Here is a 1078230-nt window from a genome sequence, read left to right on the forward strand (position 1 = left end):
CGGAGCCTGCTGAATGAGTGGCCACTTGTTCACTCACAGAGTGAATGGGTGAGGCCAGATGGGCAGCCTTCACATTGAGTGTTGCAATGGAACTGGTCAGAGCAACTTCTTTCTGTCACATATAATGACACTGGATACAGTCTGAATTTGTACTATGCGGCACGTGAAAGTGCCACTAATAATATTACAGTTTAATCGAAGTAATGTGTGTGCCTACAGTTACTATAAAAACAGATGTATTATAAGTATTAAAGCTGCACTGATTTCCTACAACTTTCTTGACGTATTTAAATAAGTCGTCGTAATTTGATTATAGTAATTAATATTAATGATAATGACTGAATTTTTTTCGTAACATCACTTGCAAATTTTCTGGCAGTATAAGGCTCAACTTGTAACAGGTTTTAATAATCGGTAGTTGCATCCTATATATTGTTGGTAGAATGCATGCATCTTTGTTTGCTACTCCCCCTGGTTGCCGCAAGGCGCAAACTACACGTAGAATGAGGCTGTGAAATGTGGAAGTAGCGAAAGCATCGTTATTCATCATGTATTAACTGAAAAATGTATTTTAAACGTTTTAAAAGTAATGATAAAGAAGAGAAACCGTCCGCATTCATGTATTTATTTCATGGCACATATTAACACCTGCAACCTTAGGACCTCAAGCTAAGCAGAATATGGCTGCTAGACAAAGGAACAACAAGAAGAAGAAGTCAAAAGTTAAGTAATTCTACCTGCACTCACACATGAGTATTTATCTATCGCAAACTAAACACTGAATATAACTTCGCTAAAGTTTGTAGGTTAATGAAGTGCATACATGTAGTTTACATACTAGAAAGAGAGGGAGGGAGAGGGGCTGGGGCAGTGGTTACACTCTCCACAGCCTGCCGAAGTGGCCGAGCGATTCTAGGCGCTTCAGTCCGGAAACGCGCTGCTGCTACGGTCGCAGGTTCGAATCCTGCTTCGGGCAGGGATGTGTGTGGTGTCCTTAGGTTAGTTAGGCTTAATTAGTTCTAAGTTCTAGGGGACTGATGACCTCAGAAGTTAGGTCCCGTAGTGCTCAGAGCCATCTGAGCCATTTTTTTACACTCTCCACCTCGAGCTATGTGAGCAGGTATCAACCTGCTACCCACTGTACTGCCTGCAGACAGCTTAACGTGGCCAGCTCCTCCTGCGTCTGCACACACCCTATCCAAGCTACCACTACTAAGTGAAGATTTAAACTATGAAAACAAATAGAAAAAGCTAAATTTGTGATCTGATAGTCTCCGGTGCTTCATCAGTGGAGACTAAGGCTGACTGATCTGTAACAAACTGTCACTGGACGTCCAAAACACACAAATACATTACAAATAGTGTACACATTAGTTACTAAAACGCGATAGTTCACCTCCCAAATACAAAAAAGTGCACGGAGTTTGAGAATTAAATTCTGCAAGCATACAAAAACACACAAACTATTGCAACTTCCTGGCAGATTAAGATTGTGTGTCAGACCGAGACTCGAACTGGGGATCTTTGCCTTTCGGGAGCAACTGCTCTACCAACGTTTTTTTAAATCGCTTTTCGTTCTATATTGTTCGTTGAATTTGTGCGGGGCGGACGCCCGATGATACCTATTCAGATTGTTCGTTGACCCTTTCACTCAATCTGTATATACACTCCTGGAAATTGAAATAAGAACACCGTGAATTCATTGTCCCAGGAAGGGGAAACTTTATTGACAAAATCCTGGGGTCAGATACATCACATGATCACACTGACAGAACCACAGGCACATAGACACAGGAAACAGAGCATGCTCAATGTCGGCACTAGTACAATGTATATCCACCTTTCGCAGCAATGCAGGCTGCTATTCTCCCATGGAGACGATCGTAGATATGCTGGATGTAGTGCTGTGGAACGGCTTGCCATGCCATTTCCACCTGGCGCCTCAGCTGGACCAGCGTTCGTGCTGGACGTGCAGACCGCGTGAGACGACGCTTCATCCAGTCCCGAACATGCTCAATGGGGGACAGATCCGGAGATCTTGCTGGCCAGGGTAGTTGACTTACACCTTCTAGAGCACGTTGGGTGGCACGGGATACATGCGGACGTGCATTGTCCTGTTGGAACAGCAAGTTCCCTTGCCGGTCTAGGAATGGTGGAACGATGGGTTCGATGACGGTTTGGATGTACCGTGCACTATTCAGTGTCCCCTCGACGATCACCAGAGGTGTACGACCAGTGTACGAGATCGCTCCCCACACCATGATGCCGGGTGTTGGCCGTGTGTGCCTCGGTCGTATGCAGTCCTGATTGTGGCGCTCACCTGCACGGCGCCAAACACGCATACGAGCATCATTGGCACCAAGGCAGAAGCGACTCTCATCGCTGAAGACGACACGTCTCCATTCGTCCCTCCATTCACGCCTGTCGCGACACCACTGGAGGCGGGTGCACGATGTTGGGGCGTGAGCGGAAGACGGCCTAACGGTGTGCGGGACCGTAGCCCAGCTTCATGGAGACGGTTGCGAATGGTCCTCGCCGATACCCCAGGAGCAACAGTGTCCCTAATTTGCTGGGAAGTGGCGGTGCGGTCCCCTACGGCACTGCGTAGGATCCTACGGTCTTGGCGTGCATCCGTGCGTCGCTGCGGTCCGGTCCCAGGTCGACTGGCACGTGCACCTTCCGCCGACCACTGGCGACAACATCGATGTACTGTGGAGACCTCACGCCCCACGTGTTGAGCAATTCGGCGGTACGTCCACCCGGCCTCCCGCATGCCCACTATACGCCCTCGCTCAAAGTCCGTCAACTGCACATACGGTTCACGTCCACGCTGTCGCGGCATGCTACCAGTGTTAAAGACTGCGATGGAGCTCCGTATGCCACGTCAAACTGGCTGACACTGACGGCGGCGGTGCACAAATGCTGCGCAGCTAGCGCCATTCGACGGCCAACACCGCGGTTCCTGGTGTGTCCGCTGTGCCGTGCGTGTGATCATTGCCTGTACAGCCCTCTCGCAGTGTCCGGAGCAAGTATGGTGGGTCTGACACACCGGTGTCAATGTGTTCTTTTTTCCATTTCGAGGAGTGTATAAAAGAAAGTCGTGTTAGTTACACTATTTATAACTCAAGAACGGCTGGACCGATTTGGCTGAAAATTGGTGGAGAGGTAGCTTAGAACCAGGAGGCGGACATAGGATACTTTTTATCCCGTTCGACCGCTATAAAACGTAGTATAACAAAAAAGCATCTGGCATGGAATAACAAAACGCAAATGTCAGCTAAACGTCTATGTTTAGGTATCGATATATATATAATTAATTAAAAATTTAAAGGAATAATTTACATGTTCTTCGAATCGTCATTAACAATGCCGCGACCAAGACGATCGAATATTTCTCGACAAAGCCGTAATGCAAGAAGGATACAAAACATTGCGAATGAAAGGACTGAAGAAGAACAACAAATTGCCCGTGAAGAGCGCCGCCTTAGTATGGCTCGACCTCGTGCTTCTCAGTCACATGAGCAAAGTGAGGCAACCCGTGAAACGACTCGGTCGTCGAGCGAACAGCAGAGATCAACATGTAGATAATTTTCGACGCACAAGAAGAGATTTATCACGCGATGATTTGAATCTAGCGCCGGCCGCGGTGGTCTCGCGGTTCGAGGCGCTCAGTCCGGAACCGCGCGACTGCTACGGTCGCACGTTCGAATCCTGCCTCGGGCATGGATGTGTGTGATGTCCTTAGGTTAGTTAAAGTAGTTTTAAGTTCTAGGGGACTGATGGCCACAGATGTTAAGTCCCATAGTGCTCAGAGCCATTTGAACCATTTGAATCGAGCAGCGTTTAGATACGATTGCAGCACTGATTACTGTTTGCATCCTTGCGTTTGCATTGGGCCGATGGACGTTGTTTGCGAATATTGTGGCGCATTGAAGTTTTCCGGAGAAACGCACGGATTGTGCTGCCTTAGTGGGAAAGTAAAATTGACTCCGCCACCTGAACCATTGCATTCATTGCTTCGTGGCGAAACACCCGAATCACATTTTCTTGCAAACACCCAAAAATATAATAGTTGTTTCCAAATGACCTCATTTGGGGCAGGCAGTGTCGACGACCGAGGATTTAGTCCGACATTCAGCTTCAGCTGACAACAAACATGAGAGATGCATTGCTTAATGATACATCTGCGGAATATTTCTCTGAGCAGTTGCTGACTGTTGGTAGTGGTCGGGTACCTGTCGAAGAATCTAGCGGATTGATTTCATTTCCTCATAATTTCTGTAACTCTGTCTCATCGAAAGACGAACTTACCGACAAAGTATTCCCAAACATTATTATTAACTACAAAAGTAATGAATGGCTGAGTGAGTGAGCAATTTTAGCGGCTAAGAATAAAGATGTAGATGACCTTAACTACATAATTCAGAATAAGATCAATGGTAAAATTCATTCATTCAAATCTATTGACTGTGTAACAAATGAAGATGAAGCCACCAACTATCCAATTGAATTTTTAAACTCCTTGGATGTGCCTGGCTTACCACCGCACAGTTTACACCTAAAAGTTGGCTCCTTTGTAATCATGCTTCAAAACATAAACCAACCAAAACTGTGCAACGGTACGCGTTTGGTTGTAAGTAAATTGATGAACAATGTTATTTACGCGACGATGCTCAAAGAAAAATTCGAAGGTGAGGAAGTTCTCATTCTGAGGATCCCAATGACCCCACCGATATGCCGGTTGAATTTAAAAGACTTCAATTTCCGATCCGGCTTCCATTCGCCATGACCATTAACAAATCACAAGGCCAATCCTTGAAAGCTTGTGGTTTAAATCTGGAATATCCATGTTTTTCACATGGTCAGTTATACGTTGCATGTTCACAGGACGGAAGACCGTGTGCGTTGTTTGTTCTTGCACCTGATAATAAAACAAAAAATGTTGGGTATGACAAGGTACTTAATTGAAGAGTGGAAGCTATGCACCAGAAAACATAAAGAATACAGAGTCATTAAAATAGCTAATTTTTTATTTGTATTTCCTAATAAAAAATTTAATTTCTACATCCAAAGTCTGATTATTTATTGGCTTTAAGGCGGAACAGAGTTCGACGGGTCAGCTAGTTTCATATATTTCTGACCGAACACGCTGAGCTACCATGCCGGCTGTCAACTGCACTATCCAAGCACAACTCAGGACGCTTCCTCACAGTTTTAATTCCGCCAGTACCCCGTCTCCTACCTTCCAAACTGCACAGAAGCTCTTCTGCGAGCCTGCAGAACGAGCACTCCTGGAAAAAAGGCTATTGCGGAGACATGGCTTAGCCACAGCCTGGGGAATGTTTCCAGAATGAGGTATTCACTCAGCAGCGGAGTGCGCGCTTTTATTAAACTTAGGACGGAAACTCGAACTCGAGACCTTTGCCTTTCGCGGGTAAGTGCTCTACCAACTGAGCTACCCAAGCACGACACACGTCCCGTCCTCACAGCTTTAATTCTGCCAGTAGCTCGTCTCCTACCTTCCAGACTTCACAGAAGCTCTTTTGTTAACCTTGGGTTGCTCAATCGGACAGAGGTTAGCCACCCACTGTAATAAAAAAAAACTGAGTGAACGTATCAACAAACAACATGAACAGATGTCATGGGACGACCTCCCCGAACAAATACAACGAACAATGTAGAACCAAATGAGATCAACAAAGAATTAAAAAACGTCGGTGGATCCACCTGCCCGCGAAAGGCAAAGGTCCCGAGTTCGAGTTTCCGTCCGACACACAGTTCTAATGTGCAGGAAGTTTCATAACAGCGCCCACTCCGCTGCAGAGCGAAAATCACATTCTGGAGACAACGAATTTGTGAATTAACCTATGAAAACAAACAGAAAAGCAAAATCTATGAGCTACTAGTCTCCTGGTACTTCACCAACAGAGACGTCATATCATAGCATCATACTGCAAACAATATCTATGAAGTGGTGGAGCTGTGCAAATTCGCCAACGTGCATACGACATTGATGATTTAAACGTATATTTAAAACAGGTGTACCGAATGTCGAGTTATACATGAATTTCAATATGTTGAAAATAGACATAGGAACAACCAAACTTTACACAAGAAAATTCGAAACGATCTCCACTAGGTTTCTCAAAAGAGCAACTCTTGGAGAAGGATCAGAATAAATTTTACGAGTCTGGTCAGTCAGGATGGATATACTAGCGGTTAGCGTAATTCATGGCGAGTGCAATATTACGACATATTCGTTTATCGATGACAAATTGATTCACAAAATCTACGGATATTTCCTGACAGTTGGACCAGGATATGAGACTGTAGAGACGCCAAACAAAGCCCTTTACCTCCTAGTGACCGATCAGACATTAGATCATCTTGAGTTTAATGTTGTGAACCAGAACAGGCGTCTTGTCGACTTTCACGTTGAAGAAATCGTGGTACAGCTACATTTGAAGCAGGGTTGATGTAGGGTATAAAGCAGCCAACAACATATCACTTTATGATGGAAACACGACATATTAACACCGAAGAACCATCAATTTCTTAAATAACTGGGCTTAAAACTGCACAAGAACAATTATGCCATTCAGCATAACCGCCCCAGTTAAACAAATTGTTTGTCAGGAATACTTCTCCCACAAACCTTTTACTTCACCGAAATTTGACAATGAAGACGAGGTCCACATATTTATCCAGCACCAAGATTCTATAACCATTCCAAGCAACTATTTCCAACTTCTGGTAGGAAAATTTGTTAAAAGGGAGTACTACAGCAACATCTTTCAAAAAATAAGATCTGAGCTAAATGGGGTTGAAATTGGTGGCTCTCAGAATATAGCTACCACATCAACCTAAAAAACACGTGATAGTAGTAATAGTAGTAGTAGCTTTATTCATCTGTAGATCTCTTTTTACAAGGATATAGGACACATCAAAGTATTTATAAGTTTAGACCAATTTAAAATAAGCTAATTCGTATACACATACATTTACAGACTTTAGTTAGAGACAATCATTAGATTTACTACTGGTTTAGAATACTTCTTTTTTACAAATGACTTATTAAATAATGTAATGCCACACTGTTCACTCATATCTCACTATCAGTCACTGCACACACTCTACACACATTCTTTCATAACACTTCTTTCGCTACACACACACACACACACACACACACACTGGTGATCTCTGGGCCATTTTCTGTACTGCAACGTGCTATTTGCTCTCCTGAAAAACTGAGTCAGCGACCCTCTACAATGAGAGAGACGTTGACCTCAAAAAGAGGAAGAGATGTTAGTGTTGTGCTATGCATAGCTTGAGGTTAAGTTTTTCTAGAAAAGGAAAAAAGAAGGGAAAAAACATAGTGTGAAGTTATTATGTGGAATGTTGGATGTTTTATAATTATAATTATTATTTATTTATATAACTTTTTTTTACCAAACTCTTACTCTTATCTAAGTAATCCCTCAGTGTATAAAATGTATTGCATGACAGATACTTTTTAGGTGCCTTTTTAAATAAGTGTATTTTTGCAGTTTCTTTAATCTCTTTTGGCAAATTATTGTACAGTTTTATGCCTTCGTAGAAAATGGTGTTTTGAGTTTTATGTTTATTTTTTCTTGGTAAATGTAAGTTGAGTCTAGCTCTTGTTCCATGGTCATGGACAGAGGTGTTTGTGCAGTAACTACCAATGTTATTTTTTTATGTGTAACTGCATTCACACGGAGCAGTTAAAATCCCCAGTGTTTTGAACAGATCTTTATAATGAGCTCGACTGTTTTTGGTTACTATTCTTATGACTCTTTCTGGAATTTGAAAATTATGTTCATATTTTGTGCATTTGTTTGCCAAAAAAGAATGCCATAGCTAAGAATTGAGAGTACATATGAACTAAAAGACACTGCCTGTTACACACTGATAATAGGATTCTAAGAGCATAACATGCTAATGACAATCTGTTTGCAAGTACCTTTGTGTATTCACAGCACTTCAACTGAGAATTAATATTCATTCCCAGAAATTCTACATTTGTTACACAGTCTACGAAGGTGCCATCTACAATTACCTAACATTGTCATTTTCCCCCTTCAAACTGCAATTCATGGCATTAGTTTTCTTTATGTTCAGTGTCATTTTATTGCTTATACACCAATCGTAAACGTCATTGAGAGTTACATTGGCTTCCTATGCAAGGAATTCTCTTGTTTTCTCAATGACTATAATATTGCTGCCATCAGCAAAGAGAATTTTTTCACCATGTCACCATGAATAACAACACTGGGACAGTCATTGATGTATATCAGGAATAGTATTGGTCCTAATATTCTACCTTGCGGAGCCCTCATATTAATGTATTTTGGTTCTGATAAGTGTTTTACTAAATGTTTAATCTATTTGAAGTATGTGCAATCTCTAATCTTTTTGCCCTTCTGCTAGGTATGATCGAAACCAGTCATGTTGAATAATCGGATTTCTGCCGGTTATTCGTGTCTTTCCTGTATGATGTTTCAACTGTGTGACTTGCAGTCTTCTTCAGGTGCTGTCTGATACTATTGCCAGTGTGGAACGAGTCCGGCATTTATGCTTATGTTGTGCTACGCTCTCTGTCCTCAGTCTGCACTGCGTCAGGTGCTCTGTCTGTGGTATGCATCAACCAATAGCAGCGACTGTGGCAGTTTCTTCTGCCGTAGCCATTCCAAACGTTGTGGGTGTACTTTGTGGTTATTATCTGGTATCAATCTTGCTGTATTAAGTTCTGAATGATGTCTAAGCTGCGTTAGAGGTTTTATCTTCCGATAGTCGTCAATAAGCCTCCTGTGATCTAGGACGTTCTGTTACCGTGGTGTGCCATATTAGGCGTTCCATCCCAAGTTCTTTCCCTCCAGCAGCGTCTACAGTATTATTTTCATGCTGATGACGTTCAGATTGCTGCTCGAGACTTGGAAGAACATCCTCAGGAATTGTGGCTGTTGTCTGAGGTACCATTTCACTTGCGTCCTTTGTTACACATACTGGGCTGTTATCTCTAACTCATTCTTCATATTTGTGTCCCTTGGGGTCTTGATGTTGACTCCGTTGCTTCTTCAGAAGACCGAGTGATGGGTACCAAGCCGAGCTCAGCTGGAAACCGGCTAATGAGATTTACGGTTAATGAGATTCTCTGCGACTCAGTCTCAATAGATTCTTTGATGACGCTGTCCCAGTATTTCAAAGTTTGCGTTAAAACCTTGGCATCATTATGCCATTATGCTTCATAGAATGATTGAGTCCTAAACAATGCTCAACAATCGCTGACTTGGTTGCCCGTGTCAGTCTGGTGTGCCTTTGGTGCTCTTTGCACTGGATGTCAACAGTCCTCATAGTCTGGCCAATGTATGCCATACCACATTTACATGGTTCTGCCGATTTCAGCAGATATCGGTCTGACATATGGCAAACATGCAGTCTTCTGCTTTTCTTTTTGTACCTCTCTAGGAACCTCTAGGGGGGAGGGGGTTGGGGGACACAGCGCAGTGCCTTTTGAACATCTCGAGAAGAGTATCCATTTTTCTAAGACACAGATTGTACATGTTCTATCTCCATCGCTAAATTATCAGGATCTGAAAGAGTTTGTGCCCTCTCAACCGGAGTTCTGAGTGCACCATTTCTCTGTGCCAGGTGGTGGCAACTTCTGGCTTGCAGGTATAAGGCAGTGTGAATGGGTATGCAATACACACTCTGACTGAAGGCACCATCTGCCTTCCTCTTAACTAGTACATCTGGGAAAGGGCATAGTCCATTCTTCTCCAGTTCCATGGTGAATTTAATGTTAGGGTGGCGTGCGTTTAGGTGGTCCAAGAAAACATCGAGATTAACGGTGCGGAGAATCTCTTGAATCATGACATCGGTTTCCTGCTGAGCTCTGAAGACGCAATGGAGCCAACATCAAGACCCCGAGGGACACAAGTGTGAAGGTAAAGTTGTAGGTAACAGCCCAGTACATGTAACAAAGGACTCAAGTGTAATGGTACCTCAGAAAACAGACAAAATTCCTGACGACGTTCTTCCGAGTCTAGAGGCCATTTGAACACTGTCGGCATGAAAATAATTCTGCAGCCGCTCCTGGCGGGCAAGAACTTGTGACGGAACACCTGACACTCATGTTCACCTCCCCCCCCCCTCTCTCCTGCCCTCTTCCTAGAGCTGCAGCTGCATGCGTCCACCACTGGATCACTACTGGTCGATTTTTCCCTCATCGCCATTCCCTCACTGACCCTAAGCACATACTTCAGGCTGACAGTCCTAATTTACTTTAGTGTCTTTGCAGCATCTGTATTAATCGGCACCATGGAACATCCAAGCAGCAGTGATGGTAGTGGCAGCAAATAGCTGCATTTTGATGGCAAGGACAGTTGCATTTCTCCCCTCTATGTGACTATGATAGACTTGCAATTTTAATGCAACGTATTTCAGAGAAAGACCTTATATGATGTGCATACCAGTTTATTTTTCAGACCTTGCTTATCAAATTGAGTGTTGTTGATTTAGTATTGTTCAATAATGATGTTGGTATACAAACCAGTTCTCAGCTTTAGCAGCATCAGAGGAATGACGGACAGACATTAATCAGTGTATAAACATATTGGCTAAGCCATACCAGGATAAATATGTGTGTGTGTGTGTGTGTGTGTGTGTGTGCACGGCTCAGTTCACTGTATTGACAATGTCACAGTATGTCGATAACTGTATAAACACTTTTACCCTATCATCTCAGGTTAAGCATCATATATGTACATGTATACTTATCGAATGCTGTTGCTTTTGTGTGTGCATGTACATTTATAGACTGTTAATCTTTTTCCAGAGAGACAATTCTCTGCATCATCAGTGTCTAAAGTGTTGGCAAATGCATTCAAATGTTAGACAATGGTTTGTTCCATGGTTTACAATCAGATATTGTAGATTGTGACATCACCCATGATGAGCAAATGCACATACTCTAGAACGAGCTGCAGAGTTGCACATCACAGGCAAATTGGAATGAGGCAGCTAAATTTGAGTTTTTATGTATCAGACTCTCTCTATCTCTCTCTCCTTCTCGCCCCCCCCCCCCCCCCCTCTCTCTCCCCTCTTGAGTATGTGTGTAAATGTTCATACTTTTAGACTGTTGTGCTTTTTTTTTTGGAAATGCTGAACAGTTTGGATCTGCCACTACACTAAAGGCATTGCCCACCCCCCTGCCTGTGCCTCTGTGAGTGGTAGCACCACCAATGGCAATAAACTCAGCAAAGTTAATTGTAAAATGCCATTAAACTGTATGTAGTTAGATTAAAAGAAAATTCATTGCCAACTGTGTAAGAAATTAATTTTAAACCATCAATTTTTCAATGTTTTAAATGATGATATCCATACAATGTAAATTATTTTACAGATTAATAAAGAAATAAAATCAAATTACCAATGGCTGGGCCATTGTGAATGGCAGTGCCCAGATCATTGCGAGCAATGCCATCCACACTGATGACACTACCAGCACCTGGACCCTCATGAGGGGCAGCACCATCACTATCACCCATATTGAGACCATTCTGAGCGCCAACTGCTGGGCCATCGACATCTAAACGGGTTCACCATAAATGATGTTCATCTATTAGCCAGCAATATCCTCCCTACTCATTCTGTCAGTGATGAGGAGGATTAGCACACAGCACACAGCATTTCCTTATTCAATGTTTTGAGGTGAACTGGCATGGAATATCGTTTGCCCACATTGATAATATGGCTGGGTATCATGATCCAATACCTTTTTCAGCATATTCTTACCTGTTTTGGAAAGCATACTTCCCAAGATCATAAATGAACTGCAGTATCCCATTATTTACTTCTGTGCTATGCTATACTGTATGTTCACTCTTCTGCTGAAATTTGGTGCTTTCTATAAAATCACTGCCTCACATACACAGGGTGATAATGACATGATATTGCAGAGCTCCTCAATTGGTGAATGTTTTGAGAAATCTATTCTGAACTCACGACAGCCCTGATTGCCTTACTTCCAAGAAAGAGAGTCCAAGAAAATTCCCAGTACAGTCTTATATTTGAAAGTTCACATGCATTTGTCTGATCCAATAGAGTTAGGTTCCTAGCTCTCTCTTTAAAAGGAAATATCTGGTACAAAGAGGGTTATTCATGTCCAAAATAATGAAAACTATTATTCTGCATGGTCACTTATGGCTTGTGAGGGAAATTGGAAGAATATGCACAGCATATATGCAAATATCACATGGATAATATTTGTAAGTATTATAATCATAATGCTTTTGAATTCCTAGTGAGACTCTAGAATATTGGTAAATTTGAGAGATGGAATTCTCCTACATCTGTTCATGTGTATGGACTGGACAACTGCAAGTCAGATGAAACACTCAGCATAAATTTGTTGGTTTCTCCAGATTTACTGGCTGGCATTAGCAACATGTAGTTTTGTTGATAACCTCTCAGGGTGAGAAACAATGCTAATGCCCACTAAGAGCAAGTGATTAACAGAGCATCTGCCAGATTGCTCTACACAGGATCTGGTACCTGTAGAGATGCATACTAAGATGAAGTTCTGAAGTTCTTAAAATTTGAGAATTTTCTTCAAAAGGAGCAAGTACCATTTGTTGTATATGCTGACTTTGAGTGCCTTCTTGCTCTTGTGGGGTATTGTGAGGGCAACCCCAGTGCCTCACATACTAACCCACAAAATGACAAGCCATTTGTGGCAACATATCAGGTTGTATGCACATATGACTCTGGTCATAATTATTTTGGATTGTACATGGGAAAACATTCTGTAAGGAAGTTGCTCTCTGAGCTTGAAGAATGTACAAAGAAAATGGATCTGATTTATGGAACCAACATTTTTACTATCAACATGCTGGAAGATAGCTCATTATATGAAAAAGCAGTTGATTGCTATATTTATGGGCAGCGTATTCTAATAAAGATGAGATACCATGTAGTGATCATAGCTATCTAACTGGCTAATTCTGCAGTGTTGCATACAGTTCATGCAACCTAAAATATAAACTACCACAACACATACCCATTTCCTTTCACAATTTGAGTAAGCATTATGCTCATTTTCTTCTTGAGCATTTGGCTGTTTCAGTCTCTGCAATGGTTAGGTTAGTGTAATAGCTGAAAGCTCAGAGAAATGTATTTGATTTTCAAAGAGAATATCCAGAAATATTCCACAATGTGTTCATTTGAATAAAATTTTTATAAATTAGTGAATAACACAATTTTTGGCAGAACTACTGAAAAGGTTAGCAATCAACCCAATCTTCATTTAGTCATTCACTAGAATGGGCATTATGGAGCAGTAGAATATATCACCTAGTCAAATGTTAAATAGGCCACAATCTTCTATAAAGAACTCATGGATCAGGAGTTGGCAAAAGCTTAGAGTCCACAGAAACAATGTATGTAGGTATGTGCACATTAGACCTATCTAAACTCCAAATATATGAGTTTGGAAAAACACATTTTACTGACCCAAAGTTACTTTATATGGACACAGACAGCTTCCACTATCGGGTGAAGGATTGTGAACCACACATAGCCACCCCAATGCATTCAACACATCTGAATATGGAGGTAACAATCGTTATGGTACAAAGCCAACTAACAATAAGATTTTCACTTGATGAAACAGAGACAAATGGGTCTCAGATTGTGGAGTTCATAGGTCAACAATCGAAAATGTACACACATTGTATAGAGATAGGTGCTACCCAGAGATGGGCTATGGGTGTGCAGCACACAGCCTCAATGGCTCTCACAGTCGACAATTACTTGAAGTGCGTGCATAGTGAAGTTGATAGCACTTGTACTCTCCTGCTCCTCCTCCTCCTCTGCATGCGGTTCACTAAGTAAATATTCAATCAAGAACCCATAAGAACATGCTGTATTGCACCTGAAAATTGACCTGTCCTGTCATTATGGTAAGCAGGTAGTTTATGAGGACGGGATGGGAATCCTACCATACTCACACTATCCACTTCAGTAAGAGTGAGTGTGGCTTACGTATAATTAAAATGTGTGTATTTATGTGAATTTGTATCATCCTCTTATCGCAGTGTCTGTATGGATGTGTATGTGAGTGCATCTTGTGCACTCTATGTATGTGTGTTATGTTGTTTGTATACTTAAAATTTCATCTCATGCATTACAACATCAACTGCTGAAAGCTTTAAAACATATTACACTGTTCCAACCTGTGAGACCTGTTTTGTATACATTGTTCCTGTGCACTGCTAAATTTAAAAAAAAAAAAAAAAAAAAAAAAAAAAAAAAAAAAAAAACTATTTTATAAATACTGTGTATACTGTTTTGTACCTTGTTTTCTTTTAACACGTATTATTAAATGATATAAAAATTGTGTGAACTGTGAACTGGTCCAACTCATGGCATATATATTTTGAAAAACGTGTACTGCTGAACCATTAAATGCTAGGTGTATTTGAAAAAGCAACTGAAAACATAGACAAAAAAATCTAATTTGTTAAACTCTAGTCACTGTGTTCATCAAAGCTGCCACATAGCTGTTTTGAAACAAGAGATTATTACATGAGGCACTTCCAGAAAATAAGTTTCCCTATTTTTTAAAACAAAGACAACATAGTTACATGAAATACTTTATTGGCAACAGGTACAGCAATGTTTGAGTTATTTTTTGACATAGTCACCAAACAAATTGAAACACTTGTCACATTGTGGAATCAGCTTTCCCATTCCTGTGACATAGAATTCTGCTGCCTGTGAATTAAACCAGAATTAGACAGGCATCCTCAGCTCTTCATCATTATCAGAACACTAGCTGAAGGACAGGAATTTATTGAGGTGCAAGACAAGATGGAAAACACTGGGAACCAGATCAGGACTGTATGCTGGACTGTCAAACAGCTCCCAGCCAAACTTCTACAAAACAGCTATGTGTGTTGAGCCATATGGGAGTGGGCATTGTCATGGAGCAACACAATTCCTGCAGTAAACATTCCACACCTCTTGTTCTCCACGGTACATCGCAGTTTCCGCATTGTTTCACAGTAACTGTAAGCATTCGCTGTTTCACCTGTGGGTAGGAAGTCAATGAGCAGACTGTCCTTCCTGTAACAGAACACCTTACACATCACTTTCTGCACCAACACAGACTATTTGAATTTCATCTTGACTGGAGATAAACTGTGATGCTAATGCATTGACTGCTGCATTGTTTCTGGGGTCAAGTGAAAAATCCATGACTCACCAACCCATGATGATCCTGTCAAGGAACTCATCACAGTCATGATACCACTGCAGAAATGCCAGTGCTGCTCCAAAGCATTTTGTTTTGTGCTCCAGTGTCAGGTTTTTCGGCACTCAACTGGCACACAATTTCCTGAACAGTAGGTGCTTAGTGACAATTTCATGCAACAAGCATCACTATATTTGAGGAAAATGCCTGCTGAGCTCTGTAATCATGAGGTGACAATTCTCCAGGATGAGCTGCCGCACCAGCTCAACCAGGTGATTTCATCATAAGCACTTTGATGACCTTTGGAAAAAACGTCTTCACCAGAAATGCACCATCCGTTTGCTCTTGATGTTCTGCCTGTTGACTGGTGATGAATTCTGATGGGCACTATGTTTTGTGCATTAAGAAACCTTAATACTGACTGAACCTCAGAGGCAGCAGGAGAAAGAATAAGAGATGCCATTTCTGGACACTGCTGCTGTGGTACTGGCACTAAGTGGGACCTGTCCAGCCAGCATTTGGCACATCTTAGATCTGTTGCACCTGTACAATTTTCCCAGCTAAATATGTGTACTTTAATGGAAACAACATTGATACGTGATGAGCACGTACATCTGTATTGTGCATGTATTTTTCTGTAAGAAGAGAAATTTTAATACTCCACTACAAGTGTTGGGGTTGAAATATGATCACCAAGCACTTCCCATATGTCTTGCCACACAGTCAATTAGCTTGGTGTGATGAGGCAGATTTGTTCCACTTGTAGCCCCATCAGTGGTGACAATGCTGAAGATTCCATCAGTGGTGGCAGTGCTGAAGAGGCCTGGAGGGAATGGTGGTGAGGGTGATGGTGGTGGCATGAGGACAAGTCAACATTTGTTTTATTAAAGATAGAATCCAGTAAGGTTTCTGAATTTCCCAACAGTTTAAACTTAGGTTAAGTGACCTGGGAACCATGTAGTCTGTGTCACTGGGCTGGAAAACCTGTTAATCATGCAGGTTGTGCCAGTGTCCACAGATGCACTGTTATGGATTCTAAAGCTAGCACAAGTGCCCTGAAAGCATGCAGTCTGTGCCAGTATCCGCAGGCCCTCCATCTTCAATTCTGATGTTAGGGCTGGGAAAAAAACCATTAATCTGGCAACCATGCTGGTTGTACCAGTATCCTTTGGTATTCCATCTTGGATTCTGACATCACAGGGCTGGGGGAAACCCAAGAACTCTGACAGTCATGCAGCCTTCACCATTATCCCCAGGTCCTGCCACCTTGGATTTTCCAACAATATGGTAATTATCCATCTTGGATTGGAGAAAACCCAGTAACACATCTGACCTGTTTCGAATTTCCCACCATTTTTTAATTTCCTACCATTTTATATGTGCCTCGATTGGCCTATATCTGCTTGGCATCAGAAGGGTTGATAGAAAATCTGGTGATACTGCATAGTGACTTCATTCATAATGTCACTGGAAATCTGGCGACAATGTAGACTTGCAGACTATGCCATAATCCATTTAGCCTCCTACATGACGTGCATCTGAAATGGACTAATTTCCCTCTGTGTGATTATTTTTCTTGCATCCAGAAAAGTATTCTTTCTTCTTACACTCCTTGCATTCTGTTACAAAGCATCGATTTCCACCACAGTTGTTATAGATTAGAGCCTTTATTTTATTTTTACTAGAATGAATATCAAAGGCAGTACTTTCTTATTGGTTATTAACTTTCAGCAGTTCCTCCTTTCTCACCACTGGGTGTTGAATCTCATACTGGAGAAAAGTGTCTGAATTCTTCTGGCAAAATGAGCAGTACCTTGTACCTATCTTCATTACATAATGAAAGTTTTTGTCTTAGCTGAAAAAGCTAATTGCACTTGAAATCCAGGAAGGCCCATCCTGACTTAGCAAGTCTACAGTTCAGATCTTGAAGACTCAGCATTTGTACCTGAAGTTTGCACTTCAAATGCTACACCTCAGATGTAAAGAATGAAAATGTGTCATACTCTCTTACAGACTCATGCAAGATGCTGAAGATAGCAACTTAGAAAATGTTTACCCAAATTCAAACATAACTCTTCAAATGTACTTGAGTACTCATGCTTCCAGTTGCTCAATAAAAAGACTATTTTCTGCTGTACAGCACAAAAATAATTAATTAATTTAAGGATGTCACAAAAACAAGGTAGTCTTAGTTATCTTGGTGTCTTTGGTACTGAATCAGACTTGACAGTGAAACTAGACAATGAACAAACCATAAACACATTTGTGAATGACAGTGCAAGGACAAACTCCTAGTTAAAAAATAATCAATTTTTTGCCCTCTGGTACCTTTCTAAATGCAATGTAAGCTGTTTTTGTTTCTGTTTGGTTGTAATAAATCACAATTTAGTGTTTGCATTAATATTTATTGTACAAGATTTTGTTTGTTTTTGTGTTCATAATTTTTATAAAAGCATGGTTTTAGGTTTCCAACTCATAGTTAAGTGTTGCACAGAAAAAATCATGCCCACATGTTAGAAAACTGTAATAAATATCTGTGTTTCAAGTAGTGGGAGAGGGCATCAGGAGTCCTAATAAATAGTGCCTGCATTCACCTATAAAAGTTTATTATTATATATATTATTTTAATAAATGTTTATCGCCCCAAATTTCATATTGTGTTGCCAATATTAAATATTTTATAAATCACACACTGTGATCACACATGTTGCAAAGTGTGCAAGCAAGCTGTCTTACACAGCAATACATATTCGGTGTTACAAGTTTCATTTCTATGCTACCTTAGACGAGACTTACTTTAGTGAATACAACAGTTAGCAGCACTGCAACAGTGGCTGAAAATGGCAGCTCTTATTCTTTCTTAATTCATAACGTCATAAGCAAACTGACTGTGCGTCTTTGGTGTAGTCACTTTTCCAAAAGTCACAAAACATCCATATTGAAGAGCAAATGGGTGGCCATCCATCATCAGTGATGACCTTGTGGAGCCGGTGCATCAGTGCATTATGGAGAAACATCACTTAATGATTATGGATCACAGATCCATCTTTACAAATATCATGATCCTTGTTGCATGAAATTGCCACTACGCTCCTGCTGTCCAAGAAAGTGTGTGAGAGAGATGCCAAAAAGGCTGACATTCACCCCCAAAATGAATTTCTTAGGGACAGCACTGACTTTTCTGCAGCAGTACCATGATTACAGCAATCAGTTCCTCTACAGGATCATCGTGGGTGAAGAGACTTGGGTTGCTCAATTTAGCCCAGACTCTGAGCAATAGTAAATATACTACTATCACAGTCTATCTTCAGTGAAGATGAAGTTCAAGCAGACTATGTAGGAGCAGAAAGATGCACATCGTATTTTGGGACAAGAAAGACATTCTGCTTTTGGACTTCTCATTCAGATCTGAAACAATGAATGCTCACCATTACTGCAAAACACCATGGAAATTGTAATGGGCCATTAAAAACAAGAGATGTGGAATGCTCAGAGCAGGTGTTGTACTGATCCACAACAATGCTCAACCTTATATGGTGCAACACATAACTGCTCTGAAGAAATTTGGGCAGGAGCTGTATAATAATTTACCATACAATCCTGATCTTGCTCCTAGTGATTTCCATCTCTTCTTGCTCATAAAGAAATCCTTGTCCCTTGGTCAGCATCTTCAAAATAATGAAGATCTGAAGATAACTTTCATGTGGTGGTCCCATTCCCAGATGGCAGACTTCTACAACACAAAAATAAAAAGGTTACTCACACAACATGAAAAATGTCTAAATTCTGGTGGGTGAAAATGTCAGAAAACAGCACAAACATTGCTGTATCTGTTGCTTATGACATTTTTCATATTAATATGTTTTATTTCTTTAAAAGTAAATAGGGAAAATTAATTTCTTGATGACCCTCGTATGCAAAAAAGGTAAATTTTCAGCAGTAATTGCAGGTAGACAGTGCTTATGACACTGTTTTGAGATTTCTGTCACCCAAGTTGACTTGGGATTGCTTACATCTGTAGTTCTTATTATCAGAAGTCAAATGAGAGATAAGATGAGGCAGTACTGATGAAAAGAAGTACTCAGCTTATTTAATAAAAGTAACCATTCAGTAATAATGAGAAAGGACCTCTTTTGATATTAAAAGTAATATATGATGACAATTTCACAGTAAAAAACAGATACTAATGGTATTTCTGATGCCAATATGTAGCATCAAAATATTTAGTTTCAAAGTTCAATTACATACACATATGTTCTCTATTGTAACTAGCTCCAAACATAATCTGTGAGTTGATTTTCTTTTTCTTACAGCATATCTTAAACAATCTGTATCACTTGGCTTGCTTGTGTGGTGTGTGTGTGGAGAGGGGGAGGAGGGGGGTGATAAGAATGATAAGAACAACCAATATTGGCACCAAGTTTTCCAAAACCTTGTAGCAACTGACAGTTTGGAAAAAGAGTTTTAGATTTTATAAACATAAAACACTTTCACTTATTGCAGGTATTTTGTTATTAATTTCCCCTAAGAGGTCATAAGATTACAGTGAACATCAAAATTTGTGGCATGAGTTAATTACTAGCAGTAATTGCTGTTGGTATATAGGGATAATTGTTATAGTTCATAAACTTGGTTACAGTCTGTTTTCACTTACAGAATGTTTGAATATAAGGAAAAGATAGAGAGCTACCCATCACAAAGATGACACATTAAGTTGTAGACAGGCATAATGAAAAGACACTTACACATTAGTTTTCAGCCAAAACCTTCCTAAAAAAAAAAAAAAAAAAAAAAAAAAAAAAAAAAAAAAAAAAAAAAAAAAAAAAAAAAAAAAAAAAAAAGAGGAAACACACACGCACACACAACTGTCTTCTTCAGTATCTTGTACTGGATTGCCAGTTCGGGGTTGCGGTCGTGTGTGTGTGTGTGTGTGTGTGTGTGTGTGTGTGTGTGTGTGGGTGGGTGGGTGGGTGTGTGTGAGCTGTGTTTGCTGAATGAGTGTCGGTTTCCTTTTCTGAAGTAGGCTTTGGCTGACCGCTAATGTGCAAGTGTTTTTTCTTTATGCCTGTCTACAACTCAATGTGTCACCTTTGTGATGGGTAGCTTTCCCTTATATAATTGATATTCCAGTCTGAAGTTTCCATTGTTTGCTTGTTTGTATGTTTTAAGTGGTTTTTGGTTAGCCAATAAGTGTTAGGTTTCATTTTACAACTGCAAATAAAATGAAAAGAAAGGTCTACAGTATGTACATTTATAATTTCCTCCCAGTCATAGTCCTTACTAGATTACTTATATTTAAACTACAGCACAAACATTATATCATTAGTGCAGTATTTGGAGAAAGAGAATATGAGGACATTTATTGATTACATGTCACACCCATATAATTTTCTTTGTTACTGCCATGTGGTATTTCAATTACATTTTGGTAACATTTTCAGGAAGCAGCAATCTTGTAATGTATATAAAATCACTGAAGAAACAATTTAGATCAAGATGGTACTTTATTAAAATGACCAATTTCGGCCTATGCTTAGGCCACCTTCAGACAGCACCATCAGCTATAGTTGACAATGCGTACAACAGCCAGTTGACCTCAGTCACTGAAACTGAGGTCAACTGGCTGTTGCATGCATCGTCAGCTTCAGCTGATGATGCTGTCTGAAGATGGTCTAAGGATAGGCCAAAACCTGTCATTTTAATACAGTACCATCATTACCTAGGCAGTTTCTCACTGATTTTATATTTCAATTATGTGCTACGAGATGTTAATGGATTGAATAAAAAAAATAATTTTCTATTCTACACAATGTAAGATAAGCTTTTAGCAGGTGAATGACACATTAGAATGAATATTTTATATATTTTCATAACTGCAAGTATTATTCATGTCCAGTGTCTCTCAAACTGCACAGAAAAAGAAGTAAGTCACTTCTGAGGGACTTAACTTGCTGACAATGCTCATGCCACTTACAGTCCACAGCTGGAATAGGAGATTCCAAAACCACTTTCAGTAAGTACACTCCATACCTTAATATTGTTCACTTATGGGCAAACTGTAATGAGAATCAATAAACACATAAACTAGCAACATATTTACAAGAAAATTTCATCTATGTAGGACCAATAAACTGTCATATTCTTTTTTATGCATTATTTACAGTTTTGTCAAATCATATGGTTGAGTCGTTAGATTGCCCAAGCTGTTGTAATATATGTACAACATGATCACAGCTCAGTTTTGCTCCCTTTTTCTGTACTTTCATATTGTTCACCAGTGATCAGCTAATACAGGGTGGTGGACAAGAAATGGACAAATTTTAAAACCTTGTCAAATTTTCAATTTTGATTGTACTGCATTGAAAATAAGCACAATGTACAGAGTAACTTGATAAATTTTAGTAACAGAAGGAAACAAATCAAATGTGGAAAATAATGTCATGCATATGATGACCTTCACTCACAGTGCATTTGTTAATGTGGTCCTTGAAGTTAATCATCACTCATATCATTTGGTACTGCCACAATTTCATTTCTGATGGAGCTCTTCAAATCTGTGATGGTTTGTGATTAGACATTGACGAGCAATGCCAAGTGTTTGAGAGCAGCATATTGTTATTTGGCACCAACTTTGAATAACAGACAATCTTATGCGATTAACATTTTGTGGTATGATGATGGCCACTTTTTTGTTCATTTTCATGTTACTATAAGTGTGAAAATGATTCACCCACCTCAAAACTGTGTTGTGAGAAGGAAGCACATCATGCACACAGAGATTAAGGTGACAATGGGAGGCCCTTTGAGTGATCATGGTAGACTACCCATTTCATATAAATTCTTCAATGACATACATATAATGCTCGATACTGCAGTTATCCACTGCAACTAAACTTATGTGTGTGGGCTAAGGGTAGAGGGAGTTGGTGAACTTTAGTCACTGATACTACCAATTAAAAAAAATTCCATTTCCTATCCCTCATCCTCTATATAGTCTTAAAAATTAATATAAAACCTCAGACGCTTCCTTGAATTTTGCAGCATCTTCATAGTTACTATATGGTAGCTTGTGAAATACTGATTTAGATTTTTGTCATTAAATATGTCTGGTTAAACTAAAGGGTCATATTTCTTGCATATTAAATACACTATGGGTATTCTGTAGTACACAGTCAGGCATTTTTTTATTGTCTATCTTGTAAGTCTGTAAATCCATAAAATGCACACAACAGGTAATAAATACCATTCTAATCAACATATTTGCCAGATACTGTGCCTCCCACAATAAAAATTTTCTTTCACAAACTTCAATAAACAGTGTAAAAACTTTTCTTTTCCTTTCTGTGCTGACACATTTAGATACTGATAAGAGGATGCTGACATTAATATTGATGAAATTCCTGTTGACATTTATATGACTGCTGACTTTCACTGAATTAAGGTACACAGTATTTTTTTCTTGTAGAGGGGTGATTCCTTATAATACCTATAGTTAAGGAACATATTTGGTATTTTTATCTTTATTCAAAATCACATTTTAACAAGACTTCTATCTTATTCTGAGCTATACTTATTTTACATATTGTCACAATTTTTCCTGCAGAGGAGGTCCAAGAAACTGCTATTACACAAGATATAGTTTATTCGTCTTTTTCTCTTGTAAGAACCACATATCTTACTAATGTGTTGCACACAAAAATAAGAATTAGTCGAGCAGAGGACTACTTTGCAGATAATATGTAATACAATCCACCTCCAAAAACAGGATAGTATTTCAAAAAAACCATTCTATACATAAATAAAAGGTTTAAATTAAGGAACCACTGAAAATATGGAATTATAATTGATAAAAATACTTGTAATATGATTAATTTTTTCATTAATAAGTAGTGTGTGATATGCAGCCATATGATCATGTAGGTGGTTTGCAGTTCACTCTGATATTCACTGTAGAATGTTACATTCATTAGAAAACAAATCAAAATAAATTGATGTAGAGAAATATTTTTATTAATTTTTATTGCTGGTTTTCTGTGTTTTACACAAAATGTTTTCAGGTTTTCATATAGCCAACCACAAGGGGATGCACATTTGTGTCCATATCCCCACAAACAGCAGGAATATTGTAGGGTATTCCAAGCACTAAAATCTATACAAATTTTAACATTACATTGAAGCTAACAGTTGCTAATATTTTACACAAAACATTGCAATAAAATCCATAATGATATTTTCCACATGAGACAAAACTAATTTGAACAAAAAGGTTTCAAATTTCCCACACATTATTACAACACCGCAGTTACGTACAAGGATTGTATAATCAAAGCTTTTTATTTAAATATTTTAGTACAATAATACCAAAAAATAAATTATTTAAATGTAACTGTGCCATTCATCCACCTACTTTTATTCATCTCTTTCCTCACTATATTCAATAACTATTTTTATTCTGATCTCTTATTCATATAATTTAAATGGAAGACATAATGTTTGCAAGAGTAATTAGCAAACAATCAACAGACTTGGAGTAAAAATTCACACATTCTCCACATTAAGGCATCCAAACAATATGCAATTCATAAGTCAATTTCCTTCCCTTCAAAAGTCAAGCCTCCTTTTGTAACAGACCACCACAATCTAATACTCCCTGTAAGTATATCACACCATATAGTATAGCATAACCACACGGCAGAGCACAGGCAAAATGCATGAAAAATGCATATGACTTTTAAAAATTACTGTGAGATGGAAAAATGTACTTGGTAAACAATTAAAAAGGAAAATTCACTCCCTGTCACTTTTTAGCTTTAACAATAGAATACTCAAGGAAAAACTTTCAGTCATCACACCTTTCTTACTATTTGTGCACTGATGAACACACGGTCATTCTTCCTTTTATGTAAGTTTCTTGATAAATAGAGATTAAAAAATAAATCTCAATTCACTATAATTTATCACCACCTCATTATTGTAACCTTTATTCACAGCAACATGAATTGTTTATGTTATAAGTTTTTCTTTCATTGAAGGTGGATTGTCCAATTATTGTTCCATTGAGATTTGCACCAGCTTATTCTGACACAAATACATTATTGCAGTTTCTTTTTGCACAGTAGGCCGCAGGTCATTTGAGGATGGTAACTGATGTTCCTCTTACCCCTTCAGAAGAGGTATGGTTTGCTGTAATGGCCATGGAGCACTGCTAGGATACATACAGTACATATAGCACACCACAGAAATGCAATCTGATTACAAAGTACATCTTTTTTTTTCTTATTGTGTATCAGTATGAGGTACTTTTCACATATAAGAAATTATGCAAAACATGCTCACACACAGAAACATGCACACATTTCTACTGTATTTCTAATTTATAAGATTTCTTAATACTGGTATAAAAAGTTACAGTATGAACAACCACATTCAACACAAATGTATGTCTCTATTAAGTTTCATATCATTTGTAGTAGTAATTTTTCCTTTTACTCTTTGAGGTATTTCTAACAGTAAAGTTTGCGTAGTTGTGCTCATTTTGTAGTGTCAAAGTTCCAGTGTTTTTGCTAATATAAAACCATTTTCTTCTGAACAATAATGAACATTTTCTGCAATGACTTATCATCACATAGTCTTTGTGTATCTTCCTAAAACTATCCATTAAAGATTTGCTGGGTTCAAAGTCAGAGAGAAACTGTAAAAAAAATAAAAAAATAAATAAATAAATAAAAATAAAAAAAGATGTCTTAGTTGAAATGGAAATGTTTTTGAAGATCAATAAACACAAATACTTTTATTTAAAGATATTTGGTGTATTTCTTGGTGCAGCAGAAACAGCGAGTCTGCATGTAACTGGCTGAGTCAGTCTATTTGTTAAACTTATTGTCTCATTGTTTCAATACTTTCATTATTTGCTTCTAAGTGATTAATTTCTGTATCTTTCATACATGGCAAAGTAAATCCTGCATCTTTGTGTAATGAGATGAGGTTTAGCCTAGGTAACTGTTTTAGAATTTGTGGCATTCAAGGAGCTTTCCAAATACAGTGTGCATTTCATTCTCCATTAACAGATGCAGGGGAAGATCAAGAAGGCATCACTCCAGAAAAAGCATTTCTTTTCCTAGTCCATCTGAAGCATATGGGCATAATTATATATATATATTTAATAAGTTAACACTTAATGATCTACAGACAATATCAAACTGCACAAGAAAATCAGAAGTGGGATAAGGGTTGTAGTGGTTAATATCACTGATATGTATTAGGAAGGTTACTACTTGAAATTGATGGATAATTAATAGTTTTTCCATATAACACATTTGGTCTAGTTGTTTCATTTAATGTTATGTTTAATGATTGGTTCTTATTTGCAGAGATATGTTCATGTGGATATGTTTGTATTGCAGTACTTATGCCTGAAATATTAAAACAATGTCAGTTTAAGTGTTTGGCACAGCTGAAGAGCAGAAGAAATTTTTCTTTAAAAAGTATTAAGTTTACTTCTTGCTGGCTTCTGTAGGTTTGAACCAATGTAGCTATGAAAAATTTAGGATGTAAAAATCTGTAGCATCTACTAATCTACAGTATTGATCATTGCAAAAGGGGCAGTCCGTTTTAAATGATTTGTGAAAATTGTGCTATACATTATGTTTACGGTTGTAAGAAAATGGATAATGATATATGATGAGCTGAACATTAAGTCCTTTATAGTGGACCCAAGAGCAGGTTATTTCAATCCAATGACCCCTGATTTGCGTAAAACATATTTTGCATTAGGTCTTACAAAGAAAATTAGTTTTCTGTGAAGTATTGATATAACAAATAGGCTCTCTTGAGAGTAAAATTAATTGAACATTTGGAAATTGTTTTCACAAATTTGAAAAGAATAATTAAAAACGAAAAATTACAAATATAACATTGTTATGACAGCATACATACTTCAACAGAAAGACTTCAATAAATCCACCATAGCACATAAAAATTCAACTACTAATTTTTTTGATACCAAAATGAAGTGTCACATTTTTGATAGGCTTTTCACAATATGCTCAAAAACAACCCACTACAATCTTATATAAAAAATAAAGTATTGTTCAGTCCAAGGGACAAACATTCTTTGACAATTAAAAGAAAATGATACATAGTACATATACATATATATATCTGGACTAAAATTTCCGAAAATAAATAATTCAGGAACTAATAGATATCTTATCTACACTAATATAAAACTTTTAATGATTTCTTAACAGAGTTAATGATATTATTTTGTATACAAATTACATTTTTATTTACACCATTTCTCTGTAAAGAAACAGAATCTGGTGAGTGAAGGAAGTAGTAACACAGTACTTGTGGTACCAGTCCAAATTGTGATCCACAGTAATAATTTATCTCAGTTTTTTAGATGATCAAATAACTTAATACCATTGAACACCAACAGTAAAACATTTCACTCTAACATAAGAAATAAAGTATGACTGATAACGAAGAAATAAAGTATGACTGATAACGAATAAATTGATTTACACAGCCCACTGTGTCAAATATATAGTGATATTTTGTCCATCCCACAAATGTTATTCAAAATAATTGTCACTGAAGATACCACTTCCTCCATGAACATTTAAAACTTGATGTTTCTTAACAAAATCCTGTAGCACCTGTCTGAAATTACACACAATAAAAATAAAATATTCATGTTATTGTAGGCTGAACGTAATCTGTTAATAATTGATGTTCACTTTTTATTAAGTCTGCTGTAATGTCACTGTCATACCATTGCAGCAATAGCTTGTAATTACATTCATTTTATTTCTCTTCTTGAGACAAACTCACAGAAAAATAAACACAGAAAAATGGTATTTTATTATAAAACAGTCAGTCATAAGGAGACTGATATTGCCCTAATAGTCCACATAAATAAACAGTAGAGTAGCACCCAAGGAGACAAGGACGAAACACTTCCATGGCCACAGGCCCTAATTTCACTTTCCTGAAACAAAATGCAAAGATTTAGCATTTTCCTAAGATGTAAGATTAAAATATTACATTTTAAAATTTCAGAAGTGTGTTGTAGGTGAAAACAATGTGTAAGTGTCCACACAATTGCTCAATGATGCAGAACTCATTGTATAAATGTCATCTGCGGGAAATTTTAGTTTTGCCTGCAGTGAGGTACAAGAACTGCAAAATATCTCTGGCAAATTCTGATTCTCAGTAATTACTGTTGATGAAAGTAGCTCTATGAAATTCCATATCATGTCACAGACCCTATGCAGGTGAACTACAAGTGTACAGCCATTGATAAAAACAGTGGAACTAAATAATCATATCATGTTTGTTGAAAGACAGCTTGTTAACTCCATGATTAGCTCAAGGTGTTAACAAGATGTCTTTTGACAAATACTTACAAACTGCAGAGCATCAACAACACAAGATTTTCAAATAATATTGTGTTCAATCACATATTATGTTCAATCAGAAATGAAACATAAGAGTTGGATGTTTAACAGTGTTTGCAAACTGAGAAATTGGCATTCAATGTAGTATGGCATTATCTGAAATCAAATTGGCAAAGAGAACTATAGGCTTTGTATTTTACTTCTGGAACATGAGTCATGCTAGGATGGCTCAGTCAGTAGAGCACTTGCCCACAAAAGGCACAGGTTCTAGGTTTGTATCCTGGTGTGAGATACAGTTTTAATCTATCTTGAAGTTTCTTAATCTTTCTATTTTCCTTGTCTTGTTACTCTTTTGCATCAATACTCGTAATATTACTACATACCAAAACACTGCTACAGGAATTGAGCTGACTTTACTATTCTGAGATGAGGACATATTTGATCTTGGACATTTTGCTTCTTGCTCGTATGTAGCAGTCTCAATCACAAAGGAGATAATACACACTTGTTTTCCAGCTTTAAAGGTCATTAGTATTCCTTCTAAACACCTGTAAATACAAGTTTGTCATGTGTATCCTTGTAGAATGCAATTTATATGGTTGATGAAATTTTCTTGAGTTACCACCCAAGTCATTTCAATGTGTTGTCATACAATTTCGACAAATTCCTGCTCATCATTGTCAGGTGAAACAATGAGTTGGTTTCTTCACAGCCGCTGGACTGCAAATGACTCTAGTGAAGGCCCAACACATCAACAGGTGGGCCAATCACATACCTCCAGAAGAGATGTTGTGATTTGTTGGAGAGGGTGGGGGGGGGGGGGGGGGGAGGCTTCAATGGGGTGAAAAGGAGCAGTTACAGATGTCAATTCTTGGCTACACCTGTCTATTCTGTCCATTGCCTCTGTTGCATTCACTTCATTGATAACTAAATCCCAGAACTCATTGGCATGGCACAGCCAGGTACCCATAGCCCTAGGTGGCACCGAGCGAGGTGGCGCAGTGGGTAGACACTGGACTCGCATTCAGGAGGACGATGGTTCAATCCTGCGTTCGGCCATCCTGATTTAGGTTTTCCGTGATTTCCCTAAATCGCTCCAGGCAAATGCCGGGATGGTTCCTTTCAAAGGGCACAGCCGACTCCCTTCCCCGTCCTTCCCTAATCCGAAGAGACCAATGACCTCGCTGTCTGGTCTCCTTCCCCAAAAACAACCCAACAACAACAACAACAACAACAACAACAACCCTAGGTGGCCTATCACTGACCTAAAGATATTCTGCATTTTAACCACTGAGCAAAAATGGTTTATATGTTGTGTTTCTCCATTATACTAGCAATCTTGGCTCTGGCTGACCCTGTTTGTGGAAGGAATGTCAGGTAGTTAGTTTCTTCTTCTAGAGTGTTTATTTTCTTCTCCCTCCTCGTCTGGAGAGTGCATCTTGTTTGTGTCTTAGAGCAACCAATCTTGTGAAAGATTTCACTTAAATGCTATAACTTGGTACGTAGGCCTTCCTTGTTACACATAGCTCATGTTCTGTGTACCAATATGCTGAGCACAGACTGCACTGTGCTAGATGATGGCAGATATTGTTTAGCTATGTGTCTGTGTGTGTCTTCTTCCTATAGACAGAATACTCCAATGCACCATCAGGGGTCTTCATTATCAGAATGTCCAGGAACAGTAGGCACCTGTTTTCTTCCAACCTACATAGTGAACTTGTCATTGTATTCTCGGGAATTCTTGTAGGTTTGACCAGACAAAGGTGCTGTGCTATGCCAATTGCCAATGGGTTCTCAGATTCAGTCACCAAAGAAGTAGAGGAAATAAGAGTACATGATGATTTTCTCAACAGGACAGCAATTTCCCACTGAGCGACAAGGGGTGGTGCAGCTTCTTGATAATGCATGTCCCCATATTGCTAATGTCGTAATGCAGAGGTAGCACCAACTAAAGTGGGAGACACTCGAGCATCCATCCTAAAGTCATGGTCTCTCCCCATGTGATTATTACACCTTCAGTCCCTTAAAAAAGGCCTCGGAGGGAAGAGAATTCCTGTTGGATAAGAATGTGTGGCCGCAGACAGTTATGGACCCCTTCATGCAGCAGGACATGGTGTTTTACTAAGCGGATGTTTCGACCTGGAGCATCAGTGGGATGATTGTCTCAATGCTCACAATAATTCTGCATGATTGGCTAACTGATTCTGGACTTCAAGGCCTTCAAACAGAAACATTCTGATCATCCCTTACATTTATATCATATATCTGCACAAAGAGGTGTGGTTCAACTATTTAGCTTGGTTACGTTAAACATAATTTAATGAAAACAGAAGATAATATCAATTTTCAAGGACATAAGTTATCACCGAGTTTCCATGAACTGAAAATGAATTAATTTCTTGGCTTTTATTAAAATACATAGAACACAGCTTGCTGAGAATAACAGATTAATGTGTATCAGCTAATGTGTGAGGGGAAACCAAGGAAGCACAATGTAATTATGTCAAATTGTCAGTTCAGTAGCTACAGAGTAACTGTAAACAAAAAGAGCAAGCACATAAATTATTCAAGTTTTGAGATTATAACAAGAGTATTTATAATACTGTGAGGATATTTTAGTATGAATGACATATAAATGATAAATGACTTATTACCTCTGGGTGATAATTCATACACTTTGGAGGCCTTCTTCTGTACATTGCCTCCTGTGGCTTATTACGACAGTGTGATCCTTCTGCTTCAGATACAGAATCATAAGTTACTTCCTGTGGTACTATGCTAAGTTGTTTGCTGCCACATGGGCATAGAGTGTCAACAACCAACAGAATTAAATTGCTTTTAGGTATTTTTTGAACACTGAAAGGTCTAAGAAAGGGAACAAGACATTTTCAGTTAGTGAGATTGTCATGTTACACAAGGCAAATACAGCTCTAAGGAGGAAAAGAGGAGTTACTTATAACTACAAAACTATCAATGCCAACATATAAGAAAAGAAGGTTAAACTTACCTTTCACATCCTGTTGAATGGCAGTTTGTTAGCTTTCCTTTCAGTGGATTGATATTAAGTCGATCTGGCTGTAAGATATAGAGATCTACTCGTTTATCACATGGTCTTGGTTGTGTCTTATTTGCTGGATTTATGTGATGAACCACAGGTGTCATGTAAGTATGATAGCCTTGTCTCTCAGGAAGAGATCCTTCACTAGTTGGAAGGGAAGCACCCTCATCTCTTGTTACAAATGTATCTGCTTCAACTTCAGTGTATGCAGTTCCTGCAACAAACTTAGTTATCAGGAGCAGTCCAACTGTTTTCCATTAAGAAGCAAAGGTGCATCAAACATAAATGAGCCTTTTCTTAAATATGGCATACTTTTGACGAATTTTAATTATTCCAAGCACTGAGTTCATAAGAGGTGTATGTCTATAATAGTAATTACAGTAAATGTTGTAACAGACATATTAGTCTATTCATTTATAATATTTGATCACGTTGTATATATCATCTTAATGGAATGAGAAAGCTATGGTTTAAGTTACCACATTCCTACAGAGACAATTTATTCTGTTGGGCAAGAGAAAGACTACACACTAGTTTTTCTGCACATTATAGTGCACTTCTGCATGAACAAAAATTTACTTTTGTAGGAATTTATCATCCGTGTGCGGATATGCACAGGAGCACCACAGGTGCCCCTGTGTAGGCTGCAAAAGTCTTGGCAACAGTGACCTCACACTGCAGTTGCATTCTGTTGGTTGATTTCCTCTGGGACCATTGATAAGAACTACTACTGTGAACTTACTCAATAGGTTCAAGGCATTTGCTCCTCAAATCTGCACTGTAACTGATCACATAAACATTGCATCTCTAGAACAATGAAGGATCTCACACTCTTGCTACAACATAAGAAATGTTGGCTGCAATGTGTTCCGTTGTTCTATAACAGTTACCATTACAGCTCGACTTGTCTTCCCCACATTTCAGCCACTCAGGTAAGCACTTAGTGCAGATGATTTATGAAACAAGAATAGGCAAAAATTGTCTGTGCATAAAATCCTCAACCAATTTCCTTACTTTTTCTTGAGATATTACGCAACTGTTGGCCCAATTGTGAAAGAATGTAGACAGGACAGAAGGCAACAAAGAAAAATGAAACAACTGTACTTTTTAATTCAATGATCAACACAATGATACACTGTTAGCCATTAAAATCAGAAGTTAGCAAATAGCCAAATTTTACTTACTGTATGTATGTAGAGTAAGAGGGAAAACATAATTAAATTTTTTAAGGTGATTTGGAAATATGTAGGATGTGACTTTAGTACACAGGCTGCCACCTCTGGCTCTGAGAGCAACAATAGTTCTAACGCTACTGAGCATTGAGTTGAATTGAGCTTGGTTGACATATGTGTGTATGTCATTTGATGCTGCTTCAAGTCTATATCACCAGAGTTCAACAATCATAGTGACTGGCTAGTGATAATGTGTGAGTCTCTTGGCAACCCCATGGTAAGATGTTCTCAGTGGATGAGAGATCTGGAGGACATAACGGTCAGGGCTACAGCCAAACACCATCTATATCAAGGAAGGTCAAGACAGCATGGGCAACATAAAGTCTTACAGCACCTTTAAAAAAATAGAGCCATGGAGACCTCTATGACAGGGCACAGCCACCAGCCTTAACAAATAAGGAATACAGTAGATGCTTGCCAGCTACACAAACTACACGTGATTATGCACTGAATGACATCCCATAACATCAAGGCTGGTCCTGTGTCTGTATGAAGAACAGGAATCTGATCTGATCTCCTTGGAGCCTCCACACATAGATACATCCATCATGATACTGTACACAGCACAGACACTCATGTAAAAAGATTATGCAATACCAGTGCTGTCAATGGGCACACCACTGTCAGCACGCCTCTCTCTGCAGCCATGTCAATTGAGATTGCAACAATGGTCAGCATAATGTCAGACTGGTGCTCAAGACAGTATCACATTCTCTGTGTGGAAATACGTATTTCTGAAGAAAGAGAGAGAGAAAAAGAGAGAGAGAGAGAGAGAGAGAAGAAGAAGAAGAAGAAGAAGAAGAAGAAGTTTCTTGACTCAAGGTAAGTGATACAACTATACAACCCCACTTGGCTGAATGCAAAATGTGTCTATTACCTCAAGCACTAGTTGCTTGGTACCTTGCATGGCACTGAGTATGGCCCTCCTGAGCATATTAATTATATATGCACATGACAGTTATGGGATTCTGATCATTGCAATATCATGGGACAATAAATCAGCCTTGAATGCCCACTGCCCATTGTCAATTTACAGCATGTGCCAGTAGACAGTTCTCCTTATAACTTGAGGCATAATATGACCTTCTCACAAACAAACAACATTTAAATGCGATTTCTGAGTGAGAAATCCACTGTACAATGCTTCCTCATACACAGAATATAGATGGCATTTTTCCTATCTACTTTGCATGGTCGCACTAAAATGCTAATCATTTGCATATCTGAGCAAGTAGTTTCTTGTAGGGTACATTCACGATGCTTAAATTTTAATGGTCAGCAGTGTATTACTAGTAAGCATCTGCTTATATTTGATATACTCTCACATTTCACATGTAGTTATAGCAAACATAAATGTTCATCAACATTTATTTTGAAGTAATGGTTTGTCCCACTGAGCACCACAATCCCATGTCTTTTCTGTAATAAATATCTATAACTACACAAGGTTTTACAAAAGGAATAGTAAATATTTTAGAGGTGGTAGTACAGGCTTATTTGAATAAAAACAGTTCACATAACATGTGTCCAATCATGTCATGTTAAAGAGATACAGCTAGTTATAGAAACATATTTTCATTTCACATGTTGGTACTTCAGTTGCTGTGGATTTATCTATGTCATTGTTTGTTCTCAAGTACAAGTTGCAAAGTTGTGTTTGAGTTTAAAAAACAATAATTCAACTGTGATTGCAGTTTGTTGGCCTATTTTACTGTATGTAGCACGCTGCATGTATTTACAAATGCTGAGTACCAAATGTGGTATTTGTATGTGTTCCATAGCAGAATTTCTACTGCTGCTCATAGAGAGTACCAGAGATAACTTACTAACCCCAAAGTACCAAATTTCAGAGAATTTACTTGTGCTTGCGCTAAACTGTATAACATTGGCACAGCATCCAGTGCCATGCTTCAAATGGATGCACAAATGAACACAGTGTAGATGAAGTAGAAGACATTGTTCTATTGGTACAATGTAGTTCTTCACCAAGCACACACAGAATTTCTACACTATAATAGTATCATTGTGCTGTGACCGCTATGGCGTGGTGGGCAGACATTCTTCTGGTTGTAAGGATGGTGTAGCTGCTCTCCCACCTGGGGTCTGTGGGTTCAATAGGCTGATGGGGACTATAGGAAACAGCCAGAGGTGAATGTAGTCACAGCAAGACAGACAGAGCTCCAGAAAACTCTTTATTATTCATGAAGCTAGAGCAGCTACAGGTGTGCAACTTGTCAGGTGGGCACAGCTCAGTGTCAGTCCACCATCTTAATACTGGTATAGCAGAGACAGTCATTCCTGAAGGTCATGAATGCTGCTGGGAGACAGCACACTTTAACAGTATTGAGTAGCACTGGCAGCCAGCTAGTGCTAGCACAGCATTCTTGCAGGCTGGAATGATTGCCCTTATCATAGACTGTGGGGCTAGGTGAAAGCTTTGCTGGATTCCATGGGCAGCACAATGGCATCAAACCTCAGATCCCAACTGGTGGCTGGCTGGAGGAGGCTATCTGACCCAGTATGTAGATCCACAGCACTCTGTCACCCAACTTTTCACTGACCCTTTCACTGCAGACAGGCAGTTATTTGTAGCACCTTCATGCTGAAATGTTCCACTGTCTGGTAGCAGTGGTATGCACAGATGAGTGACAAAATGCTGCAGTGAAAAGTTGCTACCAGATTCTTGCCACACGTTAATGCAAAGTGCAGGGAAGTCTGTAGATTAGATGCATCATCAGATGCTTGCCTTTGGGATGATAAGTGGATCACTGTGTTCCAAAGTGCCTTGGCATTGCACTATTCCATCCACATCGTAACAATGTGTATCAGTGTCTCATTAATACAAATATAGTGGACATATACAGCCTCTTTTCTTATCACTTACAGCACATTTAACACCTCTGAGAAGGAAAGAAAAAAGATGACTGGAATTCTTTTGTTGGCTAATTGCAAATTGCCAAATAGTTCTCTTTTTCACTCATTATGGTATCAATGATACTTATAACTAACATTGTCAGTCTAACACAACCCCATCTGCCTATGCGGAGGCACATTTTCAAGAATACTTCTCTGTAAGTCTGTGGTGTGATATGATAGACAGTCAGTTGATTGGGGTTGTTGTGTTACGGCATTGCATTACAGGGCCCAGTTACCTTGGCTTTCTTGAATACAATTATCCAACATTACTGAAGAGGTTCCCTTGTCAACCAGGATGGGTATGTTCTCCAGCACAATGAGGCCCCTGCACTTTCTAGTCAACAGGAGGCAAATCATTTAAACCTAACATTCCCTCGACGATGGATTGGCACAAACAGTCACATTTCTTAGCCACCAAGTTTTCTCGAACTTGCCTTGTAGATTTTTTACCTGTGGGGATGGCTGAAGGTGAAGTCTACAAAGAAACTGATCATCTGAATTTTGAATAGTGTTGTCCCGTAAAAGAATGCAAAGGCAAACAGAGCAGCAGAGCGGAGTTACATGTGTTGTCAAAAGAATACAGAAATGCACTGATGCCTGCATTGGAATTCATGAAAATCAACTTTGAAATTAGTCACATGCCAGTTTAAGACCTTCCATCAGAATTTGTTTGAGTTATGTTCTAACAGCTGTATCTCTCTAGCCTACAAAAACTGGACACATCTTATATGAAATGTTTTATTCAAATTAGTCTATAATAACTTTTCCTAAAATAAGTACACTATCCAAATTAAGGAACATAGTCCTGGAGAGTTTCTGTGCACTGAACTTATCTGCTTCATGTGTATACAATACGATTTTGTAAACATCTCTACAGCAACACCTCTTCATAGCTCTACAGACGTCTACTGTATCACCTACAGTAGTTTGCACTTCACAGTTGGAAGCCATCAAAAGTGCTACCAGGTGTTCGGGATTCCTTAATTTGACCTGACTGAATGAGTGTCATATTGTTAGTAGTAAAGAATAAATGTATTAAAATATGCATGATGCAGCAATTTTTCATGCATCTCAGTGTTTACGGTCTCATATCTCTTGAACTATGTGTCATACAGTGACGTATTTGTGTAATACATTCGGTGGCATATGTGGATACTTTTTGTGAAGTATGTTGCAGACAGAGTTAGCACCAAAGGAATAATAAATTTAAACATCAAGTATGATGTGGCAGTTTTTCATGCATCTCAGTATTTATGACATCATATCTCCAGATGTATGGATCATATAATGATATAATTTTGTAGGTGCATTCAGTGGTGTATGTGGACACTGTCTGCAAAATGTGTTGAGAGAACAATTAACAAAAAAGAAATAATAAATTTAATTGTCATGTACAATACAGTGGTTTTACATGCATCTCAGGGTTTATGACATCATATCTCTCTAATTATGTGTTGTACAATTATTTATTTGTGTAGGTACATTCAGTGGCCAGAGTGGATATGTGTTGTGAGTAGAAGTAGTAGCAAAGGAATAATAAATTTAAATGTGAATACAATGCGGCAGTTTTTAATGCATCTCAGATTTATGACATAGTATCTCCTGATCTATGAGTCAAACATTGATACAGTTTTGTAGGTACATTCAGAATCATATGTGGATACTGTCTGCAAAATATTTTGAGAATATGTTTAGCAGAAAAGAAGTAATAAATTTAAATGGCATGCAGAATTTAGCATTTTTTCACAGATCTCAGTGTTTATGATGGCATGCCTCATGAACTGTGTGTGCTACCGCGATATAATTTTGCTGGTGCATTTAGCGGTGTATGTTGATACTTCTTGTGAAATTTATTGTGAATAGAATTAGTAGCACAGAAGTAATAAATTTAAATGTCATGCATGATGCAGCAGTTTTTCACAGATCTCAGTCTTTAAGATGTCGTATAACCTGAAATATGATAGTTAGGAGTTTGTCACCCCCACAATGATTGTTGCCTGGCCGTTAGAGATGTGTGTCCCACGTTTTGTTCAGATTGTTCCAGTGGTTCACACACACTTGGGAGTGTTACACAGTTGTCAGAAACCATTAGGAACTTACTGCTGTGTGTGTGTGTATTCTTCCTGACACACTATGTATAATTGTTCAACAAGTCTATGTATGGCATGTGGTGAGTGATCCATGGCACATGTGTATCATTAAGTCCAATACCTATTAAGAAGTACTTAGGAATAATGACTGCCTGTAAGCCTGCGTAAAAGCACAAACTTTTCTGTCACCACTGTAGCATCATTTTTTATATCTATGGAAGATAGTAATTTAACCCTTAATATCCTTGGAAGTTGTAGTCATAGAATCTAAGATCGATCTTTTTCATGATATAAAATGTATCTGTCTTTGTCATTTTCACTAAAGTTTGCTGGACAAATTTGTGGAACTAACTGATTTGTAATAACTAATACTCTATACTTCTAACCTTCCCTGTCTCTTTTATGAGTCTTGATTGGCCAGAATTATTTTCATGAAAGGGATGGAGGAGGCTTTGATAATCAACTTCTTTCACAGATGAATTACATTTTTGGAGAATCAGCTTACAACTAAATTTATGTAGACATTCAATCTCTGTTCATTAGAGTTGTCAAAGACCACTCGGAACTTATTGCTATGTTCATCAAAGAATTATAACCTCCCATAAAAAATTCAAATACGTAAGTAATTTTCTGGGATACATACAGAAATTGTAACTGGTGTTCTGATGATTTATGTTCTTCAATAGCCTCTAAATTCCATAGCTAAGGATGTGGCAGAATAGTAGCTATTAAGTTTGTGAAAGTAAGAAGTATGACGTTTTCACAGTGTCAACCAGATCAATAACACAGGCCATTGATGGAAAAATGTTTTGCTGAAAATACCTTATTCTTATGTTTTTTTAGGGTGGGAAATCGAAATATGATACTTAAAAAACTGTATCACCCACCATTTCTTCATATTTTACAGTGACATGTATTAAATTAAGCGATTTTTTTAAAGAATTTAACAGCTTTTATATAGTTAAAATATGTTATGAACATAGATTATGTTGGTAACATAATATTGTTAGCAAAAAAAAAGGTCGATTCTATTTTTGTGTTAACAGATGGTGTTTTGTTTACTGTCAACCTAACCTCACTTTCCTGTTTCCTGTACATGTGCTCAGTACAATGTCTAATCGTCATAAAAACTCTGCTGACAGTTTTTGTTATATTTGTGGTGAATTTGTGATTAAAAACAACAAAGAAACATTATGGACTCTGTGAAAAAGGTTTATCTATTATACTTATGATCTAAACTTGGTGATCAAGGTAAATCTTGGGCGCCACATAAGGTATGTTATGTGTGTGTTGAAGATCTGAGAAAATGGCCCAAAAAGTAGAAAAAAGCTTTTAGATTTGCTGTTCCTATGATATGGAGGGAGCCAAGAAATCATTCTGATGATTGCTACTTTTGCAGTGTTGGCATTACTGGTCATAATTTGAGAAACAAGAAGGTAATAAGTTACCCTAACCTTCCATCCGCCATCCGACCAGTAGGGCGTGGTGTAGATTTGCCAGTTACTGAACCACCAGATGATTTAAATTCTATTCCAACAGAAGTATTTTCTGGTGTACAATCTGATTTACATGAACCAGATGATGATGAATTCAATTGTAATACAGAAAGTCTAGATCACAAATTGTTTACTCAGACTGAGCTTAATGATTTGGTTAGGGTTCTGGGCTTAACGAAAGAAAAAGCTGAATTGCTTGGCTCTAGATTAAAAGAAAAGAACCTATTGGCAGTGGGAACCAGCATATACATGTGTAGAAAGAGAGAGCAGCAATTTTCCAAGTTTTATCAATAAGAAATTGATTTAGTGTACTGCTCAGACATTCCCAGTCTGATGAATGAGTTTGGTACTTAATACAAAAAGAAAGACTGGAGGCTGTTTATTGATTCATCCAAAACTAGTTTAAAGGCTGTTTTATTACACAATGGTAACATGTATGTATCTATACTTGTTGGACATTCTATACATATGAAAGAAAGCTATGAAAACCTAGAAATAGTGCTAAATAAAATAGTCTATTCTGCTCATGGTTGGATGATATGTGGCTATCTAAAATAACATGCCTGTTCCTTTGTCAGCAAGGTGGCTTTACCAAATTTCTGTGTTTCTTGTGTGAATGGGACAGTAGAGCTAGGGATCAACACTGGTGCAGAAAGAACTGGTCTGTGAGGGAGTCTTTAAAACCTGGTGAGAAGAACATTCTATGCAAAAACCTTGTAGATCCAAAAAACATACTCCTACCACCTATGGACCATGCTTTAAGCATCTCTGCCAAAAGTTTCTACACCTTTCAGAAGCTAAACTAAAAGAAGGCATCTTTGTCAGACCTGACATTTGAAAATTGATGTTTGTTGTTAACTTTGAACACACAGTGACCTTAAATGAGAAATGAACATGGGTATCATTCAAATAAGTCATTACAAAGTTCTTAGGACCTGAAAAGGACCCAGACTATGTTTCTATTATAGCTACAATGTTAAAGAAGTTTAAAACTTTAGGATGTTTAATGAACCTGTAAGTTCACTTTTTGAACAGTCACCTTGATTACTTCCCGGACAATATGAGAGATGTTAGTGAGGAGCAAGGAGAGCATTTTCTCCAGGACATTAAAGTGATGGAAAAATGTTACCAAGGCTGCTGGAACACCAACATGATGGGGGACTAATGTTGGTCACTTCACCGAGAAGTTCAGCAAGCAACTCATCATAGAAAAAGCTACAGAAGAAGCTTCAAAGAAAGAAAGAAAGAAAGAAAATACAAACAGTTCCAGCTGACAAGTGAAACCTCTATTAACACATATCATTGGTTTAAGTAGCTTACTTTAAATACAAATCATGCCTATGTTGTAACAAAGTATTTCATTAATTTCCCCATTTACCCTATATTGTAGGATTTTTATATTATGTAATAAAAAGCATATTGCTCAAAAACTATGGGTGGGGAAAAAAAGAGGCTAGATTTGGATTCAGCTTGTAAAAATCTGTAAAGATCAACTAGCAAAGTAAAAAAGTTAAAAAAAAATTTTTTTTCATTGGCCTGTGTTATTTCCAAGTGACAATGAATGATCTGGATGAAACAATTTCAGAGTTTGTGTGTAGAGAGGGAAAAATAATGGAAAATGTATCTTTTTGTTTGAGCCCAATTTCACAATTAGGGGGTAAAATACTCCCTGGAAGGTAATTTGCCATATTAGATTTAGAGGGAATATCTTCAAAACCATGAAATATTTAAAAAAATGTGCTTCATATAAAAGTTGAAGCGTAACTAACATTCTTGAAAAGTGTATAATTAACTTTCGAAAAAAAATTTGAAAATTTGCATATTACCCCACCACCACTAATGAATTTTGCAAAATAGAAACTTCTGTCACATGAAAAATTAAAGGAAGTTTCATGTCACATACATCCATCCATGTACAATAGACCTGGTTTGTGTGGTTAGATTTTTGGAAAATAGGTTGAACACAATGTTCTGTTGGAGTATGTGCAACATACCTAATTAAAATATGTAAATGTTCATCGTTATTTGAATTTTTTTACTTGTTTTGGTTCATATTTTAAGTTGTTATATTACAATGTAAATTTTTTAGTTTACCATTTCACATACAAGTAGTCTGTTAATTGAAAATAGTACAGTAATGAAAATCAGTAAAGAAATGCTTACAACATAATTTTTTTCCCATCAAGTACAAAAATGAATGAATTTTCTCCCACACTCGGAAAGACATCTGTCAAATATCATTTGTCTCATTTAGATGTTAGCTTACTAGATTTCATGGCCATTATGAGAACATTTGGGGGTTCATAAAGAAATTATTGAATTCTTGGTCCAGACACTCTCTTAGTTTCTTTTAAAACTATGAAAAGGGGCACAAACAGTTTGCTAGCTACAGAGACTGATGGCTGAATCGTATAAGTGACATTCTCTTTGTGGTGCATCTCTTTAGACTCTTGAAGAGAAGGTCTCACAAACTGTGTGTGCAGCATCAGCAAAAGCTGATCTGTTGGGCTGTTGGGACAAAGCATTTGAGTCTATACTGCTCGGCATGTTACCTGTCGGAAACAGTCATTGCGACAAGCTGTTCATGACACCACAATGGTGGTTTCAAGATTTGTTTCATACATTCATAGCTGTTTCTGAAGACAACTAGCTGAAGATTATATAATTTTGTAACATGCAGTAATACGCCCTGTTACCAACTCTAGAAGTTGGCCCTGTCTGACACCACTTGTCACTAGCCACAGCCCAGAGATGAGTGCAGTTCATTGCCTGCGGTCTACTGAGTTTCACCAACTAACAGCTCATGGGGTACAAGGCTGTACAGCTAGATGGAAACACCACAGATAACAATGTGAGTCTCTGAGATATTTGCATGTTGGCGTCTTCTCATTGGTGCCACCTATTGTATAAGCTGGTGCTGATGGCTCTGCAGCAGCTTCATCTGCCATTTGAGTGGTGTTCATCCAAGATATTCTTGCAGAAGTCTGTTTCATAAGTTACAAATATTAACACTTACCTCTCAATTCATATTTTCTTTGATGATTTTTGTTTCTAACAACCTATCTCTTTTTAAAACTAATAGTGAATGTCATGATCATAATACTAGGTCTAAAAATGATCTACACAGGGATCTGAAACATTTAAGTCTTGTTCAGAAAGGTGTTCATTATTCAGCCACAAAAATTTTCAACTCCCTTCCATCAGGTATTAAAGATCACATTAATGTCTTACTTACTTTTAAATGTAAATTGAGAGAATACCTAATGGTAAATTCCTTCTATTCTCTTGATGAGTATCTACAGATAAAGCAATGATTTTTTATACTGATAAAAATTTGTTTGCTATAGATCACATTAACTGTTTAATTTGGAAAATGTACTATATTTCCTTTTTAGGTATTGTTTTATATTACTTGAGCTATACCTTTGATTTGATTTTAACCTACAAACTTATTCATAATCTTATGGTACATTTTTGTCATTTTATATATGTGTATTATTTGTTTAATTTGGAAAATGTACTATATTTCCTTTTTAGGTATTGTTTTATATTACTTGAGCTATACCTTTGATTTGATTTTAACCTACAAACTTATTCATAATCTTATGGTACATTTTTGTCATTTTATATATGTGTATTATATCTGTTGTATGTAATCATGACTCATTCCACATCCTTGTGATTTATCACAATACGGATTAATGGAATACGAAATAAATAAATAAATAAAAAAATTTACTACTACTATGGAACTACACATCACTGCACAACTCCTGGACCTCTTCAGGACCCCTCTCTGACAGAATGTTCTTTGGATTACTTTGCATCAAGTGGATCTCTGGACATGTTCATCAACACAGATATTTCTGTGGATTCTTCTACAGACTGCCTGTACTTCTCAGTTTTCACTGAACCTGTGTTGAACAAACTTGTTGCCCAATGATGTATGACTTTTTATTGTGTATGAAGTATGATGGGGTACCCAGTAAAAACGGAAATTATTTTTTAAAAGCTATATATTTTTAAATTGTTTACAAAAAATTTTATCCCCTTCAAAAAATCCTCCATTACAACTAATTCCACAGTTCAAAACATTTTCTGCAGTCATCTTTGGAAATGGCTGATAGCTCCTCCCTTTGTTTTTCTCTTGTCTTCTTCAGTGTTGTGGTGTCCTTTGATGCCCCTTTCCATGCATGGAAATAAGGAAAAGTCACGTGGAGACAGGTCAGAAAAGAAAGGTATATGAGGCAGTGGAACCATGCCATTTTTAGCCAAAAACTGTCTAACAGAGATGGCTGTGTGTGCAGTTGCAGTGTCATGGTAAGAACCAGTCTCCTGTCTGCCATTAATCTCTGACAGTTGATTAATTGTCTGTTGATGGCCTGTCAGTACAAGCTCTCAAATTTTTTCAATATTTTTGTCGATTTTGGCAGTTGATGGACTTAGAGAATGAGGTTTGTCATCAGTCGACATGTTGCCATTTTTAAATTGAACAAACCACTCATACACTTGAGTTTTTCCAATACCATCATCTTCGTAATCTGTTTTCAACATTAAAACACTTTCAGCAGCGTTTTTGCTGAGTAGAAAACAAAATTTCACAGCTGTGCATTGTTCACTTAAACTTGCCACCATAAAAAGTTATACAAAAAGAAAACAGCACAAGCAAAAACAATCACAGCAGATGAACAGAACAAGTCAGGTCTACAACACAGGCAGCATCGAAATGCCAATGAGATGCTCTACACATGCCTATTGGGAAGATACTGATCATTAACCCAGTTAATATTTGTCAAATTCTAAATGATCATTTCAGCATTATGGAATTCCCTGAGAGTCCTCTCAGTTCACAGGATGTGGAACTGAAAGATACTATTGTAGCATTGATTTGTGACAGCATTGATGGACATTCAACTATTGTATCTCTAAGATGAAACAATGATTGATTATGATTGTGTACCTGTCTGCAAAAGATGTGAGGAGTCTTTCATCCCAGGGAATGTCTATCTTCAGAAAGTGAATTAAATTTTGAATACAAGAAACATACAGTTGAATTATGGAAAAACAGAAAGAAGGGAAAAAGTTTGCTTTTATCTGTGCACCATAAAGATCATAAAGTTAAGTCAGTGAGACAGCTCTAGCATTGGGGAAAGTGTGTTCTTTATGATGGCTCAAAATATGATAAGTTTAATATGCCGCTGGACTTTACATAAAGTACTAGAGGCTAGGGGTCATCAACTCGTTATCCATGATACTGACCTTCAAAAGTGGGCCTCGCAAATGAACTGAAAACTAAAGTTACACAACTTCAAGTTAAGCCCCAAATGGCTACTGCATTTTAAAAAGGAACATGAAACTGTATCTTGGAAAATGATAAAGTTTATAACTAGACACTACATAAATGACAAAAATGATCTCAATGAGGTCATTTTATGATTTGTAGTGCAAGTTAAGAAGCACGTCAGCATTTTGGGGGCGGAAAAGTGAATAACTCTTATTGCAATGGATTCAACCTGCAGTTACACTCTCGATGTTCTTCTTTCCAAAGGGGTGCAACAAAAGTTGAATCCATGGTGCAGTCATTGTCATCAGTTACTCACAGTTACACATTCAGCCTACAGTCTCTGCAGCTCACAAAGTGCTTCCCTCCTTTTCATAGTTTTATAAGAAACTAATGGGGAGTTTGATCCAAGAATCTCTTTATGAAGCCTCAAATGTTCTCGTGACAACATAAAAATCTGATAAGCCTCGTGACAACATAAAAATCTGATAAGCCAACATCTGAATAAGTCAAACAATATTTGACAGATATTGTCTTTCCTAATGCAGGAGAAACTTGTCCATTTTGCATGCATGGTGTAAAAAAGTGTTACGTTTTATGCATTTCTTTACTGATTATATTACTGCAATGATTTTGTATCATAATAATGGGTCAATTATTATTTTCAGTTAACAAAATACACCTATGTGAAATGGTAAACAAAAAAATGAAAAAAGGACAATGTAAATAACAGTGTGAAACATAAACCAAAATAAGTAAAACAAATAATTAGAATAATAATGAACATTTAGGCATTTTAATTAGGGATGCTGCACATACTCTGACAGCACATTGTGTACAACTTATTTTCCAAAAATTGTATTACAGAACCAGCTTTATTACTGCATTAATGGTGGTGTGGTAATTTGCAAAATTTCAAATTTCTTCAGAAGTTGATTGCATAGTTTTCAAGAATGTTAGTCACATTTCAACTTTTATACTAAACATTTTTTTTATATATTTCATGGTTTTGAAGCTATTTCCTCTAAGCTTATTGTGTTAAATTACCTTTCTTCATGTGCTTTACCTCTTAAAAGTGAACAGTGAAATTGGGCACAAATAAAAAGATACATATTTCTCTATTTTTCCCCCTCTACACACCTGCCAAGTTTCGTCAAGATCGTTCAATGACACTAGGGAATGTTCCCTTGTAAGTGCAGCAACTCTTGTGGAGTTGATAGCTATCTGCAGCAGCATCCACAGTAAACTCTTTACTTATCTTTTGCATGAGCTCAGGACACTTTCTTACATTCTTCAGTGTGGAAGTGACTGGAATCTAGTTTCCTTATGTTTTCAGCAGTGCTATTAATAATTTTCTTGTTTCTATCGTTACAAGTGCTAAACTAGCCAGTAATTTTCACCGGCAAACATTATAGGAAATTGATGGATGAGTTGGAAGCAATGTTGGCAACTGGTGATCAGTTTCATGTCGCCTCGGTGAAATGCACCAATATCCATAGTGAGGGTCACCTCTCGTTACAACAAATGCAAACTGAAGGATACCAGGTTCTCTTATACCAAGCATCATTGTCAAGAACTCCTGCTTGATAGGAATGAACTGCTCATTGTGGCTGGTGGGCCATGTTGAGATATTGACTTGTTTCATGTGAAAAGTGGATGTGGAGAAATTTCAAAATCAATAAAGTAAACAACTTCCTTTCCTGCAATGAGTCAATAATCTCTATGAACTTAAGGTCTCTATTGCTTAACAGCTTTCATTTATTACATTATTCCATAACATATTTTGTCTACTACCTCCATTGGATTCAAACTGTGAACTTTGAAAATGAAGTTCAGTGTAACTGCAGAGTAAACCTTTGTCAAAGCTGAATGTCAGATGCCTATTTAGCACAAGATTTTCTTCATATTGACACTTAATTTTGTTTCATAGGTCCTGAGCTCAAGCATGATGATGTGAGTAGCCAAAACACTTTAGAAATGACATAATACATTTAATAATAGATTAGAGATTAGATTAGATTAGATTAATACTTGTTCCATAGATCATGAATATGACACTTCGTAATGATGTGGAACGTGTCAGGTTAATGAAAGATGTCTGTACAAGATATTACATTACACAAAATATTGCATGACACTAATGCTTAAGTTAGTTTTTCCCCTCCCTTAATTTATATCTAAAAATTCAGCCAATGAGTAGAAGGAGTTGTCATCTAGAAATTCTTTTAATTTATTTTTAAATGTTGGTTGACTATCTGTCAGGCTTTTGATGCTGTTTGGTAGGTGACCAAAGGCTTTTGTGGCAGCATAATTTACCCCCTTCTGTGCCAAAGTAATAATAATAACAATAAAAATAAGCAATCTAGACAGTCTATTTCAGAAAAACAGATTTAAAGTAGAGGCAGATGGTTTTGCTTCTCCGCTCTAGCAGTGGCCTTTTCTTCATCACCAGGGCCTATGCAGCAACAGATCCTCTCGGCTAGATATTTGCAAGTTGAATGTTAATTGTACGATGACCACTCTTGGGGTAAAAGCACCATGAGAAGGGAATCACTTCAACATGAACTCCATGTGTGCTCCAGAAGGAACTGTCTGTCAGGTGGAAGAGGCCCTCCCACAAGTGATCAAAAGTAAGGGTTATAGCCTTATGTGCAGGATTTGGACAAAAATACGCAAACATCACAAGAAATGCTTGCTTGAACATAAATGCAGATGATAGTCAAGCCTTCAGGTTGTACTGTTGCTGTGCAATGTCCTCAATAGTTTGCAAGCATCAGTCATGGTCAGATGAATGCTCTGTGAATTTGTGAGTGCATTATGTCAGAGCTAAGGGAATGCAAATGCGGCCAAATTGTTGGTGCCTGTGTGGTAGATGCTTCCATAACCAATAAATCTGAAGTGTTTGGTGTTTCAAGAGGTACAAGCTCGAAGATTTATACCATCTGTAGTGTACGGGAAAACATCATGTGTTAAGTCACAATGTTGATGAAAGTGTGTGTTGAGTATTAGTGACTGAAGAGGATTATGATGAATAATAAGAGGACAACAGCTGCTAAAGTCACTGCAGAACTGAATGGCACACTTGAAAAACCCCATCAGCAACAAAACTGCATGAAGAAAACTCCACAAGGAAGGAACTGCAAGGTGAGTTGGAATTCTAAAACCACTCATCAGTGATGCTAATGTCCATAATAAGAAAATGTGGTGTTCAAGCCATAAAACCTGGACTACGGAGCTATGGAGGAATGTCATTTGGATGAATGAGTCTTGTTTCACACTGTTTATATCTTCTGGCCAAGTTTATGTCCCAAGAGCAAAATATGGTAGGGGTTCAGTGAATATTTGGGCATGGTATTCCAGGGGCCCTATGGTTACTCTGCAGGGTCACATTACTGCTAAGGATTATGCGACCATTTCGGATGATCAGCTCCTTCTATAGTATGATGTTTGTTGCCCAATGGGAACAATCATCCAGGGCTGATTTTGTAAGCAAGAGGATGAATTGTTGCATCACCCTTGGCCGCCACAGTCACCAGATCTCAGTATTACTGAAATGAGCCTTTGTGGTCTACTTTGGAGAGAAGGGTGTGTGATTGCTATCCGCTTCCATAATTGTTACCTGAACTTGCCACCATTTTGTAGGATGAATGGTATAATACTGCCTTGAAAACCATATAGGTCATTATCCATCTATTCTGAGATGACAAAGCTGTTTTGAAAGCCAACTGATTTTCCATATCATATCGGGCTTGGTAATGTGTTGTGTTTTTGGGGTTTCCATATTTCTGTCCAACCCTCTGAATTGTCAAAGATTTTCACCACGAATCTGTTTTTTCTTTTTTTCTTCTGGGGGGGGGGGGGGGGGGGGCAGCTAGTGGAAGTGGCCAAGTCAGCTAACCTCAATCATGTGATCTTACTACAGCTATTTTCTGGAGCCTCATAACAGAGCCCATTTTATTTCTGTAGTGATTGCTGCTGTGGGTTGTTCACCTCATAATCCTATTTACAAGCGGACTTTATGGTCTGGCTATCTTCATACTTACGAGATCTGAAGCTCACTGCCTGGAAGATCTGTTTATGCTAATGTTGGAAGAAATCTTTTTAGAAATAACTTTTTAATACATTTATCTAAATTTAATATTTATTAACTAATAGATACGTGAATTAGCAAATGAAAGCTTCATCAAACCAGTCTTCAGACTCACAACCACCAGTACAACAACAACAACTAACAAATACTGTATCATATATTTTAGATAAAACTGCTGCCTTATTGTTTTTAGTTATTTATCACATGAAATCTGAGTACTGGCAGGAAATTAAAATTTAGTACAAATATGTAGAACATCAAATACAAAATATAATACTTTTTTATTTGTAGAGATTGGGCAGTATTATTGAAGTGGTTTTTTTCCCATTTAACAATGAGGCATTTAGGATGTCTGTATCAAATTTTAATTTTTTAAATGTCCAGAAATTAAAAATAAAAAGGATGTTAATTTTGTTAAAAAATTATGATTCAGTATTTGTTGATTAACATTTTCATATGATAATATAAATAAAATTTAAATAAAGATATGTTGCATCTAGTGAGAATCAAACCACTGATGTCACATGATGCATGCTGTTACAAGTAAGGATAATATAATAACAGAAGTATTTATGTACTTACTAATGCTTAGAAATTTTCAAAGGTGATTTTTCAAGTTTTATAGAGAATTTTATCCACTGCCTTATAAAACTGATGTCTTATGTTAGCAAAAAAGATGACATAAAAAGTTCCAAAAAAGACATTGCACACAGCAAAGGTAGACAGAAAATCGGTAAGCTCTGAACAGCAAGCACGTGTAAATTGAACTGTATACAGCCAGCCAAGGGTGAAATATAGCCACTGAACTTTGGCAGACAAGCAGTCAGAATTTTAATTGCATAATAAAGCCAGGAGTGAAATGCAGTGGTGCTCCATCAATGGGTCAGGAAGAAATTTCCTCATTGTGCAAAAAGGACTTTTTTGTCTTTCTGGCAGGATCAAGTGATGATACAAGGAACAAAAAAATGATCTTTTAATCTTGTTACACATTATTGTTTCTTCAGTGCCACATCTTTATGGCTTGAGAGAATGGTCCTCTGTAAACAAAGAAATTGAAAGTGCAAATGCAGAGATGCAAAATATTTGCGGGCTGTTTGAAAATGTAACATTTGTGAACATAAGCAATTTGGGAACAAATGTTATAGTAACAAAAGTTTTGGATGTAGTAAATAAAATTTCAAACATGCAGTGTGATGATACAGGAGTCATATCTCTCATGGACAAGATGTGTGTGTTACCTGGAGACTCAAATGGGAAATCTGGTGTCAGCAAAATTACAGCCCTCCAAGACAAATGTGAGATTTTGTTAATGCAAGTGAACATCCCAAATGCAAGCAGCTCACAGAACAGCACAGTAGTTGTGGAAGAGCAAACACCAGAAATAAGTGAAACAGCAGCAACACCTTCATCAGAGGCAGCAGCAGCAGCAACAACAACAACAACAACAACATCTCATTTCTGACAAATACTAACAAAGAGATAGAGGGGCTGGCCAGTACTTACCTCAGCTCAGTACAGCCGATAGATAAACAAAAAACAACCGAAAATATACGTTCCTAGCTTTCAGAATAAATGTTCCTTCATCAGGGAGGAGAGAGGGGAAAGAAAGGGAAGAACGGTTATGAAGCAACAGGAAAAGGAAAAGAGGGAGGGTAGCAAGGATGGAGGCATGGTTGTCAGAGGGAAGCCAAAGATATTCTATTGTAAGTACTGTGCCAGCTTCAAACCAAAGAGGATGCATACAGAAGTAAAGAGGTATATAGTATAAAGATAAACACAACTATGTAGGATGAAAAGATGCGTGAATGGCTAAAGAGGAAAGGGAAAGAGGAGAAGACTGAAGAGTAAATGGGAGTGAGGTTGTTTAACGTAGGTTCAGTCCAGGGGGATGGCGGGATGAAAGGATGTGTTGGAGTGCAAGTTCCCATCTCCGCAGTTCAGAGGGACTGGTGTTGGGTGGGAGAAGCCAAATGGCACATACGGTGTAGCAGGTTCCTAGGCCTGGAGGGCATGCTCTGATACTGGGTATCGGACATCTCCTAGGCGGACAGTTCGTCTGTGTCCGTTCATGCGCTCAGCCAGTTTAGTTGTTGTCATACCGATGTAAAAGGCTGTGCAATGCAGGCATGTCAGCTGATAAAGGACATGTGTAGTTGCACACGTGGCCCTGCCTTGAATTGTGTACGTTTTACCTGTAGCGGGGCTGGAGTAGGTGGTTGTGGGGGGATGCATGGGGCAGGTTTTGCAGCGGGGTTGGTTACAGGGGTAGGAACTGCTGGGTAGAGAAGGTAGTCTGGGAATATTGTAGGGTTTAACAAGGATGTTACGGAGGTTAGGGGGGCCTTTATTTCAAAGATGCAATTCCAATGCCCAAGCAGTTCATGAAACATCCCACAATTACTTACAAGGTATGCTAAAAACTCATCTTGTTCCAAACAAATACATAAAACAAGAAATGGTAAATTGTGGTACACCAAGTAGTTGGAGACATTAAAAAATAAGCTACTGCTGTTAAAGTGCCTTGGCAAAGTAAACAATTCTAATGAAATTAAGGACCTTGAAACAACCACTAAGAAACTGTATAATAAGGAGCTACTACTGGCGAAACAGAGATACAACACTAATCTCATAAAAAAATAGTAAAAATCAATGCAAAGCAGCCTGGTCAGTAATCATTATCATTAAATGTAAACTCAAAAACTTTGATAAGACAGTCCCAATACCATCAGATATGTTCAACAAATATTTTGTAAGCTGTGTTGATGAAAACAAAAAGATAATTAGTGAACCCAATGTAACATATATGGAGTACCTTAAAAGCACAAACCTAAATCGTAATCAGGCCAAAACTTCCTTGAAACACTCCAAAGAGGTATACCAAGATGAAGTTGTTAAATTGTCAAAGAAATAAGAAATTCATATAGCATAGATACTTTTAATATTTCAGACCATCTATTGAAAGAAATAATACATTACATTGCAGCACCATTAACATATTCTATAACATTGTGTCTCATAGAAGGGGTTTTTCCTGAACCTCTCAAACTATCCAAGGTGACTCCAGTTTTTAAGATGGGTAGCAAATCTGATCCAGCAAACTATAGCCAAATTTATCTTATTCCAGGACTAGCCACAGTCATTGAAGGCATAATGTGTCAGCAGATGTATGAGTACCTAGAACTAAATGATATGTTACATACATCACAGTTTGGTTACAGAAAATAAAAGTCAACCATTCCAGCCACAGAACTATTTGTGAGAAACATTCAAGGACCATCCTCACATACGGGTGGCCTTATGTGATCTGAGCAAGGCCTTTGGATGTATTGGTCACTCTGTTTTGCTTTCTAAACTTTAGTACTATGGAATATGTGACAAAAGTTTAAAACTCCTCAAATCATACCTTAATACGAGGAAGCAAGTGATGAGTTCAGGAAGTCAGCTGTCAAACACAATTGAGGTTCAACACAGAGTGCCCCAGGAATCTAAATTAGAACCACTTCTATTCCTTGTACATGTAAATGACTTACCAAGAAACATAGACATTGAGACATATACATCTACAGATGATACAACTTTTCTGTCTGTGAACCATGTACTTGATAACCTTGTTAGTAGTATGAATTTGGCAAAAGAAAATGCAACATCATGGTTTAATGTGAATGGTCTACAGTAAAATAAGAAAAAGACCCAGAATATGTGATTCAGATTATCAAAGTCTGTAAAAATAGAAAAACAAATTGCAAAATTTTTAGGTATCATACTTGATGCTGTGTGGTATTCGGATATGTGAGGATGGTGTACTTTGCTTTGCTTCAATTTGTTTTAAGGTATGGGTTAATACTCAGAGGAAACAACAAAAAAATTAATGAAATTCTGGTGATCCAGAAGAAAACAATCAGAGCTATGGTAAAAGTAGATAATAGGACACAATGTAAACCAATGTTTATTAAATATAGAAAATTAACAGTTATTAATCTATTTATTCATGATGGTGTTAACTATGTACTTGCTGAACTACCAAATTTAGGTGTAACAAATCAAAGACACGACCACGATACAAGAATCTATACTTCTCTGTCCATGCCACAAAACAGATTAGCAAAAAACTAACAATACTCATTAGTATATGGCAATTTAAATATACAACAAATTGTCTAGACATGCCTCAAGCATGCCAATAAAAGTGTTTAAGAAAAAAGTTACACAACTTCTTGTTAACTAACCCATGCAATTAAAAGAATTTTTAGAAACGTCCAGTATCAACTTAAATATATAAAAAGTATTTTATAAAATTAATAGGTTAAGTGAACTGATGAAGTCTGTTGCATGTAATCATGCTGAATGACTAATAAAGAATTTAATCTGAATCTAGGCATGGAGAGTCAACTAATATAAAAATGAAAAAATCAAAGACTGCCAGTCCATAAGTTCAACTTGCTAAAGTAATGAATTGTAAAATCAAACATAGAGAAAATATGACAGCTGCAGAATGATAAAGTGGCAGTACAAGATGTGAGAAGTCATCACTTTTTAGGCTGACAACAACTTTAGGAATTAACAAATAATATATAGCATAATTTTGTTGACTGAAACTTGAGACTGTTTCAGCTAGTCATCATAATAAATATTGAAATGTGTAAAAAGTCTGTTACAGTATACCATCATCATCAGCAAAAGTCCATCTAGGATCCCAAAGCTGATAGACATTTGTCTTCATCAATAACCAAAGAAATTTGCTGACGACCCACTGCAGAAACCATTTCATTGGCAGGAGAGGCTGCAAAGGAAGATCACATTTCAGGCATTCTGCACCAACTTTTATTACTTATTATCATAAATATAAAACAAAGATGATGTGACTTACCAAACAAAAGCACTGGTAGGTCAATAGACACACAAACAAACACAAACATACACACAAAATTCAAGCTTTTGCAACCAACAGTTGCTTCTTCAGGAAGGAGGGAAGGAGAGGAAAAGACAAAAGGATGCGGGTTTTAAGGAAGAGGGTAAGGAGTCATTCCAAACCCGGGAGCGGAAAGACTTACCTTAGGGGGAGAAAAGGACAGGTATACACTCGCACACACACACACACACACACACATATCCATTCGCACATACACAGACACAAGCAGACATATATATTTTTTAAGTGTTGACAAATTTTCCTAATAAAATGAAAAATTTTAGCTGGGTGTTACTTCATGTATAGTGTGGGAGTGGTATGGATATAAGATAAAAAAAAAACTGGCAACTGATGAATTCTTTGACTGATTAAGTGTTGTGTTTAAAGACACTGTGTGACATTCTACCAGCTACTGTATATGTTATTCTGTGTATGGTTGTACCAGACTGCACCATAATCAGTAATGTTATGGATTAGGTCAGTCATTGGGAATTTATCTCAAAGTTTAAAATAAATAAACAAATAAAATTAAAAAATCCATATTATCAACACTTCTATCCTACAAATAGAACTGAACCACAACATTTTGTTGTTGTGTGGAGCCTATGATGCTGTGTGACATGAGTAGCTATTATATGTTGGGTTATTGCCTTTACTCCTAAATTATTTACATTCTGCCAGAACCTTCCAGACTGTAACTGTAGGAACTGCTGCACATAATAAAGGTGTACATGAATCCTAGTTAAGGGCATCCAAGTTAATTTGTGATTTTAATCATAAACTATTGCACCCAGCAGAGGTTAAATCCATTCTATATAATCATTTTTAAAAGATGGACATTATTTCTTACATATAGTGCAGAAAGAAAATTAGTCAATTTTATAAACTAGCTCACCATTCTATGTATATGAAAGGGTACTGCTGGGAGATTGTTACTGAGTGATTAGTATTAAGAAGTGTAAGTGTAATTTTTGCAAAGTAATTTGGAGCATCAGGAAGATTTGTAAGAAACTGGTCAGAGTGAACCTTAAGGTTGATGGCAAAATGGATGAGCATGAAGCACAGCCCTGAAAGGTAATCAAGTGGCAACAGTTATTCTCCAGGTTCACTTAACTCATATGTGTTGGCTTAGTGAACACAAACACTTGCAAAGTGTGTCATTTTCAATTACTCTACTGCTGACTTTGAAACCATTTCACATGGTGAAAGTTTGACAAGTTTCTCAATGCAAATTAAAAATGAACAAATTATAAAAAAATGTGTATACATATAAAATGTCTGCCTATGACTGATTGAAAAAAAAAATGTTTGGAAAATATAAGAGTAGTATAAATAAACATGCTGTCCTAATATCTTTTATAATAATTTATAGAAAAATAAATATAAAAAGACATTAATATTTTCATCTATTAGAAACTCTGTCTAGATCTTAGCTACTGCATAGAAATATGATGCAATGCTGCACAGGTGCACACCTTAACATCTACTGCGGCTACAAAAAAAGAGTTATTAAGTATTATACAAGGACTAGGTTCCAGAGAACCTTGCTGTGAACCTTCCACATAGCACAAATATTTTACAATCTATTCCTTGTACTTCTATAAATGAATTATGGTTTTTGTTTGCCAGAAAATGAATGTAAGTAAATGTAAGGATATACATGATCACAACAACAGGTCCAAATGTACTCAAACAACAAAATTAAAAATGAAAGACCAGAATGATATTGTATAAAAAGCGATTAATCTATACCTTGTACTTCTACAAATTAATCATGCTTCTTGTCTGCTGGAAAGCTAATGTAAGTAAACATGACCACAACAGCTGGTCCCTATGTAACTACAAAGAACAAAAGTCAAAATGAAAGATCGGAACAATATGATATAATAGCCAGCCAGATTTCCTGAAAACTGTTAACCATAGATCTTTCAAATCAAAGATAATTTTTTTTAAAACTAAAGAATGCCTTTATTTACCCAATGAATTTTAGAACGACAAATAGTAAGAATCCACTGATGGATTGTAACACGAAGTATTTAAAACCTAGACATATGAAAATCCAAGTGTTTTTATAAACAAATCAGACAGTTTCATCAAAATTACAATGTATGGTATGTGTTAAACTAACAATGATGTTTGTAAAGATTGGAGTGAATTTTAATACATATCACCCATTTTTGTAGTTATTATTTGTAACACTTTGAGTCATACGTATGATGTTTGGAAAAGTCACCATACTGAAGACTCCACGCAAAAAATGTGAATAAATAAATAAAAGTACTGTGTCAAGTGTATATTTCAGATATCACATCACTTTTCAATCACATTCCACAAGTTCCTATTGTTAGTGAATGTGCTTGAAAATATGCATGATGTCTGGAAGCTGGTGCATTTCAAAGAATGTAAAGAACATTAAACAATTAAAGTTGAACCACTTGGTTTACACACTGCTTGTGATGGTTCAGAACGCTGCACTTATCTAAGTATCTAATGCAGTGCAGCCTGTAACATTATTCTAATTTGACTTTACATTTGTATTTAATACTGTAAATATAAACAAAAAAATTGCTCCCCCTTTTTTCGAGGATAAGAAGTGCTTAGAATTTTCACTGCTTCATTACTTACATAAATTCAAATGATTATAAAACTACCAATTTTTCATTTGAAGTGTTGATCTGAATATTAACTTACACTTGCATGAATTCCTGCAGCACTGTATGGAGATTTCTGATCAACACAGGCACCTTGATAATCGTAAACTGCAACTTTCTTATAAATTTTATCTTGTACCAAGGAGTCCATTATTGTTCCATCAATCTGACCAAAGAACTTTCCCGTATTATCAAGACTTTCAGAAATAATAATAAATCCATTATTGTCCAGTACATAGCAGTCCAGTTCATCAGATACACACGTTTTCTTGCAGTTTGAACACTAAGAACAAGCAAACAATTTTTTATTTAATTTATGTAGTGATCGACCAAATATATGTTTGAAAGTTCTCCAGTACCATGCAACAAGCATCAAGAAAGCACAAATTTTATAATACAGATGACTAACTTAAGGGTCACAAAATTGCACATTTTTAGTACATATAAGGTCACTAACATAATGCCATTTTTCATAAATTGCAATAATATTTCTTGAATGGTGCTGTACCAATTGCACCCACAATGGATCATTTTTGTTGTTTTGCAGCAGGGCTGGATATATTAATCAGCAGGACCACTGCTCATGTTACACAGAAGTCAATATTCAAGTCCATATCTAGTACATAGGTTTCATTTGTCAGGAAGTTTCAGGCATGTGGTACTTTTGTGGGCAACTGCTTGTTAAGAGCTTTCCTTTCAGTGAAACTGAATGGCTGGTGTATCTTTCCACTGGAAATGACATGTCATTTTGGTGCTGCCATGAAGTTATTAATTTGGTATTAACAAAGTTTCACTTCTTCAGTCATTTCATTCACAAAAAGTGAAAAGTTCATGCGAAGGGCAATCATAAACTCAGGTTTCAATTTGTTTTATGATAAACATGGGAAAAACTAACATGAATTTCTTCATATTTCTATTTCATTTAAAAGGCTAAGGACTAAGTACATTCTTTTTACCTATACGAATCAACACAGATTTGATGTCAATTATGCTTATATAATGTTTTTCAGTGTTAAAAGTTCCAACCAGTATGACTAATTTGTTTATGTATGTACACAAAACTATTAACCCAACAGTAACAACCAAATAAAAAGTAGATTCATAAACATCAATTACTTAAAATAGTGTGACTGTGAGTAACAACTGTGCTTGCTGCTGCACTTTAGCTAATAGTGTGGAATTTATGTGTGGGGATGTGTGAACTGTGGTTTTCAACGAGACAACTACAATGGGAAAGAAGAAAGTACTTACAATGAGGTTATCCATGGACAAAGTAATGTGACAGACTGAGATCCATCTACTGCACAATGTGTTTTTGTGTGAGATATTTTTTTAAAAAAACAACACAATACATGATCTTTTTTCGAGTATGTAATTATATATTTGTGGTTTGCTTGACTTCCAGCCTACAATAATAATTGTTAAATGACATTTGATATAACTTACAATGGAAAATACTTTAATAGTAGTTTTGTTTGGATCTTACAAAGACACAAATCAGTAGTTCAGAATGACAACAGTTAGCACAGTCTAGTATTCAGTACTAACTGAAATGCTTTTATTTGTATAAGATGTCAAAACTTCAGCACTTGAATCACAGATATTGAAGGAAATCACAGTACCTATTTACTTCTAATGAAAATTTACATATCTTAATAGCAATTATTAAAAAGATGTGTTTTACAGAGTTTAGAATGGAAAATCTTTGCATTTTTCAGGACAAATTATTTAAAATAATACTCTATTTTTTGGTGAGAGAGTTACCATTATCAATAATTTTGAGCAGGTTGTTGTCCATTGCGATTTTCATGAAATGGCAATTACAACAATACAATAAGTATTACTTATTGTCATAAACCTATACTAGGACTTGTGCAAAGCAGTTAGTTGTAAGGTGATTACAATTGCAATTGGCTGAAGCTGGTTTAAGGTGTTGCAAATTGTAAGAATTATGTCAAGTTGAGGACCAATGATTTATGAATAACTGAAGAATGTTACAAAATTTGGCCAGCAGAACATTATTTTTAAAGTAAAATTCTTATGATTATATAAAGGTGTGGAATAATAATAATAATAAAGTCACCTCATAATTTCTGCAGCCAACAAGAAAGATGTACAAATATTACTAACAATCGCTGTCACCTCCAATTCCAGACAGTAAGCAGCACTGTTACAATACATAAGATGTGCTTAAAGGTCAGGAAGATTTGTGCTCTTCCAGGAGAGATAACGCCACAAAATTGTACTAGAGCAAGTGGGAAAAAAATTAAATAGATGAGGTTGAGCTGACAAATGGGATATTGGAAAAGGTAACAGAAAAGGTGTAAAAAGGGAGTGCTTTATACAACTTTGTTAACACTGAAGGGAAGGAGTCTCTTCCAGCTACACAAGAAAGTAGGATGCAGCAGACCATAGACAAAAATTCAAGAGACAGTTTTTGAAACTGATCTGAGTGGGAAAATAAAGTGGTTGATGCGTGCTAGGACTGTAGGCCAGCATCTGAAGCAAAAACTAGGATCAGGATACCATACCACATATACTGTAAAACACCATACTAGGCCTCAGCAAAGTAATAGAGAATATTGAAGCACTGACATGTGATGTGTCCCCAGCATCAAAGTTAATTATTAGTAGTATCCTGCATAGAAGCTTGGTAAGTGATAAATACATAGACAGGATAAAAAACTGCATCAGAGAGCAGTGCAAAAGACTTGGTGCAGTTTTCGTGGATTCAAATAAATTTATCAGTGATAAATGTGCAGGGCAAGATGGACTTTATATAAACAGGCTAGGATCAGCAACATTCAGCAATATGTTCAGTGATATTTGTCTTTCATGCTTAGTGACGGAAACTAGTATGCAGAGACAGGGGTGTAAAAATTGATAAAGAAGTTGAAACAAAAACACACAAACAGCATTTCAAAACAGATGTAGTTAGGAATATTCAAAAAAGTAACAATAGATTCATAATGCACTTGAAAATAAATGGGTTACGTTCAAACTCCACAAATGAGAAAGAAACAAAACTTAATGACTTACAGATCATTTTGTCAGAAATACCAAATATCAAGCTTGTATGCTTGAATGAACACTGGCTTACAAAGGATAGTATCAAAATCTTAAATAACCTTGATAATTTTTTTGTTGCCAGCAGATTTTCTAGGAGTAATTTAACATGAGGAGAATCGTGCATACATGTGGAAAGATTAATGGAGTATAGAGCAAGATTCAATTTTGATTCCGTTAATGAAGAATGTATATATGAAAGACACTGCACAGAATTAGGTAAAAATATTGTAATCCTATTTGTCTATAGAATTCAAGGTGCAGAAATAATGAAACTTTTTTTTTTTCAAAATTCCAGTATCTATTGCAAAAACTTCAAAAAGAAACCTTGAAAAGAGTCATAATAACTGGTGATTTCAGCATAGATATAGCCAGAGAATCCAATAACTCAACAAAATTCATTGATATGATTCAAATATCAGGTTTTGGTGCAAATTTCACAAATTTTACTAGAGTGAACAAAACGTCTGCAAAATGTGTAGATAATATTTTAACCAATTATACTCATAATGGGGCAAATAAGTTTTGTTTAGATTTAGAATTTTCTGATCATTGTGCTCCATTTATGGAGTTACCACGAACAATAAAACCTTGCTCAAAGAAGACCTACACCAAACACCAGTTCAGCAAAGAAAATATGAACTTATTACATCACAGATTAAATAAGGTGGAGTGGGCTACTGATCATAGTATTTCATGTTCTGATAATTTTGTTACTTTCTTGGATAACTTTCTACACATTTTTAACAAAATTTTCCCCTTTACTGTACACCATAGAAAAGTAGGAAATAAAGTAAAGTGGATTACTGAAGTAATAAAAATCTCCTGTGCAAGAAAAAGATGGCTACATAGGGAGCTAAAACATAACAAAATACCTGATTTTGTTACCTATGTAAAAAATTACAAACATATTTTGAAAACTGTTGTAAAGGCAGCCAAAGAACTGGCAAATAATAGATTTATATTGGATCATGAAAACAAATCAAAGGCATTATGGTCAGTGATAAAAGCTGAAACAAGTGCCACAGGTAGAGGTCATGGTATTTCTGAAATCAAGACAGAGGATAAAACTATTGTAAATCCTGATCAAATTTTTGAATTATTTAATGAATTCTTTATAAATGCAAACAGATCAAACATCAATGTAGAACATTACCCAGATAAGGAAAATTTCTTCAACAGTGAGCAATTTGAAGGTGAATTTTTCAGTATGTTTACCAAACTACTGTAAAAATTATAGAAAATGTGATATTATCATTAAAAAGTAAAACATCAGCAGGATGGGATGGGATATCAACAAAAGTGATAATAACATTCTCTGAAATAATTGCTCAGCACTAACTACAATAGTTAACCAGTCCCTTCAAGAAGGTTATTTTCCAGACACACTGAAGAACACAGTTCAAATGTGTGTGAAATCTTATGGGACTTAACTACTATGGTCATCAGTCCCTAAGCTTACACACTACTTAACCCAAATTATCCTAAGGACAAACACACACACCCATGCCTAAGGGATGACTCGAACCTCAGCCGGGACCAGCCGATGTACACAGTAGTTAATACACAAAAGAACTTATGGGAAATTAGCGCCCAGTTTCTCTTCTTCCATCACTATAAAAAATATTTGAAAAGGCAGTCACCATACAAATTCAAAATTTCATAGAAAAATCTAAAATAATCTCAAAAAATGAGTAAGGATTTCAAAAAGGCAAAACAACAATATCTGCTATAAATCGTTTTATTGACAAAATTATCTCATCTCTAGACAACTCACTACATGCGACATGAATTTTCTGTGACCTATCAAAGGCCTTTGATAGTGTGAATTACTCCTTGTTACTCTGTAAACTGGAAAAGTGTGGAATTAGGGGCACAGCATTCAAATGGTTTAAGTCCTATCTAACTAACCAAAGACAAAGACTGGCTATATCATCACAGAGAGAAACTTATACTTCAAAATGGAAAACCATTTCACATAGAGTGTCCCAAGATTCTCTCTTAGATCCCATTCTGTTCCTGTTTTACATAATTGATCTGCCACTTAATATTGAGTCTCGCCTCAGTTTTACTTGCAGATGACACATCTGTGATCATTGAAAGTAACAGTATTGATTAAATTCCACAAGCTGTATTAAATACTTAAGAAAAATTAGATACCTGGTTTTATTTAAACAGGTTTAAATTAAATATGGAAAAGACTCAGTTAATGCAGTTAAAAAAAAAAGCAAAATTAAACGACATTCAGGTCAGTCACAGAAACCAGGATTTGCTGTGTGAAATTCCTAGGAATGCAACTAGATAAAAATCTTATCATGGCGATCACACATACAGTACCTTGCAAATAAATTAAATAACCAAGCCTTTACAATGAGGATATTGTACAATGCTGCTAGTATGGGCATAAGAAAAGTAGAATATCACAGCTACTTTGAGTCAGTAACAAAGCATGGAATTGTATTTTGGAGTAACTCAAACCATGTGTGTCAAACACTAAAACTTCAGGAAACCATTATTAGAAATATGCAGAATGTGGAGCGAAGAAAATCATGTCATAAACTTCTAAGAAATCTAAGTATATTAAGTGTTCCCTCACTATACATATATGAGCTGATTATATTTGCACACAGTAACCCTGATTTATTTGTAGAAAATCATTTTCAACAAGATTACAACACCAAAAATCAAAATAATTTTATGCTGCTCACCCACCATTTAAAATTTTATGCTCAAACTCCAAATTATGAGGGTATGAAATTTATAACAAAGTGAAAGAAAGAGAATTGCTCAGCATAAATGAAGAAACGTGGAAAAATCCTTATATGAGAAACTAGTGCAAAATTTACTATTCAGCAGAAGAATTTATAAATGACAACATGAAAACTGGAGAGAGCAAGTATTTAGGACTGTTAATTTTTAAAAGTTTGTCACTTTGAAGAAAAATTATTAATTCCATAATTAAGCAGCTATTCAGTACCATATATTATATTACTGATATTATAAGGAAAATTGTAAACCAGTTTTTGTGTTTTGACAAGTCTCCTGTACATTAATCAATGGCTTGAAATTGTATGCTACGAGACAATAAACTTATATTCCATTCTATTCTATTCTATCGAAAACTGGGAGGAGCAGGGAGCAGGCAACAGTCCGGCCAAAAAAAAACAGATCATGAATGACCTGGATAAGCTAAGGACAACTATCTTGGACACAAATGTAAAACATTTTCAATGTTCTGGCACAGCACGATCAACAATGGATGTACAAATCCAATAGCCAAGTTATACATATTACTGCTGACTTTGGATGGGGCTCACATTGACACTGTACTGGAAGCTATTACTGAGAGGTGGGGACTCACACGACACAATCTACACCACACCAAAAGGGAGAAAGATAGCTTAGCTGAAAATATTAAACACTGCATTGTCATGACTGGTAATATTCTTGTGATTAGAGGTGCAGGAGGTAAGCCTTTTCCAAGTTAAATATCAGGCAGTTATAATTAAAGTATAGCTACTCACAGAGGTCTATATGATAGCAAAACTTGGTATATGTGCTAACGTGTTAGTGCGGAACCGAGTTACACTGGGACAAAGTTAGTTCATTATTTACAGTTTTGGTCACTGGATGCAAATCTAGCACTGTACACTGTTTGTATGACAGTATGACATCCACACTGTTATTTGAAAATCCATAACATGAGTGCCTCCCCCCCCATGAACCATGGACCTTGCCGTCGGTGGGGAGGCTTGCGTGCCTCAGCGATACAGATAGCCGTACCATAGGTACAACCACAACGGAGGGGTATCTGTTGAGAGGCCAGACAATGAAGAGGGGCAGCAGCCTTTTCAGTAGTTGCAAGGGCAACAGTCTGGATGATTGACTGATCTGGCCTTGTAACAATAACCAAAACGGCCTTGCTGTGCTGGTACTGCGAACGGCTGAAAGCAAGGGGAAACTACGGCCGTAATTTTTCCCGAGGGCATGCAGCTTTACTGTATGATTAAATGATGATGGCGTCCTCTTGGGTAAAATATTCCGGAGGTAAAATAGTCCCCCATTTGGATCTCCGGGTGGGAACTACTCAAGAGGATGTCGTTACCAGGAGAAAGAAAACTGGCGTTCTACGGATCGGAGCGTGGAATGTCAGATCCCTTAATCAGGCAGGTAGATTAGAAAATTTAAAAAGGGAAATGGCTAGGTTAAAGTTAGATTTAGTGGGAATTAGTGAAGTCCGGTGGCAGGAGGAACAAGACTTCTGGTCAGGTGACTACAGGGTTATAAACACAAAATCAAATAGGGGTAATGCAGGAGTAGGTTTAACAATGAATAGGAAAATAGGAATGCGGGTAAGCTACTACAAACAGCATAGTGAACGCATTATTGTGGCCAAGATAGATACGAAGCCCACACCTAGTACAGTAGTACAAGTTTATATGCCAACTAGCTCTGCAGATGATGAAGAAATTGATGAAATGTATGATGAAATAAAAGAAATTATTCAGATAGTGAAGGGAGACCAAAATTTAATAGTCATGGGTGACTGGAATTCGAGTGTAGGAAAAGGGAGAGAAGGAAACGTAGTAGGTGGATATGGATTGGGTGGAAGAAATGCAAGAGGAAGCTGCCTGGTAGAATTTTGCACAGAGCACAACTTAATCATAGCTAACAATTGGTTCAAGAATCATAAAAGGAGGTTGTATTCATGGAAGAAGCCTGGAGATACTGACAGGTTTCAGATAGATGAACTGTAGACTAAAACTGAAGAAACTGCAAAAAGGTGGGAATTTGAGGATATGGGACCTGAATAAACTGAAAGAACCAGAGGTTGTAGAGAGTTTCAGGAAGAGCATAAGGGAACAATTGACAAGAATGGGGGAAAGAAATACAGTAGAAGAAGAATGGATAGCTTTGAGGGATGAAGTAGTGAAGGCAGCAGAGGATCAAGTAGGTAAAAAGACGAGGGCTAATAGAAATCCTTGGGTAACAGAAAATATATTGAATTTAATTGATGAAAGGAGAAAATATAAAAATGCAGTAAATGAAGCAGGCAAAAAGGAATACAAACGTCTCAAAAATGAGATCGACAGGAAGTGGAAAATGGCTAAGCAGGGATGGCTAGAGGACAAATGTAAGGATGTAGTGGCTTATCTCACTAGGGGTAAGATAGATACTGCCTACAGGAAAATTAAAGAGACCTTTGGAGATAGGAGAACCACTTGTATGAACATCAAGAGCTCAGATGGAAACCCAGTTCTAAGCAAAGAAGGGAAAGCAGAAAGGTGGAAGGAATATATAAAGGGTCTATACAAGGGTGATGTACTTGAGGACAATATTATGGAAATGGAAGAGGATGTAGATGAAGATGAAGATGAAATGGGAGATACAATACTGCATGAAGAGTTTGACAGAGCACTGAAAGACCTGAGTCGAAACAATGCCCCCGGAGTAGAGAGCATTCCATTGGCTTGGGAGAGCCAGTCCTGACATAACTCTACCATCTGGTGAGCAAGATGTATGAAACAGGTGAAATACCCTCAGACTTCAAGAAGAATATAATAATTCCAATGCCAAAGAAAGCAGGTGTTGACAGATGTGAAAATTACAGAACAAGCAGGTTAAAAAGCCACAGCTGCAAAATACTAACACGAATTTTTTACAGACGAATGGAAAAACTAGTAGAAGCCGACCTCGGGGAAGATCAGTTTGGATTCCGTAGAAATACTGTAACACGTGAGGCAATACTGACCTTACGACTTATCTTAGAAGAAAGATTAAGAAAAGGCAAACCTACGTTTCTAGCACTTGTAGACTTAGAGAAAGCTTTTGACAATGTTGACTGGAATAGTCTCTTTCGAATTCTAAAGGTGGCAGGGGTAAAATACAGGGAGCGAAAGGCCATTTACAATTTGTACAGAAACCAGATGGCAGTAATAAGAGTCGAGGGACATGAAAGGGAAGCAGTGATTGGGAAGGGAGTAAGACAGGGTTGTAGCCTTTTCCCGATGTTATTCAATCTGTATATTGAGCAAGCAGTGAAGGAAACAAAAGAAAAATTCAGAGTAGATATTAAAATCCATGGAGAAGAAATAAAAGCTTTGAGGTTCGCCGATGACATTGTAATTCTGTCAGAAACAGCAAAGGACTTGGAAGAGCAGTTGAATGGAATGGACAGTGTCTTGAAAGGAGGGTATAAGATGAACATCAACAAAAGCAAAACGAGGATAATGGAATGTAGTCGAATTAAATCGGGTGATGCAGAGCGAATTAGATTAGGAAATGAGACACTTAAAGTAGTAAACGAGTTTTGCTATTTGGGGAGCAAAATAACTGATGATGGTCGAAGTAGAGAGGATATAAAATGTAGACTGGCAATGGCAAGGAAAGCATTTCTAAAGAAGAGAAATTTGTTAACATTGAGTATAGATTTAAGTGCCAGGCAGTGTTTTCTGAAAGGATTTGTATGGAGTGTAGCCATGTATGGAAGTGAAACATGGATGATAAATAGCTTGGACAAGAAGAGAATAGAAGCTTTCAAAATGTGGTGCTACAGAAGAATACTGAAGATAAGGTGGATAGATCACGTAACTAATGAGGAGGTATTGAATAGAATAGGGGAGAAGAGGAGTTTGTGGCACAACTTGACTAGAAGAAGGGATCGGTTGGTAGGACATGTTCTGAGGCATCAAAGGATCACCAATTTAGTATTGGAGGTCAGTGTGGAAGGTAAAAATCGTAGAGGGAGACCAAGAGATGAATACACTAAGCAGATTCAGAAGGATGTAGGTTGCAGTAGGTAATGGGAGATGAAGAAGCTTGCACAGGATAGAGGAGCATGGAGAGCTGCATCAAACCAGTCTCAGGACTGAAGACCACAACAACAACAACAACATGAGTGAGCAGTACAGATGTCAAGAAGAGAGACTGTGTGCCATTAGTAAAACTGTTTTATTTGAACTGCAAGGAATACATTGCTGCATGGAGAGAGTATCACCAACTGAAAGGTCTAGAAGAGGCCGAATGTCACTATAGGTTCAAGGAAGATGACAATGAAGTTCAAAAACATGGATGAACGTAGTGTGGCACCCAGAGCAGTAAGGCACCTTATTCCAGGGGAAGTTACTGACGAGGTTGCTGTTGCTGTAACTGACCATGTAGAATGTGCTCAGGGTAGTGCTAGTATCTGTGAAGTGTCATGAGAATTGTCCTCAAAAGGACAGAAAATTCTGTGTCTATATTACACTGGAACCTGCACAAGATCCAGCCCGTGCAGCTACTGAAACATCATGATTCACAGCAACGTGTTGAATTTGTTCTTCGCTTTTCGGCAAGGACTCATGACAATATTCTATGAAGTAAAGAGGCACACTTTTCACAACAGTGTACAGTGAAAGCACAGAGCTGTGGAATTTTGGTACTGTTAAACCAAACATTGTCCATGAAGAGCCATTGCACTCTCCTTATGTGACTATGTAGTGTAGATTCACAAGCACCTTTATTCTCGCTCCATTCTTCTTTGAAGAGAATACACTCAGAGGGCCTGTCAGGTGTACTGTGACTTCTGCATGTTACTGAGGCCTCCTCGTAGAGCACGTTACTTCTGCTTTGGAAGAGCAGAAACAGTGGAAACCACTGTTTTCATGCAAGATGGGATGACATCTCACCCCATTCACCCAGTGAAAGATCTGGTTAATGCAAACTTCTACAAATGTGTTATCTTCAAAATTTTCCAGATGCGTGGCCAGTAAGATCACCTGATCTGAATCCATGTGACTTTTGGCTACGGCGATATCTGAAAGAAAGCATTTACCAGGGAGATGGTCAGTCTCCACCTGGTCTGAGGCCCAGTATGACCAACGGGAGCATGTTGCTCAGATGCCACTGGAACTGCTGCTAACAACTGTTGATCATATTGCTTTATGGATGCATCATGTTGTCACCACCTCCAATGCTCATACTGAACAAATTGTGCAAGCAGCCATTAATAATAATAAAACCAACATTATGCCTTTGTCATTTGTTTGACCTTTTCTGCCCACATTCCATTCCTAATCCATTACATATGGAAACATTTCTTCATGTCTTTCTTGCATTCACAGAGCCAGATTTGCACTTGATGGCCAAAATTGGAACTAATTTTTTTCCAGTGTTAATTGTTTCTGCATTAATGCATTATCGTATGTACAAAATTTTGCTACCATATGATAATCACTGCCCACACTAGAAATGTGAGTATCTACACTTTAATTACAACTCCCAGTACTTCATTCAGGCATATTGCTTCAAAAGAAGTCGTGCGTGCGCACGCTCGCTCGATAGCTAATGAACTTCTTGCCTAGATGTGAAGTCTTTCATAATGGGTTTCTTGTATTCCAGGCAGAAACAGAAGACATAAATATGGTGCTAGTTCAATGGACATACACAAGAACAGAGAGGGCATGCTGAGACTGGTGTACAGTCAGAAGACATAAACATGGAGCTGGTTATGGAAATTGCTGACAATAATATGGAGGGCTCCTCCAACCTGATATTAGTTCCTACACTAGCAGTATGTAGCCAAGATGATGCCACCTTTCATCATGTGATTTCTAGGCCACAATTGCACCACCATGTGACTTGGGTAGTTCTGCTAATCCACAGCTGTATATAAGGCTGGCCAAGATGGCCTAAAGGCACTTTGTGTTTGATTCCTACTGTGTTCCATCCAGATACATTGCTGTAAAGTAGACTCTGCTTAAGGATTAACTTTCAGACTAACAAATGATTGCTGACATTGGACTCTGTCCCACATTGCCTTAAAGACCCTGAAACCAAACAACTGTATAACTTATGAGTTAGCACAGTTACTGGACTTTACTCCAGATCACTGCTGGGCTCTGTATGTGATTGTACTGTGAACTGTTGTGAGTTTGCAATAAATATGTGTTCAAAAAGAAAATTGGTGACATGTATAATGGGCCCAGCTAAGCTATTACAGCAACAGCATCAAATAATCTGGCTTCAACAACAATTAGGAATTCAAGAGGTGGGGCACCACCAGCAGATGGATATACTGGTTTAGCAGCTCAGCCAGCGATCTCATGATGGAAGACAGCAGCTTATGGCCCCATCCCTGTCACCACCACTGACACCATTTCCAGCCTACAAGGAAATAAAAGATGACTGGTGTGCACATCTTCACTATTTAAGGCAACACTCACAAAATTTAATGCCAAAGACAGTATGCTTCATTCTTATTGTGGGCTAAGCCAGAATTGTTCCAGTTACTGCAAAAGCTGTCTCCATAAACAGACTTGGTCCCCCCCCCCCCCCCCCCCCCCCCCGCCTTTTCAGGACTTGTGTAACTAACCGGCAGCTTACAGTAAACAAAGTCATGTAGTGTCAGTCTTTCTGCAGTTTAATCAACATAAAAAAAGGCCAAACCAATCACATGCAGCATGGGTGGACACATCTTCAAGGACTCAGTTGAAAATGTCAAGTTATCTGTGACAAACCGACTCATAAGGAGTTGTATGCCAATTCACTCAATCAGGATATTTTAATTTAATTCTCACTTTAAGAAATTGTTCACAATGAGTATCAAGACTTCTGTGCCCGACACTGGAAGAAGTCCTATGCATAGCTCAATCATTCAAGGTTTCACAGGCAGCTACATTGGCAACCTCCAATATAGCCTATGCCAAGCCAAGGCAACAGAATCATTCCCATCTACTTTCCTCAAGTCTTCCTCATCATCAAATGGCACAACAGATAACTTCAAAGCCAAGTGCTCCCAGCATGTGAAGACAGTTTCCAAATGCACAAACAATTCAACTCCCCTTTTTTCAGGCAATCTGTGTAGTGTGGATGTGAAAGGCACCTTGCTGTGGTGTACCAGAAGAATTACAACTGCTTATGCCTGCCAGGACCCCATCTGAAATGCTTGGATATAAACAGCATAAGGTTGGAGATAGCAGGCAACTTGGTGTTTCAATACAAGTGTTTGTGGTCCAGGGACAATATTTTTCAGGTTGACACAGGCACACCTGAAATGCTAATAAATGTGCAAACATTCAACATTTAGGCATCCCAACACTAACACAACCTACACAGAAACTAGTTGGCCATGGTAACTGTTACAAAGTAAAGTCAACGCCAGCACACCAGTCGGGAATGACAGAGAAGAGTGTGAGAGATGAGAAGAGATCATGCAATCATACACTGACCATCTCCCCTCCAGGATGACAATGTGATAGCAGCGGCCCCTAGGTGAAGAAGACGTAAGCTACATGCCCAACTGGTGGCAGCCCACTTCGATAACAGCTTCAGCATTAGCCACTTTGTTAGCCAATGCATCATAGCCTCTTCATGAGCAATCTGTACGTAGCACAGATAGAGACCAGTAGTCACTGCAGTTCAGTTGACAGCCTGTTGTTAGTAGTGGCCACTAGGACCAGAAGTGTTACTTGTGTTTGTCTATTCTGAAGAATACCGATTATTTTGTATGTTGCCCTTTGCTTGCGACACATCTGTGTAATTGCACTTGTGGATGATCAGGTATAAATGACTACAAGAATTCTCAGATTAAAGTTAAGTATTTGTACTTGTCTTATTGTAATAAAACTCATTAATATGAGTTGTCTGATTGACTGTCTAGTGAACTGAGTATGCAGGATTAATAGACACAACAACATGGCAATGAGATGTATGGATAACATGGTGCCGATGATATAGGAGAAATAACATAGAGACAACCTTTTAATGCTCTGAACCCAGAGCCACCAGCTGCCACAGATCATCGCTGTTTTGTTTTGTCATGAGCTTTTGTGTTTTGCTGGTACCTTAATTCTATCTCATCTTTTCTTTGCAGGTGTGTGTGTTCACATGATTTAACAGTGTCTCTTATAGTATTTCTTTTATTCAGAGTTTTCAGGAATGTGTTGCAGAAATTTTCTTTATTTGTGTGCTTATTTTTTATATTGTCTGTTTATTGCATTTGTCTATTCCAAAATGAGCAACCCACCTCTCCCCCTGCTCAGGCATCTCAGCTGCAAGTGACAGATGCAACGCAGCTAACACAGATGTTTCAGTTTCAGATGCAGCAGACTGAAATTCTCCTAAACATGGTACAGCTCAAATGGTTGCAACATTATGAAGCCCACATCATTCCTCACAAAGTATCACGTACAGTAAAACTACATTACTTTTTGTCAATGGTAGGAAGTGCAGTCTTTTGTCTCATTCAGAAATTGTTCCTTAATGCCACTCCAAATGAACTTTCCTACGATTAAGTTGTAGGTTCTCTAACTAAATATTATGACCAACAAGTGAGTGTGATGGCAGCTTGGTTCCAATTCTTTCATTGCAAGGAAAGTTCAGAACAAACTTATTACAAGTGGGTAACAGATTTGCAGGGTTTAATGAGGAAATGCAAATTCAGAGGTTCTTGTGGTGCTTTATATTCTGATTTTATGTTGTATGATGCAATTGTGCACAATGTAAATGATGTCAAACCAAGAGAACAGATTTTGAGACAGTAAGATCCGTCATTTCATCATGTAGTGCAAATTCTAGATCAGTATGATTCAGGTACTATAGCATTTGATAAATTTGAGCAGCCACCAATTTGCCAGTTTGAGCCATCCCTTGCTCACAACCAGGCCAGTAGGCAGAAACAACAAGCACTATTCACAGCAACAATGCCAAGATTGCTTGTCCAAACAAGCACAGTGTTACACTTGTGGTACGGAAGGTCACGTACAATCTGTATGTTTGCAGCAGAACAAACATAAGAATTCTGTCCACTCACAAAAATCTAGTCACAAGGGGCATTTAATCAACACAGTATATTCAAAGCCTGCTGCAGCCACTAGAAAAACTAGCAAGCAAACAGTTTCTTCAGTGCTACACCAGTCCAATAAACTCTTTATTCATTTGTATCTTAGTGGAAAACGTGTGAAATTTCAATTGGACATGGGTGCCTCTGTTGCATTACTGAATCATATCACATTTGAACTGTTAGGCTCCATGTGCCTGTCTAAAACTAGCATGCACCTGATGGCTTATAATGAACAAGGCATTCCCGTTCTTGTAACGTGTACTTTGTCTGCCTTGTATCGCTCACTTATGGGAACAGTGACTTTTACAGTGCTATAATTACACAAGTGTGAGATCATATTTGGCCTTGATTCATTTGATTAGTTTTGCTTTAACATTCAGGACAATGTGTTGTCAGTGACTGCATACAATGCCAAAGACTTGTTGAAAAAATTCCCTGAACTCTTTTCTGTAGGTTTACACAAGGCTAACAGTTTTGTTGTACATGTTACTATGAAAGGCAATGCTCAGCTGAAATTTTGCCAGGCCAGAAATGTTACCATTGCATTACAGAACAAAGTGGTTGCTAGAGTTAAAGAACTGCAAGACAGCGGAGCTATTGCATCAAAACAAGCTGGTCAATAGGTAAGTCCACTGGTTTTGCTCCCCAAACCTTCAGGTCACATTCACCTCTGCATTGACTCTATCTACAGTCAACCCAAAAACTGTGATTGATACTTACCCATTGCCACACCCAGAGGATGTCATGGACAAATTAGGTTCTGGTCGCTTCTTTTCAAAAATTGGTTTACGTGACGCATATCTTCAGATACCATTACTTGGAGAATCTCAAACCATGTGTGTGGTGAACACTCATTTGGGCTTGTGTAATATTTGCTTTTCCCAGTGCTTCTGCACCTGCCATTTTCCAATGCTATTTGGAACAGCTGACTGCTCAAGTACCAAACTGTTCAAATTATTTGGATGATATTGTCATAGCTGGTCATACACCTGAAGAACACATTGAAAATTTGCGTGCTTTGATTTGTATGTTATCTGATGCAGCACTAAACTTAAGACTGGGCAAGTGTGATTTTTTAAAACCTGAGTTGCAGTATCTTGGTCATGTCATAAACAGTGAAGGTGTACATCCTCTTCAGTCACATTTGTTAGCTGTACATGACCTGCCAGTTCATTGTAACGTCAAAGAAATGCACTCAGTCTTAGAGAAAATGAACTATTGTATTCGATTCATTCTGAATGCTGCACAAATCGCAGCTACATTGCATCGCTTGCATCACTAGAACATTCCCTTTGTTTGGACAGATGAGTGCCAAGAAGCTTTTCAAAAACTTATGAAGATGCATTGCTCAGTGATCAACTTTGATCCTGACAAACCAGCTGTGTTGCAAGTTGGCACTTCCACTTACAGAGTCAGTGCAGTGCTTTTGCACAGATTTGGTGATGAAGACAGGCCTACTGCTTTTGTATCAAAAGTGACATCCAAAGCTCAGTGTAACTGTTCACAAATAGAGAAAGAGGCATTGGCTATAGCATATGGTGTCACCAAATTCCACCACCATTTGTAAGGCAGAAAATTCTACTTAGTAACAGATTATAAGCCATTGCAGTCCTTGTTTCATACGATGAAGCCGGTTCCTCTACAAACTGCCCAAAAATTGCAAAGATGGGCTTTGCTCAAAAAATTGTTCGGATGGCTCTGAGCACTATGGGACTTAACTTCTAAGGTCATCAGTCCTTTAGAACTTAGAATTACTTAAACCTAACTAACCTAAGGACATCACACACATCCATGCCCGAGGCAGGATTCGAACTTACGACCATAGCGGTTGTGCCGTTCCAGACTGTAGTGCCTAGAACCACTCGGCCACACTGGGCTTTGTTGTTGGCTCTAAACTAGTATGAGGTTGTGTACCATCTGACAGCTCACATGGTAATGCGGACACACTTTCATATCTTCCGATTGACCCTGATACAGACTGACACTTTTGCTGCATCTTATTATCACACTAATGCCCACAATTCTGAATTGCTTCAATCATTTCCTCTGAACTATAGGAAAATTAGCAGGCCACAGAAGCAGATTCAGATTTGAACATTTTGCTAAAATACATTCACACATCTATGCCTCGCTCATTGCATAGCATAAAGAACTCTGTAATGCACTGATACTTTGCACATCAGCATAGCCTCACTATACAGCAAGATGTAATTCTTGTTCAAAATGACAGTGGACAGTCATGTGTGTTTATCCCTAAAGCTTTGCAAAAGGAAGTGTAGTTACTTCACCAAGGACACTGGGGGATCATTCATATGAAACAGCGCACGGACACTGTACTTGGCAGGGTATGGGCACCCAAATAGAAAATATGATGTCATAGTGTCACGCATGTGTGGAAAATCAGTCCACTCTGCCACAAAAATTCTCTGCTTGGCCTAAGTCAAAATCACCATGGTAACATGTGCACATACACTTTGCACGTCCTTTTTGGAACATTCATTGTATGATTGTTGTAGACTCTTATAGCACGTTTCCTTTTACTGTGCCAATGAACTCAACAATGTCATGTAGTACAGTTCAAGCACTGTCCTCTATTTTTGCCTCAAAGGTTTGTCTGAAGTCATAGTGTCAGACAACAGCCACAAGTTCACATAAAATGAATTTGAAACATTCTGTGAACGCAATGGCATACAGAATGTAGGTATTACACTGTTCCATCACAGTGAAAGTGAGAAGCGGAGCATTTTGTCAGAACCTTCAAGCAGCAGATGGCCAAACTTTGCAACACACACAACAGGGATCAAGCCTTGCAACTGTTTCTTTCCTTCTATCATTTTCATCCAGGAGATGGACCACTGCCGGCAGAATTGCTTCACGTCTGCTGCCATCGGACACTGCTCCACCTTCCTCAGCATCTGGTGCTGAAGGAAGGCCGCAAGTATCACTCTGTGCCACATGATATTGTGTTTTCAGTGTTACCAGTGGCAGCAGACAATGGCAAGATGAGATCCTTCACCGACTTGACACATGCAAAGAAAGGCCATCTGAAAGAACACCCCTGATCTGCCCCATGCCTAGCATCATTTAAATTGAATCAACCACTGATCTTGGTAATCAGCGCATCACTCTATGGCATAGGGGCTGTACTACCTCAGCCAAACACTGCAGAGGTTGAACAACCAATCACATATGCTTAAAAAATGCCAACACCTGCCCATGTAAATTACTCCCAGATGGTATGAGAGGCCTTAGCCATTAGATACAACATCGCAATTTACTGGTAGATCGTGAGTGCTTATCTGGCAGATACCTGAGTACTGACTGTGCAAAAAATCATACCCCATCATGTTTTTTGCCTTAGTTCAATTAGCCACTACCTACACACAATGTGTTGCTACATTATTTGATTTATCTTTGTGCATTATTGGTTTGGCACATGTTGAGAGAAATTGTTGAGTTTCATGCCACTACAGTGCACTACCAACTTCTGCATGTAATAGCACATGGAACAGACATAGGCAGAATGCTGCAAATAGTTTTTGTGTGCTGTAAACACTGAGCTTACATACATGGTGACACACTTTGTGAGAACACCATCGCTGTTCGCCGTGACAAAGTGAAAGTTATCTCAAAGTTTGTAGTTGGTAATCATGGAGATTTTGTGACTATCTTCAAATGTGACCTTGTATCAAGAAAATAATATGTAGTGTAACTTCATTCACAATGAGTTGAGTATCACAAAAAGGTAAAATTTATCATCTTCACTCCAAATGGGAACGTGAAGTTTTCATAACAGAAAGAAATGGCACATGCACTTATTTGTGCCAAGTTATTATACCATCTGTAAAAATGAGAATTGTTGAAAAACATTTCAAAAATATTTACCCAAGCCTGAATGCCAAGTTTCCTTTATACTACGAATGGCAAAAATTAAAAAAATCAAGAAACTTGAAGACCATTTAAGTTTTCAACAAAACTGTTCACAAAACCAGTAGACAAAAGTGTTGCTGACACTCTTACATCTTATTCCTTTTCAAATGTATTGGCAAAAAGGAGGAAACCCTGTGAAGATGGTGAATTCATAAAAGAAACATTTCAAGAACCTGCCACTGAGTTGTTTCAGAATTTGAAAAACAAGTCTGACCTAGCTGTTACAGATCAACCTCCAAAGAGCCTTTTTATATGCATATAAAATACTGTCAAACATTCAAATATTGCAATTTGATATTAGTTACTATGCAGTTAATAAGGAAGTTCTGGTTAGAAGCTAAATAGCAAGCTCATGACTACATCAGATTGAAGTAGTATACTTAATATCCAGATTCTGTGATTGGTCATCATCATCATCAATTAAGACTGATTATACCTTTCAGCGTTCAGTCTGGAGCATAGCCCCCTTATAAAGTTCCTCCATGATCCCCTATTCAGTGCTAACATTGGTGCCTCTTCTGATGTTAAACCTATTACTTCAAAATCATTCTTAACTGAATCCAGGTACCTTCTCCTTGGTCTGTCCCGACTCCTCCTACCCTCTACTCCTGAACCCATGAGTCTCTTGGGTAACATTGCTTCTCCCATGCGTGTAACATGACCCCACCATCTAAGCCTGCTTGCCCTGACTGCTACATCGATAGATTTCATTCCCAGTTTTTCTTTGATTTCCTCATTGTGGACACTCTCATGCCATTGTTCCCATCTACTAGTACCTGCAATCATCCTAGCTACTTTCATATCCGTAACCTCAACCTTGTTGATAAGGTAACCTGAATCCACCCAGCTTTCGCTCCCATACAACAAAGTTGGTCGAAACATTGAACGGTGCACAGATAACTTAGTCTTGGTACTGACTTCCTTCTTGCAGAAGAGAGTAGATCGTAGCTGAGCGCTCACTGCATTAGCTTTGCTACACCTCGCTTCCAGTTCTTTCACTATGTTGCCATCCTGTGAGAATATGCATCCTAAGTACTTGAAACCATCCACCTGTTCTAATTTTGTTCCTCCTATTTGGCACTTAATCTGTTTATATTTCTTTCCCACTGACATTACTTTCGTTTTGGAGATGCTAATCTTCATACCATAGTCCTTACATTTCTGATCTAGCTCTGAAATATTACTTTGCAAACTTTCAATCGAAACTGCTATCACAACTAAGTCATCCGCATATGCAAGACTGCTTATTTTGTGTTCACATATCTTAATCTCATCTAGCCAGTCTATTGTTTTCAACATATGATCCATAAATAATATGATCAACAGTGGAGACAGGTTGCAGCCTTGTCTTACCCCTGAAAATACTCTGAACCATGAACTCAATTTACCGTCAGCTCTAACTGCTGCTTGACTATCCATGTAAAGACCTTTAATTGCTTGCAAAAGTTTGCCTCCTATTCCATAATCTTGTAGAACAGACAATAACTTCCTCCTAGGAAACCAGTCATATGCCTTTTCTAGATCTATAAAGCATAGATACAATTCCCTGTTCCACTTATAACACTTCTCCATTATTTGCTGTAAGCTAAAGATCTGGTCCTGACAACCTCTAAGAGGCCTAAACCCACATTGATTTTCATCCAATTGGTCCTCAACTAATACTCGCACTTTCCTTTCAACAATACCTGAGAAGATTTTACCCACAACACTGATTAAAGAGATACCTCTGTAGTTGTTACAATCTTTTCTGTTTCCATGTTTAAAGATTGGTGTGATTACTGCTTTTGTCCAGTCTGATGGAACCTGTCCCGACTCCCAGGCCATTTCAGTTATCCTGTGTAGCCATTTAAGACCTGACATTCCACTGTATTTGATGAGTTCCGACTTAATTTCATCCACCCCAGCTGCTTTATTGCATTGAAATCTATTGACCTAATTACTATGCAGTTAATAAGGAAGTTCTGGTTAGAACCTAAATAGCAAGCTCATGACTACAACAGATTGAAGTAGTATACTTAATATCCAGATTCTGTGATTGGTATGAATATTTTTTGTTAACAGTGAAGCCACTAATTAGCTAAATTCTTTAACGATTACAAATGTTCAGCAGAATTTATATTTGCCTCATATCTGTTCACAATGTATGCATTATTTCATCAAAGTTTGCAATACAGTAGATCAGAAATATAAAATACTTCCAATATCATTTGTAATTAAAGAGAAATTATGCAGTTCTTTATTACAAATGTAAAAATATACTGTTTTTCACCCCTGGAAATCATTTTGAACTATGTGGCTACTATTAAATGAAAGTATATTTAATTTGTAAATCCAATTTATGTTAGGAACTCAGCGCAACTTACATTTTGCTTACAAAATAATCAAATGTAATTCACATTGTTAATTTCCATATATTATCTTGATTCACATTTCCAAATTGTTTATTTGACAAACTACCTACACATAATCATCAAAAAATAATGTACCTAAATTACACTGTCCACAGTTTATCTCTTTGTATTAATTTTCTATTGCAATTTTGTAAATTTGCATCTTAAACTACACTAATGATTGTTACTAAAAGTATAAATAGAAGTGCAACAGCACTGTCATTGTGCAGATTGTAGCCAGTTTTCAGAGAGTCAAGATGTAGTCAGTTTATAACGCCAGTTGTTCATTGCTCCACACCGCCTAGACAGTAATAAAGTATCGCAATGCCTGAACTTTCATTGATGATTTCTGTGATGTGGCAAGATTGCTACAATTTTTTACAGCAACTTACTATGGACAACATTACATCACAAACATATCAGAAATAAAGACCGAAAAGTCGAGTATTAAATTCTATTGCTAACTTTACATCATCCAAGAACATAATTGACTTTTTGACTCTTATTAGTTTCAGTCTGAATTTTTGCTACAAGAACATTGTGCTCTGTACCTAGTGGAGGAACCTTTTTTATGATTTATTTTCGGTGAGACTACTCAATGAGAGTTCAAAGTGAACATTACTATTTCGCAGTTTTAAATAATTATATTTACTCTCATTCAAGCAGCAATGTTGCTCTGTGGCTGCCATTGAATCCCTTCAACTTTTATCAAGAACAGTCACAAGAGGAGTTGAAACAATATCTAATAATGCTTTTTCTCAGCTGAAAACAGATTTGTACATGAGTTGTTATTTTTCAAAACAATTAGGTGACTGCAACGATGCAGCTGGCACTGCTCCGCTGCCAGTTTCTGTAAGGATGATTTTTAATAATTTCACTGCCAAAGAGAACTTTTGAAAGTCATTTCTTCGAAAGGCCTTGCAAAAGGAGAAGATACATTTTTTACTGTGAAGCAACCCATCCTATCTGGGAAAATAGATTGTAAGCATTACCATAGAGCTGCAGCCTTAAGTGACTCTAAAAACAGTTCTCTTGCTCAGTGCCAAAGAGATGAAAGTTTTCCAGAGTTTTACATCAGTTTTTACATCAGCTGTCTCTGGGTGTTAAGTTTTTAAATTTTAATCAAAACTGTTGTGAAAACAGTCAATAAAATTAGATTTCGCTCTTTTCAATGATCTGGCTGATGAACTGGAACTGCTGTATGGAGATTTACTTCTCCATAATGAAGTGCATTTGCTCGTTAAGGGAAATGTACTGCAACATTTCCTAAATCTTTTACTGCCTATCAAACTGTTTCTGCAAGAGCTAGAAGGGGATATCTCTCAGCTTATACTGAAGATCCTCAATGTCTTATAAATTTTTCTTTCTTAATTGACATAACAGAAACACTTCATGTGCTAAATTTGAAGTTTCAAGGTAATGACAAAGATATTGCTGACATGGTACCTGAAGTAAATTCTTTTAGTGATAAATTATGTATACGGGACTGCTGTCTTAAAAGAGGTAGGTTAAGACACTTCCCTACTTTGAAGACTCATATAGAAGAACATGGGATCCCTTATGATAGTGAATGTCTTGCAACAACAATTTCCAATTTGAGGGAAGATTTCAATCAACGATTTACAGATTTCAAAATGATCTCACTGGTAATCCAGTCTGTGTCTATGCCTTGGGCTAATCTTGAACAACTGAATATTATCTTCTTCCATTGAAAATGATTTGACATAGGTAGGGCACTTGTTAAATTTTAAATAATAACTTTAAAAAATGATTTTTATCTTTAAAGTAGGTGAATAAGGATTGGGGGGAAGAAATGAAAGAGGAAGCCGCCTGGTAGAATTTTGCACAGAGCACAACTTAATCATAGCTAACAATTGGTTCAAGAATCATAAAAAGAGGTTGTATACATGGAAAAAGCCTGGAGATACTGACAGTTTTCAGATAGATTATATAATGGTAAGACAGAGATTTAGGAACCAGGTTTTAAATTGTAAGACATTTCCAGGGGCAGATGTGGACTCTGACCACAATCTATTGGTTTTGAACTGCAGATTACAACTGAATAAACTGCAAAAAGGTGGGAATTTAAGGAGATGGGACCTGGATAAACTGACTAAACCAGGTTGTACAGAGTTTCAGGGAGAGCAGAAGGGAACAATTGACAAAAATGGGGGAAAGAAATACAGTAGAAGAAGAATGGGTAGCTCTGAGAGATAAAGTAGTGAAGACAGCAGATGATCAAGTAGGTCAAAAGACAAGTGCTGGTAGAAATCCTTGGGTAACAGAAGAAATATTGAATTTAATTGATGAAAGGAGAAAATATAAAAATGCAGTAAATGAAGCAGGCAAAAAGGAATACAAATGTCTCAAAATGGCTTATCAGGGATGGCTAGAAGACAAACGTAAGGATGTGAGGCTTATCTCACTAGGGGTAAGATACATACTGCCTACAGGACAATTAAAGAGACCTATGGAGAAAAGAGAACCACTTGTATGAATATCAAGAGCTCAGATAGAAACACAGTTCCAAGCAAAGAAGGGAAAGCAGAAAAGTAGAAGGAGTATATAGTGGGTCTATACAAGGGTGATGTACTTGAGGACAATATTATGGAAATGGAAGAGGATGTAGATAAAGATGAAATGGGAGATACAATACCTTACACCTTATCTTAGAAGAAAGATTAAGGAAAGGCAAACCTACGTGTCTAGCATTTGTAGACTTAGAGAAAGCTTTTGACAAAGTTGACTGGAATATTCTCTTTCGAATTTTAAAGGTGGCAGGGGTAAAACACAGGGAGCGAAAGGCTATTTACAATTTGTACAGAAACCAGATGGCAGTAATAAGAGTCGAGGGACATGAAAGGGAAGCAGTGGCTGGGAAGGGAGTAAGACAGGGTTGTAGCCTTTCCCCGATATTATTCAATCTGTATATTGAGCAAGCAGTGAAGGAAACAAAAGAAAAATTCGGAGTAGGTATTAAAATCCATGAAGAAGAAATAAAAACTTTGAGGTTCGCCGATGACATTGTAATTCTGTCAGAGACAGCAAAGGACTTGGAAGAGGAGTTGAACAGAATGGACAGTGTCTTGAAAGGAGGAGATAAGATGAACATAAAAAAAAAGCAAAACGAGGATAACGGATTGTAGTCGAATTAATTCGGGTGATGCTGAGGGAATTAGATTAGGAAATGAGACACTCAAATTAGTAAAGAAGTATTGCTATTTGGGGAGCAAAATAACTGATGATGGTTGAAGTAGAGAGGATATAAAATGTAGACTGGCAATGGCAAGGAAAGTGTTTCTGAAGAAGAAAAATTTATTAACACTGAGTATAGATTTAAGTGTCAGGAAGTCGTTACTGAAAGTATTTGTATGGAGTGTAGCCATGTACGGAAGTGAAACATGGATGATTAATAGTTTGGACAGGAAGAGAATAGAAGCTTTCGAAATGTGGTGCTACACAAGGATGCTGAAGATTAGATGGGTAGATCACGTAACTAATGAGGAGGTATTGAATAGAATAGGGGAGAAGAGGAGTTTGTGGCACAACTTGACAAGAAGAAGGGACCAGTTGGTAGGACATGTTCTGAGGCATCAAGGGATCACAAATTTAGCATTGGAGGGCAGCGTGGAGGGTAAAACTCGTAGAGGGAGACCAAGAGATGAATACACTAAGCAGATTCAGAAGCATGTAGGTTGCAGTAAGTACTGGGAGATGAAGAAGCTTGCACAGGATAGAGTAGCATGGAGAGCTGCATCAAACCAGTCTCAGGACTAAAGACCACAACAACAACAACATCTTTAAAGTGTTGCAGACCCCCAAAAACTGTTGGCCAGTAATTCCTTATATCAGTTAGTATTGGATTTCGGGTAAAGTCCTTGTTAGCTACATAGCTTTGTATGTCACTATTCTCAAATGTGAATTTATTTAAAAATAAGCAAAGATAAGTTGTGAATGTGAAATTTATAATCAGGTATAGAAAAATAAGAAGCGAAAGTATTTATATAACATTTGCAGGCTTCAAAAAGCGTAAGGGAAGCAATATTCAACACCTTAAAAGAGCTTAGAGTTGACAACAAAGCAGCGGCAATCATAAAGGCACACTAACAAATTCAAAATACAAAATCACATTTTCAGGTGTAATCTCCAAGGCTTTTGAGATCAAAACTGGGTAATGCAAGTGCTGTTCTATTATGTGCTAGACAAGGCAATCAGGTAATGGCCCAAAAGAACAGAAGAAGAAGGAATTAAAACAATCTCAATTGGGAGAAAATAGGATAGTCTGATTTTTGACTGTTGGCTTTTTCAGATGAAATTTCGATCTTGGCTGAAACTATAGAATGTGCAACAATGCAGGTAAATCTCCTACAAGAGACAGCTTCAATAGCAGGATACATAAATCTTTTGTAGGAAAAAACCCTGAGTATATGACAGATGCAAAGGAGGCAAGAAGTACTTGGAAACGGATTACAGAATAATGAAAAAAAAAATACTCCAAAATTTAAATATCTAGATGAAATTTTACAACAAAATTATCTGTAGAAAGAAGCTAACTTAGCAAGTACAAGGAAAACTGAGATGGGCTTTAAACTAACGAAAAATTTAGCAAGAAATCTATAAGTGCAAAACTCCAAGTCTACGTTGTCATTAAACCAGAAAGCCTTTATGTTTCAGAATGACTTTTGTTAAATACAACTAAACAATTACATGAAATAGAAAAGAAGGAAATTAAAATAATTGAGAAAGTCTTTGGATCAAAATATGAGAATGAGAAATGGAAATTTAGAACTAATAAAGAAGTTTATGAAAAACTAGAATAGACACAACGAGGAAGAGAAGAGTTGTATACCTAAAAAGGCTAGATGAAAAGAGAATGACTGACACAAAAAAACATCAATGACATGGATCAGACAAATTAAAACACACCTGACAGAAATGGAAATAACAGAGGAAGGAATAGGAGAAAGAGAAAAGTTCAGAGCAAAAGTAAAAAGTTTCATGTGATTCAATTAAAAAACAAAGAAAAAGACAGGTGTGATATGGACAGATGAAAGAAGAGGAGAAACTTATGGAAATAATGAAAAATACTGGAAAGAAAGAAAGGACAAAAGAAATAAGTTATTTCATGTGGTCCTTACTAGGGAAAGAAATTACTGATGAATACCTGAACTCATGTATTCATATAATTGCAAAAATCTATACATCAAATGTCAAAGACATTGTTAACAGGACATCTAGTCAACTTTCACTTTACATGTGAGATAATTCTTGAGTTATGAATATATGACTATATTTGTAAAAGATCATGAAAGAAAATTCTTATGTTTTGAACAAGTAATGAATATGTGAAACTTTTATTGTTAAATAGTTCTTTTACAGTAGGCAAATTATTGCATTTTTGAAACAATACATCTCTTTCATATGTTAAAATGGAATAGTAGGTCACAGTACTTTGTGTTTGTCTACCCTGGTGTACAACTTGATGAGATTCTGCACCTATCTCTACGGGGCACACTTTCACTAATCACCAATCATAAGTCATTAGTAGCAATATTCAGGCCATGCACTAGGCTTCCAGAGTGAACAGCACAGCACCCAAAATGATGGGCCTTGCTTCTCAGTAGATACAATTCCAAATTCACTGTAAGTCTACATCTAAATTCGCTAATGCTGACACACTGCCCTGCATATCAACAGGTCTTGAGATAGCATTTGTCAGTAGTGTCTGCTTCCTGATCAACTTGTCAGCCCAAGACAATGCACAAAATTTTCCCATAACAGCCACCAAAATAAACTGTGGCACACAACAGGACACAGTTCAGCATGCCTTTCACTGTTTCAGTAAATGCTGGCCTCCCAAGTTACCAACCTATGTAACTTCCCTGCTGCAGGCCCTCTTTCAGTTATTGATGGGGCTATACTGTTGGCTACAGATTGCAATGACTTTAGTGTCGTCATTCTCCAATCAAGGAGGTCCCAAGTGTTATGTCTTCTACGTTGGGATCAATGATGAATGACACACATGTTGAACATTATGCACCGACATCTGTATTGGTCGCGATCAACAGGGACATTGAAAATCTGATTCACAAATGTACCAAGTGTGCAGAACATCAAGCAGCCCTGCCATACAACTCTGCATCACTGCTAGCATCAGGACAGCCATGGGAAAGAACACACTTAGACTTCTAAAGGCCTTTCTCAAATTCGGCGTGGCTTGTAGTAATGGACATATTGTTAAGTTACACTGTTGTGAAACATGAGGTCCACCTCTTTACAACCTGCCTTCTGGGCACTGAGAAATATATTCCCAAGAGAAGGCCTGCCTCAAACTGTATTAACAGACAATGACGCCAAGGCCAAAAAAGTCTGTCATATTAACTGTTCTCGATGTACTTGAAAGAATTCTCTATGAAAAGCCAGACTTTAGACAACATCTGCCATTGTCTTTATTAGGAAAGCAATTGAGCAATTGACTGTTAACAAGTATTGGAATAGCACACATGTCATGAATGTAGAAGCGGCCACTGGAACCAGAGATTACACTGGTGTCAATGATGAAATGTCGCTCACAGTATCTCTATTTCCATCAACAAAGTATAATGTCCATGTGCAAGGCATCCTGCATCTCTGTTAAAGTTGTTGGCACACATTCTAATTTCCACAGCGCCTTTGGCAATTGAGTCTCAGCAGTTTGAAATAAGAGCTATATTCCTTGTCTGTACAAATGAGATTCTGTGCTTCTTTGTACTGCTGTTTTAGGGCAGTAGCAGTTTTTGAAGATTGCTGTACCTGACGAGCCAGTGATGTTATTTGATAAGTTGAGAACCATGAAGTAGGTCTCATGGAACAAAGGAGTTCATTGCACTTGAGTAACACAAAAAACTCATGAAAATTATGTTGTGATCAGTCCCAATGTTGTATCTTTATTTACAAAAGTGCCTGTTGAAGAAACACTGTGTTTGCTAGCTAACTGTTTCTCATCAGTATTTGTCACCTTTTCCCATATATTGTTTTACATGATATTGTATCATGAAAGTATTTGTTATCCAAAATTAATATTTCACTTGCAGCAGGATATGGGAGAATTAAAAACTTACTGACAGATTAAAACTGTGATATGCACCAGGATGTGCCCCCCTCCCCCCCTCCCTCCAGGCAAAGCTCTTATGAACTGAGCTACCTAGGCACAAATTACAATCCACAAAACACAATCCACTCTCAAAGTTTCTATTCTGCCATTATATCTTTGTGAAGCTGAGAAGGAAGATTGCAGTTCATTTGTAGTCAGCTGCATTGGTAAGAGCATGGCTCACGTAACACAAAAGTCCTGGTATTGCACAGTGGTTTAATCTGCAAGGAAACTTCAAGTATTTGGCATTTTTTGTGGCCTAGTGCTTGTCAATTTAGTATCACTCCATTCAAATTTAAAGGAACAAATAATTATGTTTTGTACATCTCTACAGTGAAACTAGTTGCTGAGAGAACTAAGCACTAATGGTATCACTTCAACCATCTATCCAATGTGAATTCTCAGAATACAGTTTCATCAGTAAGTAATCATATCTTGTACATCTTTCTACTGATGCTAGCTGATGACAGAACTAAGCACTAATGGTATCATATCAACTGCCTCTCCATTTCACAATGAAATTTTGTCAGTAAGTAATCGATGTGTGGCCATTTCTTTTAATCAAAACCAAAGAGTAGGTTATTTGACAAAACACTGATCAAAATTTCACTGTCAGCATTCAAACAGAAACAAGAACAGGTCATATAATCCCACCATGAAGTACTGTCGATACACAGTCTTCTACAAGGAGAGCACTAATGAACCATGGAAACCAAAGATAAAATATAGCAGATCTGCTAATGTTTCAGTAGCATGCAACTATTTGATTAATCAGGGTGGTTTTCTAGTGCCAAGAGTATGAAATGTTTGTACCTTATGACATGATTCTCTCTCTCTCTCTCTCTCTCTCTCTCTCTCTCTCTCTCTCTCTGTGTGTGTGTGTGTGTGTGTGTGTGTGTGTGTGTGTGTGTGTGTGTGTGTGTGTGTGTGTGTGTTCGTGTTTCTGCTCTTCTAGACAGGTCTGAAATAACAGACATCATTCTTGAACCTGCAGCCATACGTAAACATAATGAAATTAAATATTCTAACAATGGCCTTAATGGGGCACTGAAATGAATACAATGGTGAAAAGTGAAAACTTGCGCCATACCTGGTGGTGGCGGTTAGTGTTTAACGTCCCGTCGACAACAAGGTCATTAGAGACGGAGCGCAAGCTCGGATGAGGGAAGGATTTGGAAGGAAATCGGCCGTGCCCTTTCAAAGGAACCATCCTGGCATTGGCCTGAAATGATTTAGGGAAATCACAGAAAACCTAAATCAGGATGGCCGGAGACGGGATTGAACCGTCGTCCTCCTGAATGCGAGTCCAGTGTGCTAACCACTGCGCCACCTCGCTCGGTGCCATACCTGGTTTCCCTGCTTTATGCACATGGTTACCTTAACCACTTCAACTATCCAACAACACTTTCTGTCTGATCTAAATTCCCATCTTTTCACACACTATTTACATAGGGCTCCCTGTCCAACACACTCATTGCTTGCTGCATTATATTGGATTCCTGCAAGTGTTCAGGAGTGAGAATGCATCTGCACTTAAATGATCTTGTGGCCATCAAGCTGTATATATTCATATATGTATGGTGTTTGTACTTTTGGACGTGCCTGAAAGAATAAACGTCACACATCTGTAAACATATATGGCTTGACAGCCATAAGATCATTTCACTGTGGCGGTACTCTCTCTCCTGAATTCAGCAGGGTGCAGCAAGCAATGCATATGAGGGACAGGATGAGCTACATAAGTAGTGTGCAACAAGATGGGAATTTCAGTCAGATAGAATGTGTGCTTGGATAGATATGGTGATTCAGGTGACCACTCACATAAAACAGGAAATCTGGCACAAATTTTTATTTGTCACTATTGAATTCATTTCAGTGTCCAACTGAGACCGCTGTCAGAATATTTCATTTCATCATGTATATGTATGACTGTGGGGTGAAGAATGGTGTCTGTTCTTTCAGATATGTTGAGTCTTTTAGATATGTCAAGTCCTGGATTAGGACAACTTTTCACTTGTTACCATAGAATTCGTTTCAATGCCCAATTACGGCTCATGTCAGGCTGTTTCATATCAATTATGTAACACTTCTTTACTTTTCAACAGGCTCCATATTTTCGTCAAAACTTTTCATATAAAAACTTGTAATTGTACCCCATATTAGAAGCAACACTCGGGTGAGCAAGTACTTCCATGCAGCCAAATAAGTCAGCACCATTCAAATTCTGTAATACATTAGTGTCACAACCTATGACATTTGCAAGACACCATGTGTTCAATCACATAGTTTATAATCTGCTGAAAATAATGCTGGCAGTTTTGTATACATTGTGTTTCATGTAAGATTACAACATTATACATTCAATGTGCACTTTTTAAACACACGAACTTTGTGTGGTATGTAAGCAGTTTTTCATCTGAGATTACAAGACATTATGCATACAATCTGCAATTTTAATCATAGGATCCTTGTACACTACATAAGATTCCTATGTATTTGGTCAAACTATGTTATCTTAGATTTGATGAATAGTGGTTTTTCTGATGCATATCTCTATGTTGTTGTTGTTGTTGTTGTTGTGGTCTTCAGTCCTGAGACTGGTTTGAAGCAGCTCTTCATGCTACTCTATTCTGTGCAAGCTTCTTCATCTCCCAATACGTACTGCAGCCTACATCCTTCTGAATATGTTTTGTGTATTCATCTCTTGGTCTCCCTCTATGATTTATACCCTCAACGCTGCCCTCCAATACTAGATTTCTGATCCCTTGATGCCTCAGATCATGTCCTACCAACCAATCCCTTCTTCTTGTCAAATTGTACCACAAACTCCTCTTCTCCCCAATCCTATTCAATATTTCCTCATTAGTTACGTGATCTACCCATCTAATCTTCAGCATTCTTCTGTAGCACCATATTTCAAAAGCTTCTATTCTCTTCTTTTCTATTATCTATTTATCGTCCATGTTTTACTTCCATACATGGCTACACTCCATAAAAATACTTTCAGAAACTACTTCCTGACATAGAAATCTATATTTGATGTAAACAAATTTTTCTTTTTTTGAAATGCTTTCCTTGCTATTGGCAGTCTACATTTTATATCCTCTCTACTTCAACCATCATCAGTTATTTTGCTCCCCAAATAGCAAAACTCCTTTACTACTTTAAGTGTCTCATTTCCTAATCTAATTCCCTGCGTATCACCCGATTTAATTCGACTACATTCCATTATCCTCGTTTTGCTTTTGTTGATGTTCATCATATATGCTCCCTTCAAGACACTGTCCCTTCCGTTCAACTGCTCTTCCAAGTCCTTTCCTGTCTCTGACAGAATTACAATGTAATTGGCGAACCTCAAAGTTTTTATTTCTTCTCCATGGTTATTAATACCTACCCCAAATTCTTCTTTTGTTTCCTTTACTGCTTGCTCAATATACAGATTGAATAACATCGGGGAGAGGCTACAACCCTGTCTTACTCCCTTCCCAACCACTGCTTCCCTTTCATGTCCCTCGACTCTTATAACTGCCATCTGGTTTCTGTAAAAATTGTAAATAGCCTATCGCTCCCTCTATTTTACCCCTGCCACCTTCATAATTTGAAAGAGATTATTCCAGTCAACATTGTCAAAAGCTTTCTCTAAGTCTAAAAATGCTAGAAACGTAGGTTTGCCTTTTCTTAATCTAGCTTCTAAGATAAGTCGTAGGGTCAGAATTGCCTCACGTGTTCGCATATTTCTACGGAATCCAAAGTGATCTTCCCCGAGGTCGGCTTCTTCCAGTTTTTCCATTCGTCTGTACAGAATTCGCATTAGTATTTTACAGCCATGACTTATTAAACTGGTAGTTTGGTAGTTTTCACATCTGTCAATACCTGCTTTCTTTGGGATTGGAATTATTATATTCTTCTTGAAGTCTGAGGGTATTTCGCCTGTCTCATACATTTTGCTCACCAGATGGGTGAGTTTTGTCAGGACTGGCTCTCCCAAGGCAGTCAGTAGTTCTAATGTAATGTTGTCTACTCCCGGGTCCTTGTTTCAACTTAGGTCTTTCAGTGCTCTATCAAATTCTTCATGCAGTACCATATCTCCCATTTCATCTTCATCTACATCCTACTCCATTTCCATAATATTGTCCTCAAGTACATCGCCCTTGTATTGACTCTCTATATACTACTTCCACCTTTCTGCTTTCCCTTCTTTGCTTAGAACTGGGTTTCCATCTGAGCTCTTGATGTTCATACAAGTGGTTCTCCTATCTCCAAAGGTCTCTTTAATTTTCCTGTAGGCAGTATCTATCTTACCCCTAGTGAGGCAAGCTTCTACATCCTTACATTTGTCCTTTAGCCATCCCTGCTTAGCAGTTTTGCACTTCCTGTTGATCTCATTTATGAGACGTTTGTATTCCTTTTTACCTGCTTCATTTACTGCATTTTTATATTTTCTCCTTTCATTTTTAAAATGCAGTATTTCTTCTGGCACCCAAGGATTTCTACTAGCCCTCATCTTTTTACCTACTTGATCCTCTGCTGCCTTCAACACTTCATCCCTCAAAGCTATCCATTCTTCTTCTACTGTATTTCTTTCCCCCATTCTTGTCAATTGTTCCCTCTTCCTGAAACTCTCTACAACCTCTGGTTCTTTCAGTTTATTCAGGCCCCATATCCTCAAATTCCCACCTTTTTGCAGTTTCTTCAGTTTTAGTCTACAGTTCATCTATCTGAAACCTGTCAGTATCTCCAGGCTTCTTCCATGAATACAACCTCCTTTTATGATTCTTGAACCAATTGTTAGCTATGATTAAGTTGTGCTCTGTGCAAAATTCTGCCAGTCAGCTTCCTCTTTCATTTCTTCCCCCCAATCCATATTCACCTACTATTTTTCCTTCTCTTCCTTTTCCTACTATCAAATTCCAGTCGCCCATGACTATAAACTTTTCGTCTCCCTTCACTATCTGAATAATTTCTTTTATCTCATCATACATTTCTTCAATTTCTTCATCATCTGCACAGCTAGTAGGCATATAGACTTGTACTACTGTTGTAGGCGTGGGCTTTGTGTCTATCTTGGCCACAATAATGCGTTCACTATGTTGTTTGTAGTAGCTTACCCGCATTCCTATTTTTTTATTCATTATTAATCCTACTCCTGCATTACCCCTATTTGATTTTGTATTTATAGCCCTGTATTCACCTGACCAAAAGTCTTGTTCCTCCTGCCACCAAACTTCGCTAATTCCCACTATATCTAACTTTAACCTATCCATTTCCCTTTTTAAATTTTCTTATCTACCTGCCTGATTAAGGGATCTAACATTCCATGCTCCGATCTGTAGAACACCAGTTTTCTTTCTCCAGATAATGACGTCCTTCTGAGCACTTCCCGCCCGGAGATCCGAATGGGGAACTATTTTACCTCCGAAATTTTTTACCCAAGAGGACGCCGTCTTCATTTATCCATACAGTAAAGCTGCATGGCCTCAGGAAAAATTACGGCCATAGTTTTCCCTTGCTTTCAGCCATTCTCAGTACCAGCACAGCAAGGCCATTTTGGTTAATGTTACAAGGCCAGATCAGTCAATCATCCAGACTGTTGCCCCTGCAACTACTGAAAAGGCTGCTGCCCCTCTTCACAAACCATACATTGTCTGGCCTCTCAACAGATACCCCTCCGTTGTGGTTGCACCTACGGTACGGCTATCTGTGTCACTGAGGCACGCAAGCCTCCCCACCAACGGCAAGGTCTATGGTTCATGAGGGGGGGGGATATTACTATATGATTCTAATAAATATTTTACACACCCATGTAATTTTTTATCTTTGTCATTTAGTTATTGACAATGTCTTGGTGAGCTAGCAATAAGTGGCTGTTGAGCAGTCTGTACCATGACAGTAAGTGGAGCAGACACATTATATATGACTGCACACATGATGCTTACACATGGGGCTGCATAAATAGAAGTTAATAATTTTGTGTTCTGAACAGTGATTATAACAAACAGTGCTATAGGCAGTACTTTTGTCATTTCATAATCCAGATTTCACCATATTAATTAATATACAAGGTAAAATTGAAGTAATACCACAACCAATTGATTGTCTGATGATAAATCAAAGTTCAGCTGGAATTTGCTGAAATTGTTACCAGAAACCATGTCTTACAACTGTTTTGCTTTAATTTACATGCATTCTGTCTGGTGAATCTTTCATCACTGCTTTTCAAACCAATAAATGTCAACAATCATATAAAAAATATGAGTATATCAGCAGCAGTTCTATCAAGGACATAATTAGTGAGAAACATGGGAGGACAGCTGTGACCCTCCCCTCACACCCTGCCCCCACAAAAGAGCAAAACATAATAATTCAATGTCAGTTTGAAGAAAGACTGAACATTTAATGGACAGTGACTAGTAACAAATGTACACAGAGCCATTTGTTACAAACTCTCAAAACTATGAGGGTTGTCTGTAAAATAAGGTTCCCAGTTATTTTTCACAATGAAAAACATTTTTACTGGCATTTAATAACACATATTTGGAAAACTTAAACATTTAACTATTTTTGACATAATTCCCATTGAGATTAGTGAATTTTTTCATGCTGTGTACCACCTTCTGTTTGCCTGCACCATAGAACTCTCCCAGCATGCCACAAAGATAGCTTACAACCTCTTTTTAAAACTCCTCACCCCACCCAGGTGTTTCTTCAGTTGATGGAAGTCACTTCAGGCTATGTCTAGGCTGTAGGGCAGTTGTGTAGTAGTATCCCATCCAAATCTGTTGATGGGATTGGCCTTCCGTAAGCATTCTCAGCTCTACTTTGCATACCCTAAATTGTTTGTCAAAATTTTGTCAATGTTGATCTTGCTGACACCAGTGGTTATCTCACAAAGCAGCAGCCAGTCATTCAGCATTGCTTCTTCTACTTTCACAATTGTCTCATCAGAAACCTATGGCCACCCAGAACACAGTTCGTAATGGAAGTCTGTACATCCATCTTTGGATTCTCTGCACCATTTGTGCACATTTTGTACACTCATACATGTTTCTCCACAGGCTTCACACAGTTGGGAATGAATGTCCACCAGTGTAGTCTTTGTTGCACACAAAAAACGAATGACAGACCATAATTGGCTCCTGGTGTGATATGTGAGTGGAATCTTCATCTCTAACAGCTGGCAAGCCAAGATTGTGCATCACAGAGAGTTTGGCATGGTGATAAATGGGAGAAGGAGAACCAAGCTATATGCCAGTGTTGCTGGATTCTGTGTAACAGCATTCCTCATGACTGAAGGACCAGGGGAACCTTATTTTACTGACAACCCTTGTATTTTCTCATTTACTGCAAGTCTGACATGAAGTCTGGTCCTACCTCCTCCTCCCTGTCCCCTCCACCTCTAGTGCAGGTACCAATTGCACTCTTGAATTACTAGAAATATAGCGTGTGTCGATAAGAATGCAGATTTTAAATTTTGCATTACTTTTGTTCTGATCTGTTGGCAACATTTTCAATTGCTAAGTTGTTGTTTAGAGAGACTGTTGTTAGAGAAAATGAATTTATTTACCATTGGACAACGCACTATCATTGGCAAAACTTATTACAAGTACAGGGGAAGTTCTTTAGACTCACTTTGTGAATGGCAGACCTTTTCATTAGGCAAAATGTACCCAATTCATCGACACATAGATGGGTAATTGAAAAGTTTGAGAAAAGTGATTCACCTAGTGATGTTAACACTTCAGAACAATGTTAATATGCAAAATACTGCCACAGTAAATGAGAGTGTAGTCCAAAGTCCCTGAGCCTGACTCACCTTACATCACATTAATTGAATTTTTGAGGAGCACCAAGCACTTAATTCTGACAAACAATTTTCATTTAAGCCCTTATGAGGTTCAACTAATACAACAACTAAATTATCAGCCATTTGCAAGGTGTGGACCTACCAATTGCATGTGAGAGAACCAAAATTTGCTTGACTGTTTTATGAGGAATGTTACCTTTGGTGATAAGGGGCACTTACAGTTTCATGGCTCTATCAAGAAACAAGAATCCTCATGAAACACTTCTGTATGAATGCACAATGAGCCACTGTTTGGAGTGAATTTTGGCCTGGCAGGAGGATTGGGATTTATATTTTTTGGAGAATATTACATGTAATGCAGTGATAGTGAATGACGTACATTACTGCAAAATGCAAAGAGAGATTCTTTGGCCCTAATCGGAGAGTATGGACTGCAAAAACAAGTGGCTCTAGCAAAATACTGTCATATCATGCATGAATCACATGCACTATTGAATGATAAATTTCCCGATCATGTCATCTCTCGCCTATGAGACCATAGTTGGCCAGGAAGTCAACTATATAAGCGAACAACTTGCTAATTTCTGAGTTAAAGAACAAAATTGAATGAATCACTGTGGAAATACATTCATAATTGTGTGAAAATGTCTATAAAAATTTTGTACAATGAGTACCTGGCTGATATTTGTCTAATATTGTTACTCACAACAACCAAAACCAAATTGTTTACTGATGTGTTTTAAAAAAATATTTCAACTTTTCAAATAACTAATTTTTTGCTAAAAGTTCAAATAGTGTGTTCCTGCTGGAACACTCTTCATATTATTACCATTCATTAAAATAAACAACATGAATTAAGTTCATAACAATAAAAATGTTAATGCATACATTAGTCACTGTTGTCCATTTCAGTTTAAGTAACCTCTTGATGAAAATCAATGTCTCTTCAAGCTTATTTACTATTTCTCTATGGATATGGCGCTATTAAGCCAATGAATAAATTGCTCTGGCGTTTATTTATATACTTCTTGCTTAAAATTTGTTTGAAAGAGCCAATAGAAGCTATTTACAACTGCAGACAATGAAAGTTTGATGGCACTAACTGAAAACAAAGTTTTCGACCAGTAACTAATTTGAATTAAATGAAAACATAATGATCGTATGGCATTTATGGCTGGAAGTTCCCACATGGAGAAGTTTGGTAGCCAAGGTGCAAGTCTTTTCAGTTGACATCACATTAGGTGACTGCATGTTGATGATGTTGAAATGATGATGAGGATAACACAACACCCAGTCCCCGAGCAGATAAAATCTCCAATCCAGCTGGGGATTGAACCCAGGCCTGCTGCTGGGCAGTCAGGTGCGCTGACCACTCAGCCAAGGAGATAGGCACTTGAATTAATATTAAGAAGGTAGTGGTGGGCAGTGTCAGCTCTTTCTATGTTCTTTCATATTTCTCTACTGGAGCAATCCATCTCTGTCTAGTCACTGGGTGGCGCCTTGGTTGCCTGTTAGTTGACTCTTTGGTTGTTGTTTCTTGGAGAGGGCAGGCAGTCAGTCACTGTCAGTGAGAGAAAGACAAGAGGCACATGTGATGTATGGTGAGCTGTTCATGGAGCTTATGGGATGATGGTTGTCTAAGTGGCTGGAGGTCAGTACAGCTGTGTTGGGCAGCAATACTTGGCCCTAATGTTGATGCAGACAGTTTATCCTGGATTAAGGAGGGATAGCTACTGAGGTGGGTGTTGGAGTGCTGTTCATTTTCTGGGCCATCTGTTCTGCCCTTTGGGGGTGAGGTACTCGTTACTTGATTCACATATGTGCTCCTTTGTTGAAACTGCTCCCGCTATGCAAGATTGCCTGTGTTTCTCCATGACTTTGTCTCAAGTATTAAATTTACTTTCTTGTGCCTGTGTCTGAAATTATCTGAGTGCCATATTTTATGTGTTTTAAAATTTCCTTTAATTGCAACTTGTTCAGTGCCTGCTTATCTTCTCATTCGGGCCTCTTATTAATTGTGTCATATATTCTAGGCCACTACATGTATTAGTGACCACTGAGGTTGAAACAGTCTTATTGGTATTGGAAGCTGTTGTTTCCCTGACTGATGTAATGACTATAAAATTTCCTACAGCAGCCCAGTGAATTTGCCTCATTTGGATAATTAAGTTCCATAACTAGGGTGACATTTTGCCCCTTTCAAAAAAATGAGTATTTATTGTACTAAATACAATTACTATTCTAAGTGTTTGAGTGTTAGTGCTCAAGATTTGCCTGTTATCTTTTAAGTCACTTATGTTAATGTGTTCGAGTAGCTCTGTGATTTCTTCCTTATTCCACTAACTTCTTGTTATATTTTATTGAAAGATTAATTTTGAGTTTCTTGTCTTTTGCGTTCTATGATTATTTTGCATGAATCAGATGCCTGCTTGTTTGCTCTTGGCTTTCCGAACTGTTCATGGCATTTGGAGGCACTGCCCCAGGGCATTAGCTGTTACTCACCAGTTCATTGGCTGCGTATGTACGCACATGCGGCATGCCGCTTCCCATCTCACTGTAGCCTCTGAGATGCTGTGACCTCCTGGCTTGCTTCGGCATCCCTCATAAGCTGAGTTTCTGTCTTGTAGCAGCTGGGCTTTAATTTAACCTAAAGTGCCCATTATTCTAAACTTTAATATTGATGTAATGCTCAATTTGTTAAATGATATTTTATTATTATTCCACACCAGTATCTTGATTATGCCCAAGGGGCTTCTATCATTGATCACATATTGGATATTTGTGTTGAGAATCATTCCCGTGCTCTTGCATAATACATTATTACATTACAGGCCTCAGCTAATCAGATACCAGACGTGTGAAATTTCATATTGCTACACTTCTTGTAAGTTATATACATTAATAACAAGCATCCCCTTTGAGCAGCCAAATGTTGGAATAGTAATCTTTAGTGTTATTGCTGTCATTGTTTCCCAGTGCTAAGTGATGTTTGAGTTATATTTGATTGTACTAATTGCTTGTTAGTCCTTCCTAAATTGGTGCATCTTATTTGTTTAAATTAACTAATAAATCATCATTTGGCTTAACTGAAGAACTTTTGTAGTAATTGCCTGAATGCTTTTCCTTAGTTGTTTTATCTAATTTTCTGCTGAAATTTTAGCTGCTGTTGACTTTTTGAATCTGTTGCTGGCATTAATTATTGTCACTCATTGTGTTCATCACAAACAGCTATCATCATTTGTATTTTATTAGTGTTTTTGGTATCTGTAAAATACAAGATTGATGGACTCTGGTAAAGTAACAAATGACTTGATAGCCTGCACCTTTCCCATGCCCGTTTTGTTGTTCCATTATCCTGGGTAGTCCACAGACATTTCAAGTGGCTTACTGAAAATTAATGAAGATGGTGGTAAAAATTGGAACAGTACAAGGCTGTAAGGACTGAAAAGTATTGCCCTTAGAAGTATTTCCATTTAAGATACAGAAGTCACTGAATGTATTGTCATTTAACTACAATAACCACCACTGACCACTTTTTAAAGGGACAGGTATTATGAAATGGTTAACAGAATGGCCACACTCACCTTTGTCACCAGATATAATATCTGTTTCCCGGAGAATTTTGAAAAGCATACCTTAAAAATTGCTTCTCTTTGCCCATTTTGTTTTTATTATTGTACTGATGATACCTTTTTGATCTGAAAACATTTCATCTCTTCACTAATCACAGGACAGCCCACATCCCAGCACACTGTTTACTTTATAAATGGAGAAAGAAGAAAAGCTACCCTTCTTAAACATTCTAGATGAGTAGTAGTTAGTTGGTCTACTTGTCCTGTAAATGCATAGTAAATTGACCCAATGGACCTGTAGACCCAATGGACCTGTATCTTAATGTATACAGTTTCCACCAGCCTGCCCATAATGGAACTGTCCTGAACACTGACACATAGAGCTAAAAGCATATAAGATAATCACCATCTTGGTACCATAAAGAAAAAATCTAACCTCTGTGTTCAGATAATATGCCTATTGGGCAGAAGCAATCAAGTCAGATCTCTGCAGAAAATGCATGTCCAACTCCAGTCAAGGAACACAATGGGATGAGTGTACAATATTCCTGCTGTTTCATGGAGCAACATCCATAAAAATAGGGTGAATTTTAAACAAACACAGGTTAAGACAATCTTTCAGCTGCCACAGAAAATCAAAGAAATGTTGTGCCCTGTGAAGGATAGTCATGCCACCAAAGTCCCAGGTGTTTAACATACACCATTTGAAAGTGGCAGCCATCAAACTCCCAGGTATTTAACATACACCATTTGAAAGTGGCAGCAGCTAAGTGGAACAGTCTGTTTGAACCATTTCTCAGCACGATACCAAACATCATTTACAGAATCCTATAAAACTCTACTGTTGTCAAATACAGCCTAAAGAATAAGCAGACTGGATCCTAGCCCACTTTCCAAGCTACTGAGACACTATCATTAAAAAGGCTGTGAAAATTAGAATGTGTGCCAACAGCTTTTGTAGATATGCAGGCACCACACTCAGAAATGTGTGGAAGTATGTGCTTGCCATGAAGAGACTACGTGGGAGTATGTCTAGTATTATATAGGATGACAGAAATAAAGATGCTGCAGATGGCATCATACCAGTGACACAAATTCAACATCTACTCGCAGTGGCCACAACTACGTCATTCACAGCTGTGGGATCTATTACTTCTTTGGTAAGTCAGTTTCTTTCCTGGTGAGTACATTAGTGGATAGTGTCAAAAAGTTGAAGTTTTAAAGAGAATCACTGTGACAAGAGTACCAAAAAAATTTAACGGAGGTTTGTCATTTGTATGCTGGCCACAAATACACGACTAATTGATGTACATATGCTATGTTCCCTTTCAGCTTGTCTTTATTATTTTCTTCAGAAACAGAATCAGAACAAACAGTTAGTATGTCACTTACTGTTGCTGTAATATTCAGGAAGTGAGCAGCCAATGTGGAATGTTGGAACTGGAGGCCAACCACAGCAGCTGGTGCTTGATGACCTTTTGATTCTACAAAAACTGCGTGTGTTGCTGTTACCAGGGTTTTGGGCACCGAACCAATATCAAATGGAACAGAGAAAACAAAACTTTCTGGTTCTATATTATGTTGGTCAACTGCCCTTTTGTACCAAACTTCATCAATTGCCCGACGATTATCTTCACTAAAATGACTGAAATAAAAAAGTAAAAATGAAAGTATATGGGCATTAAGACACAGTTCAAATGCATCATTTATATCTCACAAATCTTAGATTACCATACTGATCTTAGATTACCGTATTGGCTGACTGCTGTCAGTTGTACTAGGGGGAATATGATCTTGCCAACGTAGTAATCCACTTCGTGTTGCTATGAATGATAATGTCACGCCAAACATTTGGTATCCTTGTCTGTAAAGATGGAAAATGTGTTACAAAACTAATGAGACTGCAATACTGAATGGAAAGAACATCAGGACAAAGTAACATATTATTTTAAAAATACTTGGAAAGTCTTTCTTTTCTGTACATACAGTACTATACAAATCTTATAAATTTGGCAGGGTTTTGAAAAGAAAGTACATCACAGCTGGAAGCACTGCTTTTGCTTTGGTTAAGTTCTTCACTGAATCTGAAAGGAAACATATGACATTAAAAATTCCTTTAAAAAGAATGCAGATGAGTGATGCCAGATGGGAAGAACCAACTCAAATGTCATATCATTCTATGATGCTCATGTACATGTTCTATGAGTATACTGTTTGCTTCATAAGCTACACCATTTGTTGCCAGTAGCTGCATTTGTTGTTTACCACACTGTATAAATAAAAAAAAATTACCAGGCCAGATATTGGTGCTGGTATTACAGCCTGAAGTGTAACTAGAATAGGTTAAAATTTCTAAAGATGATATAATATGTAAAATTATGAAAACATAAATTTTCACAACTACAAATATAAAATTCTATGCATTTTCAAAACCAAGAACAAATCACAACTGATATAAGAATCCTCTATTACAAGCTGTTCATTAATAATCAATTAATTTCACAAAAATGGCCTGGGATTTTGCAATGAAAACTTTCTCTTGTAAGCTAAAGGAGCAAAAACAATACAGTTAATAACATATCAGCAGACAGGTACAAATATATATGTTTCTAATCCTCTTATGTATAAAATGCAAATGAATAAAGACATCAACAGTTTTTCACATGCAACCAAAACTTCCTCTAAGGGAAAAAAAAACATTTTATATTGATTTAGAAACTGCAAATGTTAGATAACAGTAACTACATTATTTGATAAAGGTCCACAGTTTTGCAGTGAAAAAAATGTAATTGAAAATACAATGTTTAAACACAATGGACATATTCATGAGAGAGGCATCAGTCAACTTATAAACAGCTGTAGAACGTAATGACATTTCTTCCAAGGCAGAAAACATTTATGTTCCACTAAAAAGTGCAGATCTTAGATAAAGTAACTACATTATTGCTGGGTGATGTCAACATTTTTCCACAGAAGAAAACATAAATTTTATTGAAAATACAGAACTCAAGGCAAAGGCATTAGTAAACTTGTTGACAGCAGCAGCCCATAATGATAATTAATCTTCAGCACTTGAAACCAGTTGCTTCCCTCTGAAAAGCTACAGGTGGAAAAGAGAAGGTATGATAAAGGAAGAAAGGTTAAAAAATTGTAATACCTCTGCCCAAGTGAAGCTCCAGAAACAGTTTGAACAGATGAACTGACTATAAAGAATAATAATAAAAAAACAAACTATGTAAAGTCCAGGTTGGAAAAACAAAAAGAACAGATCATGTAATTTCTTTTCTGAAGAAGGTTTTTCCCAGAAGCTCAGTGTGTAGTAGTCTTTTTGTTGTGCCTGTCTGCAACTCAATGTGTTATCTTTATGGTGAGTAGCAATCCATTCTTGTCAAAATGCTTATAATAATAAAACAGATGCTTAGGCCTACTGAAAACAGGGCAGTTAAGAATACACTACAAATAAAAAAGATGTTCAGTGAAAACCAGCCACTTTAGTCACTACACATGATTAATTATACTAAAAAGGGGACAGTATAATGAGTGAAAAGATAACATAATAACATTTTATGGAATAACATAAAAGAAATTCCCATAAAACAATGGCAAATCCAGAATGGAATAATGACAATGCTATGAAAAGGATAGATTTCTACTCACTGTATGTTGGAAATGTTGAGTCAATAGACAAAATGGCTAAAGGGATTTGATTGTATTGCTATCCAAAACATGTAAATAGACAGATAAAAATATCTACTCACCAAGTGCCACACAAAAGGATTTAACTTTCATAAGCCTCTGAAGCCCGTGGCTCCTTCCTCTGGTGGGAGAGTTGAAGGGAAAGGAAAAGGGGTGAAGGAAAAGGACTGGAGACATTTAGGGAAAGGGGTGCAGTTTAGAAAATACACCCAAAACCCCAGGTCAGGGGAGACTTGCCCGTCCAGCAAGTCTCTCTTGACCTGGGGTTCTGAGTGACTTTTCTGAAGTGTACCCCTTTCCCTAAATGTCTCCAATCCTTTTCCTTCCCCCCTCATTCTTCCCCTTCAACTCTTCAACCAGAAGGAGCCACTGGCTCTGAAAGTTTGTGAAAGTTAAATCCTATTGTGTGTGTGTTCTGCTGCCGCCACTTGGTGAGTATATCTTTTTATCTGTCCATTTACATTATATTATCAATAATTAATTATTGTTATAATTGCAACATGTGGAATACATGATGCTTCTTCCCAGTGGCTACCTTTACTTGTTCTGTACAGCCCATAAGTGATTTGAGAACAACAAGAAAAAGCTCAAAAGGTGGGACAAATTTTCTTGGTGGCAATCAGCAGCTGGCATGCACAGTCAGAGAACAATGGAAGAATAGACCCAGACACCACAGAGAGACAATAGAGTCATACACAAATAGTGTTTGGCGCTGTGTCACACAGTGAAACAAAAAAGCGAATAAGATTTTATATCTCATGAAGGGCATGGCTGACGATGTCTATCAAGAACTTGTTTTGAGGAGTCATCACAACAGAAGACTTCATCAAGAGGTGTCAGCACAACATGCCAAAGAAAAGAAACAGAAAATAGCATACCAATAGGTGTTTGACAGATTTCTGAATGTCATACTGATGGCAGTCTTGGATAACCTTAAGTATCTCACACTGCTAATATGGCAAATAGAAGAGGGAAATGAGGATTTATGCCATATATTATTATCAAACCCAGGTGACTGGATGTAGCAGCATTGAGCATCAATCCCAGCCAAGAGAAGGCAGCACTGCTAATTCAAGAAGCAATTTGTCAATAACTGTCCCCAATCTCTACAAGGAAAACCATCACTGAGGAATAGAGCTGGAAAACCCAGACTTTGGTTGCAGCTCTCAGGCATCATTCAAGGTAGTCAATGATGTAAATATAACTGGCTCCCTCATTAATTAGATTGTGTGAGAATGGAGGACAACCTGCTGGTATGTTCCCATTGCTGATGGCCTGGCATGCTGTACACTTTTTTAAAGGAAGACATAGAGGATTTGATGGCTATTACACTGTAAGATGTTAAACAACAAAACATTTTTATGTACTCCTGACAACTGCAGACACTATTGCTAACCTGTAGGAGATATCTCACAGCTCACACTCTTCGAGGTTACTCTCTAACAGGCTACTACCACCAAAATCAGGAAACAAAATCAGCTAACCATGTGTGGCAGTGAGGCAGCCATAAATGAAAATCTTCCATAGATGACATAATCATCAATGATCAATCTGTCCACGTGTTAGTCGATTCTGGGTTGTTATATTATGTGATACCAGATACTTTTCATCACCACCAGAATATAATCATGTTTGAGATTCCATGACTATTGTGCTAAATGTTGTACAGGGAAAATATGTCCAGGCAACAGAGATCTATGTTGTGAGAATATCTAAGAAGGACAGAACCTAGTCCTTTGACTTTGTTGTTTTACCACAATGGACCCATAATGTCACCTTGGGATGGGATTTCTTGCATACCTCACAAGTAGTCACTGTCTGTGAAAGACTGGATCTCCAGATTTACAAAGCTACTCTCAGTACATGCAACCAACAACTGCTTTAAGCAGTTATCTATGACTGAACATTCACTTATCTCACCAACATAGTTTCGGTGCTTAATTTAACCTCCTTTGCTCCACATATGCACAACAAGACATTCAGCCTCCCTCACAGAAAAAAATATATATGTTCATCACCATAACAACAAGTTGATAAGGAGAGGATCGGGACACCAACTGTGAAGAACAGCTGCAGCTCATCCCTAAGGGTATGGGCATAGGGACACATATACCAGTCCAGGAAGCTCAGTTCAGTGTTATGAACATACAATCATGTTGCCCTACCATTGATGAGTGCCAATCTGTTGTATCTACAATCCAGCTGCCAATAAGTCCCGGCTTTTCTGAGGAAACGGTTTGTGTGTGTTGGCCATTCATGGTCAATTTGGGTGCATTCAAGTCCAGTGTATTGGAGGCAGATAAGATGACTCAATGTCAAACTCCATACCAACACTAGGGATCATCCACCCATCAGTCAGCACTCACATGGTACATCTCCCGATAAATATTAGGTAACTCAGAAAGAAGTACACAAAATGCTGTGGGATGACATTATTCAGCTGTTACACTGTCCTTGGTCCTCCTCCGCAGTCTTCATGGAGAGGAAAGATGACAAATGGTATTTCTGCATCCATTACTGGTGGCTGAACAAAATCACCAAAACATATGTACATCCATTGCCATGAACTGATAACAACTTGGACTGTCTGAGATGGGTGAAGTATTTCTCCTCTATGGATATACAGATTGGTTACAGGAAAAAGGATTTTTAGGAGGCTGACCAGGAATAGACTGTTTTCACAATGCTGGCTGCTTTCCATGAGTTCAAAATTAAGCTGTTTGCTCTGGACAATGCTCCAGCTAACTCTGAATGCAATACAAACAATCTGCTTTACATCTTGAATTAATAAAATATCTTTGGTCCTGCATGACAAACCATTTTCTTGGAGAGCATCTAAGCCACTTGACAACTGTCTACAATGCAGGCCTTTACCTGAATCTGAGAAACTGGATGATTGTTGCTCAAGAAATAAAAGTACTGAGGCAGTTAGTTAATGGAAACAAAGTCCGTCCTTATCCAGAAAAAGTTTACAGCTCCTCGATACATATTTGATGTGAGAGGCTTCCTCCGTATGTGCTCCTTGTACAGTCGCTTCATAAAGGGTTTCATTTGTAATACATGGCTGCTATAAGAACTGCTGTGAGTAGACACTATTCTTGGAGTGAGGAGCATGAAAATTCTTTCTGAATCCTTGAGGAGGTGCTGACATCTTTAACACTCCTAGCACTTCTTGATGAGACTACTGAGAAAGGTAGCAGCAGTTGTTTGGGCATTTAGTAAGTTTTAAACTTATTTACATGTCAGACCATTCACTGTCGTGACTGATCAATATTCTCTATACTGGTTAGTAAGCTTACAGGATCCATCAGGATAACTAGCGAGATGGACACTGAAGTTTGAGAAATATGACATCACAATAAAGTATTAAAATTAATGGAAACACAAAGATGCTGACTGCCTTTTGTAGAATCCTTTAGAGAGTGCTGGTGGTATCCCAGTCGTACCTACACTTATGAACCTTGCAACCAAAAAAGGGACGATCCAATGTTACTGAAGATCATAAAGTTTTTAGAGAAGGAAGAAGCAAAGGTGAATCCAGATTAATAATTGGAAAATTGTATAAAAAGAATTATGGCCCAATGGTATGGAATGGTTGCTCACTGCACCAACTTGTTAATGAAGTATTTTCATGATACTCTGACACTATAATTTAGAAAGGCCACAGTGAACATTGGAAGTAGGTACCGTGGTCCAGGTCTTGACTGATTTGTCAAACATTATGAAATCTACTCTCTGAAATGCCAATGACAGAAGAATGTCCTTCAGTTACTCCCTCCCAAGACATCTGATACCAATTTTTTCTGCAGCTGCTCCATTTCACTGTACTGGAAGTAACCACTTGGGCTGTTTCCCAAGAAAACAAAGAGCTAACTACCTCAAACATAGCTCTGTGAAGTATGGAGCACCTCTTGTAATGATCTCTGATCATGTAAAAATGTTTAAATCAAGACTACTGTAAGAAGTAATTTTATCATTCAATGAATTACAACTGCCCACCACCCACAGATGAATGGCCTCTTGAGATGTTTTAAGATACTGTTGGCAAATATGCTTTCAGTGGGTATGTTTATGTTTGAGACTATTGCAAACTTTATGTACAACACAGCAAAGCAAGGCACTACAAGTTTTTTTCTCATCCATGATAAGGAAGCTTAAACTAAAGGAGACCTTTGTTTCTGTTTCAGCATGATGATGCTCAGAATGCTTACATAAATCATGTGTCACCTGAACTGAAGAAGCAATATAGCTAGTATGTATGTAGACCTTGGAAGTCTAGAATAAGGATGGTGAATCTTATAACTCCTCACACTGAACTGTAAGCTATAAAATACGTGCTCTAGAATGGACTTTTGCATATTTGTGGAAGGCTCAGCTATCAGAAACATTAATAACATACTATGAGAGTCACTCCAAAAGAAATGCACACTATTTTTGTAAAAATACAGTTTTCATTTTGCATGTGTGAAAGTTTTACAGTGTGTAGATACATCCTTCTCACTTGTTTTCAAACTTAGTTCAACCTGTTCCCGTGTGTGGCACCATCACAGCATGTCTTCAAGATGGTTGCCACACTTGAAATTCGTCAGAAGCAACGTTATTTCATAGAAATCCTATGCTGTGAAAACGAGACAGTGGAAAACATCCACAAGAGGTTGAAAAAGGTGTGTGGAGATGCTACAGTCGATTGCAGTACAGTTAGTTGTTGGGCAAGCAGGTTATATGATGAAAGCGGGCACGGCAATATTGAGGATTGTCCTCGCAGTGGAAGGCCTCGTACTGCACACACTCCAGACAATGTGCAGAGAGTTAACGAATTGGTGACTGTTGACAGATGCATCACAGTGAATTGTCACACTACATTGGGATAGGAGAAGGAAGTGTTCGCAGAATACTGAAAATGTTGGCGTTAAAAAATGTTTGTGCCAGGTGCGTTCCCAGGATGTTGATAGTGGCTCACAGAGAAACAAGAAAAACGGTATGCAGCGAACTTTTGGAACAGTATAAGGATAATGGAGATGAATTTCTTGGAAGAATTGTGACAGGTGATGAAACATGGCTCCATCAAACATTTTTCACCAGAGACGAAAAGGCAATCAATGGAGTGGCATCATGCAAATTCACCCAAGAGAACAAAATTCAAAACCACACCTTCTGCTGGAAAAGTTATGGCTACTGTTTTTCGATTCCGAAGGCCTCTTGCTTGTGGACATCATGCCAAGTGGAACCACCATAAATTCTGATGCATATGTGACGTCACTGAAAAAACATCAAGTTCAACTGAGTCGTGAGCAACCACATTGGCAAAAGCAGGATATTTTGCTGTTGCACTACAATGCACAGCTACATGTCAGTCAAAAACCCATGGAAGCGATCATAAAACTCGGTTGGACAACACTGAAACACCTGCCTTATAGTCCTGACCTGGCTCCATGTGACTATATCATCTCATTGGGAAACTGAAAGAGACTCTTCGTGGAACAAGGTTTGCAGATGATGACTCCCTTGTGCACACTGCCAAACAGTGGGTCCAACAGGTTGGTCCAGAATTTTACCGTGCCTGTATACAGGTGCTGGTCCAAGATGGCATAAGGCAGTTGAGAGGGATGGAAATTATGTGGAGAAATGAAACTATTGTTCCTAAAGGATGTATTCTACACACTGTAAAACTTTCAAACATGAAGAATAAAAGACGGACTTAAAAAAAAAATAGTGTGCGTTTCTTTTGGAGTGACCCTCGTACTTTCCTTTTCACAAAATCATATGTCGCTTGACAGATGGTCAAACAATAAGTAGAGGACGACAATCTTACATCAATGGAACAAAATCTGTGACAAATCACCTGTGTTATCTGCATAAAACCAAAAGATTAACAGTGCCATCATACAGTGGGCCACTGACTAGATCTAGGTCCAGGATGATACAGACAACTGTGAAACAATGGGTCATGCTTTCGAGAGGAGGGGGAGCAATGCCACATGCTGTGCATTACCTGCTACAATGTAGTAGTTGTAGCTGCTAGGATGGTGATGTGTGAGTCAGCAGTCCAATTATCATCTCATATAATTATTTATAGTATAATATATCTAAAAACAAAGATTTTGTAACTTACTATACGAAAGCGTTGGTACGTTGATAGAGACAATAACAAACACAAACACACACACAAATCTCAAGCTTTCGCGACCCATGGTTGCTTCATCAGGAAAGAGGGAAGGAAAAGGAAAGATGAAAGGATGTGGGTTTTAAGGGAGAGGGTAAGGAGTCATTCCAAGCCCGGGAGCAGAAAGACTTACCTTGGGGGGGAAAAAGGGACAGGTATACACTCGCACACACACACACACACACACACATATCCATCCGCACATACACAGACACAAGCAGACATATAAAAAGGCAAAGAGTTTGAGCAGAGATGTGTGTGCGAGTGTATACCTGCCCCCCCCCCCCCCTCCCAAGGTAAGTCTTTCCACTCCCGGGATTGGAATGACTCCTTACCCTCTCCCTTAAAACCCACATCCTTTCATCTTTCCCTCTCCTTCCCTCTTTCCTGATGAAGCAACCATGGGTTGCGAAAGCTTGAGATTTGTGTGTGTGTTTGTTATTGTCTCTATCAACGTACCAATGCTTTTGTTTGGTAAGTTACAAAATCTTTGTTTTTAGATATATTTTTCCTACGTGGAATGTTTCCCTCTATTATATTTATAGTTTAATACGTACTAGTAATTCTGGAAGTTTCTGGGATTGATTTATTCATGGTATATGTTACAACATTCTATATATGTATGTATGGATGTACTCTCTGCTGAGGCAGGCAATTCATTCCATCTATACTTTTGTCTGTACTTAGGAATACACTTTACATGCGAAGTGTCAGTTCTTGTTGGTGGCTCTGTTCTCATAACACTGACTTGATTCCAGATTCTACATTAATGTCCTCTAATGAGAGAACTCCATCTAGTAACAAATAATTAACCAATATTGGATACTGAGCTAGATTAATAAATGATAAGAATGAGTGAAAAAGAAAGTGTAGTGTGATAGAACTTGCCAAAAAAATAACACAGACCTATATGAAATGGATCTCAGTCACTCACAAAAGAAAATTATAATGCAAATCAAGAACATTATAGCACCAATATGATTTGTGATGTATTTGTTAATGGACACTGTACCACAACAGATCTGCCATGAAACAGATCATGCAGAGAAAGAATTTGTGACATGCAATGAATAATCATGCAATGAATATTGTAATGAAGTGTTTGAATGAAATTAATCTAATTATATACTGCTGTTTCTTAGTAGTTTATAAATGTCATGAAAAATGAAAGGGGGAGAAAACTGTAATGAATTTCAATAGCATACTAGACTCAATCTTATGGGTAGGAAATAGTGATTGTGATATCAAACAAAGTGAAGATGGCGCTATTATTAATTGTTTGTGCTTTTCTCAAGAGTTCTGCCCAGAACATTTTGTAATAGGACCTCATTATCACTTATGAATTCTATTGTATAATGCAGCAAAATACACCAGTATAGAAATGCCATTTTACTGCAGAAACATGCTAAAATTTTGGCTGATGAGGATCGAGGCAGCTGGTTCCCCAATTTTCTGTCAGTCTTTTGAAGAGGGGCATATTTGCCTTTTTGTGTTCCTACAGGAGCATTTTTGACCTGGTAATAAAATGACTGTATTTTCATCTCAGTTTGATCATTTTTGCTCAACATAACCAGTTACAATAATATTTGTTTTGTAACAGTTTCCACACACAATGAAGTATTACTTCACTCTGCCCAGACATCCCTTAACCCTGTGAGCTTCGTAGAAATTAATGCTCCAAAATATTGGAAGGCATAATGTAAGTTTAATGTAACCCTTTTCCTTCCTGTAGAATGAGATACAGTTCAGAAGAGTCCTTGCCTGGTTATACCAGGGGCAATTCAGAATCAGTTCATTCTGAAGTTTGTTTCTGCTATTCTATCATCATACAATTTCTCACTCCATTGTGAAGAGATTATAATGAGTACCATTTTTATTTTACGGACATTTTTTGTTGCTGTTTGCATATTATGGCAGTCACACGTAACTCTTGAACTCAAACAAAGCTTTAACCTGTCATGGACATGTCACCCCCCCCCCCCCCTCCCCATTAAAACTACCTTTCTGTAATTATTTCTACACAGATATAGAAAATTTTGTAATTTGAAAGGTAGGTTTAATAAATATGAAGCATTATTGAAAAATATTAGTTAAATTAGCTACATGGATGAAGGAAGAAAAGAAAGAAATGAAAAGTGTCATTGTAGTAAATAAAATTACAAGTTGCACAAAATTATCAAAAGAATTTAAAGTAAAACAAAATCTGTGCCCTCTTGTTTGTAATAGCTACAGTATTTTGATTTTATCATGATGTATAATAAGCAATAAATTTTATTTGCTCCTATGAATGTATGCTCAAATGTAACACATCCAAATTTTTATGTGAAAAGTCTAACAGCTTTTTAAAGAAAGCAAATATTATTAACATTCTTCATGTTTACAAATTTTATTTCTCAACATGATTTCCTGGTGACAAACACATTTTCTCCCAACAAGAGATCAGTTTGCTAGTGCCATCACTGTAGAACTCTGTTGATGGAGTCACAACCTCGCTTCTGCTTGCACCATGTAATCGCTATTAAAGTCCTTGAAGGTGTTCTTTAAGTTTTGAAAACAGATGAAAATCAGATGAGACCATATTAGGACTGTGTGCAGGATGATTTATGACAGTCTACCCAAGGTGCTGGATTGTTGCAGATGTCACAGCATTCTTTGTGTGGTTCAACACTGTCACGCTGAAGAAGAGAGTGCTCCACGTGTGGACAAACTTTTCAAATTCTAAACTCAATTACAGTATACTCTTTCTCATGCAATGATATAGCTATGTTGCACACTGTCATGTTACATTCACTCACCAATTTGGAGCTCTCTAACAGCAGAGTGCTGCAAATATGTAGATATGAAGAATAAAGATGTAGAATGTTAATAAAAGGTTTTTATTTAAAAATCTTTAAGAGTTTTCACATAGCATTACTTTCCAGCATGCTCTCATGAATTATTACTTTCAGGTGGCGACCAACTTGTCAAAGCAGGGTCAAGCTAGCAAAAGACAAATGCACACAAGAACAAATCAGGAAGAAGACAAGACAGAAAGGGAAGCAGCTTCTCATATCTCACATGCCCAAACTGCAGTAGGAATGGCCACTCTCAAGTGGGACTTTTCAGCCACAGCAGACATTGCAGACTCTGAAGCAAGCATGCTACATCATCCTTTGAGAATGGATGGATGCCAAGGACAAGGTCATTCCATTTACTTGCTCTGAGCACAGAAAACTCATTGATAATGTTGTTGAAGTAAAATTTTGTGGTTGTGTAGTATTCTGTTGACAAGGCAGCTGAATTTGACAGTCTGCTTATCCTATACTCAATCTGAAGTAGTTTAACATCTTTAATTTGCTGAAACTACATTGAAATTGCCATAAATATCCTCAAAGCTATTTTGAGTTTTGGAAAGCATCTTGAAACTTGTACTTCAGAAAAAAAGAAAAAGATGAAGAAGAATAAGAAGAAAACTTTAAATATCCCAATGGGAATCTGTATTAGTGCTCTCATTTAAGCTTTCCTGACAAGAAATGAAACTGAGATAAATGGTGTGTTTTATGTAAGATCTGTTTCCCATTTCATTCACTATTACATTAAATATTTTGAGATAGTCTTGCTTAAACAGTTTCACTCCAGTCCTCAGTTGGCAAAAAATCGGCAAAAACGATATTATTCACCTCAAAACTCAGTGGCCAACCTTTGAGATTCTCACTTGTTGGACATGAACTAGCTATGTAGGCAGCAGCTGTATGAAATATGTGCACTGTTGACACAACCCATGCTGTGGATGTTTAGTAGCAGTCATTTCTTTCTTTACTACTTGGACAAAATGAGACTATGATAATATCATGCATTTTCAGTCTCATGTGAATAGAAAGGCAGAAGACAAGAACAAGTGGGGCAGGAGAATTCAAATGTAACTCATGTATATCATTTTTCTTTTTCCAGTCAGTTTTTGCACTCCCTCTATACTGGCACCAATAGTGGGTGCCTCTCTCGTCATGGCTTCGGTACAGCCCTGATACTTCCCACTCATTTTGAGCAATGTTTTTAACGACATCAGACTTTGCTGTTGAAACAGTTAAGGTAAGTGTTACAGATGATGTGACATCTGCATTGTATATCACAGAGGCAGTAGCTGCAGAACTTGCTATGAACTTGACAAAGATCCACATTCGCTAAATAATTCTGAAGCATGAGATTCGTATGGTACTCACAATGAGCATTTGACAGAGAATTCTTGGTGACAAAGTCTCCCTTATTCTTTGCAATTTTCTAGGTAAAGAATTTGACTTTTCTACATAAAGCACTTGCATATAAAATGAAACATGAATAAACTAAAACTGAGATATCATGTGGAAGGTATGTGTGACTTTTCTGAAAATGTATATATCTTTAAGCAAAAAAAATTAGTTATAAAAAAAAAACAACCCCCCCTCCCCCTCAACCTTGTAATCACGAATCTTGCTGAGGCAGGGTGGCTTGTGTGCTTCAGTGATACAGATAGACATAGCAAAGATGCAATCACAATGGAAGGATATCCGTGGGCATGCCAGATAAACCTGTGGCTGCTGAACAGTGTCAGTGACCTTTATAGCAGTTACAGCAGCAACTGTATGGATGATTGACTGATCTGGCTTTGTAATATTAGCCAACATGACCTTGTTATGTTGGTACTGCAAATGGCTGAAAGTGAGGAGAAACAAAAGCTGTAATTTTTCTCAAGGGTCATGTAGCTCTACTGTGTGGTTTAATGATGAAGACATACTATCAGGTAAAATACACCAGAGGTTGAATAGTCCACCATTCAGGTCTGGGCAGAAACTACTGAGGAAGATGTCAGCTTCAGGAAAAACAAAACTTGTATTTTATGAGTGGAAGCTTGGATTGCGAGACCCCTTAATCAAGCAAACTGGTCAGAGCATTTAAAAACATAATTACATAGGTTGCAGTTAAACATAATAGGAATTAGTAAACTGTGGTAGCAGGAAGAATAAGACTTCTGATCAAATGAGCACAGTCTCATAAATAAAAATTAAATTGGGGTAGTGCAGTCTTAGGCCTAACAGTGAATAAGCAACAGGAACACTGGTAAGGTACTATGAACCAAGCCAAATTGGGGTAGTGCAGTATTAGGCCTAACAGTGAATAAGCAACAGGAATACTGGTACGGTACTATGAACAGTATAGTGAATGCATTATTGTAGCCAAGATAGACATAAGGCCAAAATCCACCACAGTAGTACAAGTTTATATGTCTACTGCCTCTGCAGATAACTATGAAATTAAGAGAATGTATGATGAGATAAAGGAAATTATTCATTAATTAAGGGAAGACAAAAATTTAATTGCTGTGGGGATGTGAATTTGATAACAAAGAGGAGGAAAACAAAAGGAAAACTTGAACTGAGAGAAAGAAATGAGAGGAACAACTGCCTGGTAGAATTATATGCAGAGCATATCAAAATCACTGCTAACACATGGTTTAAGAATAAAAAGGGTTGTATAAGGGGAAGAGACCTGGAGATGCTGAAAGGTTTCAAATAGCTTACATAATACTATGACAAAGATTTCGAATCTAGATTATGAACTGCAAACATTTCTAAGGGCGACGTGGATTCTGTCCATAATTTATTGATTGTAAACTGCAAATTATAACTGAAGAAAGTGCAGAAAGATAGAAAATTATGGACATGGAACATGAATAAACTGAAATAGCCAGAAGTTCTTGAGAGTTGCAGAGGGAAAAATAGGTAATGTCTGACTGAAGCATGGGAAATGAATACAAAATGTGATGAAGTAGTTTTGGGAATGAAATAGTGAAGGCAGCAGAAGACCAAAAAGGCAAACAGACAATGTACAGTAGAAATTCGTGGGTAACACACAAGATACCGAATTTAATTGACAAAAGGATAAAATACAAAAACACAGAAAATAAAGTAAGCAAAAGGGAATACAAACATCTAAAAAGCTAGATTGAGAGAAAGGCAAAATGGCTAAACAGGTACGGGTAGAGGAGGAATGCAAGACTGTGTGAAGATGCATGACTACGTGTATGATAGATGCTGCCTACAGGAAAATTAGAAACCTTTGAAGAATAGAGTAGCAGCTGTATGAACACAAACAGCTCAGATGGCAACCCAGTACCGAGCAAAGAAGGAAAGGCTGAAAGGTACAAGGAATATATAGAGGGTCTATACAAGAGAAATCGTTCCCTTACATAAATGATAGTTGTTCATATTCACTATTGTGAATGAAAAACAATAAACAAATATCCAAAGCATGTAATTACTCTCTTGAAATACTTATCAGTATATCAGAGATAAGTATCCAATGAATCGGGTTTAGCTAAGAAGGGAAAGGTTCAGCTACACAGAATGACAAATGCTGACTCATATTATTCAGAATTTACTGGGTGAACAATTGGAAAAAATTAGCAATGGCACATGGCAGAAGACAAAATTTAATTCTTTGCTAAAAATATTCTTTCAACATTATTAATCTTTGGATTCAGCTTTCCTTTACAAAGGATCATGGACAAACACAGTAGAAAGTAAGAGAAAGAGTTCCTAACATCCAGGACCAAAGTATTTTGTACCAGGAGGAGAGAGCTGTTTTAGCTCCATAGGACTAACTTTAAGCAAAACATAAGATGCACAGCAAGTTGTATTGCAAAATTAACAATGTAGGAGAAGACAGATTGCTATTTCCCGTTAAGAAGATATGTTCAGTTGCAGACAGGCACAATTAAAAGACATTTACATAAAGCCTTCATCAGTAAAAGAGACACACATACCATTCATATGGCATCTGTCTCTCTTCTACCGATGAAGGCCATGGCTAAAAGATTTATGTAAGTGTCTTTTAATTGTGCCTGTCTGCAACTTGACACATCTTTATTTCTGGTAAGCAGCAATCTGTTTTTTCCTACATTGTTGATACTCCTACCTGGACTTTCAATTGTTTGTATTGCAAAATTGGTTGATGTTACATCTAAAATAGGCAAAATTCTCGCACTACATACAAAACCTTCAAAATCCCAATGTCAAAGCAACCATAATTTAGAGTATTATTAGAAATGGAAAGAATAAATTTGCAAAGTCAAATGAAATTCAACACTGATAACAATAGCAGTGAGACATCTGACGTTAAATTCAAATCAATGGCAACAAAATTCAATGAATTCTTTTTAAGAAAAAGTGAAAACAAAGGAAAAAATAAGGAACTGAAAGTACAGCCACTTGATTTAATTATAAAGGCACTGCCCAAGCTATTAGCAGACATCTCAAAGTTATCACAAAAATAATAAAGTGACTGGATGGAAAAAAACTCTTCTTTATAATAGTATTTCAACCAAAGTACTCAATTCTTGGGCTTATTTGGTAGTTTCCCTTAAGTTAGCTTTGTAATCAGTCAATGGATCAAGATGTACTTCCTGAAAGACTGAAATATGCAGTAACAACAGATGTCCATAAAAGTAGAGGTAAGTAAGTGACCTCTAATTATACAGGGTGAAATATATTAAAAACAAAGATTCCAAGACTTACCAAGCGGGAAAGTGCCGGCAGACAGGCACATGAACAAAACACACAAACACACACACAGAATTACGAGCTTTCGCAACTGGCAGTTGCTTCGTCAGGAAAGAGGGAAGGAGAGGGAAAAATGAAAGGATGTGGGTTTTAAGGGAGAGGGTAAGGAGTCATTCCAATCCCGGGAGCGGAAAGACTTCCCTTAGGGGAAAAAAAGGACACACACACACACACACACACACACACACACACATATCCATCCGCACATACACAGATACAAGCAGACATCAAAGTATTTAAACCGACAAACTTTGGGAGATTGTAGGGGACATCAAAACAAATATTTTTCCCTAATGTAATTTTTTCCTACAAGGATTATTTAAACCATTGGAGGCTGTATTACGCTCATCAGTTGATAGAGGCCTTATTACGATCTTCAGTAGTTAAGAGGGCATATTACACTCTTCAGTTGTAGGCAACTGCTGTCCACCAGTCTAGTAGTGCATTGTCTCTGTTTACTAATGGAACGATACACCTGGAGTGAGTACACTGATATGGTTGGTGCATACTACCTAGCACACCATAACGGACGAGCAGCAGAGCGGGTTTCTCAACAACAATATCCCAATCGCCGTATCCCGCATCATACGACCTTTGATGCTTTGTACCAACGTCTGCGCGAGACCAGGTCATTTAGCAGATTACCTGGACAGGGACGCCGTCGCACGGTAAGAACGCTGCAATTTGAGGAAGCTGTCTTGCAGCATGTGGAGCGGGATCCTTCAATCAGCACTCGTGCAATTGCACATCACATAGGGACCAATCAGATGAATGTAAGAACAGTCCTTCAAGAGCAATTGTTATGTCCATTTCACTTACAGCACGTCCACAACCTAGAACCAGTTGATTATCCACACAGAGCACAATTTTTGCAGTGGTACCTGGAACAGTGTGAATTGCATCCTACATTTCCATCCTCTGTGTTGTTTACCGATGAAGCAACATTCGGGTGTGATGAAGTCTTCAACATGCACAATTCACATGTTTAGAGTGAGGATAATCCACATGCCACAGTTACTAGCACTCATCAAGTGTGGTACTTCGTTAATGTGTGTGTCGGTGTTGTTGGAGACTGTTTAATTGGGTCGTATCTGCTACCTAGTTGTTGTCTCTTGAGCATAAAAAAATGGAAAAGTGTTTGTTGGTTTAATTAATTTGCTGCCACAGAAATCTTCATCAACCGGGTGAAATACTACTCATACTAAAAATTGACATTAGGGAAAAACATTTGTTTTGATGTCCCCTACAACCTCCCAGAGTTTCTCAGTTTAAATACTTTTCACCCTGTAGAACCATTTCCCTTCTCCTAATGATAAATACTTTTTGTGTAAAGGTTGCTTCTATCACAACACTGAATAACATTCTGACAATACTCATTTAATACTAGCTTAGTTTGGCTTCTGTACAAAATGAGCAATATGTGATCTCATGAACTCAGTTCTGTTAGAATTGAAGAAGGGAAAAGTACACAGGGGCATCTCAAATTTAGTGCTGCAGTGGCACTAGTGTCCGAGTCAGTGTGGGGACTATGTTGAAAAATACTGTAAAGTATGTAGAATAGTACATATATTTGTAATTACTTGTATGTACCCTATTTTTGCTAATAAGAAATAGGGAAACAGACTTTCTGATTCATCTTCACACATAATTACAAGCACTATGTTTGGATAAGTAGAGCAGGGCCACATGAAATGGATTGTTGTTCTTGTGGTCTTCAGTCCTGAGATTGGTTTGATGCAGCTCTCCATGCTACTCTATCCTGTGCAAGCTTCTTCATGTCCCAGTGCTTACTGCAACCTACATCCTTCTGAATCTGCTTAGTGTATTCATCATTTGGTCTCCCTCTACTATTTTTACCCTCCACACTGCCCTCCAATGCTACATTTGTGATCCCTTGAAGCCTTAGAACATGTCCTACCAACCAGTCCCTTCTTCTTGTAAAGTTGTGCCACAAACTCCTCTTCTCCCAAATTCTATTCAATACTTCCTCATTTGTTATGTGATCTACCCATATATCTTCTGCATTCTTCTGTAGCATCGAATTTCAAAATTTTCTATTCTCTTCTTGTCCAAACTATTTATCATCCATGTTTTACTTCCATACATGGCTACACCCCATACAAATACTTACAGAAACGATTTCTTGACACTTAAATCTATACTCAGTGTTAACAAATTTCTCTTCTTCAGAAACACTTTCCTTGCCATTGCCAGTCTACATTTTATATCCTCTCTACTTCGACCATCATCAATTATTTTGCTCTCCAAATAGCAAAACTCCTTTACTACTTTAAGTGTCTCATTTCCTAATCTAATTCCCTCAGCGTCACCCGACTTAATTCCACTACATTCCATTATCCTCGTATTGCTTTTTTTTTATGTTCATCTTATATCCTCCTATCAAGACACTGTCCATTCCATTCAACTGCTCTTCCAAGTCCTTTGCTGTCTCTGACAGAATTACAATGTCATCAGTAAACTTCAAAGTTTTTATTTCTTCTCCATGGATTTTAATACTTACTCCGAATTTTTCTTTTGCTTTCTTTACTGCTTGCTCAATATACAGACTGAATAACATCGGGGGTAGGCTACAACCCTGTCTCACTCCCTTCCCAACCACTGCTTCCCTTTCATGCCCCTTGACTCTTATAACTACCATCTGGTTTCTGTACAAATTGTAAATAGCCTTTCGCTCCCCGTATTTTACCCCTGCCACCTTTAGAATTTGAAAGAGATTATTCCAGTAAACGTTGTCAAAAGCTTTCTCTAAGTCTACAAGTGCTAGAAACATAGATTTGCCTTTCCTTAATCTTTCTTCTAAGATAAGTCGTAGGGTCAGTATTGCCTCATGTGTTCCAATATTTCTATGGAATCCAAACAGATCTTCCCTGAGGTTGACTTCTACCAGTTTTTCCATTTGTCTATAAAGAATTTGTGTTAGTATTTTGCAGCTGTGACTTATTAAACTGATGGTTCGGTAATTTTCACATCTGTCAACACCTACTTTCTTTGGGATTGGAATTATTATATTCTTCTTGAAGTCTGAGGATATTTCGCCTGTCTCATACATCTTGCTCACCAGATGGTTGAATAGTTCCAATGGAATGCTGTCTACTCCCGGGGCCTTGTTTCGACTCAGGTCTTTCAGTGCTCTGTCAAACTCTTCACACAGAATCATATCTCCCATTTCATCTTCATCTACATCCTCTTCCATTTCCATAATATTGTCCTCAAGTACATCGCTCTTGCATAGACCCTCTACATACTCCTTCCACCTTTCTGCTTTCCCTTCTTTGCTTAGAACTGGGTTTCCATCTGAGGTCTTGATATTCATACAAGTGGTTCTCTTTTCTCCAAACGTCTTTTTAATTTTCCTGTAGGCAGTATCTATTTTACCCCTAGTGAGATAAGCCTCTACATCCTTACATTTGTCCTCTAGCCATCCCTGATAAGCCATTTTGCACTTCATGTCGATCTCATTTTTGAGACGTTTGTATTCCTTTTTGCCTGCTTCATTTACTGCATTTTTATATTTTCTCCTTTCATCAATTAAATTCAATATTTCTTCTGTTACCCAAGGATTTCTACCAGCACTTGTCTTTTGACCTACTTGATCATCTGCTGTCTTCACTACTTTATCTCTCAGAGCCACCCATTCTTCTTCTAATGTATTTCTTTCCCCCAGTCCTGTCAATTGTTCCCTTATGCTCTCCCTGAATCTCTGTACAACCTCTCGTTTAGTCAGTTTGTCCAGGTCTCATCTCCTTAAATTCCCACCTTTTTGCAGTTTCTTCAGTTTTAATCTACAGTTCATAACCAATAGATTGTGGTCAGAGTCCACATCTGCCTCTGAAAATGTATTACAGTTTAAAACCTGGTTCCCAAATATCTGTCTTACCATTATATAATCTATCTGATACCTTTTAGTATCTCCAGGATTCTTCCATGTATACAACCTTCTTTTATGAGTCTTGAACTAAGTGTTAGCTGTGATTAAGTTATGCTCTGTGCAAAATTCTACCAGACAGCTTCCTCTTTCATTTCTTACCCTCAATCCATATTCGCCTACTATGTTTCCTTCTCTCCCTTTTCCTACTCTCAAATTCCAGTCACCCGTGATTATTAAATTTTCATCTCCCTTCACTACCTGAATAATTTCTTTTACCTCATCATACATTTCATCAATTTCTTCATCATTTGCAGAGCTAGTTGGCATATAAACTTGTACTACTGTATTATGCATGGGCTTCGTGTCTATCTTGGCCACAATAATTCATTCACTATGCTGTTTGTTGTAGCTTACCCTCACTCCTTTTTTTTTATTATTCATAATTAAACCTACTCCTGCATTACCCATGAAATGGGTAATGATACTGATTTATTGAAGATCTAGATCCCAATCAAAAGGATTTCATGCATGTGGCTAAAAAGTACAAGAAGGTTTGTGTCTGTATGGGTAAAGGAAATAATGCTCAAGGCCAGCAACAAACTGGCAATAATTTGTCATGACTTCAGATCTAAAATTGTTCTGGTGAAAGAAGTATTCGATTGGTAGTACATTATCAGTTTCTAAGAAAATACATATAAATTGTAACACAATGGCTAGAGGTACATATTCCGACAGAAATAGAGCAAATGTCATGGGAACTAGGATAGTAAGGAGACAGTGGTAGAAATGGGTGGTGTGATGCACACAGAAACCGTAACAGGAATGATCAATGCAACCACTAAGATTGAATTCCTAAAAATTATGGCAATTACGAACTTTTGTAATATGTTTGAATGTAATAAGATTTATGACAACACAGCAAATTTATAAAATGTCTTTCTACTGAATCATGCAGTTGTAAATGAAAGATATTAACACCAGAAGAAATAAAATATAAATTATTTATGATGATTATCTCTGTAGTTTCTTTTGCCACCCATTGGCTTAATATGTTAACATCAAATCATGAAAAATCATGTCCTCTTTAAGCACTAAATATACCTGACAAGTATAAATTTTGTTAACATTAGTCATTAATATTTCTTTAAAATAGGTTACATTTTATCTGCAGAATCCCTAACTGATGCATAAAATTAATCAATCTAAGAAAAAATAGTTGATAAGCACTATAAATGAAAAAATATTGGCAAACTAAGATTTGTGTGTGAATAACAAATTTGTCAGCACAGCAATTACAAAATATTATTTTTAAGCACAAAACAGCATACTCAGCAGTAAATTCATCCTCTTCTTTCACCTTGTATTGAGTGAAAAACTAGTGCAAGTGATCAAGTATAGAAAAGGGCAATGTTGTTTCATGATCTAATCCAAAGTTTTTCAAGAGAAGACTAAGATTTAGCAGTAGAAAGGGCTTACAAAACAAATCAATGTAAAAATTCTAAAATATAGTTAGGGAGAAAAAGAGAAACATAAGAAAGATAAAGGAAATGAAACTGGTCTGGAAAAGGGAAAGCTGATGAAGGAATTTTGATGAAGTGTGCCAAAACAAAAAGTAATGAGTAAGACTGGCTAAATCGACAGGATCGTGATTTTGATTCTTTTAACAATGACAGGGTTCTAATGCAGTGTTGCACTTTCAAGAATGATACATGATGGCACAATATAATCAAATCTATTATTTCAATGATGTGCAGAATTAGTAGTAGTGAAACTGCTCACAGAAGTCTATTTTCCCCTCCACTCATCTATTCTGTATTCAGGAGCTGCTCATGAAGTTCTTGCACGTTTGTGTCACTCCTATCTTGCATGTTTTGTTTATTGATGCATCCAGACAAATTAAAATGTGCCTCATAGCAGAACAACCCAAGGGCATTATGAGGCAGGTCTTTGATCAAGGCTTCACGTGCAAATTTATTTATTTATTTTTAGTTTTATTTTTTATTTTCTTTAACAAAATGTATGGTTTAACTGTGACCACCAGTTTGTACGGGGAATGCTTTGGGGAGGGGGGGAATTCAAACTCACCACTTTCTCAACAGTTTCTAGTGTCCTGGTGGTTCTTAAAGGTCCTGGTTTCTTTTTTTTTTTGCACACTGTCAGTATCCATAAACATGGCCTTCCACATGCCAATCAATTTCAATCAGGAAGATGACCTGCAGGTATAATATTAAACTACTGCATGAATGCACACTGGGGTCCAAAGAATGACTGAATGGCCTTGAAAAAGTAAGCCACTATGGCGAATGAGTGCTCCTTTCTCATCCACTGCATGACTGCTACTACACTAACCTTAAAAGCCCTATTGAATGTGCTCAACCACAGGCGACAATGAGTAACAGCTACTGTATGACATGGAGTTCAAATAAGGAATTTCTCGCACTGCACCCTGTACATGTAAACATAATATGTAAAAATACTAGGCTGGAACAGGTGGTCAGCCATGGTGTTGATGAAGGAAACATTTACCTGAAACGATATGGGAAAATTATGGAAAACCTGTCAGGATAACCAGAAAGAGCAAACTCCATCCTCCTGGATATGAGGTCAGTGTCTTAACAACTGACTGCCTCTGGTCTTTATTGTACATGTTCCTCAATTTAAACACAATTTGCACCATATATAACTTATAAAATAAAACATAGCTTTTTGCTTCATTGCTGCACACTCTTAAGTACACTTGCTGGTGACTCTTGTACCAAGAACATGTTGCTGTGTCCACTGCACTAACTCCATCTTGAAGATTGTAGTGAACTTTAAGTCCTATGCATTTAAAATATAAAAATATACTTTATTAATAACTGCTTCTATGTGTAATCTGCATAACTTCGATCTGGAACTGAAAAAGACTTTGTTAGTATGCTGTGCTACAATGTTTAACAACACAAAAACTGAAACTGCAGCATACTTTTTCTTTCAGGCACAGCATATCTGTGTAGTGTCATTATGACAAAGATATGAACATACATGAGGACACAAAACATTAGGTACTGTTACAATGAAATTCTCATAAGCCACTTACACAGTATGTTTGATGTGTGTACAATACATAACATACAAAGAGAGGTGCAGCTCACTGTAACTTGGCACAGATGTCTTCCAGAATGTCTTAGGTCAAAGACAGAATGGGAAGACTGCTTTTATGATTTTGTACATAGAGGATCTATTCATTTGAAGTTGTATATCATGGGAAAAAGAGCTTGTTGTTGTATAAACAGTCCCACTCATATTGTCCAAGATAATGCAGAGATTTCTAGAATCTACTCTTGAAAACTGAGCCTTACTTTTTAAAAGTTGTAACATGTTAGTGTTGTAGATATTATACAATAACTAATGTAAGATATATGGCCTATGAGGCAAATGGCTCCTCAGTAAGCAACAACTGCTGCAGCTATTTTGGTCTATGACAGTCTTACTTAATATGTCACAGATCATGTTACACACTCAAGTGTTCTCTGACAACACCATCAATGATTTAAAGTTAGTTGTAATGTAGGTGGGCCCTGAAATGAACCTTGTGTTGTACGGGTTAAGACTTGTGTAAGTTCAAAGCCACTAGTGACAACTACCAGGGGCCACAGAAAAGGATGATATTAAGTGGAAAATAACTGGACTTGGGTGGTCTCGGTTTATTTCTGCCAACCCACAGAAGAATGTAATACTCATTCTCAAACAGAAAACAAAAGCACAAATGGTTGTTGGAAAAGATTTGATTGAAGAGACTCCATATTTAATATTGTGCAGTTCCACATTAAGACACTTTGCCCTGAATAATGAGACACCATTTTGCAACTACTGAAGCAACATTTTTCATTAGAAACCTCTTCGAACAACATGTAACAAAAGATAGATTGTTATGTTTGTACACATGCTCGGAAAAACAGTACCTAGCTCATCACATATCTCTCACAGTTCAGAGCGGTCTTGCTCCTAAATTGTCTGAGGATGATTGTCAGATCATGAAATAGGTTAGGGACCGGTTTTCTGAGATGGCTGGAAGTGAGCTCATTGAGTTGCAAATGACTCAGCTTGTACAGCATAGAGAATGTGTAGGTTGATGATGAAAGTAGATAAGAGATGACTTGCTCATAATTCTCCAGCAGATGCTCTCTTGGAATTTGTTTGCCATGCTTAGGAGACAAGGGTGCTGCATGGAGGCTATTGTGTAAAGCTAGCGACATCAATCCAGTACTAGTTGTGTTACATAGTTTGCGCTGTTGAGAGCTAAAACAAAATGTAGCTTACGTCTAAGCAAATACTGTTAAAGTCATTGATATTAACTAAAGGACTAGGTGCTACAGTAAAACTGTTTTAGTATTTACTTTAGCTGATATGTTAACTTCACATTAGTGACCAAAGAAAAATATATTTTTGCACAAAATGAATGAACACTTTCACTTTCTCTTACGGTTATGATACCCGTGATCCATTCTTAACACCGTGGAGTCTTGGGCTTGTGCATGTGGACAAGTTGGGGTATTACAACATCACATTCAATTTTGTGCAGTTATATATTCTTTCCTCATGCACCAGGACTACAATTATGAAAAAAATCTGTATTTTCAGTTTTCATCAACATAGCAGACAGGAAAGATATAAAAATGTGCACTGTTTAATCGTAGTATGGTTCACATACATTTTGGTTGGGACTATTCTTCTTCATGGCAACATAAAAATTAATCAGCAGGACTTACATAAAGTATACATGACACATTCCACGCTGTTAGTGATACACATTCATATTATAAGGGTTACCAAGAAAGTGGCTGCAATGTAGCAAGGATAAACTTTCCACTAAACTTGTAGTGACAAAAATAGTAATGGTTTTAAATTAAATCTCCACTTTTGATCTTCACTATTTGAAAAATCCATGGTAGGATGTGTATGATGATACTGAAATTAGTTTTGTTGATGGACAGCACAACACTATATATCAAGGAGGGCAAATCTAGATATGTGATGCACTGAAAGGATTCTTTCATTTTTGTAAAGCATTCATAATCATGTTAGCTCATATCTCACTTTGTCTTGTAGGCTGTATCACACAGCCTGGGAATATAACTTGACCTCATGGAACTACTCACAGACAGTCAAGCAGCAATAAGTTTATAGAGGTCATGTACTAACATTTATATCTCTTCCATCTTGGAAAGGCAACCAATGAGGGCTAAATTAACTGGCTCAGCTCACCAAACACAAAACTCCATTTAATGTCACGCTACCATCCAATATGACAGTGCATAATTTCCACATGCCAACTGTAATCCTGTATAGTACTTCAATTTCAATCCCTTGGCTTTTCATCTTTCACAATTTTTTTCAATTTCACAAATATCACATAGAGCACCTCAAAGACACTCTTGCTTCAAAATCGTTCCAGCTTATAAACAATCATTTCAAAATTACTATTCTGTCTGACCCATACATCAACAATGGTTTTTAGTAACAGCATAAATATGCTACCAGTCCAAATATATGCATGTAATTATTCTTCAACAGTGTTGCCATCACTTCTTTTACCATTCTTACAGAGTAACACAATAAAAATATACAAAAAATCCTCAGAATATTTTAAGTATAACAATATAAATGATTATATATATGACCAGCAGCCTGCACTGGTTAATTAAACAATAGTTTTAAAATCACACTGCAATCAAAAGATTGAAGTTTTTTGTTTCTTCTTACATTAACAGCTTTTCTGTGGACAGAGAAGATTCCAGTTACTTAACACACACACACACACACACACACACACACACACACACACACACACACACACACACACACACCAAGAAAAAAACTGTTTTACTAACAGATTAATATCTCTGTGACATAAATAAAATTAATGTTTGATTTTAACAACACCTAACATGGCATATACAAACAACTTATGATACCTGCCAAGGTTAATATTACACACAACTTGGTCAACTGCAGAAGGAGACTGTACAAGACAAGGAAGCAGTCTCTATCCCACACATGTATTGTAATGGGGAGACGAGTGTGCAGAGAGAAGAATGCTTCTAATTTCAATAAATTACATGCCAGTGATGTTACACACACCATTTGTCTGTGATTATCACAATGCAACTGCACACAGTATCCTCTGATAGCTACCTGATGCAAAAAAAATTCCAATCCAAAGTCTCTCAACTTTCATCTGCTGGGAACTAGTGAGTACAGGAGCCACGATAAAATGTGTGCATAGTAAACAGGTCAGCAATATTTTACATGCGTCTGAAACTTCTTCTTATGGTGAAACCTATGGAAGCCAATGCACACACACATGTCATGAAAATTATGAGAGTACAGAGGTTTCTCCTCCCTCCAAGGCAAATATTATATTCAAGTGTTTATAAGAAGAAATCATTATTGTTGAACTTCAAATAGGTTTAATTTGTGGAGAGGACAGAACTGTTTGTACAGCATGGATTAAAGTGGTACTACATGGTACATTTAGTATATATACAAGCTAAGGACTCAAACTCAGAAAATTGTACTATCTGAACATACTTAATGGAGCAACTCAAAGCTTCAGCCTACCACAGGCTTCTACCATTACCTTACAGAGTTGTGGAGAAAACTGAAGCAATTCAGAACTTTCAATCAGTCCATGGCACGTGACTTCATATTATAACCAGTAGTGCCACTTACAAGGGCTGCCTGAAAAGTTCTCCACTCACCCATAAATTGCAGCACTACTTACATGATTTTTCCCCCCTTACACTGGTGCAAGTGTTAGAAGATGACACATAAAACTGCAGGTCATCCCAGGTAGCAGTCAACTGTAGGCAGTTGTTTCATGCAGTTGTAGTGCACATGGTGTTGGAAATGGTAAAAACCGAGTATCGTACAGTGATTAAATTTTTCGTAAAATATGGATTAACATTGACAAAAAGTCATTTGCAGCTTGTGAATGTGTATTGCAGGTCTTCTCCTTCAATTTCCACTGTGAAGAAATGGGCAGCCAAGATGATCCACATGAAGGATGACCAAAAAGTATAAGCACATCGGAAATCATCAACAAAGTGCATGATATGATTTTGGAAAACCGGCATATAAAGGTGTGTGAAAGTGCACATATTCCAGGGATATCAAAGGAATGTGTTGGTCACATCTTGCACTAGGAACTAAATGTGAGAACCCTTCAGGCAACATAGGTGCTGCATGTGCTCACTGTAGCTCACTAAAACATTTACATGGCATGTTCCAAAAAATGCTTGTTGTGTTTTAAGAGAAACAGAAGTGACTTTTTGCATAGATATGTGACAGTGTATGAAACATAGATTGATCACTACACACTTGAATCCAACAAACAGTCTATGCAGTGGATAAAGGCTGGTTCTTAAGTTCCAAAAAAGGCAAGGACAGTGCCTTCAGTGGAAAATATCATGGTTCAGTGTTTTGGGACGTGAAAGAACTTTTTTTTTACTGACTAGCTAGTAAAAGGTAAAACCATAATTGGAGAATACTACTCTGCACAATGAAACTGGATGCAAGGATTCATGTAAACTGACCCAGCTTAAAGAGGAAAAATTATCTAGCATCAGGGCAATTCTCCTGTCCATGAAAGTGTCTTTGCAGTGGGGAAATTGAGGGACTTACGCTATGAAGTGCTGAAACATCCATCCCATTTCCTAAACACTTTTCACCCAATGAAGAAGTCATGATGCAAACAAAATACTTTTGGCCTATTGTGGCTGTAGATGGGTACTTCGCATCACTTCTGGAGGAGTGGATAATGACACTGGAACACCATTGGATGAAATTTACTGATATTAGAGTAGATTAAGTTGAAAAATAAAGCGTCTATGGAAGCATGAATTGTTTTTTTCACTACCAGGTTGGGAACTTTACAGTTTGCCCTTGTAGATACACAAGTTTGAGTCCTATTCTGCTATGCTGTTTTAACTTGTCACACATAAATATTGCTCACAAGAGTAGAAAAATACTGTCTCTAGAATCTATTTTTCTTTGAAATAAAGAAAATTATTGGCAGAAATACTGAAGATATGTACCTTTTTACGTGAATGGCTGTTATCACTGTAGCGCACACTGTGTATGTTCCTTATGATGGCAACCTAATGTACTCATATATTATGTTTGCCACCATGCTCCAGCTGTTCTCCTGAGAATTTTTTGTATATGATGTACGAGATAGGGAGATTACATAGAAAACTGAACAACACCTTTGATTTTTGTCAGAATCTTTTAAGAATAAAAAAACTCTAGAAACCCTGAGGACAAATTGTGTATGTACCATAAAGCCTCTTGCTTTGAGTTGGTATGCTTTACTCTTAATTCAAGCTCCATCAGTGCACCAGTCCCAGCCCTATGCTTCATTTGTGTTGCTGACTGACGAACAGACCTGCTGGCTGTGCCTGTAGGCAACGCATTGTTTTTGTCTCTTATTTCTTTCTTCTCTTCCTTAACTATTCATAAAAGGACAAGTAGTAAAATTGGCAATCACACAACTCATTTCATGGTACTTCATGCAGGATTCCTTGACAATGATCAGACATAGAAGACTTATCAGTCTGAAGTCTCCTTACCATCATAGTTTTTCAACATTTCCTAAATATATTGCAGTTTAGAGATTATAACAGTGGAAATCAGTGTTAAAAAATAAACATCAAACTAACAAAAATACTGCACCACTGTCAACTTATCAATTATACAGCTTATATATCTGCAAAACATTGCTTGCAGTGAATAACACAATGCAGGAACTGCTACTAAAACAGGAAATGTAAATAAAAGAGTAAGTGCTTTAATAGAAAGGGAAATTATGAGAAGAGTATGCTATATACAGGGTGTAAATTTAAAGTTGACAAACCAGAATAACTCGAACAATAAGCTTCACAAGAAAAAATGTGTAGAATCCCAAGTAGATTATTTTCGAGGGGGACATCTGCTGATGCTAAAATTAGCCCGCCACCCCAGCCACCTGGAGGTGGGGTGGGAGGCAACTTTAATGGTTACAGATAAATAAAAAATACGTATTTACTTCATAAATTTTGATTCGCTAAAACTAAAACTCTCCCTCCCTCCCCATAGGGTGGGTCAACATTTGTAAAACTCTTAATTCCTCTCTCTCAAACACTTGTAAAACTCTTAATTCCTCTCTCTCAAACCCCACCCTATGGGGAGAGAGGGAGAGTTTTAGTTTTAGCAAATCAAAATTTATGAAGTAAATAAGTATTTTTTATTTATCCATAACCATTTTCCATGCAAAAATGAGAACATGGTTTTTCTTGAATTACTGCGCCAACTACCAAGACTGAAAACAAATATTTAAGATAAAATGTATGTAGTTTTTTTATGTAGAATCTGATTCTGCAATAAAAAATGGGTGTTCCCATTTTAAATTTTAAAGTTTCCTCCCACCCCACTCCCAGGGGGCTGGAGCAGTGAGCTAATTTTAGCAGCAGCAGATGTCCCCCTAAAAATAATCAACTTTGGATTCTACACATTTTTTTGTGTGAAGCTTATTATTTGAGTTATTCTGGTTTGTCAACTTAAAATTTACACCCTGTAAATGACTGATTTGAGTTTTTAAATTTATTCATTGTCTCTTGAGAAGACAAGCACATACGGATGGTAGCAGGGAAGGCAAATGGTCATCTTCGGTTGATTGGAAGAAATTTAGGGAAGTACAGCTCACCAATAAAAGACTCTGTGTATAGAACATCAGTACGACCAATTCCTGAGCATTGCTCAAGTGTTTTGGAACCCCAACAGATTGGATTGAAGCAGTGCAGAGACAGGCTGTTAGACTTGTCACCAATAGGTCCAGTCATCACTCAGATATTATGGAGATGCTTCATGAACCAACATTTCAGCTGACTGCAAAACAATTCAGTTGCCACCAACATATGTTTCATGTATGGACCATAAAGAGAAAATATAAGAAATTAGGTCTCATATGGAAACATGCAGAAGTCATTTTCCTCTTGCTCTATTTAGGACACGGAGGGAAATGATTAGTAATTGTACAAGATACCCTCTACCATGCACAGTACGGTGGCTTGCAGTCTGTAAATGTAGACGATGACTACATACTCCCAGAGAACAAATCTGAACGGTAATGTTCACCATAAAACATACACACTGTGATAGCCAGCTACAGGAACATAGGAATGGGGAGGTAGAATGCAGAATAAGGATGAATTTTCAAGTTAATTAGCTGCAGTGAGGAACAGAAGACTCATCCTTATCAATTTATATTGAAATAAAGTTTGCTTTCTATTTGTCAGTCACTGCTGCCACCACAGCTATATTTAAAAATTGTTGAAATAAAGCACTATACAAAATACAATGTAGCTGTTCTGTTAAAATGGTAACTCATAAGAATATGTTAAAGGAAGTCTGAAGAATGGTCCTTATCTTCACCTATTGCTTACGTGGGATATATTGATGCAATTCTTCTCCACTGATGCTCTCTGCATATTGCATGCCATTTTAATGATATGTTATATTCTGATACCATTCTTAAGACATTTCAAAGAAACAGTTGCTAGGTTTGAAAGACTACTAATTCATTTACATTAATCTTTGCCATATTTATTTACTTATCTGCAGCTTTAGTACAACCTCAATTTTTTTATATGCTTACTCATTGTGTACACTGATGAGCAGCTGAGAAAATAATTTTTGAAGAGAGGCCTCCTGTCAGCACAGCAAACAGAATAGTTTGACATGTTTCATGACTATGATGTCAGCAGACCTTATATTGGATGTTGGAATGACAGTCAATTGCACAGTGTACGTTACATGCTTTATCAGCAAATTTGATCACAGTCAGATTGTGGATGCCTGATGCATGTGGGTCATGCAGTCACTGGACTTTCCACATGCCACCATGTGAAAGGTGTATTACTAATGCCTCGATTCTGGGAATATTGTCACTGCCGGTGTCACCTGCACTTAGAAACACGCAGATGACAGAACTTTCTGTTGGCTATTTTGATTTGTAGCAGTGATCAGATAAACTACAATGTATCAATTCACTCACTATTTCACTGCTGGAATAACAGCTCAGCAGTCATACCATCTAAAACCATCTCCTTGCTATAAACTACACAAATGACCACTGCATGTGGATCTCTCTCCACCAAGTCCTGAAGTAAACATGAGGAAATGTTATTGGACAAATGAGTTTCAGTACACATTTGTACATTCTGATGGGGCAGGACAAACATACACTGAAGCTACATGAGATAATGTCTTCCACTTGCCAATATGCAACGTTTAAGTAGATAGTGGAGATCTTTTCATGTGTGGGATGTTTGCGTTGGTTGAACTCGAGTTCCTGATATAGCTTCCATCATCTCTAAATGGGGTGAATGATATGGGAATCTACTGTCCAATAACATGCATTCATTTCTTTGCCAACAGTACCCTAACAAGTGGCTTATCTTCTGCAAGACAATGCACAATGCCATCAATCCCAAATTGTGTCCCAATGGTTTAAGGATCTCTTGATAAGCATAAGAGGGCTCATTAGGCTTTCACCTGACTTCAATCCCATTGACAACATCTGGCACACTATTGAGTGAAATGTGTAACTATATGGAAGCACAGTGTCTGTTCTTTCGTACATGTCCGAAAGAACAGGCACCACGTGGAATCTGCAGCTGTGATACATATTATGTAAATTGAAGAATATGTGATGACAAACAAAAATGTGTGCAGGTCCAGTATTCAAACTGGGATCTGCTGCTTACTAGGCAGTTACATTAACAACTGCACCACTTTAACACAGTGTTTATCACAATTGCAGAAACTAGCTTGGCATGCCTCTCAGCCAACCCACATTCCCACTGGGGGCCATCTATCCACAGTCATCATCCGTGTCCTCCAAGCTTGCTATTTTGAGACTTCCACAGGAGGTCCAACATAGTTGCATATCTGGACTAAAGGTAGTGGGTTCATTCCCCACATATGTGAATCAATTATATTAATGCATGGCGTCTGTTTTTTGGACTTGCATAAGTATGTCCAACCTCCTGTGGCAATGTCAAAGTAGCGAGCATGGAGAAAGTGGAAGGGGACTGCAGATAGGTGGTGCTAGGTGGGAATGTGGGTCAGCTGAGAGGCATGCCAAAATAGTCAGAGCAATTGTGATAAACACTGTGCCCAGATCCCACAGTGGTTAACATGATTGTCTAGTAAACAGGGGATCCAAAGTTCGAATCCCAGTCTGACACACATTTTCACCTGGCACCACTGATTCCGCATTAAGTCTTGATGCGGCAGACAGCAAAAGTTCTATCCCTTTCTTTTCTCCCCTTCCCCTCCCAACTTTCAATTAACATAATAAGAAATTTGTACACTGAACAATCTCTGTGACTTACTGAAAGCAGTTGAACATTCATGGATCAGAATGGTACCCAAACACTTCCAGTGTCTTGTGGATTCTATGACTGGCAACTGCTGTTATTATGAAGGGAAAAAGAGGATGGTGAATGCTACAGTGTAGGTCTATTTAATCCACCTGACCATGAGTGTATAAGAAATCAGATAAAAACAATAACTCCAGACACAAATGATGTATAGAATACTTTATTATTTAATGAAAGCTTTGCTCATAGTTAGCAGAATCATGCTAATATGAAAAGAGGAGGTGGATGAGAGGGGGGAAGGGAAAGGGGATGAAGGAGGGGGAGGGGAAAGACGGGGGCCGGGGGGGGGGGGGGGGGGGCGGAGAGAAGAAGAAGAAGAAGGGGACATGGTCCACAGAATTTGAACTATAGAATTTTCTTTCGTAATCTGATGGAGGAAAGAAGGAAAGCAATTTACAGGTTAACTGAAGTGTATCAAACTTGAAATACAACTGCTTATCATCCCTTATATGTACAAATTAACCACGATTTTCACAACCCCCCCCCCCCCCCCCCCCTTCAAGGACATGTACACATATTCAATACTATTTTATGTGCTTTTTCTTGTAGCATGCAATATCTATAATATTTTACATACATTTTTCACACACGGTAGTCACAATGATTTAAAACACAATCATAAATGACTTCTTTCTGCAGTCAGTACTGATAACCAATATTTCTGCCTAAATCAAAATGGACTTCATAAACTAAATTTCATACCTAAAAAAAGGAAAAATATAAACATACAATAAAGGCTTAAGAGATTCTTTTGTAGGCCCCAGCCTGCTGGAAGACCTGTAAAGATGTGAAATGTATTAATGTTAAAACATATTTGATAAATGACAGCTCTCCTTCTAGATACAGGAAATATCAAAAGAAAATACCTGTTAGTAAGTTTCTTTCTGGCCAGAAATATTGTTTTCTGCTCTGCAAACCTGATGGCCAAAACATTTTCAGCCTGGTCACAGTCACAAAGTAGTAAGTGAAGATTTATAGCCTCACAAATGCACTACCGTGGATTTGTTACTGTAATTCATTTTCCAGAATGCAACAGGCTGATAGATCGCAGGTCAGATGGAGCTAGGAATATCATTTGAATAGTGTATCAGTACCTCAAAAAATTTGGTACAGATTTTATCATTTGTATTTTACTTCATTGAGAAATATGTTACATGTATCTACACACTCCTCTACACATTAATTTTTATGTAAAACACATTTGTATACTTTGTGGTATAAGCTTGGCAATGGTAGCTACAAATAATATAAGAAATACATTAATTAAGTCATTGAAAAAAATTAGAAATATTAAAAATTAGCATTTCTTTCTGAGAAAGGAATATGGTTTGTTGGTGAAAAGCAAAATAATGCATAGTGGAAACTACTCATACATTGCATTATATAACAAGAGCATAACCACACTTTCAAATAACAAGAAACTACAAAATGCTTTTCAGTAATGAACATAATACTTACTGCATCCAGAGTGCATAGAATTTTAATTTTTAGTGGATACTACAATATACATGGTGAAATTTTATGAAAAACCATATTAAACACTGAACTTCTTTAAATAATAATTCTTTTGCAGCACTATGGTCAAAAATATGGTTGATCGCTATTTGCTATCCAAGTGTCAGTGAAAAAAAACCAATTAACATGGAAATGGCATATAAAACACATTTTAGTGTCTGCAAGAAACGTGAATGAAATTGAAAAGACAATCTGAAACATTTTGTAAGAATTATGTCACTCATAAGTGATGATAAGAAGGTACAGTACACTCATATTTAAGTTCACAAAGAAACTGAAACTTTCCCAGATCTCTCCACTCTTTAAAATAGATTCAGCCCATGAAGTTGCTTTATACAGAAAACACAATGGGAAATAAGTTATGAGATGATGTAACATCATTGAAACTTCTAATGAGACAAACTATATAAAACAAAAATAACTTGCTTAACATTACATACTGCATGGATTTGTTGTGGTTTAATATTCGCTGTGCTTTCGTGTTTCTCTGGCTCTTAGCTTGCCATGTTATGCCTGCTTCTCACATACCATTACATCACAGAATGCAGATTCAACAGACTGATGACCTTAGCAGTTTTGTCCCTTAGAATTCACACACATACGCAGATTTAACAGTTTATTTTAGCTACAGATGTACACAAATGCATCTGCACAAAAACCTGTTAGGCTCTAACGGGATGAAACATTTCTCCCCCAAAATAGCCTTAACTTTAATCTGTACGTGCAGAAAAAAACATCACGATGATACAGCAAACTATCACGATTACATATTTTTTAACCAGTTTGCATTGCAATTGCAAGGAACTAACAATTGTATATCTAAACAACATTTAAAGAGTGTGAAAAAAATGATAGATTATTTGTGGCTTAAATAAATTAAGCCTATCAAGTGAGAAGAGATGCTACACTTAATTATGCAGCATTAGTGAATTCTTTCATAATACTTGACAGTATATTCTTCATGTACAGTTTACTGTAAATGAAGTTTATCTAAGGCAAGTAAGCTAAGCCACAACCATTTCCATGCACATCAACATGTACAAAATTGCATTGCCAGAACTGAGTGCTGGGGGCAGGTTCTTTTCAAAAGGCTTCCTCACTGCTAGTTAGGTGTTAGGTTGCTACTTTATGGGTGACACTAATAATGAAGTCATTTATGACACATGATGGCTGCCATACAAGTAGTTAAGAGTGACGGAAAAGGTAAGAATATGTGACACAGATATGTTTATTTAAAGCTAATTTATATGAAGGTAGACATGTACAGCGCTATTCTTTTCTTTCTGCAGTGCATCAGTTACATTTTAAAACCAAGACCAATACACAACATTTAACACCTGTAGGAAAAGGAAAATAAATAAATGGGCATGTCACTATGTGATTCCTTAAAGTTCATATACTCTCTGATAATGAAGCACCCATTGCTCTTCACAGTGACATTATAAACTGTCATTATTCTGGTCTTTGTTCCAAACACTGGCATAGTGATTACCTATTTTTTAAATATATTTCTGCATAGCATTATCATCTTTTGCAATTTCTAGCTAGCAATTTTTCAGTAACATAACAAAGGCGGTCTGATTAAATCAATAAAACTACTCCCATCAAAGATTATACATTATTAACTTAGGTAATGGTTAAACCATACTGCAAATAAGAAGGGATAGTTAAAAATCTTGTTAGTAACTTGCAAGATCTCCCTTAATTTTGTACTCATTCATCATCTGCAGGCTGGTCCTACATGTAATGTATTTTCTCCTTACTAAATCTTTTCTTGCAAACAGGTTTCACAAAAATTGGCCATGTGAAATAACCATCAAACAAAATCTATTTATCTAACTTCCTGCGTCACAAAATGTTAACATTCCTAACATAAAGCATTAATACAACTGCCTATACTATTCACATCTCAGAATAACAAATTAGTGTCACTTGTTGAGGGGTGGTATATCTGACCTATACCTGAGACAATACAGCCATCTTGTCACACTAAAAAATGGAAGAGTTTGTTGGTTTGAACAATCTAGATATCTTTCTTCAAGATAAAATGTTTCTCAGTCACTAATGAGATATTTCTTTCTGCTGCAATTGAGTTAATATTATTCTTTTTGAGATACTCAGGTTTCTGTTCTGTAAATTTTCAGTAGGGTGTGTGTAGTCCTTAGTTTTAAAAATCACTGTTCATCTTAGCATTAAACCAGTAAATGACAAAATTATGAAAAAGACAATTGCTACTCGCCATACAGCACAGATGCTGAGTCACAGATGGGCACAACAAAAAGGATGTCAGACAAAGCTTGACAACACACACACACACACACACACACACACACACACACACACACACACACACACATGCACAAATGCAACTCACATATACAGCGTATGTGTGAGTTGAATTTGCATTGAACAAAGTTTTTGACCAAACAGGCCTTCATCAGAATTAGTGTGTACAGGGTGGTGCACGAAATGTGTTACCATTTTGTTTTTGAATATAAACTTTGTTGTCAATACAATCTGAAAGGAATGATGATGTAAATAAAATAGAAAGAAACTTCCACATGGGAAAAATATATTAAAAACAAAGATTCCAAGACTTACCAAGTGGGAAAGCGCCAGTAGATAGGCAAATGAATAAAACACAAACACACACACAGAATTTGAGCTTTCGCAACCGGCGGCTGCTTCGTCAGGAAAGAGGGAAGGAAAAGGAAAGATGAAAGGATGTCGGTTTTAAGGGCGAGGGTAAGGAGTCATTCCAATCCCGGGAGCGGAAAGACTTACCTTAGGGGGAAAAAAGGATAGGTATATGCTCGCACACACACACACACACGCATATCCATCCATACATCAAGGAACATATACTACAATGAAGAGCCATCGAAGGAGATTTGTTCTAACTCAGCACATGCTCAATATGTCCACCATTTCGTTTCCTGACTTCCTTCAAAGAAACACTGAAGTTGTTAATGATTACCCTACGGCACAAGTCTTCCGTAATTTCACTGCAAGCTTGAAGAATAAGTCTTCTGAGCTCCATTATATCATGTGGACATTTAGGGAAAATTTTTTCCTTTAGGTACCCCCAAAGAAAAAAGTCACATGAATTGAGGTCTGGACTATTGGGGGGCCAATTTTGTCCATCACTGAAGCAACATGGAAACCTGAGTGAAATGATCCGCATGTCGAAATGCTAATGTAAAAACTCCAACACAGTGTTTGCAGTATGTAGCCTTGCTCCATCTTGCACTGCATGTTGAAGGGCAAGGCAGTAGCAAGAAGCTATGGAATGAAGTAATTGCAAAGCATGCTCAAATAATGCTCGCTGTTCACAGTTTCTTCAAAGAAAAAGAGTCCAATAAGTCCGTGACTGGAAATTGCTGCCCATAATGTTGTCGTTCATGAAACACATGTGAGATTTCAGTGGCCCGAAAGTGTACATTTTGTTTGTTAACCACACCATCTAAATGAAAATGTGCCTCGTTTGAAAACGAAACGTTGTTGAGAGTTTCTTCCCTATCCTCCGCCTACTGAGCAAACAGTAGTCTCTGCTGCTTGTGTTCTTCAGTGAGCTTCTGTACACAGGTCATCTAGTATGCGTACATATGAAGGTCACTTTTAAGAATGTGTTGAATGGAGTATCTGGATATTCCCAGTTGCACTGCTGCCTTTTTTACATGATTTCCCGGGACTTCTCTGTACAGCAACTCGTACCGCTTCAATATTCGCCAGCGAACAAACAGGCTTAGGCCGAGGTCGCTTCACTTCCAATACTGTTCCTTCCTGTACAAATTGTCAAAAACGCCTCTGAGTCACAACAAGGCTTTTCGTTTCATGAAAAATTAACACAATTGCCGATTGTTGCTGTGTCGTCAGTCTTCCATTGTCAGCCATTGCTGCTTAGTAGTCTCCTAGCGGCAGTAACATGAATTACACGTCATTTTGTAACTCATTTGTTTTTCCAAGCTCTGCTGGTACTGCTGTAGAGATCCCAGTGGGATATCTAATGTGCGTCATAAATTGTGAAAGAAACAATTGGTAACACATTTCGTGCACCACCCTGTATGTTGTCTAATTCTGAGGAAGGCCTGTTTGGCTAGATGCTTTTATCAGCAGCCTTTTTGTTGTGACTATCTGCGAAACAGCATCTCCGCTATATGCGAGTAGCCACTACCTTTTTCATAATATTGTCATTATTCCATCCTCAATTTTCCATTGTCTGATCAAGCACTGTAAATGCAACTTATCATTTTAGTAGGAAGCCAATGAAAAAAGAAACAATATGTCACCATTCCCCATTACATGGGCTGTACCAATTAAAATCATTTTCCAGTTCATTTCTGGCATAAAATATTTTCTTCATAGTCATACTAACACTTAATGGCAACTGAGCTTTAAGCAGTTTGAACTATTCTAAGGAAAACCATTCCCATAAGAAAAAATCATTCTCTTTGAGGGTGCAGCTGTCACACATAAGACAAATTTAATGATAGATTTATACAGGAAACCAATTTAAAGAGCCAAATGGAGAATATTTTTTACTTACACACTGAGGAAGGTTTCCCCATTTTAAAAGTGGTGAGCAATGGTACCGATCAGTGCCTTTGACTTTAGTCATTATTTGAGATGCAGGTACTATAACCATTTAAGTGAAAGTAATAGATGCAGAAAAAATAGCCTCTTTGATCACAAATCAAAGTCAAATAAGATTTACCTGTTTTTTTTTTTCAATTACTTTCACATTTTTCTGTTTCAGATTGCCTTTTCATTGCCTGATAATCAAATTCTTACTCACATGATAATATGTCTTTAAAAGTCATGCTTCACAGTTCAGAAGCAATTATATAAATGTAATATGTTCAGTGTTTGGACCCAACTGCAAACTGCAATAACATTCACTAATGCCCTACAAATTATGAACAGTGGTGATAAATCTTTCACAATTAAAAGAAAGAATACACACAAAATTTCACTTATGGACAGAGCACTTTTGCATAATTTACCAAATCAGCCTGTCACTGAATAATTGTGTTAAATTTCCAATTTGAAACACATGACCAGAAAAGTCTGAAACTGAAATAATGGGAGTAAAATAGCAGAAACAAAATAATAGGGGTAATTTCATTTCAGCCAAATATGAAAGAAAATTAATACCAAACATAAACATACAGCTCTGAAGAACAAATCATTTAAAATCCCCACTAAAAAAGGCACACATGATATGTGGTGTAACTTGGAAGTAAAAATTGTATGAGTTAGCTTAATTCTAAATTGACATGTAGGAAAGTGACCAGACAAATACTGGAAACAGAAGATAAGTTAGGTGTACACAAACACAAAGAGAGAAGAAGGTAGGTGATAGTATGAAGAATTACTTAAAGACTAAATGGATTGTGAAAACAGATAAAGTGACAGATATACAAGATAAAGAAGAAAGTTTGTAACAAGGAGAGTAGGTGTCTACATCTACATGCATGTTCTCCAAACCACTATGAAGTGCATGGCAGATTATTCTTCCCATTGTGCCATATATTATGGTTCCTTTCATTCCTCTTGTGTATGGTGTTTGGAAAGAATAACTGTTTAATTGCTTCTATGCATGCTGTAATTAAACTAATCTTGTCCTCAGCATCCCTATGGGAGCAATATGCAGGGGGTGTAGAGTATGACTAGATTATTCACTTAATACTGGTTCTTAAACATTTGTATTACACACTCCAGCACTTGCCTGGCAATATCCCTTTGTGCAGTGTGGTGTCACCAATTGCATACTCAGCAAGTGCTATCGTACAGCACAACTGATAGTGATGACTGCCTTGAAAGGGAACTGCGGCCAACAGAACTACACTGCTGTGCATTCTGTGGAGACCAGTCACTCACTGGATAACATCACATTGAGCAGAGAGCCAATGAGCAAGCAGCCTCTCCTCTGTGCCAGTGGCAGCCTATCATGCAGACAGAGTGTTCTCATGTTAATATAACCAGCACTGCTGGGACTCTACATTCAGTCTACACTCTACCCACAGTGAGGACTGTGAGTTCACAGAAGTCCACACTTGGAGTCCACACCAAGAAGCCACTGAGCTACCTCCTGTGACAGTCATCAGTCAGTGGTACCACTGCCAGTACAGTGGATGTCTTCAAAGCCATCTCAGAATATAAAGTGGTATATATAATCTTGCAAGAGGAGCAATCAGACTTGCACTATACGTCAGAATGCAGCCTTTGTTATTGGAAGCTACCTCTTCCAGGAAGAGATATTTGTGTTCAGCCTATACCAGGGTTCTATGTTCTGTTTGAGTGTTCTAATAAATAAGTAATGGTACCTGGACAGGAAAGCCCCTGGGCATGATGGCATTCAAAACTGCGTCCTCCAGGAGTTCAAATATAGAGCCGCAGGATACCTTACACACATAATGAATGCCATTCTAAAACACCAACACTTCCCTGACTTTTGGAAGGCGACCAAGGTCCTGATGCTCAGGAAGCCAGGGAAAGACCACTCCCTCCCACAAAATTACCGACCCATCAGTCTACTGTGCTCACTCAGCAAGATTGTTGAGAAGGTAATATTAAAATGCATCACTAGGCACTGCATCGCCAATGACACATTAAGACTGGAGCAGTTCAGCTTTAGGGATCACCACTCAACAACACAACAACCCCTCCACATAGTCAAATATATAACACACAGCTACAAAATGAACAAAGCCACAGGGGCCATGTTCCTGAACATTGAAAAAGCTTTCAACCCTCTCTGGCACAACAACCTTATACGCAAACTAAGCAAAGCTTGTTTCCCGAACGGACTCGTATGTCTCATACACTCATATCTCATGAACAGATGTTTCAACACTGACGTGCAGGACAAACAATCAACACAACATGGTATACAATCTGGAGTACCCCTGGGAAACATTCTAGGGTCCATCTTGTTCAACCTGTACATTAACGACTTCCCAGTAACACAAAACATGATGTTGGCCATCTATTTGGATGACACAGCCATCCTTGCACAAGATTGTAAACCATCGAACATTAATTCAGGAATACAGATGGCACTCAGAACTGCCGAGCCTTGGTTGGAATGATGGCATATTAAAGTAAACATCAACAAGTGAGTAGCAGTTCTGTTTACATGTAGACCGAAACTACTGCACAAACATCAACACAGTAACAGATAACACACACACCCAATACATTTCCAAGAGAAAATCAGATATCTCGGTGTCTGGCTGGACCAGAAACATACTTGGGGGGGACCACATCGAATACATTGCCAAAAGAGCACATGTGAGGCTCAAACAACTCTACCCAATGGTCAACAGGGGAAGCACACTAAATAGGAGGGTGTTGAGGACACATACATGACACTGATTAGACCTCTGATGCCGTATGCAGCTCCCATCTGGGGATATGCAGCTCCTACACAACTGTGCCACCTGCAGATCATATAGAACGAAGTGCTTTGAATCATTAGCAATGCTCCATACTGCACACGCACCATGGATCGTCGCAATGAATGCCGCCCTGAAACTACTAGCTAGGGCATTACCACCTATGGCAAGCCAACATACACCAAGAAGCAACAAACGTCAGCAAGCTCCTGCATATCAGCAACGTTGACTGGAGACTACCAGCTGCTATTAGAGCTGACCAACAGGCCACAGCAGGGAAACTGACGAGCTCGCCCAATGATGCACAAACAAATCGCCAACATCACCCTACACTGTGCATCTGATATATGACCTACCGGACGCAAAACAATGATAAACCTAACTGTTGCAGGTTGCTGATGCTGATCAAGAGTTCAACACCAGCACCCAGTGACAGCCACTGAGCAACAGCACCGCACAATGTCAAAGGTATTGACACGCATAATACCCACTACTAACAAAGCCTACCGTTGCATGACCTATCGCAGGCAGCAAGACATCCGCTACTGCTCTTACCACCCAAACTAATTATTGCAGAGGTTTTTTTCGACTTGGCTCTTGCCTTGGCCCTTTTTTTCCTCTGCCCTTCAAACTGCTACCCTTAGTTCGACTTCGACCCAATCTATCTCCAGATGAGTGCGTATTAATGGTTAACCTTAACCAGACGTACGCAAAAATCACAGTACCCACATCCTGCGACAACTCACTCTAGTGGAAACTAAACCTGATGCAGAGGCAGTAGACCTTTTGAGTTGGTCATCATGCCGGTGTGGGCATGGGAGGGCTCCACATCTAAATAAATAAATAAAAAAGGACTGTTTATTTGTGTAGTTTTCTCCAACACTACACTGGTGCAGTTGTATTGTAGTGATGAGCTACTGGACAGATAAACACATCATAACAGTATTGCAGCCAATTTTGATTTGAAACCTACACATTTTGCAACTCTTCGGTATTGTGGTATGAAACTTGTGCTTCTCCTGCATTGCTCAGATAGTGAACATTTTAGTTGACTCTTTTCCAGTGCATTACATTGATCTGTGGCCATCTACATGACAGTAATTTACTCCTTGTTGGGCACTAGTTTTGTGTTCCATGCCATGGATCCTTATCATCTGTGTATTATTCCGAATGCTGAAATCAATGGACTTCTCTGTTCCCATGTTTACTGTGACCCAGTTCCTGCAGACCAAGCTGGACAAGTTGTAAGCTGCTCAGGGTCAACTGCTGCACCACCTAAAGGACGAGTTGCAGCACAACTGCAGCAATGACGTTCAGTGTCCACCTCAACGCTTCCCCATTCAACCTGGAGTGGGGCATGTGGACTGCTTGGATTGACATCTTCTGCTTATGGACTTCATGGTGATGTAGCAAAGCATGCATTTTTCTTGTCAACTGCAGCTGCTCCTGTGTTTCAACTTGTAAAGTGACTTTTTCCAGATAAGCAACAGAATCAATGCAGTTATACAGACATAATGCAACATCCAAACACATATTTTCAGGAAAACCTTCCTGTGGCTGCAGCAATCCATAAAGTTTTTCATTCATATAAGAGATTACCTCCGTGCAAGGCCTAACCCATGATTGTCAGTTTATATGTGGAAATATGAACTGCGCCAAGTCTTGTGCAGGTTCCGGAGTCAAAGACATTTTACTTGTTTGTACCCCAGACTCATGGTTTTGGAACAACCTCATTCACTTGTGTAACTCCTCATTAACTAACTGTTTATCCAAGGTGCATGCTTTTGAACAAGCTCAAAGCCCTGCACAGACATTTCAATGCAATGATTCTGAGGTGTTTCAGATGACTTTTTAGTGTCCTGCTATTAACAACTGTCATCAGCCAGATCATCAGTGCCAGCCACCTTGGCGTTATGCCACACCTTTCCTGTAGGTCATCCACCAGCTACACGCTAGGCTATGCCTCAGAACCTGGACCCCACTTCATCTGACGGTCACTCACCACCATAGCCTTGGGCTACACCATGGAACAAGGACTTGCCACATGCCGTCGTCACCTGTCACTGCCTGTTATCTTGCACTCAGTGATTCATCCACTACATCAGGCCATCTCATCCTTTCAAAACCTACAATGTCTCTTTTTCTACCTGCAGGTTCATGAAGCTTATGTTTGTTTACACAAATTGTGCTGTAATGATCCTTCTGGTGTTTTAGGCAACCCAATGTGTCAATGTGGCTCATCACCTCAGGCTTGGTGAAGTGATTCTTATATTGAAAACCTCACAAATAGGCTGTTTCATATTCAATTATGAAGTTCTAATGGTAATACTTGTTCTAATGTAAGTTGTGCTACACATACTGTAGATAATGATAAAACTATTTGTTAAAATGTAAATTTTATTCCAAATAATATTCACTTGTTGCACTTAATTTTGCGAATTTGGACGTTGATGGACATTTTTTAAAATTTTCATACAGATACTGGATCTATTACAAATGTGAGTACTGATGCTTTTATTGGTTCTCCACCACTGGTTTCATTAGTTACTCCCAATGTCCATACAATAACCACAATGTGCCCCTTTGTGGTAATTGTCTTGTACAATCAGTGTGCTGGCACAGTTTCTTGTTGTATGCTTATGAACACCAGCTAACATTTTGGAACCTTGATCTTTTCCAGAATCTGAGTTTCTGTGTCTATGATTTAAGTGACCACGTACAAATCTCAGATGTGGCAAATGGTGCCCTCGTCACTTGAATGGACTGGAGTCACTGACACCAGGATATTAGCTCCCCTCTCACTCCAGGGGGGCCCTTTTGGATACAATCTGGATGGCCATTCTGGATGCTTCCACTAGCTATCTGTACGTCATGTGGTGGGATAACCAACAGATGCCCCCCCATCCCCCCTACCCCCTCACCCAGATGCATCAATGAATTTATGTGATGGATGGCCTTCCTTGCCCATTTTGTTGGGCTCTCAATACTCACTTCGTACTGCGGGAATCTCCCTCATCTGATGTAGCTGATTGGATACGCCTCCGCAGTGGCACCTTGAAGACCTCCATCTGCGACCAGCCCTGACAAAGGGTCCTAATGCTACTGTTTTTTTGGGTGGACACCTCTTCTCCCTTCAGCTTGCCTTCTACTTGCTCTTCTCCTGGGGCCACATCATCACTGTGAGCGTCTCATGAGCTCAACGGGCTGCACCTTGCCTCCAGGTTTGCAATCTTCTGCTGTGACAATCCTGGTCCTCTCAGCAACCCCCCCCCCCCCCCCCCCCCTTCTGTGCAGCACTCTGTCTGAGCGTTTACTGTCACACCAGTGTTGTGAGTAGATTGGTCCAAATGCACCCACCACCCATCTGCCCATGCATCATCTCCTTCAGTCCGTCACTGTTTGAGAACCATTCTCACTTCCAGGAGCCATTGTCCCACCTTCCAGCAGAGGAGAAAGGGATGTTCCATTGTTTGGCTGCCCAGAGGCAGCCACCTACTATGACATCAACCAACAACTGGGCACTAGACAGATGTCACCAGCTGCAGTTCCAGACCTCACTAAAGTGCTTCGCTTCTGGTTCCATGAGGGAGAGGGATATTATGTCCTCTTGAGCTCACTGGACAACATCCTTTTGTACGTCACACTGTCGGTGGTTGCTTAATCAGAAGGTGCAGCCATTCAGCAAGAACAATAGTGACAGTGACCTTAAGAGGGCACTGTAGCTAATAGAGCTACCTTTCCACACATTCAATGCATGCTTATCACTTGCCAGATAACATCATGTTCCATGGACAGCCAATGAGCAATCCACTTGTCATTTTGGCTGGTGGCAGCCAATCATGTGTACTGAGTCTAGTACTTTCCGCCGCGGAAGTCGAACACACGGCAGAACAAATAGACGTGGTCAGCCCATATAGGGCTCCGCCTACGCGGCGGCTATTCCGTGCAGCAGCTCTCGCGCAGCGAGGGCACCAATGCTAAGACAGCGGCCAATAGCCGCTCCCTCCAATTTTGTATATAGGGACCCTCTCTGCCCTAGTCCAGTCAGTCTGGTACTCGCTCTGGATTTCATTTCTATCTCGGCGGTACTGCATTCTGGTTGTTGCACATTGTTGACATTTGCCTGGCTCTGGTTCCGAGTCGATTTACGTTTGGTGTTGTAGTTTCCACAAGCCTCCGTTGTTTATCTCTTCCATGTTGCGTCATGGTCGGTTGTTGTCAGTTGTCGTTGATCTGTCGTCCGACTCGTACTGTGTTTACCCGGTGGTGCATGCTCCACCTCAGGCAGCTTCCCCGCCTGGCGGCTCCGATCTGCAGCCCAAGGCGTTCCCGCTGTTGGTTGTGGTTACTACACTGAGCACACTCATCCATGTGATAATATAGCCAGCCCTGCCTGGCCTCTACAGTCATTCTACTCTCAACCCACAGTGAGCTCATAGATGTCCAATATTGGAGTTCATGGCAAGAAGCCAGAGAGCTACCTCATTTGTGCTGACTAAAAGTGGAAGTCAGCAGTAGGGAAAGATTTTGTAACTGTGACAATAACTTCGTTTGTCATAGAGAACTAAAACGTTCTGGCTAGGCGTAAGGCTGGCCTGAAATACATCATAATAGTTTGGATGATATCACAGCTCGACACCTTATGCATTCAGCAAAACTACCAACAAAGAACTCATAAAATTACTGATTGACCAATGATATTTCCCGAGTTCCACATTCATTGTTCCAAGATTGGTCTACAAATTGTTAGAACAAAATTAATAATTTGGATGGCAAAAGAGGTAGATGGGCATTCTAGAGACATGATGTTTAATACTAGACATACCATGAATCTTTGGGTGATACAGATACATAAGGCAGTGGTGCCCATTTGGATCATCACAACTGGAAGTAGAAAAAAGTAAAGGAAATAGCAGATATTTTTTCTGTCAGTTTTCTTTAATGCATTCAGTAGGATAGTTAAATACTTAACACCTGGTTGGTCATTGCAGCTTGACATAGTAGTATTTGTTTTGCAACACATACATCCATTTTTGATTCCTCATTGGAAGGAAACTGGAAGTTCAAATGAGGTAATGTAAGAGTAGAATTCTTATAAGATCCAATCACATAAAAAGGTGGATTCCTAATCTAATATTACAGTGAACAAGAAAAGGAGTATGTCGAAAAAACAAGTGTTCATTGTCATTTACTGAGGCCTATTCAGTAAGTTCAATGAGAAAGCTGTAATACATAGAATTAGGTCTCATGATTCTGTTCTTTCAGAGAAATAAAATAATTTTTCCATATTACTAGTATAAGGAGATAATTTATGTTTATAACAGAATCTCAAACACTAAGTTATGTCAGTCTGACATAATGAAGGCTCATGTTCATAAGGTTACAATATTGGTTAATACCTTCAATCTGACTTGAGATGAACAGTGTGCTTAAAGTTACATGACTCCTTTATTATCATTATATAGATTTTTCCTAATGTTGTATCTGATTTTTTTTTCATGTGATATTTCTGAAGATTCATTACCACTGATCACAGTAATTAACTTTATTCACCTTTAAACTTGTAGTTTAAATGTTTCTAAATTAAAGAATGTTCTATTAAATTGCTAACTAGACTTTTTGGGTCCAATGTCTGACACAACACTATGTATTTTTTTTAGCACTGAATGAAATACCAAATTTTTCTATACCAAGTTTGTATACCTTAAGTAATTTCTAAATTAATAAAAATATACAAATTTATTATTCACTTAACTATACTTTACCTGTGAAGTAGAGCCATCAGCATGGCTAACGGGCTTTAGTGGGTGAGAACAGGAGGTATTAACAGTTAGTGCAGAACAAATACACATACATGAACAATTGCTAAAATTGTGTGCCTTTCATACTAAAATGTGAAGGAAACTGAAACAGAAACACATTCACAAGTAGACTGGTCTCCAGCAGTTAAAATGATATTAATACCATGACATGAGGTGAGGTCATCCATAAAGAAAACCTAGATGCCTAATATGGAAATTCTTTGGCTCTTGAATCTCACATGGCATATATTTTAGACACAATGGCATTATTAGGTTTATGAAACTATTGGTGTTATCATACATTAATGCATGTAATTGTGTATGTTTTTTTTCAAATATGATGAAAGTTGATATATTTGGCATGTAAGTTCCATGTAAGATGTGTGTATACATATTTATTTATGGATGAACTCGCATATGTGAACTAATGCGAAAGTTTAGTTTTCTAAGTATAGTCAGTGTGTCTTTGAGAAAGAGAGAAAACATAAATTCCTTGTAAAACTGTACGTTTTCACTTAAGTAATGCTTGTTGTCTACAAATTCATGAAATCAGACAAGCAAAGTTTTAAATATCTTAAATTATAGCACAGGTTAAAAACATTAAAAATTAGTCTGTTTTTGGTTTCATATTAATCTTTACAGTGTAAATTCATGAGGAATTAGGGATCCTTGAATACAGTAAAATTAAATATAGAAAAATGGGACCAAAGCAGAGCATGAAAGTGGAAGCAGTTATTCTGAGACCACTGAAATCTTTTGAGAATGAAACAATGGGATATCTCAAGTAACTAAAGTTATTTCTGGTAGTGAATCAATTCAGGTGATTGAAAGAGGTGTATGTAAATAATTACTTGTTATATTATGTGGAAATATTGTCAATACATACAATATTTCTAAACACAATAACATTTTACTACCACTACAATTATAATTTAAATTTCTTAAAACTGGAATCACATATAACATTTTATGACAGACAATGGAGTTTAATAAGCACACAAATGTACAGTACACACTGCTGGCAAAAATTTGAGGATTGATCTCCCAAAAATTAAGCCCACCACAGACTTCAAGACTTAACCTCAGCCTTGTGTACAAATTCTTTTTACCTTGTCTTCACAGCAAAAGGAACATTGCTATACATGTACAAATTCCATTACAAAAATTTTAGACTTTAGGTAATGACGAGGTATGTATAAAGGTTGAAAATTGTTTTATTTTTTAATTGTTTTATACTACATGTTTTATTCTATAGTGTTTTTTTATGGTGCTTATTCTAAGAATTTGTTTGAAATTGCAAATCTGGAAGCCTTTAGTCTCTTGATAATACAGGTGTATACATCAATTAAAAATGGATATATCTACAAGCTAATTTGGGATAAATACTTTCTGTAAAGGAATAATGTACAATAACATCTTGTGTCTGATTAACACACACAAAGTATAAGGTTTTTGTGTTCTAGGATTGGTATAAGTGCTTGTATTAATTATGAACAAATTAGAACTTGTTTATACAGCTTATTTCAGTTTCCTTTTGAAGAGACTACAGGAACTATAGTCCTAAGTATTTCTTGTATCTATTTACCAATATGCACACCTTGGATAGCCTTAACCTTGGTTATTGCTGAAGAATGTCTAATGCAGTGAACACAGGACATTGTCTCATGTGCAGGCAGCTGGTACCAGCAATAGAGCAGGTCTCATTGGAGGACAGGATGAGACATGCATCAGAGCTGTTTGTCTTTCATGTCAACATACACTTACTAACAGTGCATTTTTATGAGTTTTACAAACTGTTCAACCAAAGAATTCTTGTCTAAAAATATACAGAAACTTAAATCAGGTCAGTCACAATGTCCAATGGTGTGATATAATAAATGAGCTGTCATATGCAAAACACACTCCTAAACATTCAAAACAAAGTGAAATCCTGCTCCATGGGTTACTATGAAGCCACACCAGATAATGAATAAATGAGATGCTTCACACAGAAGCATAAGATAAAATTCAGTACCTGAACTTTGTATATAGGAGACTACAGAGAAAAGTAACACAAAGCAAATGTGATCACAAAATCAGGCATGCCCATTCTATTATATGCAGCAAGTCAAATCCTGTTGCATAGCTTCAGGACCTGAATGGGGCAGAAATTGATAGATCTGATGTACATGTACAGACACACAAATAATTATAACTTCAGGAAAATTGGTTGATTTATTCAAGAGAAAGAGCTTCACAAACTGAGAAAGTGAATAACACATTGGTCTGCTTCTGCCCCCTACACAAGCAGTTATTTCGCTTGACATTAATCGGCAGAGTTATTGGATGTTCTTCTGAGAGATATCATGTCAAATTCTGTCCAACTGATGGGTTATAATGTCAAAATTGCAAGCTGTTTAGAGGGTTCTCCCTGTAATGCTCCAAACACACTCAACTGAGGAGAGATCCAGGGTTTGGCTAACATGAATACAAGCACTAGAAAGTCTCACTATGTGTGGGTGGGCATTAGCTTGGTGAAACATAAGACCAGGATGACTTTCTATGAAGGGAAAAACAGGGCATAGAATAGTGACAACATACCACTGTGCTGTAAGAGTGCTGCGGATAACAACCAAAGGGATCCTGTTATAAAATGAAATGGCACCCCACACTATCACTCCCAGTTGTCGAGCCATATGGAGAGTGACAGTCAGGTTGGTATCCCATCGCTGGCCACGGCATCTCCAGACATGTAATTGCTGGTCATCAAGGCTCAATTCGAAGTGGAATTCATCACTGAAGACAATTGTACCCCAGTCAATGAGAGTCTAGGCCAAATGTGCCCGAATCCCTGCAAAAGGACTTCTTGATGTACAGAGGGCAATGGCAGTCAGTGCAAGGGTCTTCTGTGAGCTGCCCATTAATGGTCCTTGTGATCACTGAAGTGCCGTTTGCAATTGGGATTAATGATAATGATGAACCTGGGGCTCTGAGTGCTCTCTGACCATTTCTTGGTTCTCACGTTCTGCTGTCTGTCTAGGTCGATGGTTCAAAATGCTTTGTTTGGCCATTGTTTAACCATACCTCCCAAAATCCCTGAATTGTGTCATCACTCCTATTCAAGTGGAGTCTTGCCAATTACTTCACCGGCTTCTTTGAGCTCAACTACACATCTTCTCTCAAATGCTGACATCTACATCTACATATATTGTTCATGTGCCTGTCTGTGAGGCATAGTTACTGTCCAACTGAATACACAAAATGAAATTCACAATGACTTTATGTCCTGGTATTAACATGTCCCATGTTAACTATCCTTGCCAACTGCATGGTGAAAATGTGCTGCAGCGTCACTCATTCATCCATTGGCCACTGAAGTATACAATTTTCCATGTTCTATCGATATCTGTATGAATATTAATTTGTTACCAATTTACATAAATCCTTCATGGTGCATTGTTTTGTGCCCCCCCCCCCCTCACCCTCCCTCCCCCTGTACTTCTTCATAAGTAAATATGTTACTTACACACACAGTATAGAAATCAATTGCAAGAATCTTTTGTAGCAATATGTAATAATGGAATATGGAATGATCATCAGTATGATTAAGATTGGTGCCCAAATTATTATTCCAATGCTTACAGACACCTTCAATCTTTCAAATTAGTGGTACAAATTTCACCGAATAGAAAGCATCAAAATCACTAGGTGACAGTAGGCTGATCAGCATATTACCTGAAATATTGAAGGTCTTGGAATACATTTGGTCTGCTTTAAACTTATAAAACACTGCAACATAGCCACAGCATTAACTAAAGTGACTGACAACATCAAATATGCCATGGAAAGGAGTGAAGAGACCATTTTGACAGAGTTTATTTCACTACATTATTAATGGAAAAGAAATAGCTGAATTCCTCAACAGTGCAATACTTTGATACAACAGATATCTTAAAAACTGATATCAATGAGTGATATCCACTTCTATCAAAGCACCAGTCCAAAGAACATTACTTCTGCCATATCAAGCATGAATGTTGACCTTCATTCAGAATTACAGTGGGCAGAAAACCTGGAGCTTAAACTAAACCCAAAGAAGTCACAGGTTATCCTCCTACTGAAATGGAAGTTAATCCACGACATTTTCATGAAACAGTTCCTCCTATACCCCTTGATGGTGTACAATTGCCTTATTAAAAATAAAAACAAGCTATCTCAGTCTAGTTTTGTATGAGCAACTAACCCGGGATGAACTTATTATCAGAGCATGTAGCAAACCTCTCTCTTGATTACATGCAATCCAAAAATTTAGAGAAATATTTCTGCCTATGTAAGACAATAACTAGTTGAGACAGTAGTACTATTACATATTTACTACTGTGATGTAGTTCAATATGGCACAAATAGTGAAAACTCAAGACCACTTGAGATAGCATTGAATGACTTTATAAGATATATACATGTCAGTCCTTCACAAACTCATTTACATAGGATGTAACTGGACATGACCTTCACATGCTCTATTTTACACGTCAGGTTCTTAGTCATTCGACTCACTAACACCTCTCCTAAAAAATCAAATACCTATCATTATTTCATAGCTGCAAATGAAGATCTGAAAGATCCAGCACCTTGGTCATACCTACGTATAATGGTAAATTTTTGTCCATCTCCCTTCCCATTTCAGTCACACAACTCTACAACAAATTAACCAGTAACCAATGTATCGTTCAATACCATTCTGTATTTAAAAGGCAATTAAAGCTTCATCTATTACAACTGGCGAGGAATCCCTTTCAGTACATCCCACCTGTTTAACAGTGAACCATTTTATTCACATTTCATTGTCAACACTAAACATCTTCTCTCAAGCCTAGCTATTTCTATTTTCTTTTTTCATGTCAACTGCTAACCTTGCTCCATTATTTCCCTCTATTTCCCAGTCCAGTAACCTTCTTCTCCAGATTTGATTCTTTATGTACTGCTATCATGCATTTCTGTTAGTGTGCCACTACTCACTTTAACAAGAATGTAATGAGGAAATTACTTATTACAATTTTAATAAACCACACATTCATTCTGTGCCAATTATTATTATTTGCTGCTCAAGTACTGTGTACACTGTAATGTTAACTAACAAAAGACATTGGCGAGATGTAAAAGAGGGCCTGAAGGCACTATTCTTGGCACATGAAATAAGTTCATACATAAATAAGTACTGTAATGAATCAAACAGAGCTTGTAACCACAGTAATATGTTCTGGGCACATACCACTGCAGTTAATGACCAATGACAAAATAGTACCCCAAGCCAAAAGCTGCTTCACCACTCTGACATGGCAACAATCAGATCCGTGATCGAAGAGTGCAGCTGTGCTACCACATCCACATAATCAGCCTTATAACAGCAAAATTTATAGCTCCCTGGGGCCAGCAAGTCAGCATCAGACAGCTGATCTACATTATGATGCCCACCTGTGTTGGACACTGCTGTAAAGAGAATGATGCACCTATGACAGTTGCCAGCACTGTCACCAAGCCTTGAACCCTTGACTACTGTCTGACTACCAAATCTCTTGACAGCCCTGCACTTTGCACCCATGCAGATCAACTCAGCAGGAACCAAACGCCTCCCCATGTTCCAAGGCTTGAACCAAAGTCCCACCAGCCCTATGCCGCTGAAGTCTAATGCAGACAGTCATAGCTATTGATCATCTGGTGTGGAGTTCGGAGCACTGGATCACCCTACTGTCGCTTGACCACCTTCACTGGGATGACAATTTCCAGCATCAGCTCCGTTATAGACTCAGTAACACAAGACATGCAAAGAGCTTGATGCAGCATCAGTGAACACTTGATATAAATAATATACAATAAAGGGTATTTGTATCCATGGACTGCCTTCTTCTGCTGCACCCATATTCATCTCCAGTGTAGAATCACTTGCCCTCTACAAGCCATCTTGACACCCCATCACAAGACTTTAGGTTTAAAATATTTACATACAATATACAAACCCCATAAAAAGTGTTATAAACAGTTTGGAGAAGATTCACTAACAATTAAACAAATATGGGATTAGTAACTAGAAAAAATAAATAAAACTGTTAGTCTCTGGAAAACATTGGTTATCATAAAGAAAGAGAAGGGCCTCACAAGTAATTAAACCTGATAAGAGTTTTAAGCAAAGAAGACAGCATAAGAAGCTGGAGATCTTACTGTTAGTCAAACTTCTGGAGTTAGCACAAATCCTGTGTAGGATACTGTGAAGCAGCAGATACCACTTAAATAGCTGCACAGTTAAAACTTAATCCTTAATCAATGGATTAGTTTTCTGTTTGTTAGTTTGTTTGAGAAAATTTCAAAGAAAGACATCATCTCCATTAGACAGTTAGTTGAAATGAGTACTTTACCATGCACTGCTGCTGACTTTGAAGTATTTGCTTCTTTTCAAGAGCCCAGATGGATAAGCACACAACATCCTTGTAAATATGTGACAAATATCACATGTCAAGCACATGAATGCATAGAATGGTAGTCAAGGTATACAAACTTGGAGTAAGTACCCAGAAATCAGGCATACACAACTGATTGTATTCCAGTGGCATATATTAACAAGTATATGCAGGAAAGTTTAAAACAATTATGGGAACAGCACCAAGCTGTAACCTACATCACAAGAACAGCACCAAGCTGTAGCCTACAGCCAACAAATAATTACACTGTGAGGTCAAGTAGCCTTCCAGAAGTGTTAACATAATTTCTTTCAGGTGCTTTTTTTTAATTTGAGTTACAAAACAAAGAAAAAATATATCTTGTACCTAGTTCAATTCCTTCAATGATTTGGACAGTAATTACAAGCAGGTGACTGTGCATAAAACTTCACTGTTCACCCAACAGATTAAAAGTATTAGAAATAATCCCACCTATTAAATTCAGTCAGTGGGCAGCCCCAGAGGTCACCATAAACAAATTGAACTATAAGATTATACAATGATTTGAAAGCTGCAGTAAATGCTCAGTCACATATACTCATACATTCACATCCCACGCATTGGCAGAAGGAATTGGATCTAAACTGGTGGACGGTGAGTTTTTTTTTTTTCCAAAAATTGATTTGGCTGACATTTACTTCCAACAAGATTTTGTGACATATGTCATTTGTACAGAATAAATATAACAGGTTACAATTTTGATCTCCCCATCTTATTTTGGAGATACTCAGAGCAGCTAATTCAAGGCATTACATAGTGTACACATTATATTGATGATATCATTATAATAGGATCAGAGTGAGAACAGCATTTAAGAAATCTAGCAATGCTCTTCAAGCAACACTGATGACCTGCAATGTAAATTAGAAAAATGTAGTTTCCTTCGTGCAAACGTGTAACACCTAAACCACATACATGGTAACAATTATTGAACAATATGAAATACAATCATCATAACTTCTGAACAGTTTGCGTTAGGACATTCAAACTGCACAATTCACCGCGGAGCATCATGGAAAGTAGCATGTGCATGTGCACGCATCTTGTTATCGGCCATTTGCACATGAAAAGTCATGGTGCACCTTGCCTTAGCATATAACACTTGTGGAGGCCTACTAAGTGAGCAATAACAGCCCAACTGGGGCTCAAAGGAAGTTTGTGACCAATTTCAAGCTGAAGACAACCAGTCCAGGTGCACTAACAACCAAGAATTTGATATGTAAGTTTGAGAGAATGGGTAGTATTCATGAAGACAGGTTTGGCAATGTTGGTCATACAAAAAGGGTGAAAACGCCTGAAAACATCGAGAAGACAAATGCTGTGTTACAAACCAGCCCCAGGAAAATGATCAGATGTGCTGCACAAAAGGTGGGAATCAACTAGGAGACATTGTGACAAATTGTTGTTGAAAACCTGCAACTCTTCCCATACAAAATTGAAACCCATTAGCCATTAAGCCCAAGTGCAGTTGTTGTGTTTCACCAACACTATTGTCCACAGAATTGATGAACAGGACTTTGACGTGAATATGGTTTGGTTTAGTGATGAAGCCCACTTTCATTTGGATGAGTTTGTCAATAGGCAAAACTGACACATTTGGGGGACTGAAAATCCACATTTCATGATCAAAAAGTCTCTTCATCCTTAAAGGGTGACTGTGTGGTGTGCACTGTCCAGTTGTAGAATAATCAGTGTGATATTCCTTGATGGCATGGTGATTACCAATGCTATGTGAAGATTTTAGAAAATGATGTCATCCCAGTAATCCAAACTGACACTGATTTCGACAAGATGTGGTTCATGCAAGACAGAGCTCGACCCAGCTGAAGCAGGAGAGTGTTTGATGTCCTGGAGGAGCACTCTGGGGACTGCATTCTGGCTCTGGGGTACCCAGAGGCCACTAGCATGGGCTTCAATTGGCTGCCGTATTTTCCAGATCTGAACACATGTGACTCCTTCTGTGGGGTTACATTAAAGATTTTGGTGTACAGAAATAACCCCAAAACCATTGCTGAGCTGCAAACAGCCATTCAAGACGTCATCAGAAGCACTGATGTTCTGACACTTCAGCGGGTCATGCAGAATTTCTCTATTTGTCTGCTCCACATCATCGTCAATCATGACATGTGTATCAAACATGTCATTACCTAAGTCCGAATATCTAGGGTGATGTTTACATGTTGAATAAAGTTTGTTCATGTCCTGGTTTGAACCAATTTACATTTTTTCATATAGTTCAAGAATTGTCAGCCTGAACTAAGGAAAAGGAGATTCCTCCCTATGTCTGCACACAGCCTATATTTCATATACTGCCTCAAAAAAAAAATATCAAAGAACAAAAATAATTTCTGGAAAAGTGAATTACTATGCACATTTCTCCTGCAAAACAGTTCATATTGCAAACATACAAATAAAACAAAGAAAAAAAATCATCAATTTTTTCATTGGTAGCCTGAAAGGCTTTCTTGCATTTAAAGCAGTAACTCATGTCCAACCATTATCAAAACCACTCGTACCCTCTGAGTAAAAAAGTGAAATTCACTAATGATGCCACCCAGCTTAGTACTGGTGGTCTTATTGCAGAAAAAAAACAAGCAGCTGGAACAGGAAATTGTCTTCACATCTAAAATACACTGCTCAACAGAACATTATAACATCCTACCTAATAGCTGGTATGTCCACCTATGTCACGAATAACAGTGACAACCCTTCATGACATGGCAGCAGTGGGGCCTTGGTTGGTTGCTGGAGGGAGTTGGCACTGCATCTACACACACCACGTTGAATCACATCCCAGATTTTTCAACCAGGTTCTGATCTGGCAAGGTGGGGGACCAGCATATCAATTGGAACTCACCACTGTGTTCCTCAAACAACTCCATCACATTCCCGGCCGCGTGACATGGCACATTAACGTGTTGAAAAATGCCAATGCTATTGGTAAATATGATTGTCATGAAGGGGTGTCCACAGTCTGCAACCACTGTAACATAGTCCTTGGCCATGCAAGAGCTCCACTGAACCCATGGATGCCCACTTGAATGTTCCCCAGAGTATAATAGAGTCACCAGCAGCTGGTCTCCATCCCACCGTACAGGTGTCATGGACCCATTTCCCTGAAAGATGATACATTCATGCCCTCCCATTGGCATGATGAAGATGGTATCAGGATTCATCAGACCATGCCACTGCACCAACATCCAGTGCCAATGGCCATATGCCCAATTCAGTCATAGTTGCTGATGTCGTGGTGTTAACACTGGCACACGCGTGGGTCATTTTCTGCAGAGGCCCTTCGTTAGAAGTGTTCGGTGCACTGTGTGTTGAGACACACTTGTACTCTGTCCAGCACAAAAGCCTAATGTTAGTTCCACCACAGTTCACCGCCTTCCTGTTTTACTGGTCTGCCCAGCCTATTACGTCCAACATCTGTAATGAGGGGTGGCCAGCCAATCCCACAATGTTTGGATGTAGTTTCACCTTGGTTTTGCCACGTACTGAAGACATTCACCACAGAACTCAACGTACTGAAGACATTCCCCACAGAACTCCACATACTGAAGACATACCACAGAACTCCACAAACACCCACATGTCATGCAGTTTCTGAAATGCTCATGGTGAGTGTCTGGTCCATCACAATCCACTTTTGGTCAAACTCTCACAGATCATGGATCTTCCCCACTCTACACACAAACAGCATGGTCACTGATACCACGCACACCATGCATGTGACTGACTATCTGTCATTGCTCACCAGGTGATACTGCTATTGCCTGGATTGGTTTATAGTGACAGCAGGGATTGGCCGTCATAATGTTCTGGCTGATCAGTGGTTTATCAGGAACTCAGCCAAACTATCTGCAGTTTGGAAAAGAAACCATAATTTTAATTTACATAGTAAGGAAGTACCATTTATATCTTCATCATACCAAATTACTGATCAAAAGCTGCTGATTTCCTGATTCAGCTGCTTGTCATAGCTACAGGCAAAGACTGTGCAATGGGTCTTACAATTTAGCAAACCATCACTACTCACTGTATGCCCACTGCTCAACATACCAATGGTAACATATTGAACTGATTATCCATGGTCAACAATTATGAATTTGACAAACATTAGGCCACATGTTTCCAAATTGATACTAATATCTTACATGTCCTGGATAAATTCCCAATAATAGACCACAAAGTTGCCTAAGCAACGTAGCAAGAGCCATGACTTTAAAGGGAGCATTTTGCAGTCCTGAATGGGTGGTCAGAGCATTTACTCTGACAGGCTGGCCCACATTTCTTGATATTCTTCTTATTATGTGAATGCATGATGTCTCTTCTTTCAGTCATGTCCAAATATACAGACTCCACGCAGATCTGCAGCTGCTGTATATATTATGTAAGTTGAAGGAGGAGTGGGGAGAAATGAAAGGAAAGAGTAAGAACTACTGATGTTAGGTGCATCAGGACTTTATGTGGAATCAGTGGCAATAAGTGAAAATGTGTGCTGGATCAGGATAGGAACCCAGGATCTTCTGCTTGCTAGGCAGTTGCTTTAACCACTGTGCCATCCAGACAGAGAGTTCATCACAATTGTGTAGACTATATACCAGCATGCCTACCAGTCGACCCACATTCCCACTTAGTGCCAGCTATCCTCAGTCCTCGTCCATGTCCTCCATTTGAGCTACTTTGGCCTCAATATTCCTTCTTTTTTTTTCTTTCCTTCCCTTTGTCCCCTATCCACCTTCAATTTATATAACAAATGACTCCTCATGGTGTACGTCCAACCTTCAGTGTGGATGCAAAATTACATTCGACCTTCTGCAGGAATCTCAAAGTAGCGAGCATGGAGGATGGGGACAGGCATAGCAGGAAGATGGGGACAGAGACAGCAGATAGGTGATGCTAGGTGAGAATGTGGGTTGGCCAGGAGGCATGCCAGGATACTGTGAGCAATGGCAATAAACTCTGTGTTCGGATGGCACAGTGGTTCAACCAACTACCTAGTTAGCAGAAGATTCTGGGTTTTGATCCTGCTCCGTCACGCATTTTTTCCGCATAAAGTCCGGATGGCAGCTGACATCAATAGTTGCTCCCCTTTCCTTCCCCCCTCAACCTCCCTCCCCCTCTCTCCACCTTTAATTTACATAATATTCTTTTCACTGCATCACAGGTTTAACTCATGTGACAGCATCCCAAGCCTCACAACAGAAAGAAATACAAACATAAAAAAAATAAATACAAGAACAAAGAAAACAAACAATGGAAAATCCAGGATGGAATAATGACATTATTATGAAAAGGACAAATTGCTACTCACCATATAGCAGAGATGTTCAGTTGCAGATAAGCACAACAAAGAGACTGTCAAACAAGTAAGTTTTTGGCCAAAAAGGTCTTCATCAGAACACACATAAAACACAGACATATACGCACACACACACACACACACACAAACACACACACACACACACACACACACACACACACACACACAACATGCAACTCAGGCACACATAACCACTCTCTCTGACTGCTGAGGCCCAACTACAAGCAGCAGCGCGTGATAAGGTAGTGACAGTAAGGAGGAGGCTGGATTGAGGAGGAAGTGGGATAGCTGAGTAGGGGTGGAGGATGGTAAAGTACTGCTTGTGGGAGCATACTGGGATGAAGTGGGAGAATAAGGCAGCTAGGTGCAATCGGGCGGTTAGATGGAAGCAGAGGGAGGGGGAGTGGGCAGTAAAAAAGTTGTGAAGTAAAACAAATGTGGGTGTGTTTATGGAACAGAGGCATGTGTAGTGCATAATGGGGACAGGAAGGGGATGGGTGGGTAAAGGACAATGACTAAAGAAGATCGAGGCCAGGAGGGTTACGGTAATGTACGATATATCGCAGGGAGAGTTCCCAACTGTGCAGTTCTGAAAGGATCCAGGCGGCACAGGCTGTGAAGCAGTCATTGAAATGGAGAACTTAATTTTGAGCAGTGTGTTCAACAACTGGTTGGTCCAGCTGTTTCTTGGCCTCAGTTTGTCGGTGGCCATTCATACTGACAGAAAGCTTGTTGGTGGTCATGCCCATGCAAAATGCTGCACAGAGATTACAGTTTAGCTTGTAGCTCACGTCATTGGTTTCACAGGTAGCCCTGCCTTTGATGGCATAGGTGATGCTGGTGCAGACTGGAGTAGGTGGTGATGGGAGGACGTGTGGGACAGGTCTTGCATCTAGATCTATTATAGGGATATGTGTAGGAATGGACTAGGATATTGTATACGTTCGGTGGGCGATGGAGTGCCATTGTGGGAGGGGTGGGACAGATAGTGGTATGACATCCCTCATTTCAGGGGATGACAAGAGGCAGTCGAAACCCTGGCAAAGAATGTGATTCAGCTGCGCCTGTACTGGCTGGTAGTAAGTGGATGGTGGGACTTTGGGAGATGGTGTGTGACTGGAGAAATAAGGCATGGGAGATATGTTTTTGTACAAGGTTGGGTGGGTTATTACAGTCTGTGATGGCCTCAGTGGGATCCCTGGTGCATTTGAGATGGTCTGTTCACCACTACAGATACGACGGCCATGGATGGCTAGGCTAGATGGATAAGACTTCTTGGTATGGAATAGATGGAAGTTGTCAAAGTGGTGCCAATCTATTCATGGGCCATATAGAGAAATCCTTTCCAACCACCCAGAATCCCAAGCCCTTCACCTGTTCAGGTTCATTGATGACATCCTCATGATCTGGATTGAGGGTGAAGACACCCTATCCACATTCCTCCAGAACCTCAACACCTTCTCCTCCAACTGCATCACTTGGTCCTCCTCAACCCAACAAGCAACCTTCCTCAATGTTAACCTCCACATGACAGATGGCTACATTAGTACCTCCATCCATATCACACCTACCAACCACTAGCAGTACCTCCACTTTGACAGCTGCCACCCATGCCATGCCATAAAGTCCCTTCCATCCAGCCTAGTCATCTGCAGTGATGACCAGCCCCTCACTAAATATACTGAAGTTCTCACTGAAGCCTTCACAAACCGTAATTACCTACCTAATCTGGTATAAAAAGTGATCTCCCATGCCTTATCTCTCCAGCCATACACCACTTCCCAAAGTCCCACTAACTGGCCACAGAGGAGCATTACCCTTGTGATTCAGTGTCATGCAGGACTGGAGCAACTAATCACATTCTACAGCAGGGTTTCGACTACCTTTCGCCATGACCTGAAATGACGACTGTCGTACCCACTATCCATCCCACCCCTCCCACAATGGTATTCCACTGCCCACTGAATCTATACAAAATCCTCACCCATCCATACACAATCCCTGCTCCCAACCCCTTGTCTCATGACTCACATCCCTGTACTAGGTCTAACTGCAAGACCTGTCCCGTACATCAGCCCAACACCACCCACTCCAGTCACAAATATCACATGTCCCATCAAAGGCAGGGCCACCTCTTAAACCGGTCATCTGATCTACAAGCTAAGCTTCAACCACTGTACAGCATTCTGCATGGGCATGACAAGTAACAAGCTATCTGTCTGCAGGAATGGCCACTGACAAATTGTGGCCAAGAAAAAGCTGGACTACCCAGTTGCTGAGCACACTGCCCAATACGAAATTCTTCATTTCAATGACTATTTCACAGCCTGTGCCACCTAGCTCCTTCCTACCAACATCAATTTTTCAGAATAGTGCAGTTGGCAACTCTGCGTTCCTATAACCATCCTGGCCTCAATCTTCGTTAGTCATTGTCGTTTCCCACCTATCCCCTTCCTTGTTCCCATTCCAGCACTGAACAACCCTCTGTTTCAGTAACACACTTACAATATTTTTACTTCTCTCCTGTTCCACTGCCCCCCCCCCCCCCCCCCCCCCAAACTGCCAAACGGACCTAGCTGCCCTACTCTCTTTCCATCTTATCCCGGTGTGCTCCCACAAATAGCACTTTACCAACACCCCACCCACACCTACTCCAATATCCCTCCTCTCCCCATCTTCCTCCTTCCCAACACCAAGAGTGTTTCTCCTATTATGTGCTGCTGCTCGCAGTCTGGCCTCGGCAGCCAGAGACTATGGTCAATTGTGTGTGTGTGTGTGTGTGTGTGTGTGTGTGTGTGTGTGTGTGTGTGTGTGTGTGTGAGTGTTGTCTAATTCTGATCAAGACCATTTTGCTAAAAGCTTAGTTGTTTGACAGTCTTTGTGTTGTGTCCATCTGTGACTCAGTGTCTCCATAATGTGGTGAGTAGCAATCCTTTTCATAATATTAAGTAAACAAATAAGCAGATAAATAAATAAACAAATAAATACTTTAGATTTCTGAATATTTACATTTCCTATGTGATCAAAAGTATCCGGACACCTGGCTGAAAATGACTTACAAGTCTGTGGCACCCTCCATTGGTAATGCTGGAATTCAATATGCTGTTTGCTCACCCTTAGCCTTGGTGACAGCTTCCACTCTCGCAGGCATACACTCAGTCAGGTACTGGAAGGTTTCTTGGGGAATGGCAACCCATTCTTCATGGAGTGTGGCACTCAGGAGAGGTATCAATGTTGGTCAGTAGGCCTGGCATGAAGAAGGCTTTCCAAAATATCCCAAACGTGTTCTATAGGATTCAGGTCAGGACTCTGTGCAGGCCAGTCCATGGCAGGGTTTTTATTGTCGTGTAACCACTCCACCACAGGCCATACATTATGAACAGGTGCTTGATCATGTTGAAAGAGGCAATCGCCATCCCCGATTCGCTTTTCAATAGTGGGAAGCAAGAGGGTGCTTGAAACATCCATGTAGGGCTGTGTTGTGATAGTGCCACACAAAAATACAAGGGGCGCAAGGCCCCTCCATGAAAAACATGACCACACCACAACACAACCACAAGGCATTGTTTGGCATTTGCTGGCGTGATGTGTGGCGGATGAGCATCCGCTCGACCATGAAATCCAACTTTTCTCACCTCCCGCCTAACTGCCATAGTACTTGCAGTTGATCCTGATACAGTTTGGAATTCCTGTGTGATGGTCTGGATAGATGTCTGTCTATTACACATTACAACCCTCTTCAACTGTCAGCAGTCTCTGTCAGTCAACAGATGAGGTCAGCCTGTACGCTTTTGTGCTTTACATGTCCCTTCATATTTCCACTTCACTATCATGTCGGAAACAGTGGACCGAGGGATGTTTAGGAGTGTGGAAATCTCGTGTACAGACATATGACACAGGTGACACCCAATCACCTGACGACGTTCGAAGTCCGTGAGTTCCACGGAGTGCCCCATTCTGCTCTCTCATGATGTCTAATGACTATTAAAGTTACTGATATGAAGTACCTACCAGTAGGTGGCAGCACAATACACCTAATATGTTTTTGGGGGTGTCTGGATATTTTTGATCACATAGTGTATATACACAAATTCTGGAATACTGTCTCAAATAACTCCAAAACTATGTAATTACTCATTTAAAAATGAATAAATAAAGCAGTTATTTCCAGATGACATTGATTATCATAAGAACAAAATGGCAATAGAAGTAATTAAAAACTGATAGAAGACTGAGCAAAGGAGATTGCACAGTAAAAAATGACACATTTAGATTTCATGTAAAATTTTAGGTTTCACATTTTTTTGGTGAGTAGACTTATGTAAACCAGTTCTTAACTTAGAGAAACATAACAGCATACAACATCCATTGGTGCTTGTCTAGTACAGTAATGAGGCATTTAAAAAATTGGTTTCTGTAATATTAACTGAGATATAGGAAACTACTTTGTGGATAAATATTATGCACATCTAACCTCATTAAGATTCAGAGATGCAATTTATGGTTGTAAAGATGAAGAAAAATATTTCAAACACTGGTTCTGCTCAAGTAACTGTAATAAATACAGAATGAAATCAACACGACAGACACACCTGCACCAACAGCTATAAACCAGCAGCTATCATTTAAATAACTGCTTAGTTAATACACAGTCAGTAACACACTTTTCTGTTTGTAACTTCCTGTAAAAAAAATTGTCAGTTTTTAAGAAAGAGCAGTAATCTCTCAAATGTAACTGAGACTTCTGTCAGTTAGGGTTTGTCATCACTGTAATAGCTTCAATTGAACTATATCATCACTTGATATATGCTTTAGTGACAGATGAAAAATGTAGTGAATGAAGACTTCATTTAGAGACACATCATTATATCACTGAAAATCATTCATTAAGACTGGTGGAAACACAACCACTGTACATACACCACTGTTCTTACATAGTATTTTACATCAGAAAGTCTTGTGGAGGATCAACTTACAGTAACAAAGACAAATAATTTATTGATAACAACTGCAAACACACAGATATGGAACTTTATTGGGGTTACAGGATCACATTCAGAGGATACTGCTATAAAATACTGTTTCTTTTATGTAACAGTGACATTTAATTTGACCATTATTAACCATATGTGAAGGAACAATAATTTTGAGAGCTGAGTGAAGATCATGTTTCATGAGAAAAGAACGAGTAGGTTTTCTTTTTAATCATCAACAATGACAAGCTTCCCACATGACTACCATTGCAGAATTTCCTTTGCCTTGTATTTATTAAAATATTTCAAGTTTAATTTTATTTACAACCTCTATGTCACTAATATTCTTCATTTAGGTGCATCAGAGGTAAAAATTTTCACACTAAATCTTGTTGACTGACAGCTTAAGAGTTATCTACACAAGTCACACTCATGTTGAGATGCACTGGAAGAATTTACAGTAAGTATTGGTGGACATGTAGGAAAAATTCTATTATACTCAACTTGCAAACCTAGCCTTTTTTTAGATCTCTTGACATTCATTAAAGAAAGAGTACCACAGTTACCTGCAATTCACAAATTTTACATAGATTGCAGGAGAAGACTAGAAATATTGTAAGAGAAACTGATAAGTGATAACATTTGTACATTTAGTTCTGTTCAAATGGGACAGAATTCATGTCCGTGTTACAAATAGCATGAATTTTGGAAGTGTATGAATTTCTCAAGATTTGAACATTTGCAGTACTTTAAATCTTTGTGCCACACATGGAATTGAACCCAAAGTTCTTAATTTTGGAAACAGCTGCACTATCAATGTATACACCATCCAATTTCCCTCCTTTATCTACATTTTTACTGAAATTATTGTTGAATTTTATGTAAAACATATCTCTACTGTCAATATTTTTTTTTAGAATTTTCCTGCATAAATCCCAGAGGTAAACAAACACATAATCAGCTACCTTAACAACAAAATAAACATGACATTAACTGAAGAATAGGTTTCAAAAGAAATGAAAACAAGGCTTCAGCATACTGCAGTTAGCTTTCTGTTACATCAACTCATGAAACAATATATGATAGAAGATTTTGTAATTACTTAATGAACCACACGAATTCCATGGGTGATATACAAGATGGATCAACTGGTAAGATTTACAAATGACCCAACAACAACAATGGAAATTCCTAGTAATAATAATGTGCAAAATAACAGGAAGGCAACTGCTCACCTATAGCTCAAGGATGTGTGACACACAGATACATGCAACAAGGCAACAGGTTTTACATTAGCTTTCAAGCTCTTGCTCTTTCTATGCACTTCAGCATAAAGAGGGAAAAAAATCTCTTCATATTAGGCACAGACGATAAATCTATAGACTGTGTAACAAGCACGAAGTTTTTAGGGATGAATACTGAATATCAGTTAACATGGAATGAGCACACAAAGATACTGGCTACAAGAATCTCATCACCATGTTATGCTTTTACGGCTTTATCAACAGTTTGTAACAGACAATGTCTTGTGGCGATATATGATTCCTACATACACTCAATTTTTACCTATTGGATTCTTTTCTGAAAATAAAAGGCACAAAACATGGACAAATTGCAGAAATGGGCTTTATGAGTAATAACTTGTAGTAGTAAAAGTAGTCAGGCTCGTTATGAAGAAAAAAACTGGGCACCCTTACTATACTAGCTGAGCACATTAATCGATCTGTGGCACATATCAGGGATAACACTGCTAAGTATTCCACAAATAGTTCTATACACAATCATAGAACAAATGCCAATACAGTTACATTTACCAAGGAAAAACAAGCAAAAATCTCAAAACAGTATTTTCTATGGAATAAAATTGTGTAATAAACTGCCCATGGAAATGAAAGACATTACTAAAGCACAATTGTTCAAAAACGTAACTAAAGCATTCTTCATAACTAATGCATGATACACAATTAGAAATTGCTTGGAGTAACAGGTAATACTGAATGGGGTGAACAAGAACACCCAAATCAATATGTGATCACGGTTAGCGTGTCAGGACCTAAAGTGCCAGTTAATGTGTCAGGACTTAAGTGCCAGGCAGTCAGGCAGTACTGTCTTTCTGACTCAGTTTTTTTTCTTCCCCTCCCCCAAAAAGGTACATGGAGCACACTTGAAAGTTGGTGGCCAAGAATTGGTTGTCCAAACAGGCATAGGAGGATCTTATGGCTCAGAATTCATCAGTGGATGAGCAATGATGAAGAGCAAAACTGTGTTCTTATGTTATTAGTTATCAGAAGACATTTGTGTGTTAATCAAGGAAGATTGTATAATAAGGACCAAACAAATGAGGGAAGGATGGAGAGGAACAGAGCAAGCCTGCTAATGAGTTGCAAATAGAGACAGTAACAAAAGAAGCAATAATAGATATGTCATGACATCACACCTGCAACATGAAGAGCAGATATCTGGTAAGCAATGAACTTCTTTCCTTTCGTCATTTTGTGGGAGTCACCACAGAGAAAAAGTTTTCTAATGATTTGAAATTATGTGTAAAGTTTACTGCAAGTCACTAAGTTTTCTCATTCTCAAAGACTGGGTAGTGCACATAGTAGGTATAAATTTTGCAACAAATAGTGTGTAAGCAATGAATAAACATGTTGAAGATTGTATATGAATTTTATTCATTACTTTCAATTCACATAGCATAAATCAACAAAGAAAAGCATTTTCACAAATACGGTTCAAAAGTCAAAGAGTAAATAGATTTTTCAGAGTAAATGTTTGTCCCTAATTCCCATAATACTCTTCAAATCAGTAAAAACCTATGCATGATGTGGCAGTTTTCCACACATCTCAGTGTTTATGACGTCATATATCCTGATCTGCATGTTGTACAATGATATAATTTTGCAAGTACATACAGTGGTATGAGTGAACACTATGTGCAAAATGTGTCATGAATACAGTTAGTAGTAAGGAAGCAATAAATTAAAATTTCATGCCTGATGGAAAAATGAACAGGGAAAATGTTGTTGTTGTCTTCAGTCCAGAGACTGCTTTGATGCAGCTCTCCATGCTACTGTATCCTGTGCAAGCTTCTTCATCTCCCAGTAACTCCTGCACCTACATCCTTCTGAATCTGCTTAGTGTATTCATCTCTTGATCTTCCTCTTCGATTTTTACCCTCCACGCATCCCTCCAACACTAAATTGGTGAACCCTTCATGCCTCAGAATGTGTCCTGCCAACTGATCCCTTCTTCTAGTCAAGTTGTGCCACAACACAGAGAAAATGTAGTAAGTATAAACCTCCTCTCATCATTACATGGGAGGTGTCAGTGAAAAAAACTTTTGTAAGGGTTTGACATTATGTGTAAAGATTGTTGCAAGTCACTAAGTGCTCTCGTTCTCAAACACTGGATTAATAAAATCTGGATATTTGCGTGTCATGGCCTACACTTCTTTTTCATTCCCACCTTTATCCCTTGGATAGACAAGGGTTCACAGCCCCTCCAGTGATTCATTCCAGAGAGTAAGTGATAAAGGTACTAAGTCTGGTTGAAATTCGTCCACTGCTTCCGGATGAGATGTGGAATATACAAATATGCATACGTAATTTTTTATAATATGTATGATTTTTCTTTTCTTCTGTGACCTGATATTGATTAAATATAGCCTATATGGTGCCCTTAACTATGTTGAAATTACCAGAGAAAGCTCACAAAATCTGTCTAGTAGTTTTGGAGATTAGCATTTTCAGATACACAGACAAGAAAGTATCAGTGAAACTGTAAATCATGTCTTTTTTTCAGGACCTGATTTTAATAAACTGAAGCCTATATGGTGCCCCAACTATGATCAAGCTACCTGCAAAGGCCTCATGAAAATTCATCTAGTAGTTTTGGAGATTAGTGTTTTCAAAGATAAGCAGGCAGACATGATGATTTTACAAATTTATCACTAATATTTATAAGAAATAGGCGACATCTCACCTATAAATGACTGATGCATGTCACTCAGAAACATGGAATGGAAAACGGTGTTTACATTAGCTTTCGAGTTTTCGCTCTTCCTCTAGTAGAACAAAACACACACACACACACACACACACACACACACACACACACACACACAGCAAGACTAACCTGATTAGTTATATCAGTTGCCTGGGCAGAGGGAGATGGACAGCGGACCGGGAAGGATGCACAAGGCAAGAATAATGGAATAGTGAGGCAGGTCTTTTTTCAGATAAGACAATGGCTGCATAATAAGATTAAAGGAGTTCAGAGGGAAGACAGAGGTGGAAGGGAGGTTGTAAATGACCACATCTGTGCCCTGTTTCTCTCTGCCTTTTTCCCTTCCCCCTCCCCCTTTTTCCACTCTCTGTTTCTCTCCCCCCTCCCCCCCTCTGCCCCCATTGTCATCTCCACCTTTCTCTCCTCCACCCTCCTCCCCCCCTCCCCCCAGTGGTCTCCCACCCCCTACATCTCTTACATACTCAACCCTCTGAACTCCTTTTTTCTTGTGAAGCTGTTGAGTCATCTGTCAGAAGACCTGCCTCACACTACCTACTCCTCACCTAGTACCTCCTTGCCTACTTCTTTTCCACATCCATTTGCCTAAGCAACTGCTATTGACAATCAACAGTTAGTACTGCGTTTGGTTGTCTGTGGGGTTGTGTGTGTGAATGTGTACTCTTCCAATAGAGAAAGAGCAAGAGCTTGAAAGCTAGTGTAAATAATATTTTTTGTTACCTGTGTCTATGCAACACACTTCAGTCAACTGTAGATGAATAATTACATGTCATTTATTTTTCATATAAATAACACAGTAATATTTTTATGCACAAGATGTCAAATGAAAGGATTGAGCAACAGCAGATTTCATTTCTAGGAATATAGTTAGGATCTAATGTGATAACATGCTAAATATTGCTTATGTTAGGTGTTTATAATATGATGATGTCAGAATGACCACAACTAGTTTTCTGTATATCTTCCAAACTACTTTCATACACACATGTTCTTTGGAGTAAATCATATGTTTTTTTACTGGAAGTAGGTAGTAAAATAGCTATTTGCATTTTCTGGGGTACTTTCTGAAGTTGTGAATGGGTGGTCTGAACATTTATGAAGCTATGTTTGGTTCACATCATACCTGGTATTTTTATTCAATGATGGAAGCACTGCATGAACAGGATTTGACATTACTCATAGCTTAATTATACTCACTATTGTACAAATTAGCAACCATGACATATGTTGCATGACAAGTGGCTGTGTTTCAGTAACACATTACATCAACTAACAATAAAATTCTTTAACATTGCACATTAGATATAAAATTAACAATGTGCTTCTTAGATATTTAAAAGTCATCAGTAGAGCTGGACTTAATGAGAAGCAAATTAAGTCAAAAATAAATTTCTCAGTCACAAGCTGTTGTAACTGTGACAGGAACGGTCATTGGGTTGCCGCTAATGAAAATGCGGCAGGACCGAATGATAGTGGCCTGTGAACAAACAAGTTAGACTTGGGGCTAGGAGCATATGCAGCCACAGCTTACAGCGAGACTGCTCCAGAGACCTCTAGTGATCATCGAATTCCATTCCGTCTAACATGGATTAAAAATCCGTGGCACTCGGTACCAGACAAACTGTGTAATGTTTTGCTCTGTCGGAGCATCTATGACAATATCCATTCAAACTACTTACGCATGTGCTCAAGTACATCAGCCATAATAGCATACAAATTATTATAGATCTGAACAACAAAAATCAATTAAGACATACATATTGAAGGTACCCAAGACCTTGCAATTTTTTAATTGTGGCATATTTACACTTCGCGTGATGTGTCACTAGTAGCAAAGAAGTTCTCACTTTCTGTTCCCATGGAGAATCTATAAACAAAACAACTGCCAACATTGAAACAAGAGCACCTCTGACAGTTTGGCAGTCAGTCAGTGAGCTTGCTAATGGCTATGAAACAAAGTGGGTGACTGTTTTATTCACTACACCAGCCTTGTAGAGAGAAGTGGAGCATCATTCAAATATCTTGCTCTAAAATGAACTCAATGCCTAAAGTTCATACTTCTGCCAGTTTCTGTATCTGTTTTGGATGGTAGTACTTGTATTTGATGCTGAGCTGGTTTTGAGGCACAAGCATATGTGGCATTTCTGGATATACACATGCTAGTTTTACCCTGTCAATTGAGATAATAGTAGTTTTATGACTTAGTACAATATCCAGTGATTTAGTACAATATCCAGTGTTTGTTCTCCACTTTTGATCACCCAATGTGAGCACCTGTACACAGCCTGTAGAGATGATCTGACACCATCTGTATATAACATAACATGCATGCATTTTTGCAGCTCATGATGCATGAAGGTAGGTGCTGTTCCATGTCAGGAGGATTAATGTGGATGAATGTATGCAATGTGGTTCCTTACATGACAAATTAAATCAAATGAGGTCAAGATCTGTTAACTGCACAGATCTCAGATTGATGAATTCACCAGGCACTCAAAATGTTTTGCCACAGACAAGCTCCACTGTTGATGAGAATAAGTCCATTTTGTAAGTAATGCAGTTGTCCTGCTTGTGGTGGGATACATTAATGCAAGCGTTAAAGAATGGTGCCATCATTCAACCACACAACTGCTCACCAGGTGCTAAATGGTTGTCTTGTGATGGAGAGTACCACAGAATTCGCCAGGTGGTAAATGGTTGTCCTGTGATGGAGAGTACCAGAGAATTTGCTGAGTTACTTAATGAGTAACTCAGACTCAAATCGTTGGCCATGTTCCTCAGTAGTGTGCAATGGACAACCGATGTGAGAAACCCAATTTGAAATGAGGGTGAAGGCTGGTAGATTGTCAGCTGGTATATAGCTTTTGGCCAATGGATAAATGATCAAGGGCAAGTCATCAGAAAACACTGACCATTAAAAGAAGGAACTGGACCCACAACATCAATGTGCAATATTGTGTGTAGTAATTCTCCAGTGGGCACACGCACATGACGGGCTACTTTACTGTGCTGACACTGAAGGCATGTATGAGCCCACTCATTACAATTCTTCTGCACACCAGACCAGACAAAACATTTTGGTGCCAGGTGACTCGACACTCTGGCACCAGGGTAGCATATGCTGTCGGGGCTGTCAAAAGCACATCTGCAGAAAGTGGGTGGCAGAAACAGGTGAGACCACCTATTGGAGATGTCACAATACAGTCTGACATCAGAACATGGAATGTCAACATGTTGTAATTGAAGGTTGGACTATACACTGCGCAGTAGCTTCTGGTGTTCCTGGTTAGATTCCTGTGCCTACATGAGCTGAACAAAATCAATGAAATTGGTCACACTCACAATAGACAGTCAGTGACCATGCTTTTACACCATAAATATGGTGAACATTAGTGCTGAAATGAGCAATAAATTCCAGGAAACTGTATTGCTGTGGTGATCATTTGTTATTGTTCTGTCTGAAGGCATAGATAAATGGCTTGTGATTGATAAATACTATAAGTTCTCTGGCCTCCATACTGAGACAAAAGATGATGATCACAAACACTCTATTTCAACTGAGAAGCAGAGAGCTTATGTGAGAAGAAGGTAAGTGGTTGCCAAGCACCACTGACTTGCTGCTGCAACACTGCATCAATAACTGTCCGACTGGCATCAACTTTTAATGTAATTGCTGCATTCAATGCTGGATACACCAAGAGTGCAGCATTTGCTAAGCTTTTCTTCACTGTACTAAAAGCAAGGCTTATCTCATCTGTCCAGTGGATAGGTGAATTCCCCTTAGTCTTGGATCCAGTAAGTGCTGTTGTTAGTAGTTCTTGCAATTTCGCTGATGGTGGTAGATGTTTCTGGCAAAAATTCAGCATCCTTTAGCAATGGCATACTTCCATGATGGTTTATGGCCATGGAATCTTCATGATAGCTTCCTTTCTCTGGTAGCAGCAGGGCCCGCACATGCGAAAGTACATGGCACAAAAATGTAACTGAGGTTTACCATGAAAAATACTTAGCTGTGTTCAACCGTACCAAGCTGTTATAAGTGTTTGAAAATCTTCGTCAAGTGTTGCTGATCTGTCTCGTGGGCCACTACCACCACAGCACAGCACGTCCTCAGGTTGCGGATAGGGAATACGGCCTTTAGATATGAAGGGTAGCTGTGAATATAAAAATAAGCAGTCGCGGACTGCTGGTGGGGAGCAGGCAATGGCATGATAAACCATCCCTGTTTCTTCTTCTCTTACTATCAAATCTATTCATCAAGTATCAGCAACATTAATGGGCATGGGTCCCTTTGAAGTAAAATATTCCAGAGGTAAACAAGGTTCTCATTTGGATCTCTGGGTGGAACCAACTTCAAAGAAATTCAGGCTGAAAGGAACTTTCAGGTTGGGAACATGGAATGTTAAAAGTTTGTACAGGTCAGGAACGTTGCAGACATTATTAGACGAATTAGATAGATACGATATAGACATTACAGCTATTCAAGAAACTCGGTGGCAGGGGGAGGGTAGCATAAAGAGGGGTAACTATACATTTTTCTATGGAGGTGCGGAAACTCACAGTTTCGGAACAGGTTTCGCAGTACAGAGAAAAGTGCTTCATGCAATCAGAGATATAAGGTTCATTAGTGACCGACTATCAGTTATAGTGTTGTCCAGCAGGTGGAATAGACTAGTAGTAATTAATGTACATGCACCAACTGAGGACACTGAAGAGGTTGTTAAAAACGGCTTTTATGAAGAACTAGATCAACTGTGGGATGAGTTCTCCTCGTACGATACAAAATTAATCACAGGTGATTTTAATGTGAAGATAGGGAAGGAGGAAGTATTCCAGCCTAGAATTGGGAAAGAAAGTTTGCATAACATTTTGAACGATAATGGCACAATGGTGGTTAATTTTGCTGTTTCAAAAGACATGATTGTTGAGAGCACATATTTCAAAGGGGAGGACATTCATAAAGCAACTTGGGTCTCTCCAGATGGACAATCCCCAAACCATATTGATCATGTTCTTGTAGATCGGAGATGGCACACTAGTATACAAAATGTTAGGACTTTCAGGGGAGCAGACTGCGATTCTGATCATTTTCTTGTAGTTGCCAAAGTTCACCAACGGCTATCTACAGGAACATCAAGGTGTCACAATGCAGAACTTGTTAGGTTCGTCACTGACAAGCTAAATGATAAAAACTTTAGAAGAAGGTACACAATAGAAATTTCAAATAGGTTTGTGGTCTCAGGACACACGAAGATAAAGACGAGGATGTAAATAAACAGTGGATCACTGTGAGGAATAATATCAAAGAGGCAGCGAAGGTCACATTAGGTACAATTAAGAAGAACAGGAGGAAACCATGATTTGATGAGGAATGCAAGAAATTAGTAGAGGAAAGGAGAAAAGCACGATTAGATTGGGATAGAATGGGGGGCAGAAAATGAGAGGAGCTCTTGAACATGAGAAGGGAAGTTGGTCATAGTCTACGGGCAAAGAAGATGGATTATTTGAACAATCAAATTAAAAAAAATGGAAACAAACAGTAAAATAAAAAACATTACGGAACTTTACCTAGACATAAATGGGTATAGGAAGTGGTTCAAGGCTAGGACAAATGCACTTCAAGGGGATGCCAGGGGAATACTGACAGACCCCAGTGCTATATTAAGTAAATGGAGGGTGTATTTTAAGTATGTATTAAATGTACACCAGGAAGCAGGAAAATAGCAGGCATACAAAATACATACAGCAGAACCCCAGATACCTGAGCCAACGTTAAAGGAAGTAAGAGATGCATTCAACAAATTGAAAAACTGTAAAGCACCAGGATCAGATTGCATAACTGCAGAATTAGTTAAAAATGGGGGACAGAAATTGGTGGAAGTAGTTCACAAAGTGATAACTAAAGTATGGAACTCAGAGATGACACCTGAAGAGTGGCAGGAGTCGATTCTGATCCCAATTTTTAAGAAGGGCGACAAAATGGATTGCAGTAATTATGGAGGGATATCGCTATTACCAGTATGTTCCAAAATTTTCTCGAATATTCTGCTAAGCAGGCTTACACCATATGCAGATGAAATTGTGGGGGATTAACAAGCTGGCTTTTGGAGGAACATATCAACTATAGACCAAATATTCACCCTGCGTCAAAATTGGAAAAGAAATGGGAATACAATAAACCAGTTCATAATCTTTTCATAGATTTTACAAAAGCATATGATTCAGTACTGCAATCAAAATTGTACAGAATTCTTCTGGAACTTGGAAAACCAAAGAAGTATGTTAGACTTATAGAAGTGAGTTTGAAAAACACAAAAGGTAGAGTACACGTGGGGAAATTGGAGTCAGAATTTGTAATAAAGAACGGACTAAAGCAGGGAGATGCCCTGTCTTCGCTACTTCTTAATTTAGTCCTGGAATATATTTTACAAATGGCAGCAGATAATTCAGAGGGTGTGGAGTTAAATGGAAATATTAAGATATTAGGGTATGCAGATGACCTAAACATCAGTAGCGATAGGAAAGAATCTGTAACAGCAAATGTGAATGCATTAATCAAGGCTAGTGAAGATGTAGGTCTAAGGATAAGTGAAGAGAAAATTAAATACCTGGTTACTACTAGAATGCCAACAGCAGTGAATCAGGAAATGTTAAAGAGTTGGACACATCCAGTTTGAAAAAGTGAACACATTTAAGTATCTAGGTGTGGGCATCACTTGAGATTGAATCCGAACCGAAGAAGAGATTACGGGCAGGATATGCATGCTACTTCTCACTGAATAGATTACTTTCATCACGGATATTGTCTAGGAATTTAAATATTAGTAAATAAAACAGAAAGAAACTTCCACATGGGAAAAATATATTAAAAATAAAGATTCCAAGACTTACCAAGCGGGAAAGCGCCGGCAGACAGGCACATGAACAAAACACACAAACACACACACAGAATTACGAGCTTTCGCAACTGGCAGTTGCTTCGTCAGGAAGGAAGGAAGGAGAGGGAAAAATGAAAGGGTGTGGGTTTTAAGGGAGAGGGTAAGGAGTCATTCCAATCCCGGGAGCGGAAAGACTTCCCTTAGGGGAAAAAAAAAGGACAGGTGTACACTCGCACACACACACACACATATCCATCCGCACATACACAGACACAAGCAGACATATTTAAAGGCAAAGAGTTAAGGGCAGAGATGTCAGTCGAGGCGGAAGTACAGAGGCAAAGAAGTTGTTGAAAGACAGGTGAGGTATGAGCGCGGCAACTTGAAATTAGCGGAGGTTGAGGCCTGGCGGATATCGAGAAGAGAGGATATACTGAAGGGCGAGTTCCCATCTCCGGAGTTCGGATAGGTTGGTGTTGGTGGGAAGTATCCAGATAACTCGGACGGTGTAACACTGTGCCAAGATGTGCTGGCCGTGCATCAAGGCATGTTTAGCCACAGGTTTGTTGGTAATGAGGATCACCCTGTGGCTAAACATGCCTTGATGCACGGCCAGCACATCTTGGCACAGTGTTACACCGTCCGAGTTATCTGGATACTTCCCACCAACACCAACCTATCCGAACTCCGGAGATGGGAACTCGCCCTTCAGTATATCCTCTCTTCTCGATATCCGCCAGGCCTCAACCTCCGCTAATTTCAAGTTGCCGCGCTCATACCTCACCTGTCTTTCAACAACTTCTTTGCCTCTGTACTTCCGCCTCGACTGACATCTCTGCCCTTAACTCTTTGCCTTTAAATATGTCTGCTTGTGTCTGTGTATGTGCGGATGGATATGTGTGTGTGTGTGTGTGCGAGTGTACACCTGTCCTTTTTTTCCCCTAAGGGAAGTCTTTCCGCTCCCGGGATTGGAATGACTCCTTACCCTCTCCCTTAAAACCCACACCCTTTCATTTTTCCCTCTCCTTCCTTCCTTCCTGACGAAGCAACTGCCAGTTGCGAAAGCTCGTAATTCTGTGTGTGTGTTTGTGTGTTTTGTTCATGTGCCTGTCTGCCGGCGCTTTCCCGCTTGGTAAGTCTTGGAATCTTTATTTTTAATTTAAATATTAGAATATACAAAACTATTATTCTACCAGTTATGCAGTATGGGTGTGAGACTTAGTCTCTCACTGTGCAAAATAGAAAGCCATTTCAAGTATTTGAAAACAAAATTTTGAGGAAAATTTTTGGAGGAAAAAGGGATGACATTAGTGGAGAGTGGAAAAAACTGAATAATGAAGCCCTGACATAATCAGTATTATTAAATCACGTAGGCTGTGATGGGCGGGTCACATAGCTTGAATGGACGAGGGCAAGGCAGCGCGCAGAGTACTGGTAGGGCACCTAGAGGGAAAACGTCCTGTGGGGAGACCGAGGCATAGATGGAAGAACAATGTGAAGGCTGATTTGAGGAGCCTTGGTATTGAAGGTGAATGGAAGGAAATGGCTCAAGACAGGGACAGATGGTGAAAATACATTGCTGCGATAATAGACTCTCGAGTCCGGTATGACCAGTGAATGTGAGAGTGAGTGAAGTGTTGCTGATGCTGTTCTTGTGTGACTAAAAAGACAAGCTCATCCAAGTATGCAAAGCAGAATGACAGTCCTGCAGCACAGAGACAATGAACCTTTGTCATGACTGAGCATCACTGTGTACATTAAATGTCATATGAGGACTTCTGAATAAGCTGACCGGAGTGATTAAAACAATCTTTGGAATGTCTTAGTCCATCACAGGAATATGCATGAAAGCCTTTGCACAAGGAAGCACACTAAACACAGTTGCATCATTAAGAGCATAATTGTAATTCCTTAACAGAGGAACTGGTTCTCTCTCCAGAATTGTTCTTGGGTATCAGATGGAGGAGTGAAGACCAAGGAGTAAAATAAGGGTAAATAAATCCCTTAGCATTGGATTAAACTCCGTCTCTGTAACTGTTAGATGACTGAGAGCTAAGCTTCTAGAATGGCTTGAAACTGGTGGGCTATCAGTTGTTTTGCTAGAATGTGCAATGTTGTGACATACTTCATTCGGCACATTGGGTGATCAATTTATGGCTGCAAACTGTTCAAGCAACTTGGCATTTATGCTTCCTGATGCCTACACTAGCTTGGGGCTGTGAGTCACTGCACTGTGTCAGAATCCACCCATAGATGCAGTAGATGACCTGTGAATTCGTTACATCAGGTAACAGACTTTTATACTCCAGGAAGACGCCTCCGATTATAGGCTCCATAACAGCCTCGACAATAAAATTCCAGATGGAGGTCTGACACAGCCCTAAATCCAGCTCAATACATTCGGTACCTCACGTGGCTATTGATGAGTTGTTAGTGCTAGAAAGATGAACAAACAAGGTGGCCAGCAGTTATACAGAAAAGTTCTTGGATAAATGCACAAATCTGAGGCTTTATCCAAAAAAAAATTCTGGCTGGTCTTCCAATCACTAATATAGTGATGCTGAGAGACTGTCCTGCAATTTGATGTGCCTGTGTCTAACTGCCCCTACCGTTTAGGTATTGCTATGTGATGTATGTTTGCGCAACTTATCGCCAAATATCTGGTGACACCAATGTGTTGTAGGAGACTGATCTGTACTGCCAGTGAGTTAGTTCTTGAACAACTGCAGGATCTTCTGCAGTAATGATCTCTAACCTTGCTATAACTGCATTGAGCCAGCAGTTTATTCATTTGGCAAGCCAATCATAATCCACTAGTATCATTGCAAATGACGAAGCACTGTTGCACAGCACTGCTGCACTACTGATTGATGGCACCATTATTGCTTCCTGAAGCCTATCAGACAGATCTTTGATAGTATCCAAGGGCATTTCAATACAAGATGCTAACATGGCCTTAACCTGAGCTGGAGGACGCAACTTCAGACTGTAAGACAAAACGTTTTCGATACAGTTCCAATGTAGACTTTACTATGTAGGAGCCTGAGGTATTGTGATGGCTTCCTGTCTCCGATGTCTTCTTTCATTAACACTGCAGATGAATGCTCTCCTGCTGTGATGCAGACACTCAGTGAAACAATATGATGCAGTCACTCAGTGAAACAACTGTCTTTGACCACACAGTGGTGAGTGAGCTGACTGACCATTAGCATAAACTTCATAGAATCTGTGGTTAGTCCTGCATAATGAAAACTAGCTTCCAAGAGCACAAACTGAAGCCCTGGATTTTGAGGCCAGAATGACAGAAAACAAAGGAGAAGCCGTAACAATGTTGGACCTTTACCATCTGTGGTGTCCTGCATTTCAGTAGTTTGAAAATTGTTTGGTCAGTCATGACACTTTGTACTTCTGTTTCTAGTGTCTATAGGCTTATCTCGTCAGGGTCACCAATGTCAGAACAGCTACGGTAATATCCATCCAAACTACTTGCGCATGTGTTTGGGTACATCAGCCACAATAGCACACAAATTATCAGCACTCGTATAATCTGATCAACAAACATTTATTAACATATAACATGTTAACAAACAGCAATAACTTGTAACTTATAAAATGTGACAAATTTATGATAGGCACAGTGTGTCTCTAATAGCAAAGAAGTTCTCACTGTTTACCCCGCCCCTGGAGTGCTCGTAGGTGAAACAAACACCTGTGCTGAAACAAGAGCACCGGCCAGAGGACTCACTGATGGCTACAAAGCATAGTAGTGAGTGCTTTATTAGCTACACTTCTGTATCCCTGGATTCCTGTATGTGAGGTGCTACCCAAAATATCCAAGAATTGTAAAAATCAGAAAAATATACTTACTTCATAATGTCTTCTGTCACCTTGAAAGTAGTCACCTCAGGCTATTTTTGGAAGTCCTTAAAGACAGCATGGTGAACAGTGTTCAGGACCCTTTGTGATTTCACTTGAACGTCTTTAATAAAGTCAAAACATTGCCATTTCAACACAATTTTCATCTTCAGGACTGGGCGGAAGTCACATGGAGCTAGGCCTGGTAGGTAGGGAGGGAGGGGTAATGCTGCCATGTAGTTTTTGGTCACGAATTCCTTCACAATGATTGATGTCTGCACTGGTGCATTGTCATGGTGGATGAACCAGTCTTTCTTTTTCTACAGCTTTGGCCATTTACACTGAATATTTTCCCTCGGTCATCTCAAAACCTAGCAGCAAAACTAACTATTGACAATCTGACCATGTGGAACAAACTCCTTATGCACTGTTTCCCAAAAATAAAAATAAATGATCAGTGTTGACTTCACATTGCTACAAACTTGCCAAACTTTTGACAGCCTTAGAAACAACAGCATTTTCCATTGTGATAATTGCTGATTTGTTTCAGGATCATAACCATAGACCCAAGATCATGATCTGTTATGACTCTGGATAATAATTTTGGTCACTCTCAAACTCTTTGTTGCAGCTCAGTACATGTCTGAATCCTGAGGTTTTGTTGGTCGATGCTGAGCAGGCAAGGGACCAACTTCACTGTAATTAATCTCATGCTCAGCACATTGGTTAGAATTCACTGACATATACAGTATGACAGCTCAAGTCTGTCGCAAAAACATTGTGAATTGTCTGTCTTTGATCTTCATGAATAAAGTCATGCTGTTTCATAATCATTTCCAGTGTTGTACATGTTGATGGTTGACTGGAATGTTTGTCACCTTCCACAGATTCTAGGCCTTCCTTGAAGCTCTTGAAACACTCAAATGTTCTTGCTTGACTCAGTGCGCTACCACCAAATGCCCCTCTAAGCATGTGGTGGGTTTCAGCTACAGCTTCTTCAACTTGAAACAGAATCTGATGAAAACCCATTGCTTCTTCATGTTATCCATTTCACAATTTGCAGAAGCACTGAGGCACATCCTGACATGCACCACTACAACTCAAAATAACATGCACCAAAGATGACACAACTTTGTGCCACAATAGCTAAGATATGTGCCTTGCGACATCTAGTGGCAGATGTTGTACTGCTTCTGGTTTGACCAGTACAATGAAATTCTCAAGATATTTTAGGTAGTACCTCATACACCCCATATTCCTGGCTTCATCTACCTTTCTATTATAACTCACACATCAGTTTTCTTTTTTATTCCCTTCCAATTTCCTAATCTGTTGGGAAACTATAGTTTCCATAGTGCTTTTATGAGATTTTGTCTATGAGAGTATATTTAACAATTTTCTGACTACAACTATAAAATTATAACTAATTGCAGCACTTTTTTAATGTTCTGATTGATAAACAGTAAATGAGTCACATACCGGTAGCCTAATAAGATATGAGCAAAATACTATTGTGAAATGCTATTCATTCTAATGACACAGAAAATATATATAATTTAAAGCCTTCATGTTACAAGGTGGAAAACAATATGTGGCATTTTAACTTATCCTCTACTGAAAAAATTAAAAATCTTCTGGCTAATGTTTAATTAACAAAAACATCAAGAACCTTAGTTTCAGACATCTGAACATTGACCAGTTATTTGATTTACTCTCCACGACTTTAAAATTCTGGGCTGAGGATATCTGATGGTTGTAATATTAAACTATTATTTAATAGATGGCAATATGTTAATTTAGCCATAAGCTTTGTCCAATACTCTTAGTTGTTTTGCACTATGAGGGAAAGGAAGAAAATGAGAAACTGTTCCTTCATTTCTTATACAAAATAAAGAAAATTCTTTCAATAATATTTATTAGGTATTTGGCTTGGAAAAAGAAAGTAATTCATTCTATAACCTCCAGAGTTGCAAGAAAAATTTTCATGTACGACACTTCCTGACAGATTACAGATGGGCTCTGAACTGAGACCTGTAATTATACTCCCACCTCTTATGAGCAATGCTGCTACTAACAGTGACATCAACTCAAATCTCACGGCTCAGCTTAAAGCTTCAGTCTATCAGTATATTTCTGCATCTTTCCAAACCCAAAACAGATTGTGTGGCGTTGGAAAGGAAGAAGTAACAATAGCAGAAGCTTTAATTGGAGTCATTAGACATGCCTAAACAACACTGCTGATAAAAGCATTACCCGTGAAAAGGATGTATGTGGGTTCAACAACCAATGCATCACAGTCTCATTCTGACAGGAAATTTTGAAACAGTGTTGAAACTGTTACAGGTAAAAGATTCAGTCTGAAGTACAGGAATCAGTTATCTATGTGAAACGACTTTCCTTAGTATTAAGACATCCAATAAACATTCATGGCACAACAGTAAATTAAGTTTGAAATTCAAGGGATATAAATATTGCATTATAGTACAAAAGTCATAACGGATTTCTTTGCACATACATAATAATACATCTACAGTTTTCACTTTCTTAGTAAGTAAAGATCATCTCATCACCAAAATAAATTACATTTGTTATACGCTCATAGATGTATCAACAAATGATGTAACTAATGATGAACAGAATTACTGATTTTTCTTAGTTTTACTTTTGACTGTTGTCACCACTCTAAGTCTCTTCCAACTGAAGCATGTTGTCGAGCAAAAATTATTTTTGAAAATAAGACAACAATGCAAGTAAATACACGGCACAGATGTAGGAATGAGGACTGTGCATTTTCCATTCTCTGGAATGAGTAATCAACAAATTGTTTAGTCACCAATCAAATATTGTTGTGCCCTAGAGTGTTTTGTGACAGATGTGAAGCACCTATGCAATACATGGCAAACAGATTAAGACTTAGTGGGCATGTTTAAGTGTGTAATTACATCAAACAGGTTTTTTGTGGTTGATTATTATATGTGTAATGACTGCTATCTATCGATCCAGCAAATTCACAGTGAGCCAAGCTGTAAGTTTAAATCGAGTGTTACACAATGGCTTTGATGCCAACTTTGCTGGAGACCAGTTTTACTGCATTGCTTTAAATTTTAAAATAATCCAAACCTAATATCAAAAAATGTGCTTCACATTATTGTGAATGGTGTTTTAGCCATGCAATATCATATAAATTTTTGCTGTGCAAATTTCAAATTTGTGGTAACTGACTCAAAAAGTGTAGATCTAAAATAACACATATTTAATGTGATGGTGATGGTACTGGTGGTGGTGGTGCATGGTGCATATATAGATTTTTACATTTGCTGTAACTTACTGTACTCACTTTGTATCTTGGCCAACTGATGAAGGAGTCTGCCGTTCTAGGCCATCTGTAATCACTGCATCATACACAAGAGACTGCATCAACGTCTTGTCACCTGAAACAGGAAAATTTAAGCTGAATATTTACTTATGGGCGAAATCTTAGTTTTGATCCCAATTTGATACTTTATGATTACTTCATTCTATTAAATAAATAGCTGCCATGGAAAATACAGGGTGACGGAAGGTTGCTTAAAGCTAATACCAGTATATAATCTATATTATTTAGCTAGAATATTGTGACCTCCTATAAAGAGAAGTCGCTGCCAATAATGAGGTGTTTAAAGTGGAGTAGGAGAGTGTGTACTCGCTATATGTAAGTTATACTCCTACTCAACAGCGTTCCAGGAGAGTTCCTTGTCAGTACATAGTGGGTTTGCTGGAGCCTAGGAAGAAGATACCTTATCAAGGCAGAGGGATGATAACAGTAGGACAGCTTCCCTTCCTACAAACAAAGTAAGCTGATTCATGAAGTTAAAAAACAGATTACAGACAGGGGCAAGAAGCTACAATCACATCAAGAGAAAATGGGCTTCAATACATGTGACATGAATTGTGAGTATGGAAAGAACTATTGTACTCACAAGTCAAAATGTGCAGTGTCCTTCTTGCCCAACATCTTGCACAGAGTGTCTTGTATGTTACAGAGTTCTGTGTACTCATAATATTAGAACACAAGTTACATCTCAAGTGAAGTAGCTTCACCTATTAATATGTATTTTCTTAAAATAGGGGGAAAACATCTATTCACCTACATCAGACTGATGGGTGGAGAATAGAAAGAAGTAAGAGAAAACAGTATTTAAAATAATTTGCGAATTCTTGTTCTTTCTCTAGCAACACTACACACATTCACAAATACAACCACAAATACACCCAAACGTATATTCCCACAGCTGCAGCCAGACTGATAACTGATTATTGTTTAGTGAAAGCAGTCGCCTGGACTGGTGGAGGTAGGGTAGAGTCAGGCAGATCTCTTGACAGATGACTCAGTGCCTGCACAACAAGATAAAAGGAGTTCAGAAGGTAGAGCATATAAGAGATATAAAGCGAGAGGGGGGGAGGGGGGAGAGGAAAAAAGAAGAAGAAGGTCAAGATGAAGTGGGAGACAGAGATGGGACAGAGAAAGGGAGAGGAGTGGAAAGAGGGGGGGAGGGAAGGGCTGAACAAGAAAGTGAGGGACGAGTGGTGGGAGAGGGCAGTACATGATCTGGACAGGGAAGACTAGTGTGGACAGGAGTTAGAAGGAAAAGAGTAAGATAAGGCAGTGGGAAACAGATTAGTGGATATTTACACCAGGAGGCCAAAAGAGTGCAGGATATGCTGAGGAGAGAATTTCTACGTGCATAGTTCAGAGAAATTTTCACTTGAAGGGAGTATCCAGTTCACCAGTGTAGTGATGCAGCCATTCAAGTCATCTGTGCAGCATGTTTGGCAACTGCATCGTCAAGCTTGCAGTTCACCACAGTTTGGCAGTGGCCATTCTTTCAAGTAGACATTTTGTTACTTGTTACAACAACTTATATATGGGCCATCTGGAGGTATACTTCAGTCAATACCTAACACCTCTTGGGTACTTCAGATTCATTGATGACATTTTCTTCTGAACTCATGGCAAGGACAACTTTCACTCTTTCCTCCATAACCTGAACATCTGTTATCAAATCTGTTTCACCTGGTTCTTCTCACCAAAATGAACCATCTTCCTAGATGTGGCTTTTCACCTCCCAGGTGGCTCCAAAAATACTTCTGTTCATATCAAGTGCACTAACCCCCAACAGTAGTAACTCCACCATGACAGCAGTCACTTGTTCCATGTATACAAGTCTTTTCCTTACAGCCTTGCCATCTGTGGCTGCCTCTTCTGCAATAGAAAGAGGGAGTTTTATAAATATAATGATAACCTTACAATAGCCTTTATTGACAGACGATACCATACCCAGATCATCCGTAAACCATCTTGTGTGCCATGTCATCCTCTGAGTCTAGAGCCTTATGGCTGTGAACCAGCCACTGACAAGCACTCCTCTGATCATCCATATCACCCTGGGCTTAAAAAGCTCAACCACATCCTTCCTCACAGCTTCAACTACCTCTTGTTGTGCCATAAGATGAAAGATATCCTAGCCACATCACCCACAATAGTGCTCCACTGCCTGTCCAACATACAGCATATCCTTGTCCAACCCTATTGCTGTCCTACACCCCATGTTTGTTGTTGGCCCAGCTGCAAGACCTTCCACATACCCCACACACCATCTCCTATGGTAGTTCAAACACAGGCATTTCGTACCCAACAAAAGGCAGGGCCACATGTGAAATCAGCCATGTTATACATCAGCTATGCTTCAATTACTGCACAGAATTCTATGTGGACATGAGAAGTAACTAACTGCCTACTTGCATAAATGGTCACTTCCAAACTGTGGTGAACCACAAACTAGATCATCCAGTGGCTGAAAATGGCGCACACTACTACACAAATTTCTTCAACAGCTTTTTCACTACATGGGCCATTTAGATACTCCCTCCCAGCACAAGTTCTTCTGCACTACGCAGGTGGCAATTGTCTCTCCACATTATCCTGTGCTCTTGCAATCCCCCTGGCCTATATCTCCACTAAACTGTTTCCCATTGCCTCTACTTTCCTTTCCCATTCCCTCTTCTGTCCACACCATTCCTTTCCTGACCAGATCATGTACTGCCTTCTCCAATGAATCTTCCTCCCCTGCCCCTCCCCCATTCTTCACTGATCTCCCTCCCCTCTCCCCTCTTTCCACCACTCTCCCTCTCACTCTCCCTCTTCATCTCCACCTTCACCTCTACCTTTCTCCCATTTTTCCCCTACCCTCCTTCTCTACCCCTCCCACCCCTCTTATGACTCTAATGTGCTTTACCCCCAGAATTCTTCTCATCTTGTGAGACTTGAGTTTCTCCTGGCATATACAATTTTTAAAATGACATAGGATTGCAGCTATGCGATGTCGTCTACAACCATTGATATTTTGACAGGAGCATACCCTGTCATTTTCAAGGCAAAGCTGTATCAAGTAAGTACTGTGCAAGGGAATTTAAAAACTCAGTTTTGCAGAGAAATTCCAGAAAGCAGACCACACACACATACACACACACAAACACTGTGAACACTAGTACCATCGCAGTACCAAAGACAACTGACATCAGAAGTTGTCGATAGTGAAAATCAATATCCAATGGGTGAGGTAGTATTAACTTTGTACCAGTGTTTTTTGACAAAGAAGAGAGCAGGATTCTACATGGAATTTAAACAAAAATCTGCAAGTCTTTTTATGGAATTACTCACTAATTGCTTCCATAATAACACTGGAAATAGCTGGAAGTGCAGGCCACAATCTTTGTGTTGTTATATTCCAAAAGGTGACTTGAGCCAAGACAATGTTCCATAATAGAGGATTTGCTCAGCTGTTGTAATTTTGTGCAACACTTATGTTCAGTGGACCAGTCCTCCACAGTTCTGACAGTCTGTCCAATATATGACATGCCACAACTGTAAGGAACACAGTAGACACCCATATTACACAAACCAGGATCATCCTCTGTGGAACCTAAAAGTACCCTAATCTTAGACGGTGGACAAGAAACACATTTCACATCATACTTCCATGAAACACAACCAACCCCATCGGAAATGCTCCCTGTGTAAGACAAAAAGGGTGCCTCAGTATTATCAGCACTCACCCTATACATAGTTGGTCAATAGCACAAATCATGTCTAACCTGTCTCTCACCGTAAGCATTGTGAAGAAAAGTGACCTTAAGATGGGCTCATTCACCAACCAAGTCTCAGGGTCTGAGATGATGGCAGCCCTGTGAACCAAGGTATGATGCTCCCCTTCACACTGGGTCAAATGGTAACAACTATCAACCTGTAGACACAAGTCAATGTGAGTAGGCTTTCTACAAATAGCATTTCCCAATGTGCCAACAACGTTCCTCCTTACCAGCACATCAAGGAAGAGAAGGCAGCCATCCTTTTCCACCTCCACCATGAAACAAATATTTCGGTGGACTGAATTCAGGTGTTCTGAAAGGTCACTCAAATTCTGACTGTCATGAGGCCAAACAACCAAACTGTCATCTACATATTTCAAAAAACACACAGGTTTCAAAGCTGCTGATTCCAAGACACTTTTCTCAGAGTCTTCCATAAAAAAAAAATAAAATAAAAAAAATAAAAAAAATGGCAATAACAGGTTACAACAGGTTTCCAATTGCAGCTCCATTTGCTGATCTTAATACTGATCACTGAACATAAAGTAAATGGAAGTTAACACATGTCAAAATAGGTTCATTAATTCAACACCAAACCCAACTTGAATCAATCATAGCAAATCAGACAGAAGAATGCAAGTGAAGAGAGAGACCACGTCCATACTTACTAGAATATCAGTTTCAGTCATATGTATTTCTGTAATCAGTGTAAGAAATCCGCTGAGTCCTTAATGTGATGGTCACGCCAACACACTAGTGAGCTCAACAGAGTAGCAAAGTGTTTTGCTACAAGATATGGTGGAGCACCGATGTTACTCACAAGCGACTCAAGAAAAAAATCTCTCCCTTGTTGACTTTCAGAAAGCTATATAACCTAGAAGGAATGGCACAATCAAAATGAAGAGTCTTGATAGTCTTCTGCAACAAGGAACTTTTCTTTCACTCAACACTTTTTGTGGTGTCAGCATTGATCCCACGATATGCTGAATCAGATAGTAAGCACTACATCTTTTAAACATAATCCTGCTTGTTGAGAACAACTATAGCATTACCCTTGTCCATGGGTAAAATAACAATATTCAGATCAACTCTTAAGTGAACATACAGGATCCATTACACTCATCAGCGGGTTTCATTTAATGACTGCTTCAAAACTGTCAGCTTTTTCTTATGATTGGCTGGACAGTGTTTCACAGTCACATTCTGATTGGAAATTTCATTCTGTAACTGCCCGTATTTGGTGAAGTGAGAAATTTCCATGGCTCTTAGTATCATGCTAGATATCAACAGAGAAAGCTTTTCATGATGCGGCACTTTATCCATTCTAGTTACATTTTACACCGAAGCCCAAGTGTTTGCCAGTGGTTGATTTTATTAATCCTGTTGAACAGGATTTTTTTAAAGTACCTCCTGAAGTTGCAGAGGAAGCTAGGAGAAAGGCATATTGTGTGCTGACTGGTACACATTCACCTAACACCATGACACCATAACAGCAGCTGAGACGGCTGCTTTACTTTCTCTTAGGGTTGATCCAGATATTGTTATTTTACCTGTGGACAATGGCAATGTTACAGTTATTTTGAACAAGCTGGATTCCATTCAAAAGCTGGAGTTTTTACTTCCTGATTCAGCAAATCACAGGATCAGTGAGAGAAAGACGAACAGGCTCCTGAAGAAAGTTCGATATCACAGGAGAATATCAAGACTATTATTGTGATGGCCCCCCTAGTTTACATGGCCTGCCTAAGGTCCACAAGGAACAGATTCTTCTTAGGCTGATTGTGAGTAATATTGTGTAGCAAAACACCTTGCAACTCTGTGGAGCCCACTAATCAGTCAGTGTAAGCATTATATTACATCAATCATAGAGAATGTGTTTGAATGACTCATGATATTCTAGTAACTTTTGACGTCATCTCTCCCATCATTAGTTCCTCTGTCTGATTGATTACAATTGACTGAGGTTAGGCTTGACAACCCTATTTCAATGTGCATTGACTTCCATTTAGTTTTTATTCAACAACCAGTGCTACGAGCGGCAGATAGAATTGCAATGGGAAGTTCATTGCCACACATTATTGACAACTTGTTTATGGAAGACTTCAAAAAACGTGTCTTTTGAGTTAGTAGCTTTGAAACCTGTGTGTTTTTTTTAGATATGTAGATGATATTTATGTTGTTTGGCCTCATGGCAGTGAGAATTTGACAGACTTTTTAGAACATCTGAATTCAATCCACCCAAATATTTGTTTCATGATGGAGATGGAGAAGAATGGCTACCTTCCCTTCCTTGGCATGTCAGTCAGGAGAAAGGTTGATGACATGTTGGGACATGCCATTTACAGGAAGCCTACTCACATTGACTTTTATCTACAGGCTGATAGTTGGCACCACCTGGCTCAGTGTGAAGAGGTGCTTCATACCTTGGTTCACAGGGTCACCATCATCTCAGACCCTGAGACTTTGTTGGCTGAATAAGCCCATCTTAAGGTAACTTTTCTGCACAATGCTTACAGTGAGAGACAGGTTAGACATGAGTCGTGCTACTGACCAACCATTCACAATATGAGTGATGATAATAACGAGTTGGCACCTTTTTGCTTTATGCAGCAAGCATTTCCAATGGTGTTGGTTGTATTTTGCAGAAATATTATGTGAAATGTGTTTTTTGATCACTATCTAAGATAAGGGTCCTTTTAGGTTCTCTAAAGGATGGTCTTGGTTTGTGTAGGGTGGGTGTCTACCGTATTCCTCGCAGTTGTGGCATGGCATTATTGGGCAGATTATCAGATCTGTGGAGGACTGTGTACTGAGCATGCACATCACACACACAATATCCAAGCAAACCTGTTACTGTAGAACGCTGTCGGCACCGGTCACCATTTGGTATGCAACAAACCAGACATTCAGGCATGACTTGCAGCTATTGGGATAGTGTTATTTAAGAAGCAGTTTAAATGAAATTAGCAAGTAACCTTGTAAATAGAGATTGAGGTTTTTATTTAAATTCTGTGTGGGATTTTGCTCCCACCATTGTCAAAAAACAGAAGGAAAGAGTTAACCTATTCATAATTAGTTTTCATTATCGATAACTTCTGATGTCGATCGTCTATGGTTGTGTGATGGGACTAGTGTATACAGAGTGTGTGTGTGTGTGTGTGTGTGTGTGTGTGAGAGAGAGAGAGAGAGAGAGAGAGAGAGAGAGAGAGAGAGAGAGAGAGAGAGAGAGTATGGTCATCCTTCTTGAATTGTTCTGCAAATGAAAGTTTTAAATTCTCTTGCACAAAGCTGACATGCTACAGTTTTGCCTTGAGAATGACAGTGTGTACTCCTGTGGAAATATCAGCAGTTGTCGATGACATTGTCCAGCTACATTTCTACAATTATTTCAATCCTTTCACCTTGTGGCACAACCAGTAAGTCATCTATCAAAAGACCTGTCTCACTCTATTCCACGAACTCCTCCTACCACACAACACCTGTTGTAACCAGAACAACTGCTCTGTTCACCATATGACCTGCCATCCTGCTATAAATGGTCTGAAGATGGTCACATACTAGCTGAAACCACTAACCATAACAAATAAATATTTTATTGTTGTCAAGGCTGTTTTTAATCCCTTCTTAAACCCCTAAGTAGGTTACAGAATTCATCGCGTCACTAAAAAGTAGTGATTCTGCTGGCTGTGATTATATTTGTAGGTAAACATCAAAATCTTGTGCTTATTTAACAAGATTACACTTAAGCTATTTTGTAATCTATTAATGACTCTGGGCACATTTCCTGACAGACTTAAATAAATACACACACACACACACATACTGAAGCCACAAATGAAAATTTGTACTGAGTCTGGAATTCAAATCCAGGTCTCGTGCTCACTAGGCAGGTGCACCAACCACTACGCCACACTGACACAGTGGCTTTGCACAACTGCATAAACTAACCTGCATGCCTCCCTCCTCAATACAAATTCCCATTCATGCCTCAGCCCACTTGGTATTCCCCCTAAATTTGAATTGCATTGCAGAGTTTCTCCAACTGTACTGGTATAGCACCTCAGCATCGAATGAAACAAGGATCCTGCCTGAAACTCAGGCATAGGTGGTTTAGCCAAATGAAACTGTACGGTTCCAGAGACTTTTTCAAGTCTCGAGCAGCTATGAATTTTATATACATATATTTCCTCCCAGCCTTTTCCAAACTGCTTGAGAAAGGGGAGTATGACAGAATACTGAGTCTTTTAATTAAGCAGAACTTGTTAACTGACCTGTTTTGGTTTTTGTGAAAACAACACAACACATCTCAAATGATGTGCTAGCACAGCTAAACAAGAAAAATTATCACGCTGGAATACTGAGTGTCTATTGTGTGGACCACAAAAAGTTATTCAGCAAACCAAACAGTTACATAATCCTTCTTACATGGATGGATGCTTACCTCCACTACAGAAAGCACCAGTTGTCTTTAACAGACTGTATCTCAGGCATGAAAATAAGTTCTGAAAGGGAGAACATAACCAATGGAGAGCCACAATGACTGGTTTTTAACCTACATCAATGATCTACATCCATCTCTACAACTATATTCTGCAAACCACAGTGGTGTGCATGGCACAGGGTACTTTCTATTGTACCAGTTACTATTCCATTCCATTCAGATATGGAGAATGGGAAGAAGAGTCTATTTAAACGCCTCTGTACTCACTTTATTAGGATAATCTTCCATTCATGATTCCTCTGTGAGGTTCTATTTGGTACAGGTCCCACACAGCTGAGCAATACTCAAGGATGTGTTTCATGAATGTCTAGTTAGCAATCTTCTTTGTAGATTTATTGCATGTCCATAGTATTCTACGAATAAACTGAACTCTATCACCTGCTTTACCTATGACTGAGACTGTGTGTTCATATCCCTACAAAATGTTACATTCATTTGTATGAATTGATCAATTCCAACCTTTAACCGTACATATTATAGTCACAGGATACAACTTTTTTTTTAAGTGCGCAGTTTCACACTTCTGAACATTTAAAACAAGTTGTCCATCTTTGCACCAATTTGAAATCTTATCAAGATCTGACTGAATAACTGTGCAGATTCTTTCACGCAGTACTTTGTTACACATAATTGCATCATATGTGAAAAGTTTGAGGTTACTAAATGAATTTACATTCTTCACAAGGTCATTAATATTCAACACAAATAGCATGGGTCCCAACACATATGCCTGGAACATTCCAAAAATTACTACAACATCCATTGTTGACTCTCCATCTAAAATGACTTGCTGCATCTTCCCTGGCAAAAAATCCTCAATCCGGTCACAAACTTTGCTTGATACCCCATATGATCATATTTTTGGTAATAGGCATAGATGTGGCACAAATTCAAATGGTTTTTGAAAATTAAGAAATACTCCATCTACCTGACCGCCTTTTTTCATGCCTTTCAGCATGGCACATGGGAAAAGTGTGAGTTGGGTTTCATAAGATAGATGTTTTCAGCATCCATGGCAGTGGACATGTACGAGGTCATTCTGTGTGCAATACCTCATTACTTTTGAACTCGGAATATTTTCTATGAATCTACAACAATTGGCTGTCTAAGACTCTTAAAGATCAGTTCAAAAACTGTAATGTTTGCTGATGACACACACTTACTAATGAAGGATCCAGACTGAACCTTAGCAGACACAGTTTATATTACACATAAATGGTTCGGAGCTAATAGTTTAAGATTTAATTTCACAAAGACCCATATTACGTAATTTCAAACAACAGAAGTATATATTAAAGGTCAGATACTTAATGAAGCACAGTGTATAAAGTTCCTAAGTGTCCAACTGAATAACAGGATAAAACAACGTCAGCACGTGGAAAAACTAATCAATGAACTCAGTTCAATCTGTTATACCCAAGGAAGCATTTCTCACTGAGTTGACATAGAGCCAAGAGTGTTGACTCATTATGAATATTGTCAATCCATGTTGTCTTACAGAATTATCTTCTGAAATAGTGCATCTAAAGTAAAGAAAGTGTTTGTTCAGCAGAAGAGAGCAGTAAAAACAGTGTGCAAAATTTACAACAATATATCTTTGTAAAGCCTTTTTACATATCTAGGATTTCTTACATTCAGTTTCCATCACATATTCCTTAATGGGTTCTGTTGTTGGTAATAAAAATAATTTTCAACTAAACTTTGATGTACTATCATAATTTGCATATGCATTTTACCTCGTTGTTCATGAAATTGTGTAATCTGGTGGTACAATATTCAGTAAGCTCCCATATGACATAAAACAAGAAACTGGGAACCACTGCCCCTTCAACAGAAAATTAAAAACATAACTCATTAGCCACTCTTTCGCAAATCATCTGAATATAGAGATTCAGGGATTAAAAAGTTCTGTCAGGCACACAACAAGAATCAGTGTTTATTATAAAGCTGCATGCATCATAAATAGAACTCAGTATTTATTAAAAACAAAGATTCCAAGACTTACCAAGCGGGAAAGCGCCGGCAGACAGGCACATGAACAAAACACACAAACACACACACAGAATTACGAGCTTTCGCAACTGGCAGTTGCTTCGTCAGGAAAGAGGGAAGGAGAGGGAAAAATGAAAGGATGTGGGTTTTAAGGCAGAGGGTAAGGAGTCATTCCAATCCCGGGAGCGGAAAGACTTCCCTTAGGGGAAAAAAAAAAGGACAGGTGTACACTCGCACAAACACACACACATATCCATCCGCACATACACAGACACCTGGAGAGGAGAACAGATCAAAATCACTTTCTGATACTGTCTGATCTTGAAAACATTGCTCAAATTCTTCCTTGGGGAAATTAAAATATGTGAGTAATGTTGAAAGTCTTTGTTAAGAACAGCATCTTGCAAGGACGATAATTTAGGAAACTGAGCTGGATTTTATTTTTCCAGTTGTCACCCTAAGTGTCAATTTCATTTTAAAAGCTCATAAACTATCTACAAAATGAGTAATCGCCACATGCTTACCCTGTAGTGACATGTTCAAAGCATTCAGATGACTATCTGACTCTGCTATGAATGAGGGAATGCTTTTCCCTGAGGGATCTTTCGATTCAGGAAAACATGTTATTTATTTCCATGAACTTATTTATCCCATCTACTAGAGGGAAAATCAATTTATTAATTCACCTTGACTACACCAGCAGCCCTCAGTGTAATAAGGCAGGCTACCATATTGGCTCTTAGTATTCTCAAAAAAGATTTTAAATTGCCTATGCTGTAGTTCATGCTTCATTAGATAACTGGTTGTATGGATACCACCTCACATTTTTTAGATTAACACTCTTTGCACATTAAGTGCTCTTGTGAACTGTACAGTGGGCACTCCCAATTTCATTGGCCAATGACAGCTTTTGCTTTTTCTCCTTCAGCAGTGCAACAAACCTTGATTTCTTCCCTGTAATTACTGGCACACTGTCGTAGGAACAGAAACTAATGAATTCCATGAAAAGCTTATATTTTCAATGCTTTCTACAACTAAACCTAAAATATCACTTCAGGTTGTAGTGTTCTTCAAGGCTACCACATCAAGGAACTCTTTTCTCACCTCATGCTCCTTATTAACATCTCTTCTAAAAATGGCAAGCTGGACTGAGCCCCTGACATCAACACTTTCATCAAAAGCTAGAGAATATGATGTAAAATCTTTACAAATACTGTATTTTCAAGCTGGCTCTGAATGTTGTCTGCCATGTCCTGTACGCAATGCATAATGGTCATGTTCCATATAAACACCATCTGAAACTGTTCTACTTGAGATGAGCACAAATGTTCCACTTCAACTACTACACAATCCTTTTTTAAACTGCCATCTTCAAAGGGGCACAGACATTTTGTTAAAAGCAAAGCTATTTTGTAATTCACTTGAACATCAAACTCCATTTATCTTTCTTCATCTTCCATATCTTCTTCAGATAGCTTCCTAGTAAGTTTAATAATTTCCTGTGTACAATCAGGTCCATCACATTTTTCACTTCCAAATTATTTTGTGTGGTGTGACATAATGTCACTGCCAGTTAAATTTTCTAAAAGAATTTAATGCCTTGTGAAGTACTGCTGAGTAGCATATAGGCACAACAGAAAGAATGTCTCAAAATAAGCTTTCGGCCAATAAGGCCTTTGTCAAAAATAAACAGACACACACACACTCAAACCAGGGTGTATACATGGACAAGGAAAAAAAATTCCCGGATTTCTCCCAGATTTCCCGGTTAAAAATACACATTCTACCGGGTGAAAACATAGTTTTTCCCTGTTAACTGACAGTATATTTTCTCTCATAACTGTAAACATATTACACTTTTGAATGGTTATGGTTTTATACATGGACATAGAATTCCACGGCACTTTCAAAAATGAAACTTAGGGAAAAAGACAAGTTTTGGAAAGATTTTTTATGTACAGCAACATGTACACTGCACACTTTCATATTACGAAAGTATAAATTCGATTTCCACCAAACACTGCATTTTACTTTCCAAAGCATTGAAATCAAGATTGCGATGTCCTTTTGTAAGCCAGTCATAGCTCATGCCACGTGATCTCACCAGCCGATGACAGCGGATATTCAGAGCTTAGGACACGTGACATAGTCAGCCAATAGCAACATCACTGTTAAGTAGTGTGAACACATAAACAGGAAATGTTAATGGTTTAAATTAATTTACATAGAGTTGCTACAAGAAAAGCAAAGCTTTCACATATGATATTGGTTTCTAAGGTTAATACACTGGAAGAGAAGCTAAGCTTTCACTTATAATGTTGGTCTTTTATGAGCGTATTACATTTTAAGATATATCACACAAATGCACCAGTAAAATTTCAATAACGACATAAATTCTCACTCATAGTTCAACTTGTGTAAAAGGAAATTTACTTTGAAAGTAATGATTTTCAAACCATCATCCGCAATATTTTCCACATCTGTTAGAAATAGGTTCGTTTCAGCAGCTGCCAGAGTGGGCCAGGTAACAGGTGCCACCGCGCTTGCGCAGCTACGATGACGTAGGAGGCCCATATGTTCGTATGTGTTAAACATTAAAAGATCTTACGTTACGTCATAAAAGAAACAAGACATCAGAGGATATTCCAAGAGTATCGTAATTTCGTGACACATACTGAAATGTGCACATTTAAAGTACATATGTAAAGTGCATATTTAAAGTGCACATTCCTATGTCAAGACTCCCAGTGCAATATGCCTCGAACTGATATTCAGCTTTTCAGTGAGGTTTTCGGGATGTAAATTTTCAGTACCAGTACTGTATTATGTTTGGTTCTTTATTATAGCATTCCAAGACTTACCAAGCGGGAAAGCGCCGGCAGACAGGCACATGAACAAAACACACAAACACACACACAGAATTACTAGCTTTCGCAACCGATGGTTGCTTCTTCAGGAAGGAGAGGGAAAGACGAAAGGATGTGGGTTTTAAGGGAGAGGGTAAGGAGTCATTCCAATCCCGGGAGCGGAAAGACTTTTCCCTTAGGGGAAAAAAAGGACAGGTGTACACTCGCACACACACACACACACACACACACACACATATCCATCCGCACATACACAGACACAAGCAGACATATTTAAAGGCAAAGAGTAAGGGCAGTGATGTCAGTCGAGGCCGAAGTAAAGAGGCAAACAAGTTGTTGAAAGACAGGTGAGGTATGAGTGGCGGCAACTTGAAATTAGCGGAGGTTGAGGCCTGGCGGATATCGAGAAGAGAGGATATACTGAAGGGCGAGTTCCCATCTCCGGAGTTCGGATAGGTTGGTGTTCGTGGGAAGTATCCAGATAACTCGAACGGTGTAACACTGTGCCAAGATGTGCTGGCCATGCATCAAGGCATGTTTAGCCACAGGGTGATCCTCATTACCAACAAACACTGTCTGCCTGTGTCCATTCATGCGAATGGACAGTTTGTTGCTGGTCATTCCCACATAGAAAGCGTCATTGGAGGCAATTTGTTGTTAGGAAGCATTGCATAGTCTTCCTAAAGCCTTGACACATTTTGCTGTTGGCAGACACTTGTATGAGCACAGTTTTATTGTTGTACATGGTGCATTTCCTTTACAATTTAAATTTTATTTTGGTTTTTCCTCTTGTTCATGTTTTATTGCTGCATTATTATTCTGCAACAGCGGGATACGGTAATACCCTGGAATCCTAAAAAACTCCAGGGTTTTTCCCAGTTTTCTCCTGGACGAAAAAATTCCCGGGTTTTTCCAAGATCCCGGATCTCCCGGTTGTCCCAGGTCATATACACCATGCAAACACAGACACACAGACACACACACACACACACACACACACACACACACACACACACACACACACACATGCAAACCCAACTCACACGCACATGTGCTATAGGGTCAGTAGCAACTATCATGTTCATAATATTGCTACGTTCCATTCTGGATTTTTCACCAAACAGATACGCCTACAATTCTTCCCTTTTGGGGTTGAACTATGAAGGCATGATTGAAGTTACCCAGTGATGACTTGACATGATTGTCAGTCGTGTGACCTCATTGTTACACTGATCCTACTATGATAAAAGTCAAACAGTTAGCGTGAATCCATTTTTGATGCACATTTCCCATCCCTCACCAACCCTCCCTTTATTGATTTATTTACATTTATTGCTAGTGCTATGTCTTTCAGCAGTCATGACTGGAGAGAGAGCACAAAGTTTACTATAATATTACCACAATAAAATGAATAAAAAATTGCAGTTGAAACTGTTCTTGTACTCACTGTGCTATGATACTAAAATGGATAATATAAAACATAATGTTAAGAACTAGATTACAATATACTTTACAATAGTAACACAGTCAATATTATAACAGAGTGTAAAAAATAGCAGAGTTGCACTGGCACTGAGCTGCAGCTCAGGTAGACACTGTTCCATCACCACGGAAGTATTCTTCAGTACTGTACAAACTTTGCTCTTGTAACATACACAAAATTATGACTCAGATAGCTTTCCAATTAGCTAATGAAGTTTTCAAAATTACCATTTGGAGAACAGTACACAGAAACAACAATTAAGTTAGCATCTGGCAGCACCAGAGCGACCAGTTCGAGATCCAAGTCCATTCAGAAGTTCTTTCTTCATGTCACGGCATTACAATGCTCTGTGTATCTTAGCCTCATCAACAAGTTTCCTCCATTCTGCCCTCTCCAGTGCGGTTCTCCCCCTTTCTCGGACTCTGAGTGATTTTATATCTTCTTCCACATCATCTATCCACTGTTTTTGTGGCCTTCCTCTCTATCTTCTTCTGGTTGTCCTCCATTCAAAAATCTTTTTAGTTTTTCTTTCAATATGAGTCCTGAGGACATGCCCAAGCCAGGCTATTCTTCTACTTTTTACAATTCTTACCATGTCAGACCTTTGTATGAGATAGTCCAGCTCAGTATTCATTCTAGAGCTCCAGAAACCATTATGATCCTGAACTGCCCCATAGATCTTATGCAGCACTCTATGTTCAATTATACCGAGCTGTTGCTCATCAATATTCTTTAGCATCCATGTTTTGCATCTGTAGGTTACAACTGGCCCGACCATGAACTTATATAGCTGAAGCTTCAGCTGCCTATTTAATAAACTAGAGGCCAACAAGCATCTATTACCACTTAGGATGCACACTTTTATTTCAGTTGACATGCAATTTGTGCTGTTAATATTAGAGCCCAAATAGTCAAAGTTCTACACATGTTCAAAATTGAAACCATCTGTTGACAGTCTATCCAAGTTATTATTTTCCTTCCTGGTGAAATTCATGTACTTAGTCTTTGTTTCATCTATAAAAAGGCCTCTAGGTCTTGTGGTTTCTTTTATCTCATACACTCCTGGAAATAGAAAAAAGAACACATTGACACCGGTGTGTCAGACCCACCATACTTGCTCCGGACACTGCAAGAGGGCTGTACAAGCAATGATCACACGCACGGCACAGCGGACACACCAGGAACCGCGGTGTTGGCCGTTGAATGGCGCTAGCTGCGCAGCATTTGTGCACCGCCGCCGTCAGTGTCAGCCAGTTTGCCGTGGCATACGGAGCTCCATCGCAGTCTTTAACACTTGCAGCATGCTGCGACAGCGTGGACGTGAACTGTATGTGCAGTTGACGAACTTTGAGCGAGGGTGTATAGTGGGCATGCGGGAGGCCGGGTGGACGTACCGCCGAATTGCTCAACACGTGGGGCGTGAGGTCTCCACAGTACATCGATGTTGTCGCCAGTGGTCGGCGGAAGGTGCACGTGCCCGTCGACCTGGGACCGGACCGCAGCGACGCACGGATGCACGCCAAGAACGTAGGATTCTACGCAGTGCCGTAGGGGACCGCACCGCCGCTTCCCAGCAAATTAGGGACACTGTTGTTCCTGGGGTATCGGCGAGGACCATTCGCAACCGTCTCCATGAAGCTGGGCTACGGTCCCGCACACCGTTAGGCCGTCTTCCGCTCATGCCCCAACATCGTGCAGCTCGCCTCCAGTGGTGTCGCGACAGGTGTGAATGGAGGGACAAATGGAGACGTGTAGTCTTCAGCGATGAGAGTCGCTTCTGCCTTGGTGCCAATGATGGTCGTATGCGTGTTCGGCACCGTGCAGGTGAGCGCCACAATCAGGACTGCATACGACCGAGGCACACAGGGCCAACACCCGGCATCATGGTGTGGGGAGCGATCTCCTACACTGGCCGTACACCTCTGGTGATCGTCGAGGGGACACTGAATAGTGAACGGTACATCCAAACCGTCATCGAACCCATCGTTCTACCATTCCTAGACCGGCAAGGGAACTTGCTGTTCCAACAGGACAATGCACGTCCGCATGTATCCCGTGCCACCCAACGTGCTCTAGAAGGTGTAAGTCAACTACCCTGGCCAGCAAGATCTCCGGATCTGTCCCCCATTGAGCATGTTTGGGACTGGATGAAGCATCGTCTCACGCGGTCTGCACGTCCAGCACGAACGCTGGTCCAACTGAGGCACCAGGTGGAAATGGCATGACAAGCCGTTCCACAGGACTACATCCAGCATCTCTACGATTGTCTCCATGGGAGAATAGCAGCCTACATTGCTGCGAAAGGTGGATATACACTGTACTAGTGCTGACATTGTGCATGCTCTGTTGCCTGTGTCTATATGCCTGTGGTTCTGTCAGTGTGATCATGTGATGTATCTGACCCCAAGAATGTGTCAATATAGTTTCCCCTTCCTGGGACAATGAATTCACGGTGTCCTTATTTCAATTTCCAAGAGTGTATATTGTTCAAAAAAATTTTGGGATTGAAAGCCGGTTGTCGTAAATGTCATTCCATGATATTTCAGCTGGACAGCTGCCACCCATCTTCAAGTGAGCCGAATGAGGACTGATGAAGATGTTCTCTGCTCGGTCTTATATAGTGTCCTGATGGTACTGCCACACATGCGTTGAAGTCGCGAAGACAGATGGACCACACTGCCTAGAGCCTTCAATGCATAAGCGGCAGTACCATCAGTGCACTATATAAGACAGAGCGGAGAACATCTTTGTCAGTCCTCGTTCAGCTCACCTGAAGATGACTGGCAGTTGTCCAGCCAAAACATCATGGAATAAAGTTTACGACAACTGGCTGCAATCCCGAAATGTCTTTGAACAGTTGATCTTCCTGGAAAATTTTAAATTTTAGCTCCATACTGTCCTCTCTAGTGATACCTTTGTTCTACTATTAATTGCTACATCATCAGCACAAGTGCATATCTGAGTCGGCTTTGTGCCTATGTAGGCAGATATCTGAAGCTCCCGAATGGCTGCTTCAACAGTCAGATTGAAAAGCATTGTAGAGAGTGCATCCCCTTGTCTAACCCCTTTACTAATGTCAAACCAATTGCTCAGTTCTCCAGCCACTCGCACTGCAGCCTTGGAACCAGCTAATGTTGCTTGAATAAGTGAGATATACTTTGATGGTATACCAAGCAGCAGCAAATCATTTAGCATTTGTGCTCTATCGAGATTATCAAAGGCCTGCTTGAAGTCTATGTAGAACTTATAAGCTCAATGTTATACTTATATGCCTTTTCATGTATTTGCCTCAACACACATATCTGGTCTGTTGTTGATCTATTAGACCAAAATCCACACTGACACTCCCCCAGAGTATCTTCTGCATATGGTGCTAATGTGTTGTAGATAATACACACATTAAAAAAAGTTTTGCATCACCCTGGTTCCCAGAACTCCTCAAGACAGACGTTGCCTGTGGATATTGTATCACAGAGACAGTCCCTCTGACTGTTCAGAGTTGTCACTAAACCCACCCAAAGATATAAACAACCATGCATGAGCAGTGCCTATTAGAAGGAAGGAGGAAGGAGGTATATGGCTCATGTTGTCTGTAGTTCAACCATGCCTAGACGGTCTATACCGCGGTTCGATCACATCCACACTGTTACTTTGTGCTAGGAAGGGCTCTCGACAAGGGAAGTGTACAGACGTCTCGGAGTGAAACAAAGCAATGTTGTTTGGACACAGAGAAGATAGAGAGAGCCAGGAACTGTCAATGACATGCCTCACTCAGGCTGCCCAAGGGCTACTACTGCAGTGTGTTACCGCTACCTACAGATTATGGTTCACAGGAACCCTGACAGCAACACCACCATGTTGAATAATGCTTTTTGTGCAGCCACAGGACGTCGTGTTACAACTCAAACTGCACGCAATACACTGCATGATGAGCAACTTCACTCCCAACATCCATGGTGACGTCCATCTTTGCAACAACAACACCATGCAGCATGGTACAGATGGGGCAAACAACATGCCGAATGAGCCGCTTATGATTGGCATCACATTCTCTTCACCGATGACTGTCTCATATGCCTTCAACCAGACAATCATCACAAACATGTTTGGAGGCAACCTGATTAGGCTGAATGCCTTAGACACACTGTCCAGTGAGTACAGCAAGGTGGAAGTTCCCTGCTGTTTTGGGGTGGCATTATGTGGAGCTGATGTACACCGCCGGTGGTCATAGAAGGTGCCGTAATGGCTGTACGATACGTGAATGCCATCCTCCGACTGATAGTGCAAGCATATTGGCAGCATATTGGCGAGGCATTTGTCTTCATGAATGACAATTCACACCCCCATTGTGCGCATGTTGTGAATGACTTCATTCAGGATAATGACATCACTCATCTTAAGAGTGGGCAGCATGGTGTCCAGACATGAACCCTATCGAACATGCCTGGGTTGTTTTGGACAACGTGACCCACCAACCACTCTGAGGGATCTATGCTGAATCGCTATTGAGGAGTGAGACAATCTGGACCAACAGTGCCTTGATGAACTTGTGGATAGTATGCCACGACAAATACAGAAATGCATCAATGCAAGAGAACATGCTATTGGGTATCAGAGGCACCGGTGTGTACGGCAATCTGGACCACCACATCTGAAGGTTCGCTATATCATGGTACAACATGCAATGTGTGGTTTTCATGAGTAATAAAAAGGGCAGAAATGATGTTGATCTCTATTCCAATTTTCTGTACAGGTTCTGGAACTCTAAGAACCGAGGTGATGCAAAACTTTCCTTGATGTGTCTGCTAGAGAAGATCTTGTAGGTTACATTCAGCAGGGTAATACCTCAGTAATTTGAGCAGCAGGTCTTGTCTCCTTTCTTGTGTATTGATCCATTCTTCTGGGATTATTTTCTGATTCCATATCAACTTAATAATTTGTGGATCCACTTATGAAGATCAGTGCCCCCAATTTTTAAACAATACACTACCTTCCGTACTTCCTCTAATGTTGGTTCCTCTATTTCTGGGTATATGGTATAATAGAGTGGCTGCTTATTCCTGGTAGGATTGCCTTCCAAAATTCCCTTCAAGTATTCTCTCCACCCGTCCAGAACATCTTCTTTATCTGTCAGCAAATTTCCCTCTTTGTCCTTACAAGCTGCTATTTTTGGTCCATATTCTTGAGGTCCTACCCCCATGAACCATGGACCTTGCCATTGGTGGGGAGGCTTGCGTGCCTCAGCGATACAGATAGCCGTACCGTCATTGCAACCACAATGGAGGGGTATCTGTTGAGAGGCCAGACAAACATGTGTTTCCTGAAGAGGGGCAGCAGCCTTTTCAGTAGTTGCAGGGGCAACAGTCTGGATGATTGACTGATCTGGCCTTGTAACAATTACCAAAACGGCCTTGCTGTGCTGGTACTGCGAACGGCTGAAAGCAAGGGGAAACTACGGCCGTAATCTTTCCCGAGGGCATGCAGCTTTACTGTATGATTGAATGATGATGGCGTCCTCTTGGGTAAAATATTCCGGAGGTAAAATAGTCCCCCATTTGGATCTCCGGGCGGGGACTACTCAAGAGGATGTCGTTATAAGGAGAAAGAAAACTGGCGTTCTACAGATCGGAGTGTGGAATGTCAGGTCCCTTAATTGGGCAGGTAGGTTAGAAAATTTAAAAAGGGAAATGGATAGGTTAAAGTTAGATATAGTGGGAATTAGTGAAGTTCGGTGGCAGGGGGAACAAGACTTCTGGTCAGGTGACTACAGGGTTATAAACACAAAATCAAATAGGGGTAATGCAGGAGTAGGTTTAATAATGAATAGGAAAATAGGAATGCGGGTAAGCTACTACAAACAGCATAGTGAACACATTATTGTGGCAAAGATAGATACGAAGCCCACACCTACTACAGTAGTACAAGTTTATATGCCAACTAGCTCTGCAGATGACGAAGAAATTGAAGAAATGTATGATGAAATAAAAGAAATTTTTCAGATAGTGAAGGGAGATGAAAATTTAATAGTCATTGGTGACTGGAATTCGGAAGTAGGGAAAGGGAGAGAAGGAGACGTAGTAGGTGAATATGGACTGAGGCAAAGAAATGAAACAGGAAGCCACGTGGTAGAATTTTGCACAGAGCACAACTTAATCATAGGTAACACTGTGTTCAAGAATCATAAAAGAAGGCTGTATACATGGAAGAACCCTGGCGATACTAAAAGGTATCAGATAGATTATATAATGGTAAGACAGAGATTTAGGAACCAGGTTTTAAATTGTAAGACATTTCCAGGGGCAGATGTGGACTCTGACCACAATCTATTGGTTATAACCTGTAGATTAAAACTGAAAAAACTGTAAAAAGGTGGAAATTTAAGGAGATGGGACCTGGATAAACTGAAAGAACCAGAGGTTGTACAGAGTTTCAGCGAGAGCATAAGGGAACAATTGACAGGAATGGGGGAAAGAAATACAGTAGAAGAAGAATGGGTAGCTTTGAGGGATGAAGTAGTGAAGGCAGCAGAGAATCAAGTAGGTAAAAAGACGAGGGCTAGTAGAAATCCTTGGGTGACAGAAGAAATATTGAACTTAATTGATGAAAGGAGAAAATATAAAAATGCAGTAAATGAAGCAAGCAAAAAGGAATACAGACGTCTCAAAAATGAGATCGACAGGAAGTGCAAAATGGCTAAGCAGGGATGGCTAGAGGATAAATGTAAGGATGTAGAGGCTTACCTCACTAGGGGTAAGATAGATACTGCCTACAGGAAAATTAAAGAGACCTTTGGAGATAAGAGAACCACTTGTATGAACATCAAGAGCTCAGATGGAAACCCAGTTCTAAGCAAAGAAGAGAAAGCAGAAAGGCGGAAGGAGTATATAGAGGGTCTATACAAGGGCGATGTACTTGAGGACAATATTATGGAATTGGAAGAGAATGTAGATGAAGATGAAATAGGAGATACGATACTGCGTGTAGAGTTTGACAGAGCACTGAAAGACCTGAGTCGAAACAAGGCCCCAGGAGTAGACAACATTCCATTGGAACTACTGACGGCCTCGGGAGAGCCAGTCCTTACAAAACTCTACTATCTGGTGAGCAAGATGTATGAGACAGGCGAAATACCCTCAGACTTCAAGAAGAATATAATAATTCCAATCCCAAAGAAAGCAGGTGTTGACAGATGTGAAAATTACAGATCTATCAGTTTAATAAGTCACAGCGGCAAAATACTAACACGAATTCTTTACAGACGAATGGAAAAACAAGTAGAAGCCGTCCTCAGGGAAGATGAGTTTGGCTTTCGTAGAAATGTTGGAACACGTGAGGCTATACTGACCCTACGACTTATCTTAGAAGAAAGATTAAGGAAAGGCAAACCTACGTTTCTAGCATTTGTAGACTTAGAGAAAGCTTTTGACAATGCTGACTGGAATATTCTCGTTCAAATTCTGAAGGTGGCAGGGGTAAAATACTGGGAGCGAAAGGCTATTTACAATTTGTACAGAAACCAGATGGCAGTTAGAAGAGTCGAGGGGCATGAAAGGGAAGCAGTGGTTGGGAAGGGAGTGAGACAGGGTTGTAGTCTCTCCCCGATGTTATTCAATCTGTATATTGAGCAAGCAGTAAAGGAAACAAAAGAAAAATTTGGAGTAGGTATTAAAATCCATGGAGAAGAAATAAAAACTTTGAGGTTCGCCGATGACATTGTAATTCTGTCAGAGACAGCAAAGGACTTGGAAGAGCAGTTGAACAGAATGGACAGTGTCTTGAAAGGAGGATATAAGATGAACATCAACAAAAGCAAAACGAGGATAATGGAATGTAGTCAAATTAAGTCGGGTGATGCTGAAGGAATTATATTAGGAAATGAGACACTTAAAGTAGTAAAGGAGTTTTGCTATTTGGGGAGCAAATTAACTGATGATGGTCGAAGTAGAGAGGATATAAAATGTAGACTGGCAATGGCAAGGAAAGCGTTTCTGAAGAAGAGAAATTTGTTAACATCGAGTATAGATTTAAGTGTCAGGAAGTCATTTCTGAAAGTATTTGTATGGAGTGTAGCCATGTTTGGAAGTGAAACATGGACGATAAATAGTTTGGACAAGAAGAGAATAGAAGCTTTCGAAATGTGGTGCTACAGAAGAATGCTTAGATTAAATGGGTAGGTCACATAACTAATGAGGAAGTATTGAATAGGATTGGGGAGAAGAGAAGTTTGTGGCACAACTTGACCAGAAGAAGAGTTCGGTTGGTAGGACATGTTCTGAGGCATCAAGGGATCACCAATTTAGTATTGGAGGTCACCGTGGAGGGTAAAAATCGTAGAGGGAGACCAAGAGATGAATACAGTGAACAGATTCAGAAGGACGTAGGTTGCAGTAGGTACTGGGAGATGAAGAAGCTTGCACAGGATAGAGTAGCATGGAGAGCTGCATCAAACCAGTCTCAGGACTGAAAACCACAACAACAACAACATTTTTGAGGTCTTTAATTCTCTTGTAGAATTTTCCATTTTCATTCCTTTGGTAGTGCTATTCCATCTCCTCTACCTTTCTCTTCACGGCTTCCCTCCTGCATACCATTCTGCCTCCATTCTCTTTTCATTATATAATGCCTTTTTGGTCTAGTATTCCACCGCAAGAATTTCAGACATGCTTCCTTCTTCTGTTCCACTGCCTGTCTGCATTCAACATCATACCAGTCTTCATTCCTAAGTCTCCTCAATTCTGTTGTCTTAATGACATCTTTAATAGAGTTACATTCTTCATCCATATCATCTCCACCATCTTTTGTTTATAACTCCTGTCTCAATTTGTTCTGGTACTCCAGAACAGTAGACATATCTTTCAGTTGCTCTATATTCCATTCCTTTACTCTGGTACTACTTCCTCTGCCAACCATGGCAAGTGTCTGTCTCATTTTGGCTCCTACTAGGTAATAGTCAGAATCAGAATTAGCTCCTCAGAAAAGTGTGCACATTTTCCAATCAGATGCTCACCTCTTTGATATCAATATATGGTCTATTTGGTTTGCTTCATTTGTTCCTCATATTTTCCATGTCCCTTTGTACATATTTTTCCTTGTGAAATAGGTATTTACTGCCTTCAACTTGTCTGCAGAAACAAACTGCACAAACCTCAGACCATTATTATTAGTTTCATCATGCACACTTTTCTTAGCAAACACATTTCTGAATGCCTCTTCCTTTCTTAGTTTTGCAATATAGTCGCCAAGAACTATTTTGGAATCATCTCTGGGTATCCTGTCACACATCTTCTGTAGTTGATCATAGGAGATGTCCACAGTATTTTCATCTGATTCTTCTGCTGGTGCATATACATCCACAAAGCTCACATTGTGAAATTTGCCTGTCATACACAGAGTACATATTCTTTCATTACATGGGGTGAAAGCAATAACTGATCTATGCATATCCTTGGAGGTCATAAACCCAACTCCATACTCCCCTTGTCTTTTGTCTTTTTCTGAACAGTACATGGAGAATTTCCGTTTATAAATCTCTCCTCTTCACTTCCACCTGATTTCCCGCAGTTCAACAACTCCCATCCTATATCTTAGTATCTCTTCTGCAATACTATTCATTGATCCTGTTTGCAACAGAGTACACATGTTCCATGTTCCAAATTTAAGCACCAATAAATACATATTCCTGTTTCCTAGCACAGTTTGTCTATATAGGGGCAGTCTGGCATTTCTTGTTGAATTATTTGCAATAACAGATTGTTTACAAGCCAGGGGTATCAATCCTGCACTCAACCCCTAATCTGGAGGACCAAGGGTACCTCCCCTAGAGGGGTTGATGACCTAGGCTGTAGAGTCAGCCCTCAGCCCTACCCTATGGTGTGGGACACACTCATCTGGCTCCACTGTTGCTTCAAGAAACCAAGGGTAATTGCCAGGCATTTTGCAACAAAAAGTGAAGCATCCGGACCTCAAAAAAAGGCTCTTTAGATGAGAAGTGGCAATATGGATGCTCGGCGATGAGTGAATTTTGCCAACTTAAATCCGAAGAACTAAGCATGACCAGCTTCAAAATTAGCCAGGGCTGGCTATCAAGATTATTCAACTGAAATAGATTAGGAATCTGGAGGAAAACTACCATCACTCAACAGCTTCCAGGCAATTACGGAGAAAAAATGGTGCATTTTCATCGTTATGTGATAAATCTGCGATGCTAACAGTCCTGTATATTATCACAAACTGGTAACGCAGATCAAACGCCAGTCTATTTTGAAATGTCGCTTGACAACATTGTGAATACGAGAGGAGAATCCAACATCATGATATGAACTGGTGGCAGTGAGAGGCCAGGGTGTACAGTGATGTTGTGTGTAATTGGAGATGGACTAAAGCTACCACCTTATGCAATATTTAAAAGGAAACTATTCTGAAAACACCACTGAAAGGCATATTAGTGAGAGTGAATCTAAAAGGGTCGATGGACAATGACCTTGTGATTGACTGGGTGATGCACACTTGGCAATCTCGCCCTCATGCGTTACTGAATTCCCGTAACACGTTGGTACTGGACATCTTCCATGGACATACAACTAAGGAAGTGCAAGACAAATTATGATACAAAAAGGGAAAACTGAATTAGTCATTATCCCTGGAGGCCTAACATCCATCCTACAACCACTAGATGTGTGTATATACCAGCCATTCAAAGCTGCACTTAAACAGCGATACACACAATAGATGGCTGATGAAAACCACAAGTTCACACTGAGTGAAAACATCAAACGCCTGGATTTGTCCCAGATTTGTGTGTGGGTGAAACATGCATAGGACTCCATTCAGCAACCACTGGTGGAAAAATCCTTCAAAAAATGTGGTATCACAAATTCACTGTATGAAATAGTGGACAACACTCTATGGGAAGATGATGAAAAAAACAATTATTCTCCCACTAGTGATGATTACGAAAGTAATGATGAACAGAGAGGTAAGGGAGCATATGTACTGACTAAAATATTTTATTGCACATATGGTATTAACATTAAACTCTTAAACATGGTAAATAAAAAAGAAAGAAACTTCCACATGGGAAAAATATACTAAAAACAAAGATTCCAAGACTTACCAAGTGGGAAAGTGCCGGTAGATAGGCACAATAAATAAAACACACAAATTCCAAGACTTACCAAGCGGGAAAGCGCCGGTAGATAGGCACAATAAATAAAACACACAAACACACACACAGAATTTCTAGCTTTCGCAACCGACGGTTGCTTCTTCAGGAATAGGGAAGGAGAGGGAAAGACGAAAGGATGTCGGTTTTAAGAGAGAGGGTAAGGAGTCATTCCAATCCCGGGAGTGGAAAGACTTACCTTAGGGGCAAAAAAGGACAGGTGTACACTCGCACACACACACACACACACACACACACACACACACACACACACACACATATCCATCCGCACATACACAGACACAAGCAGACATTTGTAAAGGCAAAGAGTTTGGGCAGAGACGTCAGTCGAGGCGGAAGTACAGAGGCAAACAAGTTGTTGAAAGACAGGTGAGGTATGAGTGGCGGCAACTTGAAATTAGCGGAGGTTGAGGCCTGGCGGATATCTAGAAGAGAGGATATACTGAAGGGCGAGTTCCCATCTCCGGAGTTCGGATAGGTTGGTGTTGGTGGGAAGTATCCAGATAACCCGGACGGTGTAACACTGTGCCAAGATGTGCTGGTCGTGCACCAAGGCATGTTTAGCCACAGGGTGATCCTCATTACCAACAAACACTGTCTGCCTGTGGCCATTCATGCGAATGGACAGTTTGTTGCTGGTCATTCCCACATAGAAAGCATCACAGTGTAGGCAGGTCAGTTGGTAAATCACGTGGGTGCTTTCACACATGGCTCTTCCTTTGATCGTGTACACCTTCCGGGTTACAGGACTGGAGTAGGTGGTGGTGGGAGGGTGCATAGGACAGATCAACACCTTCAACCCATTACATGCAGTTGCCCATCCTTCATCAAAGACACCAACCACTTTCTCGAACGCCTGGAATCCTTACCCAGTCTGTTACCCCCGGAAACCATCCTTGTAACCATTGATGCCACTTTCCTATACACAAATATCCTGCACAACCAGGGCCTCGCTGCAATGGAGCACTTCCTTTCACGCAGATCACCTGCCACCCTACCTAAAACCTCTTTCCTCGTCACCTTAGCCAGCTTCATCCTGACCTACAACTTCTTCACTTTTGAAGGCCAGACATACCAACAATTAAAGGGAACAGCCATGGGTACCAGGATGGCCCCCTCGTATGCCAACCTATTTATGGGTCGCTTAGAGGAAGCCTTCTTGGTTACCCAAGCCTGCCAACCCAAAGTTTGGTATAGATTTATTGACGACATCTTCATGATCTGGACTCACAGTGAAGAACAACTCCAGAATTTCCTCTCCAACCTCAACTCCTTTGGTTCCATCAGATTCACCTGGTCCTACTCCAAATCCCATGCCACTTTCCTTGACGTTGACCTCCATCTCTCCAATGGCCAGCTTCACACATCCGTCCACATCAAACCCACCAACAAGCAACAGTACCTCCATTATGACAGCTGCCACCGATTCCCATCAAACGGTCCCTTCCCTACAGCCTAGGCCTTCGTGGCAAACGAATCTGCTCCAGTCCTGAATCCCTGAACCATTACACCAACAACCTGAAAACAGCTTTCGCATCCTGCAACTACCCTCCCGACCTGGTACAGAAGCAAATAACCAGAGACACTTCCTCTTCCCCTCAAACCCAGAACCTCTCACAGAAGAACCCTAAAAGTGCCCCACTTGTGACAGGATACTTCCCGGGACTGGATCAGACTCTGAATGTGGCTCTCCAGCAGGGATACGACTTCCTAAAATCCTGCCCCGAAATGAGATCCATCCTTCATGAAATCCTCCCCACTCCACCAAGAGTGTCTTTCCGCCGTCCACCTAACCGTCGTAACCTCTTGGTTCATCCCTATGAAATCCCCAAACCACCTTCCCTACCCTCTGGCTCCTACCCTTGTAACCGCCCCCGGTGTAAAACCTGTCCTATGCACCTTCCCACCACCACCTACTCCAGTCCTGTAACCCGGAAGGTGTATACGATCAAAGGAAGAGCCACGTGTGAAAGCACCCACGTGATTTACCAACTGACCTGCCTACACTGTGACGCTCTCTATGTGGGAATGACCAGCAACAAACTGTCCATTCGCATGAATGGACACAGGCAGACAGTGTTTGTTGGTAATGAGGATGACCCTATGGCTTAACATGCCTTGGTGCACGGCCAGCACATCTTGGCACAGTGTTACACCGTCCGGGTTATTTGGATACTTCCCACCAACACCAACCTATCCGAACTCCGGAGATGGGAACTCGCCCTTCAGTATATCCTCTCTTCTCGATATTCGCTAGGCCTCAACCTCCGCTAATTTCAAGTTGCCACCGCTCATACCTCACCTGTCTTTCAACAACTTGTTTGCCTCTGTACTTCTGCCTCGACTGACATCTCTGCCCAAACTCTTTGCCTTTACAAATGTCTGCTTGTGTCTGTGTATGTGCGGATGGATATGTGTGTGTGTGTGTGCGAGTGTACACCTGTCCTTTTTTCCCCCTAAGGTAAGTCTTTCCGCTCCCGGGATTGGAATGACTCCTTACCCTCTCCCTTAAAAACCACATCCTTTCGTCTTTCCCTCTCCTTCCCTCTTTCTTGAAGAAGCAACTGTCGGTTGCTTAAACATGGTAATTCGCATTTCTTTTTGTTGCTACTGTAGCTAGGCCTACAGTAGGCTGGCAGGGCTAATGTTACCTGGCTGGCCACCCGGATAATAGGCCAGCCGGCAGGCCTGCTGACTGGCCAGCTACACACTGCTGAATCAGTTGCGTTTTAATAATTTATCAACCTGTGCAACAGCAGGTGAAGATTATGAAACATTTCTTCAAACCAGTTGATATTATATGTAATTTTGAACACATAATCATTATTCTAGAACTTTTTTTAGGGTATGTGGATAATTTGAGGGTGTGGATTATTCAAATATATAAAAGGTACACAATACATTGCATCTCACTTCCACAACAAACGATGATAATGAAACCCTTTTTCCCTGTACATTTACACTGTGTGTAATTTAGCTTGCATATTGTCAGTGCTCACATTTCCTTCGCTGCTGGAATATTTTTGGCCTTCGCCGTTTATCTCACTGGATCGCTGGGCATCCTCTGGAATAAAAAATGTCTTATCAACTAGTACCTGTAGAAGATGTGGCAACTCCACTACTTGACAAAGTTGGTGTGTTACTTCAGGCCGCTGTTAACTTGGTACCAACTGGGGAAAAGAAACCTTTGAATGGAATTTACTCACCATGCAAATTGAATTATTGGAAGTGGAGTGCTCATACCCATAGAGATAGGTACATGACAATAAATCAGCACATGGCTGGCATGGACACCTAATGACTGAGCACAAAAAATGGTTCAAATGGCTCTGAGCACTATGGGACTTAACTTCTGAGGTCATCAGTCCTCTAGAACTTAGAACTACTTAAACCTAACTAACCTAAGGACATCACACACATCCATGCCCGAGGCAGGATTCGAACCTGCGACCGCAGCGGTCGCGCAGTTCCTGACTGTAGCACCTAGAACCGCTTGGCCACGACTGAGCACATGACAACTCTCAGCACAAGTGTTAGGCTATGGCCACTGCAGTCTAACTCCAAGGAGCACTGCCCTCTTTGCTTATTGCCACTCACAAGTAAATACTGACTTCAGCAGGTCTGCCGATACGATGCGATGTGTGCACCCTTCAAGGCAGGCTCCTAAACTACTCCTCTGTTCTACCCATGCCATTTCACTTCCTTCCTTCGGGACATCTGCTGCCAGGGATACTAAAATAACATTCTTGGGCCTATGTCTTTGTCCATTACTATATATTTTTACGTCTTTGTCCATTATTATATATTTTTACGTCTTTTTCCATTGTTATATATTTTTAAGCTGAAATGAATACCAATTTTGAATCTATTATTTAATACCTTCATTTTAATTTTTCAACTGTAAAACTGTTCTGACTTTGGAAAGTATTTTGTAAGAAGGTAGTTACAGTATTAGTTATGATGCCACCTCTTAGTTTGCTAGGGTGAAACCAGGCTCTTCTTTGCTATATGGCATTCATCATTTTTCATTGCCAGTACCTATTATGACTTTCCAGAATGAGATTTTCACTCCACAGAGCAGTGTGCACAGATATGAAACTTCCTGGCACATTAAAACTGTATGCCTGCTGGACTGAGACCCAAACTCAGGACTTTTGCCTTTCACAGACAAGTGCTCTATCATCAGAGCTACCCAAGCATGATTCATGCTCCATCCTCACAGTTTTACTTCTGGTGGCCCCTCATCTCCGACCTTCCAGACTTCACAGAAGCTCTCCTGTGAACCTTGCAGAACTAGCACTCCTCGAAGACAGGACATTGTGGAAACATGGCTTAGCCACAGCCTGGGGGTTGTTTCCTGAATGAGATTTTTCACTCTGCAGGGGAGTGTGAGCTGATGTAAAACTTGCTGGCAGATTAAAACTGTGTACTGGGCCAAGACTCGAAATTGGGACCTTTGCCTTTCGCGGACAAGTGGTCTAAGGTAGAGAGCCTTTGTGTCTATGGTAGAGAACTTGTTCACAAAAGCAAAGGTCCCAAGTTCGAGTCTCAGTCTGGCAGACAGTTTTAGTCTGCCAGGAAGTTTCTATTATGACTTTGTTTTTGTTTTCAGTATTGAAATTTTCAAACGTTTACATAGTAGGCTTCAAAGTAAACCTATACTGTTCAACAGCTTTTCCGGTTTGTAGCACAGTTAGCACAGTTTTTTCATTACAGTTTATTCCTTTTGCTGTGTTGGCAGTGGTTTTAGCCAGTTTGTAACCCTGCATCCCTGTACGCCTGCTACTGTTGAATTTCTTCTGGGTCCTTGCTTTTTGTTCATTTCCTGCTGTGTTTGTTTTCTGTGGTGGTTACATCCAGCAACTTATTTACATTTGTATTTGGTTTGTTCTGAATGATGGATTTTGTTTCACTGACACTACTATGACTTTTAATCTGCTCGTGAGGAAGTGCAAGTGCCCAAGCAGGCACAGCTACTTGAGCTCAGGATCTGTAGATTGTTAAGCTCTGTCCTACACTGTAGAAAAACCATTTGTGTCATTGCCTCAGATAAATTTGCTTTGAAAACTTATGTCCTCAAACTTCATGTAGAATTGGACAGGCTTTCCTTGTTAATTTTATTAAAATACAGTGTATATTTTCAAACAGTGAGAGCTGTGAGAAATGTATTTCACACTGAGCGTGGATTGTAGTCTACTTTTGTGCCTCATACAATTTTATACGTAGGGCCCCTCGCAGTTTTTGTTGAATATTAATAACGTTACAGACATTACTAACAGTAACCTCAGACATTTTTCAGATGACATGGCTACCTACCTAGAATATTCAATATTGATTTACACTTTATTTATTCTCATCATTCATAGTGCACCAGTTGACTCTCATTACAGTTGCAGGTATGAAGTATTTTTGTCTAACCATAGGTGGCAGGAAAAATCACTAGAAGTGTAATTCATCCACAGTAAAGCCCATTTCCCAACTACTGTTATTACATGAGTGAACAACATGGGGTATTATCACAAGGACAGTGCTGGACTACATGTTTTCTGTAGAAGTAGGGTGTAAAAACTAAGAATATTCACAGAAAATTGGTGGCAGTTTGTGGAGAGTGTGCACCATCAAGATAAGTGCTCTTGCAACATGACAACACTCGTCCCACATGAGTTGAAAAACTATGGCTGCCATTGCTGAAATGGGGCTCCAAGTACTGCCACACCAATTGTATTTGACTGATCTGGCCCCTTTTGATTACCACCTTTTTGGGGCTTTAAAGAGACATCTGCACAGACATCAATCACAGACTTCCTGGAACTTTGAGCAGCTGTCCTGAACTTGGCGCAACAGACTCCAAAAAAGTGGTTTAGAGGAAGGCCTGCATAAGTTAAAGTGGCCAAGTCAGAAGGATATGGTGGGTGTGGAAGTACCTGGAACCTCATTTTAGCAATGGTACCAGTGGTTCTTCAACTCATACAAAATCGATTTTCATGGTGGTTCACAGCCTCCATACACTACCACCAACTGTCTGAGAATATCCTCAGAGTATACACCCTCCTCCCATAGAAACCACGGCATCCAGTGCTGTCCTTCACAACCACACCTCATGCTATTTTCTCAATAATGATAGCAGCTGGAAAAATGGGCTGCACTGTGCAGGGACTACATCTACTGATGCTGTATATAATGTGTGTGAGCACGGATCAGCCACTGGCATCTTGTTCCAGGACCATGTTTGTAGTTTATGAGTGTGGTCTTAGTCTGTGTTGCTATGATTTATGACCAACATTACACGAGATAAGCTGATGATGCCCTACCTGGCTGAAACATGTCATTTTTGAGACAATAACTACCGTTCTGCAATCTAGGACTGTTTTTTAATATGATTATTAATGCTACTGCTTGGCATGCAGTTAGACCAAAGTACTGCATACTAGCAACTGTAATGATGAGTCAAGTAGTGCACTATGAATGATGGGAAAAATAAAGTGTAAATCAATATGGAACACCTTTTATATAATGAAATACTGTCTGAAATACACTTCAGAAATATTCAATCAAATCTTGATAAGATTTAAAAGTGGTGCAAAGATTGACAACATGCAGAAGCATAAAATGGTGAATTTTACAAAACTAAAAAATGTAGTATCCTATGATTACAATATCAATGAGTCATAAGTGTATCAGTCAACTCATATAAATACCCAAGTTTCTGCCTTCATTCATGTAATAGTTTTCACTTATTGCAGTTCCATTCACTCATTTTTTAATAATTTAATTTTTGCTTTTTACAGTGTTTCCACTGTACATGTAACGTACAGCATAAATTTGTGACATTTCACTCTGTCAGCATTTTAGATACTTTTCACTGCCTCAAGACATTTGAAATCTTACTGATTACAGAATAATTATCACTTCTAGTTTGGTTCTTTGCATGTTAAATGTCAAAATTCATTTTCAGGGACATACACTTACAGAAATATGAGTCCTTCTCCATTTTCTTCATGTTAGGATGCCCATCTCTGAGTGGTGATCTTGGCCTCAGTGACATCCATTTCCATCCAGGCTTACGAGTTCTTGATAAAAAATGGAGTACCTGTTCTTCAGGTGTTTTAAATGTATTTTCAGAGGCATAGTTGTATTCACAGTAAACCCTGAAAATCAAAGTATGGTCTTCATTACGGAAACACCAAACTGGATTGTGAACATAAAAGGTCTAAGAACACACTGTCAATTCATTACATTAATTAGAACCATCATACAAAAGACATCTTATCAGTAATTACCATTCTGGATGCACTCGCCAGTTGTTCCCTTTGAAAAATTCTGTAACTGTAACAGAAGAAAGTTTTGTCAGTTAGAGTGAACACTACTCTATATCAATGTAATTTACTTCTGATGGTGTTTAAAACAGTGCCATTAAAAGTTATTTAGATATATACAATGACAACATCTTTCATAATTTTACAATATGGTAATCTACTAACTGTTACTGGGAGTCTCAGCACTAATGAATAAAATGTATAAAGGTCTGGATGATAGCTAAAGAGATTAACAACGGCAGGTCAGCATTTTATAAAACTTAATGTATTCCTAACTGCTGCATGCACCTTGTATAAAAGGCACATAAAGATTTGTATTTGTTTAAGTCAGTTTTAAGTGGGTTTAACAACACGAGTTAAACATCATTAAAATGTACTAGGGCCCATTATCTTTCAGAACATATTGTATCAAAACAATTAATGAACTCTTTAATGAGAGTGTTATCTTCATTGCACAACACAAAGAATGGGTGAGATACTGAGAGCACTGTAAACATTAACAGCATACTCTGTTGCTGCAAACCTATTACAGCTCAGACAGCAGTTTTTGATTAGTAGGATAATAATTGGCAACTTTTACATGTGTTGTAATGAATGTAAGTAATTATAAAATAATAAATACATAAGCCACTTAAAAATTAACAGCAGTAATGGTGTCTACTAGACACTGTCATATAAACAACATTCTCAAATAAAGCAACATATCCCCATAACAAACCCATAGATGAAGGAAAACAAAGGAAATGAAACAGTAAATGAGTACACATTCTCTACAATGGACCTCTATTCTGTGACCCAAATCTATAAACACAGGTATGTGCACACAACACACATACGCGCAGACACATGCATACGTACAAACGCGTGTGGGTGTGCATGCACATCAACACACAAACACAAAACACAGCAAGCCCCAACAACCTCAGCATGTGTAGACAAGGTCTGTATATAAAATGTTGACTGTTTCCAAATTTGTGAGTACTTTTCTTAAAAACTGCAATTTTGAATTCTATATGTATCGACAATAAAGAGCAATTTTCCTATAATAGAAAGAAAACTAAAAAAAACACAGATGTTGCTGTAACTTCAACAAAGATGTCTGGATAAAAAGAAGACCAAATTATGTTTCCTCATGGCAAAATCTGTCCAAAAACAAAATTATCTGCAAACAAGAGCGGGAGAAGAGTGCATTTCACCCTCAAAATGAAAAAAAATAGTTTTATTTTAAATATTTCAATTCACTAAATAGTTTGAGATCATTCATTGTGGAAACTCAACCTGTGGGGATAATATTTTCAGACTAAAGAAATTTGTTATAACATGTAGATTTCATGTTCAATCAAGAATATCATGGAGAAACCACCTCAAAAACTCCCTCCACTTTGATTGCATCCTTCCTATCACAATGACCTTCAAATATTTGAATTTTTCCAAGCCCTATGTATCAGTAAACTAATACTGGAGAATCAAATCCTGATGGCAAAGGCATCCTAAAACCAGTTCTGCTCCTTCCTCAAGATAATGTCAGTATTCAGACCCAACTATCATCTTCCAAATTGAAACCCTTGCCTTCAAACACCTGTAAGACCACTTTCGATATCATCTCCAAAAGGTTTCCAACTTACTGATAGCCTGCTCCCAATTTGGAGTACCATTGTCCAATTATATTAATCTTATCCTGGTGTGAAGAAACCTTGGGCAACAGAAGAAATACTTCAAGTGAACGATGAAAAAATGAAGAGGAAAAATGTTCAGCAAAAGACAAGAATACAGCAAAATAAGTCATATAGAAATGAAATAAATTGGAAGTACAGCAAACCCAAAGCAAAATGGAAAAAACATGAAGAAATTAAAAAAGAAACAGCTGTCAGGACAACAGATTCAGTATATAGAAATGTCAGAACAATCTTTGCTGAAATTAAAAGTAAAGGCATGAACATTATGAATGCAAAAGGGATTGCACAGTTAAACACAAGGACAGAGCAGGTGGATGGAAAGAGCACACTGAAGGCCTGTATAAGGAGGAAGAAATGGCTGACGACATGATGGAAGAAGAAGTGAGAGTCAGTGTGGAAGGTATAGGGGACCCAGTATTAGAGTTTAACATAGCTCTGGAAGATGTGAGATCAAATAAGGTAGAAAACATAGGTAACATCCCTTTGCAGTTTCTAAAATCATTGGGAAAGGGGGGGAGTGCCAACCAAGTGACTATTCAAGCTGGCTTGTTGAGTCTATGTATCTCTGGTGACATGCCATCAGACATTAAGAAAAATGTCATCCACACAATCTCAAAGATGGCTTAAAGTTGTTGACAAGAATAATCTACAGGAGACTAGAAAAAATGAGGATTTGTTAGTTGACAATCAGGTTGACTTCAGGAAAATTAAAGGCATCAGGAGGCAGTTTTGACATGTGCTTGATAATGCAAGCCAGATTTCAGAAAAACCAAGACATATTCATAGAATCTGTTCATCTATAAAAAGCATTTAACAATGTAAAATGATGGAAAATGTTAACTATTCTCAGAAAAATAGGTGTAAATTAAGGGAAAGATGGAATGTAACAAAATTATGAAAAGGAAATTTGCTACTCACCATATAATCACCACAGTTGACGAAAGCCTTAATGGCCGAAAGCTTTGTGAGAGTCTTTTTGTTGAGCCTATCTGTAACTCAGCATCTCTGCCATATGGTGAGTAGCAACTTTCCTTTCCAAATATTGTTACAGTCCATCCTGGATTTTCCATTGTTTGATAGGGAAATATGGGTAATACACAATATGTATGAAACCAACAGAGAACTATGAGGATTATTTTGTCCATTTTGTTTACAGAACACTGCAGCTGCCTTCATAAGCCACAAGTAGGAAATATGGCAGCCAGCCACAAGTGGTTTTTAATTATTTATTGTACCATTACTAGTTTTGGGCCTGAGCACATCATCAGATGGAAGTGTTGACTTCTTTGCAAGATTTAATTTTATGTAAAGGAGGGCTTTCCATGAAGACACAAATGTAAACCTTGCAAAGAAGGCAACGCAACCACTTGATGATAGGCTTGGGCCCAAAACTAGTAATGGTACAATAAAATAATTTCAGGAAACCTGGCTGTAATATTTCGTACAGTGTAATAATAAGAATGGAAGGCCAAGAATGAAGTGCTCAGATTAAAAAAGGTGTAAGGCAAGGATGCAGCTTTTCTCCACTGCTGATCAGTCTATATGTTGAAGAAGCAATGACAGAAATAAAAGAAAGGTTCAGGAGTAAGATTAAAATTCAGTGTGAAAGAATGTTAATAACAGAGTTCACTGATGATATTGCTATTCTCAGTGAAAGTGAGGGAGAACTACAGGACATATCAAATGGAATAAATAACTCAATGAGTACAGAATACAGGACCTGCTGAATTGAATAAATAACCTAATGCGTACAGAATATAGAATAAGAGTGAACTGAAGAATGAGAAAAGTAATTAGAACTAGCAGAAATGAGATTAGTGATGAACTTAACATCAAAACTGGCAACCAAGAAAGAGACAAAGTGAATGAATTCTGCTACCTTGGAAGCAAAATAATACATAACAGACAAAGTAAGGAGGGCATAAAAAGCAGACTAGCACAGGCAAAGAAGACATACCTGCTAAGAGAAGTCTGCTAGTGTCAAAAATTGGCCTTAATTTGAGGAGGAAATTTTCTGATAATGTACATTTAGAACACAGTATGTAAGCAAATCATGGAATGTTAGGAAATCAGAAAAGAAGATAAGCAAACCATTGCAGAATTGGTGCTATTGCAGGACATTGCAGAATTGGTGCTATTGTAGGATGTTAAAAAAATTTGGTGTGGACTGAAGAAAAGAGGAAGTTATCTGCAGAATCTGCAGGGAAAGGAATGTATGAAGAACACTGAAAAGTAGTAGAGACAGTGTCATAGGACATGTGTTGAGACATCGGGGAATAACTTCCATGGTACTATACAGAGCTCTAGGCAAAATCGGACACTGGAGTAAGTCCAAAAATGGAGGATGTTGGGTGTAAGTGCTACTCTAAAACGAAGAGGTTTGCACAGGAGAGGAAGGTAAGCAGGCAACATCAAACCAGCAAGGAGACAGAGTACCTAAAACAAAACTCCTATGAACCCCTTCATTAGTTCCCTGCCCTGCTCACTATTACTACCTGATCCTATGTAACTGAATCCTTTCATGAAGAAAAGTTCACAATCATCTTTTCATTCACTGCATATTACTTGAAAAATTGGTGACATAGTGTAATCCTTACTTTTCCTGTAAATGAGAACCAACTACTTAGCAACAATACTTACTTTTTTATAACAATATCAACACTCATAGTTTTGTTGATCATTGGAAAAGAATGCTACATATTTCCTATTGCTGCTCATGCTTCAGAATCCTGTCCAACTTGAAGAGAGGACCTCTGTGACTTCCCCAGTGTTTCATCCCAGCAAAACCAATTAGAATCAGCCTTCAGTTTAAAATCTTGATATTCTTCACTGAGCATTACTTGGCTTGACTGCTCTACTTTTTTCATAAATAATGTCAGTGTCAAAGCAGAGAGAAATAATAGTTTTTATTTTTTATGAAATGATGCCTGAATGATAACACAAAAGATATCTGTTGGCACCGTATGAACACAGACTCTGACTCATTTATTTTACAATGAGTCCTTATTCTGAGAACCAACGGCATTGTAAACATATAATATGATGTACCTCCATCTCTGTTATAGACTTCACACATCTGAAATGTCTGATACACAATAATTTCGTGACTGTTAAAAGTCTCCAGCCTTGCTACAGTGTCTACTTTAGGACCACATACTGAAGCCACAGTAACTTAACTGTTACCATGTCCATTAGTGTCTGTGTTTGTAAGCGTGAAATTCAATATGCATCTGCAAAAGACTGAAGGGCCATGAAAAATTACTTGGGCACCTACTCAATTGTTCATACTAATAGCAATATTATCAATAGCTTTATATATTGTAAGGCAGGAACACCTTCTCCTATAATAATACAGCATCACAAGCCTGTATCAATGCTGCTGCAAGTGCGTCTTAAGAGAAACGTCACTTATATAGCTCTTCCTTATCTAACCACAGTGTAGCTTAAGCAACCTACCAGAAGTGGATTTTAGCCCAGCAGAGCTCAAGTTATCCGCACTGTGGTTACATAAGGAAGTGCTATATAAGCGACTCTTCTCTTAAGACGGCATCAGTCACTGAGCCACACTTGCGGCAGCATTGACACAGACTAGTGATGCCACGTTATTATAGGAAGAGAAGGCATTCATGCCTTACAGTACATAAAGCTATTGATAATATTGCTATTATTTCGAAGATTGAGTAGGTGCCCCAGTGATTTTGCATGGCCCTTCAGTCTTCTGCGGATGAGTATTGCTATTAGTATGAAGAATGCAGTAGTGCCCAAGTGATTTTGCGTGGCCTCTGTGTGTAATGCACTGCAGTACTTAAGAAAGGGCATTAAAGAAGGAGCTCCTGCTAAAGTAAGCTCCTCCTAAAGTAGACACTTTAGCAGAGCTTGAGCTTTTAGCAGTCGAGATATTATTCAGGGTGTGTACGTGGATGAGGAAAAAAAATTCCTGGATTTCCCAGTAAAAATTCACTTTTTCCTGGATGAAAATAAACTTTTCCCATGTTAAGTAACAGTATACCTTTCCTTGGAACTGTAAAACTTATTAATCCTTTCAATGGTTGTAGTTTTATACACGGGCGTAGAATTTCCTGGCAATTTCAATAACGAAACTAAGGTAAAAAGAAACAGTTTGGAAAGATGTATACTGCATATTTTCGTATTAAGAAAGTAGAAATACAAATTCCACCATATGCAGCATATTACTTTCCGAAGGACTGAAATCGAGTTTGCAATGCGCTTTTGTAAGCCAGTCGTAGATCACGTCAAGCCATCTCGCTAACCAATGACAGCGGATATTTGGAGCATAGGATATGTGATGCAGTCAGCCAATAGCAACATCACTGTTAAGCAGCATGAACACACAAATAGGAAAAAGTAATGGTTTAAATTAATATACATAGCATTGCTACAAGAAAGAAAAGCTTTCATGTATAATGTTGGATTAATAAGTTGCAAGAGAAGCTAAGCTTTCACACATAATGGTGATCTTTTTTGTGCATGTTACACTTTAAGAAACATCAAACAAATGTGCCAGTAAAATTTTTAATGACAACATAAATGTCTGATCTTCTGGGCTCTTCTGGTCTTGAAAATATTGTAAATGGTCATCCTCAAAGACTTGATTTTTGAATGAGAGTCAAATGCTCTGTGATTTAAGAAATTCATCAGACATTTGCGCACAGAGTTTATCTTGTGTAAAAGGAAATTTACTTTACTTGAAAATAACACTTTTCAAACAACCATTCGGAAAGTTTTCCTGTGATCTGTTAGAAATAGATTCGTTTCAGCACTTGCCCAGATGACACGCCGCGCTTGTGCAGCTGTGATGACACAGAAAGCCCATATGTTTGTACGTGTAAAACATTAAAAGATCTTACATAATGTCGTAAAAGAAACAAGACATTAGCGGATACTCCAAGAGTCTGAGAATTTTGTGAACCATATTAAAAGGTAATTCAGCTTAAAGTGCACATTCATATGTCCAGATTCAGATGTAAATTTTCTTGGAGTACCAGTACTGTATTATCTCTTGTTTGGTTCTTTATTATGGCATAATGCCACACGTGCTAGAAGATGAAAAACGTGAACTTGAAATGCAGTGAACAGTTGAAACTAGCCAATAGTATGGAACTGAACACTTTGTTTCAAATAAATTGACCACCTCAGCAGAAAAGATTAATACAAGTCAAATTTCTTTAACAAACCGACAAAAAAAACTTCATTGTTCTGCAAGGCGATTAACGGTTGACTGTCAAAAAGGTGGAAACAAAAGCTGAAACTAATAACATATTTTAGCCTTCCATAATTATGTGAATGAATTGTAATTCACTTGATAGCTGGTGGCCACAGAAATCCGTTTCATTTTCATTTGACGTGAGGGCAATAAACGAAGAGGAAACAACAAAATCACTTAAACATGGGCCATGTGGAGACTACCACCTCCCCACTACAACTCAGACTGCTCTGTGCATCAGGTCTGGATCTACGATATTTCCGAACTGGGACAATATTAGATAGTAGCACTCCCCCTCCCTTGAGTGTTTGAGGCAGGACGCCAAAAATTTTAAAAAATCAGTTTTTCAAAAAATCTTCATTTTGTAGCACACATCTTTCTGAAGATGTCGGATACATGAAACATATATGTTTGAGAGAACGTAAGACGTGTTATTTAGTCTTAAGTGCGCCAAAGTGCAGTGCCATGCCTCTTCACACAGCATTCTTCCATCGCATGTCTCTGTATTTCGCTCTGTGGAATATTTAGTAATGGGTGCTATCAAACTATATTCAGGCCTGTGGAAATTAAAATGTCCTGTGGTTCCTCTCCTGCCCCAGTCAGATGGTTTGACATCTACATCTACATCTACATCTACATCTACATCTACATCTACATCTACATCTACATCCATATTCCGCAAGCCACCTGATGGTGTGTGGTGCAGGTTACTTTGAGAACCTCTATCAGTTCTCCCTTCTATTCCAGTCTCATATGGTTCATGGAAAGAAAGATTGTCAGTATGCCTCTGTGTGAGCTCTAATCTCTTCGATATTATCCTCATGGTCTCTTCACAAGATATACGTAGGAAGGAGCAATATACTGCTTATCTCCTCAGTGAAGGTATGTTCTCGAAACTTCAACAAAAACCCGTACCAAACTAATGAGCGTCTCTCTTGCAGAGTCTTCCTCTCTTCCACTGGAGTTTATCTATCATCTCCATAATGCTTTCGCAATTACTAAATGATCCTGCAAAGAAGCGCGCTGCTCTCCATTGGATCTTCTCTATCTCTTCTATCAACCTTATCTGGTACAGATCCCACACCAGTGAGCAGTATTCAAGCAGTGGGTGAACAAGTGTACTGTAACCTACTTCCTTTGTTTTCGGACTGCATCTCTGTAGGATTCCTCCAATGAATCTCAGTCTGGCATCTGCTTTACCGATGATTAATTTTATATGGTCATTCCATTTTAAATCACCCCTGATGCCTACTCCCAGATAATTTATGGAATTAACTGCTTCCAGATGCTGACCCACTATATTGTAGCTAAATAATAAAGGATCTTTCTTTCTATGTACTCGCAGCACATTACACTTGTCTTAACTGAGATTCAATTGCCATTCCCTGCACCATGGGTCAATTTATTGCAGATCCTCCTGCCCCTCTTAAAATAATAAACTCACAATTAATACTGGATGGGATTATTTGTAACTGGAAGAACAAGAATTATTTAGAAAATTTGCACTCTTTATTGCCTATTAGCTAATAACTTGCTGTTTTGTGTGACATAAAATTAAATATAGGATACATAAAACTAGTAAAGACAGGAGACAAAGAAGACAGTACACATTTCTTCAATCCTTAAGTCCTAGCATTTTTTTCTCTGTAATCATGCTACAACTTTACAAGGTGTGCTTTCCTTTCTAGGAATGAATCTATTACCTGATCAAGGTTCATCAACGTTTTGCTACATGAGAAAACAAAATGTCGTCGTCTAATACTAGAAAAGCTGTTAATACAAATAGTACCCAAGACTGGTGTGGCTTCTTCATCTGATTACGTGTATTTTGTCACTGTCTGCTAGATAAGCTGAAATAGACCTGCCTAATATTCCAGCAGTTGGTACACACACCAAATAAACAAGACTGTTTTGGCACAAATGGTCATTTTTATAATACAGCAGAATATAAATCACGAAGTACCAATATCAAATGCCTATTAGGCCTACTACAAACAAAACCTTTTATGTTAAGAAACAGTTTCACATTTCATTCATACTCTCTAGCTTCTGAAGCATGAGATCGAAAAGTAGTAGTACGAAATTTTTATATAAATTTGGAATTGTCATATTCTTCTGTAATTCGTGGGAGTCCCTGTTTCTTTTCCTTCCATGTTCTAAAAAACAATCTTGTCATCAGTAATTCTGTAACTATTCCCGCCAGTGTCAAAATTTATTCGCTGGTTAACTTCAGAAACCCTGCCACAATCACCGGTTTAGTTATCCCACATTTTTTCTCCGGTTAGGCATTAATACGTATTCATTCAACACGTTTTCAATGCTACTTCCAGAATAGAACTTTAGCGGCTGCTAGACAGATACTGTATAACTGTGTAGTGGTCTGGCAAAAAAATTTCTGTCAAAATTTTATTTTCTTAGATCACTGTAAAGACTATATGTAATCTTTGTTGCCTGTTATTCCTGTTAGTCATTTATTTACACTCTGGTAGTCTGAATCTATGGAATTCGCTAGTAATTATAACAACACTGATCATTTGCAAACCCACAGTCAACCACTTAAACAGCAACTGTCATTCACCCTTACGTGTGAATGAAATTGCATTGCAATGTCAAAGAAGTCGACAGTGTGTATTGCACGTAGACCTGTCCCTTTTTGTTTGCAGGAAAGTTTATTTCTAGATGCAATGGAGAGTCCCCTGGCAGAGACATCATGTATACTATGCACACATTCAAAAATCAACTTATGATTCATTCAGAAATCAATATAGAATTTGATCAAAAATGTTCAAAACCCAACAGGGATGCAATCAAAATCATATGAGTAATCGATAGACCAAAGTGTGCTGGATGCTAGGCGCTTTGTGAAACAAGGTCGTTTTACTCAATAATATGAATTTGACCCCCACCCCCACACCTCGAAATGCCACCCGGGGCAGATACCCCGGTTTGCCCCCACCCCCTAGTTCCGCGCCTGTTGGGCATACAAGAATCTGGCAGCTTAGGCGCACCAGTAAAATTTTTTCAGATAGCATCTGGCTGCTTGCTGCTATTGCTTATACAGCTAACTGCCACACTTCTGTAGCAAGAGCGGGAGAAGGTACTACTCATACGTGAATCAACTGCATATGCACATAACCTCGCTCGCAACCGCTAAAACGAATCTAATGTAAACAGTTGTGACGTCATGTTCGTTGGAGGCAATCTGTTGTTATGAAACACTGCATAGTCTTCCTAAAGCCTTTGATACATTTTGCTGTTGGCAGACGCTTGTATGAACGCTGTGTTTTGTATGTGGTGCATTTCCTTTGCAACTTACGTTTTACTTCTGTTTCCCTCCCCCCCCCCCCCCCCCCCCCTCTTGTTCCTGTTTTATTGCTACAGTATTATTCTGCAGTAGAGAGATACAGTAATATTCTTTGTTAGAGTATTCGTTCTTACCAGTTAAAGTTACAAAAATTTAACTTAAAACTAAAACAATGAAAAATTCCCAGAATTCTAGAAAATTCCCAGGTTTTTCCCGGTTTTCTCACGGATGAAAAAACTCCTGGGTTTTTCCTGGATCTCCCAGTTGTTCCGGGTCGTATATCGTTATTGTTTATTGGACATTTCAGATGTGTGAAGTCTATAACAGAGATAGAGGTAAATCTAATTATATGTCTACAATGCCATTGGTTCTCAGGATGAAGAATCATCATAAAATAAATGAGACAGAGTCTGTCTGTACAGCTTAAAGTGGATCTTAACTGCAGCTAGATTAAAGTTGCTGATATATATGTGCCATAGAATAGTGTAACACACTTATCTGCTTAGTAAGTATTTTTAAGAACCCATGGGAAAATTTTAAGAACAGTGGTCACTCTAATCAATTTGCCAACTCTCCAGCTGAAAGTAGTAAGGTGCTCAAACATGATGACAGTTAAGCTTAAATATTTTAAAGTTAGACCTAGTGACATAAACCCTTTATGGATGCATTTAGAGAGACCAAACCCTCAACTTTCTCTGTAGGACCAGGTGAATACAATTCTGGAGTAGTTTAACACATTGTGACATTATCTCCACATGTGGATGTGTCCTACCAAGTCACTCACAACAACCAAGATACCTCATATGAGCAGTTATTGAGTTAAATTGTTGTTTAAATCAGTCAACAACACATAAATACTGAACATTCAATGCCCAACTTCCATCCTGTCATTGTTTGTATTAATGGTTTTTGTATAAGCTGATGTACTTACTGTTCACTATGCCTTCACCCTTGCACACACAGACACACATAACAAAACATATTCAATGATTTACAAAATTTAAGATTAACATCACTGTATTATAGATCATCACTAAGGCACATGTAACCAACTTTGTTAATAAATCATAAAGTTCATAAAATTTATCTTTCTCTCTGCTGCCTTGCAAGCCCCCCCTCCCCCAACACACACACACACACACACACACACACACACACACACACACACACACAGAAAGTACTTGAAGTGCTTGATTTGCAAATCCAGGGCAGTTCCAGCCTAATATGTTCTGTGGTGGCATATTCTGCTGCACTGATAGTCTAACACAGCACGTTATGTACCTGAAACAGCTTGCTTTGACTTTAGCCACTTTATTCATGAGCTATGCTTCATCATCATTTCTCTTATGGAGGAAGAGAGTGTGGCAGTATTGGAGGCTGGGGCATGGTATGGCATTCTTGAGGAGACTGTGCAATGGTGTATAACATGATATTGCCATACGGGAGACTTCAGTAAGCATGTGGGAACTGGAGATTGGCATTTAACATCACCAGTTAACAATAATAAACTTATAAAACATCACGGCAAAAGTAAAATTCTTTTTTAAACTTGGTGCAATTAAAATATACTACTGTTTCTCCTGGATCAATTGCCATGGTTTGTTGCCAGCTTTGTGAAGCAGGACTACAAAGCTTATGTGCAGCTATCAAGGGGAAGCTATCTGATGATTAACTCTGCCAGTTAGTGTTTTCAGTCTTATGTCTACTGGATTATGGAAAGCAACAATTACTGCAATATAAAGAGTCATCTCTTTGCAACATAAATGAAATGACTAGGTTTTTTTAATCCTTTTGATGTCATGCTGGGAGACTTTCAGGTGGAGCCTTTTAAACAGCATGCTGGAGGCAAACAGTCTTCCTGGGTTCACAGTGTACCACAAAAGTCTTCTATCAAACACAAAAAACTTTGATCAGACTACAGTTATGACCGGGCAGGCCAATATCCAAGTGCCTGTAGCTGTCTGCTTTTCTGATTTCAACATTTAACTTAGGTTTGGGCATGTGATACTTTTATGACAGTAAATTTTTGGCACACACATCATCAGTCTGCATGATTTGGATAAGGTAGTGTCTACGTTTTAGTATGGCACAAAGTACACCAAACATGGCAAGCATATTCTGCTACATAATTCCATAGTCATTACTCAGAAGTTTTGGGTAGCGACATTTGGATTCCCCATTTCGTACCAACTACATTCCAAAAATGCAATTCCTTGCCAACACTCATAAAGGATGCAAGTGACTTATAAGAATGCTATTTTTATCACTTGAAATATTGTTTACTGCTGCTTGTTCTCCAAGTGGAATGAACAGACATGAATTTTCAGAAAGTTGGGCATCAATTGGTTCGCTTTGTAGTGCGAAGTTCCAATAGTGCTCCTAATTTTTTTTCTTTTCTTTATCATCAAATGTTTTTTTCATGGGTGGAATGACATACATATTGCCTCATCAGGTAAATATGATCATTTGAGTACATATTAAAGATAATGTAATGCTACCCTGAGGCAGCCATTACTTTGGTTATTCAAGCACCTATGCTTCCCTTGAAAATCTTTGAAGAATCTTCAGTTTGTTAAACAGGAAATATTTTTCTAACATTCTGCAAAATATTCAGTTTTGGAGAAACATCTGACTATTTTAGTTACCTTCAACAAAAAGACTCTCACAGTTATAGCTTTTGGCCGTTAAGGCCTTTGTCAACAATAGACAGGCATACGCCCTCACACAGTGTGGTTTCAGTTGCCTGAGACTGCAGTCTCTAGTGTGAGTTGCGTTTGTGTGTGTGTGTGTGTGTGTGTGTGTGTGTGTGTGTGTGTGTGTGTGTGTGTTTGTGAGCGCATGCATGCATGTTTGTATGTCTGTCTATTGTTGACAAAGGCCTTAACGGCCAAAAGCTATAATTGTGAGAGTGTTTTTGTTGTGCCTATCTGCAACTCAACATTTCTGCTACATGGTGGGTAGCAACTTCCTTTTCATAATATTGATACATTCCATCCTGGATTTTCCATTGTTTAATTAAGGGAATATGATGATCAAGAGTTCCTTCAATTAAAACAACTCATATCTCTTTTTGTTTCTATAAAATATTTTTGTATGTTGTGCCTAATGCAAGTTGAGTGGTGTTCAACTTTTTTTTTCCAATGACCAATTTGTTCTGAGTTTAGCAGTAATTCAACTAACTCAAAATTAATCACTCTAGGGTTTTAATACACTCCTGGAAATTGAAATAAGAACACCGTGAATTCATTGTCCCAGGAAGGGGAAACTTTATTGACACATTCCTGGGGTCAGATACATCACATGATCACACTAACAGAACCACAGGCACATAGACACAGGCAACAGAGCATGCACAATGTCGGCACTAGTTCAGTGTATATCCACCTTTCGCAGCAATGCAGGCTGCTATTCCCCCATGGAGACGATCGTAGAGATGCTGGATGTAGTCCTGTGGAACGGCTTGCCATGCCATTTCCACCTGGCGCCTCAGTTGGACCAGCGTTCGTGCTGGACGTGCAGACCACGCGAGACGACGCTTCATCCAGTCCCAAACATGCTCAATGGGGGACAGATCCAGAGATCTAGCTGGCCAGGGTAGTTGACTTACACCTTCTAGAGCACGTTGGGTGGCACGGGATACATGCGGACGTGCATTGTCCTGTTGGAACAGCAAGTTCCCTTGCCGGTCTAGGAATGGTAGAATGATGGGTTCGATGACGGTTTGGATGTACCGTGCACTATTCAGTGTCCCCTCGACGATCACCAGAGGTGTACGGCCAGTGTAGGAGATCGCTCCCCACACCATGATGCCGGGTGTTGGCCCTGTGTGCCTTGGTCGTATGCAGTCCTGATTGTGGCGCTCACCTGCACGGTGCCAAACACGCATACGACCATCATTGGCACCAAGGCAGAAGCGACTCTCATTGCTGAAGACTACACGTCTCCATTTGTCCCTCCATTCACACCTGTCGCGACACCACTGGAGGCGGGCTGCACGATGTTGGGGCGTGAGCGGAACACGGCCTAACGGTGTGCGGGACCGTAGCCCAGCTTCATGGAGACGGTTGCGAATGGTCCTCGCCAATACCCCAGGAGCAACAGTGTCCCTAATTTGCTGGGAAGTGGCAGTGCGGTCCCCTACGGCACTGCGTAGGATCCTACGGTCTTGGCGTGCATCCGTGCGTCGCTGCGGTCCGGTCCCAGGTCGACGGGCACGTGCACCTTCCACCGACCACTGGCGACAACATCGATGTACTGTGGAGACCTCACGCCCCACGTGTTGAGCAATTCGGCGGTACGTCCACCCGGCCTCCCGCATGCCCACTATACGCCCTCGCTCAAAGTCCGTCAACTGCACATACGGTTCACGTCCACGCTGTCGCGGCATGCTACCAGTGTTAAAGACTGCGATGGAGCTCCGTATGCTACGGCAAACTGGCTGACACTGACGGCGGCGGTGCACAAATGCTGCGCAGCTAGCGCCATTCGACGGCCAACACCGCGGTTCCTGGTGTGTCCGCTGTGCCGTGCGTGTGATCATTGCTTGTACAGCCCTCTCGCAGTGTACGGAGCAAGTATGGTGGGTCTGACACACCGGTGTCAATGTGTTCTTTTTTCCATTTCCAGGAGTGTATGTGTAGAGGAGAAAGATGGATCTGTAATTTTGGGGATCAGGTAGATATTTTCTTGATTTATGTATTGTTATAATTTTGCTTTTCCTCTGTACTCCAGGTCTTGGACGGAAAACTGTGATTACTGAATAGTTTTAATAACCATAGTTTCAGCCATGGCTCAAATTATTTTTGTCATTTAATGCACATATATCCAAATCTGCTCCATTTCTGTCCTTGAACTTGTTAATAGTCTATTGAATTCTTCCAATGTAAAAGACTTTGGAAACGTACTAAGTTGTCATTTTCTTTTATGAAATCTATTTTTTTGTGTGGTGTCAATATGCAGATTTTACTCTTTTTAGGAGGTATGAACATTTGACCAGAAGATACCTTAGAGTGTGATGGGTCTTTATTTGGATGGTCTCTATGGTGTCTTAATTAACCCCACGTCTTTTGGTTTTGTTTTCCCATAACAATATAAAGAAATATAGAAATTAAGTACACCAATACTCATAAAAACATCTTTTTCACAGGCAGAATTGCTAGATTACAAATCTTATATTAAGAATTAGAGTTTACAAAGAACAAATTATGAAATAATTAAAAAAGACTTACGATTTACAGGTCGCAGTTTCAACTCCTGTTCACCTTTCACTTCATACATCCCATAACCTTCTGGAATGGCAAGACCCAGAGAGAATGGAGTTCCTTCTATAGGGTTATAAAAATATTTATGTCTTCTAGTAGTGACACGCCTCTGCAAAAGCAAAGTTTCAACTAACTGTGTAAACTAACACAGAGCTTTATATTTATTTTCAAAGAAATATAATGTTCTGCAATAATAATTACATTGACATTAAATGGTTTGCAGCTATTTGTTCTTCATTACATTGCTGTTGCAAAAAACTCAGTCCACATTTTGGTATTCAGCTGCATGGAGTGTTTAGCAACTGTGCTACATTTTATGCAACTATTTATGAGTATACCCAAAACTTCATTTGTTATAGTCTGTTACTGAAAGATGAAGAACTACATAGGGCTTTCAGTGACCATGGGTACAAAAGACAGTATTATTTGTACAGCCACTCTACAGATAAGTGATGCCCACATAAGCTACAGATAACTTTGAGCACATTTTTCAGAAAATTTGAGGAACCTTGTACAAATACATTACCATCAGTAAATTGTTCTCAGTGGATGCATTATCCCACTGAAGTATGGGAAGTCCCATCCTGTGCAACACATGTCCACTGGTGACAAGAATTGATTATATCAATATAATCCAGGTCTGGTGGCTGTGGTTGCTTTTTTCCCGCAATTGAGAAGCCAAATGTGAAAGTGAAGATTCTTAGGAGTGATGGATGGAACATGGTAACCAGATTCTTGTCTACTCTGAGCCTTGTTGTGAATATCACTTTGGAAAGTTGTATGCCTGTTATGGCACATTTTTGCAAATACAAAAGGATGCCTTAGAATGGTTTTAGGGTTTGTTGCTATAACATGGTGATATATCTACCCATACTACCTTAGAGAAGTGAAACTCATTGAGATATCAGGAGCTGAGATGGTCAATCATTGTTGTATAGTCCAATTTGAGCTCAATGTCAAATTCTCCTTTTTTTCCCTTTTGAACTTTCTAGTTGCTGTTCATAACCTCTGATCCAAGAGAGGCAGAAAGTTATATTTGTTCTGCAACACATAATAATTTCTCTCTGTTTTCAAAGTTTGTATCCCAAAAAGTTTCAAGCTCAAGGATTTGACTATTCTCATGGTCATATCTTTCAGCAATATCTCTGCTTCAATTTATCTTTTGTTTCTACTTAATAGTCTGAATTATTTTTATTTCACAATATTCCACAAATGCAACGACTGTCAAGGGTTGTTTTAGTGCATAACTATCTTAAACTGGCAACAACTATTTGCAATTTGTCTTAAAAATGTCTACACTCTGAGCATGAAAATTCAATCCTTACCTAATACCTACTGAATTTCAATGAGAAACATTCATTTAAGTCACTTATCTGTGTTTTGTAAACTGAAATTCTAACAAATACTGGGTGACTCTGCATCAAAGCAGTCTCAGGACTGAAGACCACAACAAGAACATAATATGTTAAAGCACAAAACATAAATATTTGTATTTTGCTTTAATTGAATGAATTGCTTACTCCTCAATTGCAGTTAATCGTAGAATAGCTGTAGAATTCAATATATGGTACATATGTAAGTTGTGTGAGATTGTCATACAAATAGTGACCGGTGGGGATTTACCAACTGCTTTCAGTAGAACTATGAAAGGGAATTTTCATTGAACTGTGTCAACGCTGTTAACAGAAGGGATAGCATGTACTGAAGCAATGTGTGTGCAAGCAAAAAACATCCACACCAATGTCTGTGCCATACAGCCCATATTTCTTGAATAATTTATCTCAGAAGTGTTGATTTGAGGATATCTATGCTTCCCAAGGAAACAATGTGATTTAATATTTGTTTTGTAAATAAAAAATGCATTTTTCTTGTTGCAATATATTTTTTGTTTCAGACACATTTCACCTTTTATTTTATGGCATCTTCAATCTAGAATGGTACAATATTGTTTTGACATGCAATATATGTAGATTATAAAACAGTTCACAACTTATTTTTTATGTATATAAATCATTACTCAGTTATTCAAGTTTTTGGTTGGTATCTGCATTTCCTCTCATATGGTTATATACTGGAGGTTGCACTGTAACTTCACTTAAAAAACATTAAATTTGAGGGTTGACTGAAAAGTAATGCCTCCACCTTCATAACTCTTCAACAGTTGGCAGCATTGGTATGCGGCAGGTACTGGCTTGTTCCGTAGCCTCTTCTCTACAGCTCCATTTGGCAGGAAGCCTTAGCATTGGATAGTTGTGTTGTTACAGTGTAAGGTATGGAACCCTTCACAGACAGTCAGTCAATGCAATTAAAGCAACGTGCAGTTATTGAATGCTTGACAGCAGAAGGTGTCACCCCAAAGGAGATTCATCAGTAAATGAAAGCAGTTTATGATGACTGTGTTGATGTGAGTACTGTGCGTCATTGGGTGAGTGTGTTTAAAGATGTTGAGGTGGGAACATCTGACCTTCATGACTGTTTGACATCCTGTGACAGCAACCATAGTATTTCACAAGCAAAATGTTAACAGAACTTAAACAATGGCAAACAAGGGTCCAAAAGGAAAAGGGAAACGTTTTCCTGTAGCATGACAATGCCAAACCACACACTTCACTTGGCACCACAGTAGAACTTCAGAGACTGAATCTCACCACCGTATGGCATTCTCCATACAGTCCAGATTTAGCACCGTCTGATTTCCATCTGTTCCCGATAATGAAAGACAATCTGCGGGGACTTTATCATTTTTTCAAATGAATATGTTGAGAGGACTGTGAAACTGTGTCGACTTCTTCCGTGACAGCTTCAGAAAACTTGTTCGTCGTTGGCAGAAAGGTATCTAATTGGCTGGTGATTATGTGGAAAAGTGAAAATTGGTAATTAAAGATCACATTCTAAATATTATTTCTGATCTTGATTTATTAAAATATTCCCATCCAAATCCAATTAAGAAAGGTGGAGGTATTACTTTTCATCCAACCCTCATAGTTTCAAGTTACAAACTTTCATTCACAATACTCATGTTCTTTGCATTAGTTACTGTGGAGCACTATTATTCTTCGGTCACTAGCTGTAGGTATTTTATTGAAAACTGTGATTTAAAGTTGCAGCTACTGTGTTTACACTTTATGTTTCTCCCTATTTGGTTTGCCTATGTACATGTTGCCAACCTAACAAAGTATATGCTGCCACTTAATGTCTATTTCTGTTCTATTAATGTAAACAGTCACTTGTTTGTTATGTATAATTGATCATTCAACAAAGTTTTCTTTCCAGCTTGTTTTACATGATAATTTTCTTGCATAATTAGAAAGGTGGTTGTTTATTCTTATCAGTTTCATGTCTTCCTCCCTAGAGGTTGGCTTGTGATGATGTTCTCTTAGGTGTTCGTTGCCTAGCAAGTCCAGGCTCTCATGTGCTCTTTGTATCTGACATCAAACATTCAGTCTGTTTGCCCTACGTGTTACACTGTAACTGCTATATAAATACCTATTTCTGGTAGATGTCTATGTTTTTTTGTCTGTTTCAGTGTGTATTTTTGGATAGAATTTTATCTGTCTGTTGTGTATGCTGTTTCTGCCTTGTCTTTGGAAAATGTTGGTGATTTTATGTGTGAGTTTGTGTTTGTTTGTCATTGTGTACTACCTTGTGTCTTCTCTCATATTTTCCTGATTATTCTATATAGTTGTTATAGTACTGGGTGTGTGTGACTGTGTTTGGTTGGGTTATGTTGTTGATTGTGGTTTTGTGTTTTCTGTTTTTATTTTTCTTTTAATTTTGTTGTTTGGCTTTGTGACTATGTTACTACTGTAATCATTGTTTTTGGCTATCTGATTTTGTCATATCAAGTTCTTTTTGGTAGTTTCCTTTGCTGAGTGGCACTGTGTTGAGTCTATGCAGCATGTGTCAAAGTGCTGCTTCCTTTTGTGAGTGTGGGTGATTTGAGGATTAGTGGACAATAATGTCAGAATCATCAGAGGCCTGGCCACCTGTGAAAGCAGCCATGTCATATATGAGCTCCACTGAAATCATTGCACAGTTTTTTATATTGGCCTGACTACCAACCAGTGGTCCAGCAGGATGAATGGCTACCACCGAACTGGGGCCAAGAGCAAAGTACACTGCCCCGCGGCACAACATGCAGCCAAACATAACATGTTTGATTTCAAAGTTTGCTTCACAACCTAAGCCATCTGGATCTTCCTCTCCACCACAAGCTTTTCTGAACTGTGCACATGGGAGTTTTCCTTACAAATCATTATTCACTACCAAAATTTTCCTGGCATCAACCTAAAGTAACCTACTGTCCCCAAGCCCTCCACCCAACAGTTCCTGGTCCCTATGTTCTATCACTTCCTTCCCATTCTTGTCCCCTCACACCTTTGTGTGTCACCCTCTGCCAACACACCCACCTATATTTCTCCTTTCCTGCTCCTCTCCTTTTTTGCTCCATCTCCCCCCTCCCCCCTGCCACCATCCACATCACACTCCTGATCCACAGACTCTCACTGTTGTGTCCGGTGGTAGTCTTGTCATGCTTCCTTCTAGGTCCTGCTGGCTTTGCCAGACAGTGCTCTTCTCTCACTCCACCCACGCCCTGGTATCCCTTCCCCCTTCCCACCCCCTTCCACTTAAAGTGATAGCTGCATTTCCATCCAAGCTGCTGGGCATGGCGGCCCTGTGTGTGTGTGTGTGTGTGTGTGTGTGTGTGTGTGTGTGTGTGTGTGTGTGAGGTGTGCTTGCTTGTGTGAATGAATGTGAGTGTGTTTCCTTTTCTGAAGAAGGCTTTGGCTAAAAGCTAAATTGTAAGTCTTTTTATTGTTACTGTCCTCAACTCAACATGTCATCTTGATGGTGAGTAGCAATTTACTTTTTTCCTTGTATTTCCAATATTCCAACCTGTAGTTTTCATTGTTTGGAACAAATAAATTACATTGCAGCAGGAAAAAGGCATTTTTAAACCTATGGAACAAATACTTCTTTGCTTGCTGCAGATGATAGTCAATGCAAACAAACTTATTAATATGATTTAAATTCTATGGGATTAACATTTACACATAATTGGAAATGGCTACCTAAAACTGTACCTGTTTCTGTCAGTTTAGCAATGTAAGAAATAAATGTAATGTATGTTAACCTTGCAAAGCAGTACATTCCAAAGATATGCACAACAAGTAGGATGCACAAAAGAAGAAAAGGCCAACTCCTTGAACACCCTGAAAGCCCACAGCTATGAAAATCGAAGTCCTTTTTCTTCAAGTAGGGTTGCCCACCATCAGATTGTTTCTTCATGCAAAGATTCAGTAGTTTTTTCCTCTCTCTGGATTCTACTTACCAACCCTGATGGCCCAATGTACATTAAGATCCTGTTCATTAAGGGCCAACTTATGTACATTGGGCCATCATGGTTGGTAAGTAGAATCCAGAGAGAGGAAAAAACTACTGAATCTTTGCATGAAGAAACAACCTGATGGTGGACAAACCCACTTGAAGAAAAAGGACTTTGATAAGATAAAAAGATGTATCTCAGATAAAAAAAAAAGCCAGTGTAATAATAGATGCAGTATGGAAGGCCACGAATGAAGTCAAAGTCATTCCAAATGATTTCAGCAGAAAATACTTCAAAAAAATTATTAAAAAAAAATACCTCAGAGCCTGTAACAAAAGCACCCCAAAATAAAAACGTGGCAGCTTTCTGAATCAAGGGAAAAGAGAAAAATTTAGGTGGAGGATGTTGCCAGGTGAAGAACTAAAATCATAAAATGGAGAGTGAGACACTCTTGTGAGAGAGGTGGTAGTTACAAAAGATGTGGGATGCAGATGATAGAGTCACATACAAAAACCTAAGAAAATAGGTTGGTGGAATGTGGATATTAAAAAGGCTATCACAAGTAAGAACAATGCATGACAAACTCTGCATCAGCCAACACACACACACACACACACACACACACACACACACACACACACACAATAACTCACGTGCAGCAAAAGATAACTTTTAGTTTACAAGCAGAAAAATGAAATGTGATTTACAGTTAGCTGAAGCTGAGAATCAGGAATTCCAGGAAGTTCTGGATACTAGAATAACATCAGATAGGAATAAAAAATTGTTAAATAGCATTGTAAAAAGTAGAAGTACTGAAAATGAATCTACCCAATCAGTTCAACTTCCCAGTTATGAGGAAACCCATATACATTTTGGTACTTTATTGAAGTGTAATGGAGAAACTTCATTAAATTGTAATGGAGATAAAACTATGCCAACAGTGAATTACATGACTGTCTTAGTGTAAACACAGATAGGTTGATCTGGTTGGAAAAGGAGGATAGTGGTATCTAAAATGAAAAATAATAAGCCTGTTGGATAAGGCAAATTCAATAAAGAAATGATCTTGGACAGATTGGGCGGCAATGGTTTTACACACTTCCAAGTAGAATTTTGAAAGAGAAATTAATTTAACCCAAAGCAGCTTGTCAGGATTCTCTTTGGTGTGACGTCATAAGCACGTGACTGCGTGTGAGATCGCCCTCTAAGTTTTCATCTATTTTTAGGTTTCAGATATATATTTTAACGGTTTTTGTGATAATATTTACTATATAAGTGACTTATTTGTGGTTTCTTCAATCACTTCTGCCTTTCTTGTGTTGTGACCTGATATTTGTGAGTGTTCAGCATCGAGCAACTTAACCTCTTACCCGTGTTTACATTCTACACTGACCAGTTGCAGCTGTAGCGGCGCATCAAAAGCTAAGTACTAATTAATTGTTTGTGTATAGTAGTTTATTTAGGAACTTTAGTAGTCTTTAACCCGTCTTCTTAGTGTTTTCCGGTGAAATAACTTCAGAAAAAATTTTTGCGAACTGCTTTCAGTTTCGTTACTGTGTCATTAGAAGTTTGATTTTCTTTCTGTGTTAGTATTTTGTTATATTCTCATTTGTTGTTGATTAGTACTGTCAATAATAGTAGTTACTTCCCTTGTAGAGCAGGTTTGTGATTATTGTAGTCAGTTTGTAACATCTTCTTATTGTAGTAGCGGAACTTAGATAAAGTTGTTTTCCTGTTTCAATAACTGTAAAATTTTACCATGAGTGAGAAGTGTGGGCTTTGCTGTAGGTTTGTGAGTAGTGGATTGCGGTGTGAGACTTGTTCAAAGTATTTTCACTGGGGGGAATGCAGTGGGGAAGCCAGTGGGCATTCTGGTGAGATCCTCTCCTGGAACTGCAGGTTATGTAGCAAAAGTAAGTTAATAGAGGAGCAGGAGCGTAAGATCTGTGCCCTTCAGGTGCAGTTGAAAAATGCACAGGAAGAGCTAGATAGGATGAGGAGGGAGAAGGGGGTTGGGGAATGGGAGCTGGCTGTTGGAAAGAGATCTGCTAGGAGAAGGAGATTTTCAGATAGTTTTACTATTGGTGTTTAAAATAGATATGACCAACTGTCAGAGTCTAGTGGAGAGGAATCTCTAGTAGCTGTAGATGTAGGAAGTATGCAGCACACCTCAGCAGTTACGGTGGCTAGGACAGTTGCAAAGTCTAAGAGAAAGAAGAAGGTTCTGCTGTTAGGTAGTTCTCATGGTAGAGGTGTAGGCCAGCAGTTGCAGTAAGTTTTGGGTAGTGAATACCAGGTCACCAGCATTGTGAAGCCTAATGCAGGATTAGCTCAGGTGACTGATAACATAGGGGGGTTATGTAGGGATTTTACTAAAGAGGATCAGGTAGTGATTGTGGGTGGGGCTGGTAATAGTATTGATAGGGATGGGGAGTATGACATAGATGGTGACCTGGAAAAGATAGCCACTCAGACTGGCAACACAAATGTGCATTTCGTGGATCTGTTTCAGCGTCACGATCGGCCTCATCTTAATACAACCGTCAGGTGTAATAACATGAGACTTGGGGGTGCACTGATGACAGAAGGCATGAGTCACATTTCAGTGGTGTCGGTGGAGTCTATTAGCAGGACGGGTTTCACTAGACATGGCCTGCACCTCAACAGGTATGGAAAGGGGAGATTGGCAAAGCTTATAGGTGACATCATAGGTGGAGGTGGAGGGATCACTCATGGGAAAATTCCGGTAGTTGTGGGTGTTAGAGCTGTACCTTTTTTAGATTGAAGTTAGCTGATAAGTATTCCTGCTTAAGGGAAGTCTCTCTAACAAAGAAACCACTTTCGACAAAGCTTAGGTATCCGATTAATGAGGGAATTAGTATATTTCATCAAAATATACAGGGTATTAGAGATAAAGTCAGTGAACTGCTTATAGATGTTGACTCTGAAATTCTTTGTGTATCTGAACACTTCTTTAAAAAGGAGATAATTCAAAGGCTTCCTTTACCAGGATACAGGTTGGCTGGCAGCTTTTTTAGGAGCTCTTTGCAGTGTGGGGGAGTAGCCATGTATGTGAAAAACAGTATCCCATTTGAGTCAATTAATGTTTCAAAGTACTGCACTGAAAAGGTGTTTGAATGTTGTGCAGGTGTGGTTCAATTTAGTAGAGCTAAACTTCTTACTGTTGTTATTTATAGATCCCCAGACTCCGATTTTACAACATTTTTACTAAAGCTAGAGGAGGTTTATGGTTCGCTTTTTGGGAAATACAAAAAGTTAGTTATATGTGGTGACTTCAATATTAATTGTATAAGTGATTGTGCAAGGAAGAGGATGCTGGTAGACCTCCTTAATTTATATAATCTTATGCAAACCGTACTCTTTCCAACTAGAGTGCAAGGGAACCAAAGACAATATTTTTGTTCATTCCTCATTACTAGAAGGGCATTCTGTTAGCAAAAAGGTGAATGGCCTTTCAGATCATGATGCACAAATTTTAAGTCTAAAAGATTTTTGTGCTGCAACACATGTTAAATACAGTTACCAACTTTTTAGGAAAGCTGATCCAGTTGCTGTAGAGACTTTTGTAAACCTTATCAAGGAAGAGTAGCAAGATGTTTATAGTGCTGATACAGTAGACGATAAATATAATGCTTTCCTCAAGACTTTTCTCATGCTCTTTGAAAGTTGCTTTCCGTTAGAACGTTAAAAACAGGGTACTAGCACAAACAGGCAGCCTGGGTGGCTGACTAAAGGGATAAGAATATCTTGTAGAACAAAGTGGCAATTATATCAAAACGTTAGAAACAGTCACAATCTAAATGCAGCAGCCCATTACAAACAGTATTGTAAGGTGCTTAAAAAAGGTATTAGGAAGGCAAAAAGTATGTGGTATGCAGATAGAATAGCTAAGTCTCATGATAAAATTAAAACCATATGGTCAGTCGTAAAGGAAGTGGCTGGTCTGCAGAGACAGGTCGAGGATATAGAATCAGTGCGTAGTGGGGATGTCCGTGTTACTGATAAGTCACATATATGTACAGTATTTAATAATCACTTTCTGAATATAGCAGGTGAACTAAATAGAAACCTAGTTCCAACAGGGAATCATATAGCGCTCGTAGAAAAAAGTGTTCCAAGATTGTTACCTGAAATGCTCCTACATGATACTGACAAGAGGGAGATTGAGTTAATAATTAAATCACTAAAGACCAAGAACTCTCATGGATATGACGGGGTATCTAGCAGAATACTGAAGTATTGTTCCATGTATGTTAGCCCAGTACTTAGCCATATTTGTAACTTTTCCTTTAGAAATGGTCGGTTTCCTGACCGATTAAAGCACTCGTTAGTGAAGCCACTTTATAAAAAGGGAGACAGGGATAATGTTGACAATTATAGACCTATTTCTATGCCATCGGTGTTTGCTAAAGTTATCGAGAGGGTTGTATATACAAGGTTACTGGAGCATTTAAATTCACATAATTTGCTGTCAAATGTACAATTTGGTTTTAGAAATGGCTTAACAACTGAAAATGCTATAGTCTCTTTTCTCTGTGAGGTTTTGGACGGATTAAATAAAAGGTTGCGAATGTTAGGTGTTTTCTTTGATTTAACGAAGGCTTTTGACTGTGTTGACCACAAAATATTACTGCAGAAGTTGGACCATTATGGAGTAAGGGGAGTAGCTTACAATTGGTTCGCCTCTTACTTTAAGAACAGAAAGCAAAAGGTAATTTTCCGCAATATTGAGAGTGGTAGTGATGTTCAGTCCCAATGGAGCACTGTTAAATGGGGCGTTCCCCAAGGGTCAGTGCTGGGGCCGCTGCTGTTTCTTATTTATATAAATGATATGCCTTCTAGTATCACAGGTGATTCAAAAATATTTCTGTTTGCTGATGACACCAGCTTGGTAGTAAAGGATCTTGTGTGTAATTTGAAACATTATCAAATAATGTAGTTCATGAAATAAGTTCGTGGCTTGTGGAAAATAATTTGATGTTATATCACAGTAAGACTCGGTTTTTACAGTTTCTAACTCACATTTCAACAAGAACTGATATTTTAATCAGACAGAATGGGCATATTATAAGCGAGACGGAACAGTTCAAGTTCCTAGGTGTTCAGATAGATAGTAAGCTGTTGTGGAAAGCCCATGTTAAGGATCTTGTTCAGAAACTAAATGCCACTTTATTTACGATTAGAACGGTATATGAAATAAGTGACATTTCAACACGAAAAGTAGTCTACTTCGCATATTTTCATACGCTTATGTAATATGGTATTCTTTTTTTGGGTAATTCTTCTGATTCAAAAAGGGTATTTTTGGCTCAAAATCGGGCTGTTCGAGCTATGTGTGGTGTAAGTTCGAAAACCTCTTGTCGACCCCTATTCAATAGTCTGGGAATTTTGACATTGCCCTCACAGTATATATTTTCTTTAATGTCATTTGTTGTTAGCAATATTAGCTTTGTCCCAAGAGTTAGCAGCTTTCACTCAGTTAATAGTAGACAGAAATCAAATCTGCATGTGGAATGTGCTTCCTTGACTCTTGTGCAGAAAGGAGTGCAGTATTCTGCTGCATCCATTTTCAATAAGCTACCACAAGAACTCAAAAATCTTAGCAGTAGCCAAAACACTTTTAAGTCTAAACTGAAGAGTTTCCTCATGGCTCACTCCTTCTATTCTGTTGAGGAGCTCCTGGAAGAGCTAAAAAATTATGCAAATTGCAGTGTTATGTTCTTGGTTTTCTTTATTTAAACTATCGACTTGTCGCCTGAATATGTTTCTTATATTTCATTTTATCTGTTTCTACAATTGTGTTATAATTTCATGTATTGACTCGTTCCATGACCACGGAGACTTCTCCTTAATGTGGTCCCACGGAACAATAAATAAATAAATAAATAAAAAATTACTGAAAAAGAAGTGCACCAGCTACTTAAATGTAACACTGTTATCCTGTGGAGTAAAAATCTATGAATTCATCCTCAGGATTAAATAAGAAAAGTTATTGATACTACATGTAATGAGAGTTAACATGGTTTTGGACTTTAAAGATCAACTTTTGGCACGAGAATGCGGTATGAGAATTACTGGGCTTATATGGGAATGTTTCGGTATAAAAAAAGTTCCTGATACTGGGGCAGCAATGCCACAAAAATGAGTGAATGGATCAGAGGCAATCATGGCTGGCACAAGTTGGCTGCACCAGAAATCTGTTGGTGCACATACCTACCGTAAGCAAAATTCTGGCAATGTGTGCCTTGCATGGGCATGTGTCAGCAAAAGGCAGTGGCAGTGTGAACTAAGATGCCATATAGTACAGATGTGGTTTACGAGACTCTATAATTTCAATCCACAGACCATGTGAGTCAAGCTTAATGTGAGTTCCCCACAGATATATATGAAAGTTTGTTGGATGCTCTCTGTTCATTTCCACTTTCACTTCATCACATCCATGTAACACATGGTGCTCCACAATAATGAGGAAAGCTAGTTTCATTCTGGGCACGAGTCCACTGTTTTCCCATGCTCACACGATCAGATGATGCACTCATCACCGAGGAGTGTACACTCTCCGGGATCGGTGTTCAGGTGGAGCTCTTATGCAAACACAAATTATTGTGATCACCGGTTAATGGACACTGTGATTGATTTCATTTTTGTTACTTGCTCATTTAGTAATTTTTGTAGAATAAACACATTTCTAACGAATGTGTACATATCAATTCCCATCACCTCAGCATCACCATAGTCTAAATCGTGAACAAAGTGCATCGGTGTGACAGTAAAGTTGGCTCACTGCATGACTGGCATGTAAGCAGCAATATCCACATGTTCCTACTTTGCTGGTGACCTCAACATCATAATTAGGCTAAATACATGGTGACAAACTTTCATCGGTGTGAATTTAGCAGAATCACAAGTGATCGAGCACTTACATCCTTGTATACGAAGAGTGATTTGTTTATGGACAAATCATCAAGAATTAGGTGCTAAGCAAGATTATGACTTTGGAAGAACTGCAAAAAACAATAGACAGTAGACAAAAGACAATAGATGAGCTGCTAGCAGGCAAACAGAGGCTGGAGAGCAAGCTACGGGCACACTCTGGACGCACAGTCTCTGCCCACCACGAACCAGCTGAGGAAAAATTCCACACACAAAGCATGGCCACACTGCCGCCAACCACTGTTACAGGAGCAACAACAAGCATAGGACGGGTGTGGTTAGGCTGCTGCCCTTTTAGCTCTGCGACCCAATCTTGGTTGGGACGCTGTTTTTCTGAGCAACAACACCACATGTGACCTCATCACATTCAGATGCTTCTTGGGATAGCTAAATCAACACCACATGGTTGAAGTGTGACACATAATCACTGTCCCACCAATGCAATCTACATATAAGTGTCTAAAAGAGGAGTTAATCCAGTGAACTTCATCATTACAGGAACGAGTACATCAGTTCCTGCACCAAGAGGAATGCAGTGAAAAGAGGCCATCTCACTTTCTGCACCATCTGTCAAGCCTCACACTGTCCAACATGATGCTGGACTCACTGTTGTGTGCTATTTGGATGTGCAGCCTCCGAGCCGAGGTGCAAGCAGTCATTGCCATGCAAACAGAAATGCAGCTGGATGTCATCATGAGCTTTGGCTGATCGGGTGCATGGTGTGCTCACAATGGTGCCAAATAGCACTGTCACAGCATTATACAATGCCATAGATCCACTGGCAAATTTTATTCCAAACTGCCAAGTGTCTCCTGCAGCCACTGGACTGAATGCTGACTTGCACCACCTAGTAAAATACTTGGCCACACAGATGGCAGCACTCAGCATGCAGGTCCACTGGTTGGCCCACTCACAGACAGAGGACAGCATGTGCCGTAGTGGCAGCTGATCCCACTACCACTGAGCCAGCTTGTGCAACCAGCAGCACAGTACCAACCATTCTGGTGTACACTGATGACGTCAGAGCAGCAACAGAGTGGCTTTTACTGGTATCATTCACACTTTGATATCGACGTGGCAAAGCTTTGGTCTCCTTGGTAACACCAAAGTGCCAACTGCAACCAGGCCTAGGTACATCTGGCTGCAGAGTAATATCCAGTCATCTCTTCACAATGGAATGGGCAGGCAGAGTCAAGTACCTTGTTGATGACATGGGTTCCAATCTTTCTATTTTTCCCCAATCCATGCTAAGAGACCATCTGAAGGCTGAGGTGCTGTCTCTTATTGCAACAGACAATTTTAAATAAATTAAAAAAAAAAAAAAAAAAAAAAAAAAAAAAAAAAGAAAACGCATGTCACATATCACCGAGATTTGGACCTTGGATGGCACTGCACATTTATGTGGACATTCACTCACTGTGGCTCACATCAACGACCCAATCCTGGGTGCAGATTTCCTCAAATACTACAACTTATTGGCTGACATTGCGAATGCCCAGCTGATCAATTCGACAACAAATCTGAAAATAGTGGGACACTGACGGCCAGCCATTTTCTTCAGTGTTAGCCACTGAAGTTATCCAAATAGTACGCAAACATACTAGACAAATTTCCAGAGCTCACTCACCCACTTGGTGCACTGAAGGAAGTAAAATACTCGACAGTCCACCACATCATAACTACGCACAGCCCACCAACTTCGAGCTGTCCATGTCAACCCATGCCCGTGTTTGAGGCCATGGTGTGACAGAGCTTATTTTGACCATCAAGCAGTCCATGGTCCTCTGCCTTGCACTTAGTGCACTTGTGGCACCCATGTAGAGACTATTGTGCCTTAACTACATGAACGGTGCACCATCAGGATATTAGTCACACCTTGGTGGACTCAGTTATATTTAGCAAAACTGTGTGAAGGGGTTCACACTGGATCCTATGGCACCAATTGTCAGAATGCTGCCCAGACCTGGCAGTGTTTCCTGGATGGGTTCTTATGAGGCATACTGTCATGTTTCGCATACTTCAACAGCATCTTCATCTATTTGAAGTCGCTCAAACTCCTTCAAGCCATCTAACGACCATCTTTCAGCATTTCAGCAAGACTGGCATCATCATTGACACCTTGAAAAGCATATGTGGGGTGAGGCAAACTGAGTTTGTTGGGCATTTAATCACCCCTAGTGGATATACGCCACTATTAGACAAGGTACAGCTCACCATCTGCCCAATGCTGGCAAAGTGCTAGAACCTCTGACTGCAGTGCTCCACAGGGCGACTTGAAGTGAAGGGCTCCTGTTAACTGGACAGCTGCAATGGGGAAAAGCATCAAGACATCAAGAGGTTGCAATTGTGAAGTAGGTCCTCCTGGAATAACAGCAAGATCTATGTTTTCCTGGCTCAGTTTCACTTTCACACAATTTTTCAAATGACTGCTAAACTGATCTAATACAAGAAGAGAACTCTTCTTTAATAAAACATGTTTCCTTCTCTCCCAGATGATGTTAATCTATAATTTCATATCAGCCTCATTCATCCAACCCTCAGCCCTTGTCATATGTGTGAACAACAACAACACCTGGTGGTAATTAAAAAGGTTTTAGCATCATTTTGCGCTCAAAAATGACCTTTGGGTTAAGTTCAGTACCATCAGCACAACATGAAAGGACAACAGTGTAGTGCATTTTTTCAGGTCCACTTGTATTTATAGTTACAGTTTTAGCACTAACAGTAATGTTATTCGGCACATCCAATTTCGGCGGAGCTTTGTCCATTTTTGCTATTTGGTTTAATTCCACACTGGTTTTCTTTCAATGCTGAATAATAAAGTGATGGAAAAATAATATTTTTTCTTCATACTCTTGTGGCATTATCTGAGATATTTAGCTTTTCATTTACATCCTAAATCCATGATGCTTCATAAACCTGTAGCACTAACCAACTCGACCCTTAAAGTCTTTTAAGTTCCACTCTAGTGCTACCTTACAAGCATGTATTTGATTCATTTTTGTATTAATTCCAGTGCCATTTTGATGGTGTCCTTGACTCAATTTCAATACATCATCTTCTTGTTTTGGCCATTTTGCATTCAGCCCACATCATATGAATACCTTTTGTTTTTTTCCATTATAAAACTAGCTACTAACAAAAATATTGTACTGTTACTAATAACACAAATCACTTTCAATTCAAATTCACTGGCACGGTAGACCGCAATGATGCATCATATGCTAGACAGTGTTCCAGGTTTTGTGATGGAAGGATGGGAGGGAGACTGTCTTAGCAGGCTTGTGAATTCCCACACCTCATGTTTGTCGCATCGGTGCACTGCTGCTGCCAGTTGAATGCAATGTTTCTGGATAGAGATGGGTTTCCTGTGTGATTGAATATATGGTCATTTCTACAACTGGTGAGTATTTTAAATCAAACACTGGGCATTTTTATGTTAACTGTGAGTATAAGATGCACTTGAAGTTTGGAGGTAATTTTTTGAAGAAAAAAGTGCATCTTACAGTTCGTAAAATATGGTACTCCCACCTGTCAATAGAAGCCCTTCCCTCCATGACTTTCACTGACCACAAGCCCCTAACTCAAATGTTTCAGAATAATAATACTAAGTATATACCTTGCCAATTCCGGCAGTTGGAGTATGTGTCACAGTTCTCCATGGACATCTACCATACTTCCAGAATCAACAACATTGTTACCGATTGCTTGTCCCATTATCATTCCTCCTGTGAACTTTGAGGAGATTGCCCAAGAACAGGAGGATGACAAACAACTGGACAGGCTCTGCCAGGGCACCTCCAGCAGCATATAACTTGAGTTAGTGCCCATTCCTGGTTCTGCCCACAAAATTTGGTGTGACATTTCAACAGCAAACACTGCCTGTTTCTCTTGGAGAAATTATGGCCCAGTGCTATCGACAGTGTCCATGGGCTGTCACACACTCGCCACAAATCGACACCACTGTGCTGCTCATGTACCTCAACCCCAACCCGGCATCAACACCACTGTGCTGCTCATGGCCGTACATTTCATCTGGCCAGGCCTTTGGAAAGACTGCTGCAAATGGGGATGCACCTGTACTGTATGCCAGCATGCTGAAGTCGGGAGGCATATCCGCGCACCCGTCAGTGTGTTGCCTGATGCAACACAACATTTTGCACATGTCCAAGTGGACATTGTTGGCCTGCTCCCTTTCAAGCAAATTTTATCTGCTGCTGCTTCAAATACTGGCTGGAGGCAACACGCATAGCTGAAATCACTATGAAAATGGTCGCCCCTGCCTTCATTGACACCTGGGTGGCATGCTTCGACTGCCCCACTCATGTCACAATTGATCATAGTGCTGTTCACTGTGTGCTGTTCACACAAGTCAGTCAACTGTCTGGTGTGCAGTTACACAGAACTACCAGCTACCACCTGGTGTCTAACAGTATGGTTGAGCAGCTCCAGTGAACAGTTAAACCCATTCTAACTTGCCACAATGTCTCCTGGACATCAGCACTCCCACTGGTACTGCTTGGTCTGCAAATAACACTGAATGAAGAGATCAGTGCTTCACCTGCTGGTCTTTTGTATGGACAATCCCTCACCGCCCCTGGTAATTTTAGGGAGGAGATACCACCACCCTATGATGTGTCGGCCCTTCCCTTGGGAGAACATCTGCTTGCCCACATGGCCCACCTCTGAGAGCATGCACCGATGAGGTACCACAATGGCAAAGTGTTTGTTCATGCCAACTTACAGTGCTGCATACATGGCGTGCTGCAGTACAGCCACCACTTTGGCCACCATACTCGGGACCACACCGCACCACCACCTGCAGCAACAGAATGCTCGATATCAAGTGCTGTGGCAAGCCAAAAATAGTGTCAATCAACCGAGTCAAGCTGGATTACATGTTGACTGCCCCTGCTCCCGTTCACGTCTTCGATCCAGTGAAAGACTTGTCAGTGGATGATGCTTCCTCTGCCTCCAGTCAGGAATCACCCACACTCATGATAACCCATGACGCATGGATGCCACCAGCTGTCATCGTGCCACAATGTGCACCTCGTCCCTCAAGCCATATTGCCCAGCCAGCTACCACAGATGCACAGGCCGCACTCACCACACGTGCCTAAGCTACCACCACCACAGCTACCAGTGGACTACGTCATGCACTCTGCCTGTTGCATCCATTTCAAACACCTGTGCTGCATCATAACAATTCCCCAGCCATCGTCTGCTGCAGATATGCTGTCTCCAGTGAGCCACATTGTCAACATATCATCTCCAGTCAAGCTCCGGAAACCATCACCTTCGCAACCAGTGGCTTGTCTGTCTCAGCTCCTGGACTTGCGTTCATGTCCCTGTGCCTTCGCCATGTTGGATGTTGATGCCAGATTACTTTCTGTGCTGAGTTTCCGTGTCTTTTCCCATCAAGTTCCAGACATCTACCCCTGTACCCCTGGGCTTGTGTACCACAGTCCGAGGAACCATATCCACATGACAACACTGTATTCACACGAATAAAGAAATTCATGAACACTTTACTTCATTTCCCTTTCACACTGGCAACACAATGAAGTATGCAAAACCAAACATTTATCACACAAGATTCGCACCTGCACTTTCTCGCAGCTTCCGAGCTTTGGTTTCCAAGGCGGGATATGTCTGTCAGCCATGCTGCAAAAATGCATGAAAGTACCAAAGCCACTCATAGCCAGCCTGAGTTAGATGCATCAGATATCCATCAGTGCACATACCTACTAATAGACAAAATTCTGGAAAGTTGTGGCACGTATGGGCATGGATCGGCAGAAAACAATTGGAGTCTTAACTGAGCCACTGTACAGTACAGATGTGTTTTTTGAGAGTCTATACCTTCAATCCACAGACCACATAGGTCGAGATTACTGCAAGCTCCCTACAGATGTGTACAGAAGTTTGTTTGACACTCTCTATTTGTTTCCACTTTCACTTCGTCAGGACCACGAAATACATTATACCCTGCAATCACAAGGAAAGCACATTTCATTCCAGACATGAGTCCATTGTTCTCCTACGCTCATGAAGTCAGATGATGCACTCATCACCGAGGTGTGTTCATCCTCTGAGATCAGAGTTTGAGAGGAACTCTAATGCAAACACAAATTATAGCAGTCACTGGTTAATGGACTTTGTGATCTGATTTATTTTTGTCACTCATTCTATTATTCATTTGTGCAGAAAAAATTCATTATCAGCAAATGTGCACTTATCAATTCCCATTACCATACTATCACCATAGCCTATATCCTGAAGAAAGTGCATGTGTGCGACAGTAAGTCAGGTCACTGCAAGACTGACATGTAAGCAACGATACCCACATGTTCTCACTTCAGTACTATCATCGAAGCAGTAAGATAATTATATGATGAAACCAAGAGCAGTGAAATAGTACTAAAAGGAAGATCAGTTTAGTTCAAAATAAGGAGTGGGTTCCAGAAATGAAGTAGCACTTTTCCATTCCTCCTCATCATCAAAATGAATAAAGTTTTAAAAGAAGTCACAAGAAAGGGACGAACAGCTAATGATTTTGTTTTTGCCATAACTTGAGGCAAGAGAGAAATAGAAGTACAAATGAAGCTAAATCTTTGGCATAAAGAATTCATAAAAATGGGACTTAAAATCAGCAAAACCAAGAAAGTTTATTTAGTGTTCAGCAGGAACTTTTCAAAAGTGCTTCTATGATTTATGCCTGAGGATACATACATTTTGACCAACTTCCAGTAGCTGGTTTTTAGTTTCCTAAGACAACACAATACAGCAAGAGATTGAGAACAGAATATAGAAAACTTAAAAATTCAGATGCTTTGGGATGGAACATCTCCATAACTGCACCCGCTTCTAAGTTCAGCCTGTGCAAACCACACCTCCTATTTATAATGATATAAAACAAAAAATATAAAATTACTAAAGACATCTGGACAGAGCTAAGATTAGAAACAATGCTGCTGGAGACCTCTGAATTGTAGCAATTGCAGTGCTACAGATATAGACACGAATCCACACCCAGCTTGATGGAGATGAAAAATGGTGGTGACAATGATGTTCTTTGCTCAGAAAGATAGTAAAAACAAAGAAATGGTGTCAAAAGAAATATTATGCTTACCATTTCATCATAGTGGATTTTGACACTAAGCTCTGTCTCTCCCTCCTTTTGGTCAATCATATCATGCCGCAGCTGAAATTAAATAAGAAAAGAAAAGCATAAGACAGAAAAATCATAGAAGTCTTAGAACAGGAACACAACTAAAACTGAAAGTTACAGTTAAAATAGTGATACAAAAAAGAAAAATCATTATGTAACTAATAATTCACTTATTCAGTTACACACTTTGTTTCATAAACCCTATCTTGAAGAAGAACCTTCAGGAATCTGAAAGTCGAGATGTACATTAACAAGAAGAAAGCCATTGCAGGCTACTACTGAAAATTATCTAACAACCCATAAATCATGTAATAACCCACTACCACTGGTGCTATTCAACTCATATTCTTCAATACACTGTAAATCAAGATCTTATAAATATTCTAAAAACACAGAGCTTCTGGGGAAAAAACCACTGCTTTGATGCTTACACTACTCAGCTACTGTTTTCATCTAATATTCCATTGTAAGTATTTGTGTACCTTCATTCATTCCATACAATGTTATATACATAAATGCTTCCTAAGAACAGAAAACATTAAGATCTATTAAATATGCACCTTAGTGTTGACTGGAATTACATCTCTGATTTAGTAACCTGACCAGATGTGCAAATCGAAGATATGGACATATCAGTATACACAGACCTGAATCGAACAAGGCCCCAGGAGTAGACAACATCCATTGGAACTACTGACGGCCTTGGGAGAGCCAGTCCTGACAAAACTCTACCATCTGGTGAGCAAGATGTATGAGACAGGCGAAATACCCTCAGACTTCAAGAAGAATATAATAATTCCAATCCCAAAGAAAGCAGGTGTTGACAGATGTGAAAATTACCGAACTATCAGTTTAATAAGTCACAGATGCAAAATACCTACGCGAATTCTTTACAGATGAATGGAAAAACTGATAGAAGCTGACCTCGGTGAAGATCAGTTTGGATTCCGCAGAAATGTTGGAACACGTGAGGCAATACTGACCCTACAGCTTATCTTAGAAGAAAGATTAAGGAAAGGCAAACCTACGTTTCTAGCATTTGTAGACTAAGAGAAAGCTTTTGACAATGTTGACTGGAATACTCTCTTTCAAATTCTAAAGGTGGCAGGGTAAAATACAGGGAGCGAAGGGCTATTTACAATTTCTACAGAAACCAGACGGCAGTTATAAGAGTTGAGAGGCATGAAAGGGAAGCAGTGGTTGGGAAGGGAGTGAGACAGGGTTGTAGCCTGTCCCCGATGTTTTTCAATCTGTATATTGAGCAAGCAGTAAAGGAAACAAAAGAAACGTTCGAAGTAGGTATTAAAATCCATGGAGTAGAAATAAATACTTTGAGGTTCACCGATGACATTGTAATTCTGTCAGAGACAGCAAAGGACTTGGAAGAGCAGTTGAACGGAATGGACAGTGTCTTGAAAGGAGGGTATAAGACAAACATAACAAAAGAAAAATGAGGATAATGAAACGTAGTTGAATTAAGTCGGGTGACGCTGAGGGAATCAGATTAGGAAATGAGACACTTAAAGTAGTAAATGAGTTTTGCTATTTGGGGAGCAAAATAACTGATGATAGTCGAAGTAGAGAGGATATAAAATGTAGACTGGCAATGGCAAGGAAAGTGTTTCTGAAGAAGAGAAATTTGTTAACATCGAGTATAGATTTAAGTGTCAGGAAGTCGTTTCTGAAAGTATTTGTATGGAGTGTAGCCATGTTTGGAAGTGAAACATGGACGATAAATAGTTTGGACAAGAAGAGAATAGAAGCTTTCAAAATGTGGTGCTACAGAAGAATGCTGAAGACTAGATGGGTAGATCACATAACTAATGAGGAGGTATTGAATAGAATTGGGGAGAATAGGTGTTTGTGGCACAACTTTACAAGAAGAAGGGACCGGTTGGTAGGACATGTTCTGAGACATCGAGGGATCACAAATATACCCTTGGAGTGCAGCGTGGAGGGTAAAAATCGTAGAGGGAGACCAAGAGATGAATACACTAAGCAGATTCAGAAGGATGTAGGTTGCTGTAAGTACTGGGAGATGAAGAAGCTTGCACAGGATAGAGTAGCATGGATAGCTGCATCAAACCAGTCTCAGGACTGAAGACAACAACAACAACAGTATTCCCCACATCCGGTGATGGTACTTCCGGCAAGGCAGCTAGATATATCACAGGCTGATCATGAGAAACTCCATAGAGGGATAGTTTGCAATCAGTTTTTCTTTTGCTGGTTGCCAATACTTGACTCTACCTCTACAAAGTGAGCTACAACTGCTGCTTCCGCTGTTTACTTGGGCTGGACTGAGCTTGTGTTTGGACACAGACTGCTGTTATTTCCAATTAACTGTATGATTAGTGGGGGCCCAATATCTCTATTAGACAAGTTGCTTTAACTTTTCTGCATAGTGCTTCTGTTTCATGAATGTGCAGTTTTCCCCAGCACTGTAAAACTTATTTGAATCTCTAATATTACAATAGCAATATGTGAGCACAACAAAGTAGTCATGCTAGGACTGATATTAATTTCAGTGAGGAACAATTATTTTTAGTTTTTTGCAGACTAATGGACAATTTAACCATTGTTACAGAAAGATAATCTTTTTGTACAGTTTGTTGGTCTTAAAGTGAGGATTGCAATAACTGAATTTCCAAATTAATTAATAAATGACAGAGCCGTTCATATAACACATTAAAGAGTTAGTTGATATTCTGAGTTGGAATTTCATGCATTTTTAAGATGATGCAGTTGTCCATGACAAATTTAATCTTATGTTAACCATAGCAATATCCATTAATATGGTTAAAGGACTGGCAGTCAGCTCTTCATGCATGAAAACATAATGTTGCATTCTTCACCATGTATCTGTGTTTCACTACACAATTAATAAGTCTACTACATGCACAAGGGAACCTTACAAACTGACTTATGGAGTCTATGTGCCCCTGATTACTTGCAGTTCATCCCTGTTGCTGCACAATGACTGGTTTCAGTATTGTTTGAGTTGCTTGTGGTATTGCTTTTTGTTGGATCTGTGATGGAGTCCAACTAAGAGGAGTCCTACTGGAGTCATTATTCTGCTGAGTTGTTAAACTGCTTTTTTAAATTGTGTTTTAGAATTATATTGGTCATCCAATTGGATGTCTGTTAGCCTTAGCCACACAGGGAGATGGCTGTCATGTTGCGGACACTGTAGACTGTTGATGAATGCCCTATATTGGTAGGGCACAATATTTGTATCTAGTGAAACTTTTGAGTGAGTAGTCAATCTTAATGCTGTCTGAGTACTGGATCTTGGAGGCAACTTCTTGTAATTACCTTGGGTTAATCTTGTGTTTAATTATTACCTCTTGTTTCAATGTTTGTCAATATATGTATTATATTTCAGAGTACTGGGGACAAATGATAGTTTTTTGCAATTATCTCTGATAATTTCTTGGGCTTAAATGTTATAATCTTATTTAAATGTTTGCAATTTTTGTAAATAAAAATGGGGTCAAATTTGCGAAAGGTTCAAATGGTGAATTATTCTTGTGTTTTACGTGGTTACTATCTAAGTTGATCTAACACTAACATTAGGTTGTCAGTTTTGAAGGCTGGGCTAGTAGCCATATTGTATGCTGACGCAGCTGATGGTTGTCCGACCAGCCAACAAATTGTTGTAGTGTGCCTCACCAGCTGGCTGACTTGATGATGGGAGAAGAAGCGGTCTCAATTCTGTATGGAGGCTGGTACTAGGACCTCATCAGAACCACTATTCTGTGCTGTGTTGCAGTTGTGGGTTGTTGGTCACTTAAGTGAAGCACTTATGCTTATTGCGATACCCTGTCCTGGGGACCGTCTTAATCTTCCGTTCCTCATTAAATTTGCACTTGCTTGCCAACTTTTCATGGAATCAAGCCTCAAAATTGTGCAAAAAAGGACATTTCAAGCCTTCTGGAGCTTGGTTATAATTGATTTTGATCTTGTAAATTATTTAAAGAGAGATTTTAAAATATGTGCTGAGCCTTCTGGCGCTGTGTGATTATTGATGTTGATCTTGCTGTAATTTAAAAAAAAGAGAGGATAAATTTCAAAGCAAATTTTGACCCCTTCTGGCGCTCTGTAATTATTGGTTGTTGGCAACTAGCTTTTTGCTTCATTCCATTTTAAATGTTTTCATAAAATAAATCTAGATGTTATAACAACAAGTGATGTTAAACCTGGGGCTCGGCTCTTCCATGAATTCCTGCTACTGCCAATGAAAGAACATTTCAGACTGAGTGATTTATCAACTCAAAGACCCACCCACAGACCCCTACTACAGTCTTGCCACAGGTACTTCTTATCCAATTTGAGGTAAGTTTATTTGTGCAAGTATCCATGCCATTTATTGGCAATGCAAGAATTATATGTGGGCATAAAACCAGCCAGCTGCCAAAGTGCATGTTGGACACCACAAAACTGTGGCTAACTAGAAACTTAACCACCCATTTGCTGAACATGCCACACACTACAATGTCAATGACTTCAGCAGCTGCTTAAATACCTTTGCCATATGGGTCCCCAGTGCTAGTTCCACATCCTCTAAACTATAAAGCATTTATGCCTAACTTTTTATCTTTAGCTCTCACCATTTTCTGCCATAATCCTTTTCTGTTCTGGCAGTGAACCCCATTTTTAGGAATATGTCTTTTGGATGTTTACACTGAAAAGACTTTGTGGCTGGTAAATTATAACTGAAGGCAAGGGCAAAATGGTCCAATCCTGTGTCACCTAAAATAGTGCAATCCTGTGTCACCAGTCGCCTGAAATTCCAACATTTTCATCCCCATATATGGTCATTTAAACACTTGATAGAGACTAATGGATGTGGACAAACCTTACTGGTTGAAATGTCCTGGGAGTGTTTCCATGATATCAGTGAGAAAGAGCTCTATGAATGAAAGGACACCAGATGAGGCGCCAGGTGAAGCAAACCTTTGCTGGAGGGAGAAAATGCAGAAAGATTGCATTTCTCAATAGCTATCATTATTAGCAAAATTATAATTTTTATCTGTTTGTGCACTGAGTATAATGCATCATGACTGTAGAATATTTTAATTATAAATCATAATTGTCAAGCGAAAATATTTAGCCACAAACTCTGAGCAAGACATTAGTGTAATCAACTTACACACACAACGTATGGAACATAGCAAAAAAGTGTTATGTCTGGGAATAAAAATTGCACTGAGAATAACACAAGAAGAAGAGGTCCTGGTCACCATCTAGGAAAGTTTCAACCAATAACTCTGTACTTACTAGAAGTAAGCCAACACGGACATACAGAGACGAAATATTTCAGAAACACTGAAAAGAAGTTGTTAATGAGGGGAAAGTGGATGCAAGACACAATATCTGAGTATGAAAGGCCTTTTAAAGGCATAAAAAAGGTTGGCAATAGCAGTAACAGCCAGTCAGTATCAAGTAATCATCAAGTAGTGAAGCTGAGGCAGTGGCCAGTGGCATCAGAGGGCAGCAGCAACTAATGATGGAGCAGGAACCTCACCCATGAAGAAGACAGTAATAATGGTCCAGTTTACGGAACCCCTACAGGTATTGCACAACAGCTCATTCCCATGGTACCGACCGTGCCAGCCGCATCGTGTTTTCATGACATGTCTAGGACAATGCAACCCACCGTTGCTACGGACTTTCTTGCCAGTAACACACCCATGCCTACTATGCTGGCCTGCTGTACGGCCTCTCCTGCCATGGACCAGCCAGTTTTCCTAGGGACACCAAAGCCGCCTACATCCCCTCCCCCAGGTCATCTGCTGAAGCTGCCACCTTTATAAGGAGACAACCCTGTAACATGTTTGCTCTTGTCAAGCATATTTTCGAGTTGCATCACGTGTCCGACGGCCACTCTAAATTCCTGTGTCTCATCACGCACCTCCATGACTTAATTTTCAATCTACTCCTCTCATCACTGCCTCAACCAAAGTACGAGTTCACAAAGAAAAAAGATCATGGAACAACTTGCCTGCTCACCGCAAGAATTAATAATCAAGATGTATGAGGAACACCTGGGGGAACAAACTCCATCACAACTCTGGCGCCACCTTCAGTTACTTGTGAGTGAGCATACCATGCCGGACATCATTCTGTGGGCAGTGTGGTCTGCCAAATTTCCTACCAACCTACAGATCCACCTGCTATCACACTCCTTCGAGTCAATCATCTCTTGTCTCTGCATTGCAGACCATCTGTATTCATTGCTACAACAAGACCAACCAACTCACCACTCACCACTAGGTGGCACAACTGCTCCTGCTTACCAGCCATCTGCTGGCAGAGGAAGGGCTCACTCTGCTTCCGAGCCTTCTACATCACCTGACAATATCTGCTCATTCTGTCCACCGTCCGAGCACTCCAGGATCACCCATGCACAATACGTGATGGTATACATGCCGGAACAAATCAATGAGGACAAGCCCTCTCCACTGCCGCAGTCACCACCACTGCCGCATACGACTCATCCGTACTGCTAGGTACCACAAGATTTTCGACGATAATGCCAAGAAGTGTTGATTACCTTGCCACCACACAAAAGCCAACCACAGGACCTAAAAGATGCCGAGTCCTGCAGGGAACCTCACAGGCATCCTCATACATTGCAATCCATCCACTTGTCCACCTGGCCGAGCGATCATTTGTACATGGCTGACATTTCGTCACAGCTCATTTTCCAATTCAACACTGGTGCTGACGTGTCTACCATAGCTACATCAATGGCTCCCCCCATCTTTTCACTGATGAATTCACTTCTATGAGCTGTCAACGTAACAACATTACAAACCTCAGGCTCTGTCAAAGTTACGGTGCACCTATCTGCTTCTCTGTGTTTTCCGTGGACTTTCTACATTGCCGACATCAATGAACCAATACTCCGTGTGAATTTTTTGTCCCATTACAAAATCTCTCCGAATGTAGCTCAGGGCTCAGTGCTACAATATCCCACTAACACTCAGATACTGTGCTCCCACACATATGCTCCACATTCTGTTTCTCTCACGACATGTGAGTTGGTACGCGAGCGCTCCACCCTCATGGGCAACAATGTGACTGCGTCACTAACCTACTCTCAGAATATGACTCGGCGGCACAACTCTGCCAGGAAAACGACGAGCTGAAACAACTAATAGCACACACTTACAATGAGCTCGTTGCAACTCATACCTCGCTGCTGAAACTGCAGTCCACAGTCCCGCCACCTAATCGTGTTTCTCCAGCAGAGACCAGCTCGGACACTCATCAGGTTAGTCCAAAAACATTAATTGTGTGTGATGATTCTCGTCTGGTAGACTCCGCATCCCTGACGCGCTAGCCACGTTCACTGCCATATGTGTCAGACAGTGCTTCTAATAACAGTAGTGTGTGCGATACGACCACATCCACCATTCATGCAGCCACCCTACGTGTTGATAAACATTCCCCCTCTCTCGCATGCCAGCCACAACTCAGTGGTCATCGCTCTTCCACACGCGATGCCAACGCTGCTCTCATACGCGCCGGGTACGAAGTGCAAGGTTGACACCAGACAGTCCCCGTGCATTCTAAGCCATCCGCACTGGGCACACAACTGCCCTCTCCAAACAAGCACATGCCACGCTCATGCTGCCTTTTCCCACTTGCACTAATGGCTATGCCTCATTGCGCCCTACCCATCCAAAAACTTCAAGTCAGGACATTGATTAGTCTTGTGTGCAGTTCTCAGTTTCTTCCATCATTGACGGAACAACACACAAGATAGTTACCACTGCAGGCCCTCCTATTAGGCACAAGGTTAGACACCTCAACCCTATTAAGTTGCGCGCAGCCCAGCAGCAAATCAATGAACTTTTGGATGCAGGTATCCTGCAACCATCAAGCAGCGACTGGTCTTCACCAATCCACCTCATCAAACATGATGGTTATTTCCGAATGTGTGGCGACAACGGACATTTAAACGCTCATACTGTCATTGATAACTACCCTGTGCCTAACATAAATGATTTCACTCGTATGTTACCAGCCACTACAATCTTCAGTGTTATTGGCTGTACATTTTCCTACAATCAGATTCCCAGAGCGCCAGATGACATTGCTAAAACAGCTATTATCACGCCGCTTGGTTTGTTCAAATACAACTTCATGCCCTTCGGCCTAAAAAACACGGCTCAAATGTGGCAGCATTTCATTGACTCCATCTTACGACAGTTCGAGTTTTGCTTCGCTTATCTGGATGACATACTCATTTTCAGCAAGTCAGCTGAGGAACATGAAAATCATTTATTCGTGGACCTCCAGACCCTGAATTCCAGTAGCATTGAGGTCAACAAAGAAAAATTCCAGCTGCGTCAGCCTTCCGTCACTTTCTTTGGTTACACCTTCTCCACCAACAGAATATAGCCTCCCAAATCTCGCGTGCACACCATCACTTCACTGCTTCCCCCAGCTACTTACAAAAAACTCCGACATTTCCTGGGCACAATAAATTACTACCGTCATCACCTGCCTTCTACCACCACCATGCAGGCCCCACTGCAGACTCACTGCCAGGTAAACAGACTTCAGGACTCATCCTGTTCACTGGATTACACCTACGCTGGAGACTTTCAATGCATTAAAGACTTCTTTAGCTTACGCCGTGATACTTGCCCACCCCAACCCCTTGGCCGAGTTGGTCATTACTACTGACACCAGTGACATCGCAATGGGAGTAGTACTATACCAATGCAAGGCAGAAACGGTTTCCCCTCTTCATTTCTTCTCTAAAAATCTATCAACAACTCAGAAAAAATACTCCACTTTCGATAGAGAACTCATTGTGGTCTACGAGGCCATCAAACACATCCACCCCAACGCGGAGGGTCGGTCGTTCTTCATCCTCATGGATCACAAACCACTCACAGACGCTTTCTGCAACCCCCTCGACGACCCACCCCCTCGGCATTTCTGTCACTTTGATCTAGTCTCCCAATTAACAACCAACGTTCGCTACATAAAAGGCATGGATAACATTGCCGCAGAATTTTTTTCGTGGATCAATACTATTTCATGCATCATTAACTTATCCAACCTGGCCACCCTACAAGCATCTGACAAGGAATCTCAAGCTTTCCTCATGCACCCTCAAACCTCCCTTTTGGTTACTAAAGCTAAATTTCCTGGCGTCGTGGGCAAGGTGTGGTGTGACTCCTCTTCTACTGGTACCTTATGCCCATTAATCCCCACCCCCCACCTGTGCTGGCAGGCCTTCGACGCTCTGCATAACCTCGCTCACCCTGACACCTGCACCACTACACAGCTCGTCTCCGAGCATCTCGTTTGGAAAAATATGCAGCTGCATCCCCTGTCAATGCAACAATATTGGCCTCCACACTTAGCAAGTTCAACATTCCTCCAGGACGCTTTCATCATGTACATATCGATCTTATCGGTCCCCTTCCACCGTCGGAGGGCCACAGATACAGTCTATCCACAATTGACCACCACACTGGGCAAGTTCAACATTCCTCCAGGATGATATCATCATGTACATATCGATCTTATCAGTCCTCTTCCACCATCGGAGGGCCACAAATACAGCCTATCCATAATTGACAGAATGTCCTGCTGGGTAGAGGCAGTTCCCTTACCTAACATCACTGCCAAGACTGTGGCCAAGGGTTTTATTTCCTCATGGATTGCTAGGTTCAGTTGTCTGACCACTATCACCAACGACCAGGGTCAGCAGTTTGAGTCTTCCCTGTTCACCATTTTATGCAACGTCTACGGCATAAAGAATATTCACACCACAGCCTACCACCCGCAAAGCAACAGGTTAGTGGAATGGTGGCACCGCACTCTAAAAATGGCGCTCAGGTGCCATGACTTCCTCTGGTCTGAAGCACTTCCATGGGTACTGCTCACTGTTCAACTTTCAAGCCCAACTTACAGCGAACTATCTCAGAATTCGTTTTTGGGGAGAACCCCATCCTACCAGGGGAACTCATTCAGCCTCAAGTACCTGAAGACTTCCCCCCCTCCCCAGAGTTCATTTCATAAGTCACATGCGCACCCACTTCAAACATGCACGCCTGCACCCACCTATCAGCCACTCCCCGCTAGACACTTACGTACTAACCGCTCTCAAAACTTGCTCCCACGTAATGCTGAGAGACGATTCAGTCCGACAACCTCTGCAACCACCTTATCTCAGACCCTTTAAAGTACTCCTGTGGGGCAATACAACTTTCAACATCATCGTCAAAGACAGTCCACAAACTGTTTCGTTACACTGACTCAAACCAGCATTCGTGAACCCCGACGTCCCTCTGCTGGCTCCGTCTGATTCTCCTAATGACTCTTCCGCCAGTCTCCCTCCCGCCATGGAGTCTGACAATGTTTCTCCTTGGGCCACGCCATTCTGTTCACCCAACACCTCCCTGTTGCCTTTCGCGGGTTTCTCAGGCACGTCACCCTCCGCCCCATGTGCGGGTTTAGCTGCTACCTCATCAACTATGGAGACACCCTCTCCCATAGTCACCCTGCTCTGCAACGTACCCCCACACCATGTGGGCGACATTTCAATCGTTACTCTCGACGACTGAGTTCTCATTGTACTCACAGACACAGTGGCCCTGCCACCCAACGACCAGTTAAACAGCAGTGTTGTACATAGCCTCAACCTCCCTCGTGAGTGCGACCCAAATGCAATTCGCACCTTCATCTCGCCGGACGGCTCGATTAGCATCCAGGCTTGCCACACCTACACCCTGCCATTGGCTGTTCAACCTGCCTGCTCTCGGTCTGGCCGCCGCATCATCCGTCCTCACTGGCTCAACGACATCGAGGTGGACCTGCATCCCGTCGCTCCGTCTCCGCACCCTGCCCCGGTCGAGGTGGAGATCCCGGTCATGCATCTACCAGCTCTTATGATCACCAATAGCGTCGATGCCCATGTAGTCTTCCCTCAAGACTCACATATGGTGCTCCATACTGAGGGGGGCTGGGGTTCGAGGGGGGTGGGAAGGGGGGAGCTGTGTGGCATCAATAGGACATATCAACCATGGACAACATTAATCTTTGGGACTCAGGTCGCTCATCTGAGCCGCCATGTTAATTCAGTCTGTTCTCATACCTTGTATTGTGTGCACATGTATGATAATTGTCAAAATATATGTACGTGCAGATATTAGTGGGGACAGTTTTATTCCATGTACCGTTACTCGTATCCTGTTCCCATAAAAGTGACCTGTCTTGTTCAGTTCTGCATTAAGGTGTTTAATATGCTTATTCCATTTTACATTGCTCTGCAGCCAAAGTCCTTAGAATTTGGTTTCAGTGTAGTCACCAACAAGCCCTAAACAGGACGCTTGTTTCAGGAAATGTAAGACATGTTATTCAGTGGTAAGTGTGCCAAACTGCAGTGCCCCGCCTCTTTGCACAGCATTCTTCTATCACATGCCACTGTATTTCACTCTGTGGATTTCAAATGTGTATATTTTGTAATGGAAACCATCGAACATATATTAAGGACAGTGGAAAGTAAAATGTCCTGCAGTGTCTCTACTGCTCCCAGGGAGCCGATTTGACATCCTATGATTATTTGTAACCGGAAGAAAAGGAACTTTTCAGAAAATTTGCACTCTTTATTGCCCAGCAGCTAGTAGCTTTCTCTTTAGTGTGACATACAATTAAATATAGGAAACGTAGTAAAGACATGAGACAGGCAAGACAGTACACATTTCTTTTTCTCTCTGATCTTGCTACAGCTTTACACAGCATGCTTTCCTTTCTATGAAAGAATCTACTACCTCATTAAGGTCGTCAAACATTTTGTTACATGAAAAATGAAAATGTCATTGCGTAACACTGTAAACCCTGTTAATACGGATAGCACCCAAAACTAGTGTTGTTTCTCGATTTAATTAAGTCTATTTTGTCACTGTCTGCTAGATGAAACGAAATAGCCTTTTCCAATTGTATCACATGCCAAATAAGTGAGATTGTTTTGTCAAAAATAGTCATTTTCTAAATACAAAAGAATATACTTCATGTAGTACATATATCAAATGCGTATCAAACCTACTACAAGCAAAACATTTTATGTTAGGAAATAGTTTCACATTTCATTCGTACGCTCCAGTTTCTCAAGCAAGAGATCAAGAAGTAGCTGTACGAAATTTGTATATAAATTAGGAATATTAATATTCTTCCATATAATTTTATGTGATGTCCCTGTTTCTTCTCCTTCCTCATTCTGACAAACAATCTTGTCATCATCAATTCTGTAACTATTCCTGCCACTGTCAAAACTTATTCTCCATTTAACTTCATTAACCACGCCATAATAACCAGTTTAGTTATCGCACATTTATTCTCTGGTTAGATGTTATTACATGGTCACACAATACGTTTTCCACACTATTCCAAGAATAGAACTTAAGTGGCTGCTAACCAGGTACTGCACAACTGGCCTTTACTAATTTAGCTATCTGGCAAACATTTTCAGTCAAAATTTCACTTGCTTGGATATGCTGAGAAGATATTAAGTAATCTTCCTCACCTGTTATTCCTGTTAGTTGTTTATTTCCACTCTCATAGTCTGGATGTATGGATTTCGCTATTAATTATAACAATGATCATTCACACACAATCAACCGCATAAACAAACAGTGATTGGCATTCACCCTTTCAGGGGTATTCCACTCAACTCGTATAGCCCTGTCCCCTTTGTCCGTGAAAAAGGTTATTTCTAGATGCAACAAGGATTCCCCTGGCACAGATATCACATACTCTATGCACACATCCAAAAATCAACTTATGATTTGTTCATAAATCAACTTGGAATGTGCTAAAAAATGTTCAAAAACCCACAGGGATGTATTTCAAAATCATGTAAATAATCTACAGACCAACGTGTGCTGGATCTAGGCGCTTTGTGAAACTAGGTTTTCTTCTTCAAGAATATGAATTTGGTGTCCCCCCTGAAATAGCCACCCGAGGCAGATACCCCAGATACAGTATGATAATTTTGTCGATCTTATTACACAGGGATTGAACATTATGGTGGTAAGCTTTTAGATTAGGTCTGTTTATGACTTGATAGTTGGGAGTCATATTTACAGGATACCTTTCGTTTAAACTTGGATCACCAGTTGTGTTGTCTTTTCATTCGTCTTTCTTTATCATTTTACTTTCCTCACAGTTGTCAGTTGGATATACAAGAAGCTGACAGATTGTTCTATTACTTAAAAGTCTTTCATTGATTATTTCACTGACATGATCACAAACAAATCTTTTCCCTTCCTAGTTTAAATTCATTTCATGCTTTATGTGCAGATATCAATACAGCTTGCGTATATCCAGTACATCATACTTTGCATATTGTGAACAATGTGTCTTTATTTTAAGGTTTGGTTTTAGAATTTTATTAGAATTTCTTTGTTTACACACACTTTCTTTGTTTACACACAAACTATAAATGCAGTAAGTGAATTATATTTAAAGTTGTTTGCTACAAAATGATACATTTACTGATTTTGTAAGTTATCTCAATAAAATTCCATATCATTCCAAAGTTGTAGAGTCCTTTCTTACTCACCCGGTATTACTCGCAATAAATATGTTGGGAAGTGAGTGTAACAATTCCAGGTCATTTTGAAGCCCACTTTACAAGATGCACATTTGTCTACAGTATAAAATATTCTAACAGCTTGTGTTTGATGAATGAATGCTTTCTTTGCCTTGTATGTCTCTTCCCTGAGGGCAGTGGAGAGCTGCAGTAGGGTAAATGAGCAAGTTAGTTTTATTTATGTGTTGCTCCATATTAGACTGTTATCTAGCAAGACCCCAAGGATTTTACTCTTGTGTTTTATATTGTGTATGACCATTAATGGCGATTTCTGGTACCATCATGTCATGTACCAACAAGTCATTTTTATTTGCCTGAAATTATGTAACATATGTTTTGGTGAGAATTGTTTACTTTGGATCAGACATGCACTTTTTCAGCCATGATTTTAATTATATTAGATTAGATTAATTCTTGTTCCATAGATCATGAATACGACACTTAGTAATGATGTGGAACGCATTCTGTTTGAAATTCAATACAGGAACCTGACTTTTAGAATGACAGGTCTGGTAGTTAGAAAGGAATCCATACACATACAGTGCATCATTCTTGCAGCAGACAATGCTGTTACATGAAGAGCTCATTGTTCAATCTGCTAACAGTGTTTGCGTGACCATTCAACTATGTTGGGAGAATACTGTTACTGGTAGTTTTTCTTCTTCACATTGATGACATAAATTACTTTATTCAAGCAAAAAGAACAAATTTTATTTGCAGATGACACCAGTATTTTAACTGCGACTGGAGATAAAGTATTTGTGATATCAGCAGTACATACTCCTATGTCTATTTCAACAAAATAAGATAATAATAAATATAGACAAAATTGTTTTCATTAATGTCCACTCTTCCTCACTTCAACAAGTATTTGACACAACACATTATAGAAACGAATTCCAGAAACTAAAGCTTTAGGGATATGGCTACAAAAATATTTGAAATAGGATTGTCATGTGAAAGATCTTACGCACTTTGTGTGTGAAGCCAAAGTGCAAGTAGATCAAGAGTGATTCACACATATTGTTGTTGTTGTTGTTGTTGTGGTCTTCAGTCCTGAGACTGGTTTGATGCAGCTCTCCATGATACCCTATCCTGTGCAAGCGTCTTCATCTCCCAGTACTTACTACAACCTACATCCTTCTGAAACTGCTTAGTGTATTCATCTCTTGGTCTCCCTCTACGATTTTTACCCTCCACGCTGCCCTCCAATGCTAAATTTGCGATCCCTTAATGCCTCAGAACATGTCCTACTAACCAGTCCCTTCTTCTTGTAAAGTTGTGCCACAAACTCCTCTTCTCCCCAATTCTATTCAATACCACCTCATTAGTTATGTGATCTACCCATCTAATCTTCAGCATTCTTCTGTAGCACCACATTTCAAAACCTTCTATTCTCTTCTTGTCCAAACTATTTATCGTCCATGTTTCATTTCCACACATGGCTACACTCCATACAAATACTTTCAGAAACGACTTCCTGACACTTAAATCTATACTAGACGCTAACAAATTTCTCTTCTTCAGAAACGCTTTCCTTGCCATTGACAGTCTACATTTTATATCTTCTCTACTTCGACCATCATCAGTTATTTTGATCCCCCAAATAACAAAATACCTTTACTACTTTAAGTGTCTCATTTCCTAATCTAATTCCCTCAACATTACCCAACTTAATTTGACTACATTCCATTATCCTCATTTTGCTTTTGTTGATGTTCATCTTATATCCTCCTTTCAAGACACTATCCATTCCATTCAACTGCTCTTCCAAGTCCTTTGCTGTGTCTGATAGAATTACAATGTCATCAGCAAACCTCAAAGTTTTTATTCTTCTCCATGGATTTTAATACCTATTCCATATTTTTCTTTTGTTTCCTTTACTGCTTGCTCAATATACAGATTTTAAAAAATCGGGGAGATGCTACAAACCTGTCTCACTCCCTTCCCAACCACTGCTTCCCTTTCATGCCCATCGACTCTTATAACAGCCATCTGCTTTCTGTACAAATTGTAAATAGCCTTTCGCTATTTTACCCCTGCAACCCTCAGAATTTGAAAGAGAGTATACCGATCAACATTGTCAAAAGCTTTCTCTGAGTCTACAAATGCTAGAAACGTAGGTTTGACTTTCCTTAATCTTTCTTCTAAGGTAAGTCGTAGAGTCAGTACTGCCTCTCGTGTTCCAACATTTCTATGGATTCCAAACTGATCTTCCCCGAGGTCGGCTTCTATCAGTTTTTCCATTCGTCTGTAAAGAATTCGCGTTAGTATTTTGCAGCTGTGACCTAATAAACTGATAGTTCGGTAATTTTCACATCTGTCAACACCTGCTTGGTTTGGGATTGGAATTATTATATTCTTCTTGAAGTCTCAGGGTATTTCGCCTGTCTCATAAATCTTGCTCACCAAATGGTAGAGTTTTGTCAGGGCTGGCTCTCCCAAGGCTGTCAGTAGTTCTGATGGAATGTTGTCTACTCCAGGGGCCTTGTTTCGACTCAGGTCTTTCAGTGCTCTGTCAAACTCTTCACGCAGTATCCTATCTCCCATTTCATCATCATCTACATCCTCTTCCATTTCCATAATATTGCCCTTGTACAGACCCTCCATATACTCCTTCCACATTTCTGCTTTCCCTTCTTTGCTTACAACTGGGTTTCCATCTGATCTCTTGATACTCATAAAAGTGGTTCTCTTATCTCCAAAGGTCTCTTTAATTTTCATGTAGGCAGTATCTATCTCACCCCTAGTGAGATAAGCTTCTACATCCTTACATTTGTCCTCTAGCCATCCCTGCTTAGCCATTTTGCACTTCCTGTTGATCTCATTTTTGAGACGTTTGTATTCCTTTTTGCCTGCTTCATTTACTGAATTGTTATATTTTCTCCTTTCATCAATTAAATTCAATATTTCTTCTGTTACCCAAGGATTTCTACTAGCCCTTGTCTTTTTACCTACTTGATCCTCTGCTGCCTTCACTACTTCATCCCTCAGAGCTACCCATTCTTTTTCTACTGTATTTCTTTCCCCCATTCCTGTCAATTGTTCCCTTATGCTCTTCCTGAAACTCTGTACAACCTTTGGTTTAGTCAACTTATCCAGGTCCCATCTCCATAAATTGCCACCTTTTTGCAGTTTCTTCAGTTTTAATCTACAGTTCATAACCAATAGATTGTGGTCAGAGTCCACATCTGCCCCTGGAAATGTCTTACAATTTAAAACCTGGTTCCTAAATCTCTGTCTTACCATTATATAATCTATCTGATACCTTCCAGTATCTCCAGGCTTCTTCCATGTGTACAACCTTCTTTCATGATTCTTGAACCAAGTGTTAGCTATGATTAAGTTATGCTCTGTGCAAAACTCTACCAGGCGGCTTCCTCTTTCATTTATTAGACCCAATCCATATTCATCTACTATGTTTCCTTCCCTCCCTTTTCCTACTCTCAAATTACAGTCACCAATGACTATTAAATTTTCATCTCCCTTCACTACCTGAATAATTTCTTTTATCTCATCATGTATTTCATCAATTTCTTCATTACCTGCAGAGCTAGTTGGCATATAAACTGATACTACTGTCGTAGGCATGGGTTTCGTGTCTATCTTGGCCACAATAATGCGTTCACTATGCTGTTTGTAGTAGCTTACCTGCACTCCTATTTTTTTATTCATTATTAAACCTACTCCTGCATCATCCCTATTTGATTTTGTATTTATAACCCTGTATTCACCTGACCAAAAGTCTTGTTCCTCCTGCCAACTTCACCAATTCCCACTATATCTAACTGTAACCTATCCATTTCCCTTTTTAAATTTTCTAACCTACCTGCCTGGTTAAGGGACCTTCCATGCTCCAATCCGTAGAATGCCAGTTTTTTTTTTCCTGGTAATGACGTCCTCTTGAGTAGTGCCTGCCTGGAGATACGAATGGGGGCTATTTTACCTCCGGAATATTTTACACATCGTCATTTAACCTTACAGTAAAGCTGCATGCCCTCAGGAAAAATTACAGATGTAGTTTACCCTTGCTTTCAGCCGTTCACAGTACCAGCTCAGCAAGGCAATTTTGGTTAGTGTTACAAGGCCAGATCAGTCAATCATCCAGACTGTTGCCCCTAAAATTACTGAAAAGGCTGCTGCCCCTCTTCAGGAACCACACATTTGTCTGGCCTCTCAACAGATACCCCTCCATTGTGGTCGCACCTACGGTACAGCCATCTGTATCGCTGAGACACGCAAGCCTCCCCACCAATGGCAAGGTCCATGGTTCATGTGTGCTTATTGCACTGTTCATGGGCAAATATTCTGAGGAAACTCTGCCCCCAGAAAAAAGTCTATAAAAAAAAAAAAACACTCCGTCTTCAGGCCACAAGTGGCCCATCGGGACCATCTGACCGCCGTGTCAACCTCAGTTGAGGATGCGGATAGGAGGGGCGTGTAGTCAGCTCACCGCTCTCCCAGTCGTTATGATGGTTTTCTTTGACCGGAGCTGCTACTATTCAGTCGAGTAGCTCCTCATTTGGCATCACGAGGATGAGTGCACCCCGAAAAATGGCAACAGCGCATAGCGGCTGTATGGTCACCCATCCAAGTGCCAGCCACACCCGACAGTGCTTAACTTTGGTGATCTCACATGAACCGATGTATCCACTGCGGCAAGGCCAATGCCAGAAAAAAGTCTATAAGGTGCATAAAAAACTGTCAGAGCTAACTGCAACTTAAAGAAATTTGAAATATGTAGAATACACTTCATTCAGCTGAAAATAATGACCCTGCTTAGCCTATATATATGAGAATCTATTTTGTATGCAAATGAGCATCTTTCAAACAGAACTGGGTACCTACAACAAAATAAACATGCCAATACCCACAAGCACATCTCTTAATGTAGGACAATATTGTATCAGGAAAACGTTTTGACACATAATAATGAAATTATTCAGTAGCCTATGTAGTGATTATAAATAATAGCCAGATATCTACATCTACAGGGATACTCTGAAAATCACATTTTAAGTGCCTGGCAGAGGGTTCATCGAATCACCATCACAATTCTCTATTATTCCAATCTCGTATAGTGCGCAGAAAGAATGAACACCTATTTATTTCCGTACTAGGTCTGATCTCCCTTATTTTATCATGATGATCATTCCTCCTTATGAAAGTCGGCAACGACAAAATACTTTTAAACATAACTTTAAATCATTTCTGATGGAACAGAACTTTTATTCAGTAAAAGAATTCTAGAATTATGAAACACAGCTTGGGTAGATTAAACGTGTAACTATAGATAATTTCTATCATTTAAATTCAATTGTTTGTCATTTACAAAGTGTGAAAAAAAATGTTGCTACTCACCATATAGCGAAGAAGCTGAGTCACAGATAGGCACAACAAAAAGACTATCAAACAGAGCTTTCAGGCAAACAGGCCTTCATCCTTTTCATAATATTGTCATTACTCCAGCCTGGATTGTTTGTTATTTTTTATTTGTAAACTGAAATCTCTCTCTCTCTCTCTCTCTCTCTCTCTCTCTCTCTCTCTCTCTCTCTCTCTCTCTCTCTCTCTCTCTCTCTCTCTCCCCCCCCCCCCCTCCCCCCCTCTCTCTCTCCGCCCCCTCAGCCCTTCACTTTCAAATTTAATTTGTCCTATATTCAGTATACTATATAAGTACCTAATGGATTAGAATGTACCAATAAACAATTATGAGGGGAATTACGTTGCTGTATATGCAGTCTTCAGACCATACAGGAATTGAATTTACAAAGTCAACTGTAGTTGAGTAGATAAATGTCTGTAGCAATAACTTTTTGCAACAGTCTGTAAATTATGTCAGATTTCCATTTCAATTACAGATTTTAATTGCATCATAAATGTACAGATGTATGGACAAGAATCACATGTGAAAAGAAAAAAGTGTGTGTAACTTGAGGAAGAAAGCAAAACAACAGTTGTGCTACTAATGTTATTTTTCATTTATATGTAGCTGCTGCTGTCCGCAGCTCATGGTCGAGCGGTAGCATTCTCGCTTCCCACGCCCAGGTTCCTGGGTTCGATTCCCAGCGGGGTCAGGGATTTTCTCTGCCTCATGATGACTGGGTGTTGTGTGATGTCCTTAGGTTAGTTAGGTTTCAGTAGTTCTAAAATCTAGGGGACTGATGACCATAGATGTTAAGTCCCATAGTGCTCAGAGCCATTTTGTCTGCTGCTCTGTGCTTCCTCTTCACAAATAGTGGTTATCTTAAATTAAACCAAATAAAAAGTTGACCTATGACATAACATAAATAGTGTGTATCTACTTAAAAAAATAATATATGCTTAAATTTCCTGTAAGTTTTTGAATAAAATTTTATGGATATTTATTTTCACTAACAAGTCCAAGCATAGTACTTTAAAACTCATTCTTGTGTCTTAAATTAAAATGTCATACATGAACAGAGGTAAATGTTTCACTCCATTTGCACAACATCTGCACAGGATAAAGCTTTCTGACAGGTATTTAAGGTAGAATTTTCAGTAATGCTTACATCTAGTAACAGCGTGTTGTTTTCTCGTGGTCCACCATCACTGTCAACCAACTCAACTTCCGTTAAGTCTACACTGTTATAATTAGGCTTCAGTGTTTCCTGAAACTGTAAGAAAAGTTTTCAAAATTCCAAAAATCATATAAACAGAAAATTCATTTTGAGAAATGTGCAAAGCATGAAACTAGTTTTACATTTTATGAAATGAAATAAAGACAAAACAGTATTCACATATCTTCTTACTATATTATTCCACAAATTATACGTAAATGACAGAAAAATGAAATACAGCACTATATTTTAAGAAAGTCAAGAGTTTTGGACAAAAAAAAGATTATCACAGCTTTCTTTTTAAGAAACTTATTATTTTGTGATACATATTTCTCAGTATCCTTGCCTGTAAAGACAAATTCCTGCATACTAAAAGTGGGCAATAAGTATGAGTTTGTTAATGTTCAATAATTTGGCAGAATCAAATAAGGCTTCTTGTCAATCAGAACAAGTGTGGGTATTACACTGAAATGCTTCTTATTAATGATGTAAGATGAAAAGCTGTGGATCATTTCCTGATGTCCATGAATTTGTTTAATGTAAATTTAGGTAATGTTGAGTATTGAACTGCTACATATTGTGAATATGCTTGAAAGCCCCAATAAATTAAGTCCATCCTTTCTCTTTCTACAGGCACCATGCGAGTTAACAACGCCAGTATAAATAAAATCATACTACCATCTTTTCAGCTAATACAGCCCATATACATTTATGGAGTTACAGACAATAATGAGAAGACTGCAGATAAATGTGTATGTGTGTTCACAGGCTCGATGTATTTCATAAAAGAATACACTGTCCATTGTATGTTGTAAATTTATCTTTACCTGTTGTACTATTGATCAACTTCAACTAGGGCATCAATATTGAGCAAACATGTGGTAACATTATACACCATGTTGCATGAGATCCAATGGGCAATTTATTTGATCAAAATGATAGAAAATATGTGGAAAATCCACGTATAGTATAACTTGAATTAAACAGTGTGCATAGTGTTTCTGCATATGTACTTGATAATACAACTCCCCCCCCCATGAACCATGGACCTTGCCGTTGGTGGGGAGGCTTGCGTGCCTCAGCGATACAGATGGCCGTACCGTAGGTGCAACCACAACGGAGGGGTATCTGTTGAGAGGCCAGACAAACATGTGGTTCCTGAAGAGGGGCAGCAGCCTTTTCAGTAGTTGCGCAAGGGCAACAGTCTGGATGATTGACTGATCTGGCCTTGCAACATTAACCAAAACGGCCTTGCTGTGCTGGTACTGCGAACGGCTGAAAGCAAGGGGAAACTACAGCCGTAATTTTTCCCGAGGACATGCAGTTTTACTGTATGATTAAATGATGATGGCATCCTCTTGGGTAAAATATTCCGGAGGTAAAATAGTCCCCCATTCGGATCTCCGGGCGGGGACTACTCAGGAGGATGTCGTTATCAGGAGAAAGAAAACTGGCGTTCTACGGATCGGAGCGTGGAATGTCAGATCCCTTAATCGGGCAGGTAGGTTAGAAAATTTAAAAAGGGAAATGGATAGGTTAAAGTTAGATATAGTGGGAATTAGTGAAGTTCGGTGGCAGGAGGAACAAGACTTCTGGTCAGGTGACTACAGGGTTATAAACACAAAATCAAATAGGGGTAATGCAGGAGTAGGTTTAATAATGAATAGGAAAATAGGAATGCGGGTAAGCTACTACAAACAGCATAGTGAACGCATTATTGTGGCCAAGATAGATACGAAGCCCACACCTACTACAGTAGTACAAGTTTATATGCCAACTAGCTCTGCAGATGATGAAGAAATTGAAGAAATGTACGATGAAATAAAAGAAATTATTCAGATAGTGAAGGGAGACGAAAATTTAATAGTAATGGGTGACTGGAATTCGAGTGTAGGAAAAGGGAGAGAAGGAAACATAGTAGGTGAATATGGATTGGGGCTAAGAAATGAAAGAGGAAGCCGCCTAATAGAATTTTGCACAGAGCACAACTTAATCATAGCTAACACTTGGTTTAAGAATCATGAAAGAAGGTTGTATACGTGGAAGAACCCTGGAGATACTAAAAGGTATCAGATAGATTATATAATGGTAAGACAGAGATTTAGGAACCAGGTTTTAAGTAGTAAGACATTTCCAGGGGCAGATGTGGACTCTGACCACAATCTATTGGTTATGACCTGTAGATTAAAACTGAAGAAACTGCAAAAATGTGGGAAATTAAGGAGATGGGACCTGGATAAACTGAAAGAGCCAGAGGTTGTACAGAGTTTCAAAGAGAGCATAAGGGAACAATTGACAGGAATAGGGGAAAGAAATACAGTAGAAGAAGAATGGATAGCTCTGAGGGATGTAGTAGTGAAGGCAGCAGAGGATAAAGTAGGTACCAAGACGAGGGCTGCTAGAAATCCTTGGGTAACAGAAGAAATATTGAATTTAATTGATGAAAGGAGAAAATATAAAAATGCAGTAAATGAAGCAGGCAAAAAGGAATACAAACGTCTCAAAAATGAGATCAACAGGAAGTGCAAAATGGCTAAACAGGGATGGCTAGAGGACAAATGTAAGGATGTAGAAGCTTATCTCACTAGGGGTAAGATAGATACTGCCTACAGGAAAATTAAAGAGACCTTTGGAGAGAAGAGAACCACGTGTATGAATATCAAGAGCTCAGATGGCAGCCCAGTTCTAAGCAAAGAAGGGAAGGCAGAAAGGTGGAAGGAGTATATAGAAGGTTTATACAAGGGCGATGTACTTGAGGACAATATTATGGAAATAGAAGAGGATGTAGATGAAGACGAAATGGGAGATACGATACTGCGTGAAGAATTTGACAGAGCACTGAAAGACCTGAGTCGAAACAAGGCCCCCGGAGTAGACAACATTCCATTAGAACTACTGACGGCCTTGGGAGAGCCAGTCATGACAAAACTCTACCAGCTGGTGAGCAAGATGTATGAGACAGGCGAAATACCCTCAGACTTCAAGAAGAATATAATAATTCCAATCCCAAAGAAAGCAGGTGCTGACAGATGTGAAAATTACCGAACTATCAGTTTAATAAGCCACGGCTGCAAAATACTAACGCGAATTCTTTACAGACGAATGGAAAAACTGGTAGATGCAGACCTCGGGGAGGATCAGTTTGGATTCCGTCGAAATGTTGGAACACGTGAGGCAATACTGACCTTACGACTTATCTTAGAAGAAAGATTAAGAAAAGGCAAACCTACGTTTCTAGCATTTGTAGACTTAGAGAAAGCTTTTGACAATGTTGACTGGAATACTCTCTTCCAAATTCTAAAGGTGGCAGAGGTAAAATACAGGGAGCGAAAGGCTATTTATAATTTGTACAGAAACCAGATGGCAGTAATAAGAGTCGAGGGGCATGAAAGGGAAGCAGTGGTTCGGAAAGGAGTGAGACAGGGTTGTAGCCTCTCCCCAATGTTATTCAATCTGTATATTGAGCAAGCAGTAAAGGAAACAAAAGAAAAATTTGGAGTAGGTATTAAAATTCATGGAGACGAAGTAAAAACTTTGAGGTTCGCCGATGACATTGTAATTCTGTCAGAGACGGCAAAGGACTTGGAAGTGCAGTTGAACGGAATGGACAGTGTCTTGAAAGGAGGATATAAGATGAACATTAACAAAAGCAAAACGAGGATAATGGAATGTAGTCAAATTAAATCGGGTGATGCTGAGGGAATTAGATTAGGAAATGAGACACTTAAAGTAGTAAAGGAGTTTTGCTATTTAGGAAGTAAAATAACTGATGATGGTCGAAGTAGAGAGGATATAAAATGTAGACTGGCAATGGCAAGGAAAGCGTTTCTGAAGAAGAGAAATTTGTTAACATCGAATATAGATCTATGTATCAGGAAGTCATTTCTGAAAGTATTTGTTTGGAGTGTAGCCATGTATGGAAGTGAAACATGGACGATAACTAGTTTGGACAAGAAGAGAATAGAAGCTTTCGAAATGTGGTGCTACAGAGGAATACTGAAGATAAGGTGGATAGATCACGTAACTAATGAGGAGGTATTGAATAGGATTGGGGAGAAGAGAAGTTTGTGGCACAACTTGACTAGAAGAAGGGATCGGTTGGTAGGACATGTTTTGAGGCATCAAGGGATCACAAATTTAGCATTGGAGGGCAGCGTGGAGGGTAAAAATCGTAGAGGGAGACCGAGAGATGAGTACACTAAGCAGATTCAGAAGGATGTAGGTTGCAGTAGGTACTGGGAGATGAAGCAGCTTGCACAGGATAGAGTAGCATGGAGAGCTGCATCAAACCAGTCTCAGGACTGAAGACAACAACAACAACAATGACAACTCAGTTGAAATTGGCCAACAGCACAACAAATAACGATAAATTTACAGCCTACAAAGGATTTCATTCCTTTTACGCCATGCAGGGTGACACATGGGAGACAGATGGTTTTGAACTACGTAGTACTGAGGGCACGGTGGTGGGAGGTGGTCATGGTGGGGATAGTTCTGATCCACACAAGATGCCATTTCCTTTACTCAGTTACTATGGGAGCAGTGGGACTTGCAACATCGAATGACAGTTTCGTGAAAAATGGTGAGTCTTTTATTGCTACGCAGTAATTGTTTGGTGCGTGGTTTAATATCAGTTGACATGGAGCTGTTCCAAGCCATAACGCAATCCTCACATGGGTGGAAAACTTCAGATCAACTGGAAATACACCGGATAAGAAGCATCCTGGCCTGAGAAGCAGAGTAACGACACCAGAAAATGTTGAAAGGGTAAGGCAAGTGGCAGTCAGAAGCCCAGGACGGTCAGCTAGACATCATGATAGTCAATTGCGAATCAATCGTGAATTGGTTAGACGAATTTTGCATAAGGATTAAAATTCCATCCCTAAAAAATGCTCATTGTCCAAAAACTTAAGGAAACTGATTTTTCTGTATGAGAAGACTTTGTTTACAGAATTCAAGTGATTCTGGTATCGAATGAAAATGAAATTTTATTGATGAGCGATGAGGCTCATTTTCAGTTAACCGGAATGTGAATAAGCAAAACCTATGTTACTGGGCTCCAGAGTCCACCAGCATCCTCTACACTCAGAAAGAGTAACAGTCTGGTGTGCTCTTGGCTCTGTTGGCATTATTGGACCTTATTTTTTGAAGACAACAGGGCCACAGTTACTGTTAATTTGGTTCATTACATTCGTACGCTTGAAACATTCTTGAAACCAGAACTAAGAAGACGACGAATCCCTTTAAAACACATTTGGTTCCAGCAGGACGGGACAACATTGCACACTGCAAACACTTCAATGACAGTTCTTAGCCGCATGTTTCCTGGCCGGATTATCTCAAGTTTTGCCAATGTTCCTTGGCCTCCCAGGTCTCCCGATTTGTCAGTATGTGACTTTTTTCTGTGGGAGTACCTTAAGAACTGTGTCTATAACCACAACCCACAAAATTTGGATGAGTTCAAGAATGCAATCATTCAAGAAATTGCTGCCATCCCTGCAGAGATTTTAGTCTGTGTGATGGAGGATTTTGAGAAGAGACTTGAGTCCTTCATTTGAAATGATGGATATCACCTTGAGGACATTATTTTTCACAAATAACTTTGTTAACTAAAATGGCAAATAATGATCTTCGATTTTGTGTAAATAAACATGCATTAATTTTAAAGTTGGCTTAGTATTACTTCATTAAAAACCATCCGTCTCCCATGTGTCACCCTGTATAATAGGAAACCAAATGTAGGAGAAGACAGAGATTGGCATATAGGTGCAATAAATAATTGAGGATATTGGTTGGAGGTGCTACTCTGAAATTAAGAGGTTAGTGCAGGATAGGAAGACACGGTGGGTTGCATGAAACCAATTAGAAGATTGATGCCCTAAAAAAAATTAAAAGTCATTCATATGAGCAACAGTGTGCATCATCTTCATTTTGTGAGAATTAAAGGTAAATAGCCCATGAACATATTTTTGTATTCCTCAACTCAAAAATTGCATTCAAATACCATTTTCAATTCTACTTCAAGTTCCAAGAGATCACTGAACACCCTTAATGCAGTGTTACTTAGTATGTGTATTTTGTATAATAAAACTTCATCACCAGTCCTGTAAATAAACAAAGCTGCAGTTGAAACACCGCTGTGAGATACATGCAAAATGATACAAGGGAGTCCATGCATGGGAGCTCATACAGCTTAACAACACAGTTACAATTACTACACTTTACAGACTGCCATGAGGAAATTTTAAGAAATTCTTAGAAAAATTTGAAACTCTATGATATCACCTGTCTGACTAAAGGATGCAAATGATAATTTGTGGTGAATTCAGTATTAATGTTTGGAAGAAGTATGAGCTAAAATATGACAATTAAATAATATTACTTAGCACTTACAGTCTAACTTCAGTTGCAAACAATAAGGGTAAGTCAAAAATCTGCAATTTAGTTATATTTTTGTTTATTTTGGTAGTACTGTCAGTTTACATAGATGATGCATGCTTTGTTTATTTGTTGTTATATCTTTGCAATTTTCAAGCTACTAGGTTAGTTTCCCTATCGCAGCCGTCCTGTTAATCTGGGTTGCTCCACTGTCTATTTGCACCAAAGAAGAGCAACATTCAGTGATGCGTTTTTTGTGGTCAGAAGGCATTATCAGGGGCCGAAATTCATCAAAGACTTTAGATACAGTACGGGTACAGTGTTTTGCCACAAAAGTGTGTCTATGAATGTATTGAAAAATTCCGAAATGGTCACACAAGTGTTACACACGATCAAGGAGCTGGATGACTGTTTACCACCACAAATGAAGAAACTATTGAGCCTTCACAAGAAATGATTCTCTTAGACAGACGATTAACTATTGACAAAGTGGCACATTGTATGCAAATTAGTCACAGTTCTGCCTATGAAATCATCCATAACGGACTTGGGTTTCATAAAGTTTGTGCAATATTGGTCCCAAAACAACTCACACAATTACATACACAAACACGCTTGGACATCTGCAAAAAACATTTGGATCGCTATAGTACTGAAGGGGACAACTTCTTAGACAGGATCATTACTGGTGACAAAATATGGATCCATCATTACAAGCCCGAGAATAAATGGCAGAGTATGGAATGGAAAATGTCCAAATTTGCCTTGCAAGAAAAAGTTCAAGACCCAACCATCTGCAAGAAAACTGATGCTTATGGTTTTTTGGGATGCACAAGGTCCAGTACTGGAACATTATGGGGACAGGGGCACAACAATAAACAGTGTATGTTACAGTGAGATGCTTATGTCAGGCTAAAGCCTGCAATTCGAAGCAAACACCGAGGATTGCTGTCAAAAGGCACTGTGTTGCTGCACACCAATGGCCGTCCGCATACTGTTGCCCACACTGCTGAAACGCTCCAGAAATTCAAATCTGAAGTACTGGATCATCCTCCACACAGTCCCAATCTTGTCCCTTCTGACTATCACTTGTTTGGTCCACTCAAACAGGCATTGAGCGGCCATCGATTTGCCTCGGACGAAGCAGTGGAAGATGCAGTGCATTCCTGGCTTGCAGCTCAATCAAGAACATTCTTTTATGAGGGCATCAGAAAGCATGTACAACTATGGACCAAGCGTATTGAAACGCAAGAAGACTATGTCAAAAAATGCTGTTCTTATAAGTTTCCTATTTCATTACGATAATTGTCTTATCCTTGTATGTATGGAGATAGTTAACAAAACTAAAGTTCATTCAGTTTTACTAAGTTACCAAATAACAATGTCCAGTTAGCCATAATAGACAATATGACAAATCTTAAAACATGTGTTAACTGAAAAACCATTAGAATAATTAATGAACTTATAGCATACACCTTTAGAAGGAACCTGCAAAGCGTACAATGGAATTAGGTATTTGTGGCACTGGATGTATATTCTACATTTAATGTGTTTCTAAGTAAACTCCTATCCACTTTTGAAAGCTGTTTCCCAATGAAAACTGTGAAATACAACTTCTGCATCTATATCTGCACTCTCAAAACCACTGTGAAATGTATAGGAGAGGGTCCTACTATACCAGCTAATAGAGCTTTTTCCCATTCAATTCCCATATTGAGCATGGGAAGAATGATTGCATAAACGCCTCTGTCAGCATTGTAATTAATCTAATCTTATCTCCTTAATCCCTTTGTGAGTGATACTTGTACAGTCCTAGATTCCAGAAACTTTCTAAGTAGGCTTTCATGGGATAGTTTGTGTCTATTTTCAAATGTCTGACACCTCAGTTCTGCAGTATATTTGAGACATTCTTCCATAGGTAAAACACACCTGTGAACATTTGTGGTGTCCTTCTTTGCAGCCATTCAATATCCCCTGTTAGTCCTATTTGGTAAGAGGTTCCACGCACTTGAATAGTAATCTAAGATGAGTTTACCAAGTTTTTTGTATGCCATCTCCATTGTATACTAACTGCATTTCCCTTGTCTTCTACCAATGAAGCGCAGTCTGTCACCTGCTTTAGCAATGATGGTGGCTTGAAAAGTTCTCGGAATCACTACGAGGAGTCTGCACTAGCACAATGAGTTGTTCACGTGATATTCATTGGACTGTTGCCTGTAAACAAGTGCCACATCAGAGCTCTTGGGTGATTTGGCTCTGTTGTTGTTCCCACATAGTGATTTGCGATGATGGAAAAAATAGAGATTCGAGCAGTGATTAAGTACTTCGTAAAGAAAGGTATGAAAGCAAAGGACATTCATGCCAATTTCCAGAATACACTGGGGGACTCTGCTCCTTCATTTTCAATTGATGCTAACTGGACAAATGAATTTAAATTTGGTCAGAAGAGCTTAGATCATGATCCATTCAGTGGTTGGTCAAGATATATCACTACGCCAGAAATCATTGCAAAAGTGCACAAAATGGTCATGGAGGATTGCCAATTGAAAGTGTTTGAATTGCTCACACTTGCCAGATATCATCTGAAAGGGTATTTTAGAAATGAAAAAAATTGTCTGCAAGATGTGTGCTGAGACTTTTGACACTGGATCAAAAATGCATGAGAATGTACATGTCTGAACAATGTTTCACCCATTTTAGGAGAAACAAACAAGATTTTTTGCACTGGTTTGTGACCACAGATGAAACTTGGGTGCACTACTATACCCCAGAGACAAAACAGCAGTGAAAGCAGTGGAAACATGCTGATTTGCTGCCACCAAAGAAAGCAAAAACAATTCCTTCGGCGGGAAAGGTCATGGTATCAGTGTTCTGAGATGTGAAGGGGGATTCTGTTTGTAGATTACCTACCCATTGGACAAACAATTACTGGAGAATACTATTCTAACCTCCTGGACAAATTGCAACAAAAGATATGCAAAAAAGGCCAGGTTTAGCAAGGAAGAAAGGTCATCTTCCCCCAAGACAATGCACGCCCACACACATGTGCTGTCGCCAGGCAAAATTACACAAACTAAGATATGAATTGTTGCCACACCAATGTTATTCACCTGATATGGATTCATCAGGCTTCCATCTCTTCCCAAAACTGAAAATTTTTCTTGGTGGATGAAGATTCACTTCAAACAAAGAATTGATAGCCAAAGTTGACAACTATTATGCAGTCCTGGAGGAAACTCATTTTTGAAATGGGATCAAGGCACTAGAACATTGTTGGACGAAGTGCATTTATCGACAAGGAGACTACACTGAAAAATACAAAAAAAAAGTGTCAGTGATGTAAGTACTTTTTTTCTATTCCATTCTGAGAACTTTTCAAAACACTCTCATACAATTGAGACAGTGTGATCATTCTATTTAGTATCTCTACAAATAGTTATGATAGTAAGTTTTTTTTTTCATTTCATGAAATACACAATTTTACATTTCTGAACATGTAGTGTGAGTTGCCAATCTTCACACTGCATTGAAATAGCATCAAGAGCTGAATAAATATTTTTGCAGCTTTTTCAGATGACACTTTTTTAACTGTGTCATTTGCAAAAAGTCTCAGATTGCTATTAATACTGTCTGCAATCTCACTAACATGCAACGCAAACAGTAAAGCTTCCCTGGGGCACACCCAAAGTTACTACTACATCTATCGATGACTCTTTGTCTAAGATAACATGCTGTGTCCTCTCCACCAAGAAACCTTCAATACAGTCAAGAATATCATTTGATACCCAATATGACATACTATTCATAATAAGCATATGTGTGGCACTGACAAAATGCCTTTTGTAAGTCAAAGAACACTGTCAGTCTGGCTGCCTTCAGCCATAGCTTTCAGGATAACATGTGAGGAAAACACAAGCTCGGTTCCACATGATTAATGTTTTTGGAATCCACACTGTTTGGCATAAATGAGATCATTCTGTTTGAGATACTTCATTACACTTCAGTTCAGACTATGTTCTAACCTTCTACAACAAATGGATGTCAAAGATACTGGATTGTAGTTTTGTGGACACTTCTGCTGCCTTTATGGTAAATGGATGTAAACTGTACTTTCTTTCAAACTCTTTTTCTTCATTTTCTTTAATGGCCTCACCTCCACGAGCTTTGGTGAAAAGTAGTATGATCTGTTGTTTATCCACGGCTTTTCTAAATAGCAATTCTGTGCTCAATCCAAATTACTGGTTTAGCCAGGTTAATACTCCGTGTCTAGTACCACATCTGCCATCTATCATTGCTTGAAGTATTGGTTTGCAATAGGCTGCTGTGCATTAGATGGCCAAAGCCTTGGAGTCTTCTTCTCCTGATGGTATTGAGAATTTTTCCAAATTTTTGTTCCTACATCATAGTTCTGCCCCATTTGTGACTACTTGTTGATGGTATCCTCAGTATCATTTGATACTCCAAAATTTGAAATGCCTCCATTTGCTTATATAAAACTGAGGTAAGTGTCCATCAATTAACTCCAAAGGGTAGGACATTGAAAACATGGCGTTTAAGTAGTTGAGTGCAAAGTGTCATGGCTAGACAGAGTTTCTTAACTATCTGGATAGAATTTCTGGCCTGCTCAATCTGCAGTGAATTTCTTGAGAGAAGTCCCAGTTATCATTGATTTGACACCGCAAATATTTATATGCTAAAATCCTTTCTATTTTATCATTACTGAGTGAAATAGTGTCCTCAATTTTATCTCAGTTTCTGACATTTTTCTTCTTGACATTTAAATGTAACTCCATGGTGCTGCTCTTTTCAATAATAATGTTTAATAGTTCTTGCAGTTCTTATAGCCTGGCTGCAAGTGAGACATTATAATAAGCATATATGATGTTATTGGTAACTCCATTAAATCACTTCTCCTTGATACTTTCCACCAAGAACATCTTGGAAATTCTTTTCAGAAAAGATGCTGAAAAGTAACTGGGAGAGAATGCAGCCCTGGCAAACTCCTTTCATAATCAATACTTCCTCTGACAGTTGACTATTGACATGCATGACAGTACTTTGATTCCAGTAAAGATTTCCAATCAACTTATGTCACAACCATTCAGTCTACCCAAGACATCCATCAGTCTGCCACAATGAACAGTGACAAACGTTTCTCAACACACGCATCACAAAATCATTGAATAAATAGTTGAAGGCTGAGTAACACTTCCTGAGACTCAAAACCTATCCTCAATCCAAACTGAGAGCCTCCAGTCTCCAATGCTCACCCCATATTTATGATACATCCTCAAAGGCAGTATTTTAAGGAATAAACTGATGGCAAGACTCATTAAACTGATTATTCTGCACCTGTTGCAGCACTTTCACTGAGCATTTTGGGAAGTGGTACAAATTCCAGACAGTCACTCATGTGGTAAGATTCCACTTTGGCAGATGCTGTTAAACAAACGAACCAACATGGAAAGAGACTGTTTGTTCTTGAGCAGTTTTAGAACTTCAATCTGCATTTTGTGAGGACCTGGAGTCTCCCACTCTTTGATATGGTTATGGCATGATCTACTTCTGCTATTGTGGTATCCATATCATCGCTCTCCCAGATGCCATGATCAACCAACCACTGCAATTGATTTGTTGTATGATTTCATTTGTTATGCAAGAGTTGAGTTTCTTACTCTCTGCAACATTTAGTTTTCCTTGGCTCACTTTATTCACTATAGTTTTAACTTGGACCCATGTTTCTTCCACATTATTTATACCTATGTTTGATTGGATGTGATCAAAGTTAGTGCACAGTGCTATTTGACCTTGCTCCTTGATGCTAGATCTTGAAGTTTATAGATCCCAATTCGGCAGCTTTTAACACTGGGTGACACTTTTTTCATTTTCATAGTTTTTGTGATTAGCAAAAGGTTATGATCAGATGTGCCAGGATATGCTATACCCAAGATCTTCACAAAAGCAACTGACAACCCCTTGGGCACCTCCGTCAAGCCTGCACCCAACATGGCCCATGCATACTTCAGCTTTGCAGACTCTCCCTGTCACAGTACCAGATGGACATCAGGTGGGAGTTCCAGCACTAGCACAGGCCAGCACTTCCAAGGAACCTATTCATGCCCACTGCACATGTGACCAGAAAACAGTGCCACAAGTATTCCACCACCAGCCACTATAAAGTTTGGCATCAGAGCTGCACAAGCTAGTTCTTCTGGCTTTGGGAGCCTCTGGGCAGGTGGTATTCACCCTTTTGTCTTAGGACATTCTCAAAGCACACCATAGGGACCAATGCCACTATATTCTGCCTTCATTGTAGTTTCCTTGGTGCAATCACATTGTCTACAGGGTAGACTTTTATGCTCATATGCTGGTGTTATTCAAGACAGCTTATTCAGACTTGGAATATTTTTCATACAAGTGTATTTGCCTATGAAGACCCAATCATGTTACTTTGCCAGACTCTGGAATCATCACACTGTCGAGTCTCCATACCTGTGAGACACTGTAATTGTGATTTTATTACCATAAAAGCAGATGTTTCTTTCTTTGGTCAATAAACGTTTTAAAACTTTGTTCATTATTTTCCCTGTGTCAGTGTGAATGACACATCAGTTTGGCCACAAGGAAGAATTTTAGCGATGTGTATATGCCAATCGTGCCTTTTTGCATTTCAACAATGTTTCACCTGCAGGCTTATCATCATGGAACAGATAGACTTTTCACAAAATTGCTATTTGTCCATCAACAGTTACAACGAAATGTGGAATTATTGTTTGAGCATATAACTACAGGTACTCCCACCCTCCCGGAACTCTCCAATCACCTGGCAGCTCTTTTGTTCACAGTCTTTTGACTCTGATCAGCACCTTTGGCATTCCAACAATTTAACAAGAATGTGAAACCTTGGCCAGACTACAATGCCCAGCTAGAGCAGCATTTCTTTTCATTCAGAATAATAGAGAACAAATAACATTGTATTTATTTCCTTGCCTGTGTGGAACCAGAGATTTTCCAAATCCTCAGGCAGTTAATCCCTGAATCAAAGCCATATTCACTCCCGTATGAACAACTAAGGTCCAGTCTTCCAGAATACTTTGATGCACACGTCCATGCTGCCACTGCAAGGCCCAAATTTTTCAGTCACAAACAAGACAATCAAACATATATATAGAGTGGATTGCCCAGTTGCAGAGCCTGTTTAGAGACTGCCATATCCAATGCGCTAACGCCAACTGTATGCTGAATCTTTGGTCAGAGACATGATCCTTGTCCACACAGCAGATGACAATTTTCATACAGACCTACTCAAGTTGAATAATCCTTGTTTGGAAATGTGACTCCCTATCATCCAAGCATTCAAACAATCACTCCATTCCACAGAAGCTATTCAAGATCCTCCAACAGTGTTTGTGACAAAGCTACGGTCAGAAAACAAGATCCAGCCCAGAGGCAGCCTCCTAACCCCACCAATCATCCATATCGTCAACATTCATAGCAATTTTCCTCTTGTAGTCAAAGTCTCTGCAGCAATAGTGCTGATTCAGGAGGGAAAAGGACAATAGGTGTGGCACATAAAATGTCAGTGAACTGTAACAGCTGGGACAAAGCTGACCAAGAATCAGTGGTTGACAACACTCCATACCCACCCAACAGCTTTGTTCCCTCATACCATCAGTCCCATGTGCCTCTCACTTCAAGTCAATGGACATCCAGTCAATTTTCTGCTTGGTAAAGGATTTTTGGCTGCCATCATTGATTGGATCATATATTCAACTTTTGGAGCACCAATTCCAGCCATTCCGTCAGCATCTAAGGAGCTCCACTAATGATATCAACCGTATCAAAGGACATTTTCAGGCCATAATCTTGTATCACTAATGCACAATTCAACAACATATTCTGTTAGCAGACAAACAGCATCATTTCAACCTTCAGGGGATGGACTTATTCTCTGCTCTCTGAGTTGAGATCCATGATGCTCAACCTGCCATTCACTCAGTGACTACAAACAGATTCACACCTGTTTTCAAGCATCCCATCTCTGGAGTTACGAATTTTGCAGTGGATATGGACCTTCTTCCTACAGCCAAATTGCACTTCTACAAAGCCTGCTATGTTCCATTTGTCCTTAAAGACAAAGTACAGGACAAAGACGCAGGCATCATCACTCCATTGGCCAACAGCCAAAGGGCAATGCCCATAGTTCTAGTGGAAAAACCAACTGCTGTACTATGAGTTTGTGGAGATTTTAAGTGAACAGTCAACACAAAATCCATTGTGGATGTGTAATCAATTTCTAAGTTTGATGCTCTGATGACTCCACTGGCAGCGGGCAAACTATATGCCAAAATCGATCTTAAAGATGCCTATTTACAGCTCCCTTACAATACAGTACAATCATCTTCCATTCAGAACTGCTAGTTTTCACTATATTTCAAAGGTGCCTGGAGCAACTGGTCCAGCCACTTCCTGGTATAGTCAACTATCTGGACAACTTACTACCTGCAGGCAAGGGTGACAAGGAATTATTGGACAACCTGGAGGTCCTCTTCACAGAGCTACATGAGGCCAATCTCAAATAGCACAAAGACAAGTGTCTCTTCTTTGTCTCTCAAGTCACATACTTAGGATATACTTATTCATGGCCTTAGGTTTTCATCTTACACCAGAATATGTTGATACCATCCAAAATCTACATACACAAACAAACACAGTTCAGCTTCAATCTGCATTAAGACACCTGAACTACTACAGGCATTTTATACCACATGCAGCTGCAATCATGGAACCACTACACCAACTACTGTGGAAATATGTCAAGTGGCAATGGACCCTAGAATGTGCCATGGCACTCTCAAAGCTCAAGCAATCACTCCTGCATCCCACATGCTTAATGGCTTATGATGTGCGATACCCATTGGTATAGGAAGCAGGCGCCTCAGATTATGGTCTAGGGGCGGTTCTCTCTAACATCATCAATGGAGGTGAATAGGCAATTTTATTTGTGTCCAAAACTCTTGTCTACTTCACAGTGCAATTACAGCCAAATATAATAAGAAGCCCTGGCCATCATCTTCGGTGTAAAGAAATTCCATGATTACATCTACGGCCACCACTTGACAGTCATGACTGAACACAAACTGCTTCTGTTGTCATTCAATGCAATAGTCACTATTCACACTTGCACTACACAGCCCTTCATCTTTCTGTCTACACATAAGATATCCCATGTCTAACAACATCACAGCATGCCATCTCAGACCTGCTATCTCATTTACCTGTGGGCAACGACAAGGTGTTCAATGACAAATCTGGGCTGTGTTTTCACTTGGACATCACTCTGGCTTAGGTTGTCAGTCACCTCCTGCTCACTGCAAAACTCACCGCACAACACATCAACATGGATCCCACATTTAGGGCAGTCAGCATCACTGTCCAGAGCAGATGCCCCCCACACCAGAAAGGCATCAGCAATCCAGAAACCGAAGGATTCTGGCCTCACTGACATGAAATCTTATTGCTGCTCAATATCTGTCTCATACAAGATGGTGCTGTTATTCCAACAACCTTACAGTAATGGGTGTTGTAGCACCTACATGAAGGACACTTGGGCACTATCCTGATTAAATGCATCACAGGGCAGAATGTGAATGGGAGAACATGGACACAGCCATTACCACCTTAGTCTCTTCCTGTCATACAGGCCAAAGCAAACAGGCAGATTCCCGTCACCATTATTACCCCTGGCCTGACACCTCTGAACCTTGGTCCAACCTACACATTGACTTTGCTGGACCTTTCCTTAGCTTCTCCTGACTTATTGTGGTCAATGTGGGAAGCACATTTCCCTATGTCTCCAAAATGTCAGACACACCCTCAGACTGCAGCATCCACACTCTTTCAAATATTTTTGCCACTGAAGGACTTCCCAAAACAATTGTTTCAGACAGTTGACATTTACATTGTTTATGCAATTTTGAGAAAAAAAAATAGCTTCCAACTGATACACACAACACCTTTCACCCAGCTTCCAATGGCAAGGCAGAAAGATTCATCAGGACATTCAAAACACAAATGACCAAACTCCGTCAGCACCATCCATTAGACGACAAGCTCTTGTTATTCTCGGCATCCTATCAAGCTACTTCCCAGGAGAGCTCCTCTCCAGCAGAGAAACTACATGGATGTTCTCACCAGTTCCAACTCTTTCTGCTGCAACCTTAGTCTGGCCCTGAAGCCACTCAGCACACTCAGCACCATCACTTTACCATTCAAAACCCTGTGTGGGCCCTTAAATTTTCTTGGGGCAACAACAATGGCTACCTGTCACCATCTCCCATCTCTTTGACTAATCTATGGCGGAAATTACTTTGGCTAACGGTGTCACCTGCTAGAAGCACATCTATCAGCTCAAAAAATGCCTGGGTCCTGGTATAACAGACACAGGTATAACTCTGGTTGCTATTCCAGAGCCACCACCCTCATCAACCGGATGGCAGAGGACAGGGCAGCCAACTGAGATATGGACAATGCAACCCAGAGCCAGAACGCTGCCTCTACCACAGTGACACCAGAAGCCATCCCCATGAACTTGGATGCTGCACTGACTGCAGTCCAGCACCCACATGAGGACATCAAGATGGGCTGCAGCCTCTCGTTCTTTTCTGGTGGGCGAGGTATGAAATACCAGAGATATTCACAGAAGCAGTTGGCAAACCTCTGGGCACCTCAGGCATGCTTGCAGCCTTCAGTGTCGCAGACTCGCCCTGTCACAGTAACGGATGGACATAAGGTGGTGGTACCAGCACTAGCAGAGGCTGCCCCTTCCAAGGGACCTATTTGTGTCCACCATCCATATGGCAAAAACATAGTGCCATGAGTATTCCACTGGTGGCCACTATAAAACTTGGTGCCAGGGCACACATATCAGTTCTTCCGGCTTTGAGAACCTCTCCTAACATACAGGTGGGAGCTATTTACCTCCTTGTCTTAGGATGCGCTCAAACCCCACCATATGGACTGCCACTGCTGTATTCAGCCTCCATCGTTGTTCCCTTGGCACAATCAGACGGTATCCAGGATAAACATTTATGCTCATATGCTGGTGTTATTCAGGACAGCTTATTCGGACTTATAATATTTGCCAAAGACATATATTTGTCTAAGAAGACCCTAATTGTGATACTTTGACAGACTCTGGAATCACCATACTGTCCAGTCTTCATACCTGTGAGATACTGTAATTGTGATTTTATTATCAATGAAGCTGGCTTTTTTTTCTTTGGTCAATAAACGTTTGTAAACTTTGATCACTGTTTTTCACGTGTCGGTGTGACTTATGGAATCTCTGAATTGTTTGTAGACAAGGATGCAGTAATTTGATTGTTCACGCATAGAGACGATGTAGAGGCAACTCAAAATGAGGTGACCAATTTTCTCATCATTGCCAGTCTCTAAAATAAAATTTTCTACCATATCAGCATGTCAATTATAGCCTACCTGGCAATGAAATCATCCATCACTGCAGGATCCTCTGTTGGTTTGGTGAAAGACAGGGCTGTCTTGAGTTGGGTGGAAAAATGATTCGAAACCAACATATCATGCACTGGTGCATACATTTGGATAACTTTCTGCAGAATAGGTTCTGCATTGAACTGGAAGAAAATGACCTTACAGGACACAGGTACAACTTTCTTGACAGTCTGTCTGATAACTGGATGAACCGTGAACACTACTCCATTGAAATTGTAGGGACCATTTTTGCCAGTATAATACACTTGATAACAGTTAACCATTCCCAAATTAGGCCAGAACATCCCACTCATTCTAAGGATCTCAACTTGAAGTCTTTCTGCCCCTCTGATGGCTTTGTAGTCTTTCCACTTTGAAATAAGCTGCTGCTATTCCACGTCACTATCCGTCTCGTGAGTGGTCCAGAGATTCTTAGCACCCCTGATAACTGGGGGCCATGGCTTTTCAGTTTTACAGTCATGTTAAAGACTTTCCTGTGGAGTAAGTATGATGTGATTGCCTGTTGCCTTCCTTGTGCAGTTTTCAGACTGGGCTGCATTCTCAAACATGGGTCACCACAGCAGATAGTATCTAGAGTGTGGCCAAGGTGAACAAATAATGAAGCTGTTACCATCTATCATCATGGATTCCAGTTGAATTTCTTCTGCTGATGGACTATATCCCTCCATAAAGGCTAATTCACCTGAAGCCATGGCCTGTTAGGGCCATCAGGTTATTTTCTGTCAACATTTCTCAGGACTGGAACAGTGGCTGTACACTGTGCTCCACTGCCATAGCAGGATATTCTGGCATGTTTTTTTTTTTTGTTCAGGATCATTGGTATATTATACTCAAAAGAGGGGCTAATTCATCTGTAAGTTCAGTGGAAAATCTGAAAGGGATTCCATCAGACCCTGGAGCTCTGTTTAATTTTGATGACTTCAGCTGTTTCTCAACACAACTGACATTAATACCTATTTCACTCTTTTCTGCGATGATTGGGTAATTAAATTGGGGAATTACTCCTGAGTTTTACTTTGTAAAGGAACATTTGAAAATGGAGTAAAGTATTCTCTGCTTTTGCTTTGCTAACCTCAGTTTCAGTTCTTCTCTTGTCCATGAGTGTCTGGACACTAATTGAGGGTCCACTATAAGTCTTTTACATAAGTCCAAAATTTGTGTTTTGTGAGAGGGCTTTCAATAAGATTCTAGTACAGTAGTCACTGAAGTCTTCCCACATTGCCGTTTTGACAGCTAAATGTGTTTTATTTAGCATCTTTTCATCTATAACCCAATGCTCTGTCATATATTTATTGAGCATTTACATGTTTCTTGACAGAGACTACATACCATGGTAGGTCCATCTCATCTTGTTCCACTACGTAAATATCTAGCCCGTGCTTGGCCAACTATTTTTCTAAACTTCAGCCACAATTCATGACACTGCTCCTTCCCAGAGACAAATGCATTGATTCCTTGTTGAGATATGATTTGTATTTCATTATAATTACCACAAATCAATCCTATAACAACTTATGGACATTGTGTCACATTTATATAGATTTTGTAACAGCAGAAAATATTTAAAGATAACAGAACAAGTTGTAATGTTACAAAATTTTGAATGGATGGTAACTTATAGGCAACAACACAATCATGAAGGTTAGCTGTTTGAGCATCATGAAAAGTGTAGATGTCTTTATTGATACATTACTTTTTAGAGCAAAAGAAGAAAGCCTTACTGACAATTTCTTAAAACAGATATATTAAAACAGAGTCCACAAAAGCAGAAGAAAACAAAATTCACATCTACTCACAAACAGAGCAAAGGAAAAGGACTGTCTAAAAGCTTCCATACGAGCCCTGATTTCTCACATCTTATCTTCATGGTCCTTATGTGAAATAAACATTGGCCTCAAAAGCCAGTTCTCTAAATTTGCGAATAGTGTCTTGTGGAAAGAGCATCATCATCCCTCCAGGAATTCCCATTTTTCACTTCATTAAGCACTTCCACAATACTTGTGTGCTGATCAAACCTGTTGGTAACAAATCTAACTCCCACCACTGAATTGTTTCGATTCTTTCCTTAACCTGCCGTGATGGGGACCCCAAACACTTTAACAGTCTCCTTTATGAATGAACTACACTTTCCCAAAATTCTCCTAATAAAATGAAGGTGAACATTGGCCTTCTCCACTACCAATCTGACATGCTCATTCCATTTCATAACACTTTGCAATATTATGCCTAGCATTAATCGAAGTGACCGTGTCTAGCTGCACCTTGCTTATGCTGTGTTCTTGTCTGATCTAGCAGAAAAATGACTGTATAAAAAAATAAAGGAGTGCAAATGATTTAGAGAAACAAAAGTCATTCAGTAGCACAGGGCCTGAAACAACATGGTAGCAAAATATTGCAACTACCAAATTAAAATACCTAGGTTTTTTTTATGTGAAACTTACCTGACCATTTCCATTCTTGATCTACAGTGACAGACATGGAAAAGGACATGGATTTTTAAGTTACAGCAACTACAATTTTTTTGCAATATGCTGCAACTGCTAGTCAAATAGTATACTACAAGCTACATTTTCCACAACTGATTCTAATCAATTCTGTTTTTGCAGTGTATTTAAATCAAAGACTTTCCATGTAGGAACTTAATTATGCCTGTTCTTAAATCATACAATATAGTAATGTGAAAAATGTCTTTTTAAATAAAAACTGCTGTTGATCAAAAATCATGTTGTGTATTTCCCTTTCAACATATTTCACATATTCTTTATGTCAGACAGATGACCAAATGTACAATAACAATTCTACACAGTCACATTTCTACTCTTACCTTGCATAAATGTGTGTGTGTGTGTGTGTGTGTGTGTGTGTGTGTGTGTGTGTGTGTACAAGTGTATAGGTGTGTGAAGGTTTTAGGTGGTAATGAATTTAAAAGCAGTGCAAAATTTAAAGAATCAAATGCTATGAAAATCTTCATTATTACTAACACTTTTGAATGTTATTGATTATCATCAAGTACCTCATGACCAGCAATCATCAGGTATCTCATGTTTGGTGACAGTGACACAATCGAACTCAATAGTTATAATAAAGATTTCATCGCAGCTAGCAGTGCTACAACACAAGTTTTAATAAATATCCACAAGCTGTGGGACTCAATTACAATACTGAAAACTGTTATGATTTGTGATATGAAATATATGTATGGAGAAACTTTGTTACTAATTAACAATACTTTACCAATGGCCGGAGATCTGGATGGTACAATATATGACCATTGTTGTTAATAATGAAAGAGTAGCCATTGACACCAAGCTGCAAAGAAGAAGAATTTCAGTTATCAATAACTCTTCAGCCGATGTGACTGACAAACAGCGCATTTAAATACTGTTATTGAAGACATGGTTTTTAATATTGTGTAATAACGTAAAATTAATTATTCAAGAAAAAAAGCACAAAAAATTCCATAAGATTAATTCAACATCTCTTTTTTTTAAAAAAAAAGCAAATAAGGGTAATAAGGATCATAAAAATATTGAATCAATAAACAAGAATTCTGGCAGGGTAATCTGCATTTCCTTTTTATCATTATTAATAATAAAACTGCAAAACCACTATGTCTGTCTGAACACATCACTCTAAAACGACCAGATGAATGTTTCATGAAGTTTTCACAGGTAATTTTAGTGTAACTTGGGGCAGCATACAGGCTTTATTTCATCAAAAGCAGATCATGGAAAGAAAAGTTATCATAATTTAAAAGTTTTATGTAATACACTCCTGGAAATGGAAAAAAGAACACATTGACACCGATGTGTCAGACCCACCATACTTGCTCCGGACACTGCGACAGGGCTGTACAAGCAATGATCACACACACGGCACAGCGGACACATCAGGAACCGCGGTGTTGGCCGTCGAATGGCGCTAGCTGCGCAGCATTTGTGCACTGCCGCCGTCAGTGTCAGCCAGTTTGCCGTGGCATACAGAGCTCCATCGCAGTCTTTAACACTGGTAGCATGCCGCGACAGCGTGGACGTGAACCGTATGTGCAGTTGACGGACTTTGAGCGAGGGCGTATAGTGGGCATGCGGGAGGCCGGGTGGACGTACCGCCGAATTGCTCAACACGTGGGGCGTGAGGTCTCCACAGTACATTGATGTTGTCGCCAGTGGTCGGCGGAAGGTGCACGTGCCCGTCGACCTGGGACCGGACCGCAGCGACGCACGGATGCACGCCAAGACCGTAGGATCCTACGCAGTGCCGTAGGGGACCGTACCGCCACTTCCCAGCAAATTAGGGACACTGTTGCTCCTGGGGTATTGGCGAGGACCATTCGCAACCGTCTCCATGAAGCTGGGCTACGGTCCCGCACACCGTTAGGCCGTCTTCCGCTCACGCCCCAACATCGTGCAGCCCGCCTCCAGTGGTGTCGCGACAGGTGTGAATGGAGGGACGAATGGAGATGTGTCGTCTTCAGCGATGAGAGTCGCTTCTGCCTTGGTGCCAATGATGGTCGTATGCGTGTTTGGCGCCGTGCAGGTGAGCGTCACAATCAGGACTGCATACGACCGAGGCACACAGGGCCAACACCCGGCATCATGGTGTGGGGAGCGATCTCCTACACTGGCCGTACACCTCTGGTGATCGTCAAGGGGACACTGAATAGTTCATGATACATCCAAACTGTCATCGAACCCATCGTTCCACCATTCCTAGACCGGCAAGGGAACTTGCTGTTCCAACAGGACAATGCACGTCCGCATGTATCCCGTGCCACCCAACGTGCTCTAGAAGGTGTAAGTCAACTACCATGGCCAGCAAGATCTCCGGATCTGTCCCCCACTGAGCATGTTTGGGACTGGATGAAGCGTCGTCTCACGCGGTCTGCACGTCCAGCACGAACGCTGGTCCAACTGAGGCGCCAGGTGGAAATGGCATGGCAAGCCGTTCCACAGGACTTCATCCAGCATCTCTACGATCGTCTCCATGGGAGAATAGCAGCCTGCATTGCTGCGAAAGGTGGATATACACTGTACTAGTGCCGACATTTGCTTGCTCTGTTGCCTGTGTCTATGTGCCTGTGGTTCTGTCAGTGTGATCATGTGATGTATCTGACCCCAGGAATGTGTCAATAAAGTTTCCCCTTCCTGGGACAATGAATTCACGGTGTTCTTATTTCAATTTCCAGGAGTGTATTTTCTGCTTAGTAGCTTGGAGGTTAACCACCATGCCACAGTACCCCAAAGAACCAACTGAGAGCTGTGTTACTTCCATAGTACATCAAAGAACCAACAGACAGGCTGTTATTTTTAATTCTGGAAATTTACATCAGTGACAGAATTAGGCACTGCAATCTTATCTTTATGAATACAAACGACAGGGAATTTATATGGCTAAGATATATGGATTTACTGATTTCACTTTGTGTTAAAAACTTGCTTTGCTTCTTTTGACAGATTTTATTTATATTCTTTGCTATGAAAAAGGAATTGATTAACTTTGCTTTGTGGTTTGGGTGCCTAATCATTACATTTTGATTTCATTTTATTTATTAATATAAATACCTAGAAAGCAGTCGAGTCTTTCTGAATACACCAGAATGGCTAAGAAACTGATGACTATGTGGTCTCAAGAATCGGTGACACTTTGTGTGGCTCAAGAACATCTGGCTTTAACTTGTTCTTTGGAAACACCTTCTAAAAGTGAAGCACGACATAACTGTGATCAAGACTGTTATGCATTATCTCACTCCTAAGAACCCTTCACTCACAGAAGATTAAAGTTACTTCTGTCCAACGTAACATCATAGAAGCAGACATTTTGATGGTAAGTGATGCATGTGAGTGAGTTTTATACTCCAAATTTTGCTTATTCCTAACAATTTATTATTCTGATTTAAATATGTACAACTCCTATGAACTTACATTATGTCATGACCATAAACAAAGCACAAGATCATACACTGTGTTTTGTGAGCATGAAAATTAGTGTCAGCTGATTTTTGCACAACCAGCTCTACATGGCTCTCTCCCACCTTAGTGAAGCAAACAAGCTCTTCAATCATGTCCCCAATCATACTACTTTAAACATTTTATACAAAAAAGCTTTTTACCCAATCATACTACTTTAAAAGTCATATACAAATAAGCTTTTTAAGTCAAAAATAAACTCCATGTGTACGAAGTATCAGGTACAGACAAATACCCAGGCAACATTGGGTTCCTCAACTAGTTTTGAAGTGTGTGTGTGTGTGTGTGTGTGTTCATACTCTAGCTCAAGAAACGATTCATCCAAAAGTTCACAATTTTTTTTTTTTTTTTATGAATCAATGCTTCTGCTTTTTGCTTAATTGTCTCCTTTATTCCTAAAGTATTTATGTTCTACCAGAACTGATGTGGCCATTCCTGAGGACTGCTTTACTTTGTGTATGTCGAGCTAAAATTAAATACTTTTTGCTGCAACATATTTCACATCCTTGAAAGTCTCTCTGTTTTGAATCTATGACATACACAAAGTATCCAGTCTAATCCAAACTTAGCCACTGATAATAAGCTTCACTCATTGAACATTTTTTTTTTAAACACTGGGTTTTCCTATCTGAAATACAATATGTCCACAGCCAATATGCTCATACAACTCTCATGGAGTACTTCACAGTAATAATGAAAATATGAGGGCTATTCAGAAAGTAGGGGACATTTTGGCATTAAGAAAAAAATTAAGTACAAGAAATACATTTTATTATATACATCTGAAAGAGCGACTGACATACTACTTTTCCACATAGTCACCAAACACATTGAGGCACTTATCATAGCAATGGACAAGCTTCAAAAGACCTTTGTCATAAAATTCTGCCACCTGAGACTTCAGCCAGTGAGTCACACCCGCCTGCGTCGTCATCAAAGCACTGCATTGCAAGCCAGTTCTTCATCTTGGGAAACAAGTGGAAGTCGCTTGGTGCAAGATTGGCACTGTATGGCGGATGAGGGATAATTTCCCATTTGAATGAATAGAGGAGGTCTTTAGTGCAGTTTGCCATGTGAGGTCAGGCACTGTCATGCAAAAACAAGATTTTGGATGTCAGTTTTCCTTGGCATTTGTTTTGAACTGCTCTTCTAAGGCCATGCAAAGTTTGACAGTACCATGCAGAATTTATTGTTGCTCCACATTCAAGGAAATCAATATGAAGTACACCTTGCCTATCCCAAAACACTGTCGCCATCAGCTTCCTTGCTGAGAAGGTTTACAAACATTTTCTTCATTTTTGGAGGGACCTTCAGTGCCCCCACTCCAATTTTGTATCGCAACTGGCAAGTTTCACCCAAGTCTCATCACCGGTTACAATTCAAACCAGTAATGAATCACCATGTTTGTGGTAGGTCTCCAGAAATGTCAATGTTGTCCCCATTCACTGTTCTTTATGGTGGTCTGTAAGAAATTTAGGCACCCATCGTGCACAAAATTTGTGGTAGCCTAGCTTTTGAGTGACAATTTCAAACAACAACATCTGTGAAACTTGTGAAAAAGAAAGCAAAAGCTCCATTATTGTGAAGTGACGGTTTATATCATCAACTTTAGCGACAAGAATGTCAGTCACAATACTGAGGCGTCCACCCTTCTCTTCATCATGATTGTTGGTTTGGCCATTTTTAAACTGAATGCAACATTACCGGATGGAACATTCACTCACTACATTGTTTCCGTACACTTCGCACAGTTCACGATACATTTCTATAGGTTTTAGGTTTTTTGCCAACAAAAACCCTACCACAGACTGCACCTAACAACTGACGGGATCTTTGGTTGCAGTGCACATTTCAAATTCGAATATCGAAAAAACAAGACGTGCAGAGACGTTTCCGCTGTCATGGATGGATGCCGACTGAGCTGCCGAGAACACACATACCAAAATATATGTGATCGGCACACGCCTCGCAGCGTCAGCCACAAAAGGTTCCCTACTTTCTGAATGGTCCTCGTAAAGGTTTTTGCTTGTCAGCTGTTCAAAGACTGATAGGGGTCAGGCAAGGAAATTGACTGTCACAAATCCTCTTCAGTACTGCCCAGAAGCTGTCAGAGCACAGTGTATTTGACACTTACGCTCAATGGCCTAGAACCCACTAGCTGGTGATCCTTAAATAATAGTATTTTTGGTTGTTACATGTCTTTTCTGGCAGCTGGGGCAATGCTGTGTTATGCTGACAATACCTACAGCAGTGAGCCATCTGAGACAGATTATGAGACTTCAAAGTTGAGATAGGGTGATTAACATCTGAGGACAGAGTCATGGGAAATGGACATGTGAAAATACGGTGGCAAATATTACAGCAGGTATACCAAGGCATATATTATTTAATACACAAAGGTTAACCAAAGTATGTGACTTGTAGAATGTTTCGCATTAATCAGAAATAAATTTTATGGTCCAGATGTCAACATATGCCATTTGTGTGAGTACCTATTGTTAGTGTGGATACCAGCACATAGAATAACTTGTAGTTGCCTGGTACTGAACCAACATGAATAAAAATGAACTTTGATTAGTGGATTACATCAGTGTCAATGAGAAGGACTTAGGTAGGCATGTTCTGTTGTGTTTGTTGTTGTTGTCTTCAGTCCTGAGACTGGTTTGATGCAGCTCTCCATGCTACTCTATCCGTGCAAGCTGCTTCATCTCCCAGTACCTACTGCAACCTACATCCTTCTGAATCTGCTTAGTGTACTGATCTCTCGGTCTCCCTCTACGATTTTTACCCTCCACGCTGCCCTCCAACGCTAAATTTGTGATCCCTTGATGCCTCAAAACATGTCCTACCAACCTATCCCTTCTTCTAGTCAAGTTGTGCCACAAACTTCTCTTCTCCCCAATCCTATTCAACACCTCCTCATTAGTTACGTGATCTATCCACCTTATCTTCAGTATTCTTCTGTAGCACCACATTTCGAAAGCTTCTATTCTCTTCTTGTCCAAACTAGTTATCGTCCATGTTTCACTTCCATACATGGCTACACTCCAAACAAACACTTTCAGAAACGACTTCCTGATACATAAATCTATATTCGATGTTAACAAATTTCTCTTCTTCAGAAACGCTTTCCTTGCCATTGCCAGTCTACATTTTATATCCTCTCTACTTCGACCATCATCAGTTATTTTACTTCCTAAATAGCAAAACTCCTTTACTACTTTAAGTGTCTCATTTCCTAATCTAATTCCCTCAGCATCACCCGATTTAATTTGACTACACTCCATTATCCTCGTTTTGCTTTTGTTAATGTTCATCTTATATCCTCCTTTCAAGACACTGTCCATTCCGTTCAACTGCTCTTCCAAGTCCTTTGCCGTCTCTGACAGAATTACAATGTCATCGGCGAACCTCAAAGTTTTTACTTCGTCTCCATGAATTTTAATACCTACTCCTAATTTTTCTTTTGTTTCCTTTACTGCTTGCTCAATATACAGATTGAATAACATCGGGGAGAGGCTACAACCCTGTCTCACTCCTTTCCCAACCACTGCTTCCCTTTCATGCCCCTCGACTCTTATTACTGCCATTTCTGTTGTATGATGATTAATAAGTTAAGTCAATGCGTCTTTTATTGCAGAGGATGCTTGACATCACTAGCTAGTAATTTTGTGTTGTAACAATATTATGAAAATGATATGTGCTACTCACCATAGAACGGAGATGATGAGTTGCAGATAGGCACAACAAAAAGACTGTCAGAAAGTGAGCTCTTGGCCAACAAGGCCTCTGTATGAAATAGAGAACACAAACACACACACACACACACACACACACACACACACACACGTGCGTGCACTATTCACAAACAAATGACCCCTGAGCACTCCCACAAGCAGCACTCAGTGTCCCCCATCCCTACCCTACTATTCGTCCCAGCCTGCTCTTTACTTCCACCACCTGGTTGCCTCTCCTACCACACGCTACTGCTCACACTCTGGCCTCAGCCAGAGCTGTCGTGTGTGTGAGCTGCGTTTAGGTGAATAAATATGTGTGTGTGTGTGTGTGTGTGTGTGTGTGTGTGTGTGTGTGTGTGTGTGTGTGCATGCATGCGTGCGTGTGCGCTCTATTTCTGACTAAGACCTTGTTGGCTGAAAGCTAACTTTCTGACAGTCCTTTTGCTGCACCTATCTGCAAATCAGCATCTCATCTCAACTATATGCTCATTAGCAACTATCCTTTTCATAGTATTTTTACATTCCACACCAGATTTTCCATTATTTAATTTTGTGTTGTATTTAATTGCAGTTACACTGCAAGAAGCTGGCATGCAGTTTCATCCTTACCCAGGAGTGATGTGTTTGTAAGTTGTCTACCTCCAAAAAACCCGGTTGCCCACAAATTAAATGAACTGTAGTATTTTCTGAAAAGTATGAGGAACTTAAAACTTGTTTAGCTTAAGAACATAGCTCGCTGCAGTGCTATCGTTGATATGCCATGATAATCATGACTCATACCAGTGCAGTTCATCTTCTTTCTGAAGTAATGATTGTGTTCCCTGGTTCACTTGTAGGTTACTTCTTTCTACATATGTCAGTAACTATTGTAGTTCACATACATGCTACCCTCCCTGTTGTTGTCTTGCATAGTTCCAAATTATTCAGTTCCTTTCTGGGATTTTTGAATCTGAAGATTGCATCCTGTCAGTCACATTGGGTGCCATTTGTAAGCTCCCTTTCCTTTTCTTGAAATACAATGTTAATTTAATTCTGAAGACAATCAGATCTTTCAAAAGGAGACAACTTACAAAAGGTTCACGCCTGGCTAAGGAAGAAAGCTAAGTGCACAGTGCCCACAAGTGCCTGTAATTAACTACAACACAAAATTAATAAATAGAGCTGGGAAGTTGACAGTGTCCACCAACTTTGTTTATTAATGTTCTAACAATAGGACACATCTAACTATGTCCTTTTCATTGGCAGTGATATAATTTGCAAAACATAGTTCATTTATTCCAGAGAAGCAATAGTTCATTCACTTTGGTTCAGTACCAGCCTGATTATAAGTATACTAAAGATCAACTAAAAATTATTCTATATGCCGTTATCAACACGAATAATGGATGTCAACACAAACTGCATAAGCTGGCACCTGGCCCCTTGATTTATAACTGCTCAATTCCAAAGATTCTCTAATCCATTTGTAACTAACCTTTGTGTATATAATAATATACAATACTCAATATAACAGCTTTAATACTTTCCACCATCAATTTCACATACTGATTTCCTGTAACTCTGTGCCCAAATGTTAACTCAGCCAATCTCAACTTCTGACTCACACAACCACAGACTGTCTCTCAGGGTTTTCTGCTTCAAGTGTTGTCAGCATGACATGACAATGTCACCTGCCAGAAAAGACCTGTAACAACCAGAAATACTACAATTTAAGGCCCACCAGCTAGCCACGAGTACAAGTGTCATAGACACTGCACTCTTACAAAGTAAGTCATGAGACCATGGAACGAGGTCCTTTTTACTTCCTGATGAGACCAGTAATGTCTGTACTGTGCTATATTATAAAAATTAGTGTCTTTGGCACATTACATAGTCAATTCTGACTACACATATCTGTGCTAAAATTTTTAGATCTGATGATTGTTGAAAAGCCAAAACTGGTAATCGGTTTTAATGAAATATTGTCACGAAGAAATCACAATCGAGTTTGAACCCATAAGGCAGGATCATCAATGAAGCACATTTATTACTGACACCAACATACAGCCAGAACAGAATTGAACTCCTTGACAGAGAGAGGAGTTACTTATACACAGACTGAATATTCCATAATGCTGGTATTTACATAGACATGAAATAGTCCAGAACATATAAACATTTCAAATATAAGATAGTTCAAGAAAATTTCAGGAATGATATATATTATATAACAAATAATTGTTGGTGATCAAGTTTGGACTGGTCAGCTCCCATACACCAACCAGTGAGTGCCAAATGCACGTGTCGTATGTTGTGGCAATGCTCCTCCTCCTGGAGGGACAGTGACCTCCTCACATCCTAATCAAGTTGTTAGTTCTTCTTTACTATTATGAGTATTGAAGGTAGCAACTCCCATTGAAGCTTCATGATCATCGAGTGGGTCTGCACCTCTGCACTGTAGCAGAACTTCACATGGAGGACATGGATGATGGCTCCACACTTTTGTTTTCTTGATGAAAAGTTGTAATCCTTGACTTCATCTGTGACATTCAACAAGTGAGGGAGGATATGATATGGCCCAAAGTAGCACTTTAGTAACTTTTCTGATGGTCATACTTTATGGGCAGGTGTGAAACTTCAAACCAAATCTCGAGCACTGCACCTCACTGGTCAATGCTTGGCACTGAAGTGCTCTCAGTTCTTCTCCTATATGACCACAGCCTGTATGCCAGCCAGCTGTCTTGCTTCTTTGGCCTTGGTGATGGGGTGTTTCACATATTCATCCTGAGTATCATGCAGTTGAAACAGGAACAGTGTGTCCATTCTTGTATCAGCCTCTTAAAACTGGAGCAGAAAGAATGGTGTGGAGCCCGTAGTGTCTTGCTTCGCTGTGTTGTATGCAAATGTCACAGTGGGCAGTGCTGTAACCTAATCCCTGTGTTCAACATTAATTACATTGGAACTAAATCTGCCAGCATCTTATTAATGCATTATGTGAAGCTATTTATCTGTGGATGGTAGGCAGCTGTCATTTTGTAGTTTATGTCCCAATGTGTAATTACCTCTTATACTAGTCTCAACTGGAAAACATTCCCACAATCAAAGATCATGCCACTGAGTGCTCTGTGCTTCAAAATTATGTCTTCTATAAGGAACTTTGCAATTTCTAGACTTTCAGCAGTTGGCACATCTTTAGAGAGAGCATATCAGGTGACTTAGTCAGTGCCAACTATTATCCATTGATTCCTACTTTTGACTTTGGGAACCTCTCCACCAAGAGGTTGATTCCAATTTGTGGAATGGCACTGCTGCAGATGGGATGGGTGCCAAATGCCTTGGAGGTAACTGGGGTGCATGCTTCCATCATTGCCACTGGCAGTGGCTGTTCAATGGATTGGTAGAGACACGGCCTGTGACACCTAGAGTTGATTCAGTCTAGTCTTTATGAATCCCATGTGATCAGATGTTGAAGCATCACAGAAAAACTTCAGGATAGCTGGCTAAAGATGAGCTGGGATGAGAAGTGTCTATTTTTCTCCAATGGACTACAGTTTCTCTCATATAACACTGTTAATTAATTAGAATTCTCCCTTGATCAGTTCCTCCTCCTTCAAGGCTTCTAAGGTTTTCAGCAGTGCTGGATCTTCCCTTTGTTCAACAGCAGCGTCATTTAATGCAGCAATGACTGTGGTTTCATCCACACTAGTATTGTTCTACCAAAGGATTCCTTGAAAGACACCCAGAGTCCTTGGGTTTGCATTCACTTTTGTAGAGTATTGTGATATACTCCTGAAGCCTCAGTGCCCACATTACCAGTCAATCTGACAAATCCTTCAGGCTTATCATCCAGCAGAAAGAACGGTAGCCCATCATAACAGTGAATGGGCTGCCAAATAAATACAAACAGGACTCATTTATGGCCAAAACAACTGCAAGGCATTCTTTCTCAGTTGTAGAGTAGTTCATCTTGGAGAGTACTCTGGAAGAATAAGCTACCACCTTTTCAGCAGCTTGCTGATTCTGAAATAGAACTGCTCCTATTTCAAAACTGATAGCATCGATGTGAAGTTGTCTCAGAATTCTCATCAAACAATACTAGAATTGGAAAAGATGTCGGCACTTACTTAAGAACAAGGACAGCTCTTTCTTGCAACTCATTCCAGGAAAACCTAGCATCTCCCTGCAGTAGCTTTTGCAAGAGACATGCCTTGGTACAGAATCATAGCAGTACAAGCACATTCCAAAAAAACTTCTCACATCATGATTGTGCTAAGGAGTTGGAAACTCTGTGATTGCTCATATTTGCTCTGGATCAGGATGGACATTCTCACCATTCACAAGGTGCTCCAAGATTTTTATTTCTTGTGTGGAGAGGAAGAACTTTAGCAGACTGAGGCAGAGACCTGCAATGTGAACATACTTCGCCATGGTTGTTTGGGAGCTTAGATATTCTTGAAATGTCTTAATAAAATGACAGTATCTCCAGATACCACATAAGAATTGTCCATTTAAGGTAGCAAAGCAGGTTGTCCATGATATGTTTGAAGGTGATTGGGGCATTACACAATCCAAATAGCAACCTTCAAACTCACAGAGTCCATTACGAGTTATGAGGACTGTCTTATCCCAAGCAGATTTGCCAACCTCAATTTTCCAAAAGCTTGTCTGCATGTCCATAGATGGAAATTCTTTGCTCCTTTCAAGCAATCTAGCATCTCATCAATGCACAGCAATATATAGAAATCTTTTTTTGAGATTCTGTTCAGCCATCAGTAACCAACACAGAAACGCCATGTGTCATCCATGTTCTTCTGAAGAAGCACAGGAAAGAACCAATGGCCCTCTGAAGGGTCAGTGATGTTATGTTGCAGCATATTCTTCACTTCCTGCCAGATTATCTGTTGTTAAGGTGATGACAGTGTATATGAGCAATGGCTAATTGGTGTATGATCCCCAGGAATTAACATGGTGTTTTACCATGGGCTCCTTGGTCTGTCTTTCCTTCATTCCAGATTTGAAAGCATCCAAAAATTGACAAGGAATGGCTATCACTCAATGACGTTGTTCCTTGGTTAGACCATACCCTACTGGCAGTTCGATAGTGGCTCACTCATTTGCACTGTCAATTGTTGTGTGTGTGTTTGGGGAGGAGGGTTTTATCCTCTGTCGATGGCACTAAGCTGCCCTTCCTTGACTGGTACAATTGTCCCTGGGCATATACCTGTTGGTATGAGCTGTGGCTGGTTGTGGCAGTTTGTGATCCAAAATTATCCTTGACTTTCTACAATGCTTATGATCATTGCTGGCATTCAGATTTCTTTGTGAGCCTATATAGCTTTTTACAATCAAGAAATGCTTCCCAGTTCAACTGAGAATTTCGACTGATGACTGGAACTCATTTCTTTGAGGATGGTAGGATAAAGTCTTCACTGGCAAACAACTGTGCAGACAAGCATTTGTTATGTGTGTTCAGTGGAATAGCTGTGTCAATTTGGAGCTCTGGCCTCCACAGTCTATGACTGCTTGTAATGCCTGTAAAAAGTCCCAACTGAGAATAACAATATGACTACATTCTGTCAAAATGACAAACTCATCAGGCTGCTAACTGATAGTTATTCTTGAAATAATACATGTCACTGTTGCTTGAAGGTATTTCCCATTTGTGATCTTCAGCTCAATCTCTTTTGCATCACAATACCAGGGTACAGTGATGGGCATTGTCCCAAAAGTTGGCTATTATCATCTGCAGTTGCTTGGCACAATAGGACTGTAGTGTGTTTGACATGTTACAGCGTAATAATCATCAAACGTTTATTTCCTCTCTCTACAGTATCCCAACATACCACTGGTATGAAAACTTAAAGTTGGGTTGTTATTTGTCTTCAAATGTCTGTTTTCTGTGAGATTTTGTACTTAGTGGAGGACCTGGTTGTCCCTGCATTGATCAGATGCTGAGTTGTTTGATGGTTGTGCCATAAGATAAAGTTGGCAGAGTCCTTTCTTCAAGGCATGTTTGACTGGTGGCAGAGATTGGTGGCATAGATCAATACATCTCTTCTTTACAGTCTGGATTATCTCCTGACATGTTGGTGCAACATTGATGGCTGCTGTTTCTTGTGTATTCAGTCTGGCATTTCTGACTGTCATACATGGCTGTATCTCTTCCCTTACTATCTGACGTATGAGGGAGACAAGCTCACGGTGACCTTCCACAACTGTGTTCTAAAAATGAACAGCATAGAGACAGAAGTGATAACACTTTCTGCAGGACCTGACCATCATTTTGAAGGACAATGCTCAAGCACGTACAGTGCAAGCTGTTACTGATTTGTTTGACTGATGGAGCTGCTAAGTGCTATAGCACCTACTGCACTCCCCTGACTTAAGCCCTCGTGAGTTCAACTTGATTTCTAAACTGAAGGAAACACTTCACGGCATTCGCTTCAGAACTGCCACAAATTTGTCTGGCAATAGACCACACCGCTCGAACTGTCAACACAACTGGCACTGCTAAGAGTTTCCTACGACTCCCACATCACTGGCAGCAAGTTATACACAATGATGGTGACTACTTTGAAGGTCAATAAAACTTTGAAACATGTATCTATTTTGTACGACCTGTAAGTAAATAGTGAAAGTTCCAACTCTCATATTCTCTATGTAAATCACGCTTCTGCTAAGCAGACTTGCTACTGTCACCTAACGTTTTCTTCAGTTCAACCTGGACTTTTCCCCAGCTATTGAGTTTCTCTTTATTAATATCAAATCACTGCTGAGCTATGGCATCCAATAGAAGTACACATTTGCCAAAAACATGATGTCACACACTTGTTGTATTTGGTGAGTTGGTAAAATCTTCTCAGCCATTTTGCCAGGTCCTGACTAGTGTCTCTGGAAAACACTGATGGATATCTTGGAATCCATCTGTACCCTGTATATATGGAGCTTAGAACAATGTACTGCTTGTATTCCACTTCCTCCCCATGCATAGGTGGCAGTTATTATGTTGTCTAGTTGGAGCCATGGTGGTGTAGATGTTTTGAAGCTAATGGCATCTCCACCAAACAATTTCATGTCAAAAAGACAAAGAAGTCTAAATCCAAAGGCAGGGCCATTATTGCAGTACAACACTTAAAACTGGAACCATGTATATCACTGACACCAGTGCACAGTCACAACAGAATTGAACTCCTGGGCAGTGATTGCAGTCATTTACACAAACACAGAATATTCCAGAATGCTGTTATTTATGCACACATTAAATACTCCAGAATGTATGAAAAAATTTAAAAATCAGATATTTCAAGAACATTGCAGAAAAGGTAAACACTAGTTAACAAATAAATGTAGGTGGTTAGGTTTGAATTGGTGACCCATAGCAAGCCCACCATTGATGGTAACCACTATGCCACACTGTGAGCACCCTTGCTTGTGACAGAATTCAGTGACCATGACATTGCATGTTAGTATTTAAATCTTGCAAACTTGGGAAGCAGCTCTGAGAACTGAAGCAATAAAAAGAATACACTTTGGGAGAATAGGAATAAATCTATCATATAATTTTTAGCCTTTACTGATAAATTTACTCGTTAGCTCATAACTAAGATAATATGCAAAAGATGGTGGATAATCACTGTTGTTAAAACTGTAAAAAAACAAGGGACATAGAATATAAGCATCAGAGAGAAAGATAAAACATAACTGACGACTTACGTCTTGGTAAAAATACGATCACTGCCGGTATAATGAAAGAAAACAGTCACTCGGTAAAATTCATTTTGCAGTACTGCACCTGAATATGATCTCCTCATCAAATGAAAACTAGTAATAAAAAAATAAAGATATCTATATTGTATTTCCTGTCAGAAAGAAGCATAAAAAACAACATGTAGCAGTTAAGTGAGTGGAAAAGTTCAAGTAACTGGGGGAACTGTTCTGCTCAAATGGGATATATACAGAGATGAATAAAGACAGATCCAGAAAATTAGAATTAGCATACCATGTAATCTACACAAGCTAATCAAAAATATGCATCATAAAGGGGTGACCATCATGTCCAAAATTAGACATTATAGTACAGTAAACCCATAGACCACTCATTGTCTTTTATTAGTGATCAGAACGTCTTCATTCAGTCCCAGGTTTGAGCCTCACCACCACTTAAATCTTGAATAAAAATCATTGGCAATGGCAGCTGAAGACTTCCAGCAACAGAAGTTACCCTCATTCTGTCAAAACCCTTTTCCACCCCGTTATGGAGGGAAACTGCCTCTAAAGGTGGAAGAATCGGCAACCATAAATGGTGTAATTATGCAGAAGGCACGGCATGCCACTACATTAAAGACACATAATGTTTATCCACAGGACATGAGGCCTGTAATTGAAAAAGTGTCAAAATGATCTCTCCATTGGCAAAAGATTCCAGTTTTGCCCCCACTTTGATATTGGGGAGGGGACTGCCAAGGGGGAAGTGACCACGAGAAAAAGATTGAATAACCAATGAAAGGATAATGTGCTACAGGTCAGGCATGGAATATTAGAAGTTTGAATATTGTAGGGGACTAGAAAATCTGACAAGGGAAATGCAAAGGCTCAATCTAGGTGTAGTGGGAGTCAGTGAACTGAAATGGAAGGAAGACAAGGATTTCTGGTCAGATGAGTATAAGGTAATATCAACAGAAGCAGAAAATGGTATAACAGTAGTAGAATTTGTTATGAGTAAGAAAATAGGGCAGAGTCAAACAATGCAAAATCCAGGATGGAATAATGACAACATTTTGACAAGGACAGATTGCTACTCACCTTGTAGTGAAGATGTTGTTTAGCAGTCTCTTTGTTGTGCCTGTCTGTGACTCAACACCTCCACTATATGATAAGTAGCAATCTGTTCTGTTAATAATATAGTCAAGGAAGGGCAGAGAGTGATTTACTGTGAAAAGTTCAGTGATAGGGTTATTCTCATCAGAATCGACAGCAAACCAACACAACATAACAAGCTGAAGATGAAGAATTTGACAAAGTATATGAGGATACTGAAATGGTAATTCAGTGAATGAAGGGGGATAAAAATCTAATAGTTATAGGGGACTGAATGTAGTTGTAGGCAAAAAAGTAGAATAAAGGGTTACCAGAGAATACGGGCTTGGTACTATAATGGAGAGAGGATGTTATGAAATAAATTTCAGCTAGTAATAGGGAATACTCTGTTCAAGAATCACAACAGGAGGAGGACACTTGGAAATGGCTAGGAGAAACAGGAAGATTTCAGTTAGATTACATCATGGCCAGGCAGAGATTCTGAAATCAAATACCAAATAAGGCTTACCCCAGAGCAGATATAGACTCAGCTCACAATCTGGTAGTGATGAAGAGAGGCCAAGAGAAGTCTACTAATATCAAACATAGGTCTTAATTTGAAGAAGAAATTTCTATGAATGTATGTTTGGAGTACAGCATTGTGTGGGAGTCAAACATGGACTGTGGAAAAACCAGAACATAAGAGAATCAAAGCATTTGAGATGTGATGCTACAGAAAAATGTTGAAAAACTTAGGTGGACCGATAAGGTATGCAATGAGGAGGTTCTCCACAGAATTGGTGATGAAAGGAACACATGGAAAGCACTGACAAGAAGAACGGACAGGATGGTAGGACCTCTGGTAAAGCTCAAGGAATAACTGTCATGGTACTAGACAGATAAAAACTGTAGAAGAAGACAGTTGCATGTGCCATTCTGAGGTGAAAAGACTGGCACATGAGAGGAATTTGTGGCAAGCCACGTCAAACCATTCAGAAGACTGATGACTAAAGAAAGTCGAACCAACAGGATTAAATGGTTCCAAGTCTTTTATACTGCAAAGAAGAAAACAGAATAACGAGTACTTGTGAAAAAACAATGAAGGATATTGGGAAAAATGTTGGTATTACAGTAAACTGCAAATGAAACATGGAACAAAATAAGATTTACAAAAATGTATCAGAAAGATTACACATACAATATGAAAATGTATGTTGAAAATATCTGGGTATACTCTGAGAATAGACAAATAGAGATTTATCAAAAAGATTTTTCATTTCATTTTCAGATTGAGAATGACCACCAAATTAGTGGGGGAGGACAAGAAGGACACAGAAGAGATTGGTACACACCACAGGTAATATATAATAGTGATGAGCAAAGGATCTGCATGAAGATTTCAATATCAAAACACAAACCACCTATAATTAGAGCCAGAGTTTTATTAACTGAACAGCAGAAGATAAGAAGTGAAAGAATCCAGAATTCTGGGAAGAGAAAAAGAGACAAGCAAAAGTAATGAATTATCTGTGATTCACAAATGGACAAATTCAATGACGAAGTAAAAAACCTAAGCACTCTGCAAAAAACAGTGAACATTTCAAGTATAAATGTAACTAATTCATGTCCATTATATACGACTTGACTAAATGTAGTTCTTTGTAAATTTACATGATCAGCACAATGGAACAAACTTTTAAGTGTTACCACACAAATGTACCATCTAATCACCTGAATCTAACAGTGCTTGTAACTATTGTAATAATTAGTCTACATGTCTTATAAACAATTATAAATGATTCTTATTGCAAACATCTTACTCATTCTACATCCTACTGATATATTTGCAGTATGGTTCCAAGAATCTTAAAATAAACATTTTCTGAATTTAAAATTTTCTAGTTTTCCTGCTTATGAGATTATTATGTAGTACAAAAACATGAACTTAAATTTCAAACAATGGAAAAATCCAGGACAGAATAATGACAGTATTATGGAAAGAATAGATTGCTCTTCATTATTTAGTGAAGATGCTGAGTCACAGACAGGCACAAAAAAAAATATTGCTGAACAAGTAAGCTTTCGGCCACAAGACCTTCACCTGAATTAGAGAAAACACACACACACACACACACACACACACACACACACACACACACACACACACACACACACACACACACACACAAGCGCACACACTTGCATACTCATACAGACACAACTCACACACACATGATCATTGTCTCTGGCTGCTGAGAACAGACTCACTTAACTTAAATTTCACTACACAGTACTTTTGAAAAACAGTTTGCAAATGATCACTAACCTTATATGGCTGCACCAGTTTCTTAATTTGTTCTACAGGAACATCAGTGCCTACCACACCTAGTAAATTGGCCACTCTTTCCTGAAAATACAAAGTATTCTTCTCTTACTTTCATTTCATAGAGGAGAATTAACAAACTTAAAACAATAAATGTGATATTCTAAATCATCTGAAAAATTTGGGAAACTCTTCTCCTAGAATCTGCCTGTACATGAATGTCTGAAATACAGTGTGATTCACAATTCCTATTACAGTCTTCTGAAGAGGAACACATGACTCGAAATGTACTGCTTGGATATAAAATAAGTTTCAAGATCAGATCGCTTTCAAATCTCCAATTTCATGGTGCACCCCAAAACTGAGAAGAGGGTGCCGTCATTAGTTCTTGTGGTAATTATGACATCACATACCACTTTCATCTGACTACAAAACAGCTGCAAGAAACTAGTACATTTGCAAATAGGTGGGTCAACTGTGGTGTTCCATGGATGTACTGCACTGAGAAGAGGGTGCCGTCGTTAGTTCTTGTGGTAATTATGACATCACATACCACTTTCATCTGACTACAAAACAGCTGCAAGAAACTAGTACATTTGCAAATAGGTGGGTCAACTGTGGTGTTACATGGATGTACTGCACTCTCAAGTTTGAAGAGGATGTCATTTGGCACATAGAACAGGACCTGATGAAGAGTACGCAAAATGTTGCCCACATGATGGGATCCTGTACAGCACACAGAGAGCACTGTTCCTGCTGTATGCATACCATGAAGCAGGAGGTCTGAAAGTGATCCAATCTTACATACAAATGTACATTTCCGGACTTTTCCTTTCTGTTAAGTCATTTACAGCTCCTAGAAGCCTGTAGTATTAATTGCTAAACACTCTGTGTAACTTCTCAAACAATGTAGACAGCTATATCTACAATTTTTAAGAAAACGATTCAGTAAACAAATTTACTAAAAAACCACAGGTGTCTTCAATTCTCATACATGGACACTTGCAGCAGTTCTGAAAATATTAATGAAAACATAGCTTTGATGAATTGTTTAATAGGCAAAAGCTTTCATGTGTTCTTCCTTGCCACTATCAAATTGCTGACTGCTGTATAGAGGCATTATTTTGATATGGTAACAGGTGTTGGTCATGACAATATCATTAATATATCTGATCCTTTTCCATACAAGGTCACATTTCCTTCCCTTGTTGGCAGCATGTATTCCATTATGTGGTTTGAGCACAAAATAAACAAGTCAGTTTCTGAAAAGGTGGAACTTCAAGTCCATCTGCCCCTCCCCCAAAGATAACTTACCAGCATTTGCAACTAGTTTCAATGCAATGAGCTTGATGTTGTGAGCATGTGTTGTGTTTTCCCCTTCATTGTCATAGAACATCAGCAGTAACTGAACACACACTAGAATACTTCCATAAAGATAAGTTTGAGGGAACAACCATTTTACAATGAATGATCATTTTTTGGAACACAGAAACAAAAGAAAGCATTCAAAATAAAAATGTGTAATAATACTCACAACTGAGATGTTATCACAAAAAAAAAAAAAAAAAAATGGGACACAGCAATGACAATGTTCGAACAGACATGACAGAGAACTGATGGAAACATGAGCACATATGAAGGTCATGTTTAATGTTATGTCTATGATAATAGCACTATAGATGAAGCTGAGGAAGGACCAGAAAGGAAATTAGCCATATCCTTTTCAATCAGTAGTCCTGGTATTTCATAAAATTTCTTCCACCTCAGTGTGAAGTGTAATCCTACCATTGCATCATTCTGGACTGCTGGTACGAATTTATTAAAGGGTCTGCAAGCTCATCTGATTCAGCGCATGAGTCAGTCTAACACAGAGACATTTTATTGTTTTTAATATGTTGGAAAAGGAAAAGGTCTTTGTGGGTTCATCCAATACAATATGTGCTTGAGGCTATGACAGAACCACTTCATGGTTTTTTGTTTCTTGTAAGAGGAAAATTTTAATATAATCTGAAGCTGCCCCATAAAGGCAAAATGCACTGTTCATAAAAGAATAAGCTGCAACCAAGACAGTTTTCAAATTAAATATTCTACATATGGTTGCTGCAGCAGACAGCGTAATGGAGTGCAGGAAATTTTATGAGGAACAGTCATGCCACGCAAACGAATTTATGGCCAGATCCTAAAAAACAAAATTTAAAGTTATGCAGGCATTGATGAACATCAAATTCAACAAGCAATGTTTGTTTGATAAATCAAATATCAAACATCCTGCTATTTGCCTTAAGAAATTTAGGAAACCATGGAAAACCTGTATATTGATGGATGGACGGGTGAGTATTTGAACTGTCATCCTACCAAATTTGAGTCTAACCACTCCACAGGGATTGAATTGTGACCTCTTAAACATCCTCTTGACTGTTAGCTGGGATTTTTATAAGTTTGGTAGCTATTAACTGAAATAGAAAATAGCAAAGAAATACTACGTAAAAAGTTTACGCATTATAAGTAACTTGCAATGTCTTGAAACCCACAAACCCACAAATAATAATACAACAGCACATCCTTTCATCCCGCCATCCCCCTGGACTGAACCTACGTTAAACAACCTCACTCCCATTTACTTTTCAGTCTTCTCCTCTTTCCCTTTCCTCTTTAGCCATTCATGAATCTTTTCATCCTACATCTTTATACTATATACCTCTTCACTTCTGTATGCATCCTCTTTGGTTTGAAGCTGGCACAGTACCTACAGTAGAATATCTTTGGCCTCCCTCTGACAACCATGCCTCCATCCTTGCTACCCTCCCTGTTTTCCTTTCCCTGTTGCTTCATAACCTGGGTTGTGAGTAACTAAATCCACTTTCCCTTCTTCCCTTTCTTTCCCCTCTCTCCTCCCTGATGAAGGAACATTTATTCCGAAAGCTAGGAACTTAAACTTTCGGTTGTTTTTTGTGTTTCTATCTGCTGTACTGAGCTGAGGTAAGTACTGGCCAGCCCCTCTATCTCTTTGTAAATAATTTTAAGAGATAGTTCAGTCAGCTTTATGAGTAATGTAGTTAATTTATCCTGCCCAGAAACACAGTCACAAGTAAGAAGCACCAATGCTTGGAATGTGTTATCCTCAGCCCTTATCTTAAACTATGAAAAGTGGTTCCTAAAGAAGTTTGTTACAGTACAACCTCATGGAACAACAAACTCAAGCTCCTAAATCGCAAAGTACTTAACACCATACAAATCACTCAAAAATGAATATCTTAAAAGATAATTAAAAATTTCTTGTAACAAGATGTAGTTAACAGTGCGCCTTTCAAGAGTTTGTAAAAAATAAAAACAGAACAGTAATGAGAAGAAAATCATATTTGTCAGTTACAGAGTATTAATATGGTAACTGAACCAGTAAAAAGTTATACAAGTAAATATTTTTGGACAAACAACATTACTGAACTTTACAAGTAGCAAACCACTCAAGTGACTGTTGCACAGGGATAGTTTAACAAAGAATGCTACATGTTAAAGTTAACTGACAGAAACCATGGAAAACCTGTATGGATGAATAATTTTAAGAGATATTTCAGTTAGCTTTATGAGCAATGTAGTTAATTTATCCTGCCCAGAAAAACTGTCACAACTAAGAAGCACCAATGCTTGGAATGTGTTATCCTCAGCCCTTATCTTAAACTATGAAACTATGAAAACATCCACATCCAACAGTTCTACAAAGAAAGGCAACAAAATAAATACTCTGGATACACAAGATCTGCAGTACCCTGTTTTTCTACCAAGTTAAGGGGTGTTGCCCTAGAACCTGAAAATTTCTGGAAACTATACTAAAGCCTTCTTAAAAGGAAGTTGAATTATGTAATAGAGTTCTGCCTGATCCGATCTCCTGGTCAAAACCACACTTTTTGGAGGTGATAGAATCAGAGTAGATACCTTTGTTTACTGTCACTGAATGTACCTCAAGTATGTATTATCCTAGTGTAATGAAACCTAACAAGACAATCAACTAAGAAAAGTTTTCAAAATTTAAGTGAGTATGTTGACTTATTTTGATAACAACTCCTTCACTTTTTACTGAGTTTGACAACACATGAATTTTGAAATCTTGTTGATGAGGTGACTGATTTGTAACAGAATTAATAGAAAGTTTAACAGACTGAAGTTTTTCTATACCAAACCTGCTAGATGTGCAAATGAAGGATATCCACATACTGATATGTGTAACACTGCACATGCCCAGCAAGTACATCTGCAGTGGAAACATGGCTGATATCACAGACCAGTAACATGAGTTCCCATAGTGGGCAAATATAAGGCTGCCTTATGGTGGTCTCTTCTTCAATCTGCTGTTCTCCGACTCATCTATACCTGTGGGCTCTGATCTGCAAGGAACTTTTATTTTGAAACGCATGTTTATCAGCTAGGTAGTGCGATTACTGTTTTATGACACAGAAGAGTTACAGACATTGGCTGCGAGTGCGAAAGTTAAAAATTTGTGCTGGACCAGTAGGCATGCTGGAGTAGTCTGTGTAGTTGCAATGACCACTGTGTTAGATGGTTTAGTGGTTAGAGTATCTGCCTAGTAAACAGGAGACCTGGGTTTGAATCCTGGCCCAGCACAAATTTTCAATTTTCTCTATTGATTTCAATCACTGCCCACTCACAGCCAATGTCTGTAATTCCTCTGCGTTATAATTAATAATGGATGCTGGATCAAAATCTTTCTTACTGTTTTGTTCATGGACTAACATATACTTATAATTTGTTGTTACAGGAGTTCCTTGTGTTCTATAAATGTTGTTGGCCCTAATTGAGCATGTAAATGTCAAGTTGCTGTTAAATGTAGTCCACCATCTGAGATGACATGTAATTGAGGAACAGTTTGCTTTAGTGTGCTCATAGTGTAACGTCAGCTGGATTCTGTGTATATTTACAATTTGCATGTTTGTATCATATCGAATTCAAAAGTGGGCTATACATTTCAAATGTAATCAAAAACATTATGCTAATAATATTAATGTCGCATTATCATCAACCAGAACAGTAACAGTGAAAGCATACTGTCAGATGTACAAATTGAAACTGAAAAAATAAATATTAACAGCTCATTAGTAGTTTATAAAACTCTTTCAACGAAATAAAGGCAAGAAGCAGGGAAAGTAAAAGATATATGCTAAGGTTCTGAAGTCAACGAAAAGTTACTCCCAAGCTTGGTTGTGCCTCTCCTGAGTCAGGGCATAATGGTATTTTAGCGTGCTATGCATTTAGTGGAAGTGCTTCTTTATCTGTATAGATTTATTCTTACACTACCTTGCAAGTATTGATCTATTTGTGGAATTTGATGAAACACCAGGTTTTATGGTTGGTTTTGAGTATTGCTTTGTAAATGTCAGTTTCTTTTTAATTAGCATATGTAGACAAGTCCATAATATACTGCTTATGGTTATTTTGATGGTAACAATATAATTGGTACAGAATGGATCAAATAAATTTATTTGGGTATTTCTTTATCTATCTTTATTCATCCAAGTATCATTTTGTAATGATGTAGGATTTGTGAAGGTAATAAAATGGCCAATGAGTAGGCCAAAATATAATACTCAGCATACATACCATGCTTTAAGAGGGTAGGAAAGGTGTTTGGCCATGGCCTAGATTAAGTAGATTAAGGAACCATCCCAGAATTTGCCTTAGTGATCCAGGAAAACAATGGAGAACTGAAAATCAGGATGGCTGTACTATTGCAGTTTGCCACTTGTAGATGTTAGAAGAACGCATTGTGATAACTTAGTCACTTTGATCAGGACAAATGGGCACCAGTGCAAAAGTGTTTTATCTTTGCAAAAAAAATTTCCTATAAATTATTTTAAAAAAGAATATTCAAAATATACAAGCAAAACTTAGAAACTGAATGAATGTATATTCAGTCTGTATTTTGTAAGTGCACAAAAGATTGATAGAAATAAACTTAAAGCAGGAAAAGTGAGCCACTACTGGAGCAAAATCTGCAGGAAAATTATTTCTCCAGGCAGTATGTGGGGGTGAGAACTCTTCACACCCCTTCCTATCTTCTTTGCATAGATAAAACTGGCGGAATGTATACCAGTACCAAAGTGTGAAATACCAACTCTTGAAGATTTTCTGAAGACTTTCTGGTGTTATATAGTATACTTTCCTACACAAATTAAACGTGTATTTAACACCAGGAAATTCTTTAAATGGATCACCATACATGGGAAATAATGAAGACTTGGAAATAATTCATAATAAAATAAATAGAATGACATCTGCTATGCACAACAAAATCACATTATTTATTCTCCCATTCTTTTAGCAAAACAACACCACTTCCGACGTGACAGAAATGCAGCTCTATAAAATAACATGACAGTGCACTCTTGCACTCACAAAAGCTTTAATAAAGATGGCAGCAGCTATCAAAGCCTATGCCTGCACAATTTATGTAAGGTTTTCAGGAATGTGATGACTGTAAACGATGAAACTACCATCAACATGCGGATATATTTATTTGTTTATTTTCTTGTTGCTGGAAAAAAATGGAGCTGAGATAGAAAAAATAATTCATAATAAAACAAGTAAAAAGTCATCTGCTATGCAAGACAAAAGTCCATTATTTATTCTTTACACTTTCAGAAAGTTTATTAGTAAACCTGTTATAAACCTGTACATAATTCTTATATATGTCCCTTGGCACCATTGTAAACTTTACCAAATGCTTTGAAGATTTAGTAGTGTCAAGCTGCACACAGTGTTTCATTAACTTTTGACAATGTAAAATGGTATTGTAAGCCACGGTAGTGCCAAAAAGACACAGACGACTTGCTTCTCAGATATGGTATCACATTTTTCAGTAGTGAAATTGGTATCATAATCTACAATATTGCAAGTGGTATCATATTTTACAGTTTGATGAAAGTAACAGAAAAGACTGTTTTCAAAATAGTATTAACTTTTCAAAAATTGAGTAACTTTAGGAAGTCAAGTGTATAAAAAAACAAATCATTTACATTATTATTTTCTGCATCCGAGTGAAAATTTACTGATTGTTGAGTGTTAGTTTTATTCTTGTTACGTATAATGCATTAATATTTGCTTTACAGTTTTATCTTAGTACAAGTACCTTTTTTTAATATGGCTAATTAGTATATATATTTTTGCGAGTAGTAAGATTTTCAATTTTTTACTTTTTTCAAGATGAGTTAGTACTTGCTTTGGCCTAAGGGTTTGGCAAGTATTCTTTTTGCTTAACTACAAGTCAGTTAAGAAGTCATTTGACATTTCTTTGTATTTTTTTTATCACATTCAGAGAGCCTTGTTTATCTTACAATTTTCTCATGAAGTATTTCATGTATGTGATTAGGGAACTTTGGATTCTGAACCTGATACACTGTGAAATGTTGTAGGAAATATCCTAGGAGCTGTGTCCACCCCTAAAAAATCATGAAGACTATCAGCAGTATGAAGAACCATCGGACACCACCCTCCAAATTCAGCGCACACCAGATGCCTCCTTTCTCCCGTCTTGAACTATTCAGGCCACAGAAACCTACGATGACGTTCTGTTATGACTTGTTGTACTGTATGTTCTACTTTTCAAATCTGTAAATATTGTGCATGCCTGTGAAACTTTCTCTCATAGTGGAATGCAAGCAAAACTTTTGGGGCATGTGTGATGTGCAATAAGCCATTTGGACCATGTAATTCCCATATTTATGATCTTATCCTTTTTTCGATCTTATTCAAAATGTTTTAAACTCAGACTGTATATGTCATGTTAACACAATTAACCCCTGTGATTAAAAAACAAATTTCATAAAATTACTGTACTACAAAAAGATAAATTTTTGTTTATGTGAATATATATCATAATTGTTCTATTGTGCTGTTGAGTGAATTTCGTTTTCTGAAAATTATTTTCGATTTAATGTTCTATGTTTTGATCTTATTATGAATATATCTTTATTCATGTACTTTGGAATGTTGTTAACTGTGCGCAAGTGTGTTGTGTGTTTGCTGGCAGGAAGGCAGGAAAGAGAGATGCAAAGTTCTTTCAGTTGTGCTCAGTTATGGCAAAAATTATAAATTCAAGTTGCATACAAATGGAATGTATGTTGCTGAGTGAGTATTGTAATTAATCGCTGCAAGGTATCTAGGACTATTAAAATTGAAATTCCATTAAAATCTGTTTGTCATCTATGTTGTTCTAGAAATACGTCAACCTATTAGGTTTCTAGACCCAAAAAAGAATCTAGGTTCCAGACAAGAAATTTAAGCAACGGATTGAAGGAGATCCTCAAGAAACAAGATGAGTACTTTTTCTTTAGAACTACCACTAGAACAGGCCAATACTTATTACTCCATGAAAATTTATTACTATTAATAGTCATCCAATTGTGAAACAAAGGAAACTGCTAAGAAACGAAACAATTATTTGGCAACAGGATCCAAACATCAAAAAGTAAAATGAATCCTTTCACACACAAGAGCCAAGCCAGAATGTTGTTTGATGTGATTGGCGGCAGAAAAATTAGTATGGTCCTCAACCTTGGTAAATGTTGGGACACAATCTTCATCACGAAGCCTTAATAAAAACAACAAAGCACATTGCAGTCTAACTTGACAGCTATGAAGTTTGTCAAACTTTCATAAACACTGATACACTTCCTGCCTGCAGAGGAAAATAATATGAGGCCTGAGTTTCTCCTGGCATACAATTTTCAAACAACTTACGGGAATTCAGCCAGATAATATTTACAGTGACCGCTGACATTTCAGCGGGAGTACACCCCGCCATTTTCAAGGCACAAGCTGCAACAGAGAGGCGATGTACAAGCAAATTTAAAAACCTCAGTTCTTGGATTAATTCAGCAAAGATATCACACACACACACACTGAACACTAGTTCCACCAAAGTCGGAGGTATCAATAGTGAAAGACTATGAACTAGCAGGTGAGGTAACATTGACTCTGTCCCCCTGTTTTTTGACAAGAGAGAGAACAAGATTCCAAGCTCCATCCCTGTTTACAAGGTTGCTCGCTAATTTAATCTCAACAGCTCCCTTAATAACATTGTCCCAATAGCAGGACATGAATGCCAATATCTGGGTATTGTTATATAAGATAGGGTGACCAGTATCAAAACTAGGTTCAGCAGTAGCAGATCTACTTGGCTGCTGTAATTGTGTGCGCTGTTTATGCTCAGTACATTGGTTCTCGATGGTCATGATAGTCTGACCAATGTATGCCATGCCACAGCTACAATGAATGCGATATACACCCACCTCACGCAAACCAAGTTCATCCTTAACAGAACCCAAAAGCACTCTAATTTTAGATGGAGGTTGGAAAAAAAACATTCCACATCATATTTCCATAAAATATAACCAATCTTGTTGGAAGTGCTTAATGCATAAAGCAAAATGGCAGCAGACTTATGTGTCGACACAGTATTATCATCAGTCACCCGATGCACAGATGGTTGAAAGCACCACACATGTTAATTCTGTCTCTCCCTACAACCATTCTGATGCAATGTAGCTTCAAGGTGGGCCAACTCAGCTGGTAAAGTCTCAGTGTCGAAAATGACATGTGCCCTGTGTACCAAGGTACAAAGTACCCCTTCATGCTGAGCGGAATGGTGACAATTATCAGTCTGTAAATACAAGTCAGTATGAGTATGTTTCCGTTAAACTCCATGTCCCAATGATCCACCAACCTTCCTCCTAACCAAAATGTCAAGGAAGGGAAGGCAACCATCCTCTTCCGTCTGCATTGTAAAACAAATGTTTGGGTGGATCGAGTTCACACGTTCTAAATAGATATTCAAATTCTCTCTACCATGAGGCCAAACAACAAAGTATCATCAACATATCTGAAGAAACAGGCAGGTTTTTGTTATTTGTCCTCATGGTAGGGAGAACTTGAATACCTTTCCTTGTAGCTGTGGCATGGCATACATTGGTCAGACTATCAGGACCGTGGTGGACCAATGTACAGAGCATAAATGGCACAAACAATTACAGCAGCCAAGTAGATCTGCTATTGCTGAACATTGTTTGGATACTGGTCACCCTACATTATATAACAATACCGAAGTATTATCATGGACATCCAGCGTATTAAGGAAGCTGTTGAGATTAAATTAGCGAACAACATAGTAAACATGGATGGAGATTTTTGTTTAAACTCTGCTTGGAATCCTGCTCTCTCCCTTGTCAAAAAACAGAGGGACAGAGTTGATGTTACGTCACCTGCTAGTTCGTAGTGTTTAATATTGATACCTCTGTCTTTGGTCATCTTTGGTGGCACTAGTTTTTATTTTGTGTGTGTGTGTGTGTGTGTGTGTGTGTGTGTGTGTGTGTGTGTGTGTGTGTGCGTGTGTTATCTTTCCTGAATTACTCCAAGAATGAAGGTTTTACATTTGCTTGTACATTGCCTGTCCGTTGCAGTTTGTGCCTTGAAAATGGCAGGGTGTACTCCTACCGACATACCAGCACTTGCTGTAAATATTACCTGGCTGAATTTCCATAAGTTGTTTCGAACACATGACTTTTGCGCATAGCACAGCATCTGCTATGCGATCTACTGGAGCCATACTCTTTATAAGCATAGTGCAGCAGGCACTTGCACTCATATTGTGTTCATACTTACTGTCAGCAACTGCATGTATCAACAGCTGGATTATTTCTATATTTGTGTCTATGTTATCAACTGTTGTTCACTTATATGTGGAAGAAGAATGATTTCTGGTTTACTGCAGCAATGCTGTTGTCTGTGTCTTACAGTTCTATACAAAACAAGTGTCTCATATAAAGAAATTCCTCACTCCTGAAATGGCACATTTGCAATTAATTTCAAAACTGCAGTCATACTTATACATAAAAAATGTTGGTAAAGAAGTTACTAGCAACTCCAATCACTAGCTGAATTTAGTAAAATACCAGTGACAAGCAGATCGCACTCATTTCTGAAGAAAGTAAAACTGTTAAAATAATACATAGGTGTGGGGCTGGATTTCAGAATTGGACACTGATTGTTTGACCAGGCCATTTTATCATAAATTATAGTGGGAGAAAATGAAATAATTAAAATGTCACCTACTCAGTTTGACTTCCAAGGTGAACAAAATACAGTTGATGCAATACTTGAAATAGTTGATTTCAATCTAAATGTTTTTTTTAAAAAAATCATCCAGTCATAGCTATTTTTCTTGGTTTCATTAAAGCCTCTAATGGTAAAACACAGTGTCCTGCTTGCAAAATATTTATACCTATGGAATAAGGGGAATTGCTCATAACAGATTTAAAAGTTATCTTGAAAATCAAGAACTGTATGGAGAAATTCAGCACATTCTTACATGCTATTCATAAAAACATTGGTTCTCTGAGGGCTTAGTCTTCAGCCTTGCTTATTTTTGCCTTACATAAATGAGATCCACCTTAGTTTACCCACCACCAGAACACCTTCTGTTGCTTCTGACCATTGTATATGATACAGAAGAACCTCTGCTGTTTTTGCACAAATATAAGTACTGCCCAACTAAATACATTTTTCTGAGTAAGACAGACTGTTTCTTAACACAAAGAAGGCAGTGAACTAATTTAACACGCTACCCCAAATAAAATTCCTGCTATCAATTATATCACTAAGTGATAATGAACTTGAAGTTTTCAATGAAATTAAAAGCTTGAGAATTTCCTTCACTGATTTACATATCCAAAAAAGTCAATTAAAAAACCACAACTGAGTATGATAAAATTCCTCTTATGTCTGACAATTTATAATTGTTTCTCTCTTTCTTAATAATTTATGTATAATTACTAATACATAGCAGTAATTTGCAAGTGATTCGTTTGCTTGACAGAGAGATCACAGACCTTTCTAAAATGGTATCATGGAATGAGAACTGGAAATATTCTTACAAGTGTATTATGTGAGACGACCAAAGAAATGACTATGAAACTGAGGCTGGAGATTCCAGTGCATGAATTAATGGCTGGATCAGTTAGAAATAAAAACAATCTCTCTTACCAAAATTTAAATGGAGAAAATGAAACTGTGGAAATGGAAAGGATGTAAAAAGCAAACCTTGATATTTTTCCTGTTGCTGAAAAATAGTATTTTTGGAGTGCAGCCAGTCACCATTAACTACAAATAATGATACGTTCTACGGATCGGAGCGTGGAATGTCAGATCCCTTAATCGGGCAGGTAGGTTAGAAAATTTAAAAAGGGAAATGGATAGGTTAAAGTTAGATATAATGGGAATTAGTGAAGTTCGGTGGCAGGAGGAACAAGACTTTTGGTCAGGTGACTACAGGGTTATAAATATAAAATCAAATAGGGGTAATGCAGGAGTAGGTTTAATAATGAATAAAAAAAATAGGAGTGCGGGTAAGCTACTACAAACAGCATAGTGAACACATTATTGTGGCCAAGATAGACACAAAGCCCACGCCTACTACAGTAGTACAAGTTTATATGCCAACTAGCTCTGCAGATAATGATGAAATACATGAAATGTATGATGAAATAAAAGAAATTAATCAGATAGTGAAGGGAGACGAAAATTTAATAGTCATTGGTGACTGGAATTCATCAGTAGGAAAAGGGAGAGAAGAAAACATAGTAGGTGAATATGGATTTGGGGCGGGGGGGGGGGGGGGGGGGGGGGGGAAGATATGAAAGAGGAAGCCGTCTGGTAGAATTTTGCACAGAGCATAACTTAATCATGGCTAACACTTGGTTCAAGAATCATAAAAGAAGGTTGTATACATGGAAGAACCCTGGAGATACTGGAAGGTATCAGATAGATTATATAATGGTAAGACAGACATTTCCAGGGGCAGATGTGGACTCTCACCACAATCTATTGGTTATGAACTGTAGATTACAACTGAAGAAACTGCAAAAAGGTGGTAATTTAAGGACATGGGACCTGGATAAACTGAAAGAACCAGTGTTGTACAGAGTTTCAGGGAGAGCATAAGGGAACAATTGAAAGGAATGGGGGAAAGAAATACAATAGAAGAAGAATAGGTAGCTTTGAGGGATGAAAAAGTGAAGGCAGCAGAGTACCAAATAGGAAAAAAGATGAGGGCTAATAGAAATCCTTGGGTAACAGAAGAAATATTTAATTTAATTGATGAAAAGAGAAAATATAAAAATGCAGTAAATGAAGCAGGCAAAAAGGAATACAAATGTCTCAAAAATGAGATCGACAGGAAGTGCAAAATGGCTCAGCAGGGATGGCTAGAAGACAAATGTAAGGATTTAGAGGCTTATCTCACGAGCAGTAAGATAGATACTGCCTACAGGAAAATTAAAGAGACCTTTGGAGAGAAGAGAACCACTTGTATGAATATCAAGTGCTCAGATGGAAAACCCAGTTCTAAGCAAAGAAGGGAAGGCAGAAAGGTGGAAGGAGTATATAGAGGGTTTATACAAGGGCGATGTACTTGAGGAGAATATTATGGAAATGGAAGAGGATGTGGATGAAGACGAAATGGGAGATGAGATACTGCGTGAAGAGTTTGACAGAGCACTGGAAGACTTGAGTCGAAACAAGGCCTTGGGACTAGACAACATTCCTTTAGAACCACTGACAGCCTTGGGAGAGCCAGTAATGAAAAAACTCTACCATCTGGTGAGCAAGATGTATGAGACAGGCGAAATACTCTCAGACTTCAAGAAGAACATAATAATTCCAATCCCAAAGATAGCAGGTGTTGACAGATGTGAAAATTACCAAACTATCAGTTTAATAAGTCACAGCTGCAAAATACTAACGCGAATTCTTTACAGACGAATGGAAAAACTGGTAGAAGCCGACCTCGGGGAAGATCAGTTTGGATTTCGTAGAAATGTTGGAACACGTGAGGCAATACTAACCTTACAACTTATCTTAGAAGAAAGATTAAGAAAAGGCAAACCTACATTTCTAGTATTTGTAGACTTAGAGAAAGCTTTTGACAAATGTGACTTTTCATGCTTTCCCGACGGATCTGCTGCAAATACTCTTCTCGGGTTTGCCGCCGGATTGTATTGTGTAACTCGCACAATATTTCGTCGATGCAACTGCTCGACATCATCAGGTGGTGGTAGCTGCTGTTATCACTGCTGCAAGGTGCTACTGATGATAATCGCACGGCGGCGACGGAATTTATCATCAATGACTGTGCTGCCGGACGCTCCTGTGGTTAAAGTCCGAACTAAACCTCAGGGAAACAAGAACTTCCGATCCGTCAAGTGCCGAAACGCGCAACTGAGGTTTAGTTCGGACTTTAACCACAGGAGCGTCCGGCAGCACAGTCATTGCCCACAGCGCACACGTGGATGGCCTTTCTGCGGCTCCCAGCAGGGGGCACCAGGAGCGCCGCTTCCCTCCAACTACGAGCGTCTTCCCGCGCACGCGTATTGCCTGCTCCCGGCATGATAAATTCCACCGCCGCCGTGCGATTATCATCAGTAGCACCTTGCAGCAGTAATAACATCAGCTACCACCACCTGATGATGTCGAGCAGTTGCATTGACGAAATATTGTGCGAGTTACACAATACAATCCGGCGGCAAACCCGAGAAGAGTATTTGCAGCTTTTGACAATGTTGACTGGAATACTCTCTTTCAAATTCTGAAAGTGGCAGGGGTAAAATACAGGGAGTGAAAGGCTATTTACAATTTGTACAGAAACCAGATGGCAGTTATAAGAGTCGAGGGGCATGAAAGGGAAGCAGTGGTTGGGAAGGGAGTGAGACAGGGTTGTAGCCTCTCCTCGATGTTATTCAATCTGTATATTGAGCAAGCAGTAAAGGAGACAAAAGAAAAATTAGGAGTAGGTATTAAAATTCTTGGAGAAGAAATAAATACTTTGAGGTTCGCCGATGACATTGTAATTCTGTCAGAGACAGCAAAGGACATGGAAGAGCAGTTGAACGGAATGGACAGTGTCTTGAAAGGAGGATATAAGATGAACATCAACAAAGGATAATGGAATGTAGTCAAATTAAATCGGGTGATGCTGAGGGAATTAGATTAGGAAATGAGACAAAGTTGTAAAGGAGTTTTGCTATTTGGGGAGTAAAATAACTGATGATGGTCGAAGTAGAGAGGATATAAAATGTAGACTGGCAATGGCAAGGAAAGCGTTTCTGAAGAAGAGAAATTTGTTAACATCGAGTATAGATTTAAGCGTCAGGAAGTCGTTTCTGAAAGTATTGGTATGGAGTGTAGCCATGTATGGAAGTGAAACATGGACGATAAATAGTTCGGACAAGAAGAGAATAGAAGCTTTCGAAATGTGGTGCTACAGAAGAATGCTGAAGATTAGATAGGTAGATCACATAACTAATGAGGAAGTATTGAATAGGATTGGGGAGAAGAGGAGTTTGTGGCACAACTTGACAAAAAGAAGGGACCGGTTGGTAGGACATGTTCTGAGGCATCAAGGGATCACAAATTCAGCATTGGAGGGCAGCGTGGAGGGTAAATATCTTAGAGGGAGACCAAGAGATGAATACACTAAGCAGATTCAGAAGGATGTAGGTTGTAGTAAGTACTGGGAGACGAAGAAGCTTGCACAGGATAGAGTAGCATGGAGAGCTGCATCAAACCAGTCTCAGGACTGAAGACCACAACAACAACAATGATACGATATTTCATCTGCAAACCTGCAAGACATCTTCAGGTGAGCACTTAAAAATGTCATCAGCTACCAACCTTGCACAATTTATTATTAATCAGTATGTATTTTGCCCATGTGATATGATTGTAATTACAAGACTGACAATGGGCAGTGCCCTCAACAGTGAACTGCCACTCAATGTGTTTCAGACTTTGCTATGGCAAAAAGCAAGTGCAGTGTTTGATGCAACATTGTTCCATAACACAACATATTCTCCACGGAGAAAGGCTGCATTATGAAGTCTCTGAGAGGATCTAAAGATAGTGATACTCAAGACTGACAATGGTAATGTGGCAGTACTGTTACCCACAGTTTTTAAGTCAATAAGATGTGGTTTATAATCAAATGACAATGCCTATCGGAAGATCAAGTGTGACCTTAAAGAAATTTTTCATAAAAATTCAGCATTCCTTACATTTTCCTTTTTACCTCAAGCTACCAGCAGGAGACTAGAATGTCAAAGTTGCATTCCACCCAGCCTATGTGACCTTCCTAAAATTCATGAAGAGGGTCTACCATTACAGCTGATACTACTCCTACAAATGATTTAGCTGAACACGTCTTATTTCCTTATTGAGACCATTTGTATTCACGCAACATATACAAATTTGCAGACTTCATCAGCAGACTTGGAGTACTTCACCTAAACAACTCAGATAGCTTAGCCTATATGTCATCTCACATTTTACATGGGTATCACTGACAAGTGTTTCTTGCACTGATCAGCAACAAATTTCTGGTGGACATTAAAGCCTTAATCTGGAACCCATGCTCTTATCTCAGCCTGTTTCACATTCAGTAAGGAATTATTTGAACAGACTGACAGGGTTTCCATAATCCTCTTGTTCCCTGGAGGGCCAACCCTATTTTATGGATGATTTTAAAGGGGAAGGCCCTGGAATCAGCAGCTCTTAGACTATTGTTTGGAGGTACATTGATGGTATTTCCAAAGTGTGGCCCACAAAGAGACCAAATTAACAGAGTTTTTGCACAATATCAACTTCATTCATATGAACATCCAGGTTACTGTGGAAACAGGAAAACATGGTTGTGTGCCATACTTCAATGTTCAGTTAAACAGAAGAATAATGGCTCCCTGAGTCATTCACTTTAATCTAAGTCCAGTCACATCAATTTCTACTTACAGTGTTCAAGTTGCCATCATCCACTCCAAACTATATTTCCACAAAGGGAAAATACAGTTTCTGATTCTGAGAATTTGCCTGTGGAGATAATCTATCTAAGAGCAGTCTTCAAGGGAAATGGATACCTCACCCAGCAGAATAACAGGACGCTATCAGTTAAACCAAAAAACAAGCAATTAGATAAGGAGGTTAGTACACTGGAAAAATTTTGTTTTTCTCCCATTTTTGGGAATCCCTCATTCAAAATATGCAGGATCCTCCATAAATTTCAAGTGAAAGTAGTTTACCATCTAAGATTGCAGACCTTTTTGGATCACTGAATAGTTATTACTGCAGGATGCTGGAGTATGTGAAATACCCCGTCAATGTCATATGGCTTATATAAATCAGACCACACACTTCATGGAAGAACATTAAGTAGAATATCAATGCTTCACTCACCTTTTGCAGTCAATGAATCCTACCACTAATGAACAATGCACCCACACATATAATGGAATATGATAAAAAGTATTTCTCATTACTGCTAATTTTTTTTGGAATACCATTATCAAAGAAACTGTGGAGAAACAGTTGGCATAAAACCTTAGTAATCAGTGTAGTGATATTAAGTTGCTAACACATGGAATCCAATTACTCCCAAGATTTGCTCGCAGTGGAGATGACTGAATATATGGAGAATCATGATGAGTGGCAGTGCTCTCTCACTGATAATTATAATAATGATGTATGTGTGAAATGCATACACATGCTATTCATATGACATGTGTAGCCAACATCAGTCTCTGGTGGCTCACCTGAAGGTTCCTTGCAGATACACAGATGAAATACTGTACATGGTTGTATGTGATGACCAGCTGCACTCCCAAAAAATCACTGAAGTTGTAAGAATATTGGAAAACCAATACTTTGATACAGCTGATACACAGATATAATGACAAAAAACTGTAGATTAAACCTGGGCCTTCCAGTGAGCCATACAGATAAAAACATTTAAATTGAATCATGTCAGTGCTGTACATTTGATGATGACGTCATTGGTTCCATACGAAAGAACAGTGTGAATATTATGATGTTGGTGATGGTGCAAGGACTTTTGTTTTGTTAGAAACTATTTTTATTCCTTTGCTGTGGACGAATCAGTTACTGACACCTTCAACTAGTTGGAGAAATAACTTCTAAAAGTACATCGTACAGGAATGAAAAAACAAACTTTCATTCCCAAATTTTTTAGCAAAAAATTTAAAAAATGTGATTTATTCTTCTTCCTGGATGCTTCCTATAAACCAAGACACTATTAGATGATTTTACATGTTACTTAAAAATGAAACACTGTAAGGAAAAGATAGATTCCTACTTACTGTAAAGATGACACATTATGTTGCAGACAAGCACAACCAAAAGACACTTACACATTAGCTTTTGACCACAGTCTTCATAAGAAAAAGAAACACATTCATTCACACTAGCAAACACACACAGATGATTTGATATCTCCACAAGCTTGAACTGGAATGCAATCTGGTCCAAGCTGCCAGAGATGACAGTTACATGTGTGTGTGAGGTGTGTTTTCTTATGTGAAGGAATGTGTGTGTCTTTCTTTTTCTGACAAAGGGTGTTATGGAAAGCTAATGCGCGTCTTTTAGTTGTGCATGTCTACAACTTAACATGTCATCTTCACAGTAAGTAGCAATCAATCTTTTCCGTACATTATTGTTACTTAAAAATTGCAACTTCTTGACTTTCATAATAAATATGTGATGCTAGCATGTCTTTCAGGATTTTTCAAATGCTCTATTTGTATACTAGATGTATTCTAGTGTGCAACATGGTGAGCTTCTTATTAAAGAGCACCTGTAAGGTGTAAAAATGTTCGAAACCTAGTTAACAGTCATTCCTCTGGTGAAGTTGAGCTGAAAATCTATTTAATGAAAAGTTCTGTTCAAGGAAAAAGTATTTTGGTCCACTGAAATTCACGAACAAAAAGTTTTCCAGTAAGTAAGCGATTATAATGTGCAGCAATTAAAAACATTCTACTAGGTTAAATCTCTGAATTTTTACTTGATGTTGAACATTCTTAAATATATGGAACCATTGTGGTATTTTTATTTTAAATCAAGATAGAATACACAAATAAGTTCAAAAACATTTATTCTAATGCAAGACAAAGGAGCTTGCAAAACTGAGAATAAGATCGGATTCACTTACTGAATAATTCTTACGGTCAAAGACAGGAGTGGAGACAGAGGTCATCAGCTGGCCATCTTGTGCAGCCCCGTAAAAATTGTCACCCTACAGACAAAAAACATTATTAGTCAGTTCTCATGTTTAATCCAAATACATGGCTTTCTGTAAAGTAACAAACTTGACAAATTTATTAAGGAGATGGTATGGCTTGATGTTCCATGTATACAATATAAAACACATGATCTAAAAAATGAAGTAGTTACAAGTATAAATAAATGTTAGTACATGGGAAAAATATATTAAAAACAAAGATTCCAAGACTTACCAAGCGGGAAAGCGCCGGTAGATAGGCACAATGAATAAAACACACAAACATACACACAGAATTTCGAGTTTTCGCAACCGGCGGCTCCTTCGTCAGGAAAGAGGGAAGGAAAAGGAAAGATGAAAGGATGTGGGTTTTAAGGGAGAGGGTAAGGAGTCATTCCAATCCCGGGAGCGGAAAGACTTACCTTAGGGGGAAAAATATGTCTGCTTGTGTCTGTGTATGTATGGATGGATATGTGTGTGTGTGTGTGTGTGTGTGCGCACGAGTATATACCTATCCTTTTTTCCCCCTAAGGTAAGTCTTTCCGCTCCCGGGATTGGAATGACTCCTTACCCTCTCCCTTAAAACCCACATCCTTTCATCTTTCCTTTTCCTTCCCTCTTTCCTGATGAAGCAGCCGCCGGTTGCGAAAGCTCGAAATTCTGTGTGTGTGTTTGTGTGTTTTATTCATTGTGCCTATCTACCGGCGCTTTCCCACTTGGTAAGTCTTGGAATCTTTGTTTTTAATATAAATGTTACTACAGATATTTAGGTTGGTGTAGATCTGAAACTCATCAACTATAATATATCTGGTTCACAACAAGAACATCTTGAGCATAAAATTTTACATTATAACAAAAAAGTACTGTTACAGTATACATCAGTGCCTATAACTAACTGGTCTGAGGGATGCAAATTTGGGGAAAAACGGTTATAGCAGTTTCTTCCTGGAAAGACAATTTTATGAAACAATAAATATTTCAGTTATTGATATGGTTCTATTTTTATTATCGTAAAAGTTGAAGATAAGACTGACTAAAATTAATTTTATATGTGAGTGATGCAGAAGATTTTTAAAAACATGTGGCAACAGCTGAATGACCAAGGACAGTAATCACTTGTACTGTATATGTATCAAAAAGTGGTTTATTATTACAGGTATCACTGATCCAAATTAAGGAAAGAGATAAGCATGAGAAAGTAATGGTGCCATACTTACAAGAAGCAAAAGGTTCAGATTGTCACAAGGTATAACAATAGGAAATCTGTACTAAATCAATGGCATCAATCTAGCTCTTTACCATGCACACAATCATCATCAGTCATTTAATGTCTGCTGCTGGATGGAAGCCTCCTCTAGACTTTCCATGCATTACAGTTTTCACCTTCATGCATCCATATAGCTCCTGCATGCTTTCTATTTCAATTTATCCACCTACCACTATGTTGTTTTCTTGTCTTGTGGAAACTAGCAAACAACTTTCTAGGCACACCCACCCATTTAACTGGCTGTATGTTGCACCTCCATGCATTTCATATTCATAAACTCATTAATAGATCTTCGATGTCAGTTTATTTGCTGATTCATTTGTTTGTTTTCTTGTCTCTTTCAGCAGTTCTCAACATGTAATTCCCCACTGTTCGCTAAATAACCTGCTTGTGGATGGTTTTCACAATAAAAGTCCATGTCTCACTACCATAAATAAAAAATTCCACCAGAGTTTAAATACACAGGTTGACTGAAAAGTAATGGCTCCACCTTTGTAACTCATCAACAGGTGACAGCATTGGTATGCGGCAGGTACTGGCTTGTCTGTAACTTCTTCTCTACAGCTCCAGTTGGCGGGAAGCCTTCACACTGAACAGTTGTGTAGAGTATGGAACCCTGTGCAGACAGCCAGTCAATTCGATTTAAGCAATGTGCAGTCATTGAATTCTAGTCAGCAGAAGGTGTAACCCCAAAGGAGATTCATCATCAGAGAATGAAAGCAGCTTATGGTGATTCTGTTGATGTGAGTATTGTGCTTCATTGGGTGCGTAAGTTTAAAGATGTTGAGGTGGGAAATTCTGACCTGCACTGCATGACAAACAAAGAGTTGGACATCCTGTGACAGCAGCCACTGAGTTTCACAAGCAAAATGTTGACAGATTGATTCAGGACAGTCGTCGTATCACTCAGAGTGCATTTGCAAGCACAATCAGCATTTCCGAAGAATGTGGGGGTCACATTATTGCTCTGCTTGGCTATCGGAAGATCTGTGCACGATCGGTACCTCAGGTTGTGACTCCTGAAATTAAATTGCACAGACTTGAAATTTGCCAGGAACTCCTCTCGCATTATGAGAATGGAGGTGATGCCTTGCTCCATTCAATTGCGACAGGAGACAAAATATGGGTACCCCATTACAACCCAGGGATGAAATGTCAGTCTATGGAATATTGACACAAAGATTTTCCCCAGAAAAAGCAATTCAAGACACAGTCCTCAACTGGAAAAATCATGGCCGCAGTTTTCTGGGATGCAGAGGGTGTTATCCATGTTGATTTCCTTGATCATGGAACAACAATAAATTCAGAGCATTACATCACAATGCTGCGAACTCTGAAATGACAGCTAACATGTGTCCGAAAGGAAAACAGAACTGTTTTCCTGCAGCATGATAACACCAAACCACGCACTTCACATGCGACCACAGCAGAACTTCAGAGACTGCATCTCACCACCATCAGACATCTGTCATACAGTCCAGATTTAGCACCATCTGACTTCCATCTGTTCCCGATAATGAAAGGCAATCTGTGTGGACATCATTATGCTTCTGATGAAGATGTTGAGAGTACTGTGAGACTGTGGCTGCGGAAACAGAGTGTCAACTTCTTCCGAGACGGCTTCAGAAAACTTGTTCATCGTTGGCAGTAATGTAGCCAATTGGCTGGTGATTACATGGAAAAGTGAATATTGGTAATTAAAGATCACATTCTAAGGATTATTTCTGTGTTTGATTTATTAAAATATTCCCATCCAAACCCACTTAACGAAGGTAGAGGCATTACTTTTCATTCACCTTCATATACAAGAAATTCTGGTGTGTCCAGCCCTTTCAGTTTATGTTAGCAAAGCATGTGATGAATGCACACATTGCATGAATTGGGCCACTGATATGTTACAACAAGAGTTGGTACATATTTATGTTTGTTGACTGGTTTCAGCATCCCTGGCTATGCAGGAAACAGCCAAATCATACTCAGTAACTGAACTTTAAAGGAGCACCTCATGAAAACCTCTCAAGGAAGGAAAGAAGATGAAGGTTTAATACTGTGGCAATGGCAGTCATTAGAGATTGTCGCACAAACTTGGATTGCAGAAGAATGTAGAAAGAAATTGGATGTGTACGTTTTGCAAAGAAACCATACTGGCATTTTGATGTGTCTTGAGTGGCTGACTGCACACAATAAGTGATGAGTAGCATGTAAGTGACACTTCATTAACACAGTGCATAAAGAACAAAGTACTACATAATGTAGCTTCTGATAGATAAAAAAAGATAAGGATCTTGCTGATCTAGTATGTATGTGGTGAAGCCAAAAGTCTGCTGTGACTTGTGCTGTAATAATATTGTGATGTACATTGTGTCATAGTCAGGTTGTGATGTGGGTTGTGACAGTAACTGCAAGGTACAGGTTCATATAGAAGAATACTAGTTCTAGGGACACCGAATCCAGGGAAGGCTGGCATGGCATCAGAGGTGGCAAAGACTTGAAGGGTAATGGCTGGGGGATTGGTGTGGACGTCACTGTGTATCTTCCATGGAGATGCCAAGTCCAAAGAAGGCCAATGTCGGAGCAGGCGAAGGCTACACGGCAATGCCTGGTGGTTCTGCATGGCATAGTCAGGGAGAGCTCCAACTGATGGGCTGCTAGGCACTGCCAGCATAAGCCTGGAGTGTGAGCATAAGCAATAGCTTGTGGGATGCCTGCCTATGATTGAGCAGCGTCTTAAATGGGCCGAATGGGTGACCACAGCGAAGCAGTCCCTCACCTGGGCAACACGAGATATCCAAGCATGTTGTGAGCTCTTGGCAATGGTAATTGCAATCCAGTCCCTGGAATCTGGGACCCGAGGCTAGAAAGTGGTTCCCGCAGAGGGTGCAGATGATCTGGGCATGACTGTCAATGAAGTCGATGAGAGGCTTGAAATGAGAACAGAAGTGCAGTATTACTGCGGCAGCAATGAGGCCATGAAGTGCTTTGCCACTCTCTTGAGAGAGGCTGGACATGGCTACATTTTCTACGCAAAGGTGCATTTCAGTGGGGACAGCATCAGGCATAGCTGGAGAAGGACAGTAGAAGGGGCAATGGTGCTGGGTCGGGAAGAGGTGTGGACCCAGAGAGTGGAGGTTTGTCTGAGCAGTGGGGTACCAATAGCACAGGGTCATATGGGAGATGTACAAGAGTGTGCCTCTTGTGGCAGAAACACAGTGAGCATCTAGGCTGTGTGGGAGGAGCATGATAATGGAAAGGGCTATTAAGAGGCCAGAGGTTGGGCCTGGGCAGCAAGGCACCATGGGCATCGAGGTCATGCTTGAGGAGCACAAGAGTGAGTCTGTGATGGTGGATGCACTGTGACATGTTGAGGTCATGACAGAGGTTGTGATAATAGTCCGTTGTGATGGTAACTGCTAGGTTCAGGTTCAAATAGAAGAACACCTGTTTCAGGAACACTGAATCCAGAGAAGGCCAGCATCAGAGGAAGGGAAAGCTCCAAAGGTGATGGATGATGGATCAGTATGGATGCTGTCATGTATCTTCCATGGATGACTACTGAGATTTCAAGTCCAGGGGAGGGTAGCGTCAGAGTAGACAAAGATTCCAAGGCAACACCTGCTGGATCAGCATGGCACAGTTGGTGAAAGCTCTGACTGATGGGTCAATAAGTGTGGTCACTGTAAGCCTGGAGTACAGGTAAGAGCGTAAGTGAGAGCTTGTGTGCTGCCTGCCTGCAATCGAGCGGCATCTTAAATAGGCAGCAGGCAAAAGAATATCTTTGTGGTGGGCAAATGAATGTGACCTACCGATTTACCTAGTGCCATGATTGCAGTGCCGCTACTGCTGGTGTGTATGCTACTCGTAGTGAGATTGGTGCCTCTGGTGGCAACTGCTGGAGGATGGGTAGTCAACAGGTGTGCTTGCATTTGTTGGTTGTACTGTTGGTTGTACTGTTGACAAACCAGCAGCACACTTCATTTGTTTGGCACATACTGTCTCTAGTGGAGGAATGCCTGGAACCAGACTAGCCATTAGTTGCTGGAGGCAGAAGTGGTCAGCATATGGCCGGGTATATGGCAAACCTGCCTTGAAGCTGGCCAGAGATCTTGTAATTTTCCTAAAGTAACTTAAGGAAACCACAGAAAAACTAAATCTAGGTGGAGAGATGGAGATATGAATGGCCATCCTTCCAAATGAGAGTCCAGTGTCTTGACAAGTGAGCCCTCTAGCTTAGTACTTCTCATGGTTAATGTATCATACACAGGTGTCCAAAATCAAAACAACAAACTGCTATTTCACCAACCCATGTCTAATTCATGATATAATCATACCAACTGTCAACTAGAAGTCTGTATGATCATGTTCTACACAGAAGATGCCATTCTGATCAATGATGACGTCAGGGTACCTATGAAATGAGCTAGTGTTTGGCAGGTAGGTTCACATCCACAATCACTGTGATTACAGTCACTGAAGATGTAGTGTGACACAGAGAAGATACCTACCAGACACATGCAGTGGAGGGCCAAAGAAAGAAAGCAAGCAGGGCAGTGGCAAACTGATTTGACCTGATGGCTTAAAGCGAATTGTTCTGTTGTTTCTCAGATGTGGTGACAGATTATAGAGACCAAAACCATACCAAAGACCCATGTAGGACCAACCATGTGTGACTTCAGGAGAAAGAACTTTTATTTGGCTGTAAGGGCATGACAATACGTCTTACTACTGCATGGTAACTGGCATGTGTGCTCACAGCATCCATTGAACATGCTGTATTGAGACAAATGGTGTGCAGAAGACTTTTATTGTCAGAGATCTGCTGTATCTCTACCTCTGATGTTTCTTCACAGAATGGAATTTCAGAGTGGAATCATGAACATGCCACCTGTACGGTCTAAAAGTGGGCCAATGTTGTTTTCACAATTGAGTCCCGATATAGCTTGGAGAGTGATTCTTGATTAATTCTCATTTGGAGGGAAGATGGAACACGATTTCTGGACATGATTATGGAAAGAAACCAATATCGAGGAAGATCACTAATTGTGTGGGAAGGGATTATGTTTACCACTCAAACCTCTCTTCATGAAATTATAGGGGTGAAGTGGCAATGTTTAGCAGCTGTCAGGTATCAGACGAGATCTTGGAACCTCATTTGTGGTTGCTGCAAGGTGCTGTGAGCCCATATTTCACACTGATGGATGATAATGCTCGACTCATAGAACATGAGTGGCTGATATTTTCTTGGAAACAAGATATTGCATGCATGGCATGGCCTGTTCACTCTCCCAATTTGAATCCCTTAGAGAATGTCTGTGATGCACTAGGGAGACAGCTTGCATCACATCAGCAATCACCAACCCCTCTCCAAGACTGCAAGCAGTTCTGCAGGAAGAATGGGCTTTATTGCCTCAACATGAGACTGATGACATCATTCACAGCATTCCCTGTCATTTTCAGGCCTGTATTTTTGCCAGAAGTGATCACACCCCATACTGAGCAGTTTAATAAGTTGTTGGAATGCATGTGAAAATCCATCAAGTAAGAAAACATGAAAAATATTTTTGTCTAATATTATGCAGGTTGCGGTTGTTTACGTTCTGTATTTCTTACATTGTTTCCACTTTAGTATCACCTGTTTACACTGTTTTGTGGCAAAATAAATGCACCATTGTAAAATTTCCATTTGTTGCTTTAATTTTGGACACCAGTGTAATTGTGTTATTGCTTGCACAGTGTTTTCTGCTTTATAAACAAAATAAATAAATATGACTTCATGGTTGTTCGTGAACAGTTTACTGGATTCTCCTCCGAAGAGAAACTTTCCTGCTACTTATTTTTAAAGATCAATCAGCAATAGTGCTTTTAAGCTATCTTTGTTAGTCTACCCTTCTTCATGCATACTACAGAAATTTTGCTGCCTTTTAATTACTCCACCAAATCAGTTCCTGGATTGTATCATAGTCAAAATAGACACCATGGATAAAAATAAGTAGCTATACAGTGTCAGTTCTATTTGTACATTCACCCATGCGAGTAAATACCAACCAGACTGATTACATTTAATGCATCAACTGTTCAAACAAACTGTGTTCTACCAAATAAGCTGAAACAAACAAAAACCTTCTGCTGTCTAGACAAATGATTTTGACCACTTAAAGCTTACATTCCTTGAATAACTCACTGTTCATTAACACCCTGTTCACTTTTGTAATATTATACACCAAAATAAAACAAACTTTTGTTTTCACCTGAACATTTTTGCTTTGGAACAAATATTTGTTGCTTCTTCAGCGGAAGTATCATTCTGTGTGGTTTTTTCCATCCCTGAATCTTTGGAAAGTTTTCTTAAGTAGACACAATTGTGTTAAAATGTGTGAGAGTGTTCTCTTTGAAAACTGCCACTTTTCATTGCAAGTTAAGCATATAACTTATCTCCCAAGAGCTCCAGAAATATATTGTGTTGTCCACACTTTGCTGAATATGCTACACCGCCGTTCACTTTCCGCAGTTTGCTATTATCGACCACAATGAAATACTATAATAACTGTTCTCTGAAAGAAAACTGTGAGCTTCTACACCAGCAGGTACAATACAACTGAACAGCTGATGCACTATTGTCTCTATAATTTGCAAAAGACAACCACTACCACACTAGATTGATCAGCCACATTATTGGGTTCCTATTTAGCACATCTTTGGTACAGTGTTATGCACTTACAGCACACATTCTTTCACAGAAACATTCATTCATTTACATAATGGTTTTATGGAAATACATTATGAACTATCTTGATACTGAACCAGCACATGGGATGAAGCTTGACCACCCATGCGCTATAAAATGACTGCTAAATTTAAATTGCATTTCTTTCTCATGCATCCAAGGGGTAAAAGTAACTGGTGACAAAGAGAAAGAAGATCATGTCAACATGCACAATGAGAAGTGCTTTACTAAATACAGTTCACTGCAAATGAGAAACAAAAGTACAGAAGTTCACAGGATCTAACAATGAATTGTATTGGAAATCCTGACATAACTTGAAGATGTGGCAGGTTACCTTGTGGGGTGAGTGAGTACTCTGACTATGAAGAGCTACTCAGGTAGCAGAGTATGTGTGTTTTGTGTGTGTGTGTGGGGGGGAGGGGGAGGGGGGGGGGGTAAGTAAGCAAAACTGTTATAAAGTCTTGATGGGCAATTGTGTACTACATTTGGAGAGATGATTAGATTACCAACATCAGTTGGAGAGAAGAACATTTATCCTTGTGGGCCAGAAGATATTCAGAGAGTATCAATAAACTACAGGACTGTCCAGCAGAGGGTGCTACAATTTATTCATCTTATCAACAAAAACAATACTCATGTAGTACTAGCAACAGGAACGTGGTTGAAACGAGAAGTAAAAAGAAGTCAAATTTATATTCCAAGTACAATGTACATTGCAAGGGTAGGCTTAACACCAGTTTTTGTGGTGTATTTATTGTTACAAGGACCTCTCCAGGCCCTAGAATGGTAGCACACAGTATTGTTGAGGAAACTGAATCATTCCATAAAATCATCAGCATTGATATGATGGATTAAAGTGACCATTTAACAAATGTACACGTTCACAGAATAAGACAAAAAGAAAAATATTATAGAGATAGGGATGCTAAGTTGACAGATCATAATGAAATTTGTGTGGTTTTAGGCATTCTTTGTTTGACTGACTTGAAAGGTGGAAGCCACACAAATGTACTGGAACTTCAGTCAAATGACAGAGCAGGAATGATCGCTTTGAGATCCTGCATAAGTTATAAGAGATTTTTATTGCTTTTCAGTTCCATTAGATTTGATGATGAAGAAACTAGGGATATGAGATGTGAAACAGATAGGTTAGCAGTGTGGACAGATGCATTCTGGATGCATTTCTGAATGCATTTGCAGAAAGCTGTATGAACAGTGACAGTCTTGGAGATTTTGTTACTACTGACAAGAAACCAGAAGCATTCAAAGATCATTGTAGCTTCATATAATATGTTCCCAACAAACCAGCTAAACAAGGCATCAAAAGATTAGCTCTGTGCAATACTAAATCATTCTACAATGGTTTATTGGAAGTGTGTTGTGGCAAACAGCCAGAAGGCCCATTTTGTGTTTCTACTAAGCTACTTGATATTGAGTGTACACTAACAAAGCCAATAGAAGGCACAAATAGAAATGTGACAACAGTTAACTGGTATACTAGGTATCCACTGGCTCTCTCCTTGCTGTAAAACAAAATCACTTCTACGGGAACCCTAAAAGGTTAAAAAAGAAATACCACCTGAATTTTTGCCCAAAAGGAATAGAGAAATTGGTTTGGCAGGTTTTTGATACTGGAGAGACATTACTATGGTGTCATATGCGCCCAAATCCTTTGCAATCGTCTCCACAACACACAGTCAAGGACCAGTAAATGAGGTTAGTAAGAAACCTCATATTATACTAGATTATGATAAGACAAAGGGTGGGGCTGATACTGTTGACCAAATGTGCAATAAATATTTAGTAATGCAGATGACAAGAAGATAGACAATGGCTGTATGGTATGCACTGTTGAGTGTGGCTGGTATCAATGTGAAGGTGTTACTTTAGGGGGGGGGGGGGGAGGGAGGACATTCACGTGAGTTTTTCTAAAGAACCTTTCTTTTCAACTCATCAAACATCATTTTATCAAAGTATGTACGATACCAAGCTTCATAGCTGTAGTTAACTTGTAGGTGTGAAATTTGTGGAAGGGCAAAATACAGCTCCACAATAATAAGATGTAGGTGTTGTAATGATTTTGTCTGTAAAAGACATTCTCAGATGACAGCTCTATGAGAAAATGCACTGTTTGTTCACCTAAGGTTGAAGACAATTAATTCACAAGCAAATTTATCCAACTTAACAAATTAACATCTGTAGCACACATGGATCAATTGTTATGCATAAGCTTAAACATTACTTGTAATCACTGTATAATGTAAATTATTGCAATAAATGTTAAAGCACATGTACATAATACACCATGTGCCTGCTCCTGTGACATTAAAGAGAGAGTCTGCTCTATGGTTAAACGAACAATGATGTAATTAACTGAACTTTGCAGGCATCACCCATGATGACCCACACAGATGCAATCTCCTATTTAACAAAACCCTTTAAGAGCTTTAGACACAAAAGTTGAGGGTCTGGTTTTGAGTCCTGGAAATTGCACAGTTTTCATGTGTCAAGAAGTTCCACAATGGCCACTGTTTAGCTTTGAAAAGGCATTCATGGGAAATGTAGCACTTTTTCAGCTGTTTACAACTGTTCAAAAATATAATGTATCTTACAGTGTTTTAAGGCATTTCTGGTTATCATTCACTTTATTATGTTTCTGGAATGTCTCTATAACAGCAAGACATGAAAAAGTAGATTAGATATTATAATGATATGAATAAGTTATCCTTCAAAATCAACATAAGGAACATATTATAATTATTACATTACATTCAAATACCCATTTAAGTATCTGAAATAGGAGTTCTTGTAAGAATGATTACCCCAAAACAGTTTTATGACTAAGTAATGGACATGTAAAATGGGTAAATTTCTTGGAATAGGTCTCAGAAAACTGTGGATGAATATTTTAACATGACAGTTCTGCATGCACTTCGTTACATATGTGTATTCTTTGAGTGTAAGGTAAAAATTACAGAGATACATAATATTTCTGCTGAAAAAAAACTGAATGAGTAAAAAAAAAAAAAAAAAAAAAAAAAAAAAAAAAAAAAAAAAAAAAAAACAGGAAGTATGAATTGCATTCAGACACAAGAACTTTGTCTTACCCTTCCTCCAGCATAAACTGGCGTCCACTGGATTGGGTGATCATTCTGGTACATAACCATTGGTCTTGCCATCACTGATATGTATTTAAGAACTTTCTCCTTAACCTCAGATTTACTCCCTATTCTAACATAATAACCTGAAAAGAGAACAGCATTAAATAATTCCTCAATCTGGAAAAATAAATTCCTTAAGAATCATTGTATTAAGCATCTTACTAAAGGAAAGCATAATATTTCACAGGTACGTTGTTTGGCACTCAAGATACATTTTAGAGAACACTATATAAGTGCCAAGGAAGAGTTTTTACAAATAAATTATGCACAGTTATATGATATTAGTCAGTCACTTTCAGTGAAGAATTTTAAAAATGTTGAAAGAAGACTTTAGTGGAAGAGCTGTCTTCAGTTAAACTCAGAAGAATCTTTGTTTATTTTTGGCAAAAAGCTAAAAATAAAACATAATTTGACAGGAAAACATTGTCATGTGGTCACACGCAGTATATGAAAACAAAGGATACCACACAAAAAGTAATCACAATTTTATGCTCAATCACTACCTGCTCCAAAGAATATGTATTGAATGATAGACATCTTACACTTCATAAGAAGAATGCTACTACACTACCATATTTAATTAGAGACAGAAAAGAAAAAAAGGGTGTAGTGATTACTCATGTGAAACAGGCACTATAAAACATGATACACAGCCAAATCTGTTTTCCATGTCTTATTACATTGTGATTAACTCAACCATAACCATTAACCAGCAAACAAAGATGCCCTCCTCAATCATTATAAAAGACCACCTTAGCTGGGAAAGCCATGGCCACGAGTCTTTTCATCATGACCCAACACAAAGAATATCCTCCTCAAAAATTAATCCAACCATTTTGGTCTACCCATATGAAACTCCTACCTCAAAACCTTGCTACATGAATTGTACCCATGTGAAAGATGTAAGACCTGGCCCAAACAATTGTCTGCCATGTTTTATTCCAACCCTGACCGGTTTATTCTATCCAACTGAAGACAGATCTACTTGCGAATGCCACCATGTCATATATTACTTCCACTGCAAATCTTTACGCATGAGTGCAAAGACTACCCGTCTATACTCCCTGACAAAGAAAGTGAAACATCCTGAAGGGAAGAATGAATCAAAATGAAACTTCATAGGTTGAGATAGTATGTGCTGTTGTTATATTAGTGATTACAAAACCAAGTCAAATTTATAAACACTTTGGCAGTATGAGCCCACTTATCAGCATAACATTGTGTTCCCTCTGGCCTGGGTACATACACTGATTCAGTTGGGATGGGTATCATTAAGCCATTGTATCCTCTCCTGAGGCAAGCTGGCCAAGAACTGTTGTAACTGATTCCTGATATCCTGGATACTGGCACTGAGATTGAGTTGGCATCCTAGCTGGTCACAGGATTATTCTATTGGAGACTAATTTGGAAATCTCATTGACCACAGGAATATTTCCACATCACACATACAGTTCATAGAGACACATGTCATGTGTGGGTAAGCATGGGGCTGTTGAAAAATGGCACAGCGATACTGTCACTTGTGAGGTAACACATGGTGATGCAGGATTTTCATAACATACCGTTGTGTCATCAGTTTCCTCAGTCACTACTAGCCATGACATGAAGTCAAGCTTGAGGGCTCCCTGCATCATGGCACCAGTAGTAGTACTGCAGTGCCTCTCCAAATCATTAGAAGAACTGTACAATGACCCAGGTCACCATCACACTTGTCAACTATGGTCATCCATGTTAAAACAGAAGTGCAGTTAATTGCTGAACACAGTGTGATGCCATTCATCAGCAACCCATTCTTCCCAGTCATGGCACCACTCCAAACACAGTTGTTTGTGTTGTAGTGTTAACTGATGCCTAAGCATAAGATGGTAATTTCACCATCCTGCTAGTCTCTGACCAATTGGGTGGGATGACACAGAATGTAGCATGGAGTCCACTACTTGATCTCAGATGGCAGGTGCAGATGAGATAGCATTATGATGTGCTTGGTGCTCAATATGACAATCCTCCCTTAAGGTGATCAGAGGTTTTTCACCACAACCTTGAAGAGGAGTATGGCTGTCTTCATGTTCTCATGCAGTCAAACATCAGGCCATCCAACAAATCTAGATACTGCATCATTTGACCAGTCAGCCAAATGAAAAGCCACAGTGTGACCCCTTTCAAACTCTGTCAGATGCTGATAATACTGTCTCATACAAGTACATAGTAGTTTCTTGTCCTGCGCAGTGACCACTTAAAATCTAAAATTTTGCATGCTCCATATACAGGGTGTCCCATGAGCAGTGTCAGTAGTCAGGGATATAACAGGAACAGTCATTTGAAACAAAAAAAAGTCTACTAAACATGAGCTCTAAAACGGCTATCTTAAGAGTTAAAAAGTAGTTGTTCAGTACAAGAGATGTTCTTACCAGAAGTGAAGATGAACAAGTGCTCATAGCTCCTAAAGTGTGCACTTTAGAGCTCATGTTCACTGGAGATTTTTTCTTGTTTCGGTCCTTACTACCACCTCTCAAAACATGGAAAGCAAAGAGCTTGCAGTAGAAGAGACATGTTTCACAGTATCAAACATGAAAATGTGCTCATAACTCTTCAGGTACATATTTTAGAGCTGATGTTTACTGCAATTTTTTTGCTCTGAATGTCATTTCTCCTTATGGAGTCCCTCCTTAATGTTGGTGAGGAGGTTAGTGTGTATCAGTGATCCACTGAGCTATGCCAGTGGGAGCTATGCTCCCAGTAGGGTCACCCGTGCCAGACAGGTCAGTTGGTGAGATGCCAGACAAAGAGTAGTCCCACAGGAGGTTCCTGTTTTAGGAGTGTGTGTGTGGCAACCACATGGGCCCTTTGCTAAGTCTGACACTACTTCCACGTACTTGTGTCAGGCTTCTTCTGTTTTCTTTCCAATTGGCTTCCCTTGGCCAACTCTTACTCTTTCAACCCCAATGGTATTAGGTTTCGAGGCCTGGGGTGTCTTTCATCTCTCTTTTCTATTCTCCAACTGTCAAAGGTTGGCAAAGGACCCTGGAGTCTGGTCAGGCTGCTGATACCTGTTTGCAGAAACATAACTCTGGTAAACGTCCACTGAAATTTGAGAAATCAATCAGACCTCAAGGATTTCAATGCAGCTCTGCCAACAAACCCTACTCCCACATCCTAGGAGGCACGAGTCGTGAGACCCCTAGACAATGTATGATGCACAGTGGATACAGGCCACAAAGCCAACAGGAGAGGATAAAGGCAAACTTATTTCCAGCACCTTTAAGTAACATATCAGCTAAGGGAACATATCAGCTAAGGGAGATAACCCCGAAAGAAAATCGTGGTCCTCCTAGAAGAGGGTTGAGCAGATTTCTGGAAACCACTCTCAGAAAACACAGACTATTCCCAGTACCCAAACGAGCCTCAGAAACAGGATGGTCTCAAAGGTAAATGACAAGGCTATGAAAAAGGACAAACAAAAATGGATAAATGGACACACCAAAGTAGCAACCTGGAATGTGAGAGGAATTTCCCAAAAGGAGGTAGAACTAGTAAATATACTAAGTGACATGAATATCGATGCTGTAGCACTCATAGAAACTAAAAAGAAAGTAAGAGGAAATAATTCTGTAGGGGATTACATTACATTCTATGGAGGTGTTGAACAACATAAAAGAGAAAGCAAAAGTGTAGTACTATTCCTGCATAAAAAATGGGAAAATGACATTTAAGATCGTATACACGTAAGTGAAAGAACACTTACAGTCAGGCTGAAACTGATAAGGGCTAACGCCACCTTTATAAGCATATATGTACCTGCAGAAGGTAGAAAAGATGCAACTGAAAGCTTCTATGAAGAACTACAAAAGACTCTGAGTAATTACAGTGCTATTGATCAGGTTATTATGCTGGGTAATTTCAGTGCCAAAATAGGAAATATCCCAGCAGCAAATGTTATAGGTCTGTTTGGAGAACCAAAATGTAATGAAAATGGAAAATTACTAAGGGATTTTGCCACTTAAACAATTTAAAAATCATCCTCACTTTTTAAGAAAAAGGATATACACTAGTATACTTTGACCAGCAGAGGTCTTAGATCAATAATTGACTACATCTTAGTAAATGATAAGATAGTGGGCCAAGTAAAGAATACAAGAGTTTATAATGGGCAAGATATAGGATCAGATAATTTCTTACTAATCTCCAGAACAGATCTTTTTACAAAATGGAAGAAAAAATTAAACAAGTAACAAACCACTGGATCAAAGCATTTATAAGGTATAGTTGCTTGAAGAGGACAGTATCAGACACCTGTACCAAAGGAGATCAAATGAAGAACTAGCAAAATTCCAAACTAAAGACAATAGAGAACAAGAATGGCAAGCTCTGAACAATACTGTATGCAGAGTAGCAGGAGAAGCTCTTGGTAACAAGGAAAGAATACAGAAACGAAAAGGTCTAAAAATTTGGAATGAGGATATAATGAAAGCTGTCAAAGAAAAACAGGATGCATATATAAGATACTTAAGCAACCCCACTATTGAGAACAAACAATACTATAAGGAGAAAAGAAATTATGCTAAATGCATAGTAAGGAAAGCACATCAGGAACAATGGGATAGGTTTATTTCTAATATCGAACATGACATCAACGGAAGACAACAAATGGCATATAAGGTTTTAAAAACCTTAAACACAGAAGAAAGAGAAAAGATACAAACAAATAGTATTGAAGAAGAACAGCTGATACATCATTACAGCGAATCATACAGCACAAGAAACTGAGATTGAACAACTAGATGAGCAAGGATTACATGAAATACAGTCTGACGAATTAAAATCTGCACTAACATCACTTAAGAACAGACTGCAACAGGAAAAGCCGACATTAATGGTGAATTATTTAGATATGGAGGAATGATGCTACACCAACAATGGCTACATCTCTTCAATGAATGTTGGAAGAAGGATATTCCCAAAGACTGGAAAACAGCTAGAGTGATATCAGTTTTTAAAAAAGGAGATAAAAGCCTATGTAGTAATTACAGAGGAATAAGTTTACTGAACTCAGCAAACAAAGTGTATGGTAAGATTTGAAATACAAGACTTAAAAACTTAGCAGAAGCAGTACTGCATGAAGAACAAATGGGTTTTAGGAGAGGACACTCCACAATAGATGCAGTTTTTACTCCACAGTAAATAATATAAAAAGAGAGAGAGTATAATAAAGAAACACACATTGCTTTTATTGGCTTTAAAAAAGCTTTTGACACTGTCAATAGACAGAAACTTTGGGAAATAATGACAAATCATGGATATCCAAAGCATCTAGTAAATGTGATAAAAAGTTTATATCAAGACAGAAGTATCACTCTAGATCTCAACGGTGAAATAACTAATGAGATACCAACTAAGAAAGGAGTATGACAAGGTTGCTCCATCTCTTCAACTTTGTTCAACATCTACATTAATGAAATATTACATATACGGAAATCAGAATTTCAGAAAGGCATCAACCTAAACAGGAACATTCTTTTAAGTAATTTACTATTTGCTGATGCAGTGATCCTAGCAGATAATGACAATGACTTTCAGAAAGGACTCTACTTGATAAAACAAAATTTAACATGGAAGTTTCAAAAGAAAAAACTAAGATAATGGCCTTCATGGGGAAAGAACCAATCAGAGAAAGAACCAATCAGAACCAAATTAGTGATAGATCAGAAGATTTTAGAGCAAGTAAACCACTTCAGTCACCTCAGATGTTAAATGACATAAGGCTACAGCAGAATATCAAAATTAAGATTAGTAAATTCAGCTGGGTATGTGGAACAATTAACAGAAACCTAAAAACCAAAGCAGGAAAGACATTCATATTAAATTTTACAAAACTGTTGCACTACCCACACTGCTTTATGGAAGTAAGACCTGGGTGATTACCAAGAAGCAAGAAAGCCAGATTCGGGCATGAGAAATGAAATTCTTTAGAGGTGTTAAATGTTGCGCAAGAGAAGACAGGCTAGGAAATCGAGATATTAGAGAAGAACTGCAGCAAATGTTTAGCCTCAATGATAAAATTCGAGATTACAGAAGAAAATGGAATGAACAACTACAAAGAATGGAGAGTGAGGGACTTTCCTTAAAGGAAAGAAATTATAAGTGCCATGGGAGAAGAGACAGAGGAAGACCCCGACACAGATGGCTACTGTAACAGGCAATTAATTCCTACCTAATAACTGAAGAGAAGATGTTGAAGATGAGATGATGGCATTCCTGTAATATCTCTGAATACTGACTGCTCCTCTTGGAATACCCAGTATACCATACCAGGCCTTATAAGAACACTAAACGCAAACAATAGTAATGCTTTTCAAAAACTTAGCTTCAGTTTCACACATTAGGATAAATGTGGGTTTTGCACACTGCCACACACCATGAAGTTAGTGCCAACTAATGAGCTTGAAGTATTAACAGTGATTAAAAGCCTCAAATGCAAAATGTCAGCTGGTGTAGATGATGTTCCAGTGTCACTTATAAACTGTGCTGCTTCACAAATTGCAAAGCTCTTGGCTCACCTTCTTAATTTAACATTCACTGAGGGTGAAGATTAAAAATATGAAAAGTGAAATCTCTGTTCAAGTATGGAAGTAGGCATAAAGTTGAAAATTACCGATCCACTTCGCTCCTCTCAGCATTCACTAAAGTATATGTGCCTTGCATGAGCTCTTCTGGACCCATGGATGCCCATGTGAATGTACCCCAGAGCATAATGGTGCCATCGCCAGCTTTTCTCTGTCCGGCACTACAGATGTCAAGGGGCTGCTGCCCTGGAAGAAGATGGATTCGTGTGCTCTCATCAGCATGACAAAGAATGTATCAGGATTCATCAGACCATGCAATGCTCTACCACTGCACCAATGTCCTGTGCTGATGGTCACATTTCCATTTCAGTCATAACTGCTGATGTTGTGGTATTAACATTGGCACCTGCATGGGTTGTTGGCTGCAGAGGCTCATCATCAGTGGTGTTCGGTGCACTGTGTGTTCAGACACACTTGTACTCTGCCCAAGATTAAAGTCTGACATTAGTTCCACCACAGTTTGCTGCCTGTCCTGTTTAACCAATCTGTCCAGCCTATGATGTCTGACATCTGTAACAAGAGGTGGCCGCCCAACCCCATGACATCCAGACGTGGTTTACCATGTGTTGAAGAAACTCACCTCAGCACTTCTCAAGCACCCAACAAGTTGTACAGTTACCAAAATTCTTGTGCTGAGCCTGCAAGTCATCACAATCTGCCCTTGGTCAAACTTAGATAGATCACGTGCCTTCCTCATTCTACACATGGATATCACACTCAATGACACTACATGTATAATGCATGTATCTGATTAGCAGTCATTCCTTGCCAGGTGATACTGCTATTGCCTGGATGGGTTTATATCAATAGTACATCATTGGTCATAATGTTCTGGTTGATCAGTGTAGAATACAGGTGGTGGAGCTCACGTCAGTTCATATTAATCACACAATCAGATTTATATCTGATGCAAGGTAAGTCGAAATAGATGTACCTCATAATACTGTGTTAGCCCTCCCTTCTATTCCTTATGATACATACACCTCAGACACTGCGGTCAAGATCATGTTTGCATATGACACTAGTGTAACAGAGAGTGATACGAAGGAACCTCTGTCCACTACAACTAATAAAGTCCTTAAGTCCTTGCATTCATGGTTCAATGACAGCAAGCTGAGCCTAAATGTAAAGAAAACACACTATATACAATTTGAGGAGATGAGTCAAATCCAAGCTCTCCATCTGCCACTGGGTGGAGATCAGTTAGAAATGGTACAATGTACAGAACTTTTAGGAATGTATGTTGACCAAGACAAACTGGAAAGAGCATGTAACTAATCTCTCCCAAAAATGTTTTGCACGTTTTGCTCTGAGAATTGTTTCTAAAATTTGCTCCTCATATAGAATATGGGTTATTTTGGTTACTTTCAGCCCCTAGTTTTCTGGAGTAAAACTAAAAGTTGATCAAACAAAATTTTTAAATTACAGAAATTACAGCTTGGCTAGGGCTCACTACAAATCCCTATTCAAAAAGTTATGTTTGTGTACTGTACCAGCCTTCCACAGATACAAATGTTTCGAGGACAAAAAAGACATGTGAGCCACTTTAGTGCCATTCTGTATAACATGCTACCAACATACATAAAGAAGTTGGAGACAAAAACAGCTTTTACATCAGAGTTAAAAGTAATATCTTGTTGAACAGTATTTTTACAATGTAAATGAAAATGTTACCTTATAGGATTACTAGGCCTTCATTTACTGTTGGGTTCTTTTGATTCTGTTAACTGATGGCTATCAGTGCTGTGTTTGTCTTTGCAGAGAACATTTCTGCTGTTGGTTTTCTGATTCCTCTGTTTCAGACACAGTGTGATACACCTCTGTTGAGAAGGATCTTGTGCTAGCCTAATAATGATGATTACAGTGTTGGCAGGTTTTCGTGTGCTTGTGCTTCATACTTCTTAGCAGTGCTACACAATGTGCTCACATGTTTTATTTCTTGAGCGGTGTTTTAAATCAAAGATTCACGATCCACCTACATCATTGACTGACTTAGTGCACATTTTGTACTTTTCTGCACTGTTAAGTAAATTTGTTCATGTGTACTCACTTTTTATGTAGTTTTTTATTTTCCTTTTTCATTTATTTACTTACTGTGCATGTTGTACTCACAGTGTAGACAATGTATTTTACAATTCCCTTCTAATCATGACCGAGAGAGAGAGGGCTACTCCATTATTAATGTACAGGACTCGCATTTGAGAGGACAAGGGTTTATACCCTGTCTGGCCATCCTAACTTGAGGTTTTCCAGGGTTTCCCCTGTAACTAAAGTGAATACTGGGAAGGTTCCTTTTATCAAGCCATCACCAATTTCCTGCCCCATCCTCACCTTACTCTGTCCTATTCTGACATGTCTGATACTGTTGTACTAAATGGTCTATGGACGAATAAATAAAAAAATATTTACATACCCGGCGATTGTGTGTATGTATGAAGTTATATGGGCACCCAACCCTGTCTTCTGTGTGCTTCACATTTTTGGTAAGGCAGAGTATATGAACGGCTGCAGTCAGCAGCATGAGTTAACCTCCTGAAAGCAGAGCCACTGTATTTTGCAGATGTGAGTTCACATCCCAATGATGCTTCATTGGAAACTCCTGCCCTCAATCTCCACTTGTCTCTGCCCTATACCTACCTACGTCCATGTCCCCACACCATTAACTGTACTCAGATTATTTCTTTTCTCTTTTAGTTAGATTTGTTATCTATGGATCTTCACCTGCTCGTTTAGTGTAACACACAGTATGCTACCTTGAGAGACACGAAGTGAGCCAGATTTGGTTCAAATCCTTGTGGCGGATTAATGACCATGGCTGATGCATAGACAGCCTTAGTATGGTTTTCTGGCCACTTCCAGCACTCATCCATATCGTTGCTGGGCTTGTCCCCACTTTCAAACCCAGAAAATACAATACACAAACAGTTAAAATATGATAGCACACAGAACAAAGTTTACATGACTTACAATTATGTGGTGCACTTTTCTTCCACCCCTTGGCTCTTCAGTTTGCAGACACATTACATAGTGGGTCATCACCTCAGATAATTGCTTTCATTACACCTAGGATTTTACATTATCAAATTACTGAAAGTGACATAATATGTAAATTGCATTAAAGTCATAGTGGATTTACTGCCCTTTCATCTTACAAAATTTTAAGTATTTTATAAGATGTTGCAGCAATACACCTGGGAGAATTAAAATGAGGTGGCTGCAGAAGCCTATACATTTATAAAGTTTATTTATATAGATTTCTTGTGCCCTACTCTTTTTGTTGTTTGAGTATCATGGCAAGTTTCATTCTTATTATCATTAATTCAAGATAACATCAATTTTCTGTTGTCAGACTCTTAAATGCTTAATGCTAATAACTCCACTACCATTACTGAGAACAGTGTTATAATGTTTAAGGCACTGCTCCTACATTTAGATGAAATGAGCTTCCAGTCCCTATGTAATTGTGTGAATTTAGGTTTCCTGCAGCTTCTCTAGATACTTTAAGGCTGGCTGTTCCAGCTCAAATGCCCAGGTGTTCACGGGAACAGGTGGGCAGGGGTGGGCAAAAAGTTCACACAAGGGCAGTCAGGCAGCTGGGTCGTAGTGTATGCAATCATACTGCCCTGACTGGCCGGGTAGATGCAGGCAGTGATGGCACAGAGGTTCCTGCATGCGCTGAACATATGCAATGGGGTCATCTGGTATGTACCTTATACTACAACTGGCCTGTTGGTGAGCTGAGCTTGGAGTAAGTTTCCTGTGGCATTGTCATGAACAAAGCTTCACATTCTCATCACTCTTCATTTCCTTAATTCCATTATCAGACGGTAAATAGCTAATAAAAGATATGATATACTGAAACAACCTTAGGGCAGGCACAATAAGTAAAAAGTAGATCTACATATATATTCTGCCAGTCATTGTACACTGTATGATGCGATGGAATTTCATACTATTATAATCCTTTCCTGTTGTACTCACAAATGGTCTTAGGAGAAAAAGTTTGCCTGTATACCTCTGTACAATTCTTAAACTACCTTATTTTGTGCACACTCCTGTATATGTAGGGCAACCACAGCTGAAATTTCCCATGATTTAAATAAACAAGACCACCGCAACTGTTAGAATTCTGTATTGGAGAAAACGACCGGTTTTGCATATTCAGGGTCTTCATATCAAAAGATTAAGGTTCTATTTAAGCTGGATTAAGCCATTCCCAACATTTATATCCAGGTATTTAAAACTCCTGGCTCATAAATGACCAATGCTTCCTCCCAAGGCTGTCTACAATAGAGGTTGGAGATGGCTTTAGCACCCAATACATTGTATCATATACACATTCATGAGCCAGAAGTTTTAAGTACCTGGATATAAATGTTGGAAATGGCTTTATCTGGTTTAAATAGAACCTTACTCTTTTGACTTGAAGCACCTGAAGATGCAAATTTAATTTGCGAAACCAGTCATGTTCTTCGATAAGGACTTCTAATAATCTCAGTGGTCTTATTTATTGAAATCCCTTACTTTTTCCTTATACAGTATGAATGATGAATGCAGCTGAATCATTCTGCAGTCTGTTGTAAATTCTGGTCCTTCAAAACTTCCTCAATAGCATTCAGTGAATAAAAATCATCTTTTTCCCTCCAAGGATTCCCATCCAAGCTCCCTCAAAATATTCCCATTTGAGTTCTCAGAGCATTTTCATAAAACTCGCATGTCAGTCAAACATACCGGTAACAAATCAAGCAGCATGCCACTCTCACACTGACTGATCCAAACAGTAAAAAAATGTACATCTACATACATACTCTGTAAGCCACTATTTGATGCATGGCAGAGTGTACCTTGTACCACTGCTAGTCATCCCTGTCCTTTTCCACTCACAAATGGAGTCAGAGGAAAATGACTGTTTACAAGCTTGTGTATAAGCCCTGATCTGTGCAATCCTATCTTCACCATCATTATACGGGATGTATGTTGGTGACAGTAGGGTTATTCTGCAGTCTGTCACAAATACCAGTTCTCTAAGGTTTCTCAATAGTGTTTCACATAAAGAACATATTCTTCCCTCAAAATATTCCCATTTGAGTTCTCAGAGCATTTTAATAAAACTCGCATGTCAGTCAAACATACCGGTAACAAATCAAGCAGCATGCCACTCTATTGATTTTATGGCTCTTTTTTTATCTGGCCCGCTGGGAATCTCAAACACTTGAGAAGCACTCAAGAATGGGTTGTGCAAGTTTTCTGCACACAGTATCATTTATAAATGAGTTACATTTTCCTACAATTCTCCCAAAAAACTGAAGTCGACCATTCCCCTTCCCGACAATCAACCTTACATGCTCATTCCATTTTGTACCAGTTTTCTAATGTTATGGCTGGAAATTTAATTGAAGTAACTGTGTCAAGCAACACACCTATTCACCTGCATTCACTTTTAGTCACACATTTATAGCAATCTGCCATTCATAAAAACAAATAAAAATTCTGTTTAAGTTTTCATACAGACACTCAGAGACAGGACTTTTCCACATACTACAGCACAGCAGCAGGTTGCTCCTCGCCCTATCCTTCAGACTGTTAACATATACAGAGAATAAGAGCAGTTTTAGTATACTTCCATGGGACACTCATGACAATACCTTTGCCTTCAGTGAACACTCACCATCCAGGATAATATACTGGGTTCTAAAGTCTTTGAGCCATTCACATATCTGACAACCTACTCTGTATGCTCAGTCCTTTGAGTACTGTGTGGCACTGTGTCAAATGCTTTTCTGAAATCTACAAATATGGAATATGCCTCTTGCCCATCGTCCACCATTTGCAGGATATTGTACGAGATCAGGACACGCCATGTTTCATGAAAGTAATGATTTTTAAATCCAAGCTGACTTATGAATAGAAGCTTTCCTCTCTCAAGAAAATTTATTACATTCAAACTTATTATGTACTCAAGAATTCTGCAGCAAACTGATGTTAAGGACATTGGTATGTAACTTGGTGGGTTCATTCTTTTTACCCTTCTTATATACAAGAATTACCTGTGCTTTTTCCAGCCACTTGAGATTCTCCAATGGCTAAGAAATTAATGATAAATGCAGGCTAAGTAAGGGCCAATGTTGAAGAGTACTCTCTGTAAAAGCACTTTGGAACAGCATCTAGGCCTCACAACTTCTTTGTTTCTAACTCTTTCAGCTGTTTCTGAACATTAGGAACGCCTCTTTCTATGTCCTCTATACGAGGGTTTGTGTGGTTGTTAAATAATGGTATATCTGTCTGATCCTCCTGCATAAATGATTTTCTAAACATGAAATTTAATGCCTGACAACTGAATCAATGTCTTCCTTTAATCTGAACTAGTTGGGAATCCCTAACACTTAAGCAATACTCAGGAATGACTCATGTTCTGCATGTGATAATTTAGAGCACCAAAAAATATTTACAGACAGTCTACAAGAGGAAAACTGACGAGAGATGTACCAGAAAAACACGGTGGATAAGAAATATGACTCAATTTTAAATCTTTCTTTCTTGGCAGTGTGCACGGATGTTTCGTACTAATGCTGGTTGATATCAGTACAAATTCAAATGAAAGGAATCAATGGATATTTTGGTAATTAAAATATTCTGTGACAAAACAAGAGAATTTTAACCATGGCTGATGGTTTGAATGAATTACATAATAAATTTGTGCAACAATAAGAATGTTTGAAATACAAAAATGAAGGGATAGAAAAGGAAAGAAAATTATCAGAACCGACAATAATGTGAGATCTGTCTGGAACATTACCGTAAAGAAAAAAACTGGGGGGTATAATCCAAACCATCCCTCCGGTATTGGGACAGAGTGAAATTATCTAAAACAAGTGCCCATGAAATTCAACATACTTTCCCTCACTTACTAAAAGTCAAAGGGAAAAACTAACATGCACCATAGTCTAAAATATTCATTTTCCTTCACAAAGGCCAGTGCCAAGAGCCTTGCTGCATTGTTAACACCGATTCCCATCAGATCACTGAAGTTAATTGCTGTCGAGCCAGGCTAGCACTTGGATGGGTGACCATCCGGTCTGCCGAGCACTGTTGGCAAACGGGGTACACTTAGCCCTTGTGACGCAAACTGGGAAGCTACTTGATTGAGAAGTAGCAGCTCCAGTCTCATAAACTGACATACGGCAATAAGAGCGGTGTGCTGACCACATGCCCCTCCATATATGCATCTAGTGATGCCTGTGGGCTGAGGAGGACACAGCACACGGTCAATACCATTGGGCCTTCATGGCCTGCTTGGGCGAATTTTAGTTTAGTTTTTTTCACAGAGGCCCCCAGGTTTATGGGCAACACACAGCATATTAAAATCGTGTGATAACTTTGACTCTGTAAAAAGTCAGAATACTCAGAGACAAATCACTTAGCACTTCCTGAGATTCTGTCACAGATAACTGGAGGACAAGTGTCTTCTAACTGATACAGTTATATTTCAACAAGGTAATATTACTCCCATCAAATTTCATTATAAGACAGAGCCTGCATTTATTGTAGAAGGGCTTAAGTGCCAAATATTAAATTTTACCTACAACTTCAATTAAACCTGCTAGGTTGCTGAGGGTGGGGTACTACTGTTTTTCAGGCTCTTAGAGTGGTGTCACATCAGGTAAAATTATCACAAAATATTTTATTCTTTTTTAAAACGTTAAATTGTTTGAAAGCACTATCTTATGTGATGTACTTCCTAAAACAAACTTAATTTGTCAGGAAACTAAATACAGATGTGTTCTGTTGTGTGAGCTATATGGAAAGAAGAATTTAACACAGATTTCATCATTTCTGACTGACATTCAGTGTGTTATTCATGGCTATTAGTCACTGAATACATGATCTGCCCTGCAGTGGGTTTGGGTCATAGTTTCAGAATAAAAGTATACTATGTTGCTGCACCATGTATTCCTGATTGATGGAATGATCATTAAGTCACTGCAACAGTCTTCCTGCTCTCTCCACACACCATATTGCATTACATATTCACAGCCTCTACCTTGGTTTCCCCCCATGAACCACGGACCTTGCCGTTGGTGGAGAGGCTTGCGTGCCTCAACAATACAGATAGTCGTACTGTAGGTGCAACCACAATGGAGGGGTATCTGTTGCGAGGCAGGACAAACATGTCGTCCCTGAAGAGGGGCAGCAGCCTTTTCAGTAGTTGCAGGGGCAACAGTCTGGATGATTGACTGATCTGGCCCTGTAACACTAACCAAAATGGCCTTGCTGTTCTGGTACTGCGAACGGCTGAAAGCAAGGGGAAACTACAGCCGCAATTTTTTCCAAGGGCATGCAGCTTTACTGTATGATTAAATGATGATGGTGTCCTCTCGGGTAAAATATTCCGGAGGTAAAATAGTCCCCCATTTGGATCTCCGGGCAGGGACTACTCAGGAGGACATTGTTATCAGCAGAAAGAAAACTGGCGTTCTACGCATCGGAGCATGGGATGTCAGATCCCACAATCGGGCAGGTAGGTAAGAAAATCTAAAAAGGGAAATGGATAGTTTAAAGTTAGATATAGTGGGAATTAGTGAAGTTCGGTGGCAGGAGGAACAAGACTTTTAGTCAGAGAACCACTTGTATGAATATCAAGAGCTCAGATGGAAACCCAGTTCTAAGCAAAGAAGGGAAAGAAGAAAGGTGGAATGAGTATATAGAGGGTCTATACAACGGCGATGTACTTGACAACAATATTATGGAAATGGAAGACGATGTAGATGAAGATGAAATGGGAGATGTGATACTGCGTGAAAAGTTTGTCAGAGCACTAAAAGACCTGAGTCGAAACAAGCCCCCCGGAGTAGACAACATTCCATCAGAACTACTGACAGCCTTGGGAGAGCCAGCCCTGACAAAACTCTACAATTTGGTGAGCAAGATGTATGAGACTGGCGAAATACCCTCAGTCTTCAAGAAGAATATAATAATTCCAATCCCAAAGAAAGCAGATGTTGACAGATGTGAAAATTACCGAACTATCAGTTTAATAAGTCACAGCTGCAAAATACTGATGCGAATTCTTTACAGACGAATGGAAAAACTGATAGAAGCCTACCTCGGGGAAGATCAGTTTGGATTCCATAGAAATGTTGGAACACGAGAGGCAGTACTGACTCTACGACTTACCTTAGAAGAAAGATTAAGGAAAGGCAAACCTACATTTCTAGCATTTGTAGACTTAGAGAAAGCTTTTGACAATGCTGACTGGAATATTCTCGTTCAAATTCTGAAGGTGGCAGGGGTAAAATACTGGGAGCGAAAGGCTATTTACAATTTGTACAGAAACCAGATGGCTGTTATAAGAGTCGATGGGCATGAAAGGGAAGCAGTGGTTGGGAAGGGAGTGAGACAGGGTTGTAGCCTATCCCTAATGTTATTCAATCTGTATATTGAGCAAGCAATAAAGGAAACAAAAGAAAAGTTCGGAGTAGGTATTAAAATCCATGGAGAAGAAATAAAAAGTTGGAGGTTCGCCGATGACATTGTAATTCTGTCCGAGACTGCAAAGGACTTGGAAGAGCAGTTGAATGAAATAGACAGGGTCTTGAAAGGAGGGTATAAGATGAACATCAACAAAAGCAAAACGAGGATAATGGAATGTAGTCGAATTAAGTCGGGTGATGCTGAGGGAATCAGATTAGGAAGTGAGACACTTAAAGTAGTAAAGGAGTTTTGCTATTTAGTTAGCAAAATAACTGATGATGGGCAAAGTAGAGAGGATATAAAATGTAGACTGGCAATGGCAAGGAAAACGTTTCTGAAGAAGAAAAATTAGTTAACATCGAGCATAGATTTAAATGTCAGGAAGTTGTTTCTGAAAGTATTTATATGGAGTGTAGCCATGTATGGAAGTGAAACTTGGACGATAAATAGTTTAGACAAGAAGAGAATAGAACCTTTCAAAATGTAGTGCTACAGAAGAATGCTGAAGATTAGAGGAGTAGATCACATAACTAATGAGGAGGTATTGAATAGGATTGGGGAGAAGAGGAGTTTGTGGCACAACTTGACAAAAAGAAGGGACCGGTTGGTAGGACATGTTCTGAGGCATCAAGGGATCACAAATTTAGCATTGGAGGGCAGCGTGGAGGGTAAATATCTTAGAGGGAGACCAAGAGATGAATACACTAAGCAGATTCAGAAGGATGTAGGTTGTAGTAAGTACTGGGAGATGAAGAAGCTTGCACAGGATAGAGTAGCATGGAGAGCTGCATCAAACCAGTCTCAGGACTGAAGACCACAACAACAACAACAACAACAACACCTTGGTTTTACTTTTCATATTCTGTGAGTCCTTGATTCTTCCACGTCTCTTTTTTTCCTCTACTCTTCGATGATCTGCTTCACGGGTGGGAGAAAACCAACAATCTTCAAGTTAATGACCACCCTACTTTTTCTGACACCTTCTGACAGGTTGATATAACACATTTACAAATCTCACTGATTATGTCCATTGGATTCCAGCCATCACTCGTAGCTTTATCGACCATTAAAATGTTGCTTATCTTTGAAAAACTATAGTAGCTTATTTTCAGTTTTTCACAGTCATTTACTCCAATTTTATCAATAACTGTGCTGTTAGAATCACTATACAATATCTTATTAATATGTAGTTGTTTTGAAAGGACAGAAAGTACGTAAAACAAGCAACATTTTCAATGGGACAGCTTACTCATTATGAAATACATCTACTTGTGAGTTTCACTACATATTACAAGTTATGAGTTTATATGTGTCTTGTATATTACCTTTTAAAAATGTATTACCTTTATTTTCACATGCCATCCAATGCATTTCTTCAGCATTAGAAGAATCAGCGCCTATTAGATATGTGAATACTCGCACAGGCATATGTGGGAAGTTATAATGCTTGAATATTTCACGATATTTATCTGGTGGTCCATCCGTTATCAACATTATTGCCTGATTACACTGGCAGCCTAATGAACTTTTGTTGTACTGCAAAAGAAAAGCATTTTTTTTTAAATTGATGATCTTCAATACATAATCTGTAATGACAAAAAAGGCTAACAGTTATGTGTGTCAACTGCACTAATGTTTTTCTACTAACAAGCAAGTTATTTAAGTTCACAACAATAAAATGACACACACTGTCGAACCATTAATCTTTCCAATGTCAGAAACAATGAGAAAACAGGTAAGATATAGTTTATGTAGCAGTATGACAAAATGAGTAATGAAGTTTTTAATGACATAATCACACGATCATTTCATAATGCTGTAACCAGTTCCAAGCAGTGGTCATTTCCATACTATCAACGGATTAAAGCAGGAGACAAAGAATGGTTATAGAATTTATAAAATCTGCAAAGTAACTGTTTACCTAATCACAAAAAAATAACGAAATTGTACCTACAACCACATGCCGCAAGTGGGGACATAATGTTCCAAAGGCAACAATAGATAGAGATCAAGGGGTGTTATAAGTGGAGTGAAGGCCTCTCCTTGTCTATTTTTACATGTTGTATCCTCAAAAGGAACAGCTACTCTGGCCCATTTTATGATTACATTCATTAGAGTAATGTAACATAACTTTTCACGCAGGTAACAATAGATAAGGATCGAGGGGTGCTACAGGTGAAGTGAAGGCCTCTCCTTGTCTATTTGTACATGTCGATATCCTTGAAAGGGACAACTACTGTGGTCTATTTTATAGTTAAATAAATTAGAGTAATGTAACATGGCAGAAACAGTAATACGTCCAGACATTATATCTTTGTGTTGGGTTTAGAGTGGGGTTATGTTAACAACCTGCTCCTAGAACAAGGGCAAGAAGTAGATAATGAAACCTAACAAAACAAAATATAGGCCTAAATTAAAAATATGACTTTATCTTTGAAGCTTCCCTAAAGGTCTCCCCTCTTCCATAAATTAGGAAAAATTAGGAACTTTGACAACTTACAACATAAATAGGCCACTGATTGATCCCTTGTAACTGAAAGTATCATTTTACACTGATGAGCCAAACTATTATGACCATATGCTTAATAACTTGTTTGTCTGTCTTTGGAATGAAACATGTCACCAATTCTGTGTATCAGGGGTCAGACAGTTTGCTGGTAGGTTTGTGGTATTAAATGTCTACGTACAGGTCATGTAATTTATGTAAATAATGGAACACTGATTTGCGTACATGGTGATGGCACCTGATAGCGACACAGATGAGTTCCATAGGATTTACATCAGGTGAATCAAGTTATGGCTCTGAGACAAAGACAATCATGCTGCTGAAAGATGACATCACCATTGGGAAAATGTCAAGCATGAAGGTATGTAGGTTGTCCACAACTGTCAGCATGTCTTAGATTATTTCCAGGGGGCCCATGTAAGTGCAACGAATGTTTCCCATTGTATAATAATACTCCCACCAGCCTGCATCCACGGTACACTGCATGTTTTGAGCTTCTGTTCACCCCGATGATAGCATTCACAGAGACAACCATCAGTCTAATGCAGCACAAATGTGATTCGCATGAAGAGGCAACACATTTCCATCGTTCAATGGCTGAATCCCAATGGTCCCGTGCCCATTGCAATTGTAACTGACAATGTTATTGCTCAACCTGTGAAAACATAGGGGTGGCTGCGGCAGAGCTCCATGTTTAACGATGTACAATGAATGGTGTGCATGCACTAGCATTGCGCTCTTTCAGCAGAGATGCTACATATCACCATCTATTCTATTTTACAGAGAAGACAAGCCTCCGAACCCTATGCACTGCAAAGAGCTGTCGTAATCCAACCATTTAGCACCTAGTGGTAGTTTAACTGTCCTTCAATGTCTTTCTGTAAATGCTCATGACAGCAGCATGTGAACATTCGACCATGTTCACTGCTTTTGAGATATTTGTTCACAGGCTCTGTGTAACAACAATCTGCACTTTGTCACAGTTAATTATCTCAATGGATTTCCCCATTACCTGCCCGCATCTTTGCTAGGGTGGTCTCCCGTCCATGTCTGCTCTGCTTACATTTTGCGTCACATGCCCGCAACACCACCAGGTGGCATCCAACTTCACAGTGGGCAGTAGTCATAATGTTTTGGTTTATAATTGAACAATCTGTCAGCACTTCTTATGGAATAGGGCCTAATGCTCATTATACCTAGGTCTCAGTTTTTAAATTATTTATCAAATGGCAGTGTCAGCCGCACAAGATTATGTATCCACATCTATATTCTGCAAACCACAGTAAAGTATATGGCAGTGTCCTCTCTCTCGTTCTATGTACTAGTTTCTTCCCATTTCCTATTGGTATGGAGTGTGTGAAGGACTATTCCTCAAATGCCTCTCTGCATGTAATTAATCTAGTCTTGGGATCATAAAATAGGAAATTGCAGTAGCCTATAGACATAGATTCCTCACTTAATCTTGAAACTGTGTTAAGTCAGCTTTTGTTGGACTGCTTATGTCCATTTTCAAATGTCTCACTGTTCAGGTTTCTCTCATCTAAAACACTTGATCAGCATTTTATGATGGGTTGCATGTGACTTTCAGAAGACAAGAAAACATTTTCATCGGTGGGTTCATATTTTGGTTGTCATGTATGATAGTAACACTCATTTTAACATTCTCTGGAACACTTCTTTCTTTCAGGTTTGCAGTCTCTTAGAATGAAGCTTGCTGAATTCCAAAGGTGTTATTTTTTAACTAATGGGTGTGGCATCCAGCACACATCTCGATTATGATTAAGGAAGTTAAACACATCAAATTAAATTGATAAGTTAGATTCCATTGTATCTTTAACTGGAAGGGGAAATTCTACACCTTCCCGCCACCCCCGCCCCCCCCCCCCCCACTCTCTCCAGCTAAGATCAAGCAAACATAATTCATTCAGACAGAAATTGTTCGATTCTTCCGTGAGGAAGTACTCTAATGTATGTGAAATCAATAAAAATATTGCAAGAGCATACTCGGGACTTAATTAAGGGAGGGGTCAACTGCCGTATTCAATTCAAGTAGCCGAAAATTGTTCTTTTACTTGACATAGCAATTTCTCAAATGAAATAAAAAATGTCCATTTTCTCATTATATTCTTGCAACTTACTAAGAAATAATAATCGGACTCTAATTTAACGGAATCTTAAGTTTCATAGAAGAGGCCGCGTAAGGAAACAAAGTAAAGGGAAAAATGATATTCGATATTCAACATAAAGGATGTGATTATTCTAACATAAACGGAGGATGAGAATATGAGCATGTTTGGTAATTATGGCTTCATACCTGAATTCAGAAACAAAATAAAATTACTGCATCACGACAAAACTATGACGAACCTGGCGCCCTCAGTCGATTGTTTCCTTGTTTCCGACATCATTATACGAGCAACGATCATTGCAATAACAATTTTGAGATGATTAAACGCTACTCTTGTTAAGCCACACATTAATTTTAAATTTTATACACTTCTGCATGCAATCGAACCAATAGTGGACACATTTTTTGTTGGTAGCCTATCTCAAAAACATGGTTTTGGTAGAATTCAAGTGTCTTGAGGTGGTGGAATCGCTGTCCACGCATTCTTTGTTTGATATAAGGAACAAAATGCAATTTAGACTATTAATCAGGCGAATACGTAAATGGGATATTAGTGCGAAGCTTTTCTCCTCAAAGAATCAATTGTTGACGTACTTCTTCATTGTTATTGTCTTGATGAATGATGCGACGTTTTCAGTTGTCTTTACAAATTTCATCGATGGTCGAGGCAAACAGCATTTACAATTAACTGTTCTTCAGTCATTTAAAGCAATGGTTACGACATGTCAAGTGCAGCCAAAGAAACAACACATTTTCTTAAAGCCAAGTTTAAAAGGCGACACTCGGTTGCAAGCAACTGCTCTACCAAGCCACAGCGCGTGAGCGCCGCGCGTTTGCGCAACTCGCCGGGGAAACTAAACACTTTCGGTTGTTTCAACTTTGGCGACACTGGTGGCATGTTTTGAGGAAATGTGTGTGCCTAGAGTGTAGACAAACTGAAATATAAAGTTGGGAACGGAGAATAATGTTCGCTTTTTGGATATCTACTCTTTGCATATGTGTCTTTATGATTTCAGTGATGCTGATTACAAAAATAAGCAATATGTATTGCTGCTCCTGAGACCTTCACGTGCGATCAGAACATGGATAGTTTGACATCTGAGCTTCAGGGCAAAATTTATTGAATTAGGTTCACTTATACAACTGAATTAAGAAAAGTACAAGCAAATGTAATCCTAGCTGTGGAAATGCTCTCGTCTACAGGACTAAAATCCCATCGTTCGAGTTGGCTGTCTCTCTCTCTCTCTCTCTCTCTCTCTCTTCACACGAGGGAAGGTTACAAAAATAAAGAATCTGCGTTCTTTATTCAATATTTATCTATCTGGGACGTCGCAGTAGTGTTCCCCATTGACATATGTTTGAATTTTGAAATATTGCCACTGTACAAATCTATCTTCAAGAGAGTAGTTTGCAAACCATTCTCTTCTTAATGCGGCCTGCTTCTAATAATTACTGCCGTTAATATTAATATTTATTACTGTCAATGTTAATAATTATTAGTGTTAATGAAAAAGCGTCATCACAAACTAAAACCGCATCTTATAGCGTGCCGAGTGTTCTTGAGTGTAATGCACGCAATGTGATATGTAATTTCAGTTCTGGCAGCAGTGCTTCATGCATTACAGTATCTTTATTCCTTACCGGATAATTGACTCTATTTAAAAGAAACGTGAACAGTTCTGGTGACATTATAAGGTATTTAAAAGAAGTTATTGGGTCTTCAATTATAAATTATTTCAGCAAGGATGCTGAGCAACCGAGCTGATGTATTTTCTTCATCCAGTCACGATTCGAAACACCTTTCTTATTTTTTTCTTATGCGGCGATTCCACGGAACAAGCTTTAACCTCTCATCACAACTCGTGCGCCGTGGAGCTGCCAAAACTTTCATTTCAGACACGACGACGAAACTGAAGTGTATACTTCTTTCGCCTAGTCAAATATGAAACCATTTGCGTGCAACTCATTCCACGCAACGAGTGGCGCAACCCAATGTCGTCGTGTAAACTAGAAGTGATGATTTTAGTTCATCTTTAAAGACCGGAGCAGTTGATTGCTACCTAAACTGCACCTAGACAGTCAATAATATTGCGTAATAATAAACGTTCTCCCTAAACTGTTCAATAATATAGTGCAATAATATTTTAGTTCGTAATATTGACGATAAAGATTCTGCTCCTGTGATAATTACTCTATTTTGCTGTAAGCAGAAAAGAAAGGTGGACGAAAACTTGAGTAAACGAGCGTCAAAGATCATTCATGAGAGCGTATTGAGAGAACTGATGGAGAACGAAAAAAGAAAGATTACCGTATCAGTTTCATAACTTTTTATGCGTTGTTGGCCCAAAATTAAAAATGGTGTAGCGCCATGTCCCCACACATAGGTACATGTTTCTCATCTAACCCCCCCTCCCCCCTTCCCCTACACACATACCAAGAAAACCGGGGAGTACGTTATTGGTCAAATGTGTGTGAAATCTTATGGGACTTAACTGCTAAGGTCATCAGTCCCTAAACTTACACACTACTTAAACGATTCTAAGGGCAAACACACACACCCATGCCCGAGGGAGGACTCGAACCTCCGCTGGGAAGTCCATGACTGCTCGGCTAATTCCGCGCGGCACGCTATTGTTATTCGTAACCAAACTTCTAGAAGTGATTTCCCTTGACTCCGCCAGACTTCTCGTTTAGCCAAATGTATTACTATATGGCTGATTGCAACGAGACAGTAGTACGGCTTTAGCAATTGCTGTATAACCGTTTGTTTGTTGTTTTAAGCATGTAAGCAATGCTCGTGTAACAAATATTGAGTGGGTAGCCATCAGTTCTTGAGGCATGATAGATTTGAAAACTGACTAACTCTTTAACCGGTACATCAAAAATGGCAAATTTTAGAGCCTGCCCCCGACCCCCCTCCCTCCTGGCTGGTAAAATTTCTGCCGATGCCTACGTCCGCTCACCAAGAACCAAAATACCGGTACTATAATGAGAGACGTAATTCCACCAAGTCAGTGTTTACCTGTTACGCTACAATACCTTGCTACTGAGAATTCTTTCAAAAATTTGAATTTACAAGTGTAGTTTCAGATTAAAGTATTTGGGACAGAATTAAACAAGTCATGCAATAATAATCTGAGCACTAAACGATTATATTCGGGTAGTTAATGTATACACATACATCAGTATCCATAAATGCTTTTATTCATAATTTTGTTCTACCGCTAATTAATTTTTTAAAAAAAGCGTCGTCCTGTCTCGGTCTTTATCCTATTTTGTGAGTGGCAAATCATAGATTGATTCTTGACATTTCTGTTTTTGTGCGCTAACATTCCAAAACACCGGCAACCAGATAGCCTACCGTACATATGTATTTCGATGCACTCCATCATGACGCTCCTTTGTCTTGTTTTGAACTCATTTTCAACACAACGAATAGTAAACACAATGATAGCCACATATTTAACATTGCAAAGCGGAAGAGACTGACGAGGATATTGTCAATATCGCCCACAAACGGCACAATATTTCCATGCAGCCCAATATATTTCAAAAGTTTTTAAGTTGTCAGTGTTATTATCCAAGCTCTCAATCTCACAATATTATCTTAGGGGCGCTTTAGATTCCGGCCGGTACGAGCAGTCTAAATTTCGTTTATTGTTACAGATTGTGCGCTTCCTCATCTGTGAGCTTCCTCGATCTAATTCATCGGGAACAGATCTTTTTCGCAGCTAAATGTTCCTGCAAAACTCAATGTAGGCTACTGTAATCTTCGATATGTCAAACGACCCTGTATCTCGTGCAAGTCACATGCCGATGCTCCTCAATCTTGCGTACAGCACCGGCTGAGGTAGCCCCTCTTTTAAGTATAATCTATTGTAGATTCTTCGACCAAAAAACGCTGCCCAGTAGTTGCAAGGAAGCACAAGACACGGTCGATCACTCACTATTAACAAGGAGTCATACAGCCTCAGTCATCTGTCCCCTTTTTAACCGTGTCTTTCTCGGTATTTTATCCATGATTTTATCTAGTTCTTCTGTTGTGCCTCGTCGGAATTTTTCGACGAGGTTTTCTGAAGCACATCTTATCGGGGTTACCTTTCAATTCTTGTGGAGGAACGGAACGTGGTTTTCCGTTTTATTGCTAATAATAGATTTTCACTGTTCTCGTCAGCATATTGTTAATGCAAAGGCGTTGATGACCTTGCTGTTTAGCGCCCTAAGCCATAAATTATCATCACACCCGTCTACAAAAAGAGTAGCAAGAATTATACAAAAAAAACTTCCGTCAAATATACTTGACATGCATTTGTTGTAGAAGCTTACAAAATGTTCTGAGCTCAAATGTAACGGTGTTTCTTGGACAGAATGACCTCCTCCATTTCAGCCAACGTGGATTTCGAAAACATCGATCATGTGAAACACAAGTCGCACTTTACTCGCATGGCATCCTGATAGCAACAGATCAAGGCAGCCAGGTAGGTGCGGAATTTCTCGATTTCAGAAAAGCATTTTACTCAGTACATCTACTCATACTCCAATGGTTATCAAGTGTAATATGTGACTTGACAGAGGATTTTTTGATAGAGAGGACGCAGCATGTTATCTTGAATGGAGAGTCATTGTCCCATCTACAAGTAACTTCGGGAAGTGTTTTCGGACACTTGCTGTTCATGCTGCATATTAATTACCTTGTCGACAATATTTATAGTAATCTCAGACTTTTTGCAGATGATGCAACTACCTATAATGAAAGGAGCTGCATAAATAGTCAGCTCTCGATAAGATTTCAAAGTGGTATAACTTTGCTTTAAATGTTCGAAAACGTAAAAATGTGTGCATTACAAAACGCAAAAAGTAATAGGGTATGGCTGCAGTACCAACAAGTCACAGTTTGAATAGGTCAACTTATACGAAACCGCTTGTAACACTTGTAGGAATACACAGTTCGTTCAAAAAGTTCTGATACTTATTTTATTCCTGGCGTATAACCCACGCCAGTACCTTCAAGCAAGAATGTGCATTCGATCAGTCAGTTGTGAGTAGGCATTGTTTAGCAGCAGACGTACCACCGCAGTGTGCAATTGAGCAACATTTCTAAAACAAGTGTTTCGAGACATTCTCTAGAATACTTTGAAGAAGAGAAAAGTATGTGCAAAGTTGAGTGGACGCATGCTGCAACCCGACTGAAATGCAAAACGAGAAGAGTTTTATCCTGGACAAATCGTCACGAGTGGAAAGACTTGGTGTTATCAATTCAAACCTACCAGAAAACGACGAAGCACAGAAATGCAGAGGAACGTCAACGCTATTACGACAAAAATGGTTCAAATGGCTCTGAGCACTATGGGACTCAACATCTTAGGTCATCAGTCCCCTAGAACTTAGAACTACTTAAACCTAACTAACCTAAGGACATCACGCACATCCATGCCCAAGGCAGGATTCGAAACTGCGATCGTAGCGGCCGCGCAGTTCCAGACAAGCGCCTAGAACCGCATGGCCGCTATTACGACATAACTGACACTGAAAACAACGTGACACGCATGTTGAACAACATCGCAAAGAAGGACTTTTCTGAGAGTTTTACGTGGATGTATGAACTCTCTGTGCGTTGTATTCCAGTGTGGAGAACTATGTATGATACCTGAAGCATTTTTTTAAATCTAGTCTCTAAAGTTGGGCTGACAGGGTATGAAACGATCACAAAGAGCAGTCGTAAGTGAAAGAGGGGGCAGACTGCGGTTCATTAGTTCAATACTAGGGAAATGCAATCAGTCTAGAGAGGAGCCTGCATACAAAACACTCCTCCCCACCCATCCTAGGGTATTGCTCAATGTGTGGGAGCATATTGAACATACACGGAGGAGAGCAGAACGAATGCTCACCGTTTGTTTTAACTGTGGGAGAGTGTCACAGACATACTGAGGAAACTGAACTGTCAGAAACTTTGAGACAGAGTCTGTCCATCCCGAGAAATCCTGCTTACAAAGTTCCGAGAACTGGCTTCAAATGAGGAGTATATTACAACCCCTTACATATCGCTCCCGCAGGTATCTTGATGATGAGGTTACATGAATCACAGCACGCACAGAGGCATTTAAAAATCTCACAGAGGCATTTAAATAGTCATTCGTCGTGTGCTGCTTACGTGAATGGAACGGGAAGAAGCCCTAATAATTAGTGCAATGGCAAGTAAACTCTGGTTTGCAGAGTGTGGGTGTGTATGTAGATGCTGTTGTGTACGCTACGTCAGAGGGCAACTTTCCTTGCTGAAAGTCCTTCTCTCCGTGAAGTGACGATTCTCTCAGCTTGAGCTAGAAATGACCCTTTCAGAACACAGATTGACAGGGTGAACAGTGCATACAAACTCCATAGCCCCACTTACGATTGAATAAATTATGCGCTCTATCGAACTGAACTGAGGATGAAGATTTAGTTTTATCTCCATTAGCCATTTTCCTACGCCAGAAGATCATCGAGAACGATGTTTCGATCAAAAACCACAAACAATTCAATCCATAAGGGCATTGCAAAATTGTTTTTGGGTTCCAGAAAGGCGTATTGGTTTTCGTCGTACCATCGATGTTAGTTACGAGTTGATACCTTCATTAGTGAAAGTTAACCCGTCAGTAAAGAGTATTAACGGTATTACTCGGCCATATGCAGTTAACCAACGACAAGATTCCAATCTACTGGGTGATCAAAAAGACAGTATAAATTTGAAAACTTAATGAATCACGGAATAATGTAGATAGAGACACACATGCTTGGAATAACATGGGGTTTTATTAGAACCAAAAAAAACAAAGTTCACAAAATGTCCGACAGATGCACATCGTTTGGTGATGATCGTGTGCTCAGCCGCCCCTTTCGTCATGCTTGGCCTCCCAGGTCCTCAGACCTCAGTCCGTTTTCCAGAAACAGCCCATATAGCGACTTTCTTGATAAGGTATGGAAGGAATTATTTACTGTAAATGGACATAAGCCAACAAGAGCAGAAGTATGCGGTAAGGTGTCCTGTAAAGTCACGAACAGTCATGCCAAGAATCGGCAAGCCGTATGCACATATGCACAGTGTGAACGACAGTACATGACGTGTTTAATACACTCTACAAAAAGCTGTTAAGAAGCTCTGTAGGTAGGTTGTTCCATTCCCTCTTCGATGCGGTTTTCAGCTCCAGTAGTGGCAGATGTTGTGGCATTCAGGTTCACTCAGCACGATTATTAATTTCAAAAATGAGTACACACGTAATCAGTTTTTTACTTGTAACACATCAAAAATATTTACTGAAATCAAAGAGAAAACAAAAAGGAGCAAAGAGGAAGCAGTAAGCGTAAAAAATTAGTGAATGTTGTTGTTGTTGTTGTGGTCGTCAGTACTGAGACTGGTTTGATGCAGCTCTCCATGCTACTCTATCCTGTGCAAGCTTCTTCATCTCCCAGTACCTACTGCAGCCTACATCCTTCTGAATCTGCTTAGTGTATTCATCTCTTGGTCTCCCTCTACGATTTGTACCCTCCATGCTGTCCTCCAGTACAAAATTGGCGATCCCTTGGTGCCTCAGAACATGTCCTACCAACCGATCCCTTCTTCTAGTCAAGTTGTGCCACGAACTCCTCTTCTCCCCAATTCTATTCAACACCTCCTCATTAGTTATATGATCTACCCCTCTAATCTTCAGCATTCTTCTGTAGCACCACATTTCGAAAGCTTCTATTCTCTTCTTCTCTAAACTGTTTATCGTCTATGTTTCACTTCCATACATGGCTTCACTCCATACAAATACTTTCAGAAACGACTTCCTGACACTTAAATCAATACTAGATGTTAACAAATGTCTCTTCTTCAGAATTAGTGAATATTGTCAAAATTATGGTAAAACAGAAGTTAGTCACGAACGCATCAACGGCGCCCTTCACTGAACCGACCAGTGCGTGTGGCTACTATTTTGTCGTTTGTATGGGCTGGTTGTGGCGATAGCAGCTTGGTGAGGGGAGGGGGTGGTGGTGGGGGGGGGGGGGGCGGAGTGGGCAATCATTATCGTCACACCTCAGTCGTGGCCTCCCAGGGGATAATCTGTTTCACTTTCCTGAGTGATACTGTGACTGTTGGTCCATCCATGTAAGTATCATACGTCTTGTCCCTCCGCACTTATTCTGCATCCGCGACGTCATATGATGCCTCTGCGGCTCTAGCTGTAACGGTTTACGAGAGGTGGTCATGAACTTTTAACTGCCATCCCAAAAAAAGAAAATTACCGAGCGAGTTGGTGCAGTGGTTAGAACACTGGACTCGCATTCGGGAAGACGACTGTTCAGACCCGCGTCCGGCCGTCCTAGTTTATGTTTTCCTTGATTTCCCTAAGTCACTTAAGGCAAATGCCGGGGCGGTTCTTTTGAAAGAGCACGCCGCTTTCTTTCTCCATCCTTTCTTGACCCGGGCAAGCGCCTTGTCTCTAATGTCCTCGATGACGTCGGGACGTTAAACACTAAATTCCTCCTCCTCCTCGAAAAAAATTAAGTTCGCTAAGGATGAGGATATTGCGGTAAGGAATACCAAAGTAAGCAGTTCAGTTGAAGAGGAGTGGATATCTCTAAAAACAGCAGTCACAGATGTGCGACATACAAACAATACAAACATATGTATAAGGAAGGTAACTGTGAAGAAACCTAGGCTAACAGGAGAAATAGTTCAGTTCAAAGACGAAAGAAGGAAATTTAAAAAAAATGTTCAGGGAAAGATTGGAATATAGCAATGTAAATCCCTCAGGGACGAAATAAATAGGAAGTGCCAGGCAGTCAAGGCGAAATGCCTTCAGGAAAAAAAAAATGAAATGACCGTATGGTATTGTTGGCCGGGAGACCCCATTGGGGGAGTTCGGCCGCCATATTGCACGTCCTTTTGAGGTGACGCCACGTCGGTGACTTGCGAGTCAATGATGATGAAATACACATAACACCCAGTCCGCTGCCAGAAATCGAACCCGGGCCCCCCACGGAGGCGGACATGCCTGCTGGTAAGATGTGAAGAAACCGAAAAAGAAATTATCTGCGGGAGGATTGACTCAGAGGGGTCCAGAAAAATGTAGACACTTTCATAGTTAATATCTTTAGAACAAAAAGATATATTATTTCAATTTTGCGCAGCAGCATAGTCCATTGTTTTCTCAACAGATTTTGGTGCGCATTCTCTAGCAGATGACAGTGCAACAATGAATGAAGTAATATTGTCGTTTAACAACTCAAGGCCGTGTTGGTCGTGGTACTGTAAATACGAAAACATGATAGAGGTACAATGGCAGTGGCATAATGGATGCGGAACTCAGCCACCAACATGTACAACAATTTATCGTATTTAGGATAAATTTGAAGCCGACAGCACCGCTCAGAATGTGCATATGGAAAGGTATGGCTGACCAAAAACATGAAAAAGTCCAGCTTCCAGTGTTGCGGAGTTGCAACATTTTACTAGGTCACCTCTAAAATCTGTGAAGCAGGAAACGGGGTAAGCCAATCAAGCGTACGACGAATCCTGAAGGCTGCGAAGTGGAAAATGTACATTACAAAATCGCTGTACGCTATGAACGAGGGCGATATGGTTTGAAGGATGGAGTACTGTAAGTGGTTTGAAGGCATGCTTCGCGAGGATGAACGGATTTCACTGATGGTTATCTGGTCTGACGAGGCGCAATTAAAACTGAACGGTATTGTAAACCGCCACAACTGCATGCAAGGGGTCCTGAAAATACTCACGTTCACGTGAGCAAAGGTGTTAATCTACTCGGTGTTAATGTGTGGTGTTGTCTGTCATCGTGCGGTGTGATCGGCTCATTCTGCTTTGAAGGTACCGTAGCAGGTGAGATGTATCTTCATATGCCATCCAAGAGGCGTTTGGAAATGGCAGATTTTACTTACATCAAGATGACTCTTCGCCTCACTACCACAGAGATGTTAGAACCTACTTGGATTAAATCTACCTGGACGACTGATAGGTCGAAGAGGAGCTGCTAAGTATCCACCACCTTACACCTCTTGACTTCTTCCTACGGGAGACCTTGAAAAACGAAGTTTATCAAGAGAAGCCAGCTATACTGACTGAACTACAGAAACCATCGATGCGTCGTGTGTGGTTACCACACCGGCAACACTAATAGTCATAGTTCAGAGGTATCGACGTTGTATGGCTGCTAATGGGGATCACTTGAACACACAAATTAACCCTCATTTTGTCCCGTTAATATTATCTATCAAAGAGTGCTTAAATTCTTATCAATTCCTCTGTATAAAAGATAGAACAACCTTCGGTGAAATTAAAAGTGAGAGTGGAAACAGTAAAATTACAATAGGAATTCCATCGTTAAATGCAGAGAGAGCAGACACATCGAAAAAGTTCAAAGAAGGCCTTTATGAGGGGATTGACATGCCTGATGACGTGATGGAAGAAGAAACTGGAGTCGATACGGAAGATGTAGGTCTAGTATTAGAGTCAGAATTTAAGAGACCCATAGAAGAGTTCAGATCAAATAAGGCAGAAGGGATAGATAACAATCCACCAGAATTTCTAAAATCATTGGGAGAAGTTACAACCAAACCGCAACTTAGGTTAGTGTGTAGAATCTATGAGAATGGCGACGTACCATCAGACTTTCGGGGAAATGTCATACACACAATTCCGAATATAGCAAGGGCAGGTAAGCATGAGAACCGTCGCGCAATCAGTTTAAGAGCTCGTGCATCCCACCTGCTGACAAGGATAATATCCAGAAAAATGAAAAACAAAATTGAGGATCTGTTAGACGATCAGTTTTGCTTTAGGAAAGGAATGCAGCCGAGAGCCAATTCTGACGTTGCACTTGGAAGCAAGACTAAAGAAAAATCAAGACACGTTCATAGGGATTTCATACCTCGAAAAAGGGTTCTAGAGTCTAAAATGGTGCAACATGTTCGAAATTCTGAGGAAAATAAGAGCAAGCCATAGAGAAAGACGAATAATATACAGTATGTGAAAGAAACAAGAGAAAAAAATAAGAATTGAATACCAAGAACGAAGGACTCCGGATAAAAAAGGTATAATAGAGGGATACACTCTTTCGCCCGTACTGTTCAGTCTATACATCTAAGAACGGAAATAAAGAAAGGTTCAAGAGAGGGATTAAAACTCAGGGTGAAAGGATTTCAATGATAAGATTCGCTGCTGACATTGCAGTTCTCAGTGAAAGTGAAGAATAATTACAGGATATGTCGAATGGAATGAACATTCCAATGAATACAGAATACGGAATGAGATTAAACCGGAGAAAGAAAAAAGGAATGAGAAGTAGCAGAAATGAGAATAGCGAGGAACTTAACTTCAAAATTGGCTATCACGATACAAACGAAGTTCAGGGGTAGAACTACCATGAGAGCGAAATTAACCATGACGGACGAAGCAAGGACGACATAAAAAGCTTACTAGCGAAAGCAAAGAGAAAATTCCTCGCCAAGAGAAGTCTATCGGTATCAAATGTAGACTTTACTTCGAGGAAGAAATTTCTGAGAATGTTCGTTTGGAGCATAGCACTGTATGGCAGTGAAACATGAACAGTTGAAAAACTGGAACAGAAGAAAATCGAATCGCTTGACACATGGCGCTGCAGAAGAACGCTGAAAATTAGGCGGTCTAATAAGATAAGGCATGAGGAGGTTCTTTGCAGAATCAGCGAAGAAAGGAGCATTTGAAAACACTATCAAGAAGAAGGGACGGGATTATAAGGACGTGTGTAAAGACATCAGGGAATACCGCCATTGTACGAAAGGGAGCTGTTGACGCTAAAAACTGTAGGAGAAGACAGAGATTGTAAGTAACTGAGATAAAGAGATCAGCACAGGAGAGAAATTCGTGGCGGGCCGCAGCAAACCAGTCAAAAGACTGACGATCCAAAAGATTGCAGCGCTAGAACAGCGAAAACAAAATGGTGCCTCCCATTGATGAAGGGGAGTCTCGTGCGGCAGCTCGTTTTCCAGATTTAAAGGATAACAACGGCCAGCAGCTGTGGCCGAGCGGTTCTAGGCGCTTCAGTCCGGAACCGTGTGACTGCTATGGTCGCAGGTTCGAATCCTGCCTCGTGCATGGGTGTGTGTGATGTCCTTAGGTTAGTTAGGTTTAAGTAGTTCTAAACTCTAGGGGACTGATGATCTCAGATGTTAAGTTCCATACTGCTCAGAGCCATCTGAACCATTTTTGAAGGATGCAACGCTGCAACAATTCATGCTGAGATGGTGGAATTGTACGGCAACCATACACAGTTAGGTGGCGCAGACGTTTCCAGAGCTAGCGGGTAGGCCGGAATGGCAAAATACGAAGTAACACAGCATCCCTCTGGAATCTCAAGAGAAGTCCTGGTGCTCGATGACGGGTGCAACACAATCAAGACGATAGTGGAAAAAGTGAGAATCAATGATGGATCAGTTTTGAACATCTTGCACGACATTTTCAACAGGACATAGGTCCCATGCCCCTCTGGATTCTGCGACTGTTCACAGCTATCCAAAAAGTCCACTGAACCGAAGCAGCAGCTGTGTCTGTCGAATCTCCATGGACGGGTACTACACTTTAAGACAAATAAAAGGACGCACCACGAAGGTATTATCCCAATGAGATGGCAATTGGTTTATGTGATAAATATATTGTAAAAAAATTATTACATTTTCATTAAAAATGAATGATTTATTCAAGAGACAGGGCTTCAGATATTGAGCAAGTCAATGAGGCATTGATCCATCTCTGGCCCTTATGCAAACTGTTTGTGGCTTGGCATTGGTTGACATAATTATTTCATATCCTCCTGAGGTATATAGTGTCAAATTTTGTCCAACTGGCGCACTAGAGCCCAAAACAGTCTCAGTTGGTGAGAGATCCGGCGACCTTGATGACCAAGGTAGGGTTTGGCAAGCACGAAGACAAGCGGTAGACACTTTCGGCGAGTGCGGGCCGACATTATCTTACTGAAATGTAAGCCCAGGATGGCTTGCCGTGAAGGGCAACACAAATGGCCGTAGAATATCGTCGACGGGGACTGTGCTGGAAGGGTGCCGAGGATGTCAACTAAAGGTCTCTACATGAAAAGAATTAGCAGCCCAGACCATTATTCCTGGTTGTTGGTCTACACGGTGGCCGACAGTCAGGTCGGTATCCCACCACTGTCCAGGGCGTCTCCAGACACATCTTCGCTTGTCATCGAAGCGGAACACATCGCTGAAGACAACTTTACTCCAGTGAATGAGATTCCAGGCCGAATGTGCTCGACACCACGGCCAACGGGCTTGTTGGTGTGCAGAGGTCAATGGTAGCAGGCACTAGAGGCGCCGTTAGTTCAGCCACCTTTCTTTGAGCCTCCTACTAATGGTCCTTATTGTCACTGAAGCACCAGTTGCACGTCGGATGATGATAATGATGAATCTGGGACACTGAGTGCCTCTCTGATTGCTCGGTTCTCACGTTCTGCAGCAGTTCTATCTCGACTGCTTCCTTCTTGACGCTTTGTTCGGCCATGGTTCACCCAATCCTGAACATTGTCAAATATTGGCATTGCTCCTATTCAGAAGTCGAGCGATTAGCAGGTTACTCCAACAGGCTTCTTTGAGCCCAACAACACGTCCTCTCCAAAATGCTGATATCTGCGGATATTGTTCACACGACTGTTTGTGAGGCATAGTTACCGTCCAGGTGAGAACACAAAATGAAATTTGCAAAGACTTTATGGCCTAGTATCAACATGTCTCCTGTTTACCATCATTGCCAGCTGCGCGGTGAAATTGCGTTGCGGCATCACACATGCATCCATCGGCGGCCAAAGTTTACAGTTTTGCGTTTTCCTTTGTTATCTGTACGAATATCATTAGAGACCAGTTTGCGTAACTGCTGCGAGGTGCGTCGTTTATTGTCTTTAAGTGTATTTGTGTCACTGTGTCCTGGAGAGAAAGGAACAAACTAAGCAGCGGGGCATCCATTCACTACTGTCGAAGAAAGACAGGACCCAACTGTCATCGGACATGGTGAGACTGACATGGTGTATTGCAAACAGATTGCAGTCGGAAGAGGCAAACCGTAACAGGAACATACCCCAGAAACCTTCCGACGATATTACAGCAGGCAGTCAAGACAAAGTGCCGCGGGAATGTATCCGAGGGGTTTTTATCGCTCTATGATATCGCCCCAGCTCATTCTGCACAGGACACAATCACACATGCTGCTTCTTTGAGCTATCAAACTTTTTCTCACTCTTTCTATTTTCCTGACATGACACACAGTGCCATCTTTTTCTTGCCTTGGATGAAGAAATCAATGACGGCAGGCATTTTCAGAATGACGATGAGGTGAATTTCGAGGTGTAACGTTTCTAGAACAGCGTATATGCACTCTAAAAACAAGGTCTACGCCAAGTCATCCACGTTCGGAACTAATTTCCTCCCGTGTAGGGCGATTATACAGAGAAGGGTAACACCACCAGCAAATTTCACAGATGTAGCTTGATTTTTTCCGAGCAAATAATTAAAAAAAATTATACCCTTCCTATGTAAAGCATCGTATCTCTGGTGCTTTTTTGTGCGCTGTAAGCGATCGTGATTTGTCGTCATTGTCGTACTTGAACGCGCAGCTGCCCTCTAAACTTTGACAATTTGATGATGCCACGTTACATATTCCTTAAACACTCACTTCATAGCGTTAGTGTTTGACCTTATAGCACCTCACCTGCCAAATTGTCTAAGTCTCTTTTAAAAGATGAATGCGATACCAGAAAGTTTAATAGCAGCTGCTCGACCCAGTCTTTCGTGGCGCGGCAGCAGAGCGCTGTTTTTAGAACGTGCTTACAGTGCGATTAATGGCTGGATGATACACATTCGTACGAATGGGTTTCGTTACCAATAGCACTATTAAAGTCTTGAACAAACAGTTTTTTTTAGTCAGCTATTTTGTGTGAGCGTATCTCGGAAACGTCCGTGCGATCTGGGATACGACGCATCCTTCTATGAAAGTTCTAGGGTAAAACTTCCGATCGGGATTAACAGTGGCCTGTTAATGTTACAAAATGAAGGCTTCCGATAGTGGTAACGTGCCCACTACGTGCATGCGCACATTTGCGAAATGCTGGCTGGGTGGTATAAAGGAACCTCGGCGCTTTGTGACTTGACGCTTGCAAGTCTGGTATTTAGGTAGAAACTATTTGCAATACCTCTCTGAGCCAGGCAACACGAACGCACCTTTGACTAAACACATTGTTGCTATGAGCCCCTGTGTGAGAAAATCTAAGTGCGAGGCAATGGCAGATAGATGAAATTCTGCTGTTAGCTACGGCTTTAATCGATCTGTAACTGCAGAGAGCTACCCATGTCTAGTTTTAGGCATACAGATCGAGGCCCGATTCAGTAATTTCTCGTATCCACTGCTTCTCTGGAAATATTCTGCTGCACATCAATATGGCCACCAACAGCGTTGCCACCACGCTCTTATTCAGAAACGAATACAGACAGCGTCAACTGGAGCTGCCAGACCACGACCTGTTGCTTGCTCCAGTTTGCGAGTAACGGCCGAAACTCACTGAAAAACTACTTACCTCCAACAGGCAGCTTGTGATGTCGTCTGGCCTGAATAAATGCACTAATTCGTTTGGAAAGGGTGTCATAAAGCCGTTGTTGTATCCTCTTTCGAGGCAAGCTGTCCAACAACTGTTGTAACTGGTCCTCGAACTGCTGGATACTGGCAATGGGACTGAGCTGACGCCAAAGTTAGGACAGATCCGGAGAGCTTGGTGGCCAGAGAAGTACCGTGGACGAGCATTGTCCGGATGAAAAATTACGCTGTGATACAGTTGAATGAGAGGTAACATATGAGGACGCAGTATGTCCGTGATGTACCGGTGGGCAGTCAGAGTTCCTCAATCACCACCAATCGTGACCCGAAGTCATATCCGAAGACTCCCCACACCATGACGTCAGGAGTAATTCTGCTGTGTCTCTTCAAAATACAGAGGGGGACCTCTCCTCAGGTTGCCGCCATACTCGTCGACGATGGTCATCCGCGGTAGTGCAGGACCATAGATTCATCGTTGAAAATGAGACGCCATTCGTCGGTAGTCCATACTTCCTGGTCACACCACCACTCCGAATGCAGCCGTTTGTGTTGGGGCGTTAATGGCGGCATACACATGAGACGGTAATTCCTTGGTCTGGCTGCTACTAGCCTCAGACCAATGGTGTGGGATGATACAGAATGTTGCGTGGAGTCCATTACGTACCCTCGATAGTCAGGTGCATATACAAAAGCGTTACTGTGAGCTTGGTACAGAGTACGATGATCCTCCATCGTGCTGGTCAGACTTCATCGAGCAGAACCTCTACGATGAATTTCCCTGTCCTCACGTTCCGATGCAGTCAAGCATCTGGTCACTGTCACATCAGACGGCTCCACAAACCTAGAACTAGCACGTTCTACCATCTGGCCATACAAAGATAACAATGAGATCCCTTTCAAACTCCGTCAGTTGTTGAAAACGCTCCCTCACACCAGTGAGTAGTATCTCCGTGTTCTTCACAGTGATCACTCATCGTCTGTCGCTGTTCTCCAGGCCTGTTAACAACCCTTAACTTGAACAACACTAATGTACTCTAGTGGTCATTCTACTTGTAACGCGGAGTGCATCCCCAGAACCACATAAGACGTCGGAATTCTGTTCCACCCAGATGAATTATGAGAATGCCCTCGCTAAATGACTACATGGCATTTTCAAAGCTACGAGGGCTGTTCAATGAATAAATATCTTATTTTTTTTGGCAATATGCCTTTTCTAATCCTCATAATTTTGCTGGTCCTTCTCAAAGCAGTCTCCCATGAATGCGATGCACTTGTCCCAGAGTTTCTGCCAAATACATGCTGGAAACGATTTTTTGAGAGTTCCTTCAAAATCGACTCCGCACCCTTCGCCACTGCTTATGATGATTGATAATGCCTCCCACGAAGGCGTTTCTTCATGTTACGGAATAGAACAAAGTCACAAATGGGGCTAAACCCGGATTATAGGAAGGGTGAGGGATGTGCTTCACGATGATTTTTGCAAGATATTCAGCAACAACATTGGCAATATGTGGCCGCGGATTATCATGGTGCAGCATCCAGCCTGCTTCAAGGAAATGTGCTCTTTGACGCCTGATATGGACCTGCAATGTTTTCAGGACATCCCTGTAGTGTTGTCCAGTTACTGAGGTCTGTGCAGCTACGACATGCTGATAAACCGTTCCATGAACCCAGAATGAGATTTTCACTCTGCAGCAGAGTGTGCGCTGATTTGAAACTTCCTGGCAAATTAAAACTGTGTGCCGGACCGAGACTCGAACTCGTGGACAAGAAAGCAAAGGTCCCGATTACGAGTCTCGTTCCGGCGCACAGTTTTAATCTGCCATGAAGTTTCATATCAGCGCACACTCCGTTTTAGAGTGAAAATCTCATTCTGGAAACATCTCCCAGGCTATGGCTAAGACATGTCCCCGCAATATCCTTTCTTCCAGGAGTGCTAGTTCTCGAGGTTCGCAGAAGAGCTTCTGTGAAGTTTGGAAGGTAGGAGACGAGGTACTAGCAGAAATGAAGCTGTGAAGGCGTGTCGTGAGTTGTGCTTGGATAGCTCAGTTGGTAGAGCACTAGCCCGCGAAATGCAAAGGTCCCGAGTTCGAGTATCGATTCGGCACACAGTTTTAATCTGGCAGGAAGTTTCATTCCACGAATATCAAAGAATGAGATGAGCAATAATTTCCCAGCAGAAGCAACCACTACAGTTTTTTGGGGGGGTTGCTGATGAAGGAGATGTGCACACTGACCTTTGCTGTTTGCTCTCAGGATCAAAATGATGTAGCCAAGTTTCATCAGCACTGATTACATTTGAAAGAAACTCTGGATCTTCCTCTAACATCAACTTTAACTGCATGTAGAACTGCAAGCGAATGTCCTTTTGTTCGGGAATCAACAGTCTTGGAACCCATCGCGTACAAACACGTATCAAGTGTAATTTTTCTGCCACCAACGTGTGGTTGGCAGCCAATGAAATGCTCAGTATTTCAGAAAGTGATCTTAAGATAATTCGTCGATCCTCTCTCACAATGACAGCAGCAATATTGATGTTTTCTTCTGTAAGAACAGTAACTGGAGCACCTTCCTTTGAAATTGATTGTCTCCCCTCTTTAAACATTTTAAACCACCTTCGAGCTGTGCTGTAGGGAAGAACAGACCCACCATAGGCCTCCTGTAACATTGCATATGCCTCTTCAAAGCCGCATACTGTTCCTTGCTTGTTTGTTACCTCCACTGACAGCGGTAGGCTATACTAAACATGTCTGACCTTGCCTGACTCTCACGGGCGGCAACCAGGATTCCCAACAATGAAATTACTACGGCGTGTTTGTTGCACATTAAGCTAACAGAATATCATAAGATTAAATTTTAGTGCTAGAAATTATGACCATAAAAATTATGATCATTCTTTATTGAAAAGCCCTCGTATTTTAATCACAGAGCTATGATTATCATCTTCGCTTTGGAACTACGGTAATTTGCGGTGCTAGTATGGTAGCTCTAAAAGAAAGGAATTCAACAGCGTTTCGGAGTAAGTGCAAATGGCTCTGAGCACTATGCGACTTAACATCTGAGGTCATCAGTCCCCTAGAACTTAGAACTACTTAAACCTAACTAACCTAAGGACATCACATACATCCATGCCCGAGGCAGGATTCCAACCTGCGAACATAGGGGTCGCGCGGTTCCAGACTGAAGCGCCTAGAACCGCTCGACCACACGGGCCGGGGAGGAAGTGCAGTATTAGTATCTTATGATATATCTGTTTTGAATATGAAACCGATTTCTGTTTCATGCAGAAGTTTGTATTACATACCTAAATAATGAAATTCATCAGGTCGGATAAGGAGGAAACAGTGCGTTGCACCGGGTAACTCTGGTTCTCGTCAGATCACTGAAGTTACGAGCTGTCGGGCTTGACTAGCACTTGGGTGGAGCGCTGTTGGCAAGCGGGTTGGAATCACTCCTTGTGAGACCAGTTCAGGAGCTATTTGACTGAGAAGTAGCGCTTCCGGTCACGAAAACTGACAACGGCCGGCAGAGCAGTGTGTTGATCGTATGCCCCTCCATATCCGCATAGAGTGACGCCTATCGGCTGATGATAACAGGTCGTTGGTTGGTACCATTGGGCCTTCCGAGTCCTGTTCGGGCAGAGTTTGCACCGCCGCCATACAGTGTTTAAAAGGGGCACAGAAGAAATGTAGCTTTCATTCTGACAGCGTCTTTCACATGTGTCAAGTACTGGTTGGTTTGAAAAAATAAATATCTCTCACAAACCGAGAGATACTGTATACGATATTTCTTTACGGAGAATGCAGAGGGACCGGGAAGATACCACGCAAGTAGGTATCCAGACACAGACAGTGACCGAGCGAGGTGGCGCAGTGGTTAGCACACTGGACTCGCAGTCAGGAGGACGACGGTTCAATCCCGTCTCCAGCCATCCTGATTTAGGTTTTCCGTGATTTCCCTAAATCGTTTCAGGCAAATGCCGGGATGGTTCCTTTGAAAGGGCACGGCCGATTTCCTTCCCAATCCTTCCCTAACCCGAGCTTGCGCTCCGTCTCTAAAGACCTCGTTGTCGACGGGACGTTAAACACTATCCACCACCACACAGACAGTGTCCAACAGAGAATGACATTTTAACGAATATGCAAAAAGTTATTGCCGGAAGAGATTGCAAAAAATTGTTAATGGAAGGGCACTGGAACACTTTGCAGAACTGAAGAAGTAAGCCTTCAAGTTTCGGAACGAACGGAATAAATGTACTTGCAGCTGTTGCTCATAGTCCACACATTAGCTCCAGAGAAATTGCGGATAAATCGGGAATAAGACAGCCCAGCGATGTTCGCATTTTGTGGGCTAACAGCTTCCTTCGGCATCATACCTTTTCAGTTTATGGAAAGCTGAATGTGAAAAATAAGTCGTGTTATTGTGCAGCTGACTCTCCACATTGGTTGAGACCGTTTGAACATCAGAAGCAATGAACGTTTGCTGCGGTATTATGTTGGTCGTACCAAAGCGTTACCGTCTCTCCCAAAGGATGTGCCACTTGAAATATGTAGGTGTATGAGATACCAACACGTTGGGTGCCCGGCTCACTACTCCTCTGTGACTAGAAAAGCGATAACACAGCTCTTTCTTGGTCACTGGCTGAGACATGAAGGTGTTGACTCTCTGGCTTGCACGTTCGCCTGATTTGAGGCCACTGTATTTTTCGTTTAGGGTAAGCTCAAAAATGAAGTCTATGCACAGACGTCCGGTGCCCCTAAAGGATTTAAAACGTAGCATTGTTGCGCCACATGCAAACGTAGAATTTTACAAAAGTGTTTAGGACCACATTCTTTTCTGATCTTCTTTTCGTTGCTTTTGCTGATGTGATTTTGCAACGTGTGTATTGTGACGCTAAACTTATGACGTGAGGATATTATTTAATAGTCTTTACACTTCACTTCCCTTTTTACAGATACACTTAATTTTTGACCTTCACCTTTCTCACCATAGTTAACTGATGAATCACCATTATTAGAACCTACGTCGTTTACCTTCCAGTCGGTTTGTCGGTCCAACAACATTTAATAAAGCGTGATTAGTATCAGTTTTGAATCAAGCTATTCTCCATTACTCCTCTTTTTAAGTAAACTCTCTCAGCTGCGCCAAGCTGGAGCGCCCCGGAGCCTGAGGCGACAGTTACACACAACACAGACTTCCCAATAAGACAGCAAAAGTTTCATATTCATCACAGATAAGGATATGTGGAACAGTCGCGTCACGATGATGGGTCCTATAATACGCCGCCCGATAAATAAGAATAACAGTAGTAGCCGAAAAAATAGCAAATGAAGCACCCAGAAAATATGGTTGGATTCAATGTTACTTCGTACGTCAGAGGGGCATGTACATGATTTGAGTTGCAGTTCTCAGGGACAACAGCCTCCAGAGGGCTCTAGTGTTGTTCGTGTTTAATGTTGTTACCTGGCCTGGCAGGGCATGTAAGGGGCGTTAATAACGTGAGACGAATGACCTCTGTGAAGGACACGGAGTGCTGCGTACCAAAGTGAGGCAGCGTTATCAGCACCCAACAAAATATGAAGGGGGCCCCATTGTGCGTCTCCAATTGTCTGGCTGGTCAAATCGTGAAATATCCAGATCTGTGAGGCGTACGGACGTGACATTAGCCCTACGTTGGAATGCATGGGAACGTGAGCGTAGTCGAGTTCAGGTTGACAACGTCTGACTCCACAGGGAAGGATCGCCACACATTGTAACCCCTTCACATCCGTGTCTGCCGTTGTACTGCAATATTCTTAGCCACCCCGCAATGTTACACAGACAAAAAGAAAAAAAAAAAGAAAGATTGAAATGGCTCTGAACACTATGGGACTTAACTTCTGAGGTCATCAGTCCCCTAGAACGTGGAACTACTTAAACCTAACTAACCTAAGGACATCACACACATCCATGCCCGAGGCAGGATTCGAACCTGCGCGACCAGACTGTAGCGCCTAGAACCGCTCAGACACTCCGGCCGACTCACTCAGATACCAGCAGGAGCTGGACTAGGGAATTACCGTCCTATGAGTAGGCTGCCATTATAACACAACACAAGCGGCTGCAGTTGGAATGGTGCCACGACCGGAATGCATGGACTGTTGACTGAAAGACGTTCGCGTTCTGTTCAGCGACGAACCGTGGTGCTGCGCTGCCGCGGAGGACCATTGTTGGCGAGAAGGGCGGCGACCTGGGGAATTGGACCCATGCTCCTAATGTTCTGGAGAGGCACAATGGTGTTAGTCCTGCCGTCGTGGTGTGTGAAGCCATCGTGTACTACTTCGGGTAACGGCTGGTAGTACTCGAGGGAACTCTTGACAGCACAACATTACGTCCTCATTTGTTACCTTTCATGTAACAGTATCGTTGCCATTTTTCAACAGGACAAGTCCGCATACTGCACGTGTATCTACTAACTGCCTTGGCTCGATACTGTAATCACTGAAATAACATCGCATACGTTTTTGACGAGGCAAATTTCATTTCGTTTTCTCCTCCTGTTGTGTGTGCTTCACTTTTTTTTATTTTAAAATTTTATGTTGCAAACTCGTCTTCTGGTGTGGGATCTTATGCACCAGCTTAAACAGTCTATGCTTAAATGTCATCCTGAATATACATAAGTATAGACTTTTAGTTTAAAGTGTTTCCGATTACATTACATGCTGTAATAATAAAACATACAATAAAAAGTTGGTAGTGATGGGTACAACAAGATCTTTATATATAAAATATCAGCGTGCGTATATTTGTGCTCGGAAAATTCGTAAAGTAGCCACTCGATTGACGTGAAATTTTAACACAATTTTGCTTTCGAACATGCACGTTTTTTTATCTACCTGTTTTTAAATATTAGTAATACATAAATAAATATTAATGTATAAAGGGAAAACGTTGTTACCAAAAATTTCGAGAAGTTCTTGACAGATTTACTTAAAATTTTACATGGTACTGTTATGATCATTCAGACGGACAATAGGCTATATATCTTTTAACATGTGAATATATATGTAATATATAAATACATAAAGAGATAACATTGTTACCAAAAATCTCAAAAATACTCGACCGATTTACTTCAAATATTTTACGTATTATTCTAGTAAATGTTTGGACAAACATAAGCTACATACACACACACACACACACACACACACACACACACACACACACATGTATGTGTGTGTGTGTGTGTGTGTGTGTGTGTGTGTGTGTGTGTGTGTGTGTGTGCGTGTGTGAATGTGTGTTTGTAGCTTATGCTTGACCAAACATTTACTAGAAAATACGTAAAACTTTGAAGTAGAAAAATTCGAGCACTCTGACATTGTCGCGCAATTTCTGAAGTACTAGCAATACAAAAACGTCTCTCACAAAATTTCGTCCTGCGCATATTTTCCGGCAGTAAACGGAGGTTAAAGATCCGCAGTCTCGCAACACTGTAATTATATGTAATCTAACTACCTCTGGCAGCATCTAGCAGCAGTGCTGTGTATTGGATAGCATTCTAGGTGAACACAAAGGAGGTCCAGGGTTCGATTCTGGGTCGAGGAATATTTCTTTTTATTTGTACGGTACGGCATCTGGTGTCTTAATCGTCTTAAGCCTATTTCAGAGCGCCTTCTATAAAACATTTGCACTTACATTGCATGGGGCTTAATTAAATAGAATGCAAATATTTTTTTAGTTTTAGTCGCTGTTTGTCCGGTTACGCAGTCTCGTAACCGTTTGGCCCTGAATAATATTAGTACGCAATCTGACTGCATAGAATAACAACAAAGAAAGAAAGGAACTCAGAACTACCATTGCCCACAGCAACTTCTCAGCTGCAACTGCCAGTGGAGGCGGCTGAATAATACTCTTTGGTGCAACCTCTGGCGCTGTGACTCAGTGTAGCCACCTTTCAACATACCACGAACACAGAAGTGGAAATACAATCGTTGTCACTGGTCAGCTTTTAAAGAAGCCTTCTGCACGTCGTGGACGCGAATTGTTCACCACTCCATCTACTAGATTTCATGCCTGTTTTCTGTGTACTCTCCCCCAATGGTCCCATCCATTACGTTTCGTTATGACCTTACGTCGAAGGTAGGGCTAGCAATGTGCAATTTCCAAACATGAACCATGTAAATGTCGGATACATATGGCTTAAGAAACGCTATATACTGCAGCATTATTTGACAGAATGAAGTTGGCAAACACAAACAAATACATCTCGATCAAGAATCGAACCCTCGATCTCCTGCATGCTAACATTAAAGGCTGTCCACTGCACCAACTAGATAGCACTGTATCTTGACGAAAGTAATTAACGTACATGTGATTACAGTGTTGCCAGATTGCCAATCTTTAGCGTCTATTTACTGCCGGAAACATGGACACGACTAAATTTTGTGACACTTTTTTGTATTACTGGCATGTGAGAGGAACCGCGCCGCGAAGTCCGAGTGCCCGATTTTTCTTCACCCTGTATGTACAGGGTGTTTCAAAAATGACCGGTAAATTTGAAACGGCAATACAAACTAAACGAGCAGCGATAGAAATACACCGTTTGTTGCAATATGCTTGGGACAACAGTACATTTTCAGACAGACAAACTTTCGAAATTACAGTAGTTACAATTGTCAACAACAGATGGCGCTGCGGTCTGGGAAACTCTATAGTACGATATTTTCCACATATCCACCATGCGTAGCAATAATATGGCGTAGTCTCTGAATGAAATTACCCGAAACCTTTGACAACGTGTCTGGCGGAATGGCTTCACATACAGATGAGATGTACTGCTTCACAGGGGTTCATGTCTGGCGAATAGGGAGGACAAGCCACGCCGCCTCCTGTATGTTTCGGATAGCCCAAAGCAATCACACGATCATCGAAATATTCATTCAGGAAATTAAAGACGTCGGCCGTGCGATGTGGCCGGGCACCATCTTGCATAAACCACGAGGTGTTCGCAGTGTCATCTAAGGCAGTTTGTACCGCCACAAATTCACCAAGAATGTCCAGATAGCGTGATGCAGTAATCGTTTCGGATCTGAAAAATGGGAAAATGATTCCTTTGGAAGAAATGGTGGCCCAGACCAGTACTTTTTGAGGATGCAGGGACGATGGGACTGCAACATGGGGCTTTTCGGTTCCCCATATGCGCCAGTTCTGTTTATTGACGAAGTCGTCCAGGTAAAAATAAGCTTCATCAGTAAACCAAATGCTACCCCCATGCATATCGCCGTCATCCTGTGCACTATATCGTTAGCGAATGTCTCTCGTGCAGCAATGGTTGCCGCGTTTGAATTTTGTATGGATAGAGGTGTAAACTCTGGCGCATGAGACGATATGTGGACGTTGGCGTCATTTGGACCGCAGCTGCAACACGGCGAACGGAAACCCGAGGCCGCTGTTGGATCACCTGCTGCACTAGCTGCGCTTTGCCCTCTGTGGTTGCCGTACGCGGTCGCCCTACCTTTCCACCACGTTCATCCGTCACGTTCCCAGTCCGTTGAAATTTTTCAAACAGACCCTTTATTGTATCGCTTTTCGGTCCTTTGGTTACATTAAACCTCCGTTGAAAACTTCGTCTTGTTGCAACAACACTGTGTTCTAGGTGGTGGAATTCCAACACCAGAAAAATCCTCTGTTCTAAGGAATAAACCACGTTGTTCACAGCACACTTGCACGTTGTGAACAGCACACGCTTACAGCAGAAAGACGATGTACAGAATGGGGCACCCACAGACTACGTTGTCTTCTATATATTTCACATCACTTGCAGCGCCATCTGCAGTTGAAAATTGTAACTACTGCAATTTCGAAAGTTTGTCCGCCTGAAAATGTACTGTTGTCCCAAACATATTGCAACAAACGGTGTATTTCTATCGCTGCACGTTTAGTTTCTATTGCCGTTTCAAATATACCGGTCATTTTTGAAACACCCTGTATATACGTTAGCGGAGCATTTAAACAATTACTCAAATGGTTTCTCCCGAGTATGTTCTGAATACTTGAGAGAGATAAACTAAATAACCAAGACAATAACCACTGGTTGCATCCAGAGCCCTATTCCCATGCCGCCTGGGCGTGGACTGGCCGACTTTTCATCTTAATTGGAATCCGCCCCGCGCACGATTAGGGGGGGTAGGGGGTCAAGACCACCGATAATGACCCGCACCTGAAATGACGTAGGATAAGTTAGTTTGTAGGTCTTAGTTTTTAGGAAACTATGCTACAGAACTGCAGCGAATTAACATCGAGGCCTGCCCAGTGCCAGGGACACGCTCTTCGGGATTAGCACGAAAAGTAGGCAATTTAAAAGTAGGTTTATATCTTTCACTGACACACATGTGACGCCGCAGACGTTAGGAATTAGTTATAGGAATTAGATATAAACTGTAGATATTAGAAATTCCCCCCCCCCCCCCCCCCATGAACCATGGACCTTGCCGTTGGTGGGGAGGCTTGCTTGCCTCAGCGATACAGATAGCCGTACGGTAGGTGCAACCACAACGGAGGGGTATCTGTTGAGAGGCCAGACAAACGTGTGGTTCCTGAAGAGGGGCAGCAGCCTCTTCAGCAGTTGCAAGGGCAACAGTCTGGATGATTGACTGATCTGGCCTTGTAATAATAACCAAAACGGCATTTCTGTTCTGGTACTGCGAACGGCTGAAAGAAAGGGGAAACTACGACCGTAATTTTTCCCGAGGGCATGCAGCTCTACTGTATGATTAAATGATGATGGCGTCCTCTTGGGTAAAATATTCTGGAGGCAAAATAGTCCCCCATTCGGATCTCCGGGCGGGGACTACTCAAAAGGATGTCGTTATCAGGAGAAAGAAAACTGGCATTCTACGGATCGGAGCGTGGAATGTCAGATCCCTTAATCGGGCAGGTAGGTTAGAAAATTTAAAAAGGGAAATGGATAGGTTAAAGTTAAATATAGTGGGAATTAGTGAAGTTCGGTGGCAGGAGGAACAAGACTTCTGGTCAGGTGACTAAAGGGTTATAAACACAAAATCAAATAGGAGAAATGCAGGAGTAGGTTTAATAATGAATAGGAAAATAGGAATGTGGGTAAGCTACTACAAACAGCATAGTGAACGCATTATTGTGGCCAAGATAGATACGAAACCCACACCTACTACAGTAGTACAAGTTTATATGCCAACTAGCTCTGCAGATGACGAAGAAATTGAAGAAATGTACGATGAAATAAAAGAAATTATTCAGATGGTGAAGGGAGATGAAAATTTAATAGTCATGAGTGACTGGAATTCGAGTGTAGGAAAAGCGAGAGAAGGAAACGTAGTAGGTGAATATGGTTTGGGGCTAAGAAATGAATTTTGCACAGAGCACAACTTAATCATAGCTAACACTTGGTTTAAGAATCATGAAAGAAGGTTGTACACATGGAAGAACCCTGGAGATACTAAAAGGTATCACATAGATTATATAACGGTAAGACAGAGATTTAGGAACCAGGTTTTAAATTCTAAGACATTTCCAGGGGCAGATGTGGACTCTGACCACAATCTATTGGTTATGACCTGTAGATTAAAACTGAAGAAACTGCAAAAAGGTGGGAATTTAAGTAGATGGGACCTGAATAAACTGAAACAACCAGAGGTTGTACAGAGTTTCAGGGAGATCATAATCGAAAATTGTCAGGAATGGGGGAAAGAAATACAGTAGAAGAAGAATGGGTAGCTTTGAGGGATGAAAAAGTGAAGGCAGCAGAGGATCAAGTAGGTAAAAAGACGAGGACTAGTAGAAATCCTTGGGTAACAGAAGAAATATTGAATTTAATTGATGAAAGGAGAAAATATAAAAATGCAATAAAAGAAGCAGGCAAAAAGGAATACTAAAAAATGAGATCATCAGGAAGTGCAAAATGGCTAAGCAGGGATGGCTAGAGGACAAATGTATGGATGTAGAGGCACATCTCACTAGGGGTAAGATAGATACTGCCTACAGGAAAATTAAAGAGACCTTTAGAGATAAGAGAACCACTTGTATGAACATCAAGAGCTCAGATGGAAACCCAGTTCTAAGCAAAGAAGGGAAAGCAGAAAGGTGGAAGGAGTATATAGAGGGTCTATACAAGGGCGATGTACTTGAGGACAATATTATGGAAATGGAAGAGGATGTAGATGAAGATGAAATGGGAGATACGATACTGCGTGAAGAGTTTGACAGAGCACTGAAAGACCTGAGTCGAAACAAGGCCCCCGGTGTAGACAACATTCCATTGGAACTACTGACGGCCTTGGGGGAGCCAGTCCTGACAAAACTCTACCATCTGCTGAGCAAGATGTATGAGACAGGCAAAATACCCTCAGACTTCAAGAAGAATATAATAATTCCAATCCCAAAGAAAGCAGGTGTTGACAGATGTGAAATTACCGAACTATCAGTTTAATAAACCATAGCTGCAAAATACTAACACGAATTCTCTACAGACGAATGAAAAAACTAGTAGCAGCCGACCTCGGGGAAGATCAGTTTGGATTCCGTAGAAATACTGGAACACGTGAGGCAATACTGACCTTACGACTTATCTTAGAAGAAAGATTAAGGAAAGGCAAACCTACGTTTCTAGCATTTGTAGACTTAGAGAAAGCTTTTGACAATGTTGACTGGAATACTCTCTTTCAAATTCTAAAGGTGGCAGGGGTAAAATACAGTGAGGGAAAGGCTATTTACAATTTGTACAGAAACCAAATGGCAGTTATAAAGAGTCGAGGGGCATGAAAGGGAAGCAGTGGTTGGGAAGGGAGTGAGACAGGGTTGTAGCCTCTCCCCTATGTTATTCAATCTGTATATTGAGCAAGCAGTAAAGGAAACAAAAGAATAATTCGGAGTAGGTATTAAAATCCATGGAGAAAAAATAAAAACTTTGAGGTTCGCCGATGACATTGTAATTCTGTCAGAGACAGCAAGGGACTTGGAAGAGCAATTGAATGGAATGGACAGTGTCTTGAGAGGAGTATATAAGATGAACATCAACGAAAGCAAAATGGAATGTAGTCGAATTAAGTCGGGTGATGCTGAGGGAATTAGATTAGGAAATGAGACACTTAAAGTAGTAAGGGAGTTTTGCTATTTGGGGAGCAAAACAACTGATGATGGTCGAAGTGGAGAGGATATAAAACGTAGACTGGCAATGGCAAGGAAAGCGTTTCTGTATTGTTAACTTCGAGTGTAGATTTAAGTGTCAGGAAGATTAATGTGGTGCTACAGAAGAATGCTGAAGATTAGATGGGTAGATCACATAACTAATGAGGAAGTATTGAATAGGATTGGGGAGAAGAGACGTTTGTGGCACAACTTGACCAGAATAAGGGATCGGTTGGTAGAACATGTTCTGAGGCATCAAGGGATCACCAATTTAGTATTGGAGGGCAGCGTGGAGGGTAAAAATCGTAGAGGGAGACCAAGAGATGAATACACTAAGCAGATTCAGAAGGATGTAGGCTGCAGTAGGTACTTGGAGATGAAGAAGCTTGCACAGGATAGAGTAGCATGGAGAGCTGCATCAAACCAGTCTCGGGACTGAAGACCACAACAACAACAACAACATTAGAAATTAGATGCCCATTGTATGTTAAAATTAACTGTAGCTCACTCTAAAACTGTAACTAGCTGCAAACTAAGTATAAAATGTATAAGTATTATGACCCACTAATGAAGTATGGAAGTGGGTTAACTTTGTATAATTATAATGGTTTTCTTAATAAAGAATTGTTTTTAAAAATAAAAAAAGTATCTTCTCTCTCACGATACAAATTTTGTAAACATTAATTGTATATGCAACAATGTGCTGTTTTGTTTTCTTCCCCGCAGAATATTTTCGCAGAAAATAGGAAGTTGTATTTATGAGTTATCGGCTTGTGATTAGAATACTACTACAGAACCTGTATTAGCAATAATTTTAAACAAGGCACAAGGTCACAGAAAAGGGGAGGGGGAGATGGTATGAATAGAGCGGTGGGTGAAAATGGACATAGAGAACGGGAAGGAGCAGTTGGGCAGAGAGCGGTGGAAGGAGGAGGACATGTAGAGGGAGAGAGAGAGAGAGGGGGGGGGGGGGGGTAAAGATGGACAGAGACAGGTCGTGGGACACGGGCCACGATGGCGGATTTCTCCGGAACTACTACCACCGCACGCAGGCTGCCGTCGTTTCAAATGCTCTCGTTCTATGTGGCTGACACGATGCAGTAGCGTGTGCTTTTAACCCACGGCGCAGATGCAGGTCGTGGTAGCTGGCCCAGCCCACGCTGTTGTCTTGTTGCGTGACTGTGGTACCTTAGCTAAAGGCTGCCACCTGTTTTGGGAGCTCAGTCTGCTTCTTGGGCTCGTAACATGTGAATTAAGTTTTTTCACTTCAGGCGACACATTACGATGCCCACAACGGCGTATACTTTCAGCGCTCTTTCTGCTGTTAGTGGTAACGCATCCCAATCACCAGTAGACACTGTTGACACCATCTTTGCTTCCACTGGATGACACGGATGCCATAAACTGATGAGCCATAACAATATGACTGCCTGATTAAAAAGGAGGTTGGTCCACTTTTGGAACGCAAGACAACGGCGATTCCGCTTGCGGAGGTATGTGGCTCCAGAAATCTATTCACAGGTCACGTAGTAGTTTGAGGTGGTGGAGAAGTGCCGATAGCGTTCCAGGTGTGTTCCAGCTGGTTCAGACAAGTTAATTTGGTCCAAAGACATAAAAATTATTTCACTACCTCGCCCCCAAAATCACTGTAGCACGACTTTGTTGTGACACCGACAGTTACTTTAATGGAAGGGATCATCGCTGTCGGGGGAGATATCAAGAACGAAGAAATGCAAGTGGTCTCCAAAAACGTTCACGTAGTCCACGGGCGTCGTAGTGCATTCAGTTAGTGCCACAGGTCTAATGGAAACCCATGTGAACGTCCACCATACGATAATATTGCCCCAGTACCCTGTGTCCTTGGTGCTGTACACGTTCCTCGACCAGCCTCCATGACGCGGTGCATGGTTCAAATGGCTCTGAGCTCTATGGGACTTAAATTCTGAGGCTATCAGTCCCCTAGAACTTTGAACTAATTAAACCTAACTAACCTAAGGACATCACACACATCCATGCCCGAGGCAGGATTCGAACCTGCGACCGTAGCAGTCGCGCGGTTCCGGACTGAGCACCTAGAACCGCTAGACCACCGCGGCCGGCACGCTACGGTACATGTTTCGAGCAGCAATTAGCCTGGATGACAGTGTATCTGGACACGACCGTCGACCTGGTCTAATGAGAAACGTGATTCATCCAATCAGGTGAGACGTCGGCATTGATCCACGGTCCAGTCTTGACGATCCCGTGCCCGCTACAATCGTGATTAACGGCGTAGCTGGGTCAAGATAGGAGCATATTGGGGTTATCTGCTGCGTAGTATCATGTTCAGACATGTGCGCTAACGATGTGCTCCGAAACACTTGTAAATGCACTAGAACTGTACGCTGTCGTCAGATCGGTCAGAGGCTGCTATAGAGAGCGGTCAAGCCTCCAAATATCCCGTTCTGTGAAGAGACGTCGACGTCCAGAAACCTCAGCCGCACTCGTGGTCTCACCGTCTTTCAACCACAGATGCTCATCACAGTGGCACGCGAACAGCAGACGAGCTCCGCCATTTCCAAGATGCTCGCTCCTAGAAGCCGGGGCATAATAATCGGCCCCTTTTCAGGGGTTTCCTCATTTTCAGCCCATGCCGTCGCTAGAATGATCCCCAGTTCGTCTGCTCCTGTTATGTACTTTCCTTTCCACGTCAAGTACTTGCAAAACCACTAGTTGGCATTCAGTCTCGTGGTGAGCAGTGGTGACCATGTTTTGGCGCATCAGTGTATATTGCGCAACATATCTATGGTAGCCCCATTACCAGGTAATATAGGAGCGCAGTCTGTGTATTTGAGCTTCTCGAGCCTTTGATCTATATTCCACTTATTATGGTTCTAAAAATTTTCTCCTAGAATGGAAGCTAGTCTATAAAGTTCAGAGATCAATTTTCACTGTGGTCACGTAACTGTTTTCGGTTTTCCTGTATACGAGGCTAATCCCAAAAGTAAGGTCTCCTATTTTTTATAAGTATATACACCTGTTTATTTCTACAATGGTTTCACCAATTTACAGCTCGAACATTACCTATTTTTCGACATAATCACCATTTCTGTCGATGCATTTTTGTAGACGCTGTGGCACTTTTCCGGCCAAATGTTTCGTCACCCGTGACAATGGAGTCCAGAAAGTTGTCCTGTTTGGCTGCAAGGCGGTGAAGAAATGCGCGAGAAGCATCAACTCGTTGCCGCATGTGGTCCTCGTCAGCATGCGTGGCACCCACCTTGCGCACACTTTCCGGTAGTTCAATGTTTCCGTTAAAATTCTGTGAGCGATACTTGGGGAAACCTCAGGAAACAATGTGCAGATTTCATCCAGGGTGATCCGCTGATCTTCACACAAGCTTTGCTCAACCTTCAACACTGTCTCCTCAGAAACTGACGGTCTCCCGCTCCTTTCTTCGTCGTGAATTTCGGTCCGACCAGTTGCAAACTCTCTACACCAGTTACGAACATTTTTGACATCCATACACGTCTCACCATACACTTCCGTCAATTGGCGATGGGCTTTAATCGGCGCAGTGCCCTTTGCATTCAAAAATCGAATAAATGCGCGCAATTCGCACTTGGCAGCAACATCCTATGGAAGCTCCATTCTCAACGGCTGCCAAGCCAAGACAGCGCCTCAGTGCGGCGTGCCCACGTTTACGCACAGCGCGTGAAGCACTCTTCATAACAGTGTGGCCAACTGCCACACAAACAGAGTTCTGTACTTATAAAATAATAGGAGACCTCGTAGTTAGCAACAGTCTCATAAAATCTCAATAGACGTTTCTTGTAAATTTACTTTTTTCAACTATTCCAAATAATATTATCCACAACTACTGTAGCAGTAATTAGTCTAGTGCCACATACAGGTAATCTAATGAAAGTAAGCTGAGATAATTGTTAATATCAAAGCAAGTAGTTAGGTGGAATGTTTACAACACTTACCCTCTGTAATATGTCAAATGCTGTTACCAGTGCAGACGAAAAATTGGCGATATTTTCCGATTTTCGTGACTCCAAGTTGTTTTTCAGTTCTCTGATGTTTTCCATGTTCGCCTGGAAAAAAATTGAACTGATACTAGTTTTACTTTGCAGGGTACTCGTAGAAGATGTGTGAACGAAATGCAAATTACGATGAACATGAAAAAAGCGAAGCATCAAGTAAAAAGATCGAGAACGCTAACAGCTCACTGGCAGACAGCAAATGTTGTAAAATAAGTGTGAACAGCACATATTTAATGTGTAAACAGACAAATGTAATTTGCAATTTTTGTTTCGGTAATTACTGTAATGGACACATTTATATGCTTAATTTTTTCTTAGATGAATTTATAGACATTACGATTACATTCTACTTAATAGCAGATGGAATAACAAGTAAGATGTTTGAATATTCTCACAGTCATATTTATTCCCGCCTTATTCTTGTTGACCTTCATAGAAATATCGAAGACTTAATTTATATACACTCTTGGAAATTGAAATAAGAACACCGGGAATTCATTGTCCCAGGAAGGGGAAACTTTATTGACACATTCCTGGGGTCAGATACATCACATGATCACACTGACAGAACCACAGGCACATAGACACAGGCAACAGAGCATGCACAATGTCGGCACTAGTACAGTGTATATCCACCTTTCGCAGCAATGCAGGCTGCTATTCTCCCATGGAGATGATCGTAGAGATGCTGGATGTAGTCCTGTGGAACGGCTTGCCATGCCATTTCCACCTGGCGCCTCAGTTGGACCAGCGTTCGTGCTGGACGTGCAGACCGCGTGAGACGACGCTTCATCCAGTCCCAAACATGCTCAATGGGGGACAGATCCGGAGATCTTGCTGGCCACGGTAGTTGACTTACACCTTCTAGAGCACGTTGGGTGGCACGGGATACATGCGGACGTGCATTGTCCTGTTGGAACAGCAAGTTCCCTTGACGGGCTAGGAATGGTAGAACGATGGGTTCGATGACGGTTTGGATGTACCGTGCACTATTCAGTGTCCCCTCGACGATCACCAGAGGTGTGGCCAGTGTAGGAGATCGCTCCCCACACCATGATGCCGGGTGTTGGCCCTGTGTGCCTCGGTCGTATGCAGTCCTGATTGTGGCGCTCACCTGCACTTCGCCAAACACGCATACGACCATCATTGGCACCAAGGCAGAAGCGACTCTCATCGCTGAAGACGACACGTCTCCATTCGTCCCTCCATTCACGCCTGTCGCGACACCACTGGTGGCGGGCTGCACGATGTTGGGGCGTGAGCGGAAGACGGCCTAACGGTGTGCGGGACCGTAGCCCAGCTTCATGGAGACGGTTGCGAATGGTCCTCGCCGATACCCCAGGAACAACAGTGTCCTAATTTGCTGGGAAGTGGCGGTGCGGTCCCCTACGGCACTGCGTAGGATCCTGCGGTCTTGGCGTGCATCCGTGCGTTGCTGCGGTCCGGTCCCAGGTCGACGTGCACGTGCACCTTCCGCCGACCACTGGCGACAACATCGATGTACAGTGGAGACCTCACGGGCCACGTGTTGAGCAATTCGGCGGTACGTCCACCCGGCCTCCCGCATGCCCACTATACGCCCTCGCTCAAAGTCCGTCAGCTGCACATACGGTTCACGTGCACGCTGTCGCGGCATGCTACCAGTGTTAAAGACTGCGATGGAGCTCCGTATGCCAAGGCAAACTGGCTGACACTGACGGCGGCGGTGCACAAATGCTGCGCAGCTAGCGCCATTCGACGGCCAACACCGCGGTTCCTGGTGTGTCCGCTGTGCCGTGCGTGTGAACATTGCTTGTACAGCCCTCTCGCAGTGTCCGGAGCAAGTATGGTGGGTCTGACACACCGGTGTCAATGTGTTCTTTTTTCCATTTCCAGGAGTGTATTTACTCTAGATACGAATCACAAAATGTCTTAATTTCGGTCAACATTTTACTAAATGCGCCGAGTCTACATATGCGGAAGTGACACGTGTAACAGCTACTACACAATAAAATCAGTTTCAAATAAAAACTGAACTCGCATCTCGTGGAGGACTCCTTTTACTACATAGTAGAATTTCTGAATGTGAAATCATATAAAAATGTGTGTGTGTGTGTGTGTGTGTGTGTGTGGCGTGACTGCTTAAACACATAGTTAAAACAGATCCTTTATGTTCATCATAAAGTTAGCTTAAAATTAATGTAAATGATATACACGTGAATGGTCGACATGTTGTCCTGTTTTTCATTGAAAAAAACTATCACTGTGAAATGATTAGTTCTACGTCACAGCGAGAGATCGCAAATATGATCCTTGGAACGCGCAAATACTATCTATACCAGATTGTATATTCTGTGGCATTCCCATTTAAAATATAATTTGTCGTAGCTGACACTGATCAACAAATTTTTTCGAACTCACAACTGCATGAGAATTTCTTACAGATTCTTAATGTTTTTGATCTGCTGATTTCAAATCCGAGATTAGTTTTGCTCTCCTTGCTCTGGTTTTCAAGAAATGGAAATTTCACCCATTTGCGGTTTGATTAATTATCTACATGTTTGTATTATTGACAGTTTTGTATAACCTTGTCTTTTTCCCTTCTAGATCTGACGTTATTTCATCAAAGCTACGACCAAACGTCAATGTAATAAACAGCCAGACAGTTTCTTTTACATTCGTGGATGATACACTTATATTCGTCAAGAACGCATTATAATATCGTTTGTGAGTCAAGGTTACAAAACAGACTATGACTTACTTTTGGCGAGCAAGACAAAACATGAGCTCCATATACTGCACGTGACAACTATGAGTAAATGCTGCGTGATTGGGCGAAAGTGAAGAGTAAGGTTTCACCATCAGAACCCCATGTCTTTATGAGAACCACCGGATCACACAAGTCACTGCTGTCTTTGTATCGCTAAGACTAAGGCAACTGGTACGAAAAACTACCATAACATCCTCTCAGCAATCAGACCTAATATGCACTCTGATGAGCTACTACATCCAGTTTGTATAGGATTTACTCCATCTGCAGATGCGCATAGCGACAAAAATCCAGGGGCAGGTGAGGTAAGTGACTAATCCCTCACAATCCTCAATTCCTCGTCAGCTTAACTAGTCGGAACCGAACGACGCTGTGTGTGGTTTGGGTCTCTCCAAATTTGCAGCTGAAGTGTTAAACTCTAGACTGCTAGAAAAATGTGGAGTGAATGGTATTGTAAAAGTGTCATGGTAATGGAAGAGGAATGAAACCTTTCTTTCATATTCCATAGAAGAAAATAAATATTTGTGTTGCTATAATGTCTCAGGTTTTCTCTTATAATTATGGATTACGTTGTACAATCCAGATGATTGGTGTTTATTTGTAGACAGTTCAAAACGCAGTCTGAAGTGTGTTACACTACACAATGGAAATGCTTAAAAACCCTGTTACAGTAGGTCATTTTCCTGTATATTTACTAGAAGAGCGTAATGATTAGAAGACTGTGATTAACCTACTAAAATACCAGGAGCATAACTGAATAGTATGGGTGGACCACAAAATGGTTGTTTCGCTTCTAGGCCAACATAGAGCATTTACAAAGTGGCCCTGCTTTCGTAGTATGTGGGACACCGGCTACAAGATAGACACTGGAACGAGAGGGAGAGGACCATACATATCTGCAAACCGGATTGCCAAAAGTTGTGAATGATTCAATTGTCAGTCGAGAAAAACAATTTTCGCTCCAGTCCATATCAAACTGGGTTTGATTGATTGTTAAAGCATTAGATACAGACAGTGAATGTTTCCAACATATAGTCATGGCTCTTCCTGCGTTGTCCTTTGAGAAGATGAAGGTAGGAATGTTTAAACGTTCCCAGATTCGATCACTTGAACTTGGGGAATAATTTATCGCAAAGATGAACATCAAGGAAAGGGCTGCGTGGCTATTATTCATGGCGGTAATGGAAAACTTTTTTGGTAATAAAAAGCTGTTAACTGTGAAAGTCTCGTAGCTGGTATGTTGTCATCAGTTCATGTCTGGGGTGTAATAAGAGCGTCAAACTCATTTTCGTATACAGTCATCTTGATAAATTCCCTGACTATTTAGGAGACGTCGTTGACCAGCAAGGAGAACCGTTCCTTGAGGACCTCAAGACGATGGAAGAGCGCTATGAAGGGAGATGTGAGAAAGATATGATGGTAGATTACTGCTCGAGTATTAACCGATATCTCCCTGAAGTACTTTCAAAACGGAAGAGCATGAGACGAAAATTTGTGCCTCAATAGGATGTGTTAGGTATAACATACAGGGTGTTTCAAAAATGACCGGTATATTTGAAACGGCAACACAAACTAAACGAGCAGCGATAGAAATACACCGTTTGTTGCAATATGCTTGGGACAACAGTACATTTTCAGGCAGACAAACTTTCGAAATTACAGTAGTTACAATTGTCAACAACAGATGGCGCTGCGGTCTGGGAAACTCTCTAGTACGATATTTTCCACATATCCACCATGCGTAGCAATAATATGGCGTAGTCTCTGAATGAAATTACCCGAAACCTTTGACAACGTGTCTGGCGGAATAGCTTCACATGCGGATGAGATGTATTGCTTCAGCTGTTCAATTGTTTCTGGATTTTGGCGGTACACCTGGTCTTTCAAGTGTCCCCACAGAAAGAAGTCACAGGGGTTCATGTCTGGCGAATAGGGAGGCCAATCCACGCCGCCTCCTGTATGTTTCGGATAGCCCAAAGCAATCACACGATCATCGAAATATTCATTCAGGAAATTAAAGACGTCGGCCGTGCGATGTGGCCGGGCACCATCTTGCATAAACCACGAGGTGTTCGCAGTGTCGTCTGAGGCAGTTTGTACCGCCACAAATTCTCCAAGAATGTCCAGATAGCGTGATGCAGTAATCGTTTCGGATCTGAAAAATGGGCCAATTATTCCTTTGGAAGAAATGGTGGCCCAGACCAGTACTTTTTGAGGATGCAGGGACGATGGGACTGCAACATGGGGCTTTTCGGTTCCCCATATGCGCCAGTTCTGTTTATTGACGAAGTCGTCCAGGTAAAAATAAGCTTCATCAGTAAACCAAATGCTACCCCCATGCATATCGCCGTCATCCTGTGCACTATATCGTTAGCGAATGTCTCTCGTGCAGCAATGGTTGCCGCGTTTGAATTTTGTATGGATAGAGGTGTAAACTCTGGCGCATGAGACGATATGTGGACGTTGGCGTCATTTGGACCGCAGCTGCAACACGGCGAACGGAAACCCGAGGCCGCTGTTGGATCACCTGCTGCACTAGCTGCACGTTGGCCTCTGTGGGTGCCGTACGCGGTCGCCCTACCTTTCCACCACGTTCATCCGTCACGTTCCCAGTCCGTTGAAATTTTTCAAACAGATCCTTTATTGTATCGCTTTTCGGTCCTTTGGTTACACTAAACCTCCGTTGAAAACTTCGTCTTGTTGCAACAACACTGTGTTCTAGGCGGTAGAATTCCAACACCAGAAAAATCCTCTGTTCTAAGGAATAAACCATGTTGTCCACAGCACACTTGCACGTTGTGAACAGCACACGCTTACAGCAGAAAGACGATGTACAGAATGGGGCACCCACAGACCGCGTTGTCTTCTATATCTTTCACATGACTTGCAGCGCCATCTGTTGTTGAAAATTGTAACTACTGTAATTTCGAAAGTTCGTCCGCCTAAAAAATGTACTCTTGTCCCGAGCATATTGCAACAAACGGTGTATTTCTATCGCTGCTCGTTTAGTTTTTATTGCCGTTTCAAATATACCGGTCATTTTTGAAACACGCTGTACATTTGTCTAACTGTATCCTGCTTCAAGAGGGTACGTGTTTCAATTTGCACTACCGAATAGACGTAGACTGTGTTTCTACTTAATTTCTATTTAGTTTAAGTTAATTTGTATTATCCATCTAATTTTAAGAGATTTAAATCAAATATTTATCCCCCTACTTTATGAGTTCAAGATTAGAACATGACATATTGACATTTTGCGACTGTAAAAAAATAAATAAAAAATTTAAAAAAAGTTTTGGAGCTTTCAGAAAAACGACCTCGGTCATGAAATCAGTACCGTTAAATCAGGTAAGAGTAACTGCTGATAGCAATGCAACAAAAATATTGTTGACCAGTGCGGTTTACCTAACCCGTGGACAACCGACGTTGGCAGACTGAACGGCAATTTGATTGGGGTGATGCGAGAGTATGGCTATAACGTTCAGTCTTTGGACGAGTTTGCTGAGTGCAGCTCTTCACAAACAATAGTCTAAGTTAATAAGAACTTCTCACTTTCTAAATATTAGTCACAATTGCGAATAATGTTTACATCAACTGTATTAGATATTGAAAGAGTATCCGTTGGTAACACATGAAAATCTGCGCTGGGTTCGGACTCTAACCGGGGTTTCCCGCTTGTAGCGAGCGGTCACTTTAATCATTTTCGCTGTCCGTGCACACTTTAAGGGCGTTCCGAACCTCCATATGACACATTGTCTACTGCCGCTAATGTTCGCAGATTTACCTGCTCAACGTTAGTATCGTCATTTTTGCCCGTCTGTACTGTAACACGTATCAAATCTCACTTATTAAATCTACGTTTGTGTAAAGGTAAATAAAAGTGAACATTTAACTTTGACTGTTGTCTGAGACATGACTTAAAAAACGGTTTGTACATATTACGAGGGTTGTCCAGAAAGTAAGTTCCGATCGGTCGCGAAATTGAAACCACTGGGAAAATCCGGTAAAGCTTTGCACAGATGTGTTTGGCAGTGTCTCTAATATGCCCGTCCACCGTGTCGCGTCGCTCTTTTCAATTTTGAGTGAACCTTGAGCACGTAAAGACCCGTAGAGAATAGCGTCTCCTGACAAGTATGAGGGCCTGGTTAGAGATTTCGCCTGTGTCATTCAGCCCACATAACACAACTGTCTTCAGGCCAATTCTCGGCCGCACACTGCAGGGGCAATGAAGACGCTCCTGCAGCGTTTCCGGTGAGAAGTGTTTGATCGCCCACAATTCAGCCCGCAATTGGCTCCCCCTGAGTCTCATCTCTGCTCACAAGAACCGCTGGCTATGAAGATAACCTTTTTCCACAGACAACGAGCTGCAGACCAGTGCAGATAACTGGCAGAAAGCATCGGCGGCTGCTTTCTGTGACGAGGATATTAGAAATTTGATGCAACACTACGACAACACTCGACTTTGGAGCGGCGACTATGTAGAGAAGTAGGTGCAAGGTGTACCTAACTGTTGTAAATAAAACGTTTCTGGTTACCACTGTGGTTTCCATTTCACGACCGATCGGAACTTACTTTCTGGACAACCCCTCGTACATCGTTGGCCATTAAAACTGCAACATCGTACAGGCGGCATGCAAACAAATTTGAAATTGGCACGAAGTGTACTACATGCTTAGATATGTAAATGATTAGTATTTCAGTGCAACGGCAGAATGTAGGTAGGAGCAAGGACCGCTACATTCTGTACGTAAGGAAAGATTACGCAACGGGTTTCTCATTCTGAAATTTCACATGAATGTTGGTTGTTTGTGAACAGATCTTGTTATACTTCGTGTAAGGAGAAATTTCTACCAGCACTCGTTGGAAATTGTTGGTGACACGATCGTGAACTATCGATATTGCGGTTTACCGATTCCACAGTATCTCTGCTTGCGCGGGTGGGCATACCAGGAGTGTCAAGCGATTACGGAATCTGGGAATCTATGGGGGGGGGGGGGGGGGGCGGTTTGGCATACTCAATGCTGTTCGGCACTATGCAACGGTCTCATGTGACTAGCGCACGAGAGGACAGACGTACTGTTCGCTCCACCGTGCAGGATCGTGTAGCCTCGTCAAGTACCTTGAGTGAGGTAATGGTATTGTTTGCAACAAGACAAGTATCCAGACGGTCAGTCAGCGCTGCGAACACAGTTGCAGCTCCCCCTGACGCGACAGCAGGAGCATCGATAGTGCACCTCCACAGGCAACACTAAAGACACAGCAGTGGTACCATGTCGTCTTTTCAGACGAATCTCAGTTTTGCGTACAGCATCAAGGTGGTCGTATACATGTGTAGAGGCTCCAGGCAGAATGCCTACGGTCAGAATGCAATCGTTATCCTCTGACAGGATGTCCCAGGAGGAATGGGCAGTATTCAGGGATATGACAGGCACGATCGTTTGAAGCAAAACGCTCCTTGTCGAGATTCGCCCTAGCCCAAATAGTTTCGAAGGCTTCTGTATTATTCATTCCAATATCAGGTTTATACACGTTCACACATACAACAGTTAGTAAACATTACAACATGCATCTTGGGTATTAATAACCATTTCAGCTGAATTTAGACCTTTATTACTGGATCACAACTGGTTTCGTGCCACTAAAAGCCACTTCTTCAGGTGAACATATGATTAAAACATCAGAGAGGAAAACTTCGGAATCTTTTTACTCAACATTCGTTGTCCATCAAAACAAAACACGCTAAGAGCCGATATGTCGTAGATTAAAAACTGACAGATTCCGCTAGTGGATGGGTCCAAAACAAATCGTACCATAGTGATCTATTGGTAAGGAGATCAATAAATAGATCTATTGGTAAGGAGGTCAATAAATAGATCTATTGGTAAGGAGATCAATAAATAGATCACTATGGTACGATTTGTTTTTGACCCATCTAAAATTGGAATCTGGCTGTTTTTAATCTATAGCATACCATCTCTTAGTGGTGTTTTGTTCTGACGGACAACGAATGTTGGGTGAGAAGATTTCGAGGTTTTCCCATCTGATGTTTTAATCACATGTTCACCTAACGATGTGGCTTTTAGTGGCACGAAAGCGGTTGTGATCCAATAATAAAAGAATAAATACAGCTGAAGCGGTTATAAATACCCAAGATGAATACTCATAACCGGGGTTGCCCCACCTGCAAGGTTGTCTGCAATTACAACATGCGTTTTACAAAGAATCAATTGAAAATATCAGTTGAAAAATACGTATTTTTAACGAGTTCGTCGGACACTGATACGTGCAGAAAGTCACCACACGGTGCTGTTAGCACTAAGGTGCAGCACTAGAACAATATGTTGCTGTTCCTGAACAGGTTGTTGAACTACGCGTTCAGATGAAAAATTGCATCTTTGAAGAATACCTGCTCCACGTAGTGTAACGAAAACTCTGGTAAACACTGTACGACAGTATTCATCGACAGCAGCAGGAGCATTAGCATCGCAAAAGCCTTAGATGTACACCATATGTGCATGTTCTTCATAGGTGTAGCTGCGTGGCGTTCTCGACAGCGCTTGTACAAACGCAGTTACCCGATGCGACCATCTTAAAAATTCTCAATTCCTCGCACTATCTCACCCACAATACACCTCGGACAACTGCGCCCAAAAGGGTTAGTTTAATGGTAGAAACACATCCCGAGAAAAGAGATTGAAAGCAGCAAGATATGCTGGTGTAGAATAAAACGTCAAAGAGAATGGCTGGTAAGACAGACACGTGAGTGCCACTCAAAAAGAAATTTATATTAAATATGCTCTATCTCGAAAATCATTCAGAACAGGACACATGTTCATATGAAGTTTGTCGTTTCGCGTGGGCGTTCCTGGCACATTCATGAATATTGGCCATTAATATGTGTGTGTGTGTGTGTGTGTGTGTGTGTGTGTGTGGCTCAAATGGCTCTGAGCACTATGGGACTCAACTGCTGTGGTCATTAGTCCCCTAGAACTTAGAACTACTTAAACCTAACTAACCTAAGGACATCACACACAACCATGCCCGAGGCAGGATTCGAACCTGCGACCGTAGCAGTCGCACGGTTCCGGACTGCGCGCCTAGAACCGGAAGACCACCGCGGCCGGCTGTGTGTGTGTGTGTGTGTGTGTGTGTGTGTGTGTGTGTGTGTGTGTGTATGTGGGTGCCTAAGGGACCAAACTGCTGATGCCATCGGTCCCTAGACTTACACACTAGTCAAACTAAATTAAATTAGCTTCCGGCGGGAAGGCCCGAGCAATCCGTGACATGGCGCCTCAAATCACGCAGCCACTCCTGGCGGCTGTTGGCCATTACTCCTGGGACAGACTGTGTAGCACCTGTCGTGATGGTACGGAATGCCAGCGGCTACACAACACGATCAGCGTTTCTTCGCAAATCCAGTAATTTCAACAGCAGCCACCACTTTCCTGACGTGCAAAAGGTGGGTAGCTACGCTCTATCACACAGGTCTCCATGAGACTTTTCAACAAGATAGCGGAAGACCGTATGTTGCTGTCCTAACTTACTTTGGCATAGAGGTTCCATTGCTGCTCCGGGTAGCCTGTTGTTAAGATCTCTCACCAATCTGGTCATGGGTTACCGAGAGTTACACGACCACTCGCCAGCCGCCATGGCTGATGAACTCCAGCATAGAGTTGAGCTTGGGGTAATGAGCTATATCTGTCATCCAAGTTCAGTTCGACCTGATTCCCAGCTGGGTTAGAGCTGTTGTCGCAGTCACATGTGGCGGCTCTCCATATTACATTACTCACCTTGTATGCTCTCCTATCGTCTACAGATTTAATTATATAATCTCCCCGCTGCACTATAATGCCCAATAAGTATTTTTTTTTTTTTTAATTTGATATGCTTCCTTGTATGGCAGTTTTAATGGCCAACAGCATAATAGTTAACATTTCATTTCAGCTATTAGAAAAAGTCTTAAAAATTAGTTCGTACACTCTGCGAAGCTGAATACTCCATCTTCAAGCGCCAGGAGACACCAATAATATCTTTTAACCTTACAAGGGGAACACATCGGAGGTCGCTGTCAGGATGATGAGGGATGAAAACAAAGGGATACGTAGTTGGGCTTAGGTGGCAACACGGAACTGCCTTCGAGAAAATGTCGGTCAAAGTTTCGACGCGTCTTCATCAGGCTACTCGTGGAGCGTAAAACCGAGTGCGTGGTTAGCGCTGTGGCTGAGAGTACAATTTCAAAATTACGCGCCCCATGTTCAAATCCAGGATTATGTTTTTTTTCTTTTGTTGTCGCGAAACTATGTGACAGTAGTATGTGACAATCTTTTTATCACATCGGGAAAACAATGTAATTAATGGCAAAAGAAATGTTGTTGTTGTGGTCTCAATCCTGAGACTGGTTTGATGCAGCTCTCCATGCTACTCCGTCCTGTGCAAGCTTCTTCATCTCCCAGTACTACATCCTTCTGAATCTGCTTAGTGTAGTCATCTCTTGGTCTCCCTCCACGATTTTTACCCTCCACGCTGCCCTCCAATACTGAATTGGTGATCCCTTGATGCCTCAGAACATGTCCTACCAACAGATCCCTTATTCTGGTCAAGTTGTGCCACAAACGTCTCTTCTCCCCAATCCTATTCAATACTTCCTCATTAGTTATGTGATCTACCCATCTAATCTTCAGCATTCTTCTGTAGCACCACATTTCGAAAGCTTCTATTCTCTTCTTGTCCAAACTATTTATCGTCCATGTTTCGCTTCCATACATGGCTACACTCCATACAAATACTTTCAGAAATGACTTCGTGACACTTATATCTATACTCGATGTTAACAAATTTCTCTTCTTCAGAAACGCTTTCCTTGCCATTGCCAGCCTACATTTTATATCCTCTCTACTTCGACCATCATCAGTTATTTTGCTCCCCAAATAGCAAAACTCCTTTACAACTTTAAGTGTCTCATTTCCTAATCTAATTCTCTCAGCATCACCCGACTTAATTCGACTACAACCCATTATCCTCGTTTTGCTTTTGTTGATGTTCATCTTATATCCTCCTTTCAAGGCACTATCCATTCCGTTCAACTGCTCTTCCAAGTCCTTTGCTGTCTCTGATGGATTTTAATACTTACTCCGAATTTTTCATTTGTTTCCTTCACTGCTTGCTCAATATACAGATTGAATAACATCGGGGAGAGACTACAACCCTGTCTCACTCCTTTCCCAACCACTGCCTCCCTTTCATGTCCCTCGACTCTGATAACTGACATCTGGTTTCTGTACAAATTGTGAATAGCCTTTCGCTCCCTGTATTTTACCCCTGCCACCTTCAGAATTTGAAAGAGCTTATTCCAGTCAACATTATCAAAAGCTTTCTCTATACAAATCCTAGAAACGTAGGTTTGCCCTTCCTTAATCTAGCTTCTAGGATAAGTCGTAGGGTCAGTATTGCCTCACGTGTTCCAACATTTCTACGGAATCCAAACTGATCTTCCCCGAGGTCGCCTTCTACTAGTTTTTCCATTCGTCTGTAAAGAATTCGCATTGGTATTTTGCAGTTGTGACTTATTAAACTGATGGTTCGGTAATTATCATACCTGCTTTCTTTGGGATTGGAATTATTATATTCTTTTTGAAGTCTGAGGGTATTTCGCCTGTCTCATACATCTTGCTCACCAGATGGTAAAGTTTTGTCAGGACTGGCTCTCCCAAGGCCGTCAGTAGTTCCACTGGAATGTTGTCTACTCCGGGGGCCTTGTTTCGACTCAGGTCTTCCAGTGCTCTGTCAAACTCTTCACGCAGTATCGTATCTCATATTTCATCTTCATCTACATCGTCTTCCATTTCCAGAATATTGTCCTCAAGTACATCGCCCTTGTATAGACCCTCTATATACTCCTTCCACGTTTCTGCTTTCCCTACTTTGCTTTGAACTGGGTTTCCATCTGAGGTCTTGATGTTCATACAAGTGGTTCTCTTATCTCCAAAGGTCTCTTTAATTTTCCTGTAGGCAGTATCTATCTTACCCCTAGTGAGATAAGCCTCTACATCCTTACATTTGCCCTCTAGCCATCCCTGCTTAGCCATTCTGCACTTCCTGTCGATCTCATTTTTGAGACGTTTGTATTCCTTTTTGCCTGCTTCATTTACTGCATTTTTATATTTTCTCCTTTCATCAAAAGAAATAAAGATTTCAAATCTTATTAAAAAAAATATTATCGTCGTAACTGACACGGATCAACAATTTCCGGAAAAGTGCTGCCAACAGCTTTCGTTTGTCTTCAAGAACTTAGTGACAAATTTGGCCCTCAAGTCCATCAAGATGTATTTCGTTTTACCGGACGACATCAGAATGTGTACGCAACAGCCGCAAAACCTGGAAAACTCATTTAAGAAACTTATAGTCAGTTTCTGGACAACGTTTCGCGACCTTCCGTAAAACTGTCGGTCTTTCTGTACTTATGGACTTGTGGGATGGGCAAAACGATCCATTCTTGTACAATGGGCTGTTTGTTGATGAAACTGGAATACAGACATGTTCATTAAAAGTAATTCCCCCAAGTGTATGCAATTACGTAAACCTTGCGACGTATTCTTTTACTAATAAGTGAAAAGCTGCATTCGCCGATTACAGAAGTGAAGTCCCTAGTATCATTGCACAGCAAAGGGAAATCACAAATAGAATTAAAATACGCACCTTGGCCTATGCAGGCTCCAGCTTTCGAGGAAATGCTTCGACATTCGTGATTTACCGCGAAATGAGAACCAGATCGCTATGTTGTTTTCCAAAAGACATTTCCAGAAAAAAAAATGTGGCTGTCGGTTACGTGCCTTCGAACATTGATCTTGGTGCTCCCATTTTTTATATTTTCAATGTTTTTATGAATGCATTGGTTCTCTTGAAGTATAAAAATAAACATCAAATCGAAAATTGAAGTACAAGACTTTTCAAGTTTTTAATTTTCTGTTAGTTATATAAGATTTGTGATGATACAGTCTATTTTTAATAAAATTTGAAATGCGTATTTCTTTTGGCAATAATTCCATTGTATTTTATGACGTTACAAAAAATATTGATGTGACCTATTTCCAGGACAATAAAAGAAAAGCAGAACATATTTGTTTTGAAGACAGGGAGCGAAAATTCGGATCTGCGCTTTTAGTCGCTGCATTACCAGCTCACTTGGTTTTATGATGCGCGAGTGTACTGATGAAGTCGTGTCGAAAGTTTGACCGTCATTTTCTCGAAAGTTTTTACTTGTTGGCACCTAACCCGAAATAGATGTCCCTTCATTTTCACCCTTTTTCATCATGGCAAGTTTCGTCAGTGTCAGAGAGCTACCTTTTGCCAGTACCCCTTGTTAGACCAGTAAATGGCAAGCCACGTTGTAATTCAGTGTTTCGGTATAGCATCTTACATTTGGTAGAGTGTTTACACATGAGGCTTTATGAGACAGACTGCACAGAGAACAGTAGCAAAGAGAAGCCACAACGCCTACCTGCACCAGCATGTCTTTGAAGCAAGCGACCAGCTCCTCCGTGGTATCCGAGAATTTGTAAACATTCACGAAGTCGTTGTTGCCGAGGGTATCGAGTATGGCGGAGGCGACTGCCGTCGCCAGGTCCCTCCTGAGTCCCGTCATGGAGCCAGAGCTGTCCAGAAGGATGACGACGTCCTTGGGGCTGGTGGCAGCGTCGATGTACCACGAGCTCATCCGGAAGTCGTGCAGCTCCTGGTCACTTCTGGCAGACGCTTCATCCGGAGGCCACTTAATCGCTGAAGAAGATGATTACACTATCAAAAGATGATCGTGAATGCGTTGTCAACAAGAAGCGTTTTAAGTAGGAGGTCAGTTTTCAGCGGGGTTCATAAATGGTAATGCAGTTGGAATGATCCAGTCCGTTATGAGGTGACATCCAAAAGTTGCCGAATTATATTAAGTAATATTTTGACGTCTTACATAGATTTTATGCTGCACTCGCACCTCCAGAGTAGTGCCCTTGGGAACAAATATACGGATTCCAATGTTTACGCCAATTTTTAATTGCATCCTGGACGTCTTTGTTGGGGCGGTTAGTAGTCTCCGCGTAGGCTTACCATACATCCGCAAATAGCCCGGACGGTCCTGGGTTTTTAGTGCTGTTCTTGCTAATATTTGGGTTGCAAAACTGTCCAAGGTCTGAGAATTTTATGGCGCGAGGATTTTTTGGGAAGTTTTAGGCCTATGTGTTCGACATCGCGTTTCTAAACATTCTCTTCAGTCGTGCGTCTCTTAGTCGCTAACGTCGATTGTTGAAAGTTATTTCGGTCTGAAGAAGGGAAGTCAAGTTAAACTTTTGAAGTTCAATTCTCGAGGAAGAGGCTCACTCAGGCTTAGACCACATACTCCTCTAATACCGAAAAAAACCCTATAACGCCAGTTGAAACTTTTTAACTGTATTAACAGATTTTCATTTTCTGTTCTGGAATGTTATGTTACAACTTTTTTTGCCTTTGTTCATCCTCATTTCGCTTACTACTTTTGCATTTTTTTCTTCCTTGTTCATAGCTTTCATTCTGTGGAAAGTGCAAGCTCTTTCGAAACACATTACAGCAAAGTCCTCCATTCCTTCTTCTCATTATTTTCAAATTCTGATAACAACTTTGGGTTTTTAAAACACTAAGGCTTAAATCAATAAATATCTTGAGGTGAACGGTTAGTACACCGTCTTTTCACAATCACTTTTTGTTGACCGTCAGAAAAAGAACCCCGAATCACTTTTTCAAAATGTCTTTATTTCAGTAACTCATCGCTACATGGAGACAGAGAGACGACCCTGAAACTCTGCATTCGTTTGCCTAGGGTCTTTTATTTGTTTCCACAATTTCCAATTGTTAGCGTAAGCGCACATTGTCGTATTCACAGCAGCATTTTCACGGTTAATGTTTCGTCTGGTAGTAATCATTGAATGAGATTTTCACTCTGTAGCGGAGTGTGCGCTGATATGAAACTTCGTGGCAGATTAAAACTGTGTGCCGGACCGAGACTCGAACTCGGGACCTTTGCCTTTCGCAGGCAAGTGCTCTACGAACAGAGCTACCCAAGCACGACTCACTTCCCGTCCTCACAGCTTTACTTCTGCCAGTACCTCGTCTCCTACCTTGGTAGAACACTAGCCCGCGAAAGGCAAAGGTCCCGAGTTCGAGTCTCGGTCCGGCACACAATTTTAATCTGCCAGGAAGTTTCAATCTTTTCATTAGTTGGTAAAATATTTAACTGTAAAATATCTTGTACTTCTTTATGTTAGCTTCCTTTTTGTGAAATATTTCTGTCGTTATTACAACGGCCTAAATCAGCACTGGCATATTTAGCGTTGTAACAGCATCTGTCTCGAACTTGCTTTTCGAAGGAATACTCAACAGTTCATTTTTCCAATGCCTTCCATAATCGTAATCAGTAAAATGTATTGAGCACGGACGAGGAATTTCAACTGAAAGCGAATCTGCACGTTTACAAGCATTTATCCATTTTCGTTTCACCTCATCGTTTTCTAGAAAATATTTGAAAATTACTTCCTAACTTCCTTATTGACTTGTCTGCTGTGGTTAGCACAACTGGTGATCATTACTTTTCGCTCAGAAACTTACTCTAAGAAATCCCTCAATACACTGATAATTACGACGTAACTCTATACTGAATCGACAGCCACTAACAAAAATTTACACTGCCGTAAACAAACCCGCTCGTAAACGCAAGTATAACACAATGCGTTAGGCAATTGCAGGCCACTGAGCGATGGTTGCATTCACTGTGTCAGCGGCACGGCTTGCTGCTGCGCATACTCCGACCTTGCATGATCTGTCTACGATCTTGCCGAATCCTATCACTTGCTTTCTGATCGTTTTGTCGTGTGATGCTGTCCGCAGCTTGTAGTCCAGTGGCTAGCGTTGCTGCCCCTGGAGCAAGGCGTCCCGGGTTCGATTACCGGTCTGGTAGGGTATTTTCCCCGCCCAGGGACAAGCTGTTTGTGTTGTCTTCATCAACTCATCATCGTTCATGAAAATGGCGAGACTGGAAAGTGAAAAGATTGGGAATTTATCCGTGCGCTGATAACCACGCCTTTGATGGCCTACAAATCAAACTTATCATCATCATTGTGTGATGGTAATTTACGGCCGACCGGAACAGTAGTCAACATTGGCCGATGTCCGTTCGTTTTTGCAAAGTTTATAAAAGCCGTATGTCTTGTCTGAAATAAATATGAACTCCAAAAGCTATATTTCATATCTGGTGCGCCTCTGCAGCCGTTCTCCCAAGTTTAAGCAAAACTTTAACATGCTGCTTTTTCAGGACAGCCATTGGAAAACCGCAAATACGCTCAACAACTACCAACCCACTCAGTTCGCAGCCACCTGCCACACCAATTCAGGAAGGGTGTATGAGGAGACACCTGGCGCTATTTCAGTGTACTCGTAAACAATTGCGCGCAAAATTGTAATTTCGGGAACTTTTGGATGCCACCCCGTGGTTGAAAACAAAAAGTAAACAACTGCTTTGCCCCGATTTAATTAAGATATGCAGAAACAATATTGATAAGTTCAATTATTATTTCTAAATTAATTTTTCAATCCTATATGGTCACACCTGGATATCGTCGCAGAAAGCCAGAAGCGCTGCCGAAGTATTGCCACGACAGGGAGGGATCGATCTCGTAGTTGTTTACGAACAGCGGATCGAGGTGTTCCGACCACCTGATCGCGTTCATAACCTCAGCGTCTGGAACAGAAAACATTGTGAAATAAAATAACGTGCTATGAAGACTAGTCGTTGGAGGAAAGGGTTTTGTTGGATTGGAGAAGAGATATATACTTAATTTTTATGTTCTTATTTCTTAAATCTACCTAGAAATAATAATTTGGAACAAGGTGAGTGAAAGCAAGAAGTCACCTGACAGCAATATTGCAACTAGACTGGCGAACTGATCGCAGAATGCTTGCCAGTCACAGCCAAGGGACTAATGACGAGGCAGCCGAGTGGTGGGAAACATGAGAAAGACGTGTCTTCATTAAGAAGTGCCAAGGAAGGAAAACGATTTACTTTTGCAAGCAGTGTTCCACATTTCTTACATCAAATGTACATATATATTTATTTACACACATTTAGTTCGTGGAATAAAGGAATTTGAAATATCTGTGTCTTACCTGTCTCCAACGTAGCACCATGCATCGATATCTAAGAATAAAATACATTTTACCATCTACGATAATGAAGGCCAAAGATTCGCATTGCTTTTTATGCATTCTTTTTCACAGTAATGTGGCGTACTAAATATTATTATGAAAGAAGAAATAGTACACTGCATAATATTGTAAGTGCCTTCTCGAAATGATTTTCTGCACCAAGGAGAATAAGAACAATAAGGAAATTTGAAGAGTCACCCCTGTGTCTTGTGCATATTATTAGGGCAAAAGCATTTTATTTTCCCAGAACTATATCGACAGAGGGCTGACAGACTAATACATTATTCAGGTATTCCCTGTCCCAAGTTAGAGATTAACACGGTTTATAGTTATTTAATTGATATGGGACAACTACGGTAAAGAAAGAATCTAAAGGAGCCATATCAATAAAAAGGTAAAAAGAAGAAAAATACGAAAAGGTATACTGTGTATTTCCTGGTAAGCAGTGAATGTATTCATAACATCATGCAAACCAGATAGAGAGCGACACTAACTGTCAATACACGAATGTTATATTATAGGAGCTTGTCTGTGATTCGAGACGCCATTTTCAACCAAATAAAGATGACTTACTCTAGCAACCACCAACAAAAGCAGAGATACGGGCTTATTTCCTTTTTAATATACTTTGTGAGCCGGCCGCTGTGGACGAGAGGTTCTAGGCGCTTCAGTCCGGAACCACGCTGCTGCTACGGTCGCAGGTTGGAATCCTGCCTCGCGCATGGATGTGTGTGATGTCCTTAGGTTAGTTAGGTTTAAGTAGTTCTAAGACAAGGGGACTGTTGACCTCATATGTTAAGTCCCATAGTGGTTGGAGCCATTTGAATATTTTGTGCTGATACGGATCGAAATTTTCTTGCTCCTCCGTTACAACTGCTTTTGGGTTTAATGCTGTTTATGAGACGAATTTCTCATTTTTAGGGTTCTGTTCCTCTATCGATAATATCGGAACCATTATAGGACAACTTTGTTATCCATCTGTCTGCTTGTCCGGCTGTAAAAACAATTTTTCTCAGGAACGGGTAGACGTGTAAAGTTGAAATTTATGACACATACTAAGGCATTGTAATAAATGTTAGCTTCTACGTCAACGCAGTCATAAGATGCTGCTGATGCTCTTCGCGGGTATGCAACCGGATTTTATCGTCCTTATGAGACGATATTTCGACGCTCCAACTGGCGGCCACTTTCAGGTGAGATTGGAGATGCTCTTTTTTTTCCCTTTTGTCATTTTCACACCTGATACAGGTAGGCCAGCAGCGGCATACTATGCCGCTCTTCGGATATGGCCACCGATATGACTAAGGATACAAAAGGAGACAATCGAAAAACATACATGGTGGATATACAAATGTAGACATACAAAATGAAAACACATGGAGCCGTTCAAGGGCGCAGTGTCCAAAATAAAAACGTTCAGAAACGTGGACACGCACAGAGATGACAGAGATGACAGAGACGACACACGCGAACGATGGAGCGCAAACGATGAAACAGTGGAAGACGAAACGACGGCACACACAAACACCAGGCGATGATCTCCGGCGCGCAAAAATTCACTATACATGTACGAGTCTCGGGACGTGAAAAAAAGGGGAAAAGGTGGGGGAAACGGCTGAGGGGAGGGTGTAGATGCCAGTGGCAGAGGAGATGGGAGGGGGAGGAGGGAGGGAGGAAGGGAGGAGGAAGAGAAGGGAAGAGGGTGCCCTTGGGAAAAAACACAGGGTGTGGTGGAGGAGGGGAGGAGGGGATGAGGCAATTATTAAGGAGGGGGAGTTGGTGGAAGCCACCTTGGGTGTTGGTATGGAGAGTGGAGAGATGGAGAGCAGGTGGGATGTAGGAATGCAGGTGCGGCAGGACAGATCCTCAACGCGGCGGCTCATTTATACAGCCGAGAGTGAGAAGCGAAATGGCTGCCCTCTCGAAGGCGAAGAATTGCAGCGTCGCAGGAGGTAGAAGCTAAGAAAAGCGATGATTCGTAAATTAAGGTGCTGCCGGTCGAAAACGGGACTGTTGTGGTTTTATATATGATAAAAAAGGACTCCATATTTTCCTGAACTAAAATCTTTATCGCTATTAATAATGTCATAGGATAATCGTATTTCGACGGATTCCTTGAGTACAATCCTAGAAACGGGAAACCGGAGCAATAATTTTTCATCTCCTTAAACACATATTATGCTCTTCATTGAGACAATGTTCAGTGGCGGCAGATTTATCAGGCTGGAGCAAACGTGTTTGACGTTGATGTTCCATAAATCGGTCATGAATCGTAGGAACATCGTAGTATAAGCCTTTCCGGAAATACAGGGAATTTTATATACTCCAGGCTTCCTCATTCACTAGCCATCTTTCACAAATTCAAGAAGAGCATTAGTTTTGGCCAAAGGCAAAATAACACCTTTAATATGTATTTTCTGAGAATTCTTGAAATTTTCGAAGAAATGCTCCCTGCAGAGAGTAAAAAAGGAAACTGGTTTACAAATGTCCATTGTTGCTCCATATGGTGGCCCAAATTAAAAATCAATTTGATGACCCATTTTGCCTGAAAGCAATGTGAAGATAATACTGCTTCAAATTATCAGAATCCGAAGTAGCATTACCTGTCTTGAGCAGTGTGCATAAAAAACTCTCAAGCGTTAATGCATTGAACGACAATTAGTAGCATGTAGGTAATGGTACATATGCGTAGGTTTATGGTATACGCTGTGTCCCACAGTCCCATTTCCTTTTTTGCGTACGAAAATATCCAGAAAAGTAACTTTCCATCTTTTTCAATTTCCATCGAAAATTTGATGCTGTTAAAATGAGCTAAAAACCGATGAAGAGCTTCCATTTCATCTGACCAAACGACACAGTCCCACTTCCTTTTTTGCGTACGAAAATATCCAGAAAAGTAATTTTCCATCTTTTTCAATTTCCATCGAAAATTTGATGCAGTTAAAATGAGCTAAAAACCGATGAAGAGCTTACATTTCATCTGACCAAACGATAAAAACATCATCCACAAACCTGTGGGCTTCGGAGAAAAGTCCTGAGTGCGGTGCCTTCAAGATCTTCGATGAAAAGATTGGTGACAATAGGGGAAAGAGGACTACCGTTGACACACCGTCCGTTTGTTCAAAAAATATATCATAAAAAAATGTTGATATCAACGCATGGCGACAAAACTAAGTAGTTTTATCATCCAAAAGCTGACCAATTAGCAACCAGGACTCCTTCAAAGGTACATGAGAAAAAGAGTGGAACGACATCGTAGCTAACTAGGTCTGATGTTCCAAGGCATAGAGACTTCAAGCGTTGAATAAAATCAGTCGAGATGGATATATGACGTTCACATTTCCCCACATGAGGGCTAAGAACAGCAGCAAGATATTTGTCGAAACTGCAGACGAGTGGAGTTAGGGAAATTCCAGGTTTTTGAGCCATGGGTAAACTATACAACTGGGTCCCCCGGCTAGGCGATGAAATGCGGCTGCGTAGCCGTGAAGGACATCAATGTGTATAACACCGGAAAAATCTATATAATAAAAAGATACGGTTGTTTATGTCACATAGTTTGATACTTGTAGACTCACTCATCAGAGCCTATAGAGTACTTCCCGTTGGCCTAAAATCATGAAATTTGGCAAGAAGCAAGGATTCACAGTACAAGCAAAGAAAAAAAATCGTGAAAAGTGTTAATTTGTAGTTATATCACACGAAATAATTTTTCTTTTGTCATTTGTTATCCGATTTAAAACAATTAAAAATTAAAACGTTCTCGAATGTTTTAGAATTCATGGGACCTATACCTCCTCAGTATCAATGTCGCTAACGGGAAAAAATCGTTGAGATTGTAGATTCCCAGGACAAAAAAGTGTCTATATACATAACTGAATTTTTGTGGAACCCTCAGAGCGAGGGTCCTCCTCGCACCTGGCCTCTTTTTCTTTTTTCAAACGAATGCATACTAATCTTCGACATCTCGTCAACGTCAACACCATTACAGAGAAAATATAGCAACCTGAGGGAGGGGAAGAGACTATGTTCTTCTTGAAGAAACTATTCTTCTCTCAGCTGGTTACTTGTTGTCGTAGTCTATAGTGCAAAGATTGGTTTGATGCAGCTCTCCATGCTGGTCTAGCCTCTGCAAACCTCGTCATTTTCGAGTAACTACTAAAACCTACGTCCATTTGAAGCTGCTTACTGTATTCAAGCCTTGGTCGTCTCCCTTTGCAAAATATCAGTTTCGGAATTTGACTTGTGACCAAGTGGTCAGAGGATCGCGGTTACAGACTATTACTAGTATAACCATTATTCCCCGTCCTCGATTCTTTAAGGCATTCAACTCCCATGTATAAAGCAGCATGTTTTAAAGTTTATTGGAAGTCGATATGTGCTCTCATTATCGAACACTGGATGATCACAGTCTGGGTAATTTACGCTACTCCATTTTAAGAAAAGCTAGTTTTTCATCTATCTCAATTTTATTACGTACCTCCTGAAATATGTATCCTACAATGATGTAATTTTGCAGATATATTCAGCGGTATACGTGGATACTGCCTGCAAAATGTGTTGCGAATAGAATTGTTGCAAAGAAGTGATAAATTAATATTTGACTTATTGTTCTAAACTTTTAACGCCACATTGTTGCTCTTAATGAGTATATTATTATACTATTTTAAATTTTTAAATTCTGTCAGTAATTACACGAAATGCTGGAAATCAAATTTATATTGTCCCTGAAACAAGTTGGATAGTCAGTGCACCGTTTTAGCCGCTTAGTAGTAACAGCCTCTGAGGCAGTGGGTTACAGACAAAAATATGAAGACCTGTTGCGTTTTTGTGTATCTGTTTATGTAGGTAACAGAGTAAAGTCGAGAACTTGTTAAGCATGTGGAATGTTGTTACCGAGTGTATAGTTCCTTATAAACCTTCGTTAATTTCAGTTGTGCTAAACAGTGTTAAGGACGGTGCTTACAATAGCATGGAATTCCAGCTAATGTATTTCAATGGAACAAAACTAAAAGAGTAATTTAAAAATCCTTATCAACGATAATTACCAACATAAATTCAACGACTTTATATCGCTGGCATAGTCATCTTTGTGCCAGGGTGAGAATTCAACACATTACTCAGCCGACATAGTGGCCTCCAGGTAGTATGATGCAAAATTCCGTTCTAGAGTATTTATTGACAGCAGCAGCAAAGTACTTGGAATAACCTTTTTTTTTTTATCAGTGACTTGCTGTTTTCAGAGACCCACCACACAGTCGCCTTACTCATTCGCTATTAGAAACACTATTATTGTTCGTGTTTTGGAGTTACCTGTTATGAACGTCCAGGAACTTAATATTGAAAGAGACTAATATGAATCCACGTCATTTACTGTACACTCACAATTACACCTTAGACAACGTTTTGTCTGTAATGAGACAATGACTTTCTGTAGTCACTGAAGGTTACATGGAATACTCATTGAGCAGTCTTTGTTTAGACTGACAAGCTGATGAATGTTACGAGACACAGCCATGTAATAAGGAAAGACTGGAATCAACAATGAACTCTGTGGCTCGTCCGGAAGAGAAATAAATACAGTCTTCAATCTTGATCGCTTTTGCTTACAACCGCTCTTTTACTTTAAGCGTTTCGGCCCATGCTTTTATGACCATTAAACGCTCTTGCTATATATAGGGTGGTCCATTGATAGTGATCGGGCCAAATATCTCACGAAATAAGAATCAAATGAAAAAAACTACAAAGAACGAAACTCGTCTAGCTTGAAGGGGGAAACCAGATGGCGCTATGGTTGGCCAGCTAGATGGCGCTGCCACAGATCAAACAGATATCAACTGCGTTTAAAATATAGGAAACCGCATTTTTTATTACATATTCGTGTAGTACGTAAAGAAATATGAATGTTTTATTTGGACCACTTTTTTCGCTTTGTGATAAATGGCGCTGTAATAGTCACAAACGTATAAGTACGTGGTATCACGTGACATTCCGCAAATGTGGACGGTATTTGCTTCGTGATACATTACCCGTGTTAAAATGGACCGTTTACCAATTGCGGAAAACGTCGATATCGTGTTGATGTATGGCTATTGTGATCAAAATGCCCAACGGGCGTGTACTATGTATCCTGCTCTGTATCCTGGACGACATCATCCAATTGTCCGGACCGTTCGCCGGATAGTTACGTCATTTAAGGAAACAGGAAGTGTTCAGCCACATGTGAAACGTCAGCCACGACCTGCAACAAATAATGATGCCCATGTAGGTGTTTTAGCTGCTGTCGCGGCTAATCCGCACATCAGTAGCAGACAAATTGCGCGAGAATCAGGAATCTCAAAAACGTCAGTGTTGAGAATGCTACATCAACATCGATTGCACCCGTACCATATTTCTATGCACCAGGAATTGCATGGCGACGACTTTGAACGTCGTGTACAGTTCTGTCACTGGGCACAAAAGAAATTACGAGACGATGACACATTTTTTGCACGCGTTCTATTTAGCGACGAAGCTTCATTCACCAACAGTGGTAAAGGAAACCGGCATAATATGCACTATTGGGCAATGGAAAATCCACGATGGCTGCGACAATTGGAACATCAGCGACCTTGGCGGACTAATGTATGGTGCGGCATTATGGGAGGAAGGAAATTGGCGCCCATTTTGTCGATGGCAATCGAAATGGTGCAATGTATGCTGATTTCATATGTAATGTTCTACCGACGTTACTACAAGATGTTTCACTGCATGACAGAATGGCGATGTACATCCAACATGATGGATGTCCGACACACAGCTCGTGTGCGATGGAAGCGGTATTGAATAGCACATTTCATGACAGGCGCATTGGTCGTCGAAGCGCCATACCATGGCCCGCACGTTCACCGGATTTCTCGTCCCCGGATTTCTTTCTGTGGGGAAAGTTGAAGGACACTTGGTATCGTGATCCACAGACAACGCCTGACAACATGCGTCAGCGCATTGTCAATAAATGTGCGAACATTACGGAAGGCGAACTACTCGCTGTTGAGAGGAATGTCGTTGCACGTATTGGCAAATGCATTGAGGTTGACGGACATCATTTTGAGCATTTATTCCATCAATGTGGTATTTACAGGTAATCACGCTGTAACAGCATGCATTCTCAGAAATGATAAGTTCACAAAGGTACATGTATCACAGTGGAACAACCGAAATAAAATGTTCAAACGTACCTACGTTCTGTATTTTAATTTTAAAAAACGTACCTGTTACCAATTGTTCGTCTAAAATTGTGAGTAACGAGCGAGGTGGCGCAGTGGTTAGCACACTGGACTCGCATTCGGGAGGACGACGGTTCAATCCCGTCTCCAGCCATACTGATTTAGGTTTTCCATGATTTCCCTAAATAGTTTCAGGCAAATGCCGGGATGATTCCTTTGGAAGGGCAAGGCCGAATTCCTTCCCCATCCTTCCCTCATCCGAGCTTGCGCTCCGTCTCTAATGACCTCGTTGTCGACGGGACGTTAAACACGAACCTCCTCCTCCAAAATTGTGTCATATGTTTGAGACTATTACAGCGTCATCTGTCACAAAGCGAAAAAAGTGGTCCAACTAAAACATTCATATTTCTTTACGTACTACACGAATATGTAATAAAAATGAGGGTTCCTATTTTAAAAAACGCAATTGACTTCCGTTTGACCTATGGCAGCGCCATCTAGCGGGCCAACCATAGCGCCATCTGGTTTCCCCTTTCAATCTAGACAAGTTTCGTTCTTTGTAGTTTTTTCGTTTGATGCTTATTTCGTGAGATGTTTGGGCCGGTCACGATCAATGGACCACCTTGTATACACTGTAACAATAAAATCACTTCTATAGTTTATAACCACTGCCTAAAAAAAGATTCAATTATGTTTCAAGTATTTATGCACTTATAAAACACAAAGTTTAGAACCGACTGACGTGCGGAAGTATTTTTTTAACGTTTACAATTGCCGAGTAATGACACCTACTTTCTTCAAGGGAACACTATAATTTTTCTGCAGAAAGAACCCTATAAGAGTACTCTAGCGACATAATATTGTGAATTAGATCAAGCAGTAAGAAGATAACAGTGGCGCAAACTATTGTCCCACCATCAGAAGAATAGGTCCTACAAAGCTCTCCCCTGCTACACCAAATGTAAGCACTTAATTCAGGCACGGTTATTATGTTTATTATTGCAGCTCTCAAATCAAGAGCCCAAAAATAATCCTTGAGCACTGAAAGAGGCTGCAAAACTATTCCGGCCAGACAATATTGCGCGATGAACTTCGTCTGGACTTAGGGCACAATACATGTTTTATACCATTTCATCTCTTCGTGAGTGGACGGCTTTTCCTTACCGATATATTTTGTTAGTTTTTTTTCCACAGATGAAAGCCCAGATGCTTAAAGTCTATTGAGCATGAAAGTCATTTTGGGTTTAGTGAACGACCGACTCATCGATTTCAAAACGTTTTGTGAAAAAGTCTGTAATTGTCTGGGGAATGAGCGAGATATCCATCAAGTTGCACTCTCTCGGTGTCCCGGCAGATGTGTTCCAATAACGACGGCAGCATAGACGTTAGGAACTGTAGATACTTCTGGCTCTTTGGGGTTTCATCGATACAACTGGGAGGAATGATGCGATTCTTGAAAAGCTCGCACCACTAATTGAAAGACCAAGGTCAAGGTTTTAACTCTTCTCTCAGTCTTTGTAGATTCTCATCTGACCAGTGCTGCACTTTGCGAAGGTTGATATACCCTTGGATTGTAAACCACTAAAAAAAATCTTGCATACTATCGCAAGGTTTCATGGACACCATTCGGAGAACTGTAATTTGTTTCGAAAGTCAGCATCGATGAAACTATTGGCGGGGTGAAATGTGGAAAGGAATGTATTATTAGTAGGATACTACTTTGATTCCGCTAGTACATTCAAGGTGGTTCATAATGACATACGGATTGTGCGTTACCACTGCTAAAATGTTAGTTTCGTCTTGCTAATCAGTTGTTGTTCTTTTCGTCAGTGTATTTTATTCTTCACACTTTCGGCCCATTAAATTTTTTAAAGATGTTTTAAACGACAGTCGCGCTGCTACTTTAACAGTTTTGCGACATTCGTAACTTTTTTTTTATTCTCGTACACATTGTGAAAATCTGAACCGCTGCACAGTCGGCACCATTCGTAACACTCCGGGTCGACTGTTCTCTGCACCAGACTGCTGCGAGAATCAGGGACACTAAACTTGTCACAGTACAGCTACCTAACCAAGCGTTGTGTCGTGTTGTGTGTGTGAGCGGACGATTAAAAAATAAATTTTTGGCAACGTCTTATGGGACCAAACTGCTGAGGTTATCAGTCCGTAAGTCTATACACCACTTAATCTAATTTAAACTAACTTACGCTACGGACAACACACACACGCATGCCCGAGGGAGGACTCGAACCTCCGACGGGGGACCGCACGGACCGTGGCAGGGCGCCTCAGCCCGCATGGCTACCCCACGCGGCGAACGGACGAGTAAGTGATAAATAAAAGTAACTGCACTTACATTTTAATTCATTATTTAAAATGAGACACGATTACAAACGTTTACTAAATGTTTTGAATGTCATTTTTCTTCTGGTCATTGCCTTGTATTACAGCAGCCCTAATTTTATTTCATCTTCCTTGCTTCACATCTGTACCACATTTGAAGATGACACTCTCTGTAATCCGCATTCATGAATCCATGTTACGTTCGCGTGAAAATTTATACCATAATAGTTGATGGGTACGAGTCACGCACGCACGTGAGTTGTCAGTAATGGAAGACAAACAATAAAACATCCCCCTCTCCCTCACAAATTATAATCCCGCAGTGGCCGCACAGCTTACCCATTTGCCCTCGAGGCAAGCGGCAACTTTACTTAGCTCACGGTAGAATTCACCAACTGTTGTCTCTGTAAGTATTTTTGTTTGTTGCTGAGCAGGAAAACTACACTCTCAAAAAGATCTTAAAGTTAATTGACGTTTTCAGATTCGGAAGTAAGTTGCGAGATAAAATACAGCAAGGAACCCCGGGCCGCACTAACACTTCATTCGGGCAGCATTTGACGACCACTGTGTTAAGTCGTAGAATTTCTCTTCGAAGCTTTTTCCCTACGCCACGGAATAAAGTATTCAATATGATACAAAAATCGTTGTCGTAATTCGACAGCTATAAGTGTTAAAACCTACATGCACAATTCTGAAATTCGTTTCGTTGACCGCCACAACTTAACGAAAAATCGCAAACCAAGAACGAATGACGTTACAATGAAATGTAGACCTTTCGCGTCTTACAGGCGACGATAAATATCAACGGGGACAGTTGAAAAATGTGTGCCCCAACTGGGACTCACATAGATAAGGCTTACCGGCCAATGATCGTTTTCAGTGCAGATGCACAAACATCGCTGAAACTCTTATGGGAATCGGTAGATTGACTGCCGCGAGTAATGAGTATAGTGGGCGGGGGCACTACAAATGTAGTGTGTGTACTGTAAGTTGGAAAGGTGGGTCTCACGGAGAGCGTGCCAGAGATAAGTCCGTGCAGTAGCCCTATCTTATGTGTCCTCGATGGTTCAGTCGGATAGAGAGTCTCCCCTGTAAGCAGATCCCGGGGTCAGGTCCCGGTCGGGGCACACATTTTCCAACTCTCTCCGTTGATATTTATCGACGCCTGTAAGCAGATGCCGGCACGGTAGTTCGGCGTGTTCGGTCATAAGGCTGCTCGCCCTCTGTAATAAAAAACTGAGTAAAGGGATCAACGATCAACTTGATCGGATGTCTTGTGACGTCCGCCCACACCATACGCAACGAACAATACCGAAAAAAGAGCGTCTAACATGTAAGCAGGAGATCCCGGGCTCGAGTCCCGGTAGGGGCACACATTTTTCAACTGTCCCCGTTGATGTTTATCACCGCCTGTAAGCAGCTAATGGTCTAGATTTTATTATAATTTCATACTTCTAGAGCTGCAAGATCACCAGTGACATCTGTACAGATACCATCTTCACCAAGAACGAATTGTGAACATGAGGGACGGCTGGTAGGTGGGTTTCTACATCTGAAAGATGATGTCTGTTCAAAATCGGCGCTACTCGCATGTGAGTGGCGCAGGTAGCGCCACTTCGAGCATGTAGATCAGGTTTGCTTTAAATACACGCTGTAACGGTCGTGAGCGTTACGTTAGCTCTGAGATTGGACATGACGAGTTGATGTTAGTCAAGAATGCCTTAAAAGACGACAAAGAAACCGTTATAAACACCTCACGGAGTTTGGAGGAGGTCTTGTATTAGGGCAACGAGAAGCTGGATGTTCTTTGTGCGGTATTGCACAAACACTTGACAGACATGTAGCCACTGTACATGACTGCCGGCAGTGATGGTCACGAGAATGTACAGTGGCAAGAAGACCGGGCTCCGGACGACCACTACCGAGAGGCAAGACCACCGCGTTCGGCAACTGGCTCTGATGCATCTTACTGCATCTGCAGCACAATTTGAGCTACAGTTGAGATCGCAGTGACATAACGAGCTGTTGCAGATCGGTTACTTCAAGGACAGCTCCGATCCGGCCGCGCTGTAGCGTGCATTCCACTGACCCCAAACCACCACCATCTGCGACTTGTGTCAAATGGGAACTCATTGGAGGGCAGAGTGGAGGTCTTTAGCTTTCCCTGATAAAAGCTGATTCTGCCTCAGTGACAGAGATGGCCGTGTGTTGATTAGAATCGGGGCAGTTGAGGATGTGCACTCATCCTGTCTAGACACGGTGAACCTAGACCTGGAATTATGGTGTGGGCTGCGATTCCGTATGACAGCAGGACCACTCTCGTGGCTATCCCACGCACCCTGACTGCAAATTCTTGTGATTCGACCTGTTGTGCTGCCATTCGTTAACAGCGTTCCAAGGGGTATTCCAACAGGATAACGCACTCCCACGTGTCTCTGTTTCAGCCCAACATGCTCTACAGAGTGTCGACGTGTTGCCTTGTCCTGCTCGATCACCAGATCTGTCTCCAAGTGAGAACGTATCGAACATCATTGGAGGACAATTCCAGCCTCATCCACAACCAAAATTAAGAGTCCCTGTACTGACCGGCCATGTGCAACAGGCGTGGAACCATTCCACAAACTGACATCCGGCACATATACAACACAATGCAGGCACGTTTGCATGTCTGCATTCAACGTGCTGGTGGTTACACTGGTTGTTAATGAACCAGCATTTCACATTTGCAACGGCTTATCTCGCGCTTGCAGAGAACAACAAGGAGCAGTCAAATGGTAACGAAACTGATGGAAAAAAGTAAGTATACTGTTTATTATTTCAAAAGTGATCGTCATAACTGTTAGTAGATTTATACCCTCGTGAAAAAAGTCGATCTATGGCTTCATGGAAAAATCCTGGAGGTTGCCTACGAAACCATGATTATACCCTGTTCACCTTTTCGTCTGAAAAAAAAAAAATCGACGGACAGGAATGTCCTTCTTCAGGGTTCCAAAAATATGGTAATCGCATGGGGAGAGATCGGGACTCTGGAGGGTGGGTAAGAGACTCCCAGCAAATACTTCTGTAGCGTAGCCAAAACAACCCTGGAGCCCTGAATACACACATTCGTGGCTGTCGATTTGCTTTGGACGAATTGGTGCACACCTGGGTACAAGCATGGTTCCGTAAGCAATCGCAAACATTTTTCTGTGAAGCCACAGACCTTCTTGTCTCACAGTGGGATAAACTTAACAGTTATGGATACTACTTTTTCTTACGGTTTTACACCTGTCTCATTTTCATTGGCTGCCGTTTATACTACCGTGGAAACAAAAAATTGCACAGCTTTGTCCGAAAAACAAATAGTCAATTGCGAATAGGACTCGCGCACTGAGGACTCCGTACAAACTTCATTATGTATGTATGTAGTTCATCCATCCTGAGAATCGAGAATCTCAAAGATTTTTGCCCATTATCGATACCGATACTGGCAAAATATTGAGCCCGGGAATTCCAACAACGTATCAGACATTCTACAGTAGTTCCTCAGACTAGCCTGGACATCCAAAGGACTTCAGTTTACATGTAGAAAGAGAAGATGTAATAAAATATTTTTATTTACTTACTAAAACATGACCAGAACATACATTTTATATTTGTATGCAATAATGTTTGTCCATTATGCTTCTGATGGATGATGAATGTTTAGAGGGCGAAAAATATTTTTTAATTGATATAATTAAGTTTAACAAGTTTCATATATTTTACTTTACCTGTACTTCGCAGTTTACTTCTTGCCAAATTTCATGATTCCAGGTCAGTGGGAAGCCTATAGGTTTTGATGAGTTAGTTTTTGAGTATCAAAATATGTGACATACAAAGTGCGACAATAAAGTAATGAGACTGATTTTATTTGCAAGATGTGGCAACCCTGCTGGCTTGCGTAGGCACAGTATCTTTGACCTTTGTCTATAAGCTGCTTCTAGTCCAAGCTGCACATCGGTGCAACTGCTCAGTCGTGAGTTGTCCTGTAATAAGTTAACTTGTGTTTGTGTCTCTCGTCACGGAAATGGAACCGCATAATATTTCGCAACGGAATGCCATTTATTTTTGCGTTAAATTGGATGAAAACGCGTCGACAACTTATAGTAAGCTTCAGAAGGCTTTTGGAGGGGGTTATGACAAGAGCTCAAGTTTTTCATTGTCGTAAAATGTTTAGTGAAGTCAGAACGAATGTTGAAGATGAAGACCGCAGTGGACGACCATCAACCTCACAGACGGATGTCAACTTGTCCAGGGTGCGTGAACTCGTACGATCTGATCGAAGATTATCCGTGAAAATGATTGCAGAAGAACTGAACATCAATCGAGAAACGGTTCGTCTAATAATAACTGAAGATCTTGGTATGAGAAAGATATGTGCAAAAATGGTCCCCAAAAATCTCACACTACAACAGCGAGAAACACGGGAAAATGAGGAAGCTGATCTGTTAGAGCAAACGGAAATCAATCAAGATTTATTGAGCCGGGTTATCACTGGTGATGAAAGTTTTTTTTTTTTTCAGTACGATCCAGAGACAAAAGCCAGAGTTCGCAATGGTGCTCAAAGGTATCACCCAGACCAAAAAACGCTCGCATGCCAAAGTCAAAAGTGAAATGCATGCTTGTGTGCTTCTTTGATTCCAAGGGAATTGTTCATAAAGAGTGGGTGCCTCCTGGACAAACAGTTAACCAATATTACTACAAAGAAATTTTAGAAATACTTCGTAAAAGTGTTCTTCGTGTCCGTGCCAACATTGCTGATAATTGGATTGTGCATCACGATAATGCGCCATCCCATACTGCTCTGTCAGTACAGCAATTTATAACCTCAAAACAAATTTAAATACTACCACAGCCACTTTTTTTCACCAGATATCGCTCCGTGCGACTTTTTTCTATTTCCAAGAGTCAAAACGGCGGTCAAGGGACACCATTTTCAAACAACACAAGATGTCCAAAAAGCTGTGACGAGGGTCTTGCAGGATATTACAGAAGATGAGTTCCAGGAACGTTAACATCAATGGCAGAATCGCTGGAAAAAGTGTGTGCAATCAGAAGGGAACTACTTTGAAGGAGACAACACTAAAATTGACTAAAACGAAGAGCAACTTTTTTTTCACTGCAGTCTCATTACTTTATTGTCGCACCTCGTAAATGTCCATATCTTTCCCCTGCATTGACTTAGAGGCTTATAATTTTTACATTGCCAAGGGACCAAGGACCTCAGTATGTGACATAAATGTGAACTTAATAGGGCAAACTGTTCCAGAAAAAAAGGTTTTTATCAAACGGACACACAAACAGACAGGCGGATAAAAAATGACAGAAATAAGTTTTTCTTGTTATATAATGAATAATTAACAGTTTTCGGATTTCTTCCTTTACCTTTAGTGCTTCTTGCCAAATTTCGTGATTACAGGTCAATGGCTTGAACCCTGTAGGTTTTGATGAGTGAGTTTTCGAGTATCAAAACATATGACATAAATGGACGCATGTTTTAACTGAAGTGATTTAGACGCTTAAAATTCTTACAAGTCGAAGGGGATATAGATCTTCATACGTGACATAAATTTGAACTTGATACGTCCATCCGTTCCTGAGAAAAATATTTAAGAGACACACAGACAGACAACTAATCGATCCTATAAGGGCTCTATTTTTACAAATTGAGGCACTGAACCCTAAAAAAGAATTTGATAGTTGCATCCTGGTGGTTGATAAGGTTACAATAACAGGCTGATTTTTTAATGAGGTTATAGTGACCAATTGTTAAAGTGAGTGTAGTTTACCAACACATTTAGTACGTCAAAAAGTACGAGGAGACTTCAAAAAATAAATTACATATCATAACTTCCTGTCAGATTAAAGCTGTGTGCTAGACATGGAGTAGAAACTGGGATCTTCGACTTTCGCAGGCTAGTGCTCTGCGAACTGAGCTATCCACGTACAACGCGCGACCCGTAAGTAAGGTGGGAGATGCTGCAATAAAGCTGCGAGTGGAGGTCGTGAATTGTGTGTAGATAGCTGAGTCGGTGCACCAAGTCGCTAGCGGCACGGTAGTTCAGCGTGTTCGGCGTCTGTAATGAAATAGCTGAGTGAAGTTCTCACCGATAGAGTTTGAAGGATATCATGCGTCATTAACACAAAAGCAGAGACGAAAAATGGCGAAGATACACATCAAAAGAAAGATGACAAGGAAAGGCGGTGGAGCACTTAACCGTGAAAAGCAAAGGTCCCAGATTCGTGTCTTGATCTGGCACATCCGCTCCAGAGTGGAAATTCATTCTGGAAAGTTATACATTATTATGGCAGGCCAAGTAACTTTTATTGAATGTTGCATTGCACTTCAATGTAATACAGATGCATGACACTATTTTGCAACATAGACACCAAGTCTCTGCAAACATCGGTCGTTATGTTCTACCAATCGTTCAGTTCCTCGCCGGAAGACATATTCGCTCATTCGTCACAGAGCTATAGAGAATCCCTGTGTTAATTTAACTTACTCATCGTTGGAAATGTCCTCGCCCCTTCCCTCCCCCCCTCCCCCTGGAAACATGGAAATCACGTGGTGCAAGATCTATCTGAAATAATTGGATACAATTGATTAGCATCATCCACAGTGTAACATTACAGGACATGTTGGGACATGTTGAAGTGTTCGATACTGTGGACTTTTGGGGGATGTCGATACAGATATGCAAAATGTAAGGGGAAACTTTGGTGATGTTTAAATATTGTACTGTGTCAATATTAGGACATTTTACACAGAAAGAACAAAAATAGAATTAATGTAAATGTATATTAGTGTTAGTAACCTGTTTTCATTCAATTTTGTAATTATATTTCATTTTGTGGAGGAGAGACTCACTGTTTGCTGTAGCTCTGATTAATTGTATAAATTATCAGTTTTGAGCTAAATTATTTCGTATAATATGGACGGGATGCTTTTAAAAACTCACCAGCTAAAGAGAAAGTCTGAAAATGAACGTTTAATGCACACTTCTGGAACTTTCTATGGAGAAATTCTGTATTGTGATCGCAAAAATACGAAAACTTGTGAAAGCTGTTTCATAACCTAGTTTCGAAAGACGATTTGTATCAAGAAATATTGCTGGAAAGATTTATTTACGTTTTGAAACACGATTTGGATCATTTTACATATAAATAGTTGTTCTAAGTCACTCAAGAAATATCCAGAATCAAATGTCAAGATATTTCTGGAAACATCGGTACAAATCTGGTGAAGGTTATCCAGAAGCTAGTAGAAAAATGTTATAAAATCTATTTGGAAATTATGCTTGTAAGAATTTATATGTACTGATCCTTTTACTTACTTTAATCTGTACTAAAATTCTGTAATGTCTAATTTAGTTTTAAGTCGTGAATTGCTATCGTATTGTAAACAAAACATTGTCAAAGACTCTCATTGTTTGGAAAGATATTAATACACCTAGGAGTTGTCAGTTGCCAGTTCGGATATGCAGTGCGGTTAGCTCTGAGAGTCAGTTGTTGAGTCTGTGAAGTCTGTCAGTTCTGTTTGTAAATAAACGTCTGTAATGAAGAATTACTTGTTGTCGTCAATATGAACTCAAGACCTTTGGCACGAAGCAGACACCTCCTAATGCAACGTTTTAATTTGGTGTTGAGGAGCTGAAATGTTATAATTTGGTGCAGAAAGTCCTGGGACGTTATAATTTGGTTGAGGAAGCTGGGATGTTATAATTTGGTGGAGGAGCTGGGATGTTATAACAGCTATACAGCCTCGGTTAAATTGCTCGTACCATTTCATTACGGTTGATCACGACGCTGCATTTAATCCATATCCCGTCAGAACTTCACTATGAATCAGTGTGCAATTCAGATGTGTTGTGGCCGAGCGGTTCTAGGCGCTTCAGTCCGGAACCGCGCTGCTGCTACGGTCGCAGGTTTGAATCCTGCCTCGAGCGTGGATGTGATTTTAAGTAGTTCTAAGTCTAGGGGACTGATGACCTTTGATGTTAAGTCCCATAGTGCTCAGAGCCATTTGAACCATCAGATGTTTTGCCCACATGAATCGTAGAATCCTGTGTACTTCTACTTCATGGAACTCCTCCAGTCAGTATTAAGTTACAAGTAGTTTACGTTTAATGGCAACGGTTCTAAGTAGACTGATGGCGTCTTTGAAACGAAACAGTATCAGGTTGATAGGTTTGTACAGGTATGTGGCATCAGATGTCTGCGCACGGGTCATGTATTTCGCGTAAATAACGGGGTGCTGATATGCGTACGCTGCAATGCCACTCGATAACGACACAAATGGGTTCCATATGGTTTACATCAGGCGAAATTGGTCTCCGAGACGTCATCATTAGTTTACTGTAATGCTCCTCAAACCACTGTGGCACTGTTCTGGCTCCGAGCCACGGACATTTATACTGCTCAAAGGTGACATCGCCATGGGGGAAGACATCAAGCACGAAGGGATGTAGGTGGTTCGCAGCTATCAGCGTGTCCTCGATTACGACTACAGATGCCATGCAAGCGCAGGAAATTATCTCCTGTAGTATGATACTGCTGCTATCGAGCATACGTTTCGAGCTACCGTTCATCTCGATGACTGTGTTTGTGGAGACGACCATCGCCTTAGTGTAGCAAAAACGTGATTCATCCGAAGAGCCGACACGTTTCCGTTGATCAACGGTCGAATCCCGATGGCCTCGTGCCCATTGAAATCATAGTTGACGATGTCATTAGGTCAACACGTGAGCGTGAAGGGTGGTCTGCTGCGAAGCTCTATGTTCAACAATGTACGAGGACGGTACGCTCCGAGATACTTGTGCGTGCACCACCATTGTGCTATTTCGGTAGAGATGCCCCAAAACACCAGCTATCCTACTTCACAGACCAGACAAGCCTTCGAACCCACGTTCTGTGAAGAGTCGTGGGTTTCCAACCATTTAACGCGTAGTAATAGTTTCAGTGTCCTACGTCTTTCCGTAGATGCTCACGACAATAGCACGTGAACATTCGAACTGCTTCGCAGTTTTCGAGATACTCATTCATGGAATCTGCGTAATAATAATCTGACCTTATCTCAGTCGATTTCTCTATTTGCAGCCCTCGAAAGGGTGAGCCCCCGTCCGTGTCTGCTCCGCTTACATAATTTTGCTACCATGACCAGTGCCCGCAATGTCACCAGGGAACATCCAATCTCACAGAGGGCAGTGGTCATAATGTTTTGGCTTTTAGCGTATCTAATACCGTAGCTGACGCGCACACAAGTCATTTGGAACAAAAATTGTTTAATAGCTACAACCTTGCCTAAAGGAAAAGAAAAATTTTGGCAGGAAATGACAATATTGTCAGCAAAAGGTGGTGTCTAAGACATGGCAGACATCGAAAAACTCTTTAGTAGTTTGCACCAGAAAATTAGATTTAGAGTGCATCATGCATAAGGCAGAAGCAGCTGGCACCTGCATCTAAATATCACGAGACACAACAATACATGCACAGTCATAATTTATAGGAAAAATACAATAGTCAGCACCACAAGCCCTGCAACTTCATGGCATCCAAAACTTCATAAACAGTCAGCGTATAGTTCACTGCTGCTTAGGGCAATTAAGACACCTTTGAATCAAGAAAACATGCAACAGGAAATAAACATAGTGAAACAGAATGCAGTTGTCGACAGCTGTAATGCTTCCATGGTTGATGCATGTCTACACAAAGTGAAGGCAGACTCTGATTCAAACCACACCACAAAAGATGAAGATAAAACCAAATGTATATCTAGCACTCCATACATTGGCGAAGGTTGCAGACATCTTTAAAAGCAACAGAGTAAAAACTGGGTTCTCTACATCTACTAAGCTACAACAAAAACTAATATTTAAAACAAAAGTCAATCATGACCAATATGCAGACTCTGGAATATACAAAATAACAACCCTAGGAATGCTTTATGTTTTGCCAAAGACAATAGCCACACACACGCGCAATAGAGGACACCCATTTGAAAAAGTACAGCAAAATGTCAAAATACTCCACCAAATAAGTAAAGGTCATGAAATATATCTGTTGTAAGACATGGAGATACTGGAGACATATCCATACTTCAAAAAGTATGAAGATACATTATTTAAGGCTGAAAGAAAGGCTAACTACAGCCGTTACTTTTATCGACGACATGCGTCTCAACTTTATGGTTAAACGACAATGGCAGCCTCTTGGGTAAAATATTCCAGAGGTATATCTCCATCTACATGATTACTCTGCGTTCACAACTAAGTGGCTGGCAAATAGTTTATCAAACCTCTTTCCAGCTACACTCCTGGAAATGGAAAAAAGAACACATTGACACCGGTGTGTCAGACCCACCATACTTGCTCCGGACACTGCGAGAGGGCTGTACAAGCAATGATCACACGCACGGCACAGCGGACACACCAGGAACCGCGGTGTTGGCCGTCGAATGGCGCTAGCTGCGCAGCATTTGTGCACCGCCGCCGTCAGTGTCAGCCAGTTTGCCGTGGCATACGGAGCACAATCGCAGTCTTTAACACTGATAGCATGCCGCGACAGCGTGGACGTGAACCGTATGTGCAATTGACGGACTTTGAGCGAGGGCGTATAGTGGGCAAGCGGGAGGCCGGGTGGACGTACCGCCGAATTGCTCAACACGTGGGGCGTGAGGTCTCCACAGTACATCGATGTTGTCGCCAGTGGTCGGCGGAAGGTGCACGTGCCCGTCGACCTGGGATCGGACCGCAGCGACGCACGGATGTACGCCAAGACCGTAGGATCCTACGCAGTGCCGTAGGGGACCGCACCGCCACTTCCCAGCAAATTAGGGACACTGTTGCTCCTGGGGTATTGGCGAGGACCATTCGCAACCGTCTCCATGAAGCTGGGCTACGGTCCCGCACACCGTTAGGCCGTCTTCCGCTCACGCCCCAACATCGTGCAGCCCGCCTCCAGTGGTGTCGCGACAGGCGTGAATGGAGGGACGAATGGAGACGTGTCGTCTTCAGCGATGAGAGTCGCTTCTGCCTTGGTGCCAATGATGGTCGTATGCGTGTTTGGCGCCGTGCAGTTGAGCGCCACAATCAGGACTGCATACGACCGAGGCACACAGGGCCAACACCCGGCATCGTGGTGTGGGGAGCGATCTCCTACACTGGCCGTACACCTCTGGTGATCGTCGAGGGGACACTGAATAGTGCACGGTACATTCAAACCGTCATCGAACCCATCGTTCTACCATTCCTAGACCGGCAAGGGAACTTGCTGTTCCAACAGGACAATGCACGTCCGCATGTATCCCGTGCCACCCAACGTGCTCTAGAAGGTGTAAGTCAACTACCCTGGCCAGCAAGATCTCCGGATCTGTCCCCCATTGAGCATGTTTGGGACTGGATGAAGCGTCGTCTCACGCGGTCAGCACGTCCAGCACGAACGCTGGTCCAACTGAGGCGCCAGGTGGAAATGGCATGGCAAGCCGTTCCACAGGACTACATCCAGCATCTCTACGATCGTCTCCATGGGAGAATAGCAGCCTGCATTGCTGCGAAAGGTGGATATACACTGTACTAGTGCCGACATTGTGCATGCTCTGTTGCCTGTGTCTATGTGCCTGTGGTTCTGTCAGTGTGATCATGTGATGTATCTGACCCCAGGAATGTGTCAATAAAGTTTCCCCTTCCTGGGACAATGAATTCACGGTGTTCTTATTTCAATTTCCAGGAGTGTATTTTCCACCGTTCCACTCTAGAACAGCGTGCGGCCAAAATGCACACAATCTTTCCTTGCGAGCTCTGATTGTTATTACTTTTTTATGGTGATCATTTCTCTATATATAAGTGGGCGCCAACAAAATATTTTCACACTATGAGGATAACGTTCGTCGCAGAAATTTCATGAGAAGATCCTGCTGCAACGCAAAACGCCTTTGTTTTAGTGATTGCCACCCCAATTCGCATATCATATCCGTGGCACACAATCGCTCATTATGAATATTTTCGATGTCCTCCATTAATCCTATCTCTTGCGAATCCCACACCTCCTGACAATACTTCAGATTTCCGACAACGTGATGTAACCAATCTCTTTAGTAGACCTATTGAATTATGTAAGTGTTCTGCCAAGAAATCGCAATTACACTTCGCATCTCCGGGTGAGGACTACTCCGGAGGGAGTCGTCATCAGGAAAAAAAAAGACAATCTGGCGTTCTACGGATCGGACCGTGGAATGTTGGATCTTAAATCGGGTAGGTAGATTAGAAAACCTGAGAAAAGAAATGTGTTGACTGAAGTTAGATACAGCAGAGATGAGTGACGTTCGGTGGCAGAATGAACAGGAGTCAGGTGAGTACAGGGTTATAAATACAAAATCAAACAGAAGTCATGCAGGAATTGGTCTAATAATGAACAACGACGAATGCAGGTAAGCTACTACTGGCAGCATAGTGAACGCAAGATAGGCGCATCTTTCAGATGTAGAAACATGCCTACTAACTTTCGTCTATTTGCACAACACCTTGTTGGTACTCTTTAGTTTATGTCCTACAACTACTTGTTGCTACTGTGATATTTTACGTCAGTGTGTTAACAATCTGAAAGTCAGGATTGGCACAAAATCAACATCCAAAACAGTAGTATAAGTTTATATGCTACCTAGTTCTGCAACTAATGAAGAGTTTGAAAGAATAAATGATGAAATAAAAGAAATTTTTCAGATAATGAAGGAGAGGAAAACTTAATCATGATGGGCTACTGGAATCCAATAGTAGGAGAAGAAGTGAAAGAAAAGTATAAGAAGAATATAGACTTGAAGAAAGGAGTGAAAGAAGATGCCATCTGGTAGAATTTTGCAAAGAGTATAATTCAATCATCACTTCTTAAGAATCATGCAAGAAGAGGGTAAATGTGGAAGAGACCTGGAAGCACCGGAAGGTTACAGATTGATTACACACTGACGCAAAAAAATCAAAATACCAAGAATAAGTTGTGCGACATAAACGAAAGTTGCTAGGCGTGTTTCTACATCTGAAAGAAGATGTCTATTCAAATTTCGCGCCAGTCGTATAGGAGGGGAACTTGTAGCACTATTATAACAATTCAAATCAGGTTTGCTGTAAATACACGCTGTAACGGTCGAGAGCGTAAATTAGCTTAGTCAAGAATGCCCTTAAGACGACATTAATGCCATTGTCAACACCACACTGAACGAAGTCATGTAATAGGGCTATGAGAACTGCATGTTCCTTTCACGATACTGCCGAAAGCCTTGGCAAGAATGTAGATACTATACATGACTGCTGGCAGGGATGGTCACGAGAATGTACAGGCGCTAGAAGACCGGGCTCTGGACGGCCACGTAGCACTACCGAGAAGGAAGACCATCGTTTTCGATATATGGCTCTGGCGCATCTTACTGCATCTGCAGCAGCAATTTGAGCAGCATTTGGCACCACAGTGACATAACGAGCTGTTACATATCAGTTAGTTCAAGGACAGCTCCGAACCAGATACCCTGTAGCATGCATTCCAGTGACACCAAACCACCAAACCTTGTGACTTTTGTGGTATCAAGCGAGAGCTCACAGGTGGGCAGGCTGGAGGTCTGTTGTGTTTTCTGATGAAAGCTGGCTCTGCCTCGGTACGAGTGACGACCTTGTGGCGGTTACGACGAGTCCAGTTGAGGGCATGCAATCAACTTGTCTGCGTGCTAGACACACTGGGCCACAACTGGAGCTATGGTGTGGGGTGCGATTTCGTATGACAGCAGGAACACTCTCGTGCTTATCTCACCCACCCTGCCTGCAAATTTGTACGTCAAGTACGTCAATCTGGAGATCCGACCCGTTATGCTGCCACTCATTAACAACATTACAGAGAGTTTTTCCAACATGATAACGCTCCTTCACATACTGCTGTTGTTAACACAGCATGGTTCAAAGAGTGTCGACATGTTGCCTTGGCCTGCTCGATCACCAGTCGAGCACATATTGTATGTCATCGGACGACAACTCCAGCGTCATCCGCAAGAAGCATTAACCCTCCGTTGACTGACTGTCCAAGTGTAGCAGGCATGGAACTCCTTTCAACAGACAGACATCCGGCACTGTACAACACAATGCATCACGTTTGCATGCTTGCATTGAACTTTCTGGTGTTTACACCAGTTATTAGTGTACCAGCATTCCACATTTTCAATGGCTTATCTCGCGCTTCCAATAACCAGCGATCTTTCAGTATAAAATACGTTAAGGTATTTTACTTAGACAAAAGTATTCCTGAAATTTCATAATTCCACATTAATAATTTTTTGGTGCTGAAAATTTTTCCGTCAGTGCATAATGGTAAGTCAGAGATTCCGAAAACGGGTATTAAACTGCAAGAGACTTCCATAGGCAGATGTGGACTATAATTTATTGGTATTAACTATGGATTAAAACTGAAGAATTTGAAAAAAAGGTAGGAAATAAAAGAGATGTGACCTGGATTAGTTGAAAGAACCAGTGGTTGTTGAAAATTTCAAAGGGGGCATGAGGCAATGATTGACTGATAGAGGGGAAAGGAATGCAGTGGGAGACGAATGAGTAGCTCCGAGAGATGCAAAAGTAAGGCAGCAGAGGATTAGGTAGCTAAAAAGACAAGGGCAAGTAGAAATACTTGAATAACACAGATATCGAATTTAACTGATGAAAGGAGAAAATCTAAGAAAGCAGCAAACGAAAGAGGCGAAAGGGAATACAAGAGTCTAAACTTGAGATTGAGAATAAGTGCAAATGATTAAGCAGTAGGGGCTAGAGGACAAATCTAAGCCTATAGAAGATGGTTGGCTAGGGGAAAGATAGGTTCCGTCAATAGAAAAATTAGAGGCCTATGGAGAAACGGGAGGCAACTGTATAAATAACAAGAGCTCATTTGGAAAACCAATATAACCAAAATGGGGAACTGACAGGTGTGAATATTACCGAATTATTAGCTTAATGAGTCATGTTGCACAACACCAATTTATTATTTGTAAAGTAATGGAAAATCTGATAAAAGCTGACCCCGAAGAAGATCAATTTAGGCTCCGAAGAAATGTGAGATCACGCAACACTATGACTTATCTGAGAAGATAGGTCCAGGAAAGGCAAGCATACGGTTGTAACATTTTTAGATTTGGAGAAAACTTTTAACAATGTTGACTGGAATGGGAGCGAAGGTTATTTACAACTTGTACAGAAACTTGACGCCAATATTAAGGACGGAGTGCGTGAAAAACGAGCAGTGGTTGAAAAAGGAGTTATACAGGATTGTACTTCTCCCCAAAGTTATTAGTCTGTGCATTGAGAAAACTGTGAAGGAAGGCAAGGAGAAATTTGGAGTAGGAATTAAAGACAGGGAGAAGAAATACAAATTTTGATGTTTGCCGATGACATTGTAATTCTGTCTGAGACAGCAAAGGACTTGGTACTACAGCTGAATGCAATGGACAGTGTCTTGAAAGGAGGATATAAGGTGAACATTATCAAAAGCGAAAGAAAGGTAATGGAACGTAGTCGGATTAAATCAGGAAATGAGACGCTGAAAGTAGTAGATGAATTTTACTATTTGGGCAGTAAAACATAATATTACGGGCGAAGTAGAGAAGATATACGATGTAGAGTGGCAATAGCAAGAAAAGCGTTTCTGAAGAACAGAAATTTGTTAACCAGGAATATAAATATAAATGTTATGAACTCTGTTCTGGACGTATGGAGCATAGCCACTTACGGAAGTGGAACTTGGAACGATAAACAGTTTAGACAAGAAGAGAATAGAAGCTTTTGAAATGTGCTGCTACAGAAGAATGCTGAAGATTAGATGTGTAGATCCCGTAACTAATAATGAAATACCGAAGAGGATTACGAAGAAAAGAAATTCGTGGTGTATCTTGGCTAAAGGAAGAAATCGCTTGATAAGGACACGCTCTGAGACGTCGAGGAATAGTCAGTTATTAGTATTGGAAGAAAGCGGGGGAGGGGGTCAAAAATATACAGAGAGCGATCGTGGGACACGTACAGGTACACATGTATGTAGATAACAGTGGTTATTCGGATATGAAGGGGCTTGCATAGTATAGAGTAGCGTGGAGGGCTGCACTGAAGACCACAACAAGAAACAAAATATTAAATGAAAAACTGGAAAGTGATTCACTTATTTTCTTCAGAAGGTTCAATAGTATACTTAAACAAATATAGTGACACATAGAAATAAGTACCGTTGCAAACATATACAAGCAAACAATCATTTCCCGAAAAGAGTTGTGCAAAATATAAATATAAATAAAATCGTGGGTGGTAGTCGAAAATTTATATCGTTAACAGACCTAAATATTTAACTAATTGAAGGACAAATATTAAATTAAAATTTTTAGTAATATCTATATTGCCGAAATTTATGATTTATTCTTTTAGGCGCAGATTTAAAATACTACAAACACTTCCCTTAGCAACATTGTGAGTATACTACTACTTTTAATTTTCAGACTTTTTCTGTTATGATTTCCTCGATGACCTTGATATTTACTGTCCGTCTTCAACATCCAATAATTCTCAGCCTTAATATTTTCATTCGATCTACTCTGGCAGTGCCTCTCTGTCTCCTTAAGTCTAGTAGAAGAGTTCTGTTTGCTCTTCACTGTCATGTCCCATATTTTTGAGGAAGTAAGTATGAGGATGTAGGAAGCCGATGTTTACTTTCATGTTACGATCCAGCTTCTTGAAATTTTCTCACGTGGTTTTGATAATGCCCATGTAAGTTGGATTCTTTTTATTCCCTTAAAGGTTCTCAGTAACAGGCGTGAAAGCAGCCCATGCATCTGTTGCTCTAACGTTCAAATTCGTAATCCTTCATCAATTAGTGAACTTGAGGACCAACAAAAATTCCAATATTTCTTATCTCATGAAGGAAAATTTCATAGAAAGGCATTTAAAGCAGCATGCATTTTGTGGGAGAGACCTTACAAACTGCTTCAACTCTGGTTCATTATAGCGTGGTGGAAACTATAATTTTTGTGGTCGACGAACGGTTCGTGCAAGAATTTTTAGTACACAGATGTCTTCGATTGGACACCAACGCTTTAACTTTGCCTGGAGACCACAGTCACATAAAAAGCAGCGCATTTTCTGTACCCAGTTTGTTTTTCTAATCAAATTCCTATCAACAAAAATAAAATAAACTTTCTTCCCTGACGGAAGAAAGATATGAGCATTTTTGAAATCAACATAGGAGGTATTGAAGAACACATGTTCATTTGGAATCTTCTGATATCATCCAGCCTAGTGTTGTATGTTTCATGGTTTCAGTAACAATGTGTATAACTCGTAGGAAAGCCGTATTCTTACTTAATGGTTCTTTGCGACGTGGGACCAAGTACAGACTACGTAGAAACTGTAACGTATGTCAGTAAGACTAGCAAAGAATTTTTGTCCAAATTTTCATTGCCAAATATATAGTAGGACATGGAGTGTCTAACTGGTCAGCGTGAGGTCTCGTTTTACAGTAAAATATGTAACTCCTTGAAAGTGATAAGGATAAATAAATAACGGGGGAAATTTGAGGGAAAATTAAAGTATTTTACGAAAATTTACTGTTAACTATCTAAATGAAGTGTCAGAAAGTTCATCTGTTTGACGTCTTGTTTTTTTGCGCATAAAAAGTTACACTCATATAGAAATTGTAGTATTCTTTCTTTCATGTTGGAAAAGTAAAATAAATATCAAATTGCAGCATAAATTGAAACTTCTGTTTTCTCTTGCACTAGATATTCTCATGAATAATAGAACACACGACATGTGTTCGCACCTTCAGCTGTGTAAGGGAATGACTACAACGAACATTTATGCCGAACCGGGTCTCTTACCCAGATTTCCCGCTTTACGCGAGCGGTTACCTTACTACTTCTTACGATTATTCAGGTCTCCTGACTTTTAAATGCTTGGAGCGCGAAAATGTAACTGCTTCATAAATTAAGTAAAAAAAAGTTAAGAACAGACATTAATCTCACGGCACATCTGACGTTAGGTGACGAATAGCTTTCTTGTTGCTAGGGCGCTTCTGTGTCTTCAACTAGCAGGCGGTAACAACTGTCACGCACAAACCGAGTTAACGCTCGGCGCAATGGCTGATGGGAGACACCGTGCACGAATGTTATAAAATAGCGTGTCGACACCAGCACCATCTACCCGCCGAAGTTGTAAACGCGGCAACCCGTAAATAATAGTGAGACAGCTCACTGCCATCTTTACCTATTTTACCAAACGGCGCATTCAGTTCGTGGTTCAAGGCTCATGGTGTGAGTTGTAGCTTGACTGCCTAACAGCTTCCAGAGACCACAAAAATTTGTTATTCAGTATTTCATATTATCACTGACCGAATTTAAATATTTAAAACGCTGTCATAATCTATTCCTTAAGAGGTACGATCATTTCTAAAAGCTTAAACACACTATAGACACGTTTTACACTTAGAAACTGTGTAAATGTCTTGAGGTAGAGTAACTGACCGCACGCAAAAAGACAGACCATAAAACCCGTCCAGTATTTGAGAATGAGAGCACTTAGACTTCAAACAAACTTTATACATAATTTCAAACCTTCTCAAAACATTTTCGGACTGAGACCCCCGTCCTCCACAAAATGTGAAATTAAAAAGAATACCACTCGTAATATTTTCGCTGTTCATGCATAAAATATTTTCTTTAGCAGCGTGGTTTGAGGCACCATGTCACGGACTGCGCGCCACTTTTAATTCACACACATTTGAACATTTTTTAAATGACGTTTTGATCTATTACTTTTGTACTACTTACTCTTTTTGGAACACATTTTGCGGGCTGTATCCACGAATATTATTGAATGTACCCGCAAAATTACATTATTGTCTAATACATAGTTCAGGAAATCTGACGTAGTAAACACTGAGAGGCGTGAAAAAACTAGCTCTTTCGCTTAAAGCAGACAGCGAGCTACCCATACTGTTGTTTGATAACGAGAATGCTTAGCGATTTCTAACTAACTTTGAACATAATGTCACAATATTTAAATCTATTTCTCGCTTACGTGGTTAAAGTCAAATATCCAGTACACTAACTCATTTGTAAAGTAATCAGACGTTTGAAGTTGTTTTATTCATGGGAGTCTGATTCTTCAAGGAATCGATAGTTTACTGGTAGCTAGTAATAACAGATACAGCGAAACTGGAGGGAAGGAAATTACAAACTAAACCCTTTGTTTGAGACACACACATTGTATTCTCGGTGGATTAATATCTTACAAAACGAATATATTATTCAGGTCGATGTAAGTACTTTTCTGAATTTGGGTGTTTTACAATTTATTTTTAACTTGCATCAAATTTTTATTGTTTCTACTCAGATTTGATTTTTACCTGTTGACAATGACTTGTTTGCTGGAAACAGTAGTGTTAATAGTAATTAAAATGACTACAACTTCTAGAAAAATATCAGTGGTGGTGTGGCGCGCACAATGCTCGGAGGGATGGAAACAAATCTCACTCTGTTGCATTAAGTGAACTGTTGGCTGGGAGTAATGGCGTACTCCTGTAATCCAAGCTACTGGGAGGCCGTTGTGTGGGCGAGAAATGCAGATCCACTGCATAGTCGGCCGTTATGCGAACTCTGGTACAACCGCAGTGATCCCACTGTTCTCTACATCACTTTGGCAGAGCGAGGAATTTCGTCCTAACAGTGAGTGAACGACGCTCCTCGCAAAACCAAGGTGGGTAGAGACTAGTACGGGTGCCACTCCACCACACAACAATTTTTTTTTATAATTTTTCTTTCATTTGTTACATATTAGTTGAATTATCTACTATTATTCACTTGATTCAGCATCAGATTCCCGCTAAACTATATCATCACCACGCTACACCGGAGGGCTCGAGCAGGTTCATAAACACAGAGACAAATGGAAGAAACACGGAGCACTGCATGCCACAGTTCGGTTACAGAAAAAAAATGTAATTAAAACTAGGTAATGGAGAGATTTGCTCGTATCTGTATCTGCCCTTTCGTTATTGTTTAGATGTGAAGAACAGCCAACCAGCGAACTTTAAACTTAATTTCAAATGTTTTTCAACTTTTTCTCACTTTGGTGCTTAACGTAAAATATCTAATACAATAGCTCATTAGTAAAGTAATCAGACTTTTGAAACTCTTTTATAGATGGGCGTTTGACTAAGCAATCATTGGTTTTATTGATAGACACTGCCCGCGCCAATGTCTGTGAAAGTACTTCGGAAATGCCCTGTAAAAGGTGTCAAAGTTACGTTTGTTGCCTGATTATCTACTTTTCAGGAGAATCACGGAATGGCGCTATATACCTGATAATAATTATGGATGTTCATCAGGATTATTGGAGTTGCTCTGATTTCTTTCTGTTTCCGATCTATAATTTTCGATGTCAACCTAACATTGTTGATATAATTACTAATAGATTACCACTGATGAATGTTTTATACATATAATTCGTTGTTAATTTTGTTGCACATTAGTTAGATATAATAATGTAAAAAAAGTTTTGAAAAAAAGCCGATCAAATGTTTTGTGGAATGATTTGCTTAAAAGTAAGATATAAAACAGATTAGAGAAACATATGACGCCCATTCAACGATGCTCGAAATCATGTACAGTAAATGGCCCTCTAATCTATTTATTCCTCACTTTTAGACAAATCGGTTCACGAATCATTTGATCGTCTTTTTTTCTTTTTCAGAACTGTTCATCTGTTTATGATTTTTCTTGACGTACCGCATTACAAGCGTTTCAAGCAGTAAGCGAATGATCGGGATTGTTTCTGCCTTAGTGTAACAATCAAATCCTCGGGTGACAGTTGTACTCTAAGATGAGTCGCTTTATTATATCAGTTCGTTCGTGAGAGCATTACTTCTGGCAACAGTAGGAAAGATAGGCGAGCCAGATTTTAGAGTGGTTTCTCTTACGGTACTGTTCTAGATTAAGAGGAATGGAGGCTGGGTTGCTGCAGACTGCAAATGATCAGGGGCGTAAGTATAGTCATGAGGGCTCTGGGGAAGTACAGTACATGCACCTCTCCCACTTCATCCCATTTGCATCTGAAACGCAACAAAACGTTGTCCATGCATCTTCTCTCACAGCCTGCCACCCTTCCTCTCCTCCCCAACCTTGGATACACTCCCCCTCCCCCCCCACTCACACACACACACACACACACACACACACACACACACACACACACACACATACTACATTACACCATTCCAAGCCCCTCTCCTCCTACTGAAGTCTAAAAGTGAAATAAACTTTAAAAAAAACAACAACAAAAAGAACAGTTGATTTTGTGTTACATACTTTGGTGAACCGAATAAAATCGCAACAATTTTTTTTGTTCATCCATACATGAAGAAGCCATTCGTGTGTTCATTATAGCACATAATAAATGTTGCACACTTCTTACATTCAGGATAAAAACATGAAACTAATTAATTAAAAAAATTAAATAATGTCAAAAGTGTGAAATACTGTCTAAGTGGGACTGCAAGACCAAACAAGAATGAACAAATTATGAAAGAGAAGTACCTAAGTTTGAATATCCATGAAAACTGCTAATGAAACTATTTGCCTAGAGACTTAAATACTTTTCTTACTTAAATGAGCTTTTCGTCGTTCTTTTATGTACAAGACGATGCATCGTTTAAGACGAATCAGTATTTCTCGCTCTTTCATTTTCTACTGAAAGTGTACGTCTACATCTCCCTCACCAATCTGCGAATCACCGTTAAGGTAATGGTAGAAGATACTGTACCTTTTACTGAACCATATTTTAAAGTCTGTTCCTCTCCGGTTCTCGGTTGGAGCGAGGGAAAATGAATTCGTCTGCCTATCTGAGCGAGCCGTTTTCCCCATAATTTTGCCTGCACGATCTCTACAGAACAGACAAGTTGTCGGATGGCGAACATTCTTGAAAGACGAGTCTGTGAGTTTTACTTGTACGTTATTGTGAAATGTAGGACTTATTGCTCCGAATTCTACCGTTTAATCTACGCAATTTATAATAAATTCCATGTGCTATATTTTGAAAATTCTGAATGTTATTTTAGAATTACATAAAATATCTTTTGTTACTGTTTCGATTCTTATATTTCTGCAACTGTTTAAAAAAATGGCTCTGAGCCCTATGGGGCTCAACATCTGTGGTCATCAGTCCCCTAGAACTTAGAACTACTTAAACCTAACTAACCTAAGGACATCACACACACCCATGCCCGAGGCAGGATTCGAACCTGCGACCGTAGCAGTCGCGCGGTGCCGGACTGAGCGCCTGGAACTGCGAGACCACCACGGCCGGCAATATATACAGCTTAACTTAAATTTTTCTCTATTTTAGAAACCGAATGTCATTATAAATTTTGATTTTGATGCAGTAATTTCTAGGACAATCTGGAAAACAATACAATAGAACATAGAACAGAATGCGCGGGCGTGAAAACAGTCTTCGTCAGTCTGGACATATCGTGCGTAGTACGTCTTTTGTTATTAGCAAATGCACGAAAATGTGTTAGTTTGCCATAAATTCAATTTATTTGTGATGAGACTATGTTTTCGTCAATCCGTTGATTGGAGTAAACGTAAAAGCAGTTTTATTACAAAGTGTGTTTCATTATGTCTTGACAATTTAAAATGTGAATAACGCGCGCTAAAAACAAGATACAGCGACGGTGGCACCATCTGTTAATAATGCGGAGTGTCAATTTTCATCCCATATACATTTGAGTAGCGATCTGATAAGACGATTCTTTCTAAACGTAATACGAACAACGAGTGCATGTTAGTAGCATGTGAAGTGTGTACTGCGGGTATATAGGGCCTGAAGTGTATAGTGACGTGTACTTCGAAGACTAAAGTGTTATTGTAGACTGTTTACCTTCTAATAAGCTTATCATAGCTTACGAAAATGCCTAAGGATGGAAAGAGAAACAGTCACTTTTCGGATGATTTTACAAAAGAGCGGTCTTATGTCAAGAAAGGGCGTATGGATCAAGAACCGTTGTGAGAGATTTGTAGCTGTTTCATCTCAGTGACTCACGGAATTATGCAGATGTGAGGCATCAAATTTCTACGAAGAGTCATACAAATATATTCGCGCTAGCGTCGACATGAAAGCCTATTAAATTCATGATGAAAGAAGATACCCAGGAAAAAATGCTCTTTGCTGCTGCACAACCAACAACAGCTTATAAAGTGGTCAGGCATCATTAGTTCGTCATTCCTCTTGAGTGAACCGTAAAACTGAATGCTGAACCTATCCTGACTCTGAAGTCGCCACAAAGCAGTCTTCATATAGCCAGGAGCCAAGTTACAGCGATCGTTAAAAGTATTCTCGCACTACATTCCGTGCCCGCATGTTTAAAACAACCGCAAGGACTTAACATTTTACGGCTTAGGCACCGACGCATCGAACAACAAGGCTGAAAAGATGTTTCCTTTAGCTGCTCAATACTTTTACTGAAATTGACGGAATCCAACAGAAGCTGTTGAAGTATGATTCGTTGAATAATGAAACATCGAGGACAACTGCAGATAAATTAATCGCTTTTTGTGGAGACAATACCAACACCAGTTTCGGAGAGCTTCATCGATGCGGTCAGTGGAATATGTTTCGCTAAGTCAGAGAAGAAGAACTAGGAAAAAACGAAGAAGGCATTTGATGCCCTGCCCATATTCTCCACAATAGTACAGGGTTATTCTAAATGATGAACCCATTTACAAAAATTCGTATATATTCAAGTGAAAATCCAAAATAAGAAGCTTTATACCAATGAAAAGAGAAATTTTCAAAGCTTTTGGCGGACGGACGGTGTTGGTTTCAGAAGCGGCCAGTAGAGTTCGCGCGTCAATAGGACCGTCATTCCGTTTCACTGTCAGTTGTGAGTGAGATGCTGATCTGATTGTGGAGCACAAGGTTTTCTGCGCTCTGAGTTCGCGAAAAGTGAGTCTCAAATTGCAGTGCAGCGGGAATTTTGTACCAAATTCGGTAGTCAACCACCAACTCGCAAAGGCATTAGCTGTTGGTTTAAGCAATTTAAACAGACTGGGAGTGCGTGCAAGGGAAAAAGCACAGGCCGACCACGTGTGTCAGAGGATGATGTCCGACTGATTTAAGAAAGTTTTGTGCGCATTCCCAGTAAGTCTACCAACAAGAGCCAGTCGAGAACTTGGAATACCCCAACCAACTGTATGGAAAGTTCTGATGCAGCTTTTGCTGTACAACCGTACCGATTACAACTTGAGCAGGCTCTCAATCACAGAGACAAAAAGAAACTTCTCGCATTTTGTGGTTATGTGCTGGCAAAGATGGAGGATGACGCATTTCTACGGTGTGAAATTTTTAGTGGTGAAGCGACGCTCCACCTTAATGGTAATGGGATTTGGAAAATCCACATTCACCATTGCAACACGAAAGAGACTCACCGAAGATCGACGTGTCCTATCCCGTACAAGGGTTTATGGACTATTTTTCTCTGCGGAAAGAATGTAACGGGAATCACATGTAGGAACAATGGCTGTTCCCTCAAGTTACGTAAGATTCCCAGTACTTCATTTTGCAAAAGGATGGAGCTCTGCCACATTAGCACCGTGATGTAGGAGGCTTTTTGAATGACTCCCTTCCTCAGTGCTGAATCGGTTGCAGGGGACTTGAGGACCTGGCTCTGCACTTCTGGCCGCCGAGATCTGGTCTCACACCCTGCGACTATTTATTATGGGGTTATGTGAAGCCAGCTGTTTACGTCCCGCCTCTACCAACCACTCTGAGCGATCTCTGGAACTGGATCACTGCTGCCCTGCACTCAGTAACAGCAGATACGCTATGGCGTGTGTAGGACGAGTTTAGCCATTGCGTTGATGTTTTCCGTGCAGTCAACAATGCCCACATTGAACACTTATAATTTACCACATTTCTAATTATTAAATAATTATTAAAAACTAATTAATTACAAATTATTACAAGTCACTAAGTTGATATCAAACATTCTGAAAAAAAAAACTTTGAAACTTCCTATTTTCATTGGTATAATGCTTGTTCATTTTAAATTTGTACTTGAATAAATACGAAGGTTTATAAATGGTTCCATCATATAGAAAAACCCTGTATATCAAACGCTGTTGGAGTCTTCACTGTCGACATTGAAATAATGGCAATGAAAATATTTAATTATTTTTCAATATACACGGTAAGGACAGAGAAGCTGCTTACGCCTTATTGTCAATCATCAGACTCCTCTATCTTCTGAAACTGAAATAAGAAATATATTAATGGACACTCAGAGATGTCTGAATGAAAGAAAGGCTGCCAGTTTTATTGACATGCAAACCAAGATTAATCTGAACAAATTAAAGAATGAATCCCTAACCAAGAAATAATTAATTCGATTTCGTAATTTAAGGTAGATACAATGGCTTTTTATACCATAAAATTTGCTTACTTAGAGAAATGGGCTATTTCTTTTAATAAATATCAAATATCTGGAACTCCAGATTGGGTGTTGATTGAAAACACTATTATATAGCTGACTAAAATGGTGTATATATTTCAGGTGATATTTGTATTCAGGAATTTGTGTATCTTGAAGAGTTGTTAAAAAACCAAGCGGGACTCGGAGGAATGAAAGTTTATAGACTCCGTGGAAGAAAGGTGGATTTGCTATCTTCAGGAAAACGAAAAACCTGAACGCAAATATCAACTGCTAAAATTATCCCCACACACAACGCCACTGTGGACAGAGAATCTTCGGTGATATTTGCCCAGTGGACTGGTAAAAGAAGTGAGTGCTGCGAAGGACTGTGGAATCAAACTTAAAATGCCAGTTTAACTACAATATGACTTGCATGGAGTTCTATAAATAGTTGAAAGGGAAAAAGAATTGCTGGAAAAGGTGAAATCTTCCGAAAAAAAATTGATGTAGCAACTATTTCTAGGCAACAAGTTCCATGTAACTGTACACCTCCATCTCAGAGTGTCCCAACGAGATCCAAGCTAGATAAGACCACCTTAGGAACTTCACAATGTTCTGACGATTTCAAATCTGAATAACACAGAAACTAATCTCGCAATAAAGTTAAGTATTTTACGCAAGGTACGACGCTTATTCAAGTTTACTTATCAAATACTACAACGGACAAATGACGACAATTCGCGGTTACACAATACTAGAGGCATTTCACCCAGTTTTTGAACACATCTTTCGTAACTGTTGGAGGAACTCTGGAAATTTCATTGTGAATTCAAATTTTTGCTGTTGCAAGTGTCTCGGCCAGACGGAGTACACTCTTGCTTTCAAATAACCACATAGGTAAAAGTCTGGCAATGTTAAATCAGGCGAACGAGGCGGCCATTCCCTACAAGCGCGTTTGGAAATTGTGCTTTTACCATGCGCTTCACGGAGAACTTGCAAGATCTTCGATGTGTGGCATGTCTCACTGTCTTGTTGGAACCACATTTTCGTAACGTACAACGAGAGCATGCCTGCAGACTAGTACACCCTTGGCCAAAAGTATTGAGGACCCTAGAAATTTTGCACTTTTGCGATATATGTAACAGTAAAAAGTAGTTTGTTGGCATCGAAAACGGCAAAAAAAATGATCCACCTCAAAGCCACGAATAAAACATCTAGTGTAATAAAATTTTTCATTTGAATGTTTTTCTGTGTACTACTGAGTTTGCTACTTTCACTCGTTGTGGACACATGCCACTAATCTAGTACTCCTTTCCTGTTTAGATCTGTGACATCTGCAATACTGCTGCGTTATGCATAATATAACCGAACTTGGTTTAGAAAAACGAGTGCAGATAAAGCTTTGCATAAGCAAGGGAATGTGCAGGAGGAGACTTCGAAAACTGTGAAATATTCAAGCCGATCTGTACAATATGCTACTGAGCGATTCGCCATGACCGGGTCGCATGTTAATAGGCCCAGAACCTGGTGCAAGCGGATCACAGCAGAACGTGAGGACCAAATGATAGTAAGAGAGTTGTTAAACGAACAGGAAGAAATACCTTTAGGTGTCGCTGGTGAGTTGACTCAAAGTTTTATTGAAACTATATCTGCTCGCATCAGTTGTAGACTATTTCAAGGAGTTGGTCTGAATGGCTGTAAGACCAGGAAGAAGTCATGGCTCTCTGACAACAATGGCACGGTATGACTGGGCTCTAAAACATGGAACATTCATCGAACAAGATTGGTCAAATGTCGTGTGGTCTGACGAAGCAAATATTCAGTTAGGTTTGTCAACTTGATGCTCTAACAACACAGACCAATTTGGATAGAAAAGAAAATGCATTAATTTAAAAATTCATGAAAGAATTTTCCATAATATTTATTTACGTTTCAGATTTTTGATGCACCGGGTGCGAGGAACATAACCCAGAGCGTATGGTACCTAACGTAAAATACGGCGGAGGGAGCGTAATGATCTATGGTTGTATGAGCGTTGCAGGAGTGGGACAATTGGTCGTATGTGAAAGCTGCATGGATTCCACGAAGTATATAGACGTCCTAGAATCTGCTTTACTGCCCTCCTTTACAACCATTTTTGGCGATACAAACATGGACAGAGTTAAATACCAACACTGTAACGCAGCCTGCCATAAATCTGTCCTTACAGTGGCTTGGCTTCGGGAAAATAACAGCGAGCTTCTGGACTGGCTTGCCTAATCACCGGAACTTAACCCCATAGAGCATTTATAGGATTTGTTGCAGCGCATGTCTGGCGGCACACAGTTGAGTCAAAATAAGAATTAAAACACCGCCTACGCCTTGAGTGGAACGTCATAACCGCTGAAGATTCTAAAAAGCTACTGTACTGTCTACCAAAACGAGTTTCTGCTGTAATAAGGGCAAAAGGTGGGCCCAAGAAATATTGATTTTGTGTTACCAATAAACATTATAAACTCGAACAAATTGTTTCTATTTATTTAATTTTCTTATTTTTTCACAACACTCGAGGTTACCTAGCGTGCTCAATACTTTTGGTCAAGGATGTAAGAGAGTTCTCCGAGACCCGGAGACTGCAGTTGCATGGAAGTTTCATACCAATTTCCATATTGGTCCCTGAACAGAAATCGGATATTGCGGCTGAATCTTGAAGTGCTTACGAAAAGCATGTTGCATGCGCTCGACAGATTCACTATAGCAAAATAACGCTCCACCGTGAGGGCGCGATGATGCTTCGGCCAGTACGATATGATTACTGACCTGTACATGGGATGAAAATTGACTCTCCGCACTACTAACAGATGACGCCACCGTCGCTGCATCTTGTTTTTAGCGCTCTTTATTAAAATTTCAAATCGTAAAAACATTGTGAAACATCCTGTGGACTAAAACTCAACAAATTGTTTATACGTTTACTCCAATCAACGGGATGACAAAAACATAGTTTCATCACAAACAAACGGTTTTTATAGCAAATAAATATATTCTCGAGCGATTGCTAATAACAAAAGATGTATTACGCACGATGTGTCGAGACTGACAACAGACTGATTTGATTTTAGCGCGTTCTGTTCTACACACTAATGTATTGTTTTTAAGAATGTCCTAGAAGTTACTGAATCAAAATAAAATTTCATTTGGTTCCTACAGTAGTGAAAAATTTAAATACAATTGTATTTTTCACAGATTCAAAAATATAAGAATCTAAACTGTACAAAAAGGTATTTTACGTAGTTCTAAAAACAAAATTCAGAATTTTCAAAATACGTCACAAGGTATGTTTACGTATTGTAATATTAATCTTTTACATCGAGAGAAATGGTTTCTGGCAAAATTAATTACTACTTTCAGTACACTGATTACTGTTTGTCTGATGAATAATAAATTACGCTTTTCCACAGCTGATTTGACATTTGGAATTTTAATGAATACATATGGGATTTATTATAAGTTGCGTAGATTAAATGAAAGCTAACTACAATTCTGAAAGATACCAGTTCTTCTTGAATGTAAACTGTTGTGACGCGAAATTCATAGGATGGCCGGTTTTCGTAATGTTACACTTTCACATTGTTATTTGAAAAAAATATCTTGTTAAACATAGGCAAATATAGAAAAGAATATAATTCCGCAAACACTACAGAGTATGACATACTTATGTAAAAATCATAAATCCCGTCCTATACGACTGAAATCGTAATGAATGTTATGCAAGTGGCAGTGGAATCGCAACTTTCGGTAGGTCAAGGATAGTATTGAAAGGTCTTGATTACTGACCTGTATATGGGATGAAAATTGACACTCTGCGGTAATAATAGAAGGTGCCACCGTGACTGTATATTGTTGATCCAGCTGATACAGAAACCCTTAAATCTTGGTTTGTTATAAGCCCAAACTCTGTCAGGGGAAGGATGGGTAACGAAATCGGTCACCATCTTTTCAAAATAAACCCTTCCACTTTTGTCTCAAGCGATTCGTGGGAAATCACGAAAAACCTCTATACGGATGGGCGGACAGGGATTTGAAATACCGTCCTTCGAAAAGCGAATCCGGTGCCTTGCTGCTGCGAAATGTCGCCTATGTGCTGCCAGGCATAGCTAGGATAAAAGAGTCATGTGGAAAGCTACTTAATGAAACTTTCAACACGTGTGTAAGACGTTCGTTTAAGTGTATATTGGCTGAGAAAGGAATTAAAGCAGTAGAGAAGCACTTCGACGAGCTTTGCGAGGACAAGGAGCTGACAGAAACCGTAACTGAGTTTAAAGTAACATTTTTTCGTTCGGTGATTGACAACATTTAATCGAACTAAATACCTGAGTTTAAGGAATAAAGTATACATACCAAAACAACATTTTTTCATATCTATAATCTGCTGCCTATGACGAAGATCTTAAAGATGAAGCACTTAAGTTATTCACCAATAAACGAACTTTACTGGCTGAATTAGGATCACTAAGCCCTACATTTCACAAGAACGTGCTTGGAAAACTCCAAGACTCATCTTCCAGCGCAGAACCCACGAATGCAGACAAAAGTTTGAGAAAAATTTCTCTCTCAGATGTGTAGACGAACTCATTTTTCACATACTCTAACCGCGAACCGATGAGGAACAGACTTTAAAGTTTGGTTCCGTAAAAAGTATTTTCTACCATTCTGTTTACAGTGATTCGTAGATTGTAGACGAACATAAAGATGTGCATTTTAAGTAGAAAATGAAAGAGCGAGAAATACCGGTTTTTCTAAAACAATGCAACATTTTGCACGTACAAGAACGAGGGAAAACTCAATTAAGTAGGAAAAGGATGTAAGTCTCCACGCAAACACTTTTCAATAACAGTTTTCATGGATACTCAAACTTAGATGTTTTTTTGAAATTATGTACTCACTCTTGTTTGGTCTTCCAGTCTAGTATTAGATGTTATTTCACTTTATTGGCATTATTTAGTTTTTTAATGAATTAGTTTTTATGTTTTTATTCTGAATGTAAAGAGACTGTCTTATTAGTGGAATAATTGTATTTAAGTAATATGGAACTTCGAACGGATGCAATATTTGTTACTTGCAGGGACGAATAAAGTTTTCATGTGTGGATAAATCGAGAAAAAATTGTTACGATATTATTTCGCCTCACGAAAGTATACTCGTATAAAATAAAATCGACTGTTTATTTAATTCATCCGTGTGTGTGTGTGGGGGGGGGGGGGGGGAGGAGGTGCCCAACAGTATGTATTGTACTTCCCCGAAGCCCCCAAGACTGTACTTACATCCCTGATCATCAGCAGTGTACTGCAACCCAGTCTTCAATCCTCTTAATCTTGATTCATACCTTGAGAAAAACCTTTCTAAAATCTGGGTCGCCCATCTTTCCTCCTGGTGCCAGAAGTAAGATTCTCAGAACCTAACTCTGATAATAAAGCGACTCGTCTTAACCGACGATATGAAAGCTGTCTTGTTACCCTAAAGCAGAAACAATCCCGATCATTCGCTCTCTGCCTGAGACAGTGACAGTACAGTATATCAAGAAAAATCGAGACCAAACAAACAGTCTTGAAAAAAGAAAGACGCTCAAATGTTTCGTTCACCAATTTGCCTAAAAGTAAAAAATAAAACATTTTAGAGAAACATTCGCTGTACATGAATTCGAGCATCATTCAATGGTGCGTCAAATGTTTCTCTAATCTGTTTTATTCCGTACTTTTAAGCAAATCATTTCACAATACATTTGACCAGCTTTTTATTTCAAAAATGTTTTTACATTATTACATACAGCAAGTGTGCTTCAAAATGATCAACATGGCACGAAATATACGTTTAAAACATTCATTAGTGGTAATCCATTTATAACTGTATCAATAATTTTATGTTGACACCAAAAATTATAAAGCATAAACGGAATGAAATAATAGCAACTGCAATAATCCTGATGGACATCCATAATTATTATCAGTTATATAATGCCATTCACTGATACTCCTCAAAATGGATAGTGAACTTTTTTGCAGGGTATCCCCGAAGTACTTTTACAGACATTGGCGCGGGCAGTGTCTATCAATAAAACCAATGATTGCTTAGTCAAACGCCCATCTATAAAAGAGTTTCAAAAGTCTGATTACTTTACTAATGAGCTATTGTATTAGATATTTTACGTTAAGCACCAAAGTGAGAAAAAGTTGAAAAACATTTGAAATTAAGTTTAAAGTTCGCTGGTTGGCTGTTCTTCACATCTAAACAATAACGAAAGGGCAGATACAGATACGAGCAAATCTCTCCAGTATCTAGTTTTAATTACATTTTTTTTCTGTAACCGAACTGTGGCATGCAGTGCTCCGTGTTTCTTCCATTTGTCTCTGTGTTTATGCAACCTGCTCGAGCCCTCCGGTGTAGTGTGGTGATGATATAGTTTAGCGGGAATCTGATGCTGAATCAAGTGAATAATAGTAGATAATTCAACTAATATGTAACAAATGAAAGAAAAATTATAAAAAAAAATTGTTGTGTGGTGGAGTGGCACCCGTACTAGTCTCTACCCACCTTGGTTTTGCGAGGAGCGTCGTTCACTCACTGTTAGGACGAAATTCCTCGCTCTGCCAAAGTGATGTAGAGAACAGTGGGATCACTGCGGTTGTACCAGAGTTCGCATAACGGCCGACTATGCAGTGGATCTGCATTTCTCGCCCACACAACGGCCTCCCAGTAGCTTGGATTACAGGAGTACGCCATTACTCCCAGCCAACAGTTCACTTAATGCAACAGAGTGAGATTTGTTTCCATCCCTCCGAGCTTTGTGCGCGCCACACCACCACTGATATTTTTCTAGAAGTTGTAGTCATTTTAATTACTATTAACACTACTGTTTCCAGCAAACAAGTCATTGTCAACAGGTAAAAATCAAATCTGAGTAGAAACAATAAAAATTTGATGCAAGTTAAAAATAAATTGTAAAACACCCAAATTCAGAAATGTATATATTCGTTTTGTAAGATATTATTCCACCGAGAATACAACGTGTGTGTCTCAAACAAAGGGTTTAGTTTGTAATTTCCTTCCCTCCAGTGTCGCTGTATCTGTTATTACCAGCTGCCAGTAAAGTATAGATTCCTTAAAGAGTCAGTCTCCCGTGTGTAACACAACTTCAGACGTCTGATTACTTTACATATGAATTAATGTATTGGATATTTGACGTAAACCACTAAAGCAAGAACAAGTTTTAAAAAGTGTGAAATTATGTTCAAAGTTAGTTGTAAATCGCTAAGTATTCTCGTTATCAAACATTCGATGAGTACAGTCTGGGTAGCTCGCTATCTGTTTTAAGCGAAAGAGCTAGTTTTTTCATGGATCTCAATGTTTACTATGTCCTATTTCCTGAATCGTGTGTTATACAACTACATAATTTTGCAGGTACGTTCAGAAATATTTGTGGGACTGTCTGCAACATGTGTTGCGAATTGAGTTAGTAGTAAAGAAATAATAAATTAAAACATCGTTCTTGATGAGAAAGTTTTATTTTATGAACAGCGAAAATATAATGAGTGGTAATCTTATTTTCCTTTCATTAATTTGGTGGGTGGTTTCAGTGAGAGAAAGTTTCGAGAAGGTTTGAAATTACGTATAAAGTTTGTTGGAAGTCATTAAGTTCTCGATTCTCGAATACTGGATGAATTTTATAGTCTGTCTTTTTGCGTGCGGTCAATTACGTTTGTCTCAAGCCATTTACACTCTTTGTAAGTGCAAAACGTGACTTAAGTGTGTTAAACCTTTTAGAAATGATCGTACCTCTTAATGAATAGATTATGACAGCATATTAAATTTTTGTATTCGGTCAATAATCATATGAAATACTAAGTATAAAATTTTTGTTGCCTTGTGTACCGTGAAGCGGTTAGCCGTTTGATAGTTGCAGCGAGACGTCTAAGTTGAGGGTTGCCGAGTTTAGAATTTCGTCTGGTAGATGGTGCGTATGTTACGCCCTACTATACAACACTGATTTACGGTTGCTCACAGTTGTTACTCTCTGACAGTTGGAAGATACACTAGTGCCCCTAGCGGAAAGAAGGCCATTCGTCACGTAATGTTAGATATGCTGTAAGATTAACGTATATCTTTAACCTTTTCCTTCTTGATACACGAAATAGTTATAGTTCTGCTTTCCAAGTATTGAAAATACTAAGAGACATAAATAACAGTTAAAATAGTAAGTAGAGCCAAAACTCATGAATAGAATGACAAAAAAGTGTTGTAAAAGACGGTCAAATGTTTTGTGAAAAGCTTTGTCCAAAATTAAGAAATAAAATAGATTAGAGAAATATTTGAGGCAATTTTGAATGCTGCTCGAAATTATTTACAGCGAATGAGGTGTATCAAACATTTCTCTAATCTATTTTATTTCTGACTTTTTTCGCAAAACATTTGACTTTTTTTCAAAACTTCTTTTTATTTTCACGTTTACAGTATGGAGTATAATATATTCAAATATTGATCAGTAGATCATTTCATTATTCTTAAGAATATCTAGATCAAATGAAAGCACAGAAGTTTCAATTTATGCTCCAATTTGATATTTATTTTACTTTTACAATATGAAAGGCGGAATTCTACGATTTCTACACCAGTGTAACTTTTTATGTGCAAAATAGCTAAGCTTCAAAGGCGTTAACTTGTTGACACTTCGTTGATATATATTACAACTGTTGGTGAAATATTTTAATTTCTTTACGTATCTTTATCATTTTCAAGAAATTAAACCTTTTACTGCAAAAAGGAGACCTCATGCCGATCAGATTAATACCCCATTATTCCATTTCCCGCTATTCCTTTGGCAATGAAAATTCGGACAAAAATCACTTGTGTAATTTTCCCTCACGTCACTAAGTGTTCGTTATTAATTTGATTACTTTCGAGCTATTAAACATTTTCTGCAAGACTACACCTCACGCTGGTCCGATTGATGCTCCTTTTATCCATTTTCTGCTCTTAGTTTGGCGATGAAAATTCGGACCAAAATTTTACCTCACACCAAAATTAATTTTTTCTTAATTATCTTGATTATGTTCAAAAAAGTAAACACTTTTTGCCAAGCCAGGTCTCACGCTGGTCAGTTTGATACCCTATTTGTCCATTCCCGACTTCATCTGGCAATGAAAATTTCGGACAGAAATTCACTGAGAAATTCCCATGGGAACCTGTTTTTGCTCCACTTCAGTTTTCCCAAGGGAAAGAAAAAGAAGTATCCCTATACTATTTGACATGTATTCACATCTGTTGTTACGTGAGCAGTTGTTGAAATACTCCTCTGGTGACCAGAAATAAGCCTGGGTAAGAGGTTTAGTCTAGAAGCAAGTACAAAGCCAACTAGGGTAAAACACAATTTATTATCGAAACACTATGGCCTCTGCTACTCTTATTTGACATAGTTTACAATTTCTACGTAGTCTGTACTAGGTCACATATTGGAAATTACCGTCAAGAAGGACCGTACGTCAGAACACGTCTTCCTTACGAGATCTACGAATTGTTACTGATACCGGAACAGATGTTTGAAAATCAATATGTTTTCTTAACTAATGTTTGGTGTTGCTCAAAACTGCTCTTAGTTTTCTTCCGTCACATACATTTCTTACGTAACGGTATAAAGATTATTTTATTCTTTTGTTATAGAAATTTTAATAAGAAAACAAGCTGGGTACACAAAAAAGCGCCGGGCATAGCAAAACCGTTGGTGTGTAAAAGTTTGACAAAATCGAGACATTTGTATATAGTATTAAAAACTGTTGCATGAACCGCTTGTAGTCCACAAAAAAATTTTGCTCCCACCACTGAGTAACAAACTAGTTTTGACAAAGTGGTTTGTAAGGGCTCTTTCACAAGATGGATACAGCTTTAAGCGACTTTCTATGAAATTTCCCCTCATCAGACAAGATATATTCAAGGCTGGAATTTTTGCTGGTCCGCAAATTCACAAATTTATGGATTACGAATCTGAATACAATGAATGTGAGAGAGACAGTTGCAAGGACTACCTTCACGTCAGGCCTGTCTTTTAGCCGTTCACCTTGTACGCTGTCCGTCTTCGTCCCTTCACCGCATGTGTTCCTGTTTCTATGCGTTTGGACGCTGATGACCACCCTGTTTAGCGCCAGAAAACCTCAAACCACACACACACACACACACACACACACACACACACACACACACACACACGCGTCTGCTACTGAAAACCTATTAGGGATTAAAAAGGATCCAGATTAAATGTGCATCATCAAAGCCACTTGGAAAAATTTCAAGAAGCTAGGTCATAACATCCAACACTTTCATGTTAACTCCTTCACTGAAAATCTGGGACATTATAGTGAAGAGCAAATAGAACTCTTCCACCAGGACATTAAGGAGACACATGAGCACTGCCAGAGTGGACCGAATGAAAATACACTCTTGGAAATGGAAAAAAGAACACATTGACACCGGAGTGTCAGACCCACCATACTTGCTCTGGACACTGCGAGAGGGCTGTACAAGCAATGATCACACGCACGGCACAGCGGACACACCAGGAACCGCGGTGTTGGCCGTCGAATGGCGCTAGCTGCGCAGCATTTGTGCACCGCCGCCGTCAGTGTCAGCCAGTTTGCCGTGGCATACGGAGCTCCATCGCAGTCTTTAACACTGGTAGCATGCCGCGACAGCGTGGACGTGAACCGTATGTGCAGTTGACGGACTTTGAGCGAGGGCGTATAGTGGGCATGCGGGAGGCCGGGTGGACGTACCGCCGAATTGCTCAACACGTGGGGCGTGAGGTCTCCACAGTACATCGATGTTGTCGCCAGTGGTCGGCGGAAGGTGCACGTGCCCGTCGACCTGGGACCGGACCGCAGCGACGCACGGATGCACGCCAAGACCGTAGGATCCTACGCAGTGCCGTAGGGGACAGCACCGCCACTTCCCAGCAAATTAGGGACACTGTTGCTCCTGGGGTATCGGCGAGGACCATTCGCAACCGTCTCCATGAAGCTGGGCTACGGTCCCGCACACCATTAGGCCGTCTTCCGCTCGCGCCCCAACATCGTGCAGCCCGCCTCCAGTGGTGTCGCGACAGGCGTGAATGGAGGGACGAATGGAGACGTGTCGTCTAAAGCGATGAGAGTCGCTTCTGCCTTGGTGCCAATGATGGTTGTATGCGTGTTTGGCGCCGTGCAGGTGAGCGCCACAATCAGGACTGCATACGACCGAGGCACACAGGGCCAACACCCGGCATCATGGTGTGGGGAGCGATCTCCTACACTGGCCGTACACCTCTGGTGATCGTCGAGGGGACACTGAATAGTGCACGGTACATCCAAACCGTCATCGAACCCATCGTTCTACCATTCCTAGACCGGCAAGGGAACTTGCTGTTCCAACAGGACAATGCACGTCCGCATGTATCCCGTGCCACCCAACGTGCTCTAGAAGGTGTAAGTCAACTACCCTGGCCAGCAAGATCTCCGGATCTGTCCTCCATTGAGCATGTTTGGGACTGGATGAAGCGTCGTCTCACGCGGTCTGCACGTCCAGCTCGAACGGTGGTCCAACTGAGGTGCCAGGTGGAAATGGCATGGCAAGCCGTTCCACAGGACTACATCCAGCATCTCTACGATCGTCTCCATGGGAGAATAGCAGCCTGCATTGCTGCGAAAGGTGGATATACACTGTACTAGTGGCGACATTGTGCATGCTCTGTTGCCTGTGTCTATGTGCCTGTGGTTCTGTCAGTGTGATCATGTGATGTATCTGACCCCAGGAATGTGTCAATAAAGTTTCCCCTTCCTGGGACAATGAATTCACGGTGTTCTTATTTCAATTTCCAGGAGTGTATTATGGCCAAGAATTATTGGATGTTGAAGAGGGACAGTAAATATCGACTCTGGGAGGAAATAATAACAGGAAAAGTTTGAAAATTAGACGTAGAAGTGTACTTACAATGTTGCTAAGAGATGTGGTTTTAGTATTTTTAGTCCGTGCCTGAAAAAATAAAACTAGAATTTCGACAGTATAGTCATTGATTAAAATTTAAATTTAATAATTATGCTTCAATTAGTTTGGGTTTGTTTACGAAATAACTTTTGTCTAATCAGCCACGATTTTCTTTTTATTTATATTTTGCAGTACGCTTTTCGGAAAATGTATGTATACTTGTATATATTTGCAACGGTACTTATTTCTGTGTGTCACTAGTTTTTTTTAAATATACTGTTGAAGCTTGTTGTCGTTGTGGTCTTCAGTCCTGAGACTGGTTTGATGCAGCTCTCCATGCTACTCTACCCTGTGCAAGTTTCTTCATCTCCAAGTACCAACTGCAAGCTACATCCTTCTTAATCTGCTTAGTGTATTCATCTATTGGTCTCCCTCTACGTGTTTACCCTTCACGCTGTCCTTCAATACTAAATTGGTGATCCCTTGACGCCTTGGAACATGTCCTACCAACAGATCCCTTCTTCTAGTCGAGTTGTGCCACAAATTTCTCTTCTCCGCACTTCTATTCAGTACCTCCTCATGAGTTACGTTATCTACCCATCTAATCTCCAGCATTCCTCTGTAGCACCACACTTCGAAAGCTTGCCTATTTATCGTTCATGTTTCACTTCCATACATGGCTACACTCCATACAAATACTTTCAGAAAAGACTTTCTTAACACTTAAATCTATACTCGATGCTAACAAACGTCTCATTCCGTAAACTAATTCCCTCAGCATCACCCGATTTAATTCGACTACATTCCATTATGCTCGTCTTGCTTTTGTTGATGTTCATATTATATTCTCCTTTCAAGACACTATCCATTCCGTTCAACTGCTCTTCTAAGTCCCTCGCTGTCTCTGGCAGAACAATGTCATCGGCAAAACTCGAAGTTTCTATTTCTCCTCCATGGATTTTAATTCCTTCTCCGATTTTTTCTTTTGTTTCCTTTACTGCTTGCTTAATATACAGATTGAATAACATCGGGGATAGAATACAACCCTGTCTCACTCCCTTCCCAACCACTGCTTCCCTTTTAATACCCCTCGACTCTTATAACTACCATCTGGTTTCTGTACAAATTGCAAATAGCCTTTCGCTCTCTGTATTTTACCCCTTCCACCTTCAGAATTTGAAAGAGAGTATTCCAGTTAACATTGTCAAAAGCTTTCTCTAAGTCTACAAATGCCAGAAACGTAGGTTTGCCTTTCCTTTATCTTATAAGATAAGTCGTAGGGTCAATATTGCCTCACGTGTTGCATCATTTCTACGGAATTCAAATTGATCTTCCCCGAGGTCGTCTTCTACCAGTTTTTCCATTCGTCTGTAAGGAATTCGTGTTAGTATTTTGCTGCCGTGACTTATTAAACTGATAGTTCGGTAATTTTCACACCTGTCAATACCTGCTTTCTGTGGGATTGGAATTATTATATTCTTCTTGAAGTCTGAGGGTATTTCATCTGTCTCATACATCTTGCTCACTGAATGGTAGAGTTTTGCCAGGGTTAGCTCTTCCATGGCTGAACTGTACGCTGCTTGTTTATGACGGTTTGGCTGACATGAAGTTGCAGTGTTGTATTGTTGACTATTGTATTTTTCCTACAAATTATGAATATTAATGTGTTGTTGTGTATCGTGATATTTAGGTCTAGGTAACAGATAGTTTTGTCTTGTTCATGTTCCATTTTAAATGTAATTTTATGTTGTAGACTACTGAAGAAATTTTGGCATCGCCTTTTGATACCAGGAGTGTGACATTATCTCCTAGGCAATTCAGTTTCCTTTAGGCAGTGTTCTTGGCTATTAAACAGTTTGTGTTCCAAGTGGGTTGTGTACATGTCGGTTGTGGTACCAGATATTCGTGCCCCTATTGCTGTGCCATCTGTCTACCTACATATGTTATCAAAAAGTGTAAAGCACTTGTAACTTAGGAATAGCTGGAGAAGTTTCATGAAGTTCAAGTAGCGGAATAGTGCGGTTGTTGTGAACAAAACATTGAAATTGAAAATAGACTCACGGTGAAATTCTGGCGGTGTATGGGTTAAATACAGGGCCGCGTCCAGTCATAGCGGAATGGTGCCAACAATTTGATCAAGGCTGTATAGACGTGGGTGATGCTGATCAGGAAGTTCAGGCCTTGCAGCATTTGATTTCCACTTTTCAGCAAACAGAAAATGACATATGTGGGAAAATTTTTTGGCAACGATGATGACATTCACGGGTCTGTGACGAAGGAGACAGTGCCTAGCGGCGAGGAATTGAACGGTTGCTAGAACGTTCCGACCCTAGTTTACACATACTTGGTAACTATGATGAAAAAAACGTGTTCTTTGTTACTTTGAAGTGTATTGTGGCTTTCATTAAAAGTTACTTGGCCTGCCATGATAACGCGTAATCTTTCAGAATGAATTTTCGCTCTGTACCGGATAGTGCGCTGATCTGATGCTCTCTGACAGATTAAAACTGTTTACCAGATCGAGACTCCAGTGTGGGACCTTTGCTTTTCGCAGATAAGTGCTCCACCGCCTTTCTTGTCGTCATTCTTCCGATCTGCATCTTCGCCGTTTTTCGTCATTGTTTCTATGCGGATGTCGTTTGGCATATTTCAAATTCTATCGATGACATGATAACTCAGTTTTTTCTTTATTTTATTCATTTTTTATCATAGAGGTTTGCCAGTTATCTGACGAAACATGCTGAGCTACCGTGCCAGCAGAGCCTTGGTATACGGCCTGAGTTAGTCAAACCCTACTCACGACCCACACTCACAACTATACTTCAAACAGTATGTCGCCACGTATCTCCCTTACGGGTCGTGAGTTGAGCGTGGATAGATCAGTCGATGAAGCACTAGTCATCGAAATTAAATGAACCCAGTTTCGGGTACCGGATTGGGACACAGCTTTAATCTGACAGAAAGTTTCAAAGTATAGCTTATTTTTTGAATTTCCCTCATATTTTTTGACAGACTAAATATATTGATAATCTATACTCACTTTAACAATTGGTCACTATAAACTCATAAAACAATTAGCATGTTATCGTGGCCTTATTAACCACCAGGATCCACGTATAATTTTTTTTCCATGTAAAGCCATGCACTGTTTTGGTTCTGCAATCGTATAAGGGGCAGTCAAATGAAAAAAAAAGACAGATGGAAAAGAAGTAAGTAAACTGTTTATTATTTCAAAAGTAACCGCCGTATTAATAAATTCAACCCACTGTGAGACAAGACGGTTTGTGTCTTCATGGAAAAATGTTTGCGGTTGCGTACGCAACCATGAATGTTCCTAGGATTGCACCAATATGTCCAAGGAAATTGACGGCCACGAATGCGTTTCTAAAGAGCTCCAAGGTACGCTAGTATGTTTCGCTGGGAAGCCCTTACACATTCTCCATAGAGTTCCGATCCCTCCCCATGTCGTGTCTACATTTTTGGAGGCCTGACGAAAGGCATTCATGACCGTCTATTTGCTTCCGACGAAGAGATGCACGCCTGGGTACAATCATTGTTTCGCAGGAAACTGCAAACGTTTTTCCCCTCTTGTCTCGCAGTGGGATAAATTTATTGACAGTTATGAGAATTACTTTTGAAATAATAAACAGCTTAATTATTTTTCCCCTCTGTTTCATTTGACTGTCCTTTATAGTTCTAGGTGAGTTATGTCCCTCTTTAGGCATTCCCTGTTAGTTGGTTATCTTGTCAGCAAATACATAATTGTTAGAAATCATTGTAGATTTTAAAAGTATTTACTGGCAGTATATATGTAAACAGCAACATAGTTCCTGGAGGTGTACATACATAAATTATCACTTCATATGTACAGGGTGATTCAGCTGTCGCTGTAGTTAATTTTTGAGTGGGATACTTTTTCGCTGGAGGCCACGGTTTCCTAGTTATTTAAGAAAAACGTACAAAAGTAATTTTAAAACTCACCTCCACCCCACACTCATCCCTGACCAGTCAGAATTTCTATATGTCCCTCGTGGCACTTACGTTTTAGGGCGTTTCTGCAGCGCATAAGCAATATAAGAGGATTTCTATACGGTTGTATAAGCACCGAAATGTAGGCAAAGGATTAGTTTGACATTTGTGTCTTCCGATGTACATGTGGTAAATACCGAAACGTCAACTATGCGTTCGTCATTACCAAATGCTTCCGAACAGGACCAACGTTCTGTTCTGCTTTTCTTGGCTGCCGAAGGACTATCATCGATTGACATCCATTGGAAAATGAATAATGGGTATGGGGAGAAATTACAGAGAACAATTAAGGTGAAACGTCCGGGAAAACTGCGACATGAATTGCTGCTTCTTCATCATAACCACGCCCCCACGTTGAAGATGTCTTAACATGCAAGTCATGCCAAATCAAGTTGGAGACACTCGGGCGCCTGTCATGTAGTCTTGATCTCTTCCCATGCTGATAACACGCAATCGATCCTTAAAAAAGGTGTTATAGGATCGACGATGTCTCTGGGACGTGGATGTGCGGCAGGCAGTGATGTACTTCCTCACGTAGCCTGGTGCGTCGTGAGACGATTGCCTCGACGCTGACGGCGATTTTGCCTAACTGGCTCTCCGATTCTGGTCTGTAGGGTCGTGAAAGGTAAACTTTTTCATCATCCTTTATATGTAGTAACAGAAGGAACAAATCAAGTTTTGGACGCGATAAGAAAGGATGGAAACGATTACACATGCAGAACATGCAGAAGACTACAAATATACAGCAGTAAAAACGACACAGGATAGTAAACATGGTATGGAGATTAATTCAACAATAAATTCTGGAAAGCTCAGTATTGGAACATTAAATGGTATTTTATGGAATCAACAGATTGTACAGTAAAGGAAAAACTCTTCAAAACAATTATTAGAAGCGTTATGACACATGAGGCAACGCCCTTGCCGCACTGGATACACCGGATCCCGTGATGTCACCGAAGTTAAGCGCTGTCGGGGGTGGTCGGCGCTTGGATGGGCGACCATCCACGCCACCATTCGCTGTTGCCATTTTCCGGGGTGCACTCAGCCTCGTGATGCCAATTGAGGAGCTACTCGACAGAATAGTACCGGTTTCGGACGAGAATACCATCATAACGACCGGGAGAGCGGTGTGCTGACCCCACGCCCCTCTTATCCGCAACCAACACTGAGGATGACACGGCGGTCGAATGGTCCCGTTAGACCACTCGTGGCCTGAAGACGGAGTGAGTTATGACACATGGCTCAGAAGTAAAGGAAACAGAATTCCAATTAATGGAAATATTGATGGCAAATAAGCTGGTCTTTTGGAGACGTTTGTAGATACATTAGTGCGGAAAAGGTTTAGAAATGAAGTCACAAGGAAGGAAAATTGATGTCACGAAAGATTATGTGAACGAAAGACAACACGTATGGTGTGAACATACGAAAAGGATGTCAGACGGGAAATTACTGTGGCGGATCATCGCATGGGAACCAGTAGGAAAGACGAAAAGAGGGAGACAACTGGCCACATTAACACAAGGTTCAAATGGCTCTGAGCACTATGGGACTTAACATCTGGGGTCATCAGTCCCCTATACTTAGAACTACTTAAACGTAACTAACCTAAGGCCATCACACACATCCATGCCCGAGGCAGGATTCGAACCTGCGACCGTAGCAGCAGCGTGTTTCTGGACTGAAGCGCATAGAACCGCTCGGCCGGGCGGCTCAACACAAGGAATTCACGCATTACTTAGAGGAAAAAGAAGTGAAAAACATTTGTGGACAGATAGGCACAAATGAAGAATGAAAATTAAGATTGATGTATTATCTTTCGTTACGAGAAAACGTAAACATATCGTAAAAATCGGGAACATGTAAATATAAGATATTAAGACGGAACATTATGTTAATTGATGTCATTACACTGAGGTGACAGAAGTCATGGGACACCTCGTAATATCGTGCCGGACCTTCTGTTGCCTGTTGTAGTGCAGCGGCTCAACGTGGCGAGGGCTCAACAAGTCGTTGCAGAAATACTGAGCTTATGCTACCTCTATAACCGTCCATAACTGCGAAAGTATTGCCGGTGAAGGATTTTGTGCTCAAACAGACCTCCCTATCATGTCTCACAAATGTTCGATGGAATTCATGTCGGGCGAAGTGGGTAGCCAAATCATTCGCTCGAATTGTCCAGCAAGCTTTTCAAATGAATCGCGAACAGTGTGGCCCAGTGAATGGCGCATAGTTATCCATTAAAATTCTTTCGTTATTTGGGGACATGAAGTCCATGAATGGCTGTACATTGTCTCCAAGTAGCCTAGGACCAAGTCCATTCTACGAGGGTCACTGCAAGAGAAATGCACACTACTTTTGTAAACTACAGTTTTCATTCTGCACGTATGAAAGTTTTACAGTTTGTAGATACATCCTCCCCGCTTGTTTTCAAACTTAGTTCAACCTGTTCCCGTGAGTGGCGCTGTCAAAGCATGTCTTCAAGATGGCTGCTACAGTTGATGTTCGTCGGAAGCAACATGCTGTCACAGAATTCCTGTGCTGTGAAAACGAGACAGTGGGAAACATCCACAAGAGGTGGAAAAATGTTTATGTAGGTGCTGCTGTCGGTCGCAGTATAGTTATGCGGTGGGCAAGCAGGTTACGTGATGAAAGCGGGCACGGCAATATTGAGGATTGTCCTCGGAGCGGCAGGCATCGTACTGCACACACTCCAGACAATGTGCAGAGAGTTAACGAATTAGTGACTGTTGACAGACGCATCACAGTGAACCAAATGTCACGCTACGTTGGGATAGGGGAAGGAAGTGTTTGCAGAATACTTAAAGTGTTGGCGTTAAAAAATATTTGTGCCAGGTGGGTTCCCACAATGTTGACACAAAGGCTCACAAAGAAACAAGAAAAACGGTATGCAGCAAACTTTTGGAACAGTACGAGAATGGTGGAGATGAATTTCTTGGAATAATTGTGACAGATGACGAAAGATGGCTCCATCATTTCCACCAGAGACGAAGAGGCAATCAATGGGGTGGCATAATGCAAGTTCACCCAAGGAAAAAATACAAAACTACACTTTCTGCTGGAAAAGTTATGGGTACAGTGTTTTTCGATTCCGAAGGATTCTTGCTTGTGGACATCATGCCAAGTGGAACCACCATAAATTCTTATGCATATGTGACGACACTCAAGAAACTTCAAGCTCGACTGAGTCGTGTTGGACCACATTGGCAAAAGCAGGCTGTTTTGCTGTTGCACGACAATGCACGGCCACAGGTCAGCCAAAAAGCCATGGAAGCGATCACAATACTCGGATGGACAACACTGAAACACCCGCCTTACAGTTTTCTCCTGGCTCCGTGAGACAATCATCTCTTTGGGAAACTGAAAGACTCTCTTCGTGGAACAAGGTTTGAAGATTATGACTCCTTTGTGCACGCTGCCAAACAGTGGCTCCAACAGGTTAGTCCAGAATTTTACCGTGCTGGTATACAGGCCCTGGTTCCAAGATGGCGTAAGGCAGTTGAGAGGGATGGAAATTATGTGGAGAAATGAAAATCTTGTTCCTAAAGGATGTATCTACACCCTGTAAAACTTTCAAACATGTAGAATAAAAGATGGATTAAAAAAAATAGTGTGCATTTCTTTTGGAGTGACCCTCGTATATAAACACATCCTAAACGACTAAGGAGCCACCACCAGCTTGCACAATGCGTTGTTGACAATCTGGGTCCATGGCTTTGAGAGGCCTGCGCCACTCTCGAACCATATCATCCGCTATTACCGCTAACTGAAATCGGGACTCACGTGACCAGACGCGGCTTTCCAGTCGTCTAGGGTCCAACCGATTCGGTCACGAGCCTAGGAGAGGCGCTACAGGCGATGTGTTGATGTTAGCAAAGACATTCGCATTGGTTGTGCCTTCCCATAGCCCATTTACGCAAAATTATGCCGCGTTGTCATACGAATACGTTTGTCGCACGACCCACGTTGATTCCTGCAGTTATTTCGCTAAGTGTTGCTTGTCGTTAGCTCTGACAACCTTTCGCAAACGACGCTGCTCTCGGTCGTTAAGTGAAGGTCGTCGTCCACTCCGTTGTCCGTGGTGAGAGGTAATGCCGGAAATCTGGTATTCTCTGCACAATTTTGATGCTGTGGGGCTCAGAAAAGTGAATTCCGTAAAGATTTCCGGAAAGGGATTTCCCATGCGTCTAGCCCCAATTACCATTACGAGTTCAGAGTTTCTGAATTCCCTTGGTGCGGCCATAATCACGTCGAAAACATTTTCACGCGAAACACGTTTGTACAAGTGACAGCTCCGCCAATGAAATGCTCCTTTATACGGGGTGTTCAAAAAGACTCTCCGCAGTGCCGTACGATTGTTAGCCGCGCGTGTCATATGATTGTTCGCCTGCATCGGTTACTTCCGTTCAAGTGGACTCTGCCGACAATTCCACTGTTTCGTTTATCTCAGCCAGTGTCAGTAGTATCGTTGGTGTGTGTCGTTACGTGTTGACGTGAACGTTTAATTTTAGTTCCTTTGTTCGTTTGTTTCGTTTTTGTCACTGTTGAAATGCTAACCATTGAAGGACGTGTGTTTTTAGTCGAACAAGTGTTCAAAGCTGGCGGTAAATACACAGTTTCAGTTCGTCAAACATTTAATTCAGTTTTCCCGGAGACAACAATACCACATCGCGATACTGTGATTAACAAATTTCGAAGTAAAGGGTTCAGTGACACATGCACCGAGAAGTGGTCGTCCTAGCGTTTTGTCTGAGGATAAACTATTTGGTATTTCAGATGAAATGACCATGAGTCCGAACAAATCAGTAAGAAAACTCGCCCAAGAAATTGATGCTAGTGTCGGAACGGCCCATAGAGCTGTAACGAAAAAATTAGAAAAAAATAGAACTTTTCCCATATAAAGCGACCGTCGTGCAAGAACTGAAACATACAAGAACTGAAACATACTGATCATGGAAAGAGACTGCATTATTGTAAATGGTTCAAAAATTTCGTTGAAAAAGTGGTAGGGACATTCTTAATGAAAAGTTTTTCACTGATGAGGCGTGGTTTTATTTATCTGGGTACATGAACTCGCCAAATTCTCTTATGTGGAGTACTGTAAATCCATTGTGTATTCATGAGGAACCACTTCATTCTTTGAAAAAGGAATTTGACTTGCAATTTTTAGACGTCGGATTGTGGGTCCCATATTTTTCAACGAAACAATAAACGCACAACGATACTGCAGTGACATTCTGTACCCATTCGTAGGAAAACTTGTGTTAAGTGAAATACTGAACGGCTATTTTCAAAAGCTCGCGTTTCGATGTCACAGCTTGTTTTTGATTATCACATAATTTCACAGGGACTTCGGCCTCCACGATCGCCTGACCTAACACCATCTGACTTTTTATTCTGGGGTGCAGCGAAAGGAACTGTCTATAAAAACCGTCCAAAATACATCGATGAATTAAAAACTGCAATATCCACTTTCACAGCTTCTGTTACAGAAAACATGTTACACCTTGGATTTGGAATCATGATTGGACGAATTGAATTGTGTAGTCAACAACAGGAGGGACACTTTTTCAACATTTAATGTGAAAATTTGTAAGTAGAAATGAACATTTAATAAATTAATAACTTGTATTTCACTGATTTTCATTTCGGTATATTCAGTGCTGCATACGGCACGCGCGGCTAACAATCATACGACACTGCGGAGAGACTTTTTGAATACCCAGTACCTTGTGTACGCGATACTACCGCAATCTTGTTTTTGCACACCTCTCTCTCACGACTTCTGTCACCTCGGTGTACGATAGCGCAGTTGTGAACTCATTTAACATCCTACAGACACATTTACATTTTCATTTACATTTATACTCCGCAAGCCACCCAACGGTGTGTGGCGGAGGGCACTGTCATTACCTTTCTTTTCCGTTCCAGTCGCGTAATGGTTCGCGGGAAGAACGACTGTCTGAAAGCCTCCGTGCGCGCTCTAATCTCTCTAATTTTACATTCGTGATCTCCTCGGGAGGTATAAGTAGGGGTAAGCAATAAATTTGATGCCTCATCCAGAAACGCACCCTCTCGAAACCTGGCGAGCAAGCTACACCGCAATGCAGAGCGCCTCTCTTGCAGAGTCTGCCACTCGAGTTTGCTAAACATCTCCGTAACGCTATCACGGTTACCAAATAACCCTGTGACGAAACACGCCGCTCTTCTTTGGATCTTCTCTATGTTCTCCGTCAACCCGATCTGGTACGGATCCCACACTGACAAGCAATACTCAAGTATAGGTCGAAAGAGTGTTTTGTAAGCCACCTCTTTTGTTGATGGACTACATTTTCTAAGGACTCTCCCAATGAATCTCAACCTGGTACCCACCTTACCAACAATTAATTTTATATGATCATTCCACTTCAAATCGTTCCGTAAGCATACTCCCAGATATTTTACAGAAGTAACTGCTACCAGTGTTTGTTCCGCTATCATATAATCATACAACAAAGGGTCCTTCTTTCTATGTATTCGCAATACATTACATTTGTCTATGTTAAGGGTCAGTTGCCACTCCCTGGACCAAGTGCCTATCCGCTGCAGATCTTCCTGCATTTCGCTGCAGTTTTCTGGTGGAGGTTAGCTCCAAGCCTGTGCACGATCATGACCCGATGTGACGGAGAAGGCAGCGGGGACCCACCTGAGTCGTGCACCTCGGGCGGCATGAGCACGGCGCTGAGGCTGGTGTTGACGGCGAGCTGGTCGAAGTGGCGGTTGGGCGTGAGCGCCATCTCCTGGTAGCCGGGCCGCAGCCGGCCGTCCGGCCCGTACTCGTTGAGGCGGCGCGAGTTGTAGTAGCGCGCACCCGACGACCGCTCCGGCCGGTGTGACAGCGCCGCCTGCTCCGCCGAGTCCATGATCCTCTGCGCACAGACAACACGAGCAGGACCGCCGTGAGTCACAGGCAGCAGCAACGGCTACGCAGCAAGCATAGTGTCCTCTAAACTGCAACGAATCGCCAAAGAAACTGGTATAGGCATGCGTACTCAAATACAGAGATACGTAAACAGGCACAATAAGTCGCTGCGGTCGACACAGCAAGCATCTGGCGCAGTTATTAGATCGGTTACTGGTGCTACAATGGCAGGTTATCAAGATTTAACTGAGTTTGAACGTGATACACTACGGGCCAGTAAAATTGCTACGCCACGAAGATGACGTGCTACAGGTGCGAAATTTTACCGACAGGAAGAAGCTTTTAAGAGCAATCACACAAGGTTGGCGCCGGTGGCGACACCTACAAAGTGCTGAGATGAGGAAAATTTCCAACTGATTTCTCATATACAAACACCAGTTGACCGGCGGTGCCTAGTGAAACGTTGTTCTGATGCCTCGTGTAAGGAGGAGAAATACGTACCATCACGTTTCCGATTTTGATAAAAGTCGGATTGTAGCCTTTCGCGATTGCGGTTTATCGTATCGCGATATTGCTGCTCGCGTTGGTCGAGATCCATTGACTGTTAGCAGAATATGGAATCGGTGGGTTCAGGAGGGTAATACGGAACGCCGTGCTGGATCTCAACGGCCTCGTATCACTAGCAGTCGAGATGACAGGCATCTTATCCCCATGGCTGTAACGGATCGTGCAGCCACGTCTCCCTCCCTGAGTCAACAGATGGGGACGTTCACAAAACAATAACCATCTGCACGAACAGCATCATGGACTATCAGCTCGGAGACGATGGCTGCGGTTACCCTTGACGCTGCATCACAGACAGGAGCGCCTGCGATGGTGTACTCAACGACGAACCTGGGCGCACGAATGGCAAAACGTCATTTTTTCTGATGAATCCAAGTTCTGTTTACAGCATCATGATGATCGCATCCGTGTTTGGCGACATCGCGGTGAACGCACATTGGAAGCGTGTATTCCTCATCACCATACTGGCGTATCACCCTGCGTGATGGTATGAGGTGCCATTGGTTACATGTCTCGGTCTCCTCTTGTTCGCATTGACGGCACTTTGAACAGTGAACGTTACATTTCGGCAGGATAATACACGACCGCATGTTGCAGGTCCTGTACGGGCCTTTCTGGATACAGAAAATGTTCGACTGCGTGCCCTGGCCAGCACATTCTCCAGATCTCTCACCAAGTGAAAATGTCTGCTCAATGGGGGCCGAGCAACTGGCTCACACAATACGCCAGTCACTACTCTTGATGAAGTGTAGTATCGTGTTGAAACTTCATGGGCAGCTGTACCTGTGCACGCCATCCAAGCTGTGTTTCACTCAATGCCCAGGCGTATCAAGGCCGTCATTACGGACAGAGGTGGTTGTTCTGGGTACTCGTTTCTCAGGATCTACGCACCCAAATTGTGTGAAAATGTAATCACATGTCAGTTCTAGTATAATATATTTGTCCAATGAATACCCGTTTATCATCTGCATTTCTTCTTGGTGTACCAATTTTAATGGCCATTTGTGTATTATGGTCGGCGCACTACCGATGGGACACAGCATCTCCGAGCAGCGATGAAGTGGGGATTTTCCCGTACAACGATTTCACGAATGTACCGCGAATATCAGGAATAAGGTAAAACATCAGATCTCCGACTTCACTGCGGCTGGAAAAAGATGCTGCAAGAACGGGACCAACGACGACTGAAGAGAACCGTTCAACGTGACAGAAGTGCAACCCTTCCGCAAATTGCTCCAGGGTTCAGTACTGCGCCATCAACAAGTGCCAGCCTGCGAACCATTCAACGAAACATCATCGATATGGACTTTCGAATCCGAAGTCCCACTCGTGTAGCCTTGATGACTGCACGACACAAATGTTGACGCCTCACCTGGGCCCTTTCAACACCGACATTGAACTCTTGATGACTGGAAACATGTTGCCTGGTCGGACGATTCTCATTTCAAATTGTATCGAGCGGATGGACGTGTGTGGGTATGGAGACAATCTCATAAATCCATGGATCCTGCACGCCAGCAGGGGCTGTTCAAGCTGGCGGAGTCTCTGTAACGTTGTGGGGAGTGTGCAGTTGGTGTGATATGGTACTCCTTATACGTACAGATACGACTCTGTCAAGTGAGACGTATGTAAGCATCCTGTCTGATCACCTGTACCCGTCCATGTCCATTGTGCTTTCTGGCGTTCTTGGGCAATTCCAGCAGGACAATGCAACACCCTACATGTTCAGGATTGCTATAGAGTGGTTCCAGGAACACTCTTCTGAGTTTAAACACTTCTGCTGACCACCAAATTCACGAGACATGAACATTATTGAGCATATCTGGGATGCCTTGCAACTTGTTGTTTAGAAGAGATCTCCACCCCATCGCACTCTTACGGATTTATGGACAGCTGTGCGGGATTCATGGAGTGAGTTCCCTCCGGCACTACTTCAGACATTAGTCGAGTCCATTCCACGTCGTGTTGCTGCACTTGTGTGTGCTCGCGGTGGCCCTACACGATATCAGGCAGGTTTACCAGTTTCTTTGGCTGTTCAGTGTACCTAGATACAGAACTATGGTCTCTGAGCAGAGAACAACCACGTGCCGACAGTATCCTGTCGTATGTAGTATCTAGACAGAAAGCTTCTTTTAACAAATGCATGTTAACTTGGCTGCAGTGAAATTTACACATTTATACCGACCGATTTCGGTTTTCAACCATCATCCAGGGACTATACCAAATAGACAGACAGGAACAACACATGCTACTGACGAAAAATTTACAATCCATAGTCGTTAAGTACTGAACATCATACATAATCGAAAAGAAGTGCTTACAAAGCGAAAAACAGTATGACTTTTACATTTCATATATCATGCTACAGACGACTGCCGTACAGCAGGGCGTATTATGACACACATGAGCAGCTACCAGTGAAGTATTTTGACTCATTCAGCTGAGATACAGAGACTGAGCGTAACGGGTAATTGTAGAACCACCGTAAAAATATGTTGCGACAGCAAAGAGTTTACCCATCGAGATATTACAATTTAAGAAATACACGTGATTTATTAAAAAACTAGAAACCCGCCTCGACTGCGAAAAAAGCACCTAGTGTTTACCTAGGTTTCGGCGTAGATAACTACGCATTCTTCAGAACAATTATTAAAAGAACACCATGGCTATACAGTTATGAACGAAAAAAGGGAAACACAAACAGTACATATGTACAAAGTCTAAGCCGTTACTTAACTTAGTGGTGTAACCTCCACCTCACACCGGTCTATGTTCGATGGGCCATGACCCGCCATAAACTGCCAGGTAAACACTAGATGCTTTTTCCGCAGTCGAGGCGGGTTTCTATTTTTTTAATATATTAACCAACTATTGCTGACGCGCTGCAATGTTGAAGGTTCTTATACACGTGATTTTCAATCGATGATTTTCAAATATCCGACGTATAACACAACACACTTTTTTTGCAATGCATTATACAGGGTGAGTCAAAAAGGACTTTACGACATTGGAATAACTTACTGATTACAAAATTACGAAGTTAGCATACAAAGACTAGACATCTGGCAGCAGTGATAACAATGACACTGGAGCAGAATTACAAACAGCACTATACAACAACATTAAGACAAACACTCATATGCTCTTAAAATAAAATACAAAACATGAAAGGGCTGACGCCGTACATAATACAAAAGGTACAACAATAGCTGAAGTTTAAAATTATGAATAACATGATACAACAATATGAGAAATGTAGCATACAGGCAGGCGTACTTAAAAGTAAAAGAAAAACCCAAAATGACAAACACAATACAACCAACAGTATGCACAATAGTGCCAGTAGACACAGGGAGTTAAAACGCACAAGAAAGCATTCTTGCGCGCAAATTAAAACAAAATTACGCACCCGTTACGAACCGGGCTGATGTATTGTGAAAATAAAGACCTCAGCAACTAATAAATTTAATTTGGATGCAGGTGGCTTTCAGATAGTCTGTGAACAAGTTATATTTCTTAAAACGGTGGAGTAAAACAAGATCGTTTGTGGGGAGGGGATAAACTCTCACAACCAATTTCAAATAGAAAACTGATTGTGCAGCGGTGTACTTGCAACTTTGCAATGCGACGTGATCTACATCCGCTACTGTCGTTGAGTCCGTATCGAAATGTCCAGAACTGATAACCATCAACAGATATGGGTGTGTGGGGTAACACCCGTGTTGTAGCCTCATACGAATGATATAACTCACATGACGTCTTAGAAGCTGCACCGAGGCGAACCACGGTCGACAAGATGCGTCCGGTTGTATGGCCGCCAGGTGGCCGTCCTTAGAGTGCTGAGACATGCCATTCACAGTTCCAAGCGTCATAAGTGTGACTGCCATTTGTGATGCGGTAAACATCCCCCCTGTAATCAATTTCTTCCCACACTTGTTGCAGAAAATCGGGTGTAACATGTGCAACGTGTGAGTTGACAGGATTTAGGGGGCGGATGTGAAGACTGCAGTTTCTGTTGTAAAAATCGCAGCAAAGTGGCAGTCGAGAAACTGGCGTGTTTACACCTAAGATGGGTGTGTGTCAGCCGTCTTGACAGCAGCAGAATCGTCCTAGTTTCGGCACTGACTGCCCGATGGCGGTACTTTAAAATGAGTAAGGTCAGTTTGGCGTCCAGCAACGTGACGGGGAAACTCAACGGCCGGTACGCTGGTTCACGGCGGGCTTTTTCCTGGCCCCTTGTAGCATAGAGCTAAAATGAATGTAGAAATAAATAAAAACTCATCCCAATGTGGTACAAAGGAGCTTGAAGGCTCATTTTAAAGCACAAAATTAGCCGGTTGTACTCTTATAAACGCGCCTCCAGTCGCCCTGGTAGTTTTTGAATTAAAATAAACTTAATTTTTTTAATAACTAAGTAAGATTGTAAATTGGACATCTTGGAGACACGCTGGCAAAATTTTACGAACGAGGTGTCAAATGTCTGAATGAGTAGTATTATGGCATCTATGTATTTTTTTACATGTTTTAAAAATTCGAATGAGGAGCCGGAATGCTGTTTTCGTGATTAAAAATGCAGAATTTTGATAAATAAAAAATAGGAACTATAAAGATAGCGGCAGTACGGAAAAATAGACATAAGGAATAGGTAATACAATAATAATATCAGTTATTTATGCATTGAAAGTATTTTAAATAATGAAAAGTTCTCTGTGAAGAATACATAAATTTTAATAATATGAGAATAAGAACCCGTACAGAAATCCTGATGATGAATCTGAATTCAGCGGAAAATTTCCGTCTGAATAGAAGCGTCGCATGCATTTTATTGTTTCTATATTAAGTGTAAAAGCAAATTTTATGTGCAAACAAACTTGATTTCACTTCAGAGTGTTCAAACCGAGGGCTTTTAAGGGCGGTCATTTTCTGTGGTAGGGGGCAGTCATTCAGTTGAGTTGAAAGGGATAGCACGTGTGACTGGCGAAAGTCCGTGCACGAAGTGGACTTAGAATATATTCGGACCGCGAAGTCGCGTGGAATTTGTGATTTTCAGCAGTTGGGTGCTGCTGTACTTTGAAGAATTCTCTGTGCTGCGTTTGTGAGACTTGTGAAAATTTCACGCACGGGTTGAATTTAGAATATTTTCGTACCGCGAAGTCGTGTCGAACTTTCAACTCTGAACAACCGCTGTGGGACATAGTGATTTTAGCTTGCGGTTGGACTTCGGACTGTGTTTGGTTTATTATTATTTTTCGAGAAGTATTCTCAGCTCGGAACTTCGTTCATCTTGGGGTTTCAGCTATTTTAAAAGAAACGTTAATGATTGTGATTAATATTTGAGTGGCGCTGTTGAACTAACTCGGTAAATATTTGAGGTTAAATCAAGAACACTTACCAGTATTTCAGTCACGTCTGTCCTGAACGAGTTAAAATAAACTCCTGTTCGTTAAAACTGTGTTGTGTTCACTAAACGTTATTCCTGCTTGCTAACATTTGTTTTTCTAAATTTAACATTAATTTAAAATTACTGGGGATAGTGCAGCAGAAATGATTGGCACCCCTGATACCTAAAGTAGCCAATTTAGTTAATAAGTCCAAACACATTTTACGGAACCCCAAGGGGATACATGCTATGTAGATGCTTCGGTGATAATTGTTTTTTTCGTGCAGAAGCACGTGGAGGCTCGATCCATCTAGTTTTACTAGATAACTGACTTCGAACTAAAATTACAAGTGATCACCCAGTGCAACCAGTGTGTTTCTCGTATCCTCGTGCATAAAGAGAGACCGTAGCACGTCGCAAGTGGTTTTCTCGACCCAGCGAAGCTCGCAAATGGGTAATTCTCGTTCGTAATAGCTAGCAAACGGCAGCGTAGATTTTATTTTTCAGGTCTAAATTGTTTGGTACGGGGGGAACATACACACGGTCTTTAATGAAACGCAAGAGGAAGACGTGCAGTGGCGTCACGTCGGGGGAACGAGGTGACCGAGCGATAGGCACTCCACGGCCAGTCCACCGACCTGGGAAGAAATTATCGAGGAAACATCGAACTTCTACATCTACATCTACATGATTACTCTGAAATTCACGTTTAAGTGTTTGGCAGAGGGTTCATCGAACCACAATCATACTATTTCCCTACCATGTCACTCCCGGACAGGGCGCGGGAAAAATGAACACATAAACCTTTCTGTTCGAGCTCTGATTTCTCTTATATCAGTTGCAAAGCGATTTAGAAAAGATTGCTGTATGGTGTGTCAGGTGGCAGCTGACGCTAAATAACGAAAAGTGTGAGATGATCCACATGAGTTCCAAAAGAAATCCGTTGGAATTCGATTACTCGATAAATAGTACAATTTAGTGAATTAGCAGTCTAGTTAAAAGCTGATTAACACTCTATAGTAAATTGATTTCTTAGGATGGCTAGGATGTGTGGCTGCTGTGTACGGACGCAGGAGGAGCTGGCCACTCTTCGCGAACAGCTGAGCGTGTTGATGGCCGCGGTCAGCCGTCTTCAGGCTGCTGCCTCGGAGTGTAGCGGCAGTGGGGAGTCTGGTGCGTCGCATGGTGCACACCAGGTGTTAGATGCTTCACCCACTGTCCCTGCTGTCGAGACATCTTCGCGGGTACCGGGCGCGGTTGGGCCACCCTCTCCCCAAGGGGAGTGGCGGGTTCAGCGGCGTTCGCGGCGCACGAGGCGGAGGGTCAATGTGGAGGCTGGCCGTGTGGCATCGCCCGCTCTGCCTGTGAGTGGACATGTGGCTGCTCCTTCAGCAAGGTCCGAGCAGGCACACGGGGGGAGGGGTTTATTAGTTATTGGGAGCTCCAACGTTAGGCGGGTGATGGAGCCCCTTAGGGAAATAGCGGAAAGGTCGGGGAAGAAGGCCAGTGTTCACTCTGTTTGCTTGCCGGGGGGTCTCATCCGAGATGTGGAGGAGGCCCTACCGGCGGCGATAGAGAGCACTGGGTGCACCCGACTGCAAATTGTTGCTCATGTCGGCACCAATGACTCTTGCCGTCTGGGTTCAGAGGTCATCCTCAGTTCGTACAGGCGGTTGGCGGAGTTGGTGAAGGTGGAAAGCCTCGCTCGCGGGGTGGAATCAGAGCTAACTATTTGTAGTATCGTTCCGAGAACCGATCGCGGTCCTCTGGTTTGGAGCCGAGTGGAAGGCTTAAACCAGAGGCTCAGACGATTCTGCGGAGAGCTGGGGTGCAAATTTCTCGACCTCCGCTATCGGGTGGAGAAATGTAGGGTCCCCCTGAATAGGTCAGGCGTGCACTACACGCCGGAAGCGGCTACGAGGGTAGCGGAGTACGTGTGGAGTGCACATGGGGTTTTTTTAGGTTAGAGAATTCCCTCCCTAGGCCCGACAAGACGCCTCCTGAGACGCGGCAAGGCAGGAGTAGGCAAAATGCAACAAGGAATAACAATATTAATGTGCTAATAGTAAACTGAAGAAGCGTCTATAGAAAGGTCCCAGAACTGCTCTCATTAATAAACGGTCACAACGCCCATATAGTACTAGGAACAGAAAGTTGGCTGAAACCAGACGTAAACAGTAATGAAATCCTAAACTCTGATTGGAATGTATACCGCAGAGATAGGCTGGACAGTGAAGGGGGAGGCGTGTTTATAGCGATAAGAAGTGCGATAGTATCGAAGGAAATTGACGGAGATTCGAATTGTGAAATGATTTGGGTGAAGGTCACGGTTAAAGCAGGCTCAGACATGGTAATTGGATGTCTCTATAGGCCCCCGGGCTCAGCAGCTGTTGTGGCTCAGCACCTGAAGAATAATTTGGAAAATATTTCGAGTAGATTTCCCCACCATGTTATAGTTCTGGGTGGAGATTTTAATTTGCCGGATATAGACTGGGAGACTCAAACGTTCATAACGGGTGGCAGGGACAAAGAATCCAGTGAAATATTTTTAAGTGCTTTATCTGAAAACTACCTTGAGCAGTTAAACAGAAAACCGACTCGTGGCGATAATATATTAGACCTTCTGGTGACAAACAGACCCGAACTATTTGAACCAGTTAATGCAGAACAGGGAATCAGCGATCATAAAGCGGTTACTGCGTCGATGATTTCAGCCGTAAATAGAAATATTAAAAAAGGTAGGAAGATTTTTCTGTTTAGCAAAAGTGACAAAAAGCAGATTACAGAGTACCTGACGGCTCAACACAAAAGTTTTGTCTCAAGTGCAGATAGTGTTGAGGATCAGTGGATAAAGTTCAAAACCATGGTACAATATGCGTTAGATGAGTATGTGCCAAGCAAGATCGTAAGAGATGGAAAAGAGCCACCGTGGTACAACAACCGAGTTAGAAAACTGCTGCGGAAGCAAAGGGAACTTCACAGCAAACATAAACATAGCCAAAGCCTTGCAGACAAACAAAAATTACGCGAAGCGAAATGTAGTGTGAGGAGGGCTATGCGAGAGGCTTTCAATGAATTCGAAAGTAACGTTCTATGTACTGACTTGGCAGAAAATCCTAAGAAATTTTGGTCCTATGTCAAAGCGGTAGGTGGATCAAAACAAAATGTCCAGACACTCTGTGACCAAAATGGTACTGAAACAGGGGATGACAGACTAAAGGCCGAATTACTAAATGTCTTCTTCCAAAGCTGTTTCACAGAGGAAGACTGCACTGTGCTTCCTTCTCTAGATTGTCGCACAGTTGACAAAATGGTAGATATCGAAGTAGACGACAGAGGGATAGAGAAACAATTAAAATCGCTCAAAAGAGGAAAGGCCGCTGGTCCTGATGGGATACCAGTTCGATTTTACACAGAGTACGCGAAGGAACTTGCCCCCCTTCTTGCAGCGGTGTACCGTAGGTCTCTAGAAGAGCGAAGCGTTCCAAAGGATTGGAAAAGGGCACAGGTCATCCCCGTTCTCAAGAAGGGACGTCGAACAGATGTGCAGAACTATAGACCTATATCTCTAACGTCGATCAGTTGTAGAATTTTGGAACACGTATTATGTTCGAGTATAATGTCTTTTCTGGAGACTAGAAATCTACTCTGTAGGAATCAGCATGGGTTTCGAAAAAGACGATCGTGTGAAACCCAGCTCGCGCTATTCGTCCACGAGACTCAGAGGGCCTTAGACACGGGTTCACAGGTAGATGCCGTGTTTCTTGACTTCCGCAAGGCGTTTGACACAGTTCCCCATAGTCGTTTAATGAACAAAGTAAGAGCATACGGACTATCAGATCAATTGTGTGATTGGATTGAGGAGTTCCTAGATAACAGAACGCAGCACGTCATTCTCAATGGAGAGAAGTCTTCCGAAGTAAGAGTGATTTCAGGTGTGCCGCAGGGGAGTGTCATGGGACCGTTGCTGTTCACAATATACATAAATGACCTGGTGGATGACATCGGAAGTTCACTGAGGCTTTTTGCAGATGATGCTGTGGTGTATCGAGAGGTTGCAACAATGGAAAATTGTACTGAAATGCAGGAGGATCTGCAGCGAATTGACGCATGGTGCACGGAATGGCAATTGAATCTCAATGTAGCGAAGTGTAATGTGATGCGAATACATAGAAAGATAGGTCCCTTATCATTTAGCTACAAAATAGCAGGTCAGCAACTGGAAGCAGTTAATTCCATAAATTATCTGGGAGTACGCATTAGGAGTGATTTAAAATGGAATGATCATATAAAGTTGATCGTCGGTAAAGCAGATGCCAGACTGAGATTCATTGGAAGAATCCTAAGGAAATGCAATCCGACAACAAAGGAAGTAGGTTACAGTACGCTTGTTCGCCCAATGCTTGAGTACTGCTCAGCAGTGTGGGATCCGCACCAGGTAGGGTTGATAGAGGAGATAGAGAAGATCCAACGGAGAGCAGCGCGCTTCGTTACAGGATCATTTAGTAATTGCGAAAGCGTTACGGAGATGATAGATAAACTCCAGTGGAAGACTCTGCAGGAGAGACGCTCAGTAGCTCGGTACGGGCTTTTGTTGAAGTTTCGAGAACATACCTTCACCGAAGAGTCAAGCAGTATATTGCTCCCTCCTACGTATATCTCGCGAAGAGACCATGAGGATAAAATCAGAGAGATTAGAGCCCACACAGAAGCATAGCGACAATCCTTCTTTCCACATACAATACGAGACTGGAATAGAAGGGAGAACCGATAGAGGTACTCAGGGTACCCTCCGCCACACACCGTCAGGTGGCTTGCGGAGTACGGATGTAGATGTAGATGTAGATGTAGATTCTCAAGGCTGTCAATTCAACTAAGTACCTGGGTGTTAAAATTACGAACAACTTCAGTTGGAAGGACCACATAGATAATATTGTCGGGAAGGCGAGCCAAAGGTTGCGTTTCATTGGCAGGACACTTAGAAGATGCAACAAGTCCACTAAAGAGACAGCTTACACTACACTCGTTCGTCCTCTGTTAGAATATTGCTGCGCGGTGTGGGATCCTTAACAGGTGGGATTGACGGAGGACATCGAAAGGGTGCAAAAAAGGGCAGCTCGTTTTGTATTATCACGTTATAGGGGAGAGAGTGTGGCAGATATGATACTCGAGTTGGGATGAAAGTCATTACAGCATAGACGTTTTTCGTTGCGGCGAGACCTTTTTACGAAATTTCAGTCACCAACTTTCTCTTCCGAATGCGAAAATATTTTGTTGAGCCCTACTCCTGCATTACCCCTATTTGATTTTGTGTTTATAACCTTGTAGTCACCTGACCAGAAGTCTTGTTCCTCCTGCCACCGAACTTCACTAATTCCCACTATATCTAACTTTAACCTATCCATTTCCCTTTTTAAATTTTCTAACCTACCTGCCCGATTAAGGGATCTGACATTCCACGCTCCGATCCGTAGAATGCCAGTTTTCTTTCTCCTGATAACGGCATCCTCTTGAGTAGTCCCCGCCCGGAGATCCGAATGGGGGACTATTTTACCTCCGGAATATTTTACCCAAGAGGATGCTATCATCATTTAATCATACAGTAAAGCTTCATGCCATCGGGAAAAATTACGGCTGTAGTTTCCCCCTTGCTTTCAGCCGTTCGCAGTACCAGCACAGCAAGGCCGTTTTGGTTATTGTTACAAGGCCAGATCAGTCAATCATCCAGACTGTTGCCCTTGCAACTACTGAAAAGGCTGCTGCTCCTGTTCAGGAACCACACGTTTGTCTGGCCTCTCAACAGATACCCCTCCATTGTGGTTGTACCTACGGTACGGCTATCTGTATAGCTGAGGCACGCAAGCCTCCCCACCAACGACAAGGTCCATGGTTCATGGGGGGGCCTTACGCAGGTGAAATGCGTATCAGAAGACGCCCAGGTAACCGTAACAGATTCTTTCTTCATCTACGCTATTTCTGACAGCTTTCTTGCTGCAAACGGTAACAGAAACTTCAGTGCTCGAGAAATATTTTGTACAAGTGTTGCTTTTACTGTGTTTATCCAACAGGAAATTGATAAAGACTACAACATTATTTCGGAAATACGTTAAAAATTGACGTAAATATTCAGTTACGTTTTACAACATAGTTACAGGCGTGGGCTCCAACTCGTTCTTATTAAATGGAAGGAAAGACTAACTGAAACAAACTCTATAGTCCAAAATATAATGTCAAGTCATACATTCTTTTAGACAATTGCTTATTTTAAGTGTATGTTATTCAGTATATCAGACATTATGAAATGCGCCACCTATTTTTCTACATTTGGTTATACAAAGATGCCAACACAATCCATCTGCAGCACTTTTGAACTAATATGTCTACATTACGTATAGAAAAACTTACCACATAGTGCATTTTGTACTGATCTATGGGAAAAATTGGTATGTTTGCTCACCATACTTTCTACACTCGTAGAGTCTGTGAGGTGGCAGCTGAGCTGTTTACAGTATTGTAAGATGCTACGGATCCTATCCCCGGTGACCTACAGGAATGGGAAGTTCTCCATAAGATCACGCAAATTTAAAAGAAGAAGATCGCACTATGGATAATGGATTATTAATTGAAATTTACTAGGGCTGACCCAATTAAGCACGAAAATATGGACATATTGATGACGGGGTCCATGAAACTACTAAAGGAAACAAATAGTTACTATATCAATCTGGTTTATTTCCAAGAGACATTAAAAATGACTTACTCACTGAATCAATAATACAAACATTTAACAAGTGAACAAGGGATTGCAGATACGAACTATGCACAGATGGATGGATACATAAAAGAACAATATAAAACTACGTCACGAGTACGGCCAATGGGTGCGAAAAAGGTTAGTGACTTGAAGAACGGTCCCGGAAAGGCGTGAATGAACACCAGTACTCTCGCCTAAGTGCATGATGAGTGCTACTAGCTGGGTATGCAAATTAGATCTGCAAAAGGAAACCCTGGTATAAATTAACTGACTTTACGTTCGCCTCGCATCAGTGGCTGCAACGACGGTCCATGCTTACTACTATTAATATGTGCGAGGGTAGAAGACGGCTGCAGGGCTGTCTCAAAATTGAAAAGTTCAGATCGGCCTTTGTGTTCAGCTCTAAGTCGGAGTCATTTCTCGGTGCAGCTGTAAGAGTGGGTGCTGCCTCAAGCCCTGGAACATGTGTCCTCTGCGGTGGCCCGAAGCGAATGTGTTCTAACTCTTCTGTACGAAATTTAGCTAGTTCTGCCAGCGTCGGAATCTCTCCAGACGGTTTTTATTGTAGGTTCTGTTGGTTTCTGGGATGTTCGACTCCATCGTTCTGCCGATATTATTTCCTGACTACAATTTCTTCGACGGACGATTTACTTCGATTTGACTGAGAATGTTTGGTTGTCGATTTAACCCTGGTCTGGGGCATATACGAACTGATTCTAAGTACTCTTATCCGTTATCTGATACATCTTTTTTTAACTGAGGTAGTAGAAAATACACTACTATCTACTAAAATTGCTACACCATGAAGATGACGTGCTACAGACGCGAAATTTAACCGACAGGAAGAAGATGCTGTGATATGCAAATGATTAGCAATTCAGAGCATTCACACAAGGTTGGCGCCGGTGGCGACACCTACAACGCGCTGACATGAGGTAAGTTTCCAACCGATTTCTCATACACAAACAGCAGTTCACCGGCGTTGCCAGGTGAAACGTTGTTGTGATGCCTCGTCTAAGGAGGAGAAATGTGTACCATCACGTTTCCGACTTGGATAAAGGTCGGATTGTAGCCTATCGCGATTGCGGTTTATCGTATCGCGACATTGCTGCTCGCGTTGCCCTAGATCTAACTACTGTTAGCAGAATATGGAATCTGTGGGTTCAGGTGTATAATACGGAACGCCGTGCTGGATCCCAACAGCCTCGTATCACTAACAGTGCACCAACGTCTCGATCCCTGAGTCAACAGATGGGGACGTTTGCAAGACAACAACCATCTGCACGAACAGTTCGACGACGTTTGCAGCAGCATAGTCTATCAGCTAGGAGACGATGGCTGCGGTTACCCTTGATGCTGCATCACAGACAGGAGCGCCTGCGATGGTGTACTCAACGACGAACCTGGGTGCACGAATAGCAAAACGTAATTTTTTTCGGATGTATCAGGTTCTGTTTAAGCATCATGATGGTCGCATCCGTATTTTGCGACATCGCGGTGAACGCACATTGGAAGCGTGTATTCGTCATCACTCATCGCCATACTGGCATATCACCCGGCGTGATGGTATGGGTGCCATTGGCTACACGCCTCGGTCACCTCTAGTTCGCATTGACGGCACTCTGAACAGTGGATGAACAGTGGACGTTACATTTCAGTTGTGTTACGACCCGTGGCTCTAACCTTCATTCGATCCCTACGAAACCCTACACTTCAGCAGGATAATGCACGACCGGATGTTGCTGGTCCTGTACGGGCCTTTCTGGATACAGAAATTGTTCGACTGCTTCCCTGGTCAGTACATTCTCCAGATCTCTCACCAAGTGAAAATGTCTGTTCAATGGTGGCCGAGCAACTGGCTCGTCACAATACGCCAGTCACTACTCTTGATGAACTGTGGTATCGTGTTGAAACCGCATGGGCAGCTGTACCTGTACACGCCATCCAGGCTCTGTTTGACCCCTGGCCCAGTCGTGTCAAGGCCTTTATTACGGCCAGAGGTGGTTGTTCTGGGTACTGATTTCTCAGGATCCATGCACCCAAATTGCGTGAAAATGTAATCACATGTCGGTTCTAGTATAATATATTTGTCCAAGGAATACCCGTTTATCATCTGCATTTCTTCTTGGTGTACCAATTTTAATGGCCAGTAGTGGTTAACTGTTTTATTTTTCCCCTATTTTTCTGCTAATATGTATACCTGTGGATGCAGCTATAAAACTGTGAAACTGGTCGTTTCACTAAAGGATCATTTCACAGTTGTTGCGGTTCTTCATTTATCAAGATGTATGTCCACAGACGTGACTGCCCAGAGCATAAAGTGTTGTGTAAGCATTTAAGCTATGAAACTAGTACGCTGTACGTGTATTGCGATCAGCGGAAGGGGTGTTTTTCCCGAAAAGGGAGGTCAGAGAGGTAGTCGATGTTTCAGCAGAAGAAGGAGAGGAAAGATGAATCTGTACAGGGAGAGAGAGAGAGAGAGACGAGAGTGTAGTTTGCGAACACGTGATGCATCGGCGAGAGGGTGCGACGGCGCGTTCTTGAGTCGCCTTTCGGGGCGAGTGGTCGCCCTCTTTCCCGACGGTGGCCAGGGCGAAGGCGACGCCCAAATCAATAACATGAGCCGGCTGGAGGAGGGGGCGGGAGGGGGAGGCTGGTCGCGCCTAAGAAGTGCCAGATCCGGCGGGCTACGTCCAGGCGCGCGCCCCGAGTGCTGCAGTCCAGCATCTCTTAAGCACGAGCAGCCAACTTCCGTCCGGGAAGCTATCTCACGCACCTTCCGTTTATGCAGTGTCTTCTCTGACTGAGCGTTCATCTACAAGAGACCAGAACACCGTATAACTCACACAGCTGTTTAACTCACTCGTACAGGAGAGCTTAATAACTGAAAGTCACATCATCTCCAAGAGAAGGCAAACGACTTGGAAGAGCAGTCATCATCATCACATCATCACCATCATCTTCTTCATCTTCCTCTTTCTCCTTCTTCTAAGTCAGGGTAGGCCACAGAGTGCCAAAATGCACGTGAGTACGATGTGCGGGCCGATGCCGGCCGAGGCTCGGCCTGTCTCGGCTTTGCTCGGTACTTTTCGGACGTATTCGGTACAGCGTGACGTTTCATTTAGCGTTGCGGGGCGCGGTACATTTCGGTCGGCGCGAGTTTCTTCATTTTGGCAGAATCGTAGTTTCAACGCCGATTACCCTTAGCTTTTTGTGTGTAGTATAAAAGTTCACAGGGCCAGTGGCTGTTTGCACAAGAAAGAAGCGGTCAAGTGATCTATCGCAAGAAGCCTTTAGAAACGAATGGGAATGACAGAAGATTTTGTGGTTAAGTTCCTATGGGACCAAACCGCTGAGATCATCGGTCCCTAGGCTTACACACTGCTCAATCTAACTTTAATTTACACTAAGGACAACAGACACACCAGTGCCCTAGGGAAGACTCTTACCTTCGACGGGGGGGGGGGGGGGGGGGGGGGGGGAGCCACGCGAACTGTGGCAAAGCGCCCAAGACCTCGCGTATACCCTGCGCGGCCATGACAGAAGAAAGGATGAGAATTCTCTATATCTATTATGCAATATTCAGACGAATAATCTACAGGTACCACAAATTTGCTATGGGATGACGTTACAGTACCATGCAAAAAGCACTTGAAGTTTTAGTTGACAATGAAAGAGCAAAAAATTACAACGATCGACAGACGGGATTTATTGTGTAAGTGGGCTACTTCTGTGTTGGCAGCGCTGTGTAGCGCTTTATATTAGATCTCTGACTGCGCTTTCTTTGTAAGAGACTCTGTGGCTGGTTGGACTCGTTGTTAGTCGCCAGCAGTGATGGAAGTACTGTTGGGCAGTTGGAGGTGAACAGCCAGCAGTGATGGATGTTAGATGTGAGAAGTTAGCATTGATGGAGGACAGAGGTCTGAAGTGTTACCGTAGGCTAACGATCTGCACATGTTCGACTTGGAGACTGAATATTATTAATTTGTACTAGATGTCAATGACGATTTATTCGTGCCTGAAGTGGATGTCACATTATTAACGTAAAAAAATGCATTATTTGGTTTAACAAAAATCTTTCCTTTTCTAACCAGGTGCCTATTAGTAGTTAATGGCTTTAGTAGTTAGAATCTTTTACTTAGCTGGCAGTACTGACGCTCGCTGTATTTCAGTAGTACGCGTAATGAAGATTTTTGTGAGGCAAGTGCTTAATAAAATGTATAGGGTATTGTTAGGATTTCTTTTTAGTCAGGGCGCTCTTTTGAATTAATTGTTTGAAGCCAGGTTATTCTTTTTTTGGGCAGTCAAACTGCGTCGCGCTAGAATATTGTGGGTCGGTGTTGACATGATAAGAATAAGGAAAGAGAAAGTACGTTCAGTTTTACTCAGCTGCTTCAGAATTAAATAACGTAGAAGCTTCAACTTCCCATTTCATTCAGCAACAGAAACAGAAAAAGAATTTTTATAAAGAAGTTTTAGTTGCTGTGTACATCAAGAGGAACCTTGTGCAAAATTTCCACGCATGGAGTACGTCATGCAATTGGCAGCACGTACAGTGAATTTTCTGAAGTTGAACACATTATTCCACTTTCAGCTGGAACAGTTTTCGTTGGAACTGAACGAATACTTTACATATTACTCCAATTTACGTGTCAAGGGACATGCCTGGAACGATGTAGCCATTTTAAAACCCGCTATTGTTGAATTTATGAAAGGGGAAGAAAAACACGAACGAAAATTAGAACGTCCAGAATGGATTACAGACGTCTCCCTTTAAGTGGACTTGACTACATACTGCCCACAGTAAGACACTGCGAGATGAGAAACAAGTTATTTCTGGTTTGATGTAGATACATTTGAAAAGAAAATCGCATTGTGGAAGGGACAAATTCTGAGAAAGAAAGCGCTGTCCACTTCCCTAAGGTCACTGGCATTACGGAAAACTCGAGAACTGAAGATGTTGTTGTGGCCTTGAAAGAAATACAAGGATTATTTTATAAACGTTTTGGCCACACTGTTGATTTCACATCCGTTTTTGAACTTTTTTCAAGTCGTTTGCCAAGTCAGCATCCGTGTGTGCATGGAACTGATTGCTCTGCAATTACATTTTCGTTTAAGATTCAGATTCTTTTATCTCAAAACCATCCACGACGTCTTCGTTGCTGTTTCTCTGGAAGAGTTTCCACGTCTGCCAAATGAGGCTACAAACATGATACAATGTTTCAGTCAACATACATGTTTGCGGAAGGCTTTATTCAATTATGAAATTAAATAATTCACAATTACGTAGCAACCTGGGTGTGAAAACCTTTGAAATTGTCTGCGCTGTCCATATGCCGACAGTGTGTACCAGGCAAAAGTTATGTCTTCAACACACCAAAGTACACTACTGGCCATTAAAACTGCTACACCAAGAACAAATGCAGATGATAAACGGTTATTCCTTGGACAAATATTTTATACTAGAACTGATATGTGATTAAATTTTTACGCAATTTGGGTGCATAGATCCTGAGAAATCAGTACCCAGAACAACCACCTCTGACCGTAATAACGGCCTTGATACGAATGGGCATTGAGCCAAACAGAGCTTGGGTGGCGTGTACAGGTACAGCTGCCAATGCAGCTTCAACAAGATACCACAGTTCATCAAGAGTAGTGATTGGCGTATTGTGACGAGCCAGTTGCTCGGCCACCATTGACCAGACGTTTACAGTTGGTGAGAGATCTGGGGGATGTGCTGGCGAGGGAAGCAGTCGCACATTTTCTGTATCCAGAGAGGCCCGTACAGGATCTGCAACATTCGGTCGTGCAGATGGTTGTTGTCTTGCGAACGTCCCCATGTGTTGACTCAGGGATCGAGACGTGGCTGCACGATCTGTTACAGCCATGGGGAGAAGATGCCTGTCATCTCGACTGCTAGTGATACGAGGCCGTTGGGATCCAGCACGGCGTTCTGCATTACGCTCCTGAACCCACCGATTCCATATTCTGCTAACAGTCATTGGATCTCGACCAACGCGAGCAGCAATGTCGCGATACGATAAACCGCAGTCGCAATAGGCTACAACCCGACCTTTATCAATGTGGGAAACGTGATGGTTAAGCATTTATCTTCCTTACACGAGGCATCACAACAATGTTTCACCAGGCAACGCCGGTGAACTGCTGTTTGTGTATGAGAAATCGGTTGGAAACTTACCTTATGACAGCACGTTGTAGGTGTCGCCACCGGCGCCAACCTTGTGTGAATGCTCTGAAAAGCTACTCATTTGCATATCACAGCATCTTCTTCCTGTCGGTTAAATTTCGCGTCTATAGCACGTCATATTCGTGGTGTAGCAATTTTAATGCCCAGCAGTGTAATTAAATAATACTGAAAATATGTTTTGTTTGTTTTCTGCGTTGTTAAGAAATATGAAATACGAAACAAAGTTCTATGCAGTACAACTGCATTCATTTAAGTACGACTCTCACACGGCTGCTCGCTTCCATCCCCTCACGCTGAGACAGAGTGGCGCGGTGCAGTGGGAAGTGTGCATCCAGTCACGCGGGCTCTGGCGGGAGAGCGACAGCCCTCCTTGCATGCCGGATTCTTGGCTGTCCTTGTTCTAAAGGCTATGCCTTGTCACTGCTACCACATTTGTCTCACATCTGCAGAGGGTTTCGAGTCAGCGTTTTCTTTCAATTAGATCCATCCATCACGGACTCTAGATGTTATTTCTGCGTCCTTCCTCTTCCCATTCTTCCTAATTTGTTTTTTCCAATGTGGCAGTCAATAATTCGTTGTGATGTGTCGCGTGGCAGGTGAACTCTGTTTTGGTTTTTTGTACGGCACTGATCAAGTCTCTGGTTCGTCTACATCCTTGAAGCCCCTCTCGTTAGATTTTTTCTCCCTGTAGCTTATTTTCAGCATCCTTCTCCACATCCATATTTCTATTGCTTACTGGCGTTGTACATCCTGTTTCACCAGGACCTTTGTTTCACTGCTATATAACGAAACACTCCAGGCAATATTTTTGATGACTTCTTTTCTAGTTCTGAAATTTATGCGCCTATTTATCACTGCTCATCTTTATTACTGCACGCCAGTTTATCTACGGCAGCTCCACTTCTGATTCCCGTGGTGCACCTGCCGTCTTGAGTGACAACGCTTCCTAAGCAGTAGAACTGACTGTATAGTTACATGGAGTCCATCATCTACACTCCTGGAAATTGAAATAAGAACACCGTGAATTCATTGTCCCAGGAAGGGGAAACTTTGTTGACACATTCCTGGAGTCAGATACATCACATGATCACACTGACAGAACCACAGGCACATAGACACAGGCAACAGAGCAAGCAAATGTCGGCACTAGTACAGTGTATATCCACCTTTCGCAGCAATGCAGGCTGCTATTCTCCCATGGAGACGATCGTAGAGATGCTGGATGTAGTCCTGTGGAACGGCTTGCCATGCCATTTCCACCTGGCGCCTCAGTTGGACCAGCGTTCGTGCTGGACGTGCAGACCGCGTGAGACGACGCTTCATCCAGTCCCAAACATGCTCAATGGCGGACAGATCCGGAGATCTTGCTGGCCAGGGTAGTTCACTTACAACTTCTAGAGCACGTTGCGTGGCACGGGATACATGCGGACGTGCATTGTCCTGTTGGAACAGCAAGTTCCCTTGCCGGTCTAGGAATGGTAGAATGATGGGTTCGATGACGGTTTGGATGTACCGTGCACTATTCAGTGTCCCCTCGACGATCACCAGAGGTGTACGGCCAGTGTAGGAGATCGCTCCCCACACCATGATGCCGGGTGTTGGCCCTGTGTGCCTCGGTCGTATGCAGTCCTGATTGTGGCGCTCACCTGCACGGCGCCAAACACGCATACGACCATCATTGGCACCAATTCAGAAGCGACTCTCATCGCTGAAGACGACACGTCTCCATTCGTCCCTCCATTCACGCCTGTCGCGACACCACTGGAGGCGGGCTGCACGATGTTGGGGCGTGAGCGGAAGACGGCCTAACGGTGTGCAGGACCGTAGCCCAGCTTCATGGAGACGGTTGCGAATGGTCTTCGCCGATACCCCAGGAGCAACAGTGTCCCTAATTTGCTGGGAAGTGGCGGTGCGGTCCCCTACGGCACTGCGTAGGATCCTACGGTCTTGGCGTGCATCCGTGCGTCGCTGCGGTCCGGTCCCAGGTCGACGGGCACGTGCACCTTCCGCCGACCACTGGCGACAACATCGATGTACTGTGGAGACCTCACGCCCCACGTGTTGAGCAATTCGGCGGTACGTCCACCCGGCCTCCCGCATGCCCACTATACGCCCTCGCTCAAAGTCCGTCAACTGCACATACGGTTCACGTCCACGCTGTCGCGGCATGCTACCAGTGTTAAAGACTGCGATGGAGCTCCGTATGCCACGGCAAACTGGCTGACACTGACGGCGGCGGTGCACAAATGCTGCGCAGCTAGCGCCATTCGACGGCCAACACCGCGGTTCCTGGTGTGTCCGCTGTGCCGTGCATGTGATCATTGCTTGTACAGCCCTCTCGCAGTGTCCGGAGCAAGTATGGTGGGTCTGACACACCGGTGTCAATGTGTTCTTTTTTCCATTTCCAGGAGTGTATCTTGATGTTTGTTTGTATCTCTTCATTGGTATTTTGGACAGTCGTTATTTTGGTTTTTGAAGTGTTCTGTTTCAAGTTTCCTTCCTTTAGTGATTATGATAAAACTCGCAGCATTTTAGTTAATTCCTTCTCCGTATCCGCACTTAATGCAACATGATCTGAAAACCTGATACAATGGATTTACTGTCCGTTGAATTTGATTCCTTTCGCTCTTTTGCTTAAATCTGGATATGATCTCGCCAATGAACGTATTCAACAACTATCGGGGCAGCGCGCAGCATTGTCTCAATCGCTTGTTAATGGATAGAGTGTACATTTCCATTCGCGTCTATCTCTGGGCTTCGGTAAAACAACGGAAATGGAATTTACTTGAATGAAGATAGCGGTAGTAGAGAGCGTATAAAATGCAGACTTGCAATATCAAGAAAAGCATAACTGATAAAGAGAAATCTGTTAACATCTGATGCAAATGTAAGAGTTACGAACAACACTATGTGATCAAAAGTATCCGGACATCTGGCTGAAAATGACGTACAAGTTCGTGGCGCCCTCCATCGGTAAAGCTAGAATTCAATATGATGTTGGCTACCCTTAGCCTTGAAACAGCTTTCCCTGTCGCAGGCATACGTTCAGTCAGGTGCTGGAAAGTTTCTTGGGGAATAGCAGCCCATTCTTCACGGAGTGCTGCACTGACGAGAGGTATCGATATCGGTCAGTGAGACCTGGCACGAAGTCGGCGTTCCAAAATATCCCAAAGGTGTTCTACGCACATACAGGCCAATCTATTACAGGGATGTTATTGCCGTGTAAGCATTCCGCCACAGGCCGTGCATTATGAACAGGTGCTCGATCGTGATGAAAGATGCAATCGCCATTCCTGAATTGCTCTTCAAAAGTGGGATGGAACAAGGTGCTTAAAAAATCAATGCAGCCCTGTACTGTGATAGTGCCACGCAAAACAACAAGGGGTGCAGACCCCCTCTATGAAAAACATCGTAACATCTCTGCCTCCGATTTTTACCGTTGTTACCTCACACCTTGGCAGATGACGTTCACCGTGCATTCGCCGTACCCAAACCATGCCATCAGATCGCCACATTGTGTACCGTGATTCGTCACTCCACACAGCGTTTTTCCACTGTTCAATCGTCAAATGTTTACGCTCCTTACAGCAGGCGACGCGTCGTTTGTCATTTACCAGCGTGATGTGTGGCTCATGAGCAGCCGCTCGACCATGAAATCCAAGTTTGCTCACCACCGGCCTGTCATAGTGTTCGCAGCGGATCGTCATGCAGTTTGGAATTCTTTTGTGATGCTCTGGATAGATGTTTGCCTATTACACTTTACGAGCCTCTTTAAATGTCGGTGGTCTCTGTCAGTCAACAGACGAGGTCGGCCTGTACGCTTTTGTGCTGTGCATGTCCCTTCACGTTACCACTTCACTATCACATCGGGAACAGTGGACTTAGGGATGTTTAAAGGGTAGAAATCTCGCGTAGAGACGTATGACCAAGTGACACCCAATTACCTGACCACGTTAGAATTTCGTGAGTTCTACGGAGCGCCCTCATTCTGATCTTCAAAAATGGCTCTGAGCACTATGGGACTTAACATCTGAGGTCATCAGTCCCCTAGACTTAGAACTACCTAAACCTAACTAACCTAAGGACATCACACACATCCGTGCCCGAGGCAGGATTCGAACCTGCGACCGTAGCAGCAGCGCGGTTCCGGACTGAAGCACCTAAAGCCGCTCGGTTACAACGGCCGGCCATTCTGCTATCTCACGATGTCTAATGGCTACTGATGTCGCTTATATGGAGTACCTAGCAGCAGGTGGCAGCACAATGCACGTAATATGAAAACGTATATTTTGGGGGGTGTCCGAATGCTTTTGATCACATAGTGTATTTTATGAAGGTATTCATCTGGAGCGTATCCATTACGGAAATGATACATGGACGATAAGCAGTTCAGATATGAAGAGAATAGAAGCTCTTGAAATGAATACTACAGAAAAATGCTGAAGATAGCATGGGTAAATCAAATAACTAATGAGTGAGTGGTAATTAGAATTGAGGAGTAAACATTTCTCAACGTGAGTAAAAGGAAGGACACGTCCTGAGGCATTAGTTTGGTAATAGAAGTAAGGTGGGGGGGGGGGGGGGGGTTAAAATTTGTAGAGAGATACTAAACCTAGAATTCAGTATACAGGATCAAATGGATGTAGATTGCGGCTGTTACTCAGAGATGAGAGGTTAGTTTAACGTGGAGACATCAGGCCAGTCTTCGGACTGAACATCACAACCACACCACAATCATGCGTGATGCCAAACTAAATTTGTGACTGGATTGATGCTTTCTTGGCATTACGAACGCAACATGTTATGTTGGACAGAGTGTCTAATTTCAGGATCGCTCCATGAAAATGTGTAGGCACTCTTGCTATTCACATCGCAAATTAATGACTTGTTAGACAAAAGTAATTGATATTGCACACTTTTTGCAGAGAATGCAGTTATCTGCACTGAAGTACTATCTGCAAAACACTGCATAGTTATTCAGTTAACTCTCGATAAGATTTCAAAGTATCGCAAAGTTAGGTGTCTTACTTTAAATTTTCAAAAATGTAAAACTGTGCACTTCAAAAAGCGCACAAAAGGAGTATGCTTTGGCTACGACATCGGTCAATCACACCTGAATTTAATGAACCCATACGTATACGTGGGTGTAACAATTTGTTTCGAGGTAAAATAGAACGATCAGACAGGCTGAGTAGTAGTAGGTAAAGCAAGTGGCAGACTTCAGTTTATCGATAAAATACTTGCAAAATGCAATCAGTCCACTAAGGAGACTGCTTATAAAAAAACTCGTGAGAGCTATCCTAGAATATTGCTCAAGTGTGTGAGGCCTCTACCGGATAGAGCTTACGGGTGATATTGAAAGAAGGGTAGCACGAATTGTCATAGAATGGTCTATAAAGAGAACTTGGAGTCGTCAACTGTGTCACAAAAGCATAGTTACAGCGTTTTCTGAACTAGTATTAAATGATAAATCTAGGAACATAACATTTTGATGAGTGCTGGTTTTTCGTACCGTTGTGTACTTATTGAATGTAATCAGCCCTGTTATGGTTTTGGAAATACTATGGCGTGCAGAACTTAAGGAAATAAGGAATAACATGCGTCATTGCTAAGCAAAACAGCTCGATTAAGCTTGGACCACACATAGGAAGAACCGTAACAGTATAGAAGGGAAGGTAACTCAAAGAAATACGTAGTGAGGCGAACAGAAATGACACTTTTATGCAAAGACAGTAATTAACTGAAGTCACCGCGGTATATGAACGATAGTCCCCTGACGTTACATAAGGCGGGACACGGTTATTAGTAGGGTGTCAGATCACCACGACGCCAGTGTTAGGTCTACAGTGTTTTCCCACAAGGTTGGTGAGGAGTTGGGCGTTCCATCTCTCCACCAGCGCGGTTGACAAGTGCTGGATGGTCGTTGGTGCATGTGGTCGTGTTGAAACACGTCTCCAAACGCATCCCACGCCTGCTCGATGGGATTTAAGTGGGGAGAACGGGTTGGCAAGTCAGTTCGTCGAATCCCCAAATATCCTCTCGTTCCAAGAGCTCCTCAACCTGCGCTATTAATTGTAGTCACGGCCGAAACCACCCCTGAAAAGACGCACTTAGGGAAGAAGTACGATGCCACTATAACGCTGATTGGCGAGTGTACCGTGTTCAGAGATCTGGGGGTCAGTACGTCCATGCAACGCCATGCCTCCCCCACAGCATAACACCTGGACAACTAAAACGACCATGGTCATTGCTAGAACTGACTGAGAGAAATTTGATGGCACATTGATGCATCACATACATCCTCCCTCTTCATGTGTCACCTCTCGTGTTATCGTATAAGGTATCGTTTTTCAACAGGACAATGTTCGTCTACATACCGCATGTGGCTCTGAACAGTATGCTTGATGCAGTACTCCTGTGGCCAGCAAGATCCCAAGATCTGTCCCCGATAGAAAATGTGTGGGACCAGCTCGGAAGTCAACTCCGTTAATAAATCTATAGGCGATTGTACAATGTTTGTGGCGACGCTAATGCATACTTAAACACAAATTTTCAATACAGTCACTACTTCCAAAACAGAAAGAGCCAAATGAATCAAAGTGAATTAATATGGTTGACCGACAGCAACGCACAGAACACGTGCAGGTAAAAATAAATATTGAATTTGTTTCTTAAGAATTTGACTATCAGAGTCGTCATAAAAGTTATTTATAAGATACCTAAGGTTCAAAAGGCTCTAAGCACTATGGGAATTAACCTCTGAGGTCATCAGTGCCCTAGAACTTAGAAGTACTTAAACCTAACTAACCTTTGGACATCACAAACATCGATTCCCGAGGCAGGATTCGAACCGGCGACCGTAGCAGCAGCGCGGCTCCAGACTGAAGCGCCTACAACCGCTCGGCCACATCGGCCGACCAAGATACCTAAGGCACTGCAAATGAAACCGACAGTGGGTATAAGAGATGCAGAAGAAGGCACGGAAAGTTTTAAATCCGTGGCTTTTCTGCCATACGTGGGAAGCCTATCATCAAAAGTAGGAGCGATCCTCAGTAAGTGAAAGTGATCTTTCGCCCTCCACCAAAGATGGCAGATCTCCTGGGTTCCGTTAAAAAAGGAAATGAGCGTTTGGCGTCATTGGCTGGGAGGCCCCTTACGCGGCAGGTTCGGCCGCCTTGGTGCATGTATTATTACATTCGACGCAACATTGGCCAAGATGGGGATGAAGACAACACCATGTTCCTGAGCAGACAAAATCCCCGACCCAGCCGGGAATCGAACCCGGGCCCGTAGGACGGTAATCCGTCACACTGACCACTCAGCTATCGGGGCGGACTCCGTTAAAGATGATTTAGTGCTTCCCAAGCCTGGGGTTTACAAGATCCCCCGTGAGTGTGGCCCTTCATACATCGGACAGACGACGCGTGCAGTCCAGGAGATATGCACAGAGCGCCGCAGGTACACCAGGCTCTTACAACCTAATAAATCTGCTGTGGCAGAGGACTGTATTGACACTGGGTACTCTATGGTGCACGATAGCGTCGAAATTTTAGCCTCGACTTCATCTTTCTGGGACTCAGTAGTGAAAAAAGCAAATGAAGTTCGGTTGGTGACGATTTTAATTAATAGAGATAGCGGATTCAGCTTGGCCATATCATGGAATCCAGCAATTTCTGTAATAAACTGTCAAAGACGTCGCGACGGTGAAGCTCGCAGTGATACTTTGATATTACCGTTTGGATCGACAGTGGAGCCATAGATCTAATTCCATGCATATTTCATACCTCTTTGTCGCCGATCAGCGCCTCTGGCGCATTGTGTAACTGTGGCCACAGTGGTCGGGTCCGCGGGTTCAGAAGAACGGAGCAACTGCTGGAGCCTCAGTCACCACGGCTCACTCTGAAGATGGTTGGACAGTATTCAGCCGAAATATTGGAAGAAGAAGTCGAATTTATGCGGCTGCACGCCAGAAATTTTATGGGACAATCTTAGCGGCTCGAAAATATGAAGATTCTAGTATATTTCTAGTATATTCATTTACGCGAACCGTTACACGATTAAAAAAAAAAAACTCTGTTGGCAAAGTCAGCTCCAAATATATTCACAACTGAAATGAATTTCAAAATCTTATAAAAGAACTACGATACGGAATTTTAAATGCTTTACTTTGTCCATTGTGTCCTTATCTACACTCAGAGACTTCACTATCTTACCTCGTACTTCGGCAATTTGTGGTAAGATCTTATGGGACCAAACTGCTGAGGTCACCGGTTCCTAAGCTTACACACTACTTAATGTAACTTAAACCTACTTACGGTAAGGACAACACACACTCTCATGCTCGAGGGAGGACTTGAACTCAGACGGGGAGAGCCGCGCGAACAGTGCAGGACGCATCAGACCGTGCGGATATCCCACGTGGCTTATCTCGAATTTTAATTTTGAGGCAGAGAGTAAACTCTTGTAATAAACAGTATTTTGTAATTTATGGAAAGCTCTCGGGTTTCCGGCCTGCTGGGAGTATTATAACCGCGACGTTTCGGCGAGTGACACACCCATCATGTTCTGGCGAAGACGATGAGATATCGCTCGTCGAAACGTCGCGGTTTTATAATACTGCCACCCGGCTAGAAACCCGAGAGCTTGAATCAGATGTATACGCCGGGAAAGTCTACATTCACCGTACTTTGTAGTGTATAGGACAATATTATCTCATTCCAATCAAAACACAGCTATAGCGACATCAGACCCTTATTTCAGATTTCCGCCTAGCGATGTTGCGCTAATAAGATCAGATTTAACTCTGTCCCACTTCAGCGTTACTGTTAAAATTTAGTTAATAGTTTCTCAAAATTGATGAACGTGATTATTGTCGTTACTCACCAGCATACTACCAGTTTAGATCGTCAGTCTATTAACGACACCTTTCATCACATTCAGATGTGATGTTCGCTAAAATTTGGATGATGTTTGTTGAAAGGTATCTTCACTCTGTTATCACTAACTGATACATATCTTTGCACCCACAGAGCAGTATACTCTTTGGTAACTAGGTCCAAAAATAAATTTTGCTCATAAGTGAACATTACGGAGCCCAAAACGAAGAAAAGAAGTACGTCACAGCTCACACTAGCTTACTATCTGACTATGACACGACTCCCTTAGCATAGAACTTATTTACAGAACTAGTTTTTATTTGTTCTTTCGTTAGGAATGGTAAGGTAATTATACGTTCTCAACTGCGTCACCTGCGTGCGTCCGGTACTGTTGCCAAGACCGAATTTTTGGATGTTTGCCTGTTCATACGAAATAGGGAGGAAATAGGGAGGAAATTAGGGTCGGTTACGAGCGTATCCTGCCAACGGCCTTGCCGCAGTGATAACATTGGTTCCCGTCAGATAACCGAAGCTAAGCGTTGTCGGGCTGGGCTAGCACTTGGATGAGTGACCATCCGGTCTGTCGAGCGCTGTTGGCAAGTGGGGTGCACTCAGCCCTTGTGAGGCAAACTGAGGAGCTGCTTGATTGAGAAGTAGCGGTTCCGGTCTCGTAAACCGACATACGGCCGGGAGAGCGGTGTGCTGACCACATGCCCCCGTCTAGCGACTCCTGTGTGTGAGGGTGACACGGCGGCCGGTCGGTACCGTCGGGCATCCCAAGACCTGTTCGGGTGGAGTTTAGTTTAGTTTTTACTAGCGTATCCTGGTCGGATGTGGTAGTCGATGCGCCGCAGCACTAATTTTACGGGTTTAAGTCACAGCAGATCACAGTTGTACATAACAATCATCTCAGTAAATAGAATATAGAGTGTCGGTCTGATCGTGAAAGAAGTTTTAGTGGTTTCGTGAATAAAACGTATTTATGACAGCGTCACAAATTCAGAATGTCTACTAGAATGATAAATAGACTTATTCGCCATACTGAACGGCAAACGTTCAGCTGAAACGAAAGTTGTCAGTCCCTACAACTGTGGACAAATGAATGAGAATGCCCATAACAAAAAGAACGAACCGGATCGTATCCGACTACAACACTAATAGTACTGGAGCTCGTCACATCCTCGAAATATTTAGGGATAATATTACTAAGGGATATCAAGTGGAACAAACGTACAAAGCTAGTAGGGAAAACAAATGGAAGATTTAGGTATGTGAGGAGGGTTCTGAGAAAATTGCAGCGCATCTGGAAAGGAAACAGCGCACATCACGCTAGTGTGACCAATTCCAGAACACTGGTCCCGCATTCAGAGCGCTTCTGAAGTAGGCGTGAGAACACATGTCGAAAGAGTTCCCAGATGCGCTGCAAGGAGCTTAACAGGTCGATATTGCCAATACGAGTATGTAACAAAAATGCTCAGTGAATTTAAATGGCACTCTTTGGCAGCAAGACGACGTTGATCTCGCGTGGCATTGCTAAGGAAATTTAGAGAATTGATTTTCGAGGACGCTTGTGGGTCAAACCTGCTGCTATCATCGTGTACCGCGAATAGCGACTGTAAAGTGATAAGATAAAATATTTTATTGCGGATTTTATTCAAGTTGATATCTAAGTCCTTTCAGATTCGCATGTGATAAATTGTTGAGCGTAACAAAATAAAAGCTTGCTTGACTTTAAAAACTTAACAAATTTTCTCCCGAATTTGTTTCATGATTCAAAGAAAACGGAAAACCAGAGTTAGAAACGTTTTGTTGAGATATAACTTCTTAGAAAATACATGAATGAAATGATCCTGAGTCGTGTAAAATTCATTTTATTTATTGTAAATCATACTCGAGTTATATTATGAGCTAATTACATTTACAATACCTTCGAAGGTTGAATGCAGCTTATCAGTTAAAGCATTTCTTTAATCACCGAACGTTTAAAGAGGACGGCCATCCATGAGAATGATGGCAACAGTCAACTTTTTTACGTACAAAATTTAAGTTTTCAGTGTTTACAGTAGCTTTTTGGACACATGTTAGCCACGCATGAGAGAAACTATGATTACAAAATATATGGACGCATAGCTGATTATCTGTTTATATTAGTCTTATACAAGAAGAGATTAAAAATCTTTACAGAATAAATACAAACATACTTTATTTACATTGTTAAAAGTATAAACAGAGTACACAAATGTTAGTCAGCCAACTACCGTCTTCGAAACTGTAGTTCGTTTTCGATTATTTTTACATATCATTCGCTTCACACCTGCATTATAAGCGCCCCTAAGTTTTGTTGAAATTGCTCCAGGTGTTGTAAGGTGCCGAAGCTCATTACGAGTCATCTGTAACATATGGTACATTTTCACTGACGCCAAACGGGGTTGTGTGCATCTGTCTAGTCCGCCGATACAACTAGGTTTACTCTTATTAATCTTCAGCTTCTTTTTATTCATTAATCTTATAACATAACTGCAAGAATTTGCACAATTTACTCTATGTGTCTATAAAGATGTTATCAAAGCAGGACTATTTATTACCGTAACTCTTGTTATAAATTGTATGTCTCTCCTCCTTTTCAGTGTTTTCCATATATTTCTTTTCTCGCTGGTTCTTTGGAGAACCACTTCATTCCTTACGCTATCGTTAAGTTACTAAATTTTCAACATTCTTCTGTAGTACCACATCTCAAATGCTTCGATTCTCTTCTGATCAGGTTTTCCCATAGTCCATGTTTCACAACAATACAATTCAGAGCCGCAAACGCACGTTCTCAGAATTTCTTTCTCAATTTAAGGCCTATCTTTGATACTAGTATACTTATGTTGAGTAGAAATGGCCTTTGTGTCGTCCGTGCTCCGGGAGTCGTGGGTTATTTTGCTACCTAAGTATCAGAACTCCCTAACTCCACCTACTTCGTGACCATTAACCCTCATGTTAAGTTTCTCTGCTTCTTTTCGTTACTTTCGCCTTTCCTTGATGTACTCTTAATCTATATTCTGTACTCATTAGACTGTTCATTCCATTCAGATAATCTTGTAATCCTTCACTTACACTGAGGATAGCAATGTCATCAGCGAATATTTTCATTGATATCCTTTCACCCATAATTCCATTCTTAAACCATTCTTTTATTTCCATCATTGCTCCTTCGCCGTGTAGATTAAATGGTAGGGACGAAGGATTACATACCTGTCTTACAACCTTTTTAATCCAAGCACTTCGATCTTGGGCTTCCCCTCTTTTTATTCCTTCTTGACCTCTATACACGTTGTATATTACCGGCCTCTTTCTATAGCTTACCCCTGTTTTTCTCAGAGTTCCAAAGATCTTGCACCACTTACCATTATCGAATGCTTTTTGCAGGTCAACAAATCATATGAACGTGTCTTGATTCTTCTTTAGTCTTGCTTTCATTATTAATCGCAACATCTGAAGTGCCTCTCTCTGGAGCCTTTACCTTTCCCAACGCCAAACTGATGGTCATCTAACATATTTTCCGCTCTCCTGTATATTTTTCGTGTCAGGAATTTGGATACAGGAACTCTTAAGCTAATTATGCAATAATTCCCGCACTTGTTAACTCTTGCAATCTTCAGAATTGTGTGAATGATGTTTTTCCATAAGTCCTATCGAACATCGCCAGACTCATGAGTTATATACAGCAACATGAACAGCCATTTTGTTGCCACTTCTGATGGAATGGTATCCAGCCCTTCTGCCTTATTCGATATGAAGTCTTTAAAAGCTCCTTTACATTCTGATTGTGATACTGGCTCTCATATCTCTTCTATATCGACTACCGTTTCTTCTTCTACACTCCTGGAAATTGAAATAAGAACACCGAGAATTCATTGTCCCAGGAAGGGGAAACTTTATTGACACATTCCTGGGGTCAGATACATCACATGATCACACTGACAGAACCACAGGCACATAGACACAGGCAACAGAGCATGCACAATGTCGGCACTAGTACAGTGTATATCCACCTTTCGCAGCAATGCAGGCTGCTATTCTCCCATGGAGACGATCGTAGAGATTCTGGATGTAGTCCTGTGGAACGGCTTGCCATGCCATTTCCACCTGGCGCCTCAGTTGGACCAGCGTTCGTGCTGGACGTGCAGACCGCGTGAGACGACGCTTCATCCAGTCCCAAACATGCTCAATGGGGGACAGATCCGGAGATCTTGCTGGCCAGGGTAGTTGACTTACACCTTCTAGAGCACGTTGGGTGGCACGGGATACATGCGGACGTGCATTGTCCTGTTGGATCAGCAAGTTCCCTTGCCGGTCTAGGAATGGTAGAACGATGGGTTCGATGACGGTTTGGATGTACCGTGAACTATTCAGTGTCCCCTCGACGATCACAAGAGGTGTACGGCCAGTGCAGGAAATCGCTCCCCACACCATGTTGGCCCTGTGTGCCTCGATCGTATGCAGTCCTGATTGTGGCGCTCACCTGCACGGCGCCAAACACGCATACGACCATCATCGGCACCAAGGCAGAAGCGACTCTCATCGCTGAAGACGACACGTCTCCATTCGTCCCTCCATTCACACCTGTCGCGACACCACTGGAGGCGGGCTGCACGATGTTGGGACGTGAGCGGAAGACGGCCTAACGGTGTGCGGGACCGTAGCCCAGCTTTATGGAGACGGTTGCGAATGGTCCTCGCCAATACCCCAGGAGCAACAGTGTCCCTAATTTGCTGGGAAGTGGCGGTGCGGTCCCCTGCGGCACTGCGTAGGATCCTACGGTCTTGGCGTGCATCCGTGCGTCGCTGCGGTCCGGTCCCAGGTCGACGGGCACGTGCACCTTCCGCCGACCACTGGCGACAACATCGATGTACTGTGGAGACCTCACGCCCCACGTGTTGAGCAATTCGGCGGTACGTCCACCCGGCCTCCCGCATGCCCACTATACGCCCTCGCTCAAAGTTTGTCAACTGCACATACGGTTCACGTCCACGCTGTCGCCGCATGCTACCAGCGTTAAAGATTGCGATGGAGCTCCGTATGCCACGGCAAAGTGGCTGACACTGACGGCGGCGGTGCACAAATGCTGCGCAGCTAGCGCCATTCGACGGCCATCACCGCGGTTCCTGGTGTGTCCGCTGTGCCGTGCGTGTTATCATTGCTTGTACAGCCCTCTCGCAGTGTCCGGAGCAAGTATGGTGGGTCTGACACACCGGTGTCAATGTGTTCTTTTTTCCATTTCCAGGAGTGTATCACGTTATCAGACAAGTCTTCCCCCTCATAGAAGTCTTAAGTGTACTCTTTCAACCTATCCGCTCTCTCCTCTGCATTTAACCGTGGAATTCTCGCTCTTAATGTTACCGACCTTGCTTTTAATTTTACCAAAGTATTTTTTGACTTTTCTATATGGCGAGTCTTTTCAACAATCACTTCTTTTTCGATTTCTTCACACTTTTCATGCAGTCATTTCGCATTAGCTTCTCTCCACGTCCTACTTATTTCATTTTTGTGTTTCTGAATTTCTCTGAACATTTTTGTCCTTCCTTCTGTCATCGATCAACAGAAGTTTCGCTTCTGTTGCCTATGGTTTCTTCGCAGTTACCTTCTTTGTACCTATGTTTTTCTTTCCAGCTTCTGTGCCATTTTTAAAAATGTCCATTTCTCTTCAACTTTATTGCCTGCTGAGCTATTCTTATTGCTGTATCTAAAGCGTTAGAGAACTCCAAGCGTATATCGTCGTTCCGTAGTACTTCTGTGTCCCACTTCTTTCCTCATTGATTTTTCCTGACTAGTCTCTTAAACTTTAGCCTGCTCTTCATCGCTACAAAATTGTGCTCTGAGTCTATATCTGCTCCAAGGTACCTGATCGTGACAAACAAGAGCTTCAATACAACCCTATCGTTATTTTTGTCATTGTGAAAACCTAACCGCGAAAGTTTTCTTTTCCATTCGTGAACGATGTCGTCAGTGTATAAATCAAGTTAAATAGACGACAAAGAGCACCCTGATTGTACGCTCATGTTCAGGTATTCTGAAATCAATTCTCCTTACCTCTTTGTAACACACATCTATGTCTTGTAGAAGTCTTTCAGCACCTCTCTGAGATGCTTAGAAATTCTTTTTTTGTCTGTGACGTACCGTAGCTCGTTCCTTAGTAACGTGTCAGCGGCTTTGTCATAGTGTATAAATCCGTTGTAGATACGTGGTTCGACTCCCCTGTTTTCTCAGATTTCTTTTCCAGGACGAAAACATTATTAACACAGGATCTACATGTGCATAATCCGCTCTGCTTTCCCAACGAGACAGTCTAAATTACTGGACGGAGGCGGTACAGCAGTATTCTGGTATAAAGCCTAGAGTTCAAAAATCTGATTCCCCTTTACTTTTCAGTTGGTCATGTCTCCCTCCATGACTATGAAATCAACAATAGATCCTTTCTCTCTCTCGCACTTGATCCTGGGGCGCCCGACTCACAACACAAAGGCTGTGGTGTAAGGAATACATTTGTTGTTTTCAGTAAATAAAACTGAAGCAAAGAAACAGCTCCTAAAAACGAAAATTTTTAAAACGAGCTTTAAGGAATTACGAATGAAAATCTTACCAGCTGCGTTTTCGAATGATATGCATCTGCTTTGCTGCCAATGAAATGGCATGTAGTATGGATCGTGGATGTGGGAGTGATAAGGTACTGAACTCAACAGTTCCGGAAAGAAGAAAATTTTACAAGGCAATTTTTTTTATTCATAGTCCCATGCTCACACACACAGTATCCGTGTGATACCGTGGAGGCGCGTGTATTTTCCTTAGCAAATGCCCTTGTTGATAAACATTTTGTATTTCGTAACATTTCGTTGTTTCACCAGTTGTAAACATTAAACATCAAGATAAAAGATGTTTTGAACCAATCACCATAAATACGCTATTTATTGCAGTAAAGAAGTCAGTAAACATTAAACAATATACAGCGTACTTAGTGTACGAACAGCCACCCTACAGGACTAGTTACATGAGCGTCTCTAAAACGTCAACGGAACCGATACTATAAAATGTCACTTATAAACTGTTAGGCAGAACGAACGCAAACCATGTCTCTTGCTTTCCCTGCAGCCGCCCTAGTTCCACGAGATGAGAAGAATATCGTGCTGAGAGACGGTAATTACAGAAAAGGTAGGGGATAGGTGGAGAGTTTGTTGGTAGAGGTTTTTAGCGCTGAGGGAACAACTGAGCGTAGACTCAGTTCCGTTTTGAGCTACGTCCGGAGTGATTGGTTGCCGTAGCTTTCCTCTGATCTGTGGGCTGCGACTACTTGCAATATCATATGATCTCTGGCATTCATTCCTGCCATCTCAGCAGCACGCCGCTATGTAGCGAATATCTCGTAAATAGATCCCTGGTTAGACATGGTTTACCTCCGGGGAATAATGTTCCCACAAAACAGCACACAGCTGCTTCATAGTGGTAATGTCTCCAAACCTTCAGTAGTCTTTACATTCTAATTTCACAGTACATATTATACGTTAATCGTTGAAATTTCACGGACTAATTTACACGAGGTGTGCAAATGTAAACTCGAAGTGAATTCTTGAACTTCTTCCTCAACAGGTAGCTGCGATACCTTTGGCATTACTGTTGTCAAAATGTCCTCGTAGTAACAAAGAGTATTTCAGACTAATAGTAAATCCGTCTGAGTACCGAACTTCTGTTGTAATGTCTCTGGAATCTGCCAGGAAAGAGACGGTTTTCATCCTTGTTACGTAGTAGCACAATATTTGATGAGTATCGCTCTTTTGCAAACATTTGTGGGTGGAGTACCGAGAAATGTTATGTGCGTCCACAAAATGTTTTGGTTAATATAGCTGAATAATTTGAGTTCATTTTCTAAGTTCAGCGCAGAAAGTTCATTACATCTACATCGTTAAAATGTATAGATTTTGTGTATTAGTTTATTTTCTATCGAGAAAAGCTTTAATCACTTTTTAAATTATTACTTAGAGTAAAAATAATGCAATAAATATGATACTTTAAAACCATCACAAAATTACACGACGAATTTACCCTCCTTTATGTATTCTTCGAACAGATGAAATATATTTGGTGCGCATCAAATGCTGTAACGGAGGACCATTGGTCTAATTTACTAGACTTACAGATTATGATAGCTTCCGTTGACGTCGAAGTCTGTTAATAAAACCGAAGATTACTCTGAAGCTTTATTTCAGATTACTTCTGTTATTCTTTTGAGATTTAACACGTCTTTAAGTTAAGATAAAATGTCTTAGAAGACACAGCGCTTATTTTGGTGAAACGTAAATGCTCCCAAATTGTAAGGAAATTTTGAAGCAGGCCAACTTTTTTTTCTGTTCAAATTCACAAACAATCCTCTGAACCTTGTCTTCACGTACGAAACATTATCGAACACGTGTTTCACTGAAATGTCATAGAGGGAAACTAATGTGAAGAAATTTCTGTCTGTAATACGTTGCACTTCTTGAGAAGGGACTGTAAAGAGAAATTGCTTTTTCTTCGTATGCATAAGCACAAGTCACGATAAATCACACAACTAAACTGTATTGACGTGAAATTCTTCGCTCTGTAAATTTGAAGTGCCCCTTGAGTTAGCCACACGTAGTAATAATCCTGAGTTACCGATGAAAAATTTCGTTTACTTATGAATTTGCTAATTAAAAAGAACAAATTTGTAAATCTCTTAGCATTTCAATTTTTAAATTCGTTATTATAGCCCATAATAAGGAGCTAAGAGTTGTTCGCTCCTGCCAGATTTAAACTTGTGTTTCTTTTTTTTTAATCGAGAAAATAGCACACCGATGGGGGAACACTGATCCTGATTTATACGATCTATAGTGACGCAGGCTGTCCTTGTCTGGTCTTGCGCAAGATTTTGTGACCAAAGACGTTAGTAAATTATAATATTGTTTTAGGTGTGCATTGCTGGGATTGCGATAGACAAAAACCACAACATGAAAATCCATCATCAGAACCACCTACAGTAGAAGAAATAGAAAAGATTAACAAAGCACCAGGAGAGGATGGGATAGTAGCAGAAATGTGGAAACTAAGGGCTTATCAGCATGACAAAAATTCACGAATTAATTAAAGACATTTGGACAAAAGAAACCATGCCCAGTGATTGGAAACAATCATTGATCCATTCTCTCCATAACAAAGGAGATAAAACAGACACCAGCAACTACAGGGGTATATTCTTGTTACCAGTAACATACAAAATACTGTCTAAAGCACTTTTAAGTAGAACAGAAGTACAAGCAGGATCTAATATAGGAGATTATCAAGCAGGATTTAGAAGAGGTAAATCATGTGCAGAACAGATTCTTAATTTAAACAATTTTGAGATATATATATATATATATATATATATATATATATATATATATATATATATATATACAGTAGTTACTTATAAAAATACAGTAGTTACTTTCGTAGACTTCAAGAAGGCCTACGACTCTGTTGACAGACAAACACTATTCCGGATACTTTATGAATCTGGGATAGACGAAAACACCAGAAGACTTGTTGAACAAACGCTCACAGATATAACATCAAGGATTAAGTATCAAGGTGAAATTTCTAAACCATTCAAAATCAAAACAGGAGTTCGACAAGGAGATGGATTGTCCCCAATTTTCTTTATCTTGATTTTAAATAAAATAGTAAAAACGTGGGAAAGCACATTAAAAACAGACGCACAAAGGACATAAGCATGGGCCAAGGAGAGAACAAATCTGAAGTGAAATGTTTAACCTTTGTGGATTATATGGCATGGATAACTGAAAACCGAACAGACAACAGTTATGCTTTATCTGTTATACGAGATTGCTGAAAAGACTGGGCTAAAATATTCAGTGAAAAAGCCGAGTGTATAGAACACAAACATATTACAGAAAAGTTTATGAAAACAAAGTATGAAAAATTAAAAGAGTTGATAAATTCAAATATTTTGGGGAGTGGGTCCAAGCCAATGGATTGGAAACACAACAAATAAAGAAAGAATAAACAAGTAAGAATTTGCATATAAATTAACACAAAACTACTGCAATAAGAAATCAATATCCATACAAGCGAAGATTACTCATTACAATTCAGTTATTAGGACACAAGCAACATATGGATCAGAGTGCCTAACATTGAATAAGAAGACGAATTAAGAGAACTCAAAAAAAAGGGAGAGAAAAATACTAAGAAAAATTCTAGGTCCCGAGAAAAACAATTAAAATAGGTGTGTTAAAAGGTGAAATGAAGATTTATACAAAAATACAGAAAAGATCACAGATACAATGAGGAAGAGACGGCAAAAATTTTATGGAGATTTAAAAAGAATGGAAGAAACATGGATTACAAAGAAAATTTTAAAATACAAAAATACAGAAAAGACTGAGGAAGAGACGGCAAAAATTTTATGGAGATTTAAAAAGAATGGAAGAAACAAGGATTACAAAGAAAATGTTAAATTACGTTAGTAAGCTGAAAAAAATTGTAGGATGGATAGAAGCAGTAAAGACAGATGTCAACAAAATACGTGTTACAGAAGAAATAATACGTGACAAGAAGTACTTCAAGCTATTGATAGAAAACGCAAACTACAGAGAAGATGACCCAAAACCTCGACCCAAGAGAATGTGAACAGATGAGGAGTCGACAAAATGAAGAAATACTGAGGAGAAAGGAAGACATAGAAATACAATAAGTCTAAGGTTGAATGCAGTCCATTGCTGGCCAAAAGAAAAATAAAAAAAAGACTGCGAGAGACACTTAACTATGTTACTTGCCAGAATCTCTACCAACAACACTTGAAAGAACTTTATTCAAGATAAAAAGACAGCTTGAAAATTATGGAATTAGTCATCGAAAATTTTATAAATATATGTACTAACGTCTGTTTTAGTGAAGAGTGCAGAGCTATACAACTTGAGACAGCAATGGCGTGTGTTAATGCCCTCTCAGCGAAATGCCAGAAGCGCATGTAAGAAATCCTTCCACGCGACGCCAACAGTTCCCGGCGAGCACAAACTTCTCCCGTGTAACTTTGTAAGGATAATCGATGGAAGCTGTTCCGTCTAAAAATCAAAGTACGTAATATTTTAAAGGTCTTTTTCGAAAGTTCCAGATGCCAGAAAGCCGAGGGCAGAAGATATACGAGAAGCTCTCAACTTTATAAGAAGTATGTATTACGAGCGGGGTCGGCATTGAACTACGTTTCTGGAAAATTACATCTGTAGTCAATTACATGTTGTCTTCAGAATACGACATGAAGATTTTATTCTATTTAAGAAATGAGCTAAGTGCACTGTAAGTGGAGAAAAGGGCCAGAAGATGAAATGAACAACGTTTTGTGAATCCACCCACTCATCTCGCCTTTCTAAAATTTATATCTTTCAACCGTCAGGTGAGGTATACTGCATGGCTGCTTAAAACTCCATCGACATATTTTACAAGCTTATTTAAATCTCAGTAATCCGCTTATGTTGACTTTGTTGTTCATTTAGGAAAGTACAGATAATTTGTATAAGTGGCTGGACATTCCTGTCGTATTAAGACAACTCTAAATTTTTCTGTGCTGGTGATATCAACGAACCTGCAACTTCCGACTGTAAGTTTACGACAGTCAATAGATATACAAGGAGTTCATGCCAGTCAGAGAATTTTTATCTGACATTTGTTGTAAACGAAAGTGACTGTGCAGTTGATTAAGAAGATGAAAACATTAACGGACGAATCTGGAATTAATACTGGACAAACAGGTTGTAATGACGAAAATGTGATGGCAGGAATGAAAATTAGTATCTGAATCGCCAGAATTATACAGAACACAGATAATAAAAGCCGTTCAAGCACTGAAGTAGAAGATTTGGGACGAAATCAACGCAGAGCAAACAAATTGCACGACTATTCAGAGTTTTTCGAGGATAAACCATCCAAAGGACTAACTTGGCATACTTTTCCAAAACTTGAACACTTTCGAGGGCTGAGATCTTCAGTTTGAGAGTGATGAAGCGTTACTAGCAGAGGTGAGGTTGTGGCTCCGTCAACAAAGAAAATTCTACAATCACGCTATCAACAAACTGGTCTCTCGTAGGGGGAAATGCGTTTGTCACCAGGGTGACTGTCTAGAGAAATTAATATGCAAACATGAAGATCAAATATGCAGAATGTTAATAACGATAGTTTTATTTTAAAAAGTTTTAAGAGTTTTCACTTAAACAATTCGTAGGCATTACTTTTCAGCCTTCCCTCGTGATTTCTACCGTCAACGATTGTATATGCTATATTAGCGGTTGGTATACAAAAAGAAAAAGAACAATACTGCACTTATTTTTATTTTGTGATCAGACATTTTACGTAATATTTTTTTCATGTATTCCTCTTGTCATAACAGTTTAAAAATGTGCCGGATGTAGTTAATGCAGCGCTTCATCTGAAAGGAAGTCTATAGCAAAATTTGTTTCCGGGAGTGAATATGGAGAAAAAGGGGATATAACCAAAAGCTCTATAAATAAAATGGCTTAAATTTATTGCGGTGGATTAATTCAGTCTGTAAAGTCTACGACCATTTAAATTACATAATTTAGAATTAGCGGAAAAGAGAACAACAATGCAAATGTGAAAAGAATGCTACTTGCAAGGAAAAAAGTTGAATGTATGCCGGTGGTAAAATTAAACAAAATAACGTCTGCACACACTTTTTTTCACACACGTGATCTCTGTTTGAAACACTTGATTAACAATATTGCAAAACTATTACATGAGTGAAGTGAGCTTTGTTGGAATGGGGCAGGAATAGAAAAAAAAGTGCTACAGAAAAACCAAAATATGCAGTGCATAAGTATCCTTCTTTTCTAGCTTTCTTATTTTAGCATGTGTTAAATAAGAAACAAGTAATCAAAAACGTACAATTAAGATGTCTAATGGAGGGTAGATGTACGTCATCAATAAACAAGCAGGGTATACAGAGATGGGCAAAGGTAATGGTTATTGTTTGTGTAGAATTCTGGTTAAGTCTTTTTATCTGCTCGTGGGTGAGAAGAAGCTGATGATGATGAAGCAATAGCTGACCCTATCCCACTTTTAAGGAGATTCAGAGATCTGTGGTATTTAGCTACAAGTGACACAGTGTCACCTATGATTCACTAATAGGTAAGTGAACTCCTCTCTTCTCACATGCAATCTGACATGTCATGTTATTGGTCTCATCATCTAGAACAATGTGATCAGTTTTTGAAATAAAGGTAATTATTTAACATGGAAATAATTATGAGACTCAAAATATCCTGTGCGGTGAAGTAAGTTGTGGACTCTGTTAGAATGCGAAGAGTGATAGTAAAATGTGGAAATCGCTGAAAAAATTCCGGGTAGCGTTACTGATACACATTCCCAGTGAAAATTTGGGAACGAAAGCTCTTTTACTTGAATTTATTTATTTTTCTTTTGGAGCAGTCGCTGCCCCCGTGATTCTCTTTTTTTCGTTTTGAGCGCCACATCAAAAGGAGAGTTTTTCACTTTTTGCCTTTGTTTGACAACCGTGGCCCGGAAAAAAACCGTATATTATATTAGTAAGCACTGCCACGCTTTGGGTAGAGTGGACAGGTTGATGAGATCGTGTTTCATTTTCCACCATAGCCTTTGTCGTTTGCGTTGTGCTGGATCTGCCGTGACCTACAAATCCTATGAGATACGAGATTTCTGTCGATTAGAGAGGGCCGTGATTGCTGTGTTCGTTGGTGTAATAGTTATTACCAGACACGATCTCAGTATATTTTTAGATTACCGGTTCAGACAGTCTATAACGGTAATCTTCAAATCCACATATATTATGTACGTAAGTATGTTTATATGCATGTATGTTTCACATCTCCTCCTAAACCACTGAATCGATTTCATCCAAACTTGGTACACATACTGCTTACGATCTGGAAAGGACCACTTTGGGGGTAAGAATCACGTGCCTATCAAAGGAGTGGGGGTGGGAGCACGAAAGGAGCGTAGCTCACGATTCTCCCGTACGCTGACTGAAATCGTCTAGTATTTGACTTTCAACAAGCTTTACACATAATTTCAAAACATAATGAAACTTTTTCTGTATAACACCTTCCACAAAATGATGAAAGGGAAAAATTTGTCGCTCCTCGTCCTCGTCAATCCAGGGATCGACTTCAGCTACACTTAGTACATGAGTCACTTACTACCTGGAAAAAATACTATGGGGAAACAAACCATCAATCTCATATTGGAATGGGGGTAATAACGTGGTGATGGAGAGAGAAGGGCCTGGTGGAGAAGATGGGCAGATAGAGGGGGAGGAGTAGATGGACAGAAAGAGGGGGAGGAGCTGGACGATGAGAGGGGGGAGGAGGAGGTGAACTAATAGAAGACTGCAATAAATACGTACACTAGCCTAAGCATCAAAATTAAAAAAGACATAAAATTCTTTCAGTGTTATACATAATTTAAACAGTGAATTTCTCACACTACAAAAGCGCTCTACAGGATGTCTATGCGTTGAAAATAACTTAAAAGGTGTTCTGCGAGACTATACATAGAGACAGCGAAATAAAAATTAAAATCATGTGATAATCGACATTTGGTAATGGTTAAAAGTGCGACAAAAATGTATTGCGTAGCATATGATAAACTGTTTCGTTAAAGTGGCAATCTTAGAACGAAACATCTACAATTTATTTACTCGTACCCTAGGTAAATAAATAAGTAGAATTGAGCGGTTTCCAAGGAAACTCATTCGTAACAGAGGAGCTGAACTTCAAATAACGCAGCCAACAATCCTTGACGATATTAAGAGCAGATATTACGATACAAGGGTTTCATCGATATTTGGCATACATTTTCTGACAACGACACAGAACATCGAATTGCAGCGTGCCGTTCTTTGTTGGCAAAATACCCAAATTCTGTGCCTCGCTCAGGAGTGTTATTATGTGATGACTGAGGGATCTTGTTTTGCGGTATAAGGAAAGTCCCTGTCATGTTAATGTGTGGTCTCGAATGTCATCGCCTGGATCTTACCACGCCCTACAACTCTTTATGGGAAATAATCGCCGGCCGGAATCTGGAGCAGCGCGACCGCTACGGTCGCAGGTTCGAATCCTGCCTCGGGTATGGGTGTGTGTGATGTTCTTAGGTTAGTTAGGTTTAAGTAGTTCTAAGTTCTAGGGGACTTATGACCTCAGCAGTTGAGACGTTCTGCAGAATATGAAGGGTGACATGAGATGCATAGATCTATGAGTAAGTACGATGGTACACATACTGATCTACTGTCTACATAGTTTTTGTGTGCAAGTACTCCAATATACAATATACTCTTTTGACCTAGGCGTATCGAGGCTGTTCGGTTACGATGCGGAGTAGGAGGTGACAGTGTACACTGAGATACGCGTCCGGAATAAACAAATACTGTTCTTTCAGCCAGTTATCCAGCTCCTTCCTGTTTGGTGTGTAGTTTTCCAGCTGTCTACGTACAAAATTTTTGTATTTTCAAAATGAAACTGCAGTTGATAAAACGGAGCGTAAAACGACTGACGATTGCGTTCAGAACTATAAAAAATATGAAATTTAGCTTCCGACATGTCCTCAAGATCAGAAAGGATGTATTTTCTTTTTCCGGCGTTTTCAGTATTACCTGAGGTAACTTCGAGAAACATAACAGAGGCCAGATTCGAAGGCATCCTTTGAGGTTTTTCAAAGAGGGCACGTATGCTAGTAACAAGACACATTTGGGTTTGGAGAATCATAACATTACAACATTTATGAAAATATGAGACTCTTACAAACAGCCGATAAAGGACCTTATCTGGACTTCCTGGAAGACCTGGAATTCCACACATCAAACACGGAACCTGATAGATTGCAGAATAGACGAAATGAGTCTATTACGGACGAGTACTTCTATGTATACGTGATGTCCTGTTCTCCAAAAATGAGTTTCGGCTGTTCAGTGGGTGCAATTCGTAAAGTACAAGCGGATGCATAATTTTTGTCTAGTGCAAAATTTACCTGTGCCAATATTAAAAAATGGATGATGATATAAAAGGAGACATACGTAGCAAAAGCTATTAGATGAAGCAGCATATTTGTATTGTACTAAACCTTAATTTTAATTCAGTTTATTTTTGTTTCAGTCTCGCAATAATTTTAATTACGAAAATTATTTAAAATATTAAAAGAAACAGGAATAAGATGTGCTCTTAAAGTACGGTAGGGAATCTGATTCGTTCATTTATTGGAGAGAAAACGCTAAAGGCAGACCTAGACATGGAAGACGAGACTGAAAATCACTGTCTGAGACTTTTTATGTAGTCGGCATTTACTGACAACATCACAGGAAAAGCATGGAGAACACTTTATTTAGGGCTCAGATGCTTAGGAAAAGGATCATCAGGACGCGGAAGAGGGGGAAAAGGAGATACGAAAATGCCACTGCTTAAAAGTGACAGTACAGATGACTCCCAGTTACGAGAATATGAATTACATTTCCTTTCATACGTAATTATTTTCGATTTAATACATGTCCTTACTGCACGAATGCTGCAGTTACCACTATATTGTTATTGTGTGGTGTAAAAAAAGCTTATTAGAAATCTTAATGTAATATTGAACTTCCTGGCAAATGAAAACTGTGTGACGGACCGTCACTCCAACTAGTGAGTGACCTTTGCCTTTCAAGAGAAAGTTTCTGAACTAACCGAGCACGACTCAGGACCCGTCCTCATAGCTTTAATTCCGCCAGTACCACATCTCCTACCCCCTACATTCTGTTAATATAATATTGTATAAACAGTAACACATAAAAAAGTCAGTGGTATAAAGACGAAATTACGCTGTACAAAGGGTAGTGCTAATAAAAATAAAGAAATGGGAAAACGCCAGATGACAAATGCAGAAGTGCAGGGCTCAATACTCCATGCGTCCTGGGAGTTTATTGCCTCTCGTCGGATCCGTCACCTGTGTTAACGTGACAAACGCAAGGTGCGCCGTTGTTCGGAGCCCTCGTTAAACTGTTCCCTGTCCCCCTTCCCCGTAACTAGCTGGATAAGTTCGAAGGTCAGAGTAAGGCAGGGGTAATAAGGCCGCACACAGCAAAATACTGTGGTGTTCAAACAGTAATGAAAGTTTTTCTCATTTTAACGAAGCAGTTTGCACGTTTGTCATAAAGTACACTACCTGACTAATAAAAGCGAACCACCCAAGAGGGGAGGAGGAAACGGAATGAAACTTCACGCTTTCAGAGGGTATGTGATTACAAAATAGAGTCAAATTTACAAAGAAATTGGCAGGATGACGACACTTATGACTGTGTGCCCTCCTGACCGGGATGGATGCACTGATTCGGTTGCGGAAGATGACATATAGCTTTTGTTTTCCTTCGTGAGGCAAGCTGACCAACAACTGTTGTAACTGGTCTTTGACATCCTGGACACTGACACTGGGACGGTGTTGACATCCGAGCTGGTCCCAAAATTTTCTGTCGAGGCAGGTCTGGAGATCTTGTAGACCACAGTAGTACCTCAGCATCATGCACAGCATCCACAGAGACAAGTGCCTTGCGCGGACTAGCATTTTCATGTTGAATAATGGTAGCACTATACTGTCGCACGAGAGGTAATACATGAGTGTGCAGGGCGTCTGTCATGTATCTTTGTGCCTTCAGAGTTCCTCCAATCACTTCCTGCCATGACGCGGCGACAACCTTCACGATTACCTCACCAGTAACCCCATTGAGCACCTCCAAAACATTGGAAGAGTAGGACATCTTCCCAGGTCGCGGCCATACTCGCCGATGAACACAATATGACACCATTAATCCAAACTTTCTGTACCACTCCAAACGCAGCCGTTTCTGTTGAGGAGTTAACTGCAGTCTGCACATGGGGAGATAATTCTCAAGCCCGGCAACTGCTAGTGTCCGATCACTGTTGCAAGATGACACAGAATGTTGCAGGAAGACCATAACTTGCTCTCGTAAGGCAGACGCAGACGTGAAAGGGTTACGATGCGCTTGGTGGACAATAGTCAATATGGGGATCATCCCTTTCTTGTGGTGGTCAGACGTGGTCGAAAGGAACCTTGAAGACGGGTATACCTGCTCTCAAGTACCTTTGCACATCCGAATGACCCACAAATCTAGATATCCGATTCGACCCGCTGGCCGAAAACAGACCCACAATGAGGCCCCTTCAAACTCTGACCGTTGCTGATAACGTTGTCTCACACATTAGGGCGATATATGCGCATCCTTCACAGTGAGTAGTCAACATGTGAAGCCGTCCACGGCTCTTACACACCCATCCTGGCATAGTTAAAATACTAAATACGAACAACACTAATGCACTCTGGTGGCCTCTCCATAATTCTAATCATTTACATACCAGTTGATGGTATGTTCATGTAGCAAGTTGCATTAACGTTCGACCATATCTTCTAGTTGTGTTCCTTTTTTGTGAGGCAGTGTATCTTAATCTTAGTTTCGTCACTTATAACCATTACCACATGGCAGTGGTGTTTGTCTTTCGTTTTTTAATATCGGTTCTGATATACAGGGTGGGGCAAATGAAAGTGGCCCGGAGCACAGGATTCCAGGGTACAAAAAAACATAGCAGAGAAAAGGAAATACAGTAATAACGTGACTATAGCACATGTTGAAAGAGACTACTCTCTCTCTTCGCACTTTTGGGCCCTGGTCAGCAGTTTGCTGAAGACGGATCGAAGCTGGACTGCTGGAATTGCTGTAGTCACATCCAAAATGTTGTGCTGCAGTTGTTGTAGGTTATGAGGGTTGTTGCGATACACCTTAGGCTTGAGGGCTCCACGCACAAAGTAATCACTCATTGACAGATGAGATGACCTCGGTGGTCAGCTAGTGCCCCGACCAGGCTGACCTTTACTAACAACTCGATAAGGCATGAAAGACTGCGTAAATGTTCTCCAAAGTTCGGCCGGCTATGTTGCCAGTTGCTCCATCCTGTTGGAAGTAACTGTAAGTCTTCACCTCCTCCGTCAGTGCTGTCCCTCATGGTCGTCCAATCGTATCCAGTCGTCCGACCCATTTTTATTTGCCCCTCCCTGTACAAGGTGTTCCTAGAGGAATAATAAATATTTTAGGAGATAGTAGTATAGATTGACTCAAACAAAACACTCCATATTACATGCGTCCATCTGTTACTGGTTACACAGATACAGCTTTCAGAATGTACCCAGACAAAGAGAGAAGGCAAATGATTAAGTGCACAGTTGATTTTCATTAATTACACCTTCGACATCAATGCACTGTCCAGTTCTCTTGACAACACTACTTGTAGCATCTCTGGCCGACCGTTGTGGCCGAGCGGTTTTAGGCGCTTCAGTCTGGAACCACGCGACCGCTACGGTCGCAGGTTCGAATCCTGCTTTAGTTTATGATCGGTGTATAGATCGCGTGATCGATACCATGTAAGGATACAGCGATGTAAGGGTACTGTACCCTTACATATCCCCACCAAAATAACACTTTAATAAGATAAAATATAATGGCGACATTAGATTTGAATATCAACGTTTAAAAATATACGGAAAGACAAAAAAGGAAAAAAAATGTACAATTTAAAATTATAAAATTGCGGTAATTAGTCAAAACTATTTGTTTATTAACGCAGAAGCTCAATTCATTAAGAATAATTCTCATTGAGTCCCTGTTTACAATATTTGTTTTTATTTGTATATGGCAAATGGCATTTAAGAAATGAAAGTTAGTATTACTTAATTACTCTGCATTAAAGTCAAAGTATATCATTAGATCATTCAATCAATCAATAAATTAGCAACAATATAAGTCAGGCTAATCACTTGTGCGTCCTGCATAATCCCATTGAAATAACATGGCAACATGAAACCAAATGCTGTAACGTCCCATTGAAATAGCATGGCTAAATGTGACACATTAATAAAAATTGTCTATTAGCGTTTACTGTTCATGTAATTTGTCATTATGTAGGGCTACAGTACCCTTACAACGTGAATATGTTATGTCTGCCATATTATTGTACGTCAAAAACAGATTCATGTAGAAATTCTGCATGTGATTTTTGAAGAATTCCTTTCTACTAACTGAATACTGTCTATTACTTCATACTCAGTGTGTTAATTTTCAAGTTAAGATGAAATATGGCTGTTGGGTATTGCACCAGTCTTATGCAGTGTAGTGAAAAAAATGCGTATGGATCTGGTACTCCGCGATTAGGAAATCGCCAGCTGTATTTTATACAAGCAGCAGCGTATCCATTACTAAGCCCATACACAAACACCACATTAGCCACCTCAGCAATTGTAAATATGCGCGGCTTACTTAAAAGTGTAGTAGAATTGGGCAAAAAGTCGCAATCACAGATGAAAAACTTAGATTTGTAAACTGAAGAACAACTTCACAACGTGAACTTAAAAAGAAGATACTCGAGAAAGAAACTCATAGTCTGCGGTAGTACCAACAAACGAACTGAAAATTTACGCCTATGATCATCTGTATTTCTGTAACCAACAAAACTTGAACTAACGGAGTAGATTACTGTTCCAAGAGAATTAGTGTTAAGTCAGGAATCTACGAGTATAGTACACAGCCATATGTATCATTCTCGTAGGGACCATGAAGACAAGTTTAGACTGATTACAGTGTGTAAAGGGACATCTAAACAGTCGTCTACCCTGCGCTTCGCCGGCCGGTGTGGCTGTGCGGTTCTAGGCGCTTCAGTCTGGAGCCGCGTGGCCTCTACGGCCTGCCTCGGCCATGGATGTGTGTGATGTCCTTAGGTTAGTTAGGTTTAAGTAGTTCTAAGTCCTAGGGGACTGATGACCTCAGAAGTTAAGTCCCATAGTGCTCAGAGCCATTTAGTCGTGCGCTTCAAGCACAAACAGAACGGGAGGGAATCCCGCAGTTAGAGGCGCCCCTTCTACCAGAGGGCATGTGTGTGTGTGTGTGTGTGTGTGTGTGTTACGAATAGCCGGAGGTCATGGGTGTGTGTGTCATGAATAGCGCAGCCCCTCCCGCAGGAGGGCATGGGTGTGTGTGTGTCAAGAATAGCGGGACCGATGACCCTTAGGAATTTACACACATTTGGACATTTTCGTTACAGTATGAGTTAAGGAGGTTGTGCAAGTCGCTGAAGGTTTGATCGCACAGTTCCCCAAAATTGGGGGAGGGGGCTGATTTTCTATGGGGTTCGAGTCATAGGATGGCTCTGAGCACTATGGGACTCAACTGCTGTGGTCATTAGTCCCCTAGAACTTAGAACTACTTAAACCTAACTAACCTAAGGGCATCACACACATCCATGCCCGAGGCAGAATTCGAACCTGCGACCGTAGCAGTCGCACGGTTCCGGACTGCGCGCCTAGAACCGCGAGACCACTGCGGCCGACCGAGTCAGAGGATTTTGCAGGCCAATCGAGATGTAATAGGGCGAGGGAATGTTCAGAAAATCAGTCACATATTCTTTTAACTCGGCGCTCTGTGCTGTCTTGAAAAATAAGGGTATCAATAGTGTACCCATCGTATAGACGTTGATTGAAAGGCAATACCTAATCATTCAGAATGTTTAAATGAACATTCCAATTAATGTTAGTGGTCACATCTGGGAGCGAGCCCAATTAATGAATAGAAATACAGCCCCAGTACATCACAAGTCCATCTCTGGCTTGAATCTCACCTTGCACACAATGAGTATGAAATGCTTCATTTGGCACAAACGTGATTCTCAGACCACATAACATTCCGTCAGTCAGTTACTGTTCAAGTTCTATGATTTATTGCCCACTGAAGGCGCACAGCTTTATGTACGTGCCTGTGCGAGCAATGGTCTCTTGCAAGGGGACCAACTCCAAATGTTCATTTCATGCAGTTCCAGTCGCAATGATCTGTCGCTAACAGTTGGAGATGGACCATCATTCACAGTCTGCAGCAGTTTGTCGCGTTTGGAACCGATTTTGATTCACAAGCCATGAAGCACGTCTCCAGTCTGTCTCAGTCAGGACTTTTCTTCCGACCACAATTCCGACGTCGTGTTTCGTGGCCACGTGTGTCGCACCACTTCTTGTAGACACTCTGAACAGTCCGCCGCGAAAATCCAGCATATACAGCAGCTTCACACACTGTACAGCTATAGGGATTGCCAAACACTGTTGTCCTCTTTGCCACTCTGTCACGTCCTCACTTTTTCCTTCGTTTGCGTACAATCTCATCTTGAGGTCTCACTGACCGCTACTTCCTTATGTTTCGTAGAGGCAGAGCGCGAGCAGTTGAGCACGTGGCTCGATCACTGCATCATCTGTAAACACTTGATGATTCATCCGTGCGTGCGCACTGAGTGACTAATTTTTTGCCCGGTGAAAATACTTCACATGGCTAGCAGATTACTGTTGTAGCAGACAGCGGCCTCGATCTGTCACGTCACTGAGTGTCACACGTTTCCGTGCCGACCCACCTTGTTTGGTTCATACAGTATCGACATTTCGCAAGTCTCTTTTACGAACCTCAAAGATCACTCAGCCTGTAGATATGGGAGTACAGCCCCATGAGTTCGTAAATTAGACACAAGGAATATGAAAAATATTTGGAAAGACGAATCAAGAACAGATTACGACGCTAAGACTAAATTCTAAGGTAATGAGTCCCTTTTCTAGAACGTAGTTTCGGTTTGTATATTGTAGTTATAGTTTTAAGAATATACAAATATCATCTTAACTTTTTTTACTTTATGCTATTAATTTAGAAACTCTAAGGCTTCATCGATAGCATATAAACAAAAACTGTGCTGCGCGGAGACAAAACAGGAAGAGAACAGTCTTTATTCTCCTTAATAAAATATTAAGCAGCTGACGTCCCGGATTTCTAGCATTATGGAACGAAGATGATTATTATTCCGTACTCAAGCACACGAATGCCTTTTTACTGCCTCCGTTTATTTTTTGTTGTGTATAGAGATCACTGCATTTTTTGTAAGAAAGCTCATCGTCATTGCACAGCTTACTGGCCACGTTCGACAGTCTTGTATGTGGAAAGAAGCTTCTTTATCAAGTCCAGAATAAAAAAGTCTACATGAAATAACTGGTGAAGCAATTCTACTTTACTAGTTATATGTTACATGCGTAATTACAACAGATTCTCACCATCACCGCGTGCATTTTGATGTCCATCATGTTCTTCACCTCGAGCGCCATTTCCCGTATGAGGATCAGGCCATCCTTTCGTGTTACGTCAACATCGTGGTCTTGGTATTTCTGGAACAAAAGAAAAACACTATTGTTCAGTTTCACAGTTCACTTGAATGACTGTTGTGTAATCTGATTATTTCTGTCCGTAAGGAATTATACATTAGTTAGGTTATATCTGTCTGCCGACTGTGAGTAATTTACGTCATTAGTTGGTTACGTCCGAAGTTGCTTGTGCTAGCGTAGCACAAAAGGTGCTGCAATTGCCCTATCCGAACTCATTAATTCATAAATTACACTCATCGAACAGTATATTACGCTCCATGGATTAAATTCTGTACGAAATACTTGAGAGATGCAGAAAGAGTCGACATGTACACATCTAGAGAAACGACTTTTCGAAACTCTTTTAGGAGGTACCAACAATCATCGTGGCAATAATAAAGCTATTATTTCACCTTAGCTGTTCTGCAGCGTAATGTATTATTTTCCTCCAACTAATTTTGGCCTTAGATCACTCCAAAGCATCACATGCAACATTAGCATACACCACTTGGACGTCAACAATATGAAATCCGTGAAATATCAATAAGATATCATCGAAGAGCCTCTGTACCTACACTTGAATGTAATCATTTATTAATTACAAATTGATTTCGCTATTAAACTTTAACTACTGTCGCTAGGATAACTCTGATCAACGCGTTATCGTTTTTTTTCACATGACTGTTACTTTAACCTGAATTTTAGGAACTGAAAGAAAACCATGTGTTGTGATGCGATTTATCTAAGAGCGAGAATTAAATTAGATTATATAAACATTAAGCTTGTCTTTGAATGATGCACATCATGTAAAGCAACTGATGCGCATCAAATGTTCCTCTGTTTTTTTCTTACTTTCAGTTAAATCATATCAGAAAACATTTGACTGTTTCTTGAAAACTTTTTTTATTTTCAAGTTTTATTCAGAAAGCAGGAAATATAACAATTTAAAAATCATTCGGTATTTTATTATTATTAAGAACATGAAGGTAAAGAGACAGCAGAGAAGTTTCAGTTTATCCTGTAAATTGACATTTACTTTATTTTTTATTAGCTTGATAGAAAAAACTCAGTATTTCTACACCAATATCAATTTTATGCGCAAAATAGCTCGGTCTTGAAGACATGAATTTTTTTGACACTTCATTTACGCAGCTAACACCAGGCCAAGTATTTCAGTATTTCCTGAAATCAAGTATTTATTAATGGTCCTGATTACTTTCAATCAGTGAAACCTCTTTCTGCAAGACTGGATCTCAGGTTGGTCGGTTTGACATCCCAATTGTCTGTTTCCCGTTCTTCATTCGGCTACGATAATAAGGACAAGAATTTTTTCCTAAATTACTAATAATATTTTGTTAATTACTCTGATTATTCTCAAGTAATTAAAACTTTTTTTTTTTTTTTTTTTTTTTTTTTTTTTTTTTTTTTTTTTTTTTTTTTTTTTTTTTTTTTGCAAAACTAAAACTCACGCTGGTAATTCTGTTACCCTGTATATCCATCTCCCACTCTTCGTTTGGCTGTGAAAAGTCGAACAAAAATGCATTGTGTATTTTCTATGGAATCTTTGTTTTCGCTCCGCACATCTGACAAGATAGTCACTGCTGTTAGCGCATTTATCGGGAACATGTAGACACGCTGAACATTCGACGTCCGTGTAGAAAATCATCGTCAGCTGTATCAAGAACCTCTGCATGACGTACGGTGTGAAATTAGTGCAATGCAAATTAGTGGGCCTATCTTTTTTCACCAGAACATACCTGCTACTACACTATATGATCAAAAGTATCCGGACACCCCAAAAACATACTTTTCCATATTAGGTGCATTGTGCTGTCACCTACTACCAGGTACTCCATATAAGCGACCTCAGTAGTCATTAGACGTTGAGAGAGAGCAGAATGGGGCGCTTCGCGGAACTCACGGACTTCGAACGTGGTCAGATGATTGGGTGTCACTTGTGTCCTAAGTATCCCTAGTTCCTATGATTTCGATGTGATACCGAAGTGAAAACGTGAAGGGACACTTAAAGCACAAAAGCGTACAGTTTGACGTCCTCTGTTGATTGACAGCGACCGCCGACAGTTGAAGAGGGTCGTAATGTGTAACAGGCAGACATCTATCCAAACCATCACACAGGAATTTCAAACTGCACCAGCATCAACTGCAAGTAATATGACAGTTAGGCCGGAGGTGAGCAAACTTGGATTTCATGGTCGAGCGTTTGCTCATAAGCCACACATGACGCTGGTAAATGCCAAACGACGCCTCGACTGGTGTAAGGAGCGTAAACGTTGTACGATTGAGCAGTGGTTAAAACGTTGTGTGGAGTGACGAATCACGGTACACAATGTAGCGATCCGATGGTAGAGTATGGGTATGGCGAAGGCCAGGTGGACGTCATCTGCCAGCGTGCATAGTACCAACAGTAAAATTCAAAGGCGATGGTGTTATAGTGTGGTTGTGTTTTTCATGGAGGGGGACTGCAACCCTTGTTGTTATGCCTGGCACTATCACAGTACAAGCCTACCTTGATTTTTTAAGCACCTTCTTGCTTCCCATTGTTGAAGAGCAATTCGGGGATGGCGATTGCATCTTTCGACACTACAGAGCACAGCCCGTGCCGGAGTGGTTACACGACAGTAACATCTCTGTAATTGACTGGCCTGCACAGAGTCCTGACCTGAATACTATAGAACACCTTTGGGATGTTTTGGAACGCCGACTTCGTGCCATGTCTCACCGGCCAACATCGATATCTCTCCTCAGTGCAGCACTCGGTGAAGAATGGGCTGCCATTTCCCAAGAAACCTTCCAGCACCCGACTGAACGTATGCCTGCGACAGTGGAAACTGTCATCAAGGCTAAGGATGGGCCAAGAAAATATTGAATTGCAGCATTACCGATGGAGGGTGCCACGAACTTGTAGGTCATTTTCAGCCAGGTGTCCGGATACTTTTGATCACATAGCGCATGTGCATTGAACAATATACCGATTCAGAGAGCTAACTATAAATCTATAGTTATTTCATGCAATATAATGCAAGGGCAAACGCCCCAATGTGCCTGTGACCACATTACAAGGTATGTTTGTTAAAATTAGATAATTCCTACATATCCATGCTGTGTCGGTATGAGCCGTCTGTGGTGTAGCGGCGTCACGGGTAAGGCAGTTTTAGCGTGAATTTGCGGCTGACCCGTAAGTCAGGCGTGCAGTTGTTAATAAAAACTTTGTGTAACGTGAAGTAGCAAAGCGTCTAGGACCGGCATGGGAGCAAGACTTGCAGAAACGGCGTGGTCAGCGGGTCTGCGAATAACTCTTGTCGCAAACCGCCCTCGAAACCAACGCACTGGCGCTAACCTATTGTATGCCAACAGGTGAGCTGAACAGGCACATTCTCAAAATATATCCGTACTGCTGAGTGTAAAGTAATACCAGTGTCTTTAGTGCCACAGATATCTTGAATGACGATGCTCTTCTAAAGGGGCCCGCATCTCGTGGTCGTGCGGTAGCGTTCTCGCTTCCCACGTCCGGGTTCCCGGGTTCGATTCCCGGCGGGGTCAGGGATTTTCTCTGCCTCGTGATGTTCTTAGGTTAGTTAGGTTTAAGTAGTTCTAAGTTCTAGGGGACTGATGACCATAGATGTTAAGTCCCATAGTGCTCAGAGCCAATAAGCAATGTTCTAAAGGGGGCTCACTACGTCAGGATAAGTAAATCGTAAAACCTTTCAGTAGGTCCAGAATAAAATTTTCAGTCTGCAGTGGAGTGTGAGTTGATATGAAACGTTCTGGAAGATAAAAAGTGCATGCCGGACGGAGACTAGAACTCGGGACCTTTGCTTCTCGGGGGAAAGTACTCTACCGACTAAGCTACCCGAGCACAACTCAAAGCCCTTCCTCACAGCTGTAGTTCCGCCAGTACCTTGTGTAATACCTTCACAGCAGCTCTCCTGCGAAGGTTCGCAGTCGTGCTTCGGTAGCTCTGTCGATAAAACCCTTGAGCGCGAAAGGCAATGCCCCGATTTCGAGTCTCAGTCCGTCACACAGTTTTAATCTGCCAGGAAGTTTCATTACTGTATTTACTTACACAAAAACATCTAGGCCACGAATTGTTTCTGGGTAAGGGAAACTAACAAACCCGTCCTCAGGTTCAAATGGCTCTGAGCACTATGGGACTTAACATCCGTGGTCATCAGTCCCCTAGAACTTAGAACTACTTAAACCTAACTAACCTAAGGACATCACACACATCCATGCCTGAGGCAGGATTCGAACCTGCGACCGTAGCAGTCGCGCAGTTCCGGACTGATCGCCTAGAACCGCGAGACCACCGCGGCCGGCCCCGCCCTCAGGGTTAAGACCATCGATGAAGAAGTGATATGCGCCCTCCGCTTATGGGGGCCAAGGAGTAAGTGCGTTTTTCGAGTGGTATCGTCTCCAGGCTGGCTTGCACCAAGTGGCGGTCGTTCAGGGACCGCTACCTGCCTCTACACTACTTTAGCTTTTAATGTCATTTCATAGTAACTGCGGCTTTGAAAATAATTAATCGATCTTCCAAGATGAGTTGGTGGCAGACCAACCCCCATTGCCTATTTGTATTACTTGTTGTAGTAAGTAAGGCTGTCATTCGTTGACTCCGCTTTTAGATGAACTCCAGTATTTCCTATGCGCACAAGGCTGAATGGACCGTTCCTTCGTGCACCCCAGGCAGTCAACGGTCTTAGCCTGGTGCCACCCCATTGGCAGAACTCGCCCTATCGCATTCCACTCACCCTTTCTAAAAGAGCTGTTGTGTCTCCCCGAACACCTTAGCATGCCTGGCTGACAGCTTTTCACTCCAGCGTCCGCCCTCACTCCAGTTATCATTGCAACCACCTGACACCAAACTGTCTCCGTATTGTTTGCCCCGTTCCATTACAATGGGACAAAAAGAGCGTTTCAGTTATCAGTGTCGCCATCTTGTGCAGACTGCATGACGTCGTAATATTGACATCGACCAACGGTTTCTCAACTGAACAGTCGATGCACGACCATTACGTTAAATTTGTGCACAGATCTGTGACGAGATGGAACGTACTCCATCTCATCACGGAGCTGACCAAGCAACGGATTGGAACATCATGCAGTGATCGCAGCCTGCCCACGGAAGTACTGGTTCTCGTGCATCGACACAGACAGAGCTTGCGTTGTACGTTAAACGCACTGTGTGTAAAGCATTACAGATGTAAACAATGTTTAAGTAACGAAGTCGCTCAGAGCAGTAGTATGAAAGCGCACAGTGTCCATTTCCACCAGCTGAGACTTGCCTCCGTTATCTTGGCGATTCAGTAATGCAGACACAGCGTTGGTAGTCCGCGTACTTTCACCCAGCCTCAAGTTCAAAGCGATGATGAGTCTGTGTCACTTGAACGATTTGACAGCAAATTAAATCGTATTTATTCCGTACAGTGCGCAAACCTGGCATCTATCGACACAATACTGTGAAATTGAATCAGAGGTAGCTGGACTCGTATCATTCATTTTGTACTGCTTGATAATATCAACTGTTTTGGTCGTTATTTTTGTTGTTGCTCACGAATTTCACAGCTCTTATTTCCAATCGCGTTGTCCACTGCCAAGTGGAAATTTCATAACTGTACTTTATTAAAATGGCATGTAATGAAGCCTGATCATCACAACCGTAATCAGTAAATTGGCTCGCTTACTTTTAATTAACTGCTGATCTGCAGCTTCGCCCAATGACTGCCTCATTAATTCTCTGAAAATGGTTAATTATCAGCAAGTACAGTAACAGCTACAACTCATTGCTCTGCCGGGTCAAATTTAATATATTCATTCATTCATTCAATATTGCATTTTCTTGCCGATTTGCCTTGTATCTCTAGTGTATACCTCGTGTTCGAATGAAAGTATGTGCGTGCGTGTGTGTGTGTGTGTGTGTGTGTGTGTGTGTGTGTGTGTGTGTGTGTGTGTGTGTGTAGAAGCTTATGCTACTCAAGTGAAATTTAGTTTCTGAAAATTGCATGTGTTGAATAACTTTAAGGAAAACATCCACTGAATTTTTGTGGAGTAATGCGTAAGCTGAAGCCAGACTCAGTGAGATATTTTGGATGCAGAGAGTTTTATTTTTGTTTGTAAATTCGAATTTGGTGATTGTGTCGTAACGAAAGTAGACAGATGAGCGCAGGAGTGAAGGATTCTACGTCGTTTAAAAGACTATTTAGGGAAACCAAATGAAACCTGAAAGTGGACTGTTGGGCAGGAGTTTGAACCCTAAGTCCTAGTCTCTGTTAGTTACACGGCCAATGTGTCAGCAACGAAAAGCATGTCTGTCCAGAGAGTACAGAATGAGGTGACAAGGCATGGGATAGCGATATGCACATGCCCAGATGGCAGTAGTATCGTGTACACAAGGTATAAAAGGCTCGTCCATTGGCGGAGTTGTCACTTGTACTCGGTGATTCAAAAGATTTCCGAAGAGATTGTGGCTGCACGACGGAAATTAACGGACTTTGAACAGCGTGGAATGGTAGTTGGAGCTAGAGGCATCCCATCTCGGAAATCTTTAGGAAATTCAATATTCCGAGATCCACAGTATCAAGAGTGTGCCTAGAATACCAAGTTTCAGGCATTACCTCTCCCCATGGACAACGCAGTGGTTAAACGGCCTTCACTTAACGACCAAGAGCAGAGGCGTTTGCGTGGTTGTGAATGCTAACAGACAAGCAACACTGCGTGAAATAAGGGCAGAAATCAATATGGGACGTAAGAAGAACGTATGTGCTGGAACAGTGCTGCGAAATTTGGCGTTAATCGGCTACGGTAGCAGGCGACCGACGCGTTTGCCTTTGCTAACAGCACATTACCTCTCCTGGGCTTGTGAACATATCGGTTGGATCCTAGGCTTGATTATATGAGTCCCTATTTCAGTTGGCAAGAGCTGATGGTGGGGTTCCAGTGTGGCGCAGACCCCACGAAGCCATGGAACCAAGTTGTCAAAAATGGTTCAAATGGCTCTAACCACTATGGGACTTAATATATGAGGTCATCAGTCCCCAAGACTTAGAACTACTTAAACCTAACTAACCTAAGGACATCACACACATCCAAGCCCAATGCAGGATTCGAACCTGCGACCTTAGCAGCAGCGCGGTTCCGGACTGAAGCGCTTAGAACGTCTCGGCCACAGCGGCCGGTCCCAAGTTGTCCTCAAGGCACAGTACAAACTGTTGGTGGCTTCATAATGGGTGGGCTGTATTTACATGGATTGGACTCGGTCTTCTGGTCCAACTGAACCTATCATTGAGTTGTAATGGTTATGTTCGGCTACTTGGAGACCATGTGCAGCCATTCATGTTCCGAAATAGCTATGGAAGTTTTATAGATGACAGTGTGCCGTGTCACTGGACCACAATATTGCTCTCGACTGGCTTGCAGACTATTCTGGAGAATTCGATCGAACGTCTTGGCCATCCAGATCGCCCGACATGAATCCCAGCGAACATTTATGGGACATAATCGAGAGGTCAGTTCATACACAAAATCGTGCTCAAGTAACTCTTTCGCATCCATGGACGGCTATAGAGGCAGCACGGCTCAATGTTTGTGCAAGGGACTTCCAAAAATTTGTTGAGTCCATGGCACGTCGAGATGCTGCACATTGCTATACATTGAGTTCCGTATGGGACTTAGACTCTGAAATCTTCAAAGTGGAATAATGTAGTCATTCATGGACGTATCAAAAAGATAAATAGATATTCGTAATCAGCATGACAAGTAGTACAAGATAGCGTTTTCAGAAATTAGAATATCATAATTTTCATCCGGACCGTTATGCCGTACGCGTGCTAAAGTAAATCTAAGCGCACGCGTACACGTACGGCATAAGGGGCAGCACAGCAACCCGCAATACACGATATTAAGAGGTATCTCATGACTTTTGTCACATCAGTGTATATTTTAGTTACTGCGACAGGTAACAATTTTGTTGTACTTCGAGTGTCGCAGCATTTGCAGGACGACGCCACTTTTCCACGTAGAGTTCATTACTCTCTGAATAATGTAATGTATTGTTATAGGTAAAGTTCCTATACACCAGTATCGTTTAAAATTCCTAAGCTCACCACAGTGCCTCCATGAAGTCAGGCCAAGTGAGACTAGATGGCAATTCCTTCATAAGTGGGATTGTGACGATCCTGATCGTTAGATTTTGCACCAGTGTCCTCGGCTGTATCGCGAAACATCGCACACTGTCTCATGGGATTAGAGCACGATAAAGTAGTGCTCCTTTCATGGGATGGAGAGATTAAGCTCAACAAGCATTTATTGTCGGGTCATCAGTCTTCTGACTGTTTGATGTGGCCCAACACGAATTCCTCTCTTTTACCGACATTCTCACTTATTTTATAGGTATGTTGTAGCTTCTGTTTTCGCCTACAATTTTTATCTCTACAGCTCCCTTTAGTACCATGGAAGTTAATCTCTGACATCTTAACACATGTGCTAACATCCTGTCCCTTCTTTTTGTCAGTGTTTTCTGTATGTTTCTTTGTTTCGGAGGACCTACTCGATACTTATCACTCGACCTAATATTCAACATTCCTCTGTAGCACCAGATCTCAAATGCTTCGATTCTCTTCCTGGCCAGCTTTCCCACAGCCCTTGTTTCACTAGCATACAATGCTGTACTCCAAATGTACATTCTCAGAATTTTTTTCCTCAAATTAAGGCCAATATTTGATACTAGTAGACTTCTTTTGACCAAGACTGTACTCTTTGTCAGTGTTTGTGTGCTTTTTGTGTTCTCGTTGCTGCATCTGTCACGTGTTGTTTTGATTCCAAGGAAGCAGAATTCTTTCACTTCATCTACTTATTGAAGTTTATCGCTGATACCATTTCTTTTACTTCTCATTACTTTCGTCTTTTGTATGTTTATTTTCTATCCACATTCCTTGGTCAGTAGCCTATTCACTTCTTTCAGTATGTCCTGTAACGCTTCCTCGCTTTGGCAAAGAATAATAATGTCAACAGTTAATCTCAAGTTTTATCTCACTCTTGAAATTATCTTTTATTTATGTCATTGCATCTTCGACGCAACCGGGAAGAAAAATAGGACGCCCCAGAGCATAAGGTCATTTTATTGACAAATGAGGTCACAGATAGTACATCATTCTAGGAACATATGATAACAAATTCAGACCAAGTCACAGTAAAGGGTATCCAAACCGTCGCATCAATGAATAGTGTATCCCGTGTGCTGGCAATGCGGACTCGTATTATCTCTTGCAAACGACAGTAAAGGTTCCGAATGGCATCCTGCGTAGATTATGGCTCTCATCACGCCCTTTTGTGGCAATTTGGCAATGTTTCTTGCAGGCTCTGGAGAACGTGTAAGATTCCGTTTCACCATGTCACGTACATCTTTAATTTACCGGAGATTTGGTGAGCTTGCTGGCCAGGGCAATTGTTTTACACCACAAATTGCACTTTGTGTCATAGCAGCTGTATGTGAACGTGCCTTATCCTGCTGAAAAAGCACTTTCTGCCGAAGAAATGGCAATAGCACGGAAGTAACAATGTAGCGGCCGCTGATTACTTTGCCGTGCAGAAACACAAAATCTAACCGTGACACCCTGAATTCCGAGGTGAGACCTGTGCGTAATGGGCTAATGCACTCTGGAGTAGTGACTGGGTGTTGTGTGACGTCCTTAGGTTAGTTATGTTTAAGTAGTTCTAAGTTCTAGGGGGACTGATAACCATAGGTGTTAAGTCCCATAGTGCTCAGAGCCATTTGAACCATTTGAACCACTCTGGAGTAGGACGCTCACCAGCTGTATGCCGTACACGTGTACGTTTACAAATCGCATAGAGACAGAACCTACTCTCATCACTGAAGGCAACAGGGCGCCCGCCATTCCAATCTCCAGTTGACTGTTTTCACGACTCAGAATAGCCTGCTAGGTGGTGTCTTTGTGGCAGGGTAGCTTGGCCAGAGGCACATATGGTCTTAGCCCTCCTGCAAATAGACGGTTCCCAGTGGTCCTCGGTCACATAGCGGGTGCCAAATGAGCCCAGATTTCTTCCTTGGGTGACGTTCAATGAGCCACCGCTGCTCGCTCAGTGCGTCGATCTTGCCGTGTGTCTATACTACAGTATGTCCAGAACCTAGTTAACCGTGTGGAACATTTGTTCCACGGACTACTACCGAAGACAGCAACACACCACTGGTAGACTGTGTCCAACGTGTGTAGCAGCCCTTCCAGCATGCCAACAATGCGCTCCCCTTTAAACGGTGGCAGTTGTTCAACTTCCTTACTTACTCCTCGGTGGCGCATGGTTGTACCCTACAATGAATGATGCAACAAGTGTTAACGTCTAAGCACAGTTACCGCCTGCAGAGTCAAAGCAGAGGATGCATAGGCAGGCCTCCAGATCGCTATCTGATCGCTGATGACCATGATAAATGAATCACTAGCAGCACAACCCCTCAGTATGCACATGTCACACGGTGGTGCCACTGAATACAGACCATGAGTGTGTTGCATTTTTTTTTTTTTTTTTTTTGCAGTGTATGTAAATATTGAACTGTATGTGAGAAACTCCGCATCTCTCTCTCTTAGACACTTTTTAATAGAGCACATCGTTCTTGGCCTTCCATTCTTATTGACATTCTTATTCATATGACTCAGGCTGCAGGTCCTTAGTTTATGTGGCCGTTCCGCACTGGCCGAGAGCAGGAAGGCAGGCAGTGTCAGTCAAGTAGCTCGCAGATACACAGAATGCGTGCAACAGGGCAGCCTGGCAGGTAATGTTTACTAACTGTGCCCGCCCGAGGGCAAGCAGAGGTGTGTCCAGAAGAGTCCGGCTCCTATTGGACAATGTTGCCACAGCCTGATATAAAGAGTACACTGGCGTCCTAAATTAAAACAACAAACCTCTATTTCCCCTCCCTGTGTCTAGTTCATGGTATAATATACAAACTGTCAACATATGTCGTAAGATCGCATTCTGCACCAAAGATGGCATTCCGGTCAACGGACAAGCACTCCAACGATGACGTCAGGGCTCCTATCAAACGGGGTTGTGTTTGGCGTGTAGTCCCACGTCCACAACTGCTGCGTACACAGTCACAGACGGTGCAGTATGGCACAGACAACACGCCTACCAAACCCTCTACACTGGAGGGCCATAGGAAGAATGGAAGCAGGACAGTCGCAATCTGAAGTGACCCGATGGCTTAATGTGAATCGTTCTGTTGTTTATCGGATGTGGCGACTATTAATAGAGACCGAAACTGTAGCCGCGCGGGGTAGCCGTACGGTCGAGGCGTCTTGCCACGGTTCACGCGGCTCCCCCCGTCGGAGGTTCGAGTCCTCCCTCAGGCATGGGCGTGTGTGATGTCCTTAGGGTAAGTTAGTTTAAGTTAGATTAAGTAGTGTGTAAGCCTACGGACCGATGACCTCTGCAGTTTGGTCCCATAGGAACTTGCCACAAATTTCAAAAAAAAAAAAAAAAAATTCCGAAACTGTATCCCGAAGACCAGGACGTATGACACCAGAAAGAGAGGACCATTAGTTGGCGGCAAGGGCAAGACGGTAACGCCTTAGAACTGCACGGCAACTAGCATCTGACCTGCGAGCATCCACTGGATTTGTTGTATCGAGGCAAACGGCGTATAGAAGGCTTCCACAAAGTGCCCTATGCTGCGGGAGACCTGCTGTATGTGCACCTCTGACGCTTCTTCATAGAAGGAAATGTCTAGACTGGAGTCGTCAACATGCCACCTGGACGATCGAACAGTGGGCCAAAGTTCTTTTCACAGATGAGTCCCGATTTGGTCGCGAATGCAATTCTCGATAGACATATCTGGAGGGAACGTGTAACACAATTTCGAGACGCAAACTTTGTGGAAAGAGACCGATATCGGGGAGGATCCCTAATGGTGTGATAAGGGATTATGTCGACCACTTCTTCACGAAATTGTACCTTTGAATCGACAAGGTTCAACTGGTGTCATGTACCCTGATGAGATCTTGTGCATCTGTGGCTGTTGCGAGGTGCTGTGGTTCCAGACTTAATATTGATGGACGATAATGATCGACCTCAAACAGCACGGGTGGTTAATGTTTTCTTGGAGACCAAGATATTGCACGCATGGTATGGCCTGCTCGCTCTCCCGCTTTGAATCCCATAGAGCACGTCTGGGATGCACGAGGAACGCGGGTTGCGTAACGTCAGCATCCACCAACCATTCTCAAAGTCTTGCGAGCAGCTCTGCAGATTGATGATATCATTCGCAGCGTGCACAATCGTTGTCAGGCCTGTATTGCTCCTAGAGGTGGTCACCCCATTAACACATTAACACGATATGTGTGTGCAAATCCGTGAAGTTGGAAAAAACGAAGAACATTTTTGTAAAACAATAAACTGGTAGCCAAGATCGTAGAAATTCTTTTTATTCCATGATTACCGGTTTCGGCGAAACTAAAGCCGCCATCAACGGATTCCTATGATCCGATGATGGCGGCTTTAGTTTCGCCGAAACCGGTAAACATGGAATGAAAAGAATTTCTACGATCTTGGCTACCAGTTTATTGTTTTACAAGCATCTAGACCGCTCCCACATAAGCACAATGTGCTCCATACAAAGAGGAACATTTTTGTCTACCGTATACATCTTGCAGTTGTTTACATTCTGTATTTTTTACATTGTTTCTACTTTACTATCACCTGTTTATATTGTTTTATGGCAATATAAACGCTATCTTGCAAAATTTGCGATTTTTACCTTAATTTTGGACACTACTGAATATATATCACCGACATTAATTTGTCATATTAGAGCATTCGTAATTATTTTGGTGAGTATTCGCGGAAAATCAAGAAAGTGGTTAGGCCGTATTAACAAAGTAAGGTAGACAGAGATTCCAAAATCTGACACCATCTACATACATTGTCAGGTAGCAGGAACGTCTTCGTATGTGTATCTTTGGATACTGAAAAACACTGCCAGCAAAAGTAAAAGTATATAAAGACCTCTACCCCTTATACAGTGGAATCTGAAATACTTATTCAGAAACAAACTCGCAGGCGAAATTACATAGACAGCTTATATATTTATTTTATAGTGAAACAGGATTGGAGGATTATGTAGTCAATGATACATATACTTGTAAGTGTCGTAAGTGTTCTAATGAAACCGTGCCTCGAAGTACAATTAAGCAGCGGTAGAAATGGGCAAAGAAATGAAATAAAAGGAAGCAAAAGACCAAACAGTTAGTTATACGCCCTTAGTAAACGAATATATGAAAAACTTTAGAAATCGATTTGAACCGCAGGAGGTACTTTGCTGCAGTCGGCAGTGATGTGTGACGAATAATACATCAACTTATATGGGTCGCAAGTGTTCTGTATTTGTATTTCAATAAGTGGCTTGCGAATGGAACCTTGCCTCGAAGTAAAATTAAGCAGCGGTAGAAATGGGCAAAGAAATGAAATAAAAGGAAGCAAAAGACCAAAAAGTTAGTTATACGCCCGTACTATACGAATACACTCCTGGAAATTTAAATAAGAACACCGTGAATTCATTGTCCGAGGAAGGGGAAACTTTATTGACACATTCCTGGGGTCAGATACATCACATGATCACACTGACACAACCACAGGCACATAGACACAGGCAACAGAGCATGCACAATGTCGGCACTAGTACAGCGTATATCCACCTTTCGCAGCAATGCAGGCTGCTATTCTCCCATGGAGAAGATCGTAGAGATGCTGGATGTAGTCCTGTGAACGGCTTGCCATGCCATTTCCACCTGGCGCCTCAGTTGGACCAGCGTTCGTGCTGGACGTGCAGACCGCGTGAGACGACGCTTCATCCAGTCCCAAACATGCTCAATGGGGGACAGATCCGGAGATCTTGCTGGCCAGGGTAGTTGACTTACACCTTCTAGAGCACGTTGGGTGGCACGGGATACATGCGGACGTGCATTGTCCTGTTGGAACAGCAAGTTCCCTTGCCGGTCTAGGAATGGTAGAACGATGGGTTCGATGACGGTTTGGATGTACCGTGCACTATTCAGTGTCCCCTCGACGATCACCAGAGGTGTACGGCCAGTGTAGGAGATCGCTCCCCACACCATGATGCCGGGTGTTGGCCCTGTGTGCCTCGGTCGTATGCAGTCCTGATTGTGGCGCTCACCTGCACGGCGCCAAACACACATACGACCATAATTGGCACCAAGGCAGAAGCGACTCTCATCGCTGAAGACGACACGTCTCCATTCGTCCCTCCATTCACGCCTGTCGCGACACCACTGGAGGCGGGCTGCACGATGTTGGGGCGTGAGCGGATGACGGCCTAACGGTGTGCGGGACCGTAGCCCAGCTTCATGGAGACGGTTGCGAATGGTCCTCACCGATACCCCAGGAGCAACAGTGTCCCTAATTTGCTGGGAAGTGGCGGTGCGGTCCCCTACGGCACTGCGTAGGATCCTACGGTCTTGGCGTGCATCCGTGCGTCGCTGCGGTCCGGTCCCAGGTCGACAGGCACGTGCACCTTCCGCCGACCACTGGCGACAACATCGATGTACTGTGGAGACCTCACGCGCCACGTGTTGAGCAATTCGGCGGTACGTCCACCCGGCCTCCCGCATGCCCACTATACGCCCTCGCTCAAAGTCCGTCAACTGCACATACGGTTCACGTCCACGCTGTCGCGGCATGCTACCAGTGTTAAAGACTGCGATGGAGCTCCGTATGCCACGGCAAACTGGCTGACACTGACGGCGGCAGTGCACAAATGCTGCGCAGCTAGCGCCATTCGACGGCCAACACCGCGGCTCCTGGTGTGTCCTCTGTGCCATGCGTGTGATCATTGCTTGTACAGCCCTCTCGCAGTGTCCGGAGCAAGTATGGTGGGTCTGACACACCGGTGTCAATGTGTTCTTTTTTCCATTTCCAGGAGTGTATATGAAAAACTTTAGAAATCGATTTGAACCGCAAGAGGTACTTTGCTGCAGTCGGCAGTGATGTGTGACGAAGCAACTCAAGTATGCTTTATTTACCCTTGCGTCTAAACAAAGAATATCTTCAAGTTCTTCACCATCCAAAAGACGGAAATTGTAGTCGTCTGTTAACAAGTGTTCGGCTATACTTCTCCTTTGACTTGAGCATTATCATGAGTATTATTTTGAGCAAGGTGTAATACTTTTCGCCTGGTATAGTTCTTTTCGCTTTATAATCAGATCGGTAGTCGAGCTGCAAAACTCTTCAGACTAGGTAAGAGTAAGTTCAGTTGATACTTTATCGCAATGAGTTGAAGATTAACACTCCTAAATGGATGGATATACTTGCTACAAGTGAACATCCGTTACGTATTCTGGTTTCCTTTCGACTGATACTCAATTTATTTATACGTCTGTCTGTTCGTGAGGGGGGGGGGGGGGGGAGGCGCTTGGATGCGAAATAGGTTTGTGAAGATTTCTTTCCAGGGGTGGGAGGCTCTGTCAACTTTTCCCCTCGTTGGGTACTCCCTTGGAGGATGACGTTTCTAAGAATCATTCTACATTAAATAAGGACAATGCAAGAAAAGTTCTTTCGAATTCCAAAAATCTGTATCTTAATGCCATTACTCTCCAAGATAATGTCTGTTGTTAGGCGCCGCAGGGGTTGTGATAACACGGTCAGCCTTGTGAGCTGGACGCTTGCTTGTTCTGGCTGCAATTCAGACCTTGCACACAGTAGGATACGATATTCTATGTCTGTGTTATTCCGAATTACGATGCAATATTCCTTCGGACATGCTTCCATGAGTCACTGCGGAGACTTCAGATGTTATGAAACACATGAAATGTATTCGCAGTTGCTAATAAGGACAACCATCTGCTGTATAAAGGAATGACGACAATGAAAAACTATGCAGGGCCGGGACATCGCGTGGGATCGTGTGAAAAATCGAAACAAGAAAAATAGAATCATTTGAGACGTACTGTTTATAGAAGTATACTCAATGAAAAGCGCCCTATTAGGATAGTGGATGACGAGATTCTCAGCAGTGAAAATGTTATTTAAGTCTTGTGAAAATATATGGAAATAATTCTGCGAAATTGTTAAATAGTAATTGTATTATACACTATTGGCCATTAAAATTGCTACACCATGAAGGTGACGTGCTACAGACTCGAAACTTAACAGACAAGAAGAAGATCCTGTGATATGCAAATGGTTAGCTTTTCAGAGCATTCACATAAAGTTGGTGCGGTGGAGACACCAAGAACCTGCTGACATGAGGAAAGTTTCCAACTGATTTCTCATACACAAACAGCAGTTGACCGGCGTTGCCTGGTGAAACGTTGTTGTGATGCCTCGTCTAAGGAGGAGAAAAGCGTACCATCACGTTTCCGACTTTGATAAATGTCGGATTGTAGCCTATCACGATTGCGGTTTATCGTATCGCGACATTGTTGCTCGCGTTGGTCGAGATCCAATGACTGTTAGGAGAATATGGAATCGGCGGGTCCAGGAGTGTAATACGGAACGCCGTGCTGGATCTCAAGGGCCTCGCACCACTAGCAGTCGAGATGACAGGCATCTTATCCGCATGGCTGTAACGGATCGTGCAGCCACGTCTCGATTCCTGAGTCAACAGATGGGGACGTTTGCAAGACAACAACCATCTGCACGAATAGTTCGACGACGTTTGCAGCAGCATGGACTATCAGCTCGGAGACCATGGCTGCGGTTACCCTTGACGTTGCATCACAGACGGGAGCGCCTGCGATGGTGTATTCAACGACGAACCTCGGTGCACCAATGGCAAAACGTCATTTTTTCGGATGAATCCAGGTTCTTGTTACAGCATCATGATGGTCGAATCCGTGTTAAGCGACATCGCGGTAGACGCACATTGGAAGCGTGTATTCGTCATCGGCAAATTGGCGTGTCACCCGGCGTGATGGTATGGGGTGCCATTGGTTACACGTCTCAGTCACCTCTTGTTCGCACTGCCGACACTTTGAACAGTGGACGTTACATTTCAGATGTGTTACGACCCGTGGCTCTACCCTTCATTCGATCCCTGCGAAACCCTACATTTCAGCAGGATAATGCACGACCGCATGTTGCAGGTCCTGTACGGGCCTTTCTGGATACAGATTGTTCGACTGCTGCCGTGGCCAGCACACTCTCCAGATCTCTCACCAATTGAAAACGTCTGGCCAGTGGTGGCCGAGCAACTGGCCCGTCACAACGCGCCAGTCACTACTCTTGATGAACTGTGGTATCGTGTTGAAACTGCATGGGCAGCTGTATCTGTACACACCATCCAAGCTCTGTTTGACTCAATGCCCAGGCGGCCAGAGGTGGTTGTTCTGGGTACTGATTTCTCAGAATCTATGCACCCAAATTGCGTGAAAATGTAATCACATGTCAGTTCTAGTATAATATATTTGTCCAATGAATACCCGTTCATCAGCTGCATTTCTTCTTGGTGCAGCAATTTTAATGGCCAGTAGTGTATGTTACTTACTATTTGCCTAAACACCAATGCTTTTACCATCTGGCCGAAGCGTGGTTTATGAGTTTTATCTTCTTTTGCACAATTTTTTCTTTCTGTATAATTGCAATTTGCGTTCCGTTATAATGAAGCTAGTTTTCATGCATATCAATGTTCATGGCGATGTGTCTCGTGTACACTGTGTCGTACAATGACGCTATTTTGCAGGCACATTCAGTGCTTTATGTGGATATTGTCATTCTGTCTGTAATATTTGTTGGGAATAGATTTAGTAGTATATCTGGTGCTGAAGAGTTACAGCATGAGAAGCGAAAATGGGGGATGCTCGCAAGAAAGTGTTTCGTAAAGGTTTGAAATAATATGTATTGTTAGTTGGAATTCGCTAAATACTCTCATTCTGAAATAGTGGATGAATATATTCTGCTAATTTGCGCGCCATGAGTTGCACTGCCTCAAGACATGGACACAGCTTTTAGCTGTAATACTACTTACTGAATGGAAGTAAAATGAGCCGCAAGACAGCTGTAATAGGTGATTTCTTTATCGTCACAACAGGTTTCTCTGCCTTACAACAGCATCCTCAGGTGAACTGCATACGAAGGAAAGGATTCCATGTAATACGTATGAACAAAATAGTATACGAGTCTTTTAAAAGAGTTTTAAAAATTTTAAATATTTCTAGAATTTCATGAAAATTTTTAAAATATTTTTATAGAACCTATGTCAGGTATTTAAACAGAACGAAACAACCAAAGTTAAAAGTACTTAATAACAGTCTCACATTAGGGTACCAAAACGCTCCCAGAGTTCGTAATCAGAAACTGGAATTCGTTAAAATAAATAAAATAGGACATCGAGGCGAAATGTGCGGTGACACACTACGGGAAAAATACCATAAGTTCAGTGAGTGAAAATGAAAGACATAAATAAAGAAAGATCGAAATTGGAGCATCCTGCGAGCTAAATGAACAATCCCTCTCTCCCCGATGCTTTCACACACCCTCCCCCGTTCATTCGCTTTCACACTATTAAGACCAAATGTCTTGACAGTAAGGCCGACTGAGCAACAAGCCGGTAATCGTATCCATGTGGAATCCACGAAACAGAGAACACTAAATTAAAACCGCAACATACTCTCATAGTTAATGACACGTTAAAACTTTTTTGTCATGCAGGCTACTTCAATTGAAAGGGCACCTCTGACAGAAATTTAAGATAATAAGATAGCAAAGGATGAAGACAGTTTGACGTAACATCAAACGAGAATCTATACATACCCTGAGGTGGTTGTAAAGGTACAGCACGGAAGCCCTTCAGGTGTGCACTAAGACGGAAAGTCGATGTACGAATGCGGAAGGTTGGAGACCATCTTAACAGTGATAGAATGCATTCAAAGATAAAATAATAAAAAAGTTAAAAATAACAATTGCTCATTCAAGGAAAGTGAATATAATGATGAAAAAAGTAATATATTTATTTATTTTTTATTTATTTATTTATTTATTTAACCTGGCAAGATTAGGGCCATCAGGCCCTCTCTTACATCTAACCAGGCATTCTACTTATTTTACAGTCATATGTTTCAGTAGGCATGTTGAACTACATCTAATACAAAAAGTGAGATAAACAATTAGAAAGGTACACCTCGAAAAATGCATTATTGAAGAGAAAGATTTAAGATAGGAGTGCTGGCGGCAGGGAGTATGAGGGAGACTCATGGTGAAGGGAGGAGAAGAATAGAGAGACATGATGAAACATAATTAAGGAAAATATAAAGGAAAAGGAGACTGCGTGGCTAATAGAGATAGATGAAGAGGAAGGCATCTCAGCAGCAAGATACGAGACGCTAGCTTTGCTATTTGACAGATGAGAGGATTGGCCTTGCACATTAATTTTGTGGAGAATTTTATGCGGATGATAGTAGGAAATGCTTCAACTTCTTCTTAAAAGCCACAGGAGATTGAATTTTCCTCAAGGTAAGGGGCAGTTTGTTCCAGAGGCGGACAGCGGCAACTGAGAAGGAGTTTGCAAAAGTTTTTGTTTTGTGAGTGGGCACAGTTAGGATACCAGATAAGAGTGACCTCGTGTTTCGATTATGATGGCATGACAGGTTTTTAATCTCTGAAGCTAGGTACTGGGGTGCTTGCGCGATGAGGAGTCGGTGAAGTAGACATAGAGTGTGGTAGTCACGCAGTTTGTCTGGCCGCAGCCACCCTAGCTCGGAGTATGAAGCACTAACATGATCATATCGGCGAATGTTGCAGGTGTAACGCACACAGGCATTCATGGTTAGCTCTAGCCGTCTTTTGTTTTCACTACTCATGCCTTGTTGAATCACATCACAATAGTGGAGGTTCGGTAGAACGAGTGCTTGCACGAGCTGGCGTTTCAAGTCCTGTGGGAATATGTTCCGAAACTTTTTGAGAGCATAGAGACAAGCAGACGTCTTTCGGCACACTGCGACTGTATTCTCCGCCCAGTTGAGATGCTCGTCCAAAGTTACACCCAAGTTCTTCACTGTTTTCTGATATGGTATTGGAGTACCTTCGAGCAGAATAGGAGGTAGCCGTTGGCGGAAATCTGAACTTATTAATTTCTGATGGGCTATTAAGATTACTTGCGTCTTTTTTGCATTTAATTTAAGCCCCAGATTTTTCGCCCATGTCACTACTGAAGACAGATCATCATTCATCAGAGCGATTGCAGTGTTTACGTCTTCAGGTCTGACGCTTAGGTAGAGCTGGAGGTCGTCGGCATAGAAATGATGTTTAGAGGAGGACAAAACCGACGAAATATCGTTGACATATAAAGAAAACAAAAGTGGTCCTAAGACTGATCCTTGTGGCACTCCCGAAGAAACATGTTTCCAGGAAGATTTTTCATTTGCGCAGACAACACATTGCTGTCTGTCTTTTAAGTAGCTTTCAAACCATCTCATTGCACTATCAGAGAAATTAAGCTGTTGCATTTTTCTGAGTAATATGTCAAAGTTAACAGTGTCAAAAGCTTTGCTGAAGTCCAGTAGCGTCAATATTGTTGCCTTTCGATTGTCGATGGCATATTTCAGGTCATCAGTTACTTTAATTAGAGCAGTGTTTGTGCTGTGATGTTTACGGAAACCGGATTGAAATTTGTCATATAGACTGAATTCATGCAAGTGTTCAGTGATTTGGTCATGAACAATATATTCCAGTGCTTTGGAAACAGCAGGCAGTATGCTAATTGGTCGGTAATCACTAGGCAGTTGCGGGTTTTCGACCTTAGGGATGGGTCGAATTATGCTTCTTTTCCATGCAGTGGGGTATATTCCGTTCACGAGGGAAAAATTAAATATGTCAGTTAAGACAGGTACTAAGATATCGGCAACATTCTTAATCATGGCTATACCGATACTGTCGTTGCCTATTGCATCAGAAGAGATTCTCATTATTGCTTTTCTTGCCGTATTTGTTGTTACATGTTTTAGATGGAAGGTATCGTTGTCAGTTATCCTGTTTGGAGATTCTTGTGGACGGTAATTATCAGCCGTGCTGGTATTCAGAGGTGCAGAGAAGAATTCATTTAATTCGTTAGCTGACACATGAAAAGTAGTTTCCGATTTTGCCTTTCCGACCCCCAAGCTACGGAGATTCTTCCATAGAGTCGTGGGTGTCAGATCGCTGCATACAAGGGAGCGAGCGTGCCTGATTTTGGCATTGCGAATGCATTGTTTCACTCTGTTCCGTAGCTTTCTATATTCTTCAAAACGTTCGGGTTTCGGATCTGCCTTGAAACGCCTGTGGGCAGCATCCCTATTAGTCATCATTTGACGTAATTCAGCTGTCAGCCATGGAGCAGGAGATTTTCTTACACGGACTGTGCGCACAGGTGCATGTTTGTCATAGAGGGCAGTGAGTTTATCACCAAGTTCATTAATTTTGCCGTCGATTGTAGGTTCTCTGATTATTTGATGCCATGAGATTTCTGAGCAATCGGCTGTTAGAGCGTCAAGGTCAATACGTTTCATGTTCCTACAAGTTATGTAACGCGATTTGATCCTTGGGGGCTGCACAGAGTAGGCCAGGAATATTACATCATGTGCTGAGAGGCCAGGGGCCGATGATTGACCAACATCTCTTACTTTGTCAGTCTGTTTCGTTGCGATCACGTCTATAAGAGTATGACTGTGCGCCGTATGGTGTGTAGGTTGTAATGGAAGAATGTTCATGCTATTGCAACTAAACAATCTTCTTAGGTTTATTGCGGAGGGAGTGTCTCTTAGCAGGTCTATGTTCAAGTCACCCATTACGATGACATGTTCGTATTGACACTGAAGTGAATGTAATTCCGACTGGAAGGAACTCATTGAGCTTATTTTTGGCGGCTTGTACACGACGCCAGTCAAGAATTTCCGACTTTGTATATTTATTTCAATGAACATGAATTAAGCCTCTTTTTCTTCAGCAGGATTTGACGTACATAAGACTTTCGCTTTGAGATCTGTTCGTATATATGCGCCGACCCCGCCACCTCGCTTTTTTGATCTGTCTGCCCTAAGAAGTGTGTACCCTGGGAGATGAATAGATGCAGAGGATATGTGTGGTTTCAACCACGTTTCGGATAAGAGGATTACGTGGTAGTTTAGTTGGTGGAAGAGGAGGCTAAGTTCTTCGTAATGCGCAGGTAAAGACTGAATGTTGCAGTGAGCTGCTAAAACCTCGGACGCGTTCCGCTGAGCAGCCTGGAGTAGGGTGGCAGACTGGTTTGTCCCTTTGTTAGGCACTACCTGCCGCGAGGGGCACTGACCGGTGTTTCCGCCAAGTGACATATTACAGGGGTGTCCGAGATTTTGCGCGCCCTGTTTGTGACTCCGCGAGAGCCGAAAGAAAAGCGACTGCAAGAGATTTCCTGAGGTTGCGGGAGTATAGAAAATGGATTAGTGGTATTCGGTGCAGGGAGAATATGACCAAAATGGTGACAGCTGTGTGTCACTGAGTATCCTATGTCGTAAGAGGAAAAATGTAATTAGAGTATTTGAAACAGCTTAGGGTGGAAATAAGGGAAAGAGGAGTGATTTAAGAGGCCGATGCTGCCAGCAGAGAGAAGTAAGCTTAATATTTAATAGAGTATCGTAGGAAGCTAGAATTAAATTGAAATTTGCTAAAGTGATACTGATAGTGATTTTTGTTATGAACAATTTAAACCGAAGAGATGGTTGACTAATGAACTAAAGGAGAGACCAATAATTGCAATAGAACTATTACAGAATGGAAGAGACTAAACTGAGAAAATGAAAAAAGTATTAGCAGTAACTAAAACTAAGCAATGGCTACAGCTAAAGACACAAAAAAATAGTAAAAAGTTAATACAGTTACAAAAACAATTAGTTGAAGGTACAAATAATTAAAAAGTTAATACAGTTACAAGAACAATTAGTTGAAGGTACAAATAATTAAAAAGTTAATACAATTACAAGACTATATCTGAGTATAGGACTGTTAAGATTTGCAAATGGTGTTAAGTTTGACTTTTGGCTCGAGTAGGTTCACTTAATACTATTTAGTTCTGTCATGTTTGTGACTGTCTTCTTTCCAGCTGCAGTCTTAATGATTACTCTGCCATCCAGAGTCCACACATTCTGAAGACCGAAATGGGATATGGCACTGTTTAAAATCTTTAGCCGCTCGTGTGTCAGATCTTCCCTTATTGTAATCCCTGTCCTTGCTAACTTCTTCTTCTGGGTAAAGATCTCAGCCCTTTTTCGGTACGACACAAATTTAATTATTATTGGACGAGGTTTGGTAGCACCTGGTAGTTTTCGTCCCACCCGGTGGCTCCTGTCAATGTCTGCCTTGGTCACTTCGACGCCTAATTTTTCACGCGCAACCTGTATAAGCAGATTGTCCGTGTCTTCTTCTTTAGTTTCTGCTACTCCAAACAGTCGTAGACTATTTCGCCTTTGGTACTGTTCTAGCTCGTCTGTGGCGGCAGATAGTTTCACTTCCAACTCTCGTGCCTTTTTCTCGTATTCAGACACAGACTTTTTTAGTGCTGTAATTTCGGCAGTATTGGCCTCAACAGTTTCACGCATTTTGGCCAATACTGCTGCCGTTACAGTATCTGATATGGTGCCTGCTATCAGATCGAGATTGTTTTTATCGCGAAGCGCAGCGTTTACCTCAGAGCGGACCAGCTCCGCTATACCGGGAGCCGCGGCCGCACCTTCCGCCAGGAGCAGGCCCGCCGCACCTGCTGCTTCCCCGCTGCTGGACGCGCTGCTGTTGATTCTTCTGTTTACCATTTTCTCGCAGATATTGGAGGAGCACAGAAAAAAAATAGCACTACTACACAGAGCACTGTTGTTTACACGATTTCCACTTGTACTAGACAACACCACCTGCGAGAAACACCTTCGAATTCGACTAAATTTCGCGAGCCGAACTTAACACGTGTTACACTGCAGCCGCCATGCAGTAAAAATAAGTAGAATTACAAAGCAGATGAAATCAAACCCTACTTTTTAGAAGATTGAAGTTATTCAATTTACCACAGCGCCTTAATTCCATCGGGTTATTCAGAGTGTGCAATGGGAGGGTGTTCTTACAGCCCATGATTTCCACCTACTCAGGGATGTTGAGAATTAAAGCTTTTTCCTCACAGTATAAAATTGATAAATTGGAGTGAAGGTTATCAACTATATGTCCCAGGCAGACTTCTAACTGGCCGAATTAAGATGCTCGCGGACACGCGCACTGAATGTCTGCCAGTATGGCCAATATATCTCGTCGGGCAGTCCAAACATTGAACACTGTAAACACCAGATGTATCGAACTTGCAAACAAAAGACCGTTCCTTATGCCTGTAGTTTTGGACAGTGCTCTGGGGAATAAAATATGCTGGAGAGGTACTGTCGTAAGTACGTTTCAAGTCTGATTTTTTATGCCTGTTTGAATACTTTACATAGGATCTATTATAATATTAAAAATAATTTTTTGAAGTACTCGAAAAATTTAAAATTTTTATTTTTTAAAAAAAAGATTCTCATGGTTCAAAAAAAAAAAAAGTTCAATTGTGTGAAATCTTATGGGACTTAACTGCTAAGGTCATCAGTCCCTAAGCTTACACACTACTTAACCTAAATTAAGGACAAACAAACACACCCATGCCCGAGGGAGGTCTCGAACCTCCGCCGGGACCAGACGCACAGTAGATTCTCATGGTATTTTGGTCACATATATTACATGGGATACTTCCCTTCTTATGTAGTTTACCCGAGGATGTTGTTTTAATGCAGCGAAACAGGTTGTGACGATAAAGAAATCACCAATTACAGCTGTCTTGCGGTACACTTTACATCCATTCATTATGAAGGTCAACGGCTGTGGCTGCCCGCTTTGCAAAGTTCTACTTAATACTCCTCTTACTGTGTTAAATCTTTTACAAAAGATAATAACTCGTAATAAGTAAATTATGATAGCATTTTAAAGTTTTAAATTCGGTCAATAATTACACTAAATATTGAAAATCAAATTTTTGTTGCTCCTCTAAGGCGTTAGATAGGCAACCTGCAATGGGGATTGCGCCATGAGCCGGGTTAGCCCTTTAGTACCTAATATAGATGGGGATTCTTTCTAGCGACGATATGAGTTGCAAATGGGGAAAATCACTAACATAAGCGTCTCTGAGGAAGGCTAGATTTTTATAGCCGTGTCCGTGGAATCTAGCATCTAGACAGCGACGAAGATGATTGCTTGTGCGCGAGCTACTGTCGTGAGCATCCACGAAAAGTTCTATAAGAACGTTGAAATCACGAATAGGCAGCAAGGTGTTGGACGTTCACGCTTCTTCATCTTCATGAATGTGGTCATAGGCTTGCCCACTCTCTAAAATTCACCTATGGTAGTAACCAAAGGCACCATGACATCTTGAGCTACATGAACCTTGTTGTGGACCACTTGCATCCCTCCATGCACGATGTCTTACTCGACGGCGAGTTTGTCTTATAACAGGATAACTGTCCGTGTCGTACGGACAGGATCGTACTACAGTGGTTTGAAGAGCATGATAATGAACTCACTTTGAACCTCGGGTACCACACGCACCCGATCTGAACTCGATGGACCACGACTGGGACGCTATCAGGAGCTAGCCGTACGCCCAAAAACCACCGACTTGTAATTTGTAGGAATTATATGACGAGTGCGTAGACATCTGACGTCACGTCCCTCTGGAAATCTGCCAAGGACTTGTCAGATCCATGTGACCCAGAATCGCTGCTGTATCCTGTCCCAAAAATGGGCCAACATGCTTTTAAGTAGAGATCCTTACGCTTTGGCTCATCCGTTAGTTTCCTAAGATCACTACAACAATGAACATCTCTCCACACCAAAGAAATCGTTATATTCCTGCAAAAATGGTAGCAATGAGTTGACACTCATGAAGGATGCTTCGAAGAACTGATATAGTCAAACGAGCTACCACTTTCTGTTTTCGAATTATACTCAAACGTCTTCTTTAACCTTGAACGACCTCTAACAACTGTTGATAAAAAGAAATTGTCCCTGTAATCTGGGAGGTAGTTGCATAAACGAGTACTTCATTTATTAAAAGATAGTGCTGATTGTACCAAAACTGTTCTGGAAGCCAAGTTAAACACGAGAACAGCCATATCTCCTTTGCAAATAGTCTTCAGTACATCGTAACTCAGTGGTGAGGAGAGAGTTCTTCAGGACCATCACTTCGGAATTTCGTGTTGTTTTAGATACTAAAGTCACACAGTCGGACACGAAAAGTGTTCCAGGACCCCATAGATAAATGAAGCAGATAGGTCTTAAGACCCTTCTCGCTGGTGAAAGTGATCTCACTATGTTGAAATACGAGAAAAGTAACGCGTGTTGGCGCTGCAATGGAGAACTACAGCACCCCAGCAGGCGGGCAGGAGGAGGCTGCTTACAGGTCAATGCGCGCATTCGAATTGCGCTGTGCATAGCATTTCAAACCACGGATTGCAGCTGTTTGGAATACCCTTCTCCTTATTTTCAGATACTTTACGCTCAGGTGACAAAAGTCATGGAATATCCTCCAACATCGTGCTGGACTTCCCTTTGCCTGGCACAGTGCAGTAAATCAGGAAGCTGCTGGAAATGTCTGCAGAAACATTGAGCCATGCTGCCTCCATAGCCGTCCATTGTTGCGAAAGTGTTGCCGGTGCAATATTTTGTGCACGAACTGACCTCTAGATTATGTCCCATATGTGCTCGATGGGATTTGCGTCAGTCGATATGAATAGCCAAATCGCTCGCTAGAATTGGCCTGAATGTCCTTCATACAATTGTGGCCCGGTGACACGGAGCATCCATAAAAATTCCACCTTTGTTTGAGAAAAAAATGGCTTTAATCACTATGGGACTTAACTTCTAAGGTTATCAGTCCCCTAGACTTAGAACTACTTAAACCTTGAAACTTCCTGGCAGATTAAAACTGTGTGCCCGACCGAGACTCGAACTCGGGACCTTTGCCTTTCGCGGGCAAGTGCTCTACCAACTGAGCTACCGAAGCACGACTAACGTCCGGTACTCACAGCTTTACTTCTGCCGGTAGCTCAGTTGGTAGAGCACTTGCCCGCGAAAGGCAAAGGTCCCGAGTTCGAGTCTCGGTCGGGCACACAGTTTTAATCTGCCAGGAAGTTTCATATCAGCGCACACTCCGCTGCAGAGTGAAAATCTCTTTCTTCTACTTAAACCTTACTAACCTAAGGACATCACACACATCCATGCACGAGGCAGAATTCAAACCTTCGACCGTAGCGGTCGCGCGTTAGTTTGAGGACATGAAGCCCATGAATGGCTCCAAATGCTCTCCAAGCAGCCGAACGTAAGTTTCCAGTCAATGATCGGTTCAGTTCGATCAGAGGACCCAGTCCACTCCATGTAAACGCAGCCCACACCACTATGGAGCTATCCCTTCTTGCACAGTGCTTTGTTGAAAACTTGAGTCCACAGCTTCATGGGGTCTGCGCCACACCAGAACCCTACCAGTTGAAATCAGGACTCATCAGATCAGCCGTAATGGTTCCAACCGATATTTTCACGAGACCGATGTCGTGTTAGTAGCAAAGGCACACACGCGTCGATCGACTGCTGCCATAGCCCATTAACGCCAAATTTCAAATGGTTCAAATGGCTCTAAGCACTATGGGACTTAACATCTGAGGTCACCAGCCCCCTAGACTCAGAAATACTTAAACCTAACTAACCTAAGGACATCACATACATCCATGCCCGAGGTAGGTTTCGAACCTGCGACCGTAGCAGCAGCGCGGTTCCGGACTGAAACGCCTAGAACCGCTCGGCCACAGCGGCTGGCGCCAAATTTCGCCGTACTATCCTAACGGACATTTTCGTTGTACGTCCCACATTGCTTTCTGCAACTATTTCCCGCAGTGTTGCTAGGCTGTTAGCACTGAGAACTCTACGCACACGTTCCTGCTCTCTGTCGTTATGTGAAGGCCGTCGCCCTCGGCGTTGTCCGCGGTGAAATGTTATAACTGAAATTTGATGTTCTCGGCATACTCTTTGATCTCGGAATATTGAATTCCCTAACCATTTCCGAAAATGAATGTCCTTTGCGTCTAGCTCCAACTAGCATTCCGCATTCAAAGTTTGTGAATTCCCGTCTTGCAGCCATAATCACGTCGGGAACCTTATCACGTGAATCAAATGAGTACAAATGACAGCTCTCCCAATGCACTTCCCATTTTTTTATACGCTGTGTACGCCATACTACCGCCATTTATGTAAGTGCATGTCGCTATCCCGTGACTTTTGTCACCTACGTGTATTATCATCTGTTCCTTAAAGAGCTAAAGTTGTAGCTATTACTTTGGGGTATCATCAGTACATAAATATATCATAATATTTATTCGACGCTAATAAGCTACTATAGCTCTGAAATTCTAATTGTACGTAATACAAACGTCTTCAGTACGTCGCTCCTTGCAGGTCTCAAGTATTAAAGAAAAGACATTTTAACACAATCGCTATTGTTCATTTACTGGATGTCTAGTTTTGGGCTTCGCCCATTTTCACAAGCCTCGTATTACGAGGTGCGACAATAAAGTAATGAGACTGATTTTCTTTGCTAGATATGGCAACCCTGCAGGCCTGCGTAGGCACAGTATCTTTTTACCTTGTTCTATAAGCCACTTCTAGTCCAAGAGGCACATCGATGCCACTGCACAGTCGTGAGTTGTGCTGCAATAAGTTTACACGTTTTTGTGTCTGTTGTTGTTGTTGTTGTTTTCAGTCCTGAGACTGGTTTGATGCAGCTCTCCATGCTACTCTATCCTGTGCAAGCTGCTTCATCTCCCAGTACCTACTATAACCTACATCCTTCTGAATCTGCTTAGTGTACTCATCTCTCGGTCTCCCTCTACGATTTTTACCCTCCACACTGCCCTCCAATGCTAAATTTGTGATCCTTTGATGCCTCAAAACATGTCCTACCAACCGATCCCTTCTTCTAGTCAAGCTGTGCCACAAACTTCTCTTCTCCCCAATCCTATTCAATAACTCTTCATTAGTTACGTGACCTATCCACCTTATCTTCAGTATTCTTCTGTAGCATCACATTTCGAAAGCTTCTATTCTCTTCTTGTCCTAACTAGTTATCGTCCATGTTTCACTTCCATACATGCCTACACTTCAAACAAATATTTTCAGAAATGATTTCCTGACACTTAAATCTATATTCGATGTTAACAAATTTCTCTTCTTCAGAAACGCTTTCCTTGCCATTGCCAGTCTACATTTTATATCCTCTCTACTTCGACCATCATCAGTTATTTTACTTCATAAATAGCAAAACTCCTTTACTACTTTAAGTGTCTCATTTCCTAATCTAATTCCCTCAGCATCACCCGATTTAATTTGACTACATTCCATTATCCTCGTTTTGGTTTTGTTGATGTTCATCTTATATCCTCCTTTCAAGACACTGTCCATTCCGTTCAACTGCTCTTCCAAGTCCTTTGCCGCCTCTGACAGAATTGCAATGTCATCGGCGAACCTCAAAGTTTTTACTTCGCCTCCATGAATTTTAATACCTACTCCAAATTTTTCTTTTGTTTCCTTTACTGCTTCCTCAATATACAGATTGAATAACATCGGGGAGAGGCTACAACCCTGTCTCACTCCTTCCCAACCACTGCTTCCCTTTCATGCCCCTCGACTCTTATGACTGCCATCTGGTTTCTGTACAAATTGTAAATAGCCTTTCGCTCCCTGTATTTTACCCCTGCCACCTTTAGAATTTGAAAAAGAGTATTCCAGTCAACATTGTCAAAAGCTTTCTCTAAGTCTACAAATGCTAGAAACGTAGGTTTGCCTTTTCTTAATCTTTCTTCTAAGATAAGTCGTAAGGTCAGTATTGCCTCACGTGTTCCAACATTTCGACGGAATCCAAACTAATCCTCCCCGAGGTCCGCATCTACCAGTTTTTCCATTCGTCTGTAAGGAATTCGTGTTAGTATTTTGCAGCTGTGACTTATTAAACTGATAGTTCGGTAATTTTCACATCTGTCAGCACCTGCTTTCTTTGGGATTGGAATTCTTCCTTGTATACAACCTTCTTTCATGATTCTTAAACCAAGTGTTACCTATGATTAAGTTGTGCTCTGTGCAAAATTCTACTAGGCGGCTTCTTCTTTCATTTCTTATCCCCAATCCATATTCACCTACTATGTTTCCTTTTCTCCCTCTTCCTACACTCAAGTTCCAGTCACCCATTACTATTAAATTTTCGTCTCCCTTCACTATCTGAATAATTTCTTTTATTTCATCGTACATTTCTTCAATTTCTACGTCATCTGTAGAGCTAGTTGGCATATAAACTTGTACTACTGTAGTAGGTGTGGGCTTCGTATCTATCTTGGCCACAATAATGCGTTCACTATGCTGTTTGTAGTAGCTTACCGGCATTCCTATTTTCCTATTCATTATTAAACATACTCCTGCATTACCCCTATTTGATTTTGTGTTTATAACCCTGTAGTCACTTGACCAGAAGTCTTGTTCCTCCTGCCACCGAACTTCACTAATTCCCACTATATCTATTTTTAACCTATCCATTTCCCTTTTTAAATTTTCTAACTTACCTGCCCGATTAAGGGATCTGACATTCCACGCTCCGATACGTAGAATGCCAGTTTTCTTTCTCCTGATAACGGCATCCTCTTGAGTAGACCCCGCCCGGAGATCCGAATGGGGGACTATTTTACCTCCGGAATATTTTACCCAAGAGGACGCTATCATCATTTAATCATACAGTAAATCTTCATGCCCTCGGGAAAAATTACGGCTGTAGTTTCCCCCTTGCTTTCAGCCGTTCGCAGTACCAGCACAGCAAGGCCGTTTTGGTTATTGTTACAAGGCCAGATCAGTCAATCATCCAGACTGTTGCCCTTGCACTACTGAAAAGGCTGCTGCCCCTGTTCAGGAACCACACGTTTGTCTGGCCTCTCAACAGATACCTACGGTACGGCTATCTGTATAGCTGAGGCACGCAAGCCTCCCCACCAACGACAAGGTCCATGGTTCATGGGGGTTTTTTTGTGTCTATCGTCTCGGAAGTGGAAGAGCATAATATTGCGCAACGGTATGCTATTTCTTTTTGCGTTAAATTGAGTGAAAACGCGACGACAACTTACGGTAAGCTTCGGAAGGCTTTTGCAGAGGAGGTTATGTCAAGAGCTCAGGTTTTTTGTTGGCATAAAAATTTTAGTGAAGGCAGAACGAATGTTGAAGATGAAGACCGCAGTGGACGACCATCAACCTCACGGACAGATGTCAATCTGGCCAGGATGCGTTAACTCGTACAATGTTATCGAAGATTATCCGTGAAAATGATTGCAGAAGAACTGAACATCAATCGAGAAACGGTTCGTCTAATAATAACTGATGATCTTCGTATGAGAAAGCTCCTTGCAAAAATGGTCCACAAAAATCTCACACCACAACAGCGAGCAACACGGAAAAATGTGGCAGCCGATCTGTTAGAGCAAACGGAAATAAATCCAGAATTGTTGAGCCGTGTTATTATTGGTGACGAAGGTTGGCTTTTTTCAGTACGATTCAGAGACAAAACCCTAAAGTTCGCAATGGTGCTCAAAGGTATCACCCAGACCAAAACAAGCTCGCATGTCAAAGTCAAAAGTGAAATGCTTGTGTGTTTCTTTGATTCCAAGGGAATTGTACATAAAGAGTGGGTGCCTCCTGGACAAACAGTTAACCGATATTACAAGAAAGAAATTTTAGAAAGACTTTGTAACAGAGTTCTACGCGTCCGTGCCAACACTGCTGATAACTGGATTCTGCATCCCGATAATGCGTCATCCTATACTGCTCTGTCAGTACAGCAATTTTGAACCTCAAAACAAATTTCAGTACTACCACAGCCACCTTATTGACCAGATATCGGTCGGTGCGACTTTTTTATATTTCCAAGAGTCAAAACAGCGGTCAGGGGACACCATTTTCAAACAACACAAGATGCCCAAAAAGCTATAACGAGGGTCTTGGAGGATATTACAGAAATGTTGCCATCAGTGGCAGAAGCGCTGGAAAAAGTGTGTGCAATCAGAAGGGAACTATTTTGAAGGAGACAACACTAAACTTGACTAAAATGGTAAGCAACTTTTTTCCACATCAGTCTCATTACTTTATTGGCGCAACGCGTACTTACGTTGTATGTATGTATCTCAAATCTTCATTATTCAGCTTGACTTGATCCACGCGAGACGATGTTTTGTACACAATGGAGAATTTGTTCTCGTTGAATTACACCGTGTGTCGCGTTGGCGTATACAAATACGTGACTTGTGAAAATGAGCAAGACCTGAAACTAGTCAGTCGGTGAATAATTATACGTGACATGGGTACTGTTCACACTTCGATGATGAATCAATTCAGTTATTACAGTTGCAATTATTAATTACGTAGGAAAGTACACAAGCCACTCAACAGCTATTTACGTTAGATATAAACGTCATTCTGCCGTATTACAAACGTCACGCAACAAACACAGCACTTGGGGCAGAGCACGACAGTTGTAAAATTCATAACCTTATCGATATTGTCGCATCGAAAACGAATGACGTTGTAACGCCGTGATAGCTTGCTACTGGAGGAAATGGATGGCACTTTGGTGCTTTCTTTAGGGAGCCGGAGACTTTGGAATGGCCAATTAATCATCCTTACTGAATAAAGGTGAACACTTACTTCTTGGATGTAACAATAAATCTTCTCCAAATGGCTTCCGAGGAAAACACATTTTCAGCGATAATGTAGCTCCAGAGGCAGTCTAATGCAAATGCGATGCAAATTTATTTTTGGTTTTGCGTGCTGCTCGAATGTCTCGATACGTTTGGTGCCAGCTCTCCGATACAAAGTATTGGACTAAAGCACTATCTCCAAGACAGCTGTCCTCAAACTTCTTTTCTGATTGGGATTACTTTGTAAAATAAATGGTAAGGGAATACGTACACAGCTGCGATAGTAAACATCGTCTTGGTTTCAAGAACCACGTGTCAGTTGTTTTCATTCATTCTGCACAAATACGTTTTTACTGTTTGGCACAGCCTACAAACTCGCAACTTGTATTTTTCATCCTAACGCAGGTACGTAGAACGGGGTCCAGCTACTTAATTCCTTATACTATTTTAAACAAAATAAGCAAAGACAGTGCCGTCCGAAATCGAGTCTCAGTGCTGGTGTCAAAGGAAGGAGTTACAAACAATGCATACTCCTCAACGAGGATAAGACCACAGTAAGTGTCATCGATCTGAAGATTACGGCTTGATACGGTCGAAACAACTCATGTAAGAGACATAGAAATGAGAGTTTGTCAGAAAGTAAATACTAAATGAAAAACTCTGCAGTGTGATCGGGCCCAGAAGATGTGGCGTCATCTGGAGGCGGTACGGGGTGGGGGGGGGGGGGGGGGGGAGATAGGGTCAACACGTCTGTCTCACCTCAGGGTTAGTGGTCTAGTGGTATATCGCGTGCTTGAAACTGAAAGATCACGGGATCGACCCCCACTCGGATCGCGGGAATTTTCAGTCCTCCACTAATCGAAACTTCTCCTCTTGTCCGACCAACATCTTTCTAGTCAGCAATAGCCCAATGTCTGTGTTGACGAGCCGAGGCGATGCGTAAAGCTTTGTGTCGTGCAGTCATCAAGGGTACACGAGTGGGTCTTAGGCTCTGAAAGCCCCTATCGATGATGTTTCGTTGAATGGTTCGCATGCTGACACTTGTTGACGGCGCAGCATTGAAATCTGCAGCAATTTGTGGAAGGGTTGCACTTCTGTCACGTTGAACGATGCTTAAGTCGTCGTTGTACAGTTCTTGTGGGATCTTTTTGCGGCCACAGCGAAAGGTAGCGTTGCGCAGTTGGAGGTGAGCCGCCAGCAGTGGTGGATGTGGGGAGAGAAATGGCGGAGTTTTGAAATTTGTAAGACTGGATGTCATGAACTGCTATATATATTATGACTTTTGATGATATTAAGGTATATACATTGTTTGTTCTCTATCAAAATCTTTCATGTGCTAACTATGCATATCAGTATTTAGTGCCTTCAGTAGTTCGAATCTTTTATTTAGCTGGCAGTAGAGGCGCTCGTTGTATTGCAGTAGCTTGAGTAACGAAGATTGTTGTGAGGTAAGTGATTTGTGAAATGTATAGGTCAATGTTAGTCAGGGCCATTCTTTTGTAGGGGTTATTGAAAGTCAGATTGCGTTGCGCTAAAAATATTGTGTAACAGTTTAAGCACAGTCGTGTATAATTGTTCCAAGGGAACGTTTCACCTGTTTACGTATCTCCGTATTTGAATACAAATCCCTATACCAGTTTCTTTGGCGCTTCAGTGTAATTACTGTTATTATTTCGGCCAGGTGCAGTACCTTGAAAGACCGTACGAAATTATTGTTATTATTCTATTTTCCCGTCCATATCGGCTTTCAGACATTGGAGCCGACAGTTATCCTTCAAGCAGCTCTTCACTTAACATCTCTAGGATGCGTGGATCCCTTCAAGACCTCATGCAAAGGGTGCTGAACCTGGGTTCTCCACATGGCAGTCAGACGCACAGATCATTTTGCCGTCGGAGAGAATCGAACATGAGACTTTCGACATATTAAACTTGAACCAATCTATCAGATCATACAGCAATTGCATACCACTCAGCTGTAGAGGTGAACACTAGAATGTAATTAATTTTTAAAATAAATATATTAATCGTAGCTGTCTGTTTCTTCATGCCATTATTCTCATACATAGATATATGTTCTTATTTCTAAGATGAAATATATATTTTACATTTTTATCTGTAGGCAGATGCTATATTCAAAACGATATTTTTCTGCAGCTATTTGATGTGACTTATGTTGTAAAAAGGATGTAAGTGTTAAATTATGGCTTGTGGTGAGTAAACTGTGTTTTAGGACTGATTTGATAAGTCTCAGTCTGAATAACACAGTCTAGATCGCAACTTTTATTGTATTTTTGATCATATAATATAATAATATAGTAAAAATTGCAATCTAGTCTCATTCAGGCAATTATAACAAACAGATATCTGTCGTATGCCCATGACAGTATAATGCCATAGGAAAAAAGGATTGTTAGATTTCACATCTCGTCGACAGCGAGGTCCATGTAAACGAAGCAAAAACTCGGATTACGAAAGGATAAAGAAGGATCTCGGCTGAAATGCATAGTCTGCTAACAGCCACTGAGATAGGATAGCTGATTGACAGGTCGTTCCTGTGCATACCACGAACATTTACTTGATGTACAACGACCATCATTTTCACTTCCAACATTGTTACCCTCGTTAAGAGCAACGTAATACAAGGGTTAGATATAAAGTTTTAATTGTTGTTGTGGTCTATCTGTCTAGCTACCATCCTCCCCTGTCTCTGTCCATCTCATCCTCCCCCCTTCTCCCTATAGGTCTCCTTGAGCCCCATCCCCACCCTCTCTGACCAGTCGCCCCTATCCATACGTATACCCCCTGAAACGCCCTCTGATGCTACTTGCATAATTTGGCGGTTATGAAGGGCAGCCTAGATGACAGCGTTACCTACAGTTTTCATCCCCAGCTCCCACAGTGCTTCTTTCCAGACAATAGGTATTATATGTACCAAGTTTGGTTGAAATCGATCCAGTTGTTTAGGAGGAGATTTTTATGTAAAAGATACAGATATTAATTTTAAATAACTTCTGATCTTCAAACATTTTGTATGCAGGATTCATGCTTTTAATAATGTCTCAACTTTTTAATGTAGTAATCACGCCCAACAAGGAAGAATCAGCTGATAAAATTGCAAATAATGTATTTCAGAAAATTATTAAGTGGTTCTCTGCAAATGGACTCTCACTAAATTTTGAGAAAACACAGTTTATACAATTCTGTACAGTAAATGGCATAACACCATTGATAAATATAGACTATGAACGGAAATCTGTTGCTAAGGCAGAATACTCAAAATTTCTAGATGTGTGCGTTGATGAGAAATTGAATTGGAAGAAACACATTGATGATCTGCTGAAACGGTTAGGTTCAGCTATTTATACTATTAGTCTTATTGCAAATTTTGATGGTAAACATATCACTAAATTAGCCTACTATGCCTATTTTCATTTATTGCTTTCATATGGCATCATATTTTGGGGCAGTTCGTCGTTAAGAGAGAAAGTATTCATTGCACAAAAGTGTGTAATCAATATGATAGCTGTAGCCCACCCAAGATCACATTGTAGACATTTATTTAAGGAACTCGGAATATTGACAACACATTCGCAGTACATATATTCACTTATGAAATTTGTCATTAATAACGCATGCCAATTCAAAAGTAACAGCGAAGTGCGTAACTAAAACATTAGAAGAAAGGATGATATTCACTATTCTGGATTAAATCTCACTTTGGCACAAAAAGGGGTGAATTATGCTGCCCCAAAAATCTTTTGTCGTTTGCCAAATAGTATTAAAAGTTTGACAGATAGCCAACCAACATTTAAAAGCAAATTAAAAGAATTTCTGAATGACAACTCCTTCTTCTCAATAGATGAATTCTTAGATATGAATTAGTAATTGTAAAAGAAAAAAGTTAATTAATTTATTATTTTGTGTAAAGATAATTTATGATAAAGTGACACGTTCCACATCGTTACGAAATGTCGTATTCATGATCTATGGAACAAGGATTAATGTATGTATGTATATACTTGACAGAAACGTAAAAACCTAATAACAAAGAAGAAATTGTGTTTTAAGAGAGATGTCAGTTGCGTTCTTCTTGGGATATTTGTATGGATGTAATCATTGTAACTGGATGTAATAGGACTGTAATATTTTACTACAAACTCTTTTTCGGTCGAAAAAGGCACATAATTTAAATTACAAGTTTTAGAAATCGGTTGACATTGTTAGTAATCTCACTTCATGAATGCTTTACCTTCCATTTTCTTCATTTTGATTCTGTATCTTCTCTTCTCTTCAAAACTTTTGTTTTTCAGTTACGTGATTCTTAGTTGATATGCTGTTTCGTTAAGTCTCACGAGAAATGTTCAAACTCTAATTCAGCTCTCAGTTACATATATCCGCAATGACACACCTACACACTGCGAATAGTATCGTAGCGACTGATACGGTAGATTTCCAAAATAAATGTGCAGGCAACTTTGTGGAATAATAATTATACTTTCTTCTGGGAATGATGGTACTCTAATAATGAAAAATAGTTTCCTGTAAATTGCTTCTCACGATGACAGGAAAGAAACACTCACTTATTTTCCTGATGCAAGACACGAACTTTTCCTTGCCAAATATTGTTCCTCAGTACAATCCCGAACGATCATTCTATCGCCACCGTTACGCTAGATGTAAATTAGTGCTTCCGGACGCTGAATGCTGCTATAGCTAAGGATATTCAGTTTACGATAACTATGCATTGAAACTAAGCTACGCCCGAGCAGGCCATGAAAGCATTGGGATGCATAAATATGACAATAAAGAGCTGCCGTGGAACAGTGCCAAGGAAGCAGCACCGTGGAAATTTCCATGTCGATATCTGAGCAGAGATTGCTTTTGAATAAGCGTAAAAGTTGAAGCTCATCTGTGTTAAAGATCCATGGACAGGCTTCTTTCTTGCGCTCTCTTATCGTCAGTGTGCAGCACTTAGCTATTTGAAAAAAAATAGGATCTGAGTCAAGTTCAGTTAGTGTAATGTACAGAAATAGGCTACAAGACATGATCGTGTTACACTACATTAAAACCGCTCAATCACTGGAACCATCCACAGCCTTCAAATATTACGAGGTATCAGTCTGGTTTATTTTAACAATAAATACAGGTAGCTCTAAAATCCTCCTTAAATAGTTCTGGGACTTGTAGACGAGACTGAGTAGATAATAATTTAAGTGAAGCTGATTTTCGGAAACGTACCTACCGCTTCCGTGCTACAACCATTGGAACACACTTTGGTAATGCGACCAAAGGTTGCGTTTCATTGGCAGGACACTTAGAAGATGCAACAAGTCCACTAAAGAGACAGCTTACACTACACTCGTTCGTCCTCTGTTAGAATATTGCTGTGCGGTGTGGGATCCTTACCAGGTGGGATTGACGGAGGACATCGAGAGGGTGCAAAGAAGGGCAGCTCGTTTTGTATTATCGCGTTATAGGGGAGAGAGTGTGGCAGATATGATACACGAGTTGGGATGGAAGTCATTACAGCATAGACGTTTTTCGTCGCGGCGAGAGCTTTTTACGAAATTTCAGTCACCAACTTTCTCTTCCGAATGCGAAAATATTTTGTTGAGCCCAACCTACATAGGTAGGAATGATCATCAAAATAAAATAAGAGAAATCAGAGCTCGAACAGAAAGGTTTAGGTGTTCGTTTTTCCCGCTCGCTGTTCGGGAGTGGAATAGTAGAGAGATAGTATGATTGTGGTTCGATGAACCCTCTGCCAAGCACTTAAATGTGAATTGCAGAGTAGTCATGTAGATGTAGATGTAGATGTAGACCACTTTTACAAGCAATTTATTAGGCGTGATCCAGTACATCACTTGTTTTACAGTTCTACTCATTAATAACCAAAGAAACAAAAAGGATACTTAATCAGTTTTCACAAATACTGTTGTTTACAGTTAAACTTAAACCGTTTTTGCCCTTTTCAAATGAAAGGTAACATTCTGATTCAAAACAAGTAAGATTCATGTGGCGACCACCAAGTTCAGTGCAAACGTTGTACCTACGAACGATATTGTGGTGCACCCGCTCTATCACACCTGGTGTCTCTGCAATCTATCCTACAGCTACCACAACTTGTGCCACTAGATCTTCTGTCTCAGCAGGAGTCTCATAAATCAAACCCTTCAATCGATCCCGGAAGAAAAGGTCCAATGGAGTCAAATCCAGTGGTCATGGAAGCCATGCGACTGGACCACCTCAGCCTATCCACCGGTGTCCGAATCGTTGGTCCAGATGGTCAGTGTATTTTCCTAACGTGTACTTAAACATTTGGCTCTGACACTCACAGAAACGTGAATGAGGCTCAAACCAGGTCAGACATCAGATGACATCAGCTGATCCGACGTCAGAGTGAAAATTGAATCTGGGAACAATGTCCTAGATTGAGGATGAGCATGTCTTCGCAGTATCCTTTCTTCCGAGAGTGCTCATCTGGCAAGATATGCAGTAGAACTTCAGTGAAATTTGGGAGATGGGGGAGATGAGGCAGTGGCAGAAGTATAGTTTCGAGGGCTGGTCGTGAGTAGTACTTGAATAACTCGGTCGTAGAGCGCATTCTCGCGAAATGTAAAACTACCTGGTTCGAGTCTCGATCAGGCACACAGTTTTAATCTGCCATGAAGTTTCAAATCTGCACAATTTCCGCTGCAGAGAGAAAATTTCTTTGTGAAATCGAGACAACCAGCATTACTAAGGGAACGCTAGCCGTAGCGTATTAGTAGGCGAGTGATTTCACCGTTTAAACTCGAACTTAGCTGTGACACATTTAATCGAGATCGATCAAGTCATTGGAAACAGACGAATGGTTTACTACAGGTCTGTTCTTGCGCTATACAGGAGAATGTGGTGTAAGTTGTCTGACACAAGATGAAACGGACCTAACTTGATTCCACACAGGCCTCCATGCTTCCTTCTACTGCCCGAAACATTTCTGCAAGTCGTTTTCAATTCTTCAGCGCAGGAGTTTTGCGGTTTTTGCCTTCCGGCAAAGCGCAAACACTACCTCTTTAGCAGGCGCAATTTGCAGTTAACGGGCTGAAGCGCGCCGTCCCAAATTGTATTTTTCGATAATGAATTACAAAATCTAAATTATTAGGACGCGTTTATAATATTTTCCGCATCGACATAAGTAATGACAGTCAAGATTTTTGAAACTGATGACGTCAAGTGATGGTTAAGACTACACACTGCAATGTCGATTAGCTCCATGAAGTAGAGGTTTATATTTTGCTGAAACGGAAGTACAAATAAGAAAAAAACACCAAACATAACATGATAGCTTGGCAATAGCTCTGATCAACATGGCGGCTGCTCAGTTTGCTTCCTTCAGCCAGTCACAGCACAGGACTGGGGACATCACAAAAACAGCACTGTTTCTTCGCGCGAACTCATAAACGCCGCAGACTGAAAACACACGAAACGCTTTTAATGTATAAGTTCAGAATTGAAAAATCGAAAGACATTAAGCTTGCAGCGAAGCTAATATGCCATATTTGGTGGTTTTCGCGAATAAGTGCAGTTTGAGCGATAAATCGCAATAAAACAGTCCCAAAAACGCCATCTTTATTACAGTTTTTATGCTAAAGTGTCGGGTAATGCGCCGTCAACGGCTGAACACCTAGGTAGGGATCTTATCTTGGAGTTAGCTGTACGTATTATGTGCTTGTTGATTATGGAATGGAGGTGCAGTCTGCAGACGTTTTAGAGACCGTCACAGTAATTGTCGCAACCTTAACCATTATGGCAATCACGATCCCCGTCAGTTCTGCAGTGAACCGCGCTTCCATTACCTGGGATGATCAATATTGATGAAACTAGTTACAGTCAAAGGACACTATAGAGTGTCGAAAAACTATTAAACGCTGTAACGCCGTGCCAGATAGTTCCCTAGTAATGTAAGCAGTCCGGTTTATTTTCTTCGAACGCACAATTAGCTAAACAGAAATGTACAAGAGCTTACGCTGATAAAGTGTAATACCTGGTAATTCATTCTATTAAAATGTTTGTATTATGTCTGACAAAGTGCGATTAGGGTGAGAGAAAACACACTCTATAACCAACCATGTATTTTCATATGTGTGTTTTGGGAGTCCCTGAGCATGTTTCCAAGAGCAAAAGAAAAGGAACAGTGCGATAGTTTTGGCTTAAGTACTATAAAATCATTGAACTGGGGGGGGGGGGGGGTCTACAGATAATAAGAGATGAAAGCGTTGAGATTAGGTCCATTAGAGTTGATAAAATATCTTTTTTGTTCTTTTTTGCAAGAAGTAAGTTGTATTTCTTTGTGTCAAAGTTAATGCTGTCGTGTTATCTGGAGAGCAGTAAGTAATAAAGAATCGTCTTTTGGATACCTTTGTTTGTCATATCTTAATTACTCTGATCCTGCTGTTAGCTAACGACGTGGCGATCATTAATGTTAAAACAACTTGCTTTGTGTTGTGAATATAAGGTATTCAAATTAATTAAAATAGATACAGGACAAACAGTACACTGAACGGACTGAGGTATTTACTTTTTCAAGCGAAAGTAGAAACTGACAACCAGTTTCATGGGCTTAGTCCGCCGCCTTCGATCCACTTAATGTATCATCTTGCCATTTCCTACAATTCCTGTACTTTTTATGGATTTTCGATACTTTTTATTTAGATAACTAGCACACATACAAATGTGATACTAAACTTGTATGGAAGCATCTTTGAATATTTAGCTTTCCCTTTAATTCTTTAAACTACGACAGGTTTTAAAAAATACAAAAAAATTACCAAAGTCAAAAAATTCTCTAATAACCATTCTGGTGCTAACAATCTCCCATTCCACTTTCAGTAAATTTCCTATTCCACTTTCAGTAACTGGAAGCTAACATAGTAAACACCTAAATATAAATTATTGCACGTTATTTCCATATAGTGTGAAACACTCTGAAATATGGTACTTTGTAAATGGCGACATTGCACTCACTGCACTGGCATGCTGTGTCCGTTCTTGCAGCCTTTCCAGTTTTCTTTTATTTCTTTGACTGAGCATACTTTGCACAATCTCCAGATTATTGTTTTACCTTGTGAAAGTGGAATTTTCTCCACGAAAATCCTATCCAGAAGAAAGCCTATTGGGTTGGTCCCCATCAGAAATAGGTCAGAGAGCGTGTTGGCATATTGGTAACATCTTTATGAGTCTCGTCAGAAATATCTCCTTAATATTTACTTTGTTGTGGAGAAACCACACACCAGACGCTTCGAGCGGTTTGATATCACACAATAAGTATGGCTAGTTTAGAAACTATATTTCTGAAATCTATCAGCCGTTATGGAAGCTTCACGTCTATAGCAACACAAGGAAGACAGGTCGAGCCTATGAATATACGTAATTTCCAATTTAAAAAACCTACAGTGGGTTGCAATTCTGAAAAGTTTTAAATGGCTTCTGTCTTCTCAGAATAGAGCTTAATTCATCAGCATTGTAGGACGTATCCTGGAAACTCAATAGTTCTCATCAAGAACTGAATATCTGCTACATTAGTTTTTGGGTCGTGTTCTTCTGTTGTTTCCTACACTAAACCAAACTTCTCAGGAATCTCATGCAAGTTTTTCACTGGTATTATAAACTCCTTGATGTAAATAATAAATATGTTCTCTTAAGTTAAATTCCAGTAAGCAGTGTTTGTGAAGGGCTGGATAACTGCAGGCAAATTTGATGTTCCAAATGGGAATTTCTTGTACTGGAACTGTCCTGAGTATGTCACGGACTAAATTCACTTTCATTGTCATTGTGAAAGAATCTATCGTTGGGCTCCAGTGCCCAAATGACACAAGCATCTTGCTGTTTACCTACACTATCTTCTATATGGGGCAACTGGTTATTACTTAAATACAGCATAATTTTATTTCAGTTACTGTTGACCACACATAAGTCATGCTCCCTGTGTTTATTCTTTCTCACTGTGAGTTCGCCTGCGTTTTCAGATCAGCTTGGTCCGATGACTCTTTCATTGTGTCTCATCCGAACTCCGTCGCTGACAATTTCTTTTTCTCGTCATAACAATTTACAGATTCTGCTAACCGGCAGTTTTTCTTCTTTCACAAGAATCTTCACACATTTAACCACTAAAGCTTGTGCATTTTCCTTTGTTTTCTCGCTAATTTAGCTTTCACAATACAGATATGATAAATCTGATGTACAGAATACACACGTAGATCCTAAATAGTATTTCCACATTTGTTTTTAAATATCTCTAGCTGCTCAAGAAGACTGTTCCAAACTACTATGTTTCAGTTCATAGTGTCTCCTAAAGCAACACTATATACATCACATTGTTATCATTGTTAATCTCAACAGAATTTGTTATATTCCTTTGTAGAAAATAAATGATTTTCTCTTTCGAAAATCATATTTTTGTTCTGCAGTTGGTTGGCTGGTTGGTTGATTTGCGAGAGGGGATCAATCAGCGTTGTCATCGGTCCCATCGGATTATGGAAGAAAGTTGGCCGTGTCCTTTCAAGGAACCACCCTGGCATTTGCCTGAAGCGATTTATGGAAATCACGGAAAACCTAAATCAGATCGGCCCGACGCGGGTTTGAACCGTTGTCCACCCGATTGCGAGTCCAGTGTGCTAACCACTGCGCCACCTTGCTCGGTGTTCCGCAATTCCGGCGTAACCATTGCCTCATAGGCGCCTTGTATTAAGTTGATTTCCACAGCCGATAAGCACTCACTTCTCGTTTACACATTCGAATATTTTTAAAGTTACAGCTGGCTCATGCTCTTTATAGCGGCGCTTTCGCTCATCGTCTTTAGACAATATTTCTTTGCCTACATGGATTTAGCTGAGGTATGGGCCACATCGTTGCAAATGAAAAATCTATTGCCATTTCCCTCGTAGTTGCAATCAAATGACGTATGTCCGCCGGCTCCAGTATGTGGATCACGAGGTTTTTACTTGAGTTTTTAGCGCATTTGACACTGGAGTTTCTGAAATTTACATTCCCATACATTTTCTACTTCTTTTCGGCAACTAATCCACAACGCGTACGTTACTTTTCCGTAAGCTCTTCAAGCTTTCCTGCACTATTAGATAGAAACCGCGTGTCTGAATAGATCATTTACTGATACAGCGAATGGTGATCAGTATCACGTCGCCTGGGGATCTCTTTCAGTGGGAGAACAGAAACTTGAAGAGACTAATTCCACATTTTGTTGACTTCTGTCACTTCGAATTCTTCTTGCAAAGCTTTTTTCAGTAAAGCCCTCGATGAAAGACTCTCGTAGCCCCAAATAACGAGTTGAACAAATCCATTAAGGAAACTGGAAAAACAAGCACTTGCAAGTGCTTCCATACAATTAAATTTGTTGTCATCTCTAAAGCTGAGATCCGCTTTCTCACGATACGTTACTGCCATTAAATGACTAAAGAGCTTCCTCACCCGCAAGGAAACGAGACTAATTTTTTTTTTTTATTTGGACGTTGTGAATTTCTCGCATCACTTTTATCGGCAGTTCCTTAATCGGTATTTTTTCGTCCGTTTATCAAATTACCACAACTTCTTTTTTAAGCCGGTTTGTAATTCCTCTTAATTTCACAACATTTTCATCATTGCTGTTTCTCCTTCATAAATACTCCTCACATTCGATATAAGCTTCAACGAAAGTTTTTCTCGGTCTGTGAAATAATAAGAAATTCAGGCATCATTTCATTTTTCGTCCCACTCTCTATGCATACCTAATACACTGAAGCGCCAAAGAAACTGGCATAGGCACGCGTATCCAAATAGAGAGACAAGCAAACAGGCAAAATACGCAGCTTTGGTCGGCAACACCTATATAAGACAAAAAATGTCTGGCGCAGTTGTTAGATCGGTTGCTGCTGCTGCAATGGCAGGTTATCAAGATTTAAGTGAGTTTAAATGTGGTGCTATAGTCGGCGCACGAGCATTGGGACGTAGCACCTCCGAAGTAGCGGTGGAGTGAATATCAGTAATCCGGGGAAACATCAAATCTCCGACGTCGCTGCGGCCGGAAAAAGATCCTGTAAGAACGGTACCAACGACGACTGAAGATAATCGTTCAACGTGACAGAAGTGCAACCCTTCCGCAAACTGCTGCAGATTTCACTGCTGGGCCATCAACAAGAGTCAGCTTGCGAAGGAGTCAATGAAACATCATCTATATGGACTTTCGGAGCTGAAAGCCCACTCGCGTACCCTTCCTTAATGAAGCTTTACTCCTCGCCTGGGCCCGTCAACACCGACGCCGGACTGTTCGCGACTGGAAACATGTTGCCTTTGTCGGGAGAGTCGCGTTTCAAATTGTATCGAGCGTATGGACGTGCACAAGCATGGAGACAACCCCATAAATGCAAGGTCCCTGCATGTAAGCAGGAGACTTTTCAAACTGGTGGAGGCTCTGTAATGGTGTGGGGGGTGTGCAATTGGAGTGATATGGAACCCTTGACACGTCTACATACTACTCTCACAGGTGTGTCATACGCAAGCATCCTCTCTGATCACCTGCATCCATTCATGTCCACTGTGCATTCCGATGGACTTGGGCAATTCCAGCAGGACAATGCGACACCCCACACATTCGTACTTGCTACAGAGTGGCTCCAGGAAGACTTCCGCTGGCCACCAAACTCCCCAGATATGAACATTATTGAGCATATATGAGGTGTCTTGAAACGTGCTGTTAAGAAGAGATCTCCTTCCTCTGATACGATTACGAATTTATGGACAGCCCTGAAGGACTCATGGTGTCAATTCACTCCAACACTACTTCAGACATTTGTCGAATCCGTGCTACGTCGTATTGCGGCACTTCTGCGTGCTCGCGTGGGCCCTGCGCGATATTAGGCAGGTGTATCAGTTTCTTTGGATATTCAGTGTATATTGCCCATTGTTACCGATTCTGCTTCTGAGTCTTGGATAGATGACCTCTTTTTCTTTAAAATTCGCAAATTTGTATTAGAAATTTCACTTTCGATGATGATCTAGAAATGTTAATTTATAATGTGTCAAAGTGCATCTCATGGTTGTAGGCTAAACGTTGTTTCGTCTGAAATATTTTTTTTATCCGTTACTTTGCCTTTTGTCACGACGTATGTGATTCAGCCTCTCTACGTAGTTCTGCTACTGCTGACCGTCATAAAAAGTGAAGTCACAAATCTAAAATTTGGGAGGGTTCTGGGAATGTACAGTATTTGATCAAAAGTATATGGACACGTATTAATGGACATTAATATATTGTGTGTCCACCCTTGATCGTTATGACGGCTTGAAGTCTCCAGGGGACACTTTCAATAAGTGTCTGGATGTAGTAATGCTGGATACTGGACTCTAGGTCGAAGTCGATGTTCTAACGCATGCCGGAGGTGTTCCATTGGGTTCTGGTCGCGACTCCGGGCAAACCAGTCCACTTCAGAAATGTTACTGTCGACAAACCATTGCCTCACAGACTCTGCTTAGTGACGGGGTGCGTTGTCATGCTGAAACAATCATACTCTGCAAACTTTTCCTCTACTGCAAGCAGTACACAATGCTGTAAGTTGTGTTAATATCCCTCCACAATTAGCCTTTCCTTAAGCACAATAAGGGAACCATACGCTAACATGAACAGTGCCCCCATATGCTAATACCATCTGCTTCACTGTTCGCACTACACTGTTGGCACTACACATGATGGTAATCTTTCGCTGGCATTCGCCGTAGCCAGACCCTTCCATCACATTGCTACACGGTATAGTGCGAATCATGCAACATCACGTATCCACTCATCCACTGTCCCAGTGGCGTTACCTTTTATTCACCTGAAGTATGGTTTAGCGTTGACTACATAAGCGTGTGGGTTATGAGAAGCTGCTCGAGCGTCCTACCCCATTCTTTTTAACTGCCTATACTCAGTTTTGGTGTTAGCTGGACTGCTGTTCGCACCTTGGAACTCACGAGTGATTCCTTCCGCTGATTTCATGCGGCAGCTTAATATCCCGAGGGATTTGCTACTCAGATGCAACCAATTATTGGTCCGCATTCAAAGTCACCGAGCTGTCCCCTCCTTATACTGGTGGGTCGTCCCCTCGTGACATCTAACGATCAATTCTGCATCACATAGGGGTGTCCGCATGATAGTGTATAGTACATATTTAAGGGCGATCACGTACACGACTCTGCGCCACCATTTTCCAGTTATGCTCCAGCGTTTAGAGTCATTGTCAGATACACAAGACAGATTAAACAGGGCCAAATTAGGGAGGCGCTTTTAGAATCGTTAACGATTTACGTGAACCATAGGAAAGTGTAACAGAGTTGCTAGAGGAACTTGAATTGGTCTCTTTGCAAGAAAGACGATGTTACTCCTCTCTTGTACCTCGGATAGTACCATGACAGTAGATAAGAAATACTGTATTTGGGCGCGAATAGAGGCATGCAGACAGTCATTTTCTCCTCGGTCCATACGCGATTGGAATGAGAGAAGTATTGCCTGAATTGTTAATTCAACTAGCCACGCTCTATGCTGTGGTTTCGGGTTACAAATGTAAATGCAGATCAATAGAAGCAAGTGTCAAGGAGTCATTGTTATAGAAGCTTAGGCGTCAGCTTCAGGTAAAACTGTTCAACAAAGAACTTTTTCTTCAAAGCAAAGTTTCTTCAACGTCCAGTTCAGGTAGATTCACAGAGGACATCAACGCAATGGAACGGATCGGAAGGCACCGTCACCATCAAATGGACAGGTGTTATCAGTAAACGGAATGTCAAGGGCTATGAACTGCCCTCCTTTGACTTTCCCATCATTTCGTATACCGAATTACTGGTAAATAGCGTCGAAAATAGAATTTCGACACTGTGTACCTGTCATGGCTCTTCAATACCATGGCCTTCCAGGTACTCAGACTTGAAACAGCCGCGCGGGGTGGCAGCGTGGTGTAGGGCGCATTGCCCCGGTTCGCACTGCTCCCCCGTCGGACGTTCGAGTCTTCCCTCGTCCATGGGTGTGTGTGTGTTGTCCTTAGCATACGTCAGTTTAAGTTATATTAAGTAGTCTGTAAGCCTAGGGACCGATGACCTCAGCAGTTTGGTCTCATAAGAACTTACCACCACTTGAAACAGTTGCATTTTTGTAATGTGGGGAAATTAAAAATCTTCGTTGTACTCCAGATCTGATGAGAAAATCGATGAACTCTAAGAACGCATTATGGATGACTGTCAGTGCATTCAGAACATGCGTGGAGTTTATGACCTTGTACAGAAATAAGTGAGGAGAGCCTGCCTTCGTAATGTGTTTGTCCTCAAGTGCATCGCCGCAGTTTGGGTCCTCGGGGATTCGATTATAAGGTGTGTAAATACTCAGTACTTCGTCGTATAGGGGAAACCGTTGGTTTCTGAACCTTTGTTTCAATGTCCACTACTCGCCCCTTTCGTTTGTAGCTGCCTATTACAAACATGCTGTGTATATCCAACCACAGCAGCAATGTTTAGGAGGGACTACATAGAGCCTTTTACCTATCCATTGTGTTTTGGTTTATTTTTAAGTAAAAAATAACGTCGAAAACCAGTGTACATTGCTCCTTCAATAAAGCTGAGTTTTTCACAGTTAAGAAAATATTTTTAATGTAAGTTTTTCACCGATTTATGCTCTTGTTTATGATGGTGCAGGGAATTTTCTCTTTCAGGTAGTGTAAAACCTAGTGTGCCGTTCATGTACGACAACCTTAGCACTCAGTTATCAATGATACCTGCCCTGTGTATGTTTCTGGACCGTTGCCGGGAAACTTGAGGACGCCGGCCCACAAGTGGGCGAATGAGCAACGGCGGGTGGGGATGAAAGGGAATGCGCGGTAAACAGAATGGAAAAGGGCTCGCTGGCAGTAGTGTGTGGAGTTGCAGGTCTGGTTTTACCTAGGCGGTAGGAGCTTTGCGTTGGGCGAAACATAGATGTAAGGCTATGGCTTAGCTTAAAGAGTGTTAATGGCTCCATGACGCCCACTGGACCATACATGTCAACTAATCGACCGTTCGAGGAAGCCAGCCTGCTCAGGGGTTCGTTGTGAGCCTATATTGTGGACTTTATGGTAGGTCCTTTTCTGTAACGGGCAGTAATTTTGTTGAAACTTCCTGGGAGATTAAAACTGTGTGCAGGGCGGAGACTCGAAAAAAATGATTCAAATGGCTCTGAGCACTATGGAACTTAACTGCTGTGGTCACAGTCCCCTAGAACTTAGAACTACTTAAACATAACTAATCTAAGGACATCACACACATCCAAGCCCGAGGCAGGATTCGAAACTGCGACCGTAGCGGTCGCGCGGTTCCAGACTGTAGCACCCAGAACCGCTCGGCCACTCCGACCGGCGGCGGAGACTCGAAGTCGGGTCCCGAATTCGAGTGTCGGTCGGTCACACAGTTTTAATCTGCCAGGAAGTTTCATATCAGCGCACACTCCGTTGCAGAGTGATAATCTCATTCTGGAAACATCCCCCAGGCTCTGGCTAATCCATGTCTCCGCACTACCCTTTCTTCCAGGAGTGATAGTTCTGCTAGGTTCGCAGAAGAGATTTTGTGAAGTTTGGAAGGTAGAAGACTAGGTACTTGGAGAATTGAAGCTATGATGACGGATCGTGAGTCGTGCTTGTGTTGCTCAGATGGTGCCGGCACGGAAGCTCAACGTGTTCGGTCAGAGGGTTAGCTGCTCTCTTTCATAAAAAAAGAGTTAATGCATCAACGATGAATTTCAACAAGCGTTTTAGGACGTCCTCCCCGAACAAATACAACGATCAATTACGGAAAAAAGACGGTAAAGCATTTGCCCACGAACGGCAAAGGTCCCGAATTCGGGTCTCGGTCTGGCATACAGTTTTAATCTGCCAGGAAGTTTCATACCAGCGCACACTCAGCTGCAAAGTGAAAATATCATCCCAGTAATTTTGTTCTTAAATGATGCGTGACTCTCTGCATCCTGGTTCTTTCTGGACGTAGGTGGCATCTGTAGTCGTTCCTTACATATTAGCTTGTGAGGAAAGGTGCTCATTTGTATTTCTCTATCGGACGTTGGTTGGCTGGTTTTCTGGACTTGAATTTGCGAGTTGCGGCGAACGTGGATCGTTACTTGGATCCTGATTCTTACTTGTGAAGTTATTGGGTAGCGTGGTTTGGTTGACCCCACGCTTACGCTTCATTTTTTCTGTAAGTAGCTTGTCTGACGTATTACCTACTCAGAACTTGCCAGTCTTTTTCTATTTCTTGGTATTTTATATTTTATTAGAATAATGTTTAATTCTGATTATGTGTGTGTTAAAGGACAGATTAGCCATTATTTAATATCTTGCTTACTGAATGCAACAGCGCACCAGGAAAGGAGCCCCACTGTGTGCTGTAACTGTTCTTGTTACTTTCAACAAATACACTCCTGGAAATGGAAAAAAGAACACATTGACACCGGTGTGTCAGACCCACCATACTTGCTCCGGACACTGCGAGAGGGCTGTACAAGCAATGATCACACGCACGGCACAGCGGACACACCAGGAACCGCGGTGTTGGCCGTCGAATGGCGCTAGCTGCGCACCATTTGTGCACCGCCGCCGTCAGTGTCAGCCAGTTTGCCGTGGCATACGGAGCTCCATCGCAGTCTTTAACACTGGTAGCATGCCGCGACAGCGTGGATTCGAACCGTATGTGCAGTTGACAAACTTTGAGCGAGGGCGTATAGTGGGCATGTGGGAGGCCGGGTGGACGTACCGCCGAATTGCTCAACACGTGGGGCGTGAGGTCTCCACAGTACATCGATGTTGTCGCCAGTGGTCGGCGGAAGGTGCACGTGCCTGTCGACCTGGGACCGGACCGCAGCGACGCACGGATGCACGCCAAGACCGTAGGATCCTACGCAGTGCCGTAGGGGACCGCACCGCCACTTCCCAGCAAATTAGGGACACTGTTGCTCCTGGGGTATCGGTGAGGACCATTCGCAACCGTCTCCATGAAGCTGGGCTACGGTCCCGCACACCGTTAGGCTGTCTTCCGCTCACGCCCCAACATCGTGCAGCCCGCCTCCAGTGGTGTCGCGACAGGCGTGAATGGAGGGACGAATGGAGACGTGTCGTCTTCAGCGATGAGAGTCGCTTCTGCCTTGTTGCCAATGATGGTCGTATGCGTGTTTGGCGCCGTGCAGGTGAGCGCCACAATCAGGACTGCATACGACCGAGGCACACAGGGCCAACACCCGGCATCATGGTGTGGGGAGCGATCTCCTACACTGGCCGTACACCTCTGGTGATCGTCGAGGGGACACTGAATAGTGCACGGTACATCCAAACCGTCATCGAACCCATCGTTCTACCATTCCTAGACCGGCAAGGGAACTTGCTGTTCCAACAGGACAATGCACGTCCGCATGTATCCCGTGCCACCCAACGTGCTATAGAAGGTGTAAGTCAACTACCCTGGCCAGCAAGATCTCCGGATCTGTCCCCCATTGAGCATGTTTGGGACTGGATGAAGCGTCGTCTCACGCGGTCTGCACGTCCAGCACGAACGCTGGTCCAACTGAGGCGCCAGGTGGAAATGGCATGGCAAGCCGTTCCACAGGACTACATCCAGCATCTCTACGATCGTCTCCATGGGAGAATAGCAGCCTGTATTGCTGCGAAAGGTGTATATACACTGTACTAGTGCCGACATTGTGCATGCTCTGTTGCCTGTGTCTATGTGCCTGTGGTTCTGTCAGTGTGATCATGTGATGGATCTGACCCCAGGAATGTGTCAATAAAGTTTCCCCTTCCTGGGACAATGAATTCACGGTGTTCTTATTTCAATTTCCAGGAGTGTAATTTTTGGTAATATAAATTCCTCATACATGCGTGGAAAAGTTATCAGTTTTAGTAAGACAGCTGGCAACCTGATTTTAGTAAAGTCCGCATTAGTTGTTTGCCCATGTAATAATTATATTGTGATTTCTTTGTTTGCCGTTTCTGCCTGCCATACTTAGCAAATTCTTTCTGTATATTTGATCGGCTGCTGCCGTCATTTGCTTGCCAAGATTAACTGTTGCTCGTACTCTTGGGTTCCATATTTCAGTTGAGTGTGGTACTGGCCACAAGGCCTTTATATTTACGATTAGTTTGTGATTAGTTTCTCTTAGGATTTACTACTGATTTACTACAACTGGTTCCTTCTAAATACCGCTTAAGTATAAGATTGGTTCGATCATTTGCGACAGCCTGTATGTTCTAGGCAATTTGCCGTGAAGGTCTCACGAACTCCACACCTTGTACCGAACGCTTTTGATTGCCCATTGTGACGTAATTCCCACTTTGTTTATAAGCCTAATTTCCTGGCTGCCCGCAGACGCCTATTTTAACGTAAGCTCAAAGTCCCTTACTAATGGGCATTTGTATTCTTAACCAAACGTCGTGTAAATCGTAAAGTACCTTCGTACATTGTAAACCTTGGTAGCATGGTCGCCTGCCATGGAATCTGTTGCCCTGTATTCGTATTAAATATTGTTAAAATTTCTTTGAGCAGTGAAATTTTATTCACTTCGGTCAGTGTTGCCATACGCTAGTCTTTATGGGGGAGACATCTTTTTCCTTAATGAAATTTGTATGTAAAAGTTAGTTATTTGAAAGGGCTTGGGCTTTAAGCCGTTTGTGCAGTGGATAAGTGTAGTTATTTGCTTGATCAACTGAAGTTTTTGACCTGTAATTGTCAGTTAATGCGCAATGCTGTATAGCAATTAATAATTCTACCTAAAATTACTTAGTGCTTTAAATGATTATGCTAAGTATAGGAAGGAGGTTCAATTTTGGGTCCGTCAACGTACGGAGGATATTTTTTTAAGAACTGCCTTATTGATGTAGTGAGCCTTGGGATTAACTGACGTATTTACGAGTTATCAATCCTCCCAATATTGAATTGTGCATTTTACAAATTGTAAAGCTTTAGATTGATTTTTGATAACGAACTGTTGTTTGAGTATACGTATGCAATTTCCTCAATTCCGCAACCACCTCCCTCCCGCCTCACCTACATTCTCATTTCAAATATTTGACCTCTTTCATGTAAGAATATTCACAGTAAATGAATAGAGGTGATCATGGAATGTTCGCAAAGTGACACGGAAACAGTGAAAAGTATAGAATGAAGATGAAGAAGAAATAAATGGACGATGTCCACTACTACAATATCATTAGTGAGCAGAGCGAAAATAGGTTAATTCCTGATGACTCAGACGTTAGACAACGCACTTTCCACACACACCCCCACCCTCCACTACAACCACCACTTCCCATCACCAGTGGTCAGAACTACCCTACTGAGAATTCTTTGTGTTGACGTTCCTTTTCGTTAACGGTGTGAGTGAGTTGCGCCAGTTGTAATGCATTGTGGACCGTTTTGACGTTCCGTTCCGTGATTTCCAGTGTGAGTACTGGAACTGACTTCTCGGTGCACGGGGCGAGTCGCCAGCTGCAGCTGACAAGAGCTATATCGCGGATGCCCGGCTGGCCTCCTCAGCGAGGCTAATTAGCACGCAGTTAGCAGCTGCCTAAATGAGTTTCCTTGCAGCAGACAGCGGCCGCACCTGTGCATACGGAGGGCCTCCTTGCAGAGCAGATGGCTTTCCAGTATCCCGCGTAGCGTGCTGGCCGGAGCCCGCTGCTGCTGGCAAGGGCCGCTGCTGCTCGGGACTACTGCTACGTGACCCTCTGCTGCTTTCGTCCTTAAGTTTCACACACGCCTCTGTGAACTCCTCCTTCGGAGTTTCATCACCACCCAACAAGGGCATCTGTGATTCCAACCAGGATGTTAACGCCGTTACGGGCAATAGTACACTTGTGTCGCCCACCACTCTTCCGTTCCGTCCTGTTGTTGGTAATGGTTTGCATGATGAATGGTGGAAGTGAAGACGACGGGTGTTGGTAGCTCAGACACAATTTCCTATGCCTCGTGCATGAAGTTAGTTGGTATTTTGTGTTTTTATGCGGCAAATCCTGGAGACTCTCAAGTAGGTGACAGCAACGACAAACGTACACATCGGGCTATGCTTACATCAACGTGTTATCGCAATAATTTTTTGGTGTTCACATTCGCTAGCTCTACCAACTCACAACCTATTTATCATATTCCAACCTAACCTAGACATCGATTTTCGTCAAAGCGTCACCACACTTGTGATTCGAGTTCACATTCGTTGGTATCGCCATCTCAAACGAAGTTATCACATTTCAACCTGATCTTGACCTCGGGCCGATAATCATGGCTTTAAGCAGTTACATTAGGCCATATTCCGAAAGAAAAACGTGACTGTGAATATCAACAAATTGCCATAAAAAGGTATTACTGCAATTGAGACAGTAATTAGTTAATATCAGTTAATGTTACACTCTCCATATCGAAAACGAAAGTAATCAATTTGTATCTTCCACCGAAAAAAATCATCAGATTCAGCCTCTCTCATTGAGCATCGTACATTATCACCGTATTGGCTACGACCAAGTTAACGAACTGCCAAGAGCTGAACACAAAGGAAGATGCGCAGGCACTTTGCCTATGGTATGTTTAGATGCAAGCAAGGAACTAAATTATCGTTGAAGTGACTGTTAAGATGCAACGAGTAATGAAAGACAGTTTTTTCGTTGCAGGATAGTGACAAAGAACTTCGAAAGAAAAGTACGCGTGTAACTCCACACGTGTTACTTTCCAGTTTCACTGTGGAGTGAAATCATAGAACTGTAGTCCATTCGATTAGAAAAGATCTGTGACAATTAACGTAGGTTCTGCTATCACGACTAGTCACCTGATGCGGTTCTGTTTAGCTGTGTATGGCATCGACTCAGTGTTGTCGTATTTCACGCCAAGGGTTATCGTATTATCATCGGTTATAAATTGTAGCCCCAACTCCAGGCATTGTCACCTAATTACGCCTATCTGAATAGTTCTGCCTAAACTAAGAAAGAAGGAAAGTAAAAGGGGAGAGAGTAATATATGTATGCAACAGAGAAGTTTTTTATGTTTTTTGTTTCGAGTGCTTATGTTGTGTTTCACTCATTTTTAATTTTTTTCTATAGACTTTTTTATAACCTATGGAGTGAAGTCTGTAAAGCCTCTCTTAGCCACAGAGAAATCCATGCACGTCTTCTCGAAAGTAAAAGGGAATACCGTTGGAGATCATGGTATCAAAATTAAAAAAATAATGCATCAGGTCCAATAAACTGCTAGTAGCAAGAGACATTCCAACTACGTGGCGAGTGGTAGAAATACCTTTCAGTTGCGGAGTCGAAACACGTCTAGTATCCCGTTACGTGTAGATGCTAAGAACTCCCTTCCTTGCCGACGGCTTTTGCAGGATAAAGTGTGTTATTAGCAAGTTTATTTTTCAGAGTGTGTTACGTCCGACTTCTTGTGAGTTTTCGTTGCTTGAAAATAGCTACAGCGTACAGCGGCATGTTTTAGTCACGGCGTCACATTCCCCGATAATTTGTCCCACCAAACACTCTAAAAATGATGCGTTTTTGGGAGAGCGCTAATTGAAGTCTCACTTAAACTACGTATTTTCACAATACGCAAGTATAAATACGAAAACCAACAAATGCGGCATGTAAACTTCGCAAATATTTAAGCCGAAAAGGAGACTAATATATGTGCTTCTTTTAGTCTATCGCAGCACACACACGTGCTAATAAACGCCGCGGATTGAACGCACACGATAAACTTACAAATCTGAAATTCTGAGTCGGAAAACAGAAAAATATTAATCATGTTACGACACCATTACACACCGCATTGAAGATCCCTCCAAAACACGCCAGTCATTGTACGGTTTATTGTGATAAAGAATCGATAAATGTGACCTCTTGAATGAGAGGTATCACGTCCTTAAACACATATCTCAGAGAGCAGTTGTTAGCGACGGAGTAATCGATAAGTGGTGAGCACTCCACTGTTGAGGAGGTGTTTTACATCGTAGATGCTGATACTAGAAGTAACGGTCCAGTGACTGTACGGAAGTGGATGTCAGTCAGACGATCTTACCTGCTGAGATGGAGATAGGAGTTCCATGGAGCGGGCGGTGTGGAAGAAAAGAGCTCCATGAAATCTAAGAACGCAAAATGTCAAAGATAGTAAATGTGTTGTAACTGTTGGTTGTTGTTGTTGTTGTCTTCAGTCCTGAGACTGGTTTGATGCAGCTCTCCATGCTACTCTATCCTGTGCAAGCTGCTTCATCTCCCAGTACCTACTGCAACCTACATCCTTCTGAATCTGCTTAGTGTACTCATCTCTCGGTCTCCCTCTACGATTTTTACCCTCCACGCTGCCCTCCAATGCTAAATTTGTGATCCCTTGATGCCTCAAAACATGTCCTACCAACCGATCCCTTCTTCTAGTCAAGTTGTGCCACAAACTTCTCTTCTCCCCAATCCTATTCAATACCTCCTCATTAGTTACGTGCTCTATCTACCTTATCTTCAGTATTCTTCTGTAGCACCACATTTCGAAAGCTTCTATTCTCTTCTTGTCCAAACTAGTTATCGTCCATGTTTCACTTCCATACATGGCTACACTCCAAACAAATACTTTCATAAACGACTTCCTGATACATCAATCTATATTCGATGTTAACAAATTTATCTTCTTCAGAAACGCTTTCCCTGCCATTGCCAGTCTACATTTTATATCCTCTCTACTTCGACCATCATCAGTTATTTTACTTCCTAAATAGCAAAACTCCTTTACTACTTTAAGTGTCTCATTTCCTAATCTAATTCCCTCAGCATCACCCGACTTAATTTGACTACATTCCATTATCCTCGTTTTGCTTTTGTTAATGTTCATCTTATATCCTCCTTTCAAGACACTGTCCATTCCGTTCAACTGCTCTTCCAAGTCCTTTGCCGTCTCTGACAGAATTACAATGTCATCGGCGAACCTCAAAGTTTTTACTTCGTCTCCATGAATTTTAATACCTACTCCAAATTTTTCTTTTGTTTCCTTTACTGCTTGCTCAATATACAGATTGAATAACATCGGGGAGAGGCTACAACCCCGTCTCACTCCTTTCCCAACCACTGCTTACCTTTCATGTCCCTCGACTCTTATGACTGCCATCTGGTTTCTGTACAAATTATAAATAGCCTTTCGCTCCCTGTATTTTACCCCTGCCACCTTTAGAATTTGAAAAAGAGTATTCCAGTCAACATTGTCAAAAGCTTTCTCTAAGTCTACAAATGCTAGAAACGTAGGTTTGCCTTTTCTTAATCTTTCTTCTAAGATAAGTCGTAAGGTCAGTATTGCCTCACGTGTTCCAACATTTCGACGGAATCCAAACTGATCCTCCCCGAGGTCTGCATCTACCAGTTTTTCCATTCGTCTGTAAAGAATTCGCGTTAGTATTTTGCAGCCGTGGCTTATTAAACTAATAGTTCGATAATTTTCACATCTGTCAGCACCTGCTTTCTTTGTGTTTGGAATTATTATATTCTTCTTGAAGTCTGAGGGTATTTCGCCTGTCTCATACATCTTGCTCACCAGCTGGTAGAGTTTTGTCAGGACTGGTTGTCCCAAGGCCGTCAGTAGTTCTAATGGAATGTTGTCTACTCCGGGGGCCTTGTTTCGACTCAGGTCTTTCAGTGCTCTGTCAAACTCTTCACGCAGTATCGTATCTCCCATTTCGTCTTCATCTACATCCTCTTCCATTTCCATAATATTGTCCTCAAGTACATCGCCCTTGTATAAACCTTCTATATACTCCTTCCACCTTTCTGCCTTCCCTTCTTTGCTTAGAACTGGGCTGCCATCTGAGCTCTTGATATTCATACACGTGGTTCTCTTCTCTCCAAAGGTCTCTTTAATTTTCCTGTAGGCAGTATCTATCTTACCCCTAGTGAGATAAGCTTCTACATCCTTACATTTGTCCTCTAGCCATCCCTGTTTAGCCATTTTGCACTTCCTGTCGATCTCATTTTTGAGACGTTTGTATTCCTTTTTGCCTGCTTCATTTACTGCATTTTTATATTTTCTCCTTTCATCAATTAAATTCAATATTTCTTCTGTTACCCAAGGATTACTAGCAGCCCTCGTCTTTGTACCTACTTTATCCTCTGCTGCCTTCACTACTACATCCCTCAGAGCTACCCATTCTTCTTCTACTGTATGTCTTTCCCCTATTCCTGTCAATTGTTCCCTTATGCTCTCCCTGAAACTCTGTACAACCTCTGGTTCTTTCAGTTTATCCAGGTCCCGTCTCCTTAATTTCCAACATTTTTGCAGTTTCTTCAGTTTTAATATACAGGTCATAACCAATAGATTGTGGTCAGAGTCCACATCTGCCCCTGGAAATGCCTTACAACTTAAAACCTGGTTCCTAAATCTCTGTCTTACCATTATATAATCTATCTGATACCTTTTAGTATCTCCAGGGTTCTTCCACGTATACAACCTTCTTTCATGATTCTTAAACCTAGTTAAATATCAGATCTGTTATGTACGTAGTACAAAGAGGCAGTATACTAGTTGGTAGCTGTCCTTATTTATCATGTACTCAGTAGTAATTCTGAACATAATATGGGAAGGTGAAATGAATCTCACTTGTTTCTTATGTGCTGCAGTGAATGAGAACGAGAAGTTAATTTTCATCAGGTTTATCTACAGCCTGCAAGGAAGCGATGTCTGAGCCAAGTTAGAGCAAGAAGGCACATGGATTCAGGGCACATACTAGCTGGACCCTGATTACTTAACGGTGACCGAATATTTATATAAAAGGAGTGTTCAGATGGTAACTTATTTAAGTCTTTGGTGCATGAGGTGAAGTATAACAAACCACCACGCTGCCCAAGCCAGTCTGAAACACTACCTACAGATCTTAATTTGGAATTGACGATGGTGTGATTTAATATCCAATAACGAAGAAAAGAGGAAGTAACGTCTGTAAACTGTTTAGAGTGTCCTGGCACGGTACTCCCGACCGGTAAATGTTGCAGCGTTCCCCCGTATGGAAACCACGAGCCTTGTCTGATTTTTATGTTGACGAACCGCAGCCGAAACTCCTTGCAGATGGACTTGATAGCATTCAGGGCGTTACAACGTGCAGACGAGATGGTGAGGTAGGCCTCCTCCAGTGGCGCAGGCACAGAGGCGTCCCAATAACTTGCAAAAATAAATAAATAAATAAAATGACAATTTAACAACTAAGCGGGCGAGATACGAGAGTTCTCGTACTCGTCGTGTCCCTACGAGAAGAAGCCTTTCCTTCGACACGTGACTATAAACGCACGCTGTTATCACAGTGTCATTTCGTCCACGTAGCATCATACGCTGGAGCTGTAGCACGTATGCTATTTCACCGAAGGCTTTCTATTTAGGCCGATAACTGGTGACTAAAAACATGAGCGAGACGTGACGGTGAAGGAGCCAAGCGAAAACGGTAGAGGGGATACGTAACTTGAATCCGAATTTCATGTAATTACATATTCTGTTACATTACAAGTAGTTATAAGAAAACCTCAAAAATCGACGAATTACATAGAAAAGACCGTTATTTCAAAGTTTTAATATACGTGTTATGAAGTATAACACCTATTTCACGCTATACTACATAACTTTACTTATTTTTAATATTATTTTGGAATTATTATACGTTTTCGTAAGTCCGATACATTTTAGTTACATAGCAACAAAGGAAAAAATCATGTTTTGTTGTAATTTTTCTCATACTGTCGTTAGTCCCGTTATAGTCAAAGCAAAATTCCACAACTTGTATGTGGACAACAATGACTTGTTTTCAGCGCTTTCCTTTCTTGGTGTCAAACGTTTCACAGTGCGTTAACAGTCAGTTGCATTTAACTTAATCATGGCACCGGTTGCGTCTTTCTTGTCATCAAAGTTGAAATCATGGATGGGAAGGTGGGGTAAGATGACGAAGCGAGTAAGATGGCGAACACGGTATTTCTCCGACGCATTCATAGATAGCAGCACCTCACGAAGCAGTTTCTGAGACTCAGGCATGAGTTACGAAGTTCGGTGACGTGATTTCGGGAATGATTGTTTAGCGAGCAGTGGCAAGAAACCTGTGGTTTGTTTATGTGCATTTGTAATTTTTGGACTTCGGAGCGTAAGGAATTACTCGAGTGTGGTAAGCTATTTACGTTCCTCCATAAACTATTCTCAAAATACAACTCGTAGATAATTTAACGAACGATGTATGGTGTAGGTAGTCGACGATAAACTAGGGTAATAATAATCGAATTCAAAACAGAAATGGCAGCTTGGTGTAAGATGACGACTGACAAGGTGTGTAAGATGACGAGAAGTTCGCTAGTTCGTCATCATACCCGACATGTTTTGGAGAAGAAATTTTATATTAATAGCTTTTGTCATTATTTAATGATTGATTTTAAAACTGCATTTCAGATGCACTATTTTAAAATTTTTAAATCATAATGTATGGCTGTTCATCCGTTAACGTTTTAGATTTTATAAACGTAATTCCTAGAAATTATACCATAAAAAGTGACAGGAGATACTGGGATGAGGCAAAAACTGCAGCTATTGCTGAAGCAAGAGATAAAACCTGTAGTGTAAATGCAGCAGCAAAGAAACATAACGTGTCAGAGCCAACACTATGGAGGTATTTTAAACAGAGATGTGACCTTCAATGGGAAAGTCGTAAGTGGGCTATCGTAGCAAAATTTTTTAAAAGAAATCCCTCAAAAATTATGCATCTTTAAATAAATGGATAAACTTTTATTTTTTTTAGGAGTATCCTTAGCAAGATTTAAACACACATTTACCAACCATCAGATAGAAGAGCTGAGACGATATGCGATTTATTTGGACAAAAGAACATTCGGGATAGCAAATAAATAGTTTGGGAGACTGTGTTTTTCGTATTCAGGGGAACTAGGAGTGAGCCGTCCGTCCAATAAAGATATGAAATCCGAGGGAAAAGACTTCATAAAATATTTTCGAAACATTCGCAAACTATCTCTGAGAAAGCCAGAGGCAAAATCAGTAGTTCTACTCATGACATTGAATAGAGTTAACGTAGTGAAGTTTTATCAAACACTAAAGAACTTAGACTGAAATCTTTGTTCAAACCCGAAAATATCTACAACGTAGATTATACGGGATTTTCCACAGTGCCAACGAAAACCCGTAAAGTGATCTGACCTATCGGTTTCCGCTATACGATTAAAGTTTCTTCTGCTGAACGAGGAGTAACAGTCACGGCTTTATGTGGTATGAGTGCTACTGGTAATTACATTCCACCTTTTCTCGTCTTTCCACGCTAAGGATGAATCCTGAGTTTTTAAATGAGCACCCCCATGCACCAATGGAGTGGCTGATGAATCAGGGTGGATGACAGCTCAAAATTTTCTGTTGTTCTTAGAACAGTTTACCATTTATGCTCACCCAAGCAAACAAAATGTAGTCCTAATTATAATGGACAATCATGCATCACGTGTCACTCTGGAGGCTATTGACTTCTGTAGGGATAATGGGATGTGCCTACTAGGATTTCCAGTTCTTTCACATCACAGCTTGCAGCCGATCGATGTCTTTCTGTGGTCTATTGAAGACTGCCTATTGTCAATACCGTGAAGATTAGTGTCTAACCCAGGAGCCGTGATTACAACCAGAGAGGTAGCCGGAATATTTGGCAAAGCATACCTCAGAGTGAGTGCGAGGGTGGTTTGAAAAGTGCCCGTAACAGAAAAGAAAAAATGTCCTTACATCACTAATTTTTATTTATATTTTTCAGGGTAGTCTCCTTGTAGATTGATGCACTTGGTCCAACGATGATTTAGTGCCTTGATCCAATCTCGAGAATTAGTTTCCTCCAGGCCTCCAAAATAGGTAACAGCTACTGCTATCACTTCTTAGTTTGAAGCGAATCTTCGCCCACCAAGAAAAAATTTGTTTTGGGAAGAGATGAAAGTCTGATGGAGCCATACCAGGTGAATAAGGCGGGTGTGGCAACAAGTCATACCTTAGTTCGTGTAATTTTGCCATTGTAAAGGCACATGTTTTTGATCCAGCATCAAGTGTTCTGGCACCGATCTTGCAGATAATTTTTTCATCTCTAATTCTTTAGATAAAATGTGATATACCCTTTCAGATGACATCTGGAAAGCGTGAGCAATTTCATGAACTTGTAATCGGCGATCCTTCATGACCATTTCGTGATCCTTTACAATGATTTCTGGAGTAGTGACACATCGTGGCCCCAATTCATTTGTCCACTTGGTATGAAGCAGCAGAGTCCCCAATTGTATTCTGGAAATCGGCATGATGTCCTTTTGCTTTCATACCTCTCTTTATGAATTGCTTGATCACTGCTCGAATCTCGATTTTTTTCATCTTCGCAAATCACCACTCGGGAACAACAACAGAGCCACGTCACCGCCACAGCTTTCTTCCAAAACTGACGTGGCACGTATTTACAAGCAACAGTCCAATGAATATCACGTGAACAACTCTTTGCGCTGGCGCTGACCTCTCGTGCTGATTCTGAGAACTTTTAAATCACTCTCATACTATTCAGATTGCTGTGAATGGGTTCAGAGCTACTGGCATTGAGCCTATAGACAGCAACATGTTTACAGATGAAGACTTTCAAGCCTCATACACCACTGGTCTTGTTGAAAACAATCAACAGGTTGCTCGTACCGATGATCAACTTCATTCCGTCAGCTCTTCCTCCAGAACGTACGGTGTCAGCAACCCCTCACCTCCACAGCCTACGATTTCCTCGGCTGTTTCTCCACAGCCATTAAATTACTCGATTCTTCCTCCGCAGCTCCCCACCTGCTCACCTCTTCCTTCACTTCCGATGACAAGAAAAGGATGAAACTACCTTCTTACGACATTTCTGGAAGTCCTGTGAAACGAGTTCTGGGAGACAAGAAGGAAGAAAAAAATTGCTAGAACTGAAAAAAACAGGAAAGATTGAAAAGAAAATTTGAATCATTACCTTCAAAGTAATTCAAGTGTTCCAAAGGATCTAAAACCCCTAAAATAGTAAAGAAAGCTAAAAAGTATCAATTGGACTACTCATCAGCTATTAATCATCACAAGAGATCCCTTGTATGGAGGACGACAACTTTGATGTCGAAACAATATTAGAAGAAGATCAGGAAGACTGCATTATTTGTGGAGAACTTGGAAAGGAAGACTTATGGTATCAGTGCTTCTTGTGCAAACCTTGGGTACATGCTGCATGTTCTGGCTGGGATGATGGTGAAGCGAAAGTCACTCCCTGGAAGTGCGATTTTTCTGTATGAAGTGTATTGCCTACCTAGTTAAAGTTATTCTAAATTTTTGTTGTGACTAATATTTCACAACTGAGCTTGATTGTGAGCAATCTGATATTGTATTTATATTGTTTCATCTTCCAGTTTTTTACATTACGCCACATACATTGTTTCTCTGAATTTTTAAAATAATTTTTTTCCCTTTATGTAAACGTTTATATATTTGTGATCTTACCCACCCCTGGTCTCCATATTACCCCTTAGGTAGCGTAAGATTACGAAAATTACACTTTTTTGGAAAATATTTTTCATAATTTGAGAAGTGATAACAGTATTTAAATATTTTCAGTGAACATAAACGGTTATAGTAACTGTCCCCTTAAATTTCAAGTTTTAAACTACTTGCCAAACCATCGGAAAAATCCTGACTTTTACGTTCGTAATCTTGCCCATTTCCTCGATTTCTATTGACATTGCTTTAACCACTGATGGTAAAATACTCCTCCGCCAAACTTGTGATAAACCTATAGGGTGCACGATAAAATCTCAACTGAACAACGTATTAGGAATAAACAATGTATTTATTCAAAGACAGATGTTCTACGAGGCTTGTCCAGAAAGTAAGTTCCGATCAGTCCCGAAATGGACACCACAGTAAAAACACGATGAAGCTTTGCACAAACGTTTCGGGCAGTGTCTCTAGTATGCCCGTCGATCGCATCAAAATGCTCTTTTCAGTTGAGAGCCCACTGTGAGCGAGTAAAGGTGCCTAGAACAACGATGTCTCCCCCCCAAGTAGGGGCGGCCGCCGAGAGGTTTCGTCTTAATGAATGCAGCCCACCTAACACAACTGCCACACACTTCCTTCTTCATGGCAATTCTCAGCCGCACTCTGCAGGGGCAGTGAAGACGCTCCTGCAGCCTTTTAGATGGGAAGTGTTCGATCAACCACAACACAGCCCTAACTGGCTCGTAAATGTTTCTGATTTTTACTGTGATTTCCATGTAGCGACCGATCGGAACTTACTTTCTGGATAACCCTCATACTCACGCAGTTGTAGGGATGGCCTGCATCATCTAATAGTGAATTTTACAAGGAACTGTGTTTCGCTTTGGTTGCAGGGAACATACCCTGGAAAAAACTTCAGGCACTGAATTTAAACATTTCTTAGAGAAATACTGCAACCGAAACATTCACAAAGGATACATTTTCATAAATATTTAAGTACATATTTGTTCATTTGATGTTGCATAAAATCCGGGCTTTTTCTTTCCCCTCCAGCCAGTACTACTGCTCCTTCCAAGCTTCGTTTCGTACCATCTGCTGTGCAAATAAAAACGAATTCGGGAAGAAGCATTTTTCGGACTATTGATAATATTGCGGAAGTTGTTAGTACTTGTGTATTTACGCAGCTATATTCTATCTGAGGAACCCTCGTGTATGCTCTGTCATTGGTCGTCGGATGCATTGCAGCATCCGATGTTGTAATACCAGTATATATATCTGAAAAATAAAAGGTCAAAAACTGCCTTTTGTTAGGATCAATACTACCATTTAAATACCAAAATTATTTTAAGTTGACCGATTTTCAAAATCTGAGAGGCGGACCACATGTGTCCTACGAAACTGTCTAGTTCCACGTTTTCACGTGAATTTAAGATTTTCAAAGTTAAATTTTTGTTTGTAGAATGATTTTATCCGGACGCAAATATGAAAAACAGTGTAATGAATCAGTACCAAAACATATTTATTCTTGTGACAAAAGAGGGAACATGAAATATTGCACTTTCAACCTAAAATTTCGAGATGGCCTTGATGTACCAGATCTCCATGTTTTCTACATTCTATGAGGTTTATTGGGGTACATACGCCCCAATAAATAAAATTTATGTCTATACTAACTGACTTAATGAGGAGCGTAGCATTATTTCAAAACATTGTCTACAGGGTGTTTACGTAAGAGCTCGCAAAAATGTAACAGAACGTAGAGAATGCTCCACTGAACAATTTGAGGTAAGGAACCTGGGGTGGGAGAAACTATCTTAAGGAGATATGGAAGAAAACTTGTCTACCGCTTTGTCTATCATTACTGTTTTGCAACTTATTTACAACTAATTTATGTACAAGTTTACACGTACTGTCATGGACATTCTTTATTTACTGCAAGGAAACAAGGTGGAGGAACCTGTTTACTAGGAGATGATGATACAGGTTTTGTTTACTTTACTTGTCCATAAGGTGGCTCTGATGTGTCGTTGGCCCGTAGCACGTCCTGTCATGGGACAATGTAAATACAATACACCACGACGGTACACTGCCTCAGTTCAGTGTTGATGTCCTCAGCTGCATTTGCTAGTCGCTGGATTGGAAGTTGAAGTCCTACTCCATGGCCTGCGAGGTCACCTGACCTGAATCCCCTTGTTTATTTCGTAAGCAGATGTCTAAAGTCACTTGTATATCAGTCCCCAGTGGATACGGAGATGGAATTAGTTACCAGGATTGAAGCTGACTTTGATGTGATTCGAAACACACCCGGAAAATTTGTCAGGGTGCATCAGGATCTTGTCTGCCGAAGTCATGCTTGCATTGAGGTTGATGGCCGTCAGTCTCGGCTCATGCAGTACAAATGGTAAGTTCATTGTGTCAACGATGGTAGTTGGAGATATCTGTAATTAATGTAAATAAAAAAGTACACATAAATGTGATTTTATTCCTAGTATCTCCTTAAGCTGGCTTCTCTGACACTAGGTTCCCTGCCTGAAATTGGAGCAATCTCTATCACCTATTAAATTTTTGCACGCTCTTATGGAAACACCGTGTATGATGAATCAGGAAACACAATTATTTACTTCAAACATTCCTAAAGTGGGCAAGATGTTGATTTGATCTGATTATAGTCACAGAGATGCGCTGTGACAGCTATAAACACACGCCACTCCATCTGATCGTCCATAACGTTCTTTATACTCACCCTATTGTACTGTATGTTAACTGGGGACCTAGAAACGACGGAGAGGCTCCGTCCCTACCGCAGCCGCAGTGGTCCACAACCCCACGACGACTACCGCAGTCCACTTCACCCCTCCGCAGCCCCACACCGAACCCAGGGTTATTGTGCGGTTCGGCTCCCGGTGGGCCCCACAGGGAGCCTCTCACACGAGACGAGTGTAACCACTATGTTTGCGTGGTAGAATAATGATGGTATACGCGTACGTGTAGAACTTGTTTGCGCAGCAATCGCCGACATAGTGTAACTGAGGCGGAATAAGGGGAATCAGCACGCACTTGCTGGGGAAGATGGAAAACCGCCTAAAAACCATCCACAGATTGGCCGGTTCACCGGACCTCGACACAAATCTGCCGGGCAGATTCGTGCCGGGGACCGTGCGCTCCTTCCCGACCGGAAAGCCGTGCGTTAGACCACACGGCCAAACGGGCGGGCTACTCACCCCATGGTCAGCAATATATCTTTTTACAAATTTCGAAAGCTTCTCGCTAGATGTTAGCACTAGACAGATATGGAATATACATGTCCAAACACTGAAAACTGCATCTTACTTTCGTGGGACATATGTTTTTCATCTCCATCTATATACATACTACGAAACGTTTAATGAACAGAACTGCCCATCATATAAAACGCTGGAAACTATGGTTTCGATGCACCAATCGTTTGCTGTCACAAGTCTGCGCATGCGCATCTCCTAGCATGTTCTGACCCCAGTACTTCGCTGTGTCATTACATTTGACTGAGTGAGAGGAGTAGGCCTGTTTAGTGCTCTTTTGAATGCATTTCAAATTACTGTTTACGATAAATCAGCGCGTGTCCATTATCAAGTGTTACGAGAAGTACAAATCGAGGAAAATGTGTGCGAAACCGTTTGTGCGAGAGCTTAAGACGAAGTGCTTTGGTAAAACCTCCAGAAAGGTTTGCAATGCAAAATCTAACAGTGGCGAAATGGCACGAAGCGGGCTCTGTAGCGAATAATCTTCTGTGGTGTTCATGAACAAGGGTCAATACAGATTCAGTCTCATTGAAAATATTACTTGGGTAGTTTTACTTTGTCCACCTTATAGTTCTTGCATTACATATCGCTGAACTTTCACTTTCGCTGTTCTTAATTTTTATTATACCTACTTACAAAATTACAAAATTTTTCTGAATCTGAATAGAAACAGTGCAAAAAAGTAGTTTTACCTGGGGAGGAGGCACAGCTTCGGTAGTTTTTCCAAGGGCGCAGGACCCTTCGGTAGGGCTCTGCGTTAGATGACGTCACACTCCTTCGCGCCTGTCACAACACTGTCTCAGAGCACAGACCCAATTTAGCTGGCTGCCGAGCGTTAACCCCTATAAGCTCTGTAGCGTCCATGGATGACGTCTGCGAAAGTGGTTTCCTATCAGTTTGTTCTTCAGCTCTTCGAAGTTCGCCGGTATCGTTTTGTTGGTACTGGCTCACCTGCTGTGGGGTGCGGCTTGCGAATTCGACTTACCACGGCCGCCAGTGTTTCATCTCCATCTCCATCACACATTCTACGAAAGGCACCATAGGGTGGTTAGTGGACGGTACCTTGTACTACTGCAAGTCATTCCCCTTCCTAAGTGGAGCAAGGTAAAAATTACTGTCTGTTTACTTCAGTACGAGCCCTGATTTCTCCTACCTTCTCTTCGCGGTCCGTAAGCCCGAGCTGCATTTTGGTGGCAGAAGTTGCAGTCTGTGGCAAATGCCAGCTCTCCAAATTTTCCCAATACTGTTTCGTGAAATCCCAGCAGAAATTCCCTTTTTTTTCACGGAGCATTTCCGCAAACCCCAAGTAACTCTCGGTGACACTATGTCTCTAATGATTTCGAGGTCCTACTGGGGACCCAAAACAGTCAATCAGTACTTAAGGACGGTCGCACTAGCGTTCTACACACATCAAACAAAGTTTTGCATCACCTCGATTACGAGAGTTCCAGAACCTGTGCAGAAAATTGGAATAGAGATCAACATAAACACCATTTCCGCCCTTTTTATTGCTCGTGACAACCACATATTGCAAGTTGTACCACCATACCTCGAGACCTTCAGAGGTGGCGGTCCAGATTTCTGTACACATCAGTACCTCTAATACCCAATAGCACGTCATCTTGCATTGATGCATGCCTGTATTCGTCGTGACATACGATCAACAAGTTCATCAAGGCACTGTTCGTCCAGATTGTCTCTCTCCTAATGACGATTCGGCGTAGATCACTCAGAGTGGTTGGTGCGTCACGTCGTCCATAAACAGCCCTTTTCAGATTATCCCAGGCATGTTCGATAGGCTTCATGTCTGCAGAACATGCTGGCCACTCTAGTCGAGCGATGTCGTTATCCTGAAGGAAGTCATTAACAAGATGTGCACTATGGGGGCGCGAATTGTCGTCCATGAAGACGATTGCCTCACGAATATGCTGCCGATATGGTTGCACTATCGGTCGGAGGATGGCACTCACGTATCGTACAGCCGTTACGGCGCTTTCCATGACCACCAGCGGCGTACGTCGGCCCCACGTAACGCCACTCCAAAAAAGCAGGGAACATCCACCTTGCTACACTCGCTGGACAGTGTGTCTAAGGAGTTCAGCATGACCGGGTTGCCTCCAAACACGATTGTCTGGTTGAAGGCATATGTGACACTCATCGGTGCCAATCCCGAGTGGTCCATTTGGCATGTTGTTGGGCCCAACTGTACCGCGCAGCATCATGTCGTGGCTTGTAAAGATGGATCTCGTCATGGACGTCGGGAGTGCAGTTGTGCATCATGCAGCCTACTGTACACAGTTTGAGTTGTAACACGACGTCCTATGGCTGCATGAAAATCATTATTCAACATGGTGGCGTTGCTGTCAGGGTTCCTCCGAGCCATAATCCGTAAGTAGTGGTCATCCACTGCAGTAGTAGCCCTTGGGCGGTCTGAGCGAGGCATGTCATCGACAATTTCTGTCTCTCGGTATTTCCTCCATGTCCGAAAAACATCGCTGTGGTTCACTCCGAGACGCCTGGACAGTTCCCTTGTTGAGAACTCTTCCCGGCACAAAGTCACAATGCAGACGCGATCGAATCACGGCATTGATCGTCTAGGCATGATTGAGCTACAGATAACACGAGCCGTGTACTTCCTTCCTGGTGGATTGACAGGAACTGATCGGCTGTCGTACCCCCTCCCTCTAATAGGCGCTGCTCATGCATGGTTGCTTACATATTTGGGTGGGTTTAGTTACATCTCTGAACAGTCAACGGGACTGTGTCTGTGATACAATATCCACAGTCAACGTCTGTCTTTAGGAATTTTGGGAACCGGGGTGATGCAAAACATTTTTCGGTGTGTGTATCTGCTGTCTGCTTCATACATTAGTTACACTTTTCTAGAATTCTCCCACTAAACAGAGGTCGACAATTCACCTTCCTTACGACCGGCGTTACGTGTTTGTTTCACTTCATATCGCTTTGCAGCGTTACGGCTAGATACATATTCGACGTGACAGTGTAGAGCTCCACACCACTAGTATTGTATGTGAGCATTGCATCTCCACGTTTAGAGTAAACTATCATTCATCCCACCAAATAGAAATTCTGTCAAAACCATCCTGTACACTCCTACAGTCACTCAACGAAGAGACTTGTGTACACTACAGAGTCTTCAGCTAACAGCCGCCCGCAGATACTGTCCACTCGGTCCATCAGATCGTTTGTGAGCGAATACATAGAGAACAAGACCCGTCATATCACACTCCCCTGGAGCGCTACTGACGATACCTTCGTCTTTGGTAAACACTCACTGTGCAGGGCAACGTACTTATGCATTTGGATGTTGAAAAAACAAAAATAAGAAATACAGTACTGATATTACACGCATCTTCTCATGTCGGCATTAGGAAAATAAAAAATTCGTAGCATAAACCAGAGCAAATAGTATTTGAGACAATGAGACATTTGTTCCAGAGTCTGTAGTAAACAGAGTTTCTAGACAAGAAGCAAAAACCACATGATACGTAGAGTTGATGGACGAGGCGAAATCCATACGTATTATAAAAATATATGTACGTATACACTGTGTGGATGTATGTAGGTATGTTCCACATTTTCTCCTAAACCAATGGAACGATTTCAACCAAATTTCATCCACACATCGTTTACTGTCTGGAAGGAATCACTGGGGAGGTAAGGACTCAAAGGAGTGGGGTGGAGGTGAAGAAGAAGTGTACCATATCGTCCTAATACCCAGACTATTTTCATCCGGTATTTAAGAATGATAGCATTTAGTGAGTTGCAACAAACTTTACACATAATTTCAAATCTTTACGAAACTATGTCGCTGACACCACCGAGAAAATGATCAAAGGAAAAAAAGTTTATCGTTTACTACATTTTCGTTGTTCCTGCAGTAAAACTGTCGCATCGGGCATGACGTTTTAATTTAATACTTCCTTACAGCTAACTGTAGTCGCGACACATGTTACAGACAGTATTCATATGCACCACTAAGTGTAAACTCGACATCCAAAATAGACTTTTAAATAGTAGGCCTCCATCGGAAGACACGATGGTTTGAGTTACTATGTCTCAAGTTCGTGGTGTTGGAGATACATCAACAATTTTTTTTATTGATAAGCCATTGTGTGTAACGACGAGGAAATCTTGTAAACTCGGTCATGATGATAACATTTGTCTCTTTTTTCGTGGCCGTGGTGTAGATATGGAGTCTAAATTTGTTGGCGATATGATTGTACACAATAATATGTAATAAAGTATGTTACATCCTGTGAACGCTAGGTATAGAGCCTTATCCTTGTACAACACATAGTTCGGAATATATGACGTTATAAACACTGAGGTGCGAAAAAAACTATCACACGATGCATGACGTTTAAATTTATTACTTCTTTGCTACTAAGTCTGTTCACAACACATTTCGCAGGCAGACCGTATCCACATATGCCGATGAATGTAGCTACAGAATTATATTATTGTACAACACTAATTCAGGATACGTGACGTCGGAAAAATTGACCTTTGTGAAAGCGAAATTCACTACAGATACAGTTAAAGTCTGTGTGCAGATATGTGTGAAATGTGTTAAATATATGTGACATGTTAAATATGTATGATATTACGTAAGCGAGTAAATCCACTGGGAGAAGGTCCTCATAAACCCCTGGGTCGGCTTCAACCAAGCTTGGTACAAGTATTACTTACTGTCTGGAAAGAAGTACTGTGGGGGTAAGTAGCAGCAACCTCCTATTGGGGTAGGAGTGATAATGTGGAGAGAGAAGAAGGTAGGAGAAGAAGAACAGACAGAGAGGAGGAGAAGGAGATGGACACAGATATCGAGGAGGACGAGATGGAAAGAGAGGGAGGGTGGGTTGTACAGAAAGGAAAGAGGAGGAGATGGACAAGAAACGATAGAGGAGGAAATGAACAGAGAAAGCAAATAGGAGGAGAAGGAGGTGAAAGACGAGATACAGAAAGGGGGAGGAGAGCAGAGAGTACACACGTATTACTTACTGTCTGGAAAGAAATACTGTGGGCATAAGAAGCAGCAACCTTCTATTGTGGTAGGAGTGATAATGTGGAGAGAGCAGAAGGTAGGAGAAGATGGACAGACAGAGAGGGAAGGAGGAGATGGACACAGATCTGGAGGACGAGATGGAAAGAGAGGGAGGGTGGGTTGTACAGAAAGAAAAGAGGTGGAGATGAACAGAGAAACGATAGAGGAGGAAATGGACACAAAAAGGAAATAGGAGGAGATGGATACAAAGAGGTAAAAGAGGAGATAAAGGCGGAGGAGAGCAGAGAGGGGGGAGAAGATGGACAGAGAGAGCGGGAAGGATAAAATAGGTTTGGAGAGAGTGAGGGGGAGATAGAGGAGAGGAGGAAGTACACAGAGGGGAAAGGAGCAAATAGACAGAGGATGGAGGAGCAGATGGACAGAGAAACGAAAGAGGAAGAGATGGACTGAGACAGAGAGGAAGAAGAAATGAGCAGTTAGAGGTAGGAGGAGGAGATGGACAGAGAGAAGGGGAGAAAGAAGTGAACAGGGAAGGGAAAAGGAGGGGACGCACAGAGAGAGGGTGGAAGACGAGCTGTGCTAATAGAAGATTGGAATAAATACATACCTGGGCAAAGCTGGGTACTCAGCTAGTAATATCATACAACAACCAAATATTCTCTTCTTCCATTTTGCTGCAACTTGTGATTGCTTGTAATCCACATCAGGGTAAATCATGCTAATTCGTCACGTATAAATATCTAAACAACTGAAAAGTGAGAAGTTTCACCACTGATAATATTATTTTGTATTTTGTTGCAGAAAAGCAATTACCAATGTGTAAAATGAAAATAATTCTGTGAAATGTGCTACACTGGTACTTTCTCCGGTGGCCCATTAGTGAAGTAATTCCGTGCGACGAGCAGCCCTTAGACGTTGACTGTGTGCTCGGACATCTTAATCTCAGGAGTATTAATTCCGTCCTCTCGGAGAGAAAAGGAAAAGTAAGAAAAAGGACATTGACAGAGGAACTGTCGCTCGCACAGAAGCAAATTGAACCTCTATAAAGGAATGTTAAATTGCTCCGCCATTAATAAAATCAAAGTGAACGTTTTGTCTTAGCGTGAAGCGGAGCTTATGAAATTTTCACAGGCCTCTTTCTTAGGACTCCCAAGATGTCGGCTTTTTGAGATATCATCTTATAAAAGCGAAAAGCGTTTTTCTGTGAGGTAAAGGAAAAACTGCACAAGAAGAGGAAACTTATCTACGCATTACATGTCCAGTGTTAACAAAGACAAATACGAGGGTGAGTCAAATGACAACCTTAAATTTGTAATAAAAAATCGAAATTTCGCGTCCTTATCCTGTAAGTTGGTAAGCGTGCTATAAACAGCGTGCAGAATGGCCTGTAGGTGGCAACATAGTTCAGATGCACGCATACCACCGCAGTATCTGTATAAATATGGCCGCCCCACTTGCAACTTGCATCAGGGAAGAACAGCGTTCTGTTATTCGATTTTTGCATAGTGAAGGTTTGAAACCTATTGAAATTCATCGACGAATGAAGATTCAGTACCGTGATGCATGTTTGTCACAGCAGCAAGTCTACCGTATGGAGCAGGAAGTTCAAAAGGGTGTGACTTCAGTGGAAGATGCTCCTCGTCCAGGTCAGGCACAACGAGTTGTGACTCCACAGAACAATGCAGCAATTGAAGCCATAGTGAAGGAAAACCGCCGAGTGACACTGCATGACACTGCAGCATGTTTACAGATTAGCCATGGGTCAGCACACGACATTGTGTATGATGTGCTCCAGTTTCACAAAGTGTCTGCAAGATGGGTGCCACGGCAGCTGACTTCTGAAATGAGAGAACGACATGTTGATGCTGTAAGTAGGCTGTTTAGGTTTTTTTTTTATTGGTAACGCCACATAGCGCTCTGTATGAAAAATCACTGGCTGCGCTATGAGCAGTCTGTGGCTGGTTGGCATTGTTGTAATACTCGCCATTGTAGTGTTGGGCGGTTGGATGTTAACAGCGCGTAGCGTTGCGCAGTTGGAGGTGAGCCGCCAGCAGTGGAGGGCGTGGGGAGAGAGATGGTGGAGTTTTGAAATCTGTAAGACTGGATGTCATGAACTGCTATATACATTATGACTTTTGATCACTATTGAGGTAAATACATTGTTTTTTCTCTAATTAAATCTTTCATTCGCTAACTATGCCTATCAGTAGTTAGTGCCTTCCGTAGTTTGAATCTTTTATTTAGCTGGCAGTAGTGGCGCTCGCTGTATTGCAGTAGTTCGAGTAAGCAAGATTTTTGTGAGGTAAGCGATTTGTGAAATGTATAGGTTAATGTTAGTCAGGGCCATTTTTTTTGGTAGGGATTTTTGAAAGTCAGATTGCGTTGCGCTAAAAATATTGTGTGTCAGTTTAAGCACAGACTTGTACAATTTTTCTAAGGGGACGTTTCAATGCTTGTGAAGAACTTCTTTGGCGTTTTGAACGAGAAGGTGATGGCTTCCTTGCAAGAATCGTTACTGGCGACGAAACCTGGGTTCACTTCCATTTTGAGTGTCTCCCTCATCCACCACACTCACCAGACCTTGCCCCAAGTGATTTACATATGTCTGGACCACTCAAAGACGCAATGAGAGGAAAGAAGTGCCGTTCTGATGAAGAGGTACGCCACGCGGTGCATGAGTGGTTGCACGGACTACGAAAAGAATTTTTTTCTAAAGCACTTTGTAAGCGCTGGAGGAATTGCATTGAGTGTGGGGGAGATTATGTTGAAAAGTGATACAGCTTTGCAACATTTCTGCACAATAAATAATATTTTTTTTTAAAATTTAAGGTTTTCATTTGACTCACCCTCGTAACATTAATATGTTCTCACATACGGCCGTTGTTACTCGATACTAAAGGATAAACTATTCCTCATACAGCTTATAAAATGAAAGGTGTTATGCAACGGAATTTTTAGTTTATTTTCACTTATTTAAGTTAGATCTCGCTTGAGAAGGCAGCATGGATTTCTCTAGCATCCTTAAATATACGCAATGATAAATTTTTAAATAATGGAGATCAATTATAAACTGCAATGGGACGATGTAGCGAAGGACACAAGCATTTACTGATGACGCAGAAATCGTCATGTGTAGTCTATGTAAACGGTGCAGTGGCGCATTTATAGGCCAAAAGCAAAGAAACATTCATTTTCCATACGTTGATTGTGTGCTTGCACAAGTAATTTTTAACGTTAGAAACGTAAAGAAGGAAACAATTTGGAAAGGTGGCGTTTAAGTTAAGTCGACAATATGGGGTAAGTGACATCTTTATAGACGGTGTGTTTTTAAATCTCATATACAGATTTCTATAGTAATATGTAGCTAATGTTCTGATCAGGAACCGGTATTAGGAAACGAAATATTTCCGCGCTATAACAAAAAACACATAAAATACAGTATTTGTTAGGTGACTAAACTGCAGTAATAGATTGTTTCTTTGCTAATTACTGCATTGGGAGCCAGTTTCCTAATGTTGTAACAATGCTGGCCGCTGAGAAACACACGAAATTTGGGATATCCATGTGTCACTTCTTCTCCTGTTGGTTATCCTAGTATCGTTCCATTGGAATTCGTACAAGTTCGTTTATTGTTGGGAATTTCAGCATTACTCACACAGTTACAAATCTAGTACTTCCTAGTCATACTTAATTATTAACGCTCTTTCACACCGGAAAAGTGAAGGTAGAACAGTGCGTTTTCCTTACTTGTAGCTGTTGTATGAAACAATACGTATATGAACAAATTATAGATTCGTATTTACGTGATTACTTAACCAGCCGCCTCTTCTCGTACTCAGAGTTTGTAAGGGGAATGTAGATACACCAAATATGTTTGCGAAAAAGCTAAAAGGAGACAATTTTGACGTAGAGCATGTGAAACAGATATTTCAGAACATGTATATTTCCAGAAATAATTATACTAGTCAGGAACTGTCGAAGAAAACCCGACATATTGGAAACAGGGCACCCTTTTCTCTTTCGTGACTGTCAGAAATTGCGTTTCTTTGATGACGACACATGCGTTACTACGAAGTCACGAACAGGCTGGGACGAGGCAGAATTTCAGGGCATTTGACAACAGGCAGGTCATTGCCACCAGAAATATGAGGCGGTCCACACTCAAAGTAGTACAAACAATGAGTTTGTCGAGAAATATCGTTAAAAGATCTACCGAAATACTGGTCTAGCGTCATATGATTTAATGATGGGGATCAATGTGAACTATCTCCAACTACAACAGTGATAAGCCAGCCAAAATGCAACCGGAAATTTGCAGATTCAATCCTGGATAACGATAAAAATGTGGACACACTACCATCCAGAAACACCACATTGCAATGATGTTCAGAATCCACCATTCAGTATGACCATCTGTCCTACCAACAGCTCATAGTTAAAATGAGCATAGGCTCACCAACAGTGTTATAAAGCGCTCACATCTTGAACAAACACGTACTGCAGCGAAGAGTGCAAGTACAAGTGTACACCGATGGCTGGGTGGCTAATGTATCGAACAGAACTCGCAATGAATTTCTCTTTCTTAAATAACACATTTCTGGTTGGTGGTGCCATTCGTGTTATACCCGACATGTATAACATGGCACGTCAGTTGATTTTATTCCTCACGTGGCCACATTCGGAAGAAATGAAGTTTAGTAAGACATTGATTTGTAATCACTGCTTCTAGCGTATTGGTTTGATGAAGATTTGGTGCTCTTAAGAAAACTTGCCTGTTGTAAACCTCAAAACCAATATTTTAATAATGAGCTTTAACTGTGTATCATCTGTTTTGTCTGCTGAGTGAACGTATGTTTGTGTGTGCGTGTGTTTTCTTACAGGGGGAACTTCAGAACATACGAAAGGACGTACAAGGGTTAGACAAATATAGGGAATCGCTGCGATAAAGGCATGTTTAAGCATAAATGTAAATGAAACTTCCTGGCAGATTAAAACTGTGTGCCGGACCGAGAATCGACCTCGGGACCTTTGCCTTTCGCGGGCAAGTTCTCCGCCATCTGAGCTACCCAAGCACGACTCACGCGCCCTCCTCACAGCTTTATTTCCGCCAGTACCTCGTCTCCTACCTTCCAGGAGAGCTTCTGTAAAAAACTTTACACAAGCTCTCCTACCTTCCAGGAGAACTTCTGTAAAAAACTTTACATAAGCTCTCCTGGAAAGTAGGAGACGAGATACTGGCAGAAGTAAAGCTGTGAGGACGGGGCGTGAGTTGTGCTTGGGTAGCTGAGATGCTAGAGCACTTGCTCGCGAAAGGCAAAGGTCCCGAGTTCGAGTCTCGGTCCGGCACACAGTTTTAATCAGTCAGGAAGTTTCATATCAGCGCACACTCCGCTGCAGAGTGAAAATCTCATTCTGGTAAATGTAAATGCTAGCCATGTCTGGAGGTTGCGCTGTTGTATTTGGGGACGAACGGCACCTGTGCATTGTCCTCAGTACACTGCAAGTATCAATCGTGCTCCAAACAGTATTCCATCTAGGCGTGACTGCATTACACTGGAGCTAAGTGAACTCTAAATTGGACATGTTATTGCTGCTCGCATGGCGGGTTTTTCTGTATTCAAGAGTCTTTGGAATTTCAAGATGCACCGTATCGAAGATTTATACAGCATACAGTGGAAGCGGAAGAAGTGTGTTGAGTGATCGTGACTGACAGTCTTTAAAGACGATTGTGACGAAAAATAAGAGAACAACAGCTGCAAAACTCGCTGCAGAACTGAATGCCTCACTCGCAAATCCCATCAGGACCAAAATAGCACGGTGGGGGTTCCATAAGCAGGCAATTTCAGGGAGAGCTGAAATCCCAAAACGACTTTGTTGCAAACGCTTGTAACAGGAAAACGTGGTGCCGAAACCATTAACCCAGAAGTATGGAGCAACGGGAGAAACTCATTTGGTCGGATGAGTCTTGTTTCACACTGTTTCCAGTTGCTGTCCGAGACTGCGTCCCAAGATGAAACAGGTGGGTATTCGGTGTTGATTTGGATAGCCGCATCGTGGTATTCCATGGGGCCCATGATTACTCTAGAAGGTCACATGACTGCCAAGCATTGTATGATCATTTTGGCTGATGGTTTTGTGAGCACAATGATGAATGTAGCATCTCATACGGCCACCCCAGACATCAGATCTCAATAATCTGAACATTTATTGAGCCTTTGTATTCTATTTTGGAGAGAATGGTGTGTGATCGCTTTCCACCTCCATCATCGCTAACAGAACTTGGCACTCTTTAGCGGGTGAATTGGTGTAATATCCCCTTGAAAACCGTACGGAACTTGCATTTATTCATCCCGAGACGAGTGGAAGCTGTTTTGATTGCCAACAGTTTCGTATGTTTGCTTACATTGATCGTTTTCCTAGTCTATGATGTGCAAATGCTTCATAGCATTCTCATTACCCGCGTCATTATTATTGATGTAGACGTCGATTGGTTATGTTAAAGAAAACAAAGTCCAGGCAGTTTTAAACTATGCTTTATTAAGAGCTTAACTTTTTATCCTTTCCGGTAGGTTGTTGAAAACGAGTTCTCCCGAATAATCGAAACCTTTTTGGAGTAAAGTACCGTGCCAATTGTTCTTATACTTAGCATTAATTTTGTGAACTGAAAATTGAGCACTTTATTGACAACAAATTTCATTGGGGAAAACATGTACTGACAAACAGTACTTTGTAGTACAATGTAACCTTATAACAGTTTTGTGCACGATCCCCTGAAGTGATTGCACGAAAAATTTCACTTCTGTGTTTGGTCACGAAAACCACCCGGATGACCGAGCGTATTAAAGCCCGCTTAGGGGACGGGCAGACGCGCCAGCGCCTGATTAAATCCTCCATGTGGACTAGCGACGAGAGTTGGAGTGATGGTAGGCCTGTACGCAGTTTTTTGGCATTTCCCAACAGCCCAGTTGGTGAATACCGGGTTGGTACCCGAGTCCCCCTACCTCAGTTACACGATTCGCAAACATTTAGAAAACTTCCGCTCATTTTCACGTGAATAACACTACAGGCAAACAGAGGTGGTACACATATCCTGTGCTGGGAGGGTAGCTGACTGTGCGCCGATGGGGAACAAAAATACCATAGATTCGATTGAGGGTTTATCTAAAAATACAAGATTTTTCGACATGAAACAATTATACTGAACGAGTCAATAACTATTGTCACCTAGAATAACTCCAAAAGTATGATAATAGCTGGAAAGTTTATGGGACAAATGTTGCATGGGACAACGGGGGCGATAATATGACGTTGCTTTTTTGTTGCTAGGTGGGGGCCGCGTCATAGGTATGAAGGTCAACTTTGTTTTATTAAATGGGGTGTTATAGTTTGGTACTTGTTTTCTAATAGCGACTATTGAGACGAATCCAATGATGTGCAACAGTAAGGTCTTTGAAGGTCAACGAAGGTCAAAAAGGTAGCATGAACGTCCATTTACAGAAGAAGCTCGAAGTGATGGATAGAAATGAGTTGCAGAGACAATTCGCAAATCGTTGGATTGGACGCGGAGGAGATATGTCGTGGCCGGCTCATTCGCTAGACTTCACGCCTCAGAATTTCTTCTTGTGGGGATTCGTAAAAGACGCTACAGCTACACCAGAAGATATGCGATAGAGAATTGTCAGTGCTGATGTGATAGGGAATACCACTCAATCCATGATAAGAAGTTTACAGCGCAGCATTGATACCAATGGTCATCACTTCCAACTCCTTCTGTAAATAGACGTTCATGCCACCTTTGTGGCCTTCGTTGACCTACAAAGACCTTACTGTTACACATCATTGGATTCGTCTCGATAACCGCTCTCAGAAAATAAGTACCAAACTATAGTATCCTATGTAAAAAAAAAACGAAGTTGACCTTCATATCTCTGAAGAGACCCAACCTGGCAACAAAAAAGCAACGTCATATTATGGCCCCCGTTGTCCCATGCAGCTTTTGTCCCACAAACTTTTCAGCTCCTATCATACTTTCGGAGTTATTCTTGATGGCAATAGTTAGTTACTCACCCTGTATATTGCACCTGCATAAGAACGTAGAGAAGCCTAAAAGATTATTTGATAATTATCATTTTGAGCCCGTCTAGTTACAAATGAATAAAACCAAGTTTTTGTGTCATACTCATTATGTCTTTATTATATGCAAGTCATCATCAGTAGCAAATTTCGTAGATGCTGCTCTAAACGTGTACTGATTCTGGTTCTAGAGCTGTTCTGATTAATGCCATTCGAAATTTCATTCGGGCCGTGTCGTAAAATGAACACTCATTTAGTTCATGTTATGTTTCATCCATATGTCAGTAGCCCGACCGAAAGCGATAATTACGAAACAATATTAACGGGTGAGAAAGACAGCACAACAGAAGTTAAAGAAACATCAAATATGTCTGCTGCAGAATTGCGTAATCTCAATTTCCCGTGTGTTGTGTGTCTACATAAAGATATACAACCCATTACTCGGGTGGTTGAAGAATGACAATTAGTTCAGGCTTGACCTCAGCTTGCAGTTCGCAGTCTGCAGTCAGTTAGTAAGTTTAATCATGACTCATGAGTCAGTTGCGAAGAGAGCGACGTGCCATGCCTCTTCACAATTCGATCGGGTTCTCTGAAGTGTTTCGTTGCTGCCTAAAATGAAACAATCTATTCATCTCTTCTATTCAGCTTTCATTACTTTGTATCGTCTTTATTATTCCTGACGGAGATATACTATCTTATCAAAAGTATGCGGCCACCCCTTTGTAAATCGGAATTGACCATTAGATGTTAGAGAGGTGGACCGCCAGTATAAAAGAAGGCGGAGAGTACTGAGTGGCCAGTTCGGATGACTACCCCTCTGCGTGGAAACACGCGGAGGTCGTGGCCATCCTGAAATCTGGCAAGGACCCACACCAGGCATCGATCTACCGACCCATCAGCCTACTCCCGTCCCTCTAGAAAGTTTTCGAGAGGCTGTACGCGAGAAGACTGATGCGACACGTCACCCAGGAGGGCATCATCCCGGACGAGCAGTTCGGATTCCGAGAAGAGCATGCCACTTCCCACCAGCTGTTGCGGGTGGTAGAACCGGCCATGATGGCACTGGAAACAAGGGAATTCCTTGGCGCAGTGTTCCTCGACGTCTCCCGAGCGTTTGACTCGGTGTGGCACGACGGTCTCGAGTTCAAACTCTTTGAACAAGGGATACCGACGTCTCACATGACGTTGCTGCGGTCGTACCTGTCCGAACGAACCTTCCACGTGAGGGCTGACGACGGTACGTCCACAGACCGGCAGATACGTGCAGGGGTGCCGCAGGGGTCGGTTCTGGGCTCCTCGCTGTACTCCCTGTACACTGCAGACGCGCCGAAAGTGGCAGGAGTCGAACTGGTGCTGTATGCTGATGATACAGCCCTGTTCACGCGCAGCATGAATGCCCAGGTGCTGAGAAACCGCCTCCAACGCGGGTGCGACGCCTTGGGCTCATGGGCAATAAAGTGGCGGTTGAAATTCAACGCCACAAAGAGCCAGGCAGTCGTCTTCACTCGGAAGACTTCTGCCGCCAGGGCTTACGCCGCTCGAAATCCTGGGAGAACCTATCCCATGGAGTGGGACGGCGAAATACCTAGGGGTTACCCTAGACCGCAGGCTCACTTGGAAGCATCACATCCGTGATGTGAAAGGGAGAGCAATTGGACGCCTCCGCGCCCTGTATCCACTGCTAAAACCCGCAGTCAACATTGCCACCGCAACACGGCATCACGCTGTACCTAACATTGGTTCGCCCACTGTTAGAGTATGCGGCCGTGGTCTGGGGGAAAGCCGCAGATGCTCACATTGTGACTCTGCAACGGATACAGAACCGCGCCTTGAAGACTGTGAAGACTGCTATGCATCTTCCGAGGCGCTTTTTGACGCGCCAACTCCACGAGGACACCGGAATCCTGCCTCTCCGAGAAAGGTTCCGCGCCATCGCCAGGAAGTTCTACGAGAGGACGGAACACTCCCGCAACCGGCTCATCCGTGGACTGAGCCAACAACCACATCACAGGCCAACCACGCGTTGGCCTGACCTGCTGAGGGATTAAGTTTTACTAATCCCTCAACAGAGTGTGTCTTTCTCTTTTTCAGGTAAAACCAGACAGAACCATTCGACTAGACTGTTAATTAATATTTCTCTCCCCTACAGGAACTGCAGGAACGACATATGTATGTCTATACTGCACCACCTCGAGGCAAGGACAGGCTCGTCATTCCAGCGTCAGCGACAGCGTCTGAGTGGCCAGTAGATAAGCCGTAACAGCAGGATGGGCTAGACAGGAGTGCTGAGTGGCTTCAAACGTGGACTACGCAAAAAAATGGTCCAAATGGCTCTGAGCACTATGGGACTCAACTGCTGTGGTCATCAATCCCCTAGAACTTAGAACTATTTAAACCTAACTAACCTAAGGACACCATACACATCCATGCCCGAGGCAGGATTCGAACCTGCGACCGTAGCAGTCGCACGGTTCCGGACTGCGCGCCTAGAACTGCGAGACCGTCGCGGCCGGCCGTGGGCTACGCAGTGGATGTCACTTGAGCAACAGATCCGTCAGGGACATTTCAACCCTTCTACAGCTGTCCAATTAAACTGATCGTGAAGTGGAAACGCGAAGGAAAAACCATAGGTAAACCAAGAGCACACAGGCTTCACGCACTGACGGACAGTGCTTATCGAGCACTGTAAACGATGGCTGTGAAAACTCACGTGAAATCAGCGGAAGCCAACGCTCGTGAATTCCAAAATACTCCCAGCAGTCCATCCAACACAGTGACTGTGCGTAGGGAGTTAAAAAGAACGGGGCACAACGGTCGTAAGTCACACGATTCTGTGGCCAATGGTAAGTTACGCTTTAGGTGGTGCAAAGGACGAAGCCACTGGACAGTGAATGACTGGAAACGAGTGATTTGGAGCGATGAATCACGCTATACCATGTGGAAATTCGAATGGAAGAGTTTGGGTTTTGCGTATGTCTGAAGAACGGTATGTGAGATCACGACTAGTGCGGACTACGGAGGAGCCATTTTGACGGTACGGCAGTTTCTTTCATGCTTATGGCTTGGTATTTCGGAGAACGAACGTCTGGAGTACAGCATTTTATAGTAGTGTAACATGGACTGAGGGAAAACCGGAACAGAAGAGAAGCGAAGCATTTGATAGGCGGTGCTACAGTCGAATGTTGAAAATGAGGTGGACTGATGAGGACTTTTTGCGCAGAATCGGAGAGGAAAGGAATAAGTGGAAAACATTGATAAGAAGAAGGGGGAGTATGATAGGGCATCTGTTAAGACATGAGGGAATGACTTCCACGGTACTAGAGGGAACTGTAGAGGAAAACACAGTACTGGTCATAAGTGCTACTCTGAGATGAAGAGGTTGGCACAGGAGAGGAATTCGTGGCGGGCTGCATCAAACCAGTCGAAAAACAAATGAGCCTCCCCCCCCCCCCCCCCAGAAAAAATGAAAGGAGGCGTGGTCGCCTTACTGCGCAGAAGGAAACGGTAAATGCGGAAGGATATGAACATGCTTTACAGCGCTGAGTACTGTGTACAGTAGAGGAACATTTCGGAGACGATATCTGTATCAGAATAACAGTGCAGGATCTATGAGGCAATGGTTTGTGGCCTATAAAATTTCTAAAATAGACTGGCCTGGAATGGATTAGAATGACGACACGTTCCAGACCCAGCGTCGAATATCACTACGTTCTCTGGTTTCGGCTCATGAAGAAATGTAGGCTGCCATTCCTCCAGAGATATTCAGACATCCCAGCTGAATTCACGGCATCATGAAGGCGAAAAAGTGTCTAGATACTTTTGAGCAAATAGTGTATACCAGTTTGTTCTTTAATAAAAGCCATTTTAATATTAACCGCGACTAGCCCACCCAGTGAATTACACCAGTGAAAAGCATATTGGAAGTTGCCAAGCGTCTTTCGCAGACTGGTGTTTAAATTAATGGCAGCAAAAGAGAAGGAAGGAATGTCCGAAAAGCTGGAGGTATGAGCGTTTCTGGCACAATTACGAGTGGGTTTATGCGCGCAAGAGGGCCATTCCAGAAGTAATGTACTAGAACGGACGGGCGCAGTCATTGGCGCGTTGCTTTGTAATTTATTTGTCGCAGTTAGCGGCCGGCGCGGCCGCCTTTATTGCGGAATTGGGCGCGCTGTGAAATCGGCCTGGCCGGATCGAAAGCGGTCGTTGTCGATCGGATCGGCTCGGCCCCGGCCGAGGCGCGGCGCGGTGTGAACGCATGCAGCGTGCGGACAATGCGCTCGCCCGACCGCAGAGGATCCGGCCGTCAATCTACTGTGCGGCGCGGCCGAACTGACCCCCCCCCCGATTCCCTGTTTCGCCATACGTAACTATTATGTCGGTGTCAGTCAGCTACTTGAACAGCGTGCTCGCCAGCAGAGCGCATGTGAGGCTCAAGCAACTGTAACCGAGCCTAACAGGCAAGGTTCAAATGGCTCTGAGCAGTATGGGACTAAACATCTGAGGTCATCACTCCCCTAGAACTTAGAACTACTTAAACCTAACTAACCTAAGGACATCACACACGTCTATTCCCGAGGCAGGATTTGAACCTGTCGCGCGGCTCCAGACTGATGCGCCTAGAACCGCTCGGCCACATAACAGGCAAGGTGCAGCACTCTAAATACGAGGAGTCGAGGTTCATGTACATCAGAGTTCACCAAAGTACGGCCCGCGACGTGAGTTCATCCGTCTCACCGGGGGGACTTGATGTTTCTTGAGAAAACGTATGGAATACGAGACGATGTAATACAGTTTAAATTTAAGTATTTTGTTTAGAATACTAGGCCATGTTCGCACGTGCACAGACCTCCTGGCTGCTATTTGCCTTAGATTTACTATGTTCAATAATAGTGAGCTCTGTCATGCATCAGGAAGCACTCTTTGGGAAAGAGTTAGATATTTCTTGTGTTCTGGAACCAGTCGTTTCTGCTCACCGTCAGCTCCAAACTTTTCTTGAAAAAACTGATTCGGAATTCTGTGAATTGCCTTATCACACAGTAGTGTGGAGGATCAGATGGGGTAAAGCCTTGAATGAGATTTTCACTCTCCGGCGGAGTGTGCGCTGATATGAAACTTCCTGGCAGATTAAAACTGTGTGCCGGACCTAGACTCGAATTCGCGACCTTTGCATTTCGTGGGCAAGTGCTCTATCATCTGAGCTACCCACGCACAACTCACGCCCCCTCCTCACAGCCTTACTTCTGCCAGTACCTCGTCTTCTACCTTCCAAACTTTACAGAAGCTCTCCTGCGAACCTTGCAGAACTAGCACTCCTGAAAGAAAGGATATTGCGGAGACTCATTCTGGAAACATCCCCTAGGCTGTGGCTAAGCCATGTCTCCGCAGTACCTCTTCTTTAAAGTTTGGAAGGTAGGAGACGAGGTTCTGGCAGAAGTAAGGCTGAGAGGAGAGGGCCTGAGTCGTGCATGGCTTGCTCAGATGGTAGAGCACTTGCCCACGAAAGGGAAAGTTCCCGAGTTCGAGTCTCGGTCCGGCACACAGTTTTAATCTGCCAGGAAGTTTCAGGGTAAAGCATTGTTTCGTTTTTACGAGCTCCGAAACTAATAGATATTTTTCTTACTGAGAAAGATAGAGCTGATCCGTAGCTGCCACATCCTACCTGCCTATCGATGTTGTCATTTTTGATCGACATCACATCCCACATGAATGAACTGAACTTGAAGCTTCACGGAAAGTATAACTTCTTCTGTGATATGAACAAAATCATCAAAGGATTTCGGAAATTGCTGTCATTGTTTGAAGCACAACTGCAAGGCCGAAATTTTTCTTGGTTTTATTGTTCCAAAGAGTTTTGTGCCACAGTGCTCTAAGATGTAACCTTGATTTTCCGAAAAAAATTATTCGTGGCGTGAAGAAACATTTTTTGTATAGATTGTCAGGTCTTGACAGAAGTGAAAGCAACATTCTTCGGTTCCAGAATTCGTTTGAACGTAACCTTGATGATGTGGCAGTTGAACTACAGTTGGTGCTTATTGATTTTCAAGTAAATGACTTGTTGCGAGAGAAGCACAAAGAAGAAAAACTTGTTGAACTTTACCCCTGCTTACCTGATGTCGAGTTTCCGAAAATAAAGAAATTTGCTGCTTGTGTGGCATCAGTGTTTAGAACAACTTACGTCTGCAAGCGAACTGTAATGAAAATGAGGTATGTTGAGTCAGCACATGGAATGAGACTGACTGTTGAACATGTGAAAACAATTATTTTGTTTCGATGTAGAAATACGGAACTAAACATTGAAGATATCTTGCAAGCCCAACGTCAGTTTCACAAATCTTGCGACCATCTTTTGCTGTTTGGTTTGAGAGATATGTGAACAGCAGGAATGATGTTGGTATATTTCTGCTAAAGTCGCCTTTTTTGATAATTTTTTTAGTAAGTTAATACGGTGGTTGTCCTTTTATTTCGGCATTACATACCACTCACGCTTGATTAACATGGAATGTTAAAATTAATTGTTCGTCTTTTTCCCCAGAATTTTCGTTCTGGCTTGCAAGTACTGTACGAAATGATGATGGAGCCCGCGCTCGTCATTTTGTCAGTTATCCGGCCAGCTGTGAAAATGATTTGGTGACCTCTGATGTACATGACTTATTAGATCACTGATGACGTAATATAAGATAGAAGCATCACAGACCAAAGACACACTTTCTTCTTCTCTTTCGTGTTAATTACGTCTAGCACGGGATCCTGGCAAATTTATTTTACTTAAGTTTGCAGTTGGCAACTGTACTGTCAATTGCTTCACTACAATTTGTTGAGCCAACCAAATGCGACTTAGCTCTGTGGAAGCTATATAAATAAAAATGTTAATGTTCATTATTTATAATCGTGTGGCTCCGAAAGTTCTTCACAGATTGCTTTGAAATTAAGCCACAACATTGTATTAGAATTCGAGTGTGATACGATGTCAGCAAATACCTCATGTTCATTTCTTCAGAATGTCGAATCTCCAAAAGTTCTTCATCGATTTCTATGAGATTTCGACGCAACGTCACCTTAGAATAAGCGTGTATATACCTATTTTTATTATATAAAATATGTAAATAAATATATGGTAAATCGAGGGGGAATGTTATTACCAAAAATATCCAACAGTTCTTGACCAGCCGGCCGCTGTGACCGAGAGTTTCTAGGCGCTTCAGTCCGGAACCACGCGGTTGCTACGGTCACAAGTTCGAATACTGCCTCGGGCATGGATGTGTGTGATGTCCTTAGGTTAGTTATGTTTAAGTAGTTCTGAGACTAGGGGATTGATGACTTCAGATATTAAGTCCTATAGTGCTTAGAGCCATTTTTAAGTTCCTGACCGGTTTACTTCGGATTTTTACATTTTAGTCTAATAAACGTGCGAACATGCATAGAATTTTTTAAAAATATTTAATAGTGAACTGTTGTTAGCAAACAGGAAAGTTGTATTAGTGGATTATCGTCTTATGAATAGAATACTACTACAAAATCTAAATTTGCAAAAACGATAAAGAAGGCTCAGGGTCAGAGTGAGGGGGAAATTGACAGAGAAAGGGGACAAGAGGAGATGGAGAGAGAGGGGAGAGGAGAAGACGGACGGAGGGAGGGGGAAAAGGAGGAGAGCCAGAACAGGGGGAAAAGGAGATTAGGACGTATATCCAATTCCAATACATATTTGAAACGTGTGCTTTCTCTTTTCTTTCTTTTCCTTTTAACTAGACCGAGGCACAGTAATGCGTGACCAGAGAACAGCTAGTAAAAAATAAAAAAATAAAAATAAAAATGAAGATTTACTGGTTTAAACTATTCGTGGGTTTCAGAATGCGCTATTGGTTTAATCATTTAGCTACGTTGACGTCTAGGGGTCAACAAAAACATGGATCACAATACTCCGATGGTAGTCACAGAACAGTTCAATAATAAAAAACATCCAAGTAAAATTTTTTCTATACTGTGAAAGATAAACAATTTTCACAATTCACAAAAGGAATGAGTTAACATGCTCACGCTGCACTGACAACTGCGTTTCGCTCTGTAAGGCAGCACGCGTATTCATGTTTTCCTTCGTCTGGCGGCGCTGCTTTTCCTGTTTGTTGCCGCCGGGTGGCAGTCGTATTCAAATGACCTAGGCTACTATTGTAATATGGAAATGGAAACGAAGTCCCATGATTCTTGACAGAGCGAGGGGAACGAAGCGGCAGACCCGCACCGCCATACTAGGCAAGGTCCTAATAGAGGTGGGTTGCCGTTGCCTTCCTCCGACCGGAATGGAGATGAATGATGATGATAAAGACGACACAACAACACCCAGTTATCTCGGGGCATGCGAAAATCCTGACCCTGCCGGGAATTCAACCCGGGACCGCTCGGGAAGCGAGGACGCTACCGCGAGACCACGAGCTGCGGACTATTCTAATATATTGACATTTTATTTGGAAACTGAAATAAGTCCCTTCTTTAAAAAACAACGGAAGATCACATAAAATAATTTTACACTAGATTAATCACAAATTATGTGATATTTCATTCGTTCAGAAAGTTCTCTCGTCGAAGGTTCACTCAGAATTGTATTCACAGCTGTTGGTGGCGCCTTGCTGACAGGTAATACATCATACGGTAATGTATTGCTGGTAGCATAATTGGTCGAGTCGAGTGTGAGGAACCGGTGGTACACGCCGTGCGATGGAAAGATCTAGCGTGACCCACCTTGGCACTATCGTACCCACAAGAATCCGAACGACCTGCATGGTTTTTCACCTTAATCTGCATGCAGCCCAATAACGTAGCTGTCTTGCAGACCCTCTAATCTCCTTGCAATAGTCGTTTGACTATACAAAATGGATACCGCAAAAGATCAGTAGAGAATATTGTTCTTTAAAGTAATAATTCCAGACGATAATGAACACCATGACGTTGAAAATACTAGGAAATTCGTCATTAGAGATGAAACAGTCCTTAACGATTGTAAACTCAATTTTATTACAGTAAGTAACATTTCAAAATCACTATCACGCTCTAAAGTCATTCCAGCAATCTTTAGGCAAAATTAAACATTTTTATGAACAAGATATTTTGAGACAATATCTGTACGCCAAATGTTCCCTGTCAGTTCGAACCATTTTTCCTCTTTAAGAAGTATTCCCACACCTGTGAAACCTGATAAGAGTGGCTTGTCGTAAATTGGACGTTGAACTAACGAGTTAGAGGTAGCGCGGTTAACAGCGGAAAGAGCTCTACGGAAACCTCAAAATTAACATCGTATCATCAGTAATTTCTCTGTACTCATGATGTTGAACAATTATTTGCCAAGATCTTTATCCTCCTGTTAACTAACCATGAGAAACGTTTAACGTAACTTTTAGTAAAATTTTGCACGTGTTTTAAACCAAGTGCCATTATGTGAAGGTTTGTGACTTGGACCCAGCACTTAATCAGATTGTTAAGCAAGTAAATTCAGATGTTACATATTGAAATTTTTCACCGACAGAGAGAAATTAAAATCTGAAATCAAGACACTTTTTTTTGCCTATCCGAGAAGCGATCCCAGCACCTACCTCAGTTTTCTCCATCTATGAATTGTTTGCTCACCAGTAACGATAAGTGTACATGTTTGAACAGAAATAAGGGCACCTATCGCTTTTGTTGAGAACACACGAAGAGACATTAAAAATGAAAATTATTTATCACTACTAGTTCAGTGTATGTATGCTAGGGCTTGAAATGAAAACATGAATAGTTTTATGCTGGATCAGGATTCGAACCCACATGCATGTCTTCGTGCAAACCTAAAGGAGTTTGCAATCTTGGGGAAAAAAACGAAATTATCGAGCTATGTCGTTTCTAGTGGATCAAATACCACGAAAGAGGAGATCAGAATTCGAATCCCAATCCAGCAACAAATTTTTCAATGTCTCAAGTTCAAATAAAACAACAACTCTGTGACCAGTGGCTCATTATATAAAACAAAGTTCCTAATGTAAGGAAGCTCAGTGGCGACAGACTTTCTTTAGCAGCGACTTCCGCCTCTGCATAGTGAAACCTAAACTGGCTCTTTCCCAGTTTGCAGCGAAGGTATATGATGTTCATAATGCGGACTCTGAACTTCGGTGCAACCTAAATTCTTTACTTGGAATTACTAGACGTGGAGGAGATCTGTTCGTACGTGAGTGTTTAAAATACCTGTTTTAAATGGGAATGGAACCAATACCTCGCAACACAGGAAGTGGTATCAGTCCACGAGTTCAATGAAGCCAAGATATGTTACATTCGTGATTGTGTGTCATGTATGATGAGTTTAGCTTACAAACCAGACACTGTGGGAAAATGAAGTTCTCTATTAACTGCTTCACTATCAGAAGGTTTCGGACACGGAAATTATGCTTGGCTCATGTCAGTGAGATGGAAAGATGCTTTTACCCATCATAGCCTCGATTGGAAGTCCTTTTGAAATTTTCACTTTTTTAAGATATTTCTTGGAGAGAGAAATGCAGTTGCAGAGTATGAAGTTACCAAATACATCAATTAATACTGCCATTATCGCTATTAGCTTCCTCATTCTACTGCTGCTACACGCTTGCTTGAAGGAATCATGTAATGATTCTTGCTCATTTTTAGAAGCAGTTGCGCAAAAAAGGGTAAATATTTAAATCGCAGGAAATGGTTTTGACGTTCTATGGCAAGTGGACCGTAAAAAGCATTTATTTAGATCTTTCCATGTTTAGAGAATACTTTTCAAGTTAATATTGGACATTGTGAATTATTGTTAGATTACAGTGACATTAAATTAACTGATGAAAAAGTTACTTCATAACAGAATTTGCATTGCACTACTTCATTTACTTGCGCTTAGCAACGACGCTTGTGGGATGCTAAAACTGGCTGTAACACATCATTCAAGACCAGAGAATGTTAATGTCTTCTGTTATATGTCACGATCATTCTCTCCAGATGACTTGGTCGACGTCACCTATTTTAAGTAGTAAAACGAAGAAAATATTGCAGAAGATCAACTGTTTTCTTTGCAATAAACTAATTTTACGTGCTCCAAATCTACATTTCCGCGGAATTACTCTAACCGTAGTATCCACTTCAACAAAGTAGAAAAATGTTTCAACGTAGCAAAAGTGACACCCTACTCAAATGCCTTACACTTAGCCGCCAACCAGAAATTATAACTTGCGGAACACCGGTTTCAGTAAACTAATGTTGCGAAGACTTTTTACCACTGCTCTTTCTTACCAGAAACACGGAATTGACTTATTGGCCTGTATGACTATACTGCAACAGTAATTTAGTGTGCAAGCAATGCATATGAATTGTAGAATTTAGTGGTGTTGTGGCTTCCAATTCTTTACATCTTACGGCGAAGGTTTGATGCAATGAAAGAAAACTGTTTGTTTTAGTCATCGTTCGAAATGAATCGCATACATCACATTGTAATCAAAACCTACATTTACAAGCAAAATGTATCGCTTCTGATGCGAGTACAAAAAGAAAGATATGAAAAAGCTGATCAACACGTATTCATCTCCAGCTTTACCTCAATATATTCATTGCTTCTGTAACGCTTGTGTCGGGTGATGGTCGCCGAAGCGATTAGCAACACACAAATTTACTGTAATTTTGTGTCCATCCTTTTCAAATATTCGTGGGAGAAAGCAAGATCAAAATAAGGAAACTGAATAATGGCCTACCCAAAGGATTGGTGCTCTCACCTATTCTTTTCAATCTATATATCTCTGACCTGCCTCAAACAAGTTCTAAGAAATACGGCTATGCTGACGACCCAGCACTAGATTCCTGCAGTAAAACCATAGAAGAGGCCAGCAATATACTCACAGAGGACCTCTCAGTAGGCAAATAGTTCACTGACTGGAGACTTACTCCTAACATGAATGCCGGCCGCGGTGGTCTCGCGGTTCTAGGCGCGCAGTCCGGAACCGTGCTACTGCTACGGTCGCAGGTTCGAATCCTGCCTTGGGCATGGATGTGTGTGATATCCTTAGGTTAGTTAGGTTTAAGTAGTTCTAAGTTCTAGGGGACTAATGACCACAGCAGTTGAGTCCCATAGTGCTCAGAGCCATTTTTTTCCTAACATGAATAAAACTGAAGTGTCCAATTCCCACCTCAACAATGGACAAGCAAATAAGCAGGCAGTAGTATATTTTAACAACCACCTCCTACACTACAATCCATACCCGAAGTACCTGGGCAACACACTGGATAGAACACTGTCGTATAAAAGGCACTTGGGGAACACCGCAGCCCAAGTTAATACTAGGAACAACATAATTTACAAATTGTGCGACACAACCTGAGAGGCAAACACATCCACACTTAGTACTTCAGCTCTTATGGTGGTGTATTCCGTTGCTGAATACTGCTCCCTGGCTTGGCTAAATAGTTGCCACACAAAGAAAATCGACATCAAGCTGAATGAAATTATGAGAATAGTTAGTGGTAGCTTAAGAAGTACTGCAGTTCCCTTGCTTCCTGTCCTGCGTCATATTATTCCCCCCACATTCACAGGCAAGAAAACTTCCCTAGAGAATACAAAAAAATATTAGCAAGTCACAGACTACCTGTCCACGAAGACCTCTCTGTTACAGCTCTGAAAATACTTAAATCTAGGTTTCCTCCACTCCTTACTGCAGAACAACTACCAGCAGAAAATTTCAGTACAAATGACAAATGGAGGGACTGCTGCGAGTCCACAATGCAAGTCCTTGCCCCCTATATCATCGCCCCCTAGTGAGATCATGCCAGGAATGGAACTGACCCGCCACATATGGAAGGCACTTAATAGAATAAGAACTTCGCATGGTGTCTGTCATTATGCACTTTACAAATGGGGATTTGCAGAATCATCGTCCTGTGACTGTGGTGAACCTCGCCAGACTATCCGACACATTACAACCACCTGCCCACTAAGATCATACCCTGGAGACCCGACCGATTTATTCCAAGCTGCAGACACGGTGCTGGACTGAATCAATGGCCTCTATATTACAATATAGTTCTAATTGTCAGATATCAAAATAAATTCTAAATATAGTTGTTTGTATTTAAACTGCAAAATTATAAATATGTACCTGTATATGTGTATAGTAGTTTGTTTTGTAAATGTACATTATCATCATATCAACACTGACCTAAATATATGTACTTGATGTTATGTTATTATTTGATCCATGTAAGCCATACGCTAAATAAATAAATTAGTAAATCTGTCAACCTGGAAGAGCAGTTGAACGGAATGGACAGTGTATTGAAAGGAGAATACAAATATATGAACATGAACAAAAGCAAAACGAATATAATGGAATTTAGTCGAATTAAATCAGGTGATGCTGAGGGAATTAGATTAGGAAATGAGACATTTAAAGTAGTGGACGAGTTTTGGTATTTGGGGAGCAAAATAACTGAGGATGGTCGAAGTAGAGGCGATATAAAATGTAGAGTGCCTATGACAAGGAAAGCCTTTCTCAAGAAGAGAAATTTGTTAACATCGAGTATAGATTTAAGTGTCAGGAAGTCGTTTTTGAAAGTATTTGTATGGAGTGCAGCCATGCATGGATGTGAAATATGGGCGATAAATAGTTTAGACAAGAAGAGAATAGAAGCTTTTGAAATGTGATGCTATCGAAGAATGCTGAAGATTAGATGGATAGATGACGTAACTAATGAGGAGTTACTGAATAAAACTGGGGAGAAGAGGAATTTGTGGCACAACCTGACTAAAAGAAGGGATCGATTGGTAGGAATCGTTCTGAGGCATCAAGGTATCACCAATTTAGTACTGGAGGGAAGCGTGGAGGGTAAAAGTAGTAGAGGGAGACCAAGAGATGAATACACTAAGAAGATTCAGAAGGATGTAGGTTGCAGTAGTTACTCGGAGACGAAAACGCTTGCACAGGATAGAATATCATGTAGAGCTGCATCAAACCAGTCTCTGGATTGAAGACCACAATAAAAGTGGGATGAAATGACAAATACGTTTACAAATTGACCTGCTAGCTACTCCAAGAGAAAAACAATCGTAAATTTTTAGATATTGTACTGCGTAATTGTTCTTGGATGATTGTAATTATGACATTCTCTTAGTAGATGTGCGAAGTCCCCGTCAGTGACGCAGGGATCAAAGCTTGGAGAGAATTAATTTTCATATATGATTCATTTTTCTAATATTACCGGTGAGATGCTCTTACTTCGTTAATAGTAACAATTTTCTCGTGAGCGCCGAAAAAAATGCATCATAAAGAGCGTGCTTCATGACCGTATTAATGAGATCCAAGATCGGAGGGAGGGAAGCATCGGTCTTAAACTATTAATCTGTTTATTGCAGATCGATTTCATGTACTGTGTAGCTACCTTCAATATAATTAAATCCGAGTCTTGATGGGTCATCGTAGATATAATAGCACATGGTACCATTTGAAGTTACAGAAAACAAACGTCAGTTCACCTGAGAACGGATATTCGTAGCGTCAAGAGGTACCATGTGAGGTTGTACGTATTATGAGTCATCACGAATTGGATATAACTGCAGTGAAGATAGAGTAGCTGAAATCGATCTGTAGTAAACAGATTAAAATTTTACGATCGTTGCTGCCATGCCCCCGATCTTGGATCTAATGTAAGTTGAGTTTACAGTGCAGTTTTCGTTACGTAGTTGACACCCTTCCGCCCTTACACTTTTCTTGGTTTATGTACGATGTATGCCCATATTGTACGTCATCAGTGCTGCTGCCAGTTAAAACGCCAAGTGTAAAAGTATTATCTGAGAAAATTAGCTTCTTGGTTCCATTCTTGGATCATCCGTAGATTACACATCCATAGCGCGAGACATGAGGTCCTTAGAACGTAAGAATGCCGGTCGACAGATGGCACACGGCGTTGAACTTAAAATGCTACTTTTAGTTGATACTTGCGATTTCTAGTTGCGACTTTCACTGAAATCGCATCCAGACTCGATAACTTGACGAAAGTTTCTTGGGAAGAAGTAGGAACTTCGACCTCTGGTTGTGACTGAAGTAGTGACCAGTTTTTGTGAAGTTGTTAATGTGGAAACTACGACTTCTCAATCACTGTGATTTGTAACAGATACCTGCGTGATTTCTTGCCGATCCCTGCTCAACGGTTAAGAACGTAGCAAATGTGCGAGACAGAAGTATGGCGAAATTAAGTTTCAGCCTGAATGTGTGGCTACCTGATGTTTTAGGTTAAGTTTATTTTACGTGTGTACGTGTTTGGGTTGCGAGATGAAGAGAGACCACGAGGCTACAGCACCAGCAGCAGCAGCAGCAGGTAGGTAGGGAGGTAGTAAGGCAGGCAGAGAGGTAGGGAGGAACCGGCCTGCGCGGCCGCCAGGCTGCCTTTTGTGCGTGCCCGCCTTGTCTCGCAGCGACACGTCCATTGGGCAGATCGTGGGCGAGAAATCTGTACGCGTCCGGGCGGCAGCGCGCCGCGCCGTCAGATAACCGCCGTCGCCTACCGCCCACCTCACCGCGCAGCTCTGCCAGCCCGCCATTATGCGGCAACTGCTGAGCATCGCTCGCGCTGCCCTAAAGAACTGCAGCTGCGCCTCTGCGCTAGTCTGCTGCGACTTCTGCTGTTCTCCTTCTACTTTGCGAAAACGCCACACATTTCCGTCACTATAGTCTGATTAAAATTACTCGATGGTTGACGTCTCTCACTTTCCGCTACAGTGTTACCATTGCGCTGCCTGTTACCGCTCGGTTATAGGGGACACACAAACACGTGGGTCACTTCATCAATGCTGTTAATACTCTACTGGCCATTAAAATTGCTACACCACGAAGATTACTTGCTACAGACGCGAAATTTAACCGACAGGAAGAAGACTCTGTGATATGCAAATGATTAGCTTTTCGGAGCATTCACACAAGGTTGGCGCCGGGGGCGATACCTACAACATACTGACATGAGGAAAGTTTCCAACCGGTTTCTCATACACAAACAGCAGTTGACCGGTATTGCCCGGTGAAACGTTGTCGTGATGCCTCGTGTAAGGAGGAGAAATGCGTACCATCACGTTTCCGACTTTGATACTGGTCGGATTGTAGCCTGTCGCGATTGCGGTTTATAGTATCGCGACATTGCTGATCGCGTTGGTCGAGATCCAATGACTGTTAGCAGTCTATGGAATCGGTGGGTTCAGGAGGGTAATACGGAACGCCGTGCTGGATCCCAACGGCCTCGTATCACTAGCAGTCGAGATGACAGGCATCTTATCCGAATGGCTGTAACACATCGTGCAGCCACGTCTCGATCCCTGAGTCAACAGATGGGGACGTTTGAAAGACAACAACCATCTGCACGAACAGTTCGACGATGTTTGTAGCAGCATGGACTATCAGCTCGGAGACCATGACTGCGGTTACCCTTGACGCTGCATCACAGACAGGAGAGTCCACAGCTCGTGGTCGTGCGGTAGCGTTCTCGCTTCCCGCGCCCGAGTTCCCGGATTCGATTCCCGGCGGGGTCTGGGATTTTCTCTGCCTCGTGATGACTGGGTGTTGTGTGCTGTCCTTAGGATAGTTTGGTTTAAGTAGTTCTAAGTTCTAGGGGACTGATGGCCATAGATGTTAAGTCCCATAATGCTCAGAGCCATTTTACCATTTTTTTGAACAGACAGGAGCGCCTGCGATGGTGTACTCAACGACGAATCTGGGTGTACGAATGGCGAAACGTTATTTTTGGATGGATCCCGGTTCTGTTTACAACATCATGATGGTCGCATCCGTGTTGGCGACATCGCGGTGATACTAGCGTATCATCCGGCGTGATGGTATGGGGTGCCATCGGTTACACATCTCGGTCACCCCTTGTTCGCATTGACGTCACTTTGAACAGTGGACGTTACATTTCAGATGTTTTACGACCCGTGGCTCTACCCTTCATTCGATCCCTGCGAAACCTTACATTTCAGTAGGATAATGCACGGCCGCATGTTGCAGGTCCTGTACGGGCCTTTCTGGATACAGGAAATGTTCGACTGCTGCCCTGGCCAGCACATTCTCCAGATCTCTTATCAATAAAAACGTCTGGTCAATGGTGGCCGAGCAACTGGCTCGTCACAATACGCCAGTCACTACTCTTGAAGAACTGTGGTATCGTGTTGAAGCTGTATGGGCAGCTGTACCTGTACACGCCATCCAAGCTCTGTTTGACTTAATGCCCAGGCGTATCAAGGCCGTTATTACGGCCAGAGGGGGTTGTTCTGGGTACTGATTTCTCAGGATCTATGCACCCAAATTGCGTGAAAATGTAATCACATGTAAGTTCTAGTATAATATATTTGTCCAATGAATACCCGTTTATCATCTGCACTTCTTCTTGGTGTAGCAATTTTAATGGCCAGTAGCGCATGTAGCTTTGAGCTATGTTGGAAGAGACCGCCGCGACGTATAACGGAATTGGTAGATGTTCTGTCGGGAGCTGATCTGTAGTGACCAATGACTCAACTGCGGCAGATGGTGTGGTTTGCAGCCCTGAAATTAAACTCAAGTCCTGACCTAACCACATTCTCGTCATATACAATAAATCTAAGAAATGTAGCGACTGTCATTTAGTTGGTGCAAAGTCGACAAGCGTACTTTATCTAACTTAACTTTCTTCTGTTCTGTTAAAATTATTATAGTGACTGTGAACCTACACAGGCACGCACGGTAATGCGTCGTCTTTGGTAAAACACTCGTATCACTTAATTTAATTTTTCATCTCGGAAAACGTATTCCAATACGATCGATTGTCACTATGTGCCAGGTGGCAATCCGTTTTATGTTCGGCTAAGCTGGGGATAAGATTTCTTTTTTGTGGTTGCAGTCTGTGCTTTCGAACAACGGACGCTGCAGACAGTCAATAAAAGACCGGCTAAGTGCTGTCGCTACGTCGATGATACCTTTGTGTTGTGCACAGACGGTGAAGAGGAAGTGCATGTCATCTTGGTATATCTCAGTAGTATCAATCCAAAAATTTAATTTATGATGGCGTATGAGAACAATGGGTAACTTAATTTTCTGGATATAAGTGTGATCGAAGGGATTTACGGGACTTCGGGCCATAAGTTGTACAGGAAAACTGCATACACTGGTCGATACCTGTCCAACTATCACCCGAGACAAAAAAGAGATATCATTAAAACCCTGCTGGACAGAGCTAATAAAATTTGCGAGTAGGTTTATTTATAAGATAGCTGAATCACCTGCGGCTTTCAAGAAAAAGGAGGCGGTTCGAGGAAGAGAGAAAGCCACAACTAATGAGGAAGAACATCCGCCAACTGGGAAACTTTTCCACTCGCTTATTAACAAAACTACGGGTCGAATAGGAGAAGTGTTGGCCTACTCTGGCGTTCAAAAGATGTAAGTCCCACCAAGAAGAGGAAAGAATGCTTAAGAACAGTAAAAGTTCGTATAGAACTCGATGTGGATAACCATAAAAAGAAGTATTAACACTCGCTTCCCCGAACACAAAGGGAACAGTCGTTTGGGACATACTGAGAAATCGATCGAAGCAGAACGTTTTTCTGAGGTGGGAACCACGAAGCAAATTACAGTGAAAAGGGCGTTTTACCAGAAACACTACACACTAAACGTATCTGCGCAGATATGATTACACTGTGAGTGCGTCTTCGCGCGTATTCAGGAGACGAGTTACACAAATCGTCTGATTAAGAGTTGTTAATAAGTCGAAACCGGTAATAATATCATTTGAAGCTGCTGCAAGTATCAGTAGCGATCCAGTTTACTGCAGTTTCAGAATATTCTCGATCGAAAAGAAAATTTTAGAGAGCTGCAGTGTCGAAATAAAGTACCTTCGTCATTAAATTCAATTGTCTCAGTCACCTTGTAGTTTGGTTGCACTCTTCCATTATGTACACGTATGTCGTCAACTGATCTATCATCCGGTTATGACCACTTGGCAGATTCGTCATTAATAATGTAGTCAGGATTTGTAGAGAATGGACTAGTAGAAAATGGGCGAAGATCAAATCATCGTATTTAACAGCCTTTGTATCATCTCACAAGGACTTCAGATGCCACTGATTTAAGAACTTTCAGCATTGCAGATCGTCAGCAATCGTAAGTATCGAAATAAGTATAAAAATCCGCCTCGATTGCACAAAATACCTTGTGTTTACCTAGGTTCCAGCGTGGGTAACCAAGCCTTCTTTAGAACAATTTTATAAAACAGCTTGCCTAAATGGGCATAGTAAAAGGCTAAAATAAACACATACAGGGGCAAGACACCATAATTTTTTTTTTTTTTTTTACAAATACACGGTTCATATGTACGAAGTCAATAATATTACTTATCTCTGTGTGTGCTGCCTCGCCCCAGCCAACGTACATTATGACCATTTAGGCAAGCTGTTTTAGAAAACTGATCTGAAGAAGGCGTGGTTACCCACACTGAAACCTGGGTAAACACCAGGTACTTTGTGCAATCGAGGCGGATTTTTATAATTATTCCACTGATTGAATGTAGTTTACAATGAAAGTCCAAGTAAAAATGTCATGGCTCTGGACTGAACATCTGAGGTCATCAGTCCCCTAGAACTTAGAACTACTTAAACCTAACTAACCTAAGGACATCACACACATCCATGCCCGAGGTAGGATTAGAACCTGCGGCCGTAGCGGTCGCCCGGTTCCAGACTGAAACGCCTAGAACCGCTCGGCCACAGTGGCCGGCAAAAATGTCATCAAGCCCATGTTATTAAAGAGGTTGCAGAGGGAGATTTCACCGAGAATATCTGAATGCTTAATGCAGTTGGAAAAGACTCGTTAACAGCATTTGCCATGTTAACAAGAAGTCTGACAAAATGAACTGTACCAACTATCAAAGACTTTCTCTCTTAATTAGCTGCGGCATGATACTTTTAAGAATTTATTGCTCAGAAAACCATCTTTAGTGGAAAAAAAGCTCAGATTGTACACAGAAAGGCTGACCTGTATGGATGAATTCTTTATTTTCCAATGACTTATCTAGAAGACGCTCAAGCGTAAAGATCAGCATTGTGTTGTCCGAGAACACTATGAAGTAGTATGACGGAATTCGCCAGGAGAGCACAGTAGAACCGCTTCGCAAAAGTAAGCAACTAGTTAGTTAGTGTGGGCCCATAGAACATAAAAGACAAAGATTAATTCTGGGATAAAGTTACTGCGTCTCTCAATAATCAAAAAACGGTTTATCACCATATTGGAGAACCTTGCGCTACAAAAGATGAAGAAAGGAACGTTCAAAAAAGGGGACTGCTCATTTGCCATGTAATGAAGATGTAATTAAAATATCCAGGCCAAAAGAGAAGATGGGACTAATCAACAAGGCCACAGAGACAGCAAAAAGGACTTGCCTCATGCGAATGAATCAGGAAGTGAATGTCACGTCAGGAATAATTTAACCACAAACGTGTGTATCGTTTCCGATGAAAGTTGTTACCAAATGAAGTGGAAAATAACAACGTTTACAATGGTAAGTATAACTTCTTTTATAGGCTTGTCACTAGAGCAGTAGCATCACACTCTGATTCTTAAGTGTTATTAATGACCTCGTCGTTCCGTTAATATGTTACGGAAATGAAGTTATTATTTGATTTTAGTATATGCTTCTTTTCTGGCATGTGTTTGCGTGCGAGGGAGTGGGAGGACGGCGGCTGTGTCCTGTGAATGAGGAGGTCTGAATCTACGTGAGGCAGAAGGGGCAGTAATAGATGGCCGCCTGTGGCAGAGTGTGGTAGGCTGGACCCCCTAAATCGTCCCTCATTTTCTTCCCCTGCGAAGCTCTTATGGCGTGCAGTAAACTACAGGCAATGTCGCCGGCATCTGAGGGATGCCATATGCCATCACCTCCACTGTGTCCCTCGGAACGATGAGGCGATAGAGACCTCGGGCTACTGGCAATGCGCTATAAGGTTATACATACACCATAAAAAAAAAAAAAAGTTTGCAGCACCCCGGTTCCCAGAACTCTTGAAGATAGATGTTGACTGTGGTTATTGCCTCACATCAGATGTTAATTCCCATAGTCCTTAGAGCCATTTGAACCATTAGAAACACACCCAAAGATCTAAACAACCATACATGAGCAGCGCCTATTAGACGGAGGTGGTCCGACAGCCGACCAGTTCCTGTTACTCCACAGGGAAGGAGATACACGGCTCGTGTTGTCTGTAGTTCAACCATGCCTAGACGGTCAATGCCACGGTTCGATCGTGTCCGAAATGTTACTTTGTGCTAGGAAGGGCTCTCAACAATGGAAGTGTCAAGGCATCTCTGAGTGAACCAAAGCGATGTTGTTCGGACATGGAGGTAATACAGAGAGACAGGAACTGTCGATGACATGCCTCACCCAGGCCGCCCAAGAGCAACTACTGCCGTGGATGACCGCTACCTACGGCTCGGAGGAACCCTGACAGCAACGCCACCATGTTGAATAATGCTTTTCGTGCAGCCACAGGACTTCGTGTTACTATTCGAACTGTGCGCAATAGGCATGATGCGAAACTTCACTCCCGACGTCCATCTCGAGGTCCATCTATGAAAACACGACACCATGCAGCGTGCTACAGATGGACCCAACAACGAAATACATTTCACCGATGAGTGTCGCATATGCCTTCAACCAGACAATCGTCGGAGACGCGTTTGGCGGCAAGTCACTCAGGCTGAACGCTTTAGACACACTGTCCAGCGAGTCCAGCAAGACAGAGGTTTTCTGCTGTTTTGGGGTGACATTATGTGGGGCCAATGCGCGCCGCTGGTGGTCATGGAAGGCGCCGTAACGGCTGTGCGATAAGTGTGTGCCATCCTCCGACCGATAGTGCAACCATATCGGCAACATATTGGCGAGGCATTCGCCTTCATGGACGTAAATTCGCGTCCCCCATCGTGCACATGTTATGAATGACTTCCTTCAGGAGGACATTGCTCGACTAGAGTGACCAGCATGTTCTCCAGACATGAACTCTAGCATGTTCTCCAGACATGAACCCTATCGAACATGCCTATGATAGATTGAAAAGTGCTGTTTATGGACGATGTAACCCACCAACCACTCTCAGGGATGTACGCCAAATCGCCATTGAGGAGGGACAATCTGGACCAACAGTGTCTTGACGAACTTGTGGCTTGTGTGCCACGACGAATAAATGAATGCATCACTGCCAGAGGACGTGCTACTGGTGTGTCAGAAATCTGGATCACCTCCTCTGAAGGTCTCTCTGTATCGTGGTACAACATGCAATATGTGGTTTTCATGAACAATAGAAAGGGCAGAAATTATGTTTATGTTGATCTCTGTTTCAATTTTCTGTACAGATTCCGGAACTCTCGGAGCCGAGGTGATGCAAAAGTTTTTTTTTATGTGTGTGTAATGCCACGACTCCAACTATTGTTACGTTTTGACGTCTGAACTTTTCCTGGCGTGAGTGAAGGAATACATATTTCTGGCTTGACTGTGGCATTGACGATAATGTTCTTATTGGGAACTTTTAGGCGACCGACTTGGCGAGTTTCGTATCCGCAAAGCGAATTACATATTTAATTATTCCTCTACAACGCTGGCAAAATTTGAAATTTTCCGTTACGCATGAAATGATAATAAATAATGCATACATTGGTGAGCTAAACCCTATGACCGCTGCCCTTCGCGAGACTAAAGGCCGACTGGTGGCTTTACGGCAGGTGACGCGGTAAGGAAAGTATGTAAGTGATACCACAAATGGGGAAATCCACTGACATAAGCAACTTGAAAAGGGCAGATTGTTATATCTCTGTTCCTGGGAACGAGCATCTGGAAAATGACGAAGCTGGTCGGCTTTTCACATGCTGCTTTCGTGAGCATCTATGGAAAATCATTGAACTATATTAACACCAAAAGTAGGTGACAAGGTTTTGGACATCCACGCCTCATGACAGAATTTGGAGGTCGGAGGCTCTCCGTTTTTTAAACCAAGATAGACAGATCTGATGGCAGAGTACAATGCTGGTGCAGAAGGAAGTGTTTCTCAGCACGGTCATCGGCTTCCATGGGACCTGTGGTAGTATAGACCGAGCGAAAATTATTGCGGACCACCTGCGTGTCTTCAAGCTTGATGATTTGCCCGTCGAAGATGGCATCTTCCACGAGGATAACTGTCCATGTCGCAAGGCCACAATTGTGCTACAGTGGTCTGGAGAGCACGACAGCGAATTTACGTTGGCACACATGATAAAAAAACGTCAAATAACATAATTAAATGAAGAGATGAGAGGTACAGATGATACAGAAACTCCCTCCTCTGCGTCGTTTGGCGTCTGGACAGGTTGGGTAGCTTCTGAGGAATGAGTCATTTTGTGTGCGTTAGAGCTTGGAAGTTTGCCTAGGACCAATCACTTTGAATCTCTGTTGGTCCATTACGGCCAGGGAACATTGGCTGATATGTATTTTTCAATTCAATAAACTTTGCAAACAACCGTACACTTGAAGATATTTTATTTTATTCTGAAAACAACCTGTTTCGACAATTCGTTTTGCCATCTTCAGGTCCCACACGCTTTTTTCAAATCAACGTTGCTGTCACGCTTTCTTACGAAGCAGTTGCACGACGATTGGAGCTCACGATATCCAGTTTTAGGGCGCTATAAAGTTGGTTGATTTGATAAAAGCGTATGGAGCCAAAAGATGGAAAAATGAATTGCCGAAACTGGTTGCTTTCAGAATAAAATAAAATATCTTAAAGTGTATGGCTATTGGTAAAGTTTATTGAATTGAAAAGCAATGACTTTGACGTCGTAATACTTTGAGACGTGCCCGTCTCAACCCTTTGGACAGTGATACGTAATGACGCCTTCGATAATGCAACAGTTTTGAACACGAGCGTTGTAACAGCCTTCTAGGTGGTGCAAGCCACTTTCGAAATCGCCGTATTGTAACAACTCACATACACTGTCTGCAGCTTCTTACCGAACTCTCTTGAATGCAATGATCTCTCTGATTTCTAAAAAAGCTTCAAACCCCCCCTCCCTCCACACCCCCAAAAGTATCTCAGGAGTACAGGTGAATTTAGATTCTAGATTAACGACACCTCGCCCGCCGCTCTGTAGCCACTACCTTTTTAGTAAGAAATTAACAATGATTAATTACCACTAAGTGTCGGTACTTGAGTTAAAGATTTGCTTCAATAAATTAATGGCTGCGTCTGTGGCTGTGAAGCTGTTCTCGGCAGTGTGGAAGTTCTTTGTTTTAATATATGAATGTTTCATCAGGTCGGTTTTGATTAGATGATGATTATGTTGTTTTGGTTTATGGGGCACTCAACTGCGAGGTTATCAGCGCCCATACAAATTCTCAACCTTTGCTTAGTCCAGTCTCGCCACTTTCATGCATGAGGATGAAATGATGAGGTCAACACAAACATCCAGTCATCTCTAGTCAGGTGAAAATCCCTGACCCCGCCGGGAATCGAACCCGGGACCTCGTGCTCGGGAACCGAGAATGCGACCGCGAGACCACGAGCTGCGGAGTGTTTCGATTAAAATCGTTGTGCACAGTGACTGTGTCGGTTGCAACCATATGTTTTTGGAGACTGTTCTCGGTAATGTGAAAGTTCGTTGTTTTAGTATAGGAATATTTGAAAACGTTTGATTCCTTTAGAATCTTTGTTCACAACGAATGTGGTTCAATTCAAATAGAAAGAAGCCAGCAGTCAGTCGCGATTCAATCAGTACTTTATTGCAAATCTTGATTTCAGCTCCAGAACTGCTATTATCAGTGCTGGCAATTATATGACATACAAAGGAATGAGACACTGAATGACATAAAACGAGATCTATACAGAACTCGAGACACCACATTAAGTAACATCCTGTAGAAGATGATTCATGTACACTCAGCAGGTTCGTAAATGTACTATCTTAGCTTGTACATAGATTAATTCAAAGTGAAGCTGCTACTTACAGACATTTACAACCAGCCATATAATACGTCATAGAGGACAAACAACGCCCTCTATAACAACGACTTCAGCATAAGACTAGCAATCCAAAAAGTCTGGAAGATGCATGCATGGCCGAAATACATTTCTCGGACAATATGGTATAACACTGAAACTGCAGTATAGTACAAAAGAGTGCTGTGGCTTTCGAATGACCGGAGTTTGTTTCTCCCCATATATCAGCCGCCTGAATGGATTCACGGTATATTAGTAGTACTTTTTGTTCTTGTGGTCTTCAGTCCAGAGACTGGTTTGATGCAGCTCTCCATGCTACTCTATCCTGTGCACGCTTCTTCGTCTCCCAGTACTTACTGCAACCTACATCCTTCTGAATCTGTTTAGTGTATTCATCTCTTGGTCTCTCTCTCCGATTTTTACCCTCCGCGCTGCCCTCTAATACTAAATTGGTGATCCCTTGATGCCTCAGAACATGTTCTATCAACCGATCCCTTCTTCTAGTCAAGTTGTGCCAAAAATTTCTCTTCTTCCAAATTCTATTCAATACCTCCTCATTAGTTCTACCCATCTAAATTTTCAGCTTTCTTCTGTAGCACCACATTTAGAAAGCTTTTATTCTCTTTTTGTGTAAACTATTTATCGTCCATGTTTCACTTCCATACATGGCTACACTCCATACAAATACTTTCAGAAAATACTTCCTAACACTTAAAATCTATACTCGATGTTAACAAATTTCTCTTCTTCAGAAACGCTGTCCTTGCCATTGCCAGTCTACATTTTATATCCTCTCCACTTCGACCTTCATCAGTTATTTTGCTCCCCAAATAGCTAAACTCATTTACTACTTTAAGCGTCTCATTTCCTAATCTAATACCCTCAGCAGCATGCGATTTAAATCGACTACATTCCACTATTAGAAATAATACTAATTTCTATTATGTGAGAAGGAAATTATAAGCGTTAGGGTTTGATAAGCATAGGACGCGTTTCGAAGCTGTGCGCTGTTGTAGTTCTACGCTGCAGTGTGGCAGCTCAACTAGGCGCAATCGCAAAACCTTGCGATGGCCGTCGGTGTGTGGTGCGTGGCCGGGTTGTGAGCTGTGCCGCTGGGCTGCCTACGCGGCAGGGGTTGAGCCTCGCCAGGCATGTGCCCAGGGCGCTGCATTCCGGCACAGCCAGCAGCAGCAGTGGCAGCAGCGGGGGGCGACGCTCCTTTGCCTTTGAGAGGCCGCTTTCCGGGTCGCAAAGGTAAACAAGGACACGCAGGGCCTCTAATTACCGCCTGCGGACTCTGCGGACGCCCCGTCGCAGCCAGCGGGACCGCAACTTGCGCTCTTAGTGCCCGGCTCCGCGCTGCTCAATCCTCCTCCACCTACACAACTTCCTCCAGCAGCGCTCCACACTATCTTTTAGAAGCTTCATTTTTAAAGCTGTGTTTCAATGCACACTACCACGATGCGAAAAGACGTACGTAACAGTCGACTGGTAGTGCCTTTCCATGCCTATTCACTCATGTCCATAAGCGATCTTCTAGATAAACTGGGTACTGCATCCTACCTCTGGCATTTGCATATTGATTTGGGATTACAAAGAAGCTGCTTCAGACAAAGACTGGCCGGCCGTAGTGGCCTAGCGGTTCTAGGCGCTACAGTCTGGAGCTGCGCGAACGCTGCGGTCGCAGGTTCGAATCCTGCCTCGGGCAAGGATGTGTGTGATGTCCTTAGTTAGGTTTAAGTAGTTCTAAGTTCTAGAGGACTGATGACCTCAGAAGTTAAGTCCCATAGTGCTCAGAGCCATTTGAACCAGACAAAGACTGTTTGGCTACAAAAAAAAAAAAAAAAAAAAAGGTAATGGTTAAAATGGCTCTGAGCACTATGCGACTTAACTTGTGAGTCATCAGTCGCCTAGAATTTAGAACTAATTAAATCTAACTAACCGAAGGACATCACACACATGCATGCCCGAGGCAGGATTCGAACCTGCGACCGTAGCGGTCGCTCGGTTCCAGACTGTAGCACCTAGAACAGCACGGCCACTCCGGCCGGCTGGCTCCAAAAGTTCCTACCTGTTGACACTGTCGAAAATTACTTGTGTGCCATGTTTTAAAGAATAAAATTAAAACTAAACTCCTCCCGAAAAGGCCATGAAGGCCCAACGGTACCGACCGGCCGCCTTGTCATCCTCAGCCGATAAGCGTCACTGGATGCAGATATGGAGGGGCATGTGGTTAGCACACCGTTCTCCCGGCCGTATGTTAGTTTCCGAGACCGGAGCCGCTAGTTCTCAATTAAGTAGCTCCCTCACAAGGGCTGAGTGCACCTCGCTTGCCAACAGCACTCGGTAGATCGAATGGTCACCAATCCAAGTACTAGCCCACCGCGACAGCGCTTAACTTCGGTGATCTGACGGGAACAGCTGTTACCACTGCGGCAAGGCCGTTGGCATGTTTTAAAGAATACGTTTTTGAAATCAATATTTACGTACTCTTTAAAATCGTTTTGAAACAAATCTATCAATCTATACCAAGGATACACATTCGATTACAATTCAAAAAACCTCATGGAAGAACATTACACAAAGCGGCACCAGAAATCTCGACACCGAAAAAAGAATACATGCAAATACCGTAGATGCACAAAAATCGTACAAAATATATTTCAAAAGCTAAAAAAATCACTCAAATAAATGGAATGATCAAGGAAACTAACAACGTCAGGTCCTAGAAAATGAAAATGGCGTATCAACTCTCCAACGAGACCTAGAACGGAAAATATATCCCCAGACGCTGTGAAACAGTTATGAAATCACAAGCACTCTATGCAGCAGTCTGCAGCGCCACACTTAAAGTGGCAGAAATAGAATAACGAGAGCAGAATCCCTAGAAAAATTGTATGCCTCACCATAGAAGAACATGAAACTACAAATTGAAAAGCAATCTAACAATTCGCAGCCTTTCAGATGCAATCCGCAAAATGTGAGTGTTACCTTGGAGATCAGGAAATAGAGAAGGCTAACAGATTAACTAAGAGAGTCTTTCAATTTTACTGTGTTTCAGTAACGGAAAGGGAAAGAATCGGTTCTAGGCGCTTCAGTCCGGAACCGCGCTGCTGCTACTGTCGCAGGTTCGAATCCTGCCTCGGGCATGGATGTGTGTGATGCCTATAGGTTAGTTAGGTTTAAGTAGTACTAAGTCTAGGGGAGTGTTGACCTCGGATATTAAGTCCCATAGCGCTTACAGTCATTTGAACCATTTGAAAGAATCGGTGGATGAAAGAAACTCAAAAAGACTTACAAGATATGAACATAATCGCCGGCGTTATTGAAAGCAGAGAAAAATTCAGAAATAAAGTAAACATCTTTAAAGGTTTTCAAGAAAAGAGAGGAAACCAAAATACCAGCAGAGCGAGAGCATTAAGTAGTACTGGGACGATAGGATGAAGTACCTCATTCGAAAGAGTATCTCCACTAAATGTTTGCTCGGTTCATAGTAGATTAGAGTCAAGAAGAAGAAGAAGGATAAGAAGAAGGAGGAGGAGGAGGAGGAGGAGAAAGAGTACGACGACAAGTAACATATTTTAAAATGCGTTTTTTTTTCCATTTATCGTGCCAGCATAAAAGACCTTATGGGATAAATTCATTGTTATAAGCCATTTGCAGAAGTGACAAACTGCCGAGTAAAAATATATGTTGAATATATTGCACCTTATGAATGTCTCCACGCTTGGTGAATGACCCCTTTCTTCACGGAAACTAATGCCACCGAATAAAAACGATATGTGAAGTTTATGCCACTCTTGATGGAAAGTTAAGAGCAGAGTATTTCTGGGCGGCGAGCCATTACAACGGCCGAAGCAACAGCACAAAAATCCCCACATTCAATACGTATTTTTACTTAGTGATTTTTTGTTATCACTGAATTTTTTTCAGACAGAACCGACATTCTGGCACAATAAATGTTAATAGTCTCTTTTTACCCTTTTCACTCAATACAGTCTTTCGGGCATAGCCTGGGGCAAAGTGTTCATTGCACAGAAGCACAATCTAAGGTTAATATGAACTTTTGTAGACCCCTAATCTAACACTTGAACATATTGTGAACAGCCGCCTATGTGAAGTTTTCGTCGACAACCAATCACATTTCGAAAAGAGCAGTAGATTCATAAAGGTGATACTACAAGAAGAATTGGGTTATTTCGAGCGAGGTTCAGCGTTAAAAGGTCTGAGGTATGCAGCCATCAAAATCTTTGATTGGTTGCCCAGTGTTATGAAGAGTTTAATAGATAGTAAATTTAACTGCACACTTAAACTCATTGACAACTCCTCGTACTCCAAAGAAGAATTTCTGAATAATGAATATTGTAATGTGTGTGTGTGTGTGTGTGTGTGTGTGTGTGTGTGTGTGTGTGTGCGTGCACGCGCGGGCGCTTCATAGCAAAAAATAAAAATAAAAAATAAAAAAAAGGTTCAAATGGCTCTGAGCACTATGGGACTTAACATCTGTGGTCATCAGTCTGCTAGAACGTAGAACTTCGTAAACCTAACTAACCCAATGACATCACACACATCCATGCCCGAGGCAAGATTCGAACCTGCGACCGTAGCGGTCTCGCGGTTCCGGACTGAAGCGTCTAGAACCGCTCGGCCACGGTGGCCGGCGCGCTTCATTGCACAAAGAGCTAAGTGTTCCGGCGCGCTTCATTGCGCAAAGAGCTAAGTGTATGTCCCCATATGAGAACAAAGGCAAATTAAGATTATTTGTAAAAGAGAATAATTTAAATTTTCACCATATTCCCATATTTTTCACTGAGAAGGTGTATTATGTCTCTAAACTCATTGACACGGTCCACAGCAAAGCGGAAAATCGTAACTGTTAACCATGTAAGGAAGAAATATTCTAATTAAGGAATTAAGCATCATTTGTATCGAAAACAATGGTGTGTAGTCATAAAGGCATATGACTAAGAACCTTGGATTTCTGAAAACTGAAATACTCGTGCCTGGTCAATGGGTTTCTAAATTACATTTTTTATACAGTATTTAAATTTCCCATAAGTTTATAAACCACAATGGCTGTAACTGTTCGTTGGCGAGACACCTGAGTCTTATACGGCTTTCGTCCTTTCATGTTCATTGCGTCAACTTAAGCGAAATTCTCCCATTGGTCACCTACACCTATAGCAACTGAACCACGCAAACGCTCGCTTAGTATTTCATTTGATACCGCAAACCCGTAACAGAAAGTCCCAATGAACGCTATCGTAATTATTATCGTGTTTTCTTCTGACAACCGCCACGAATTATTTACACATTAGCATCAGTACTCGCAAAGCAGTAGCGCACAAGTGTTTTGACAGCAAACATCAGTTGGGGTGGAAGGGGTGCGTTTACCACGCAGCGAGCCAGCCTCGCTAGACTATCGATTGCGCCAACATCGCGTGTGGACGGGTCGTTAGGCGAGAATCGATTGTCATGTGGCGGTTGGTCGGCGCGAGCTTCCACCGCGAGCGTGTGGCGTGACTCAAGAGCACCGTGTGCCGTAGCTCAATCTGGACTGACGTGCTGCTCATGTAACTGGATTTGCTTATGCAACGCTACGAGAACAGAGGTGCTCCTTTCGTTTCAGGCCAGCTAGTACGGGTTGCCCATACACTTTGGCACGTATGCACTATTTTGAGACGAACATATTCTAATAAAGGAGAACAGATATCATGGTAGTGAGGCACTTGGATCGCCTCTGCGGTGAGTGAGTGTCAGTTCTCCGCACAGCCAATCACTTTTATGTTTGACGTGGTTTCCTACTGTCAATATCCCGGTTTAAATCAACTTTCGGCTGACCGGATTTCGGTTTTACGTGGATGCCTTACATTTTTTGGCACAAATACCGCGATGATTCCTGTCAATAGCGCACTGCTGATTTCCTTTCCCACTCTGTACTCTTTCCCGTATTGTCGACAGGACGTTAAAAAATTTCTTTCTTTCTTTCTCCACACTGTTCCAGTAGGCGATAATTCTCCACTTTCAAAGCACTAAACGTAGTTTTAAACCTCATTTTTCTAAACTAATTAATCATATTCTACAACAACATTTGCTCTGCAAACCACTGTGAAGTGAGTGGCAGAGTGTGGTTCACATCGTACCATTGGTAAGGCTTCTTCCCGTTCCATTTACATATGAAGCTTGGGAAGAATGATTGTTCAAACACCTCTGCGTTTTGGAATTAGTCTAACCTTGTCCTCGCAATCCCAGGAACGTATTGGTTGCAAAATATTTGTAGCCTGATCACTTAAAACTGGTTTTTGAAACGCTGTAAGTAGGCTTTCTCGGGATAGTTTGCGTCTATATACATTTTATGACATTTCTGGTAAATATTTATGAACTATTATTTTGGTTATTTCATTTATTTTTATTTTACTTGTTGTGGTTGGCAGGAGAGCCAACACCGTGTTACTAGAGGAGGCCGAAAGGCACGCGATTTAGCTCACGCAGGCTGGCGTGAGGTCTGGAACAGGACAAGGAAATTAGAATGTAGAAAAACGGACGTAGCTGGTGGAATACTTAACTTTAATCCATTAATGACGGTACATGATTCAATGTCAATAATAACTGATAATGGCGCCTTGCTAGGTCGTAGCAAATAACGTACCTGAAGGCTATGCTAACTATTGTCTCGGCAAATGAGAGCGTAGAAGTCAGTGAACCATCGCTAGCAAAGTCGGCTGTACAACTGGGGCGAGTGCTAGGAAGTCTCTCTAGACCTGCCGTGTGGCGGCGCTCGGTCTGCAATCATTGATAGTGGCGACACGCGGGTCCAACGTAAACTACCGGATCGCAGCCGATTAAAAAGCTACCACCTAGCAAGTGTGGTGTCTGGCGGTGACACCACATTACTCGTCTTGTTCCGTATGACCAAATTGAGGAGCAAATCTCCAAGGTCATGGAACGTGTCAGTACATGAAATTACAACATAAAAGTAATAAAAGATAAAATAAAATGTTTATGAGCCCAAAAAAAGACAAACCATAAGTTTAAGTAAAAGCAGTCAACAACATAACATAGGAATCAGTTTAATTTTCCAATGTACTCCTCGACCGAATAGAAGGAGTGACCCATGAGGAAACTCTCCAGTTTCTATTTGAAACTTTGAACTTGACCTAAATGTCTGGCCATTCATGTTAGACTATTTGCTCCATCCCAACTCACACGATTCAGAAAAGCAGAGTGGTTACTCTGAAACGACCAACTGATAAAACACAAAAATAGAGCGCCTTCTCTAATCACATGGCAAGAAGACGAAAACTTCTAGTCTTTCTGTCTTCCTTTGAATTGAGATTTGAGGTCACTGCCGTCAGTCTGCTGAACCACTAATCCAGCACCTGCTAAACACAGCGCAGTGTTAAATTTCTACGAGCAGCTCGGCTAGCATAGTAATAGCCACCAAATATGTGGTACTCTAGATCACGAACAAAACAACGGCTCAAAACAGATGGTGACATGCTCTTGTCAGGCTTCACTTTAACAGCAAGCAAGCAACTAAGCTGCAACAGGGAATAATACGCTGTAAGCAAAAATACGCAGGCACGTTTTACATGCATAACCCAACATGAAACTGGCTTTTAGTGTCCTCTAACATTTGTGAACTCATCGACAATGTATTCAATCGTTCGTGGAAAATCAAAATAGCGAACACGCAGGGATTAAATCCTTATAGAAAGTGATTCAGCATCCCATACCTTAAGGTTTATTGCAGCCCACAACGCCTCCAAAAACCAGACGCGACGTTCTCATGTTGTTGCGCTCGCTACACGCAAACTATTAGTCTTACAGGGGCATTTTGTAGAAAATTTTAATTTGGTTAAATTTTGTGCTGGGTTACGTTTTCACTGGAGGCTGCGGTGTTCGAGAACTATGACCTGCAGCGAAAACTTATCCCAGTATAAAAGGAAACTGCATTAAATTGCCTACAATAAAGTGGAATGGTGAATATTCAGGGATATGACAACAACGATAATTCGAAGGAAAAAGTCTAGTCAACATGGAGTCTACAATGCATACCTTAGGAGCTACGAGAACTTCCTCATCTTCGATTATGTGAAAAGAATCTCTTCTACTGAAGAAGTGCTCATAGCTCGAAAGGTATGCATTTTAGAGCCCATGTTGACTAGACTTTTTCCTTCGAATTATCGTTGCTGTCATATCCCTGAATATTACCTGTTCCTCTTGGAAGACAACGTATAATTTACTGAAGGTTGACTAGAAAATTTATAAGCGAAGTAATTAATAAAACCAGAAAAATTGTGAGATGATGTAGGAATAAATAACATCGCAAAGAAAACTTCTCAACTACTGTGAGGAATTCCTGTAAAGAATAGTAGTATGCCGCTAGGAAACCTTTCAACTTAGATTGGAAGATTTGGTGTTTATCGCTCATTTTTTCATCTCAGCTGAAACCCATTGAAAATTAAACCTGCTTTGTAATACACACCTCTCTGTAGAATGCTTAAGGAGGTGTTATCAAAGTGGATATCGTTTTACTGCCTCGTGTTCACAGAACACTGGTAGTCAATCCAGAACGGTGATAATAGTGGATTAAAACAATAATTATTATTACTGTCGCTCGTACGTAATCTAAACAGTTGAAAATAGTGATATTGATGCTATCCTATAACTTTTAACCACAAAGCGTTGGTGTGGGATTTTATCCTCAGTGTATTTACCACTGTCTGAATCAGCAGAAGTATGGTACAATGAAGTGTGCCAGAAAAATATTGGAGAGGGAAGATTGGCTAGGAAGAGGTGGTTAGAAAATTTGAGAGACCAAGAGTTAAAAGACAATATACCAGAATAGGGAAGAAAACAGCTAATATACTAAGGTAAGAGAAATTGAATTATTACAAGGAGCTAACAGGAGAAGCCGTAGAGGACTGTATCCAGCACAGAATAGGGCGAATGTACCAAAAAGTAAAGAAAGTAACACATAAATTAAAGAAAAGGAAAACATGAGCTAGAGACACGCCGGGGAAGAGCCTCACGAATGACACTAAAGTATAACCGCGATGCGCACAGTACTTCGCAGAATTATTAACCTTGATGACCGCATTCACTCTTTGCCATTGGAGGTATCAGACACCATAGACAACAGCGTAGAGATCCTTGATGGAGAAATACGACAAAAATCAAAAAAACTTAAAAAATAATAAGGCTTTCGGTGAAGATCAAATGGTGGACCTGCGCTGATTAAAATGATCACGAAACTATTGCCTGATGACTGGAAAATAGCCGTAATATGCCCTATACTACAAAAGAACCCCCCCTTGACATTTGATAGTTATTGAAGGATTGCACTTACTAATGTAAGCTACCAAGTTCTGTGAAAGTGTCTACTGAGGAAAATGATTCCAACTTCAGAAGGAATTATGGGGGACTGCGGCTGTGGTTTCAGAAGAAACAGACCAACCAAATGAAGTGAATCACCAAAAACTTACACCATAAATATTGCGGCAATAGAAAGTGCTATTGATGCGCAGTTTTCACAAAATGTATTGGTAGTCAAGGGCTAGTACTGTTAGCCTATCTAAAGACTGTAGTAATACTTAGTGTATTTTTGTGCAAACTTAAACTTATTTTTTAAAATGGAACAATACCTATGACATTAACAAACTAAAAGTAGGGTAAATTGGAATGTCAGGTATGTTTGTAGCACGATTCTAGTGCGAGTCGTTTACGAGATATCATATTTTTAAAAGTTTCCACACCTATATTTGTTTGTGCCATTCAACCAGCGTAGTTGCTACGCGCGATGTCGTTATATTTGCTTATAGTGTGCTAGTGTGTTCCCTGAGTGCACTGCGACTTGCTAGTCAGTTGACGTGTGACAGTCCAAGCAGTAAGTCATAAGTGGTGGATGGCTTTTACGGTGCAGAAAAGAGCCGACATGTTCATGGAGTACGGAGAGTGTAGGAAGAATGCACTTCGTTCTTGCATGGTGTATGTGGCAAAATATCCCAATATACATCAACCATCCCAGCATTATTTATCAACCTCTTCAATCAGTTACGTGAAAGTGGTAGTGTAACACCTAGACAACGTAACAGAAGGAAACAAGTGATGACAGAAGAAGGAGATATTGAGATTCTTGCAGTTGGTCTGCATGTTAGCTTCCGCACAATCTCATGAGGAAGTGGGATGAGTGAGGCAAGTGTCTTACGCATTCTTCATCAACATAGGTTCCAAACCTACCACGTTTCTTTCCATCAAAAGCACTATGGAAGCGATTATGAGACTCATATTAACTCCTGTACATAGATATTTAGACAGGATACTCCAGATGTATCATGTATCTTGTGTAGTGATGAAGCCACACTGCCCGCATCTCTTGGTCGTGCCGTAGCGTTCTCGCTTCCCACTCCCGGGTTCCCGGGTTCGATTCCCGGCGGGGTCAGGGATTTTCTCTGCCTCGTGATGGCTGGGTGTTGTGTGATGTCCTTAGGATAGTTAGGTTTAAGTAGTTCTAAGTTCTAGGGGACTGATGACCATAGATGTTAAGTCCCATAGCGCTCCGATCCATTTGAACCATTTTTTTTAAGCCACACTTACAAATAATACCAAAGCAAACTGCTGAAATATGCACTATTAAGGTTTTGACAATCCCCATTGGATTCATCAGAAGTGTAAACGTGTGGTGTGGTGTGGTATGGGATAGTGAAGCATCAGTTCATAGACCCCTTTTTCATCGACGGAACAATGAAAGTGCCCCAGTATCGCAGCCTTCTAATAGACCATCTTCCATGGGTGAAGGGAGACGTTCCTCTGCGGACTAGAGGAACCTGTGGTGCCACCATGATAGCTGTCCAGCCCATAGTTCACGAAGTACTACAGCATTCTTCACGAATTGTCTCCAGATCATTGAATTGGACGCAGGGACGTGTAACGTGGCCAGTTCGTTCTCCAGATTTGACACCACTACACTTTTTTCTGTCGGGAAAGCTGAAAGACCCTGTGTGCTAGGACACACCAGCAACGGCCGACAATATGCAGCGACGGATTACTGCATCCTTCTCGGACATCTCCGCTGAAATGCTAGCACGAGTGCAGCAGTCGTTCCATGCCAGACTGGAAGCTTGTATAGCTGTTGCCGTCGGTCATTTTGAATACAACCTGTGATTGTCAATTGTCTCATTACTTTTCAGAATCTATATAATTAGGATATGCATTTATGTTGTTCTTTAGTGTGTGCTACCACAGGTTGTAGTTCAAGTGTCGGCGTGGGAACTTTTCAAAGTATGATATCTCGCAAACGACTCTTACTAGAATCTTGCAACAAACACCACAGACATTCCAATTTACCTTACTCTTAGTATGTTAATATCAATAGTCATTGTTCCATTTAAAAAGTGTATGTTTACACAATAAATATGCTTTCTAAGTATTACTACAATCTCTTTATTGGCTAACAATACGGGCCCCTGGCCACCAATCCATTCTGTGAAAACCGCACATCAATAGCACTTTCTGTTTCCACAATAACTGTGGTGCAAGTTCCAAGTGATTCGCCCCTTATGTAGGCTTCTTACGCACATACAGGTAACCGAGAAAGGTTGGAAACATAACGTTGATGTTCACATGGTGGTTGTTATCTTCCAAAAAGTTAATGACAGCACAAAGGGCACAGTCACCAATGTGTTGAAAGAGCCTCTTTCCACAAAAGTTAATACGTTTAGTAGAGAAATGTCTAGAGGAAATCTATCAGTAAATGGGTGTCAGAACATTGTGAGGTCAGAACTGGCCTTAGATTATGAGACGCATTATCACCAGTATCTTTTAATTTAATTTTACAAAAGACAGACAGAGAACACAAAATAATTGAACCGAGCTGGAATAAGACGGAGTAATAACAGAACAAATCAGCTTGCATATGCAATGATATCGAAGCGGACCTGCAGCTCATGACAAGTTCTTACAGAAATATTGCAAGGAAAGTAGGGTTACAGATTAACGAGGAGAATGAGTGCATGGTGATAAGCAGGGCACCAAATGTCGGTACCCCACTGACAATTGATGAATTGACTTATAAAAGAACAGACTTATTAAATGTTTAGGAAGCATTTTTAGCAAAACAAACAGAACATCGTTTGAGATTAAGGCAAGGATTGCAGCGACGAACAGAGCATATTTTGTGGTAAAGGACGTGTTGTGCGGTACAGCAATTTCGAGAAGTTTTAAAAGCATTTTGTACTTGAGTGCTTTCTTCCGGGAGCTCTATATGGGTCTGAAACGTTTATATTAAGTAAAGCAGATGAACAAAAAGTGCTTGTATTCGAGCAGGAGATATTAAGGAAAAGCCGGCCGCGGTGGTCTCGCGGTTCTAGGCGCGCAGTCCGGAACCGTGCGACTGCGACGGTCGCAGGTTCGAATCCTGCCTCGGGCATGGATGTGTGTGATGTCCTTAGGTTAGATAGGTTTAAGTAGTTCTAAGTTCTAGGGGACTAATGACCACAGCAGTTGAGTCCCATAGTGCTCAGAGCCATTTGAACCATTTTTTTTTTTATTAAGGAAAATATTTTGCCCCAAATGGGACGCCCGGTCACGGGAATGGACTATATTTAAAGAACCTGTACTCACAAGGTTGTATTGGCCGAAGAACGAAGAAAAGAAGATTGATGTGGGTAGGATACCTAATTAGGATGGAAGAGGAAAGACTACTGAGAGTAGAAGGAGCAGAGGAAGGCCACGGACAAGATGTAAGGATGGTATCAACAGAGATACATACGTGATGGCCCTGAGAAAAGGACCATGAGCTCCGAAAGTCAGGAACAGAAATGATTGGGAGAGGAATGTGCAGAACGCATATTATTTCTCAGGACAACTCGACAATTAATATTAATAAGAAGAAGAATCTGCGGAATATTCTCGGATATCCTCACCTGCTCAGGCTTCTGCTTAAGACTCGGTGGTGTATACGCGGTGGTTGTCGGGTATTTCAGGACCTCGTTAATAAAGCAACACCTGGCTGTTACACATTTCAGACGACTGAACTCAGACAGGGCGACAAGTTGTCCTCCAACAGTTCTCGTGAAGGCCTCAGACACCTGCTGCTTGCAGCCCTTGCAGCAATTAGCCGCTAATTGCGGCGCACTCCAGAAGCACTTCTCTTTCCTACCTCTCTCGAAACATGAAACCTCTGATGGAACTTCCTCGTATTATATTTAGCCCGTGAAATGAAGGCAATATTTAGTTTCCATCAGCGGTAGGCAACTGCGCAGTTTTGGTTATGTTGTCTAATAGCTTCGAGCGCGTATTTTCTGATCGCGAAAGATTTGTCTATCATGCGTAATTTTGTATCTGCGGGCAGCAACCCGTGCGTAAACAGATGTTTGTACGGATCAGTGGGTCCCGGACAATTCGTAACGATCTATGAAATATTTTCACGCTACGGTGGAGAATGTTATTGCCGTAACTACGGAGAGCGGCAATTGCTTCGAACAACGGGTTTCCACATCCATGACATTGTTGCACTGATGCTTCGGCAGTTACTCATAGGCAGCAGAAGCACACGTCATAGCGCTATTGGAATAATGGAGAAAATACGAGCATACGGTAAATCGGACGACTTTTTGATTTAGGAATTCCTAGCAGGTAGAGTACAGCACGTTCATCTTAACGGGGAGAAACCAGATCTGAAAGCAACTTCGAGGGTGTCTTAAGTTATTGATTGAGGGAGCTGGCGCAGTGTTTATCACACTTCATTCGCCTTCGGGTGGGCTTCAATTAAAATATGGATCCGGTCATCCAGATTTTGATTTTCCGTGCTTCCTTAAATCGCTTCAAGCATATGCCGGAATGATTCCTTTTAAAGGGCACGGCCGATTTCCTTCTCCACCTTGACAACATTGTCGACGGGACGTAAAACCCTAATCTTCTTTCCTTCAACATGTTGGGTCCTCACTGTTTACTGCACTATAAATGACTCTGTGAACAATGTTGGAAGGCCCCTGGGGATATTCACAGTTGTGCTGTAAAGAAAAATTGCAACGTGTGAAAATTGTACTGAAATGTAGGGACACAAGCAGAATAAATATTCAAAAAGTTCCATTATTAAACTTCCTAGCATTTTAAACTGTGTGCCACACCGAGACTCGAACTCGGGACCTTGCCATTTTCGGGCAAGTGCTCTACCATCTTTTTTATATTTTTTTTATTCCACAAAAGCAGTAACAAAAATGGCTAGCTTACAATGAAATGACATAAACAAGGTGACAGATAATTGCAGTCATAGATTAGAACATTCAAAGAATGAAGAATGATATGCAGGCTTTAGTAGTAGTACACATTTAGCACTTCCACAGTCACCTTCAACTGGTGGCAGTTCAGCATGCACATTTTCTTCTTCTGCAGCCCCAGGTTACTTATCATCATTTCCCAGACCCAAATTAATCATTCAGTAAATCCTTGATGTGTGCTCCTTCGAGGGTAAATCACATGGACAGAAGAGCAGTCTTGAACAGCGTCATCGCAAAGTCCTTCACTGCCTTGTTATTTTTGTCAGTTCCAGCCTTCTAAACGCATCCTTAGGGAGTTCAAGATCTTCCTTTATAACAGACACCAGATGTTTGCCGTCATATTCTTGTATCTGCTGTACTACTGATTTATGTTTCACATGTGACTTGCAGGTGAGGTTAGGGTCGGGAACGTGACCCAACCCACCCCCTCTCCACGAGGAATCCAGTTCCTAACCTACACCCATTGTGATTCTGATACTTAAATGTTTTCTCGAATTCATTTTCCATATACATCTTGTATTCAACATGTTCATCACTCCAATCACGACTCACGACTCAACCTCACAGCTTTAATTCTGCAGTACCTCGTCTCCTATCTTCCAAACTTCACAGAAGCTCTCCTGCGTATTTGCAGAACTAACACTCCTGGGAGAAAGCATAATGTGGAGACATGGCTCAGTCACAGCCTAGGGGATTTTTCCAGAATGAAATCATATCAACGCACTCTCTGCTGTAGAATGAAAACTTCATTCTGGGGTTCCATTATTATTTGTTCGCATTATTGGCGGACAATCACTGGTAACAATCATAATTTAAAAATACCACGGTGTGGAGAACGTACGGATGAAAATAGCTTTCATACGATAAGTACTGCCAAGAACATAACTTGATGAAACTTGGGCCGTACATACAAGTAAAAAGAAGTCCTATCGTATAGTACAGAATCTAACTGAAAGAAATAAGCTATGAGACTGATGCAAATGACACTTTTATTCGAAGACAGACAATACTTAGACCGAACTCACTGCCATGTATGATGATCCCCTGGGCATTAAAAAAGCAGGACGTCGTTGTTAATAGTGCGTCTGATCACCAACACGCCAGTGCAGGCTCTGCAACGTGCTCCCATGTTGGCCAAGGATGGTAGAGAGTTCTTGTGGCAGGGCGTTCCATCCGTCGCTAGCGCGGTTGACAAATGCTGGATGGACACGGGTTCATGTGGACATTCTGAAATACGTCTCCCCACTGCATCCCACTCGATGTGATTTAAGTTGACGTAATTGGCAGGCCAGTCAATTTGCCGAATACACTCTCATTCCAATAGCTCCTCCAACTGCTCTGCTCTTTGCGGTCGCGCATTGTCATCCATGAAAATGAAGTAAGGCCCGAATGCATCACTGGAAACAAGCACATGGGAAGGAGCACAGTGTCACAATAACGTCGACTGATGAGTATACCGTGTTCAAAGACCAGGGGGTCAGCAGGCCCATACAACATTATGCCTCACCTGGACCACCAATACGATCATGTTGGATGATGCTGAATGTGCCCTCATACGGCGAGATGTGAGAACACGTAATGGCCTTAAGAACATTATATTATGTGTTATCCTAACACTTTTATACAGTCTGGTGCCTTCTCCGGTAGCAACTCAGTACAAAAGCGTAATGGTGACGTCACAACTCGCAACAGGCGTGTTTTATTTCAGAGACATTTATTTAAGGAAATTAAAAAAAAAAAACTATGCAGCGGGCTGTACTTTGAGATGAGTTACCGGTCGACTTCGTCTGCTACACGAAGAGGAAGGAGGAAGGTTCTTCGGATGGTTTCGATCTATCACACTAGCAAAAATACATTGCTGTTAGAAACAGTACTTAGAAACAGTAACATCTCATGCAACAGAACAGAGGAGGTATGTGCAGAGACTATCATCCTGACGGTAAATTTCTTAGTACCTACGCTGAGACAGTTAAACGAGCTCTGAAGTAACCTGATATGTTTAGTGCGTCTCAGCCAGCTTATTGTACAATAGTTTGATATTACTACATGAACAACAAAAAGGCTGTTACATTTACATGACACGTGACTAATTGAATATAATATATCATTTCATAGCATCAATGAACATTGTAGAATATGTTACATAAAAACGACTTGAAACAGTGAGAACTGTTTTCACTAATTATTTGAAAAAGAAAGAAAGTTTGGATTTACCTTTTGTATGTCAACCATTTTCGTGAATTGCCGGCTGAACTCCCAAAGACCAACACCGAACTTCAGAGCCCAATTTTTCACCCTGAAACAAAATAAATACCTTCAGTTACATAAAGAAATATATTTTCATAGTTTATATTGGTGCACTGCAACAGACTGACAGTATTCAGCGAGACGGCGGTGAAATAGTATGATCACTGATAATTTATGGAAAATTCAAACCAAAACGTTTTTGAATTTACGGATGTTTCGTTAAACAGACACATCATCGGAACTTTCGACTCCTTATATTCGCCATGTTAGAGCAGCGTAAGTCGCCTACTAAATCTCGGGTCAGGCGTTGCATTTCTGCACAATTCGCGCTTTCTAAAATGTCGGTGACCTCATCCTCCGAATTCTTTCTGTTGTTATCGCTGTTTTTGATTCTTTACTTATTCTTCTTCTGTTGTACAATATGGTTAATTACCACATTATATTCAAAATACATCTACTACTTGCTCTTACATTTTGGACAAATCTGTACGTATGAGCAAGAACTGCGGGACTTGGAAACAACCGTCTAATGAACAAACATTATGGACTGAGAGTAAACAGCGAAAAGACGAAAGAATTGGGAGTAGCAGAAATGAGATTAGAAATAACCTAAAAATAAAAACTGGGCACTACGAAGCGCAAAAATTCTGCCATAAAATAGCACATGACGGATAAAACAAGGCAGACGTAACAGAAGAAAAGAGAGCACTTCCGGTCAAAAGAATCGAACATCGGATATAATTTGTGGAAGAAATTTATGAGAATGTGCACTTGAAGTACACAATTGTATCGAATTTAAACGTAGAGCATGGGAAAACTGGAAAAGATGAAGATCGAAGCATCTGATGCTTGGTGTTATAGAAGGGTGTTGAAAATTGGGTAGACTGATCAGATATGAAAAGAAGATGTTTTATCGCAGGATTAGCGAGGTGAGGAACGTGTGGAAATATTGAAGATGGGAAGGGACATTGTTAAGACGTGGTATTTTCGGATAAACTGATAGTAAAAATTATAAGAGAAGACAGAGTTTGGAATATATCCAAGAAATAACCAGTCGGAAGTCAATAATAACAATAATAACAATAATATGAAAAGGATAGACTGTAATAAGAACGTTGGACGGAGAGGAATTTGTAATTCTTGGAGGGCAGCATCAAATGAGTAAGAAGGTTGAGAACAGCTGTCCTCGCTCTAAATCCCTCCGTCTCTAAAAAATACTGAATAAATTAGGATACAGTCTCAAGAACCTGCACATGTGGCTTAGTTTACGCATATTCTTTTAACAGCATATGATTTTCAACAGTCCAGAGCAGTGTAAAATTCCTATTGTTTAAATCTCTCTTCAGGACGTTTGATTGGTGATACAGCAACGAGCTCAACAACGTAGAAGGAAGAGAAGAGAGATTTTGTTCTCACTGTAAAATGGAACTCCTGTAGATTAAATTCGCCTTTCTCAGATTCACATTTTTCTTTATTTTTTTAAAGATGTTAAGCAAATGTGTGAGAGGAGCCCCTTGCATGATGTTCAGACCTCTTGTAGCGGACTGTCCCCAGACGTCACTTTGTCAGTGACTTCCTCTGTATTAAGATTTCGAGACGCCAAGGCAGCCCCCTGCCCTTTATGCAATCCCGCAGGACACCAGCGCTAACAAGTCTCTGCCGGTGGGGTCTGAGACGAGCGAGCCGCCACACTACATCCTGTTTTTGCGGCGGCGATGATTGACTTTCCTTGTCAATGGCAACTCCACTTGACACCCTAGCACGGCCACTTCTTGCGGTCCTCTGTGCGTGACAGTGATAAACACACAGCAGGGGGAGCTACGGATTGTTACCGTGCCCTTTGCGGAGTTTATGCGTGGATTCCCAGCTGCCCGTGGACCTAGAGAACACTGCCTATGAACAGCAGTACATAAGACGTACAAGACTCGGCATACCAGGCATTTTTTAGAATACAATGTCATTTAAAATGAGTTTCGGTTAATGTTTTAAGGAATATGTGAGTTGGCAACGTTACGTAGTCTGTAATGTGCTGAAAAATTATGGGAAATAAAACTTCATTATTTAAAATGAAACGATGATAAATATAGTACGACAGATAAAGCTGTCAAAAGCGAAAATTTTTGTCTCGAATGTTTCTAATATAATTCTGCGATAAGATGACGCAAAAAATGTACCTGGCACAGATGAAATGTATAAGGCAGAAAGAAAGAGACAGAAATTTTCTGAGATGATTAAAGAAAATCTATAGTTGTCCAAACCGTGTGCTGGTTAGAAGTCTGAAAACTGTTCCCTTTTGTTGCAACGAATGTTATAGTCAGTCTTTTCAAGGCCAGTCCCCTGATTGGTATAGCCTAGATATTTGAAGCGAGACAGTTGCGTTATTTGTAACGGGAAGCGAAAAAAAGTTTATTTTTTCTGAGTGCAGCATTAAAAAATACATATGATATTTTATCATATTATCCTTCAAAGAAAGTTTCCTTTTATTGATTATTTGCCGTTCTAGTATTTCACTGAATTACTGGAATGTATCAGACAGGGGTCTGAATACGAACCAAGAGGTGTTAGACGCTTCTAAACATATGTTTACTACGCTAGTAGCGGATGAGAAGTGCTGGCAGAGTTACATGAAATATAATAATCTTAGTGTCATTACAGCATCATTATTAAATTGTTTTTGATACATATACTTGATATAGAAACATAATAATAGCACAATCGTAAAAAGCCCAAATAATTCTGTGGTGAACGATTAAGCACTGACATCACGGAAAGTTTATTTCTTTTTTATTAGATTAGAAACTGAGGTATACCTCTTTTACTAAGTGCCTTGTAGCACAGAAAAGGCAAGTAATAAAATTACAAGGTAACTGAAAATGTTTAATATATGCTGGAAGTTGCTACACCAGTAGCTAAATAATGTATGGTTGTTTTCTGGTACTCAGCTGACTTGCCTGTCTCTGCTTACAACGAATCAAGATTTATCGGTTAAGATAAGCATTAACTCACAGTTATGTTCAATATACCATAGCAATCTCGTTTGGTTGTGGGTTGACACATTAGAATGGATAGTACGAGGTTAGAACCATAAAGACGGAAATTATGAAGTCGTAGTGAACTGAGGACCTATTACGTGACAATTAATTTTTCATCAGGAAAGGCGAGGAGACCAGAGAGGCAGTTTCTGACGTCGCGCTTGATAAATAAAGTAAAACTTAACAAACATCAAGACACTTTCATAGGATACAAACAGGGTCACTTTGGATAATGGGGGTGAAATTATCTTCTAAAACCTTCGCGTACTGTTCGGTTGTCACCGTGCCACCAAGGAATATCGCGCAGATTATTTCGTAACTGGACATTGCACACCACACAGTCACCCGTTGAAGCTGAAGAGACTTTTCGATCGCGAAATGCGGGTTATCAGTCCCCAGATGTGCCAATTTTTCTTATTGACGAACCCATGAAAATGAAAGTGGGCTTCCTCACTAAAACAAACAACAATGCGCATATTAATCCCCATCACGCCCCGCGGCCAACCATGCAGTTTGAACCTTCTAACTCAAAACGGTTCAGAAGTTACGACGATTTTATTTCATATAGCTCAATAACTGTCGCCCACTATGAGACAATGGTTTTTTGACAGCAAAATTGCTGAAACAGACTGGCCTGTCCAACATCTCGATTTGGACCCAATGCAACGCCTTTGGGATGAGTGCTCTCCAGACCGCAGCGTCCAGCATCACCAACTTCTCTGGTTCCTGTTCTTGACCAGAAATGGGTTGCCGTAGCTCCGCAGGTATTCTGGCAGTCATTGATAATGTCCATAGCACAGGTCAGGCCGTCATAAACGTGAATGGTGGACATACCCACATTGTTGTTCTGTAATTTGGTACCCGAGTTCTTCTGATGTGTGATCAGGTGGTGTAAATCCAGTACCTGGTTGGTATTTTCGTACTGTTGCCGAAACAAGTGTAGCGATGTGTTTTTTTTTAATGAGGGGGTTATCGGGCAGCCGGGCCGGCCTGCGAGCGCGCCGGCTACGCACCCACCCACGCAGCGCGCCGGTGCCGGCACGGCGCGGCGGAGGCTGTGCCGCGGCGCGCTGTGCGTATTGATTGGAGGGAAGCGGCCGCCCTCGGGGCTCTGAGCGGCGCTGGTGGCTGGCGGCTGGCGGCCGTGCCTGCACGTGTCACCCCCACTGGCCCACCGCAAATAATGGCCTGCGTGGGCGCCGGCTGCCGGCTGCCGTCACAACGTCTACCCTCCCCTTCCCCTTCCCATGCTCTCACCATTCTGTGTTTCGTGTATTTTTTTTCTTCAGTTTAAAACTACCGTCAATAGCACACCAAAACGATTAACCTGTACCTAGTTAGAGGTAATCTCAAAGTTTTAACTTGATAGGAGAGATGTGAAGACAGTAACTGTCCTCGAAAGAACAGATACTGTTGACGACCGTGCAGATTTTCACTGAAATAAATGATGACTAACTGAAACCCTCGGCTGCCGACAGGTGTTGTTGGTATACCTCGACGTGGACAGCTGAAAATGTGTGCCCCGACCGGGACTCGAACCCGGGATCTCCTGCTTACATGGCAGACGATCTATCCATCTAAGCCACCGACGAATAGCGCGACTGCAGGGACTTATCCCTTGCACGCTTCCCGTGTAGAATTGTGGACATTTGGGAATGTGATTCTCGCGGGAAGCGTGCAAGGGATAAGTCCCTGCAGTTGCGCTAGTCGTCTGTGCCGTCGGTGGCTCAGATGGATAGAGCGTCTGCCATGTAAGCAGGAGATCCCGGTTTCGAGTCCCGGTCGGGGCACACATTTTCAGCTGTCCACATCGAGGTATACCAACAACACCTGTCGGCAGCTGAGGGTTTCAGTTAGTCATCGTTTATGATAGGAGAGAAACATCGACGTTAACCACCTAAGGGTATAGAAATAATTCAATGGCGACAAGTGAAAATTTGAGCCAGAGCAGGACTCTAACTCGCATTTTCTGCTTTACTCGAGCTGTCGCCCTACATGCTTCGTCTTTCCGAACATGCTTGTCGTCCAATCCAAATTCCCAACTTGTCGCACATTGCTTCAGTAGAGGTCCCCTGTCCACCATCCTCAGTGCTTGCAGCTTTTGGCATGATTCCTGCAGGAGGTCGTACGTAGGGTGCATCCACACTAAACATACCATTAACAGGCACCACACATATACACTGAAGAGTGGTAGCGCTCTGTATGAAGATCACTGGCTGTGCTGTGTGAAGTCTTTGGCTGGGTGGCATTGTTGGAATTTGCTATTGTAGTGTTGGCCAGTTGGCTGTTAACAGCGCATTGCGTTGCGCAATTGGAGGTGAGCCGCCACCAGTGGTGGATGTGGGGAGAGAGATGGCCGAGTTTTGAGAGCGGATGATCTGGACGTGTTTCCATCAGAGACAGTAAATTTGTAAGACTGGATGTCATGAACTGATACTTATATTATGACTTTTGAACACTATTAAGGTAAATACATTGTTTGTTCTGTATCAAAATCTTTCATTTGCTAACTATGCCTATCAGTAGTTAACGCCTTCAGCAGTGAGAAACTTTTATTCAGCTGGCAGTATTGGCGCTCGCTGTATTGCAGTAGTTCGAGTAACGAAGGTTTTTGTGAGGTAAGAATTCATGAAAGGTATAGGTTATTGTTGGTCAGGGCCATTCTTTTGAAGGGATTACTGAAAGTCAGATTGCGTTGCGCTAAAAATATTGTGTGTCAGTTTAGTGAATGTCTGAGTACGTTCAGTTTTGCTCAGCTGTTTGAAAATCAAATAACGTAAGATGTTTATCAACACAATCATTCATTAATTTTTCTAAAGGGACGTTTAACAACATCTACATGGATACTCTGAAAATCAAATTTAAGTGCCTGGCAGAGGGTTCGTCGAACCACCTTCACAATTCTCTATTATTCCAATCTCGTATAGCGCCCGGAAAGAATGAACACCTATATCTTTCCGTACGAGCTCTGATTTCCCTTATTTTATCATGGTGATCGTTCCTCCCTATGTAGGTCGGTGTCAACAAAGTATTTTCACATTAGGAGGAGAAAGTTGGTGATTGGAATTTCGCGCCAGATGATTTGGCCTGCGGTTCTAGGCGCAACAGTCTGGAACCGCTTGACCGCTACGGTCGCAGGTTCGAATCCTGCCTCGGGCATGGATGTTTGTGATGTCCTTAGGTTAGTTAGGTTTAAGTAGTTCTAAGTTATAGGTGACTTATTACCTCAGAAGTTCAGTCCCATAGTGCTCAGAGCCATTTTTTTTTAATTTCGTGAGAAGATTCCGTCGTAACGAAAAACGCCTCTCTTGTAAAATTTTCCAGCACAAGTCCTGTATCATTTTTGTGACACTCTCTCACATATTTCGCGATAATACAAAACGTGCTGCCTTTCAACTCAGAAGAGACTTCTTGGAGCCATTCTGTACAAATTCTTGACGTGTGAGGTGTCGCATTATCCTACTGGAATTGCCCAAGTCCGTCGGAATGCACAATGGGCATGAATGGATGCAGCTGATCAGACAGGATGCTTACGGACATGCCACCTGTCAGAGTCATATCTAGACGTATCAGGGATCCCATGTCGCTCCAGCTGCATATACCCCACACCTTTACAAAGCCTCCACCAGCTTGAACTGTCTCCTGCTGACATGAAGGGTCCATCGATTTATGAAGTTATCTCCATACCCGATACGTCCATCAGCACGATACAATTTGAAATGATACTCGTTCGACCAGGCAACATGTTTCCAGTCATCAACGGTCCAATGTCGCTGTTGACAGGCCCAGTCGAGGCGTAAAGCTTTGTGTCGTGCAGTCATCAAGGGTGCAGTCATCATATCGATGATGTTTCGTTGAATGGTTCACACGCTGACACTTATTGATGGCCCAGCATTGAAATGTGCAGCAGTTTGCGGAAGGGTTGCACTTCTGTCACGTTGAACGGTTCTCTTCAGTCGTCGTTGGTTCCGTTCTTGCAGGCTCTTTTTCTAGCCGCAGCAAATTCGGAGATCTGATGTTTTACCGTATTCTTGTTATTCACGGTACACTTGTGAAATGGTCGTACGTTAAAATCTCTAGTTTATCGCTACCTCGGAGATGTTGTGTCCCATCGCTTGTGCGCCGACTATAACATCACATTCAAATGCATTTAAATCTTGATAACCTGCCATTGTTACAACAGTAACTGATCTAACAACTGCGCCAGACACTTGTATTATAATGGCGTTACCGACCGCAGCACCGCATTCTACCTGTTTACATATCTCCTTATTTTAAGCCGCGCAGGGTAGCCACGGTTCATGCGGCTCCCACCTCCCCCCCCCCCCCCCCCCCCCGCACAAATTTCCTAATATCCTTATTTGAATACGCATGCTTATAGTAGTTCCTTTGGGGCTTCAGTGTAATATTAATATGTACTGCTTGACGGTATTTTACGATAACTTCACTGTGGATGCACACTAGGTTGCATCTTGTGGGCATCATGCTAAATGCTGCAAGAAATGAGGATGGTGGACAGGGGGGTGCTATGAAAGAAGTTGCTACAAGTTGGGAATGTGGGTTGCACGGGAAGTGTGCCCGGATAAACGAAGTGGGCAAGACGGCCGCTCGTGTAAAGCAGGAAGTCCGTGCTCGACTCCCGGACTTGCGCGCGCGGGCGCACATGCACCCGCGCACACACACACACACACACACACACACACACACACACACACACACACATATATGTGTATGTGTGTGTGTGTGTGTGTGTGTGTGTGCTGTGTGTTCTTTCGGACATGTATATTGTCTGATCCTGAAGTTCTTCTTTCTATGTATATTCACTCTCCTATGATATACATTTTCCCCAACGATGGTTAACTTGTTGGAGATACTCTTCGTAGAATTCTCCGTTTTTGCTATGGTCAATTGAAATGGAATTTTGGAGATGTTGCTGTAGGTTGGCACTATGGAATAAACTTCAAAATGAAGAAGTGACAGGATGAATCTCGCTACCACTGTAATAGATACAATCGAATCAAAACGATTGAAATGTTGTGGGCATATATGCAGTTTTGGTGAGAACAGATGGCCTAAGAATGTGGTAGAATGGATTCCAACTAATGGGACAAAAAGAAGGCGCCCGAAAGCAATACGGAAAGAGAGAAGAGCAAAAAAAATGTGTTCAAATGTGTGTGAATTCCTAAGGGACCAAACTGCTGCAGTCATCAGTCCCTTGACTTACACATTACTTAAACTAAATTATGCTAAGAACCGCACACAAGCCCATGCACGAGGGAGGACTCGAACCTCCGGTGGGAGGGGCCGCGCGGTCTAAGGCAACATGTCAGAAGAGCTACGTGAGAGAGGAATCTTCAGACGGAAGAATGGAAAGATGAGACACTTTGGAAGTTAGGATGTGTGAAAAATCTGTAGAGTTTTATATAAAAACGAGGGAACATTTCAAGTGAAAAATCACCTCATTGTTGTTTTCGGAACATCTGCCATGCAGTGGCAGGGGTGACAAAAAATTTTGTCCACCTGACAAGAATATTGTTTGTGTCGTGTGCAGTATGAACTGGGGCTTTGATCGTTTCCACATCTATATCTATGTTAACAATAAATTTGTAGAACTGTCGTGTCTATCTATTTGCTTGCTTGAACACGCTTCTCCAAATCTAGTAGACAAATTTTCATGGAGCTTTCGCATGTAACTTGAGCATTGTTTGGGACACCGTGTAGCCTTTATTTCATCAAAATCGGATCACGAACAAAAAAAGATATTGAATATTTCATCGTACTAGTATTTCAGATGCGTAACTACCTCTCTCTTACGTTTCCTCGACTATCTCCCTGAACCAGTTTCGATGAAATCTGTATGGAGATAGCTTGAACCCTGAGCAAGAACATAAGCTACTTAATAAAGCGTGTAGTACAAGAAACTTATTGATTTGAAGAATATTTCGCAAATTAGGGAAAATATTTATCTTTGAGAAAGCTATTTAATCTTTGAATTTTGTTCTTTGTCATATTTTTGAAAACGCCTTTATTGGTTGATATGTGCTCTGTGATAAGATTCAAAGTAGTGAATTCAATAATTATACAATGTATTTAATCCATACTTCCACACAATTTGCTGCATAATGTACACGTCGTGTAATATACAGCTACATCAATAGCACGTTGTACAGATGCGCTCTCCTATCCACGCCCTCTGTACGCACTGCTTGGCAAACGAGGTGCGCATGGCCATGCATCGTTCGTTGGTACAGCTCGGGTGAGAGAGAGCGGGGCGCATATCATTAGCTATGCTTACCCGAACAGGCAATATTGCACGTGCAATAGCTTACTTACTCATTATAACAAAACTTCCGATATGAGAACACAGAATTCCAAGAAATTTCTTGCTCAAACTGCTGTATTTGATACTAGTAGACTTCTGTTGGACAGGAATGCCCTCTTTACGTATGCTGTTCTATTTTTATGTCCTCCCAGCTTCCTCTGCTATGTGGTATTTTGCTTGTAATGCAGCTGTTTTCCATCACTTCATCTACTTCATTGTTCGCGACTCTGATGTTAAGTATATCGCGTCTCATTTCTTCTACTCCTCATTACTTTTACCTTTCTTTGCTTTACTCTCAATCTATGTTCCATTTATATTAGACTTTTCATCACATTCAACATGCTTGTGCCTTGTTGAAAACACCCTCGACAGTTGTGGTCTTCCCACTGGAGGTACTGCCAGCGGCCCACGTGGTGGAGCGGCGGCTCCTGCCGACGGCAAGTCGCCTCCAGTAATGGCCTTCAAACCGCATTAACGCCTGACTCGACGGCGCAGGCCCAAAAATACTGGCCCCGCAGTAAGCCGGTATAAAAGGCCGCGCGCAGTCCAAGTTTAGCCAGTCCATTTCGCGCAGGAAATTGCGCCGCGTCAGTTCCCCGCGTGCAAGGGACATGGCTCCGTAATTACCTCGCACGGGCCTTTGAGGAAAAATAATTGACGCCACAGCGGGACGCGTGCGTGACACATTTGCGCAGTCCGTAAGCGGGCGCTGCGTTCGTAACTTGATCGAAGGCGAAAGGGAAGTTGTGTTTTCAGCGTTCACATTTTATAAGCGTTGCACTCTTTGAGTTCTTATCTTGATTGGTCCGCGGCTGCAGAAAACAACACAGGGTTTGCTAGCCCGCCTTGATTAGAAACACTGTTTAACTGAATACGTTTCGGCTCAGTTTTACGGTCGTCAACGTCCTAAAATGTTTTTTTTTTTTAACTTTCCATCTCTTCTCTAGATTTTGAGTAATTATTATGTTTCAACGATATGAAGATATGTGCAAAATTATATAAAATAAAAATTGAGATATTATAAAAATATTTAACGTTGAACCAATGATACGAAATAATATATGAATACAGAGGCAATGGTAGGACCACGTACAGTGAATACCAGAGTGACAATTACCATTAGCCAAACCCTGGAACACCTACCATTAGGAAAAGAAGTATTAGAAGACCAAAGAAGCAGAGAATATAATGCACATAACAAAGAGAATGAACCCAGTAGCATCCGATTACAAGATTAGTGGTGAATATCTTAAGACGCCACGCCACATAAGAATTTATTGGTAATAATCAAAAGTGATGGGGAATGCTATGCACACATACCTAGAACCAAGAGAGAAACACTTACTACACTTTCTCTATGATAGCATGTGGTGCAAAATTCACACTACCATTATGATTCCTTCGTCACGTTATATATCTTGTGATCAAATGTAATAAATGAAAACTCTGATACAGATTTTCTCAGCTTTCGATCTTTGAAATTCTTGACGTCAATGAGGCCTGCGTTACCTCGGGGAAATGATATGGACGAGAAATGCTACATGCAATTTTCCTTCTGTGGTCGTCCTATCAATTGTAAAAACTTATATTTGTGTGGATAACCAGACTTCCTCACGTTTCACGATTATTGTAGGCCAAGGTGTCCCAAACCTTTCCTTTGACGGAACAATTTGAGAATGCTGGTAGTTTGATGGAACATTTGTCTTATTTTGAAGGTTGATAAAATTTTAAAAATGAGAAAAACATGTTTTATTCAATGATTACTGCAATTTTAAATCAAAATAATAACGCAGAAATCATAACAAAAATTTAGATAAATAATTAGTATCGTCAAAATGTCGAAGAACGCCAGCATTTTATTAACCGTTTTTTGCGGAGGCCTTATTCACTTCCCGTGGAATACCTCTGTTCTGCAGAACAGTTTGGCAATTGTGCTCTAGAGACACCATTTCAAGATGAATGTCTGTCTTTCTCTGTCTGTCTGTCTCTCTCTCTCTCTCTCTCTCTCTCTTTCTCTCCCTCCCTCCCTCCAACGTCCTGAAACTCCGTAAAGGCTGAAGAGTATGCCTTTTTTTAGGAATATTCACCCTGTACCGTTATATATGGGGAAACTTGGGACTGGAATGCTTAAATGTAAACGAAGACTTAAAGCGTCCTGTTGCCGATTGCCTTCCCATAGTTAATTTGCTAAATCTCTGTTCATAATACCCACAAAACTGCTTTCTGAGTGAATTTTCATTCTGCAGCGGTGTGTGCGCTGATTTGAAATATACTGGTGGATTGAAACTATGTGTCGGGCCGGGACGCGAACCTGGGACCTTTGTCTTTCACGACCAAATTTTGTAACCACTGAGCTCTTCAACCACTACTCATGATCTACCGTGGTACCTTTATTTCCGTCAGTACCTTAACTCCTATCTTCCAAACTTGCATACTATGGGAACTAGCACTCACGGAAGAAAGAATATTGTGAAGACATGATTTAGGAACAACTTGGAGGACCTTTTTCAAAAAATGGTTCAAATGGCTCTGAGCACTATGGGACTTAACATCTGGGGTCATCAGTCCCCTAGAACTTAGAACTACTTAAACCTAACTAACCAAAGGACAATACACAAATCCATGCCCAAGGTAGGATTCGAACCTGCGACCCTAGTAGCAGCGCGGTTCCGGACTGAAGCGCCTAGAACCGATCCTTTCCCTTTTCGTTACTGAAACACTGTAAAATTCGAAGACTCTCTTAGTCAATCTGTTAGCCTTCTCTATTTCCTGATCTCCAAGGAAACTGACTCACATTTTGCGGATTGTGTCACAAGTCTTCGGTCGTCGGTACTGATTACTAATCAAAATTTCAGGGGTGGCTGGTTTCGAACCCGGGACCGAGGTCGTTTTGATTACTTATCAGAGACACTACCCCCCTAGACCACAGTTGGGCCTCATGTAAAATGTATAAGGAATGAAAGAAGAAGAGAAGATCAAGACGGGTTTATAAAGGAATGCAGTCTTTCTGTCATCTTTCTGTCATCGAAGAAAAAAGGACGGAAACAAAAGGTAGGTTTATGGGTGGGATAAAAATTGAAGGTGAAAGAATATCAATGATAAGATTTTACATTGCTATCCTCAGTGAAAGAGAGGAAGGATTGCATAAGATGCTGAACGGAATTAACAGTCTACTGAGACAGAATATGGACTGAGAGTAAACCAAAGAAAGGCGAAAGTAATGACGAGTAGCGAAAGAGGATTAGCGTCAACTTTGGAGACAACGAAGTAGACGAAATGCAGGGATTCTGCTACCCAGGAATCAAAATACCGTATGACATAGGAAGCAAGAGGAACATAAAAAGGCGACTGACACAGATAAAAGGGTTAAACCTGGAAAAAAGTCTACTAGTAACAAACATCGACCTTAATTTCTGAAAATGTACATTTGGCGGTATTCTGTGTTAGTGAATCATGGTCGGTGGAGAAATAGGAAAATAAGTGAATCGAAGCATTTGGGACGTGGTGCTGCAAAAGGATGCTGAAAATTAGATGGATTTATAAGAGATCAGAATGTTTCTAGTAGAATAAGTGAGGAAAGAAATATGTGGGAACAATGGTAAGAAGAATAGTCAGGATGATGGGACCTGTGCTACGACATCAGGGAATAATTTTCATAGCGTTTGAGGGAGCTCCAGAGAGTAAAACTTTAATAGAAGACAAAGATTGGAATATAACCAACACATGTTTGGGGACATTGGATCTAAGTGCTTTTCTGAGATGATGAATTTGGTGCGGCAGGAAAGTCGTGGCGGGATCATGAAATCACTAAGGTAATTGATGATCCAATAGAAAGAAAAGTCAATGACATTGGTAGTTTAATAGTGACGCCAACGGACGATACCGATAAAGGATCGGAGGCATTTCAGAACATGAGTCAAGAGCGCAAAGGGCGTGTCACGTGGTCTCAGCTGCTCACCGCAAAGGGCTAAGCAATCCTGCTCACCGCAAAGGGCTAAGCAATCGGCCGCGGCTCAGTTTGAAATACGAGGGTCACTCCAAAAGCAATGCACACTATTTTTTTTAAATCCATCTTTTATTCTACATGTTTGAAAGTTTTACAGGGTGTAGATACATCCTTTAGGAACAATATTTTCATTTCTCCACATAATTTCCATCCCTCTCAACTGCCTTACGCCATCTTGAAACCAGCGCCTGTATACCCGCACGGTCATATTCTGGACCAACTTGTTGGAGCCACTGTTTGGCAGCGTGCACAAAGGCGTCATCATCTTCAAATCTTGTTCCACAAAGAGAGTCTTTCAGTTTCTCAAAGAGATGCTAGTCACATAAAGCCAGGTCAGGACTGTAAGGCGAGTGTTTCACTGTTGTCCATCGGAGTTTTGTGATCGCTTCCACGGTTTTTTTACTGACATGTGGCCGTGCATTGTCGTGCAACAGCAAAACATCCTGCTTTTGCTGATGTGGTCGAACACGACTCATTCGAGCTTGAAGTTTCTTCAGTGTCGTCACATATGCATCAGAATTTATGATGGTTCCACTTGGCATGATGTCCACAAGCAAGAGTCCTTAAGAATCTAAAAACACCGTAGCCATAACTTTTCCAGCAGAAGGTGTGGTTTTGAATTTTTTTTCTTGGGTGAATTTGCATGATGCCACTCCATTGATTGCCCCTTCGTCTCTGGTGAAAAATGTTGGAGCTATGTTTCATCACCTGTCACAATTCTTGCAAGGAATTCATCTCCACCATTCTCGTACTGTTCCAAAAGTTCGCTTCATACCGTTTTTTTTTTTTTTTGTTTCTTTGTGAGCCACTGTCAACGTTCTGGGAACTCATTTGGCACAAACCTTTTTTAACGCCAACACTTTCAGTATTCTGCAAACACTTTCTTCCCCTATCCCAACGTAGCGTGACAATTAGTTCACTGTGATGCGTCTGTTAGCAGTCACCAATTCGTTAACTCTCTGCACATTGTGTGGAGTGTGTGCAGTACGAGGCCTGCTGCTGCGCGAACAATCCTCAATATTGTCGTGCCCGCTTTCATCACGTAATCTGCTTGCCTACGGACTAACTGTACTGCGATCAAGAGCAGCATCTCCATACACCTTTTTCAACCTCTTTTGGATGTTTCCCACTGTCTCGTTTTCACAGCACAGGAATTCTATGACAGCACGTTGCTTCTGACGAAAGTCAAGTGTAGCAGCCATCTTGAAGACATGCTGTGACGGCGCCACCCACGGGAACAGGTTGAACTAAGTTTGAAAACGAACGGGAAGGATGTATCTACATACTGTAAAACTTTCACACATGCAGAATGAAAACTATATTTTTACAAAAATAATGTGCATTTCTTTTGAAGTGATCCTCGTAGTATCTCTCCCTAGTAGCTATCACGCCTAGCTGCTTAATGGAACCTGACCGTGCTGTGTACTTTAACATTCTGGATTTCTTTTTTCTGTATTCCACTCATGACTAACTTCACTTTGTTTACGATTACGCGTCCGTATCTGGAGAGGACATAAAAGACAAGAATGAAACTGATGATCTGAGGTTGATGTGGTGATGTGAGAGACCAAAATCTTTTTAATGGTGTTTTTACTGAATCAGGGGTGTGAATGCATATGGGATCGGAGAGGAAGTGGTAAGACAAAGGTCGTGGGATGAGTAACGGAAAGGGTCTGTAGATGGGAAATACAAGAGGCTGGTACTATTGGAGATATGCAGAAGAGTGGATTGGAACCATCGGGGCTAAAGGAAGTGTTAGATTAGGTTATTGTTGATAGTATGAGTAAGTCAGAGGAATAACGTCATGCCCTGGTAGGAAACAGGATTGGAAATGTCTTGGGAAAAGAGAGTCCAGTTGTTAGATACAGTTCCGCATTGTAGCCTAATGAATAAAATGTGAGGGTACAGAGATATCAGACCAGCTATACTGCTGGACTGAATAGTTCTTAGAGAACAGAACACCGCATGACTTTCTTAGTGGAGGGGAGTTTTCAGATGGAGAAGTTATATCTGGTGTTTCCGATAGGAGTTTTACAGGAGCATTACTTTTCACTTAGTGGATAACGTAGGAAGTCACATTAAATTTTTCTTGGGTGACGATGTTATATACAGAGAAAATTGTAGCGAATTGGAAGAGGACCTGCAGTGGATCGAGGCTTCGTGCAGGAAGAGGCAGTTGACGCTGAACGTAAATAAATACACTGTACTGCACTTAAGTAAGCAGAAAGACCCACTGTTGCAATGTTGTAGAACAATTGCTGGAAGCAGTCACATCCATTTAATATCTGGGAGTATGCGTGGTTAGCGATTTAAACCCAAACGACAACATAAAACTAAGAGCAAATAAGGAACTGCCAGACAGACTCAGGAAATATACTTCGTCCGCAAGGAGGTAGCTTTCAAAACCTTCTTTCAATTAATACTTGAATATTCCTCGTCTCTCTTTGGTCTGCACGAGGTATGATTGACAGAAGAAATAGAGATCATCCAAAGAAGAACAACCATTTAGTAAGCGCGACAGAAGATGCTCTTCGAAGACACTACGAGAGAGTTGTCGTGCATTGCAGCGACGTTTAGTATTAAAAAGCGTACTTTCCTAGAAGAGTCAACAGACATATTGTTTCCTCCTGCGTATATCTCGCGAGAAGAACATACACGGAAAATTACAGAAATTCGAACTTACACTGAGGCTTACTAAAACGTTACCGTGGGCAATTAGCTACTGGAACAGAAAAGAGTAGTGATACATAAAGTACCCTCTACCACACAACATATAGTACCTTGCAGAATATTACTGTAAATTTAGGAAGGAGGAAGGTGAAACGTGGCGAAAGCTGTGCAGCATCAAGTCACGGTTCTTAAAGTTGAGGGATGCCAGTAAGGGGATGAGTTTAGATTTGTCAGAAGACATAGGCATAGCAAGTGAAGAGAATGGGAGAAACCTTGTTACAGCGTTGACTGGAATACAATATTGGTAACTCTGAAGATAGCAGGGATAAAATACAGGAAACGAAAGGCTATATGCAGTTTGTGCAGAAACCAGACTGCAGTTATGAGTCGATGGACATGAAAGCAAAGCAGTAGTTGAGAAGGGAACGAGCCAGGATTGTAGCCTATTCCCGATGTTATTCAGTCTATACACTGAGCAAGCAGTAAAGCAAAACAAAGAAATATTTGGAGAACGTATGGAAGTTCCGGGAGAAGAAGCAATAAACTGAGATTTGCTGATAACATTGTAATTCTGTCAGAGTAAGCAACAACTTGGAACAACAGTTGAATGGAATGGACAGTGTCTTGGGAGGAGATTATAAGATGAGGATCAATAAAATTAAAACAATGGTAATGGAATGTAGTCTAATTAAATTGATGAATTAGATTAGGAAATGGGACACCAAAAGTAGTAGAACGGTTTTGCTATTTAGGCAGCAAAATAACTGTGAGGGCCAAAGTACAGAAAATATAAAATGCAGACTGCCTATTGCAAGGAAACCGTTTCTGAATACGAGAAATTTGTAATGTAAATTTAAGTGTTAGGACGCCTTTTCTGAGGATGTTTAACTGGAGTGCTGTTTTGCTAGGGAGTGATGCGTGGACGATAACTGCTTACAAGAGAAAGAGTAGAAGCATTTGAAATGTGGTGCTATAGATTAATTCTAAAGGCTAGATGGGTACATCAATAAACTGATGAAGAGGTACTGAATAGAACTGGAGAAAGAGAAATTTATGTCACACCTTGACTGAAAGAAGAGATACGGAGGTAGGATACATTCTGAGACATCAAGGAATTGTTAATTTGCATTGGAGGAAAGCGTAGCAGGTAAAAGTTACACGCGTAGGGAGACAAAGGTATGAATACAGTAAGCAGGCTGAAATTGATGTTTGGCGGTTGCACAACAATATTGAATCACAGCAATAAACGCATGCTTGAATATAAATGTAGTTGCTAGCCACACCTGCAGGTTGCGCTGTTGTCCACGAACGGCAGCTGTGCAACGTAGTCAATAGGTTTCAAGTGTCAGTCGTGATTAGAACAAGGTTCTGTGTAGTTGTGAGTGCATTATGTATAGACTAAGTGAATTCGAACGTGGGAAAATAGTTGGTGCTGGCATTGTGGTTCCTTCCGTAACTAAGACAGACAAAATGTATGGTGTATCTAGAGGCACCATATCAAAGGTTTACATAGCAAATTGGGAAAGTGGAAAATCATCTTTCACTGTCGCAACGCGGTCAGTGTTGAGTGATCGTGACAGGCGGTCATTGAAGATGACTGTGACTGCAGCTGTAAAAGCCACTGCTGAACTCAATGTCGCACTCGCGGACCCCGTCAGCATCAAAACAACACGACAGGTTCTGCAGAAGCAATGAATACCAGGCCGAGCTGACGTTCCAAAACCACTCATCAGTAATGCAAATGGCCGTAACAGGAGAGCGTGGTGCCGAAGTCATAAAACCTAGACTATGGAGCAATGGAAGGAAGTCGTTTCTTCGGATGAGTCTTGTTTCACACTGTTCACAACTTCTGGCCGAGTTTACTTCCAGGAAGAAAAACGTGGTGGGAGTTCAGTGATGATTTAGACAGCCTTAGCGTAGTATTCCGTGGGCCCTGTAGTTACTCTGCAAAGTCACATTACTTCCAAGGATTATGCGACCATTTTGGCTGATTAGGTCCACCCTACGGTACAATGTTTGTTATCCAGTGTTCCAAGACGAGGGTCAATTGTTGAATTTATCGTGACTACCACATTTAATACATCTCAATATCTGTTGTCTACTTCGGAGAGCAGAAGTGACCGCTATTCACCTACGTCATATCGTTACGTGAACTTACCAGTATTTCGCAGGGATAATTGTATAAGATTTCCTTGCAATACATACAAAACATGTATTATCCATTCTGAGACGGCTGGAAACTGTTCTTAATGGCAATGGTTATCCTACACCGTATAACACTGAAGCGCGAAAGAAACTGGTATAGACATTCGTATTCAAATACAAATATATGTAAGCAGTCAGAATGTGGCGCTGCGGTCGGCAACGCCTGTATAAGATAACAAGTGAAACTTCCTGGCAGATTAAAACTGTGTGCCCGACCGAGACTCGAACTCGGGACCTTTGCCTTTCGCGGGCAAGTGCTCTACCATCTGAGCTACCGAAGCACGACTGACGCCCGCTACTCACAGCTTTACTTCTGCCAGTATCCGTCTCCTACCTTCCAAACTTTACAGATAAGATAACAAGTGTCTGGCACATTACTATGGTCGGTTACTGCTGCTACAACGGCCGGTTATCTAAGATTTAAGTGAGTTTGAACGTGGTGTCGTAGTGGGTGCATGAGCGATGGGACACACCACCTCCGAGGTGGCGATGAAGTGGGGATTTTCCCATACAACCATTTCACGAGTGTACCGTGAATATCAGGAATCCGGTAAAATATCAAATCTCCGACATCGGTGCGACTGGAAGAAGATCCTGCAAGATAGGGACCTACGACCACTGAAGAGAATCGTTCAACGTGACAGAAGTGAAACCTCTCGGCAAACAGCTGCCGATTTCAATCCGAGGCCATCAATAAGTGTCAGCGTGCGAACCATTCAACGATACATCACCGATATACCCTTTCGGAGCCGAAGGCCCACTCTTGTACTCTTGATGACTGGACGACACAAAGTCTTACGCCTCACCTGGGCCTGTCAACAGCGACTTTGGACTGTTAATGACTGGAAACATGTTGCCTGGTCAGACGAATCTCGTTTCAAATTGTATCGATCCGATGGACGTGTACGGATTTGGAGACAACCTCATGAATCCATGGACCCTGCATGTCAGCAGGGGACTGTTCAAGCTCGTGGAGGCTCTTTAATGGTATGGGGCGTGTGCTGTTGGAGTGATATGGGACACCTGATACGTCTAGATACGACTCAGACAGGTGACACGGACGTAAGCAACCTGTCTGATCACCTTCATCCATTCATGTCCATTTTGCATTTCGATGGACTTGGGCAGTTTCAGAAGGACAGTGCGACAGCCCATACGTCCAGAGTTGCTACAGAGTAGCTCCCAGAACACTCTTCTCAGTTTAAAAACGTCCGCTGGCCACCAAATTCCCCAGACATGAACATTATTGACCGTATCCGGAATGCCTTGCGATGAGCTTTTCAGAAGAGATCTCCAGCCCTGCAAGATTCATGGTGTCAGTTCCCTCCAACACTACTTCAGACATTAGTCGAGTCCATGTCACATCATGTTGCGGGAATTCTGCGTTCTCGTGGGGGCCCTAAACGATATTCTTTGGCTCCTCAGTGTAGGTGTGATAATAGTTATGTTTTTAGTGTTTTCATATCTTTGTCCTCTCCCTGTATATTACAGTGGTTATTCGGAGATGAAGAGACTTTCACGTGATACAGAGTAGTGTGGGGGGTCAAACAGACTAGTCTTCAGACAGAAGATCACAACAATAACAACGACAGCAACAACAAAGGATTGAGAAAAGGGTACAGGTCATCCCCGTTTTCAAGAAAATACGTAGAACAGATGTGCAGAACTATAGACCCATATCTCTAACGTCGAACAGTTGTAGATTCTTGGAACACGTATTATGCTCGAGTGTAGTGACTTTTCTGTAGACTAGAAATCTTCTCTGTAGGTACCAGCATGGGATTCGGAAAAGACGATCGTGTGAAACCCAGCTCGCGCTATTCGTCCACGAGACTCAGAGGGCCCTTGACACGGGTTCACAGGTAGATGCCGTGTTTCGTGACTTCCGCAAGGACTTTGATACGGTTCCCCACAGTCGTTTAATTAACAAAGTAAGAGCATATGGACTATCAGACCAGTTGTGTGATTGGATTGAAGAGTTCCTAGATAACAGAACGGATCATGTCATTCTCAACGGAGAGAAGTCTTCAGAAGTAAGAGTGATTTCAGGTGTGCCGCAGGGGAGTGTCGTAGGACCGTTGCTATTCACAATATACATAAATGACCTTGTGGATAACATCAGAAGTTCACTAAGGCTTTTGGAGGATGATGCTGTAGTGTATATAGAGGTTGTAACAATGCAAAATTGCACTGAAGCGCAGGAGGATGTGCAACGAATTGACGCATGGTGCAGGGAATGACAATTGAATCTGAATGTAGACAAGCGTAATGTGCTGCGAATACACAGAAAGAAATATCGTTTATCATTTAGCTGCAATATAGCAGGTCAGCAACTGGAAGGAGTTAATTCCATAAATTATCTGGGAGTAGGCATTAGGAGTGATTTAAAATGGAATGATCATATAAAGTTGATCGTCGGTATAGCAGATGCCAGACTGAGATTCATTGGAAGAATCCTAAGCAAATGCAATCCGAAAACAAAGGAAGTAGGTTACAGTACACTTGTTCGCGCACTGCTTGAATACTGCTCAGCAGTGTGGGATCCGTACCCGATAGGGTTGATTGAAGAGATAGAGACGATCGAACGGAGAGCAGCGCGCTTCGTACATTTAGTAATCGCAAAAGCTTTACCGAGACGACAGATAAACTCCAGTGGAAGACTCTGCAGGAGAGACGCTCAGTAGCTCGGTACGGGCTTTTGTTGAAGTTTCGAGAACATACCTTCACCGAGGAGTCAAGCAGTATATTGCTCCCTCCGACGTATATTTCGCTAAGAGACCATGAGGATAGAATCAGAGAGATTAGAGCGCACACAGAGGCATACCGACAGTCTTTCTTTCCACGAACAATACGAGACTGGGATAGAAGGAAGAACCGATAGAGGTACTCAAAGTACCCTCCGCCACACGGCCTCAGGTGGCTTTCGGAGTTTGGATGTAGATGTAGATAACTAAGAGTTGGGTTGTGTTGTTTTGGGGAAGGAGACCAGACAGCGAGGTCATCGGTCTCATCGGATTAGGGAAGGAAGTCGGCCGTACCCTTTCAAAGGAACCATCCCGGCATTTGCCTGGAGCGATTTAGGGAAATTACGGAACACCTAAATCAGGATGGCAGGACGCGGGATTGAACCGTCGTCGTCCCGAATGCGAGTCCAGTGTCTAACCACTGCGCCACCTCGCTCGGTAGATAACTCGGAAAGGTATTCCCAGTGTAGATGTGGAAAATTAGTATGCTGCTACAGGATACATGGGGGAGAGGGTAAATGCATACGGATAGCCAGGCGCGATACACGTAGCCCGAGTGTTTGGAGCGACAGTGAAATTTGGATAGGGAAGGACATCCGTGGAACATTTTCGTAGGTGAGGATGAAATGAATTGGAGTGTTGTAGGCACGCCGAGGGATTTGGCAGCCAGAAATTAAACGAAAGCACTGGCCCGGCACGGCACCTGTCTCGGTGCGCACAACAGAGGCCGTGTAACGAGATTGGGATCGACGTGCGACGAGAGGAAAGGAGTCGGCGTGCGGAGTGGGAGGCGGCGGCAGGGCTGCAGTGGGGGCCGCCTGGGCTGGGCCAGCCGCTCGATGTGCCCCACATCGGGCATCGATCGGCCGGCGGCGGCGGCGGCGGCGGCAGCCAGTGCCCGGGCGCGCCCAAGACGCGGCGCCGCGCTGCTCTGCAGGTAGCGGCTAGCGCAGCCGTCCACAGCCTCCCCACCTCACACACGCACTCACTCACACACACATATATACAGGGCGAGTCATCTAACGTTACCGCTGGATATATTTCGTAAACCACATCAAATACTGACGAACCTATTCCACAGACCGAACGTGATGAGAGGGGATAGTGTAATTGTTTAATACAAACCATACAAAAGTGCACGGAAGTACGTTTTTTAACACAAACCTACGTTTTTTTAAATGGAACCACGTTAGTTTTGTTAGCAAATCTGAACATATACACAAATACGTAATCAGTGCCTTTTGTTGCATTGTAAAAATATTAATTACATACGGAGATATTGTAATCTAAAGTTGAAGCTTGAGTACCACTCCTCCACTGTTCGATCGTGTGTATCGGGGAACACTGCAACATACATCGCGTTTCTACAGAATGATCTGCCAACGTTGGTCGAAAATGTCCCACTGGAAAAGCGTCGACGCATGTGGTATCAGCATGATGGTGCACCTGCATATTCCGCAATTAACACTAGACTGACCCTTGACAGGATGTTCGACGGGCGTTTCATAGGACGTGGAGGACGCATAAATTGGCCAGCCCGTTCTCTTGATCTTACACCTCTGGACTTCTGTCTGTGGGGTACGTTAAAGCAGAATGTGTACCGTGATGTGCCTACAACCTCAGAGGATATGAAACAACGTATTGTGGCAGCCCACGGCGACATTACACCAGACGTACTGCGGCGTGTACGACATTCATTACGCCAGAGATTGCAATTGTGTGCAGCAAATGATGGCCACCACATTGAACATCTTTTGGCCTGACATGTCGGGACACACTCTATTCCACTCCGTAATTGAAAACGTAAACCACGTGTGTACGTGTACATGTGCGTGAGTGAAAAAGACCAATAAAAAGGTGTTAGCATGTGAACGTAATGTGTTGTTCCAGTCTCTTCTGTACCTAAGGTCCATCACCGTTCCCTTTGGATCCCTACATAATTCGGTACTCTCCGATACATACGATCGAACAACGAAGGAGTGGCACTCAAACGTCAAGTTTAGGTTACAATATCTCCGGATGTAATAAACATTTTACAATGCAACAAACGGCACTGATTACGTGTTTGTTTATATGTTCAGATGTGCTAACAGAACTAACGGGGTTCCATTTTAAAAAAACGTAGGTTTGCGTTAAAAAACATACTTCCGTGCATTTTTTTATGGTTTGTATTAACCAATTACACTAGCCCCTCTCCTCACGTTCGGTCTGTGAAATCGATTCGTCAGTATTTGATGTGGTTTGCGAAATATATCCAGCGGTAACGTTAGGTGACTCACCCTGTATAGAGGGTGTTTACAAAAAGGTATGGCCAAACTTTCAGGAAACATTCCTCACACACAAATTAAGAAAATATGTTATGTGGACATGCGTCCGGAAACGCTTAATTTCCATGTTAGAAATTTTAGTTTCGTCAGTATGTACTGTACTTCCTCGATTCACCGCCATCTGGACCAATTGAGGGAAGGTGATGTTGACTTCGGTGCTTGTGTTGACATGCGACTCACTGCTCTACAGTACTAGCATCAAGCACTTCAGTACGTACCATCAACGGGTTAGTGTTCATCACGAACGTGGTTCTGCAGTCAGTGCCATGTTTACAAATGCGGAGTTGGCAGATGCCCATTTGATGTATGGATTAGCACGGAGCAATAGCCGTGGCGCGGTACGTTTGTATCGAGACAGATTTTCAGAACGAAGGTGTCCCGACAGGAAGACGTTCGAAGCAATTGATCGGCGTCTTAGGGAGCACAGAACATTCCAGCCTATAACTCGCGACTAGGGAATACCTTGAACGACGAGGACACCTGCAATGGTCGAGGCAATTCTTCGTGCAGTTGACGATAACCCTAATGTCAGCGTCAGAGAAGTTGCTGCTGCACAAGGTAACGTTGACCACGTCACTGTATGGAGAGTGCTACGGGAGAACCAGTTGTTTCCGTACCGTGTACAGCGTGGGCAGGCACTACCAGCAGCTGATTGGTCTCCACGGGTACACTTCTGCGAATGGTTCATCTAACAATGTGTCAATCCTCATTTCAGTGCAAATGTTCTCTTTACGGATGAGGCTTCATTCCAACGTGGTAAAATTGTAAATTTTCACAGTCAACATGTGGGGGCTGACGAGAATCCGCACACAATTGTGCAATCACGTCATCAACACAGATTTTGTGTGAACGTTCTTGCAAGCATTGTTGGTGATGTCTTGATTGGGCCCCATGTCCTTCCACCTACGCTCAATGGAGCACGTTATCATGATTTCATATGGGATACTCTACCTGTGCTGCTAGAACATGTGCCTTTACAAGTACGACACAACATGTGGTTCATGCACGATGGAGCTCCTGCACATTTCAGTCGAAGTGTTCCTACGCTTCTCAACAAAGATTCCGTAACGGATGGATTGGTAGAGGCGGACCAATTCCATGGCCTCCACGATCTCCTGACCTCAACCTTCTTGACTTTCATTTATGGGGGAATTTGAAAGCTCTTGTCTACGCAACCCTAGTACCAATTGTAGAGATTCTTGTGCTCGTATTGTGGACGGCTGTGTTACAATACGCCATTCTCCAGGGCTGCATCAGCGCATCAGGGATTCCATGCGACGGAGGGTGGATGCATGTATCCTCGCTAACGGAGGACATTTTGAACATTTCCTGTAACAAAGTGTTTGAAGTCACGCTGGTACGTTCTGTTGCCGTGTGTTTCCATTCCATGATTAATGTGATTTGAAGAGAAGTAATAAAATGAGCTCTAACATCGAAAGTAAGCGTTTCCGGACACATGTCTACTTATCATATTTTCTTTCTTTGTATGTAAGGAATGTTTCCTGAAAGTTTGGCCGTACCTTTTTGTAACACCCAGTATATATAAGCTCATGGGAGTGACCTTTGTCAGTTTCCCAAGGATGGTACCCCTTCTCTTGTTTATCGTCGTGCATTTGCTGCTCTCTGCGCACAAATGAAGGATGCCAGATTTATTTACACTGATGGCTCAAAAACATCGTTTGGTGTTGGGAGTGCCTATATTGTTGGCGACACCCCAAATAGATTTCGGCTTCCCGAACAGTTTACAGTTTATAGTGCGGAGCTTTACGCTGTTCTCCAGGCTGTCCAATACATCCGTCGCCATCCAGCGGATACAGTATGTTCTCTGCTCAGATTCTCTCAGCTCTCTCCTCAGTCTCCAAGCTCTCTACCCTGTCCACCCCCTGGTCCACCGGATTCAGGACTGCCTCCACTTGCTCCACTTGGGGGGCGTCTTTGTGGCATTCCTCTGGATCCCAGGACATGTTTGTATCGGTAGAAATGAGGCGGCCGATGTAGCGGCCAAGGCTGCAGTCTCTCTTCTTCGGCCAGCTATTCGTATGATTCTGTTCGCCGATCTACAGAGTGTTTTATGTCGTCTTGTTGCTCTTTTATGGCACGCACATTGGTCGACACTTCCCAATAATAAATTGCGGGACGTGAAAGCTCTTCCCTGTGCTTGGATCTCTTCCTCCCGAACTCGTCGACGGGAGGAGGTAATTTTAACTATACTCCGGATAGGGCACTGTCCTTTTAGCCATCGACATCTCCCACTCTGTCCCCACTGCTCTCAACTGTGGACGGTGAGACACTTTTTACTTGAGTGCCCCTATTTTACCCCGTTACGCGCCCGTCTACAACTGTCCCCTGATATATCTTCAATTTTAGCAGATGACACGCGATCAGCTGATCGCGTTCTCGAGTTCATTAGTGCCAATGAGATGACGTCAGTCATTTGAAGCTCTTGTTTTTTTTTAAGTTTTTCGTTTCCCCACTTTTTTGAGTTTTGCTCCCATTGCTGCTGGTTTCCAGTTCCGCTTTTTAGCTTTTCCTAAGTCACAGACCGGGTGCTAATGACAGTAGCAGTTTTGCACCCTAAGACCACAAAAAACAAAAAAAGCTCATGGGACAAAAATTAGACACCCCTAGAGAAATCATGGACAAGCATCATTTAAGACGGTGTAATTCCGCTCCTGGACTTGATAACCGCCTGAATTCTGTAATGAAGTGAGTTCACGAGGTTGTGCAGGTACGTCGTATCCAAGTTAAGCCACACGCCGAGGAACGGCTCGCGAAATTGCATCGAAGTTCAGGGGTTCTGATGTCGGTGTTCCACCCACTGTTCCAACGAGTTCCACAGATTTTCTATTTGTCAAGTCAGGTGAGTTTACAAGCCAGTCGAGATGTAATAGGATGGGGGTGTTCGGAAAACGAGTCATATTCTTCCAACCCTGTGGATTCTGCTCCTATCGTCTTGTAGAATAGTGTATCAACAGCATATTCATTACCCAGATATTGACGGAAAGGCAATACCTGATAACTGAGAATGCTTAAAGGGGGTAGGACGTCATACGTCATACTTCGTCAGCATGACCAGGAAGGATTCGGGATTCACACTCGTAGCGCTAGAAGTTCAAAAACATAAGAAAATAAGTTTTTTTACATGTGAAATTTCATCGTTTTTTCGCTTACTATTGGCTTCATTTGTTGCTATAGGTACATTTTTATTCACAAGTAAGAGAGATTCTTTGATGAATTTTGCACAGCATACAAACCATACTTACAGGTGTATGAAACTCTATAATTTTCCAAATCTATTAAAAACTGTGGTAAAAATTGATATAATTAACTAGAAAATTTGATTTTTTCTAAACATAAAGTTTAAAACGTAACAGCTCATTCATTTTTTCATAAATTAAAAATATTCTAGAGTTTCAGACACGTGCAAGTATGGTTTGTTTGCTGTGCAAAATTCATCGAACAGTCTCTCTTACTTATGAAAAAAAGTGTACCTAATAGCAACAAATGCAGCCAATAGTAAGTTAAAAAACGATGAAATTTCACATGTAAAAAATTATTTTGTTATGTTTAGGAGCTTCCGCTGCTACGAGTGTGAATCCTGAATCCTTCCTGGCCATTCAGACAAAGTTTTATGAATTTACTTGTAAAAGTATAGACAGTGGAAATTAAAATGTCCTGTGGTGCCTCTCCTGCTCCAATTCGGCCCGTTTGACGTCCTACCACCCTTAAATAAACATGTCAGTACAGGTTAATGGTAACCTCAGAAGGTGGTCGCGATTCATGATAAGAGAAACATGCCCAAGACACCACAGATCAATAAACCTGACACAGCACACATTCAGGATGAAATGCTTCGTCTAACCCTTTGTGTACACGACGACATGTGTCACTTAAAAACGTGATTCTTCAGACCACTTTACCTTCAGCCATTCAGCTACGGTCCACTATCGTTCATTTCTATCCTACTCAAGAGGAGCAGCTTCATGTGCCTGTGTGAACGATGGCCTCTTGCGAGGTGACTGAGTCCTGGTGTTCATTGCACGCATTCCCCGTCGCAGTGTTCTCTCGATAACAGGTGGGAATGAATTTTCATTTTCTGCCTGCAACGATACCTGTCGGGTCTGGAACTGATTCTGATTCACAAGCCGTCGAAGACGCCTCCGGTCCCTAACAGTCAGGATCTTTTTGCGACCACAATTCTGATGTCGTGTTTCATGGCCACTTCTATTACACAACTGCTTGTAGACCCGGTGAATAGGCCGCCGCGAAACACCAGCAAATCCAGCAACTTCACACTCCGTATGGTTATGGGCAATGCCAGACACGATTGCCCCTTCTTGACTCTCTGTCACGTCCATGAATTTAATTATGTTTTCGTACAATGTCTCACTGACCGCTACTGGTTTACGCTCACGTACAGGCAGTGCCCGCGCTGTTGAGCACGTGACAAGATCGCTACGCCATCTGAAGAGGCTTAAGGATTCATCTGTGCGTCCACGCTGGGGTGACAACTTTTTTATCAGGCGAGCGTATAAGGGGTAGTCATATGAAAAAGAGACAGATGGAAAAAGTAAGTGAACCTTTAAGTACACTACTGGCCATTAAAATTGCTACACCAAGAAGAAATGCAGATGGTAAACATTTGAGTGCATAGATCCTGAGAAATTAATATCTACACTCCTGGAAATGGAAAAAAGAACACATTGACACCGGTGTGTCAGACCCACCATACTTGCTCCGGACACTGCGAGAGGGCTGTACAAGCAATGATCACACGCACGGCACAGTGGACACACTAGGAACCGCGGTGTTGGCCGTCGTATGGCGCTAGCTGCGCAGCATTTGTGCCCCGCCGCCGTCAGTGTCAGCCAGTTTGCCGTGGCATACGGAGCTCTATCGCAGTCTTTAACACTGGTAGCATGCCGCGACAGCGTGGACGTGAACCGTATGTGCAGTTGACGGACTTTGAGCGAGGGCGTATAGTGGGCATGCGGGAGGCCGGGTGAACGTACCGCCGAATTGCTCAACACGTGGGGCGTGAGGTCTCCACAGTACATCGATGTTGTCGCCAGTGGTCGGCGGAAGGTGCACGTGCCCGTCGACCTGGGACCGGACCGCAGCGACGCACGGATGCACGCCAAGACCGTAGGATCCTACGCAGTGCCCTAGGGGACCGCACCGCCACTTCCCAGCAAATTAGGGACTGTTGCTCCTGGGTTATCGGCGAGGACCATTCGCAACAGTCTCCATGAAGCTGATCTATGGTCCCGCACACCGTTAGGCCGTCTTCCGCTCACGCCCCAACATCGTGCAGCCCGCCTCCAGTGGTGTCGCGACAGGCATGAATGGAGGGACGAATGGAGACGTGTCGTCATCAGCGATGGGAGTCGCTTCTGCCTTGGTGCCAATAATGGTCGTATGCGTGTTTGGCGCCGTGCAGGTGAGCGCCACAATCAGGACTGCATACGACCGAGGCACACAGGGCCAACACCCGGCATCATGGTGTGGGGAGCGATCTCCTACACTGGCCGTACACCTCTGGTGATCGTCGAGGGGACACTGAATAGTGCAAGGTACATCCAAACCGTCACCGAACCCATCGTTCTACCATTCCTAGACCGGCAAGGGAACTTGCTGTTCCAACAGGACAATGCACGTCCGCATGTATCCCGTGCCACCCAACGTGCTCTAGAAGGTGTAAGTCAACTACCCTGGCCAGCAAGATCTCCGGATCTGTCCCCCATTGAGCATGTTTGGGACTGGATGAAGCGTCGTCTCACGCGGTCTGCACGTCCAGCACAAACGCTGGTCCAACTGAGGCGCCAGGTGGAAATGGCATGGCAAGCCGTTCCACAGGACTACATCCAGCATCTCTACGATCGTCTCCATGGGAGAATAGCAGCCTGCATTGCTGCGAAAGGTGGATATACACTGTACTAGTGCCGACATTGTGCATGCTCTGTTGCCTGTGTCTATGTGCCTGTGGTTCTGTCAGTGTGATCATGTGATGTATCTGACCCCAGGAATGTGTCAATAAAGTTTCCCCTTCCTGGGACAATGAATTCACGGTGTTCTTATTTCAATTTCCAAGAGTGTACATTGGAGTGCAAAACTTAAGACCAGAAGTAGCTTTCGCATGACGTGTCACAACCAAGTAACATTGTTCGATGAAACTTAGACCATATGTAGAAAGAAAGGCTACAGTATTGAGCTATTGATTGGAATGAACAACCTAAACAGTACAGAATATGGATTGAGAGTAAATAGAAGAAAGACGAAAGTAATAAGATGGAGCAGAAATGAGAACAGCGAGAAACTTAACATTAGGTTTGGAGATCACAGTGTAGGCGAGGTTAAGGAATTCTGATACCTAAACTGCAAAATAAACAATGATGGACGAAGCAAGGAGAGCATAAAAAGCAGACTAGCACTGAGAAGAGGGTATTCCTGGCCTATCGAACCTAGACGTTAATTCGAAGAAGAAATTTCTGACAATGTAAGTTTGGAGCACAGCATTGTATTGTAGTGAAACATTGACTGTAAGAGAACCGGAACAGTAGAGAATCGAAGCAATCGACACGTAATGCTACAGAAGAATGTTAAAAATTAGGTCGACTGATAATGTAATGAAGGAGGAGGTTATCTGGTAAATTGGCGAGGAACAGAATATATGAAAAACACTGGCAAGAAGAAGGGACAAGATGATAGGTCATCCCTCATGAATAACTTCCATGGTACTAGAGGAAACTGTAGAGGATAAAAACTGTAGAGGAAGACAGAAATTGGAATACATCCAGCAAATAATCAAGAACGAATGTTGAGACTGCTACTCTGAGATGAAAAGGTTGGCACAGGAGAGGAATCCATGACAGACCATATCAAACTAATCAGAAGGCTGATGAACGAAAGAAAAGGTCAAATGAGAGTACCCATGTAAGCTGATAATCTACAGACGAACAAAAGAAAATTAACTCCTTATTTCCCAGCATCAGCATGACCTATGTACGTCTTTCAAGTCATTTAATTTCTTCACTTTTTCGATCCTTCCAGGGTAACTGTATACAAATAGAAATGTTTCATATTGTGTTTACTCATGAATCCACAATATTTTCTGTATACTCGTTTTTCACGTAAAATCATCTTGTGATGTAATCAGAAGTGCCTTATCTTTGGATGTTGCCGGCAAACCTATGAAATTGTAACGACGTTTAACAGCTATTGCCATGTAAATTTGATGGGGAAATATTTTGGAAAGCGCATATTCGAATTCATCACAAGATGGTTTTAGTACACAATGTCTAAAGAAAATATTGTGCGTTCAAGGTTAAACACGAAAGAGAATTCTATGAAATTGGCCTGTATGACTCGTAAAACTGTGGTGGGAAGAAAGAGCTGGATTGGTTATGCTGTTGTTGGGATAATGCTCGTAATATGATATAAGTATTATTTTACAAAAGCAGTCCGAGTTTTGCCAACTTAGCATACTGGGGGATCAGAACCCTTGAGAGACTTGGGACACCCATGAGGCTTGGACCCAAGAGCTTTTCCCCCCTGCCATCCCTCCCCCCTTCCTACGCACCTACCCACCTATCCTCGAGCCTGGTAGTAGGGCTTTCCATTCCTCCAACAGGCCAGTTCACAATTGATGGATGCTCGCTGGTGCATGTGGAAGTGCTAAAATACTCCACAACGCATTGCCTCCACAATAATGGACGTGTCCCCATATGACGAGAGGTGGGAGCACATAATGTACGCTGGAACATTATCAAACATGATCCTTTTGGTAGCAGAGTTGTTACGACGTGGGGAGCCGCAATGTTGCGTGGGTGTACTCACCTCCAAACCTATGGACACGGAACACTCAACGGTCAACGTCATTGTGACACGGTACTCCTTCCCCATATGCGTCTTTTCAGAGATGCATTCAGCCTTGACTTCATTTTTATGAACGACAACGCGCAACTGCATCAAACAGCGCAGGTGAAGTAGCTCTTGGAACGAGAGAATATTCAGTGAATGCAATGGAATAGCCTGCCCTTTCCCCCAACTTAGATCCAACCGACAACGTGTGGGATGCATTGGTAAGATGTATTTCAGCACGGCCACATACATAGACGACCATCAGGCTTCAACGGCGCTTGTGGGGGAATAAAACGCCCTACCACAAGAACTCGATACCAACCTTGTGGCCTGCATGAAAGCACGTTCCAAACCATGCACTGCCGTGAGTGGTGAGCACACATGCTATTAAGAACCATGTCCCACCGTCTGTAATGTGGAGGGACCATCATGAATCAGGATGACTTCTGTGTAATTATTGTCTTTGAATAAAAGTATCATAGCTGTTCGTCTCATTGTGCATTTCCTTCAGTTACCTTCTTTACTGTATTGTAGCCGTTCTTTCTACGTATGGTCCAAGTTTCATCGAACAATGTTACTTGGTCGTGACACATCATGCGACAGTTACTTCCGGTCCTACGTTTTGTACTCCAGTGCATATGCTGCTCGTTAGCATTCAGTAGCCTTCTTCCTCTTACACTGTGTGTGAACTTCCGCACACTAGTATCCGTTGCAAATATGTGGCAACCTAGCCTACGCATCTACTCGCTATTGCGGCTTCGATTGATTCAGATGCCAACTGTCTTGCCGCAGTGGTAACACTGGTTACCGCCAGATCACCGAAGTTTACTTGGTAAAAATAAACTTTACGTAAATGTCACCGCTAACAGTCCACCATCCGACCATGTGGGGCGATGGGAACGAAATTTCAATGGGAAAAAAGTATTCGGCTTGACTTAAAGTACCGTTTCGGTGCTTACTAATACGTTCCGGTACTCGGATGTTTTCTTTCCTGCTCTCAAATCGTGACTTATTCAACGCTAGTCGGCAGTGTTCTTACTCCAAGACGTCACTCTCACGTGCATAAGCTTTGTTGCTTTTACGTAAATTCGCTCTCACCCTGCGCTAGCCTGGTCACAAAATATAGAGCACGTAATACTGGTTCATGCAGAGGTTCTCAAGCTGCATATACCATCGCAACCACTCGATCTAATGAAGAGACTTTACGCTTCATTTTCTTTTGTTTTAATTTTTATTAACGACACACGATGTGGTAAAGTATATATTTTTTGCTCAACTTTTACGCCACTTTCTATTAACGGATTACGCTTAAATAGCTGTATAACTGAGTGAAACTGATGATAGCGCAATGAATTTAAGAAGATTCACCCACAATTTTGGACGAAATGTAATACTTCCTCTCTAGCCGCAGGCAGAATTAATACCCGAGTGTTTACAGGTGCAGATCGACAAATAAAGAGCATTTCAAAATATAAGTTTGGTTTTACAGAGATAATATTAATTATAAATTTTTCGTACTGCCTGATATTTATGGAGTGAAAAGCACAACTGCGATCTAAATATGGTATTAACGCTTTATTGGGCACTTTTGATCGCTGTACACAATGTTGCATCACTTTCCTCACTAAACTATTTCATTATCAGATCCGGTTATTGCGAATGAAACATTTTAGATGACATGTTGCCTTTCAGTTTGGTCTATAGAAAGTGTGAACGTCGTGAACAGTGACTGGATCTGAATATGACAATGGTTTATTGAAACCAGAATACACTTTCTTTTTTTTTAAAAAAAAAAAAAAGGTGTCCCATTTTCTTACAGAAGATAGTACTCGTGGAAACGAGGAAGAAATAAAGTGCTGTAAATTTGTCCAGAAACGAATAGTTATTGAGATGGGCCTTTCATATCTATGATAGCCATCTGCCTGTTGACAATACGGGAGGTACCTAATGTGATCTTCGACTATTCTTACCCACTCCTCAGCCTTCCTTCTCAAACAATCCCAAACTAGTGGAAACACACCTGTTTGCTCTCAGATTTGGCCACTTGCATAGATACACGCTCCTGTAACATGTGCACGTTGTCGATTGACGTAGAAACACCGCTGATTGAAATGACCGCCTAGTCAAAAATCTGAGGTAGGGATGAAAGGAGACCATGCTACAACAGAATTGTGTGGTATACGTCTCAGCAGGTCTAGGTTTTTTCACAACTGTCTCAGGATCGTCTTCCACTCATCGCAACATCCGATCCTCCATATTCATCGTGTGGACTGTGCAAGGTTTACCGCAGTCCATTCAACTCATGATCCCGTGTCTATTTGTCACAAACATTTGTTATTATTAATTTCGATTATTCCCTTTTAAGAGAGCGATTGAACTTGAGTAGTCATGATTTCTTCTTCTTTCTTCGTTCTTCCCAACTTCTCTTCATACGTTCAATGTGTTCCATCTTGCATTCTTCCGACCATCTTTTTCCCGTTCTGTTGTTCGTGTGTTCTTGTATAAATGTGTGTTTCTTTATGATGTTTCTAAACTATTCTCTATTGTTTATGGTGCCTTGTGTGATCCCTAGCTCTTCAATGTCTTGTTCTGTTTCAGTGATCCACTTTGCTTGTTTTTGCTCTTGTTTACTATCTCAAAGAAGTGCCTCGTGACTGCTTTTATTCATCCTGCTGATATGTCCATAAAATTTCATCCTACTCTTTCTAATGGTGTCTGTTATTGTTTCTATGTCTTTATAAATCTCTCTAGTTGGCCTCTTCATAAAAATTCCTTCCCGAAACACTGGTCCATACATTTTCCTCCAAATTTTTCTTTCCTGTCTTTCAATATCTCTGATCTTCGTATGACCATGAATCACTGTAGTTTTTGCAGCGTAAAGTGCTTCTGGTAGGAGTACTTGGTTGTAATGCCTTAGTTTCGCATTGACAGAAATAGATTTCTTATTGTAGTGATTCCAAGTGAGCTTCTACGCTTTTTGTAATCTGGAGATTCTATCTTTCTTGGCTGTTGAGTTCAGTCCTAATAGTTGGATTCTCTCTCCCAGATACCTGAGTTGGGCAAGTCACTTTCCCGTAATGGGGAGATTATCCACAGGTTTGTTTTTCATATAATCTGTTTTCTCGTAGGAGATTTGTAGCCAAGTTTTCTGTGAGATTTAGTGTAGTTTTTCCTCTGTATTGTTCGTTAGAATGGCAAGATCGTCCGCGAAAGCCAGACGCTTCACCCTGATTCTCTGCTGTTTTATTTCCTTTTCCCAGGTCCTCATTTTTTTTTTTACAACCATGTTAAATAGAAGGGGACGGGGAAGACATTCCATCTCCTTGGCGAACACCAGTATGGATATGAAATGCTTCTGATGTTCGTCCCATGAATTTAACTTTGGAAGTTGTATCTGTTAATGGCTGTTGAATAATTGACCTTGTTTTCCTGTCAATCCTGAACTCTTCTAAAGTGTGAAATAATGTTTGTCTATCTATTGAATCGTAAGCCTTTTTAAAATCGACAAAAGTTAAAAAACATTCATGTTATATAACAAATATCAAAGACATTACAAGATTGTGCAATACAGTGCAAAGCGTACTCTCTGCATAGAGGGACAATATGGTGTCGGAATAACATGATACGGGCATCATGCTGGCGTGGCCTGACATTAGAAGCTTTCTATTGGCTGAGCAAGACTCCAGTATGAGACGGTCCGTACTAGATTGCAGAGAGTCTTGCTATGAGCCCGCGATGTATCGCGAGAGGTGGCGAGAGTCGTGCTGAAGTATAAAGCAGGAAAGGCTTTGCAGTGGAAACAGTTGGGGACGACAAGTGAATGTGATGTGGTGCAGTGCATCGTCGGAGCTGAGTTTACGGCAGAAATGAGGTGGTGTGGTGGCGAAATATGCCCTAAACTTGTAGTAGGCAGCAGCGGAAGACGAGAAATGTTGTGACGTGTTATTAAGCAGTTGTGTTAGGGCTTGCATGGAGAGACGGCGCTCGGCTTGAAGGAAGTTTCTCGTTGCAGCGGGGTGAGTTGGCCGTTTTAATCGTACTGGGCCGCGGCATTTTTGTGGCTCGCTACGTGGAATACGATCAATGCTAAGCCGCTTTAAATGCTGTCACATGGGGAAGGCGTTACGTGTTTGACGGAAAGTTGTTCTATATGACTGAACAGAATTGAGCTTTGCATCGGCATGATACGGGCAAGCATCTGCAAGTTCAAATGGCTCAAATGGCTCTGAGCACTATGGGACTTAACATCGATGGTCATCAGTCCCCTATAACTTAGAACTACTTAAACCTAACTAACCTAAGGACATCACACAACACCCAGCCATCACGAGGCAGAGAAAATCCCTGACCCCGCCGGCAATCGAACCCGGGAACCCGGCCGTGGGAAGCGAGAACGCTACCCCACGACCACGAGATGCGGGCCATCTGCAAGTCTATGGATCTTTGTTCACTGCCTGCGCTTTAATTGTTTAGTGCGTTTTGGCCTGCCTCTCACGGCACTGAGCTTTGTTAGCCTCCTATGAATTTGGTATGCCAATGTCCTGGTTGATTTCCAAAAAATACGTTCTATTTTCACATGTGTGTTAAAGCTGTGTTTACAGTTTTGTATGATTTCCGTTTTAGTGAGTTAGCTTAAGCGGGCCGTGGTTATGGACACACACTCTTGTTTAATAACCTTAAATTTGCACTCACTGGTCCATTAGCTTGTCACAGCAGCCGTTCACTAACTGTTTGTCATTGGATGACTATTGCTATGGTGTATGACCTTTTTCAATTAAAATAACTGACGCTCTGTGTATTTTATTTAAAGTGAATTTTAAATTTTCTTATTTATGAAAATGTTTTTATTAATTGTAGTTATTCTATTGTGATGTACAGTTCCGAGCTTGGGGTCGGTTGCAGGCTTGTGAAGTCGTTGTGTTTGTTGTTACAAGTACGTTTGCTTCTTGTTTGAGAAGTTTCCTGTACCAGTCTGTAATCAGAGTGTTACTGATCCGGCAGACGGCTACTGTTTGCATAATGTGGGGCCTGGAGACGAGTTGATCCCGATTATAAAATATTTGTAGTTTGCAGTGTTTTTTGGTTACAGCTATTTATTTTATGTAAGACACTGTAAAAGTGTTGTGAATTTTAGATTTCTAGTCTCTGGGTTATGTTCCTATTCACTCCCGAATTTCAATGTAATTTTGTTCTTTCTCTCGTGTTCATGAATATGCTTGGGCTGTATTTAATTTATTTAATCATAAGGAGAGGGACAGTTCAAGTCTATATAATGACACCAAATTTCTATGGCTGGCATTGGCTGAAACAAGCGACTACCAAACTCAACCGTTTCAGCAGTCATGAAGGTCGAGAGGCCGAGTCTGGTAAGGGTAGAGGGGGGAGGGGGAGGGGCTTGGCAGACGTTCGCCTGAGCGGAGCGTCTCGTCAGTTGTTGAGGATTAGAAAGTAAATTACCGTTTACGACTGCTGCATAGTTGCAGGCCGGTGTATAGTGCGGTTACATATGCGATGGAAGTTACTAAAAAGATCTCTGCTCCTAATTACAGATTTTTATGCGTAACATATACATGGAAGACCCAAAGAAACTGCTACAAGCATGTGTATTCAAATACAGAGATGTGTAGACAGGCAGGAAACGGCGCTGCTGTCGGAAACGCCTATAAAGGATGGTCCATTGATCGTGACCGGGCCAAATATCTCACGAGATAAGAGGCAAACGAAAAAACTACAAAGAACGAAACTTGTCTAGCTTGAAGAGGGAAACCAGATAGCGCTGTGGTTATCCCACTAGATGGCGCTGCCATAGGTCAAACGGATTTCAACTGCGTTTTTTAAAATAGGATTCCCCATTTTTATTACGTATTCGTGTAGTTCGTATAGAAATATGAATGTTTTGGTTGGACCACTTTTTTCGCTTTGTGATAGATAGCGATGTGATAGTCACAAGCATATGACTCACAATTTTGGACGAACAGTTGGTAACAGGTAGGTTTTTTAAATCAAAGTACAGTCGTAGGTACGTTTGAACATTTTATTTAGTTGTTCCAATGTGATACATCTACCTTTGTGAACTTATCATTTCTGAGAACGCATGCTGTTACAGCGTGATTACCTGTAAATACCACATTAATGTAATAAATGCTCAAAATGATGTCCTTCAACCTCAATGAATTTGGCAATACCTGTAACGACATTCCTCTCAACAGCGAGTAGTTCGCCTTCCGTAATGTTCGCACATGTATTGACAATGCTCTGCCACATGTTGTCAGGCGTTGTCGGTGGATCACGATAGCAAATATCCTTCAACTTTCCCCACAGAAAGAAATCCGGAGACGTCAGATCCGGTGAACGTGCTTCGACGACCAGCCCACCTGTCATGAAATATGCTACTGAATATCGCTTCAACCTCACGCGAGCTATGTGCCGGACATCCATCATGTTGGAAGTACATCGCCATTCTGTCATGCAGTGAAACATCTTGTAGTAACATCGGTAGAACATTACGTAGGAAAAAAGCATACAATGTACCATTTACATTCCCGTCGATAAAATGGGGGCCAATTATCTTTCCTCCCATAATGCCGCACCATACATTAACCCCCCAAGGTCGCTGATGTTCCACTTGTCGCAGCCGTCGTGAATTTTCCGTTGCCCAATAGTGCATATTATGCCGGTTTACGTTACCGCTGTTGGTTAATGACCCTTCGTCGCTAAATAGAACGCGTGCAAAAAATGTGTCATCGTCCCGTAATTTCTCTTGTGCCCAGTGGCAGAACTGTACACGACGTTCAAAGTCGTTGCCATGCAATTCCTGGTGCATAGGAATATGGTACGGGTGCAATCGATGTTGATGTAGCATTCTCAACAACGACGTTTTTGAGATTCCCGATTCTCGCGCAATTTGTCTGCTACTGATGTGCGGATTAGCCGCGATAGCAGCTAAAACACCTACCTGGGCATCATCATTTGTTGCAGGTCGTGATTGACGTTTCACATGTGGCTGAACACTTCCTGTTTCCTTAAATAACGTAACTATACGGCGACCGGTCCGGACCTTGGATGAGGTCGTCCAGGATACCGAGTAGCATACATAGTACACGCCCGTTGGGCATTTTGATCACAATAGCCATACATCAACACGACATCGACCTTTTCCGCAATTGGTAAACGGTCCATTTTAACACTGGTAATGTATCTCGAAGCAAATACCGTCCGTACTGGCGGAATATTACGTGATACTACGTATTTATACGTTTGTGACTATTACAGTGTCATCTATCACAAAGCAAAAAAAAGTGGTCCAATTAAAACATTGATATTTCTTTAGGTACTACACGAATATGTTACCATAGCACCATCTGGTTTCCCCCTTTTTCGTTTGATGCTTATTTCATGAGATATTTGGCCCGATCACTATCAATGGATCACCCTGTATAGGAAACTAATTTTTCAGTACGTTTTTAACCACAGGAGGTCGCTATATACAGCCACCCGCGTGTAATAGACGTAAAAGTAAACCAGCGTTCTCAGTGCAGTTCATTGCTGGGCTCTGTGTATCCAACCGCGAACAGGAGAATACAACTTTTGTGCTATTTTCTATCAGCGAATCTCTATGTATTATTGGAAGCTTCGACTGTGTGCACTATCAGTTTAAAGCAAGTGGGTTGTCACCAGCGTTCGAAGGATCCCTCGCTATCGCGGACGACAAAGCAAGAAGTTCTGCTTCTAGCGGTCACCTGCAGTCAACAGCACCTACACCAGGCGATGATCACTACCTACAGATTAAGATCTTAGCTAATCAGAGGACAATGTTTTGGAGGGATATCTGACGGATGCGTCGACCGAGGGAGTACCATCAGTACCAACCAACAAACGACGAGTTATCCTTTACGTTGGAGAGAACACCGGCAACAGAATTTCATTCACAGTATCTGTTTGAGGACGAGTGCAGGATTTGTCAGGTGCATGGTGGTCGCCTTAGAAGAATGTGGAGGCGGCAAGTACCAAGGCACTTAAGAGATATGCAGGCCTTCAGGTTCAGCAGAGGTATGGGTCTGTCACATATTGGGCCGGTTTCAGGCATGTGCGTCGACATGCTCGTTCAGCGTAGCGCGCAGATTTCTGTCTTATAAGACAGGGAGGTCAGCCAGATCGGATCGAATTCATACGTCAGATTAACGACCTTTACCTGGCAGCCTGAGTGTAGGTTTCCTACTCTATTGTAGGCAAATGCTGGGCTGGTCCCCGAATTCCGAATCACATAGTACGATACACAACCTGTTGAAATACGATAACACACAAAAGAAAATTTACGCAGTTCATAGACAGATGGCAGATACGGCTCCCTCCCGTAGGTTAATTTGACAACAGTGACATCAGAACGAGCACACGATCGCAAATTTAATAATGAAATAAAGAAATGCGAAATTCTGTAAAAGCATACCCCGTACCAGACGGGAGAGACGCTGGAGTAAAGGAGACTCACGAATGGATGCCGGACGACTCCCACCGCCGTCGATGGTAATTTGAGGGTTTGTGTTTTGTACGGAGCGGATCTCCCAACCTATTGTCCAGTCTTACAGTGTCGACGTTGGGTACGTATTTCAAGACGGTGATGCATGGGCAAGCTGTGTCTACCTTGACTGATTGATTAAGTGGTGTTATGAGACCAATGGCGAGGCCATCTGTCCCGCGATCCCGAAGTTACTCACAGAAGAAAAAGTCTACTAAGAACGGGCGGATCCAGCCAGGGAAGTAAAATTATGAAATGATGAAGTTAAACAAACACAGAGTAAAAGCCATAAAAAGTGAGACCAAATTTAGAAACCGGAAAAAAGAGTCGCCTTTCCATGGGACAGTGGTCATGGGGATCCAGAGCGTGAAGAGATGAAGAAAGATCTCAACCACAAACACCTTGCCCCTGCTCCAGAAGGGAAAAAAAACCTTATATATGGAAATAACAACCACTTTCACGGAGGAAACTGGGGACGAGTTCAACCATCCGTGAATTGTCTACTAATATTAAAATTAAGGTACCAGGAAGACCGTACTTAGCACCAAGGGGCAAAAGAAGTTGACATTCCACCAATATATACCGTAAGTCTGGCTCCACATTGTGGGGGTGGTTCATTACGCAGCAGGAAACAATGGGTGAGCCTGGTATGACCAATGCGTAGACAGCATAGAACAATGGACTCCTTCCGAGGGAGACGAAGGAAGCGCGCCAAATTGTAGTAGACTCCTTGACTGTGTCTACCTTGCTACGACCTTCCTGCTGGAGGCCGAAATCAGCCGAATGGAATTACTTGTAATATCTGTTGACTACTCCCGCCTGGTCATGCTTGGATCTAGTTGAAACTTGCGTCAAATGGACCCTCGTCAGATACTTGATGCTCTCAAGACGGTCAGCGTCGAAGTGTGGTACAGGTTCGTCTGCCTTTTGATGCCCTTGAAGAGTTGCCGAGCCCGAGAGTGATCTCGTAGGGCGCCAAGCTTATGCACCATTACAGAGAAAGGCTGTAGGCACCTTTGAGTCAAATTTCAAACTTCTACGTCGCAATGAGGGTCAATTACGGAGTTTCGAAAAAGTGATTGTTTAATTGTGTTGCGCATCGTACTTTCGACACAATGATATGAAGTTATATTCGAGAATTTTTAAAAAATCTGATATTAATTTTTAAATCAGTTATGTTTCCTATTAAAACGAGTTGCTAACTAACCGCACTTAGCAGTTAGCACACAGTCACCTGATGCAGAGTGTACAATTTCATCTCACCAATGATAAAAACTTTCGAAAATTCTCACTGCGATTACCTCAAAACTAGACGCAATGTCTGAGAACATTATACTTCATATTTCTGAGCATGGTTTTTCTGTAAATGAGGTGGATGTTGGTGTAGGTGGACGCACCTTCGCTCTATATAAAATGTGATAGTTTACTGTCTTGTAATTGTGAAGTTTGTAGCAGTATGTGGCCGAATGCCCATTGCATGGCACGTGGCTCTAAGCGCAGTTTTCATTTGAAGTGATATGTTTGCAACAACTAGTCAGGTGCATGAAAACTGCATTTTCTTTTCCTACGCCCATTATAAAGTGTTGCGCAAAGTAAGCTTTTACTGTCTAGGACGTTATTCCATATACTCTAGTGTCGGTTCTCGTTACTAGCTGCAGTTTGCATGAAAATGCTCTGAGACGAATGGGCCATTTGGATGCACTTTCATAACTTTTCTTATGTCTTAACCACAATTCTTTTATTTCCAGAAACAGCTTACGCGTTTCGACTTTCCGTCATTATCAAAGGCAGTATTGTTAGATATATAAAATTGCTCATTCGATATGTTGTATCACGTCAACATTCTCTTGTTTCGTCATTGAGAATGTTGGTGTGATACAGTGTATCTAATGAGCAATTTTATATATATCTGACAACACTGCCTTTGATAATTGCGGAAAGTCGGAATGCGTAAGGTGGCCACGCGGGATTAGCCGAGCGGTCTCGGGCGCTGCAGTCATGGACTGTGAAGCTGGTCCCGGCGGAGGTTTGAGTCCTCCCTCGGGCATGGGTATGTGTGTTTGTCCTTAGGATAATTTAGGTTAAATATTGTGTAAGCTTAGGGACTGATGACCTTAGCAGTTAAGACTCGTAAGATGTCACACACATTTGAACACTTTTTTTTTACGTGAGGTGTTTTTGGAAATAAAAAAAGTATGGTCAAGACATAAGAAAAGTTATTAAAGTTCTCGTTACTACTTCGATTGATGGGTGTAAACGTTGTGTATGAGAGGGCATTTTTCAGTTCAGGACATACTCCGGATTCACTTCTACAGGCAGTCCGCTTTCAAATCGTAGCACGTAGCTTACCAAGTTTAATGCAATTTATGTTGGCAGAACTTGCCCGCCGATGCCCTTACTAACTCCTGCCACCTTTACCGTAAGGACAGGCGTGCTCGTTTCAAACGTGTACCCGCTAAATTTGTATTCTATGCTCTTGGTAATTGTCGTATTGTTAGTCCTGGTTTAAGACTCCCAGCAAAGGACGAATCACCGTTCTCGAGTGCGGACGTTACTTGCTGCCGGCAGTGCCTCGTACGTTCTACCATCAGCAAGCACACACCTGGACGCTCGCAAAGTGGCTCGGAACACCACGAGTCAGTGAATTAAAAGAAGAATCCGAGGCAACGGAGCGCCTCCCCTCCCCCCTCCTACTCCCCCCCCCCCCCTAACCATCAGAGTCCGCGGCTGGCCGACGGATAATCCGCCTCGCTTCCCCGAAATTACCCGGAATTACACAGACGCGCGGCTGCTGTTTGGAGCTCCATTGTTCGACCCGTCCCCGCTCCTCCGGCACGAGTATTGCGGACGCTTGTGTGGGTGGAGAGGTAAACAAAGTTGGAAACTTTTCGTGCTCGCGTTTCACGGCCTCATTGATTTAGTGCAATGGGAACAGGGACAGGGGTAGAAGAGGAAGGCAGGAGGAAGAGGGAGGAGGACAAAAGAATTTTCTTCGTCGAGCGCGGAGGAAGTGCCGGTATTACACGGCCGGCTGCGGCGCCGGCATAAGGCTACGGACACGCGGAGCGACAAGGGATTAAAAAGTACCGAGCGCCGGGCGCGTTATTAACAACACGCGGCAGAATGAGAACAAAAGCGCACCAAAATACCCAATACTCGTACTCGTCTCAAGGAATTTAAACGCGGCTCTTTTATTCGGCGCCCACCGGCGGGCAGCAGTGCCAAATCATGCTGACGGCAATAAGCCCCGAGGCAGTGCGTGAAAGCTGTATTAGGAGGCGAACGGCGGGAAGCGGGCAACCTATAAACATGCCGGATAGCGCTGTAAATACTGCTGACGGCTCCACTTTAATCGGCGGAGCTTAACGATGCAGCACTGCAACGCACCGCCAGCTTTCAACGTCCAGGCCAACAACGGAGTTCACTTATTCGTTTTTTAGTACTCGGTATGAGGCCGATACTGACGTCCGTTCCTGTCGCCTTCTACATATGCAGCTACATATATACTCCGAAAGACAACTTGCGGTGCGTGGTGCAGAGTACTTTGTGTACCCTTGTCACTGCTATGCCCCCCCCCCCCCCCCTCTCTGTTCGAGTAGCGGATAGTTGGCTGGAAGAATGTTTGCCGGTAAATATCCCTGTGGGCACGGAGCGCTCTAATTTTGTCTGCATGGTCTTTTCGCGGGATGTACGTAAGAGGAAGCACTCATATTTACGGCACCGACGCATATGTTCGATGTCAACGTACAATAACCACTCACAGGCTGCAGGTGGCAGCACTAGCAGTGTAGGGCACATAAACTGAGGGGACAAAAGTCGAGAGCCGGCCGCTGTGGCCGTGCGGTTCTAAGCGCTTCAGTTGGGAACCGCGCTGCTGCTACTGTCGCAGGTTCGACTCTTGCCTCGAGCATCGATGTGTGTGATGTCCTTAGGTTAAAATGTTCAAATGTCTGTGAAATCTTATGGGACTTAACTGCTAAGGTCATCAGTCCCTAAGCTTACACACTACTTAGCCTAAATTATCCTAAGGACGAACACACACACACCCATGCCCGAAGGAGAAGTCGAACCTCCGCCGGGACCAGCCGCACAGTCTACGATGACTGCAACGCCTTTGACCGCTCGGCAAATCCCGCGCGGCCTGTCCTTAGGTTAGTTAGGTTTAAGTAGTGCTAAGTCTAGGGGACTGATGACCTCAGTGCATAAAGTCGTTTGAACCATTTGAACAAAAGTCGTGGGATAGCGATAAGTACATGTACAGATGGCAGTGCTGTCGTATAAACAAGGTATAAAAGGACAGTGCGTTGGCGGAGCTGTCGTTTGTACTCTTGTGATACACGTGAATAGGTTACCGAAGTGATCATGGCCGCACGACGGGAATTAACAGATTTTAACGCAGAATGGTAGATGGAACTGAACGCAAAGGACATTCCAGTTCGGAAATCATTGTGGAATCCAACACTCCGAGATCCACAGTGTGAAGAATGTTCCGAGAATAACTAATTTCAGGCATTACCTCTCACCACGGACAACGGAGTGGTCAATGGCCTTCACTTGACGACCGAGAGCAGCGGCTAACAAACAAGCAACACTGAGTGAAGTTACGCAGAAATGAAGGCGGGACTACGACAAGTTTATCAGTTAGGACAGTGCCGCCAAATCTGGCGTTAATGCGTTATGGCAGCAGAAAAACCGACGCCAGTGCCTTTGCCAACAGCACGATATTATCTGCAGCGCCTCTCCTGGGCTCATGATCTTATTGGTTGGACGCTAGACGATTGGAAAACTGTGGCCTGGTCAGATGAGTACCGACTTGTGCTGGTAAGAGCTGATGGTAGGGTTCGAGTGTGGCCCAGATCCCACGAAGCCATGGACGCAAGTTATCAACAAGACATTGTGCAAGCTGATGGTGGCTCCAGAGGCGTGACGTGGGCTGTGTTTACATGGAATGGATTGGGTCCACTGATGGTCATTTTCAGCTATTCATGGACTTCAGCTGCCAAACAAAGATGGCCAACCGCCGTGGCCGAGCGGTTCTAGACGCTTCAGTCTGGAACCGCGTGACCTCTACAGTCGAAGGTTCGAAATCTTCCTAGGGCATGGAAGTGTGTGATGTCCTTAGGTTAATTAGGTTTAAGTAGTTCTAAGTTCTAGGAAATTGATGACCTCAGATGTTAAGTCACATAGTGCTCAGAGCCATTTGAACAATTTTTTTTAATGGATAACTGTGCTCCATGAGACCTGGTAATGTGACTGGTTTGAAGAACATTCTGAAGAATTCGAGCGGCTGATTTGATCACACACATGAATTCCATCGAACATTTATGAGATGATCAAGAAATCAGTTCATACACAAAATCTTGTACCGGCAACACCTCCACAATTATGGACAGTTAAAGAGGCATCGTGACTCAATATATCTTCAGGGGACTTGCAACGACTTTTGAGCCCATGGCATGTCGAGTTGCTACACTACGCCGGGCAAAAGGATTTCGCACCCGGTATAAGGAGGAATCCCTTGACTTTTGTCACCTCAGTGTAAAGCATGTCAGGGTTACATGGAAAACAGTGAAGTCGTTGTCGTCCATGGAACTGGAACGGTTTACATGACATCCAAAAGGGCGTTCTCATTGGTGTGTCGAAATGCGTGTCGCCATGATTAAAGTATCCCGCCGTGGGAAAATGGAGCTGTCAAAAACTGGCGCAGTGGCTACTGTGGAGCACGACGGACAGTAGATGACAGGGCTGCGGAGAGATGTACGGATGAGCAGACGTGCAACTGTTGAGCAACTGACAGTCCAGTGTCTCCTCGACGACCGTTCAGCGATGGTTGCCTGGTTCATGCACCCATGCTCTGCGGTTCATCGGCAACGAAGGCTGGAATCTGCACTCCAATACCCCAACTGGAGTCCACTGAAGTGGCAACAGGTGAATCAGTTGAATCACATTTTAGGCTCCATCGGACGGCCCGTTGGCGTGCACGACGTGACACGTCTGAAAGCAGACACACTGCTGTCACAGGCTGACACATGGTCGCGAACTAAACAGTGATCCGAATATAGAATAAACTTCCTTTTGCTATACGTCTATGGTCACAAATTTTTTGTGTTTAAAAAAATCAAAAAAATTGTGCTCATAGACATGTAAAAATGTAAATTTAAACACCCTGCTATCACGATGGAGCGATCTGGTCTGGGGAATGTTTTCGTGGCATGCCTGCATGGCCTCGTTATTGTGGAAGGCACAATAAATCAACACAAGTACGAACCACTTTCCTCGGTCGTTAACTGAGAGCCGTCGGCCACTGCGTTGTCCGTAGTGAGAGGTAACAGACTTGACACTCTGGATCTCCTGTCCTTGGGGACCGTGTCCACCCCCACAAGCAGTCTGTTGTTCCCCGACACGACGGCGTCTACCAGCAGGACAGTGCAATGTGTGACACAGCTCACAGTACATGCAAATGGTTCAAACAGCACCGGAATGAGTTTACCGTACTACCCAGGCCGCCAACCTCCCCGGATTAAAACCCAATCGTGATTGTGTGCCACCACTTCGGTCGGGCAGTTCGCGCGATTGCTTATCAGCAGAGAAACCCAGTGCAGCTGGCAACGACACTGGAGTCGATATGGCTCCACATTCCTGTCGGAACTTTCCAGAACCTCATTGATTCTCTTCATGCAGGAACCTCCCAGAAAAAGGTGGTTATTCAGGCTTTTGACTCGTGTTCACATTAATGTGACTGGACACTTTATTTATTGACTGTTCTAGGAGGTTGCGTTCTCATAATTTTAACAATAAACCACACCGTGATGCAGAAATGCCTCTCTTGCAGAATCTGCCACTGGAATTCGTTCACCATTTCTGTAATGCTTTCGTGCTTACTAAAAGAAAGTGTACCGAAACGATCTGCTCTTCCTTCTCTTTTTCCTCCATCATCCGTATCAGATACAGACCCCATACTGACGTATAATGTTAAAGTATTGGTGAAACAAGTGTTTTGTTAGCTACTTCCTTTGTCGATGGATTACGTTTCCTGAAGATTGTTTCAATGAATCTCTTGATTCTCCCATACCCGCAGTTCATTAAATGTAATAAATCCACTTCAGATCTCTCCATATGTGTACTGCTAGATATTTCAAATGTTCATAGTGTGTGAATTTCTAAGGGACCAAACTGCTGAGGTCATCGGGCTGTAGACTTATACACTACTTAAGCTAACTTAAACTAACTTATTCCTCGAACAACAAACACACCCATGCCCAAGGGAGGACTCGTACCTCCCGCGCAATCCGTTACATGACGCCTCAAACCGCTCGGCCACTCCTCGCGGCCTTAGATATTTTTGACGCTTCCTGTTATTGCTCTGCAATGTTATAATCGTACAAAAACGTGCCTTTCTTTCTATGTATTCGCGATGCATTACACTTGTTTATGTTTAGGATCAACTGCCACTTCTGGACTCGCATTCGCGAGGACGACGGTTCAATCCCGCGTCCGGCCATCCTGATTTAGGTTTTCCGTGATTTCCCTAAATCGCTTCAGGCAAATGCCGGGATGGTTCCTCTTACAGGCCACGGCCGACTTCTTCCTCATCCTTCCCTAATCCGACGAGACCGACGACCTCGCTGTTTGGTCTCTTCCCCCAAATCATTCCAATCAGTCATCTGCGACTTCCTGCACCAAGGGTCGCAGGTCTTCCTGCATTTCGCTACAGTTTTCTAACTACAGTTTTATAACATCGCGTCTTGCCTGTATACAACAGCATCATCTGCAGAATACATGGTGGAACTTCCGGCATTATCTGTTGGGTCACTTAAATATATTTTGAAAAGTAATGGTTCTACAACACTCCCCTGCGGTACGCCCGAAGTTACTTTTGTGTCACAAGACTTCCCTCCGTTCAAAATGACATATTATGTTTTGTTTCCTAGAAACTCGTCAATCCAGTCTGACAGCTGGTCTGATATTCAGCACTCTAGTATTTCGTTCATTAGGTGGCACTGCGGGACTGTATCGAATGCCTTCCAGAAGACTAGGAACCCGGCATCTACGTGGGCGCCTGTATCTGGATTTCAAACACAGTCGTTGCTTTCGGTAGCCACGTTGGTTCCTACAGACGGGATTTTCACCCTCGAGATATGACATAATACGCAAGCATAAAACATACTCGCAAATTCTACAACTGACCGGCGTCAGAGAGTTAGACTATAGTTTTGTGCGTCTGTTCGACGACCCTTATCGAAACCGGGAGGCATCTTGTTTCGAGGGAACCGGTTGAAATCCATCTTGTGACAGAAATTACATCACACAACAGTATGTTAGCGACACCCTCTTAAAAAGAGCACACTGGTAGCTTTGGAGTTAGGTGTAGAACTGGTACCAAGTAACGCTGTGACTCGCCACTGGTAACACATAGCCCGTCTCTGTATGAGACAGGCTACATGTTAAACTTACTTGCTATTTGTTGAACTTACTCCCAAGTGACTGGAACATGACCTGGACGCTGACGCAGAAAGCAACCGCAAGAGAGGCAGTGCCTGCGGCACGTGGGACGTGATCGTTAGCGTGATTTCCGACTGCAGGTCTCTCAGACGTAAAATTTCCAGAATGTGATTTTCACTGACAGATTAAAACTGTGTGCCGGACCGAGACTCGAACTCGGGACCTTTGCCTTTCGCGGGCAAGTGCTCTACCACTGAACTACCCAAGTGCTTGGGTTGTTCAGTTGGTAGAGCACTTTCCCGCGAAAGGCAAACGTCCCGAGTTCGAGTCTCGGTCCGGCACACAGTTTTCATCTGCCAGGAAGTTTCAGACGTAAAATTGTTACTTTAACTCCACCAAAACGCACATTTCTTTTCTTCTCCACATGCTGGCCATATTTTTCTGTCTGCAGCATACATAAATAAAAACTTCAATATCCATGAACGTGTTATAAGGCAAAAAGGGACAGTTCTACGTCCTGTCAGTGAAGATATCAGCTTATAAATGATCCATTACAAACAGTGCACGGAATAGTCGTCCACATAGTGTAAATATTGTTTCATCATTCTTACTTCTGAATAAAACCCTAAGGTCATTTTTATTTGATCACTTTTTCTACGCGCCGGCCGGTGTGGCCGTGCGGTTCTAGGCGCTTCAGTCTGGAACCGCGTGACCGCTACGGTCGCAGGTTCGAATCCTGCCTCGGGAATGGATGTGTGTTATGTCCTTAGGTTAGTTAGGCGACTGATGACCACAGATGTTAAGTCCCATAGTGCTCAGAGCCATCTTTGGACTCTTTCTACGCCGTAGCAAAATTTTTAGAACATATGAAGCACATGAACTGAAACAAGCAAGTGCATAATATCCTACTGCAAGTACCGTTGTCTTTTAGATAAAGCAGAAAAACATTTATTTACTGTTACATTTTTTGTACTTTCACATATATATATATATATATATATATATATATATATATATATATATATATATATATATATAAAATGTGTGTGTGTGAGGGAGAGAGAGAGAGAGAGAGAGAGAGAGAGAGAGAGAGAGAGAGAGTGAGAGTGAGTGTATCCCAAATCCAGAACATTCTTTTTGGGTGAATAATAAGCACCGAGTTGCAACAGAATCAGGCGGTAACGTAGAAAATAATCTTGCAGTTCGTAAGTCGGTGTTCCGTGGCATGTTCACAAAATCAAACAAACTCCCTTCCTATGAGAGTGCACTTACATTTATGTAACATCGAATATTGCAGAACATAATTAAATTAATAAGAAAGTCCGACATCATTTTAGAAAACACCACGGTGAATAAAAAAAAATTTGGACATATTGGAAGTCAACCAGCTAGACTCACTTTGTAAGGCCACATATCTCCGCACTAGACTAGGCTGAAATTTTGAAACTTGCGACTTACCTAGAATGCTACTATATCATGACACGTTATTAATTGACATATAATCACAATAAATCGTACTAAGAACAATGCGTTTTCGATAAATCTTCAATGGGTTGATGCCTTTCATAACACGCAAGTTTTAATACTCAGATAAGCAAATACGAAAACTTCTTTAACCACCAGTATGAGGTTTCTTGTCATTTTATAACAACAAGTCTTAACAATAACGATGCGTTTTGAGAGATACTGCTTGGAAGCAGCATACATTCGCAGGACGTAAGTTGTTATTTAAAAACCACCAAACATGAGGGCGCCGTGCGGGCATTAAATCCTTGGCGCTCAGTTATCGATGTGGCTTATGAGGCTCTTGTTCGACTTATTCTTTAGTATTGTTCGTCTATCTGGGAATCCTACCAGGTAGGACTGATTGAAGAGATAGAGAAGATCCAATGAAGTGCGGCGCGTTGCGAGAGCGTTGCGGAGATGCTTGTAACCAAGAGAGACGTTGTCCATCACCGAGAGATATGCTATTTAAATTTCGAGAGAGCACTTGCCGGGAAGATTCGGACAACGTATTACTCCCCGAAATTAGAGCCAATGCAGAGACTTATTGACAATCTTCCTTCCCAAGCGCTGTTCGCCAGTGGAATAGGGTTGGAGGGGTCAGTCACTGGTACAAAAAGCACCCTCCGCCACACACACCATTATGTGGCTTTTGGAGTATGACGCAGATGTGGATATTTGCGCAATGTGTGTCTGTGCCTCGTTGCCTGGAAACTGGAGGAAATGGGCCTGCAAGAGAGTATGTGAGCACCCTCGACCGCGGATTTAGGGACGTGCGCAGAAGTGAAGGTAGTGGCTGGCAGCAGTGTTGAGGGTTCGAGGTCTAGTTTTACCGAGGAAGTGTGGGCGCTCTGCTCGACCGACCGTAGCTGGAAGGCGATGTCCTAACGAGTGGAGTGTCAATAGCACCGACACGTTGGATGGAGTTTAATTGTTTGCTACACAACAGTTTTGGCAAGCGATCCTACTTGGTGAATCGTTACATGCCTGTATTTTCGACTTCATGGAGACCGCTTTCCTGTAAAGGGTAATAATTTTGTTCTGAACTGACGTATGACCCACTGCATCCTGATTCCTTTCGGATCTAGGTGGTATTTGTGTTCGTTCCTCCGATTTCTGTCGACAGTGAAGCCGCTCGTTTGTATTTTTCTACAAGTCTCTTTTACTGGACACGTGTATTCGCTGTTTGGGACGAATGTGGATTGTAACTTGGATTTCGATTACTACCTACTACGCTACTGCATATCGGGGCTTGGTTGATTTTGAACGCAAGCACACACATACTCTTAAAATTTTTCTGTAAGCTACTTGTCTGGCATATTACCTATTCAGTGCTTTCCAGTGTTTTCTATTTTTTTATTTTTGGTCTTTTGTATTTTATGAGAATAGTGTTACATTCTGCTTATGTATGTGTAGCACAGGACAGATTACAATTATTCAATAACTTATTTATAGAATTTAAGACCTCCCTATGTACATTATGTGGTCTTGTGGCTTTCATCAAATCTTTTTTGGTAATGTAAATTCCTGTTCATCTGTGGAAAAGGTATATATTTTGGTAAGACGGCTGGCCAGTTGATTGTTACTTGTTATTAGCTGTTTACCAAACTAGCCAGCTGTATAGTAATAACATCGTGATTTGTTGGTTTCCCTTTTCTTCTCGCCGGACTTAGCTAATTCTTTCTGCATGTTTAATCGGTCACTGCCATTGTTCACTCATCTGTAACCGCTTGACATTAAGTGCTTGCCTATATTCCAGTTGTATATGATACGGTCCGAGGAACATTAACATTTATAATTAGTTTCCGTCATCGATTATATATTCTAGGCAGTCTGCGTGGAGGTCTGATGAACTACATAGAGGATTCAGATTTATTCCTAGGCATTCAAACACAGTCTGGTGATTAGGAAGTGCATTGAACTACTCTCAGTCTCTTACGACAGATGTGCTACAAAAGAACATTTCTTTCGCTTCCAGGATTCTAGTTCACTTTCCACCAGTCCAAGTGCGTTCACATTGGCAACGGTTTTCAAGCTCGGCTATGGAAGCACGTGCTTCTCACTGCAGCAAGTGACTTCCTAATTATTGATACCGCCACTCACCGTTGATATATCTGTGTAGATCACTTAGACATTAAACAAACGATCACCGTCGTTCGTCCCCTTTGGTTAATAGTTCGCCCAGATTCAGCCATTGCAAGTTCGAAAGACATATCGGAGGGGATTTTGTCTACAAGATCACGTCAAAACTGATGATTAGTGTTATCTATAACTTATCCGAGTCTGCTGAAGTGCTGCAGCGTTGTTACAAAAGCGCTGTGCCTGCGTGTCTAACTTGTAAGCGCCTGGGATATCGCAGAGGGAATGCCTCTAGGATAATTTAATGTTTCATAAACAGATCAAAAAATAGAAAGAAGTTTCTGACAATCGATACTGCCTAAAATTATATGTAACTTTTGAATACTGAGGAGATTGTATTTACCAAGGTACTGAAGCAATTACTCCCCTTTTATTGAAGTATGTAAACACACTGACGGAAGCGGAAGTGTTACTTCAGAAACACGTTGACCAAAAGCTATCAACACACTCCAGTATTTTCATGTTTGTGTGATATGTCGATTAAAATTTCATACGTACGTGAATTAGTTTCCAGTAGAGGAAAAAGGTATTCTTATAGATGTGGAATGATGTGATTACATGATATCTAACGGGTGCTTCTGACGTTACTAGTATTTTCAAGCGGAGGTGGCGACACAGATGCCCAGATGACATGGATGTACAGCTCGTGGTCGTCTTTCGGACTGTGAGGCAGGCCGAATCATTATCATGTGCCCATGGAGATTAGTGACTGTCGAGTGAAAGAAATACGTCTTCTCTTCTACGGCAATATAATTAATCCTGGTGCTGCTCGACTTGTGTGGCTCAAAACCCCGGTTCTGCTGAACTCTTCTTTTGGTTCCAAAAAGGAAGTAACTTTTTTATTACCCCGATTCTGCTGAACTCTTCTTTTGGTTCCAAAAAGGAAGTAACTTTTTTATTAGTGCACCTAATGGTTTGAGCTGTAGATATCGGTACTATAACATAAGAAAACGCAGATTTTTGGCAGTGTGTTATAATTATGAGTAGTTTAGTTGAAACCTCAACCGAAGAAGAAACATTCCGTCTCACACAGTGAAGCGAACTTAGAAGAAATGACCCATTGTAGGATCAAACATATAGGCTCTCTCAGTTGAAAGAGGACATGAAATAATGGAGTTGTATGATTATGAAAGATGTAAAAACTGGTTGTATAATACACTCCTGGAAATGGAAAAAAGAACACATTGACACCGGTGTGTCAGACCCACCATACTTGCTCCGGACACTGCGAGAGGGCTGTACAAGCAATGATCACACGCACGGCACAGCGGACACACCAGGAACCGCGGTGTTGGCCGTCGAATGGCGCTAGCTGCGCAGCATTTGTGCACCACCGCCGTCAGTTTCAGCCAGTTTTCCGTGGCATACGGAGCTCCATCGCAGTCTTTAACACTGGTAGCATGCCGCGACAGCGTGGACGTGAACCGTATGTGCACTTGACGGACTTTGAGCGAGGGCGTATAGTGGGCATGCGGGAGGCCGGGTGGACGTACCGCAGAATTGCTCAACACGTGGGGCGTGAGGTCTCCACAGTACATCGATGTTGTCGCCAGTGGTCGGCGGAACGTGCACGTGCCCGTCGACCTGGGACCGGACCGCAGCGACGCACGGATGCACGCCAAGACCGTAGGATCCTTCGCAGTGCCGTAGGGGACCGCACCGCCACTTCCCAGCAAATTAGGGACACTGTTGCTCCTGGGGTATCGGCGAGGACCATTCGCAACCGTCTCCATGAAGCTGGGCTACGGTCCCGCACACCGTTAGGCCGTCTTCCGCTCACGCCCCAACGTAAGTGCAGCCCGCCTCCAGTGGTGTCGCGACAGGCGTGAATGGAGGGACGAATGGAGACGTGTCGTCTTCAGCGATGAGAGTCGCTTCTGCCTTGGTGCCAATGATGGTCGTATGCGTGTTTGGCGCCGTGCAGGTGAGCGCCACAATCAGGTCTGCATACGACAGAGGCACACAGGGCCAACACCCGGCATCATGGTGTGGGGAGCGATCTCCTACACTGGCCGTACACCTCTGGTGATCGTCGAGGGGACACTGAATAGTGCACGGTACATCCAAACCGTCATCGAACCCATCGTTCTACCATTCCTAGACCGGCAAGGGAACTTGCTGTTCCAACAGGACAATGCACGTCCGCATGTATCCCGTGCCACCCAACGTGCTCTAGAATGTGTAAGTCAACTACCCTGGCCAGCAAGATCTCCGGATCTGTCCCCCATTGAGCATGTTTGGGACTGGATGAAGCGTCGTCTCACGCGGTCTGCACGTCCAGCACGAACGCTCGTCCAACTGAGGCGCCAGGTGGAAATGGCAATGGCAAGCCGTTCCACAGGACTACATCCAGCATCTCTACGATCGTCTCCATGGGAGAATAGCAGCCTGCATTGCTGCGAAAGGTGGATATACACTGTACTAGTGCCGACATTGTGCATGCTCTGTTGCCTGTGTCTAGGTGCCTGTGGTTCTGTCAGTGTGATCATGTGATGTATCTGACCCCAGGAATGTGTCAATAAAGTTTCCCCTTCCTGGGACAATGAATTCACGGTGTTCTTATTTCAATTTCCAGGAGTGTATTTGGGAACATATCTGGATTTGAAGGACATAACAAAAGGGTGTGAACTTGCGTACTGTACCTGCGTTGTGTAGATACGCGATATTCCCTGATACAGATAATAAAGAGTTCGAATTAGTGCAAAGTCAAATCGAAACAAATAACTCAAAGAATAAACCAACGAGAGATCTCGCAGACTGTTGGCAGTAGTACAGTGGCTGTAGAACAAACCGTGACGGGATTGAATGAGAACAATAGCTTGGCAAGAAGAGCAGGCGCCGCGACACCACGAAAATATGGTAGGATTATTCGAAGTGACTCTGGTGAACACACGGATGAGAACAGCTGAAATCTGGGCAGCGGTTACTGGCCGAGTATTACCACAAACGACCCGAAAACGATAACTGGAAGCTGAGTTGAGATCTTGATATCTTACGTCGCTTAATGCTGAAGCCGTACGACAAAAAACAGAATTGAATAGAAACAGAGTCAATTGGGACACTCGGTAGAATTCTGTTGTGTTCAGCAGTGGGCTTCTGTTTGTGGCGGTCAGAGCGACGCCAACATTCCGTGGACGACCTGGTGAAGCAGCGATCCTCGAGACACATACATCTCCCACTTCTGGTTTCAGTATGTCGATAGCTATTTGATATGACAATAAGACTGATCTCTTAATTGTTGGAGGGAGGCTAAGTGATCAGCAGTATGTGGCAATAATGGTAAGCCTGTTGTTGTAGTTTTCATGACCCAGGAAAGGCGTATTCCTGAAGCGTTATGCAGGAATCCACACTGCAGGTCACACTACAAACGCCCTGAAGAAAGCACGGATCCTTGAGTGGCCTACTTGGTTCCTTGTTTTATGACTCATAGAGCGTGTTGCGGATGAGATAGGAAGACGTATTCTTTCAAACCAGCTTCTAGCCACATTGTCTAAGATGTGATACAGAAGGTGATTGATATTCCTCAAGATGAGATTCGTCCCCAATCTAAGCTCTGTCTGATTAATTAACTCAACAGTCTGGCCCTAACTGGACATTAAAAGACATAAACTCCTCCTACATCAGGACAGAGAGAAGAAAGGAAGAGGGGAGAGAAAAGTGAGAGGTGAGAAGAGAAAAAGGTGAAAGTCGGTAGAAAAGACAGAGGTGACAGGAGAGAAGAGGGGAGAGAGATTGGAGAGGAGAGAGGAGAGAAGATGGGAGAGAGAAGATTGAGGAGAGAGGACAGCCAGCCGGTGTGGCCGAGTGGTTCTAGGCGCTTTAGTCCGGAACCGCGCTGCTGCTACGGAGCAGGTTCGAATCCTGCCTTGGGCATAGATGTGTGTAATGTCCTTACGTTAGTTGGGTTTAAGTAGTTCTAAGTTCTAGGGGACTTATGACATCAGAAGTTAAGCCCCATAGTGCTCAGAGCCATTTGAACCATTTTTTTTAGAGAGGACAGAAGACAAGAGAAGAGAGAAGAGAAGAGAGGAGAGGAGAGAGAGAGAGAGAGAGGAGGAGGAGGAGGAGGAGGAGGAGGAGGAGGAGAAACAGGAAAATGAATAGAAAAGAGAGATTAGAAAAAAGAAGGCAAGAAAGATGGATGGGAGCCGAACAGAGAAAAAAATGGCGAACAGAGGAGAGAATAGAGGAGTAGAAGAGGAGAGAAAAGAAGGGAGAGGTTAAAGATAGGAGAAGAGAAACGAGACAAGGGGGTACAAACAAGGGAAAAGAGAGAAGAGAAAATAGAGGAGAGAGGACGGAGAAAAGAAGAGAGGTAGGAAAAAAGAGAATAGAGGAAAGAGAGGTGTGCGGAAGAAACAGAGCAAGTAGAGAAGAAATTAGAGCTCATATGGAGGAGTACCGGCAATCGTTCTTCGAACGCATTCTTGGCGAATGAAACGAGCGAGAATGAGGGATTACTGATGATGGTGCAAGTAGTACCCTCCGCCACACGAGGCGGTTTGCGGTGTATAGATGCAGAGGGTAGTGAGTTGGCGGGCTGTAGGCAGCGGGTGAATGAGGCCGGCATCCCGCCGCTGCAGCACGGCGCCTCTCTCCTCCCGCCTCCCGCCTCCGCCACTCGCAGCACCCGTATCGATCCCGTGGCGGCGGCAGCGGCCGCTGCTGCGCCTGCCCGCCCACGCCGCGGTCAGGCCGCGCGCCGTACGCGCAGGGCGGGCCTGGGGCGCGAGTACTACGCGTAGTGCGTAGCCTGCGTGGTCTGCGTGGGCAAGGCGGGGGACAGTCGGCGCGCCATGGCACCACGCCTGGCCACACGCCTCTGCTCAGCGGCGTTTCAGACGCGTGAGTCAACTCATTTTCAGCAGTCGCATCCTCAGCAAAGTTAATGCGCTGCTGACCATTAATAATGCTCAAGGAAGGATAATAAACGATGAAATTTCGTTTATTGTGCATATACATTGTAATGGACAGTTCACACGACTGAATTTTTAGTTATGGGACGATTCAGCTGCCTCTAACAGTGGGTTTTATGCAACCCACAATGCCTTCAGAAACCAAGTGCTAGATATTCATATCCTCTAGCACGCTCTGTGCAAAATATTTGTCCCACAGACAAAAATGAACTCGATCTTTTTGTACTAAACTTAGTGTACACTACTGGCCATTAAAATTGCTACACCACGGAGATGACGTACTACAGACTCCAAAATTAACAGGCAGGAAGAAGATGCTGTGATATGCAAAGGATTAACTTTTCAGAGCATCCGCACAAGGTTGGCGCCGGTGGCGACACCTACAACGTGCTGCCATAAGGAAAGTTTCCAACCGATTTCTCATACACAAACAGCAGTTGACCGGCGTTGCCTGGTGAAACGTTGTTATGATGCCTCGTGTAAGGAGGAGAAATCCGTATCGTCACGTTTCCGACTTTGATAAACGTCGGATTGTAGCCTATCGTGATTGCTGTTTATCGTATCGCGACATTGCTCCTCGCGTTCCTCGAGATCCAATGACTGTTAGCACAATATGGAATCGGTGGGTTCAGGAGGGTAATACGGAACGCCGTACTGGATGCGAATGGCCTCGTATCACTATCAGTCGAGATGACAGGCATCTTATCCGCATGGCTGTAACGGATCGTGCAGCCACGTCTCGAGCTCTTAGTCAACAGATGGGGACGTTTGCAAGACAACAACCATCTGCACGAACAGTTCGACAACGTTTGCAGCAGCATGGACTATCAGCTCGGAGACCATGGCTGCGGTTACCCTTGACGCTGCATCACAGACAGGAGCGCCTGCGATGGTGTACTAAACGACGAACCAGGGTGCACGAATGGCAAAACGTCATTTTTTTGGATGAATCCAGGTTCTATTTACAGCTCATGATGCGCCATACTGGCGTATCACCCGTCGTGATGGTATGGGGTGCCATTGGTTACACGTCTCGGTCGGCCCTTGTTCGCATTGACGGCACTTTGAACAGTTGACGTTACACTTCAGATGTGTTACGACCCGTGGCTCTACCCTTCACTCGATCCCTGCGAAACCCTACATTTCAGCAGGATAATGTACGACCGCATGTTGCAGGTCCTGTACAGGCCTTTCTGGATACAGGAAATGTTCGACTGCTGTCCTGGTCAGCACGTTCTCCAGATCTCTCACCAATTGAAAACATCTGGTCAATGGTGGCCTAGCAACTGGCTCGTCACAATAGGCCAGTCACTACTCTTGATGAACTATGGTATCGTGTGAAACCTGCATGGGCAGCTGTGCCTGTACACGCCATTCAAGCTCTGTTTGACCCAATGCCCAGGCGTATCAAGGTCGTTATTAAGGCCAAATGTGGTTGGTTGTTCTGGGTACTGGCTTCTCAGGATCTATACACCCAAATTGCGTGAAAATGTAATCACATGTCCGTTCTGGTATAATATATTTGTCCAATGAATACCTGTTTATCATCTGCATTTCTTCTTGGTGTAGCAATTTTAATGGCCAATAGTGTAGTTAAATTTTGTACTGAGATACATTTTCACTTGAGGTCATACTTTTCGAGTTATTAAAAAAAGGCATTTGTATGTTATTTTTGTACGTTTTTCTTGAATAAGTCAAAAATTACGGCCTCTAGCAAAAACGTAACCAATTACAAAATTTAACTAAATTAAAGTTCCTACAGAATGATTGTGTTCGTTTTCTCTGTAGACTAATAGTTTGTGTGTGCCAAACGAAAGATTATGAAAACCTCCCATGTGGTATTTGAAGGCATTGTAGATAGCATAAAACCAATCGATAGGCAGCTGAGTCACCCTGTATACTATCTGATCAGAAATATCCAGCCACGTATTAGAGGACATTAATATCAAGTGAGTATACCCTTTGCCTTTGTGACAACTTTAACTCAAATGGGGACACTTTCAGTGAATTCCGGCGGATGAATGGCTTCCAGTTCTTCCTCAACAGCGGAAACCAGAGAAAGTAATGTTGGACGCTGGGGTCTGGAGGGAAGCCGACGTCGTAACTCAGCCCAAAGTTGTTCCATTAGGTCCCGGTCACGACCCTGGAAGGCATGTGCATTGCTGCCAGGAATGTTGCAGTCCGTTGCTTCCCGCTTGCATCTTTATGACGTGGTACACTGTCATGCTGATACAGTTATCGGCTCGGAAGTGGTGTAATACGTGTTCATATCCTCCCGCATTTACCGTGTTATTATGCACATTGAGGGGCCACACCATAATACGAAAAACAAACACATACCGTGACATCACCTTCTTCGTAATTCACTATTAGCACTACATATGATGACAGGTAACGTTTTCCAGGAATTTGCCAAACCCAGACCTTTCCAGCGGATTGTCAGAGGGTATATCGTCATTCATCGCTCCAGACCATTCTTATTTAGTTGTCCACTGTCCAATGACGTCACTCTTTATGCCATCTCAAGCGTTGCATATTGCTGACGACAGGAATGTGTGGCTTATGAGGGGCTGCCCGACAACTGTACCCCATTCTCCCGCCATACAGTCACTGTGGTAGCTGGAATGCAAGCGATTTTTAACAACCAGCAACTGTAATTCTCCACAATTTCTCCGTGTCAGTACATGAGGTCTGTCTTGTCTTGATTTTCCACTTCACAATCACATCTCCAGCAGTCGACATGAGCAGTTTTAGAAGGGTTGAAACATCGCTGATGAATATGCTATTTATGTGACGTCCAAAAACTACTCCACGTTCCAAGTCATTCAGCTTTCCTAACCGACCCTGTGGTTTTGCGTCCTCTACTGTCAACATAATACTGGCGAGTGCGCTTCACGTCACTCCAGGTTGTCAAATCCGTGTTACTTATGGGTATCCAAACAACTTTGATCTGATAGTATACAGGAGTCTGTATCTGATTGGTCAATGCAACAGATCCTCATACGGAGGTCAAGTTCAATTCCCTGTCGCACCAAGGAAGGAGGACTGGACTGGTGTGCACTCAGACTCGTGAAGCCAGCTAAGGAGCTACCTGATTGAGAGGTAGCGGCTCCAAGGTCTACATGTCAACAACGGCCGGGAGTGCAGTGTGCTAACTCCATGCTGCTCCATACTGCATGCGACGATGAATTGCTGAAAATGAGACTGCGTTTAGTCGACAATCGTATGGTCTTCAGGGCCTGATCGCGGAGTTTCACCTCATTTCGTAGTGTAAACGATGCTAAATTTAATATATAGAGCTGCGACCTCCAGTTGGGCTGTAACCTACTTGTACAACGTTTTGAACCGAGTTTGCATGTCAGATACAAGAAAGTCATTCCACAATTCTTCACCCCTATGCCAGAATTCGTCAATCGAGTTTGCATGACACATACAAGAATGTCATTCCACAGTGCTTCACCCCTATGCCGGAATTCGTCAATCGTAGTGACCAGCGAGTGCGGCGTGCCACTCGGAAATACTAAAAATAAGGTTCAAATGGCTCTGAGCACTATGGGACTTAACATCTGAGGTCATCAATCCCCTAGAACTTAGACCTACTTAAATCTAACCTAAGGACATCACACACATCCATGCCCGAGGCAGAATTCGAACCTGGGACCGTAGCGGTCGCGCGGTTCCAGACTGAAGCGCTTAGAACCGCTCGGCCACTTCGGCCGATGAAACCTAAAACCAAATGTTTTCAGTGACTGATAAATCGTAAGAATATGCTGGCTGAGACAATAGTTCGAACACCGTGTGTGTAGAGGCAGGGTTGGGGTTCTTTGGGGAAGGAGACCAGACAGCGAGGTCATCGGTCTCATTGGATTACGGAATGACGGGTCCGGAAGTCGGCCGTGCCCTTTCAAAGGAACCATCCTAGTACTTTTTGCCTGGAGTGATTTAGGGAAATCAGGATGGCTGGACGCGGGATAGAACCGTCGTCCTCGCGAATGCGAGTCCAGTGTCCAACCAGTGCACCACCTCGCTCGGTGTGTAGAGGCAGCTCAGGACAGCAGGACCAGCATGCGGTCTTGCGTTATTTTCTTGGCATATATCGACACGGAGACTTCAAAAACAGAGTACAGCATCGGTCTCGTTTATGTCTGTGACTACTTACTGATGTGGCACCAGTAATAATGAACACCACTTTATTAAGTCAGTAAACACGGAACATGAGTAATAGGAAAAAAAGAGTAACTGCTTGAATTCAAGAACAAAATAAAGAGTCGCTTCTAGACACAAATAAGTAAGAAAATTCAGTCAAAGTGTAGGTTTGATAACTGAGGTAGTAATGTGTCACAGCATTCATAACTGCAGAACAATTAGAAATTTGTGGTAAGGTCTTACGGGACCAAACTGCTCAGGTCATCGATGCTTAAGCTTACGAACTACTTAATCTAGCCGGCCGCGGTGGCCGAGAGGTGCTAGGCGCTTCAGTCCGGAACCGCATGACTGCTCTGGTCGCAGGTTCGAATCCTGCCTCGGGCATGGATGTGTGTGATGTCCTTAGGTTAGTTAGGTTTAAGTAATTCCATGTTCTAGATGACTGATGACCTCAGATGTTAAGTCCCATAGTGCTCAGAGCCATTTGAACCATTTTACTTTAACTTAAACTAACTTACGCTAAGGACAAAACACACACACATATGCTCGCGGGAGGTCTCGAAACTACGACGGAGGGAGCCTGTGCGGACCTTGACAGGACGTCCCAGTCCGCGCGGCTACCCCGCGCCGCTCCTAACTGCAGAATCGCGCGAGGCAGAGGTCCGTGAAAAGCAATGGCAGCACCCGATGACAGCTGGGCAGGTCGAGGACGCAAGACAGGTGGCTAACAATGAGGCTGTGGCCAGCGTGTGAGCGGTGTCTGCGCGGTGACGGCGTAGCGGCGCTTGGAGCGTCAGGCGGTGGACTCAGAAGGCTGTGGTCGGGGCAGGCGACGACCGCATGGGGCCATGGCGAGGCGACTCGGGAGCGTGCTGCTGGTGAAATCCTTCCTGGCAGCCAATGACGGTGCTGCTGGTTTGGCGTTTGGCTGCTTGCACAGTCCGAACTCTCAGAACGACCCCTGTTGGGACTCGCAGAACGACTGGTTGGCTGTGATCCGCTGCCTTCTCTTTCTCTGGGTGAAAGATGTAAAAGAATGTTTACCCTTGGCCATTTTCTGCAAGAACGATGTGTAGTACTGTTCCTTTATTTCTTCAGTCTGTCGGTGAGTCGTCTCGTAAGCGATAATGATGGACTGCAGAGTCGTTGTAAGGTGACCCCGCTATCTATCAAGTGAGGCCACAGGCCGCCGAAAACGGTCTCTGTCGCCATTTCGTCGCCGAGCTGGTGGATGAGCGGATTCCCTTGTCTTCTCGTGCTGCTGAAACCTGGCAAGGGCCTACATTTTTTTGTGCTGTGCCAAGAAAAGTTTGAGCCGAAAACCATAGGGTCACGTGAAATATCCTCCGCAGAGCGATGTTCTGCGTCTGCAAGAGAGAGCGTAGGTGATAGGTACCTACGGTGCCTCATGCCTTGCACGGCTTTTCCATGATAGACCGGACACAAGCCTTGAGGAGTCGACCGTTAAGGTGCAGGATTGGGTAGAGTACACCAAGTCATTGCTGCAATCTCCCTTTAACATGACGCACATTCTTTTGCCAGGTGAGCGTAGTGTCAAGGTTTCCGCCAAGGTACTTTGCGTCGTAAGTTAATTGTATAAACTCGCCGAAGAGCTGCAGTTGCGGCAACATTAGACGACATCTGTTGGCGCCGGCCGCTGTGGGCGAGCGGTTCTAGGCGCTTCTGTGCGGAAGCGCGCTGCTGCTGCGGTCACAGGTTCGAATCCTGCCTCGGGCATGGATGCGTGTGATGTCCTTAGGTTAGTTAGGTTTAAGTAGTTCTAAGTCTAGAGGACTGATGACCTCAGATGTTAAGCCCCATAGTGCTTTTAGAGCCATTTGAACCGTCTGTTGGCGAACTGTACAGCTCAGCTCTTAGCCGCATTCAAGCCTGTCTTCCGCTTCGCTGCCCAGTCTTCTAGGTCTAAACACGCCTCCTGCAAGTATCGGTGTATGACTAGCGGCTGTCGACTTCTCGTAAACTGGCTGCCTGTGGCTCGAGCGGCTGGTTAAGTGCACGGATAGGTGAGGCATGCACAGACATTTGCCAGGCAGTACGTGACCAGCGTAGGAAACGTCCGTAACTGTGGCGCCACCTGGATTTATACTGGCGCCGTGTTGTTGTGCGGTGCTTTCTGTAAGTCGACCAGTAAATATGCTCATGTTTACCGGCAGCGGGCGTGGTCTCGTTTTTATTTTCCGGCGGCCGGTTTGTGGCGACAGAACAGCCGCAAGACCGTATGTTGTGCGGTACAGCAGAAATTTGCATGGATACCGCACTGGGATACTGCAGTGTCGTCATCTAGAATGCATTGCCAGCTATCCAATTTATTTATTTATTTTGTCTGTTACGATTAGAGCCACCTGGCCCACTATTACATCAGAATAGTGTGTCACACATGCAGTATCTCCTTTTGCGTCGTAGTTACCTAAGAAATAATCTTAATATGACAACTACCATTAAAATGATTTGAGTGTCTAAAGTGGGAGTGTGGGTAAATTATACTGACTACGAACTAATAAAGTTAATATTGTCAGTCCTTGTACCATAGAAGCTGCTGCCACTGATAGGATAATAGAAAGAACAAAAATAGTGACAATAATAATAATGATTGTGGGAGATATAAGAAGAATTTGTAGGTTACAAAATAGATGTTGCACGATAAACAGAGTTTTGGGGAAAAGGAAATTTAAGGAGACTGCATCGGCTAAGGGTAGTGGGAAATAGGAATATTAGGTTGGAAATAGGGATGTACCAGTGTAACAAGTGAGTACAGGAACAATGAGAGTACTTATTATTGTTTCAGTAGCGATGTTATTAAACGTCTTCTGAAGCTAGAGATTACGGACCGTAGGTAATCACGTCTTGTACTCAATGGCGTCCCATACCATCATGCATGGATTTGAGTCTGTAAAACGATAACGAATTCATTTTGACAATGTCCGGCCTCCTCTGAGCTACTACACAGGGAAGAGAGTAACCTGCAGCATGTATTCTTTAGATCGTAAAACAAACACTATTTTGCTCCTGTGTACATATTTATGAAATGAAAATCACATCATTTTGTCGTAGGCTTACTAAGATACCATCGCACATAATTATGCTGTAAGGCTTAGATTATTTTCCGTGACCTTCTTGTAGTTATCCAGAATGTGTGATAAGTAATACTGAAAAATACTATGGGTGAAGAAGAAAAAACATTCCACTCAACATGGGTTCGCAAACGAGTAATTTTCGAGATAATTCTAGATGTGCTGTTACCAACCGGCAGAAACCTCAGTATAAATATTATTCTAGTTAGTATACCTGTATTTTAAAGTCAGGCCTACAGTTTTCGATTAGGTAGCCATATAAATGGGCTCAATTTCACCTATGTTCTTTGCGTAACGTTGGAGAACGTGGTACATACATGACGTGGCATTTTGCTGCTCAGGTAAGACGATGTCCACAGCCCCAATATATCCCAAGATGGATAGGCCGAGCGGGAACCATATCTTGGCCACAAAGATCATTTCACCTCAATTCTATGCATTTTTCTGTCTTGGTTCATCTAGAAAGTGAACTGTACCCCTCTGGTACAATTGTACGTACTGAAGCAGACACGAACCTACTGGCCCAGCGTAATTAAGGTGTCTATCGAAATACAGAATAAAGAACCTAGAAAACCGGGACAGAGGATTCAATTCAAGCAAGGCTTGTGATCCGACACTCAGCTCATTAAGATGTCGCCGCATCCATAAAAGCTGTAAAACGCTGAGACAACACGTCTAACACTGAGAACTGCGAAATACAAATGTTCAACAAATGAATATCAAGGGGCATAGCAAAGCTTGGAAGTCGAATTCAGCTATGAAATAGGGGAGCGACACCAATAATAGTTCACAGTGTAGTTGGAGTCGAGACAATGAGTACGCGTGCAACAGAACCACACCAGACAAGGAAAACTGGAGAGTACAGTGTTCAAACAACTTAACGGGAATGCAGCCCGATGACGTCACCGACAACCGTCGATTTTGGGACAGTTGCGGACCCTATCATTTTCAAGGACAACTGCTTTCAAGGCCACATGCAGCAAGGAAGCGCTACGCAACTCAATTTAAAATCGTATGTTTAGCACTTTTATTTTCACAAGTCCGTCTTGATCACATAGATTTCTTAACACTTTATGACCGGTTTCGGCTTATCGCAATCTTCAGATCGTTAAAACATTCTGATATAAATCACCGTCAAGTCAAACATGTTCAGAATATCAGAATATTTTAACGACCTGAAGATGGCGATAAGCCGAAACCGGTCATAAAGTGTAAATCTATGTGAACAAAACGGACTTGTGGAAATAAAAGTGCTAAAAATAAAATGATCGCGGTCTCATATATATACTTTATGTCTTCAGTCGGTAAAATCGTATTTTTATATTCCATAGGATGGCTGGCGCCTCGATAGTGTTCTGCAATAGCGGATTTGCTCGGCTATTGTAAGCGCGTATGACGCATATGCTTACTACACCGGTCCTCCACTGTCTTGACCAATAGACTCGTATGACGTGCCACGAGTGCAAGGCATACCATAGATACGCCTTAGGCTGGCCTAAAAAGGACCACAATCTTTGGTTGTGGCAGAAAACACCATATTTCCGCAAAATACGACCAATATTGATGGAGATGTTCCCCTGCGTAAGGCTGAGAGGCCGTTAACATTGGTTCCGACTCTGTATTTGTCATCACTCACCCGGAGCGTGGTTGGCCGAAAGCGTAACACGCGTCGGATCTGTCTTTCACGGTATCCATTCTGACAGAACTTGAGCTCAAGATGCGTTAAGTCAATTGGCTGACAACCAGGATCTGAAATTGGATGGGTCCTGTGAACCAAGATACGAAGTACCTCTGCGCGCTGAGACTGATAGCGACAACTGCTAGTCTGTAGTTATAAACCAGTGTTCTATCCGGAATTGGTCTGCAAACCGAGGTTCTAAATTTCCTTGTACAGCGCTTTCTTGCTGCTGTTTTGTCTTGAAAATAACAGGGCGGTCACCTTTCCAAATATTGGCGGTTGTCGACGACAGCACCGGGCTGCATTCCCGTAAGTTATTTGAACATTGCATACACCGGAAGAAAATAAGGACTTAGTTTTGTAGTTTGCAGACTAATATTTCTTAGCTGTATGGTAGATGAAGTGAATTGCAACTTTGTGCTATGAGGGAAAAATAACGAAGGAAAGTAAGTCTGGTACCCTGCAGTTCTTGTGACGACGAAGGACTGCGTGCAATCTAAAAAGAAACGGAAAGATGAAAAAGCGTGCCTCTGCGACTGGCTCACGAGTTCCTTTATGCATTTTAATGAGTCCTGTGTGCATACAGAATGAGAACCGGGACGAGAACGTCTCTCTGAATCTGTAGAAGTTGTTTGGTAGTCTGAGAATGCGGGGACCTGGGTGCACTCACTCGTGACACGGTCTGCAGAGACAGTGGTCTTGCTGTGTCTCTCTTAAAAATGAGCTCAGTGCAACAGCAGTTGCAAGATGCCCCATATCTCAGTTTTAGCTGCAAAAATCTATTTGCTAAATGATCATTGTCAATTTGTCACAGGTGAGGTTGTCACAGGTATTAGTTTTCTGAATTCCATGGAACATCATGGAACAAAAAGGTGAAAGTGCCTGTCTTTGATGTATGCTTTTAACGTCACCACAACCACACAACTATGCCCCCTGATGATGTGTGTTGATATTTACTTTTTGAAACGGCAGCCCGCCATCTATTGGGCACAGATGTCGAAAAGTTAATTATGTGACACAGTAATGTGTTTTATACATCGTTTGTAAACTTCTTTGTCAATTTTTAAAATATTTTTACTCCTAGCGTCATGTATACGGTGTGCTTGTACTCACGTGCCAATTATGTTTCATTTGCCAGATGTTTGATGATGTCTTAAATCAGAAACGCTTCAGAAAATTAATTTTTAACAACAATTGCTCTATTGATTGTACCGACATAATAAAGCAATAACGTAAGACTTGCTCTGAGTAGAATGAAATTAACTGTGCTCTTAAACGAACAGAAATAATTAGCCATAGACAGAGTGAAAGAACGCTACCCTCAGCATAGATATGAAGCGGATAGAAGAAAATAAAAATGTTTACAAAGTACCCAACTTCCATCACTACAGCTAGCATACCACATGTTGAAGTATAGTCGTCGCACCAAATTTAGGTATTTCATCAAAGAATAATTAACGTATAACTTTTTTATCTTATGTTTACGTAGTGAACCACATAACTGTCGGGATTGTTTAAATAAGTCTTAAATAACATTGGGAAAAGGATATTTCACTGATTGGGTCCTTGCAACTGTAACACATACGCTATCAGTTTGCAGACGAAAAGATTCTTGTCTCTTAAGAGGTCCTCCACCGTACATATCATGCCAAGTTTTCCTGCTTGTGAAGAACGGTCAGCTATACAAACTCCTCTGATCGCCTCGTACGCCTACCGTTCTTCATGATATCTTCTGCGAGTCTTACAGGATGGAGTCCCCCTGTCGTTCGCTGCCTGGGATCGTGTTCCTATAGCTTTAAGTGGAGAACAGCAAATATCTGTCTTCTAAGCACATAATATCCTCTAATGGCCTTTGCTGGCTTTTTTGGTTGAGGACCTGTGGTTGGAATTTGTTAAACCAGCTTGTGGTCAACTGATGGATGAATATTAAACCATCCCATTTCTCTGCTTACGTGTGATCTTCCGCTGCTCTGTTAATCTCCGAGCATAATGAACGATGCTTCCATGCCAGCTGCCTGAACTATCTGTCCCAGGTGTCATCTCTCGCTCTCACAACATCAACTGCCGCCCTGCTCTCAAATATGTAGTTGTCTACTAAGTATACCTAGATTTCTCATGGGGTGGTTTATGTTTTTCCAAGTTAGTGTGGTTTCTGTGGCTTCCTTTTCATTTATTAAAACCAGTAATCGTTCTGAAATGATGGATTATGAATTCTCCGCGTTATTGTACTGTTATCACCATACTTGCTGCTAGTTGTTTGTTTATGAGAATGAAATGTCCGAAGAAGGTTCCAAATTGGTATGGTTAGTAATAAAAGCGAAAGACCATAAATTACGAATTAAGTATATAAGTAACGCACCTTACTGATTATGTACAGCTTCACACTTGACAGATTGTAATCTCTCAGTTTCTACGTGCTTGATAAGAGAGGCAAAACCATTAAGAACATCACGAATTTGCAGTTGGCAATGCTCCAGTAATCATCTCAAAAATCTGCTTTCACTTTTTAGGTAGTAGATTCAGATGGACATCTGAATTTCAGGATGACAATTATCTTGTAAAATGGGTACTGTCGAATAACTAGTGGATAGGGTAAATAATGGTCATTGTGGAACAAACACTAGATCCAAAGGGTGATGCACTTCTTCAAGGATACACGAGAGCGGTGTACGAGCGATTTCTCGTCTGCTCAACAGGCCAACAGAAATTATTTTCAAACAGTGAAGTCATTTTTAACAACTAGAGAACTCTAAAAGAAGTTATCTGAAAACTATTTGGTAAACGCCGCGATGGAACGAAATCGTTGGTTTATCATTACATTACACGCAGGCCTCAATTAGAGGTGACAGACTGGCGTGGCAGAAAATTCAGAGTAGGAGTTTCTAGCAGAAATCCAACATTGCATAACAGATAAAATCTGATAACTAGCGAAGGTGACGAAATGATCACTTACTGAAGTAGGAAGTACAAGATACAGATAAACAGAAATAAATTACATGCTACCGGTGACATTATTACATCAGATTAACTTCTCATGGTTGGGATTTACAGTCATACAATATTTCTTAAAAGACATCATAGTCGCCGTTGATTGTATGAAACATTTATTAGTACGGTTGCAATTTCGGCCTTAGGGCCATTTTCAAGTAACACTGCAAAATTACTCATGTCAGATAGTCTTATATTCTGACAGAATGTAACTTTTGCAGTGTCACTTGAAAATGGCCCCAAGGCCGAAATTGCAATCGTTATAATAAATATTTCATACAGTCAACGGTGACTACGATGGCTTTTAAGAATTATTACATCAGTTTTACGTATATCGCTGAGTTGGAGATCTGAAAAGATAAAAAATATACATGCTGTAACAAAGGAAACAAATGGGAATCGCTATGTTATAATGAAATGAAAAACTAACGTGTAACGCTACATGCTACAGCACAGGAACCAACAGCCCTGAAATGATGCAATTACAGCGGAAAAAAGAGTAGAGATACATAGATATGACACCCAATCTTGGAATTAGTGGCGTAAGAAAGTCCTTTAGAACATGCGAAGTAATGGATATATTGTGTCCCGGGGTTTGCAAGTGGAGTACTGTATTAGCATTCTCCAAACACTGTGTTCTAGTAATGCAAAAACCATTACAGAGGGAGGGAAGGCAAGAGAATTTCCAGCACGTGTAAAACACCTTTGGAGTACAATAATTTGTTCCAGTTTTTGCTTAACATGTTTTTCAGGATGAATTTCTTTTCTCAGGAGGCACACAAAATTCGTCCGCGTTGGTAACCGCTCCGTGAGCCTTTTAGAATTTCTGAGTATCGCTGTAGGAGGAAGCTTCCGCAGAGAAAGTTAAAATTGTCGACAGGCAGATACAATCTCTGAAGCGAAATATTCTGCTGTAGCTTAAAACTTTCCTCAAATTAAATTCACCTGTCTCTGCTCTGAATCTCGAGTTATCTTCCTTTATGACAGCATCAACTCCGCAGTGTATTCTCGAGACACGTCATTTCCGCTGAGAAAAAATTTTTCTTGGCCTTCATATCAATGAAAATTCTTCCGACTCCTTATACTTTTTTTGCCAAATGTATCTCTGACTATATTCTTTCATTTTCGTCTTTACGCGGGACGTCAATACTAAAATTTCTTCTTCCCTTGAGTAGTAATCAACAGTGTAAGAAAACACTTTTGTTCTTTATGTGTTAGACACATCTCCTGTTTAAGAGATAATGCTATTTTCAACCCGAAGGACGGCTCTAACGGGTTACGGGGGGGGGGGGGGGGGGGGGGCGGAGTTTGTTTTACTAAAGTCTTCGTCGGACCTTTGAACTGATTTATCCAGCCTGTCATATGGGAACAGCAGATTGACGACCGATGTAGAATCCGAACAGTGGTTAACTTGAAGTTTTCTTACATTTATAGGGTTTTTTTCAGAGGTAAAAGAAGAGACAAGCGACAGCGAGGATCCTAAGAATGACCAAAGATTGAACCCTAAATTTATAGAGCTGTAGCCATCGTTCTTCCTCTTGGAGGCCATACTTTTTGCTATGCCCCAAATGTTCATATGTTACTATGTATCCAAGTTAATCATGCCGTCTCTCCATGAGACTCCTAAAATTCACCGAAAAATCTTAGTTGCGCAAGTTGGATTCTGCTTTTGATTTTCAGTGTCAGAAAAGCAGTTATATAGGTACACTGTATTAAAAAATTTGATTACTAATTATTCCCACATGATTCTAAGGATTCCACACATGCAGCATAAATTTTCCATTTTACAGTCAATACAACGCAAACGGTTTGTTTGAATGATGTCTAGCGCCATAAAACCTTACATCTCACTCTCAAGGATCTTATGGAGAATATGTTTCTACAATATTGTTTACAGCCCTCGCTGGAAAAAGGCTTCCTAGTCTGACATTTTAACATAACTTTACGCAAACTTTAGGGTGAAACAAAAAAAATTTCTAAAATTTTCCGTATTGTCGTATAAAAGCTTTCAAAAGATGAGCTACAAATTGAAAAAGACTGAGTAATAAGCTATATGGTATACATTGAAGTGCCAAAGAAGCTGGTGTAGGCATGGGTATTCAACTACAGAGATATGTAAACAGGCAGAATACGGTGCTGCGGTCGGCAACGGCTATATAAGACAAGTGTCTGGCACAGTTGTGAGATCGGTTTCTGTTGCTACAATGGCAGGTTATCAAGATTTAAGTGACTTTGAACGTGGTGTTATAGTCGGTGCACGAGCGATGGGACACACCATCTCTGCAAAAGCGATGAAGTGGGGATTTTCCCGTACCACCATTTCAGGAGTGTACTGTGAATATCAAATCTCCGACATCGCTGCGGCCGGAAAAAGATCCTGCAAGAATCGTTCAACGTGATATAAGTGCAACCCTTCCGCATATTGCTGCAGATTTCAAGGCTTGGCCATCAACAAGTGTCAGTGTGCTTAGCATTCAACGAAACATCATCGATTTGGGCTTTCGAAGCCGAAGGACTACTCGTGTACTCTTGTTGACCACACGACACAAAGCTTTACGCCTCTACTGGGCCCGTAAATACCGACACTGGACTGCTGATGACTGGAAAGATGTTACCTGGTTGGACGAGTCTCGTTTCAAACTGTATCGAGTGGATGGACATGTACAGCTATGGAGACAACCTCATGAATCCATGGATCCTGCATGTCTGTAGAGGATTGTTCAAGTTGGTGGATGCTCTGTAATGGTGTGGGACGTGTGCAGTTGGAGTGATATGGGACCCTTGATAAGTCTAGATACGGCTGTTACAGGTGACATATATGTAAGCATGCTGCCTGATCAGCTGCATCCAATCATGTCCATTGTGCATTCCGACGGACTTGGACAATTCCAGCAGAATTGCTACAGAGTGGCTCCAGGAACACTCTTCCGCTGGCCACCAAACTCCCGAGCCATGAACATTACTGAGCATATCTGTGATGCCTTTTAACGTGCTTATCAGAAGAGATCTCCACCCATTCGTACTCTTAAGGATTTATGGATAGCTCCGCAGGGTTCATGGCGTCAGTTCCCTCCGGCGCTACTTCCGACATGAATCGAGCCCATGCCGTGTCGTGTTGCGGCACTTCTGCGGGCTCGCTACATTAATCGACCGCAGCAACACCTTTCGTTGATTTGTTTTCAGGGCATCTTGCGTTGTTGGGCGCCGAGAGTCGACTGGGTTGACTGTTACAGGGTTTGGTTGCCTGATAGTTTACTGGAAACTGTCCATATTTCGTACACGAAAATTTATATGAAGGTATGGAAGTGATGTAACCTCTAAGGATGGCTTTCTTTACACACAGATGGATCTAACGAACTTAGGGAGTGGGTGAGAATCACTGACAAGGCGAGATGAATGAAGGAACTCGAACGGCCAGTAACAGAATCGACTACTGATGTATAAAAAATTACTTCAGATCACTCTATATGTATACTCTGCAAATGTTTGGGGGGGGGGGGAGAGTGGGGGAGGTGGCAGTGCAAACTTCTGGTACCATTGACCGCTGACGTTTCCAGTGAGGAATGTATGGGTGGAAAGAACGACTGCTGCTAAGCCTCCGTATGAGTTCTACAGTTCCTGATTTTCTGATTGTGGTCATTCCGCGAGATGCGGGGGAAGTAATGTATTTTCAGATTCTCTTTCGATTGTGCTCTCTCGGAAGCTAAACGGAGAGCTGTTGCACTGCAACAGATTGGTGGGTCTTCAGGAAGTCTCGTGGTCGAAATTCTTCTCGGACTTCGGCGGAAGTTGGTATTCTTTAATTTCAAGGATAATTATTCACAATGAGGTCATCAATCCATTCAAATCGGCTTTGACCACAGAGTCAGATGAATATATCACGAACTCAGATACTGCTTCCAGTGACTAGAACGAGGGTGGGCATTCATTCGGTAGCTGTGATAAGTCGTTTCCGTTTAACACGACACGCTAATCCGAATTCCAGTCCTTGTCCGCCACAAATTTTCAAATGGCTCTGAGCACTATGCGACTTAACTTCTGAGGTCATCAGTCGCCTAGAACTTGGAACTAATTAAACCTAACTAACCTAAGGATATCACACACATCCAAGCCTGAGGCAGGATTCGAACGTGCGACCGTACACACAAATCTTCATGTGCTTTAGTAAATGGTACAGGTGATGCAAGAATGCTTTCGCAATTTGCGTATATATTTCATGTGCGAAAATTTGATGTTTCAACAGGACGAAGCGCCGGCGGCTTGGAACCAGCATGGATGAGCATTACTTAACAATGATCTGCGTCGAAGATGAATCGGCCGTAAGGGAAGTACGGATCTCGCATCTACATCTACATGATTACTCTGCAATTCACATTTAAGTGCTTGGCAGAGGGTTCATCGAACCACAATCATACTATCTCTCTACCATTCCACTCCCGAACAGCGCGCGGGAAAAACGAACACCTAAACCTTTCTGTTCGAGCTCTGATTTCTCTTATTTATTTCTCTTATTCCACCGTTGCGACTCAGGGTCGCCACGTCTCACAATAATTGAATTTTCTGTGGTAGTCCGTGAAAGACTCCGTCTATGTGCCTTCCATTCCGACAACTCAGGTAAACTGTTACGCCGCATACTAACAGCAGTGAAGTCAGTACCCGCATCGTGCTCGCGAAAGTACGAGACGTGTTTGACTATCGTCTGCATGTGTGTGGTCTGCCCAGCGGGGGGCACAGTGAAACATTTTTGAAATGCAAATGAAAATGTTGATCATAAAGGTAACAGTAAAAAGTGCCCCAATAAAGCACACTATCTGATCAAAAGTATCTGAACAAAATATGTAACAGGAGACGGACCAGCCGGTGTACAAAAGAGGCGGGGGGATAGTGAGTTGCAAGTAGAGAAGCGGTAACAAATGAATGAATCTTATAGGAGAGCTCCGTGAATTCGAACGTGGACTAGTCATTGGTTGTCATTTGAATAACAAATCTGTCAGGGAATTTGGACCATTCCAAAGGTGCCAAAGACGACTGTTGGTGGTGTGATTACGAAGCGGAAACGTGCAGGAATGCCCACAAGTAAACTAAGACCAGACAGATTTCATGTACTGCAGTACAGTAATCCGTTGTACATTGCGCAGTGAGGCCGAAAGAATTAATGAAAAATCGCTCTTGTTCTTCTAACTAAGAAGTTTATTAAGTCCCTGCGGCCAGTTGCGCTCTGTATATTGGGCAATTTTGAACTGTATCTGAAAGTACAAGGTGTACAACTTTGCTTCTGCCGTTTGCCGATAGGTGACGACAACGGTAAGTAGCGGTCAAAAGAAACAGATCGCAGACGTCAGGCAGTTAGCTTGGACCTTGGTCAACATAACCTCATTCAAACATTAGTCGGTTTGTGTCTGCATCATAAAGTTGTTTTTGATTGAAAATGTCAGTTTACGAGCCTATTTCTCGTCATTTGTGGAAGGTGTAACCGTTTCGTTTCAATATGAAGAAAACACCAATGCTCTCAAGTACGTATGGTAAGGACGCTATTAGTGAAAGAACGTGACGTGAGTGGTTTCAACGTTCCAAGAACGTCGATTTTAACGTCGTAGACCGGCATAGTGGTGGAAGAGAGAATGTTTTCGAAGATGCAGAATTGGAGACATTGCTAAGTGAAGACACGCTTCACGCGATTAGTGGGAGTGACAGAGCAAGCCATTTCAAAATATCTCAAGGGGCTATGAGCATGATTCAGAAAGAAGGAACTTGGGTCTCTTGTGAGCTGAAACCGAGAGATGTTGAACGGCATTTGTGTGTTTGTCAACAGTTGCTTTCAGAGGCAAAAACGGGAGGGATTTCTGCGTCGCATTGTGACCGGGGACGAAAAATGGGTTCATTACGATAACCCTAAACGAAAAAAAAAAAACATAAGGATATCCCGGCCATGATTCCACGTTGACGGCCACACCGAAAATTCACGGCTCCAAGATCATGCTCTGCATTTTGGTGGGACCAGCTGGGCGTTGTGTAGTATCAGGTGTTAAAACCAAGTGAAACAATCACAGGTGCTCGTTATACAAGGCAATTAATGCATCTGAGCAGAGCATTTAAAGACAAATGGCCACAATAAAGCGAGAGGCACGATAAAGTGATTTTGCAACACGACGATGCTCGACCCCACGTTGCAGAAGAGGTCAAAAAGTACTTGAAAACGTTAAAATGGGAAGTCCTACCCCAACTGCCGTATTCTCCAGACATTTCGCGCGCTGACTATCACCTGTTTAGATCAATGGCGCATGGCCTAGCTGACCAACACTTCAGAGCTCATGAAGAAGTCAAAAATTGGATCGATTCTTGGATCGCTTCAAAAGATGGAATTTTTTTTTTGTCGTGGGATTCGTACACTGCCCGAAAGATGGGAGAAAGTAGTGGCGAATGATGGAAAATACATGTGTAATCAATTTGTTTCATTAAAGCCTCAAATGTTGGGGAAAAAACGGCGGAAGCAAAGTTGTAGACTTTTATCTTTGCTTCTCTGCAGCATAACTTTCAGATACACTTCAAAATGGCGTAATATAAAGAGCAAAACCTGTATTATGGACTTAATAATGTTCTTCCATGAACTGGAGCTACTTTTCACTAACTGAACTTGAAGTTGCAGAATCAGCAGCCTCCGAAAATGGAGAAACTATTAATGCATTTTAAGGGAAAAAGAAAAGAACGACGCACTACTTAGAAATTATCCGATTGGGACGGACATCAGTAGATGTGTTGTATATGTACAAACAAATAACGATAAATTCAGAAGAAAATTGATGATTTATTCAACGGAGAGAGCTTCCAGATTATGCAAGTCAATAATGCATTAGTCCATCTCTGGCTCTTACGCAAGCCTTTTCAGACCTGGCACTGATTGAAAGAGTTGTTTGATGTCCTTTTGACAGATATTGTGCTGAATTATGTCCAACTGGCGCCTTAGATCGTCTAAATGCCGAACTGATTGAAGAGCCCTGTCCACTGTGCTTCAAACGTTCTCAAATGGGGAGAGATTTGGTGACCTTCCTGGCCAAGGTATGGTTTCGAAGGCAGTAGAAACTCTCGGCTTGTGCCCGTTTGTCTGTACATGAAAATCCCATCTAACGGTTTCCGAACTATTCGGGCGATTCCTTCGTGGTGTGGATTCCCTTTGGTTTTAGAGTTTATTTGTAAAACATCGCAAGGAATAATTGAAAATAATCAGTTGTGTGTGCTAAGTGACGCTTGAGTTGGTGTAAACAACGATTCTACGGTGTAATGGATGACAGAAAACGATTTGTTTGGTGAGACAAAACATGCTATAAGTGTGGCAAACTGATAAAAGGGTTTGGGGTTGGCGAAAGTCTGGAGGACGTTAACTGGAATCTTGGCTAGTGCTATCAGAAGTATAAAGGACATGGTGTTGCGGTATGTGGGTGTTTTTTTCTAGGGCGTGGTGCCTTTATTGCACCTAAGAAAGCGCTAAATGCGGAAGGATGTGAAGATATTTTAAATCATTGTGTATTGTGCACAGTAGAGGAAAATTTCACGTAAAAAATGGTTCGAATGGCTCTGAGCAGTATGGGACTTAACAGCTGCGGTCATCAGCCCCTAGAACTTAGAACTACTTAAACCCAATTAAGCTAAGGACCTCACACACATCCATGCCCGAGGCAGGATTCGAACCTGCGACCGTAGCGATCGCGCGGTTCCAGACTGTAGCGCCTAGAAGCGCTCGGCCACAACGGCTGGCAATTTCAGTTAAGATTATTGATTGTATCAGCATGAGAATGTCACAAAGCAACGTCTGCGAGGCAATGCTTTGTGGACAATCACGTCACTGAGGTGGACCAACCTGCCGATAGTCCCAACTTTGTCCTAATGGTGTCAGAACGTTTAACTCGCTCCATACCTCAGCGTCCACAAGAATTACCTTCTTTGCTTTGAGCTCTCGAGGAACAATGACCTGCCATTCCACTACACACATTCAGACACCTCACTGGGAGTGTTCCCAGCTGAGATGAAGCCGTCGTGAAGAGTGGACACACCCCGTATCACTGTTTCGTAATAGGTGTCCGGATACTTTTGATCAGGTAGTGTATGTGTATGCATGTAAAACACACAACCTTGTAAAATAGATTGGTTCTTTAGAAAATAAAAGCTTTGCAGTTCTAATTGTGCGTAAGTTAAAGTAACCCACAAGTTTCTGTCTTCAGTCATACATATGATAGAGCCGTTTTGCGATTGAGGTAAGCACACCAGTTCGTAGCGTCATCATCTTCAGCAGTATGATGCATTATCTCAAGATGGCTAATACTAGAGGCCGGAACCGGTTATATTTGTAATACACTACTGGCCATTAAAATTGCTGCACCGCGAAGATGACGTGCTGCAGATGCCAAATTTAACCGACAGGAAGAAGATGCTGTGATATGCAAATGATTACCTTTTCAGAGCATTCACACAAGGCTGGCGCCGGTGGCGACACCTACAACGTGCTGACACGAGGAAAGTTTCCAACCGATTTCTCATACACAAACAGCAGTTGACAGGCGTTGCCTCCTGAAACATTGTTGTGATGCCTCGTGTAAGGAGGAGAAATGCGTATCATCACGTTTCCGACTTTGATAAAGGTCGGATTGTAGGCTATCGCGATTGCGGTTTATGGTATCGCGACATTGCTGCTCGCGTTGGTCGAGATACAATGACTGTTAACAGAATATGGAATCGGTGGGTTCAGGAGGGTAACACGGAACGCCGTGCTGGATCCCAACGGCCTCGTATCACTATCAGTCGAGATGACAGGCATCTTATCCGCATGGCTGTAACGGATCGTGCAGTCTCGTCTCGATCACTGAGTCAACAGATGGGGACGTTTGCAAGGGAAGAACCATCTGCACGAAGAGTTCGATTACGTTTGCAGCAGCATGACTATAAGCTCGGAGACAATTGCTGCGGTTACCCTTGACGCTGCATCACAGACAGGGGCGCTTGCGACGGTGTAATCAACGACGAACCTGGGTGCACGAATGGTAAAACGTCATTTTTTCGGATGAATCCAGGTTCTGTTTACAGCATCATGATGGTCGCATACGTGTTTGGCGACATAGCGGTGAACGCACATTGGAAGTGTGTGCTCGGGGTCAGGGATTTTCTCTGCCTCGTGATGACTGGGTGTTGTGTGATGTCCTTAGGTTACTTAGGTTTCAGTAGTTCTAAGTTGTAGGCGACTGATGACCTTAGATGTTAAGTCCCATAGTGCTCAGAGCCATTTCTTTTTTTTTTTTTTTTTTTTTTTGAGCGTGTATTCCTCATCGCCATACTACCGTACCACCCGGCGTGGGGGCATGGGGTGCCTTGGTTACACGTCTCGGTCACGTCTTGTTCGCATTGACGGCACTTCTAACAGTGGACGTTACATTTCAGATGTGTTTCGACCCGTGGCTCTACCCTTCATTCGATCTCTGCGAAACAGTGCATATCAGCAGGATAATGCACGATCGCATGTTGCAGGTCCTGTACGGGCCTTTCTGGATACAGAAAATGTTCGACTGCTACCCTGGCCAGCACATTCTCCAGATCTTTCACCAATTGAAAACGTCTAGTAAATGGTGGCCGAGCAACTGTTTCGTCACAATACGCCAGTCACTACTCTTGAAGAACTGTGGTATCGTGTTGAAGCTGCATAGGGAGCTGTACCTGTACACGCCATCCAAGCTCTATGAGTTTCTTAGAAGTAGATACCTTAGGGGTTGCGAAGCAACTCAAATCGCTTGATACGGGCAAGTCTTCAGGTCCAGATTGTATACCGATTAGGTTCCTTTCAGATTACGCTGATACTATAGCTCCCTACTTAGCACTCATATACAACCGCTCGCTCACCGATAGATCTGTACCTACAGATTGGAAAATTGCGCAGGTCGCACCAGTGTTCAAGAAGGGTAGTAGGAGTAATCCATTTAACTACAGACCTATATCATTGACGTCGGTTTGCAGTAGGGTTTTGGAGCATATACTGTATTCAAACATTATGAATCACCTCGAAGGGAACGATCTATTGACACGTAATCAACATGGCTTCAGAAAACATCGCTCTTGTGCAACGCAGCTAGCTCTTTATTCGCACGAAGTAATGGCCGCTATCGACAGGGGATCTCAAGTTGATTCCGTATTTCTAGATTTCCGGAAAGCTTTTGACACCGTTCCTCACAAGCGACTTCTAATCAAGCTGCGGAGCTATGGGGTATCGTCTCAGTTGTGCGACTGGATTCGTGATTTCCTGTCAGGAAGGTCGCAGTTCGTAGTAATAGACGGCAAATCATCGAGTAAAACTGAAGTGATATCAGGTGTTCCCCAGGGAAGCGTCCTGGGACCTCTACTGTTCCTGATCTATATAAATGACCTGGGTGACAATCTGAGCAGTTCTCTTAGGTTGTTCGCAGATGATGCTGTAATTTACCGTCTAGTAAGGTCATCCGAAGACCAGTATCAGCTGCAAAGCGATTTAGAAAAGATTGCTGTATGGTGTGTCAGGTGGCAGTTGACGCTAAATAACGAAAAGTGTGAGATGATCCACATGAGTTCCAAAAGAAATCCGTTGGAATTCGATTACTCGATAAATAGTACAATTCTCAAGGCTGTCAATTCAACTAAGTACCTGGGTGTTAAAATTACAAACAACTTCAGTTGGAAGGACCACATAGATAATATTGTCGGGAAGGCGAGCCAAAGGTTGCGTTTCATTGGCAGGACACTTAGAAGATGCAACAAGTCCACTAAAGAGACAGCTTACACTACACTCGTTCGTCCTCTGTTAGAATATTGCTGCGCGGTGTGGGATCCTTACCAGGTGGGATTGACGGAGGACATCGAGAGGGTGCAAAGAAGGGCAGCTCGTTTTGTATTATCGCGTTATAGGGGAGAGAGTGTGGCAGATATGATACACGAGTTGGGATGGAAGTCATTACAGCATAGACGTTTTTCGTCGCGGCGAGACCTTTTTACGAAATTTCAGTCACCATCTTTCTCTTCCGAATGCGAAAATATTTTGTTGAGCCCAACCTACATAGGTAGGAATGATCATCAAAATAAAATAAGAGAAATCAGAGCTCGAACAGAAAGGTTTAGGTGTTCGTTTTTCCCGCTCGCTGTTCGGGAGTGGAATAGTAGAGAGATAGTATGATTGTGGTTCGATGAACCCTCTGCCAAGCACTTAAATGTGAATTGCAGAGTAGTCATGTAGATGTAGATGTAGATGTAGATTTGACTCAATGCCCTTGCGTATCAAGGCCGTTATTACGGCCAGAGGTGGTTGTTGTGGATACTGATTTCTCAGGACCACTGCACCCAAATTGCTTGAAAATGAAATCACACGTCAGTTCTAGTATAATATATTTGTCCAATGAATACACGTCTATCATCTGCATTTCTTCTTGGTGTAACAATGTTTAAGGGCTATTAGTGTAAACAACTGTGCGGTCGAGACTTTGTGTTGTGGCATCAAATAAGTGTTTTTGGAAAACCGTAAGGTTGGTGAGTGCACATCATGGAGTGCCCAGTATGGTACAACTAAGAAGAGTGGGCATCTGAAGATGAAATTTTGCCAGGTATCGTCGGCGAGTGTGGGTCGGCTTGACCGGGAGTGCAGGCCCCGCAGCGGTTTCCGCCCCTCGCCGCTGACGAGCACCAGCCAGCACCAGCCGCCGGCACCGCAGCCAGCTCCAGCTCCAGCGCAGCCAGCACTAGCTCCAGCGTGCCCTCCTCCCGCCCTCCGCCTCGCGGGGCGGCGGCCAGGGCCAACGCCTCTAATGAAGCGTATTGAAATCACGGAAACAAAAGACGGCGCGTTCATCTGCTGCAAGCGCCGAGTCGGGGGCCGATTGTCTCACACTGCACGCCGGCCGCCGGAATTACAATAAATTCGCGGCTCCCCCTCGTTCCTCCAACCCCTCCGGCCCCCAACTCCATCCACTCGTCCGCACCGGCCAATGCTCTCGCCCCGACCTCTTACCGCAGTTCACAGAAGAAGACGACCGCCCATAGCCTAGACCATCTTCCATTCTCGATCCCGGTAGCTGACTCAAGTACGTAAGAGTGCACCGTGGTATTTACGAGGGGCATTCGATAAGTAATGCAGGATCTTTCTTTTCCCGGGCGACTTTTATTGAACAAATGCAGAATTCGTTGCTGGACATCGTGGGATATTCGAGGTGATTAATCTATCATAATTGCTGGGGTACTCGAAGGTGGGTCCTTCCTCATCCACCCTACTGCACCTTCCGACTTCCATCTGTTCGATGTACTGAAGGATGCACTCAGCGGGAAACAGTACGTGGATGATGGGGAGGTTACTAATTCATTAAGACTTTGACTCAGAAGCCAACCAATAGAGTGATACCATTCGGACGTACAGGCCCTTCCAGTGAGAAAGCATAAGGCCGTTCCCTTGAATGGTGATTATGTTGGTTCAAAATGGCTCTGAGCACTATGGTACGTAAGTGCTGAGCTCATCAGTCCCCTAGAACTTAGAACTACTTAAACCTAACTAACCTAAGGACATCACACACATCCATGCTCGAGGCAGGATTTATACCTGCGGCCGTAGCGGCAGCGCCGTTCCGGACTGTAGCGCCTAGAACCGCCGGCGATTATTTCGGAAAATAGGGTTTTGTAGCCAAAAGAGTCTGGAATAATATTGTGTATTGAAATTCTGATTGAAACCAACCTACGTTCAGAAAAAGATGGTTGCACTACTTACCGAATGCCCCTTCGTATTAAGGTCGATTTGCACTGTGCGTCAACGGATTGGAAGCCAGCGACAGGAGCGTATCAAGGGTTGAGTCCTAGCTGGGGATCGCAGTTTGTTAGTTTCTCACCACGGTTCTGTCTTAGGTTTGTAAAAATTGTATTCACAGTGTGCCACTTCGTAATATACCTATGTACCCTTAAAAGAAGCAACCTGAACTCAATAAAGATGTAAACTAATCAAAAACCTGGAGATGCGACCCTCGGGCTCTGAATCCATCGTGTACTGAAATGAAAACGACGAGCTACGACTGAAGAAGGTTTTTTTCCTATTTCACAAAACTAATACAGTCGCCGAAGCAGCCCTGGCATAAACTAATAAAATTTGAACATTTTTTATTTCATTTAAATTTTCCTTACACGAGAATAACAAAATTAAATTCAAGTAAAAAAAAAATCTCCATATTCACTTCTGTTTCTTAGACAACTCCGTTCTCCGGATCAGATATTACAGAGTTTACAGTAAAGTTCCTGTGCTGCTGAGGAAGAAATGGCGACATCGACAAGAGGCCATGTTTGTTTGCAACTGATAAACATCGCTAGTCTTTCACGCGAAGTACGGCATATATCAGACATGGTCTTTCTCTTTTGAATACATTGACATGTCTCCATTCTTGTGTTACAGAGAAAAAATATTTAACAGATATTTGAGACACATCGATCATAATGTATTTGGAGATCTTCCAATATCTCGGCAGCTGTTTTATGCATTTTGTAAGTAGGCTGTTTAGGTTTTTATGTTGGTAACGCCACGTAGCGCTCTGTAAGAAAATCACTGACTGTGCTGTGTGCACTCTGTGGCTGGTTGGACTCATCGTTGGAACATTTGCTATTCTAGTGTTGGGTAGTTGGATGTAAACAGCGCATAGCATTGTGCAGTTGGAGGTGAGCCGCCAGCAGTGGTGGATGTGGGGAGAGAGATGGCAGAGTTTTGAGCGGACAATCTGGACGAGTGTCCGTCAGAAAATAGATTTTTGTTTAATTGGATGTCACAAAATTATCTATAAATATAATGACTTTTGAACGCTATGAAGGTAAATACTTGTTTGTTCTCTATCAAAATCTTTCATTTGCTAACTATGCCTATCAGTAGTTAGTGCCTTCAGTAGTTAGAATCTTTTATTTAGTTGGCAGTATTGGCACTCGCTGTATTGCAGTAGTTCGAGTAACGAAGATTTTTGTGAGGTAAGTGATTCATGAAAGGTATAGGTTATTATTGGTCACAGCCATTATTTTTTAGGGATTATTGAAAGTCAGATTGCGTTGCAAATAAAATATTATGTGTCAGTTTAATGATGATCATAGTAAGTAAAGAGAGAAATGTCTGAGTACGTTCAGTTGTGCTCAGCTGTTTGAAAATCAAATAACGTAAGAGGTTTTCTAGCAAAGCCATTTTTAAATTTTTCTAAGGGTAAGTTACAATTTAAACTACATGGAATACGTTCATAGCTTTAAGTGACTCAACGTTGATGCCTGGCATTTAAAAATAAGCTGCACCTACTGGTAACAAATGTTTGCAAACTTTTCTCCATGATTTCACATTTACAAGTCTAGAGACATGTAACAGAGTAAAGAGAAGACAATAGCACTCAAAACGCGTATTTGAAAAAAATGGCATTTATGATTTTTTTCATTTATGCGCTTCATTTAATGTTAGAGAATGACGATTATTTAACTTTATTGATCCTGTTTCTGCAGGCTTTCAGTATCAGTATAGGGTGAGTATGTGAGCAGAGCATTATGTATTTTGAGTTGCACAGCAAATTTAATTTCATTCATTTTGTGTCATAATCCTAAATGTAGAATAAAACACTCTTGATTAACTCATTTCAGTTTACCCAGTGTAATATATAGAGATTAGGTCACCAGTTGATTGGATGTCCATTTACACTCTTAACATGTCAAATATCAAACCACAAATGAAAACGAGATAGATGGAGACAAGTACATAAACAACGTGTTATTTCAAAATTAATCGCCACAATACATTAATCCCTTTGTGAGAGAGGACGGTGAGTGCTTTCATGGAAAAACGTTTACTGCACCTCTTCGTCCGAAGCAAATCGACTGTCACTAATGCGTTTCTTCGGGGCTACAAAAATATGGAAAGCGTATGAGAGAGATCTGGTCTGTAGGGAGGATGCGTAAGATCTTCCCACCGAAACTTCTACAACTTAATCTAAATAATGTTGGCAACATGTGGGGGGCATTTCTTTGGAAAGTTGTTTCGACTACGCTTCGAAAATCCACTGGGAAACCCTTACATATTCTCCATACAGGCCAGATCCCTCCATATGCGATTTACACATTTTTGGAGTCCTGAAGAAAGATGTTTGTGACTTCGTGGCCATCGATTTGCTTCCCACGAAGAGTTACACGCCTGGGTACAAACACGGTTCCGCAGGCAACCGCAAGTATTTTTCTATGAAGCCATTAAACCATCTTGTCTTACAGTGGGATAAATGAATTAACAGTTAAATAATAAACGATTTACTTAGATTTTATCCATTTGTTTCGTTTTCATTTGACTACCCCTTATAGAACGATATCCCTTTGTGTTATAGCAACAGCTTAGTCGCAATGTGGTCCACAGCCCTTGATAAGACAATTATTGAGGGTGGCGACACAGTCGAAATTACCCCCTAATGAAAGTAATGAAACGAAAGGATTGTTTATTCCTAACAAGGTCATTTATTCATGTTAAGGAATGAAAACCCACGAAGCGAGGATCTCACATGAAATCTTTTTTTTTTTTTTCCTTTCTTTTACACGTCTAGTTCCGTAGCAACAAATTGAGAAGCAAATCTCCAAGGTCATGGAACCTTTGAGTACATGACGTTACAACATAAAAGTAATAACATATAGAATAAAATGTTTATGAACCCAAAAAGAGACAAGCTATAAGTTTATGTAAACGCAGTCAACAACATAACACAGGAATCAGGTTAATTTTTCAAGGAATTCCTCGACAGTATAGTAGGAGTGACCCATGAGGGAACTCTTCAGTTTCGACTTGAAATCGCGTGGATTACTACTAAGATTTTTGAATTCTTGTGGTAGCTTATTGAAAGTGGATGCAGCAGTATACTGCACACCTTTGTGCACAAGAATAAAGGAAGTGCGATCCAAAGGAAGATTGGATTTCTGCTTAGTATTAACTGAGTGAATTATGCTAATTCTTGGGAATAAGCTGAGGCTAATGTGAGGATACCCAGACTAATAAACAGGGGTCGAGAAGACCACTTATTGCTCGAACCGCCCGTTTCTGAGCCAAAATTATCCTTTGAGAATGGGAAGAGTTGCCTCAAAATATAATACCATGCGTCGTAAGAGAATGAAAATAATCAAAGTTCACTACTTTTCGTATCGAACTTTCGCTTACTTCAGATACCGTTAGAATAGTAAAAATGACAGCAAGAGCCTGAACACCTAGAAATTTGAACTGTTCAGTTTCACTAATCGTGTGCCCATTCTGTGTAATTAAAATGTCGAGTTTTGTTGAAATGTGTGTTAGAAGCTGTAAAGACTAAGTCCTACTGTGATTTAGCGTTAGTTTATTTTCTACAAGCCGTGAACTTATGTTCTGAACTGCACTATTTGAAACAGTGCCAACGCTGCGCACTTCCTTTACTACCGAGTTAGTGTCATCAGCAAACAGAAATATTTTATCAGAGGGCATATTATTTATATAAGTAAGGAATAGGAGTGGCTCCCTTCGCAGTTCCCAGGACACCCCCCATTTGATCGTGCCCCACTCGGGCCTCACATCATAGCCGTTCTCAACACTGTGGATAATGACTTTTTGCTGTCTGTTGTTCAAGTAAGAGGTGAACCAATTGTGAGCTATTCCCCGTATTCCATAATGGTCCAACTTCTGGAACTATAGTTTGTAATCAACACAATCAAACGACTTAGTTAAATCAAAAAATATGCGTATCGCTCGAAACCTTTTCTTTAATCCATCCAGTATGTCACAGAGAAAACAGAATATAGCAATTCAAGTTACTAAACAACTTCTAAAACAGAACTGTACATTTTATAGCAAATTACGTGAAATAAAATGATCAATTATCCTTACAGACACAGCCTTTTCAATCACTCTAGCAAACACTGATGGCATAGAAATAGGTCTAAAATAGTCTACGTTATCCCTTTCTCCTTTTTTTTATAAAGCGGTTTTACTACTGAGTACTTCAATAGTTCAGGAAACTGAGCGTTCTTAAAGGAAAAATAACAATATGGCTAAGTACAGGGCTAACATGTGCATCAGAGTACTTTAATATTGTGCTAGGTACTCCATCATATCCATGACAGTCCTTAGTCTTCAGTAATTTAATTATTGACTCAGTCTCCTTCTTGTTGTATCACAGAGGAGTATTTCAGACGTCAGTCTCAAAAAGGCATTTTCCAAGAAAGTTATATGATTCCCTGTAGAAACTAAGTTTTTATTTAATTCACCAGCAATATTCAGAAAGTGATTGTTAAATACTGTACATATACCTGACTTACCACTAAGAGAAATATGTTTACTACGAACTGACTTTATATCGTCCACCTTGTGCTACTGACCAGACACTTCCTTCACGACTGATCATATGGTTTTAGTTTTATCCTGTGAATTAGCTATTCTATTTGCGTACCACATACTCTTTGCCTTCCTAATGATGTTTTAGGCACCTTACAATACTATTTTAATGGACTACTGTAGCCTGATTGTGGCTACTTCTAACATTTTGATATAATTCCACTTTGTTTTACATTATATCCTTATCCCACTAATCTGCCTTTTACTGCTGCTACCCCGTTTAGAACGTTCTAATGGAAAGCAAATTTCAAAGAGAAATGTGTTAAGGAAAGCATTATATTTTCGATCTATGTTATCGGCACTATAAACATCCTGCCACTTTTGCTCCTTATCAAGATTTAAAAGACTTTCCATTTAAGTTGGATTAGCTTTTCTACATGGTTTGTAATAATATATAACATTTGTTTGAGTACTAAAGCCTTTTAGAGTCAAAATTTGTGCATCATAGTCTGAAAGGCCATTCATCTTTCACTAACAGAATGCCCATCTAATTATGAAGAGTCATTAAAAATTTTCTGTCGCTGTGCTACGTTTGCTCTGCACTCTGGTTAAAAAAAGGCAGTCTGCATCAGATCACATTAATTTAGGAGATCTTATAACATCCTTATTCTTAGACAATCACATGCAAAGTTAATATTGAAGTCACCACATATAACTAATTTTTGATACTTCCTATAAAGTGAACCAAGAACCCTCTTTAGCTTGAGCAGAAATGCTCTGATGTCAAAGTTAGGGGACCTATAAACAACAACAATTAGAAGTTTAGTTACAAAATTCAACTGCCCCTGCACAACATTCAAATGCCTGTTCAGTTCAGTGCCGTGATGCGTCTATGGACTCAAATGGAATACTGTTTTTTACGTCATGGCCACTCTTCCACTCCGTAAAGAGCTCCCTGTAAAACAGTTACCTAATCTTTATCCTGGCAAATGTAGCCCCTGAATTGTCAGATTATTTAAGTGGTGCTCAGGTATACCAATTATGTCGGGGTCAACATCTATAAGCTGTTCACTAACTTTATCTCTAACACCTCTTATATTTTGAGGAAATATGCTAATTCCTTCACTTCTTGGATACCTGACCTCCTCTGAAGGTGATTCCTTTGTTAGGGAAACTTCCTTTAAGCAGGTAGACCCATAAGGTAACTTCAGTCTAAAAATGGTGTAGTTGTAACACCAACTACTAGAGGAATTTTTCTACGAGCGATCCAACCACCGCCGCAATACACTGTCACCTATAACCTTTGCCAGCCTCCCCTTCCCATACCTACTGAAGTGCAGTCCACGCCTAGTGAAACTCGATCTAGGCTGGCACCACTGCAATGCGGGCTATGCGCTCCGCCATCAGTGCCTCCTCCAGCCCCATGTTAATATGTCTAACGGCACTATTGAGGCCGATCATGACGCTGAAACAGCTGTACGAAGATTGAGTAGCTATCTTTACCAGGTCATCGTACTCCCCGTCCTATCAAGACTATTCCCAGCTCCACCCACAATTACTGCCTGATCCTCTTTCGTAAAATTCCTACATAACTCCCCTATGTTAACAGTGACCTGAGCCAACTCTGCACTACGCTTCACAACGCTGATGATCTGGTATTCACTCCCCAACACTTCCTGCAACTGCAGGCGCACACCTCTGCCGTGCGAACTCCCTACCAGCAAAACCTTCTTCTTTATGTTAGATTTTACTACTGACTGACGCTCCCTATCTGCTGAATACTGCTGCGTGTTTCCTACATCGATAGATTACAAGAGGCTCCTCTCCACTCAACTCTGACAGCTGGTCAAATCAATTGATTATATGCAAAGTACAATTATCTGAGTATCTCCTCCACCTAGCTGCTTTCTTACCAGCTGCCATTCCCATTCCCCTGCGCCCTTTGCTCTCATCAACAGATCTTATCCTCCTGCTCCGCTATCAACTTATTTCTGCTACAAATTCTGCATGTCCAGGAGATGACCTCTCTAGAATGCCCACCGGCTTCCCCACTGCATACCCCCCAATGAAAATACTTTGAGCAAATCTCAAACCGTAACCCACTACTCTCAAATCTTCGACAAAGACCACACTTCTCATTCATGGTAGAATTTTAACAGTTATTGAAAAGACTAAACGTCCACGTTACCTAAGTCCAATTACAACTGCAGAACTATTTAAAGAATCAGCAATAGTGATATCGAGTTTCGCTCTCTACTAATAAAGCAACTACTTTCATTAACACTACTAAACCACAACTAATATCAATACCATAAGAACTTCATACAATTTGTTATCTAAAACTAAAATTTTAAGCTACCACTGGACCACTCAATGAACTTAAACACAGTGAACGAAAAGTTTAATGAAATTTTTCACTACAAACAACAAGAAACGTCAGCTGAAAACTAGCGTATAAAATGTAATAAATGACTTCAACGCACAAACGAGTCCAAACAGAACACAGTGGGCGAAAGTTTATTAACCGTTAGTTCGCCAGAAACACCACGAAATACTGTTGAAAGCTGCTTAGTTTAATAAGTGAGTAACAAGGCACAAACAACTTTGTCAGAACTTAAGAACCACTACAGTGGCAACTGCACGCCGCGAAATGTGAACACATTGTTGAGACTTCGTTGAACGACGTAAGCTCACTCACGAATAACAGACCACTCGAATCAATAACACAACAAGAAAGACTGAGGTAAATGAAAATCCACTAATAAGTTACTTTTACAGGATATATTAAGATCAACAATCTTTAAAACATCTGAAGTCTAAAAGTTTATAAAATATTGGCGAGCGATTTGAACAGCAGTCCAGCACATGCGACGTGACACCAAAGATTCTTTGTTTGCCTAACAGTCTAGCCATTTTAATACCATAAAACACACTTGATTAGTGTTGGTGCAATTACGGCTTCACAAATCGTTAAAATATTTCTTAAAATGACAACATCTATACAAGATATAGTTAAAAACAGCTTTTCATCGTTCCTGCCCAGTGTAATTAAACGATGGTCATAATAAAAAGGCGTTACGCCGTTAAAACTTAGTGACACAATCAGTATTTCCATCACCTCGTAACAGAGACTGTCATAAATACCCTCCTGGAAATGGAAAAAAGAACACATTGACACCGGTGTGTCAGACCCACCATACTTGCTCCGGACACTGCGAGAGGGCTTTACAAGCAATGATCACACGCACGGCACAGCGGACACACCAGGAACCGCGGTGTTGGCCGTCGAATGGCGCTAGCTGCGCAGCATTTGTACACCGCCGCCGTCAGTGTCAGCCAGTTTGCCGTGGCATACGGAGCTCCATCGCAGTCTTTAACACTGGTAGCATGCCGCGACAGCGTGGACGTGAACCGTATGTGCAGTTGACGGACTTTGAGCGAGGGCGTATAGTGGGCATGCGGGAAGCCGGGTGGACGTACCGCCGAATTGCTCAACACGTGGGGCGTGAGGTCTCCACAGTACATCGATGTTGTCGCCAGTGGTCGGCGGAAGGTGCACGTGCCCGTCGACCTGGGACCGGACCGCAGCGACGCATGGATGCACGCCAAGACCGTAGGATCGTATGCAGTGCCGTAGGGGACCGCACCGCCATTTCCCAGCAAATTAGGGACACTGTTGCTCGTGGGGTATCGGCGAGGACCATTCGCAACCGTCTTCATGAAGCTGGGCTACGGTCCCGCACACCGTTAGGCCGTCTTCCGCTCACGCCCCAACATCGTGCAGCCCGCCTCCAGTGGTGTCGCGACAGGCGTGAATGGAGGGACGAATGGAGACGTGTCGTCTTCAGCGATGAGAGTCGCTTCTGCCTTGGTGCCAATGATGGTCGTATGCGTGTTTGGCGCCGTGCAGGTGAGCGCCACAATCAGGACTGCATACGACCGAGGCACACAGGGCCAACACCCGGCATCATGGTGTGGGGAGCGATCTCCTACACTGGCCGTACACCTCTGGTGATCGTCGAGGGGACACTGAATAGTGCACGGTACATCCAAACCGTCATCGCACCCATCGTTCTACCATTCCTAGACCGGCAAGGGAACTTGCTGTTCCAACAGGACAATGCACGTCCGCATGTATCCCGTGCCACCCAACGTGCTCTAGAAGGTGTAAGTCAACTACCCTGGCCAGCAAGATCTCCGGATCTGTCCCCCATTGAGCATGTTTGGGACTGGATGAAGCGTCGTCTCTCGCGGTCTGCACGTCCAGCACGAACGCTGGTCCAACTGAGGCGCCAGGTGGAAATGGCATGGCAAGCCGTTCCACAGGACTACATCCAGCATCTCTACGATCGTCTCCATGGGAGAATAGCAGCCTGCATTGCTGCGAAAGGTGGATATACACTGTACTAGTGCCGACATTGTGCATGCTCTGTTGCCTGTGTCTATGTGCCTGTGGTTCTGTGAGTGTGATCATGTGATGTATCTGACCCCAGGAATGTATCAATAAAGTTTCCCCTTCCTGGGACAATGAATTCACGGTGTTCTTATTTCAATTTCCTGGAGTGTATGTTGCTGTAATGTGGCACATGTGATTAGTATAACAGCTGACGCCCATTACAACGTTCATGGGCGTCAGCTGTGTTACTAATCACATATACCATGCTACATATATACAGGGTGTTGCAAAAAGGTACCAAACTTTCAGGAAACATTCCTCACACACAAATAAAGAAATGTGTCCGGAAACGCTTAATTTCCATGTTAGAGCTCATTTCAGTTTCGTCAGTATGTACTGTACTTCCTCGATTCACCGCCAGTTGGCGGTAAATTTTCACAATCAACATGTGTGGGCTGACGAGAATCCGTCAACACAAATTTTCTGTGAACGTTTGGGCAGGCATTGTTGGAGATGTCTTGATTGGGCCCCATGTTCTTCCAACTACGCTCAGTGGAGCACGTTATCATGATTTCCTACGGGATATTCTACCTGTTCTGCTACAACATGTGCCTTTACAAGTACGACACAACATGCGCTTCATGCACGATGGAGCTCCTGCACATTTTAGTCGAAGTGTTCGTACGCTTCTCAACCGATGACCGATGGATTGGTAGAGGCGGACCAGTTCCATGGCCTCCAAGCTCTCCTGACTTAAACACTCTTGACTTTCATTTATGGGGGCATTTGAAAGCTCTTGTCTACGCAACCCCGGAACCAAATGTAGAGACTCTTCGTGCTCGTATTGTGGACAGCTGTGATAAAATACGCCATTCTCCAGGGCTGCATCAGCACATCAGGGATTCCATGCAACGGAGGGTGGATCCATGTATCCTCGCTAACGGAGGACATTTTGAACATTTCCTGTAACAAAGTGTTTGAAGTCACGCTGGTATGTTCTGTTGCTGTGTGTTTCCATTCCATGATTAATATGATTTGAAGAGAAGTAATAAAATGAGCTCTGACATGGAAAGTAAGCGTTTCCGGACACATGTCCACATAACATATTTTCTTTCTTTGTGTGTGAGGAATGTTTCCTGAAAGTTTGGCCGTACCTTTTTGTAACACCCTGTATACTGGGGAAAAAAATTCCAACACCTAAAAATAACGTATAGAATAGTGATAGTTCGGGAATAAATTTGTCTACGTAACATATTTGATTAACATTGCAAGTTCACAGGTTAATGTAAGCTCGAGATAAGCCACTGTGAAGGTGAAATACTTGTACATAGACAATCAGTGTAGCCCCCAGAATGTTGAATCCAAGCATGCAATCATTCATGCATTGTGTTATACATGTGCCGGATATCAATTTGTGGGATGAAGTTCCATGTCTGTTGCACTTATACGTTCAATGCAAGGACGGTTAACGCTGTTAGCGAACGGCGCTTCAGTTGTCGTCTGGAGACAGATCTGGTATCGAGCAGGCCAAGGCAATGTGTCAGCACTCTGTAGAGCATGTTGGATTACAACAGCGGTATGTGGGCGAGCATTATCCTGTTGGAAAACATCCACTGGAATGCTATTCATGGATGGCAGCACAACAGGACGTCTCACCAGACTGACGTACAAGCCAGGTGCTTGGGGTAACCACGAGAGTGATCCTGCTGTAATACATAATCGCACCCCAGACCATAACACCAATGACGGTCCAGTATGACTAGCACACCGACAGCTCTTAACTGGCCTCCTTCTAACCAACACATGGCTATCACTGGCACTGAGGCAGAACCAGCTTTCATCAAAAAATATAATACCCTGCCCTCAAATGAACTCCCTCTTCATAGCTGTGAAGTCGCAAATGACAGTCGTTTAGCGTCAGTAGAATGCAGGCTACAGGGCGTCTGACTCGTAGCTGTCCTTGAAGCAACAGATTTTTAACTGTTCGTTGTGTCACTGTGGTGCCAAATGCTGTAAGATTGCTGTTGCAGATGCAGTACGACGCGCCAGATTCTGTGATCTGGCTAAAGCTTTTGATTGTGTTAAGCATGATGTTGTTGTGGTCTTCAGTCCTGAGACTGGTTTGATGCAGCTCTCCATGCTACTCTATCCTGTGCAAGCTTGTTCATCTCACAGTACGTACTGAAACCTATGTCCTTCTGAATCTGCTTAGTGTATTCATCTCTTGGACTCCCTTTACGATTTTTACCCTCCACGCTGCCCTCCAATACTAAATTGGTGATCCCTTGATGCCTCAGAACATGTCCTACCAACCGATCCCTTCTTCTGGTCAAGTTGTGCCACAAACTTCTCGTCTCCCCAATCCTATTCAATACTTCCTCATTAGTTAAGTGATCTACCCATCTAATCTTCAGCATTCTTCTTTAGCACCACATTTCTAAAGCTTCTATTCTCTTCTTGTCCAAACTATTTATCGTCCATGTTTCACTTCCATACATGGCTACACTCCATACAAATACTTTCAGAAATGACTTCCTGATACTTAAATCTATACTCGATGTTAATTAATTTCTCTTCTTCAGAAACGCTTTCCTTGCCATTGCCAGTCTACATTTTATATCCTCTCTACTTCGACCATCATCAGTTATTTTGCTCTCCAAATAGCAAAACTCCTTTACTACTTTAAGTGTCTCACTTCCTAATCTAATTCCCTCAGCATCACCCGACTTAATTCGACTACATTCCATCATCCTCGTTTTGCTTTTGTTGATGTTCATCTTATATCCTCCTTTCAAGACACTGTCCATTCCGTTCAACTGCTCTTCCAAGTCCTTTTCTGTCTCTGACAGAACTACAACATCATCGGCGAACCTCAAAGTTTTTATTTCTTCTCCATGGACTTTAATACCTACTCCGAAATTTTGTTTTGTTTCCCTTACTGCTTGCTCAATATACAGATTGAATAACATCGGGGATAGGCTACAACCCTGTCTCACTCCCTTCCCAACCACTGCCTCCCTTTCATGCCCCTCGACTCTTATAACTGCTATCTGGTTTCGGTACAAATTGTAAATAGCCTTTCGCTCCCTGTATTTTACCACTGCCACCTTTAGAATTTGAAAGAGAGTATTCCAGTCAACATTGTCAAAAGCTTTCTCTAAGTCTACAAATGCTAAAAACGTAGGTTTGCCTTTCCTTTATCTTTCTTCTAAGATAAGGCGTAAGGTCAGTATTGCCTCACTTGTTCCAGTATTTCTACGGAATCCAAACTAATCTTCCCCGAGGTCGGCTTCTACTAGTTTTTCCATTCGTCTGTAAAGAATTCGTGTTAGTATTTTGCAGCTGTGGCTTTTTTGAACTGATTGTTCGGTAATTTTCACATCTGTCAACACCTGCTTTCTTTGGGATTGGAATTATTATATTCTTCTAGAAGTCTGAGGGTATTTCGTCTGTTTCATACATCTTGCTCACCAGATGGTAGAGTTTTGTCAGGACTGGCTCTCCCAAGGCCGTCAGTAGTTTCAATGGAATGTTGTCTACTCCGGGGGCCTTGTTTCGACTCAGGTCTTTCAGTGCTGTGTCAAATTCTTCACGCAGTATTGTATCTCCCATTTCGTCTTCATCTACATCCTCTTCTATTTCCATAATATTGTCCTCAAGTACATCGCCCTTGTATAAACCTTCTATATACTCCTTCCACCTTTCTGCCTTCCCTTCTTTGCTTAGAACTGGGCTGCCATCTGAGCTCTTGATATTCATACACGTGGTTCTCTTCTCTCCAAAGGTCTCTTGAATTTTCCTGTAGGCAGTATCTATCTTACCCCTAGTGAGATAAGCTTCTACATCCTTACATTTGTCCTCTAGCCATCCCTGTTTAGCCATTTTGCACTTCCTGTAGATCTCATTTTTGAGACGTTTGTATTCCTTTTTGCCTGCATCATTTACTGCATTTTTATATTTTCTCCTTTCATCAATTAAATTCAATATTTCTTCTGTTACCCAAGGATTTCTAGCAGCCCTCGTCTTTGTACCTACTTTATCCTCTTCTGCCTTCACTACTACATCCCTCAGAGCTACCCATTCTTCTTCTACTGTATTTCTTTCCCCTATTCCTGTCAATTGTTCCCTTATGCTCTCTCTGAAACTCTGTACAACCTCTGGTTCTTTCAGTTTATCCAGGTCCCATCTCCTTAATTTCCCACATTTTTGCAGTTTCTTCAGTTTTAATCTACAGGTCATAACCAATAGATTGTGGTCAGAGTCCACATCTGCCCTTGGAAATGTCTTACAACTTAAAACCTGGTTCCTAAATCTCTGTCTTACCATTATATAATCTATCTGATACCTTTTAGTATCTCCAGGGTTCTTCCACGTATACAACCTTCTTTCATGATTCTTAAACCAAGTGTTAGCTATGATTAAGTTGTGCTCTGTGCAAAATTCTATTAGGCGGCTTCCTCTTTCATTTCTTAGCCCCAATCCATATTCACCTACTATGTTTCCTTCTCTCCCTTTTCCTATACTCGAATTCCAGTCACCCATTACTATTAAATTTTCGTCTCCCTTCACTATCTGAATAATTTCTTTTATTTCATCGTACATTTCTTCAATTTCTTCATCATCTGCAGAGCTAGTTGGCATATAAACTTGTACTACTGTAGTAGGTGCGTGCTTCGTATCTATCTTGGCCACAATAATGCGTTCACTATGCTGTTTGTAGTAGCTTACCCGCATTCCTATTTTCCTATTCATTATTAAAACTACTCCTGTATTACCCCTATTTGATTTTGTGTTTATAACCCTGTAGTCACCTGACCAGAAGTCTTGTTCCTCCTGCCACCGAACTTCACTAATTCCCACTATATCTAACTTTAACCTATCCATTTCCCTTTTTAAATTTTCTAACCTACCTGCCCGATTAAGGGATCTGACATTCCACGCTCCGATCCGTAGAACGCCAGTTTTCTTTCTCCTGATAACGACATCCTCCTGAGTAGTCCCCGCCCGGAGATCCGAATGGTGGACTATTTTACCTCCGGTATATTTTACCCAAGAGGATGCCATCATCATTTAATCATACAGTAAAGCTGCATGTCCTCGGGAAAAATTACGGCCGTAGTTTCCCCTTGCTTTCAGCCGTTCGCAGTACCAGCACAGCAAGGCCGTTTTGGTTATTGTTACAAGGCCAGATCAGTCAATCATCCAGACTGTTGGCCTTGCAACTACTGAAAAGGCTGCTGCCCCTCTTCAGAAACCACACGTTTGTATGGCCTCTCAACAGATACCCCTCCGTTGTGGTTGTACCTACGGTACGGCTATCTGTATCGCTGAGGCACGTCAGCCTCCCCACCAATGGCAAGGTAATGGTTCACGGGGGGGGGGGGGGGGGGTGTTAAGCATGATATCCTTATACAAAAGTTAAAATATTATGGGATAAGAGTAGTAGCAGGCTCATGGTTCTCAACCTATCATTTTAATAGAAAACAGACTAACCACATAATAAGTCATTCAGAATGTGAAACCATCAGACAAGGGGTGCCCCAGGGCTCTATTTTAGGTCCCTTGTTGTTCCTGTTATACATTAATGACCTTCCATATGCAGTGTCACAAAATGCAAATTGTGTCTTATTTGCAGATGATACAAGTATTGGTATAAAAAAACAGTACCCATGATCCCACTCAGCAATCAGCTAATGAAATATTTGTTTCAATGGGTGGTTCACAGCAAATGGATTGTCACTGAATTTTGGCAAGACCCAATACACACAGTTTAGTACCTCGCAAAGAATACCTGACCCTTTAAGTATAATGTAGTCAAACAATGAAATTAAAGCTGTAGACAGTGTCAAATTCTTAGGGCTACAAATTGAATACGACCTAAATTGGAAAACTCACATTCTAGACTTAATGAAACGCCTTAGCTCAGCTACATTTGCAGTGCGCATGATAGCAGAAATAGGTGATTTAAAAATGAAGAAGTTAGTTTATTCGGGCTGCTTCCATTCACTAATAAGGTACGGAATCATCTTTTGCGGAAACTCCTGTCACAAAGAGAACATTTTCAAAAGTCAGAAACGAGTCATTATATCTGGTGTCAGTCTTAGATCATCGTGCAGAGACCTCTTTAAGAAACTTGGTTTTCTAACTACTACTTCTCAGTACATGTACTCATTGGTGTGCTTTGTCATTTCCAATATCTCTCTTTTTATACAAAATAGTGCAAAACATAATTATAATACCAGAACCAAAAACAATCTGTATAAGGACTATGAAGGCTTAACATGAGTACAAAAAGGAGTCAAATACATGGGTACTCCTATCTTCAGTAACTTACCAGAGCATATCAAAGGTCTTGTAAGTGATCAAGATCGGTTTCAGAGTGAATTAAAGATCTTGCTGTTGGTCAACTCCTAATACATCGATGAATATCTTCACAAGGATTATAGCTCATAACTCTGCCTGCATTACAAATGTACAATATCCATGTATCTGAGTAAGAAAGTGTCTAAAAACAAAAACTTTCACTCTTTACACATTCCAGAGACTCCTCTCGAAGAGATTCATGGAAAATGATAAATGTAATGTTAATGGATCGCTGAACACGACGGTCTTCCCTCTCAGTAGTGCCGCCTGGCCTTTGGGAAGCCGGTCTTTTTGCAACCGTACATCCTTGTGACCACCTCAGGCAGCAGTCATGTACAGTGGCTTCAGGCGCGCCAGTCTTTCTGCAGTATCTGACAAGGAACATCCAGCTTCTCGTAGCCATATACACGAACGCGCTCAAACTCAGTTGGTTGTTGATAATGGCGTCTTTGTCGCATTAAAAGCATTCTTTACTAACATCAACTCAACATATCCAATCTCATACGGGTAGCTAACGCTCACGACCGTTACAGCATGTATTTAAAGCAAATCTAATTTGCATCCTTATAGTGGTGCTACTAGCTCCACTATTATGCGACTGGAACAAAATTTGAGTAGACGCCATCTTTCGGACTTAGGAACACCCTTGCCAGTTATCGTTTAGGTCGCCAACCCCTTCTTGGTGTTACGATTTCTTTGCGTCAGTGTATGATGATCTCAGTTGCGAGATGTAAATACTGACTGTGTGAGTTAGCAAGTTTTAACGGCATAACGCCTTTGCTTGACCATCGTTCAATTAGACTGCTCATAAACGATGAAAAGCTGTGTCAACTATGTTATTTATGGATGTCGTCGTCTTAAGAAAAATTTTAGTAATGTGTGGAACCTCAATGGGACCAACACTAATCATTAATGTTTTATGATCTGAAGATCGCTACAATGTTAGCCAAATAAAGAAGATTTAAAAAAATGGTTCTAAATAAACTGGAATACGCATGCATATTCAAATACAGAAACATGTAAGCAGGCAGAATAAGGTTCAAATGGTTCAAATGACTCTGAGTACTATGGGACTTAACTTCTGAGGTCATCAGTCCCCTAGAACTTAGAACTACCTGAACCTAACTAAGCTAAGGACATAACACACATCCATGGCCGAGGCAGGATTCGAACCTGCGACCGTATCGGTAGCGTGGTTCCAGACTGTAGTGCCTAGAACCGCTCAGCCACCCAGGCCGGCAAAGAAGATTTCATGCGCGATATGGACTTTATGGGTTTTCAATTCCTATCGTAAATAAAAAAATTTACAACAGACTGCACAACTCCTGGATGACAATGTCAACACCGACCAACAGTATCAACCAGTATGGCAGACTGATATTATTCAAGAAATGTTACTTCTCCTCGGAAACTCAAATTCTTAATTGTTTCGTAATTGCCAGGGGAAACCACAGTAGGAAAAGCCGTGCTTGCTTTGTCAGTGGCTGTGACAGCGGCCCTGTACACCTTACTCGAGCGGCGGCGGTTCTGAAGCAGATGACCTGAATCCACCTCGACAGCGTTCTCATAAGCAGCGCGGCGGCCATGTTTAAGGGGAACGCTCCTGCCGCGGCCATATTCGGAAAGTCCCTTGCAGTTCCGCGGCCGGCCATAATGCTTCACATTGCGTGCGCCGGGCCTTCAACAAGTTCGCCAAACTTGCGCCGCTGTGAATGGGCCAGCCACGGCGAGTCCGCCTCTGCAGCCAGGACGCTACAGCGCGGTACGGAGGCCAGCCGTTTCACTTCGAGTCAGATTCCGAATTTACGTAAGGTCTACGTAAATGTTAAACAACAGAGGTAACGAATACTCTGATTCCAAGATTGAAATAATGTGTTGGATGCTTGTGACCAACCTCCAAGTAAAATTGCAAAGTTCTGTGCCTCCAGTTGTAGTGGGACGCGAAATTGAAGCGTCACCCATCCACCAGTGTCAGCCTAGTTTGCAGGTAAATATAAATTTAATTTAGGGTTTTGTTTATGTATTTTGTAATATTTGTAATGTTTGTGAATTATCTAAAGTTTTGTATTTATTTTTATGTTTCATGTACGGAGAGGGCGGCGCAACGAACGGAGACAGCATCTTCCCTGCCTGGACCAGAGAGAAAATTGCTGGCCACTATTATTCGCGGGTCGACAGCCATAGAGCAACAGAAGATCCTGAAACCGAGTTGTTGCGTCGTGCTTCTAAAATCTGAAAAAATAAGAATTTGTAATGTTTCTACAACAATGAAGTCATCGAAAGTTTAATCAGTTCCTATCTTGTTAAGGCTCATGTTCAAGTCTATATGTAGTATATATATGAAGATAATAAACTAGTGTATACTACAAAAGTTTAAATACGTGTTCCATGACTTTATTTATGAAGAATTAAATTAAGGAAGAAGTATTACTGATTTATTTGACAAGATTATTAATGTTTGACAACGTTCATCGCGAGTTTGAGTCTTAAAAGTTTATTCAATGTGGATTTAATACTTATTAAATCACATAACTTGCATTAATATAATTTCTGAGAAGAAACAAACGACATCGAAAATGAAAAAAATTTTGCGGAAACCAATGGGACTGAGTGACGTAATTCTGCGCATACGACTCAAATGATGATGTTTTAATTACAGTTTCGTTCAAGAACCATTCAGAGACAACTTTAAAAAGAATTTAAATAATTTTGACGTGTTTTGTAACTGATGTAGGTAACGAAGTCTGCACATGGTCATATGTCAAAAGAAAATCATTTATACAAAACGTACGTCGTTACACTACAAAATGTAAGATCAATATACGGAATAATGTCACCAGCTTCAGTAGAGAGATAGCATTTCCATTTCCAAATCTAATAACTAACAAATTTGAGAGGACATACCCATAAGTTCACTCTTAAGCTCGCACAAAAGCTCCAGCTAATCAGAAGTATTTAATGTGTTGCTGTAGTAATCAGTCCGATGAACGGTTGGACGCAGCACCTCACGACGGTCTATCTTCTGCAAACTTTTCAGGTCGGCGTAACTACTGCACCCTATATCCGTTTGAAACTGCTTGCTGTCCTTGGTGTCCTCTACAATTTGTAATCCCTACACTTTACCTCATCCTTAAATTATCTATTCCTCGCCTCTCCAGGTGTGTCCTATCAATCTTATCACAATATGATACGACAGGAAACGCTGTCACAAAAAAAAAAAAATTGCTACTGAATGTGATTTCACCCTACGTCCTGAGCAAATAACATACTGTGTATTCTGATACGTAACAGAGCAGTTAGGAGGTTTTACTGCATCGCTCGATACCACAACTCTTCATTTAGGGCTTGTAATCACCCAGATTAACTGTACAGTTATAATGCAAGTGTTCATTCTAGTATTCTCTACCTTGTGAATGATATGAAGTGTATAGGATCTTGAGACTCCAAGGTACCAAACCTATAGAATTCGGTTAATTTGGACGAACATTTGAAATTAATATTTTATGTCAAAATAAACGAATAAATGAAGTCGTATAACGCTGTGTTACTTAACAGCTGAGTCACCAGTCTTTTGACTGGTTTGACACAGCCCGCCACGAATTCCTCTTCTATGCCAACCTCTTCATCTCAGAGTAGCACTTGCAACCCACTCCCTAAATTATTTGCTGGATGTATTCCAATCTCTGTCTTCCTCTACAGTTTTTACCCTCTGCAGCTCCTTCTAGTACCTTGAAAGTTATTCCGCGGTTTCATTTCTGCTACTTCTCATTACTTTAGGCGGCTTTCTTCGTTTACATCTTGTAATTCTTCTTCACTGCCACAGATGGTAGCAATGCCATAACGAATCTTGTCAGTAATATCTTTTCATCTTGAATTTTAATTCCATTCTTGAACCTTTGTTTTCTTTTTATTTCCATCAGTGCTTATTCGATGTATAGACTGAACAGTAGGGCCGAAAGATAACATCTATCCCACACCCTTTTTAATCCGACCACTTCGTTCTTGGTCATTCTTATTGTTCTCTCTTGACTTTTGTACTTATTGTATATTACCCGTCTTCTACAGCTTACCTCTATTTTTCTCAGAATTTCGAACACTTTGCACTATTTGACACTGTCCAATGCTTTTTACAGGTCGACAAATCCTATGATCGCGTCTAGATTTTTCTTTAGTCTTGCATCGGTTAGCAACCGCAACGTCAGAAATGCTTCTATGGTGTCTTTACCTTTCTCAAAGCCAAACGGAACGTCATCTAACAAATCCTCATTTTTTTCTATTCTACGTATCTGAAATACGATGTGATTTGTTTCTGTCAATGGATGAAACAATTGTACGTAACATAAGTCTTTAATTCTCAAAGTAATTAAAATAATTCACGAAATAATGCAACCTGAAATATATAAACAGATTACCAAACAGAACATATGTAAAAGAGCTACTTCTCATTCTAAGAAAATCACCTTATCATTTATAAGTGGAAAATATGTTACGAACACTGAATGTACTTTTGGATTTATGTAACTAAGAAAAATATGAAACTGGTAGTTTGTTCTCCAGATTTCATGTGAATCTGTGAAATAGCATTGTAACCTGACGGAATTGTACTTCTAAAACTGTTGACTGTTTTTGCAACTATAATGTACGAGAGTCAGTTCAGTAGTCTGTCGTTATTATTAATCGTAATATCTAAAATCTGTAAGAGCAAAAATGAAGACATAGTTTGCGGCGTAGTCGGCTCGTTGGGGCATTGTTGGTCTAGAGGTCGTGTGACGCATTACCTGTGTTCAATAAATCTGCAATGCGTATATCTCTTATTTCTCGTTGCACACTGACTGAAACTAAAATGTGAGTCCAGCTCTTGGCAAGAATTCCGGGACAACGAGCAGATCTCTGTTTCTGAGATACACCGCTTATACAGACGTTTTATATTTCATCGAGCTTCTGACTGCAATAACTTTACGCAAATTCATTTTATTTAAAGAAGAAAACATTACGGCACAACTTGGTTAAATAACTAGGGAACGAAATAATCTGTAACGTAACAGTTCTCTCCTCTGTGTTACCACAGATTTGTATTGTGAATCCAGGACGTGGGAGGGCCTAAATATACATTGCCACGTCAAGGTGGATTACAAAGATTCTAAGACTGCCCACCCACACGGTATTTCCTATATGCCGTTGTTCCTGCACAGAAGTAGCAATCAAATCGTAGGTACGTGTTTCTTGATGTGAAGCTCTTCTCAGTTTGCTACCCCATTTGTCCGTTTCCCACACGTCTTTCGACTATGAAAATTTGGAGAAAAATTCACTTTGTGATTTCTAGGGAGTCTCGTTTTCTCTTCGCCCAAACCGTTGACCAGTGACGTAGCCCATTTATAAAGTGAGGCATCGTGCGGTGATTTGCTTTCAGTATCTGAAGCGGAGCAATGCTGCGACTATCCATGCTGATGAGCAGAACACGGCAAGTGCCATACCCGGTTTCCCAGAAATTTCGCTCAGTGGAAGGTGAGTCAAAATAAACGAAGGCTTATACAAAGATACTCGACTGTTTCTGAGAAAACGACGGTTAAAGTCTTCAAGGTACTTTATGTGACTTTTAGCGAATAAACAATTCAGCCAAAGCGGTGACACTGTAGTTAGCGTCCCGGTTTCACACTTTTGCGCCCCGTGTTAATCAAGCCAGTCAAAAGATTGGTGACTCAGCTATTAAGTAACACAGAGTTATACGAATTCCTTTATTCGTTTATTTTGACATAAAACATTAATTTCAGATGTTCGTCCAAATTAACAGAAAGTCATTTATGGTTTTTATTTTTGTTCTTTATTTATTTACCCATGCCCGTAGAAGATTGCTACACGAAAATATTTCAGTGTATATTGAAATAACGTTTCCCCCATTCTTCTACTAATTGCATGTCCGGTGAATAAATTTAAGAAAAGAAATGAATGAGAAAATTATTTGAAATTGTAGTCGGTGAAATTCCTGTAGTGTATCTTGATTCAAAAGCCATTGAAAGTTCCAGTTTTGGGTAAAGAAATCTGTTATGCGTGGTCTGCCCAAAATTAACACGAGCAATCTTCAGCATTGTTCACGAAATTTCTTTCCCGAGTGCGATTCATTCGAAGGAATGTCATTGTGTAAAACGTACCTTGCCGCGTTCCTCTTGGTGTTCGGAAGTTTCATCTTTTAAATCTTTCTACGATCGCTATCATCCAAGTGCATGCATCAAATCTTCCTGAACAATAAACATAAGAATAAAATATAAGAATTAGTATAATAATTGATATAAGAGTGAAAAACAAGAATTTGAAAATTTGAAAGGGTTGTAACCCCTGAAAATACCACACACACATATATTATTCACTGAAGCACCAAAGAAACTGGTATAGGCATACGTATTCAGATACAGAGATATGTAAACTGGCAGAATACGGCGCTACGGTCAGCAACTCCTATATAAGACAACAAGTGTCTGGCGCAGTTGTTAGATCGGTTACTGCTGCTACAGTGGCCGGTTATCAAGATTTGAATGAGTTTGAACGTGGCTTTATAGTCGGCGCGCGAGCGATGAGACACGGCATCTTTGAGGTAGCAATGAAATGCGGATTTTCCCCGTATGGCCATTTCATGAGTGTACTGTGAATATCAGGAATCCGGTAAAACAACAATCCGACTTCGCTGTGGCTGGAGAAAGATCCTGCAAAAACGGGACCAACGATGACTGAAGAGAATCGTTCAGCGTGATAGAAGTGCAACCCTGCGGCAAATTGCTGCAGATTTCAACGCTGGGCCATCAACAAGTGTCAGCTTGCGAATCATTCAACGAAAACTCATGGATATGGTCTTTCGAAGGCCCACTTCTGTACTCGCTTGGGCCCGTCAAAACCCACATTGGACTGGAGATGACTGGAAACACGTTGTCTGGTCGGACGAGTCTCGTTTCAAATTGTATTGAGTGGATGGACGTGTACGGAGACAACCTCACGAATCCATGGACCCTGCATGTCACCAGGGGACTGCTCAAGCTGGTGGAGACTCTATAGTGATGTGGGGCGTGTGCAGGGGACCCCTGATACGTCTACATACTCTGACAGGTGACACGTACATAAGCATGCTGTCTGAGCACCTGCATCCGTTCATGTCCATTGTGCATTCCGACGGACTTGCGCAATTCCAGCAGGACAATGCGACACCCTACACGTCCATAATTGTTACACAGTGGTTCCAGGAACACTCTTCTGAGTTTAAACACTTCCGCTGGCCACCACTCCCCAGACATGAACATCATTGATCGTATCTGGGATGTCTTGCAACGTGCTGTTCAGAAGATATCTCCACCCCTCGTACTCTTACTGATTGATGGACAGCACTGAAGGGTTCATGGTCTGAGTTCGCTCCAGCACTACTTCAGACATTAGTCGAGTTCATGTCACGTCGTGTTGCGGCACTTCTGCGTGCTTTGGGGGAACCTACACGATATTAGACAGGTGTACCAGTATCTTTGGCTCTTCAGAGTAAATGCCGGACACTCAATGTTTTCTTCATCCAAGGAAAGATGAGAAGTCAGTGGGTGCTATCTTTCAGAATAGACTGGGCGCAGGCGATTATGATAGCCCAAAGAAGCAGCATGTGTAACCGTGTCTTGTGCAGAATGAGATGAAACGTTCTCGTGGAACAAAAACACCTCCTTGTATAGCTTCAGTCTGAGTTCGTCGTAACAGCTTTCTATAACATCATCAAGAGATTTCTTCATGCTATTTCCCCCTTTAAGGCGACGACCTGTTAGCATGCCAGGACAATTTCAAAAAACGGCATCAGAACACGGTCACATAAGCTGCTTCCTTGGGCCATCAAAATCGCCTGCGCTCAGTTTATTCACCTAAGATAGCACCCACTGACTTCTCCATCCTTTCTTGGATGAAGAAACCATGGTGTGGCAGGCATTTACTCTGAAGAGCCAAAGAAACTGGTACAACTGTCTAATATCGTGTAGGACCCCCGCAGCCGTGTAGCAAAACTACGTGGCATAGACTCGACTAATGTCTGAGGTAGCGCTGGTGGGGGTGGGGTGAGGTGGGGTGGGATGGTGGTGGTGGTGGGGGGGGGGGGGGGGAACTGACACCATGAATCCTTCACGCCTGTCCATAAATCCGTAAGAGTGCGAGGGGCTGAGATCTCTTCCGAACACCACGTTGTAAGGCATCCGAAATATGGTCAATAATGTTCATGTCTGGGGTGTTTGGCGACGAGACTTCCCCGACCAGGCAACAGATTTCCAGTCATCAACTGTCCAATGTCGGTGTTGACGGGCCCAGTCGAGGCTTAAAGCTTTGTGTCGTGCAGTCATCAAGGGTAAACGAGTGGTCCTTGGCTCCGGAAACCCATATCGATGATGTTTTCGCACGCTGACACTTGTTGATAGCCCAGCATTGAAATTTAAAGCAAGTTTAGGGAGGGTTGCACTTCAGACACGCTGAACGTTTCTCTTCAGTCGTCGTTGATCCTGTTTTGCAGGATCTTTTTCCGGCCGCAGCGATGTCGGAGATTTGATGTTTTACGGTATTTCTTATATTCACCATACACTCGTGAAATGGTCGTACGGGAAAATCCCCACTTCATCGTTACCTCGGAGATGCTGCGTTTCATCGCTTGTCTGCCGACTATAACACCACGTTCAAACTCACTTAAATCTTTTTAACCTGCCATTTCAGCAGCAACAACCGATCGAATAACTGCGCCAGACACTTGTTCTTATATAGGCGTTGCTGGCTGCAGCGCCGTTTTCTGCCTGTTTACATATCTCTGTATCTGAATATGCATGCTTACGCCAGTTTCTTCGGCGCTGACAATGAGATGATTTTTGTAGTGGAATGCAATCACCAAGTTTGATGGTCGCAGATTGATTCTTTTCTATGCAACAGTTAACACATTGGATTACTCCTTGGTTCTTGGTGGCAGTCTCTTGGTTTAGAAAAATATTTACTGCCTATCCTTCGCACCGAATAAAAGTTATGAACATTCGACATGAACTACTTTGCCTCGGTGCCGTGCGAAGAGACCGCTAGCTCCTTTGCGCAAAGGCGAAGTTCGTTCCGTCCGGAAATCCGTAGTGCAGGGGTGGAAAAATACTCTCGCGAGGCCGTTGCAAAGCCGGCCAGAGCTGAGAACTGGCCTGGTCTCTGCGGGAATCGGCCGCCGAGGGACGGCAGTGGCAGAAAATAGCCTGACGCGTTTCACCTCCGTAGAACAAAAATGATGGGACAACCGCTGTGTCATCTCGGCTCACCCCAGTAAAGTCTCTGAGAAAGCTTGCAAAATCATGGAGCAGCTGGCCCGAGTTGCAATTGTGTCTTGTAAATTAACGCTGTCAGCAGTAAAACCGTACCAAAGTGGCATGTTTATTGCCGTTGTGTGATTCTCAGCAAGCGGCTGCGCTATCGATGTGTAAAATTGCATCTGAGACACATGCAACGAAGTGTGCTTGTAAGATCTGCACGCGCATTTGATACGTCAGAAGGGGTGTTGTTAGCAATTATGGAAATAAATTCTGTGCCTGTATGATAGTCAGATAGAGCTACATGATGTTGGTTGCGGTAAGGAGACAGTGAGAAGCTGATGGATATCAGTAGAAAGAAATTACGAATAATATGTAAATCGGCTTAATTTCTGGACAACTAGTATGTGAGAGAGGAACTGGCATAACCAATTGTTACGTGACATCGACAAAGGAAGGACCTGCGGAATATGAACCCAAGTACGAGGGCGAGCTGAAAAGTAACGCTCCCGAATTTTTTAGTCTGTTCAAATTACCGGTTCAGATAATAAATGCCATGCATATTACCTGGTGGACGTTCTTGCTTCGATGAAATGGCCTGCCGCTAGCCGGCTCCAAATAGGAGGGTTTAACATGGCGGTGTGTAACGTAACAACGTCGCTACGTGAGAAAAGCAACGTACGGCAACCGACGAGACTCAGAATTCTGGTTGATGAGCTCATCAGAGAAAATCGTCGGATAACACAGACGCTGTTCTCAGGTAAGTGTGGCATATTACGAGAACGTTACATGCTATCACTGCAGAACCTCGGCTGAGAAAACTGTGTGCACACTGAGTGCCTCGAATGCTCACTTCTGACATGAAACAGAGAGGACTGGGCATTTGTCAACAATTACTTATTCGCTTTGAGCTTGAGATTGGTGGGTTCCTTAATAATATTGTGGCAGGTGATGAAAGTTGGGTTCGCCTCACTGAGCCCATAAACGAAAGCGCGTAAATGGAGTTCCGTCACGAAGGATCATCGACGTCAAAAAAGATCAAGACCATGCCATCAGCAGGTGAAGTCATGCACATAGTGTTCTGGGATGTTAGAGGAATGGTGCTTTTGAAATTCGTGCCTTAAGTCACCACCAAGGTACTGAGAGACCCTCAGAAAACTGAATGCACGAATTCTAAGAGTTCTTCCACACGTGCAGTACTCTCTCCAAGATGACAATGCAGACCACACACGAGCACTGCAATTCCTGCAATAGCCCGACGCCTTGGGTTTTCTGTCATCGACAGTTCTTCATACAATCCTGACTTGGCCCCAATCGATTTTCACCTGTCTCCAAAACTTAAAGAACACGTTTAGGGAATTCTCTTAGATAACGATTATGCGGTGCACGCAGAGGTGGCTCCGCGAAGAAAATTAAACATTCTACTATGACTGTGTTAACAAACTATCTGTTGAGTCGTAAATATGTAGACACGAATAATAAAGATGTAGAATGTTAATAACGTTTTTTTTTAAAAAAAAGCTGCAAGAATATCCTCACAAAAAATTCACAGGTAGTACTTTGCAGCACACCCTCCTAGAAGCATGAGCCATGTCGTAATAGGTTGTGGACCGTGCCCTGTACAACTACATAAAATCGGGAAAAGTCATTCAGGCAGATGTGAATGTGGAGAGATCAGTGCACCTGATCGTACTGTACTAGAATTTTTTCTAAACACTGATATCAGGACTAACATCGTTGTAGATGTTGAACGTGAACCTGCATTAACAGACCCTGAACAGATCCGCTATAAATGATACTGCTAACCAAAATATCACATGGCACAAACGAATATAAACACTCAAGTGTCAAGCACGTCAGAGGTTATTCTAGCCACGTTTTCAGATACCAGTAGCATCAATTATTACTCCTTACTACAATGCCAGACAAAAAAAAAGAAGCACCCTAAAGACATAGTCGGGTGTCAGTGTATCTTCGTAGACGTACACGCGATCGGCACGTATGTAAATGGTCAGAGTTGTTGCAATTCTCTGTGGCTGAACAACCGCCAGAGTACAAGAGTGTAGTTCTTGTTTGGTGCTGTCATCAAACCAGGTAAATAAGGAGGCTCAACAGAGTATATACACTATATTTGGGGTATAATTGCAAGATTTTATCCTAACTTTCGGAATCATTAACATTTTTCTTTTATTATTATTATTATTATTATTAGTACACAAATATGAAAATAGCATATATTTATAAACATAACATCAGATATTCTTATTTACTACCATAACAACACGTGCTGTTAAGACCTGTTGTAGGCATCTAGGGAGCAGATCGTGAAAATAAATATTCTCGAAAGAGCAGACGCTGTTGGAAAATTCGCTCCTGATGTTTACCGTCCCCGTCAGGTATATTTGATGGAATATACAAACTTGCTGATTCTAAAACCGAAATGATGACAAACGTAGAACACAAAGTTTCAGTCAACATTGGAAGGAATGACTAGGGAACAAGTATAATTCTTCAGGTACTTAGGAAGTTGGCTGTCTGGAGAAGACAAGAAGCAGGATATCTGTGGATAAAGAAACTTTAGAAAAGGTGGAAGCTTTGTTGACAGCAAACAGAATTCCTATACCATTAAGAAAAATATTCGTCTACTGTTTTAGCAGGACTATAGCACTTTGTGTCAGTGAATCTCGGACAGCGAAAAAGAAAAAGGAAATACACTTAGTTTTGAAAAGTTTTTGTAAAGTCATTAAAGTCAAATGGACTGGCAGAATGACAAATGAAGAAGCACGTATCGGAGTAGGATAGAAAGGAAAACTAGTGAAAATGGTAGGAATAAGGGCAACGTCTTGGCTGGGGCGTACACTGCGACGAAACTGCCTGCAACGATGAGTTATGGAAGGAAAGAGGAGAAAAAGAAGACGATTTGCAAACATGGATGAAATTGAAAAAAGGAAGATCTTCAGCAGCAGAGTAAGAAACGCAGAACAGAGAAACGTGGAGTACGTCCAGTTAATATGTTTTGTAAGACCACCAGAGCAATCTCTCTAGAATAACTAGTAGTATGAAGAAATCCCCTGGTTTCCTTAAAAATGTCTCCTTTGATCTCAGTATATTTTTTCCATTAAAATATTTTTAACGATTCTTGTTTGGTTGGGGAAATAGTGATTGAATATACTTATCCACATCCTGCGAAATGCACACATCAAAAAAGTTTTACATCACCCAGGCTCCCAGAACTCCTAAAGATAGGCGTTGACTGGGGATATTGAATCACAGCCACAGTCCCTTTGACTGTTCAGAGATGTCACTAAACCCGCCCAAAGATGTAAACAACCATTCTTGAGCAGCGCCTATTTGAGGGGGTCCGACAGCCGATCACTTCCAGTCATTCCACCAGGAAGGACATACACGGCTCCTGTTGTCTGTAGTTCAACCATGCCTAGACGGTCAATACCGCGGTTCTATGGCGTCCGCATTGTTACATTGTGCCAGGAACGGCTCTCAGCAAGGGAAGTGTCCAGGCGTCTCGGAGTGAACCAAAGCGTTGTTGTTCGGACATGGAGGAGATACAGACAGACAGGAACTGTCGATGATATTCCTCGCTCAGGCCGCCCAAGGGATACTACTGCAGTGGATGGCCGCTACCTACGGATTATGGCTCGGAGGAACCCTGACAGCAACGCCAGCCACAGGACGTCGTGTTACGACTCAAACTGTGCGCAGTAGACTGCATGAAGCGCAACTTCACTCCCGACGTCCATGACAAGGTCCATCTTTGCAACCACGACGCCATGCAGCGCGGTACAGATGGGCCCAACAACATGCCGAATGGACCGTTCAGGACTGGCATCACGTTCTCTTCGCCGATGAGTGTCGCGTACTCCATCAACCAGTCGTCGAAGACGTGTTTGGAGGCGACCCGGTCAGGCTGAACGCCTTAGACACGTTGTCTAGCGAGTGCAGTAAGGTGGATGTTCCCTACTGTTTTGTGTTCAAATCTAATGGCTCTGAGCACTATGGGACTTAACATCTGTGGTCATCAGTCCCCTAGAACTTAGAACTACTTAAACCTAACTAACCTAAGGGCATCACACACATCCATGCCCGAGGCAGGATTCGAACCTGCGACCGTAGCAGTCGCGCGGTTCCGGACTGAGCGCCTTAACCGCTAGACCACCGCGGCCGGCTACTGTTTTGGGGTTGGCATTATGTGGGGCTGACGTACTGCGGTCATGGAAGCGCCGGAACGGCTATACGATACGTGAATGCCATCCACTTGCCGATAGTGCAACCATATCGGCAGCATATTGGCGAGGCATTCGTCTTCAAAGACGACAGTTCGCACCCCCATCGTCCACATCTTGTGAATGACTTCCTTCATGATAACGACATCACTCGAGTAGAGTGGACAATATGTTCTCCAGACATGAACCCTACCCAACATGCCTGGGATAGATTGGAAAAGGCCGTTTGTGGGCGACGTGACCCACCAACCACTCTGAGGGATCTACGCCGAATGGAAGTTGAGGAGTGAGACAATCTGGATCAACAGTGTTGATGAACTTGTGGATAGTATGCCATGACGAATACAGGCGTGCATCAATGCAAGAGAACGTGCTACTGGGTATCAGAGGTACCGGTGTGTACAGCAATCTGGACCACCACCTCTGAAGGTCTCGCTGTATGGTGGTACAACATGCAATGTCTGGTTTTCATGAGCAATAAGCAGGACGGAAATGATGTTTATGTTGATCTCTGTTCTAAATTTCTGTACAGGTTCCGGAACTCTCGGAACCGAGGTGATGCAAAACTTTTTTTGATGTGTGTAGTTTGAATTTTCAAAATTGCCTAACAAGTTTGAATAGGGAACAAAAAACCAAAATTTGTTAATTCCCAGCAGCTCGAAGATAGGGAGATACACTGTTAAGCATTCTTTTCAATTCTTTGATACAGTTAACGAGTGTACTGTTCTGCGTGGTTTACGTAATACTTTAGCCATGCTCATAACTTTCACAAGACTGAGGAAAGGATTAAACACAGTGGTGAAAGGAAGGAAATAGAAGTTGCGGTTATAACACAGGTCATTTAGAATTTAAGAATCTGTAGTACTGTATGGCAAAGGAAGGTAAAGGAATAGTTCATAATCAGCAAGAATGGCTGGAGGAATCGGCTGTCGCCTCGTTGGAGAAATCGTTCCCTTCTGAAACGATCCGGGAAAAATCAGTTGATACATAATGCAGGACGGGAAGACGTAAATTCGGACCGCCGGCCTGTGTGGCAGAGCGATTCTAGGCGCATCAGCCTGGAACCGCGTGACCGCTACGGTCGCAGGTTCGACTCCTGCCTCGGGCATGGATGTGTGTGATGTCCTGATGTCCTTAGGTTAGTTAGGTTTAAGTGGTTCTAAGTTCTAGGGGACTGATGACCCCAGATGTTAAGTCCCATAGTGCTCAGAGCCATTTGAATCATTAAATTCGGACCCAGCTCTTCAGGAATACAACCTGTTTTCATTATCAGTGCACCGTCTCGCATGTTGTATGTCGCGAAATAAAGATGAAACAGCAGTTATGATAGGTAGTAGAAATACTTTGACTTTATGAGGGAAACGTGTACGTTCATAAACAAAAATAAAATAAAATAAGTCAGAGAATTTAGGTGAAAGTAAATGAAAATAACCTCCAACATATCGATGGCATCAGGCGTATGCGGAGACCTACAAATGAATTGGGGCAATGATCGAAAATTGGCTACATCATAGACTTTTCATAGTGTCTGCAGAAGCAAGAAGAGAAACGACAGGAAAAAAAATCAAGAATGTAAATACTGGTCGTTTATGGATAATGGCAGGTTGACTGGCACCACCATCCGAAGAGAAGCATCAAAGCGGCTTGGTTCGAAGTTGATGAAAATCGAACGGTGGTAAAACGAAACAAATGTCAGTAGAAAGGGTAAATTAAACTAAGCTTAGAATACTTGGCACATTCATCCGGCACCTCATTCTGTCAATAAGTAAGTCAAGAAAAAACTAGTAACATGAAAAAAATGGTTCAAATGGCTCTGAGCACTATGGGACTTAACTTCTCAGGTCATCAGTCCCCTAGAACTTAGAACCACTTAAACCTAACTAACCTAAGGACATCACACACAACCATGCCTGAGGCAGGTTTGGAACCTGCGACCGTAGCGGTCGCGCGGTTCCAGACTATAGAGCCTAGAACCGCTCGACCACTCCGGCATGAAACAGAGACCTTTGAGAAAGAAATTCTGAGAACGTAAGTTTGCGGCTCTGAATTGTATGGTAGTGAAACATGGACTGTGGAAAACCCGGAACAGAAGAGAATCGAAGTATTTGAGATGTGATGCTACCGAAGAATGTTGAAAATTAGGTGGACGGATACGGTAAGAAATAAGGAGGTTCTCCTCAGAATTGTCGAGGAAGGGAAAGGAGAGGATTGTAGGACATCTGTCAAGGAGCTGTAAAGGGTACAAAAAGCAGAGGAAGACAGAGATTGGGAGACATTCAGAAAATTGAGGACGTAGGTAGTAATTGCTACTCTAAGATGAAAGGGTTAGCATAGGAGAGGACTTCGTGGCGGGCCGCATCAAACCAGTCAGATGACTTATGACTCAAGCTCTCAGTAAAAGAGCAGCAAAGGTTTAGAAAAAGAATCTTCACGTGTGAGAAATGATAATATCGAACAGCACAGCGTATGTGACTATGTGTAAACGTTACGCTGATTATGATGGACTGGACACTTCATATTCCCAGGTTTATAACAAGAAATTTTCAAGTTACCGAAAATGTCTCCCCCCCCCTCCTGCTCCCCTCCAATTCCCTCTCCTCTTTCGCCCCCATCTATCACAGCAACGCGGATACAGGCAGTGTAAGGACGTAGTTGGTTGAAAAGACCCAGCTTTTCTGTAAATTACCGAGTGGTGCGGTGCGTTGGCAACAACACAGGACTCGAATCCAATCAAGTAACGTGCAGTCATCCAGATTAAAGTTTTCTCTGGTTTCTTTTAACTACGTATTAAGAACGCTGGGGTTGTTCTAATAACAAGGTCGTGGCCACTTTTACACCTCATTTTTTTTCCAGTTCGACGGTGTGATTTATCTTGAAAGATCTTGTTGGCGACGAAACATCACATCTTCCTCTTGTTCTTCTTTTGCTGCCATCTTATAAATCTCCTCTTCAAATATGTCAGTTGCTAAGAGTAACATAATGTGCAAGAAACTGGATGTGATTTTTCAGAGACGTGGTCAGGTACTCCTGCTTCCATTTGCAAACCAGACCTAATCGCGCAACTGCCCCTGTACATTGCGTGCCGGCACGCACCAGTTGGTGCTCATACGTTGCCTGTACGCAATCTGACACGAACAGCCTGGACCCGCTCACGCTAACTGCAGTTATCTAACACTGTGCCATGAGAACAAACTGCACTGCTCATCGCAAATTAAAGAACAAGTGTAAATCACACTATGTAGTAGGAAAAAAAGAACAGAACAAAGGGGCTTAAGGGGTCATATGTAAGTGGATGGCCAGAGAGAGTACTGACGAAGACAGCTTAATCATGCACGCCATCGTTTTACCAGTTTCTTCTATAGCAAACTGTTTCGAATGTATTGGCAACGTACTCTGTCTATACGATCCTGCCTGCCTACTAACTCATCATCATCGATAATCTCATGCATCTTTTCTAGTTTTTCTCTATCCCTTACATTTTTCCTTTTGCAGAATCAAGTTAGCTATTATTAGACAAGTTAGTACAAGCCACATTTACCTGTACTTTCTGGTAAGGATTATCCAGGCTAGTTTTCTTGACTGTTACTCCCAAAGCTTTGCGTTCCGTTCTTTATGTGTTTATCAAAATCACAGATTCTATCTGTAGCATAATATTGCAGTTTCTCCTCCTCCACCATTCCCATGGTCCATCTTATACTTACTAACGCTGAAGTGATAGATGTTCTGTGTCCTGAGCCCACGTAACCACAGAGATAGAGGAGTTAAATATCACGGTTTATAGACTATCATAATTTTTGTGTGGAATTAACATGAAAATTGGAGGAGTTGCAATATAAGAAAAGTATGGAGGCAAAGTGAACTACATTGAAACAAGCAGTTTTTGTGGAGATGAGAGCCTAGAAGCATACGCTTCTGAGTTGGCAATTGTAACAGTCTGCAGATCCGCTCTATGAACCGTTTAGCTATTTGTGGGAAATCTATACGCATTATTCAGCTACCTGCCACACAAAAAGAAGCAGTTAGTAGGTTGTGGAGATTTGCCTGCAGATTAATTACAGGAAAAAAATGTAATGAAATCTAATTTCAACAGATAGTTTTCCAACGCATGTGCAGCAAGCTGGTAGGACCTTGATTGATGACATTTTTATAGATAGTGCTCGGGCTGAAGCAATTAATGTGTACCTAATTGGTAATGGACTATCTGCTTACGATGCACAAGTAACGGAAAAAAACAGTATAGCATCTTACAGTCCTAAGGCAGGTTCATACAAGGCAGTAAGGCTTATTAACGAGAACAGGATACAACGTTTTAAGAGCAAGTTAAAGAGGTATCGCAATGTAGCAGGCAAAATAGAATTAAAAGATTCAGTTGAAGAAGCAAGACTACCTGTAAAAAATGTCATTCCACAACACTTCAACCAGCTAGAAGTTACAACAACGTCTTTTACTGACATTAATAAAATAATATCGATTTTAAATAAATAAAAGCTCACATGGTGGTGATGTTATTTCTAATAGGATTCTGATAAGTTGTTTCAACTTAATTGGTTATATACTTAGTGATATAACTATTGCATCATTGGCACCTGGAAATTATGCAGACAGATTAAAATATGTAATTATTAGACCTTTTTATAAGATATATGACGAGAAAAACTCAAATGATTATCATCGCCGGCCGGTGTGGCCGAGCGGTTCTACGGTCGCAGGTTCGAATCCTGCCTCGGGCATGGATGTGTCTGATGTCCTTAGGTTAGTTTCGTTTAAGTAGTTCTAAGTTCTAGGGGACTGATGACCTCAGATGTTAAGTCCCATTGTGCTCAGAGCCATTTTTGATTATCATCCAACTTTCTCATTGCCGTATTTTTCTAAAATTTTTGAAAAAGTAAAGTCTCAAATTTAAGTAGAAACAATTTACTTAGCACCTCACAGTTTGGATTCCGGAACGGTTGTTCGACTGAGAATTACAATCCTTAAACAATTTAAATATTGCCAGTTTCTATTTATTGTCAACTTTATAATGTGTTTGATGGCGTAGATTATGTAACTCATCTTTAAAAAAATCATTTTTTATGGAACTGATGGCTTTGCACACAAGTGGTTTGAATCGTACTTAAACACAGAACGCAAAAGTTGTGCTGGATAATTCAAACAATGTTGGAGGGGGGGAACATTTTCGTGGCTGGGAGAAAAATTGGTTCATCTTCGTTCCTTATACATGGTACATGAGAATAAGAATTCATTTAAAATCCGCCAAGAATAATTTGTACTTTTTGCAGATGATACTTATTTTATAATGAATATCATTAGAGAGGAAGCAGACGAAGAGATCGTTAATGTGGTTTGAAATGAACTGTCGAACGGTCTTCTGAAAATAGAGTCACTTCAAATTTTGAGAAAACATATGAGACTCATTTCTGGACAACAAACAGAGTTATATCAACAGTTTAAGTAGCAGTTGAAAAGGAGTCAATGTAGAGGATGTAGTGTTGCAAATTTGTGTGTGTAAAATACTGATAAAAACTTGAAACGGAAGTAGCTTATTACTGAGCTGCTCAAACCATTAACTTAAGCTACTGTTGCTCTTCCTGTAAGTGCTTGTCTTGGAAACAAACTACTCAACCTCCTGAGATATTTTGCATATTACCACTCAATAACGTCTCTTGCAATAATTTTCCCAGGTACCTACGTTGTCGTAATACATATATTCGATATTGGAATTCGTCGTAAATAATACATCCACATTTAAGAAGAATAAAAATTACCTTTCTAAACTATTCTTCAAGCTGTCAGGGGTCATAAAGTTCAATATCAAACAGTAAAATTTTTTGCTGATTTGCCGAATAACAAAAAATGTATGACAGGTAGCAAAGTGAGTATTAAATCAAGTAAGTTTTAAATCATTTCTCCTATACAACTCCTATTTCATGGGCGAATTTTTATTTAACCACTGATAGCCTGTAAAAAACTAATTATGAAGTGTAGTTGCACGAGTGTATGGGAAGGACTATAAAATATATTTATTAATGTTAACACTGATCATGTAGACATATTCTGTAAACACGTGTTCCACATCATTTCGGTAAAAGAGTCGTTCAGATAATCTATAGAACAAGTTATTATCTAACTAACTAACTACATACAATGATAATCTCCAGATAAAACTTTCGTTCATAATTTTTCTGATTCTCCTTTAATGTTGCATTAGCCAGTGTGTTTCGTCAATGGTTTCGTAGTTGCTCGTCCACAAAGAAAGCGACGGCAGTCACTTGCCGGAAGTCACGAATGTTGGAGAATATAGTAGACAGACAGCAATGAATTTCATAGTAACACATTTGATGTTGTCATCATCGTTTGGGAAAATATAATACAAAGAGTCGCACTGCGCCGCTGCCTCCTTAGCGAGCAGGACCCCTATCCGACTGTGAGATCACCATCAACAATGTCTCATGCCCTCGCTTCGTCTGGCATTGCGCAGGAATTTGGAATTCAACCAGTGCGTCGAAAATCAGTTGGTGATCTGTTACTGTATGTCCAACACCTTTACATCTGAATATTACTGATAAAATTTTTTCCCTCGACTTGAAATCAATTAAGTCTGCACAATAGTATTTGTAGTGACTGCGGGTACGTATTTTGTATAATGTGCTGCTGTTATCACATGTAATCTTGAATATTGTGAACCTGTGTCACTGTGCGGAGAAGAGAAAGTATTTCAGGCAGTACTTGATATCTGTGGTACGTGATCTGTATTGTTCTTTTATCGGTAAAATACTTTACCGAAATGCTGTATGACACATCAGAAGTATATACTAGCACGTAAACTAGCATAAGCAGTGCTTCGAGAAAGTAGTCCAGCCGTTTATACGTATATAATGACTTGAAGGGTTAACTTCATAGTTTTCCGTTACGCTGTGTCGACTAAAAGTAAAAATTAGTCAGTTGCGTAGATTCCAGTTTTTAAATCGCTTCGTTTCTAAGGTACGTCGTTCAGACACAGAGAGGTTGTGTGTATTTACTGCGTCGTAATTTACTCAACAGAGATTGACTGGAAGGCTGAACGGAAACCAATACAATCACTTGTACACAATTATAATCATATAATGTACAGGCGGCAAAACGTGCGCACACACACACACACACGCATACCAATGATTCAAAGTCATTCGCTGTGTCAGTTTCAGAGGACTTAGTAATTTTTTTGTGATGTAAATGCGATTGATAATGATGAGATCAGAGCGTGAACGGAGTTTCTCTTAGTCATTTTTCACTTTATTTACGGCTAACAGTTTCAGTTAATGCGCGTTAATAATCAGTACCTACTGTTCTGGCTCCAGTTGTTATACGGCGTGTTTAAAGGAGAAAAGAGGCGATAGCGTTCATGATTCAAAGAGAAATACTGAATATAAACATATGTTCTAGTCGGTGGTTTCCGAGAAGAGATATTTAATGCTGCAGGAATGAGAACGGTGCTGATGACTAAAAATGAACAGATTATTGCTTGTAAAGTTTTAAATTTCCCTTTTACATGTTAAACTGGCAACTTCCAACACATGTAGCCAGCTAATGTAGTCAGGTGCTAATCGAAGTTCCTGCCAACACTCTTCTTTGATGTACCAATCTGCATTTAAAACGCGAGCGCTGAGAACTTCGATGTATGTGCTTTCTACGTAAACGCCATAAATAATAGTCAGGTAAAGAGAGATCGTCTGATGTTGCCCAGCCATCGTTGAACAAGGAGGAGAACTTCTGCACCTTGAATTCTGAACTGACACAACAGTGAAGAAGATGAGCATCGTGCTGTCCTAGTTAGTTATAGATTCTGTTATGAGAATAACAGTAAGTTGATAAGCTGAAAATGTCATTCACCCCAGTAGACTCGTGTGTGGTCACCTTGCTTCTTGCGTAACCAGTAACGCACCATAAAAATTAGATCGTTCCAACCGAACCGCAAGTTTTTCAGGTAACTTAGATCATAGATCATAACCTATATCCATGCCCTGTTCTTCGATTCGGGCGTGATACGCAAAATCCATGTTTTGTCTCCAGTTACGCTCTGACTCAAGAAGCCGTCGCCTTCTTAGTGATAACGAGTCAAGAATTTCATCGCACACTCAAATCTCTGGTTTTTATGGTCCTCTGTTAAGAGGTTTGTTACCCAACGGGAGCTCAGTCTCCTAAACTTTAGGTGTTCAGAAACAATGTTGTAAAGCACTGATCTCGACATGCCAGGAAATTCGTTTGAGAGATCTGTACTGTGAAGCTCCTGTACTCACGAATCCTCGCTTGAAGTGAAGCCATCAAATCGTCTGTAATCAAAGGAGGGCGACCGGAGCGGACTAATTTAAGCATTTGCCAACTCTTGTGTTTCTACCGTTATTTTTACAAAAACACCGTATGAAGCTCAAAATGCGGATCTCATATCGTTTCTTAACAACTCTGTTTAAGGGTGGTGGGGCATATGCTTCGCCTTTCTCTGTTCCTCATGTTCTTTCGAGCAAGATGGCGCAATTAGAAGACTTTCAATTGGGAGGACGTTGGTGGAAATCTCTACTCCGTCATCCAGAGTCTCATTTAAAGTAGCACTCTCCTTGCACTGCTAAGACATTCCTTGTCAGCAGAGGTGAGACAACCTTGTGACTCTGTTGTTGTGGCCTTCAGTCCGAAGACTGGTTTGATGCAGGTCTTCACACCACTCTGCTCTGTGTAATTTCCTTCATCTCCGAATCCTACGTCCATTTGGACCTGGTCACTGGACACATTTCTAACGAGTGTATTCCAGTCAAAGTTGTCAAAAGCTTTTACTTACTCAACAAATGATAAAACGTAGGTTTGCCTTTCTTTAACCTATCTTCTAAGATAAGTCGTAGGGGTCAGTATTGCCTTGTAACTCTTGAATTTTAATTCTGATTGTCGCTCCGTCATTGTAGTGGCAAGCCCTCTGCTGCTTTCCAAATTTTAATTCACCTGTATACACCTTCACTGATTATTTAAATATTAAATTCCTTTGTATCAGAGATGAAAGTTGTTTTATATTCATAATTACCAAACCTTCGTATCCTAATCTCCCACATTACAATAGAAAAGGATATGTTACTTGAAGGCTCTTGACTGAGATAATGGACAATCATTAGAAACAATCTCTCTTGTCACAGACGATCTAAAGCGCTGTTGAAATATGGAACGAGATTAGCATAGTACATACTGCTTCTCATGCTCATGCTAACATAGCATATAATTTTATTTAGCTCAGGTTTTTTGAATTCCAGACATATTAAATTGTACAAAAACAGAACTCTCGTTAAAAACAAAATAAATGGAAGAGAACACAAATCACAGATGGTTCCAACAACAGATCAAATAAAAGACAGTTGTGCAAACAGTAGTGGCAACCCATAACAGAGATTCCTATGAACTGGGATATTAGTGAAGCAAAAAAAAAAGATAAAAAAAATAAAAAAAATAAAAAAATAAATCTAGTTTGAATAAAATAATACACTTACGATGGGCTGTGACATGCGTACCTCCTGCCAATAAACAAACAGACTCATTTATACATACAAATGAGTAAGACACTTTTTCAATCCCGGAATTAAATGGTGCTTTTAACAGGACAAAATAAGCGCAAAAAAATTTATTTCTGTGCGCTACCTGATACACACAAGACACTATTTGATTACTGTGTGTTTCACACTAATGTCGTATACAATATTATAATATATTTAGATTCTGTAGATGACCAAAACACAGGAGCAGGTCGTTGTGTACATAGTTCCGCGTAGTCAGCGCGTACACAACTTTCCCACTACAGCGTGCCCCGCTGAGCACAACAGCGCAGGTGCAGCGCTCGTCCCTCTCCGCACTAAGAGATGGCGCTGTCTTAGAGACGGAACAAATTCTGCTTCCTCCGATCCGCGTATTAATATGTAACGCAGGAAATGAGATTGCTGCTGACGTAGAACCTTTTCTCCTCGCGGATCACACTCGCGCAGTGATACCTGAACGCTCGAGGTATTATAACAAGTGTACAGACCACCGATTAGTCAGTCTATATTAGTCTGTACTAGCTCTAAATTTGTCTGGAAAAAGTCTATAGTCAATTTCCAGTCTGCAACTAATACGATTATCATATTCCTGTACATAGCCATGAAGATAAATGTATAGACACTTTGTCAAGTATCAGAGATATGTGCTAATAAGATTAACGTACCAAGACCAAAGGAACTTCAGATTGGCAGTTGTAAACAGCATCCAGAATCAAGTTACATAATATACATCATTTTTATTATTTTAATAAATGCATGTGAAAATAATCAAGTTCTGTTTAAAGTTGGTCACTGTCAACCTACTACTCTACGCGTGCAAGTTGTATTTCTATCGTCTGACCTAACGGCAGAAGATAAACACACCACCATTAGACCACGAGACATATTGCTGACACTCGCCTACTTCGTTAGAGCGACAAGTCAAATAATCTGATGGTGTGTGTACTGAAGATCTTACAGCACGCAAACCATACAGGTGCACAAGAATAATGTATACTGACCAACTTAACTAGTTTCGTTCAAGTGAACATCTTCAACTCAAGGATTGACACATGATCAAGTTTAAGGCAGGTTACTTGACGTCAGAAACGTATCTGATGCAAAGTACCGGACACCTTACATAATGTGGAGCTGACCACTAGATGTCATGAGAGGCAGCGACGCCAGTATAAAAGGAGGCGATGAGTATTGCGTTGTCAGCAGAGAATCAGTAGCAGCAGAATAGGTCCATCAGGAGAGCTCAGTGACTTCGGACGTGGACTAGTCGCTGGATGTTACCTGAGTACAAATCCATTACGGACATTACAACCTACCTAAAGCAGACCACGTTTCGACTACTGATGATGAGATTGTGAAGCGAAAACGCAGCTAAATCATGATCAAGCGGGCCGGCCGCGGTGGTCTCGCGGTTCTAGCGCTGAGTCAGGAACTGCGCGACTGCTACAGTCGCAGGTTCGAGTCCTGCCTTGGGCATGGATGAGTGTGATGTCCTTAGGTTAGTTAGGTTTAAGTAGTTCTAAGTTCTAGGGGACTAATGACCACAGATGTTAAGTCCCATAGTGCTCAGAGCCATATGAACCATTTGAACCATGGTCAAGCGGACCTCACTCATGAGTTCCAAAGTGCTACTAGTAGTCCAAGTAAATAGTGACTGTGTTTAGGGAGTTAAAAAAGAATAGGGTACAATGGCGGAGCAGCTCCTCATAAACCATACGTTTTGTGGTCAATGCTAAGTGACGTTGATGTGGTGTGAAATGTGATGAATGATTTGGAGTGATCAATCACGCTATACCCGGTGAAAATCCGGTGGAAAGGTATGGGTTTGGAAACGCCTGGAGAACATTTTCTGCCAACACATGGTGTCGACAGTGGAGTACGAAAGAGGCGATGTTACGGTATGAGTGATTCTTTGTGATTAGGGTGTGGTCTGGGTAATGCTCTTAAAAACGCTAGATATGGAAGGATATGACCATATTTTAAAGCAGTATGTACTGCGTACAGAAGAGGAATAGTTGAGAGACAATGACTGTATCAGCAGGTTCCTCGAGGCAATAGTTTGAGTGGACAATCACATACCTGCAATGGACTGGCCTGGGAAGTGTCCCAATCCGAAGGCAATGGATCACCTTTGGGATGCATTAGAACATCGAATTCGTTCCAGACCTCAGCGTCCAAATTCACTGCCTTCTATGGTGCTGGCTCTTGAGGAAGAACGGACTGCTCCGCAGTCATTCAGACACCTCATTAAAAGTCTCCAAAGAAGGGTTCAGGCGGTTATAGAGGCGAAGGGTGGACACACCATATATTAACGTCCACTAACTGCGGATACATTTGATTACATACCGCACATAGTTGTGTATGATTGCAACATTTGGCACATACATGTGTGTCTCTCACTTTGCACATATACTATTATGTTAAAGATTCTGTAACTAAAGATAAGTATCTTTAGGAATCTGCCTTAAACTAAATGTAACGTTAATCCCTGAATTGGTCACTTGAAAGAAGACGCTGCTGTTCCGTGAATTAACGTAGATTGTAGCAGCTTGATGCCGTTCTTTACATACAGTGAAGCTTGAAATAGGTACGTATAATGAAAATTGTAAATTTTAACATGTTATCCAAGAGCATAAGCGATTACAAAGTTGTAAGTGTGAAAGATGGCTGCGAGGCAGCTGTCGCTGATGCAGAGTATTGTAACAAAGAGCTTATGTTAGGTCGCGAGAAGTAGGCAGTTGTTGCTCGGGGGTAGCAGGAGTACTGCGCCAGGGGCTGGCAGTGTCTGTTGCGATGCTGCAGAGTGGGCAGTCGCTTGGTATTAAATATTTGGTGTAATAATTTCAGTGCTGTGTATTAACGTTTTATGGAAGAAATCAGATGTGAAGTAAAATTAATTAAGAAAATGCTACAGATATTTTGATGAAGAATATTTCTATACATATTGTTACATCTATCCACAATAAGGTAATCAATATTCATATTTTATGTGATTTTGCCTTAGAACGAATTTGAGTAAGACCAACTTTGTATGTGACGCCAAGTTTTTACTGTATTTTTTTTGTAAAGATCATTTGTTTGCATAAATGTAATTTTTATGGTACGGCTTAACAACTGCAAGTCGATTTCACAATGTAGTAAGATTTTCAAGTTCTTCTCGCCAGTCATGTTCCGCCTCCCAATTCCTAGTCGTTTTTATTTATACAAATTCTAAATGTGTCTCATTCAAATATCTTGCATTTTGGCTTTTGCAACTAAAGTTAGTTTAGTAGTGCTGAGAGCAGAACAATGCGTTATCCAAGGCAACGCCAATACGAGGTAAGAAATGTATTTCACACAGTTTATGGATTTTCGCACAGGGACCACTTTTGTACTTATTGAGATTTACAGGGCCGTAGTAAGATCAAGTGTATCTGAATGTACTTATCTTTAATTTGTCATTATCGCGCATAGGTTGTACTTAGTTTGGCTTTACTGGTATTGCTTTCTTGCTAGTATTCGGATTGTTTAAAACAAGGTCACGTAAATATACATATTCACGTAATCAGGTATGCATTCAGCACACCACTTGATATAACTCTTCTTTGTTAGACATAAACATTCCACCTTACTTTAGACATAAATGTTACAAACAGTACAAATGGTTCAAATGGCTCTGAGCACTATGCGACTTAACTTCTGAGGTCATCAGTCGCCTAGAACTTAGAAGTAATTAAACGTGACTAACCTAAGGACATCACACACATCCATGCCCGAGGCAGGATTCGAACCTGCGACTGTAGCCGTCGCTCGGCTCCAGACTTTAGCACCTAGAACTGCACGGCCACTTACAAACAGTACAGCATTATCTTCTGAAAACGTTTTGGATGCTAGCAATACTCACAGAAACCTAGGATGCCTGTAACATATTGAACTGCCAAGAATGATGCAGGTAAGGACAAGTCAGAGAAGAGGAATTGCTAGAAACTGTCTTCGAAATGCCCACTGGGGAGAGAGGTATAGTAGGTACACAAAAAGAGAATATTAGCACTAGGCAGGGTGTCAGGAAGTAAAACAGGGAGAGACATCGATGGCTTTAAAACAGTTGGATGGGTGAGAACTACGAAGGAGGAACAAAGTGACTATATTGACGATAAAATCTTCTGTACTGTTGGACTGCGCCGTGCAGCTGAATGTGTGTTGATGTCAGTCTGGTGACAAGGAAAGATGGCGTTCGTCAAGCAGCAAAGCATCATAGCCAAAGTCGTTACTTACGTTGAGTTGGCGACTGACTCGCTTATTGATCTGAAGAGTGTAATGGAGCGTAGGGAAGGAGGGTAACGACAGATATCATCGATATAATGTTAGGTGTTGCAAGTCTTAAAAGATGGCGGCGGAAGAGTGTCTCGGTCGCTAAGTGCCTCGTAGCGCGCCGCCGAAGTCTTTACTCGACGGGTCACCGCCCTGCTGCTACCGCTGGGCGGTATTCCCCCCCCCCCCCCCCCCCCCCCCCCCTGAGGCGGGACTTCCCCGTCGGCGGGACTTCCCCACAGGTGGCGCTAAACTGCGACGCGGCGCCAGGCCGCGCCACGCTCATCACCCAAAGTGCTACTAAGCGCAGCCGTTTGCGGGCCCCGGTGCCCACGCATCGCCGTACTCGGTGATGAACACGCATCACGGTAATGAGGCACCGGAGCGTCGTCGCATCCAAGGGCTCTCACCGGCGCGGCAACGCTTTCGCTAGGCTGCACTCACGGCTGCGCTATAAATGCAGCTTCAGGGTGAGAACGTCACGCCACTCACTTTGCGTTTCACAACGCAAGGAAACATTTGGTATTCTTATACTTCACCTGTGAGATAGTTCGCTAGAAGCAAATATTCCTCGATTTTTGAAAAGCGCTCGGCGTTGTAATGTACTGAGGATTGATAACCAGTATGAGATCTTCTTGGATATGAGATTGCGTCAAAGAATTTTTGACTGTTGGAATCCTATTAGAGTATGTTCGTTACGATGAATGGCTAATTTTTAATGGTACCTAATTTACATCAGGTGTACCTCAACAAAAAGTAACAGGATTGTTGTCAACATATGCACGATGTTTCAGAGACGTTACAACAAACGTTTAGGAGTGACAGTATAGGATGTTTGAAACACCTTACAACAAGCGTCTAGGGGTGATAGATCATGTCACGCAGAATAACTTTTGTTAGGAACAAAATGTTCACCGATGCATTTTACTACATTCGCCGTCCCAGGAATGACGAGTTTTCACCGAACTAGCAGCAGATACTAACCATGTGTGCTGGATCTGCGTACTGTCTACCCCACAAAATTCATGGAGTTTTCAACATGAAACCTTATGAATGAGTAGCTCTAAGTGGGCAAGAGTGCAATGGGAATTCAACTGCGTAATGCAGAGGAGAGAGTGAATAGGTGGAAGAAGTACATTGAAGGCCACTATGATGGGGAGCACTTGTCTGATAAAAGAAGAAACAGGACTTGGCAGGGAAGAGACAGGGGATCCAGTGTTATAGAATCAAAATTTAAAAGAGCTTTGGAAGACTTACGATTAAATAAGGCATAATCGGTTTATAACATTCCATCGGAATTTCATCATGGAGGGAGTAGCAACAAAACGACTATTCATGCTGGTGTGCAGAATGTGTGATACCGGCAATATACCATCAGACTTTTGGATACACATCATCCACACAGTTTCAAAAATTGCGAGAGCCGACAACTGCGAGAAGTATCGAACAATCAGTTTAACAGCTCCTGCATCCAAGCCGCTTACAAGAATAATATACAGGAGAATGGAAAACGAAATTGACGATCTGTTAGGTGAAGATTAGTTTGGAATTAGGAGAGGTAAAGGCACATAAGACGCATTTCTGACGTTGAGGTTGATAATGGAAGCAAGACTGAGGAAAAAAACATACGTTCATAGTGTTTGTCGATCCGGAAAAAGCGTTCGACAATGTAAAATGGTGCAAGGTGTTTGAAATTCTGAGAAAAGCAGTAGGGAAAGACCATGAACAAGAACCAAGAGGGAACAATAGGAGTGAAAGATCAAGTACGAAGTGCTCGTAATAAAAAAAGGTGTTACACAGGGACGTGGTCTTTCGCACCTACCGTTAAATTTATACATCGAAGAAGCAATAATGGAAATAAAAGAAAGGTTCAAGAGTGGGATTAAAATTCAATATGAAAGGATATCAATGATAGGATTTGCTGATGTTCCTCAGTGAAAGTGAGCAGAATTACAGGATCCGTTGAATGGAATGAACAGTCTTACAAGTATAAAATATGGATTTCGGGTAAAGCGAATGGACGTAATGAGAAGTAGCAGAAATGAGAGAAGAGAGAAATTTTGCTTCAAAATTGGTAATCACGAAATAGAAGAAACTGAGAGATTCTGGTACAACGCCAACAAAATAACCCATGACGGGCGGACGGACAAAGGAGGACATAAAAAGCAGATTATCACCGGTAAAAATGCCATTCCTAGCCAAGAGAAGTCTGCTAGTATCAAATATAGGCCTGAATTTGAGAAAGAAATGTCTGAGAATGTACGTTTGGAGTACAGCATTGTATGGTAGTGAAACAAGGACTGTGGCAAAATCGAAGACGGAATAGAACCGAAGCATTTGAGATGTGGTGCTACAGAAGAGTGTTGCAATTTGCATCAAAGTGGTGTGAGACGACACGGCCATTTGTATGCACTTTTAATAACATTTTTTATGTCTTTCATAGGCAGTGTGATGTCAGTCGTGCAAAGTTTTTCATTAGATCCATTGTATCATATCAACATTCTCGATTACAAGACAAGTGATCGAGAATGTTGACGTGATGCAATGTGTCTAATGGAAAATTTTATATGACTGACTTACCACTGCCTTTGAAAGTGACGAAAAGTCGAAACGCGTAAGGTTGTTGGAAAAATCAAAGTGTGTTCGAGACATAAGAAAAGTTATTAAAAGAAGAACACTGAAAAATAGGTGGACTAATAATGCAAGGAATGAAGAGGTTCTACGCACAATCGGCGAGGAAAGGAATATATGGAAAATACAGACAAGAAGAAAAGTGTTAAGACATGAGGGAATCACTTCCATGATACCAGAGTGAGCTGTAGAGTCTAAAAACTGTAGAGGAAGACAGAGATTGGAATACGTCCAGCTAATGATTGATAAAATATGTTGCAGTTGCGTCTCTGAGATGAAAAGGTTGGCACAGGAGAGTAATTTTTGGGGGGCCGCATCAAACTAGTCAGATTAGTAATGGGGAAAAAATCATTTAGAAACGAATACAGGACCTCGATTTGTTCCCATTCACTCAGAGGAGATTACTGTGTTCTTCCCCATGACGTGATTTATCACCCCTAAATGTTTGATACTATGGGGGTAAAAAAACAGAAGGGAGACGGTGCTATAGACTTGCGCTGTTCGTTGTTTTGAAGCCAGAGTGGGTGGGTCCTGCCGCCATCTCAAACAGCCCAAAACATTAGCAGAGTGCTGTTTACGGTTACTTCCTGTTCAAGATTTCTGTCGTGTGCACGCAACAGCTGTTTCAAATACTATAAAATACAGTGCTTGTATGAATAAGATAGAGTAAGGAAGAAAATTTCAACCATTTTTTCGTTCTTGAATGCGTATTTGCTCTAGCAATAAGACAATTTTTTTCTCATTAATGTAATTTGTTGTTGTTGATGTATTTCACATAACCAAGAAGAGGAGGATGTGATGTAAAAAGGATGCTTTCGTAATGCATTTTATTCCATTTTTGCTTTATTTGCATAAACAGCAAATAAAACTGAAACTCCTCAAACAATGCTTGTCTGCTTACTTGTACTGCTTCTTGTTCGTCACATTTTCAGCTTTCAACTTGTATGCAGAACGTTTTTAATGTTCACGTTTGCACAAAACTTGCCTAGCTCATAAACGTGTGCAATGAGTAAAGAAGAATGACATGCTACTGTATCTTGTGTACGTCAACACAGTGAACGATTGTTGAAAAGTCAAAAAAACAGAACTGCATATACGTACAACTCCATGTAGAATAGAATTCTTGCTTTATTAGTTTCTCAGTGCATTAGTCCCACTGTAGTTTACACATTATCTCACTCTGAAATCTCATCCTTGATGCGTCATTCAGTGTGTGGCCAATAATAGCAATTTACAAGGTAAAAAAGAAAAAATATATAATTTCTGAACATCGTGAATGTAATTGAGATAAAGGTCTCATACGCTTAAGACCGCGTAAAATTGATATTTGCTTTAACATGTATGCAAGTAATTTTTTAATGCTTAAGGCCTAACCTGTGTAAGATGTAGGTCTACCTTTCCAGCAGTAGCCTGTTTGCTCCTTTTCCCAAAATATTTCTCGCCAATAACTCCGCCAGTTTTTCAGCAATAACCAAACATAGCACAACTTGAATGTACGTTTACTATCATCAGTTGCTAGATTTTACTTTTGAATTTCAATTTGATTTTTTCAGAGTATCTATGACTACACCATGCTTTTTGTATACCAATAGTAAGCCAAAGCCTTCTTAAGAAAGGAAGTGCGCTCTCTCTCTCTCTCTCTCTCTCTCTCTCTGTATCACACACACACACACACACACACACACACACACACACACACGACCATTGTCTCCAACTGTCCTAGTTAGAATCTTTTTTAAAGAGGGAGAAAACGTTCACAATAATTATGGGCGGGAGAAATTTAGGGTATAAGATGCCGACACAACGATTAGCGCGGTTACATAGCCGTGTGTTGTGCGGGAACGACACCGTTGATACAGTGTCGCCCGGATATAGGTGCGTTTGCGATTTGGAAGGCAATGAAACGACAAGAAAGGAGAGAACAGACACTAAGTAAGGCAAATCTAAAGTCAAATTGCAGAAATAAAACTACTACCATAAAAGTAAACAGTGCAATCATAATTCATGTACACAAAAGAAAATATTTCTTGAACGGCTCCACTTTCAACTTTAGATTACGATCGGGCCGATTAGTACACCCGTGAATAACGCAAGCAGGCATTGCTGATGAAACAACTACGTCTCCACATAATCCCAACTGGTCGAAACTCGGCACAAGCACGTTAGAGTGACGTCACAGGGAAGTACCATCGCGGTGAACCATGGAGGTATGAACGCGGTGAACCTTATGTTTTGGGCTACATAAGATGGCGGACGTCGGCTTCAAGTTTGTGTCATAATGACAACTCCCTTCTCTTTTTTACCTCTATGTTTGAAACAAAGACTTTCGAACACCTTGTACAATTCATCAGATAGGATTAGAAGCAATTTCCTATTGTTCTCTGTCGGTGCTGCTGTTTTAAAGAATAGTATCATCTGTGGATAACAATTAAAAAAAATTGCGTGGCTACTTGCACAGTATTTCCACTTGGTGTGATGAACAACATCAGAAATGTAAGGTAACGTCTAAAAATAAGATAGATGACTCGATAAACTGTAAAGATCTTAAACTTGACACGTCGAATAAATCCTACAAAGATGTCTGAGATGGAAGGACTACGTTAAGCAGAGGCAGGGAAGGTGAAAGAGTGACTTGAAATAAAAGAATCGTGGGAAAAGGAAGTGCATCTTTTAAAGAGACCACTAGTGGTACCGTTTTACAGCACCGATCCAGGATATATTTCTTATGAAGTAAACTTCATACCTCACATCGTAGGAATTTCGAGACTCGCTTCTAAGGTCATAGCAAGTCAGTAATTCGGTTTATCCTCACTGAAAGAAATAGGACATTATCCTCGAGAAATAATATTGGGAAAAAAGAAATGGTATTCATGATAGGTTATCCAACCTTTCTTACACCCTCTGGCATATCGCATTGGTGCCATGGCAAACACAATAACAGAGACTGGGGCAAGAAAATGTCGAGGTTTACAAAACGTCGGATATCATCTTCCTGTTATAATGTTCTGGTTTTAAGCCTGGATTTCTTGAAGCACTCTATAAAGTTAACATAAAGAGGAAAGGTCATATCGATTGGAAAACAATCAAATAGTTACTGTTACATCAAATTTCGATATAATACACAGCAGACAATAAAATAGTCGTTTGATGCAAGTAACGGATGTTAGGGAGTATGTTGTACCTACAATTTATTTCCTAATTCAAAGTTTTATGAGGTTCACTAAAGTTCTACGTAAATGACGGAATGCAACACTTCATTCTGTTCTGTAGCGTGGTACCATTCTTTTCCACCCTGAATTTATATAGATTTTCACTTGCACGAAGCAATAATAATGCCAAAACTAATCCTATTGAAAAGAAGAACAAATAAAAAAAATTAAGTTCGTTCAGATTATCAAGGTAGTATTTCTTCTGTGTGCCAAAGACCAAAGCAGGGAAAATAAATTATAAGCGAATTGATGGCAATGAGAAGAACAATTGTGCTTTCCAAAAAGAAGCAAAACTCCTTCCTATCAGTATAACGATTCTATCGAAATTCTAAACGAACATTGTACGCGTACGTTGGTTCTAGGAAACTTCCGACGATATTCGAAAACTTAAGGCTATGTGAAACAAAATTGGTGATGCTCTTACTGTGGCCAGAGGAATCACAAAATCCATTAACGCGACTGCAGGTCGCACCTTCGGAGAGATTCTTGTTACTTAGGCAGTTATTAACCATTCCCATTGTAAAGGCTTCAGTAAAACGAAACCAAATAAAGAAGACGTTATTTGTGGAAATAAGGTTAAAACAATTACTGTGTCGATGTTGAGATTCTTATACGATGTGCTGCACTCGAGGTGGAGAGATAGAACATTTCCGCAAATTTTTCTTCACACGAAATTACAAATGCCAAAGGACTAACAGAACTGCACCGGATGTTTCGCGAGCTTGTTGCCACGTATTTTAGAGTATTGCATCGACGGCAAATCAAGAAGAAATATCTGGAAATACTCATGAACAGTTAGAATGGATTTGTCAAAAGGAAAGTGAAGAACGAGAATAATGCTAGAACAGTCCACTATTTAACGCCTGCAAGACGAAAGTCAGTGAACCAGACACAAGAAACAGTCCACTAAGCATGAAATATAGAAAAAACGTCTGTGTTCCCAGCTCCAGCAGGCAGGTGGTTAACAGTGGGAAGGGTTCAGAGACTGGATAGCTATGATAAGTAAAGGAACAGCTTCTGTTAAAGCGTCTAGTAAACGTATGGAGCCCAGAATAAAGAAATGAAATATGGCGAGAATGATACTGCAATAAGAACCACTAAAAATTAAATAATTCGAACGTAAACAATCTAAAGTATAAGAAGCAAGAGCAAATGTGTTAATCACCTAACTCAATAAATAAAGGATTTACAGAAATGCAGGATACCATGGACTCATGGAGTATTCAAATGTAATTTTTCAAAATATAATTCTCCATTTGTAAAGTAATTATGGGAATTGTGAAATCCTGACGAGTCTTTTTATGTACTGAAGTATGATTAGTCAGTAGAGAGACTTTGTAAGGCAGTGGCCACTTATCTATTACACATAAATTACTCATGTCAGTGACTCGCGTGTTCGAATTTATTACTATATATATTAGCAGTCTTTAATTGCTATGTAATCATTCCTGAAGAGTCGATTCGACTTTCAGCATTAGTAAATTATAAAGAATTACTATTTATTCACTTGTGTGGATAATGAATAAAGTCTGATGCACTGTCGTGCTTTGTATTAACCGTCTGATTTTCGAATGAAAAGGATATTTTGACGAGCAGATTTGTTAACAAAATAAACCATCAATACTTCTAACCCTATATTTTACGTTTCAGAAGTGTACTTCGGGTTCCGTCAAGCAAAAGTTTCGCAAGATTTTAAACACAATTCATATCAATGGTCTTAGTGTTATATAAAAAGCGAAAGAGCACTAAATATAAATTACGCACATGTAACAAGCACGCAACTTGTAGCGATCTCATGATGACATTAAGTCCAGTAATTCCCATTCGAAATCTCTCAGTTACGAGAAACTGAAAGAAATTGATTCTAATCCTGAAAAACAAGAAAATAGTTGCTGAACAATTAATGCAGAGAAATAGAAAATAGCCAATCGAAAGTAGCTGCAAAATTAAACTAAGTCTAAATTATTATATGCAACTACAATATAGTTTTTGCAGATTAAAAGAAGAATATTAGGAGACACAATTAACAAAAATCTAGGGGTTCGCACCAGAACAAGAATTGAAACATGCTGAATATAACAAAGCAAAAATTGTAAAAGACATTATTAGGGGTATTTGTTGCTTTAAGATTAAATTAGCATAGTCGTGTTGAAGAAAATAGCCATTGATGACCAATCAAGGAACATGGTAACAGCATCGCAGTTAACTAAGCGTATGTTAACGTGCACCAACTGAGTTTTCTTGCGAGAAAAATATCTTAAAACATGTGTAAATAGAGGATGCGAAAGATATTATTACTATAAAATGGAGGAATAAAAAGAAACATGAACAATGAAAAGCTGTATGAAGGAACAATGCCATTTAATACAACATACTGTGGAGAGTTGTATAATGCATTAGTGGAGGCTATGTAAAAGAATTTTCAGATAAGCTAAATAAAACGACGTTCTGAAACGAGGTGCAGGGAATTTAATGAAACGGATAATATGAGAAATGAACTCATCGATTCACGAAACGGAAAATGAAGGAGTCCAAAACTAAATCTTAACGGTTATGAGATGCAGGAATAAATCCAACTTCAGTTCGTATACTTCAGCATAACTAAAGAAAAGTCAAGTGATAAAATCCTTTAGGTTCCTCGTGATCAATACTTCATTAGCAGCGACTTTTTATGTATACTGAGAGGATGAAAGCTAGTTGACAGAGACTTTCCTTTCGGTATTAGGCGTGCCATTTTCTGACGATGATACTTTGTAACGTTTCTGGACATGGAGAATAAGTGGTGATACAGACTGGCGCCTTGATTCAGGAAACCATATCCACGGCATGCCTCAAAGAATTACACCAACGGCTTCTTTAAGTACGGACTCTGTTCCAGAGAGAAATTTTCGTTACCTGACCGCTGCTACATCTGAGACAGGAGTGCTGCTAAAGGGAAGTACGCTAAATTTCGACAGTAATTTGGGGCTCTCGTCCTGACTCCCTTCTCCAAGTAGTTTCTGTCCAGTCGAGATTCAACCCCTATATGTATCTCGATGGCAAACGGTAAAGAATGTAATTGCACAAGCCAGTCATATAAGGAGAGTTAAACTTTTCATACTACGTCGTTTCAACGACTGCAGGAACTAAAACTGACTCTATAAAGAAATTTACCTTACTGACGTGTCAGAGCCTGGTAATACAGAGGAGTGACAAAAAAGCTTTTGAAATAGCGACAACAGGCTGAGGACATTGCTTGACTGTTACAACGAGTCTATGTTTGTATCGCAACTGACACTGAAATTTCGTATTTTCCCGAAATTTCTCTGGGCTCCTTGTGGCATAGTATTAGCAAACGTCTTTCATATTTCGGCTAAGACAGAATCTTCCTCATTGAAAAACACTAAATAGAGCGTGCTGTAGCAGCTTTATGGCTGCATTTTCCTATATTCTAAGCTTTAGTAAAGATATTTTATACACTTCATTCCAGCTTGATAATGAGTTCTCTTTTTCGTACCTACTGTGATTAAGCCAATATTGCATTATCGTGGGCCCACTGCTACCGCATCTCTCGCAAATTTACTGTACAGTCTGTCAATTGTAGGAACTGCCAGACTGAAATCCAGAAAAAATGTTATTGACAAATTCGTTAGGTACGATAACGATGCTACAAGTGAACTGAACAAAGAGTTTGTGGGCCAATATGTCCTCAATTAAGAAAAGACACGAAGACTTACGTTTACGTTTTTTAGAGTCCGCTGATTACTTCTTCATTTGAATGACAGTAGATGGATATCTATGCAGGACGATAGAAATAACAGTAGCTAGGAAATGAAACACCAGAGGTCGGACGACTTGCACAATTCCAGAATGTTCATGAAACCTACGCGAGTTTCTGTGAGACCAGTGTTCACAGCAGCTCGTGTTCGTATGCTCGCGCAGGAAGCCGAGAAAATAGCAGTACAGCTAACAACTGTGCTCCCAGAATTTTATTGTAGCTATTGGCGGTAATGTTCTGCCATTACGGCACCTCGCGCCTTTTGCCGGCCACTCGGTCTTCTCTTCTTTCTTCCTCTGTGCGCCTTCTTGTCTCTTCTTCCTCTTTTCACTGAGTAGCTCGTCCACGAGCGTGACAGAAATTTCGATAAAATTTAACGGCGCGAACATAAGGCGCTTTTCTGTGAACCTTAAAGCTACGAAAATTTTATAAGCGTCCAGAAGGTTTGCTGTAATGATGAAAGTGGACCCATCAGTTCCAAGATAATGTTCTGCGGACAAAGGGCTCCACACTCGAGAAAAAACTAAAAAGAAAAAAAAAAGTGTGAGGCTATACAGTCGTGCAGCAATAATGAAAGAGCTGCAGTCAACAACCAGGTACCTGGCTAACAAAGTCGCGCATGCGGACATAGGGTTTGCAAATCAGAAAGTCGCTGAACTCTGAAGTTTAGGAGCGAACGCTTATGAGTCTATCGACAGACTGCTAGACACTAGACCAGTGGTCGTCAAATTGTGGCCCGCGGGTCGCATGCGGCCCGAAGCAAGTTTCGTCTGGCGTGCGATTATGAGTCGTATTTTATAACAGTATGCATCTGTCAACTAATAGGCGAATCCAAAACGTGAACTAACGTTAAGAGCTGTAATTTTCCTGCTCAGTAACAAAAAAAAAAAACCTACACAGCCAGTTACGATATTAAGATGCGCTTAATTTCAATCGATGTTGACGTGTTCGTCCATGAGCTAAGTAAAGCTGGCCGCTTACCAGCAGCGCGGCCACTGCTGTGTTATAGGGGGAAACTCTTATTGTTTCTTTTTTTAATGGCTCCTAGCACTACAGGACATAACATGTGAGGTCATCAGTCCCGTAGACTTAGAACTACTTAAACTTAACTAATTTAAAGACATCACACATGCGGCTGGTCTCGGTGGAGGTTCGAGTCCTACCTCGGGCATTGGTGTGTGTCTTTGTCCTTAGGATAATTTAGGTTAAGTAGTTTGTAAACTAATTTAAAGACATCACCCATGCGGCTGGTCTCGGCGGAGGTTCGAGTCCTACCTCGGGCATGGGTGTGTGTCTTTGTCCTTAGGATAATTTAGGTTAAGTAGTGTGTAAGCTTAGGGACTGATGACCTTAGCAGTTAAGTCCCATAAGATTTCACACACATTTGAACATGTTGACATCACACACATCCATGCCCGAGGCAGGATTCGAACCTGCGACCGTAGTGGTCGCGCGGTTCCAGACTGAAGCGTCTAGAACCGCTCGGCCACACTGGCTCGCTTGCAGCAAGAAACATTACATTAGAGATCTTATAATACAGTGCAATCAGTAGATGAAAACTGACATTCAAATCATATGTCATAGTGTCTCATATTGAATAATGCTTTGAAACATAAGTACAGTTACTTTTATTAATCAATTAACCATCCGTTCACACATACAGCACAAGACTTAGTTAGGCAAAGCTGTGCTACGACTCTGGGGTCGCTGAGGGTGCAACAATCTGAAATAGAGAACAGCTGACACGAAGTGACCTGAATGGTTCCGATTTTTAACGATCACTACATGGGGCCAGCTGCCAACTTATCGCGCCATTACCACAACTAGTATACTGGACACTTGCAACATACCAATTTGTGTAGTTTACCAATTAACAATAAGATTCTTACATATGTCTTCCCTCAAAGTTAATACTGGCTCTTGAGCAAAAATCGTTGACGACCTCTGCACTAGACACACCCACACACCCTTCGCCAACCGGTGTTGCAATCACTGCAGTTCTTCGTAGAGGATTCAACTTCGGTGAACGTATTTCCGCAGGTGTTTTCATGAGATTCCAGTTTTGCAATGGGAAACTTTAAAGAACAGATCGCCTGTAATAAGTTTTGTTCTTAGCTTGGTTCAACTGTTTTAGGAAACTTCAAATCTTCAATCACTTGCTTAGGGGCTATACATTAGGCTAGACAAGGACAGGACATCGGCTGATTATGGTGATCTCTTAGCATATCCTTCAACTAGCGCCTGCCAGAAAATGCTGAGGAAAAGTATTAGATTTTGCAGGAGCGTAGCACAGCAAATAGTGATCTTCGATATGGCACATGTCAACGTACTCTGTCAGATCAACTGGACATAATGCTTGATAAATGGCAGAAGCAGCATCGTCTGAAAGTCTGGACAGATCATCAGCGGCAGCTTAAGGGCTGTAACTGGTGATGAAAACTTGTTTTACGACAAATATTTCGAAACCAGGCACCAGACATTCTAATAAGAATCCTTCTTAATCCTACCCTACCAAAAGGAGCCCGACAAGTGACGAGTATCAACAAGTCTCTGTTGATGGGCTTGTGTGGTATTGATGAGAATATTCCCGAAGTTTCCCAATATTTTAAGGGGGAACGTCCTGATGTGCTGTGCACCAACAAATTCCCCCCCCCCCCCTCCCCGCTTCATAAGTACAAAAAAAATTGTTCAGATGGCTCTGAGCACTATGGGTCTCAACTGCTGTGGTCATCAGTCCCCTAGAACTTAGAACTACTGAAACTTAACTAACCTAAGGACATCAACACACATCCATGCCCCAGGCAGGATTCGAACCTGCGACCGTAGCAGTCGCACGGTTCCGGACTGCGTGCCTAGAACCGCGAGACCACCGCGGCCGGCTTCATAAGTACACATGATCACTAATGGAGTACACACAGGATCATCTGAATTAGACACATTTAGTCCAAAGGACTCTGCATGTCTTGTGGAAACTAATAACCGCTTAGTCGTCACACCTCACGAGGGCTGTTCGGAGGAGGAGCCAAAAAGTGCACTTCCGTTTAGAGAGCGTCTAAGTTGTGCTTGACAGCACTAACGTTATCCATCAACAAAGGAGGTGGCTTACAAAACACTCGTTCGACCTATAGTTGAGTATTGCTCATCAGTGTGGGATCCGTATCAGATCGGGTTGACGGAGGACATAGAGAAGATCCAAAGAAGAGCGGCGCGTTTCGTCACAGGGTTATCTGGTAACCGTGATAGCGTTACGGAGATGTTTAACAAACTCAAGTGGCAGACTCTGCAAGAGAGGCGCTCTGCATCGCGGTGTAGCTTGCTCGCCAGGTTTCGAGAGGGTGCGTTTCTGGATGAGGTATCGAATATATTGCTTCCCCCTACTTATACCTCCCGAGGAGATCACAAATATAAAATTAGAGACATTCGAGCGCGCACGGAGGCTTTCAGGTAGTCGTTCTTCCCGCGAACCATACGAAACGGGAACAGGAAAGAGAGGTAATGACAGTGGCACGTAAAGTGCCCTCCGCCACACACCGTTGGGTGGTTTGCGGAGTATAAATGTAGATGTAGTAGATGTAGATGTATGTGGCCTCTGTCCTCAAGCAGCTACCTCAAAGTCCACGAACTTTTCATGGCACCACTATGACACAACTCTGGGATGATGAAGTTGCTGATTTGTCAGCCTGAACGTAACGTCCCCATCGGCATACTGTACATCGGCAAACGGGTGCTATTACCTGACAGTGCTATCTGTCTGTCTCTAAACCATCATGTTTACGTACCAGACAGCTTATTTCGTCCTACCTCTCGTTGCCAAGAAAACGATTACCACTTAGAATTAGATGAATAAGTTCTCTATTGTTACGAGAACCATCCTAAATCCAAACTACGTCCACATTTCGCGGCACAGTAAACACACTTTCCTCGTTAATCAGTCGTTTTACTTTTTTTCTCGCCAAACTCAAGGCCACTGATATACAGGGATTTATCAATCTCACTGCAAGATTGGAGCTTTCAATTTCATTTAGAAGTTAGACACGGACCGCTGTGCGCAATAATGAGAGTGTGATACTGGAGAGAAGTTAAGAACGGAAAATGTTGACTTTGCATTCAACCCAGCAGCACAATCACCCCAACAAGTCAGTTGGGAAAGTTATGTAAAACTACAAAGAAAATTAAAATGGAAAATGTTTTGAGGCTACATACAAACAGACAAACTATTTTTTGTAGTAGACATGAGTTTTTTCCAGCGAAATCGAAAGTTTTTCATTTCATGTCCAATGTTGTTATGTGTACAATTTCATTAAATAATATTTGGTCAAATAACTTTCATCTACAACAAATCTGAATAAATATTTTATACCATTATAATAAGTATCACTTATTCACTTCCTTGTAATATACGAGAAATTCTCATTTCATAAAAAAAGCGCGGCAGTTGCTACAAAAAAACTAGACTAGAGATAATAATCAAATCGTTGTGAGTCGCGTGTTTCTCCTCAGTACTACTTAAATTTTGAATAAAAACTGTCAGCGCTATTGGTCGAATACATCCGGTAAAAAGAGCCAACCTCGTCTACCAGCGACCTTGTGAAGGAGAGCGGAGGAGTGCACGGTATTCGGGCCACACACTTCCCCTTGGGATGAGAAACTGCCCCTAGAGGGTGGAAGACTCAGCAATGATCAATGGTGAAAAACAGACGTGGGAGTCCATATGAAAGCAATGAGGGATCTAGTATTAGTATCATAATTAACAGAGCGTTGTTAGAATTGCTATCAAATAAGGCGGAAAGCGTAGCTAACATTCCTTCAGAATTTCTAACATCATTGAGGGAAGTGACAATTAAACGACTAGTCAAATTTATTTGTGGATTCTATGACTGCGGCGACTTTCGAAAAAATATCTTCCACACAATATCTAAGATAGCAAAGGCACAAAAGTCCATAAACTATTGCACAATCAACATCTCCTGTATATAAGTTGCTGAGTAGAATAATACACAGAAGAATGAAAAAAGAAAATTGAGGCTCTGTTAAATGATGATCAGTCTGGCTTTAGGAAAGATAAAGGAACCAGAGAGACGTTGCATTTGGTAATGACAGCAAGACTTAAGAAAAATCACGACACGTTCACGGGGCTTGTCGAGCTACAAAAAGCGTTCGACAACGCAGACTGGTGGAAAAAGTTCGAAATTCTCAGAAAAATTGGTTTCAGTTGTAGGGAAAGACGCATGATATACAATATGTGCAAGAGCCAAGAAGGTAAAATAAGAAGGGATACGAAGAGCGAAGTGCTCGGATAGAGTGTAGGACAGGGATGTATTCTTGCGCTAACTGTTCAGTATACATCGAAGAAACAATGACAGAAATAAGAGAAAGATTCACGAATGGGATTAAAATTCAGGATAAAAGGATATCAATGATAAGCTTCTATGATTACATTGCTATTCTGAGTGAAAATAAGGAAGGAGTACAGAACGTACTGAACGGAATCAACAGTCTGGATTGTCAGTAAACCGAGGAAAGACGAAAGTTGTGACGATATAAGTGATAAACTTCACATGGATATTATGGGCCACTTTAATATACTAAATGAAGATATTTTCCTACTTCGCAAGCATAACAGACCATTTCACAGTGGGCCAGGAGGTAATAAGACGCAGTCAAACAAATGAAATGATCGTATGGCATTTTTGGCCGGGAGGCGCGTTCTGGGTTCGGCCGCTTTGTAGCAAGTCTTATTTCATGTGACGCCACATTGGGCGACTTGCGTGTCGATGATGATGAGAGGAACAACGCAGAAAGATTTCTTCGCCAAAAAGTCTACATAGGATGAAATTTGAGAAAGAAATTTCGGCTACTGTATGTAGGGATATAAGTCATGGTCGGCTGGAAATCCGGAACAGAACAGAGTCCATGCTTTATGCATGTGGTCTTACATACGTTTGCTGTATATTAAGTGACAAATAAGAAGTCGAGGTCCTCCTCCGGAAAAAAAGAAAACAAATATGTCGAAAAACACTGATTAAAACAACGGACCCGTTAAGACAAGATGCAGTCTGACACAGTCAAAGAGAACATTTGTCCAAAAAACTTACCTAGAGGGATGGGGGGGGGGGGGGCAAATGTTACAGGAGAAGACAGAGATTGGAAGAGTTCCAAGCGCGAAACAGTTTCTTGGCTTTGTGCAGACCTTTGAAATATACTGGCTGACAAACAACGTGAAGCACCCAGAAGAATAGGAGATAACGAAGTTAAACTACACGACCTGTTGAGAAGGTCTTGATGTTATTGCGGTGATTACAAAAGAAAGTCAGCTTTACAAAGAAGTTGGTGGTACTATCCCACTTGTCAGTATGGCGTTGCACCAATTTCGGCCTCGATGTATTCCCTATTTCACATCCTCTCCTGAGGCAACCTATGGAACTGTTGTATGTGGTCCGTGTTAATCTTGGTACTGGGAGTGGGGTGGAGTTGACGACTGAACTGGTGCCGCACATGTTCCATAGGTGACAGAGCTACGTACCTTGCTGTCCAGCCTCTACATCAGGCAGACTGTGCCTTAACTGGACGAGCATTGTACTGTTGAAAAATGGCAGCACGATACTGTCGCATGATGGGTAACATATGATGACGCAGGACGTCCGTGACGTAGCGTCATGCCGTCAGAGTTTTCAATTAGTACCAGCCGTGACCTGAAGCTATATCCAATACCACTACGCCACGATCAGTAACACCGCTGTGCCTCTTCAAATCATCTTCATATTGGAACCTCTATCCATATCGTCGCCATACTTGCCGATGTGCTTGGTGCACAATATGGAGATCTTGCACTGCAGACGTGGTCAGTCAAAAACGTAATGACGAGCACGTGTGCCCTCACGTCCCCATAAAGACCACTGTCACATCCAAATCCCCCACAAAACTCCATATTGTTTGTACTGTTCAACAAACTGGCCAAATGGCTACCTCAATGGGGTCCATTTCGAACTTGCTGTCCCACACGAGTACTCAGCTTCTCCGCGACCTTCACAGTTATCACTCAACGTATGACGCTGTTCTCGTCCCTTATATGTTCTGTCGGAACTGGCAACGACTCTAAATACAAACAACACTAACGCATCCGCCGATGGTGTGTACGTATAGGAAGTTCCGTGGACATCCCACCATGTCTTCTGGCTGCTTCACTCCTTTCGTCAGGAATTGACTTTGTCTCCTAACAAAAGTCGAAAATTATCTTTCGGCAATGACTATAGTCTGTAGCACAACTACAGTTAGCCGGCCGCGGTGGCCGTGCGGTTCTAGGCGCTTCAGTCCGGAACCGAGAGACTGCTACGGTCGCAGGTTCGAATCCTGCCTCGGGCATGGGTGTGTGTGATGTCCTTAGGTTAGTCAGGTTTAAGTAGTTCTAAGTTCTTGGGGACTTATGACCTCAGATGTTAAGTCCCATAGTGCTCAGAGCCATTTGAACCATTTGAACTACAGTTAATACTGGCAACTTGAAACCGGGCGTAAGTGTTGATACTCTGCTTCTCAGTCAATACGTTGCCTAATATTGTAAATTTCCAATTAATTCTTCAAATTATTGATCTCCAGGTGGTCTATTTCCTTAATTTGTCGAATCAATACAGTTTGGTAAATTTATGACAGATTTTCAAACGTAGGGACGGACAGTTGGAAGGAACAGGGAAGTTTAGGCTTGAACATCTTGTCGACGACGATGTTATTGGGGTTGTGAAAGGATAGGGCAGTATCATTCCGGTTTCCTCTTAAGCCTTTTAGGGAGTCAGTGGAAAAGAATATTCTAAAAAGGCAAATATTTGGCTTGTCTATTATCAAATATTTCGCTGTGAACAACTTTTCTGAAACGCCCATGTCCATATTTCAATGTGAGAGGACAGAGAGCAAGATCAAATAGCCCGAGTCGCTACAAACGTTGTATTTCTTCCACTTCAGGTTTAATATTCCCCTTCTTGCTGCCCGAGCTTTCTGTATATAGAACATTGAACAGTACGTCTGGGGGACTATCACCAATTGTTTCTCTACTTACATCGCAAAATTTCTGTTACAAATCCTACTTTAATCATCAAGTGTTAAGTGAAATTATGTATTTATTGCCTGCTAAACGGTTTAGCTCACAGCAGGACACAGCACACGGACTTAGCGTGGCACGCCAGATCGTGATGACCTTGTCGCTGCTTGCCGTTAAGGTTGTCCACAACGCTTCACGCACGCGGGGTTAGCAGACGGAGACAGCCCGCAGATCATGGCGGAGAGCAAAGATCGGATGAACCGCTGCTTATTCGAGAACCCTTTTTCTCTACCTTCTGTACCGAAGATTGCCGGACAGGACAAAATTTCGGTTTCTTTCAGCCAAATCCCACAGAGTTTTGCATGACAAACTGAAATTCCGACATTAGCTGCAGTCTAGGAAATAAATAAATTCAAAAGTGAAAAGTTTTGCCAGACCAGTACTCAACCCGGATTTTATGCTTTAACGCTTGCGGCCACCTTAACCTTGTCTGCAGCTCGTGGTCGTCCGGTAGCGTTCTCGCTTCCCGTGCCCGGGCTCCCGGGTTCGATTACCGGCAGGGTCAGGGATATTCTCTGCCTCGTGATGACTGGGTGTTGTGTGATGTCCTTAGGTTAGTTAGGTTTAAGTAGTTCTAAGTTCTAGGTACTGATGACCACAGGTGTTAAGTCCCATAGTGCTCAGAGCCATTTGAACCATTTGATCCATCTTAACCGCTTCGGCTATTCGAGCACAGTTCCTATCCAGCCCAAATTCCCAAATCATTGTACATTGCGCCCATTGTTCTCAGCCTTACGCTGATTCCCCGGAGAAATCGGACGAAGACTGAATCTTCTCTGGATGATCATTAATTTCCGTCAAGGCACATATATTTATATGTGTGGTGTCTGTTTTCGGACATGCCCACAGAGTTTTAAGCGGGACAAGAGTACCATTTCCAGATTTACCTGAAAAATAATGGAAATTTCTCAGGAACTTTGGTCCGAACCATAAGACTAGAGAAGTTTATGATTTATTCCTGAGACCCGCTCAAAATCAGCCAGGGTGCCATACTATATACTCACCATAAAAGTTCAAGACATTACAACGAAATACCTCTTGGTGGGAGGGAGCGTTCGTATAACAAAATAATAAGAAGCAATAAGTTGCATAAAAGAAAATTCTTTTCCGGTTTCGAGAACTTAGTGATCTTCTTCAGACGGTTATGGTTATGCCTATCACATTATTTGCTAGTGCATACAGAAAAATGCCGTGGTCATGAGGTTCATAGTGTCTGTGCAACCGTATCACTACGGCATTTTGCTGTATGCATCTTATTGTCAAAGTAAATAATACGATAGATGTAACCGGTAAGGAAATTACATTTCTTTTACGCAACTAGTTGGTTGGTTATATAATACTATATTTGCTGAGGATGGATAAAACACTAAATTGGAATGATATGGTAAGTAAAATAAGTTCTTGAAAGCGGCTCCGCAACTCGGAACATCGATATAAACAATTAAAAATTGTCTACGGTGAGCTGAAATACGTTAGGCGTAACGTCTAAAAATAAAATCAACTAAAGTGGAAGGATACCTGTTTTGTACACAAGCTTATTTAATTAATGTTCGAGCGTCAACTTCGCTCGCGTATCTTTCGCCTATAAGCTTGCGTCAGCGAACCATTACGTAGGGCTAATGAAGCTGGTGTCTAAAAAGGGACGGAGCTCTCCCGCCAGGACAGACTTCAAGTGGTTCTGAGGTTCCTTCCGCAATTAGTCTACTAAGCTTTAGAAGTTCTTGTTTTCCTAGTAAACAACTAGAGTGCTTATGGTAGGATGATAGAACGACAACACTCCTGGAGCTTATTGGTTTCCTGGGAATGCGAGATCATTTGACTCCACTGTAGTGTCTCTCTTGGGGCGACAGACCAGAAAGAACATAATACATGACATGCATTATTATTCAGCAATTACGGCTGGTGCAGAGAAAATTATGAAGATACATTGATAAAATTGTAGTTGTTGAAGAAAAATTGTAAAGTCAGTACATTTAAAAAAAACCACGTGTATTTGCATGAAGCTTTAGTGAATGTCTTGTTTTTTGAAAACTTACTATTTTTAATTAAATTTAGTTATTAGAAACAACATATTTCTAAGTATCAACAAGTAAACGAAGAAACGCATACATTTTTCCTGAAAATGTACGCCTGTCGTGATTTTCGAAATCCCTTATATATGCAATCTGGTAAGGTAACCGCGCAGTTTGCTTCAGGGCTATCTGGCTGGCTGTTACCGAAGCAGAACCTGGACACAGCGGAATTGCCCGTGTAAGTGTGTTACTAGACAGCGCTGTTCTCTTGCGTTGGAGGTCTGCAAATGTTATTTAGTTGTGTGCGCAGATGCGTGTACTGAGTCCAGTCAGCCTGATAAGCCCACATTACAAAACCAGTACTTGCCTTCTAAGTGTGCTTCATACTTGTCGATTCTCGATTCCGTAAGGTTTTTAGATTTTTATCATTTTGGCCACAGGATTCACTGTTCTATGAAATCAGTCCGCTCCATACTTAACTGAACTGTTGCAGGTGATGATTATTTGGTATTTTTATTACAAAAATGCTCGTGAGGATTTGAAGCAGGATTTGCTCCTTACGGAATGGTTTTGTTAACAAAATTTTTACTACGAATCAGCATTAACACTTCATGTGTTTTCAGTTCAGTGGGATTACGTACTATTACATGATCGTTTTGGTGTTGCATAAATTCTTATTGTTGAGTAGCTACAAAGCTGATTTGTTTACCCATACTGTAACAGCTTTGGTCTGGAAAAAGTAACAGTCTTTAAAATTTCTAAATTGTTCTTTTTTTTTTTTTGAGTCAGCAGTCTTCTGACTGGTTTGATGCGAACCGCCACGAATTCTTCTCCTGTACCAACTTATTCATTTCAGAGCAGTACTTGCAACCTAACTCCTGAATTATCTGCTGGATGTATTCCAGTCTGTCTTCCTCTACAGTTGTTGCTCCTCTGGAGCTCCCTCTAGTACCGTGGAAGTCAGTCACTGATGCCTTGACAGATATGCTATCATCCTGTCCCTTCTCTTTGTCAGTGTTTTCCACATATACCTTACCTCTCCGATTCTTCGCAGAACCTTCTCATTCCTTACTTTATCAGTCCATCTAATTTTCAACATTCGTCTGTTGCACCAGATCTCTATTGCTCGATTCTCTTCTGTTCCGATTTTCCCACAGTCCATATTTCACTGCTGTGCTCCAAGCATATACCCTCAGAAATTTCTTCTTCAAATTAAGTCCTATGTTTAATACTAGTACACTTCTCTTGGCCAGGAATGCCCTTTTTTGCCAGTAGTAGTCTGCTTTTAATGTCCTCCTTGATACGTCCGTCAATAGTTATTTTTCTGCCTAGGTAACAGAATTCCTTAACTTCATTTACTTCTGACAACGAATGCTGATGTTAAGTTTCCCGCTGTTCTCAGTTTTGCTACTTCTCATTACTTGACTCCTTCTTCGACATACTTTCAGTCCATATTCTGTTCTCATTAGACTGTCCATTCCATTCACCAGATAATGTAATTCTTCTTCACTTTCACTCAGGGTAGCAATGTCATCAGCGAATCATATCATTGATACCTTTCTTTTATTTCCATCATTGCTTCTTCGATGTACAGGTTGAACAATAGGGACGAAAGACAACATCCTTGTCTTACATAATTTTTAATCTGAGCATATTTTTCTTAGTTGTTCACTCTTGTTATTCCTTATTGGTTCTTGTACATGTTGTATATTACCTGTTTCGCCCTATAGCTTACGCCTATTTTCCTCAGAATTTCTAACATCTTACACCATTTTACATTGTCGGACGCTTTTTCTAGATTGACAGATCCTGTGAACGTTTCTTGATTTTTCTATATTCTTGCTTCCATTATCAACCGCAACTTTAGAATTGCCTCCCTAGTGCCTTTATCTTTTATAAAGCCAAACTGATGACTATCTAGCACATCGTCAATTTTCTTTTCCATTCTTCTCCATATTATTCTTGTCAGCAACTTGCGTGCATGAGCTGTTGAGTTGTTTGTGCAATAATTCTCGCACTTGTCAGCTCTTGCAGTCTTCGGAATTGTGTGGGTGATATTTTCCGAAAGTCTATATCGACTCCTGCTTCTTCTTCTATCACATCAGACAAATTTTCCCGCTCATGGTGGCCTTCAATATATTCCTTTCCACCTAACCGCTCTCTCCACTGCACTTAACAATGGAATTCCCCTCGCACTCTTAATGTTACCACCCTTGCTTTTAATTTCACTGAACACTGTTTTGACTTTCCTATATGCTATATTCTATTTTTTGGGAAAATGAATATTCAGAACTTTTTTAAATAAAATAAAAATTATTTTAGTAAAGAGAAAGTACCCCTCACTGCTCAACCCAGTCCCAACACTCCCTCTAACGACATAAAAGGGTATATCGTGACTCATCACTCCAAATTTCCCGTTCCCAATCATCCACTGGTTGGCGTCGCTCTTTCCGCCACCTCAAGTGTCGCTTAGCGTTTTCAGAAATGCATGGCTTATGACGAGTTTTGCCTATGCACAGTCATTGTACTAGTGGGCTGCTGGTAGGATTTTGGAAATCCCGAGTGATCCTTCCGCTGATTTCATGTGAATTTTTACCACCGTCCTCCTCAACGCTCGGCGGTCTTTGTCCGTCAGTAGGTGATGTTTGCCCGGTCTTACATTACCTGTGGTTGTTCCTTCGCGTTTCCACTTTACGGACACATCAAGCAACAATCGACTTAGGCAGCTTTGGTCGAAAGGTCCCTGATGGATTGATATTCAGATGCCTAGTCCACGTTCGAAGCCACCGACCTCCTCTAGCCGACCTAATCTGCTGTTCCTCCTTCCCTACTGCCAACACAATATTTCCCACAGGAATTTATAATGACGGGTCAGCCTCTCCTGAAATCTAGTGGTCAATCTGTAATATTTCTTGCTTTGACAGCCATCATATTATGCTCCAAGAAGCTATTCTCAGAGCAGTGGAGATGCAAGAAGTATATAGATGACGAAATGTGGTGTGAGGTACCTGTGACAGACGCTAGATTCGGTACCGTTCCCGTGAGAAAGACCGCCTGCATAATACTACCGTTCTGTGATTGGCTGCTGTGTTCGGAACAAGGGCGCCAAAACTTTATAGTTATTACTATTAGTTAAACTGACTTCACTTTTTAATATAAATATCTCTCAACAGCTGACTATGAATCAGTCATTTTAGTATTATGAAAAACAATTTAAATCAAAAACAAAAGACTGACGAAACTGCAGACGAAGCACTTCGGAAGCGTTCGCGTCACACCTTTTCCGGTATGGCGCGCGAAGTGTTTCGGGCTGTTCGTCACTCTGGATTAGGCAGTCGAGCAGAACAGACATGTTGTCTGTCGTAGGATGTGTTTCCAGTTTTTATTTAAGTTGCTGTTCGTCACTCTGGATTAGGCAGTCGAGATGTACAGTCATATTGTTTGTGGCAGGATGTGTTTGCCAGTATTCAGTATTAAAAGATTCACTCCGGTAGTCATGAGTCACAGACACGTGCCGCAAATAGTGTAAAGATACATTTTCGTAGACATTGTGCTTGATCATGTACTTTGCTGTATCAGAAGGTGTTGTATTAAGATCATGTAGTCTTTTCGTGTGGCTATATTAAAATCCGCGAGTGGCATCCCAAAGAAGTGATACATTATTTCAGAACAGAACCTAGCTAGAAGTCAGTTTCAGTCTCAAGATACAGAACCTACGACCTTCGTGCTGTTTTCTGCACTGGGGTCATCAACTTGAAGACAGCAGGTTAGTGAACTATAACAGAACCTTCCTATTCCACACAGTGCAGTGGAAGCAACTAGGCGCCTCACGTGTACTGCATGCACAGAGCAAATATGATCAATGATACGTCATCTGAAGTAATGCAGAGGAGGTAAAGGAGGATGATTGTTATTAACACCAACAATCAATTCATTCTTCCTTTCTTGCCGTAAGTCTAAATCTCATTTACGACCGGTTACTTACAAAATCCTTTCCAAACCATTACTCAACAGACTAGATTTATAAGCTGATACGAAGATAGTTGAATACCAAGCAAGTTTCAGGAAAGGAAGAGATGTATTGAACAGATATGGAACCTGTGAGCATTCCTAAACGTCAGACAGGCGAAAAGCATTGTAATAGTATTTGTGAAAGTTTAACGAGGTGTATGACTCTATAGACAGGGCAATCTAGAAGAATGTGGAATACACAGAAAAAGTAGGGCACTCATACGACAGACACTCACGGACACCACATCCAAAATAAAGTTTATGGGGAGAAGTCTCAGAACCATTCGAGATACAAAAGGGCTCGGACGAGGAGATGGGCTCTCATCGCTTTTATTCAACAGGGTTTTGGACAAAATTGTCAGACAATGGGAAGAAACAAAAAAGAGATTCTGATAGGAAGAACGCCTCCAAATAAAACAATCGTAAAATGCCCGGCATTTGCAGATGACGTGGCAACACCCAACGACAAAAGACAAGAATCACAGGAACCACTGGAACAGTTTCATGGACTGTGTGCCAAAACAGGTGTACCGGTTTCATATGAGAAAACGCAATACGTGGAAAAAAAGAACAACAACACACACGAGCCATGCATCCAAAGTATACAAAGATTAAACGTCTGGAAAAATTCAAGTACCTGGAGGAATATATACAAACAGGAGGATCAAAGAAGGAATCCCACAAGAAAAGAAAAGAAAAACTTCAGGAGGTCTAAAAACTCACATGGATGCACTACAACGATTATATACACATAAATAAATTTCTGATATAACACCTTTTTACATCGAAATAAAAAGGATAAAATAATTTCTGATAGCTCCAAACAAGGCCCCGAACCCATATAGTTAGTCCTGAAAATTTCTGCCTGTGTATTTTTAATAGTTATGACAACACTTATATCATTACTAACGAAAACATGGGGTACATGCAATACATAATTATTATATTCTGAATGCACTCCAGCTCTTTTGTTATAGATCTTACAAGTATTAAAAATTCATGAACACAACTTTTCAGGACTACCTGTATGGCTTTAGGAGAAATTATTTCATACATTTTAGTCCAGTTTAACAATGTTACAATAAAAATTTATTTGCGTTTAAATTTTTCTATTTTATACTCTCGTGTCTGTGAAATTTCTCATTGCATTTTAAACATTTTGATGATAGGTATTACCTTTTGACCTCCAGTTTCACCAGTGTACAAAACACACATGTCAAATATATTGCATACATCTCATCCTTCCTCTTTCTACACTTCTTGTACTACCAGAAGCACTATACAGTTCAAAAACAACCGCAGTCAGAACATCGAGTATCGCAGAGAAAGAAAAAACCCGAAGAGACAGCATATGGATGAAGAGGCCAACCAAAGAAAACTACGAACGTGTAGGCACAATCACAAACATGATCAGGAAACTTCAACTAACATTTTATGTACACAGACAGAGAACGGTCAACAACAGACTTACAAAGAGGATTTTTAATGTGCTGAAAAGTTCAGTCAAAAAATTCAGTCGGCTTCAAGAAGTAGGAGAAGACCTAAAACGAAACAGGAATCAATAGGGAAATGATAAACGAAATAGGCAAATTCAACCGCAAAATTATGAACACGAAATTTGAAGTAACAGAAAGGAAAAAAAAACAGGGGAAATTGGACAGAACAATGGAAACAGGAGGACCGTCAAAGAATGAAGAGATTTTCGGGAAGAGAAAACGCTGAAGGAATCGACGATAAAACGGCATAATCATATAACATTCAAATTCAAACACTGTATATAGGGTAAAAATGTGTAGTAGAAAAATCCAATTCATCTATAGCACATGAAAACTGAATGTGAAGGCAAGTTATACTGTAATTGGGATTGAGGATGATGACAGTAACACACTCTGATGTGACATCCCCCCCCCCCCCCTCTCTCTCTCTCTCTCTCCAACCCAAAATCCGAATTTCTGATCAGCGCCTGCAGTTGAACCACTATTGAAGATGAATTTGTACTTCGAAAAGCACTCTGGAGAATAAAATACACTACTGTGCGACATTCCGTTTGATATGCTTAACCTCGTCTGTGTAAGTACGGGCGGCTAACAAGCGCCGGGCGCTGACTGCCGCCTGCTGGGGGGTAAGTCCCGCCAGCGAGCTGCCATCACGTAGTCTGCCCTGGTAAGCCTCTTAGGCTGCGACACGGCCGCCTCTGCTCTGCCATCCGCCGCAATTCACTACCTGCCGAATTCTGCAACAGCGCAGCGCAGCGCCGCGCCGCGCTAAGCCGATTTCGCCGCTCCGCTCCGCGCCGCCCCCTGGAGAAGCGCTGCCTCCGCGGGCAGAGGCCATCGGCGGCTTCGTCAGGCCGCCGTGCTCCAGCGAATACCCTCCACGACGCGACGGCAGCTGCCCAGGGGGGAACTTTTCTGCTCGCAGAAAAACAGTGCTCCCGAGGCGGCGCGATCCCTCCGGTGGACATTTCTGCTGACATGGCAATGAAAAGCGAGAGGCTTACGGCCACCATTCAACTTAGCTCTTGACAGACTGACTGGATCCTCGAGCTCTGTACAGGATCCGACGAAGGTGTAAGATTTTCGCTTCGTGCTCTTGGGAAGAATATAGTGACTATCGCACTGGGATGACAAAAGTCATGAGATAGCGACTTGCACATATACCAGGGGCGGGCAGGAAACGTGCACGTGTGCGGTGCATTTGGGTGTGTGCAGTTAACAGGTGTTCTGCGTGCACACAGGGGCGAGCTAGCCTCCCCTCCATACCGTCTCTCCGCTCCTTCCTCTGTAACACATTTCGTTTCCTAGCTTGCTTTGTTGAATGAAGGAATAAGATCAACAGGAGTGCTTGAAAGAAATCATGGTATGAAAGAGTACCTATTACCTACGATACGTTTTATTTAATTATCACAGGCGCAGTTTACAATACGTTTAATGTCTGGAACAAAATTTCTATATACAAACACAAACAGTTACGTAAATTTCCACTGATGTTTGCTCGCAACCGAGACTTATTAATTTTCAAAACCGAAAAAAATCTTTCACAGACTTATGTCGAGCCAAACATTGACATTATTTCACGATGGAGACAAGGAAACTCTTGCTGTGGAAAGTCGTAATAAAGGTCTATTACATGTCTGGCCAAAAGGAACTTGTCCCTCAGAAGAGAATCAGAATGTCGATCTACAAATTCCATTTGCAAACTGGAATGAATATCATCCACAGAAACAGCAAATGGTCTCGAGAACCATTCAAAAGCTTGTGATAAATATGGTGTATCCCCAAATCGCTCGATAAATTCCTCTTTTATTGCACTAAGTACGGAAACATGTTCTTTGCAGTTCTGTTCTCGCACAGTAGACAGAGTAGGGAGACGTACTGCGTTCTCTGACGAGAGCTGTCGTTCCCACAGCTCAAGCTTGCTAGTGAAAGCTTTCACTTTTTCAGCCATTTCACAAATTATCTGATTTTCTCTTTGCATACTTGTGTTCTATGCATTTATGTGTCCGGTAATGTCCACTAAAAATGCAAGGTCGGCAACCCACTCTGCATCTTCTAACTTGAAGTCGTACCTTCCTTTGTCCTTTAAAAACTGATTCATTGATATCCTCAGCTCAAAAAATCTTTTCAGTACATTACCACGGCTACGCTAGCGGTCTTCACTGTGGTATGGTATCTTGCGCTGGCAACACTTTCGCAATTATGAACGGCACTATGGCTGAATATTTCTGTAGGTGACTTTCAGCGGCTTGCTACATCCTTGCCACGTTAGGTTGCTGCACTACTCGGGGTAAAAGGAGGTCTCACACGATATTAGGAGGTGTTCCATGAGTCATGTAATACCCTCAGTGTAGCGTCGCAAGATGTTGCGTTCAGGAGCACACAGCCATTCCGAAACTAATAGCGCCTATTTTTTGGATGTTGACTTTGAGTATTTGAGCCACAATATATGTTTCTGTAGTACTCCATGAAGCATGGATCTTACCTAATTGGAATGACTGTGTGCCTCAAAGATACATTGTATCCGTACCGTAGTTGCAATCACAAAGGAGTAGCTGTCAAACACGTATTTTGGTAGACATTACTGGTTATGTCTTCTTTTCACACGGAAACTTTATTGCAAAAAAAAAAAAAGAAAAAAAGAAAACATGATAGCAATGAGCTGTATACCTTGCACTGTTTTCCGACATACACGCCACCGAACTGAGACATTTGTCGTAGCGTGCAAACAGTATGAAGAAACCACTCTGGTAAAACTCGGGGCCCTGTGAAGCATTGACCTGACGTACAGTCTGCACCACCTCAACATTGGTTCGAAAGTGACGTCCAGAGAGGGCTTTCAGTGCAGGGAATAGGCGAAAGCCCATTGGAGCAAGATCTAGTCTGCAGCGCGGGTGGTCCAATCTCTCCCATCCGAAGCGACGGATATGGCTCTAAGTGAAACTTGCTATGTGTGTTTTTGCGTTTTAGCTCAAGACCAAAACACCTTCATTCAAGAGCCATAGTCTCTTTCGTCAAGTGGCGAACCGGTGTTTGATGTGGCTGTCGTAGTAGCATGCCGCATTGATCGTCCCCTGCTTAGGAAACACCACATCCTGTACTCTAGCAGTGTTGTTTCAATTTGTGGATGTGGAGGGACGCACACATCGGCTTTCATTCTCCACACTCTTCTTTCCTTCACTGAACATGCAACATCTGTCGACGAGATGTGGCCTCTTCACCATACACGGTCTGCAGGCGTTCATGAATGATAAAGACAATAGTCCCACGTGTCCATTCATAACGGATGACAGCTCGCACTTCCACTGGCTACCACGTTGTCAGTACACGTATGTCTGCCATCGTGACGGGCACTTGAGTAGCCTCGGTCACACTAGTCTGCTGCTACTCTTCTTCATCGGTGATTTGCGCATGCGTCATTCCACCCCTGCTGACACACCTCCCGACGTTGAACCAGTAACGGGTAAATTGATTCAAAAGGCGTTTGTTTGTGTCATCTGGTGTACCACCTTCTCTTTCAAAAACAATGACAAATCGTACTGTCGGCACATCCCTTGCTATTTGCAGACCGTTGTATGGTTAAAAATATTGTTGTATACAATATTCTATTATGTTTATAACTTGTTGCGTATGTACTGTAGGAGAAAAGCACGTGGGGCGAAAAGTATTCCCGCCAAGCAGCGTCCAGAGCGGCTAGAGATCGTTTTTAACGCCGCAGCTGACGCGTGTTTTACGCTTTAACCATTGTAGCAATAAAGGACACTTAATCTTTGGTTCAAGACCTCCGCTGTCTCTGCGCACAGTCCTTGTTTTTAGTTCCGTTTCCTTTCAACGATTGCGCTTAAGGTGTGGTCACCTTAACCTCCTTTTCTTATTATGGGCGCAAGACCTCAGTTTTCTTTACGTCATAAAACAGAACAAAAAAAGGTTCAAATGGCTCTGAGCACTATGGGACTTAACATCTGAAGTCATCAGTCCCCTAGAATTATAACTATTTAAATCTAACTAACCGTAGCGGTCGCGCGGTTCCAGACTGAAGCGCCTAGAATCGCTCGGTCACACCACATAACAAAACGACAACAAAAATATTCGTCGTCGCCATCATCACCACCGTTTGATAAGTAAAGGAGAATCGTTTGAGCACAGTGTGCAGTGCCACTTGCTGCCTGAAGCGTGGCGCGATGGGCGCTTTGTGGCGAGTGAGCAGGCCTGACTGCAAATCGCCACGCTCGGCTCTCGCTCTGCCATTCACAGACGCGGAGCGAGCCCCTGCCGCCGATGCAACCCGCTGCACACTGCACATCGGGAAATGACCGAGCTGCAGCTCCGCAAAGCACGCAGCAACCACATGGATAAGCACGGCGCCGCCGAGAGCAAACCGACACACATCGCTGTCGCCACTTCCAGCAGACTCACGGTTTATGTTCACACCAGGCAGACAAATAATTTCCCTTTCTTACACAAGCTTGCACTTTTAAAAATTTTGTTAAATAATTTCCCAAAAATAGCTGTACCGGAATCAGTTTATAACGCTGATTCTGAGTATTACCTCTTTTGTTCCATCTCACCGGAATTTTTCGCACAGCAGCATCTTTATTTTGAAGATGCAGGTAATAGAAGCACGAATATTAAAATAAAATTTCAATCAAGGTCTATATTTTCAAAATTATTCTAAAAACTTTTTATGAATATACTAAAAATACTACAAAATTCTCTTAAAAACATTATGAGAACGCTGTTACATTAACTTTGTAGACTTTCTCTTCCTTTTGTTTTCTCACAGAACTTCCACCTGTTCGAATAATTGTCAGCTCTAACACTTTCATCCCATTTTCCCTTGTACCTACTCTCCGTTTCGTTAACATCGTGATGGAAGTGTCCTCCTTGGTCTTCACTTTAATGTCCCAGATTTTCACGGATACAGTGAGCATGTTACTGTAAGAAGTGAACTTTAACACTGCTGTTACAGCACAAATTCTTGAAATTTTCCGATATGGTTTTGACAGTATTCATGTAATTTGGATATTTTTTATTTTTCAGCAACAGACCTGAAGGCGGCACGTTGATCATTCTATCAATCATTCATTGTATTCTCAAATTCGTAATCCTTCATCAATTTGTGGATTTTTGTACAGTTTTCCCCTTTTTCTTGACGTATGAAGGGAAAAGTAATGATGTGTAGTACAAATCAGAATAGCGAGAAAATTGGTAATCACGAGGTAGAAGAAGTTAAGGAAGTTCCTACCTTGGAAGCAAAATAACTCACGACTGACGAAGCAAGGAAGACGTAAAAAATAGTCTAGCAAAGGCTAAGAGGGCATTCTTTGCCAAAAGGAGTGTACCAGTATCAAACATAGGTCATAATTTTAGGAACTAATTTCTGAGAATTTATGTTTGGAGCGTTGCCTTCTATGAGGTGAATCATGGAGAGTGGAAAAACTAGAGCCAGGGAGAATCGAAACGTCTGAAATATTGTGCTATAAAAGAATTTAGAAAATTAATTTGAGTGATAAGATAAGAAACGAGAAGATTCTCCGCAGAATTTGCGAAGAAAGGAATGTATGGGAAACACTGACAAGCAATTGGGACAGGACGATAGTACATATGTTAAGGCATCCAGGAATAACCTCCATGGTACTAAAGGGAGCTGTAGAAGGTAAACTGTAGGGGCAGACAATGACTGGAATACATCCAGGAAACAATTGAGGACGTAGGTTGCAAGTGCTAGTCTGAGATGAAGAGGTGGTACAGGAGAGGAATTCTTAGGGGGTCACAAAAAACCACCCAGAAGACTGATGACTTAAAAAAAATGAAGGTAGTTAAATCAGGACCCATCTTGTGGAAGAGCCTTTACAAACTGCTTCATCAACTTTAATCTGGTATGCAGCAACATTTTTTGTGTCTACAAACGGTTAATGCAAAACATTTTCAGTCCGAGGTACAAAAGTCTCTTAATTGGTCAAACCTTTACACTCCAATACTCGTGCTTTGCCCAGCTGCCCCACCAACATAAAAGGCATGGCATTTACTTATACTCACATTGCGAGCCAAACAAAATTCATGTGCCTGAAAATAAAATAAAATTTATTCCATTGTGAAAGAAAATGATAGAACGAAACTAGAAACAGCTTTGAAACCAGCGAAAAGTAGTTATCTTGTATTTTTGATCATCTCTGCCACAGTTAATATTTTCGGTGTCTGAACTGCAGATACGTTTCATACCATGTCAAAATATAAGGGCAAGGCGAAAATTTTTCGGCTTGGAATTTTTTTATTGTTATGTTGGTACACGCAGTACACCAAATTTAAGTACGAAAAAAATCAGCTTCATATTTTTATGTGGTGTTTAAATGCATGTATGATGGATATTCTGTTTCGTTCAGATGGATAAATTGGAATACCAAGCTATCCAAGAACTATTTATTTTTGGCAGATGTCTTCAAACAGCACATCGAGGAAGCTTCCTGCTCCAAGACACCTGCGACACTCTAGCTCTAGAACGTGCATTAAATAATACATTCTGAAAAATTAACATTCCTTTGTTTACCTCATTTAAAAGAACATTTCGCCACCAGAACTTCTAATTGAACTCAGTCAATTAAGAACAGCATGCTGTTTGCACACCAAAAACTTTGAACATTTCTAGCCCCCTAGCTAAAACTTTTAGTAATTTTATTTAAACTGAGTTGTGCACAGTTGGTTTAAAAAAATAAACTACATGATAGGAAAAGATAGTGCTCTATTTAAAATTTATAACTCGTTACTGACATTTTATGAAAAATAACTAAACGTTCATAACTGTGCATAAGGGGTAACGTTTCTTAGGTTTACCTATCTAAATAATACTTCTTTCACTTATTGTAAGTTACAGACAAAAACACCTTATGTGAAACATCACAAGCCATCAACGATTGTGAATGATAGGTGCCGCATTTGTTGAATGCTGACTAAAAGTAAATGCTAAAATACAGTTCTCCAGAACGCTAGGATTCTCTTTAAAAAATCCAACTTCATCCGCCTTCTCATACGGTGAAGTCAAATTCAGCGCCTGCAAATGCAATAGAAATTTTCTTGCCGCTTATCTCGCAAAGAGCAATACAGTAACCAGTGAATACTACACGTGTCTCCTGTATCAACAGGATGGAAAATACCACAGAAGAGACCTGGATTGCATAGTAACAAAATTAGGACAATGCACCCACCCACAAAGCAACTAAGGCAACGGCATAACTAAAAGGTTTATTATATGTCCACCATGTTCATCAGTTTTTGCATCCCTTCACTTCCAACTATGCTCCCATCTAGAGAAATTTGGAGATGACAACTGTTTCAATCCCAGTGAATAAGATATGGGAATTATTGATGAACTTTCGCAGAAGTTTGAATAATCTCATTCAATGGCAAACGCTGAACAAAGATCACTCACATAAATAGGGGTTACTTCGGTTACTAGATGTAGGCTAGAGTTTTGCACCTTAGAACACATTTCAGATGTTCACCTCTACCAGACCTTTGATAGAAGTTTAATAAATTTTATTATTCCATTTTGAAAAGATAGCATTCACTTTTTGTTTGCTGCATACTTTTTCTGAAACTACAAAATTTACTCTGGAAAAATAATATTTTTCAAAATGGTTATTTACCAAAGAATAAATATTCTATTCAAATTTAAAAGTGTTGTAGTCCAGAAAATCTTGTCAGTGCTGTACTTAATAGCATATATGTTACGTTATTGCTCTACTACACACCAATAATCAGTAGGTGAAATCAAATTAAGAAGTGTGATCAAAAGCTAACAACACTTTGAAACAGAAGCTACTGGCAACTAACACAAATTTCCATTAAAAAAAAAAAAAATGGTTCAAATGGTTCTGAGCACTCAACATCTGAGGTCATCAGCCCCTAGAACTCAGAACTACTTAAACCTAACTAACCTAAGGACATCACACACATCCGGGCCCGAGGCAGGATTCGAACCTGCGACCGTAGCGGTCGCGCGATTCCAGACTGAAGCGCCTAGAACCTCTCGGCGCCAACGGCCTGCTTCCACTTTAAAGACAGGGAAAATTGTCAAAGAAGAAACCTTACTTTATAAGAAAATGTCACGTGTCTCCGTTTCAAAGTCCAAGGTGATGTACGACTCAGTTAGTATGATCTAATCGTCCACACGTTATGTAACTGGTTTTAAAAATGTACAGAATTTTACTCGCCGTAAAACTCCGTAATTGAAGAATTAACAATACTATTCAAATAGCTTTAACATGTTACGTGGTACTTAAATACTTAGGACTGCACAAACCACAACTGACAATAGCAAAATCAGTAGAAGAAGCCGGACTGCTATGACGGTCTCTAGGCCGCGCTCCTTACTGTGATTCCAACATTTGTCACTAGTCTGAAACATCGACCAGGAAAAATCGTGTTCCTGGGTACACTGTACTGCAGGTACAGTGCTTTGCCCCACTTTTTACCTAAATACACGGCGTTTTTCTGCAGGTCGAGTAATTTTCTTATTGCTCTCTATAAACTTCTACAATCCAGTTACTTTTTTATTTATTACTATAACGCTTTTCGGAGACATTCTTATTCTTCGCACGACGATTTCTGCTACTCTACACGCAATTGTACCAAATGATTTTGTCTGTGAGCTTCTTTATGTACAACGGACGAAACGCAAGCTGTAACATGCCAGCGCTGCAGGCTTCTGAGGTTTTGTGGTAGTGTCGGAAACTCGTGAGGCAGTTCGGGCTGTGCCTCTGGTTTTAGAAGAGCTGTCGTTGTGTCTGTCCTCCGAGTAAATCAAAACGTAATTCATACATTACTTTAGGTGGCAGTTTCATAGGGCATGCGCTGTGTCATCTAAAGACTTCAGACTGTAATATTTAAAATGCATTGGATTTCAATCTCGCTTGTTGAAACATGGCTGAATTCATGCTGTCAAGAAGCATTTAACGAACTGGAATGCTTTTTCGTAAATATCCAAGAGAATTTAAATTCCTTGTTTAAAACGAATTTCAGTGTTAAGTTAGCGTTAGTTATGATGTCATCAAAATATTATGTATAGATTGCTCAGAAACAAAATAAATTAGAATACGGCTCATTTAATAAATTTCGGAAAACCTATATAAAACAATTTCGCTGAAAAAAGCGAGAAATTGGAATAATAATGAGTGGTAAATCATTACGGGCCTGCAATTAATGCTAAACGGATAATATATTGTACAGCGCGATAAATCGATGGCAGCGCCGGAATGTTGTATTTTCATATCCCGCATTGGAGGCAATGAGTCATTATGTCTTCTCAAACCCGCCATAGAAGGATAAGCAACCACTCGATTCTTGCAGCTACGTAGACTGTCATTTGGATGCGGCTAGAAAGGAAGTCACGAGAGCGCAAGGTCAGACAGGTCTGGGAAGAAAACATTAAGTGGCCGATGCTTTCCAAAGGAAGTATCAATGAAATTGCCTTGAGCGATTTAGCATACAACGAGAAATTAGGGACCTGATGCAGCTTACACTCTCACGTTGGAAAACAGCTAAAACCATTCGTACATCTCAAATATAACATATTTACTTTCGTTTTTCAGGTATCTCGTCTAGAAATAGTGCAAATTTTGCTCAGAATAAATCGTTGTGATTGTTTTGTCCACGATCACGTTCACACGGATCTGTGCTGTAACATTTCGTTTTATGTATCAGAGTCGATCATAAAAGTGTAAAAAGGATTCACTTTTGTTTTTCATTTCGTATTTTATAGGTATTTTCCTGAAGTATAGATAAATGTCTGCTTATTAACACAAAAGCGGTAGTGTACTATTCTGGATTTTGTGCCATACTTCACGTTCACTGCCAGCAAGATTAGCTGCTGTTTTCGCTTAGTCAAACGAACCAGTTCAAAGTTTCTGTGCACAGTTATCACTCGTTTGCTTCTAATTATATAAATATTCGATAAACATAGAATTTACTTACATAGCATGTGACCAAGGGCGGTGCTGCCAAGACTAAGGCTCTTAATTTTTTGAATGCTAAAATAAAACTTGAGATACATGACATAGTCACAGCTAGAATTCAGGCGGAGCACTAACACATTGGTGAGAATGTTAGCAACTAACAAATATGTAACGAACACATCTTCAAAAACAGGCGCATGTTGAAAATTACTAAAATTTCATTGGAACAGCCGAAAGTTCTTCGAGAGTGGAAGAAGGCCCAGGTCATAGCCATCTATGAAAAGGGTAGAAAATCGGATGCACAAAATTACCGGCGAATTTCACTGACATCGATTTGTTGTAGAATCATGCAACATATTTTGTGTTCAGACATAATGACCTTTCTAGACTCTGAGAAGCTCATCTGCAGAAACCAGCCGGCCAGAGTGGCCGAGCGGTTCTAGGCGCTACTGTCTGGAACCGCGCGACCGCTATGGTCGCAGGTTCGAATCCTGCCTCTGGCATGGATGTATGTGATGTCCTTAGGTTAGTTAGGTTTCAGTAGTTCTAAGTTCTAGGAGACTGATGACCTCAGAAGTTAAGGCCCATAGTACTCAGAGCCATTTGAACCATTTTTTTTTTTTGCAGAAACCAGCACGGTTTTGAGAAACAGTGATCATGCAAGACATAGCTGGCCCTCTTTGTGCGTGATACACAACAGGCTCTAGATACCGGCTCCCAGGCTGATGCTATATTCCTCGACTTTCGAAAGGCGTTCGACTCAGTTCCTCACTGTCACTTGCTCCAAAAAGTGTGGGCTTACGGTCTGTCCGATGACATATGCGGTTGGATATAAAGTTTTCTAACAGCACTATGTCGTCCTGAACGGGGTGACTTCAACAGAAACAAGTGTAAATTCAGGTGTGTCCCAGGGCAGCGTAATCGGTACGCCTCTTTTTACGATTTACATAAACGATCTGGTTGATGGTATTAGACTGTTTGCCGATGATGCTGTAGTCAACAGGAGAGTAGTATCACCCGAAAGTTGTGAACAAATCAATGAGGATTTGCAGAAAATTAATGGGTGGTGTAATGACTGACAGTTATCTCTCAATAATAGTAAGTGTAATCTCCTGCGTATAATAAGTCGAAAATGCCCATTAATGTACGAGTACAAAATAAATGACCACTTTGCAAGCGGTAACATCCGTCAAGTATCTGGGTGTGACTATTCGAAATGATCTCAAATAGAATGATCAGAATACACAAGTAACGTGTAAGGCAAACTCTAGATTGTGGTTTATTCGTTGAATCCTGAAGCGATGCAGTCCTTCAACAAAGGAAATAGCTTACAATACGTTAGTTCGTCCAGTATTATAGTATTGTTCGTCTTTATGGGACCCTTACCAGTTGGGTCTGATTCAAGAGATTGAGAAGGTCCATAGAAGAGCGGCAAAATTTCGTGACGTACACTTAGCCATCGCGAGAGCGTTACAAATCTCATAGAAAGTTCGGAGTGGGACACTCTTGCAGATAGACGGCGCGCTAAAATGAAGGGGCTGATCACTAAATTCCGAAATCTGATCTTCACCGAGGATGTAGAGCATATATTATTACCACGAAATTTCAAATCGCGCAATGATCACCATTCAAAGATAAGGGAAATTAGAGTTCGTACTGAGTCGTCCAGACAGTAGTTCTTCCCTCGTGCGATCCGCGAGTGGAATAGAGGGGCGGGGGGGAATATGATTTTGGCGCGAATTGTGCCCTCCGCTACACGCCGCTTGGTGGCTAGAGGAGCATATAGGTAATCTAATAAAATAATATTTCATACTGTTATTAACTGTGAGGTAATACGCGAACCCATTAAACGTATAACTACGAAAGAAGAAATAATAGCACCAATACTCTTATCAGTCTATTTTCCAAATATGAGGGCAAAAGTACTTTCCCTTGAGACAACTGAGTGTGTAGAGTGCTATAAAGACATTTAACCGATGCTGGATTGCAAAATACAGAAAATTCACTTGTGGAAGAATAAGAGTGTTGAGCAGAGTTTAAAAATTTGGAAGAGAGAAGTTTTTTTCAACGCTGGTTGGTCGTAGGAAACACGTTCAAGAGATGCTGTTTTATATGATTCACTTTAGGGAGATAATATATCACTAGAGATTGCTTGTGGTTCCACAAATGTAATTCTGGTTTTTCAAAATCAATCAAGTAACGAGGAAAGAACGAATTCTTCCCAGAGATCTTCACGAAGGAGGACGTAAGTACAGAACTGACGAAAATGCTGACTAAATAAACAGAGCAGGTGGAAAGCAGAAGAAATGAATTGAGGTTATAGTATTATCCTAAACTGCTGAAATCATCTTTTAATAACTTACGGTCAAGGAAAAAAAAGCAAGTAAATATGAAATGTAAGAAGGGGAAAGGATGGGTGGAAAATCGCGATAGCAAGCTGCATAGATCATTGTGGTAATGCAGTGGCGAAAGTTGAAAATTAGTGCCAGACCGGAAGTCGAACTCAGACCTGTTGCCTTCACCATTTTGTCGGTTGGAGTGGCCGAGCGGTTCTAGGCGCTACGGTCTGGAACCGCACGACCGCTACGGTCGCAGGTTCGAATCCTGCCTCGGGAATGGATGTGTATGATGTCCTTAGGTTAGATAGGTTTAAGTAGTTCTTAGTTCTAGGGGACTGATGACCTCAGCAGTTAAGTCCCATAGTGGTCAGAGCCATTTGGACCATTTGAACCTTAACCATTTTCATACAATTAATTTGTAAGTACCGGATCGAATTATTTATTCACCCGCCGTTTCATCTTAATTTCAAGATATCATCTCAGATCACTATCACACCTTCAGTGCCATTCAATAGTTGCAGTTTTGAATTTTTACTGTGGCTCAATTTACTCAGAGGTGTCGGAGAAATCAGACACGACTCAGATACACACATTTCTGAAAAAGAGGGGGACGGCTCCTCGACATTTGTTTCAGTGCGAATGCACAAATATCGTCCGAACTCCTGTGATAATCAGGATTTGCGAGTAGAGTGTTTGATGGACAAAGCGCGCTACATTGCAGCGTGAGATAAATTCTAGATTTGAGTCGGTCAGGGACCGTGTCCTGGTGGCCGAGGCTACATACGCGAATTTTCTCATGATTCCAATATGTGAAGCTTATGACAGTATTTTGACACAAAATCGTACGTAAGAAGAAGATAAAAAAAAAAGGAAATATACTGTGAATTATACAAAAGCGTCATCTAAGGTATCAATAACTCAATGGAGACTTTCCTGCAGATTTCTGTGGTTTACATAATTATTTTTCGGATGAGTTTGTATGCTGTTAATATGTGAAAAGGTTAAATACTAATTTAATTTCTATTTTAGAAAAGCGGTTAATGCAACCGCTCATGAGAAGCGGTAAACACAGGTTCGAGTGTCGTTCCGGCACAAATTTTCAACTTGAGCTGTGAGGCTAGCCACCATGAGTTCCCACCCATCCTTTCCCTTTCCTTAATCCTCCGACATTTCTTGTTTACATATATGTAGCAACCGCCTCGTCACAAATGGTTCAAATGTCTCTGAGCACTACGGGACTTAACATCTGAGGTCATCAGTCCCCTAGAACTTAGAACTACTCAAACCTAACTAACTTAAGGACATCACACACACACATGCCTGAGGCAGGATTCGAACCTGCGACCGTAGCAGTCGCGCGGTTGCGGACTGAGGCGCCTAGAACCGCTCGGTCACTACGGCCAGCCGCCTCATCACGACCGATGTCTGTTCTGTTGGATATGTGCGGCAGGTATAAACAAAAACCAAGTAGTGAGCTGAAGAGATCAACAGAAGGCTCAGTTTCAAAATATCAGACTCGAATTAAGATGGAAGCAATGATTTTAAACTAAAAGTAATGTTGACCTTCCTATGGATCTTTGAAGAAGTGTGGTCGAAATGTAGCAGTCTCAAATGCTTGTGCCTCTGTACAGCAACGGTTAGTAACGAAGGAGGATCAGACATTGGCAGGAACTCATGAATCCGTAAGCGAAACAAAGCATTTTGCAACATACGGGGAAGTATGTAATAATTTCAAATTACTGTGTAAAAGGGATGAAATTTTAAAAAGATTTAAACATAAAACACGGCAGTATAAGAAGTTGGAACAGTACAGGTAACTGATCGTACTGAACCTATGCATAGTAATGAACGGAAAATTTAAGAAAACGGTGACGCTCTAGCAGGACACAGTTTGGTTCTTAGTAATGTTTTAAAAAAAGAACCGAAGAAACGTAGAGGACTCTGGGACAAATAATTTAACGTAAGACACATTACCGCAAAAGTGGACGATGAATGTTGGACATGTGACGTCACTATATGAGGTGCCTCGCCACAAGTGCATCCGTTGTACTTGTCGATAATTCTCTCGCTGATAGAGGGGAGTGCTACACATTGATCTGCAAGGCTACTCTGTTTTCGTAAATGTAGACCGATTCATCGTTCTCATGCATTACCACCCACTTGAATTCTACCGTATCGTATAATGCAAGAACGAAAACAGAGAACCCTAGTGGGGCGATGTGTAGCACTGCCCCCTACCAGCAACGGTAAGATCGAAAAGCCCACCCGCTGCAGGTGCGGTGAGGTGCGTCATCTGGTGACCTCACATGTTCAGCATTTGTCATCCGCTTTTGGGGTATTTCCCGACATTTGCAGCTCCATGTACCTGTCTCAGCGGCATCTACATTGGGACGTTAATAAGAATCATCGTGTACTTGAATTACACCTCCGATTTCGCCAAGCGCCCACAAAAGGAATCATAACTGTGATTTCACGATTGCCCTATGCTCTTTGAATGTAACTGCGTTCGTCTCTAAGTATGGCGTCTTTTGTCTTTAAAGAAATTAATAGCCAGTGGAAATAACCATGATGCTATCTATCCCACAGAGTCTGCTTTATTCTCCGTTTCCAGATTTCCAAGGAACAATTGGAGGGGTTTGGCATTTTAGGCAGTCACACCGTGGATGCAGATTGATTTCTGAATCAGTCAATGGTACCATTTTGTCTCAGTCGCGGACATTCCCACTGAAAGCGACTAATAGATTCATTTCTCGCTAATAGATGAGTTGTGGGCTGCGGAAACATCGGTGATGGTTTCAGAGTCATAGAAATTTGTCCCATACTGCAGTGGTGTCTGACACCAGACCTAATGTGCGTAAATACACTCCCATAACACCTGAAACATGGCTCGAAATAATTTATTGAAATGGCGTCTCGCTCCAACAGATAATACGTGGCACATTGTCCTTAAAAAATTCTGACGGATGTGTCACTTCATACTGAAGACATTCTTTGTTCTGTACCGTGCTTCTGAGAATATACACGGTTGCTGATCTCTTGTCACTGAAAGGCGGAGAATATTTTAAGACTGTAACGTCATTGAGCGGAAAGCAGTTAGAAAGTCCTTACAATCGCTTAACAGAAGATCCGGTTTCAGATGTGGACGACATGATGCACCGTGGTGTTGACAACAGCTGGGGCAGAATGCCTCCGGGCATACACCAGAGTGCGCATAAACGGCCCCGTTCTGGATCCAACTCGCGCATGCGCCGTGAGTATCGTATTCGCCTGGCGAGGGGCGCACACTCGCAGCTGTTCCCAACTTGCACTTCCTGACTCCGGCCGACCACAAGCAAACTAAAGTTCCGCGGCGCGGTTATGTATCTCTCTCGCTCTCCACCACCCTCTGCCCCACGCCTCGCTACTTCTCGCCTCCCACCTCTCTCCTCTGGTTCCCTCTTCAGTTGGTTTTACTCGCTCGAGGGCATCGTCTTATTTCGTCTGAAGTTTGTTCAGCTTGAAACTTACTGCGTCGTATTTTGAAGGGATGAAAGATGAAACGCCTATTCCGCAAGCACCAGAGAAGGACTCAGTTCCTTAACTCATGCAAGTCAAAGCCGCCGGGTGTGCTACAGTTCTGGCCATATCTGAAAAATGTACGGCTCTTCCCCAACAGTTATTTTTCCAGCATACATCCTATAAACTGCGCCAGTGTATAAGTAATGAGTTTTGATATAAGAATTGGGGGAGGGGGGGGGGGGGGCATGACGTCTCTTCATGAAATTCCGGAACATTCGTAATTTCGCGCCAATGGCTTGTTGGAGCGAAATGAGGTTGGCATCCTTGCACACACCTGTGTTTAATGTGTCACTGCTAGACGTTTCATTGTTGTATGTCAGTTATTGTTCCTTGCTGTATTGAGTAGAACGTTGTGTCGCACAGTTTGCGAATTTCGAGGTGGCAGAGTTAGAGGAGCAACGCGTCTATATTAAATTTGGCATGAAACTCAAGAAAACCTTTACATGGACACACCAAATGATGAACGCTTAAACAGTACTTGGCGTTATGAATGGTTCATAGGTTTAAAAATGGCCGGGTGGCGATCATGTCAACGAAATTGGTCGTGTCAGTGGAAGGCTGATTGCCCTAGAGATTGCAGAAGAACGTAATATTTCAGGTGGTTCATGTAATGAAATCCTGACACAGCATAATGGAATGCATCATATTGCCTCCAATTTCGTCCCACAGCTTATGAGTCAAGACCAGAAAGACCTTCGCCTCGGAATCTGTGAAGAGGTTTCGGATCGCACAGACGACAACGAGAAGCTTCTTAAGATAATCATAACTGGTGAAGAGGCGTGGGTCCAAGATTGTGATGTTGAGACCAAGGTTCAATCCTCACAAAGGGGCGAGAAAGGTTCTCCAAGCCCAAAAAATGCTCCTCAGATCAGGTCAAATGTCAAATCCACGCTTGTAATTTTCTTTGACTTTGAAGGGTTAGTTCATCATGCATTCGTGCCACATGGACAAATTGTTAATCGATGGTACTATCGGGACGTGTTGCCACGCCCGCGAGAAAATGTGAGAAGGAAACACGGCCTGAATCATAGCGACACGGTTCATGGCTTTTGCGTCACGATAACGCACCCGCACATTCATCCTGTTGGTGCGTGACTTTTGCACAAAAATCGAAATCACGATTCAGTGCCGCAATACATCGCTCATTACAAAAGCAAATCAAGGTGCAACTGACTAACATACATACACATACAAACTTTTATTTGATATGTACCATTGGGTAACATTACCCCAGAGATAAAATGAGATCTCATTCACAGTTTCAGACCACAGTTTTCTGGCTGTTTCCTTTAGTCATCAGGCGAATGCCCAAATATTCGCAATAGGGTTTTTTTCTGCCTGGCTACCAGCCAGTTTGGATATTTGGCTGGAGGGAACAATGTCCTACAACAGTCCGCCCAGCTTTTACAAGCAGGAAAGAACAGGTGTGGAAGAATAACTGTTCAAAATGGTTCAATTGGCTCTGAGCACTATGCGACTTAACTTCTGAGGTCATCAGTAACCTAGAACTTAGAACTACTTAAACCTAACTAACCTAAGGACAACACACAACACCCAGCCATCACGAGGCAGAGAAAATCCCGCCGGGAATCGAACCCGCGAACCCGGGCGCGGGTAGCGAGAACGCTACCTCACGACCACGAGCTGCGGGCGACTTGTAGTGGTATTGTGTGCCCACAACCGCGCGTCATATAATGACCTGCGTAAATTGTATGTAAATGTAGATCATGTTATACAACATTAACGTTTCTTTGTTATATTATTGTGCTTCCCTAATACGTCAGTACTATAGTTCGTATTATTATTGAAATTTTAATTTACTTGTTACATAGGATGAGAAAAAATACCCTCATAACGCGTACAGTGTTGTGCTATATGGATATCTGGTCATTTTTCAAGGAGAATCCCTTTTTGGAGATAAGTAGTTTGGGTACAGAAGAACATCGAGTTTAGAGAACGGTGCCATCAATGTCTCTTCAGACTGCGTTTGGCAGCCCTCGGCGTCAAGTGGATTCACAGATTGAGCCTAATAGCATTATGTAATATGAGCAGCATCTTCCCATTGTCTTTTGTTCACGCCATCTTGTGTAGTGGTGCTGTGTACAATCGCAGTAACGTTGTTAACAGCACTACGACACGTACCAATACACAAGGAATGAAGTCGCGGATATGCTGTTTGGATGCGCAGTATAATTGCCCGGTAAATACTCCAAATTCGCCCCACTTTCACATCAATTCGGAGAAGACTAGTGAAGCCAGGAAGGTTGCACGTAGGTACTGTATTTTCCGCGATGAGTAAAGTGCATTTTCAGTGCTTGTTATGTTTTACGTACACTGTGGAATTGAGAAATTTATTGTACGTATGGTAAGCCTTCTGGATTCTGAACCAGTTATTCTGAATTTATGTCCTGTACTAGGTGTCACAAACCGGGTGCCAACCATCCATATTTGTTTCATATTGTTACCTTTCAAGAGATCTTTTAGGAATACTTTCAAAGGAACTCATCTATTAGGACTCGATAAGAGGCGCAAGTGGTCGGCACGTGTTACGACGAAGGATTTAGAGTTGTCTGTCAACACGAGCCACATGCACACCATCTGCAGAACGTCAAGGCAACAGTTGTGGAGGCGCAAGCAACGAAGAGCAAAGTTCGCGTAATAATATTTAAGGAGCTGTACAGGCCAGCCACAAGTTCCGACTTTGGAGTTTTGTAACCGTAAATGTGCATTAAATCGTGATGGCACTGAAAACTTGCACAATATTCATACTTCGGAATACCAAAATTCGTATGCCCAAGTGGTTAGAAGCGACTAACACAGATTCACTGTAAAAGTATGGTACACCTAATCACTGGGACATATCTAATGCCAACCAGATTAACCTACCAAATTTCTCTCAGAGACGTTCACCCCACATCACTGAATGTTTCCACTGATGGTTCTTCACAAAATTTGGCTGCAAACAACGAAGCTCCGTTCATTTTGCTGTCAATGTGCGCGACCACCTAGGGTCCTAGACCCGACGATGGATTGTTGGAGAGGCACCTGTCCCATGGTCACCACTGTCTGCAGACCTTCCACGCCCTGTACATTTTCTGTAGCTACTCATTTAGCATTAGAGAGAGGAATATCTTTGAAACCGCATTCCATGTGAAGTACTGAACGCACATATACAATTATATCACAGTGTACGTCAATATCTGCACTGCAGCCGAACATTCTACAATCGAGGTGGGGGTCAAAATTTGTAAGCCATTTTGTAATGTACTGCACGGATTGACGCTCCTCTTCAGTGTTTTTTCTTAACAAAACGTGGAACACCATCGCCATGTGTGTAACTTTGACGTCCCACAGCGGCCAACCACAAATTTCTTGTCATAGGTTGCGTCCTCGAAAATGATCAGCTTACTGTCCTGCTCGACATGCGAAGTGCTCCACCGACCCCGCCTGTGCATCCACTGTGTATAGATGGATACTGGTTGCACAACTAATTAGCTACTAAAATCACGTGCATCCCGCGGTATTGAAAGGATAAGCAACCTCATGATAAAACTTGCCTCCCAGTGCCCGAAGCTTGTTGGTCATCACAGTTAATTCATTGTTAAAACGAAGGCTTTTTCCGCATCAGTGGAAGCATTCCAAGGTAACTGCTATACTCAAACCGGAGAAAGACCTTAGGCATCTCAAAAAATACAGACCAATCCGTTTCTTATCGTCCGTTTTTAAAGTAGTTGAACTGATTATACTTTGTCGAACCTGTAAAACATGCGATGACAAATCAGTTCTACCAGATATCCATTTCGAATTTGGTCCAAAACATTCAGCTTCGTTGCAGCTGTTGCGGCTAGAGGAAGCAACCAGAGGTGGCTACAATGGTGCTAAATCCACAGTAGTCATATACCTGGACATTACATAAGCCTTTGATAGAGTATGCCATAATGGTTTATCGTACAAGTTAATAAAATTTAAATTGCTGTGGTATATTGTTTGATTAATTAGTTCATATTTTAAGCGCCATATTTTTAGGATATTCGTTGGTAATACTTCTTCTGACGTCTACCCTAAGCGCCGCACTACCACAAGTTTCCTTTTTGGGGCCGACAATGTTTAACATATTGTATGATATACCACACACATATCCAGTAAACATTAATTCCGTTGCTGAACATGCAATGTGAGCAAAATTATGCACCGTTTTTTTATAAGAAACAACACAGGATTCACAAACACTTCTATTGTTAGTTAAATGACAGCATTTTATGGAATGAGTGGACAAAATATCTTGGAATTTACTTGGACAAACGCCTTGTCTTCTAGAAACGTATAACAGTCGTAGAGAATAAAGCAAACAGTGTGTTAGCTGCCCTACAGCTGTTAGCTGCCCTACAGCCCTTAATAAGGTCGTCTTTAAAAAGAAATAAACATTCTCCTACTTTCGAAGTTGATAATACGACCAGTGATGTTTATGCCTCCCATACAAGGACATGCTTGTCAACGCTTATCAACAAAGGTCAGGTTGTCGAAAATAAGACATCGCGAATGGTATTAAATGTTCCATGGTTTGTTAGAAACTCAAAAGCCACAAACAATGACTTAAAAGTTGAAATTGTTTCAGGAGAGGTCAGCTCCTTATACGGAAGGTTTTATACCAAAGTTCCTTAGTCAACCAACACATTAATTCGTCAGTTATCCAAGTATGATGTCCATGGCCAGCACAAACATAAACATCCGAAGTTGGTACTGTTACCATCTCAGTAATATGAACTGAGACTGACGTATGACACGACACCAAAAAATTATATCCGTATATTCTTGTATATTACGAGTCAAAAATCATAGTAATTAATATTTTGTAAATTTTAATAATGTAAATAACGCCTTTCCTGATCTACTAATGATGCATTCTGCCCAGGACTTAAGTATAAGATTTCTTCTTACTCTATCTTTATTTACAATTTTATTATGAACTAGTCATTGTAACACAAAAACTTGAGTCCATGTCTATATGTTCATCTGTACCTTGTCAGTGTGTGAGGTTTTTATTACTCTAATGGTAAACGTTATTGTTGTTCTATGCTAGTTACACACAATGTTTGTGTGGTTGGATACAAGGATCCTCACATCGGAACTCTTAGAAAGAAAAGCTTTTGAAAGCATCGTCCACAAACTCCAACGTTTCACAGAGTGGTAACAATGCAGTTCAGGATAAGGATTCCATCTTTAAATATTGCCTGTTTGAAATTCCATACAACTTACTGTACTGTTCGCTGTCAGTGACTTTTTTTTATATATCTTGTACTTAAAAGTCTTCTGGTACTTACTCTCTGACGTATCTCAAGCAACTTTCAAATTTGTTTTTGTACTGTATATGGGCATTCAGTCCAAATGAGATCTGTTCATGGGCTGTTTCATATATCACAGCGAGCTAACGCGTTTATGAAGAAAGCGCAGCGCAGAGTACCCGTTGGCTGCTGGAAAATTTGTTTATTGCTGTCACCGTCAATAGGATATATCCTTTAACCGAATATCGCATCAAGATAATACGAGGCTGTTCTATTATTGAGCACATAAAGTTATAATGCCAACAACAAATTTCTTGTAACGACAACTGAAACGAGAAGCGGTCAGGAAATGTGCACAGGAAAAAGGAGGACTGTGAAAGATGCTGGGAGGAGGAAATCAACGAATGGAAAGTCCAAGTTGGAATATCAACAGTAATACGAAAATGGTAAATTACTGCTCACCGCAAAGATGACACGTTCAGTTGCACATAGGTAGAATGAGAAGACTGTTAACACACTGAGCTTTCGATCGAAGCCTTCTGGCCACAGCAGTCATACGTGCGCGATGTGTTCCTGCCTGTGTGAATGTTTGTATGTTTTCCTTTCTTTTCTGAATAGCAGTTTGGCCGAAAGCTTAGCGTGCAACATTCATTTCGCTGTGGCTATCTACAACTAAGCGTATCATCTTCACTGTGAGCTGCACTCAATTCTTTTTATAACATTGTAGAAGGGGGAAATGCACATATGGTTATTGACAAATGTGAGTATTAAAATATACAGAAGTAAATTGTTTTCTTTGGTAATAGATATCGATTTTAGGGCGTTGTATAAAGTGGTAGAGGGAATTGTTATTAAAACTAGCCAGGAGATGGCGTGAGGAGTGTGAAGATAGGAGGGAGGAAAGAAGTACTGGGAGACTTGCAACAGTTGCACTCCGCGATTGGTTAGAAGGTTACAGATGGTAGAGTGTTGAATGTCAAGTTCGCGGAACATGCTGAATTTTCTCGCGGTATTTTTTAGTTGTTTTTTTTCTTTTCAGCTCCCCGTTTGGAAACTAACTTGTAGCAGATACCATTCTGAGCTTCAGCAATAGAGCTTTCGGAAAATGGAATGCAAGATTATACAGTTAAAAGGACATGTGAGTATTTTGGAAATGACTGATTCGAAATTCTGATGCTGATGTGGACAATGATGACTGAAGTGACGACAGTCTCGTTGATTGGTTGATGGTGTCTGTGGCTATGGAGAGAAGGAGAAAGGATGACATATGGACATCGACATATGAGACAAGGTAGCAGTGTTGTTGAAGTGAAACGGTTTATAAAGATTGGAGTGTCACGTTGACAGGTTGATAAGAAGTTGTTTTAGGAAATGATTTTGTTTGATTAGGAGTTAAGGGAATTATTTTGGAGGGCCGTATTTGTTGCTTTCTCGCCCATAAAGGTTTAGTCATAGAACTGGGACGTTGGCGAATGTTTAAGTGACGTGGCATAAGGACTTGAATAGGCAGTGAGCTTGGTTTAGAAATAAGTATCTTTGGGACTTCGGTGGAATATGGAGAGGACGTTTAATGTGACGTGATAAAGGACCGAGGATCTTTCAAAACCATGGTATTTTCGTAGATCAGTTGTCACAATGTGGATCATATCGTCTAAGTGGAAACAGCCAATTAATTTATTTTATTCAAATTTCATTAACATTCCCTTCTACTGAGGACGGGTTGGCAGCAACGAAGTTGTTGCTCTTCACTCTTTAAGTACATAATTTTAAAACTTTATATAAAATAATTTAAATGGGAAAAACAGGTGATGATTTTTATCACAAGATGATTTTGATATGACATAATATTTATTTATTAAATGATGTGTTGGAATTCCCGGGTATCTGTGGGTAGGGATAGTTACGTTGGAAATATTGGAGAAGATATTATATGAAAAAAAGGATGTGAAATGTCTATTGGACAGGAAATGACACGTAGGCTAATGGTACTAGAAGATGAGTGGGATACCAGCAGGGGTAAAGAAAGGATGGTTACAGACTTCATCTGAGATCGGCAGGGTAAGGTATGGTTGGAAGAAAAGGTAAATTTCAGGGATGAGTTCATGGTGTAATATGGAAAGGGGAGTGAAAATAATTTGGGAAAGAAAGTAGGTCGGACTCTCAAAGATTGTAAAGACTACAGGGTGTACAAAGTTTACAGGATATGTAGAGAGGTGGATGTTATACATCGGTGTCTGAGGAGCTGATATAGGATAGGAGTGGGAGAAGGTCATCCGATATGGAAAGGAGGACTTGGAGGCAATGATAAAATTTTAGAGAAACGTAAGTCTAAGCTAGAATAGCATTCGTAAAGGGGTTTTACATGCATGAAAGACAATAGTGGAATTTATTAGTCATGTTCGTCTGGTTAGTAGTTTCACTTTACAGTTGGCTTTTTCTGGATGCTTCGCGAGGCTCCAACTTCAAGGTTAGTTTTTTTTATCGAGTGCTAGCTTAAGTAATTTTTGAGTTTTAGGGTTGTGTGGCTGTGCATTGTCAGTAAAAGACTTTACGAGAGAATGCTAGGGTGCTTTTCGCATGAAGATGGAGAGCTACCACACATTAAATCAGGAGGTGAAACTGTTGAGATGAAGCTGGTGGGCTCAACCAGTTACTATTAGTAAGCTTTTGTTGTAATCGTTCGCAACCGTATTGGGAAGAGAGTTCAATTACGGAGTAATTGCCAGGTTCGTCCATCACCTGTTGGAGAGGCCTTGCAGCGCTAACTAGGCAGACCCTGAAGACAAACCGCGGTGCCCGACATTTGCGGCGCTACTGGCGTGAATCTCGGCGCCGCTTTCCGTCGCGAAACGCCTCTGGCGCCTGCCGCCATCTAATTGCGTCACAGCGCTCGGACCGTAACTCAAGACCGCACACTGCCCTGGTTCCCTCAGCCGGCGCGACGCGGCGCCACCGCCTGCCCGCGCTCTCCTTCCGCCCTCTAGTATTAAATAAGTAATTAAATTAGGAACGTGGGACAATTCCATTCCGTTTATTGCTGGCATCCATTCTCACTTGCAATTTTTTTAGCCATCTCCTCTCCATTTGTGTCCTCTCTCTCTCTCTCTCTCTCTCTCCTCTCTCTCTCTCTCTCTCTCTCTCTCTCTCTCTTATTCGTTCTGTCTCTTCCGGACCCGAATATGTTCATTAGTGACCACGTTAGGCGCTGTTATGCGGAGCAACACTTGCGCAAAGCTTGTCTCGCTAATTAGCTCAAATAGAATTTATAGCCACATATTGAAAGTGTGCTCGAAGTTTGGATGTTTGTTAATATCCATACCGCTTTGCTATTTTCCTGTTAATTAATCAAATAGCTTACAATCTGATTACTTTTGTTGCAATTCATCTGCACAAACAATTTCTACTAGCTCTCTTTTTAGTACTTGCAGCTGATCTCGGCTACGTAGTAGACACTCAACATATCGCAGCTTCATCCACCTAACTAACTGACAACTGTTTCTTGACCCTCATCTGGTTTCAAGGAGAGAAAAATTTATGGGTAGTCTTCATTCTTCGCACAGAATACGAGAACATGTAACCTAAGTCCACTGTCTAACGAAATTTGCTGCTGTGGAGCACGTTTAATCGAATAGGATCGTTAAATTTATAGACATCTGTAAAGAAAAATAATTAGTATCCGGAAGTAAGTGTTAATATTCACTTCACATTTATGATCCCCTACACAAACAACATTAAAGTATAAGACTACGTTTATACATTTTTATTTTTTTCCATTCATTACTCAGTCGATTGGTTTGAAAGTCTTCCACATCCTCTTATTTTGCGCTGATCTTTTCATATATGATTACGGATTTCGGTATCCTCGCCGGGCTCGGATGTGGAGATTGATATCTACACATCATCATTGGTCGTCCAGAGTTATTTTCTTTCGCGTCCGTACCGCAGGCGGTGCGAACTTCGCCTGAGCTGGCATAACCCTTTGGCGGCGTTAAGCTAGTATCGCCTTCCTCGCTCAGTTGTGCTTTTCTGACCGTCGTCATTATTTTCGCGGAAAACTTCTCGTTTCCTCTTTATTTTAATCTCTATTTTCTCATTTCACGTTTTGGACTTCTATCGGCTTGTCGTTTCGGACCTGTACATGGGTTTTTGAAACTCGGTCCTTCAACCACTCGCCGTTCTCTTATAAATTGACACGGACATACTCCCATAAATGGGTTGTGCGGAATGCAACACCTTTTTTCTGAAAGCGAGGTTTTTTTTCAGTGTTCCAATACACTATGTCATTCCCCACTCTTTAGGCTACAAATCCCTATTTTTCAACACAATTTCCGTTCGTTGCAACGGCTGGAAGGGCCTGAATGCTAACGTCTTGCTGCATCAATAACCTGCCCATTACCCAAGTACTGCTTCCCCGGAGTGCATCCTTCATTGGGCCAGGCAGATGGAACTCGAGAGATGCGAGATGCTGGCTAGAGGGTGGATGGCGAATAACGGTGCAGTTGAGCAACGACGAGTTTGATTCTGATCTGTCAGTCACTTCGAATGAGAGTGTCTGCACGTTCCAGCATTGGAGGACTCACAGCTGTGTGCGGCCGGCAGGTTTGTGGTAGATCGGACTGGTTTGCGCGAGATTTCGCGATGTGACAAACGCCTCGCCCAACGACTCACCGTTCTTTTGTTCACTGTCAGGTCTCCGTAGATACCTGCAAGCACATATGAATAGCTGCGATAGTCACTTTCCATCAAAATAAAGTGATAGTTCTCTGCTTGGAAAGCACCTCAGTTACGGACGGGACTTCATGGAACTGTAGGGGCTGAAGCGAGAACATTCTGCGGTCCCACAACAAATTCCGCATTTTTTGACCTAAAACTGGACGGGGAAAATGTGTTGCATTACTTATTGAACGCCCCTCGTGTATTAGGAGAAATGGTCGTTGAGAATGTAAATATCAGAAGAAATCGGTTGTTCGGAATGTTTATCACTCTGAGAAGCTTTGCCTAACACGTGAGGGATACGTATGCTTTGACTTCCAAAGGCTGTAGAATTATCGAGCAGAGTTCTGGCGAGAGAAGGCATCACTAGCAGTTGTCGGTAGAGAGGGACAGAAAGTTTTGGGTCACAGCAGAGTAAGGAGTTTAGATGACTCTTGTGCCGCAAAAACATTTTTGTTTGAGATGTTCCATGATGTGTAATTTGAGGGCAAAGAATTATTTTTGAGAGGAATGCATAGCGAGACAGCGCTTCGAAGAAAGGTAATTTGTATTGAGTTTACTTCACTTCAAGCGCTAGTTTAGCAGTCATAATAGTGTAGATATTTTATTGTGTCTAATAATATCTAACAATATTCATGTATTCAGTATTCTAATTAGTTTTGCCCACCAAGGTTAAAGATCCTTCCATAGGAACCCAAGAGAGTAAATTTTACGTAATCTAAACATTGTGATGCAGCGAAATTTATAGTGCATGGTGATGCTAAGAAAGACAGTGTTGAAAAATGGTTGATATTAATGCTAGTTCGAATTTTCTTTTGTGTCATTAAAAGAACTGAATACAATTTCAGAATGATTACCTATTAATTTATAAGTATTTCACTAAAATTTATCCTCACTAGTTAAATGAAGAACATGTTTCAGAAAAAGTTGCACTGTAACGCTTTGCATACTGCGTGAATAGTGATTACCATTTTTTGAAAGAGGCCAGAAGAGTTTAATTTGCTACTATAGCCTAATTAATACTACAAGAAGGTGAACTGCCACACAGTATTTTATTTCAGCTAATCATTTTTGCAGTGCAGCTACAGCACAGCCAAGTTTTCTGTTGTAAGATAAGAAACAATTATATGGCCTAAATGAACATTTTGAGAGAGAATTAAGGGTACTTTTCATCAGCAAAAATTTTATTTAAGTTCAGTAGATGCGTTCTTATAACAGGGCACGTTTTCGTTACATATCATTTAACACTGTGTGTGCCGGCTGGGTGGCCGAGCGGTTCTAGGCGCTTCAGTCTGGAACCGCGCAACCGCTACGGGCATGGATGTGGGTGATGTTCTTAAGTTAGTTAGGTTTAAGTAGTTCTAAGTTCTAGGGGACTGATGACCTCAGATGTTGAGTCCCACAGTACTCAGAGCCAACACTGTGTGTGATTATTTCATGATAAAGTCAATCTGAGTATTCTGGTGAACCATTCTTCACATACGATCTAATTTACAGGCTGTCAAATGAGTTTCAGAGTAATTGCTATCACAATCATCAAAAGTTTTTTGCACAGAGCAGTTTGTGTTGGAAAGTAGGATAGCAAAGGTGATGCTAGACAAGACTCAGTAATCGGAATTCACATTACTGGCGCGAGGTTTTGGCAGACACGTAGTTTAAACTAACAAGTAAAAGAATATTAATTCGTTTCAGCTTATTGTACCCCATGTTGTCTATAATCTGTTTTGCATACTTTTATCATCCACCGGTACTACTTCTTTCCTCCATTGCTCCTTCCAGTCTAACTGCTCTAGCAAATGTTTCATTAACATGATCCATCGGGCAAGAATTCTTCAAATTCTTCTCATCTTATCTATTCTTTGTAGTATCTCTTCATTTCACGCTTTATATGATCACTTAATTCTTTCAAACCTGCACATTTCAATTTGTTTCACTTTCTTTTCTGGTTTTACCGAGTTCTGTGTTTCTCTTCCAAGCATTACTGTACTCACGTATATTTTGAGGTAATTCTTCTGCTACTTGTTAGTACTTAATACAAGCACAGTTTAATAAACTTTCTTGTTCTCTTCCTTCCAGTATCATATTATATATCCCTCTCTCTGGCTATCTTGTGTAGCCAGCTCTGTGGTAACGTGCTGACCTGTGAAGCAGCGTCTGAACTATCTTGTGTACTGTTGTTTCATCGTCTACTACAGTGTCTTATATAATTTTGATATTGAGCAAACAGATTCGTTTCACTTAATCTTCAGTACCTTAGGTGTCCTTCATTTGTTCTTAACTCGAAGTCAGTACTAAATAAGGATTATAATTCACTGAACATTTATTTTGCATCTTCCTTATTGTCACTCTGAAGTTGGGACCGCAACATTGTACATGTATCCCTTTTCTTCCTTGCATCACAAATGTTAAAACTGACGATCTGATGCAATCCTCCTTATTCCCTACTTTCCTCGAACTTGTCTTTCTCGATCTTCCACTTCTATTTCTGTGATTTGGCTTTTGTAGATGTTGAAAATTAATCGGTAACCTGATTCACATTCTTCCACAATTCTGAACCTCTCACTCCACTAAACATTGGACTTTCTTCTACTGTGACTTGACTATTACACTATCGTGTTCTCGTAAGTCTGCACACAAATTGGCAGAAAATCTGAGAGGTTCCATGCCTTCTTTTGTATGTCGCCTCTCATTTTCATCAATTTTATTAATGTTTTACATCATTTCAAGGTGGGAACGGGCCGAATAAGGTTACTCTGATGAGAGTATTTGTACTCAGAGCTTCAGTTACTTTTCACTTGATTGCTGTGCATGTTGGGGACAGTATGTGGTCTTTCTTTTAGTTTTCTTTGTTATTTTTCTGGATAGCTTTTTGCGAGGCGAGCACCGGAGGACGCGACACACTGCGTTTTCGTGAGGAGTCTGCACTTCTGCGAATACGGAAAGCGTCGTACATCAATGGGCTGAGCGCCAGGCGGGGTGACTGGCCTCAGTCGAGTTTCGCCTGTTGTATGGGGGGCGAAACGACCTGCAAGCTGTCTGAGTGTCGCCACAGTTTATTTGTCTATCGAACCGATGTGTCTGGAACGAAGACTCCTGGCGCCGACTGACTGTATTGTATTCATGATTCTGAGAATATTTGTGGATGGTGCCCTGCTGGTTGCGACTGTCTGGCGCCAGATGGCCGGTGGTCTTGGCAGGCTGTTTCCGTAGCTGGTCAAATGGCAAGTTCAGTGTGCCCAGCTAAATAGCAGAGGCATGATTGGTCAACTTAAAAAGAACCCAGTTGATGTCATAAAACCCTGCACGAAATTGGGGGGAACGGTCGCTATTGGCGCAGATGATGTTCTGAGATAGTGTGGGAGAATTTTGGAATCAGAACTGAATGTGCATTCGCGGCTATTCGAGGGTAGTGTGGAATTGAATAACGAAGGCTTCGCTCTTGCGTTGCGTGGCCGCAGGGCTTTCCGGATCTGATCTTCGTCGGAATCGGATGGTCTTGCGACTTAGTAGCACTTTTTTGGAATCGTTGTGGAGCATGACTTCGGTCATACTCCAGCGACTTAAGACCCAGATTCTTACTCTGCGTTTTCGCACCTGTACCGACAGGTCGAGTTTAGGCGGCTTTGCTGTGTCTCTTCCTGGAGATACATCCTCATGCATCCAGGAGTTCAGTATCATTTCCTAGACAGATGCAGAATTCCATTTCCTGTCGTTTATTCTGATAAAATTCCCTTTTTCTTACTGAGTAGATAACGATTTTTATTAAATTATTGTGTGCACTCTTTATTTTACCAACTAGCAGGGTTCACCATCAATTCCTTTCGTTACCATTGTACACATGATTAATTAGGTGTTAGGTAAGGAGGGGGTCTAGTGCATGTCTAGTTCTCAACAAAATTCGCCGGCATTAAAGAGGTACAAACTCTTCTGCAACTCGGCTCTTCGCAAATAGGCGATACCACGTCCGATACAATAGTTCCGTCTCACAGCGTAACAGGAAGGGGTATTTCACCGTTATCCATTAACACTGTACCGATCACATTTTTGCCCTTGTAGCTGGTATTACTCAGTGCAGTCCGATGGCAGACAGCTTCATTGGTAGGGTACTACAGAAATTCAGTCAGATCGCTAAGAAGATTGCTTATAAAACTCTCGTGCGACACATCCCAGAATACTGCTCAGTGATGTGGCACCCCTACCTCTGTTACAGAGGATACTGAACGTACACAAAGAAGAACAGCACGAATAGACACAGGTTTCCAGAGTGAGATTTTCACTCTGCAGCGGAGTGTGCGCTGATATGAAACTTCCTGGCAGATTAAAACTGTGTGCGGGACCGAGACTCGAACTCGGGGCCTTTGCCTTTCGCGGGCAAGTGCTCCACCAACTGAGCTACCCAAGCACGGCTCACGCCCCGTCTTCACAGCTTTACTTCCGCCAGTACCTGCTGCTTGGGTAGCTAAGCTGGTGGAGCACTTTCCCGCAAAAGGCAAAGGTCCCGATTTCGAGTCTCGGTCCGGCACACAGTTTTAATCTGCCAGGAAGTTTCATATCAGCGCACAGTCCACTGCAGAGTGAAAATCTCATTCTAGAAACATCCCCTAGGCTGTGACTAAGCCATGTATCCGCAATATCCTTTCTTTCAGGAGTGCTAGTTCTGCAAGGTTCGCAGGAGAGCTTCTGTAAAGTTTCGTAGGTAGGAGACGAGATACTGGCGGAAGTAAAGCTGTGAGGACGGGCCGTGTGTCGTGCTTGGGTAGCTCAGTTGGTAGAACACTTACCCGCGAAAGGCAAAGTACCCAAGTTCGAGTCTCGGTCCGGCACACAGTTTTAATCTTCCAGGGAGTTTCAGACACAGGTTTTTTTGGCCTGTGGAAGAGCATCATGTAGATGCTGAAACAGCTGAACTGGCAGACGATTAAGAGAGACGCAAACTTACCAACTTTAAGTTTCGAATATCCCCGCCCGTACAGAACCGTGGTAGAGTGCCGCATACGGGGACGAGGAGATGCGACGGTTCCGGAGTGAACCCGCCTGTCGGGCCACTCTGGATACAGTTTTGAGGCAGTTTCCCTTATCCCACTAGGTGAATTCCAGGATGATACCCTAGTCCCACCTCAGTTACGTGACTCGCATATTTTTAGAATACTTTCGCTCACTTTCATATGAATAATACTATAAGCAGACAGTTGGTGTCCACGTACGCGACAGGCTGGCCGCGGTGGTCTCGCGGTTCTAGGTGCGCAGTCCGGAACCGTGCGACTGCTACGGTCACAGATTCTAATCCTGCCTCGGGCATGGATGTGTGTGATGTCCTTAGGTTAGTTAGGTTTAAGTAGTTCTAAGTTCTAGGGGACTGATAACCACAGCAGTTGAGTCCCATAGTGCTCAGAGCCATTTGAACCATTTGAGTGGCGACAGGAAAGACATCCGTCTACACCATAATCCGTTAGTAGTCATTCCGACCATGCGTCGATGCCGGACAAAAGCACAAGAAAAAGAAGAATTTTAAGTGATCAATCTAACAAAATACCACAACCATGTGCTTATGCTCCTGCTCAGGAAGGGATCAGGAATATTAATTACAGCGCGCAAAGAGGGGTTTAAGCACTCATTCTTCCCGCGTTACCTACGTAAAAAACGGGAAGAAACCCAAATAACTGAGTGAGGTGGCGCAGTGGACAGCACACTGGACTCGCATTCGAGAGGACGAAGGGGCAAAACCGCATGTGGTCATCCTGATTTAGATTTTCCGTGATCTCCCTAAGACGCTTCAGGCAACTTCAGGGATGGTTTCTTTGAAAGGACACAGCCGACTTCCTTCCCCATCCTTCCCTAATCCGATAGGACAGATGACCTCGCTGTTTGCTTCCTCTCCCAAACCAACCAACCAACCAAACCCAAATAATTGGTGAAGTGGGAAATATCCTCTGGCATGCACTTCACAGTGTCATGTAGATAGACTCACGTCCAATGGCGATGACCTCCAGGGATGTCTGTAGAGTACTAGTGTTTTGAACTGGTTATCAGAACGCAAGTCCACGACGCAGCGTGAAATGCAGTTATTTGCATTTTGTTCTGCAATCTACATCGAATAATTTGCCATATCGGCGGATATGTCTATTTATTGTTATCAAGAGTGTGATTATAATCCTGCGATGTACCAGAGAAAGTACATTTTCACTGCCACCCTTACACACTCTTGTAAAAGAAGGAGTGGTTCCTAGTGGCAAATTACTGAAATTTTTTAAGGCACTGGGACCACATTCATCAGGAACTGATTTCAAATTAGGTTATCCACGTTTCCCTGAATTTTATAGCGTGAATATTACGTTGCACCCTTTGAATAAGATGCTGTTCATTTCCTTACCGATCCTTATCTAACACCACATACACTCCTGGAAATTGAAATAAGAACACCGTGAATTCATTGTCCCAGGAAGGGGAAACTTTATTGACACATTCCTGGGGTCAGATACATCACATGATCACACTGACAGAACCACAGGCACATAGACACAGGCAACAGAGCATGCACAATGTCGGCACTAGTACAGTGTATATCCACCTTTCGCAGTAATGCAGGGTGCTATTCTCCCATGGAGACGATCGTAGAGATGCTGGATCTAGTCCTGTGGAACGGCTTACCATGCCATTTCCACCTGGCGCCTCAGTTGGACCAGCGTTCGTGCTGGACGTGCAGACCGCGTGAGACGACGCTACATCCAGTCCCAAACATGTTCAATGGGGGACAGATCCGGAGATCTTGCTGGCCAGGGTAGTTGACTTACACCTTCTAGAGCACGTTGGGTGGCACGGGATACATGCGGACGTGCATTGTCCTGTTGGAACAGCAAGTTCCCTTGCCGGTCTAGGAATGGTAGAACGATGGGTTCGATGACGGTTTGGATGTACCGTGCACTATTCAGTGTCCCCTCGACGATCACCAGAGGTGTACGGCCAGTGTAGGAGATCGCTCCCCACACCATGATGCCGGGTGTTGGCCCTGTGTGCCTCGGTCGTATGCAGTCCTGATTGTGGCGCTCACCTGCCCGGCGCCAAACACGCATACGACCATCATTGGCACCAAGGCAGAAGCGACTCTCATCGCTGAAGACGACACGTCTCCATTCGTCCCTCCATTCACGCCTGTCGCCACGCCACTGGAGGCGGGCTGCACGATGTTGGGGTGTGAGCGGAAGACGGCCTAACGGTGTGCGGGACCGTAGCCCAGCTTCATGGAGACGGTTGCGAATGGTCCTCGCCGATACCCCAGGAGCAACAGTGTCCCTAATTTGCTGGGAAGTGGCGGTGCGGTCCCCTACGGCACTGCGTAGGATCCTACGGTCTTGGCGTGCATCCGTGCGTCGCTGCGGTCCGGTCCCAGGTCGACGGGCACGTGCACCTTCCGCCGACCACTGGCGACAACATCGATGTACTGTGGAGATCTCACGCGCCACGTGTTGAGCTATTCGGCGGTACGTCCACCCGGCCTCCCGCATGCCCACTATACGCCCTCGCTCAAAGTCCGTCAACTGCACATACGGTTCACGTCCACGCTGTCGCGGCATGCTACCAGTGTTAATGACTGCGATGGAGCTCCGTATGCCACGGAAATCTGGCTGACACTGACGGCGGCGGTGCACAAATGCTGCGCAGCTAGCGCCATTCGACGGCCAACACCGCGGTTCCTGGTGTGTCCGCTGTGCCGTGCGTGTGATCATTGCTTGTACAGCCCTCTCGCAGTGTCCGGAGCAAGTATGGTGGGTCTGACACACCGGTGTCAATGTGTTCTTTTTTCCATTTCCAGGAGTGTATTAAAGATGTTGCTGTCGACAAGATTTTAAGCGGTTGACGTCCTTCCTTTCCTTCCATATGGAAAGTTTTCGTCCGCCCTCTCAGCTGTGTGGTCAGCGGGCCAGGATTCGATTTCCGGCCGATTTCGAGATTTTCTCCGCTCGGGGACTGGGTGTTGCGTTGGCTCCATCATCATTTCACCATCTTCATCGACTCGCAAACCGCCTAGGGTGGTGTCAGGTGGACAGACTTGCAACTCGGCCACCGAGCTTTACCAGGTAGGGACTCCGGCCATCAATGCTACAGCATCATTTCATTTCGCAAAGTTTCTGTCTAATCCGTCACCGGTCGTCGCTATGTTCGAAGCAATAATGTGAGCAACTCCTGTACATGGTAGACAGAGAAACGAATATTATGGATACTCTAAGAACGACTTCATACTGAATTCTTCTGTATGAGCAAACGAGTTACACACGCTTGAATGTGGGACGTAGAAGGCACTTTACGAGGAATGACTGTAATATCTTGTGCGTAGTTGGGAAGCTGATGGCGAATTAAATAAAAATATTTATTCGTAAACACAATAGTGTTCATGAAGGATCAACGTGTACAGATAAAAATTATGAGAAGCATGAAAACAATAATGTACTTTTCCTTCATCGATGAGTATATTTACTGTTACTATCCAGAAATTAGTACAAGAAAGTGTTGCACGTTGTTGAAAAATATGTGAATAATACAAACATGTGTGTTAAAAATTCCTGTCATGATGAAGATATACAGGAAAAGTGACATATTTCTCAAAGCATTGATAGTGAACAGCATGATGAAACTAATGGCGGTATACCGCAAGAGCCTTTCATTCCTGTGACCAAAACAATAGAGCATAATCAAGCAGGGAAGTCGTTAGTAACATTCCTGGAACGTAACATCATTTTGTTTTCTGATGATGCTCTTTTTTGTGAAGCACAGCTAATTATACCGTGTTTTAATTTCCTCGCTGCATTGTTTGCCCCTTACCTCCCTCTTTCCTCCCGACAGGTTTTTCCACTTCTCAGATTGCAGGAAGGTAATTTCTTTTGGACCACGGGTGGGAAAGAACTGTGGTGTTCAAAACGACCTTTACGTTGAAGAGCACGATTTCTCGTAATTTCCAGGTCACTGCAACATATCGGTAAAAGAGCGACTGAAATATTTCATTTACTGCAGAAATAAATATCCGGTTGCGGTGGCCAAGCGGTTCTAGGCGCGACTACTACGGTCGCAGGTTCGAATCCTGCCTCGGACATGGGTGTTGTGTGATGTCCTTAGGTTAGTTAGGTTTACGTAGCCCTAAGTCTAGGGGGCTGATGAGCTCAAATGGTTCAAATGGCTCTGAGCACTATGGGACTTAACATCTCATGTCATCAGTCCCCTAGAACTTAGAACTACTTAAACCTAACTAAACCTAACTAACCTAAGGACATCACATACATCCATGCCCGAGGCAGGATTCGAACCTGCGACCGTAGCAGTCCCGCGGTTCCGGACTGAAGCGCTTAGAACCGCACGGCCACCGCGGCCGGCTACTGATGACCTCATATGTTAAGTCCCATAGTGCTCAGAGCCATTTTAATTTGAGAAATAAGTCTTTCGAAATACAGGGTGATTTTTATTAGCGTTTTTAATATAACTTGCATACCGTAGCAAATATCAGGAAATACCCCAGAATGGATGACAAATGTTGAACATGTGACGTCACCAGATGTACCTCACCACACGCGCAGCGATGGAGCCTGTCGGTCTGCCGCACCTGATCATTCCAACCCAAGCCAAGCACTCACGTCGATGTTTCTCCGCCGTACGTATGCGATTTTAGCGTGTGGGGTTAAGGTTTCGAGTCTAGCGTCTGTCAGGCAGTGTAGTTTTGCACTGTGTTAGCCCGTTGTGTGTTTATATTAATGTAAGATTTATTACTTTGTTTACCGTATCGCGGTCTCCGCTGGTTAATTGCTATGTACAGTACACCATAAACCACAGAACTGCGTCAAAAGTAAATAAGTGTAGGCTTCCAAATTGCATCGCTACCAGTAAATGACCTACAAAACTTTAATAAATAGAGGCTGCAGACGAAAAAAGAAAGCGTACAAGGTAAGGAACACGAAAGTAAATCAGCTTTTGCTTCATTTCAGCGAGGACAATAATTATCTAATTTCTACATTTAGAACAGATCACATTTGCAAAAGGTGTTCGAAACCACAGTAGCCTGTTGTAGTGATGTGAAGCACACTGCCCCTACCAGCGATGGAAGAATCGACAGGCACAATCCCTGCACGCGCGGCGATGTACGTCGTATGGTGACGTCACATGTTCAGTATTATTGTCATCCATTTTGGGGTATTTCCCAACATTCGCGGCCCCATATGACTTTTATTAAATTACTTGTCTCAGCGCCATCTAAGTCGTATCGGTGGTTTCTAAACGCTAAGAAGAATCACGCCGTCTAATGTTCTAAGGGCACAGTGGTACTGTCAGGGGATACCATGAGGTGCAGTGACGCTCAGCATTCAGCAGCGGAACAGAGCATTAGCCCAAATACCGTCCCAAATTGCGGCCCTCTCATTGCCCCTCGTCCCGCATCCCCCTGCAGATAGCCTCCTAGCTAGAAAATTGGCCAATTGACCGCGAGGCACTGGACGGCGACCGCAATGCGAGACACGGGCCAGTCGGGGAACGGGGCTGCAAACTCTCCTCTTGTGATCACCACATTTCCATCTCAGCTATGGCACTTTATTTTTCTCGTGTGGGTATTCTTTACACCGTATTTTGTTCACAACTACCCTACGTTGACATTGCCAATATTTTACATTTTTTTAAAAAAATTCTATCGAAATTCGTGGGAACCAAACGCAGAAATGGAATCGAATGCCATATCACGTATGAAGTAACGAGATCTGTGATAATCACAAATAGTGGGTATCCGGTGTAATCCCCTCGTGTTATAAAAACGTATGCATGTTTGTATGACTGCGTGCGTGTGTGTATGTTCCACATCTCCTCCTAAATTACTGGACCGATTACAAGCAAATTAGTACTCATTTCCCTTACTGTCGGACATCAGCCGATGTGGGGGTAAGAACCAGCCACCTATCATAGTTGAGGAAATACACAGTAGAGCCAAACAAACTGTTACACCTGCTAATATCGTGTAGGGCCCCCGCGAACGCGCAGAAGATCCGCAACATGACATGGCTTACACCCGGCTAAAGTCGGCAACGCCTATGTAAGTTAACAAGTGTCTGGCGTAGTTGTTAGATCGGTTACTGCTGCTAAAATGGCAGGTTATCGAGATTTGAGTGAGTTTGAACGTGGTGTTATACCCGGCGCACTAGCGATGGGACACAGCATCTCCGAGGTAGCGATGAAATGTGGATTTTCCCCGTATGTTCCTTTCACGAGTGTATTGTGAATATCAGGAATCCGGTAAAACAACAAATCTCCGACTTCCCTGCGGCGGGAAAAAGGTCCTGCAAAAACGGGACCAACGACGACTGAAGAGAATCGTACAGCGTGATAGAAGTGCAACCCTGCGGCAAATTGCTGCAGATTTCAACGCTGGGCCATCGACATGTGTCAGCGTGCAAATCATTCAACGAAACATCATCGATATTGGCTTTCGGAGCCGAGGGCCCACTTGTGTACTCGTCTGGGCCCGTCAATACCGACATTGGACTGTGGATGACTGGGAACATGTTGTCTGGTCGGACGAGTATCGTTTCAGATTATATCGAGTGGATGGACGTGTACGGGTATGGCGACAACCTCATGGATCCTGCATTTCAGCATTGAACTGCTCAAGCTGGCGGAGGCTCTATAATGGTGTGGAGCGTGTGCAGGGGGCCCCTGTTACGTGTAGATACGACTTTGACAAGCGACACGTACGTAAGCATCCTGTCTGGGCACCTGCATCCGTTCGTGTGCATTGTGCATTCCGACGGATTTTCGCAATTCCAGCAGGACAATGCGACACTCCACACGTCCAGTGGTTGCAAGAACACTCTTCTGAGTTTAAACGCTGCCGCTGGCCACCAAACTCCCCAGTCTATTCACCTAAAATAGTACCCAATGACTTCTCCATCCTTTCTTGGATGAAGAAACCATCGTGTGGCAGGCATTTACTCTGAAGAGCGAAAGAAACTGGTAAACCTGCCTAATAACGTGTAGGGCCCCCTCGAGCACGCAGAAGTGCCGCAGTACGACGTGGCATCGACTCAACTAATGTCTGAGGTACTGCTGGAGGGAACTGACACCATGAATCCTTGATGGCTATCTACAAATCCGTAAGACTACAGGGGATGGAGATCTCTTCTGAACAGCACGTTGCAAAGCATCCCAAATATGCTTAATAATGTTCATGTCTGGAGAATTCGGTGGCTGGTGGAAGTGTTAAACTTAGCAGAGTATTCCTGGAGTCACTCTGTAGCAATTCAGAACGTGTGGGGTCCTGCTGCAATTGCTCAAGTCCTTCGGAATGCGCAATATACATGAATGGATGCAGGTGATCAGACAGGACGCTTACGTACGTGTCACCTGTCAAAGTCGTATCTAGATGAGCCAACTGCACACGCCCCACATCATTACAGAGCCTACAACACCCTGAACAGCCTCCTGTTGACATGCAGGGTCCATCGATTCTTGAGGTTGTCTCCATATCCGTACACGTCCATCCACTCGATACAATTTGAAACGAAACTCGCCCTTCCAGGCAACATTTTTCCAGTCATCAACAGTCTAATGTCGGTGTTAACGGGGCCAGACGAGGCGTAAGTCTTTGTCGTGCAGTCATCAAGGGTACACGAGTCGGCCTTCGGTTCCGAAAGCCCACAACGATGATGTTCCTTTGAATGGTTGGCACGCTGACACTTGTTGATGGTCCAGCATTGAAATATGTAGCAATTTGCGGAATGGTTTCAGTTCTGTCATGTTGAACGATTCTCTTCAGTCGTCGTTGGTCCCGTTCTTGCAGGACCTTTTACCGGCCGCAGCGACGTCGCAGATTTGATGTTTTGCCGGATTCTTGATCTTCACGGTACACTCGTGAAACGGTCGTAATGGAAAACCCCTACTCCATAGCTACCACAGAGATGCTGTGTTCCATCACTCGTGCGCCGACTATAACACCACGTTCAAACTCACTTAAATCGTGAAAAACTTGCCATTGTAGCAGCAGTAACCGATCTAACAAATGTGCCAGACAATTAATGTCTTATATAGGCGTTGCCGACCGCAGTGCCTTATTCTGCGCCGGCCGCTGTGGCCGAGTGGTTCTAGGCGCTTCAGCCTGGAACCGCGGGACTGCTACTGTCGCAGTTTCGAATCCTTCCTCGCGCATGGATGTGTGTTATGCCCTTATGTTAGTTAGATTTAAGTAGTTCTAAGTCTAGTGAACTGATGACCTCAGATGTTAAGTCCCATAGTGCTCAGAGTCATTTGAACCATTTGAACCTTATTCTGCCTGCTTACATGTCTCTGTATTTGAATATGCATGCGTATTCCAGTTTATTTGCCGCTTCAGTGTGTGTGTGTGTGTGTGTGTGTGTGTGTGTGTGTGTGTCACATCTCCTCCTAAATTACTGGACCGATTTCAATCAAATTTAGTACTCATATCCCTTACTATCAGACAACAATCACTATGGCAGCAAGAACAAGCCTCTTATCGTAGTTAAGGAAATTGATGTAATAAGCAGTTAAATGCTTGAGTAACTGCCGCATCCTGCAGGACGTTCAGATGTATTACTTCTGTGCTACTAATTGCATTCGCTAACAGTTTCGCATTCGGTGTCCACATATGCCACTAAATTCGCCTAAAAAAGTATATCGTGATATCACACATGGTCAGGAGATATGACGTCATAAACAATGAGATGCTTGAAAAACTTCCGCATTGTACATGACGTTTAAATTTATTACTTCTTTTCTACTAACTCTGTTCGCAACGTATTTCGCAGACAGCATTCACATATACCGCTGATTGTACGTACACAAATACGTCATTGTAGGACACACAGTTAAAGAGATATGACGTAATGAAAAAAATGTGTGTGAAATCTTATGGGACTTAAATGCTAAGCTTACACACTACTTTACCTAAATTATCCTAAGGATAAACACACACAACCATGCCCGAGGGAGGACTCGAACCTCCGCCAGGATCAGCCGCACAGTCCATGACTGCAGCACCTTAGACCGCTCGTAATAAACGCTGAGATAAGTGAAAAATGCAGTATCATGTGTAGAGTCTTTGGACATTTATTCTTTACAACTAAGACACACGTACAGTCGAATCACATGGAGGAAATCTCTGACAGATAGTAGCGCTTTTGACAGCTTTCTACTGCGAAGCGCAATGACTGTAGGCGAAAACAGTAGCCGTCTATAGAGCAATGACGAGACGTCGCCATAAAGGCATTTACAAAATCGCATTGTAGGCTCGCGATGCGGCTGCACAGAAACAGTCCCGAATAATGTTTCGTTAATATACCGTACGTATACATTTGTACCTTACGCATATTTCTGTGTACGACTGTTTATAATTTCAAGTTTGTTTCAATGAATATGTGAAAATAAAGTTTTTTCGGTACTTCACGACAAACGCAGTTCATTTTTCGTTTCTAATAGATAATTGACAAAATGATTATCCGGTCAATGCCGGATTTATCAGCTGGTAGAAAACAGAAATGATTACAAATAAAAACCCTCGTCGGCAAATCTTACACTTCTGACTATGAGTGATAACAAATAAGGAATTTTTCTTAATCTGCGTATTCAGTACAGCAACAAAAACACTTAAATTTGTAGGTAATTTTGGTGTGTGCGTGTAGTGCGAAATTTAGAGCACATAGCTACTACCTCCGGCGGTAACAAATTTTCTAACCCGACTGGCTGTCGAGTGGAATGAGCTTGGATTACACAAACGAGTAGTCTCATCCATGGTGCTTAAACTCAGTCAGCGGATAGCGACTGATGGCGCGTCTATGACCACACGTTTCCAGTGGTTGAATGATCTGGAGAAGAGTGTTCCCTAAGGCAACACTCGAACACCACCTCTCAGGAGGTGGGTCAGGTGAGCACGGAAAGCATGAGACAGTTTGTTGAAAAATAGCGTCACGGAGATCTTGAAGACGGGTCACAGCCACCGGCTTTCGCACGTCATAAACGTAGCGTCCGTTTTCGACATTATCGGCTATATGAACCAGAGGTGCCCCTGTTGTGTACCGAGTGGTCCATACGACGATGGCGGATACAATCTCGCATCGTTCGTTCTCCTCACAGGCTGCACGCACTGATACATGCATCGTAATGTTGTACACAGAAGATGGACTCGTCTGAAAAGATTACATGGTGCCTATCCAGTGTTGCCTTCAGGTGCATCAGTGTACGTGAATCTCTCTCTGCAGCTTCGTCAAGGGAAGCCACAACTACAGCAGCCGTGCTGACAGTACGTCGTCCTCCAGACGTCATCGCACTGTCCGTGTGCATATTTTCCTTGCTGTAGAGAATGTATGTGACACTGCTGTGCGATCCTGCACGGCCGATATAACAATAAGTCTGTGGGGCCGTAGAAGTAATGTATGACGTTAAGTATGCCCATCCGAAACCATCGGATTCCGTATATTCGCATGACAGCCGTGGGGTTGCGACTAACGCGAGCTGCAGTATCGATGGGAAGTAAACTGTATTCTCGATAAACCACGATTTTGCTGCTGTCGATTTGAGACACGTGCTGTAAGACGTTGCTCCTTCTTAAGCGAGGCATAACATGATCTTCTGACTAGAAATTAATGTTTAAATATGTTTTCTGAATGAGAAACCCATTTTTCCTTACACGCACAATGTAGATGGCGTGTAGAAGTGAGTATAAAGGCCCACGAGGAGTAAAAACCCTAACCAATTTTTAGAATTGTCTGCCATCGATTCAGGAATTGACCACTAGGTTGCAGGTTTGTCTTATTATAACTCATTCTTCCATGAAATTTCGTACCGGCAGATCGCTCAAAGGGTATTAAAATGAGGTAAGTCTGTTCTTAAGTAGTTACATGTATTTTTTTCTGATGTTTTACTTGAACATTGCGTAATGTACTGTTTGAAAAGAAGAATCAACAAATCATTCGTTGCCATTAGCACATTTAAGCTCCATTTTCGTGTGGAAATAATTGTTCCCGCCCCTCCACAAAATAAACAATGGCGCATTTTTCAGAAAACTGTGAAGTTGGGTAAATTCTCGCAGCTCCAACAATGTGACGCCTTTTTTTCAATGGTAATCCCCGCAAAAGACGATATACAGCACACCTTGCACGAGATTATCTACCTGAAGGTATAATTCCGCTGTCTAAGATAAAAATTCAGAGGAGACTTTCTGGCAATACATTGAAATCCATGCTTCTAACGTCGACGCTCAATGAAGAACGAATGGGAGAAATATACATCGGGAAAGGAAAACTGGCCACTGAGAAAGAAATACGTGCCAAAGAAAGAAACACCGTGCTATGGAAACAAAACGACCTAAGCTAGATTTCGTTACAACAATGCCAAAAACGAAAAGAACAGATCAGACAGCCAGTTAGTTCATTTTTCTTGAGAGGCCGATTCAGACTTCTCACATCACAACAGTAGCTCAGATATACACTCATTCTCATGAATTAAGGATAATGCTGATACATGATGAAACAACTCTCTGGTGGGCGGTTTGCGGGTTTGAATCACCTCAGGATATGACCGTGCGGTGCATTTGTCGTTGTACGGTGGCGATGACAGCAGTCCACAAACGCAGAGGTGTGTTGGTGCGTGTCAGAGTACAGTGCAGCGAGTAAGTGTGTAGACGTTTTCAGACATTCTAATGGTGACTGTTTGTTAAAAATGGCTCAAAGAACACGTATTGTTGACGTTGTGAGGGCTAGAATACTAGGTCTACTACAGGCTGGTCAAGCGCAGAACGTCGTAGCAGGGGCCCTCCGTGTGCCACAAAGTGTGATCTCAAGATTATGGCAATGATTACAGCAGACAGCAAACGTGTCCAGGCGCTACAGTATGGGACGTCCAGTGTACAACACCACCATCAGTGCCCACAGACGGCCACGGAGTACTGCAGGTAGCCTTGCTCGGGACCTTACGGCAGCCAATGGAACAGTTGTCTCCGGACTCACTGCGTAAAGACGACTGAACAGACCTTTGCCTGGAGACCTGCAAGGTGCATTACACTGAACCCTGGTCACAGGAGAGCCCGTAAAGCCTGGTGTCAAGAACACAGTACATGGTCATTGGAACAGTGGTCCCAGGTTATGTTCACAGAAGAGTCCAGTTATAGTATGAACAGTGATTCTCGCCTGGTTTTCATCTGGCGTGAACCAGGAACCAGATACCAACCCCTTAATGTCCTTGAACCTGTATGGAGGTCGTTGTTTGGTGGTGTGGGGTGGGATTATGATTGGTGCACGTACACCCATGCATGTCTTTGACGGAGGAACTGGAACAGGTCAGGTGTTCGGGACGTCATTTTGCACAGGATGTCAGCCTTTCCAGGGGTGCAATGGGTCCCACCTTCCTCCTGATGTGTGATAACGTCTGAACAGTGATTCTCGTTGGGTTTTCATCTGGCGTGAACCAGGAACCAGATACCAACCCCTTAATGTCCTTGAAAGGAACCTGTATGGAGGTCGTTGTTTGGTGGTGTGGGGTGGGATTATGATTGGTGCACGTACACCCATGCATGTCTTCGACGAAGGAACTGGAACAGGTCAGGTGTTCGGGACGTCATTTTGCACAGGATGTCAGCCTTTCCAGGGGTGCAGTGGGTCCCACCTTCCTCCTGATGTATGATAACGTCTGAACAGTGATTCTCGTTGGGTTTTCATCTGGCGTGAACCAGAAAACAGATACCAACCCCTTAATGTCCTTGAACCTGTATGGAGGTCGTTGTTTGGTGGTGTGGGGTGGGATTATGATTGGTGCACGTACACCCATGCATGTCTTTGACAGAGGAACTGGAACAGGTCAGGTGTTCGGGACGTCATTTTGCACAGGATGTCAGCCTTTTCAGGGGTGCAGTGGGTCCCACCTTCCTCCTGATGTATGATAACGCACCGAGCTGACGTCGTAGACGAGTACCTTGAGATATCAGACGAATGGAGTGGCCTGCCTGTTCTCCAGACCTAAACCCCATCGAGCACGTCTGGGATGCTCTCGGTCGACGTAACGCTGCACGTCTTCAAACCTCTAGGACACTTCAGGAGCTCCGACAGGAACTGGTGGAAGAATGGGAGGATATATCCCAGCAGCTGCTCGACCATCTGCCCGTTTTGTAGCGTGTGTACATGTGCGTGGTGATCATTTCCCATATTGATGTCGGGGTACATGCGCAGGAAACAGTGGCGTTTTGTAGCACATGTGTCTCCGGACGGTTTAATCAACTTATCACCAATACCGTGGACTTACAGATCCGTGTCGTGTGTGTTCCCCATGTGCTATGCTATTAGCGTAAGTTTTGTGTAGTACCACGTTGTGTGGCACCACATTCTGCAATTATCCTTAATTTATGAGCATGAGTATAGATATGAGTTTACTATATGGCATATATTATGCACACTTCAGGTAAGAATCGAAGGACTTAATGAAGTACACTGTTTACTTGGTATCTGCACAGCTTAGCCTCACTAATTGTACTCTTTCATGTTAGCCTACTAAATCTCATTTAGTCGAGAGGAAACTAATGTTTTTGTTCAAATATTTTTAAGTATTAAGTTCAAATTTTGTCGCACTTTAATCTAAAGTAGGGTGAAGGCTCGCACTGTGAGTGAATGCGTTGTGGGTAACAATCCAACCTCTGACTTCAATTTTAAATCGCGGGAAAACGTACCTCCCACTTACCGCTATAACAAAAGAACTGAAAAATGCGGGTCTCTACCTCCATCTCCCTACATTTGGTAGTTATGCCGATTACCTTTTATTTATGCCACCTTCATAGTACAATTCTAGTAGCCAGCAGTGCATTTAATTCAGAGCTGATGTGCACAGAAAATTAATTGTGGACTCACTTTAGGTACGACATTAATATTTCAGCCTCACTTAACACTAGGAACTAAAATCGTTAGTTATCATCACCAAGAAGTCCGTAAAAAACTCTTGCAGGATCAAATGTTTGAGCAGGCAGTTGAGTTGCGTTTTTCCAGTTTTTTCCGTGCTGCTGTGTACCGCCTACCAGTATGACCAGATTGATGCGTAGTTAATGCATCCGTGTAAGCAATCAGTGGGAACATCCAATTAACTCCTGTCAATTGGCTTCCGCTAATATTAAATATTTGCCCGATCCGCCTCCGCAGAAGAATGCAGCTAATGAAAGGCTGGAGTGGGAAATAATGAAAAGCACCGACATTCCTGAGTGGACCGTGTTTCAGCCTCTGCCACCTAAGCAGCTGCAGCGGGGTGAACAGAAAGAAGCATTACGCTTATTACAAACAAAAGGAACGAATGAATAAGGGGGTTTAACATTCTGTCGACGACGAGGGCAGTAAGGGCGGAGTATAAGGATGCAGACGACAACCGATCATGTCTGTTTCAAAGGAACCATGTTATTTTGTGCCGTAAACGATTTAGGGAACCCACGGAATGACTAAAATCTTAGCCGGCCGCTGTGGAAGAGCAGTTCTAGGCGTTTCAGTCCGGAACCACGCTGCTGCCACGGTCGCAGGTTCGAATCCTGCCTCGGGAATGGATGTGTGTGATGTCCTTAGGTTAGTTAGGTTTAAGTAGTTCTAAGTCTAGTGGACTGATGACCTCCGATGTTAAGTACCATAGTGCTTAGAGCCATTTGAACCATTTGAACTAAATTTGCTCGGACAAGGATTTGATCACCGCTTCTCTCCAATTTGATTCCTCTGTTTTGACCAATAAGCCACTTTTTTGGTGCACATTACGATGTGCCTGGACCATAAGGAGACTTGGGAAACAGAACGGCAAAAGAAAAAAATTCCACGAACATCAACTTGTACGTAGTAGCGACAGCTTGTGTGCCCAATGCCAACCAAGGAAAATGTGAGGACATTGAACCCATACCACACTCGATTGGGCTATGCCATTGCACTGGATTCAAATGGAGCGATAAAAAAATAATTCATGAGTTTGTGCTCTGTGCACACAATCAGACAAGGATTTAAGAACTGACTCGAAAGACAATTCGTAGTAAATGGTAATGAATTTTTGCTAGATGTAAAAGTATTATGCTTCATTTTTATTTCAGTTATGATACACAGAACAACAATAACAATAATAAAAACAATTCCTACGGTGCCAATGTATTATAAATTATTCATTATTATGGTAACATTAAATACCGAACAGTTTGTTTCGTTCTATCTTCCGTTAAGTACTTTGATTCTATTGAGCCACCTTTACCGCTTCTCTATTTCCTCTGCCTACTTCGAACTGCTGTTGGTTTCTCTTGTATGTTTCACTGTTATGTGAAAAAATTGCTGCTCTTTAGTTTCAAACATGTTTCTGCCAGTAGCATTTTAGTAGCTAGGCAGAACTGCAATTTCCTTTTCTGCAAAATATCCTCATTCTCATTGTTAATTACCATACTTTAACGGCAAGTTTCCTTTAATACCCTGACAAATAAATACAGATCAAAACATAATCATCATTTTGTTATCCAGCTCTTACTGTAGCGTTGTTTGCAGATAAAATTACTGTATAAAAAGTCTATCTATTATGCAAACAACCATTTTTCATATAAACGCAAACATGTTCCAACATGTTAGTGCCATCGTCAGTGGATATTCTTTATTCAGTTTTGAATTTTTCTACAGTATTTGGTTATGTAGGACCCTGTGTACATTATCGGATACAGGTAGCTTGTCATATTTATGTTTCGAGAATTCTTTCCCATCTGCATTCTTGTAAGTTCTTGAAATGCACATACAAATACAGATTGTCGATAGTTAAAGTTCCAGTTTAAAAACGCTGTAGAAAGAGAACCACTGCTCAGAATGAAGTAAAATTTGAATAGCATATTATTGACACAGGGGGAAACAACAGGAAGCAAAAAGAACTGACGAAAATTTCATTACTAGATGGCGCTGTAAGCCTCAGAGTATGCACACCAACAGGATGTGTGGCACACAGCTGTTCCTCAGTTTGTGTCCGAAGCGCCAAACATGGCTGTCTCCATGAAGGATCGCGTCCTGCTGGTACAACTCTTTTATAAGAACTGTGGCTGTGTGCCAGTAGCCCTGCGGAAGTTTCGGACGTTCAGGGGTATAATAAAAGGCATTGGTTCAAAGTCTACTAAGAGCTTGGAGAAAATGATTGTTGTTGTTGTGCTCTTCAGTTCAGAGACTGGTTTTATGCAGCTCTCCATGCTACTCTATCTCATCCCCGAGTAACTACTGCAACATCCTTATGGATCTGCTTACTGTGTTCATATCTTGGTCTCTCTCTACTATTTTTACCCCCCCACGTTTCCCTCCAATACTAAATTGATGATCCCTTGATGCCTCACACCGTGTTCTGCCAACCGATCCCTTCTTCTAAACAAGTTGTGCCACAAATTCCTGCTCTCCCCAATTCTATACAGTACCTCCTCATTAGCTACTTGGTATACCCATCTAATCTTCAGCATTCTTCTGTAGCACCACAATTCGAAACGTTTTCTTTTCTTCTTGTTTAAACTATTTATCGTTCATGTTTCACTTGCATACATGGCTACACTCCATTCAAATACTTTCAGAAAAGACTTCCTGACACTTAAATCTGTACTCGATGTTAACAAATTTCTCTTCTTCAGAAACGCTTTCCTTGCCATTGCCAGTCAACATTTTATATCCACTCTACTTCGTCCATCATCAGTTATTTTGCTTCCCAAATAGCAACAATCATTTACTACTTTAACTGTTTTATTTCCTAATCTAATTCCCTCAGCTTCACCTGATTTACGATTACGATTACGTGATAAGTCACACAAATCTGAAGGCTGTAAATTCAACTAAATACTTAGGGATTACAATTACAAATAACCTAAATTGGAACGACCATACAGACAATATTGTGAGTAGAGCAAACCAAAGACTGCGATTCACTGGCAAAACACTTGAGAAGGTGCAACAGGTCTACTAAAGAGACTGCTTACACCACGCGTGTCCGCCCTACTCTGGAGTATTGCTGTGCGGCGTGGGATCCGCATCAGGTGAGACTGACGGATGACGTCGAAAAAGTACAAAGAATGGCAGCTCGTTTTGTATTGTTGTCAAATAGGGGAGATAGTGTCACAGACACGATACGTGAATTGGAGAGGCAATCATTAAAACAAAGGCGTTTTTCGTTGCAACGGGATCTTCTCATGAAATTTCAATCTCCAGTTTTCTCCTCTGATTGCGAAAACATACTGTTGGCACCCACCTACATAAGGAGAAATGATCATCACGATAAAATAAGAGAAATCAGGGCCCGCACAGAAAAATTTAAGTGCTCGATTTTCCCGCGTGCCGTTCGAGAGTGGAATGGTAGAGAGACAGCTTGAAGGTGTTTCATTGAAACCTCTACCAGGCACTTTATTGTGAATAGCAGAGTTATCACGTAGAAGTAGATGTAGATGTAATTCGACTACATTCCACTATACTCGTTTTGCTTTTGTTGACGTTCATCTTATACCCTCCTTTGAAGACTGTCTCCATTCCGTTCAACTGCTCTTCCGGGTCCTTTGCCGTCTCTGACAGAATTACAATGTCGTCTGCAAACCTCAAACTTTTTATTTCATCCCCGTTGATTGTAATTCCTACTCCAAATTTTTCTTTTTTTTCTTTACTGCATGCCCAATATACTACAAAATACGAAAAGAAAGGTTCTTTTGAAGAGTATTGTGGCGGACGAAGGCAAGCAGTTGATCCGTCTTTGTCGGAGATGTGGCCACAGCACTGCAAGAGTAGTCGAGCAACGGTGTGCAAACATGCAGTGGACAGGGAATTTCCCGAACGTTGGGAGGGCCTGCGACCAGGGTGCACAAAATCCTAAGAAGCATTCTGCATTGATATCCATATAAAAATCAATATAAAATCACCCATATTAAGGAGTTGCTTCCTGCTAACGTGCCAGCTAGACGAACGTTCGGTTTGGAATTTCTTCCTCGCATAGAACATTCTGTGGACAGACGAAGCCTATTTCTATCCCCAAGAAAATGTCAATATGCAGAGTTGCAGAATGTGTGCAACAGAAAACCCGCAAGCACATCAACCTGTACGACTTCGTCCTGCAATGGTGACTGTGTGGTTCTGGTTGACAGCATCATTTACCGTCGGGCTGCATTTGCTCGAGGATATGTGTCCTACGGGCCCTGTTACCGGTACCGTGACTGGTAAATGCCATGAGAGTCTTTTGAGCAATGACATCGTTTCAACGCCTCGACAGCCCTGAAATGTGGAGAGGATCTTTGTTATGCAAGATGGCCCTCCACCGCACATTACACGGCCCATGAAGCGGCTGCTGGAAAGGCATTTCGGAAATGCTGAAATTATCAGACGTCGTTTCCCTACAGCCTGACCGTCCAGATCACGTCATATTAATGCGTGTGACATCTGGCAGTGGGGTTATCTGACAGATGTTGTGTTCAATTACGAACGGAGTTGAAATAAAGACACACAGTGTGCAACGCATTCTTAACGTGACCCTCAAGGCGCTCCGATTTGTTGTGGAACACGCTGTGTCTCGTTTTCAACTTGTGGCAGAAAACGGACAACATACTAAAGATGTCTAGAGCCAGTCTCACGACTTATAGAAACCAATGTCATTTTGCTTTTTAATGTTTTTTTGGTTCCCAGGACAGTTGGAAAACAATATCATTTCGCTTTTTACATGGTTTTTGGTCTCGGGACAATTAAAAACAAAATTTTCCCATACGATGTGGTACGACCTAGCCCTGTTGGATGAGCTTACCTAGTTAGATAGTCGCAACTGTTGCCTACTGAACTTGTTTAGTGACGCACATTGAACAGTACGGTTGGTGTAATGTGCAACTCACACTGTAGCCGCAATTTGCATGAAAATCCTGGAGACGAAGCGGCGATTTGGATGCACTTTAATAATTTTCCTTATGTTCAAAAGGTTCAAATGGCTCTGAGCGCTATAGGACTCAACATCTGAGGTCATCAGTCCCCTAGAACTTAGAACTACTTCAACCCAACTAACCTAAGGACATCACACACATCCATGCCCGAGGCAGGAATCGAACCTGCGACCGTAGCGGTCGCGCGTTTCCAGACTGAAGACTGGACTCGCATTCGGGAGGACGACTGTTCAACACCGCGTCCGGTCATCCTGATTTAGGTTTTCCGTGATTTCCCTAAAACGCTCCAGGTAAATGCCGGGATGGTTCCTCTGAAAGGGCACGGCCGACTTCCTTCCCCGTCCTCCCCTAATCCGATGAGACCGATGACCTCGCTGTCTGGTCTCCTTCCCCAAACAACCCAACCCCAACCCAGACTGAAGCGCTTAGAACCGCTCGGTTACTCCGGCCAGCTCCTTATGTCTTGACCACACTTTTTTTTTAATTTCCTATAGCACCTTACGGTTTTCGACTTCCCGTCATTTTCAAAGGCAGTATTATGTTAATCACACAGACTCGTTCATTAGTTACACTGTATCACATCAACAGTCTCAATCACGAGACAAGTGCAACTTGTGATTGAGACTGTTGATGTGGTACAGTGTATATAATGTACAGTTTTGTACGATTGACAAAACTCTGTCTTTGAAAATGACGGAAAGTCGAAATGCGTAAGGTGCTTTTGGAAATAAAGTGTGGTCAAGGCATAAGAAAAGTCATACCGTAGTGGTCGTATTGCGATTACTGTTCTAAGTTCACTTCAATTGATACTTTTATTGTCTTTTGTCATCTTGTTGAGAGAAATAGCGAAGCAATATACACTCTTAGTTTCAAAGCGTGTAATCCCTGATTTGAAAGATTTCATTCAAATCATTCGTGTTTTTTATAAATCGGACAAGTTTCATTTGACCACTCTCTAGCTCATTTCAGTCAGGTATCAGATGTCATCTACTGGGTCGTATCAAATGATGTCATACTCAGTGTCCCGTAAACTAGCAGCCTAACAAAAAGAAAGGGAAAGAGAAGCATCGGTAGTGATTTACTTTGTTTCATTAATTATATTATAGAAGCCTTTTGTGGCTGGAACCCACCTATCGCTTTAAAAATACGTAACACATTTGTTTCACACAAAACAAGACAACTAATTTGCAGCCGCGTGAAGTGGCCAATCGGTTTGAGGCGCCATGTCACGGATTGCGCGGCCCCTCCCACCGGAGGTTCGAGTCCTCCCTCGGGCATGGGTGTCTGTGTGCTGTTCTTAGTACTAGTTAGTTTAAGTAGGGTGTAAGTATTGGGACTGATGACCTCAGCACTTTACTCCCTTAGGGTTTCACACACTTTTGAACATTTGAAAGAATTTACGGCTTTCTCTATCGATTTGTCATCTGCTGGGGAATTAATTCTGGCCTTAGTTTCTTTGTTCCAATTACATTTCCCCTAGGCCTAATTTTTCTCCCTGTTAATTTCGGTCTTTTTTGTTTCACACACCGTCTTCTTAGTATTTCACGTCCTCTGATAGTCGAATTTTGTCATCAAATGGTTCAAATGGCTCTGAGCACTGTGGAACTTAACATCTGAGGTCATCAGTCCCCTCCGGACTGAAGCGTCTAGGACCGCTCGATCACAGTGGCCGGCAATTCTGTCATCAGTACGCCGCGGATTACTCCCACAGTCTGTTTGCCAGACTCTTGGCAATCTTTAAATTTGCTGCTATAATATGTTTTGAAAGGAAAAACAAGAAAAAAGTGTGATACTATATACATTTCTATCTCGAGGCCTCCTTTCACACAAAACTTTTTACATTATTCATCCAATAGCAAAACTGTCTCTTGAACTCTGCATCGACTGTATGTTGGTAACTACAGAACACTAACAGTATTACCGACCTCTGTAGCTTGTTGGACCAAGTTTGTGCGATTAACTCTATCACCGTTCATTTCACTTTTTTGTCTCCTCGTAGAACTGAGAGTGGATAGTTCAACTCTGTTAGAGACTCAAAAGTTACCATTTACATCTACATCTACATGTATACTCTGCAAATCACATTTAAGTACCTGACAGAGGGTTCATCTAACCACCTTCACAATTCTCTATTATTCCGATCTCGTATAGCGCGCGGAAAGAATGAACACCTATATCTTTCCGTACGAGCTCTGATTTCCCTTATTTTATCTTGGTGATCGTTCCGTCCTATGTAGGTCGGCGTCAACAAAATATTTTCGCATTCGGAGCAGAAAGTTGGTGATTGGAATTTCGTGAGAAGATTCCATCGCAACGAAAAACGCCTTTCTTTTAATGACTCCCAGCCCAACTCCTGTATCATTTCTGTGACTCTCTTTCCCATATTTCGCGATAATACAAAACGTGCTGCCTTTCTTTTCGATGTACTCCGTAAGTCCTACCTGGTAAGGATCCCACACCGCGCAACAGTATTCTATAAGAGGACGGACAAGAGTAGTGTAAGCCGTCTCCTTAGTAGGCCTGTTACATTTTCTAAGTGTCCTACCGATAAAACGCAGCCTTTGGTTAGCCTTCCCCACAACATTTTCTATGTGTTCTTTCCAATTTAAGTTGTTCGTAATTGTAATACCTAGGTATTTAGTAGAATTTACGGCTTTTAGATTAGACTGAGTTATCGTGTAACCGAAGTTTAACGAGTTGCTTTTAGCACTCATATGGATGACCTCACACTTTTCGTTATTTAGGGTCAACTGCCACTTTTCGCACCATTCAGATATTTTTTCTTAATCGTTTTTCAGTTTGTTTTGATCTTCTGATGACTTTATTAGTCGATAAACGACAGCGTCATCTGAAAACAACCGAAGACGGCCGCTCAGATTGTCTCCCAAATCGTTTATGTAGATAAGGAACAGCAAAGGGCCTATAACAATACCTTGGGGAACGCCTGAAATCACTTCTAATGCTGTAATCTAATATTATTGGAGAACTGATCTTGGTTATGCGCATTAGCATCCCTAGACCTAATCATATGAAAGCTTCATTTAGAGTAGAATGTAGAAGCCTCAGTATCTTCCATAACATGCAGAGCTAAAAGCGTGTTGCTGGTCGTATCTGATCAGTCATTAACGTATGTCGACAGCAATGGTAGATGCAGTACTATTCTTTCGTGTACATAAAATATTTTCTGTTTAACATTCGCAATGCACTCTGTCGTATGGGTTTCTGCCAGTGCAAAATTCTTCGATCAACTATATTCGAGAATATGGATGTTGGCAATCACTGTCGTCAGTTGGCGGTGTGGCACAATTTCGAAAAATTTCCTATAATATACCAGATCTACTTGTTCGCTTGCATTTATTATTTGCAAGGCATCACAGAGACGGAAAAATAAGCCCAACTTAGAATAAGATAGAAGGCGTTACGAAACCAGTCGTAGCACAACCTCCGACTTTTTCTTTTGTTTTTTCCATAGTGTGACAGAATCTAGTAATGATTTGCCTTCCTCCATTCGTGATTTTGTAATTATTTTCATTTTTATTCTTCAGCCGGAAGCATTTATTGTCGCCACAAACTACACTCCTGCAAACTGAAATAAGAACACCGTGAATTCATTGTCCCAGGAAGGGGAAACTTTATTGACACATTCCTGGGGTCAGATACATCACCTGATCACACTGACAGAACCACAGGCACATAGACACAGGCAGCAGAGCATGCACAATGTCGGCACTAGTACAGTGTATATCCACCTTTCGCAGCAATGCAGGCTGCTATTCTCCCATGGAGACGATCGTAGAGATCCTGGATCTAGTCCTGTGTAACGGCTTGCCATGCCATTTCCACCTGGCGCCTCAGTTGGACCAGCGTTCGTGCTAGACGTGCAGACCGCGTGAGACGACGCTTCGTCCAGTCCCAAACATGCTCAATGGGGGACAGATCCGGAGATCTTGCTGGCCAGGGTAGTTGACTTACACCATCTCGAGCACGTTGGGTGGCACGGGATACATGCGGACGTGCATTGTCCTGTTGGAACAGCAAGTTCCCTTGCCGGTCTAGGAATGGTAGAACGATGGGTTCGATGACGGTTTGGATGTACCGTGCACTATTCAGTGTCCCCTCGACGATCACCAGAAGTGTACGGCCAGTGTAGGAGATCGCTCCCCACGCCATGATGCCGGGTGTTGGCCCTGTGTGCCTCGGTCGTATGCAGTCCTGATTGTGGCGCTCACCTGCACGGCGCCAAACACGCATACGACCATCATTGGCACCAAGGCAGAAGCAACTCTCATCGCTGAAGACGACACGTCTCCATTCGTCCCTCCATTCACGCCTGTCGCGACACCACTGGAGCCGGGCTGCACGATGTTGGGGCGTGAGCGGAAGACGGCCTAACGGTGTGCGGGACCGTAGCCCAGCTTCATGGAGACGGTTGCGAATGGTCCTCGCCGATACCCCAGGAGCAACAGTGTCCCTAATTTGCTGGGAAGTGGCGGTGCGGTCCCCTACGGCACTGCGTAGGATCCTACGGTCTTAGCGTGCATCCGTGCGTCGCTGCGGTCCGGTCCCAGGTCGACGGGCACGTGCACCTTCCGCCGACCACTGGCAACAACATCGATATACTGTGGAGACCCCACGCCCCACGTGTTGAGCAATTCGGCGGTACGTCCACCCGGCCTCCCGCATGCCCACTATACGCCCTCGCTCAAAGTCCGTCAACTGCACATACGGTTCACGTCCACGCTGTCGCGGCATGCTACCAGTGTTAAAGACTGCGATGGAGCTCCGTATGCCACGGCAAACTGGCTGACACTGACGGCGGCGGTGCACAAATGCTGCGCAGCTAGCGCCATTCGACGGCCAACACCGCGGTTCCTGGTGTGTCCGCTGTGCCGTGCGTGTGATCATTGCTTGTACAGCCCTCTCACAGTGTCCGGAGCAAGTATGGTGGGTCTGACACACCGGTGTCAATGTGTACTTTTTTCCATTTCCAGGAGTGTAGTTGCACTGTGGGAGGCATGTCACGTTCAGAATGTTTGTGAAACTCTTAAAGTTGGTTCTTAGTGTGGATGTGTTTCATTTATTTAGCTTTCTGGTTGTTAGGTGGAGACTGGGAACCATCCCGAAATTTTTCAGTTTAAGTGCATAAAAGCATTTTCACACTCGTGGGTACCAACATGGCGTCCTTTAAGGAGCAGAAGAGATTAACAAAACCTCATTTAAGGATGTAACGTAAAGGGTGCTGAAATACTGCAAAAATAGTAGATAGTACTCGACATTTAATAATAAAGTTACTACTTGTAAATAATAGATTTCAGCTATCAGTCGTCCTTTTTAATTTTTTTTATTTATTGGCAGATCTAGCTTTCAGCTAGAAACTAGCTATTCTCAATGCACTATCAATTTTGATCAATGCAGGTAGTGCCTGTTTGTCGGGCTTCATTCACAGTTCATTGAATACTGAGTGCAACAGCCTTCTGAATGGAAGGTAACCTGATAAAGTTACTAATGCTGTATTTTAAAAATGTTACATGAAATGTTGGAAAACACTGAAAGAGTTAAATGTTGGAGCTGATAGTACAGACTGCAGTTAAAACGAAATTTCGAATTAACTTCAATTTTGTGCTATTTTTTTGCAACAAAGAAGTTGCATCAGTATATCTTGTTTAACTTTGGATTATTGCGATGGGGAGGTTTGCTCTTGGCTTACGTTTCTGCACAGTCACGTCGTCTTTTGGTGGTGTACATTGTTGACGGCGTAATTCCGTAAATTAGAAAAGCCTCTTAGCAATAAATAAAGATGCATTTTTCTGAGAAAAGATCACTCAACTTTTAGTCACAGTTCTCGTTTTTCCAAGAAGAGTAGCAGCTTCCACTTTCCGTATAAAGATCTTCGTCCTTATAAAAATATCAGGTGGCTATCTGTCACAGTCACAGGCGTAATACACAACGCCTTCCTGGGTGTGCACAACTGTCGCCAGGCGGATACATTTTTACTAGTGTGTACCTTTCTAAGAACGGGGTTGAAAACGCCAGGCACGCGCCATGGCCTTTTGTAAAACATGTTACTGACACAGATTACTATTTGTTTTGCTTTCATATTACAAACAGTTGCAGCTTTCCAAAAAAATAGTACAATGTGGATGGAAAACGTTGCATTTCACCTTATGTTTGCTATAGAGATTCAGTCTCGTCATTCAGATCTCATTGAGCTATGGTGTGGACTGCCTGGTTCCCATTTGGGAATATGTATGACTAGACTTCCATTTCAGTTCTTACAATGAAAGAAACCCTCCCGAAAACTTCCATTTCTTAAGGAAAGAACGTTTTAACCAAACAAAATTACGAGGGCATAGGGCTCGTATGTGTTGCTATTCATTTGTTTCATAGCTTGTTCGATGTGTGCTGAAGTGTACTTGTCTGATTTCTTTTATCTCATAACACTTCGTTTTTAACCCTTTTTTTTCCTTTGCCCTGGTAAACATTACCTAGCATAACGTGTAGTGCCAACAGTGAAGTACAAAGGAGGTGGGGTTACGGTATCGCAGCATTTTCCGTCTTAGAGTGTGGTCTCCTCATTGCTCTTAAGAATATGTTGAATTGCGACGGATATGAACACTTTTACGGCATTTCGAACTGCGTATAGTACAGGAACGGTTCGGAGGCGATAGTTATTTGTATCGGCATAACAATATACCTTTGTGAGACAGTGGTCTGTAGTCAATAAAATTTCTGAACCAAATGGAATAATTTTTAAGGTGATCGTCCAACACCACTCCCATCTCTGGTGTCGGCTCTTGAGGAAGAATGGGCTGCCGTTCCTCCACATATACTACGACGCCTCATTGAAAGTGTGCCCAGTAGAATTCAAGCCGTCATAAAGACGAAGGGTGAGCACACTGCTAACAGGTAACCGATTAATTTTGGTCAGATATTGTATACCTCCTCCTCTTGTGTATTCGCCACTGATTACTGAAATTTATTGTAGAACTCAGTTTTTCACCTCATCTCATTCCTTCTCACACTATGGCCTCACAAACGCAGTAAAATTGTTGAGACCTTCTGCTGCCGTACCGAGGATTCGCAGGCCTCTCGATTTGTCTCGCGTTTGCTCTCCGGTGCCAAATGGTCCAGTAGGTATTTCGCGTTGAGTAACTGGTCCCCTCGGAGGCGTAGGCAGGCGACGGACAGGACAGAAGAGGAAAGAAGAGGATAGGGGAGATGATAACGGCGGCTGGCGCCTTCCCCTTCTTCCTAGCTAACTGGTGTTGCCCCTCTTTTTCTACCTCATTCCGTGGACGCACAGAACCAACTGCTATCACTTGGGTGGTAGCCTGGGTAGTCATGTTTATAAATTTTAGTCAGTCTTGAAGCGTCCATGCTTCACACGTGATCCTTCCAATTCCTTTTTCTTGTCTTCATCCTTCTACTTACATTCTGTATTCCAAACTGCTCTCGACATATTTGTTTTTTGTCCCGCTTGGTTACTCTTTGGATTTAGCTTAGTATCTTCATCTCTACTTCCGTTAACTTTTATTTTATCTTTATAGTTTCTGCTCTAGTTTCTGCTGCTTATGTCTGAAAAGAACGCATCGTTGTTTTATATGTTTCTATTTTTCCCTCATTTGCCATAAATTTGTTTCTCCATGCAGTATTTTGCAGAAATTTGGCTACACTTACTGTCTTTGTCACTTGATTTTTCATTTCCCTGGTTAAGTCTTTATAGCTGGTGAAAACAGTTCCTAGATAATTAAAGCTCATCACTCCTTCAATTGTCGCACGATCTACTTCTTACTTACATCGTACAGTTGCTTTTGACATTACCATACTCTTAGTTTTTCAGATGAGGTTCCCATGTTACATTGTTTAGTTGTTTTATTAAATTAACGAAGTACGTTTTGTACATTATTCTCATTATTTGTCGTCAGTACAGCATCACCAGCATAACACGTAATGTTTACCACTTTATTTGCCATTTTATAGCCAGGTTTCTTTCTTACTTCATCATTGATGTGGTCCATTATTAAGCTGAAGAGGAGTGAGATTAATGAGTCTCCTTGTCTAATTTCTTTATCTAGTATAATTACATCTGCGAATTCTTCACGAGTTTTAATTCTCGTTTTGTTATCTCTGTATGTATCTTCTATGATTTTCACTAAACCTATTGGTACTCACTTGTCGATTAAGATTTGAATTATGTCCTTTTTTCCAAACCTATCAAAGGCTTTTTACATGTCAACGAAGCACACTTAGACTGGGTTATTAAACTCTTTAGATTTCTCCACAGTCCGTCTTAAAGTGAAAATAGCATATATTGTGCTCCTGTTTTCCCTGAATCCTTTCTGTTCTTCTGGTATTTCTGTACAATTCTGCATTCTGTCTCTAATTACTGATGTTAACAATTTTAAGGTGGTATCAAGCAGGGTAATTCTCTGGTTATTTTCTAATACTTGCTTATCTCCTTTTTTTGTACACAGGAACTGGAATACTTTCTTTATACTCTCTTCGTATCCTGCCTTCCATCATGATATTATGAAACAAAGTGCGAAACTATTGACATAATCCATCCCTCCTATTTTATTAATCCATTATACTTTACCATCTGCCACTGCAGATTTTCTATTTTTTAGTCTTTTTATTGCTGTGAATATTTCCTCCAAAGAGATGTCTTTTGGTTGTCATTTTCTGTGCTTTGACGACTAGTTTCAATTTCCACCTTTGATACATCCCGATACTGTAATTTAAAATAATTTTCCCACTGAATTTTGCTTATATTGTGTATCTGAAAGTGCTCATTAATATTCTTCTTTCGTTTTTGAAGCATCGATAAATATCTCTTTCCATACCTTCTGCAAATCGCTCCCAATAATCCTATATTTATTTTCTGAATATCCGAGTGCATCCTATTACGAATGATCTTATACTCCGTATAATCGTCTTGACTTCGACTGGCTTTATATTTTAGATATGCTTCTTCTTCTGAGTAACTAATTTTTTAACATCTTGGTAAAACCAATGTGTTCTGTATGTACTTCTACCTCCCAAATTGTTTCTTTATTGCTATCTGATCTCCCTCGCCCCATATGGGCGGCGTTTGGGCTGTAAGCGACACAATTCTCTGCTCTTCAGTCAGGCGAATTAAAAAAATAATACAACAAGAATAACAAGTAAAATTTTAAGTTAAAAATCGAAGACAGACAGTTAAAATAAGGTAAATAAATACATTTTAAAAACACGTAGCAGGAAGGTGAAATTCTTGGGATAAAATCACTGAATCACAGCAGTTTCACGTAAAATCTGAAGGACCTGCATTAGGTTGGGAGGTACTGCTGGAGGAGAGAGTATATTATATATGGTTGAGTGGTGTCGGTAGGAAGATAGGAGTCTCTTAGATGGGAAAGTTATGGAGATGAAAGGTAGGAGCTGATGTGGACGGTGGGAAATAAAGTCAGTGGGTCGTGTGTCGTGTGAATAAGGGAAGTGGTTGGAAAAGGAAAGGGATGGGGTTGGATGGAGAGGAAAAGGAGAGAGAAGCCCTGACATGTTGTGGGATGGATGGGGAAGAGATGAAGGTGATAGGTGGGACAAATATTAGGACAGATCTCATTGTCCTGGAGAGGGAGTTGATTGAAGATGCATTGGGATAGGATATGTGGTGTGTATTGATGTGTGGATGGAGGGATGTTTTTGTTAAGGCGTGGCAGCATACCAGGATTGGTGATCAGAGGGGAGACAATGTTGTTATTAAAACTAGTTTGCGAACAGTGTAGGAGATGCATATATGTTCGATCTGGGTGTGGAAGGGTGGGAATGAGATAGTAGGCGATCCAGGGGGTGGAAGGTAAACGAATGCGAAATGTGAGACCACAGTGTATGGTGTTTGAGTATTTGGGTTGACTTATAGAACTCTGATGGGACAGAGATCCATGCAACTTTTGCATAGCAGAGGATGAGCTGGATCAGGAGTTTGCACATGTGGAGAATAGTGGACAGGTGTAATTTCCAAGTTCTGCCTGCTATTAGTTTTAGTCTATTGTGGGCTTCAGTTGGACGGTTTCCACGTTAGTTGCCTGTCGAGGGTTAGTCCAAGATATTTTAGAGGGGTCGTAGATGTCATGGAGGCGGAAGATGCTGGTGGTTCGACCTATAATTATTGCCTTGTAGAGGGGCGATTTTGAGGATCCATTGGTTTACACTTGATGCAAGCTGATTGGGATGGGTTTGAATGGATCATTGGGATTTCTGGAGTGTAGGGTAAAGGTTGAGGAAAGTGGTGGCATCAGCATACTGGAGGAGGTAGGCTGGTGGACGTGATTAGGGTATATCAGCAGTGGAGTGGGGATGAGAGAGAGGATGGACCCTTAGGGTACTGCTCCAGAGAGATGGCCCGCATCTCGTGGTCGTGCGATAGCGTTCTCACTTCCCACGCCCGGGTTCCCGGGTTCGATTCCCGGAGGGGTCAGGGATTTTCTCTGCCTCGTGATCGGTGGGTGTTGTGTGATGTCCTTTGGTTAGTTAGGTTTAAGTAGTTCTAAGTTCTAGGGGACTGATGACCTAAGATGTTAAGTCCCATAGTGCTCAGAGCCATTTGAACCAGAGGGATGGAACGAGTGGGAATTGGTATTGTTAATAGTGACAGAGGATGGGCGGTTAGATAGAAAGGATGCAATAAGGTGGACATAGTTAATTGGATGTGCATATGCCTGGAGTTTGAAAGGGTTCTACCTCCTATCACATTCACCCTTTTCAGACCAACACAGTTTGCAAAATTGTTCGAGACGTTCTTCTGAAGGTGCCAAACGCCTCTCGATGTGTCTCGCGTTTGCCCTCCGTTATCAAACGGTGTAGTAGCTCTCCCGCGTTGAGTTACTGGTCCCCTCGGCGGCGTCAGCAGGCGGCGGACAGGACAGGACAGAAGAGGAGAGACGAGGCTGCGGGACAGGAGAGGGTGGAGTCGGCTGGCGGCTGGCGCTCTGTGATGTTATTGCCGCGGGCCACCAGGTGCGCCACGGCGCCTCGCCGGCAGGGGAGAAGCACGGCAGCGGCGAAAACACGGCTTTCTTATCTGCCGGCCTGGGATCGATACGGACCTGGCCTCGCCGCGCCTCGCCTCGCCTACCAGGCGCCTCCATCCCGCATTGTTCTCCAGACTCGGATGCTCTTCACCGAGAGCATTCGCCCCCTCTGTCTGCCTCTCTCTCTCTATCGCTCTCTACTTCTTTCTGTCTTTTTAACGTTTGTGTTCCACGTTTCATAGCACGGCGCAGAAAGCGATGTCACAATGTACGCACGTATTTAAGTGACTGTTTGCCACGCAAAAGACTTCCAACGAGGAGGGTCCTGCTGCACTCGCGGGACCATTTTCGAAAGCGGCGCGTAGCAGACGTCGTCGTTTCGTCCTTTGGCACCGGTTTAATATCAGAGCGACGCGCCGGCGCCTCTGAAGCCCGATCAAGCCTGCAAATGGCTCCGTCAATTTGAGACGCTGGTGGCCAGGCAGCGCTGCAGCAACACTGAGGTGGAAAAAGACTTGGAACAGCGGTACGTACACATACACAGGGCGGCCCATTGATCACGACCGGGCCAAATATCACACGTAATACGAGTCTAACGAAAAAACTACACAGAACGAAACTCGTCTAGCTTGAAGGGGTAAACCAGATGGCGCTATGGTTGGCCCGCTAGATGGCGCTGCCATAGGTCAAACGGATATCAACTGCGTTTTTAAGAAGTGGGAACCCCCATTTTTATTACATATTCGTGTAGTACGTAAAGAAATATGAATGTTTTAGTTGGATCATTTTGTTCACTTTGTGATAGATGGCGCTGTAATACTCATAAACATATGACTTACAATTTTAGACGAACAATTGGTAACAGGTAGGTTTTTTAAATTAAACTATAGAACGTAGGTAAGTTTGAACATTTTATTTCGGTTGTTCCAATGTGATACATGTAACTTTGTGAACTTGCCATTTCTGAGAACGCATGCTATTACAGCGTGATTACCTGTAAATACCACATTAATGCAATAAATGCTCAAAATGATGTCCGTCAACCTCAATGCATTTGGCAATACGTGTAACGACATTCCTCTCAACAGCGAGTAGTTCGCCTTCCGTAATGTTCGCACATGTATTGACAATGCTCTGCCACATGTTGTCAGGCGTTGTCGGTGGATCACGATAGCAAATATCCTTCAACTTTCCCCACGTGCTTCGACGACCAGTCCACCTGAAATATGCTATTCAACACCGATTCAACCGCACGCGAGCTATGTGCCGGACATCCATCATGTTGAAAGTAGATCGCTATTCTGTCATGCAGTGAAACATCTTGTGGTAACATCGGTAGAACATTAAGTAGGAAATCAGAATACATTGCACCATTCAGATTGGCATCGATGAAATGGGGGGGGGGGGGGCAATTATCCTTCCTCCCATAATGCCGCATCATACATTAGCCAGCCAAGGTCTCTGATGTTCCACTTGTCTCAGCCATCGTGGACTTTCCGTTGCCCAATAGCGCATATTATGCCGGTTTACGTTACCGCTGTTGGTGAATGACGCTTCGTCGCTAAATAGAACGCGCGCAAAAAATGTGTCATCGTCCCGTAATTTCTCTTGTGCCCAGTGGCAGAACTGTACACGACGTTCAAAGTCGCCGCCATGCAATTCCTGGTGCATAGAAATATGGTACGTGCGCAATCGATGTTGATGTAGCATTCTCAACACAGACGTTTTCGAGATTCCCGATTCTCGCGCAGTTTGTGTGCTACTGATGTCCGGATTAGCCGCTACAGCAGCTGAAATACCTACTTGGGCATCATCATTTGTTGTAGGTCGTGGTTGACGTTTCACATGTGGCTGAGCACCTCCTGTTTCCTTAAATAACGTAACTATCTGGCGAACGGTCCGGACACTTGAATGATGTCGTCCAGGATACCGAGCTGCGTACATAGCACACGACTGTTGGGCATTTTGATCACAACAGCCATACATCAACACGATATCGACCTTTTTCCGCAACTGGTAAACGGTCCATTTTAACACTGGTAATGTATCACGAAACAAATTCCGTCCGCACTGGCTGAATGTTACGTGATACCACGCACTTACACGTTTGTGACTATTACAGCGCCATCTAACACAAAGCGAAAAAAGTGGTCCAACTAAAACATTCATATTTCTTTACGTACTACACGATTATGTAATAAAAATGGGGGTTCCTATTTTAAAAAAAATACGCAGTTGATATCCGTTTGACCTATGGCAGCGCCATCTAGCGGGCCAACCATAGCGCCATCTGGTTTCCCCCTTCAAGCTAGACAAATTTCGTTCGTTGTTGGTTTTTTTTCGTTTGATGCCTATTTAGCGAGATATTTGGCTGGGTCACTATCAATGGACCACCCTGTAGATGGCAGTAGGTCGCGTACAAAGGATATAAAAGGGCAGTTCATTGGCGGAGTTGTGACTGGTAATCAGGTGAGTCACGTGAAAGGGTTTCCGGCGGGATTATGGCGCGCACGGCGGGAATTAACAAACATTTAACGTGGAATGCTAGGTAGAACTAGACGCATGGGACATCCCATTTCGAAAATCGTTAGGGAATTCAGTATTTGAAGATCCACAGTGTCAAGAATGTGCCGAAAATTACAGATTTCAGGCACTACCTCTCACCACGAATAACGCAGTGGCCGACGGCCTTCACTTAACGTCCGAGAGTAGCGGCGTTTGTTGCAGTGTTGTCAGTCCTAACAGACAAGCAGCTACACTTGAAATAGCCGCAGAAATCAATTTGGGATTTACGACGAATGTATCCGTTAGCAGAGTATGGCGAAATTTGGCATTAATGGCCTACAGCAGCAGACGCCCATGGACTCACTGAATTTGTAAAAAAGTCACACAGCAAGCTGGTGGCGGCTCAGTAATTGTGTGGGCTTATAAAATGACCTTTTTTTTAATATGAATGGTTTTATATGTGTTTGGAGAGAGAGAGAGAGAGAGAGAGAGAGAGAGATTGATTTTTGATTGAGATTTTTACATTAAGTCGTAACTGGTACCTGATTTTTGGTTGCTGCCTCCTTGAATGATCAGCTTCTGCACCAGTTGGTGACGTATTACAATTTGGAGGAAGTTATTCTTCTTTAAGGCTTAGAATACGACGCTGTTAGTTACTTGGCCGTATTGCGGATAGCTCTGAGCCCAAGTTTTCGTAGCTTTGCATACCTAAGGGACCACTGTTGTAAGTGAATAAGATCAAACAGCAATCTGCTTTTCGTGAGAAAAGGAGATTGCTTAGCACACAAATTTCCTTCAAACTACACGTCCTGCTACATCAGAATTGGTCAGTGGAATTCAGCTCCATACTATTGTACAAGAACGTAATGAAATTACTGTAATTAAGAAATTATGAGAGTTTATTACTAATTGAATGAAAACTATAGAGTAGGCGTTTCTTTTCCTGTACTTTAGTGAACTTTGTACACTTACAATTCTGTCGATTGATAGACGGCGACGACAATGAAGTTCACCTCCTTCTCCAAAAACAAGATATTTCTATTCTTCACTTCTAGAAAATTTGTTTTATCACTAAAATATCAGTTTTATTTAAATGTAACAATACGTTGTGAGCGACGGCCTAGCAACACGTTCTCTTTCCACAACATACAGATTAACATTTTTTTTAATAAATCAATTATCTTTTTTTTGCGCGCTACAGACTTTGTTGCTGTCCAGCTGCGCTTCACTTTACTTCAAGTACTTCTTGTATCAAATTTACATTTACGGTACTTACATACATTACTGAGCTTCTCGGAATAAAATCAGAGAGGACGCAGCACTTTATCTCGAATGGAGAGTCATCGACAGAAGTAGAAATGACTTCAGGCGTGCCACAGGGAAATTATTTGGGCCCTTGTTGTTAATGTAGTCTTTTTGCAAATGATTCAGTTATCTATAATCAAGTACTGCATAAATAGCCAGGCAGATCTTGGTATCATTGGAATTTGGTGCAACGATTGACTGTTTGCTTTGAGTTTACAGAAATTTAAAATTGTGTACATACCAGAGAGTAGAATTGTAGTGTACAGTACAGTATCATTGAGTCACAGTCGGAATTTGTCGGCTCATACCAAAACAAGCGTGTAATAATTTTTAGAGATATGAAATGGAATTATCAGGAAGGCACACTTAGAGGAAAGGCAGGTGGTAGAGTTCGGTTCAACAGGCGCTGATCAGTGTGGAAGCGCGAGAGAAGGCAGAGGGGTGGCCCCTGGGGATAATGTCGCATCCCCTTTATTATCGTATTAAAAAAATTTATACATTTTGTTTTTATTGTTATCAAAATGATAGGTATCGGTGGCACTTTAAATGTGTGTGTCACAGTAAGTTGTACAGTAGATTTTGGGAGGGGGAGGCGGGAGGAAGAAAGACAATAACTGACCGAGATCTCTCCCCGCAAATGGAATCAAATCGTGGGTCCACAACTGTAGCTCATTGGTAGGATGCTGAGGAGATGCAGTCAGCTACAGAGGAGACCGCTTACAAAATACTTGTGCGTCCTATCTTGAACATTCCTCACGTAAGTGGGACACCTACGAAACAGGACCAATAAGGGATACTGAATGTATGCAAAGAAGGGCAACACGAAGAGTCTGAGGTTTGTTAAACTCACGGGAGAGCTCATGGCAATACTGAAACTTGAACTGCTAAACCTCTGATCTTTTTTTTTTGTTTGTTTATGTATTGTATTTCCCTTCATACAAAGGTGGTCCAGCACCAGCATACAGATGCCACTCTTCTGCCAACAGAAAAAACATATAGCAAACATGGAGACATAGAAACAGGAATACATGAATGTTAAAAACAGAAGATCCACACAAGAATAGTGATGAAGGCATTCGTCGGAAGGCACTGGATTCAGAAACAAGGTCCACAGTGCGCACAAACGAAGGTAAACAATTTTACCTTCGAACGAAGGAGCATACCGAGGATAACACTAACGCACAGAAACGAAGAAAACACTGTTGCATAAAACGCTGGCCCAGAAAACACTGAACACACTTGATCAGATTGGGGGGGGGGGGGGGGGGAGCCTGCCACTGGGTGTAGGGGACAGGTAGAGGGGGAAGGAGGGCGGAAGTAGCTAGTGGGAGAAAATAAGGGAGAGGGGAGAGGAGAGGATAGGGTGAGGTGTGGTAGCCCGGGGAGTGGTGGAAGGAAGTGGGGAAAATGGGAGGGGAGAGGAAGAAAGGATGGCGAGAATAAAGAGAGAGGGTGCCTTGGAGGAAAAGGGGGAAAGGGGAGAGGAAGGGGAAGATTGGATCGGGTAGGAGGAGTATATGGAAGGAACGAGGACATCGTCAGGGAGGTGGAGTTGGTCGAAGCCACCTTGGGCAATGGTAGCAATGGTATGGAGAGTGTGAAGATGGAGAGCAGGTGGGCTGCAATGGTACAGGTGTGGCGGTCGGGTGGGTTGGGAGAGTATGGGAGAAACAAGTGGGTAGGGAGGATCAAGCTTGCAGGAGGTGTAAAGGACCCATATCCGTTCAAGGAAAAGGAGGAGGTGTGGGAAGGGAATCAAGTAATATAGGATCCACGTGGGGGATGGGAGACGAGTGGAATAGGTGAGGCAGAGCACATGGGGTTCCAGAATTTGGAGAGACTTGTAGTAGGTGGAAGGGGCGGAAATCCGGTGAGGTGGGGATAGCTAACGATGGGGTGGATGATGGATTTAAAAGTGTGGAGGATTGTGGAGGGGTGCAGACCCCATGCATGGCCATACAGGAATTTAAGGAGGGAGAGGCAGGTACATGCCCGAGGCAGGATTCGAACCTGCGACCGTAGCAGTCGCGCGGTTCCAGAATGAGCGCCTAGAACCGCTGGACCACCGCGGCCGGCATTGGGAGCGTTGGAGAGTGGGGGCGAGGTCAAGGAAGGCATTTTGAAGGAGGTGGACGGGGGATTGGGATTACGGTATGTCAAAGACGCAAACCGATAGTACTTCAGTCTCAGTCAGCTTATTAAAATGCTTAGTCTCTCAAGCAACTGAAAGCCCCATCTGTACAAAAGACTGATTCAACTTGTAAGGCTCTATGGGAGCGAAGCTGCAAATAATTTTCTCGTTTTCGAGCGCACAGCCTTAAAAAATTTCTATGGTGCAGTACGAGATCGCTGGGGAATGCATGATCTAGCATAACTGCGAGCTGGGTGAGACGTACAGCAAATTAAAATAACGTAGACCTGATGAGAACCAAACGGCTTGTGTGGGCAGCTCAAGTCGCTCGGGTGTATAAATATCAATGGCCTCTGAAATCCATGGATTTTACTACTCTCGGAAGAAGTCCACTAAGTAGAAGAAAGAAAAGGTGGAGAGTTGGAATCCATGACAACTCGCTGCTGATAGACATGGAAGGGTATTGACGGCAGGAAGCACGAAACAGAAATCAGTGGAAGAGATGCCTGATCGCGTCAAGTACAGTCTGCAGCATCTACTCATAGCACTCTGCACAAACTGAAACTGAAACCGCACGATGTAATGGTAAAGCGTCGACTGACCGGTACAGATATTCATTGTATGAATTCTCAGTTGTGAATAAGGGGAACCTTCAGCTGTAGAATGGAATTAAGACAATGAAAATTTGTGCCTGACGGAGACTCGAACCCAGATTCCCCGGTTATCGCGACGGTTGCCTTACCATTGGGCTATTTTTTTTAATCTTATTTTGTTCGCTTTTGTTCGTTGCTTCTGCTCGGGGCGGACGTCGTAAGACATCCATTGATGTTCGTTGTTGATCGAAAAACTCAGTTTCTTTTTATTACAGAGGGCACGTAACCCTCTGACCGAACACGCTGAGCTACCGTGCTGGCAGGCTATCCGTGCATGGCTCACGCCGAGACCCTAGTTTTCTACGTCGTGAATCATGCGACTACAGATACTGTTACTCCACGTCAGTACTGCAGTTGGCTATAGTTGGCTGTGCACTATGGACAGGTTGAACCTGAAAAGGTCTTCTTTTCTGATGATGCGTGGCAGTATTTATCAGCCTACCCGATTTCATAGAATGACGGGAGAGTTCTGAAAATCCATAACTGCGGATAGCCATGTCAGTAATATGCCACAATCTTTTTTCGGAGAAATAACAGCCAACAAAAATAACTTCGGTTATTTCGTGCAGGTCAATGTGAGAACACACAACGCCAGTGCTTCTATGACATTACTAGGGGGTTTTTGTTGATGAGAACTACTATCTGCCTCATGTAGAATAGGAAACTAGGTTGTCCTATACCGTTTAAAACCACATTTCCTCTTTAAATCAAAACAACAGTAGTTAATCTTTCACGCAGACTGTTCGTATTGAACCCATCTGCGTGTCTCAGAAGATAAACCCTTGAGCGAACACTACACGTTTCTTCGTTACCTGCTTCAAAATTTTTTGAACAGCGATGCTGTCACATTTTAACAGACAAATTTTACTAATTAACTGGTTCTATCAGTCCAAAAATTTCACATATTATCCTTGATACAAATCTGTCGATTTGAAATGACGAGCCTGATAAAAGTGTACTGCATGTGACAACTCATTATGTTGTACATCTTTTACCAATAATCGTGATAACAGCGTGCAGGAGGAAATTACTAATAACGGGCTGAGTACCCAGCCCTCTCTCTGTCCATCTCCTCTGATCCCCTCTCTATCCACATTCTTGCCTCCTTCTCTCTCTTCACCTACCTCACTGCCCATTCTCTGTGCACTTCCTCCTCCCCTCCGACTGTCCATCTGCTCTCCTTCCTCTCTATGTCCGTCTCCTCTTCCCCCTCTCCCTTTGCCAGTACATCTCCCCCTCTTCTTCTTCTCTGTCTCTTTCTTCTCCTCCTTTTGCTGTGTCGTACCTAAATAGGTTGCGGATAGAATTAGTATCAAGGAAGTAATAAATTCAAACGTCATGCGCGATGTGGAAGTTTTTCACGCATCTCAGTGTTTTTTATGTCGTCATATCTCCTGAACTGTGGGCCACACAGTGATATAATTTTGCAGGTACATTCAGTGCTTTATGTGAACATTGTCTGCAACATTTGTCGTGAATACAATTAGTAGTAAAGAAGTAAAAAAATTGAAAGGTCATCCTGATGCAACAGTTTTAATGCATGGACAGCAGAATGTATTGAACGATAAACTAATTTCATTTCACCCTTTTGTGGGAGTTATAAGCGACAAAAATTCTGGTAAAAGTTTGAAACTATGTGTAAAGTTTGTTGCAAATACTGAATAGTGTGCATAGTCATTTTACATTATATAAAGTGTACATTATCCAACAATAGTGCGGAAGTATGGATTAAACACATTGAAGATTGTTTAAGCGTTGTATTGAGTACTTTCAATAGTATCACGAAGCAAATATCAAGAAAGAAAAGCATTTTCACAAGCATAAGTTCAAAAGTCAAAGAGTACACTATTGGCCATTAAAATTGCTACACCACGAAAATGACATGCTACAGACGCGAAATTTAACGGACAGGAAGGAGATGCTGTGATATGCAAATGATTAGCTTTTCAGAGCATTCACACAACGTTGGCGCCGGTGGCGACACCTACAACGTGCTGACATGAGGAAAGTTTCCAACCGATTTCTCATACACAAACAGCAGTAGACCAGCGTTGCCTGGTGAAAAGTTACTGTGATGTCTCATGTAAGGAGAAATGCGTACCATCACGTTTCCGACTTTGATAAAGGTCGGATTGTAGCCTACCGCGATTGCGTTTTATCGTATCGCGACATTGCTGCTCGCATTGGTCGAGACCCAATGACTGTTAGCAGAATATGGAATCGGTGGGTTCAGGAGGGTAATATGGAACGCCGTGCTGGATCCCAATGGCCTCGTATCACTAGCAGTCGAGATGACAAGCATCTTATCTGCATGGCTGTAACGACTCGTGCAGCCATGTCACGATCCCTGAGTCAACAGATGGGGACGTTTTCAAGACAACAACTATCTGCACGAACAGTTCTACGACGTTTGCAGCAGCATGGACTATCAGCTCGAAGATCATGGCTGCGGTTACCCTTGATGCTGCATCACAGACAGGAGCGCCTGCGACGAACCTGGGTGCACGAATGGCAAAACGTCATTTTTTCGGATGAATCTAGGTTCTGTTTACAGCATCATGATGGTCTCATCCGTGTCTGGCGACATCGCGGTAAACGCACATTGGAAGCGTGTATTCGTCATCGGCATATTGGCGTGTCACCCGGCGTGATGGTATGGGGTGCCATTGGTTACACGTCACGGTCACCTCTTGTTCGCATTGCCGACACTTTGAAGAGTGGACGTTACATTTCAGATCTGTTACGACCCGTGGCTCAACCGTTCATTCGATCCCTGCGAAACCCTACATTTCAGCAGGATAATGCACGACCGCATGTTGTAGGTTCTGTACGGGCCTTCCTGGATACAGAAAATGTTCGACTGCTGTCCTGGACACACATTCTCCACATCTCTCACCAACTGAAAACGTCTAGTCAATGGTGGCCGAGCAACTGGCTTGTCACAATACGCCAGTCACTACTCTTGACGAACTGTGGTATCGTGTTGAAGATGCATGGGCAGCTGTACACGCCATCCAAGCTCTGACTCAATACCCAGGCGTATCAAGGCCGTTATTGCGGCCAGCGGTTCTTGTTCTGCGTACTGATTTCTCAGGATCTATGCAGCCAAATGTAATCACATGTCAGTTCTAGTATAATATATTTGTCCAATGAATACCCGTTTGTCATCTGCATTTCTTCTCTGTGTAGCAATTTTAATGGCCAGTAGCGTAAATGGCTTTTCCAAAGAGTAAAGATTTTCCATTAATTCGTGTTATATTCTTAAAATCGGTAAGTATCTTATACTCTACAATTTCTATAGTAGCCTATGTTCTTCCTCGTGTCTCAAGCTATCTCCTTACCAAATTTTACCGACATAGGTTCAGCGGCTTAATAATAATAAATTTAAACATCATGCATGATGCGGCAGTTTTTCACGCATCTCAGTGTTTACAACGTCACATACTGTATGATGAACTATGTGTCGTGCAATGATATAATTTTGCAGATGCATTCAGTGGTATATGTGAACGCTGTCTACAAAATGCGGCCGCGCGGAGTGGCCGCACGGTTTGAGGCGCCATGTCACGGACTGCACGGCCCCTCCCGCCGGACGTTCGAGTCCTCCCTTGGGCATGGATGTGTGTGTTGACCTTAGCATATGTGAGTTTAAGTAGTGTGTAAGTCTAGAGACCGATGACCTAAGCAGTTTAGTCCCTTAGGAATTCATACATATTTGAACATTTTTACAAAATGTGTCACAAATACAGTAAGTAGTAAAGTAGTAAACTGAAACGTCACTCCTGAAGTGAAAAATAACGAAAATGTAGTAAGCGATAATCGTTTCTCCTTTCATTGTTATGTGGGTGGTGTCACAGAGATAAAGTTTGGTAGTGGTTTGAAAATATGTTTGAACCTTTTGCAAGTCGCTAAGTGCTCTCTTTCTCAAATACTGGATGAATCAACTCTGGGTATTCACGAGTCGTGCCCTACACTACTTTTTCACCCCCAACCCAGCCTGTTTGACAGGTAGGTTGTTCTTACCCGTACAGCGTTTCTGTCCAGACAGAAAGTGATGTGTGTACCAATTTTGGACGATCTCTGTTAAGCGGTTTCGGAGAATATGTGGAAATACTCGTACATACATATACTCTTGAATGCCAAACATACATTTTTATAACATTTATAACGACCTGTTTTTGGTGATCTGATGTTAATTAACTAAATCCTACATGGTACCACAAGCTATGCTTAAGTTATCTGCGAAAAGCCTATGAAAATTCATCCATTATAGTATTAACCCGCCAGGTTAGCCGAGGGCGTTAATGTGTTGCTTCATGGACTCGGATCGAAACCCGCCCAGAGGATTAACGACGAGGACCAGTGTGCCGGCCAACCAGGATGTGGTTTTTAGGCAGTTTTCCACATCCCACTAGCTGAATACTGGGCTAGTTCCCACGTCCCACCTCAGTTACACGACTCGCAGACATTTGGAAATGTTCGCACTGTATCATGGCTTACACTAGATGCAGACTGCTGGGGTGTGCTAATTCCATACCGGGGGGCTATGGGATGGAGACAGGAAGGGCATCCGGCCACCCACTGACGCTAACATCGCCAAATCCATAGTAAAAAGGGCGACCCCAAGTTGAAGAGGGACAAAGGCCCACGAAAATGATGTGATAGATTGCAATATAAATTTTAACGCATTATACAATGCAAAAAAATAAATCGGACGGTAAAATTTCTCTGTCGCTAACTTCGTTAGCTTGTCACACAAATTTATGACGAACGTATCTTTGTAGTGTAATCAATATATTAAAATATGAAAATTAATACTGATTAATTTCAACTCATAAACAGTGAATATTGCTTTTAACGTTAGGTGATAATACCATAAATGTAGGAATCGTTCATTTGACAGTGACATTTTTGTAAACTATTTGTTATCCGCAAAAATACTTTTAAGTTGCTGTGTATTGGTATGTAGTGTTTGCCGGCCGCAGTGGCCAATCGGTTCTAGGGTGCCTCACTCCGGAACCGTGCGCCTGCTACGGTCACAGGTTCGAATCCTGCCGTGGGCATGGATGTTCTTAGGTTAGTTACGTTTAAGTAGTTCTAGGGCACTGATAACCTCAGATGTTAAGTCCCATAGTGATCAGAGCCATTTGAAGCATTTTTGTGTAGTGTTTCGCGAGATCAGAATCGGTTACAGATACAGTTTTTTATTTTCTAAGCATTTTATTGCATAACCCATCCCTGTAGCATTTGTGCCAAACGACCAAGGGCATTCGAATCTTGACAGTGGAAAATATTATCACCGCGCCCAAGTATTGGATTCGTCGTTGGCGTGTTCTGATTATCATGTGCTCTCTACCTTACCCAGTACAATAAGTATCAGGAAAGATGATTGAAAACAAGTTCATTCCAAGCGCACGTTTAGTATCCACCGTTCGAAGGATCTTGAGTATTGTTTGTTAGTCTGGAACTTTAGCAAATACAATAAATAGAGAAGAGAAGATTCACAGAAGAGAGACGCATTTCGTCATGAACGCATTAATTCAGAACGAGAGCATGATGGACATGGTCATATAACTTCAGTGGCAGCTGGCAGCCACTACAAAATAGTTGTTGTGCGTCACAGAAAGGTTTATTGATAAAATTTTGAGAATACACTTTGCAAGAAGTGTTTGCCTCCCACACACATCTCATGAAATGTCCATGATAGTAACTTCAGAGAACTTCGAGATCATACGCAGGAGAAAGCTGGAGAAGGGCCAATCGTATGCGATGTAGCTACTCTGCCAGGAACACCAAATCCAGCTTATTATGTCTAAGGACGGACGATAAATAAGAATTATGAAGTATCTGGCCTGTACTGTCTGCTGGTTAGATAAAGGAAGAAAATAAACAGTATTGCACGAGTCCTCAACGACTTATATTTCAGTTTAATAAACTGCAGCACCAATACTTCAAACAACTATCGGTTATTCAATACAATTTTTATACTCGATTACGCAAAAGTTATTGGATGGTACTGACTTAATTGTCGCTTGAAGATGCGACAGATATGTTATTCACTTGCTTGACGAAATGGAGCTGCACAGGTTTACTTTTGAATTCGTGATTATGTACCTCTCAGGCTTCAGATTTCTGTTATTGCTATTGATCATGATATTTGCATCAGGGAGTGTGTGTGTAAGGTAGGAATAAATATTTCGAATAAAAGACAGTTTACTGCAGAACACACGCTGTGAAATGATTAATGTCTCCACTTGCATCAGACGTCATTGACTATTACAGATAGCAACACCCATATCTTCAGACTATGAAAAAGTTGTCGTTGGCAGAATCAAAGTACAATCGTGCTTAACCTTCTCAGGCCTTATGCAGCTCATGTGCTACACCTAACTTTTATTTTATTCTAGATCAGGCAATAAATTGAACTCTCTATGATTCACTGTAGCCCATATTTTACACCCGCTTCTTTCCGCTTCCGTATATTTCCATTAGGCTGCAGTACCTACTAAGAAAGCAGCTTCTCACTGTGTTAGTATGTCTTCGAGAAATAAAAGTAATTTCTGTTCGTTTTTAGTAATTTTCAACTATAATATGTTTAGAATATGACGTAATATGCTAATATTTCTATACATCGAATAAGTGACCATTTCATCACTACAATACAATGTTATACATTTTTTCATCAGCACTGGGTCTACATTCGGCAGCGAGATATTCCACTGAGATGGTTTTCATAAAATTTTTTGGTGTTTAATACTGAGTATTTCTGTAATGTGATGCTCTGGTAGGCCAGGACATTTATCTGTGTCGATATGAGGTGTAGTGCAGCATTCAATAAGGATTGTTTGACCTGCCATATCAATGTGCAATATCAGTGTAGTAAGTGACATGGTTTTCACAATGTTTAGGTGTTTAATGCTGAGTTTCCCGAGTATTTCATGTATTGCAGTTATATTCTAACGTAAATAGTATTCACTTTCAAAATGTCCTAAATTTGTGGCAAAACACATCACTATTTTTAAAATTTAGTGTTCTAGTCTTTTTTTGAGATGCAGTAATGCGTGGACGACCAATATAAATTTTTTATCCACAAAATTTAAGCTCTGAAATGATTAGGTTGAGACTTCAGTGGGGACCATCTAATGCATTTTAATGCACAGCAAAATGTAGACTTTCGTTGCAAAAATTATAGGGTGGGGGTATAGAGAAACAGAGGGAGACAGAGAGAGAGAGAGAGAGAGAGAGAGAGAGAGAGAGAGAGAGAGAGAGAGAGAGAAAGAGGGGGGGGGGGGGGAGTGGAAGGGAGGTGAGGAAGGTAGGGAAACTGAAGTGAAAGAGGAAGGTCTCTCGATTAGAAGACGCTGTCACATTAATATTATGCTGCATGCACATTTAAGGTAGGCTGTGCAACAGATTATCCTCGAGAATAATTGAAAAAGATGACTTATGAGTCTCAGTAAAACAACTATTAACTGTTTCTTAATAATATTAGTCAGCGTCTACCATACAATATAAATTCGACGAAAGTAGCCTTTCGAAAGAGAATCAGGATATGAATTTTGACAGAGTTGTAGCGAAGAATGGCCTCTGAATACTCAATTTTGACGTTTACGGGTGGTCGAGTGATTTTCCTCTTCCCTGTAAATTGAAATACTAAGCGTTTTCAGGCATACTGAAATCCAGTGATTTTTGCGAATCTGGCTGATTTCGCTAAGGTGATTTTTATCGCTGGGCATTATTTCGCACACACTTTTGCTAAGTTTAGGTATGCAGCCAAAGAAAAGTCAAGAGAAAAATCTTCGCCCATCAGGGAATAAACGATACGATGGATGTAGCTGACGCTACACACTTGATTTCTTTGAGCGTACTTCCCACGCCACTGATCTTCTCACCAAAGTGTCACCATTCATTCCCAACTTTCAGAGAAGAGTTTGTAGGAAAACGGACTGGTTACACGCTCTGCGGTACAATAGGTAGCAAAAATAGGCGAACTGCCGTTTCATTTATTTTTAACATCTCATTATTTAACATGGGTGCTTCAAAAATGCACCTCTGTAATGGGTGATTCGGTGAGTTGGAGAAAAAATTTAATTGCTTTTGCGGAAACGGATTTTTTTTTTCAAGTGATGTTACAGATACGCTGACGGCATAACGTAATAAACCTAATCGTAGCGCAAGTGTTCTAAGTCCACATGTCCTTCCTAGAGAACTAATTCAGCGATAAGTTGTGTTGCCCGGCCGACGTATCATCCTCAGCCTACAGACGTCACTGGATGTGATTAGGGAGGAGTATGAGATCAGTACACCGCTCTCCCGACCGCTGTTAGCTTTTGTGACCAGCGCCGCTATTTCTTAATCAAGCACCTCCTCAATTGACCTCACAAGAGCTGAGTGCACGCCGCTTCTCAACAGCGCTCGGCATGGCCACCCACTCAATTGCTAGCCAAGCCCATAATGGCACTTAAGTTCGGTGGTTTGAGGTGAACCGGTGTTACCACTACTGCAAGGCCGTTGGCCTTACTAATAAGTACTAGACTGAAATTATAAATTCAGCTTTATTCTTCATCAGTTGTTAAATCCATCTCAACATAAAAAATTTATATGGCCGAGCGGTTCTAGGCTCTTCAGTCCGGAACCGCGCAACTGCTTCGGTCGCAGGTTCGAATCCTGCGCTGGGCATTGATGTGTGTGATGTCCTTAGGCTAGTTAGGTTTAAGTATCGGATGATCAAAAAGTCAGTATAAATTTCAAAACTTAATAAACCACGGAATAATATAGATAGAGAGGTAAAAATTGACATACATGTTTGGAATGACATGGGGTTTTATTAAAACAAAAGACGCGTGAAAGATCTCTTGTGCGCGTCGTTTGGTGATGATCGTGTGCTCAGCCGCCACTTTCGTCATGCTTGGCCTCCCAGGTCCCCAGACCTCAGTGCGTGCGATTATTGGCTTTGGGATTACCTGAAGTCGCAATTGTATCGCGATCGACCTACAGCTCTAGGGATGCTGAAAGACAACATCCGACGCCAATGCCTCAACATAAGTCCGGACATGGTTTACAGTGCTGTTCACAACATTATTCCTCGACTACAGCTATTGTTGAGGAATGATGCTGGACATATTGAGCATTTCTTGTAAAGAACATCACCTTTGCTTTGTCTTACTTTGTTATCCTAATTATTGCCATTCTGATGAGATGAAGTGCCATCTGCCGGACATTGTTTGAACGTTTGTATTTTTTTGGTTCTAATAAAACCCCATGTCATTCCAAGCATGTGTGTCAGTTTGCACCTCTCTATCTACATTATTCCGTGATTTATTCAGTTTTCATATTTATACTGACTTTTTGATCACCCGGTAATTCTAAGTTTTAGGGGACTGATGACCTCAGATGTTAAATATATAGAGCTCAGAGCCATTATTTTTAGGCACATCAGTCGCGAATTTCCGGAGCAGTTCATCCGACTATATGACAAACATCTCTGTCTCTGTAGGATTAAATCAAAAGCCAATCTTTATCAGGCAAATAGAGATGTCATTTTTGAGCAACAGTTGACCATGTTCCCGAGAAATATATCGTTACAGGAGGGAAAAACTGGAATATAATTCCAGAGATAGTACAAATGAGGTAAGTACCCATCAATAGTATAGATTCCTTTAGATATGTATGTCTTCATAGTTACTTCTAAATGAGAATCATCGCTATGTTGCTGTCAGTTCTCCGTGAGTGTGGTGCTGCAGCTTTATTCTCGATTCTGTTGCTGTTTCTAATCAAAAGACTCACAGGTAACAGAGACCTTCCTTCGTTCATTACTACATAATTGTGTTAATCGGATAGAACTGATTGGATGAATGAGGGATTACGTATTTCGTTTTGTTAACTTGTCTCGGTGCCACTTATTGAAGGTACCAGGATTTTCTCCGGCAGTGGTGCAACATTAACATGATGTCTGCAACAAGACCCTGTCTCACTAGCGAACTTCATAACGACCCCAGTGCGACCGATGTGGGGCAAAAGAGTAAAAGATCGCTCACCTGGCCTTGGTTTGCCCCCGATAATTCTTCAGGGTGCGTTACAAAGGAGCCACGAACTCACTACCGATGCAGTCGAAAGTCTGGCACACAGTAACCTGCGTTTGTGAAAAAAAAGTGCAATTTACGAAATAGATACCTGTTCATTTAGTTTGTATTTCCAATAGTCACTGTCATTTTTAGTTTATTTGTAGCAATGTGTGTAAGTTCATTAGAATATTGTAATGGTGCTGCAGGGTAGGTTGTGCTGAGAAACAGTAGTAAGGAAAAATATTCGATATGTTGCACCTTTTCCAATTTAATTATCATTGAAGTTAGCCAGTCAGATCGTTGGTCAGGTTGTTGCGTGTGCAAATTCGAGTAGTGTGCCGCAGACAATTACGGCAAACGTCGACGGCGAAAAACGGCGAAAAACCAAGCAGAAACTGCCACCACTGATGATGCTGTACTTCAATAAATCGAAGTACGACTCTAGAGAAAAACACGCATTTTCTTGTAACGACGGAACAAAAATACCGTCAGGATTTGCAAAGCAACTACTGACATTATGGCCATACGAATGACGAATTTAACGTGGAAACGCTCATTCGAATGGACACGTAAAACTCCACTATAAAAACCTCTTCCTCGTAACGGGAAACAAACCAACGGTTTCCACCGGCACTGGGCGTCGCAACAAGAACGCGAGGAGCCGTGTTTGTTTAGGTTGACTCCAGCTGCACACTGAAAAACTAAATTATAAATATCCGCCGAAACAGCAGAGAAAATGCGCTTGACGACCCACAGGACGGTCACCATATATAATTACGCTCAGAGTCCGTTTTTTACTTCAACTTGTGTTTGCATCACTAACAGACAGCCGGGCAAAGACAGTGTATTGTCGTCATCAGGTACCAACGTATATGGCACACAGACTGATGCTAATAGAAGCATGACCGGTGAATGTGAGGCTGGAAGGTTTGTACATACACGTACAGAATAGTTGAACATTTATACGAGGGTCACTCGGAAAGCAATGCACACTTTTTTTTTTTTAATTCATCTTTTATTCTACATGTTTGAAAGTTTTACCGTGTGTAGATACATCTTTTAGGAACAATATTGTCATTTCACCACATAATTTCCATCCCTCTCAATTGCCTTACGCCATCTTGGAACCAGCGCCTGTATGCCCGCACGGCAAAATTCTGGACCAACCTGTTGGAGCCACTGTTTGGCAGCGTGCGCAAGAGAGTCATCATCTTCAAACCTTGTTCAAAGGAAGAGAGTCTTTCATTTTCACAAAGAGATGATAGTCACATGGAGCCAGGTCAGGACTGTAAGGCGGGTGTTTCAGCGTTGTCCATACGAGTTTAGTGATCGCCTGCCGCTGCGAGGACAGTCCTCAATATTGCCGTGCCCGCATTCATCACGTAACCTGCTTACCCACCGACTAACTGTACTGCAATCGACAGCAGCATCTCCATACACCTTTTTCAACCTTTTGTGGATGTTTCCGCGCGGGATTAGCCGAGCGGTCTCAGGAAATGCAGTCATGGACTGTGCGGCTGGTCCCGGCGGAGGTTCGCGTCCTCCCTCGGGACTGGGTGTGTGTGTGTGTGTTTGTCCTTAGAATACTTTAGGTTAAGTAGTGTGTAAGCTTAGGGACTGATGACATTAACAGTTAAGTCCCATAAGATTTCACACACACTTGAACGTTTTTGTGTATGTTTCCCACTGTCTCGTTTTCACAGAACAGGAATTCTATGACACCACGTTGCTTCTGACGAACGTCAAGTGTAACTGGCATCTTGAAAACAAGCTGTGACGGTGCCACTCACGGGAACAGGTTGAACTAAGTTTGAAAACAAGCGGAAAGGACGTATCTACACTCTGTTGGAGTGGCCCTCGTATTTATCATACTTACAGTCACTCATGTGACCACCTTATTTAACAGCTAAAATACTATGAACACCTGCTGGATAGCATGTTGATCCACCTTTGAAACGCAATACAGCAGCGATTCTGCTTGGCATGGATTCCACAAGTCTTACTAGATTTCTGGAGGTATGTGAAATCAGATGTCTGCACACTGGCCACACAGTTCCCATACATTTCTAGCAGGGGGTTTGTGGGCGCAGGCTGCTCACTGTAGTGCGAGTCTGGCCTTGTGACATAGACTGTTATCCTGCTGGAAGATGCTGTCGCCGTCAGTGAAGACATCTAGCCTGATAGGATGCAGATGGCACACAATAATGTTCACGATGTTCACGATGCACAGCTGTCACATCGCCTTTGATTAGTAGTACAGGTTCTTTGGAACCCCAGACGAACGTCCCATTTAGGATAAGTAGTGGAAGAGGCCCATAACAAGACACTAAAATGTAAACCATCTGGCCCGCATCTTGTGGTCGTGCGGTAGCGTTCTCGCTTCCCGCGCCCGGGTTCCCGGGTTCGGTTCCCAGCAGGCTCAGGGATTTTCTCTGCCTCGTGATGGCTGGGTGTTGTATGTTGTCCTTAGGTTAGTTAGGTTTAAGTAGTTCTAAGTTCTAGGGGACTGATGACCATAGATGTTAAGTCCCATAGTGCTCAGAGCCATTTGAACCATTTTTTTGGTAAATCGTCTTTTACATCTCATGTAGGATATCTAAAATTAAAAGCAATTTTACAGCTGTACATTAGACATTTATAGAATATGATGTGCGTAAAGAATTCAATATAAAATTATTAGTTTCGATGTTGCTGTTGTTGTGGCCTTCAGTCCAGAGACTGGTTTGATGCAGCTCTCCATGCTACTCTATCCTGTGCAAGCTTATTCATCTCCCAGTACCTACTGCAACCTACATCCTTCTGAATCGGTTTAGTGTATTCATCTCTTGGTCTCCCTCTAAGATTTTTACCCTCCGCGCTGCCCTCCAATACTAAATTGGTAATCCCTTGATGCCTCCGAATATGTCCTACCACCCGACCCCTTATTCAAGTCAAGTTGTGCCACAAATTTCTCTTCTCTCTAATTCTATTCAGTACCTCCTCAGTAGTTATGTGATCTACCCATCTAATCTTCAGCATTCTTCTGTAGCACCACATTTCGAAAGCTTCTATTCTTTTCTTGTCTAAACTATATATCGTCCCCTTTTCACTTCCATACATGCCTACACTCCATACAAATACTTTCGAAAAAGACTTCCTGACACTTAAATCTATGCTCGATGTTAACAAATTTCTCTTATTCAGAAACGCTTTCCTTGCCATTGCCGGTCTACATTTTATATCCTCTCTACTTCGACCATCATCAGTTACTTTGCTCCCCAAATAGCAAAACTCATTTACTACTTCATGCGTCTCATTTCCTAATCTAATACCCCCAACACTACCCGATTCAATTCGACTATATTCCATTATTCTCATTTTGCTTTTGTTGATGTTCATCTTATATCCTCCTTTCAAGACACTGTCCATTCCGTTCAGCTGCTCTTCCAGGTCCTTTGCTGTGTCTGACAGAATTACAATGTCATCGACGAACCTCAAAGTTTTTATTCCTTCTCCAAGTATTTTAATTCCTACTCCGATTATTCTTTTGTTTCCTTTACTGCTTGCTCAATATACAGATTGAATAACATCGGGGAGAGGCTACAACCCTGTCCTACTCCCTTCCCAACCACTGTTTCCCTTTCATGCCCCTCGACTCTTATAACTGACATCTGGTTTCTGTACAAAATGTAAATAACCTTTCGCTCCCTGTATTTTACCCCTACCACCTTCAGAATTGTAAAGAGAATATTCTAGTCAACATTGTCAAAATCTTTCTCTAAGTCTACAAATGCTAGAAATGTAGGTCTGCCTTTCCTTAAACTATTTTCTAAGATAAGTCGTGGGGCCAGTATTGCCTCATGTGTTCCAACATTTCTGCGGAATCCAAACTGATATTCCCCGAGGTTGGCTTTTACAAGTTTTTCCATTCGTCTGTAAAGAATTCGTGTTAGTATTTTACAGGCGTGGCTAATTAAACTGATAGTTCGGTAATTTTCACATCTGTCAACACCTGCTTTCTTTGGGATTGGAATTATTATATTCTTCTTGAAGTCTGTGGATATTTCGCCTGTCTCATATTCGATATGAATTCACAATTTCAAAACTGTTGTAAACGCGTCTTTTTAGCTACACGATGGGGCAAAATTACACACCAGTCCTCTTAACAGCATTATTCCTTCGTTTTTACTATTGAATCGTTTTTGTAAGAATAAATTATAACTTAAACATATATTATACCTTACATAAGTGTTAGAACAAATTAAAATCGTGCATTCATAAAATATACCTAAATTTCTGGCAAATTATTTCCAGAAACTTAGAATCTTAGAATTCCGTTATAAAAAGTAGTATCTATTGTTGCTAGTTACTGGTTTACTTTCTAATAGGATTCTTACAGTGAAACGCCAAATAAACTGGAATACGCATGCGTATTCAAATGCTGAGATTTGTAAGCAGGCAGAATACGGCGCTGTGGTCGGCAACGCCTATATAAAACAAGTGCCTGGTGCACCTGTTAGATCGGTTACTGCTGCTTCAATGACACGTTATTAAGATTTAAGTGAGTTTGGAGGTGTTGTCACAGTCGCACGAGCGATGGGGCACAGCATCTCCAAGGTGCGATGAAATGGGGATTTTTCCCGTTCAACCTTTTCATGAATGTATCGTGAGCATCAGGAATCCGGTAAATACCAAATCTCCAATATCGCTGCGGCCGGAAAAATATCTTGCAAGAACGGGACCAACGACGACTGAAGAGAAACAAAATGGTTCAAATGGCTCTGAGCACTATGGGACTTAACATCTGAGGTCATCAGTCCCCTAGAACTTAGATCTACTTCAACACAACTAACCTAAGGACATCACACACCGCCATGCCTGAGACAGGATTCGAACCCGTGACCATAGCAGTCGCGCGCTTCCGGATTGTGAAGATAATCGTTCAACGTGATACACGTGCAACCTTTCGGCATATTGCTGCTGACTTCAATGCTGGGCCATCGATAAGTATCAGCGTGCTAATCATCCAACGAAACATCATCGATATGGGCTTTTGGAGGTGAAGGCCCACTCGCGTAGCCTTGACAACTGCACGACACAAAGCTTTACGCCTCGCCTGGGTCCGTCGACAAGGACATTGGACTGCTGATAACTGAAAACGTATTGCTTGATCGGACGAGTCTCGTTTCAAATTGTATCGAATGGATGGACGTGTACCGGTATGGAGACAACCTCACGAATCCATGGACCCCCATGTCAACAGGGGATTGTTCAAGTTGGTGGAGACTCTGTAATGATGTGGGACGTGTGGAGTTTGAGTGATATCCGACCCCTGATACGTCTAGATACGCTCTGACAGGTGACACGTATGTAAGCATCCTGTCTGACAACCTACATGCTTTCATGTTCATTGTGCATTCTGATGGATTTGAGCAATTCCAACAGGACAATGGGACACCACATACGTCCAGAATTTCTACAGAGAGGCTGCAGGAACACTCTTCTGAGTTCAGACACTTCCGCTGGCCACCAACCCCCCCCCCCCCCCCTCCCCCCCAGACACGAACATTGTTGAGCGTATCTGGGATGCCCTGCGACATACTGTTCAGAAGAGACCTCCTCATACTCTTACGGATTTATGGACAGCCCTGCAGGAATCATGGTGTCAGTTCCCTCCAGCATTACTTCAGACATTAGTCGAGTCCATGCCACATCATGTTCCAGCACTTTTGCGTTTTTGCAGGGGCCCTACACGATATTAGGCAGGTGTAGCAGATTCTTTGGCTCTTCAGAGTACATTTTAGCAATTGATAATTACGTATGAGACATTTACAGCATTCAGGATGTCGATCAGAGAACAACAAATCTCTATCTGAAGAAGGAAAAATAGATTGAAACATGCCATGTTGAAGAAAATGGTAGACTTTTCTTTATTTCTATGTTATTTCAATTAAGAATATTTTTTTCTACAGTAGCAAACATTTATCTTCTCCGCTACATCTGAATTCATTGTAAAGTGGCACAGAATAGTTGTTATGTTATATACTGTCGTGTTTTTTCCGTTTTATTCTCGGTCGGAGCGAACGAGAATGCTTATTTCCCTCAGTACGATATTAAACTTAAAAGGAATGTCAGCGTTGGCCATAATATTGATGTTTTATTGATAGTAGAATCGATTTTCGATCAAATGATTACTATCACAATTCTTGTGATCGCTTCTCAGTTTTGGTTATTGATAACTCGACACCAGTGTCTGAGTTTAATTTGTACAGCACTGAAGATGATCACTATGTGATCAAAAGTCGATTCTGCTATCAATAAAACATCAATATTACGGCCAACGCTGACCTTCCTTTTAATTTAGCATATATGGTTGTTGTGCACACAGCACTCCATGGAGTCACCAATCAGTATGATATGTTATTAGAATTATTCTCTCTTCACACGTTTCGCAGAAGGCTACAGAATATTCACAGATTAAGACTTGAGAAACGGTGCACCAAAATTTGGTTAAATATAAACTAAGTGGACGTAGGAATTTAACATAGGTCTCCACATGCTGTTTGTAGGTATAGAAAAGGCGTGTGACATATGGACTGATTGCTGTCACTTAATTTCAAGAGAGGATTTGAAATACTCTTAACATAAACCAGATTAGTTTAAATCTTGGTAAGATGAATGGAGATTTTGCTGAAGCTGACCAAAAAGGAATTCAAATGCACAGTATAAAAATATTAGGTGAGCCGACGCAGATGAAGTAGCATCAAAATAATCATTGCCAGTACAGATACAGTCAAAATGGTATAAAACTGCTATAAAAATAGTGAGAAATTAGATCTAGCTGTTAATGAAGAGAAGTCAGATTAAATGGTGGTAAATAGGAAAAAAATATTTAATGGATCAATTGCTGTAGAGGAGATTTGTTCCGTTCAAGTACTTACGAAGTGTCTTCGGTACTGACAACAGAACAAATGAAATACCTGCATGTCTAGCAGCTAGAAACAAAATTTTTGACAGGTATATCGATACTCTAAGAAGAAGGACAAAGACCAGCACAGCTTCAGCAGACACTTATATATCAATCTACTATAACACAAGCATTATCATACGGATGTGAATGAAAAAGGAGAAGGAAATGATGTTTATATCCGAAAATAAAAATTAAGAGGAATTTTTGAACCTGCAAGCGATAAAGATACTAGAATATCAACGATCAGAAAAAATTAAGAACTGCGAGAGCTGTACAAAGACCGTAACATTTTTTTATTATGGTATATTTGGGCCTCATGTCGTACAAATGGTATCACTAACGAAAATAAAATTAAGAACTGCGAGAGCTGTACAAAGACCTTTACATTTTTTTATTATGGTGTATTTGGGCCTCATGTCATACAAATGTTATCACTAACGAAAATACCTCATCTAATAAACACCGTCATTTATATCCACATCTACATATATACTCCACATGCCACCATACGGTGCTTAGCGGAGGGTACTTTGAACCACTGCTAGTCAATCTCTACCCTGTTTCACATGCAAATGGATCGAGAGAAAATAGGCCTCTACATGCTCTACATCTACATCCACATGGTTACTCTGCAATTCACACTTAAGTGGCTGGCAGAGGGTTCATCGAACCGTTTCCATACTATTTCTCTACCATTCCACTCTCGAATCGCGCGTGGAAAACAGGAACACCTAAATCTTTCGTTTCGAGCTCTTATTTTTTTATGATGGTCATTTTTTTATGATGATCATTCAACAAAGTATTTTCGCATTCCGAAGAGAAAGTTGGTGATTGAAATTTCGTAAATAGATCTAAGAAAATCGCCTTTGTTTCAGTGACTGCCACCCCAACTCGCGTATCATATCAATGACACTCTCATCTCTGTTGAGCAATAACACGAAACTAGCTGCCCTTCTTTGCACTTTTTGATGTCCTCCATCAATCCTGCCTGGTAAGGATCCCACGCCGCGCAGCAATATTCCCTCAGAGGACGGAAAAGTGTAATGTAGGCTGTCTCTTTAGTGGGTTTGTCGCATCTTCTAAGTGTTCTGTCAACAAAGCGCAGTATTTGTTTCGCCTTCCCCACAATATTATCTATGTGGTCTTTCCAATTTCAGTTACTCGTAACTGTAGTTCCTAGGTATTTAGTCGAATTGGCAGCCCTTAGATTTGTTGAATTTATAGTATACCCAAAAGTTATGGATTTCTCTTAGTACCCATGTGGGTGACCTCGCACTTTTCTTTGTTTAGTGCCAATTGCTACTTTTCGCACCATAGAGAAATTCTCTCTAGATCACTTTGTAATTGGAATTGATCGTCTGATGATTTTACTAGACGGTAAATTACAGAGTCATCTGCAAACAATCTTCTTTAGTAGAATTTCTTTTATCTTTACAGCTGTTACACGAGGTGTACGTTAGTGGCAGAAGAATCGTTCTGCAATATGTCGTAGCTGCTAGTTGTCTAAATTTTCTCAATACTGTTTCGCCCCTCCAGGGGCCCTTATTTGAGTTAACGGAGAACATTCGAATGCTGATAGAACTTAATGGTAGCATATCAAGTAGCACGCCGCTGAATTCGCTTGACGCCTTCCTTTATTCCGACCTCGTGGCAATTCCTAACACACGAGCAGTAGTCAAGAGTGGGTCGAGCAAATGTTCTGTACATTGTCTGCTTTATAGGTGAGGTACACTTTCCTAGAATTCTCCCAATAAACCGAAGTCTACCTGACATGCTAGTTCCATTTCATCTCACTTCCTATACCAAAACTTTTAAATACACCTAGACAAAAAACAATTTACAGTGGGTTCAAGATGCGGATCTGGGAGGCCACGTTATTGGCGAACAATAGCCGAGACACTTGTTGTCGAAACGCTGTTTACAAGTACTTAAGCATGCGGAATGATAATAGAATCAAATGAGGGCAGTTTATCGTTATGTAATTTATGCCTCACTTGTTTTGATATAAACGTAGTTCAAATGGCTCTGAGCACTATGGGTCTTAATTCTGAGGTCATCAGTCCCCTAGAACGTACAGCTACTTAAACCTAACTAACCTAAGGACATCACACACATCCATGCCCGAGGCAGGATTCGAACCAGCGACCATAGCGGTCGCGCGGTTCTAGACTGTAGCGCCTAGAACCGCTTGGCCACCCTGGCCGGCGACTGCAGATCTTCCCGGATCCATGTTTATTAGGGTTTTTGCTTGTTTCTTTGTCTTCTGCTCGCCCGTTTCGTTTGTGTTCATTATAGTCAAACAACTTGCATACCACTGACGCTGTATTTGAACATTACGGGATTTTATTTTCCTTTCATCTGCACTGGTTTACATATTTCCACATTCAGAAAAAGCTGCCGTTCATTACACCGAATAGAAATTCTTTCCAGCTCATCGTGCAACTTCATACAATCAATTAACGACGACTGCTGTTGTAAAACTACCGTAGCTTACGGTAGACTATGGTAAGAAATGGCATACTGCGGTAATTGTCCTGGTACCTTCGGTCAGTTTAGATCACAACCACGTTACCTGGACGTTAGGTGCGCTGTAAATCTATCGGGCGTTACCTCATTCCGATCGCTTTGTTTGCGTATGCGATCAGTACTAGACTTCCCTAGAAAGCGGAAGCGGTGAGCCGTCTAGAAACAGTAGTTAAGGCTCACCGGCCACTTGACCATCATCTGTGCCGATGCATGCACATTGCACGAACTCTTACGGGATTCGGTAAAGCCGCAAGTAATCAATGCAGTGGGCAGGGGCACTACGAATATAGTGTGGAACAGTAAGTTGGAAATGTGGGTCTCACGGGAGGCCAGAGGTAAGTCCCTGCAGTCGAACTATCTTATGTCTCCTCGGTGTCTCAGATGGATAGAGCGTCTGCCATGTAGGCAGGAGATTCCGGGTTCGAATCCAAGTCTGGGCACGCATTTTCAACTGTCCCCGTTGACATATAACAACGCCTGGATGCAGCTAAGGGTATTCATTTCACTGTATTGATTTAACTGTAATTTCGATATATAAGGGGCCACTAACCTGAGGAACAAGTTTGTTCTACATGGTTATCCTGCTACCCGTTACTTAAAAATAAACAATATGTATAACAAAATGTAAATGGTCAATGTTTAATTCAGGATTTGTTTGAAAATTGTTGATATGCAATGTAAAACAGAAGGATGTTGCAAAAATAAAAGTAAAGATTTACCAAGTAGCGCCAGAAAACACAATTTCCTCGAAAAAGGTAAATTTAAAGACAACAAAAAACACAAAGAAAACTTATCAAACATCGCTTCAGTATTCCCTCGAGCTTATATAAAACAGTTTTCTGTTATTGTTGAACAACTTTCGCACTTATCTCTAAATATAAAAGGCAATGTTCTGACTGACTAATTTGCTGGCCGACTCATCATCGTCCAGCGCAATCCGCTCAGGGTAGGAACAGGAAATTTGGAGAAGGTGTGGCTCTTTTACTGTACGCGTCGTTCAAGAAGGGATTTTTCGAAATTCCAACCCTAAGGGGTTAAATAGGATAAGAAGGGTACTTTTTTGAAAAATGACACTATTAAGGCCATTTCGAAGCTAGACCAACGAAAATTATTATTTGGTTTGATGGTCAGAAATAAAGACATACGTGTTTCAACATTTTTGGAAATTTAACCCTATGGGGGTGAAATAGTGGGTAAAAGCATTTTTTTAAATATGTAATTATTAAAGAACTACTAAAGTATTTTTAAAGCTACATCTATAAACAATGGTATTTGACTTCTCGCCTACAAATCAAAAAATCTGTGTTTCAGTGATTTTGGAAAATGAACACCTAAGGGCATGAGACTTTTATGACAATGTATTATTACAAAAGCGTTTTTAAAGCAAAATCTATGAAAATTTAAATTTGGCTTCTCAATAAGAAATAAAAATTTATATGTTTGACTGTTTCTAGATATTCAACCCCTAAGGGAGTTTAAAATTTTAGAAAGGATTCTGTAACAGGAGCACAGAAATCTGTGTAAAATGCTAAAAATGAAATGAAAACGGTCTCGATCGCGTTTGCAGATTTTTTATTCGTTATCAACCGGTTACGGCCCTTTCCTCAGACCATCTTCAGGCTTTTGACCGCCATTATGGTTGCTGGTGGCGGCAGACGGAGTGAGATCCTTAGAAATAAGATTTTCAAACTTACTTCTAAGGATGTCGCCATGATGGCAGTCAAAAGCTGGAAGATGGTCTGAGGAAAGGGCCGAAACCAGTTGCTAACAAATAAAAAATCTGAAAACGTTATCGTGACTGTTTTTATTTGATTTTTACCTTAATGGGGTGCAAAAGGGAGCAAAAATTTTTAAGAAAATATTTCGTTACAATAAAAAAAATTTTAAACTAAACTTATCAAAATTGATAAGTCATTTCTCGGTCAGATATAAATATATATTTGTTAAAGGATGAAAGTGCAAATTGAAATATCTCCACAAGAACCCAAAAATCATGATTAACAAAAACTTCGGACTCCAGCTAAGGGAATCGCTTTTTGGTCAGAAGTACCTTCGGAAAAGACAATGCTTATATGGCATTAATTAGTGTGAAAAGCTTAGAAGGTGTTGCACTTTGTAAACAACATAAAAATTCGATCAAATGAAAACAAAATGAAACTCTGCAGGTCATACAATCCATATTCCATCAAGAATAACAGGAAACTCTTGCCTTTGATCATGATAATGAAAGTTCTCTTCAGTACAAAATAACAGAAATAGTTTACAGATTTTGTTGTTGTTGTTGTTGTGGTCTTCACAGTCCTGAGACTGGTTTGATGCAGCTCTCCATGCTACTCTATCCTGTGCAAGCTTGTTCATCTCCCAGTACCTACTGCAACCTACATCCTTCTGAATCTGCTTAGTGTATTCATCTCGTAGTCTCCCTCTACGATTTTTACCCTCCACGCTGCCCTCCAATACTAAATTGATGATCCCTTGATGCCTCAGAACATGTCCTATCAATCGATCCCCTCTTCTAGTCAAGTTGTGCCACAAACTCTCTTTTCTCCAGTTCTGTTCAATACCTCCTCAGCCGCGCGGGATTAGCCGAGCGGTCTAAGGCTCTGCAAAAAAAAAAAAAAGGTTCAAATGGCTCTGAGCACTATGGGACTCAACTGGTGTGGTTATCAGTCCTCTAGAACGTAGAACTACTTCAACCTAACTAACCTAAGGACATCACACACATCCATGCCCGAGGCAGGATTCGAACCTGCGACCGTAGCAGTCGCACTGTTCCGGACTGCGCGCCTAGAACCGCGAGACCACCGCGGCCCGCTAAGGCTCTGCAGTCATGGACTGTGCGGCTGGTCCCGGAAGAGGTTCGAGTCCTCCCTCGGGCATGGGTGTGTGTGATTGTCCTTAGGATAATTTAGGTTAAGTAGTGTGTAAGCTTAGGGACTGATGACCTTAGCAGTTAAGTCTCATAAGGTTTCACATACATTTGAACTTTTTTTTTAATACCTCCTCATTAGTTATGTGATCTACCCATCCAATCTTCAGCATTCTTCTGCAGCAGCACATTTCGAAAGCTTCTACTCTTTTCTTGTCCAAACTATTTATCGTTCATGTTTCACTTCCATACATGGCTAGTATCAAAAATAATTGCTTTGTTACATGAGAGCGCAGAAGGTACACGGGCAGCTAATTTTTATTACTTATAAAATTCAGTTTGTGTTTTGCTGGCTGATAAAATACGTAGCGGAGTAACATTGAACGATGTGAAGTTTTAATTATGTGCAAAACAAACAGATTAACAAACAAAAAACAATGAGAAGTCTTCGGCTCCCAGTTTCTCATCTACACATTCATTTATGCTTCTTGCCTTACTGATACTGTCAATACTACCAGTATTCCTACCGTTCATTTCGTCATTCATGTACTCCCAATACCACAGTTTTGGCGGAGCGCAACTCTAACTACACTTTCCCTGTACTGTAAAACAGTCGCTAACTGCTGCTCACCCTGCACGGCCTCATTACTCGGTTAGCCAAAAAAAAAAAAAAAAGGGGGGGGGCGTGGGTTTTGGCATAAGGGTGCGACACACGAGAAGACCGTGTCAGGTGAGCCAGTGTTTGTGAAGTGTAGGGACAGAGGCAGGGGCCGGAAGCGGGAGGCGGCGTCGGCGTCGGCGTCGGCCCGTGGAGCACCGCTCGAGAGCGCCAGCGGCGTCAATCAATGCGCGCCACACCGCTGGCGCCACGGCGCTGGCGCCACCGACAGCGCCCCGCTGGGCTCGACGCTCGGGGCGCGGGCGTGCTTTCTAGCCCACAGCGGCAAACGTTCAGCAAGTCACAGCCGCCGATCCACTTCCTCTAGCGCTGTGGACACTGCCGCAGGTTCCTAGGGGGCTGCACACAGCGACGGTCTAAAAGGCCGGGGGAGCGGCTCCCACATCTTTGCCGAGATAGGGCAGAAGATGGATTCTCAACTCGGCCTATAGTCACTACCCTTGTATCCATGAAAGGAGGAATAAGTACAATAAATGCGTTGTCGCTGTGTCTGTAGAGACGCAGTTCACTAAAGTCTTTCTCAATGGAGATAAGTCTTCCGAAGTATGCGTGATTTCAGGTGTGCCGCAGGGAGTGCCGTAGGACCGTTGTTATTCACAATATATATAAATGATCTTGTGGATAACATCGGAAGTTCACTGAGCTTTTTGCGGATGATGCTGTAGTATATCGAGAGGTTGTAACAATGCAAAATTGTACTGAAATGCAGGAGGATCTGCAACGAATTGACGCATGGTGCAGGGAATGGCAACTGAATCTCAATTTAGACAACTACAATGTGCTGCGAATACATAGAAAGGAAGATCCTGTATCATTTAGCTACAATATAGCAGGTCAGCAACTGGAAACAGTTAATTCCACAAATTGTCTGTGAGTAGTCATTAGGAGTGATTTAAAATGGAATGACCATATAAAACTAATGGTCGGTAAAGCAGATGCCACAGTGAGATTCATTGGAGGAATCCCAAGGAAATGCAGTCCGAAAACAAAGGAAGTTGGTTACAGTACACTTGTTTGCCCACTGCTTGAATACTGCTCACCAGAGTGGGGTCCGAACCAGATAGGGTTGATAGAAGAGAGAGAGAAGATCCAACGGAGAGCAGCGCGCTTCGTTATAGGATCATTTAGTAATCGTGAAATAGTTACGGAGATTATAGATAAACTGCAGTGGAAGACTCTGCAGGAGAGAAGCGCAGTAGCTCGGTACGGGCTTTTGTTAAAGTTTCGAGAACATACCTTCACCGAGGAGTCAAGCAGTATATTGCTCCCTCCTACGTATATCTCGCGAAGAGACTATGAGGATAAAATCAGAGATATCAGAGCCCACACAGAGGCATAACGACAATCTTTCTTTCGACGAAAAATACGACACTGGAAGAGAAAGGAGAACCGATAGAGGTACTCGAGGTAATCTCCGCCACACGCCGTCAGGTGGCTTGTGAAATATGGATGTACATGTAGATGTAGATGTAGCTGTAGATGTATCACAAATCACACTTCTGCTACTGAAAAACTTCGCTAATCTCTAATTTTTGAGAATACATCTGGTGGAGAAAGAGCGGTCTGGCTAAAAGTAACTTAAAAATGTATTAGAAATAATCTCGACCGCACTAAAACATTTTTTTACAGTATTTTCGGGTTTCGGTCGAATGTAGTCATCCTTCAGACAATTTATACCGTGATGATAAGCGGTGGCGGTGGACGGAGTGACGTTCGTGGAGTTACGACACGTGCTCTGTTCACCAACGCAACCTACCGTCATGGAATAAATGATCTGCATATGGTCACATTCGGATCCAAACCTGTTACCATTGTAAATAAGTGTGTTTTAAAATTAGCTAATCTAGCGTGTAAGTAAGGTACCGCGAATTGGACGCAATTCATTGCAGCATCGCATGTAACGATCGCGATATCAATAAAAAACAATAAATACCGACGAAAAAAGAATGCGAGAAATCGATGTGCGTCGACCAAAAGTGAAAAAAGAGCCCGACGAAAAATCGATATGCATTGTAATTTGAAAGACTTTTTTTTCTGTACTATCTAACCCGTGACTCTGAAACTATAGGCGTCTTTCCAACGCTGTGCGTTCAACTTTGATACCATAAAGCTATAGTCTATGTCTCGCTAAACCGATTTTCACGTGAACAAATTTTTCCTTCCAGAATGAATTTTCGCTCTGCAGCGGAGTGTGCGCTTATCTTTCTGCCAGGTTAAAACTGTGTACTGGAGCAGGCCTCAGACCTGGGAACTTCGCCTTTCGCCGGCAGGTTCTTGGACTACCGTACCGGTGAACAAAACAAATGAGCCTGAACTTTCCCTGTGGAAGGTAAACGTTCCAGGTTCAAGGCCCAGTACGGCAAACAGGTTTAATCTTCAAGGGAGTTTCAAATGTTTTCGCCTTCACAGACCAACAATCACTTCAAGTGAATCCTAACAGTTTTCACGTAAAACAGGTTACCTCCCTGAATGGGATTTCCTGTCACATAGTTTATCTCACTGGTCTCAATGTACAACACTCAATATGCCAGAACGGACACGAGATGCCAAAATTCTAGCTACGCTCGATTACATGGAAAACAAACTCTGATCCACTTCCTTTTACAGGCATGTGACCTTATGCGTATATAAACAAATAATACTCCGTCAATTATATGGTTAGTATTCCATTTGTCGGCTGGTGTGGCTGAGCGGTTCAAGGCGCTTCAGTCGGGAACTTCGCGACCGCTACGATCGCAGGTTCGAATCCTGCCTCTGGCATGGATGTGTGTGATGTCCTTAGGTTAATTAGGTTTAAGTAGTTCTAAGTTCTAGGGGACTGTTGACCTCAGCAGTTAAGTCCCATAGTGCTCAGAGCCATTTGAACCATTTTTTTTTTCATTCGATTTCCCCTAATACGTCAGGAAGGTGGCGAGATGTATCACCAAACTATTGTACCATAAGAATAATGTTACATGGCCTAGACAGGGAAATTTACTGTGCGTCTAAAATGCCGGATGCACTCATGAAATTTCTAACAGTATCGTATGGGGCATTTGTGGAAGGAAACGGTTACAGCCTTTAGTCGTCTCTTGCGGCATTCAAAGAAATCTGTCATAGCTCCTACAGCGAGTGATTCTTACGTGTTATTCCAGTCACTTGGACTTAGAAGAGGAAGGCGCTATTGATTGTCACATATGCTGCACGTTTCCTCGTTTATCACCCAACCGTTCTACCGTTATTGATCTAGAGTGCTCTTTCAAGTTTGTGGAGGCGTGCTTTTAGCGTATGGAGTGCAGTAAATGCCTACGCTTTCGTGTCCCAGATCTAGTTGCTATTACCGCCACTGTGCGGTTTTTTCTTTATGGGAGGACTAGAACACCGCTCCTCCAACCTTTAAAACACAGTTAAGAAGTTACTTGTGTGAGTAGACATAGCCCCGCCTCACAGTGACTGCGACATACGCCTGCATTACTGACCTCTCACTGTGCCTTTAGCAAAACATTAAGGAACGTCGGGTCTGCAGAGTCTGATTCCCTGTATCTTTCCAGAGTTCACTTCATAGAACAAACCGTGTTTATTTAAAGATGGCTCAGCAGTGGAAATGGAAAATTTCTAGCATGTACTCGCTGACGGCTTAGTAGCTTCCGTGGTAGTTACTCATACTACGTAATCGGAAAAGTCATGTGTATCTAGATCAACGTTTATGCCCGTACACCTGACTGCGCGTGCGTCGTGTATCACTACCACATTCGCCTCTCTCCTCCATTCACGAATGATCCATGAAAGAAAAGAAAAAAGAATCATGACTTCCGGTAATCCTCTGTATAAGCTCAAAATTCGCTGATTTTTCAGTCAAAATAACGTCATGAGATATCTGTGGGAGGATGAATTACATTGCTTGACTCTTGTCGGAACGATCGCTTGCGTAATGCACAGAAGCAAGCCTCTCCGTAAAGTACAACCCGCTGCTCTGGCCAGCTATTGTAATTACTTTTCTCCACCTTCACTACAAATCATTCCAGCGAATACCACCGTTACGGTTCCTTCGGTGGGTAATGGCCCATTGCCTTTTGCCTTTATTGTCCGGACTGCGCCTCTGATCGAATCATTACTCGGAGACAAAGGGTTTGAGGAGGAAAGTGTTGCAAACTACGTGGCGAAGCATCCGCACCAGTGTTAGAGCCGGAATAGTGTGTCACGGAATTGTATCAAAAATATACTACGTACCGTAGCGACTTCAGTAAAAAGTCTTGATTGCAGTGATCATTTTAACTTCGTTACTGGTTTCGGCGATTAACAGAACATCTTCAGATCTTTACTATTATAGTTACATCTGTAATGTGTCAATCTCTCTTTGTTAACCAAATATAGAACTGTGAAACGCTTTATAAGACGACGCTCGTCGATAGATTGATTTTTTTTACAGATTTCAGGATGAGTGGATTTCAGATCCCATTCTGGCGATGCAGATTTCAATTTTCTGTGATTTCCTAAATCGTTCAATAGAAATCCACGACTGTTACTTTGAAAAGGTCATGGCCGAATTCCCGCCCCACCTTTTTCCAGTCGGCCGGAGCGACCGAGGGGTTCTAGGCGCTTTAATCCGAAACCGCGTGACTGCTACGGCCGCAGGTTCGAATCCTGCCTCGGGCATGGATGTGTGTGATGTCCTTAGGTTAGTTAGGTTTAAGTAGTTCTAAGTTCTAGAGGACTGATGACCTCAGATGATAAGTCCATAGTGATCAGAGCCTTTTGAACCATTTGAACCTTCATACACTCCGAACTTGCACTTCGCTTTCCGTTGAGTTGGTCGTGGACGGTATGTTAAATCGAGTCATCCTTCCGCTATACGAAGGGGAACGATATCTAAATACAACCAACCTCCTGTATTTGTACCATTTCAAAAATTTCAGACAGTGATTTTTGTTCCTGACAGATAAACCTGAAGATGTGTCTATACTGCAGTGAAAACGGTAGTGGCGAATAAAGCACCTCCGTATAGCTAAGCAGCTTTTGAGAACACTTTATAATTCTTGACTTTTTAATTTCTATAATTTTTTTGGTAAATTGACGGTTATTGAGTACTGAGTTTTGTTATTACAACGATATGTAAGCTTACTAAAAGTTTAAACCAGCTTTGAAATAAAAATAATCACTGCAAATTAAGACTGTTTAGAAATCTAATAAGTGCAATCCAGAAACTGATGAAAGTTATTGGGACATTAAAATTGTTTGCCGTACTAGAAATCTAACCCAGTACCTTCGTGTTCGACAACCCATGCTCTCACTGACTGAGATATCCAGGCACGCTTCACAGCCAATCCACACAGCTTTGCTACCATCAGTACTGCTCCCCTAGTTTTCAAACTTCTCCGTTCTCGTACATATCTTGCGAGACTAGAATCCTGGAAGTAAGGAGCCTGTGAGCGCATGTCGTGAGTCGTGCCGGGATAGTCCGTCGGCAAGAGCACTACCTACGAAACGCAAAAGTTCTTGGTTCGAATCCCGGTCCAATGCGCAGTTTCAAATTATCAAGAAGTTTCAAAACATCGCACACTCGGCTGCAGAATTCTTCAATAGACGTGATGTAGACCATTGCGAAGTGTGAGCAAATTAAGAGCAGATCACTTGGTTAGGGATGTGAAAATGTCGAGGGTCCAGGCCAGAGACTGGACAGTGGCCAGTGGATAAGGAGGGCACGAGGGCCACTGGTTGCACAGTAGACGCCTCCCTCCGGAACGTATCGCCGGCAGCGGCGCGGCGGCTGCTGCTCGCTTGCCGCAGCGCGGAAGCCCCCGTGTGGCGCCAGCAGCGGCCGCCGCCGCCGCTGCCGCCCCCGGCAAGATGGCCGACGGCGGCGGAGCTAGGCGCGGCGCGGCGCTGGAGGCGGCTGGCTTGGCTTACTCGTTGTGCGGGATGTCCTCGTCCTGCTCGAGGGAGGTCCGCGCGAGCACGGCGAGCACGAGCAGCAGCGCGGGCGCCGGGGAGCGCGCGACCGCCATGGCGCGAGACGCGGAGAGCGGCGGCGGGGGCGGCGGGGGCGGAGGCGGAGGCGGTGGCGGCGGGGGCGGCAACGGGCTGCCGGCGTGACGTGCTCTGCGCGGGGGCCGCCGCTCGACTGGCGCTGCCGCCGCCGCCCGGGACCGCCGCCGCCGCCAGCCAGCCTCCGCTGGCGCGCATGCGCACGGCGCCCCGTCCCACACTCTTCCTCTATTGTCATTTTACTCCATTTCTTCACTTATCCTTCCATTTACATTTACATCTGCACGCCGTAAATCACTGCCCCCGTGCGTGGCAGAAGGTACTGGCCGCCGATATTCTTCACTGCTTGTTCTGTTTCAGTGGCTATTCCGGGAGTGGAAAGAGAGAATGTCCGTTGTCTAACTACTCCCTCTTATTTCTCTTGCAAACACAACCGCTTCCCAGAGAAAAACACATTTACATTAGACGTCTGAGGTCCACTACGTAACTGGATTGTGCGTGCAAGGACGCTTGGCTTTCCACAACTCATGTGTGTGTGTGTGTGTGTGTGTGTGTGTGTGTGTGTGTGTGTACTACGGTAGAAGGCTACGTAGTGGAATAGTTAAATTAAGTAATTAATTTTCAAAACTGTTTATTGCTACCTCTGTTACCTCGCTATCTCCTGTTAATTTGTTAATCTTCATCGTAATGGAATTTTAAGCTCTGTATCCATGCTTGCGGAATATAATAACGAATTAAAGAGTATCCGCCTTTTTGCAAGGACACAGTTCTTGTTTTGTTTAATACTCAAATATCTTTCACCACTGTCCTGTTTTCTGAATGGTTTTATTCTATTATTCTTTTTAAAATTTTGTTTCCCGTGGCTACCGACAGAAATCAGGCACGAGTTTAAATTAATACAACACGTCGTTACTGCAATATTGGACTTGTCCTGAGCCGTACTTCGTTTTTATGTGCAGCTAAATGTGTTTTTATTGTTGTTTTTATATTTAAATTGACGTTTTCGCCTCCGCATTGGCGGAATCTGAATCTTTTATGTAACCTAGGCTTATACACACGTTTCACTGCACTATTTCCGTTTACGTTGGCATCCTCTCTCTCTCTGTGTGTGTGTGTGTGTGTGTGTGTGTGTGTGTGTGTGTGTGTGTGTGTAAGGGAAGACGGATACGTAGTGCAGGAGTCGTTTCTCTGAGTAGTAAACGTTCGCGATTGACCTTCAAGGATGGAACCTTAAGCGCGTTCAATAATTTTGTGCTACTGGATTCAGGTGTTTTATTGATGATATTAAATTCACATGATAGGTTCCGAAATTATATATCATCTTCAGACGTGTTTGTGGTAGTCCAGCTCAACCGAATCATTGCGGTACATAAAACGATCCAAAACGTAATCATATCAAGAACCAGAATTACTACTGTAAACATTAAATATGCAAGTTCTTGTGTGCACCCAATATAAAGGCTAAATGTTCAGTGACCGGATGTTTCCTGCATTCCCTACGAGATCTGAGTGCTTTACTATTAACTTTATGCCACCTCTGGAATCTTCGTATCCGACGCTAATCTGTTACACTCTACACAGCTCGCATATCCGTCTCTATTCTTTTTTTTCTCCTACCTTCTAACTCTGTCCCATTATTTCTCGTCTACCTCACACCGATTAACTTAAGTATTGCAGTAACGTAGTTCTTTTACTGTATCATTACCCACTTTCAACAGGAACGACCATATTAAAGACACTGAAACTCGTGTAATACCTAGGTTTATATCGATGTCTACTATCATTCTGTTATTGTGACTATTACCATTATTAATATGAATGTACTATGGACATTGCAATTTTCGTTTAAAAAGACTCTTTAAGGATGTTTGGTCAGGTGAAGGGATCCAAATCTACACAGGCAGAATAAAAACATGTACAAATAAGTTAATTAATTCGGTGGTTGGCTTTTCCCTTTTTGTTTGTATGGTCGGCCAACCACCGTCACACTCTGTGTGATTTTAGTTCGTCTTGTTTGGTCTTTCTCTACGTTTCTCTTGTTCTGTGTCGTCTGTCTTATCGTCTGTTGATCGTTTTTATTCTCTGTGGGTGTTTTTAGTATTTGGAAAAAGGGACCGATGACCGTAGCAGTCTGGTCCCTTTAACCCCCACAAACCAACCAGTTAATTAATTAATATGTAGGTGGAGATACCTCTTGGCATTTCGTCAACATATCTACTTTTATCTTTGTACCACATAGATGTTGTTGTTGTTGTGGTCTTCAGTCCTTAGACTGTTTTGACTCTATCCCGTGCAAGCTTGTTCATCTCCCAGTACCTACTGCAACCTACGTCCTTCTAAATCTGCTTAGTGTATTCATCTCTTAGTCTCCCTCCAAGGTTTTACCCTCCGCACTGCCCTCCAATACTAAACTGGTGATCCCTTGATGCTTCAGACTATGTCCTACCAACTGATCCCTTCTCCTACTCAAGCTGTGCCACAAATTTCTCATCTCTCCAGTTCTGTTCAATACCTCCTCATTAGTTACGTGATCTACCCATTTAATCTTCAGCATTCTTCTATAGCACCACATTTCGAAAGCTTCTATTCTCTTCTTATCCAAACTATTTATCGTCCATGTTTCACTTCCATCCATGGCTACACTCCATACAAATACTTTCAGAAACAACTTCCTGACACTTAAATCGATACTTGATGTTAACACATTTCTCTTCTTCAGAAACGCTTTCCTTGCCATTGCCAGTCTACATTATATATCCTCTCTACTTCGACCATCATCAGTTATTTTGCTCCCTAAATAGCAAAACTCATTTACTACTTTTAGCATCTCATTTCCACATCTAATACTCTCAGCATCACCTGATTTAATTCGACTACATTCCAATATCTTCGTTTTGCTTTTGTTGATGTTCATCTTATATCCTCGTTTCAGCTGCTCTTCCAGGTCCTTTGCTGTCTCTGACAGAAATACAATGTCATCGGCGAACCTCAAAGTTTTTATTTCTTCTCCACGGATTTCAATTCCTACTCCGAATTTTTCTTTTGTTTCCTTTACTGCTTGCTCAATGTACAGATTGAATAACACTGGTAATAGGCTAAAACCCTGTCTCACTCCCTTCCCAACCACTGCTTCCCTTTCATGCCCCTCCACTGTTATAACTGCCATCTGGTTTCTGTACAAATTGTCAATAGCCTTTCGTTCCCTGTATTTTACCCCTGCCACCTTCAGAATTTGAAAGAGAGTATTCCAGTCAACATTGTCAAAAGCGTTCTCTAAGTCCACAAATGCTAGAAACGTAGGTTTGCCTTTCCTTAATCTTTCTTCTAAGATAAGTCGTAGGGTCAATATTTCCTCACATGTTCCAACATTTCTACGGAATCCAAACTTATCTTCCCTGAGGTCAGCTTCTATCAGTTTTTCCATTCGTCTGTAAAGAATTCGCGTTAGTATTTTTCAGCTGTGACGTATTAAACTGATAGTTCGGTAATTTTCACATCTGTCAATACCTGCTTTCTTTGGGATTGGAATTATTATATTCTTCTTGAAGTCTGAGGGAATTTCGTGTGTCTCATACATCTTGCTCACCAGATGGTAGAGTTTTGTCAGGGCTGGCTCTCCAAAGGCTATCAGTAGTTCTAATGGAATGTTGTCTACTCCCGGGGTCTTATTTCGACTTAGGTCTTTCAGTGCTCTGTGAAACTCTTCACGTAGTATTATGTCTTCCATTTCGTCTTCATCTACATCCATTTTCGTAGTAATGTTCTCAAGAACATCGCCCTTGTATAGACCCTCTATATACTGACACATAGATATGTCAATGTAATTCTTTCCTCAGCAGTCGGTGTTGTTGATTAGGCGAATTTTCATTACTCTGCTCGGTATTTCTGAGGTTCTCAGTTTTTTTTAAATTTTGGAATTATTTGGTTAAAACATAAATCAAAGACTTTTTGGAGATAACATGCTATGTCAAGAGCACCAACAGAGAATTACAGCAACATAGAAACATGTTCTAGACATAAAAATAAAGGCAAATACGGAGGTGTACTGAAAATTAATGCCTTCGAATTTGCTAAGTGAAAACTATGAAGGCTTTTTAAATAAAACAACGATTTAACATTCTATATATACAGGGTGAGTCTCCTAACGTTACCGATGGATATATTTTGTAAACCACATAAAATACTGACGAACCGATTCCATAAACCGAACGTGAGGAGAGGGGCTAGTGTAATTGTTTAATATAAACCATACAAAATTGCACGGAAGTATGTTTTTTAACACAAACCTAGGTTTTTTAAAATGGAACCACGTTAGTTTTCTTAGCACATCTGAACATATAAACAAATACGTAATCAGTGCCGTTTGTTACATCTGGAGATATTGTAACCTAAAGTTGACGCTTGAGTACCACTCCTCCGCTGTTTGATGGCGTGTATTGGAGAGCACTGCAACATACATCGCGTTTCTACAGAATGATCTGCCAACGTTGCTCGAAAATGTCCCACTGGAAACGCGTCGACGTATGTGGTATCAGCATGATAGTGCACCTGCACATTCCGCAATTAACACTAGGCTGACCCTTGACAGGATGTTCGACGGGCGTTTCATAGGACGTGGAGAACGCATAAATTGGCCAGCCCGTTCTCCTTATCTTACACCTCTGGACTTCTTTCTGTGGGGTACGTTAAAGGAGAATGTGTACCGTGATGTGCCTACAACCCCAGAGGATATGAAACAACGTATTGTGGCAGCCTGCGGCGACATTATACCAGATGTACTGCGGCGTGTACGACATTCATGACGCCAGAGATTGCAATTGTGTGCAGCAAATGATGGCCACCACATTGAACATCTATTGGCCTGACATGTCGAAACAAACACTATGTTCCACTCCGTAATTGAAAACGGAAACCACGTGTGTACGTGTACCTCACCCCTCATGGTAATGTACATATGCGTCAGTGAAAAAGACCAATAAAAAGGTGTTAGCATGTGGACGTAATGTGCTGCTCCAGTCTCTCCTGTACCTAATGTCCACCACTGTTCCCTTTGGATCCCTACGTAATTCGGTGCTCTCCGATACGAACGATCAAACAGCGGAGGAGTGGTACTCAAGCGTCAACTTTAGGTTACAATATCTCCGGATGTAATTAATATTTTACAATGCTACAGACGGCACTTATTACGTATTTGTTTATATGTTCAGATGTGCTAAGAAAACTAATGTGGTTCCATTTTAAAAAACCTAGTTTTGTGTTAAAAAACATACTTCCGTGAATTTTTGTATGATTTGTATTAAACAGTCACACTAGCCCCTCTCCTCACGTTCGGTCTGTGGAATCGGTTCGTCAGTATTTGATGTGGTTTACGAAATATATCCATCGGTAACGTTAGGTGACTCACCCTGTATATATTCCTTTTGTCTACGTATTTGCAGCCTTCTGCCGCTAGAAGGCTCCGAATTGTAGCATATAATGAGGGGTTGTGTAACTGCGCTATGTCTGTGGGTGAGAAACAGCGTGCTCTAATAGAGTTTCGAGTTCCAAGAATTGGTCTCCACATGAAGCACCATCCGCTTCAGCATGACAGTAGCAGACCACACACGAGCCCTGTGACTTCTGTAACAATGCCTTGGGTTCATTGTAATCAGTCATCTTCCATACAGTCCCGACTTGACCTGTCCGATTTTTTCTGTTCCCAAAACCTAAGGGACAACTTCGAAGACTTCACTCCGACAGTGCTGAGGCGGTACAAGCAGAGGTAAACGTAAAGGTCGTGTGACTAGGCCCTTCGCTCGGGTAGACAGTTCGCCTGGTGCAAGTCTTTCGATTTGACGCCACTTCGGTGTCTTGCGCGTCGATGGGGATGAAATGATGATGATTAGGACAACACAACACACAGTCCCTTAGGGGAGAAAATCTCCGACCCAGCCGGGAATCGAATCCGGGCCCTTGGGATTGACATTCTGACGCGCTGACCACTTTTTTTTTGTTCTGACCACATTTTTGTGTTAGGAAAAACGCGTCTTTCAGATACGACAAGCAAAATTAGAGTGTACATCCATAACAATAACAAGAGTACCTTCGAAACTTGCAATAGAATTTGAAACTAATAGTATAATGGTAGATAACAGAGAAAGAAATGTAAGCAAATCTTACACGCCATTGCACGCCATTCCGTGTGCAGGACCCATCTGCGCACAAGTACCATGTTCCAAGTTGATCAACATTTCGCAGCGTGTAGAGCTTCATGAGGACGGTCATCCTGTGCCCCGTACTCCCCAACTGTGAGGGGGGTTATCGAAGACACTGCGCAGATAGTTCGCAAATATCTGGCGGTATTGCGGTGTACGCTCAGATGTGTTATGACTGTCCTGGAGAAATTGCCAGTAATCAAGGACCATCTTCTCATAATCTCGAAAGAGATAGTATATGGACATGCCTTTAAACCATGTAAAGACGTGTGTCTTCGCAGGCGGGAAATAAGTAGCCTATCCTCCGGACAAAGGAGGAGCCATGGCTCAATTGTGTGAGGCCCGATACGTAGGTAGCACGCGACGATCTTCTGCACTAGCAGCCATACCTCTACTGCCGATCCACGTGTTAAACGGTGTTCGTCAGTATCCACGAGGTGGCAACGTGGGCAAAGGGGAGATCCGTCATCCCAATAGCATGCAGCCTTTGTCGGGTTACATCTTTCCCGTTCACAACCTGGTACCACGTGGCTCGTACCTGCGTGGGGAGGAATGGCTTCTGAACCGCTCTCCACACTGCAGGCCATCGGGTGGTCGGGCTTTTCCTCTCAATCACATTACGTGGGATGGACCTTAGCAGCAACCTGTAAATATTGCTCGCCTTGGGAGTGCGAGTGTTGGGAAGGTCTGGGTGTACGTAACTATACTCAAGAATAAATGCCGAGAGGTGCGAGCATGAGAGAGTAGTGTGCGCAATCGTGACAGGTGGCAGAAGAGAGGCCGGCAGCAATTCCTCTAACAGACGTCCCGTAAGAGAAGCATCTTGCTGGGCCCACAATTTCAGCATTGTGCACAAGTATAACACTGTAGCTCTCGCTCGTACATTTATAAGTCCCAGTCCATCTTCACCTGGAGGGGAGGTGAGTGTTTCGTAGTGGACCTTGAATAAGAGTCCAGCGTAAGGTAATATCCAAAAGCTGCTTGCAGTCTGTGAAGCATCGCTGCCGATATTGATAGAACCTGAGCCATGTGGATCATCTTATTCGCCATGTGTAGATTGAGGAATTCCACACTCTGTAGAAGGTCCATCCGTCGAAATAGGTTCCGGTGAACTTCTGTTCGTATCGCCTGTAGTAATCGTTTACAGTTCATGGCAGCTGTGCGGTGCACATCCTATGTAAGTGTCATGCCCAAGAAACGGATCTTGTTGACTAGTGGGAGTGGGGCTAAAGCGCCCTCCTGTGGACCTCTCCCAATAGCGCTGCCGACTTGGCCTCATTCATGAGGCTGCCCGCTGCCAATCCGTATCGATTGATCCATTGTATCATCGAGCGTACCTCATCACCAGATCGGACAAGTAATGGGTCATCGGCATATATCCTACAGTGAAAGGGGTGATCCCTCAATGAGATGCCCGAGAGCCTGTTTTTCAACCCTCCGACAAGTGACTCTAGTGCGATCGCGTAAAGGAGATCATGGAGAGTGGGCATCCTTGGCGAACTGACCGTAGGATCGGCAAAGGACCCGCAATCCGTCCATTCACCAGTATACGGGATGCAGCTCCACGGAAAAGGCACTGAAAGATGTCAAAAAATGTCAGGTGGGAAGCCCATGCGGGCCATAACTGGCAGTAGGGACTTGTGGTGAACTCTGTCGAAGGCGTGGTGGAAATCAATGAAGATCAGAGCAGCTCGAAGGCTACAGGATGTGGCGATGGCTATTTAATCCCTCCATTCGTTGGTTGCCGTTTGCATGTTGGTCACTCCGCGCTGTGTCGTTTGCTCGAGCGATAGTAGTAGTGGCAGAACCTTCTTTATGCGGCCGACGTGTAGTCGGGCGAAGATTTTGTAGTTCGAGTTTAGCAACGTAATTGGCCTGTAGTCCTCGACCCTCCGACCTCTGGAAGGTTTGTGTATCGGTATGAGGAGCTGCGACGAATCCAAAAAAATGGTTCAAATGACTCTGAGCATTAAGGGAATTAAAATCTGAGATCATCAGTCCCCTAGAACTTAGAACTACTTAAACCTAACTAACCTAAGGACATCACACACATCCATGCCCGAGGCAGGATTCGAACCTGCGACCGTAGTGGTCACGCGGTTCCGGACTGAAGCGCCTAGAACCGTTCGGCCACCGCGGCCGGCACGACGAATCCAGGTGGCACGTGGAAACCGGGGGTCATCAATTCCTGATACATAGTGATCCATCGGGGCATTAATAGATCGCGGAAAGTCCGATAAAACTCAAGCGGCAGTCTGTCTGGCCCGGGCAACTTGTTGAGTGCTCCCTTGTTAAGCGCGTCCTCGATGTCGTCCCGTGTAAGTCCAGCTAAAAGCGACGCTGCTGCTGCGTTGTCGAGGGTGTGCGACACGTGCTGCAGTATGTCCTGATCGTCCGCTTCCTCCGTAGTCACCTCTTCGTAAAATCAGCGATAGGGATATGCACAAAGGCTTCTGCAACTGCCGCCTGAGTCATTACGACCCTACTATCGGATAAAATGAGGTCCGTGATCAGCTGCTGGCGGGATCGGGGGCTGTCGAGCACAATGTGATGCATAGACGGGTTTTCTCCTCCCGCTCGGTCTTGACGTCACGACCGCACGACGACCCCCTCCAAACGTTTCCTCGTAAAATATTTTACCTTTAATTTGGCGGCTTTCTATTTGTCGGTCTGGTAACGGTGGTTGGGTGGCGAGTTCGAGGAGCATTGTGTAATAAAAGTCCAATGTGTGGCGATGCCACGCTGCGATGTCTTGTCAATATTGTGTTAGCACACGCCGAAACGCTGGTTTTGCACATCCCGTCCACCATGCTAGAGTCTAAGGATATAGGGGAAGACGACGTTCACAATCCATCCATGTGCATTCCGCGTCTTGAAGGCGTGCCACATTCAGTTTCCAAGGTTCATGGCTGCGCCATATCCGGTGCTGCTGTAGAGTGACCGTGTATATGAAAGCGCTATTATCGGAGAAGGCAAGCGGTCAACGTTCGGCGTCCAACACTCCCGGCGCTAGAGCTCGTGAGACATAAATGCGGTCTAGGCGACTGGCTGAGCGACTAGTAAGGTATGTGGGTCCGGGACGGTCACCATGCATTTTCTTCCAAGTGTCGGTAAGAAGCAGATCCCGAATCATTAGCCGAAGTTCTTGACAAGTCGAGAAATGTGGGACTTGGTCTTTGGGGTGGAGCACACAGTTAAAGGCGCTGCCGAAGATGTATTGATCGAAGCGACTAATAAAGAGGGGGGCAATATCCTCCGATTAGAACTGCGATCGCTCGCGGCGTTGGTCAGTTCCTGATGGAGCTTAAATGTTAATGATGTCCGTGCCCAGCGCTGTGATCGCCAGCCCCCTGCCTGACGGTAGGTAAGTCACTTCTTCGATGGAAATTCCGTCACGCACTATTACTGCCGTACTGCCGGTGACATATATGTCACATAGCCGTACAAGACTGGGAGGGCCGCTATATACACTTCTTGCAACAGAGTAATGTCAACATCCGAAGAACGAAGCATCTCACTTAGCAACTGGATTTTCACTGCCGTTCTTATCGTATTGAGGTTAATAGTGGCGATATGATAGGCTTGTTGCCGAACCGCAGGTGCTAAGTTTTCCTTTAAGATTGGAATTGTCTATGGAGATTCCTATTGTATCGGCACCTCCGCATCCCCCCAAACCTCACCTACAGTCGTTTCTAGAGAGCTGGCGCCGGCGTGGGGCCCGTTTGCGAAACTTGCATAGTGCCGTCGTCGCCATGGTCATCCGCCCACACCGGGGAACTCAAAGCAAGATCGGCTTTCCTAGCTGTCTCAGGACATGGCATGGGTGCTTGCACTCCAGAATGTGGTGGGCAGCATATCGGCATCCGATTGTGCCTCTGTAGACATGTGTGATTTGTCCTCATTTCCGTTCGGTGGTGCCACACTGCAGCAAATGGCGGCTGCCTCTGTGGTAGCGTCGTCATTGAAGGTTGAGTCGTCGTCCTCTGGAGGCTGTGTCGCATCCCGGTAGGAAGTTGCTCTACGCTTCCGCTTCCGTCGCTTCGGAGAGCGTTGCTTCCTGGTGTGTCCTGTGTCAGACGATGGCAACGACTCACGACGTTGGCACAATAAGCGAGTCTACTGCCATGCTATCGTCATGTCTCGCGTCATCCGTATACAGAGGCGGCTCCATCGGAGTTGAATCCGTAACTTGTAAAACAGATGTGTCGTCATCGCTCTGTATTGGAGGCTGGAACGGCGACTCAACAGTGTATATCGGCTGTCGTGGTAATGTGGAAGCGGACGCGAGGGCTGCTATGTGAGTCACGGGAAGCAACGTCGGCTGCGATGGCGGGTCCGCGTCTGCGGCGGCAGTTGAGTGATGCGACGTTGGATACATTCTGATCTGAGGTGTCCTTCCTTCCCACAACCAGAGCAGGTCTTCGGTTGCCCGTCGCAGATGACGATGGCACGGCAACCACCGATATTAAGTTCTATTCGGACCTGGCATACTCCGTTCAGTACAGGATATGTCTGGAATGGCGTCCATTTTTCCGCAATATGAATACGCACCCTACCGTAGGGGCGCAGCGCTGCCACGACGTCCTGCGCCGGTATTTCGAATGGAAGTTCGATAAGTCTGATCGTGCGGAGTCCCATGTCAGAATAATCGACGTGCACAGTCTCCACATTGCCATCAGCATGGCAGAAACGGGGGCCCTGTTCCGTCTCCCAAAGGATCAGTTCACATGTTGCGTAGTCGATGATCTCGACATAAACGATGCTACTCACAATGGACAAGTGAATGCCAAGAATGTCGGACGCCGGGATTTTTGCCTCTTCTCGTAGGAATCGTTCGACTTCAAGTGTCTTGGGTCGTGCAAATTCGTTGCGGAACGTAAATTTGAGCGTCGATTTTCTGTATTGGTGCGCCTTGGTGATCTACATGCTGAGTACGGCACGTGCGAAACGGCCGAGTACGATGTAAACAACACGAGCGCTCGCTCCGCGGCAGGAACACAGCGTGTCCTCACCGCAGCACTGCCAAAGACCAACTGCCACTCAGCTACCGGGGGCGGACACAAGCAGAGGCGAGAGTGTGGCTCCCTCAACAAAGTCAAACATTCTGCGGTGATGGTGTTAACAAAATGGTCTCTCCTTGGGATAAGTGCGCTCGTCGCCGTGGTAGCTACGGTGAGAAATAAATATGTAGACATGTAAGAACAAAGATATAGAATGTTAAGAACGTTTGTTTTACTTAAATGCCTTTAAGAGTTGTTACATAAAAATTTGTAGGCATTACTTTTCAGGGCGCCCTCATAGAATCTTAATTTGCGGGGGTGGATCTCTAGCAATTTTGTTTTTCTCAAACAAGGACACAAGACCAGGTAGCTAATTACATTCGTAATTATTACATCTGCGTAACTAAAACACCCAACATATTTGTTAACGTTATGTATATTCTGATATTTAAGTGTTCATACAACTTTTTCACTCATCACCACCTTCGCTGCCACCTTGTACCTGAAAACAAAACGAAGTATGAAGACCACGTTAAAGTAAACTGATATGATCGAGAGGGCAAGAGTTAATATAAAGTAAAAGTTCCTAAGACAAAAGTAATTGACTGTGCGATTAACAAGAGCACAGCAGATTTAGATGATAAAGATACGAATCAATATTGAGATCGACTAGCAAAAAGTGTCATCGGGGAGAAGAGCAATCTTTTTACTTCTGAACCTTCTTTTCATCAATCTTCTAGATGGTTTTCTAGACGATTTCCTCTCTGTGTCATTTCTTCATATCAGAGTGGCACTGGAACCTAATAACTTTCAATTATGGAAAGCCTTCTAAAATGTTTTATTCAAGAACTTTGGGTGCTATAGAGGACGCAGTTTCCGCACCAAACGCCATTCCTTATAGTACCGAACTGCTGTTAAAGGTTTCTTGAGTACACTCCTGGAAATTGAAATAAGAACACCGTGAATTCATTGTCCCAGGAAGGAGAAACTTTATTGACACATTCCTGGGGTCAGATACATCACATGATCACACTGACAGAACCACAGGCACATAGACACAGGCAACAGAGCATGCACAATGTCGGCACTAGTACAGTGTATATCCACCTTTCGCAGCAATGCAGGCTGCTATTCTCCCATGGAGACGATCGTAGAGATGCTGGATGTAGTCCTGTGGAAAGGCTTGCCATGCCATTTCCACCTGGCGCCTCAGATGGACCAGCGTTTGTGCTGGACCTGCAGACCGCGTGAGACGACGCTTCATCCAGTCCCAAACATGCTCAATGGGGGACATATCCGGAGATCGTGCTGGCCAGGGTAGTTGACTTACACCTTCTAGAGCACGTTGGGTGGCACGGGAAACATGCGGACGTGCATTGTCCTGTTGGAACAGCAAGTTCCCTTGCCGGTCTAGGAATGGTAGAACGATGGGTTCGATGACGGTTTGGATGTACTGTGCACTATTCAGTGTCCCCTCGACGATCACCAGAGGTGTACGGCCAGTGTAGGAGATCGCTCCCCACACCATGATGCCGGGTGTTGGCCCTGTGTGCCTCGGTCGTATGCAGTCCTGTTTGTGGCGCTCACCTGCACGGCGCCAAACACGCATACGACCATCATTGGCACCGAGGCAGAAGCGACTCTCATCGCTGAAGACGACACGTCTCCATTCGTCCCTCCATTCACGCCTGTCGCGACACCACTGGAGGCGGGCTGCACGATGTTGGGGCGTGAGCGGAAGACGGCCTAACGGTGTGCGGGACCGTAGCCCAGCTTCATGGAGACGGTTGCGAATGGTCCTCGCCGATACCCCAGGAGCAACAGTGTCCCTAATTTGCTGGGAAGTGGCGGTGCGGTCCCCTACGGCACTGCGTAGGATCCTACGGTCTTGGCGTGCATCTGTGCCTCGCTGCGGTCCGGTCCCAGGTCGACGGGCACGTGCACCTTCCGCCGACCACTGGCGACAACATCGATGTACTGTGGAGACCTCAAGCCCCACGTGTTGAGCAATTCGGCGGTACGTCCACCCGGCCTCCCGCATGCCCACTATACGCCCTCGCTCAAAGTCCGTCAACTGCACATACGGTTCACGTCCACCCTATCTCGGCATGCTACCAGTGTTAAAGACTGCGATGGAACTCCGTATGCCACAGCAAACTGGCTGACACTGACGGCGGCGGTGCACAAATGCTGCGCAGCTAGCCCCATTCGACGGCCAACACCGCGGTTCCTGGTGTGTCCGCTGTGCCGTGCGTGTGATCATTGCTTGTACAGCCCTCTCGCAGTGTCCGGAGCAAGTATGGTGGGTCTGACACACCGGTGTCAATGTGTTCTTTTTTCCATTTCCAGGAGTGTATTAGCTGTTGCTGAATTCCGCGTGTCCTATGAGTCTACGTGCCCAGACAGGCTTAGGGGAATTAAGGCATTGTTGACATTCCAACTGTCCAAACATCCTTTTCATTCAGCAACTACGGTCAAAACTGAACACTCGTTGGTTAGTGTTGAAGATGTAAATCGAACGCATAGACAATTTGTAAGGATAAAGATGTTTTTTCTTAGTGATAACATACTGACACTACGGATTTATACTCAGCTAAAGAGCGTTTGCGTTGTGCTAATAGTGCGAGGTTGACATCGCATTTACCTGCAACACTCAACTTGCAGCAGTATTTTAATCTGTTAATGATGGCCTCTTCGGAATGAATCTTTTGCGGTCAATGTCAATAATTTAAGTTTGTTAAGGAGAGCACCGATCAGAAGCATAGGATGTGCGTGCCACTCTTCTTGCAAAGGTGCTGTGCTCTGTGTTCGGTAACTAATAGTAGCTATACTGTTCACAATATTCCACTGACCGAAAAAAATCGCAACAACAAGGAAGAGTTGTGTGACATAAACTACAGTTGGTAGACGTGTTTCTATGTATGAAAGATGACGTCTATTCAGATATCACACTATCGCTAGTGGCGCCATTATTCCACGCTGTAACGCTCGTGAGCGTTAGTTACCTTTGAGACTTGGTTGATGTTACTCAATAATGCCTTTAGGTCGGGAAAGATGCCATTATCAAGATCTCTCTGAGTTTGAACGAGATCATTTAATAGGGCTACGAGAAGCTGGATGTTTCTTCTTCGATACTGCAGAAAGACTTGGCACGAATGTAGCCACTATTGGTGGTTTTTGTACGTCCATCCTTTTGACAGGAGGCGTTTGGGACGACGGTCGTTTACTATTGTTGGCAGCTGATGGTTGGAACACTGACAAGTAAATTTTTAGATAATCTGCGTAATCAGTTACGCTGGCCACTGTTGCGATATGTGTAGGGATCGTGTCAACCCCTTCCGCTTCAACAAAAGCCTGAAGATGGCACACTGAAGCGCCGGAACTGGTTGCAAAAAAATAAATAATATCATAAGGACAGCTGTAGGCGTTATATTTTTTCACAATTTTAAATGATGGCTGGCAGAGGTGATCACAAGAATGTACTGTCGTAAGAAGACCAGGCTCTGCACGGCCACGTGACACTACCGAGACAGAAGACAGTCGTGTTAAGCGTTTGGCTACGACTCGTGGTACTGCATCGGCAACACCAATTTCACAGCAGCTGCGACCAATGTAACACGACGAACTGTTCGAAATCGGTTGTTTCAAGGACAGCTTCGAGCCACACGCCCTGTAACGTGCGTTCCACGGACCCAAAACTAATGCCGTTTGCGTCTTCAGTGGCTCCAAGCGAGAGGTCATTGGAGGGCTAGGTGGAGCTCTGTTGTATTTTCTCATGAAAATTGGTTCTGCCTCGGTTTCAGTGATGGCCGTGTGTTGGATAGAAGGACGCCAGCAACCAACCTGCCTGCGTGGTAGACACACTGGGCCTACACCCGGAGTTATGGTCTGGTTTGCGCTTTCGTATGACAGCAAGAGCAGTCTCGTGGGTACCCCATGCACCCTGACTGCAAATTTGTGTCTCTGTCTGGTGATTCGACCTGTCGTGCTGTCTTTCATGAACAGCATTCCAGGGTATGTTTTCCAACAGGGTAATGCTCATACACATACCTTTGATGTAACCCAGGACACTCTACAGAGGGTCAACATGTTGCCTTGGCCTGCTCGATAACGAGATCTGTCTCAAACTGAACACTTAAGAGACGTCGTCGGACAACTTCAGCTTCATCCGCAAACAGCATTAACCGTCTCTGTACTAACCGACCAAGTGCAACAAGCATGTCGGGCACCTGTACAATACAATGCATGCACGCTTGCATGTCTGCATTCAACGTTAGGTGCCAGCATTTTACATTTGCAGAGGCCTAGTCGCGCTTACGTTAACCTGTGATCTTGGAATGTCAATCACTTAAATATCCCAGCTAGACAAATGTAATCCCTAAATTTCATTACTCTACATTAATTGTTTTTCGGTGATGTGATTTACTTTCCGTCAGTGCACATACAGGGTGTCTCATTTACATTGCTCACCAAAAATCAACGTTTTTAACATCATGGTGAAGTTCTTGCTGAGGGCATAAGTTTTATGTATTCCCATAGATGTAGGAAATACGGGGTAGTGGTTAATTTTTTTGAAGTGGAACCACTTACGTTTTATTCCAGAATACACTCACCCTCTCCAAGAGCTATTCAAAAATGTAACACACTGTACCATTTTATCCACGAAACTAGTAGCCATGGAAATGATAAGTAGTACATAAATTCCCTAATTTAAATATCACTTCACTGTATTTGATTAACTAAATCATTTAACTTCTTCAAGTCACTTTTGAACATTTTATAAATTACTGACGAACATTGAATTCTACAATGCTGCACTATGCAGTAATTAGATCTTGTTATTGTAGAGTACCGTATTACATTCCTTATGACAATGGGGAAATAACATGAAGCTTTGTAGTAGCTTTTACTGTGATAATAGCACTACATGAAAAGCAGAACATTTACATGCTCATAACGGTGGCCCTCGGCATTCATACATGGTCTGTGGATGAAGGACGCCCTACATCGTGCTACTCTTTCCTCTTTGATGGCTGTACAAGCATCAGTAAAGCGATGCTGCACGTCGTCTGGTGTCGTTGGAACATTTTGGTAGACAACATCCTTGACTGTTCCCCACAGAAAAAAATCCAGCAGTGCACAGTCCGGAGAATCGGGCAAGCGAAGTAACTGGCCCCCAGTCGAATCCAGCTGTCAGGGTGTTTATGATCCAGAATTCGTCGTGTTCCTAAGGCGGTATGTGCAGGGCATCCATCATGCAATACCACATGACCATCCTCTGATTCAGAGGTACGGCGCCCAAGAGAACGGGAAGAGTGTATCCTAAAAACATGGTATATTGTCTGCCATTTTGGTTGCCATTTGCAAAGAAAGGTCCGACAGTGGTATCACCATTGATTCACTACCAAACATTAACGTTCCGTGGCCGTTGATGCTCTATCTGTCAGTGCGATCGTGGCCTGTTGATGGACAATAATGTATATTTCTCATACTGACAATTTCTTTATTCCGTTCTTGGAGAATGACTCCTCGTCGGTAAAAAGAACATCTGAGAAGAAATTAGGATGCGTCAGAAGCTGTTTCTGAGCATGCTGACAAAACTAAACCTTAATGTTGAAGTCATTTCCACGATGTTCTTGGTGTAAATGAACAAGGTAATAATGGGATTTTGACGTTACAGAACGCGATGTGCACTTGCTTTAGAGACATCAACTTCATGCTGAATTCATCGTGTGCTGACTTGAGGATTCACGGCTACGGCAGCGAGCTCAGCGACCTCAGCAGCTTCGTCTGTTTCTTTTTCTACGATTGTTTCGAGTTCTTGCATTTGAACTTCCCCTTTCACGTAGAAGGCAAATGAGACGGTCAAACATCCAGCTGGAAGGCGATGGCTTGTCAGGGAATCGTCTGCAGTGCAGTAGTTGTGCCTGAACGGAATTTCGCCCCCCCCCCCCCCCCATAGCAAATTACAGTACATGTACGTGCAGTAGAGTACAAGACAGGCGTAATAACATAATAATCACAATGTTCGCTAACAGTATCGAACATAAAAATGCAAGTTACTAAATTATTTCCTGTCAACGTACTTTTTTCGTAGATCAGCAGCATTTCTAACTTGTCGTTATACGTGTGCGTCATACACCCTTACACAACAAAAATTGTAATCTCAGTGTGTACTACAGCCATGTAGTTAGTCAGTTACTGTGATGCACAACTGCACTGGTATGCAGTGTAGGCTACTGTACGCTAAAATAACAACAAATTAGGTTGGAGAGGAGGGGGGAGTGGGGGGGAGCGGGTGGGGGTGGGAAGAAGAGTACCTGTGTTTACAAGAGTCGCAAATCAGAAACAAAACCCACATCTCAATTACAGCATTACGTTGCGTACGTAATGTGTACAATCAAGGTAGTAAACAACACGCTTCCTTCACAATCTGTGTACTCTTTATCAAATGGTTCAAATGGCTCTGATCACTACGGGACTTAACATCTGAGGTCATCAAAATGGTTCAAATGGCTCTGGTCACTATGGGACTTAACATCTGAGGTCATCAGTCCCCTAGAACTGAGAACTACTTAAACCTAACTAACATGAGGACATCAAAAACATTCATGCCCGAGGCAGGATTCGAACCTGCGATCGTAGCAGTCGCGCGGTTCCGGATTGAAGCACCTAGAACCGCTCGGCAACAGCGGCCGGCTACTCTTTATCGTTTGCGAATCTAGGTGTTATTGACAAAAATGGTACTGTGTGGTACATTATTAATACCTCTTGGAGAGGGTATTCTTGAATAAAATGTACGTGGTTCCATTTAAAAAAATTTAACCTCTACCCCGTATCTCCTACAAGTGTGGAGATACATAAAGGGTATATCCTCAACAAGAACTATCCAATGATATTAAGAAGCACTGGCTGAAACAATTTTTAGTTTAACGCATGAGAAAAAAAGTTATTTTGACTGAGAATGATAAATGGGACACCTTGTATGTCAGCTAGGTGATAATGTTGGAAGCCTCGTGGTGCTGCTCTCGAATGATGCTGTTGTGTATAGAAAAGTACCAATGATAAAAAATTTCAACCAAAAAGTTACGGAAAGGCATACAGAGGACTGGTACTTGGTGCAGGGACCGGCACTTGACCCTCAAACAAATAAATGTAACGTACTGCGCATAAAAAGCTAGAAAGGCCCCGTTACTGTATGATAAAACAATTGCCGAACAGTCAGTGGGTGGTTGCAGGGATTTAAAATTGTTGGTTGCTAAACACTGAAGTCATCGTCGCCCTTTCTCAGGATCATGGTACTGTGGACCCCACTGCCATCATGTAAAGTGCCAACAGTCAATACGCAAATACAAAGGAGATGGTGTGAGAATATGGTGTTACGTTAAGGAGCTGTTCTTGCACTTAAGAAAACATTAAATGGAGAACTAAATGAACACATTTTACGACATTACGTGAACGTGGTGTGTACAATAACGCAACTATTCGGAGTCGATGATTATTTGTACCAACATGACAAAGCACCGTGTTATAAAGCAGCTTCTGTGAGCCATTGATTTGTAGTCAAGAACATTCTTGGAATGGACTTGTCTCCCAGAGTCCTATCCTGAACCCAATGGAACGTCTTTGGGATGAGTTAGACCGTCGCTTTGCTTCAGCCCCCAGCTTCCGACATCACTAATGTCTCTAGTTTGGGCTCTGGAGCAAGGTGCCATTCCTCCACAGACGTTCAGCCACCATTCACGTCCAATCGCATCCACTCGCCCAGACCACTTTTATTGCCCCGCTCTGTAGATCAAGTTTTGCGTAGGAACCCATGTACGGAAACGTCATCCAACAACGCTGCAGAGTGTCAAAGTTATAGGAACCGGTGCCTGTAATTGTATGTACACACAGGGTAATTCCGTGACGATGTTACAAACTTTCAAGGATGATGGGGACGGATAAATGTATCAACTAGAGGTAAGGATCCCTGGTTCAGAAACGAACGAGTCGAGACTTATGAAACATGGTACTTAGGGAAAGGCAAGATTCGATGTAGACAGGGCCTTACTCACTTAGCGTTCGTTGCTCATTTTTTTTTAAAAAAATCATGTACACTTTATTAGGAACCAATTGCAAATAAGACTGAAAATAAGGAGCAGTTATCAAATTTGACTGTTAAGACACAATGTCTAATAAAAAATTCTTGAGCGAGTTGCACTCACGGCTGAAGGCCTTACTAACCAGAAATTCAAATTATTTGTTGGCTGAAGGCCCCAATAGAAATAACTCAAAAAAAATTTGACGGCTGAAGGCCTGGGTACCAAGTTCTTAAGAACAGTTAAACCTCTCCAAGAGATACTAAAATATATTTTAAAAAACACACAATCATCACAATTACCAGGCAATATTTAATTAAAAATTATTAAGGCAAATTGCATTCACTGCTAAAGGCCGTGTTGACAAGAAATTCAAATTACTTGCCAGCTGGAGTCCCCAATAGTAACAACTCAAAATTAAAACATTTTTTTAAACAATCATCACAATCTGATCAAGAGAGAAGTGGGCCTCAGACAGTGCTCCAAGAATCGGCCTGGGAAAGTCGCTCAACTTCGTAACTGATGAGACAGGCAGCCAAGAGATGTATTCACTTAACCGGATGGAAACTCAAATGAGTGACAGGTTAAACGCAGACCAACACTCTTGCAAAATCTACCTAAGGTCCAATAACCCACACAACGATGGAATAACCCAGGCAAGGTGGAACCGGCGGACTGTACTGCGTCTTGAGAATCTGGTGTTTAGAACATCCAGAAGCAGAAAGAACCACTATGACCAAAGCAGTCTAAAAGAAACAACATATCTGGACCACAATCAAGGAGGCTGTCGAACTACACACCTAACCGGACAGCAGCGGCAAGGTGAGGAAGGTACACTACCGTGAAAATACTCTAACCTCCAGGACAGGTAACTGAGGCTTTAGCGGCCACTAGGCAGAAAAATACTGCTGGTTGAACTTCATCAATAAACACAAAGAATTCAATGATTAATCAGAGAAGCGAAGGATGGCTAACTAATTTCACCAACTCCAAACACTCCACTCATTGCTCTTCATCTCAGTGACCCTGCGAGCAGCAACGCGCGACCAAACGGCGTGATCTCAAAGAAGTCAAGGTTTCACTTCTGGGTTAATGTTCATTCAACTCAAACGTCCTGGGTCCAGTGGAGAACGAGGTTGCCGCCCTCGCAACTACAGCCACGTGATGACTGGGTGCTGTGTGCTGTCCTTAGGTTAGTTAGGTTTCAGTAGTTCTAAGTTCTAGGGGACTGATGACCACAGATGTTCAATCCCATAGTGCTCAGAGCCATCTGAACCATCCATCTCGCAACTACAGCCCTCGATCCGGCAGTGCCTGCATGCCGCCAGCGGTCCTGGCATGTCCTCGCGCTGCCGGACCTCTCTGCTGCTCAGTCTCAACCGAACTACTCGACACACTGCGATCCTGAAAACACTTGACGCCCTTCCAAAGATAGTACTAGAGTACTGGATATCGATAAGCGCTGCTGCTGCTACTCGTGGACAGACAATGCTTGTAAACATAGTGGCGCCAGTAAATACGAGAACGAGACGCCACTATCCCTATTACACGGTGCCAACCCGCTAATGGCATCAACGCGAGCCGCAACACGGCGCAACTTATGAGTAAACATCATCTGACAGTGGAATACATGTACCGAAACTATTGTCGCTAGGAATGTAGGGTTTGCAACTTTCAGAGACGGTAGTATGGAGCAGCTAACCAAGGTTGTCCGAACTCAAGTGATATGTATCGGCAACCGTCGGGCGAGTCATGGCTGTCTGGGCCTCACTGCACCCGCGCCCCGACTGAACTTCTGCCGCGTCCTAAGTCAAACACTGCCAGGTCCGAACTGCACTGCTAGCGCCTCCCAACTCACTGGCAGATCCGAACGAACCCGAACACACGACAACCGGGAAGTAATAGCATTCAGCAAAGATAATACGTGAGGGCAGATGCAGATAAGCGCCGCCGCTGCTGCTGCTGCTGCTGCTGCTCACGGGCAGGCAAGGTGACAACTCAGTGACACCAGTAATTGAAATTAACATAACGAGGTGGTAGTACAGTAAAAACAGGATGTCAAATGAGATATGGCACGAACACGAGCCATGCACGGCTCAATTTTGTTCGCACCGATCTACATAGGGAGAAATAATCATCACAATAAAATAAGAGAAAATATAGCTCGCTGTGAGACAGTGGAACAGTAGAGAAATACGAGTGTCTGGCGATGTCGAAGTACCATCCTCTACTGCTGGTGGTGGATTGGAGGCGGGCTCGCGGCCGCAGACTATATAGACTATATGTGCTACGTCCAAGAGCTGCTCCTCGGTTATTTCAGGTGCGGTTGTCCTCTTGCTACCTGCAACGGTCGTTCGCTGCAGCACAGGAAGCTAAGAACCGTTTACCTTGAGGCTTTCTTCTTTCTTGTTGAATCTACCCCTGTGTTTGTTTATTTCTACAGCGCCTCTAAACCAGCGGGTGCGATAGCTCTTCCCTACAGCCAGAGCCTCCCTGTCGGCGAATTTTACCACGTGGTCGGTCTCACACAGCGCGTTCTCTGCCACGACCGAATTCTCCGCCTGAGCGAACCTGCAGTGTCGCTTATGTTCTGTGATCCTGTTGTTGATTGATCACAGAGCATGTGAGACACAAGAAGGAAAAGTAGGGTACGAAGTTGAAATCAAGAAGATCCAGTGCAACATGCGTATATGAGAGGGAATATCGAAGAACGTTATGAAGACCATTGCTCTTCTGCCGGCAGGAAGACATTCTACATCTACATCTATATTCCGCAAGCCACCTGACGGTGTGTGGCGGAGGGTACCTTGAGTACCTCTATCGGTTCTCCCTTTTATTCCAGTCTCGTATTGTTCGTGGAAAGAAAGATAATCGGTATGCCTCTGTGTGGGCTCTGATGTCTGATTTTATCCTCATGGTCTCTTCGTGAGATATACGTAGGAGGCAGCAATATACTGCTTGACTCCTCGGTGAAGGTATGTTCTCGAAACTTCAACAAAAGACCGTACCGAGCTACTGAGCGTCTCTCCTGCAGAGTCTTCCACTGGAGTTCATTTGTCATCTCCGTAACGCTTTCGCGATTACTAAATGATCCTGTAGCGAAGCGCGCTGCTCTCCGTTGGATCTTCTCTATCTCTCCTGTCAACCGTATCTGGTACGAATCCCAGACTGGTGAGCAATATTCAAGCAGTGGGCGAACAAGTGTACTGTAACCTACTTCCTTTGTTTTCGGATTGCATTTCCTTACGATTCTTCCAATTAATCTCAACCTGACATCTGCTTTAGCGACGATAAACTTTATATGATCATTCCATTTTAAATCACTCCTAATGCCTACACCCAGATAATTTATGGAATTAACTGCTTCCAGTTGCTGACCTGCTATTTTGTAGCTAAATGATAAGAGATCTATCTTTCTATGTATTCGCAGCACATTACACTTGTCTACACTGAGAATCAATTGCCATTACCTGCACCATGCGTCAATTCGCTGCAGATCCTCCTGCATTTCAGTACAATTTTCCTTTGTTACAACCTCTCGATATACCACAGCATTATCCGCAAAAAGTCTCAGTCAACTGCCGATGTTATCCACAAGGTCATTTATTTATACTGTGATCGTCTTTTTAGAAACCCATGCTGATTCCTACTTAGTAGATTTCTAGTCCCCAGAAAAGTCATTATACTCGAACATAAAATGGGTTCCAGAATTCTACAACTGATAGACGTTAGAGATATAGGTCTATAGTTCTGCACATATGTTCAACGTCCCTTCTTGAAAACAGGGATGTCCTGTGCCCTTCTCCAATATTTTGGAACGCTATGCTCTTCCAGAGACCTACGGTATCCAGCTGCAAGAAGGGGGACAAGTTCCTTCGCGTGCTCTGTGTAAAGTCGAACTTGTATCCCATCAGGTCCAGCGGCCTTTCCTCTTTTGAGCAATTTTAATTTTTTTCTATCCCTCTGCCATCTATTTCGATATCTACAATTTTGTCATCTGTGCGACAATCTAGAGAAGGAACTACAGTGCAGTCTTACTCTCTGAAACACAGTGTTCACATTGTTCATTTGCATGGCGGCTTCGCCGGCTGGTGTGGCCGAGCGGTTCTAGGCGCTTCAGTCTGGAACCGCGTGACCGCTATGGTCGCAGGTTCGAATCCTGCCTCGGGCATTGATCTGTGTGATATCCTCAGGTTAGTTAGGTTTAAATAGTTCTAAGTTCTAGGGGACTGACGACCTCAGATGTTAAGTCCCATAGTGCTCAGAGCCATTTGAACCATTTTGAACCGTGGCGGCTTCGACGCGGTTCAGATAGGGCCGCACAAAACACCATGCGGGAGTAGGAGTGGGTGAGCGGTGACTCGGGGCTCAGGTAGGCTGTACTTAGTGAGCAGGTGCTTGTCGGCTCCGGTAGCAGACAGTTTGGCGACCGACCGCCGTCCTCCGGCCGTGCGCCGGCCTGCTGCAGCCGGCTCCAGCTTCTCGCCGCCAGTGTCCGAGTCTTCTGGAATAAGCGCCGAGCAGCCACGCCCCGCGGCGCGCCATTGTCCGCACAAGTCCCGTCCCTCTTCACGGCGGATGCTCGGCGCAGCTCCTCAAAATCCGCTGCTTAAGAGCGGCCACACCCGGCAAAAAACGCCGCCCGCCTAACTCGCTTACCGCGTGCCGGACTGACCGCTTGCCTTTGCTCGTCACCGTCGTTTGTGGACTTGTGCGGTGTGGCGTGCATCTGGTCTCTCCCCTTACCTTCTGCCGTCCACTTCTCTCTACCCTTCAAACCACAAAGAACCGGAATGTACCGGGTGATCAAAAAGTCAGTATAAATTTGAGAACTTAATAAACCACGGAATAATGTAGATAGAGAGGTAAAAATTGACACACATGCTTGGTTTGACATGGGGTTTCATTAGAACCAAAAAAAGTTCACAAAATGTCCGACAGATGGCGCTGGACAGCAAAACGTCAGTGACTGCGCATGACAATCGTGTATAAAAGGAGCTGTAATGAGAGAGAGAATCTTTCGTCCTTTTCCTTCTTCTGTACCTCTTGTGTACGGCGGACATGGCGCCGCCTTCACCCTCCATCCACCTTCTCCAGTACTCTGATGACACCGCCTTCCTTGCCCTCGAGGGGACTGATGACCATAGATGTTAAGTCCGATAGTGCTCAGAGAAATTTGAACCATTTGAAACCTTGCCCTCGCCCCCACCCTGCAGCGCTCCCAGCGCCTTCTCCAGGCCCATGTACCATCTAGACCGATTCACCACTTGGTGCAACCAGTGGTTGCTTAAGGTCAATCCTTCCAAAACCCAGGCGATCATAGTAGACAAAACCACCCCTTCCTTCCGCCTCCTCGATTTCTATGTCACCGTCTATGGCCGTCCTATCGCCCTCACCCCCACTCTTAAGTACCTTGGCGTCAACCTTGACCGTCGCCTCTCCTGGAACTCCCCCCCCCCCCCCCCCTCCGGACAATCCAAGCCAAGGCACACTCCCGACTCCGTCTCCTCAAGCTCCCTTTTGGCCGTACATGGGGTCTGGAACCCTCCACCATCCTCCATACCTATAAATCCCTCATCTGCCCTATCCTCTGCTACGCCCACCCTGTCTGGATCTCTGCTCCCCCTACCTTTAACAAATCCCTTCAGATCCTAGAACGCCATGCTCTTCGCCTCACCTATCGCATACGTCTCCCCTCCCCCACGTGGATCCTGTACGGCCTTATTCCGTTCCCCCACCTCCTCATTTTCCTCGAACGGATATGGATACTCTGCACCTCCCGTAAACTTGATCCTCGTCACCGACTGGTCTCTCCAATCCTCTCCCACCCCCGTCCACTGCCGCACCTGTATTTCCACGTCCCACCTGCTCTCCATCTCTCCACTCTTCATACCACTCTCCAAAGGTGGCTTCCGCCAGCTGCCCCTTGCTGACGATGCCCTCCTCCCCTCCATCTACCCCTCCTACCAACTTTGATCCTCCCTCCCTGTGTTTGTTCCTATGGGCACCCTCTCTCCCCCTTCCCTCCCTGCTCCCTTTCTCCCCACTCCTCCCCAGGCTTCCCCTAACCCCATACCTCCATTCCTCCTAGCATCTCCTCTGCCATTGGCATCTTTGCTCTCCCCTCTCCCTCCCCCACCCCCTTCTTCCCCTCTTAGCAGGTCCCCAGACTCGCACACGTTACGTGGACATTCGCACGCCGGAGATCATCGCCTAGTGCAGGGCTTAACAACTGGCCGGTTTTGAGAGCGAGTACTCGCATCCGCTCAGGCATGTGCTTTGTGCTCGTGAGCAGGTGCAAGGTCGCGGAGTAGGGAGGGAGGGGAAGTGCGCGCTCACGTTTGAATAGGGCTGCAGCGTGCCTATTGAATTCGCGCAGACTGTGTGACGTTGCAAGTACTATGATCAGCTCTAACAGTCACTTCGCTGATTAAAAATCATGTCAAATCGCCGTTGTGTAACCCCAACCATGCTTTCGCAGTTCAACCCCCATTGGGAGGAATTGTATCTGTTTACAGAATAAGATGGTGTTGCAAAATGTTTAGTATGTCACAAAACGCTAAATTCTCTTAGGAATTTTAATTTACAGCAACATTATATGTCGTACCACGTGAAAGACTACGGAAGTGGAAAATGTGATGCACCAGATCATGCACAGGAAGTTATTAAACTTAAAAGGAAGCTATCTGAAGAAGATCTGGACGACGAAGAAAAATCAACTGAGGCAGCTCTCAGAGTGAGTTACAAAATTGCTTTGCTTTTAGCAAAATCCCTGCGCCCCTTCACTGATGGCGATTGAATAAAAGAATGTTTGGTAGTTGCAGCGGAACATTTGTGTCCATCTCAAATTGAACAGTTTCGGATTGTGCCATTATCTAATACGACCATTATGCGTCGCATACAGGACATGGCAGACGACGTCCAGAGCCAGCTTTCAATTATCCGTAAAGATTTTATGGCGTATTCTCTAGCTCTGGACGAAAGTGTTGATATCACTGGAACAGCGCACCTTGCCATATTTATTATAGGTGTCAATAGAGATCTTCAGGTGAGTGAGGAGTTCATTGATGTAGTAGCCATGAAGAACACTACACACGGAGTTGATATATTAAGTAGAGTTGAAGAAAGTGTTGAAAATATAGGATTGTCATGGAATACTTTAGTTTCAGTGTCTACAGACGGTGTACCAGCGATGACAAGGAAAAAATCAGGTTTCGTTGCACTGTTGAAGGAGAAAATGCAAAAACTGGTCGTGCCAAATGAAATAAGGGGCGTTCACTGTGTGATCCACCAGGAAAACTTATGTACAAAGAGTATCACTCTAAAAAATGTGATGAGTGTTGTTGTTCGTGCAACCAATTATATAAGGAAGTATGGGCTACAACACAGGCAATTTAAAAGCTTTCTTGAGGATGTAGGAAGCCAGTATGGTAGCCTGCCTTATTACCGCGAGGTCCGCTGGCTTAGTCGTGGCGAATTATTAAGTCGATTTTTTTGCCTATTAGATGAGATAAATATGTTCATGGAAATAAATAACATGTGTGTTCCTGAATTGAAAGAGACTTCATGTAAATGTGATCTCGCGTTTTAGCAGATTTAACTAGCCATCTGAATGCTTTGAACATTTCACTACAAGGTAAAGATCTGCTGATTACTCATTTCATAGATCGAATACGAGCTTTTAAAATGAAATTGACGCTTTGCGTGAGTCAGCTGGAAAGAGGAAATCTAGCTCATTTTCCTAAATTATCATCCATGCAAGATGTTCACAAAGACTGTGAACGTTATTCACATAGTTTAGTTGTCCTTAAGGAAGAATTTGATAAACGCTTTCAAGACCTGACAGCACTAGACAGTGATTTTGATCTGTTCTCCTCTCCATATTCAGCGAATATTGAAGAGACTGGTCCTGAGCTGCAACTAGAAATTATTGACCTGCAGTGTGACAGAGAATACAGAGACAAATTTCAGAACAAGAAAAACATTTTGGAATTCTACAGACACTTCCCTCAGGATAGATTTCCTCGTTTGCAGAAACTGGCGGCTACAATAATATCAATGATCGGTTCCACATATGTTTGTGAACAACTGTTCTCTGCAATGAAATATAACAAGAAGCGTCTGAGAAACGCATTGTCTGGTCGAAATTTAAACTGCACGCTGCGCCTACAGTGCACAAGAAGAATTACTCCGAACATAGACGCAATTGTAAAGGGCAAAAAGTACAAGATCACCGAGAATCCCACAGTTCAGTGACGCCTTTTATTGTGTAACAGTTCACAAATTAATACGAATGTAGAAGCATACACTAAGCTAATAAAATTATGTGGCACGTGTACATTCTCCTTTATTTGTTTCATTTGTCGCAATAATAATTCTTGAGTGATGGCCGCGGATTTACATTGACTGGCAGCTGTTGTGTGCCCCACGTGATTCTCCCACTCTCCGCTCTGGTCCGGTAGTGGGGGTAGCGTGCTCGCGGTGCTCAGTGCTCGCGCCTTGCTGCTCACAGCTTGCTCCGCGAGCACGTATGTTGTGAAGCCCTGACCTAGTGTTTGTGTGTGGTGTCGTGTTCATGCTCAAGTGTTCCAGTGTTTATTCGTTTGTACTCCAACGTTCGCGTGTGCCATCTATCATCTCTGTGCATCTTCACGTGCTTGAACATTCTTATCTTGGACTCTGCGCCCGTGAACGGCTCCGTGTGTTATAATTTTGTATGTCTACGTCGTATGTCCACCCTGTCTGTTCTACGATTGTCTTCTTTTGTATCTTTAGTTTTATCTGTGACCAAAGAGCGGTCTGATATGCCGCTGCTAGCCTACCTGTATCAGGTGTGAAATTAACAATAAAGAAGAAGAAAAAGAGAGAGATAGGAATGAGATTCGAACGGGTAAAGGTCTGTTGACAAATGCAGCTGTGGCGAGAATGATTTCGAAGTTCGAAGCTACGGTTTGTTTAGACAATATACCCCATAGTGGCCGACCGAGCACAAGGCGAAATGCTGCTGAGACAGTTCAGGAAGAAATGGAGACTGTAGCGGGTTCGTCTATGCATGGTTGCATGGGAAAGTCAGCGTTCATGCAGTCGCACGTCGCACCTGCATTCCATACACTACTGTTTGGTTGGCACTTAGGCGTACCTTCCGATGCTATCCATAGAAAATCCATCGGCATCATGAACTGTTACCTGGCGATTTAATGAAGCGGAGGGCATTTGCGGTGTGGGAGTTTCAAAAGATGTCGGAAGATGACGATTGGTTGAGTAACGTGTTGTGGACCGACGAAGCTCATTTCACTCTCCGCCCACAACTGCAGAATTTGGGCTACCAAAAATCCTAGAACTGTCGTGGAAACTGCACTGCACGACGAGAAAGTCATGGTATTGGTTGGATGTACCACATCTACCGTTATGGGGCCTTTTTTCTTCGAGGAAATGCGTGATTCTGGTTTTGTAACTGCTATCGTGACGGGCGAGAGGTACGCCGATATGTTACAGAATCGCATCATCCCCAGTCTGGCTGATAAACACCTGCTGCAACTTACGATGTAAATGCGGGATGGCGCTCCACCCCATATTCCTAGATGCGTGAAAGATCTCTTACGCGCGTCGTTTGGTGATGATGATCGTGTGCTCCGCCGCCACTTTCGTCATGCTCGGTCTCCCAGGTCCCCAGACCTCAGTCCGTGCGATTATTGGCTTTGGGGTTACTTGAAGTCGCAAGTGTATCGTGATCGACCGACATCTCTAGGGATGCTGAAAGAAAACATCCGACGCCAATGCCTCAACATAACTCCGGACATGCTTTACAATGCTGTTCACAACATTATTCCTCGACTACAGCTATTGTTGAGGAATGATGGTGGGCATATTGAGCATTTCCTGTAAAGAACATCATCTTTGCTTTGTCTTACTTTGTTATGCTAATTATTGCTATTCTGATCAGATGAAGCGCCATCTGTCGGACATTTTTTGAACTTTTGTATTTTTTTGGTTCTAATAAAACCCCATGTCATTCCAAGCATGTGTCTCAATTTGTACCTCTCTATCTACATTGTTCCGTGATTTATTCAGTTTTCAGTTTTATACTGACTTTTTGATCACGCGGTATTATTAGGTCTGCTAAAGGGAGCCCCACGTTCGGGAGTAGAGTCTGTTGGTGTCAATCCTGTGGCTCTCTCGATAGGCGTGGGACCAAAAGATTGTGGACTAATTCATTCACTGTCAATTGAATATATGCACTTGAGCAGGGCCGGCCGGGGTGGCCGAGCGCTTCTAGGCGCTACAGTCTGGAACCGCACAACCGCTACGGTCGCAGGTTCGAATCCTGCCCCGGGCATGGATCTCTGTGATGTCCTTAGGTTAGTTAGGTTTAAGTAGTTCTAAGTTCGATGGGACGAATGACCTTAGTAGTTAAGCCCCATAGTGGTCAGAGCCATTTGAACCCATTGGAACCACTTGAGCAGGACAGTTGTAAATAACTAATAACATAAAATGTGTGCGTTGCAGGAATGAAATACAAATTCTAGTGTTAAATCGTGTCGGTAGCATCTGTTGAGCGCCATTCTTTTGTAGTGATACTTTTGCTGGGCTTCAATCTTGTGATATTAATTTATGTGATGATCAATCCCCCAGGCTCACTTTGAGCAGCTAATCGATGCAGTGAAGGCTTTATTAAACGACCCCCATTAACAAGCTACTTGCATTTTCTATTAATAAAAATCTGCATAAGAAGCGCAGAATTTGAAATCAATAACGATTGGGCCAGGTGCACCAGCTGGAGAGATTATAATAGCTTTTACTGTCAGTAAATGTAGGGTGCTTAAAAAAGTGTCACATTGTAGTATTCGTAATAGGAGAAAAGTTCGTGTAATGGTATGTCCGTAGACGAATACTTTTTAAGATATGGGTCAATCTGTTCTCTTATACCTAACTGTCTGTTACGTACAGCTCGACACTACAGGCAGTGCTGCATAAGGTTACAAGCATGGTGACATCCTTCAGCCCTCTTTCACAGTGAACCACGCTCTCTTTCAGATACTCCTGGCGCCATTCTGATTCCGTCACAGTCATTGGTCACAAGCTCCAGTGACGTCCGCACATTGTCATAGGTTGGGTGTACACCAATATGCCTTCAAACGTCCCCATATTCAGAAATACAAAAGATGCAGGTCCGGTGAACAGAGAGGCCGTACTACCAGACTTGCTCGACCAGCTCATTCCCAAGAAACTTTCCGGTGAGGTATTGCTGCACTAAAATAATGCTCCGTCCCAACAAACCTTGGAAGGCCCAACGGTACCGACAGACGGATCACTGGATGGCGATATGTAATGTGGCCAGCACTCCACTCTCCAGGCAGTATGTCAGTTTACGAGACCAGGACCGCTACTTCTCAATCAAGTAGCTCCTCAGTTTGCCTCAAGGACTGAGTGCACCCTGCGTGCCAATAGCGCTCAGCAGACCGAATGGTCACCCATCCGAATGCTAGCCCACCCAGACAACGCTTAAATTCGGTGATCTGACGGGAATCGGTGTTACCATTGCTATTGCCGCACGATCCGTAGAAAATGGGGTGGTGCCTCGTCACGCATAAACCACAGTCGTTGTCTTTCTGCATGGGCAATGTTCTGTAATTATCGCCTGTAAATCATCGTGCAGTAATCTGTGATACACAGCACCTGTTAATCTGTTTAGTGAACTGTGAAACCTTTCTGCTTTATATCTCTGTATATGTGCGGTGCAGGGTGCACAAAACCTGTTTTGTGTAGTCGATTGACCAACGGTGTGTTACCTAATGACACATTGGACAGTTTTCAACATTTCAAAAGTACGCAATAATAAAACCAATAAAAATTACACATCAATTGAAGCACTAAATTTTGTCTAAATAAATTACACAAATTATTTTAACAAAAGTCCGTTGCTGATTTACGTACTTAACTTTCGAAACAAAATTCAGAACACGAAAAAGGTTTCACACACGGATGTATGACACTGTTCACTGAAATGTAATTTGTATAACAAGAAAAAACTTCCAAACCGAATGTAAGCCATCTGATCTAATCACTAATTAACTGTGTAATGACAGTGTTCTGTATGTATAGTGTAACCGTACGACTATGGCCTTGAGCTATTCTTTCACTTACCGCGGTGAGTAAAGGTTTTCTCTTCAAAATGGAGCACAGCACCACAGCACAAGTAAATTAAAGTGGTGAACTAAAAATGACATTTAAAATCGTATGTACCGCCACGTGCATTGTACACATAAGCAACATTGTATTTCTTGCATGGTAATAATTTTCGGTGCTAATATTCTACAAATGTTTTTCTGAAACAGTTTTATAGCAAAGAATTAGTTTATAACTTCAAGATCGTGAAATGTATTGACTTTATACAAAAATGGTCTGTTCTTCCACAAATTGTACAAGTGGTTGAGGAGTACTAACTTCCCTGGCTATGAGCAATCCACAATATGTTTCAACCAAATTTCGGTACGATAATTAGGCCTAATTTTACAACAGAGTTACAACTACGCGCAAGTATGCAAAGTCGCGGATTTACCTTGTATCACAACTCTTCACAAAACTCTTTTCAAAATGATGTCCTAAAGATGATGGAAATGGTATGCCCAGGCCTGTAGCTTCAGAGCGGTGTTCTTCGAAAAATATATGGGCCACCAGTGGAGAACATACTACATGCCGCACTGTAAAAGGACCCATGATTGCAGCGGTTCGAGTCACCATAATGGGAAACCCGTACAAGGTGTCGCCATTCCTCGTCTATGTGGAAACATGAGATGTCCTCCTCGTCAAAGAGGATGTCTGGTCCTGCAGAGAAGCGAGATAGAGCGTTTGCATTTTTGTCTTGTGGGTTTGAAGAAGAAAACCAAAGGTGTTCTTCATTGCGACTAGACTTTGTCACGAAAGTTAGATCTCCAACTATGTCCTCCAGTTGCGAAAATATTTTTTTGGGATCTGAAGAAAAGTCCCAACAATGAACTATTGTCCTGACTGCCCTGGAAGATGAGCGCATGGCCCAAATAGCGCTACCAGTGGTTCGTGTTATGTAATGGATATATTCCTTTTCTATCTGCAAAATGTTCTTTTGTTCAGGAGTCATCGTCTTTCAATTGGTTGCTCAGTATTCACATAGTCCCTACGCGTCAGCGCTGCACCAGTCTCATAAGGAGAGGTATCCGTGGACAAACATCTACTCCTGAAAAAACTGGCATTTGTGTAAATGGCACATGTACCCTGCATGAGTCAGTGCAGCAAACAGGGTGCAATGGTTGCTTGCTGAAGCGTCTAGAACCGTTCGGCCACCAGCGGCCGGCGAAACGTCTCACACCAGACGTAGCCTCCTATGTTTGCGTGGTAGAGTAACGGTGGTGTACGCGTACGTGGAGAACTTCTTTTCGTAGTGTAACTGAGGCGGAATAAGGGGAACCAGTCCGCATTCGCCGAGGCAGATGGAATCCGCCTAAAAACCACCCACAGACTGGCCGGTTAACCGGACCGCGACACAAATCCGCTGGGCGGATTCGTGCCGGGGACCAGGCGCTCCTTCCCGCCCGGAAAGTCGTGCGTTAGACCGCACGGCCAACCGAGAGGGCTAGTGATCGAGACAGTTAGTGCAAGCGGGAATGGACATGATATCTGTTCCAGGTATCAGTGGATGATTGCTGGTGCAGAAGAGATCTGCATACGTAATCCGCAAAGCACCACAGGGTGCATGGTGGAAGGTACCTTGTGTTGTTACTAGTCATATCCTTTCCTGTTCCACTCGAATATGAGTGATGGAATAACGAGTGGCTATGTACCTCAATAGGAGGCGTAGTCTCTCTTATCTCATTTTCAAATTCAAATAATACAAATACCTGAAAAAGCATTGTATGTATGAAATACTCTACTTAAAGGCATTTATTTTCATTTTATATGTAGCATGTTTCTGCGCTAATTTTATTTTACTTCCTACTCCCTCTATAGTCTGTTTCCTTTATGCAACACACAACGTTAGCGAGTGTCTCTCTTAACAGAGGTGGGTGGCAGCGTCTTATCAGTGCATTCGAGAAATGTTGAAGGAAACTCACTGCTCAGGGCTCAAACTCGCAGCAGCAGCAGAAGAGGTGCTACACAGATGCTCCGCAACGTTTGTACTGTATGCATGTCTGTACGTTACTGATAAAAACGTCCGAGACCTCATAATTTTATACTTTTTCGCAAAAAAATTGCAGAAAATGAAATTTAATGACGAGACATAGGTGGAAACACAAACACACACACGCAACACACACACTAAATAACACAAAAACTCTCATATATATATATATATATATATATATATATATATATATATATATATATATATATAAGCTTTAATGAGGAGATTTTTAATTTGTGTGTGCGCATGTGTGTCAGAGAGAGATAAGAAATGAATACTTTGCACGAGAGAGATCACATGTGTGTTGAAGAAATATAGATTTCACAGATTTAGTGGCCGATGATGATCTGTGTACAATAATGGTCAGCTATCAACGACTGACAGTTGACAATGATTGTTAGTGGAATATTATATTGTGTGTGTGTGTGTGTGTGTGTGTGTGTGAGGAGAGAGAGAGAGAGAGAGAGAGAGAGAGAGAGAGAGAGAGAGAGAGAAGAAATGAGTACTTTAATGTGTGTGTGTGTGTTTGTGTGTGTGTGTGTGTGTGTGAGAGAGAGAGAGAGAGAGAGAGAGAGAGAGAGAGAGAGAGAGAGAGAGAGAAGAAATGAGAACTTTAATGTGAGAAATCTCAGATGTACAAAAGGAATGCAGTATTTTCCACACATTAAATACAGAGAGATATCATTACTTTGCATGAGGGAGATCACGTGTTTGTTTAACGAATGAGTTATGGAAGTATGTCACTGCATGCATATAATGCGTATCCCTGACCTTCAAATCCTTTAAATATGACATCTGAGAAATGCATGTATTCAGTAACATCTTCGATTTTCAAGTGTAGCTTACATAATTTTTTTCAGCCCGTGTGGTGTCATTTCGATGCCTCACTTTCTTATTACAGGCTGTTCGGAAAGGGGATGGGTGGGGTGTAAAGCACAGTTGGGTTAGTTGGATTTTTTAATTTATTTTTTCGACTGATTGATTTCGATGATTTCGCTCTTTGACTTCCAAGTAGAGGTTACACAATATTTTACTACATATATAAAGTCATATTTATACATAGTTTTAATACTACGCTGTGACTGGCTGGGAAGAGGAGGGGATGAAAGATGGGCGTAGGTTGATGTGTGCTTAAAATGTATTTCAAAAATAATGTAGTTTGAGACGAGTTTTACATGTCATTTTAACATTTTGCGAGAGATATGTGACTTTCACAGAAATAATGTATATCTTTGAATTTCAAATTAAGATTTTCTTCCCACCCCATTTAATACTACTTTCTGATTCGTTGCAAAAAGGAGGGGAAAAGGGCTTTTCATTTCCCACTAACACAACTGGACTATTTCCACCATCTTGGATTTTTTTATTAGCTTTTCTTTTTTAATACTATTCTGCAATTGCCTGGGGAGAGGGAGGAGAGGCTTTTTAATTTTCCATTAACGCTATTGGGTTAGTTCCACCATCTTGAATTTTCGATTGGTTGGAGATAGAGAGTGATAGGGAAAGGGCCATGATTTCCCACTGATAGGGATGATGACGTCACTGATCAGAGTGATGATGTCAATGAAGACATCATTTATAAGAATTAGTAGAGCTATGAAGATTTCAGGGCTCCACTGAGGCGCTAGTCATATGGGAAGTGTCCAAGAAATGGCATAGTATTACTACCAGTGTAACTGTCCAGTTATGGCGTACATTCGCCCAAGTTAATCATTTGCACTGTGACTTCCGGTGAGAGAATTGAGTTCGTAAGTGATTTGTTAGTTTGCAAACTGTTTATCTGCTGTTCAGTCCATAAGATTTGACAGTGACCTCTCTCACCAACGTGCTTAGCCTACGGCAGCTCAGACAGCAGCAGTTATTCCCTTGTGATTGAGGTACTCACAGCACATGGCACACAGGACATGGTGACAGCTGAAGAGTTCGACACCTGCTCGGCCTCTGATATGGAGCGTCGCATGTGGTCAGATAGGCTGATATCGTGCATCTCGTCCATCTTATATTTGACTACACGGTGTTTACGAATCAAGGTTTGATGGCAGGAGTGCTCGAGTGAGAGCACTCATCTCAGGTGACTTCCACCCTCCCAGGGGCTGGCTAGGAACATACCAAATACTGTCTCCTCAGATCACAGACCAGAGATAATTAAAGCAATACACTAATAACCAAAACTAACATTTAGAGGGGAGGAATAGTAGCTTACGATAGAAACAACTTTGGCTGAAACAAGAATACAAGTGTTGAATCCTCGTTAGCCACTTTTATTTCGTCTCGTTGTCTCTATAGAGCTGTACCATGGGAAGCAAGGAGAGGATGTTGGTTGGTGGCTGGTATCCTCGTTCTATAACACAAACTGCACTCAATTATTGTGTTCTTTATTCATAAACAAAGAGCTACTTAAGCTTCCATGTGCTGTGGTACAAGCTCTCTTGCTATTGATGTAGAAGTCCGCTGTGTTCACTATAAGGTTGCTGTATGCTGCCTGTCTCTGTGCTAGAGGCTAGACTGTGGCGCCATCTCGGTGACACGCTGGAACTCGCGTGGCATAAAGACTCGAACTAACTGGCGTAACAGGCTCGTACCTAGAACACTAGGCTCTCATTCAGGAGGACGGATTTTCAATCTCGCGTCCGGACATCCTGATTTAGGTTTTTCGTGATTTCCCTAAATCGCTCCAGGCAAATGCCGGGATAGTTCTTCTTCCCCGTCCTTCCCTAATCCGACGAGACCGATGGCCTCGATGTTTGGTCTCTTCCTCCAAACAACCCAACCCAACAGGCTCGTATTAATTGGTCCCCCAGTCCGCACTGGCGATCCTAGATACTGGCGGCCAAGAGGGCGTCGGCGGCGCATTTCCAGCGAGTCTGTCGTCGGCCTCGATCGATCTTCTTGTGACCGTTCTGCGGCATGGTGTGCTGGTGCCAGCTTACGCCAGCACAACAAGTATTTCAGCAAATATTACAAACTAATAGCAAAAGTAGAGTGAGGGAATGATCGCCTTGTGATTGCTTGGTGCTTCTCGAGAAGTACTGACGTATAAGAAGGTATCATCTGCCCACGATTCTCTTTTACTTCCCTGGCTGTGAGTTCTCATCTAGACTTGGTGGACCAAACAGGGTGGAGTGGTATGCCATTTCGGTACATAGTCAGTTGCATGTGTCGTCCCACATAAAGACCAAGACATGTTTCGGCTTTAACGGAGACACTGTTCTGCTGTGGTAGAGATAACAGGTGCATCACAGGGTGCAAGTGAAATGGCGCAGTAGCGTACTCTACAGTTCAAGTATGCGCGACAGTACGATTCTCGTGGGCAAGACGTAAAGAACAAGAGGGGTGGAAAGTAGTAAGCAAAATTATTGCTATACTGCACGACAATGAAGCACCCTCAACACGGCGCGCACAATAGGAGTTTTGCTTCAACGTTTTCGAGGGGATGTTTAGAAGCATCGGTCATGCGGTTCAGATCTTGCTCCATGTGATTTCCAGCTTTGTGACTAGTTGAAAGAACATCTGGAAGAAAGATATTTCCTAACGATGAGGACTTTCACACAGCGCTTCTCGAATACCTCAGTGATCAAGGTGCGGATTTCTTTACTTAAGGAATCGAAGGGTTGGTAGAACGTTCCGACCTTTGTTTACAGCCATTTGGTGACTACGTTGAAAAACAGTGTCATGCATCTATGTCACTATGAATATAGCCCAGCAATAAAAAATAATACTTGGCCTGTCATAGTAACGTGTAACCTACTATTTGAAGTCACCCTAGTACGAGATATGTTCAGAGCATTCCGGAACATTAGTAATTTCAAGCCAATGATGTGTTGGAGCGCAATGCGGTGGGCATCTCTGCACATGCCAGTGTTCAACGTGCAACTGCTGGAAATTTCATTGTTGTATGTCTGTTAATTATTGTTTAGTGCTATATTGCACGTTTTGTCGCAGAGTTTGCGATTTTCGAGAGTTAGAGGAGCAACGTGTCAACATTTAAATTTTGCTTGAAACTCAATAAAACCTTTACAGAGACGCCCCAAATGATGTAGGAAGTGTACGGTGACGAGTGCTTAAGCTGTACTCGGTGTTACGAATAGTTCACACGTTTTCAAAATGGTCGGACTGAAGTTAAAGTTGACCCTCGTTCACGACTCCCATCAACATCTACCGACGACGCTCTTGTCAGGAACGTCGACGAAATTGTGCGGCCGGCCGCTGTGACCGAGCGGTTCTAGGCGCTTCAGTTTGGAACCGCGCGACAGCTACGGTCGCAGGTTCGAATCCTGCCTCGGGCATGGATGTGTGTGATGTCCTTAGGTTAGTTAGGTGTAAGTAGTTCTAAGTTCTAGCGGACTGATGACCACAGATGTGAAGTGCCATAGTGCTCGGAGCCTTTTGAACCGTTTTTGAAATTGTGCGTGCCAATAGAACACTGACTGTCCGAGAGATCTCAGAAGAATGTGACATTTCAGTTGGATCACCTCATGAAATCCTGACACAGCATCTTGGAATGCACCGTATTGCTGCCAAGTTCGTCCAACGGCTCGTTCCTGAAGACCAGAAAGACCTTTGCCTAACAAAGTGAAGAGTTTTTGGATCGCACAAACAAGAACGACATGTTTCCTAAGATGATCATAGCTGGTGGATAGACGTTGGTCCCCGGTTATGATGCTGAGACCAATGTTCAATTCTCTCAATGGGTCGGGAAAGGTTCACCAGGCCAAATGTCAAAGCCAAGCTGATAGTTTTCTGTGACACTGACGCATTAGTTCGTCATAAATTCGTGCTACAGCGACAAACTATTAATCGATGGTTCTATCGGGGCGTGTTGCGACGCCTGCAAGAAAATGTGAGAGCGGCCTGAAATGTGGGAAGACAATTCATGGCTGTCGCATCACGATAACGCAGCAGCACATTCGTCCCTGCTGCTGCGTGGCTATTGCACAAAAATCGAAAACTCGGTGTTGCCTCATCCTCCATACTCTCCAGACTTGGCACCTGCGATCTTTTTCCTCATTTCGAAAGTTGAAAACCCCGTTGAAAGGACAAAGATTTCCAACGATAGAGAAGACAAAAGAAAATTCGCAGATGGCGCTTCGCGGTATCCAGCAAGAAGTATACTAAGACTGCTTCTGGAAGTGGAAACGGCGTTGGGAGCCGTGTATCGATTTTTGGGGAGAGTATTTCGAAGGAGACCTTGCACAATAAGTAAAAGGTAAGCAAAGAAAAATTTTATGGGCAAAGTTCTGGAATTATTTAAACAAAGCTCGTATCTGGTAGCGGTGTTGCAAGTGCCCACACAAGTTAAGGCATGTATGTTTCGATCACGTTTTATTGGGGCATTCACTCGCCTGACGGCGAAGCCATAATACAAGTTTCAATAGAATTGCCATATTTCAGCCTTCTCGCGCGTGTCGGTCGTTATGGGCTGGGAGAAGCTTACATGCAAAGAAGATGTATTACGGCTTATCTCACCAGAGACACGGTAGTTTATAAAATATAAGATCTTCATTAAAAGAAAAGAATGAATAGTTTGTCTGAGACACATCTTTACTGTGGGTCTTAAAATTAATTTTTGTCAAAGAATTTGTTACAAAAATGCTAACGGAATTGTACGGGAACACAGGTGAGGATCTAAAAACAAGAAAAAAACACGTACACAATAGAAACAGCGTTAGCCGCCTTGGAAGAAAAGGTCATCGGGTGGCAGGGAAAGAGCGCCCAGGCTGTTGCGCGTAGCTGTTGCGTTGGGTGGAGGCTTGCACATCGCGTGTCGTGATGTCGCGAAATTGCTAAAGTGGCTTCAATTATGTTTGCCCACAGCGGAGTCGGCGTCTGGCCTCAAAACGGAGCCTTTAGTGAAAATTCTCTCACGCCTTTGGCGCTTGTTTGAGCAGTCCAGCTCCAAGTATACAAGCCGTCGGCAGCCGACGCTAATCGTCTGCCTTGCGCGTCATGGGTAAGTCTTCCTGCCTGATGCAGACATCTAGATGGAACCCAGCAACACTGTTCATTGCCGATCTTGTGAATAAAAGAACAGTAAACTAAATGTATGCCTATCTTCACTGATGTACGCAGCGAATATTCCTTGTTAGACTTTTGAAGAAACAAGGGAAGTTGAAAGTAAATTTTCAGCGTCATTTCTTCAAAAACGTTGAACATGTACATCACGACTGATTCCATGAAAGAGAAAAATCATTCAAAACTATATTACCTATAGTCATTGTACACAAAACCACAAATTTTATGGAAGTACAGAATATATTACTTACCAGGCCATCAATGTAAGGTATTAGAAGACTAAATTTGAAAATTGTGAAACCTTCAGCTGTTTCAGTAAAACTACAGAACACTATTTATTGTCTGTGTAACTGCAGTACCCATAATAATAACACAATTTTAATACTTCCATCATTTTTTTTATAATTTTATTACGTTATAATGAGGTCCGATGTGCGTCTGATAACGTCCATGGTGTCTTAAACGAGTAGATTCAAACTAGCTCATAGGTTAAGCATGATAGTTCTTTGCAGAGTATTGCTCTGTTTATAAAAGATATTTTAAATCCTCATAAAATAGGTAAAGCTATAGGAAAAGACGTTTAATATACAATATGCACAAGAACGAAGAGGGAACAATAAGAATGGAAGACACAGAATGCAGTAGTCGGACTAATAAGGGGCTTAAGTAGGGTAGGACGTCATACAGGTCGACTTGGAGCTGGAGAGGCACCACAGTACGTTTTAATTTCCTCTGTCTACACTCTTACAAATAAATTCATAAAACTTTGTCAGCATGACCAGGAAGGCTTCAGGAGTCACGCTCATAGCAAAAACACTTCGCAGATACAGATTTAAGTTCAACAATGGATAACAATACATTTAAATGTCAGATCGTTCGTTTAATTATTTCAACTCAAAATGAATTTTCAGAAGCTTTGGTCCTTCGCTGTCTTGTCTAACCTTTGAAGATAATTCACAGTTCAATGTGCAGAACAATACTAGTAGGTTTTCATTAGAATTAGTGGAAGAAGAATAAAATTCAGTCTCTTTTCTGTCTCAAGAATACGCAATAATTCGGTTTGTTGCCCGCAGAAATCAACATGTAATTGTGTTCTCTTAAAGTTACAGCTTCTAGTTTATATTGTTGATGTATCTTCGGTTTCCTCTCCTCCCCAGCGTCTTCTGCCGATTATCCTGAAATGAATATTCTCTCTTGTAATATTCATTTTCTTCTTTGGTTTCTTCCTGTGTTTTCCTCTTCTGCATCGATCTCCGGAAAGAAAAACTTTTTCTCGAAATAGAGTATGGAACAAAAATTCAAATTACTATGATGAGGTGTAATTTGATCACATGTAAAATGTATTTACACCAATACAACCTGTAAGTTACGAATCTTTAGAATTGAAATTTTTTGAAAGACATCAGGAAGGTGGCGTTCTTCTTTGTGCACACACATTAAACGTTTGCGTTCTATGTACATTTTGCCAAAGTTTCCTGTGAAACAACAGCAATTTCTTTATGTATTGAAACTATGAGATCGTTGAGTGAACGAGGCTCGCGGAAATTTTAAATGACACGATAAGAAGTCGCAAACCGACAGAACTGGAGAGCGTGCAGAATATTGAAGATCACCGAAACGTGGGCTCAAGTTTTGAGGAAACATTTCTCGAACAACTGCCATGTATGTTATAGCCGTGTCGGCAGTGGCTCCATCTTGGTGGAACCATATTGCTGCCGTTTTGATCCTCAAAGCCTCTAGTTACGGCCGCAAAAAATTGCGTAGCATTGCAACATATATTTAGAATTTACAGTTACACAAGCGCCGCCTTCTTCAAAAAAAAGTAAGGGTCAATGATCCCCAGTATGGAAACTCCACACCATACGGTAACTTCAGCATTGTACACGGGTTTATGATGCAATTCTTTTTAGATGTCTGCTGCCCAATAGCGACAGTTTTGCTTATTTAGAAAGCCGTCCAGGTGAAAGTGAGCTTTATCGTTAATCATTAATAAACACCATCAGTACAAGATACATCAAACATTGTCTTACAAAATGATATCCGTTCGCGAAAATCACGTTCGTGGATGGAAAACAGACCACAAGGAATGAATGATAGGAGACAACAAGAACAAAGAAAGGAGCATGACATCAGCTGATCCGACGTAAGCATCTCCCCCCCCCCCCCCCCCCCAATAACCACAGTGTTGCGTACCTACCAAGCAAACCAGAACAACAAGAACGCTAGTGAATGACTAAGAGAAAAAAAAAGGCTTGCAGAAAAGCGGATTCTGAAAGCAACGAAGAGACATTTTCGAAAGGCAGTTGCATGGCACTGAATTACAGAATTATGCTAATGAAGCAGGAAACTCCACAGAATGGGGTTCCACCCGAAGACAACAGAATGTGAAGGGAAAAAAACTGGTGAAAAAACAGCAGGAGTGTTACATCACTTGGCAGAGTACTTTAAGGAATTATTATACTCAAAGTATGCTGAAACATGGGAACTAACTGAACAGGTCGGAGAAGAGGGAAATGGGATGCCCTCCATGCAAGAGGTTCGGCTAGCAATAAAAAAAACTAGCTAACAATACCCTGACAATGATAACCTGCTAGCTGAGCTTATTAAGTGTAGTGGAGAACATCTTGTTAGATGCATGCACGCCCTGATCTGTCGTGCATCGTGCTGTAAAATTTCCCTTACAAACTCTTAGGATTTGTAGAGCGGACTAAGTAGATAACATTCTGAATTGGAACCAATGTCCGGAAACGAACCACTTCTGTGCTACAACCACTTGTAACACGACCACTTTTAGAAGTAATTTCGTAGGTGTGACCCAGCACGTCACATGTTTTACAATTCCACATATTAATAACTAAAGAAACGTAAAGGAAACTTAATTAGTTTTCAAAAATACTGCTGTTGACAAATGGTTCAAACGGCTCTGAGCACTATGGGACTTAACATCTGAGGTCATCAGTTCCCTAGAACGTAGAACTACTTGAGCCTAACTAACCAAAGAACAACACACACGTCCATGCCCGAGGCAGGATTCGAACCTGCGACCGTGGCGGTCACGTGGTTCCAGACTGTAGCGCCTAGAACCACTCGGCCACTCCGGCAGACTGTTGTTTACAGTTAATTCGGATGTGCAGCGCTTCCTTGGAGACCAGAGTCACACCTCCTGATGGTGGCCGGCCGGTGTGGCCGAGCGGTTCTAGGCGCTTCAGTGTGGAACCGCGCGACCGCTACGGTGGCAGGTTCGACTGCTGCCTCGGGCAGGGACGTGTGTGATGTCCTTAGGTAAGTTAGGCTTATGTAGTTCTAAGTTCTAGGGAACTGATGACCTCAGATGTTAAGTCCCATAGTGCACAGAACCATTTTTTTGCTGATGGTGATGGTTCCCATTTCTCGAAGCCGTTGCGTAATTGAGGTGAAAAGGGTCGGACATTGTGGATAAGGATCTGGATAAAGGCGACGAGCAGCTCTTTGATTGCCGTGAGCTCCGCCATACAGAACGTTCGTGTCGGTGTATTCTGCAAACGTGTACGCAGTCATATTGCTCTAACGCTCACAAACGCGTGAACGAGGCTCGAACTAGGTCGGAGAGACAGTAATGACGTTAAATGACATCAGCTGATCAGACTTTTTGCAGATGATGCGGTTATCTGTGGTGAAATTCTGTCTGAAAGAAGCTGGATAAATATTCATTCAGATCTTGGTAAGATTTCAAAGTGGTGCAAAGGCTTACAACTTGCTTTAAATGTTCAGAAATGTAAAATTGTGTACTTTACAAAACAAACAAAAACATAGCCTCTTATGAGAAGAATATTAATGAGTCACTTTTGGATTCGGCCAACTCATAGGAATACCTGGGTATAACATTCTGTAGGGATATGAAATGAAATTAAAAAAAATTAAGGCAATAACAGCCCTCGGTCGCAAAAAATGAAGTCTTATTAACCTCGATCTCGGCCACTACTAACAGTGTCTTCATTAGAAATAAAACATTTAAACTGGCATGTCACGTATAAAATAAAAATCAAGCGATAAACCTTTAGTCACAAAATTTTAAAATAGAAAACATGTGTGAGCACCTATAGTGGCTTGCCTTCTATGTTTTCTATTTAAAAATTTTGTATCTATAGCTTTATCGCTTGATTTTTACTTTATACGTGACATGCCAGTTTAAATGTTTTATTTCTGATGAAGGCAGTCTTAGTAGTGGCCGGAACCTAGGTCAATAAGACTTCATTCTTGCGACCGAGGGCTGTTATTGCTTTAATTTTACTTTGAAACGGTCGCTAACAACGCAGCCGCGTTTAAAACTTTATGAAATGGAATGATCAGATAGGCTCAGTCATGGGTGAAGCACATGGTAGACTTCGGTTGATTAGTAGAATACTGTGAGATTGCATACAATCTACAAAAGAGATTGCTTACAAATCACGCGTGCGATCCATCCTAGAATACTGCTCAGATGTGTGGAACCCGTACCAAATAGGACTAACAAGGGATAGTGAACATACAAAGAGAAGGGCAGCACGAATTGTCCCACTTTCTTAAATCTGTGAGAGACTGTCCGAGAGATACTGGAGGAAGTGAACAGTAAAACTCTTGAAGAGAGACGTAAACTATCCCGATCAATGGTGGCTCTAGGAATGTACTACAATCCCCTACGTATCGCTCACAAAGGGATTTCGAAAATAAGATTAGAATATTACTGCATGCATACAGGCATTCAAAAAATCATTCTTCCTGCGCTCCATACGTGAATGGAGCAGTAACAGACCTAACATTTGGTACAATAGCGCGTACCCTCTGCCATGTACCTCACCGTGGTTTGCAGAGTATAAATATAGATGTAGATGTAGCGTATGACACCATAAAAGGAAATAAGTTTATGGAGGCCATGTTTGAAACTGGCATACCACAACAGTTAATACACGTCATGAATTTGATTATGGGAAAAGTAATGTGTGAAGTCGGATACAAGGGAATTTCACACCACATTTTGAAACTAACTCTTACTGAGACAAGGGGATGAGCTCTCATGTATGCTTATCAATGTAGCACTACAAAAGGTAATAAGGACAGCTCAAATTAGTAGACAGACACAATGGCAATAGAGCGGTGCAGGTACCGGCCTATGCAAATGATGTGAATATTTTTGCAAAAACAGAGTCAGTTGGTAACGAAAGATGTAGGGCACTGACAGCAGTAGTAGTAGAAATGGAACTGGAAGTGAACTTCATTAAAAGAAAAATACACGAATAATACGAGCAGAATGAAGGGGACGGACGGCGGACCGCCGCTGTGTTGAAATTGTGTGTCGGTTACATGCTGTCCATCTCGCATCGTTGTACGGATATGTCTGATGAGTTTCCGATATGATTTATCGGATGCGAGTGAGCAGAGAATCGTCAATAATCATAACTATAATTGCCGTTTTTTGTATCAGTATTGTGACTGTAGTGTTCGCTAAGTTCTGGTTGTCTGTTCAAGGTTAACGTCCCATTTCATATAAGACTTGTGGTTATTAATCCCGCTTCTGTCTGTAGGCAGGAAAGTTGTTCGTTAGCGCTCCTATAAATCTACTGATTTTGTTTCTTTATTTCATGCTCCAATCTGTTATTTGATGCAAGGCGTCGGATTTGTGTCTGAGCGCGTTTGTATTTTAAGTGGGTTCACATCACGTGCTATGTCCTGCATGTACTCGTACTATTACTGGAGAGCTCAGTTTCATCTTTTGTCTTATTGGGTGTTTGTACTACTAAGATTGTCTCTGTTTTTTTAGATTTGTAAGGGTGGGGCATCTTAATCTCATTTCTTAAGTGTCTCTGATTGAGGACTTTGTTTCAGTTACTACTGTCTTACACGTGGCTGTAATGTTATTCAGAAGGTTGTGTTCTATCTGCCGTTAGTCACGTGTTCGTTAGCCAACCGAACGTGTGAGTTTGGGGTTTAGTACTCCGCTCCGCGAGGCGCTTGTTTACCTCTCGCCCTGGCGGCGCCAGTTTGGTTCATTTTGTAGTTGGCAGTCGAACAGTACTTGCATTTTGGTCACATTGCACTTTGATTTGACTCCATTAACTCAATCTTTTTCTTGTTGCTGTAATTTCGAGTGTCGTTCGGCGGCGTTCGGTCTATAGTAGGGGCTTGGCGCAGTTCCTGTACTTAAATTCTGTATTTCTTTGTTAAATAGGCTACCATTAGTTTTTCTTTTGATGGGACTTGGATGAAATCTGCCTGCGCGATAGAGCAGGCGCATCGTCCACAAACAGAGACAAGTCTGCACCCGACCGAATGGCCAGTTGGGTGCCGGTGGTCGTGCACCACTTCAGTCTTTCCGAGCCCACTACACATTGCCAAGAAGGGGTTGTATAGCACGTCGATGTATTTAGTTGTGTCTTAACCATTGCGCACCTATTTGCAGCTCTCCTTTTAATTTTTATTGCATTTCTAGCTCATCTAAATTGTTGAAGTGTTAACGGACTGATTTGCCAATTAGGTAATTACGATGACTCGAACTCGGGACCTTTGTCTTTCGCCGGCAAGTACTCTACCAACTGAGCTTCTCAAGCACCACTCACGACTAGTCCTCACAATTTTACTTCCTCCAGTACCTCGTCTCCTACCTTCCAAACTTCACACTAGTGAGGACAGGTCGCGCTTGGGTAGCTCAGTTGGTAGAGCACTTGCCCGCGAAAGACAAAGGTCCCGAGTTCGAGTTTCTATTGGGCACACAGTTTTAATCTGCCAGGAAGCTTCAAATCGACGCACTCTCCACTGCAGATTAAAAATTTCGTTCTGGAAGTAATTATTAGATTTGTTTAATTAAATGTGTTGATGCATGTGTGACTCGGCTAAGGTGGAAGGTTATTAATCGTAGTCCTTATTTGCACTATTGGTTTCTAAACTAGCCAAACACTGGGAAATTTAAGATATGTTAATTTCATGAAGCTTCTCACTATTTATACCATTCAGGACACAATAATTAACACCGGTTTTGTCTGGTTTTTCTTTTACGAGCCTCGCACGCCTCCGCTATCCAGCGGTGTAGTAATTCTCTTATAATCTGCATTTTTGCGGCGTCCACCCGCTTTCCCGCTTGACCTGCAGGTCAGATATGATAGGTTTTACGCTTTTAATAACTTTACTTATGTCTTGACCACACTTTTATTTTTCATCAACCTTACGTGTTTCGAATTTCCGTCTTCTCAAAGGCTACAAAAATACAACATAAGACTGATATCAGACGATATGAAAATATGATACATTTCACCATTGAGAAGAGACTGTTACAATGACTAGAATGTGGCTTCCTAGCTTACCTTTGCTATGTCAGTCATATAAAAATGTTAGATACATTGTATCACGTCAGCATTCTTGAGCAAAAGACAAGTACAAACTGCTACCAAGTGAAACTTTTTTTCGAAGCCATGTGGACTAGACTGCCAGGCAGCTTTGGGTATGTGGCACACACTGCAATTTGTTTCTGTTTACAGTCACGATTGCCATCATAACAACGTATAAAATAATATCATTAGTCAGTACGTGAATTACTTAGAATGTTTTAAAAAAACTTTACAAAACAGTGTGTCACAATTGTTTTCCTAATACATTGGAAGAGCGCGCTATTGGCTCCAGGGCCAACAGTCTGTTAACAAACAAATCTTTTCTTTTGTTTACAACTTACAGCACGTAAATTATTACCAGCTGTAAAAGTTCATAAATATTTAATAAAAGTTAAACTTATATAGATTACTAGAGGATTGTAGGAGAGTTGATTAAAACTCGCATGCTTCAGATACATAATGTGACCATAAAATTGTTTTCTGTAACACAAACATTGTATATCGCCGTGTCACAATTAAGGGAAGAGGGAGGGGTCAAGGGGTACACAATATTAATCTTAACACATTAAAAAATCCTGTGAAAGCGTTTGTAATAGTGTAACCACAAATGTTTATAAAATGACAGCTTAAATAAAATAGCGCGAAAACATTGTGAAGCAGCTATAGTAACGCTGTTTTCAATAATTTTCAACTTGTGCCATGCAGCGAGAGGCGCTGATCAGTCGCATGTGAATACTCTATTGGCATACTTAAGGTAACCTACATGAGGTCTTTTATGGTTGTATGACCATAAAACTGTGTTTTTCTGTGAATAACAAGTATTGTAGAATACCTAACATGTTTGAAACTGGTCCAGTTCCATCTTCGTACCACAGCTGCCCAAGACCGCTCTGTGAATGTTTTAGGAATATGTGTTGAACGTACGGCCTACAAGATAAGCAGACACTAGCTCATCATGCAATGTTCAGAAGAGTGCAGCAGGATGGCTAGCGATGTAATCAGACGTAGATCACAATGTCAGTTTCACCACACTCTCTGTAAAGGAAACGTTATCGCTAAAAGATAATACTCTACAGGTTCAGGTGTAACTATATGTTAGAAAAAATAAAAATCTTAGATTTTCGGTATTAAGGTTTATTTTTACTCTAAGTGTGATTTCATGACATAGTAATCATAATTATAATACGTGCAGGATAGTGAAATATTGATACTGGTTGTTCACAACTGTGAAGCGAAGTTCCTAACTATTGTAAGGTTGAAAGTTCCTGACAGATTAAAACTGTGTGCCGGACAGAGACTCGAACTCAGGATCTTTGCCTTTGGTGGGCAAGTGCTCTACACGTCCTTACAGCTTTAATTCCGCCAGTACCTCGTCTCGTACCTTCCAAACTCCGCAGAAGCTCTCCTGCATACCTTTTAGCAAGGTGGTTGATGACCATGTCTGGGGGACGATAAAATAAAGCAAACTATGTACAGTTGGGGTGAAAGATATCAATTAAGCTAAAATGCACAATGAAAACACCCAGAAATAAATAAGGTCTGTATAGGGCATGTAAATATCACTGCCAATGTAACTGCATAATTAGAAAAGTTCATTAACTTCAGAGTATAAAGCACTCTGCAGTGGCTGTTCAATCCTTTTTGTTAGATAAGATGTATCGCGTGTTTTGTTTTCAATGATGTTCGACTATCGTGAATATGTTTAACTACAGGTTATGGCTGAATGTACGAAAAACTAGGAGAGACTAGGCAGATCTGAGTGTCAACTACCACTTGGCGACATGGCGCGAGCGCGCGTGTGTACCTTTCGTCTGCGGCGGCAGTAACTGCTGTCGGCTCGTCCTGTGAACCTGAGAATCTATTCTAAACTTGTCTCGAATTTTAAACATCGATCTCACACACATCCTACGTCTTTGGTGAAGCCTAGACTCCTAGATATTCCCTGACTAAGTTAAGTGACATGTTTCACGCTGTTTGGCTGGAATAGCGTGTATGACGTTGCCGTCAAATCACTCGCAAGCATTAACTGTCAGTGATCGGTGCAATTCTCTGTACTAGGAGAGTTCGCAGTTCAACTCCATAAGAGCTAAGACGAACCTGTGAACAAGTGTTAACATAATTACTCCTGCAACCGTCTCAGCGCGGCGCGAGAGGCCTTGCTCTGACACCCAACGATTTGCAGCAAGAGAAGAGCGAATTTTTGTTTCTGCATTTTGTGTATATCAAAGCTGATGGCCACGCCTTTTCTCTCTGGCCAATCACTGTGTTCCTCTTGTTATAACTCCACCCACTAGAGTTTCTGTAGCCTATCAAAGGCGTCGTTTCTTTAGTAGGGCAGAGTTTAACTTCTGCTACGTAATAGTGGGACAAAGTGCTTTTTTTACGCAGTTTTTAACGCAGGTGGCTATAGTGAGTCACCAGTGTTTTTAGTTGAGTTTCTCTGGACGCCTGTCCATCATCTCCAGGCGTGTTCCTGCAGAAAGGCTTTCCGAAAGGTCGTCGTTAAAAGCTACGACAAGGGCGGCTGTTGCCAGCGGCCTGTGCAGTGTCTCCAGTGTCACATTGTGTCCACTGGATGTCGTGCTGTGATGGTTTCGGCCGAACATGGGACGGGCGTTGCTGTCATAAAATTCTCATGTAGTCAGAACTGCTTCTCATCGCTCAGGTCTTGGAAATTACTTGCGTGCAATTCCTAGTGTGAGTGTTACTGATTTATAATCACAAAATGTTGGCTTATTTATTTGATTAGTCTATCAATGAATTTCTTACATTTTCATGTAACTACACTCCTGGAAATTGAAATAAGAACACCGTGAATTCATTGTCCCAGGAAGGGGAAACTTTATTGACACATTCCTGGGGTCAGATACATCACATGATCACACTGACAGAACCACAGGCACATAGACACAGGCAACAGAGCATGCACAATGTCGGCACTAGTACAGTGTATATCCACCTTTCGCAGCAATACAGGCTGCTATTCTCCCATGGAGACGATCGTAGAGATGCTGGATGTAGTCCTGTGGAACGGCTTGCCATACCATTTCCACCTGGCGCCTCAGTTGGACCAGCGTTCGTGCTGGACGTGCAGACCGCGTGAGACGACGCTTCATCCAGTCCCAAACATGCTCAATGGAGGACACATCCGGAGATCTTGCTGGCCAGGGTAGTTGACTTACACCTTCTACAGCACGTTGGGTGGTACGGGATACATGCGGACGTGCATTGTCCTGTTGGAACAGCAAGTTCCCTTGCCGGTCTAGGAATGGTAGAACGATGGGTTCGATGACGGTTTGGATTACCGTGCACTATTCAGTGTCCCCTCGACGATCACCAGAGGTGTACGGCCAGTGTAGGAGATCGCTCCCCACACCATGATGCCGGGTGTTGGCCCTGTGTGCCTCGGTCGTATGCAGTCCTGATTGTGGCGCTCACCTGCACGGCGCCAAACACGCATACGACCATCATTGGCACCAAGGCAGAAGCGACTCTCATCGCTGAAGACGACACGTCTCCATTCGTCCCTCCATTCACGCCTGTCGCGACACCACTGGAGGCGGGCTGCACAATGTTGGGGCGTGAGCGGAAGACGGCCTAACGGTGTGCGGGACCGTAGCCCAGCTTCATGGAGACGGTTGCGAATGGTCCTCGCCGATACCCCAGGAGCAAGAGTGTCCCTAATTTGGTGGGAAGTGGCGGTGCGGTCCCCTACGGCACTGCGTAGGATCCTACGGTCTTGGCGTGCATCCGTGCGTCGCTGCGGTCCGGTCCCAGGTCGACGGGCACGTGCACCTTCCGCCGACCACTGGCGACAACATCGATGTACTGTGGAGACCTCACGCCCCACGTGTTGAGCAATTCGGCGGTACGTCCACCCGGCCTCCCGCATGCCCACTATACGCCCTCGCTCAAAGTCCGTCAACTGCACATACGGTTCACGTCCACGCTGTCGCGGCATGCTACCAGTGTTAATGACTGCGATGGAGCTCCGTATGCCACGGCAAACTGGCTGACACTGACGGCGGCGGTGCACAAATGCTGCGCATCTAGCGCCATTCGACGGCCAACACCGCGGTTCCTGGTGTGTCCGCTGTGCCGTGCGTGTGATCATTGCTTGTACAGCCCTCTCGCAATGTCCGGAGCAAGTATGTTGGGTCTGACACACCGGCGTCAATGTGTTCTTTTTTCCATTTCCAGGAGTGTATGTTGTGTCACGCATCGATTTAGCTGGAATTGTTTCAGGAATTCAATATAAGTTGTATTATTTGTCTGACACCTTACAAATGCCATAGTGCAAATTAAAAAATGGGAGAAAGGCTACACAATATCAGTCTTGGCATATGTACATTGCCTTAAGCATGCTGACGAACTATTCACATGCAACTGCTCAGCACCTCACGCACATGCCACAAGTTGAAAATTACTGACAACAGAGCAACTGTAACTGTTTCGAAATGCTTCTGTTTTATTTAAGCTGCCATTTTATAAACATTTGTAGCCACACTATTACAGATGGTTTTACAGGATTTTTTAATATGTTAAGATTAATATTGTGTAACCCCTGTTTCCGCCCCCTTCCGTTAATTGCGACATGGCAATTTACAATGTTTGTTAATCACAGAAAACAATTTTATTGTCCTTCAACTACAGAAGATTTTATATACAGTACTTAAGTGTGCCAACTTTAATCGATTCCCCTATAACCCTCTAGTAATCTATAAAATTTTAACTTTTTATTAAATATTTATGAACTTTCACTGATGGTAGTATTTTATATGCTGTAATCTGTCCATAAAAGATTTGTTTGTTAAATGACAGTTTTCCCCAGCGCCAATCAGTGACTCTTCCAGTATATTAGGAAAAAAACTGTGACACATTGTTTTGTAAAGTACTTTTGTAAAACATTGTAAGTAATTCCCATATTGACTGATGAAATTATTTTATACGTTGTTCTGATGACAATTGCGATTGTAAACAGAAACAAATTGCAGCATGTGCAACGTACCCAAAGTGGTCTGGTGGTCTAATCCACATGGATTCCAGGGAAGTTTCGCTTGGTAGCAGTTTGCACTTGTCTTGTGAGCAAGAATGTTGTCGTGATACAATGTATCTAACGTTTTTATATGTCTGACATGTCTGCCCCGGTAGCTGAGTGGTCAACGTGACCAATCCTAAGGGCCCGGGTTCGATTCCTGGCTGGGTCGGAGATTTTCTCCGCTCAGGGACTGGGTGTGGTGTTGTCCTAATCATTATCATTTCATTCCCATCGACGCGCACATCAAAAGACTTGCACCAGGAGAGCGGTCTACCCAGTGGGAGGCCCTTGTCACATGCCATCATCATCATCATGTGTCTGACATAGCAATGGTAAGCTAGGAAGCCACATTGTAGTCATTGTAACAGTCTCTTATCAATGGTGAAATGTATCATATTTTCATATTGTCTGATATCAGTTTTATGTTGTATTTTTGTAGCCTTTGAAAATGATGGAAAGTCGAAACACGTAAGGTTGATGTAAAATAAAAGTGTGGTAAAGACGTATTAAAGGTGTATATAGATGGCTGCGTCATCTCACAGCATTTTCTTGCAAATTGGAACTTTTAGTTTTGATGAATGAATTCGCAAATATCAAAGTATGTGACATGTCACATGTCTTTTCTAGCATTGTCTTACAAGCTTAGATTACTTGCGCTGTAGACCTTATAATTTTCTATAAATTTCAAGCTGACACCTCTATCTGCCCCTGAGAAGAATGGGTCTTACCAGACGAGCAGACAGACGGATGAAACATCGAAAACATTTTTTTATCCGATATAATCACAAATTTACAATTTTCAATTTTTTCCTTTAATTCTACATTGATATGTTGCTTCTTGTCAATTTTTATGATTGTTGGTCAATGGGTTTTGATAACGAGTGTGTATCAAAATATGTGACATGAATTGCCATATCTTTTGAGTGGATTGACTTACAAGATTAAAGTTTCCATTCCCCTTAAGAGACCATTACCTTTAGTGTGTGACAAATTTCAATTAGATACATCTACCCATTCCTGAGAAGTACAGGTCTTAACAGTGGGACAGACAGATAGACAGGCAATAAAGTGGTGCTATAAGGGTTCCATTTTTACCAGCTGGGGTACAGAACCCTAAAAATGCTCAAAAGTATCTCAATGCTCAGATTTTTTGTAGTATTCAAAAGTATTTCTCCAGGAAATTACGTAAAGGATAGAAATTGCAGTATTTGAAAGTACTTTACAGAGGGCTCAAAAGTATCCGAGAGTCCTGAATTTTTTACATTATATTCGATAGTAATTATCCAAGAAACTACATAAAGGGTATAATTTTCAACGTGTCATGTACCCTACAGGATGCTAAAAAGTATCCAGATGTTGTGAATTTTTTGCGACATATTCAAAATATTTATCCAAAAATTAAGTAAAGCAACAGTTGCATACTGGAAAGCTCGATTTCTGTAACACAGATGGTGTAAGGCGCAACAGAGCCTCAAATTATTTTCCTCATCTAAACTGTTCAGTGATATTTTCTTCAGGCTATTATGAGCAGCAGATACATATTTCAGAAATCCCATGACACAGAGCTGCATTAGAACAATATTTATTTACTACCAGTTTCAGAGTAAGGCGTCATCTGGTGTGACAAATTGCACAATATAAATCACATGTCACTCATGTAGAAACATAAAATCACATTGACTATCAATCTCATGAACAAATAACTTTCCACTGCGCCTGTCAGGTTTTCACAAGGGATACAGGTAGCCATCACCAAGATCTAACTCACTGATTGAGCCTTTTTCTTGTTCTGGTAAGTTATCTTCCTCATACCTTATGCACATGACTCTCGGTTCAGTGTTATATGATACACATGCCTCACTGCAAAACACACATGAGCACTATCATTGATCAAACTAATAACATAAAATGCTCGTGTTGACAAGAACTACCAAAGTAAACAACGTTATTGCTGTGCCAAAAACTCTTCTCTAATACTGATACCACAGCCAGTCACATATTATAGCGACTAGTGCTAGGGCTTTAACTTTATCTTGAAAAACAAAACTTTGTAAACCAAACAAACAAACACACACACACACACACACACACACACACACACACGTACACAAATCTGAATTTTGCACCATATTCAAAAGCATTATCTCTGACAGTATTTCTGTCAAAAATAAGAGTGCAGCTAAAATTCTACCTCATCAGTGTATTTCATCTCTAGTAATGCTTATATCAAATTTCGTCGTCCTCTCTCTCTCTCTCTCTCTCTCTCTCTCTCTCTCTCTCTCTAATGGTTACTTTAATGAGGAATCAAATCGTTTAACATATCATACCATCACAGTCTTATTCTCTTAATCATTTTTCAGCATATCATCTGTCGCAAACAGTAGATTGTTGCAAGAGCACAAGTGAATCACATAAGCTGTCAGCTTCTATTCTATGATGACCAGCTTGTAATATTGACAAAATAATTCAGTCTATAATTTCAGTTCGTCGCTGAAAACAATTACGATCTTTCACCATCTACTCCAAAGATCCAACATGTGCTGTTCAAAATTCGAAATACCGTGCACTATTTACGTGCACTGTTTCAAGATCTTCCAAATTTGTAAAATGCTTTTGTGGATAGCTTTCAGATGGTTCAAATGGCTCTGAGCACAATGGGACTTAACATCTGAGGTCATCAGTCGCCTAGAATTTAGAACTACTTAAACCTAACTGACCTATGGACATCACACACATCCATGCCCGAGGCAGGATTTGAACCTGCGTCTATAGCGGTCGGATAGCTTTCAACTCATAGAATGTTAAAGATTAAAACTGTGGCCAGACTCATACTCGAACTCGGGACCTTGGCATTTCACAGTTTCACGCTAAAGGCAAAGGTCCCAAGTTCGAGTCTCAGTCAGGCACACATTTTAATCCACCAGAAGGTTTTATATACAAATCAAAAACAGTTTTGCATCACCCCAGTTCCCAGAACTCCTCAAGATAGACGTTGACTGTGGATATTGTATCACAGACACGGTCCCTTTGACTGTTCAGAGATGTCACTAAACCCGCCCAAAGATGGCAACAACCATGCATGAGCAGCCCTTATTATACGGAGGGGGTCCAACAGCCAATCAGTTCCAGTCTTTTCTTCAGGAAGGAGGTACACGAATCGTGTTGTCTGTAATTCAACCATGCCTAGACGGTCAATGCCGCCGTTCGATCGCGTCCACATTTTTACTTTGTGCCAGGAATGGCTCTCAACAAAGCAAGTGTCCAGGTGCCTCGAAGTGAACCAAAGCGATGTTGTTTGGCCATGGAGGAGCTACAGAGAGACAGGAACTGTCGATGACATACCTCGCTCTGGCCGCCCAAGGGCTACTACTGCATTGGATGACCGCTACCTACGGATTATGGCTCGGAGGAACCCTGACAGCTACACCACTGTGTTGACTAATGCTTTTCGTGCAGCCACGGGACGTCATGTTACGACTCAAACTGCTTGCAGTAGGCTGCATGATGCGCAACTTCACTCCTGACTTCCATGGAGAAGACCATCTTCACAACCACGAGACAATGCAGCGCAGTAGAGATGGCCCAACAACATGCCGAATGGATCGCTCAGGATTGGCATCATGTTCTCTTTACCCATGAGTGTCGCATATGCCTTCAACCAGACAATCGTCGGAGACGTGTTTGGCTGCAACCCGGTCAGGCTGAACGCCTTTGACACACTGCCCAGTGAATGCAGCAAGGTAGAGGTTCCCTGCTGTTCTGCTGTGGCATTACTTGGGGCCAACGTACGCCGCTGATGGTTATGGAAGGTGCCTTAACCTCTGTACGATACGTGAATGCCATCCTCCGTCCGATAGTGCATCCGTATCAGCAGCACATTGGCGAGGCATTCGTCTTCACGGACCACGATTCACATCCTCATGTCCACATCTTGTGAATGACTTCCTTCAGGATAACGACATCGCTCGACAAGAGTGACCTGCATGCTCTCCAGATATGAACCCTGTTGAACATGCCTGGGATAGGTTGAAAATGGCTGCTTATGGACAACGTGACCCACCAACCACTCCGAGGGATCTACACCGCATCGCCGTTGAGGAGTGGGACAATCTGGACCAATAGCGCCTTGATGAACTTGTGGATAGTATGCCACGACAAATACAGGCATCCATCAATGCAAGAGGACATGCTACTGGGTATTAGAGGTACCGGTATGTATAGCAATCTGGACCACCACCTCTGAAGGTCTCGCTGTATGGTGGTACAACATGCAATAAAGATGGCGGAAATGATGTTTATGTTGTCTATTCCCATTTTCTGTACAGGTTCCGGAACTGTTGGAACAGAGGCGATGCAAAACCTTTTTTGATGTGTGTATATGATCCATCTGTACCATGAGATTGATTAGTGTGCACCAGATCTAAGAAGGTAAACAGTTATATTCATATTAGGTCTACAATTTGGCTTCAGTCGTTTTGCAACATACGGTAGTAGCTGCACGTGGTGGTGAAGGTGGTAGGTCGTGTCATACAATAAGGTTATGCATTTGTAAACATGACGTCATTAAAATATCGTTCTATTTGTGACTGCATCAGAAACTTATCCTCGATTGAATACATCATTTTACGAGTCAAATGATCGTCATCTGCGGGGAGTTCTAATTTTCCGTTTTAACATGAAGAAATCTGCTGCTGAGGCTCATTAAATGCTGGGTAAGACCTATGGTGAGGCACGTTTTAGTGAAAGAACGTGCAAAGAATGGTTTCAACGCTTCAAGAACAGTGATTTTGACGTGAAGGACCGGCATGGCAGTGGAACGTTTGATGAAAAAAAAAAGATATGTAATATTTATTATGTAAAATGTGAATGAATGAAAAAATGGGGAAGAAATGGCTTTAAATATTTATGTTATTTACTCTTTCAGTACGAACTTTGTTGTAGAACCCCTTATTTACGTGTGGTAATATAAATTCATTTCCACAGAATTAAGCACATTTAAAATTACGTGAACCTTAGTACCCTCTCATGCGGATAAATTCAAACTAATTGATTAATAACATTTATTTGAAACTTATTTAAATTAAATTTTTTTACGTATTTCGGTCTTGGCACACATTTTCTAGATGCAGTGGGTTTTTAAATACTTACTGAATTCTTTCCCGGCGTTAGCTATGGAACACAAGACTGTCTCTGTTAGCATAAAATGGTTAAATATTGCCAAGCCGACCTGAACGTTTAATTATCATTGACAAAACCCACTTCACTATACGTTTAAGCTATTTGCTTTAGAAATGGAAAGAATCAACAAATTAACAACTTCAACGTTAATTATCCGCCTATGAATGCACAAATGTAAAACCAGTAATAAATTCAGTCAGCCTCAGGATCGCTGCAAAAGAAAAATATTTCGTAATTCAGTGCTAATTTTACCTACTCCCGATTTACGGGTTTGGTTAATTTTATAGCGGAACAATTTTTTAAATGTGCCGTCGCTGAAAATCGTTCGGTCGCGGCACAGCCCAGCAACACCAAAGATAATCGCTAAAAGTGCTGAAAATTCTTAAAAGAAATATTATAGGTGACATGGGCAAGCTAATTTACATTAGTAATACACAACTTTGATAAATTATAACCATAACAATATTTGAAATAACACACCTTTGTAATTTTTCCTCTAATGGCGGCTAAAGATAGATACAGACAAACGAAGTCTACTCATTCATATAATGCTACGTCACAGGTTCCTCTCTCTCTCAGCTCTCGAGGAAGACGACAAAGACTACACATTATGTAGCGCTATTTATATTATTGCTGATTGTGAATGTCTCTTTGTAATCTTACAACACTATTTTCCTCTGTGGCTATATTTTAAATTTTTTCATCGCAGATATTAACACATTTCGTAATTACATTATGAGTATAGAAATATTACAATCACAAATACAGCGAGAATATTATTACAGAAAATATTACAATAATAACCAACGTCCTTTACACAAAATGAAATAATATTTTTGTTAAACAATAACAGTACCTACGAATTGCTTCATAGCGGCGTACATAGTACAATTAATTGTCATTTCATTTTATTAATAGTGTGTGTGCTGCCAGGGAACGTTACAAACGGACGGAGAAGTTTTTAGAAACTGGTAAAACCGACAGAAATAATCACACGAGATCGGTAACGCAACTGAAGCGTTTGAGCGTAACATTGAAAGACAAACGGCCACAATAAAGCGATTAACATGAAAAGGTGATTTTGCAACATGACACTGGTCAATCCCATGTCACAAAACGAATCAAACCTTATTTGCAAACGTTAAAATGAGAAGTCCTAGCTTACTCGCCGTATTCTTCAGATATTGTTCTCTCTGATTACCACCTTTTTCCATCAATGTCACACCGCCTGGCAGACTATCACTTGCGGTCATATGACCAAGTGCAAAGCTGGATCGATTCAAAGAGCTCCTCAAAAGACGGCGAAGTCTTCCGCCGTGGGATTTGTATGCTGCCCGAAAATGAGAGAAAGTAGTGGCCAACGATGGCCAGTCCTTCGACCTGTAATTTTTTTGTAAGTTTTTCACAGTAAAACTTCGAACTTCGAGGAAAAAAAGGCGAAGGCAAGGTTGTAGACCCAATAGCTTCAGGAGCATAAGAAGGAAAAGAGAATGATTTGAATCCACACAAATTAAACCAAATGCATTATTAATGTCTATATTAGTAATATGACTGCGAATTGAGTGATACATAGTTAAAGCTTTTGTCAATAGTCGGCGCAGCAGTTTATGACGTCAGTAAATGGGGTTAGAGGAAAATTTAAAAACCAAGACGGCATATGGTGGAAAATTTAAAAATCTAAGGTAGAGTTGGAGGGAAATTCAAAAATCAAACATGAAGATGATAGAAAATTTAAAAATTAAATAAGGCAGATGGTGGTAAATGAAAAAAGTTGCAATTGGTGATAGCAGTAAAGTTAAAATATGCCAGGTGGTATGGACCAGAAAATTTTTTCAGTCAATCACAGTGCTTAACGATCCAAGATGGTTGTGGGTGGAAACTTTTTACAGTAAATTACAGCGCAGTACTGTTTGCATTTTATTCAATTATACTATAGACATAAAAAAGCTCAACGCTCTTAATTTTTTGTCCAATATTGGAAAATATTTATCTAAAAAAGTATATAAAATGTGTAAACTGCAGTACTTCAAGGTGTTTACAGAGTGCTCAAAAGTATCCGAATGCTCTGAATTTTTTTCTTGCGCCATATTTAGACGTCATGTTTTGTTAGAAAAGAAGATGCATTTAAGAAGCACGTACTTCAACTTCCCATCATACCAGTTTTTCAGAGATATATTAAAGAATTCTGAAAGAAGAAGACAGACCAAGATGAAGAAGACAAAGTTAAAGTCAAGAATAACAATGTACTTGTGAAAGTAGGGGATGGAGATACTAGAGGAGAAGAAGAAGATTAATAAGGAGACGATGACCACAATGACAACGATGATGATGATTAAGAAAAGGACAATAAAAGTGAGGGAGATGATGTTCATTTTTGTAATACAACCTACGACCAGCTTAGAGACAGAAGTGATGACACTTTCTGCAGGATCTGACCATCATTTTGTAGGACAATGCTCAAGCAGTTACAGTGCAAGCTGTTACTGATTCGTTTGACTAATGGGGCTGTTAAGTGCTATACCACGTACTGCACTCCCCTGACGTAAGCCCTCGTGAGTTCAACTCGATTTATAAACTGAAGGAAACACTTCACGGCATTCACTTCAGAACTGCTACAAATTCGTCGGGCAATAGACCGCACCGCTCGAGTCGTCAACACAACTGGCACTGCTAAGAGCACCCTACGACTTCCACATCGCTGGCAATGGGCTGTACACAATGCTGGTGACTACTTTGAAGGTCAGTAAAACTTTGAACCATATCTATTTTGTACGAGCTGTAAGTAAATAGTTTCCACTACTAAAGTTCCAAACCAAGTATAACCGCTGCGGTATACATGATCTGGCATTAAGATAACTGAAAAAAATTTCGCTTTGCGCAAAACACAAGCGTTATCGAAACAGACTTGAAACATGATGTAGGTAATAGGGTAATCAGTAACATCAGTATATGTGTTTCTGAAAAAAGATTATCCTTATCTTTGTTCCATCTGGAATTCCGGTCGTTTGTTCTTAATTTCTCACCAAGGCCGTTTGCCAAATGATCCGTCCAGCTTTTTCCTGTAATAAATTCGAGTCAGTGGAAATAATATTTTTTTAAGAACTGTCAAAAATTGTTCAGGGAGGGACCACATAAAAAATTATGTCATCCAGGCAGAGCTGGTAATTTATAACTTATATGAGAAGATTAAAGAATACGGATAAAATGGAGGAAACACGTCAGCAGATGTAAAAAAACCTTCAGGAAGAACAGTTGAAGGACAGCTTAGAGAGAGATGGTGATAATTATATGATGTCGGCACAGGCATAATGCCTAGGCGTTGAAATGGAGAAGGAGAAGATTATCGCTTAACTGCAACGAAACATAGTGCCTATGGTTTCTAGCACTGAATCCTTGTAAAAGCGATATTTTGTCGTCCAAATGTAGAGAAGCAGTCAGCGTACGCGACCATTTTAAATTTTTAGGACCGAGGGTAGGTGGCAAGCTTGTTTGAAAAAATCGCGTTCGAAATCTTGAGCAGAAACTGAATGCTGCTATCTTCAGTATAAGAGTAATTTCCACGATCTCTGGCACGGAAATGCGAAGGCTTGTATATTGTTGCTTATTTTTACTCTCTTATCTCGTATGGTAATATACACCCCTGGAAATTGAAATAAGAACACCGTGAATTCATTGTCCCAGGAAGGGGAAACTTTATTGACACATTCCTGGGGTCAGATACATCACATGATCACACTGACAGAACCACAGGCACATAGACACAGGCAACAGAGCATGCACAATGTCGGCACTAGTACAGTGTATATCCACCTTTCGCAGCAATGCAGGCTGCTATTCTCCCATGGAGACGATCGTAGAGATGCTGGATGTAGTCCTGTGGAACGGCTTGCCATGCCATTTCCACCTGGCGCCTCAGTTGGACCAGCGTTCGTGCTGGACGTGCAGACCGCGTGAGACGACGCTTCATCCAGTCCCAAACATGCTCAATGGGGGACAGATCCGGAGATCTTGCTGGCCAGGGTAGTTGACTTACACCTTCTAGAGCACGTTGGGTGGCACGGGATACATGCGGACGTGCACTGTCCTGTTGGAACAGCAAGTTCCCTTGCCGGTCTAGGTATGGTAGAACGATGGGTTCGATGACGGTTTGGATGTACCGTGCACTATTCAGTGTCCCCTCGACGAACACCAGAGGTGTACGTCCAGTGTAGGAGATCGCTCCCCACACCATGATGCCGGGTGTTGGCCCTGTGTGCCTCGGTCGTATGCAGTCCTGATTGTGGCGCTCACCTGCGCGGCACCAAACACGCATACGACCATCATTGGCACCAAGGCAGAAGCGACTCTCATCGCTGAAGACGACACGTCTCCATTCGTCCCTCCATTCACGCCTGTCGCGACACCACTGAAGGCGGGCTGCACGATGTTGGGGCGTGAGCGGAAGACGGCCTAACGGTGTGCGGAACCGTAGCCCAGCTTCATGGAGACGGTTGTGAATGGTCCTCGCCGATACCCCAGGAGCAACAGTGTCCTTAATTTGCTGGGAAGTGGCGGTGCGGTCCCCTACGGCACTGCGTAGGATCCTACGGTCTTGGCGTACATCCGTGCGTCGCTGCGGTCCGGTCCCAGGTCGACGGGCACGTGCACCTTCCGCCGACCACTGGCGACAACATCGATGTACTGTGGAGACCTCACGCCCCACGTGTTGAGCAATTCGGCTGTACGTGCAAGTGTCTCCCGCATGCCCACTATACGCCCTCGCTCAAAGTCCGTCAACTGCACATACGGTTCACGTCCACGCTGTCGCGGTAGGCTACCAGTGTTAAAGACTGCGATGGAGCTCCGTATGCCACGGCAAACTGGCTGACACTGACGGCGGCGGTGCACAAATGCTGCGCAGCTAGCGCCATTCGACGGCCAACACCGCGGTTCCTGGTGTGTCCGCTGTGCCGTGCGTGTGATCATTGCTTGTACAGCCCTCTCGCAGTGTCCGGAGCAAGTATGGTGGGTCTGACACACCGGTGTCAATGTGTTCTTTTTTTCCATTTCCAGGAGTGTATTTTGAGGCGACTCTGAGCATTCACTAACAGTCTTCTTAAATCAGATTTATTCAGGTGCCTCTCAATTCTAACTCTACATCTACATCCATACTCCGCAAGCCACCTGACGGTGTTGGCGTACATATATTACATCATGAGATTTTTTGTTGAGAAAATGGACCCATTCAGAAGAAAATGTTCTATTCATTCAGAGAACACTGCTAGGAAAAACGATGCGTCATTGGATACTTCTTTCTTAAGTTTTGCTAGAAAAGCACATGCGCTACTCAGAAGGTTTCATTTTCAGTAGGCATTCAGCACAACTGAAAAAAATTTAGTGATAAGCTACTGTTCATTTGAGCATTTCATTTTACCCACTGGATTGTTGATTTTCATAAATCGTGACATCTTCTTTGCTGTACGTTGTATGTTTGTGCTAAATTTAGCTTTGATTGAGCGATATGAGCTCTTTCAGTAACCTCTTTGTAAGCACACTACAGTATTTTTGCAACTGTATTTCTATGTATCAGTTAACAAGAAGCTTTTGCGGTTTGGAAGCTGCGAAGTGTTCCTTGTTTGGATGTGCAGTCGCCATTCTTGCAGAATTCTTCGTCGATTTCAGTTTTGTTTGGGTTATGAGGTGATATGGCTCTGGTTGGTACGAGGTTAGTCGTGTCAGATAATTTCAATTACTTGCAGTGACGGCTATCAAGCGAATAGTTAGGTTATTTAGAGAGTGTACTCTAAAATTATGTGCAGGTTAATTCACAATTACTTTGCGCTCATGCTTGAGGCAATATTCATCTTCATGGTGAAATGAAACCTCACAGGTAGCTAATTGTGGATTAAATGGAAGCGGATTATAGGAACAAATGTTATCTCATCAACGCGTCATGCTCCAGATTCAACGTTATCCTTCTCTCCTGAAATATAAAAGGGTCGATGCCTTGTATAAAGTTCTGTGTTAATAATACATGCCTCCGATTACGCTTTGTGAGATTTACTTTTATATTTACTGACCTGAGAACCTACATGGAATCGTGAATTAACTGTATTCTTTTGGTAATGATGTACCTATATATTAAAGAGATTCGTCCCTGAATTATTTTTCTTCAAACCAAATAATTTCTTCGTTATGCAACGGCACGTTGCCACACGGCAGTTTTGCTATAACTTGATGATCCCAACCACGGCACGTGGATGTTCTGATGCATCAGAGACAACTCACTAAATGAAGTCTGCGATTACAAAACGTTGGATATAAGTACTCTGTCGTTGTTCGAATTAGGTTTCAGAAACTGCTGTTACAGATGAGCTGTACTTTCTCAATGTACTGCAGATTGATTTGGCAGTTTACTGAGGTATTAGCTCGAAATGGTAGTCAGAACTTGTGCGCTGATCTTAATGGCTCAATTACTCCTTCATGCTTAGAACCAATTATTATATATCTGAGGGAACATCTTCATCTGCACTGCTGAAAGTTGTAAGCCGTGAAGAAGCATATTATTTTATTCTTGGTTAGGTTCTTAGTGAATCATTCATCTTTTAATGTTTGAACAAAAGCTGTGTGAAATTCATATTCGTCTCGCTTGGATTAGATTAGATTAGATTAAATATTATTTAAGTCTTTCGTTTAGAAATTCTCTATGAGCGTTCTGTAAACTATTACTGAGTCGTTCCATGACGAAGTAGCTTTGGCTTGCATGGGCCCATGGAACCTAATCAATAAATAAATAATGAATGTAAATGATGAATATAAAATTATTCACATGAAGACAAAATATTTTGTTTACACTCTCACAGTGTAAGACAATTTTATCGAATGGCTCCAATAGTTCAGTTTTTATACAAAACAGATTTCCACGCACAGGTCACTCAGTTCCGGTAAATTACAGCCAGTGGCTTCTGCGTATCACCTGGCGCCTGAGACCCGGATTGTTGTTTGGACCAATTCTGAGCATTGTGTATGCCCTGATGACAATGGCATTTTCTGGGAGGATAACTCTCCATGCTACAGGAGCACAATCGTGCTACAGAAGTTTAGGGAGCATGATAGTGAACTGACACTGATGACCACCAAATTCGCCTCATCTGATGGAATACATCTGACAAGGGAACCTCCCCATCGCACCCCCCTCAGATTTAGTTATAAGTTGGCACAGTAGATAGGCCGTATAAACATATGTTTTGACAGAGCACAGGGAAAACCGTGCGACTGTGAAACTGTTGCATTCATTTGTTGCAGTTTATGTGACAAACTCTTATGTTTTCATCACTTTTTTGGGAGTGATCATCACATCCACAAGAAAACCTAAATCGGGAAAGGTAGAAGAATCTTTTTACCCATTCGCCAAGTGTACAAGTTAGGTGAGTCGTCAACATATTCCTGTCATGTGACGCACAGGCCGTCACCAGTGTCGTATATAATATATCAGACGTGTTTTCCTGTGGAGGTATGGGTTGACCTATGACTTTGGGATCAAATGTTTTCGGTTCCCATTGGAGAGGCACGTCCTTTCGTATACTAATCGCACGATTTTGCGATGCGGTCGCAAAACACCGACACAAAACTTATTACAGTGAACAGAGACGTCAATGAACGGACGGACAGATCATAACTTTTCGAAAATAAAGAAACTAAATTTTTCACTCGACGAAAGATCTGAACTAAGGACATCTCATTCCGCAGTTCCTCACGCTAACCACGGGACCACGGCGCTCCTGAACACAAACAATCCTTGAAGTTGCCTATGTTCCCCATGGACTACTCAGTTTGTATATTTTGCTTATTTTTTTCATAGTTCCACACAACTTCTTCCTGTTTTCTCGATTGATCTGTGTTCAGTTTATACGGCCTATCTACTGTGCCAACTTATAAATAAATCTGAGGGGGGTGCGATGGGGAGGTTCCCTTGTCAGATGTATTCCATCAGATGAGGCGAATTTGGTGGTCATCAGTGTCAGTTCACTATCATGCTCCCTAAACTTCTGTAGCACGATTGTGCTCCTGTAGCATGGAGAGTTATCCTCCCAGAAAATGCCATTGTCATCAGGGCATACACAATGCTCAGAATTGGTCCAAACAACAATCCGGGTCTCAGGCGCCAGATGATACGCAGAAGCCACTGGCTGTAATTTACCGGAACTGAGTGACCTGTGCGTGGAAATCTGTTGCCACATACCTCTGGGAATCTACCAGAATAGCTGCTCTACTGAGTTCGTAAGGTGGACCAAAAAGCTATTTTCGTCTAGTTTTGGGTCTGTAGTATATATACGTAAGACCTTTTCATAGGCACCATGACCGTCCGATAGACGCCGGCACGGTAGTTCAGCGTGTTCGGTCAGAGGGTTAGCTGCCCTCTGTAATAAAAAAAAACTGAGTTAACCGATCAACAACGAACTTGAAAAGGATGTCTTACGACGTCAAATATCTGAATGGTCAGCGTGACGGACTGCCGTCCTAAGGGGCCCGAGCTCGATTCCCGCCTGGGTCGGGGATTTTCTCCGCTTATGGACTGGGTGTTGTGTTGTCTTCATCATCATTTCATCCCCAACCGGCGCACAGGTCGCCCAATGTGGCGTAGAATGTAATAAGACCTGCACCAAGGCGGCCGGACCTGCCCCGTAAGGGGCCTCCCGGCCAATGAAGCCAAACGTTTATTTCCATTTTCATAGGCACAATACAGGCATTTGCCTTAGGCGACTTAGGGAAACCACGGACGATCTAAATGTGGGTGATCTGACCGCCGTCCTCCCGAGTGGGAGTCTAATATGCTATCTCGCTCGGATATCGTCGCAGGCATGGGACTCACACCCCTGTGACATATGCTCGTTTTCGATAGCTGTGAAGCACGTCAACATCGTTAAATATCCTAACGGAAATATAAGGTATTAAATACAGGTGAACGAGATGGCCACGCTACTGGAACTCCTTGAAAAACCGTCGCTCACGAAATGTTGTGTTAACTACCTTCGTACGAGGCGTAGAAAATGGGCTGGTAACGCATGGTGAGCAAACCACATCCGTTTTCTTGCTACAGAGATAAAGTTCTCAGTACAGCGTATGTGATATGCCATGCCGAAAATGGTGATAAACAGTGCCTTTTCATTTGTCCGGTAAAGTTTATGGCCGCGTGACTCCGTCGCCCACTGCTCCTGCCCACACATCGGTACCAAAGCGAACCTGATGCCTTGCTTCCATTACCGCTCGAGGATTTGCAGTCGCCCACACGTAGTTAGTGTGTTGATTTATTACCCCACTCAGTGCGCATCCCACCGCATCCGCAAATAAAATGCATTCTGTGAACTTCGGATCTCTAGCGCTCTGTACTGGAATCAACTGACAGAAATGTAATCTGTAATCTGTAGAGGTCCTGCAGCGCGAAAGGTTGCTCACGCCGTGATATTTGACGTAGCTGCTCACACAGAATTGATCATGTAAAAGATTGATTCATACCTTAATCTCCTTCAACTCTTTCCGCGCTTGTTTCAGGTCCGTCTTTTACGCGTCACAGAATTCACTCCGCCATATACGGCGTGCACTGTGTGTGCCGCTCTCTCATGTGATTGGTGTAAACGACCTCGGCCAGAAATTTGCTGAACCATCTGTTGAACATTTTTTTTTTCAGATTAAAAGCTGCCTATTAAATCACTACTTTCAACGTTCAGTTTTTATGTTGTCGATGTTTTCATTACTTAGCCAGACAGTTATCCCAGCATAACTTCAAAGATAGTTCTATGCCCTATTTCGACTTTAGACAAGTATACCATCTCTGAAGTTTTCTCTGTGACACTGGCTCATCTCCACACCAGATATTCAAAATGTCCACTTCGAACTTAAATGTCTCACATCCCAGCCATTTACTATTATCAAGTAGCACTGGACAATTTACTGCTACGTGACAACAGCAAACAGCGTATTTTATGTACTACTGTTTATAGTGTACCAGATATAATAGCTACTGTTTTCCAGCCCGGCCAACCACGGGTTGCTCATAAAAATGACTGAAACCCAAAACATTTTTAGTTAACGAGTTAAGCATTTCACTTAAAATGGTTGTGTAGACGAAACTGCATAGTACACAAAACAAAAAATGGAAATAAATAACATCCTAGGCAGTTAGGTGACTTTTAGAAAAATAAAAAAACATCATGACTTGTATGTTTTAAGTGTAATCTTGTGATCAAACTGACAGTGTTCGGAGGTTCCGTGTATAGGTAAGGCAGTCCGCTTACAAATGTTGCTTTTGGTATGTTTTGTAAGTATAGTAAACAGCAACATGATCCGCATTAACCTAGACGATACTGAACTTGTTGCTGTATAAGATGTAAAAGTGGTCGCCGCAAATTGTATGCAGTGACAGCCTCAGTGGAAAGAACAAACACTAATTAATACACCTCCTATTTACCACTAGATGAATTTTCTATTATTTAACTGGCTCCTTATTCCATTTACAGCTGAAACTAGGTTTGTCTTACGAGTAACATTTCGTCATGTTGCCAGAGCAGCCAGTGATATTTAAAATTTGCGTCTTCCCAGCACCTCAAAATGGTATGTAATGCCCTGAAGTAGTGTTAAAGAAACATTTGTGTTTCATTTCGCGCACAACGAAATATGCAGTTCAGTTTATGTTTTCTCACTGAAACAGCGAGCAAGTCAATAACACGTTGATCCACCTCTGGCCCTTATGCCAAGAGTTATTCGTCTTGGCATAGATTAAAAGGGTTGTTAGATGTCCTCCTGATGGATACCATATCAAATTCTGTCCATCTGGGGCGTTAGACCGTCAAAATCCCATTCTCAATTGGGGAGAGATTCGGCATTCTTGCCGGCCGAGGTATAGTTTGGCAAGTACGGAGACAAACAGTAGAAACTCTCGACATGTCCCAGCGGGCATTATCTTGCTGAAGTGTGAGGCTAGATTTGCTTGCCATGAAGAGCAACAAAACGTGGAGTAAAATATCGCTGACGTACCGCCGGCTTTGTTGCAAGGACACCGAGAGCTTCACTCCTCAAGTAATGGGGGTTGGGGAGGGAGGGGTCGCGGAGGTGGAGGTGAAAGTGAAGGAGGGGGAGGGGGAGGGGGAGGGGTGGTAGGCCAAATGGGATCATTCGAGGCGTGCATGAAGTGGTCGGCCCAGCTTCTTCACCCCTGTTTTGCTCTTGCCCAACAGAGAACACTCGAAGTCTGTGCTCTATAATGAGAAGACCGCTATGAAGTGCTGTCACCAGGGACCAGCCACCGCCTCCAAAAATCAGAAGAAAACTAGGAGTAAGTATTTGTTCGTTAGTTATTAATAATAGGGAAGGGAGGTCGGCCAACTGTAGCCAATCACCGGAGATACTTTGCTCTCATACAGGTATGAAACAACGATTACTGTACTTTGAGCTACCCAGGATAAAGAACACAAAAACAAGCATTCGTGTACAAAATAATTTATTAATTTTCGCATATGCATTCGCACACAGAAAACAACTCTTACTTTATGTTTGTTTGATGTAGTTTTAATAACATCCATCATAAATTCTAATACATGGCTAACTTTTTTCCTGTAAACTGTTCGGTAAGTTCGTCGTTGACTGGCACAACAAAGAAGTGATTAGCGTGGAGCACATTGTAAATACTGTTTGTTGGCGTTTAATACATTTATACGTGTTGCATACCAAACTGTTTCCACTCTGTGTCACTAAGCATATTCAGTTCTGAGCTGGCACATCTCCTTGATTTACCCTGACTCGTTCAATTGCTGCGTCAGATGCTGCTGACACACCCTGATCCAGCGTCCTATGTGGTAGACAGCGAGTTTCGTTGAAATGATTTTACTAATTTATAACTCTTTGTCTTTGAGATTGTGGCTTTCGATTTTGTCATGAACTGCCCTTGAACTGTAGTAGCGGATCTGGATTCATGAAACCATAAACAACACTGCACATGCTCTGCACCGCTATACGACTCCTTGACGACTGTTAGAATAACTCTTTCACGCATGCCAACTAACGAGAGTGTCAAGAACTAACAGCGCTATCCGGAGGTAAAACTTGCATTCAGTGGAGTATCAAACATTTCTGTGAGTGATTTATCCTTTCCACAATTAAAGGTTACTTTTGCGTAACTAATTTAGGAACACCCTTTATAGTGATGAAAATTTCTCCGATGTGGCTGCAGTCGATGCGGTAACAGCTCTTCACAGATTCATTGTGCCGGTCTTTCATTGCACGCAGTGAACCCATACAAGTGGTGTGTGTCGGCCGAGTGTTCATCAGTTAACCTATTCGTAATGCTGTGAATAACAGCTAACTTTCAGCTAACACTACCGTAAAAGCAATTCTGAGACAGAAATCACACCACTGCAAGAGCAGCATTGTGCATCACTACTATTGAAATATCGAGTGCGCGGGTTGCGTGAAGAATCTAAAAACATCTTATTTACTTCCATATACGTCTCGCGGAACAACCCCAATGAGAAAATTCGAGGATTTAGAACTAATTCGGAGCATTCACGGATTGAACAGAGATAGGGGGGATCAGAGAGTACCCTCGTGCACAGAACATAAGGTGGCTTGTGGAGTATGCAATTAGATGTACTGTCGATGTAGAACGGAGCAGTACTGAATGGAAGCTTGAGGGTGAAGCGTTACTGTTGACAACAGTAAGATCCGTAAGTGAATGTAAGAAATTTATTTTGAAACAAAGGACATCGTATACATCGTACACTGTCGTGTTATTTTGCATGTGTTGTCAATACAATACAGATAAAAAGACAAATAGCGATAAGAAATTAAACGAAAAACAACTATACCGTCACAAAAACTTTTTCCAACTCAGGCGGTGATGCTACAACAACCAGTAATATACGATGAAGAAACAAACAGTTGTTGTTGCAGCGTTGTAATTATTACTCATTTACTAAAGACGCGCTTCACTTGATCTGGGCATCTTCAGTCTGGCTGATACAAGATCGTATTAAGCATCTAAAATACTGAGCATACAAAACATCCCAGCAAATAACTGACCTCGTCAAATGTTTACGAGTATTTGACGAGGCCAATTATTTGCTGGGATCTTTCGCATGTTCTGTATCCGAGGTGGCAAAACTATCAAGTATCAGCCAACCTGAAGATGCCTGAATTAGGTGAGACGCGTCACTGTACCAAAATTCTCAGAAAATATCACAGACGACCTTCAAAATTATGTCGGCGTTATTCACGCCTATAAAGCACTCCTGCAGAAAATTGAAAGTGTTCACATTCAAATTAACTTCTGAATCTGTGGTTTTTCATTAACAGTCGCATCTCTCGTAGAAATTTCCTGGAAATGTACGTGGCATAATGTCTGTTCTTTCTTTTCTAATTTTTTCGGATCATCGTCTCCCTTGTCTTCGCAGAATGAATGTTGGTGTCGTTTTGAAGAAAATTCATGTTATTAGCCACCAGTCACATACGCCAGTAGATCTATAATACCACCTATGTGAATCCCCTTCTGCACGTATATTCCGATCTTTTCTACACACTGTATCAAAAATAAGCACAAGGAACAACCGGTGCTTGGTACACACTGCACTATTAAAAACAGTCAAAATAAATAGTTTTTCAGGAAATAAACATACTCTTAGAAGTTGCGGAAAGCCGGTACAAAAAAGGTCACGTTTACAGCGGGGGGTTTGTGAGAGATCACTTCACGAATTAAAATAATTTATAATACTAGAAAAAAATCATCACCTCAAAACATGAAATTCGAGCAGTTAAATTTGATCAAGCGTGTCTATTTTTCTATGGAATATTAAATAAATGGATTTCACGTTTAGAAGTTCCCACAAGAACGTCTGTTACAATAAATGAATTAAATCTTTATTTCTAGAAGTGAACAGTCAATAGAGAATAAAGTTACTTGTAGAACTGATGCGAGGACAAGGGGAATTTTTCGAATTGGCAGTGAGAAAGCAAATCAAAACTGTACTTAATTTTCACCGTGGTTTTATTGCAGGTTCATCTTGTGCAACGGTTTTTCAATTAGTTGAAATCTGTTATTCAAGTTCAAATTATCTTCGGCTTCCATCGTCTCTTCATTGAACTGAAAATGTGTCCAAGTCACAAATTTCTTTAGATATTGGGATAGGTAAAACTCAGAGAGGTACATATCTTAGGAATAGGATGGATGCTCCAAAAACTTGTACTCCTTGGTATTTCCTACTACTGAAACATGTACGTGAGAAGGTGTACTGGTAATTTCTCTTGTACTAGACATCTCTTCTCACTGGTTCAGAAGACTTGCGCAATTTTAGCTAGTTATTTTTTCACGATTTGCAAGATAATCAATATGGAGAACCTACTTTCCATCCCAGAATACAGTGATCACAACCTTCCCGATAGATGAAATCGACTGCTCCTTCTCTTTGAGCACGACTACTGATTCCCATCTGCTGCTTTGATAGCTGCTTGTTTCTGGACTATTGGCCCTGTGGCTGACGCACCCACCTAGTCTCACATCTAAAAAAATTTGTGACTGGAAAACTTTTTCAGTTCATCAACAGAACAGTTTGAACTTTTTTTAAGTGCACTGTCTATTAAGTATGCTATATATACCAACTATTGTTTTATAATTATTATTTTGCTAAATATCACAACAGAAATTGATTTGTTTGGTTATATGATCAGAAATTCAATTTTTATATAAGCAGATATTTTAGTATTCAAAATCAATAAAAAATTTGAGTGGCCTCAACAACAGTGGGCTGGGAGTACTAGAGTTGTTGGTAATTCACGCAATGTCAATGGTAAAGTGACTATCCTGCCTTTCTTTGCTTATATCAAGTGTAACACTGAAACAAAATGTTATAAAAAATCTAAGAATTATCAAGCACTAAAAGTGAACAAAACAAATTTAGACAACGGCGTTTTACAGTTCCTCAACACCGACAAGTTTTGCATTGGAACAGTTCCTTTGAGAGCGCCATTTATATCCAATTTACTATCAGGCAGGTTTATGCCGCAGATGTATCGTAGTCATTACTTAGGTGGCGGCATACTAACGAAACGATTTCGCGGAACGTAGCTCTTTCCCACTAAACCTCTCAACCTCCTCCCCGCCCCTGCCTCTTCAGCCTGACAAAGTTTGCATCGGAAAATCGATAAACTTCACACGTTAATTACGGAGCGGTTTGTTGCCAAAGTTCAATTTCGTATCGTTCTCGAGTGATGGAGAATTCATTAGCAGCGTTGGGAATTTCAACTCTTAATCTGTACTGCTCTGTGCAAGAACTACTTACAATACTTCACGCGTTTCAAAAGTAATGAACTACATTTAGGAACACTAATGTTGAGTTCAGTAAGAAAGCATTTCAGTTGCACAGCTCGATACTACAGAGCCTTGTGCATATGCAATTAGAAACCAGCGTTCAACAGCTCTTTCTTAGTTGCTACTTGACAGTTTCGTAAGTAACACTTTATCAACCGCAAGCCAGAGACAGAATAACGCGAAGCTACAAACCGTAATCAGAAAATACTCTTTGACCCGGATTACATCATTAATGAAAAGGTAGTTTCACATGATACTGATTTTTTTCTCAGAAAAAAAGTACAAAAATTTCGAAAAGGGTTATTACGTCTCTATCCATCAATAATCTGATAAATCAGCATCAATTCACAAACTCTGATAGGACTACTTCATCGAAGAATCTATATTTAACGCCATATCACGTCCATATTTCATCGTTCACCTAACTACATCTATATGTCCTTTCTCTTAGACTTCAATTACGGTGAAAACATTTATTTTTCAAGATTTATGATACTTTACGACAGTTCATTTACTCTAAAAGCTAGTCTTACGTCACATATCAGATACTACATTAAAAGAAGATACTACATTAAAAGAAGAGAGAGAGAGGGTCTTTGAGGTAAGTTTTTATAATAGGATTCTTTATATTTCCTTGAATTAGGTTTTTAAATATTACAGTGATTCATACATTATTTTTTCTCCAGCGGTAACTTACAGAGCTACAGTATCATATGTTATTTCCATGGCCGGACAGAGATTGGGCAGCAAATATGGGGTGTTTCTGGAGGAATATTAAGTATGTTAGAGTTTTGTACATGGCTGTTATTCAGCAACCGTATATTAGTTTCAACATAGGATAAACAGCAACCGGTTGCACATAAACAGTAGGTACACTGTCCTCGGTTTCGACACCTATTAGGGGTCTCTTCATCAGAATGAAGTGTTCCTAATTCGTAAAATTACATCGCTAAAAAGCAATATTCAGAATTTGGTGCAGCAATGCTCATGTCGAAAGTAAAATACAACATTCTAGCCTTTGTCACGTGTGCCCATCTGGGAATAAAATCAGTCTGGTGCTGCTCCCACCGCGTGACCGCTACGGTCGCTGGTTCGAATCCTGCCTCGGGCTTGAATGTGTGTGACGTCCTTAGGTTAGTTAGGTTTAAGTAGTTCTAAGGTCTATGGGACTGATGACCTCAGAAGTTAAGTCCTATAGTGCTGAGAGCCATTTGAACCTTTTTTTTTTTTTGTTCCCAGCTGCGCACACGTGACAAACGCTAGAACGTTGTATTTTACTTTTGACATGAGCATTGCTGCTCCAAATTCTGACTATTGCTTTTTAGCAATGTAATTTTACGAATTAGAAACATTTCATTCTGATGAAGACACCCCTAGTAGGCATAGAAACCGAGATCATTGTACCTACCGTTTATGTGCAACCGGCTTACTATTTAATTCTATCTTGAAATATTTTATAGTTGGTAGCAGAGACTAATTGGGATGAAATATTTTTATTTATTGATTTATTTTTATTTATTTATTTATTTAACCTGGCAAGATTAGGGCCATCAGGCCCTCTCTTACATCTAACCAGGCATTCTACTTATTTTACAGTCATATGTTTTAGTAGGCATGTTAAACTACATCTAATACAAAAAGTGAGATAAACAATTAGAATGGTACACCTCGAAAAATACATTATTGAAGAGAAAGATTTTAGATAGGAGTGCTGGCAGCAGGGAGTATGAGGGAGACTCATGGTGAAGGGAGGAGAAGAATAGAGAGACATGATGAAACATAATTAAGGAAAATATAAAGGAAAAGAAGACTGCGTAGCTAATAGAGATAGATGAAGAGGAAGGCATCTCAGGAGCAAGATAGGAGACGCTAGCTTTGCTATTTGACAGATGAGAGGATTAGCCTTGCACATTAATTTTGTGGAGAATTTTATGCGGATGATTGTAGGAAACGCTTCAACTTCTTCTTAAAAGCAACAGGAGATTGAATTTTCCTCAAGGTAAGGGGCAGTTTGTTCCAGAGGCGGACAGCGGCAACTGAGAAGGAGTTTGCAAAAGTTTTTGTTTTGTGAGTGGGCACAGTTAGGATACCAGATAAGAGTGACCTCGTGTTTCGATTATGATGGCATGACAGGTTTTTAATCTCTGAAGCTAGGTACAGGGGTGCTTGCGCGACGAGGAGTCGGTGAAGTAGACATAGAGTGTGGTAGTCACGCAGTTTGTCCGGCCGCAGCCACCCTAGCTCGGAGTATGAAGCACTAACATGATCATATCGGCGAATGTTGCAGGTGTAACGCACACAGGCACTCATGGTTAGCTCTAGCCGTCTTTTGTTTTCACTACTCATGCCTTGTTGAATCACATCACAATAGTGGAGGTTCGGTAGAACGAGTGCTTGCACGAGCTGGCGTTTCAAGTCCTGTGGGAATATGTTCCGAAACTTTTTGAGAGCATAGAGACAAGCAGACGTCTTTCAGCACACTGCGACTGTATTCTCAGCCCAGTTGAGATGCTCGTCCAAAGTTACACCCCAGTTCTTCACTGTTTTCTGATATGGTATTGGAGTACCTTCGAGCAGAATAGGAGGTAGCCGTTCGCGGAAATCTGAACTTATTAATTTCTGATGGGCTATTAAGATTACTTGCGTCTTTTTTGCATTTAATTTAAGCCCCAGGTTTTTCGCCCAAGTCACTACTGAAGACAGATCATCATCCATCAGAGCGATTGCAGTGTTTACGTCTTCAGGTCTGACGCTTAGGTAGAGCTGGAGGTCGTCAGCATAGAAATGATGTTTACAGGAGGACAAAACCGACGAAATATCGTTGACATATAAAGAAAACAAAAGTGGTCCTAAGACTGATCCTTGTGGCACTCCCGAAGAAACATGTTTCCAGGAAGATTTTTCATTTGCGCAGACAACACATTGCTGTCTGTCTTTTAAGTAGCTTTCAAACCATCTCATTGCACTATCAGAGAAATTAAGCTGTTGCATTTTTCTGGGTAATATGTCAAAGTTAACAGTGTCAAAAGCTTTGCTGAAGTCCAGTAGCGTCAATATTGTTGCCTTTCGATTGTCGATGGCATATTTCAGGTCATCAGTTACTTTAATTAGAGCAGTGTTTGTGCTGTGATGTTTACGGAAACCGGATTGAAATTTGTCATATAGACTGAATTCATGCAAGTGCTCAGTGATTTGGTCATGAACAATATATTCAAGTGCTTTGGAAACAGCAGGCAGTATGCTAATTGGTCGGTAATCACTAGGCAGTTGCGAGTTTTCGATCTTAGGGATGGGTCGAATTATGCTTCTTTTCCATGCAGTGGGGTATATTCCGTTCACGAGGGAAAAATTAAATATGTCAGTTAAGACAGGTACTAAGATATCGGCAACATTCTTAATCATGGTTATGCCGATACTGTCGTTGCCTATTGCATCAGAAGAGATTCTCATTATTGCTTTTCTTGCCGTATTTGTTGTTACATGTTTTAGATGGAACGTATCGTTGTTAGTTATCCTGTTTGGGGATTCTTGTGGACGGTAATTATCAGCCGTGCTGGTATTCAGAGGTGCAGAGAAAAATTCATTTAATTCGTTAGCTGACACATGAAAAGTAGTTTCCGATTTTGCCTTTCCGACCCCCAAGCTACGGAGATTCTTCCATAGAGTCGTGGGTGTCAGATCGCTGCATACAAGGGAGCGAGCGTGCCTGATTTTGGCATTCTGAATGCATTGTTTCACTCTGTTCCGTAGCTTTCTATATTCATCGAAACGCTCGGGTTTCGGATCTGCCTTGAAACGCCTGTGGGCAGCATCCCTATTAGTCGTCATTTCACGTAATTCAGCTGTCAGCCATGGAGCAGGAGATTTTCTTACACGGACTGTGCGCACAGGTGCATGTTTGTCATAGAGGGCAATGAGTTTATCACCAAGTTCATTAATTTTGCCGTCGATTGTAGGTTCTCTGATTATTTGATGCCATGAGATTTCTGAGCAATCGGCTGTTAGAGCGTCAAGGTCAATACGTTTCATGTTCCTACAAGTTATGTAACGAGATTTGATCCTTGGTGGCTGCACAGAGTAGGCCAGGAATATTACATCATGTGCTGAGAGGCCAGGGGCCGATGATTGACCAACATCTCTTACTTTGTCAGTCTGTTTCGTTGCGATCACGTCTATAAGAGTATGACTGTGCGCCGTATGGTGTGTAGGTTGTAATGGAAGAATGTTCATGCTATTGCAACTAAACAATCTTCTTAGGTTTACTGCGGAGGGAGTGTCTCTTAGCAGGTCTATGTTCAAGTCACCCATTACGATGACATGTTCGTATTGACACTGAAGTGAATGTAATTCCGACTGGAAGGAACTCATTGAGCTTATTTTTGGCGGCTTGTACACGACGCCAGTCAAGAATTTCCGACTTTGTATATTTATTTCAATGAACATGAATTCAGCCTCTTTTTCTTCAGCAGGATTTGACGTACATAAGACTTTCGCTTTGAGATCTGTTCGTATATATGCGCCGACCCCGCCAACTCGCTTTTTTTTATCTGTCTGCCCTAAGAAATGTGTACCCTGGGAGATGAATAGATGCAGAGGATATGTGTGGTTTCAACCACGTTTCGGATAAGAGGATTACGTGGTAGTTTAGTTGGTTGAAGAGGAGGCTAAGTTCTTCGTAATGCGCAGGTAAAGACTGAATGTTGCAGTGAGCTGCTAAAAGCTCGGACGCGTTCCGCTGAGCAGCCTGGAGTAGGGTGGCAGACTGGTTTGTCCCTTTGTTAGGCACTGCCTGCCGCGAGGGGCACTGGCCGGTGTTTCCGCCAAGCGACATAACACAGGGGTGACCGAGATTTTGCGCGCCCTGTTTGTGACTCCGAGAGTGCCGAAAGAAAGGCGACTGCAAGAGATTTCCTGAGTTTGCGGGAGTATAGAAAATGGATTAGTGGTATTCGGTGCAGGGAGAATATGACCAAAATGGTGACGGCTGTGTGTCACTGAGTATCCTATGTCGTAAGAGGAGAAATGTAATTAGAGTATTTGAAACAGCTTAGGGTGGAAATAAGGGAAAGGGGAGTGATTTAAGAGGCCGATGCTGCCAGCAGAGAGAAGTAAGCTTAATATTTAATAGATTATTGTAGGAAGCTACAATTAAATTGAAATTTACTAGAGTGATACTGGTAGTGATTATCGTAGGAAGCTACAATTAGATTTAAATTTGCTAAAGTGATACTGATAGTGATTTTTGTTATGAACAATTTAAACCGAAGAGATGGTTGACTAATGAACTAAAGGAGAGACTAATAATTGCATTAGAACTATTACAGAATGGAAGAGAATAAACTGAGAAAATGAAAAAAGTATTAGCGGTAACTAAAACTAAGCAATGGCTACAGCTAAAGACACAAAAAAATAGTAAAAAGTTAATACAGTTACAAAAACAATTAGTTGAAGGTACAAATAATTAAAAAGTTAATACAATTACAAGACTATATCTGAGTATAGGACTGTTAAAATTTGCAAATGGTGATAAGTTTGACTTTTGGCTCGAGTAGGTTCACTTAATACTATTTAGTTCTGTCATGTTTGTGACTGTCTTCTTTCCAGCTGCAGTCTTAATGATTACTCTGCCATCCTGAGTCCACACATTCTGAAGACCGAAATGGGATATGGCACTGTTTAAAATCTTTAGCCGCTCGTGTGTCAGATCTTCCCTTATTGTAAGCCCTGTCGTTGCTATCTTCTTCTTCTGGGTAAAGATCTCAGCCCTTTTTCGGTACGACACAAATTTAATTATTATTGGACGAGGTTTGGTAGCACCTGGTAGTTTTCGTCCCACCCGGTGGCTCCTGTCAATGTCTGCCTTGGTCACTTCAACGCCTAATTTTTCACGCGCAACCTGTATAAGCAGGTTGTCCGTGTCTTCTTCTTTATTTTCTGCTACTCCAAACAGTCGTAGACTATTTCGCCTTTGGTACTGTTCTAGCTCGTCTGTGGCGGCAGATAGTTTCACTTCCAACTCTCGTGCCTTTTTCTCGTATTCAGACACAGACTTTTTTAGTGCTGTAATTTCGGCAGTATTGGCCTCAACAGTTTCACGCATTTTGGCCAATACTGCTCCCGTTACAGTGTCTGATATGGTGCCTGCTATCAGATCGAGATTGTTTTTATCGCGAAGCGCAGCGTTTACCTCATTGCGGACCAGCTCCGCTATACCGGGAGCGGCGGCCGCTGTTGACTCTTCTGTTTACCATTTTCTCGCAGGTATTGGCGGAGCACAGGAAAAAATAGCACTACTGCACAGAACACTGTTGGTTACACGATTTCCACTTGTACTAGACAACACCACCTGCGAGAACACCTTCGATTCGACTAAATTTCGCGAGCCGAACTTAACACGTGTTACACTGCAGCCGCCATGGCATGCAAAATGTGTCAATTTTTATAATTTACGGAGTTACAGCTACTAGAATGTATCCGAAACAACGCCTCACAGATGATGTTAAAGAAAGGCAAATCAACTTCAAAAGTTAATTTTTGTAAATTCTGTTATGGATAGAGCATCAGTCACAGCAGGAAGAAGTAACACTAACAAGCAACTTTACAGTCTACTTGGATTACAGGAAGACATAGCACGTAACAGGTCGCCACCTAGGGAGTTACTAGAGGATGTATCACCAGGCTGGGAACTTCGTTTTAAGGTGCAGTGTGGAACCCTAACAGTGAGCCGTAGTTCAAGACCGGGGTCTGCGAGTCGGCGTCCGCCGAGAGAAGATTCGGCGCATCGGCGGAGGTCGGTGTTGGTCAGGGGTTACTACGACCGAGGAACCGTGGAACAGTCAGCACAATTTCCCGACGATAACTTGTTTCTCAAAGGCCGCAAGCCGACCTAAGTACTGCTGTGGCGGAGCTATACACTGCACGCTATTTCCAGGCGTGAAACTTAGGGGGAGAAATAGTCCTGTATTGAAGGCACCTCCTGTTGTCAACCGAAATCCCGCATACGGCAATAGTAGTACCTGCATGGTGGCATCCTGAGCTCCAGGCGATAACAAGTCCAGTTGTTGTTACTGTTGAGCTAGTATGCTACCCGGAAATCGTTGTGGTGGTAGGTGGCCTACAGTCATGGGTTACATTGCTTCCGTAGTAGATGAATTCCTTAACTTCGTCTACTACATGATCACTATTTCTGATGTTCCCGCTGCTCTCATTTCAGCTACTTCTCATGAATTTTGTCTTTTTCCGTATACTCTCAGTCCGTATTCTGTACTCATGTCTTGTTCATTTCAATCAACACATACTGTAAATCTTCTTCACTTTCACTGAGGATAGAAATATCAACAGAGAATCGTATCACTGATATCTTTTCACCCCACTCGCGAACTTTCCTTTGATTCCCGACATTGCCTCTTCGATGTATAGGTTGAACAGTATGGGTGAATACATCCTTTTAATGCGATCACTTCGTTCTTTGTCTTCCAGTCTTGTTGTTCCCTCTTAGTTCTTGCACATATTGTCTGTAACGCGTCTTTCCCTATAGCTTACCGTTCCTCTGAATTTCGAAATCTTGTACCACATTATGTTGTCGAATCCTTCCTCTAGGTCGGCAAATCCTATAAATGTGTCTCCATTTTGCTTTAGTCTCACTTCCATTATCAAACCCTACGTCGTAAAAGCCACTCGGTGGTCCTGCCTTTCCTAAAGCCAAACTGATCGTCATCTAACAAATTCTCATTATCTATTTCCATTTTTCTCTAAATCATTCCTGTCGGCAGCTTGGATTCACGAGTTGCTAGGCTGATTGTGCGGTAGTTCTCCGACTTATCTGCCCTTGCTATCTTGGGAACTGTGCAGATGATACTTTCCCGAAAATCTGATGGTACGACTCCAATCTCACCGATTCCACACACGAACCAGAAGCGTTATTTGGTTGGAAATACCGATGAAATATTATTTATCCCTTCTGCCTGATTTGATCTCAGACCTTCCAGAGCTCTTCTAAATTCCGGCTCTAATATTGGATCCCATAGCTCTTCCATATCGACTCCAATTTCTTCTTCTATCATGTGTTCAATCAAGTATTCCCACTCACAGAGGTCTTCATTGTACGCTTTGCACCAATCCGCTCTTTCCTCTACGTTTACTAGTGGCATTTCCACTGCGCTGTTAATATTACCACCCTTGGTTTTAATTTCACCTGATGTTGTTTTGGCTTTTCTATATGCTGACTCAGTCCTCCTGACAATCATTTCTTTTCGATTTCTTCATATTTTTCTGCAGCCATTTCGCCTTTGCTGCTTGCACTTTCTATTTATTTATTTCCTAAGTTATTTACATGCTTTATTCCTGTCTGGAAAACTTATTCTTACGTAAATGATAACAACAAATTTAATAATTGATCCTTTACTAGCATAAAGTAAAACTTCTCGTTTTTAAAATGCAGCATATTATCGTTTTACATTTTGTCTGGCCGGCCAGGGTGACCGAGCGGTTCTAGGCGCTACAGTCTGGAACCGAGCGACCGCTACGGTCGCAGGTTCGAATCCTGCCTCGGGAATACATGTGTGTGATGTCCTTAGGTTAGTTAGGTTTAAGTAGTTCTAAGGTCTAGGGGACTGATGACCTCAGTGGTTAAGTCCCATAATGCTCAGAGGCATTTGAACCACTTGAACTTTATGTCTTTGTGTCCCCTTGCTCAGTAATTTCATCTTTAAAAGTCTGTCTTGTCGGAAATTTATATTGTTTCTTTTCGTCACTTGTAGAGCTGATGTATGATCCAGGTCTTGAGCCACCAGATCACCCACTCATTGCTAGTCGGCTATTTTACTTCGCATACGGCCCAGTTCTGCGCTTTTCGGGTTCTGATGTGACAGAATGACATTGCGTAGTTATGAAACGAAAACATTTACGATTACATCTAAACCCCCGCCCCTCCCCTCTGTTCCCATGCTCGGGAAGGAGATCTGTCGGTGATGCTGTAGATGAGCTTGAATTGCTCTTTTTTCCCGTCACGGGCATGTCGCGAAATGTTTTTGTTTTGTAAAGGATTGGTATTGTCATGTAGAAAACGAAAGCTAGCCCCAGTTACAAGAGGAGGTTGTCAACAAGAGCTAATAAAGCACATTTATAGCATGCATAGCTAAAGTGCGTGCGTTTGTAGAGAGTGGTCCTTCTTATATGTGCATGGGATGTTCTAGTAAATTACAATATTCCATAAATAATTAAACCTCAAAACACCTTCCAAAAATTCACGTACATTAAAGGGTGAATATTTGCAGTAGACGGGAATTGAGCCACTGACCCACAAATCGCCACCGAGTGACTAGAACCTTTACTACATGTTTGGCGACGTATCACACCCTATACTACTCCCATTTATAAGAGAACAGCTATAGCTTACCGTATCTGTATCTACTCATTGGTCCTTCATACTGCCAAATGGCATGAACTTATGCATAATCCACTTTTCTCAGGTGCATTTTGCCCTCAATGGTAAATTACATACTTCAGTATTCTTCATGTCATATGCTGCATGAGCAATGGTCACAACGCTGTTAGATAAGCAATTATATCAGACGAAATGAAGAATGCAGCTGGCTCGATATCAGACTTTTGCGATTGCACAGCACGACGTTAACCAATAGACCACAAGCACGTACAGCACCAGAATAGCCCAAGTGCAAAGCAATACTTTTTTGGAAACTTTCACATCATGCAGTGACTGTAGTTCGTGCAAATTGTCATTAAGTGATTTTGAGACGCCTGCTAAGCCCGCTGGGCAGAACAGGTGATTAGGATTACGGAAAGTGGCAAAATAAGGTGGCGGTCAGTTTCACTTCAAAATTGTAATTTATTATAATTTAATAACACATTTACAACCAAAGCGGCACTGTAACACCCCACCAGTCACTTAGCTGGTTTTGGCGTGTGTTCACCCCGACTATTTGACTAATAGATCAACAGAGAGTGCAAAACTGCTCAATAGCGGATAACGCAAAAAATAATATGTCCCTGTGACTCGTGGCAGTCTTGACATTAACTGATTCAGAATTGATCACTTTTCACTAAAACGGGGTGCACATTGATGTTATATTCAGCTATTGAACACCAGGTGCAAATGTTGAGCCTAATATTAAAAAAGAAAGTGACTTGGGATTTCAACTACTTGATTGAAAACAGATGCAGTCGATTAGCACAAATTTATTTTAACTCCCGACCTTCAATCATCACATTACAAGACTCTACAATTACAAATAAAATTATTAATATTAAATACATTAAAGCCAAGAATTTTTTAAATCATTGGCTATGATAAATTATAAACAGACAATTAAACACCCGTGAGAAAGACAGTAAAGACAATGGTACTCATAAGTCTCCAGGGGGTTGGTCTGCTCTCTTTCTCTTACGTGAGACAGGTAGTGAGCCAAACTACACTTGGTCCGTCGGTAACGCAACCAAGAGACAGCCATGGAACGACCGACAAAACTACTTGCTTGCCACCAATCAGTGAACTCAAACACAAAAGGTTACGAACGTGACTATCCACAATCAAATATGTATTAAGCTGTCGAAACTACACACCATGTTGGACAGCGTTAACAGGTGGGGAAAGGACGCTGCCTGAAATTAAGTTGCCGGCCGGAGTGGCCGAGCGGTTCTAGGCGCTACAGTCTGGAACGGCGCGACCGCTACGGTCGCAGGTTCGAATCCTGCCTCGGGCATGGAAGTATGTGATGTCCTTAGGTTAGTTAGGTTTAAATAGTTCTCAGTTCTAGGGGACTGATGACCTCAGATGTTAAGTCCCATAGTGCTCAGAGCCATTTGAACCATTTTGATGACCTCAGATGTTAAGGCCCATAGTGATCAGAGGCATTTGAACCATTTTTTTGAAATTACGTTAGTGGCCAGATATGGTAACCGGAACACTAACGACCAAAAGGCAGAAAATTCCCCTGGTACACTTGAATTTGATACATGGTAATATAGTTAACTTCACCCAAAAGGAACACTGCCTGAATTTACGTCAGTGGCCAGGGCATATTACCAGAACACTAACGGCCACAAGGCAAAAAATTCCGCTGGTGCACTTGAATTGTAGTCAACCAATATAGTTAATTCTACTGCACGGCGGCTCTATTTCACCACTACAAACACTCGGTGTTGTTCACAGGAAGAGCTCCCAACAGCGAACCACCGAAACGAACGTCGCAACATGAACGGACGTGGCTTGGGTACTTAACACACCACTCAACTTCGACGTCCTGGATCGGTGAACCACGAAGCTCGTAGCGATCGGACAACTACACACACACTCCAACACTACGCAGGGACATCCAACGGACTCAGCCGACTGCACCGCATGGAGAAATCTTTCCTGGTCCGCACCAACCGACTGACTACACTCAGAATGCCGACAACATCTAAAATAGTCGTCAGTGGAAATAACGCCAACTACACACACAACCTGACAAACACTTGCGCGAAGACCTGAATGATACCCAACAATAACTAAGTACGTACGAAGATAAATCGGAAGTCAATGCGCACACATACACACACACACACACACACACACAGCCGACTCCTGAACCAAAACGCGTCGTCCGGTAGGACGACTGACCGACGATCCACCAAGACCATTGCACGGTTCAAGTGATAAGTGGTGGCAATGGTTTGTCAATGGTCGGGCGAGCCATGTCGACGCAGACCTCACTGCTCCAACCCGACTGCACCAGCGCCGCACTGCAACTTCCCGACTGGCAGGTCCGGACTGCGCTCCAGACACGTTCCAACTGACTGGCAGCCCGAACTCGCGACCCCAACTGGCCTACGACAGTCAACGACCGGGGATTAATAGCAGTCGAGCAAAGATACTACGTGAGGGGATATATTGATATGCGCTGCTAGCGCCGCTCAAGGTCAGTCAAAGCAGCAACTCAGTGACACCAGTAATTTAAATTAACGTAGGGGGGATGTAAGTACGTTAAAAACAGGGTGTAAAATAGATGATGGCGGGAACATGAGCCACACACGGCTCAATTTAATTTCAGTGATTACAAAATCTAGACAAAAGGTACACATTAGTACACGAGGCACTGGGTGAACTGCGATGCGATCTAGCAAGGAAATTAATGTGTTGCATGGACTGTAATTCCCTCTAGGAAGTCAAGGCTCAGCCATCATCCGGTGTGACACATCCTCCGTTTCAAAAAAAATCATGACCAAGCCATATGTGTAGTTCAGTGGTCTGTTGGATCGATTTTAGCTTTGGTATGAGTGAGTCTGCTTTCGATTCCTACTACAGATGACCATTTTTAACAGAAACAAACAGACCCTCTTCATCCCTGGCAACGCCAAGTGAAGAACGTAGTGTTTACACATTATGTCTTTTCGCTATCAACAGGAGGAGAGTCTCCCTAGATTCGGCCATGACAGAGGAGGAAATTGCAGCTAGTAGAAATTGTGTTACCAGTAAGTTTTCTTATAATAGAATTTATTTAATAAACAAATCATCATGTAAAGTAACAAGGCTTTAATTTCTTATTTTGTTTCATATCTCATTAAGCTCTGGCATGCTAACACCTAATTACCGGCGAAAAGTAATTTTGATTTTTAAGGTCTCTTCGTGTGTGGCCAACATTTAGATGTACATATGTTAATAGCGCCATTTCATGTTCAAATATGTCATTCCTAGCTGAAAGAGAAATCGGTAGTTAACATCTCTTCGTATACAGAGGGGTCCAAAAACATGTATCCACTGTTGAAAAGTCCATAACTGACGGAGTTGTCTCATCTTTGGTAGTGTAATAGTTTGTAGTTCTGGCAATCGCCGCACAAGCGTTGTATTGCGTTGTTTTGTTTTTTCATATGACAGTCGCCAGATAGTGTTTTGTTCTTAGTTGCACCAAGTTACTCGAGTAAACATGGCTGGCGCAAGGCTTACATTCGATGAAAGGAAGTCAGTTTTGAAGTGGTATTTTAAGTACGAACACATTAATGAGGTTCAACGGCAATGGCGAAATGAGTATCAAACAGAACCACCGACATGTTTAACGATTCGTCGCATTCGAGACAAATTTGAAGCCGAAGGCTGTGTTAAAGATGTACACAAACAACGATTTGGACGATCTGTAACAGTAACAATTCTCGCTAAGTCCCGTTGTGTGTTACAATTCACTCGCTCACCACAGAAGCCTGTGAGACAGTGTGTCCGTAAAACTGGAGTGAGTCGCTCAAGTGTTCGGCGAATTTTGAAGATAGCAAAGTGGAAGTGCTTCATCCCACGATTGCTTCGCATAATGAACGAGGACGATACAGATCGTAGAATGGAGTACTGCGAGTGGTTTATTAACAAGATGCGCAACGGTGAAGAGTTTGCAGAGATGATTGTGTGGTCTGATGAGGCACAGTTCAAACTCAATGGTACAGTAAATCACCACAATTGCATCTACTGGGCCGCGGAAAACCGAACGTCCATGTAGACAAAGCCGTCAATTTGCCAGGAATAAACGTGTGGTGTGGGTTGTCTTACCGGGGCTTGAATGGGCCACTCTTCTTTGACGGTACAGTTACCAGTGAGGAGTACCTTCAGCAGCTTCAGACATCCATTTTACCTGTCATCCGAGACTTTTATGGAGACGGAAGAGTTTACTTTCAACAAGATGGTGCCCCAGCCCACTACCTAAATCGTGTTAGGGCGTATCTTGACGAAAATGTACCAGATGGATAGGCCGTGGAGGTGCTGTGGAGTATCCACCAAGTTCCCCAGACCTAACTCCTCTGGACTTTTACCTGTGGGGAACACTAAAGGACGTCGTTTATCGACAAAAGCCACCCACACTGGATGAACTTCGAGAATCCATCGTACATTCATGTTCAAATATCCAACTCAACACGTTGCAGTCAGTAGTTCGTGCTTGATATCTTTACGTTGGACTTTAAGCTACACTTTCACCAAAAATGAGACGCCTCCGTCTATTGGTTTGCAAGTTATGGTCTTTTAAACAGTGGATAATATAATCAGCGACGACGATTTGTGTGGGGCTAGACTCCCAGTCAGCGCAGAACTTTCGCCACGTCACTTTTAGTTCAAAATATGCGCACATTTCTTCACTGGGAAAATAGATCGATATTTAACGTCCATTAGGGGCGAGAATACAACGACGAAAGCTGCCGAATTCGTCCCTGGGTAAAACAAACATTTTTCGTCTCGACATTTCAGTTTCAAACATCTCGTTAACGGTGTAAACTTCGATATCTGACCTTTGACTGTGCATAGTCAACAATCATAGGTCTGCTAACTGCCAGGTTAGTTTCCGCATCCAACCCAGAGCTTCTCGTCACATCATTTCAAGTATAAAGATGCACTCGCATTGTTACTTCTGAATGGAACCATATTTAACATCTTTGAAGGTTAATTCGCAGGGAAAGTAATTAAGAGATAGGAGTTTCGGTTCAGAACAAAAATTTTAGTCGTGTAATTTCAAATAGCTATTGGCCAAAATTAAGATATTTTCTTCTCTTAAATGCCTAGACAGCAATGACGATATCTGCTATGTTCAATTCTGGGATAGGCTTGAAAACTTTTCTTAGTTAGCAACGCCCATATGTATTGGGTTTAAATCGCGTCCCGAACGAAACAATTCATTTAATTTAAAGTTGAAACTAGTGAACAAATAGATACCTGTGAATAATTAAAGTATTTGTGCTAGATAAAAAGGGCGATCGGTGACTTTAGAACTGTACATATATCTACATGTCAGCATGAGTACAGTGAAACTGCTAGTGACACGGTGTTGATGTTGAAGTTTCCACAGAGCATTTGACTCTGTTATCATAGTTAGCTTTGAGATCACGAAAATGGTTTTGGTTATGCTCACTATCAGTCGGTTTCCATTATTTTTTTCTGTATCTGCCCAGTGTACGAATTCTTTTTTCCGCAGTGTGGCCTTTCTGGTAGAATGTTCTTGCCTTTCTGGCTTCTGTTCACAGTCTTCGGAGACCCTCAGTCTTTGTATACTGCAGCCAGTTTGTCTTATGACTGACATTGCAGCTTTCATGACTTCTTGTATTGCAGAGTTCTTAGCCTTGTGTGTCTACGTTGTCATCTACTTCCACCCGGTCCGAACAGCGGAAAATACTCTTCAGATGTTCCAATCGACTTTCTTTACTTTATGACGTGTCTTTAATGTGTTTAATGCGTCTTCATCAATGAGTTCATTTCTGCAGGGACAACTGTCAAGATTACAACGATGTGGTCACTTGTGGTGACGCCTGTTTCAGTTTTCCGCGTTATGAGCTTTTCGTTGATTAGTGGGATGTCTGTATTAGACTGCGCACCAGCCCTCCCTTCATATGTGGGTGTCAGCTTATATCATGAACCTGTGTGTGCTCTACTGGACTACGGGAGCAACAATTCTTAATCTGTTGTGAGTGGTATGAGAAACTAGGTAGAATTTGCAAAATTCTGGTGCTACAAAGGTGATTCACGGCAAGCAGAAACGTTAACTGGATCCTGCTGCTGGTACCAGGGAAGGCATTATATCTTCAAATTAAGGAGTTGTCATGGCTAATTCGGTTTACTGTAGTGAAAAAATTAAGCACCGATGTCCTATCAGGATTTCCTTAAAAAGACTGGATGTGTACTCAATTGTGTTGATAGAATGATGTCCTTTAAACTTCAACCTGAACATAGTTCTTATTTGTGCTATCATCAGTGTCGTTGTGGATTGTGCTCCGTGAAGGCTATGAAGTTATACTTCTATAATTATTATTTAGATTAAGGGGAAGGTCAGGCACTATTAGAGATTTTAGCTCAATATCCTGAGGTATTAACTGATCGACAGGCGGATAACAAATAGAGCTGAGTATAAGATTCAGTTAACAGATCAGGTTCCTATCTGTCAGTCACCATACCTCTTGTCACCTCCCAAGATGAGGAAGTGCTTAAGATCATTGATCAGCTATTAGCTGATGGTGTTATTAGGCCGTCGGTCTCGCCCTACGCATCTCCGACGTTGGTGAGTTACCCACTTGTTTCACCTTAAGTGGGGGAGAATTGTGACGTGCAGTCGATATATAGGTCACTTTGTTTGTTGTCGATATAGTCTGCCATAGTCTGCCTGGCAGGTCTTCTCTGACAGGTCGCCTGTCAACTCGTGAAGACGCACCCAGCAGGTGGTAGTGGTTGTGGTGTCACTCGGCGCGACAATGGGGTGTGGAACTGTAGTTCCGTGCTAAATCAGGCAAGCTCCCTCATGTAAGCAGGCGACACTTAGTGTCCATAACCGTGGTGGATGTGCTTATTTTGGACGACAGCTGAACATGGTGGAATTGTGGCAGCCACGACTGAGGCCAGTTAGTGTCGTTGCGACAGTTATTATTTCAAAGGGTCTGAACCCTCGACCATTGGAAGGATGATGCTTGAGATTAATTATGGATAGTTTCCTTTTTGAAGTGTTTGTGTGGATTGTAACTCTTCATCCCGATTACCTAGTGCCTAATTGTAGGACAAGGACTAGATTGTTAACGGTATTCGAACGCCTTGCACTATTACTGGTGTCAGTACATGCTATTCGTTGTTCTATTCAAGATTACTAGTCCAGTGGCCGAAAATGTAGATGTTCTGATGTCTGAATCATCTGTTCGCTCAGATCACACGACCTGCTGTCTTTTGAGTGGCCTTTTGCAATGACTTGATAAGCCATTTTTCGCAGCCTGTTATGTATTATTTGATGTACGAATTATTTAATTAGTTTGTGAATTTCAGCCAATCATTAATCTCGTTTCTGTTTCTGTAAAGGGAAGTGTATTTACATGTGGCCTTCGATTCATAACATGCAACTGAAAGTTGTGTGTACCCGTTGAAGCCATAAGCTTTAAAATTTGTGTCTTCACTGTTGAATGGTAAGCTTCAAGGTGGCACATAGCGCGCACATACCGCAAGTATTGGTTTATCTTGCAGGATACAATATAATTGTCCTTACCGTCGACTAATTATTATATTTATGACTTGCTTAAATTAAGAAAATCTTTTCTGTGTTCTATGTGTCCATTTTTCACCCCTTACTTATCGAGTTAACATATAGTTCATAATGACTTGAGTAAGAGTTATTTAATTTGCACTACTGGCTATTAAAATTGCTATACCAAGAAGAAAAGCAGATGACAAACGGATATTCATTGGACAAATATATTATACTAGAACTGACATGTGATTACATTTTCACGCAATTTGGGTGCATCGATCCTGAGCAATCAGTACCCAGAACAACCACCTCTGGCCGTAATAAGGGCCTTGATCCGCCTCGGCATTGAGTCAGACAGGACATGTACAGGTAGAGCTGCCCATGCAGCTTCAACACGATACCAAAGTTCATCAAGAGCAGTAACTGTCGTATTGTGACGTGCCACTTGCTCGGCCACCATTGACCAGACGTTTAGAATTGGTGAGAGATCTGGAGAATGTGCTGGGCAGGGTAGCAGTCGACCATTTTCTGTATCCAGAAAGGTCCGTACGGGACCTCCAACATGCGGTCGTGCATTATCCTACTGAAATGTAGGGTTTCGCGGGGATCGAATGAAGGGTAGAGCCATGGGTCGTAACACATCTGAAATGTAACGTCCACTGTTCAAAGTTCCGTCAATGCGTACAAGAGGTGACCAAAACGTGTAACCAATGGCACCTCATACCATCACGAACACACGCTTCCAATGTGCGTTTTCCGCGATGTCGCCAAACACGGAAACGACCATCATGATGCTGTAAACAGAACCTGGATTCATCCGAAAAAATGACGTTTTGCCATTCGTGCACCCAGGTTCGTCGTTGAGAACACCATCGCAGGCCCTCCTGTCTGTGATGCAACGTCAAGGGTAACCGCAGCCATGGTATCCGAGCTGATAGTTCATGTTGCTGCAAACGTCATCGAACTGTTCATGCAGATAGTTGTTGTCTTGCAACGTCCCCATCTGTTGACTCAGGGATCGAGACTTGGCTGCGCGATCCGTTACGGTCATGCGGATAAGATGCCTCTCATCTCGACTGCTAGTGATACGAGGCCGTTGGGATCCAGCACGGCGTTCCGTATTACCCTCCTGAACCCACCGATTCCATATTCTGCTAACAGTCATTGGACCTCGACCAACGCGAGCAGCAATGTCGTGATACGATAAACCGCAATCACGATAGGCTACAGTCCGACCTTTATCAAAGTCGGAAACGTGATGGTAGGCATTTGTCCTCCTTACACGAGGCATCACAACAACGTTTCACCAGGCAACGCCGGTCAACTGCTGTTTGTGTATGAGAAATCGGTTGGAAACTTTCCTCATGTCAGCACGTTGTAGGTGTCGCCACCGGGGCCAAGGTTGTGTGAATGTTCTGAAATGCTAATCATTTTCATATCACAGCATCTTCTTCCTGTCGATTAAATTTCGTGTCTGTAGCACGTCATCTTCGTAGTGTAGCAATTTTAATGGCTGGTAGTGTAGTTCAAATTGATGCATCTTCGCTGAACTGTCTTTCATTTGTCTGCTTTGCTAAACCTGAGTTAGGTTCATTCTATCCTCAGATCACGAAGCATAGGTATTACCGTTTTCTTCCCTTGCTTCGTAAGGTTTCTCTAGATGTCAACGCAATAGTACTATTTTCTGTATTCTAGGAGGTGAAGTTTAATGGCCTCTCTTTTCTGTCACTGCCACTTGGGGTGATGTTCTCGTGTAAATCTTCTTTTCAAAAGCCGACCAACACAGTGGAGCTGTTAGTATTGATACCACCATTTGCTATTGTCTGTTTACATTATTTTTTTTGGGGGGGGGGGGGGGGTGACTATTTCCGCCATTAAGTATACCGCAGCCTTAAAACTTTTTTGGTTCACTGTTTATTTTAAAGGATGCATATCATCGTTTGCAATTGTTTCAATTTTGTGTGGTCAGTTATTTAGAGAGTTATTCCCCCATTGACTGTTTTAAAATATGTTTATTTATTAATTTATTGTGGTGGATTGTTTAAAAAAGTTAATTAAATTAACCTGGAAATTTTAAGTATTCGCTTAAGAAGGTACACATTTTCGTAGTGGGCTTCTAGCCATAGGGGTAATCACTTTTTTAAACTTATTCATACATTCTACTAATTGCTTGGAACTGTTTGTGTGTCGCGCATTTGACAGTTGTAACAAATTCTGAATTGATCCAAACATTTGGGTGTGTTTCGAAACGTCTATATTGTCAAGCTTTGGTTTATTAGATTATATTGCCATTTTGGTAAGAACTTCCACAAAAGTTTGATAGTCATGCCGGGTGTAATGTTGTCTTCTGGGTTTTTGCAAGGAAAGTTTGTTAAAAATTATCAGAAATTTACTGGTCCAGTATTTTATCACTCTCACCATCCAGTCCCAACCATTCCAGGATAACTGTTCCTGAGACTTCTTCAATGAATCTCAATCTGGTATCTGCTTTTAGCTTTATGAGGTATTTACATATTAAATGGTTCTGTACACATGTTTCTAGAAGTAGCAGGGCACTACCGATTCTGGCCATTAAATCGGTGACAGCAGGTGTCAATTTACACCAAATGCAGTTGTGGTTGTTATATTCAAATCTACTATCCTGCCTTCATCTGCCCTTCCCCTCCCTCCCTCACACTGCTCTCAGGCAGTTGCGCTATGATGCCCTCGACCAGTAGGAACCAAGTTTCCTATCACCTCCTCTTTTAAAAATCCAATTGCCTCTCTTTCAAAATATGTACATTGTAGTTAAACGATCACTTTGGAGCGCCATCAGCAGGAACCACCCACTATCTCCAACTACAATAAAAAGCGGAAGAAGAATTTCAGAAATAAAAGTAAATACTTGTTGATCAGTTGCTAATAATTATATTCGTTTATTAATACACTTGTTTATACTTACATTTTTTTAATTTTTTTCAGCAGCAGAAGATGCCCCTGATACAGTTCTAGGACAACTGCAGGATCAGTAAAAGCAGGTATTGTCTGTACCACCACAGCGACAGCAGTCCACGGGCAGCCTTCCTGATTTATTGGACCTGCCATTCAGCTATTCTATACTACCGCCACAGCCACAGCAACAGTAGCCTCCTGAAATTACTCAACTTACCAAGCGGCAGTTTGATAACAGAATACTGTTATTTTCCGATACAGATAATTCAGCTGCTAGCGAGTCCAAATGGATGAACATTGGCTTAGCATCTAACAGTGATTTTGATGTAGTAATTGGAGTTGAAAGGTGTTCAACGCGTTGGCACTATAAGGCAGCATTCATAGTACAAATGCGACTATGCTCCATGTAGAAGTACATAGAGAGGAAGATGACGACAAAGTACAACCCATCGCATACCCCAGCTGACATCCATGTGTTTGAGAGGTGACAATAATTTGCCGCTTCTGGGAAGTGTGGCATGACCGCAAGACTGATCTGGTGTGATGCCACGCTCACAGGGAGTTGTAGTACCGAGTGTGTAGTCAATAAAGATGAGGAGTTAAGTAAGTGAAGTCATTATGGCTAAATACTAAAGAACTTGATTAACAGTTAAGTCATGTAGATTAAAGATTGCCAACGGCCTTGCCGCAGTGGTAACACCGGTTCCCGTGAGATCACCAAGGTTAAGCGCTGTCGGGCTGGATGGCTGACCATCCGGTCTGCTGAGCGCTGTTGGCAAGAGGGGTGCACTCAGCCCTTGTGAGGCAAACTGACGAGCTACTCGATTGAGAAATAGCGGCTCCGGTCCCGGAAACCGACCTACGGCCGGGAGAGCGGTGTGCTGAACACTGCTCCTCTACAGGGTGTTACAAAAAGGTACGGCCAAACTTTCGGGAAACATTCCTCACACACAAATAAAGAAAAGATGTTATGTGGACATGTGTCCGGAAACGCTTAATTTCCATCCGTTGTAACCACGCCGACCCTGTGATCACTGTGGAACTATGGCGTAATCGAAAGAGAAAGAACTCCACTGTAACAACTTGCTTTGGTTTCTACAGCGGCATGCTACTGTGGTACAGTTTTGAGTATGTACCACGATTGCAGTCATTTACCTGCTATCAAATACAGGGTGTTGCAAAAAGGTACGGCCAAACTTTCGGGAAACATTCCTCACACACATATAAAGAAAAGATGTTATGTGGACATGTGTCCCGAAACGCTTAATTTCCATGTTAGAGCTCATTTTAGTTTCGTCAGTATGTACTGTACTTCCTCGATTCACCGCCAGTTGGCCCAATCGGATGAAGGTTATGTTGACTTCGGTGCTTGTGTTGACATGTGACTCATTGCTTTACAGTACTAGCGTTAAGAACATCAGTACGTAGCATCAACAGGTTAGTGTTCATCACGAACGTGGTTTTGGAGTCAGTGCAATGTTTACAAATGCGGAGTTGGCAGATGCCCATTTGATGTATTGATTAGCACGGGGCAATAGCCGTGGCACGGTACGTTTGTATCGAGACAGATTTCCAGAACGAAGGTGTCCCGACAGGAAGACGTTAGAAGCAATTGATCGGCGTCTTAGGGAGCACGGAACATTCCAGCTTATGATTCGCGACTGGGGAAGACCTAGAACGACGAGGACACCTGCAATGGACGAGGCAATTCTTCGTGCAGTTGACAATAACCCTAATGTCAGCGTCAGAGAAGTTGCTGCTGTACAAGGTAACGTTGACCACGTCAATGTATTGAGAGTGCTACGGGAGAACCAGTTGTTTCCGTACCATGTACAGCGTATGCAGGCACTATCAGCAGCTGATTGGCCTCCACGGGTACACTTCTGGGAATGGTTCATCCAACAATGTGTCAATCCTCATTTCAGTGCAAATGTTCTCTTTACGGATGAGGCGTCATTCCAACGTGATCAAATTGTAAATTATCACAATCAACATGTGTGGGCTGACGAGAATCCGCACGCAGTTGTGCAATCACGTCATGAATACAGATTTTCTGTGAACGTGGGCAGGCATTGTTGGTGATGTCTTGATTGGACCCCATGTTCTTCCACCTACGCTGAATGGAGCACGTTATCATGATTTCATACGGGATACTCTACCTGTGCTGCTAGAACATGTGCCTTTACAAGTATTACACAACATGTGGTTCATGCACAATGGAGCTCCTGCACATTTCAGTCGAAGTGTTCGTACGCGTATCAACAACAAAATGGCTCTGAGCACTATGGGACTTAACATCTGAGGTCATCAGTTCCCTAGAACTTAGAACTACATAAACCCAACTAACCTATGGACATCACACACATCCATGCCCGAGGCAGGATTCGAACCTGCGACCGTAACGGTGGCGCGGCCCCAGACTGTAGCGCCTAGAACCGCTCGGCCACACTGTCCGGCTACAACAACAGATTCGGTGACCGATGGATTGGTAGAGACGGACCAATTCCATGGCCTCCACGCTCTGCTGACCTCAACCCTCTTGACTTTCATTTATGGGGGCATTTGAAAGCTCTTGTCTACGCAACCCTGGTACCAAATGTAGAGACTCTTCGTGCTCGTATTGTGGACGGCTGTGAAACAATTCGCCATTCTCCAGGGCTGCATCAGCGCATCAGGGATTCCATGCGACGGAGGGTGGATGCATGTATCCTATCTAACGGAGGACATTTTGAACATTTCCTGTAACAAAGTGTTTGAAGTCTCGCTGGTACGTTCTGTTGCTGTGTGTTTCCATTCCATGATTAATGTGATTTGAAGAGAAGTAATAACATGAGCACTAACATGGAAAGTAAGCGTTTCCGGACACATGTCCACATAACATATTTTCTTTCTTTGTGTGTGAGGAATGTTTCCTGAAAGTTTGGCCGTACCTGTTTGTAACACCCTGTACATCCGCATTCAGTGACACCTGTAGGCTTGAGGGTAACACGGCGGCCATGGGACATGGGCCTTCATGGCCTGTGCGGGAGGAGAGGAGTTTATATACTAATTTTAAGTATGTTTCCGACTGAAAGATGACGGTAACTATGTTCCTCATGAACAGAGGTATTTTTTCTGATTAATAATATCCTATTAACAAGTTACAAATTATCGCCATGACGGTGCCTTTCGCTAAAACGGTGCCTTTGTATGTAGAAGACCACCTTCATATGCAGAGATACGCCTGCTATGTGATATTGGTAATAAAACATTGTCAGGGCATAGGAATTCCAACCGTAGAACTGGGTGAAAACGGACGCTGTTACAATGATTACTAAGCGCAGTGCCATGACCATGGAACTCTTTTTCCCTTGACAGGAGTTCCCGAATAGGACCCTAAGAGAACAGTCGCCTTCCCCTAGTAGTTGGCCTTATAAGGGATGACATGCACTACTGCGCTCTGCACAGCCAGACGCTAGGCCTCGTGGACAGGCCACTAAGGCGCCACGTTGGCAGAAGTTCTCCACAATTCTGAAACTTCAGAAGATGCGACGAGTAATCATTTCGGTCGTGTTACTACATACGAGTCTTGATAACTCATTGGCTGCTTTAAAAACGCTAGCACGAATTTATCATCCCCACCGAATCACAAGACCATACATGTTAAGGCCCCAGGAAACGCCAGATTATATGCAAATTGAAGGTGGAGGAGGAGGGGACAAAGGAAAGGGAAGGGATTACCGATCTTACGTGGAATCATTTGCGACGAGTGAAAATTCTTACCCAGGATCTGTTGCTCACCAGGCATTGCGCTACCCAGCACACAGCGCGTTCGCAACTGCGTAGACTAGGTCGGCACACTTCACAGCCGACCCACATTCCCACCGAGCGCCACGTATTCGCAGTCCCTGTCCATTTCCTCCATGCTCGCTACTCTTAGATACCTGCAGGAGGTCGGACGTACTGGTGCATCTGCACTGAAGAAGGACATGTCCGAAAGAACAGATCTAATGCTTTTAATTGCTTGTTAATTGCATCATTCAGTTATCCAAGCATTACCTACAGGAGTTATTCTTGTATTCAGGCTCCATGAATTAAGCACTCTTCGCAACCTGTTTCAGTGTTATCAATATTTTTCGATCGATATGTACTGTACTCTTTAGGATCACAAAGTATGATTTAACACCAGTCCGCCAATAAATACGACTGCAATCTGAATATGATTGTGAAGCTTCCCTCCTGTGCTATAATTCTGTGTGCAGCTTCAAATATGTGAATTGTGGCTGAGCAGAAAGTCTGATCTTAATTCTACCCTGCTAGTAGGAAATGAAGTCTGATGCTTCGTGTCACGGTCGAGACATGAAGATACCCAACGCCTTTAACAGAACTTCCCCGGGAGAAGGAGAGGCAGTGGAAATTATTAAGCCAGCCCGAGGTTTACAGCCTTTTTATACTGCCTTCCTGGCTATATTGAGGAATGCTAGTGTGGCTACAGCGATCTGGCGGTTCTTATTAAAATACGACACAAGTAACGCAAAAATTTCGTCCAAAGGCAAAGCTGTTGGGTTCGTAAGTGGAGTTAACTTTGTGACACTACAACTAAAGCCACTCTCGTCACATGACGAAAGCGCACTTGAGTGCTCATGTTATGTCCAGTAATGAACAACGAGGTCCCAATTAATTACACAATTAGACTGCTACGGAACACTGATGCTCTCGCTACAATAAACACTCTTGTATATTTCATTTCTTTATAATAATTTAAGAGTGGAAATCGAATACATTTTAAGCGCCACGTCTGACATTCGTCAGAAGAATGAAAAAAACAATAACTCTGTTTTCAGATAAGTGGTTTGTATCCAAAAACTTGAGAAGGTATCCTGAAACCACGGAATTACATTGCTCACCGCATCACCGCAAAAAATTATGAGGCAAATTAGGAAACAAATACTTTATTAAAAACATTCGAAGTGCCGTACTAGGCAATTGACTGTTCAAAGTGCGATCAAGAACTTTGTCACAATTTGATTTCCGTAGTGAAGAAACAGCAACCAGCTTCAGTTAATTACGATATTTATAGACACAAATAGCGCTCTTATCGATTTCGAAGCTACAGATTGATCTTGAGACGGATGTTGACTTTCGTACTACACTTCTTATCCTTTAAATTAATAGACGGTTGTTTTTTCATCAACTAATATAAGAAATAATAAATAGAAAATATATAACTCATAGGCTCAAAACTGGTAACGCCGCTACTTGTCTAAATAAACGGCATTTTTAACAGAATATGGTTGCTATTTTCTTCTCTGAGCGAATCAACTTGTATTTTGTACACAACCACGGTCTCTAAATTATCAGTTTTCGACAAAGTGGCAGGAAGAAGGTTTTTGTTTGGTGTTAATACTGGCGTATTACCTTTTGTCTGTGGCAATAAAGATACAGAAATACAGCGTTATGTTTTAACTGGTAGAGCTGTAGTCAACAAACACCGTTGTTCATATCTTTTAAATTTGGGAACCTTTGAGGGAAGCACAGCTCGCAGAAAGCTAACGCTCCATCAGCTAACGCATGTTTGAAAGACCTTCTCCTTGGTTTGGTACCTGGATCATGTCTACTGTCCTGCAACAGAGTACTGAGAATACAACAGAATTGAAAACGCGTTTTGTGAAACAATGGGACGTTTTTCATTTCCACTCCTCACGTTTAATTCAATGTATACATAACGTTACAGATTTCCCTTCAGAGAAAACTCGGAGAGCAAACAGACGGTCATAGTTACATTCCTTCAGACTACGGACGACTAACCTGGAGTCTGATCTACGATACGGTCATCATCAGATAAAAGCAATTTCCAAAATGGAGACAGCCATTCGCTGAAAATCTGAACAGCTCCTTCTTCCTAAAAGATGCTCCTTGATGTGGAAAACGTACTCCTTCGTATTGGTCAGTGATTACACAGGTTGGGAAACCTCTAAGGTACAAAGATACTGTGTACTTTATGCATGCCAACACTTGGGCGCTACTTTCCTCAGCAGGTGGCAAGAGGCCTAATTTTTTGGGAGCTTGCTGAGAAGTGGCCTCTCCGAGGTCATAAAACTCCGGAACGTGGCCGTCTCAACCCCCATTCTCCTCGTTCACACATCAGCAGCTGCTTGTTCGCTAAACGCCTACTGTAATGTAACATGCACTGAGCTGTCAGAAGTCACGGCACGGCGATACCCACAAGTACATATGAATGTAGTAACCCATACTCAAGGTATAAAAGGGCGGTGCACTTGCTCAACTGTCATTTGTACTCAGGTGACTCACATGAAAAGATTTCTGACATGATTATAGCCGCACGACGGGAATTAACAGACTTTGAAAGCGGAATGGTAGTTGGAGCAAGATGCATAGGACAATCCATTTCTGGAATCGTTAGAGAATTCAATATTCCGGGATGCACGATGGCAAGAGTCTGCAGAGAATACCATATTTCAGACATTACCTCTCACAACGGACAACGCTGTTGCCGATGTGTTTCACTCAACGGCCGAGAGCAGCGGCGTTTGCGTAACATTGCAAGTGCTAACAGACAAGCAACACTGCGTGAAGTAACCGTGGAAATCAGTGTGGAACGTACAACAAACATACCCGTTAGGACAGTGCTGTGAAATTTGGCGTTAATGGACTATCGACGCGAATGCCTTTGCTAACACCATGAATCGTCTGCAGCTCTTGTGACCATATCTGTTGGACCCTAGATGACTAGAGAACCGTGGCCTGATCAGATGAGTCCTGATTTCAGTTGGTAGGAGTTGATGGTAGGATTCGAGTGTGGCGCAACTCCACTAGGCTATGGCCCTAACTTGTCAACAATGCTCTGTGCAATTTGGTGGTGGCTCCATAATTGTGGGCGCTGTGTTTTCATAGAAAGGACTGGGTTCTCTGGTCCAACTGAACCGATCACTGTCTGGAAATAGCTATGTTCAGCTACTTGGAGACCATTTGCATCCATTCGTGGACTTCATGTTCTCAAACAAAGATGGAATATTTATGGGTGACAATGGACTATGTCAGCGGGCTAGAATCGATCGCGATTGGTTTGAAGAACATTGCGGACAATTCGAGCGAATGATTTGTCCATCCAGATCGTCCGACATGAATCCCACCGAACATTTATAGAACATAGCTGAGAGGCCTAGTTCGTGCCCAAAATACTGCACCGGTGATTCTTTCACTATTATGGACGACAATAGAGGCAGCATTGATCTGTATTTCTGCAGGGGACTTCCAAAGACTTGTTGAGTCCATGCCGGCCGCGCGGGGTATCCATGCGGTCTGAGGGGCCTTGTCACGGTCCTTGCGACTTCCCCCGTCGGAGGTTCTCTCGTCCATAGCCTAAGTTAGTTTAAGTTAGATTAAGTAGTATGTAGACTTAGGGAGCGATGACCTCAGCAGTTTGGTATCATAAGACCTTACCAGAAATTTCGAATTTTTTGAGTCCATGCCACGTGAAGTTGCTGTACTACGCGGAGAAGAAGGAGATCTGACAAGATATAAATAATTAATCGACGACTTTTGTCACCACAGTGTATACGAGATGTGTGCTACCTGTGTTTATGACTGTAGTGTACGTAAAAATTAGAGACAGTTTTATTTAGTGACAGTGTTATTAACCAGAGACATTATTATAAACGAATATCTTTGACTGTCGATGGTTGTGGAACATGGTAGGGAAGAAATGGAAATGACTTTTTATTCTATGTATTATTCAAGAATCGGAGAAGAAATCGGTACTCTCTCAGAATAATAGGTGAGGTTGAATCTTATCCACTCTCTTATCAAGTTACTTCTAATCTTATACTTGTAGAGCAGTTCAGAACTTCCACGAGGACATCGTGTCGGGGAGAAGCTAACAGACATTCCAACGAACCTGCACTACATACATGGTGACTCATCATGAATTTAATGACTGCGAAGTTGAAACTGTTTAGTTCTTCACCGAGGTAATTACAGTCGACGCTTGTTGAGGACATTCGCCAGATTTAGACAACATGTTATACGATTTTTTTAGACGGACTATTCAGCATTACAAAATACAACACCGAATACAATACATCAGACTGAATAGAGAAACAAAAACAATAACATGAAATATGTTGCTACGGTTGTCACATTCATCCCCAGCCACTTCCTGCCTAGAGTCTCATTACAGTTTTGCTGTTCGTTACCTTGGACAGTGACGCTTAATTGATGCTCGTGCCGTTTTAACGCGGTACTTGCAACTGGACCACTGTAGCAGCCTGCTGGATGCTGCAAGCCACCTTCAACATCGCCATGTGGTAAGAAGATAATCCAACCCCCCCCCCCCCTTTTGTTGTTTCAACCAAACTGAGTGCAATGATCTGTACGATCTATCTGTCATATCTTCGGTTCATAAAGGAACCTTTCCCCCAATGGTATCTTATAAAGTAACGCTACGTTGTCCGCCACTCTATAACCATTATCTTTGGTAACATTTGGAATGCGGCTTTCCTTTTAAGTGTGAGTATTTTGTTTATTCTTGGCTGCATTCACACTTCGTGAAGGCTGTTCTCGGTAACTTGAAAGTTCTTTCCTTTAATGAACACTGAGGTGCTAGAAGTCATTGAATACCTATTAATACCGTGTCGGACCCCCCTTGGCCCACCATAGCAGCAACACGATTTGGCAAGGGGTCGACAACTCTCTGGAAGTGCCCTGCAGATATAAAGAGCCATGCTGCCTCTATAGCTGTCCATAATTGCGATAGTTTTGTCGGTGCAGGATTTTGTGTACGAACCGCCCTCTCGACTACGTTCTATAAATAGTCGATGAGACTCATTTCGGCCGATCTGGGTGGCCAAATCATTCGCTCGATTGCCTTGAATGTTCTTCAAATAAATCGCGAAAAACTGTGGCCCGATGACTTGCTCATTGTCATTCATAAAAATTCCATCGTTGCTTAGGAGCGTGAAGTCCATAAATGTCTTCAAATGGTCTCCATGTAGCCGGACATAACCATTTCCAGTCAATGATTGGTTCTGTTGGACAGAGGACCCAGTCTGTTCTGCGCAAACACGGCCCTCACCATTATGAGACATCACCAGCCTGCACAGTGCATTGTTGACAACTTGGGTCCATGGGGTCTGCACCAACCTCGAATACTACCATCAGCTCTTACTAATCGAAATGTCCGGCCCCGGTAGCTGAGTGGTCAGCGCGACAGCATATCAATCCTAAGGGCCCGGGTTCGATTCCCGACTGGGTCGGAGATTTCCTCCGCTCGGGGACTGGGTGTTGTGTTTTCTTAATCTTCAGCATTTCATCCCCATCGACACGCAAGTCGCCGAAGTGGCGTCAAATCGAAAGACTTGCACCTGGCGAACGGTCTACCCGACGGGAGGCCCTGGTCACAGGACCAATAGAAATCGGGACACGTCTAACGAGTACACGTTTTTCCAGTCACCTAGGGTCCAACCTATTTGGTATGACCTCGGCAGAGGCGCTGGAGGTGATGTCGGTGTTAGCAAAGGCACTCGCACCGGTCGTCTGCTGCCACAGCTCATTACCGCCAAATTTCACCACACTGACCAAACGGATGCGTTCGCTGTTCGTCCCACATTGATTTCTGCAGGTATTTGACGCAGTGCTGCTTGTCTGTCAGCACTGACAAGTGAAGACGGACGGCCACAGCGTTGTCCGTGGTGTGAGGTAATGCCTGAAATTTGGTATTCTCGGCACACTCGCGACAATGTGGATCTCGGAACACTGGATTTCCTGACGAGTCCCGAAATGGATTGTCCACGCGTCTACCTCCATCTACCATTCCGTGTTCAAAGTCTGTTAATTCCCGTCGTGCGGCCATAATCGCATCGGACATCTTTTGACATGAATCACGAGTGCAAATGACAGCTCAGTCAATGTGCTGTCCTTTTATACCTCGTGTACGCCATACAACCGACATCCGTATATGAGCATTCGCTATCCCATGACTTTGTGACCACTTTGGTAGCGTTACTCATTGGGTGTCGTTGCTCCTTTCCACATCCCCAGTTCCGAAATGTACAATCCCCTGAAAGTAGACTACAAATCATAATTATTCACATGGACTTGCACGAGATGGAAAAATTTCCCCACCCTTCACTTAAAAGAAATGACTCTCTGTCAACCTAGTTACAAGTCATAACTTTCAGAAGAAAAATGATTTCTGTGCATTTGGGTCAAGTACTTGGCAAGCCTGGAAATCTAGATGTAATCTTTGCGAGGGTACGTTCAAACCTTCACGCGTCTTTTTAAGAGTCGGAAATGAAGTAAGATTGAGATTTAACGTGCCGTCGATGGTGAGGTCATTAGAGCCGAAGTTCGGACTGGGGAAGAAACTGACAGTGTCTCGGTTTTGCTTTCAGCGATTTAGGGAAATAATGGAAAAATCAGGATGCCTTGACGGGGATATGAACAAATGAACGGGATGCGATTGGTGTGGAAGGACTTGTATGTCGTTGCAGAAGAACTGCGTTGTGATCTTATAGCGACGGAAAAAAGTCTCTACACCAAGAAGGAGTTCTGCGACATAAGCGAAAGTTCGTAGGCGAGTTTCTATTCGCGACAGTCGAATAAGAATGGCGTTAGTAGCGCCACTATGAAGATGCAAATCAGGTTTGCTTTAAATAAGCACGGTAATTGTAGAGAGCACTAGTTACGTTTGGGATTGAACGTAGTGAGTTGATGTTAGATAAAAATGCCTTCAAGGCGACAAAAACGCTATTATCAACACCTCACTGAGTTTGAGCGAGATGCTCCTCGACACAACAAACTGTTACAAACGGGTTACTTTAAGGACCTCTCCGAACCAGACGCCCTGTAGTGGTGCCCTTCAGTGGTGTCAAGTGGAGAGCTCTTTGGAGGGCAGAGTGGAGATCTGCTGTGTTTTCTGATGGAAGGTGGTTCTGCCTCGGCGCCAGTGACGGCCGTGTGTTGATTAGAAGCAAACCAGCAGACCAGCTGATGGCCTACAACCAATTGTCTGTGAGCTAGATACTCTGGACCTGCTTCGGGAGTTATCGTCTGGAGTACGATTTCGTATGACGCCAGAAGCACTCTCGTGGTTATCCCACGCACTCGGACTGCAAGTCTGTCCGTTAACCAGGTGATTCGATCTTTTGCGCTGAAATTCATGAACAGCATTCCAACTGGTTAACGTTCACCATCATGCTGCTACCGTAACCCAACGTGCTCTGCAGAGTGTCGGCATGTTGCCTTGATCCACTCGACCATCAGGCCTGTCTCCAGCCGACGACATATGGAACATCACCTGATGACAACTTTAGCGTCATCCCCAAACAGCATTAACCGTCCCTGTGTTGACCGACCAAGTGCAACAGGCATGGAATTTCATCCCTCAAACTGACATCTGGCACCTGTACAGCACAATGCACGCACGTTTAAGTGCTTGTATTCAGCATTCCGGCGGTTAACCAGTTACTTTTGTGCCAGCATTTCACATTTGCAGCGACTTATCTCGATCATTAACCTGTGATCTTGCAATGTTTATCACTTGCATATGTTACCTAGACAAATGAATTCCCTTAATTTCACTACTCTAGGTTAATTATTTTGGAGTTGCGACTTTTTCCGTCAGTGTATTTAGAACAGTGTTTTACACTAGCTGAACTACCTGTAACGCTTCCAGCAGCAGCATACATACGAGCTAATACACAGCTGAAGGATACGAAAATACTCGTTGACAACTTTTCGATTTTAATCAGAGCTTATCTGACAAAAAAAAAATTACATAAATCGGGTACGAACAGCTGTTCTACAGTCGTCGTAACAAAATGAAATAGACGCTGAGTTTGCCGCCAACTGCTCTTTTTTTTTAATCAGAGCTTATCTGACAAAAAACAAACTACGTACACATGAGTAGGAACATCTGTTCTGAAGCTGTCGTAACAAAATTAAATAGACCGTGAGTTGGTCGGAATAAATTTTACCTACAAAACCACTGACAGCAGATTCATAAGCTGAATCAACAGCTTGGCTTAGATACGTTGTACAATTCATTTATTAGCGTACAATATATAAAGAGAAGAGTTCGATTCTTCTAAACGTAAACATAAACAAGGTCATCTTGTGGCTACCGTTGCGTTTTACAATGAGATGGTAAAAGGCTTGAGACAGCGATATGAACATATGCGTACACAAGATATAAGGGGGCAGTGCATTGGCCGAGCTGTCATATATACTCAGGTGATTCATGTAAAAAGGTTTCCGACGTGATTGTGGCCGAATGACGTGAATTAACAGACTTCGAACGCATTGGACATTCCATTTCGAAAATCGTTATGGAATTCTGTAAGCCGAGATCCTAAGTGTCGCGAGCGTGCTATAGAGCTAGCATGGCTCAATATGTCTGCAGGACACTAGCGACTTGCTGAGTCCACGTCACGTCGCGTTGCTGCAGTACGCCGGGCAAAAGGAGGTCTGACACGATATTGGCCGATATCGCCTCAGTGTACTCTGGTCACCGGAGGAATCCCAGTTGGCGGTAGCCAAGGAGTCTGTACATCAATAAAGCGCCACCCAGTGGACACAGGTGTTGCTGAACCTCGACAGAGCCATGTGTCTGGCAGGCCCAATAAATTAACAGGTATGGATCAACGTTCTCTAAAGTGATCCGCAGTTCCAGAAGACTTCTGTTGCATCAGAGGTCAGCGACACAATGTTCTATTAAAGGGCTTTAGGACTTTCCACGGTCGTGCTGCTACCCTGAAATCCCTGATTACACAGTCACAGCATACGACACGATACCCGACGACTGGGTGTGAACGCCGCAGCGTGCTGTGCTATGACTGCGAATTCTGATGTTGCTGTTGCGGTCTTCAGTCCAAAGATTGCTCTGATTCTGATCTTCCCGCTAACCTATTCTGTCCAAGCCACTACATCTCCGATTAACTATTAAAATCTATGTCCTTCTGAACCTGCTTATTGTGTTCATGCCTACAACTTCCTCTACAATTTTTACCCCCTTCACTCACCGGCATTGTCAAATTGGCTATGTATTGATGCTTCAGGAAGTGTCTCCCTTCCGTCATTAATTTTTTTTTTATCCCATGCGGTTCAGTACCTCCTCAGTAGTTACTCGATTTCCCCGACAATTCCTCAGTGTTTTCCGTAATATCACATTTCGAAAGCTTCTATCCATACAAGGCTACATTCGAAAAAAATACCTTCAGAAAAGACTTCCTAACATTAAATTTATATTACATGTTAACAAATCATTTGTTTCAGGAAATCTTTTCGTCCTATAGTTAGTCTGGTGCCCAAATAACAAAACTCACCTACTGTTTTTAGTGTCTCAGTCCCTAACCTAATTCGCTCAGCATCATCTATTTCATTACACTACATTCCATAACTTTCTTTTACACGACTGGCCATTTAAATTGCTACACCAAGAATAAATGCAGATGATAAACGGGTATTCATTGGGCAAATATATTATACTAGAACTGACATGTGACTACTTTTCACGCAATTTGGGTGCATAGATCCTGAGAAATCAGTACCCAGAACAACCACCTCTGGCCGTAATAACGGCCTTGATACGCCTGGGCATTGAGTCAAACAGACCTTGCATGGCGTGTACAGGTACAGCTGCCCACGCAGCTTCAACACGATACCACAGTTCATCAAGAGTAGTGACTGGCGTATTGTGACGAGGTAGTTGCTCGGCCACCATTGGCCAGACGTTTAGAATTGGTGAGAGATCTGGAGAATGTGCTGGGCAAGGCAGCAGTCGAACATTTTCTGTATCCAGTAAGGTCCGTACGGGACCTCCGACATGCGGTCGTGCATTATCCTGCTGAAATGTAGGGTTTCGCGGGGATCTAATGGAGGGTAGAACCACGGATCGTAACACATCTGAAATGTAACGTCCACTGTTCAAAGTTCCGTCAATGCGAACAAGAGGTGACCGAGTCGTGTAACCAATGGCACCCATACCATCACGCCGGGTGATACGCCTCTATGGCGATGACGAATACACGCTTCCAATGTGCGTTCATCGCGATGTCGCCAAACACGGATGCGACCATCATGATGCTGTAAACAGAGCCTGGATTCATCCGAAAAAATGACGTTTTGCCATTCGTGCACCCAGGTTCGTCGTTGAGTACACCATCGCAGGCGCTCTTGTCTGTGATGCAGCGTCAAGGGAACCGCAGTCATGGTCTCCGAGCTGATAGTCCATGCTGCTGCAAACGTCGTAGAACTGTTCGTGCAGTTGGTTGTTGTCTTGCAAACGTCCCCATCTGTCGACTCAGGGATCGAGACGTGGCTCCACGATCCGTTACAGCCATGCGGATGCCTGTCATCTCGACTGCTAGTTATACGAGGCCGTTGGGATGCAGCACGGCGTTCGTATTACCCTCCTGAACCCACCGATTCCATATTCTACTAACAGTCATTGGATGTCGACCAACGCGAGCAGAAATGTCGCGATACGATAACCCACAATAGCGATAGGCTGCAATCCGACCTTTATCAAAGTCGGAAACGTGATGGTACGCATTTCTCCTCGTTATAAGAGGCATCACAACAACATTTCATCAGGCAACGTCGGTCAACTGCTGTTTGTGTATGAGAAATCGGTTGGAAACTTTCCTCATGTCAGCACGTTGTAGGTGTCGCCACCGGCGCCAACCTTGTGTGAATGCTCTGAAAAGCTAATAATTTACATATCACAGCATTCTCTTCCTGTCGGTCAAATTTCGCGTCTGTAGCACGTCATCTTCGTGGTGTAGCAATTTTAATGGCCAGTAGTGTACTTTGTTTCCTTTACTGTTTTTTCATTATACACATTTTTCTCTCCTTAAATAATACTCACGATCCCCAGGTGAGTAATATTCAGTGACCCAAATCCTTATGCGTAAATTTTTCGAAGAGTATAACATCCGAAACTTAATGACTGGAAACGAAAATCCCGTTTTTTATGCATAAAACTTGCACCGTACTGCAATGTCTTCAGCTTATATCAGCTGCTCACAGCGACGATGTTATACTCGATGCGTTCAATGCAACGGTGCAAAAAATTCAGCCATAGTCAGGTATCCTTATTGTCTGTTGCAAAATGAAACAGTCAGCCAGAAACGTAACTATCAGTTCCACATCAGTTTCTACTGTAGTCTTACTCATATCATCTCTCAGGTAACGATACGTACCAGTGAGCTCCAGCGACGGCAACATGGTACAGGACTGTCTTTTCAATCTGCATCTGTTGCTCATGTGCTCACGGACATTAATATCAAAGCGAGATGGTGCGTCGTCGTGTTGAAATAGCATCCTCTTGTGGACAACGAGAGGTACTGTCCCTAACAACTCTTGCAGCACTCCTCTGAGGAATTCGCGTTACGCTAGTCGCAATCCATAGATTGCACGGAGAGTGGTCTCTGGCACGTGGAAATAAGTCAAGGATGTACATTTCATTTTACTGAAGTGCGATACAACTGAAATGACTATATTACACTGTTACAGGTGCTAGTTCTGTGAGTGCATACGTGAACGTAGACTTTCCCGGCATATACTACTGATGAAAAGCTTTCTGCTGTGCAGTCAAGTGACAGCTTTAAAACATCGCGACATTTCGAAAGAGTGTCGTACTCTTTACCTCAGTTCTCCAATTGAAACTCGTTATTTATAAGGTCTGCTTCACATTCAGTTACCTTTCTTGGGGCACACGGATCGTAAACTAGAAAAGCCTGGGTTCATAGTATAAGCTATAGTACCACACTGGCGTGAAATCCCTAAGGACGAAAGTAATTATGTGCGACCGCCAGATAACATAGCTAGATTAAAAATTTGTACAGTACAGTGCAGTATAGAAGGTAACTGAAAGAAATACGCAGTAAGACTAACCAAAATAAACCTTTATTCAAAGACAATAACTACGCTCAAATCACTCCAAATTACGGTGGTCACCTGGACATTACGAAAGATGGGACATGGTTCTCAGTAGGATGTATGATCATGACGGACAGTAGTGCATGCTCCGCGACACCCTCCTTGTGATAAGATGTTCCGTTCCTCCACCAGCGATGTTGACAACTTTTGGATGGTCCAATATGTGCTCCATGGGATTTAAACCGGGGACTGGCAGGCCCATTCGCCGAATAACCTCTCGTTCCAATAGCTCCTCTACATTCGCTGTTAGATGCGGTAGGGCATTGTTACCCATAAAAATGGAGCCAGTGCCGAATGCACCACGCCCCGGTAAGGACGCGTTGGGAAGGAGTACAGTGGCACAACACCGCTGGTCAGCGAGAGTACCGTGTTCAGAAATTTGTAAGTCAGTATGCCCATGCAATATTATGCCTCACCACATCATAACTCTTGAACCACAAAAACGACCGTTTTCGACAATATTCCTGTGTTAATTAAGTGTTCCCACCCCCCGTCTTTGAGGGTATGTCCAGAATCATGACTGAGAATAGGACGCAGCTGCACTTTTCGTTGGTCCTCTCCTCAGTCTCTTGGCACCATTCCACTGGCTGTTTGACGTAGGTCCTTTCTTGCTTGTTGCTCAATGTAGCATTGATCTGATGCTTTAAGTGACTGTGGTCAACCACCTCTTCTCCCTTAGGCAGCGGTGCGTGCTGTTCAGAATGCACCCTGTGCACGTGAAACAATGCTATGAGCAATACAAAACTTTCGTCACACTTCATCCTTCTTCTAATTTCCAGATGATTCTTCCCCACGAGAAGTGAGCATGCTGTTACGAAGAACGCCACCACAATGCACAGCAACTGCTTGCTGATTGGCATACATTGCCTTCTCCCATTCTTTCAACTTCCTCGTCTTGTGTAGGCAGCCCCATTTGGCACTACAGTTACGCTTACCTCATATTCTGTGATGTCCCTCTTGTTGCACTCTGCAGGGGGACCTCTGGCAACAGTCACCTACACTTTCATTCATATCCAGTGAATAGCGGGCGAGTTTTTGTATTATGTGTGTGTGTGTGTGTGTGTGTGTGTATTCGCCGAGCCGACCGAGGGTCATCTCTCTGAAGCCAGTAGGTCCACTGCTGCACCAGGACCCACCAGTACCTCCAGAGTCCTAACCGACCTGCCAGCAATCGATCACGAGCAATGTTCTGCGACTTCAGTCTCCAAGGACTCCAACATCAGGAACTGTTATCTAGCGGACTTTTTCTGTGATTGTGAATTCTGGACATCCATCTGATCTGTGATCCATCTGGACACAGATTTAACTACGAACTACGACTTAAGAGTTGTCACTGATACTCTAAGACGGCTACCAATTCATTTAGCATCCAGTACTCCTGTGACTGATTTAACAGAAAAACTTGTGATTAATAAAAATTTACTCTTTTTTTAAGTTGTTATTAATAACATGTTTCTTATTAGTTGTCTGCTCGTAGTCTGTTCTTTCTGTGATCCCAGATTAGGTCATATCAAAAAATTGCGATGAGGATTAAAGATTGTAAAGTTAAGTCAGACTTAAGTCAGTAGCAACAAGGATACATGGTTCAAAATTTTCGTCCTATGAGTCCATGGCGATAAGTTTTTAAGAGCATTTGCAGTGAACTTTCTCACAGCTCCCACAGTAGACGATGATCATAAGACGATTCTTCACACATCTGGTGTTCGCCGTCATCGCAAACTTGACACTACACTTTCTGCCTTTATTGAAGCACATACAGCAAAAGCAAGAACTAATATTCAAGAAGCTGACTGATATCGCCACATCACCAGAGGTACCCGGCCACCTTTCCCAGGTTGCCTCCAGTGTCAATGGGCTCTGGAGACTCGATTCTGACAAGGCTACAGACACCTGTGCCAATTCCATTCCACGCTTGGAACTGCATTTCATCACACAAGGCTGTTCAGACGAAATCTATCAATGGGCTTTCTTCTTGCCTTCTTCAGGTACCAAAGTTCCTTGGGTTGACCACAGCAGTCGAATGTCATAACTTGCCCTTTGTCACAATAAATGCCTATTCCACATCCCGTGACAGTTCTTGTGCTCATATGCACGCTCTTCAAAGGAGGAGTCTTTCTCGATCTTTCAGGACTTTTTGTTGGTCCTTCCTAGTTGCCAAATCCCTGGTACAGCGACGCTACAGGACTCACTGCCAGTCCTTCCTACTTATCCAATCCTGAGTGCAAATATGCACCATACACATTCCATGACGTCTTCCAGGCTGTTCCAGGACACTTTACCTGTCCTTAATGCTTGTCAAATCCTTGGTGCAAATACGCACCATACACATTCCATTGCATGTACCACGACAATCCAGGACTGCCTAATCAGTCCTTACCGAAATGTTGAAGCTCAAAGCGCTTCCATCCCTACAGGGCCAATATACATCCTCTAGAAACAATACACCTGAAAACTTCACTAAAAGATGCTCTCGCGTTACTATGCGCCCTCTCAGCATAAAACGTCTACAAAACTTCACTATAAGGTGCTCTCACACTACTACCCCCCTCAGGGCACAGTACATCCAGATAATTTCATTACAAGATGTTCTCGCACTACTGGCGTGATCTACTTCCACATGCCTGTGGCTCCATTTCAGGTGATCAGTTCCTTTCCAAACAGACTACTTCTTAATCATTCTGTTTCACTTCCTATCTGTAAACTAACACAGAGTAATTCATCAAGTCATCCGCCATTCCACCCTCTGCACTGCTCCTGTCTGGTCGACTCGCCAATAATCCTCAATTGGATGGCTCCAGGAGGGACCATGGGCATTATTCAGGGTAGTTATTGTTCCACACTGAGACAAGATATGAGGACCACCAAGTGGAGTTCCTCAGTTCCTCTCTCTCAGAAATCAATGCGTAAAAAGTGGATCTATGCTGGACTGCATCTCCATGGTCCATTTCAACAAGTCTTTCTGCAAAAACAATACTACAATTTTTTATGCTTTCAGACTCATTCTAGATAGAACCATCCATGGCTGCCCCAATTTTTGCAATCATACCGAGGCTATCCACATCAGCATCCAGAAACGTGTCAAATGGTTCAAATGACTATGAGCACTATGGGACTTAACATCTGAGGTCATCAGTCCCCTAGAACGTAGAACTACTTAAACCTAACTAACCTAAGGACATCACACACATCCATGTTCGAGGCAGGATTCGAACCTGTGACTGTACCGGTCATGCGGTTCCAGACTGAAGCACCTAGAACCACTTGGTTGCACCAGCCGGCCCAGAAAGGTTTTCCCATCTCTGGTCCAGGATCAGGGGTTCATAGATGCGGCCTCTGGACAATGTTTCTGACAGTCCAAAAAACCTCCTCCACACATCCCAAAGGTGCTGCCATCGTTCTACAGAGGTGAGAAAGGCGGCTGGGCTGTAGTGCTACGTCAACATTCCTCCCTTTGGGGGAGGGATGATAGATCCTGGCTATTCTCCTGCCACTACAACTACTTGGCATACACCTGCAACCACTGGATGGCTTCACTCCACTTCCATGAGCGTCTCCTACTGCCGCTAGCAAAAGTGCTGGCAATCCAATACTGGTCAGTGTATATGGAAACATTCTGTACCACAACATCAACAGGCCAGTTTGTTATCAAAGGGACCTCCAGCAGCCTTCATGGAAACGTGAAGCACTAGACTTAAAAGGCGTGACTATAGCTGTAAACAGAGCTGCAGTTGTGATCACTACTTTACCTCCATGAATCATATGGCATCCAAACTACGAGTAGATATCCTTGCACCAGGTAGGTATTTAGGGAGCTGCCCAATTGCTGTGAGAGCAATTCAGTTCGCTGAACCGACCAACAACTGTCTCTTTGAAAAGTCCATACACCCAACAAGTCCAGTGACAGACTAGGACCCAGTTGAATGAAGCCTACACATCCCCTCCCTAACGCCTTCCACCTCTGCCCCTACTCTAATGTCAAAGGAAATGGTAGAAATGGTAGAAATTAAAAGGTCCAAGTTGGTGGTCGTATGTCACTTGCCCTACTGGAATTTCCCGATCTTTATGGCTATCCAATATGGCGAACCTGAGGCTGCTGACCCAGCCAGCATGGTTGCCAGGTCAGTTGGCCTAACACATCTTCCCCAGCCTAGTGACATCAGTATTCAAAACGGTGATCCAAGGTGACTCACATGTGGATACTGTCCCAGCCTGCATGGTTAACAGGCCCTAAGTGTGGAATCCAAGATGGCAGACGTAGGTCACTTGTTGTACTACATTTTCCCCATTGCTAAGATGTCAGAATCCAAGATGGTAATCCAAGATGTGTGACATGGGGATACTGGTCCAGCTTGCATGATTGCCAAGTCACTTGTGCTAAATGTAGAATTAAGATGGTGGACTTGAGAGTATGGGCCCAGTCTGTATGATTGCTAGGTCACTTGTTCTAAGTTTAGAATGCAGTTCTAACTTTAAAATGGTGGGATTTTCAAAATTAATTGGTTTTCCCCACTCCTATGAGGTCACATCTCACTTTTAGTAAAAGTCCACATGCTGCAAGTATAAAACTATGTACTTTTTAACAAGTACCACCATCACTGCGATAGGATACAAATGTCTTTATTTAAAAAATGCAGGATGTACAGGGAGGGCCTCCACATTGCCACCCCCACGTTGCCTTGCAACCTCTGTGTCCATATGTACTGAAGAGATTTGATAGCAGAGTTAAAGAGCCACTGCTACCATCATGCTACAAGTCCAGCCAGCCATTCACAGCATCTCACAACTGGCTGCATGCAAGCAGTTGTCTGTGCCAAGTTTGGTCACTCAACTGTCTGTCATTAAGTGTGGACGGTGGTGCAGGAATGTAATATCACAGTTATGGCTTTCCATGGATGACATGCTCTACATATTTGTCATAATATCATGCTGTGTGATGGTTGTCAAATTTTTCCACTTGTAATTGTCTCCAGATCACTAACAATAGAAATACTGCAGTGACAAAATGTCGTGGTACAGCGATATGCACATATACAGATAGTGTTAGTATCAGGTACGCAAGGTCTAAAGGGGTAGTGCATTGGCAGAGCTGTTATTTGTACTCAGATGATTCATGCTAAAAGCCTTCCGACACCATTATGGCTGCACGATGGAAATTAACAGATTTTCAACGTGGAAGGGTAGTTGGACCTAGACACGTGGGACCTTCGATTTCGGAAATAGTCAGGGAATTCAATATTCCCAAATCCACCGTGTTAAGATTGTCGACAATACCACATTTCAGGAATGAGATTTTCACTCTGCAGCGGATTGTGCGCCGATATGAAACTTCCTGGCAGATTTAAACTGTGTAGCGAACCTAGACTCGAACTCAGGGCCTATGTCTTTCTCGGGAAAGTACCATCTCATTCTGGAAAAATCCGCCAGGCTGCAGCTAAGCCATGTCTCCGCCATATCCTTTCTTTCTGGAGTGCTAGTTCTGCAAGGTTCGCAGGAGAGCGTCTGTGAAGTTTGGAAAGTAAGAGACGAGGTACTGGCAGAAGTAAAGCTGTGAGGACGGGGCATGAGTCGTGCTTGGATAGCTCAGATGGTAGAGCACTTGTCCGCGAAAGGCAAAGGTCCTGAGTTCGAGTCTAGGTCCGGCACACAGTTTTAACCTGCCAGGAGGTTTCACCACATTTCAGGCATTAACTCTCACCACGGACAACGCAGTGGTCGACTGCCTTTACTTAAAGGCCGAGAGCAGAGGCGTCTGTGTAGAAAAATGGTTCAAATGGCTCTGAGCACTATGGGACTTAACTGCTGAGGTCATCAGTCCCCGAGAACTTAGAACTACTTAAACCTAAACAACCTAAGGACAACACACACATCCTTGCCCGAGGCAGGATTCGAACCTGCGCAGTTCCAGTCTGTAGCGCCTAGAACCGCTCGGCCACTTCGGCCGGCGTCTGTGTGGACTTGTCAGTGATAACATACAAGCAAAACGGCTTAAAATGCCCGCAGAAATGAATCGGTTGGAACAGTGCAACGATGTCTGGCGCTAATGCGCCATGGCATCAGCCGACCGAAGCGAGTTCCTTTGCTAACACCACGACGTCGCCTGCAGCACATCTCCTGGGCTCGTAACCATATCGATTGGACCCTAGATGAATGCAAAACCATTGCTTGGTCAGATAAGTCCCGATTTTGGTTGGTAAGAGCTGATGGTTGGATTGGAGTGTGGCGTAGACGCCAGGAAGTGATGGCTCTAAGTTGTCAACAAGGCACTGTGCAACATGATGGTGGCTCCATATTGCTGTGGTCTGCGTTTACATGGAATGTACTGGGCCCTGCAGGTATTCAACTGCTTGGAGACAATTGCAGCCGTTCAGGGACATCATGTTCCCAAATAATAATGGAATTTTTGTGGATGACTATTCGTCAAGTTACTGAGCCACAACTGTACACGATTGGTTTGAAAAACATTATGAACAGTTGGAGGGAATAGTTTGGCCACCCAGACTGCACGGCATGAATCGCACAGAACATTTATGGGACATAATCGATAGGTCAGTTTGAACATAAAATTCTGCACTGGTGACACTTTCGCAATTATGGACAGCTAGAGAGGCAGAATGCCTCAATATTTCTGAAGTGGACTTCCAAAGACTTGTTGAGTCCATGCCACGTCCATCTACTGCTCTAAGTTGGGCAGAAGGAGGTCTGACACGATATTAGGAGGTGTCCCATGACTTTCGTCGCCTCAGTGTGTTTCAGCATTGTTGATGAAGGATAAATGTGTCCCTTCTTGTAGAAAAGAGTTGCAGAGCGCCACCTATGCTTCTGCTAGCCCACCCCATATGGGGCACTGAAATACAATAAGGAAAAAAAAAAGAGAATCAGTTGTTTGGAGTCAGTCAGTCTGTTGTGGTCAGATGTGGACAGTGCTAAGTGGTCTCGCTATGTAATGCAGTGCATGTCGTTGTGAGTTAGCCGGCTCTGAGCAGTATGACGTATACAGGGTGAAAAGTATTTAAACCGACAAACTCTGGGAGGTTGTAGGGGACATCAAAACAAATATTTTTCCCTAATGTCATTTTTTCCTATGAGGAGTATTTAAACCGGTAGAGGAAGATTTCTCTGGCGGCAAATTAATTAAACCAACAAACACTTTCCCATTTTTTATGACCAAGAGACAACACATTAACACAACCCAATTTCAATTACAGTACATTTTCAAAAATGTCTCCATTGACACGAAAACAAAGGTTACACTGCCGGATCACGTTCTGTCTGACACGGGCAAAAACATCAGGAGTGTCCTGAATTGTTCCCCACACAAAAAAGTGGGGATCGAGCAGGCCATGGTACAGGACCACCTCTGCCAATCCACGTGTCTGGGAACCGTCGGTGCAGGAATCGACGCACACGATGACTGAAATGTGCCGGCGCCCCGTCATGTTGGAACCACATGTGTTGTCTTGTAGGGAGCGGGACGTCTTCTAGTAATTCTGGCAATGCTCTAGCGAGAAAATTGTAATAGTGCCTGCCATTTAATTGCCTAGGTAGCAGATACAGCCCAATTAAACAGTCCCCAACAACACCGACCCACACATTAACGAAGAACCGCACTTGATGAGCGCTGGTAACTGTGGTATGTGTGTTATCCTCACTCCAAACATACGAACTTTGCATGTTGAAGATTCCATCACGCCCGAACGTTGCTTCATCGGTAAACAACACAGAGAATGGAAATGTAGATGCATTTCACACTGTTCCAGGTACCACTGCGAAAACTGTGCTCTGGATGAATAATCAGTTTGTGGACACGCTGTAAGTGAAATGGACGTAACAATTGCTCTCGAAGGACTGTTCTTACACTCGTCTGATTCGTCCCCATTTTACGTGCAACTGCACGAGTGGTGATTGAAGGATCCCGCTCCGCATGTTGCAAGACAGCATCCGCAAATTGCAGCGTTCTTACCGTGCGACGGCTTCCCTGTCCAGGTAATCTTCTAAATGATCCAGTCTCACGCAGACATTGGTACACAGCAGCAAATGTCGTATGATGCGGGATACGACGATTGGGATATTGTTGTTGATAAACCCGCTGTGCAGCTCGTCTGTTGTGGTGCGCTACGTAGTACGCACCAACCATATCAGTGTACTCACTCCAAGTGTATTGCTCCATTAGTAAACAGAGACAATGCACTTCTACACTGGTGGATAGCAGTTTCCTACAACTGAAGAGCATAATACGCCCTCTAACAAGTGAAGATTGTAATACGACGTCTAACAACTGAAGAGCGTAATACGGCCTCCACCGGTTTAAATAATCCCCATAGGAAAAAATTGCATCAGGGAAAAATATTTGTTTTGATATCCTCTACAACCAAAGTTTGTCGGTTTAAATACTTTTCACCCTGTAGTGTGCCTATTAGAGTCTACGCGGGATACAGTGGACGATGTGCAGTGACCAACTTTCTTCCAAAGCGCTGGGCGAGTTCATTCATTTGTTCCAAAGGGGAGGCCGGCAGTCTTCGTCCCCTTTTGGCTGCTCGGCGATGTCAGATTCGAGGAACACGCCCTGCAATCTTTCTCAAACGATTTTACACAATCTATTCGGTAACAAAAATTCTTTTTTGCGTTGCTAATAGTATTATATGCCAGATTCATGGTGGTGTGCCCATCATTTCGTTAAAGATAATAATTATTGTGATATTTGCATGAAGTAAGACACTGCGAGAAATTCGAAAAAGTTTGTAATGGTAAACAGGGGTCGCTATGATTTTTCGTATGGTGCATATTACATATACGAATGCTGCATGTGAAATTTAACTGACATATCGAATTTTTCTATGGACTTGGGTGGAGGCCCCTATCTGTCACAAGTCTCAAGAAAACTGATCAAATGTAGGACACTCATTTGCCATCGCACAGGCCAGCGATAAAATATCCAAAACATTCATCATATTTCATAAACAGTTTGAAATATTGAAATTAGGTTTTGGCAAATGATAGCACGCAAAGAGGAGAGTATTTTGCCATATGGTTATTATGAAAAACTTCATTGTCCACTGTGTTACTCCACCAACTACAGACTTTTACGATAAAAGAATGTAATTTTTAAGGGCCATCGATGGTGATGAAATGAGAAATGCTATGGGTTTTGGAACAACATAACTCAAGACACTGCTCGTTTATTTTTGTACCAAGAATGTTCTTTTTCATAAGCTACTAACCTTACTTTTCCTCAGTTCCTCACTTAATAAACTTAAAAAGCCACTTTTTCTGAATTCTCTCGTACCTGTGTCTGCGCAACATGAGAGTTAGGTGATAGTGTGTAAGCTGCGCTGTGGTTTGGCAAAAGATGTAAGTTTTAACATGGCAACAAGCAACAAAGAGAAATGTGTAGGTTCTGCTCAAAATTCGCCACTCATTACGCTTCTCTGAAAGATATACTACATTGTCCTCATTCTTATATCATTTCAGTCCCGGCAATCTGAAGTCTGGGGCGTCTCCAGATTTCTCCTTTTGTGTTAACACGTGAGCTTTTAGTAAGGATACATGAAGTCCTTTCTTTACAAATTTTCTTAATTTGCACTTGCACAAGTGTCTTTGTAAAATTCGCTTCCTATTTTAATACTGACATTGTCCCTATGTCCTTTGGCGGCAAGAAAGCTCATACGTAGATGAGTGCCTACGCAACGATCAGTATGGTACCACATCGTGGCAACTGGTCTTCTTATCCACCACAGTTGAGCGGTGCAGTATACTTTATAACCTTACGTGTGTTACGAGCGTGGGTTGTCGCGTGCTTTCGTTCATCGCCTTTTTACGTGCACTGGGCTCCACCACACCCAGAGACTAGTAGCAAAGTTCTTGAATAAGTAGAAAAAACCTTTCCTTACTACTAGAACCCAATAAATGACACGTTTTACTGTTTATTTGCATGCGCCATGATTACTATCCACCGTTACAAGTCCGGAACAGGTTTTCTTCTACAACAGGAACAAAATCTCAATAAACCAAAGTTTTCACTGCATAATATTTGCACTGCTCGAATGTAGCCACTAAGTTTATAGTCATTTTTTAATTTAGCTTATTAACAATCTTCCTTCGTACTGCCCTTGCTCATGGGCACAATTCTTACTTGTTTGAGAAAATCTTTGTCTCTTCATTCTTTTCTATGCTTCAGTTCGAGAATCATTCATTTAAAATTTATTATTTGCAATAAAATTATTTAGGATGTCGCTTCCTCTCGCTATTATTCAGGGCATAAGCAAATACGGATGGTATCGTACACTTCAGTTGACCTATATACGCCTCAAATGAAACAGATGGATCCAATCAAGCCTCCGATATACAAAACAATACAAGGAAATATTACCGGACACAAATTTCAACCTATAAAACGCCACTAAAAGACACAATACGACAAAAACCATCCACACCTATCATGAACAACAATAGAACCTGCACAACAAAAATCTTTTGTAATCTTGTTTGGCTCCCGAAATGGCATAGATGATGGGTGTTATCCCGTTCTTCAACTGACCCAATTTTTAATACAGCTGAAAATTTATTTAACTGTAAAACTGCAGTGTAACTTACATTAATAGCATTACAACAGTTTTGAAACTGACTTTAGTTCATGGCTGCTGTAGTCTTCACGCCTTCTTACTTTACTCTTGCTATCAGTAGCAAGATGTCTGCCTTTCATGAACCAAGAGCGTACATAGTCCATGGGCTGGAACAACATCAGTGGAAGACCAACCAACTTTATGAACATCAGATTGCTGACTGAAAAGATGTAATGAGGCTCTTGTTGGCAAGACGATCATATTCATTTGCGAAAACCCACGTTCACATTCACCCGTTGCTATAGGAACACATTTCAGTACATTCTGAAGAGGAAGGAGGGATAATGGAATTTTCTTCTCCATCAAATACTCCCGAACTGGCTGCCAGCGATTCAGTTGTCGAGAACGGTTGCTGCAGCTTCGAAATGCTTGAAACAGTCAATGAAATCGCTTTTCCCACCAAAAACTGTACTGGTATCGTTCGTATTGCAATTACCAACACGAAAAAATGAAATAAAAAATTTACGTCCGTGAAATAAATCTTCGGTACTCTTTCAAGTTCTCAAGATCGTAAAAAAATTACTTTCTCGACGAAAAGGTTTAGGGGTACGCATTCCCAAAAGTTCCCCCAGAAAAACAGTAATTGTCATAATGAATCTTTCGCATCTTGTCACTTTGTGTTAAAGATGCTAGTACTTGCCTTGCATTTTCTGTCTCCCTAGACATAAGAAGAATCAGTGTGTTCCAATCATTCTTTTCCTTGATTTTGTGTTATTAGATCTGATGGTGTATTATATTGTGTATTATACAACGGAATGTTGTTAAGGATCTGCTCAATGTGCATTATCAGTGACCTTATGATACGAGGGTGGTTTGAAAAGCTCTTGAAATCATCACGAAAGGTCAGGGCTAGCGCAACGAGTTGTTCGCGTGATATCCGTTGGACTGTTGCCTGTAAACACATACCACGTCAGTGCTCTTGGATGAGAGCTTTCGCGGTGACGTCGCTTTATTGTTGTTCCCGCATTGTGAGCTGCGAAGATGGAAGAAATCGAGATTCGAGCAGTGATTAAGTACTTCGTAAAGGAAGGTCTGGAAGCAAAGGATATTCATGCCGACTTTCAGAATACGCTGGGGAACACTGCTCCTTCATATTCAACTGTTGCCAAGTGGACAAATGAATTTAGATTTGGTTGGGAGAGCTTAGATGATGCCAGAATGAGTATTTCACTCTTCAGCGGAGTGTGCGCTTATATGAAACTTCCTGGCAGATTAAAACTGTGTGCCGGACCGAGACTCGAACTCGGGACCTTTGCCTTTCGCGGGCAAGTGCTCTACCAACTGAGCTACCCAAGCACGACTCACGCCCCGTCCGCACAGCTTTACTTCTGCCAGTACCTCGACTCCTACCTTCCAAACTTTACAGAAGCTCTCCTGCGAACCATGCAGAACTAGTACTCCTGAAAGAAAGGATATTGATGAGACATGGCTTAGCCACAGCCTGGGGGATGTTTCCAGAATGAGCATTTCCCTCTACAGCGGAGTGTGCGCTGATATGAATCTTTTCATATGATATGAAACTGGCAGAAGTAAAGCTGTGAGGACGGGGCGTGAGTCGTGCTTGGGTAGCTCAGTTGGTAGAGCACTGGCCCGCGAAAGGCAAAGGTTCCGAGTTCGAGTCTCGGTCCGGCACACAGTTTTAATCTGCCAGGAGTTTTCAGCTTAGATGGTGATCTGCGCAGTGGTCGGCCAAGACGTGCCACTATTCCAGAAATCATTGCAAAAGTGCCCAAAATGGTCATGGAGGATCGCCGATCTAAAGTGTGTGAAAATGCTCACGCTTGCCAGATGTCATTTGAAAGGGTATATCACATTTTAACTGAAAAATTGGAAATGAAAAAACTATCTGCAAGATGGGTGCCGCGACTCTTGACGCTGGATCAAAAACGCATGGGAAGGGGCATATCGGAACAACAATGTTTGGCCTGTTTTAGGAGAAATGAACAAGATTTTTTGTGCCAGTTTGTGACTACAGATAAAACTCTGGTGCACTAATATACCCCAGAGACAAAACAACAGTCAAAGCAGTGGAAACATGCTGATTCTCCACCACCAAAGAAAGCTAAGACAATTCCTTTGGGTGGAAAGGTAATGGCATCAGTGTTCTGGGATGCGAAAGGGGATTCTGGATGTAAATTACCTCCTCACTGGGCAAACAATTACTGGAGAATACTGTGCTAACCTCCCGGACAAATTACAACAAAAAATACGCGAAAGAAGGCCAGGTTTAGCAAAGAAGAAAGTCATCTTCCATCAAGACAATGCGCACCCGCACGCATATGCCGTCACCATGGCAAAATTAAACGAACTAAGGTATGAATTATGGCCACACCCGCCTTATTCACCCGATATGACTCCATCAGACTTTTATCTCTTCCAAAACTGAAAACTTTTATTGGTGGACGAAGATTCACTTCAAACGAAGAATTGATAGCCGGAATTGACAACTATTTTGCAGGCCTGGAGGTAACTCAATTTCGAGATGCGATCAAGGCGTTGGAACATCGTTGGACCAAGTGCATTAATCTACAAGAAGGCTTCACTGAAAAATAAAAAAAGTTTCAGTTATATAAGTACTTTTTTTCTACTCCGTTCTGAGAACTTTTCAAACCACCCTCGTATTAACCACTGGGTTTGGATTTCTGCATTGCGGCCTCCCATCCGGATGCGACAGCCGGTATGTGTTTCTCTCCTGATCAAACTGTGGCCGGTTTCCCTGGTGGTATTGCCACTGTGGATTCTGCAAATTTCTATTCGTACTGTACCGTGGGTGGCTATTTGCCGGTGGTCGCCACTCGGTTCTATTGTTCTGATCATTCCGGATGCCGTTACCGTGGTTCGAATAACCAGAGTGATACTTGTCCTCATTCCTACGCCTCCTTTTATGGTTCGGAGAGCTGCCTCCGGACCGGCCAGGCACTGGCATAAGCGCAGCCTGTATTCTGTCAACAAACGCGGAACGCTCGTCAGGTGCTCGCCCGTGATTATTGCCGTTATACTGTGGCGGTGTGCGCTTAGCCTGTCCTCCGCCCCCACCATTAGAATACCTATTCTGGTTATTATTGTCATTACTAGCCTTCATATCTTTGTTTAAAAGGTCATTAAGAATCTAGGACCAACAAAAGTATTTTACATTAGTTTCTGGGACCCGTACCAGTTTTTCTCTAACGTTAAATGGAAGTTTTTCTTTCAAACTGTGTAGAACATCAGTGAGCGCCAAGGGTTCATTCCAGAAATGAGTCTTATTTATGTACTTCTCGAAATATTTTCTTAACGATACCTACTTGACGTTGTATGGCTCTCGACTAAATACTTGTTTTCTTAATACTTTCTGCACACAGCATTACGAACATTTCACAAGAAATGCATTTTCAAATTTTGCTTAATAAGTGACAGCACTCTGCCACCTCGGATGCTCAAAACGCATATCACCTTGTTTAGAACCCAATACACACTGGATCCCTTGTTGTTCAAACCAAACTGTAGGCAATACGCTTCTACAAACTTTTCAGAAAATAACTGGATGAACAGTTTTTTCTGGGATGTCGGTTTTTTAGAAGACTTTCTTCTAGGATAATTGATTATTATTATTATTATTATTATTATTATTATTATTATTATTATTATTCTCGTGTCAGAAACATACAGGTACATGTACATACATTTTACACAGTTATGATTAAATTACTTCTGATGAAAACGTGGCCACTTCCAGTGCATTTTCTGTTGCTTGTTGAAGATCATCTTCTGTACAGGAGACGGGGGACAATCTACAACGCAGCATGTGCCGAACTGTCTCTTCTCCACAGTCACACCGGATATCATTTGGACCAGTGTATCCCCCATCTCGTCAAGTTAACTTTGGATCTTCCAACTCCGGATCTCAGTCTATTCAGGGACTTCCAAGTTGTCCATTCCCCATAACGACCTGGAGTTAAAGCTTCAAGAACTCTTTTCCAACCAGGGGGAAGGTAGGTCGTAGCCCTCCATAGTTGTAACCTAGCTTTTTTAGCCGTGGTTCCAAGTTCCTTTGATGTCCTGAGGATACTCTTCCTTGACTTCAGTTGTTGCAGATGCACTTCTTGCTCATACGGAGGATGGGTAATTTCCTGTTCCACCGCCTTTCTTTCCTTGTTCCCAGCTGACTCTCTTCGAACAGGTGGTGGTGTTATTACTGTGAGGTGGTAAAGCTACTGATGAAAGTGTGGTGTCTACCCCCACACACCGTGTAACAGCGTTTTGTGGTACTATGTGTGTGCTACCTACGTTTCTTTGTGCACGTACATTTGCATGAGAAACTGGACTGAAATTTATCATTACTCTTACCTGTATAGCTACTATCATTCCTCGCTTGCTCCTTAATGTTAAACCGTTCTTCTTCTAATTTCTCCTGTTGTGTTCCTGCATATGATCCTTCCACTTAGGTAGTTCCTGCATAGGTGTTCTTTGTTGCTGACCTAATTCAGTTTGTATGTTTAGTACTGATGTATTCTCCTCTGTGTACACATCGTTAATACTCTGCACAACAGCCTTCTGTAGCTCTGTCTCTAACGTGTTATCAGTTAAAGTCTCATTCTCTCGCACAAAATCATCAACTTATTTCTATATTTTGTTCCTATGTCATCTACTTGTTTGACTACCTGTTGAGCTGTTGACTGTAGTGTTGCGTGTTCTAAGTGCGCTGTATCGAAATCATTTGTCAGGTTTTTAATCTGTTCTGGCATGCTTTTCGCTATAGCTTCAGTGTTGGAATATAATTAGTTATTCCTACTAAGTCGCCGCGCATCACTTCAGTGACGTGATTCACAACGTCTGTTTTCAAAGTGTTCCGCATCTGAGTAAAATTCCTAACATCGTTAGTCAAAGCCTCTAATCTTGCCGAAGTGTTGTCAAGTATTTGATTCTTTTCGTCAAATCTTTTATCAAGTTTTTGATTGAGTAAAGCTTCTATCTGTGTCTCGGGTATAGTACCTAATGTGTTCTGGTCTTCTAAACTTTCCATGGTTGTTGTTTCAAACTTAGTTTTAACCATAACAACGTGTATGAATTTCCTAAATTAATTAATCTCTTTTTTATTCGTCTATGTTCACTACGTTAACAGTTCACAGATGACACTTAGCAGTAACTTACCTCTGCTACTGAAAAATATTTCTTTGCAAAGCAATTGCGTCACGCTAAACGTGTTCGCTTCCGCCATCTTGTGAAACATTTACGTGATAAAAGATTACTACAAAAATAAGAAATTTTGAAACTACAGGAAAAGAAACCAAATCCTACGCGAAACATACAGTAGATCCCGTAATAAAAGCACACTTAATTTTAACAAGCGCTACGAACTAGCACTGATATTCTTTACCTGACGTGCTGTTTTGCTGCCCTCGGGAAATTATTTGAGAATCGTCTTTTTCCGGATTTTTTTCTGTGTTCGGGGTTTACTGCCTCAGAATTTTGGAAAATAATTCCTTATTACTGTAGTTTGCTAAGTGTCATTTGCTCCGTTGCATACATGGTGAAACAAACACACATTTTCTCTGATGAACTGACCTACAGAAATTTATTATTCCTTTTATGTTTTGACCGTGAAATTGGAGATTAAAAGAGCGAGAGCTCTTGAAAGGATAAGAATTACCTAGAGAAATTTATTATTCCTTTTATGTTTTGACCGTGAAATTGGAGATTAAAAGAGCGCACTCAATTTTAATGTACCGCGCTTGGTACATATGTGTATATTAAATATGATAAATATGTATACACTTAAATTCGTGTAAACGACTGCAAGTACAAATCTCCTTCAATGTGACTTTACTGTCGGCCGGTCTAGCCGGCACGGTAGCTCAGCGTGTTCGGTCAGAGGGTTAGCTGACCTCTATAATAAAAAAACTGAGTTAATCGAGCAAAACGAACGTAAACGGATATCTCGCGACGTCCGCACCGAGTAAATACAACGAACGAAAACGATCAAAATGAGATTAAAAAAAAAATGCGCTGCAGTCTGGAACCGAGCGACCGCTACGGTCGCAGGTTCGAATCCTGCCTTGGGCATGGATATGTGTGATGTCGTTAGATTTAAGTAGTTCTAAGTTCTAGGGGACTGACGGCCTCAGACGTTAAGTCCCATAGTGCTCAGAGCCATTTTTTTTACTTTACTGACGAGGATAGAGAAATTGTTGACTACTTAGTGAGAGAAAAATAATTTACTAATTTTGAAAATCAGATACGCTCTCAATTTGAGTATAATTCCCAATGGAATCGATAGTTGCAACACACAAAGAGGATTTACATTAATGAGAGAGGTATGAACAGGTTATTTCCTAATACCATATTTCATGACTATGATTAGTTTTACAATATATATAAAAAACAATACTTGTCCCACTTTACATCAGTAGAAAGGAGGCAAAGGACTTCTCTGATGAGCTGACCTGGTAGAAACTATTATTTCTTTTATGTTTTGACCGTGAAATCGGGACGTTAAAGACAGCAAGCTCATGAAAGGATGAGAATTACTCGCTTAAGTTTTATGTACCGCGCAAGCGGCCATTTTGATATGGTCCTATTCAGACAGGAATTATGTGTTTTCAGTTACCTCCAATTACAGTCTTGAAGGACCATTAAACTTTTTCGCCTTCTCTACAGTAAAAGGTACTATAGATCAATAACAACTTTGTACAGCGATTTCTTCACTCGAATGGTTACTATTAAATATTGAACTGGCATACTCCCATCTGCCCAAGCTCTATTCAGTGCTGAAAAATAAAGATACCAGAATGTGACAAAGCAATATTAACCTTAACTTATCTATTGTTTTTCTACACTGATCATTATATTCCATCTGGCATCAAAATTATTTGTTGTAACTTTTCATTACCGACCGAAACAGAGGTGACGGATCTTTTTGAATGGTCACCATTAAGATTTACAAAAAATGTGAGCATAGGTTTCAGTCTGGAACGGCATTCCCCTCCAGTTCTTGGCATTTCCCCTACTGCGCCTGCCCTACAACCTCCATCGCTACCCCTCTATCCACGTGTGCCCTGCCGTTTGCGCATCTACTGACCGTCTTACTCTGCACGGACTCTACTGTGAGTTTGTGCAGGCAAGCGCGCTGAGTCGGAAGAGGTCGTCTGAAAGTTGCGTCAGACAAGCTGCGGTCCGATAGTTCTGCTACCATTCAGTTGAAGATAAGGAGTGCATAATATTGGAAATGGTACTGAGTGTCGCCAAGGTGTCTGCAGCCCCCGATAGCTGTCAGGGGTAGGAAAAAAATATAGTGTAGTGAGGTGCTTTTCTTTCAAGAAAATTACTTAAAGTCGTTGTTACGCAGGTTTTCAATAGGACCGCAACTGGAACTCTTTTGTGGCTACATACGTCATTTGTCTTCCAAAACATTAAAAATACACTATACCTCCCAGACCTACCCCGCCCCGCCCTCACCCTTCCGAGTCCCCCACCCCTACAAACTGTCTTATGGACATCGTTGAGAATGACTACACTGTTTTGTCTTGAGAGAGCGAGCTATATTTTTAGAACAGATTACGAGAAGCACATGTCACTCTTCTCTCCTCTCTTTTTATTCTGTTCAGTGATAGTATGTCGACTTTAATCATCTGTTGTTGACTGGAGCGAATAGAACCAATGCCTCAGTCGTTCAAAACTCTGCCGCGTGGGAATAACCGAGCGGTCTTGCCGGCACGGTAGCTCAGCGTGTTCGGTCAGAGAGCTGGTTGGCCTCTATAATAACAAACTGAGTGGAAGGATCAACAAACGAACTTTAACGGATGTCATGTGACGTCCGCAACGACCAAACACAACGAACAAAAAAAAAAAAAAAGGCGGCCTAAGGCGCTGCAGTCATGGACTGTGGACTGTGCGTCTGGTCCCGGCGAAGGTTCGGTTCCTCTCTAGGGCATGGGTGTGTGTGTTTGTCCTCAGGATAGTTTACGTTAAGTAGTGTGTAGGCTTAGGGACTGATGCCCTTAGCAGTTAAGTCCCATAAGATTTCACACACATTTGAACTTTTTTTTATTGAAAACTCTTTATCTTTCTCTGCAGTAACGTACAACGTGCTCCCGACGTCCACAGTGCAAAAACACCAGCAGGTTTTCGTCTCCCCTATCCTCCATCAATCTTTCTTCGGGTGGGGCGTTATATTTGGCGGAGGAGTGGGTTATACTTGCACTGATCGGGCGCTGTGTTGTCATTTGACAGCTGCGGTATGCTACAGTTTGCCAGAGTCTATCCTTCCTGGCGGGTTCGACTGGTGGTGAAGATCGATATACCTGTCCGTCAACGTTCTCCATTACCTCCCGACGTACGTGAGCAGTGAGTGATCACAATTTTAAAACCGTTGTTTAACAATACTGCCGATATTTTATAATGCAACCAATCTTAAAAAACTTATAAAAGTAAATTGATTAAATCCAACAAGTCAGTCAATAACAACAAACATTCAGCAATAGAGTAATGCCCTCTCAATCAAGGCAAAATTGCAAGAGCCATTAAAATTAATTAAAACTCAAAAAGAAGTAACCCGCCCCCAAGATACTAACCATAATATTAAAAACAAATAACACAATAAAATCACAATGGGACATTCCACAGAATGAGGATAATTTAAAAACACATGCCCAATTCGAAAAATCAATTGGAAGAACGTGTACAAGGTGCTAGTGGTATAGGTGCAGATATTTTTATCGATGACTGAGGACAGTGTACTGAACAACGTACCATCAATACTTACTTCATTTGCAGACTAACAACTCTACCCATTACGAGTAGAATGTTTTTAGTTTGCTTAGTATCTGAGGTTACGCATGGCCAAAATATGCCATTAAAGTTTATTTTTCGCTGGGCAGTAGGGTCAGATATTGAAGTGTGGACGCGTGGAACAAAATGGGTAGTCCATACCTAAAGGCGTAACCAGTTACGACCATCCAGAAAACAGCAAGCAGTAAATTACGTGACGTGTTCGAGGGAAGATTATGAGAGAAAAGGCAACTGTTACACTGAAGCGGATAAATATTAAGGTACCGCTGATCACAATATCTGTACCTACACTCCTGTGCTCTGAATAATCATGTCCACCCATACATTGACAGAAAAATTTCTAAGCCCATTCCTGTCCAAATAGGCACATAAGTAAATTTGGATGTGCCCATTTATGAATACCAACTGACCCCCTGAACCAAACCACTTGTTACTCTCCTCCACTGAATGATTCTCGATATACCATCAATGATCAAAGTAACTGGAGTAAATCGTGTTCATAACTGCTCATGTTGTTTACACGATATTCGAGATAATTGGGACAGGTATTTTTCCTTCTATGTATTCTTCTTTAACTTTTGTTCCTTAATCTCACTGACTTTACTATGATGCATGACTAACACTGATGATCTAGCACCACCTATCTGCACTATTAGACGATTACAATGATAACTGATGGTACATAGAGAATTATTCACCTAGGGGAGGTAAAAAATGGTTTGGTTGGGGTTGGGCTGGTGGGCAGTAATGAGCTCATCCAGATTTACTTGACAGGGCACATCGGTAAAGGGCACATCTGTATTTACTTATGTGCCTGTTCGGGCAGGAACGGACTTGAAAATTTTTTTTCAAAGCTTTCTTATGGGTGAAAACTTTAACTTCCGTCGCTTAATCCCACAACAGCAGCATATCGTATGAGCAACGTGAACAACTACGAACAGCATTCATACCGAATCTATGTCCATTGGTGCCCGAACAGGTGGTGTAGTAAATATAGTTCCGCCCGTGGGCCGCGGAGAGCGGCTTATCAGGGCCCAAGGTCAACAGGACGCAACACAACTTTGCAACAGATTATGCAAAGATGACATATCCAGAGGATAAGATACTGAGGTGAGGACCCAGGGTGACTACAAAAGAACAAAAGAAATCACTTCTCAGCTGTTGACAAGATCAATGTGTAATTTATTTAACAACTTATTAAATATCTAACTTCTACAGGTACTCGATGTACCATCAATGGTTTTTTGCTGACACTCCGATCTTAAATACTATTGTATACTAGTCATGTCGCCAACAAATTTAAACTTCGTAGACAATCCGCGACCCCTAATAAAAACAGATACACTGTCATTTTTAGATAATTTACATAGGCGACGAGTATGCACACACACAGGTCTTCAATGAAAAAATGGTCAAAAATTTTAGTCCCTGTAGCACTTCAGATTGTTTTAACATGAAAGTTCGATAAGCAATCTAATCACGAGGTGGAACGTTTTCCAAACTGGTAGCCAATAAACGTAATGCCGAATCAACATGAACAATAGCGACAGTAAGTGACGCTTGACCACCTTGAACATCAAAATCTAGTGCAGTGACTCTAACTATTACGCATGACTAACAATAATGATCTAGCACCACCCGTGTGCGCTGTCTGATGACAACAAATTATTCAAATGGCGCTGTGCACATCTCAGGCCGTCAGTCCCCAAGAACTTAGAACTACTTAAGCCTAACTAACCTAAGGACGTCACACACATCCATGCCCGACGCAGCATTCCACACTGAAGCGCCTAGAACCGCTCTGCCACTGCGGCCGGCTCTGCTCACAACACTGATCGTCGATGGTTCATCAAGTACCATTCACTAAGGGAACGGATAACAAATTGTTTGGCCTGGGAATGGTTTGGTGGGCAATTACATCGATTACATGATCACTGATAATACATTGAGAATCATTCACTACAGGGGGATAACAAATGGTTTGGCTTGGACGTGGGTTGATGGGCATAACGCAGTGACAAGAAGTGTAACAAGCCTCAAGGAGTTTTGTTACAATTCATAAATATAACAAGATGACAGAACGTTTCCAAATAACTTCGCGTAACAGCTTAAGACATGTACTCAGAACCGGCATTATGGGGAGCAACATAAATAGGAATGTCAAGATTCATAACTGACTTACTGCAAAAGAAACCAGAGCTGTAATTATAACAACACTCGAACGAAGGTACCATGCAGGTGTTGTTGTTCTTTGCCTAGACTCGCTTACATCACCTGGCGAAATGTGCCATCACATAACCTGGAGGTTCACTGAGCTCTACATGTTCTCAGAAACAGGGATAATCTATTACAAAAATATTTAACGGCGACGCTGTCATAAATAATCACCTTTCCAGAGACTAAGTATCTATGTACACAACATTACAATGTCTGCTCTTTCCTATAAACGTGATGGCATTCGTATATAAAGGAGAGTCGACAATAACTATCAGCAGAAACGAGGGAAGTGCTGTATGAAAAACACACTCCGCGGCGCAAGACGCTGTCTCAAAGTCGTGCTTTCCAGGAACCGCCAGGAACAGACTGCTCAATACCAATAGCGATAGGCTTGCCATACTTCCACGTTTTGGATAGCACATTGTTCTTAAAGGCTGCAGGCTACATCAGCTAGCCATGCGCTACGATACGTCTGATAAAACCCATCTTGTTCGGCTGCTCGATTGTACTCCCTCTCATGTTACTCGCTCGGCGGTACTCCCAGTTCTATCTGATGTGTCTACTGGTCTTTTACATCGACTCGTGATAGCACTGCTGTCGTGTTCCTCTCACTGAGAGAGCCCTCATGGAGTCACCGTGCCCCAGTTGCAAGTCTGTCCAAGCAGATTTCCAAACTGCCGCTTCTGAATGACGTCCTGCGATGGCACGGTTATTCTGTTCGATAGTTCTGACTGCCATAAAATACAATATACCTTCTCTCACTACCTGGCATAGGAGCGAGATAATGCCATGGTAGTTTTCCACAGCTACCTTAGGAGTCATTCGGGAGTCGGTCATGCTTGTATCGTCCTATTCTTTTCCATTGCATTTTCTTGGTGCGCTGACACGAATTCATGGATTCCTTAGTTACTGTGATGTTCAGTTTCTGTCGTATTCGAGTCATAACGTGTCTTGGATCCAAAACTCTCTACATGTAGGATAGCGCTGGAAAATTTCCATTTTCCCGCTACAATACAACACCCGTTGCTCTGACTCCTGCTGCTTGTCGTCGGGGTCCACTTAGAAGTAGGGCTCAATGTGATAATCGCCGACAGCCGAGATACAGTACATCAGTACCACGTTCTGGTACACAAAAGCACCAATCTCTGGTCCTCCAGCATCTGCTGCAGCCATAACCCGCTCCAGGAGATCTTCCTCAGATTCCTCGCAGGTATTGTAAATCAGGGACTTCATGTGACCCCACAGATAGTAGTCTACTGGGTTCAAATCAGGAGTGCATACAGTCTAGGCAATAAGGCTACCACGACCTATCCACTCTTCCCAAATCATTGGTCCAGATGATCTTGGGTCATACATGAAAAAATGAGGTTGCGCACCATCACGCTGGAACCACATGTTTTGACACACATGCAGTGGCACATCTTCCAAGAGCTCATGCAGTACGCCGTCAAGGAATCACAACTGTGCAGCACCTCTGAGATGTGATGGGAGAAGGTATGGCCTAATAATACCCCCATTGAGGATCCCTGTCAAAATGTTCAGATCGCATCATTCCTGAAACCTATTGGAGAAGAGGAGGGGGGGGGGGGGAGGGGAGGGACAGCATGCAGGTTTTCACCGGGTTACACATGACTGTTGTGAGAATTGAGAGCAACTGCCATGATGGGGTTGTCTTCTGCAAAATGGATCCGCCATGGTACAAGAACCACCTGTAGAAGTTGGCTCATGACGTAAAATCCTGTGAGTGTATTGCCTGTACCTTCTTGCGTCATATGTGTTCTGACGTGACAGCTATGCCTCGCCGGTGACACCTTGTGGGCCAGCGCACTCGGGGCAGCTGCGGGAACACCGCAATGTCTCAGTGGAGCAGCCTCGCAGGAAAGCCAACAGGGGGCGGCAGCTCCGGGCTGTCCAGAACATTCGTCGCCATGAACATTGTAGAAGACGCCTGCAGGCAAAACTATCTTCTGCTGAAGCCGCAAATGCAGCTATTAGAAAACGTGTTGCTCTATGCTGTGGTGGATTGGACTTCTTCGATCCAGCTGAACTACTCATCGCTAACGACGTCCGGCCAGGCGTCTCCTACATGCAAACAGTACTCCCCCATCACAAAGAATCATCTCGATTACAGTCTCTCTCGAGGGAGTCCCAGTCGTCTTTCAAATCTACAAGGACTCAGCCAACGTCACTGATTGTAAATCTTATCACAATGTTGGGCCACCACAATTACATCCTTTCAACACCACGTTTCGCAGTTGTAGTAATGACCTCACATGTCTGCCAGGATTTTTGTATGCATTAGTTCAGTGTGGTGTAACCACTCTCACAGCATGAATTTTGATGGTTGCCTCTCAGGGAGCTTCCAACCTCTGAGTTTGGATCTATTTACTACATCAGGACTGGAAATTCATGACATTTCAAAGACCGTGAGGGCACTGGACAAACTGCGGACATTACACACCTGTTCTTGTCTTTCAAGTGTCAGACAGTGTGGGGCCTTCAGCCTAATTGACGATAAGGCCTTCTGTCTTGTGTTTTTGTTTTAAATTAATTTTACCTGCACGCTTAAATCATGGGCCTTCAGCCGACTTTAAATTAAACTTGTTTGTCTTTCAAGTGTTAGATTTGTTAGGCCTTCAGCCAAATTATAGAACTTACTTACATGAGGCCTTCTTCCTTCTAAATATTCTGTTTTTTGTCTGAATTTTAAGTTAATGGCTTTCAGCCGTTTTTAAATTTAAGTGGTTGTGCCCTTAAGGCACAAGATAGTGTGGCCTATTCAACCGATAACTATGTTAAAAAATTTTTGCTGTATTGTTTGGACAACTAAATAAAGTTTTGTGTTTAAGTGTAACTGACAGCCCCTTTTTGGCCCCTTTCCACAATTCCACCTGTTCTGTCCTGCGGACTTAAGCAGGGCGTTTCAACATGTAAACGACACTGCAGATATTCAGATTTAGATTATGACATATTCGATATGCCTGCCATCATTGACGATGATGTGACGCAGACGATAGCGAAATTGTGCCCGACCCGTTGGTGTCGAAACATCGATGCTGTCGATGACCTCCAGAATGGCTGTTTTCAGCTCAACAATTGTTTTAGGGTTATTGCTATAAACCATGTCTTTAATATAGCCCAACAAAAAGGAGTCGCATGTGTTCAGATCCGGAGAATACGTCGGCTAATCTAGGCCATTGCCAGTGGCCTCTGAGTACCCCAGAGCCAGAATTCGGTCCCTAAAGTGCTCCTCCAGGACGTGAAACACTCTCCTGCTTCGATGGCGGTCGTGCTCCGTCTTTTACGAACCACATATTGTCAAAATCAGGGTCACTTTGGATAATGGGGATGAAATCATCTTCCAAAACCTTCACGGACCGTTGGGTAGTCATCAAGGAACATCGCACCGATTATTCCGTGACTGGACTTTGCATACTACACAATCACGCGTTGAGGGTGAAGAGACTGCTCGATCGCGAAATGTGGATTCTCAGTCCCCCAAAAGCGGCAATTTTGCTTATTGACGAACTCAACCAAATGAAAGTGGGCTTCGTTGCTAAACCAAAACATGCATGCGCTTATTAATTGCCATCATGCCGCGTGGCCAACCGTGCACCTTTAACGTCCTAACAGAAAGAAGTTGTGACGATTTTGTTTCATATAGTCTGTGGTGTCACCGCCAGACACCACACTTGCTAGGTGGTAGCCTTTAAATCGGCCGCGGTCCGTTAGTATACGTCGGACCCGCGTGTCGCCACTATCAGTGATAGCAGACCGAGCGCCGCCACACGGCAGGTCTAGTCTAGACTCCCTAGCACTCGCCCCAGTTGTACAGCCGACTTTGCTAGCGATGGTTCACTGTGTACATACGGTCTCATTTACAGAGACGACAGTTTAGCATAGCCTTCAGCTACGTCATTTGCTACGACTTATCAAGGCGCCAAATTCAGTTACTATTGGTATTGATATTGTGAATCATGTACCTTCAAGAGCGACGTTCATCGTTAATGGATTAAAGTTAAATATCAAACTAAATACGTCCGTTTTCTGAATTCTAATTCCTTGTCATATTCCAAACCTGACGTCAGTATAGTTCTTCCCTCCTCACGCCAGCCTGCGTGAGCTAAAACGCGTGCTTTTCGGTCTCCTCTAGTAACACAGTGTTGGCTCTTCAGCCAACACAACATAGTCCAGTAGTTGCCACGCTGTAGTTTGGCGCAGCTGCCCTCAAAGACAGAACCATCCCAACCTACGACCAAGTAGGACCGCTGACTTAACTCCGGACTTAGCGAGCGGTAATCGTGATCTGTTACGGCATTCTGTTCGGCTCCATGAAGAGCGGTAATTGGTGACAGCCCTTTGCTTCGTCCAGGTTGGAGAAACTCTATTTCTGACTTAAAAATATTTCACTGCTTGCTCAGCAGGATTTAACTCCTTATTCAAAAGGGACTAATACCGCCAAGCTGCAGAAAAAAATAAGCAACTTTTCAGAAGAGTGTTTTTTTTATTTAAGTTTAAGTCAAGAAGAAACTTTGTGTTGTGTAATTCATTTCAGCAATTCCTCATTGACCTTAAGCCACGTATCTGTTGTTATAAGTTACTTTATGTTCATGAAAAAACTGTGTCAGTTATTAGACTGTGAGGAAGTGTGTTAGGTGCGATATGACATTCCACGTATGGTTATCTCCGGGATATCGAACACAGCAGTATGATCGTAATAGTTGCTCATGCAGAACACGCCACACAGTTTCGTGACCAGACTTCGCCCACTAGCTATGTTTCTGGTACTCGTCGTCGCATCCTTTTCCACTCTATGGAGTACAGTCTCTCCAAGCTAGACTGTACGGCGCCGCCGTGATCGCCACAGCTGGCCCTGCTGGTTGGGAATGTATCCGCTTCGATGCCTACTGTTACTCCAAAGCAAATATGGAATATGAAGCTGTCTGGCCGTTGCGGAAAGCCCTTTCCACTTAACTGGCCAGAAGTCCTCCCAGTGGATCGAGATTCGACGTATAGCAACATCATGTCGGCGTATTCCATGAACGTGTCTTGCACCATGGTTAACAACAACACACTAAAACTAAAATGTACATACTGCTCGCATTCTGTACTGTAGTGAATGATTACTACTGTAGACAAATTCAGTATGAAGAGAGACCACATGCACAACAGCAGTCACAAGCCTCTCTGTGCAAATAACAAACTCAGCTGAGTGGTATGTAGGTAAACGTGTACCGGGCATTGCACATCAGGTGATAGGAAAATGTTGTACACAATATCCTAGAGAGTAACTGAGTTTTGCTGTTTGAGGAGCAAAATAACTGATGATGGTCAAAGCAGAGAGAATATAAAATATAGACTGGCAATGGCAAGGAAAGCGTTTCTGAAAAAGAGGAATTTGTTAACATCGAGTATAGATTTAAGTGTCAGGATGACGTTTCTGAAAGTATTTGTATGGAGTGTAGCCATGTATGGATGTGCAATGTGGACGATAAATAGTTTGGACAAGAAGAGAATACAAGCTTTCGAAATGTGGTGCTACAGAAGAATGCTGAAAATCAGATGGGTAGATCACATAACTAATGAGGAGGTATTGAATATAATTGGGGAGAAGAGGAGTTTGTGGCACAACTTGACTAGAAGAAGGGATCGGTTGGTAGGACATGTTCTGAGGCATCAAGGGATCCCCAATTTAGTGCTGGAGGGCAGCGTGGAGGGTAAAAATCGTAGAGACCAAGGGAAGAATAAACTGTTGTGGTTGGCAGGAGAGCCAACACCGTGTTCCTAGAGGAGACCGAAAGGCACGAGATTTAGCTCACGCAGGCTGGCGTGAGGTCTGGAACAGGAGAAGGAAATTAGAATTTACAAAAACGGACGTAGCTGGTGGAATACTTAACTTTAATCCATTAATGACGAACGTCGCTCTTGACGGTACATGATTCAATATCAATAATAACTAATAATGGCGCCTTGCTAGGTCGTAGCAAATAACGTAGCTGAAGGCTATGCTAACTATCGTCTCGGCAAATGAGAGCGTATTTCGTCAGTGAACCATCGCTAGCAAAGTCGGTTGTACAACTGGGGCGGGTGCTAGGAAGTCTCTCTAGACCTGCCGTGTGGCGGCGCTCGGTCTGCAATCACTGATAGTGGCGACACGAGGGTCCGACGTATACTACCGGACCGCGGCCGATTTAAAGGCTACCACCTACCAAGTGTGGTGTCTGGCGGTGACACCACATTCCTCCCCCCGCAAATCGGCGTACGGTTGTGGCATAAGGCTTCCGCCCGCCGTTGGGAGGACCCCATGTTGACGTATGCGACGAGGTGGGGAGCCTAACAACAGGCGAGGCTGTGCCACCCGAACCCTGCCATTCGGACCGCGGGGAGCTAGGAAACGCCTGAAAACCTGCTCCAGGGTGCACACTAACAGGCGGTGTATGCGCCCGTAGAGAGACAGGAGGGGCCGAAGTGTCGACCTCCATCGGGCCGGGGCACCCGACGGACGAAGACGACATATGGCCCCGAGCGGGCAAGAGTTCTATGTCGGAGGACAACTGGTCACGGGAAGCGATCGGCGGCGCGTGACCCAGGGAGGCGCCCGGCGGTTGCAGCGACGCGTCCACTGCGGGCGTCGCCGGCGGGAGAACAGGCGGCGGCTGCGGCGGCGCGTCCAAAATGGAAGGCAGCGTCGGTAACACCTGGGGCTGAGGCGAGCCAGTAGATGGATCCCCGGGGCGCTGACTGGACGGCACCGTCGCTGAAAGCAGACGGCGAGCGGCACATCCCGTGCGACGACAGAGGCGCAGCTGGTTGAGATGCCGGCGCACCCCACCAGAGGCCGCCAAAAACCAGATACATAGCTCTGCCGAGGCAGCGAAGAATCTGCCCTTCGAGCCAACGCCGTGAACCTCGGTAGTGGCGATAGTAAACAACGTCGCCTGGAGCAAAAGCAGGTATCTGTCGCTGCACAGGAACCTGATGCGGGGGATGTAGCAAAGACATCGAGTTTCGATGAGGGCGACCGTGGAGCAACTCAGCCGGCGAGCGACCATCTCGGGGCTGAGAGCGATACGAGGACAAAAAGAGCAATACCGCGTCCTCCCGAGAATGCGACTCTTTTAACTTCAACATCTGTGACTTGAAAGTCCTAACCAATCGTTCAGCGGCACCGTTTGACTGTGGCGAAAACGGCGCCGACGTCAGATGTTGAATACCATTGGCCTTGTAGAATGACTGAAATTCTGCGGACATGGATTGTGGGCCATTGTCGGAAACTGTGGAAGACCTTCTATGCAAAAGATAGCAGATAACGCTTGGATGGTGGCAGATGACGTCGTGGAAGACATCCGGACAACAAAAGGAAAATTACTGAAAGAATCTACCACAACCAACCATTGAGCATTCCAGAATGGACCAGCAAAATCGATGTGTAAGCGTTGCCAAGGGGAAGTGGCTTTTGGCCATGCAAAGAATTTCCGCGGTGGTGCTGATTGTTGTTCGGCACACACCATGCAAGAAGAGCACATATTCATAATCGCGGCATCGATTCCGAACCAAGTAAAGTGCTGACGAGCAAGTTGTGTCGTTCTCACTATACCCCAATGTCCTTTTTGGAGAAGCTGTAAGACAGAGGACTGTAACAAACGTGGTACCACGACCCTGGACGGATCATTATCAGAACGCAACAGCAAAACTCCACGTCATACAAAAAGTCTCTCCTTGTGAGCAAAAAATCGGCGGAGCAACGGGTCCCCGATCCGTGACTTTGACAAGGGCCATTGCGTAGCAACAAAACGCAGAACGGGAGCAAGGACAGGGTCGGCAGCTGTGGCTATAGCTACACGACGAAAATCAATCGGAAACGATTCGACCACATCATCGGTTTCCGCATCAATGAACATGCAAGGAAGTTCGGAGGAATCGAATGCCCTATCCTCAGCAACAGGCAAGCGGGACAACGCATCGGCGTTTCCGTGCTTAGCAGTGGACCGATACAAGATATCGTAGCGGTACTGCGAGAGGAAAATAGACCAGCGGATGAATTTCTGCGCTGTACGTGGAGGTACAGGCTTGGTCGGATGAAAAATCGATGTCAAAGGTTTGTGGTCTGTGATTATGGTAAAGTGAGGACCATACAAGAAATCATGAAACTTTGTAACACCAAAGACGAAAGCCAATGCTTCTTTCTCGATCTGTGAATAATTTCTTTGCGCAGACGAGAGCAATTTGGACGCAAAGCCAATAGGGCGATCGTGCGATCCATCTTTGTGCGCAAGCACAGCACCGATCATGAAATCCGATGCATCCACCATCAACAAGAGGGGCTTCTGGGGATCGAATGGCGTAAGGCAAGTATTGGAAAGCAAAGCCGATTTCAACTGGGGAAAGGCGCGTTCGTATTCCGTCGTCCAGACGAACGGAACACCCTTACGGCGTAAGCAATGAAGCGGAGCTGAAATGGAAGAGGCATGCGGCACATAGCTGTTATAATACGTAATTTTTCCCAGCACACTCTGTAGCTGCTTCAAATTCTGCGGCGACGGCAAGTCTTGTATGGCACGAAGGTGCGTGGGATTGGGATGTATGCCTTGGGCATTGAGTACATGTCCCAAGTATGGCAAGTCTCGAGCAAAAAACACATATTTGTCCTTCCGTAAGCGAAGACCATTTTGTCGCAAGACCTGAAATAATGTTCTGAGATTGGCCAAATTTTCTTCTTCCGTCTTCCCAGAGATCACAATATCGTCCAGATAATTTGCTGCAGTAGGGATCGACGCACAAACTGTTTGTAGATATTGCTGAAACAATGCAGGGGCGTTTGAATCGATAGAAACCAAGATGCGTGTTAACCACCAGAACGCGCTGGGATTCTTCGTCCACCGGTATTTGCAAGTACGCATCTGCGAGGTCCAACTTCGAAAAATATTTACCCGGGCACAGTTTGTCAAAAAGATCTTCCGGGCGGGGTAAAGGAAAAGTTGCAATCACTAGTTGTGGATTCACTGTTGCGTTGAAGTCCACACAAAGTCTCAACTTTCCGGAAGGTTTTGGCAAAATTACTAAGGGTGATGCCCAGAGAGAAGCCTGCACATGTTCAATTACACATTGTGATTCCAAATCGTGTAATGTTTTTGCGACCTCATCACGCAATGCGTGGGGAACACAGCGCGCTCTGAAAAATTTCGGTTGCGCGTTTACTTTAAATTCCAAATGTGCTTTATAGTTCTTAGCGCAACCGAGGCCAGGTGCAAAAATGTCTGCAAATTCTTCACATAGACGAGAAACACTGTCTGAAGGCACCGTCTAGTTCACTGATAGGACCTGATTTACTATAGACAAGTTAAAGAACTGAAATAAATCGAAACCAAACAAGTTCACCGCAGAAGAAGAACGAAGGACGTAAAATGACACAAGTTTTGTTTGTCCTTTGTATGTTGCAAGAAGGCTGCATTGTCCTAACACAGGGATATCTTGACCTGAATAGCTAGTTAACTTAACATTTGCGGCACGCAACGGAGGTGTGCCCAGCAATTTGTAAGTGTCTTGATTGATCAGTGAAACTGCAGCCCCGGTATCGAGCTTCAATGGTATCACTTTGCCGTTAATGCCCAAGTCCACAAAAAATTTATTGTCCTGATGACGACAAGAGCGATTGTCACGTGCAACGTGAACTGACACTGGTACATCATCACTTGCGACTTGACGGGAGTTGCGGCGATGTCGACGCACACTATTTTTGGGACGAACACAGTCACTGTTAGAGAGAGTGGCACTGTGCGGAGTGGAATGAACTACATGAATTTCCATGGGCGAAGTTTCGCGATCCTGAGTATCTTTGGTTCGATTCCGATTCCGTTTCCGGCGCGAAGCAAAGGGCCTGGAACGGTTTTGAGCTTCCGATCTGAGCTTTTTCTGGCAAGCACTCTGAACATGTCCTTTTTTATTACAATAAAAGCAAATAGCTTGGCGTGACGGGCAATTCTCACGCGAATGTTTAGTAGCACACCGCGGGCATGATTTGATCACTGCATTTGTTTGCCGGCGCGGCACACGTGGCTAAGAGCCTGGCGGCAGCGGCTGCTCCGTGCAGCTCGGCCGGCGGGCCGGTTAACCTGACACACTGCTGGCGAAGTTTCAAATGATTCCTGAGCAAATTCAAGTGTGTCCTACCGATCCAATATGTCCATCACTTGCTGAAGGGAGGGATTTACTAGTTTCAAAATCTGTTCCCTTATACGAACATCAGAAACGTTCTGTGCAATTGCATCACGTACCATAGTATCTGAATAAGGGAGTCCACATTGACACTCAAGAACACAATGCCTAGTAAGGCCTTGCAAGGTTGCAACCCACTCCCGATTAGTCTGACCTGCCGTACGTTTTGTACGAAAGAAGGTATACCGTTTCGCAACTACATTGACAGATTCTTTGAAATATGCATCTAATGCAGACAAAATTTCTTCGTAGGACAGAGTTGCTACGTCGCGTCGGGGAAATAATTTGACTATCACACGGTACGTTTGTACCGCGACGGATGAAAGGAGAAAAGGCTGCCGCTCGTTACCTTGAATTCTGTTGGCGGTGAGATCCACTTTCCAGTGCAGCATCAAAAGGTCGAAATGTTGGTGCAACAGCGTGTTGTGGCTGCGTTAGCGGTGAAGCGGCTGCTGCCGCATCGTTTTGCATCGCAAGTTGACCCTGGACGAGGGCATCCAGTAAGGCTTGCGTCTGCTGATTCCGTAAGCGATAAAATTCGGACAGTACAAAAATGGTTCAAATGGCTCTGAGTACTATGGGACTCAACTGCTGTGGTCATCAGTCCCCTAGAACTTAGAACTACTTAAACCTAACTAACCTAAGGACATCACACACATCCATGCCCGAGGCAGGATTCGAACCTGCGACCGTAGCAGTCGCACGGTTCCGGACTGCGCGCCTAGAACCGCGAGACCACCGCGGCCGGCTCGGACAGTACATCTGGAGATTGTGGCGAAGCCATTACACAAGTAAATCGGGGCAATATCGATAAGAACGCGGTTTTGCCTCGTCGCCAATGTTCTGGTTGGCTGGAGAGCCAACACCGTGTTACTAGAGGAGGCCGAAAAGCACGCGATTTAGCTCACGCAGGCTGGCATGAGGTCTGGGACAGGAGAAGGAAATTAGAATTTACAAAAACGGACGTAGCTGGTGGAATACTTAACTTTAATCCATTAATGACGAGCGTCGGTCTTGACGGTACATGATTCAATATCAATAATAACTGATAATGGCGCCTTGCTAGGTCGTAGCAAATAACGTAGCTGAAGGCTATACTAACTATCGTCTCGGCAAGTGAGAGCGTATTTCGTCGGTGAACCATCGCTAGCAAAGTCGGTTGTACAACTGGGGCGAGTGCTAGGAAGTCTCTCCAGACCTGCCGTGTGGCGGCGCTCGGTCTGCAATCACTGATAGTGGCGACACGAGGGTCCGACGTATACTACCGGACCGTGGCCGATTTAAAGGCTACCACCCAGCAAGTGTAGTGTCTGGCGGTGACACCACATATACTAAACAGATTCAGAAGGATGTAGGCTGCAGTAGGTACTGGGAGATGAAGAAGTTTGCACTGGATAGAGTAGCATGGAGAGCTGCATCAAACCAGTCTGTGGACTGAAGACGACAACAACAACAACAACAACAATATCCTAGACAGTGGCGCCGAAAATGCGGGAGATTTGAAAATGTGTTCATATACAGGGTGAGAAAAAGTCTTACTCTGATTATAAAAATTTATAACAGAATAACCGTTTGTCATAATAAGTTACATTTGATGCCATTACATAGGTCAATGTTACTAGTTGTTGTGACCAATACATGGCGCTAGTGATCCACAACACCGACGCGGTCTGTTAGGTCACGTTAGTTGCTCGCGAAATTGCTTCTAAGCAGGAGAAAGCGCAATGTGTGCTTTGGTTTCACGAAACGAAATCGCCCATCAGTGTTCAACGTAAATTTAGGGCATCTTATGGACGCAGCTCACCTGATCAATAAAACGTTGGTATGCAAAGTTTAACGAAACAGGCAGCGTTGATGATCGTCCTCGAAGTGGTAGGCCTCATGTGAGTGATGCAACTGTTGATCGTGTTCGGCAATCGTTTCAACGGAGTCCGTCTAAATCAAATCGTCAAGCATCATGTGAACTTCAAATACCGCAAGCAAGTGTGGTGAAAATGGTTCAAATGGCTCCGAGCACTATGGGACTTAGCCGGCCGTAGTGGCCGTGCGGTTCTAGGAGCTGCAGTCTGGAACCGCGCGACAGCTACGGTCGCAGGTTCGAATCCTGCCACGGGCATGGATGTGTGTGATGTCCTTAGGTTAGTTACGTTTAACTAGTTCTAAGCTCTAGGGGACTAATGACCTCAGAAGTTGGGTCCCATAGTGGTCAGAGCCATGTGAACCATTTTTTTATGTCCATAAAACCTCTGTTTACATTTACAGTTAAATTGTGAAATAAAATTAATCTTTAAGGATTTTTCAATTATTTATTGATCTATTTTTGTGGGTACTCTGCACTATTAAATTATGTGAAGTTCAAATTTCATTTGATGTTTGAACCACTTTGAACCACTATGGGACTTAACTTCTGAGGTCATCAGTCCCCTAGAACTTAGAACTACTTAAACCTAATTAACCTAAGGACATCACACACATCCTTGCCCGAGGCAGGATTCGAACCTGCGACCGTAGCTGTCGCGCGGTTCCAGACTGCAGCTCCTAGAACCGCACGGCCACTCCGGCCGGCCAAGTGTGCTGAAGATTCTCCATGAAAGGCTTAGATTGCATGCTTACAAAGTACAAATCGTGCAGGCCATGCAACAGAATGATTTGCTGACACGTGCTGAATTTGCAACTGAGATTCTCAATAGGATTTCTGGCACTAACGACTACTTAAATCGCATATGCTTTACCGATGAATCCACCTTTCATGTCAGCGGAATGGTGAATAGGCATAATGTCCATATATGGGGTTCAGAGTCTCGACATTTTACTGTACAGCTACAGCGAGACAGCGAAAAGGTGAATGTTTGGTGCGGCCTCATGTATAACTAGGTTTTTTGCGCCGTTTTTCTTTTCGGAAAAATCCATTACCGCTAATATTTACCTAGACGTTTTGCAACAGTTCATTGCCCCACAGTTAGAAGAATTTCAACCACGGATACTTTTATACTTTTCCAGCAAGATAGACCACCCCCCCCCCCCCCTACTGGGCTTTGATTGTGCGTGATTTCTTTGATGAAACATTTCCGGATCGGAGGATTGGAAGAAACGTCCAACACCCTGGCCAACCCGCTCGCCAGACATTATGACCCTTGAGTTTTTTTTCTGGGGCTATATCAAGGACAGAGTCTTTGTCACACCAGTTGCTGACGTCGACGAACTGAAGGCCAGGGTACAAGCAGTTGTGGGTACTTTGACAGAACACATATTACGAAACACCTGGCGGGAAGTGGAATACCGCCTCGGCATTCTCCGAGCTGTCAAGGGAGCACACGTTGAGGTTTACTAACGTAAGTGGTCTTAATAAAAATTAGTAACACTAACCTATGTAACGGAATCAAATGTAAATTATTATGTCAAACGGTTATTCTGTAATAAAGTGTTATAATCAGGGCAAGACTTTGTGCTCACCTTGTATTTTGCTTGTAGCGGAAAAACGGTACTATAGGTCCTCAACGCATATAGAGGGAACTGAATTTACACCTTGTATACCGACGAGCCAAAAAGTTATGACCACTGTCCACCCCGCGATTGAATACCGCCTGGTGCACCCTGGGCACGTGACGTGGTAAGGAGAATATACAAGAGGAACAGACACGAATGGGGAAACAAGAAACGGTTGGAGTCCTTAGCGAAAACATTCTAAGCTTTGAACGCGGATTTAACGGAGAGGAGTCACGTCATATCGTCATAAACAGTCGCATTTGCGGCAAAGTGATGTTCTCTCGTTGCGAGTTTGACCACAGGCCAGGGCGCTTGCTAGGTGACGTAATATGGAATAGCCAGAGTTATGGGGCTTTTAGAGCCGTGAAAACACAGACTCAGAGGCCTTTGTGCGGTGGGCCCGGCCCGCGGTCTGGTATACCAAGGTAAAAAGAGAAGCGGCGACGGAAATGTCGGGTAGAACCCGCACCCTCGATGGGATCGAATGGGGAAACAAGAAACGGTTGGAGTCCTTAGCGAAAACATTCTAAGCTTTGAACGCGGATTTAACGGAGAGGAGTCACGTCATATCGTCATAAACAGTCGCATTTGCGGCAAAGTGATGTTCTCTCGTTGCGAGTTTGACCACAGGCCAGGGCGCTTGCTAGGTGACGTAATATGGAATAGCCAGAGTTATGGGGCTTTTAGAGCCGTGAAAACACAGACTCAGAGGCCTTGGTGCGGTGGGCCCGGCCCGCGGTCTGGTATACCAAGGTAAAAAGAGAAGCGGCGACGGAAATGTCGGGTAGAACCCGCACCCTCGATGGGATCGAATGGGGAAACAAGAAACGGTTGGAGTCCTTAGCGAAAACATTCTAAGCTTTGAACGCGGATTTAACGGAGAGGAGTCACGTCATATCGTCATAAACAGTCGCATTTGCGGCAAAGTGATGTTCTCTCGTTGCGAGTTTGACCACAGGCCAGGGCGCTTGCTAGGTGACGTAATATGGAATAGCCAGAGTTATGGGGCTTTTAGAGCCGTGAAAACACAGACTCAGAGGCCTTGGTGCGGTGGGCCCGGCCCGCGGTCTGGTATACCAAGGTAAAAAGAGAAGCGGCGACGGAAATGTCGGGTAGAACCCGCACCCTCGATGGGATCGACGTCGGCAAAACACATGAAACCTGAAGAAATAGTTACAGGACGAAATCTTATGGAGGAGAAGAGACAATAACAACGTCTCCTGTAAGAGAAACAAACAGAGGAATTCATCAACGCTAGCAGGAAACTTACTCAAGATGAGATCCAGCAATCTGAAAGGAAGATGATGAAAGCATCGACAGTTCGTCGGAGGAAGAGAGCAACCAGGAAGAATGATCTTCAGAGAATGCTTTCTCGGACCGAAACGCAGTTGATGTGCAAAAAGAGAATATTCCAGATGGTCATAGAATTGAGAACATGGAACTTAGAAGAAAGAGAAACAAAACAACCAACTTCACAAACAAGAAACAAGTAACAAATGGCTCTGAGCACTATGGGACATAAGAAACAAGTAACATCCACAACGTTTTGACACAGGTTACAAGATGGTGAAAACCTACCACGAACCTCCCACTATAATGCTGAAACAGAGGAGGCAAAAAAAAAAAAAAAACACACACACACAGTACCGCCAATAGTGATCCATGCCAAGTCGATTCGCTGCACTACGCTGGGCAAATGAATGTCCGATGTGATATTCGGAGGTGTTCCATGACTTTTCTCAGCATATATAAATCATAATGTACAAAGCCTCGGAAGTTCTCGAATGGAAGAGGGGAAGGGGGGAGGGAGGGGTCCGTTAATGGTTCCAGAAGTACCGTTCGCCAGACGCCGTCAGGTGGCTTAGATGTAGATGAAGACCTGGAGGAGATACTGAAGATGACTGTATGGGGTCCCAACGACCCAACACACATCCCACCGCCGAAACCAACAGTCGCATTTATCTTGACCACGCCAAATACGAAGCTGTGCTGAAAAGCAACATCGACTTTTTTATGTGACAACTCTTAGAGCTTTTTTAAATAAAACAAATGTTATTTATATTCTACATCTTTATTCATCATGTCTACATATTTGCAGCCCTCTGCCGCTAGAGGGCTCCGAATTGTAGCCTTGGGTTTGCAGTCATCGATCGTCCTCCATACAGGCACGACTTGGCCCCATCCGATTTTCATCTGTTTCCAAAACTTAAAGAACTCCTTGGAGGACTTCAGTTTGATAGTAATTAAGCGGTGCAAGCAGAGGTGAGGTTGTGGCTCCGCCAGCAAAGTCAAACATTCTACAGTATCAACAAACTGCTCTATCGTTGGGAGAAATGTGTTCGTCGCTAGACATGAAGGTTAAAGATGTTGAATGTTAACAATTATTGTTTTATTTTAGAAGTATTAAGAGTTTTCACATAAAAAATTAGGATGTGTTACTTTTCAGCACGACATCATAAGTAGCATTTCTACTGTCTCTTTGTTAACGCACATTGTACTCACACTAATGTTCAGCTGTAAACTATTGACTGAATGACTGGTGTACATTTCCCGTCTGTTCCCATTCCTTTATTGTCAGCTCCTGTATGTAGGCAAGTTACGTCACCCTGAGTACCTGCACTGTGTGCTAGCACAGAAAGCCAAAGTCGATTATGTGTTAACATTTTCAGCAACGTCATGGTTACATGAATGGTGCACTGTGATGCGTTTCTGATTTCTGATTAGGTATCAAGGAGAGGAAGTGGATTACCAAATAACAAATTTAGGGCCCTATTTAAAAATGATGTATATCTGTTAATATCTTAGTAATCAACAAAGTTACAAGAAAGGCAATCACGCTGATTAAGGTTCCCCTTGCAGCTAAACAACATTTGCTTGTTTATTTTCTATTTTACTTCAGGATAAAATGTTGTTTGGGGAGGTCAAGATAAATGGGAATCCTTTATAGAGGGTGATTCAGCTTCTCCAGCATCTGGGTTTTATGCACCCCGCAATGTCATTAAATACCACGTGCAAGGTTCATACTCTCTCGTCGCTAGCTACACGCAAACTATTAGTCCTACAGAAAAAAAGGAACATGGCCTTTTTTTTGTAGGAAATTTAATGCAGCTAAATTTTGTATTGGAATATGTTTTCGATGGGGACCACTGTTTTCAGGTTAATCAAGAAATACGCGTTACTACTTTTTTCTTGAATCATTCGAAAACTATGCCATCTAAGGAAAATGTACTCCAGTACAAAATTTAGCTACATGAAATTTCCTTCTAAAAAGCCCTGATTTTTTTTCTCTAGAGCTAATAGTATGCATGTAATTAGCGAGAGAATGGAAAAATATTAGACGCATTTCAAGGCATTGTGGGTTGCATACAAGCAGCAGGGGAAGCTGAATCAGCTTGCAATCCAGGGTGAATCACGTAAGCTGTTGACCTAAAATATTTCATGAGCCATTCAAGATGTCGTAATTCTGTTCTCACCAAATAATTTGTGAGAAAGTCCCCACCAAGCGACGCCGAGCCCCTTTCTGTAGCTCTATCAATTACGTATATATAGGTACGAACTTTGCTTTCCCAAATATATTTACAGTACTTTATACCGCTAGTATCACTCATCTTCTTCTTCTTCTTTGGCACTACAGCACTTGATGACTCTTGGTCTCCTCAAGAATCTGCTTGCAAACATTCCTGTTCTCTGCTTTTCTCTTCCGTCCACGGTCCTCCATCTTGGTAAGGTCAGCCCACACTTTGTCTAGTTGTATCACAGATCATAGCTTTAAAAGAGAAAATATCAACAAGTTTTAACTCTTCAAAATTCGATCAGTAGTTTCAGAGACAGTATAATACACTACTGACCATTAAAATTGCTACACCAAGAATAAATGCAGACGATAAACGGGTATTCATTGGACAAATATATTATACTAGAACTGACAAGTGATTACATTTTTACGCAATTTGGGTGCGTAGATCCTGAGAAAACAGTACCCAGAACAACCACCTCTGGCCGTAATAACGGCCTTGATACGCCTGGGCATTGAGTCAAACAGAACTTGGATGGCGTGTACAGGTACAGCTGCCCATGCAGCTTCAACACGATACCACAGTTCATCAAGAGTAGTGACTGGCGTATTGTGACGAGCCAGTTGCTCGGCCACCACTGAGCAGACATTTTCAATTGGTGAGAGATCTGGAGAATGTGCTGGCCAGAGCAGTAGTCGAACATTTGCTGTATCCAGAAAGGCCCGTATAGGACCTGCAACATACGGTCCGGCATTATCTTGCTGAAATGTAGGGTTTCGCAGGGATCGAATGAAGGGTAGAGCCACGGGTCGTAATACATCTGAAATGTAATGTCCACTCTTCAAAGTGCCGTCAATGGGAACAAGAGGTGACCGAGACGTGTAACCAATGGCACCCCATACCATCACGCCGGGTGATACGCCAGAATTGCGATGACGAATACAAGCTTCCAATGTGCGTTCACCGTTACGTCACCAAACACGGATGCGACCATCATGATGCTGTAAACAGAACCTGGATTCATCCGAGAAAATGACGTTTTGCCATTCGTGTACCCAGGTTCGTCGTTGAGTACACCATCGCAGGCGCTCTTGTCTGTGATGCAGCGTCAAGGGTAACCGCAGTCATGGTCTCCGAGCTCATAGTCCATACTGCTGCAAACCTCGTCGAACTGTTCGTGCAGGTGGTTGTTGTCATGCAAACGTCCCCATCTGTTGACCAGCACGAGCAGCAATGTCGCGATACAATAAACTGCAGTCGCGATAGGCTATAATCCGACCTTTATCAAAGTCGGAAAAGTGATGGCCAGTAGTGTATTTAGAACATAGCAATTACTAGAGCTGTTTAATAAGTAATGCAAAACATTTTTTTCTGAAAGCAGGCTTGTTTTATTCAGGATCCCAATACATCATATTATTTCCCACTGTTTTGGCTACAAACCCCTATTTTTCAACAGAATCTCCGTTCAATGTGATAGCCTTACGCCACTGTATTAGGAGGGCCTGCATGACTGCATGGTACCCCTCTACTGGTCGACGACGGATCATCAATAACCCCCCTACCCCACCCCCCTCCACCCCATTATCTACGTACTGCTTCTCACGGAGGGCATCCTTTATTGGGCCAAACAGATGGAAGCCGGAAGGCGAGGAGCCCTGTGGGCACACACCTTTAAGTACCCAAACTAGTAGACGGGTGTGTCAGCAGTACCAAAAGAGACGTCCAGTTGAGCAGCGAAGGGTCTGATTGTGATCCGTCTGTCACCTCAAAAGAGAGTGTCCGCAAGTTCCAACACTGCAGGAGTCACAGCTTTGTGCGTCAGGCCAGCACGCAGGAGATCGCTCAGGTTTGCGCTACCTTTTTGCGACGATGACAGGTGCCTCGCCCTACGACTCACCGTGCTTTTGTTCACTGCCAGGTCTCCGAAGACAATATGCAAGTACATATGAATATCTATGATGCTCTGGTTTTCCGCCAAATCAAACTCAATAACAACTCTTTGGCTGCAGCGCACTTCTGTTACAGACCCTAAACGGACAAGCAGCAGTGCGTGGTATAACCACAGAAATCAACGTTCGACGTGGGACGAAGATATACGTTAAGACTTAGGCGGATTTTCGCGTTAATGGACCGAGGCAGCGGATGACAGATGCCAGCACGACTTCGCCTGTAGCGCCGCTCATGGGCTCGTGACCAAATCGGCTGGACCCTAGACGGTTGGAAAACCGTGGACTGGTCAGATGAGACCCGATTTCCGTTGGTAAGAGCTGATGGAAGCTGTCGAGTGTTGCGCAGACCCCACGAAGCCATGCACCCAAGTTGTCAATAAGGCTCTGTGCGAACTGGCGACGGCTCCATAATGATGTCGGCTGTTTTATGGAATGCATTGGGTCCTTCGGTTCAACTGTACCGATCATTGACTGAAAATGGTTATGTTCGGCTACTTGGAGAGCATTTGCAGCCAAACAACGACGGAATTTTTATGGATGACATTGTGCCATGTCACCAGGCCCCACCTTTGAAGAACATTCTAGACAATTCAACTGAATAGTTTGGCCATCCTGAATACTTTGGCCATCCAGATTATGAGAATAATCGAGAGGCTAATTCGTGCACAACATCCTGCACCGGCAGCACTTTCGCAATCATTGCCGCCTACAGAGGCAGCAGGGTTCCATATTTCTGCAGGGGACTCCCAAGGACTTGTTGAGTCCACGCCATGTCTAGTTACTGTACTGCACCGGGTCAAAGGAGTCCGAGACGATTTTAGGAGGTATCCCATGATTTTCTTCACATCAGGGTAGTGCGACATCAGAACAGTAAGCGCTTTCTTCAAGGAATTCTCTTTACAGATGAAGCTAGCTTTACCAATCGTGGACAGCTGACTGTAAGACCTATGCTTTATTGGGCCACACAGTCACCCATTAGCTGAGGCAAGTTGAACATCAGAGGCAGTGGAGTGTGGACGTTTGCTGCTTGACTATTGGAGCCCACGTGGTTGGCCTTTCATTGCAAAAACTTCAACAGGTAAAAGAACGCCGACGGTAAATTAAGCACTAACCTCCTCCTACTCCACTCTAATTTGCTGTTTTACAAATGCACTCAATTTTTGAAAGGGACCTTCGTCTTAAAACTCTGACAGAAACAAGAGCGTAGTTAACTGGTGAATCATCCTTAGATGTCACGTTTTTGCCTTCCAGTTGGAGTTTCGGTCCAACAATGTGATTAGTTTCAGTTATAAATCTAACTTTCCTCCACTATTCCGCTTTTGTAAGTAGACTCTCATAGCTGCGTCAGTCTGGAACGCCCCATTAAAAGACGTCAGCTCGATACAACAACGCAAATTTCCGCACAGACAGCAGTCGGTTTGAGGCACAGATGAATCCTAAGTTCTAAATATTGCATTTTCTCTTAAACTAATAAACGGCATTTGAAGAATAAAACACCTTTAAATTCGTCTCTTTTAGAAAAATGATGCCGGCAGAAGATACTACAGTTCCGTTTGAAAAAATCTAAGAAGATAGCGATACCTCTGCAGTTAATTTAGCTGTGGAATGAAATTACACGTCATTTAGTGAGGGCATTTTACAGTTCATTTGAGTCAAGACCGAACTACGATATCCCAAACGATTCAGGAAGTGTCTGAGGTGAACAGCATAGCTGAATCATCCACACGCACACACACAGATATATACACTCCTGGAAATTGAAATAAGAACACCGTGAATTCATTGTCCCAGGAAGGGGAAACTTTATTGACACATTCCTGGGGTCAGATACATCACATGATCACACTGACAGAACCACAGGCACATAGACACAGGCAACAGAGCATGCACAATGTCGGCACTAGTACAGTGTATATCCACCTTTTGCAGCAATGCAGGCTGCTATTCTCCCATGGAGACGATCGTAGAGATGCTGGATGTAGTCCTGTAGTCCTGTGGAACGGCTTGCCATGCCATTTCCACCTGGCGCCTCACTTGGACCAGCGTTCGTGCTGGACGTGAAGACCGCGTGAGACGACGCTTCATCCAGTCACAAACATGCTCAATGGGGGACAGATCCGGAGATCTTGCTGGTCAGGGTAGTTGACTTACACCTTCTAGAGCACGTTGGGTGGCACGGGATACATGCGGACGTGCATTGTCCTGTTGGAACAGCAAGTTCCCTTGCCGGTCTAGGAATGGTAGAACGATGGGTTCGATGACGGTTTGGATGTACCGTGCACTATTCAGTGTCCCCTCGATGATCACCAGAGGTGTACGGCCAGTGTAGGAGATCGCTCCCCACACCATGATGCCGGGTGTTGGCCCTGTGTGCCTCGGTCGTATGCAGTCCTGATTGTGGCGCTCACCTGCACGGCGCCAAACACGCCTACGACCATCATTGGCACCAAGGCAGAAGCGACTCTCATCGCTGAAGACGACACGTCTCCATTCGTCCCTCCATTCACGCCTGTCGCGACACCACTGGAGGCGGGCTGCACGATGTTGGGGCGTGAGCGGAAGACGGCCTAACGGTGTGCGGGACCGTAGCCCAGCTTCATGGAGACGGTTGCGAATGGCCCTCGCCAGGAGCAACAGTGTCCCTAATTTGCTGGGAAGTGGCGGTGTGGTCCCCTACGGCACTGCGTAGGATCCTACGGTCTTGGCGTGCATCCGTGCGTCGCTGCGGTCCGGTCCCAGGTCGACGGGCACGTGCACCTTCCGCCGACCACTGGCGACAACATCGACGTACTGTGGAGACCTCACGCCCCACGTGTTGAGCAATTCGGCGGTACGTCCACCCGGCCTCCCGCATGCCCACTATACGGCCTCGCTCAAAGTCCTTCACCTGCACATATGGTTCACGTCCACGCTGTCGCGGCATGCTACCAGTGTTAACGACTGCGATGGAGCTCCGTATGCCACGGCAAACTGGCTGACACTGACGGCGGCGGTGCAGAAATGGTGCGCAGCTAGCGCCATTCGACGGCCAACACCGCGGTTCCTGTTGTGTCCGCTGTGCCGTGCGTGTGATCATTGCTTGTACAGCCCTCTCGCAGTGTCCAGAGCAAGTATGGTGGGTCTGACACACTGGTGTCAATGTGTTCTTTTTTCCATTTCCAGGAGTGTATATGAAGGGCTTATTTCAATAGTGGTACAAGTGCATTACCTCCACTTTCTGCCTACAATGCTTCTGAAATTAATGATCCAAACAAACAGAAAGAAATGTTCATCTCTAGCAAGAAGCCATATGCTTGAATATTTATGATATCTCAACCGCAGATTTTTCAGCGCTCATTAAACTTTAGGACTCTGTATCTCAAACTGAACAAAAATGGACTTGAACCACTATTGAAATAAGTCATTCATAGGGCCCCCGTGAGAACGCAGAAGTGCCGCAACGCGACGTGGCATGGACTCGACTGATGTCTGAAGTAGTGCTGGAGGGAACTGACACCATGAATCCTGCAGATCTGTCCATTAATCCGTAAGATTACAAGGGGATGGAAATCTGTACTGAACAGCACGCTGCGAGGCATCCCAGATACGCTCAATAATGTTCATGTCTGGGGAGTTTGGTGGCCAGCGGAAGTATTTAAACTCAGAAGGGCGTTCCTGGAGCCACTCTTTAGCAATTCTGGACGTGTGGGGTGTCGCACTGTCCTACTGGAATTGCTCAAGTCCGTGGGAAAGCACAATGGACATGAATGGATGCATATATACTTATATGGATATGGTGTCTGTTCTTTCGGACATGTCCGAAGAACAGACACCGTCAATGGTGTCTGTTCTTTCGGACATGTCTGGTAGAACAGACACCATATCCATATAAGTATATAGTTCTGGAAATACCGGCCATGACCTTTTTATTCTGTGCGGATGCACACATATTACCTAAACTCTTACGGGACTTGGTAAGAATGTCTTCCTCGAGTAATGAGTGTGTTGGATAGGGAAACTACGAATGTAGTGTGTGGACATATAAGGTGAGAATGTGGGTCTCGCGGGAGGTGTGCGCGAGATAATCCCTACAGTCGCACTATCCTCTGTGCCCTCAGTGGCTCAGAAGGATAGAGCGTCTGCCATGTAAGCAGGAGATCCCAGGTTCAAGTCCCGGTCGCGGCACGCATTTCACCTGTCCTCGTTGATATATATCAACTCCCGTCAGCTGCTGAATGGATGCAGGTGATCGGGCAGAATGCTCATGTACGCGTCACCTGTCAGAGTCGTATCTAGACGCATAAGGGGTCCCATATCACTCAAACTGCAAACGCCCCACACCATTACAGAGACTCCACCAGTTTGAACAGTCCCCTGCTGACATGCAGGGTCCATGGGATAATGAGGTTGTCTTCATAACCGTAGACGTCCATCCGCTCGATTCAATTTGAAACGTGACTCGTTCGACCAGGCAACATGTTTCCAGTCATCAGAAGTCCAATGTCGGTGTGTTACGCAGTCATTAGGGATACACGAGTGGGCCTTTGGCTCCAAAAGCTCGTATCGATGATGTTTCGTTGAAAGGTTCACACGCTGACATTTGTTGATGGACCAGCATTGAAATCAGTAGTAATTTGCAGAATGGTTGCACTTCTGTCACGTTTTCTTCAGTCGTCATCGGTATCTTTCTTGCACGATCTTTCTCCGGCCGCAGAGGTGTCGGAGATTTGATATTTTACCAGATTCTTGTTTTTCACGGTATACAGTTGAAATGGTCGTACGAGAAGATCCCCACTTCATCGCTAGCTAGGTGATACTGTGGCCCATCGCTCGTGCACCAACTATAACACCACGTTCAAACTCACTTCAGTCTTGATAACCTGCCAATTGTAGCAGCAGTAACCGATCTAACAACTGCGCCAGACAAATGGCTCTGAGCACTATGCGACTTAACTTCTGAGGTCATCAGTCGCCTAGAACTTAGAACTAATTAAACCTAACTAACCTAAGGACATCACACACATCCATGCCCGAGGCAGGATTCGAACCTGCGACCGTAGCGGTCACTGGGTTACAGACTGTAGCGTCTAGAACCGCACGGCCACTCCGGCCGGCACTGCTCCAGACACTTGCTGTCTTCCATAGGCGTTGCCGGCCGCAGCCCCGTATTCTGCCTGTTTACGTATATCTGTGTCTGATTACGCATGTCTATACCAGTTGCTTTGGCGCGAGCACCAACGTTGCATCCCTTGCGGATTGGATGCATGCATCGATTCGGTTGGCAAGGATGCCATAAAAGCTAATGGATCCTACCCTGAGGCAGCCTGTTCCACAAGTGCTGTAACTGGTCCTTGACACCCTAGAGACTGGCACTCTAATCGAGTTTATGTCCGAGCCGGTTCCACACGTATACTGTTGGGGACCGATATGGAGATCTTGCTGGGCACAGGAGTACATCAGCACCATGCAGACAGTTTCTAGAAACACTTGCATTTGTGGACGAGTATTGTCCTGTTGAAAAATAGAACGACAATACTGTCGTATGAGAGGTAACAAGCAAGATATCCGTGACTTATAGTTGAGCTGGAAGAATTTTCTAAAGTTATGCTCTGAAGCCATACTCGCCCATATCATGACGCCAGAAATAACACTGATGAAAGAAGGGGACCTCTCCTTTGGTTGACAGCACGCTCGCCAACGATGGTCCTCCAGGATAGCGCAGGACCGCGATTCGTCATTGAAAAGCCGGCCGGAGTGGCCGTAAGGCTCTAGGCACTACAGTCTGAAACCGATCGACCGCTACGGTCCGAGGTTCGAATCCTGCCTTGGGCATGGATGTGTGTGACGTCCTTAGATTAGTTAGGTTTAATTAGTTCTAAGTTCTAGGCGACTGATGACCTCAGAAGTTAAGTCGCATAGTGCTCAGAGCCATTTGAACCACCATTGCAAACAATCAACGTCAGAATATGCTTCCCGGTCACGGCACCACTCCAAACGCAGAAGTTTGTGTTGTGGTGTTAACGGCAGCCTACACTTTGGTCAGTAATTCCTTAGTCCGGCTGCTGCTACTCGTTGGCTACTGGTGCGTGGTCCCACAGAATGTCGGAGGGAGACCATTACTTGTTCTCCAAACGCCAGTGCTTATGTGAAGTGGATACAACGTGCTTGCTGCACAGTACGGAGATCCTTCCGTGTGGTAATCAAACGTGGTCGACCGAAACCTTGACGACGTGTACGCTGCTCTCACTTTCACATCGGGCCATTGTCACACCTGAATTTATTTATTTATTTATTTATTGTTCCGTGGGACCAAATTAAGGAGAACTCTCCATGGTCCTGGAACGAGTCAATACATGAAATTATAACACGATTGTAGAAACAGATAAAATGAAATACAAGAAACGCATTCAGGCGACAATTCGTAAGTTTAAATAAAGAAAATCAAGAATGTAACACTGGAATTTGCTTAATTTTTCAGCTCTTCCAGGAGCTCCTCGACAGGATAGAAGGAGTGAGCCATGAGGAAACTCTTCAGTTTAGACTTAAAAGTGTTTGGGCTACTGCTAAGATTTTTGAGTTCTTGTGGTAGCTTGTTGAAAATGGATGCAGCAGAATACAGCACTCCTTTCTGCACAAGAGTGAAGGCAGTGTATTCCACATGCAGATTTGATTTTTGCCTAGTATTAACTGAGTGAAAGCTGCAAACTCTTGGGAATAGGCTAATATTGGTAACAACAAACGACATTAAAGAAAATATATACTGGGAGGGCAATGTCAAAATTCCCAGACTATTGAATAGGGGTCGACAAGAGGTTCTCGAACTTACACCACATATAACTCGAACAGTCCGTTTTTGAGCCAAAAATACCCTTTTTGAATCAGAAGAATTACCCCAAAAAATAATACCATACGACCTAAGCGTATGAAAATATGCGAAGTAGACTACTTTTCGTGTTGAACTGTCACTTATTTCAGATACTGTTCTAATGGTAAATAAAGCAGCATTTAGTTTCTGAACAAGATCCTGAACATGAGCTTTCCACAACAGCTTACTACCTATCCGAACGCCTAGGAACTTGAAATATTCCGTCTCGTTTATAATTTGTCCATTCCGTCTGATCAAAATATCAGTTCTTGTTGAATTGTGAGTTACAAACTGTAAAAACTGAGTCTTACTGTGATTTAGCATTAAATTATTTTCCACAAGCCACAAACTTATTTCATGAACTACATTATTTGATAATGTTTCAATATTACACACAAGATCCTTCACTACCAAGCTGGTGTCATCAGCAAACAGAAATATTTGTGAATCACCTGTAATACTAGAAGGCATATCATTCATATAAATAAGAAACAGCAGTGGCCCCAGCATCGACCCTTGGGGAACGCCCCACTTAACAATGCCCCATTGGGACTGAACATCACTACCACTCTCAATATTGCGGAGAATTACCTTCTGCTTTCTGTTCTTAAAGTAAGAGGTGAACCAATTGCAAGCTACTCTCCTTACTCCATAATGGTCCAACTTCTGCAGTAATATCTTGTGGTCAACACAGTCAAAAGCCTTCGTTAAATCAAAGAAAACACCTAGCGTTCGCAACCTTTTATTTGATCCGTCCAAAACCTCACAGAGAAAAGAGAATATAGCATTTTCAGTTGTTAAACCGTTTCTAAAACCAAACTACATTTGACAGCAAATTATGTGAATTTAAATGCTCCAGTAACCATGTATATACAACATTCTCGATAACTTTAGCAAACACCGATGGCATAGAAATAGGTCCAAAATTTTCAACATTATCCCTGTCTCCCTTTTTATAAAGTGGCTTCACTACTGGGTACTTCAATCGGTCAGGAAACCGACCACTCCTAAAGGAAAAGTTACAGATATGGCTAAGTACTGGGCTAACATACATAGAACAATACTTCAGTATTGTGCTAGATACCCCATCATATCCATGTGAGTTCTTGGTCTTTAGTGATTTAATTATTAACTCAATCTCCCTCTAGTCAGTATCACGGAGGAGCATTTCAGGTAACAGTCTCGGAATACTTTTTTCTACGAGCGCTATATGATTCCCTGTTGGGACTAGGTTTCTATTTAGTTCGCCTGCTATATTCAGAAAGTGATTATTAAATACTGTACATATATGCGACTTATCAGTAACACGGACATTCCCACTACGCACTGATTCTATATCCTCGATCTGTCTCTGCAGACCACCCACTTCCTTTACGACTGACCATATGTTTTTAATTTTATCCTAAGACTTAGCTATTCTATCTGCATACCATATACTTTTTGCCTTCCTAATAATTTTTTAAGCACCTTACAATACTGTTTGTAATGGGATGCAGCATTTAGATTTTGACTGTTTCTAACGTTTTTATATAATTGCCACTTTGTTCTACGGGATATTCTTATCCCTCTAGTCAGCCACCCAGGCTGCCTTTTTGTGCTAGTACCCTGTTTTGAACATTCTAACGGAAAGCAACTTTCAAAGAGCACTAGAAAAGTCTTGAGGAAAGCATTATATTTATCGTCTACTGTATCAGCGCTATAAACATCTTGCCACTCTTGTTCCTTGATAAGGTTAACAAAGGTCCAAAAAATCTGGATATTGCACGATTCGACCAACCAGACAGATGAAGACCCAAACCAACGCCACTTTCACACTCTGACATGTGCTGATAATGTTGTCTTTCATGAGTTCGCGACATCTTCGTGTTGTTCTTCAAAGGGGTTAGTCAATAACGCCCTACCAAGCATTGTAACACCACTAAATATAAACGACACTAACGCATACTATTGGCCGTTCTACATGAAGCTGAGAGTTGCAGCTCTGATCATTTTCACGCCCTCCGCTGGTGTGTATAAAGTTGCATTGAGATCCTACCATGTCTTCTAGGCATTTTTATTTTCAATTATATACAGGGTGGTCCACTGATCGTGACCAGGGGGAAACCAGATGGCGCTATGGTTGGCCCGCTAGATGGCGCTGTCATAGGTCAAACGGATATCAACTGCGTTTTTTTTTTTTTAAATAGGAACCCCCATTTTTATTACATATTCGTGTAGTACGTAAAGAAATATGAATGTTTTAGTTGAACCACTTTTTTCACTTTGTGATAGATGGCGCTGTAATAGTCACAAACGTATTAGTACGCGGTATCACGTAACATTCCGCCAGTGCGGACGGTATTTGCTTCGTGATACATTACCCGTGTTAAAATGCACCGTTTACCATTTTCGGAAAAGGTCGATATCATGTTGATGTATGGCTATTGTGATCAAAATGCCTAACGGGCGTGTACTATGTATGCTGCTCGGTATCCTGGACGACATCATCCAAGTGTCCGGACCGTTCACTGGATAGGTACGTTATTTAAGGAAACAGGAAGTGTTCAGCCACATGTGAAACGTCAACCACGACCTGCAACAAATGATGATGCCATATATATATACAGGGTGGTCCATAGATAGTGACCGGGCCAAATATCTCACGAAATAAGCATCAAACTAAGAAACTACAAAGAACGAAACTCGTCTAGCTTGAAGGGGGAAACCAGATGGCGCTATGGTTGGCCAGCTAGATAGCGCTACCATTGTTTAAACGGATTTCAACTGTTTTTTTTAATAGGGACCCCCATTTTTTATTACATATTCGAGTAGTACGATGTTTTAGTTGGTCCACGTCTTCCGCTTTGTGACAGATGGCGCCAAAAAAAGTTTTGCGTCACCCCATTACCAGAACTCCTGAAGATGGACGTTGACTGTGGAGATTGTATTGCAGCCACAGTCCCTTTGACTGTTCAAAGATGTCACTAAACCCGCCCAAAGATATCAACAACCATGCGTGAGCAGGGCCTATTAGACGGAGGAGGTCCGACAGCCGATCAGTTCCAGTCGTTCCACCAGGAAGGAAGTGCATGGCTCGTATTGTCTGTAGTTCGACCATGCCTAGACGGTCAATACCGCGGTTCGATGACGCCCGCATTGTTACTTCGTGCCAGGAAGAGCTCTCAACAAGGAAAGTGTCGAGGCGTCTCGGAGTGAACCAAAGAAATGTTGTACGGACATGGAGAAGCTAAGGAGAGACAGATACCGTCGACTACGTGCCTCGCTCAGGACGCCCAAGCGATACTACTGCATTGGATGACCGCTACCAACGGATTATGGCTTGGAGGAAACCTGCCAGCAACGCCACCATGTTGAATAATGCTTTTTGTGCAATCACAGGACGTCGTGTTATGCCTCAAACTGTGCACAACAGACTGCATGATGTGCAACTTCAGTCCCGACGTCCATGGTAAGGTCCATCTTTGCAACCACGACATCATGCAGTGAGTTACAGATGGGCCCAACAACATGCCGAATGGGCCGCTCAGGATTGGCATCACTTTTTCTTCAGCGATGAGTGTCGCATATGTCTTCAACCAGACAATCGTCAGAGACGTGTTAAGAAGGAACCTGGTCAGGCTGAAAGCCTTACACACACTGCCCAGTCAGTGCAGCAAGGTGGAGGTTCCCTGCTGTTTTGGGGTGGCCTTATGTGGAGCCGACGTACGCCGCTCGTGGTCACGGAAGACGTCATAACATCTGTACGATATGTGAATGCCGTCCTCTGACCGATAGTGCAACCATATCGGCAGCATATTGGCGAGGCATTAGTCTTCATGGAGGACAATTCGCGCCCCCCCCCCCCCCCCATCGTGCACATCTTGTGAATGACTTTCTTCACGATAACGACATCGCTCGACTAGAGTGGCCAGCATGTTCGCCAGACATGAATCCTATCGAACATGCCTGGGATATATTGAAAAGGGCTGTTTATGGACGATGTGACCCACCAACCACTCTGAGGGATTTACGCCGAATCACCGTTGAGAAGTGGGACAATCTGGACCAACAGTGCCTTGATGAACTTGTGGATAGTATGCAACGGCGAGTACAGCCATGCATCAATGGAAGAGGACCTGCTACTGGGTATTAGAGGTACCCATATGTACAGCAGTCTGGACCACCACCTCTGAAGGTCTCGCTGTATGGTGGTACAACATGCAATGTGTGGTTTTCATGAAGAATAAAAAGGGCGGAAACAATGTTTATGTTGATCCCTATTTCAATTTTCTGTGCAGGTTCTGGAGCTCTTGGAACTGAGGTGATGCAAAACTTTTTTTATGTGTTTATAATAGTTCTTACATAAACTGCATGACATATGTGTTTCCCAAAGTATGGGATGGATACTTTTCGGTTTGTGTATTTCTGTGAAATGCACTTAGTTCGATGTTATACTATAACGATGTGCACTGGTGTGCAAAACTTAAGAACAGAAAAAGCTTTCACATGATGTGTCTTTGCCAAGTAACTCAGGTCGACGAAATTTGGACCACACATAGAAAGAACTGCTATAATATAGTACAAAAGGTAAAAATACATACGCAATGAGAAGTACAGGAATGACATTATTTGTCACAGGCACTAATTACATTGACGTCACCACTATTTATAATGGTCTCTGGAAGATGCTTACTTAATAGGATGTCTGGTCACCACAGACGTCAGAGTATGCTCTGCAACAGGCTTCGATGCTGGCACTACAGTTGGTTAGGAGTTCTGGTAACAGGGCGTTCTATTCCTTCACCAGCGCGGCTTAGAGCTGCAGGATGCTGCTTACTATAAAGGCGTTCTGCAATATGTCTCCCCAAAGCATCTGCACGTGCTCAGTGGGATTAAAGTCGAGGGACGCAGACGTTCCAAGAGCTCCTGTAGAGCGTGTTCGATGATCTAGTGTGCTGTTATCCGTAAAAATGATGTCATTGCCGAATGGACACCTGAAAAGACGCACTTGGGGAAGGTGTGCAGGGTCTCAGTAACTGTGACCGGTGACTACACTGTGTGCAGAAATTTGGAGGTTAGTATGTCCTTGTAGTATTATCCTCTCTACACCATAACAGCTGAACCACCAAAACGATCGTGTCCGACAACGTTCTTGGGCGCATTATGTGTTCCGACCACTCGCCACATGACGGTACATCCAGCACTGTCGAACACGATCATTTAGTGGTCTAGGTGATATGTTATGGGGAGGCATGACATTGCGTGACCATACCGACCTAAAATCATTGAAAATGGAACACTCACAGGTCAACATTCTTTTTGGCCCTGACTTCTTTTTTATGGATGACAATGCGCGACCGCATCTACCCCCGCATCTGATGGAGCTTTTCGAACGAGAGGATATCTGGCGAATGGACTAGTCTGCCAGTTGCCCTGGCTTAAATCCCATCGAGGACATGGGGGACATGTTGGAGACCTATTGCAACACATCCACATGCACCAACGACAATCCAGCGGATGTCAACCGTCCTAGTGGACGAATGGAACGCCATATCTGCATTGCCGCTCGTGGTGACTACACGCTCTGTTATGGACTATGTCCCGCATTTTGTAATGTCCACGGGATCATTATGAATTGCGGTGGCTTCAATGTAATTATTGTCTTTGGGTAAAAGTGTCATTTTTGTTCGCCTAGCCGCATATTTCATTCAGTGACCTTCTGAGCTATAATGTAGCAGCTATTTCTATGTACCGGCCATGTTTCGTCGAGATATGTTACTTGCCAGTGACACATCATCCGAAAGTTACTTCCGTCCTTAAGTTTTGCACAGCAGTGTATTGTGCACTGGTTGAAGCAAATTATCGTTATTATACTAAAACAATTTAAATATTGTTATTGTTACTGTTATCAGTCCTACGCATCTGTGAGATATGAAAACTGGAGGAGGGGGGCGGGGGGGGGGGGGCGAGTTTTATTATACCGAGAGGACGGCGGCAAGAGAGTAACTGTCGATGTGGGTGACCTGAAGAGGAAGTAGCCTACATACTGAACAACAACAACAGCAACAATATCTGATGGAAGTGGAGCGTATGCGTCAGTCTCAATTCCCCTTTCTCCCAACAGAGGTTTCTTAGATGGCACATACTTTGAAAATCGCCCTAAATCACGAAGGAACTGTGATCCCCTCACCGGCAAAGGACTGAACCTGGCTCCGCGCTTGTCGGCAAACACATATAGGCGGGCAAAATCCAGCACTTCATTATAGAGGAACAGTTTTCCACGGACACAGAGGCAAATTCACATGTGCCTCAGGAAGCACGGTCCGCGCGGCTTCTCCCGTAGGAGGTTCGAATCCTCCCTCAGGCATGGGTGTGTGTGTCGTCCTTAGCGTAAGTTAGTTTAAATTAGATTAAGTAATGTGTAAGCTTAGGGACCGATGACCTCAGCAGTTTGGTCCCATAATACCTTATCACAAATTTACAATTTTCCAGGAAGCGCGCTTTGGTCGCTCCTGTTCGTATTATCTACCACACGTGAGGTCACTTTTCAACGTTTCAGTGCCGCCTACAGCTGCATGTAAAGCCTGACGTGGTACGGAAACGTCTGCTTGAGCCAGCTCCGCTGTACACGGGAATAATGTATCAGCGAACGGACGCGGACTGCGAGAATAGACGCTACGAAGTGACGTACATATTTCCGATCCTCCGTTTAGAACCATACCTCGGACCGACACTGACTAGGTCAGAAGTAGATATTTCTGAATACCGTTACATTTTATCTTGTAAGTTACTTAACTTTTATACATATAACTTTTTTTTATATAGACATGGTAGGATATATATATATATATATATATATATATATATATATATATATATATGTTCCGAGAGTTCCGGAACCTGTACAGGAAATTGGAAAAGAGATCAACATAAACATCGTTTCCGCCCTTTTTATTGCTCATGAATATATATATATATATATATATATATATATATAATACATAAATAAGGATCTCAATATATAGAGAGAGAGAGAGATCATATATATATATATATATATATATATATATATATATATATATATTGGGATCCTACCACATCTTTTGGGCATTTCACTTTTTATTATATATATATCAAAAAAAGTTTTCTATCACCTCAGTTCCGAGTGTTCCGGAACCTGTACAGGAAATTGGAAAACAGATCAACATAAACATCGTTTCCGCCCTTTTTATTGCTCGTGAAAACCACACATCGCTTGTTGTACTATCATACAGCGAGACCTTCAGAGGTGATGGTTCAGACTGCTGTACACACCGATACCTCTTGCATACTATTGCATACTATTCACATGTTCATCAAGGCACTGTTACCCCGGATTGTCCCACTCCTCAACGGCGATTCGGCGTAAATTCCTGAGTGGTTGGTGGGTCACATAGTCCATAAACAGCCCTTTTCAACATATTCCAGGCATGTTCGATAGGATTCATGTCTTAATAACATGCTGGCCACTCTAGTCGAGCGATGTCGTTATCCTGAAGGAAGTCATTCACAAGATGTGCACCATGGCGGCGTGAATGTTCGTCCATGAAGACGAATGTCTTGCCAATATGCTGCCGATATGGCTGCACTATCGGTCGGAGGACGGCATACACGTATCGTACAGCCATTACGGTGCCTTCTATGACCACCAGCGGCGTACGTGGCTCCACATAATGCCACCCCAAAACAGCAGGGTACTTCCACCTTGCTGCTCGCTGGACAGAGTGTCTAAGGCGGTCAGCCTGACCGGGTTGCCTCCAAACACGTCTCCGACGATTGTCTGGTTGAAGCCATATGTAACACTCATCGCTGAATAGGACTTGATGCCAATCCTGAGCGGTCCTTTGGGTATGTTGTTGGGTCCATCTGTACAGTGCCGCAAGGTGTCGTGGTTGCAATGATGGACCTCACCATGGATGTCGGGAGTGAAGCTGGGCAACATGCAGCCTATTGCGCACAGTTTGAGTCATAACACGACGTCCTGTGGCTACAAGAAAAGCATTAAACAACAATGTGGCATTGCTGTCATGGTTCCTCCGATCTATAATCCGTAGGTAGCGGTCATCCACTGCAATAGTAGCCCTTGGGCGGCCTGAGCGAGGCATGTCATCGACAGTTCCTGTCTCTCTGTATCTCCTCCATGTCCGAACAACATCGCTTTGGTTCACTTCGAGACACCTCGACACTTCCCTTGTTGAGAGCCCTTCCTGGCACAAAGTAACAATGCGAACGGGATCTAATCGCGGTATTGGCCATCTAGGCATGGTTGAATTACAGACAACACGAACTGTGTACCTCCTTCCTGGTGGAATGACTGGAATTGATCGGCTGTCGGACCCCCTCCATCTAATAGGCGCTGCTCATACATGGTTGTTGACATCTTTGGGTGGGTTTAGTGTAGGGTTGCCATAATCCACGGACAAAATCAAGGACAAAATTTGGTGATTATAAAGATGTGATTGAAACACGGGCCTATGTTGTGCAAGTGACCATTGGTTTGCATTTCAGTTGAATCTTCATCATTACTTTACAGTGGTAATTATGAAGATGTGGTTGAAACCTTGAATCACACAATGTCCTTTCACCTTTCTGCACGTCATCCATATCTTCATAATTATCATAATTCAAACAGTAATTCTGTCAGCAAAGAAGTTAAATTAACAAGGAAAATTAATTCAAGCATTAATGGTGTCTATAAAGGAGTGGTAAATGATGAAGAAAATTAATTGCAATTGACATTAAATAACTTTTTAATTAAAGCACTGAACACAAATTATTAACATGTACACAATCATGCTGCAACAATTGATATACATCTTTCACGTTATGCTTTAAACCAGTCATATTTCTCTGAGCCCTGGAGAGAAGAAAGAAACTCGCTCCGATTCTGCATCAGTCTATGAAAATCTGTAGAATTTGTATTTTTCATGTTATATTGGATTTGGAGCATTGCACTGACTGATGTTAAAGCTAGCCTGTTTCTTTCTTCTGTCCATTGTGCATTCACTAGGGAAAACACTCTCTCCACATTGGCATTATGCCCTGGAATGGAGAAATAGTACTGCACAGTAGCAAGCAGTTCTGAATACTGCTCTTTAGAAACACAATCCTCAAAAAATTTAGCCCACTTTTTATGAGGCATCATCTCCCAATTCTGGCTATCTTCCCGTGTATCGTCAAGTTTGCAGGGGTTATGAAACACTTGATCGGTGGCCAGTGGCAAAACTTGCATTAAAATTGTTTTTTACTTACTAGCCACTTTTTTCGCGGACATTTTCCTCTTCGTCCAGGACATCCGTCTTAGAGTATAAAATAGCGGACTGTCCGCCAAATCCGCGACGTATGGCAACCCTAGTTTAGTGATATCTCTGAACAGTCAAAGGGACTGTGTCTCTGATACAATATCCACAGTCAATGTCTACCTTCAGGAGTTCTCGGAACAAGGGTGATGCAAAACTTTTTTTGATGTGTGTAGCAACAAACTTTCTTAGCTTTGACGACTTCATAATTTACACGATATAAAATCCATGAGCACGCTTATCATTATCCGTATTTCACTTTCTATTCTGAATGTGACAAAAAGTCTGGAGACTATAGTCTACAGTTATGCAAGGTGTAAATGGAGGGAAATGTTCGTTCCGATCGTTCCCATTTACGTCTGGGAAAGGACACTGGTTTTTTTCCGCTTTCTACCTTTCCTTACTCAACTTCTCTGTACTCATGAACAAAGCGGATTTGTGGTTGACAGGAAGCACGGTCAACAATTTAATGGGCACCTTTAGCTGGCTATAATATTTTCTACAACTGGTCGGTACGACAGCCCATCTCTCAGGCAAACAACTTCGCATTTTCGCGACCCTTAGGTTTCGTGCTATGTTATTCATCATAAGTTCGCTACAAAGTTCGGAACTAGATTGTAAAAATAGTTTTGGTAAACTGTTCTTTGGACGGGATTCATGACCCTTCCCCCGTTAACTCTCCCCTTGGATCCGCGCCTGTTTAACGTACGTAAATGAAAATGTTATTCTGCATTTACATCTCTATCTACATTAATACTCTGCAAACAGCTGAGTGCATGGCTGAGATTACTTATCGTTCTTATCGTTCCATTCAGTTATGGAGTTGGGAAAAATGACTGCTTAAATGTTTTCCTGGACACTGTAATAGATCTGATCTTTTCCTCACTATCCCTACTGCAGCGATACGTAAGAGGTTGTATTATACTCCTAGGTTCATCAGTTAAAACAGGTTCTTGAAATTTTGTGAATCGACTTTCTCTTCAAATGTCTGCCAGTTTAGTTTCTTCAGCATATCTGTGACACGCTCTGACAGGTCAGACAAACCTGTGACAATTCAAACTGCCCTTCTTTGTATACGTTAACTATCCCCTTTTAGTCCTATAAGGTATGGGTGTCACATACTTCAGAAATATTCCAGTTTGGGTCGTGTGAGTGTTTTGTAAGAAATCGACTGATTGCAATTCCCTCGTATTCTGTCATTTAACTGTAGTTTGACACCTCCTTTCACCTATAACATCTACATCTACATCTACATCCATACTCCGCAAGCCACTTGACGGTGTGTGGCGGAGGGTACCCTGAGTACCTCTATAGGTTCTCCCTTCTATTCCAGTCTCGTATTGTTCGTGGAAAGAAGGATTGTCGGTATTCTTCTGTGTGGGCTCTAATATCTCTGATTTTATCCTCATGGTCTCTTCGCGAGATATACGTAGGAGGGAGCAATATACTGCTTGACTCTTCGGTGAAGGTATGTTCTCGAAACTTTAACAAAAGTCCGTATCGAGCTACTGAGCGTCTCTCCTGCAGAGTCTTCCACTGGAGTTTATCTATCATCTCCGTAACGCTTTCGCGATTACTAAATGACCCTGTAACGAAGCGTGCTGCTCTCCGTTGGATCTTCTCTATCTCTTCTATCAACCCTATCTGGTACCGATCCCACACTGCTGAGCAGTATTCAAGCAGTGGGCGAACAAGCGTACTGTAACCTACTTCCTTTGTTTTCGGATTGCATTTCCTTAGGATTCTTCCAATGAATATCAGTCTGGCATCTGCTTTACCGACGATCAACTTTATATGATCATTTCATTTTAAATCACTCCTAATGCGTACTCCCAGATAATTTATGGAATTAACTGCTTCCAGTTGCTGACCTGCTATTTTGTAGCTAAATGATAAGGGACCTATCTTTCTATGTATTCGCATCACATTACACTTGTCTACATTGAGATTCAATTGCCATTCCGTGCACCATGCGTCAATTCGCTGCAGATCCTCCTGCATTTCAGTACAATTTTCCATTGTTGCAACCTCTCGATACACCACAGCATCATCTGCAAAAAGTCTCAGTGAACTTCCGATGTCATCCACCAGGTCATTTATGTATATTGTGAATAGCAACGGTCCTATGACACTACCCTGCGGCACACCTGAAATCACTCTTACTTCGGAAGACTTCTCTCCATTGAGAATGAAATGCTGCGTTCTGTTATCTAGGATCTCCTCAATCCAACCACACAATTGATCTGATAGTCCATATGCTCTTACTTTGTTCATGAAACGACTGTGCGAACTGTATCGAACGCATTGCGGAAGTCAAGAAACACGGCATCTACCTGTGAACCCGTGTCTATGGCCCTCTGAGTCTCGTGGACGAATAGCGCGAGCTGGGTTTCACACGACCGTCTTTTTCGAAACCCATAACTGAGCGTATACGGTCCTTCCATTCCATGGCGTCCGCAAGGGGAGAGGGGGCACTTGCCCCCTCATGGAGTCTGGGTGTAGGCTTCTTATTCATTACAGAATTCTCCGGTAATCACTGTCGGCGACTTCACTGAAATACTACAGCCTTAGCAATCACTATAAAGGGTGATTCAGCTGCCCCTACCACTGGGTTTTATGTAACCCACAATGTCTTCAAAGACCACGTGCAAGATTATCATATTCTCTCCTCGCTGCTCTCAGGCTATTAGTCCTATAGAAAAAAACGAATAGAATCTTTTGTAGGAAACTTAGTGTAGTTAAATTTTGTACTGGGAAAAGATTTTGCTGGAGGTCACAGTTTTCAAGAAAAGCGTACAAAAGTGATCTTCAGACGCGATTTTCTTGAATAAGTCGAAAACTGTGGCCTCCAGCGAAAACGTATCCCAGTACAGTTCTGTTCATTTTTTTTCTGTAGGACACGCAGTTCGCACATAGCAAGTGAGAGAATATGAAAATCTTGTGTGTGGTATTTGAAGACGTAGCGGGCTGCATAAAACCCAGCGGTATGAGTAGCTGAATGACACTATATATCTTGGATTTTCATATCTGTCACACTGTTGACCGGTAATTATTCCGATTCCTTGATGCGGCTCCGGTTTCGGCGCTGATTTGCAGTCAAGATGAATACGATCCTCCACAGAAGTATTGCCGAAGTGATGTCTTCAATCATTTTCTGTCGCTGCCTCGTTCAACCCTTACCGTAATGCAGAAACGAGGCAGTGAAACACCCTGGCGCACGGATTCCGTCACCGATTCCCAGCACACAATCATGGCAGCAGTATGTGTAACAGTCAGCCGTGCCCAATTCCCATAACGACGTCCCCTCACCGTAATGGACAACAAATAACAATAGTGGTTTACCATTTGTCTGTGGAAAACGAAAACCCATAGTGTCTTACGTATTGTGCATCCAGTTTTACGTGGTAAAACTATTGTAATACACACAGAACACGGCCATGCCGTATTGTAGGTGTGTACATCTGTACTTAACCCCCAATACATCAATCGAAAAAAGAAAATACCATTTCATGCGCTAAAGAAAAAAGTGTGAAGTATCAAGGTCGAAAAATATTTGCTCACCAGGATTGGTACCTTCTCAGAGTCTGTGTGTGCAAGACAGCTCCACATGCAGACAAACAGAGGACATGAGGATTCGTTTGGTGCAGCCCTAGACTGCTCAAAGTTGATTCTGCGCGACAATTCGAGGGTGGTTTCCAGCATTCATCTAGTCGTATATTGGTCGTGCGCTATACTCTCCTAGCCAACCGATAAAAAACGTTGCTTTCAAAACACATTTTGTTCTCCTTGTTATGACAGTCGACAGTAAAACAACAAAAAGCATGAAAGCAATGCAGCATATCCATTAACGTTTTTTTTTAGGTTAGATGGCCTCGGACAAGTACAGAAAGGGCAACAGCCTCGACAGGTGCGGGGCAAAGTCAGGACATGCGGGGACCAAGTAGCAATCGGTATTGTAATTGTAAACTGTCGAAGCTGCGTTGTTGAAGTACCGGAACTTCAAGCTCTGATAGAAAGCACCGAAGTTGAAATCGTTATAGGTACAGAAAGCTGGCTGAAGCCAGAGATAAATTCTGCCGAAATTTTTACAAAGGAACAGACGGTGTTTAGAAAGGATAGATTGCATGCAACTGGTGGTGGAGTGTTCGTCGCTGTTAGTAGTAGTTTATCCTGTAGTGAAGTAGAAGTGGATAGTTCCTGTGAATTATTATGGGTAGAGGTTACACTCAACAACCGAACTAGGTTAATAATTGCCTCCTTTTACCGACCTCCCGACTCAGCAGCATTAGTGGCAGAACAACTGAGAGAAAATTTGGAATACATTTTACATAAATTTTCTCAGCATGTTATAGTCTTAGGTGGAGATTTCAATTTACCAGATATAGACTGGGACACTCAGATGTTTAGGACGGGTGGTAGGGACAGAGCATCGAGTGACATTATACGGAGTGCACTATCCGAAAATTACCTTGAGCAATTAAACAGAGAACCGACTCGTGATAACATCTTGGACCTACTGATAACAAACAGACCAGAACTTATCGACTCTGTATGTGCAGAACAGGGAATCAATGATCATAAGGCCGTTGCCCAGCATCCCTGAATATGGAAGTTAATAGGAATATAAAAAAAAAGGGAGGAAGGTTTATCTGTTTAGCAAGAGTAATAGAAGTCAGATTTCAGACTACCTAACAGATCAAAACGAAAATTTCTGTTCCGACACTGACAATGTTGAATGTTTATGGAAAAAGTTCAAGGCAATCGTAAAATGCGTTTTAGACAGGTATGTGCTGAGTAAAACTGTGAGAGACGGGAAAAACCCACCGTGGTACAACATCAAAGTTAGTAAACAACTGCGAAAGCAAAGAGAGCTTCACTCGAAGTTTAAACGCAGCCAAAACCTCTCAGACAAACAGAAGCTAAACGATGTCAAAGTTAGCGTAAGGATGGCTATACGTGAAGCGTTCAGTGAATTCGAAAGTAAAATTCTATGTACCGACTTGACAGAAAATCCTAGGAAGTTCTGGTCTTACGCTAAATCAGTAAGCGGCTCGAAACAGCATACCCAGACACTCCGGAATGATGATGGCACTGAAACAGAGGATGACACGCGTAAAGCTGAAATACTAAACTCCTTTTTCCAAAGCTGTTTCACAGAAGAAGACCGCACTGCAGTTCCTTCTCTAAATCCCCGCACAAATGAAAAAATGGCTGACATCGAAATAAGTGTCCAAGGGATAGAAAATCAACTGGAATCACTCAACAGAGGAAAGTCCACTGGACCTGACGGGATACCAATTCGATTCTACACAGAGTACGCGAAAGAACTTGTCCCCTTCTAACAGCCGTGTACCGGAAGTCTCTAGAGGAACGGAAGGTTCCAAATGATTGGAAAAGAGCACAGGTAGTCCCAGTCTTCAAGAAGGGTCGTCGAGCAGATGCGCAAAACTATAGACCTACATCTCTGACGTCGATCTGTTGTAGAATTTTAGAACATGTTTTTTTGCTCGAGTATCATGTCGTTTTTGGAAACCCAGAATCTAATCTGTAGGAATCAACATGGATTCCGGAAACAGCGATCGTCTGAGACCCAACTCGCTTTATTTGTTCATGAGACCCAGAAAATATTAGATACAGGCTCCCAGGTAGATGCTATTTTTCTTGACTTCCGGAAGGCGTTCGATACAGTTTCGCACTGTCGCCTGATAAACAAAGTAAGAGCCTACGGAATATCAGACCAGCAAACAGAACACAGCATGTTGTTATCAATGGAGAGATGTCTACAGACGTTAAGTAACCTCTGGTGTGCCACAGGGGAGTGTTATGGGACCATTGCTTTTCACAATATATATAAATGACCTAGTAGATAGTGTCGGAAGTTCCATGCGGCTTTTCGCGGATGATGCTGTAGCATACAGAGAACTTGCAGCATTAGAAAATTGTAGCGAAATGCAGGAAGATCTGCAGCGGATAGGCACTTGGTGCAGGGAGTGGCAACTGACCCTTAACATAGACAAATGTAATGTATTGCGAATACATAGAAAGAAGGATCCTTTATTGTATGATTATATGAAAGCGGAACAAACACTGGTAGCAGTTACTTCTGTAAAATATCTGGGAGTATGCGTGCGGAACGATTTGAAGTGGAATGATCATATAAAATTAATTGTTGGTAAGGCGGGTACCAGGTTGAGATTCATTGGGAGAGTCCTTAGAAAATGTAGTCCATCAACGAAGGAGGTGGCTTACAAAACACTCGTTCGACCTATACTTGAGTGTTGCTCATCAGTGTGGGATCCGTAGCAGATCTGGTTGACGGAGGAGATAGAGAAGATCCAAAGAAGAGCGGCGCGTTTCGTCACAGGGTTATTTGGTAACCGTGATAGCGTTACGGAGATGTTTAACAAACTCAAGTGGCAAACTCTGCAAGAGAGGCGCTCTGCAACGCGGTGTAGCTTGCTCGCCAGGTTTCGAGAGGGTGCGTTTCTGGATGAGGTATCGAATATATTGCTTCCCCCTACTTATACCTCCCGAGGAGATCACGAATGTAAAATTAGAGAGATTAGAGGGCGCACGGAGGCTTTCGGACAAGTCGTTCTTCCAGCGAACCATACGAGACTGTAACAGGAAAGAGAGGTAATGACAGTGGCACGTAAAGTGTCCTCCGCCACACACCGTTGGGTGGCTTGCGGAGTATAAATGTAGATGTAGATGTAGAACGTGAAAGAAAGCGAAGTTTTACATGCAAACAAAGTGCTGTAGAAGGCATCAAAGTTGGGTAAGCCATTTTTTTTTCTCAGTTTCTCCACTTCGAGATGTATTAATGAGGCATTTGTGTTGATGTCCAAAAGGATTTTCTCAGTCGTTATCACTTCTTGTCTCCTAGTTCTGATTTTTCATTTTCAGTTTCAACCTAACATTGTGAGAGTCTGAAAAAATTACTTTTGTGAACGATTTCTAATTTTATTTCATTGGTCTTTGAATATCCTGGATTTAATAACATGAGGTTGTAATTACATATCGTTGAATCAAAAAGGTCACATCCACATTCATATTAACAACATAAAAGACATACTTCGTATCTATTATTGAAATGTACTTACCGTTTAGGTACAAACTAAATCTTCTTTAAAAATCCTAGTAGATAACGATCAAATTTAATTTTTGGAACACGACATGTTTTCAGACTCACTGACTAGTTTTGAATGTTGCTTCTTGTTCGAAAAATTACTGCAGACACCCAAACTGTAGCCATAGGATTACTTTTTCATTATGTGAAGTGCACGATTTTACATTTTTGAATATTTGAAGCAAGTCTGTACATCACTTTGACATATTACCGAGATCTAACCGAATAGTTGTGAAGCTTTTTTCAGATAGTATTTCGTAATACGTAACTGTAATATTCGCAGAAAGTCTTAGGGTACTGATAAAATTGGCTGTAAGGTCATTAATAAACAACATAAACAGCAATGGTCCCAAAACACAATCCTGGGACACACCCAAAGTAACGTTTACATCTGTCGACGACTCTTCATCTAAGATAACGAGCGGCGACCTCCCCATAGTTAATCCGAGGGGAGGGGCCACTTGCCTTCCCCCCCCCCCCCCCCCCCCCCCCCCGCCCACACAAAAAACACCCTGGAAACTGGAGTACAGAGTTTTTATTTATTACAGAATTCTCATACACTTCTAGAAGTGATTTCCGTAATTCCACAAAACCTCTCATTTAGCCAACTGTAGCTTTATGTGGCTGATCGCAGTTAGATAATACTAAGACCGTTATCATCTTATCTTTAGAAAATGTAGCACCAGACACTCGATTATGCATTCGTTGGTTAAGTCGCACTACCCTCCACAGCAGTGAGCACACTGCGCCACTGTGGAGTAAAAGAAGGCGGAAAAAAGAAACTCTCGTGTGTCATGCCAATTTCCTTTGTTGCTTTCTTCGAAATATTATTGCGCTTCCCAATTGTTGTGGAACAAATTCTCGATTCGAAGCTTCATTATAGGATTTGTTATTTTTGTTTATAACCAACTGTATCTACATTTCTGTTTTTTTTTCTACTTCAGAATTTTCGCATTCAGTATATGAATAAAACTTTCTTTTCTGAATATTTTACTGCTTTATTTCTTAACTTATTGATCACTTTGTTGGTTTCATGTCAAATTTAATTGTGAAAGGATATAGTTCTAGATCGTCAACTTCAAAGCTGTGTCATGTACATGATCATTTTCATAACATAAAAGGTTTAATATAAACAAAAAACACCGTGAAGGAGGTCACTTGCAACAGTGACCGAAACGTTTTACATATTGACAGTGCGGTTACAAACCCAGAAAAATGTCATTGGCTGAAAAGGTTTATTTTGAATTTAATCATGAATCATGCTTACCTTTCAAGTATCAAACTAGTCTACCTACAATAAGAACTAGCTCAGCGCCCGTTACTACGCTCGCGTAGACTGTATGGTCTGCGCATTTTTTTTATTTGTTTTTATTTAATCGAATTTGTATGTTGTTCTCAAATTTCAACACCTTCTTAAACTTCTCACGCTAATTATGGGGTTAGAAGCATGGTCTTTTCCGAATGTACTTATGGTAAAAAAAGCGACTCTGTTAGCTGCAGTCCAAAGTTTAACGCCTTTTGTGTTCTTGTGGTGATATTTCAATAGAAATTTTCATCTCCAAAACGTATTTCGTTATATCTAACCGAGAAGTGAAATATCAGTTTTCATAGGTTTGACTTCCGATTTTTTTTAATATGAAGAAAAAAAATTTTCTTAAAAAAATTTCATCCCCTGTTTTACCCCTTACGGATTGAATTCGCAAAAGCAGTGATATACTTATTTTTTATTTGTAAATCGAAATTTTCACAGATTTAGCTCTGAAAATGCTTACATAATGAAATAATTACTTAAAACGTTTCGTCTCCTACTTCGCTCTCTTATGGGGTCGAATTTCCAAAATCGGTGAAACACGCACTTTTTTTAAAATTTGGAACCGAGAAGTGAAATACCAACTTCCATGGACGTAGCTTTAAAAATGCTTTAGCAGTTCTTTAATAATGATTTATTTTAAAAAATACTTTCACCTACTATTTGACCCCCTTAGTGGTTAAATAAGGACATTGTGTATTACGTACAGGCTGAAATATTAATGAAACCAACAAACTGTAGGGACGGATTCCTAACTGGAAATAGAGGAAAACTGTCGTATAAGCATATGTGTCCAAAAACGGATGGCGTGTGTGCAACAGCAACAAATCGTCCCGGAACACAGTACAGAACTGCATTGCATCAACGTCACAACAGATGTTTTAAGTGGCATCGATTGGATTGTAGGTGATAGGGAGAGTAGCAATTGTTATGCAGGATACACATAATCGTACTTTGGCTTACACGATGTTCCCAGACCACTTGCTTGTAACTTGTACCAAGGTTCGTGTCAATATCCTGTAGAACCTGGTCCTCCAAATATGATGTACGCACAGTCCGCTGCCTCCCTGCACAATCGTCTTATCTGCAAGGACCCATGATCACATAAACGCCCAAAAAGGGCTTGAAATGTTGCGTGATGTGGTTGGTGGTCCGCAGCTCGTGGTCGTGCGGTAGCGTACTCGCTTCCCGCGCCCGGGTTCGATTCCCGGGCAGGGTCAGGGATTTTCTCTGCCTCATGATAACTGGGTGTTGTGTGCTGTCCTTAAGTTAGTGAGGTTTAAGTAGTTCTAAGAGCTAGGGGACTGATGACCATAGCTGTTAAGTCCCATAGTGCTCAGAGCCATTTGAACCTTTTTTTTTGTGGTTAGTGTATGTGAGGGTACTTGTTTTGGTATAGCCGTGCTGCCTCTCGACCGTTTTCCAACTGCTTGGGCGAACACAAACACCATCTCGGCTTGTTCCCGACATGAATACCGGACCATTCGGCTGTTTACATTATGCTGCATCAATCACGAAGACTGCAACACACAACGAACTCAAGGCACGTGGCCAGAGGAGATGTCATCCGCCACTGCCATCTGCTGTGGCAACGATGCATCTCCGGACACATGTTCGTAGAACCTTATCTCCTCCATTTTCAGTCCAGATTCCATCCCTGCAGTTTATCGGTTTTGTTAATGTTCACGCTGTATAGATTTATGTATAAACTAAATTAATTTATATAAAAATGGAAGTGTTTAAGTCTTGCTACCTCACCTTCACCGCCCCCCCCCCCTTCCCCCGCCCCACTGGAAAAAATTCTGCGGATTCTCGATGGTCCTCCCTATCACAAATCGTTTGATAATGAGCGTAACTGACGGTAGCGCCTGATATGTGCATGTTTGTGATGTAGAGATCAAGCAAGTCCAATTACAGGCAACACAGGGACCGGCCGTTGGCTGTGCACCCCCTCCCCCCCGGGCCATACGCAAGTTGTCGGCGCGCACGGCCGGCTGGCTGCGCGGTGCGGCGCGGCGCGGCGCGGCGTTGCCAGCTGTGGAGCCCGGGAGCCGTGCCCTGCCGTCCCGGCGGCGCCAGTACCTTGTTATTGATTCCGACGGCCGGCCTTCCTTCCTTCAGCAACACCGCGCCGCGCCGAGCCGAGCCGCTAGGCCTCGTGCCAGCGCCGCACCCACCCTCCCCGTTCTCCGCCATTCCTTCCCTTCCCTTCCCCTGCCTTTCCTTTCCCATTTGCTTCATTCGGTTCTGATCCACAGTGCTAGACAAGCTCCGCCGATCGCGAGCGACGGCCTGTGTTGTCACATTTGGTACAGGACCTCCAGGCGAACACAACAGATCGGAACACCTGTCGGGTGGGGATAAATGATACTGCGAGCAAAACGAAATCGGTATCGCTAGTAGCAAGCCTGAAATTAATCTTGAATGCAATGAATCTGGCTTCTGGCATTCCCACCTTTAAGACCCGCCTCCCCCTTCCCGGAACCCCCCCCCCCCTCCCCCACCAACCCCGTGCCAAATACGGGAAAAAACGCTCGGACTAGATATACTGTAGTTTGTACCACAGACACATAGTCAGAAAAAATCGAATGAAATCAGCAGAAAGTATAACCCAACAGTTCCAAAGTGCTTCTAGCAGTCCAGCTAGGTCAATGACTGTGTGTAGGCAATTAAAAAGAATGGAGTGATGTAAAGAGTGATGCAACTGGACAGTGGACGATTGGAAACCATTGATTTGGTGTGAGGAATCATGCTATGCCATGAGGCAATCCAAGAGAAGTGTTAGGGTTTTCTGAATTCCCATAGAATGTTAGCAAATGTCCCTCATATTCTACCAACAAACTATAGTCTGCCGCCTGATTTACCTAGAACAGAGCTTATGGAAGGTCCCATTTCATATTCTATCTAACTGTTACCCAGATGAAACTTGCTGGCAGATTAAAACTGTGTGCCGGACCAAGACTCGAACTCGGGACCTTTGCCTTTTGCAGCCAAGTGATCTACCAACTGAGCAACCCAAGCACGCCTCACGCCCCGTCCTCACAGCTTTACTTCTGCCAGTACCTCGTTTCCTACCTTCCAAACTTTACAGAAACTCTCCTGCGAACCCTGCAGAACTAGCACTCCTAGCTCAGTTGGTAGATCACTTGCCTGCAAAAGGCAAAGGCCCCGAGTTCGAGTCTCGGTCCGGCACATAGTTGTAATCTAGCAGCAAGTTTCATATCAGCCCACACTCCACTGCAGAGTGAAAATCTCATTCTGGAAACATCCCCCAGGCTGTGGCTACGCCATGTCTCTGCAGTATCCTTTCTTTCAGGAGTGCTAGTTATGCAGGGTTCGCAGGAGAGCTTCTGTAAAGTTTGGAAGGTAGGAGACGAGGTACTGGCAGAAGTAAAGCTGAGAGGACAGGGCGTGAGTCGTGCTTGGGTAGCTCTGTTGGTAGAGCACTTGCCCGCAAAAGGCAAAGGTCTCGAGTTCGAGTCTCAGTCCGACACACAGTTTTAATCTGCCAGTAAGTTTCATATCAGTGCACACTCCGCTGCAGAGTGAAAATCTCATTCTGTTACCCAGATATTTATATGAGTTTAGTGATTCCAATTGTTACTCAATGATACTGTGGTGATAGACTTCCATGTTTTCTCATTTTGTGAAGTGCACTATTTTATATTTCTGAACGTGTAAAGCAAGTTGCCAATCTTGGCATCAATTTAAAAACTTATCAAGTTGTGACTGAATATTCATGCATCATTTTTCAGACAGCACTTCATTCTGAATAATATCTTCATCAGCCAAAAGTCTCAAGTTACTATTAACATTGTCTGTAAGGTCTTGAATATACCAAATGAACAGCAAAGGTCCCAACACACTTCTTTGGAGCATGACTGAAGCTACTTCTACTTCTGGAGATCCAAGATAAAATGCTGCATCCTCCCTACCAATAAATCCTCAATCCAGTCACAAATTTCACTTCATGCCCCATGCACTCGTACTTGATCATGTACAAAAAAGAAAAAAAAAGTAAATTGATTTTGTGTTTGAGAATGTGTCGTTATTGTAGCCTAAGAATTATATGCACCTCAGTGCATTATACAGTTTCATTTTCTGTGACATATTTGTTACTGCCTCTTTTATTAAATTATGTTTAAGATTTTTTGAATTATTGCACAGTCATGAGGTTCATTTCACTTAGGATTTGTGGAAGGAAAATCAGCATATCTCTCTTTTATTTTGTAAATATAGACAGTATCTGACCGAAAGTGTCTGGACACCTATTGGTGGACTTTAATATGGGGTGTGTGCCTTTACCGGAGACACATTCAGTGAGGTGTCAACTTATGTGTAGAGTAATGGCAGCTCATTCTTTCTCAAGAGCCAAAACTAGAGACGGCAGGGTGTTGGATGATGGGGTCTGGAGCAAAGTCAACTTTCTGTCTCATTGAAAAGGGTTCAGTTGTGTTCAGTTTAGAGCTCTGGCGCAGGTCAGTCCATTTTGGGAATGTTTTTTCCTCAAACCATTGACTCACAGATGCTGCTTTATGACAGGGTGTGTTGTCAAACTGATGCCGATATAAACAGTGATCATCTCTGAACTGTTCCTCTACTGTATGAAGTACACAATGCTGTAAAATGTGTTTATATTCTTCTGTATTTAGCGCTTTCTTGCATGCAATAAAGGGACCATATCCTAACCATGAAATACAGCACCATACTGTAACATCACCTCCTATGTACTTCACTGTCTCAAACAATTAACTTCAACTTTTTTTGCTCTTCGTGTAATTGCTAGTCTTAGTAATAAACAGATCAGCCTCCTAATGTACTTTGCATATTTCCACTCAGTAATGTCTTATGGAAGAGTTTTCTGGGGTAACTCACCACTTAGACATAAAGAATTGATTGCACAAAAGAGAGCAGTGAGAATAACTAGTGCTGTTCACCAAAGGACATCCTGTAGGTACCTATTCAAGGAGTTAGGTATGTTAACTGCACCATCAGAGTACATATATTCGCTAATGAAATTTGTTATAAATAATCCACCTCAATTCGCAAAGAACAGTGATGTTCTTACATATAACACTGGAGGGAAAAATGTCCTTCACTGTCTGTTATTGAAGCTGTCAGTTGCTCAAAAAGGAGTACATTATTCAGCAACAAAAATCTTTGATCATTTGCCCAAGTGTCTGGAATGTAGCAGATTAAGTTTTAAATCCAGCTTAAAATCATTTCCTTTGGACAACAGCTTCTATTCCATGGTCGAGTTTCTATTTCAAAACTGGTAAAAAAATAAAAAAGACAGAGAGAGAGAGAGAGAGAGAGAGAGAGAGAGAGAGAGAGAGAGAGAGAGAGAGAGAGAGAGAGAATGTACCTCTAAATGTAGTTGCATGCGTAGAACTAAAAATTTCAGTAATATTAATATTAGCACTATTCATGTGTGTATGTATATCTTGTAATCTGATTTGTTCCACATCATATTGATAAAATAATCATGAATATGATCTACGGAACATGACATTACTAAATTAAAGTAAACTTTCTATATACAAAAATGATCCGGCAGACAGGTCGAGCAGCAATCTGTAGTTGTTTGCTGATGACCATGTGGTGTATGAGAAGGCGTGAAAATTTAATGACTGTAGGAGGGTACATAATGACACAGACAAAATTTCTAGTTGTTATGATGAATGGCAGCTAAGCTCTAAATGTAGGAAAATGTAAGTGATGCATATGGGTGGGAAAAACAAATCCATAATGTTCAGATACAGCATTAGTGGTGTTCTGCTTCACACACTCACACCCTTTAAATATCAGTGTGTAACACAGCAAAGTGAGATGAAATGAAATGAGCACATGAGGATTGTTATAGGGAAGGCAAAGGGTTGATTTTGGATCATTGTGAGAATTTTGGAAAAGTGTGGTTCATTTGTAAAGGAGACTGCATATAGGACACTAGTCTGAAATGTTCTTGAGTACTGCTCAAGTGATTGGACTAAAACAAGACATTTAAGCAGTTTGGAGGTAGGACACTAGATTTGTTAGCAGTAGGTTCAAACATCGTGTAAGTATTACAGAGATGCTTTGGGAACTCAAACTGTAATACCTGGATGGAAGGTGATGTTCTTTGTGAGGAAGCACACAAAGACTGATGTGGCTGCTTGCAGCACTGATAAAATTTGACACAAGAAGCAATGGCATAGGTGCAGCTGCAATGATAAGAAGACAACAGACTATACGTTTCATCAAAAGGAAGTGAGACTAGTTGCTGCAAAGGGCTAACAGACACAACAACTGGTACATGTGAGGAAGTATTCATGATTGAAAAAAAGCATTAAAAATTTCTTTGTCCAATGTCCTGAATGCAGTGAAGCACTGGGGGACACATTTTTCACAAGCAGAGTGATCATAAGGCAGAAATGATGATAGGTGCGCCTGAGATGGTGTAGCCTGAACAGGCCATGTAGCCATGAGGTTTTCCATGGTGGCCATAATAAGATGCTGCTGCCGGAGTAGTGGCTGAAGTACTGCAACCATGGATAAGTTATGCAAAAGCAATCACTGAAGTTGAATACTTCCAATAGTGTTCTAGCTCTGAACACCATAAAAACCACGGTTATAAGAAACTAGCTGTTTATTAAGTCATTCGATGACACCATTAGTACAATAGAGTTTAGGAAACATACACAAGACTGCCAGCTGGAGCTGTTACATGGCTTTTGTAGGAAGAATTTGTCCACCAGGGGCCATTTACTCTGGCTGCACATGATACAGGCATCAGATCAAAGTCAGCAGCTTGTGATGGGGGACCAGAGAAGCCAAATGGCACACTGCTCCAATGAGCATGGGTATCTACCAGTGCCATGGTAGTGGTGGTGGAGGTGCAGTAATGTGTGGTTACTGCATGAAGTTTCAAAACACAACCTCTAAAGAGATTATAAAGCACTTTATATCACTAAAAAGTGGTATAACTGCATACTGTGATGATTTTTTAAACATATTACTAAAAATCTTGTGCTGACTCAGTTGAAACACTGAGTTTTCTTTACATTCAATGACTTATGATGTACAGGGTATCCACAAATTAACTTTAAACTTAAGCCTTTAAGAACTTTAAAACTATACAATATATTAAAAAATGGTTTTCTACATGAGTCAAGATAACACATAAAGTTTTTTATCTTACATGTGACACAATTTAGACACAAAATTGAATTTGAAAAGCTGATAAAAATGGGATCCCACAGGAGAAAGCTCAGTGTGTGTGGCCTTGTTCATGCAGATGATGTCAGATACCCAAGTCCAATGAAATTATGAACATGGTATGGAAGGCAATCACCATCCCAACCGACTATTTGGGTTTGGATCATTTATGGAAACAGGTAGTATTCCCCCATGAAAAGAGGGCTAGCCACCCATGTATTTCAGATGCCAACTAGGACATTGCATGGCAGGTATCTGCAAGGACTCTGACAAAATCTGGGCTTATGGCAGCTAGAGAGGTGAAAATGAGGCAATCAACTGTGCACAGTGTCTTGCATAAGAGATTATGGCAGCTGCTTCAGGCATTAAAGCCTACAGACACTGCCAGCATGAACAGTTTGCAGTGGATAAACTACACAAGACTGATGCAAACAATGATGTTTTGGAAAAGATTTGTATCTGCAATGAGGCAATGTTTCATGTATCAAGGGAACTGAATTGTCATAATATTCACATATATGGGGTTCACAGCATCCTCAAGTTACACATGAAATGGAAAGAGACAGTCACAGGGCATCCACAGACAATTTCTTGAATTACAGACTAATTCCTGTTCTTAGAATATTTGCTTATAAATAAGACAATGGCTTGTAGCAAAACACAAAAGTTATTATTCTGCATTAGCTACCTTTTTGGCTTTGTGTAAAGAGAACACCAGGTTATTTAACAAATGAAGTTCTGAGTAAAACAGAAAAATTATATTTACATAATTCTGAGCTTTTGTTGGTATCAGGATCTACACCTCAGTATATTTTAATTCATTAGCTAAGTTTTCCATCAAACTTCCATATAATGACTAGTTTCAACGTTTTAATTCATTCTCAGACCATTATCTACATTAGAAGGTACAAGTTATTAACAAAACAAGGGAAATACAAAATCTTCAAACATTTTGTGTGGACAGATCACAGTAAAGCAATAGGTTTTCCATCATATACCTGCATATTTAATGTTTGACTGTACATAATACATTTGTTTTCACATCAGATAGGTATAACAAATTTATTTAACTGTATTGTGACTCTCTCTGTACATTCAAAATTTGACAGGCATCTTGTTGTGACATATAAAATTTTGAAAGGTGGTTTCAGTTGTTTGTTATATGTTCATATGCACTCTCTCTCCAGAGATCATAATGTTAAAACTAAATACATTCACACTGTATTGATAAAACTCTCAGACATTGTTCCATAATTTTATAAATTAGCAGTATGACATAAGCTAACTGCTTTATTAAATCATGAAGCGTTTTTAAAAAGAATTATGTATGAAATGTGAAATTAGGGATGCCTATGGACTGAAAGACTGGCAGAATTGTTGTATTTACAATCTTCATTTAAAATTACTAACAATAATGTTGTTTTTGCAGTTTATGGTTTTTAATGTGTATGTTGATCAAGTAATATTTACACTATGAGATGAGTTATACATGAGACACAGTAACAAAATTAATAGGTTGATCAGTAATGACGAAGGCGTGGAAATGTTGGAGACTAACACAAGATAAACTCACTGGTTAGCTAATATAGCATTTTCTGAAGCAAAAGAGACTACATACCAGAAAGGAATGAAATATATTCCCACCAATAACAGAAAGTAACATAGCTGATATAACATCTGAAATAAAAACAACATCTACACAAATGAAAATGACACACACTGAAGAAGCAGAGCTAGTGGTCAAGGCTCACAAACCAAATACAAAAGAACACAAAAAATACACCATAATGAAATACATGATAATACTAAACTAACTGCTAGAATTCATAGTAAGTTACAAGAAAACAAGAGCAGTAACAATAAGGGCTGATAAAGGTTGTAGTTATTGAAGATGATTATAATACATAAGTAGGGGAGACATGGGCCAGTTGGCATAAATTTTTGAGGACTTGCTTTGTTAGTCATGAAGTGGTGCAAGCAAAGGTGAGGTTGTGGCTCCATCAACAAAGTCAAACATTCAACGGTGAGAGTACCAACAAACTGGACTCTTATTGGGAGAAATTATTCATGGCCTGGGTGACTATGTTGTGAAATAAACATGTAGACATGTAGAATAAAGATGTATAATGTTAATAAAATTTGTTTTATTTAAAAAGCTTTAAAGAGTTTTCACATAAAAAAATTCAGAGGCTACTTTTCAACTAGCCAGGTAGGTTACTTATTTCCCACTCTCAATTGGCTTCAAAGTTTTGTTGTGGGTAATTTCTGAAAAATCTGTTTTTTTGTTGTTGTTGTATTTTACAGAAAAATAGAGGCTCACAAAAAAACTAATCACCACTAGGCAACTCATTATAATCTCATTTAATACCATTTAATTCCACCCCTGGAGTTGCTAACAACCTGGATTTGGCTACAAAGTGAGTCCATAAGATTGTGCAGGTGTGTTGCATCCAGGTAAAGCCACTAACTGAGCATTTGATCATGCAATTGCACCAAACTGAGTGGATGCTAATGTTGGTGTTTTCCAACATGACCCACAGATTTTCTATGGATATATGGAGATGGTATCTGTTCGTTTGGACATGTCCGAAAGTACAGATACAATCTCCATACATATAGTTAAGGCTAACCGGCCATTGGCTTTCTTCTTCTGTGCTCTTGTACACACATTGCCCCAACTCTTATGGGACTCAGTCAGATTGTCTGCATGAGTATTGAGTGTAGTGGGCAGGAGCACTATGAATGTAGTGTGTGGACATTAAGTTGGGAATGTGGGTCTCACAGAGAGCGTGCAAGGGATAAATCCCTGCAGTTGCACTATACTCTGTGCCCTTGGTGGCACAGATGTATAGAGCATCTGCCATATAAGCCAGAGATCCTGGGTTCAAGTACCGGTCGAGCCACACATTTTCAACTGTCACCGCTGATGTATATCAATGCCTGTCAGCAGGTTAGGGTATTGATTTAATTATAATTTGATTTTCTATGGGGTTCAAGTTGTGTGATTTTGCAGGCCAGTTGAGAAGTAATAGGGTGATACTGTTTAGAAAACAAATCACATATTCTGCCAGTCCAATGTGAGATGATTCTCTCCAAATCTTCAATGCATGCAGTTCCCATCACAACATTCTCTCAGTAACAAGTTGGGCTGGATCTTTATTCACTGCCTCCACCAGTTCCTGTTGCATTTGGAAGCAATTCTGATTCACAAGCTCTGAAATACATCTCTGGTCCCTCTCAGTCAGGAACTTTCACTGACCATAATTCTGATGCCATGTTTTGCAGCCTTGAGTGTTACACCACTGCTTATAGACATAATGAACAGTCCCCTATAAAACACCAACAAATCCAACAACATCTACATCTGTCTACGTGATTACTCTGCTATTTACAATAAAGTGTCTGGCAGAGGGTTCAATGAACCACCTTCAAGCTGTCTCTCTACCGTTCCACTCTCGAACAGCATGCAGGAAAAATGAGCACTTAAATTTTTCTGTGCGAGCCCTGATTTCTCTTATTTTATCATGATGGTCATTTCTCCCTTTGTAGGTGGGTGCTAACAGAATGTTTTTGCAACTGGAGGAGAAAACTGGTTATTGAAATTTCATGAAAAGATCCCATCACAACAGAAAATGCCTTTGTTTTAATGATTGCCACTCCAATTCACATATCCTGTCTGTGGCACTATCTCCCCTATTTCATGATAGCACAAAACGAGTCAACCTTCTTTGAACTTTTTTGATGTCATCCGTCAGCCCCACCTCATGTGGTTCCCACACTGCACAGCAATACTCCAGAATAGCGTGGACAAGCATGGTGTAAGCAGTCTCTTTAGTAGACCTATTGCACCTTCTAAGTGTTTTGCCAATGAATCATAGTCTTTGGTTTGCTCTACCCACAACATTATCTATGTGATTGTTCCAATTTAGGTTATTTGTGATTGTAATCCCTAAGTATTTAGTTGAACTTACAGCCTTAAGATTTGGGTGACTTACTGTGTAACCAAGAATAACTTCACATTTTTCTTATTCATGGTCAATTGCCACTTATTGGACCATACAGATATCTTATCTAAATCATTTTGCAGTTAGTTTTGGTCATATGATGACTTTACAAAATGGTAAATTGCATCATCTGCAAACAATCTAATGGGGCTACTCACATTCTCTCTTATGTCATTAATATAGATCAGGAACAATAGAGGGCCTATAAAAATTCCTTGGGGAATGCTGGAACAACTTCACACATGATTGCCCCTTCTTGGCTCTCTGTAATGTCCCTACATTTACCCTTGTTTACGTACAACGTCTGCTTGAAGCATAAACATCTCACTGTTCACTGTTGTCCTACTGTCTTGCTCACATGGGAGGACATGGCTCAATTGCTGGCCCATCTGTAAAGGCATAATGATTCTTCTGTGCATGCACCCTGGGTTGATTAATTTTTTATCTGGTGAGCTTAAGTCATCAGGAGATTTGTATTTTCAAAGAGAAGTACCCAGAAAATGAATCTTAGTTATAACTATTTCCTTAACAGTTTCCACACTAAATCTGTGCTTTTCATCAGTCCATAAAGCATTTCTTCACATTAATGTTTTGTACATCATCTTATCAACCTCCATGGTTGACTGAAACAGTACTTTTACACAAAGTGCAAAATTATTTCTTGCTTTTGCTATTCTAATTTCAGAAACTGAATCTGAGCTTTAGTTTTGTCAATAACTACACACTTTCTTTTTTGCATTTCTGTGGAAGGTTTTTATTGTACCACATTAAGTAACATAATCTGTGATTCTAAAGATCTAAAATCACACTCCTAAATGAGGTAACCTGAAGCAATAGGCAATGCACATGAAAATCGACAGACTGCTTGCCATGTGAAATCATTACATAACACCAACTATAAACATTAAAAAAATCACGTGTTATTCATTTTGGTTTAATGAAAGAATGGGTTTTCTTTATTGGGGAAAGGACAAATTTCTTCTAGTTTGCTGTGTATTTATTCAAGTTTTACAAAAATTGTTTCTTTCTTCATGGACAGTTATGGAGGTGTTACTTGATATAAATGTGGGGCAAATTATCATTGCCGTGCCCACTGACATCATACCTAAATATTCCAACATGTTCCAAGGGGATATCAAAAACAGAATGCATGTTATATAATTCCAACACAAAAACAAAGGATTGTTACTTGACATAAGTGTAGGGCAAGTTGTCATTGGGCATAACCCCACACTATACCTAACTATGCCAACATGCTCCATGGGGATGTCAAAAACAAAACTGATGTCCAACAATTGAGAAGAAACAAAAGATTATGACACATCCATGCAACAACAGTTAACCACACTTTCAAAAGATGCTGTCAGTAGCACCTCAATTTGATCTGTGTGTTCACAAGAAGAAAAAATTTATGATGAAAAAATTTACTCTCCAACCAGAAAGGTGGTGAAACACGGATCTTCACTTCATGGAGCTTCCAAGTAAGCTGTTACACTGGATGGTGCACCTTTACATATACTCCTCGCTAGCACGATGACAATGTTTTAGCTCCACAGCCACAAGAAATAGATGCTGTGTGCCAACTAGCCCCTTGTGCCAAATAACCCCAGTCTCCTCTACTACAGTTTTCTTTTTTTTTTTTTTGTAGAGAATGACAGTGTAGAAATTGACAGAGACACAACCAAATCAGTTCAAGCTACCCTTCAGAAAGAGATTGATAGCATGTAATCTGTGTTACTTCCACATGAGAAATGAAGACTAATTAGCCTGATTCCCAACTTCCAACCTGTCAAAGCCTTAATAAAACTCAGAAGTATGTGTATTGTTACTGATGGAAGAGAGGCTCCAGTTGCACAATTAAATAAGTTTTGTATAAAAAGCTAGTGCACTAATGCAGATTTCTGATCAACTGTAGTGTGTCAAGTATTGTATCTTTTGGAAATGAAGCTAAAGTTCTGGTAATCACTGATGACATGCTACTAGTGTCATTTAAGATATTAGAAATTTAATATGCAGTGTACAATGGGAAAGGGTGAACTGATAGAATTTCTAATTTATTTAATTTACATTTGATGCGGAAGTGTGCCGAAAGAAGCATATTTTGGTGATGGGCACTTGCCCCTCTGCCTTACTAGTGGGCATATTTATTAATAATATAGAGACAGTGCTGTTTCAGAATAACTCACTTTTATCACAGAAGATAGTTATGTACAAACGCTATGTAGATGATACATTTTTTGTAATAAAGGGAGAGGAGAAGGATCTGCATATCCTGCACATCACATTTAACCAGCAGTATCACAGTATTAAATGCACTTTAGAGAAAGAGTGCAAAATCAAAGTTAATTTCTTAGACTTAATGGTTAAAAAGGCAGAAAATAAGTTGAAATTTTCTGTTTATTGTAAATCAACAAACTTATATGCAAGAATAAGGGATGACTCCAACCACCCACCACAACATAAAAAGACATATTTCTTTGCTATGGTAGCTCACCTACGTAAGTTTCTGATAGATGGAACAGAAATACAATGCGAGCCATATCTCCTCAAACATATAGTAGTAGCCAACGGTTTAGGAGAAGCTTAGTTCCACAGATTCTCAAAGAATATAAAACTGGAAAAAAAACTTATGTCGAAGGGAAAGGTTTATTACATTGAAATATTGTGGCTGTATTATGGAGAAGTTAGCACATACTTTCCATAAGCTGTGCAAAATAGCATTTAGAACAGCAGTTCAATTAAGATTTAAACTAAGGCATGAAATTGTACAAAATAAGAAAAGTATTATGTATATGGTGTGTATAGATTTCAATGTGAAACAGGTCATCAGTTTTACACAAGCCCAACTAGTCAGTATTTGATAACTAATTACAGGGAACATATCAGCACACATAAAAGGACTGTGTTTGGCTATCATATGCAAAGCACAGAACGTGCAACAGATAGTACTGAAAATATTATGATAATTTTTCATGTAGCACCTAAACGAATGAAGTCAGACAATCTTGAAGAATAGGAAATATATAAATGAAAGATAAAGAATCCAGACAAATTCCTGGATGGACAGTATACATTTAAATACAATAAGTTTTTGTTCTTTTTAAAATGACTCATGATTCAGTAAATCAGCTAGTTTATGACATATCATTAATTTATAAAATTATGCAGTTATGTCTGAGACCTTTATCAGTGCAGTATCCACGTATTAAATTGTAACATTAAGATCTCAGTAGAGAGAGAGTATATGAACACAGAATAACTAACTGAAGGCACCTGTAAAATTTGTGTGCGTAACCAACTAAAGAACCCCATTGAATTTTGAATGTACCTAGACAATCACAGTACAGTCAAACAACGTATTCATACTGATCTGATGTGAAAACAAATGTATTATATACAATAAAACTTTACAAATACAGATATTTCATAAAAATGGCATGTTAAGTTGCAGACAGACACAATTAAAAGAGACTTAAACACAGATTTCAGTCACAGCATTCATCAGCAAAAGAGATACACACACCATTCATACACACAAGCAAACACGCCTCACACACACATGATCACCAACTCCAGCAGCTTGAGCCAGACTTACCTGGAGTTTCCATTGTTTGATATTTCATAAGAAGATTTATTGCACTACTGTAATATGTGCACACAAAATGATTGAACATTTTATATTTAATGTGTTCTTAATAGCATTGTACCTTCTAATGTACACAATGGTTTGAGAATGATCAAAAATGTTCAAAATTTGTCACTAACAGAAACTTTATGTGCAACTCTGACACAAATATTAACTAATAAATTACAAGAAAAATAGTCCTGTTGGTATATTCTGTAAGGTTTAAGAGTTGAGATTGTGTATTTCATAACATAGTAAACCAAAATGTTAATGTGTCATTCATCCATGAATTGCGGCTTACCTTCATAACAGAAAGCAAGGATCATTAATGAAGGGTATTGCAGAACAAAGCTCAGTAATGGGGACAGAATTTCAGAGAGACCAGAACACGATCCATAATTGTTCATAAACTTCATAAAAGGATCATTAATGAATGGCACTGCAGAACAAAGCTCATTAATGGGGATGGAATTCCAGAAGGATCAGAACAGCATCCATAACGGTTCATAAACTTCATGAATGAGCCCTGATGACTAAAGAACTGCTCAAAAACTGCAATATTTGCTGGTGACATCAGAGTATTAATCAAGGGCATAAACTCAACCCTGTCACACACAGACCAGGAGGTAGATGAACAATTATACAATTGTTTCACAGAAATTTAAGCAAATATTAATCTCATCCAAGACACATTTTTTTAACTTCAAAATGTTCTTTCCACACCAACAGCTGTTATTTTTCAAGGCCACAACTCTCAACACATCATTCACGTGGGACTCCAAATTTAATTAGCAGCTTGCAGTGAAATTCTGTCAGATGCAATTGCAGTACATTTGCTTGCATTTGCATTTTTAAGAAGTCTGGTACTGCAAATCCTTTTGTAAAAGGCAACAAAGCTCATTTCTAGTTACTGGTTTCATTCTTTGCAGCTTGTAGTTTTTGTAGTGTAACTTATCACTGACTGCAGCATAACAATTGTGTAGTTTTGAATACAGTGACATAGCCTCCCATGCTTGTATTTTCGTATCTAACAACATAAAGTGATGTGGTATCAGTGACAGTCACAGTACAGAAGGTTGTGTGTGTGATTTTAACAAGTTTGGTACTGCAGATACTTTTCTAAAAGACGACAGGGCTCATTTTTTCCATCTACATGACTACTCTGCAGTTCACATTTAAGTGCTTGGCAGAGGGTTCATCGAACCACAATCAACTATCTCTCTACCATTCCACTCCCGAACAGCGCGCGGGAAAAATGAACACCTAAACCTTTCTGTTCGAGCTCTGATTTCTCTTACTTGATTTTGATGATCATTCCTACCTATGTAGGTTGGGCTCAACAAAATATTTTCACATTCATAAGAGAAAGTTGGTGACTGAAATTTTGTAAATAGATCTCGCCGCGACGAAAAACGTCTTTGCTGTAATGACTTCCATCCCAATCCGTGTATCATATCTACCACACTCTCACCCCTATTATGTGATAATATAAAACGAGCTGCCATTTTTTGCACCCTTTCGATGTCCTCCGTCAATCCCACCTGGTAAGGATCCCACACCGCGCAGCAATATTCTAAGAGGACGAACGAGTGTAGTGTAAGCTGCCTCTTTAGTGGACTTGTTGCATCTTCTAAGTGTCCTGCCAATGAAACGCAATCTTTGCCTCGCCTTCCCTATGTGGTCTTTCCAACTGAAGTTGTTCGTAATTTTAACACCCAGGTACTTAGTTGAATTGACAGCCTTGAGAATTGTACTATTTATTGAGTAACCGAAATCCAACGAATTTCTTTTGGAACTCATGTGGATCACCTCACACTTTTCGTTATTTAGCATCAACTGCCACCTGCCACACCATACAGCAATCTTTTCCAAATCACTTTGCAACTGCTACTGGTCTACAGATGACCTCACTAGACGGTAAATTACAGCATCATCTGCGAACAACCTAAGAGAACTGCTCAGATTGTCACCCAGGTCATTTATAAAGATCATGAACAGCAGAGGTCCCAGGACGCTTCCCTGGGGAGCACCTAATATCACTTCAGTTTTACTCGATGATTTGCCGTCTATTACTACGAACTGCAACCTTCCTGACAGGAAATCACGAATCCAGTTGCACAACTGAGATGATACCCCATAGGCCCGCAGCTTGATTAGAAGTCGCTTGTCAGGAACGGTGTCAAAAGCTTTCCGGAAATCTAGAAATACGGAATCAACTTGAGATCCCCTGTCGATAGCGGCCATTACTTCGTGCAAATAAAGAGCTAGCTGCGTTGCACAAGAACGATGCTTTCTGAAACCATGCTGATTACGTATCAATAGATCATTCCTTCGAGGTGATTCATAATGTTTGAATACAGTATATGCTCCAAAACCCCACTGCAAACCGACATCAATGATATAGGTCTGTAGTTAGATGGATTACTCCTACTACCCTTCTTAAACACTGGTGCGACCTGCGCAATTTTCCAATCTGTAGGTACAGATCTATCAGTGAGCGAGCGGTTGAATATGATTGCTAATTAGGGAGCTATTTTATCAGCATAATCTGAAAGGAACCTAATTGGTATACAATTTGGACCTGAAGACTTGCCCGTATCAAGTGATTTGAGTTGCTTCGCAACCCCTAACGTATCTGCTTCTAAGAAACTCATGCTAGCAGCTGTTCGTGTTTCAAATTCTGGAATATTCCATTCGTCTTCCCTGGTGAAGGAATTTCAGAATACTGCGTTCAATAACTCCGCTTTAGCGGCACAGTCGTCGGTAACAGTACCCTCGGCACTACGCAGCGAAGGTATTGACTGCGTCTTGCCGCTTGTGTACTTTACATACGATTTCTTCGGATTTTCTACCAAATTTCGAGACAAAGAACTTTGCATTCTTTTTCCGTTGCCTCTGCAACAGCGTTTGGACCTGTTTTGTGTACCATGGGGGATCTGCTCCATCTCTTACCAATTTATGAGGTATGAATCTCTCAATTGCTGTTGCTATTGTATCTTTGAATTTGAGCCACAGCTCGTCTACATTTGCATAGTCAGTTTGGAAGGAATGGAGATTGTCTCTTAGGAAGGCTTCTAGTGACACTTTATCAACTTGTGATCACTAATCCCTGTAACACTCATGATGCTCTCTATCAGCTCTGGATTGTTTGTGGCTAAGAGGTCAAGTGTGTTTTGACAACCATTTACAATTCGCGTGGATTCGTGGACTAACTGCTCAAAATAATTTTCAGAGAAAGCATTTAGGACAATCTCAGAAGATGTTTTCTACCTACCACCGGTTTTGAACAAGTATTCTTGCCAACATATTGAGGGAAGGTTTGAAGTCCCCACCAACTATAACCGTATGAGTGGGGTATTTATTTGTTACGAGACTCAAAGTTTCTCTGAACTGTTCAGCAACTATATCATCGGAGTCTGGGGGTCGGTAGAAGGAGCCAATTATTAACTTAGTTCGCCTGTTAAGTATAACCTCCACCCATACCAATTCGCACGGAGTATCTACTTTGACTTCACTACAAGATAAACTACTATTGACAGACACAAACACTCCACCACCAATTCTGCCTAATCTATCTTTCCTGAACACCATCTGAGACTTCGAAAAAATTTCTGCAGAACTTATTTCAGGCTTTAGCCAGCTTTCTATACCTATAACGATTTCAGCTTCTGTGCTTTCTATTAGCGCTTGAAGTTCAGGGACTTTCCCAGCACAACTACAACAATTTACAACTACAATTCCGACTGTTCCTTGATCCAAGCACGTCCTGTATTTGCCACGCACCCTTTGAGAATGTAGCCCACCCTGTACTTTCAGGAGGCCTTCTAACCTAAAAAACCGCCCAGTCCACACCACACAGCCTCTGCTACCCGTGCAGCCGCCAGCTGAGTGTAGTGAACTCCTGACCTATTCAGCGGAACCCGAAACCCCACCACCCTATGGCGCAAGTCAAGGAATCTGCAGCCAACACAGTCGCAAAACCGTCTGAGCCTCTGATTCAGACCTTCCACTCGGCTCTGCACCAAAGGTCCGCAGTCAGTTCTGTCAACGATGCTGCAGATGGTGAGCTCTGCCTTCATCTCTTAAGGAAGACCAGCAGCCTTCACCAAATCAGATAGCCGCTGGAATCCAGAGAGAATTTCGTCAGATCCAAAGCGACACAAGTCATTAGTGCCGACATGTGCCACCACCTGCAGCTGGCTGTACCCTGTGCTCTTCATGGCATCCGGAAGGACCCTTTCCACGTCAGGAATGACTCCGCCCGGAGTGCACACTGGATTTCTTCCCCTCCTTCGCCGCCATATTCCTAAGGGTCCCCATTACGCGCCTAACATTAGAGCTCCCAACTACCAATAAGCTCACCCTCTGTGATTGCCCGGACCTTGAAGGCTGAGAATCATCCTCTGAAACAGGGTAGGCAGCTGCATCTGGCTCAGCCAGAGACAGTGCCTGAAACCTGTTTGTCAGACGCACTGGGGAGGCTTTCTGATCAGCCTCTGGGGACGTCTTTCGCTGCCTGCCATGCCTTGAAACGACCTCCCAATCAACCACAGGCGAGGGCTCAGCCCCACTGCGAGCAGCAACTGGGGCAACCACCGTGGCATACCGATCTGGGGACAGATGGGACGAGGTTGACATCCCCGTGATACCCAAGTCCGGATCCCCACAGTGGTGCCCATTGGCAACAGCCTCTAGCTGCGCGACTGAAGTCAGCGCCGCTTGCAGCTGTGAGTGAAGGGATGCCAACTCAGCCCTCATCCGAACACAACAATCACAGTCCCTGTCTACTCTAATCGATGTTGAACAACAGTTACTGAAACACGAGTTGGTGCCTAGATAACGCAAGGGAAACGCGCAAAGAATATCTGAACTAACCTGTACAAATGCCTAACAAATGTGCTACAATCTGCCTGAATTTACGATTACAGTAGCTAAAACTCGAAATTACGCCTCCTATACGAAACTCACACGCAATTTAAGTAAGAATCTACGAAGTAAACACTAAAGTGTGATGCTACAACTCTCAAATACTATAATATGCCCGAAATTTATGAATTAAACAATGCAAGTACCCAAAAACATGCAAAGAAATTAAGAATTCAGCTATGTAACAAATAAGTAAGCTAGGGGTATACGACTTGCTGCTGCAGCTGCTTATCCAACGACGGCAGGGACCACACTGGCTGTGACCAACCGACACTGGCTGTTCAAAGCAAAAACAGAAGACGGATGACTACGCGAATTTACACTATTCAGGTACTAAAGCACGATGCTACAGCTCTCAAATACTATAATACGCCCAAAATTTATGAATTAAACAATGCAAGTACCCAAAAATATGCAAAGAAATTAAACTATGTAACAAATAAGTAAGCTAGGGGTATACGACTTGCTGCTACAGCTGCTTTTCCAACGACGGCAGGGAGCACACCTGTTTTTATCATTCAAACTGTAGCAGAAGGATGGATGGAGACAGTGCCTGCTGTGTGCAGACACAGGAGGAGCTGACCATAGTTCACGAACAGATGAAGATGTTGTTGGCTACATCTGCCATCTGCAGTCTGCTGCCTTTGGGTATAGTATCAGTGGGGAAACTGACATACTACCTGAAGCACCTCAAATGTTGCTTGTTTTGATGACAGACTCCACTGCTGAGAGATGTTCCAATTTACCCAATGCAGTCGAATCTCACTCACTACAAGGTGAGCGGCAGGTCATAAAGTATTCATGTTGACCAAAATGGAGGCTGAATTCGAGGACTGTTTCATCTGGCCTTGCACAATTCACCATATGAGCAGCCACAGTGTACATGCCAGGATAATGTTTCTTGTTTAGCTCTGCTAGCACCTCAGTGGAGATGTGTTGTATTTTTTCTTTGTGACGAATCCTTTATGAAAGCCAACCAGAAAGGTAGGCAACCAAGTTCTGCTCAGTTAAATGGCTCAGTATTCTATCACACACCACTTTCTCAAACACTTTAAAAATGACTGAAAGGAAGGATATGGGTCTGTAATTATATATGATTTGCTTATCTCCAGTTCTGTAGATGGGTGTTAGAATAACAAATTTAAGTGTGTAGGAAAAGACACCTCAAGTCGTTGATTGATTATAAAGCTAGCTTATAGGTAATCCCATTGAGGCAGCACAAGCTTTTAATATTCTGCTAGAACATTGTTTTCCCACCTTTCCAAGACTTTCCCCCCTATGTGCTATCAGGTATTAATTAGTAACCTCTTCTCCTTCCCTCCTCCCACCATCAACATAAGCACCTAACTAAACATTAGAATGAAAAAGAATGTTCTCCAAATACTAATTTTTAAAATGACAAAAAATTAATAATACATAGTTTTTATAGATGTTTTATAAAACCATAAACTAATGAGTCAGATATCCTGACAGAAATATTAGATCATGTAGTGCTACCCATACTTAATAAGTGTCAATCACTTGCTGAGAATAGGCTTGAACAATTTTATTTATGTGAAATAACATAATGAAAAGAATCAGTTGTTACAGGTGATTTGTCAACATATACCAAGCAGAGTACAGAGTGAACATAAAGTAAATGAGTAAGTAATAAACATTAACACAGCGCTCCAAGTGGTGGACACAAACTTTGTGGTTAACACCATTCATTTGTCTCCCCACAGCCAGTCAAATCGCGCCACAACTACATCTCTGGGTTGTGCAAACTGAGCTAATGCACGTGACCACAGCAGTCCACATGTGTAGCAGTCACTGTAACAGCCCCCTTGGTGAAAGTAGAGTGTGGAATGTCTTTTTCTGGAGTGTTCTGGGAAGAGGACATGTCGCCCAGAACAGATGGTGCTCGTAGGTTCTATGTAGACTTCTTGTGGTGGCATGGTTAGA

At 41.7% G+C, this 1078230-nt stretch overlaps 1 protein-coding gene and 1 non-coding gene across 5 annotated transcripts; both read right to left on the reverse strand.

Annotated features, from left to right (window-relative positions):
• Positions 1–23276: 23276 nt before the first annotated feature.
• LOC126365875 (voltage-dependent calcium channel subunit alpha-2/delta-3) lies at positions 23277–883134 on the reverse strand. Of its 4 annotated transcripts, XM_050008565.1 has the most exons (27): positions 882925–883058; positions 637361–637442; positions 516156–516266; positions 464950–465172; positions 406595–406726; positions 403469–403746; positions 389163–389273; positions 353148–353340; positions 335660–335796; positions 324496–324579; positions 305445–305525; positions 287875–287949; positions 287082–287102; positions 266683–266787; positions 246493–246564; positions 227045–227186; positions 211577–211622; positions 211266–211444; positions 178481–178574; positions 143577–143609; positions 96864–96977; positions 96506–96758; positions 55439–55681; positions 52501–52618; positions 30683–30947; positions 30330–30540; positions 23277–27266 (listed from the first exon to the last, which is right to left on the reverse strand). In XM_050008565.1, the coding sequence occupies exons 1-27, from the start codon at positions 883020–883022 to the stop codon at positions 27156–27158; spliced, it is 3612 nt and encodes a 1203-aa protein (XP_049864522.1). In that variant the 5' UTR covers positions 883023–883058; the 3' UTR covers positions 23277–27155. The 4 variants fall into 4 exon arrangements, with proteins under 4 accessions (XP_049864522.1, XP_049864523.1, XP_049864524.1 ...); XM_050008566.1 differs by lacking the exon at positions 287082–287102 and having other exon boundaries at positions 882925–883134; XM_050008567.1 differs by lacking the exon at positions 143577–143609.
• On the reverse strand, positions 543221–543295 carry Trnas-cga (transfer RNA serine (anticodon CGA)). The gene has a single exon. It is a non-coding gene; the product is annotated as a tRNA-Ser (tRNA).
• Positions 883135–1078230: the final 195096 nt, after the last annotated feature.

Source organism: Schistocerca gregaria, chromosome 4 (assembly GCF_023897955.1).
Source record: "Schistocerca gregaria isolate iqSchGreg1 chromosome 4, iqSchGreg1.2, whole genome shotgun sequence".
NCBI lineage: Eukaryota > Metazoa > Arthropoda > Insecta > Orthoptera > Acrididae > Schistocerca > Schistocerca gregaria.

Coding starts and splice junctions, on each gene's coding strand:
- LOC126365875 (XM_050008565.1), bottom strand. CDS start 883,022: ATGGCGGTCGCGCGCTCCCCGGCGCCCGCGCTGCTGCTCGTGCTCGCC. Junction 637,443..882,924: donor GAGGACATCCCGCACAACGA/GTAAGCCAAGCC, acceptor ATTTTGTTTCAG/GGTGAAAAATTGGGCTCTGA. Junction 143,610..178,480: donor TCAGTTGGCCAAGATACAAA/GTGAGTACAGTA, acceptor CACCCACTAAAG/CCCGTTAGCCATGCTGATGG.